The 1124697-nt window shown below is 47.1% G+C and overlaps 2 protein-coding genes and 1 long non-coding RNA gene across 5 annotated transcripts; 1 reads left to right on the top strand and 2 right to left on the bottom strand.

The window, feature by feature from the left end:
• Positions 1–23865: 23865 nt before the first annotated feature.
• On the bottom strand, positions 23866–578243 carry ATP2A2 (ATPase sarcoplasmic/endoplasmic reticulum Ca2+ transporting 2). 3 transcript variants are annotated; one of them, XM_069619558.1, is made up of 21 exons: positions 577788–578039; positions 575724–575786; positions 575543–575625; positions 523898–524002; positions 447858–447996; positions 383191–383271; positions 313927–314012; positions 308193–308657; positions 246794–246882; positions 207382–207484; positions 168935–169066; positions 168733–168855; positions 168206–168424; positions 151462–151797; positions 107425–107645; positions 106533–106735; positions 84331–84416; positions 84003–84136; positions 71394–71511; positions 70744–70864; positions 23866–24009 (listed from the first exon to the last, which is right to left on the bottom strand). In XM_069619558.1, the coding sequence occupies exons 1-21, from the start codon at positions 577903–577905 to the stop codon at positions 23996–23998; spliced, it is 3039 nt and encodes a 1012-aa protein (XP_069475659.1). In that variant the 5' UTR covers positions 577906–578039; the 3' UTR covers positions 23866–23995. The 3 variants fall into 3 exon arrangements, with proteins under 3 accessions (XP_069475659.1, XP_069475658.1, XP_069475657.1); XM_069619557.1 differs by lacking the exon at positions 23866–24009 and having other exon boundaries at positions 69326–70864; positions 575724–575741; positions 577788–578243; XM_069619556.1 differs by lacking the exon at positions 23866–24009 and having other exon boundaries at positions 69326–70864.
• Positions 578244–823667: 245424 nt separating this feature from the next.
• Positions 823668–824612, bottom strand: LOC138493039 (putative proline-rich protein 21). The gene has a single exon (XM_069620276.1). The coding sequence runs from the start codon at positions 824610–824612 to the stop codon at positions 823668–823670; it is 945 nt and encodes a 314-aa protein (XP_069476377.1).
• Positions 824613–957505: 132893 nt separating this feature from the next.
• LOC138493339 (uncharacterized) lies at positions 957506–958336 on the top strand. Its single transcript, XR_011276386.1, has 4 exons — positions 957506–957593; positions 957685–957798; positions 957899–957990; positions 958086–958336. It is a non-coding gene; the product is annotated as an uncharacterized lncRNA (long non-coding RNA).
• The last annotated feature ends 166361 nt before the right edge of the window (positions 958337–1124697 follow it).

The following is a 1124697-nucleotide window of genomic DNA, read 5'->3' on the forward strand; positions in this document are numbered from 1 at the left end:
AACTGGGAAACAAGTAGTTATTTTCCCAGCATGAGACACATAAGCAGCTGGCCCCGATTGTATCACACAAAGACCATTTTCAGACCCACCCGAGGGAAAAGCCTGTTATGTTCCCATCAGTTCTAAGTGTTGTATAGGGTTTAGCAGCTTCTTTTCTGTTAGTGCTCCTAAAAAAATTCCTGAGTGCGCACCGGCATATAGAACGCTGTATAACAGACACAGATAAAATTATGCAACAGAGGTGTAAATGATCCGTGGACACACACATAACCAAGTAATTGTTACAACGTTCCATTGAGCCGACAATGTACTAAAATGGCCACCAGGATTGAAACTTAGCTGATTTCACAGGAGCCGGGAGCCGCTGCCAGACAGCACTTGTGCACTTGCTCCGTGTGTACGTGCCTGTGTGTACAGCAGTGAGTATATATCCACTTCTCAACTTCTTATGGGTACTCTATTGCTCCAACCGTTAAAGCACCAATCCACACATCCAATAGCAATATGCACCCTGGAGCTGCAAAAAATACTTGGTTCCGTTTCATGCAGGAAAGTACTAAATCAGAAACTTTGTTACCTTTTCAAAACCATAAAACTCCATAGTTGAATAATACATGCTTTAATGTATAAATTATCTAGAAACAATGGAGCAAACTAACTGTACTGCATGATCATTTGATACTCTGGCTTACACTGAGGATCTGCTCTGTCCTCTGCTGGCTGGCTGCAAGCGCCAGTCCCCGCTCTCCTTCTCTCCTCCACGGCTGACATCCACCATCTCTCCTCCACTTGCTGACCTGTGCCTTACTCTGCGCTCCTTTCCACCACTTCTACCCACTGGCTCGCCTGTGCCAGGAGGCTCTTTCCTCTCCTCCACCTCTCATCCATAGGCTAGACTGTGCCCAGCTCTACTCTGGCCCCAGGGTTTCTTTTTGGTGTGCGTGAGCTTTCCTACGGACTTGTGGCTCTGAAAGAACGTTAGTTGAAGTGACATTAAGGTGATCATTTAAGACTATCAAACCCTTGAAAATCAGCAAGCGTTGGAACCAATACCATCTTAACTCTAAGCCCTTCAAATTGCGAATACCACAAGCACACTGATCAACGTCTCGGATGACCTCACAGGAAAATGCATTTTTTATTGTGACAAGTAGTTTACAATATCCTATAGTATGTCATAATTAGCCTCTTTGGGACCTGGCCCATGTCCCATCAAGGCACCCATATTAGCCGCTATGGGGGTTAAAGTGGTCAGGGCACACTGGCTAATTCGGGTGCTGACATAGGCGGCCCCCTGCATGACACTTATAGTCATGAGACACATAACAAATGACTAAAGAATTATTGACAAGTGATACCAAGATACAAAGAGGGATCGTTAGCAGAACAAAGGTATGCACCATCGGACAACATCTAATGGAACTTAGCATATGAGAAAGGGGAGGAACTATTAAAAAGTACTCCAGTGGTAGCAGTCTCAACGTCGACAACAGATCCTTAATGAGAAAACTGGTGTGGAGATACGATAACCTACGCCTTGGCGGGACATGCGGCATCCTCGAAATGACAGCCCAGGGAAGAGTCTGGAGTCACTTGACAAATACAATGTTCTGCACATGGGATGAAAAGTCGCTGCAGGTGTGTGGTTAAAGAAGATAGAACCAGCAGGAAATTGAGGAACCAGATTCAAGGTGGATAGGATAGGCAGTAATACACATACAACCAAACAATACTTATGGACAAAACTAATGGATGCATGAGTCAACAGGAAGTTTGATGGCCTCATCGAAGATATCTGGATTCAACCCAGCCTGTTAAGTTCAGGCTTCACTGTACATATTGCAACCAAAGAAATTCAAAATCATTCTTCATGGGGCGTGGCCTGGAGTGCCAGCGTTGTGGCTGTTCCTCTGATGGCCTCCATGGGAAGCTCGCAGCCTTCTCTGGTTAAAGCAATGTTTCAGTAAGCCCATTAAAGAAAAGAATGCCTGCCACGGCATACGGAGTACTCGGGCAGCAGATGGGAGTGAAATGAGCCACTAACACCTGCATGAAGTCCAGAACGGGACTGAGAAACTTTACCAGGCGCCGCCGCTGGGACACAAAATGGCAGACGGACCTGAGTGGCCTAACTGCAGTGTCCAGTGAGGACTGGTGGTGGAGGGCCTCAGCTGTGAGCTACGTAGAAGGGAGTCCTGACCCTCTGGCCGCCCTTCAGCCCGCCTGAATTGCCTCCCGAAGAGCGCTTCAAGACCGCTACCCGGCCACTCCCTCAGGACAAGGAGAGCTGCTGCGCCAGCCCATGGGGAATCGGGCACGCCCGGCCCTTGTGTGGTGCTGGGGGACACGGTGGACTCTGCCGGTCTCTGCCAGTGAGCTGGAGCGGGACCCGTCGGTCCAGCTTGATGGGCGGCACCGCTGTGGGAGGAGGGGGACCAACTCCTGGCGGTCGCTCCTCCTTGGCGGCGATCCCTGCTCCAGTGTACATTAATCTTCCGGAGCCCTCCGGTGCCTCACAGGGGGAGCAGCCATTATCAGGCCACCAAGCAAATCCACCGAAGAAATACTAGCATGCCCTCACTCCCGGAGCCTGCTTGAAACGGTGGGGGGGGTCGCCTGGTGAGTGTGGACCCAGATTGCTCCACCCCCCCCGCTCCGGGCCATGCTCAAGCCTTCATCCACTACCTGGGGTGCCCCAGCCCATGACAAAATCATTCCCCTCCCCCCCTGATAAGAACAACTGCCTGCCTGTTCAGAACTCAAGCTGGCCTGTTCCCTCGGGCAAGCGCACCCACAACTAGGAGCTTGGTTCCGCAGGACCCACTGGGCAAGTCAAAAAGTAAGCCCTATGCTGCCGTCAACAGCAACGGCCTCCATCTGAACCACACTGGTTGCAGCCTGCAAGCCCTCGCCTCCCTTCATTGAAATTCATACCTTACACTTACAAGGGGTCCAGCTCGCCCGCAGCTCCCTTGGGGAACCCTAGATGTGGTGGACTCATGGCGAGTGTTCCATCCCACAAGACGGATTTCTCCTTTTATTCCCATGTACACAGGACATTCTCTAGGATTTACCTCCTACAGGCATCTCCACAGATCGTGGCCTATGTTGATGAGGTATCCATCAGATCTAGGATACTATCTGACCACGCTCCTATAACTCTGGCCCTCCGGACACATGACCCAGACCCAAATCTGCTACGCCGGTGGAATCTGTATGACCCCATGCTCAATGAGATGCCACTGAGAGACGCAAATGCCAAAACGATCCTAAATGAAGAAACCTCCCCAGCGAACACCTGGGACGCCATGAAGGCGGTGGTGCGGGGGGGGGGGCTGGTTGCACAAGGGGCAGCGTACCATAGGCGCAAACGTCAAGCCCGTCTAATCCTCGAAGAGGAAGTTCGACAAGCTTAAGCAAATCATAAGCGTAAAGGCTGGTCCCTAAAAACCCAGCGAGCCATACAACCTGCCCGGACAAAACTGGAAGCCCACTATGCGGAAAACACACCACATCTACTAGCCAGGTCCAAGCAATGGTATTACGCCAGAAACAACAAGGCAAACAAACTACTGGTGGCGAAGCTGGCCAAGACGAAGAGAAAAAACATGATCATTGGGCTCTGCGACCAACATGTCGTGGTCCAATATGCGGAGCAGGAGAAACTGCAACTGGTAGCGGCCCACCTGTCCGAGGTAATGACCGCGTCATCTCGGGATCAAGATGAACAACTGGAATATTTGCGGAGGACGGCACTTCCCCAGCTGAGACTCGATCCGGTAGAGCTTTGATGCCCCGATCTCAGGTGAGGTCGGCGCTGCCATTAAATCCCTCAAACCTCGAGCCCCTGGGCCTGACGGATACTCAAACAAGTTTTATAAGATTTTCTGCCCCCAACTGACTCCCTCCCTGGTCACTCTCTTCAACTCCTTCCGTGAATCAGACTCTGTTACCCCGTCCATGCAGGAATCCATCACCATACTCCTACTCAAGCCAGGCAAAGACTGCAGGGACGATACCTCGTATAGACTCATTTTCCTCTTCAACATAGATGAAAACATCTATTCCAAAAACCTCGCAAACCACCTGACAAACGTATTGCCCGGCATAATCAACCCGGACAAAACAGGCTTCATTAAAAACAGGTCCACAGGGGTTAATACCTGAAGGACCCTGAACTTAATCGATATCCCCTCCCAAGACTCGCGGACATGAGCGCTTCTTACCCTGGACGCTACTAAAGCGTTTGACAAAGTCGATTGGGCCTTTATGCATTCCGCTTCGGGCCGGCCTTCCAAAAAATGGTCTTGGCCAGCTATAAATCCCTGAAAACTCTTCTCAGGGTTAATGGCTCCCTCTCCAGCCCAATCCCCCTAACCTGTGGAACCAGAAAGGGATATCCTCTATCCCCGCTCCTATTTGGCATGGTTATGGAGCCCTTTGCCCAGAGAATCAGACTAAATACCAAAATGAAGGGCCTACGAATTGGCTCTTCCCAGCATAAAATAGCTCTCTATTCAGACTACGTCCTGCTATCCATCACAGAGATTGGCAACTCGTTGGGGCCTGCTCTCTCTAACAGTGATCGTTTTGGGAGGGTAAAAGGCTTCACAATTAACTTTGATAAATCCGCAGCTCTGGGGATAGGCTTAGAGCCGGGTGAGCAGGAATTCCTCGAAACTCTCTGCCCAATCCAATGGAATGAAAAAATGGTTCCCTGCCTGCGGGTTCTTTTACATGTACGTGTACATTCCCCCCCCCCACTCTTTAAAGAACTCGGGAGGGACCTGAATCTCTGGCTAACACAAGAGATCTCACTTGTCGGACGCATTACAGCCTGTAAAATGAACCTCCTCCCAAGGTTCCTGTACGCCTGTTCCACCCTGCCCGTTGTGATCCCGCTCCCCCATCTCCACCGCTTGCAAAGGAAAATGTTTTGCTTCATTTGGAGGGGTAAAAAGGCAAGAATCGCCCAGAAGACAATGATGGGCAACGCCAAATTAGGCGGGTTGGGGGTCCCTGAAAACTACAGCTGTGGCCTTGGCTCTGATGGCGGGGGCATGCATGTTTGCTAGCAAAGGCCTGCGCTTCACCTCATATGCCTCCTCGGAGGCCATAACCATCATCCTTGCTATGGAAGCCTTGGAGGCTTGACAGCCTGGTTTTGACCGCCAAATGTGATGAACAAGGCACCCAATTTACAGAAGCTCTTCGTCCTGTCCAGATAAAATCTTAGAGCACGCCTGACTTCCAGACAGTGCAATACCTTCTGAACCTCATCCTATGGATCTGCAAAGAATGTTGCGAGTACGATCTCCTTGTTAAGGTGAAAGGAAGAAACAACCTTCGGGAGAAAGGCAGGATGTGCCCTAAGTGTTCATATACACCCGTGTGTTGTATATGGATACTTTCATGTACACCAAACCTAGCAGCTTCAATGTTGCATACTGCAACTTTGAAGCTGCTCGCTTTGGTGTAAATGAAAGTGTTCATATACACTGCACGGTTGTATATGAACACTCATTTACACCAAAGCAAGCAGCTTCAACATTGCATCCTACAACGTTGAAGCTGCACGCTTTAAATGAAAAAGTGTTCATATACACTGCACGGGTGTATATGAACACTTTCATTTACACTAAAGCGAGCAGCTGTTTGCTTTAAATGAAAGTGTTCATATACACCATACAGGTGTATATGAACACTTTCCTATACACCAAAGTAAGCAGCTTCAACATCCTGCAATGTTGAAGCTGCTCACTTTGGTGTATAGGAACGTGTTCCTCTGTATTCTCTGCAACATTTTTGTAAAATAACAAATATGTCGTTATTTTACAAAAACGCTGCCGAGATTGGATTGCGCCCGTTAGAACTAAAAACAGGCGCAATCCTCGCAGATTACTGTCGTGCTCTACGAAGACGCCCAGGCCCACTTGAGAATAGTAGTGGAGCCTGGGCGTCCTCTTTTGGCACAGTGAAGCATGTTTTTTAGCACCTTCGTTTTGCCAAGTTGAGAATAGGGCCCTCAGAGTCGAACTGAGGCCAAACGGGAGGACCTTGCATTGAAAATGAAAGCCCATGATCCTGAACCTCACTGAGGAACGATGGGGCTCCCAAATGGGGACGTACAGGTAAGCATCCTTCAGATCCAGGGAGCACATCCAGTCTCCCCCACAAAGTGTCTCCACGATGAGTGCTGGAGTAACCATCATGAACTTTTGAAGGGGTAGGGAAAGGTTCAAGGAATAGAGACCTAGACCAACTCTCAGGGCAGCCTGGCTCTTTTTACGAATGGTGAATATCCAGGAATAGAAGCCAATGCCTCGCTGTGAAGCTGGAACCTCCTCCACTGCCTGACTCCCAATGAGCGAGTGGATTTCCGCAAAAAGAGTTGCCGTCCCAATCTGTGGGAGGGTAGGAAACAAGAACTGGAGGAATTAACAGACAGAAGCCGATGTAAACTACGGAGAGGATCCAAGGGTTTGCAAACTTTGCCCTCCAGGAATGGAAGTGTTGGGCAAGCCAACCCACGCAGAGACCTGTGGGGATCTGGATGGCATTGTCACTGTTTTTACCCTCTGAGGCTGGTGCCTGGGAGCAGGACTGGAAAAACCCCTTGGCAGAGGATTTGTACTGCTTGCGCCTGTGCTGGCTAGGACAGCGGTCTGGCTGTCTAGCGAGTTGCTCCTGAATACCCCTGAAGCCACCGAAGGTACGAGCTGTCAGAGCATTGATGACTTTGGCTATAGGCCTTGGGTGTGGAGTCTGTCAGGATTGACAATGACTTAGCCATTTGCAAGCTATTTCTTTTTGTCAAGTTCCTTGTACGTGGTGGAGTGAAACAAGTCCTCCCTCTCAAATGGCAGGTCTAGAATGTGCTCCTGCACATCAGGGTTAAACTTGGTCGCTTTAAGCCAAGTTGTCCTCTTCATGCTGGTTGTGACACAGATAGCTCTGCCCACAGTGTCAATGTGAGCCACTGTGGACTCCATATCATCCTAGGTCACTATTTTCACCCTCTGCCAACCTTGCCCTGAATAGCACCTGACTATGCGTGGGAAGCCCTGGGATGAAGTCTACAATCTAGCGCCAAAGCTTTTGTTTCACTGCGGCCAACATGGCATCCGTGTTGGCCTGGCGCAGGTGGACCATGGCATTAGAGTATATCTTTTTGCCATATGACTCCAACGCTTTTCCTCCTTCTCTAGGAGGGCTGATGTGGGGGCAGAAGAAGCCTGCGGCTTAAGGAAAATGGAGGTGGCACCTATAACAGAGGAATGAGGTTGGGGGTGCACTGATGGTATGATTGAGTCTCCTTCCGCCTGCCTATACTTGCCATCCAGGTGTTTATTCGTTGGTTGCATGGAATGCAGCTTCACCAAGCTCATTTTAGCCAAGGATTCTACATCCTTTTGTAGAGGGATGACTGTTCTTGTGGAAGGGCAGATGGTTAACATCTCAGCTAAGACCCCTGCCTCAGGCTGTTAAATTCGGGGCTACGGAATCCCCAGGTACTCAGCCACACCCGCCAGCCTCTCGCGAAAAGCCTTAGGTGAGGGAGTTTCCTGATCCTCCTCGTCTGTGCCCCCCGCTGTGTCCTGCAGGTAGGGAGCTGCTGGTGGTGTGCTGACAGGCAGTGCCAGGGCTGCCGAGGAGGCTGCGCCGGTGGCAGAGCCACCGTGACTGGTGTGGGCTCTGGGACCAGGGTGTACCACAATCTGAGCTTGAGGTGGTACAGGAGGGAGCATGTCCTTGATGACCCCCCCTGCCTCCCCAGAATGGTTTCATGAGGGTAAGGAACTTTTCGAAGAGCCTATCCTCGCATTCTGGTGAAGGAAAAAGTTACTTACCTGTAACTGTTGTTCTCCAGCATGGGTCTGGCATGGATTCACATGCTCATGAATATTCCCAGTCAGGCTCCTCAGTAAAAGAAGAAACAGTTTCAGCTTTGTTTCTAAACTGTCTTTCTCCTATAAACCAATCACTGAGGTCTGGGTCATACTGCCCCCAGCCAATGACGGCCCTCTACCTAAGCCCCTCCTCTGGCAGCCATCTTCAGATTTGGTAACATGTAAAGTGGCAGTAGGACCAAATGAATAGCCGCATAGGGGCAGGCGGGAGGGTTTGCATGTGAATCCATGCCAGACCCATGCTGGAGAACAGTTACAGGTAAGTAACTTGTCCTTCTCCACCATGGGGTCTGGCATGGATTCACATGCTCCTGAATAAAGAATACATAGAAGTACATACATGCACAACCACAGGAGGTGGCAATGCTCAACAGAAGCAACCTCCTCACCAGGCTCATCTTCAAGCGAACAGGTTGCGCAACACTGCTTGGCCGACTCTGGACTTCTCCCTGGAATCCCTGTTGAGGAGTCGAATTTTGTGAAGGTGTGCGTCGACCTCCACGTAACAGCCGTGCAAATGTCCAGCAGGGGCACACCAGACAGGAATGCTGTTGTTGCAGCAATCACTCTGGTAGAATGGGCTCTCGGACGGCCAGGCAGCAGTCGTTTTGCCAACTGGTTACAGTGAGTGATACAGCCAAATAGGCACCTGGAAATGGAAGCCTTGGGAAGGGCCTTCCCATGGTACACGGGACCAAAGTTCACAAAAAGCTGAGAAGTTTTCCGGAAACTCTTAGTGCGGGCCACATAAAACTTCAGCGCTCTAGCCACATCCAGCAAGTGAAAAGTCCTTTCAGCTGGTGACAAAGGCATCAGAAAAAACACTGGTAACATCAAGGGCTTGTTGAGATGAAATTCTGACAGAACCTTGGGCATGAAGGAGGGGTGCGTCTGCAGCACCACCCTCGTCTCGTGGAAAGTCAAGTAAGGCAGCTTGCATGACAGGGCCTGGATCTCACCTAGATGAATGCACATCCATCTATTCCAATCATATACATACTACCGAAAGTGCACAAGAAATTGACCAATCTGCCAGGGAGACCTATCATTGCAGCTAACAGGGTGTTGGAACCATTAGCGCAATACATAGACCGAGCAATTCAACCTCTAACTCGCAAATTCAAAACCTACATAAAAGACACTATTGATTTTGTGAACAAATTAAATTCAATTGAAATAAATGAAGAGCAGGATATCCTGTTTACTATGGATGTCGTAAGCCTATACATGAACATCACCCATGAAGGAGGGCTAGAAGCCATGGAATGGCTACCTCTGAAACCTGATTCTGATTGTAAAGCTGATAAACTGTTCATCCTTAAATTGTTGAAGATTGTATTACAGAATAACTTCTTCATGTTTGAAGAAAAATACTTTATACAAACATCCGGAACATCGATGGGAGCCGTGATGGCCCCCAGTTACGCAACAACATTCATGGCCTACCTGGAAGAAACCAACATCTTTAATGATTTAAGATGGACTCAACAACTGAAATGCATCTACAGATTTATAGATGACATATTTGGGATTTGGAGAGGCACACACGAAGAACTCAATCTTCTTTCAACATCTGAACCAGATGGCACCAATGATCAAACTAACATCAAAAACAAGCAAAGAAACGACAGAATTCTAGATGTACAAATATATAATAAAAGAGGGAAATTGGAGACCACCATATACACGAAAGAAACAGCATACTGCATGCCAGCAGCTTTCACTAAAAAAAAAAAACAGTAGAAAGCATACCATTCAGCCAATTTTTAAGATACAGAAGAATCATCTCTGAAGAAGGTGAATACAACAAAAAATCACAAGTTTCGAAACAAAAATTTGAGAAAAGAGGCTACCAAGCAGAAAACATAACCACAAGTGCAGACAAAGTCAGTAAAATAAGCAGAAAAGAAGCTCTAGATCACAAACCCAAGGACAAAGGAGACAATTTGGTTTATGTCACCACCTTTTCACAACAAAGTCCGAAGATCAAAAAAATCATTAAAAAAAAACTGGACAACTCTTACATTGGATCCCGTAATGAAGACTATTCCCTGAACCTCCACTCTTTGCCTACAAACAAAGGGAGATCGATTAAAGATCAGTTAATAAAAGCAGACTTTTCAGCAGCAAGGGAAATACAGAAAGACCACAAAGGGACGATTCCTTGTTGCAACAACTGTAACATTTTAATCAAAGGCAACATAATCACTCATCCCCACAAGGGATATAAGATAAATCTTCAACATTCAGCCACATGCGACTCGAAAAATGTAATATACGGCATAAGATGCCCGTGTGGGATATATTATGTCGGGATGACAACGAGAAAAGCTAAAACAAGACGGGTTGAACATAAGTCAAACTTAAGAACAGGGGCCATCAAATCGCCAGTTACGCAACATTTTAAAGAAGAGAGACAACATCGCTCAGATGAGGTTCATCATCCTGGAACAGGTGAAAACCCCAAGAAGGGGAGGCAACCTTCATAAAATGTTGCTGCAAAGGGAAACTTACTGGATTGAAAAATTGAATTCTATGCAATCCAACGGCATGAATGCTGATTGGGATTTAAGCTGTTTTTTATAACAACTGAACAAATGAAGAAAGATTGAAGATCTCAATAGGATCACACAACCAGCAAGGAAATGTTAAAATGGCGCCCATGGAATACGAGTAATAAGTCACCTCATCTAGTCCCCCAACAAAACTGTTACCATAACAACCAAAGGGAACGGGAACGCAGAGTCATAGTGGAACGCTCCACACATACGGAAAAATCAAGCGGCGGATGCCGGAGTAGGAGAGAAGTAAAACGAGACGAGCGAAAGATCGGCGAGCGGTCTGATTCAACACAGACGGCGACCCCGGTACAGCAACGGGAATGCGCACGACACTGGAACTCTAGAACGAAGGTGAGCACATGATTTAAATGCGCATTAACATCTACTCTTCCAGAAAATGTTATCAATCAGGGTTATGACACTGGGACCCAGCGCTTTTTCTCAAGCGACTGATCCCGGTGCATAACCCAATTCAAAACGCCCCAGAAAAAAAGACTGTATGGAGTGAAAACAATCTCCTATTGTTTTCTCAACAGATCTAACAAAGAGACTGTTCGTTGCACGCCAAAGAAAAACAAATCATTAAAAATCTACCGGCCAAGTGTGGAAGGTGTTTGGAAGAACACTGCATTTTTGTATCAGTGAAACTGAAGGTCAGAGGTACTTTTGATCCACATTTTTGAGAAACACATAATGAGTATTCTGAAACACTGAGTGAACAATGATACTTACTAGAACCTTTTTCTACTTAAATTACAGAAATTGATTTATTGGAACTTGTGAATAAGTCGCACCTGATGAAGGGCTTGAAGAGCCCGAAACGCGTTGTGCATTAAAAATCAACACAAAAGCAATCAAATTGAAAGAAACGAAGCCACACATTTGGACTACCCCATCTGTAAAAGACAGGGAATAGGAAATTGTGGACTAATTATGTTAATTTGAGTGGCTAACCTTACCGTCACATTTTGTATGCATGTGTAAAGAATCACACTGGGTAAATTTGATCCCTTGAAAGTATATTTTGTGTTTATGTAAGCAATGATTTATGTACACAACAATCTGCATTGCTAAATTAATTGCGAGTAAGATATAAATTCCGTTTTTGGTAATTCACTTTATTTTGAAATATTAAAAAAACATAAAAAGTCTTGACTATAGAAGAGTACATCACAATTGAAAAGTAAGTTTTGATTTGCATGGTTACATGCACAAGAGTGTGCACGGAGAATAGGTCACTCTGGTGTAGAGTGACCATGTTTATTTTGCCTGGATCTCACCTACTCATCTTGCTGAGGTGATGGCCACGAGGAACACTGTCTTCCACGACAGAAACTTGAGCGGGGTTGAATGCATAGGTTCGAATGGGGCCTCCATGAGCCTAGTCAGCACCACATTGAGTTCCCATGCCGGGGCCAGAGCCTTCACCGGTGGGAACGAGCAGAACAGTCCCTTGAATAACTCCTTAACTAGACGGTAAAACCACAGTGAAGACCGTCCCGGAGATCTGGTGTAGCGCGAGATAGCCGATCGATGTACCTTGATGGAGGCATGAGCCAGTCCTGATTTAACTAAAGACAGTAAATACAGAAGTACTTTAAGGGCCCTTCGAGAGTTGATCTTCTGTGACCGGCGCCAAGTCGAAAAGCACTTCCATTTGTGTCCATAGCACTTCTAAGTAGACACCCTGGCCTTGGTGAGTACCTCCCTGCAGTCTGCCGGAAGATGGTAGCCACCAAACTCTAATGCTGCAGGAGCCAGGCCTTCAGGTTCAGAGACCCCGGGTTGTGGTGCAGAATTGCACCTCCTTCCCTGGTGAGAAGATTTGCGAACACTGACAGTTTGACTGGAGGGGACGCTGACATGCTGAGATGGTCTGGGTAACCAGATATGCCTCGGTACCGTCTGAGTTGACTGATGACTCGAAGTAGCAGCAACGGAGGGAATGCATACAGAAACAGGCCTTCCCAGGGGAATGAGAATGCGTCCCCCATGCTCCCCGGCTAGGGGAACCTGCTGGCGAACCTGCAGCACTTAGTGTTTGTCGCTGTCGCAAACAGATCGATCTGGGGACTGCCCCATTTGAGGAAAAGGTTGTCCACTTGATCCTGCTTAAGCTCCCACTCATGCCAAGAGCGCAGCTCCCTGCTGAGAGAGTTGGCAACAGTGTTCTTTACTCCTGCCAGGTGAAACGGAATGAGGAACATCCCCTGGGCGACAGGCCAGTGCCACTTTGGAGAGTCCTGGGCCTCTTTGGAGAGCGCTGGAGATCTGGCGCCCCCCTGTTTCCAGATGTACAACATTGTGTTGGTATTGTCCATGAAGACCCTCACCACTTTGCCCTTGAGGGCCGGCAGAAACGACTTGATGTCCCAAAACACTGCCCGTATTTCCAGGACGTTGATGTGTAGCGTCTTCTCCTCTGGCAGCCACAAGCCTCTGGCGTGAAGAAGTCTGGTGTGGGCTCCCCATTCTTCCAGGGAAGCGTCCGTGGTGACCGTCTCCTGGTACAGGGGCTCTGGAAATCCACGCCTCTGGCGATATTGGAGCGCACGCCCCACCACCTTATCGCTCGACTGAGCTCCTCTTCGAGCGCGATCCTGTCCTGGAAGCCTCTGGATACCTGGACCCAACAGGCGTCAAGGAACTCCTGTAGAGGGCGCATCCACAACCTGCAGAGCCGAATCATGCATATGCATGACATCATGCTGATTAGAGACTGGATGGTCCTCACCGTGGCGACCCTCAGTGCAAACAGCTGTTGCACTTTGCCCAAGATGGCCGATATCCTCTTTTCTGACAGTGACACCAGGCAGGTCACTGTCGAGCCTGGATCCCAGGAACAGCACGTCCTGCGATGGAGTCATGCAGGACTTTGCAAAATTCACTGAGAACCCCAGTTCCGTCAGCAGTCGGACGGTCCCCACCGTGTGGTCAGCAGTGATGTCCTTTGACCTGGCCCGGATGAGCCAGTCATCCAGGTAAGGGTACAAGCAGATCCCTTGCATTCGTAGATAGGCCACCACTGGAGCCAGGCACTAGATGAAGAATCTGGGTGCCGACTTCAGTTTGAAGGGAAGAGCCTTGAACTGGTAATGCTTCCCTTGAACAAGGAAGCACAGAAACTTGCGGTGTCCTTTGTGTATGGGGACGTGGAAACACACGCCCTCTAGATCCGATAACAGAAAGTCCCCCTCCTCCAGCTGGCCGAGCACATACCATCCTGAACTTCTGGGTCTTCTTTCTTATGTTAATGTTAAAGGATATTTGTACCGTGCACCATCACCACCGGAGTGGTCCCTTGGTGCTCTAGCGGCTCTGAAAAGGGAAGGGAGGGTGAGTTAGTGGGAGAAAGTGGGAAAAGTGCAGGAGAGCAGTGGTGTGCTGTTGGCAGTCTCAACCCAGTTAGCACCATTTGCTGGGCTTGGCTTTTTTTCCAGTTGGTAGCCGTCGTGTGCTGTTGTGTGAGTCTATGTGTGGTTTGTTTTGTTGTTGCAGTGTAGTGAAGTTTGTGCGGATTGTTGCGTTATAGGCTTGTGCTTGGGTTAGAGTTTGAGAGGTGTATTCAGAGGGGTGAAATTGTTAGTGGATTGGTTAGTTGACATCGCTGCCTGGAAGCCAGGCGCTAAACTTCCATATTCCCTACAAATGGGGCGCGCAAGCATCTCTGCACCTTCATCCAGATTCGGCATCCAGCCAGATCCGGCATTGGCCGACACCCGCAGTCCCTTCCACACATGACGCCCACCCATATTCATAACCGTGGAGAAAGTACCTCGAGTAAACTCCAGAGTAGCTTTGGAACCAGCTGTATCGCCCCTGTTTTTACCATGGCCCAAATTTCCAGCAACAGCTGATGTATGTGTTGTTCCTGTCGGCCCACCAATGGTATTCGTGGAGACTTCAGTTGAAACTCTAAAGTGTGCCCATGGGCGAGAGCGTCCAGCACCCATTGATTGGTGCAGATGGTCTTCCACACGCTGATGAAGTGTGCCAGCTGGCCTCCCACCGGGGTGTAGGCCCGACGTCCTGCCCGGTTCAGTCCTGCTGGACGGTCGGTGCACTGCCCTGGGAGCCTTCACGACAGCCACCTCCGAAGGCCTTGGAGCGACCTCTGTTGGCTTCCTGGGTCGAGAAACAGGAGGGTTGGCGGTAAGAGGATGAGCACCTGCCAAAACCCTTCGAAGACCTGCTAAACTTCCCTCCTGAGGAAGGAAAGGACGGCCGGTGTTGCTGTAGAGTGCCCAAGGCACGGCCGTCTCCGTGTCGGTCTTGATGGCCTGGTGGGATTCATCGACAGCCTTCCCGAACAGGTTCTCTCCGTCAAACGGCATGTCCAGGACTCTTGTCTGAAGTTGGTGGCCTGGAGGCAGCCCCGACGGTGAAGGCAAACCCTGTTTCCCATCTGGCGGAAACCTGTGTCCGCAATGTCCAGTGCCACTGTGATGGCGTGGTCAGACGCCACCTCGCCTTCATGGAGGCATCTCCAAAGCCTCGACCCATTTTTCATCAGGGAGGAAATACAGGAGCAGAGCCATCTTGCACCAAAGCTCCGGGTCGTATCTGGCCACGATCACTAAGGCTTTGGCCGCTTTTACTGTTGTCACCAGCAAGTAGATTACCTTTCTACCCATGGAATCCAATATCGTCCCCTCGTTGTCCGGGGGTACAGATGAAGACTATGAACTCGACTACTTCTCTGGTGTCTCCCGCAGCTTCCTCAGGGTAGCTGACTTCCTCTTGGATGAAGAGCTGGAGCAGTGGCTAGATATCGAGGCCAACTGAGACAATGAACGTGCCCTAAATGTCGCAGGAACCGCTTGCGCGGGGACACCGGCGGAAGCAGACTCGCGGTGCTTGGCCTTGTGTTGGGCCCCCACAGATGGACGCCCTCAAAGGACTTAGAAGCTTGCTCAGGTTGGCTGGATCCAGAAGAGGCATGCCCCGATTATCACCCGGGGTAGAGGCCCTGGTCTTGAGCCATGCCGCCAATCGGATGAAGAATCGGAAGAATAAGCGAGGGAGCACATGGGCTCAATTGAACCGAAAACAGTGTTCCTAGCAAAAAACGCAAAAAAACGCAGAAAGCTCAAAGAGCGAAACGTGAGGACTTCCAAAACTTGAACATGCTGTAAAAATCTGAAGATGGCTGCAAGAGGAGGGGCTTAGGTAGAGAGCAGTCATTGACTGGGAGCAGTATGACCCAGAGCTCAGTGATTGGTTTATAGGAGAAAGACAGTTTAGAAACAAAACTGAAATGGTTTTTTCTTTTACGGAGGATTCCCAGCTTGACGGGTAATATTCATAAGCATGTTAATCCAGGCCAGACCCCATGCTGGAGAAGGGCACAGTTACGTAGGCACCAGGCCCTGCGGCTGCTGTGCTCTTGCCAGTCCTCGTGGCACTGGGCCGGGGTCTGCGTACCGCCCCTGGGCCGATGTGGCAGAGCATGACATGCACCAGGTAACTGAGGATGTCCAGTCCCACCTTGATGTGCCTGCTCTCTCGATTTGGGATGCTCCGGGTTCACGGCATCTTGGCTGGTCTGGTGGCCCTTTTGTAATGCCCCACGCCTGCTGCCGGATGAGCTGGGCCCAGTCTCTGCCTGCACTCTTGGAAGTGAAGGCTCAGACCTGCCTTGCACCACAGGTAGAGACCTGGGAGGCGGAGTGCCCTTGGCTATTACGCCGATAGTGCTACTGTTGCGTATATGCGCCCCTCGGGAGTTGGGGTGGTGTTAGAGCACAGCCCCTCGGGGAGAACCCATGTACTAGAGACGTGCGGCCCCTCAGCGGTGGGACCGGGAGAATCCTGGGACCCCACCCTGCCTCGTCCTGTTCGTTGGTAGCTCTCGGAGCCACAGTATCCTTGCTGGTCTTAAGACCTGGAAAGCCCTTCCCGCTTGGACGCTTCCCAGGGAAGGAGTCACCCTTGCGGGGTGCAGAGGAGAAGAGGGCACCTACCTTGGATCTTGTCTTCCTCTTCACGTATGTCTTGATGTCTAACTGATTCTTCAATGAGCGCGAGGTCAATGCGTTGCACGCAGAACAGCCGTCCGAGCTGTGGTCGGGACCAAGGCACCAGAGGCAGAGTGCGTGAGGCTCAGATGTGGGGAAAGAACCCTCGCAGGCCGGACACCTTCTGAAACCCGCGGTCGACATGTGCCGGGGAGGAGAATGGCACCAGAGGACAGAGTATTCTCTCTGAGAATTGCTATGAGAAAGAAGGGAAAAGAAAATATCCCGGATAAGAGCGCATGAAATTACAAGGCCAAGGCCTAACACAGGAGCACTGGTGAAAGTCGTCCATTCCGGTCGATGCAGAAAAGACTGGGGAGTAGCGCTGGTGGGTGGAGTCAGGGAACGAATGATCCCAGGGCCTCACCCCCACATGCATCTAAATTTAAAAGGAAGACAATTTTTTCTGGTGAAAAAGGTTCCATTTCCCGTGCCTAGCGAAGGACGCCCATACAGTATGGAGGAAAGGGGGCGTGACGTAGGAGTACTCCTGATACACCGAGGTCTTTACAACACTCTGAGTTGAAAAAAGAAACTGAAAACTCCAGGAGAAACCATCCATCTGACACTCAAACAAGACTGTCTAAACCTCTCGAAGCAATATAAGAACACAATCAAATCCAACACATTCAGCGCTACTATTGCCAACCCCACTGCCAGCACTAGAGAATTATTTTCCATCCTTAGGGAACTAGAGGCCTCAGTCTCCCCTACCTCCACATTAGCCAAAGACTGCGCCTGGTATGACAGCATTCAGAATGCCATGCTGCACAAAAATCTGCATGCTCAAAGAAAGGTCTTGCCAAACAAGTCACCTTGAATCACACGGACACCGACTCCACGGCCATTCCCACACCCCTTACGAACACCCCAGTGGTCATTAATTCATCCTTTACAACAAGTGTGGTACCCGCCAGACAAAGCAGCTTAAATTTTACCGCTTTTACAAAAACCTACCCTGGACCCTGCCTCAAACTAGCCTCTCATCATGACTGTCCCTTTTCTGCTAAAAATACTTGACAGAGCAGCTTATGTCCAAATTCAGCAGCATCTAGAAGTAAACCATATACTTGGAGTTCGCCAATCTGGATTCCGTCCAGAGCCTTGGACCAAATCAGCCCTCCTCGATTTAAGAAATCAGATGGATGACATCAGGGATGAAGGTAAACTTGCCCTGTTGATGCTATTAGATCTACCCGCGGCATTCAATCTGGTTGACCACAACATACTTTGTCGCCACCTCACCCATGCAGCCTCCTCCTCACTGGAAGCAGATTCATGGATCGCCTCTTTCCTAGAAGGCAGAACATTGAAAGTTTTCTCAGAGAATGTCAGTGCAACATCCTCACCTATCAACTGCAGTGTTCCCCAAAGGTCCTGCGTCTCCCCGACTCTATAACATATTCACACCGCCCCTTTTTGACCACTTAGACTCCCTCGGACAAGCATACACAAACTTTGCCGATGACACAAATTCTCCTCCCGCTCTCTGGCATATACTCCGATGATGTTGCGACGCTAAGCTGCACCTATGCCATCATTCTAGCATGGATGGCGACCCACGGCTTCTGTCTGAATGACAAAATGAAACATTGCATCATCAGTCACGCAGCTGCACTAAAACAAAAAAAAACAAAAAAAAAATGGAACCCTGAATACTCTGCTTTCATCACAATGGTGTAACAATCCCAGTCTCACCTGCTGTCAAAACCCTTGGAGTATACCTGAACACCACACTATCCCTATCTAGACAAGTCCACGCCACCGCCTCCTGAGCAGCTTACTCTACCAAACTCTTAAACACCTCCAGACCCTTCTTATCGACAGACGGCTGCCTGACGATCGCCCGCGCTTTGGTGGGCACCAGGCTAGATTACTCACCGCACAATCTAAAAAAACTCCAAACCATCCACAATAACTCCCTACAAGTTGCCCTGAACCTCCCAAGATCAGAACATATATCTGCTGCCCGGAAAGCAGTACATTGGCTCCCCATCGGGCAACGAATCCTATTCAAGACCCTAATTCATCAATCACAAATGCATTTCCGAAGTGGCATCACCCTACCTACTTCAAAAAATGTCCAAATCTCAAATCGACTAGACATCAGAACATATACACAAACACTAGTTCAACCGAAGTTCAAACGCACCAAAGCAGGCGGAATAAGCTTCCCAGTTATAGCAGCGTAGTAATGGAACACCCTCCCACTCAAAGTAACATCAGAGGACTCCTATTGGGCCTTTTGTAAAGCCCTCAAAACATGGCTTTGTAATTAATCTACACAACTGAGCTGCCTGATGCTTACATTGATGACTCACTCATTTATTTTGCATTAATTCCTTACCGTAACTATGTATGATTTCTTCCTGTGCCTAAGGGCGTCATGTAACGGGTTCTGCCTAGTGCTCTGATGCCCGAGCGTTTGTATGCGCTTTACAAATAAAAAAATAAATGTAATAAATAAAGTCATGACCAGCTATACCTGGCGCATTCCTGATGTCCCCCATAATGCCATTGTGTACATCATTGTGACTCCCTTCTCTTATAATATGTATGTGCTTGTGGGCTTTGCAACGGGAATGCGCCGAGTTAAGCTGGTCATGACTTCCCACATCTGCTGAATTTCATGAGTTTTGTTGCATTTAAATGGCTTAATTTAACCACACTAACTAAAGTTCTTCAGCGAATATATGATGCACAACCTGTGCCATCTGAGCCAAGTCACACTTGCTACAGTGCCACTCAGTAGGTACCACTGAAAATTCACTTTTAGTGCCACAGTAGCAAAGCACTGTGGGTATGCAAATTAGCTGAAATGTAAGTCTAACTCCAGAAAAGTGTCCATCTTAAGGGGCAGGGCTATTTCAACACATAGCAACTTTAACCCAAGGCAGATAGTTCTGAAGGCCCACATAATTTGCTTGCCAGTTTCATCCTTATTTGGGATCATAAGAGCAGTATAGCCCGAAAGCCTTGTGGTTTGAAATTAAATGATAGGGTATTTATAACACGCTTAATACCCAGAGGTTTCGAAACGCGGACCCGGGGATCGGACCTGTGGGGCTTTGTTTCGTCTTGCTTCCAAGGTGGGCACGTTACTGCTGAGCTATGCTCCGAGACTTTTGAGCATTGGGATAAGCAGCAACAAACAGTGAAGCTATGGTGGGTTTAAAAAGGCTTGAGAACAACCCTTCCACTTGAAGTGCGATAGAATAAGCCATTTGAGCGAAGTCACACATGGCACAGTGCCACCCAGTAGCCATCATATACACTGACAGCGCACACACACACACAAGGACTCGTTTCTTATATTAGCTTGTTCTTAATTCCAGACTTGCCTTTCCTTGTGTCCCTCAAGCCTCTCCCTTTAAGACCGCTGTGCATCCACACTGTCCCTAAGAATCTCTCAATGAGTGATGACACGAGTAGGATGCTGGAGCTGCTAGAAGGTATTGTGACTAGTGCAATACAAGTCACAGCTTGCTTGCAAGAACAAAATAAACTCCTCTATTCAACTCCACACAAGCTTTCTGGTAATCTCTGCACTGATTCCTTGACTACCATTGGGGATCCTCTCCCTCCGTCCTTCCCCTCCTTCTCTTCTCGATTCACTTGCATGGAATTCTCTTTCCACGGACATCTGAGAAACAGTCCACACAGATTTGTTCAAAATCAAACTAAAAGCCTACCTCCTTGTCTGAGTTACCCTCTTAACCTACCTCTCTCATCTGCCTATTAGCTAAAAATGTTCCCTCGCCTCCAACCTGCCTCTGTCCCTCCCTTCCTCTGACCCCACTCTAGCAATTCAAACATCATGGTCACATCCCGAGCACAGCTGGCCATACCACCACTTAAAAATGTCCAATGTTCATTGTCCTTAATCTATGTAGGTCTACGTATGTATTGTCCCTGGTGACTGTTCCATTTACTTCCCTCCACAACCTGGTCAGAATGTCCCACAAACTCACCCCACTGTAAGAAGCTTACTGCTTCCCGTCAAATCTGATTTCTCATCTATTGTACATTCTTTTGTGTTCAAAAGAGCATTGTTCCTCATTTATATAAACACATTCAAAATAAATAAACCTTTTGTAAGGAGATTCCAGTCTTAGCAATACTGTACAAAAAAGGGATATTTTACATTTACATGCTGTACCTACTAGACTACGACCTAGTATTGAACTCCATCAATGTGCATCTGGTGGCCCTGTCAGCTTACACCTCTTCACAAAGTGTCCTGGTGGAAAGTTCCCGTCATTAAAGCATTGATGGAAGGGGTAAAGAGCCTATACCCTTCCATTTCCAACCCTACTCCGGGTTGGGATCTTAATTGTGTGCTCTCCCAGCTCATCGGTCCACCCTTTGAGTCTATGCACAAGGCCAGCCTAAAACATCTGACTTACAAGACTGAATTCCTAGTGACTATCACCTCTGAGATGAGTCAGTGAGCTACAGACTTTGTCCGTACAAGACCCTTTCTTCATAATATACAAGGACAAGGTTGTTCTCAGAACGCATCCCAGGTTCTCACCTAAGTTCATTTCAAAGTTCCATGTTAATCAATCCATAGAACGTCCTACCTTCTTTCAAAATCCATCTAACTCAGCAGAAAGAAGCCTACATACACTTGATGTATGGAGGGCAGTCTTGTACTATGAACAAAACGAAACCTCTATGGAAAACACGGTTTCCATATCACCTGGTAGGGAAGGCGATCACGCATCAAAGTACACCATCTCCAAATGGATAGTCAAGTGCATACAGCTCCGCTATTCCCTATCCAAGAAAGTCTTACCTTAAACACCCAGGGCACACTTTACTAGAGGTACAGGAGCGACCTTAGCTTTCATTGCAAGTTCCATGGAGTTCCATCCATACGTTCACACAGAATTATTGCATTGATACACACTCTAAAGCAGATTCACAGGTAGGACAAGCAGTCCTAAAACATCTTTGCCGCTGTACCTTCTCACTTCCCAACTCCTTCTCCAGATACTGCTCACTAATCTATGCAGAGCATGTGATCTGAGCAGTTCCACAAGCTCCAGAAGGGATACATTACTCACTGTAATCGTATATCTGGTGCTTATATCTGCTTAGATTCACAGGCACCCACCCTTCCTCCCCTTCTGGAGTGGAAGGCGCATGGATGTTTTAGTGGTTCATCACTGTTTCGGTTTTATCACAACTGTACTCACGCTACACTTCCTGCATATTCATGTTGGAAACAATCTGATGGACCTCGACGCTTGAAGGACCAGGGAGACAGTAAACATCACACTATGGATAGTATTAATAACACAACTTGTCGACGTCAGTTTGAGTTTCGAAAACAAATCTTGTAATACTCTTCAACTACGACTAGATGTCGAACTATGCAGAGCATGTGATCTAAGCAGATCTACAAGTTTCAAAAAAGGCATTTTATTCCATATAATGCATATGGGCGTCATCCCCAAAGCCACGATTCCATTTTCTTTTCTCCACCCCTCCCCCTTTACTCCTAATCCCCTTTTCGATTGTTGCATCCTTTTGAAATATCCAAGTTCACCTCTATCCACATTTTCCTTTTCCCTCTTCTGTTTAGATCTGCAGTCTCACTCCATTAAATCTCTCCTTTTCTCTAGTTTTTTTCTTTCCATCTCTACCAATTTTATGCAAATTGTCACTAACTCTTGTCCTTTTATTGCAAACTTGACACGGTCTTGTCTTACATTTATTCGCTTTGTTCTCCTTTTAGTATTTCCCATCTGCATTCATTTATTTCAGCATACTTGTTCCTCTGCACCTTTTATTTGTTGTATATGACACTTACCCTGTCCCAAACGGAGCCTCTTATTGCACAAACCTACAATACTTTGTGCTCACTTCACATTTGTGAGAGATGGGCTTTTCACCAAGGCACCCGCTCTCCGCTCACAGCGTGGGAGCATTCCGACAGAAGGGCTGCAATACTTTATGACAGTCAATGCATATTACAGGATTTCATTGCAATTGAGCTCGGACGTCAAACCTGGTTGTTATTAGGCAATCACAGACAGTACAGCGTCCTTTCATCTCGGGACGTTTTTTCGCCGCGAACCTGGGATCGAAAAATCCCATCAAATTGTTTAGGGGGATGGGGTTGTAGAAAATTATATATATATATATATGTATATATATGGTGCGGTATAAGGCAATACCTAAACATTTAAAAGGGAATGGGTCGCTTGGGGGAATCCCCCCCCCCCAAAAAAGAAGATTGTTTTTTTCGTAAAGAAATCGGCGGTAAAAAACCCTGCGAAAAAACATCCCACAATGAAATGACATGGAACCCTACAGAGAGGCATTTATTAAAGTTTGCCATGAGTTAGAGGGTAAGACATGTACCCAGATGCTCGCTCCCACCCCCTTGCTCGCTTTTACATTACATTGTTTCATTTTCTGGTATACAACTCTGTTTTCATCGTGCTTCGCTGAACCTCGACAAAACACTTGAAATTTGGTTGTGCAATAAAGAAAAAGCAGATCACTAAGCATAATATTCTAACTGGATTAGGTAGTAAAGTAGATCAAATGAACAAGAGTGTACACAATTTAGATGTTGAAAGGTCCTTTAAAACACCTGGCCCTTAAACTCTAGTATCCAATCGTATTCTCTGAAAATGACTTACATGAGGTGTGGAAACCGATAAAGGAAATCAGCAAAGCTTATTCTTGAATAATCTTTTATTTTCCTGAAACCATGAAATTCATGTGATGCTCGTTATATGGTCAGCTTTGAAATGAACAACTGATCATATTTACAATTGTCTTAGGTGAAAAGTACATGTGCGGCAACTGACTTTCGATGAGCACGTCACAAAGTTTATATTGCACCATCATCTGGTTTGCGGCTTTACATTTCATTAAATAACATACATTATTGATCACAGTGCAAAACCCTTAGTGTTTGCACAACGGAAAAACAAAAAAAAGTTCTTTAGCATTTTGTTGTACATCTGAAACTTAACATCGGTTATGATTTGAATGAACTTATAAATACAATTGCATATTGTACAGAGCAGTCTAAGAAGTCGCGCATTGGATGATGGGATACAGAGGTCTGACTACTGCGAGTTGAAGGCATGCATTACAATGATATTGTACATTTTAGAAGCGATGACATTTTACACGCATAGAAATGTGGACACTTGGCTGGATTCGCCTTCGATCTGCCTTAAGCTTTTAAGAGTAAACTGTAGGACTTCCCAACCCCCCACACTTTGTAGTAAGAGCCCAAACTTCTGACATCTCGGCTTCCTTAGGCAGTGTAAGCAGATTGTGTACATGTTCCCATGTGTAGCCCCTGACTGAACCACTCAGGCTCTCCGCCATCATCGCACACATTTCCCCCCCCCCCCCACATTTTTGTTATACGCATACATGCAGAGATTTTTTTATTTTTGGTAGATGCGACACTAAAACACACATACACGCAACAAAAACAACCTTACATTCCTGCAAAAATAGTTTAGGGGCGGGATTACTCCAGTGGGGCTGTAAAGGAAACAAAAAGTACATTAGCAATGTCACTGAAGAAAAACATCCACAATCACATCCCCATGACGAGGGAAAAATCCTAAATTTATTTTATTTTTTGTAATTTTAAATGGGCATTCGATTTCATTAAATAAAACTAAATTCCATTTTATTCAGCTGCAAGAAAAATCATACACAATACAGAGACTGTCTTGACAATTGAAAACTAGATGTTCATGGCTGCGTGTGCTCTTCTGCAGTGAAAATCAGGCAATTGTGCGTATTAATCACACCACACTGCTGTGAAATTCCACTCGGTCTACTCTGCAGTTAGTAATTTACTTTGTATTAATAACTAAGTGTTCATTAGAAACACACGAGTGAAACAGACTGGTAAAAACAAAAGTGCAGTTAATGTGATGAAAAAGGGATTTCTAGGCTTGGCTGTTTGTTTACAAAAGAAATAGAATCCATAGACTTAAGAAATGCAATTTAAAGGTCCAAGTCACATCTTCAAAATACATACAGCTCAAAAGTCACAATGAAGGTAAAAGGCTAGCCACTGAAGGCTTTACAATGTTGTGAACCGCATTCTGTGGAGGGACCTCTCACCATCTAGGATATCAAGGGTCTGCAAAACCTAGGCTCTCCCGAGGTCTTTTCAACTAATACCTGGCACTTCTTGCCCAACGCATCGCTGCTTTCTGCTCCAACCTACAGTGTTATGCGGATGACATCCAACTCTCCTTCAGGCTCCCCTCGGCCGCCTCTTTTCCCATTCCAGTTTGTCTAACCGCAACTCAGGAATGGTGTGCCACCAATGATCTCTGCCGCAATGCCAGTAAGACTGAGATCATCCACATTGGTAAACCAGCTCCCTCCTTTCTTCTCTCTGGCCGGCCACTGTGGGCCCTCTTCCTGCTCCTACCTGTGAGGCTAAGAACCTTGGTGTCATCTTCGACTCCACACACTCCTTCTCTCATCACACCTCCGACATCTCTAAGAAGTCAAACTATCAGCTGCACCTCCTCAGAGGTATTCTTCCTTTCCTTACATTCCCCCAGAAGCTCAGTGTCTCTAGAGCTCTGGTCCTCTCTAGGCTGGACTACTGCAACAGCCTCTTTCTAAATCTTCCTGCCTCTACTCTCTGAAATCTAGCTTATCCAGAACAGGACTGCAAGACTTGTCTTTGGCCTCAAGCCCAGGGATCGTATCTCTCCAGCTATGAAATATCATCAAGAGCTCCCAGTGGCAGCAAAGATCAAGTTCAAGACTCTCTGTATCGTTCACAAGGATTTCTGGGGCCTGGACCACACTATTTCCAACTCTCCCTTCCTAAACATCTCCCCTCTCGAACTCTCTGCTCATCCACCTCCAACTCTGAGGGCCAGTCCCTTTCCCAAGCCGAGAGTTGGGGGCAGATCTCCATCTTCAGCTGAGCCTCCCTGCCTCTCTCAAACTTGAGCAGAACCACCTCTGGTTCCGGGAGCAACTCAAGTCCTTCCTCTTTGCTTCCGCTTTCTCTCTTCCTCTCCCTGCTCATGTCCCGACTGCTCCACGCACTGGTCACCTGGCTACCATCTGAACTTGGGGCCCAGGCTCCTGCATGTCCAGTTGCACTCCGCACTGCCTTCCAGCTCCCGCAGCACTAGGGGGTCTGTATCTGCAACCCTACATTCCCTTCTCTCTGCACTTATAAGCCACCGGCTGGCTGCACTTTTGAGTTACACGTGCTTCTGCCCCCCCCCGGCACTTCTCCCCTAACACTTCCCCATACTTGTGCGATCTGAATGGCATGAGGCCTAGTAAGATCGTCGTTTTGTCCTCCCTACGTTCCCCCCTCCTTGTCTTGTCGCGGCTAGAAACACTTGTGTATAGGCGCGTTATAAATGCCTTATCATATCAGCTCTAGTTCGGATGGTATGTAGGGGTTTATGGAAGCTGTAGTCAAAATCAAGTGGGGGAGCCAAAGGTTGCACACCTGTGCATTAGATGACCACACCAATACTACATTAACTATATGTCTGTTCCCAGGTCTCCCTTCTCACTCTTTATCCCACTCACCCTTGTACATGGAGGTTGAAGCGAGCAAGAAATACCAGGGACTGAGTTCCAAGTCTTATTTTTTTGGTTCGGGCTTGAAGGCTATGAAAAAAAGCTGTGCCTTGCAGATTACAGGCTGAAAAGGCTGCATCTGCATAGATCAGCCTTCTATTCCAGGACTTCTGCTGGCGCTTTTCGGGGGTGGCTCCCAGACCACACTCTGCAGTGTGGCCCCCCATGCCACCACCTCCTCACTTACCTACTGCACTCCAGCACACTCCCGGCTTCCCACTAGGCCGCACCCCCTACAAAGCCACATGTGGGAGGCAGCCTTCTGTATGCAGCCTTCCAGGCATAGGTCTTAAGGGGGCTCGGCCTGGTGACCGCAAATGTATTGTTTACTGTTTAGAAGAAGTCTATTTCATATATTTTGAAGCTAACCACTTCACTTGTGCTCTTGGTGAACTAGTAAGTAATGCAATGATCTATATGCTCTGCTAAAGAGTCACATTTTGGGAGGTACGCTGCACCAGTGGAGAAGCATTTATTCCTCGTGTTATGCCGCCATTTTGCTTTCCTTGAAAGCGCTGGTCGAACGTTGATGGCCAAAGAAAAGGCTTACTTCTTAAATCTATGTAGCCCGTTGGCATTAGTGTTCCACCCACTTAACATACCCATTACATTGATTGTTCACATAAATACAACTACTCGTGGTCCACTTTGGGGTCATTATTAGCCTCTTCAAGAGCCAGCCAGGAAAAAGTACAGATTTGATTAAATCATTGTGCAATATTAACTAGTTAAGACTCTGTCACTGTACCACACATTTTTTAATATACTTGGACTACTAAAAATTGAAAGCGTTCAACGGTTGTACAACAATATAAAACTTGATATGAGGGTCGACAACAATAGACATATCTAAAAGGCCACCACCAGTTTATTTTTTCTAGATATTTTAAAATTTGGAAGAGGAAAACCTCCCAAAAAACCCAAGAAGAAAAATGTAAACTGAAATCCGTTTTGACTGAACAGAACAAAATGAAAAACATCCAAATGGATCCTTGTGGCCGTCTGCTCAACCAACCCCCTTACCATGCGTTGCACATTTCACCCCTTCTATATACAAGCAAAGCTTTCTTGTATATCTGTACTAAGAAACGAGCTTCATTTCTCTGTAACCGGGTATATCCCTCCCCCCCTTCGCTATTACAACGCCTTTCTGGTCTAATGCCACTGAGAAACAAGCGTTCTCTGTACCAGGCACATTTCACCCCCACTCTTTACTAACAGAGCTTTCTTTTCAATCCCACTGAGAAACCAGCTTTATCTCGCTGTAACCTAGCACATTTCACCCCCTTCTCTTTACAAACGGAGCTTTGCCTATTGCCACTAAGAATCAAGCGTGCTCTGTAACCAAGCACATTTCACCCCTTCTCTATGCTAACGGAGCTTTCTTTTCTATCGCCACTGAGAAACAATCCTTATCTCGCTGTAATCCTAGCACATTTAACGCCCATCAGTTTTCCCACAAACCCGACCCAAAAAAAGTGTTATTTTACCCTTCCTTTGTGACAATCATGTTAATCTAGGGGTCCTAAAAAAAAACTCCTGAAGGTGGACATACAGTTTTTACAGCATTAAAATGAGCTGCTTTCAGTTAAGGTCTGAATTTCCAGCAAGTTCCCAGGCAAAGACTCCTCCCACCTCGTTAGTTAACGTGTTGGTTGGCATTCGTGCATCTTTTTGGTTGCTCTCCATTTTGTGAGCTGCAACCAGGCCCTTAAGCAGGAAGTGATATTAGAGGTGGCGGGAGAGTGCCCTCGATATATCTATTTTAGATGCAGATGGGTTACAGTGAAAGGTTTCTCACAAGTTAATATACCTGCTAACCCTCAGGGTCAGCCGCTTCTCTAAGCAACCAGTTGGTGGGAGATCTCTCTCCGCTGCAGGGGCCTCCCTCTGGAACAGCCTTCCGGCCTCCCTAAAACTTGAGGAGAACCATCTCCGGTTCCGGAAGCGCCTCAAAACCCTCTTTGCTTCCGCTTTCTCTCCCCTCTCCCCTGCTAAATCACTGAAATTGTACTAAATCAGCAACTGGGCCACTCACCAATCTCGGTCCTTGGCCCAGCCACTCTCCCCTGCACTGCGGGACTGTCTCTGTATCCCTACAGCCACTCTTCCCAGCACTTGTCTGCACTTATCTTGCACTTGCCACCAGCTGGCCCTTATTATTTATCTTGTTCGTTACTAACCGTGTACTGCACTTTCCCCTTTCCCTTTCCCCCTTGCACTTTTCCCTTCCCCTTAACCTTGCACTTGCGCGATCTGAATGACACCTGGCCTAGTAGGATTGTTGTCTGTCTCCCTTTGTTCCCCCCTCCCTGCCTCGTCGGGCCTTGAAACACTTGTGTATAGGCGCATTACAAATGCCATATCATATCATAACCCTATCCCACAGGCTTCAACAGCCGAGTAGTACTAGCAGTAGAAGTAGTATTTCTGGGGGTAGTGGCATAAGTACTATTCTTAGTAGTAACTGACACTACTACTTGCAACAGGAGCAATACCATTAGCAGATGTGGTAGCACACCCAACAATAAATATAGTGGTACTGCTGCCAGTAGTAGTGATACTGTCAGTAGTAGCACTATAAGTCCCGCCAGAGGAAGTAGCAACAGTATTAGTACTTTGGATTAGAATCTGTCTGCAGCTCTACTATTAACCGTAGCACTACTAGTACCACTGGTAGTATTATTACTGCTGTCCGTAATGGCAGTAACACTATTGTAGTAGCAGTTTGGCTTTTGCCACTTGTAGTAGTATGATTAATAGTAGTGCTTTACTGGTTCTAAAAGTAGTGTTCATACTGGTGGCACAATTACTCATACTGTTATTGATAGTGCTGCCACTACTATTAGTGCTTCTGATACCGCTATGGGTAGTGGATGTAGTTATACTCACAACCTGGAGTACCAGTAGTAATGCTGACCTCTAAAAGTACCAGCAGTATTATTGCTACTTGCAGTGGTGGTACTACTGTTGATACTATTTCTACTAATAGTCACATTACATCTTCTGGAGCCTGCACTACTAGAACAGATGGGAAATGTAGATAAAGCTGTTGGTGTAAAGTGCGAGGAAACTAAACCATTAACTGTGCCTCTTCACATATCAGCAGACTGCACTTCCGTCCTACTCTGATGTCACTTCCTCTACGGTATTGAAAGTAACTCTCAGAATAGAGGACAGCCCTAGACAAAGAAAAAACTACTTGCAAAAATTGCAACTTTCTTCTGAAGAATAGGCATAACATAAAACATTAACAGTTAGGAACAGGTTTATTTTCGCAAAACTAGACTCCTTAGCATTGATTCATGAATTGTATTAAAGATTAATTGGGCACCGCATTATCCCTTTACAATGTACTTGAACAAGAGCTGTTCGTTTCCCAATGCACAAGAGGCTTGAGAATAACTGTTATATATATTAACTTTAGTGCTCTTTCCTCGGGCTTGCACTGCACCCCATGACGTTTGACAGCTCAGGAGGACTCGGAGGTTTTCAGCAAACCTCTGGAAATTGACTGGTTCACAGTCACACAAATGGTGCCACAGGCATTATCTGCAAAACTAATCTTCCTTGGATAAAGGTAATATAGTGTTCCAAATAAACAGCCTCATTTGTGTGTGTGTTGGTCATAAAGCAGATTTGAAACATGTCAGAATTGCAGTTCTGTCGAAATCAGAACCCGATGTGTTTTTAGGTTCTGGCTCAGAGGATAACCGATTGTTATGTACAGGGCAAACATGTGCCTTAGTGATGCGTCATTCTCTTGCCTATTGCTGGTATTGTGATTTGCTGAAAGGTGAAACATCTGTGTGTACCTTAATTGCAGTTATTTGTAGCTTTCACTATAATGGAAATTGGCAAAACAGTTTTGGTTTAGCCAGGCTTTTTACACATTTTTGTTTTACCCATTTGTCTTCTGGAATTGAATTACAAAAACCTTGCATCATGACCCTGGCAGGGAAGACCTGACTTTGTTGCCTGTCAGCTATTGGGAGATAATCTACACCAAAGTTTGCAGTCAAGAAAAATAGGCTTTTTTCCTGGTCTATACAAATGTATTGCTATGGTTTCCAAACGCTACTCGAATAACAGGACACTGGCTTTGCTTTTCAGAGAAAAATGATGGTTTACCTTCTGGTATACAAAACAAATATAGCAGTAACACTCGATCCAGCAGGGCGGAACAGGTGTAATGGGCCGGGCCCAAGTTATAGCCCCGAGTGCTGCGAGGGCCTCAACAAGCAGCCCAGTGCCTTTACCACCTGATCCAGCCCGTGGGATCGGGTGTTATTGCTATTAGAACCCCATGTTTTTAATCTGAAAACCCATGTGCTGATGACAATTTACATTGAATGAATGGCATGTGCTTGTGGCGTCCCATTCATTCAAACAAAATACTCATCCAAGATGGCCACCGTGGACATGGAAGGCAAAGCTCCATGCAGAGCCTCTCTTCCATTTCCATCTCAGTCCAAAAGAGTGGAGCAGCGGAGGTTCTACCACCAGAGGAAGCAGGTATGTGCGCTGGGGAGGGGGAAGGAGCGTAGAATGAAGGCGAATATTTACGCTTTAGATTTAACCTCTGGCACACAGGGGAAATCTTAGCAAGAAGGAGGCTTATTCCAGAGAATCAGGGTTTTTGTAGGTGGTGTAATCTACAAACCCAGAAAGAAACATTGAAACACTGTCTAATAGACTGTCCCAATCTAGCTGTCTTGCGGGAAAACATATTTTGTCAAAGTGACCTCTTCTCTACTTCCTATGGATCAAATGCAAGCATGGCAATGGCTATTCTCTAATACTAATCTATCGGTACGAATTGCAATTGTTCAATTGCTTAATGTATTATTCAAAACTGAAGACAAATATGTAATCAATTTTGCTAAGAGTCTCCTATCTTTCCTTTCAGGATTTTGTAAAATTATTTTATATGTTATGCATTCTATTGTATGTATTTGTTGTGCTTTGTTATAAAAATGACGTATCAATTCCGTTTTATTTAAGAATGTAATATCCAGATATGTAATTAACAATTTATCTGTTTGAAAGGTTCAATAACTGAACCAACAAAAAAAAAAAAGAAAAACATGAAGGGGAGGTTGGAAGAGGAGGATATTGCAGCCGGGTGCTCGCAGCTCCGAGCATGGTCAGAACACAGGATTAGATACTGTTATTCAGCCGGCGATCGAAGCAAGCCGATTGGCTGCAGCACCAGCCCAGGGAGTTGATAGGTATTGCAACCCTTGGAATTTTGAGAACGAATTTCCATTGATCCAACTGCCAGCTACATGAACCATTCCCTGGTCAACCAAGGAAAGCCTGCACTGCAAGCATGTTCATTGGTTTAGGTTGCTGCCCTTCTCCGCTACCCCTTCACCACTTAGCACCCATGTAGTTTCCTACACGGGTGCTAATGAAAACCTTTTTTTGTGCAGCCCAGTGTCGCACAGTGCTGTCAGGGAAGTCCGTTTTCCAGTTGGTGACATCAGTCATCAACATGGAAAACAGACTTCCCCCGACAGCAGCACTGCACGTCGCTGGGCCGTGGAAGAAAGGTACGTTTCTTTTCTTTTTAAACAAAATTTAAATAAAGACACCATTAGCACTCGCGTGGGGAACTACACGGGTGCTAATGGCGATAAACCCCTCGGTGGCATGCCAACCCTTTCGGTAACAGCACTGTCACCCTCATTAAAGGGTACCCTCGCTGCTCTCGAGCCCTTAATTTAGGCAGCAGGCCGTTGCCCACAAGGTCAGCCTGCCACCGCGGGGCATATCGCCTCAGTCAAGTCTGCAGATTGGTTCTTATAACCTGCATGTTGTTCAGAATACTACATTCCAAGGCTACCTGTAGCATGGAGCATACCCCCCCAAGCAAATCTCATCGGAAAGCCCTGGCAGATGTATGTACCAACAACTTGTACACTATGTACTATTAAGAGTGATGTGGGTTAAACGCGCTTTATAGATGCCACCCTCGGGCCATACCAGGAGTTATGGGCTGGTAAACTTTACAGCCTCATTGAGCTTGGCTCTATAACTTAATCTTCAGGACCCATAACTGATGGTGTCCATACAGCTTAATATTAATGGATCATTCCACCCTGAAACTTGGGAGCCTATAGGGGAGTGATCACCTCTAACTTCACATGTCTAGTTTCATGGTTTCCCCCATTATGTTGCTTTGAGCTCATTCAGAGGCCCAAACCCATATGAAACGTGTATCCCCATCCCCTCCCGTACAGCACTCGGTCGCTTGCTTTGCGCTTTGGAAAGCCTTATACATAAAAGGATGGCAAGAAAAAAAAATAAAAGATTGCCGGGAACAAAAACCCACCATTGAACAAGCAGAACCCACTGCACACAGCATAGTATAGTGAAAGGAACAGGCCTCAGGACTGTTGCTCAATGATCACCATGTCCAGTATAACCAAAGGTGAGAGCCCAACAGTCGGATATCTGCTGAAAGTAATAGAGGTACTTATCGGACAGAGCAGAGTGTGGGAGCAGCCTACCCTCTGCACACCCACCATTTCTGCCACCTGCTGCCCTTGCGGGAGAAGTTGGGAGGGCTCTGCAGGTGGTAGAAAGTGTCAGGCCTCTATTCCAGCAGGATTCCTAGGTGGAAACCACTTTCTAGAAATGCAGCTCTATAGCAGGCATCAGTTTAACAGCTGCAGCAGATGTGGAAAGCAATATAGGAGCAGTCATTGACTCAAAAGTTTCAGAAAGCAGATTGATGTGCAAATGTGTAGACTGTGCATGTCAAGACGACTCCTAACTGTCAAGCAGCGGAAACAAACCGTCTGGTTCATCACAAAGGCTCTTCTGGGGCCATCTAGGCCTGGGGAAAATGCAATGACACCTTTGCACCGTTCAACCTTCTGAAGACATGAGAAATAACATGATTCTCAACCAGGGGGTTAGAATATTCATCCCTATAAGTAAAGATCCAGTTATGGGCATCATTTTCTATTTGGGTACTAGCACCATGAAAATGTGTTTTAGAGTGGCATGCAGGCATGTAACGTTGAGACTAGCCTCACTACCTTCTTTGGACACAACCAGCATGAAAGCAGAACAGGCCTTGTGATTGGATTTTGGCAGTACCTGCTTGAAAGCGGATCAATGCTGGCATATGTTGATACGCCTCCTGGTTTTTCCTTGGGGACAGCCAGCACCAGCAAGAGTTGCAAAATGCTCCCGTGTACTGCTGATATTCTGGCATCTATTGCAATGTTCCCTGTGTTATCCTTCAGAATGGAGTACATTCTAAGGATTGTTACACAATTTCTGGATCATGATGTTTTTAATCCCTTATTTTAAAAAGCTTCCAAGGGGAAAAGCCTCCCCAAACCATCCTGGATTAGTTCTAGCGTGCTCTCCGGTGCCAATCCAGTGAAAACATGTATCCCCCGCCACTTCCAAATTCACCAGCTGGCAGTGCTGTAGTCTGCAGTGGTATTGTCAGAGTAGGGAACGGAAGCTCACGAAGATAGCTGGCTATCCTCAGAATACCGCAGTGAAAAAAACAGGACCCCCTACAATCCCCCCCCCCCCCCGAGCTGGCCTCCTACCCACCACGCTGGATCCTCCACAGACTAATAAATATTTACCTAGATCCATGAGGTAGGTTGCAGCCTCAACAATGCTGCTGTGCAAGAACAATGGTCTTTAGGTGAACGACTCAGATTCTCAGTGTATCAAACTACAGCCTCCACTGGAGACCTATGCACCAAGGGTTAAGTGCTCACAAAGGACTATCAGGGAACTGCTTACACCGAGGTTGGCCTATGTATGAATAGAGGTATGGAATTTATAGAGTACAACCTATATGGGAAGCAATGGAGCCGTACAGGTGGGAAGTGGGGGTAGCAGAGCTAGCTGGAATGGGTGTGGGGGGGGGGAGCAAGGAAGGGTGCTCACTATAGGTGGAGAAGTAGGGTTGCATGGAGCAATCAGCAACTTGTGAGGCGTTCTTCCGAGAGCAGGGTCTCTAACACATGACTGAAGTGTAGGATGGAGGGGTCCAGTCTTCGTTCCCACAAACACCTGCCACTTGGTCAGCCATGAAACACCAGGATTAGCATGGTCACATTTGCAGCATCAGGCAATACAGACACTCAATGTTCGATCGTCTACATCTGGAAAAAGAAAGTGCATGACACCAATGACAGGAGTGAAGGAGTACTCATGAACAGGCTGAATTTGCATATGGGAAGACTTCAGAGTAGCATCAGTGAGCTTTTCTCGCAGGTACTTCTTGAACAAGGACTGAGCCGCTCAACCTCCGGGTGCTATGCCAGAGACTGGCACCACAGTGAACTGTGCATCTGTATAGGTAGAAGAGTAATTTAGTGTTGCCTAAAGGAATCTACTTGAATAGGGTATGTAGTTGAGGATCCATATTTGCGGTCATTACTATTCAGCATCCAGGGCTCTTGTGTAACGAAGATACTTAAATTCTAACCAAAGCACTGAATCCAGCATGTTCTGTGATTTATATTCCAACACATTCCCTGCTTGAGAATCATGTGGCTATTTCTCATGGCTTCAGAAGATTGACAGTTGCAAAGGTGTCATTGCATTTTTACAGCTCGATAAAGCATGCTGAAGACTATTTCTGGAACAAAGTCAACTCTCGAGGTTTAAAATAAAAGCAAGACAGAACGTCCAGTACTCTGTACACGGGGTATCCAGCACAAACAGGCTATGGGATTGACTTCCAGTGCCAACAGAAATGAAAGATGCTCAAGGATACAGATGTACAAAATAAAAGGACTTTCCTATAAATGGGTGCTTACACAAGCGTCACAAGCAGGGAGACCGGGAGAAAATCATGCAAGCCAACAACTTCAGGATGAGCCTTTGCGAGGTAACTAGTGTAAGCCAATAAGCAACACTCACTGGTGGGAGCTTAAGGGTATGTGGCAACATGGTAATGCAGATCAATTCTGCAACATCACACGCCTATTCGGTCTTTCACCATCAATGTGGCAAGACCAAAATGGGAGAAGTCCTTTTGGATACCCTATAAATAGGAGGTTGCTGAGTAGATGGGTCCTTAATGCGATCTAGCAAAGCTATGCCCAAAGCAGGCAACTCTGGAGTAACAGTGATATAGTATGTGGGATCGGAACACGCACCTATGGAATACTATGCCAGGCATGGTTGGGATCAGCCAAGGGGTGACGAGGTACCCTCCCTTTCCCTCAGCAGGGGTCCAGTATATGCAATAAACTAAGTGTAACCCTACAAATATGCAGCTCATCCTCAAACCCCATACCCACACCACTTCCAGGGTTCAAGCTAAGCGTCCGGACGCCAGAATGACTTGCAGGATGCACCCCTGTAGCTTGAAAGGTGGAATTTCACAATCTAGGTTATTCCATTAGGAGTCCGATGGCACAGGTTGGTTTTCGATTTAAAGAATGCAAGACCTGGAGTTGCAGATTTCTGGGGCCAGTCCATCCGCACACCTCGTTGGAAGTAGCTGCCGGAGAATTGATACAGTGCCAATGGCTTTCTCTGCAAGCCTATGAGTGGTCTCCATATAGAGCCAGCCCGCACCTCTAACTGCATCCACAGTGGGCACTCACATTGCATGATTCCTAGGTGTATTAAACCCTATTCATGGACTCAAGAGCAGCAAAAGTCAATGTCTCCACTGAAACATATGACAAAGCAACCACTATGGATGCCACTTCATGAGCAGTGTAGGACATATAATTGGGTATCCTAGACTCAACTGAATCCTCTAAATTATATTTATTACAGGCAATTAGTCTATCTTTTCTAGGAATAGTATTCTAGATCTCGCATTTGTTAGGTTAGAATATTGATCCTGAAAGTTATGTTACAAATATTTTCTTTCAGTCAACAGGTACTGCTGTGAGCTATGTAAATGGCTTTGGTCATTCCTGCAGAGTACATCACAGCAAGCTAGCCTGGGTGCTTGGGTATTGCTGGTAGAGCCAGTGTTTAGCAGGGTTCAATCCACAACCAGTTGAATGTTTACATCCGGCTGCTGGGTGACCTCATCCAGAATCATTGCCTGCATTAACATTGGTATGCGGAGGACACATATCCACGTCTCCACACGCATCCCCGAGAAGCTCTTACCAAAGTGGGCCCATTGATTAAGTCTAACCAGCTGATGTTGAATTCGGACAATACAGAAATGGTGACTGGGTTCAAAGAGGCAACTGAAATTAGATCAGCGCAAGTTGCCTTTACCCAATTTGGCCTGCTCAATGCCTCAAAACCATGGCCAAAATCTTAGATTCCAGTTTGATCAATGTCACAGTAGTTGGGGCTGGTTATTTCCATCTCAGGACCCAATGATTTGCAGCCTTTTCTGCTGTCCCATTATCTGTGTCTGATCTCAGGAAAAGAGCATCTGTCACAGACAAGAGTAGAAAGGACTGCCGAACAAGATTCCATCCAAGTGAGGACATTGCATAGAATCCAAGAGAGCTGCATCTAAGAGAGGGAGAAGGCATCCTGCATCCATGGGTCCTGGGGATCCGCAATAAGATCAGAGTTAAGAATATTAGTGAACATTCCTTCCATTAGAACAGGCACTGCAGTACGTAGGTAGTGGTGCCTAATGGCTTCCGCAACACCTATGAGCACATATTAGAAGGTAGCAATCCCAAAGCTAGAAAAAAAACAGGGATTCACGGCCTGACCATACTGCTACAGGGCCAGAAGGGGTTCCTACAGGGCACAATGCTCCGTCGCTCTTGATTATTCAATTCAACATGTACATTCTTACCCCATTTCTACAGGGAAACAAATGCCCACGTTTACAATGGCTTCTGGATCAGAGAAAGGGTACTGTTCAAAATCATGCCTCACCAACAGATATGTGCATGCTGTCGCTTCAGTGAGCTTTAAAGCTGAAATGAAGAGGTGCTTCTGATAAGAGCTCAATTCCAAACTCAAGACCCTATACATTCTGGAAGTCCATTTATATCCCCAAGAGCAGAAATCATTTTGTTTAGAAACAAGTAAACTTTACTAGTTCTCTGTAGTTAAGGTGCATCCCAGTTAAGAATGGCCTGAACAGCACTTAGAGAGGATGTGCCAATTTCCACATAAGCCTTGGCACACCACTATGGCCATGGCTTGGCACAGTAGAAAAGATTTCTAAAATGACAATGTGCACTGCGCAAGAGGGCACCACTGAACACCTAATAACTGTTCTCCCACACCCCATGGGTACCAAGGAAATAAAGGCTCTGCGCTAGCTACACTGATGCAGACATGTACAGTAACAGACAGAGGTCTGCTAAGAGAATGTACAACATAGCCAAGAACAAAAACATCCTTAGGTGGTGGGTACAACGGGCGAACAGAGGGGTTCAGAGGACTGGACGAAGGCATGGGGGGGTAGCAGTGGGTGGGCGAATAGCATCATGACCTAATCATGACCTTGTTCAAGGGAAGGATTACAAAAGGGGTACTGCCACCACATCCAAGGCAAGAAATCAAAATGATTAGGCCCAGATCAGGGAACAAATCGAGGATGTATATGGTTAAGATAGGGTCGTAACCTATTTTTTCCCCAGCAGCCATTAATAAAATCTATGCTTTTCGAAGAGGGTTGAAAACAAGGAGTATTAACTTACAAGATTGCCATCCCTTGAATAGCTCCACAACGATGCCTGGGTAGACAACATACAACGCCTCGATGTATACCCGGCAACAGAGCTGTGTATTCAATTGATGCAGTGTCGTCTTGCCAGTCATAGGACAGAATAATATTTCCTCATTAAAGGAAAGCTTCACCATCCAAGGAAACCCTGAGTCTTCACTTCAGCAGATTGGTCAATATTTTGCCTCCAAAAGACAGGTGGTCAGTGGTCCGCTTGCCATAACCCAACATGAACCCATACTCGCCCTGCAGAAAGGGCTGTATATTGCGATAAATTCCATAACTGCATCGGCATACGGGCAACCTACCACTATTCCGATAGGCTACTTAACAACACAGTCTTCAAAATACCGATCCAGTGAGTGGAAAGATACTAGACCCTTGCCCCCCCCCCCCCAGTCTCCTCTCCAAGGCTGCTCAGCTTCTACAGATGGTACAGTGGGCCCTCTGCCATTCTTCTCTTGGGTTCCTGCATTTGCTATTAAACGAGTTTCACTCTTGCATAGGAAGGCGTACATTAAGCCACATGCACACAGATTTAAGAGCAGCCCACTTTGAGAAGCAGTTTGCAGTCAGTGACAGCAAGCTCATAAGTACTGGTGCAAAATACAAAATGGACTGTCCCATCCAGTAGAACATTACTGCTCTACACACATTAACTTGGTCAAGTGCTTTTTCTCCCCCTTATTTTCTTCAGGTATGGAATGGAAACCACTAAGGTTCTACCGACTGGTTGGCATGAAGTTTGGACATTAATTTTGGCAAGAAACCGGATGAGCTCCACATAGGATCTTATGTTTGTGAATGTTGACAAAGGGTTCGTCCACTGAGCTTCAAGCTCACTTATCCTCCTTATTCATACGACAATAAGAAAATCTACCTTAGAGAAGCTCACTTGGTAGGCTCAAAGGGGAAAGTCTTTGTAGGACTTCGATCCCACCTCAGTGGTAGGTGTGCCTCCAGTGGATATGCAAGTTTTACCACTACCATGAAGAATTTGACAACTGGTACTTTATGCAAAACCAAACGTTGATGGCTGGAAGGTGTGGAAAAAATCAGAACAATGGGCACAGCTCTGGACAACCTTCCAGATCATCGTTTCAGCCTGCCAAGCAAATACAGAAGGGGCAAGGCCATATGCAAATCAGGCTTGGTCCCACCCCAATAGGCGCAGTCCCACTTTACCCTTTTGAAATGGGCTTGGCAGGCGAAGAACGAAAGTCGAGGGTTGTCCAGAGCAATGCCAGAGGTAACGATTTATTCTAAACCTTTCAGTCATCACCCTTTTTTGTTTTGCTACTGGTACTTTACACCAAGGCTATGTTTCAAGGCGATGTGTGCTGCTAGAGCTGCTAACTAAGCATCCCTTTAGTGAGTTGTAGACTTACTCCAGACTCCAAAAGGTACAGGAGGTAGATAAAGTATGTTGGTGAACAATTATTTTTATAGACGTCTTTTTTTGTACCATTTAACATGTTTCCACTTATTGAAGTAACAGTGCACTGCGTTTGATTTTCTAATTACTGTGGTATATGTCCATGCATCAGCGAGGCAGGTTTAATTGACCAAACTATAACGGCAGGAGCCATGCTGTCAGGCTCATAGTTTGTGGATTGAGGTGCATTATTAGTTTATTTTGTTGCGTTATCAGATGGTGCACTGTATGTAGTTTGATTGGTAGTTATGTTCAGTAAGAGAGGGTGTCACACTTGATGTGCCCATGTTGGAGCAATCAGCAAACTAAGTAATTTGTTAATTACTTTGCAGAGGAGTGAAAACAGGGGAAACGCTGTAGTGACTAATGTACTCTTAGTCCTTCGTCCCCTTTCCTCCATACTGCATGGGCGTCCCTTCCAAGGGATGGGAGACAGAACCTTTTTCACCAAAAAACCTTCTTCCCCTTTAAATGTAGGTATGCAGGGGTCCGGCCCTGGGAGCATGCACTGCGGCCCTGGGAGCATGCACTGCCCTGACTCCGCCCTCCAGCGCTACACCCGAGTCCCCATAGACGCGTCAACAATAGATTAACATTACCTAATGACACCAGTTTTATTGGGGGGGGGGGGATGGTGGGATGTACGGAGGAAAGGGGACCAAGTACGTTAGTCACTAAAATGGGTAACTTATAATTACTCTTACGTCCCATCCCCATTTCCTCCATACTGCTAGGGCGATTACAACTGAATGTAGCCCCAGGGTGGAGAGGAGACCCTCCTTAAGCAAACAGGTTTCCAAGAACCGCCTGTCCCAAAGCCGCTTCTGGTCTAGAGCCGGCATCCAAACACTAGTGCTTGCAGAAAGCCGAAGGGGTGGCCCATGTGGCAGCCCTGCTTATGACTTGCCAGGGGACATGCCGCTGGAATGTGACGGCCGTTGCCTTGGTTCTGACCACATGGGCGTGCATGTAGATCAGAAGTGGCTTATGCTGTCCCTCCTAAGCTTCTTTGGTGGCTGAGACCATCCAACTGGCTATGGAGGCCTGATACCCCGGTCTTGATCCACTGAAGGGGACAAAAAGTGCATCCAACTTGCAGAAGTCCTTGGTCCTGTCTAGGTAGAATTTTAGGGCACACCTGACATCTAGGCAGTGCAGAACTATGTGCCTCGTCTTTCGGCACAGCAAAAAACATAGGCAGCACTATTTCTTCGTTCAGATGGAATGCGGAAGGCACCTTAGGTAGGAATGTTGGGTGTGTCCACAGGACTATTCAACGTAGTATAGGGTTCAGAGGCGACCAGCGTCTTTATTTCGCTGACTCTGCGAGCCGAGGTGAGGCCAACTAGCAAGGCCGTCTTAATGGTGACCTGGTGACCAGCCTGATGTCCGCAGACACCATTGGTTCAAATGGTTTGTGCGCCAGGGCACCCAAAGCTAATGTTGAGGTCCCACATGGGGTGTGGCCTCTTGATGGGCAGGTAGAGTCTGGCGAGTCTCGTCAAATATTTCTCGACAATCTGGTTGGAAGAGGAAAAGACCTCCTCCTCTGAGGTTCTGTAGGCCCCAATGGCTGCCAAGTAAGTGCGGCAAGTGTCCACCTGCACGCCTGAACGGGCTAGGTGCGCCGAGAAGGAGAGCACGTCGTCCAAGGTACATGCAAGGGGTTTGAGATCCTTCGAATCCGTCCAGTGGCAGAACCTGGTCCACTTGCTCATATACTGGGCCCTGGTAGCTTTGCTTCTGGCACCCTGGATGATCTTTAGATTAGTCTGGGAAATGCTGAGGTGACCTAGCGTGACCTGCTCAGGAGCCACGCTGTGAGGGATAGTTCCTGTGGAGCGGGGTGTATGACCCTGCCCCCATGCTGCGCCAGAAGATGTGCTGGGCCCAGCGGAAGGCAAATGGGTGGTCTCCCCGCGAAGCTGAACAGCTCAGAGAACCATGGCCTGGCTGGCCACCATGCGGCTATTAGAATGATGCTGAGGTGACGAGACTCCTTGATCATGCACATCACCCTGTGCATCAGCGGTGTGGGGGAGGCGTATGCCGTCATTCCGTCCCACCGAATCTGGAATGTATCGGCCAGGGAGCCCAGGCCCTGACCCTGCCAGGAGGCGAACAGTTGGCACATCCTGTTGTCCCATGAGGCAAAGAGGTCCTCCTGGGGATGTCCCCATTTGCTGAAGATCTCCTACAGTACCAGGTCATTCAACTGCCACTCGTAGTTGTCCGCTCAGTCTGCTGAGCCTGTCTGTCTCTAGGTTGGATTCCCCTGGCAGGTGGACGGCCATGAGGTAGATGTTTTCCAGGGCCCATTCCCACATGCTGACTGCCCGTCTGCACAGTGGATGGGATCTGGTACCTCCTTGCTTGTTGACATAGAACATGCTGGTCGAGTTGTCCGTCTGAATGAGGACGACCTTCCCCTCGATAACCGGAAGGAAGGCTCTGGGCGCAAGCCAGATGGCCTTCAGTTCCATCCAATTGATGTGGTATTCCTGCCGGATCCAGGTGCCATGGACTCAATGGTTGTCAGGGTGCCCCCCCCCCCCAATCCTTCGAGAGAGGAGTCTGTAGAGATGGTGACCTGTGGGGTAGGTTGCTGGAAAGGCTTGCCCGTCCGCAGGTTGCAGTCCCTTGATTACGATGCGAGGTCCGGGTGAAGAGACGGATGAACGTTGATCATCTCAGACTGAGAGCCCCGCTCCTTGTTCCAAGATGATGCAAAGTGCAGCTGTATCCTCCTCATCCTGAGTCTCGTGTGGGGGATGGCCAATGGGACCGCTGCATTGAGACCCAGTAGGTGTTAGTACCACCAGGCCGATGTCACTTCTCTGCTGAGGAAGTGCGCTGTGGCCCTCTTGATGGCTGTGATCTTGTCCTCTGAAGGAAAAACGTTCTCGGAGCACATGCCCCAGATGAGCCCCAAGGTGGTCAGTCTCTGCGTAGGCTGCAGCTGCGACTCCATGAGGTTGAGCAAAAAGCCCAGCCCGTGCAGTGTGTTCATAAGAGTGTGGGAAGTGTGGTGCACAGCTTCCGCAGGGGTCACCCTGACGAGCCAGTCGAGGTATGGGTAGATGTGATGGCCCCGAGACCGGAGGAGGGCCGCCACTGTATTCATCAGCCTAGTAAAGACCATGGGGGCCAAGTTGAGGCCGAAAGGAAGCAACTTGTATTGGAAATGGTAGCCAATGATCCTGAATCGTAGGAAAGAACGATGAGGCTGTCAGATCGGGACGTGCAAGTATGCGTCCTTCAGATCCAGGGAGTACATCCAGTCTCCCTTGCACAATGTCTCCGCTACCAAAGCTGGTGTAACCATCATGAATTTTTGTAGAGGTAGGGAGAGGTTGAGGGTGGAAAGGTCCAACACAACTCTCAGGCCCACCTGGTTCTTTTTTGAATGGCGAAAATCCTGGAGTAGAAGCCCAAGCCTTGCTGGGAGGCTGGGACTTCCTCCACTGCCTGGCTCTCGATGAGCGACCGGACCTCTGCCAAAAGTGTTGCTATCCCAACCTTCGGGAGTGGAGGGGAATAGGGAGGAGAGGCTGGGATAGGTAGGCGATACACCTTGGATACTACGGAGAGGATCCAGGGGTCCGCAAAATTCTGGTGCCAGAAATTTGCATGGCGAGCAAGCCTGCCCCCACTGGAGACACGTGGACCTGGAGGGGCATGTCATGCCTTCTTTCCCTCTGAGGCTGTTGCAGAGGAGGGGGTCTAGAAAAAGCCCTTCCTTCGCCCCGATTCCCCACTTTTTGTTGCTTGCACCGATGCTGGGTCGGTGAACGGTCCGGCTGCCTGGAAGCCGCGGAACCCTCCGTATGTACGCCCCTTGTCCGAGCGCTGCTGTGAATTAATGTACATTTTGGGTGTGGTCTTTGTACGGATGGATAAAGACTTGGCTGTTTGTGAGCGGTTTTTCTTTTTATCCAGCTCCTCGTCCGTGGTGGAGTGGAAGAGGTTACCACCTTTGAACGGCAACCCTTAGATGAGTTCCTGGACATCCGGGTTGAATTTCGTAGCACATAGCCAGGCCGTTCTCATGTCCGGGAGAATGCAGATGGCCCGGCCAGAGGTGTCAATGTAGGCCACGGTGGACTCCATGATGTCTTGTGCCACCATATTGGCCTCCCACCTTGTATCGTGATTGGCTCTGCGCCGGAAGCTCTGGGAAATCCAAAATTTCCCGCCACGGCCTCTGGTTAACAGCTGCCAGCATGGCATCCGTGTTGGCTTGACAAAGATGCAGGGATGTGTTGGAATACAGCTTCTTCCTGTACGCCTCCAAGATCTTCTCCTTGCCTAGCAGTGCCCCAGACGAGGACGATGACTGAGGCTCGGAGTATAGTGATGCTGCAGCAATCACCGAAAAGTGTGGCTGAGGATGGCCGACAGCAAGAGTGTATCCCCTCCATTTGCTTGTACTTGGCATCCAGGCGTCGATTGGCCGGCTGGACCGAGTGGGGCTTGAGCCAGCCCTTTTTGGCCAAGGTGACCACGTCCTTCTGCATTGGGATCCCCGTTCTTGCTGCGGGATGTAGCATGAGGACTTTGGCGAGGACCCCCTCTGCTGGTTGCTCGACCTCAGGTTGAGGAAGGCCCAAGTACTCTGCCAGCCCTGCAAGACATCCATGGAAGGCCTTGGCTGACGACAGTTTTGGGGTCCTCTTCCTCCTCTGTGTCAACCAGAGGGCCCGGCACTGGTGGAGGAGTGCTGGGAGCCAGAGGCTAGTACAGAACCGCCTGCACAATCGGTTGGGGGGGCCGGAGCAGGCTGATCCCCCCCCCCCTCTCCCCCATCCGAGGAGATTACATGAGCCTGACGAACCTTTAAAAAAATAAAAAAAATAAAAAAAACTGTCCTTGCAGGCAGGGGGTGGGGGCGGAGGTTGACAGGAGTAGCAGGCAGCTGCTGGAGCTGTTGCATGCCGTGCCCATACGGATGCAGCAGAAACCTGCCCTGTGAAAATGAAAGATAGGCTGTAGGCCACGTACCTGGTTCACACCAGTCCAACCTTGACGGTTGCTCCTCCACCTGCTCCCTTCAATGGTGCAGTATCAGGCGGGTGTCCCTCAGGTCTGGCACGGTGGCCATCTTATCAAGCTGCCTTCCACATGCTGGCATGGTGTTGCTTGGCTCACTGGGCCAGCCTCATCCAGGACTCTTAAGTGTGGATCATGAGGCCGGCCCTGTTCCTCAGGCCCCGGCCTGTAAAGCGTTTCGCGCTCCGTGGATCTGCAGGTAGAACTGCGTATAGGCGCCCCCTCAGACATGTTGCCTGTGGCCCCTCGGGTGAAGACCCGGTAAAAGAACCTTCCGGTCCCTCAGCACTATCACCGGGAGGATCCACTGACCCCTCAGCCTGCCGGCCGGCAGCTGAAGTAGCCTTGGTACTCGTGCTGGTATGAGGACCTGAGTGGTCCCTCCCGTGCGGGCGAGTCCTTAGAAAGGACTCTCCCTTGCAGGGTGCGCTGGAAAAGAGCAGCCCTACCTTGGCTTTTTGGTTCGATGATAGACAAAGTCCTTCAGGTCCTCTGGAGGCGATCTCTGGAAGAACTCCCTCTACCTGGCTAATCTGTTCTTCAGAAACCTCGAGGAGAGCATGTTGCACGTGGTTCAAGCTTGCCAGTCGTGTTCTGGGCCAAGGCAACATAGGCAGAGGGCGTGGGGGTCTGAAGTTGGAAAGAGCCCGTCACAGGATGGACACCTGCTGAACCCTGTAGACGTCGACATGCGCTGGGGAGGAGCGTGATGCATGAGGACAGAGTACCTGAATGATAAAAAGACAGAAGAGATTAAGTATCCACGCGTGGTATTGCATGGCCCAAGTCAAACCAAGAGACCGCTGGTGAATTTGACCCGTTCCCGTCGATGTGGAATAGCGGACTGGGGTGTGGTGCTGGAGGGCTAGAGTCAGGGCAGCGAATGCTACCAGGGCCGGACTCCTGCGCACCTCTAAATTTAAAGGGGAAGGTTTTTTCTGGTAAAGAAAGGTTCCGTCCCCTGTCCCTTGGAAGGGACGCCCATGCAGTATGGAGGAAAGGGGACGGGACGTAAGAGTAGCATAAGCAAGTATACTCGACCAATTCATCCATAGTACATTGCAGAGGTACCTTGTTTGTAGTTATTCGGACAATAAGACTGGTATTGTGTTTGTACTGGATACAAGAGTCAAATGCCCCATGTTGTGAACATTCATTTGAATGCAAGTGTGTGGAGTTCTCACGTCTGCTTAAGCTGTCATCAAGGCAATTGTGCACTCCTGGCACACGTTGAGCTTAGATGAACACCTGCTTGTGCATGCATAATATCTGTTTGAGTAGCAATAGTGTTGGTGAGTGGGTTACGACCTTTTTAGGTTTAACACAGCTGTTTTATTGTCCGTGATTATTGGTGAAGGGGTATGTTTCTTACCTGCAACTCTCCAGCATTGGATCTTTCATAGATTCACACACTATGAACAATTTCCCCATCAGGCTAAACCCGAGAGTGGCTTTTTACTGTAGGGGATGGGCAGAGGGCGCATGCAAATCTATGAAAGATAGCAATGCTGGGGAAATGGAGTTGCAGGTAAGAAACATACCCCTTCACCAGCTTTGGATCTTTCAGATTCATATGCTATGAATCTGATTTCAAAGCATTATGAATTTAGATGGCTGTAGGATAACTGAAAAGCCTACCTTATTTGAAGAGATGCAGCAGGACTGTTCTTGCATCGGCAGTGTGTTCTTGGAGGCAGTAATGCCTAGTGAAGGTGCGCGGCACGGCCCATGTGGCTGCTTGACAAATGTCTTTGACCACATTGCCGCCATGGCTCTTGTTGAATGGGCTTGAGTGGGCCCAGTCAGTGGTTTGTTAGCTTTGGAGTAAAAGAATATGGTAGAAAATATCCACCTTGCAATTCACTGCTTGGAGATGGCCTTTCCTTTGCTTGGATGCCTGTAGGCGAGAAACAGCCGAGTGGAATGCCTTACAGCTGAAAGGAATTCCTTAAGGATTGCGTTGTGTAGATCGTATTTTAGCACTCTTAACATCTAAGGAATGCAGAGCAATCTCCGCCGGGGTCTTTGGTTCCTGGAAGAAAACAGGCAGCGTAATCGATAAAGGTTTATGGAATGCCGATCGCACTTTGGGTATAAACTGCGTGTTGATTGTAAGGACCACTGCCTTTGTAAAAAAAGTAGGGCTCTGTGACCGTCCACACTTGTAGTTCCGTCACTCTTCTCACTGAAGTAATGGCTATGAGGAACACCACCTTCCAGGAAAGACATTTTAAGTGCGTTGTCGCCAACGGTTCAAACCGCGCGCTCATGGGTCCCGCCAGGACAATATTGAAACACCATTGTGGTGGAAACCTTTTCACTGGGGGAAAGGTTCTGAACAACCCCCTGAGGAAATGCTTGAGTAGACTATCACTGAAGAGTGGCATTCTCCCCCTTTTCCTAGTGTACCTGTAGATGGCCGACAAGTGCACTTTTATCAAGGTGTGCGAGAGTCTTCCTTGAGCTAACAATAGGAGCGAAGGTAGGATAGTTTCCGGGCTCATTGAAAGCGATCAAATGTTTTCCTGCCCTGCGCACCAGGCACAGAATCTCTTCCACTTGCTTTGATGGGAACGATTTGTAGCCAGGGCCAGTGCCGAGGTAGGATGTCTGCACATTCCCGTTACAAATTTAGGTGCCCAAATGCTGCAAAGTCAGGAGCCATGCAGTCAACTTTAGTGACCGCAGGTCGTGATGCAGCACTTCCATGGCTTTGCAATATTATGTCGACTTGATTGTGGAGAGGAATCCGCTGGCCCACGGACATGTGAATAAGGTTGGAGTACCATATTTGCCTCCGTCAGTTCGGGGCTAGAAGCACCACCGTGCACAGATGTGTTTGAATCATTTGGATACCTTTTTGAGGATAATTGGAAAAGGTGGGAAGGCATACGCAAAGAGATCATTCCATGGGAATGAAAATGCGTTCCCCATCGACCTGCATTGTGTTCTGCTGGCAAAGCATGCACATTTGGCATCCTGCTTTGCCACAGATTGGTGGCATCTGGAAGTCGACCTATGAGCGAATATGCATTGGAGCTGGTTGTCGCATAGCTCCCACTCGTGGCACTGGCTGGTGGACCTGCTGAGGCTGTCTGCCAACTCGTAGTCTATTCCCGGCAGATGAACTGCTTGGAGCGTTATTCTGTTAGCGATGGCCCAGTGGCAAATTTTATTTTGTGCTTCCTGGAAGAGGGGTGGGGACCTTGCCCCCCCTCCACCCCTGCTTCCTGAGGTAGTACATGGTTGTGGTGTTGTCGGTTAATACTCAACCGCACTGTAGTACTGATTGAAACGATTTCAGGGCCCATTCCACTGCCCCGAGTTCCAGTACATTTATGTGTAGTCTGGATTCTTCTGCTGTCCATTTAACTTTTATGTGGCGAGCCCACATGCACACCCCCAGTCATATAGCGAGGCATCCATCACCAATGTGTTGTTCGGAATGGCATATTGAAACCGGCATCCAATGCGAATGTGGTCCGATTTTGTCCACCACTGTAGTTGGAGGTTTAGTTGTGGTGTAATCCGCATCTTGTCCCACCACCCTGTGACCTGGGACCATCTTCTGCTGGCAAGGAATTCTTGCAGTGGACCCATGTTCAGTCTGCAGTGCGGTATGAGGAGAATGCAGACGGCCATAGTCCCTAGGAGACCCATATATTTCCTGAGTGATAACATTTTCCTGGTTTGAACAGAGGGATCATTGCCTTCAGTGTTTTTATTCAGTCTCGTGAGGAGCGAACTAGGGCTTAGCATGTGGTGAAGTGAGCCCACAGAAACACCAGGCTCTTGGATGGCAATATAGCGTATTTTTCGAAGTTTATCTCAAATCCCAATTGCTGAAGTAAGAGCTTTGTCGGTGCTCGCACTAGCCAGTCTAGATATGGATACAGTCTAGATATGGATAGACGTGATGCCCGCTTTGGTAGGCTTGGGATGGTTTCTTGTATCCCTGTGAACAGTGTGAGGCTTTCCAGTACTGCCTGGAGCCTCTGGCATTTACCGATGAGGTTGATCTCCCACTACTCCCTGATATGTATTAAAAAAAATAGGTTTTGTTTGTAGGGTGGCGAGTGGACCGTGTAGGTGCCCGTTTTAATCACCTTCAGCGCCAAATCGATTTTGGGCCCAAACAGACTGTCGCCGTCGAAAGGCATGTCCAGCACCTTCTGCTGTACATCAGGTCTGAGATCTGTGCAGTGGAGCCATCCTTGCCTTCTGAAAACTACCCCCTTGTTCATTTGCTTAAACCCAGTATCAGCTAGATCAACTGCGATGTTGATACTATGGTTTTCAGCCTCTCCTTCCTTCAAGATGGCGATTGCTTCGGCGTGCTTCTGTTCTGGCAAGTGCTCTAGAATGGGAGCCAATCTATGCCACATTTCACGGTCATACCTGGACAAGATGGCTAGAGCATTGGCCACTTTTACTGTAGTGTCCCCCACCGTAGGTACTTTCCTTCCCAGAGCGTCCACCTTCCGGCTTGGTTTCTGGTGGCACAGTACATTTACGTGATGAGTGTGCAACTTCCTGCTGGCTGCCGCTGAGACAAGAGACTCTGGGGAAGGCTGCAACGCGACACTTGGGAGTGGTTCCCAGTGCCTTTCTCTAGCCTGCCTTTAAGCGCCCGCACCGTAAAAGGGTGTCTCATGGGACTGTCCCTCCTCCCACACGTGGTCTAGGATTTCCACCCCTGATGTCAAAACATTGTTTTATCTCCTCGGAGGGGATGAGGCCAAACTCCTGGCAAGCTTTCGTAATCAGTGAGGGGAATGCCCTAATCTCGTCTGGCGGTGATGGTTTTGGGGCTTCCTCCGGCTGGTCATCCAACTGATCGTCACCTGTGCCCCACTAGTCATAATCCTGTGGTGCTGGCTGCTGTCTCTTGCTGCCTTTATCTGTGCCTGTATCGGCAAGCCCCCCTTGCTCTTGGTTGGTGCAGCATATTTCTGCTTTATTAGTGCCTGTACCCCTAGATGTTGCTGGCCTTTTAGGGCTGCGTTGATATGGGCAGAGCATTCTGTTTTTGTTTCTGGTCTGCTTTCCATGGGGGGGGGGGGGAAAGAGTCGTTTGAGGCCGGTGTCAGAGTTTTTAAGTGCAAATGGATCTATGGGCGGACCCCCCTGGCGTTTCTGGGTTCCTGTGTGATGCTACAGGTGGTTGTGTAGCGACTGTGGCCTGTGGTATATCCGGATGCTTAGTGTCCAGTTGAGTCAGCATATTCTGAAGTGTGGACAGAAGCTGCAGTGAGGAGATTGCGGATTAAGCAGGGGATCTTGTGGTTGTGCCACAGGAATATATATCCCTTAGTTCGCTGGGGCTAGGTAATGGCCGCTGCGGGAGACCCGGCAATCTTAATGGTGGAGGCAGTTGCAAGAGCCTTCCCATGGTTGTGGATTCTAAGTACACTGGGGATGCCACATGTTGCGCTTCAAACTCAGAATCCACTTTGTACTGCAGGAAGTCTCCGGGCATGACTTGTGAGTATGTGATTGGAGAGACTGGCGCAGGGTGGTGCTGGATTGTTTCTCGCACCCCTGATTGGTCCAATTCGGCATGTGGAAGCTGTGTGGATTCAGTACTTTCAGGCTCTTTCCTGCACTTTTCTTTTTCCATGGTTGACTGGTCTTTTGCAGTCTCCGGTATGGTTTTTCCCATAGACAGTTTTTGTCCACCGATGGCGGAAGGGGTTTGTCCATCGAGGAGCGGTCTCGGTCCATCAACGAGTCGTACCAGGCGGTAGCCGTTAGTCGACGAGTGGGGTTTGATCGTCCACAGGTGGGTATGGTCTGTAGACATTGCTTGTTCATTGTGGAGTGGTTCGTCAACTAATGCTTTTTCGGCATAGAGCGCTCGCTTGTGGGAGGTTTTTCCGTGCTTAGTCAGTCGTTTGGTTGTTGACTGTTCTTCTGTGGACTCCCTTTCAGAGTCTTCGATGAGGACTTTGGCTGTCCCTCTGCCTCCTCTATTGATGACGAGGCCTGCCCCTTAGCAGCGATTTGTTTTATCACTAATCTAGGCTTCTTTTTCACTGGCCTTTCTTCAGATTTTGCTCTTTTGGCCCATATTCCCATTTCTCTGGGCGTCTTGGGGCTGCTAGGCTTCATCAGAAAGGCGTGATGGTCTTCATTCAGCCAGCATATAAGGTGTCTTTTTCACACTCTTCAGCAGAGTGGTGTGGGTGAAGGCAATAAATACATTCTTGCCCGTCCCCCTCAAAAACGTTTTATAGGCCAGTTAAAGCAGGCTCTAAAGAGGGACTTTCTCCCTTCCATATTCACTGCCTCCCTCTCCTCCTTTTCACTTATCTGAAAGAAAGGGTGCAGCTCCTGAAGACAGATTTTTATGAGATGTTTTTGAAAGGATGTGGCGATTACTCTGGAGAAACACACAAGGACTCCTTTCAGCATGACATGCGATTGGAATCTGATGGGAGGCTGCACCTTTCAAGCCCAGTGATGACATCTAATCTAATTTTAGAACGGAAATTAACGTGTAGTGCTGGCATTCTGAATTTGTGTGGTTTGTCAAACAGTGGTTCCGTTGGTGCAAGGAAATTCATGGAATAAATATATTTACTATTAATACCTTTGTTTTCCTGGGCCGCTGGCGCAGTGGTTCGTTTGAGAAGTGACTTCACTTTATCTTGTAGCAATTTTAGGTGTTGTCTTGTCATCTTTCTATAGCATGGTTGAAGGTTGTGTGGCTTGGAGACTAGCTCTATGCAGAATCCTTTCCTCACAGTGCATGGCACCCATTCTCCTGTGGTTACCCCCTCCAATGTGTGGGTGAAATATGTGCTTCGAACTCCTACCGGAGTGTCATGGGGTGCCTGGATGTGTGCATCACTGCATAGGAGGAGCAATCTGACCCTCTTGATTTAGTGCCATTTCCTCCGCCTGGTCCACTTCCTTCATCCTCCACTGTGGGGAGGATGAAGAGATCGGTTGTTTCAGCGCTGGCTGCATACTCCAAAGGGCGGTTCCATGTATAGCAAGAGAGTATGAGAAGCCTTTGCTTAAAAAAAACTAGATCTTCCAGATGGTGAGCCACTGTGTTGATACGTTTTCAGAGATCAGTCCCAGGGTCTTGCGTTTTTTTGTTACCCCTTCGACAATCATCTTCTGCTTTTCTGAAGAGCTGAGTCATTCAATGGATTATCTATCATGGTCACCTGCATTTCCGGCTTGATACCAGTGCCATGCACGTTGCTTAACCATGGCTTAGAAACGTGCAATCTCTGCTGAGACGAATAATGTTGGCATTCGCAGATCGTAGCTCTGCTTGCATAGTTTAGCAAAAATGTATTCAGCAATGCATCGGAAAAACCATTAAGTAGGCCACTGAGCTTGTCCCACTGTGCTCCATTATATCTCGCCATAAGGGCAGTTGCGTTTGCAACCCAAACACTGTAGGGATACCAAGTAGCCATCTTCCAACCAAAACAGTAATCTTTTTACTCTCCTCTGGGGGATGCCAGGAACATAAGGTTCACGGTGTGCATCACGGTCAGAGAAATACGTTTTTAACCGTACCTTGCATAGAAATTGAACCTCCGAGGTAAGAATCATTGCTTTTGAGAGCACACATGAGGTGTTCGGATCAGTGGCATGCCATGGTGATGCACATGCCTCAACTGGACTTCTTATATTGGGTCTATGAAGGCAATGGGCAAGTTGGTGCTGGGAGTAGAGGTACATCTCGTCTCTCCATCTTTTCTTTTAGGGCTATAGGTGTTCCCATGGAAAGTGCATGTTCAGTTAATGAACCCATTTTCAATGCTGGTGTTCAATTTTGGTTGGTTCCCTGCCGATGTACAGGCCAAAATGAACTAAATGGCCTCGATTGCATTCCAAGTACAAATTGAATTAGCTCTGCAACATATGACAATTGGTTGTAAAATGTTTATCCAAGTATTATTAATATGTTTTGTAGGTTTCCTTTTTTTGTTCCCTGATGAAGAAATTTAAAATAATGTATTAACGTCAAAACCGGTCAGTGATTTGTGGAAGTAACCGGAAGACAATTCCACCATTTTAATTCATTTAGTCTCCAATTGGCTACACATGTTTAAATTATGACAATTGTTTGATTTAGGATTTTTGTGTTTGTGTAATTTACACTATTCCTTTGAGTTAGTTGAGATGAACAGTATGTTGTGGATGAGATGTTTGTATATATGGTGTGACTTTGATGTATGTGATTAGGTTGTAGATTTTAGTAATCCAATAGTTGTATGTGCGGATGACTTCTGTTCATGAAGTGTAAATTAAATTTTAAAGTTGTTTATTATATACTTGAATTTTCCATTAACTCATTGTTCCAGATTTGACGTTTCAGTTTCCATATTCAAACATCAGCCATTGGAGCTAGTGGATAGGCCAATTTCTGATTAGGAAAAGACTGATGCCACCTGCAGGAAATTCAAGCAGCCACACTAAGGGCCTGATTCATGGAACGTTATCCTATGGGATTGCGCCATTATAAAACACTTCCAAGAATCAGGCTGTAAAGGAAGAGGTGGTAAGAAGGGTTAACGGCCATTCACAAAGTATGAAGCTAAATGGGGAAAGACCTACAATCCGATACTTCATTCTAATCACCATGAGCACCTGTGTAACAAAAGAATAGCACAAGCATCTTCCTTCCTGGATGTTAAAAGCAATACAGAGCATGTGGTGTAATAGGGAGTAGAGCAGGAGATTCACGGGTCAGAACCTGTGTTGGCAATCATAGGAGGCAATGCTGTAACAGGGGAAACCGAAGGCATGGCTGGGCCAGTAAGTCCAGTTGAAAGACAACCTAGATCAGGAGGGGAAATGGCCGATTACTGTGCAGTACAACTGGTCGAATTAGATTTGGTCACAGTCTTTTACAAAATTCACCCCAAATATATGTTGGGGTGGGCGATCTTGAATATAAATATAGGAGGTGCTCAGAGGCTGCAGTGCGTCTCCCCCACACTTATTTGCAGCCAAATCAAGTTAGAGGGGGAAAAAAAAGAAAAAAAAGACAACGAAATCAGATTCGACAAAATAGATTCCATGGAAACACCCTGAACCAATAAGGAGGCATGCTGAGAACATGGGACCAAACACTGGCAGGGGAAAAATTGTTTGACGAGAAGCTTGAGAGGTTCAAGCCAGATCCTGGTGGCACTCGAGACAACCATCCCAAATAAAGTCAATGACAGGCCTTGCCCTGATGGCAGTGAGGCAATTTGCTCAAACACCAGGCAAAGATAAAGAGACAAAGGCAAACAGTTTGAGAAGTGCGCTGGGAACTTTAAAATCCCAGCGACGTGGATTGCTTGTAGAACTCTGTCCAGGGAGGACACCCAGGAGCCTGAAAACTACAATAGAGAACAGACTCTGGACTTTTATCCTTTCGATTATGTGCCTTCATTATTCCGGCTTCCTCGGCTAACATCTTGTAATCTCCTCCATCAAGAACAGTTGTACATGTGACAGTTTCTTTGCTATGTAAATAAAGTAAGCTGTAGTTGTGGCCATTTTGCAGCCTCCAGTATGAATGCGCTTGATCTTTGTAAGGTCCTCTGATGTGGAGGACGAAGTCCCACCCCTCCTTGTCCTTGACTCTTGGGTGTTCCGGAATACAACAGGCTTGATAAACATTGAAGAATTCTGTTTTTTAGGAGGATAGATGTATTTGAAAACTGCACAACGCCATGTAAATTACTTTGCGTTCTAGTTTGATTCACTTATAATGCGCACCAAATCCGAAGGTAGCTGGGTGCAGCGGTACAGAATATGCAAGGCTTAGGTACATTAACAGGATACATAGATAGCAAAATACATACAATCGAGATACACACAGTCAAGTATACATTACATAAGGGCAGAATATATCGATAGTATAAGCAGGCACTGGTAGGACAAAGCGTCGCTGAACAGTGGGGAAGGAAATAATGAGCACGTAGGTAGCAGAATGGGTCCATCATATCTACACTGGGGGTCTCGTAGTGGTAGGCTAGTCATTCGGATCTGTGCATGCCACACGTTTGTGAATTGAGGACCTGTGTGACTCACTAGATCCTCCCAGTTGACCTACTGCTTGTGACCAATTATTGTACGCTGGGGCCATTTTTTTTTTTAATGTCTCATGTGCAGTCTTGTCATATGGGTGTAAGTAAAGGAAGCCATCACTCATCGCTTCACCACCTTTCGTACTGCGATTGAAGCGAAGAGCTGGTGGGACTGTCATCAGAAAAGCTTCAACATTTTGATGGGAAAGCTAAAGCTCATTTTGGGGCCAAGTTACATCCTAGAAGTGTTTGCTTTGAAGGGATTTGGTGGATTTATGCACATTGGGGAAGAAGCAGAGTTTGGGCAACAGTGGTATTGTTGGGTGTGCGTGGCACACTGCTCGGATGTGTTCCCATTATGAGCCAGTCTAGAGAAGGATAAGCGTACACCTTGCACTGAGACTAGAGACCACTTCATGAATAAACGTGGTGCTGATGTTACGCCAAAAGAAAGTAATTTGAACGGTTAGTAAGAGACCTGTACCTTGAACAGGGGTATCTTCTGTGTTTCTAATAAAAGGAAATCTAAAAGCCTCCATCTTTCGTGTTCAACATCGTCAAAGTGTGCATGGTTCAGTAACTGGATTACATGCTGCAGTGCAGTTATTTGGAAGGTCTGAAATGGGCCTTGGAGGCTTGCCCTTTTTGGTAACCAAGAGGCATGCAGAATAGATCAAGGCACTCCCCTTATGTATCAGAACTTTTACTTCTGCTTGGAGTACCTCGAAGTTCTCTGGTGTCATGCTGTATTAGCGACGGTATCTGCCCTTTACTGTGTAGAGAACACATTCATTTGTGGTGATTGCATGAGCCAAGTGTCAATTCTTTACCCAGTGTTTGTGACATGAGAGGGTAGCTCATTGCAAGTCACTGGTTTAAGGCCGCTCACCCTTTGACCGAGGCTCCTCTCACAAGTCCCCTTGGATGACAATATTGGCTTTGGTGAAACGGAGGTAGGTGGAAACCCCATTTTCTTGGGAACACACTGGTAAGGTTGATGGTAGGAATGAGCATGGTGGGGCAGCCTCTTTGGGCACTGTGGAGCCATTGCTAAAAAAAAAGTGGCTTTAGAAAGGGAGCTAGCAACATTAATGTTCTTTATTGGCTCTCTAAAAGGATCATCCTTTGGCTTTTTAAACATGATCTCCTGATCTAGGAGTTGGATTATATAGGTTGCTTGGTTCTCAAAGTGAACAACTTTTCTGTGGATTCACCCGATACCCCCTGAAGTCAAATTCTTCCATGACATCCTATTGATGGATGAAAACTACCTTAAATCTGCAAAGGTGGTCTTCCCAATACGTCATGAGACTCAGCTTCCCCCCCCCCCCTGGAAATATATTCACATTTGCAATGGCCCATGCGAACTTTCAACACCTTGACATTTACAGGGGCAATGCAAAGGTGTTCTGGCAAATATCCCCGCTTCTACCTCAAAGTCAGTGCCCTCTTTAGTGCCATCTTAATGCATTTTGGTGCCTAGGACAGACATTTGTGAACTCTCCTGAAACAATCGCTGGTCACTGCCCCACCACCCTCACTGCAATCACAACCCATGCTTGATATGTTGCCCTAGCAGTGATCAAAGCAAGTATGGGTAACCTCAAGTCCCCTTACTATTAATGGTTGCTGGAATCACAACAAGTGGTACTTCAAGGGCACCATAACGTCCCAATGAGGATTGTGCTGTAGAATAAGTACAGGACACTAAAAATAGCAGTCACGAGGAAGGTATACAGATTTAGCATAAATCTGACACAGATCAGTAGATTTATGAAAAAGGGGCACATGCCCAAGCATAGATGGTATATACACATTCCGTGAGGCTGGTGATCTAAATGCTCAAGCACGAATACAGGAGACTCATTGCAAGTTACCAGTAAGGTGCACATATCCAGAAACAGAGGGATTAGAAGAGGGCTGTGGTTTAAGTAGTGATGCTATTAGTTAGCAAAGAATCAAACCTCTTGATGTGCAAAGCATCAATGGCTACTAGTATTCTAGACTAAGCAACACTATTTCCCAGTATATAGCAAGTTTTTTTTTTTTTAAGAAAGCACCCCGAGAATAAGCATCACTCTTGTCTTGCAATTTTAAAATTATTAACAGACTGGCAATTTGTATATGTTAGGCACAGAGTGTAACTACGCTGCCTAGGAACAGACTTTGGTTATGAGGTGAAGCTGGGATTTGAGCCAAGCCTTGCATTTATGCTCTTGACCACATTCTTTCCCAGTTCTGATCGTTGTAACTATTTGCGAATGTTTGATTTGCAGCTAAAATATTGACTTGTTTGGTAACCCAGGCTTGACGTGTACAAATCGTACATTCCATCATGACTATTTTTTTTTTTTTAAAAAGTAATAGAAAAGGGATAAGCAAGAGAATGATTCTAGCTTGGTTTTCTCCATCAAGGGAAGTCTGCAAGCAATAGAATACTAATTGATACAAGTTCAAAAAGAAATCCAGGGTTTTATGACTATTAGTTTTGAATTCACCAGATATGCACACAGACTTGAAGCTTCATATTCAGCACCACGATGCCCTCGGGCTGTTGTGCGCTTTAAAAATACAAAGTGCAGAACATTTGAAATTGCACCCAAAAATCATATTTGCCAAATAAGCAGATCTGAAAAAAGGCATGCCTGCAATCTGACATTTTGTCACTTTCCGCTATAGGATCCTATCCCTTCAAATGGCCTACATGAATCTTCCACCACAGTATTATACAGCTTAATAAGCTGAATTATAAAGGACCACCGTTTTGTCTGGAGGCAAAGCTGTGGTCCAAGCCTCACACTTTGGTTCCATGGTCTCGAATTTGAATACCTAATCACCTCTGGATTAACAGTGTATACTCTACATTAGGGTTGGAGGCCCAGTTTAATTTGTGTAGAGCGCTACACTCCCATGGGCCTCAGAGCGCACAACCTTTATTTGGCAGAAGCAAGCTCTCGACCTGCACTAAACTGATGCTGTGTTGGTTTCGGTAGGTAGCGCAAATTGATGTGTGAACATTTGTGACACACAGTAGGTGCTATTGGCATCAAAGTATGTAGATGCAAGAATATCAACCTCAGAGGACAGGCAGAACATCTAGCTGGAATTCGATATTGCAAAGATCTGTTTTCATAAACCAGATCGCAGTGAGTGCATAACACCCCGAGACTTCTTCTGGACTATCATGGTACTGAAATTCATCAAAATGCTTTAACTTTGGTTATTGCAAATGATCCATATATTACGAACAGAAAGGTACATGTATTGATCACAGCACGCATTAGAGGATCGATCATATCGGAATGGACTGTTCAATAGCCAAGCAGCATGCTTATAGCGTCAAAAGCACACTATACAATTATAACCTGTTCTATGTTTTATACAAAATAGGCACCGACTTCTTTGCATTAGACAGCCATGTTGGGGGGACCTGATAAATGTGATCCTTTTGCCCACCCATAAAAGCTGTTTTAGGTCCCCTTTTCTCCAAGTGACTAGATAAAGCGGGGTATCCCGGGCTGGAATGTATAGTCAGGGTATTATTGTTCTAGCATACTTTTAAAGTGCATTTGAAGAGATCCATGAAGCGTGTGATTTGATGCTTCAAGTTGAAATTGAGCATTCATTGGCGTAGTGTGCACCTTTTTCATTCGACTGAAATCCAGAGACATGGCGAGATTCAACCCATGGGGCTGTTGGGCGAAATGGTAGTCCTGTCAACACTTGGAGCAAGCATTCTCAGCGCTGGCTTTCTAGGTAACTGGCTTTTCAGCAGTTACCTTTTCAGAGCTGTAGGACTAGGCGAAGATATGCTCAGCACCATGTTCGGATGAGTTTTGTATTTTTAGAATGTTGATGCCATGTGTGCCCTTTAGATGGGGTAAAGTCATTTCTTATAGGCCACACTCAGGAATGTTGGCATCGACTTTGGGTATTTAATTACCCCCGGCATTCTGACTGATGTGGTTGCTTCTAAGCAGCCCTTTCAGAGATAAGGGTTGCCTGGTTAGAGGCTCCATTAGTTGCCTTGCCTCCTTGGGACCAGATGTGTTCATCTAACCTGGTGACTACCACTAACCTCGCCCCTTTCTTCTGAGATGGCTTTAATGGCCTATATGGGATATACTTCCAAGCTTTGCTCCATATGACTCGTCTTGGGCTTAAACTTTACAGGCAGCACAAACGTTCTGAGTGGTCTGTGGGTAGGTGGCGATTTCAGATCGTATGTCCAGGACATTTTGAGCTAAATTCAATAACTAGCAGGTCAGTGCTGAGGGACCAAGTGCAAATTGTTGATATGCAATTGTGATTCACTTTACCCAACCTGCCCCTAGTGAGCACTTGAAATCTGCAATGAGTCTCCATAGGGGCAGGCCCAATGCAGTCATAGGGACAAGATGGACTGCATCGACAAACGTCACTGATGACTGGTGATCACTTTCTCAGCAACACAGCAGAGCAATGGAGGAATAAGAAAATCAGGGAGGTGGGGTCAGGAGGAATCAACTGGGGGAACATTATGGGTACCTGTGTACATAGTATAGGGGGTAAAGGACAGCCCAAACTATTTTAATTTAAACAAAAAACTCTAGATCAACCGCTAGATGGTGGAATATGCATGGGATGTGAATCACAAGCCCCAAGAATAGTTAACTTGAAGCACCCTGGTATGCGATACTTGTCTGTGTGATTGTTTTTTTTAATCACGCTGCATGACAAACTAAATCGAATCAAGGTGCAGATGATTGATATTTTGGCACAATTGGATACCAGTGGTAAGGACAGTTTCCAGCACAGAGTGTGGTCCCAACCCTCTGCATATCTAAACAGATAAGTTTCAACCGCATTCCGAAAGTGAGGCAAGGACTCCATCTTCCTGATCTCCCATGGAAGACTGTTCCATAATTTAGGTCTGAACCCAGAATCTGTGTGCCCGTGTGGGCTGATAAGTCTATTTTCCGTCAGATATGCAGGTGCCAGTTTGTTAATGCTCTTGTACCTCAAACAAAAGGATCTTACATTTGATCCTTTCCTCCACTGCCAGCCAATGCAGAGTGGCGTAACCCGGAAATGTGTGGACTGCCTTACTCCAAACACTAACATTAGTAATCAAAGTGATGGGACAATAAATCCGCTCATGTCCACAAGTAAAAGACCTCAGCCGGACATGGCTGTGTGGTCACTAGTGTGTGAAACCCAAAGGTGTTCTCTCAAGTAGACCCTAAGAATCGCTTATTCAGGTGGCCAGGGAAGGGCTGGCGCTCTCAGATCCCAACCCTGGGGGTGGACGAGGGAGGATCCCCTGGGTAGGTGAACCCAGGGTTATGCTCAGGGGAATACCCCAGGTAAGACAGTATCTGCTTCTTAGCGACACCTTTTCCCCATCCTGCAAGATAGGATATTTAGGAACACAACCACCCCCCAACCACTTCCCGACACTTTCTCAAGGACAACTCACTGAGAGCGACTACAGGACTACCCCTTTCGACAGTAAATTTCAGGATTATCCTAAATTTAGTGAAAATTACAATCCCCATAATTCCTCCTCTGTTCTTTGCTAAAGTCACTGGGGCGAGGAGGAGATTGTGAGGATGAAGATGACCGACAGGGATCCAGACACAGAAAACAGACTCCTCTTTCTACAGCAGACTGTCCCATTAATGAGGCCAGGCTAAGTCACCTTTAACTACTCGCACCCGACTACACTCATCTCTCCCAGGCAGCATAAAAGGCAGAGCTGGAAAGCACACTGAGCGATTCGGGGATGCTGGAAGGTGCCAGAGTGAGCTACAGAAGCCCTGGAAGAGGAGAAAACTGCCCAAACACCTGCCGTGCTATTTGAGAAGAGACTGTAGTGTGGAGGAGGGAGCTGTACTTCCAGAAGACAGACCAGGGGCAGCTGGGGTTGCCTGGCAGTATCTACAGCATGACTCCTTCCCTGGGGCCAGGCAGGCGACCCCAGGTCCATGAGGGGCAGGCGGTAAGACCCGGATCTCATTGAAACATCCTCCTTGTGGCTCCTACAGCTTCCAAGACATGGAATGCTGTTTGGGGCAGCTGTGAAGTGGTAGTGAAATTCTCACAAGTGAGTTCTGGGACTGGTAGACCTCTGTCTGAGCCTGGCAGCGGGAGACCCCTGTGAACGTTTGAGAGAAACTGGCAGAGAATGGTCCGGCACCACGTGGGCCCTCATTCGAAGGTCTCTGGCTGTTGTCTCTCTCCCGAACCAGGAAAAACAACACCTACCAAGAGGCCTTAGGGGAGGCCGGCATGAGGTGTCATACAAGGGTCAAACCAAACCCTTTGTTCAGTCGAAAGTCTTCGACACATTGGGGGGCAAACGTGAACCCGACTGAGGGATGCCTATGAATTGGGGTGAACCCAAATACCCGAGAACATTGTGGTAAATTAACTGTGCAAAGCCTGATGGGGGCTGAGACCCAGACTTCGGTAAAAGGAAGAACCCAAGAATGACTTGAACAATGGAAAGTGTGAACCCGACAGAGGGATGCCGAGAGAAAGCTAGGGGAAGGGAACCCTGCTCTCTGAGACTATGACAGTGTTACTGTGGCAAATGTGAACCCGACAGAGGGATGCTGAGAGAAAGCTAGGGGAAGGGAACCCTGCTTTGAGATTATGACAGTTACAGTGGCAAACGTGAACACAACTGAGGGATGCCTGCGAAGTAAGCTGAACAGTAATACTCCAATGAACATTGTAACAACAAGAGTGAACCAGACTGAGGGAGGTCCACAGTGAGTGGTTGGTCTGAACCCGACTGAGGCCATCGTTGAGAAAAGGATCGAGGCCAGCTGAGGGGGATCCTGGGGTGAACAGTAATCACCCGACGTGAAGACTAGCAGAAGGAACTTTGGTTTTGTTCTTTTTTGGCATACCAGGCCCTCCGTGGCAAGAGACTTTGCATGAAAATCGTGGGTATAGAAGGCACTGAGAGGAAAAGGAACTAAACTCGTACTGGAGAAGCCCAGGAGCGTGCTGTGCTCAAGGGTCCCACCTTGTCCAGTGCGAAAAACGTGGGAAGGGAGACCCCAGCCTTAACCAGACTTTTGTGAACCCTACTTTATTTTCTTATGAACATTATCCCACACTGTTTTATAACATAGCGGTAAGGATTGGCAATGGGTTTCTTAGTATAGGCCCTTTTAATTGACTAGACGCCACTTGGACGCTATTATTTGATGGTCATAGCTTGCTCCCATCTTGCCATGCCTTCCTTACACTAGCCAGTCTGAGGTATTACAATACATGCCCTTTGCTCACTGAATGAAAAAACTACTGAGAAATTAATCGAGTGTCTTCTCACACCACAGAAGTCAAAGCTTGGAGAAACATAACTAATAAGCGAATTGTCATTTTAGTAGAATAGTTCCCTAAATTAAACCCTTAACATACTAACTATAAAACTTCAGCTGCAGTCCAACATCCATCCTCTTTATTCCAACTCGGCTCCGCTTTATTCCAGCTCAGCTTGCTAACTGGTCGCCTGGTGCACCACCAGAGCCCTACAGATCCCAGGCTCCCCCACCAGTCCTGCACTTGCCTCTGGGCCGTTGCACTTTGCTCAGCACTAATGAATTATTCTCCATGAGGGGCAACCACTCTGCACTTTACCCTGGCCCTCACCCGAACTGTATGCACCCCACCCATTCCCTAGTCATTCTTTGCCATGCACTTACACTAGTAGATATGCCCCTGGCCTAGTATGCTAGTTATTGTTTGATCATTCGGAATTTTCAAGGCCCAAGAATGACAACTGTAATCCCTTGTTCCCTTTCCTACTTCCCTACCTCAACGACACTTCCGTCCATAGCAAAACAAGACTGACCAGTCATTTCTTAGAAACTGACACATGGACACTGGATAACTCGACCAGACTGAGAAATAACAGCCAATAGACTGCACACAGCTTTTTTACTCAAAACGGTTTGGTCTGGATACATTGCTTTGAGTTAGTTTAACATTGCCAGTCCATATTTGAAGACACTGATATTCATTGAATTCAAAATGGGGCCTAAAAAGGCAAAGATTTGTTAGGATGGCACCTCTTTTGGCTACTCAATGGCTATTTCAATGGGCCTGAAGCATTGAGTTTTTAAAATAAGAATGTTGAGGTTTAGTTCCAAATGTTTATAGATTGGCAGGATTTGAGACACTGGCCTCTGGCTGCAGATCCAAAGATTCCTTCTGGAATGTTGGAGTCCTAACCGTGTCTAGGTACGTTTTGCTCGTTTTGGGAGCTAGTTTGGCATGTGTCCACATTTGATCTTTTGAAAGCACCGATTTAGACTTTGCTTCCAAACTGTATAGTTTCCCTGAGGATCAAGAAAACAGAGCATGCATACAGCTGCTTTGAGGGACTACATGTTAACAGGAACCATTTCATAAGCACCAGCATTACGAAATTAGGGCTTAGTTTAGAATCATGCCCCTCTCTTGGGGTAGAGCAGCCAGCAAAATTTCCCCCAATAACTAGCTGGGGTTGGTTGCAATAACTCTAGAACAGGATCAAATTTACCCACTGGTAGTATCGACCCTTGGGGTGATAGAGCTGGTTTATTTCTGTAGCCAGTAGCTCCCCAAAGGTCTTCAATTGTATGCAATTTTGGAAGGCGATCAAGTATTTGCAAACAGTGGTACTAGGTTACTAACAGTGAATTGGTTTAATTAGTAAGTGCCCCGTTTTTTTTTTTTTTTTTTTTTAACAGGCTGCACCAGGATTTTGGGACAGCAGTGCACTGCAGCAGCTGAATAAGCTGTAATACTCCCAGGATCCCACAAAGTGGACGAAAAGGGGAAGGCGATAACCCATGATGGCCATAACAAATAGTACAGAACAAGGACATTTCAGACCAATTCGAAAAATACAGGCCTTCAGGTTCCAATCCTATTAAACTGCAAGATGTGTATATATACATTAGTCAGCGTAATCCTAGTTCTGATGCTTGTATCGGTTTAGATTCACATGCTGTGCATAGGCCGACATTTAGTGGAAGCTGCAGAGTATTACAGTTGTTTTCGAAACTCGAAAAGGGACGTCGACGGGGCGTGCCAGTAATACTATCCCGAGTGTGGCGTCCACTGTACCCATGATCCCTCAGGCGTGTAGGTCCCTCAGATTGCATTTTTCTGACATGAGGTGTAGCGCGAGTACAGTTGTATCCAAGCAGATCTGTATTAGACAGTCTAATAAGCATCCATGCACCTTCTCTCCGAGGGGAGGAAGGTTGGGTCGCATATGAATCTAAGCAGATACAAGCATCAGAAATACGATTACGGTGAGTAATGTATTCCTTCTGAGGCTTGTGTAATCTGTTTCGATCACATGTGCATCGATTAGAGAGCAATGAAGGAGGTGGATGTGAGAAGGTTCATGAGCGAATAAGTCTTAGAACCGCTTGTCCAACTTGTGCATCTGTCTTGGAATGGTTGTCAATGCAGTAGTGCTGAGTGAAAGTATGTACAGAACTCCATGTAGCTGTCTTGCAAATACTGTCTAAGGGGATATTTGCATTGAAAGCCAGAGTGGCTCCAGTAAATCTTGTGGAGTGAGCCCTGTGCGTAAAAGGCAGTGTTTTATCTCATAGGGAATAGCACAGTTGGATACATCTGACTATCCACCTAGAGATGGCATTCTTAGAGATGCAGTCACCTTCTCTGCTTGGCACTATGGAGACAAACAGTTGATCTGTTTTAGCTGTCTGGTCTACGTAGAGGACCGCTCTCCTCACATCTAGTGTGTGGAGTTTTACCTCAGCTGAGCTATTGGGTTCCTGGAAGAAAGCCGGTAGCTCGATTGACTGTTTTACATGAAACTTTGGAGATGAATTTAGTTGAGAACCTAGGGTGAGTACGTAAAACCAGACTGTCTTTGTGTACAACAAGAAAGGATCCTGCATTGACAATGCTTCTATTTCACCAACTTTTCTTATGGAAGTGATAGTCACTAAGAAGGCAGTCTTGTAAATCAGGTTATTGAGACTAGACTTGTGCATCGGCTCGGAAGGGGGGCCCATGAGCTTAGAGAGTACAACATTGAGATCCTATTCTGGTGGCGGGTTTGAGATTGGAGGGTGGAGTCTTTTTACTCTCCATGAATGCTTGGATAACCAGTACCTTCCACCATGAGATCTTATTGTGGGAAGTGGTGTAAGCTGACAAAGCTGCCAGATGGACCTTTGAGTTGAATAACAACCCTGCATCCAGGAAGTGGAGCATATATGTAAGAATGTGGGAAGGAGTACATTCAATGGGGTTAATTTGTTTAGACTGGCACCAAATTACGAATCTTCTCCACTTGTCAAAATAACAGTGTCTAGTGTTCGGTTTTCTTGATTCTTTTAAGATTTCCATACATATTTGAGGCAGGTCAAGATGACCAAACTCTGATCTCAGGAGCCATGCTGCCAAGTTTGAGTGAGGTAGAGGGTGCACTGTTGGTCCCCGTGCTGGGATAGCGGGTTGTAAGGGCACGGGAGTTTTATGGGATCGCACATCGCCAGTTTGCGCAGATGTGGATACCAGGGTAGTCTTGCCCACATAGGAGCAACTAGGATGAGCGTCATAGGTTCCTTGTGGATCTTGTTCACCACCTTCCTCATGAGGCGTTTGGGGGGAAAAGCGTAAGCAAAGTTCCCTGACCAGTTCATCCACAGGGCGTTCCCCTTGGAGCCTGGCTGGAGAAACCTGGACGCAAAGTCTGGGCATTGCTAGTTTTCGCTTGTAGCGAACAAGTCTATTGTGGGGAAACCCCATAGAGAGAAGGTGTTCTACGACCTCTGCGTGAAGTTGCCACTCGTGTTCTTCTGGTAGAGGATCTCTGCTAAATGAGTCTGCGAGAGAGTGGAGTTCCCCTGGAACGTGCTGTGAAGATAGGAATATCTTCCGTTTGAGTGGCAATTTCCAAATGTGCTTTGCAAGTTGAGAGATTTGGAAAAAGTGTGCCCATATGTTTATGTAAAACATTGCTGTAGTGCTGTCTGTTCGGACCTGCACAGATTCGTTCATTAAGTGGGATTCGAACACCTGAAGGGCATTGAATACTGCATGAGGTTCTATCTGAATACTGCATGAGGTTCTATCAGATTGATGTGGTTCTGAGCTGCCGCGCGAGACCACAGACCCTGAGCTGTGTGGTGAAGTGGGGGACCCCCCCCCGCAGCGACAGAGGCGTCCATTGTGATAATCGCCTGCATCTCTGGATCGTAGAAGGATTTCCCCTTCAGTAGATTTTCTCGTGTCCACCAGTGAAGATTTTGCACCAGTTTTGGTGAAACGACCACTAGATCGTCCAACTGAATGCTTGCCCGAGACCATTGTTTCCCCAACCACTCCTGCATGGGTCGCAGGCCTGTGTGTGGAACCAGGTAAATGCAAGATGCCATGTCTAGCGAGCGCATTGCTTTGTGCACCCTTATCTGGAGGCTGGCCTGATAATGTGATATTTGCAACAACATTTTTAGCACTCTTTCCTTTGACGGAAAGACCAACCCATCCTGTGTGTTTAGGACAGCTCCTAGGAACTGTTTGGTTGTGCTTGGCGTCTAGGCTTGACTTTCTAGTTTATTGAGAAGCCCAATTGAAAAAGAAGGTTGATAGTCCTTTGAATGTTTTGCGTGCAAATTAGGGGGACTCCCCAGTAATGAGCCAGTCATCCAGGTAAGGGTACACGGATTGCCTCCCTGCGCAGGTGTGCTAACCACCGCCAGTACCTTTGTAAATACCCTTGGAGCAGATGCTATTCCGAAGGGTAGCACTTTGAATTGGTAGTGCTGGTTCGCCATCTTGATATGCAAGAATCTTCTGTGCGCTGGGAACATTGAAATATGAAAATAGGCATCTTTCATATCCAATGCTGCCATGTAATCACCCCTTTATTAGCAGAGGGATTATCTCTTGTAGCGTAGTCATGCAAGCTTTTGGGGCTTTACATATTTGCTTGCCGGGCGCAAATCTAATACTGGGCGCATGGTCAGTTCTTTCTTTGGCACAAGGAAGTAAGTAGAATAAATACCCCTTGTTTACCTGGTTGGCTAGGACGGCTTCGGTGCGCCCTTTAGCAGAAGTGTGGCGACTTCCTTGAGGATACCCTGGTGTTCCTTTGAATGGATCTTCTGCCATGTGGGGTAGTTTGAGCTCTATACAGTATCCACCTGCTAATATGGACAGCACCCATCTGTCTAAGGTGATTCCCTCCCATGAGTGGGTGAAGCTGGAAATGCGCCCTCCTACAAGAGGCATGGGAGGGCACATGAATCAGATAGTCACTATTTTTGTGGAGGGGTAACCCATAAAGAGGAGTTGCCCCTGCCACGATATCTGGCTCTACGTGGTCCTCTAGGATAGTTCTGGGAGGACTAGCCTTGATTATTTCCCCAGGGAGTGCCTTGGCTCTGATTGCAATTGGACCACCGCTGTAAACCTTGGCTGCGAAACGGTGAAAATTGCTATTACTCTTCTGGCCGGATGGCTTGTTCGCAAGTTGACCCAAAGATTTAAGTGTGTCATACGCCTGTTTAGCTGTCTTAACAGCGTCCAACTGTTTTGCCAAAGAGCACTTTGGCTTCGATAGGCATGTTAATTAAGGTGGCCTGCGTTTCTGGTTTAAAACCCGATTGCCGCAGCCACGCGTGATGTTTAATAGTACCCTGTGCAATAATCCTTCTGGCGTGTTCTGTAGCGTTAAGGTTGATCTTAAGTAAGCAGCTCGACACTGCTCTCCCTTCTGCGGCCACCTGTGCTAGATGGAATTTCAGTGGTTCCGGGGCAAACGAGTGTAAGGCCGACACTTCCTCCCATTTGTGGCAGTTGTAACTGGCCAAAAGGGTTGTATTGTTTGCAATTCTGGTCCGATAAGCCGCCGAGGAGGCAAACTTTCTGCCCATCATATAAAGCTTCTTGCTTTCCTTGTCAGGCGGGGCCTCTGCCGCCCTGGCTAGCACCTCATTAAGGGGTTGGTCATCAATAGGAGAATCAGCGATGGGGGGGTCCTGATCAATAGGTGAGTCCATAGGATACATATTGGCCTCTGGGACAGCCTCTTGCTCTTCATCATCCCCATAATAAGGGTCTGCTGCATCATCCTCGTACTGAGGGCCAGCTGCCTCCACAATTGAGAGGTCTTCGTGTTCAGAGTCCTGGTCATAGAGCTATATGACTGCTTCGCACTGGAATTCCGGTACGAGACCTTTTAGTAGGGGTTCAAGAAGGTTGAGCAGAGACTTGTGACCCAGAGGGAGCTGTAGTGGGGGGGGAAGTGGAAACTTTCGAAGTTGGCAGGGTGCTTTTTGTAGAACTTGGCCATAAAGTACATTCTCCTCATGACCCTGTATGTCTTGTGATGACCATTCTGCTGAACTTGAAATGACCACGGGTTGGGAAGGAGGTCCTAAATCTTCATCTGTGGGAGGAATTACCCCAGATGGCCTAGCTTCTAGAGGTTTATCCATGAGGGATGGGCCTAGATTCTTGGTTTTTTTTTCCTTATGAGGGGGTTTTATCCCTATGAGGGGTCCGAGTACTTTTCTGTGCTCCCCCACCCCCCACCTTTGCACCCAGAGCCATGTTTATCAGACTGTTTGGGGCCTACTACCTGACCTGACGCAGAGCGTCGACTTTCAGGTGCAGGTAGGGCTGAGGCCTCATCTGTGGACGATCGGCCCTCGGTTTACGCGCAACATTGACGGTTGGGCCCTGTCATGCGGTTATCTCGAGCGAGAGTGCCGACAGGACGCAATGGACCGTTCCCCGGGTGTCGTCGACCGCTGGACCCATGTGTAGAGTCTCGATTTGGGGTTGTGTGTTTAGTGGTGGATGGAATTGTTACGCTTCCGCCGCTGGGTGTTGTCCCCACAACAGGGCTACCGGCATGTCCTCTGGGGTCGGGGGGGCCTGTGCTTGGGTAGCCAAAGTTACCCCTTCGCCCTCACCGTCTGAAATGGCAGTGTTGCTGCCATCATTGAAAGCACCTACCGCCATGGCCTAGAGTTGTCTGGCGTAGTGGGCCCAGCGTTTTGTCAACCGGTCCTTTCAAGTCTTGGGCCTGAAGAGCCTACACGCTCAACAAGAACCCTCGATGTGGTCTCTTAGGAGACATAAGTTAAAGACTAAATGCTCATCGACCCACAGAAATCTTCTATTGCACTTCGGGCAGAATTTAAAGGGGGTCTTGTCCATAACTACAAACTATGGCAGCTTGGCAAAAGTAGTGTAAGAAAAGGGGCATATACATTCTAAAAATGACCTCCCCCTCTCTCCCTACTGTCTGGGGCGAGGCCCGAGGCAGTCTTCCAAGGCCGAACGGTCCTTTGCAGTAGTCATTCGACGGGCAGTCTTCACCAGCGATATATTTCGATGGTCGGTGAAGTAAAGGATAGAAAGAATGAACTATCGGTAATTGAAATAAGTAAATGGCTTTACACCAAAAAAAGGAACTCCGCTACACGCGGGGATCAAGAATGGTGGAAAAAAAACAATCTGAGGGACCTCAACGCGTGAGGGATCATGGGTACAGTGGACGTTACAATAGGGATAGTATTACTGGCATGCCCCGTCGACATCCCTTTGAGATTCAAAAGCAACTTATATGCTTGCAGCTTCCACTAGATGTCGGCCTATGCACAGCATGTGATCTAAGCAGATCACACAAGCCTCAAATATATAATGCGCTGCAACTCCACTTTCAGATTTCTATTTTTAAAATGCATATAGGAGGTTCCAGCACATTTAGCTGAAATTCCAACTAGCTATAGAAGATCTATAATTCTAAGTTTGTTAAAGCATGTGTCTGACACATAGCAGGGACATTTGGTTTAAGGGCCTTTAACTTCCCTTTAGGTGGCAAACATTAAAATGTAAAATGCAATTACCCCAACACATTTTCAAAATCGTTTGGCTTCTTAGAATACGTACCTCATATGGCTTGGTTTCTCACACAACTGTGGAGCAGTATAGCCAACAATTAAAAATAAGACTATGGAAAGTTTAAATCAGTGCATGACAAACGCAAGGTGGGGTGAAGGAAATATTTATTCTTTAACATTTATACAGAGTGTCATTTTACATCAAAATATTACTGGGATGAAGGAATGTCTGAAATGTAAGTAATACTCACTTCAGTTGATGAATGACGGAAGGCATTGAAGGAAAACACCACAGTTAGGACTGTTAATGACTAAACATTGTTGGTATAGGACTGGACCTGAAACATGCACTAACATGGATCACAACCGAATAATGGTGGTTAGTGTCACATTAAAAAAAAAATAGTTCTATACAATATGTTCATTTGGTCATGTGCTATTTACAGCTTTTACAAAAAACACTTGTTATTTCTCTAGGTCTAGTTAAAACAGGCAGAAAAACACATGAATGTATAGCTGATGTTATTAGTGCCTGAAGTGTACGAAATACGGATTAAAGATGCAGTGCAAGATTTTCTGCACACATTCCATATGTCCTATTCAAGACTACTCGAAAAACAAATAAGGAACTTGGGTGATAAAGCAACCTGAAGTTAAAACAAGACATACATTTTTCCACTGTCCATTAAAGGTTTTATTATTTCTTAAACTAGTTTGTGAAGTACCCCATAAAGCGGGCAACACTGGCAAAACAATGTCTGTTACAATAAAATACATTAGACATTTAAATAAATAACCTTAAAATCTATCAGGGTGGAGACAGATGGCTGAGCATGGAATTTTTCTGCACAAGCGAGAATAGGCATACCTCTTAAGACTGGTGTAAACAGCACAGTCAAACATTTGAAATGAGGGCAGGGGAAACAAAAATACTGACTGAGGTAGCAGTACTCTGCTCATAGCAGAAAAACTGGCTTACGGATAAAAAAAATAAACCGTTAACAGACTGTATAATAATGACATCAAATCAAACCCAATCAGATGACCATGCAGAAACAGTTCATGCGCTAGTTAAAAAAAAAAATCCATTCATTCTCTATAACCTGATGCCAATTCTTTTGATAATGTCCATTGCTTTTTTTTTACAAGAGTGAATAGACAAACACTGTACATGCTTTTCATCTACAAAACAAATATTTGCATAAAATAGTGTTAGTTCTCTGTACATGTCAATGGACAATTCTGTATAAAAAAAAAGAAACGCTGCCTCCCAATTGCGCCAAATAAAGCGAAACAAAATCTACAAGCCTCCCTCACCAGCAATATGTTCATGTGAAAACTCAGCAGAAATAGACAGTTGCTTTAAACAATAAAAAAATGGTTAAGTTAAACATCTTCCTTTTGCAAAACTGTCAGGTCAAGACCAAAACAGCTCAGTAAGGTTAGTGTCTGTGCTATAAAGCCAAATAACCAGTGGCAACGTAATGAAAACAAACGGCCAGGAAATCCCTTCGGTGCATGCGGCAAAGGAACATGGTTTGGTGGGAGGCTTTTCACACTCTTTACCAGGCTCCAGGTAGTTGCGGGCAATGAATTTAAGAGTCTCGTCCAGCAGAATAACCGGTAATGAGATTTTCAAAACCATCAGCCACTGTATTAAGTTCAAGGGCGTGATCTGGAAGATGAGCTGTGTAACAAAAGGAACACATTACTTTTTTGGCACAATTATTTCCAGGTTATGCAGACAATGCGAATCACGACAATGACCTGATGCCTGTACCAAAAATCTCTCCTTGTATGCACTTATGCTCTTGCAGGGCTAAAATATTCAGGAAGATAAAGTTCCTGTTTGCAACATGGAAAATCCTAGTTAACGTGACACCAACAGCTGCAAGGGCCTACTTTTGATTCCCCAGAGCAAGCCATGCCATACAAACATTTTCAATCCTGAAAGGTAATCCCAATTTATTGGGCGATTGCCTGAACCACTACGCCGCTTTCAATTCCTGCAAATCAAATCTACATCTCGATTACTGTTCATTAAGACTATACCCATCCTGGAAGACAAACCATCACAATGCAGTTGGTTGACCAGAACTTTGGTGCACCTGTACATTCCCCTGAAATTCCCAGCCCCAATTCCATCAAACAGTACCCCCGCAGCAGCATGTAGTGCTTTACACCAACTGAAACCAATGAAAAGGGAATGTACTTACTGGCAATGGTTCTACATAAAGAATGAGGAAATGGAGTGACATCGACAAGCAAATTGAGCCCAGAAGCCAGATATTCTCCCATGGGGGCATCCGTATCAGAGACTGGTTTTCTGATAAACTAAATTAGACAATAAAAAATTACGAATTTGGAGGAATAAGTACTTATAATGCTTCAGAGATTACATGGTGGCATAAACACGCAGCAGACGATTAGCCGTTTCTACCAATTTGTCTTTCTTGCAACAGTGCATGCACAATAAAAGCCAACATCCTAAGTATAGACGATATCCAGGCTGAGCAGGTACAACATTGCAAAACCAGAAGGCTTATCAGCAGAGTACTTTAAATCAAAAGGAAATGAACTAGAAACGGGACACTTGGTTAAGAGCATATCACACATTGGACATCACGAGACACAGGTAATCATTTCTTTCATTGTAAGTTTACGTTAAGCATCACTCCAACATGCTCAAATCAGATGGACTCCAAAACTAAGTACTTATCACAAGACCAATGAAATAAGATCTTAGAACTGCATGGCATAACATGGAAAGGTGTAACCCAACAGTACCTCCCTCACCCCTCAAACAGCACATAAACGGCGCATCCCTGAACATACATCATGAGTTTGAAATAAGTCGGTCGGCAAGAGTTAGAAATTAGTAGGATGGATATAAGGTTAGCAGCAAGGTGATCCAACCTTTACCAGGATCTACTCAATGGGAGTGTCCAGAGCTGGGCTTTGCTTGCACAATATTAAAAGTGACAGAACTTCACATTGTGGAGGACCGTTGCTACCACAAAGGACTGACATGGAGATTGTACTACAAGATTTAAGGTGCCATTGAGTGTCTCATAGTTTCAGGTTTATCTGCAAGGGGAAGAGGCTGGCTTCATCCAGATCTCACCTGCAAGCACCAGTACATCTCTGAATCAATATGCCCATATTCTCAGCCTTGGATGATAAAGTAGGAGTCCTCATTCCCATCCCCGACATTAACATTGAGATTTTAAGCTCACCTACACCACAAGGTCATAAAGGACGAGTGAAATTCATCATCCCTACCCAGCACCTGCTTTGACTTTAAGACCACAATGTACTGTCCTAGCGAAGCAACCTGTTCACCAACTGTACTCAGCTGTTGTGTCAAGACCCCATGGGGGTGGTTTGACAAAACTAGATAGTAAGGATTGCAAGAGAAGGAGCAGAGGTTAATGTTACAGATGAGACTGAAGTTATGAGTACCAGAGGGTTCGTATTGCTTTTCCTGTTAGATTCCTAAAGCAGGACGTCAAGCCATGGCGTTCATGACTCTAGTCAAGGTCCCTTTAAGGACTACATTCAGGGAGGCAAACAGGCAACATATACAAGCTGAGAGAACATGAGCAGACACCAGTCATATGACTGGGGGGGGACAAAATGCCTGCAAAATTTGCCTAGACAAATACCTTGGTGTTCCCATACCACATGGGAAGAATCACTGGAAACCGCCATCTCACCAAGGTAGGGCCATCAAAGAGGTAGGTGTAGTCATAGGTATTGGATTAGTCCCCCGCTTAATCCAAGACTGTTCGGGTGCCCACCTTTGGGTATGGTCCAGTGACTGCAATGGAGGTTGGCCGAAAGCTTGAATACAACAGGACAAGTGCAAACAAGTCCGGGCTAGTCTCCTCCAAAAAATGGAGGCATCCACCAGTCTCAATCCAGCACCATCCCTCAGTAGGCTCAGGGATCCGGAGCAGCGCCATCCAGTATGGAGGACAGATTTCCCCCCCAGCCACATGCCTTCTTGGGGACGCATAGCTTCTCCAAGATGCCCCTTACAAGCTTCATGGCTAGAAGAAACTAAGCACCTGCAGCAGAGGTTGTGATATGGACCATGTGCACTGTGACCCTCAACTGTTTCTTAAACTTATGCCTCTTGACTGGGCATGGGGATAGGTGTAAGTGGGAGGAAGCCCAATCTCTAATAAACTCTATATAGCTTGATCACAGCCTCTGTATGTTTATCAGCAAGGACTTTCATTGTACATGTGGTCTCTAAAGCCACACGTGTCTGCAGGGGATGGAACCCCTTTTAGGCCTCAAGGAACGTCTGATCAAGAGCCACTTTGGCATCAGGATTAACAACAAAAAAAAGCCCTGGGGTGCATCAGCTTGTTTTTAGTAGCAAAAGTCCATTGGCGGCCGGAGGGGGCATGATTACCTCCAGCTTGGAATCGGAGGACACTAGTCATTAAAGTTACTCACAGTAGTGACTATAGTACTAGAGTCCATAGTCCCCTTTCATCCATGATTGTGGGCGTCCCTATAACGGGTACAGTACCGGAGCCTTTTGCAGCGAAAAAGTGAGCCCCTTAGTCAAGCTTGCAGGGTGTGGTCTCTGGTTTGGGACCACCCAGCCGCCTCACCTCAGTCCCCTTTGAACACATCGGACACTTAGATACCTGGCTAGTACTTAGTACATATTAACCCTTGAAATAACAGCAGGGGAAGGTGGGTGGGACATATGTAGGGAAAGGTCACTGCGGTCAGTAACTTTAAATGACTCATATGTCCTGTTCCCTTTCCTCTTGTGTGCGATTCCACCGAACAGGAAAATAGGGTGGAAATGTGACATCCTGCCTCACATCTAGGATGAAGCAAAAAAGGTTCTTCAGAACCACCTGACCAAACACTGCATTGTGCCTGGAGCTGGTGTCCAGCGAGTAGTGCCTACAGAAGGCCAGAGTGGCCCAAGTAGCCGCCTTGCTGATGACATAAGAAGCAGGTCTCTGAAATGATACGGCCGTGGCCTTCGCTCTGACCGCATGGGCACAAAACCACTCAGGAACAGGTTTGCCCATGGCTGTGTACACCTCCGAAATGGGCTGAACCATCCAACGGGCAATGGAAGCCTGGGAGGCATGGGAGGAGCACCCAAAAGTCAAACCATGCTTCTGACTTCCTGAAGGATTTCAGAAAACTTGAGCACTCTTGCGGTCCAAGGAATGTAGGGCCCTCTCTGCCTCGGACTATGTTTGGGAAGAACACTGGCAAGCAGATCGATTCAGATGGAGCAGAGAACACCTTGGGCGAGTGCAAAAGATCTTGTCGTTGTGAAACATTAAGGGCTTGCAGGAAGAAGACGCCTGCAGCTCCCTAACCCTATGCGCAGAGGTGAGAACTGCCAATATGAGTTTTTAGCATCACCAAGCAGATGTCCAGAGGCCATGAGCTCGAAAGGCTTGTGTTTCAAAGCTGCACGAACCACATTGAAGTCCCAGACCGGATGTGGCCTATGCACCAGGAGAAAAAGTCTAGACAACCCCTTAAGGTGGGCCGCCGAAAAAAACACATGCTCAGGGGCATTATTGTAATCCCCAAAGGCCGCCAAATACGTGTAGCAAGTATCCACCTGAACTCCAGAGCGAGCCAAGTCTACTGAAAAATACTGGCACGAGGAAAGGTGACAGGGTCTAGACCTTTGGCGCAAGCCCAATGGCAGAACCTAGTCCATTTGCTCTTATACTGGGACTGAGCAGAGTGCCTCCTGGCCTGCTGAATGATGTCCCAGTTGTAATCTAAAAATTGAGCATGCTGAAGCCGCAACTGATCAGGCCGTGAGGGCCAGTTTGGCAAGGTCTGCATGTTCCACTGCCCCACCCTGCTGTGTCAGGAAACTGCTGCTGAGGATCAGAAGATGGACGGGAACCTGGGAGCACAACTGCAGCAGATCTAAAAACCAGGGCCACGAAGGCCAGTGGGGCAACCAGGATGACGCTGCAGCCTATGTAGGCCTGTAACTTGGAGGGTCCGTTGGTGCAGAGGAGTGGGCTGAAATGCACAACACCTATGGCCGTGCCAACAGAACTGGAAGGAGTCTTCGAGTGACCCCCGACCTGCCCATGAGGCAAACTGGGGCACTTGGCATTCAGGGGAGATGCAAACAAACCTAGGTCGACGACCCCCACCCCCAACACTGGAACAGGGGCAACAAGGAGCTGTTGTGCAACTCTCACTTGTTGCTGCACTGCTGTCGCCCCAGGTGGACTGCCGAAACCCAAATCTCCAAGTTAAAGCCCGTTACCAAATCAAAACCGCCTCCATACAGAGGAGAGAGGGATGGAGAAACAAATGCTACCCTGCTTGTCAGGTAAAACACTGTAGAATTGTCCATCCTGATCAGAACCGACTTGTCCATGATGAGACAAATGCCTTGAAGGGCCAGGCCAGCTGTCCCGAGCTCGAGCAGATTGATATGGAAGGCTTCTGTCATGGACCATGCTCCATGAATCGCAAAGCCCTCCAGAGTAGCCCCCCAGCCTGAAAGAGGAGTCAGTCATCACCACCAGGGAAGGCTCTGGTTAGGTGAAGGGGGCACCAGCAAAGATCAGGCAGAAGGAGCCACGATATAGGGATCATGTCCGACAGACCCGGTCTCCGGATCACAATTGGCTGTAAGGTGGAGCTGCAGGCACCTCATCTTGAGGCAGGTGCGCTGTACAGTGCGCATGCACAAGGCCATGAGGCCCAGAATGTGCTGGAACCATCTTGCTGAGGTGGCCCTGTTAGCCAAAAAGTGCACCACTGCCTTGCGGAGGGACAAGCCTCTAGGGCACAGGAAACACCCGCTGGACGGTAGTGTTCCAACACACCCCTAGGAAGACACATTACTGAGATGGGCATAACAGACTTCCTCTGGTTGAGAGAAAACCAGCTGATGAAGGATATCCGCCAGTCTCTGGCAGGAGTGCAGCACCCCTTTGGGTGACCCTGCCCTCACCAGCCAGTTGGCCAAATAAGGGTATAAATGGCCCTGCAAGCGGAGAAGGCCTGCCACTGAGTTCAACTTTGTGAAGACACGAGGGGCAGAGTACAGGCCAAAGGGCAGCAACTTTTACTGGAAATAGTACACCATAATCGTGAACTGCCGGAACTATGAGGTTGATAGATTGGTACATGCAGGCACGCATCCTTGAGGTCCAGGGAACACATCCAGTTTGCTGCACACAGATTATGTGCGTGGGAGTAATCATCTTGAAGCATTCCAGTGGTAAAGACAGATTTAGAAATGACAGGGCCAGAACTACCCTCAGGCCAGCCTGGTTGTTCTTGGGTAATGCAAAAATCCTGGGCTACCAATCTAGGTCCCCGTCTACAAGAGGAACCGGTTCTGTCGCCTGCCTCACCAAGAGTTGCAGGGAGCTTGCTGGGGATGGAGTAACCAGGTGGGCGGAGAAGAGCAGAGGGGGGTGGGGTCGGAGAAATTACAAGTTACTCCGGCGAGGTTAAATAGGGCACGTTAGCACCCCATTGTCATTGAATGACCCCGCCGCCACAGGTTCATTCAATGACAATGAGGCGCCTGCCACCATGCCAGCTCGGGGGAGCCCTTGAAAGACTACCCCGAGCTGGCATGGTAGGGGGCTAATGGCGCCTTTTCTTATGAAAAGTGCCCGCGGCTGAGGGGCACATTTAAATGCACCCACCGCCGCAGGCACATTTTACAGTAAAAGGCCGCCTGCTGCGCCTTCTCCCACAACACCAGCTCGGCAGAGCCCGAAAGACTCCCCCGAGCTGGCGTGGCGGGGGCAAATGGCACCCCGGGCGGTCACCCAGCTCGCCCCCCGATAAGGCCAGCTCCGATGGTGAGTACTTGTAATTAATCTTACATCCTGCCCCCTTTCCTCCATACTGCATGGGCGATTACAACTGAATGTAGCCCCAGGGTGGAGAGGTGACCCTCCTTGAGAAAACAAGTTCCTCAATGCTGCCTGCCAGAATGCTGCATCTGACCTGGAGCCTGGCATCCCAACAGTAGTGCTTGCAAAAAGCAGAGGGGATGGCATTAGTGGCCGCCCTGCTAATGACCTGCCACGAACAGGTCTCTGGAAGACCAGCACCGTGGCCTCGGCTCTGAATGAGTGGGCATGCATGTTTGTCGGAGGTGGCCTGTGTTGCCCCTCCTAGGCCTCCTTCAGGAGGCCACCATCCATATTGCTATTGAGGCCTTGGAAGCCTGATATCCTGGCCCTGACGCTCCGAGAGTGATCGAGCCTCAGACCTGTAGCTATTGGTCCTGTCCAGATAGAACTTGGGCACTCGTCTAGCATGAAGACAGTGCAGAACCATCTGAGCATGGTCCTTAGGGTCAGCGAAGAAGGTAGAGAGTACTATCTCCTCATTTAGATGGAACGCAGATACTACCCCAGGTAAGTACGCGTTCCGAGGACCACTCCATCATGTGAAAAATAGTGTATGGCTAGGGTGCTTGCATTTTCACTGACAGCATGCAGACGTAAGGCCCCACCAAGAGGGCTGTCTTAATGGTGCCTATCTTGATATCCGCGGACGCCATTGGCCCAAAGGGTTTATGCGCCAAGGCGCCCAACATTATGCTGAGGTCCCACATTAGGTGTGGCTTCTTGATTGCAGGGTAGAGCCTGGAGAGGCCTGCCAAATGTCCTTTAACCACTGGATTGGAGGATGCGGAAAAAACATCGAGTCCCGGTAGGCTCCGGTTGCCGCCAGATAGGCTTTGAGCGCAAGCCAGATGGTCACCAACTCGAGCCAGTTGATGAGGGCTGCCTGCTCCTGACAGAACCCTCTCTGTGAACCCCGAGACTGTCCCAAGTAGCTTTCCATCCCAGTAGGGATGAGTCCGTGGGGATGGTAACATGCGGAGCTGGCTGACAAAGGGGCCCGCCTATCCGTAAGTTGCTGTCCGTGCGCCACCAGACTAGGTTGTGACGGAGATGCAGTGGAATGCTGACCAGCTCCGACTGGGAAACCTTCTCCTGACTCCAGGAGGCTGCACAGTGTAACTGCAATTTAGACGTTAGTAACACCATGCCGAGGTCACTGTTCTGCTGCGAAAATGCCCCAGGGGCCTCCGATGGCTGTGATCTGGTCCTCTGAGGGGCAAGTTCTCTTGGAGTTCGTATCCCAGATAAGGACCAGGAATGTTCGAGTGCCTGGGCTCCAGCTGTGACTTGAGATTGAGGCCAAAGGGTAGAAACTTGCATGGAAAATGGAACCCCATGATCCCAACCCCATGAAAGGCCTGCCGATCGGTACGTGAAGGTAAGCATCCTTCAGATCCAGGGAGCACATGGCGTCTCCGGTGCACAATCTCTGCAATACGCGCTGGGGGAACCATGGTATGGTGAAAATCTATGAACAGGCGACCTGACCCCGCTGGGAGGCCGGGCCTTCCTCCACAAGCAAGCGAATTTCTGCCCAGAGAGTTATTGTCTGAATCTGTGGGAGGGGAGGAGAGAGGCAGAGGAGGGATCGGTAGGCGGTAGACCGAGGACACTGCGTGGAGGATCCAAGGGCCCACAAACCTCATGCGCCAGCATGGGCGCATGTCTGGATATATGCCCTAGGGGTGGCTTTAGTTAGGATGGATAAGGATTCAGCAGTCTGGGACCATGCCTCCTCTTATCAAGTTCCTAATCTGTAGTGGAATGGAACAGGTCGTACACCCCTCCAAGCCCCCCCCTCTCAGGGAGGTCCAATATGCTTTCCTGGGCTTCCGGGTTGAATTTGGTCATCCGCAGCCCGGTAGTCCTCCTGCCAGTAGCCGTGCAAACAGCACCACCTGAGGTGTCAATGCGGACCACGTAGGGCTCCATTATGTTCTGCACGATTTTTTTGGACGCAGCCAGCCCTGTGGCGTCAAGGTGCCTGTTGGTAGGCTGCACTGAATGGGGGTCAAGCTGTGACATGCTGACCCAAGCCGACTGAGGCCGTGGGGCTGCAAAGACTGTTGGAGGCACAGGAGCAAGTGTTGCGGGTACTGGCATGGGCAGCTGGAGCTGCACAGGAGCCGGAGGCGCTGAACCAAGGGTGGAGTGGTTGGGGTGCTAGTGTCAGAGGGAGTATGTCCCTGAGGGTGATTGCTTTTCAAGAAAGCTATTCTTCACATGCCAATGCGGGCATGGGCACGGAGCCCTGAGAGTGCTGCAGCCTGAACCCACTCTGCCTTACTGTTTGCAGGGAGAATCGGCCCTGTGACGATTAAGGGTATGCCGTGGGCCACATACTTAGTTAAGACTAGTCCCACCTGGAAACTCATTCTCCTACCTGTTCCCCAAAGGGGGATATGTCGGCGGAGCCGCCATTTTATCTGGCCCAGTGGCCATTTTGTCAGGCTGCGTGCCCGTTGTGGTGCTTGCTGCGTTGGGCCCTGCCTCTTCCAAGACTACTGGCGGTCGAGGTTGAAGCCTACCCTGCACCTCAGGACAGGGCCTGGTAGGCGGATTGCTACAGGCAATGCCGCGAGACGTGCTGTGTACAGGCGCCCCCTCAGGCATCTGTCTGAAACTAGGGGGTAGCCCTTCAGGCCTTACTACAGTAAAAGAACCTTGTGGCCCCTCACTGGTAGGATCTCACTACCCCTTGGCCTAGTGGCCGGTAGCTGTAGTAGCAGTGCAGCCTCTGTACCTGCACTGATACAAGGACCTGGAAGGACTCTCCAATGCTTGTGTCTGGACGGAGACATCTTTGCGGGGTATGTGGTGCGTACAGGCGCCCCCTTGGATATCTGTCCGGTACTGGGGCATAGCCACTGGCGTGTAGACCCAGTAATTGAACCTTGCGGCTCCTCAGCGCAGTCACATGTAGGATCTCGCGACCCGTCAGCCTGATGGCTTGGAGCTGTAGCCAGCCTTGGTACCAGGAAGGTCCCTCCCGCTCCTACACTTCCTGGGGAAGGAGCTGCTTTTGCAGGGTACGTGGTGCATACATGCGCCCCCCTCAGACATCTGTCTGGTACTAGGGCGTAGCCCTGGTAATCGAACCTTGCAGCCCCTCAGCGCAGTGTCTGGTAGGATCTGGCGACTCCTCAGCCGGTAGCTGTATCAGCCTCGGAACCTGCATGGTACCATGACCTGGGGGAGGAGTCGCCTTTGTGGGGTACGTGGTGCGTACAGGCGCCCCCTCGGACCTCTGTCCGGTATTAGGCGGTAGCCCCTTGGGTGTAGACACAGTAATAGAGCCTTGTGGCCCTTTATCGCAGTCACCAGTAGGATCTAGCAACACCTCCCCGCTCTGAGGATGAAAACAGTGCCCCTGGGCAGAGAGGGGGGGGGGGGGGGGTTGGGAGAGAAGAGCCCGGGGGTTGGGAGAGAAGAGCCCGGGGGTTGGGAGAGAAGAGCCCGGTTGGGGGGGGGGGGGGGGCAGTGGAAGGAGGGAAGAGCCCAAGGTGGGAGGCAGGAGAAGAGCCCAGGGGGGGGGGCGATAGATGAGCCCGGGGGGAAAGATGTGGGAGAAGAGCCGTGGGAGAAGGAGAGCCAGGGTGGGGGGGGGGGGCAGATGTAGTAGCCTTGGCACCTGCCCTGTTACACGAACCTGAGAGGTCGTACCCGCTCTGAGGATGAAAACAGTGCCCCCTGGGCGGGGGGGGGGGGGGCAGAAGAGCAGAGAGGGGGGAGGGAGGCAGAAGAGCAGAGAGGGGGTGTGAGGGGGAGAGAAGAGCCCAGGTGGGGCAGGGGCTGGGGATTTTGGGAGAAGAGCCCAGGTGGGGCGGGGGCTGGGGATTTCAGGAGAAGAGCCCAGGCGGGGCGGGGGACGGGGATTTCAGGAGAAGAGCCCAGTGGGAGGGGGGGGGGGGGTGGAGGGAGAAGAGACCAGGGGAGAGGGAGAAGAGACCAGGGGGAGGGGGGGGACAGGAGGTGGGAGAAGAGCCGTGGGAGAAGGAGCGCTGGTGGGGAGAAGGAGAGCCTAGGGGGGGGTCAACTGGAGGTGGCTCTCGTGGAGGAAGAAGACGGAGACAATGGTTTATACAACGAGGCTGCAGCCACCAGACGAATGGGGCTGTGGGTGGGAGGCAAGAATGATCGCCTACCCGTCAGCCTAAACCTGCTGTCCAACTTCTTGTTCATCTAGGCATTCGCCCTGGGCTTCCGCCAGATGCTTTGCGCCACCTGCAGGACATCCTACTGGAGGGTGATGCCATACTGGATCGTGGTGCATTTCCCCAAGGCCTCTGCTAGCACACCAGACTCCAGGGGGGCTTCCTCGGGCAGAGGGGGCCCCCTCCCCACGAACTCTGCTAAGGACTGAAGGTGGCCATGAAAGGCCTTAACAGATGCTGAGGGCTCATCGTTCTGGGCGTCATCCCCCACACCACCTCTTCAAAGACCGAGGGGAATACGGACACAGGTGCCGGGGGTTCCCCACCTTCAGTGGCTTTTGAGGGGGGCAGCATTGGTGGTACAGGAGGTGGAGTGGTCAGAACGATCGGTAGCATCTGAACCGGTTGAGGGGCAGCACCTCCTGCCGGATGACCTTAACACTGTCCTTCAGGCGCCTCTTCATACGAGCGAGAACACAAAGGCAGATGAAGCGCTTCAACAAGTGGTCCTCCCAAACTGCCGGGTCTCTATGGGCCCCAGCCCTCCACTCGTGGTCTAAGTGCTGAGGCATCTGGCCATACAACTGATGGGTAGATGTACCCCTGAGGGGGACCAAACTGTGCACCGGAGGATCCACTGCCACTTCCAGAGGGAAAGTGGCTGGATCATCCTGCAAAGCCCATTCGATGGGCGAAAGCACTGGCGGCCCCTCAGCTGGATCCAAGTGGGCCGCCTGCCGGGCAGACTCAACCACATGCTGCTCTGCCCTTTTGAAGCCTTGCGCCATGCCCTGGGCAGGAGTGTGCGAAGTCCCCGAGCCAAGAGGCCTCAGAAACGAGAGGACACAGTGTGGGTCCTGCATCCGAAGCAGAGGCGTCAAGCACAGACACTCGGTAGGCGTTAAGCCCTCGGCTGGACAGCTAGTAGTTGTAACGCCCCGACTCATGGCCGTGGTGCGAGCTCTGGTAGACCGACACCCTCTGCACCTGTGCCGGTAGATGTGCTGGATCTAGCCAGGGACTCTTGGAGGTGGCACTCTACTATCCCATACCTTCTGGGATAGAAGACAAACTTGATTGCCCTTCAAGGATAGCCTGGTTGCCACCCCCCCACCCCCTCAGCTTGGGTGCTGGTTGCCAGAACAGCCTCAGTTCTTTTCCTGGAGAACCTGGCAGAGCCCCCGGGTCGCTCCGCTTGGGAGCCGGTAGCCTTCGTGGCCTCTGGCCTTCCAGAACCTGAATCCAAGGAACCCTGGGGAAGGCATTTCCGTGCTGCAGGTCATGTTGAACAGAGAGCCTAACTTGTCTTGACGAGGTCCTGGAGACAAAGGTGGGGATGAGGAAGATCTCCCTCATCGCGACAAACGATTCATCAATGCCTCGTGACTGAAAGCGCTGCAGGCCGAACAGGAGTCCCAGCGGTGTTCGGGCCCAAAACACTGAAGACAGTGCATGGGGGTCTGAGGCCAGGAAAGAGCAGTCGACTGAGGCACATCTCGTGAAGCCTCCTGTGGCTGACATGCGCCAGGGGAGGAGAGGCACTGAAGGGAAGTAAAATAAAAATTGAAAAAACAAACGGGGAGCAAGCGTAAAGCTAAAAAACAAAAAAAAGTCTCTCCGCTGGGTGGCACGACATCGCTGGGGTGTTCCCCCATCAGAGGCTACACCCTCCCAGCCCCCCCACACACGCTATACTAAATTTAAAGGGGGTGTTTCAATTTTTCCCTGCCAAAGGTTCCGGTACCGTCCCCAAGTTGGGGGACACCCACAATGATGGAGGACGGGACGTAAGAGTATAAGCCATTACTTGTATCCTGCAGGGTAGAGCCAGTTATCAAAATGCAACAAAAAATACCTACTTTCTTCCTTGCATCAAAGCCCTTTAATGCCAGAGAGCTGCAGTGTTGAAAACCTCCATGCAACAATAAAACCTGTTTGAAGGCCGAACCAAAGGGAAGTGAAACATGGCACACTAAGCACTGGTGAAACCGCTTAAGAGAATCTGCATAAGTCTATCGGAGCATAAAGGGCCAACAAAGTAGTAGCAAAGAAGGCACAATATCAATCCAAGAATGTGATTTAATGAAAAACACCCGGCAAGGAACATGCAACCTCGTCCAGCGAAAGGCCTGATGCATTGAAGCTTGTGCATCGAGGAGATTGGGATGTATGAGCATGCTCCTGGGTGAAATGGTGCTTGCCCACATGCTTCCATTACCATTTCTTTGCTTTAATTTCTGGACTGAAATCTGTTGCAGAAGGGGGAGGGGGATGTACCAGTAATATTAAGATAAAACTATACTGTTATTGATGTTCACCAGAAATATACTGATAGAAGACAAGATGTTTCAGCAGTTGCAAGACAAGAGGGCAGAGATTGATGAGCAAGAAGCCAAGTGGCGCAGGGAAAGATGCAATGGAGTGCAAGATACACAGAACAGATCTAAATATTGTAATTTTCTAAAATAAGGACATATTCCATGAAGGAAATTGGAGGTGATGAGTTGGAGGTTTGAAGAACACAGCAGCAGAACAGCACCTCAAAGAGCAGTTGAAGATGGTCAATGGCTGCTAAAAAAACTTTTGAAAGCAATTCTCAATAGAAAAAAAATAACGCCAAATACCATTAAGCAGGTTTATTAATTCTTATGGGTAGGCCTTCAGCGTTATGAAAATGGACTAAACTCAACGCTACACTTCTGCAAGTTTGTCGGGTTGCTTGCAGAAAGGCTGTTTGTATGAAACATGCAATTCTAAGTCAACTGACCTGTTCAGCGCATTGCACATCTCAATGGTAACAAGGACTGAAAGAGCCATGGTCATCGGGTACGGAGACTCAAAGACATGGCAGTCCACACCTTCGAAGTCTGGATTGTCTTCTTTGCACTGCAGGAAATGATTCTAGAAAGAATGTTTTATTTTAGCATTTCAAAAGTATATTTAGAAGTCAAGATTCAAGAGTAACAAACAGTTAAGTAAGCAATATTTGATGGATTGCAAAGCAACTATTTCTGGTTTATGAGTTCTTTCACCTGGAATATTTTACACAAAGTAAATATCCAAAATGTATTGTAAAATTAAAACACTAATATTACCAGATGGTAGAAGTTGATTCTTGGGCCATCTTCAGCAGCAATAAACCACCATGCAGCAGCTCCCACCGTGGCAGCACCAACATAACCTGAAAGACAGTAACACATTAAAGTAAAAGCCACAACAAATAACATTTTGGATTGGTGTGTGCGTGCCTCACGTTACAGACTTCCACTGGATTGTCAACTAGCCAATAAACCGTTAAATGCCCCAGCTTGCAACAATGTATGTAAAATGTTGAATCAATAGTCAAGAAAGTTTCCCAATTTACTCCAAAACCAAAGACGTCACCCAGCAGATCATAAGTCAGGTCCTGTTGCCCAACCCACAACCTAATTTTGAAAGGGGTTCAATGGTCTCCTTGTTTTTTTCCCCCTCTATAATTAGAACCACGATCTACCCAACAGCACCAACATGCTCCCATGCCAACACAAAACATGCTACACCCCATGCGTCCTTCCCTGCATTGGCAGCATCCATCTCATGCTTTGCCATCCACTTCCCCATGCACTTTCATCCATGTGACTAAGCTGTGAATACCACAGACAGAGCCATAGTATTTTCATTTCTGTTCCAATTCCCTTCAGCCTAGAGACCCCCCAGCTCTATTGCTGGACTTAAGACGTTTTCATTGTAACTCTTGAGTGAGTGGGACCTTTTTCTCACCCCATGTGTTTTTCCCAGATTAGGATTTTATGTTTTCACTGTTTTTGGAGTCTGAAACTTCATAGGCATCTGCTCTTTGTATAATGACACACAGCACCCTCAGTGCAGTGTCTTTGAGCAATTCTTTGGATGTCTCAAGTTTTAAATACCTTTTCTTGGGTGAACTACTGTACCCAAGAATAGTAAGGTGAAATTCATCTTACCTTTCTACTTTGTAGGTCCAGCAAACGCCATCTTAAGTGGAGCGCTCGTGGGGCCGGGGGCATGGTACCTAGTAGCCCCTTCTACTTTTTCATGTAACATTTTTGTTACCCTGTTAGGCAAGATTGTATGTAGTAACCCTGTGGGAGACTACACCAGCCTTGTCCTCTTGGCAATAGGTAACACAACCTTTGGTATAGGACTGTACTAACAAACTGGTAGAGTGACTCCGCAAAATACAAAGGTTGGGGTGGGAGGCATAACTGTACATATAATGCTCCGACAGTAAGGGTGATTTCAACAAACAGATATTTCTCAAATTTAGTGGGATTTGTGATTATTTCAGGTGCAGAAGGGGAGAGTCAAGGCCATCCGAGACTGAGAAAAATACAAAGGACAGAACTTGTTGCCAACCGGTAACCCTTGTGTGCACTCCCAAGGGACGTAATGTCCCAGGTAAACTTCAGAAAACCCTTGAGCGCTTCTGAGGTTTATCTGGGATGTTACGTCCCTTGGGAGTGCACACAAGGGTTACCGGTTGGCAACAAGTTTTGTTCTTGTAGAGTGACTGAGCAGCCAGGCACATCTCAAGAGGGGTCAATGTGAGCTGTAGGGTTGTAACAGATTCACAGTGACATGTATTCAAACAACATACTCAAGGTTTCGTCAAATAATTATTTATTAATTTAACTGTCAGTTTTAAAGTAAGCCTTCTTTAGAAGGGAGCAATATGCATTACTTAAATACACTTCAAAAGTACACACCTGCAGTTCAGTAGATACCCTTTTGGGATGTCCCTTCTTACACCCTGAGGGGCCTTCAATTGCTAGGACACTGCACATTAATATATCACTTTTTACACAAAGTGCACTACTGAAGTTATGGCAAAAGGGAAAAGGTTAGGGAAGGAAACCAAGGTTAACAGGTAGTACTTCACAATCATCCCCATGAAATAGGTTACCCTTTAAGCTATACAAGTAAAGCGGGTATGACTTTGAGGGACAGTTAAATGCAAAGTCAGAGGGTAAGAAGAGTCTTCAGGGAACCAGGACAGCCAATGTCACTTGAGCGAAGTCTAGGGGAGCTGAGGCACTCCTTGAAGATAGTACAAAAGTCTTGCACAATGTTAGTTTTTTTAGTAAAAATAATCGCTGTTGGGCCACAAGCTGGGAGGCATGTGAAAAGTAAAGATGCATGCAACTCTGCAAAGGGCAGCCAATGCAAGTCTCCAGTGAGAGCAAGCAAGCTACACGCAACAAGAGCCAAGTACCCCTAGTTACACAGTACCTTCAGTCTGAAAAGGTACCAGCTGGCTTCTGTTCCTGGGCCTCAGTCGTGGGGACAAGAGTGAGGACGTCTGGGGACTCCTGCACTACGATTTGAAGGTCGGCGGCAGCAATGGGCACAATTCAGATCAGAGGCACTTCGCAGTTTCAGCTACTCACAAATAGCACCACTGCGATTCTTGGACACCTTGTGGACTTTCCTTGCTTCTGGGGTCCAGCACTCTGAGGTGGCTCAGGATTGGTTAGTCCTGCTTCGAGGGAGTCTTTAAGATCTTCCTGGAGCTCTGGTCCGGCTTAAAGGCGATGCACTCGATTCTGGTGTTCTTATCTCCTGGCACTCGGTTCCAGCAGCAGCGAAGTACAGCCAGCAGGGAGAGAGGTTCCAGTCAAGTTAGACTTGGGGTCAGTTGGCCCCACCAACCCAAGGGGAGAAGTCGTCCTTTCCGGGATTCTCTAGTCGATTAGAAATTGAGCTTCAGCACTGCAGCAGGGCTTCACCGTGCAAACAAACGGTCCAGAAGGGTGCGGCGTGCTTCTCTTAGTTTCTTCTTTGCTTCATTTGTCCATTGGTCGACTGCCTTCCTCGCAAGAGACCTTGCCTTTTATGCAAGTCGTTCCCATTAATTCGCAGCCTAGCTGTCACTCACAGCAGGGTGGCTGTCCAAGGACAGCCAGCCAATCACCTTTGGGTCATATACTGTAACCAAGGAGACTAAGCACAGGGAGTTTTGGGAACCTCCCTCCCTGCCTTGCCAGACACGCTGGAACCAGAGGCGGGCTTCCCACCAAAGACCAAGGGACCAAACCTGGTTTGGAACGCAGAGTAAATCTCAAGTACCTTTCCAACAAGAAATGACGAGAAAAGAAGACTGGGGCCATTTTGACAAAATGGGCACTGATGGGTGCAATACTGCCGCCGAGGATTCAGCCTGCGGTACATATGCACAATGGTAGGAACATTTAAACCACTGCCACCAGCCATTAATTGTAGAAAGGGTAACAAAAATGTTAGATGAGAAGGTAGACAAGGGGGATACTAAGTAACCCCTCCAGCACCCAATGTAAGATAGTGTGCGCTGGTCTACAAAGAGAAAAAGGTGAGTAAATTAAATTTCACTTTACTACTCTTGAAAACATTTTATCCAAGAGAATGTATTTAAACCTTAGCAGAAATCCAAAGGATTTCTCCGACACTGCACGGAGGGTGCTGCGTGCCATAATCCAAAAAGATTATGCCTAAGGAGTTTGTCAAACTCCAAAACCAAATCAAGGGTTCAAATCAAAGAAAAATTCATGATGGAGTGGGGAAAAGGGTCGGACTCTCTCCAGGATGAAAATTAAAAGTCCTTAAGTACAGAAAAAAGAGCTGCGGGTCTCTAAGGTAGAAGGGAATTAACACAGAAATGAGAGTTCTCCCCAACATACCCTCACTACTTTAAATGGCTAGTGGCAGTGGTTTACGTTTTACTACCAATTTGTGTTTTTACCGCAGGCTGAACCCTCCGCTGCAGTCCAGCACCCATGGGTGACATTGTCAAAATGGACTTAGTCTTCATCATTTTCTGTTTGCAAGGTCTTTCTTGGCTTTTACTCTCTGCGTTGACAGGTTGTAACCGTTTGTGTTTTGCCTTTGGCGGGCTACAGCCCTGAAGCCCGCCCCTGGCTCCAGTTTGTCTGGAAGGGCAAGAAGTGAGGGAAGATCCCGAAAACTCCCGTCCCTGGTCTATACATATGCCTGAACGAAACCAGTCCTGATCGGTCGGCCGGCTGTTCGGGAAGGGCAGCCACCCTGCTGTGTGATTGACAGCCTAGGCTGTGAATGAATGGAAAACTCGCATAAAAGGTGAGGTTTTTGGGACTAGAGGCAGAGTCGACCACTTGAAGAAACAGGAAGAAAAATCGGGAAGAGAGGCCTGCTGCAACCTCCTGGACCTTGAATTGCCGAGTGAAGCCCTGCTGCACTCCTGACCTTTTCCGCATTCACAGAAGCTTCCCTTGGGTTAGTGGGACAAACTAACCTTGAGACGAACTCCACTTTGGCACAATCCCCCAACTTGCTGTGCCTCTCCAGTGCTGCAGAAGCCCAATGCCAGGTGTTGAGTGTCCTTAACCGAGTGCAACGTCTACCGCAGAACAAATCTGGCCAAAAGCTCCAGGAGCCTCCTTAGGACACTGCAGAAGCAGGAAATCCTGCTCCATAGTCCCCTCAGAGTGTAGGACCGAGGGAGCTAGGAAAGTCCAACCAGGGATTTTCAATCTGCATCAGTGCCGTTTGCAAAGCGCTGAAACCGCAGAAGAGCCGTTGAACCGAAAAAAACTTGTAGCTGCTGAAGCCTTTCCCAGAGTACTACCACAGCAGCCCTCCAGACGTCCTTCCTCTGTCCCAACAGAGGCTCAGGAACCAGGATCTGCTTGGCTGATGCACGACTGAATCCAGCTGGACGACTTTCTTCAAACCAAAAAGGTAAGTTTTGGGCTTGGGGCACTTACCTCATTGCCTTAAGACGCGCTTTCTCACTTGAGTTGCACTTGCTTTGTGAATTGATTTCGCCTTGCACAGGCCTAACAGCTAGTGTTCCTTCAGTGATTTTCTTCAAATAACTTTGTGAAAGACTATCCAAGAAGTGCGTCAGAACTATAGACTTTGTCCAATTGACTTTGGCTGTCCTGGCTCCATAAAGGCACCCTTCTGAATCCACCAACATTTCTTGTCCCTCATAGGTTGTAACTTGTTGAACACTTACTGCGGGAAAGGCTTACCTAGATTTCATTGGAGGATTACAACTGTCTTTCCTTTAAAAGAAAGTATGGTTTAACCTTTCTATTTTCCTGACCCTTCCTGAAACAGTTTCAAGAGTATATTGGCGTCTAATATAAATGCAATACTATCCTTGTTATTGAAGTTACTTCAGGGTGTACGAGAAATGTATTAGCATAACCAAAGAGTTTTCACCTACTTTATGGACTTTGAAAAGTGATTCCAAAGTTTGCTTAACTGTTACAAACAATTGCCTTTTTAAAGATGGCTCAACTAAAATGAATGTGTAAATATATATGTATAACTGAAACCTTGCGTGCGTTACTTGTATTCACTGATTTCATCTGTACAGCTCTGTAGCTCACATTTACCGTGTTTGGGTTGAACAAGTTACTTACCAACTGGTAACGTTCTTTCGTTCGATTGGATGTTCCTCCAATGTATTCCTCATCTTAGATGTATTCCATCCAGCTTTGCTGCTCTTCGGAAATTTTTTCGGCAGAGGGCCTCAGTTCCATTTTTCCCCTCTTTTGTATCTGTGATCTTGTACTGTGTAGATTGTGCCGGCAGACGGGCTTGCCATTCTTGCAGATGCTGCGACAGCCTTCCTCCTACAGGTGTTTTGTGGTGCAAGTCTTTAAAGTGGTTTTGTGGCGGATGTTGCAGCTGCTGAGGCAAAGAGGCTGCAGCTGGAGCTGGCTTAACACGTTTTCCTCGTCCACCAGAAGTGGGCTTTCTTTGGCCCCTTTGACTGGCCATTCCTCTCGTCTTCCCGTATGAGGTGTAATAACGATAGGATCGTCCCCTCCATGATTGCCCTTGTACACGAAAAGGCGGAGGTTGCCTAATAGCCCCTAAAGATTTGGCCGCTGCTTTTGAGGTCTGCAACCTCTCAAGGCTCTAGTCAGCCTTGTTGCCAAAAAGGGAAACCCGTCAAAAGGCATGTTCAGGAGGCAGTTCTGTACGTCCGGTGCAAAACCAGACTTCCGTAACCACACAAACCTGCTCATTACCGTGCTAGTGCCCATAGACCTGCTTACACTATCCGTAGTGTTCAATCCAGATTGAAGGGATTCCTGCATGGCCTCCTTCCCATCTCCAACGATGGCTAGGAAACCTTCCCTTTCTTCCCCTTCTGGTACGTGCTCCGCCACCATTGCGATGCACTCCCACAGAGTGTACGAAAATTTTGCCAAGGCACATGTGGAGTTGGCAGATTTTAATGCCGTGCTACCGGCTGAAAATACCTTCCGTGCCCAACCATCCACATGCTTATCATCCCTGTCTGGAGCGATAGACTGGTACGCAAGTTTGTTGGAAGCTGTGGCCGCCTGTATGACCAATCTCTCGGGAGTTGGATGTTTTGACAGATAGCCAGAGTCGCTACTGGCTGGGCGGTATTTTGATGCGAGGGATTTATTCACCGGAGGAATAGAATCCGGAGTTTCCCAATTCTTGGCCACCCTGTTTTGTAAGGCTACATGAAAAAGAAGTACTGGGTCTTCAGTGGGACCATGGTCCAATATGTCTGTTAAATCCTGGACAAATTGGGCTGGTGGTCTAGCCCATCCCAAGTCATCTACCACCTTGGTCATTAACTGACAGTAAAATGGACTGGCATGCTCTCCTGGATCTGGTTTACCAAAGTCATTCTCAGGAGAGGTCAATGCCACTTGCACTATTTAATGACTCCACCAAATCCCTCATTCTGCAGCATTCTGGGACATTTTGGGTGCCATATTCCAGTCCAAAGGTACATCTTCCTCCTCAGATCTCTCCTGTTACTCAAAAATTGAGGTCATGGATTTGAAAAACTCCTTCCTAGGGAGAGGCTTGAAAACCTTCTCTGGGAGGGGAGGAAGAGATGTAGTATCAGGTTTTGAAGAAGATACAGGTTTTGTAGTTCTTTTTCTGGCTGCCCTGGCTTGGTTGGAGCCTTTGGCGCCGAAGGTTTCCGCGTCGATAAAGGCGATGACAGTGGTCGTCGACGGGGTCTGCTTCGAGGGCGTCGAGGCAGCCTTCGACGGTTTCCCCTTCGAGGTGTGATATGTCTCGACGGCGTCGGTGACCTCGAGCGGTCGACTCCAGCGTTTATCACTCGGCGTCCTGGAAGGTTCCCTATCCTTCCTTTTACGATCACCCAGGCTCGAGGGCGCACGAGTGTCAGAGCGATGACGCTCCCGGCCGGCTTCTAAAGAAGGCGCGGACCAAGGCTTCGCCTTCTCAAACACCTCCATGAATGCTTCCCACTCTTTGGTAGACAAATGTTTTGTGGGGCATTTAATTTTCGGAGACTCGTCTGACGACGAGGTGGAGGGAGACCTATGGCGTTGTTTCTTCGACGAAGAGCGATGAGACTCGCTTCGGGATCTAGATCGATGCCTTTCGCATGTAGGAGATTTTTCCCCATGGGGTCTCGACGCTAAAGGCTTTTCGATCCTTCCGACCTATCTGTAGCTTTCCTCTCCTTTCTCGCAAGGCCTTCCCAGTCATCGCCTGCACGTCGAACAGGCCTCCATGTCGTGGCCTTCCGAGACACCACAAACACTCGCGTTGCGGGTCCGTGATCGACATTTTTGAGCCGCACGACTTGCATTTCTTAAAACTCGATCTCGGGGGTCGTGGTCGGCGTTGATGAGGACATAATTACATCTCGTTATATTATATTTGACAGAACTCGAGGCACGCCAAATGTCCGAAGCAATGTAACTGCGGAAAAAACTGAACTGAGGCCAACGGGCGCCACACGTGCTACTTATATACCCGATGAAGTCGCCCTCGACGGAGGCCTTCGAGGGACCATAGACGCTCGACGCATGGCGCCCTCTGCCGAAAAAATTTCCGAAGAGCAGCAAAGCTGGATGGAATACATCCAAGATGAGGAGTACGTTGGAGGACACAATCCACTCGAAAGGCGTGGCTGCTCAGTCCCACCATCAACTTGTGTAGTGCAGACCTATACCAAAAGGTGGGTCACCTAATACCAAGCAGATAAGTCTTGTTTAGTCTCACACAGTGACTGCATTAATTAGTACCCAACAGTACGCCATTCTACAATAAACCTTGGCTCTCGGATACTACAGTAGTGCTAAGATGGATTTCTAGAATCTGGCCCAGTGGACAAGGAGGCACCCTAGTTATAGTGAACAGGGCAACTCAGGTTAGCCAACCACAATCAAGGTAGCAGAGGAGAGCAGTTAAGGCTATTCTCCGTAGAGTACCAGTGGAGGTCAGGGGTCCACACCACATGAGTCCACACAATGAAGCACACAAAGTACAAAATTACTATATTTTAGGCCCAAAACACACAGAAATGAAAGAAATTGTGATATTACACAAAATTATAAACAGTCAGCTTAATGTTATTAGGAATGCATTCAATAATCCAATCTATGAGTGGGGCTTTGTGCCAAAAGTCAAAGCTTCTTAGAAAAGGATATAGATAGATGTAGATATAGGATACAGTGGCATTCAGCGCAATGATCAAAAAGCAATGGAATGAAATAACCAAAGTTTAGTCGAAAGGTTTATTCTAGAGGACAGGAGGGTAGGGAGGGACGACAAATGCTTTGCGATTACATGACTGCTGTATCCCCCCCCTCCGCCCCCCAAACTCCAATCTTCCCCAGAGGACTAGATGGGTCAACTGGGGTAGCTGGTAGATTTTCCTGCCGTTCATTCCAGTGAGGTGCTCAGGAGCTGCAAGTGCAAAGAAAAGAGTGCAACAACAGGGGTCTTTACAGTCATGGCTGAAGACTTACCAGAGCAGGATCCCATGAAGCTGGGAGGCTGAAATTCGACAGGACAGTGACTTACACCACAAGCTGGCGACCACCGAAGTTCTTGCGTGGAACGGCGACAGTTCTAGGGAGGTAGCACCAGGACACTTCTGAAGTCTCAGGACAGCTGGAATATGTAGAAACTGGTTGGTGCCACCATTCCAGGGGTTGAAGCACTGCACAGGGCCTTTGCACATTTGGTGGTCCAGCAGGGCTTCACTGGGCCAAACACAGGAAGGGATGCTGGGCCTCTTCGGTAGTCCACGGATCTTAAGTAGGCTGCTCTTCTAAACAGGATACTGGACTCCAACGCTGATCTGAAGAAATGGCTGCAGGAGTTCATTCATCCGAAATCCTGTCAGGAAGCAAGTCCAAGCCCACCAATGGCAAGGATCTGCACCATTTAAACAGACAGCAGTGGTGGTGGTTCAATCAGGGACCACTATGGGTTTCACTCATGCCACACCTAGACTTTCAGCCACCATGGATGTGGAATGGGACGAGACCATCCCCTACCCCTTCCTGGGCCACACACAAAGACATCACAGTAGCCTGCGAAAGCAGAGGCTTTCCCGGCCACAACGATCTTGACAGCGCAAGAAGGCCAAACAAGAGAAAATCTCATGGCATGGCCATTTTAGGGCACCAACCACGTTCAGTAGCCATATGAGGAAAACACGAACGTGCAAGAAATGATAATATATTTGCTGCAACTAGCTTGTCTTTACGCACATGTCAAAGAAAACAAAAATCCCAAGTGTAAAAGACGAGTGATACAAAAGTAAACCCACTGCAAGATGCTAGGTGTACAAAAAAAGGTAAAGATAAAGACAAAAATAGAAACAATGTCCCAGTACTTCTAGTCTGTATGACTAATCAGTGCCCCACAACAAAATGATCAACATGGTAGTGAATCTGAAGGCTTCACCTGCCTGTAAAAAGTCAGGGCATGATCAAACACAAAAGCAAAATGTTTGGGGGTCCATAGAACTATGGAGGGAAAGTTGCCAAGATAAATCTTTCCTAACAGGTGGTAATTTGGTGCAGTATAAAAACAAAAATGTGGCCGAAGCAAAGTTCAGTGGAGTGCTGCAGGGACACTGCATCCCTTTTTATACATCTTAAGTAACTCTAGCCATTCCTCATGGTGAGGAAGATGCAGGAGTTTACTTAGGTCCCAGCAAAGCTCTGCAGAACAGGTTTAAAGTCCATTAAATTCTACTTTCTGGAAAGGAACACAATACTGTAACAAAATAGGTGGTTCCTAGTTAACAGTCTGCAATAAGCAATATGTTGCAGCTATGGCCTGCATAAAGCTCCTGTGCATGGCACAGCAGTGTGGGAGTAAAATGCAGATGGATGAAATGCTGAGCCAAAAAAAAAACATTGCAATGTATAAGCGAGTAAATTAGGACAAAAAAAAAAAATTACTAATTTTAAGAAGGCTACGCCTTCTAAATTTTGAGGTTAGAAAGGCTCCATTTTGAAATAAAAGCTATATTCTTGCTGTCAAGAGTTCTGCTTTGGCACACAAAAGTGAGATTCATCCACAAGCTTGCTAACTGCAGCACTAGCTTTTATTTAAGAAGCTTTGTACATTAAGCCAATTGTCAGGTTGTGAGCTGACCCAAAATTCAAACACTTAGTTTGCATCCCATTTAAACTTGCAAAAAGTTTTCTTTGAGGCATAGGGAGCTTCTGCAGTGGACTGCTTTCTCATAAGGGTCGATTTTGCAAAGTGTAAGGTGTCAAAACCTACTTGCGTCAAATTCTTTTGCTGAATTCATTGGTTGCAATGTACTCAAGACAATATACTAGGGATTAAGGGGTAGCGCAGGACCAGGATTCAGTGAAGTATTGTGTTTGAGTGCTCTCGCAGCAGCCGATTAAGAATCACTCAAGTGATGTTAATTTGTTAGATATTTGCGAGCCTGTTAGGCAAGAATTGATGTAGTAACCCACACCTATTGGTATAGGTCTGTGCTACACAAGCCGGTAGTGTGACTGAGCAGCCAGCCATCTCAAGAGGGGTAGATGTGAGCTGTAGCAATGAACTCCACCAATACGAGTATCCAAATAACACTTACACAAGGTTTTTAGTTAAAATAAAAAAACTGTTATTTTTAAATAACAGTTATTTCAAAAGGGCAATGTGTAACAATAAAAGTACACTTCAAAATACTTTTACAGAATCAATTCAAAGCAAGTAGATACTCAGAGATGCTTCATACACACTTCCTACACCCGGAGGGGACTTCACTAACTAGGACAGTAATGGCATTTATATATCACTTGTATATGGTAGATTGAGGTTGGCAGAAAGGAAAGGTTAAAAAGAAGGAAAAGGGTTTAAACATGTTCTCAGAGCATGTGAGCACTTTAAATCTTCCAATGAAGTCTAGATAAAAACCCTTCCCAGCAAGATTAGTTTAAAATCAATATATGACCTATGACGGACTAAGAATCAAAGTCCATGGAATTGAAAAGCTGCAGGGAGCCAGGACAGCCAAAGTCAATTGGAGCAAAGTATCGATCTCGGGTACTTAGATAGTAAAGGTCTTGCACAAAGTGAGCGTTTGTTGAAGAAAAATCAATGTAGGGTCACAAACTGTTACACTTGTGAAAGTTAGCGCTGAGATAAACTCTAGAAAAGCAGCTACTGCAAGTCTCAACTGAGAAGAGCAAGCTACAGACAAGGAGGCAAGTACCCCAAAATCAGAACAGTACCTTTGGATAGAAGAGGGTCCAGCTGGCTTCTGGCTAGTTGCGCCAATGCAGATCCTGTGTTCTTGGGCTTCAGTCATGGGGACAAGAGGGAGGACGTCTGGACTACTGCGGCAGAAATTCGATGGTCGGTGGCAGCCATGGGCTCTTTTCAGATCAGCGGCACTTTGCGGTTTCAGCGCTTGATAAACAGCATCACCGCAGACCTTGGACACCGGTTGGGCTTCCTTTGCAGCAGCAAAGTACAGCCAGTCGGGGAAGGTCTTCCTGCAAGCCCACTCGTCACAAGGCCCACGGAGGCAGGGGTGACTCCTGTTTCGAGCCTGTTTGGAGCCGTGAGGACCGTGTGCCAGCCCCCCTGGCCCATCTTATACAAGGTAAACACTCTCCAAGGCCCAGCCGCTGCCCTAACACAGGGGCCAACTTTCCCCTACTGCACGTTTGCACAGAGACCTTGCCTATTGCCTGAGCTGCACAGCAACTGTATCTTGAATATCTGTATCCCTTTGAACACGCCCCCATCGACTGTTGCCTTGTAACGATCCTGCGATGCTCTTATACTCCTTGCGATCTATGCCTAGGGGTCCCGATTGTTAAATTTGATTTTAGGACCCACTGTCACCGCACCCGCTAGCGTCCTACGCCTGGGTGCCTGACTGCTACATATTGAACTCAAGTGACCCATCACCTATGCACCTCACTAGTGCAACCAATGCCTCTTTGTCCCGATTGTTAAAATTGAATCTAGTGGTTCCTCAGCCTCTATACCTTACTAAGTTACCCATGCTTCACACTTAGATGGCGAAACTGAATTTAGATGCCCTATTGCTTATGCACCCTGCTAGTGACCTATGCTCTATGGCAACTTGCTAACACTTGATTCCAGATGCCCTACTGCTTTTGCACCACGCCAGAGACCTATGCCCTTGTGCCTTGATTATCAAAATGCTTTGGCATCTGATTGTCTAAACCGTTTCTATATGTCCCTCTGCCTTCGCACCCTGTTAGTGATCTATGCTTTGTGCCTGACTGCTGAAAACTTGTATCTAGGTGTCTCATTGACTATGCACCCCAGACACTTAGGTTCTTGTGCCTTGACTGCCTAAATCAAATCTAAATGCTCTATACCTGTTTGCTAACTGACCTTTTGCGCCGTGACTGTCTAAATTGAATCTAGATGACCTTGCCTTCACACCCTGATAGTGAACTATGCTTTATACCTGTTTAACTGAATTGAAGTGCTTGATTGTTAAAAACGATTCTAAATGACCTCTCGCCTTCAATCTGCTGCAAGCGACCGCTGCACTCGTACCGCGACTGTAAAAACTGAATCCAAGTGACTCACTGTGCCTGTGACCTTACCTTTGTGCCTGGACTGTGTGAACTGACCCACGCTACCAGACATTATCACATCGCACCAGTCTACCCTGCCCAACACAACAATGTATATCCACACTCTCTACACAGTGTTACTAAGATTAACATTATACATCTTGAATAGCCAACACCTAACCATGCTATCCAACCTTTTCATACCTGAGCCTGCATACATCCCACACCTATCAACTGAAATGAATTCCACACCTTGCCCTGTTCTCGCAAGAAACCGTAGATTACGCGCCAGGCTCGCAAGACTATGACCCACTGTCCAAACTAGCCCACAATACGGTGACCAGGAATCCATCTCTACACCCCCTTCAACTGAATAGCAGACTCCACCGTGAGCCCATCCGTGACCAGAAAAGCACGCACGATGTTATGCCACCACCCCCTAACCTAACAGATCCAGGGACCAAGGGTGCATTAATAAATGCACGTTCCATGGTAGCCCACGCATCAGACATTGCTGACCTGCTACATAATGAAGACCTGGACTTCTTAGCAGTTACCGAATCCTGGCTTCACCCCAAGGCAGGCCCTGCAATTATGTTAGCAGTCCCAGACGACTACACGCTATTAAGACTTGATCGCACCACCTCTAGAGGTGGAGGTCTTGCCATTATAGCCAAAACTAAATTTACTATCACAATCGAATCTCCTATCAATGCTAGCTCTTGTGAATCTCTTACAGCTAAGTTAACCCTCTCTAGCACTCAATCCATTTCCATTCACCTTATCTACCGACCACCGGGCCCCTTAGGATCATTCGAAGAAGCCCTCACAAACATCGTATCAAACAACCTCAAAAACTCCTCACAACGCATCCTACTAGGAGACTTTAACCTTGGTTTTAGCGACCCTGCAGACGCCAATGCTAGCACTATTAACAATACCCTAGAGGAACTGGGCTTCACCCAGTTGATTACCGAACCTACCCACATCAAAGGGAGAACTCTGGATTGGCTAGCTGTGCACAACTGCCCAGTCCTGGTCTCTGCCATACTCCCACAGCCTTGGACAGACCACTATCTGATCTCGTTTACCCTAAAGACAACCCCAGCACAAGCCAGCACTATAGCTCCACCCATCCAATCCCGTAACAAAAAAAACATCACCTTGGAAAACCTGATCCCGCTTATCACACCTACCTTGAATGCCATCCCGGACCACACTGATCCACTCATGAAGGTGGATATCTAATAAAATCATGCTCTCATCCCTCGACACTATAGCCCCTTTGAAGCTAAAAAAGAGCAAACCCCGGAAACACATTAACTCCTGGTTCTCGCCTCATCTCAAAGCCCTCAGACAAGAAAAGCGACGATGTGAGAAAATCTGGCGAGCTTCCCCCTCAGAAAAAAACAAAAAAACTTGAGTAGCCTAGCCTCCCAATATAAAAAAGAAATGATACTGGCTAAACAATCGTCATTCAGCACGCGGATCTCACAAGCCAAATCTAACACCAGAGAGCTTTTCACAATACTTAAAGAGATCGAATCCCCGATTCAAATACCTGACTTGTGTATTAAAGATAAAAATTGGTGCACAGGCATTCAAAATGCCCTAGCGAACAAAATCTCATCCCTTAAGACTAAAATAAGCACTAAAAAAGAATCTCTACTCTCCTCCACCAAACAGAGTACCGCCTCCCACAAAAAGGTTTACCCGTCTCAATCCCCCCCCTAGCGATTAACCCATCCTTCTACTTCCACAAAGTATCCACCAAAGAAGTTGAGAATACTATTCTCACCCTCAAACCCTCAAACTGCCATGGAGACTTATGCCCCGCTCAACTAATTAAGGATGCTGCCCGTGATCTCGCACCATCACCAAGCTAATAAATGCCTCCTTCACGTCAGGCACCGTACCTAACAACTTAAAACAGACTTGGGTCCTCCCTCTGCTCAAAAAACCGAATCTGGACCCATCCACCCCCACCAACTACCGCCCCATTACCACAGTACCTTTCCTCCTCAAAATCATCGATAAAATAGCATACCAACAGATCCAACACCACCTTGAGCACTTCCAACTCCTAGGCGTCCGTCAATCAGGCTTCAGGCCACAACACGGAACAGAGACCGCACTCATAGATCTCAAGGCACAGATAGATGAGCTGAGAGACCAGGGGAAGACAGCACTATTGCTTCTCCTTGATCTCTCTGCGGCCTTCGATCTGGTCGACCATGAAATCTTGTGCAACCACCTACAAATAGCTGCCCATTTCTCTCAAGATGCCACTAACTGGATCCAATCCTTCCTCAACAACCGCACAATGAGAGTCTTCTTATTAACAGCATCAGCCGACCCTATCCCGATCACATGTGGTGTACCGCAAGGATCGTGCGTCTCCCCTAAACTTTATAACATTTTTACGAAGCCCCTTTTCGATGATCTAGACGATCTGGGTATCACCTACACTAACTATGCTGATGATACCCAGATCCTCATCCCGTTATCGGGGGATTATGACAAGGATTTGGCCTTCGTCAATAAAGTGTACCTCATCATCCAGGCATGGATGGCCGCACACGGACTATGCCTGAATGATGACAAGACGGAACTTCTCATTCTAGGCTCCTCACACCTCCTTAACAAATTGGGCCACAAATACTCCTCATTCATAATCGACAACAATAAAATCATGGTAGCTAAGGAGGTTAAAACCCTCGGATTCTGTCTAGATTCCACCCTTACCTTTGACAAACAAGTGAACGCATTGGCCTCCTCCACGTCTTACACTTGCAAAATTATCAGGACAGCCAAACCCTCTCTCCCCCACCAACTGCACCACCTTGGCCAGGGCACTGATCCTGTCCAAGTTGGACTATTGCAACGCCTTATATGTAGGCTGTAATAAATACATCTGCAACAAAATCCAAATTCTCCAGAACAATGCCCTAAGAGCGGCCCTTAGCATCCCGAAGAAAGCCCACATCTCAGATTCCAGAAGAACCGCTAATTGGCTATCCACTATGGACAAGATATTCCTTAAATCAGTGTCTGATTCACAAATGCCTCCACCAAGCAGCCCCCCAATACCTCAACGCTAGATTTACCAGAATCGCCCTCTCTCGCCCCATGAGAACGGCAAATTCCAACCTTCTACTGGTGCCCAGGTTTAAACGTATCACATCTGGGGGTAACAGCTTTCCAGTAAAGGCAGCACAATACTGGAACTCCCTCCCTCCGTTGTGCAGGGAGGACCTACCTTACCACCAGTTTAGAGCTAGGACCATCAACTGGCTCAAATCCCTCAACTCACAATGACTCCTAGAGACCCAGATGTGCCTCTACTATGTGGCGCATCACTGAATGTAAATTTGTTTATAGTACTGCCCTAATGCACATGTTATGTTCGTCACCTACGCATTAATTGCAAATATGTTTATAGTACTGCCTTAATTGTACATGCTCTACCCTCTGACTTGGCGTGACATTTCCGGCAATGTAACCCTAGCTGGCCCTCGCCACGCCTATGTAACTAAGCTTTGCAACCCTCTTAATGCCTCTGCGCCTGGCTACCTTCGGGTTAGGTGCGCATTACAAATAAATACAATACAAATACAAAGTTAGTCTCGGGGTTAGTTGGTCCCACTAACCCAAGGGAAGAAGTCCTTTCAGGACCTTCTCTTGTCGAACAGAAAAAAGGAGTTTCAGTACAGCTGCAGGGCTTCACCAGGCAGTTCACCGGTCCAGAGTATGCAGCAAGCTTTGTTCACAGTTTCTTCCCAGTGGTCGACTCAGTCTTCAGTCCAAGAATCCTTGTCTTTTAAGCAGTTTTCTCCCATCCATACACAGCCTAGCTGTCACTCAAACAGCAGGGTGGCTGTCCTACAATCAATCGTGAATGGGTGCATTCAGGTTTCCCTGGAGACTAAGGACCGGGGAGTTTCAGGCACCTTTCACTTCCTGCCCTTGCAGACACACTGGAGCCAGAGGCAGGTTTTAGTACTGAAACCCGCCAAAGGCAAAACAAAGGGTTCAAACCTGGTTTGGCGCACAGTAAAACCCAAGAATGATCTCACAAACAAGACAAGAAATGGCAAATAAAAAAGACTGGCCCTTTTGACACAATGGTCACCCACGGGTGCTATACTGCAGCTGAGGATTCAGTCTGAGGTAGAAAAGCACAATGGTAGGAACATTAAACAACTGCCACCAGTCATTTAAAGTAGTGAGGGTAACATTTTTGTTTACATGGGTAAGTAGGAAAAGCGGCAACTAACTAACTCCACTGCTCTATAAATAAGATGGGGTGTGCTGGAACTACAGAGAAAAAGGTAAGTAACGTCAGTGTCACTTTACTATTGTTGGGAACTGCATTTCACCCAATAAAAAGGTATTTAAACCTTATGCGAAATCTAAAGGATTTCTCTGTGACACTAAACTGAAGGTGCCGGGTGTGTGTGTGTGAGAAAAAAAGGATCAATCTCACCAGGGTTGAAATTAAAAAAGTCCCAAAGTCCAGCAAAAGAGCTGGTGGTCTCCAAGTTTGAAGGGAATTAGTACAGAAATGAGAATTCTCCCTAACACTAGCCATTGACAACAATCGTTAAATTTGGCGGGTTTGCCCTCAAAAAGCATGCTCAAAGTTATGGGCAGATCACTTCCATACCATGTATGCCAAGCATTTTGGTAAATTAACCAGCTACGATTATTCCTGTATAGGGTGACGACAGAAATGTCAAAACGAAAAGCATAACTGGCCCCAGACAATTTGGACCTGTTTGCCAGGCTGAATGGGCAGTTTACTTGGAGTTTTCTTCTGAACCCAAGTGGTCATCCAATAACTAAGCAAACATCAAATGTTCAGTGTACACAGATTTAGAATTACTGAAATAAAAAGCAGTCTTAAGCAACCTTCAGCTGAACTTTCCTTTAACAAGGAAAAGTTACTTGCAATGCTAATTTGCCATCCTCTGTATACATGACTCACCGTCCTCGTATTTCTGATGACTGTATTTGCTTAGATACACATGCTATAGTCTGACATCTAGTGGTAACCGCAGACTATTGCATCTTATTTCGAGATAGAAAAAAGGACCTCAACATGGGCGTGACTGTAACCGTATCCCTAACATTTGTAGTGTACCCAAAATCCCTCACGCGTCGAGCTCCCACCGGTTGTTTTTCTTCTGCCGTGAGGAAGCCTTGCAGAATGTGGGAGTACAGAAGAGAGAAGGTGTAAGATGCCCGTGTTCCTTCTAGCCCAAGACGGGGAGGCGCATGTAAACCTCATCAGAAATACGATTACACAGTATGATGCTTGTGAATATGCTTAGAATCGCATGCTGCGCGTAGACCAGTGAGAAGTACCGGGAGATGGTGGTGGAATGTGTGAAGGTACAGAAGTAAATATGTCTTAGCACTGCTTGTCCCACCCGAGAATCAGACTAGAGTGTTTATCCAAGCAGTACTGTTGGGTGAAAGTGTACAGAACTCCAGGTTGCTGCTTTGCAAATTGAATCTAGAGGAACATTTGCAATGAAGCTGTGGTAGCCCCTCTGCCCAGAATAGAGAGCTCTAGGCGTAAAAGGTAGATTTCTCTTGGCAAGAGTGCAACAGTGTGATGCAATTTACAATACATTTAAAAACAGCTGATTTAGACAGGGTTGCGTTCTCTACCAGCTGCCTCAGAGAAATAAATTGGTTTGTCTTTCTCAGTGTCTCAATTTTTTCAAGCTAGTAGATTGCTGCCCTCATATCCAGTGCATGTAGGCTTCCTTCTGCCACGGTAGTGGGGTTTTGGAAGAAAGGGAGTTTCTTTGTGGCTGGATGTGGCTGTGGTTTTGGTGCCCTTTTCAGGAGGCCGAAGACTGCACATTGCGGATTGGATTTGCGACGCTAATCTGGCACAGCACTCTGATGAGGGGACATCAAGGACTGGAATCCAGTCTCTGGAGGTCCAGCAGGATGCCACCGAAGTTTCAGCTTGATTTGAGATACCATGCAACGCACAATGGCTCAAGGTCCCAGGGTATTGGGTCATTGCAGCCAGCAAGGTCGCAGCAGGACGTGGAATGGCTCAAAATGCAGGTGGTCTTGTGTCTAGTGGATCTCATCAACCTCTGGGTCGGGGGACCATCATTTTCAGAGTCCACAGGTCGCTTGGAAGGAAGGGTAACAGCAGGGTCTCCGGTCGCTGGAAATCGTCTCAGCCGTGTTTTCTAGGACTTACATTTCATCATGTAGAGTCAGACCCCCCCCCCCCACTCTCTCAAGTATTTTTCTTTCATTTGAAGCCTGTTTCTCTTTTGGTTTTGGAGTGACAAACTCCATAGGCATCTTTTTGCATTGTGACACCCTCGGTGGAGTGTTAGGGAAAGCCTTTGGATTTCTGCTAAGGTTTAAATTCCTTCTCTTGGATAAACTACTTTTTCCAAGAGTAGTAAAGTGAAATTGACTTTACTTAGCTTTTTCTCTTTGTAGACCCAGCACACTATCTTACATAGAGTGCTGGAGGGCTTACTTAGTATCCCCTTGGTCTACTTTCATTTGTTACCCTTTCTACAATTAATGGCTGGTGGCAGTGGTTTGCGTTTCCTACCATTTTGCGTTTTAGCGTATGCTGAACCCTCAGTTGCAGTATTTCACCCATGGGTGCCCATTTTGTCAAAATGGCCCGTCTTTTTTCGCCATTTCTTGTTGGAAGGTCCTTGAGATTTACTCTGCCCGACAAGCCAGGTTTGGTCCCTTTGTCCGTTTTGTCTTTGGCAGGATTCACTGGTGAAGCCCGCCTCTGGTTCCAGCATGTCTGGCACGGCAGGAAGCCAGGGAGGTTCCTGAAACTCCCTGTGCTTAGTCTCCTTGGTTACAGGAATGAACCCAACAGTGATTGGCTGGCTGTCCTTGGAAGATGTGCAAGTGACAGCTAGGCTGCAAATGAATGGGAGGGACTTGCATAAGAGGCGAGGTCTTTTGCAAGGAAGGCAGAGTCGACCACTGGACAAAGAAGCTGAAGAAGAAACTGGAAGAGCAGCTTGCTGCACCCTCCTGGACCGGTTTGCCCAGTGAAGCCCTGCTGCAGTGCTAAACCTCTGAATTTCTAATCTACTAGAGAAGCCGGAAAGGACAACTGGTCCCACCAAACCAAGGGGAGAAATCGGCCCCAAGACGACCTCGACTGGAACCTCTCTGTACTTCTTTGCTGCTGCATGACTCTAGTGCCAGGGGACAGGATCACCAGAATCTAGTGCATCGCCTTTAAGCCGGACCCGAACTCCAGGAAGATCCTCTGGACTCCCTCGAAATGGGACTAACCAAGCCTGAGCCACCTTAACAGAGTGCTGGACCCAAGATGCAAAAGGAAAGCCCACAAGGTGTCCAAGAACTGTGGCGGTGCTATTTGCGAGTAAAGTGTAGCTGATCTGAATTGTGCTCATTGCTGCCGCTGACCTTCAAACCGTAGTGCAGGAGTCCCCAGAGGTCCTCCCTCTTGCCCCCACGACTGAGGCCCAGATACAACAGGATCAGCAGCACTACAACAGAAACAGAAGCCAGTTGGAACCTTTTCTTCAGACTCAAGGTGCTGTGTAACTAGGGGTACTTACCTCTTGTGAGCAGCTTGCTTGCTCTCACGCGAGACAAGCATTGGCTGCCCTTTGCAGAGTTGCTTGCAGCTTTGCCCTTAAGCCTCCCAGCTTGTGGCCCAACAGTGATTTTTTTTTACAACAAAAATTACTAACATTGTGCAAGACTTATGCCATCTTCAAGAAGTGCCTCCGCTCCCCTAGACTTTGGTCAATTGACATTGGCTGCCCTGGCTTCCCTGCAGACTCTTACCCTCTGACTTTGTGTTTAACTGTCCCTCCAAAAGACATACATACCTCACTTGTAAACTGGGAAAGTGTTAGCCTAGATTTCAATGGGGGAATTCTAAAGTGCTTATCTGTTTGAGAAACTGGTTAACCATCGTTTCCTTCCCCAACCTTTTCTTGCCACAACTTCATATTATTCAGTATTACCTTTTAAGTGTGAAAAGTGATTATATTAATGTCCAGTGTCCTAACTATTGAAGTCACCTCAGGGTGCAGGAAGTATCTGCGTGCCATCCCAAAAGGGTATCTACTTACTGAACTGAAGGAGTGTATTTTTGAAATGTATTTAAGTGTCGCATATTGCTCCCCTCTAAAGGCTTATTTGGAAAAACTGTTAAACCTTGAGTATAAGTGTTATTTGACTACCAATCACTGTGCACCTCTGTTACAACCCTACAGCTCACAGACTCCTCTTGAGATAAGCCTGGCTGCTCACTCTACCAAATTGTGTAGTACAAGCATATACCAAAGGTTGGGTTACCTATTGCCAAGAGGACAAGGCTGGTGTAGTCTCCCACAGGGTTACTACATACAATCGTCTAACATTGGACACTTCTGGAGGAACTCAGTCGATCAAACGGACGTGCAACATTCAAACTTGGGGGCGGGGGAGTTTAGGAGGGGGGGGACAGGGTGCAGCCTTCCAATTGCAACTGGATTCTCGCAGTCAGGAAGACAAAGGGCTGCAGAGTTTGACTCCTCCCTCGCTTACTGCCTTCACAAACACTTTGGAGCCTGGGTGGGCTGAACCAAGGTCTCCCGCTGCAGATACAAATCACACAAAGGAATGTCCCACCCTGGAGGGCAGGGGAAAGACCAAGAAGGGACAAGAAGGGCAGAAATGGCAAATAAACACGAGACTGGTGAAATGGGCACCCATCGGGCCTTTACCGCAGCTGTGGAAGCACTGAATTTGTAAAAAGGTTTATCTGAACCAAGGAAAACCTAAGCTTGTCCCTGTAACAGAAGTGTTACAGTGGTAGTGAGAAAGGGGATACATTTTATCTCCCCAGCATTCCATATAAGGTGGGGTGTGCTAAATATCCTTTCTACCCTTGGGAACTGTAGTTCTCACAATGTTAGCCAGAGAAAGTAAAAGGGGAGCCCAAAGGGCAACCCTGTAACAATAAAAAGGTATATACCAAAACTTGTCCGAGGATAAAATTAAAAGGACACTGGAGAATCTTAAAAATGACACCCATAAAAAAAAAAATTAAAAAAGTGTAAAAGGATCTGTGAGTGTGGAAAAAGGTTCCCAATGTCTGAGGTATAGGGAAAAATAATCTACCAGTCCAGCAAAAAAAGTTCAGGGGTTCTCACAGGAGGTAGAGTGAGCAACAAGGTTAAAACCAACTAGAACAGTGGCTTGACACCATTGAATTGTAAAGACATACGCCTTATTCACCACACAAGTCCCCGGACGCATGTAATTCGATTAAATCCATCATCATTTGGCCACCTACCTTGTCAATTAGGTTATGGCCAGACATACACATTTCCAATATTATAAAAATTGGACAGTAAACCTGCTACCCAACATTTACTTGTAATAATTAGTAAAATAACTGCATAATATACCCTTCTACTCACATCCAATGGCCATATAACGGAAGAAGAGCCATCCACTGATTAAAGGTTCTTTAGGGTTGCGTGGTGGTTTGTTCATGATGTCTAAATCTGGTGGATTAAAACCAAGAGCAGTGGCTGGGAGACCATCAGTCACCAGATTTACCCAAAGCAGCTGAACAGGAATTAGGGCTTCAGGAAATCCAAGAGCAGCTGTCAAGAATATACTACAGGGATAGACAAAGAGTAGAAAATGATTACTAAGTAAATGTACATATTCACAGCCAGTTGCATCTTTTTGGTGTTGAATCCAGCCAGTATGTCCAAGAGTAGGCAGCAAAGGTGGGCAGGGTAGTGGGGACGTGGTCCCAAAAACAAATAGAACATTTCCACATCTCAAACTGACCGCAAATGGTCATCCTACACCTAAAAAGGAACACCTGGTAAACATCCGAAATTGCATATGTAAGATGCCCATGTGGTCTTCAAAGTAAATTTAACAGTTCAGCTTGATACCAATTTTTTGGGACAAAAGAAATGTACCCGTTTACAAAATTCTTTCTAGACAACTGAAAAGCACCAGATAATGGAGATTTAACAGACAAGCCACATGTTATATACAAGTGAAGACTGACTTGTATGGTATGCTTTTAAAATAGAAGATAAAAGCACAAGCCCAAAACAAAAGGGTTGTTCCATCAGGCAGTGTTAAAAAGGTCAATATGCTCCCTTTTAATGCAAAACTTGCTGCAACTCATTTAGGTGATCTTGGGAGTAGGCAAATATTTCCTCGCAATTCACAGAGCAGCCATTAGGGTGGTAGGCATAGTATTGGAGCAACACAACCCATGGTCTTTTTAGGCACAGCGCATACATAAACATCTAGCTACAAATGTAGCTGAGTGTTTTAACATACCAAACTACTTCACCAATATTCGATGAAATGAGGTAACGAATAAATTGCTTCATGTTATTGTAGATTGCACGTCCCTCCTCTACAGCAGCAACAATGGTGGAGAAGTTGTCATCAGCCAACACCATTTCAGAAGCAGTTTTAGCAACAGCCGTTCCAGATCCCATGGCAATACCAATCTCAGCTTTCTTCAGTGCAGGGGCATCATTTACACCATCACCAGTCTAAAGTAAAGAATAGATTCAGATTAAAAAACACAAGATGTCTACATTTTTATAGATTAGTTAAAACCAATTAACCCTCATTTCAGCAGAGAATTCTAATGGCTTCCTCCCTCCCTGATGCCTCATCTTTGATATAACATTACTCCACCCAGCACCAGTATGTCCCACATTCCAAACAGGATGTGGAGGAAGTACAGTATTTGTTGCTGTTGTGTGCCACAACTTCATTTCTCACCCACATAGCACGCTTCCGGACAACACCACTAAATACTCAACTTGCTGTGTCATGCCTAAACCCCTAAAGTGCCTTGGTTTCACACCCTTCGCCAACTGTGGGAGTAAAATATCCAGTCAAATATCCATGTTGGACACCCCACAGGTAGTTTTAATGTTTCTGGGAGTATCACGTGGATTTTGACATTCGTCACTCCATGCATACCAATGCCCTCAGGGATAGTGCTGCAAAACTTTACATAGTCCCACAGGGCTGGAAAGTGTTCGACTTTGAAGTCCCTAAGTGCAAAGCTGAGGAATGAAAATTAACTGCTGCTTTCGCCAACCAAGAACGAGCAAGCGTCGGAAGAGGTCCAGATCACCAAGTGACTCTTCCAGGCACCACTCTGTCCTCTAGGAATACCTAGAAGGAATCGCCACCTACAACCAAAGGTACCATTCCCCACCAAGTACTCGACTCTTGAGGAGTGGGAGGCATTCTGGCAACAACCGCAGGGCCAACCAGGCTTTGAAGCAGGCAGAGGGACCTCTGGAGACCGCAACCTCATCTACCAGCTCGCATCTGGCTCCACCAATGGTCACAGTGCTGTTCCGGGGCAGTTGGTCTCAGAAACCTTGACATCAGCTCCTTCCTGTTCAGCACCAAATGTGTTGAGGCCTCAATGGAATGTATTCCACCCCCGACCCCCCCCCCCCAATCAAGAGACCTGGGGGATATGGGGGGGGGGGCAAGGTTGTCAAGACTTTGGGGTGGCCTGCTCCTAAAGAGCCTGAAATCCAGAATGACCAGACTGACCTCTTGGACGAGGGCCACCAACTGGACAGGCAGCTCTTTAACCCAGAGTGGCCACGGTTTTGGTGGCTGGGGAGAAGCAAGCATCTGTCCCTACCCTGGATCATGACCTGGATAAGATGCATTGTCCAGCCTCTTTGGATCCTTGTTTTCCCTCTACACAGCTCTTTGTGGAACTTGTGGTACAGGCCATGACTGGGGATGAAAATCCAGGTCCTTCACATCCCTGCCACCAAACAGATGCCATGGGCTGCAAGTTATTCTCATTCTCGGAGCCTTGCATTGAGAGCAGTCAACGTCACTTGCTGGTTTGCAATATATGCCCATAATCTGTAGGGCAGCTGAGAAATTGCCAAAATGGAGTTTAACTCTAGCATGTGGCCCGGGTAATCACTAATCAGCTCTTGCATACCAGGCCTGGGCAATGCAGACTCTGGTGCATGCAACAGGCACAGGATCTGTTCCAAGTAAGCATTCCTGGATGAGGGGCACAGGATTTGCTCCAGACACTCCATACCTCTGGACAAGCTGTTTGACAGGACAAACCAGTTTGGTATGAAGGCAGACTAATCACTGCCGACATTACACATCTCGAAGGTAACCGCTCAAACCATTGGTTTGGCCATTTGGGAGCCTCTTTTTCAACCCATTCCTTGCCATCACCCACTGTGGCAGGGGACAGGCAGCCACTGGCAAGCAGACAACGCAGACCAGAACCCAGTGGAAAAGTTACTATAAATTGGAATTACTCTATCTCATTTGGTAAGGAGGTGGTCCGTCAAATGGTGACGTGACGCCACCTCAGACTCTTGGGCCCGACGGGTCATTCCATCAGAGCTTCTGAAGCCTGACCTTTCATGCTTGTCTGTTGAGAAAGAGGTTGAATTATTTAGACTGGTCAGATGAGATCCTGGAAGCACGCTTTCTGCTCGGTTGGCCACCAAGCCCATTAATGCCTGCAGGTGGCACACATTCTTGGCTTGGTGTTGGGAAGACAGAACCCCCTTCAACTGTCCTGTATTGGATTTTCGGTTTTCCTTGGCTCAGATAACCCTGCAGATTAGAACTCTGAAAGGGTACCTTGCTGCCACTTTAGTATTTTAGTGGAGCACCAGAGTAAGGCTCTTAACAAATCCCACTGTTAGCAATTTTTGCAGCATGATCAGTTTTCCCCCACACCAATTTGTTGTTTCTGGGTGTGGCTTGAATTTAGTTCAGGCGTTCTATATGGTGCCACTGTTTGAGCTCCTGGATTCATGTCTATCAAGACTGCTCATCCTTAATGTGATTATCCAGGTAGCCATCACATTTGCAAGACTGGTGAGCTCCAGGCGCTCTAATTAAACCTTCCTATTGGGCGATTTCTGAAGCGGGGCAGCAATGCCGTTCTTCCTATCCAAGGTTGCGTCAGAATTCTGTCTCAGAAGCCTCATCTTAATCCCCCCCTAACCCCTATGGTCACCCTTTTAAGATGGAGTGATTCAAACATATGGACGCAGTTTAGACCCTCATTTACCATGTCTCGTGGATGGGGGCTCTCAGGAAAGTGGCCCAGCTTTTTGTGGGTGGTGCAGGAAGGGCTTGAACTACATTTTTGCCTGCACAGTGAATCATCCTCTGCGTCACAACACTTACGATGATGCTGGGAAACTAGTGCTGGATAGTCACAGGGATCTTACAACTATAGGTATGGGCTGTCAGCTCTGCCCTGTAGCAACAGGGTCCCGGTCTTGGACATATTTCAGGCAGCTGTGATGTTCCATGTACATGTTTTCCAATATTACTGTCTGGACTCCCTGTCGGAGAAAGATGCTCGCTACGATCAAGGAGCTCTCTCAAGCATTCTGGTGCAGGTGGTATTTATTGCTATGGGAGTCTATCAAAGATGAGGAATATGCTGAAGGAAGGAATCCAGTAGAAGTGTACCTCTTTGCACCATGTATTTCAGATGGGTGTTCCGCCCATAGATTCCTCATTGCCCTACCAGCCTGGCGCTCATGGCCTAATGTACAACTCATCTGTTCTGTGGTTCCTCAGCTGCCGAATGCAAAGAAAAAAGGTCATGGGGCATGGTGGCTCCATATTTAATGGCACACATGTAAGGCATGGGGTGTGCATTGGCCCTGGACAGAGCGAACACAGCAGTGCTTCACCTGCTGGTGACAGACATATTTCCGAAGACTGTAGCCGCGAGAGATAGAATAAAAAGATGAGAAATATGGGAGGAACATGCATTATAAATAACATTACCAAGGGTAAGAAATTTGTTCTTCCATTTGATCAGCTTTCACTGATTTAACGTTGGAGACAAAAAAAAAAAAAAAACATACCAAATTAACTGAAATACCCAGCAGAAAAGTTACTGCCATTGCCCGTTGTATGAAAATAGATTATGCTCAGGAAGCACACTTTGCATGCAAGAAGGTTTCCAAACATCCCATTCTAAATTAATGGGAAATTCAGTGCCTTCCTACAGCTCAGATGTAAATAAGAGTATATATGGGTGAGACTAGGAGTAGGGTCAGTGTTCCTTAAATATTTGTATACTGCAAAGCAAAACATATACATATATACATATTCAGTGAAAAAACTGTTAAAAAGGGACGTTATGGTTCAAAGTAAAACCGAAAACCCCCTGAAATTCAGCAGTTATGGTAAGATAAGCAACCATAACTCGTGCCACCGTGCACTGCTAACACTAACACCCAGGACATCAAAGACGACATCAAAAATGTCATTGATGACATCACATGGCTGGCTCTCCCTTTTTTTTCCTTTACTGACATATCTAAGCCACATAGTTTTCTTCAGTAACAGTCAGGAAGTAAAAATTGAAAAGGTACTATATTTGTAGACTTAGGGTCAAGTCAAATCATATGAAACATACATAGCGGAAGACAGGCTTGAAGGAGCAATCCTTTCTGTGCATGAAGATAATCATTAGGGTTATCATCACTTTCTCATAGTTTTATTTTTATTACTCTACCTTCCCTGTATATGCTCATATTTGTATACATTATACTCACTCTCCTTTCCTTTCCTTTTGGTGCAGTCACATCATGTGATACACATATATATGGTAAGTAGCAGCTTTGAAACCGAGCAATAGTTTCTCTGCATAAAGACAATCAGTTAGGTTATGAACTCTTTCTGCTACGTCTGCTTTTTTGTTTACTTCACTGTCCCTGTATATACTCATTTGTATGTGTTGTGTTTTGTCTGTAATAAAGATGTATTAAGTGGGTTTTATTATCTACTTATTACATGTTTCACAGTACGCAAAACTCTAATAAGAAAGCAGTTATCATTTCACTATTCAACATGGCAAGATCATGAATATGGTACCTTCATCATGTATGCTGCACACACTGCCTATGTTTCTGCATGAGTAGCTTAGTATACTGGATAGAACTTCATAATAGAATGCTATTTATATCAATGCATTGCTTAATGCACTATTTAGCTCATGATATTCATCTCAATGATCCTTGACAGTTTTTGGTCAGCATTATAAGAATCCCTTGAACAGAGTTTTTATGAAAAGTAAATGCACATGTGATGTCATCAGTGATGTCATCAATGACATGTGTGATGTCATCTTTGATGTCCTGGGTGTTAGTGTTAGCAGTGCACAGTAGCGCGAGTTATGGTTGCTTAGCTTACGATAACTGGCGAATTTCAGGGTTTTTTCGGCCTTACTTGGAACCAGAACGTCCCTTAAACAAACGTTTTATTCGCACGCAAACGATATACAAAGATGTAGTGTAAACAGCAAGTTCTCACAGACGGCTTTACACAGAATGTTGCAAAGTAAGCATTTATGCTCGTTCACAGTGAAGGTCAGCTGCTTCCATTTTTTTCTCGCGGCCCTGAGAGGCCCACGACTCCAGTATAAGGTTCTATTTTTTTTTACCTTGACAGACAGATTGTGCTGAAAGACTTCTTTTGAAGAAGTGTAGCAAAAACGTAAGACACGATAGATGAAATTTCAGAAACGAAACCACTTTTGTATATTATATCACTTTGAGAAAGATCGTTGGCACACACAGTTGTATTTTGGGACTGCACTACACTTGGACAATGGAAAATGCAATTATAATGTAAGTAACCCTTTAGATTATTTTATACCGGAATATAATAACAATAGCGTGGCATTAAAGCCCGGTCAAGTTGTACTTGTTCGTTCAATGTGACATATTGCTTTCTACCGCGCACTATCACCGCCGAATTGATCCCCTGTCGTTTAGAGGGCTCTGAAAAAGGCAGACGACAGGGTGGGTTAATAGAAATAATTTAACCAGTCTGTAGCCGGTCAAGCACTCTACTCGCTGTGCCACTTCACTGTAGCCAGTCAAGTGGCACAGCGAGTAGAGCGCTCGCTTTGACATCCGTGCACAGCTTGCCAACGCAGGTTCGAATCCCGGCACAGCCAAACTCAGCCTTTCATCCTTCCGTGGTCGATAAATGAGCACCACACACCGTGGGTAATAAGCAGCGCCGAGATACCCGACGGTTCTTAGCGCTATATAAATGCGAAAATATTTTATTATTAACATACTCCGTTGCACTATCTTCGCTAGCAAATAGTTTCACGCCCTAATAAATAAAATGAATATTTTTAATAAAGATCGGCTGGTGAGACCAATTTATGTTTTTTAAAACGGGTATGTTGCCCCATTTTGCCAATGTCACGATTTTCAGACTCCAGTGGATGGATTTTTCAACTGCCAGGTGCAGCTCCATGTAAGCAACTTCATGACCCTCACCATTTTATGGGACAATCGCCAAGGACCAATATGCCCTTACGCAGTACTAGCGGCTAGAAGCAACATACCAACCATTATGGTGGTTTAATGCCTCGTTGGACCAACCTTCCGATTATCAGTGCGACCATTTACTGCTTTTATCATAAACCAACAGCCTATCTACCGCAAAGGAACAGCGCGTGGCTCAAAATAAACTTTTGCTGATCGACAGCAGAGACAATTGCAAATCGCTGAATATTCACTTAACATTTCATGTGAAATAAATGTACTTTACCAAATGTACAATCCTGCTGTTTACTTTTAAACCACAGTTTCATATTCCGAATTGTGGCACGCTGTGTTGTGACATAATGTGTATTGTCTTCCGGGTTCTTTGTAAAGTCGCGTAGGACTGGAGACGTTTGATGACGCACCCTGTAACGTCACGGAGAGAGGCGGGGAATATGAAAGCTTTCATAATGTCAGGCTTAGGGGCGGGAGATATGATTTAGTGTCGCAAAAGCAAGTCAGCCAAGTCAATAGCGCCAGTCATAGGATTATCACATAATGTCGGCGCACACCAGCCTGATTTATCGTTTCTTTAGTGGACAAAAAGTCGGGTGAGGCCCATAGGAAATTGTACTATCAGCGGACAAAAGGAGGGTTCGTAGAACACTTTCAACCTGACAACGAACAATACAAACAACGTTCTCAGAACACCCCCATTTTGTGTAATTGCAACCATTTCGGGACACATTCAACTTGACAGATTACAATACGGACAGCAATACACCGCAAGTGTTTTTAGCTCAATTTTACCTTCCTTGCGAACAAAAAGGACACATACTCCGTCCTCTGAACATCCCACCATTTAGTTTATTTACAAAATGTCAGAACAGCCGTGTTCTCTGCGGACAAATCGAACACCACAAAAGCGTATAGCACATAAAAAACAAAACATTGAATCTATCTCATAATCCCCCACCCTCCCCAAACACTCTTACACACCAACACACTCCACTAAATACAATTTTTAATCCACGTTTCACCGTGCTGTACGCGGTCGACGGCGAATACAAGATGGCGGGTGCCACAGAAAATCTGGCGCGCCCCACGCCGTCCAATCAACGAACACGTCGCATGACATGACGCAAGCCCATGGGCCAATCGGGGTGCTGTCCGCGGAGCGAACAGGGAAGTCCGTCCGCGAAGCGAACACAGATATCGCTAATTTTTTTGCCTTAAATTTTGGTCATTTTTAAAAAAAAACTACTGGACGGATTTACACCAAATTTGCAAAAGCACGCTTTCGGGACCAAGCCGCCGCGTCTGCTGCAAATTTGGTGTAAATCCGTCCAGCGGTTCGGGCTGTAGCCGTGCGCAAAGTTTTTTCCCCCATTAGGTCTATAGGAAAACAAAAGTTCTGGGACCCCCCCCCCCTATAACTTTGCCCCCCTGGACCAAACGTCGCCAAACTTTGCAAAAAAATCAGAGTGGGCCATATACCTTTTTTGCAAAGTTTGGTGAGGATTCGTCCAGAGGGAGCGAAGTTATAAGCCACCCAAAAAGTGCTCTTCCTATGGAAACACCAATTTAACCATAACTACATGGACGCTAACGCGTCCATGTAATATATACATATATATGGGATACATTACTCACCGTAATCGTATTTCAGATGCTTGTATCCGCTTAGATTCACATGCTGTGCATAGGCCGACATCTAGTGGAAGCTGCAGAGTATTAGTTTTTTTTTTTCGAAACTCGAAAATGGGCGTCGACACAGGGCGTGCCAGTAATACTATCCCTAGTGTGACGTCCACTGTACCCAAGATCCCTCACGCGTCTAGGATCCTCAGATTGTATTTTTTCTGACATGAGGTAGCATGAGGAGTAGCGCGAGTACAGATAATCCAAGCAGATAGAAAGGTAAGACTACAAGCCATCATGCGCCTTCTCTCAAACGGGAGGAAGGGTGGGTCGCATGTGAATCTAAGCAGATACAAGCATCAGAAATACGATTACGGTGAGTAATGTATCCCTTCTGAGGCTTGTGGAATCTGCTTAGATCACATGCTGTGCATAGATTAGCGAGCAGTACCTGAAGGAGGTGGGATGTGAGAAGGGTCATGAGAAAATAAGTGTCTTAGAACCGCTTGTCCCACTTGTGTATCTGCCTTGGAATGGGTGTCAATGCAGTAATGCTGAGTAAAAGTGTGAATAGAGCTCCAAGTAGCTGCTTTGCAAATGGTGTCAAGGGGTACATTTGCAATGAAAGCCAGATTGGCCCCAATGCCTCTAGTAGAGTGGGCTCTTGGCGTGAAAGGCAGAGTTCTTTCAGAAAGTGAGTAACACAGCTGGATATAGTTAATAATCCACTTTGAGATGGCACCTTTAGACGCAATCCCCCTCTGTGCCTGTAGCTACCGAGACAAACAGTTGATCTGTTTTTCTTAGCGGTCTGGTCTTATTTACATAGTAGAGGACCGCCCTATGCACATCTAGGGTATGTAGTTTCACCTCAGCCGAGCTTTGCGGGTCCTGGAAGAAAGCCGGAAGCTCGATGGACTGGTTTACATGGAATTTAGATATAAATTTAGGTGAGAACCTAGGGTGTGTGCGTAAAACCAGTTTGTCTTTATGGACAGTAAAGAAGGGATCCCGCACTGACAGAGCCTGAATTTCACTGACCCTTCTTATAGAAGTAATAGCTACTAAGAAGGCCGTTTTATAAGTCAGGTGTTTGAGACTGCTTTTATGCATGGGTTCGAAAGGGGGGCCCCCCATGAGCTTGGCTAGCACCACATTAAGGTCGCACCCTGCTGGTGGGTTTGAAATAGGAGGGTGAAGTCTCTTTACTCCTTCTCTGAAGGCTTTAACTATTGGTACTTTCCACCACGAAACCTTACTATGGGAAGTGGTGTAAGCCGACAGGGCTTCCAGGTGTACTTTCAGTGAGTTAAAAACCAATCCTGCATCCAGCAGGTGGAGCATGTATGTAACAATAGTGGAAGGAGTGCAATCAACCGGGTTGATTGATCTACTCTGGCGCCAGATAACGAACCTCTTCCACTTGTGAAAGTAACAGTGCCTTGTGTTTGGTTTCCTAGATTCCTTTAGGATGTCCATACCCCTCTGTGGCAAATTGAGATGTCCAAACTCTGACCTCAGGAGCCATGCTGCCAGGTTCATTGAGTTGGGTTGCGGGTGCACTGTTTGACCTTGGTGCTGGGAAAATAGGTTGTACCATGCTGGAAGTTTGATGGGCTCGCACACCGCCATCCTGCGTAGGTGTGGGAACCACGGTTGTGTTGCCCACATGGGAGCAACTAGGACGAGCGTCATCGACTCTGTTCATCTTGTTCACCACTTTCCTGATGAGGAGTTGGTGGAAAAGCGTACGCAAACATCCCTTACTAGTTCATCCACAGGGCGTTCCACTGGGAGTCTGGTTGGGGGAACCTGGATGCAAATCCTGGGCATTGTCTGTTTTTGCTTGTGGCGAATAGGTCTATAGTGGGGAAACCCCACTGAGAGAAGATCTCTTCTACGGCCTCTCTGTGTAGAACCCATTTGTGTTCCTCTGGGAGGGAGTATCTGCTCAGAGCATCCGCTAGGGAATTGAGCTCCCCTGGAACATGTGATGACAGGAAGATGTTCCGTCTGAGTGCCCATATCCAGATTTTCTGGGGAAGCTTGGACAGATTTGGCGAGCGAGTCCCTCCTTGCTTGTTCAGGTAGAACATGGCTGTTGTGCTGTCCGTCCGGATTTGCACTGACAGGTTTAGTAGGTGGGGCTCGAACGCCTGAAGCGCTCTGAATACTGCCAGAAGCTCTAGCAGGTTGATGTGGTTCTTGGCCACTGAGTGAGACCAGAGACCCTGAGCTGTGTGGTGGAGATGGTGAGCTCCCCACCCGGTCAGGCATGCATCTGTAGTGACTATTGGCTGTACCTCGGAATCGTAAAAGGGTTTCCCCTGTGCGAGATTCTCTCTTGTCCACCAGTGAAGGCTTTGTACCAGTGTTGGTGAAACGACCACTAGATCGTCCCACTGACCACTTGCCTGAGACCACTGTTTCGCCAACCATTCCTGCATGGGACGCATGCGCAGGCGCGCGTGGGGGACCAGGTAAATACATGACACCATCATGCCCAGTAAACGCATTGCTTTGCCTACCGTTCTTTGTTGACCGGACTAATAATGCGGAATTTGCAGTAGTATATTCCGAATTCTTTCTTCTGAAGGAAAGGTCAACCCCTCTTGGGTATCTAGGATTGCTCCTAGGAATTGTTTTGAGGTGCTTGGCACTAGGCTTGACTTTCTCATTGATTGAGAAGCCTAACTCGTGAAGGAGGTCGATAGTCCTTTGAATGTTTGTCCTGCAAATTCCTGGGGTTTCCCCAGTTATGAGCCAGTCGTCCAGATAAGGGTACCCTGGGATTGCCTCCCTGCGTAGGTGTGCAGCCGCCAGCGCCAGTACCTTGGTGAATACCCTTGGTGCTGAAGCTATCCCGAAGGGCAGTACCTTGAATTGGTAGTGTCGACTGTCCACCTTGAAGCGCAAATATTCTGTGCGGTGGGAACATGGAAATATGAAAATAAGCATCTTTCATATCCAAGGTTGCCATGTAATCCCCCTTTAGGAGGGGGATTACCTCTTGTAGCGTGATCATACGAAATTTTTGGGGCTTGACATACTTGTTGGCAGGCCGTAAATTGAATAAATACCCTTGTTTACCTGGTGTCTCGGGACGAGTTCTATCGCGTCCTTTTCTAGCAGAATGGCGATCTCCTCGAGGAGAATCTTCTGATGTTCTAAAGAGTGCACTCTGTCGTGGAGGATGGTTCCGGGGACGCTGCAGTAGTTCTATACAATATCCTGTGGATACTGTTGACAGCACCCATCTGTCTGATGTGATCCCTTCCCAAGCCTGGGTGAAGTTGGAAATGCGTCCCCCTACTGGGGTTGCGTGAGAAGGGACCCTGAACTGAGCGTCACTGCTTTGGTGGAGGCGTGCCGCCTCCCTTGTTGGGGCTGCCTCTGCCTTTACCACGACCTCTATTACCCCTGCCGTAACCCTGGGTAGACTGTTGGTTGTTCCACTGTGTACCCTGTCCCTGGGAATAGGTAGATCCTCTCTGGGAATTTTGGCCGGGTGGGCGATGAAAATTACTATCCCCTCTCTGGTTAGGGGGTTTATTGGTTAACTGGCCAAGGGACTTGAGTGTTTCGTATTCGTCCTTGGCATTCTTCAGTGAGTCTTCGACCGCCTTACCAAACAGATCGGTTTCCACCGGTTTGTCCAACAATGATGCCTGGGTTTCTGCCTTAAAACCAGACTGCCGTAACCACGCATGTCTTTTGATAACAGTGCCTTCCGCTATCAATCTGCCTGCGTTGTCCGCGGCGGCGAACGTTGCTTTCAAAATGCAACCAGACACGGCTCAACCCTCTGCGGAAATCCGAGCTAACTGGCCCTTTAGGGGTTCAGGAGCAGAGGCTATGAGTGCCGCGACTTCTTCCCACTGATGGCAGTTGTAGCTGGCCAACAGGGTGGTGGAGTTTGCAATCCTTGCTTGATAGGCGGACGTTGAGGCTACTTTCCTGCCGAAACCGCATAGTTTTTTGCTCTCCTTGTCGGGAGGAGCTTCGGACGATGACAAGGGTGTTCCAGCCCTCTTACGAGTGTTGGTGACAACGAGGGAGTCTGGCTTCAGATGTCCTCTTATATAGAGAGGGTCAGACTGGGCCGCCCTGAAAAGTTTTTCAACCCTGGGATTGACTGCTCTAGTGAGGTTCGGTTTCACCAGGGACGGATCTATTCTCCGCTGAATGGACTTAAGGATAGGGATGGTCTGGGCAAAGGCCTCCTTTCTCCCACTAACTCTTCTGTGAAGTCCCTTTCCTCCTGGACACCATGGGCGTCAATGTGAAAATGTTCTGCTGCGCGTGCGAGAACCTCGTTTAGGAGGGGTTGGTTATCGACCGGGGAGTCGGTAACCGGGGCTTTGTTCTCTACCGGGGAATCTACTCTGTATGTTTCCGGGTCCTCCTCTTCCTGGTCCTCATCCCCATAGTAGCCCGTCCCGGTTTGCTCTTCTATCATACCAAATTCTTGGTCCTCACAAAAGGAAGCCTCTCCTTGATACAGTGAGTATGGTCTTGCGTATGGTTGTACCTCGAAGGGTTCTGACCTCATCGGAGTTTCAAACCGGGCCTTCTTACTTGGGGGGATAGGATCAGTAGAGCCTGAGGGTGTCGCCCCCTGTGGATCATACGAGAGGAAATGTTCTGGATTTTTATCATAAAAATCTGCCAAAGAAGACATTCTTGACATGACCCTATCTATGTCTTCACTGGACCATTTTTGGGGATGACCCTCTCAGCAAGTCAATGGGATTTATCTTGAGTAGCTTTGCTGGTTTTAGACATATCAGCAGACCTGGTTTTGTCTGTCTGTTTAGGGGGAGTGGTGTGTTTCACAGGTGTGGAAGAGTGCAAAGGTTGTTTCTTCTGCTGTTTTCCCCCCTCCCCGTGAGCTCCCCGTGAGTGGAAAAATGTTTTCCCTGTCCTTTAGTGGCTCCGGAGGTTTTCGACGCCTGGCGTCGAGAATCGGGGGTGATGTCCCTGTCCTTCGAGCGTGGGGCCTCGCTGGTTTTAACTGCGGGCTCTGACTCCTGGAGCGCGGCCTGGGGGTGGAAGTCGTCTTCGGACGATCGAACTTCTGTTAGCCTAGGGAGCGAGGCACTCTTGGCAAGAGTGGATGATTGCCTGGAGTCATGCGGCGATCTTGATCGAGAGCGCCCAGAGGACACCGAATCGGACCGTTCTGTTTGTGCCTCTTTCCGAGAACTCGACGTCGTCGAGTCTCGGTTGGACTAAGTGTGTTTAGTGTGTGTAGTATGTGTAGTATGTGAAGCGCTTGTGTCGCCGGGGGTCTTCCCCATAGCCGCCCTGGCGGACGACCTTCTGAGGTTGGGGACCTGCGCTTGGCTGTCTTTCGACGCCGTAATGCCCTCGCCGTCCGAAAGTACGGCGTCGCTGAAGGCGCCCTCCGCTGCCATGGCCGCCTGCCTGGCGTGGTGGGCCCAACGCTTCGTCGAACGGTCCTTAAGTGTCTAAGGTTTAAACCTACTACACGCTCTGCAGTTCGCTTCGGGGTGGTCCCTCGGCAAGCAGAGATTGCACGTGGCGTGCCTGTCGACCCAAGGGTATTTGCGATTGCACTTGGGGCAGAATTGAAAAGGGGTACCCTCCATACGCACCTTGAGGCAGCGGGCTGGTAAGTGTAGGAAATGTATAAGGTGTACCTCTATACCAAGGTATGTACCACCCCCCACTCTCCCTACTTGCAGGGCCGAGGCCAGAGGCCTTCCAAGGCCCGGGCCGAGGCCAGCGGCCTTCCGAGGCCCAAATCCGTCGTGCAGCAGCTGGCGTCTTCTCCAGCCGGCGTCGAGCGTCGAAGTTAGACGTTGGGGTGGGGAAGGATGTCAATAGATTATTATTTTAAATTTTTAGCAAAGGTATGGCTAAGGCCAGGGGACTCCGCAAAATGCTTGCGACCAGTATGGCGGAAAAAAACAATCTGAGGATCCTAGACGCGTGAGGGATCTTGGGTACAGTGGATGTCACACTAGGGATAGTATTAATGGCACGCCCTGTGTCGACGCCCATTTTCGAGTTTCGAAAAACAAACGAATACTCCGCAGCTTCCACTAGATGTCGGCCTGTGCACAGCATGTGATCTAAGCAAATTCCACAAGCCTCAGAAACATATATACATATATGATTCAGTGGGGCGGTGCTTTCAGAAGGCTTAGAAAGTGTGACTAAGCAGGTATCTGTCCATGTGACTGCTACTGTACTGCGTTTACTGATTCCCAGCCACCTAATTACTAGCACATTGGACTTCCTCACTACCCTTCACCTGGGTCTTTCATGAAGTACCCTTACTTTTCCTCCCACTGCTCGGAGTCATTATTTATTAAAAAAAAGACTCTTGGCCACAAACACCAAACCTGATCTACCCCTCACCTGGCCCCAAATAAAAACTCCCTCCCTCCCCTAGCACCTCTGCCTGCTGCCGAGTTGCCCTCAGCCTTCGGGGCCTGACCAATCACTCTTAACACATCCTTGCTTACGGATAATTATGTTTCTAACAACCAACATTGGGCTCGAATGGCCATTGCTGAAAAGTTTAAGTTACTTACCTGTAAACACTGTTCTTCAGCATGGGGTGTCTGGCATGGACTCACATGCTCATGAATATTCCCCATCGACAGAAAGAAAAACCAGTTTCAGTTTAAAACCATTTCTCCTCTAAACCAATGTCTGTCCACTGGGTCATACTGCCCCCATCCAATGACAGTGCTCTCACTAAACCCCTCCTCTGGCAGCCATCTTCAGATTTGGTAGCACGTCAAGTGGCAGTATGATCAAGAAGAGCAGCAAAGGGGGCGGACAACAATAATTACAGGTAAGTAACTTAAACCTTCTCCAGTATGGGGTCTGGCATGGATTCACATGCTCATGAATAAAGAATACACAGCAGTACAACATCACACAACCATGGGAGGTGGCAAGGCTCAACAGAAGCAATGAACTCTTAACTCTGGAACAGACCACTCATTAACAGGTTGCGTAGACTGCTTGGCCGACTCTGGAATCCCTGTCGACCTTTTTGAAGGTGTGTGTGTGGAACTCCACGTAGCAGCCCTGCAGATGTGCAGAAGAGGCACACCAGAAGCTAATGCCATCATCGCAGCAATCGCTCTGGTGGAGTGGGCTCTCAGACTGCCAGGCAGCAGTCTGTTCGTCAACCGATGAGTGCGTGATGCAGCCGGAGAGCCACCTTGAAATGGAAGCCTTGAACAATGCCTTCCCATGGTCCACAGGACCAAAATTCACAAACAATTGAAAAGTCTTCTGAACATTTTGTGCGTATCACTTAGAACTTCAGGGCATGAGCCATGACCAGCAAGTGCAAGGCCCTCTCCGCTGGCGGAGGTTTCAGGGAAGAAAACAGCTAACGCCAAAGACTTGTTGAGGTGGAATTCCAACGGAACCTTCGGCATCAACGAGGGGCATGTATGCAGTACAACCTTAGATTCGTGGTAAGTCTGGTACTGTTGCTTGCAGGATAGGGCCTGGATCTCACCTCCACATCTGGCAGAGGTGATGGCCACCAGCAAAGCAGTCTTCCACAAGAGAAGCTTGAGTGGGGCCTGGTGCATCGGCTCAAAGGGGCCCCCCCCCCCCCCATGAGCCTGGTCAGAACCACGTTGAATTCCCATGACAGGGAAGGGGCCTTCACAGGTGGGAAGGATCGGAAAAGTCATTTGAGAAACTCCTTGACGAGTCTGCAGGACCATGGTGAGGATCTCCCTGGGTACATGGTGTAGTTGAAGATAGCAGCCAGATGTACCTTGATGTATGTATGAGCCAGTCCAGCCTTTGCCAAAAACAGCAGGGAAGGATCTGTGGAGCCATGACCCTCAGAGGGGTAATGTTCTGCAACCGGCACCGCACTTATGGCCGTAGCACATCAAAGTCAACGACGCCCTAGTCTTGGCAAGAACCTCCCTGCAGTCTGCCAGCAACTAACCTCTAAAGTCTGAGGCTGCAGGAGACAAGCCTTCAGGTTCAGCGATCCTGGGTCGTGATGGATTGCGCTTCCCTCTCGAGAAGATCCGGAACCACCGCCAACTTGACTGAAGGAATGCGATAGGCTGAGAAGGTCGATACCAAATCTGCTTCAGCCATGCCGGGGCGATGAGTATCATCCTGCTTTGACACAGTCCGAGTGCTTTGACTCGTAGTAGGGGAGGGAATGCATATAGAAACAGCCCTTCCCACAGAAAGGAGAACATGCCGCCCCCCCCCCCCCCCCCCCCCCAGGTCCTCGGCTGGTAGAATCTGCTGGCAAAAATGTGGCATTTGGAGTTTGCTGCCATCGCAAACAGATCAATCGGGGTCTGCCCCATTCGACAAAAAGGCGGTCCACCTGATCCTAAACAATCTCCCACTTATGGCAGAAGTCTGATGGTGTTCCTGACTCCCGCCAGGTGAGGGACGAGTAACATCCCCTGTCCCAAGGCCCGGTGCAACTTGAAGGCCCAGAACATTGCCCATAGCTCCAGGATGTTGATATGCAGATCCTTCTCTGGCAGCCACAGGCCTCTGGCGTGCAGATGTCTGGTGTGTGTGCTCCCCAACCTTCCGGGGAGGAGTTTGTGGTGAATGTGGGGGGTTTTGAAATTCTGTGCACTGGGCGATGTGGGAGCATACCACCCACCACTCCATCGCCCGTCAGAACTCCTCGTTGAGGGATCTTGTCCGTGAAACCCAACACCTGTATCAACCAGGCATCCAGGAATTCCTGTAGAGGCCACATCTGCAACCTGCATAGACTGAGGTAGATGCAGACGACATGCCCAGTAACAACTTGATGGCCCGCACCGTGACTGTCTTTGCCAACAGCAATTGCCCCTTTCCTTGAATGGCTGCAAGCCACTCTTCCAAGGGCGACGCCAGGCAAGACACTGGAGTCTGGCGCCCAGGAACAGCGCATTCTGCGATGGGGTTAAGCCAGACTTCGGATAGTTGAAAGAATCCCAGATCTGTCAATAGACTGACGGTCGCCTTTGTGTGCTCACCAGCCAGCTCCCGCGAGCGGGTGCAAATCAGCCAGTCGTCCAGGTACGGGTATAGGTGTATGCCCTGTAGACAGATTGGTTGCCACTGGTGCCAGGCACTTTGTGAAGACTCTTGGGTCCAACTTCAAGCCGAAAGGTAGGGCCTTGAACTGGAAGTGCTAGCCCTGCACGAGGAAACAGACATTTCAGATGTTTGAGAATGGGAACGTGGAAATATGCATCCTCCAAGTCCTACGACATCAAGAGGTCTCCTTTTGCCAGTTGTCTGAGCACGTGCTGCAATGTGACTGTCCTGAATATTTGGGACTTTAAGCATTTGTTCAGACGTCGCAGGAAAGGATGGTTCTCCAGCCCCCAGTCTTTTAGAAAGAATCTGGAATAGACGCCGAAGCCCCAGAGCCATTGGGAACTAGCTCCACCGCCCCTTTTCATAGCAAAGCTTGTACCTCTTCCAGAAGCTGAGGGATGCGCTGCTCCTGGTGGGGAACCGGCAGATTAAGAGGACACCTGCATTGGAAGGAACAAGTTACTTGCCTGTAACTCATGTTCTCCAGCATTGGTATCTCATGCTTTGAATATTCCACATCAGACTGGGAATCCTTGGTAAAATAGAGCAGTTTAAATTAAACTGCAACTTCAATCAATGCAGTGCACCATCGTTTGCGGTCATACTGCCCACAGCCAATAGGAAATACTCCATTAGCTCCTCTCCTGTCGGGCATCTTCAGTTTTGGCAAGCGCACGCGAGTGGCTAAGAGCCAAATTTATGAGCCATGAGAGGGAGGGTTGCATTTGAATCTATGAAAGATACCCACGGTCTATGCCTTGACGAGAAGGCTGATGTTCTCATTATAGGCACAGAAGCCACCTTGAAAATCCTTGACTCCCAATACTCATCCTCAACATTGACGGATTTGTGATCACAGTTTCCTCCTAGGTAAAAACAGCTGGAGTCCATCTTGATGGCACTTTCTCACTAACAGGACAAGTAAATGCCATCTCCTCCGTATTTGCCTACACTACGAAGTTACTCAACACTGCCAGGTCTTTATCCAGAGACAATTGCTTACAGATAATCCGATCAGTAATTGGCGCCAGGCTCGGCTACTGCAATGTCCTCTTCGCCGGTATCTCCTCCAGCAACGTAAAAAACTCCAAACCATTCAGAATAATGTCTTACGCGTGGCTCTCAATACCCCACACTCTGAACACATCAGCCGCCAGAAGAGCAGTCCACTGGATACCGGTGAAGGAAAGAATTCTGTTGAAGACCTTATTAATCACCCACAAGTGCATCTCTAACTCCGGACCACTTTATTTAGCACAGAACATCACCAAAGTACAACCCAACAGGCCTGCATGTGTCATATACTCCCAGACTACACCAACCCAAGTTCAAACGCACCAAAGCAGGAGGCTCCAGTTTTCCAGCCTTAGCTGCCAAACATTGGAACCCCCTCCCACCTTCCCTCAGAGCAGAAGAATCCTACTGAGTCATGGCTATTCAATTTACATGATCCCACGCTTCATCCCCAAACTATCACTGCTGAGGTATGAAGGGCACCCCCATAGATGTTGTAACTCAAACTATCAGCAACTTTGCCAAGCTATTTCTTGTATATGTATATTCCCCCTGCATACAATATGCAAGCCCTTGCCCAACTGGCGCCCATGTAACTGGTAAACCCCCCTGATGCTTAAGGGTTTGCCAGTGCTCTACAAATGAAAAAAATAAAAACCAATGCTAGAGAACAGGAGTTACAGGTAAGTAACCTGTTCCTTCTCCAGCACTATCTTTCATAGATTCACATGCTGTGAATAGATTACAATGCAGTAAAAATAACCAATACACTAGGGTGGAGGAGCTTCCTGTATCACTTAACACGGGAGACTAACCAACCTTATGCAAACAGGTTTTGCAGAACTGCTTGGACGACTCTAGACGCCTCTGGAATCCCTGTTGACAAAGTAGAATCTGGCATGTGTGCACCGATCTTCAGGTGGCTGTGCGACAGAGGGATCCCAGAGAGAAATGCAGTCGCCACTGATCTAGTGGGATGCACCCAGGGTCTGCCTGGGAGCGGTCTGCCCGCCTGCTGGTGGCAGAATGAGATGCAGGCTGTAATTCATCCAGCAATTGAAGATTTGGAGACAGCCTTGCCAGGCCCCTTAAGTCCAAATGTGACAGTTGCTCCGTTAAATAGAATGACTTCATGCAGGCCACATAGTACTTGAGGGCACGCACCAAATCCAGTGTGTGCTCCGCCGGAGATGTGCGAGAGCCAAAAAACACTGGCAACACCACTTGCTGCTTAAGATGGGCAAGGTACCTTGGGTATGAACTAGATTAGTTTGCAATACAGCCTTGTCCCTGTGAAACTTTAAATGAGGCAGTTTTGAAGAAAATGCCAGCCTCTCCCACCAGTCTCGTTGAAGTAATAACCACCAAAAAAAGCAGCCTTTCACGACAGGTGCTTGATGGATGCCTGGTGCATGGGTTCCAAAGGGGGTCTCATAAGCCTTGCAAGCAGTATGTAGAGTTCCCAGGCTGTTGTGGGGCAACAGACTGGAGGGAACAAACAAAACCGACCTAGTAGGAATTTTACCTAGCCAATGAGACCAGAGGGAAAGCTTTCCAGAGGACCAGCAGTATCTGGAGATTGCGGCAAGGTATTGTGGCCAGATGCACTCGAATGGAGGTATGTGTCAAACTCGCCGCCGGCAGTGACAAGAGATACAGCAGTAGTTCCTCTGGCCAGATGGTCTGGGGACGCAGGCAATTTCTTCGGCACCACACCTGGAAATGCTTTCACTTGCTCTAGTAGCATTTGAGAGTGGCCGGGGCCCTTGCTTTAGACAGCACCTACTGGCAAGCCTGCAGGAGGTAAAGGGTCCCAAATTTTAGGAACGCAGGAGCCAGGCCGCCAGATTGAGAGGCCAGATTGTGGTGCAGGCCTGTTCCCAGATTCCTGGACAAGAGCGACTGGTATGGGGTGACAGCCTGATTTGAGCTGTTGCCGAAAGAGCCAGGAGCTCCGAGTATCAATACTGTCAGGGATCACTAAGATCAGTCTGCACCGAAACTGTTCAGAAGTGTATAGGACTCTCGGCACCAGAGGAATTGGAGGGTAAAGCATACAGAAAGGTCCACTCCCATGGGAATGCAAAGGTGTCCCCCAAACTGTGTGCAGAAACCGTCTGGCAAAGGTCTTGCGGCAGCTGTTGCATGTGTCGATCTCTGGGGTGCCCCACTCCTGAACAGGTGTAGCTGGTCTTTGTGCAACGCCCATTCGTGACAAGAGCACAACTCCCTGCAGAGGGAGTCTACCAGAGTGTTGTGTATCCCCGGTAGATGAGGGGAAATCAAGAACATGTCCTGTTGCAGGGCCCAATGCCAGAGCGCTTGGCCCTCCCTGGAAAGCTGTGGGGACCTGGTCCTCCCCCCACCTCCTTGCTTGCGGATGTAAAATATGGACATTGTGTTGTCTGTCAATCCGAACCAATTTCCCTCCGAACAGGGGGAGGAAAGACTTCAGTGCCCAGAATATCGCCTGTAGCTCCAGCAGGTTGATGTGCTGGGTCTACAGTCTACGACCACAAACCACAGTTGTGCTGGTCTTGGCAGCGGGCTCCCAGCACTCCAGGGAAGCGTCTGTAGTGACAGTGGTCCGATGGTCCGGGAGCCTGAAGGGGGCACCTTACAGGGTGTGTTCTCTCACTGACCACCAGAACAGGACCTTCCTGATCAGCGTAATGTGGTCCTCCCTGGGGAGTGCGGAGGGGTTACATAGTATCCTTTTTTTACTGCTCCTGTAACCTTTTACAGTGATAAGCATACCTGAATGTCTGGTTGCAGTGGACGTGTTTTATCGACTTGTGTATTTTTCACAGCTGCAGTAATGTACAGAAGCATCACCACTGACCGAGTGCGCTTGCACTTTCTTGGTTCTCCTGCAATCCTGGGTGGTGGTGGGGTCCTGGTTGGTCTTTGGAGTCTCAGCGGGCTTCACAAAGTATTCCCACCAGTGTGTCTGCGAGGACAGGAAGCAGGGGAGGGGCTGAATAAAAAAGGTGAGGATCCTGAGGCAAAAGACAAGTCGACCACTGGAACAGAAGAACCGAAGACAAGCAACTTCTGCCGCTTCCAGCAACCAGAGAAGCCTGCTGAAGATCGCTGCTGTCCTGACCCGGTTTCCAAATCCACAGGGAAGCTCTGAAAATGAAGACTTCCTGCTTTGGACTGGTGGGCATAATCAGCCCCAAGACCACCTTCAATTTAAGCAATTCCACGAGCTAGAACCTTGCAGGGCTGCAAACCGCCAATACCCTGAGACCTCGAGCCTGAGAGCAGCGCATCATCCTGCCATAAACTAACTCCTCAAACTTTGTTGGACTCCTTCCAGACCTCCAGAGGTAAGATCCCCCTCTTCAACGTCCCCTCACCAGAGTGCAATACAGAGCGAGCAATGTGAATAGGTAGGTTGAGAACCGTTCTTTATTGGAGTCTGAAAAGTTCTTTGTACTTGCCTACAAGTCACATCTCCTTCCTAATATGAGACTGGCTGCTCTTCCATTATACTAGAACCGCGAGTAGTACAGACATTAGAAGATGGGGCTCTGTATACCAAGGCAATAGTCCTACCATAGATGGACTTTAGAAAAAAACTCCCTTAACAGACAGCTGCCTTGATTGGTGCAATTGAAAAAAAAACTCAACATTGGGTTGGAAACTATAGGCTTAATCCTGAGCGCTTGTATAAGACGTAAAATCCAAATAAACGCTTATGCACACCTGAAGTAGCGCCCCCACACCAGGAGGTGAGTCTTTGCCATAGTCTGCTTCCTTGAACTACCATTATGTAATTGACACATCTGATCGTGCGCTTTATGATCTATACACTGCACTTCCTGTAACTAGCGCCTAGCTTCCTCAGGGTTTTGTGCACTGAAAAATCCAAAAATAAAAATGTACCCCAAGCAGATGGGGTCATTGTACACAAAGTAACGTCTTGGGATATTGCGTGTGGCGAGACTAAGAAAATTCTAACTTACTCATAGTAGTGACTAGTCCCCTTTCCTCCATACTGCACAGACCTCCCTTCCCAGGGACGGGCGCCGGAACCCGTTTCACCAGAAACAACCTTCACCTTTAAAATTTAGAGGTGCGCGGGGGTGCAGCCCTGGGAGCATGCGCTGCCCTTACTCTGCCCTCCGGCAGCACACCTCAGTCCACAGACACGTTGACAGATTAACATTGCCTGATGACACCAGTTTTATTAGGGGGAGGATGGTGGGACGCATGGAGGAAAGGACTAAGTAACTTAGTCACTAAAGTGAGTAACTTACAATGACCCTTACGTCCCGTTCCCTTTCCTCCATACTGCATGGGCTATTACAATTGAGTGTAGCCCCAGGGTGGAGGTGGAGAGGAGACCCGCCTTAAGCAAAACAGGTTTCTAAGAACCACCTGTCCGAAAGTCTGGTTTGATCTAGAGCCGGCATCCAAACAGTAATGCTTGCAGAAAGCCGAACGTGTGGCCCAGGTGGCCGCCCTGCTTATGACTTGCCACGGGACCTGCTGTTGGCATGAGATGGCTGTGGTTCTGACCGCATGGGTGTGCATGTTAGCCGGAAGTGGCTTATGCTGCCCCTCATATGCTTCCTTGATGGCCGAGACCATCCACCGTGCTATAGAGGCCTTGGATGTCCGATACCCAGGCCTTGACCCACCAAATGTGACAAACAGTGCATCCGACTTGCGGAAGCCCTTGGTCCTGTCCAAGTAGAATTTTAGAGCACGCCTGACAAGCAGTGCAGAACCCTCTTGAGCGTCATCCTTTGGTTCAGCAAAGAACATAGGGAACACTATTTCCTTGTTTAGACGGAAAGCGGAAGGTACCTTAGGTAAAAACGATGTGTCCGCAGGACTACCTTATCCTTGTGAAAAGTAGTACAGGGCTCTGAGGCGACTAGCGTCTGTAATTCGCCGACTCTGCAAGCCGAAGTGAGGACAACTAGCAAGGACGACTTAAAGGTGAACAGTCCGATGTCCGCAGATGCTATTGGCTCGAATGGTTTGTGCGCCAGGGCACCAAACACTACGTTGAGGTCCCACACCGGGTGTGGCCTCTTGATGGGCGGGTAGAGTCTGGCGAGACCTATCAAATGCTTCTAGTCTATTGGGTTGGAAGAGGAAAATACCTCTTCCTCCGAATTTCTGTAGGCTCCAATGGCTGCCAAATAAGTGCAGTAAGTGTCTACCTGCACGCCCAAGTAGGCAAGGTGTGCAGAGAAGGAGAGCACGTTGTCCAATGTACATGCAAGGGAGAGGGGTGGGGGTCGATCTCCTTAGAGGCTGCCCAGTGACAGAACCTGGTCCACTTACTCTTACACTGTGTCCTGGTAGACTATGATTTCAAGGTTAGCCTGTGATAGGCTGAGGTGTCCTAGCGTAACCTACTCAGGAACCACGCTGTGAGGGCTAGTTTGTGGCACAGGGTGGGTGACCCTGCCCCCCCTGTTGCACCAGAAATTGTGCTGGGCCAGTCGGAAGGTGAATGGGGGCCTGTCCGAGAGGCCGAGCAGCTCTGAGAACCATGGCCTGGCTGGCCACCGTGGAGCTATCAGAATGACTGAGGTGGCAAGACTCCTTTATCTTGCAGATCACCCTGTGGATCAGCAGTGTGGGCGGGAAGGCGTATGCCGTTCCACAGAATCTGAAATGCGTCGCCCAGGGAACCGAGGCCATGTCCATGCCAGGATGCAAATTGTTGGCACTTGTTGTCCCAGGAGGCAATGAGGTCCACCTGGGGGTGTGCCCCCAGCACCCCCTTCTGCTGAAGATCTCCTGCAGGACCTGGTCGTTCAACTGTCACTCATAATTGTCAGCTCCCAGTCTGCTGAGTTTGTCTGCCTCCAAGTTGGATTCCCCCGAAAGGTGGCCGGCCCTAGGTGATTTCTCCAGGGCCCATTCCCACATGCCAACTGCTAGTCTGCACAGCGCAGGAGATCTGGTACCTCCTTGCTTGTTGACATAGAACATGCTGGTGGAGTTGTCTTTCTGGATGAGGACGACCTTGCCCCCAATAACCGGAAGGAAGGCTCTGACCCCCCCCCCATTGGCCTTTAGTTCCAGCCAATTGATGTGGTACTCCTGCTGGGTCCAGAGTCCATGCCGCTGTGGTTGTCTAGAGTAGCCCCCCCGCATCCGAGAGGGGAGTCCGTAGTGATGGTGACCTGTGGGGTTCGATGCTGGAAGGGCTTGCCAGTCCACAGGTTGCAGTCCCTGGACCACCATATGAGGTGCGGTTAAAGAGAAGGAGGAACGATGTTCATCTCTGTCCGAGAGCCCCGCTCCTGGTTCCATGATGCTGCGAAGTGCAGCTGTATCCTCCTCATCCGCTAACAGTCTTGTATGGGACACTGCCAATAGGATCGCTGCCATGAGACCCAGTAGGTGTTGGTACCACCAGGCAGATGTCGCTTCTCTGCTGAGGAAGTGAGCGATGACCCTCACGATGGCTGTGAGCTTGTCCTCCGAGGGGAAACTCAAGAGTCCGTGGCCCAGATGAGCCCCAGGAAAGTCAGTCTTTGTGTAGGCTGCAGATGTGACTTCTTGAGATTGAGCGAAAAAGCCCAGATCGTGGAGTGTGCTCATAAGAGCGTGGGAAGTGTGGTGCACTGCTTTCGGAGATGTTGCCCTGACGAGCCAGTCGTCACGGTACGGGTAAATGTGGTGGCCCTGGGAAGGGCCCCCACTTTATTCATTGGTCTGGGGGAAAACCCTGGGGGCCGAGATGAGGCTGAAGGGAAGCACCTTGTATTGGAAATGTTAGCTCACGATTCTGAACTGTAGAAAAGAAGGATGAAGCTGCCAAATCGGGACTTTTAGGTACGCATACTTCGGATCCAGGGAGCACATCCAGTCTCCCTTGCACAATGTCTCCGCTATGAACGCTGGCATAAACCTCTTGAATTTTTGTAGAGGTAGGGAGAGGTTGAGGGTGGATAGGTCCAGCACAACTCAGGCCCGCCTGGTTGTTTTTCTTAATGGTGAAAATCCTGGAGTAGAAGCCCAAGCCTCGCTGGGAGGCTGGGACTTCCTCCACTGCCTAGCTCTCGACGAGCGACAGGATCTCTTTTGGCAGAGTTGCTGTCCCAACCTGTAGGAGTGGAGGAAGGAGGGGAGGAGAGACAGGGATAGGTATGCAGTACACTGTGGATACTACAGAGGATCCATGGGTCCACAGAATTCTGGTGCCAGAAGTGTGTGGAGAGCAAGCCTGCCCCTCACCGGAGACACCTGGACCAGAGGGGGAGTTTCATGCCTTCTTTCCCTCTGAGACTGTTGGAGGGGGACTGGAAAAAGCCCTTAGTCTCCCCTCCCGCCCCCCAACACCCTTAGTGTTGCTTGCGCCGATGTTGCATCGGCGAACAGTCCGGTTGCCTGGACTTCCTCTCTTGGATGCCACAGAACCCTCCATATGTACTCCCCTTGTCTGAGCGCTGCTGTGAATGGGTGTACTTTGCCTTTGTGAGGATGGATAAAGACTGCCGTTTGTAAGCTATTTTTCCTTCTTATCCAGCTCTTCATCCGTGGAGGAGTGAAAGGTCACCCACTTCGAACAGCAGGTCCAAAATGCGATACTGGACATCCGGGTTGAACTTCGTAGCATGGAGCCAGGCCGTTCTCAGGTCTGTGGCAATGCAGATGGCACGGCCAGAGGGGTCAATGTGGGCCACGGTGGACTGCATGATGTCTTGTGCCACCATCTTGGCCTCTGCCAGTCCCGCCTTGAATCGTGATTGGTTCTGCGCCAGCAGCTCTGGGAGGAAATAAGCAATTTCCCACCACAGCCTCTGGTTAACGGCTGCCAGCATGGCATCTACGTTGGCTTGCGAAAATGCAGTGAAGCACCGGAATAAAGCTTCCCGTATGTCTCCAAGATCTTCTCCTCGCCCAGCAGTGCTGCTGATGAGGAGGCCGAGGACGACTGAAACTTGGAGTAGAGTGATGCTGCAGCAATCACCAAAGAACGCGGCTGAGGATAGGCCAAAAGCAAGAGTGTATCCCCCTCCATCTGCCTGTACTTGGCGTCCAGGCGTCGAATGACTGGCTGGACAGAGTGAGGCTTGAGCCACCCCTTTTTTGGACAATGCGACAATGTTCTTCGGCATCAGGATCTCTGTTCTAGCTGCGGGTGTAGCGTGGTGACCTCGGCGAGCACCCCCTCCAGTGGTTGCTCAACTTCGGGTTGAGGAAGGCCCAAGTACTCTGCCAGCCCTGCTAGACGTTCGTGGAAGGCCTTGGCTGACGATGGTGCGTCGGGATCCTCCTCATCCGTGTCCACTTGAGGGTCCAGTTGGTCCAGCACCGGTGGAGGGGTGTTGGGAGCCGACAGCTGGGGTGTGGAGACCGGAGCCAGGGCCTGCTGTGGAGGCTGGTGCGGAACCACCTGCGCTATCGGCTGGGGAGCCAGAGTGGGCAGTAGGGCTGCACTGGGGCCTGCGGCACTGGAGCCATTGGTGGGATCACGTCCCTAATGGCATCCCAGAGGATGACCCCCATCCAGGCAGATTTCATGAGCCCGAGGAATCTTTCAAAGAACCTGTCCTCACATGCCAGAGGGGTGGTAGGTGATATTGACGGGTAGCGGGCGGCTGCTGGGGCCGTTGCATGCCCAGCCTATATGGATGCAGCAGAAACCTGCCCTGCGCAAATGAAGGCTAGGCTGTAGGGCATGTACCCGGTTGACACCAGTCCCACCATGACACTCGCTCCTCCACCTGCTCCCTTCCATGGTGCAGTATCGGACGGGTGCCCATATTGACTGGAGCGTTCGCCATCTTGTGGCGGTGCCTGCCATGTGCCAACGTCATGTTTGGCTGACTGGGCCAAGCCTGCTCCAGGACTGAGTGTTGCTCATGAGGCCTACCCTGCACCTCAGGTTGAGCCCTGGTAGGAGTTTCGCCCTCTGCAGAGTTGCTGCTAGAGCCACATATAGGTGCCCCCTCAGACATGTTACCGGTACAAAGGTGTGGTCCCTCGGGTGAAGACCCGGTACAAGAACCTTCCGGTTCCTCAGCACTGTCACCGGGAGGATCTACTGACCCCCCCTCGGCCTGTCGGCTGGTAGCTGAATTAGCCTTGGTACTCGTGCTGGTATGAGAATCTGAGAGGTTCCTCCCGCTCAGGCGAGTCCTTGGAAGGAGCCTCCCTTGCAGGGTGCGCTGGAAAAGAGTGGCCCTACCTTGGGCCTGGATCTATGTGACAAAGTCCTTCAGGTCCTCTGGAGGTGACCTCTGGAAGAGCTCCCTCCACCTGGCTAATCTGTTCCTCAAAGACCTTGAAGAAAGCAGGTTGCATGCAGTACAAGCTTGCCAGCCATGGTCGGGGCCAAGGCACCAGAGGCAGAGGGCGTGGGAGTCTGATGTAGGAAAGAGCCCTTCGCAAGATGGACACCTGCTGAAGCATGAAGTTGAGATGCGCCATGGAGGAGCGTGACGCCTGAGCACCAAGTACCTGAATAAAAAAATACAGAGATATCCGCACGTGGCATTACATGGCCAAAGTCAAATCCTGGAGCGCTAGTGAATTCAGCCCATTGCGGAAAAGGGGACCGAGGTGTGGTGCCGGAGGGCGGAGTCAGTGCAGTGCATGCTCCCAGGGCGGCATCCCTGTGTGCCTCTAAATTTAAAGGGGAAGAAGGTTTTTTCTGGTGAAAAAGGTTCTGTCTCCTGTCCCTAGGAAGGGACGCCCATGCAGTATGGAGGAAAGGGGACAGGACGTAAGAGTACAAATGGAATAGCAAGGCATTGCCATTTTGACCAAATGAAATTGAGAGCACTGTGCACAGTCTTAATTTACCTGGACATAAACGTTTGAAACTGTTCAGACTTCGCCATGTTCGATCTATAACCGATGCAATGCTGCTCTGGAGTGCAGCCAAGGGTTCCCTCGCAAACCATACAATGGGGACTGACCTCCTCCAGGCATGAAGGAGGATCAAGTGCATGCCCAAATAGCAGGGGAGGCAAGATGCGTCCTGGAGAACCTTGTGCATGACAACATTGATCTAGTATGCCTTGATTTTTAGTCAGTACCCATGTGCAAGCCTCACCCTATCATGTTTTATTGCAAAGAGATCAAAAACGTTTTTAAAGTGTAATTATTGTGGTGACCATGGATTAAGAATTTTAATCTGTGAATTGATTCATTTATAACAGCTTGGAATTGGATATAGGGTTTTGTATTGTGTAGCACTCAAGGGAACCGGGTTATCAGGAATGGTTTAATTTGGCTTTTAATCTTTGTCACTCATGTATGGTGCGTCTGATGTTAAATGTTGGTGTTCCATGGAGGTCGAGGAGGAAAGTAAGAAAAACAAAAATAATTCACCGCTATTAGGACCATTGAGGGAGTGCTGGTATATGACTCGAGGAGCATCGGTCAGGAATTAATTAAATACTAAGACTGTACGCCTCGTAAAGGGACAGGGGCCCGAGGGGGGAGAAGACGCCCGGATTTCTACCTTCTTGGACCGCTTGACCCCGCCCAGGCCTCTGGAGCTACAGCAGAGAGTTTAGACCTACCAATTAGAGTTGGTCACACTAGCTATTAAGGGTATGAAGTCGGGGTCAGTCCTTGGGAGAGGATGTTCACTATTAGCTTCTACAAGATGTAGAGTTCAATATTGGCACCCTACTTGGGGAGGTCTTTGAATGCAAGTTGAGAGGGAGAAGCCTTGCCGGCTACAATTATGGCAACGATAGTGACCATATACAAAGTGGGTAAGGAACCAATGCAATGTTCATTTTATGGGCTGTCCTCTCTTGAAAAATGCTGTGTAGATCCTAGCAAAGGTTCTGGGGTGCAGGTTGGAGAGATGGCTGCCAACCCTGCTTCATGGTAATAAAGTAGGATTGGTCTTGGGGAGACTCGGATCAGATTAGGTATGAAAAACAATAGATTTGAAGCAAGATGCTTTATTGTATGATACCAACGCTTATACCCATAAAAAGCGTACGATAGGGCTGAATGGCCATTTATGATGAAGTCCTTGGGAAAAAGGGGTTCGGAACAAGCTTCCTTGGGTGGGTCGCGGCTCTATACAGTGACCCCAGGGCAAGGGTGCAAGTTAATGGGATACAAACAGACTTACAATGACGAGAGGTACAAGATAGGGGTGCCCACTCTCACCTTCGTTATATGTGCTGGCCATGGTACCATTAGCATTCTCTATACAAGAGAAGTTAATTTCATGTATTCAGTGCATAGAACTTTAGTTTAAATGGTATGTTTGTGGATGACATTTTTGGATATTTAACTAAAATTCACACGTCCCTCTTGGCGCTGTTGGACCCTCTCATCTCAGGTCTTAAAATGATGTGGAGAAAATTATAAGTTACTCACCATAGTGACTTACGTACTCTTAGTCCCTAGTCCCCTTTCCTCCATACTGCAGAGGCATCCCTTTAATGGACGGGGGAACAACCTTTTTCAACCAGAAAAACATTCTTACCCTTTAAATTTAGAGGTGTGTGGGGTGCGGCCCGGGGAGAATGCCCTGCCCCGACTCCGCCCTCCGGAGCCACACCTCAGTCCCCATTGACGTAACAATAGATTTAACATTGCCTAATGACACCAGTATTTAGGAGTGGGTGGGAGGATGGTGTGACGTATGGAGGAAAGGGGACAAAGTACGTTCGTCACTACGGTGATGAACTAATTACTCTTACGTCCCGTCCCCTTTCCTCCATACTGCATGGGCGATTACAACTGCGTGTAGTCGCAGGGTGGAGAGGAGACCCTCCTTAAGCAAATAGGTTCCAGAGAACCACCTGTCCGATAGCCGCCTCAGATCTAGAGCCAGCATTCAAACAGTAATGCTTACAGAAAGCCGAGGGAGTGGGCCAAGTGGCGGCCCTGCTTATGACTTTCCAAGGGACATGGCGCTGGAATGCGATTGCCGTTGCATTTGGCCCGACTGCGTGGGCGTGCATGTTGGCCGGAAGCGCTCATATGCTTCTTCGATTGCCGAGACCATCCAGCAGGATACGGAGGCCCGATAGCCTGGCCTTGAGTCTCTGAAAGTGACAACAGGGAATCCGATTTGCAGAAGCCCTTGGTCCTGTCCAAGTAGAATTTCAGGGCACGCCTTACAACCAGAAAGTGTAGCACTCTGTGCTTCGTCCTTAGTATCGGCAAAGAACGTAGGAAGGACTATTTCCTCGTTCAAGTGGAAAGCAAATGGCACCTTGGGCAGAAATGCTGGGTGTTTCCGCAGGACTACTTTGTCCCTGTGAAAGTTAGTATATGGTTCCGAGACAACCAGTGCCTGGATTTCGCTGACTCTACGAGCCGAGGTGAGGCCGACGAGTGAGGCCGTCTTGATGGTGACCAGCCCGATGCCCACGGACGCTATTGGCTCAAACAGTTTGTGCGCCAGCGTGCCCAAGGCTGTTAAGGTCCCACACGGGGTGCGGCCCTTTGATGGGCGGGTAGAGCCTTGCAAGTCCCGTCAGATGTTTGACGATAGGATTGGAAGAGGAGAAGATCCCCCCTCAGAGTTCCTGTACGCCCCGATGGCTGCGAGGTAAATAGGGCAGGCTGAGGTGCTGCAGGGTTACCTGCTCAGAATGACCCTGCCCCCCCCCCCTGCTGCGCCAGAGATGTGCTGGGCCAGTCGGGAGGTGAATCGCAGGCATCTCCGAAAACCATGGTCTGGCCGGCTGCCACAGAGCTATTAGACTGATGTTGAGCTGGCGAGACTCCTTGATCTTGCAAATCACTGAATCAGCGGAGTGGGTGGGAAGCGTAAGCCATCATGCCGCTCCACTGAAGACTGAATGCGTCGCCCAGGGAGCAGGGGCCCGGTCCCTGCCAGGAGGCAAACTGAGGGCACTTCTTGTTGTGCCTGGTGGCAAAGAGATCCACCTGGGGATCACCCCATCTGCTGAAGATCTCCTGAAGAACAAGGTCGTTTAGCTGCCACTTTTAATTGTCCGCTCCTAACCTGATGAGCCTGTCCACCTCCAGGTTGGCTTCCCCCGGGAGGTGGACTGCCGCGAGTTAGATGTCGTTTCCAGGGCCGACTCCCACATGCTGATTGCCAGTATGCACAGAGGGGGATGTGGTGCCTCCATGCTTTCTGACATAGTACATGCTGGTCGAGTTGTCTGGATGAGGACAACCTTGCCCCTGAGAAGTGGTAGGAATGCTCTGGGCGCTAGCTAGATGGTGTTCTGCTCTAACCAACTGATGTGGTATTCCTGCTCCTGTAGAGTCCAGGTGCCGTGGACCGAGAGATCGCTCAGGGTGGCTCCCCAGCCCTCAAGCGAGGAGTCTGGTGATCGTGGCCTGCGGGGTTGGCGGCCGAAAGGGCTTGCCCGTCCGTAGGTTGCAGTCCCTGAACCACCATGTTAGGTCCGGGTGGAGAGATGGAGGAATGTTGATCATCTCAGATTGAGAGCCCCGCTCCTGGTTCCATGAGGCCGCGAAGAGCAGCTGAATCCTCAGTCTAGTTTGTGGACGGCTAATCGGACCGCCGCCAAGAGACCCATGAGATACTGGTACCACCATGCCTAGGTCACCTCTCTGCTGAGGAAGTGAGTGGTGGCCCCTCTTGATGGCCAAGATCTTGTCCTCTGACGGATATACCTTCTCGTCCCAGATGAGGCCCAAGAATGTCAGTCTGTGTGGGCTTCAGCTGCGACTTCGAGATTGAGCGAGAAGCCCAGATCGTGCAGTGTGTATATAAGGGCATGGGAAGAGTGGTGTACCGCTTCCGGAGATGTAGCCCTGACGAGCCAGTCGTCGAGGTATGGGTAGATGTGGAGGCCCTGCGCTCGGAGGAGGGCAGCCACTGTATTCATGAGCCTGGTAAAGACCTTGGGGACCGAGTTGAGGCCAAAAGGAAGGACCTTGTATTGGAAATTGTAGCCCACGATCCTGAACCGAGGGAAAGCATGATGGGGCTGCCAAATCGGGACGTGTAGGTACAAGTCCTTCATATCCAGAGAGCAAATCCAGTCTCCCTGGCACAATGTCTCCGCTATAAAAGCTGGCATAACCATCTTGAATTTTTGCAGGGGTAAGGCGAGGTTGAGGGTGGAAAGGTCCAGCACAAGTCAGGCCCAGCTGGTTCTTCTGAATGGCGAAAATCCTGGAGTAAAAGCCCAGCTGGGGACTTCCTCCACTGCCTGGCTCTCTATGAGTGACTGACCTCCGCCAGATGAGTTGCTGTCCTGACTTGAGGGAGTGGAGGGGAGGAGGAGAGGCTGGGATGGGTAGGCGGTACCCCGTGGATACTACGGAGCAGATCCAGGGGACCGCAAAAGTTTGGTGCCAGAAATGTGCATGGAGGGCAAGCCTGCCTCCCACTGGAGACACCTGGACTCGGAGGGGCGTGTCATGCCTTCTTTGCCTCGGATCTTCTCCTTGCCTAGTAGCGTTGCCAAGGAGGAGGTTGACGACGACTAAGACTTGGAGTCTAGTGATGCCACAGTGATCACCGAGGAGTGTGGCTGAGGATGGGCTGATCGCAAGAGAATACCCCTGGATCTGCCTGTACTTGGCGTACAGGAGTCGATTGACCGGCTAGACAGAGTGGGGCTTGAGCCAACCCTTTTTGGCCAGGGAGACACCGGTCTGCAGTGGAATTCCCATTTTGGCAGAGGGGTGTGTCGCGTGAGGACTTCAGCCAGGACCCCCTTTGCCGGCTGCTCAACCTTGGGTTGAGGTTGGCCCAGATACTCCGCCAGCCCTGCAAGACGTTTGTGGAGGGCCCTGACTGAGGATGGAGTGTCAGGATCCTCATCCTTATCCTGCGGGTCAGGAGGATCCTCCGTAGGAGTAGCAGGAGCCGGAGGCTGGGTTACAGGGACCTGAGGCTGGTATGGAACCGCACGAGGAATTGGCTGGGGAGGCAAAATCGAGACGCTGGAGGAGCCCGTGGTGCCGGTAGCATTGTAGGGAGCATGTCCCTGATGTTGCGCCCCCAAGGATAACCCCCCCCCATCCGAGGTGACTTCATGATCTAGAGGAACCTCTCGAAGAACCCTTCACAGGCCAGAGAGGTGGTAGGGAGTACCGACGGGGTAGCGGGAGGCCGCTGGAGTCGCTGCATACCCTGCCCGCAAGGACGCAGTGGGAACCTGCCCTGCGCAAATGGATAGGCTGTAGGCCAGGTACCTGGTTGAGGCCAGTCCCACCTTGACACTTGTTCTTTGCTGAACTCCTGGAATGGCGGACGGGTGCCCATGACTGGCACGGTTGCCATTTTGTCGAGCTGCCTGCCACTTGCCTGCATAGTGTTCAGTTCGCTGGGCCCAGCCTCCTCCAAGGATCGCGAGGCCTGCCCTGCTCCTCGGGCCTAGACCCAGTAGGCGCAACACCCTAGGACCGGGGGTCGGTAGACCAGCGTTTAGGTGCCCCCCCCCACCCCTTCGGACGTATTGCTGGTATAAGGGTGGAGCCCCTTGGATGAAAATCCGGCACAAGAACCTTCTGGTCCCTCTCTACGGTCACTGGAGGATCCCAGGATCCCTCAGCCTGTAGGCTGGTAGCTGAAGCAGCCTTGGTGCACATGCTGATACCAGGACCTGAGTGTTCCCTCCCAGGTGGGCGACTCCTTGGGAAGGAGTCTCCCTTGCAGGGTGTGATGGAAAATAGAGGCCCTACCTTGGGCCTGGCTCGATGTTTTATGAAGTTCTTGAGGTCATCTGGAGGAGACTTCTGAAAGAGCTCCCTCCACCTGGCTAGTCTGTTCTTCAGCGATTTCTATGACAGGGCTTTGCACGCTGTACAAGCTTGCCAGCCATGGTCAGGGCCAAGGGAACGTAGGCAGAGGGCGTGGGGTCTGAAGATGGGAAGAGCCCGTTGCAGGATGGACACCTGCTGAACCGTGTGGAAGTCGACATGCGCCGGGAGGAGCGTGACACCTGAGGACCGAGTACCTGAATGATAAGACAAAAAAAATAAGTATCCGCGTGTGGAATGACATGGCCAAAGCCAAACCCAGGAGCGCTGGTGAATTCGGGCCGTTCCCGTCGACGCAGAAAAGGGGACGGAGGTGTGGCACCGGAGGGTGGAGTCAGGGCAGCGCACGCTGCCAGGGCCGCACCCCTGCGTGCCTCTAAATTGGGGAAGAAGGTTTTTTCTGGTGAATAAGGTTCCGTCTACCGTCCCTCGGAAGGGACGCCCCTGCAGTATGGAGGAAAGGGGACGGAAGAGTATTGTGCATCATGCCGTGATGTTGAGGGACTGCAATCTGGACTCCCGGACCAGGATTCTGGGCATGAGTGGAAAAGCAGGGGATACGCCCAACTCAAGACCTTAGGGGGCTGAGGAATAGTAATTATGATCCTTGATGGCACGATAGAGAACCTACACAGTGGACCCCACCGATACTTGTGTGGTATGGTCGCATGAACTCCATCAAGATGAACGTTCTCTCTCGTACATCTTTTCGGCCCTGCCGGTGCAGCTCACAGAGGTTTCAGTGACCCCTACATGTGAGCTCTGCAAATGTATATGGCAGAGTAAGACGCCCAGGGTGAAGATGGCGACTCTTACGCTTCCAAGGGAGGGAGAGATGGGGCTGGGGGGGGGGGGGGGGGGTGCGGTTGACTTACCTGATTTTTACCTTTATAACAAAGCTGCCCAGTTAAGGGTTATGATTGAGCATATGAGAGAAGACCTGAGGATCTATTGGATTTGGTAGCCCACCCAGTGAAGGGGACGGACTACCTCTGGGCCTATGTCTTGTGTGGGGGCCACCACGTTTAGTCTCACGCCATGGGGTTGAAGTGTGCGCAACAGTGGTCAGACGGTCTTGAAATGGCTGGCCAATTTAAAGAGGGGCGCTTTATGGAATTCGAGGAGCTCTGGGGCACCTTGGGGGAGGACAGGGTCTCCATTTTTTATTTCCTCCGAGTAAAGGGTATGCTTTCTGACCCAAAGTGGGGGCTGGACCTGTCCACGGACCGACCCAGTTAGAAAAGGTGTTAGACTCCTTGGCCTCGAGGAAGGGCATTCTATGCAAAATGTACACAGTCCCGAATACGTCATGCATGACCTGGACACACATTTAAGAGGTAATGTGCGGAACTCGCGGGAAGGGAAGTCACAGGCAGGAATGGGCAGAGACTTAAAATAATCACTTTTCATGGGTATCAATTCACCTCCACAATGGAATTACAAAATGCTGCAGGGATGGCATAGGGACAACTAAGCTTTCAAGAATGTTTGCACGGGTCTCCCCACTGTGCCCACGAAGTGTGGGACAGGTAGGTTCACTCACAAATGTGATGGCACTGCCATAAGGTACATCTTTTTTGGGGCCCCAAGTGTTCAGTTGGATCAAGGATATCACGGGGGTTCAGAAGAGTAGATCCACTCCAGATGCTTTGGGGTATTCTGGCAAGTGTCAGGGAGGAATATAGGCTCCTCGGGTTGTGGGAGGCGATGATCGGAGCATGACGAGTGGCGGTAGCTTAGTGTTGGATGGCTGCCTTTGAAGAGGGAATGGGAGCAGAAGCTGCGGGATGTGATTGAAAAGTGGACTGCAGTGGTGAATGATAAATTGTGAATCTTTCGGGAGGAATGGGGACCCATGTTATCTAAATGGGAGGGGGCAATTGATAAATGGTGGTCATCCTAGAGGGGTAGCTATATTGAAACCTAAAACATCTGGAGATAGGAAAATGTTAAGCCCAAGCCACTGAAGTAATAGGAATGATTGGGACATTGAGCAGGTTTAGGGGGTTGGAAAGGAGAGGCACAGGGTGTTATTGGTGTTCTAATGTGGAGTTATTCGAGTTTCACGGTGATAGGGAAGGAAACGGAATGGCACGAGTTTCATCCACAAGCCTATTAATTACCAATGATTGTGGGGGTGGAATGGGAGGGTGGTCATGAGGCCAGGTTTTGGTTTTTATGTTGGATGTAAATGGGTTTCATTCAAATTGCCAATAAAAATAACTTTAAAAAAAAAATTGGCATTAGAATTATGTAGAACTTTTATGGCACCTAGTTGCCTAAATGAAGTAGAATGTAGCACAACCACCTCCAGAAATAAGATGCACATTCACCATTACGAGAATATAATTACATATGAATTAACTACAAGTGCAAAACAAGCGAGTAGTCTGATGCAAGGGAAATAGACAGAACCAACACAAGCACACTTCCCTAAAATCTTAAATCCATCCAACCCCAAAAGGGTATGGGACCTCATGCACAAAAGTCACAAGTTCCAAAAGGACAGCTTTTTCAGGTCAGTATTTCAAAATGATGCAATGGCCGGTGGTGCTTTTAGAACATTTTCAAAGTTAAATAAGTATTTAGTAAAGTTCAGGTAAGTACTCAATCCTATTCACTGAGAAGCCTAGGAAAGGGTCCTTAACCTTGTTGCCACCACCCCAGTTCAGAGTGAGTTAGGGTCAGGACTTGATACACAATGTTACCCTATGGAGCAAGGGGTAGAGGGGCAAAAACCATTATGTTAGCTTGCACACCCTGCCACCCACCCCTTATTCCGATTCTTCCAGATACCACTGCAGGCCTTCTGGAATCCATTGGGGACATCTTCTGTGCTTGGTTAGGGCTTGCACAGGAAAAAGTTAATCAGCTTCCAGAAGAACCAAAACGAATAACGATTAAGATTTCTGCAGTGCAGATCCACCCCCCCCTTACGCCTCACAGGAGTGAATGAGTGTTTCGAAGGTCACCACGGTCAGGTGCCGACAGCAGCAAACACAGAATCAGCCCCAGTACAGCTTCCTTTGAAGTGAGACAGCAGAAAATGCATAAGCTAAAGTGCTGCAAAGTTCCAAGGCACTGCTCAGAACGACTGCTGCATTGAGGTAGCCCAGAAGAAAGCTATTCAGTCCAATAGCTGGCCCCAGGGACCTTCTGAATCCAAAGACTCAGAAGGTGCAGATCCTCGAGCATGGCTACAGACTGGTTGTTCCCACTAGTCCACAACATTCAACAGACCAGCATTGTCCAAACATTGACAACCACTGGTCAAAACATCAGTCCAGCAAGAGACATTCGGGTGCCAGAAGATGTGGACTGGGACCTAGACAGTCCCAGCCGCCTGCTGTGGCTGACAGTCCCATTGCCCACGAAAGCCACAACTTTCTCAGAGAAAGGGACTTCCACAAAAGCATTTCTTGAACCAAATAGGCCAAAAAACAATATGTCCAAAAGCAAATGAAATCTTTTGGTGAAACCATTTTAAGACTCTAGCCACTAGCCACTTAGTAGCCATTTGCAGTTAAAATAAAAGCTGCCACCATTTTGTCTTGGGCACATGTTACTGGGTAATTGTATAGAGCCTTTTTACCTGTGGTATGATCTCAGTGTTGTGGGTTGAACACCCTCGGGACCATAGTCAGTAGAGAATTTAGGATGGTAAGTAGTGCGTGTGTGCACTTGGTATGTGTGCAGCGAGACCGAATTGCGGTGGATAGCTGCATTCTAATGTTCGGTGTGATGTGGCGGTTGTGTGAGACCAGTAGTATGTGTGCAGCTTTGCTGAATAGTCTTGGTCGCTGCATTCTAGCAGCGGTGGTGCTTTAATATGAGTATGTGTGCAGCTAGGTCGTTTTTTCATGGGCGATGGCTGCATTGTAATTGTTGAGTTGTGCATTGTGGTGAGTAATTGTGTGCAGCTAGGCTGATTTGATTGTGAGGTGTAGCCACATTCCATTGTTTATTGGTGCAAAGGAGTGTGTCAGCATGTTGGTATGTGGGAGCATCTGTGCAGTTGGAAGAGGTCCCACATTCATGATTACCGTCGTGTGCCTGCCGAATTTACTTTTCTCCCCATTAAGTAGTATGGTGCTTTAGTTCTCCAGGAGCCTCTCAGTCTAGTGTCGACGTCTTTCTATTCAGACAAGCGTGGCTGTATCTCTCTGGCTTAATATAATCAATATTCAGTTTGGCTATTTCGCAAACCTGCTGTACCAGTATATTATCTTCAATATGCTTGGGGCTGTTGAGTGTTTAGGTCTAAGCATGTTGACAGTTGCAATGGGTGGTGGCCATTCTATGTTATGTTATTTTGAACTTATATAGCTCCTTATATCCCATTGGTATGGTCTGAAGGTGCTGGTAGGTTGAACGCCCTTGGGAACCGAAGTTCAGATCAGTAGAGAGTATGGAGAGTCAAAAGGTGCGTGTGAGCACCGGGTATGTGTGCAGCTCGTGCAGTACTCGTGTAATAGCTGCTTCTTAGCGGTAGGTGTGGTGGTTGAGAGATCAGGAGAATGTGTTCGTTCTGGCAGGATTTAGCCGGAACGGATGTTGCTGCGTTAGGCCTGAGGAAACGCCTGGCTGGGGGTGTGAAACCAGCAGTGTTTACATAGAATGATGTGGAGTAAGCGGCGGATGTTGGTATGAGAACAGTTATACCGAATGGTGTCATAGTATCTGTGTTCTAGTTGAGTGGTGATGTAAAGGAGAGAGTAAGTGGTGTGATATGATGGGTTTATATGCTCTTTCAATTAGCACACTTCTAAATGCAACTTTCCCAGAGAGGGTACTGGGCGAACTTCTAGATACAATTTTCCAGAGAGGTTACTGGGCACACTTCTAAATTCAATTTACCAGAGAGGCTATTGGGCAGAGGGCTATTGGGTACACTACTAAATGCAAATTTTCACAGAGCGTCTACTGGGCACACTTCTAAATTCAATTTTCCGCAGAGAGGCTACTGGGCGCACTTGTAAAATCAATTTTCCAGAAAGGCTATTGGGAGCGCTTCTAAATTCAATTTTCTAGAAAGGCTATTGGGTACACCTCTAAATGCAACTTTTACAGAGCGTCTATTGGATACCCTTCTGTAATCAACTTTCACAGATGCTATTGGGCACACTTCTAGATGCAACTCTCATAGAGGCTATTGGGTACACTTCTAAATTTCACATAGTGTCTATTGGGAACACTACTAAATTCACAGCAGGGTTATTGGGCACACTTCTAAATGCAACTTTCCAGACTGTCTATTGGGCACACTTTTAAATGCGACTTTCGCAGAGGATCTTGGGCACACTTCTAAATTCAATTTACCAGAGACGCTATTGGGCACATTTCTAAATGCAACTTTCACATGCCAACATTCACAATTCCATCTAGATGCGACGCAGGCCAATATTCACAATTCCATCTAAGAGTGGACATGCTAGTATTATGGCACTCTGTTATTGGTAGGTAAGATAGAGTGGCAGGGGTTTTCTGGAGTAGAGAGATTGCTCTATTCCCCACCCATGCCACACTCACGGTTTTTGTTGGTGTCTGTTGGCTTCCTTGGCGTCCCCTGCGGACACCTGCAGACACATCTTGGAGCCACCAATGTAGGAGCCGCCCTTGGCCTTCGGGCCCTTTAGCCGCAGGGGGCTGCCGGGCAGAGGGCTGCCCTGGGGATTTCAGATTTGTCTGTCAAGTGGCCAATCACAGGGGGGGCGGGGGGCGGGAAAATAGCATGGAAAGCTGGTCGGGAGAGGGAACAGAGCTGCTCGCGGGCAGCTGGGGCCGGATAATTATGTAAAAGGACATTGGGGGGTGGGGGGGGGGGTTAACTTCGCACACGGCGGACTAACTCACCTGCTCCTAGGATGGCAAATAGGAGCAGGTGCAGGGAGCAGGTGCAGGGAGCGGGTCGCTAGACCAACGCTGCCTCGGCCATACAACCAATCAGGCACAGGCCTAAACACCAATCAGATGGGGGGTGGGCGGTCCGGAGGCGCGAGGGCGGCGAGACCAGGAAGTGGGTGCGGGGATGGAGCGGAAAGCGTGGAAGGGGGGTAGGGGCCTGGGGGCTCACAATATTTTCTTTACTGCAAATTTGGGCCTAAATCTTTGGATTACCTGCCGAGCTGCTCCAGTGGAAATGGGGCTCGAACGCAGGAGCGGGTTGTTACATCGCGCGAGGCACATGCTTGAATACCAATCCGATGGGGGGGGGGGGGGGGGGTTACCGGTCCGGGAGGCGGTAGGGTGGCGAGACCAGGAAGCAGGTGCGGGGAGGGAGTGGACAGCGTGGAACGAGGGGTAGGGGCCTGGGGGCTTAATACTTTCTTTACTGCAAATTTGGGTCCAAGTCTTCGGATTACCTGCCAAGCTGCTCCGATGGAAATTCTAGTGGCAACAATCCTGCTGCTTTACTGGGCCAGGCAGTTGCAGATCTACTGTCCGCCCTCCCTGTATCTATCCTGAGCGGGGAGTTGGTTGGTTGGTACCTTCTTGATAGGCAGTTCAATCAGAGTTACAAGAACGTCCTAGATATGTGGTTGGGTTTTCAATTAACCCAAAATGTCCAATGTGTCAGACCAAGCCGTGCTTTTAGTGCTGTTCCTGATGTTTTAGGTGCAATGGATGGCTGGTTTTTCCAGGTGTAGTGTATGGTGTGATTTGTAGGCAACAGCTCATGGTTGTCAATTATTTAAGTGTGTCTCTCACCAGAGTTGTCTGGTTTAAGGGAGCAGTGGACTGCCAGTGAAACAGGTCCAGCCCAGTCAGTGTTAGAACATAAGTGCCAACAGGTCCAGGGTTCAGAGTCCCATGTATTTGTTTACATCCTAGTTCATGGTTTGAGTTGCAAGTGACAACTGCATCATTGTCCCTTACAAGAACTGGACCTGCTGCAGACCGCTCTAGGATCATGTGATTAGTGCATATCTGGTTGGGGAGAAAAGGACCCCTCCAGTTATAGTGCTAGAACATAAGTGCTGCTAGGGTTCAGAGTCCTGGGCAATCATTTACAGTCAAAACAAAACAAATATAAAAAAGGGGTGGACAGTCCTGTTAAGGTATATGTGCTGCTGGGCATTAATTGCTAAAGATGCAAGTGGCCCACACGATCAAAGCATTAAATACAAATGTTATTGGTTACCAGGATCTGTGTCCCGGTCGTTCTTACCTGTCCATAATAGTGGATTATAGACCATTTCTTGGCCGCAGGGGTTGTCAGGATGCATGGTTCTGTGGAGGGGTGAGTGCCAAACCAGCACTTTGCATGATTTAGGGCAGGAGACAGATTTTGAGTGCTTTTTGGAATGCCATGAAGTGTTTGGTGTGTCGAATGAGGGTGTCCGAGAGGGGGGGGGGGCAGCGATTTCCAGATTGTTGGCAGAGTAGGTGAACCCTCTGATCCTGGCTGATTTGGAGGGGGGACCACTAGGAAGAGCAAAGTGCTTGACCTTAGACTGTGGGTTGGGAGGTATGGCATAATCTTATCTTGTAATATTTGATGCCCATTTTGCACACAGCTCGGTGAGTAATGCACAGGATTTTGAAAGCAGCGTGTCACCCAATTGGGAGCCAGTGTAAGGTGTGGAGAGCAGGTTCAATGTGATCCCTTGGGCCGAGGGCAAGGAGGAGGCTGGCTGCAGAATTCTGGACCCTTTGGTGTTTAGTTGGTAGGCCGGTGCACCTAGGTAGAGGGAGTTCGCATAGTCAAGTCTGGACATGGCAATGGACATAATTGCTGCCAGTCTATTTAAGTAGGTAAGGGAAGATGTGAGGTAAGGAAAGAGGCATTTCATAAGTCTTGGGTGGAAGTGGCAGTATTTGGATACTTTGATGTAGTGCGATAGAGTTAGGTCAGAGTCCATTGTGCAGTCAAGGTTTTTGACAGATGGGGGATGGGAGGGGCCAAGTGAGGGTGGCCAGAGAAACATGGGAATAGAGCAGTTTTACTGCACACCATGATCCGTTTCCCCGGGTTGAGAACGCGATGGCTAGTCGTCATCCAGAGATCAAGGTCTGTAAAGCACGCTGCTAGGTCAGTGTGAGGTCGATTTGGGAATCCGCAGGATGCATCGGCATAGTTATGGCAGGTGAGGTGAGAGCAGATGAGCCCGGGCAGAGGGGTCATGTAAAGACTGAAGAGGGGGGGTGAGAGGCAGGCAACTAGGGATACTCCTTTGCTCACTGGGCATGCAATGGAGAACAAAGTGGGGAGAAAGGCGATTTGCTGTCTGTTGGTGAGGAATCAAGCGATCCAGTAGAGCACAGTCTTGGATTCCTAGGGAATGTAAACTATCAAGGAGAATGGTGTGGTTAGCGTCAAAGGCTGCTCATAGGTCAAGAAAAAGTGGTGCACCCTTGTGAGTCTACAGTGACTGAGGTCATCCCAGATCGAGATCAGTGTGGTTTCTGTTCCGTGGCGAGGGTCGGAAGCCTGATTGCACAGGGTTTAGGAGGTTGTTGGTTTCTAGCAAATATTTCAGCTGGGAGTATGCAATGCTGTCCATGAGCTTAGCCAAGAATCGGGTACTGGAACTGGGCCTTTAGTTGATTGGTTGGAGTGGGTCGAGGGACGGTTTCTTTAGAAGGGGTTTGACATGTAGAGTTGAACATTTTGTTCAGGCAGGTTGAGGTGGGAGCCAGAAAGGTCGGCTGTCAGATAGCAGTTCGATTCACTCCTCGGTGAAGATTGGGTATAGTTACATTGTCAAAGTAACCAAAAATCCATTGTAAAAAAAAAAGTAAAGGATTCAAAGTATTCCAAAAGCACTTCACTGGAAGGTGATGTGTGCAATTGTAAAATATACAAAAATCCATATAGAGAGACACAGCCTCCCAGTACGGACTGTCTTAGGGACTAGTCCGTTTCCCCATAAGAATGAGCAAAAAAGGCAAGGGAAGTAAATGAGACTGCTTTACTGACCGCCAAAGTCAGGACAGGGTTCAGAACAAGCAAAAAGGACTCCCATAGGAATCTATTGTAGGGAAAGGTGCAAAAAAGGTTTTCCTACAGTACCAGTTTGGGACCCCACCCTGCTAAACTCAACTGAGCCACAATGGCTTCAGTACTGAATCTCTTCAGCAAGGGGGATATAGCCAGGACTTGATCAAGCTCAACATCAGGCAAGCCTGTTCGATGCATGTCCTGGGAACAGACATTGCCTTTTATGGAGTGAAAGGTAGTTTGATTTACCACAAAGGGAAACAGTCGGAGGAATGCCATCCTGACGAGCACAGTGAAGACCCCTAAAACCCAGGATGAAATCTTCACACCAGTATTGAAGATATGCTGCACAAAGGCCCTTGTAGAACATACAATTCAAAAATAAAATGTTCAATAAGGCAACTTGTGGGAGGATAGGCATATTGAAAACATTTTGTGCCCGATACATTGAACATTTTCCTATGGGATTGCACCATTATAAAAACACTTCCATGTATCAGGCCGATTGTTCCTATGCCATACCATTACAAAAAAAAGCTACCAGAATAAAGAATTTGGCTGAAAGAGAAGAAGCGGTTGATACAATCTGTGCTCCAGTTTATACCATCTTTACATCTAAGAACAGTCTTAATCGGGGAAGACACCTGCAGCTCTTGGGTCCATTTATGAAAGATGTTAACACTCCAATAGCCCTTCTAGCAAGCCTTAACCATTTCAAGAAATGTTCAATGGCAAATTGACTATTGGAAAGAAGCAGTACTGAAATAAGCGAAGTGGTGAATTGCTTTAAAAATGCACTAGTGTTCAACAGACAACCGACACTTCCAAAGTGACAACAGCAGATAATCACTTTCCAAATCCACGGAGCGTTTCATATTATACAATAAAACACATGGCCAGTACTGGTTACAGCAGCAAGCATTTCAAAGCCAGAAAATGTATACTTGCACCTCAACGTTTCAGCGCACGCTTGGGGGCACAATCATTCTATGGTGTATCTTCTGAAACGTGGTCTTCGGATTAGGCCGTATTAGTGCAAGTCAGTTTCCAATATAACTGCCCCCAACAATGGAATGTTAAACATCAGCCCGATTCTGTGAAACCTCCACAGATGCACTGTAACCAGCGCCTTTATAGCGTGCCTTGAAACACTGGTTTATAGGCACACTATAAATAAAATATATATCGGGAGCGTAATACTTCTTAATTCACAACAGGAGAAAGTGTTCTAATTTCTTTTAAAATCCCTTGTTGCCAGAAAAAGGAGATGGGCAAGGGAGATCAAACGTTTTTCCTTTCATCGTTTAAAACAAAAAGGTGGGGAGGGTCATTTTCAGCTTCTACAATTACTTTGGGCAACAATGTAAAAGTTGAATAGCTACAAAACAAGATCATTGTTGTATAGACTGAAAACGGCATGCTCCTGTTTGGAACAAAATGAAAGTGCACCCACCTTTTCAAGTGGTAGACACCCTTGTTATCCAATACATTTCTTTGACCGTAAACAATGTACATGAGTCAAGTAGTTCAGGTTTCAGCCAAGTTGAAAGGCTTTTGAATTTCATTTCCATATTTTATGCCGTGGTTAGACTATTTCCACAGCAAGAACTTTGCAGGAAAGACAGTCCAATATAGCTGCAACCCTATGATTATCAGTTAAAGATCACCAAGTATTAAGAGTCTTACCATAGCTGTAATTTCATCAAAGGACTGCAGGAACTCCACAATCTTCGACTTATGGGAGGGTTCCACCCGAGCAAAGCAGCGGGCGTTCATGCAGGCATCTCTTTGGGCAGCAAGAGGCAGCTCATCAAACTCTCGGCCAGTGAAAGCTTTGTCAGAGACATCTTCATCTTCCCGAAATATACCAATTCGCCGACAAATGGCAACTGCTGTTCCCTTATTGTCTCCAGTGATCATTATGACACGGATCCCAGCTTGTCTACACAGTTTCACAGATATAGCGACTTCTGTTCTAGGGGGATCCAACATGCCAACACAACCTACAAATGTTAAATTGGTCTGAAAAAAAAAAGGTACATTCTCAATCAAACATGACATTTTGAAGCACATCCATGCATTTGTCAGTTTTGCTGTTTAGGTTATTTGCAAAAGCACCCCAGCCTACAGTAACACATGCCAAACTAGGTTTAAAACTAGAATGATGCACCCAGCTATAGAGAGAACAAAAAAAAGGGAAGTTTGTTTCACTGGGAACAGCCACTAACCATCCCTTTAATCTCAGGGCCCTTTACTCCCTATTCCACACTTTAAAATGACACAGGTGATGCCAACATTCCCAAAGGAGTTGTAACCTCATTACCTCACAGCCTCCATTCTTGCCACAGTTCTTACCTCTTGAAGTGCTCCACTACTGTGAAAGAGAAGTACTATAATAACATTTTATTAGAGAAAAAAATAAATTGAAAAAAAGCGTTGCTCTGGTCCTCCTTTCTAAGCCCCTCTGTCCTTGGCAGTTGCCTTTTATTTACCCTCAGACCAGCTCTTTGAGATAGTACCATACAACAACTGGCTTCTAAGGGGTAGGAGGATTCAGTAATCCTGACCACCCTCCGGTCCCATCATGTGACACCATTGGTACCAAATGCAGACTGCCATTTAAACTACTGCAAGAGGTGGCTCTTAATTACTGTCAAGGAAGATGGCTTTCCACATTGCAAGTCAATCAGCCAGAAGCTTTGGGAAATGGTGTGCTCGGATTTCAGAACTTTGAATGCAATTCATTGCAAATACAGCAATCCTTTGTAATGTTCCGAATCCATTCGTAAAGTCTTTTCTTTATTCCATGTTCAGCATGTCAGTTTCCGACCTACATTTCAGAAGGCCCATCAAACTCCAGGAGATTCTATGCATTCAGGATGTAGTACGAGTCCTCACCCACAAAAAGGATTTCACCTTTCAGGTCTTTGTATAACTGGAGCGTCTGCTTTGGCAGGCCAGTAAAAAGGAACAATATGCCCACAACTACCAACAGCAGACACTAATCCCACCATTGTAAAGTACTACTCCATTTCCCGGCCCTAAATGGATCAGTGCAAATACGATCCACTACAGCACTAGAACATTAAAAACGAGTGCTGGGCAGATCCCCATCTGCAGACTGACACCCTGATTCTCGACTCCTTACGCACAATGCGTTTCAATAAATAATTTTGAACGTAATCTCCATGCAAGTTTACTGTAGAGCCAAACCCAGGGCACTTCTGGGCCATCTTCAAAAAGCTGGTGAGGATGGAGCACAGCTGTTCTTACGCTGCAGAGGAAGTATCAGGACTGCTGAGTTATGAAGATTAAGGAGTATTGTTGATTACCATACGTAAAGATGCATTCTTGCCTACTAGTTGAAGAATATCAGCAAAACGCTCCTGCGTTTCAGTAACGCTGAGTTTCAACTAAACGCTGCCTCCAAGTGTTCTCAGAAAAGGCTGATCTAGGGACAATTTAGGCTTAAAGCATTACCTTTTTGCTACGGTAGATGTACAATTCTTGTTTAACACTGGTTTGGAATCACAGAAATTGCTTCCTCCCCCATAACATTAAAAAAAAAAAAGATTCTTAGCAGATTATATGCAAAGCAGTGTTTCGAATCATTTTACAAAATGTAGTTTGCCCAGCGCTAAATTCCAAGAATGCAATATTGCTTTTGATGGGCATCATGTCAAGATTGTTCAAGTAGTGCCACAACTACAGTTCATATGACATGCATTACTCACTGTAATTGTATTTCTGGTTCTTGTATCTGCTTAGATTCACATGCTGTGTATATAGTGTGACATTTAGTGGTAAGCGGAGCATTGTATTTTTTCGACTATCGAAAAGGGACGTTAATATGACTGTGATTAACACCATCCCCAAAGTGACATGTATTGTTCCTTAGACCCTTCACGCGTCGAAGTGCCCTCCCCCCTAACCCCCCTGGTTGTTTTTGTTCTGCCATGAGGGTGCCCGATAGAATGCTCGAATACAGAAGAAAAGAAGGTGTAAGTTGTCAATGTTCCACCAACCCCAAGAGGGGAGGAAGGGTGGGCACATGTAAATCTAAGCAGATGCAAGCACCAGAAATACTATCAGTGAGTAATATAGGTTTCTGATGCTTGTCAATATGCTTAGAATCACATGCTGTGCATAGACTAGCGAGCAGTAACAGGAGGTGGTGGGATGCGTGAAGGAACAGCAGCAGAGCGATGTCCTGGCACCGCCTGCCACACCTGAGAATCAGTCTTGGAACATGTGTCTAAGCAGTCATTTTGAGTGAAAGTTTGAACAGAACTCAAGGTAGCTGCTTTGCAAATAGAATCCAGAGGAACATTTGCAATAAAATCTATAGTAGCTCCTGTGCCACGAGTAGAATGTGCTCTATGCATCAAGGTTAAAGCTCTTGCCAGAAACACATTTGGATGCATTTAACAATCCATCTAGAGCTTGCCGACTTAAAGGGTCCCCTTCTCTACCAGCATCAAAGGAGACAGAATAGGTCGGTCTTTTGTAGTGGTTTTGTTTCATCAAGGTAATACACCACTGCTCTCCTAACATCTAGATTATGGAGGCTTCTTTCATAGAAAGAAAGTGGGATTTTGAAAAAGTTGGAAGTTCGATGGATTTGTTTACGTGGCACTTAGCAATAAAAGTAGGCACAAAGCGTGGGTATGCATAGTACCACTGTCTTCATGAATGTTAAAAAATGGGTCTTGAACTGCAGGCTCTCAGTTCACCAACTCTATTAGGGAGAAACGTCCTTTCTGTGCCAATTCCGTTTAACCTCCGAGACCTCCAGTTCTTTTGCTGGACTCAGGCCTTTTAAGGTTTACTCCCGACTGAGTGGGACTTTTTCCTCCCACTCCCGCATTTGTTTTTCAGACTAGGATTTTGTGTTTCTCACTGTTTAATGGAGTCTGGTAAACTCCATAGGCATCTGCTTTTTGCATAGTGATCGCACCTTTTGTGCAGTGCCAATGAGAAGTCCCCTGGGTGAACGACTGTTCCCAAGAATAGTAGGATGACTTGTCTTATTAACCTTATTTTTTGTGGGTCCAGCACACCATACTGTGTGGAGTGCTGGGGGTACACATTTTATGTATTCATTTGTAGAGCACACGCACACCCTAGACATCAGGGCGCTTAGCTAGTTACATGGGCCCCAGGTGGGCAAAGGCGTACATATAGTACAGTTTACAGGGAGCTTATACAAGAAATAGCCTGGCAGAGTTGCAGATAGAGTTCCGAGTGCAGCGACATCTATGGAGTACACTTCATACCTCAGCAGTGATAGTTTGGGGATGAAGCGTGGGATTAACTAGGTTACACACCGTAGTGACCACCTTACTTCTAGTCCATAGTCCCCTTTCCTCCATACTTCTGGGACATTCCTCCGTCCTGTGGGACGGGACCAGAGCACTTTGTAAAAAGCATCACATTTTTCAAAGATTTGTCCTTCCTCTTTACGCGGGGTAGCGCACGTGGCCGTAACCCCGCCCTTCTTAGCTCCGCCAAACGCATCGCCCACCAGTCCTTTTCCATCGCCAGGCCAGAGACCTTTAAGCAATAGAGGAACCTTCTTAGAGGGGACAGCAGGCGGGTGTATGGAGGAATGGGGACTATGGACTAGGAGTAAGGTGGTCACTACGGTGAGTAACCTGGTTATTCTACGTCCCGTCCCCTTTCCTCCACACTTATGGGAGATTCCCAAGCACTCCTCACAGGAACTACGGGTGGATGGAAACCCCCTTACTGAAAGGTTTTTCAGCACAGCCTGGCCAAACTGAGCATCAGATCTGGAGCTCAAGTCCAAGCAGTAATGTTTACAAAAAGCCGATGGGGAGGCCCAAGTAGCTGCTTTCGCAATGGTCTCCCAGGGGACATACTTTTGAAAGGCAACAGCAGCTGCCTTGCCCCCTACCAGATGTGCATGAATCCCTTTAGGAGGCTGTAGACCCTGAACAGTGTAAGACTCCGTAATACAGGCCGCAATCCATCTGGAGATAGTTGCTTTGGAGGCCTGTTTGTCTTGCGGGTTACCAAAGGTCACCAGAAGTTAAGAACTCCTAAATTCAAAAGTTCTGTCCAGATGGAACTTAAGAGCTCTTCTAACATCCAGACAATGCAAGACCCTTTCAGCTTCTGAAGCTGGATTTGGAAAGACAGGCAGCGAGATGGACTGATTTGAATGGAAATCAGAAACCACCTTTGGTAGGAAAGAAGGATTTGTCCTAAGGACAACCTTATCCTTGTGGAAAACTAAGAAGGGATCCTCTACCGACAAAGGTTGGAGCTTACTCACTCGCCTTGCTGAGGTAACGGCGACCAAGAAAGCCACCTTTCACGAAAGGCGCTTAAGATCTACCGTTGCCATTGGTTCGAAAGGCTTATGGCACAAGGCCGTAAGAACCACATTCAAATCCCCCGTCGGACGCGGTTTGCGAACAGGAGGATAAAGACGCATTACACCCGCAAAGTGCTGTTTAATCGCTGGGTTTGATAGTGAGAAAGAGCACTGGTCTGTGGATAGGTAGGCGGACGCAGCCGAAAGATAAATACTGCATGACAGGACATGAATGCCCGACTCTGCAAGATGAGAGACGAAGGACAGCACCGTGTCAATCGTAGCCACCCTGGGTTCCAACTGTTGGGCTAAGCACCAGTGACAGAACCGAAGCCACTTGCTCTTATACTGTGACCTCGTGGAGGACTTCCAGGCTACCTGAATTATGCGCATGTTGTCAGCAGACAGGTTGAGATGTTCTAAAGATCTGAACTCCGGCACCATGCCGCCAAGCTGAACGATGTGGGGAGGGGTGCCACAGCTGTCGCTCTCTTTAGCAGATCGGGAACTAGCGGAAGCCTGAATGGTGCACACACCAACAGATGTTGAAGCTCTGAAAACCAGAACCTGGCCGGCTACCACAGAGCTATGAGCAGAAGAGAACAATTCACTGTGTTCTTCAGCTTGCAAATCAGATGAATCAGAGGCAGAGGTGGGAAAGCATAGGCCCTCATGTTGTGCCATGGAATCTCGAGAGCATCTCCCAGAGAGGAAGCTCCCAGCCCGTATCTGGAGGCATACAGAGGAAGTTGGTTTGCCGAAGTTGCGAAGAGGTCCACTTCCGGAGTGCCCCAACACAGGAATATCTGCAAGAGGACCTCCGCTTTCAATTCCCACTCGTAGCCGACCATTGTTGGTTGGCTGAGGGCATCTGCCATGACGTTCAGCTGGCCCGGGATGCGTACTGCCACCAGCCAGACACCATGCTGAACCGCCCATTCCCAAATGTGAATGGCCAGATCCACAAGAGGAGGAGACAGTGACCCCCTGCTTGTTGATGTAAAACATGGACACCGCAGTGTCTGTGCGGACACAAACCACCTTGTTGGCAATGACTGGCCTGAACGCCTTGAGCGCCAGGAAGATCGCCAGAAGCTCCAGATTTATATGAAGGAACTGGTCTTGTGGCAACCAGAGGTCTGAGACCTGAAGATCCAACGTCACCCCCACCCCAGATGGGAGGAGCCAGTCGTGATCATCACCATCGGTGTGGGGTCTTGGAAACCCGCACCCACTGGTTGCTGAGAGACTACCACCACACCAGGTCCACTCTCATGAAAGCCGGAATCGATATCTTGGAGTCCGGATCCACAGCCTGACGCCAAGAACTCTGAAGAGCCATTTGCGTCCGCCTCATCTTGAGTCGAGCAAGGGGAAGAGCCAATACATGAGGCCCAGAAGCCTCTGGAACCACCAGGCCGACATGCTCTCCGACTGCGCAAACATCTGACACGTGGCCAACAGATCCGCCATTCTGTCCCCGTTCGGGTAAACTCTGCAGTCGATCGTGTTCCAACGGAAACCCAGGAAAGTCAAGTCCTGAGAGACCATCATGGAAGATTTCCACCAGTTCATCGACAGCCCAAGGTGAAACAGGAGCTGGAGGAGAGACTGAAGATTGCTCGTGGCTTTCAGCGGACAGGAACTGCGCAGCAGCCAATCATCCAAATACGGATGCACATGGATACCCTGTAGCCAAAGATAAGCTGCGATAACCGACCTCTTTGTAAAGACACGTGGTGCCGAACTGGGGCCAAAAGGGAGCACTCTGAACTGGAAGTGCTCCTCCCCCAACTGTAGGTATCTGATGTGGATTCCAGATCAGGATATGCATATATGCATCCTAGAGGTCCACCACACTGAGACAATCGCCCTTCTGTAAAGAGGACTTTATCTGACAGGGAATGATCATCTTGAATTTCTCTTAGGGTAGAGAGTGATTGAACTGGCAAAGGTCTAGGATGGTGCGCAGGCCAGCCTGGTTGGGTTTGGGCACCATAAACAGCCGGGAATAGAAGCTCTCCCCTCGCTCCCCTAGAGGAACGGGTTCCACCGCCCTGAGATCAAGTAACTTCTGAATCTCGGCTCTGAGGGAGGGCGACTGACTGCTGGAAGGGATTGATGGGTGGGGTGGGGGGGGGGAGGAGTAAGCGGAAGCCCACCCAAGCGAATGACGAGACCCACCAGTCCTCGGTGATGGTCTGCCACGCCTCCCATTGAGACGCGATGCGTCCTCCCACTGTGGTCTTGTGCAAGCGCAAAAAACCCTCATTTTGTTGGTTTGTCGGTGGCAGCACCACCTGAACCTCAGGAGGAGGCCGAGGAGCGGGAGAAAAAGACACTACGTTGCTGCCTTTGGTGGGAATTTCCCAAAGGTGTGTCAACCCTGCAGGATTTCTGATCTAAAAAACCCCTGAAACCAGAGGAAGGCCGAGGGTTTGACAATCTCTGTGCCCGGAAAGGAGGTCAACCAGGACAGACAAGGACTTGGCGGTCTGAGTGCTGTCCTTAGTTTGGGTCAGCTCCATGTCTGTTGTAGAGTGAAAGAGCTCCTTGCCATCAAAAGGGAGGTCCAAAACCTTATCCTGCACCTCCTTGGAGAACTTGGTGGCTTGCAGCCAAGCTTGACGAGAGGTATCCACACCAAGCATAAGGCCCCAGGCCGAGGTGTTGATGTGGTGCACCACAGCCTCCAGGAGATCCTGTGCCAAGACCCTGGCGTCCGACAAACCCGCTTTGAAATCTTCCAACTTTTCAGTGGGAATGAACTCCTCAAACTCCGACAGACCTTTCCACATTTTCATATTCGCCCCCACTAACAGCAGTTCTGCATTGGCTTGACGCAGCTGCAGAGCTGAGTTAGCGAACATCTTCCTCCCAAGGGAGTCACGAAGCTTATCCCCTTTGGCCAGAACCTACATAGCTGTCGAAGAGGATGACGCAGGTCTGGATTGCAAAGTGGCTGCCGCCGCTAGCATGGAGTAGGGGGGCGGACACGACGCCAAGGCCACCTCTTCCAAAGAATGGCGCCTGTGACGCTGCCACCTCTTCTGAAGAATGGCGCCTGTGACGCGCGTCAATCTTCTTGTTGACAAACAGTCCAGAGTGTGGCTTCTCCCAAACTTTACTGACCTCGCCCAAAACGTCCTTCTGCAAGAACAAGCCGGTACGCTCCGAAGGAGATAAGGTGAACGCCCCCGAAAGCGCGCCCTCCTGCGGAGCGGGTGCCTCAGGTACTGGAACATCTAACAGACGCATGTCCAGCACCCGGTCATGAAAAGCTCTGACAGTGAGGCTGGTCTTTGCTGTCCTGATTGCCCTGTACATCATCCGATGGGTCCGGATCAGGTTGAGTCATATCCGGCAGCACAATAGCCTGGTCTACTGGGGACAATGGAGGCAGGGGCGGAGGCTCAGCCGGTAAAGGCGGCGCCGGAGGCACAGGCACCGTAGCCGGGATCGTTGGCGCAGGCAGGCAGATCTCCCTGAACAAGCCTTGAAAGTACTCCTTCATGGGGTCGGAACGCATCAGTTTTTGAAACTTGCCGTAAAAGGCATCCTCCGCCAAAGATTTAGGTGTGACAGGAGGAGGCTTCTCATGAGTGGAGTAATTCCAGGTGCATAAAGGAGAGGGTTGCCAAGAGGGCCCTTCCCCACTGTTGTCTACATAAATCAAGGGCACCGATAGCGCAGGAAGCAAGACATTGTGCGGTACAGGCATCCGAGCGTTCGTCATAAACTGGACGAAACGGATGTGCACAAGGAAACCGATGTTTACCTGAAAAAGCACCCCTACACCTAGGGCCGATGGCATAGTTGTAAGGGTTGTATCCAAAATGGCCACCGTGGTCTTGGCGGGAACGGCTGCCATTTTGTTGGCACCTGAGGAGAACTGCGACACGTGTGGAAGTGACGTACGTGTCCCCACAGGTGGATCAGGGGTCTTCATTTTAGCCTTAACACAAGGAACCTCGGCCGAGCCAGTACTGTGTGGCCTAGAATGTTTGTGACATCGTAACAGCCAAACTAGCCTTCGAAAGACAGACCTCGGCACTGCCGGTGACGGAGGGATTAAGGTCCAACCCCTCACTCTGTGCCCCCTCAACAGAAGTGGGGTCTCCGCAAGAGCGGGAACGATGAGGAACACACCTCAACGACAAGACCTAACAGGCCTCTAAGAACTGTTGGTCACCTTAGCCTCTAAATGACGGGCCTTAGAGCAGAGTCCGGTAAAAGCCCCCTCACGAGGGGCCTCAAACATTCGTTCGGTGTCAACAACCTCAACCGAGGTCTCAGGGCGTACCCCAGTGATTTTACGGGAAGCTCCAACCGAAGAGAACTCTAAGTATGCTCCGGTACCCGATGCCTCAGAACTGGACCCACAAACAGCACCCACAGTAGGGGCCTCGGAATGTAATCTGGTGTCAGTAGGCCCCTTATGGATGCCCTCGGAGAAAACTGGTGGAGTTTTTAGGCCTGGAAGGCACCTCAGGGCTAGCCCCGGTAAAAGAGCTTTTGACGCTCCTCCTGGACCGGAAAGACCCTGGAAAGGAGTCCCCCGGCCGGGGAGCCCTAAAAAGTAAAGAACTCAGGCGTTTTCTTCATCGTACGTTGAAACACCACCTCCTACATGCTCCAAACGACATTGAATCGCCCAGACCGAAAGGGAGTCGCAATAAAAGCACGAGTCCCACAGCTGGTCCGGACCCAAACACTAAGCACAGAGGTTGGGGATCCGCCCTAGCGAAGAGTCGCTGACAAGAATTTGGAAAGTCTAGCTTACTACCACCGACCAAGCAAGAGGAGGAGGACTGGAAGGAAAAAAAATCTTCCGAAGATACAAGTGCGTCCAGTCCCAAGCGAGCGGAGAAAAGCACTGATGGGCGATGCGCTGGGCAGAGCTAAGAAGGGCAGGGTTACGACCACGTGCGGTACCCCGCGTAAAAAGGGAAGGACACATTTTTGAAAAATGTGATGCTTTTTACAAAGTGCTCCGGTCCCGTCCCACAGGACGGAGGAATGTCCCATAAGTATGGAGGAAAGGGTACGGGACATAGGAGTAAATGTAAATTGAATAGCCACGTCTTTAGGGTTTTGCGGAAGACTCCGTAGGATTCTTCTGCTCCGAGCGCAGGTGGGAGGCAGTTCCAATGTTGAGCAGCTAAGTCTGGAAAACTGGAACCTCCTGCTTTGGTTTGTTTGAACTTGGGTTGGAGTAGTCTGTAGGAGTATATGGCACGTGTAGGCCTGTTGGTTTGTACTTTGTGCCACCTAACTTAACAAAGAACATCACCAGAGTTAGAGATGCACTTGTGGGTGATAGATTAGGTCTTGAACATAATGCTTTCCTTCACCGGTAACCAGTGGACAGCTCTTCTGGCGGCCGAGATGTGTTTAGAGCGTGGGATATGGAGAGCAGCGCGTAAGGCATTCTGAATGGTTTGTGGATTTTAACGTTGTTGAAGGTGGTACCAGCGAAGAGGACATTGCATGAGCCTGGTGCAGATTACTGCTCAGGCTATCGTTAGGCAGCTGTCTCTGGATAGGAAAGGCATGGTAGCGTTTGAGTAGCTTCGTAATGTAGGCAGCTGCAGAGGAGATGGCATTTGTCGCGGTAGTGAGTGTGGCATATGAAATTCTGTTAAACTAACTTGAATGGCTGGTGGCAGTGGTTTCTTTTTTACCAACTTTGTGCCATGTATATCTGCAGGCTGATTTCTCTCGGCTGTAGTACAGCACCCAAGGGTGACCATTTTCCCCAAATGGCCCTGGTCTTTTTTCGCCATTTGTCAGTTAGTTCCTTCTGGGCTTTTACTCCGTTTGAATCAGGTTTGAGTCCTTTGCATTTTGCCTTTGGTGGGCTTCAGGCCTGAAGCCTGTCCAGGCTCCATGTCTGGAAAGGCAGGAAGTAAGCGAGGGTCCCTAAACTTCCCTGTCCTTAGTCTCTAGGTATGCTTGAGTGAAACCAGTTCCGATTAGACAGCTGGCTATCCAGTAGGACAGCCACCCTGCTGGGTGATTGACTGCATAGGACTGAATGAATGGGACCTTGCTTAAAAAGGGGAAGTTTTTGGGACTAGAGGCAGAGTTGACCACTGTAGGACAACATCCAACGAAGAAGCCTTGAAGCCATGCCAGCACCACCCTCCTGGACTGCCAAGTGCCCGGTTCAGCCCTGCAGCTGTGCTGACCCTGTTTGTTTGCCAAGAACCGCAAGGGACGACTTCCTCCCTTGTGCTGGTGGGACCCACTAGCCTGAAGACATTTTGGCGCAGCCCCCAACTGGCTGCGACTTTCCAAGGCTGCAAAATCCAAAAGCATCCCGATGGTGACCCCCGACCATCATAGAGTGCATCGTCTTCAGAAGTGCAGATCCGGCTAAAACTTCATGGGCATCGAGTGGACCCTACAGAAGCAGGAAATATTCATCCAGAGCTCCCTCACTAGAGGGATCAATTAACTTCCAACCAGAGCGGTTCGTTCTTTGGCGCTGATAAAAAGGTGCCAAAACCACAAAAGGCCGGAGAATCCATTGCTGCCGAGCCCCTTCCTCGAGTGCTGCCGCAGAAGCCCACCAGACATCCTCCCCTTCGTCACCACGACCAAGGACCAGGAACAAGGGTCTGCTACACTGCAACAGGAAGGCATCCAGCTGGAACCAATTATTCAATTCTCAGGTACAGTGAAGGTTGGGGTAGATTACCTTTTGACAACTGTGGCGTTTCCTAGCTTCGAGAGTACTATTTTAAACCCTTTTGAGTTGACCTCAACTCAGCTGCACTGGCCTCCCAGCAGGTGCTTCTTCAGGGTGGCTCCTCTTGAGCTGTAATTTTTTTTATACTCAACTACTGACTAGTTTAAAACATTCTCCAAGAAGAGAATATCAGAACTTTGAACAGGCCCATTGACTTTGGCTTGGAAGCCCCCTTCTGAAACTATTGGTTTGGCAGTGCTTGCTGCCTTACAGGTGTTAATTGTTGAACACTTATTGCTAGGCTAAAAGACTGCATACATCCCTCGGGGACAATCTAACTGTTTTACTACTTACAAAGTAGGTTCTGATCTGACTAACTTTCCCCTCCTTAAAAGTCAATATTGTAATGGCAATCACAAATCAGTGCTAATTGTTGGGTAAGATTTCATAGTAATGGTAAATCTTCCTGACCCGTGTCAACCCTAGAACATTTAGCTTTACTGGTGGATTATTTTTCCTTATACCTCCGAGTGGGAACCTTTCCACACTCACAGAATCCTTTACTCTTTTTATGGGTGTCATTTGTTACTCTCCATAATGTTTTTTTTAAAGTTCTCCTCTTCAACAACGTTTTAGCAATAAGTGCCTATTGTTCCTGGGTTGCCTTAGGGGCCCCTTTTAACTTTCTCTGGCTGAACGAGAGAACTACAGTTCCCAAGGGTAGCAAGGATCTTTGATCCCCTTGACATTTTATTAGGTGAGACCAGCACCCCCACCATGTGGAGTACTGAGGAGATACAGAGTATCCCCTTTCACACTAAAACTAACTTTTGTTACAGGGACAAGCTTACCTTCAATGGCTGGTGGCAGTGATACCTTTTACTAATTCGGTGCACCATTACCACGGGCTGCGTTTACCAAAATGGCCCGAGTCTTGTTTTGCCATTTTTGTATTTGTACTTCCTTCTTCTCCCGCCCCCCCCTCCCACCTGACATCCAGGGCAGGAAATTCCTTTGTGGGATTTTTATCTTCAGCGGGCATCCCCTGGACTCCCCACCCAGGCTCCCGTCTGTGAAAGTAGGCAGCGAGGGAGGTATCCAAAACTCCACAGCCCTTTGTCTTCCTCCTTGCCTGAATGGGGATAAATCCCAGTGGGGGGCTGGCTGTCCTGATTGGACAACCAGACCGCCCCTTGTTGTAAAATGCAGGGAGAGAATGCAGAAGTTGTGATGTAGTCCCTGTTAAATACTCCAAACCTGGAAGTATTCATCTCGCTGAAACTTCATGGGCATCCTGCTGGATCTCCAGAGACAAATCAAGTCTGAAAAGTGCCCTCACCAGAGTGCTGGCCCTTTGTAACGACGAGAATCCGACCAGGGATATTCTGTCTTCTGTGCTGTAGAAAAAGGCGCCATATCCACAGAGCCGCATCCAGCGGCGAGGAACACCTTGCCTAGAGCCTTCCCAGTTGATCCCTACTGGGGTTTTGGATGCAGATCCTGAAGTTCTCCTGCTGCAAAATCCTCTGATGGGGTACTGTGCTGGCTTGGTTATTTACTTACCTTAAGCCTCTTGTGATTCCTGTGTAGTTGAGGGGTGTACTCTCGTCCAGTTTACCCAGTCCCACTGCTGGAATCCTCCTAGAGGACTCACCTGTTTAACCAGTCTTCCTAAGGAACTCTGACCTTTGCTACTTAAGAACCTAGCCTGACACCGCCTATTGGACACTAGACCCAAGTGACCCCCCACCCCCTGTTTCTGCCACTGAGAACACTCATGCTCCAAGAATAAGGGAAATACTTTTAAAGGATTGGGCCTTTTGCCTACAAAAGAGAATAAGTGTTTAAAAAGTTACTTGCAAAAGAAGTTGGTTGGTAACGAACTCTAAGAATGAACAATTACAAAGTTCTTACTTACCTTGAATGTGTGTTGCACTATTCTGAAAAGTATATGTAGCATTTCTTTCCTTAAAAACTAACACCATTTTAACAGAAAGTAGATGTAAGGTTATATAACTCACCTGCGCTTTGGTTGTGTCTCTTCCCAAAAGTAATGCTGTTGGTTTCACTTCACTATTCTGGTTAGGATATATGTATAAGTGTTCCACAACTGGGTCTTGCTTCCCCATACTTGCTGTTAGCATGTCCAGAATAGGTCTGCATTAGGTTTTACCTACCTAGAATAACCTTGAGTCATGTGTAACATGTTTTTTTTTTGCTTTCCATGATCTGTCGACCTATACTGAATGTGTATGAAAAGGATTGACTTCCCTAGAACTACTGTTAGGTGTTCCAAATAAGGTTACATGCCCTGTCACAATATAGGTTGGCCTTCTATACATCTGTCCCCCAGACCAGAGTATAGAATAATCAGTCCCAACACTGCCCCTGGAGGAGGTCGAGTAGGGCCTTGAGGCATAGGAAGGTCTTGTTTTGGAGTAGCTAGTGAAGGCATGCTGGGAAGAGAATGGCCAGCTTACTACTCGTCGGAGTCAATAGCCTCTGGAGCATGATTCGTCACCCTGCTGTAGCAGTTGCTCAGAAGGGGCCATGGATGGATTGACATGGGATTCCTAGGGAGCCAGTGAACAACATGGCTGAGCATGTGTTGGCCTGCAAAGAAATGCCAACTAGTTCGACAAGGTGGTTGAAGAATACTTTCTCAATAAAGATTCGGGCCGACAGTCGTTGACAGGGTCGCCGTGGATGAGGGTATGATGGTCCTAGACTAACGGCACTCGTCTGCAGAGTGCCTGATGATGGAACCATCAACTAAGGTGTCAGCGAGGTGACTGTAGGCATAGACTATTCAACTGAATGGTCAACAGAGGAGCAGGCCAAGCGTTTGGCATGTCCCTTCTTAGCGATCATCCCCCGGGAAGATTACTCATCGGCACGTGACCTCTTTGAAGAGGAAAGTGCTCCAAGTATCTGCTGTGCCTGGCAGAGGTATAACTATGGACATCCAACCAGGCCACTAACCAGCAGTGGCAATCTGAGTTTTGGATGAGAACGATTGGCAGCCAGAACAGCCATTCAAGTTGTGGCGTGGGTACAGACGATAGACACTTCCCATGAAGATCTTCAATGTAAACCTTCGTCAGGTTACATCTTGAGCAGGCCTTAAATAGGCTTTTCTTCGTGTCAGTCACAACAGACTACTGAAGACCTCAGACAGGATTGGAACTTAGTCGGCGGTGGAATGGGCCAAAACTTGACAGATCACTGTAGGCAAGAAGCGATGCAGCACCAAACCATGAGATGTCAATGGAAGAACTATCAAAAATAGATCAAACAAATGTTTACATTTTTGGTGGGGGGAGAAATGGGACAAGGTCTCCCAACACTTACCATATGGTAAAAAAAATCTGACAAGGGCCACCAGGGCTGTGGGCAGTATGACCCATTAGAACACCAAGAGTACTAAAGTGACAAGCAGTTTGAAAAAAATGTAAAGGTACATATTCAATAAGCAGGTCAACCTATGAAGGATCCAATGCTGGAGAATCACCAAGTTAGTACTCCTTTACTCCCCTTGGGTTGTTGGGACCAATCGACCCCAAGACTAACTCATCGGAAAATTCTCTCGAAGCTGGCTGTACTTCCATTGCTGCTGCAGGAAACGAGTGCCAGGGAGAGGAACACCAGAATAGAGTGAATTGTCTTTAAGTCAGACCCGCGCTACAGGACGATCCTACAGACTCCCATGAAGCCAGACTACCCAAGCCTTAGCCACCTAAGAGTGCAGGACCCCAGAAGCAAGGAAAGCCCATAAGGTATCCGAGAACTGCAGTGGTGCTATTAGCGAGAAGCTGAAACTGCAAACTGTCGTTGATCTGAAGTTTGCCCATTGCTGCGGCCAACCTTCAAACAGTAGTGCATGAGTCCCCAGACGTCCTCCCTCTTGTCCCCACGACTGTGGCCCAGGAACAGGATCTGCCATACTACAACAGTAACAGAAGCCAGCTGGAACCAATTTCTTCAGACCTAAGGCACTGTAAACTAAGGGGTACTTACCTCTTGCTGTGTAACTTGTTAACTATCAGTTGAGACTTACCTTTGTTAGCTTTTGCAGAGTTGCTTGCAGCTTTGCCCATCACAAGCCTCCCACCTTGTGGCCCAACAGGGATTTCTTTTTCAACAAAAACTGAGTATAGCATTGTGCAAGACGTTTTACATATCTTCAAGAAGCACTTCAGCTTCCCTAGACTTTGCTCAATTGACTTGGCTGTCCTGGCTCCCTGAAGACTATCCTCTGGCTTTGTGTTTTGATCTGTCCCTCCAAAGACTCACATTCTTTACTTGTGTAGCTGGGAAAGGGTTAATCTACATTCCATTGGGGGTTCAAAAGGGCTTAGTCGTTAGCCATTGTTTCTTTCTCTAACCCAGGGTTGTCCAACTCCAGGCCTTGAGGGCCAGAATCCTGACTGGTTTTCAGGATATCCCTCATTAATATTCATGAGGAAAAATGTTCATACATTCAGAAACCTTGTATGCAAATGTATCTCATGAATATTAATGAGGGGTATTCTGAAAACCCGGCATGGATCCAGCCCACGAGGCCTGGAGTTGGACAACCCTGCTCTAACCCTTTCCCTTTTTGACACCAAACTCAGTCTTGCACTAAATGTACCAGTGATATGTCAATGTCCTAGTTATTTAAGTCACCTAAGGGTGTAGGAAGTGTCTGTGCCATCCCAAATGGGTATCTGCTGTTTTAGTGAAGCTGAGTGTATTTATTGAAGTATATTTGTGTTACATATTTGATCCCGTCTAACGAAGGATTATTCAAATTGACTTTATTAATTTAACAATCAAACCTTGAGTAGAAGTTTCATTTGGATACTTGTCACTGTGAAACTGTTGCAACCCTACAGCTCACATTGACCCCTCTTGATATGTGCCTGGCTGCTCAGTCACTACCAACTTATGTAGTACATGCTTATACCAAAGGTTGGGTTTACTATTGCCAAGAGGACAAGGCTGGTGCAGTCTCCCACAGGGTACTGCATACAATCCTGCCTAACGCATGGCATATTTGACCATCACTGGTAAATGTCTTAAAATGGTCACTACTTGTTGACTAGCTTTGTGTACTTTAAAGCAAAGTCACCATACCACAGTACAGCATGTACAATGAAATGGTGTAAGCATTTTGAATAAAAAGTAAGTGACATATTCTGCTCCAAACTAGTTTATATATTTGGTGCAAAATACTGCATTTAGAAATAGGAAGAAACCATTTAGAAACAGTGTTCAGTAACACAAAAGAGTAAGGTGCAATTTCACAGCCCAAGGTCTTCATGCCCAACAACAAAAGTATATCTAGCTAAAAGTAAGGAAACTCAAGCGATTATATGGTAGAGTTAAAAAAAGCTTTCTTAAAAGAAACGTACCTCATAATTGACGAAATTGGCAGAGTCTATAAGATTCATGTCTTCTTTCCTTGCTGGATTGTCATGAGTGGCCAAAGCCAGGCATCGCAGAGTATCTCTGCCAGTACCCCACTCCCTGATGACGGACAGGATTTTCTGCTTAATTCCAGGAGTCAGAGGAACTTTGGTGCTTCCGACACGAATATGCGTACATCTGTCAATAACACCTTCTGGGGCACCCTAGAACAAAAATGGGAAGCTTAACCGAATCCATGAATGCTACAAATACAACCGTTAAAATTATATCTGCAGTCCCGTCCCAATGGAATTGTTGGCCATGCTTCATACTACAACCTTACCCTGGTCTAAACAAATACATACCACACCTTTATGAAATACACTAAGGCGATTAACTTCCACTGATTTTCATATTAACTTTAAAAACAGCCATCTCTAGAATATGCAAATACATTCTCTAGCCCACCACAATAGGTCAGTCATGCTACTACAGTTACATTACAAATATTTAGCATTTTTGTTTTACTTGCCTTAACAAACATCTTGCTCATATTGGTACGACTTGGTTTATTTGGCGTACAGTAAACAGACATAGATTTTCGGTCTCTTGAAAATTCCAAAGTGAACTCCTTTTTCATCAATTGTTTTATAACCTGTAAACAACATGTAGGTTAGTATTCACATTAGCTCAAAAGCAATATAAAAACGTTTTGGGAATAGGCAGGCACTTACCGAGTTACATGCATTAGCACGCTCAATTCTGGAAAGTCCTTTAAGATCAGTGTCGAACACGTTCATTTTCTCCACCAGACAGGTGAGTGCAGTCTCTGTAGCTTCTCCAACCTTCTCATAAACTCCTTTAGCCTTAAAGTAAAAAATGGGAGATAATGTTTTCCTGTTTAGCAAAAATGTTTTAAAGCAAAAATATCTGCCATAGGCGCAGGAAAATGAAACAGATGGCAGTTAAGTTATGCAATTACTATGCTTTGTCTGCATAATTCCACTTTGTCAGGTCAACCAGTGCCTGGTAATGGTTGCAGAAGAAAAACACTTCTGCATACCTTTCGGATAATCTCAAAAAAAGTTCAAAACCAACAAATTAAACTGTTCTGGCTATCATAAAGGAAAATGTTTGTATTGCCAAATATTGACATCTCGGAAATCTTACACCATTTACCAGCAATTGCTCTTATTTGTCCAGGTAGCAATGTTGTATGCCAAGTAGTACCACAATTTGCTTAGGTACTCATTTGCCAATTCTTGCCATTAACAGTTGAGGTAGTCAATTTGCCAGATTAGGACCAGCTACTCCATTTGCTTGGTATTGCAATAATGCCCAGGTACTCCAATAAACACTGGTATTGCTACCCTTAGCCAGTTGCGATCAGATCTACCTTGCTTAGTTTAACAGGTAGCACTCAAGTGGCAAGCTACTCATATTTGTCAAGAAGGAGCTTGGGAGAGGCGGTGTGCAGGGTCTTTCGGTCCAGTTTGCCAGTGGACAGCACTTCACCCTCTGCACAGCTCACTCAACCTTGTTAGAATCGCAGCTGTGCTGGTCAGGCATGGCATGGCGGCAGCTGTAGAGGAGAGCAGTATCCCTGCTCTACACCCACACCTTAGGCATCGGGATGGGGGGCCAATGGGGAAGTTGAAGGGCTGTGAAGCAGTGGGGGGTGTGCTAGCATAGGCATCCTAAACTAGACTGCCATTTTGATTTTGTACTCTAGCTTACCAACGTCTACCCCCATATCATGGGGGCACTATCCAGTGTAGGTCTCCAGGGAGTACCCTAAATACACAGGCCAGGGGTCCCCAAAGTCTTTCCTTAAGCAGGCTGCCCAGAGTTGCTCTGTCAATTCAATGGCCGGTGGCAGCAGTTTGCGGCTTTGGAGGAATACATGACATTGCAGAATTTAAAAAGTATATATTATAGGTTATTTTTAACCGTGCTTTGTCAAAGACTTCAAAATGCAAAAGAAAGGGGTGGACGGGTTCATACAGGAACAGTACAGATCTCAGATGAATGCTCAGTTATGTGGTCATGAGCATTCCATGGCATATGGGTTCAATCCTCAGTCTGGCAGTTAAAAGCTGGAGTCTGGCATTAAGTGAGGTAGAAACCACCCAAAAAAATGAAAAACAAATGCTATAAAGAACAAAAGATGGGAAAAGGGAAATGCATACACTAGATATAAATGGGGCTATTCAGGTTGTTGCAAGCATAACTGGGACACAAGTGAGTGGAGCTTTGGGGAAGGGGGATGGGGTGACCTGGTTCGGCATGAACAGTGGAAGAATTAGTTTGCATACAAGAGGGCAAGGTGGCTTTAAAAGGTCAATGAATTTGACTATTTGGGTGTTCGTTTTTCATCTGCAGTAACGGCAAAGCCCATCTAGGTAAGCAACAACTGAAGATGGCCCAATATTTGGGCAGGCTTTCCAGTTTTACGGCCCAGTGCCATTCTGGGTCAACCTTCAGATTTGATATTGCAAGTCTTTGGCACCCAGACAAAGGCAGCTGTCCTTTATGGATCCACTCATTGGTGTTGCACGACGATGTCAAACTTAGATACAGGAAAACAAATTCCTCAAGGGCCTTTTGAGGCTCCTGGGATCCGCTCCCAGTTATGCAGTACACCAGGAGTGGGAGTGGCCTTCCTAGACAACCAGTGGGTGCACAAACAGATTCTCTTCTGGTTACATCTGTTGTCAAATGAGAAAGTCCAACGTGTATTATCCAGTCCTTTTTGGCCAGGGATAATTGGCAGAACATACTTTGGCTTCTCTTAAATCACTTTTTAATTGAAAATAAAGTCACTGCAAACACAAACACATAGTCGTGCCTGCTGCAACGTGCACCCATAAGACATGTTTAGAGCTGTAGTTAATGAGAAAAGGGAATGTAAGGAGATCTGTTTCATCAAACAGCCATAGCAGCCATTAACCGGATGGGCCTTATTCTGACAGATCTCTTGAGCCCCCAAAAAAGTGGATCGTTGGCCAAATACCCATGCCCGGTTCAACAGTGTGGTTCAGGGGAAATACTGTTGGCTGGAAGGGCTTTTCAGATTTAGAAAGCTGTCTAGCATGCAGAGACCGTGTAGACTATGTATATCATTTTATTATGTTTTGTCCTGCTGATATGGTCATTAGAAAGGCAACTATTCTTGTTTAGACATTTGAAATTGAGACCATCAATGCGCACCAGCCTTCCTTATGTCTGCAGATTCCCCCTATGTTGCCTGGGCATTATCCTTTAGAAAGCTCTTTTCAGAAAGTGTATCGTGGTTGGTCTGAATTGCATTTTGAATACTCCGCTTAGTAACACTAGAATAATTTTTTGAATTTTTTTTTATGATGCATTTTATAATAGTATTTTTGCTATGGGCCAATGTGGAAAATTATAGTGGCTATGAATTCGTATTTTTGTGTTTAATGGATGTGTTCATGCGAGTTAACATATTGACTGAATGAGTGATTTATTTAAGAATTGCATTTTTGCCAAACCTATACCGGGGGATTTAAGTGATAGATCCAGATCAAACATGAAATCTGGAGTTTTAGCCATTATGCACCACCTACAACCTGAAACTGTTTAATCCAAGTTCAGATAGAGATGTGAGGCAGGACCCAGCTTGTGGGTGCTTGGTTATTTACCCCACCCACTGACGGTCTATGGCCATGCTAATCACCAAGGCAATTGCCACCCACTAGCTTCTTTTAGGGAGAACATTCAGTTTGTGCTCATTCCCTCTCGCTGTCTTGTCTGCCTACTCTAGTGTCGCTCTCTAGTGTCTCCCCCTTTCCCTTCCACCTATTCTATGGTGCTCTCTGTCTCCCCTATTTTATCTAACTGCTTCTCTATGGACCATCCTGCTCTCCTCACTAAATCTGGTAGGAAGAGGTTTAAAGATATCCTGGTCTCCAACCCAGGCCTCCCTATCGCTGATACCTACCACCAGTGCCTCCGCCAAGGAAACTCACCGACATCCTCTTTGTCGCCCCTTCGCCAGACCTATGGATCCCTCATATGGTCTCGGTGCTCTCCTTCTCTTCTCCCATTAATGGTGGCACCCGTTGGGACGCCCTCCTGGCCTCCTTCCACTCTTCCAAGGTCATCATTAATGTTTACTTGAATGGGACCATCTTGGTCCAAGGCCCTCAGGCCACCCTTCACCTCTTCGACGCTTCCCGCGCCTCATCAATTTCCTTTCTTCTCCTGCTGTCCCCTCCCCCCCCCCCCTCTTCTGCCTCCTCTGGGGCTACCTTACCTTCTCCCTCCCACTCTGCCCTCTCTTGGGCTCCCTCTACATCTCCGAAGGGCATACCTCTGATCTGTACCCCTCCCCGGAAGTCCTTCAAGGAGGTGTCAAGGGTTTTGACCCATGTTGAATTATTAGGCCAGAATAAAACTAAATCAATAGATTGGGTAGATGTGGGGATTGAGCTGTGGCCGCCCATCATTCTATCCCAGAACCAGGAGAACCGCGCAGTTTTGCGCACACCAAAATGGTCGCCTAACCTGCCACCCACCAGTGCAAGCGTGATGGACCGGAAGTGCCAGGGGTGAAAGGTGGTGCCAAAGGAAAAATAGTAGTGCCTGTTAGATCAAAAGCACCTTGAAATCACTGTTTCTCTGAAGTGCAAGCTCAAAATGTCCATTTCAATGTGTTCAAAATCCGTTTTTAATTGATGTCAACAAGTTGCTAAAATCAGGGGCACAAGACCACTCTAAAGATTCAACCTTTCTGAGGGGGGTTCCACATCACCACTCTACTGTAAGGATGTCCATCAAAACAACGGCAGCAAGGATTAGAGCTGTCAAGCAAAATCCTCCTGTCAAATTCAGGACAACTCCTAAAAAATAGGTGCAGTTCCAGCTTTGGACACAAGCCGGCGCTAGCGGTCTAAACTCTGACAGTAGAACTGTACTTCAGGAGTTGCCAGCCTCCTGAGACAGCTGGAAACTTCAAAGCCTTTTTGGTTAATTAAAAATGTAAACACCTGCTGTTCCCTGAAGACAGGCTGATTCAATTAACATTGCAAGAGGCTGGGAAAACTTCTCGCCTCAGAACTACACACAAGAAGCCAGGAGATCACATGGACATGCTAACCAAATGCAGAGTGGCCCCCTGGCCTGCTGACCTCAGCCGACACGATAGACTTTCAATTGAATGGAGTATGCGGATTTGAGTGTTGACTGTAAACAGAGCTCTGCCTGGAAGAAGAGACATGTGATCCCTGACTCCCAAGTTTCTGGGGGCGGACCCAAACACTGAAGTGAATTGAAGGCAAATATACGTTTTATAAAAACACTGATAACTAATTGTAACCAGATGACAGGAATGTACAATTTGGAGATCCTTAAAATGGATTTGTACCTAAAATTTGAGTCCAAACTCAATCCTGTTCGATGTTCTGAGGCAAAACCCCATGAATTATGGAGATTGCAGACACGGGGTTCATGCTAGAAAAATGAAAATTTACAGTAATATGGGTAGAAAGGTGGTGTACATGTGTGCCATTTTTGGTAAACGTCCGATATTGGTAAATCAACTAAAAACAAAAATAAGTTGTCATTTTTGAATGCAAGCCCTCAGGAAGATCAGAGTTGGGCCAGAATGTACCTAATCTGTAATATCTACATGTAATGTCAAACTATCTGGGAAATGTGTAGTTATGAAAAATGATTTCTAAGGTAAAAGCAAAGGGGCGTTTCTTCAATAGATCGTAAATGGCTGACATCACTCTGACACACTATCCTTTCTCAAATCAGGGACCAAAGAATCTTTTGGCCCATCAAATCTTGAGAGGGTTGGGCATGCAGAATTAGCCGACCCACCCATTTTCGTAACACATAAAGAGCCACTGGAAGCCAGACAGGGACATTCAATTCCCATTTCCTTGCGGAGCACGCTGACAGACGACTTCACATCCAGAGATCCAGACTTCAAATCCATCAATCTCCAGAGACCGGTGCCTGACAGACCCAGAAGGCAGAATTATCCAGAGACCAGAGATCGCTGTGAGCAGAACCAGGCAGAGACCGTCCGTGGCGAGGGAACCGCAGTCCAAACCTGACCAGATCCGTGACGGAGGCCCATTCCTTCCAAAATTAGGAGGGAGTATCCTTAGGACTGTAAAAAAAAACCACTCAGTTTAAAATAATCTAATTCAATCTATTTTAACCTATTAGAACTGCATCATCAGAAATCGTGTCCATCCTGTTAATTCAAAACCTTCCAAAGCGCATCTGTCATTCTGAAACTAATTTCAATTCTGAAAATCTACCTCCACTAAATCGTCCGTATCTCTTGAACCGTTGGTGCTAGGAGCGGGTTTTAACTGTCATTTTAAAGCTAGGATTCTGGGCTTTCCAACACACCCAACTTTCTATTTATTCATTATACTTTTTCCGTAATCGCGCTCGACGCACTCGGAAAAAGTGCCGCGATTTGGCTCAAATTTCTTCATGTGTCAAAATAGCAGCTACTTGCTTTCCCTTGCTGAAATTCATTTGCAACCTGACAATCATTCATAGAGCATTGCTAAAGTGATCCTGAACTAATTTAAAGTAGCTATCCCTCACCCTGAACCTCTAGAGGGAATTAAAATAATTTTTAGCATTTTTTTTCCCCTTCTTTGCATACCACCTTTAAAGTACTTTGCCTGTGTTTAAAATCATCCTGGTTTCTCCAAGCTTGCTAGGGGGGGGGGGGGGGGGGGGGACTGAATTTGTATCGTACTGCGATTGTATTCCTGAAGACTGTTACTTCCATCTCCTTACCTTACATTGCATAGGGGGGGGGGGGGGGGAGGGAGTGAATTGTCAATGAAAAAGTGATCACATTATCTCTTGCTGAAATCATACCAAGTTTATTTCTGTACTGCCTTTTATTCATCTTTGCATCTCCTTGAAACCATAAAGCATTCTCTGATACCTTATTCCCCTGTTCCTTGTCATATGTCACCAGAACTGTGCTATTGTAGGATTACCTATTGCTGATTACTGCTCATATTCACAAGTGTGATATCAATTATTAAATTATAAAAGTGCGATATATATATTGTTTAATTCTCAAATAAACCTTTTAAATTTGCAAAACAAACTTACTTCTTGGCTCAGTGGGATTCTAAGAGAGGGGTGTCATATAAGGGTTGTCATCCAGAGTACACGAACTGGACATACAAATATATAAATAAGGGCTTCCCTTGAGCAATCCCAGACAAGGCACTGACTTTGTGAAAGACTCCAATCAAGCAGTCCCACCGAGGGCAACCGTCTCCATATTGCCACTCTTAACTCTTGCTCTGCGGTCAAACACTCCTCCGACATCTGTTGCCTTCTGGAAGAACTTGACCTTGATGTCCTTGGCCTCACCAAGACACGGTTCACGGCCAGCTCTGTCACTAGCTTTGACACTCCTATCTGACGGCTACAAGATCCTCTCAGCGCCCAGGTCCAACCGCTCTGGAGGGGGTTTAGCTCTGATCTTCCCAGAGTGGATTCCAGCCTCTCATTCCCACGCAGGCCTACCATTCCAATGCCTCGTCTGCAGGCTCTCTCTCCTAGCCATTACCTTACTGAGGCTACTATCTATCGGCCACCTGGATGGGGGCGTGGCTACGAGAGCCATGTAGGAGGACGCGTTCTGGAGGAGCTCCCGAGATCCTACAACGATCCGGGCAAATATATGCGGTACGACGGCTCACTGACCACCGACGATACACACGCTGGTGTGTGAAGGTGTTGGCCACGCATTGTGAACCTCTGGAGAGTACAGGATTAACGGCGACGGAGATCGGTGACTACGAGTTAAAAGACGCCGCGAACAAAGGACGACTCAAAATGGCCGACCAGGGCCCGGGACAGGAATAGAAGCGAGCTGCACGGTGGCCCAGCTGTGAAGGTGCACTGTATACAAACTTGCTACTTGAGCAGCCGATTGATTCCCTGAGCCATGTCGAGCAGGCCGGTGCGACCGAAGGTGAAACAGCCTACCTTAGACGACTTCACTAGAACTTCCCCGAGCCAGGACACTACCAAAAGTAAGGATGCGCTGGCTGTGAGTGGCGTGACGTCTTCGTGCACCAACCAAGAAATCCTGGCGGCGATTGTGGAACTGAGGGCGGCCTGGGAATCAAAGCTGCAACTGGCAGTCACTGAACTAAAGACTGCGCTGGACCGCAAGGTTGGAGAGGTCCAAGAGGACGTTAATCTGCTACGACAGGATGTCAGGGCCCTGGCGGAGCGCACGGAGTCCCTCGAAAAAGAAGTTGGCCCGAATACAGCAGATTGCGCCACTCATAAGGCCGAATTGCATGCCCTGACACAAAGGGTGGGCAACCTGGAGAGCAGAGCGGAGGAGGCAGAGGGACGAGCCCGTCGCAACAACATCCGCATCGTGGGCCAACCGGAGGGGATGGAGGGCCGTGACCCTACGGATTTCATCGAATCCATGTTCTTACAAGAGATACCTGGAGGGGCCCTATCTCAAGGATTTGCAGTAGAAAGAGCACACAGAGCCCTAACGAGGAGGCCGCCTCCGGGGAACCCGCCTAGGCCTATGATCGCCAAAATCCTTAACTACCGCGACCGGGAGAGGATACTGGAATACTTCCGTAAAGGAGGGACGATCGCGAGAGGAGCGGCAAACATCACGGCTTATCCAGATTATACTTTGACTGTACAGCGTAGTCGCATGAATTTTGGGTCTGTAAAGCGGAGGCTGAGAGAAGCGGGCCACAAATATATGTTACTTTATCCTGCAAAATTGAAGGTCATTCATGCACATAAAACCTTGTTTTTTGAAACCCCGGAGGATGCTATGGGATGGCTCGATGCGCAAGGATGCCCCAGGAATCAGAAGTTCGGCCCAGAAAGGGCTCGGAAGAGATACGGGAATCGTAAAATGGCGTCGCAAGATGGCGTGGTTCGTGGGACTTGAATATAGTCGGTGTGACACCTTCGGTAAAGAAGGTCAGATGATTGCACTATTTGTCAAGACACTGTGAATGTTTATTTGATCGGGAGCCTTACATGGCGATACTCTTTACCCCACAATAGTTTTAGTTGGGTGGCCATTAGGGTGACCTCACCCTACTGGGCTCCGTTCACCGACCGGTGCTTGCGGAGCTAGATGTGGGGGTGCCTGAGCTCTGAGGCTGGAGCTGGGCAGCAGTTGGGGTGTGTGATGTTGGGGAAGGTACGGGTGGGGGAGGGAAGTTGGGGTTTTGTTGTGTATATAGTTAAAGGGAGTTTGAGCTTATATGAGGAGTTACTGGACTGAAACGCTATCTGTGTCATGTGGGCGGCTGGGAATCGCTACATGGGAGGCAGGGAGAAACGTACTTGCCATGGGAGACCTTAAGATTGTCACCTGGAATGTCAGGGGACTTAATAGTTATTTAAAAAGGAACAAAGTCATGTTGTACCTCAAAAGACAGAGGATTGACATTGCACTATTGCAAGAAACACACCTGACCCGGCACAAGTTGGAACTGGTTGGGAAAAAGTGGAGTGGCACGGTGGTGGGCTCCCCGTACTCTGCCTATGCCAGGGGAGTGCTAATCTGGGTAGCACCGCACGTTCCGCTCAGAGTCACGTGGCAGGAGGTGGACACGGAGGGCAGGCTGGTCATGCTCAGAGCCCTGGTAGAGGATAGAGAGGTTTGCATTATTAACACATACGCTCCCAACCAGAATGCTGCTGCATACTTCAGGACCCTATGCACCCGTCTGGGCACATGTGTGGGGGGAGCGATCATTTGGGGAGGGGACTTTAACTGTGTTCTCGACCCAAGGGCGGATAGGTCCGATGATAGGATTGATCGGCCCACCCCGGCGGCCAGAGTATTACAGACACTGCTGGGCGACTTTGGGTTGGCGGATGTTTGGAGACTGAAATACCCTGATACCTCGCAGTATTCTCACTACTCTGCCCCACAGCACCTACACACGAGATTGGATTATTTCTTTGCCACTTCAGAAGTGGTGATGGCGGCCACTCAAATTGAATATAAAGCGAGGGTCCTGTCGGACCACTCGCCCTTAGTGTTGACCTGGCAGTATGGCCGCCCTCGTGCGCGGATACCTACATGGCGCCTCTGTGCGGAGGCGCTTAGGGACACGGTCTTTAGGGAGGACATCAGGGAGGCGATCCAGCGGTACTTTGAGGTTAACACGGGCAGTGTAGATTCGGCTGGTACACTTTGGGAGGCATTCAAGGTTGTGTTGCGAGGGGACGCCATTTCCAAGTCAAGGGGCCTGCAGGGTGGGGTTCTGATAGAGCTAGAGAAGGCGGAGAGACAACTGGAGTGCGAATGCAGCAAGGCAGGAGGGGACGCAGATCTAGTACTTGAGCTGCAGCAGCGGTGTTCGGAGCTTTGGGAGAGGCTCTGTAACCTTAACTATAGAAAATATGGAGAGGCAGCATGCGGGTGGAGACAAAACTGGCCGCCTACTGGCATGGCTATATAAGAGAGAAACCCCTAGGCCCCCGATCAGGATGATAGAGAGGACGGAGAGGAGGTAGACACCCAAGAAGGAGTTAATGCAGCCTTGCTTGATTATTATAGAGCACTGTATGAGGACAAAGGGGGAGAAAATCAGGCAGAGATCAGAAACACATTGGAAGACAGAGCTGCCCAGGATTAGTGATGAAGAAAGGGAGGAGCTGGACGCACCTATTACACTGGAGGAACTGGAGGAGGTAGTGAAAAGATTGCCCACTTGTAACACCCCGGGCACAGACGGACTCCCGAGTGAGTTTTATAAAGTGTATGGGGCAGAGATACTCCGACCCCCCCCCCCGATGCTAGAGATGTTCAATGAATCTTTCGAGAAGGGTCGGTTACTGGAAACGCTCAGAGAAGCGCTGATAGTGCTGCTACCCAAGCCTAATAAACCCAGACAAAGCTGTGGATCGTATAGGCCGCTGTCGATGTTGAACCAGGACAGCAAGATCCTGACAGCGGTCCTGGCCAATAGGCTACGAAGGGTCATCAGTAAACTGATACACCCGGATCAGACAGGCTATGTCCCCAATAGAAACATAACTCATAATCACAGGCGACTCCACCGGGTGATTGGAGAGGGGAACAGAAGTGATGAAGAGATGGTGGTAGTGTCCCTAGATGCAGTTAAGGCATTTGATTCAGTGAGGTGGCCGTGGTTGCTGGCGGCCTTGGAGGGGTACGGGTTTGGGCCTGGCTACGTGAGGTGGGCGAAACTGCTGTACAGCGAGCCACTGGCCAGGGTGCGCACGGGATCTGTGATATCCAAAAGGTGGCGACTTAGTAGAGGCACCAGACACGGATGCCCCTGGTCTCCGATGTTGTACATATTTGCCCTGGAGCCCCTGGCGGTGTACCTCAGACAACAGTATGACTTGGTTGGCATCGAGGTGGGAGGAGAGAACCATTTGATATCCCTATATGCTGATGATCTGTTATTATACCTGAAGTATCCGGAGGAAAACCTCCAGTACATTTTAGAGGTCATGGAAAAGTATGCGGAGTTGTCCGGCATAGCGGTTAATCCCGGTAAATCGAGCATGTTCCCGCTGGGGAGCTTCACTGGAGTCGCTCTGGAACGGTTGCCGGTGTTGCCCGTGCCCTGGGCAACTGAGTCTTTCCGCTACCTCGGAATTGATGTATATCATACTGTGAAGGAAGAACACTTGCACAATACCGAGGCGGCGGTGAAGAAAATCCGCGAGAGTATGCGGTTTTGGGAGAAGCTGCAGCTGGCAATGGTGGGCCGGGGGGCGATGCTTAAAATGGTGGTCCTGCCCAGGCTTTTGCACTTTTTCAGCAACATACCATACTTGATACCCAGGAAGTTCTTTGTCAAACTTGATAGTGTATGCAGGGACTTCCTGTGGCACGGCATCCGCAACAGGGTGGCCCTGTGGAAACTGCAAAATTTCCACGATAGGGGAGGCATCAAGCTGCCAAACTTTGAGGCCTATTATGTGGCCAGCCAGCTGCAATACGTGACTAAATGGCTCTCTGATGAGGAAACTCCTGAGTCTAGGCTGGTTGGGAGGGACTGCACCCCGTTTTATCTAAAGGAGGTCGTCTGGGTCCCTAGGTCGGACTTGCATGGACGCCCAAGTATGTTGCTGCTGGGGTGGAGAATTTGGCGCGGAGCGTGCCAGTTGATTGAGAGCCCGTGCCCGTGTTCCCCACATGTGCCACTGGTCGCCCTAACTATGGGGGACAGCCAGCTCAGGAAAATTATCAGGACATACTGGGAATCGGTTGGGCTGGCCACATTGGGAGACATATGGCAGGATGGGGCCATTAGGCAATTCGTAGACCTGGGAGAAGAAACAGGGCTGCACGGGGGCCAATATGTTACGTATCTAAGGCTGGTGCAGATCATCCGTAAGACTTGGCCGGAGACGGTGCTAGCGGAAGATCCGGACGCACTGATCGGAACGATATATGATATATCAGAGGGCGGGCATGAGATCTCTAGATTATATGAGGTGGTGATGACCCGGGTGGGGAAGGATTTGATGGATTTGAGGCTGGTTTGGGAAGCGGAAGTGGGGGCACAGATGACTGATGGGATGTGGGAATGGGCCATGGGATACCATAAGAAAGTGTCCAGGAATGCTAGATTGCAGCAAATACAGCTATACATCACGCACAGAGCATATATGACCCCGAAGAAAATAGCCAAGTTTGCGACCGCAGGTAGACAAGCATGCCCGAAATGCGATGAAGAAGACGCAGACATGACATATATGTTCTGGTCCTGCCCAGTGATTGAAGGCTTTTGGGGGGAAGTGGCACAGAAATTAGCAGATAAGGGGGTCCTGCTATGCATTGACACGGCCTGGGCCTGCCTCCTGGGAGGGTTCCCCAGACCACGGAACACCAAACATCTCGGGAAACTGAGAGACCTGGCGTATGTACTTGCTAAGAGAAGGATAGCTATGAGTTGGAAGCAACGCCATGGGCCAAGAATAGAGATATGGTGGCGGACCTGCAGAAGTGGGCGGAGGCTGAAACAGTGGTATGGCAGGAAGCGTGTGGCAATTGTGGGGAAGAAGATGTGGGCAACCTAGCAGCTTGGAGGATGTTATTCACAGGACTGTTCGGCACGGAAATGGACCCTGCTGCTTCTGAGAGGGGCGACACCCGGCCACACCAAGTGTACACAGAACAGTAAGGTTGATAAGCTCTTGGGGTGGGGGGGGGGGGGTTTGAAGTGCAGTAACATGGCATTAATTGATGTTTACAGTTGTAATGTATAATGCTGCAAGTTTGGTTTGGTTTGTATTGTTTTATTTTGAAAATAAAAAATATTTAAAAAAAAGAAATCTATCGGCCACCTGGTCAGATCTCCTTCCTCTGAGTGGGCGGACCTCTCGTCACTCCTGGCCTCGACTACTCAACTCCTTGGAGATTTCAACATCCACCTGGATGCCTCTTGTGCTCCCTCTGGACTCTTTTGTGACCTCTGCGACTCTCACTATTCTCCCCTTAGGCCCGACTCACTGCAGGGTACACTCTCGATATTCTCAATTCCTTTAACGTTGAAGAAATTCCTCCAGTGCCTTCCGAAAAGTCCTTTCGGGGGACCGACTGATGTGTCCTTGGGCCTCTCTGTGGGTTCCCATGAGTCCCTCAGACTATCCCTGGATTTGGACTAATCCCTAGGTTTGTCCTTGGGTATCGACAGATCCCTTGGACTGTTGCTTCTGACTATCTGCAGAAATGATCCTAGCGAATGCTTTTGGCAACCTCTTCAGAGACAGAAAGGGGTCTAGCTCAGGCCTGTGGTTATCAGCGTAACCAGGGCTTTCTCGACCGTGGACACCTGATGAGTCTCTACGGTTTCCTGAATATTGGGGGCAGCGCCCTTCGATTTAAAATGCCCGGAGGGCTGCCAAACCTGATGACTGACAGGCATGGCCGAAATATTCTGTGTGCCTGTTGGCGCTATGGGCCGCTTAGACTGTTTCAACAAAGATGTCCCGGAAGGGGGGGGGGGGGGGGTTCTTTCGAGTTGTGTCCTTAGTGTGTATAGAGTGCGTCCTTGTCGCCGGGGTGTACAGTCCTCATAGCAGGATCCGAGTCTTGCCTGACGGGGCCGGGGACGGATGCGGAGCGTGAATGCTCAGCTGAGAGGTCAATGGGCTCTGTCGGTCACTTAGCCCTTCGTCACACTGTGGTCGTGGCAGCAGGAGAACTAGACGCGGCCTGTGACATTCCGTAGGCTGCCCACCACTTAAAACTGCGCTCCTTTAATGTCTTTGGACGCAAGAGCTTGCAAGCTGCACAAGCCGTCTCATTGTGATTCAAGGGCAGACACCTATTACACTTACGTGTTAATCCCTCCAAGGAAATTGGACCTTACACAAAGAACAAAACCTAAACAGAGTCATCTCCATAGCTGAGGAAAACTAGTGACGAAAAGACCCAGGGAACAGAGGAAGGGGAAAGGCATTCTCAGAAAAAGGAAATGTCCACCAGACCCCACTCTCCCTGTGTAGGCCGGCCAGAGGGCCCGGCCACGCTGAGCGGAACACTATTTGAAGTTCTGTTGAACCAGCTTTGGCGTAGATCAGGAAACAGCCGTCGAAGAACTGGATGGTAGGATAATATTCAATAAGTTTATAATATAAGACCAAGGGTCGAAAGGATAACAATAGCAATGTCTCTGTATGAGCTCCGCATAAGGCGACCAGTATGCTGGGTGGAAAAAACCAATCTGAGGGCCATCGCCGTGTGAGGGATTTTGGGTACACTACAGTTCACGTAGGGATAGTGTTAGTCACGCGCCAATGTCGACATCCCATTTGGGGGGGGGGGGGGTGGTTTACTTAGTAGCACCTTATCCTACCCACTCATGTAACATTTTCAATGTTACCCCCACTACTTTAAGTGGCTGGTGGCAGTGGTTTAATTTTCCTACCACTGTGCTTTACCGCAGGCTGAATTCTTAGCAGTAGTATAGCACCCAGGGGAGACCATTTTGTCAAAATGGCACCAGTCTTCTTTTTGCCATTTTCTGTTTGTGAGGTCTTTCTTGGGTTTTACTCTCCGCGCCAAGCCAGGTTTGAGCCCTTTTGTTAGTTTTTGTTTTGGCTGGCTTCAGTCCTGAAACCCGCCTCTGGCTCCAGTGTGTTTGGACGGGCAGGAAGTGAGGGAGGTTCCTGTAACTCCCTGTCCTTTGTCTCTAGGAATGCTTGAATGCAACCAGTCCCGATTGGCTGGATGTCCTTTCAGGACAGCCACCCTGCTGTGTGATTGATAGTGCATGAATGGGAGACACCTGCCTAAAAAACAAGGGGTTTGGGATGTGAGGCTTAGTTGACCACTGGGAAGAACACTCAATGACGAAACCATGACCAAAGCTTGCTGCATCCTTCCTGGACCTTTGAATTGCCCGGTGCAGCCCTGCTACTGTGCTGAAATTCCTTTTTCTTATCGACAAGAGAAGCTCCGGAAGGGACGACTTCTTCTCTTGGGTTAGTGGGACCAACTAACCCAGAGACTAACTCCAATGGACCATCTTCCCCGACTGGCTGTACTACTTTGCTTCTGCAGGAACAGAGTGCAACATCGGCCATCCGGCCTGAAGCTCCAGGAGTCCAACGACCCTCCAGAAGCAGGACGACCAGAGCTCGAGTCCTCACCAGAGTGCAGGACGCCCAACCGGTACCAGATAGTTGGTGGCGTTTACCACACGCTATAACCGTGAGGTGCTGCTGATCCGAAAAGAGCCCGTAGCTGCAGACTGTAGAAGAGGTATATAAAACCATCGATATCTGGATGCAGAATCATTGGATGTGCCTCAACAATAGCAAGACTGAGATCTTTGGAGCTCAGCATGCCAGAACCAAACTAGGCGATCAATACAAGGTTTTCAGTATAAAAGATGCCAAAATTTCAGTCCTACCCCAAGTTAAAACACTTGGGATGTTGGTAGAAGCCTCAGTAGGGGCCGAAGCACAAGTAAACCATTTACACAGAAACAACACTTATTACTTGCGCTTGCTGAGAGCCATAAGACCCTACATAAGTGAAGCAAACGCGGCTAACATTGCAAGAGCGATCATACTATCCCGTCTCGATTATGGCAATGCACTATTGGTGGGGGCCACCAAGAAAGAGCTGCATCGCTGCCAGGTCATGCAAAATGAGGCAGTCCGTATTGTTAAGGAAATTAAATTTGGAAACCACATATCGGCTGCAAGGAAAGATCTTCACTGGCTCAGAATCGAAGAAAGAGTCCATTTTTAAGGCCATGACGATCGTGCACAGATGCCTAGAGCAGCAGGGGGGGGCCGAGCCCTCCCATTCATAGCAGCCAAATTTTGGAACAACCTCCCAGGGATTCTTAGATTAGAAGGTAATTATGGTAACTTCAGGAAACTTCTGAAAACATACCTATTCCAATAACCTCCAGATATGTCAGGACCTCCCACTAGTATCTAGACGATCACCTGGTCTTTCCCCGAACTGTTTTTTCTTATGGCGATCTACAAGACTCTTCTCTCAGATGTTCTCCGCGCCCTGATGCCCGCGGGCTGTCGGCGCGTTACAGACATAGACATAGACTACCTCCAAATTGCTGCCACAGGAGTCCTCCAGACGTCCTCCCTCTTATGCCCACGACAGAGGCTCAGGAACCCAGGAACTGCATTGCTGCAACAGGACAGAATCCAGATGGACCGCTCTTCAAACCACAGGTACTGTTCTGACTTGAGGTACTTAACTCAGTATCTTTAGCTTTGCTCTTCTCAGATGAGACTTGCAGTGGCTACTTGTGAGTTGATTTCAGCTCTCCACGAGTAACAGCTTGTGATCCCAAAGTGATTTTCTACAAACCGATTTAACTTTGTGCAAGACTTATTAACAAAGTGCCTTAGCTCCATTGACTCAGCTACAATTGACTTTGGCTGTCCTGGCTCCCTACAGACTCTTCTAGTCCATTCACTGATATTTTCTGTCCCTCATAGGTGATAACTTGTGTATAGACATTAATGAGAAAGGTTTTATCTAGACTTCATTGGAAGATTTAAGTATACTTAAATCTATGTTCGGCGCTTTATAAATAAAATACAAATATACGCACTTGTCCTGAGAAACAGTTTCATCAGTTTCCTTCCTTTAACCTTTCCTTTTCTGCAACCTCAATCTACAAATTACTAGTACACACTCACTAGGAAACCCATCGCCAACACAATGTTTTAAAAACCCATCATACCATCAAGGCCTCTCTCCCACTATACAGGACTCAAATCTAGGTGCATTTCTCCCGTACCCAAATTGCATTGTGAAATCTACGGTACTGTGAAACCTAGGCCTCTCCCAATATATAGGACTCCCAAATCTAGGTGTTTCCCCGAATCCAAGTTTTATTGCGAATCCTAGACCCCTCTCCCACTATACAGGACGCTCAAATCTAGGTGTGTCCCCCACATAACTGCCTATTAGACCTGCCACTTTGTTAAACATGGGCCTCTCTCCTGCCGTCTATGAGTCTCAGGTGCTGGGGTGTTCGTATCAGCCAGTTTCTGAAACAAAGGCCTCTCCCACTGTCTAGGAATCTGTAGTCCAATATTATTTAGGACTCAAATGTGATTGAGCTTGTATCTGCCATTCTAATAATGAGACCCTGCCGTATGCACTGGACAAAGAATGCTGCAGCCTAACATCGAAGTCTTTGGCACATAGACCTTACACCACGTCTGTGGACACAGGCCGCAGGCACGGCCAAAAATCCATGCAGCATAGAATGCAGCTATGGCTGTACGCATCAAGTCTAACAGCACACAGCCGTCCACACTGAAACACCAGACGTACCTCAACACCTCTGCCATTAGCATACAGCAACTACCAACAAAATGAAATTCGGTATAGCTGGCCACACATCGACTCTTGCAACAATAGCACTCCATCGCAAACCACCAACAGCGCCCACCCACGTGCCTGACTTTTTTTGTGCTGCTTAGTTGAGCCTTGTCAGTCATTTAAGTACTAGACTGGTGAAAATGCACTCGTGCATCTCCGAATCTAAAACATAGAACCTCCAGCACATTTACGGTCACTGAGGACGATCCAACCACAAAGCACATTGAGGCCATACAAATGGGGAAAGAGTACTATATCTGTATTCGATTTATAAAGCACGACAGGCCCAAAGGCATCAGGGCGCATAATCTTCTAGAGCAAAGATACAATTACATACAATAACGATAGAACTATTACATAGGCATATAGATATGAACCAAGTTGACAATACGACAGCTTAAGTTAAATACAAGGCAGTGTATATACAAAGACAATGCAATAATATCTCCAACTCAGAGTTAGGGATAACTGGCCTAGTCATGCAGGCAAAATCAGATGTTTTGAGCGAAGAGCCATGATTTGGTTATATTCTTGAAAGATTGGAAGGAAGGCTCAGTTCTAATGGCATTCAGGAGAGAGTTCCAAAGCTTAGTGGACTGGACAGGGAAACACCCCCAGCTTTTTGTCGTTTAAATCTAGGTAGGGATAGGCGGTGTACTTGGGCCGCTCTCAGGGGGCGGGCGGAGGTGTGGAGTGTAAGGCGGTTGGATAAGTACAAAGGGGCCTTATTGGTCAAGCACCTGTGTGCCAGGGCAAGAGACTTCAGTGACATTCTGTATTTGACTGGAAGCCAATGTAAATTGGCTCTGCAGTCGGTTATATGTTGGTTACTAGGACTATTTAGAGCGGCTCCAATGGCATTATTTTGTGTGATTTGTTGATGTTGGACTGACTAGTGCCAAGATAGAGGCAGCTGCAATAATCCGTCTTGGACATGATGAAAGTTCTAGCCAAAGTGATACGGTTGAGAGTGGTCAGGAAAGGTCTACAAGCAGAGAAGTTTACAAGTGTAAGACGAGGCTGACCTTACTGCATTGGTTTGTCTAGTCAGGGATAAAGTGAAATCAAGATACCTAATGTTTGTGTCCTTGGAGACCTTTATTACGTTGCCGTCAATGACGAAAGACTTAGAGTGGTCTAGTTTATTAAGGGGTTGAGTGGTACCTAATATGAGGAGCTCCGTCTTGTCATTGTTGAGGCAAAGCTCATGTTGGGCCATCCAAGCCTGAATGACCAGGTATGTCATTCAGAGATTTCGTATCAGCTGTGTGGTCTCCTGTGATGGGGATGAGTATCTGGGTGTCATCAGCATAGTTAGATAGTGAAGAACAACAAAAAGTGGTTAAGTAAACACATTGGAAAGATTAGGAGACATTAACCTTGAGCGACCCTGCAATGAATAGGAGCAGGGTCAGCGGAGGCTGAAGGGGAAAAGACCTGCATAGATCTATTGCTTAGAAAGGAACTGATCCAGGCAGTGGCCGAGTCAGAGAAGTGGGCGGCAGATCAAAGGTGCTGGCACAAGATTTGGTGATTGACCAAATCGAAAGCCGCAGAGAGATCTAATAGTAACAAGGCAAGTTTCCCATTATCTTTCAAGACCTCGATTTGTGTTTTAAGATCAATCAGCCGTTTCAGTGCTGTGCCTAACGTGGAAGCCAGATTGTCTCAGCCCTAGTAGATTGTTGAGATAGGCCTGGATCTGGAGGTAGGATGCACGATCGAATATTTTGAGCATAAAAGGGACAGTAGCGATAGATCTGTAGTTTGTTGGGATGCTGGGGTGAAGTGATGGTTTTTTTAGCAGAGGGATGACCCAGGCGTCTTGAGATTGTCTGGAACACCTGTTTTGAAGGATGAATTTATAAAGGCTGTGATAAAAGGGGCTAGATCATGGGAAGCTTCCTTGATGATAGGAGCAGGGCATGAATCCTCTTGGCAGTTTGATGGTTTAATTCTGTTGATACCTTCCACTTCTGCTATAGTGAGTGGCAAGAAGGAAAAAGGTTTGATGTTAGGGGTGGAATGGGTGATGTCACTAGGGGAGGTGGTCTGGGGTTTATCCTTCTGTAGACAATTTTGTTCGACTTTAATTTTGGATTGGAGAGATGCAATTTTATCCAGTAGTGCCGACTGTATGTTTGCACACCATTTGCCATCTTTGGTACAAGAATCAGGGGGCGTAGCAGGTGATTGGAGTTCCTTTAGAATCTTAAATAGTTCTTTAGTATTGGAGTCTGCTTGCGTAATGAGATTATTATAAGTCTCTTTTTTAGCCTGGAAGATAGCTTCTTTATAATTGAGGGAGGCTAGGATGAGACTGCCCTTGTGGGCATCAGAAGGATGGCTTTTTCACCGGGATTCAGCGCTACGTTTAGCTTTGCGGAGCACTCTTAACGGAAGTGTAAACCACAAGTTCAGGTGCACGTGCGGTTTTGGTTTCCTAAGTTAAAGGGGGCGATAGAATTGAAGGCTGTTAGCATGGCGTGATTGCAAGTATCCACTAAGATCAATGGATCAGAGCAAGAATCAGTGACTCGAGTAGGAAGGATAAGAGGGAGTAATTTATCGGTTATGTCCCTCTTGTTTCTGGTGGGGAGGGCAGGCGCAATTGTAGGTGGTGGCCGGAGGGCAGCATCAATGTAGAAAGTAATATGGTGATCCGACCAAGAGTTAGATTGAAGACAAATATTACAGTTAGCGTCAGCTAACAAGTCAAGAGTCCTCCCTTTGATGTGGGTAGGTTCAGTAAGGGTATCAGAGATGTCTAATGCGGGGAGGCCCAAATTGAGATCCCCCCAAGAGAATGATTTGCGATTTAGTTTTAGATTTGTCCAGTAATAACATTGTAATCTCAACCACAAAGTATGTTGCAGGGCCTAGGGGTATGTAGATAAGGTGTAAGGTGGCCGTTTGGTTGGGAGAGAGTGGTAGTTTGCCAGAGTAACTCAGCAGAGTCAATATTTACATTGGGTATAGTTCTCAAACCAAGAGAATTTGTGTATTTAAGCAACTCCACCCCCTCTAGATTGTGAGGTGTTAAGGTCACATCTAGTGATGGAGTAATCGGGTGGTATCGCCAGGGAGAGGGCAGGTCCAGAGGCTGCATGTAACCAGGTCTCAGATATTGCCATGAAGTCAAGCTCTTGAGACTTAAGATCGGCGATGGCGATAGAAATAACCAAATACAATATATAAATGCCATTACTGTCCTTGTGAATGAAATCACCTCCGGGCTTAGGAAGTGTGTAAAAAGCATCTCTAAAGATCATGTACTAAGCTTATGCTGATTCTGGAATAGTATAATTGTTACATATCTTGCCCTTTGTAAAGAACGCTTTTTAAAAAATTGATAACTGAAACCTTAAGTAGAACAAGTTACTCTTGCCTGGTAACGTTCTTTCGATGGGATGGTCCGACGACATATTCCATATCTATGACCGTAATCACCACAGCTGTGCTGCTTTGGAAAATTTTCGGCGTCTGCGTCCTGTGTCGATGCGCCGTCCCCGAGGACCTCCTCCGACGGCTGACATCACCCGATGTGATAAGTAAGGCTGACAATGCCTGTAGCTTCAGTTGTAGTTTTTCCCCCCCAGAACGTGTGACCAGTTTTCTGCCAGTCAGACACAAGGCCTTGCGGAACGCAAGCTGCAATCCCATAAGAAATTCTGCAGCGGGGCGGGTAGGGAGGGAGCGATATGGAATACGTCGGACCATCCCATCGAAAGAACGTTACCAGGTAAGAGTAACTTGTTCTTCGAGGGGATTGGGTCCTCCGATGTATTCTATATCTATGACAGACTCCCAAAGCAGTACCAAGCAAGGAGGTGGGAAAAGAATTTAGAACACAAATTTAGCATGCCCAATCAAATTGCGGAATAAAGGACTGTCTTGCCAAAGGCCAGATCCTGCCCTCGGATGGAATCAAGGGAGTAGTGACGTACTAAAGTATGTACCGAAGCCCAGGTGGCTGCATCACAGATGTGACGAATAGGAACACCTCTCTGCAGGGCAGTAGACGCAGGCACTCCCCTGGTAGAATGGGCCTGCAAGCCAGCCGGAGGGTCCTTACCCACCAAGCAGTAACACTCGGAGATAGCTAAAATAATCCAACGAGACAGTGTTTCGTCACAGCTTGTCCCAAACGCTTTCCAGCGTAACCAATGAAAAGTTGATCTTCCACTCTGACTAGGGACATGCGCAAAATATAAAAGCTCCACGCTCTCCTAGGATCAAACCTATGGAGCATCTCCTCTTCCTTACCAGGATGTGGAGGAGGATAGAACGCCGGAAGAACCACCTTCTGGCTCAAATGAAATTCCGAAACCACCTTCGGAAGAAAGGAAGGATGAATTCAAAGGACAACCCTGTCCTTGTGAGAAACAGTGCAGGGTGGCTTAACTGAAAGTGCCTGTAACTCACTCTGCGAGCGGAAGTAACCGCAAGCAAAAACAGTTTTCAGAGTTAACAGTCTCAAAGGGCAAGAATGCAAAGGCTCAAATGGAGCACCCATAAGAAACTTAAGATTCAAATCCCAATCTGGCACCAGAAAAGGTGACTGAGGAAACACTAGTGAGCCCTTTCAAAAACTGAGAAATTAAAGGAATCTTAAAATAGGAACATTCTTCGGACGAGCGCTTAAATATGGACAGCGCCGCCAGATAACCTTTAATGGTCCCCACTTGCAAGCCCCTGTGGGCCAAAGAAAGCAAAAAAGACAGAACCATGGGAATGTCACATTCAAAAAGGATCCACATTCTTAACTCTGCACCAGTCGCAGAATTTACGCCAATGGCAACGGTAGAGACTTTGTTGCCGGCCGTCTGGCCGGGAGCAACATCTCCAACACGTCTTCAGGGAGGTCCCAATCCTTATATCGCAACCTTTCAGAAGTCAAGCATGAAGGTTGAGGGATCTGACCTCTGGATGGAGAACCTGACCCCCCCCCTCCCGTGAGAGCAGATCGTCTCGGTAGGGAAGACGACGTGGAGGGCAGATGGACAAGTCGAGAAGGTCCGGGTACCACATCCTCCGGGCCCACGCCGGAGCAATGAGGATCATCCGGGAACCAAACCTCTGCATTACTTGCGGGATGATGGGGACTGGAGGAAACGCGTACAGCAGTGGGAGGGACCACTCCACCACAAACGTTTCTCCTAAGGCTCCTTTTGGAGGAAATTCCCGCGAGCAGAACCTTTCGCACTTCCGGTTGACACTGGAGGTGAAGACATCCACTTGAGGGGTCCCCCAAAGGGTGAAGATCTCCAGGAGATTCACCTGAGCCAGCTCCCACTCGTGAGAGATCGTGCTCCGCCTGCTCAGAGCGTCCGCCGTCTCGTTGTAGTCTCCGGCCAGATGAACAGCCAAGATCGAAACTTCCTGCTGAATGGCCCAGAACTCGAGCTGCATCGCCTCCTTGCAAAGAGGAAGTGACCCTGCCCTCCCCCCTTTTTGTGGAGGTAGTGCATGGCCACTGTGTTGTCCGTTAGAATCAGGACACTCTTTCCTCGCACAGTCGGCAGAAAAGCCTTCAGGGCTAGCCTGGCGGCCCTCAGCTCCAACAGATTGATATGGAGTCTGGAATCTGACGGAGACCGACCGCTGACGTTCATCTCGTTGGCATGAGCTCCCCATCCCGTGAGGGATGCATCCGTCATGATAGTCACCTCCGGCCAGGGCAGCCAAAATGGCCCCCTCCCCCTCCATCAGATTGCATCTGACTGCCCACCACAGAAGGTCCTGGGCGACTGAGGGCAGCACCTGAACAGGGTCCGACATCCTGCCGGAGGACTGAGACTACTGGAGCTTGAGTGCCCATTGCAAAGATTTCATCCGCAACCTGGCCTCTGGCACCAGAAGAATGCAGGATGCCATGAGGCAGAGCAGTCTCAAGAACTCGGACGCTGGGAGAGTCTGGGCAAGTTGAAACTTGTGCACCATCTGCTGAATGTGAAGAGCCCTCACCTGGGGAGGAAAACAGCCCCAGGGATGTGTCGAGCACTGCTCCGATGTACTGAGCCGCTGTGTTGGCGTCAAATGGGACTTCTTTAAATTGGAGGGAGAAGCCCAGCTTGTGAAGGGAGTGGCAGGTGACGGACAGATGATCCAGGACTTGCTCGGCAGAGCTCCCCCTGATCAACCAATCGTCCACGTAGGGGTATATACGCGAATCCCCTTTCCTGAGATGCGCTGCCACCACCACCATGAGCTTGGTGAAAACTGGAAGTGCCAGTCGCCAACCGCGAACCTCAGGTACTTCTTGTGCTTGGGATGGATTGGCACATGGAAGTAAGCGTCCTTGAGGTCGAGAGACACCAACCAGTCCTGAAGTTGAAGGGCCTGGAGGACGAGAGGGAGTAACCATCTTGAACTTGTCCTTTACGAGGAGTTTGTTCAAGCCACGCAAGTCCATGATGGGTCTCGATCCCCCCAGTCTTTCTTCGAAATCAAAAAATAAGGGGAATACCATCCCTTGTTTCTCTCCGCTACAGGCACCAGTTCTATGGCGCCTTTCTCCAGCAGGGCTTAAATTTCCTGTGCAAGGAGCGGATCCGGACTCTGCAAAAGTGGTTCCCAGGTGGATTGTCGTGAGGCCTCTGCCGAAAGGGAAGACAGTAGCTGTGGGTTATGATCTCCAGAACCCACACATCTGAAGTAATGGCATGCCACTACCAGATGCTGCGCCAGCCTTCCCCCAACTGGTGAACCATGGGACCTGGCCTCACTCATGACAGTGGTAGCGGCTGCGGCGTTGAGGGCAAAGAGGCAACTGCCCGAGCGGCCTTGGCACCTCGAGTACCCCGTTTTCCACCTCTGGCACTCTTACGGTGGCCTCTTTGACAGCTCCTCTCGCTTTACTGAAGGACAAGTAATAGCGAAAGGAACCTCCCCTCCATTGCTGTCCCCTAGGACGAAAAGGAGTAGGTTGTCGAACTGCAGCGCCCAACGACTTCGCTGCAGCGTTGGAGGTCTGCAACCTCTCAAGGGTCTCGTCAGCCTTGCTGCTAAAAAGATGTTCACCGTCAAAGGGCATGTTGAGGAGCCTGGATTGCACATCAGGAGCGAACCCCGACTTCCGCAACCACGCAAACCTGCGTATTACAGTGCTCGCCGCCATGGACCGGCTGACACAATCTGCCATGTCCAAACCCAACTGAACGGCATCACACATGGCATCCTTGCCATCCTGCACCATAGCAAGGAAACCATCCCGTTCGTCCCCTTCGGGAATACGTTCAGCCGCTAATGCAACAGTTCCACAGAGTGTGTGAGAAACCAGACAAGGCACATACGGAGTTGGCTGCCTGAAACGCCATACCCCCTGAAGAAAACACTTTCTTCGCCCAGCCATCAAAACATTTGTCGTCCCTATCCGGAGGGATGGTAGGATACAACGCCTGCTTTGCTGGGGCCGTAGCCGCCTGCACCACCAAACTCTCCGGAGAGGGGTGCCTGGACAAGTAGGGGTCGCTACTGGCTGGACGATATTTTCGCGACAAAGACTTGCCCACTGCCGGGAGACTCTCCGGAGCAGTCCAAGCCGCTGCCACCCTTCTCTGCAGAGCCATATGAAACGGCAGTACCGGGTCAGTGGGGGGGACCAAGATCAAGGATGTCCGTGAGATCATCCTGAACAAACTCTCCTGGGGGAGCCGACCATCCCAAGTACTCGGTGACCCGAGACATAAGGCGCTGGTACGAAGAATCGGCATGAGTGCCAGGCTCCGGCCTACAAAACTCCACCTCCGGAGAGGTGTCCAGTCCACTGGCATCATGCAGTGACTGCCTCAAGTCATCCAATTGGCTATGGCCCGAGAGAAGCTCATCAGGCACCGTAACCAGAACCAAGCCGTCATCAGAGCCCGCATCACCCTCTGAAATGTACTCCAGGCGGTGAGAGGAAGACACCTGGGGACCAAAGCTATGCCCGACGTTAGCCAGAGCCTTTCTAGGGGCTACCCCCGTGCCACAGGGCCCCCTGCGACACCACCACCTCGAAAGGCGTCGGGGGCGCCGAACGAGTCGGCGCAGAGAACCGACGTCGAGCAAATCGGCGTCGATGTCAGCTGCAGCGTCGACACAGGCCTCGAAGCCAGAGCGTCGAGCGTGTCCTTCGACGACAGTGTCAACGACCCCCTCGGAGGCGTCAATGTCTTCCTCGAAGACTACACAGGGTCACGCAGTCTCGAGGACCGGGACCTGGAACAGGCATGGCGAGAACCGTTACCCTTGTCCGAGCGGGACCTCTCCCGCGATCCGTGCCGACCACTCGCGCCCAAAGGCGTGCGAGCGGCGTCTCTCGACCGACCCCACTCGGAGGCGCGGACGGAGCTGTGCCCAATCACCAACATCTTCTTCCCGAAGGAAGCCCATTCCTCCGGTGTCGCTTGCGTGGTGGGATAAGCGACCCGCCGACAGGCGGAGTCCTCGGAAGAGGATGGGGAAGGCGACCTATGCCGGCGCTTCCGGGAATGCCTCAAAGATGCAGAGGAGTGGCGAGACCGACTCCTGGAAGGAGACCCACCGGACCTCGACGATGACGGAGAGTCGCCTCTCGAATCATCCGTCAAAAGCCCCGCAGACCTCGACTTCCTGGGCTTAGACACCCTACCTACTGACAACTTCTTGCGCTCCCGCAAGGCCTTGGCCGTGAGCGACTGGCAGTCGACAGTCGTCCGTGTCGTGGGCCTTCCCGAGGAACCAGAGGCAGGCGTCGTGCGAGTCCGTTACCGACATCTTGGACCCACAGTCCCTGCATTTCTTGAAGTCCGGACGCGGGGTTGAAGACGAGGTAGACCATCACAAACAGGTTTTCACAAAAAACGAACACGTTCAAAGAACCGAGAAGAATACAACAAACTCCAAAGAGCCGCGGCGTACCGAGATTCACGAAGCGAACACGGTCGCGGAAAATAAAGGAAACTGAGGCTACGGGCGCCGTGCGTCCTACTTATCACATCGGGTGACGTCGGCCGTCAGAGGTCGTCCTCGGGGACGGCGCATCAACGGCATCGACGCAGGATGCAGACGCCGAAGATTTTCCGAAGCAGCACAACTGTGGTGATTACTATCAGATATGGAATACGTCAGAGGACCCCAACCCCCCCGAATAAGTTACTTGCCTGTAAGCTCGGATGGCTGCGAGGTATGTACAGCAAGTGTCAACGTGCATGCCAGAGTAGGCGAGGTGCGCTTAGAAGGAAAGCATCATTCAAAGTACATGCCAGGGGATAGATTTCTTTGGTGTCTGCCCAGTGGCAGAATCTAGTCCATTTGCTTTTATACTGGGTCCGGGTAGCCTTGCTCCTTGCGCCCTGTAGGATTTCCAGATTAGCCTGTGAGAGGCTGTGGTGCCGCAGCGTTAGCTGCTCAGGAACCACGCTGTGAGGGCTAGTTTCTGTGGCGCGGGGTGGATGACCTTGCCCCCTGCTGCAAGGGAAGATGTGCTGGGCCCGTTGGGAGGTGAATCTGAGGCATCTCCAAGAGGCTAAGCAGCTACGAAAACCATGGCCTGGCTGGCCACCATGGAGCTATTAGAATGATGTCGCGTTGGCGAGACTCCTTGATCTTGCAAATTACTCTGAATCAGCAGCGTGGGCAGGAAGGCGGAAGACCTTATGCTGTTCCACTGAAGCCGGAATGCCTCACCCAGGGACCCGGGGCCCTGCCCCTGGCAGGAGGTGAACTGAGGGCACTTCTTGTCGTGCCAGGTGGCAAAGAGATCCACCTGGGGATGATGCCCACTTGAAGATTCTGAACAACAAGATTGTTTAGCTGCCACTTGTAATTGTCCGCTCCCAGCAGGCTGAGCCTGTCCGCCTCCAGGTTGGATTCCCCCAGAGGTGGACTGCCGTGAGGTAGATGTTTTCCAGGGCTCACTCCCACATGCAGATTGTCAGTATGCACAGAGGAGGGGATCTGGTGCCTCCCTGCTTGTTGCCATAGTACATGCTGGTCGAGTTGTCTGTCTGGATGAGGACAACCTTGCCCATGAGAAGTTGTAGGAATGCCCTGAGCACTAGCCAGATGGCTTTCAGCTCTAGCCAATTGATGTGGTATTCCTGTCGAGTCCAGGTGCCGTGGACCGAGAGATCGTCCAAGGTGGCTCCCCAGCCCTCTAGAGCGGAATCCGTGGTGAAGGTGGCCTGCGGGGTGGGCGGCTGGAAGGGCTTGCTCGTCCATAGGTTGCAGTCCCTGGACCACGTTAGGTCCAGGTGGAGAGATGGATCATCTCGGATTGAGAGCCCCGCTCTTGGTTCCATGAGGCTGCGAAGTGCAGCTGAATCATCCTCAAGCTAGTGTGCAGGACGGCTAATAGGACTGCTGTCAATACTCACGAAATGTTGGTACCACCATACCGAGGTCACCACTCTGCTGAGGAAGTGGGTGGTGGCCCCCTTGATGGCCGAGATCTTATCCTCTGACGGAAATAGCTTCTGAGAGCACGTGACCCAGATGAGGCCCAAGAATGTCAGTCTGGTGGGCTGCAGCTGTGACTTAGAGATTGAGCGAGAAGCCCAGATCGTGCAGTGTGTTCATAAGGGCAGGGGCAGAGTGGTGAACCGCTTCTGGAGATTTAGTCCTGAAAAGCCAGTCGAGGTATGGGTAGATGTGGAGGCCCTGCGCTCAGAGTAGGGCCGCCACCGTATTCATGAGCATGGTAAAGGCCCTGGGGGCTGAGTTGAGGCCAAAAAGGAAGGACCTTGTATTGAAAATAGCCCATGATCCTGAACCTTAGGAAAGAATGATGGGGCTGCCAAATCGGGATGTGTAGGTAAGCGTCCTTCAGGTCCAGGGAGCACATCCAGTCTCCCTTGCACAATCTCTCTGCTATAAAAGCAGACGTAACCAACTTGAATTTTGTGCAGCGTTAAGGAGAGGTGGATAGGTCCATCACAACTCAGGCCCGCCTGGTTCTTCTGAATGGCGAAAATACTGGAGTAAAAGCCCAAGCCTCGCTGGGAGACTGGGACTTCCGCCACTGCCTGGCTCTCTACGAGCGACCGATCCCTGCCAAAAGAGTTGCTGTCCCAACCTGTGGGAGTGGAGGGAAGGCAATACCCCATGGATACTACAGAGGATCCAGGGGTCCGTGAAATTCTGGCGCCTGAAATGTGAGTGGAGAGCCAGCCTGTCCCCCACTGGCAACACGTGGACCCGAAGGGGCGTGTCGTGTCTGCTTTCCCTCAGAGGCTGTTGCGGAGGAGGGGGGACTAGAAAAAGACCTCAATCTCCCACTCACCCCCCCCTCTTTTTGTTGCTTGTGCCGGTTCTGAGACGAGCAGTCCGGCTTCCTGGATCTCTGTTCCTGGAAGCCGCAAAACCCTCTGTACGTACGACCCCTGTCGGAGTGCTGCTGAGATTGGGTGTACGATTTTGGCATGGTCTTTGTCAGGATGGATAAAGACTTGGCTGTTTGAGCTTTTTTGTGTCCAGCTCTATTCGTCCTTTCAGTGGAGCGGTTCCCCCCCACCCCCTTCAACGGTAGTTCTAATATGCGTTCCTGGACATCCGGTTTGAATTTTGTTGTCCGGATTCAGGCTGTCCTCATGTCCATGGCGATACAGATGGCACGGCCAGAGGTGTCAATATGGGCCATGGTGGATTCCATGAGGTCATGCGCCACCAGCTTGGCCTCGGCCAGCCCCGCCTTAAAGCGCGATTGGCTCGAGTAGGGAGTCCCGGGAGGAAGTCCGCAATTTCCTGCCATAACCTTTGGTTGGAGGCAGCCAGCATGGGATCAGTTTTGACCTAAGATGCAAGGACGCGTTGGAATAGAGCTGCTTCCCGTACGCCTCCAAGATCTTCTCCTTGCCTAGCAGCGCTGCAGAGGAGGCGGCTGAGGACTGAGGCTTGGAGTATAATGATGCTGCAGCGATCACCGAGGAGTGTGGCTGAGGATGGGCCGGGAGCAAGAGTGTACCACCCTCCATGTGTCTGTACTTGGCATTGACCGGTTGGGCAGAGTGGGGCTTGAGCCAACCCTTCTTGGCCAGGGAGACTACATCGGTTTGCAGTAGAGTCCGAGTTTTGGCAGAAGGGCGTTGCGTGAGGACTTCAGCCAGAACCCCCTCTGCTGGCTGCTCGACCTCAGGTTGGGGTAGGCCCAGATATTCTGCCAGCCCTGCAAGACGTTCGTGGAAGGCCCTGGCCGAGGATTCCGTATCCGGATCCTCCTCCGTATCTTGTGGATCAGGAGGATCCTGTGGAGGAGTAGGCGCTGGAGGCTGGGGTACAGGGACCGCGGCCAGAGGCTGGTACGGAACCGCCTGAGGCATCGGCTGGGGAGCCGGAGGCAACGTCTGCGCCAGGGTCTAGCGCGGAGGCACTTGTGGTGGTGCTAGTATTGTGGGGAGGACTTCCCTGATGGTGTCCTTGAGGATAACCCCCATCCGAGGTGACTTAATGAGGCAGAGGAATCTCTCGAAGAACCCCTCACTGACCGAAGAGGCGGCAGGGGGTGCGGACGGGGTAGGGAACAAGTTACTTACCTGTAACTGTTCTCCAGCATGGGTCTGGCATGGATTCACATGCTCATGAATATTCCCCGTCGTCAGGCTGGGAATCCTCGGTAAAGAAAAAACCAGTATCAGTTTCGTTTCTGATCTGTCTTTCGTAGTAATAACCAATCACTGGTCTCTGCGTCATACTGACCACAGCCAATGACTGCCCTCTACCTAAGCACCGCCTCTGGCAGCCATCTTCAGATTTGGAAGCACGTGAAGTGGCAGTATGACCAAGTGAAGAGCCGCAGAGGGGTAGGCGGGAGGGTTCGCATGTGAATCCATGCCAGACCCATGCTGGAGAACAACAGTTACAGGTAAGTAACTTGTTCCTTCTCCAGCATGGGGTCTGGCATGGATTCACATGCTCATGAATAAAGAATACATAGCAGTACACACATGCACAACCACGGGAGGTGGCAAAGGCTCAACATTAAGCATCACATCAACTCAACATTAAGCATCTTACCTCCTCACCAGGCTCACCTCAGGCGAACAGGTTGCGCAGCACTGCTTGGCCGACCCTGGACTCCTCCCTGGAATCCCGGTCGACGCAGTAGAATTTCGTGAAGGTGTGCGTCGACCTCCACGTAGCAGCCCTGCATATGTCCAGCAGGGGCACACCAGATAGGAACGCCGTGGTAGCTGCGATCGCTCTGGTGGAATGGGCTCTCGGATGGCCAGGCAGCGGTCGGTTTGCCAACCGGTGACAGTACATGATACAGCCGGAGAGCCATCTGGAAATGGAAGCCTTCGAGAGAGCCTTCCCCTGATTGACAGGTCCAAAGTTCACAAAGAGTTGTGACGTCTTCCGAAAACACTTTGTGCGGTCTACGTAGAACTTCAGCGCTCTAGCCACATCCAGCGAGTGCAAAGTCCTCTCAGCCGGCGACGAAGGCGACGGGAAGAACACAGGCAACACCAAGGGTTCGTTGAGATGGAAGTCCGACGGCACCTTGGGCATGAAGGAGGGGTGCGTCCTGAGCACTACCCTCGTGTCGTGGAAAGTCAAGTACGGGGCCTTGCAGGAAAGGGCCTGGATCTCTCCCACTCGTCGTGCGGAGGTGATGGCCACAAGAAAAGCTGTTTTCCACGATAGAAACTTCAACGGGGCCGAGTGCAGAGGCTCGAACGGAGGTCCCATGAGCTTGGTCAGCACCACGTTGAGCTCCCACGCCGGGGCCGGAGCCTTCACCGGCGGGAACGATCTGAACAGTCCCTTCATGAACTCCTTCACCAGACGATGAGACCACAAGGACGTCCGCCCCGTGGTTCTGGTGTATCGGGAGATCGCAGCAAGATGAATCTTGATGGACGCGTGTGCCAGACCAGCTTTGGCCAGCGTCAGCAGGTACGGCAGTACTTGGGGAGCCGTAATCCGTAGAGGGTTAATCTTCTGTGCGTGGCACCAGACAGAGAACCTCTTCCATTTGTGTCCGTAGCATTTAAGAGTCGAGGACGCCCTGGCCTTTGCAAGAACCTCTCTGCAATCGGCCGGTATGTCGTATCCTCCAAACTCTAGCGCTGCAGGAGCCAGGCCTGCAAGTTCAGCGACTTCGGGTCGTGGTGGAGGATGGCGCCTCCTTCCCTGGAGAGTAGATCCGCGTCCGCCGGCAGCTTGATCGGCGGGGACGCTGACAAGTCCAGAAGGTCCGGGAACCATATCTGCCTCGGCCACGCAGGTGCGACGAGGATCATCCTGCACCGTGACCTCTTGAGCTGGTTGACGAGCCGGATTAGCAGAGGCAAGGGAGAAAACGCGTAGAGGAACAGGCCCTCCCAGGGGAACGAGAAAGCATCGCCCATGCTCCTCGTCTGGGGAAACCTGCTGGCGAACCTCCGGCACTTGGTGTTCGTCGCCGTCGCGAACAGGTCGATCTGGGGTGTGCCCCACCGTCGGAAGAGGCGATCCACCAGATCCTGCCGTAGTTCCCACTCGTGGCACGAGCGCAGCTCCCTGCTGAGTGAGTCGGCGATGGTGTTTTTTATCCCTGCCAGATGAAACGGCACCATAAAAATCCCTTGGGCGACGGCCCAATGCCACAGGTCCTGCGCCTCCTTGGACAGCGCTGGGGACCTGGTTCCGCCCTGTTTCCTGATGTAAAACATGGTGGTGGTGTTGTCGGTGAAGATCCTCACCACCTTGCCCTTGAGGGACGGAAGGAAGGACCTGACGGCCCAAAACACTGCACGGAGCTCCAGGACGTTGATATGCAGGGACTTCTCCGTCGGGAGCCAGAGTCCTCTTGCGTGCAGATTTTCGGTGTGCGCTCCCCACCCTTCCAGGGAGGCATCCGTGGTCACAGTCTCCTGGTGGGCTGGGGTCTGGAAGTCCATGCCCGCTGTCAGATGCGCGCGGGTGCCCCACCACCGTATCGCTCGTCGGAAACTCTCGTCGAGCTTGATCCTTTCCTCGAAGCTGCCCGTCGTCTGGATCCAGCGCGCATCCAGGAATTCTTGCAACGGGCGCATCCGGAGCCTGCACATGGGAATGAGGTAGATGCAGGAAGACATCATCCCGAGGAGGGACTTGATGGACCTCACCTTGGCCGCGTCGGCCACCAACATCCGTTGCACCTTGCCCAAGATGGTCCTGGTCCTCTCCTCCGACGGGGAGGCCAGAAGGGACACTGTGTCGAGCCTCGCTCCCAGAAACAGTGCGACTTGCGCGGGCACCAGGTGGGATTTGGCGTAGTTCACGGAGAATCCCAGGTCCGTGAGGAGTTGGACGGTCCTTGCCGTGTGGACCACGGCGAGCTCCCTCGTCTTGGCGCGGATGAGCCAGTCGTCCAGGTAGGGGTAGACGTGAATCCCCTCGCGGCGCAGCTGCGCCGCCACCGGTGCGAGGCACTTGGTGAATACCCTGGGTGCCGACCGTAGTCCGAAGGGAAGGGCTTTGAACTGGTAATGACGCCCTTGGACCACGAATCTGAGGAATTTTCGGTGCCCCTTTAGGATGGGAATGTGGAAGTAGGCATCCTCCAAATCCAACGACGATAGGAAGTCTCCTTCCTCCAGCTGACCCAGGACGTGCTGGAGGGTGACCATCCGGAACTTCTGCGCCTTGATGAACTTGTTCAGACGTCGCAGGTCTAGGATGGGGCGCCATCCTCCCGTCTTCTTCACGAGGAAGTATCGCGAGTAGACTCCGGAGCCCCGAAGCCTCTTTGGGACGAGTTCGATGGCGCCCTTTCTGAGCATCGCCTTTACCTCCAGGAGAAGTTGAGGGACGTGAAGTTCTTTCCTGGCCACGGGGGGGGAAGCGCGGGCACCTTCTTTGAAACTCGAGCGCGTGGCCCCGGGCCAGGGCATCCAGCACCCAACGGTCAGTGGAGATGGACTCCCACACGCTGACGAAGCCCGCCAGCCGGCCTCCCACCGGGGTGCTTCGGTGGGGGCCCGACCCCACGGCCGGTTCAATCCTGCTTGGACGCGGCCTTGCCGCCTTGACCTCCTTGGCGACGACGGCGGGGTCCGCTAGACTTGCCTCGTCCTCTGTAGGCCTCTTGCGACGACGAGCGGGCCGCTTGACGGTAGGAAGCGAAACCGCCGCCGGAACCTTGGAAGGCGCCCTTGCCTCCGCCGCTCCGAAAGGGCGTTCGTCGTTGCTGCAGGACTCCAAGGGCCCTGGCCGTCTCAGTATCCGCCTTGATGGCCTGAAGGGAATCGTCCACTGTCTTCCCAAACAGGTTGTTCCCGTCGAAGGGCATGTCCAGGACTCTGGTCTGGACGTCCTGCCGAAAGTCCGTAGCTTTGAGCCATCCACGACGTCGAAGGCAAACGCCGTTGCCCAGCTGGCGGAACCCAGCGTCGGCGATGTCCGTCGCCACGGTGATGGCGTGGTCCGAGGCCACCTCACCTTCCTGCAGGATCTCCAGGGCCTCCGCCCTCTTGTCGTCCGGCAGAAAATCCAGCAGGGGAGCTATCTTGTACCAGAGCTCCCTGTCGTAGCGGGCCACGATAGCCAAGGCGTTGGCCGCTTTAATCGTCGTCGCTGCCGACGAGATGACTCTACGTCCCATAGCATCCAATTTCTTTCCCTCGCCGTCCGGCGGGGAAGTCGATGTGGAGGCCGCACCCCCCCCCCGCTTTCTTCCTGGCTGCCGCGGAGACGACGGAGTCCGGGGTAGGCTGCGCCCGGAGGCATAGGGGGGCCGTGTCCGGGACCCGGTACTTTTTCTCGTACCGGTCTCTTCTAGCTGGCGTCGTGGAAGGGTTCTTGAGGAGGGAAAGGCCCTCATCCCAAATGTCGTCCAACAGAGGCACTGCGAGGACCGTCTTCCTCTTGGCCTCGCGCCGCTGATAAAGGAAGCCTTCCTTTTTCTTCTCCTCAGGGCAGAGTTGGAAAAGCTCGGAAGCCCTGGAGATCATGGAGTGGAAAGATCCGATCTCGTCGGGCGGAGAAGCCCTGGTGGGAGGCGACGACGGAAAATCCTCGTCATATGCCTCGTCGTCCGTACCCGTCGCTGCCGTGTCAGTCCCCGTATCATCCCCTCGGGTGGACGGGGAGGAGGGCTGGACGGGGCGCGACGGTTGAAAAGGAGGTGGTGGATGGATCCTTCTTTTCTTGGTAGGGGGAACACCAGAAGGTCCCGGTTCTGGATCCCCCGACGGGAGAGGTTCCTCCGTCGGTAACGGTAGCCTCGTCCTTATCTCGGAGCATAAGGACTGTATGGCCAACAAAATGGCCGCCGAGTTGTCTTGCGGCGCTGGCAGAGGGGAATCCGACGGGCGAGCAGGGGCCCCGTCGGTATCCTCGACGATGTCGTCGTCGTCACCTGCGTCGGGGTCCATTCCGACGGGCTGGCCTTCTTCCACGCCTAGGCCGTGGCTTAAGACCTCGATCAGCTCCTCTTCTGAGGTTGAGGCCGAATCTACGACGACGCCCTGCCCCCCCTTCTTCCCCACGGAGGGTTTCACGGGGGTCCTATCGATGGGCACAAAGGAAGACTCCCTCCGCGGAGGCAGGGAGATTCTGGGCCCTGAGGTCGCCACCACTGGTGTAGCCACCACAGGCTGAGCCAGGGCCGCCGCGACCGTTTCGATAGAGGGCTTGGTCGGATGGATCAAGGCCTTCACCACCTTAGGTGCGCTCACCGCCTTATCCTTGAGGGAGGGGGCACTGCCACGCTCCTCCTCTGCCTTAGAGCTCGACCGGGGCCTCTCCAGGAGCTTCGCCGGGTGCTCGGCCTTCCTCTTACCCGACCCAGAGCGTTGGCTCGTGGTTGATGGTGCCGGGGAGGGTGCGCCCTGCCTGGCGCCCGTAGAGCCCGACCGTTCGGCGCTCCCGGTGCCAGCGGACTCGCGGTGCTTGGCCTTATGTTGGGCCCCCGTCGCCGGGGCGCCCTCAAAGGTCTTAGAAGACCGCTCAGATTTCTTCTTCTTCTCGCCAGACGGGCTCTTACCCTCCAGCCAGTTGGCGAGACGTTGATGGCGGTCCTTCATGGTCCGTTCCGACATGTTGCCGCAAAACGCACAGTCCTTCTCCACGTGAGTCTTGTCCTCATGAAGGCAGTAAAGGCAGAAAGAGTGTTCGTCCTCCTTGAAGACGTTCTGCAGCTGGCATCCAGGGCAGACCCTGAACAGCTTTCCGGGCGTCGAGCTTCCCTTCTCCTGGGCCATCTCCGAGACCGGGCCTGAGAAGCTTCTGGAGTCCTCCGAAGCGTAGCTCGACGAAATCTTCACCCTTGAGGGGCACAGATGAATCCGACACGGGTCCCCGTTGATCGGATGTAGGATCGGTGGAGCTTGAGGCTCTTTTGACCGAAAGAATCGAAGTTTTTTGTGAAAAAGCGCGAAAAATAGCACTAACGCTCGAGAGCAATAGCACGAGGATCCCAACACATGAACGTGCGGTAAAAATCTGAAGATGGCTGCCAGAGGCGGTGCTTAGGTAGAGGGCAGTCATTGGCTGTGGTCAGTATGACGCAGAGACCAGTGATTGGTTATTACTACGAAAGACAGATCAGAAACGAAACTGATACTGGTTTTTTCTTTACCGAGGATTCCCAGCCTGACGGGGAATATTCATGAGCATGTGAATCCATGCCAGACCCCATGCTGGAGAACTATACCCTGCCCATATGGACGCAGTGGGAAGCTGCCCTGTGTAAAAAAAAAAAAGAGGGCTAGGCTGTAGACCACGTACCTGGTTGAGGCCAGTCCCACCTTGACACTCGTTCTTTGCTGAATTCCTGGAATGGCATCGGACGGGTGCCTCCGTCTGGCGCAGTGGCCATCTTGTCAAGCCTCCTGCGACGTGTTGCTTGGCTAGCTAGGCCCGACCTCCTCAAAGACTTTTGCATGTGGATCACAAGGCCTACCCTGCTCCTCAGGCCTAGCCCCGGTAGGTGAGACTCCTCTGACCCGGGGCCATTAGAGCTGCATTTAGGCGCCCCCTCGGACGTATTGCCAGTACTAGGGCGTAGCCCCTCAGCCATATTGCCGGTACAAGGGTGGAGCCCCTCGGATGACAATCTGGTACAAGAACCTTCCGGCCCTCAACACTACCACCAAGAGGATCCAAGGATCCGAAGGCCGGTAGCTGCAGCAGCCTCAGTGCACGTGCTGATAAGGACCTGACCGGTCCCTCCCGCGTGGGAGAGTCCCTGTGAAGGAGTCTCCTTTGCAGGGTGAGATGAGACTATGGGCCCTACCTTGGGCTTGGCTCGATGTTACAAAGTTCTTAAGGCCCTCTGGAGGTGACTTCTGGAAGCGCTCCCTCCACCTGGCTAGTCTGTACTTTAGTGCTTTCGAGGACAGCGAGCCACAGGCTGTACAAGCTTGCCAACCATGGACTGGGCCAAGTCAATGTAGGCAGAGGGCGTGGGGGTCTGAAGTTGGGAAGAGCCCGTTGCAGGATGGACACCTGCTGAACCCTGTGGAAGTTGACATGTGCCGGGGAGGAGCGTGACGCCCGAGGACAGAGTACCCGAATGATAAAAGGAAAAAAAAAAGAAAGTATCCGCACGTGGAATTACATGGCCGAAGTCAAACCCAGGAGCGCTGGTGAATTTGTCCTGTTCCCGTCGATGCGGAAAAGGGGACTGAGGTGTGGCGCCAGAGGGCAGAGACATGGCAGCGCATGCTCCCTGAGCCACACCCCCACTTTTTTTCTGGTGAAAAAGGTTCTGTCTCCTGTCCCTTGGAAGGGATGCCCATAGAGGAAAGGGGACAGGACGCAAGAGTACAGCCCTATACCAAAAGGTGGTTACCTAATACCAAGTGGACAAGTGTTGTGTATTATCACACAGTTTTACTACATCACTTTTGCCTAACATGGGCTTTTGGGGCACGCCTACTTTGTCACTTTAGACCTCGCTAGAACAGTTTCAGAAAGGTATTGCATGTCATTCTGCATCACCTTTTTTCCTGCACACCTAAGGAGGTTCCAAGTTATAGGACTGTATGGACATTCCCTTATTGAATGTAACACTATTACACATTTTTCCACCATACTAAAATCCTGAAACTGCTGCCTTGGCCACTCTACCATATTCACAACTAGGAGTCTGGTGTACTTAACCTTGTTGCCCATTTGTGGGCAGAGTCTTTGCACGCTGAACTTTATATAGCCTTCATGGCACGACACCCCCAAACTAAAACCCAGCCTTTTTAGGAAGCAAAGCTTAAATTCATTTTGCCCATAACATTGTAGGAATACAGGTTTGTCTTTTCCATATTTTATGGGAGCCAGACGAGTGGTTTGTGAATTTAATGAAGCTACGTAACTGGAATTAAAAGTACATTTCCTCCTCAATCCTGGTAGTAGAACTTAATGGATATCAACATATGATAAATAGCAAGTCCATCCACACAAATGGAAAATCTAAGACAACCCCAATACACTGAACCTATTAGGAAGCGTAGCTCATTGAACCTGCCCTGGCAGACGGTGTTCAGCAAAGGGGTGGACTGACCCATGTAGCACAAGAGTAGCTAATCTGCGAACCTCCGGATGGGATGGCCTACAAGATCGATGAGTCACAGACGATACTGGCTGTGAGTTGTAGGGGAAAACATGTGGAGGGTGACCCATTGGCAGCCCTCACCTAGCAGGTGAGCATATTTTACATGGAAATGCTCAGATTTCAGAAATGCAAAAGCATAAGTAGCCATCTTAGGTCTTGGGAACTGAATTGAGCCAAACCTTTCGGCTGAAAGGCTGAAAATCGTATCCTGCTGATACAGCAGATGCACCAAGTACTTAATGATCGACCCCCCCCCCCCCAAAAAACCTGGTTCACGTGACTCCTGAAGAGAGACCACAAAATAAACTCACGCTCCAGCTGCACCCCCTTTATGTGCACGGCTTCCCGCACCAACCAGCAGTGTGAACTAGAATGGTTGCTAGTAGGATTTGTATAACTGGAGGAAGCATTGTGTTTTGTGATTTATTGCCAAGCTGGAAAACTGGCCTATTTGGAGCTTTGCCACCAACCACAAAGCAAATTCTAAATTTAGAACCATAAATAGGGAGGCTCAAGAGAATGGAACTATGAAAAAGTATGCAAAAAAAGTGTTGCTGATACAGATTTTTCAGTAACGGAAAAGAGTCAATCTACAATGAGATTTTTGAAACTTCATTAAAATCTGAAAATATGGTATAAAACTTCTTTTTGAGACCGGCAGGCAGAAATAAAAGGTTAAAATCAAAATTAAAGTATACAATGCACTAGATGCAAGGTGTCTGCTAATTTCCAACATAACAAAATTATTTCCATACATTAAGGGAGACCCTGGTTTATTATTAATCATATTCACAGGAATGAAAGGAAGTTGCAGTAAAACTTACCTCATTGAAATCCAAAGACGAGTCATTGCAGAGTGCACACACAGTAGCCAATTCCACAAGCCCGTCATATTGATGACATTTAACCAGCTTGTCATCCTTGTGCCTATCAAAATGAAGAGAAGACTAGTCACTTCATGATCACATCCTACATTAGGATTAAAAGTATCTTCATGTAGCCTACAATTAACCTAATTCTGACAGATGGCATTTTAGAATAAATGTAGTTTTAGCATGTAAAGAAAGGGGTAAAAATCGCATTCAACCAATATGCCACTAAAGCTTGCTAAGATTGCTAAAATTGCAAAATGTGTACAAAAAGTCAGAGCCCAAAGTTAAGACCAAAAGCAGGTTGTATTTATTTTATTGGCGACTTGTAAAAGGCACCTCACATACAATAACCTACTGCAAGGTGCAAGTGGGGAGTGAGAAACTTGTCAGAAAAGGTGCAGCAGGTTATTCAGTACATGTGTGTGTATGGGATTTATAAAGTGCCAATTTAGCTGGGAAAGAAGGACGTGCTGAACATTGGGGGTATGGGTGGACTCCTGCTGAATCACCAGAGACGATTCGCAACCCTGAAGTCCTCTCACTAGAGAGCAAGACCGAGAGTGAAGAGACTCGGACCAGCGATATTCATTCTTACTTTGGCTGCTGTAAAAAGACACCAGAGCCACGAGAATCTGAAGAAACCTTTGCTGGAAACCACCCGACTACTGCTGAAAGTACCCATCCAGTGTTCAGTTCTTTCATCTCCAGAAAGAATCCAGGGACTGGGTCCTGTGCCGATGCATCCTGAAGGCACCCACTCCGAAATTCTTTACCCTCCTAAGGTAGTGTGGGGGCTTGGGTATTCCTTGCCTTAAGCCTGGTGTGCGTTCTGTGTGGCTGAGGGAGAAGTGTGTTTGGGAGTTTGCCCGTACCACTTGCCCAGGCCTAATGCTGGAATGCATATAGGGAGACTTCTGTGAAGTCTTTGAACACTAACCAACTCTGAAGCTAATACTTGTTTAAGAAGATATCCTCGGGAACTTTGACTTTCCAGCAACTGAAACCTACCCCGACCTGCCTACAAATGGCACCTAGACCACTAGAGTTCATCTTCTGCCTCTGAGAAAACTCAGGCTATAGACTAGGGAAGGAATTCGGTCTTGAAAGTATAACAAGTGTAAAAGTACTTAATTGCTAAATAAAATCTCAGTGATAGAAGAAGTTACAAAGTGTCATTCAGTTCATGCTTACCTTTGAGCTGCATTGTGCCCATCTAAAAAGTATATCCGTTGCTTTACTAACTTTGAATGGTGCCCCCCCCTTCTGAAAGCTATTGGTAGTTTTAAAAAAAATATTTATAGTATTCTTTCTGGTCAAGTGCAGCAATGGGGCTGCAGGGAAATATTTTTATTGAATTTTTACATGTTCTAACAACCAACACAACATGACCCAACCATGTCTCCCCCCGGAGGAAGCATTGGGACCCATTCATATTTTTCTTGATGTCCTTATTTTGATAGTGTGGGCACCACGTCTCGAGGTAGTCCGATTGAAGGTATTCCATAACCACCACCCCCCATTCCTCCGTAAAAGAGTCCTTCTGGTCTTGCAGGTGGTGGGGGGTGATCTCCATGGTCATTTGTGACCACACCTTCTGCAGCCACGTGAAAATCATTGGAGGGTCCGGTTTTTTCCATTGCTGGGCAATCGTTGCCCATGCTGCAATGACCAGACCCATGAAGCTCCTCCAATGTGCTTTGTGGAGCCCCTTGGCCTGTTGGTCCTTCAGTCCGCATAACCAGACCCCCCACTTTCATCTCCCCCCCCCCCCCCCCATTAGGTCCGCATCCGGAAACATTTTTCATTTCCGCTCGCACTTCATTCCAGAATCCCCGGACACCCCGACAGTCCCCACCATATGTGCCTCCACGTGCCTGTTTCCAGACACCCTATCCAGCAGCGATCTGACGCTTACGGATACATTCTGTGAAGTTTCTCTGGTGTATAGTGCCATTGAGGAAGTATTTTGAGCCATATTTCTCTTGTTTGTACTGCCAGGGTCAGTTTTGAGATGCCCATCCACAGTTCAATCCAGTGCCGTTTTGGAATCTCCTCTCCCAACGTGCCTTCCCACCTCTTCATGTATGCCCATTTGATCTCTTCCTCTTGTGTGTTAATAAACCAGTAAAGATTTGACACTAGTTTCTTATCACCTGGATCGGTTATTAGGAATTTTTCGAATGGCGTCAGGTTCCTCGTGGCACCCCGTGTGATGTCTGGAGTCGCCAGCCAGTGTCTCAATTGTTCGTATCTAAACCGGTCCGTCTCCGTTATGTTCCACATCTTTCTACATTCGCTAAATGGTTTTATTTCCTCATCTTGGAACATTTCCCCAATCTTCCTACATACTGCTGTTTCCCACTTTTCAAAGGCCACAGGTTCCATTGCCGGTGGGAATTGAGGGTTCCTGCAAATAGAGGTGAATGGAGCCAGCGGAGTGGGCATGACCCCCCCTCTTAGTTTGTTCGTCCAATGCCTCTAGAGTGGTTCTCAGGACCTCACTAATGCGTAGGTTCGGAGTCTGTACTTCCACAGTAAGTCTTCGGGGGGTGGGCAAGGCGGGGGGGGGGGGGGGGATCTGGTGACCACCCTGTCTTGGGCCACCCAAATCGTTCCCTGTTCGTCACCCAGCCATTCCCTGAGAACCCACAATTGCGCTGCTTGGAAGTATCTCCTAAAACGCGGAAGTGACATGCCCCCCGACTCTACTGGTGCCATAATAACGGCTCTAGCGACCCTTGGTGACTTCCCATTCCACACAGATTGAAATGGCCTTGGACAATGCTTTTAAAAAAAAAAGGTGTGGGACTGTTATTGGGAGGGCATGAAAGTAGTACAACACCCAGGGAAGTATGGTTATTTTTCCGACTGTTTCTTCCCCACCATGAGATCCTTAAGGTGCAGTGTTCTAGGTCTTTCTTTACTCGCGTCAGAAGTCGTGGATAATTCCCACTGTATATCTGGTCCACCTTGCGTGTGAGTTACCCCCAGATATTTGATTCCATCCCCTGCCAATTTCAAGCCTAACGAGGATGCCTCTCCTTCTATTGTTCCCTTATCCCCTGCCAAAAGCAAAATCTCTTTTGTTCCTATTTATTCTCAGGCCTGAGATCGCCCCAAAACAGATCAGTTCTTTTATGGTCTGTGACAGGGAATTCACCGGGTCTTCCAAGGCCAGAAGCATATCATCTGCGTATGCAATGATCTTGTGTTGTCTGCCATGTCTATCCCCCTTATCCCTGCCGATACTCTGATTTTGATTATTAGCGGTTCAAGAAAGATAGAATAAAGGAGGGGGGGAAGAGGGCATCCCTGTTTAGTACCCCTTGTGATCTCCACCCTATCCGCGACCTCCCCATTTATGTCTATTTGAATAGATGGGGAATTATAGTTAGCTTTGACCATGTTCATGAATTGGTCCCCAAATTCCATATGCTTCAGTGTTTTAAATAGCATGGACCACTCTACCCGGTCAAAAGCTTTTTCTGCGTCCAGGGATAGGAGCAATGCTGGGGTACGGGTAATACCTATTTTTTTCTATCAAATTAATTATTCTTCAAGTTGTTGTGCGTTTGCCTGCTGGGAATGAACCCAGATTGATCAGTGCTTATTAGGGTAGGGTGAAGAGGCGACAATCTAGCTGCCAGTACCCTGGTGTAAATGTTTGCGTCTATATTAATCAAGGGGTTTGGGCAGTATGAGCCTGGGAGGGTGGGGTCTTTACCCGATTTCTGGAACACTAGGACCTATTCATGGAAGGAGTTACGTTTCCACTGTCCTTAAAGGAGTTCAATAGTCTGGTCAATATTGGAACCAATATGTCTGCCTATTTCTTGTGTAAGGGGCCACAAAGCCATCCAGACCCGGTGCTTTGGCGTTTGGGAGGCCTGCAATTGCTTTCTGTACCTCTTCCTCTGAGATTCCAGCGCCAGTCGGTCTTCCTCAGATATTGTTGGTACAGGGAGAGATTGGAAGAACCTGTCTTGGTTCTCATCCGGAAGCTCCGTTGCGTACAGTTTATAGAAATCCTTAAAAACCTCCCCTATGTCTTTGGTGCATGTTTGGGTCTCCCCGCGTACATTTTTGACATTCCTAATCATTGAACCCAGAGTTGCGGAGCCAAGCGTGCCACTTGAGTAGTGTGCCCTGGGCCAGGGACCTGCCTGACGTCTAAGCAGTGTCCAGAGTGTTTTTAAATTATATTCTGATTTACCTGCCCGCCCTCAACCACGATGGTGAGAAATCTGGACCTAGTGGGTTCAGGAACCTCCTGGAGACCTTGTACCAGGTTCTACTGTGCATCTGCATAACTGGCAACCAGTGTAGTGTTATTCTCTATGCGTGTTGTGTATGCAGCTGCCAGGGTAACACGTTTACCTAAGGCGTACAACCTTTTAGATTCCTTATCTGGAGGTGCCTCCCCCGTAGCAAGGGTGGTACTGCCCGTTTCCAGGTGGTAGTGACTACCAAGGAGTCGGGGTGGTGTGGCCTTTAATAAATTGAGGGTCAGTAGGAGATGGCCGAAATAGTTTCTCCACTCTTAACAGAGTTCAGGAGATGAATGGCTTAGCTTGAGGGGGTTTCTCTTTGAGAATGTCCTGCACAAAATCTTGTTTGGGTACCGCCTCCTGGGTGGTGATCTGAAAGTGCTCTGCTGCCTTCCTCAAGATGGCATTGAAAGCCATTTAATTGTCTACAGGCGAGGCCTGGCGGGCCGGAGTGGTGGGCCAGGAATCCAGGAATAAGACATCAGCGTCCCGATCTTGCGTAGTGAGCGTCCATGGCTCTGTCTCCATTTGTTGGGTTTCCTCCCAGTTGTCCATGGTATCCGCCTGGTCATCAGGGTAATCTTGCAGAAAGGGTCCTCTTCCCCATCATAGATGTCTTGGTAAGGATCCATCTGGACCACATCATGGTAGACAGAAGCCGAAGGTTAGAGATTCCTGAAACATGAAGCGGACACCAAAAGAAGGTCTTCACAAGATCTTCGGGGAAGGATGCTCTGAACGCAAGACAATCCTTTCTAGACGGTCCATGCATCCTTCAAACTTTTCCCTGGTCCACTTAGAGGAACCAGAAGGGACAAAATGTGGAAAAAAAGTTTTCCTCTTGTTGGCGTCAAAGTTTGGCCCCAAGAGTGTTGGCCAGAGGCTTCGCGAGTACTGGGGTGCCATGGCGAGTCTTTAGACACGTCCGCGGCACGCTTCATGCTTTGACGGTGTCTTAGGCGTCAGCCCAACCGCCAAAGTAATCCTCGCGATACTGTCCTCAATCTACGCCGAATCGGTGCAAGTTAATGGGTCAGTGGTAGATCTAATGCCTACCGTGGCGCCAGAGGGCCTAGCGGTAGATTTATCGCCTGCGGAAAGGCTAGGAGGCCTTGGAGTAGATTGTGCATACCAGGCCCTTAGGGGGCGCCGGATGATTGCGCTTCAGTGTTCAAACTTAGTTTTGGAGTGCCCAGTCGCAAAACGCTGCTGCGACCTACAAGATCAGAGGATTCTGTCGAAATTTTCGGCAGTCCTGTTGGCGCCTTCACCTTTTGACGGAACCGTCAAAATCGGTGGTGGGGTGTGTGCTTTGTTTTCTGTACGCACTTGTCGCCGGGTGTGTCCCCGAAGCAAGACTTGTGCCAGGCCTAGAGAGGTTGGGGACGGGCGTGGACCTAGAAGCGTCCGCCTCAAGGTCAATGACATCCGTGTCCGATGTCTAGTCATCACCAGTGCCCCCATCACTTTCGGAGTGTGGGGGGGCCGGGAGGGTTCAGCCCACGTCAACAATATGCAGCCCACTACTTTACACAGCACTCCTTAAGGGTCTTAGCCGAAGGAGTTTACAAGCCGCACACTGCTTCTCGTCGTGATCTAGGGGTAGACAAGAATTACACGTCCTGTGCTAGTCTTTCCATGGGTACCTAACCCTACACTTAGGGCAGAACCTCCATAGCGAAAGGTATAGACAAAGATGACCAGACAGGGCAAAAGGGAGTGGGTGGGGGGGGTGGGGGAGGAGAGAACGAAACATATGGCCCCCCCAACCCCACACACTCCCTACTGTGAAGGCCGGCCAGAGGGTCCGGCCACGTCAATGGCTCAGCCGCTGGATCTTAGACGCTGAAATCCACCGCCGTAGAAACTTCCCGCAGTAGTTGAATTTGCTTGAATCGCCGTTGAAGTGACTTAAGGGGAAATAACTGTCAAAGTTGGTATAAAGGTAAACAATGTCTCTTATGAAGAGCTCTGCTATAAGGCGACGTTATCTGGGCGGAAAAAACAATCCGAGGGACCTCGGCGCATGAGGGATTTTGGGTACACTACATGTCAAGATAAGGATAGTGTTACAGACAGGTCTATGCCGATGTCCCCTTTCGGTCCTCGAAAGACAAGATGCAATACTCTGCGGTTACCACTGGATGTCAGACCATATGCACAGCATGCGATTTTAAGCAGATTTACAAGCATCAGAAAATAAGTTATGTACTGCCTCAGATGCATGGTTTCATGAAGCCCTTTAGAAAAACTGCTAGCATTGATCAATTAGCACTCAAATGCCAGTTTGATTTGTCCCAGTCAGAACGAATGGTGCAGGGTTTTAAAGCAAAGCGACTTAGAAGGCACAGGCTTCAGACCGAGGGTATGCCTCAGCTCCTGGCTTGATCTGTATTTGATCTGGCAGATTGGCCTAGTGCTGCCAAATAGGTTAGGGTTTCAAATGAAAGCTACTCCCCCACACTATGTCACTCAAAGTTGGCAAGTTTCATCAACGTTGAGGTACATTGCATTTACATTTTTGCAAAAGTGAAGTCATACAGGAACAAAAGTTGCAAGTAGGGAATAATATACATTTCTTTATGGCTGAAGCAGGGAGCCAACAAGTGCCTGATATGAAGTAGAGTAAGGGAGCGCCCCCCCTTACCCCACCCAACTATGCTGAAGGAGGCAGTTGTCGTACAGCAAGAAATCTTTAGTACCGTCAAGACATCTGTATGCACATTGTGTTCATCAATAGGCAAATATTTAATATTTAAAGCTACACATTGCATTTAGACCGCAACGGTTCAATTCCAACTGCCTGCGTTTCCCTTCCTTCCTCTCGCATCTCAGTCCTTTCCTCTTCGATCTATAGTGTACTATTTTTTTATTATTATTTTAAATATTTCCAATAAACAAAATATACAACACCAAAACTTCAGAGTATTAAACATAAAACTTAGTGTTTTATAGGTACAGAAGCAAAAGAAGTCCAAAGCATGGATAAATATTGAAACATTTCTAATACAAGACACATTCTGTACCATTCTTAAAATAAAACACCTAATATCAAAATAACGTAATAAAAAATGCAACATAGAACATTACAAAAACATAAAGACGACACACAGACTACATAAAAACAGAAGGAAAAAACAGCGGGGGGGGGATCCTCAACTGATGCACATAAATAATATCAGATAGTCGGATCCAATAGAAACAACTAATCCTCAGATACACATTCACCATATAAATCTGTAAATGGTTTCCAAAGATCTTGATACTTACTTTCCTTGTCTCACAAACATCACCCGCTCAAAGTTTGACAATACCAACAAATCATGAATCCAATTCTCCACTTCTTCCTTGTCTTCCACATCATCAGTATTTGTTTCACTGCAACCACAAGTGCTTTATCAACCAACTGTCCATACCGACGAGCAACCGCACAACGTCCCTTACCCCACAATAGCAACACCTGCATAGGAATCCTGGGAAAACGTATGGTCAAGAACGCCTCCAACCTATCTAACATTTCCACCCAAAATTCTAACACCCGAGGACAATACCATAACACATGAATCAACGTTCCCCTCTCCTTCCCACAACCCCAACACAGGTCATCCAGCAGTCAATCCTAACATACATACGCAATGGAGTCCAATACAGATGCCCTAACACTTTCAAATGAATCAATCTCAACCCGAGATCCAACCTACTTCTATAACCTACATTCCACATAAATTCCCACTCCTTTTCCCTAATATTACAGCCCAACTCCTGTTCCCACTTCTCCAATGCTCTCCTGTCAGCATCAACATCCTTAGAACATATCGGCATCAAGCTAGTATAAGTGCATACCATTCGTGGTGATGAGACAAGAATCTGACCACCCGCCGATACCACCTCCAAGGGACCTGACAGCATTGCCAATCTTTCACTCAATAGATCTTTCAATTTTACAAACCTATTCAGTTCTCTCCCTGCCAAATGAAACGTCCTCTGCAACTCCTCGAATGAGAATATACAGCCATCACGCACCACATCTCTGATACATAAAACCCCTTTCGAGACCCAGCTTCAACAAAAGGTTTTATTGGCAAATTTTAAACTCAGATTAAGCCAAATAGACGCTCCATAGTGCAAGTACAAGTTCCCTTGAAAGACAACCACCACACCAAAACCTCTTTAGTCACCGCAATAGTCGGAAGCCTACTACCCCTCCCAGGCAGACATCTCATCGAGGTTATAGCATGCAACGGAAAACCATTCAATTTATACCTTTCCATAAGCACCCACAAGGGTTCTGGTCCCCTCCCCACTGAAATAATACGCAGCCTTATTCAAAATAAAACCTCTATAGTAGTGTTCCAAATCTGGGTACCCAAAACTTCAATTTTTAGTACTACGTGACAAATAAATTTAGGAATCTTAGGTCTCTTTATCCCCCCACAGAAAGTTCTGAAGAACACGATCTATACTAGCCAGCATCTTTTTTGAAAATTTCAGAGGCAAAGATTGCACAACATAAAGTATCTTTGGCAAAAGAGTCATCTGAATAGCGTTGACTTTAGCCCAAATCCCCATCGGTAATCGTTCCCCCATCTTCTAATATCCTTACTCAAGGAAGCCACCAATTTACCTACATTAAATTCCACCATTTTTTTTGACATCCTTAGTCAGATAAACACCCAAATATTTCACATGGGACATAGCCCATTTACAATGCCAATCGAAAAAATAGCCATGCACACAAGTACTAGCGATTGGAAACCCCTCCGTTTTGTCCCAATTCTTTTTATGTCCTGACAACTCACTCACCCTATCAAAGATATTTTTCAGTACTACACTACCTCGCTCAGAATCCGCAAGAACCACCACCATATCATCTGCATATGAAAGGACTTTAACTTCCACATGATCAAATTCCAGGCCCCTAATACTTCGCTCTCCACGTATATATGCCAACAATGGCTCCAAAGCAAGATTAAACAAGTAGGGTGCCAACGGGCATCCCTGCCTAGTTCCCCTAGTCAACCCAAAAGCTTCAGACAAAACACCATTCACCCAAATCCTAGCCTTGGCACCACCCTGAAGACCACTATTCTGACACGGTCAAGTGCTCCACTGTTTTCCTGGAATTACTTTGCATTGCCTGCATTATTCTTCTAGGTTGCTGTTGTGTTCTGTGCCTCGTTGACTATTGACTTGGTGTTCGCTCTACTGTTCTCGATATTGTGTTGCTATCCACCGTTTGTGGCATCACATTGACATTGCCTGCATTCTTCACTTCTAGGTTTCCTGCTGACCTCGTTTTGCTTTTGGTCCTGTACTGTATTGCATCTGCATTCTCTACTTCTAGGTTCCTGTTGAGCTCTTTGATGGATCTGTACTGCATCCGATTCGTAGGTCTGTTTGTTCTGCCCCCCCCTCCCTTACGTGTCCCCCCCCACTGTGCCTCCCTCCTGTCTGCCGCCTCTACCCCCCCGTGTGACATCCACTCCCCCTTGCTGCCCCCCACTTTCCTCCTTGTACCCCCTATGGTGCTCTCTCACCTCTTTTCTAACTGCTTTTCTTTCGACTATTCTATTCACCTCAATAAGTCAGGTAGGATGAAGCACAAAAGGGACATCCTGGTCTCCAACCCAGGCCTCCATATCACCGATACCTAGACCAGTGCTTCCTCCAGACAGACCCTTACCAACATATTTGGTTGTTCCCTCTCCAGGCGTATGGACCCACCATATGGTCTGTTCTCTCCCCTTTTTCATCTTCTCCCATTAATGGTGTTACCCGGTGGGAAGCCCACCTGGCCCCCTTCCACTCCCAGACCATCACTAATGTTACTTAAATGGCACAGCCTTGGTCCAGGGGCCTCAGGCCAATCTCTTTGATAGACGCTTTCTGCCCCGAATCAACTTCCTCTCCTGCTATCCCCTCTTACCCCTCTGGCTCCTCTGCCACCTCTTCAGCACCCCTGTGATGCTTCTCTGGCCACCCTGTTGCCTCCCTCTGGCACTCTTCTGCCGTCCCAACTACCCTGCCTTCTTTCTTCCTTCCTCTGCCCATCCTCTGACACCGCCAACACTTCCGCAGAGTGTACCTCTAGCCTGCACCTCTCCCTGAAAGTACTTCAAATGTGACAAACTGCTCAACATCGCTACTCTGAACTCTCGTTCAGCTCAAACACTCCTATGACAGCTGCCATCTCCTGGAAGAGATCGATTTGAATGTACTAATTACCGAGACTTGGTTCACGGCCAGCTCCATCGTTTCGACACTCTCCTTCCCGATGGCTACAAGATACTCTCCGAACCCAGAACCAACTGCTCTGGTGGGGGTGTAGCCTTGATTTCCCCCAGAGTGGATCCCTGCTTCTATCATTCAATGCAGCACTACTGCTTTGAATGCCTGGTCTGCAGGCTCTCTATCTCTCCTGGCATCTCACTGTGGGCACTATCTACAGGCTGCCTGGCCAGGACACTCTTCCTCTGAGTGGGCTGAGCTCTCCTCTTCGCTCATTGCCTCTACCTCCCAACTTCTCCTCTGCAGAGACTTGAACATCCACTTGGGATGCTACGAGCCCTTTTCAGGGCTCTTTTCCAACCTCTGCGATTCTCCCTCTCCATTCTTCTCTATGGCCCGACTCACTCTGCGGGTCACACCCTCCCTTTCTGTAACCCCACTCACCACTACTCTCTTGGAGAGATCACTTTCTACTCTCTTCCCCGCAGGTCAAGCCGACTCCAACACTACCACCTACCTTCTCGGTCATCCAAACCATGATGCATGTTTCAGTTGAGGCTTTCACCGCTACTTTCTCTCCGCCTCCTGCACTTTTGACTGACTCACACCCGACACAACCCTCTCCAACTTTCATCTCCATCTCTAACACTCTGGGTGTCCTCGCCCCCGTCATGAGGATCCGCTTGAAGCCCAAATCCAAGTGCAAGTCTTGGGACGATTCCGACCTTGCTGCCCTTAAACACAAGTGTAGGGTGGTGGAGAGGAAGTGGAGGGCCATTGGGCACACCCCCTGACAAACTGACCTGCCGCCTGCTCCAAAGTCAGTACAAGTACAGACTCTTGGTCCTCTCCAAGAAGAGAGCCTACATCCAAGCCCGCATCTCTGCAGCATCTAACAACTCAGCCTAAATTTTCAAAATCTGCAAGGAGCTGGCCAATCCTGCTGCAGTCTACCTCTCCTGTTCCCTCCAAGGCGCTCTGCACTGCCTTGGCCTCATTTCACTAAAACTCAGGACACCGTGTCCACCCTCTCGTCGTCCTCGTCGTCCTCCACCACCTCCTCCTCCTCCTCCTCCTCCTCCTCCACCACCACCACTCCTGGCCCGTCTGAGGCCGTATATCCTCTCCTTTCCCCCCAGTTAACACTCAACGAGATTTCTAGACAAGTCTGATCTATGAAAGTCTCAAATCAGGTTCCCCCTGCTCATCCAGATCAATCAAGGACCACATCGACACCCTTGCTCCAGCCTTGGCTGATTTCTGCAATCACTCCTTTGCCACTGGAACCTCCCCCTCCCCCCATCCCTTAAGCACTCTTGTGCACCCCCTCCTAGAGAAGCCCTCGGCCGATCTTTCCTCTCGGGCCATCGCCCGATCTTCATCACTCCTTTCCTGGGCAAACTCTTGAAAAAGCTGGCCATCTCCCAGCTTAATCTACATTCTGAATCTGTCGGTCGCCTCCATCTGGCTTCAGAGCTGCCAGAAGCATGGAAACTGCTCTCCTGAACACCTGTGAAGATTTGCTCTCCAATCTTGACTAATCTCCCTTGTGTCCTCATTCTCTTTGATGTCATCATATCCTCTGCTTTTGACACAGTCAATCATGCCATCCTGCTCAATCGTCTCAAGGACAACCTTGGTATTACTGATCAGGGCATGGCCTTGTTGACCTTTCTCATCGACGACCCTCCGGTCCAACTGGGGTCTTTCCACACTTCCATCGCCCTCTACTTGTGGTGTTCCCCAGGGGTCTAAGCGGTTCCACGTGTTAATCGTGGCAAAAAGGCTGTGGTTTTGACGCCGCAATCCATGTAAAGGATGCAGGGTACACCCCTGCAACGCCCAGACCCATTATACCATTTAAGGTAAGTGGGGGACACCCCTGCAACTCCCACTCCCCTTAAATGGTATAATGGGGTACACCTTCACCGGGTCAAAGTACAGCATTTTTGCCGCGTCTTTTTGTAAAGGAGACATTTTTGCCACAATTTTATTACTGCATACCGTCTAAGCTCTTCCTGGCTCTTCTACCACTAGCTAGCACCTCTTACCCACTGCATCGCTACTTTCTGCTCCAATTTTCAATGTTATGTGGATGACACTCAGCTCTCTTCTCTCGTACCAGACTGTATGGCTGCAATTCAGGAATGGTGTGCTGCCAATGATCTCTGCCTTAATGCCAGTAAGACCGAGATCCTCATTGGGACACCCGCTCCCTCCTTTCCTCTGGCCACCCACTCTGGGCCCTCTCCCTGCTCCTTCCTGTGGGGCCAAGAACCTTGGTGTCTTAGACTACCCTTTCCTCAGCGGTATTCTTCCTTTTCTCACTTTCCCTCAGACGCCCACTGTCTCCAGGCTGGACTACTGCAACAGCCTCTTTCTAAATCTTCCCGCTTCTACTCTCCGACCTCTACAACTTATCGAGAACAGGACTGCGAGACTTGCCCTCGGCCTCAAGCCCAGGAATTGTATCTCTCCAGCTCTGAAATGTCTGCGCTGGCTGCAAGGATCAACGTCAAGACCCTCTGCATTGTCCAGGCGGCTTTCTGGCGCAAGGGACCTCTACCTACAACTTTCTCTTCCAAAACCTCTACCTTCGAGCTCTCACTCCTCCAACTCTGAGGTCATGCTTCTCCAAGCAGAGAGATGGGGGCAGATCTATCTCATTGGCTGGGACCGCCCTTTGGAACAGTTTCCCTGCCTCAAACTTGAGCAGAATCAAGAATCGCCCCCAGAAGCAACTCTAGACCTTCCTTTTGCTTCGGCTTTCCCTGTTCCTCTCCCCTGCTGAAGCACCAGACTGCTCCGCGCACTGGTCACCTCGTCACCCTCTGAACTCAGGTCCAGGTTCCTGTATGTCCAGTTGTCCTCGTTATTTAGTCCTCCCTTGTGTCACTCTTCTTGTCGCGCCTAGAAACACTTGTGTACAGGTGCATTATGACTGCCACATCATATATCAACTAACACAGCTAATAGAAGTCCTGCATTTACACTCATGCAGCCTCAACATTATGCAGCCTCAACATTAATATTTAGCTGTACGAAGTAACTAAAGTACAGGAGAAAAAACTTTGTTCGAAAGGGTTGGAAAATATAGTTGAATAGTTCCAGGACTTTAAAGTGTGGTGTTCAAAGAATCCCTTGGTGAAGTACCATGGGCGGAAACATTTACCACCACCATAGACACATTATGCCTTCTACTACACGGTCCTCTACCCTTTACTGAGACCTGAATGCCATCAACATGGACCGGTTAAAATCAAAAAGTACATACATTAATACCGCTCAAATGTCCCAACCCTAGTCCAATTTGCACTCTATACTTTAGAAGCATATCATTGTCAATCAGCCAACTGAAGTGCAGGCTGCATTTAGTAGGTGTGCATGGTCAAATAAGATGTTAGAGTCACAGCTTGTGTACCAATTGATCACCAAGATCCTATGAAACACCAGAGGATCTTACCATTACTTTATACCAAGGGTAGCAATTTGAAGTTAAAGAGACCCCCCCACGCCCACTTGTGCTGTAGAAAAAAAAAGAACCAATTCACTTGTGACAAGAACAGTGCTTGCATTTATCTTGTTCAGTGAAGTTGGAGCTCCTTTCTATGAATATTTATTTCCATATTTAGGAGATCATTTAATGTAGTATTCACTAGCATTGTTGAACCTCACTGAATTAAATTACTAGAATACATGGTGGTCTAAAATGCTGGTGAAAAACTGCTTTAAGTCAGACCAGAGTCAATTAGCCTTCAGGTGGGGGTGACTAATCTTACCCCAAAGACCAAAACCTCGCAAATTAGCCCAGTTGCTTCACCTACACAGCAGTCAAAACCAAAGCCGCTGCCTTTCCAGGAGCAAATTCTCCACCAGAAGCCATTTACCCAAATAGGAAACAAAGCTTCACAAGGGGTCGAGGGACTATCAAACAGGATTTCCTGCTACACACCCCTCTTCCATTATAAACCATCAACACAGACTAGTCCCTTCTATACAACATTTCATGAGGATTCTGAAGACTGTTCTGAGAACATAGCCAAACAAACCTCTTACTGTTCCAACTCTGCAACTGACCTGAAACCACAAGGCTGCCTCCACTTTTGAAACTTGCTCAAATGCGGTCTGCTTGGTCAGTGCTTTATAAATCCCACACACGTGTGCATGTAAAGGTAGGTGGGGGGGGATTAACATTTCAAATTGTAAGCTGCTAGCCAGGCAGAAGTCACTTCCCTCTAATGTCCAAACGAATACAAGTTTCTTACTCGCCAAAAGTACATTTATGAAACACCAATTTTTAGCAGTGAGTGCACATTTTGATGTCGGTTAAAAAGATACATTGCTTTTTATGATTCCGTGAATAGGAAGTGTACTTCATTTCTACTTTAAGTTGGTCAAAAGGTAAAGTACTGCAGAACAGTAAAAGACAAGCATTTTAAGAGATGCAGAATGCCAATGGCAGTAAGGATTTCAAAACTGATTACTTGGGAGGTTTGTACATAATCTGCTCCATGTTCCCCAATATTAGCTGTCAACAGTGATTTACTTTCTTGAAGATCACAAGCTGTGGTACATTCTATTACAATGTATGCCAAGACACTAGACAGCCAGACACCAAACAAAAACACATAACCAGATAGGCTAGTTATCCCATTTTTATCAAACCTGATAAAAGGGTTCCTTCTTCTGGATTTGCTCACAACTGCAAGGTAAAAGAGCACCAAATAAAGTGCTCCTGAAAAATTAGAGCTCCAGAGCAATGCAACATATTTGGTCAGAGACATGACCACAATACACTGGGGCACGCATGCCTTCAATGGGTGGCCCAGATTTATGGAAACCTAGGTTTCTGGCTCAACAAAAAGTCTGAAGACTGCTTCAGTAAAACTCTAAACTAGATGAACAAGTTACTTACCAACTGGTAAGTTTCTTTCGATTGGATGTTCCTCCAACGTATTCCTCATCTTGGATGTATTCCATTCAGCTTTGCTGCTCTTCGGAAATATTTTCGGCAGAGGGCGCCGATGTCGAGTTGATGGTCCCTCGAAGGCCTCCGTCGAGGGTGACGTCATTGGGTGTATAAGTAGCACGCATGGCGCCCGTTGGCCTCAGTTCTGTTTTTCCCCCTTTTTTGCCTGTGATCTTGTACTGTGTAGATTGTGCCGGCAGACAGGCATCAGCCTTGCGAGAATTGAGATGGCAATAACCCGGAAAAATCTACAGAGGGGTAGGTTGGGAGGGCGATGAGGAATACGTTGAGGAACATCCAAATCGAAAGAATGTTACCAGTGGTAAGTAACATGTTCTTCAAGTGGATTGTGTCCTCCAACATATTCCTCATCTTAGATAGACTCCCAAAGCAGTATTTTGTTACTTTCTCTGGAGGAGGGGTCAGATCCCCACCCGCTCCCCCCACCCCCCCCCCCCCCCCCCATCAATGCCTTTAGATGGCGGAATAAGGAACAAGTTACTTACCTGTAACTGTTGTTCTCCAGCATGGGTCTGGCATGGATTCACATGCTCATGAATATTCCCAGTCAGGCCGGGAATCCTCGGTATAGAAAAAAATCTTAAGTTTCGTTTCTGATCGGTCTTTCTTAGTAGTAACCAATCACTGGTCTCTGGGTCATACTGCCCCCAGCCAATGACTGCCCTCTCCCTAAGCCCCACCTCTGGCAGCCATCCTCAGATTTGGTAGCACGTAAAGTGGCAGTATGACCAAGTGAAGAGCCGCAGAGGAGTAGGCGGGAGGGTTCGCATGTGAATCCATGCCAGACCCATGCTGGAGAACAGTTACAGGTAAGTAACTTGTTCCTTCTCCAGCATGGGGTCTGGCATGGATTCACATGCTCATGAATATGAGAATACATAGCAGTACACATGCACAACCACGGGAGGTGGCAACAGGCTCAACATTAAGCAATACAACAACTCAACATTAAGCATCTCTTACCTCGTCACCAGACTCACCTTAAGCGAACAGGTTGCGCAGAACTGCTTGGCCGACCCTGGACTCCTCCCTGGAGTCCCGATCAACGCAGTAGACTCTTGTGAAGGTGTGCGTCGACCTCCACGTCGCAGCCCTGCAGATGTCCAGCAGGGGCACACCAGACAGGAACGCCGTGGTAGCAGCGATCGCTCAAGTCGAATGGGCTCTCGGACGGCCGGGCAGCGGTCGGTTTGCCAACCGGTGAGTGCATGATGCAGCCGGAGAGCCATCTGGAAATGGAAGTCTTTGAGAGCGCCTTCCCTTGATTCACAGGTCCAAAGTTCACAAACAGCTGCGATGCGAAAACTCTTTGCGCGGTCCACATAGAACTTCAGCGCTCTAGCTACATCCAGCGAGTGCAGAGTCTTCTCAGCCCGCGACGAAGGCGACGGGAAGAAAACTGGCAACACCAAGGGCTCGTTGAGGTAGAAGTCCGACGGCACCTTGGGCATGAAGGAGGGGTGCGTCCTCAGCACCATCCTCGTGTCGTGAAACGCCAAGTATGGAGGCTTGCAAGACAGGGCCTGGATCTCTCCCACTCGTCGTGCAGAAGTGATGGCTACGAGGAATGCCGTCTTCCACGACAGAAACTTCAAAGGCACTGAATGCATAGGCTCGAATGGGCCCCCCCCCCCTATGAGCCTAGTCAGCACCATGTTGAGCTCCCACGCCGGGGCAGGGGCCTTCACCGGCGGGAATGATCGTAACAGTCCTTTCATAAATTCCTTCACCAGTCGATGAGACCACAAGGACGCCCGTCCTGTACTTCTGGTGTAACGGGAGACGGCAACCAGATATACCTTGATGGAAGCGTGAGATAGGCCAGCCTTGGCCAAAGACAATAGGTACGAGAACCTCTGCAGTCGGCTGGGATGTCGTATCCTCCAAACTCTAGTGCTGCAGGAGCCAGGCCTGCAAGTTCATCGACTCTGGTTCGTGATGAAGAATGGCGCCTCCTTCTCTGGAGAGAAGATCCGCGTCTGTCAGCAGCTTGACTGGTGTGGACGCTGACAAGTCCAGAAGGTCCGGGAACCAGATCTGCCTCGGCCACGCCGGTGCGACGAGGATCATCCTGCACCGGGACCTCTTGAGCTGGTTGACGAGCCGGAGTAGCAATGGCAACGGCGGGAATGCATAAAGGAACAGGCCGTCCCAGGGGAACGAGAAAGCATCGCCCATGCTCCTCGGTTGGGGAAACCTGCTGGCGAACCTCCGGCACTTGGAGTTCGCTGCCGTCGCGAAGAGATCGATCTGGGGTTTGCCCCATCGTCGGAAGAGTCGGTCCACTTGATCCTGGCGCAGTTCCCACTCGTGGCATGAGCGCAGCTCTCTGCTGAGTGAGTCGGCGATGGTGTTTATCCCTGCCAGATGAAAGGGTACCAGAAACATCCCTTGGGCGACGGCCCAATGCCACAGATCCTGGGCTTCCTTGGATAGGGCAGGGGATCTGGTTCTGCCCTGCTTCCGAATGTAAATCGTGGTGGTGTTGTCGGTGAAGATCCTCACCACCTTGCCCTTGAGGGACAGAAGGAAGGACCTGAGGGCCCAGAACACTGCACGGAGCTCCAAGATGTTGATGTGGAGAGTCTTCTCGCGTGGAGACCACCGGTGTGCGCTCCCCAACCTTCCAGGGAGGCATCCGTCACCGTCACCTGGTGGGCCGGGGCTAGGAAACCTGTTCCCGCTGTCATATGAGAGCGGACACCCCACCATCGTATCGCCTGACGGAACGCTTCATCGAGCGGGATCCTGTCCTCAAAGCTGCCCGTAGTCTGGATCCAGTGGGCGTCGAGGAATTCTTGCAAGGGCCGCATCCGAAGTCTGCAGTGGCGCACCAGATAAATGCAGGAGGACATCATTCCGAGGAGGGACTTGATAGACCTCACTCTGGCCACGTCCGTGGCCAGCAGACGTTGCACCGTTGCTAGGATGGTCCTTATCCTTTCCTCCGATTGTGAGGCCCGCAGCGCCACTGTGTCGAGCTGTGCTCCCAGAAACAGGGCGACTTGCGACGGGACCAGGTGGGATTTTGGAAAGTTGGAGAACCCTAGGTCCGTGAGCAGCTGGATGGTCTTCGCAGTGTGTTCCACGGCGAGCTCCCTTGTCCTTGCCCGTATGAGCCAGTCGTCCATGTAGGGGTAGACGTCGATCCCCTGCAGGCGCAGCCGCGCTGCCACCGGTGCTAGGCACTTGGTGAACACCCTGGGCACCGATTTTAATCTGAACGGGAGGGCCTTGAACTGGTAGTGCCGCCCTTTGACCACGAACCTGAGGAACTTTCGGTGCCTTTAGAATAGGGATGTGGAAGTAAGCATCCTCCAAGTCCAACGACGACAGGAAATCGCCCTCCTCCAGCTGTCCCAGCACGTGCTGAAGGGTGACCATCCGGAACTTCTGTGCCTTGATGTATTTGTTTAGTTGTCGCAGGTCCAGGATGGGACACCATCCTCCTGTCTTCTTCACGAGGAAGTATCTTGAGTAAACTCCGGAGCCCTGAAACCTCTTCGGGACGAGCTCGATGGCACCTTTCCTGAGCATCTCCCTTACTTCCAACAGCAGTTGAGGGACGTGATTTTCCTTCCTGGCCACGGGAGGAATGCGGGGGCACCTCTTCTGGAACTCTAGGGCGAGCCCCAGGGCCAGGGCGTCCAGCACCCAATGGTCGATGGAGATGGACTCCCACACGCCGACGAACTTCATCAGCCGGCCTCCCACTGGAGTGCTTCGGCGGGGGCCCGACCCGGCGGTCAGTTCAATCTTGCTTGGAGGCCGCCTTGCCTCCTTGACCACCTTGGCGACGGCGGGATCCACCTGACTTGCCGCGTCCCCTGTAGGCCTCCTGCGACGAAGACCTTGCCGCTTGACGGTACGTAGAGGAGCTGCTGCCGGCTCCCTTGGAGGCACTCTGTCTGCCTCTGGAGCTCCGAAAGGACGGCCGTCGCTGTTGGAGCACACCCAGTGCACGGGCCGTCTCCGTCTTGATCGCCTGAAGGGATTCATCAACCGCCTTGCCAAAAAGGTTGTTCCCATCGAAAGGCATGTCCAAAACCTTGGTCTGAACGTCCTGGCGGAAATCCGTCGCCTTGAGCCATCCTCATCGTCTCAGGCAAACGCTGTTGCCCAACTAACGGAAACCAGTGTTGGCGATGTCCGTAGCCACCGTAATGGCGTGGTCCGAGGCAATCTCACCTTCCTGTAAGATTTCCAGGGCCTCAGCCCTCTTGGCGTCCGGAAGGAAGTCCAACAGAGGGGCGATCTTGAAACAGAACTCCCTGTCGTAGGGGGCTACGATGGCCAGGGCGTTGGCTGCCTTGATGGTCGTTGCTGCAGATGAGATGACCCGTCGTGCCATCGCATCCAGCTTCCTACCCTCGCCGTCCGAAGGGGAGGTTGAAGTCGAGGCCAACGCCCCCCCCGCTTTCTTCTTAGCCGGCGCTGAAATGACAGAGTCCGGGGTAGGTTGCGCCCTAAGGCACAAGGGGGCAGCGTCGGGGACCCGGTACTACTTCTCGTACCGGTCCCTCTTCTCAGGAGCCGTGGCAGGGTTCTTGAGGAGGGCGAGCCCCTCATCCCAGATGTCATCAAGAAGCAGTACGGCGAGGACCGTCTTCCTTTTAGCCTCACGCCGTTGGTAAAGGAACCCCTCCTTTTCTTCGGGGCAGAGCTGGAAGAGCTCGGGTGCCCTAGAAATCATAGCATGGAAGGATCCAATCTCGTCGGGCGGGGACACGTCCCGTCGTCGCCTCAGTCGTCATCCGTACCCGTCGTAGTCGTGTCCATGCCTGTATCATCCCCGTGGGTTATCCACGACGGCCACCAACCCCTCCCCCACCCTTTCCAACGAGGACTTCGTGGGGGTCTTCTCGATGGGTCTGAAAGACGACTCCCTCCGCTGTGGCAGGGAGACTCTGGTACCTGAGGGCACCTCCACTGGTGTAGCCTCCACAGGCTGAGCCAGGGCCGCGGCGACATCCTCAATCGAGGTCTTAGCAGGGTGAATTAAGGCCAACGTCACCTTCTGTACGCCTGGGGCCTTCACCTTGGGGGAGGGTCCAAGCCTTGCTCCCCCTCTGCCAGAATCTTGGAGATCGACCGGGGCCTCTCCAGAAGCTTTCGCCGGGTTCTCGGACTTCCTCTTAGCCGAGCCAGAGCGTTGGCTCGTGGTCGATGGCGCCGGGGAGGAGGCGCCCTGCCTGGCAGCCAAGGAGCCCGACCGTTCGGCACTCCCGGTGCCCGCGGACTCACGGTGCTTAGCCTTTTGTTGGGCCCCCGTCGCCAGAGCACCCTCACAGGACTTAGAAGACCGCTGGGACTTTTTCTTCTTCTCGCCTGGCGGGCTCTTACCTTCCAGCCAGTTGGCGAGACGGAGGTAGCGATCCTTCATGGTCCGCTCCGACATGTTCCCACAAAACACGCAGTCCTTTTCCTTGTGCGTCTTGTCTTCATGGAGACAGAGGCATAACGAATGCTCGTCCTTGAAAACGTTCTGAAGCTGGCATCCAGGGCAGGTCCTGAACAGCTTCCCGGGCGTCGAGCTCCCTTTCTCCTGGGCCATGTCTGGGGTAGGCCTCGGACCTTCTGGAATCCTCCAAAAGCGTAACTCGACGAAATCTTCACCCTTGAGGGGCGTAGGAACTCCGAATCGGATCCCCGTTGATCGGAAGTAGAAACGGTGGAGCTTGAGGCTCTATTTAACCGAAAAAATGAGAAAATCTCCTGAAAAAAAACCAAACACGAAAACGCAGCAAAAGCTCGAGAGCTAAGCACGAGGACTCCCAACACTTGAACGTGCGGTAAAAATCTGAGGATGGCTGCCAGGGGCGGGGCATAGGGAGAGGGCAGTCATTCGCTGGGGCAGTATGACCCAGAGACCAGTGATTGGTTACTACTGAGAAAGACAGATCAGAAACGAAACTGATACTGATTTTTTCTATACAGAGGATTCCCGGCCTGACGGGGAATATTCATGAGCATGTGAATCCATGCCAGACCCCATGCTGGAGAATTGAGGATTTGTCCGCAGGGAGACTACATGTCCCTGTAGAGGACCAGCCACCTTGCCTTTGTTGCTTACGACGGGGCCTGCCAACTGGAGCATCAGATCGGCGCAAACAGCGATCCTGAAACCAACTGAACACAGAGGACTGAGTCTGGGACACTGACCCATGTATAAATTATAAGTTACTCACCGTAGTGACTAACATACTCTTAGTCCATAGTCCCCTGTACTCCATACTGTAGTGTGTTCCTTCCAGGGGACGGGATACAACCTTTTTCACCAGAAAACACCTTCCTCCCCTTTAAATTTAGAGGTGCGGCCGAGGCAGCATGCGCTCCCCTGACTCCGCCCTCCGGCACCACCTCAGTCCGCATTGACCCGTCAATAGATTTAACATTGCCTAATGACACCAGTATTAGGGAGTGCGGGGGTTGGTGGGACATATGGAGAAAAGGGGACTAGTCTAAGAGTATGTTAGTCACTACGGTGAGTAACTTATACTCGGCTCTCTCATCCCCTTTCTACCACACTGTATGGGCAATTGCAACTGAATGCAGCCCCAGGGTGGAGAGGAGACCCTCCTTAAGCAAATAGGCTCCTGAGAACCACCTGTCCGAAGGCCGCATCAGATCTAGAGCCGGCATCAACGGTAATGCTTGCAGAAAGCCAAGGGAGAGGCCCAAGTGGCCGCCCGGCTTATGACTTGCCAAGGGACCTGGTGCTGGAATGCGATGGCCGTTGCCTTGGCATGCATGTTGGCCCTCATATGCTTCTTTGATGGCAGAGAGCATCCAGAGGGATATGGAAGCCTTAGAGGCCTGACAACCTGGTCTTGAGCCCCGAAAGTGATAAACAGGGCGTCCAATTTGCGGAAGCCCTTGGTCCTGTCCAAGTAGAATTTCAGGGCACACCCGACATCCAGGCAGTGCAGCACTCTCTGCTTCGTGCTTGGGATCGGGGGAAAAACGTAGGAAGTACCATTTCCTCGTTCAAGTGGAAAGCAGATGGAACCTTGGTGGTATATGGCTCTGAGGCGATCAGCGTGTGAATTTCGCCGACTCTACGAGCCAAGGTAAGGCAGAGTAGTAAGGCCGTCTTGATGGTAACTAGCCTGATGTCCACGGAAGCCTTTGGCGCTAACGGTTTATGCGCCAGGGCGCCCAAGACTATGTTAAGGTCCCACACCAGGTGCAGTCTCTTGACGGGCAGGCAGAGCCTTGCGAGTCCCACCAGATGTTTGATGATCGGGTTGGATGAGGAGAAAATGCCCTCAGAGTTCCTGTAAGCGCCAATGGCTGCGAGGTATGTGCGGCAGGGGTCAACCTGCATGATTGAATGAGCGCGGTGCGCTGAAAAGGAGAGCACGCCATCCATGGTACACGCCAGGGGGGGGGGGGAGTCAGGGGGGGGTGGATGGGGGTAGATTCCCTTGGAGTCCCAGTGGCAGAATCTGGTCCATTTGCTTTTGTACTGGGTCCTGGTAGCTTTGCTCCTGAGCCCTGTATGATCTCTAGATTAGACTGAGGCGAAGGTGCGCAGCGTTACCGGATCAGGTACTATGCTGTGAGGGATAGTTTCCCCCTGGCACAGGGTGGATGACTGCCCCCATGCTGAGACAGAAGATGTGCTGGGCCTGTCGGGAGGTGAATCGGTGGCACTTCCGAGAGACTGAGCAGCTCCGAAAACCATGGTCTGGCGGGCCACCATGGAGCTATCAGAATGATGAGATGGCGAGACTCCTTGATTTTGCAAATTACCCTGTGAATCAGGCATGTGGGCGGAAAGGCGTAGGCCTTCATGCTGGTCCACTATAGGTGAAATGTGTCGGCCAGAGACCCGGGACCCTGGCCTTGCCAGGATGCAAACAGGGGACACTTCTTGTTGTGCCAGGGGGCAAAGATATCCACCTGTTGAAAATCTCCTGAATAACGTGGTTGTTTAGCTGCCACTTGCAATTGTAAAGGTTTGCTCCCAGACTGCTGAGCCTGTCCGCTTCCAAGTTGAATTTCCCCGGGAGGTGGACTGCCGCGAGGCAAATCTAGTTTTCCAGGGCCCATTCCCACATGCTGATCGCCAGTCTGCACAGAGGAGGGGGATCTGGTGACTTCCTGCTTGTTGACGTAGTACATGCTGGTTGAGTTGTCCGTCTGGATGAGGACAACCTTGCCCCAGAGAAGTGGTATGAATGCCCCGAGCACCAACCAGATGGCATTCAGCTCTAGCCAATTGATGTAGTATTCCTACTCCTGTCGAGTCCAGGTGCCGTGGACAGACTTCGTCTGGTGTGGCTGCCCAGCCCTCAAGCGAGGAATGCGTGGTAATGGTGGCCGGCGGAGAGGGCGGCTGAAAGGGACTGCCCATCCGCAGGTTGCAGTCTCTGGACCACCAAGTCAGGTCTGGGTGTAGAGGTGGAGGAACGTTGATCTCGGATTGAGAGCCCCGCTTCTGGTTACATGAGGCCGCAAAGTGCAGCTGAATCCTCCTCATCCATAGTCTTGTGTGTGGAATGGCTAATAAGACCGCTGCCAGAAGACCCAGGAGATTTTGGTACCACCATGCCGAGGTCACTCTGCTGAGTAAGTGGGCAGCGGCCCTCTTGATAGCCGAGATTTTGTCCTCTGGCGAAAATACTTTCTCAGAGCACATGTCTCAGATGAGGCCCAAGAATACTGTCTGCGAAGGCTGCAGCTGTGACTTCTTGAGATTGAGCGAGAAGCCCAGGTCATGCATTGGGTTCATAAGGGATAAGGAAAAGTGATGAACCGCTTCCGGAGATGTAGCCCTGACGAGCCAGTCGTCGAGGCATGGGTAGGTGGAGGCCCTGCCTTCTGAGGAGGGCCGCCACCCCATTCATGAGTCGGGTAAAGACCCTGAGGGCCGAGTTGAGGCCAACAGGAAGGACCTTGTATTGAAAATGGTAGCCCATGATCCTGAACTATAGGAAAGAACGATGGGGCTGCCAAATCGGGACGTGTAGGTATGCATCCTTCAGATCCAGGGAGCACATCCAGTCTCCGCTATAAAAGCTGGCGTAACCCAGTTGAATTTTTGCAGGAGTAAGGAGATTGAGGGTGGAAAGGTCCAGCACAACTCTCAGGCCCGCCTGGTGGTTCTTCTTGGAGTAGAAGCCAAAGCCTCGCTGGGAGGCTGGGACTGCCTCCACTGCCTGGCTCTCCGCCAAGAGTTGCTGTCCCAACCTGTGGGAGGGGAGGTAGGAGGAGAGGCTGGAAAAGGAAGGTGGTACCCTGTGGATACTATGAAGATCCAGGGGTCCATGAAATTCTGGTGCCAGAACTGCATGGAGAGCAAGCCTGCACCCCCATTGGAGACATGTGGACCCAAAGGGGCGTGTCATGTTTTCTTTCCCTCAGAGGCTGACGTGGAGGAGGGGGAATTGGAAAAAAGCCCTCAACCCCCCCCTTTTTTTTCCTTGAGGCAGCTCTGAGACAGTGAGCGGTCCGGCTGCCTGGATCTACGTTCCTGGAAGCCGCAGAACCCTACGTATGTACGACCCCTTACCGAGTGCTGGTGATATTGGGTGTACAACTTGGGCGGGGTCTTTGTAAGGATAAATACTTTGCCATCTGAGTCATTTTTCTTTTTGTCCAGCTCTTCGTCTGTAGAGGAGTGGAAGAGGGCCCCACACCCTCAAACGGTAATCTACAGTGCGCTCCTGGACATCCGGGTTGAATTTCGTTGCCCGGAGCCAGGCTGTTCTAATGTCCATGGCAATACAGAGGGCCCGGCTTGAGGTATCGATATGAGCCACTTTGGATTCCATAAGGTCATGCACCACCAACTTGGCTTCAGCTAGCCCCACCTTAAGGCGCGATTAGCTCTGGGTGGGGAGATCCGGGAAGACGTCTGCAATTTCCCACCATAATCTTTGATTGGCAGCAGCCAGCATGGCATCTGTGTTGGCCTGACAAAGATGCAAGGATGCGTTGGAATAGAGTTTCTTGCTGTACGCCTCCAAGATCTTCTCCTTGCCTAGCAGCGCCGAGGAGGAAGCGGAGGACGACTGAGGCCTGAGTATAGTGATGCCGCAGCATGGCTAAGGATGGGACAAGCAAGAGTATCCCCCCTCCATCTGCCTGTACTTGGCGTCCAGGCAATGATTTACCAGCTGGGCCAAGTGGGGTTTGAGCCAGCCCTTCTTGGCCAGAGAGACTACATCGGTCTGCATAGGAATCCCAAATTTGGCAGAGGGGCGTTGAGTGAGGACTTCAGCCAGAACCCCCCCCCCCCACCCCCTCTGCCGGCTGTTTGACCTCGGGTTGGGGAGGCCCAGGTATTCCGCCAGATCAGCAAGACTTTCGTGGAAGGTGTTGGCTGAGGACCGTGTCTGGATCCTCCTCATCTGTATCCTGTGGATCTGGAGGATCCTGTGGAGGAGTAGATGTTGCTGGAGGCTGGGGTACAGAGCCCGCTGCTGGAGGCGGCGGAGGCCCCTGTGGACTTGGAGGAGGTGGCTGTGCCGGGGCATCAGAGGCATCTGTGGTGCCTCTAGCATTGCGGGGTGGACTTCCCTGAGGGAGTCTTTGATGATAATCTCCCCCCCCACCCATCTGAGGTGATATTCATGAGGCCAATGAACCTCGACTAGCATATCCTCACTAGCCAAAGAGGTTGCAGGGGGTGCAAACGGGGTAGCGGGGAGCTGCTGCATACCCTGCCCGTAAGGACGCAAAGGAAAGCTTCCTTGCGCAAATTAGGGGTATACTGTAGGCCACCTACCTGGTTGAGGCCATTCCCACCTTGACACTCGTTCTTTGCTGAATTCATGGAATGGCAGATGTGGTGCTTGGCCTGACCTCGTCCAAGACTCTTGCGTGTGGATCACAAGGCCCACAAGGGGGGGGGGGGCAATTCGATAGAGCTGCGTTTAGGCACCCCCCTCAGACGTTGCTGGTATTTCATAGCCCTTTGTGCCGGTAAAAGGGCAGAGCCCCTGGGGTGTAGACCCAGTAAAAGAACCTTCTGGTCCCTCAACACTGCGCCCCGGTGGATCAGAGGATCCCTTGACCCGAGGGCCGGTAGCTGACGCAGCCTCGATGCACGTGCCGGTAGAAGGACCTGTCCGGTCCCTCCGGTGCGGGAGTGTCTCTGGGAAGGAGTCTCCCTTGTGGGGTGCGCTGGAAAATATTGGCCCTACCTTGGGCTTGGTTCGATGCTTCATGAAGTTCTTGAGATCCTCTGGAGGCGACCTCTGGAAGAGCTCCCTCCACCTGGCTAGTCTTCTTCAGCACCTTCGAGGACAGCAAGTCACACACCGAACAGGATTGCCAACCGTGGTCTGGGCCAAGGCAACATAGAGGGAGTGGGGGTCTGAAGTTGGGAAGAGCCCGTTGCAGGATAGACACCTGCTGAACCCTGTAGAAGTCGACATGCGCCAGGGAGGAGTGTGACGCCTGAGGATAGAGTACCTGAATGATAGCTACGACAAAAGAGACAATGAAGAAGTATCCGTGCGTGGAATTACACGACCGAAGCCAAACCCAGAAGCGCTGGGGAATTCGGCCCGTTCCCGTTGATGCAGAAAAGGGGACTGAGGTGTGGCACCGAAGGGCAGAGTCGGAGCAGCTTATGCTCCCTGGGCCGCACTCCTGCGCGCCTCTAAATTTAAAGGGGAAGGTTTTTTCTGGGGAAGAAGGTTCCGTGTCCTTTCCCTTGGAAGGGACGCTCAGAAAGTGGTGAAAAGGGGATGTGAGAGCATAAGGGTTTACGAATCAGCCTAGGTCACACAACAAATGCTTACATCATAACCACAGAACTTTGCTGGGTGGACTACAACAACGGGCTAAAATCCACCCTCCTTCCCCAGTGTCATGGAAGGCTTGACCTGGTCAATTTTCATCAGGTACAGTTCCTTCAACGTCTCGGATTTGGGATTTCAAGTGAAGTGCTACACTGTAGCCACTGCTGAAAAGCATTGGAGGATATTCTCTTTATATCCTAGGCTGCTCAAAAGCATCCACATTCAGAAATTGGTACAGGAGTCCCGAAAGTAGGTTAACGAACACTTGGGGTTTAAGAACAGATGCATACCATAAATGTACCATAAATGAATGAGCGGTGAAGATGGATTAGCTGTGGCTATTTTAGCCTTCCTTGTGCAAAAGAATTAAATTAGAAAGGAGGAGTTTTAAATCGTATTGTTGAACTTGAACCAAAATGTAAGACGTGATAGTTGGGAGATTATAACTATTGCCTTGCAATTGTGAAAAAAGGGCATTTATATGTCAAAGCAAATGGACTTTAAAATTAACAAAATTTAAAAAAAAATTAACGGCGGGCGTCAGAGGAAAACTGGAGCAACTAGCAGCGTGATGGGCTTTTGGAGAAGCCAGAGAAGATTTTAGAAAAATTGGGGCCTGCTTGGCCACCATAACCTGGGTGATTCCAGCTCACCCTTTGCCAAGTGCATCCCAGCTTGAGTTTCCTTTACAGCCTAATGGCTGCAGCGCTAGAGCTATGGAGACATGAATATGGAAAAGGAATACCACTGAACTGGAAAAACTAATCATGGGACAGCAAAGCCCCCATATTTAGGCATAAATATAGGAGATAGTACAACACACCTAACATCTGTACCGCCAGTATAGCACCAACAGTGTTTGAGGTGAAATTCTGCATCACAGGTAGGTATGAAATTCAGCCTCAAATTAACAACATTAGCAAATGTATTAAAAGGTTGATGAATACAAAAAAAGCACAGGATAAGGCCAGTGTGTTTCTCCAATGACGTGGTTCCTCCACAAGTAATCAATCCATTATAGTCGAGTGAACCAGAAATGTAAAATCCATTATATGCCCAGGTTTTGGTAAAACTGGGAGGATGAAATCAGCCTACTGCAGGGATCCTTTCATTCGCAGAGTCTTGCAAAAGATTTGAAGTCAGGTCACTTATAATTTAGGAGCTAGACTTTTCTAGAGACCACCTAGCCATGGTCACAGGGTAGCTGTGAGCAGGCATACATCCCCTCCTGTATCTGCTAAGAGGGGAATGGAGGTGGTCCCATGAATTCAGTATTGAGCATTTGTTCTGTTAATACAATAGTGCATGTGCGGAAGGATGGTTCGGGTAGACGCCTGACCCCAGTAGCCTTTATGTCCCAGGTTGTTTCCTTATGGAAGTTTGATGGGTGAGCACATCGTCCCAACTAGACCGCATAAAAATAAGTCTAAGGTTGGAAACAGTAGCACAGCAACAGACTCCCTCAAAGCCGCTTCTCTGCCTCCCTTTCTGGCAACCTATCCACAGACCACCCTGCTCCCAGCATCCAGGTTTGTCCTCCTTCGTTACACCACCCACCCTGCCCAGGTTTGTCCTTCCTTACCTGGTATCTCCAATTCCTAATGTCCTTGCCGCCATTCTCTTTTCCTTCTTTACTCCATCAGTTCTGCAGCCGCTCCGTCTTTCAACAGTTCAGACGGTCCTTCCCCCCCCATTTGCATGTTGCCTCACATGCCCACTTGCGCTCTTCCTCATCCCGTCAAGTTCCATCTTCTTACACAGTCACTTACTTGCCCACACACCCATTTGGTCTCTTGGCTCGATGCCCGAGCATTCTGTATTTTGGCGTTCCACACGGGATGGGTTTGTATTTCTCACCCAGTGTTGTGCATGCACTCTCCTCCCCACCTATTCTTTGTCTTTTCTCTTTCCATTCTCCCTCCACACCTGCTCTGCACTCGAGAAGGCATCTCTCCTACTCCACCTCTCATTTCTAGTCTGCCACCCACTCCTTTCTCAATAAAGAGTGCAGGGTGCAACATATGCATTCGTCACTAGCAGTCCTTCTCCTGCCCTCTTGAACCCTTTTCTCCTTTGGTTTGACTTTTCTCTGGCTTCCATTCATTCTCTTGCTCTGGTCCTGCATCCTTTTTTCTTCCTTCGGTTTCTCGACCCCTCAAAGCTTTTCCTTCCTGCTCACTGTATGTGGGGGCGTAGGCAGGGGGGGTGTGTGGGAGGCGTCGCTCGTTTTCATGCAACCTCTGGGACAGTAGTCGCAGATATCCATGTAAGAGTAGCAGGGGTTTGCATCCCGCACCTTGAAGATCACTGGACTATCACAACCCATCGCCTAGAATTTACAGAACAGAGTGAGATGGGTAATGCCCAGTTTGCATCAACCATTACACAATTAAGAGAAGCCATGACAGGGATTTGCAATTTGATAGTGGGCCCGATCTGGAGGGCTTAATCCTCCATGTCCAATCTAGGGCCTGCCACCAGCTGCTCTCTTACAAGTGAAGAACAGGTTAGTTTGGCTTTAAGAATAAATGGAGCATCGAACCATTTGCATCATCCATGAGACTATGAGAACTCCAACCTGGATCTAGGTTCCTATGCACAACAGGAAGCATGGTCCAAGTTTAACTGTGCAAGGTGGTCCCAACTAATTTCAATATGTATGGAAACATCCAACTGCTTTTGCATAGTTCAGCCCAGAGCTGTCCGATATATCACTTGAAAACATCCAAACATGTAAAATAAGCCCGCCAGCAAGTTCTACTGCTCATTGCAAGGACATTGGGGGAGAAGCAAGGACTTCTGGCCAAGGCCAGAATTTAAAGTGATCAACATGATCAAGATTTCAGCTTACAAATAAAGTCCTTGCTAAATCTACTATATCATTTAAATTCACACGTAGAGGTGAAGTAATGAATTTTAAGGTGCGCATCTTAATCCAAGAAAGTCTACTAGAAACAAATGCCAACATAAATAGGAAAAACAGTTGCGAGAAAAAAAGGCCCCACATTTGGTAACAGGCACAATAAAACTGAAAGCTGCCTACAGGAGGTTGATGTACAGTCCGTGCTCCAGATAAGATTTTGAAGTGGGAGTATTTTACTCCCTATTTTTTAAATTTGGGGAGTAAAATGATTTTAGGAAGTACACATTTAGGTACATTTAAGTACCCGGGAGGATAGCTCAGCGACAACATGCTCAGCCAGGTAACAGGGAGCAACACAGATTCGATCCCCGGGTCCGCGCTAAGAAACCTCTGGGTATTAAGCGCGTTATAAATATCACAATTCCCAAAAGAAGTATTTTGTAAACGAGTACAAAATAAAATTCAACTGAAAACAAAAGTTTTGTAATAAATATTCCTTTTTCACCTAGTTATTCATACACAAAGATAGAGGTTTACTTCCCTTCAATCGGGAAGTAATAGTAGTCTTTCTGTAGTACTATGTGCTCTATTGGTCCAAACACATCCATGGAGCTGTGTGGGTGAAAGCAGGAGCACAAGAAGGTCCTACGTGCCAGTTTTTTTAAATTATTTACTCCATTTTTATTTTTGGGGTGCATTTACCTATTGTTTGGGAGTAAAAGTGGCCAATACACCCTTTGTGGGGCTCGGTACAGTACTGCTTTTTCCAGTAAAAAAAAAGTCAGACGTCCCATAATACCTCCTAACCATATTTGATATATATTGTTTAAAGCACGGCCCTTGCTCAAGAGCAGCAGAGTGCTGTACAGTGTAGGTAGTTGGCATTTGGGCTAGTATCTTTTAATGTTATTCACTGTACTCTAGTCCCCTTGCCTCCATATTTGTGGGGGTCCCCTAACATGGGGACAGTACTGTAACCTCTGGAAGCGAAAAGTGAGCTTCCGTTTTAAATTTAGTTTTAGCATGTGAGGGTGGGTCAGAGGGGGTGGCGGCCTCAGTGGATGTGGGCCTTGTCAGGGTTGTTCCCATACCTGACACCTCACATCAGTCCCATTTGAACACATCTGACACTTAGACGCAGCTACTCCTAGTACATATTGGACCTTGGCATACTAGCAGGGGAAGGTGGAAAGGGGACTATAGACAGGAATACTCTAGTCACTACAGTGAGCAACTTCAATTACTCAGGTGGTATATATGGTAGGTCACTAATGTAGAGCACATGAAACACGAGGACTGCCCCTTTCTCCTGTATTGCACGTTTCTAGACCACACACTATGACCCATAGATGACTTATCATGTTAACACTCTAAACTTTCATGCTCGTGTGCAAAAAATATTTGCTTGATTTCACAATAGATTCCTTATTGCAGCATTCCATATAAAAACAATTGACATGGTAATTACAAAAAATTATTTCAAGGATTAATATACAGAAGGTATATACAGACTGGCTTTTTCCATTGTGCCCTCTGGTCACAACTTCTACACAAATATAAGAAGGGTTTTTCATATAAGTTTCTTAATTTCGGAATAGATTTTTTTCAGCATGTGTCAACATGTTGCGTTTCGGCCTATAGTCATGCGATAAACCCCATCTAGTAGGTTTTCCCGATGTTTTCTAGGTGGCCTTCGCCAGGACAGATCATTTTTTGGTAAATATTTTTAGTCTAACCCTCATGATGTACTCTACAAAAAATTAAAACAAATACATGGAGTCAGTTAGCTGGTGACCTTCATTAAAAGATACCATTGGTCATGGGCGGGTCACGTGATTCAAACTGGACCCGAGGAGTTAACAGACCTGGAACTTAAAGGTTGGAACAAAAATGGATACAGAAAGTGGATAGTGTGAAAAATGGCTTAAATTCAGCCATAGAATGGAGCCTGTTCTTTTGGAAACTCTTCCACTTAAATATAGAGTAACTGCAACCATCATATACTAAGACAAGTGTATAGAAAGGAAAGTACATCCAAGTGTTGCTGTTTTGTTATCACTCCCATTTGGTCATTGCAACATCAAACATTTTAAAATTAAGTGATTTAAAACACAGGAGTTGCTCCTGTTTGAGAATTATAAACTAAACTCAAGAACTGAAGATATCTGAAATGGCATGGTCAGTCTGCCTTTATGAACCTTTGATAGGTTTTTGTAAAAGTAAACAGGATATATACTTGTAATCATAGAGCTGTACTGGGCAATATTTGACAAAAAGAAATGTTCAAAATATAACGTGCTGTACTATGTAAGGTATTCACCAACTGTGAGAAACATAGCAAACAACTTCTCAAAGAGATCTGTACATTTTGGACTGACTATTGTTATTCCATCATGCAAGAATTAATTATTGTAAACATGCATACTATATGAAAGACAAGACCTGTATCAATTGCTCGAGATGTTAAATCAACAATAGAGGAAAAAGGAAAAATTGAAACATTGCGTTGTACCGTGTTATTGCATGTCACCAAAAACTATGATTCAAGTTAAATCGTAATTACTCTAAGAATCTGTATATTGTGCGAGACAACTGCTGCGTTCTTTTCTGGGTTTTATGTTAAATTAACAAATTCGCAAAAATGAGATTACAGTAGAAGTGTCTTATAAAAAGGATAACCTAGACAGTGTGCTCATTTGGACATCGAAATGCTAGAATGCGATATCAGAAAATCAGAAATAGGTGGAGCCTACGTGAGATATATTAATAAGAATGAAAACAAAAAGGTAGATATTTTTCTAATACAAGACACCTATGACACCAAATTCAAGTATGATTAAATAGAAATATTTATTCACAGTCGCGATGAACCGCGTTCTAAAGCGAGAATGAATCAGATTTGGTCACCCAGGTAGTCCTCCATCTCGATTAGTACACGCAAATTTGAAAATAGCAGCCCCTTTAAATAGACGTGCTTTCAGTTTGACGCAAGGGACTCGCTGATACAGGTTGCTCAGAGTTCCGAGTCTGCGCAACTACGGCAGACATCGGGAAGGAAATGGAAAACAAACCGCGGATGTAAAACAAGGTAAGGAGTTTTGTCGACACGCATAAATGCGAGGTAAGAGGAATCTATTCCTCAGTACCGGCATAGGCGTTGCCACAGGATTCCGAAAATGATACAAACCAGACAAACTGGGGAAAGTTGGTAGTTAAATGATGTTTTGAAAGTGCATTAAAAAAACTTGTGCATAATTATTAATCATTGCCATATATGTAGACAAGACGCACAAGGCCAAGGGCTTAATTAATGTCCATAGAGCTGAATATATAGTTAACACATGGGTAGCATTCAAGTGGCAGCCTAATTGCTTGATAGATAAAAATGAAAGAAATCTGGCATCTCCCATCTATAGGAATATAATCTGCAAAGAAGCAAGCCAACATGAGACACCACATGACAGTTTGGCATTCATCAATCCAAAAGGCAGGTTAATTTTGCCCATGAAATTAAATAAAACGCAGATGCACCGATCGAAATAATGTGTCTATATTGAAACTAAAAGAACCTGCATTTCTTCCAACAGTCTAACACACAGGCCCCATTATATGAGACCAAAAGAAACTGTTCGTCTCAGTCTACCAAATAAGGTTAGAAGACTAGAACCATCCATGACCAATGGAATCTTTTAATGAAGGTTACCAGCTAACCAACTCCATGTATTATGTTTTCATTTTTTGTAGAGTACATCATATTGAGTGTTAGTTTTTTGGTAAAGCTTTTTAGTCTTCTATCTGTCCTGACGAAGGCGACCTAGAAAACAACGGGAAAATCTACTAAAGGATGGGGTTTATCCCAGGACTATAGGCCGAAACGCAACGCGTCGACACATCCTGAAAAACAGATTCTGAATTAGGAAACTTATAGGAAAAACACTTGATATATATTTGTGTAGAAGTTGTGGCTAGATGGCACAATGTGAAAGTCTGTAGATACCTTCTGTATATTAACCTTGAAAGAAAAAATGTTGAGTATTTGTAATTACAATGTCAATTATGTTTTTATATGAAATTCTGCAATAAGGAAACTATTGTTGTGAACTAAATCAAATAGGTTTTGCACACTAGCATGAAAGTTGAGTCAGTTACATGACAAAAGTCATCTATGGGTCATAGTGCGGTCTAGAAACCGATGCAATACAGGAGAAAAGGATAGTCCGTGTTTCAGATGTACTGCACTTCAATTACTCATACATCCTGCCCACTTTCCTCCATCCTTGTGGGCAATTCCACTGGACAAGAACATAGGGTGGGGCTGTGACAACCTACCTCACATCTAGGACGAAGCGAAAAGGTTCTTCAGAAACGCCTACCCAAACTCTGCAGCACGCCTGGAGCTGGTGTCGAGCGAGTAGTGCCTACAGCAGGCAGAGCGAGTGGCCCAGGTAGCTGCCTTGCTGATGACATCCCAAGAAGCATGCCTCTGAAGCATGACGGCCATGGCCTTAGCTCTGACTGCATGGGCATGAATCCCCTCAGGAACAGGTTTGCCCATGTACGCCTCTGATTGGCCTGAACCATCCAATAGACGATGGAAGCCTTAAGAGCCTTCGAGCTGGGGGAGGAGCCACCAAAAGTCACGAACAATGCTCGACTTTCTGAAGGATTTCAAACCCTCTTGAGGTCCAAGGAATGTACGGCTCTACCTCAGACTGTGGGTTCAAGAAGAACACCAGCAGGCAGATCTCTTGATTCAGATGGAACGAAGAGACCTTGGGCAAGAGGCAAGAAGTTTGGGTGAGTACGCAAGATGACGTTGTGAAATGTGGGGAAGGACTCGCACAAAGAAAATGCATGCAGCTCACTAACCCTGCGTGCAGACAGGAGCCACCAATAAGAGTTTTTAGCATCACCAAACAGCTGTCCAGAGGCCATCGGCTCAAAAGGCTTGCATTACAAAGCTGCAAGAACCACACTGAGGTCCCAAACCGGATGCGGCCTATGCACCAGACGAACAAGCCTAGATAACCCCTTAAAGTGGGGCATCCCGAAACATAGCCAAACGGCCCCCCAGAGGCCAGTTGTGTTCCAAGGCGTAGAGATGACTTCTTCTTGGCGCAAAGTCTCTGCTGCTTCCTTCTATTGTCAGTGGGCGATCTGTCAGGCCTCTGTGTATCGTGGCCCTGAAACACCTTGATGCCGCAGAAAGCACAGGGTTTGAACTCAGGCCTGCCCCGGGACTGAGAACGGATTTCTGTCCAGGTTTTCTCAAAATGGCCAAGGACTTGGCAGTTTGAGCAGAGGTTCTCTTCTTTGTCAACTCGTCATCGGTTGACGAATGAAAAAGATCCACGCCCTCTGAGGGCAGATGCAGGATCCTCTCCTGCACGTCAGATGAACTTAGGAACATGCATCCACGCCGTCCTCAGACACCAATGCACAGCCCTCTGCTGGCTGTGTCAATATATTAGACCCAAGACTCAATGAGGTCCTGTGCTATGGCCCAGGCATCTGTCAGACCAGCCTTGAAGGAGGCTTGCTTGTCCGAAAGGAGGTCTGGCAGAAATTCCCTGAGCTCCCGCCACAGCTTCTGGTTAGCCGCATCCAAGAGGGAGTCTGCGTTGGCTTGCCGCAGATGCAGTACTGAGATGGAATAACAGCCCTTTCCCAAAAGACTTGAGGACTTTGTCCTTGGAAAGACAACTAAAGGTGGCTCCCGTGGTAGAAGACTATGAAGACAATGGTTTAGAAAATAATGAGGCTGCAGGTGGGAGGCCAGGTGGATTGGCTCCCCGGCCGTCAACCTGAACCTGCTGTCCAATTTCTTGTTCATCTGGGCGTTGGCCCTGGGCTTCTCCCAGACCCGAGCCACTAGCTGGAGAGGGATGCCAGACCTTATCGTGGTGCGCTCCCCCCGCCCCTGAATCCCTCAAGACCTTTGCTAGCACTCTCGACTCCTAGAGGGCTTCCCCATACATGCAACCCTCCCGATTTAGGTGGGAGACTTATTTTTCAGTGAAAAATAATGCTATTTTCACGTTCTCCGGCCTATAATAAATCTTTCCCAATACATTCCTATGGGAAAATCTTTGGCTCCTGATTTTACTGATGTAATCTCCCTCACAGGTCGGTCGAAATGTTCGCATGTATGCTTCCTTGGTCAGAGGGACCCCCAATAACTGCCAGGCACTGTGCCCCGCTCCCTTAAATGGTATAATGGGGCCAAGGGTGTCCCCCCGCATCATTTACACGATTGTGGCGGCAAAACCACAGCATTTCTGCCGCCATATTTTGTATTCACGGCCATTTGTGCTGTGATTTTAAGACATGGAACCCCTTTGGGGGATGAAGAGGACGAACTTGATAGCCCTTCCGAGGACAGCCTGGTAGAGCCCCTCAGCTTGGGAGCCGGTAGCCTGGACAGCCTCAGGTCTTCCCCCGGAAGAGCCCCTGTGCCCCTTGGCTTGGGAGCCAGGAAGCCTTAGAGTCCCCAGGCCTGACAACCTGAATCTGAGGAACCCCAGTCAGTGGGAGCCCCAGGGAAGGAGTCGCCACGCTGTGGAGCCGTGCTTTAAGGTGGGGCGAGGAGAAGTGTGGAAGATCTTGCTCCACCCCAACAACAGGTTCTTCAATGCACTGTGACCGAGCACTGCAAGCCGAACATGTGTCCCAGTGGTGGTCAGGCCCAAAACACAAGACAGTGGATGGGGGGCTGAGGCCAGGAACGAGCGGTCGCATGAGGCACATCTCCTGAATACGCCTGCAGCTGACATGCGTCGAGGGAGGCGAAGCACCGAAGGGAAGTTAAATGAGATTGAAAAATCTAAACTGGGAGCAAGCGGAAAGCAAAAAAAAAGTACCCATGCTGGCTGCCAGGTCTGACACCGTCGTGCGGAAAAAAAAAAAGACAGGTGAAGTGGCAGGGCTGTTCCAACGCCCGAGACCATATCCTATACTACATTTAAAGGGGCATCTCAAAGGTTCTGGTACCCTCCCCATGTTGGGGGACACCCACAAGGATGGAGGAAAGGGGACGGGACGTACTAGTCTGGGATGGTCAGACCAATCCAGTATGAAAGGGTATGCACAGCTGATGCAGGTGGATGAAGTCTAGGGTGTTGCCTTTGTTGTGCATGGGGGGGACAATTTGTTAAGGGTCCATGGAAGCGGTCAGTGCAAAAAGCGTGCTTGGAGTGTGGTTGTCAGCCTGTGGGGACATTTTAAAAAAAAGGAAAAAAAAAAGGCATTCATGTGCTCATTTGGCAGAGGAAAATAAGTTGGAGATGTCTGCAATGAAAGTCACTCCTGTGATGTGGTCTGTAGATTGGGTGGAAGGTGATGGATTGCTTGTTCGATAGAGGGAACCAGCAGACAATGGATTCAAATGACCTTGTTCTGGGACAGGCGATGATTGACCATGGGCAATCACTCCTGTGGTTGATTACTACTCTGCCTCCTGCCCATCCTGGCTGGTCAGCATGTTGGATGTAGTAGCCTTCGGTAGGATGTCATCGAAAATATGTAGGGAGAAAGCGGGCAACCATGTTCCAGTGATGAACAGGGCATCAAGGTTGTTGTACGAGTTAAGGTCAGCTATCTCTACACCATAGATTCAATGCCATCTCAGTTTCCCAGCAAGATAAAAACAAGGTTTTTGAAATGCTCATGAAGAAACACAAGGGATCAGAATAAAACCAGGTGGTTAGAAAGTACCACTGAACGGCCCAAAATAATTTCTAAAGAATCAAAGTGGTCAACTTCTGTGTAGATACATAGGTCCACATTTGCAATATAGACATTGCTTGCTGGTCTCTTAACTAAATGAAAGACAAAGACACCCTGAATATGACCAAGTGTCTGGAATTAGAGACTCAACGTCAGGCATATAAAGCAACCATCTCCTTTCAATAAAAAAAAAGGACAGCCAAGAATATACTCTAATTTTTCCCAAAACAACCTGACGTTTTAGCTACTAATTAAGCCCTACAGACATGGAATTCCATTTTGCCCTGGCACATTTGGCCCAGTCCTCCACCCACAGTCCAGAATCTCAATTAATGATACATCGCCAACACTAAAACAGGTAGCCAGTCTATACGTTGTTTTTCACCTTCAAACCTAAGAACCTGCTCCATTTGACAATCCCTCAGCAAGAAGTTAATTCCTTCTTTCATCCCCAGCAACGCCATCTCTCTAGGAGGGTGTAAAACACAGCAGCAAGAATTTGCATTGCACACATCTGACCACATTTTGCAGTTTGCAAGAAACACGTTACTTTCAAAGCCATGCTTTTGCTACACAAATCTTTAAAGTTATCAGAAATCAATCTTTGTCACAAAAGACGAGTCTATACTACGCTTTTCGGCCGCAAGCAGATCAGTTCCTTCATTCTGAAAATAATTTTCAAAGAGTATACATTTTAAACATTACAGCAACAATGCATATATAATCAGAAAAAACAACCTGAAACATAATGCATTATAATATGCAGCACATGGGAAATGTGATTCACAATGATTGGCTAAGCAAACAAAAGAGCGCTTTCAATATAGGAGTAAACACTGATGTAACCAAATCTGAAACTGATAAGACGGCTAAGCATGGTTGAATGGGTCTCACTCCCCACGCCATCAATATAGGGAGGAGGAATGTATTCCTCGGAACTGAAAAGATAGGTCAAAAGATAAGTGTAGCAAATCGTGCACGTTATACCAAGCGCATACAAAACTTCTGCCCAGTGATGCAATTATTCTGCGAAAAGGGTACAGTATCGTTTATAAATAGTAGATTTGCTGTAAAAACGAAGTGCCCTTCTCCTTAGGTTTGTGAACCACTGGGCGTAGCCTATCTTGGTAACTGCGGCGGGGAGGTTGTTATGGTAAAATTGCACGCTTTGTTTTTGCGATTCATTTCCCCTCCAATACGCAGTTATAAGTGTTTGGTTCCAGCCTACGCCCCTTATCCGACAAAAAACAAACAAAAAAAAAAGCATGGTGGCCGATCCTTTGCCAATGGCTCTCTAAAAGCTTTTTAAAATTGCTAAACATATTAATGTTACTGCGCTACAAATAAATAAAATACAAATCCTTTTGTTACCGGATATCCCTTCGAAATACCAGTCCCCCCCCCCCTCTGCTCTACAGCACAGATGCCATTGAGGCGAACAAATATCACTATAAACTCCCAATGCATGCAGACACTTATTCCATTTCACTTGATTGAGAAAGTGGAAAATGACATTTCCGTAATCTGCACTTACACTTCCCCCATAGGAGCATACGTAGAGCCGGTAATTGTGAACTCATTCAGGGAACAGCTGTCACCCTCCACTCTATCCAGAACGAACATCTATAGGTGGAAAAAAACAATGACACATTCAGTGATTACAGTTTGTTGACTGAACATATGGCGCTACGTTGCATTAAGCAGAAAATGTTCCTGGTAGCCCTTTGACCACCATCCCCAGACAACTGGAACTGACATTTTCTGTGGGTGAAACAGTGTTGTGTGTAGCCAAGGGAACATTCCACCATTGGTCACAGTTGTCATTAAGGCCCAGAAATTAAAATAAATTAACCACTCAATTAACGAATGAGGATTTCAACAATATAGCAAGTGGATGTGCAATCGAGATGGTGCCTTTAGCACAGAAACATCTGGTTTGGCACAATCCCATCCAACTGCAGTGCCCAATGCAACCCCCAGGACTCGGATAAAATCCATGTTACCAGCAATGTGCAAAATGTGCACTCGCCATTAGCTAGTTGACGACTCTTGGCTTGTGTTTGCAGACTATGTATGGAATGGAGGTGGCGCGTGAATATGGCAGGGTAGCGCAACTTGACATTTTTGCCACCAGCTATCAGTCTTCAACACATTGCAAGGTTACTTTATGGAGCGGTTGGGAGTCAATACAAAGCACATTTATGAAAAACAGTGCACTTTTAAAGGAGCAACAGCGAACAAAAATTGGATGAATTTAAAATACACAGGGGCTAGAGTTCTTCAACATGACTTTAGAAAAAGATTGTAAATGTGTGCTGGTTGGATCTCGTGGGTCAGTAACACTGGTTAAAGCATGATCTGATTTACATTTAACTTCACAGGTTTGAATTTACCCCCCCCCCCCCCCCGGCCACCTCCCCCCCCCATCTTCCAGCTCGTGGCTATTGGCCACATGTAAACACAGCAAGCACCAACACCAGCCTCTACGTGCCCAGCAACAGATTTGATAAGGAATCTTACTTTCTCAACTAGTCCCAGCCATAGGTAGAATCTCACTTTACATTGAAGTCTTTCCCTCTAGTTTATTTCAGCTAGGTCTCCTCTTCATCCTCCAGTTGCTATTTCTTTGATAATCCCCAACTCTTCACCAGCTTCAATTCACCCTTTAGCCCAACACTTCCATACTCCCCCAAAAAAACCTTCACCATTCAAGTAAAGCCAAAATGAAAAGCACTGCATAATGTGCTACTCAGGGAAAATACACCCAAGTATTTGTGATATGCATGATCAGACCTCACCCCCCCCCCCCCCGCCCCGCAAACGTGTACAACAAACATGCATGACTGCCTTCACCTGCCCAAAACAGCAACTCTACATATTCCAAGTAGGTATGGGCATCACCCTATGCTTGCGCTCCTTCACAACCTGGTTCGCTTATGTGCAATGGTGCACCTTTTCTGTACCTGCATCATTTCGTTTTTTAATTTGTATCCTCCTCGGTCCAAGTCAGATTACCACTTTCAATGCAAAGCGAAATGGCTCAGCATTTCATGCTGTAGTTAAACAATTCAGTACCATTTAGGAACATTAACATTCTTTTTTACAGAGACACCAAATGCAAACTGATAGCAAATGCTCCTTAGTTAACAGCTTCTTCCTTCCACTACTCCTAGTTTACCTCATTTCCTTTTCCTGTTGGTATTCTCCCTTCCGTTACACTTTATAACCTTTCCACGTCCATGTTTTCGCTGCAGCCCATTAGGTCTTTGCATTCACTATACAGACTTTACTCCAATTTTTAACCATCGCCCATCACACTTTCATGGCTTACCTTTCTCTTGCTACAGTCTTAGGCTTGTCTCAGTCAATCCACTTCTCTGCCCTTCAAGTATTCTTTCCCCATTTGCATCATTTCGCTTTTTGGCTTTTAGATGCACTCCGACTGTTGCAGGCTTATTAAGCTTGTGCACCCCGTGAGACATTGCATTAAGTCTGAGCAACCAGTTGTAGAGACCACTGTAGCAAAGCCAAATGATCAACGAGGCCAGAGGCAGGAGTGGCTGGGATAGAGAATTGTCTGCAAAGTCCAATGTCGTTCACAGACCAGATTATACGATCCTTTGCTATATAGACTCATGTAACGCATGCTTGCCCGACAGTGTAGTGAAGGGGTACAAGTTTCAAAGGTCAAGCTACTAGCCAGACCACAAAAAGTCACTCACACCTCCAAATGCAACTCTTGGTAGGACTCGGACCTTACCGTCTTGAAACGTTACTATAGAGTGGCTGAGAGGAAGTGGAGGGCATCAGCGCATCCTCTGACAAAGTGGCCTGTCGCCTGCTCCAAAGGCAATACTGTCTGTCCCGTCTAAAAAAGAGCCCACAGCCAAGCATGCATCTCTGCAGCCTCTACACAGTCAAACGCTTTAAAATCTTCAACGAGTTGGCCAATCCTTCTGCAGTCTCCACCTCTCCTGCTCCCTTCACAGGCCTTCTGTACGGCTCTGGCTTCTCACTTCACTAAAACTCAGCACATCCTGTCCTCTCTCTCCCCCCAACTCTCAGCCCATTTTGACCACCTCCCCCTCCACTTTGACTACATCGGACGATGTTTCTAGACAAGTCCGATCCATGACAGTGTTGTCCAAACAGGCGCTCACCTGCTCCTCCACAACCATCAAGGACCACATGGACCCCTCACTCCAGCCTTGGTCGATTTCTGCAATCACTTGCCACTGGAACTTTTCCCTCTCAAGCACTCCCTTGTGCACACCCTCGTTAAAAAGCCTTCAGCCGATCCTACCGGTCCGGCAAACCATCACCCATTCTTGAGCACTCCTTTCCTGGGCAAACTCCTGGAAAAGCTGGCCATATCCGCTTACTCTTCACACTGAATTGGTTGTCTCCATGACCATCAGCCTGGCTTCAGAGTCACTGATCTCGATACTAGCATTCCTTCTGGCCTCATCCTCGATCTTTCCTCTGCTGATGACATGGCCAATCACGCCATCCTCATCAATCAACTGAGAACCTGGGCATCATGCATCAGACTCTGGAGTGGTTGAGCTTCCTCCTGGACCATCCCTCCCAGGTCCAACTTGGGTGTTCTCTCCACCACCTCTCCCCACGTGTTCGCAGGGCTCCAACCTCTCACCCTGCTCTTCAATGTCTACCTGGCCCATTTGGCCCACCTGATCTGCACTAACTTTCAGTGTTATGTGGATAACTCACAGCTCTCTCAGGTTCCCCTGAGCCGCCTCTCATTCCAGACAGTCTATCCGCGATTGGTGCGACTCCAATACGCTCTGCCTTAATGCCAGTAAGACTGAGATCCTAAATGGGATCCCTGCTCCCACTTTCCCTCACTCTGGCAGCCCTCCATGGGCACTCTTCCCCAGCATTCCTGTTATGCAAAAAACCTTGGTGTCAGCTTTGACTCCATGCTTCAGACATTGCCAAGGCGGCCAACTACCAGTTGCACCTCCTCAGAGGTATTATTTCCTTTCTCACTTCCCCCGGGACTACTGCAACAGCCCCTCAATCTGCCTTCCTCTACTATCTGCCCTCTTCAACAAATCCAGAACAGGATTGTGAGACTTGTCCTCAGCCTCAAGCCCAAGGACTATCTCTATCCCTGAAATCGCTCCACTGGCTCCTGGTGGCTGCAATGATCAAGTGCAAGACCCTGTGCATCCTCCACAAGGTTTTCTGGAGCAGGGGCCCACTATACATCCAACTCTTCATAAATATCTTCCTTCAAGCCCTTCGCTCAGCTACCTCAAACTGAGGGTTAGACGCTTCTCCGGGCAGAGAGTGGGGGGTAGATCTCACTTCTCGGCAGGTGCCTCCCTCTGGAATGCCCCCCCCCCCCGTCAAACTTGAGCCAGACCACCTGAAGTTCCAGAAGCAGCTCAAGACCTTCCTTTTTCCCTCTGCTTTCCCTTTCCCCTGCTGACCTACCGATCTGCTGCGCAGACTGTTTCCTTGGCTACACTGTCTTACTGGGTACCAGGTTACTCCATGATCAGTCTTCCGTGCACTACCTCCGGGCCTACCGCACACTTGGGGGCTGTGACTGCATCCCCAGTCCCCTGCCTCCTTGCACTCACCCCGAGCTGTGCTGCCCTGGCTGCACTTCGAGCAGTGCTGCCCCGAGTGCACCTGCCCTCAGACTACAACAGTATAAATGCACCATCCAACAATAACTTTACTCGCATTGTAGGCATCAACCACAGTAGGAAAGGAAACTGTCCCGCCATCTCCTCGAGTTCCACAGGAGACACTCTTGTACCTCCCTTGCACTGCACAACACCAGTTACTTTAAGCAGTATAATACAGTGCATCTTGTTAAACATGGCCCTTACTTACCACTTAGTGTTGTGATGTTTCCAGGCCAGGACTGCCACCTACTTGCACCCTAGCTCTGAACACCTTGCAATGTAGTGGTAATCATTGCCACTTCACTGTAACAAGTGGTAAAACAATAAGCTATGAGAATTCAATATTTTCCAATGTACAATTAAGCAAATGTTACTATACTGAAGTTCAAACAGTAGCTGAAACGATAGCCTACGCTCTGAGCACACTTGCTTGCTGCATTAAGGGTCGCAACCTACATCCCCAAAGAGGTATTTTGTGGTGTTGGGCAGAAAGCAAGATACTAGAAATTCCCAATATACAGTCCCAATTGGGATGTGACCAACTACTAATTTGCATGTGCTATAGCCCCTTCTGAAACATGGCAACACGCTAAAGAGATTGAATTAGGCGAAAGGGCAGGAGTGTAAGGGAGAGAATACAGGCATACTTGGAGTAGAACACTGACAAAGTGAAAGACGTGCCTGCGCTGGCCAATAGTGTGGGAGCATGCAGGTCGAATGAGGTAAAGGGGTGGGGGCATAGACCAGCTTCGATAGGGCCATTAAACATTCCAGTCAGAGGCTACAAGCATCAAAACAGCTTAGCCACTGTTAAAGGATAGGTAAGATATGCTAGAAGGGTGGGGTTGCTAAAAGCACAGTCCATGCTAGTTTTGCCTAAAACTGCAAGTCTAAAATATTACAAAGGAAGGAATGTATGTGTCTTGGGATATTTGAGCATCCATTCAGTAGCAAGAGTAGGGTGCCTGGACAAGTGGCAATGCATTCAACAAAGGAAGAGCTTGCGATCTCACATGAGAGCCCATCACATTGGCGATTAGGGACACCAAAACAAAAAGGCCAGGGAACAAAGACATCCAACTTCTTCCGCAGGGAGGAACTGGATTGGTTCCAAGCATCGTGTGACTGAGCTATCCAAGGTCCCACCTGCTTATTTTGTACAAAAAGATTTAGTACCCAGATAGGTTGGGCCTTTAACTAGTGGGCTGGGAGTGGAGGACGCAAGTCGCCTTTTGTATGATAGCCCAAGACGAGCTGAAATGTTCCACTCGATAACTCATTCAGCCACACCACAAACACCAGGGTGATACCGAGCCAGCAATGGGGGTGGTGGGGCGGGGGGAATTGGGGGTAGAACACTCATTCTCGTGCATTTAATGGGTACCCAGCAAGCTCAGAGTGTCACCGCATTTAGTGAAAGGCCACTTAATGCATTTTTTGGAGGGGTGCTGGTTTAGGGATCCTGTAAAAGGGGATTTTGAGGCTTTGGTTTTAGGGGAAGGATATGGGGGTCTGGACCCCATATAAAATATTCAATAAGCAGTGACACGGCCATTGTGCCCAGATGCAAAAGATGTCATTTAAGGAGGAGATAGGGACTTCTATGCATCAATGGACAGGATTCGTGGCAGCACCTTTACTAGTAAATTACTGTAGAATTCAACTGATTTTGTCAAAGTCCTTCGTTGCTACCATTTCTTGGAACCCGTAAGGGGAGCCCATTTGTGTCCATCTTTCTGATTGGGAGGTACAAAGTTATAAGGCCCATAAAAAAAACCGTAAACTGATGAGACAAGCCCATAAGACCACAACAGCAAGTAACTGCGCGTAGTATTTGGGTCAGGGAACAAAATGTATGTCCGCTTCGGTGAAAGGCATCAAATGCGAGCCGCAACACTTGAAACCGGTTACCAAACAATGATGGCATTGACTGGAGTTCATGAGTCACAATACACAAACAGCAAGTGCAAACCATTTCTGGTGCGGTCTCGTATATAGGGGATGGGCAATGAAGTTAATGTTAGTCCCTCAGTCCCTCTCGAGCTCAGCTCCAATTCTGCTGTTTGCCCATTCGAAAGAATCCTTGGAGGGTAGTTCCTTCTGTGCTCATACAGTTTTAGACTAGAGGTCGATTAGGACCAGGGTAACCAGCATATTTTTGCCCCAGTGTTGACGAAAAGTTTTGGTGCACCAGTAAGATTCCACTTCTAGCTCAGCTAGGTTTTGAAACAAACTCCTCCAACCCCGCCCCCCCACCCCACCTGCCCCAACCCTTACTCATTTACAGACTCCCCCCTCAGTTAGGAGTCATTCAGATTGCTCCGGGCACCTGCTCAGATCAAACATCCATGCCCTTAAAGTTAAAAGGCATTTTAAAATACCAGACCAAAACAAAATTCATAAGCGTTTGCCCTGCTCCCTCAACACAAACTAGGACACTTCCTAAAAGCATGTTCAAAACTGTTCACCGCCACTTCGACTTAATACTTTTCCTGTCTACATTCCCTCCTCCACCCCCCCCCCCCACACACAGTTGGCGCTTTCTGCAGAAATAATCAGTACTCCCTAGAGTCTAACCTGTACTGTACATGCAACTGTTGTAATCATGCTGCAATGTCTTACTCATCACCATCGCTCCCAAGTACAGTTTGCCATCCACTCTATGATTAGATGTTACCTCTGCATCAGTGTTTCCGCTTTTACTGCAGAAACATAATTACTGAGCATTACGTGGGAATATCGGCACACAAATAACAGACTGTTTAAAGGAAGGTGGTCAGTGTAAGGTGTAGGGGAAGGGGGGGTAAGCCCAAGGATGTGTTGAACAATTCAAGCTAATCTGTGATATTGCAAATAGGTGGTAAAACCAAGAAGGCTGCGCAGGGTGCAACATTCATTTTGAAGGTATGTAAAGAGCAGGTGAAGACAGGGACCAGGAGGCAGACAACATTCCTTATTATAAAAGACTAATGCATTCAGTCTTGGCACCGAGGATGGGAGGGCACAGATACAGGAGTAGGGTAAGTGGGCAGATGAGTCCCTCGAAATATGGACAGCCTCGTTTCCGGTTTGAAATTATGCCAGAAGTCCCATGATGAGTGGCTAGGAAGGATTGTTGGCATGCAGGGAAATTTAGATCATACAGAGTGCCAAAGGGGGAATTTACTGAATGCCCTGCAGAGCATTTGATTCTCTGTGCTCAACCCCCCCCCCCATCAGATGACAGAGGCAGCTTGCATACGTATAAAAACTAGGCAGATGTGAGGCGATGAGAAAAGGGGTCGAGTTTTAGGAAAACTATCAGGAGCCGAAAAAGGAGATTGAAAGATCGTGGCCACAAAGGTGGGAGGTGGCGTGTTAGGCAGAAACCTGTGCAGTTCCCTCTGGGACCACTGCAAAAGATTTAGGACTACAAGTGTTTGGCAGTAAACCCACTTGGTAGCCGTCTGTACCACACAGATTCACTTGGTAGCTGTGGCTGAGCTGTCAGACCTCTCAAGTTAGGCAGCATACAGAGTATTCACAATAGGTCAAGAGAACACAGAACAAGTAACACCGACCAGGGCTTGGTGTAAAAGATATAATTATTTATTTAAAACCACATCTAGAAAAACACACAGGCACTAATAGTAAGCAATTCAAAAACACGGTCACTAAAAGATACACTCCCTTAAAAGAATATTAGACAAGTCTTAAGTAAAGCCCCAATTATTTTCAGACAGCGGTGAGCACTTAACGTAGATGGCACTCTAATTTGTTTTAAAAAGGGAGATAAGAGCAGAGAACAAGTTGAAACAGATCCCAACACTTTTACCAGAACATAAGAGGAAGGCAGAGTAAAACCGTGAAGTGAGAGTTCAAGAGGTCGGATCCACCTTCAGAGGATACAAACTAAACGTGTCCAAGATCACACGGTTGCAGTGCACAAGTCTTGTAAAGGTCCAAAAAGGAGTTGGACCAAAGAAAGGGACCAGTTAGAGGGTCAAGGCGGCCAGCCCAGTCCAGAAGGTTAAGGAGTTATTACCTTTTTGCAATCTTTAGAAAGGGAGGCCTGGCGGACACGGTACCTTAAAGTGGTGAGAACGCTCCAGCGGGGGCAGTTGTTCCTGGCAGCGGATGCAAGTTGGTGCTTCGTCCGGAGGAAGAGAGGATCTCGTCGTGGAGGAAGACAGGAGTCCGTTGCACTTCCAGGGAAGAAACCAGCCGCAGAGTTTCTCAGGCACAAGGAGTGGTCCGGTGATTCGCGGTTCAGTGGCGAGTGGCCATCAGGCTGCCGGGGTGCTTGGCACGGGCAGTTCGACCACAAACCGGGCTGGGGTGCGAAGAAAAAGGAAAACTGGTTGTGCCCACCAGTCAGGGGAAGAAGCCTCTCCAGCCGGGAGATCTTCTGTCATCGGGAAGTGGTGAGTCGGTTCTGCAGGGCTCCACCGGTGGCGTCGTCGTGGTAGGTCGGCTCAGCTTCTCCCTCGTCAGATTCTCAGGTCCTGTGGCGACTTCTGAAGTTCCAGTCTCCAAAACCCTGCTTTTATGCAGCATACCCCCATTCACTCAGCCTAGCTGTCAATCTAACATGCTAAATGGTGAGCCGGCCGGATCACCACTTGGGCCAATCACACAAGAGTGCGACTTGAGTTACCAAGGTAACTCAGTCCAGGGTGCCTAAACCCCCTCCGACACCCCCTGTGGTACCTAGACAGAGTGGCACCACTTATGAGGCTTCTGTGGAGAAGCCCGCCAAAAAGTGGAACAAAGGGCTCGACTAGAGTTGGAGTCACAGAAGAGAACAAACGCCATTTTTGAATAGAGTCTTGGCAAAAAATACCAACCGAAGAATTAATATTAATTAAATAAACCGGCGGTATGTTCGAGGCTATGAGAATTCAGTAATTAAAGTTGGTATCCTCGAACAATGGGAAAATCCCATAGGAAAATATTCGCGGTCGAATATAAAAAGTAGTTTCCACTGCCACCAGCCAAAACCCGATCGGGGGGACGGAGACGTGCCCCCTCGACTAACAGACCCCGGGGCAATTGAATTGCCCCGACCAGTACGTCTACAATATGATGTTTTGTACTGGTTTCTGTTAATTTGGGACTAGTAAAGCAAATGGTGACTTTACATGCCCTGGGAGACAGTAGTCAGTCCCAGGGTATGGAGTCTATGGTGGGGTGTCACTATGACACCCCTGTGTTACTGCATGGAGAGTGCTGTGTAACACATAGGAAAAACACATGAGACCCCATGGAGTAAAGGACCCCATAGCCCATAAAACACATTACCAATCACACGAATACCATGAATCATGTCCAAGAGTGGGAGAAAGTATCATTCTTGGCGGGAGGAAAAAAAAACAAAGTCCAGAAATCCAGCAAAGCTGCTGGGGGACTCACTAGGTTAGGAAATTCAGCCTAAAGAGAGAATTCTCCCTAACAGGGCGTAAGTGCAGAACTAGGTTTAATGCCTACTTCCTGATGTGAACTCAGGGCTTGAGAAACACCAACATTATTATTCAACTGCTCAGCAAACTAAGAGGGGGTGACACTAGTGATGGTCAAGTAGAAATTGCAATAGGAGAGATGGAAAAGGCAGCCGATGTAGAGCATGAACTGTGCAGAATTCATAACGTGATGAATGGAGTTTGATGGGCCAGTTAATAACACATGTCAAAGGCTTTAGTAAAGATCCAGTCGCAACTGCAGACCAACTCTTGTGTTGGGGTGGGGGGGTTTGGTCTTAAACAGTCCTCTGTATGGATAATGGTAGCATAATTAATCTATTCCTAAATCGTAACTACCACTAAAACATAACTACATTACACCCCACAGTGCACACAACGCTCAACACATTGGGTTTGATGTACCAGGCAATGGGCAGAAGTGCCCCCTTCATGAACAGGAACACCCTCTGAGATCACACAAAACACTAAAGCACAAATAGCTGAAAAAAGGACAGTTAGGGAGTTAGGGTGAATTTGCATTTTATGTGCCAATCCCCCTCAACCTGACACCCCCAGCAATTTTCATTGACTTCTGGGATGTGTTGCTTTATTACTTTATTGTCCGAGTGGAACTTTACCATCCACTCCTTGCTGAGATGGGAACCAGATTCTTTTCTGCTACTGTAATACTTCTTGATTTTAACAGAGTTATGCTTTCCTGCAAGTATTTCACTACAGGCATCTGTAATTCATTAATGCAGCACCCCATGTGCAGTGTTGCTGGAGAATCCCATGGGCTTCCCTTTATACTTGTGCATGAGTACTACTGTTCAAGGATAGTAGGATCCTTTTAGCTTACTTGCCTTTTTTTGTGGGATCAGCACACACCTTATGTGGGGTGCAACACCAACCCCATTTCCACTGCTCCTGTAACTTCTATAGTTACAGTAAAAGACAAACCTAAAAGGCAGTCGATACATGAGCACCATTTTTGTGTTACAAAGATTCATTTCACAGCTGCAGTACAGCACCCCATGGATAACCATTTCCCAAAAATGACCCCAGTCTATTATCGCCATTTTGTGTTCCTTCTGGGCCATTCTACCATTCCAGGTGGGGCCTTAGTTTTGCCTTTGGCAGGATCCCTTTGCGAAGCTCGCCAAGGCTCCAATGTGTCTGCTGAAGGAGGAAGTGCGAGAGGAGCCCAAAATTTAGCTGGCCATTGTCTGAGGGTATGCCTGGCTAGAACCAGTTTTAACTGGGCGGCTGGCTGTCGTGCAAGTACAGCCACCCCCAGGTGATGGACTGGCCCATAGGACTGAATGAATGGGTTCCTGCATATAAAACAAGGCTTCTGAGATAGAAGGGTAAGTTTACCAATTTAACTGAAGTGCTACAGACGACCAGAGCAACCTGCAGCACCTCGACCACCTTGAAGTATCTCGCTGGAACTTGGTGGCATCCGTGTGGACCTCCAGAAGCAAGAAACCTCTCCCGATTCCAACCAGCAGTGATAATTCGCTCCTGGTGCTGAGAAAAAAGCACCAAAACCAGAAACCGACGTGGGAGCAAGCAAACCACCTTTGCTCGAGAGTCTCCCTCTCGACTACTGCTGCTGCAGGAGCCCATCCAGGGCCCTCCCTATCACCACGACCAAGGACCAGGAGACCAGGTTTGCAGCTGTGCATTCAGCTGCATCATCTGCTTCACTCTCAGTTACTGTGGGGCTCTTGGTAAACTTACCTTAAGCAGTGTGTCAGGCATTTGCTTTTGGAGCACTGTTTCTACTGTTTGGGTGTTCACCCATTTCCAGTCACACAGGCCTAACAGCCCGCACCCCTTCAGGGAGGCTTCTCCTAAACTCATGTAAATGAGTTATTTTAAAAAGAACTTGTTACCTACTTATGCTAAGAAAATTTGCTTCCCTATTGACTATGGCAATGCTGGTTTTCTAACAGTAAATTTTCTAACCCTCTTGGGTTGGGCAATGCTGGTTTCCCTCAAAACCTGAACTGAAGTATTCCTTTCCAGTTGGGGAAAAGACTGCCTAATCTTCACAAGAGTCGCTATAGTATTACTTACCTGCGATTGTTGCCCTTTACATTCTTGATTTATAATCCAATAATAGTTAACTTAAAAAGAGCTTTTACTTACCTGCCTGAAGTCACTCCGTGTGTGGACATGAAAAGTACAAACGTTACTCGTCTGCTTTATTTTTCCTCATTATAAATGTACGTATAATGTTAGTTGATACAATATTCCTTTAGTTTATAACTGCCTTGTGTATATAAATATAAAATAAACTCCTATTTGATATAACTACAAGTGTCTAAGCGTTTTTTTGGGTCTATGCATGTTCTGATTTCTGTGTACTGATCTACAGCTCATTCCTCTTCCCAAGATGAGCCTGGCTGCGCTGCCACTACCAACCTTGGTTAGTACATGCCTATATTAGAAATTGGGGTTCTAAAACCAAGGGATAAGTCTTGTAGAGTCCAATCTAATTGGACTTTACAAAAACGTACCAAATAATTAACATTTGTGGCACATCTAGACACGGAATAGGCATTTGTCAGGATCTGCAATAATGGCTATGTGATGGCAACAGATACATAAAGGTGTGTTACGTGGGTATGGAAGAGCAGTTGCCTGGTTATGCAGCCCATTTAATACCTATAGACCAGCCTAAAAACCCTGGCTTGGTTTTTGACAAATTCAGTGCAAGGAATCATAAGAAACCTAGTTGCTTAAGCTACTGGTTGAAAGCTTAAGCTCAAAGACATCCCACAAGGATGTTTTGGGCAGGTAGTTGGAGGGAAAGGCCACAAGTATTACATGGTTATGGGCAGTTAATGGGTGAGTAAATAATCAAAGACCCATATGCAGAGTGTCCCTCACATGCCATCTCGCTCCAAGTGAATAGTTTTAGCTTCAAGGTGGTGCTTCCCATCCGAGACCAAAAAATAAAAGCACACCAAATGGCTATATCTTCACCAGCCACTTAAACAGCAGTCGTCATACAGAGTTCACCACAGACTGCTTAATCTGCCCAATGACCAGCATTATTGCTCCAGCACCTACAGTATGCCAGTGTGGCCTGTATCAAAACTCAGTGCAGCAATACAACCCAAATATCCGACAGAGCTACAAGGCCAACCAATGGCAGTCGAGCACTAAAATCCCAAACACCATTTTTATTTTGGTAAGATGTCCATAAAACTAAAAGCCAAATATCATATGCTTACTTCAGTCGGGGGCATCAAGTCCAAGAAAGTGACTCCTACATGCAGACTTAACGAAATATGGCAGCGATGCAACATAATTCAGGTTTATTTTGTTTATTTTACTTATATAGCGCACCTAACCAAAGGGTATCTGGGTGCATTACAGTTGCTAGGTTACTTAGGCATTCTACACAGATTACACAAAGATCAACATTTTACAGATAGATTATTTACAGTTTTACACATAGGTCAGAGTATACAGAATATAGGTCCCACCCTCGCCACTTGTAATTGGTTGGAAACGTCAGGTGTGTGCCTTGGCTCCAGCAGCCATTTTCCATTTGCTTTGTGGACGGATCTGGTAGAAGAACAAGTTAATTCTTACCTTATAACGTTCTTTCGATGGGATGTTCCTCCGACGTATTCTTTATCTTAGATATCTCTTTCCAGCTTTGCTGGCCTCGAAAAAATTCTCTAGAGGGTGCTGCGCGTCGACGTCCGCTGAGTCGATGTCCCTCAACAGCCGCCGTATTGACGTCGACGTCATCCTGCCTATAAAGGCCGCGCGCACCGTCCGTTGCTCAGTTCCGTTTTGTAGCCCACAATAATTCTTTCTGGACTAGACTAATCACCCTGAAGGAGCGTAAGCTGCAACAAGGGAAGTAGTACTGCAGGGATGGATGGGAGGGTTGATAAGGAATACATCGGAGGAACATCCCATCGAAAGAACGTACAAGGTAAGAAGTAACTTGTTCTTCGAAGGGATTGTGTCCTCCAACGTATTCCTTATCTTAGATAGGCTCCCATAGCAGTATTCGGTTATTGGAGGTGGGAGTACTGACTTCATGCTTCCTCTTATTGATGAATAGAGTGCAATACTGCCCTTCCAAACCTAGTCTCTTGACTGGAGGAGGAATCCAAGTTGTAAAACCGTGTAAAGGTATGGACGGGCGACCATGTGGCAGCCGCACATATGTCTCTAACCGGCACTCCTCTTTTGAGGGCCGATGAAGCTGCAATACCTCTGGTCGAATAAACCCTAAGATTTTGAGGGGGCTCTTTTCCTGCCAGTTTATAACATTCCAAAATGGCTAAAATGATCCATCTGGAAATGGTCTGCTTAGTTATCGGTAACCCCAGCTTGTGACCTGCGTAGCCTACAAACAGCTGGTCTGCTTGTCTTAACCTAGCCAGTCTACTAATGTAAAAACTTAAAGCCCTTCTTGGGTCCAGCCTGTGTAACCTCTCCCTCTTTCCCCGCATGAGGAAGAGGATAGAAAGATGGAAGGGTAATCTTCTGAGTGATATGAAATTCAGAAACCACCTTTGAGAGGAAATTAGGCTTCACTTGCAGAACAACTTTGTCTTTGTGAAAGATTGTATGAGGGGGTTTACAAGAAAGAGCTTGTAACTCGCTCACCCTTCTAGCAGATGTAAGTGCTATTAATAAAACAGTCTTAAGGGTAAGAAATCTTAACGAACAAGAGTGGAGTGGTTCGAAAGGTGTGCCCATCAGGAAAGTTAGGACTAAGTTTAAATCCCATAGGGGAACCTGGAATGGTCTTGGGGGATAAACGTTAGTTAACCCCTTTAGAAACTGTATTACCAAGGGTAACTTGAAATAGGATGGTTCTTCCGCAGTGCGCTTAAAGATGGATAGTGCTGCGAGATAGCCCTTGATGGTGCCAACTTGAAGGCCTGAATTCGCTAAATAAAGTAGGAAGGACAAAACCATTGTGTACCACATGAAAAGGGATCGATATTCTTCACCATCTGCAAAATCTGTTCCAACGGCAGCGGTATAAAGATTTTGTTGCTGGCCTTCTTGCCGAAAGCAACACCTCCATAACATCAGGGAGGTCCCAATCCTTGTACCTCAGCCTTTCAGAAGCCAAGCGTGAAGGTTGAGGGTTTTGATGTCTGGATGGAGAACCTGACCTCCCTTCTGTGAGAGCAGATTCTCTGAGTGGAAGTCGAATTGGAGGGCAGATGGACAAGTCTAGAAGGTCCGGGTACCACGTTCTCCTGGCCCAATCCGGGGCAATTAGGATCATTGTTTTCCGGAATCTTCTCAACCTCCTGATCATTTGAGGAATGACAGGGACCGGTGGAAACGCGTACAGAAGCAGAAACTCCCAGTCCACTATGAACGCGTCTCCAAGAGCTCCTCTCGGGGGGAAATTCCCTTGAACAGAACAGATCGCACTTCCTGTTGACACTGGTGGCGAACAGATCCACCTGAGGGGTTCCCCAAAGGGCGAAGATCTCTTGAAGGACTTCCTGAGCTAGTTCCCACTCGTGGGAGACTGCTCTGCCTGCTCAGAGCATCCGCTGTCAAGTTCTTCTCTCCGGCTAGGTGAACTGCTGATAGAGATTCCTTCTTGGATTGCCCAAAACCAGAGCTGCATCGCCTCTCTGCACAGAGGTAGTGATCCTACGCCTCCTCTTTTGATGAGGTAATGCATGGCCACTTGTTGTCCGTCATTATCAGGACATTCTTTCCTTGTACAGATGGCAGAAAAGCATTCAGCGCAAGTCTGATGGCCCTCAGCTCTAACAGGTTGATATGTAGTCTGGACTCCGATGGAGACCAACGACCGCTGATGGTCAAGTCGTTGGTGTGGGCTCCCCACCCCATGAGTGAGGCATCCGTGACTACGGTTATCTCCGGCCAGGGTTGCCAAAACTGCTCTCCTTTCAGATTGTTCTCCCGACAGGCCCACCACTGAAGGTCTCGAGCCACCCTGTCGGGAACCTGAAGAAGATCTGTCATTCTCCCTGAGAATTGTGACCACTGAGTTCAGTGCCCACTGGAGGGATCTCATTCTCAGGCGAGCCTCTGGCACTAGGAAAATGCAGGATGCCATGAGGCCTAGCAACCTCAAAAAGTCGAAGGCTGGGAGACGTTGGGCATTTTGAAACTTGGTAACCATCTGTAGAATATCTTGAGCCCTCACCTCTGGTGGCGAGGCTTTTCCTAGGGAAGTGTCCAGGATCGCTCCGATGAACTTGAGTCTCTGCGATGGTATCATTTGTGACTTCTTTAAATTGAGGGAGAAGCCCAGTCTGTGAAGGGAGTGGCAAACATGATCTAGCTGGATCTGAGCTTGTTCCGAAGATACAGCTCTGGTCAACCAATCGTCCAGGTAGGGGTAGACGTGAATCCCTTCCCTCCTTAGACTTGCAGCCACTACCGAAATTAACTTGGTGAAGACCCTCGGGGCGGAGGTCAGCCCAAATGGCAGCACTCGAAATTGATAATGAGAGTTGTCAATTGCGAACCTCAGGTATTTCCTGTGTTTGAGATGGATTGGCACATGGAAATAAGCGTCCTGAAGGTCCAGAGATACCAACCAGTCCTGGAACTTAAGGGCCTGAAGGATCTGAGAAAGAGTTACCATCTTGAATTTGTCTTTCGAGGAATTTGTTCAATTCTCGCAAATCCAAGATGGGTCTCAGTCCTCCGTCTTTCTTTGGAATGAGAAAGTAAGGGGAGTACCAGCCCCTGTTCCTCTCCGCTACAGGTACCGGTTCTATGGCACCTTTCTCTAGCAGGTCTAAAATTTCCTGCAAGAGGAGCGGATCTGGAGCTTTTTGAGAGCTGATCCCCAGTGTATGACTGAGGTATGCTTAGGAGAGGCAGGCAGTAACCTTGTGCAACTGTCTCCAATGCCCAAGCATCTGACGTGATAGCCTGCCATTCCGCCAGATGTGGCGTTAACCTGCCTCCTACAGGTGTCTTGTGAGGGAAGTCCTCAGAGTGGTTTTGGGGCGGCTGATGCAGATGCCGATGGTAAAGAGGCACCTGCTGTTGCTGCGGCTTTTGAATATCTACCCCGTCCACCTCGGGTAGTTCTTTGTCCTCTTTGAGCCGGTCGTCCTCTACCTCTTCCGAATGCGGAGTAGAAGTGAAAGGACTTGCCTCTCGCAGAGGTTCCTGTGGGACGAAAAGGTGCCTGACGGATTGCAGCGCCTAGGGATTTTGCTGCTGCCTTTGATGTTTGCAGTTTTTCTAAACTGTCATCCGCCTTTTTCCCAAACAAAGAAGAGCCATCAAATGGCATGTTCAAGAGCCTGGCTTGCACATCTGGGGCAAAACCAGACTTTCTGAACCAAGCAAATCTCCTGGTTGTTGTACTTGCCGCCATTGCTCTGCTGATACTGTCAGCTGAATCAATGCCCGTCTGGAGGGATTCGCACATAGCGTCTTTACCGTCCTGTATGATATTTAGGAACGCTTCCCTTTCTTCTCCCTCCAGGATGCAGTCAGCCGCTATAGAAGCACACTCCCAAAGTGTATGGCTAAATCTAGCAAGGGTGCAAGTAGCATTAATAGATTTTAACGCCATGCTACATGCCGAGAAGACTTTTAGCCCTAGCATCATATTTATCGTCCCTGTCCTGTGGGACGGTAGGGTAAGCAGTCTTGATGTCAGTAGAAGATGCTGCCTGTACCACCAGACTTTCTGGGGAAGGGTGTTTGGACAAAAACTCCGGGTCTGCAGAAGATACCCTGTATTTAGTAGACAGTTTTTTTTTAATTTACTGCCGGGACGACATCTGGGGTTTCCCAGTTCGTCATGATTTTCCTTTGAAGAGCTTTATGAAAAAGGTACTACAGGATCCTCCTGTGGACCTTTATCAAGAATATCTGTGAGGTCATCCTGTTGGAAAGCCTGTGAAGGTGTTGACCACCCCATAAATTCTGTGATCCTGGCCATTAAGGCTCTGTAAGGGGTTTCAGCATGCTCCCCCGGGTCTGGCTTAGCGAACTCCACCTCAGGGGAAGTGTCTAAACCACTTGCCTCATGTAAGGAATCATGGAGTTCCTTTAATCTGCGTTCCTCAGAGGATAACTCCTCTTGAGCTGGGGTTGCAGATCCCTGCAACTCAAATGTCTCTTCTTGGTCAGATAGTTCTCCCTCTTCCATAATTGAGGACATTGTTCTCAATTGGTCTGAACTCACAAAGGGTGTGAAACCCATCTCCAAGGCAGAGGGTGCCAAACTTGTTGTAATCGACCTCGAAAACGGCGATGTCGTCGACGCCGACGTCTAAGGCTTCGAACGTGGCGTCGAAAACAAAGGCGGAGGCCTCGAGGTCCTCGATAGAATTGGAATCCTGCTTGAGGATGTCGACAATCTCGACGACATCGTCATCGAAGACCTGGGAATAGCCACTGGGTGCGCCGCAAGCGTGACTTTCCTTGGCATAGACGCCGGTGTTGAGGATGGCGTCGAGTCGACAGACCCGTGTGTCGAAGGTCCCTTCGACAACGGCGTTGAAGACACTGACCTCGCCGGAACCTTCGAAGAAGGATTTGAGGTCTTAACTTTACTCGAGGGTTCGTCAAGCTTCCTTCGCCGGGTACTGCGACTCGCGGCGTTTTGGACCTTCGGGTCTTTCGACCAGAGCATCGCTCTCGGCAGTCTTCGAGGGGGTCGAGGCCGCTTTCTCGAAGACGCTCATCATATTTTTTCAGAATTCCTCCCATTCAGCCCGGGAACTATGTTTCGTGGGGCAAGGGATTATCTTAGGTGAAACAGAGGAAGAGGACGAAGAAGGGGATCTTCGACGTCTCTGCTTCGATCTCGAGGAGTGATGGGACCCGCTTCGAGAACTGGAGCGCGAATGGTGACGAGGAGACGAATGTCTCGACTTTGTCGAGGAAGAAGAAGCTTTAGAAGTCTTACCTTTTTCCAGCTTCCCCCTACACTCCTTCAGGGCCTTAGCTGTCATACAGTCCTCGCACTCCGAACAATGGTGTTCAGCTCCCAAACACCACAGAAACTCTGAGGGTCAGTCAGCGACCTCTTTTTTCCACAGTCTCGGCACTTTTTAAAGCCGGACCGAGGGGTCGTCGGTTCCGACGAGGAAGCCATCGAGTATGGATCGAATATCTCGAGGAAATCGGCTTAATTCTCTACGAGCAACGATATTCCGAGGCACTGAGTAAGCGCGGAAAAACGGAACAGAGCAACGGACGCTGCGCATGGCCTTTATAGGCAGGATGACGTCGATACGGCGGCTGTCGAGGGACATCGACTCGGCGGACGTCAACGCGCAGCGCCCTCTAGAGAAAAAATTTCCGAGGCCAGCAAAGCAGGAAAGAGATATCTAAGATAAGGAATACGTGGGAGGACACAATCCCTTCGAATAACCACTTTGGAAGCAGCTTTAGGGGCAGTTTAATGCGGACTGAGTAGTTGCACAATGATTGTAATCCATTTTTGGCCTGCTTTATGTACTCTACTGGAGTAGTGCGAGTGTTGCGCCCATCCCAGCTCCATTTAGCCCAATTGTGTTTTATTAAAAGTTTTGCTCCCCCAGGCCCCTGGATGTCCGTGTCTCTTCCAGCCTCCCTCCACCTCCCACCTCCTATCCCGCCCACCGCCCGCAATTGGGTCTCTGCCAGGTCATAAGTGACCTCTCCATGGCAGCCCTCTGCCCGTGCAACCCCTGCAGCGAAAGGCCCAAGGCAAAGGGTGGCTCCAACAGAGGCGGCTCCAGATGATGTCTTCAGGTGTCCGCAGGGGAAGCCAGCAACCATCAAAGTAAGTGTGGCATGGGTGGGGAGTACAGCAATTACTCTACTCCGGAAAACCCTGCATTACCTCTGAATTGTGATTGTTGCCAATGCCACACAGTTAGAATAGTGAACATTAGCCCGCATCACATCTAGACAGGATTGCGAATGTCAGCAAGTGCAACACTTGGATAGAAGAACACATTATCAGTAACTTCAACCTAGTAATTGCTCCTGCTGGATTGTTTCATAAATCCACGCAAACACTCCCATCCCATAGAATTATGCTTACTCTCTACTCTACACCATCACACAATTAGAATGCAGCTATACCCCTGATCAATGTGGCCTAGCTGTTCACATACAAACATTACCCCATGAAATACCTCTCTAATAAAACGCAGCTATCCCATGACAATCCGGCCTAGCTGCTCACAAGCATCCTACAGGCCCAACGCAGCCGCCAGAACCCAGACTGGGTGTCCACCAACCAGTCTGCACAGATTCAACTGATCTTCACCACACGTAAACGCTAGGATGCAGCTACCATCTGTCAATGACATCAGCTGCACACAACTGGTGCACCCACGCACCCTACGACACCTCTACTGACCTGGATGGCAGTCCCCAAGGGCGTTCAACCTACCAGCTCTGAGATTATACCAATGTTATATAGAGCGCTATATAAATGCCAAATAACATAACAGTAATGAAGGCTAGGTTGACAATATTATTGCCGGAGTGGTATCGGCATGCAGGCTGCAATTGGGTTAGTGGTAAAACGCAACTACAGGTTTGGATTAAACTATACAGAAAGGGGTATGGTTTCTCTAGCTAGGATTACAGGGAAGAGCTGTACCATGGACTTAAATATTTTTCCAGAAAGCTCTGGTGTTGGTGTGGGGTAAAGCGGTTAGTGGGCATAGAATGCATCCAGACACTGCCCACTGCACAAAACCCGACACTTCCATATCTTGAGGGCAAAAAGTCACTGCCTTTTAAAATAGTGCTGGTAACCACTAGTTCACGTTCCAGTAATTAAAAAGGATGGTTGTAAAATAACTGTGAAACGACTCGGGAGTAATTGGGAGGGGGTAAGGGTTGGCAAGAACCACTTCCACTCATGCGCTGGACCTCTGATAACGTGACCAGTTATGTTGTGTTTATGAAGTGAGTAAATGAACGGTTGTGTGTATAAAGCGAGTAAATGAACAGTCTGGTCACTTCCGTTTTGAATTTAGAGTGCTGATTTATTGGCATATGTGCCCTGGTTTGTTAAACTGCGGCATACAAACTGCTGACATGTTTCAATCACGAAAATTTCTTTATGAAGGCTTCGGTTTAACACAACAGGTAAAGTGTACATTGTTTCATTGAGTTGTCGCGAGTGGGGATGGACAGTGATCACCAATCAATGGAGATGAGGAGGTGGTCATTGCCAGGTGATGAATGCATTAGTGCATCATGTGACAATTGTGTGTGGGTGATGTGAAGTGGTTGGGGTAGTGAGTAAAGTCATATAACATTGTTTCATTAACATCGAGTCATTGCATGGTACATAATGGTTAGGGCTCACAGGTATGTAATACAGGTTGGGTACAACAGGTTGGTAATGCAAGGTGCTGAGCTTGGGCTCTTGGTGAAGAGATCCAAAGTGATGATTTTGCTGGATAGCAGCTGCGGGGAAGAGAAGTGGTTAAGGTCATGTCCAGGGGTCAAGATGCCCACCATAATGTGAGGGAGTGGACGGAATGGGGGTGTGTGTGTGTGTGACAGGGACAGCAGTAGGTTAGAGGAGGCACTGATGAAGGAATGCTTTGAGGGGTTGCCAGTATGCTGTGGAAGGTGTGGCGGCGCCAAGCTGTGCTAGTCCGTTTGATGTGTGACGCAACGGCGCTGATGGGAAATGGGTGGGGTTGAGCCCCATGAGACTTGTCTGGTGTAGTGAGCGGTTGGGATCAGGCCATGTAAATAAACTGGCAAGCAGAGGTCGGAGTCATGTTAGAGGGTGTAAGTGGCCAGGGCCCGGCCGTAGTGGCGAGGTGGGAGGGTGCGCTATGCACCAACGGGTAGGTCAGCAGGTAGGTCTATGATGGGTGGTGGCCTGCTGCACTGGGCACTTGATGTTGGCCTGGAAGGTCCGGGGGGGGGGGGGTAATCCATGGGGCAGAAGCACTGGTGTAGCGTGGTCCCAAGGGGAGCGTGTTCAAATGTGTGGTGGGGACGGAGCTGGAGATTGCATGAAACAAAAGTGGTGCTCTGGTGGGTGCGGAACAATGTGTGTGAGAGACAGTGGAAGAATGCCGACTGAGGCAGGGGAGATACGAGTGACTAGCTTGTTGTGATAACAGTAATAAGGTGGGGGGAGATCAGTGATCCATGGACAACGTGGCAGGGACGGGTGTCTCAGGACGGTTGGGCTGTCGCGTGTGTGAGAGAGGGATGTACGGTGGGGCTGGGGAATGCGATTGACCCGGTCATAGTGATATTACATATTGAAAATAGAGGATCTGTGATCCAAGGGCAGCGCAGCGGGGACAGGAGTCCCCATTGCCGAGAGCACTTAGCGAGAAGGCCAGCGAGGCCTCTGCAGACAAGATGTGCGGTCACTGAGACCTTTAGATGCTCTATGCTGCATGGAAAAAAGTTACAGGATGTGGAAACAGTGACGTACTGTAATAAGAGTTTGCCTCATCACTGTAAAACTATACAGTTGCGACAAGCGCCATCTTAGAATGGAAGATGCATTCAAGCGTCCCAGAAATGTAAAAAAAGACAGGCTAGTACAGACGTACGAAGACACTTAAGATGCAGCCCAGCACCCAAACCACATTGTGGTCCCTTCCTCCTGCAATTGGACATTCCCGATGCAGAAAATGTTCAGTATGTTCTCAGACAAGGGACAAAAGAAAGATCTGAATGGCCCGATTTGGATATTCCGTACGTTCACCAACTGTGTAACAAAATTGGCTCTGTCCTGCCCTGCACCAAGAAAGGATGGCCTTTTTCAGCTCCCTGACTGTTAACTCGTTTGCAAGCAAAGAAAGCATCTGGTGGAACCGCTTAATAACTGGGGACAAGACAAGATGGCATACGGCGTCAGCTAAACTGCTGAATCTAGCACTCCAAAAAATGACTGTCCACTGCCACTTGAGGCAGCATCTCTTAATGGGTGGAAGCTGATTCTCTGTTCTCCTGGTGCTCTTGTAAAAATCTAGTTTGATTATATACAAGTAATAAAAAAAAAATAAAAAAAAAAAAAAAAAAAATTGGCCATTTATGGAATGAAATGTCTGTGTGGCCTAATCTATGTGGGAAAGACTAAGATCCAGCAACGGATTTGCGAACATCGATCGCGTTTAAAAAAACCTGGTGCCTGAAAAACAAAAGGTGGCTCATTTTAAAGAAAAACCTCACAACACACTGACTCTGGTTTGTAATTCAAGTTGTAAGATGTCCAGCAAAAGGGGGGGGGGGGGGTGTGACTTACTGTTAAAACAATCCGAGCAGAAGTGGATAAACAAGCTCGATTCAGTCGAGAAAGGAGTGAACACTTCAATAGAGTGGACTCTGTTCATACATTGACTTCAGCGTTGAGCTGTGAGTAAGCATTTTGGCCATTGGGGGAGTTGGGAGGAGGGGAGGGCACCTTTTTTGGAGGACTTAAGGTCCCTCCAGAACAATGGTAATGCACACCATCTGAAGATTCGTTCCTCTGGATAGGTTATAGGAGACTTGCTAGACACTCTCACCCCCCCCCCCCACCTGTCCCAACTGTGGTTGGTAGTTAACAGGTAAACCCTCTTTATAACAACTTAGTTTTTCCACAACCTGTACACTTTCCATGCAGTATAGCGCTTGTGTTAAACACATTAATCATGCTATTTTCACAGTATTTTAATATTGCTTTTGGAAATAAAAATATATATATCCTTAATTTAAAACTTTCCATGCATATCTGGCATTCATCCGCACAAGGACTTCATTCTAAGGATAGAGTTTAGACACAGCTGCAATAGCAGCTTATATTTAACACGTCACATTCTAAGATCGTGCTTGTCGCAACTGCATAGTAGTTTTACCGTGAACAGGCACTCTTATTACAGTACTTCATAATAGTGTTTCCAAATCCTGTGCAACTTTGTTCCATGCAGCATAAAGCACGGGTTAAACATGAATTATGAAATCAGTGATTAAAAGCTGCTTTTGGAAATACAAATATATATCCAACACCTTAAAACTGGCCTTGTAAATCTGAAATGTGTCCGCCCAAGGACGTAGTTAAATCACAAGAAATATTGTCTATATAAAGCCACAATAACGTTTAAATAAGTCCCAATTCAAGACACTGCCGTTTTTCATACGACTAGCATCAGATGTTATTAGTAACGCGACTACCAGACGGGTTTAGATCTACAGTGAAAGCAGCGCGTTGAACTTTGTGACTGAGCTGCACTACAGGAACTTTGTAGTTAAGCCTGTATTGATGAACCGTAGTGGTTTCTCGCCACTCGACTCGCATGGATTAAACAATTCAGTGGGGACAAGCACTTTTGTCCTTAAGAGGGAAGCCACTAGCACAGTAAAGCCTCTGTAGTTTGAGGACAGCAAAGCAATGCGTGTATTGAGGCTCTATGCAACAAGCCCCAGGGCTCGCCTTTTCTATCAATATCGATACATTTACAAAGCCTGGTGGCCAGTATAGGCTTTACCATAGGCCTTTTCAGTCTTTTTGGATACTTGCTCGCATTTGGAGATGTGCCAGGGCCACCCTGCTCATCGGGAGTTGAATACTGGAAGGGTCAGACTTTTCAATCTGGAGTACATAAATGGTGTACCATCAAATTGGTGAATAAGAGCGCTTGGGAGGATTAGCATGAAGCCCCATTTAAAAATAATGCCAATTTTCCACACTGGTAGATGCTCGTCCAGAAGTGCATGTTAAATGATGTAACATTTACAGAAAACCAGGCAGTTTTTATATTTATCTGCAGGATGTCTGGCTATCAAAATGTTACCTGGTAGATTTGCAAGGTGTACCAGGTGGTCTTTACTGAAGACTCATGCCCTTTGCCCACTCAATTTACACATGCACCCATGCCTCCAGATAAGGTGCGTACCAGGCCTTTTTACGCATGAAAATCTTGCAAATACGACAGCTTTTTTATTTTCCTGCGTACATTTACACATAGGTTTAGAGCAGAGGGCAGTGCAAAGGTCAGGTTACTTGACAGAAACCAGAAGACCTTTTGATTTTTATCTACATGGATGTAATTGCAAGTCACCTCTGAAACAGAATGTATTTCTCTGAAGCCTGCTAGGTTTTTGTGATTTCAACATTTAAATATATACAGGAGAGATCAAATGGCCAGACCTTAGAGAAATAATAAAAGGTGTATTCTGTCACAATGCAGAAAGCTGCCGTACGGTAAGGATTTCCATACAGTTCGTGCATGCGCAGCTGGATGTCACATACATTTTACTCTTGCAAAGGAGAAAAGTCATTTTTACTCTCTTAAAATCACATTTACTCTCAAAGTTTAAAAACAGGGAGTAAAATACTCCCACCTCAAAATCTTATCTGGAGCACTGCATGCACCCAAAGTGAACAAAGAAATCGAGGTGGGGTTGGCAGCCAAAACACTAAAGTTGGCCCTCTGGGTTCAGTTGAGAGGCAACATAGCAACAGGGGCTTCAGATTAACATGGCAAACTATCCTGCACACCACCTGTGCCAACTATGCTGACCCTGCTGCATCCCACTTCAACCCCTTAACACTTTAATTCATGTGCTTGCTTCTCCCTACCTCAGACGTGTCCTTGTATAAATGAGTGAAGCATTCAATCTGCTCCTGCCATCTCGATATCCAGTCGGAGTAGAATAGACCCTCTTGCCTGCAGGGATGTGACGCAGACTGCAGCAAAAGCCAGTCTTCTCCCTGTCAGCTGCCAATTCCACAATACACAAACAGGCATGGGCGAAACCAACAGTATGGACTTATGTAGCCATGGGAAAAGGCATTTGCCAGGCACTGCTATAGTGGTATTAAGTGGCCATCTATGGAAGCAGCTGCAAAGGTTTGCGGGAACCTGGGCATAAGTAACAAGTTACTTACCTGTAACTGTTGTTCTCCAGCATGGGTCTGGCATGGATTCACATGCTCATGAATATTCCCCGTCGTTAGGCTGGGAATCCTCGGTAAAGAAAAAATCAGTATCAGTTTCGTTTCTGATCTGTCTTTCGTAGTAATAACCAATCACTGATCTCTGTGTCATACTGACCACAGCCAATGACTGCCCTCTACCCAAGCCCCGCCTCTGGCAGCCATCTTCGGATTTGGTAGCACGTGAAGTGGCAGTATGACCAAGTGAAGAGCCGCAGAGGGGTAGGCGGGAGGGTTCGCATGTGAATCCATGCCAGACCCATGCTGGAGAACAGTTACAGGTAAGTAACTTGTTCCTTCTCCAGCATGGGGTCTGGCATGGATTCACATGCTCATGAATAAAGAATACATAGCAGTACACACATGCACAACCACAGGAGGTGGCAAAGGCTCAACATTAAGCATTACATCAAACTCAACATTAAGCAATTCTTACCTCCTCACCAGGCTCACCTTAGGCGAACAGGTTGCGCAGCACTGCTCGGCCGACCCTGGACTCCTCCCTGGAATCCCGATCGACGCAGTAGAATTTCGTGAAGGTGTGCGTCGACCTCCACGTAGCAGCCCTGCAGATGTCCAGCAAGGGCACACCAGATAGGAACGCCGTGGTAGCTGCGATCGCTCTGGTGGAATGGGCTCTCGGACGGCCAGGCAGCGGTCGGTTTGCCAACCGATGACAGTACATGATACAGCCGGAGAGCCATCTGGAAATGGAGGCCTTTGAGAGAGCCTTCCCCCGATTGACAGGTCCAAAGTTCACAAAAAGTTGTGATGTCTTCTGAAAACACTTCGTGCGGTCCACGTAGAACTTCAGCGCTCTAGCCACATCCAGCGAGTGCAAAGTCCTTTCGGCCGGCGACGAAGGCGACGGGAAGAAAACAGGCAACACCAAGGGTTCGTTCAGGTGGAAGTCCGACGGCACCTTGGGCATGAAGGAGGGGTGCGTCCTGAGCACTACCCTCGTGTCGTGAAAAGTCAAGTACGGGGGCTTGCAGGAAAGGGCCTGGATCTCTCCCACTCTTCGTGCGGAGGCGATGGCCACAAGAAACACTGTTTTCCACGACAAGAACTTCAACGGAGCCGAGTGCAGAGGCTCGAACGGAGGTCCCATGAGCTTGTTCAACACCACGTTGAGCTCCCACGCCGGGGCCGGAGCCTTCACCGGCGGGAACGATCTGAACAGTCCCTTCATGAATTCTTTCACCAGACGAGACCACAAAGACGTCCGCCCCGTGGTTCTGGTGTATCAGGAGATCGCAGCAAGATGAATCTTGATGGACGCGTGCGCCAGTCCAGCCTTGGCCAGCGTCAGAAGGTACGGCAGTACCTGGGGAGCCGTAATCCATAGAGGGTTAATCTTCTCTGCGTGGCACCAGACAGAGAACCTCTTCCATTTGTGTCCATAGCATTTAAGAGTTGAGGACGCCCTGGCCTTTGCAAGAACCTCTCTGCAGTCGGCCGGTATGTCGTAGCCTCCAAACTCTAACCCTGCAGGAGCCAGGCCTGCAAGTTCAGCGACTTCGGGTCGTGATGGAGGATGGCGCCTCCGTCCCTGGAGAGAAGATCCGCGTCCACTGGCAGCTTGATTGACGGGGACGCTGACAAGTCCAGAAGGTCCGGGAACCATATCTGCCTCGGCCACACAGGTGCGACGAGGATCATCCTGCACCGTGACCTCTTGAGCTGGTTGATGAGCCGGATCAGCAATGGCAATGGAGGGAACGCGTATAGAAACTGGCCCTCCCAGGGGAACGAGAACGCATCGCCCATGCTCCTCGGCTGGGAAAACCTGCTGGCGAACCTCCGGCACTTGGAGTTCGTCGCCGTCACGAACAGATCGATCTGGGGAGTGCCCCACCGTCAGAAGAGGCGGTCCACTAGATCCTGTCGTAGTTCCCACTCGTGGTACGAGCGCAGCTCTCTGCTGAGCGAGTCGGCGATGGTTTTTATCCCTGCCAGATGAAACTGCACCAGAAACATCCCTTGGGCGACGGCCCAATGCCACAGATCCTGCGCCTCCTTGGACAGGGCTGGGGATCTGGTACCGCTTCTGGTACCGCCCTGCTTCCTGATGTAGAACATGGTGGTGGTGTTGTCGGTGAAGATCCTCACCACCTTGCCCTTGAGGGACGGAAGAAAGGACCTGAGGGCCCAAAACACTGCACAGAGCTCCAGGACGTTGATATGGAGGGACTTCTCCGTCGGAAGCCAAAGGCCTCTCGCGTGCAGATTTTCAGTGTGCGCTCCCCACCCTTCCAGGGAGGCATCCGTGGTCACTGTCTCCTGGTGGCCGGGGGTCTGGAAGTCCATGCCCGCCGTCAGGCGCGCGGGTGCCCCACCACCGGATCGCTCGTGGGAAACTCTCGTTGAGTGTGATCCTCTCCTCGAAGCTGCCCGTCGTCTGGATCCAACACGCGTCCAGGAACTCCTGCAACGGGCGCATTCAGAGCCTGCACAGGCAGATGAGATAAATGCAAGAAGACATCATTCCGAGGAGGGACTTGATGGACCTCACCCTGGCCGCGTCCGCAGCCAGCATCCGCTGCACCTTGCCCAAGATGGCCCTCGTCCTTTCCTCCGACGGAGGCCAGAAGCGACACTGTCGAGCTTCGCTCCCAGAAACAGTGCGTCTTGCGCGGGCACCAGGTGGGACTTGGCGTAGTTTATGGAGAATCTCAGGTCCGTGAGTAGTTGGACGGTCCTTGCCGGGTGCTCCACGGCGAGCTCCTTCGTCTTTGCTCGGATGAGCCAGTCGTCCAGGTAGGGGTAGACGTGGATCCCCCCCCTGTCGCAGCTGCGCCGCCACCGGGGCGAGGCACTTGAACACCCTGGGAGCCGACCTCAATCCGAAGGGAAGGGCTTTGAACTGGTAGTGACGCCCTTGCACCACGAACCTGAGAAACTTTCGGTGTCCCTTTAGGATGGGAATATGGAAGTAGGCATCCTCCAAATCCAACGACGACAGGAAATCGCCCTCCTCCAGTTGACCCAGGACGTGTTGGAGGGTGACCATCCGGAACTTCTGTGCCTTGATGAATTTGTTCAGTCGTCGTAGGTCCAGGATGGGGCGCCATCCTCCCGTCTTCTTCACGAGGAAGTATCTTGAGTAAACTCCGGAGCCCCAAAGCCTCTTTGGGACGAGTTCGAAGGCGCCCTTCTTGAGCATCGCCTTTACCGCCAAGAGAAGTTGAGGGACGTGATGTTCTTTCCTGGCCACAGGGGGGATGCGCGGGCACCTCTTTAGAAACTTGAGCGTGTGACCCTGAGCTAGGGCGTCCAGCACCCAACAGTCGGTGGAGATGGACTTCCACACGCTGCCGAAGCTCGCCAGCCGGCCTCCCATCGGGGTGCTTTGGTGGGGGCCCGACCCCACGGCTGGTTCAGTCCTGCTTCGACAAGGCTTTGCCGCCTTGTCCTCCTTGGCGACGACGGCAGGGTCCGCCTGACTTGCCTCGTCCCCTGTAAGCTTCCTGTGACGACGAACGGGCTGCTTGACGGTAGGTGGAAAACCCGCCGCTGGAACCTTTGGAGGCACCCTGTTTGCCTCCGCCGCTCCGAAAGGGCGGCCGCCGTTGCTGGAGAACCCCAAGAGCCCGGGCCGTCTACGTGTCCGCCTTGATGGCTTGAAGGGACGTTGCCCAACTGGTGAAATCCAGTGTCAGCGATATCCGTCGCAATCGTAATGGCGTGGTCCGACGCCACCTCTCCTTCCTGCAAGATCTCTAGGGCTTCCGCCCTCTTGTCTGGTAGGAAGTCCAGCAGGGGGGCCAGTTTGTACCACAACTCCCAGTCGTAGCGGGCTACGATAGCCAAGGCGTTGGCCGCCTTAATCGTTGTTGCTGCCGACGAGATGACACTGCGTCCCATCGTGTCTAATTTCTTTCCCTCGCCGTCCGGCGGGGAGGTCGACGTAGAGGCCGCGCCCCCCCCTCCCCCGCTTTCTTCCTGGCCGCCGCGGAGACGACCGAGTCCGGGGTCGGCTGTGCCCGAAGGCACAAGGGGGCCGTTTCCGGGACCCTGTACTTCTTCTCGTACCGATCCCTTCTAGCCGGCATCGTGGATGGGTTGAGGAGGGCGAGGCCCTCATCCCAAATATCATCCAGTAGAGGTACAGTGAGGACCGTCTTCCTCTTGGCCTCGCGCCGTTGATAAAGGAAACCTTCCTTCTCTTCCGGGCAGAGCTGGAAAAGCTCGGATGCCCTGGCGTTCATGGAGTGAGACGATCCAGTCTCGTCGGGCGGGGAAGCCCGGGTGGGAGGTGACGGGAGATCCTCGTCGTTTGTACCCGTCGCGGCCGTGTCAGTCCCCGTATCATCCCCACGTGTCGTGGACGGGGAGGAGGGCTGACCAAGGCGCGATGGCTGAAAAGGAGGTGGAGGATGAATCCTCCTTCTCTTAGGGGGAGGGCTCCCAGAAGGGCCTGGTTCCGGGTCCCCCGTCAGGAGCGGTTCCTCCGTTGGTGGTAATGGCAGTCTCGTCCTGATCTCCGAGCATAAGGACTGTATAGCCAACAAAATGGCCGCCGAGTTGTCTTGCGGCACTGGTTGAGGGGAGTCCGACGGGCGGTCAGGAGCCCCGTCGGCACCCTCGACGTTCTCGTCGTCTCCTATGTCGTGGTCCCTCCCGACGGGCTGGTCTTCTTCCACGCCAATGCCGTGGCTTAAGACTTCGATCAGCTCCTCCTCAGAGGTTGAGGCCGAATCCACGACGACCTCCTGCCCCCCCTTTTTCTTCTCCATCGGAGGTTTCACGGGGGTCCTGTCGAGAGGACTCCCTCTGCGGTGGCAGGGAGACTCTGGGCCCCGAGGTCGCCACCACTGGTGTAGCCTCCACAGGCTGAGCCAGGGCCGCCGCGACTGTCTCGATAAAGGCCTTGGCCGGGTGGATTAAGGCTTTCACCACCTTAGGTGCGCTCACCGCCTTCTCCTTGGGGGGAGGGTCACCGCCTCGCTCCCCCTCCGATGGGGCCTTCGAGCTCGACCGGGGCCTCTCAAGGAGCTTCGCCGGGTGCTCGGCCTTCCTCTTACCCGAGCCAGAGCGTTGGCTCGTGGTTGATGGCACCGGGAAGGATGCGCCCTGCCTGGCGCCCGTAGAGCCCGACCGTTCGGCGCTTCCGGTGCCAGCGGACTCGTGGTGCTTGGCCTTCTGTTGGACCCCCGTCGCCGGGGCACCCTCAAAGGTCTTAGAAGACCGCTCGGACTACTTCTTCTCGCCCGACGGGCTCTTTGCTTCCAGCCAGTTGGCGAGACGTTGATGGCGGTCCTTCTCCACGTGCGTCTTGTCCTCATGTAGGCAGTAAAGGCAAAGGGAGTGTTCGTCCTCCTTAAAGACATTCTGAAGCTGGCATCCAGGGCATACCCTGAACAGCTTTCCGGGCGTCGAGCTTCCCTTCTCCTAGGCCATGTCCGAGATGGGCCTGAGAAACTTCTGGAGTCCTCCAAAAGCATGGCTCGACGAAATCTTCACCCTTGAGGGGCGTAGACTAATCCGACACGGGTCCCCATCAATCGGATGAAGAAACGGTGGAGCTTGAGGCTCTTTTGACCGAAAAGAGAAATTTTTCTGAGAAAAACGTGAAAAAAGCACTAACGCTTGAGAGCAATAGCACGAGGATCCCAACACTTGAACGTGCGGTAAAAATCTGAAGATGGCTGCCAGAGGCGGGGCTTAGGTAGAGGGCAGTCATTGGCTGTGGTCAGTATGACGCAGAGATCAGTGATTGGTTACTACTACGAAAAACAGATCAGAAACGAAACTGATACTGATTTTTTCTTTACCGAGGATTCCCAGCCTAACGACGGGGAATATTCATGAGCATGTGAATCCATGCCAGACCCCATGCTGGAGAAATAGCAGTTCCTGTGAATGCCCAATAGTTTAAAAAAAAATAAAGTTACTCACCGTAGCGACTAGAGTACTTCTAGTCCATAGTCCCCTTTCCTCCATCCTTGTGAGCGCACCCCCCACCCCCCCCACAAGGAGACGGAACCGGAACCTTTAGCAGTGAAGAATCTTGCTTCCCATTTATATTTAGTACAGCACACAGTGGCATGGTCTCGGGCGTGGGAATGCCCCACCGAGACCCCGCCCTAAGGCACCTCAGTCCCCTTTGACTACATCAGACGCTTTGATACCTGGCTACACATAATATATTAGCCTGGGGCATACAAGCGGGGGGAGGTGGGTGGGACATATGGCGGAAAAGGAACTAGGCGTACTCTAGTCACTATGGTGACTAATTACTCATACGTCCCCTTGCCTCCATTATTGTGGGTGATTCCACCGAACAAGACATAGGGTGGAGCTGTGAGCCCGCACATCTAGGACTAAACAAAAAAGTTCAGAAACACCTGAACGACCTCTGCATCGTGCCTGGAGAAGGTATCCAGGGAGTTGTGCTTCCAGAAGGCAGACAGTGGCCCAAGTAGCTGCCTTGCTGATGACATCCCAAGAAGCAGGTTTCTGAAATGCGACAGCCGTGCCCTAGCTCTGGCCGCATGGGCATGAGTCCCCTTAGGACTCATGCCCATAGCAGTGTATGCCTCTGAAATGGGCTGAATCATCCAACAGGTGATGAAGCCTGAGCCGGGTGAGGCGCCCCCAAAAGTGACAATGCCTCGGACTGCCTGAAAGATTTCATCTGAGAGGTAAAACTCGAGGACCCTCTTGAGGTCCGAGGAACATAGGGCCCTCTATGCCTCTGACAGCGGGAAAACACCGACAGGCAGATCTCTCGATTCAGATGAAATGGAGAAACCACCTTGGGCAAGACGCTCCGGTGAGTGCGCATGACGACCTGTGAAATGTGGTGAAGGGCTCGTAGGATGGCCCTGCGCCCAGAGATGAGCTACCAGTAGAACAATCTTTAACGTTACCGGCCAGATGTCCAAGGCCATCCGCCCAAAATGTTTTTGCTGCAAAGCTGCAAGAACCACTGAGGTCCCAGAGCGGATGCAGCCTATGAACCGGAGGAAAAAGCCTAGACAGCCACTTGAGGCGAGCCTTAACCACCAAGTTGGCTGACAAAAACATGCTCAGGTGAATTCTTTTAAGCCCTGATGGCTGCCAAATAAGTGGCAAGTATCCACCTGAACTCCTGAATGAGCCAGCTGTGCTAAAAAAGCCAGTACAGAATCTAGAGAACAGGTGACCGGGTCTAGGGTGGATAGCCTTTTCACAAGCCCAATGGCAGAACCTAACCCATTTACTCTTATACTGGCGCAGACTAGAAGGCCTGCTGGCCTGTTGAATGATGTCCCAGTTGTCATGTTGTCATCAGAAACAAAATTGAGCATGCTGAAGCCTTAGCTGGTCAGCATCCTGGCCACCAGTGCCAGCCTGGCCATGTGAGTATGTTCTACTGCCCCACCCTGCTGTGTCAGAAAGCCCATGTTGGGTATCGGAAGGCAGACGGGACCCTGGGAGCAACTGGCTTGGTCAAGTAAAACATTGTAGAAGTCCGTCCCGACTAGAACAGAACAGACCTGTCCCCAATGAGGGGCAGAAACGCCTCGAGGGCCAGGCACACTGCCCTTTGCTCGAGCAGATTGATATGCAGGAGTATTTATGCCCTGGGCCATGCACAATGAATCGAGTAGCCTTCCAGCCTGAAAGAGGAGTCAGTCGTCACCACCAGGGTAGGCTCCGGTTGGGTGAAGAGGGCTCCCACTGAAGCATTGCCATCCATCAACCACCAGCGAAGAGAAGGGCTATTGGGATCCTGTCCAACAGACCCAGTCTCTTGATACAAACTAGCCGCCAGGTTGAGCTGAAGGCGCCTCATTTTGAAGCAAGCGTGTTGTACAGTGAGCACGCAGGAGGTCATCAGCCCCAGAAGGTGCTGGAACCACCATGCCGAGGAGGTCAAGTTGGCCAATAAGTGCCCTATCGCCTTGTGAAGGGAGAGGAGCCTCTCTGGCATGGGGAACACCCACTGAACAGCTGTGTTGCAGCACACCCCTAGTAAGACCAGATCCTGGAGGGGCAAAACTGACTTCCTCCGGTGGAGGGAGAAGTCCAGCTGATTAATATCCGCCAATCTCTGGCAGGGGTGTATCAACCCCTCGGGTGACCATGCCCTCACCAGCCAGTCAAGCAGAGGAGACCCACTACTGTGTTCATCAACTTTGTGAAGATGCAGGCTGAGTCCAGGCTGAAAGGGAGCACCTTGTACTGGAAGTGGTACAACATAATCGTGAACCACAGAAACGTCTAATGTGGCTGGTAGATTGCACATGCAGGTACGCATTCTGAGTTCTAGGGAACACATCCAGTCCCCTGCACACAGACTGCTCTGTGCAACAGAGTAATCATCTTGAAGAGTTCCAGCAGTAAAGACAGATTGAGAAATTACAGGTCCAGGACAACTCGGGCAAGCCTGGTTGTTCTTGGGTACTGCAGAAATCCTGGAGTAGGAACCGGTTCTACCTCTGCATCAAACGGGCCTTCTGTAAAAAAAAAAAAGCCAGGTACTGGAGCCCGTGCAGACTATAGATATGATCCAAGGGTTCTTGAAAAGATGCTTCCCGCTTTCCTAGTAAAGAGCCAGTCGCCCCCCCCCACTGGAGTGCCGTGTTCCCCCATGTTGGCGTCACCGTTTGGCAGGGGCAGCGGAGGGGGAGCAAATGTGCAAGGTTCTCTGCTGCTGCCGCTTCCTATTGTAGCTGGGCGACCAGTCGGGGCTCTGCATAAGGTGGTCCTGAACTGCTTGTAACTTGTGAAAGTGCTGGTTTTGAATTTGGTCCTGGCCTCAGACTGAGGGAAGGACTTCTGCCCTGGCTTTGTCAGGATGGCCAAGGACTTAGCAGTTTGAGTGGAGATTTTCTTCTGTCAACTCGTCCTCGGTTGACGAATGAAAGAGGTCCACGCCCTCAAAGGGCAGATCTAGGATCCACTCTTACACATCTGAAAAATGAGTGGCATGCATCCACGCCATCATCATACCAGGCACAGCCCTCGGCTGGCTGTGTCGATGTGGGAGACCGAAGACTCCATGAGGTCCTGTGCAACGGCCCTGGCATCCACCAGACCAGCATTGAAGGAGGCTTGCCTCTCCAAAGGGAGGTCAGGCAGAAACTCCTAGAGCTCCTGCCACAGCTTCTGGTTAGACACAGCTAAAAGGGTGAAGACTTGCAGCAGATGCAGACCTGAAATGGCTTAAAATCGTTTGCATAAAGACTTGATCCTCCTTGGAAAGAAAACCGAGGTGCTCCCGTGGAGGAATACTATGGGTTAGAATATAGTACGGCTGCAGTCACCACTGAAGAATGTGGCTGCGGGTGGGAGGCCAGGAGGATTGGATCCCTGTCCGTCAGCCTGAACCTGCTGTCCAACTTCTTGTTCATCTGGGTGTTGGCCCTTGGCTTCTAGACCTTTCGCCGCCTGCAGGACATGATTCTGGAGAGGAATGCCAGACTGGATCATGAGCTTGCCCAAAACCTCCGCTAGCACACACGACTCTTGGGGTGCTTCTTTGGGCAGAAGGACTCTCGACCCCTCCCCACACCCCAGAATTCTGCCAGGCTCTGAAGGCAGTCATGAAAGGCCTTAATGGATTCTGAGGGTTCATTGTCCTGGGCGTCATTGTACCCCTCCACCCCCTTTTTTTAGACCGAGGGGAGTCTGGGCCCTGGGACACTGGTCCCAGCTGGCTTCTTCATCTCCCCCCCCCCCCCCAAGCCCCACAGGTCCAGAGCTGAAGACAGGTCAAATGGATTTTGCAAGGGAGGCGGTGGTACAGGAGGTGGAGGGGTCCGAACCTGTAGGGCCTGGACTGGGGAAGGAACTGGTAGCCCTGGAGGAACGCACAGAGGACCAAGTGGAAGATGTCAGGAAGGCACCACCTGCAAGATCACCTTCACTATATCCTCCAGGAGCCCAGTCATCTGAGGGGAACGGATGAGGAGGAAGCACTCCAAGAAGCAGTCCTCGCTAGTCGCTGGATCCCAAGGGGCCGAGCCCTCTGAGGTGCTGGGTCTCCGCTCCTGGTCAAAGCACTGAGGCGTGGAGCTGTAAGGCTGCGATGGGTAGATGCAACTCCCCCACCCCCAAGGAGACCAGGTGCCTGTACCATACAGTCTGCTGCCACTGCCACAAGGAAAGGGACTGTAAGCTTCTTGCAAAGCCCATGTAATGGGCAGGCCCGGAGTCAAATCCAAAATGTTTGCTGGCATAGCAGGCTCCGCCACGTGCCTCTGCCATTTTGGGACCTTGCGCAATGCCCTGCCGAGAGGGCTCAGACATGGGAGGATACAGCTTGGGTCTGCAACCGAAGCAGAAGAGTCTACCTCCGATCACTATGGTAGGCCGTGAGCCCTCAGCCGGCTGGCAGTCCTACTGCTCTGACTCATGACCTCAGAGTGAGCATCGGTAAGCTGTGCACCCTTGGCACCTGTGACTGTAGTAGTGCTGGATCGTGCCAAGGACTGACTCTGAGGTGGCACCAGACGATCCTTTACCCCTTGGGATCGAAGAGGATGAACTTGACTGCCCTTCTGAGGACAGCCATGCAGGGCCCCTGTGCCTCCACAGCGTTGGGAGTCGTTATCCTTGATTGCCTCGAACCTGCCCCCTGAGCACCCTGAACCACCCCCGGGCCACTGCTTGGAAGCCAGTAGCCTTAGGCCTACCAGAACCTGAAACCGAAGAACCCTTGCCTGTGGGTACCCCCAGGAAGGAGTCGCCATGCTGAACAGAGTGCCCTCCTGGTCTTAACCAGAGGTCCTGGAAACAAAGACCTTGAGGTGCACCGGTGGAAAAGTGTGGAATATCTCCCCCCAACACAACAGATTCTTTAATTCCCTATGACCAAGAGCGCTGCAAGCACCACACACGTCTCAACAGTGGTCAGAACCCAGGCATTTAAGAGTGAATAAGGGTCTGAGGCTGGGAACGAGTGGTCGCACAAAGCACATCTCATGAATCTTCCTGCAGCGGACATGCGCCGGGGGAGGCAAGGCAGAAGGGAGGTTAAATAAGATTGAAAAACAAAGGGAAGCAAGCGGAAAGTTGCTGCGCTGGCTGCCCGGTCCAACACCGTCCGTACGGAAAAAGGGACAGAGGAAAGGTGCCAGAGGACGAGGCCTCTGCAGTGATTGCCCAGGCCCTGTGGCCACACCCCTGCACGCTGTACCAAATTTAAAGGGGAAGCAAAATGTTTTGTTGCCAAAGGATCCGGTACTGTCCCCATGTTGGGGGACGATGCCCACAAGGATGAGGCAAGGGGACGGGACGTACAAGTACAACAGCAAAGCAAACAGTTTTGGGTTTTGTATAGCAGGACTTCAAATATTGCTTATAAATACTGACGGCAGACCTGGTTAAGACATTTTTTAATTGCACCAGTAGCATGTTTACAGCTCCAAGTCTTTTACTCTGACTGCTGCTTTGAAAAAACACTGGCAGGTCCTTTGAGCACAAAGATTGTTGCTAAGCCATATACCGGTGGAAGCGAGTTTCATTGAATCGCTGCGATGAAGGGGAAGCTGGATCCTCCTGCACAGGTCCTCAAAGTTTTGGGAATGGTGACCATGGTAGTGTAAGCCGTTCTATTAGGCCTGACTGTGCTGGGTTTGCGGTGGGGGCAGTGTTAAGACATGTGTGTGATGGCGAGAGTTTTGAAGGCGAGGCGTTCCGCGATGGGGAGCCAGTGGACTAATATCCTAGTAGCAGTGATGTGTTCCCTTTTTGAGATGCCAGTAGCAGCCCGGAGGATATTGTTCTGGATAGTCTGAAGTTTTTGGCGGAGGTGCCCACTAGGAGAGTGTTGCAGTAGTCCAATTGGGACCCTATTGCCCTGGCAATGGTGAGGCAGTTCTGCCTAGATAAAGGTCTAGCTGCATTGAGCAGCTTAGAATTGTAAGCTGCAGCAGAAGCAATACCTGTGTGCTCATGGTAAGATTGGAATCCAAGAAGACTCCCAGGGTTTTGACCGCCTGGGTTATTGTCAAAGTAAACGAGTTGTACTTTTCATCAGGCTTCTTTAGGGTTGCCAGAGACCATTAAGTAGCAGTTCTGTTTTTTTCTCCATTGAGGCAAAGCGTTTTCAGCCATCCAGGTTTGAATTTGAGTAATGGAGTTTAGCTTTTCCTTGTCAGACTCAGTCGCCAGTGAGGACGAGGAGTACCTGCGTATCATCCGGATAGTTCGTATGCAAAATGCCCAACTAGTCCAGGAAGATGAATAGGGGCCTCAAATAGGTCGGAGAGAGTCAGTGAAATGCATGAGACCCGCGGAACACTGCATTTGATCAGGTCAGGGACGGCGCAGGCTTGGTCAGAGAACACTTTCATGACCATGCCCTGGAGGAAGGAGGAAACCCAAGCTGTAGCCTTCGGGGAGAAGTTAGCAGTGGAACTGAGGAGGTGGCAGAGGGTGTTGTGATTCACCAAATCAAACGATGCTGATAAAATAGAGTAGAATGAGGCGAGCCTGTTGGCCTGCATCTCTGAGATCATCAATCTGATTAAGGTCCAAGAGTGCAGTTTCGGTCCCATGTCCGGGGCGGAAGCCTGACTGGCATAGACCAAAAAGGTGACTGGCTTCAAGGAAGTTTTGGACCTGCAGATAAGCTGCTTTGCTGAGTTTTAAGAGGAAAGGTACTTAGGAAATGGGCCGGTAATTACCTGGGCAGGTTGAGTAGAGTGCCAGTTTCGCCAAGAGCAGTCATACCCATGCTTCTTTGAGGCATGTAGGGACAAGTCCAGATGTGAAGGAGGCATTTATAAAAGCTGTCAGGAAAGGGGCTAGGGTGGAGGTAAACTTGTGCCGGACAGGCGTCCCTGTACAATTGGAAGGATCGATTGGAGGAGGGCGATGACTTCCTGTTTGCTCATTTCCTTGAAGGAAAAGGCGGGGGAGTTGAGGTCAGCAATAGGTTGTGTTGGGGCTTGTTGGTGGAGATGATTTTGCTTTGCAGAGTGTTGAGCTTGTCAAGCATGGTAGCTGAAATATTCTTGCACCCGTCTTCATTTTTGGATGTGGATAGCGGAGTGGGGGCTGGTGAATCCAACTATAAAAATAGCAAAGATTTCCTTGGAGCTAGATTTGGCGTTAGCTATCCTAGTGTTGAAAGTATTGCTTTTGGTCTTGATAATGGCCGCTTCATATTCTTTGGCAATGGTCTTGAATACTAGTTTGGTGGAGTCACAGGGATTGGCTATCCAGGAGGAGTGCAGCGCTTTCTAGCATGCATCTCGAGAAGTTCGGAGGTGAACCATGTGTTTGTATGTTTATTAAGCTTAGTTTTCCTAAGGGTAAGTGATGCAATGGTGTCGACTGCCCGGGTGATAGTGCTAGGCCAGGGTATCTGGTTCATTGGCGAATGGAGCCTGGAGGGCTAGCACCCACAGGTAGGATAGAAGCTTTTCCTTGGTGAGCCGACAGGAACTACTGAAGGCTGGCGGAAGTGGGGTGACTGGCATGGGTGGCCCTTTGGCAAGGTTAAGCTTGAAACAGACGGAATGATCAGACCATAGAGGTGAAATGGTTGTGATAGTAGGGGTGCAGTTACGGTGAGCGACCCAGTCCAGTGTGCAACCTTTGATGTGGGTGGGTGCTTCGACTGCTTGTTGGAATCCTAAGGAGGAGAAGGACTTGAGGGAGGCTGCTTGGTAGTCTGAAGGGTCATAAAGACCCAGATTGAGATCTCCCAACAGGATGGCTCCAGGTTTTTCTTTTTTTAGATTGTTTGAAATGGCGTGTAAGAGGGCATCTTGGAAGTCAGAGATTGGCCTTGGTGGTCGGTACACTATGTGGCGGGTAATAGTGCAGCTAGGGGAGGGGTTAACTAGGATTAGCAGGTAATCACTGTTAAAGCCCAGTTCCACTTTTCTGATAGGCAAGGTCTTTCGTTATAAGGGCTACTCCTCCCCCACCCCCCTTTTGGAAGGGGCGATCTTGTCTGAAAATGGTATAGCCCTGAGGGAGGGCTAGTTAAAGTGCTGGCCCCGATGCTTTGTGAAGCCAGGTTTCACTAATCATTAATAAGTTAAGGTTATGGCTAGTAATGAAGTCATGAATGTCCAGTGCCTGGGCTGGGAGTGACCGGGCATTGATAAGGGTGCAGCTGAGCGAATTACCTTGTGATAAGACCGGCATATTAGTGGGGACCACTGTGATGGGAGCAACAGGACTAGTAATATCAAATACAATCAGGCTGCTGGTATCATTTTGGCTAAGCACAGGCACATTGGTGGGGAGCACTGCGAATGTGATTTTGCAAGTCCTGTTGCTCCCATTAATCAGGCTGGTGGTATTTTGGCGAAGCACCAGCACATTAGTGGGGACAACTTGCATGGGAGCGGATAAACTGGCAGTGACAACATGCAGTTTTACAGTGGGCTAGGTAGTTCGTGAAATGCCTGATGGGGTAATTATAGGTGGAAGCAGCGCATTCAAGTGCCGTGCTTTTTCTAAGGTCTTGGGAGGTACATACATGGGGAGGAGTGAGCTGGGTGTGGTTACACCTGGGCTGCAAAGTGTGGCTCCCTTCTGACCACAGTTGCATAGAGACTGCAAGGGCTGGGCAGATAGATACCACAACCTTCTTCATAGTGACCACACTGGAGGAAGGCCTCCCGTGTTAGGCATGGCCCCTCAAAGAGGTATTGTGACAAGTTTTGTTTTGGAAATGCTTGCAGAACAGGAGGGCTGGGGAAGTATCGGTGCAGGCAGTACCAGCCTAACCTTTCTGCAGACCCATGGGGAGGTTACGGTTTTGCTTCCTTCTAGAATTTCAGAGCTGCTCTGTATTTAAATGTATTACACATGAGTGCACAGACAGCACATCAGGGCAGAAAACAGGTTCTCTGAACGGGGAATACAGGTTCAGACTCCTGACAGACTTCACAGGAATATGTCTGCACATGTCTGTGGTAGCACAATCAAGAATGACTAGAGTGCTTCCGCTGCACGAAGTGATATTCGGGCCATAAAATCTGTCAGACATTGGTGGAAAGAGTGGAAATGTCCAAGCCATGTTTTTTCCCCAGAACCTTTGTTGCAACAGGAAGGTGTGCAACAGGCTGTGGAGGTGTTAGAAACTTACTTTGCAGGCGGCAGAGGGGTACTGGATCTCTAAGGATTTGCAGGGGGGCGGCTCCTTCAGCATACCACTACCCTTCCTGTGTAACCCATAGGTCACCCAATAGAATACTAAGCCCCAAAAGGTTACTTAACAGCACCACAGTGCTACACACTCATAGTGACCTGTCACTAGACACTCAGAAATCCATGAATAGACTAAATAACTAAAGTGCACTGTTTTGCATTTGCTTTCCTAATTGTACATGTAACCTGGTTACACTTATTTATCTAGTTATTACATGCCACAGGAATTAGGGCGCGCGCACACACACAGAAACACTTGAACAGTGTACAGAACATATCATGGGCAAAACCATCATTTGAACAGGATTTTCTTCAACCGTTTGCGACAATGACAGGTCCTGTGATGTTGGGCGACTCGCTTGCACTTTGTAGACCTAAATAACCTTGTTGTGCATTGGATATCCAGCAAATACAAAACAAAAACTCAATATGACCCCATTCAGAGAACGAACAGTTAAGAGCCTGATATGGTAATCCGTACGACAGGGAACCAGAAGGAGTGAAAACAGCAAACATTAAATATTTTTCAGAAATTGCCCTTGGGTAGCAATTGCGGCCATGAACAAAATAGCAATTATAGTATTTGGTGTTTATGTAGTTCTCAGATACATCTTTGATGCTTCAAATTTAACAAATAATGCAGGACACCATTACCCAAGCATACTTGATACCGACATCAAATGAAGTCTTGTGCAGGTTACCCTGCCAGGTTACCCTGCCAAGTTACACAATATGTGAACATCAAACACTGTGTGGCTGATTAAGTCATACTTTTGATGATCACTGGGACGGCTCATCGTGTGTGCAGAGGCCTCGCTTGCCTACCCACTTAATATTCAGCAGAGCCACTATGTTGGAGCTCAACACCCAGCGTATATGCCTTGAACTGCTAACAACCCACCTTGATAAAGACCCCTGTCAGAACTCTGTATGTTAATAAACCAGCACTCGAACCCATCTGAGTCAAGACCTAATTTTCTTGCTCTATACATAATCCAATCACAAACCATAAGCACTGAATACCTAGCGCCCAGGTGCATGTGGTTCTTACAAACCTTTCTCCGTTACACATGCTATGTGTATCCTTCCAGGGAAACTTGTGATTAAAAGACGGGCAGAATTTAAAGAGTAGTCCACGCCATTATTAACACTAAGTGACAGTGAGAAAATGTAGGCGACTGAAAACTGGAACTCTGCAAAATGCGACCAAAACAATGGCAAAAAATACGAGGACTTCAACACGTGAAGGATCATGGTTACAGTACACACAGTAGGGAGGGTATTGCAAACAAAACGGCCCTTTATAAAATTCGAATATAAGTAATATACTGTGCACCAACCACTAGATGTCAGCCTCTGCAAAGCATGAGATTCTAAACAGAGCCACAAGCCTCAGAAATTATATATCATTTTAAAAAGTATAAATTAACTTTCCTTCTGTTGTAATGCAATAATTGAATAGATTAAAACCATTTACTTAAATTCGTAATACTTGCATGAAGATTTAAAAAAAAAGAAAATAAATAAAAAAACACGATGCCAATACAGCCATTCAATATCTTGTATCCCGTTATGGTGCTAGACCACTTCATTTTCAAACATGAACTGCTAGGGCATGATGATATGGGTGTATGAATTAGTTCTTGCTCAGCGGCCACTCACAATTAACACTGCATATTCTGGAAAATTCTAGAACATTGGCAATATTAATAAAACTGGAAAAAGAAAAACATTTGCCCATCCCAGAACTTCATAAAGAATAGCACGGAGACAAACGTCTCAAAACTTAAAGAACCGAGTGAGAGCAGTCCGGCAGGCAAAAGTCTGTCCCCAGTGCCTGTTGTGGAGGAGTGTCTACACACTGCCTGGTATCCGCGGAGCGAGAGCAGTCCTGCTGTCATGCCTGGCAGGACTGACGGGATGCAAAGGACGTCACCTGAAAACCCCTCGTTGGAAGAAGAGGAGAGTCATTGCTCGAGGAGCTCGCGTCTCCGTTTGGGAGCGGAGGGCTCACTACCAGCAGCCCTCAAGCCACTCGTCTCAAAAAAAGGTGAGCGGAAAGCATCGAACACTAAAGAAGCCCTTTCTTCCCAAAGTGCAACTGACATTGTCCAGTTACTCTCAGCTAAATTGGAACTAACCCAATGTCGGCCGTAAGACTAAAACAACATCAAGAGCCCCCGAAATTACTACTCAGACATTGGACTCGGAAACCGTATACACAGTCATCGAACCCTCAAGACCCCCAACCCTCCCCCTCTGAACGACTATATCCCACTGATCTTGCGGGACTCCCCGATTGGGAATCAGCTGGAGTGTGCCAGCTCAGAGGGAGAGGAGGCGGGCAGCGCCGCCGCAGAACAGGGTGGCGGGCCCGGGGTTCCTGAGAGTCCAAGGAGGCGAGGTTAGCCGGAGCGTTAATGGTAAAAGCCCTTGTCCATTCGCCTTACCAGCCCAGCTGCGCAGTCATAGGTCAAGGGAGCCTTGGGAAACACGAGTCAGGACAAGGCTCAGTACCGTCCCCAATCAAAACAATGCTGAAAGGCTCAAAGAGAAAAAGAAACCAGAGCAACACAAACGCGGACCCTAAATCTAGGAGAATGTGTGGTGCTTGCAAAGCTATGGGCAAAAATAAACACAATCTGGGAAAATCAAAAAAAGCTTCTAACTTAGAGAAGACCAGTCATGAAGGCTTTGAAAAAAGCAGATCAAAAAAGTCCAGAAGACAGACACTGCTTAAAAAACTATTTTCCAACTGAGTGTAAAATCCTCTAGCAGACACAGAACTTTCAGACGCAGAAATTCTCCAGGCCTTACAGGAATGTTGGCCACGTGCAAAATGCCGAAGAATTGAAGACCCACACATGCTGTCTCGAAGTCCACTGCTAGAGTCACAGGACAGATCTCCAGTTAAAGACCAGACCGAGAAGTCTAGGGTAAAAGAGAAACCTAAGGACAGGTCAGAGGGCGCACTCACGAAAGGGGGGCTCCTGTACCTATGCCAACCTTAGCGGTTTCCAAGGAAAACGCAATGATCGCAGAAAACAGTATCCAACAGCGAAAAGATGAAGGGGAGCGTCACTTCACCCAACCAGAGGCCAGCACTACTGCTTCAACATCATGAGGTGAAGAAACAGCCTCTCAGGACGAAAACCTCCGTTCAAAACACATGAGCCCCCTTTCCAGACACTCATTGGGGAGAACGACTCGGGACAAACAGTGAGGGGAAGGGGGCACCCTGCCATAAGAGACGCCGAACAAACCAAGCAACGGAGGACAAACGAAAACCTCCAGCACATCGCTCCAAATTCATTGTATTGCCCACAATCCCACCTTATACAAGGGCTGCCAAGGCATCCCTTGCAGACGCCACAGAAAGTCAGATCCTGGACTCCCTCAAACCTAACTTCAAAGAAAGCAGACATTTTCCATAATGTTATCGGTCACAATAGCTTTAGCTCCTTTTATGCAGCTATATGAAGCCATTAGTGACAACCTCAAAGACCATACGACAATACAAGCAATTATGAACAGCAAATTGATCTTCTTGGAGGCATACATTATGGCGAGGGAGAAAACAAGCCTCAACTTAACGGCACCTGGGAGGGACACCGCCCCTCTAAAGCACCGATGACTGCTTTGACAAACTTCATAGTGAACATAAAGGCCATTAATACGCAAACTGAAGTCACTATCGATCTGACCATGGACAACTCGAGAGGGAGGTGGGGGGGGGGATGTGGTGCCCCGAGTGGTACCTCATGCCCCAAAATCAACAAATCCTTCTATCTTTAGACTTACCAACTATTGACGCAGACGGCCCAGGGGTGGGACGATTGATAAAAGGCTATAATAAGCAGAAGCTGGGAGACAAACCGCCAGGAGAAAAATTCAAAACAATCGGCCAACCACTTGCCTGAAAAAGAAAAACCCCTAGAACCAGCCAGTCTGTTAAAAAAAAAAAAAATACCCCTAAAGAAGGGACCAGCATCGACACCTAACAGACAAGATCTAAAACGGTTGCCAGGCGAGAAGGACATGAAACAAGAGCTACCGGCCAAGACCACCAGTGATAGGACAAAAACTTGAAGGGCCGTCGCTTCGCAAAAGTCGGTAGAAGACTTCCTGGAAGATGAGATGATGAACTTGAGCCAGCACATAAACGAGGACAAAAACTACCGTTTCAGAGCCCAGCTCGGGCGTACTGTAACGCAGGGGACAAGCCAGTGGTCCATGGTTTCCTGACATTAGAAGAACGTTGTAAGAAATTGTCAAAGAAGGCAAAGTGGGACGAGCGGACTTCAACTGAGACCCACCAAAAGGAAGAAACCCGGATACAAAAAACGAACACCAGAGAAAATGACAAGTCACTATCTGCCAAACAAAACCACAGAATCAATTCTAAGAAAGTTACAGCCTGGTTAACTTGAAACATCGCTCCCATAACAAATTGGGAACTCGACACCTAGCTCAGTCTACAAAACATAAGTTGTCTCAAGAACTGATCAATACCACAGGATGGCGAAGAAGCAAGGCAAAAAGAAATGGATACTTAAATTGAAACAGATCCCTCGAAATGACGACAACGTAGTTTTAAACCGAATATCGGTATTGAAATTATTGGGCTTTGTCCCAAATTTGAGGCGTATAAAAACTGAGTACCTGCTAATTGTAGATCCGAGTCAGAGCCATCACAAGTCTATTTCACATCGCCTCAAAAGCAGTCCATTCTCTTGAAAGACAAAAAGGCCTTTCTGAAACTGGGTTACAACATTACTGAATCCTCGAGAACAGGGCACAGTCCAAGGAATAAGAACAACTGGAAGCCCAAGGAGCCCCGCCGATAAGTGAGGATTACAGCTCTGACAGGATGGCACTACATTTCAAGATATCCAAAACTTAACACTGAAAGAAGATTGTCCAGTAGCAAGTCAACGGAACGTGGAGTCAGAAGCAGAGGTCTCGACTGGAGCCTCGGAAAAACAGAAGACAGCGATACAAGGTACCCAGCATTTGTGAGGTCGGCCTGCGGTGAACTCCGGCAACAAAATCACGGCAGCAGAGATTCCATAAGAACCATCATGAAGGAGGCACCTGAAGACAAGTCGAGCTCCGACTCAAGGACCAAGATGGCTCAGAGCATCTGGTCCTGGCTACCAAATGCCCTCATGAGAGAAACAAAAAAAATAGCAAACCAAGACCCATGAGTTCAGCTTCAAGGCCAGTACGGAGACCAAAACACCTAGGTACCACATTCAGCTAGGCTCATGGAACACCAGGGGCCATTCGCACCTGATACAAGGGGACATCGTGCTATCAGACTGACATCTTATGCTTCCAGGAGACCTGGCTTATACATGCCCCAACACTAGAGGGACATGAAATTGCCTCATCACTAGCAAAAAAGGGGTTAATGGGGAGACCCTCAGGAATTCTGACAGCATGCTGACAAAGCAGTGGCTTTACATTAGCAGCTACGTCACCAGCAATCCATCTATCCTGATGACTAAAGCCTTTTGGTCTCATCCGACGGGGATGAAGAAAAAGGAAAGCACTCATTCATCGTAAATCCCTACTGGAACCCAGCGGTGATCAGTGACTCAGCTTACCTGGAACTGCTGGAATTGGCAATTGAAGCACTCGCCGCGCACTTAGTCCCCTACCTCCTGATATGTGGCGACGTCAACGCAACATGCCAGACACAAAATAATCCTCAAAACCAACAGGACACAAGCCCAGCGGCGCAAAGAGGAGTGGAATGGTTAAAGCTAATGAAATCTCGCGGCCTGCATAACCTAGACAGTGTTTCCAGATCCTGAGCGCTTGCCAACATGGGAGAGAGACACAGCATGAGCCACAATAGACTATATCTTTGTGTCCATGCCGTTGCTCCCTTTGATGACATCGTTTGAAGTAATAGGCACGTCTGCCAGTGATCACAATCTTCTCTCAACATCCTGGCCAACGAAACCGATCATAAGGGCCTAATCAAGCCCTCAGTTGAGCGTGAAACGCACTAGACTGAAGTTGTCAGCGGCAGCAATACGAGATCTTATGTCAAAGTATCAAGTAGAGATACCTGTTGAACCAATTGATCAGACCGACTATTTGCCTCTATTGTCGACTTATAAATTTCAGGTCCACATAAAGAGCAACCAGCTTAGCAAGAACCACGTGTACAACAAAGTTCTGGTGACCAAACGAAAGGAGATGAGAAAACTAAAACGGCAAGCAAAATCAAGGGGAACCCAAATGGAAGACAGTCGGCAGTACAAAGCGTGGCTCAAAAGCTATTGCTTGACCTTGTATTAACAGGACGCAGAGAACATTAAAAGCGATAACCTCCACCAACAGCCGAGAGTTTTGATCAGTTAAAATCAGCAACCTCGAATGCAGAGCCTGCCTTAATCTCAAACATCGGCGAATCTACATGGGTACATTTATTTCAGACCTTATTCCAGAAGACGCAAGCCCAGACCGAAAGATGCCTGAGCAGGAACTCACATTGGGTAAGCCTGGATGACATTGAAGACATCACGACTCAAATCAAGAAACTAAAAAACTCCAGAGCGCCTGGCCTGGACGGCATCACTAATGTAGACCTGAAGGCTTTCCCGTCCAAGTAGGCATTGTTCCAGAGATACGCAACCCTAAAATCTATCCTGCCGTCTTGGAAAACTGCCACTGTTCCTATCTATAAGAAGGGAAACAAGGCCGACCCAAAAAACTACAGGCCGATTGCCTTACTCTACTGTATTGGGAAGGTGTTTGGGTCATTACTGCTCCAATAATTTAACGAATGGGTCAAAACGGCTCCCTGCAAAGATTACCTGCAAACTGGCTTCAAAAAAAGACTAGCTGCCAACATCCTGATGATCAGTGCTTTAAAGAGCAGAGCTCTGGTAGGAGGGCCAAGACTTTATCATCTTTATTGACTTAACCCAGGCCTTTGATAGAGTCGATCACCCGCTTTTGTGGGCGAAACTCCAGATCTGGAGGTGCCCCCTACGCCGCTTTCTGGAACCAATCAAAGCGCTATACACAGGAACTAGTATGAGAGTGAGGCTAAACCAGCAAGTGCTCCTCTCTCCAGAGATTCAGACAGAGGAGTGAAGCAGGGGTGCCCTCTGGCCCCGGCGCTTTGTCACATTTCTTGGAGACTTGCAAGAAACGAGTTTAACAGTCCGATGCTTCCCTCCAAAAATGGGCAACGTTCACGTAAACAAATTGCTTTACGCAGACGACTTGATTCTATTTGATCACACCTCCATAGGCCTGCAACGCCAACTAATCTTTTGGAGTACACAACTAATAACCTGGAGATAAATGAAAGAAAATTCATGATCATCTCCGCTCCTACCAAGACCTAAACCTGGATTACCACAGTTGAAAAAGTGAAAGTTCAGATATCTGGGAGCGATTCTTGATAGCTCCAGGAATGAAACGGCAATGCATCTGAAACTAACTACTAAAAAGTTGATTGCTCAAGGCAAGGTCATCAACAGAAAGTTTGGTCATTCTTTAATTCCAGTCCTGGATTTTTACCTAAAAAAAAAAATAAAAAAAAATAAAGTGGTTCCAACATTACCCTACGGAGCAGACGCATTGCCTGATTTACCTGCGATACTCTGGCCGAAACTAGAAGCGTTGTTTTGGAGATCTATATTGGGACTGCCAAACTCCACTTCTGTCACAGTAATAAGGCAAGAACCTAGCTTGCTGTCTCTCGGAGGAACCGTGAAAATCAACACCTAGATGCTATATCGCAAGTGTAGAATGTCCAAAGACATGTCGATATTCAACTTGATACTTGGAGAAAGTAACAGCGAACAAAACAAGATGCTGAACTCTTGGTCTAAAGCAAATCTAGACTTGCTAGCCTCTACTGAATGTGATGAAGACACTGTTCACAAACCCCACAAAAATCCAGAAAAAATTAAAAGCTTGACTGGATACAAACCAAAGAAGCAGCATTAAACAACAAACTGATACAGCATCTGCCATCTAACATCAGGAAACTTAACGAACTGCAGCCCTACATAAAAAAAAGTTTCCATCCAGGCTAGCTCGTGAATTGCTAATGAGAGCAAGATGGAACCTCCTACGGGGGCGGGGGGCGCTGTTGCGCGCGAGAGAAAATGGTCGCTCTCGTGTGAGCTCCGGCGTGGACCAAGGCTGTAATGCCGACATAACCGCTTGCGATGACCGGTTCCTGACAAACTGTACAGAAGGTGTGCCAACATCGACGGAACAAACTGGGAAAGTTTGGCGTCTGGCAATTGCAAAATTTCAGAGAAAAATCCGAATGAGTACCCCACGTGTGGAGGGAAGCGGCGCCTGGGGACAGCTGAGGAGCGAGAGGAGGAGCCTGGTGAGCGACAACGCGGATACTCGCTGGCAACGGACGGTGCAACAACCAGCTTGGAAAGGCAGTGGGCACTCCGCTCCTCGTTGAACGCCCGTGAGTGGCACCCCCCCCCCCCTTCAACCCCTCCCGCCGCCCCGGACACTCGGCGGCCCTCAGACTCCTGCGGCCGCGGCCCGGAAGGGTGTCACGCGTGAAGCGCGCGCGGGAACTGCGGAGCCCCCGGGAGGTGAACTGCAGAAGACCGGACAACTTGATCAGATAAGTGGGGCGGTCACAACAGGGGGGGGGATTCACAGTGAGCAGTAAGATTGTGTACCCCCAAAACACCAGCAATCCTCCCCTCTTACCCTCCTCCAACAATACCTCCGTGATACGCACGGATCGGATTCGAGCCAACACGGGCTCCCCGTGGACAACTGCGAATAACCGACACAACTCCCTATAAACACGTAACTCGACCGCGAGGCGAGGTTGGCCATGTTGGTGCGGACTCATGGGATCACTTTATAGGGGGATGGGCGGCACCCCTCCACTCGGCACGCTTTGCCAGAAGTAAATCAAGAGTATCACGCCACAGAACCGGAGTGCAGAGAAGGGCACATTGCAGCTCGTGTCGCAGACGAACTGACCCAGAGGGAACAATTCCAAAGGGCTTCGGCCCCAAGAAGAGTAAGGGTTCCATTGATAAGTTCACGACACTACTGCAGAAAGAACCAGGCGTGACGATGGCAGAGAGCACGATCCCACACGAACAACAGACCCCTCCGGCAACAATGATGGAACCCCAGGCCATCTTCCTCGCCATGCAACCGGGCTTTTCGGCCCTCAACGACAAGCTAGATGGGATAACGGCGAACGTGGCGGCCATCAAAACACAACTGAACAAAACCACTTCACGCATGACCGAGGCCGAGACGAGAATCTCGGCCACGGAAGACACTTGAAACCCTGAAGACCACGGTCTCGAAGATGGCGATCGACCTGGGAACTGTGAAGTCCAAATGAGAGGATTTAGAAGCGAGGTCAAGACGCAATAATATTCAAATAATTGGAGTTCCAGAAGAAGCGATAAAAGCACCCATGGAAAAGACAGGAGGAACTTTTGCGTGCCCTCTTGGGTGATCCAGGGTGGTCGCCGATGTTCATCATAGAACGGGCCCACAGATCCCTTGCCCCGAAGCCAGGAGACCTACCCTAGGCCTATAATTGCCCGAGTGATGAACTACAGGGATAGAGATTTAATTCTGAAAGCGGCCAGAGAAAAGAAATAATTACGGTGGGAAGCTAATATAATACGCATCTTTCCAGACTTTACCCTTGCGCTACAACAGGAGAGGAAGATGTTTACGGGGGTCAATAAACTGCTACGAGAAAGACAGATTCAGTACGCTATGTTGTACCCAGCGAGACTCAAAATCCACTTCCAAAACAAGATCCACTTCTTTACGTTCCCAGAGGAAGCTGCAAATTTTGTGGAAACCCATATTCCTGCTCCGAATGATCATCCCAGGATAGGGGAGACTTAACGAAACCTGTGATTGTGAATATGGGCATGTTTCTGCTATGTAATGTTCAATTCCAGAAGCTTTAGCTGCCCCCCCCTCCGGGGACGGCCTTTACAGGGGGTACATATGGCTGAAATCACAGGATTTGTTTAATTGTGTTGCCCCCACAGGTTACGATATGCGTGTGAGCAACTAAGTTGAACCGGTCTACCGTTTACCTGCCTCAAGATAGCATGGCCATTGGTACACACCGCAGCCCCCCCCCCCCACCACCCCCGTAGCAGGTGCACAATAGCAATGGGAAGGGAGGGTTGGGATCCTATGAACACAGTTGAAGTTGGGGAGGGAACAAGTTGGGAATGTTGGGTTACGGTTATGTTAAGGATGGTAGTAAAATAAAACGCACACAGGTAGTGAACATGATGACCAACAAGCTCCTAATAGAAACATGCTTTTTTTACACACATCGATAACTGCTTCATAGGTTATGGCTGGAAAGAACGATGAAAGTATCAAAGTACTAAGTTGGAATGTCCGAGGCCTGGGGTCCAGAGTCAAGAAGAGGAAAATCCTGGCATATATCAATAGACTGGGCACTAATATAATTTTCCTACAGGAAACTCATGTGGGACCTCAACAGGGAGGACAATTAATCCCGAATTGGGGAACGCACCAGTACTTAACAACATACTCTAAACGGGCAAGGGGGACTGCGATTCTAGTACATAAAACCCTCCAGTTTGAATGTATAGAAGCAGAATGTGATCCTGAAGGCCCAGAGTTTTTCTCCCAAATTTAAGAAGTTGGCCGCCTACCCCACGGCACAATTGATATGCGGAGGGGACTTTAACACTATCTTAGACGTCCAAACGGACCGCACATCGACACAGGCCAGGGTACTGACCAAAGCAGCGCAGACTATAACTACACATGAGAGACCTAGGTCTGAAAGACGCCTGGAAAACATTAAATCCTACTAAGAGGGAATATACATATTACGCGACGGTGCACGACATGCACTCCAGAATAGACTTGTGGCTGGTAGATAATGTAGTCCTTTCCTGGGTCCAAGGAAGCACAGCATTATCCCAGAAGATATTCAGATCACTCCCCAATCCAGTTAATATTACGAATTCCAGGCACCGTAGCAGCGCGACCAATGTGGAGATTTAAACCTGCAGCGTTGCGTGACTTGGTCTATAGGAACGCTATGGAACAACAAATACAGGAATATTTTGAACTCAATGAAAACTCGGTGCCCAGTCAAGTAATAGTATGGCAAGCATTTAAGGCCTATATAAAGGGAAGCTCAATATCGACGGAAAATGGAATTCTTAAAGACATCAGGGGTAGACTGAACAGATTGGAATCGCATTTAGCATTACTGCAATCACAATATGCACAGGCCCCCATCAGCTCACCTCAGTTCCGAAATGAAAGCAAAAGTAGATGAATACAATGAGGCAGCAGATCAAGAAATCCAATTTTTTGATAAGCCAGTTGCAGCACGCAGATACGGGGAGGGCGAGCGCCCCGGGAGGTTACTGGCCAGGACAGTGAAGGGAGAGAGGGGACCAACAATCATACCATGCGTGCAAAGGCCAGATGGTTCGGTTACCACTGACCGAGACAAGATTGAAGAAACGTTTCATACATTTTATAAAAACCTCTATTCCCCGCAATCTGATTCCACAGACGAAGAAATTGAGTGATACCTGTCACAAATACCGACAACATTGCTGGCTGATGACACTAGGGAGTCGCTAGAGATGGCAATTACCGAGGCGGAAATGTTAGAGGCGATAAAGGCATTACCTAACTGAAAGCACCAGGCGCTGACGGTCTGGGGGCTGAGTTTTATAAGGAGTTTGGTCCCCTACTGGTCCCCAGATTAATGGCAGTATGGAGTGAAGCCCTACATAAAGGAGAACTCCCCGAAACCACTAGGGAAGCAGTAATTACTCTTACTCAAGCCGAGGAGTGTGGGTCATATAGACCATTATCATTAATAAACACTGATGCAAAGATTCTGGCAACTAGACTAACACCTTTGATGCCGTATATGGTCCACGAAGACCAGGCAGGCTTTGTTAGAGGAAGATCCACTGCAACCAATGTTAGAAGGTGCCATAAAATCTTAGCCACTATATCCCCTGAGGTCCAGGCCGTGGCTGTTTCCTTAGATATGCATAAGGCCTTCGACACGGTTTCGTGGCCCTTTCTCTACGGGGTTCTGCGCAACTATGGGTTTGGCCCCAATTTCCTGGAATGGATAAAAATACTGTACACGCCCACATGCAAAAATAAGAATCAATGGGGTTTTAACAAACAAACTAGAACTGAAGGGGGGAACGCGAAAATGGATGCCCATTGTCGCCATTATTATTCGCATTAATAATTGAACCTTTGGTGGATATCCTCAGGGCACAGTACAGCTCAGCAGGACTCAGACTAGGCGGGGAATTACACATTATAACTCTATATGCAGATGACATTCTGCTATATCTAAAAAATCCGGATCGAACCTTGGGCAAGGTACTGGCTGTGGTCAAACAGTTTGGGGAACATTCGGGTCTACGTCTTAATCCTAGCAAATCAGGGATACTCCCAATCACAGAAAATACACTGCAACCACACGACTTATACGGCCTGGTCTGGAGCCCTACGCATATACTTTATTTGGGCACACATATTGCCTGAACAGCACAGCTCTCCCGCACATTGAACTATTGCGTTCTAACTGAGACCCAATGCGTGAAATTAACGCTCTCCCCATATCATTGATGGGCAGGATAGCACTGATTAAAATGATTATATTGCCTAAGCTTTTTAATTTGTTCAGCACTATACTCGTCTGGCCGGGCCGCTCTTTATTTACCGCACTGACTGGCGCGTGCACCTCGTTTGTGTGGGGAAGACATCCCAGAGTGAGCTGGAAAAAGCTATCTAATACATACTCTAGAGGAGGGTTGATGGCGCCTGACTTGGAGTTGTATTACCTGGCTGCACAGGCATACCACGCCTCCCATTGGGCGATGCAATTCCTCAACCCTGCGACCTCGATGCCCGGTTCTATAGAGCGCAAAGCAATAACAGCACTCCACAAAATGAGCAGGTCTACCCCCAAGCACTATAACACTACAGAACCAGCGAAGGTGACGACCACTGCATGGGCCAAAATAGCTGATATGTTCGAAACCAACAGACTATACCACCCGAGTATGCCACTCAGGGGAGACCCACAAACACCCTTCAGTGCAGACAGTCAAATCGCAATGCATTGGGCATCCAAAGGATCACCCACGGGGGACAACTCTTCCCTGACCAGAACTTCATCCAGTGGGCAGACATCAGAGAGGTTGTGGGAAACACAGATAGACAAACAGTACACCCAAGTGCGATCGGCCGTACAAGAAACATGCCCCACATTCCCCAGCGAACCAACGATAAATATAGGTCTCGGCTACATATTCACAGGGGGACACAAAAAATCTCGGCGGCGGTGTTGTATAAGCTACTACTTCAAACACGCCCAATAGAGGACACCGCAAGCAAGAGTCAATGGGAACAAGACCTGGGACAGCAGGTTGATGATCAGGAATGGGCACAGATTTGTTCACTCACCAAGCAAATAGTGTAATTCCAGATACAAGGTAATTCACTACAAAAAAGTGAAGAGAACACATTACACCCCAGCAAAACTTCAACTATATCCCAACATGCCGGGGACCTGCCCTAGATGTCAGACAGAGGATGCAAATATTTATCATATGCTATGGTCATGTACAAAGCTAAGGTGTTACTGGGAAGAGATCTGTGCCGCCTTGGATGAGATGGCTGATCAACCACTGGAATGGTCACCCAAGATATGCTTACTGGGAGCAGTGGGGAAAATGAACCCGACTTGGCGTAGACTGTTGAATTTGAGCCTGCTAATAGCCAAAAGGGCAATTTTGATGAAATGGAAGAGTGCGCACCCCCCAACAAAGGCAGATCGGGATAAGGACATGGTGTGGCCTAATGATACAGAAGAACTCTACATGGACTCGGTACTGCCCCAATCCAGACCAAGGAACATATGGGACAGATATAAACAATACCTGTTGGATAAGGCAGAGCGAGAGGACTCAAGATCGGAAACTGACTGATGTTGTAAACTGTATTGAAGCAATGTGCAATATATGTAAGCAGTAATGTTACCTGTGTGCAAGAAAAATAAAAAATAAAAAAAATGGAACCTCCTGCAAACAAATGAAATTCTGGCAATCAGAGGAGAGCCAACGACAAAGGAGTGTTTTTGCAATCTGCCGCCAGTAACAGAATCGATTCGTCATTTGCTTGCCTCGTGCCCCAGCACCCGAGGAATAACTACTTGAATGAAATCTTCTCAGACCACGTATTAAGTGATCAAGACGTTTGCTGGACGAAAATGATGGCGGGGACAGAACTTCGTGGCTACTAGCCACATTTAAAATTCTTCAACATGTGAACACTAAACTTCTCTTGACTAACCTGCCTGAAAAACCAACATTGTAATGAACTTAGATTTATTTTTTCTGTCTACTTTTCCTGACTGTTAAAATCTAAAAGATTAATACAAATAAAAAGGTTTGCTTTTTTGGTCCGATTTACCAGGTTATCAACCCATTCATTTAACAGTATTCTCTATACAAAAGAACTGTGATGCATTCAGAGGAAAGGGCTTTACTTCACTTCTGCGATCCAAATGAATCCTCAATGTAAATGGCAACCTGTTCAAATAATCCATATGTGGTCAGTCTAATTTTGTGATCCACTGTGGATTAAAAATCCAAATTGTACCCACTCCTCACTCCAGATTTTCTATGAAGTTACTGTAATTTGCGACTCATAATGTACACCTTTGAGTGCTACAATTGACATGTACGGCTCCCTGTTAATTTTGAAATTCTTGTCCTGATTTAACAGGTTACTGAGTGTCACTCACCATAGTGACTATAATACTCCTAGTCACAAATCCCCTTTCCTCCATACTTGGGCATCCCTGGAACAGGGACAGTACCAGACCTTCCAGCGAAGAACTGGTCTTTCTCTTTAAATTTGATGCCGGGCGTGGGCACGCCATATATCCTCATGGACGAAGTAGCAGCCTTGCTGATGACGTCCAAAGAGGCATGCCTCTGAAACGTCACCACTATGGCCTTTGCCCTCAGGGAGTGGGAATGAATTCCAGCTGGTGCAGCTTTTCCCTGTCTTGTAAGACTCGTATTGCAGAGACCATCCACCTGGTGATGGATGGCACCAACGCCTGTGTGCCCAGGGAGGTTCCTCCGAATGTAATCTGGAGCGCATTGGTCTGCCCGACGTCCTTTGTGAGAGAGAGAGAGAACTTCAGCACTCTAAGATCCAGCAGGTGCAATGCCTTTCCCCCGTAGGACTGGATTCGAAAAAAAAAAAATTAAAACAGGTAGGCATATCTCCTGATCAAGGTGTAAAGTTGAAACCTTTAAAACCTCTTTGTGAAAATATTAAACGGCTCACAGGGCGAAAGACCCTGGATCTTGCACACGCCTCGCCGACACGAGTTCCAGAAGAATGACCGTCTTGAACGTTACCCACTTCAGGTCCGTGGACATCATTAGCTCAAATGGCTTTTATGTCAACACCAACACAAGATTAAGGTCCCAAACTGGGTGCAGCCTATGCATGGGAGGAAAAAGCCTCTCCAGCCACTTCAAGCGACAACTAATGGGTTGGCTGCTGTGAAGGTATGATCAGAGGAGTTCTTGTAAATGTCGATAGCTGCCAAGTCGACTTGCAGCCACAAAAGACAGCACGTTGTTTAAGGGACAGGTGATCGGCTCCATTTGGTTCTCTTGCCCAGAAACAGAACTGGTCCACTTGCTGTTGTACAGTGTCCTGTGGACTCTTTACAAGAGGCATGAATAATGAACAAGTTGTCCTATGAAAACTGGGACTGCTGGAGCCTCAGTTGATCATGTTGTGCCAAGCTGCCAGAGCCAGCCCCTCTGGGACTTGGTGCACCACCGCACCCTCCCCCACCCGTGCCCCAACCCTCCCTCAGTCTAGGGAAACAGTGACTTGATCGGGTCAGTCACCGGTCCCATCACAGCTAGGTGGAGCAGGTCAGAGAACCACACCCTCGCTGGCCATCTCGGGGCAATAAGGATCACAGAGCAGTCAACCGACACCCTGAACATCATCACTACCATCTGCAGGAGTGGTGTTGGCGGGAAAGAGTATGCCCGAAGGTGGTCCCAGGCAATCTGAAATGCATCCCCCAGAGAGTTGGGACCCAGCCATAAGGTATAAAGGGGCACTTGTGGTTGTCCTCCGACGTGAACAAAATCTGCGGCAACCTCCCCCCTAACCCTACTGCCCGACTATTGGGGCTAGCATTGCGAGATCCAGTTCCCAGACGTAGGCGCTTCAGCCCAGCCTGCTGAGCGTGTGCGCTTCTGTATGGATGTCCCTGGGGATGTGGGCCGCACTGAGGCAAATGTCATGTAGGGCGCATTCCCAGATATCCACTGCGGCGAGACGGACAGGGGCTCTTGTGGCCCCAAATGTCAAGAACAATGCCTCAGACTTCTGGATTTCATCCGAGAGGGAAAACGTGGACCCTCTTGAGGTCCAAGAAATGCAGGGCCCTCTGCCTCCAACTGCGGGTTCAGGAAGAACACCGGCAGCCAGATCTCCCGATTCAGAAGAAATGGGGAGACCACCTTGGGCGAGTGTGCAAAACTAACTTCTTGTTGTGAAACATTGAGAAGGACAATGCCTGCAGCTTGCTAACCCTGCGTGCAGAGGGGAGATCCACCAGTAAAACTATTTTGTGTCACCAAGCAGAGGTCCACAGGGGCCATCATCTCGAAAGGCTTACGCTGCAAAGCTGCCAGAACCATATTGAGGTCCCAGCCTGGTGCGGCATATGCACCAACGGGGAAAAAGCATAGACAACCCCTTGAGGTGGTCTTAACCACTGGGTTGGATGCAGAAAACATGCTCAGGGGAATTCTTGTAATGCCCAATGGCCGTCAAATAAGTGCGGCAAGTATCCACCTGAACTCCAGACCAACCCTGATGTGCTGAAAAAGCTGGTACGTCATCCAGAGGACAGATGACTGGATCCAGACCCTTATGAGCCCGATGGCAGAACAGAGTCCACTTGCACTTTACTGGGACTGAGTCAAGGGCCTTCTGGTTTGCTGAATGTCCCAGTTGCCCTCTGAATATTGAGCATGTTGAAGCCTCGGCTGGTCAGGAACCAGTCAGCAAACGCCAGTTTGCGGATCGGAAGTTGGATAGGACCCTGTGAGTGAAACTGTGGCAGATCTGAAAACCAGGGTCTCCAAGGCCAGTGGAAGGAGGGAGGTGGGTTTGAATCAAGGCTTCAAGGAACACTACTCCAAATGTGTATTGCCAGGGCCGTTAAGGAATATCTGGCACCGCGTATACTTACAGAATTGCGAATACAGAAGGGGAAAAAGGGAGACTCAAAAAACGGCTACTAGACTAATGTATTGACGTTTTGCTCATGGAACGTTGTAAGGATTGAATAATACCAGGAAAAGGAAGTTTTAATGAGACTAAAGAGGGAAAAGACTGATGTTGCCCTTCTACAAGAGCCCCACTTGTTAGAAGAATCTAAAAATCTTATGAACACACTGTATAATAAGATGTTGTTAAACTGTTATGTTTCGAGAAGCAAGAGAGTGGGAATACTATTTCGTAGTGGGTTACATTTCAGTGAAGGTGGTTATGGATGAGGGGCCAGTGAGTTTTGCTGATGTAAAGTATGATAGCAGTGTAATCACAATAGGATCCATTTACGGTCCATGTGCCACAGGGAGTGGTTTTTCACAAAAATATTGTTGGAATATAAATGGAGAAAACATTCTGGGGGAAGATTTCAATCATCTCCTTGATCATAAGTTAGATCGCTCTGCTTAATGTCGATATACGGCGGACAGTACCAGCAGAGAGTTTGGTGAACTTTTACATAGTCTGGATTTGGTGAATATACAGAGATCTTTGCACCCTGGAGAGAGGGAGTACTACTCCTCACCGGTCCAGGATTTGTACTCCAGAATCAATTATTTTCTGACTTCTGAAACTCATATTGAAAAGGCAACTAGTGTAATATAATGGATAGACGTCTGTAAAGGAGTGTCATAGCTTAATGAGAACTGGTACAACATCAAAGATGGATTTGCGATATGTGCAAGCAAAGGATTCTACGTCGACTATCCTGAACCCCAGTGCGGATGGCTAGTCATGCTTAACAAAAGAAGAGAGGAATATTACTGAGATTTGGGATCTGTATGGTTAATGTTGGCATTATCAAGCAAATCGATGAATATGACACGATAGAAGGGTCTATTAGGAAATTATTTTACTTGTGGTTTGTTGGTGTCAAAGATGGGTCGCCTATACTACTACAACAATCCAACATAACAAGAACAGAGGATTATTATAGTGGCTAAAGTATTACAACTATTGTTAAGATCATAATTGGATTGTTGTATTTTGTATACATACTCAAAATGTTACTGTTCAACTTGTCTTTCAAAATGATAAAGTGCTTAAAAAAAAGAAAAAGTTGGTGTATATTCAGAATGATTCAAGAGATGGCACAGTATTCAAATAGCATCCTTCATCAACATTCAAGCAGTTTATGGCAAATACTTGTTTTTGGTCCTACCCTGATCAGCAGAATTTAGTTGTATTGTGTTCAATTGCCCAGCCCGGCAGATAAGTGGATTATCAGACATTCAACACAAGAAAGCCAATATTCTCCCTCCCCACCTCAAGAGTACAAATGCGGATATAAAACAAAGGCAAAAGTCAGCACAGGTTCCACAAACCTTTTCAGATCTGTGGTATCAGCAGAGTGGTGTGGCAGGTAAGGGGCGTGACGACTTCCGTATCAGAAGGGAAACTCCCAAGGTGAAAAATTGATCTTCATTTGCACACGACTTGTTGCAAATAGGTATGGATTAAAGAAAACATCTGTTCGAGATTCACTCCCTGGAAGCGAAAACGAGCATGTGTGCCCAAAAATGAAATGGGGTAAACTATTATCCCATTAGCTTTCCTGGCCTCTACACTAAACACGACCTGTACTTAACCACATTACATACATCGTACAGGATAGAGTAGAACAGTCATTTGTTTTAGTTCACATATTTAAGCAGGGTGGGGTAGTATAATTGCAAGCTAGCCAGGCATGAAGTCACTCGCCCCTTCAGTTCTCCACATGCGCACACACATTTCTTACAAGCACAGTATCAATTATTACTAACCAAATGCTAGCTGGACGAGTGCCAATTGAAGCCTGATGCAGGCCATACACCAGTACATTGTATTCCAGCAAATTAGTAAAGTTTGGCACAGGTTCCCTACTTGTTTACAAACACAAGAAGGGATCACCATCAGTGGCAAGCATGGGGAGGATGGAACAGGAACCATCGCCCAATTTCACTAAATAATTAGTTTGGAATGGCCAAAAAGACTGCTTAGGTTACAGCTGTGCCATAGAGAACCAAGATGCACCTCACTGAGGCCCAACATGGCCGAAACATGTCTGGGTTGCTTGCGTTTCTGTGCAGAGGGGACCTAGCCTAGCAGTCCGGGCAGGGCTGCTCCCATTGCCACAGTACCCGACTGATCTATGGCTGGACCACTTTTGGAATGGCACAGATGGGCTAAAAACTGATGTGGAAGGTTGCCCAGAGCAATGCCAGTGGTTCAGACTAATTAAAAACCTTCCACCCAACACTTTTTTGGTTTTAATTTACAGCAGTACAACAGCAGTTTACTGTGCTTGCAAAGGGCGCAAATCATATGAGGCCATTCAGATGTTCCGCACTAGAGACGGCAGACATATTGAGAGGTCAAAATATTCAACCACCATAATGATTTTTATGAGAAATACATTACGAACCAATGGTATGCTACATATGAGACCCTAGAAAATTAGACAATTCATAAACCATGCAAACATATCAAAATAGCCAGACATCCATTTCAGTTCAGTACTGGACAGAAACTTGGCCTCTAAAAAAAGCCACAGCCCTATTGTAGCGGTAAACCATAGAAGAGCCACTACGACTGCAAATTAGGAACAGTTTTGAAGGCCAGAGTCGGTAATTTGTATTTCAAGATGTGCAATGAGGCAACTTGTAAACAAAAAAGCGAAAGGTGCACGATGCTACTGGATAATAGTGAATCAGGTGAATGGGTATTTTGGTTCACAAAAGAAACAGGAGCATCGGAGCTGCTGAAAGCAGGGCCATGTACGCACTTTAAAAACAAAAGACAGAAAACAAAGTAAATGAGGTATGTGTATGAGGTAGCATACCGCTATGAAAGGAGGATCATAGGTTTTAAATCTAAAGATCAGAACCCCAATTCAAAATAAATGGGACATTTACAGGCAGAACCCACTGCACGTTCATGCAGAGACCGCTGAAGTATTGTTAGGGCTGATGGGCGTTCTGGTATACAAAAACTCTAGATTAAAGGCAGCAGACCTCCATCACAAAAAATGTGGTCAAGCACCTCAAGCGCAGTAGTCTCCAATCCATATATATTTCGCTTTTAGAACTAGAATGGAAATGGTAATGCAAAATAATTCAGTAGTGGAACACCAACAAACTGAAACCAGAATTTCGAAGGCAACCAATTGGTCTTGCATAGTAACGAGAGCATGTAATTAATGAGTGCAATAAATGCAACAAACCCTGGAACAAGTCAGCATTATCAAATGGCAAATGCTAGTCTTCAATTTTAAATTTTATCTAATGGAGATTGACATCTCATGAATACAAACCTGGCCATATTCATACGGTGGCCTCTCTTTTTTAGAAACCACATTTCTACTAACAAAAAAAAGCATCAGAAACGAATGCCATGTAAATAAGGTTTAGAATAGCATACCCGGCATACTGACATCTGATTTGTTGTAAGGGTTCCGGTCTTGTCTGAACAGATAACCGATGTACAACCCAAGGTTTCTACAGAGGGTAAACTCCTGACAATAGCATTCTTCTTTGCCATTCTACGGGTTCCAAGCGCCAGGCAGGTAGTGATCACTGCAGGTAATCCTTCTGGAATGGCAGCTACAGCAAGAGCAACAGCAATTTTAAAGTAGTAGATTGCACCTCTCATCCACGAGCCTCCATGGACGGGATCGTTAAAGTGTCCAATGTTGATTATCCAGACCGCAATGCAAATAAGTGAGATGACCTTTGACAACTGTTCCCCAAATTCATCCAGTTTCTGCTGAAGTGGAGTCCTCTCCTGCTCAGTAGCTGCCATTTCATCACGGATCTTGCCAATTTCAGTATTCACACCAGTAGCAACAACCACGCCAATAGCTTTTCCAGCAGCAATGTTCGTACCCTGAATAAAAATTAAGCAGAAATAAAAAGGTCTTTAATCTTTTGGGAAGCAAAACAAGATGAATGCATGGGGCTCCATTTTAACATACCACGTGCTTGGAACACAATATGTCACAAGCTTGTAGAGTTCAAAACATAGGTTACATTTCTTTCTAAAGTACTGTTTTGCATGGAATTGTAAATAATACTCCTACATAGAACACCAGTAGGGCTTTAAGGTTGTTGGTTACATCAACTGAGGTTCCAATGTCTAAACTTGCACAACATGGAACACTTCGTAAACTTCACTTTTATTGCAAATGCAGGGGTCGAATTTCAGATTGCAGGAGCTCAACCTAGCTTCTGTTTTATCGGGCATCACAGAATAGGCAGGCGTTACCACTAGAGAACCAGGAACCAGTACATAGTGCCTCAAATCTACCACTGTACATAACGGACACAAAAAAGAAGTTGGTCTGCATGTCACCATCTATGATGCTTTAAATGCTTCTTTATACACATTGCCAAATACAGAAAGTTAATATTCCATAGGTATGTTTGTTTGGCAGCAGTTGGCCTCTGAGCCAACCTTCGCTCCCAGTAGCTTTTGGTGCCAACCCAGGAGCTAACCAGCCACCAGCAATTTCGAACTGTGTAATGTCCATACTGGTTTGCTTTGATGTTCTTAGCCAGCATAGGGCACGAGATTAGATTATTTTTTTAACAGGAATATTTGGTATAAAAGTTGTAAATATTTCTAATATGCTTGAAATTCAGCGCAATTCTTATTGCAAAAGCAATTAGTGATATGGAATAGTTTACAGCTAAAAAAGGATGTCAAATGAAAATACATTAATGGTCCAGATTGGAGTAATTGTGATTAGCCTCAATAAAAAGACCAGCACAACAAGCAGTAGACTGGTGCCTTTGCATTCAATAGAGGGGAAGAGAGAAGAGTATCACCCAGCATGATTTGGAACAGAATTAAACCACTGTTTCCTTAATGCGCTCTTTGCCATTTAAAAAGTTAACATTTAAAAAAAAAAAGTTATTTTGAAGAGCCTGTACCCAAATACAAAGGAAGACAAGAGGACTAGTGTATGATTACAAACGAATAGCAAGCCATGTTTATGTTGAAATGGGGAAACCAGGTTACTCACTGTAGGGACAACAGTACTTAATATATAGTCCAATTTCCTCCATACTTCGGGGACGTCCCATAGAACGGGAACGATTTATTTTTCAAGAACATCCCTTTAACATATGCTTGGGCAAATCCAGCTCACGACCTCCCCCGTGAACACCGCCCAAACAGTCGCTTCGTTGGAAACAGGGCAGGCAGTAGGGCGCACTGAGGAAAGCGGACCATGGACTAAAGATGGGAGAAAAGGTTGCTTTAAATACCTATGAAGATAATCAGGAAGGGTTACTCCGAGCATAGTCTTTATAGCTCTCCAATCATAGCTGATGCAGTGGCTTCTAAAAGAGCCTTTAAGGTGACCCAGATCAGTCATGGGCTCAAAGGCCTTTGCATAAGCACAGAGCGGACCATGTTAAAGTCCCAATTGATGGGTGGTCTCTGAGGGAACTGTCTGTAAACCCTGAAGTGTCTTGAGGATTGGGTCTGCCAGTACTTGGCTGTCCAAGGCAACCAGAAATCTGATCTCTCGCCTATGTAGCAGTAACAAACGTGCCAATGTACTTGCATTTTGGGATAAAGTCCTTGTCGCTTTGACTTGTTTTAGTTTAAATGGGTCTTTCTGAAGTTAAGTCCTGGGAGACTAGGCCACTACAGTAAGATTGACAGTAGTCATTTATAACGCGCCTGTACACAAGTGTTTCTAGGCGTGACAAGACAACGGAGAGAAGACAAACTAACTTAGATGCGGGGGTGGGAGGGTGCAAGCAGGAGGGAAGGAGAAGTGCAATCAGTGCAGCATTGCTCTGGGCAAGTGCAAGGAGGCAGGGGACTAGGGTTCCAGATACAGCTCCTAAGTGCACAGTAGTGTCAGAGACAGTGCAGGGGCTACTGGTCGTGGAGGAGCCTGGTAACATAAAACCAGGTACATAAATAAAACCTATACACTTTTTAATGGAGCCACACCCGGTCATTGATGAGTGTCATGAGTGGCCTCGTTCGCTGGTGGATAGGCTGTCCCTTTAGCAGACCAGTGTTTTGCTAGCAACTCTTGCATTGGACACATGCGCAGCCTGGCCTGAGGCACTAGGTAAATGTTCAATAGGTAAGATGCAGGAAGTCATCGTTCCCAGCAGGCACATCCATCGCCTTCGTACTGTCACCAGACGACCGGCTACGTAGTGCGGTATTTGAAACCATGTTTTGGACAGTCTTCAGGAGGGATAGACTAGACCGACATCAGTTTTGATTAGTGCCCCCAAGAAGCTGCTTTACTTGGCTGGGCACCATACTGGACCTTTTAGTTTATGGAGAAGCCCAATTGAAACAGCAGATGGATTGTTTGCTGCGTGTTGTGAAGGCTCCTCTGGAGAGTCTCCCTGGTAATTAGCCAGTCGTCCAAGTGAAGGTACACTGGAATGGACTGCCTTTGCAAGTGGGCGGCCACAACTGCTAGGACCTTCGTGAATACCATGGCGCTGATGCAATGCCGAAGGCACAGTGAATTGTTAGTGCTAGATTCCTCATTTGAATGGAGGCATTTTTTTTTGTGCAATGGCAACATTGACATATGAAAGCATGCATTTTTCATGTCCAATGTTGCCATGTAACCCTTTTTTTAATAGTGGGATGGATGATTTCCTGCAGCGTTGCCATCCTGCATTTTTCGGGTTTGACATACATGTTTGCAGGGCGCAGGTCCAGCACTGGTCGTATTGTTAGATCTTTCTTTGGAACAAGAAAGTACATTGAATAAATACCTTGATTTTGTTCCATAAAGGGCACCAGCTGGATGGCTCCTTTCTGTAGAAAGATTCGTCTCTCCTCCTTGAGGATGTGGAGGTGTTCAGAGGACATGTGGCTGGTGGCGAGATGTTTTGTGGAACTCAGTATCTGTATCAAGGACCCAGTGGTCCGACGTTATTCCCTCCCATTGCTGCATGGGGTGTGGATTGGTCCGTCATTTGGAGGCAGGGGCTGCAGTTCTGCTTCGTCCTTTCCTGTGGCAAAACCCATGTTGCTGGTACCGTTAGGCCATCTGAACATGCGGGCTATAAAAAAGGAGGCAGCAGACGCGCTTGTTCCAGCATGTGCTGAACACTCCCCTCGGAACGAAGGGCTTGTTGGAAATCTGAGTAAGGGTCTTTATTGTTTCATACTCCTTTTTCACCATCTCCAGCTGGTCGACAACTTTGCCAAAGAGGAGGCCCTCCTTGATGGCCATGTTTATCAAGGGCGCCTGTCTCTCTGGCTTAAATCCAGAGTCTAAGCCAGCAATGACCCTTCCTGTAGGTTTCTGTGGAATCCGAGATATTTTACAATGTTTTGGAAGACCAGTTTACCCTCAGTGATTTTAAGAAGGTGGGAGCGAGCAGGTTCTGGTAGGGAGTCCAGATGCCGTGAGACCTCATCCCAGTGGATGCTGCTGTAGCTGGCAAGCAAAGTGGTGTTATTTGCCATCATGGTGAGATTCGCTTACCTAGTGTATAAAGTCTCTTGCACTCCTTGTGGGGAGGTGCCTCGAAGGTTGAGAGTGGAACACCAGCTCTTTCTGTAAGTGGTCACTACCTGTGAATCTGTTTCAACATGACCACTAATGTAGAGGGGCTCTGAAAGAGGTTTCCACCCGTGGGTTAACCGCCCTAGTAAGAGGGCGTAGACAGGGATGGAGAGACCCTTTTCTTGGACTCCAGGAGTGGAATAGCCTGGCTAACAGGCTTTTTTAGTTGAGAATATCTTCAATGAAGTCTCAGTGTTGATGCCAAAATGGTGAGCAGCCTTTTTCCAGCAGCTCATTGTAGAGAGGTTGGTCTGCAATAGGAGAAGAGTGACCAACTGCATGCAACCCTCTACCGACGGACCCGTCGAGGGATAGCTAAGGGGTATGTGTTCATGGTGGGAAGTGAGGGCAAGTACACTGGCATCACCAGAGGCCTTCCTCATAGCAGCGTACAGCGGCTGCCTTTCGGGCTGGGGACAGGCGTGCATTAACTAGATTGTCCTAGAGTTCAAAATCAGAGTTTCCACTGCCTCGGCCTGACTAATATCCCGGCGGCTGCTTCTGACTCCGCTGAAAGAGCTCCTTTAGGGTTTTGGGCCTAAAGAGCTTGCACGCCAGGCAACGGGATTCGTGGTGGTCACGTGGAAGGCAGTGGTTGCAAACCATTTGTCGACCCACTGGAATATTCTGTTGCACTTGGGACAGAACTTAAAGGGGGTGCGCTCCATAGCGGAAGGCAGACAGAGGCCGCAGGACAGGTAGTGGGGCAGGAAATGGTGCTATGCATTCTTTAAGAAGGATCTGTCCCCCACCACTCTCCCTACTGGTTTGGCCGAAGCCCGATGTAGGCTGAAGCCTGTCGTCGGACCAGAAAGTCTGTTTCGGAAGCCGAGATCAGCCATGGAGATGTTCTGGGGAAACAGCAGCCGAATTAGTGCGAACGCAAACAGAACAGGTTTGATGAGTTTAACTCTTCAAGTAGCTCAAGCTACAGACTCAAAACGACTTGTCACAATGGTGGAACAATCTGAGGGACCCCGACGCACGAGGGATCATGGGCACAGGTTAATCACACTAGGGATAGTATTAGTCGCACCCTGTCAATGTCCCTTGTCCAACTTCAAAAACCTCATGTGCAATAATCTGCAACTTCCACTAGATGTCAGCCTATGCAGAGCATGTGATTCTAAGAAGACCCACAAGCCTCAAATCACACAAAGGGATGAGAATGGATTGCTGGGGGCCAATGCAGCGATTACAGTTGAGTCTCTTTGTTACTCCTAGAACTATTCTTGCACAGCGTCATTACAACCCTTTTTCAAGGGCAAGGATATTGCTTTGATTTCCAAGTTGCTTAGAAATTGAAAGTAAGCATGTTTAGTAGAGCTTGTTCTTACAGTCGACCGTGTGGAATGGGAATAGCATCTCAACAGAAAATCCATTCCAATCTTTGAGATCATGCCCACCAGTTAAAACCTCATGACGGACTAGTACAAGTAAGAGTAGGATTAGGGCTAATGAAGATCGTCATCTATAAATCAGGGCATAAGACACAAAGGCAAAAAATTGAAAGAAAGCCACCACAGGAAGCAGTCCAAAACCTCAACATTTTTCCATGCAAACAAATGTGCTTAAATGTGATGTTGGCCTTACCGAAAATAGCATGTTCTTTTTGTCTTGATTCACAGCACGTGGGTCAGGCACAGGGTCAGTATGTTTGATCACTGAAACAGACTCCCCTAAATAGACATAAAAGCTGATTAGCCTTCTTTCCTTTACAGAATTTGACAAATCAGTTACTCAATTTGGCTGAGTGTTTGGAATGTTTTTAAGTACTGCCAACAGAAAACAGTTTAAAGCAATGCAACTGTTGTGCAATTCTCAGCGGGTAGTAGCTTGATCAGCAGTTAGAGCAGAAACCATGCGTTGCTACATACCTCCTCTGGAAGACGCCAACAGTGAATTTGTTGGTCCAAACAAACTTTGCCAGTCAGGTCTTCCCAATCACTTTACGCACAAGCACCAGACCATAAAACATTGAAAGTGTTTGTCGAAAAGCAGCTAATGACAGTATCTGTCAAGAAGGTAGTCAGTCGTTCATACAAAATGCAATCACAGCAACTCACATGCCAATAGGCAGATTACAATTTCAAACAAATGTCACCTCACTAAACCACAGTTCACTGCACACAGCCCCGACGTGAAATTTTCGGTAATGCCCCTGTCCCACAACCAAGGGTAGCAGGGCATTGTACAACATTCATGACTTAAATCTATTAAATTAAAATCCAGAATAAACGAAATTAGCAGCTGTGTCAGAACATGTTTTAATTACAGAGATGTGGAAACAAGCCGGACAGTGACTGGTGGGTGTGCATCACACTGTTTAAGGCCAGTAGTCCCTTCCCTGCAAAACATGCACTGCAAAAAACCAATTTGCGTTGTTCATGTAAACATATCCACGGCGTGTCAGATATCAATTACATTAACCTTAATGTATTTGTACCACGCACCGTCACCAAAGGAATCGGTCCCCCTCAGGTGGATCTGCAAACAAGAAGGTGGTTTGGGGGTGGTTAGTCTCGGGGGAGGTAGTAGGAAAGCGACAATGGTGTCCTGTTGGCAGCTTCAGTTCGTTTTTCACCATGCTCCGAAAATGGGTGCGAATATCGATCAATGCGAGCCCTTGTGTGCTGTTGGTGCGACTTGTGTTGATTGTTGTTGCAGTGTGGTGAAGTCCATGCGGTTTGCTGTGCAGGAGGGTGGTTGTGTGGATTCTTGGGTAAGCCAAGTATGCAGGAGATTGCGCTGTTGGGTTAGTGGGCCATTTACCATCCCCATTCCATTCCCGTCTATTCCTTGTTGGTGATCCATTTCTGCCTGCGTTTACTTTGCAGGCCACGATATTGACTTAGCACCCTTGCATCCCGATTTGTCCCTGATCGTTATTTGATAAAATCTTGCGTTCCATCTATCCATTGCTAGGATAGGTATGTTCTTTGGTAGATCGTTACAGGTTTTTGGTGCGAGGTGCGAAAAGGAGGATAAGATAAATGTTCAACTTCGTAAACTGCTTATGGGGCATCAATACAGCTTTCTGGAGCACCTTTCGGTAGTGTGGAAGTCACTGGGTTAGACCATGAAATGTAACAAAGGTCCAGGTAGTCTTAAAGGAATTATGGAGCCCAAAAAGGTGCACTCATGATTGATGTGTGCTCATATCATGGGGTATTTTACAGTAAGATCGGTCTTCCAGACTGTATGCCTACAAACAGTTGCTTAACCAAATAAATAACGTTTTCTAGAATCATAGTACAGTGGCAGAGAAGACCAGCATTCATGGGAAAAGGTCTTTGTTAGGCAGAGTTTGTATGCAGTACCCTCTGGGACCACTACACACAACGAGGACTACAGGTGTAAGCAAAACCAACCTTTGGTTTAAGTCTTACACTCAAGGTTTCTTGCATAAATAAATTAATAAGTATTTGTCAGTTATAAAACATTCATAAGGAGGCAATTATATAACATACTTCAATACCATTTCAGAATACTTTTCAAGAGAAGAAAAAGGCAGAGGTTAGTACATGAAAGGTTACAATTAGTCTTAGACAGTGCAAATACTTGGGAGTTCACCAGAAGAGTCAAGTCAATGGGCTAAAGTCTTGGATAGGATAAGCGATTCTGGTAAGTAAACGGTAAAGTCTCTGCACAAGTTGTCAGAAGTAGTTTGTAACAAGAAGACTAATATGTTGGGTCACAAGCTGATTAGGCCTGAGAGTTGCAAAAGTTTCAAGCACTTTCACTGCGAGAGGCAAGTACTCCGTCTCGTTTCACAGTACCTTTCAATGAAGAAAGATGCAGCTGATGACTTCTGTTCCTTGCAGTTCCTGCAGATCTTGCTGTTCCTGTGCCTCAGTCGTGGGGACAAGAGGGAGGACCTCGGGGAACGCCTGCACTGTGACTAGTCAAAAAAGCTCACAACTGGCAAACTTCGATTCCAGTGACTGGTGTCCCTCTCCCTGGTTATACGGTTTCCTGCAGCACTGAGAAAAATGCAACCAGCTCCAAGATAAGTGTCCAGGTGGCTTACTGTTGAGTTGATTGGTCCCACCAACTCAAAGGGAGAAGTCGTCCTTACCAGGGCTTGTCTCAAGGTGAACTTGGCGATTCATACCAGCAGCAGGGCTTGACCGGGCAAACAAACGGTCCAGGAGTTGCAGCAGCCGTCCTCTTCAAGCTAGTCTTCAGTTCTTTCGTTCCAGTGGTCCACTGCCTTCCAAGCCAAGAGACTCTCCTTTTATTCAGTTCTCTCCCATTCATTCCAGCCTAGCTGTCACTCACCTAGCAGGGTGGCTGTCCTTGCCGGACAGTCAGCCAGCCAATCACCACAGAGTGCATTTGGGTCTCCTAGGAGACCAAGCACGGAGTTTCAGGCACCTCCCTCACTTCCTGCCCACCCCAGACACTCAGGCGCCAGAGGTGGTCTTCACTCCTGAAGCCCGCCAAAGGCGAATGAACAGAGACCAAACTAGGTTTGGTGCGCAGAGACATACTCCAGAAGGACCTTTCCACAATGAAATCGTGAAAAAAAGAAGGCCCGGTTTTTACAGAGGGGGCTCAAATGTCATCATGAAAAACATGGCTCCCGCGATTTAACGTTACCGGAGCTACGAATTGTTCAGTCGGGAAAAATCATGGTAGTTTGTTGTAAAACCACTGCCACCAGCCAATCTGAGGGGAAAGGGTAGCATTTGACAGCTACATGAGTATCTAGACATAGGGGATACTACGTAACCCCTCCAGCACTCTACTGTAAGATAGGGTGTGCTGGGTCTAGGAATTTAAGAGACTAGTAAAGTCAATTTCACTTTACTTATTCTGGGAAACATTTTATCCCACATGTAATTAAACCTTGGGAAAGCCTGAAAGGCTTCCCTGTGCAACTGCACTGACACAAATGAAAAGATGATGCCTATGGAGTTTAGACTCCATAACCTAAGAAAACACAAGAGTAACATCAAAATACATGAGTGGGGGAAAAAAGGGTCACTCTCCCCAGGTAAAAAAACTAAAAAAAAAACTCATCAAGTCCTCAAAATCCCGCAAGTTGCTGGGGGTCTCCAAAGTGAAGGGTAATAGCACATTTTTGCGAATTCTCCTGAGCAGTCTTTAAAAAAAGTAAAGATGAAGGCTCCACATTAGGCAAGAGCAACTTCAGAGCTGAAAGGGGTAGCACTAAGGCCAGTAGTCTTTTAGAAGAGGCTGTTCGAAGACAAAATTTCACCTGGCAGAGGATCGTCTTGGTGGAAATTATCCTGCCAAGTCTGAGTGCTCACATTTTTCTAATATCACTAAATAGTAACTACATTATTGCAATCTGCGCCATCCATTTGCGTCCAGTGGCAGTATTACGAAGAGAAGCAGCATAGGGGCCAGAAGGGTTTGCATGTAAATCCATGCCAGAGCCAGGCTGGAGAACAAAAACCTTCTCCAGCATGGGGCTTGGCATGGATTCACATGCTAATGAATACACAGCAGTACAACATCACACAACCACGGGAGGTGGAAAGGCTCAACAGAAGCAATTAACTTAATTCTGGAACAGACTCCGTAGCACTGCTTGTCCAACTCTGGACTCCTCTCTGGAATCCCCGTCGACGTAGTAGACCTTTGTGAAGGTGTGCATGGACCTCCAGGTAGCAGCTCTGCAGATGTCCAGTATGGGCACACCAGAAAGGATGCCGTTGTCGGAGCAATCGCTCTGGTGGAGTGGGCTCTCCGACCGCTGGTTCGCCAAACGATGACTGATGCAGCCGGAGAGCCACCTTGAAATGAAAGCCTTGGACAAGACCTTCCCATGGTTCACAGGACCAAAGTTCACAGTTGAGAAGCCTTCCGAAAACTTTCATGTGTGTCACGTAGAACTTCAGGGAAGAGCAACGTCCAGCAAGTGCAAGGCCCGCTCGGTCAGGAAAGGTTTCGGGAAGAAATTTGGTAACACCAAAGGCTTGAGGTGGAATTCCGAAAGAACCTTCGGCATGAAAGGGGTGTGGACGTAGTAACACCCTCAATTAGTGGAATGTCAGGTACAGTTACTTGCAGGATAGGGCCTGGATCTCATCCAAAAGTCTGGCACAAAAAGATTGGAAAAGTCCTTTGAGAAACTCCTTGAGAAGTCAGTGGGACCGTAGCAATGACTTACCCGGGGACCAGGTGTAGCGGGAGATAGCCGCAAGATATACCTTGATGGATCCAATCCAGCCTTTGCCAAAGATGGCATGTATGAAAGGATCTGTGGATCTGTGACCCTCAGGGTCACTCTTCTGCGACCAGCACCACGAGGCAAAATGCTTCCACTTACGGCCGTAGCACTTAGAACACCCTAATCTCAGGGAGAACCTCCCTGCAGCCCGCCAGCAACTTATAACCTCCAAACTGCAGGAGCCAAGCCTTCAGGTTCTGCTATCCTGGGTTGTGAAGGATTACGCTTCCCTCTCTGGCGAGAAGATCCGGAACCACCAGCAACTTGACTGAGGCAATGCAGATAGGCTGATAAGGTTTGGATACCAAATCTGACATGGCCACATCGGGGCAAATGAGTATCATCCTGCATTGACACCGTACGAGTGTGTTGATGACTCTTGGGAGAGGAAACGTGTTTAGAAACCGCCCTTCCCACGGGAGGGAGAATGCGTCCCCCAGGCTCCTCGGCTGGAAGAATTTGCTGGCAAACCTCTGGCATTTGAGTTTGCCGCCTTTTTTAACAGATCGATCTGGGGGGTCTGCCCCAGTGACAAACGGAGTCCACCCGATCCTGACAAAGCTCCCATTCATGGGAGGAGCGAAGTTCCCTGCTGAGGGAGTCTGCAATGCGGTTCTTGACTACTGCCAATGGAAGAGGTTCGAGGAACATCACTGTACAACAGCCCAGTGCCACAAGTCCTGAGCTTCCTTGGAGAGCACCGGGTATAGAGTACTCCCCCTGCTTCCTGATGTAGACCATGGTGGTGGCGTCTGAAGATACTCACCACCCTGCCTTTCCTAGACAGCAGGAACGACTTGAGGGCCCAGAACACCGCCCGTAGCTACAGATGTTGATATGCAGATCCTTCTCCGGCAGCCACAGGCCTCTGGCGTGCAAATGTCTGGTGTGCGCGCCCCAACCACATCTGTGGTGACAGTCTCCTGGTATGGGGTTTTGAAATCATGTGCCCTGGGCCATGTGGGACCATATCTTGCCCCCGCCTACCCCCCCCCCACCCGCCACCATCACCCATCGGAACTCGAGGGATCATGTCCGCTAAACATACGGACACCTGTATCCACCGGGCATCTGCAGCCTGCATAGACTGACGAGGTAGACGCAGGACGACATGCTCAGTAATTACTTGATGGGACGCATTGTGGCTGAATTCACCGACAGCTGTTGCACCTTTCCTTGAATGGCTGCTAGCCTCCGAGGGCGACACCAGGCAAGACACGTGGAGTCTGGGGACCAGAAAATGCACATTCTGCGATGGCATTAAGCAGGACTTTGGAATGTTGCCAGAATCCCAGATCTGTCAATAGTCGGACGTTTGCCTTTTTTATGGTCGGTGAATCAGCCAGTCGTCCAGGTACGGGTATACATGTCTGCCCTGTAGATGTAGATGGGCCGCCACTGGGGCCATGCACTTCATGAAGACTCTTGGGGCCAACTTTCAAGCCGAATGGTAGGGCCTGGAAGTGGAAGTGCTGGCCCTGCACCACAAAACGTGGACGTTTCTGATGTTTGAGAATAGGGATGTAGAAATATGCATCCTCCAGGTCCAACGACGTCAATAAGGAACAAGTTACTTACCTGTAACTTTTTTTCTCCAGTATGGGTCTGGCATGGATACATGCTCATGAAGATTCCCCGTCAGGCCAGGAATCCTGATTAAAATAAAAAACCGTTTCACTTTAGTTTACAAACTGTCTTACTCTTACGTCCCGTCCCCTTTCCTCCATACTGCATGGGCGTCCCTCGCAAGGGACAGAACCCTTTTAACCAGAAAAAAACGCTCTTCCCTTTAAATTTAGTGGCGTGCAGGGGTGCAGCCCTGGAAGCATGCGCTGCCCTGACTCTGCCCTTAAGTGCCACACCTCAGTCCGTTTTTCTGCGTCGACGGGACAATTTCACCAGCGTACCTGGGTTTGGCTTCGGCCATGCAATTCCACGCAGGGATACCTCGTTAGTATTCAGGTACTCCGGCGTCAAGCTCCTCCATGGTGCAGGGTTCAGCAGGTGTCCATCCTGCGACAGGCTCTTCCCGACTAAAGACCCACCCCACACCCTCTGCCTACGGTGCCTTGGCCCCGATCACAGTTGGCAAGCTTGTACCGCGTGCAACAAACTTTCATCAAGATCTTTGAAGAACAGACTGGCCAGGTAGAGCGAGCTCTTCCTCAGATCGCCTCCAGAGGACAAAGGACTGAGTCCATCATCGATCCAAGCCCAAGGTAGGGCCGCTCTTCCAGTGCACCCCGCAAGGGAGACTCCTTCCAAAGGAGTCACCTGCGCGGGAAGTTCTGCACAGGTCCTCGTAGTACAGAGGCTGTATCAGCTACCAGCCAAGGGATCTGCAGATCCTCCCAGTGAGGATGCTGAGCGACCGGATGGTTCGTTTACCGGGTCTTCACCAGAGGGGCTACGCCCTAGTACCGGCAGCATGTCCGAGGGGGCATCTTAACGCAGTTCTACCGGCAGATCTGCCAAGGGCGTAATGCCTACCGGGCCTAGGCCTGAGGAACAGGGTAGGCCCCATGATCCACACTGAAGAGTCCTGACAGGGCAGGCCCAGTGAGCAGAGCAACATGACGCAGGCACGTGGAAGACCGCTTGACAAGATGGCCCCGCGCCAAAAAATCCAGACATCCGGCCGATGCACGCCCCTCCAGGGAAGACAGGCGGAGGACAGGGTGTCGAGGTGGGACTGGTGTCAACCAGTTAAGTGGCCTACAGCTTATCCTTCCTTTGCGCAAGGCAGGTTCTCGCTGCATCCGTACAGGCAGGGCACGGAACGGCTCCAGCAGCCGCCCGCTACCCTGTCAATATCGCCTATCAACCATCCAGCCTGCGAGGACAGGTTCTTTGAAAAGTTCCTCAGGCTCCTGAAATCTCCACATATGGGGGGGGGGTGGGGAGGGGGGGGGGTCTTGCTCCCTCCAATCGTCCCGCAGGCGCCTCAGGCCCCAGCACAGGCTCCTCCGGTCCCTGTTCAGCCTCAGCATCCTGCGCAGGCGATTCCTCTGCCGCAGCACCCGGCTCCTAGCACTCCCCCTCCGGTGCCAGACCCTCCGGATCCGCAGTTGGACACAGACGAGGAGGACCCCCAACACACCATCTTCAGGCAAGGCCTTCCACGAACGACTGGCAGGGCTGGCAGAGTACTTGGGCCTTCCTCAGTCCGAGGTCAACAACAAGCAGATGGGGTCCTAGTAGAAGTCCTCACACCATGTCCCGTTGTCAGAACAGGGTTCCCAATGCAGAAGGACGTAGTTGCCTTGGCCAAGAGGGGTTGGCTCAACCCCCACTCAGCCCAGCTGGTGAACAAACACCTGGACGCCAAGTACAGGCAGATTGAGGGTGATACACCCATCATCGTCCCATCCTCAGCCACACAGTGATTGCTGCGGCATCACTGTACACCAAGCCTCAGCGGCGCTGCTAGGCAAGGAGGAGAAGATCTTGGAGCCATACGGGAAGAAGCTGTATTCCAATGCGTCCTTTCACCTGCGTCAAGCCAACACAGATGCCATGCTGGCAGCCGTTAACCAGAGGCTCTGGCGGGAAATTGCGGATTTCCTCCCAGAGCTTCCGGCGCAGAGCCAATCAACGATTCAAGGTGGGCTTGGCAGAAGCCAAAATCATGGTGCAGGACATCATGCAGTCCTCTGTGGCCCACACTGACCTCTGGCTGTGGCATCTCTATTGCCACAGACATGAGAAGAACGGTCTGGCTCATTCTACGCATTTCAACCCAGATGTCCAGGAACACACTGGATCTTCTGTCCGAAGCGGGTGACCTCTTCCACTCCACAACAGACGAGGAGCTGGATAAAAAGAAAAAGCTCTCAAACTGGCAAGTCTTTATCGATTCTTGCAAAGACCACGCTCAAACTGTACACCCAGTCACAGCAAAACTGAGAAGGGGCACGTACATAAGGCGGTTTCGGCAGCTTCCAAGAGCAGAGGTCCAGGCAGCACGGCTGTTCGCCGTCTCAGCATAGGTGCAAACAAAATGGGGTGGGGGTGGCAAGGGCTTTTTCCAGTCCCTGTCTGCCACAGCAGCCTCAGAGGGAAAGAAGGCATGACATGCCCCTCCGGGTCCACGTGTCTCCAGTGGTGGGCAGGCTTGCTCTCCATGCACATTTTTGGTGCAAGAAATTTTGCAGACCCCCCTGGATCCTCCCTCTCCACGGGGTACCACCGACCTATCCAAGCCTCTCCTCCCCCCTCCCCTCCCCTCCCCTCCCCTCCCCTCCCCTCCCCTCCCCTCCCATAGGTTGGGACAGCAACTCTTTTAGCGGAGAGCCGCTTGCTCGTCGAGAGCCAGGCAGAGGAGGAAGTCCCAGCCTCCCAGACAGGCTTGGGCTTTTACTCCAGGATTTTCACCATTCAGAAAAAGAACCAGGCGGGCATGAGAGTTGTGCTGGACCCTTTCAACCTCTCCCTACCTCTACAAAAATTCAAGACGGTTATGCCAGCTTTGATAGCGGAGACATTGTGCAAGGGAGACTGGACGTGCTCCCTGGATCTGAATGACGCGTACCTACACGTCCCGATATGGCAGCCTCATAGTTCCCTTCTACTATTAAACATCACGGGCTACCATTTCCAATACAAGGTGCTCCCCCAGGGTCTTTACCAGGCTGATTAACAAGGTGGCAGCCCACCTCAGATCGCAAGGCCACCACATTTACCCGTACCTGGACAACTGGCTCATCAGGGCTACATCTCCGGAAGCAGTGCAGGGTCCAGGCTGGATTCCCACGGCAGGTGGCCTCCCATGCGCCTGTTGACAGGCTCAGCACATCTGGCACAGCAGGGGGGGCAGGGTCATCCACCCTGCACCAGAGAAATTAGCCCTCACAGCATGGTTCCTGAACAGGTCACGCTAGGTCATCTCAGCCTCTCTCAAGTTAATCTAGAGATCATACAGGGTGCCAGGTGCAAATCCACCAGGGCCCAGTATAAGATCAAGTGGACCAGGTTCTGCCACTGGGCAGACTAAGGGAATTAACCCTCTGGCATTTTCCCTCGACAATGTGCTCTCCTTTTCGGCGCATCTGGGCCATTCAGGCGTGCAGGTGGACACTTAGTGCACTTACCTGGCAGCCGTTGGGGCTTACAGAAACTGAAGAGTTTACATCCTCCGCCAACCAGATTGTCAGGAAACATCCGACTGGTCATGCCAGGCTCTACCCACCCATCAAGAAACCACACCCCCTGTGGGACATCAACATAGTCTTGGTTGCCCTGCCGCACAAACCATTTGAACTAATGGTGTCCGCAGACATCAGGCTGGTCACCATTAAGACTGCCTTGTTAGTCGGCCTCACCTCGCAGAATCAGCGAAATTCAGGTACTGGTCGCCTCGGAGCCATACACTTCGTTTCACAAGGACAAGGTAGTCCGGCGGACGCACCCAACGTTCCTTCCCAAGGTGCCTTCTGCATTTCAACGAGGCAATTGTGCTGCCCACCTTTTTGCTGAGCTGAAAGGCAAGGCGCAGAGTGCTGCACTGCCTTGATGTCAGGTGTGAACTGAAATTCTACCTGAAATGGACGAAGAGCTTCCACAAGTCGGACGCTCTATTCACCACCCTTGGAGGTTCAAGACCGGGATATCAGGCATCCAAGGCCTCCATAGCCCAGTGTATGTCTCGGCCATCAGATGGCTATGAAGGACAGCATAAGCCACACACATGCCACACACATGCCAACATGCATGCCCACGCAGTCAGAGACAAGGCAACTGCCATCACTTTCTGGCGGCATGTCCCCTGGCAAGTCCTAAGCAGGGCAGCCACATGGGCCACCCCTGCGGCTTTCTGCAAGCACTGTTTGGATGCCAGCTCTAGATCAGACGCAGCTTTCGGACAGGTGGTTCTTAAGCACCCGTTTGCTTAAGGATGGTCTCCTCTCCACCATAGGGCTCCATTCAGTTGTAATCACCCACGCAGTATGGAGGGATGGGACGCAAGAGTAATTTAAAGTTTCTCACTGTAGTGACCAAGTCCCCTTTCCTCCATACATCCCACCAACCTCCCCCCTGATAAAACTGGTGTCATTAGGCATCGTTAAATCTATTGTCGACGCATCTATGGGGACTGAGGTGTGGCACTGGAGGCCGGAGTCAGGGCAGCGTGCTTCTAAATTTAAAGAGAAAGAACGTTTTCTGGTGAAAAAGGTTCCGTCCCTCACAAAGGGACACCCATGCAGTATGGAGGAAAGGGGACTACGGGAGCAACTTTTCATTTCTCCTTTAAACCAATCGCCCTCTGGCAGCCATCTTCATACTTGGTAGCAAGTAAAGTGGCAGTATGACAAGAAGAGCCACAGAGGGGACAGAGGGAGGGCTTGCATGTGAATCCATGCCAGACCCATGCTGGAAAACAGTTACAGGTCAGTAACTTGTTCCTTCTCCAGCATGGGGTCTGCTATGGATTCACATGCTCATGAATAAAGAATACATAGCAGTACATACATAACCACGAGGTGGCAAGACTCAGCAGAAGCAATTACTCTTACCTCACCTTCAAGCGAACAGGTTGCTTAGCACTGCTTGGCCGACTCTGGACTCTCCTCTGGAAGCAGTCGAATCTCATGAAGGTGTGCGCATACCTCCATGTAGCAGCCCTGCAGATGTCCAGCAGGGGCACACCAGACATGAACGCCGTTGTCGCAGTGATCGCTCTAGAAGGGGCTCTCGGACGGCCAGGCAGCAGTCATTTTGCCAACTGGTGACAATGAGCGATACAGCCGGAGAGCAATCTTGAGATGGAAGCCTTGGACAAGGCCTTCCCATGGTTCACAGGACCAAAGTTCACAAAAAGCTGAGAAGTCTTCCGGAAACTTTGTGCAGGCCACATAAAACTGGAGCGCTCAAGCCACATCAGGTGAGTGCAAAGTCCTTTCAGCCGGCGACGAAGGCATCGGAAAAAACACCAAGGTTTCGTTGATATGCAATTCCAACAGAACCTTGGGCATGAAGGTGGGCTGCGTCTGCAGAACCCTGGTCTCGAGGAAAGTCAAATAGGGCCGCTTACAGGACAGCGCCTGGATCTCACCCACCCTCCTGGCAGAAGTGATGGCCACGAGGAAAGCCATCTTCCAAGGTGCTTGATGCATAGGCCCAAAGCGCCCCCCCCCCTCCCCCAATCCCCATGAGCCTAGTCAGCACCACGTTGAGTTCCAACACCGGGGCCAGAGCCTTCACCAGCGAGAACGAGCAGAACAGTCCTTTAATGAACACCAGACAGTGTGACCAAAGAGAAGACCGTCCCGGAAACCTGGTGTAACGTGAGCTGCCAGATGCACTTTGATGGAGGCGTGCGCAAGTGCAGATTTCGCCAACGACCAAAAGTACGGTAGGATTTGGGGAGCTGTGCCCCTCAGAGGGTTAATCTTCTGCGACCGGCATCAAGTCTCGAAACACTTCGGTTTGTGCCCGTAGCACTTAAGAGCCGATGGGGCTCTAACAAGCACCTCCTTGCAGGCCGCCAGCAGCTCGTACCCACCGAAACAATGCTGCAAGAGCCAGGCCTTCAGGTTCAGCGATCATGGGTCATGGTGCAGTATTGCACCTCCTCCCCTGGCGAAGAGGTCCGCAACAAATGGTAGATTGACTGGAGGTGCTGCTGAACATGCAGAGAAGGTCAGGGTACCAGATCTGCCACAGCCACGCTGGTGCAACAGCATCCTGCACTGACACGAGTTGACCGATGACTCGCAGTAGTGGCAACTGAGGACCAGTGTATAGGAACAGGCCTTCCCACGGGAAAGAAAATGCATCCACCCCCCCATGCTCCCCAGCTGGGAGAACCTGCTGGCAAACCTCCGGCACTTGGTGTTTGATGGCGCAAATATTTATCTGGGGACTGCCCCACCTGCGGAAGAGGCTGTGCACTTGATCCTGCTGATGCTCCCAATCGTACCAAGAGCACAGCTCCGTGCTGAGAGAGTCGACAGTGTTCTTTACTCCCACGAGGTGAAAAGGAACGGGAAACATCCCCCCTGGGTCGATGGCCCATTGCCAGAGTTCCTGCGCGCCTCTCTAGAGAGCGATGGGGACATGGTGCCCCCACCCCCCATGGTGACCCTCATCACCTTGCCCTTGAGGGACGGAAGAAATTACTTGAGGGCCCAAAACACTGCCTGCAGCTTCAGGACGTTGATGTGGAGCTCCTCCTCCGACAGGAGTCACAGGTCCCTGGCGTAGAGACATCTGGTGTGAGCTCTGCAGCCCTCCAAGGAAGCATCTGTTGTGACCGTCTCCTGGTAAAGGGGGGGCGCTCTGGAAGTCTGTCTCTGGCGATGTTGGAGCGCACACACCCCACCTCATCTCTCAACGGAACTCCGTTGAGCAGCATCCTGTCTTTGAAGCTCCCAGACACCTGGATCCAACAAGCATCCAGAAATTCTTGGAGTGGTTGCATTCACAACCTGCAGAGCCTGATCAGGTAGATTCACAACTGCATGCTGCTGAGCAGCAACTTGATTGTCTTCACGGTTGAGATCCAGTGCCAACAGCCGTTGCACCTTGCCCAAAAAAAGACAACTATCCTTTCTCTCGAGGGGACCACCAGGCAGGACACTGTCGAGTCTGGCCCAGAGGCGCACGTCCTGCGATTGAATGAAGCAGGGCTTTGCATAGTTCGAGAACCTCAAATGAGTCAGCAGCCAGACGGTCCTCAGTGTGATTGACAGCAATGTCCCTTGACTTGGCCCAGACAAATCAGTCAGAGGTATGGGTACACATGTATTCCCTGTAGGCGTAGATGGGCCGCTACCGGAGCCAGGCACTTCGTAAAGACTGGGTGCAGACTTCAGCCCGAAGGGGAGAGCCTTTAACTGGTAGTGTTGCCCTTATATGAAGCACAGGAACTTACTTTTTTCCTGAATGAAGACATGGAAGTAAGCGTCCTCTAGATCAGACGACAGGAAGTCTCCAGCCTCCGGTTGGCCGAGCACATGTTGCAAAGTGACCATCCTGAATTTTTGGGACTTGATGTACTTGAGTCACTATAGAGCGAGAATGGGCCTCCAGCCCCTGGTCTTCCTTCTTAAGTATCTGGAGTAAACTACAGAACCCTAGAGTCAGCTTTCGGAACCAACTCTATCACCCCCCCACCCCACCCCCCTTTTTTTTTTTAACATGGCCCGAACCTCCAGCAGCAGCTGAGGTATGCGTTTCCTGCCGGGCGACCGGTGGTATTCGCGGACACTTCTGCTGAAACTCCAAAGTGCGTCTGTGGGCAAGAGCGTCCAGCACCCATCGATCGGTGGAAATGTTTCAACACGCTGACTAAGTTCGCCAGCCGGCCTCCCAACGGGGTGAATGGGTGGGGGCCCGACGCCCCGGCTGGTTCAGTCCTGCTTTGAGGCTGGCACGCTGCCTTGGGAGCCTCGACGGCCACACCCGAAGGCATTGGAGCGGCCCCTGTAGGCTTCCTGGGACAAGGAACGGGTGGGCTGGCAGTAATAGGAAGATCCTCTCCAGAAACCAATGGAAGATCTGCCCGACTTCCCTCTTGAGGAATGAAAGGACGGACAGTGCTGTTGGTGTACGCAGGGCACGGGCCATCTGTCAATCTTGATGGCCAGAAGAGATTCATCAACGGCCATTCTGAAGAGTCTGAACCTCTTGCCTAAAGTTGGTGGCCTTCAGCCAGCAATGACAGAGGCAACCCCTTCCCCCACCACCACCCCCCCCCCCCCCCCATCTGGCGGCAACTGTGTCCGCAATGTCCAGGGCCACGATGGTGTGGTCTGACACCACCTTGCCCTCCTGGAGAAGCTCCAGCACCGCAACAAGTTAGTCCTCTGGGAGGAAATCCATATCGGTGCCATCTTGTACCATAACTCCCGGCCGTACCTGGCCAGGATGCCTAAAGCGTTCGCAGCCTTGACAGTCGTCGCAAAGTAGATCACCTTTCTACCCACAGCGTCCAGCTTCTTTCCCTCACCATCCAGGGGAAACTGAGGCGGAGGACGACGGCTTGGATGACTTCTTCCGTGCAGCCGCCGAGACCACCGAGTCTGGGGATGGCTGTGACGGCAGGCACTTGGGTGCAGACTCTGAACCCAGTATTTCCTCAAGCCGGTCTTTGGCTGGGGCTGAGGCAGGGTTCTTCAGCAGCGCCAGACCCACATCCCAGACATCATCCAGGAGGGCACTGCCAAAATGGTCTGCCTTCGCCTCCCGGAGCTGATAGAGGAAGCCCTCCTTAGTCTCCTCTGGTGTAAATTGGAAGAGTTTCCAATGCACAGGCCATCATAGAGAGGAAGGAAAAACTGTCTGGGGAGAAACCCTCAGGAGCGGAGAGATGCTGCTGGCTGTGTAAGTCCCTTTGTCCCTGGGGAGGAGGTGGGGCGGAGGCACTGGTGGCTGGAGAGGAGGTGTAGGATGCCTCTGTTTTCTTTGGCGGCGCCCCTGGTATCAAAGGGTCGTCGCCAGTGGTGGCATCCTCTTCTGTTTCGGACACCAGCCTGTGGAGGGTCGAAAGAATGTCAAGTGACAGATCCTGGGAGGTGCCTGGTGAGTAGGGTTGCTGGGCTCAGCACCCATGTCGTCCCTGCTGATGTCCTTGTCGCCGCCACCTCTGGCGGAAACCACCTCAAGCGTTCGTTTACAACCTCTTCTGGGATGGTGTGGACGGAAAATTAAAATATCCGTGCACTGGAATTCTTCTGCCTACTCGCCTTATTTGGGAGGTCAGGGGGTGTCTCGGGCTAAGGGACAGCATGGTCTTTTCAGGGGTCTCCTCCGCTGGTTTGGTTGAAGCCTCCCTCCTGGGAGGTCACCCTGGCTGCCATGGGGGTGCCCTGGCCTGGGTAAGCCCCTTTCGCCTTTGGAAGGGCGACCGCCACCAGCTCGTTGGAAGAGGACAATTTAGCCTGTATCACACCTGGGCCTTCACGGGCAGGTCAGACACCTTGTCCTGTTTGGCCTTCTCTGGTTTCTCAAACAGCTTCCCTGGGGCAGCTGACTTCCTCTTCGACAAAGAGCTAGAGCGATGGCTGGAGATGGAGGCCACTGGAAATGAGGAGTGTGCCCTCAGAGGACTTCGAAGCCTGCCCAGGCTGGATCCGGTGGAGGCATGCCCCCGTGAACCACAGGGCAGGAGCCTTGACTGAGCCACGCTGCCAGTCTGATGTGCCGATCCTTCATAGTGTGCTTGGTAAAGCCACGACAGATCTCGCAATCTCCCCCCCCCCCTTATGTGACGGATGAAGACAAAGACACAAATGCCTGTCTTCCATGAAAACCTGCCAAACTGCAGCTGGTGCAGTGCTTCAAGAGGGAGGCTCTGCCCTTCTCCAACATGGTGCGGTGTAGGCCTGATGGCCTTATGGAAACTTCCCAGAAAACCAACTTGATAATTCTGCCATTCAGGGGCGATTAAAGAGGCCGGAAAATGGATCCCCGTTTGTCTAATGTAGAAGCGATGGAGCACACTGGCTCGGTCGAACAAAATTAGGACTTTCCTAGCAAAAAAGCACAAAAACACATTAAGAGCGAAACACAAGGAATGGCAACACTTGAACGTGCATCAGAGGGCATGAAGTAGGCACCTTCAGAATATTCGATGAACCCTAGCCCTTGAGGGGTGCGGAACTAGAGACAACGGATCCCTGCTGTCGGCAGATGAGGAAACGATCACATCTGAAGAAATGAATTTCTCGTCGAAAAACAAGACAAAAATGTATACATCTCGGAGAGCAACTCGAGGACCATGTGCGGTAAGAATCGGAAGATGGCTGCCAGGAAGAGAGCAGGTTTAGGGAGAGAAGGGTCATTGAATGGGGCAGTATGACCCAGAGGACAGTGGTGATTGGTTTAGAGAAGAAACAGTTTTAAAGTGAAAGTGGGACGGTTTCTTTTACGGAGGATTCCCAGCCTGAGCGGAGTATTCATGTGCATGTGAATCCATGGCAGACCCCATGCTGGAGAACATCGCTCTCCCCAAGGACTCCGTCCTCCTTGGAGAAGCAACTGGAGTTGGCTCCCGTGGAGGAAGACTATGGTTTAGAATAGAACAAGGCTGCGGCCACCACAGAGTAATGGGGCTGCGGATAGGAGGCAAGGAGGATTGGCTCCCCGTCCGTCAGCCTGAACCTGCTGTCCAACTTCTTATTCATCTGGGCGTTGGTCCTGGGCTTCTCCCAGATCCTCTGTCACCTGCAGCACATCCTTCTGGAGGGGATCTCAGACCAGGGTTGTGGTAAGTTTCTCCGGGAGGGCTTCCTTGGGAAGAGTGGGATCACCCCTACCAAGAACTCCACCAGGCCCTGAAGGCAGTCATGAAAGTCCCAACAGATGCCGAGAGTTTATTGTCCTGGGAGTCATCGTCCTCCCCCACCACCTCTTTCAGACCCAGGGGAATCCAGGCCCTGGGACACTGAGGGGGAAGTGTTGGTGGTACAGGAGGGGGTTAGTAAGACAGGTAGCGCCTGAACTGATGGAGGGAACTGGGAGAGCCGGATGAACGGGAGTATCACCCAGGGAAGGGGACCGGGGCGGCGCCACCTGGGGAATTCCCTCCATCACAATGTCCTACAGGAGCCCCATCATCTGATGGGAACACATGAGGATGACCAAGCATCTGAAGAAGTGGTTCTCACTAGCTGCTGGGTCCCTACCCTCCCCCCACAGGGACCAAAACTTGCAAAGGATTAACTGCCCCTTGCAGAGGGTAGGGGGCTGGAAACCTCCTGCAAAGCCCACTTGATGGGCAAAAGCACCGCCAGCCCCTGAGCCGGATCCAAGATGGCCGCCTGCCTGGCCGGCTCCGCCACATGCCGCTCTGCCATTTTGAAAACTTGCGCCACGCCCTGGGAGGGCATGCGGAGGCCCTGAGCCAAGAGACCTCAGACAAGAGGATACAGCTTGGGTCTTGCACCCAAAGCAGAGACGTTGACCTCAGAGATCAATCTGGAAGGCGCTGCAACACTCACCTGATATCCACGGGGACGCCACTCAGCCTGATTGGAACACTCGCGATCGCGAACCACTCCCTTGGAATCTGTTTGACTGAGTATTGGGCCTGAAATACAGTAATTTCGGATTTAACTTTACTGTCTCTTGTTGCTCGACTCCCACCTCCCTTAAGGACCAAACCTTCCCCTTTGTCCTCTCCTCATCTTGTTTTCTTGTATTGTGCGCTCTCCGTCCCGCTTCTCGGTGCAGGGGTGCATCGTTGATGTGGGCGCGGCACAACCTAGTCGCTTCACTGGTGCGGGCCCTATGAGTCCGGACTTGCTGCAACTCCAGTCCGACAAGGTAGGTTTGTTGGTTTTGATCAACTGTCCTTTTCTTTTCTCTTGCCTCCAATACTCTTCTTCTCCCTTTAGGTGCTGGAAGGGGTCGTTGATGGTGTCGTGCCGCTTGGAGGTGCCGGACAAGAAGCGGTGAGTGAAAGCGCGATGCGCGGCGCCATTCACCTTTTTCTTGTGCCGACCTATGTCTCTTTTCCCTCGTAGGCAGCTGCGATGTCCCAGAATGGCTGAGAGAGTAATAAGCGGTGAGTAAAGCGTAATGCGCTGCGCCTTCTTGTTTTTTCATGTGCTAACGTGTCTTTTCTCCTTTGTAGGTGGATGGTATGCTCCGGAACGGATGGGACCATGAGCAGCGCGTGTCCAGGTAAGCGTGTGAATATTCTTGCTGTTTTCAGAATATGAGAACGCCTACTAATGTATTTTTCCTTTGTTTTCTTCCCAGGATGCAGCGTCCCGCAATTGGAGATGGCGCCGCAGAGATGCTGTTCGCTGGACCAGAGAGGCGATGGATGGAAGCAGGATTCTACTCAAGGTTAGTGTTGTGCTAAAATTGTTCTTGTTCTTTCAGGTACGCCGTTCTAGGAAGGCAGGCGAGGATCTCCGGAGACCGATCTGAGCGATGTGAGTGTCACGCTGCAGGTGCAGAGTAACGCGAAGCGTGTTCCTATGCCTGGGCGTGGTTTATATAGCCTCCAAGGATCCGTAGGCCTAACCACACCTAAAAAGCTAGACTGCATAGCACAGTTCATAGAACTGAGCTATGTGGGGGCATCCATATTGCACCAAAGTCCATTACCAAGTCCAGTTCTCAAGTCTTTCCTCTGAACACGTATGAGCCTGGCGCCAAAGGCGCCAGGCCTGATTCCAAGAGGGTCACAGATGAGATGGGGAGGCCTTTAAGGCCAATATGAGTCTCGTAGCCTGGCTCCAGTGTTTTGCTTAAGAGGGTTAGGGACAGGGAACATGACAGGCGCTGAGTCTGTGGCCAAATGGCTGATAATTGTACTGCCCCGACTCAGGGCCTCGAAGCCAGCTCCGGTAGGCTGGATGCCCTGGGCACCTGTGCTGTTCTAGCTGAGGAACGACTGAGGTGCCACTCGACGATCCCCTTACCCAGAGGATGAGCCTGACCGTCCCTCCGAGGACAGCTTGGTACGGCCCCCGAGCCCCTCAGCATGGGACCCAGTATACTGGAATGCCTCAGGTCTGTCCCCCGACAGCCCAGAAGAGCCCCTGGGCCCCTCGGCTTGGGAGATCGTAGCCTTAGAGACCTCTGGCTTGTTGGAACCCGAATGAGAGGAACCCTGATCCGTGGGAACCCTGGGGAAGGAGACTCCCAGCTGTGGAGCTGCGCTGAACACAGGGCCTCCCTTGGCTTGAGAGGTCCTGGAGACAAAGTCCTTAAGGTGGGGGGGGGGGGGGGAGAAGTGTAGAAGATCGCCCTCCACTGCGACAAATTATTCTTCAATGCCCTGTGACTGAGATTGCTGCAGGCCGCACATGAGTCTGCAGCGGCGGTCGGGCCCCAAACACTCAAGACGGAGTGCATGAGTGTCCGAGGCCAGGAACGAGCAGTTGCAAGAGGCACATCTTGTGAATACTCCGGCGGCTGACATGCGCCAGGGAGGTGAGGCACCAAAGGGCAGTGAATTAAGACTTGAAAAACAAACTAGGCACCAGCAGAAAGCTAAAAACATCTGCGCTGGATGCCAGAACCAAAACCATCTGTGCACAAAAAGGGACTGAGGTGAGGTGCCGGAGGGTAGGCCCTCGGCTGGGTGTTCCCACACCCGAGGTCGCACCCTATACTAAATTTAAAGGGGAAGCTCAATTTTTCACTGCCAAAGGTTCCTGTACCGCCCTGTGTTGGGGGACGCCCACAAGGATTGAAGAAAGGGGACGGGATGTACGAGTAAGGAACAAGTTACTTACCTGTAACTGTTGTTCTCCAGCATGGGTCTGGCATGGATTCACATGCTCATGAATATTCCCCGTCGTCAGGCTGGGAATCCTCGGTAAAGAAAAAACCAGTATCAGTTTAGTTTCTGATCTGTCTTTCGTAGTAGTAACCAATCACTGGTCTCTGCGTCATACCACAGCCAATGACTGCCCTCTACCTAAGCACCGCCTCTGGCAGCCATCTTCAGATTTGGAAGCACGTGAAGTGGCAGTATGACCAAGTGAAGAGCCGCAGAGGGGTAGGCGGGAGGGTTCGCATGTGAATCCATGCCAGACCCATGCTGGAGAACAACAGTTACAGATAAGTAACTTGTTCCTTCTCCAGCATGGGGTCTGGCATGGATTCACATGCTCATGAATAAATACATAGCAGTACACACATGCACAACCACGGGAGGTTGCAAAGGCTCAACATTAAGCATTGCATCAAACTCAACATTAAGCATCTTACCTCCCCACCAGGCTCACCTCAGGCGAACAGGTTGCGCAGCACTGCTTGGCCGACCCTGGACTCCTCCCTGGAATCCCGATCGACGCAGTAGAACTTCGTGAAGGTGTGCGTCGACCTCCACGTAGCAGCCCTGCATATGTCCAGCAGGGGCACACCAGAAAGGAACGCCGTCGTAGCTGCGATCGCTCTGGTGGAATGGGCTCTCGGACGGCCAGGCAGCGGTCGGTTTGCCAACCGATGACAGTACATGATACAGCCGGAGAGCCATCTGGAAATGGAAGCCTTCGAGAGAGCCTTCCCCTGATTGACAGGTCCAAAGTTCACAAAGAGTTGTGACGTCTTCCGAAAACACTTTGTGCGGTCCACGTAGAACTTCAGCGCTCTATCCACATCCAGCGAGTGCAAAGTTCTCTCAGCCGGCGACGAAGGCGACGGGAAGAATACAGGCAACACCAAGGGTTCGTTGAGGTGGAAGTCCGACGGTACCTTGGGCATGAAGGAGGGGTGCGTCCTGAGCACTACCCTTGTGTCGTGAAAAGTCAAGTACGGGGCCTTGCAGGAAAGGGCCTGGATCTCTCCCACCCGTCGTGCGGAGGTGATGGCCACAAGAAACGCTGTTTTCCACGACAGAAACTTCAACGGGGCCGAGTGCAGAGGCTCGAACGGAGGTCCCATGAGCTTGGTCAGCACCACGTTGAGCTCCCACGCCGGGGCTGGAGCCTTCACCGGCGGGAACGATCTGAACAGTCCCTTCATGAACTCTTTCACCAGACGATGAGACCACAAGGACGTTCGCCCCGTGGTTCTGGTGTATCGGGAGATCGCAGCAAGATGAATCTTGATGGACGCGTGTGCCAGTCCAGCTTTGGCCAGCGTCAGCAAGTACGGCAGTACTTGGGGAGCCGTAATCCGTAGAGGGTTAATCTTCTGTGCGTGGCACCAGACAGAGAACCTCTTCCATTTGTGTCCGTAGCATTTAAGAGTCGAGGACGCCCTGGCCTTTTTGCAAGAACCTCTCTGCAGTCGGCCGGTATGTCGTATCCTCCAAACTCTAGCGCTGCAGGAGCCAGGCCTGCAAGTTCAGCGATTTCGGGTCGTGGTGGAGGATGGCGCCTCCTTCCCTGGAGAGCAGATCCGCGTCCACCGGCAGCTTGATTGGCGGGGACGCTGACGAGTCCAGAAGGTCCGGGAACCATATCTGCCTCGGCCACGCAGGTGCGACGAGGATCATCCTGCACCGTGACCTCTTGAGCTGGTTGACGAGCTGGATTAGCAGTGGCAAAGGAGGGAACGCGTAGAGGAACAGGCCCTCCCAGGGGAACGAGAAAGCATCGCCCATGCTCCTCGCCTGGGGAAACGTGCTGGCGAACCTCCGGCACTTGGAGTTCGTCGCCGTCGCGAACAGGTCGATCTGGGGTGTGCCCCACGTCGGAAGAGGCGATCCACTAGATCCTGCCGTAGTTCCCACTCATGGCACGAGCGCAGCTCCCTACTGAGTGAGTCGGCGATGGTGTTTTTTTATCCCTGCCAGATGAAACGGCACCAGAAACATCCCTTGGGCGACTGCCCAATGCCACAGGTCCTGCGCCTCCTTGGACAGTGCTGGGGACCTGGTTCCGCCCTGCTTCCTGATGTAAAACATGGTGGTGGTGTTGTCAGTGAAGATCCTCACCACCTTGCCCTTGAGGGACGGAAGGAAGGACCTGACGGCCCAAAACACTGCACGGAGCTCCAGGACGTTGATATGTAAGGATTTCTCCGTCGGGAGCCAAAGGCCTCTTGCGTGCAGATTTTCGGTGTGCGCTCCCCACCCTTCCAGGGAGGCATCCGTGGTCACTGTCTCCTGGTGGGCTGGGGTCTGGAAGTCCATGCCCGCCGTCAGATGCGCGCGGGTGCCCCACCACCGGATCGCTCGTCGGAAACTCTCGTCGAGTGTGATCCTTTCCTCGAAGCTGCCCGTCGTTTGGATCCAGCGCGCGTCCAGGAACTCCTGCAACGGACGCATCCGGAGCCTGCACATGGGAATGAGGTAGATGCAGGAAGACATCATTCCGAGGAGGGACTTGATGGACCTCACCTTGGCCGCGTCGGTCACCAACATCCGCTGCACCTTGCCCAGGACGGTCCTGGTCCTCTCCTCCGACGGGGAGGCCAGAAGGGACACTGTTGAGCCTCGCTCCCAGAAACAGAGCGTCTTGCGCGGGTACCAGGTGGGATTTGGCGTAGTTCACGGAGAATCCCAGGTCCGTGAGAAGTTGGACGGTCCTTGCCGTGTGAACCATGGCGAGCTCCCTCGTCTTGGCTCGGATGAGCCAGTCGTCCAGGTAGGGGTAGACGTGGATCCCTTCGCATGCCGACCGTAGTCCGAAGGGGAGGGCTTTGAACTGGTAATGACGCCCTTGGACCACAAACCTGAGGAATTTTCGGTGCCCCTTCAGGATGGGAATATGGAAGTAGGCATCCTCCAAATCCAACGACGACAGGAAGTCTCCTTTACCTCCAGGAGAAGTTGAGGGACGTGAGGTTCTTTCCTGGCCACGGGGGGGACGCGCGGACACTTTCTTTGAAACTCGAGCGCGTGGCCCCGGGCCAAGGCGTCCAGCACCCAACGGTCGGTGGAGATGGACTCCCACACGCTGACGAAGCTCGCCAGCCGGCCTCCCACCGGGGTGCTTCGGTGGGGGCCCGACCCCACGGCCGGTTCAATCCTGCTTCGACGAGGCTTTGCCGCCTTGTCCTTGGCGACGACGGCGGGGTCCGCCAGACTTGCCTCGTCCTCTGTAGGCCTCCTGAGACGACGAGCGGGCCGCTTGACGGTAGGAGGAGAAACCGCCGCCGGAACCTTTGGAGGCGCCCTTGCCTCCGCTGCTCCGAAAGGGCGTCCGTCGTTGTTGCAGAACTCCAAGGGCCCGGGCCGTCTCGGTGTCCGCTTTAATGGCCTGAAGGGAATCGTCCACTGTTTTCCCAAACAGGTTGTTCCCATCAAAGGGCATGTCCAGGACTCTGGTCTGAACGTCTTGACGGAAGTCCGTAGCCTTGAGCCATCCACGCCGCCTAAGGCAAACGCCGTTGCCCAACTGGCGGAACCCAGTGTCGGCGATGTCCGTCGCAACGGTAATGGCGTGGTCCGAAGCCACCTCACCTTCCTGCAGGATCTCCAGGGCCTCTGCCCTCTTGTCGTCCGGCAAGAAGTCCAGCAGGGGAGCCAGTTTGTACCAGAGCTCCCTGTCGTATCGGGCCACGATAGCCAAGGCGTTGGCAGCTTTAATCGTCGTCGCTGCAGACGAGATGACTCTGCGTCCCATAGCGTCCAATTTCTTTCCCTCGCCGTCCGGTGGGGAAGTCGATGTGGAGGCCGCACCCCCCCCCCCCGCTTTTTTCCTGGCCGCCGCGGAGACGGAGTCCGGGGTAGGCTGCGCCCGGAGGCACAGGGGGGCCGTGTCCGGGACCCGGTACTTTTTCCTCATACCGGTCTCTTCTAGCTGGCGTCGTGGAAGGGTTCTTGAGGAGGGTGAGGCCCTCATCCCAAATGTCGTCCAATAGAGGCACTGCGAGGACCGTCTTCCTCTTGGCCTTGCGCCGCTGATAAAGGAAACCTTCCTTCTTCTCCTCAGGGCAGAGTTGGAAAAGCTCGGATGCCCTGGCGATCATGGAGTGGAACGATCCAATCTCGTCGGGCGGAGAAGCCCTGGTGGGAGGCGACGACGGTACATCCTCATCGTATACCTCGTCGTCCGTACCCGTCGCTGCCGTGTCAGTCCCCGTATCATCCCCTCGGGTGGACGGGGAGGAGGGCTGGAAGGGGCGCGACGGCTGAAAAGGAGGAGGAGGAGGGTGGATCCTTCTTTTCTTGGTAGGGGGAACCCCAGAAGGTCCCGGTTCTGGGTCCCCCGACGGGAGAGGTTCCGTCGGCAACGGTAGTCTCGACCTTATCTCTGAGCATAAGGACTGTATAGCCAACAAAATGGCCGCCGAGCTGTCTCGCGGCGCTGGCAGAGGGGAATCCGACGGGCGATCAGGGGCCCCGTCGGTACCCTCGACTATGTCGTCGTCACCTGCGTCAGGATCCATCCCGACGGGCCGGTCTTCTTCCACGCCGAGGCCGTGGCTTAAGACTTCGACCAGCTCCTCCTCCGAGGTTGAGGCCGAATCTACGACGACGCCCTGCCCCCCCCCTTTTTCTTCCCCACGGGGGATTTCACGGGGGTCCTATCGATGGGCACAAAAGAGGACTCCCTCCGAGGTGGCAGGGAGACTGAGCCCCGAGGTCGCCACCACTGGCGTAGCCTCCACAGGCTGAGCCAGGGCCGCCGCGACAGACTCGATAGAGGGCTTGGCCGGATGGATTAAGGCCTTCACCACCTTAGGTGCGCTCACCGCCTTATCCTTGAGGGGGGGGGGGGGGAACAGTGCCTCGCTCCCCCTCCGCCTTCGAGCTCGACCGGGGCCTCTCTAGGAGCCTCGCCGGGTGCTCGGCCTTCCTCTTACCCGACCCAGAGCGTTGGCTCGTGGTTGATGGTGCCGGGGCGGGTGCGCCCAGCCTGGCGCCCGTAGAGCCCGACCGTTCGGCGCTCCCGGTGCCAGCGGACTCGCGGTGCTTGGCCTTATGTTGGACCCCCGTCGCCGGGGCGTCCTCAAAGGTCTTAGAAGACCGCTCGGATTTCTTCCTCTTCTTCTCGCCGGACGGGCTCTTCCCTTCCAGCCAGTTGGCGAGACGTTGATGGCGGTCCTTCATGGTCCGCTCCGACATGTTGCCGCAAAACGCACAGTCCTTCTCCACGTGCGTCTTGTCCTCATGTAGGCAGTAAAGACAAAGTGTTCGTCCTCCTTGAAGACGTTCTGCAGCTGGCATCCAGGGCAGACCCTGAACAGCTTTCCGGGCGTCAAGCTTCCCTTCTCCTGGGCCATGACCGAGATGGGCCTGAGAAACTTCTGGAATCCTCCAAAAGCGTAGCTCGACGAAATCTTCACCCTTGAGGGGCGCAGACGAATCCGACACGGGTCCCCGTTGATCGGATGGAGAGTCAGTGGAGCTTGAGGCTCTTTTGACCGAAAAAACGAAGTTTTTGAGAAAAAACGTGAAAAAAATAGCACGAGGATCCCAACACATGAACGTGCAGTAAAAATCTGAAGATGGCTGCCAGAGGCGGTGCTTAGGTAGAGGGCAGTCATTGGCTGTGGTCAGTATGACGCAGAGACCAGTGATTGGTTACTACTACGAAAGACAGATCAGAAACGAAACTGATACTGGTTTTTTCTTTACCGAGGATTCCCAGCCTGACGACGGGGAATATTCATGAGCATGTGAAACCATGCCAGACCCCATGCTGGAGAAAAAGGATATTTTGCAGCAACAGATTCCATTTTTTGCTGCATTTTTACAGCACATCTTTTTATTCGCCTGCACAGTTGGTGGGAGCCAGGGTATGATCGCCACCATTTATGTTACTTCTGCTATTATGTAATAGAAAGATAACCAGATGTCCCCAAGCTTGACAGTGTTGGTTATGCGCCAATTTTACAGTTTGCAACCATTTTAGATTAAATTTGGTTAGCTCTTGCAATGATGCATATGTATCCCTTACATGGCGACTTCATTTTTTTAGTAGACAAACAAAAGATTTGTAAACCGCTTATAGTTAAAGCATGGGATTTTTTTTTTTTAAGTTTCTTCATACGTGGACATTATTTGACGCACAGTGTTACTAACTCATGGAGATGGACCTGCCAGAGTTGTAACAAAGTTGGGCAGAGCCGCTGGAAAGCTACACATTTTGCAGGTCCCATGCGATGAACCTATACGGTTAGGAGAGAGAATGTTTTCAGCTGCTGTTAGAGAATTCAGAAATTCTCTTCTACCTTAGAGACCCCCAGCTCTTTTTGCTGGACTATAGGACTTTTAATTTCTAACTTGGAGAGACCCTACCACCCCCCCCCACCGCCGCCGCCTCATGTATTTTACTGTGATTTGGACTCTGTTTCTTTTGACTTTGGAGTCTGACAAACTCCATAGACATCTTTACATTGTGACATACAGCACCATCAGTGCAGTGGCACAGAGAAGTCTTACATTTCCCAAAGGTTTAAATACCTTGTCTTGGTGAGACTACTGTTTCCAAAAGCAGTGAAGGGAAATGCAGCTTTACATTTTGTAACTTTCTAGACCCAGCACACACCATCTTACAATAGGGTGCGGGAGGGGTTACTTAGTATCGCCTTTTCTAGCCCTTTCTACAATTAATGGCTGGTGGCAGTGGTTTACTTTACTATTACGTTTTTCTACCGCGGGCTGCAATTGCAGCTCCAGTAAAGCACCCACAGGTGCCCATTTTGTCAAAATGACCCAAGTCTTTTTTCGCCATTTCTTGTTGGAAAGGTCCTTGACATTTACTCTGCGCACCAAACCAGGTTTGTCCCTTTGTTCATTTTGTCCATGGCAGGAATCATCAGTGAAGACCACCTCTGGCTCCAGCATATCTGGCAGGGTCAGGAAGTGAGGGAGGTGCCCGAAACTCCCTGTGCTTAATCCCCTTAGTTACAGGAATGCAAACAAAAAGGTGATTGGCTGGCTGTCTGGTTCCATGTAATTTCATCGCGGGATGTTTTTACGCAGGGTTTTTTACTGCGATTTCTTTACGTAAAAACCCATCAAATTATTTTCATTATTTTTGGGGGTTCACCTGCCCCCCACCCCTATAACTTGTATTTATTCCCAAACTCCCACACCATCTATCTAGATATATGATGGCTTTGAGAAAAAAAAATTTGCGCCACAAAAACCAGTGAAAAAACATCCCGTGATGAAAGGACATTTACCGGCTGTCCTTGGTCTACCACTGATCGAAGGAATCCAAAGACGACCTTGGAAGCGACAAGGGGTTTTTCTATGTAAGCGTATGTGCATTCAAATACAGTCCTCACAAGTTCCCTGTTCTGTAATGATTGAGGCACACACTTGTCAGTGATTAAAAATGGTTATGTTTTAATTCAATTATTCCACATTCATCATAAAAGAAATTCTTCACTTAGTATCACTCTTTATTGAACTTGTGCCCATATTGACATGTAAAGTGTACTTGTGTCATTCTTAAGTAAACTTGTGCCAACATTTCTCCACTAGGAGGCACGTGCTATTGTTTCCCCCTTTCTTGGGCTTTGTCAAGGCACTTAATACATAGTTTGGTGTGTCAAATTAGAGTTATGAGATACATTCTCTACAAAATAAGTTTCATCGGTTCAGAAAATGAGTTTAGTTTCTTGTAGTTCCTGAATGAACAGGCTTCCGTGGTTCTGAGGAGTTAAATGGTGGAGAGGTTTGGTTAGTTTTAGCTGCTGGTGCTCAGGAAGGGAGCACCAAACAGTAGAGGTTGCTGATCGCTCAGTTATAGAGATGAAGGCAGGGGGCTCACCTTTGAGTGGGAAACCACTGTTCTGGGTCCTGTTAAGAATTGAGATGGCTGCATCTGCATGCAATCCATCTTCTGGCTCATGCCACTCTTGGTTCACTTGTTCCCGTCTTTAGCCGATTATATCCATCCCTGTGGTTTAACAGAATGGATTGTATTGCAACCTTAAATAGGTTTGTTATTCATACAGGCCTGGTTAGGTATTTGGTTTGAAACCGTTGCCATTATTTAACTGCCGTTTGGCTACGACGTTGGATTCCCCATTACATGCTCCCCTGTGCCTTGTCAAGTGCAAGTGATCCACAGGGTCCAGTTGTGAACGTTTATCGGCGGATAGCCTGCGTTATAGTTTTTGGTGATAATTTAGGTCTTGATAATTGAAAGCTCGAAGCAATACCTTCCAGCATGTTGCCTGGCAGCGTCTTTGTGATTTGATTCTAAAGGAGTCATACAATTTCATATATCTAGAGCTGTGCGCGTAGAACGATTCGTGACATTACTCGTTAATGACTTTCATTGCAAGTGTCCCATGTCCATTTTATTTTCTGTAACTAGTGCCCTATGTATAAATAAGATATTTCCCGGACATTATCCATTATGAGAAATCGCATGTGTCCCGTGACAAATTGAATTGTACTCCCAGTTTTAGGGGCATTCTGTGGATAAAAATTATCCCGGGTTGGAGCATATGAGTTTGAAAAGCGCTCGGGTTACATTTTCGGCAGGGTTATCTTTTTCAGATAGGTCAAGCAGTGTGTTACGGCAATTATGTATTGACATTGTTCTGTTCCAAGATTCAATAGTATTCCATCAACATATCAATGCAAACAGCATTACAAGTTGCTGATTTAGTCTAGGGCATTAGTTTGAGAGCTGGTCTCATGCTGTAGCATATATACATACACATACGTAGCCCAGGTTGAGCTAGTAAATCTTGCCTTGTAGGAATCGTCAGGGACCCTGCGTTAGCCGTCTGCTTGGGGCTTAGTTCACTTCTGATTGTGCGCTGCCTGGTAATCTATTAGTCGCTTCCCATGACGTAACCAACTCATGTGACCTCGGTACTTGGTCACGTGTATGGGCTCAGGTTTACATTCCAGTTTGCCCAGTCATGAACAGTAATCTGTTCTGTCGCTCTACTAAGGGCTGTTTATACAAGTAGAGGAGTTCTATATGTTGAGACCAGAGAGTGAATGTCTTGTAGGGCCTCGATACTTCGGTATAAAAGCAATGTCTGTTTTTCTAAATTTAATTTGAGAACCATTGAGTTCTGATGAGATCAAGTGATTTTGGAGTATGGGTGGTTCTGTGAAACAGTCTTAACTCTGCAATGGTTGGGTTGATGCTAATTGCTAATTTAAATGAAATTATAAGGTTGGGAAAGTCCAATCTTTAGACTCAAATTAGTGGATCGGGGCAGTGTGTTGTGTTAATCTTGCTCATGGCGTTAATAAAATCACCATGGGAGAAACCAATCATTTCGGCTGTAAATTGGACCTTGATATGCGAGCCCCCTCTGGACTGTCTGCCCGATGAAGCCCTGCTGCAGCTCTGAATTCACCTAGACTAGAGAGTACGACTTCTCCCCTTGGGTTGGTGGGACCAATCGACCCCAAGACAAACTCCTCTGGAAATCCTCTCGGAACTCACTGTACTTCCATTGCTGCTGCAGGTACCGATTGCCAGGGAGAGGAGCACCAGAATGGAGTGTCATTTTTAAGTCGGAACCGAGCTCCAGGCAGATCCTCCAGACTACCATGAATCAGGACTGATCAAGCCTGAGCCACCTCAGTGCTGGACCCAGATGCTTAGGAAAGTACATGAAGTATCCGAGAACCGTGGTGGTGCTATTTGCGAGAACCACAAGAAGCTGAAACCATGAAGGGCCGCTGATCTGAAGTTTGCCCATTGCTGCCGCTGACCTTTAATTCATAGTACAGGAGGCCCCAGACGTCCTCCGTCTTGTCCCCATGACTGAGGCCCAGGAACAGGATCTGCAGACCTACACAGGAACAGAAGCCAGTTGGAACCAGTTTCTTCAAACCAAAAAAGTACTTGGTTGCTTTTGAGAGTAGTTACTTGCAGCTTTTCCCCCACAAGCCCTATAAAGGCCCTTCAGGGATTTCATTTTCTAAAACATTGTACAAGACTTTACTTACCTGTGAGAAGTGCTTCAGCTCACCTAGACTTTCGCTCAAATAACATTGGCTGTCCTGGCTCCCTGAAAGACTATCCTCTGACTTTGTGCTTTAACTATCGCTCAACAAAAGTCATTCTATAACTTGTGTAGCTGGGAAAGGGTTAATTTACTTTGCATTGGGGGTTCAAAAAGTACTTGCCTGCTTAAGAATATTTGTTAATCATTGTTTTATTCCCAAAACCTTTTCTTTGACACCAAACTCAGTATTGCTCTAAACGTACCGGTGATGTATCAATGTCCACAGTGTCCTAGTTATTTAAGTCACCTCGGGGTGTAGGAAGCATCTGTGCCATCCCAAATTATTGTTTAATCAAGAGTGTTTATTTGGATACTTGTCACTGAATCTGCTATAACCCTACAGCTCACATTGACCCCTCTTGAGATAAGCCTGACTGCTCAGTCACTCTACGAACTTGTGTAGTACATGCTTGTACCAAAGGTTGGTTAACTATTGCCAAGAGGACAAGGCTGGTACAGTCTCCCACAGGGTACTGCATACAATCTTGCCTAACAGCCGCACATTAGTAATCCACAAGTCTACATAGAAAGAATTAGTTCAATATAGGAATATTTAAAGCCCAAAGTTGTTAATGCAGGCAAAGCACTGCTCACTTTAGTCTTCTAAAATCACTACACATGCAAAATAGCTATAAAGCAATATTCAGAAATTCCCTGTCGATTTTCAAACCTGTACACCATTATTAAGTGTTGCACTACAAGTACCAGAAAGCAACATGAGAACCTAGATGATTAGCAATGGTTGATTTTGCACACGACATTGGACAACTGGATATCTCAATCCATTATCCTACAGGTTTCTCATTTCAATGCTTCTTTATTTTATTTTTGTATTTTTAAAGCGAACTACAGCCCAAGGGATTCGAGGCGCTGTTGCAGGACAGGGTCTTAGTTACAGGTACGAGGGTTTGCTAGTGGGTTACAGAGGGCAACAACCTAGGCATAATGACTAAAACGGGTACATGGCAAATTACTGTTGCAAAACATAGCAGCGATGTTACAGTGCAAGGGTGAAGTGATAAGAGTATGGGAGGAAACAATCCAAGATGCCCCTTTATACAAACATCAATGTTTTGATAGCTTTCCTGGAGGCTGTGCGATTCAATGCCCCTTATGTGTGGTGGTAGAGTTCCATTGAGTCTCAGCAATTAAAGGGAAGCTAGATCCTCCTGCACAGATCCTCAAACTTTTGGGAATGTGTCCATGTTAGTGTAGGCCGTTCTGGTGGGCCTGTCCGTGATGGGTTTAACAAATCTCTGGGAGAGGTATTTGGGGGCAGTGTTGAGATGTGGGTGTGAGAGATGGCAAGCGTTAATGGCGAGTTCCTTGATGGGGAGCCAGTGGACTAGTAGCAGCGATAGGTCCCCTTTTTGAGATGCCAGTAGCAGCCCGGAGGGCATTGTTCTGGCTTGTCTGAAGTTTTCTGATTTTTTTGGCAGACACTCCACCCAGAGGCATCTGTATAGTTAACACATCCGAGGCCTGCAATGATGTGCTAGTGGGTGCGTGTGATTTTATGGGCTCGTGTGTGCAAAGTAGTGGGTAGGATTTATCAGGTTACTCACCGTAGTGACCATCTTACTCCTAGTCCATAGTCCCCTTTGCTCCATACTTATGGAACATCTCTACTTCCTGTGGGACAGGACCGGAGCACTTTTGTAAAAAGCGTCCACATTTTTTTCAAAAATGTGTCCCTCTTTCAGGCACGCAGCCGTAACCCCGCCCACCATGGCTCCGCCCCACGCATCGCCCATCAGTCCTTTTCTATCGCAGAGTCCAAGACCCATTAGCAATAACAGAGGACCCCTATTAGAGGGGACGGCGGGCGGGCGTTTGGAGGAAAGGGGACTATGGACTAGGAGTAAGGTGGTCACTACGGTGAGTAACCTGGTAATACTCCTACGTCCCGTCCCCTTTGCTCCATACTTATGGGAGATTCCCAAGCACTCCTTACACGAACTATGAATGGATGGAAAGGGAATAGTTTCTTACCTGTAACTCCATTTCTCCAGCATTGGTATCTTTCATGGATACACATGCTTAGAATATTCCCAGTCGACAGACTGGGAACCCTCGGTAAGCTTATATAGCTTTTTCCTATAGGAAAACATTCGACACTTTAGTGTCCTATCTACGTCGTTTTAGGGCCGCGCACGCCCTACCAAGATGTAGCGGTATAAATGCCCCGCCCCCGCGGCTCCTTCCAGATTTCGACCCCTCCAAGTGGAACGGGGTGAAACCAGTAAAAATGCGAAGATTGCATTTCGGGGAGGCCGGAGGGCGCATGTGAATCCATGTGAAAGATACCAATGCTGGAGAAATTGAGTTACAGGTAAGAAACTATTCCCTTCTCCAGCATTGGATCTTTCATGGATTCACATGCTTAGAATAGAATGCACAGCAGTGAACGTGAAACAATGAAGAAGGAGGTGTAACTGCAATCGAGCAAAAAACGAACCATGATTGCATAAGATTCGAAATTAACCACCTGTCACCGTACTGTATACCGCAATATACATAAGTTAAAATAGGATACATAAAGCACGCATTTGAACCACATATGCATGTTCGTGCATATAATTAAAAGCATATATATGGGATACATTACTCACCGTAATCGTATTTCTGATGCTTGTATCTGCTTAGATTCACATGCTGTGCATAGGCCAACATCTAGTGGAAGCTGCGGAGTTTGTTTTTCGAAGCTCGAAAATGGGCGTCGACACAGGGCGTGCCAGTAATACTATCCTTAGTGTAACTTCCACTGTACCCAAGATCCCTCACGTGTCTAGGATCCTCAGATTGTTTTATATATACACACATATACATATGTATGACAATGCATTACTTACAGTAAAAGCATTTCTGATGGTTGGTTGTATCTGCTTAGATTCACATGCTGTGCATAGGTCCGACATCCAGTGGTCACTGCGGAGTATTGCATTTTGTTTTTCGTAGTCGAAAAGGGGACGTCGACAAGGCGTGTCTGTAACACTATCCCTATAGTGACGTGCGTTGTACCCACAATCCCTCACGCGTCAAGGTCCCTCTATTTTTTCTGCCCTGAGGGAGCCTTCTATACGTGAGTTAGTACAGAAAAGACAGATGTAGAAAGGTGTCTATGTTCCTTCCATCCGAGCGGGGAGGAAGGGTGGGCGCATGTGAATCTAAGCAGATACAACCATCAGAAATGCTTTTACGGTAAGTAATGCATTGTCTTCTGATGTTTGTTAATCTGCTTAGAATCACATGCTGTGCATAGACTAGTGAGCAGTACCCGGAGTTGGCGGTGGGTTATGAGAAGGAACAGTAGAGAAAAGATGTCTTAATACTGCCTGTCCCACCTGGGAGTCAGATCTATAGTGTGCATCTAGACATTGTTTTGTAAAGGTGTGCACAGAACTCCAGGTAGCCGCTTTGCAGATGGACTCAAGGGGAACATTTGCAATGAACGCTATGGAAGCCCCAGTGCCTCGAGTAGAATGTGCTCTTGGCTTGAAGGGTAGTTCTCTCTTAGCAAGAGTGTAACAGAGAGTGATGCATTGAACAATCCATCTAGATATAGTGGACTTTGAGACTGCATCTCCTTCTCTTCTTGCTGCCACTGAGCCAAAGAACTGATTAGTCTTTCTCCGTGGCCTGGTTCTTTCCATGTAGAACATGACAGCTCTGCGTACATCTAGTGTATGCAGACTTTTTTTCTCCCAAGCTGGAAGGGTTTTGAAAGAACGTTGGTGGTTCTATTGACTGGTTTACATGCAATTTCGAGGTGAATTTTGGTGCAAACCTTGGGTGTGTGCGTAGAACCACCTTATCCTTGTGAACTGTTACGAAGGGGTCTAGAACAGAAAGAGCCTGTAGTTCACTTACTCTCCTAATGGAGGTGATAGCTATTAGGACAGCAGTCTTAAGAGTGAGGTCTTTAAGATTTGCCTTGTGCATGGGTTCAAAAGGCGAGCCCATGAGTCTAGAAAGTACCACATTTAAGTCCCATCCGGGAGCTGGGTTAGCTATCGGAGGGTGTATTCTCTTTACCCCCTCCATGAAGGCCTTAATAACTGGGATCTTCCACCACAACACTAAGTTGGGAAGTGGTGTATGCAGAAAGTGTCGCCAGGTGGACTTTAATGGAATTGAACAGTAGACCTGAATCCAATAAAAGGGTCAAGTACAGAACAATGTGTGGGAGAGCAGTCAACCGGGTTAATGCTCTTTCCTCTACACCAGACGACAAATCTTATCCACTTGCTAGAATAGCAGTGGCGAGTATTAGGTTTTCTGGCTTCCCTGGGGATGTCCATACATCTCTGCGGGAGTTGTAGATGTCCAAATTCTATGACCTCAGGAGCCAGGCTGCTAAGTTCATGGTCTGAGGTCATGGATGCAGTGTCCTGCCCCTGTCTTGTGACAGCATGTTGTACGGGCAGGGAAGTTTCACTGGGGGAGATGGGGACATCTCCATCAAGTGTGCGAACCATGGCTCCCGGGCCCACATTGGGGCCACTATTATCATGGCCCACATTGGGGCCACTATTATCATGGTAACTTGCTCCTGGGCTTGCTCCTTGCTCCAGAGCTGAGGACTATGTGAGAATGATCCACAGCTCGCAGAGCTTAGTGTTTGGCCTCTGCCCGGCAGCCCCTCTGGCGAAGGGCGGCTCCTACAGAAGCGGCTCCAGGATGTGTCAGCAGGTGTCCGCAGGGGACGCCAAGGAAGCCAACAAACACCAACAAAAACCGTGAGTGTGGCATGGGTGGGGAGTAGAGCAATCACTCTACTCCAGAAAACCCCTGCCACTCTATCATACCTACCAATAACATAGAGTGCCATAATACTAGCATGTCCACTCTTAGATGGAATTGTGAATGTTAGCATGTCCACTCTTAGATGGAATTGTGAATGTTAGCATGTTCTTAGATGGAATTGTGAATGTTAGCATGTTCTTAGATGGAATTGAGAATGTTAGCATGTTCTTAGATGGAATTGTGAATGTTAGCATGTTCTTAGATGGAATTGTGAATGTTAGCATGTTCTTAGATGGAATTGTGAATGTTAGCATGTCCACTCTTAGATGGAATTGTGAATGTTAGCATGTCCACTCTTAGATGGAATTGTGAATATTAGCATGTCCACTCTTAGATGGAATTGTGAATGTTAGCATGTCCACTCTTAGATGGAATTGTGAATGTTAGCATTTAGAAGTACGCCGGATAGCCCTCTGAGAAAGATACACTAGAATTTGCATTTAGAAGCTGTCCCCAATTAGCCTCTCTGTGAAAGTTGAATTTAAAATTGTTCCCACCTGCATTTAGAAGTGTACTCAGTCGCATTTAGAGGCTGCGCCCGATAGCCTCTGTGAAAGTTGAATTTAGATCTGTTACCACCCACATTAGAACTGCTCCCACCTCCATTTAGAAGTGTACCCAATTGCAGTTGGAAGTTGCGCCGGATAGCCTCTCTGAGAAAGTTGAATTAGAATTGTTCCCTCTTGCATGTAGAAGTGTACCCAACGGCATTTAGAAGTGTACCCAATTGCATTCAGAAGCTGCACCCAATAGCCTCTCTGTGAAAGTTGAATTAAGAACTGTTCCCCCTCGCAACTAGAACTGTACCCCGCACCTCCTCAGAGAAAGTTGAATTAGAATTGTACCCTCTTGCAATTAGAAGTGTATCCAACAGCATTTTAGAAATACACCCAATTGCATTTAGAAGCTGCACCCAATAGCCTATCTGAAAGCTGATTGTAAAACCGTTCCCACCTGCATTTAGAAGTGTACCCAATAGCATTTTAGAAGCATACCCAGTTACACCTGAAAGTTGCACCCAATAGCCTCTCTGTGAAAGTTGAATTCAGAACTGTTCCCAGCAGCGTTTAGAAGTGTACGAGGGTGTGAACTAGACGATGATAATGACTGAACGAATGTGTGGAGCGGACGAATATGAGGAACGGACGAATATGTACAACTGACGATGCTTAATATGCTTTGGAATGAAGGAAACACTTGAAAACATACATCATTACCAACCCCACGCTTACTTTCCCTCTTACACCACCACTCATCTAGAACACAGAGATACTATGACACCATTCGGTATAACTGTTCTCATATCCACATCTCCCTCTTACTCCACATCACTCTAAGTAATCATTGCTGGATTCACACCCCCCAGCCAGGCGTTCTCCTCAGGCCTAACGCAGCCACACTCGTTCTGGGTAAAACCGACCAGAGCAAACACATACTCCTGACCTCTCAACCACCACACCTACAACTAAGAAGCAGCTACCACTCGATTTCCGCACCAGCTGCACACATACCTAGTGCGCACACGCACTTTTGGACTCCCTCTACTCTCTATACTGACCTGAACTTCGGTTCCCGAGGGCGTTCAACCTACCAGCGCCTTCAGACCATACCAATGGTATATAAGGCGCTATATAAATGCAAAATAACAATAACTTTGTTGAGAAGGGGAGTCGGGGGGGAAAGGCGTAAACAAATTTCCCTGACCATTGAATCGACAGACCGTTCCCCTTGGACTGGTTCTGGGGGTACCTGGAGGTGCAACTTTGGCATTGTGAGTTCTCCAGAGTTGCGAACAGGTCTATTTCCGGGAATCCCCATTGCGTGAAGACATCTAAGACGATGTCTTCGTGCAATCGCCATTCGTATTCTTCGGGCAGGGGGGAAGTCTCTGCCGAGTTCGTCTGCTAGCAGATTGAGTTCCCCTGGTACGTGTTGTGACAGTATGTATGTATGTATGTATTTAGTTTTTATATAGCGCCGATAGCCCACAGGCATCAGGGCGCTTGTACATAAAACACTGCTCCTGCAAGACCAAAGACAGACAACACGTATGGGACGAACAAACGGTACAGCTAGCTAATAAGCGACACGAACTCTAACTAGGACCTGCGCCCACGGATTCTTATCTAAAGAGGTATGTCTTCAGCCTCTTCCTGAAGACTGGGAGACTGGCTTCGGACCTAAGTGATTCAGGGACGCTGTTCCACAGTTTGGGAGCCAGCACGAGAAAGGATCTACCCAACCCTGTTTTTAGCTTAAACTTGGGCACAAGCAGAAGACATTTTCCACCCGAGCGAAGGTTTCTGGTGGGGTTGTAGGGCCTTAAGTGTGTTCTCAAATAGGAAGGCGCTGAGCCATACAGGCATTTATGAACCAAGCAGAGGGCTTTGAACTTAATGCGCTCCTCTACCCTGAGCCAATGCAGCGCTAGCCTCTCTTCAGTAACATGGTCTTTCCTTTTCAGATTTTTTACTATTCTGACCGCATTGTTCTGGATCACCTGACTAGATAGATCCTTGGAAGTGGCCCCCAGCAGCAGGGCGTTCCCGTAGTCTAGCCGTGAGAGAATGATGGCTCTGGCTATCGTTGCCCTGTTTGCTTCATTAAGCAATGGTTTGATTGCTTTCATGAGCCTAAGATAATAAGCTGAATTTTTTTGGAGGAAGTTAGTTTGAGCGTGAGAGTCGACAACTGAATCGACCATCATGCCTAGGGTCTTCACCTTAGGGACCACTTGGATAGTGGCATTTTTAATTTGAAAAGAGCTTTACTCTGCTCCCAGTTTCTCCAACTGACGACTGGAGCCAAACAACATCAATTCTGTTTTGGAGTCGTTCAGGCACATCCAGTTTGCCTGCATCCAGTCGTCAATTAGCTTATAAACCTTGGTAAGCGTTTCACTATCTGTGGCGTGGTTCCTACCCCCCAACTCCAATATGATTTGGGTATCATCTGCGTAGTTGGTAAATGACACTCCGGCATTCACCAGAAGGGTGCACAGAGTGCGCATGTAAATGTTAAAGAGCATTGGGGATAGGCTAGCACCCTGGGGCACTCCGAATAAGATGTCGCAAGAATCGGAGAAACTATTACCCCAGTGAACTCTCGCTTGGCGGTTGGAAAGAAAGGATAAGAGCCAGTCAATAGCTCCCTCCGAGCAACCAACGCTCTCCCTAAGCGCCTTGATAAGAAGACTGATCCACTAGATCGAATGCTGCGCTGAGGTCCAAAAGCATCAGCATCCCCAGTTTGTTATCGTCCAGCATCGTCAACATCTGATTCTGCAGATCTAGCATAGCTGTTTCGGTGCTGTGAGATGCTCTAAAGCCGGATTGTTGTTGGTGTAGAATCTCCTGTTCTTCAACATAGTGTTGGAGCTGTTGTGTAGCTACCCTGTCCAACAGTTTGAGAACAAAATTTGAATTGGTGATGGGGCGAAGATTAGCGGGATCCTTGGGATCTAGTCCCGCTTTTTTGACGAGAGGAGTGATGGTAACTCTCTTCAGATCTTTAGGTACCATACCCTCCTGAAAAGACGCGTTCACTATTCTCCGGAGGATGGGAGCAAATAAGACCTTGTGTTGTAGAATAATGCTGGGGGGCAGGACATTTTCTGCGCAGGTCGTAGGTTTCATGTTGTTCAATACCTCTAGCATATGTTCTTCTGAGATGGGGTCAAATTTAAAGAGTTGTTCCCTGACCGGTGCATTCCCTTCAGTGGGGCGGATCTCCTGATTGTGGGTGGATCTAGCTTTGATAATGTTTTGCCTCGCCTTTTCTATTTTGGCTTGAAAGGCACTAAGTACCATGTTGCAGTCCTCCTTAGATGGAGTGAAAGGTAATGTGTTCATGTGTTCGAGAGCCCACTTCCATATATTCTGGGAGAGCTTGGACAGTCCTGGAGAGTGGGTGCCCCCCTGCTTGTTGATGTAGTACATGGCTGTGGTGCTGTCTGTAAGGACCATCACTGTCTTCCCTTGTAGGTGTTCCTGGAAGGCTTAGTGCTTTGAACACCGCCAGTAGCTCCAGTAGGTTTATGTGCTTGGATGCTATGTTCCGAGTCCACACTTTGTGAGCAGTCTGATGGGATAGGTGAGCCCCCCATCCTGTGAGGGATGCGTCCGTGGTTAGAGTGGCCTCCACCGCGGGTATGGCAAAGGGTTTCCCTATTATCAGGTTTTCCTTTGTCCACCACCGTAGCGAGAGAACCAAGGCTTGCGAGACCACCACTAGATCGTCCCATTGTCCGCTGGCCTGACACCACTGGCTGTTGAGCCACTCTTGCATTGGGCGCATGCGCAGGCGCGCATGAGGTACCAAATACACAACACCATCATACCTAGCAATCGCATCGCTTTGCGCACCGTCACCTCTCGACCTGCCACATATTGGGGGATCTGAAACAGCATGTTTTGGACGCTCTCGGAGGGGAAGACGAGGCCGTCCTTTGTTCGAATTAGAGCCCCTAGGAATTGTTTGACTTGGCTGGGGTCTAAGCTGACTTCTTGTCGTTGATGGAGAAGCCCAGTTGGAACAAAAGGTCTAGTCTTTTGGGTGTTTGAGAAGCAGGTCTCGTAAGAATCCTCTGTTATGAGCCAGTCGTCGAGGTAAGGGTATACTGGGATGGATAATCTGCGCAGGTGGGCCGCTGCCACTGCCAGTACTTTCGTGAATACCCTAGGGTAGCACTCTGAACTGGTAGTGTTTGCCCTCTATCATGAACCTGAGGTATTGTGTGCGCTGGCAACATTAAAATATGAAAGTATGCATCTTTCATGTCCAGTGTTGTCATGTAATCTCCCTGTGATAGCAGTGGGATCACTTCCTGTAAGGTCACCATACAAAACTTTTGGGGTTTGACAAACAGATCTAATACAGGGCGCATGGTTAGATCCTTTTTGGGTACAAGGAAGTACACTGAATAAATACCTTCCATTACCTGAGATAGAGACACGACCTCTATGGCTCCTTTTTCCAGCAGTTGGTCCATTTCTTGGAGAAGGATGGCGAGGTGTTCTGGTGTCATGCGGCGTCCCCTCGGGGGTCTTTATGTTGGGGAACTGTTGAACTCTATACAGTAGCCGCGGGCTACAGTGGAAAGTACCCAGCGGTCTGATGTTATTCCCTCCCATGCTGGAAGGAAGGATGTTAACCGGCCCCCGACCGGCGTTGCATGGGAGGGGACGCAAATCTTCGCGTCACTTGGTGGTGTTGGCTTGGGAGCCTCTGGGGGTGGAACCCCAGGCTCTTCCCTTGCCACGGCGTTGACCCCTCTGATTGTACTGGCTGCTATTACCCTGGTAGTTGCTGGCAGAATACTGTTGGTTTTGTTGCTGGTGTTGTCCACGAAAAAAGCACTTATTACCAAATCCCCGCCTGTTAGGGGGTTTTGAAATTGGTCTAAGGTCTTTATTGTATCAAATTCTTTCTTCGCGTTCTCCAGCGCGTCATCCACTGCTCTCCCAAAGAGGTTGGACTCCTCTATGGGTTTATTAATAAGGGACGCTTGTGTTTCCGCCTTAAAACCGGAATTGCGAAGCCAGACGTGACGCTTCAGTAAAATTCCTTGTACCAAAGTGCGGCCAGCCGTCTCTGCTGCATAGAGGGTATTCTTGACGATGCTTTGATTGACCAGAGAGCTCTCGTTAACTGTAGCCAGTAAACGAGTCCTTAGGGGTTCGGGAACTTCTTCGATGTCCTGTTTGAGCATAGCCCATTGAGCATCGGCGTAACTTGCCAATAGTGTGTTATTATTGGCGATTCCGGTAGAGAATGCTGCAGAGGTGGTGATTCTCTTGGCTAGGGCATAAAGCTTCTGCCCCCTCTTTATCTGGGGGTGCCTCGCTGGTAGATAGTGGGACACCGGCCCTTTTCCTGGTGTTGGTCACAACCAGGGAGTCCAGGATTGAGTGACCCTTAATATATAATGGGTCTGATTGAGAGGGAGAGAACAGTTTCTCAATCCTCGGATTGACCCCTCTCACCAATGCAGGAGTGGAAAGAGAAGGTGTAATATGTCTCTTAACTGAGGCAAGGATGGGTATAATCTCGCTAGTGGGGGGGGGGGGGGGGGTTTCTTTGATAATCCTCTCCACAAAAATCAGTGTCTGGGGTGATCTCCCCAGTTTCGATTTCGAAATGTCCTGCTGCCTTCTTCAGCAGTGCATTGAAGGTGGGTTGATCATCGACAGGCAAAGGGTTCCTGACTAGTGTAGTTTCAGTAGACCCGATGACTATACTGCTACTGCCTGTGTCAGTCGACCTAGCCGGTGACTGCCAGGGATTTGGGTCGCCCTCGCCTGTGTCTTCCTGGAATCCCTCCTCACCTAGGTTAGTTTCCTCGTGAAAACCTTCCTCTTCTTGTTGGTCCTCAACATAGGTGAACTCATCTTCCTCCTGGAAGAAGGGGTCTTCCTCAGTGGGATTATAAGAGTATATGTCCTCCTGTGTGGGGTTATAAAACTTCTGGTATTTAGCCCTTGGACTCTCCAGGGGGGCCTCCCTTGGTCTCTTGGGCACCCTGTCTTCTGGGATGGACATGAACCTGTCTAGTTTGTTTATACAGGTCTGGAATCTTTCAAAGGTCCACTGAGGTCGGCCAGGACGGTCTGGGAAAGACAAAGGAGTTTCTTCCTCCTGTAATTGTCAGGTTCTGTCCCATAACGTCGAAGAAAGTGAGCCTTCTCCTTCTGAGTAGCCTTCTTGCTGGCTAGGGCCTTCTGTCGGCGTCGGGAACTGGCCTGATCTGTTTTCCGGCGCTTTCGGCGTATCTTTGGCATTGTGCGCGGTTTTCGGCGTTTCACCCGCCGTACGTCTCTGGCCATCCTTAGATGCTATGCGCGTGAGGCTCTCGGCGATCATTCTCTTCCGCGGGATCGGTCGCTGTCGCACTATGTAACGTCGAGTCCTTGGTGGCAATGTGAGCGCTCTCACGATGCGCGTCGCCGGAGGTTTTGGTGTTAGCGCCCTTATTTTTTAGAATGCCCAGTTGCCTGTCGCGGAAGCGGTGGCGGGGAGGGCTGACTACCCTTACGGTCGAAAGACGCCGGTGGGCCCGGCGTCCCCGTTGGCGCTATGGCTGTCTTCGACGAATGCGTGCCGGGGGGTATGTGCTTTGGTGTTTTCCCCGTGTGCATCCTTGTCGCCGGGGTGTACGTCCCCATAAACTGGGCATGAGCCGGGCATGTCGGGGCCGGACGACGAGGAGCGTGAGCGCTCCTTTGAGAGGTCTACAACCTCCGTTACGGGGGCCGTGTAGTCACTGTCCTCGTCACACTCGGCGGCAGCGGGCGAGGATTCAGGCCTAGACATGGCGTAGGCCGCCCACCTTTTGACCCTGCGGTCTTTTAGAGATTTGGGCTTTAGTAATTTACAGGCCGCACAGCCGTCCTCCTGGTGATCGAGGGGTAAGCACGGTTGCACAGTTTGTGCTCATCCTTCCAGGTATATTTACCCTTGCAAAGCGGGCAAAACCTAAATGGCGTCCTCTCCATAGCTAAGGGTAATAAGTGTGACTACGACCTCAAAAGAGAGGGAGGGGAAAGAGAAAGGCATTCTTGAAGAAAGACCACAAAACCCCACTCTCCCTACTGTGTATGACTGGCGAGGCCAGGCCAGGCCACGTGTTCGGCCCGAAGGATCCCCTCCGCTCGTCCTTCCGTCAAAGATCTTGCTCGGCGGAGGAACGGCTCTGTGTCGAGGGAGTGATCTACGTTATCAATCTTAATAACAAACGACCAAGGGTCGAAGAAACTATTTGGCAATGTCTCTCGAGGAGCTCCGCATAAAGGCGACCAGTAGGCTGGGCGGAAAAAAACAATCTGAGGGACCTCGACGCGTGAGGGATTGTGGGTACAACGCACGTCACTATAGGGATAGTGTTACAGACACGCCTTGTCGACGTCCCCTTTTCGACTATGAAAAACAAAATGCAATACTCCGCAGTGACCACTGGATGTCAGACCTATGCACAGCATGTGATTCTAAGCAGATTACCAACCATCAGAATATATATATGGGATACATTACTCACCGTAATCGTATTTCTGATGCTTGTATCTGCTTAGATTCACATGCTGTGCATAGGCCGACATCTAGTGGAAGCTGCGGAGTATTAGTTTGTTTTTCGAAACTCGAAAATGGGCGTCGACACAGGCGTGCCAGTAATACTATCCCTAGTGTGACGTCCACTGTACCCAAGATCCCTCACGCGTCTAGGATCCTCAGATTGTATTTTTTCTGACATGAGGAAGCATGAGGAGTAGCGTGAGTACAGATAATCCAAGCAGATAGACAGAAAGGTAAGACTACAAGCAATCATGCGCCTTCTCTCGGAGGGGAGGAAGGGTGGGTCGCATGTGAATCTAAGCAGATACAAGCATCAGAAATACGATTACGGTGAGTAATGTATCCCTTCTGAGGCTTGTGGAATCTGCTTAGATCACATGCTGTGCATAGATTAGCGAGCAGTACCAGAAGAAGGAGGTGGGATGTGAGAAGGGTCATGAGCAAACAGGTGTCTTAGAACCGCTTGTCCCACTTGTGTATCTGTCTTGGAATGAGTGTCAATGCAGTAATGCTGAGTAAAGGTGTGAATAGAGCTCCAAGTAGCTGCTTTGCAAATGGTGTCAAGGGGAACATTTGCAATGAAAGCCAGAGTGGCCCCAATGCCTCTAGTAGAATGGGCCCTTGGCGTAAAAGGCAGAGTTTTTCCAGAAAGAGTAACAGCTGTATACAGTTGATAATCCACTTCGAGATCGCGCCTTTAGAGACGCGATCCCCCTCTCTGCCTGTAGCTACGGAGACAAACAGTTGATCTGTTTTCCTTATCGGTCTGGTTTTATTTACATAGTAGAGGACCGCCCTACGCACATCAAGGGTGTGTAGTTTCACCTCAGCTGAGCTTTGCGGGTTCTGGAAGAAAGCCGGAAGCTCGATGGACTGGTTTACATGGAACTTAGATATAAATTTAGGTGAGAACCTAGGGTGTGTGCGTAAAACCAGTTTGTCTTTGTGGATAGTAAAGAAAGGATCCTGCACTGACAGAGCCTGAATTTCACTGACCCTTCTTATAGAGGTAATGGCTACTAAGAAGGCCGTTTTATAAGTCAGGTGTTTAAGACTACTTTTATGCATGGGTTCGAAAGGGGGGCCCATGAGCTTAGCTAGCACCACATTGAGGTCCCATCCTGGCGGTGGGTTCGAAATAGGAGGGTGAAGTCTCTTTACTCCTTCCATGAAGGCTTTAACTACTGGTACTTTCCACCACGATACTTTGTTATGGGATGTGGTGTAAGCCGAGAGGGCTGCCAGGTGTACCTTCAGAGAGTTAAATACCAAACCTGCGTCCAGCAGGTGGAGCATGTATGTTACAACGTTGGAAGGAGTGCAATCGACTGGGTTGATCTGTTTATTCTGGCACCAAATAACAAATCTCTTCCACTTGTCAAAGTAACAGTGCCTTGTGTTTGGTTTCCTGGATTCTTTTAGGATATCCATACACCTCTGTGGTAATTTGAGATGCCCAAACTCTATGACCTCAGGAGCCATGCTGCCAGGTTCATTGAGTTGGGTTCCTGGTGCACTGTTTGACCTTGCTGCTGGGACAGTAGGTTGTACCAGGCTGGGAGTTTGATGGGTTCGCACACCTCCATCCTGCGTAGGTGTGGAAACCATGGTTGTCTCGCCCACATGGGAGCAACTAGGATGAGCGTCATCGATTCCTTGTTCATCTTGTACACCACCTTCCTGATGAGAGGAGTTGGTGGAAAAGCGTACGCAAACATCCCTGAGCAGTTCATCCACAGGGCGTTCCCTTGGGAGTCTGGCTGGGGGGACCTGGATGCAAATCTTGGGCATTGTTTGTTTTCGCTTGTGGCGAATAGGTCTATAGTGGGGAAACCCCACTGAGAGAAGAGATCTTCTACGATATCTCTTAAGGACCCATTCGTGTTCTTCTGGGAGGGAGTCTCTGCTTAGGGCATCCGCTAGGGAATTGAGCTCCCCTGGAACATGTTGTGATGACAGGAAGATGTTCCGTCTGAGTGCCCATATCCAGATTTTCTGGGCAAGCTTGGACAGATTTGGCGAACGAGTCCCTCCTTGTTTGTTCAGATAGAACATGGCTGTCGTGCTGTCCGTCTGGATCTGCACCGACAAGTTTAGCAGATGGGGCTTGAACGCCCGAAGCGCTCGGAATACTGCCAGAAGCTCTAGCAGGTTGATGTGGTTCTTGGCTACTGAGTGAGACCAGAGACCCTGAGCTGTGTGGTGGAGATGGTGAGCTCCCCACCCAGTCAGGCATGCATCTGTAGTCACCACTGCCTGTACTTCGGGATCGTAAAAGGGTTTTCCCTTTGCGAGATTCTCTCTTGTCCACCAGTGTAAGCTCTGTACGAGTGTTGGCGAAACGACCACTAGATTGTCCCACTGACCACTTGCCTGAGACCACTGTTTCGCCAACCATTCCTGCATGGGACGCAGACGCGCCTGGGGGACCTGGTAAATGCATAACGCCATCATGCCCAGTAACTGCATTGCTTTGCGTACCGTTATTTGTTGACCTGACTGATAAGGTGGGATTTGCAGTAGTATATTCCGAATTCTCTCTTCCGAAGGGAAGGTCAACCCTTTCTGAGTATCTAGGATTGCTCCTAGGAACTGTTTTGAGGTGCTTGGCACCAGACTTGACTTCTTCTCGTTGATAGAGAAGCCTAATTCGAGGAGGTCGATAGTCCTCTGAATGTTTGACCTGCAAATTCCTGGGGTTTCCCCCGTTATGAGCCAGTCGTCCAGATAAGGGTACACTGGGATTGCCTCCCTGCGTAGGTGTGCAGCTGCCACCGCCAGTACCTTGGTGAATACCCTTGGTGCTGAAGCTATCCCGAAGGGCAGTACCTTGAATTGGTATTGGCGGCTGTCCACCTTGAAGCGCAAGTATTTTCTGTGCGCTGGGAACATGGAAATATGAAAATAAGCATCTTTCATATCCAAGGTTGCCATGTGATCCTTTTTTAGGAGGGGGATTACCTCTTGTAGCGTGGTCATACGGAATTTTTGGGGCTTGACATACTTGTTGGCAGGCCGTAAGTCCAATACTGGGCGCATTGTCAAATCTTTCTTTGGCACAAGGAAGTAAGTTGAATAGATACCCTTGTTTACCTGGTGTCCTGGGACGAGTTCTATCGCGTCCTTTTCTAGCAGAATGGCGATCTCCTCGAGAAGGATCTTCTGATGTTCTAAGGAGTGTATTCTTTGTCGTGGAGGGTGGTTCCGGGGACGCTGCAGTAATTCTATACAATATCCTGTGGACACTGTTGACAGCACCCATCTGTCTGAGGTGATCCCTTCCCAAGCCTGGGTGAAGTTGGAAATGCGTCCCCCTACTGGGGTTGCGTGAGAAGGGACCCTGAACTGAGCGTCACTGCTTTGGTGGAGGCGTGCCACCTCCCTTGTTGGGGCTGCCTCTGCCACGACCTTTCTTGTTACCCCTGCCGTAACTCTGGGTAGACTGCTGGTTGTTCCATTGTGTACCCTGTCCTTGGGCATAGTTGCCTCTTTGTGAATTTTGGCCGCGTGGGCGACGAAAATTACTGTTCCCCCTCTGGTTAGGGGGTTTGTTGGTAAGCTGGCCAAGGGATTTGAGAGTCTCGTATTCGTCCTTGGCATTTTTAAGTGCGTCTTCGACCGCTTTCCCAAACAATAGATCGGGTTCCACCGGCTTGTCTATTAATGAAGCCTGGGTTTCTGTTTTGAACCCCGACTGCCGTAACCACGCATGTCTCTTGATAACAGTACCTTCTGCTATCAATCTTCCTGCGTTGTCCGCAGCGTCGAAAGTTGCTTTTAATATGCAACCAGACACGGCTCTCCCTTCTGCCGAGATCCGAGCCAAGTGGCCCTTTAACGGTTCAGGAGCAGAGGCTATGAGCGCCGCGACCTCTTCCCATTGATGGCAGTTGTAACTTGCCAACAGGGTGGTGGAGTTTGCAATCCTTGCTTGGTAGGCGGACGTTGAGGCTACCTTCCTGCCAAACCCGTACAGTTTTTTGCTCTCCTTGTCGGGAGGAGCTTCTGACGACGATAAGGGTGTCCCAGCCCTCTTCCGAGTGTTGGTAACCACTAGGGAGTCTGGTTTAAGATGTCCTCTTATATAAAGAGGGTCAGACTGGGCTGCCCGAAAAAGTTTTTCAACTCTGGGGTTGAAGGCTCTGGTGAGGTTAGGATTCACCAGGGATGGATCTATTCTTCGTTGGATGGATTTAAGGATAGGGATGGTCTGAGCGACCGGCCTCCTCTCTCCCACCAACTCTTCTGCAAAGTCCCTTTCCTCCTGTACACCGTGGGTGTCGATGTGAAAATGTTCTGCTGCGCGAGCGAGAACTTCATTAAGGAGGGGCTGGTTATCAACTGGCGAGTCGGTAACTGGGGCTTCGCTCTCTACCGGGGAATCTACTCTGTAAATTTCCTGCTCATCTTCTATCTCCTCCAGGTCCTCATCATCCGCATAGTATTCAGTCCCGGTTTGTTCCTCCATAATTTCAGACTCCTGGTCCCTTTCAGGGAAAGGCTGTCCTTGGTATCTGGGGTGTGGAGTAGAGTATGGAGTAGAATAATGCTGCACCTCTAAGGGTTCAGGTCTTTCGAACCGGGCCTTTTTACTTAGGGGGATAGGATCAGAGGAGCCTGAGGGTATGGCCCCTTGAGGGTCATACAAAAGGAAATGTTCTGGGTTTTTGTCATAAAAATCAGCTAAGGAAGACATCCTTGACATGACCCTGTCTGTCTTCACTGGACCATTCTTTGGAACAGGGTATGACTTTAGTAGGCAACTTAGAGGACTTAACAAGGGTACCCTTGCTGGATGTTGATGTCCCAGTAGATTTGTGTTTGTCTGTCTGCCTAGGAGTGGAAGGCTGTGCTTTCCGCTGTTTCCCCCCCCCCTCCCCGTGCGTGGAAAAATGTTTTCCCTGCCCCTTGGAGGCCCCAGAGACTTTCGACGCCTGGCGTCGAGGGTCGGGAGAGGTGTCTGTGTTTCGAGCGTGGGGCCTCGCTGGTGTTGACTGCGGCCTCGGTCTCCTGGAGCGCAGCCTGGGGATGGAAGTCGTCTTCGTCTTCCGACGATCGAACTTCCGTTAATCTAGGGAGCGAGGCACTCTTGGCAAGAGTGGATGATTGCCTTGCGTCATGAGGCGATCTCAATCGAGAGCGCCCAGAGGACACCGAGTCGGACCGTTCTATCTGTGCCTCTTTCCGAGAAGTCGACGTCGTCGAGGTTCGGTTGGACTTAGTGTGCTTTGTGTGTGTAGGGTGTGTAGCGCTTGCGTCGCCGGGGGTCTTCCCCATAGCCGCCCTGCCGGACAACCTTCCGAGGTCGGGGACCTGCGCTCGGCAGTCTTTCAACGACGTAATGCCCTCGCTGTCCGAAAGTACGGCGTCGCTGCCATCGCTGAAGGTGCCCTCCGCTGCCATGGCCGCCTGCCTGGCGTGGTGGGCCCAACGCTTTGTCGAACGGTCCTTAAGTGTCTTAGGCTTAAACCTACTACACGCTCTGCAGTTCGCTTCGGGGTGGTCCCTCGGCAAGCAGAGATTGCACGTGGCGTGCCTGTCGACCCAAGGGTATTTGCGGTTGCACTTGGGGCAGAATTGGAAAGGGGTACCCTCCATACGCACCTTGAGGCAGCGGGCTGGTAAGTGTAGGAATATAAGCTGTACCTATATACCAAGAGTGAAGAGTATGTACCACCCCCCCACTCTCCCTACTTGCAGGGCCGAGGCCAGCGGCCTACTAGGCCCGGGCTGAGGCCAGCGGCCTTCCGAGGCCCAGATCCGTCGTGCAGCAGCCGACGGTCAATGTCTTCTCCAGCCGTCGTCGAGGGTCGACGTTGGGGTGGGGAAGGATGTCAATAAATGATTTTAACTTCAATCATTAGCAAAAGTATGGCTAAGGCCAGGGGACTCCGCAAGATGCTTCCGACCAGTATGGCGGAAAAAAACAATCTGAGGATCCTAGACGCGTGAGGGATCTTGGGTACAGTGGACGTCACACTAGGGATAGTATTACTGGCACGCCTGTGTCGACGCCCATTTTCAAGTTTCGAAAAACAAACTAATACTCCGCAGCTTCCACTAGATGTCGGCCTATGCACAGCATGTGATCTAAGCAGATTCCACAAGCCTCAGAAATATATATATCCAACCAGCATAGAACCCTCTCAAAGAGAAGGGGCTTACCTTATGAAAGATGCCGCAAGACTGCTCAGCCCATTTAAACTTCGTCCGCATGCTGTCGTTCTAAGCAGTAGTGGCGGGTGAATGTATGGGGCACTGACCATGCTGCTGCTCTGTAAATGGCTGCCAGCGGGATCCCCGCCCATAATGCAGCGGCTTTCCCGCTTTCGAGTGACAGAAAGCAATCGTCGACGAGACCCATCGAGCCAGACCTTGTTTCGAAATTGCTTTCCCCTTTGCTGAAGGGCCATACGCAATGAAGAGCTGCTGTGTCGATCGAAGTTGCTGGGTACGATGCAGGTAGAATTTTAGTGCCCTCTTGACAGAGGGTATGCAGAACCTTTTCCGCCGCCGATGGCGTTGCAAAGAAGGTGGGTAGGACCATGGAAGAGTGTTTATGAAAATTCGTAGGAACTTTCGGGATGAAACGAGGACTCGTCGACAAGATCACCTTGTCCTTGAAGAATCTGACATATGGAGGGTCCATGACCAATGTTTGTAACTCTGAGATTCGTCTAGCCGACGTTATGGCTATTAGAAAAGCCACTTTCCAAGATAGAAACTTCATGGACGCCGTGGCCATTGGCTCCAAAGGTGATTTCATCAAACCTGCAAGTACCAAGTAAAAGCTCCACTTTGGTGGAAAACGCTTAATCGGGGGAAACGTCCCAAACAAACCTCTCATGAAATGTTTAACTAATCTGTCACTAAACAAAGGTGCAGAGTTCCTCCTTCTTGTGAGCCTAGAGATGGCCGCCAGGTGAACCTTTAGAGATGAAAAGGACAAGCCACTCCTCACCAAATGCAACAGATACGGGAGGATCTGTTCCGGAGTAACTCAGAGGTTCCACTTCCGCCTGCCCTTGGCACCACACAGAATCTTTTCCACTTACACCTGTAAGACTTGTTGGTGGACGGGGCCCATGCAGCCTGTAATATTTTTCGACAGTCCGATGGAATGGTCAAGGCCCCAAACGCCGGAAAGTCAGGAGCCAAGCCGTGAGGTTGAGACTGTTTGGGTTGTGATGCCACACCGTTCCTTCGTTCCAGGACAAGAGGTTGGGCTCTTTTGGGAACGTTATCGGGTGGTCCGCCGACAGATTAAGGAGGCCGGAAAACCATGGTTGCCTCGGCCAACATGGCGCTAACAGGATGACTCGGCACCTGTACCTGCGTATCCACTGCAGAGTCCTCCGTATCAGGGGAAACGGAGGGAAGGCATAGAGGAACTTGTCCGTCCACGGGAAGGAAAAATCTTCTCCCACTGAATTTTCCTGTGGCCATCTGCTGGCGTACATTTTGCACTTCTTGTTTGCCTTCGTGGCAAAGAGGTCCAGTGTCGGTTGTCCCCATTTCTGGAAGACCTTCGCCAAATGATCGTTTATTTCCCACTCGTGAATCTGGTCCATCTTTCTGCTGAGCGAGTCCGCCTGCTCGTTTTTCACTCCTGGCAGATGGGCTATGATGGATACATCGTGCTTCAGCGCCCAGTGCCACACTGGAGCCTCGATGGAGGGTCCTGGACCGCGTACCGCCTTGCTTTCGTAAATAAAACATTGTCGTGTTATTGTCCGTCAGAACTCTCACTGTATCCCCTGATGGGAGGCAGGAACGCTCTCAGGGCCCAGTGGACTGCTCTCAATTCCAGAATGTTGGTGTAGGAGAGATTCTTTGAGACCAGCGGCCTTGTGTCTGCAGAGTGCCCATATGCGTTCCCCAGCCGGTTAGGGACGAGTCCGTCACCACTGTGACCTGGAATTCCGGTTCTTGTAGAGGCACTCCCTTGGAAATATTCCGACGATTGCTCCACCACCGTAGGGTTGACATGAGCTTGACGTCGTCGACGGTCAACTTGTCTGACCAAAGGCTCTGAGGCTGCGTCCAATGATCTGCCAAAAACTGTTGAACTGGCCTCATGAAAAGGAAACAGTTGGGCACTAGATGAATGCAGGACGCCATAGCTCCCAGGATTGACGTATATTTTCTCACCGACAACCTGGAATTGATCTTCAGCTGGCCTGCCAAACGACTGAGCCTGGTGATCCTGTCGAGGGATGGTTTTACTAATCCCAGCTGGGTGTCGAACTGGGCACCCAGAAACAGCAAGCTTCTGGACGGCGTTAATGAGGATTTGTCAAAGTTTATCGCAAACCCCAATCGTTCCAATAGGTTCAATGTGTCCTGTAGACTGTCGTGCGTCGACGGGGAAGATCCCCTCACCAACCAGTCGTCGAGATACGGGTATACATGGTGGCCCTGCCTCCTCAGCCAGGCTGCCACCGGAGCCAGGCATTTGGTGAACATTCTGGGGGAAGATTTTAGTCCAAAAGGGAGAACTTTGAACTGGTAGGGATTGTGTTCCAACACAAACCAGAGGTATTTCTTGTGTCGCGGACACACCGGTATGTGAAAGTACGCGTCCTGCAGGTCCAGAGACGCCAGAAAATCCCCTTTTTGAACTGACCCGATTACCTCTTGGAGCGTGAGCATCTTGAACTCGATAAACGACTTGTTCAGTTCTCGCAGATCTAGGATGGGACGCCATTTTCCATTCGGCTTTTTCACCACAAATACCGGGAGTAAACCCCTTGACCCCTTTGCGACAACTGGACCTATTCTATAGCCTCTTTTTGTAGCCTCTTTTTGTAGCACAAGTGCTACTTCCTGCAGCAACATGCTCAGATGGGAATGAGCTACACGCACCGGTGGAATATGCGGAGGGTTGCTTTTGAACTGCAGGGAATGTCCATATTCTACAGTGTCCAACACCCATTGATCTGTGGTTATCAGCTCCCATTCCTTGATATAACATGATACTCTGCCCCCCAGAACGTTCCGATGCCCGTCATTGCTGACTCTTAGTTTGCTTATCCCTCGTCGACGAGAAACCTGCCCTTTTCTTAGGGGCTTGGTAGTCCCGGCGCGGTCTTGCTGCTTGTGAAGCTCGTCTGTATCCTTGAGAGGAATATGTTGATCTACCGAAGGAACGGTCCCTGGAAGAGAACCTGGAGCTCCCCGAAGCTCCTCTGAAGGGACGAAAAGATCGGGAACCCTGACCACTCTGGAGAGCTCCCAAAGAACGCGCAGTGTCCGAGTCCTCCTTCATGCCCTTCAGGGCTTGGTCGACCTTCTCGCCAAAAAGGAGGTCCCCTTCGAAAGGCATATCCAGTATCTTGTACTGCACCTCGGGTCGGAAGTTGGTGCATTTCAGCCACGCCTGCCGTCGGAGGACCACACCGTTCACCTGCTTGAAACCCGACTCTGCAAGATCTACTGCGATGTTAATTGCATGATTTGAAGCTTCCTCACCTTCCCCGACTAGCAACATAGCCAGTTTTCGATGTTCATCCGAAGGTGTTCGAGTATGGGTGCCAGCCGGTGCCACATTTCCCTGTCGTATCTAGCGACTATGGCAAGAGAATTGGCCGCCTTAACCGTGGTAGCACCTACGGTCAGAACTTTCTTGCTGAACGCATCTTGGCGTCTAGCATCACTTTCCGGGGGGGGGGGGGGGGGGGGGGGGGGAGGGGGGGTCGTACACTTGTGTTGAGCCCTCGCCTTTCTCGCCGCCAATACCACAGAGTCAGGTGTCGGTTGTGAGGAAAGGCACTTGGGAGTAGAGTCCGGGGCCTTGAATTTCTTTTCCAGACGACCTTTAACCGCTGGCTCTGAGAAAGGGTGACGCATGGTCTGCAGACCTTCCTTCCACACGTGTTCTAGGATGGGTACTGAAAACACTGACTTTCTCCTTTGACCCATGTGGTCGAAAAGAAAGCAATCTCTTTTACTCTTCTTGTGCCAGCCCAAATTCCTTGCAGGCTTTAGCCATCATGTTATGGAATGACCCGATATAGTCTGGGGGAGACGGCTGAGCCAGGCTCCTCTGCGTTTCCAACTCCACATCGGACTCCCAGGTCAGATCCCTGGAGGGGGACAGTGAGACTATTGACGACGCCCTGCTGCCTGATTCCGAATCCAACAGCTCCCCTTCCTCGCGGCGTGGAACCGAGAGGCTTGCTTCCGGAGGCCCTGCAGCGTGGGTTGCAGGTGGAGGATGGCGAGACGGGCCCGGGTCGTCGACGACCAACCCGACCAGGGATGTTCGCGGCAGTCTATCGTCCAGTGTCCGTAGCAGAGATTGCAGCGTGGATAAGACTTCCAACGATAGAATCGATTGTGGATTCAGCAGAGGGGTAGAACACGGACAGCTTTCGGAGACAGGCTTGGTAAGTTGTAACCCCAGGTCTGCCAGGGCAGCTACCCTTCCGACCTCAACCCCCGAAGACACCGACAAGGCCTCTTGCTGTAGGTGTGTCCCCGGTAAAACTGGATCGTAGACCTCTGGGCACTAGGCCCTTTGAGGGATATCCGTCGACTAAGCCATAGTTGGTCCTGTCGGCGTCGTCTGCAATGCAGGTGCGGTAGATGTTAACTGCGTCAATGGCAGAGAAGTCGTCGACGACCGCCCAACCATCGACGACGGTGGTGGTGGTGGTGGTTGTGCAGGTTTATGCGTCGCTCCCGCCTTTTCTGAACTCGACCTGCGTTTTTCTTTCTCGACTCGAGGTCGATCCATGACGATCGCCTGAGGAGGATTTTGATTTGTCTATCTTTTCTCGTCGAGGATGAGGACGAAGACGAAGACGCACCTTTCGACGCCGAGTCCTTGGAGCGGCCTTCCGACGACTCCTTGCCCACCGGTCTAGGTTTCTTCACGGGGGGCTCCGATGACAATGAGCGGCACGGGGCCCCTGAAGATTTCGATGCTGCTGCGTGCTGAGCCCACCTCTGAAGGCGGGTATGCCCGCGCTCCATTGTTCAACCATGCGACAAGTCAGCCGAGTGGTGAGGGTGCAGACAGTAAATGCAGCCATATGTGCATCCCCCTCGTAGACCTTTAGGCCGCACGTAGCGCACGGGCGGAAAAGTGCTTTTCCTGACATCAGGAGAAGAGCGCACCCTAACCAAGTAGAAAAATACACAAGGTGTTCCCACTTTGGAGACGGTCGAAATCTGGAAGGAGCCGCAGGGGCGGGGCATTTATACCGCTACGTCTTGGTAGGGCATGCGTGCGCAGCCCAAAACGATGTAGATGGGACACTAAAGTGTCGAAAGTTTTCCGATAGGAAAAGGCTATATAAGCTTACCGAGGGTTCCCAGTCTGGCGACGGGGAATATTCTAAGCATGTGAATCCATGAAAGATCCAATGCTGGAGAATACCCCTTACTGAAACAGGTTCTTCAGCACAGCCTGGCCGAACTGAGCGTCAGCCCTAGAGCTCATATCGAGGCAGTAATGCTTACAGAAAGCAGATGGGGAGGCCCAAGTAGCCGCTCTAGCGATGGACTCCCAGGGAACATACTTCTGAAAAGCAACCGCAGCTGCCTTGCCTCGCACCCGATGTGCATGGATACCCTTAGGAGGTTTCAGCTTTTGGACGGTGAAAGATTCCGTGATACAGGCAGCAATCCATCTGGAAATGGATGCCTTAGACGCCGGCCTGGCCTGGGGTTTACCGAAGGTCACAAACAGTTGGGAAGCACTCCGAAGCTCGGCAGTCCTGTCCAGGTAGAACTTAAGAGCTCTTCGGACATCCAGGCAGTGTAGAACCCTTTCCGCCTCCAAGGCAGGGTTCGGAAAAAAGACCGGAAGGGAAATCGACTGATTCAGATGGAATTCGGTCACTACCTTTAGTAGGAAAGCAGGGCTCGTCCGAAGGACTACCTTGTCCTTGTGAAAGACCAAGAAAGGGTGGTCCACCGACAATGACTGGAGCTCACTCACCTCTTCGCTGACGTAACGGCTACCAGAAAGGACACTTTCCAGGACACGTACTTGAGGTCAACCGTAGCTATTGGCTCAAAGTGTTTATGGTACAGCGCCGACAGGACTACATTTAGGTCCCCAGGCGGGTGCGGACTACGAACCGGAGGGTAGAGGCGTGTCAAGCCTGCAAAAAGCCTCTTAACCACTGGGTTACTCCGAGAATAAGAGCACTGGTCTATAGCAAGATAAGCGGAAACCGCTGAAAGGTAAGTTCTGCATGACAGAACGTAAACATCCAACTCTGCTAGGGAGGACACGAAGGACAGCACTGTCAATCGTAGCCACCCTTGGATCCAACTGCTTTTCCAAACGACAGAACCTGATCCATTCACTCCTGTATTGGGATCTGGTCGAGTGTTCCCTGGCTGCCTGGATAATACGCATGTTATCCGTAGACAAGTTAACATGCTCTAAGACTTGAACACAGGCACCATGCCGCCAAGCTGAGCGATTGTGGGGAGGGGTGCCACATCTGCTGTTCCCCTTGATGAAGATCTGGGGTTACTGGTAACCTGATCAGCGGAAACACCGACAAGTGTTGAAGTTCTGAGAACCAAAACCTGGCCGGCCACCACGGGGCCATGAGCAGAAGGGAACAGTTCACAGTTCTTTCGCTTCCCAATTGCTCGATGATCTAGAGGCAGAGGCGGGAAGGCGCAGGCTCATGTTGTGCCATGGAATCTTGAGAGCATCCCCCAGAGAGGTGGCTCTCAGCCCCTCTCTGGAGGCATACAGAGGAAGCTTCTTGTTTACCACCGTAGCGAAGAGGTCCACCTCCGGTGTGCACCAAAGCAAGAAAGTCCATGAGAGGACTTCCGCCTTCAACTCCCACTCGTAGCCGACCACTGTCCGCCGGCTGAGCGCATCCGCTGTGACATTCAGCTGGCCCGGGATGTGCACTGCAAGCAGCTAGAGGCCATGAAGCTTGGCCCACTCCTATATCTGGATGGACAGATCAACCAAAGGTGCCCACCCCGCAGGCAACAAAAACATTGTGCGGAAGGGGTATCCGAGCATTCCGGTCTTAAAATGACCGATAAGGATGCGCACAAGGCTGAGAAACCAGCCCTACACCTGAGGCCGATGGCGCAGCTGTAGGGGGTAGTGTTCAAAATGGCTGCCACGGTCGTGGCGGGAACGGGAGCCATGTCATCATCTGAGGGGAACTGCGGCACGTGAGGAAGTGAGGCAGGTGTCCCAGTCAATGGATCAGGGGCCTTAACATAAGGAACCTCGGCAGAGCCGGCACTATGAGGCCTGGAATGTTACTGCGACATACCAACTGCCAAATTAGCCTTCTCAGGAAGGACCTCGGTGCTGCCAGTAAAAGAAGAATTTCCCTTTGTCCCCTCAAAAGATCTGGTGTCGCTGCAAGAGCAGGAACGGTGAGAAACAACCTTCACCGATAAGGCCTTGCCAGGCCCTCAGAAATGTTGGTAGCTTTAGCCTCTGTACGAGGGACCTCGGACCCAGGTCCGGTAACCGCCTTACTCGCGTGGGCCTCGAACATCCGTTCGGTAGCACCAAGCCCCACCAAGGCCTCGGGGCGCACCCCGGCATAAGAGTCAGTCGTCCAAATACGGATACTCATGATAGCCTGGAGATGAAGTTAGGCCGCAATCACCAACATCTTTGTGAAGACACGCGGCGAAGAGCTGAGGCCAAAGTAAGCACTCGAAACTGGAAGTGCTCCTCTCCCAAAGAGAAGCAGAGATATCTCCTTTGTGGGTTCCAATCAGGATATGCATGTACGCGTCCTGAAGATCCACAACGCTGAGCCAATCGCCCATCTGCAAGGAAGAGCGTATCTTGATCTTGAATTTATCTTGGGGTAGGAAAAGATTGAACTGGGAAAGGTCTAGCATTGTGCGCAGGCCAGCCTGGTTGGGTTTGGGCACCGTAAACAGCCAGGAGTAGAAGCCCTCCCCTCACTCCCCAAGGAGAACGGGTTCCACAGCTCTGAGGTGCAGAAGTTTCTGAACCTCGGCCTTGAGGGAGGGTGAGCCCGACAGCTGAAAAGGAGGGTTGATGGGTGGAGTAGGGGGTAAAGTTAAGCGGAAGCCTGCTCGAGCGACTGACAAGACCCATCTGTCTTTGGTGATGGCCTGCCACACCTCCCAATGACATGCAATGCGTCCTCCCACCGGGGTCTCGTGCGAGCGTGGAAAACCCTCATTTGGCAGGTTTATCGGTGGCCGTGCCACCTGAACCTGATGAGGAGGCTGAGGAGCGGGAGAAATACAGTGTACGCTGTTGTCTACGGCAGTTATTCCCCACAGGAGTATCCACTCTGCGATTTTTGCGGTCGAGGAAGCCCCTAAAACCAGAGGAAGGTCGACCTTGCAACAACGGCCTTGGAGTCTTGAAGGGAGGTTTAACCAGAACAGACAATGATTTGGCCGTCTGAGTGCTGTCTTTGGTTTTGGTGAGCTCTACATCAGTAGAAGAGTGAAAAAGCTCATTATCAAATGGAAGGTCCAGAACCTCGTCTTGCACCTCCTTCGAGAACTTAGTGGCATATAGCCATGCTTGCCGCGAGGTATCAACCCCTAGCATCAGACCCCGAGCCGAGGTGTCTACGTGATGAGCCGCAGCCTCCAGGAGATCCTGGGCCAAGACCCTGGCATTGGAAAGGCCTCCTCTGAAATCCTCCAGCTTCGACCGGAATGTGCTCCTCAAAAGACCTCTCCACATCCGCATGTTAACTCCTGCCAAAATCAATTCTGCATTGCCCTGCCTGAGCTGCAAGGCCGAATTGGCAAAGATTTTCCTCCCTAGGGAGTCCAGGAGCTTGTCCTCCTTTCCCCAAGACCTGAGTTGCTGTCGCCGAGGAGGAAGCTGCAGGTCTGGATTGCATGCAACGTGGCCGCAGCCACCACTGTGGAGGAGGGAGGCGGACAAGACAAAGCCACTTCTTCCGAGGAATGTAGGCTGTACCTCGCGTCAATCTTTTATTGACAAAAAGTCCTGAGTGTGGCTTTTCCCAAACTCTTCGGACCTCGGCCAGAACGTCCTTCTGCAAGAACAGGCCAGTACGAACCAAAGGAGACAAGGTGAACGCCCCAGAAAGCACGCCCTCCTGCGGAGCAGGTGCCTCGGGCACCGGAACATCTAAGAAGCTCATCATGTCCAGTACCCGGTCATGGAAAGCTCTGGTAGAGCGGGGCAGGTCCTCGTTGTCCTGATCGCCTTGAGGGCCATCTGACAGGTCCGGCTCCTGCTGAGCCGAGTCAGGCATTGCCTTGTCCACTGGGGACAATGGTGGCACAGGCGGAACCACCGACGGGACGGTGGAGCCGGAGGCGCGGGTGGACACATCTCCTTGAAAAGCCCCATGAAATATTCCCTCATGGGGTCGGTGCGCATAAGCGCTTGAAATTTACCAAAAAAGGCGTCCTCAGGAGATTGTTTCGGAACCTGAGGAGGCCCCATGAGGTGGACAAATCCAGGTACGCACCGGGGAAGGGTGCCACACCGGCCCCCCCACCGACGTATCCACATAAATCAAGAGAGCCGCCCCCGCGGGCAACGAAACATTGTGCGGAAGCAGCATCCGGGGGTTCCAATCATAAACCGGCCGGTAAGGATGCGCACAAGGGACCTTAGGTTCACCCGAAGGACCGAACCCTACACCAGGGGCCGATGGTGTAGTTGTAGGGGTAGTACCTAAAATGGCCGCCGTGGTCGTGGCAGGAACGGGCGCCATTTTGTCCTCATCTGAGGGGAACTGCGGCACGTGAGGAAGTGAGGCAGGGGTCCCAGTCGATGGATCAGGGGGTCTTAATTTTAGCCTTAACGTAAGGAACCACCGACAGGGCCTTGCCCGGCCCCTCAGAACTGTTGGTAGCCTTAGCCTCTGTACGAGGGACCTCGGACCTAGGCCCGGTAGAAGCCTTATCGGCACGGGCCTCGAACATCCGTTCGGTAACCTCAAGGCCAGCCAAGACCTCGGGGCATACCCCGGGTTTGTTTTTGAGGAAAGCCGAAAGAGCGACCTCAGAGCAAGCTCCGGTAACCCACGACTCAGAACTGGGTCTACACAGCCCCCACAGGAGGGGCCTCAGAGTGTACTCTGATCACAGGCCCCTTACGGAGACCCTCGGAGAAAACTCCAGTAGAATTATTAGGCCCGACAGGCACCTCAGGGCGAACCCCGGTAACAGAGCGATCAACGCCCCTCCCGGCTCGAGAGGAACCCGGGAAGGTATCCCCGGCCGGGGTGCTCTGAAAATTAAAGAATTTACCGGGCGCTTTTTCTTCTCGTCGAACGCCTGAAAATGAGGAGTCCGTCCGAACACCACCTCCCACCGCTCCAACCGACGTGAAGTGCCCGGACCGAAAGGGAGTCGCAGTAAAAACAGGAGTACCAACAGTGTTCCGGACCCAAACACTCTAAACAAAGAGGATGGGGGTCCGCCCTCACAAAGCGACGGTGACACGATGAACAGTCTGGAAAATCTAGTTTAAAGGACAGACACTAGTAAACAAACGCTAGCGAGAGCCAGAGAGGGAAAAAAAAGGGAAGAAAATCTTCTGAGGATGCAAGTGCGTCCGGCCCGATCGTGCAGAGAAAAGGACTGATGGGCGATGCGCGGGGTGGAGCCAAGGTGGGTGGCGTTACGACTGCATGCCGGGCCCCGCGCAGGAAAGAGGGACACATTTTTGAAAAATATTTGGATGCCTTTTTACAAAAGTGCTCCGGTCCCGTCCCACAGGACGGAGATATGTCCCATAAGTATGGAGGAAAGGTGATGGGACGTAGGAGTATGCACTTTTAGGCTTGAGAGGAAAACCGGTCAGGGTGGGACCACCTTGTTGTCCTTCAAGACAATTCTCATACTACATATCTTTGTTTGCCCACTCCCCTCATGTCATGCTATTTTGCCACTCTCCCTTTTGCCATTCTCGCTTGCTACCTGTGTCCCTTTACGGTCTCCATTTTTCTTTCCCTATGCAATCTATTGTCCTTTATCAAACTGCACCTGCTTTCTCTGCTTGCTTATGAATTTCTTTAACCTCACAGTCTTTCTAATATCAGCATCACCCATCCTCCCCAGTTTACCCACTCACCAGTTCTCTGTCCAGATTTATTCCCCCCCCCCTTTTACTCCCAATGTATTGTTTTATTCTGTTTCTCCTCAGACACTCACCGATCAATTTTTTCCTGTCTTATTTGGCTCTTTTTCCATCTCGTCCTGGTTTTACACTGATTACTTGCTCCCGCCACTCTGATTTGCTTTTCCCCCCACTCCTACTCTGTCGCTCATCACCATTTCCCATTCTATACAACGCAGATGGTGTCGCTGTGGAGCCCAAACCGTATGGCCGTAACTGTGGCTCCCGACCGGTAGCTTTGCAACATTAGAAATGTACTCCAAACATGGGATTTCTCATCACTACCCTGTCCTTTAAGGAGGTTACCCATGTAAGGCTTCACTCTGGGGTTGGATTGGTGCAGGGAGCCTCGAGAGCGGAGAACCAGAGAAGAGAGGACAGACTCTGCCGGTGAGCCCAGGTAGCTGCAGGTAAGCCTGAGAAAGCATGGACTGAGTGGTCGGCCCTTGGTGTGTGCAGTGCATCGGAAGGCTGATTTACGATGCAGGTGGAGATCTGCAGGCCTGTTGGCAAACGGCGCACAGAAGGTGATGGGCTCCCTGTGGCTGTATGGGAGCCTGCTTGCAGCTGCTGAGCAGGGCGGCGTGTAGTTGATGAGTCTCTTCCCTGTCGGAAGTTGTGGCATAGTGCAAGACCAAAATGGGGAATCACATACCCACACAATGACGTGCCTATGATGGATTCCTGGCTCAGTGGCAGGCGAGTGCAGGGAAATGTATAAACAAAAGTGCCTTGGGGCAATAAGCCTGCTCCAAGTAAACATTTCTGCGTATGCCAAGGAACAATACTTTATCCCAAGTGTCTTTCCATCGGCAAAACTAAAACCCTCTCAAGGGACGCAGCACAGTGATGAAAAAAGCACATTTCCAGAAAAAGACATCAAGGAACTTGCAGACGTTTAAAAGTAGTTTGGATTTCAACTAGGGTGGTTTGGCTTCTGCTACTGGTATAGTGGACCATCAGCGGTTTATACCAGTGAAACACTGACAACTTGCATTTTCACATAGACACTGAAAGAGTGGCAGTGTGGACTCTGATTTACAATAGATAGGCACAAATCACCATTGACAAAACACTTTGCCAGTGTGAATTCCTCCAAGAAAGCCCACCAACCATATAGTGCATCTGGTGAAACACCTTTTCTGAGATTCAAACTCACACCCAAGCTACTTCTTTCTGCGATCATATTACTTGTCATCTCCAAGAGCCAGTCCTCCCTCCAGTGGATCACCCAATGGGAGGCTGCCACTATTCCCAGACAGGACCATCATTCTTCAGTGTCCAGGCTCTGACAGCTTAGTACTGGGATGATCTGCTTGTTAGTCACAGCAGAATCTCTGCTATATTAATGGGCAAAAAGTTCACAAGGGCAGAAGCATCTTCTAAAAACATTAAACAAGAAGTACATATGCGTGCAAAGTTTTGACGTAATACAATGGTGACAGGGAAAATTAAGGAAAGGGTTGCAGATAGCAACTTTCTGCCACGTGGTACAACAGGTAAACCATCTACACAGGTCCAGCCCGCCTTCTCCATCAAGGGACCCTGTAATGGCTGCACTGGGGCGTATTTAAAACAAAACAAACAAAAACACTGCATCTCAAGGACAAATGCAACTAATTGGCACAACTGACTCAGCAACCTCTGTTCTGGAGCAGAAAACCACAGAGTTGGACCAGAGGTGCGCCCAGTGGCCCCCACTAGCTAAACGGATGGGAAAAGTAAGCGGAGGCTTCTCTTAAGGGGCAGAATGCTAAAGAACAAAGATTTGAATACCCAGAGAACGTTGTTCGAGCAAAACAAAATCAATGTCATTGTCTCCCACCTGGAGCAGAGGGGAATGACCCAACTTCCTTTGCATCCACTTGGCTTCCAGAGATGCTCAAATTGGAGGTAGAAGACTGCATATATGTTGAAAAATGCTACTGATCAAGGCATGCTCTTCAGACAGGGGGCTGGACTCAAATGTGGCAGTCGCTCATCATAAAGATCTGATGCCCGCGATAGAAAGTGTTAAAGGCAGCGAAAGATAAGGGGAACCTAGAACACCTAAGGAGTCTCATCTTCCTAACTTTGCTCCAACAACTGAGAAGAGGAAGAAAAAAAATAATTCAACGCACTTAAGAAAGCTTTCCTTGCACGAGGTGTTAAAGTGGGCATGCTCCGACCAGCTAAGCCAAGGGTTACTGAGGGGGCAGGACTCTTATGCTCTATTCCTGTTAAGGATAAAGTTAGCACCGACAAGGGCTAAATGAAGACAGAGTTAGAGTTCTTACTTTAAGAATCCCCTTATCCTTACAGAAGGCCGTATGAGAGGTTTACAAGACAGTACTTGCAATTCGCTCACCTTGCCGGCTAATGCGATTGTGACTAGCAAAATAGTTTAGTGTTAATATCCTTAATGGGCATGAATGCATGGGTTCAAAAGGGATGCATGTTAAGAATTTTAATGCAGGATTTAAATCCCCAAAAAGGGACCTGGGAAAGGTAGGGAGTAAACACATTTGTGAGACCTTTAAGAAACTGAATGATTAAAGGGATTTTAAAGTATGAGGTTTCCTCTGATGAGCGTTTGAAAATCTAAACCCTTTATTGTGGTGATCTGGAGCCCCAGATTTGCTAAGTGACATAGAAAAGATAACACTGTAGGTGTATCGCACTGAAATTGATCCACATTCTTAACCCTACACCAGTTGCTGAACATGTTCCAGCGACAGCGGTATAAGCATTTTGTTGCTGGCTTTCTGGCCCAAAATCTCCATTAAGTCGTCCGGGAGGTCCCAATCCTTGTACATCAGCCTCTCAGAAACCACGCATGAAGGCCGAGTGTTTTGAAATCTGGAAGGAGACCCCGACCCTACTCATGAGAAGGTCCTCTCCATTTGTGGAAGACGTATCGCAGATGGACATGTCCAGAAGGTCTGGGTACCACATGATTTGCCAAATTTTCTCAACCTCCTGATCACGTGAGGAATGACGGTGACTGGAGGAAATGCATACAAAGTGGAAACTCCCAGTCCACCACGAACGAGTCTCCTAGAGCTCCTGAGGAAATTCCCTGGAGCAGAATATCTCTTAAAGGTTCCCCAAAGGGAAAAGTTCTCTTGAAGGACTTCCTGAGCTAGTTCCCACCTGTGGGAGACTGCACTGCATGCTCAGAGCATCCGCCGCTGTGTTCTCCTCTCCAGTTAGGGAGATTCCTTCTTGAATTGCCCAGCAGAGTTGCATTGCCTCTCTGCACAGTGGTGGTGACTATACCTCTCTTGTTGGAGGTAGTACATGGCCACTGTGTTGTCCGTTGTATGGGAGGACAGGTCCTTGAGACCCCCTCCCCTCCATTCCAACCCACGTGCAGATTATGATTCGGCCACCGGCCACCCATATGCCTGTGGCCAGGGATGCGGGACGACCCGTATGTATGCACACTTTGGCCAGAAAGCTGATCCGACTCCATTTTGTAACCACAACCAGACTCCATTTTGTACATGGTACCATAGGCCTCATGGACAAAGGTTGCCTGCAGAGCTGTAGCTCTGCCCTCGAGATCGCGCACAGCGAGCCAGTCATCTCCCTCACCCTCCTCCCCTCTGAGTCCCTGCAGAAGGCCTGTTCCCACGGGAGACTAGGCGCGAACAAGCTACAAGATAAACGCCATCTTTCACCTTCCGCAGTCCTTCACTGACCTGCAAGTGACAGGAGGAAGCTTGGGCTAGAGAAAAACAATCTCCACAAACATGCCCTGTCCCCTTGAAGACCCCTCATTTATGACATACACTGTGGATAACCCCCAACCTTGCTCTCCTTTTGAAGAAACAGATATACCCCATGCCTCCACAAACATGCCCTGTCCCCTTGAAGACCCCTCATTTATAACACTGTGGATAACCCCCAACCTTGCTCTCCTTTTGAAGAAACAGATACATACCCCATGCCTCCACAAACATGCCCTGTCCCCTTGAAGACCCCTCATTTATGACATACACTGGATAACCCCCAACCTTGCTCTCCTTTTGAAGAAACAGATACATACCCCATGCCTGTGTACCACTCTGGTTCACCCGTAACGCTAATCCCTCTAATGTAAAGGTTATAAATCCTCCCTGTAGTTGTGCATGAAGGGGCCGATTCTATATAAACAATCCCTATACCTATTTTACTGTGCACAAAGCTATTAGTTATATGCCTAGGCCCCATACTGTTGGGCAAATCTTATTCTCTGCCAAACACTCACACTGATGTATGATATATTAATTTACATGTTCGATATGATGCAAGGTACACGAGCCAGATACTCACTGGTTTTCCAATATATGTATGTTTGCAAACATGTTCAACTAGCATACGCTTCTAACTGTGTGTAATGTAAAATGATAAAGCCACAAGGCTATTGTAGATAGAATTAATTTTGTAACATGATGCTCATGATGAATGCATACGCACGTCCCATGTTATACTCAGAGCTTGTATATTATTCAATGTGCCTGCAACCACACTGGCCTAGTTGTACCTCACATCCCAATGATTTGTATGCAACCCCGTAAAGCAGACCAGCAGCAAGCCACAGGGTCTTCCCTCCCCTCTCCTACAGCGGTGCGTGCTCAGCCCCCGCCATCCTCCCCTCTCGCTGGGCTGGCGACTGAAGGCCGCCTTTTACATAGAAAACCTCTGACCCTTCCGCTGAGCCCGCATCAAGCATCCACTCTCCCACCAGCCCCCTGACCTAAAATGGCACCATGTACTTGCCTTGCAACCTCAGATTATGGCTAAAGAAATATGGCCCACTAGCCGCTCACTTCAATGCCTTTTGAAGTAACATCACAGGCCCCGTGCAGTGCATCACCCCAGCCCCATGTCCCACTGTGTGGCAATAGATTTCTCTCATAACAAGCAATAAATAAGGGTCTTAAGAAATGCAAAGGAATGGTTGCGGAGTGTGACAACAATCTCATGAATATATTTGCCACCTGGACCTAGGTAGTTTCACTTTTATTGTTCAGGTCATATGGCTAGTAAGATATCTTATGTGTTAAGCTAGATAGATGACGGTTGAAGTATGTGTGGCCACAAGGGCAAATGTTAAGCAGGGTAAATTGTTGCAGTTCAAGACATCACTCGACCCTGCGCTCCACGAAGAGCCCAGCGGATCCGTGCACCCCGCACTGGCACAATGTGGTTTTCCACAAATCCTGGAGCAGAGCCCTTATACATTGTATATTGCTTAGTTTATGCCACCCAAGCCCAACGACATATGTGCCCCATAGAGGATCTCATTGATGAGGTTATTTTGTGATAAATATGAATGTCTTTCTATTGTCTGGCAGAGCACTCAGCGTTTGCAGAGTTCTCTGCTTGCCCTATTTGGTCTTGGATAAACTTTACATTTTATCTTCACTCGCACTTGGTCCTGGTCTCTTTCCCTCCTGGGGTGTGATCGTTATGGACTCATTGGGGGAGTTTATTGTATTTTTCGGGGACGCTTACTTCAGTCATCAGGACATTCCTTCCCCGTACATAGGAGAAAAAAAACCTACAGCGCAAGTTCAATCGTTCTCAGCTCCAAAAGACTGATGTGTAGTTTGGACTCCAATGGAGACCAACTGATTGTCAGATCGTTGGCATGTGCTCCCACACCATGAGTGAGGAGTCTGTCACTGCTGTTCTCTTCGGCCAGGGTCGAACGTTGTCCTTGCGAGCCCACCAAAGGAAACCCTGTGTAATCCGGTTTGGGACCTGAAGTAGGTCTGACATCTGAGAATTGGGACCATCGTGTCCCTACAGCCCATTGCAGGGATCTCATTCTCAGATGAGCCTCTGGCAACAGAAAAATGGCAACAGAAAAATGCAGGATGCCATGAGGCCAAGCAACCTAAAAAAATAAATAATATCGAAGGGCGAAAGACGCTGGGCATTCTGAAATTTGGTGACCATCTGCTGAATGTGATGAGCCCTCATCTCGGGTGGCAAGGCTTTTCCCCAAGAAGGCATCCATCAACAACTTGGTGTATACCGTCGGGCGGAAGTCAGCCCAAATAGCAGAACTTGAAATTGATAGAACCACCTACGGCAAACCTTAGGTACTTTGTGCTTAAAATGGATTGGTACATGAAAATAAGCATTCTGAAGGTCCAATGACACTATCCAGTCTTGCAGTTGGTGGGCCTGAAGGATCTGGGTAAGGGTAACCATCTTGAACTTGTCCTAATGAACTTGTCCAAGATGGGTCTCAATCTGTCATTTTAAGGGGATTAGAAAATATGGGGCGTACCAATTCTTGTTCCTCTCCACTGCAGGTACTTGTTCTGGTGCACCTTCTCTCTAACAGGGTAAAAATGTAAGGGGCGGATCCCCGGTGGATGATCCGGAGGCCTTTTTAGAAAAGGAAGGCAGTAGCGCTGACCTACCGTTTCCAGTGCCCAAGCAGCTAAAGTAATGTCTCGGCATTCTTTCAGATGCTGCGAGAGCCTGCCTCCCACTGGGGTCTTGTGGATTAAGGCCTCAGAAGTTTTGAGGCGCTGAAGCAGTGGCTGAGGGCAAACATGCCACTGCTTGGGCCCATTTAGTACCTCTCTCTCGTCCACCACGAGGGAATCTCCTTCGTCCTGTACAAGTGGCTTGTCCTTTTCCAACTGAGGATTAGGACCAAAGGGACTTACCCCTCCAAGATGATGCACCAGAGTAAGAATGTGGAGGCTGTCTAATGGTGGCACTAAGATTTAGCTGCCAATTGAGGTCTAGCCTTTCCAGACTTTCAGCCTTGCAACCAAACATTAGAGAGGTCAAAAGGCATATGAAGTCATCTAGATTGTATGTCGGTTCAAACCCAGATTTCCTCAACCACGCAAATCTAGTCGCCATGGATCTACTAATACCATCTGCAGTATCCAGACCTGACTGGAGGCACTCACATTGCCTCCCTACCATCCTTGATAGCAAGGAAGCCATCTCTGTTCCCCTTCGGGAATGTAGTCAGCCGCCATTGCTGCGCAATCCCACAGGATGAAAACATAGATAAGTCACAAGGGTCATTTGCAGATTTCAAAGCCATGCTACCGGCAGTAAATAGTTTCCGCGCCTAAGCATCCAGTTTATCAACCCTGTCTGGTGGAATGGCAGGGTAAGCAGATTTTGTGAACGTGGCTGCCTCGATCACCAAACATTCTGAAGTCTGGTGCTTGGTTAAATAATCTGGGTCACTGCTGGATGGCCTATATTTTTGGGGAAGTTCATATTAACCGCAGCAATAAAATCTAGGGTTTCCCAATTTGTTGTAAACCTTTTTTTGTAAAGGGCAAAATGGGATCCTCTGTGGACCTTTGTCCATATGTCCGTTAAGTCATTTTGTTGGAAAGGAGGAGTAGGTCTACTCCATCCCAAATATTCCACACATTTTGAGGCATCAGTGTGATACAGCTCAGGAGGAGATGCATCTAACCCATTAGCTGATTGTAGTTTCACACTGGTCTTTAAGCCTAGATTCCTCTGAAATAAATTCATCTGGCACATTTGGAGTGCCATACTGAAGGCCAAAAAAGGTGATGCACCCATGTTCTTCATAAATTGAAGAAAGACTCTTGTGTTGCCTTCCATGGCTCTGAAAAAGTTGAAGGTTTCGAGGGCAATGGCATCAAAGTCTTCGATTTAGGCATCGATATCAGTGGCAAAGGTTCTGACGTCAAAGGTGTTGATAGGGCCGATCTGGTTTTTGTCTAAGTGGTCTTCGACAAAACCCTTGATGGGCTGGACTCATCTTGTCGCGGTCCGACACTTCCCAGAGTTGAGAGTGGACAGGGTTTTGCCTTAGACTTCCCTTTGTCGTTTTCTGCAGAGCGGCCAGGCCATTGTCTTTCCTCAGTTCTAGGGGCTTCTCTTGAAGATCATTTCCCTCGGAAAGTCTTCCTATTTAGCTGGCGAGTCTGATTTTGTTTCACATGTGTTTCTCTCAGCTGAAGAGAGACTCAAGGAAGAAGGAGACCTATGACATCTTTTCTTCGACTTCCTGGAGGAAGATGAATGACGACTTTGATTGAAATTTCTATGATCTTTGATGAGGAGAATCTCTGGACTCATAAGTACTTTTAACGGAAGGGTACTTAGAAATTCTACCCACAGCCAATTTACCTCCATGTTCTCTCAGCGCCTTGTCAGTTATTGCCAGACAGGACTTGCACTCCTTCGTACGATACTCCGTGCCGAGGCACCACAGGCAAACGTGGTGGGAGTCAGTGATGGACATCTTCGACCCACAATCCTGACATTTCTTAAGCAGTTCTTTACAGAACCAAAACGTGCCGTAATTTCTCTCGAAGCGAAAGCTGCGTTTGAACTGAAGCCAACAGGCACTGCGCGTGCTACATATACTGTGGATGACCTCAGACGGAGGCCCTCGAGGGACAGTCATTGACGCTACCCCACAGTGCAATCTGTCGAGAACTGCTTTTTCTGAAGGTGGAAAATTAATTATCAAAGAAGAGGAATACATGGGAGGACACAATCCATTCGAAGTCATACTTTGGTTCACAAATAATCTTCCAATAAATACGAATAAGACTGAGCTCATACGCCTGGGACCTAAACATCTATTAAATTACCCTACAGGTCATCCTGTGCGGCTACTGGTTTGATCTCCAAACCTCCTTTTAAAACAAGGTAAAACATCTTGGGAGTGATCTGGGACCCCTGAAGGAGTCCAAGCTTACACAAACTGAGTAGTCATAAATCTTGAACACAAACACAAATTTCCCCCATCTTCTTTATTTGGATAATGCTAAGGTGGTTTGTGCATTGGTCAATAATAGTCTTGACTACACCAGTGCCCTTTACATGGGCCTTCCCAATTACCTCTTGTTTCGGTAACAAGTGGCTCAAAATGCAGCAGTTCACCGAGTTTTTCATCTTCCCAAGTTTCCATCTGTATCTAATCCGACATTCTCTGCATTGGCTACCTATTGCTCAGCGTATCACTTAATACTTTTTCTAGTATACAAATGCTTCCATGGCCTAGCACTGCAATACCTTATGCATAAAATCCAGCTGTATCAACCTTTACGGCCCGAGATCAGCTCAATCATACCTCCTAATCATTCCTCTTCCCATTTGCAGTCCAAAAGAGATCAGCGTTTTTGCCATAATAGGACCTTACCTTTGGACTAAGCTTCCCATCCACCTGCGCTCGACAAGTTGATGGCATTTCGCTGTAGTCTGAAAACATTCCATTTTGTAATTCCTAGCCAGTTTATTTTTTTACTCAATTATTGGTGGCTAATGTACTTACATTGAAAGCCTTTCCTATCATAAAACTACAAATATATTACTTTGAAAGATCAACTGGAATTTGCAAATGTCAAATACGCTACAAAGCTTAAGGGGTAGCAAAAAGACATACCTGTTAAAATTGACTGGTCTACTCGGAGGGTTGTAGACTTTATAGAAGTCAGTCTGATATCAGCTGGAACTTTGTCACCAACTACGGACAAATAAAAATTAAAAATAAATACACAACATAATCAGATTTACAACATGCAGTGGTTTACATCCGATGAATCATCGTCACCCCAATAAACACAACCCCGCCACCCCCTATACAATGTGGCACCATGGACATGTATTGAGCAAGAGGAGTAACTGGAACGCACATGATCATGTATGAAATCTCTACAAAAAGCAGGTCTGGTCAAGTTTGACCCTTATTTTGTCCAATATGCCAAATGTATTCATTGACGGGAAATGTACTTCGTAGTTTGGAAGGAATCCATAGCATTGCTATTCTTGCTCCGAGGTCCTACATTTCCACAGAATGTTAGAACAAGTAACTAGAATAGCAAAGAACCTCAGACCATTTGAGGATTTTCAAGTAATTATCAGTTCTGTACGTGTACAATACAAATGGAATGTAATGAAGACTCACAACATTAAATGTAAACGCAAACAAAAAGCCAGCCACAAACTAGCAGCAAGATAATTCCTGAAATAGACCGCCTAATTTCATATAAGGATTATGGACCTGCAATCAACAAACTGAAGAAACCACATAAGCGTGCAGAAGGGGAGCCTTTTAGGGAAAGGGGGAGAGGAGAATGGGGCAGGGTTTGTTGACATTTCAGGAACCCAAAACTAAAACCAAACCAGAAGCCAAATGATCGATGCAGGCTATAGTAGCAAGTGGGTTACAATTTAAGATAAGATAGCGGTTATTTTCAATCATTGCTCATTTATACTTCTGGTAGAGGTCTTACCGGACTTCAGATCACACTTGATCAGAGCCTGGAGTACACCAGAAATCAAAACGGTAAACGGCACATGCCACCCACTGGAAAAAGCCCAGCTGCACTAAAGGCACCAGGTCCAGCAGTCTGCAACATCACAGTTGTGTCAAAGGGCAATGCATTAACAAGGACAATTTGCCCTATAAATCTATCTTCCAGTAGGGCTGTGTCCTTTCTTTAGCCATCAAATTTGATTTAAGTGCAGCCTCAAAAAGTGGTTCCTTTTTCCAAAATGTTAGCTTAGAAGACCATGGATGCAGTAACAAAGCTCATATACCTCAGTTAAGCCCTGCTGACAACTGAGGCCAGAAATACATATGAGTGCTAAAATCCATAAGTGGCATGAACAGTTGATTAACATACAACCGAACTGAAATATTTCTAAACTTGTGGAAATCCTGCATTCATACTCTAGACCTTCAGACAGTGGTATAATTTGGGTGAAATGGGCAGTTTAACTCCAAATGTAAATTTAGAAGGAGCTAATCCTTTATAAGCCAACTAAAGCTTCCTCCACAAAGACCAACTTGATTTCTTTTCAAATCTGAAAAGAATGCCCAGTCACCCTCAAAAAGGGACCCGAAAACATGATCTGCCTGAAAATCGAATTAGTCTTGTTGTCCCTGCACAAGATTGACGTCAGAGGACTTGGGTGGACTAGTGTGGGTTAGGACAGCTTGAGGTTTAACTAAGGACTTAGTAAAACCATACAACTGAAACAGTACAAAACTCTACTTAGTGTAAGGCTGTACCACCAGAGTATTTGGTAGCGTAGACAGAGCAGCCAGGCTTATCTGAGGGAGAGGGCTGTAGGAAGGTGCAAAGAAGTAGAAGACCATACCATTGCTTCAACAAAACACTTACAACCAGAAGTATTATAAAACAAAAGGTTTATTATAAATACAATTAGGCCAAGTGAAGTCTTGGGGAAAGTACTTTGTCAGTCATGAACACATAAAACAATGCTTTAAGTACACATACCAAAGCATAGGCCCTGTTCAGAAAACTAACAGTATTTCTAAGGAGGTCAGACCTTATCAAACACATTTAGTATGGGACACAGCTATTCATGGGGAGTAAAACCATCAGTTACTTTTAGATTAAAGTAAGGGTAGTAGACACTGAGTTATGCAGTGATTCAGTTAAGGAATCACCTATTGAACCAACCCTGTTAACAGGATACTGGAACACAAATTCATGGGGCAGTATACACCTATAACTACCTTCAGAACAACAGTATACCAGGTAAAACTGTATAGTGGAATATACCAATACAGTTGCTTTTCAGATCAGTGGAATACATACTAAGGAAAGCAATAACCTGTAAACTCATTTTAGACTGGCACACGCTATTCAAGATAAGTAAAACCTAAGGCAGACTTCATCTTAACAGGCTAAACAGCAGGTCAGGGGAAACAAGACCCAGTTGGTATACTTTTAAATTTATATCCTAAAGGAAGTTAAGCCAATAGCATTACTTTTGGGAAAGCGGCAGAACCAATTCACAGGTGAGTAAAATAACCTTACATATACTTTTGAGAATGGCGAAACACATTCAAGTCAGGTAAGAACTTTTGTAACTGATCACTCAGAGTGAGTTACCAACCAACTCTTTCACAAGTAACTTAAACACAGGTTACACTTTAAAGCAGAATACTTCTCTTATCCAGTCCTTCCCTAGTGCTCTCGCAGAGGCAGAAGAGGAACCAGAGTGGTCTAGGTGCCAGCTGTAGGCAGGGTGCGCTAGGATTCAGTTGCAGGGACCGTCAGGGTTCTTGAGGAAGTCTTCCAGTAAGTATTTCACTTTAGAGTTAGTTGGGTCCAGGGACTTCTGAGAAGACACGAGCAGGATTCCAGCAGTGAGCATGGGTGAACTGGATGAGGGCAAACACAGGAAACGCCCGAAAAGCTTTACAGAAATCACACAGGCTTAAGCTTAAGGCAAGTAAATTTCCCAGGCAACACAGAAGAAGAGTTTGCAGAGGGTGAGACTTCAGGATCTGCAGCCAAATACCTGGTCGCTTAATTGCTTCTCATGAAGACAGGACACTGGAAGGGCTTTTGCAGCAGGGATCAATGGGAAGGCGCCAGGCAAGTGTTTTTCCGCGGCTGGATGAAGCTCCGTTTTGGTGCCCTTTTCAGGAGCCAGAAGAAGGCTGAAGATAGCTGGTTGGATTCTCGTCACTGAGTGGACTTCAAGGACTCAAATTGAGCCTGAGAGCCAGGAGGAAGCCACCAAAGTTTCAGCTCGATTTGGAATTCGAAAGACTGCACTGCTCGAGGTACCAGGGTATTGGTGCATCGCAGCCCGGCAAGGACGCAGCATGTCATGGTATGGCTCAAAATGCAGGTCCTTGAGTCTAGTGGATCTCACCAGGCTCTGGCTCGGGGGTGGTTTTTAGAGTCCAAGTCGCTGGGAAGGAAGGGTTACAGCAGGCTCTCTGGTCACTGGAAATAGTTTCAGCTGCATTGTCGATCATCCTCTTTGGATTCAGGTCCAGTGGTAAACTACCTCTTCAGCTTCCAGGATCTGACTTATGCGGGAAGCCAGCCAACAGGCGAGCAACATTCAAACCTGGGGGTTGGCAGTCCTTTCAGGACAGTTTGCTGCACAGTTGGCAATGGATTCTGCAAGGCAGGCTGGAAGACAAAGGGAGGCAGAGTTTTGGACTACTCCCTCGCTTCACACTCTGGAGCGTGGGCAGGCATGACCTAGGTCTTCCGCCGAAGATAAAAGTAACACAAAGGACGTTCCCGGCCTGGGGTAGGACCAAAAAAGGACAAGGAACACTAAAATGGCAAAATAAAAGGAAAGGCCATTTTGGTAAAATGGGTGCCTTTACCACTGCTGTGGGAACAGCCCATGGTAAATGTGCACCGAATTAGTAAAAAGGTTCACTGCCACCAGCTGTTTAGGTTAGGTTTATACCTGTCCAGTGTGAATGAGAAAGGGGATAACACTACTCCCCCGGCACTCCACAGAAGGTGAAAGTTGAAAATACCCCATTGTTTGGAGCTTTAGTTCTCACAAGGTTAGCTAAAGAAAATTAAAAGGGCAATCCAGCAACAATAGGCTGTATGTACATGCAAAAGAGGATACAATTAAAAAGGACACTATGGAGAATCTTAAAAATGACACCCATAAAAAAAAAACAAATTTATTTAAAAAGCGTAAGGATCTGCAAGTGTGGAAAACGGTTCACACTCACTGATGTATACGGAAAATAATACACCAGTCCAGCAAAATGTTCTGGGGAGTCTCACAAGTGAGGGAGATTTTGCACTTAAGTTAAAATAGTGAATGCATGCAACTGTGCCTTCCTTTTTGAGGTGCACCTAAAGGCTGTATTGTTATGGGGTATAGGGTCGAGCTAGCAGAAGGCCAAATTCTGGCCGCTAGCACTAGGCATACTCTGCAACAAGGCCTACTGAAATGTACGGCTTATAGCCAGATAGAGGCGTTTACAACTATCTGCAAGCAGGCCCACAGCCCCACCTTCAAACTGAAATGCAGAGAAACAGTAAATAAAACCAAACCGTTAACAGTCGAATGGGGAAGACCAGAGCAAAGTTGGCAACAGAAACTGGCAAGCAAAACACCAGGAGTAGGCTATTGTAGGAGCAACTATTCAGTCAAGGTTGGATTAGGGTAATACCCATATGTTGGGAGCCAACAAAGAACACATTGCCAAGTGCCAAGTAATCCAAAACAGCGCAGTCAGGATCATCAAGAAAAAAAACTAGAAAGTAACAGGACAAAAGGAACCTTCATTGGCTAGCTGTGGTGGACAGAATTATATTCAAATCCTTGACCCTAAAAGATGAATTTATGGGTAGGCTCCACCATAACTTCAAAGTAAATTGGTTACAAATGTGCCAAGACGTGCACTCGGGTCAAAGTCAAAAGGCCAAACTGCTTTCTTAACCCTAGTTATCTCAAATGTTTTGGGCAAAGCATCCCACATAAAGGCTGCCACGATGTGGAACAATCTTCCCTTCCCTATCAGGTTATAACAGAATTACACAAGATTGCAGGAAAAACTCAAAACCCCTCTTCAAATAAATCACTGCGTACTAGACATTAACCACGACCAGTTACTGGATCAAATTGTCCCGCAAGTACATGTTTTGTCCCAATTGTCTATATGCAAGTGCCCCAATGCTTGCAAGCTAATGGCGCTATATAAACAAAAATAGTAGCCAAGGCTTTCTAGGACTGAGTTTGTTTATTGCGCAATAGCTCCTCCGACAGCAAAATGCAATTGGACCTACTCGTCAAACTTTTTCCCATTGGGAGAATTAACATGCAAAGCCACCATCGGAGGCTCCCCTGTCAGCCAACTAAGTTTGGCCCGGTTTCCTTTTAACCCTGCGTCAAGCTCTACCTATCTGGTAATCAACCCACAAAGCTACTACTGCAGAGCCTCATAGCACTCCTCTTTCAAATAGTACAATTGGGCAATATCATGCCACCCATCGGGTACACAAGGCGGTATATGCTCAGGTGAGGCAACCCTGGCCTACCAGGGAATAAGGCCAAGAATGGCCTTACCAGAGGCACATTAGCAACTATGCTTAGTTGGACTCTCCCGAGAATTATGCACTACGGCCTCCATCCAATCAGTTCTCTAGCACCCCTGCTCTCGATGGGACAACGTTGCAATATAATTACACATCTGTAACCACAAACTTGTCAGGAATTTTCCATCCACCGGCCATAAACTATGACCAGGTAGCCGGAAAATGGGCCCCTCTGACATCTACAACAGAGCCTCAGAAACAAGGACCCTCCGACTGGGCAAACAGTATACTCTGCACCAGCCATAGAATCTGAGATCCACTACCGCAAACCGCCAGGGCAGACATGGCCAGCTCATCCCGTTCCAGAAAACCAGGCACAGGGGCCTCCTACCAGTAAGCACACTCCTGCCAATATACTCTCTCCACTTTACATCAACAAGCAATATAACGCAGCTATACTCCGATCAATTTCGGGCTACCGGCACGCATACCTAAACCACTCCTTGAACAAAATCAGTGTTGGATTACAGTTATACCCACAGAAGAAAAAAAAAGTTACATTATTTTTTTAAACCAGCCTAGCTGCACACAATCTTACACCGGCACCACGGCCGCCAGCAGACTCCGAGGCAAACTACCTTCCTGCACACATTCCACTGATCTCTCAACCACAGCACTGCACCCACCATTAGAATGCAGCCACCTCTGCACAAACCGCACTGGCTGCACACATACCGAGTGCTCCCAAGCACTCTCTCCACTGACCTGGACTATGGTCCCCAAGAGCGTTCAACCCACAGCACTTAAATTATACCAATGGTATACAAGGCGCTATTACAAATGCACAATAACATACAATTATACAAATCGTAGATTATGTTGGTTGCTAATAAGCTACACTTTTTTTTATTTTTAAATAGAAAAATCTATTATTGGTCCCAACCATGTTTTTTCATGATGCGATGACCTTGAACCCAAAGCCACCTCTGCCACATTCCAAATAAGGGTCCAAACAAAACTCTTCTCTGCCCCAGTGTTGAAGGTCTGAGCAGAGTCTACCCACTGGGTTAGCCGCATGTCAACCAGACGTCCAGTGGTTAATGTGGTAGCAGACAAGGCAGCATAGCCAGGAAGGCACTGGGTGGTTAACCCTTTCAACCAATACAGTAATTTCTACACAACAGATTAAAAGAAAATGCACATCTTGTGCAGGAAAAAAAAATTCAGAACAGTTCTCTTTTTAAAATTAACAGTTCAAGTCTTTGGGACACTGCCAAATTAAGTGCACAAGCAGAGTTCAGGGCCGGCCGTGGCATCACAGAACCAAGGCACAGGAGTCACCTTTGGCTTGCAGTTATTGGAAGGGAAACCAGGAGGTCCAAATCAATAGCATAGCAGCCCAGTCACTCGTTTGGCTACAAAACCTCTTGTTAGGAATAATCTGTAACACAAGGATAACTGTATATGTTAAGAGGATGATGGACTGGAAATGAAAAGGGTGACCTCATGCTGGGGTATGGTGCATGTGTAGGGTAGCAAACCGGCCAAGCAATTCAGGTCTGCTAAGACGAGGGTTCTTTGGAATCCTTGATGGTCGAGTCCTTTAACAATAGGCACTGGCTCTGTTACTTGCCCATCACCCAGTGATCTGTGTCAGGACATTTATTTATTGTTGGCTTGTAAGGCGCTTATACAGGAAATGCATGGTTTCAAAACACCCACAGGGCAGCAGGGAGGGGAACATGGGATAGCAGTAAATACAAAAATACAGAGGGGGAAGGGATAGCCGAACCCACTATGCCATGTGAGTATTCAGAATATGCAAGTGCAGGAAGCATGAGGGCAGTGGGGTAGGTGCTGTGGTGTCCGTGCTCAAGTGTGAGCCACAGATGGTGTGCAAGGTATGGTAAGTGCTATGCAACCAGGCGCTGCATAGGGAGGAAAATGTGAATCTCCAGTGCAGAGGGTGTGTCGAGGCAAGTGCTGAGGAAGACAAATGCTGGGGAGATTGGGTGTGAATGGTTAGAGGATGCATAAGGGTCCAAGACACCAATCAAAGCAACTGTGGGATTAGCAGAAGGAAGGGGAGGAATGAGTCAAGGTGCTTTCAGAACTTCAGAAGGTCCTGTTCAAGATGCTGAGGGAGGCTGTTCTAGAGGAGGGATCCAGCTGAGGAAAGAGCAGCCTCCCCTTTGTTTAGCTAAATGCTTTACACAGTTGGTGCCAGTAGTGTAGAGGTCTAGAGAGTATTTAGTAAGAGTTGCAGATAGTGTGGTCCCCAGACAGCCTTGTGGATGATGCAAAAGGATTTGAATCTGATCCGTGCAGCAACCGGGAGCCAAGAGAGGCTTTTTAGGGCAGCAAGAAATCTCCTGGGAGAAATATTATACACCTTCAATGCAGCTGGTCTGCTCGACCAGGGAGAACCGCTCAGTTCCATCTGGTCAATGAGAAAACAAGAAATGCCAGATGCCAGCAGTTCCTTCGCCATTCAAGTGACACCTTTGGCACACTTGAATGGCAGAACCATTCTAGCAAAACCTCTACAAGGTCCTCTCCAGAAGTTATTTGGTGTTTTAGAACTCAATACTAAGGCACAGGAATCTGCACCTAAACCTCTTAATTGCAAAGAGAAGTGCAAACGTTGCTTCCAAATGCAATCGTCAATCCCTGAAAATATTTGGTGGCCCAATCACTGGGTGTTTCGAAATCCAAACTTCTGGGCATACAGACAAGAATAACACAGGATGTGGGTTAGAGGTCAGGTTTGAATCCAAACATCCTTATTCAAATACTCAACAGAACGGTTCTTAGCTCCCCCTGCCCCAAGGTACCAAACTATGGCCACATATGTTTCCTTTCACACCAGCTTTATGGAGTTGGGGACACCAATGCTGCAGAGCAGCAATTATTCAATCAAGACAGTGCCCCAGTAAATTGTGTGGCATATTAGTCTGTTGGCAACCAAAGCATTAAATGGACGTTGCAAGCGGATTCACGTCCCTATGAGGATATAAAAAAGGAGCCTCACACGGACGATGGTCCCGGAACCAGAAGCATTGCAGTGCAACTGTCCAAGTAGTACACTCACCCAGAGTCACAGGAGCAGCGTATTCAGTGCCAATATATGTGGGATACAGGAGAAGACCGCTTCCCAAGAGCGCAGTGTCATGCTGGTGTGAGTGGAGCACAAGTTATGGGATCTGGAATACTAGCAAAAGACCAAACTAGCAAAAATTGAGGTGGGTAGTGTAAATGCATGCCACTGGATTCCGCAGACTACAGAGTTGAAAACTAAGATCCTATTAGTTTCTGTATATCCAACACTAAAGCCGTTTGATCCCAAACGCAACGGCTCCCCCGCCCCCTAATTGGCCATTAACAGAGCTCCCTGTGGCACCTTTACATGCTGAGTACCACACTAGGATCTGGGTATTCTTTATTTAATGCTTTGCAAAAAGGAGGGCATTTTTGTTGTGTGTCATGAAAGGGGGACTATCCTCTAGGTAAAACAATTTATGACTTTAAAATGGATCCTATACTGGATACAATTGGTCTTCCAGGTACACTTTTGGAAGTACATAAAATACTGGTTTCCTAGGTGTTTTAGGGTTGAGGTACTCCTTTGAGGCTAATGTGGCCTTCTATCATGGCTTCCTCTAAGATGGGTAGGATAAGTTTGCGTATATACTCTGTAGGGTCTCTTCCAAGTGGTCTATAGCTAGTGTGGTCATTCAGAAGTGTAAAGACAATCTTGTTATAGTCCACTGTGTTTTGGATCACTATTGCGCCTCCCTTATCGGCAGAACCTGCAAGACCAATTGTATCCGGTATAGGATCTATTTTAGAGCCCTTATCAGAATTTGTTGACTTCTTCTTAAGACCCATGATAGGTGAAATGTGATCACATCTAAAAGACACTACCGCCGTCTTAAAACTGCTGAAAGAGTGCCCATTTGATGCTGAACAAAACATACTAGTGTCAATGGATATTGAGGCCCTACATACAAAAATTCCTCAGATGGCAACATTACAAGTTGTAGAAAAAGCACTGACAAATGCTCATCCACCAATCGAAGCCCCTGTCACTTTAATCATGCAACTAGCGGAGATAACACTCCACAAAATACTTTTTTCTCTTTGAAAAAACATTCTATGAACAGATTTCTGGTACTGCAATGGAGCTACGTTCGCCCCGAGTTTGGCGAATCTGTATGTAGCAGACTGAGGAACAAAAGATGTATCCACCAACAAACCCAGGGCTAGGCAAAATAGACCTATGGAAAAGGCATATTGATGACGACATAATGATCTTTAAGGGTACAGATGAAGACCTTACAGCTTTCCTCACATGGCTGAAACAGAACCCATACTTGACCTTCCCTAAGACACAGGCATACGGCCACACAGCTCTGCATTTTTCGGACCTCAGACTGGAAATACGGAATGTCATCTTTACTGTTGTGTTTAAACCCATGGACAGAAACTCCTCGTTACAATTCTCAGGTTTCCATCCAGCTAGCCTGAGAAAAAATCTCCCCCTCTGACAATTTAAGTTTTCGCAGAAACTGTACACATGCAACAGACTACGACATGCAAACTGATCAACTAAGCCAGAAACTAAAGGAAAGAGGGTACCCTAGATGGGTCATCAAACAAGCAAGGAAAAGGGCGAGAAACATCCTACAGGATGTCATCTTGGAACACCACATGAAATCAAAGAACCCCTCCGACAACATCACAGCCGTCCTTACCTACTCCTCTCACAAACAAAATCAAAAAAGTACTAAAACTCTGGCCTATTTTGAATGTAGGTGAATCTCAACTAGAAACACCAAACTTTGCAATTAAGAGGAAAAGACTTCTAATTCACACGTACAAGGAACCTGTAAACCAGGTGCAGGATACACTATGGAACCAAGCAAAACCAAGAGGGCACAGCCCTTGTGGTACGTGTACCTCATGTGCAAGTACAACAAGAACTAAAGAAATCGACATCGGCCTGAAATATCCCTGGACACAAAGGAACTTAACCAACTGCAATACAAAGAATGTAATTTATACAATAATCTGCCCATGTGACCTCCGCTACATAGGAATGCCAACCCGCCCGATCAGAACCAGGTTGGCAGAACACTGTTCGTGCATTCGGGAAAAAAAAGAAAAGAAAAAAAAAGTTGAACATTTCATTAGCAAGAACCATGCCCCAGAGGACCTCACTTGGTCCATCATCGAAAAAGTAAACATTCCAAATAGAGGGAATCTCCATGATTTACTGTACCGGCGTGAACAATGGATTTTCAGACTGAAAACAGACACCAGTGGTCTGAATGAACCAACATCTTGGCAAACACTGGCGACCTTAGAAGATCAAAATTATTTCCGGTAACTCTACAAGGACTACATGTGCATATGTGCTAGCTGTATCCTAAATTGTCATCTAAAGGTATCTAAACTTCAATGTTTGTTTAGATACCTGTCTTAGACGATGTGCAATGTCTGCTCAATATGTGGCCTACATGGTGCTAATTATTCCCTTTTTATTTTTTGATAACTCCTTTAGCATATTGTATGTATAGGATGACATTTTGCAGTGCATATGATTAGTTTTGAACACCACCATCTGCGTTCTTTTATTGCAGTATACTACATCAGTATAACTGCCAGCTCGACCTACTGCATGGTGTTTGACTTTACTGTACACCTGGCAGTAATCCAAGACTGGTACTCACCATGATCATTTATATTTTATGCTGTACATAATTAGCCCACCACTAACCAACAGCAACATGAACAGGAACTTATGGGCTCCAGCACTCCAGGCATTTGGTGTTTGACTTGCATACCGGCACCGCGCCGCTCTTTGAACACACCTATGTGTGTACTTTTAACTTTCCTTGACAGTTAGGCAAGCTCACAGGAGCGACCCACTTAACCTAGGAATGTGGCACAACAGGTCAGTGTTACGCTCCCGTGATTCCGCTCATGTCTTTCTGATGTTAAATTTCGCATATGTCTTTCTTTCGCATATGTCTTTCTTATCTTAAACTTTGCTTTAGAATTAAGTTTTCACCCACCCAGCTGTGCTCTCCAGAGGCACACTGAGCCACATCAATGCCAGTTCCGTGTCTTCTTCTTCAGTGTTTACATTTTGGGTTTAGCATATGTACACCATGTATGAACTTAACTACACATGCATGTGTACATCCATGTTCTTTGTGAACATGGCATAAACATAAGAAATTAGTTTTTAAAGTTATTGTCAGAAATAGATATCTGGATTCATTAAATCCATACATGGTTTATATCCAGGCGCCTTTGCACATGGCTGAAAACTGCCAGCACCTGCAGTGGGACTGAAGTTGTACAGCCTCACACCAGGGCCAACCTGACAAGAGAAGTCATTGTCAAGGATAAGATTTCTCCCTATAGGAATACCCGACACCCCCTGTATCCCCACTGTCACTCATGTGTCTCTCTCAACCCCCTGCCCCCCCCCCCCCCGGTTTCTCCCCCTTCCAATCCCCTCCCCGCTCTGTATCCTATACAGGCAGGTCCGTCAAAGATACAAGCTAGATCCAGCTTCTCTTTCAACTACAACAGCACCACTACCCGTCAGCTGTTTTAGCCCTGATGAAAGTGGTCCTTAGCACTGAAACTGGTCGGCTCATCATAACACTGTACCTGTGCAGCCAAATCAAATGAAATATGCCAGACTACAGTTTGATCTCTCCAGAAAACGATTAGGACTGATCAAGGACTTTTCACTGTATACATGACACAGGGATTGAGATATTAAGTGAAAAATAAAAAGGACAAAAAAGAAACCAACACGACGACCCCTGGTCCTTTTGCACTAACTATACCCACCCCCAAGCACAACGACCACAGTGGTCAAATGTGGTACAACCAAAAACTAGGGAACTGTGGGTCTTTTTTAAAAAAATGTGTCCCCCTACGGAAACCAAATAAAGTCACAAATTGTTTCACCTAGAGGATAGTCCCCTTTTATGACAACAAAAATGTTTCTAAAAAAATGCTCTTTGTAAAGCATTAAATAAAGAATACACAGATCCTAGTGTGCTACCTTCATAGCCAAGGGAAGATTTGGGTACTAGACCCCCTTCAGGACCAGCACGTGGATAACCTTTACATGCTGGTCATATTGTGAAATCTCCCTGGAGATATCTCCAGCACACATTACCTGTTGCCCTGTGAGGCCTTACTCCATTAAGATTTTTCTAAAAAATGTCTCAATTTATCAGTTATTAAATCCCTGCCCACCTGCTTCACATGATTGCATCAGGAGCCATTGCACCTGCTTTCTCTCCACAGAAAGAGTGGACCTCGGCTATAGGTGTTCTGGAGAAGGAACAAAGCCAATTCTAATCCCCCCCTCCAAACCCCAGTTGGTTAAGATTTTCATAGCAATCAAGGGTTTACTTACCTCTGTGCAGAGAGAAAACGATGTTACTTCCTTGACATCGGCGCTGTCACTTAATTTTCTTCAAATTGACTGGGGAGGCGCAGAAAGTCTGCCACAGTCCAGTTGTCGCCAAGTCGACTGGGACAAAGACTTGGATAGGCCAGGCGGTGGACACCCAGCGCAAAAGAAGGTTGGCGAGATGATAAGTTAATCACCAAGAATGACTTTTCGGAACAGTCCAGGAGCCTCTGAAGCGCCAACCCACATCTATACTTACACCTCACACTACCAGCAACACGCTAGTTGAGGCGCTCAAGGTGGGTGCTTGTGGTGAACAAGAGGCATATGGGGTCAGACAGAAAAAAAATAAAGTAATCCGTCGGCCCCTCCGTCCCTGCCCCAAGCTCTGTTCTGTATGCCAGCTGAACACAGAAGCCGTCCAGAAGGAACCAGATGTCAGCTGGGTTGGAAGCCTCATTAGCAGCCATACTGGAGCAGACACTGAAAGCTTTATCTATGGCTGTAACAGCCCATCTGACTCTTCCTTCACTCATGCCAACTCATCCCAAGGATCTCGTGTCTCCCAGTCATGTGAGCGCGTGATTATGCCAAATGCCCACCAAGCACCCTTCATACACATGCAGGGACTTATAAAGGTACTCCCAATCAACTATAACATTCTTCCTCTCCAACAAGCTTGGAAGCTGTTGCCTTATCAAATGAAACTGGGGCTCTAGCAGCTGAACAAGAGGCAGCTTGATGGGAGATCGCCCTATCACTCAAGCAAACAGCGAACTACCTCGCCTAGAAGATACTGGAACAAAAATCCAACAGCCTGGATGTCCTGCGGTCACAGCCTGGATGTCCTGCGGTCACAGCCTGGATGTCCTGCGGTCACAGCCTGAGCTGCTGGCCAATTGAGACAGGCTGCTTCTGACCTGGAGAAAACAGACCCTCTTACTCTGCCTCTCGGGGAAAAAAATCTATTGGTTTGGCAGTGTCCTCCACGAAGAGACAAACCCAACCCAAATCAAAGTTGAAAGGTGAGCTCGAGTTGTCCAATACACCAAATAGACCGGCCGGCCCCCACCTGCTCGTCCACAGCCTGGTTCGAACATAACACCTACACACAACCCACCCGGCATAGATCTGATGGAACTGTTAGAGGGCGAGAGTCCTTGAATCTTGGACACTAACTTTCTTTAACATTGGTGTCAAAAATAAAATCTGAAGCTAGAACTCCTGCACAAAAAAGCTCACCTAACCTCAGGAAAGAAAGTGACGCTGAGGGCCCAGTGTATCCATTTAAACCGTTTGACAGTCTTACCTTGTGCCCACCAGGATAACGGTCGGCCCTCTGAGACAGAATGCTCTCAAACAACAAGTCACAACATGCGTTGACTTTTTGAATTGAAAAACTAACTTATGGCATCTGCAAAACCAACGAAGAGTTCTATCCTTAGTAGCGATTAATATCACAAGGAGACCGAATTAGCAAACAGGTAAAACCCTGCCTGAACGAGAGTCAATCAAGTTCTGAGGCATGTCAAGCTTATGTGAATTCTCAACTAAGACCAACTAGACCACCTGAAGAATTAGATTGCCCGAAAACTAATCTTTGCACTATGTGGATCAAAAGGGGGCACAGACTGAACCACCACATAAACGATAAGACTGTACAAAATAAAAACGTGCACGTGATGTCTTCAGCCAAATGTCGGTAACAATCGCAATGGCTCCATTTATGAAACGATGAGGCTTTGAACTACATCCTAAAGGACCAAACAACATTCCTGGAAATGTTCCATACAAAAATATCATAAAAGGCTTCCTGACAGCATCCAAACAGTCTGAGGAGCAGAGAGTCTTGTATGAAGCAGACCTCCAAAGATAATCAGCAGTCGAAACAAAGTGGAAAGGCCGCTAAGGAAGCAGCTCCCTTAAGTACAGTGGAATGCATTACAACTGCCATAATGGATCCAGAACCACTGAAGGAGAACCTAAACCAGTCTAAGGAACCAAATATCACAGCAAAGGAGGAAGCCCGGGATGAATCACAGAAGCACAACACTGCTCAAAGACAGAACAGAAAATTCTGCCATCCAAAAAGGTGGCACCAAAAGCCTTTTTGGTCTTTATTTTTTTTTCAAAGAAACCCTCCTCAGTGCCGACTAAAGTGTAAACAACTAAATCTTCCGACAGTCCATCCAAGGGACTCCAGGAACTTTGAGAAAAGTGAACTGCTATCCGAGTGAAAATAAAGACCACTAACCCACAGGCGAAACCTGGAAACTCCTCTCTGAAATAACTTGTGAGCAAGTGCAAAGCCTAGATGAAGATGACAGCTATTGCTAAATCTTACAACCCACTATAGATGAAGATATTGCACAGGGACAACAAACTGATACTTTGAGCAGGAGCTTAACATGTGAGCAGCCCTTGCCCACAATCCCGACAGATCACTCGACAGTGAAAATCTTCCTCTCGTGGAGAAAAGAGATTGCCATAAGGACATTTTATCCAAACAGCACAAACCCTGAACATCTTAGTTGCTCAAAAGACACAGCAACATGTTAACCACAAAGTCTCCACCCACCATCAGTCAACAGCACGATGAGAAGTTTCAGGCAGCAGGCACTAAACACCTGTGCTTAATCAACATCTATTGGAACCCGACACGGTTGATCATTCCATCTTGATCTCCCGTCTGTCAGACGCTGGTCTGTCCGGCTGGGTCCTCGACTGGTTGCTGGCCTTCTTGTCTGATCGGTCTCAGCCTGTGTGTCCTCTTCCTGGTCCCATTGTCCTATGGGGTCCCCCAGGGATCTGCACTGCCACCTATCCTGTTTAATGTCCATTAGATCTCTTTTACTCCTCATCCAGGCTCATGGGTTCCGTTATTACTCCTATGCGGATGATACAGATCCTTTGACCTCTCGAGCAGATAACGCTACTCGGCTGAGGAACTGTCTTGAGGACCTGGGGCATGGATGATGAGCAACTGGTTAAAGTTTAATGGTAGCAAGACCAATGTGCTGGTTGTGGGTACAACATCCCACCCATTTGTTCTGGACCGCTGAATTCTGGCCGACCAGCTTTGGCCCCCTCCCTGTTCCAGCTCAATCGGTTAGGAATCTGGGGGCCAAAATCTCTGCTTCTCTTGGCCTGGACAACCAGGTGGCCTCAGTGTGCAAGGCTGGACACTTTAAGCTTTGTATTTTGCGTAAATTGCGTAAAAGGTCCTGCCTTTTATTCCTGCCAAATGCCAGGCCCTGGTGGTAGCTGCTCTGGACTTGAGCACTCTTGATTATTACAAATCTGTATTTGGTTCAACTGTGTTATCTGATTAACAAACTCCAGCTACTGCAGAATGCAGCCACCAGATCCATACTCCGCCCCCCTTTTGGATCCCATATGTCTCCCCTGCTGAAGAAATTACATTGGCTTCCCGTTGCCACTCAGATCTTCTTTAAATCTATGTGCATTGTACACCGTGCTTTCTATGGCCTGGGCGCAGAGTATCTGCAGGCCAAATTCATACACTATGTGCCGACTCGCTCCCAGAGATCTCAATCTGCTCTAGTTCATCGGTATCGATTGACACGCAAGGTAGGGTGAGCCTTCTCGTGGTGGCGGCAAAGGCCTGGAACAATCTTCCTTTGGCCCTACGGGGTACTGTTGATAATTTTACCTTACGCAGGCTACTGAAAACTACTGTTCTAGAGTCCCCTGGAATCTGTCACATTAAAATCCACTTACTCATGCGATGGGGCCAAGATGCCCTCGGGCGTACGTGCACTTTACCAAGTTCATTAAACAGAACAACCCTGCGAATGCTGGAACAAAATACTGCAGACGTCATCGATTAAGCCTCCAGTCAGGAGAGCCCAATCATTGTGTGCAGCAACTATGCGGGAAAGGTCAAGCAGTGCAGACATCTACGACCAACAGCAATTGCCCAGCAAATCTGGAGGGCAAAAATGGATTTTATGAAGTCACTGGACCTACATCTCTTAAATGACAACTTTGAAGATCAAAATCGATGTACACCAACTTGGCAGCGGGGGGCTCAAGCCTCAGTAATAGACTTCATCTTTGTTTGACAAGACCTGATGACCCTAATATCCTTCAAAATAATACAGTATTACAAGTGACCACAACCTATAATACCCCTTTACCTGTGAGATGGCAAGGTGGTCTGGTGAGGGGTCCCCACACAAGTTTAACTCACAAATAAGGGACAGAGATTGAAAAGGACCAAGAAAGATGTAGAGAGTCTGGGAGCTACGCCCTCAGGAAACAATTTAACAAACCACCATTTAGTGGCAGAGTACATGCTGCTCCCTGGTGCCCCATCTGATCCAGACATCTCCCAGAGCACCACTTACAAATGCCGATTATGAGTACGATAGAGGTTACCAGGAGAAGGAGACTGTTATTTTGCATTTATATAGCACCTTATATACCATTGGTATGGTCTGAAGGCGCTGGTAGGTTGAACGCTCTTGGGAACTGAAGTTCAGATCAGTAGAGAGATTCAAAGGTGCGTGTGAGCACCGGGTTATGTGTGCAGCTGGTGTGGTATTCATGTAATAGCTGCTTCTTAGCGGTAGGTGTGGTGGTTTAGAGATCAGGAGTATGTTTGTTCTGGCAGGATTTATCCAGATCGAATGTGGCTGCGTTAGGCCTGAGGAGAACGCCTGGCTGGGTGTGTAACCAGCAGTGTTTACTTAGAATGATGGGGAGTGTGCGGCGGATGTTGGTATGAGAACAGTTATACCGAATGGTGTCATAGTATCTCTGCGTTCTAGTTGAGTGATGGTGTAAAGAAGAGAGCAAGCGTGGTGGTGTGATATGATTGTTTTAGGAGTCTGAACAAGCATATAACCAATCTGTTAAACTAAATAAGATTAACCCACCATCTCTTTGTGAGGATGTGTGGAAGTTTGGTTTAGGGGCCAGAAGAAGAAAATGATCCGATAGATGCTCAATGGACAGTGCGAGCATCAGAACAGAAAACAAGAGAAACTGAGGCTATTGTCAACTCAACAGGAACACCTAGACACCAACCATTAATAAACGGAGTTGCAGAAACCGCCTGCGCTAGCTTCTTCTCAGCCCGGTTTGTAGAAAGGCTCAAAGTGGTGGAGACCATCTATGACCAACTGTCCTGGAAGGAGGCCAACGATCCCAGAGCAGTGACAGGAGCAACCCGAACTATCGCCAAATCGCGTTACTGAACGTCATGGGGCAACTCTACGCCACACTGCTCTTAAGACTAACCAAATGGTCACAAGACGAGAGATGACAATAGCCGTTCCAGTCTGCTTTACGAAGGGTCTGGGGACCTCTGCTGATATTTCTACTGTCACTGCTATCAAAGTCCTAGAAACAGGCTGTGAGATCTATATTGGTTTGTTGATTGTTCCAAGATGGAATTTGCAGGAAAAGACTTGGGAACAAGTTGCTGTCATGCCCAATAGACCTAGTTGACCAGCTAAAAGCACCACATAGATTCCTCCTGCAGAATCAGACTGAATGCCTCAGGTCTTATGAGCAATAAGATCCTGATAGGCTGCAGTGTAAAACCAGGATGCCCTCTAGCACCGGCCCTTTTCAATTTTTATCTCCGACTTGGCAGACTCCATGGCCAGTGCTAGGTGCTCCCCAAATCGCCCATAAAATGTATTTTAACTGTCATTCGAGTCCTCTATGCACAGGACCTTAGTTCTGTTGGACACCACGCCCATGGGCCTAGAGAGACAATTGGAAGAATATATCGCTGCCATGACCTACAGATGAACACAGGTTAAACAAAGATTCTAGTATTACGAAAGGTAACTGACGCAACGATTTACCTGGCGACTATGGTCTATGAAAAAAAACATAAGTCTTACGTTTTCAAATATCTTTGTGCTCCAATCTACAAAACCCAACGCAATCAAAAACTGCTCTGAACAAACAAACGATCGCACTATCGAACCTGTCGATTATTCTGAAGCAAAGATTCTGTGGTTTTTTGTTGCAATCTAATAGACTTACAAAGCTAAAGGAACTAACGCAGTGACCTATGGTGCCGAGGCACTGAAATCCATCTTTAAATAAATGATGGCCCCTACTTTAAGGCTTGTTATGGAAGAGAGTCCTCAGCCTCCCCAAATCGACCCCAATTCAAATCATAAGAAGGGATCTAGTGCTAATCTCCTTGAAGGGAGCAGTGGAGTGCCAAGCCTTGTTATTCTTCGGCAAATACTTGGTCTCTCCTCCAACAATGTTTGCAATAATAAAAGCTGAGGTGACCTACAGGGACAGCAGTTCAGGGAGCCTGTAGGATCAGGCTTGTACACTTCTACTGGAGGATTTGGGACCAATGCTGGAAGAACTGCTGTCCAACACAAAAGACTGGATTCTGACTTGAGGCAGCAAATAAATTTAAGCTGTTTAGACATCTGTCAAAAGAAGGAAGACCACTCGGAGAGACGCCAAGTTACATCATGACATTTCCAGACAGCTACCTCGGGTAGCAATTTATGCACCTTAGATTCACAGCAAGAGGAGGAAAGTGCATGGAAACGACAACGTGCTGGTTTTGCAGAAAGGTAGTTTTGAAAAACAATCCACCTTAGCCTCAGATGCCCAGTCCTAACCGAACTCCGAAGTGTCCCTTCCCACTCGGCAACAGACTAGTGGGAAGTGCAGCTTGGGGGGTTACGCAGACTATTGCAGCAGTTACATTCCTAGAACATAGTTTAGGAAAAAGAGGACGTCACTTGCTACCAACTAAGACAAAGGGGAAACAATTGTCATTCTGTTCCAACATGGATGTCCCCATCTTGGACATTCGCTCATTTTCTTTTTGCTACTAATTAAGCAAATAAAGAAATTAGGAGAGTTATTTCTTCCCTTAGTCTGAACCGAAAAGCAACTGTAGTTGAATATTACACCCCAAGGTCTAACTCCCCTAGAATAACTTATCCTGAATCTAGGTGTTTTATTGTTCCAGAATAGGTGTTCCACTATTGTGAAAAGTACATTGTCCAGTTGACTTACTATGTGATTTCTTGATAGCCTCACTGTACAACTGGTAGATAGGGTGTACTACCCTGGTATGGTGGTATGGTATTACTGAAAGTAATCTAAAAGTAACTATTGGTTTTGACTTCCCTAAACGGTTAGGTGTTCCAAATTAGGTTATATGCTTTGGTTTGTGTACCTTCAAGCATAGTGTTTTTACAAGGTGTTTACATGATCTGTGATAGTACTCATTTCCCCCCAACCCCCTCAAGATTTACCTGGGCATAAATTTACATAAAACATCTTTTTACAATACATAAAGTTTTAATACAAATGGTCCAAAGAAACACCGTTTGTACTGATTCTACAGCACTCTCTCCCTCCTAAAATAAGCCTGGCTGCTCAGTCTACGCTACCCTGAACTCAGGTGGTACAGCCTTATACTAAGAGTGAAGTCTTGTACTGCCTCAGTTGAATGGTTTTACTAAGCCCTTAGTTGGACTTCAGAATAACTGTCCCAAAACCCCACACCCCATTTCCCCCCCCCCCCCCCCCGAGAGCATTGTACCAGATTACCGATTTCAGTGATCAGCTGCACCTAGTACTCTGATCAAGCAGAGATCTTCATTTGTTAAAGCAAATATATTTTGACAAATGACTATGCTGCCTACTTATAAATGATCCCAATGGGAAACTGTTCACAAGATTAGCGATTCATTTTGCATTCATTTTATTCAACACTTGACAGCAAAGATCCAGCAGATGCTTCACTGGTGCAAGTTTAGATACCCTAGACCTTTCATAAATCGCCATGAGAGGTACAGATAAATGTCATCTGAAGACGTGGAAACAGCAATTTACTCCTTTCCCAATAGATCACTACACCGTTGAAATCAATTTACAAACATTTAAAACAGTTACTTGGGCCCTTGACATAAGATTATAAAATATTAAAAGGGACCAGTTACCCAGTCTATGGCAGAATTGGATAAAGGCCCGCTCATGTATGCCTCCTAGTGGACTACTTTTAGAGACACCAAAGTTTAAAATGATCTTGGCGAATGCATTTGAATCCCATGCCGGCCAAGCTTTTTAGATCTGCTCAGGCAGGAAACGGACAATGCAGTATGCGTCTTGGGCATGGTGCCTCTGGCCCAGTTCATTTTGAAAGGCTTCTTGATGTCTCCCTAGGTACTGGATGCCAAGAAGGTGTATGAGCTTTTTAAACTTTGAGGCAACGTCAGCATTGCCAATATGTTTTGAATAAATGTACACCTTTCACCAGCAATATGCTTTGAGTGAGGTGCTGAACAGGTAAGCCATGTGACAAAATAGAAATATTCTGGGTTATAGCATTCACCATAAACTGACACTTTGATGACATCCTTTGCATCCTTTGATAACATTTTCCAGTTCGACAATTTTAGGGAAAAGATTTTGTATTTCTCTTGGTGCAAGGTAATTCATAATAAATCTAAGACCCTCAACTTGGCCAATCTTGGGATATGGTTACCTTACTTCACAATATTTACCTTTTTATGGGGACGCAAACACTCAATACAGGTGTGATCACCCATCTCTATGTTCCCTTATTTAAAACACAATTTTCCCAACTGGTACTCCTCTAACAGGATCTGAACACGTGGTCTCAATTGGCTGATGGGCAGAATCTAGAGCACAATTGCAAACCTACCACACCTTCCTGTTTTACAGGCCCTACCAATAGATCTCTCCAACTCTACTAATAAAACCCAATTCAATAAGGGGTAGACTACCTCTGCACGTAATCCATTCTACTTCACACCACCTAGAAAACAGAGGACTTTAAGCCTTAAAGATTCAAATGTATCCATTTTCCTTTCTGTAGTGGAAAGCAGCCTCTCTAGGCAAGTTATTACCCTCTTTAAAAAGAGGTCAGCGGGAGCGCTCGAGAGCCCGACATATTGTGGCTCGATAGAGCATCTCCGAACAATGAAGTGGGGCCGAGGTGGCTGAGAACAGTTTACCCGCAGTGTTCGATGGCTTGGAGTGCATGTCTGCTTGTCGGGCAGTTGTGGCTGACGAAGCAGAGTGTTTGATCACTCCAATGCTGAGATTGGCAGTGGAGCGATGAGAGCACATTTGGTGCATCCTGCGGGAGCCACACTGTGCTCCGGTACGGAAAAGTGCTCCGTCATTCAGCGCGCTGACGGCTGCTACCAACTGAGACGCACAGCCTGGCCAAGTGGGAGGTACAGTGGCCGCAGGAACGCAAGGCCAAACCTGGGGAACGCCGGCAGAAGCACCGAGTTACGACATCTTGGAGGGGATCGGCAGGATATGAGATGTGGCCGTTGACCAGTTGCGAGGGGTGAAGGGAGAGATATACAGTGCGGGCTGAGGGGACAAGAGAATATGAAGGTGAGGGGAGAGGCTGAGTTTGGACTTGCCTGGCACTGCATACTTTATTGGGTGCCCAGAGGCAAGAGTGTGGTGGCTTGACGAGATTGGGTTCAGACTCTAATTAGGACACAGCAAGCAGAATGGCATCAGGGCAATCCAAATAGAAAACTGTCCCAGTGGATACAGAATTCTTTGCGCCCCCGTGGTGGACAGCGTAGCCAGGAAAAAGACCAGGCAGGAGCCTGTCATGGCTGCATTGGCCCGTAATGAGCAGTCCATCTCCAGGCTGGAGGGGAAGTTTAACAAGATAGAGGACAGGGTGGCCCAGCTGGAGGCAAGATCGTCCACGCTGGAGCAAAGGATAAATGAGTTAGATGAGCAGTGTTCCCAGACCTTCCCCTGCAGAAGATCAGTTGGGATTTAGAGATGGTGGTACAGGGTAAATGCACCACAGGCCTCCCAGCGGGAGTGGAAGGGCCCGACCCGATAGGCTGTGTTACCACTTGGCTACCAGAGTTTCGACCTTGATGTGAAGACAACCCAGTAAACATTGACAAATGCTAAACATCTGCATTGAGTGTCAACTGGCAGGAGGGAGAAGGGGTCTACACCAGAACCGGCTTAGTGACTCCCGTTACAGGATCTTGTGGGCAACAGCAGTGAAGAAAACAGAGTTCCAGGGTCATAAGATTCATCTTTTCCCCAGATTACTCGCCTGCCAACGACAAAAGGAAATCTCTGCATGGAATGAAGGCCTTTCTAGAGCGTGGTGTTCAACAGAACTGCTCTGCAAAGAGTCTCCTGGAACAGCAAGGAGACTATTATTTGCGACATAGAAAGTGCAGACAAGTTGCTGAAACCCATACCTGCAGAGAAGCCCCCTGGCAGCAATTTCCTCCCCTTTTCCCCCTTTGTATAATGATCACTGTGGAGTACCCCAAATGTTTGCAACGGTCAGTGATGCCAGTCTGATTCTATTCCCTTAAGGGGGTTATTTCTCTAAAGCCAAATGGGATGCTCTGTGGGGGTTCTTAAATAGATGGAGGGTTGTCTTGTATCACCTCGGTGGCCCTACTCCAAGTGTTGCCTTGGAAGGGTATTGCTCCTGTTGCAATGCCCAGTGAGATTCCCCCAACCAATGTGAAGCAGACTCAGGGTTGTTAATGGTATGAAAAGGTTTATGTGTTAGCAGTTGCACAATGTGGGAACTTCTTTTCTTTGTATTGTTTGTACAAGATTTGAAACAAATTTATTAAAAAAATATGTCGTCATCACTGCTTCTTGGTCATGACCTATACAGGATAGCTGTAGGATCCAGGTTAGTCACTGAACCATACGACAGAGGCGCAATGACAAAAATCCCACGACTGGTATTTGGGAATCCTTTTTTCTCCCTGGTATTATCCGGTCACGCTTTAGTGGAAAGCGTGAGTTATCATGTTAAGGTCCGTTGTAGGAGGATGAATTAGATTTAAAGTCCAGTCAGTAATGTTTCTGCATTAAAGTGATCGATTTACTTGCATCCAACACAAATTGCTCAGTACAACAAAGGAAAGGAGGATGGGAAACTTGTGCATGGGGGAAATTACTACATGATGGTCATTGAGCTCATCTAGTCACACGGTTATGTAAAGCTTTGCTCAACATCGTAGTGAAAAATTACCTTATATGACTAGGTGGGAGGAGAAACTCGTGTTAGTAAAGTCATGGTCTGATACACGGGATAGAGTGGCAAGTGTTGCAACTGCATTCAACTAAGGGGAACCAAAGATGTTCCTCCAATGGTTTTTGTTCCCACTCGTTTACATAAAATCTTCCCATTAGTCTTCCTCAATGTTGTAATTGTCGGTCATTGCATTTCAGACTACACACGTGAAGACACTGGATACTTGCTTTCTGGAACGAAAATATTTGAATTGGAAAAAAAGAACTACGATTTATATGCCATTAGACCAGTTGATTGCTCGTAGGGGTAGTGGGCGAAGAGGGGATCTATCATAAGTCTAATTCTATTAGCAGCAAGAATGTCAATTGCCCACTGGTGGGGTGGGAGAAGCATACTCTCCTCCCATTTCAGTATTGTAGTGAAATCTCTGGCACCAACTGGTCATCGACAAACGAACCCATTAACTAAAAGAATTAGCATAATGTATGAATATCAGGAGTCCACGTATTGACTTCACTCAGAATAAGGATGATTTAGAGTATTGACCATAATCTTTTTAGGATTTCTCCTTATACTTCGTCCAACTCCCCCTCCCCCAAACAATCATTTATGATTAGTCTGGCAGAGGGATGCACTACCGACTAGTTATCGCTATTTCAATATTGCAGATGGTGGGCATAAAACATCACTGCTTCTTAGGCCAAAAATACTGTGCTGTGATGACCAGCCCTTAAGCAATTTAAGATGTACAGTTGGCAACCTCGCCCCGTTCTTTGCTTGTGTTATTTTATCGTTTTTGCAAAATATGAGATAACAGCTGCGTTTGAGCAGTTTGCTTTATCGAATATGGACAATTAATGTAATCTCCTCCAGCAGGGTAGGAGAAACACAATGTTCTGATCTGGCACGATTCATACTTTTACAATGCATACTGTTCTTTTCATGAGCTACATGCCTAATTTTTTTTTTATTAGGATACCATTATAGTGGTGCCAAGCCTGAATCACGGTTAATTCTTGTTACTGCAGAGCTGTCACTATTGTGCTCAAACCCCTGAAGGGCTCCAGTACGCCATCTAAAAAGCTAAGGGGGATTGCACATCTGGTCAGACTGCCACTTGTCCAAACGGCCAGATCAAAAACTAAGAGGGTGGCTTCATCCAAAGTCTCTAGACAAACCCATTACAAATCAAGTTGTGCCAAGGTCAATCCATTTAACAACCAGCAATCTTTTCAATGTAAAATGTCCTGCTCCAAGGTAGCAAGAGCTTGAGGTGGCGAATTTTCATTCCGAATTAAAACTTTACCATGTGGACGCAGGTACACCAACACAAATGCAGGTCATTTATTACACAAATTGAGATTACCCAAAATCTAAGGTAAATTTTGGTAAACTAATCTAAATTATGATGGGGGAATGTATGACGCAGAGTTCAATAAAGAGGGGAGCTGGGAGCAATTTAGCTCCTCCTTGTTGCCTAGAAAAGCCCGGTTGGTTGGACACCAACAACTACCAGGAGCTACTTTTGGCCCCTCAGGCCAACTGACGCTGAATAAACACCTACGAATTTAACTCTGGGATGATATATAAACAAATAGAACACATCTATATGACCTTTAAAGCACAAGGGGGTCATAAATAGACAAAATTATGGGTATTCATCTTCCGTGCAAGTTAGCATTGTCGATTGCTATGTACTAGGTCATTTTTATCCGGTAGTTCCTGCTCTTTGGTTAATGCCGAAAACCCAGGCACCGTTTTTAGCTCCCATTTATGCAACATGTATTACGATCCCTGACGACGCAGTATGAAAAAACCAATAGAAAGGGTTATGCAATATTGAATCTTGCTCAGTAGCCATTTCTATTTTACATCTGGTGTGAAACTGTTTTAAGGGTTGAACACAAACACTGCCGATAAAGAATAAGCCTGGGTTGTGCAATGCCCATTATTAAGCTGGCAAAATTGTTCAATGCAATTTTAATAAAAATAAAATGTTAACAGCCGGCCCAGCTCAGTCTCCCTTCTCCAACTCCTCTTTCAAATACCAGCATTCAATGTACCACCAACCTACGCTACAGGTTAGAATCCTTCCCAGTTCACTACATTCCTCTAGCTGCTCCATGCTTAGCCTTATGTACAGTTCATGTTTGTTGGCAAGATTTAACATCGATCACTTCAAATGCTCTTAGCTGATAAATTATCCCATGTTACAATTGCTTAGATTGTAACGAAAAAAAAAAGGTGCAGAGACAAAGGAGCATGTACCAGAACAAGTTGGCCCAACAGAGGTGTAGGCAACCAGGCAGACATTAACCTTGCGGTCTCCTGCCAAAATAACTGCAAATGGTTCAAAACAGTTCTACATTTGAAGCCACATACAGGTATGTGGCAGAAAACATACGGCCAGCACAAGTTAACTGGTGGTCAATTATCACAATGCAGAGTTAGAAATTGCTGGGAGCCATCTCCTCATTATAGCTTTTGAGAGCATGGTTGACATGAAGCAAACAGTTACCAGAAGCCACTTAACTCCAAGCCAACTAGAGGCACATACATGAACTCTGGGAGTGTGTAGAAATGAGCATTGGGACACATTTAGAAGGCATTTAAAGCATAATGAATGAGAAGGACAAAAAAGGTTATGGTGTGTGGCAAATTCCATGTACTAGCCCTTTGTCTTGCAAGCAAGACCCTCGGAAAGTGCACAGGGTCTGCCTAAAAACAGAGCTTGCAGTGCCTACAAAACCCAGGACTGTCGGCAAGTGTGGAAGCCATCTGAGCACAGATCGGCTCACAGAGGGAGATGCAACACAGCCTCCCATATTCAGTCTCGCCTAGGTGTCCAGCCCAGGCATCTGCAGCAAAGGACTAAAAAGGGGCAGCTACCAGTTTAGGCTGGAAAAATGCCAAAGGTCAGAACCAGGACTCTTCAGAGCTCACTTTACCTGACCACAGATTGGGATCCTTCCACCCATTGACTATCCATTCACTGCAGATCCTATGTTGCTTCACAGGAACAAGGATCACTGCTGTTTTGGGTCCATAAACAGTCTTCTGGTTACCCACAGAGCCATTCCAGCCCAACTCAGAACTTCCACCTGCTTCTCAGCTCACCCTCCACCCTGCTCACCCACCTACCCTCTTGGGCTGTGCCCTTTCTTCATGGCCTACACATTTGCCCATTTCACAATGCATATGGTCAATTTCTCCTACACTTATTCATGCATCTCGACCCCATTCATCCTCAGTCTTCTCCTTCCCTTCTCATAGCCTTTAACCACAATGTGGTCTAATTTCTGCATCACTCTGGGGCCTCCCCATCCCCATAACCACACATTTTAAGACACTCCCGTTCTCGCAGGATCTCCAACCTTACCTATCCCCCCCCCCCCCCATAACCCCCTAACCTATCACAGAACAGCTGCCTCACACACCCCTCCCCAATCACTCTTCACTGCCTCTGGAAGGCACAAAGACTCTGCAAAAAATATCTACCTACATCACTGACCACTTCAGAGGAAGTTAAAGTTGCAGTTGCCAAGAATCTAGCACAGAAATGTATTTCTCCCACGACTACCACACTAGATGTGGACCACACTGACTTGTTACCTTCTACCACACTTCACTGAACCTGTTGGGAATGGCAGTGGTATGGGCTTGCTCATCAATAAGGCCCACAACACTGCTCCTCTGACAGCAACTCCTTTGAATATGCCACTATTCAACTCCTACACCCCTCACTGGCTCTCCACCGACCCCAGATCCTCCTAAATACTTTCCTTAGCCAACCCTTCTCCTAAAGTCACTTTCTACCAACATCCCAATCATGCTTGGGACCAACCCAAGCAGTCTGCAGCCACCGGTCTTGAAATTAACCAAGCCCTCTACAACTAGCATACCCCACTCTGGTGGGAACTCCCAACATGGTCCTAATTCACTCTCCACTGGCATCTCCATTGCCCCCCTCCCCCTCCGATTACTCCATTGCTTGGTCCACCCACCTACTCCCACCTCATTCAATTACTAAATAAATGGAGGCAGGACTCTTGCCCCTTACTTTAAAGATGTGAGGACCTATGTCTCTTTCCCCTATTGATGCTTCTTCCATGGCCTATGCTTTGTTTCACTATGCACTTACTCCATCTGGCCAACGGTATCCAGTCATTTTTTCAAAACACAAACCTTCGAATACAAATCTTGAGAATACTCTGTCGAAAAGTAATTTTGTTTTATAGTAATTTTTTAAAAAAGAATTCGATCATCATATCTAAATGAAGGTCTATACATATGGTGATGGTTAGTATTAGTGCTGTGCTGGGGCCAGGGTTAGGGTTAGTTTAGGGGTTAAATTAGGGTTAGTGCTGGGATTAGGGCTAGGGTTAGTTTAGGGGTTGGGTTAGGGCTAGGGTTAAAATGTTAAAAAAGGGTAAGGGTTGAGGCTTAGTTAGGGTTGGGGTGGTGTGGGGAACCCCCTCCCCCAAAAACACAAACACTTTAAAACGTTACAAGGGGCTGGCCAGTGCTGAAATTTCAGCACTGGACAGCTCCATGTAACGTTTTAAAGTTACAAAAAAGAAAAAGCATTGAAATGCTATTTAACACGTGAAAGTGCATTTCAATTGAAACCAGTCCATGTCTATTGTTGGATTGGTTTAGAAAGAAATGCATTTTTGCATGTTAAATATAGATTGTCGAAGATTTTTTTTTTCGAAACTTGAGCGTTTTGTGATTAGAAACTTCTTTCGAAAGAACCACTATAAACCTGGCCAACACTATCCTGCTCACAAATTCAGACCTTCCAATCCTTGGATCACCTCTGAAATTCAGACAGACTCAGCCAGTGTAAATTACGGACACAAACCCTACAAAAATACTTTTGCTGCCCCAACGTCTTCACTGGACTGCCAAATCCTCCTACTTTAAAAATCAGGTTCTACCTTCGCAATGAACCGGCTAATCTTTGCTCACACCTCCAATGCCAAAAATCCAGCACCTCCTCCCTTTCAGCTAACTACTTTGCTCACGTTTCCTCTAAAACATCTACAATTTATAGCAACCAGCCCTCTTCTTGCTCCCAACCCTCCTTCAGTCCACCACCTCCTTCAGTCTCCCACAGTGCTGCAGATAAGATTTTCTCCCCGTTATTTAAAAAAAAAAGTGCCATTTCAAACGGGATTGTTTGAAAAGAGCACAAATATGTTTTACCTGTAAAACAGTAATGTTTTGGAATAAATATTTCTTTGCACAGATCAGGAGGTAATCTTCCTGTGGCACTATGTACACTACTTAACCATGGAGCCGTGTGGATAAAAGCAGAATGACAGGCTCCTGTATCCATTTCCTATTTTTGTTGGGAGTATATTTGCTCACTCTTTATTTTTGGGGCGTTTTTGCCTATTTTTAGGGAGCAAAAGTGGCCGATGCACTACTCCATTTACCCTGTTGCTCATCAAATGGTCAAAGACTTGAGTCTCAATCACTTGCCCTCAACTGAGCTTTTAGCAGCCCTCTGCGCTGGACTCTTCCCGCCTCCTTCCAATCTGCAACTGTCTTACCCCATAATGAAGAAACCCTAGGTTGACCCAACATCCTAGCAAACTATCACCAGTTTCTTTCCTTTCCCATTTTTCAAAAGTCCTCGAGTGGGTGGTGTCTAACCAGATCACAAAGTACCTGGAGGATAATCGCCTTAGAGATCCACTTCAATGTGGCTTCCGCAAGAAACACTCCTGGCTGCACTCATACAAGTCTACAACTTTCCCCAAAGCTCACAGCTCAAATTTCGGCAACCACTCCTTCGCCACTGGGACCTCCCCCCCACACTCCCCCCCCCCCTTAAGCGCTCGTATGCACCCTCTTAAACCCTCTGCCGACTTCTCCTGTCTGGCTAACTATCGCCCAATTTCTATTGCTCCTTGCAAACTCTTGAAAAGCTGGCCATCTCCCAGCTTAACCTTCACACTGAATATGTTGTCTAGATGACCATCAGTCTGGCTTCAGAGCGGCCAGAAGCACAGAAAATGTACTCCTGAAAATCCGTGAAACCTGCTCTCAAACCTGGATACCAACTACCCTTCTGTCCTCATCCTACTCAATCTATTTTACTTTTGATACGGTCAACCATGCCATCCTGCTCAACCAGCTCCGTGATGCCCTGGCTTGGCTGACCTTTCTCAGACTGCCCCTCCCAGGTCAAACTTGGGTCCTTCCTCTCCACCTGTGGTGTTCCCCAGGGGTCCAATCTTTCTCCCTGGCTGACCTCTCGCCCACTGCATAGCTGCTCTCTGCTCAAACTTCAGTGCTATGCGGACGACAACTAGCTTGCAGGCTCCCCTCAGCCGCCTCTTCTCCCTATCTGTACGCAATCCAGGAGTGGTGTGCCGCCAATGATCTCTGCCTTAATGCCAGTAAGATCCTCATCGGCTCACCAGCAACCTTCCATTCCCGTCACTCTGGGCCCTCTTCCTGCTCAACACCTGTGAGGCTAAGAACCTCAGGGTCATCTTCGACGCCACACTCCTCGCATTTCTAAATCAAACTACCAGCTGTACCTCTTCAGAGGTATTCTTCCTTTCCTCACTTTCCCCCAGAAGCTCAGTCTCCAGCGCTCCGGTTCTCTCTAGGCTGGACTACTGAAACAGCCTCTTTCTAAATCTGCCTGCCTCTACAACTGGACTGCGAGACTTGTTCTTGGCCTCAAGCCCCTGGATCGTATCTCTCCAGCTCTGAAATCTCTCCATTGGCTCCCAGTGGCCGCAAGGATCAAGTTCAGGACCCTCTGCATTGTCCACAGGGCTTTCTGGGGCCTGTGACCACAATACCTCCAATGCTCCCTACGGAACCATCTTCCTACTCTAGCTCTTCGCTTCAACTACCTGAAGTTCAGTCACTTCTCCCAGCAACGAGTTGGGGCAGATCTCTTCTTCAGCTCGGGCCTCCCTCTGGAACAGCCTCCCTGCCTCTGAAACTTGAGCAGAACAATCTCTAGTTCCGGAAGCACCTCAAGACCTTCCGCTTTGCTTCTGCCTTCTCCTACTGTCCCCTGCCCGACACATGCACTGGTCACCTGGCTACCCTCTGAATTCAGCCCAGGTCCCTTGTCTGTCCAGCTGTACACCCACACTGCCTCCTGGCAACCCCTGCACTTGTGGTCTATATCTGTAACCCCTCCAGTCCCCTTTCCTGCAATTAGACACCTTTTGTCTGCACTTCTAAAGCCCGCACTTGCCACCTGCTGGCTGCACTACTTTTGTTAATTACTTGTCCTGCACTTGTCCATCCTCCGACCCAACTCTCCTGGCACTTCTCCACTGCCCGCTGCATTTGCGTGATCTCAGTGTCACTAGGCCTAGTAAGATTGTCGTTTTGTCCTCCCTCCATTTACCCTCCCGTGCCTTATCACGACTTGAAACACTTGTGTATAGGTGCGTTATAAATGCCATATACTGACTACTGCTCACTCCAGGACCTTCGGTTTCACAAATCTGCTCTTACCTGGATTGCCTCCTAGATGGAAGGTTGATCCTGTAAAATCACTTGAACCTCATACTCGGTTTGCCTCTTCGGCACCTGCCAAGGATCAGTCCTTGGACCCCCTGCTCTTGAAAGACCTCATACATTTGCTTTCACCTGCTCTGGACTCAAATAGGTTTCTCCTCTCCCTCCTTCATCTCAGCCATCTCAAAACCGGATCATCAACTGCCTCACTGCAAATAGTCACTGGATGGCTCTCTGCTGCAGCATGCTTAACTTCAAAAACGGAAGCCCTCTTTTTCCTGGCTTCCAATATCATCACTACTCTCCCTTCCATCTCCTTCGTGCTTCCTTACCAAAGGCTCACAATCATGGGAACCCTCTATAGCGAACTATGACTGCAACAACTCATCACTACCACGGTTGCTTGTATTAACCTTCTCAAAACTTCCTTTTCTCACCAACTGCTCTACAAAAACACCAATATCCACGTTTGTACTCAAACTGGACTACTGCTCAAGCCTACTCCTTGGTTCCCCACTCTTTCCTCCGTCGACAGAAATCCTCAAATAAAAATCCTCCCAACTTCCAATCAAACAAGCTTGTTTGCTCTGCATGCGCAACCTTATTTTTATTTTGATACTTCTATAGCGCACAAAACCCAGAGGTATCTAGGCGCTTTTGCTTAAGAATACAGTTACAGTAAGTGCTTCAGGTTACAGAAAAAAAAAGTGTAAGGTGAATTACATCGTGGAACGTGCAAAAGGTAATACATCATACGCCAAGTGAAAAAGAAGGACAAGGTGATCACATCTATTGGGGCTGACCCCATGTTGCAGGGCAGAAGCAGCACACAGAAACAAGGTCAAGTTAGTGTGCCAATACATGGGGTACCCCATGTTTTCAAGTTCCCTTTCCTAGTTGACAAAGCCATCAATGGTCATGCTCCTCACTACCTGCCCGATTGCATCAGCGTTTACTCCCCATCCCTTTCCCTCCAACGTTACTCTCGCTTTCGCCCTCTACTTGCCCCTCACCACTGGGAAACACTGCCCATAACAATCAAAGCCAAGCCAACTGTGACTCTTCAATGTTTCACTTAAACTTTACTTACTAAAGAGGCGCTGCCCTTTCTCCCTTCCTGGCCCCACCACTGCCTCCAATAACACTTATCGTAATAGTACGCTTTAGTTTTAAGCACAGCCCCAATCCTTATGTTATAATTGTTTTTATAACATTCTTAACACCAGCGAGTGGTTTCCAAGCGCGGGATCAGGAGTCAAACCTGTGTTGCACTGCCTTGTTTTGCTTCCAAGACCAACGCATTGCCCCCAAGCTATCCTTGCTCCCCAATGTTAAGTTTAGAAGTCACCAGTTTTCTCAGATTATTTTTTTCGGTTTTGTATCTGGTGCATGTCCCCTCACCCACACAAACTGGCTCACGACTGGTTCGCATCTTTATGCTATTGTAAAGACGAAATTGGACATCCCTGTTCAAATACAAAAAAGTAGCCCCAGCTTGGGTGAAGCCAGACATAGGATTTGCTTTTAGCTCCTGCTCATCGAATCCTTATTTCGATCGCTGCAGTAACCGATGAGTTACACTTCCATTTAGCCTTGCCCCTTCCCGGAATAGCAGTCAGGGCATGGTCTGTGGGATGAAAAGCAAGGTAAGTCAATGAGTGTGGGGAATGGGAAGATTGGGAGAGTCCGGGAGCTATGTAGGGACGTGAAAAAAAGCATATGGACGATTAGTATTCGATGCAAAACAGGCGTCACTTAGTGTGTTGACCAGGAGACAATAATCAAAAGGGAGGACCTCCTTTTTGGGCAGCAACTTCATTAAGGCAGTTACTAGTGTGATGCTCGATGTTTCTCATGTTGTGGCTGTGTGATGAGCTTCAGATGCGAGCCATGAATCGACTGTGCTGAATGAGGAGTTTTAGAGGTACACAAAATGAGTGACAAATTAGATATGAAGTTAATACTTGACAGGCTCAAGTGACACGTTCACATTAAAAACACTCAAGGAGGGAAACGGTCCATTAAAAGACTTCTATATAGAGGCTGTCTAGCACCTTGTGCAGAGGCTTTGAGGCCTTTCTGCCCTCCCTAGTTATGTTAGAGACACCAGAGAACACACTAACACTTCTACGTATTCCCTAGGCGAGGAGCAGGCAGAAAGGCTGGGAGGAACTACAGGCACACCTAAAGAATTGTATTTTGACCTGCGGCCCTCTGGGAGTAAAACTGGGGAATGGGCTCACTGGAAATTCTATGCCTGTAGGGAGCTTCACAGGAATAGTTAAAATGGTTCAGGAGATTGGATCCCGCTTGGCCAGAGGCTGTCTCTTCTGGGAGTTAAATATGCATAATCCATCTTTGTCCAACTGTTTCAACCTATGCTGCTGTCACATTGCCCTTGTGACACGACAGCAGGGTAACCATCGGTTCAGAAGGGTTGTAATCCGATTTTACTGGTCTACATTGGGTGATGTAGCCCTTGCCTGAACCGAATGCTGTTAAATTGAAAGTATTAGGTGTGGAGTATGTTACACATCACAATCCTTGCAGAAAATTACATTGCAAATAAGACATTACGAGACAGGTCATGACAATGCAACACAACAATGCTTTTGTAACAAATACGAAGAGCTGCTTAGTGTTGACAGAAGTCATGAAACAGCAATGAAACTCACTCAATAGTAAAAATGGCCATGACTGCAAATCAACGGGATTACCCATTAAAAAAAATCACTCCCCCCCCCCCCCCCCCAAACAGACTCCCAGACCAGACTTCTCGTGCGGAAGGATACATTGCGAATTAGCCAGTACCTAGAAATGTAAATCCTTCACAAAGCCTTTAAAAAAAACAGGTGGGGTTAAGTTATAACGTGCAGAAGCACACGTTCATTTGCACAAAAGCGGGCCCTCTATTTTGCTAGCGCGAAAGCAGACCAAGAGCCCTTCCCTCGACACCACCAAATGTAATATTTGCTGCCAGGGTACAAGTCCAAAAAAGGGGTAAGGAACTCGTATGGGAGGGGAAAGGCACCAGAGGTGAACATATCCAGAGGTGAAACGTGTAAGGTCAATCAACTGTTTTCTAAAGAAAGAACGAAAGAAAGCACACAGAACAATTCAATAACTAATCAACATGGAAAAATAACCCAGGAGATTTTCCTGCAATTTCGCTGTCAAGTATAAGCACTGGCAACAGCAACAGTTTGGGCTTGCGTGGGCATGGGAAAGGCACTGCCTTAGTGGTAATAACTGTCCATTGATGGTAGCGGGCGAGGAAAAGGGTGATATTACCTGGACAATGAAGTAAGACTTTCCAAAACAAAAATTGCAAGATAAATGTACATTCCAACCGCTAGCAAAGGCTTAGTTTTGCATCATTGAACACCCATTTAAATGTATCACCACAGGCTCTGAAAGTTAAGCATATGCTTCCAAAAGGGCACAGCTCTTAAGTGGGCTTAGTATTTAAAATCCGATTTATCAAACTAAATGGTTTTCAGAAAGCCTGCATGTTTTACTACAAAAACGCAAGTTAAGCAATTGGGGCTGTGATTTCCTCGCTTTGCTACAGGGACAGCACTGCATACGCCCTACAGGAAATGCTTACGCAACTAGAAGCCATCCAAAGGCAGAACTGTTGTGCAAGACAGCAGAACTATTGCAGCCACTAGTGCGTCAGCGTCTCGTATTACACATACAGGCATTACACAGCAGAAAAGTGGCGAATCTGGCAGAGTAAAAAAACTATAACATCAAACAGTTTGAATAATTATCAGGAAGCTGAACCGCCAAAGGGACATGCAAGAGTAACTAAAGCTGCACCACAAAACAGAAGAATCTCTTCCTCCCGCCAACCCCCCCCCCGCTAGCGCCATTGCCGTATGCAAAAACGAAGCTAAGGCATCATGCCCTTGAGCAGCGAGAGAAAATAGCACTAGACAAACAATGGGCAAGGCCAAAAATGGGAAAAGTATTTGAATAGACTCCTTGATGTTGAGGGGAGGGCTTTGTTCAGACATAGGATAGCAGCTGTTTTTCGGGTATCACAATTCCACACAACAGCAGGCTCATTCCTTTGTCCAGTGCGAGAGAAATACGACACGTCAGAGCACACGCACAAAGCTGAACGCGGAAGCGGGGTCGGTTAGAAGCAAGCCCACGGGAGGGGTGGAGAACACGCAAACCACAGAAGCGGGCATCGCAAATAAACGAAAACCCTTGGGATGCCAACCCTATAAAAGCTACCCATTCCCAAATATCACTGCCTTCCCCCCGCGCAGCAAACCCGGCAGGAAGTTGATGCATAGGGTAGTAAACCACATGGGGCCAAATTGATGATCACGGTTTGATACTGCATCTTGTAATTAATTTCTCAACAACGTTACATATGGATGGCTTTCACATCAAAATGACAAACGAGTAAAGTTCAGTAGTTCATAAGGTTGGAGAAGCAAGAAGCTAAACATCAGCCAACTTGCTTAAATAGTGCAACATCAAACTGCCTCTAGGGAAGGTGAAGGCTGGAGAGAAGAAAGCAAATCGAGTAGGAAAGATACATTAGGTCATGCCAATTGCTTGTATAGTGCTCATAATGCCCCGAATGCTTTACGTCGCATTGGGTTACGGCTATTGCCATTTTTCAGTCATTTATTCTTTTAGAAGACTGCAAGCACATACAAAAAAAAGTGGAACTCATCACGACCACATTTCAAGAACACAAATTAACGCATCTGAAGTACATTCTTGGTGCTGCAAAAACCAACACTCCAGTTACTCCCGGAGGAAAAAAAATGGGTCATTTTCGTGTGTGGAAAAACGCTTCCTGCACTAAACTGGACATTCGGTGCAAAGCAAAAAAAGAATTCTGGAATTTGACAGGCATTCTGCTTAAGGCATGTATTACATTTCAATCCAGAGCGGTTTATGCACCCCTCAGGTTCTAGGTGTTGTCACAATTCTAACTCCGGGATCTCCAGTCTCCCCACTTGGCAACCAGCTACTTAGCATCAGAATTACCTCGATCAACCTCTAGGGACAGCAACTCTAGGCTTCCTGCTCCAGAAGACAAGATTCTGCATCAGCAATCCTGTTGAGCCCAAATAAATTGTGATCTTGCCTCCCCATTTTAAGCATCTGCTCGTTTCCTGCCAAACTACCAATAAGGACCAGATTTATACCCCCAATCACATAACGGGAAGGTTAAGTAACGAGATTGGCCATCTTGGCATCAGACTGGAAGCCCCGACATGGAGCTCCTTGATCTTGGAGAGCAAAAGTTAATGACCAGTTTTCAGGCCACAGGTCTCTTTTCTGGAGTTATGGGTGCTTCATCACCAAGGACAAACAAAGGGAAAGGGGAAATGGTTGGCAAGTTACCTGCAATATTCTTTCCCATGAACGTAGTGGGAAAACCCTGCCACCAAGCAACACCAGTTTAACCAAGGTTCTTGCTATTGATCCATTACCCAAGACGGATGTCTGCAAAGCATTCAGACAAAACCATTCTCGCTTCAATACAAATGCACTGGATAGAGCTTAGGTTCGTTTCCTCCCCACCACCCCTTCAGCACTATCTGAAATGTCCTCAGGCCGAATACGATCGTTAATTTCACACCCATACTGTTCATGGCTTGTAAGAATGTCATTGTATTTTCACTTGTCCCCTCCCTTTCCTTGAAGCGCTTTGAAACACATTGTGTTACATAGTTTAGCTACGACACACCAAGCCGAAACCCAGATTTCTTATGCAGACTAGATTGCGAGTGACAAGTGATACTCCCAATATAGCAATTCTCCAGTCAAGTCACTCGAAACATTGCATTAGACTAGACACTGCTATAGATCCCATCTATTGCAGAAGAGCTAGCAATATTTAGTTTGGAAAAGGGTTCAAAGACAGGTACACTGAGCAGTTTATGGCATGACTGCGTTTTAGAAAGTTCTGCCAATACGCTGTAATTTTGTTTGCCAAAACGATGGCTGCATTTAAAATAGTTTGCAAAGGAATGACAGCAAAACACAGGGATTGGATGAGTGGATTGGGGCACAAGTGCCCTTCATTAGGTCCTGGGTCTAACATCCAAGGCTCATCATGGGGTTTAGGAAGTTGGTCAGCAGGTAACTTCGGAATGGTCCACTCCAGTGCTTTGTGATCTGCCTTCAAGTAAACCCAGTGGGAGAGATTCAGAACCTATTCTCAAACCAAGAATGAATTACTTCACCTGGTTTGAAAGGGCTGTCGAAATCTTACACAGGTTCGCCAGAATACAGACCTCCATGGCAATAGCAGGTATCCGGAATAAAGAACAAGATTGTGCCGCCAGTTTTAATATATCTTGGAGTAGTAATCAATCAAGCATCAAATAGGGACACATGAGAGCCAACAGGAAGGCTTTCAGCATCACTACGTGGGCCACATTTGGACAGCTGATGACAGCTCCACCTAGAGAAACATGTGGTATTCGTCCACCAATAACGCCATGTTTTGTAATAGGTACTGCTAAATAAGGGAGTAGTTTGACCTGTAACTCCATTTCTCCACCGTTGGGTATCTTTCATAGCTTCAAATGCTGTGAATATTCGCAGTCAGGCTGGGAATCCCTGGTTACTTCCATTTTAATACCTTTCCTAAGGAGAGGTATTTGACAGAGTGGCCTACCCACATCGTTGTTGGAGCTTTTGGTCCCTACCAATTATGACCGTGCAAGAAATATACATGTATACAATACCCCCGGAAGCTGCAGGGCTTACCTTACTGGAACAGCCATTGAAGGACTGCTCGTCCCATTTGCGCATACTCTGCGTGCTGCAGGCAATAGTGCCTTGTTGAGGTGTGGGTCATTGCCCATGTTGCTGCCTGGCAAGTGTCTTTGATGGGCACGCCAGAACAGAGCTGCTGAGGCCGCCATTGCTCTTTCGCAATGTGCCCTGGCTGCAGTGGCCCATTGGCCGTTACATGGCAGAAGGAGATGGAGGATATCCACCTTGCGATACCCTGCTTTGTGATCGCCTTCAGACCTTTAAACAAAGAAAGCTATAAAGCGCTGTCTTGCTTCTCTGAAGGATATTGTCCAGTAAATATTTCAACACCCTTTTGACATCCAGGGAGTGCAATGCTCTCCGCTGGGGTTTTGAAGGGTAGGCAACATGATAGTTATATTTTTAGTGAACTCAGTCAGCACTTTTGGAATAAAGTGGGGATTGGTGGACAGGATCACCTTGTCCCTTGCAAAGCTGAGGTATGGAGGGTCCACCACCAATGCTTGTAGCTCCGAGACCTGTCTGAAAGACATAACAGCAACCAGGAAAGCCAACTTCCAAGCCAAACTATGTGCTCCAAGAGTGGCTCAAAGGGCAGGCTTCATGAGTCCAGCTAGGACCAGGTTCAGGCTCCATACCAGTGGTATCCTTTTCTTTGCAGGAAAGGAGCAGAAACATCCCTTTAGAAAAGGTTTGAGCAGTCCGTCGCTGAAGAGGGGTGGTCTCACTCTTCCGGGTGAACCTGAAGATTGCCGCCAGGTGTACATTTATGGAGGAGACAGCAAGACCTTCCTTTGCTAGCTTCAGCAGGTATAAAGAACCTGTTGCAACTACTGGATATAAAACCGCATGTTGGACTGTTGCGAATACCATGTGCAAAACCTTTTCCACTTGTGATTGAACAAGCTGTTTGGGGCCCTAGCTGCCACCAGTATGCATGGACATTCCTGCACAATGTCAAGGTGGCAGAATTCGGAGTGATCAGTAGCCACGCTGTCAGCTTGAGGGCGCATGGGTCATGATGCAGGATTGCACCATTGTTCCGCAACAGGAGCACGGCCTGTGCTCCCAGGTGCACTGTGTTGTCCACCGATAGCTGGAGGAGGTCTGAGAACAAATTTGTCTGGGCTAGTATGGTGCCACTAGGATTATCTTGCAAGGGCATCTCTGGATCATTTTCATTTGGATTATTCTCCCATCAACAGAAAAGGGGGGGGCGTGTTTGTAAAGATGTTGGTCCAAGGGAATGAGAATGCGCCCCCCAGCAAGCTTGAGTGCGGGAGCCTGCTTGCAAATTTCTGGCACTTTTGTTGAATATTGTGGTGAAGCGGTCCAGTGGAGGCTGGCCCCATTCAGTGAAGATTGTTGATTTGGCAGCTGTGAAGTTGCCATTTGTAGGATTGCATCGTGTCCCTGCTGAGGCGGTCTGCGCGCTGGTGGAGTATCTCCGGCAGATGGAATGCTTGTAGAGTGATGTGAATGTGCCAGATGGTTTGAGCTTCCCAAGACAGGGAGCCTAACCTGGTTCCTCCTTATTTGTGGAGGTAAAACATTGTGGTTGTATTGTCTGAGGAACCGCACTGAGTTTTGAAGTAGCAGAAGGAAGGATTTTAGGGCCCAATGGACCGCTTGCACCTCCAGGATATTTATGTGCTGGGACGATTAGTCGCAAGTCTAGGCCTTTAATTTGGTCTTGGGCCAGGTGCCCCCCCCCCCCCCCCCCCCCCCAAGCCCCACACCCTCCCCCACCCCAATTGGCCCAAAGAGGTATCGGTCACCAGCATGAACTGGTGGGTTGGCCAAGCAGTGGCATCCCTTGAGATGTGTATTGTCCACCATTGCAGTGAACGTGAGAGCAGGTGATGGCGATTGTCTCCCCATGAACCTTGGGTTTGGATCATCTGGCTGCCAGGAACTTTTGTGCCAGTCGTATGCGCAGCCTGCAATGGGGCATTAATGGTATGCAAGACGACATGTTTCTGAGCAGCGCCATGTTGCAAACTGGGAGCGGTCTGTTTGGGGTGAAAGAGCATGCTAGAGACAACCTGTGAACTATGTTGGCTGAGGGGTTGACCAGGCTTTGTGCCATGGAGACACCAAGCTCATGTATGGCGCAACAGGATTTCGTGTAGTCTAATATAAATCCTAAATGTTGGAGGAGTGTTTGTGCAAGTGAGGCCGATGTTTCTTGGTGCGTTGGGGCCCTGACCAACCAATAGTCTAGATATGGATAGATGTGGTGGCTTTGTTTTCTGAGGAAGGCTGCCACTAGAGCTAGGCATTTGGTGAAAGTTGTGGAGGCTGATTTGAGGCTGAAATGGAGGACTTATTGGTAATGCCTCTCCCAAACCTTGAACCTGAGGTATTGCCGGTGCCTGCGGTGTAGTGGAATGTGAAAGTAGGTGTCTTAAGGCCGTTAGATATTTGAGAGGCTAAACGCTTTCATGAAGTCTTGTAGCGTGACCATTTTTAATTCCAGGAGATGATACCATTTTCCGTCCAGCTTTTTTACCACGAAGTACCCAGAGTATTCTCCTTTTCCCACCAAGTGTGGGGGAACCCTTTCTATAGCTCTTGGCTAACATTTGCTGTACCTCTTGTTGAAGGATCCGTTGATGCGGATGCGACACGGTTACAGGCGGTATGGGTTGTTTGCCCTTGAACTCCAACAGATGACTGTTGGATGATCTAGCACTCATCTGTCCTTGGTTTTCTATTGCCACCTTTCGTAAATCGCCACATTTCCTCCCACCGGTGCACCCTTGGGGCAATCATTGCTGATATTTGTTCCACCTACCCCTCTGAGGTGGCAGAACTGTTTGCATTGCGGTTGGCGGTAGTCCCTGGAGTGTTGAAGACAGTTCTTTTATAGCCCTGCGAGTAGTAGACAAATCTAGCATACCCTAGTCTTTAGGTTGAAGACAACATAGTTTGACCTGAGGCTCCCCGAAAGGGACAAAAAGGCTGCCTTGTAAGCAAGTTAGTGACCGTGCAGTATCAGAATCCGCCTTAATGTCTTTAAGAGCCGTCGATTGTCACCAAAGAAGTTTTCACCCTCGAATGGCATGTCCACGACCTTATGTTCCACCTCCTGCCTGTAGTCTGTGCAGCGTAGCCAGCCTTGCCTTTGTAGGACAACCCCATTACCAATCTGTTTAAACCCTGTATCCGCAAGGTCCACAGTGATTTATGCTATGGTCAGCAGCTTCTTCACCCTCATGTAAAATTGACATGTCTTCCTTTCATTGTTTACATAAATGCTACTGGATGGGAGCTAGCTGGTGACACATTTCCTGTTCATAGTGGGCTACTATGGCTAGGATGTTGGCTGCTTTAACTGTTGCTGCCCCAATGGCAAGTACCTTTTGAAAGCATACATTTTTCTGCCCTCGTTTTCCAGGTGTGTGGCGCATTTTTGCTGCAAACATGCTTCGCGAGTAGCCACTGCTGACACCACAGACTGCAGAGACGGTTGAGAAGTGAGGCACTTTGGTCTGGTGCTTTAAACATTTTGTCTAGCCTACCCTCTTGCCAAACAAGGTGCAGAATGGGTATAGCGAACACAGCTTTTCTGAGTTTCCCCATATGATCGAAAAGGACCTTTTCCTCCACTGGTGTTAACCAATTCTTGGCATGCTTTTGAAACCATAGCATGCAAAGCCTCCGTCTGGCTGAGAGGGCTGCGCCGGACTAACTTGCATCTCCGCGGTCAGCTTCATCTGTATCCCAGGTATCATCCTGGCGTGGGGAGTCATTTTGGAAGATTGTGTATCCTTTGGATCGGTAACCTGCTCTCTGTACAACAGCTCCCCTTCTTGTTTGCCTAACAGCGGACTACCCCTACGTGGAGGAGGCTTTCTGGGTGGGGATTGAAACCGGTGTGCTGAGGGTGGGCGTTGCGTGGTCCCGGTACTTGTGCCCTTGATCCTTCCGTTGAGCAGGTTGGGCATGTTCAATTGGTGCCATTTAGCTGCCACACTGATGGACCACCAAGTTGAGGCAGTGGTTGCCTGGTGTTGAATTGTCCCAATAGACCTTGCAAAGTTGACAGTACTTGCAGGGATAGAAGAGACAGCGTATCAGTGGATACGCTGGTGTCATCCCCCCCACCCCCAAACTGAGGGTGCACTGACATGCAGTCTTACTGGTGTTCTTTCCTCCCTCTGATGGGAACAGAAGACCTGCCCTGTGAATGGGACAGGATTACTGTGCATTCTTCGGGGTCTGAACCTGTGACCCCCCCTGGGAAATCATCCCCATGAGGCTCGAAATCCGATTTCATGTTGCAGAATTTAGTGAAGTATGATTTCTGTTTATTTTATGGGTGATACTATAGAGGGTTCCCTTGGTTCCATATTGCCCCTGTTGAGGTCTTAAGGATTTCTTTAGCACAGGCGAGTAGGCCATCTCCTTGCAGCTTTGTGATTTGCTGACTAGGATGTTCCATGGTTGAAACCTCAGGAAGAGCCGTCGATGGGTAGGGGTCAACTGCTTTGGCACACCTCTGATGCTTTCTCACTGCTTGGTGAGGATTTTAGTTTTTTTCGTCGTTGAATGATGTCGTGATTTCACCGTTGAGAAGCAGGTCGACTATTCATGTCCGGAAGGGGACCTATGCGTCTGGGAGAACGGGACTCCATGACGAGCAGTGTATTTCCTTTGAAGATGGTGGAGGACTTGTCCTTCGGTTTTATCTATGCCCCAGATGAGCGAGAAGCAGAAGCAGTCCGTCGCAAGCCCTTGCTTGGGTGAGACTTGGACGATGAGGTGTGACCATGTTTTGGGTGTATGGGGGGGCAGATAGTTAGGACTGAAATATAAGGAGCAAATAACTATTTAGATGAATATATATGTAAAACTGTTAGAATTGTAGTTTGCTTTGCGCAAAGCACAGTGAACTGTGCTAAAAGTAGACTACAGGCATTGCATCACTGAGGCTAGCTCTCGCAGAGCACACAGTGGCTGAGCAGCTGTTCCTGTCCATCAAAAGCCCATGCAGACTAAGAATAGGAGAATGATGCAGCATTATGTAAAAATAAGGCTTTTTATGAGAATTACTGGACCAGATAAAATAATTTTGAAGTGTTGAGAGAATGGCAGGTAGATGCGTTTATGTATAAATGTTTAGAACATAGCAAATGATGCTAAGCAAGAGCTACAATGTATTCCTGCAGAGGCAGCAGTATGTTCAGCAAGATTGGTCTAAATGTAAACCTGGCCATGCAACACTGGAAACTACAGCATCCCTTGTATGGCAACGTTTTGGATGAGCTCAGCCGGTATGCAGTAAACAAGTCAAGAGTATTTAAGCTCCAGGACCATCACCAGTCTTCAGGACCTGGGAGGGGTCGAGGGACACAATATACCGCTCTGGGGCAGAGTTCTTTGCCAATCCTCACTTCTGTATAGATTACATTTGTTATCTTTTGCAAGATAGACTCATGGTCTTAATTCCCTAGAGGGGTGCATTTTCTCTGAGTGATTAGGGGTCCCCTGTATTTAAGGGGGTACCCCTGTAAAATGGGGCTCACTTTCACGGCTTACCGATTTCTTTTGAGATGAGACGGGGGGGGGGGGGGGGGGTCGCTGGGTCACATGTTTTTGGCTCATTGATGTCGCACTTTGAATTTTCAGCTTTTTCACATGTCGCTCTTCTGACCTGGATTCATAGCTGGACAGTGAACACTTTCCAGAGGGAGTGGTAGCTCTCCCTCTCCTTGAAAAGCCTGCTTCAGACACAGGGGGGGGGGGGGGGTAAGACCCCCTTGTTCAGCCAACAGATTATGTGATGCCTTCTGTAAGAGGGCTTTTTGAGAGAAACCGACAGCTCGCAGTCCAACACGTGATTAGGGTACAGGCAGTATATGCAGTCTAGAAGTCTGCCCCCTTCGTAGAAATAGTTTAGGCTGCACGTACCACAGACTTTAAACAAGGATTTCTTAGCCACTGGTTTCCATGTTCATTGCCGATACCATCAAAGGGTCGTCGCTGGCCTCCGCATTAGTAGTTTTTGTTCAAAAGTAAAATTACTTTCAAGGGTGAAGGTGATTTCTCTCAAGAGACGAGCATGAGGATTCCTCTCAGCCAATATGTTTGAAATCTGAGGGGGGAAGCTGCTGGGGCAGAGCTATACACTACACATCTTATTGGTAGGGACTAAAAGCACTCACGATGTGGGGACACTCAAGGTATCAAAGTTTTTCCTTAGAAATGTATTAAAATAAAAGTAACCAGGGATTCCCAGACGACTGGGAACATTCACAGCATGAGAATCTATAAAAGATTAAACGTTGGAGAATTTGTAACGGTACCAAGTAGCCTCAGAGCGATTTAAGCTTTTCTCCGAGAGCTAATGTATTGGAGCAGATGCATTATGCGCCTGCCCAGAGTATTGAGCCCTCAGTCAAATAAAAAGCAGAGTAAAGAGGGGAAGGTACCAAAGACAAGGAAGGGCCAGGAGTTAAGGTTTTGGGATGGCATGGGTGCATATCAATTCTGTTAGATGAACAAGTTACTTTCTTACCTGGTAACGTTCTTTCGATGGGATGGTCCGACAACGTATTCCATATCTATGACAGGTAATGTCCAAAGCTGTGCTGCTTCGGAAAATCTTTGGCGTCTGCGTCGACGTCAATGCGCCGTCCCCGAGGACCTCCTCCGACGTCACCCGATTTGTGATAAGTAGGACGCACGACGCCCATAGCCTCAGTTATAGTTTTTTCCCCAGAATGTGTACCAGCGGTTTTCTGCCAGTCAGTCACAAGGCCTTGCGGAACGCAAGCTGCAATCGCAAAAGAAATTGTGCAGCGGGGAAGGCAGGGAGGGAGCGATATGGAAGGAGTCGTCGGACCATCCCATTGAAAGAACGTTACCAGGTAAGAAAGTAACTTGTTCTTCGAGGGGATTGGGTCCTCCGACGTATTCCATATCTATGACAGACTCCCATAGCAGTACCAAGCAAGGAGGTGGGAAAGAATTTAGAATACAAATTTAGCATGCCCAATCAAATTGCGGAATAGAGAACTGCCTTGCCAAAGGCCAGATCTTGCCCTCTGCTGGAATCGAGGGAGTAGTGACGTACAAAAGTATGTACTGAAGCCCAGGTGGCTGCATCACAGATGTGATGCATAGGAACTCCCCTCTGCAGGGCAGTAGACGCAGCCACTCCCCTGGTAGAATGGGCCCGCAAGCCAGCCAGCGGGTCCTTACCCGCCAGCGGTAACACTCAGATAGCTAAAATAATCGAACGAGACAGTCTGTTTGGTCACAGCTTGTCCCAAACGCTTTCCAGCGTAACCAATGAAAAGTTGATCGTCCACTCTGACCCGGGACATGCGCGAAATATAAAAGCTCAACGGTCTCCGAGGATCAAGCCTATGGAGCCTCTCCTCTTTCTTACCAGGATGTGGAGGAGGATAGAACGCCAGAAGAACCACCACCTGGCTCAAATGAAATTCCGAAACCACCTTCGGAAGAAAAGGACGAACTCTAAGGACAACCCTGTCCTTATGAAACCCAGTGAAGGGTTGCTTAACTGAAAGTGCCTGTAACTCGCTCACTCTGCGAGCGGAAGTAAGCGCAACCAAAAACAATTCTCAGAGTTAACAGCCTCAAAGGGCAAGAATGTAAAGGCTCAAACGCAGCACCCATAAGAAACTTGAGAACAAGGTTCAAATCCCAACCTGGCACCAGAAAAGGTGACGGAGGGAACACATTAGTGAACCCTTTCAAAAACTGCGAAATTAAAAGGAATCTTAAAATAGGAACACTCTTCAGACGAGCACTTAAATATGGACAGCACCGCCAGGTAACCTTTAATGGTCCCCCACTTGCAAGCCCCTGTGGGCCAAAGAAAGCAAAAAAGACAACCATGGGGCCGTCTCATTCAAAAGGATCCACATTCTGAACTCTGCACCAGTCGCAGAACTTTCTACAACGGCACAGAGACTTTGTTGCCGGCCGCCTGGCCGAGAGCAACACCTCCATCACGTCCAATCCTTATACCTCAACCTTTCAGAAGCCAAGCGTGAAGATTGAGGGATCTGACCACTGGATGGAGAACCTGACCCCCCTCCCGTGAGAGCACACCGTCTCGGTAGGGAAGACGTGGAGGGCAGATGGACAAGTCTAGAAGGTCCGGGTACCACATCCTCCGGGCCCACGCCGGAGTAATGACGATCATCCGGGAACCGAACCTCCATAAACTCTGCAGCCATTGCGGGTCGACGGGGACTGGAGGAAACGCGTACAGCAGTGGGAATGACCACTCCACCACAAACGCGTCTCCTAAGGCTCCTTTTGGACAAAATTCCCGCGAGCAAAACCTTTCGCACTTCCAGTTGACACTGGAGGCAAAGAGATCCACTTGAGGAGTCCCCCAAAGGGCGAAGATCTCCAGGAGAATCTCCTGTGCCAGCTCCCACTCGTGAGAGATCGTGCTCTGCCTGCCTGCTCAGAGCGTCCTCTCGTTGTCATCTCTGGCCAGATGAACCGCCGAGATCGAAACTTACTGCTGGATGGCCCAGAACTCGAGCTGCATCGCCTCCCTGCACAGCGGAAGTGACCCTGCCCCCCCCCCCCCCTTTTTGTTGAGGTAGTGCATGGCCACCGTGTTGTCCGTTAGAATCAGGACACTCTTTCCGCACACAGTCGGCAGAAAAGCCTTCAGGGCTAGCCTGACGGCCCTCAGCTCCAACAGATTGATATGGAGTCTGGACTCCGACAGAGACCAACGACGCTGACTGGCAACTCGTTGGCATGAGCTCCCCATCCCGTGAGGGATGCGTCCGTCACGATCGTCCCCTCCAGCCAGGGCAGCCATAATGGGGCCCCCCCCCCCCCTTCATCCGATTGCCCTCCACGGCCCACCACAGAAGGTCCGGGCAACCGAGGACGGCACCTGAACAGGGTCCGACAGCCTGCCGGAGGACTGAGACCACTGGAGTTTGAGTGCCCACTGCAAAGACCTCATCCGCAGACGAGCCTCTGGCACCAGAAGAATGCAGGATGCCATGAGGCCGAGCAGTCTCAAGAACTCGGACGCTGGGAGATCCTGAGCAAATTGAAACTTGTTCACCATCTGCTGAATGTGAAGAGCCCTCACCTAAGGAGGGCAACACTGCCCCAGGGACGTGTCGAGCACTGCTCCGATGTACTGGAGCCGCTGGGTTGGTGTCAAATGGGACTTCTTTAAATTGAGGGAGAAGCCCAGCATGTGAAGGGAATGGCAGGTGACGAACACATTATCCAGGACTTGCTCGGGAGAGCTCCCCCTAATCAACCAATCGTCCAGGTAGGGGTAGACGTGAATCCCCCTTTCCTGAGATGCGCTGCCACCACCATGAGCTTGGTGAAAACCCTCGGGCGGAGGTCAATCCGAACGGCAGGACCCGAAACTGAAAGTGCGAGTCGCCAACCGCGAACCTCAGGTACTTGTTGTGCTTGGGATGGATCGGCACATGGAAGTAAGCATCCTTGAGGTCGAGAGACACCAACCAGTCCTGAAGTTGAAGGGCCTGGAGGACTTGAGAAAGTCTCACCATCTTGAACTTGTCCTTCCTGAGGAGTTTGTCCAAACCGCGCAAGTCCATGATGGGTCTCAATCCCCCCCTCTTTCTTCGAAATCAAAAAATAAGGGGAATACCATCCCTTGTTCCTCTCCGCTACAGGCACCAGTTCTATGGCGCCTTTCTCCAGCAGGGCTTGAATTTCCTGCGCAAGGAGCGGATCCGGACACTTCAAAGAGGTTCCCTGGGGAATTGTCGTGAGGCCTCTGTCGAAAAGGAAGACAGTAGCCGTGGGTTATGATCTCCAGAACCCACACATCCGAAGTAATGGCTTGCCACGCTACAAGATGCTGCGCCAGCCTTCCCCCAACCGGCGAACCATGGGACCTGGCCTCATGACTGAGTGGTAGCGGCTGCGGCGTTGCCTGAGGGCAAAGAGGCAACTGCCCGAGCGGCTTTGGCACCTCGAGTACCTTTGCTTCCACCTCTGGCACTCTTAGGATGGCCTCTGACTGCTAGCTCCCCTCGCTTTATTGAAGGACGAGTAATAGCGAAAGGAACCTCCCCTCCATTTTTGTCCCCTAGGACGAAAAGGCAGAGGTTGGCGAACTGCAGCGCCCAACGACTTTACTGCAGCTTTGTAGGTCTGCAACCTCTCAAGGCTCTCGTCAGCCTTGCTGCCAAAAAGGTGTTCACCGTCAAAAGGCATGTTGAGGAGCCGGGACTGCACATCAGGAGCGAACCCAGACTTCCGCAACCACACAAACCTGCGCATTATGGTGCTCGCCGCCATGGACCGGCTGACGCAATCCGCCAAGTTCAAACCCGACTGAATGGCCTCACGCATGGCATCCTTGCCATCCTGAACCATAGCAAGCAAACCATCCCGTTCGTCCCCTTCGGGAATATGATCAGCCGCTAATGCAACACAGTTCCACAGAGTGTGTGTGAAACGAGACACGGCACATATGGAGTTGGCCGCCTGAAGTGCCATACCCCCCCTCCCCCGAAGAAAACACTTCGCCCAGCTGTCAAAACGTTTGTCGTCCCTATCCGGAGGGATGGTAGGATACGACGCCCGCTTTGCCGGGCCCGTAGCCGCCTGCACCACCAAACTCTCCGGGGTGGGGTGCCTAGACAACTAGCAGGGGTCGCTACTGGCCGGATGGTATTTTCGCGACAAAGACGCCCACTGCCGGGAGACTCTTCGGAGCAGTCTAAGCCGCCGCCACCCTTCTCTGCAGAGCCATATGAAAAGGCAAAACCAGGTCAGTGGGTGGACCGAGATAAAGCATGTCCATGAGATCATCCTGAACGAACTCCCCTGGGGGAGCTGACCAACCCAAGTACTCGGTAACACGAGACATAAGGCGCAGATATGAAGAATCGGCATGAGTGCCAGGCTCCGGCCTACAAAACTCCACCTCCGGAGAGGTGTCCAGTCCACTGGCATCATGCAGCGACTGCTGCAGGTCATCAAACCGACTATTGCCCGAGATAAGTTCATCCGGAACCGTAACCAAGCCGCCATCAGAGCCTTCATCACCTTCTGAAATGTACTCCAGGCGGGGAGAGGAAGACCTCTGGGGACCAAAGCAGTGCCTGACCTTAGCCAGAGCCTTTCTAGGGGCAAACCCCGTGCCACGGGGCCCCTCCGACACCATCGCCTCGAAAGGCGTCGAGTGCGCCGAACGAGTCAGCACCGACAGAAAAGGAGTCAACATCGAGCGAATCAGCGTTGACGGCAGCTGCAGCGCTGCCAGCATCGGCGGCATCAACACAGGCCTCGAAGCCAGAGCTCTGAGCGTGTCGACGACCTAGGTGCCGACGCTGTCGATGACCCCCTCGGAGGCGGAGCCTCGAGAGAAATCGTCGACGACCTCAGCGCCATAGGCGTCGACGAAGACGGCACAGGATCACGCGGTCTCGAGCGCGTCGAGGACCGGGACCTGGAACGGGCATGGCGAGAACGGCTACCCTTGTCTGAGCGAGACCTCTCCCGCGAGCCGTGCCGACCACCTGAGCCCGAAGCCGTACGAGCGGTGTCCCTCAACCGGTGGGTACCGACCCCACTCGGAGGCGCGGACGGACCGGTGCCCTGCGATTCAAGAATCGCTAGCATCTGCTTCCCGAAGGAAGCCCATTCCTCCGGTGTCGCTTGCATGGAGAGATAAGCGACCCGCCGACGGGCGGAGTCCTCGGAAGAGGACGGGGAAGGCGACCTATGCCGGCGCTTCCGGGAATGCCTCGAAGAGGCGGAGGAGTGGCGAGACCGACTCCTGGAAGGAGACCCACTGGACTTACGACGATGACGTAGAGAGTCGCCCCTCGAGTCATCCGTCGAAAGCCCTGCAGACCTCGACTTCCGGGGCTTAGACACCCGGCCTACCGACAGCTTTTTCTTGCGTTCCCACAAGGCCTTTGCCGTGAGCGACTGGCAGTTGACAGTCCGTATCGTGGGCCTCCCCGAGGCACCAGAGGCAGGCGTTGTGCGAGTCCACCGACATCTTGGACCCACAGTCCCCGCATTTCTTGAAGCCCGGACGCAGGGTTGAAGACGACAGTCACGAACAGGTCTTCACAACAAACCAAACAGGTTCAAAGAACCGATAATTGAAAACAGCAAACTCCGAGTCGAGGCGTACCGAGATTCACGAAGCGAACATGTTTGCGGAAAAACAGAACTGAGGCTATGCGTGTCGTGCATCCTACTTATCACATCGGGTGACAGGGGCCGTCAGAGGAGGTCCTCGGGGACGGCACATCGGCGCAGGCGCCAAAGATTTTCCGAAGCAGCACAGCTGTGGACATTACCTGTCAAAGATATGGAATACTTCGGATGACCCAATCCCCTCAAAATACCTTTACAATTTAGGATATAAAAACGCTTTATTCAACAAAGTAAGTTTACAAAATATAAATTAGCAGAGAAAATAAAATCTAAAAAAAGGACATGGCTTGAAATCTAAATGAACATAAAATGTGTAGCAAAATTTTACATAATGCAAAAAAACAAACACTTAGTGAAGATGAAAATAAACTGCTGCTCAGCCACTATCATGTCAACTAAAAGGATCAGTCATGCTCAATAAATCAGCAACACAGGCCATTAGTATACAAGCTATCCAAGAGGTGTCAATTTTTTTTGACATGGGCAATGACCTTAAGTTCGAGTAAACGCCACTCGCTCAATGAGATCTAACTGTGCAACAGTTATTACATACAATATTAATGCTCAGCAATGGTTTACAGCCATTCTCAATATTGGCTCCGTGATCAACCCTTGATAATTGGAAATATATGTTGTCACTAACCAGGAGCAAAAAATGTACCATTTATGCCCAACATCAAACACTCTAACACCTTAATGGAAGGCACAAAATGCAACATTCATAGTGATTCGTTTTGTCGGGTCTCGGGAGGGGTTAGTGTGTTTAAATGAGTGTGGGTAGCGCTCATGCCGCCGGGTGTAGTCCCCATAACTGCCCCGCTGGACAGTCCTCCGAGGTCAGGGGCTCGCACTTGGGTGTTTAACTTCACAACTGTGCCCTCGCCGTCCGATAGGGCGGTGTTGCTGCCATCACTGAAGGAACCCGCAGCTCCCATGGCCTCGAGCTGCCTGGCGTAGTGGACCCAACGTTTGGTGGAGCGGTCCTTTAGTGTCTTAGCTTTAAAGAGCTTCCACGCTCTGCAATCCGCTTCGGGTTTGTCCCTCGGCAAACACAGATTGCAGGCGTTATGCTTATCTACCCAAGGGAACTTACGGTTGCACTTGGGGCAATATTTAAAAGGCGTACTCTGCATATGCTATTATATAGCAGTGGGCGAGTATGTAGGAAAATACAAGTGTGAGTATGTCCACCCCCACACTCTCCCTACTTGCAGGGCCGAGGCCAGAGGCCTTTGAGGCGTGGGCCGAGGCCAGAGGCCTTCCGAGGCTTAAAGTCCGTCGTGCAGTCTTGACGGCTGTTCATTCTTCAGTACCGGCGTCGATCTTCGGAGTCTCGACGTGGGATAAGAAACAGAATTTTTTAAAAATAATTGACAAATGGCAGGAAGCCACGGAACTCCGCAACTATGCTTCCGACAAGTATGGCAGAAAAAAACAATCCGAGGGTCCTACACGCCTGAGGGATCATGGGTACAGTGGATGTCACACTAGGGATAGTATTGCTAGCACATCCTAGGTGGACGCCCATTTTCGAGTTTCGAAAAACAAATACTCCGCAGCTTCCACTATATGTCGGCCTATGCACAGCATGTGATCTAAGCAGATTCCACAAGCCTCAGAAATATATAGGTTTATACATATTCAGGGTGCAAAATTTGCACTCACCACTGGTTAGTGAAATTGGGCTGGCAAGTAAGAAATGGGGTGCTGTGTATAGTTGCAGAATTGAGGTGGGACTTCTGGCTGGCAAGTAGCTTGCAACTTTGCCCCTTGCACACAGATATCATCCACACATGTAATATGCAAGCCGTTTTGGCCATTAGGTGGCACAGAGTACACTATAGTCATGGGAAATTAAACATGGTCATCGGAAATTAAACATGGTCATGGGTGGGCTTTCAACCAACCCTAGAGGCTGTAACCCTTCTCACATCTCTACTATGTGGCTAGTCACACCCACTACCAGCCCCATCCCACCCAAAACCTCTTCCTGGGATAAGAGTATAACTCGGAGTAGATTCCGTGAGGTAAGGGCCCAATTGCAGCAATACCATGACTGCTGATGTACTAAAACAGTCTTAACCAAGTGTGCCTTCAGCCACTTTATTAGAAAGCATTGTCTCTACGTCTGTTCCTTACACCAAATTCAATGCATTGGCAAAGCCAACGATTTTGGCTCTTGGTGGACATTAGCAGTGCCTGACAAATGCTGAAGTACTAACACTATTTGCCAACTGTTGCCATCCTATGGCCTGGTACCACCATTATGGCAGTGCATGGAAAAGGATGATCACATGCCTACAGTTTAGGTTTGTCAATTCAGGTTTGCAAAAAGGTTATTCATTTTAGGGAGTACTGTTAGTCCATAGTCTCAGTTTCCGCCCATTACTCTGGACCAAGACTTCTTTTTTGAGAAGAGCTTTAAAGGGAAATCACTTGTGTGAAGATGGTTTACACTTTACTCCTGGGAAAATTCACAAGAGCCATCAGGATTATTAGATGAGAGCGTTACAATGTTGGCCAAACATTTACAGTGCAGATTGCACAACGCCAGTATTTTCCATCCTACATATGTATGAAGAGCCGACAAAAAAGGGATAATAGCCCATGTGACTGCTGCAAATAGTAGCCAGTGAACATGCCCCAGGGTAATACGCTACTCTGGTCTTAAAGAGGCTAGGAGTTTTGGGATGGAAATTGCTACAGATTTCATGAAAATTCATTAATGCACAAGTGATGATGGTGCGCTTGACAAAAATCCCCATGAAAAACAGGTCCATAAGGGCCTGTACGTCACTTACAACCTTTTAAAGGAAGTCAACCAAAAGCAGTTTTCAAAGTTATGAAATTAAAAGTGAGCAGATGCTAAATGCTTTAGGAGCTAAAATAACTGTCAAGAGCCATTTGGGCTGAGAAATCTTGAAAAGAAAGTTAAATACGGTGCTTTGCCTCTACACTGGGGGACAGAAAAGCTCCTAGAGCGTACATCCAGACAGCATCAGTCCAAACACCTTTGTAGCCAGATAAATAAAATGAGCATGTATTGTAAAGAAGCATGAAGAGTACTAATTTCCCAAGACAAAATCATGTCCTTTTCTCTGGCTGCATTAAACTGCCTGCATCACCTCAAGTTGACAGTAATTAAAATGGTTGAAATGAGCTCTTCAGGAACCAGGCTGGTGAGTAAAGTAAGCAATGGAGGATCCAAACCATAGAGTTTGCAAAAAATAAATGAAAAAAGCCATTTGTAGAGTGGAAACATACGAAACCAAGACATCCCCATTCTGGTCTAAGAACAAAAGCAAGCCCCCCGTGCTAAGGGGCCATGAGACTGCATTCTTGAGAGTACATTAACTTGTACAGAAAGTTATGCACTTCAGATTGAATTAGCACAAAGGTGGCATCAATCATTGATCAAGGAGCCATCTACTTCTGCCAGATGACCCTGAACAAAACAAAAAGGTGCGATGGCTGGAAGGTTTAAAATAAATCAACCTCTGCATTGCTCTGGGCAACCCTCCAGACCATCGTTCGCCTGCCAAGCCATTACAAAAGGCGAAGAACTATGGTCTGGAGAGTTGCTAAGAGCAATGCCAGTAGTTCGGATTAATTCCAAACCTTCCAGCCATCACCTTGTTGTGCGTGATGGCCCTGAACTACACAAGACATCTAGTTTGTGGTTCATCAGGTTGCAAACCTCTGGAAAACCGAAAAAGATAGCAAATGGGTTACAGAGCTTTGAAGCGTCCTGCTTGTGAGGACTGCTTGAGCCTACTCCTAAAAGCTGCTTTTACATCCCAGTAAGTTTCCAGGCTATAGTTCCCAATATTGTCATTCACTGCTAAGAGAACAGGATTTTCTACAGCATCGTCTCTCCTCCCCTGCTTGTGAAAACATTGCAATGGTGCTTTCTGCAAAGAAACAGATGATCTACACATGACCAAGTAAGGCTTTCACTGGAAGAATAACACCTTTAGTTCGGGAACGTTTATAGGACAGTCTGAAATTTCATTATTTATGATTTAATGGACAGACAGGCCATCGATTCAGACTACAGTTTAGGAGTAAAAAGCGTTCAGGAGATTGGGCTAGATTGAGCAGGTCATTCACAGGTGGATTCAGACAATCACAATGAGCTTCCTCCGGTTTAAGAATTCTAGATTCCCAGTGCATCCAGAGATGCAGCAGAGGTTCTCAAATAAGCTTGCATGTGGAACAACCAGAAGACAAAGAGGTCCTGAGATATAGAAATCTGAAACTTCATGCCAAAGCACGAATTGGTATGCAAGATTCCCAAGTCGAGGAAAGGCTGCCCCCCCACACCCCCTCGTGTGCAGGGTGTTCACTATTAGTTAGTGAACAAGTAGGCTAAAGAGTAAAAACAAAGAAGATGAAGCCAGTTTTGTCTGCAAGTACTTCGCCTGGATGCTTTCAATAAAAAACAGGAGATGGCTCGCTCTAAGGTTTACAAGGAATCTTAACCTCTGGCATTGTGCTCTGGGCAACGCTCCAGACCATAGTTCTTTGCCTGGCAAGCTATTACAAAAGGGGAAGACCATATGCACATCAGGCTTGGTACGACCCCCGCTCAGAGCAATGCCAGGGGTTAAGATTTATTCTAAACCTTCCAGCCATCACCCCATTCTGTTTTACTATAGTCACCCCAAGTGGAATAGGTATACCCAGACGTAGGTCTCATGTCTGGTGAGCCTAAAGACACAAGCTACTCTCACTGAGCCCAAACAAGGCCCAAACATGTCTGGGGATGCTTGTGGTCTCGTGCAGAAGGGATATGAAATAGCAGTTCGGGCTGAACTACCCTTTTTGGGGCAGGAGCAAGCCTGATTTGAATATGGTCTTTCCCCTTTTGTAATGGCTTGGCAGGTAAAGAACGATGGTCTGGAGGGTGGCCCAGAGAAATGCCAGAGGGATCAATTCTAAAACGTACACCATCACCTCTTGTTTTGCTATGGATGCAATAGCCAACCATCTTAATATGGCTAAATATTTACTTCTTGAATCCACATGCAAGCATTCACAGCCAACACCCGCTCAGGGCTATGCATAATTCCTCAAAAAGTACCGGAAAAACAACTTTGGCACAGTGTACAATCAGGCCAATATCTTTATGAACCAAGGCAGGGGGCGGGGGGGGGGAAGAGGGGTGCATACCAGGACATGCACCTCCAAATGCCTACTAATTCTCATTCTGGTTTCCAGCCTTTTCTTTTAGAAGTAAAGTAGGTCCTAGTCCGGATCAGAAAAGTAGAGATGTCTGAACTGGCACGCCACATCTCAGCAGTAATAAGCAAAGGCTCCCAGTAGGGGGCTTTTGCTTGAGTTGTGCTAAGAGCACAGCATTAACTCATTCACATGAAACTGGCTCTGCTTACAAAAATGGCTGCACCCAAGTCCTTGGAAACTAAAAGGATACTGTCATATATCTTATTATGGCTAACGTTTTGGAGTGAACTACCCCTTTAAATAAAGATAAACTCTTCTAAAGGGTTGGTTTTAATTTACTGGGCATTAAGCTGGGGGCCTAAACCAGGACAAAAATCAACTTGTAGATAAAGGCCCAACTACTCTACAGGGTCATTTGAAATGTACTCCGATTACAAGTTTAGCTTGGACACATGCTACAGCAATGTATGCATAAGCTGCAGGTCAGTTTCCTTTATTTTTGTATGCTAAAAGCAACACAATCTATTGACTAGAAGAGGAATTCCTGAACACGTCACCCCATAGTGAAGGACTAACATTTTAAAAAGGATTTAAACTCGCAATATTGGAATCCAAGACAAAAACCAGTGTAATCCATTGTATGTAGTACATCAGAAGCCCAATGAGCTCGGTATCGTAAGGGGAACACAGATTGGCAGCAATACACTCATTGAGCTGTTCATTCAAATACCACCTATGGTTCAATGGCAGGTACAGAAATGTGGTCCCAGGTCATACAACAAGGGACAAATAGGGGCACTCTTGTCTACAATATAATTGCAAGTATTCAATGTTTGAAAATTCAATTCAAATTATTAACCTCATACTTTACTGTGATTTTAACTCTCAAATTTAATTTTACACAAACAGATATTGATTGAAACTACATAGGGAAATCTGTATATCGTGTACATGGATTCAATTCACATACAATACATTGTTCACAACGACAATTTTACATTATCTCCATGTGATGATCACAATCCTTTCTACGAAAGTTCTTAAAAATAAATTTGATCCATATAAATATCTTGATAAGTGTCTCAATTACATGATACTCAGTACTATCTTCTGAGTTGTCTCCTATCTTTAAACTACACGTTTCAGGCTTTTGCCGCCTTTCAGGTTTACATATTGGGGCCTTAGAAATACTTTTAAAAATGTTTCTAGAAAAAGCATCGAATACTTAATTAACCTTGTTTAAATCATGAACTCTATGTTGTGGTTTAATAGACACTTACCTTTTAGTTAGTATAGAGACAGAAGATATGGTGTTTGAGTAATCTGGCAAATATCACTGTTAGAAAAAGATATTACTGTGATGTTTGAAGTAAGACTGGTAAAACCAGTAAAAATAGTAACAAGACATTGGTCTGCAGGGGGACAAAGTGGTTTGTATAGTGCTGGGTCCCCGTACGAGACCCTACATATTTATCGTTTGCTTCCACACTCCTGATAACGTTAGATGCACACTCACCTATTTGTTTTCGTGTGTGATATTCATGGTACGTTAGCACAGTTTTAGATCGTGCTTTGCTCGCTCCCTGAAAGAATAACGATTTCCATGGAGCATATTAGCTTGTGTGGCTATAACAGCTCAACAACATTCATTATTCCATGATTTCAAAGGCCACAACATACCTCTAGTGCAGCAGTGTATTTCTCATATCTTTATTTCTACACGGTGGTTGCAGAGTAGACAGCTCCCGCTGCGATGTGTTTTGAACTAATGGAGTCCTCGTCGGATTAGCAATCCGTCTGGCTCACGTTTCCTGTATAAGAAAATGGCTGGGGGGGGGCGGGCTCAGTGATGATGCGATTAACAATATCCATCTTGATCAAATGGTGCTCTTCTTACTGAGTCGGAATGGCGTTTGCGCTCCGTCTCGTGTTATCCGTGTCTGCTTCTCTCCGTCTAGGCATCAGCAGGTTGCTTAGCAACTCCTTTTAAAATCTGCTCTTTGTTTCTCTGCATGTCTCGTTTGTGCGTGCCATCCTGGGTGTGGGTTGCAGAGTGCGATGCAAACACTATTGATATAATCTTGTATGTTTTAGGTTAATCACTGGTAACTAGCCTGGGTGCTATATCTAGAGTCATGTTAAGATAAATGAAAATCGCGAGCTGCTAAGGTTCCCGCCCCTAACCCCTGTGTCCGATATGGTTACGCGATACCTTTAAAGGGTCCTTACCCAAAAAAAAAAAAAGTGATTTCTTTTCATTAAATAGCTTTCTTATATATTGAGCAGAGTCTGATTTAAGATCATACCTGTGTTTTGTATTAGCTTTAACATCTGTGGCTACATAGGGCCTTCTTGGTATTGATCATTTTCTACAACTGATAGAATAAAAAGACATCTTCGGCAACATGAATCTAAACAGGTGATAAAAGGAGCATCATTCTGATTAAACATTTCATAGTAGCATGACTGCTAAGTTAGTACAAATAATAGAGTATCAGGTATGGTTTAGCTATTTCAGATGTATACAATGTTCCATGTCTCTACCATTGATACGCATCAGTTTTTCTAAACAGGATTAATCACAATTAAAAATTAACAATTCAAATCCAATCAAAGTTCATTCCATGAGGATACATTTGGCCTCATTACGAATGTGGCGTTAAGGAAACTGCGCCGTAGTGCTACTGGTGCCGTTATTACCATGCTGCCACATTACGAGTTCTGTTTGCGGGTGCCGCTCTGCAGAACTCGTGATTGCACTGTTATAAACGTTGCTGGTGCAACCACACTCCCACCCCCATTCTGCCCTATGGGGCAAAATGAGGATCGGGAGCCCGGCCATACCAGCACTCGAATGGGAAACTACCGGCCCATTCAACTCGTAATGGGCCGGTAATGGCCCATTCGAGAGTGCCGGTAGCAGGTTTGGCTGCTCAATATATAAGCAAGCATTTAAAGAAATTACATCTTTTTTCTAGTGTAAAGACCCTTAAAAAGGTATCATGTAACCATATCAAACAGAGGGACCTTAGCAGCGCGTTGCTATGTTCATTTATCTTAACATGACTCCTGCTATAACCAGATATAAATAAGCACCCAGGCTAGTTACCAGTGATTAATCTAAAACATACGAGATTATATCAATAGTGTTTGCATTGCACTGTGCAACACACACCCAGAACATACCATGAATATCACGCACGCCAGAAAACAGGAGAGTGTGCAGCTAACATCAGGAGTTTGGAAATAAACGATAAATATGTAGGGTCTTGCAGGGGGACCCAGCGCTATACAAAGCACTTTGTCCCCCTGGAGACCCAATGTCTTGTTACTATTTTTACTGGTTTTACCATTCTTACTTCAAACATCACAGTAATATAATGTTCTTTTTCTAACAGTGGTGATACTTGCCCGATTACTCTGAAATGCCATATCTTCCGGCGCTATACTAACTAAAAGGTTAGTGTCTAAAGCTACTTTTGAAAAAACCACAACATAGACGTTCATGATTTATTTAACTAACCAAGATTAAGTATCGATAGAAATCCCTTTCTTGATTTTTTCTAGAAAAATCATCTAAGGTCCCAATATCTAAACCTGAAGGGGGCAAAAACCCGAAACGCGTAGTTTTAAGATGGGAGACAACTCAGATGACAGTACAGAGTATCATAATTGAGACACCCATAAAGATATTTGGATGTATAATGTATTTTGAAGAACTTTTGTAGAAAGGATTGTGATCATCACATAGGGATAATGTAAAATTGGTGAACAATGTGAGCATTGTATATGAATTGAATCTATGTACACGATATTGATTGAAACCATAGAGAAATCTGTATATCTGTGAAAAATGAAGTTACAATCACAGTAAAGTATGAGGTTAATAATTTGAATTGTTGAATTTTCAAACATTGAATACTTGCAATTATATTGCAGACATGAGTGCCCCCATTTGTCCCTCGTCGTATGACCTGGGACCACATTTCTTTAACTATTTACAGTTACTGGTAGCACAGTGCCAGCAAATGAACACCTAGGAGAGATTTACCAAACGATTCAATCAACTAAATCCTTAAATCTTTAATAGAAAGTGAATGCACCTCCACCACCCAACGTTCATTGCATCAATGGTAGTTACAGAACAGGAGAAAAATGAACCACAAAGACACCCTACACACAGATAGACTTCATACAAGTTAGTAATCATAGTTAGTAATCATGTGAGGAATGAACCGTAAACTAAAAAGTAGCATGAAAAATTCACACACTTCCGACACAACGTTGAAGTCCTAAGGATTTCATGTGGGGCCAAATCACAGGGAAACAAATCCTTGGTGCAGGGTGGCAAAAGGGTCAGAGGGATTGGGGCAAAACATTTCAAGGATGGCCAAATAACATCAGCTATGGCACTAGCGGTATTGCACATGAAGTATCTACAGCCTTGCCAGTCCATGCTTGAAATAGCCAATAAAGGGGGGAGGGGAGCAAAGGAACCCCCCGCCCCCTGTCAGTCTGCAGCACACAAGACAGAAGATTGCAATGCATCAGAGGACACCGTTGAGCGAAGATGGAGTAGTGGGGGGGCAGGGCAGCATAGAAGCAAGGCAAGGCTGCAGGGGAGTGGAAACCGGGCACAACAGGACCCAACCCCAAAAGCAAAAGGCCCCAAAGTTCCACTGGTAGAATAAATGCTAGAAGCATGTTAAAAGCAGGGAGTGTGTGGAGGTGATCGAGTGGGGTGGCCCATTCTTGGCACGGTTAAGGAAAGCAGCCATGCGGGTGGAATTTGGACCCCAGTCCATAGGCTGCCAGTCTGTGGGATGGGACTCACTGATTTGATCTAGGACTGGGATCTATGATTCAGGATTAATAGGTGTAAGCAAACTGTCATTGCATTCCCTCCCCAGATACAAGCAGCTCTCAAAAATACCCCCAGGGGAAGCTGCAGGAAACAGTGGGCTATTGTATGTGATCCATAGAATAGTATTGTGATCCATTTTCCAAAGCACTGTCCCCTAACTTGAGGATAATCGTAGATAAGAGTAAAGCAGGGGAGATTGTAGGCTGAATATTTAGGCACTCCAGGATTTATCTTTGCACAACTTTAAAGCAAGATTCTATTAAGCTAGCATTTTTCAAATGGAACTATGGGAATAGGACAGCTTGTTCGTCCATGCACTGAGCTCACACAGAGGACTGTGCAGGTATGAATGACTCGTGGCCAGTTGGTGCTTTACTGAAAGCCTTAACCCAACCAATGGGATTTGAAAGCCATTTAGCTGGTTTAATGACATATTTGCCTTTTCCCTTACCAAAGGAAGGATTAAACTGTTTAGCTAGCCAAGTTACAAGGGGAAGCAATAGGATACAGAACCAACAAGGGGGGGGGGGGGTTTCACCATCATTCAAGACAAACCGCTTTACCAAGCAACACTGTACAAGTCCTGGATCGACAGAAAGCACAGGTGCCTCTTGTAGTCATCAGGCAGGTCAACAAGTTAAAGGTAGATTTGAGTGAGACACCAAATATCTTCTATGTAAGGGGATTTAACTGCCCCAAAGGACAATGACAGCAATCAACCCTACAGATAAGGGGTGTATCGGTCACTTACACCAGAAGAGGCAAATACACCCAAAAAATTAAAATAGGGATTAAAAATACTCGCGACCAAAAAATGGGAAACAGACACATGACCATATGCCCCCACTTTCACTGACACGCTCAATGGATATGTTTGGACCAGCAGTGTACGTAGTACTACAGGAAGAAACTATTATAACTTTCTGATCGGAAGTAGTAAAGATGTCTTTTTTTTAATGTGCATGAATAACTAGGTGCAATGAAATATTTATTACAAAATAAATGTTTCAGGTAAAACATTTTTTTGCTTATAAAATACTCTCATTGGGAACTGGACTTGCATTTTTACTCCCTAAAAAATCATTTTACTCCCAACTTTGAAAAATAGGGAGCAAAATACTCCTACTTCCAAATCTTATCTGTATCACAGAGAGCAACATTCCACTACTTAAACATTTTATTCATGCAGCAAAGTGAGTATACATGTGGTTAAACAGTGCTTGCAAAGGCTACTTTTGGAAACATTTGGCTAAGAATATAGAACCAGCAATGGAAGGATTACAACTGAGCTACATCAAAACTGCTCGGACTAATCTAGTCTCACTTAATATAGTGAGAAAGGAAACCAATGCATACATCAGTTTGAATCGCCAAATATTTATATCTACTGCTTTTATACATTCAGCTATATATTAAGTGCAGCAGTACATTTTCACAAATTTACAAGGGGTGGGTCCCGATATTATATGTAACCATGCTGGACTATTAAAAAGCGAATAGCCCCCCGAGCTACAGCTCATGCATAGGCTACTACAGGACTGTCTAATAGCATTTCATTAACTCAATGCATCTTGCCACTCCTTCCCATATGCCAACAAGACGAGCGACTGCAATAAGTATTGGCCTACTGCCAAGCCAAACAACCCTATAGACCTGTAACTGGCCCAAGAACACAGAGTCTGGCATTATTGACAAGGGATGTAGAAAATGATCTACTACCCAAATCTTAAAATGTGATAACTCGCCATTTTATAAACCTGGCTTGCCTGGTCGAATGTTGCCTATTCTTTAACTAAAAAGTCATTCTAAGGCCAATCGTTTTTTTAGCACTAAACAGACTGAAGCCTCTAGATCTAATAAAGGGTATTTATACCGCGCACTGACAGAGTAGGGCTCTGGCAGATCTGAAAGGGTAGGATGTGCTAGTAGGGCATAGCGGGAGAAGTTAGTGAGATTTGTGATGGCCTGTTGACAGTTCGCCGAGCATGGGTGCGATTTTACAGATCTGTAGTCTCCATTTTCTGTTGTGCGGGACTGTGTGGTTTGTTTTTTTCAACTGCATGCGGATTGCAGTACAGTGGTTTTAGCAGTGCTTTTTTTAACCTCATTGCTTCATAAGTCTATGCTAAGTGACTGCCTCTGCTATGTGCTGGTGCGTTCCATGGTTGGTAACTCGTCTATTCTGCACATAGTAATACATGTCCGTCTAGTGGTCAGCAGGCTGGAAAATGCTGAGGCCTACCCCCCACCCCTGGTTCAAAACGAGTTTGGTTGTGGGGTATGCATTAATCTTGCTTCCGCCAACGACATGGCACAGAATCGTCCCATCGATTTAGAAATGCAACTGACGCCTATAAAGATTAAGGCAAAACCAGCCATCGTCCTCCTAGACCCATCGGCTGCCTTTGACCTGGTAGACCATGATACCCTTTGCCACCATCTTACCGCCTCAGCCAACTTCTCACCAGAAGCCACCTTATGGGTTACTCACTATAGCTGCGGGGTTCCACGAGGGTCTTGTCTACCGCTCCTTATACAATCTTTACTAAGCCCCTGTTCGACCTAGATTCTCTGGGTGTCTCCTACACAAACTATGCGGATGACACCCAAATCCTGCTCCCCTCATCTGGTTCCTATTCTACTGCCTCCCTTACCATCAACAGAATCTGTTCCACGATCCAAGCTTGGATGGCAAACCACCACTTGCGCCTGAATGACGAGACAACAGATCCTCTTTGGGGGCTCCACCAACCTGCTGGAGAAATCGGAGGGGAAGTCACCTCCTTCCTAATCGACGGTCTACGGATACCAATCTCCTCTACAGTGAGGACAGTACACCTGGACTCTGCATTCACTTGCTTGGAGAAGGAGAGGTTAATCTCCTCTGCCGCATACACAACAAACCTTAAAGCAGCCAGACATTTCCTCTCCCCGGCAAACTGCCCAACCATTGCAAGAGCAATCAGAGCAAGACTTCACTATTGTAATCTTCGTCGGAACTTCACAACACAATGTGAACAAACTATAAGTCATCCAAAACAATGCCCTTCGAGCAGCCCTGATCACCAAAAGAGACCAGATTTCAAAAACCAGATAAAAAGTCCATTGGTTACCTAATAGAGAATTGATCATTTACAAAACTCTTGCCATCACCCACAAATGCCTGTCCAACACGGCTCCACAATACTTGTGCTAGAGGCAAGATTTACCTCCACCAGACCAGTAAGGACAATATATGCCAATCGCCTAAAAGCACCGGAGACAAAAAGGCCAAGAGAAGCTAGCTCCAGCTTCCCTTCAGTCGCAGCGAAATATTGGAACTCCCTACCATCGGAACTGAGAGCAGAGACTATGGGCCTTTCCATAAGGCGCTAAAAACATAGCTCTTTGCCTAAACAAAACCTCCAGATTGCCTACTACGAACTCAATTCAATGTAACCGGTTGCAACAGCGCCCCTATGCCCTTGGGCGCTTTACAAATGTAAAAATAAAAGCCTGCCATCGCCTCACTGAGCTCATGGGTGGGGGTCCAATCCCATCAACATGGACTTATTTGCTCGCAAGATGCACATCACGCTTATAAGGTTTTAGAATGCAACAGTTATAAAAGTGTCCACCTTACAAAACGATTAAACAGCAAGGCCATTTCAAAGTGCACTGGAAAGCATACTCAATTTTCATTGCTACTTGAGATTCCCTACAGTTAAGTGGCAATAGGAACCAGGTGAGTTATTCCACATTCAACCAGCAATTACACAGAATGTAGATAATAAAGTGAACTACTCAATTGAATTATTTTAACAGTTTGACTACACCATCCGTATCAGTTAACAACAACATTCACCTTTGTACACTCGTTCTGGACAATGCCACTCTTGGTAGTTGCATAATTAACATCCTGGAGTGTGACCTGGGGTACAGTGTACTAGAATGCCCTGGCTGATACAACATTAGATGTGTACTAACAATTCTCCAACTCTGCCTTGAAACACAATCCCATGATCACACTTTAACAATCCTCCCTTTTTCATTACCATGGAACAATTCAACAGGACAAACATGCACCCATGAGATCGCATGTTCTTTCCCAGCTGCAGCATCCATTGCCTACTATCCCCATCCTCTTCTCTGTTGCTCATTTTCTTCCTTGCAGAAGACCAAGGTCACCACAGTGCACCACTCCATGGATACGCCAAAGAACTCCAATTCTACCACAGTGTAGATTTGACCAAATAGTATACAAAGCATATTAACTATGCTAAGTCAAATGTTTAAATTACTTCTTCCACCTTACCTGCTACTTCCACAATATCCCCAGGCACAATGTCTCTAGCTTTGATCCTCTGTACATTCTTTCGGTCCTGTCGATACACCTTACCGATTTCTGGTTCATATTCTTTAAGTGCCTCAATGGCATTTTCAGCATTTCTTTCCTGAAACAAAAAAACAAATCTTGCATAAGATAGAAACATACGATATACATTTCAAGCTTGGATTTCAGTTTGTGCCTTTATATGCACAGAAGCGCCCAGTGTTCTACATCCACCTATATAGAACCACAAATAAAAATGGGAAAGCATGGAGAACAAATAGGTGCGCGCCCCCCACACCCACTTGCCTTTTTTATGAAACCCCATTTAGGCAGCACATTTCTAACAGTGTACTTTGGCATGCCACACAACTCACCAACATCAAGACCTTTACACAATAACTTCTCAAAATCAAATGGAGTAAGTTTTTGCCAAATACATATCACATGCATGCATCCCCCATACCTAGAGCTCAAACCTAGCATGGAGTCTTAGATGTACCTAAACAAAGGTTACATTTCCAGAACCACAATAAGACTAGCACTTCTGCACTCCAACAAATTTCCAAATCTGCACAGAAGGGGGTGGTGAAGTCAAACAGATTGCGCTGGTTCGGTTTTCGGAAACACGCTACGAAGCCTCACCCCGCTCCGATTCATACACAAACCCCAGTTCAGCAAGCAAAAATGTTTATATACACAAACCTATACCTAGAAGTCTGTAGTCCTGCAGATCCAGCAACCCCCACACAAGCGGCAAGTGAGGGGAAGCAGGAATAAGAAAGCAATGTGGATCTGAGGTAGAGAGTGATAGCATAGGTGGGGTGGCGTGTGTAGTGGTCTGTAATGGTCCAAATTGAATGAAAATGGAGAAAGAGGGCAAATACTTTGTTACTACAAGAGTTGGCCCTAGGATGCGCTCAGGCAACCTTTGAAGCGCCTTACCCACACAGCCAAAAGCAGAGATACTCTGGGATGCCCAAGACAAGTGTGTTCAAAATAAAATGTAACCATGAACAACCCGTGGATAGAATAGGAAGAGAGACTGCCCTGCAAGATCAATACTTGCGAGGATTTTCCATGGCAACCAATTACCTAATTGGTCATGTGGTAGCTGCATGATATTGCATTTTTTTGTTTGCACGTGAGCATCCCGGCAAAAAAACTACTGCTGGTCTAGTAATGGTTGTGCAAACCTAGGCCACTTAGGAATGCCACAAATCAAATCTATAATTTCCCTATTCTGTATTAGGCAGAAACCTATTGTTGCTTAGCTATTCACCTTCAAAACTATTGCATCTAAAACGAACTAAATACTTCAGTGGCGAAGCCTGGAAAAATCCCTTGAAGCTTTATATGCCACAATTACCATGGATTGTTACCCATGTGAGCACACCCTTATCAGAACATTTCCTCTGCTAACCAGTGCCACGAAAGGACCAGCTAGGAATCTCCAAACAAGAGAACAATGTCATCCCTTGGGCCGTCCATGCTTTCTTGGCTTCGCTAGGCTGGCCTACCTACAAGGTAAAAAAAACTAATTAAGACCGTAGATCAAGGGTGCATCTAGAAGTATCCCCAAAATGCCTAAAATACAGATTTGCAACACCCGCACCTCATCGGCCACTATTCGAGCACCAACAAAGGCAGCAAGTGCAAAGCAGAACAGGCAAGGTCATATAGCTCCCACCACAAATGCACCCAATAGCCCACTTTGAACATAACCAGGACCCCCAAACCTCCTTACTCCCACCGCCTCAGCAGAGCAGGATGAGCAAACATGCACACAATTGCGACTGAAATCGCCTGCTTTTATTGCAAATAAGTCACATGCAGATTACATATGATGGCTAATATCTTGACGTGTCAACGACCCCAAGGACGAGATTAAGCCATCTGCCCGCCTAAAAAGGTCTCCAAGAGGCTGCCGACCGGATGTTGAGCAGTTTCTATTGTCTGCAGTCTGAGCCACTGTAGAGACCAAAGCCTCCTTTGACCTGCACGTTTTAAATCCATCCCATTTGAGTTGGCAATGGTCCAGTGAGCAAACAGCAGCAGCATAAACCATTGCTAGCCCCAGATTTCCTTATGGACATCTTAGTATGTGGTCTGAGGGGCAATCTCACTAATGCGCTCTGGCCTCACTGGTGTGGAGTAATAAGACCCTCCCAGTTCAGAAAGTCTAAGTAACAGAAATAAAGCTCATCATTTGCACCATAGCCTCCTGTTGAGACCTGAACTTACAGGTAACTAAGTACTCCCATACATATGAAGTGATTGTTATGAGGGTTGATCAAGTACGTTTTACAGTTTGCACTAAATTGGCAGTATACAATTTAATCTATTGTGATTCTGTTCAAATTATGGTTACAGAGTTTGCAATTGAAATGTCTACAGTGGTTTTGAAATCACAAGAACCAGAGCAGTTCGCTCCAAGTCTTTAAACATGGAACGATGAGTCTCCTGCACATTTACATTATGACACCAGTAAATTAATTTTGTATAGGACGAACTAGGACTGTCCTTTAATGCAAGCAATGCTGCTAAAATGCACACTCCCAGTTTGAGTAACACTGCATACCCTTCATTTTTGTGAAAAATATATATCCTAGTAATTTCATATTTGACCCAAACTGATCACAAGTCCACAATATTATAAAAGATTTTTTGCTGCTTTCCTCCAATGGACTTCCATGGGACACCCTTTATTTATGCTTTGTTTGGACTGCAGACCCCTTCTGCTTTATTTTCCTCGTCTTTTTGCTCATGACTATCAGCACCGAGACTCAGTGAATATTTGTGTTTGTACAATTGCACACATCAGCCTAAAATAAAGTATAGTGAAGATGCTCAACTTTTTAGAATGCTTTTTGGTTATTTTTACAGTGTGCCGATGATGAGCTGGCGGCAGGTTTATTTTTTACACATGTGCACTTTTCCATTTACTGCAAAAGGATACTAAAAGGTGGCTAGAACCCCAAGCAGGCTATGCCACAAGATTTTTCTTTGCCCCTTGGTCATGTTGTGCTTTGGCCTTCCTGCCTTCTCAAGTCAGGAAATGCCATATGTGAATACCCCTTCCTGGTGAAAGCAGCTTTCATAACCAAAGGGGTGGTTTGTGTGAGCCCCGATGTGGGGCGCTGGGACCGCCTGGTCCCAGTGCACATCTAGGTGCCTGAATGAGTTGGCCAGTGGCTATCCAGGATTGGAAAGCACTCTGAATGATGCAGGTCCTTACCAATGGTGGACCTGAGCAGGGTTTCAGTCCAGATCTCGGATAAAACTGGGACTCCTGCAGTCAGATTGTTGGCGCCAAGTCCTCTAATAAGAGTAGCCTGTTGAAATCCCTGCAGCTGACCAGCCCAAACTCCACTGAAGTTCCGGTGAAGGCCTGCTCCCCTGCACGATTCAACCCCTGGACTGGTAGGAATAACCAGTCTTGATCAGTCTTTTTAAAGTGTTCCTGGAACAACCTGTGACAGACCAGTTCTCAGAGCTAACTGAATCCAGCAGTCATTCCGAGGATCTTCAAATTGTACAAGTTGCATGCTTCTTCATTTTCAGCCTTCTAGCATCAGGCGCTGTGCAAGCCCTGCACCCTTCTTACTCCATGGAAGACCACCTGACCATGGGCACTCCAGTTGCAATCATCTTCGAATCATAGGTGTCCCAAGGTCACCTGTATCGCAGAAGTGTTTGGCTGGAAGGTGTCAAAAAAAGATTTGCAATTACTGCGACCAGACAAAACAAAATCCGGTGTCCGAAAGTCGCCACCCGCGACCCATGGGCCTTCCTTGACTGAACCAAGCACAGAAAACTCTGCCCAACAGATTCATGAACCCCGGCAGTGGCGAGTCTCTGGAGAAATCAAGGAGGAAGTCAACATTGTTCTCCCATCCCCATTTTCCATCCCCATTTTCCAAAGTCCTGTACCTAAACTACTCTTTTCTGACTTTGGTTGGCAGGGGACTGGTCAAGGATTTCTTACTAGGCCTATCCTAGGGACTGGTATGGCGTGTTCACTACCATTTTTTACCATAACCACTGGCATTTTCCAAATCTCTTAATAAAACCCAATTGTGAAATAGAACCTTCGAACTGGTGACTTAGGACACAATGCCCCAAACCATCTTGGGGTTGGCCTCAAGTGTTCGGGGGAGTTCTTCTATAGTAATTCAAAGTGTCTATACTGAATATCGCTGGTTATAAAGTATATGCTCACTTCTAATGGTAAACATTTTATATAAAGGTGTGACAATATTGGACTAGAGGCTTTACTGGCTTAGTGTGCATTTTAAAGGCCTAATATACCATTGTATATGACAATGCATTACTTACCGTAAAAGCATTTCTGATGGTTGTATCTGCTTAGATTCACATGCTGTGTATAGGTCCGACATCCAGTGGTCACTGCGGAGTATTGCATTTTGTTTTTCGTAGTCGAAAAGGGACGTCGACAAGGCGTGTCTGAAACACTATCCCTATAGTGACGTGCGTTGTACCCACAATCCCTCACGCGTCGAGGTCCCTCTGTTTGTATTTTTCTGCCCTGAGGGAGCCTTCTAGACGTGAGTGAGTACAGAAAAGAGATATAAAGGAAGTCTATGTTCCTTCCATCCGAGCGGGGAGGAAGGGTGGGCGCATGTGAATCTAAGCAGATACAACCTTCAGAAATGCTTTTACGGTAAGTAATGCATTGTCTTCTGAGGTTTGTTAATCTGCTTAGAATCACATGCTGTGCATAGACTAGCGAGCAGTATCCGGAGTTGGCGGTGGGTTATGAGAAGGAACAGTAGAGAAAAGGTGTCGTAATACTGCCTGTCCCACCTGGGAGTCAGATCTAGAGTGTGCATCTAGACAGTGTTTTGTAAAGGTGTGCACAGAACTCCAGGTAGCCGCTTTGCAGATGGACTCAAGGGGAACATTTGCAATGAATGCTATGAAAGCCCCAGTGCCTCGAGTGGAATGTGCTCTTGGCTTGAAGGGTAGTTCTCTCTTAGCAAGAGTGAAACAGAGAGTGATGCATTGTACAATCCATCTAGATATAGTGGACTTAGAGACTGCATCTCCTTCTCTTCCTGCTGCCACCGAGACAAAACTGATTAGTCTTTCTCAGTGATCTGGTTCTTTCCATGTAGAACATGACAGCTCTGCGTACATCTAGTGTATGCAGACTTTTTTCTCCCAAGCTGGAAGGGTTTTGAAAGAATGTTGGTAGTTCTATAGATTGGTTTACATGAAATTGCGAGATGAATTTTGGTGCAAACTTTGGGTGTGTGCGAAGAACCACCTTATCCTTGTGAACTGATACGAAGGGGTCTAGTACAGAAAGAGCCTGTAGTTCACTTACTCTCCTAATGGAGGTGATAGCTATTAGGAAAGCAGTCTTAAGAGTGAGGTATTTAAGAGTTGCCTTGTGCATGGGTTCGAAAGGAGTGCCCATGAGTCTAGAAAGTACCACGTTCAAGTCCCATCCGGGAGCTGGGTTAGCTATCGGGGGGTGCATTCTCTTTACCCCTTCCATAAAGGCCTTGATAACTGGTATCTTCCACCACGACACTTTAAGTTGGGAAGTGGTGTATGCAGAAAGTGCCGCTAGGTGGACTTTAATGGAATTAAACACTGGACCTGAATCCAGTAAATGGGTCAAGTACAGAATAATGTTAGTGGCAGAGCAGTCAACCGGGTTGATGTTCTTACTTCTACACCAGATGACAAATCTTTTCCACTTGCTAGAATAGCAGTGGCGAGTATTAGGTTTTCTGGCTTCCCTGAGGATGTCCATACATCTCTGAGGGAGATGTAAATGTCCAAATTCTATGATCTCAGGAGCCAGGCTGCTAAGTTCATGGTCTGAGGGCATGGATGCAGTGTCCTGCCCTTGTCCTGTGACAGCATGTTGTACGGGCAGGGAAGTTTCATTGGGGGAGATAGGGACATCTCCATCAAGTGAGCGAACCATGGCTGCCGGGCCCACATTGGGGCTACTAGTATCATGGTAACCTGCTCTTGGTGCATCTTGTGCACCACTTTGTTGAGGGGAGTCGGTGGAAAGGCGTAAACAAATTTCCCTGACCATTGAATCAACAGACCGTTCCCCTTGGACTGGTTCTGGGGGTACCTGGAGGCGTAACTTTGGCATTGTGAGTTCTCCAGGGTTGCGAACAGGTCTATTTCCGGGAAACCCCATTGCGTGAAGACGTCTAAGACGATGTCTTCGTGTAATTGCCATTCGTACTCTTTGGGTAGGGCGAAATCTCTGCTGAGTTTGTCTGCTAGCAGATTGAGTTCCCCTGGTACATGTTGTGATAGTAGGAACATGTTGTGTTTGAGAGCCCACTTCCATATATTCTGGGACAGCTTGGACAGTCCTGGAGAGTGAGTGCCCCCTTGCTTGTTGAGATAGTGCATGGCTGTGGTGCTGTCTGTGAGGACCATCACTGTCTTTCCTTGTAAGTGTTCCTGAAAGGCTTTCAGTGCTTTGAACACTGCTAATAGTTCCAGCAGGTTTATATGCTTGGATGCTAAGCTCGGAGTCCACACTCCGTGAGCAGTCTGATGGGATAGGTGAGCCCCCCATCCTGTAAGGGATGCGTCTGTGGTTAGAGTGGCTTCCACTGCGGGTGTGGCAAAAGTTTTCCCTAATAACAGGTTTTCCTTTGTCCACCACCGTAGCGAGAGAACCAAGGCCTGCGAGACCACCACCAGATCGTCCCATTGTCCGCTGGCCTGACACCACTGGCTGTAGAGCCACTCTTGCATTGGGCGCATGCGCAGGCACGCGTGAGGTACCAAATAAATACATGACGCCATCATCCCTAGCAAGCGCATTGCTTTGCGTACCGTCACCTCTCGACCTGCCACATATTGGGGGATCTGAACCAGCATGTTTTGGACCCTCTCGTTGGAGGGAAAGACGAGGCCGTCCTTTGTTCGAATTAGAGCCCCTAGGAATTGTTTGATTTGGCTGGGGTCTAAGCTGGATTTCTTTTCGTTGATGGAGAAGCCCAGTTGGGACAAAAGGTCTACGGTCCTTTTGGTATTGGAGAAGCATGTTTTGTAAGAATCCCCTGTTATGAGCCAGTCGTCAAGGTACGGGTAAACCGGGATGGATAATCTGCGCAGGTGGGCCGCTGCCACTGCCAGTACTTTCGTAAATACCCTTGGTGCAGATGCTATCCCGAAGGGTAGTACTGTGAAATGATAGTGTTTGTTCTCTATCTTGAACCTGAGGTATTTTCTGTGCGCTGGCAACATTAAAATATGAAAGTATGCATCTTTCATGTCTAGTGTTGTCATGTAATCCCCCTGTGATAACAGTGGGATTACTTCCTGCAAAGTCACCATACGAAACTTTTGGGGTTTGACAAAGTTGTTCGCTGGGCGCAGATCTAATACAGGGCGCAATGGATTAAGTCCTTTTTGGGTACAAGGAAGTACACTGAATAAATACCTTCTGTTACCTGAGATAGGGGGACAGCCTCTATAGCTTCTTTTTTCAGTAGCTCTTCTACTTCTTGAAGAAGAATAGTGAGGTGTTCCGGTGTCATGCGTCGGTTCCGTGGGGGTCTGTATTTCGGGGAACCGTTGAATTCGATGCAGTATCCGTGGGCTATGGTGGATAATACCCAGCGGTCTGACGTTATTCCCTCCCATGCTGAAAGGAACGATGTTAGCCGGCCCCCGACCAGTGATGCATGGCAGGGGACCCGAATCTTTGGCTCATTTGTTGGTATTGGGCGTGGGGCCTTTTGGACTGGAGACGCGCCCTCTTCCCTTGCCACGACGTTGGCCTCTTTGACTGAACTGGGTGCTTTGGTTAGAGGGCCAGTTGGTAGCAGAGTAAAATTGTTGTTGGCTTTGCTGCTGGCGTTGGCCACGAAAGGAGCGTCTATTGCCATAGCTGCGCCTGTTAGGTGGCCTAGAAATTTGGTCAAGAGTCTTGATGGTATCAAACTCCTTCGCATGTTCTAGGGCCTCATCAACTGCTTTCCCAAACAGATGTGTTTGCTCTATGGGCTTATTTATTAGGGAAGCCTGAGTTTCTGGCTTAAATCCCGAATTGCGCAGCCAGACATGGCGTTTGAGAAGTATTCCCTGAACCACGGAGCGGCCAGCTGTCTCTGCGGCATCTAAGGAGTTCTTTACGATGCCCTGGTTTACAAGAGTTCCCTCTGATATAGTAGCCAACAGGCGTGAACGCAGGGGTTCTGGTGCGTCCTCTGCTTCGCTGCGCAGCTTGCTCCACTGTGCATCTGCGTAGCTAGCTAGTAGGGAATTGTTATTCGCGATCCTGGTTGAGAAGGCGGCGGAGGTCGTGATTCTCTTTCCAAGTGCATAGAGCTTCTTGCCCTCTTTGTCAGGTGGTGCCTCACTAGTAGATAGTGGTACCCCCGCTCTCTTTCTTGTGTTAGTCACTACCAGAGAGTCCGGAATAGAATGTCCCCTGATGTACAAAGGGTCAGAAGACGAAGGGCTGAAGAGCTTTTCTATCCGAGGGTTGACCCCTCTGACTAAGGCCGGATTGGAAAGGGAAGGAGTTATTCTTCTCTTTATAGAAGCTAGGAGCGGAATGGACTGGCTGACCGGGGCTTTTTCTTTAATAACTTTTTCTACAAAGTCTATGTCCGGAAGAGTCTCCCCTGTGTCTATTTCAAAATGCGCTGCTGCCTTGCGCAATAGTGCATTAAGTGAAGGCTGGTCATCTATGGGGGAGGTGTTCCCAATAGGTGAGTCCTTGGGAGGAGAAGGATGAAAGACATCAGGGTCTGAGTGCACTGATGGGGAGTGCCAAGGCTGTGAGGTAGCTGTATCTTCTTCAACAACTCCTGCGCTAGTGTAAGGGTCTTCCTCAAACCTCTCCTCAAGTTCTGCCTCTCCACCTAAACACTCCTCATCTTCCTGGAGGTATTGCTCCTCTTCAGTGAGGTCATATGCATCTGTAGAAGGGGGAAACAGCCTAGGAATCTTGACCCTAGGGTCATCCTGGGTCCATTCTCTTGGTCTTTTGGGTGTGGGTGGGTTTTGGCTACCCAAAAACCTCTCCATCTTTTCCATGCAAGAATGGAGTCTTTCCAGGGTCTCATGGGGAACCCCTGAATAGTCTAGAGGGGGAAAATCAGTGTTTTCACCTTCAAAACGCTTCGAACGCTCCCACAACGTCGACGAAAGGTTTCCGTCGCCCTCAGAAAAGCCCTCAGGTAGTTCAGAAGTGCCTTTAGATGGATGGGGCAGTTCCTGGCTACTCGTGCTTTTTCGGCGTTTCTATTTCCTTGGGTGCGGTATTCGACGCCTGTTTCGTCGTCCGCTTACGTTTGTCCTCGGAAACAATTCTCGCCATACTCTCGACGACGAGTTCGTCAGTCGAGGGTTCTGGAGTCGGCGTTGCCTGCGTTGCGCGTTGTTTTTCGACGACCGCTCTATGGAGCTTTACGTCGGATGTTTGAGGTAGCGCCCGTATTAGATGAAAGCCCAATCGCTGGTCGCGGCTGCGTTTGCGGGTGGGGCTTGAGACCCTTGCGGTCTGAGGTCGACGCCGGAGTGCCCTGCGTCCCCTTCGGCGCTGGTGGATCCTTCGTCCTGGACGAAGAAGAGCCGTGGGTTGTGTGCTTAGGCCTATGGGGTCTGTGTGCGTCCTTGTCGCCGGGGTCTTCATCCCCATAAGCAGGGCGTGAGCCGAGCCCGCCGGGGCCGGACGTCGAGGAGTGCGAGCGCTCCTTCTGGGGGTTAATGACTTCCGTAACGGACGTCGAGTTATCACCCTCCTCGTCACTTTCTGTAACAGCGGCGGCGGGTGAGGAAACTGACTTCGACATAGCGTAGTCCGCCCACCTCTTAACTTTCTGTTCTTTAAGAGTTCTTGGTTTCAAGAGCTTACAGGCCACGCAGCTGTCCTCTTTATGATGGAGGGGCAAGCAACGATTACAGAGCTTGTGTTTGTCCTTCGAAGTGTATTTGCCCCTACAGCGTGGGCAAAACTTAAAAGGTGTCCTCTCCATAGCTGAGGCAATAAAAACTGGTGATAACCCCAAGGGAAAGATAGGGAGAAAGAAAGACATTCTCGACGAGAAGGTAAAAGTTCGAAACCCCCAATCTCCCTACTGTATGTTGGCCGGCGAGGCCTGGCCACGTGTTCGGCAGCGCCGAAGGATCTCCTCCGTCTCTTCTCCTCTGTCGAAAACTTGCTCGGCGGAGAAACAGCTTCACAGCTAACGTCGAGGGGAGGGATCTTTAACAATAAGTATATATTAAGGACCGAGGTCCGTAGTAATTGTTTAGCAATGTCTCTCTAGGAGCTCCGCGTAAGGCGACCATAAGCTGGGCGGAAAAAAAAACAATCTGAGGGACCTCGACGCGTGAGGGATTGTGGGTACAACGCACGTCACTATACGGATAGTGTTACAGACACGCCTTGTCGACGTCCCCTTTTCGACTACGAAAAACAAAATGCAATACTCTGCAGTGACCACTGGATGTCGGACCTATGCACAGCATGTGATTCTAAGCAGATTAACAAACATCAGAAATGTGAATACCTGCTACAGTATGAAAGCTAGGCCCATTGTTATAGGACTCATTCTAGACTTGGACACATACTGCCCCAGACGAGCAATCCTGCAGCCTATTTTACGTATATCTTCACACCACTAGTGTGGACACAGGCCGCAGGCACAACCAAGCACCCAATGCACAATAGAACACAGCTATGGCCAAGCACATCCGGTCTAGTACACACAGCCGTCCAGACTGAAACACCTGTTGTACCTTAACACCTCTGCCACTAGCATACAGTGACAACAGTGACAACCGGCCGAAAGGAAACCAGTATAGCTGGCCTCACAGACTCAATCTCCAACCCTCAACAGTACCCACCCATGTGTCTGACCTCTTGGGCTGCTTTGTCCAGCCTTGCCAGCCACCCAAGTCCTAGAACGGCAACATGGATCTCCTAAGCTAAACTCCCTAGAACTTCCAACCACATCGACTACGATCACCAAGGGTGTTCAACTGAGGAATAAGCTCATTGAGGCCACACAAGTGGGGGAAAAAAGCGCTATATAAATAACCGAATACAATACAATGCGTACAGCCTCCTAAGCTGAAATAGAGCGTTATCCCGATTAGTAAAGCAATATTGTGCTCTACACCAGCATGTGAAATCTTGAAATTAGGGTATCGCTTCAATAGGCTGCCGGATGAATATATGTTTTTGCCAAGAAAGTACATGCATAAGAATGTCATGTGTGTGGTTCCTGGACAATCCTGTTACATTGTTAGGAGACCAGAATGCTAAAATCCTACATTGTTACAATTGTGACATGGAATCAGTCGATGCCATACAGCATATTCCTCGGGAAGTTCTAAAGCAAGTAGATGCCACTGGCAAAGGACGATGGTACACAATTTTGGTTCCGGTGTAGCATTTGTGCATCGAATGCTTGCACTAAATGGGATAATTACCAGCTCTTCTGAACCAAAGATTGGTTAGGGGTTCCTAATTTGCCCAGACTTAAAACGTTGCGATATTAACCTTGAATAGGGATCCGAAACTGAAATTCAACCATGCTGCCAAACAAATTAGATGGTCTGCTCATAACAAGGCATATGACCATGCTGATCAATATGCCTCGCAACTATAATAATTTGAGTTAAAATCATTGACTGATTTGACTAACTCAGGCCCTGATAAAACGAACGACATGGGCAACAATCTCGTCGGTCAGATTATTAACCATAAAACCATATCATCTAGAAATATTAAAAGCCAAAAGGTTACTGCAACAGAAAAAGTTTATGGCTGCCACGTCTAAAAGTTGGAAACAGATTACCAGCACCCTAGGAATAATATCCCATTCCTATTTTAAGACCGAGACAAATGCTAAGGGTGTCTAATATGGCAGTAATGAATAACGGACTAGATTAAAAAACCCCATATGAAAGAAATTTTTTTTAAATTAATACAAACAAGATAAACACCACAACTGCCCCTGGACCAGATTGTCTTTTTGCAACTCTGCTCAAAATAGGTTGCAATACTTAAGGCCCCATTCTTCATAAAAAGTAAATTGGGGAAAACAATCAGACAGGAAGTGCAACAGGTTTCCGGAGATGAAAAGTTAAATTCAAAACCTACGTCGGTTTCGAGTTTTTGGGCCTGGCTACCAAAAGCCCTTATAACAAAATCTTCATAGCAACACAGGTCTCCTATAGAGATCAGCGAGGAGCGGCGACCAAATTCTTCAACTAACTTAAGACTTGGCTCATGGAACACCAGAGGCTTTCATCATTTAACTGTTTCAGGAGATGTGAACTTGGGCGATTTTGATATCCTTTGCTTGCAAGAAACTTGGCTCACCAACTCACCGAGATTAGACGGCTATGAAATTACTTTAGCCCCAGCAAAAAAAAGAGCATCAGAGGCCGTCCCTCTTCTGGGCTATTGACGGCAATCCGTATAGTCACGGATTAAAGCTGAAAAAAATACTAACGGCAAACCAGTCCTTATTAACTGTGCTCCTAACATGGACCCACAAGCATGCAAACGCTGATAAAGAGCAGACATCGCTGGTGGCCATTTAAAATACCTACTGGAACCCGGCCAAAACAGAAGCTGGAACCTACATGAAGGAAATGGAAGGGGCCATCGACGAAATCTTGACTACCTACCAAATATATTTGTTAATCTGCGGAGACTTAAATTCAACTACTCCGTCGCAAACATTGAAAAGAAATCGTACGCCCGCGCACCAGAGAGGAAGACTATGGCAGAACCTAATGAACTCTAGAGAACTGCACAACCTTGACCTGGTTTTTCCAAACGTGGATCGCATAGCAACATGGTCAAACTGACAGACAAACAACTATCAACCATATATTTACTTCAAGAGCCTTTTTGGATCGGATTTCGACCTTTGAAGTAATCAAAACAAAATTCAGCGACCATAACTTGTTGGCAGTCACCTGGAAAACCTTGACGGATCCTGTAGACATCTTGGATTGTCAACTGGAAGTCAACAACCAAGGAAGCAGACTCCGTCTCTCCGCAGATAACATCAAGGAGCTGACAGACAATTATAAAACCCTCGAACTTAAAAACCAGTCCAATAAGACTGACTACAGTCCTTTACTTATACCATACAAGAGGCCCAGTACTAAGTCTTGCCCAGCGCCAAACCTAAAAAACCATACCTTCGATATGCAGGTTGTCGAAAAACGACAGATTTATCGGAAAGCCGTGAGAAACGCATCAAAACAAGCTTGCGCTAACGCAGCAACACTAAAGCGCAAAGCAAAAACTGCTTACTGCCAACCGTTGCGCACCCATCGACTGAACATGCACCAACAAGATGCCGAGGCGATCATTAAATCCATCTGCACAAAGAACTCAAAAGAATTCTGGTCACTGTTAAACGCATCAACAACGACGTCCCGCAGTAGTATTCAAAACACAATAGGAGAAAATACATGGAAAAATCATATAGAAAAAACTTTCAAATCCCCTCTTGACAACAAACCAACTAACTCCGAGGAACCTGTTAGCTTGTGGGACAGACTGGATGACAAAGATGAAATCTTCAAGTTAATATCGTCATTAAAAAACTCGAGCGCGCCGGGCCCAGAGGGCATTACCAACATTGATCTGAAAGCCCATCCAGTAGCCTGGACTACATTCCTCAGCGAAGTTTTTGCTAGATGTGCAGACTCGAGATCGCTCCCTGTTTCATGGACGTCGGCCATTATAGTGCCCATCTGTAAAAAAGGAGACCCGAACAACCCCGTAAACTATCGGCCCATAGCCCTGTTGGACCCAATCGGAAAGGTTTACGCTTACCTTCTTCTGAAGCGATTTCAACTGTGGGCCAACGGGGCCCCGTGCTACGACCATTTCCAATCTGGGTTTAAGAAGAACACCGGTGTCACAGTTAACATCTTGTCGCTGAGCTTGCTAAAAAGTAGAACGATGGAAGGAGGTCCGGGGCTATACTTGGCCTTCGTCGATTTCACCCAAGCTTTTGACAGAACAATTGGAAGTGTGGGCATGCCCAACCGAAATCTTGGACCCCATTAAAGCCCTCCACATGAACACCTCGGTCAGAATTCGTTTAAATGGTAAAGGAGCCCTGTCTACAGCCATCGCAACAAATAGAGGAGTCAAACAAGGGTGCCCTTTGGCGCCGTCGATTTTTCTGGCCTACATCGGAGACTATCAGCAAACAGAATCGTCGGTAAGATTCTTTTCCACCCAAACTGGGACCACAAAAAATAAGTAGACTCCTATACGCGGACGATCTAATCTTGATTGATCAGGCCCCAGTGGGCTTGCAACGGCAACTGGACAACCTGGACTCCTATGTAACAGCAAACAACCTAGAAGTTAACAAGAAGACAAAAATTCTTGTCCTGGAAAGAACTGCGAAGAAATCAGCTAACAAATGGTACCATCGTTCCTCCTGGATTGAAAAAATTACAGAGTTTCAAATATCTAGGAGTGACACTGGACAACTCGAAAAAAGATCTTGCCATGCAAGAAGCACTATTCGAAAATGAGGAAACTAGCTTCAAAAGGTAAGGCAATCAACAGAAAATTTGGCCGATTCTCAATGATACCAGTGGTGAATTTCTACAAATCCAAAGTAGTGCCTTCGATAACACACGGAGTAGAAGCTACGTTACAACTCCCCACTACCATCTGGCACAAACTCGAAGCCTACTATTGGAGAACTGTTCTGGGATTGCCTTCCTCCACGCCTGTTGCCTCAATACGTAGGGAGCTAAGTTTGCTGTCTCTGCTAGGATCAGTAAACTGTAGCTCTCTTAAATTGTTCAGAAAATGTCTGATAACAACGAGCTCTTCCTTGTTTAACTTAATAAAGACGGAACTGGACATGGGCACCATCAAATTGCTATTGACGTAGAAAGAAAGGATGCTGACACTCCTTAAATCAACCGAGAGCGACGAAGAGGAGCTGTTGTCAAACCCAACGAGGACCCTAAGAAAATTGAAAGATCTTGATTGGATCTTGACGTTGGAGAAAGCTTCGGAAAATAAACTAACGTTACACCTGCCTCCAAATACAAAAAACTGAATGAACTGCAGGCCTATCTAAACCAATTTCCGAACAGGCAAGCTAGAAACTGTCTCTTAAGAGCCAGGTTAAATTTACTTCCTACAAACGAGATAAAATTTATCAGGTTTATCAGAGACCAGCGACTGTCGACTTTGTAGGAAGCCAAACGAAAAGGAAACAGTAAGGCACCTTCTCCTCAATTGCACAGAAATTGGAAAGGTCAGGTTCAGCGATATGCAACATTTTACGTCTGACCTATCGCTTGAACCTGAACTATGCTGGTGGTCAAGGATGATAAGTGGAGATAGACAAACCTGGCAAACCGCTACCACCAAAATACTTCAGTACGCCTTAAGCAAATTGGAAACCAATCCAGCATAGGACGACAAATTTTAAAAGGGCCACTAGCTGGCTGAAGACTCTAGAGAAACTGAACAAACTAACTTTTAATTTTCTTAAACTAAGAAACCAACATGATACGACAGCAGAAAAAGTTTTGTAAAAATCAGTTTGATTTAAAAAAAAAAAAAAAAAAAAAATTAGGGAAATGTCCAAGCTGGATTGTATTGTGCCAATTTACAAGTGCAGAGACAAGACAACCATTTAGCTACAGGATATTGGCTCTTAGATGCACCTGCAAAGGTTTTTGTGAGCATCTTACTAACCGAAATAGATAGCTGGCTAGCCAACAGATAATGCCCATCTGCCAGACAAGATTCAGAAAATCTACTACCCAAATGTTTTGCTCTAGTGACTACAAACACTACATATTATGACAGTTTGTTGCATGTGGCATTTCTTGAGCTAAGTGTTGCGACAGTGGACCGATCAGCTACTATGGTATAAGTCAACACTGGAGTTTGCCTCAAGGGCTACCTAAAATGTGTGTTACTCCTGCTAATACAGCCTTTTTAACTCTACACCATGAAACTCTGGCCATCAATAAAAGGAAGACAAAAATTAGCATTTTATGGTCCAAAAATGTGGATGTCTCAGAAGAACCAACCAAAGTTGAAGTGGGTGATTACAATAATTCTCTAGGAGTCAAAAATCGACCAGACTACAATGGAAGACTAATCGGATATGGTGCAACATAACACAATTGGCTGCTGTTAGAACATTCAAAAAAGGAACCATTGTGGCTATACCTTAAAACCAGTTTGATTTCTATAAACTTAAAATGGTCCCGATTATGCTGCACAGCTTTCAAATACAAGTCATAAGTCTACATGTGCCAAAAGCTTTCCTGTCGAGTATCTTGGGGCATAGCTGGGAATAATAACAGAATATCAGCTAATCAAAAGACACCTACTTCTGGTTAGTAACAGCTAATCAAAATATATTAGTGCATCAGCTACATATTGCCTGCATAGAAACGGCTACTAGTCTATGTAACCATCGGTAAACTACTTCATGAATCTGAACACTGGTCGGCCTGCACCAAATAAAAGATAAATATGGATTCACTTTTTTTAAATAAACACATGCACTATGGTTGCGTGTGACCAATGTCCATGAATAACGATGAATATCCCAATGAAAAAATAAGGGACTATGCTACAAATTGAATGCTCTACCGACACTTGCCAGCGAATGGATCCTTGCACAAAGTAACTATGCCTAAAAGGTTATGCCGGCTCTGTAACGAGCATTGAAAAGGAAAAAAAATAATATTAAAATGTTCCTGGTACTATTGAGCTAAAAACAAACATCTTAGCTCATACTATAAACCACTGACGACAGCAGTCAAGGAGAATATCTGGTGCGGGATATTGAACGACTCATTTGATTTACTGCACAAGTTATTGGTATGAAATGGACCATTTGCTGTCTGACATAATACCTAGTATAATATACAATGCATGACCCAGACGCCAACAAAAAGTGTAACGTACACACACGTAAGAGGTTAACATGCCCATTAGACCTTTGGTAGATTACTCGCAACTAAATGCTAATTTGATCCTGAAAGATGTTATTTTGCACTTATATAGCGCCTTATATACCATTGGTATGGTCTGAAGGCGCTGGTAGGTTGAACGCCCTTGGGAACCGAAGTTCTGGTCAGTGGAGGGAGTAGAGCGAGTCCAACGGTGCGTGTGCGCATCAGGTATGTGTGCAGCTGGTGCGGAATTCCTGTGGTAGCTGCTTCCTAGCGGTAGGTGTGGTGGCTGAGAGATCAGGAGTATGTGTTCGATCTGGCCGGAATTATCCAGACCGAGAGTGGCCGCGTTCGGCCTGAAGAGACTGCCTGGCTGGGGGTGCGAGACCAGCAATGTTTACTTAGAGTGATGGGGAGTGAGCGGCAAATGATGATATGAGAACAGTTATACCGAATGGTGTCATAGTATCGCTGTGTTCTAGTTGAGTGGTGGTGTAAGGAGAGAGTAAGCGTGGGGTGTGATATGAGGTATGCTCTTTCAAAGGATCCATGTATTCCAAGGCATAATACGAGCGTCATGCAATTCTGCAATTTGTCCGCCCTCCACACTCATCCGCCCTCCACACTCCTGGGCCCTTCACTCAGCCGTAAACCGAATTAGTCCTCTACACTCGTCCATGCTCAGCCGCACTCCACGCTCAGCCACACTCCACGCTCAGCCGATCTGCACTCTCCTCCGCACTGCAGGCTTCTCCTTTCTCCCCTCTTCCGTTCTCCTCGCTCCTTTCCCCACACCCCTCTGCAGTCCATACTCATCCCCCCCTCCGCACTCATCCCCCCCTCCGCACTCATCCCCCCCTCATCTGCTTATTGCACTCATCCGCTTTCCAGATTCAACCGTTCTCCGCACTCATCCGCCCTCCGCACTCATCCGCCAACCGCATTAATCCTCTACGTTCGTCCGCGCTCATCCGCTCTACGCGCTCATCATTACATTGTTCATTTAGTACTATTTGTCTTTATAGTTTACATTCAAGTTTATTTAGCTGTAAGTTTCTTGCTTCAGGTCGATTGCTGGGAGGGTGTTATTGTGCAGGAGCTAGTTTGGGACCGATTAGTCTTAGGGGAAGAGCCAGGTTTTCAGTAGCTTGCGGAAAGCCGTTAGATCTTCAGTTAGGCGGATGTGGGATGGGAGCGAGTTCCATAGGGTTGGGGCCAGGGCTGAGAATGATGATCCGCCTAACATGACTGAGTTTGTCTTAGGAATTACTAGGAGGCCGGCTGAGCTTGATTTTAGGGTGCAAGTGGGGTGGTAAGGTATTAGCTCGTCTTGAAGATATCGAGGTCCAGTTTTATATAGTGCTCGATGGGAGAGGCATAAGATTTGAAAAGCTACCCTACGGGCTACTGGAAGCCAGTGTAGCGTCTTAAGGGCAGGGGATTATGTGGTCTCTTGGACCAAGCGCAAGTAGCATTTTGGCTGCTGCGTTTTGTGCTCTTTGGAGTTTGGTTGGTAGGCATGGATTCCGAGGTTTAGGGGGTTTCCGTAGTAGAGTCTTGATATTACGATTGATTGGACCGCGGAGATTCTGTTGGGAAATGAGAGGTATGGAAGGATGCGCCTAAGGTTTGAGTTGGTAGTGGCAGGATTTTGAGACATTGTTGACTTGGCACGAGAGTGTCAGGTCGGAGTCCAGGGTGCATCCAAGATTTTTCACTCTGTTGGAGGGGGGTCGGTGAGTTGCCCATGGCGGGTGGCCAGGGTAGTGTGTGCGGAAGAAGGTCGGAGTTGCCGCAGACCAGGATTTGTGTTTTGGAGGGGTTTAAAAGGAGGTGGCTTTGGGTTATCCAGAGTTCCATGTTAAGGAGGCAGGATGCCAGGTCAGGTCGGGAGTTGGGTTTTGAGTTCACGAGTTTTAGAATTAGTTGAGTGTCGTCGGCATAGTTGTAACACAGGATATTGTGCGAGCAAATTATCGGCGGGAGGGTGATCAGGTAGAGGTTGAACAGGAGGGCAGATAGACATGCTCCTTGAGGGACTCCCGTGTCGACTGGTCGGGCTTGTGAGGTAAAGCGAAAGTGTCGTTATTTGGTGCCCGTCTTTGAGGAATGAAGCTATCCATTTAAGGGCGGTTCCACGAATTCCTAGGGAGGGGAGGCGGTCTAGGAGGATTGCGCGATTTATCATGTCAAAGGCAGCCGATAGGTCGAGGAGGATTGGTGCGGAGCATCCCGGAGTCTGCTGTCATTTTAAGGTCATCCCAGATCGAGGTTAGGGTGGTTTCAGTTCCGTGACCTGAAACCTGATTGGGCAGGGTCTAGAAGGTTGTTGGTTCCGACAAAGGAATTTAGTTGAGAGTAGGCGGTTCGGTCAATGAGTTTGGCAAGGAACCTGGTGTTTGCGATTGGGCGGTAGTTTTTGGGTTCGAGCGAAGGTTTTTTTATTAGAGGTTTGACATGCACTATTTTGAATGCGGCGGGGAAAGTACCAGAGTAGAGGGAGAAATTTATGATAGATCTTGCATGTTCGTCTGCGAAGGTGGAGGCAAACATTTCTTTAAGGGTTGTGGCTGGGCAAGGGTCCAGTGGTGATCCGGAGGGTTTGCGAGCAGATAGAAGTTTGAATCCTTTTGTCCAATATCACCAGAACAATTTCTCAAACGTTGGTTGCGTAGAGGTCGTGGCCGAAGGGCTGGCCGGTATGGGCAGAGGGTTGCCCGGAGGCTGTAGTAGAGCTAGTTTGGTATTTAGAGTTTTTGTTCTTTCGATAGCCGTGTTGTAAAAGTGGAGGGAGAGTGAGTCGCAGAGTGATTGTGAAGGGGTCGGGACGGTTGTATTACAAGCCGGATTGGTGAATTCTGAGATGATTTTGTGGAGTTCTTTGCTTGGGTTTTTGCAATTTAGGATTCGGGAGTTGTAGTGGGCTTTGTTTTCCGAATTTCGGCTTTGTATTGATATAGGTGTCGGGCCAAGGTGGTCCTGCTCTCGTGGGTTTTCTCTTTCTGCCATTTGCGTTCTAGGTATTTCTAGATTAGTTTAGTGGTCTTCAGCTCAGGGGTGAACCATCTGGGGAAAGGGCCACGGCGGGTTGATGGTTTCCAGGAGGGGGGGGTGGGGGAAGAGTCGCAGAAGAGATGCGTTGAGCCATGAGTCAAAGGCCTCAGGGTTTAGTTGGTTATTGGGACGGTAGGTGGGTGGTGGAGAATGGAGGAGTGCCTCGGCTAGGTCTGGGGTGATTAGTTTTTTCCAGCATTTGCGTAAATTTGGAGGTTCGGATGAGAGTACGGGAAGGGGGTCGGGTGAGTGGCTGGTGAACGAAAGGATGAAGTGATCGGACCAGATGATTCGGGTGGGGGGCTTTAAATGAATCAGGGTGCTGGAGCTAAAGATGGCATCTAGAGTGTGTCCTTTGTAGTGGGTCGGGCAGTTTATGAGGGGTTGGAGATTAATTACATCTAAACCGTCGACCAGGGAGTGTGTTATAGGGTTGGTGGGGTTGTCAAGCCATATGTTGAAGTCACCAAGGAGGGTGAGGTTGGGATGGTTTAGTTGGAGGGTGGCGATGGAATCGAAAAGGTGGTTTGCGAATTGTCTATCGTAGCCAGGGGGCCTGTAGATTATTAGGAAGCTGTGAGCGATGGAGAGGGAAAGTTTAACGAGGAGAGATTTGCAGGATAGGATGGAGGGTTGGTTGTCTATGATTGATCCGCGGAAGAGAGATTTGAATACGAATGCTACTCCAACTCCTCTGGACGGACGGTTCAGCGGGATGAGGGAGTAGTCAGGGGGAACGGCTTCACTAGCGATTGGGCCAAAGTCATCGGAGAACCAGGTTTCAGTGATGAACACTAGGTCAGGTTTGACAGAGGCGAGGAGGTCATAGATGCAATGTCTGTTTTTTGCTACGTAACAGGCGTTAAATAGGATACAGTTCACATCGGCAGGTAAGGTAGGTCTCGTTGCTGGAGCAGGATGGGGCGGTGGCGGAGAGTGTGAAACGGGGGGTAAGGTGGGTGATGCTAGAAGGGAATAGTGGGCGGGCCGTACGATGGGCAGGTTTCGGGCGGGGCTGGGTGGTTGGGTGTGATAGGATGATCGGGTTTGGGATAGGGGATTTGAGGGAGAGGTGTGGGCGGTTGGGAGTTTCAGTTGCAGTTGATGAGAAATCGAGGGAGAGGGGTTTCAGGAAAGGGGAGGCCATGGGGAAGGCGGAGATTGCGGGAGAGAGGTGGTGGGTCGAGACAGGGGAGGCGAGGAGTGCTGAGAGATTGAGGACCAGGAGCGTTTCCTCTTTAGTTTCTTTGCTGCGACTGGTGTGTGTGAGAGGGTAGGGGGGGGGGGGGGGGTCGGCAGGGGAGGGAAGCAGCTTCGGTTCGTGCTAGGGCTAGGCGCGCAGTTTTAAGGGAGGGGAAAAAGTGCGGTCGGGGGGGGGCGGTGGTGGGGGTATGAGGGCAAGGCTGCTGGTGGGTGATTTCGGGGTGGGGTGTGCCAGGACTGATCGTGAGGGGAGGAGGTATGGGCAATGCTGGCGGGTCGGTGGTGGGGTTCAGGGGATGAATGGTCTTAGGGTGAGTGGCCCGTCATCATGCTCCTCTGGCTTGGTGTTTGGAGAGGGGAGTGTGGACGAGGGTGGGGTGATTTGGGACGGAGTGGGTGGGAGCGAAGGCAGGTCGGAGAGTGGGGGTGGTCCACGGGGCTCGTTTCTGAGAGACTCTGGTGGGGTGGGTGCGCTCATGATTGGTGCAGACTTTTAAGGTTGATTTAGGAGGGTTTCCTGTTTGTAGTTATACGATCGGGGGTGCCACGCCTCTAGGCGCACTTCTAGGTTCAACAGGTCGGAGACGATATTAGACTATTTTATCCTCTCTAGATGCAATTTGCCGGCAGAGATGATATTAGTTTAATAGGTACATTTCCGAGGTCACCTGTATACCGAGAAGATATTCGGTCAGTTTCTAGATTCAATTTACTTAGAGAGGGCACTTCTAAGTCTACTTTTCTCAGGGAGGCTATTGGTCAGAACTTCTAAATGCAATTGGTCACAGCTTCTAAATGCAATTGGGTACACTTCTAAGTTCAACTTTTCTCAGAGGCTGTTGGGCGCCATTTCTAGAATGCAATTGGGTACACTTTTAAATTCAACTTTCCCAGAGAGGCTATTGGTTACAGCTTCTAAGTGCAATTGGGTACACTTCTAGATGCAATTGGGAGCACTTCTAATTCAATTTTCCAGAGAGTCTATTGGTCGCAACTTCTAAATGCAATAGGGAACACTTCTAGATTCAACTTGTCTCATGGCTATTGAGCGTCAACTTCTAGATTACAATTAGGTACACTTCTAAATTAAACTTTTTCAGAGTGGCTATTGGTCACAACTTCTAGAATGCAATTGGGTAAACTTCTAGATGCAATTGGGAACATTCTAATTCAATTTACAGCGAGGCTATTGGGCACAACTTCCAAATGCAATTGGGGACTGTTCTAGATTTAACTTTCTCAGTGAGGCTGTTGGGCGCTACCTCTAGAGCAATTGGGTACCCTTCTAAATGCAAATGGTCACAGCTCCTAAATGCAGTTGTGACTCTTCTAGATTCAACTTTCTCAGTGAGGCTGTTGGGCGCAGCTTCTAGAATGCAATTGGGTACACTTCTAAATTCAGTTGGTCACAGGTTCTAAATGCTATTGGGTACACTTCTAATGCAAATGGTCGCAGCTTCTAAATGCTATTGGGTACACTTCTAAATTCAACTTTCTCAGATAGGCTATTGGGCACACTTCTAGTAACTGTCAAGGGAGGCTATTGGGCGCACATTTAAATCTACTCATACATGTATAGATTAGAGATTCCAAGTGCAAATATGCTACAGCTATGATTGGATTACAGTGGTAATGCTTTGTTAGATGCATGGTTGGGTAGTATGGAGTCAGGTGATTGCCTCAGGCTCTGCCCTTCCCACACTTGTTGGCTTCTTGCTTCTCCTGCGGATACCTGCAGACACGGTCAGGAGCTGTCTCTGTATGAGCTGTCCTTTGTCCCAGGGTCCTTAGTCGCAGGGGGCTGCAATGGCTGGTGACTCAGGGCCTGCAAGCCAATCAGGGCACGGCCTGCACAGGGCTGGCCACTCAACCAATCACGGGGGTGGTGGAACTACAATTTTACATTACAATGTTTATAAAAAATTACATAATTATGCATAAAAATAGATAAAAAACTTACTGTATTTCATGGGGGTTTTTCATAAATTACCCCGACTCATCCAGGGAAACCAACCTTAAGGTGAAACCAAGAATTTGACCAAACATATTGACCAAGCAGTTCAGCCTAGATTCAGTAGAACAAGTTACTTCTTAACTTGTAACGTTTTTGATGGGATGTTCCTCCGACATATTCCTCATCTTTGATATATCTCCCAGCTTGCTGGCCTCAGAAAACAATTCTCAGCAGAGGGCGCTGCGCGTCGACATCCCTCGAGCCGATGTTCTTAGACGGCCTCCGTATCAGCGCCACCAAGTGTATAAATAGACTCAAGCAGCGTCCGTTGCTCAGTTCCGTTTTGACCACAAGGGAAGTATTACTGTGGGGATGGATGGGAGGGGCGATAAGGAATACGTAGGAGGAACATCCCATCGAAAGAATGTTACAAGGTAAGAAGTAACTTGTTCTTTGAAGTGATTGGGTCCTCCGACGTATTCCTTATCTTTGATAGACTCCCATAGCAGTGGTGTGCTATTGGAGGTGGGAGTAAAACGCCATGTTTCCTTTTAGGAATGAACCGAATGTAATACGGCTTTGCCAAATCTAGTCTCTTGACAAGGAGGAATCTAGGTTGTAAAATCTTGTGACGGTATGTGCGGACGACCATGTGGCAGCCGCACATATGTCTTGAATCGGAACCCCTCTTTGGAGGGCCAAGGAGGCTGTGATACCCCTGGTTGAATGAGCCCTAAGATTTTGAGGAGGCCCTTTCCCTGCCAGTTTGTAACATTCCAGGATGGCCAAAATAATCTGTCTGGAAATGGTTTGTTTTGTTATCGGTAGTCCCAACTTGTGCCCTGAGTAACCCACGAACAGTTGGTCTGCTTGCCTAATCCTAGCAAGTCTGCTTATGTAAAAGCTTAAAGCCCGCCTTGGGTCCAGCCTATGTAGCCTTTCTTCCTCTTTCCCTGGATGGGGAGGCGGATAGACCGAAGGTAAACTAATTTTCTGAGTGATGTGGAATTCAGAAACCACCTTTGGGAGGAAATTAGGCTTCACCTGTAGGACAACCTTGTCTTTATGAAAAATTGAATGAGGGGGGTTTACAAGATAGAGCTTGTAATTCGCTCACCCTTCTAGCAGATGTTAAAGCCACTAATAAGACAGTTTTAAGGGTGAGAAATCTTAGCGAACAAGAGTGGAGTTGTTCGAAAGGAGTACCCATCAGGAACCTGGAAAGGTCTTGGAGGGTAGACATTAGTTAATCCCTTTAGAAATTGTATTACTAAGGGTAATTTGAAATACGAAGGCTCCTCCGCAGTGCGCTTGAAGATCTATACCACTGCGAGATAGCCCTTGATAGTGCCAACTTGAAGGCCTGAATTTGCCAAGTAGAGTAGAAAGGATAACACTGTTGGTGTACCGCATGAAAAGGGGTCGATATTCTCTTCTCTACACCAGCTGCAAAATGTGTTCCAACGGCAGCGGTATAAAGACTTTGTTGCTGGCCTTCTGGCCGAAAGCAACACTTCCATGACGTCATCAGGGAGGTCCCAATCCTTGTATCTCAACCTTTCAGAAGCCAGGCGTGAAGGTTGAGGATTCTGATGTCTGGAGAACCTGACCTCCCTTCTGCGAGAGCAGATTCTCCTTGAGTGGAAGACGAATTGGAGGGCAGATGGACATGTCCAGAAGGTCCGGGTACCACGTTCTCCAGGCCCAGTCTGGGGCAATTAGGATCATGGTTCTCCGGAATCTTCTCAACCTCCTGATCATTTGAGGAATGACAGGGACTGGTGGAAACGCGTACAGGAGTGGAAACTCCCAGTCCACTACGAACGCGTCCCCTAGAGCTCCTCTCGGGGGAAATTCCCTTGAAAAAAACAGATCGCACTTTCTGTTGGTACTGGTGGCAAACAGATCCACTTGAGGGGTTCCCCAAAGGGCGAAGATCTCCTGAAGGACTTCCTGAGCTAGTTCCCACTCGTGGGAGACTGTGCCCTGCCTGCTCAGAGCATCCGTCAAGTTCTTCTCTCTGGCTAGGTGAACTGCCGATAGAGAGATTCCTTCTTGAATTGCCCTTAACCAGAGCTGCATTGCCTCTCTGCACAGTGGCAGTGATCCCAAGCCTCCTCTTTTGTTGAGGTAGTGCATGGTCACTGTGTTGTCCGTCATTATCAGGACATTTTTCTCCCTGTACAGATGGCAGAAAAGCTTTCAGCGCTAGTCCGATTGCTCTCAGCTCTAACAGGTTGATATGTATCTGGACTCCGATGTGGACCAACGACCGCTGATGGTCAAGTCGTTGGTATGGGCTCCCCACCCAGTGAGTGAGGCACCTGTGACTACTGTTATCTCCAGCCATGGTTGCCATAACAGTTCCCCCTTCAAGATGTTTTTCTGGCAGCCCACCACTGAAGGTCTCGAGCCCCCTACCGATTTGTCTCCTAGCTGGTCGACCTTCCCTCTGTTTATTGCGAGAGAAGTCATGGCAGCCATATCCAAGATTAAATCCTCCTCCCCTGAGGATGCCATCCCTGCGATCATTATGAAAACGATCGCCCCTGACATTCTAGCTGAAATTACTGCGGCTATTAACTCCTGCCAGACTGGACTGGTCCCCCCAGAATTTAAATCTGCCAGGGTTATCCCCTCAAGAAGCCTTCTCTTGATCCCACTGTCCCTGCCAATTTCTGTCCGATCTCTCTTCTTCCATTCTTGGCTAAACTTTTGGAATCTCTGGTCTCGCCTCTTCTGTCCTCCTTCTTGGAATCCTCTAATATTTATGACCATGCTCAGGCAGGCTTTAGACCTGGTAGAGGGACGTAAAGTGTACTTGGCTCCGTACAAGATGCTATGTCCAGACTGGTCGATGCGGGCGGAGTAGGGGCTCTGATCCTGCTGTATTTATCTGCCGCATTCGACACAGTAGACCATTCTATCCTTCTATCCCGTCTCGCACAGATTGGAATCTCCGGCTCGGTTCTCGCTTGGTTCACTTTTCTTTCTGACCGCACCCAGACTCTCGCCATGCCTCCCTTTCTTTCTGCCCCTTGTGCCCTTACCTGTGGTGTCCCCCCCAGGGATCCTCTCTTTCTCTGATCCTGTTCAACATTTATATCTGGGCACTGGTCTGCCTTATCCGCTCCTACAGACTTAATTGTTATTCCTATGCGGATGACACCCAGATCCTGATCAGGCTTGATCAGGATCAATCTGAGGTCTCAGCCCGTCTTCATGATTGCCTTAAGTCAGTCGGTATTTTGGATGGATCAAAATTGGCTCAAACTTAATGGTGACAAAACAGAAGTAATGCTTGTTGGTTGCCCTCTCAACCCATCATTATGGACTACCGCTTTTTGGCCCACATCGTTAGGTCCACTGTCCTGTGAACAAGGTAAAGAATTTGGGGGTTATCCTCTCTGCCTCCCTTTCCATGTCAAACCAGGTCTCGGCTGTCAGTCCGCACATCACCAGATCAGGGTACTAAAGAAGGTGCTACCTATGATCCCAGAAACCATGCGTCCCCCGGTGGTGGCACTGGTTCTCTCACGGACTATTGTAACTCCTTGTACTTATCCCAGCCGACGGGTCTGCTACAACGCCTCCAACGTATGCAAAATCTGGCAGCCAGACTGGCTACTGGTTCCCCCTATGGCGCCCACATCTCACTGGTACTTCACCATCTCCAATGGCTCCCGGTGGTACAGCGAGTTAAGTTTAAGTCACTATGTATCATCCACCGTGCAATTCATGGCTTAGGAGCGGAATTCCTCCAAGCTAAATTTTCCCAGATATATCCCGGATCGTAACCTTCGCTCCTCTACAACCAACCTACTTAAGGTTCCCAGGGTCAATCGGGAAAGACACGGCGGTAGAGCCTTTTCTATTACCGCAGCCAAGCTTTGGAACACTCTTCCATTATCACTTAAATCCTCAGCTAACCATCTGGCTTTCAGGAAAGCTCTGAAGACCACCCTGTTCTAACGTACTGCCCATTGTGTTCCCTGAGCTTGCAGCTTCCTTACCAGCGCCATGCCGCCTCTGGGCGACCGTGCGCTTTACAAATATATTTAACATAACTTTGTCCGGAATCTAAAGGTCTCATTCTCCCTGAGAATTGCGACGAGGGAGTTCAGTGCCCACTGAAGAGATCTCATTCTCAGGCGAGCCTCTGGCACAAGGAAGATGCAGGATGCCATGAGGCCTAGAAACCTCAAAAAGTCAAAGACTGGGAGACGTTGGGCATTTTGAAACTTGGTGACCATCTGCAGAATAGCTTGATCCCTCACCTCTGGTGGCGAGGCTTTTCCCAGGGAAGTGTCCAGGACCGCTCCAATGAACTGGAGTCTGTGATGGTAACATCTGTGACTTCTTTAAATTGAGGGAGATGCCCAGTTTGTGAAGGAAATGGCAGACAATCTAGCTGGATCTGAGCTTGTTCCGAAGATACAGCTCTGATCAGCCAATCGTCCAGGTAGGGGTAGACGTGGATCCCTTCCCTCCTTAACTTGCAGCCACTACCGACATTAGCTTGGTGAAGACCCTCGGGCGGAGGTCAGCCCAAATGGCAGAACTCAAAATTGATGAGCCGCCAATTGCTAAACTCAGGTATTTCCTGTGTTTGAGATGGTTTGGCACATGGAAATAAGCATCCTGGAGGTCCAGAGATACCAGCCAGTCCTGGAGCTGGAGGCCCTGAAGGATCTGAGAGAGTTACCATCCATAACTTGTCCTTCCTGAGGAACTTGTTCAATTCTGGTCTCAGTCCTCCGTCTTTCTTCGGTATGAGAAAGTGGGGGAGGGGCACCTTTCTCTAGCAGGTCTACAATTTTCTGCAAGAGGAGCGGATCTGGAACTTTCAGAGAGCTGTTCCCCAGTGGATGACTGAGGGATGCGTAGGAAAGGCAGGCAGTAACCTTGGGCAACTGTCTCCAATGCCCAAGCATCTGACGTAATAGCCTGCCATTCCGTCAGATAACCTGCCCCCTACTGGTGTCGTGAGGAGAGTCATCAGAGCGGTTTGGAGGCGGCTGATGCAGATGCCGAGGGTAAAGAGGCACCTGCTGCGGCTTTTGTAGGTTTACCCCGTCCACCTCGGGTGAATTTTTTCGGACCCCTTTGAACCAGCTGTCCTCCGACCTTTCCGAATGCGGAATAGAAGCAAAAGGACTTACCTCTCCAAGAGGTTCCTGAGGGGCGATATGGTGTCTGATGGATTGCAGCTCCTAGGGATTTTGCTGCTGCCTTTGATGTTTGTAGTTTTTATAAACTGTCATCCGCCTTCTTACCAAACAAAGAAGAGCTGTCAAAGGGCAAATTCAAGAGTCTGCTTTGCACATCTGGAGCAAAGCCAGACTTCACAACCAAGCAAATCTACTGGTTGTTGTACTTGCTGCCATGGCCCTGCTGATGCGGTCAGCAGAATCGATCCCAGTCTGAAGGGATTCACACATTGCGTCCTTACCATCCTTAATGATGTTGAGAAACGCTTCCCTTTCTTCTCCCTCTGGGAGTGTGCTTCATCAGCGGCTGACTGCCTCCCGAAGTGTGTGGCTGAACCTTGCGAGCGTACAAGTAGCATTGATGGATTTCAACGCCATGCTACATGCGGAAAAGACTTTTGGCCATAGAGTCTTATCCCTGTTCTGTGGAACAGTAGGGTAAGCCGATTTACTACCTGCTGAAGTAGCTGCCTGAACAACCAGACTCTCCGGAGTTGGGTGTTTGGATAAATATTCAGGGTCAGCAGAAGACATCCGATATTTTGCTGATTGTTAACCGCTGGGATTACCTTAGGGGTTTCCAAGTTTGCCAATATTCTCCTTTGTAATGCTGCATGAAATGGCACCACAGGATCCTCCTTTGGACCTTTGACCAAGATGTCTGAGGTCTTGCTCAAAAGCAGGTGAGGGTGTGGACCATCCCATAAACTATTATCCTTGCCATCAAGGTTCTATAAGGGGTTTCAGCATGTTCCCCTGGTGTGGCAAATTCCACTTCTGGGGCAGTGTCCAACCCACTTGCTTCCTGTAGGGAATCATGGAGGTCTTTCAACCTACCTCACTCAGAGGTAAATTCCTCTGGTGCAGGAGTTGCAGATCCCTGCAACTCAAAAGGTCTTTCCTGATCCGAATCCCCCTTCTTCATAAATAGAAGGCAGACTCTGGAGTGATCAGGTCTTGAAAATTGTATAAATCCCATTTCCAGAGCAGAAGGAGCCAAATTCGTCATGATTGGCTGAGAAAATGTCGACGCGGACGTTAAGGGCTTCGAAGCCATCGAAAAAGGTGTCGAGAAAGGTGGTAGAGGCGTTGATGAACTCGAGAGTATCAGGATTCTACTCGAGGTTGTCGACGGCATTCTTGTGCTCGAGGCTCTGGGTATGGCCACTGGCTGTGGGTTTATCCTTTCTCGGCGTCGCTCGACTGACCTGTGCATCGAAGAACCCTTTGATAACGGCGTCGACGACGCTGATCTATGTGTCGAAGGGATCTTTGACGACGAAGACAACTTTGCCTTTAACTGAGGGTTTGTGACGCTCGAGTGGCTTCTTTCACCGGGTACTGAGACTTGCCCTGGGTGAAAGACCCGAAAAATCAAAAAGCCGCATCACCCTCAGCAGTCTTCGAGGGGGGTCGAAGACGCTTAGCATCTTTTTCCTGAATTCCTCCCACTCAGCCTGAGAGCTATGTTTTGTGGGGCAGGAGACCCTTTTTGGGGAAACGGAAGAAGACAAGGAAGGGGATCTTCGATGTCCTTTTTGATTGCTTAGATCTCGAAGAGTGATGGAACTGCTTCGAGACCTAGAACGAGAATGTCTTGTGATGGCGAGGAGACGAATGTCTCGACTCCGCCGAGGAAACTTTCGAAGAAGTTTTAACTGCCTTACCTCTCGAGCTTCCCCTTACGCTCCTTCAAGGATTTCGCCGTAAAGGACATTTTTTGAAGCCGGACCGTGGAGTTGTCGGTTTGGGTGAGGAAGCCATAGAGTACGAGTCGGTATTGACGAGGAATATATTGATATATTTGACTGAAGAACTGAGCAACGATATTCCGAGGCCCCACGAAGCGCGGAAAAACAGAACTGAGCAACGGACGCTGCGCGAGTATTTATACGCGTGGTGACGTTGGTGCCGATACGGAGGTCGTCGAGGGACATCGGCTCGAGGGACGTCGACGCGCAGCGCCCTCTACTGAAAAATTTCCGAGGCCAGCAAGCTGTGAGATCCATCAAAGATAAGGAATAAGGAATACGTCGGAGGCCACAATCCCTTCGAAGGTAGGCTTTGTTTGAAATGCATTGCACCTGTATATACGAGAACAATTGCATGCACATAAATTGTGAATCTGTGTGTATGCTTGATAAATGAGAAGTAACATCGAATTCTATGTCAACCAATTTGTATGCCAACCTTGTGAAAGTGTGCTTATGGAATAACAAATATTGTAAATAAAAAAAATCATGTGGTTTGAAAAAGCCTTGGTAAGGGTGAAACTACTGCACATGCCTCCAAATGGAGTATGTTGCCACCTTTAACTCTATACCACAACAATTGGTACACAAACAATAAATTAGTCAAATAACTTCGATAGGTCCCATTTGTGAACAATTTGATAAGCCTGGGTGCAAGCAACCTAACAAAAGCACCCTTTTTTTGGGGATACTAGGTATCCCCTTGGCACTGGTGTGTGCCAATCTCAGACGAACATTTCCAGAGAGACCAATTATCTATCCTCAAGAACTGTTAATCTAGGATAAAGAAAATAATCTCAAAGGAGGATCCTCAGGGTCCCCAGCAACACTGCCCATAAGGAACTGTGTACTGCAATAGTAAATTAAAGATGTCTTTAAAAAAGTTATGGAGGAAAATAGACTCCATAGGATAGGTAGAAGTGAAAAAGTCCAGATGTCCAGCAAAAAATACTGGGGGTGTCTCAGACGAGGAGATGAAGCATAAAAATGATAAATCTCCCCAACAGCAGGTCAAGTTATAAGTGAAGGGTTAAGCTTTATATTGTGTGCCCGCCTACACTAGTCTCCCAAAAAAGGTGCGTTGGACAATCAATCCTAAACAATGGAGGTAAAGGCAACATTTCAACAGGTTGAGGCTTTCTAATGTTGCACAGCCTGCCACCACACCATCTGCCCAGAAATGGGCTATAGCGCCCCAGAACACCCAGTTTGATTAAGTTGAAAAACAAAAAGCACTGTACAAAAGTCTTGTGAAAGTATACCCATATTGGTAATCTTCTGAACTGGATAGGCAGGAAGATGACAGATGGCACAAAACCGGCCTTAAACCACAATGAACGGTCATTCCGAGTATACGCCACTTGGAAAACCATTATCGTGGTGAAATCAGTGCACTGCAAAAAATAAGTTCACTGCCAGTGTTGGGAAGGAGGGACAATCGCCCCAGAACCCCCTCAAGCGCTTTCAGATGAGGCAGAGGCCTGGAATTGTGCAGTATGGACTCAGGGAGAGGGTGGTGTTGACCGGGGCTATAGTGCAGGGAAGGGCGTTGCATGCTTCAGAGCACATGGGGAATCAAAACGCCATCTAAGATAGTTGCCATAATTAACTCTAGGCCTAGCTTTGTGCTGCAGCCAGGGTCGCAGGAGCCACACGAATAGGTGTATGCATGCAGGAACAGGTCGTTACTTGGGCACCAGTGAGAAAGGCCAGAGCTGCAGAGATTTACAGACCCTTCATTGTCTCATGTTGCCAGCATTCCTATCCCAATCTGGAATAGAGCTGTACCCAGGTGCACATTAGGTTAGAGCGAGCATGTATTGTTTTTCTTCGCATAATGACCAATTAATTGTAGCTTCATGATAACGCGCAAGGAAGAACCCACGTGGAAGAAGATCACAAGGGCTGGGACCAATGGCCTGACATTCCGTATGGAGCAGGTAGTTGTCGTACCAACAAGCCATTTGGATTTGTACATTATGTAATTTGCATCACTGATGATGCTGTGTGCCTTCATAAAGTGTTGGCCATACTGATTTGGCCAGAACGCTCCGTGGCAGCAGAGTACTTTGCTGGCACGCCTTTATCTTTGTGGAAATAAAAATGTGTTCTCCTTTGCAAGAGGTTGCGCATGCCCTCCCCCCCCCTCCCTAGTGGGATGCATTTTCTCCTGGCGCTGAGGGGTTTCTCTACACCAGCAGCCGGTCCTATGAACATCACAAAAGTGCCTGGGATGTTAAAAAGAATCAAGGGTGCCAATATTGTGGCACAAGATACATGAACTTGGTTATGACGACTATACAGTTGTTGACAATAGTTATTTTTCTGATGTACGTAAAGTTAATTGATACCACTGATTGTACAATTGTTTAAACTTAAAATCAATTTAAAAGATTGAACAACTGCTTGGTTTGTCTGCCGTAAATGCTGGCTCATGACCTAGTCCTACAGCCAATCTATCACGGGTCCAGTATTTGGAGTAACCTAAAAACTGAATACAAAGAGTTATTCTGGCTATATTGGACAAAAAGGGGTATGGAAAGTTTTGCTTTTTGGCTAAAAAAAGTATATCTGGGAAAAATAAATGCAATGAGCTTTTTCAATGCGCCAACCATTATAGACTTCACTGTGGTAACCCAACTGCCAGCACAGATGACAGTTTACATTTATGAGAGACATGAAGCAACTAAAATAATCAAACCATCCAATAGGAAATACAGGATTATTGCATCTTCCTTCCATAGAAGGAAAGGTTTTAATCCCTGCGAGAGAAAGATTCAATTGCTTACCGCTGAGACCGATAATGGGGACCTGGTAATGCAAACCCTTAGAAAAACGTTATGCTTAGCCCAGGAAGTTACATTTTGTGTTTTTTTGGCCTGGCTTACTCCGATAGATGTACAGGAACTCTGAAACAGTTTCTCAGAAAAATTGGATTTTCCCAATGCTGACCTGTGTTGCTGTTATTATGAGCAGACTCCCAGGACTGGATGGTCTGTGGGGTCATGTGCGACAAGCATGGTATAGGAGGAAATGATATATGCATTTTAAATTTGTAAATTAAAATCTTACTCTTATCATTTTTTTGCATATATATATATATATATATATATATATATATATATATATATATATATATATATATATATATACACATATATACATATATATACACACACACACACATATTTACATATACATATACACACTTTTTCATTGGACTGCATAGCCCATAAAGCAGGCCTACCTCAAGCATATGTTTGGGGTCTGTTGCCATTAAGGGCAGATTCCCCTTCCAACCCCCACGCAACCGCCCCCCCCCCCCAGACCTTTCCCTTTTGGGCTTCCCAAGCTGGAATAAACTGGATGTTTTTATTCATGCAGGTGGTCTGAAAAAGGAGTACAATGAAAAGAATGCTTCAGATGAGGAAACAAACTAAAGTGTCCCTACAGCACTGTACTGAAGGTGGCTTGTGCCACATTATAAAGCAGAGGTAAAAAATAAAACTATGTCTCTGCACCGCAAACTAATTCAGTTAAGCAGAGGCTAAAAGACCTCAGCCCAAAAGTCGTCTAGGAACCAGACAAAAAGCAAATATTCGGTCAGAGGGCAAGGAGAGTGCTCCACTGAGGTCAACGAACAAATCTGAGATTTTACACAAAGAAAACTGGCAACATTATGGTGGAAAAAAAAAGTATTGAAAGACTGAATGCAAACTTGGGAACACATGGAAAACCGTGCAGCTCCCCCCAGTTCTTCATGGGTAATCGGGAGTCCAAGAACAAGCCTTGAGGCTTGTTATAACTTCTAGTTTATCGACATCTACTGAATGCTATAGGCATTTCTATCATTGAATTTTAAGTTGGCTATCAAAATGTGCAATACAAATCTGAAAAAGGGATGTACATGTATAATCGACACTATTTTAAGACATCTTCGCATTGGACACAAAATACTAACTACATCATTTAAAAATGTATGGTACACAATGTTTTATCGCTTCCATTATTTTCGGCTATGGTTCCAACGGGTATAGTGGTCTGCTTAATATTTGCATTTCATATTTACTGTATACTCCATTTAAAATATTTGACAATGTAATATTTATTGTTACGGATGGTCACCAATGCATAGAAAAATATGGGACAGACAGTAATAACAGGATTGTCAAGGTGGCCAGACTCGATTATATCAGAATAAGCGATGGATTCCAAAAGGGACAGTGGCCCCCTGTTTTAAGAGGGTCCTTTGAGCATGCGTTGACCGAAGGTTGCACAGGCTTTGAGCACAGGGATACACGTTGCCAACTAGCTCCTCACACGGTACAGCACTAAGTGGGACAAGACAGCAGCTAAGGAGAAGTAGCAGCGCCTCAGAACAGCTTTGCAGCAGTTTTACGACTAACCCAGCCTAAAATTTATGAAGAATGCAGTCATCTGCACCTGGACAAAAGTGGAGGTAACGCCAAAAATATAACCATTTTAAGGAGTAAGGCAAGGAACCCCAAATAAAGGCACTGACAAATCATGGGGATGGAGCCAGGACGGGAAAAATCATGACGACAGCACAACTCAAAGAATGTACACCCATAGATGGGTAATCCAGACTGCCATCTCCAGAGGGGCGGAGTGCAGAAATAAAAATGACTCCACGATAATTGTGCTTGCCTGAGGTTTTACAGAATCAAGCCTGCCTGCGCTGTAAAAGCCTGGGTAATCTACATTCTATGTTAAGAACAGAGGCAAGCATTATGCTTGTTCAAAGCCGTGAACTATTGCAGCCACTACTGACCACTGGTTTGAAGTAGAACGACTTACAAGCAGAATCGTGGGTCCAATCTGCTGATCGCAGGATCCCCACTGACCTCAAATCGGCAGTCTTCATATTCCTTAATGCAGGAGGCCACGAAAAGCTGAGGCTGTCTGGGTAAGCAAGGGTATGAGACTGTGGAAGAATTAGTTTGAGTTCTTTGGCAATGGTAAAGGTCACTCCCTTGGGACTGTACATCTTCCCCCCAAACTACTTTCAGAGCCTTGACGTACGAGACTCTTCTGCAAGACATAACAGCATCACTAGTGCCTGTCCGTCCCCCCCCCCCCCCACCCTGCCCCAACAGTTGAGTCGCTGACAAACATTTTTTATGTGGCCAAGTGTTGTGAAAACGAGCACTACATTTACATCCCAAAGATAAGCATATCCGTGAAGTTGAGGTGCCCGAAAACTCCCTTGGTGAGCCAGACTACAGCTGGGCAATATTCTCCAGTTGACGAGGACATGAACAGCTAAGATTGCGATCCATAAACTCAAAGCATCCTGAATGCTTTACCATCAGCTGCCAGAGACGCTAAGCGTTAGCCAAGATTGTATGCGGTAACCCTGTGGGAGACTAACCAGTCTTGTCCTCTTGGTATTGGGTAACCCACCTATTGGTATTGGTCTGTACTACACAAGTTGGAAGTTTGACCGAGCAGCCAGACTCATCTCAAGAGGGGTAAATGTGAGCTGTAGCATCAAAATCCACAACTACAAGTATCCAAATAACGCTAACACTCAAGGTTTTCTAGCAAAATAATGTTAATGGTCAGTTTTAAATAAGCATTCTTTAAAAAAGGGCAATGTGCAACAATAAAAACACTTCATAACATTCTCAGAATCAAGATAAGTAGATACTCTTTAGAGATGCTACACACTTCCTACACCCTGAGGCTACTTCAATTACTAGGACAGTAAATGCCGAGGTTGTGAAAAAGGAAAAAGGTTAACAGGTTCTCAGAGCATGTGAGCACTTTTCAAATATGTTTTTATTGGTGATTTTGCATTGCTATAGCATACTTAACATACTCAAATCTCCCAATAAAGTCTAGATAACCTTTCCCAGCAATCCTTTGTTAAACCAACGTACCACTTATGAGGGACAATAAGAATCAATCATTGGGTCAAAAGAGTCTGCAGGGTGCCTGGACGGCCAAAGCCAATTTGAACAATGTCTATGGGGAGCTGATGCACTTAGATAGCACAAGGTTTTACACATAGTTAGAGAGTTTGTAGAAAATCACTGTTGGGCCATAAGCTGTTGGCTTGTGAGGGGTAGAGCCAAGATCAGATCTGCAAAAAGCAGCTACTGCATGTCTCAAGTGAGAAAACGGAAGCTACAGACAAAAGAGGCAAGTACCCCTTAGTGAGCAGAGTACCTTCGGTTAGAAGAGGATCCAGTGGCTTCTGTTCTGGTTGCAGATCCTGGGTCCTGGGCCTCAGTCGTGGGGACAAGAAGGAGGATGTCTGGAGGACTCCTGCACTGCAGTTCGGCGGTGGCTATGAGCTCAGCAGCACTTCACGGATTCAGCTACTGGCAAATAGCTGAACTGCAGATCTTGGACACTTTATGGGCTTCCTTCACTAGCTGAGACCAGCATAGTGATGTTACAAGAGCTTGGGTCGTCCTGCTCCAGCAGGGTCCACGTGATCTTCTAGGAGCTTCGTTCCGGCTTAAAGACGCTGCACTACTACAGATTTCCCGACCCCTGGCACTCAGTTCCAGCAGCAGCAAAGTAGTATAGCCAGTTGGGGGGGAAGGTCCACCCGCAAAGTTATTCTTGGGGTTAGCTGGTCCAGCCAACCCCAGGGAAGAAGTGGTCCGTTCCGGGGCTCCTCTAGTCGATTCGTAAATGGAGCTTCAGAACAGAAGCAGGGTTTCACTGGGCTGTTCAATGGTCCAGGCGGCTGCAGCAAGCTTTTCACAATTCCTTCGTCAGATGTTTCGTCCAGTGGTTGACTCCATCTCCAGTTCAAGAAGCCTTGCCTTTTATGCAGGTTTCTCCCATTCATGCACAGCCTAGCTGTCACTCACAGCAGGACAGCCAGCCAATCAGTACTGCGTGCATTCAAGTAACCAAGGAGACTAGGGCCAGGGAGTTTCGGGCACCTCCCTAGCTTCCTGCCCTACCAGACACTAGTGCCAGCTTCAGTACTGAAGCCTGCCAAAAGCAAAGCAAACAAAAAGGTTAAACCTGGTTTGGCACAGCGCGCAAAAACTCACAAAACAAGAAGTGGCGAAAAAAGGAGCCCAGGGCCATTTTGACACAATGGTCACCCATGGGTGCTATACTGCAGCTGAGAAATTCAGCCTGCGGGAGAAAAGCACAATGGTAGGACAATTAATCCTCTGCCCACAGTAGTAGCCATTAAAAGTAGTTGGGGGTAACAAAATGTTACTCATAAGTAAGTAGGAAAAGGGGCTACCAAGTTTACGCCCTCCCCCCAGTGCTTCCACATAAGATGGGGTGTGCTGGACCTACATAGGAAAAAGTCAATTTCACTACTATTCTTGGGAACAGTAATTCACCCAAGAAAAGGTAGTAAAACCTTATGAGAAATCCAAAAGGCCCTCCGACACTACACTGAAGGTGATGTGTGTCACAATACAAAAGGGTAGGTGGCTATGGAGTTAGTCAGACTCCAACAACAAAGAAACAGTTCAAATAAGATCAAAAATACATGAGGGTGAGAAGGTAATTCACGCCAGGGTAGAAATTAAAAAGTCCTAAAGTCCAGCAGAAGAGCTGAGGGTCTCCAAGGTTGAAGGGAATTCGCACTGAAATGAGAATTCTCCCCAACACTAGGAAATTGAGTATTTGGACTATAGGGGTAATAACGGGATGAAGATAGACTAGCAAACCTCCCACTTGCCCCACACAGTTACAGCCCCCGATCGATTCTTTGATAAGCTGGGCTCGAAATAGCCAGCATGCTCCATCTCCTGACACATAGCAGATCAACATCAGGAGGGTCCCAGTCATTCTCAGAGGGCGATATTACCCCCCAGCCCTCCAATCAGGCAGTCAAGGTCCTGAGGGAGAATCCACAGGAAATCAGAGGGAAGTTCCATCAGAACTGGAACCCAAGCTTGTGACTTAGAGGTGGAAGCTACGATCCTTCCCTGCATCTCTTTGTCAATACCCTGCTCAACATTATGAATGGTGGGAAGGTGTACTGGAAAGCCCCCCCGCCAATGGTGCAGGAAAGCATCTGTACCTACAGCATCGGTCGGTATACAACCTCCAACTGAGGAACTTGGGCGCCTGCTTGTTCAGTCTGGCTGAAAATAGGCAGATGTTCATGGGACCCCAAAATACTGACCTACTTCTGGAAAGCCCCCCTGCCGAGCTTCCAGTCCCCGGCATCTGTCAGGCTTTATGATTTCCAACCTGCTACTATATTCAGAGTTCGTGGAAGGTACTCGGCTGTGACTGATTCGGTTGTCTAGGCAATGGTACCAGATGCCCTTCGCCAACTCTGCTAACAATCTGGACTTTGTGACCCCTAAAGTGTTACTGTACAGTTGACACATTGTCAATTTTCAGGAGAATTGAGCAGTTCAACAGTTCTAGACAATTTTATATTAATGTCTAGCTTTTTTAGAGCCCACTTCCCTCTTTCTAAAGTTCTGCGTCTGGCTTCCCAGCCTGCTCTGCTGGTGTTCAATTATAGGACTAGCTCTGGCACGTCTCTGAAAATGGCTAGTCTGTTCCATGCTTCAATGTTCTGGAGCCACCACTCTAGTCCTTTCCTCCCTGATCTAGGTGAATCTTCTGATATTTCAGACCCTGCTGCAAGTGTCAGATTTTCAGTCTCTAGAGGGCACTGCAAAGGCCTGGGAAATAGGACTTGAATGGAGGAGAGTAGGCTCACAATCCACGCTAGTATTCTTAGGGATATTACGGTTGGCTTGATCCACACACTGATTTTTGAGATCTCATTTTCTTTTCTGAAAGTTCCAGTTTCACCTTCCTTGCGTCTAATATGAAACCCAGGAAGTCCTTTCTCTTGCTGGGCTTCATGGCAGATTTTTCCTGATAAAAAAACAGAAAGCAGTAGCTCCCTCACCCAACAGGTCTGTGCCATAAGAATTTCTCTGTTCTCCGCTAGATCATCATCCAGATAGATCATCATTCTGCTACCTCGCCAATAGCTGCTCACACAGCCCTCATAAGCTTGATCAAGGCCTATGGTGCTGAAGAGAGTCCAAATGGCAGAGTCTTAAAATGCCAAATGAGTTCTCCCCACCTGAAGCTCAGGAACAACTGGTGCTACTACTATCCAAGATATGCGTCCAACATATCAGAGCTAGTCAGTCCTTGGAAGATATATGAGGAGAGGACAGTCTGCCTTCCATCTTTAAGTGTATGTAATCAGTTGAGCGCCCTAAGGTAATTACCAGTCTCGCATTGTCTTTTCTGTAGACTAAGAATTTGTTGCTGATAAGTTTTGGGGTAAGCATTGTGCTTCGCTCTATGGCCCCTTTCACACAGTTGTTGCAACTCGCTTTCTTGCTGGCGCGCCTCTTCCTGCAAACCCTGTAGGCAAGGAGGGGGGTATGCCTGAAAGGGTATCTCCATAAACTAATTGGAAGCCTGTCACCGTCTGCATTATCTAAGCATCGCTGGATAGCTCGCTCCACCAGTCTATACTAGAGGAGATCCACACAGGTGTCACACAAGGTTGCGCTCCCTAGTACTTGCCGTATCCTCTTCCTCTACAACGGCTGGCATTTCTTAATCGTGCTTGGAAAAGTATCTGCAATGGCCAGTCCCAGCAATAACTATTTGGGCAGTTTTTTTTTTTTTTTTTTTTTTTAAATGGAGGATTGGTCTCCCCAAGGCGGTGTATATTAGACGAAATTACTCGGATTTGCCAAATTAGAGACATTGAGGGTTGAAGACTTGGCACCATCAACTTTAGAAGGCAGCTGCCCAAAAGTGTCAGCAGCCACTGGGTTGTCTCAAGCCCCAGTTACAGTAGGATATGATTGTGTATAGGCGCTATATAAAAACTGTTTCAAAGCTCTACAAGAGAGGGGAGGGAACAAGGGAAAATACAATATTCTTACAGGCCATAAACAGTAAGGATGGGAAATTAACTATCGTACTCAGCCCGACGACATTTCAGATAGTGCAAGAGCTAAGAGATGGATAAGGGAGGGGGAGAGTGGGAAGGAAATGGAAACAGACAGGCGACTACCGTACTAGGCCTGACAACATTTCTGGTAGAGCCGGAGGAAAACAAGGTGAGGGGTGCAGAAAGGGAGGGGGGAGGAACAAAACAAGCGACTATCGTACTAGGCCTGACAACGTTTCAGATAGTGCTGGAGGGAGAGGAGGGACAGTAAGGGGATGGAGGAGCGACAGACGAGGTTGCTATCATACTCGGTCCAAGGACAATTCTGATAGAGTAAGTGCATAGAAGAAAGTAAGGGGAGGAGGGGGTGATAGGAAAAGGGAGAGGGCAGGATGGAACAGAGTAAGCAGTCAAGAGTGGAGAAGCAAGAGGGGAGAGCAAATACAATTACAGAAGTCTGTAACGCTCACCTGGTATCCACGGGGACATCACTCGCCTGTTCTGACCTCTTACAACCCCAAACCCTTCCCTAGAGTCTACGCGACTGGGCCTGAAACACAGGATTGGTAGAGTTTAACTCCCTATTGTCTGTGTGCTTGAACCCCTTCTTCCCCGGGGTCCAACCCTTCCCTTTGATCCACAGCTCACCTTGTTTTCTTGGAAAGTGTGCTCTCCGTCCTGCTTTCAGCGCAGGGGCGCGTTGATTGATGCAGGCTCGTTGCTGCCTAGTTACTTTACTGGCAAGAGTCCGACAGGCAAGTATAATGAGTCTTTTGAACAGTTCTCCCACTTCGTTCCTTTCCTTCCTTAGATGATGGCCGGCGTCCGGGGATGGTGACGTGCTGCTGAGATGAGTAGCGCTGAAGGCGAGTGAGCGCGATGCAACCCTCTCGTATTTGTATTGAACTGAGTTCTTAGGTGCTGCGACGTTTTTCAGGGTGGATGCCGGTTATGAAGAAATGCAGTGAGTAAGCGCGGTATGCGGCGCCTCTAGATGTTTCCACGCTAACCTGGAGTGTCTTTTCCCCACTTGCAGACGGATGCGAAGTTCCGGAGACAGAGTTCCCCCAGAGCGGCTGGGATTCAGGTAAGCGTCTGAAGCTCGTACAGTCTTTAAAAATAAGCGAAGATTTGCTGAATGCTTACTGCCTTTTTTTGTTCTTTTCCCTTAGGAAGCGGCGTGCCAGGATGGGAATGAGATGCCCGCAGAACAGAAGCGATGGATGGGCAGAAGTGCCGCAAGGTAAGGCTGTTCCTAACGGTGTTCTTGCAGGAGCCGAGCGCAGAAGATGCAGGCCTACTGGAAACGGATCCGAACACGGTGAGCGTCACGCTGCAGGTGCAGAAAACACAAAGCATGTTTCTCAGCCTAGGCGTGGCTTTAATAGTCTCTGGGTATCCCAGGTGTCTCTGGGCTGAACCACACCCAAAAGACTAGACTGCACATGCAGTTCTGGGAACTGAAATATGTGGGGGCATCCATCTTGTCCCCATCAAAGCACTACACGTCTAATCTCCAATGTTATCCTATGGGAGTGAGTCTGGTGCCATAAGCGCCAAGTCTGACTCCAAGTGGGTCTTTGGAGGGATGGAGAGGCCCTTGAGGGCCATGTAGGTGATCGTGGCCTGGCTCCAGCCTGACATCTTGAAGGGCTGGGGACATGAGGGGCAGGAATCATGACAAGTCAGTAGTAACACATGTTGCAACCAGGATAAGATGAAGATGGGAACAGCATGATTCAGGACCACCATGAGTGCAAAGATGCAAAGGAAGTCCAGCATGAGAGTTGAGAAAGGATGACGAACCGGGCATCAATGAAGTCCATAAAAGTAAAATCCAGCATTGGCCACAAGACTGATGGTGAAACCAGAATGCATCAGGACAGACTGTGTGTAGGAAGGGGTTGGGGGGCACAAGGGAACATCACGGGTGACCAGAGAGGGTGGGGATTGCCTGTGGGGACAAAGGGTGTAAACACATGTTGGTGCATGCTTACCTGCTGTCTTAGCAGGGGGTCAGACCCTGGATCCTCCTGGGCCGAAAAGGTCCAAACAGGAATTGCCCTTCTCTTTGGACGCCCTTGATCTAAGAGTTAAGAGCAGGAAGGAAGAATCAGGGCTAAGAAGGTGGGTGGTGCTTAGGCCATATGACCTAGATCCACTTACACCTGCACCCCAGCTGCAAAGGAAAAGAGGCTGCAGGGCTCCTTAAGTAGGAAAGAGAGCGGCAAGCAGGAAGGCACCAGGTGGGCGGGGCTTGCCAACTGGTGAAAAAGAGCGGCAACCAGGAAGGCACTAGGTGCGCGGGACATAGGCCAGGTGACCTAGATGCCACAGTGAATCTCATCTACAGGCCCCCTGGCCCTACCTCTTCATTCGTGGAGGACATCTCACTAGCACCAAGCCCAACTCTCAAATCATACTGGGCGACTTCAATTTAGGTTACCTGGATACACATGATGCCAAAGCCATTGACTTAGCAAGTGTCCTGGCCGACTTCGGCCTTATCGAACATATTAGTGAGCCCACCCACATCAAGGGTTACACTCTTGACTGGGTTGCAGACATGAACTGTGCGCTCAACTTAACATCTGTGACTCCATGCGCCTGGTCTGATCATCACAAAATAATATTCTCCATCTAGTCCACCGACAGATAAACCTAACCTTGCACCTCCCTCCTACACACGCGATAAGGATATTGCAGCTGAGAAACTACTCCCACTTATCCTCCCTCTACTGAACACAGCGTCTTCCACTTACTCGGACCCCACCGTTCTAGTAGATACCTACAACCGTGCCATGTTAAATGCTCTCAACACCATTGCCCCGCTCAAATTGCGCAAACAAAAACCTCGACTCCACCTTAACTCCTGGTTCACCCCTTACTTACGCAACCTGCGTAAAGAAAAAAGAAAAGCTGAGGCACATTGGAAAAGCTCAGTCTCTAGTTCAAAAACTATACCACAGCCTCCATTACCTACAAAAAAGCGATTCTAGCTGCAAAAAAAGAAGTGTACAACAAAAGAATAATACAAGCCCAAACAAATACCAAAGAACTCTTCAAGATCCTCAAGGAACTAGAGTCTCCAGTTGCCCCGCTTGTTACGTACACCCCTGACTGAGTGGTACTCCAACATTCAAAAGGCATTGCTAGACAAAATTGCCTTGCTCCAAGCTAAAATTAATACAGAAAAAAGCCACATTTCTGATTCAACAGGCAACCCCCCCCCTTCTTATAAAACCCCTTCACCTAAACACTCCTTCAAACCTTTTAGCTTCACACCGCTTACCATTAAGGAAGTCGAAAATAATATCTTGAAGCTCAAGCCTTCAAATTGCCAAGGTGGCGCCTGCCCTGCACCCGTGGAAGCTGCACATGATCTTGCCCCATTCATTACATCATTCATTAATGCCTCCTTCAAATCGGGCACTGTACCCGACAACCTTGAGGATGCGTGGGTCATCCCTTTAATCAAAAACCCTAATCTTGATCCCAGTAACCCCTCCAACTACAGGCCCATCACTATGGTGCCATAACTCCTTAAAATTCTAGATCGAGCGGCCCATCTCCAAATCCAGCACTACCTCGAAACCAACAATCTATTAGGGCTTCGACAATCCGGTTTCCGTCCTAGACACGGCACAGAGACAGCCTTAACATATTTGAATACCCAAATCGAGGACCTGAAAGACAAGGGCAAACAGGCGCTCCTGCTCCTCGATCTTTCAGCAGCCTTTGATTTGGTCGATCAGAAAATCCTCTGCCACCACCTCAAGATTGCAGTGCACCTCAGACTCAGCCACATCCTGGATCAGCTTGTTCCTGGCAAATAAAACCAGGAGGGTCTTCTCTCACTTAGCCGCAGCCAATCCAGCACACGTCCCGCGCGGAGTCCTACAAGGATTCTGTGCATCTCCCACACTTTCCAAAGTGTTTACTAAACCGCTCTTTGATATGCTCGACTATCTTGGTGTTTCCTACACTATGCGGACGACATCCAGATACTCATCCCTATCACTGGTGACTATGTAACCGATGCCAAAGCACTTAAAGTCTACACTGCCATCCAGGCCTGGATGGCTCATCATGGGCTCTGCCTTAATGATGAAAAAACGGAGTTACTCTTTCTAGGCACTCACTAAACTTGACCCCAAATACAAATCCTTTATTATTGACAGGAATGACATCAAAGTCTCCAACGTCACAAACACTTGGAATCTACAGACTCTACTTTGTCCCTCAATAGACAAACCAATGCAGTATCAGCGTCATTTTATACCTGTAAACTGATCACAGCATGCCGCCCCTTCTTGACAACGGGCAACTGCCTGATCCTCGCCAGAACTCTGTCTAAAATGGACTATTGCAACGCCCTCTACTTAGGGACCAGTCAAAGAAACCTTGATAAACTCCAGGTCACCCAGAACAACGCCCTCAGGGCAGCTCTCAACATACCCAGGTGTTCTCACATATCCAACACTAGACGTAACTTGCATTGGCTATCCATCAATCATCGCATATCTCTCAAAGCTCTCGTTCTAACACAAGGCCCAGCACAATGCAGCCCCTGCCTACTTATCCACGCGCTTTACTCAACATACAGCAACCAGACCCCCGAGATCTGCTCAGGCGCACACATGGACTATTCCCAGCTTAAAGCTACAGACAGGAGGCTCCAGTTTCCCAGTCCTTGCGGCTAAGCTCTGGAACACTCTACCCAATGCTCTCAGAAATGTCCCATACATCCACTCCTTCAAAACTAAAACCAAACGTTGGCTACATGGAAGGGTTGCCCTGGCCACCCCTATATAATCCACCTCTGTCCATCACTACCATACAGCTGTTAACCCTCTCACCTGCGAACTAGCTGTTGCTGCTTTTAGACTGCTTATATTGTATACCTAGGCCCTCTCCGCTCGTCTCTATGCAATGCTTAAATGTTTGTATATATGTGTAAACTGCATCTCTTTGCTGCAACACGTAACTGCCTTTCTAAACATGCGCCCAGATGCCCCGGGGCAAGGTGCGCAATACAAATAAAATAAATACACCAGGTGTAGGTAAGATCTTACTGCACCTTTCCTTCCATTTTAAATGGACCCCCAAACCTCTTGCTTTTTATTTTTTAATCAGACCCACTGTTTTACTACAGCCTTAAGGTTCACTACACTGTCTTTTGTTCATCTGTTATGGGGAAACAGACACGCCCTTGAGGCTGTCAGTACTGGGAAACATGCTTTCCCTGGATACGGATGTTACTCCTTTGGCAATTGATCATTGTACTGCATTGTAAGATGCGTAGTACAATGAGGTATACTTTTTGGGTGTGCTAAATGTACAAGCTAGTGGCAGCAGTGACTTACCATTTTTTGTTTTTCATTTTAGCTTTACTGCCTTTGGCTACTAACTGGCTGGTGGCCAAACATGGCCATGTCATGAGGTAGTCCTTTGGCCATCTTGTCCTTTAGCCTTCTTCCTGGCCTGTGAAGCCAGGAAAATCCTTATATGGACCTCCAGTGCCTGGGAAAGCAGAGGCTTTTGGCGTGCTACTGGGGGGCTATGTGTTTGCTGGCAGGATGTAGGCTGGGACCGTCTGGTCCCACTCAAACTGGTTTGTGTGCATGAGTGATATGCATGAGTGTTTCCGCCAGTGGTCCTGATTGGACCACTGCTGAGGTGTGAGGGGCTAGTTCTAGTAGAAGTTTCTGCTCTTACCTGGCTTTTGGGATAAGAGGACCCCTGCACCCACTCGAGTGATCCTGGAGACACCTAAAGGAACCAAGACTTCTGTCCAGCTTCGAGACCCATGAGGAGACCGGTGACCAATCTGAAGGAGGCCTGGCAACAACTTCAGCTCAGTCCTGGAAGAGCCCAGTCTTGCTGTCCCTCTCCAGGAGTCCTGCGAGGGAGCTGCGATCCTTGACGTGGAGGGAACATCCATTCCCGACATCTGCTCTGTAGAAGAGCCTTTGGAAGTACCCCACGACTGCCCTGTGGCTGACCAGCTCCGAGTTTGAGCTACCGGATCCCGAGCTTGTCCTGCAAGACTTACCTCAGCAAAATGTCCAAGTCCTAACGTCAAAGGGACCAGAGATCGGAAGGAAAGTCCTACCGTGACAAGCAACTCCCTTTGCGTCGCCGTCCTGTGGTAACTAAAACAGCACACCCAAGTGGAGTCCAGTCCTGAGAGGGGTCCTGCATAGTGTTTTGCTGCATTCTTCCACCGAAAATCCTTGCACCAGACAGACCAGAGATCTGCTTGAACCGGCAACCCATGCAAATCAAGGGCCGAGGCTGACATGGGAAAAGGGACCTTGGACCTTCTTCCATCGACCTGCCAAGTCCTCTGAAGAATCCGAGTACAGGGGTGAGTTAGTGGTTCTCACCCATCCACTAAACTCAGTTTAAAAGTTTTGCCAACTTTTATAACACTTTTGCCGTTGCTTGCGCAAGCCTTCTGAAAGTTGGGGACACTCAGTTAGAATAACTGGTCCCCTAACCCTTTGAATGCTTCACTGGACTCCGAGACCCTACCTTCATTTTTTCCAGTGTTCCAAATGGCGTCTGAACATTATTTGGGCACAGGGCCCCAGACAACTTAGTGAAGGACCTTTGAAGCTAGGGACAGTTCTCTGTGGACCTGTAGTGCATAATCTAATCTGTACTTTCCTTTACAGGGGTCTGATCTGTATTATGCCCTACTCAAGTGACTATATGCATTCTATTTTTAGTGTTGATATACTTCTACCCGTCATTTTTAATAGCGTTTGGCCATAAATAATTAGCTGAATTTGTATACATATTGTTTGTGTCATTTGTGACTCCCATTGTGTGTACTCATTGTGGACCCTTTACAAGCTCACCACCGCTTGAGGCCTAGCCCACTCATCACCACTACCTTGAACTCATTTGGCTACAGCTCCCAGAGTTGTCAGTCCCAATAGGTTGGCCATCTATACATCTGTCCACCAGGCCAGAGTATAGAAAATCAGTCCGAACAGTTACCATGACTAGGGAGTAGAGGAGAGCTCTCTTCTGGGTAAGAGTACTCCCCGGTCTGTTGACCTTTCTAGACGACTGTGGTGGACGTGTCCTGTATACTCTGTATACTTTTACTCTGAGTTTTCATGATGGTGCTGCTCTCCCCCACCCACATCCTCCCCAATACCCCTCCAAAGCAGGGTTCCTAGAGTATCCGATCAAGGGCCACAGACTCCAGTTTCCCAGTACTTAAGCTGTGCACAAAACATCTCAATCCCTGCATCACTTACTCATGGGGATGAGAGATTGGGCTGGTCAGTGCCAGTGTTCAAATTAGCAGGCTGGATCACACTTAATCAGGCCTTCCAAATTATTAAAAATCCCACTACACCTGCAGGGTGTGTTCCTTAGTTCACACTCGACCTAAGCAAAATGCACTCTCCCCCAAGGTGACGGGTGACAAAATATTTACAAGTGCCATTTGTAAAATGGTGCATGTCACCATAAGCACACTTCATATTTGGTGCAATGCTGCCAGGCATGCACAGTGAAACTTGCATTTGCCAGTTTCTGCAAACAGTGTTTTTGCAGGTTTCCAACATCCCCATGCTCGCCATCAAGGTAGAGTATCATGCAAATGTTGCTCGCCCTTCATAAGAACTACTCGCCAATACTAGTGGGCTAGTAGATTTTGCGAGCACTGCATAAGCCATGTGAGCCTTGGTGCTGGTAGGTGCACGTGTCTAAACTAGCAGGCGGAATACTTTAAGTGAGCTGTATCAGTGTTATGCTTATAACACTCCTAGTGAGCCGCCCAGCACTTTTTGCTGACTTCTGGAACTTTTTCCTTTCCATCCTGCATGAGGGGAGCCCCACCTCCCTCATTCATTCATACTTGCTGACCTTTGGGAAATCTGTTTGTTCCCATTCTCCTATGTAGTCCGCTTTCCTCCATATCTCTTAAAGGCATCTGTAATTTTGCAGCACACAGCAAGTGTTGCTGGGAGCACTTGGAGGTCTCCTTTTTATGTCTCCTTTTTATATGTGGTCATTTACTTAGAACTGTCCTTATTCCTTAGAACTGTCCTTAAGGAAAGAGGGATACTTTGTATCCTTCCTAAAACGTTTACTGACCAGAGATTAGCACGCACACACACCACCTTATGTGGAGTGCTAAGGAGATATTGTGACTTTCTAGACAGTGACAACCCTACAGTTATGGAAGGGGGCAGCAGGGATGATCTACCAACTATGGAGCTTTTTTTTTTTTTTTTTTTTTTTTAAACGACAGACTACACAGTCTCGGTTAGGCACAATAGGATCACCCATGTTAAACATGGTGGCTCTTTTTTTTCACCATTTTGCTTGTGGTTGTCCTTTGTTAGCCCTTCTACCTTTCAGGGAGAGTGAGATGTGTGTGTTCTGCTGTTGGTGGGAACCCTTGGGTGACCTTGCCTAAGATCCAGTGTCTGAAGGCAGGTGGAGGAGTGTTAGGACCGATTTTCTACACTCTGGCCTGGTGGACAGATTTATAGAAGCCAGCCTATATTGTGACAGGGACAACTCTGGGGAGCTGTAGCCAAACCAAGGAGAGTCATCAGTGCTAAGTCTCAAGAGGTGGTGAGCTTGTAAGGGTCCACAATGAACACAGTGAAACAGTAAAGTAACACTTAGAGAAACGGGTATAAAAATACAATTTATGGCCAAACAGTAAAAAATGACTAACAGGTACTATCACACAACACAAAAATTAGATACCAATTACTGGTGTAGGGCAAAATACACATCAAACCCCCTGAAAAGAAAAATACAGATAGTCTATTCCACAGACAACCCTAACTTCAGAAGTCCATCCCCAAGTTGTCCGGGGCATTTGTTTCCACAGTTTGAAGCTAAAAAAGGTCCAGTAAATAGTTCAACGTGTCAGTGGACAAGTGAAACTAGCCAACAAATGTATTCAACTTTCAGAGTGCTTGTGTGAACAAACAATGGCAAAGCCAAGTTGAGTTTTATAAAAGTTACCAAACTTAAGGGAGTTACTTGATTCTTCATGAGACTTGGCAGGTCGGTTGAAGAAGGTCCAAGGTTACTTTTCCCACCATCTGCCTCAGCCCTTCATCCCCAGCGTTTGCAGATTCAAGCAGCTCACGAATGCTGGTGCAAAGTCTCCCAGTTGAATACAGCAAAACTCCATGCAGGGTCCCTCTAAGCAGTTTTGGACGACAGCCACCGATACACGGCGACGCGAAGGGAGTCATTTGCCCCAGCCAGACCTTTCCCTCCCATGTTGGGTCCTCTTGATGCTAGCACCACGAAATTAGAGACAAGTCTTGTTGCACAAGCTGGGGATCCCCAAGTTGCAGGTCTCAACCCCGAACATCGACAGCACAGTAGCCGAAACTCAAAGCTGGTCAGCAACTTGGCGGTCCACTTCTGAAGGCTCTTTGTAGGACTCCAAGCTGACGGCAAGAATGGATGTCCCCCTCCACTCCAAGTGTTGCAGCTCCTTCGCAGGACTGCTGGAGATCTTCCACAGGACCGGGCTCTATAAGGGCAGCAGCAGAACTTGGTTGCCAAGCCTCCTTCCGACAGGTCCACAGTCTCTTTGCAAGTTGTGTAGCTGGACAGGAGTCTTGGCTCCTTCAGAGTCTTCCAGGATTTCTCAAGAGTGGGTGCAGGGGTCCTTTTATCCTAAAAAGCCAGGTAAAAGTAGCAGCTCCCACTAACCAATGACAGATCTCTCACACCCACACACCGGTCAAGCATACCACACCAGTTTGTGGATTGGGACCAGACTGTCCAAGCCCACTTCCTGGCAGAAAACAGCCCTCCAGTAGACCACCAAAAGCCTCTGCTTTCCTGGACACTGGAAGTCCATATAAAGGATTTCTAGTCGCTCTAGTATGACGAGTGAGTTACCAGGTGTTTGGGTGTTCACCTGTATCGCTGGACCAGGCTTTACAGCTTTTGCCCTTTAGGGGGTCCCTATAACTTGTGTTATCTTGCTAAACATTTTGATTCTAGTGACCTAAGTATGAGGAACATTGCCTTTCCAGCTGCTACATAAGACTTTTTATTCACCCCTATACGAAGTTAGAGATTGAACTTACAAATCATTTGCAGCCTTAAGTGTTACTAGAACGTCTAAAACTGCTCAAGTGTGAATGTATAGCCATCCTTTTCCCCTCCCACAGACTGCCAGCTGTGACTATGATCTGAATGCCATTACTGTTCATCTATAATCTATGCAAGTGCACGTCCTTACTAGTAATATGCTAGAACTGTATTCTCTGTAACAAACAGTGAGCAACTACAATTCAAGCAGCCAACATTGTTGATATTTCCTGTGTTTTGGTTACCTAAAAAAAAGAAAAAAAAATATGACCAGCCTGTGAATATAAAATGTGTACAAGTGTTTTTTGGACTATGCATTGACATGGTCCAGTTTACTCACCTACAAGCTCACTTACTCCAGATAAGCCTGGTGCTCTGCCATGCTACCAGATCCTTTGGGTAGTATTGTTGGGAACCTGTACACCGGACTTCGTAACAAATAGCAAGTCTGCAATGAGTGCTATGGGGCTTTTTTTTTTAACGTGCCCGAGATTGTTGTAATGAAGCTCTAATAGACGGTCCGGGGCTTGCTCCACACTTAATTCAGTCCACCGCTTTGTCAGAGTCCACACATGCTATTTAACCCCTTAAGCGCTCAATCTTTTTGCGTAGACTTGATTAAAGCTAAGCATTTAAGCTTCCCAGTCTGCAACGTGCACGTTCAAGTGCAAGGCTGCTTGGTGGTGCCCAGTTAAATGGCACCATACAGTCATAACGACAGTAAGCTCAGTCCGAAGCCCTTACCGCTACAATGGCAGTTACGCATTAGCAAGCGTCACCTACGCGTGTAGATGCAGTCACTCATGCCTGCGCTTCTCTGTACACCTTCAGAGTGCGGAGCCTCCTGTGTGAAATGTGAAAAGTGGCTCCTGCTCCTATTCAAGATGAGCAGGCCTCTTGAGCGCTCCCATATAAGCACAGCCTACTGGCGCTCTTGTAAAGTTGCTCTTTGCTGCGTTGTCAACCGGATGTGAAAAATAGCTGCATGGAAGGATTACACAGCACACACACAAATCTATCACTTCGTATCGCATTATTTGCAACTCCATGTTTATGACCTAGCTTTAAATGCGCTGCATGCTAGATTGAACTGATCAGGCTGAAGAGCAGAAAAAGTAGAGGAAGGGACCCAGACAAGATGCGAGACACTGGGTCCAAGAGGGAAGTCAGTGGGAAGAACTACAAGACTGACACTGGGATTTGTAGTGCACTATAAGTAAATTGAAACTGCTGAAGAAGGGTCAAGAAAAAAGAAGTTTAAGCATAATGCACACCTCCGGACTTCACAGAATACGTAGACTACTAAACCCTTAAGCATCAAACTAGGACTGCCGTGGGTTGGGCAATAGGGGGTGGAGGCAAGGTTCCTCCGGTGAGCACCCTAGGTCCCTACAGAGCTGTTGGGGTCCTAGTGAAATAGAACTAGGCTGCATGTGCATGCCGATAAAGGTTTGATGCCCATTCCAAGTTTATTGGAAGAGAAGACATACAGTAAACAAATGAATACCAGTTAGGGGAGAGGATGGAAATTGGGTGGACATGGAGAAAGGAAGGTTTTCCGAGTTCTCAGAATCCTTGTGCAAAGCAGATTACATTGGACACAACTACACAGGAACAGTATTTAGCTGAAAGTTAATAGTATCTTGAGAAGTAATTCTACACCTCACTCATGTCAGATGTCCATTGAGCAATTTTTTACTCCTCGAATTGGGAAAAAGCCCAGGCCATGGTTTCAATGCTTTGTTGTGCAAAAAGCTGCTCCAGTTCGGGTCCCAAATCTGACACCTGTGTAATTACTTAAATCAAGGCTGTTCAAATATATACTCTATGGAGGGATCACATTTCATTAAAAAACCTAAGCCACGCAAAGATCCTGGGCTCTGGTATCTAAATGTATCGAGGCGAGCGGTCTAAAAGTATCCAAGTATTTGCTACGATAATGGCCAATTTGATTGAAACACTTACCAATCGTTGTCTCAGACCAATCTCGTTCAATCCCCAATACAAATGCAACAGGTAGAATATTCTGGGTTCTCAGGTAAGGTCTAAACAGATCAGTGCTTCTCGCTCCAGATGGCCTTTGACCGGGTTGATTGGATTTTATGGAACAAGTTTTTATACAAAATGTGAATTTGGGAAATGCATACGATCAACACCCCAGAGCTAGGGTGGGAGTACATTGATCAGTCACCAACCCATTCTAAAAAACAGGGATGGACAGACATTTTTGTGGTGGTTATGGAAGCATTCTAGATGTGCATCAGACAGAGGACTTAAAATATGGGGCGAGAAGAGGACAAATCATGCATGTTTGTAGACTTTGTTGCTGACTTTAACAAAACCTATGCTTTCCTTTCAGGCTGTAGTGAAGAAAGTGGTGTTCTCAGCTTGCTCTGGTTTCAAAATCTTTTCAAGTCTGAGCTTTTGAATTTAACACTGTCCAAGCAGGACAATGTAGACCTGGGTGCAGGTATTAGTTTCAGATTGGCAGCAAAGTCTAATATACCTCAAGGATTACATAGCCAAAATATTTCTTCTGCATCAAACTAGTTGCCACAGACTGGGCAAATTAGAGCCTCTACAAAGATGCAATGGCATCTCCATCTCCCTACAAGGATAAGGGCTCCAGGAGGCGTTCTGTACTATATCATGGATCTCACATGTTAAGCACCTGGGACAACATGCATGCATACGACATGAGGGCTGCTTGCCCAGACATTTGCAAAAGCAACAAATGTTCTGGTGGGGTCACAGAAGGGGTAGGGGGGGGAGGGGGTAAATACGCTGCAACCAGACAAGACATGCCTAAAAGCCCTTCCCATGCTGCCGCCTTGTCTGCAGAGGGATGAGGGAAATCTGCAAACAAATGGCACCAGCCCAAGGTGGTGAGCAGATTAGTACTGCGCTTTGAATCTTGGCAGAATGTTGAGGGATGCATTGGAGCTGCACTCAAGGTTGCCGCCTGGATCCCCAAGCAGGTGCAACCTCCCCACGATGAGCTACAGCTCATGAAAGAGGAGCAATCGGGGAAGAAAGCAATAGCAACTGCCTTTCTCTGAAAGATCTTCCCAGTGAGAAGAAACAAAGTAAGGTCAGTGATAAACTTGAAGGATGTTCAACATTCACTTCATATACAGGCACTTCAAGATGTAGAGCATCCACCTCCTGAGAGACCTGCCAAGATGAAATAGCTAGCTTGGCTAAAGTCAGTAATGCTTCGTTACTAAACACCCCACCCCCAGATGCTTCCATGGTTCATCTTGGTAGGCCAGACAGGGAAATGTACAAGCCTCCCATTGGAGCAGTCATCCACTCCCTGAGGTTGGTAATAGCCGAGCACCACCAACAGGAGGGCCTTTTTAAGCTCAAGTCTAGCAACAGACTTGAGCCTTGCCAGGATGGGCTCACCGCCCAACAGTTGCCAGCCACCCTAGGGCCCCATCCCAGAGGCTCTTACATGCAGGGGGGAGGGGAGAATCCTAACAGAATTACCACTATTTTACTGCACTGCTAAACGTGTGGTCCTTTTTTTGTCCAGCACCCAGTTAAAATGGTACTTCTAAACAAGCACTAATCTCAAACAAACCCTATTTGGTGGGATTGCTTAAAGATTTTCTGCTGAAGTATTCCAGGCAGGACACTGCAGATCCCATGCTATGAGGAAGTTGCACCACTGGGAAATATGTTTCCCATGGACGAATGGTTCACAAGATTCTTTTGTTGGTCAAGTGTGTCATTGCTGCAAGGTAGGGCAGTGAAAAAGCTACAAAGCATGGCTATCAAGACTACAGCAAACAAAATTAAAGGGCCTCCCCACAAACAGTTGGGGAAAATCTACAACAGCTGGTCACTGGCCTTGCGTATCAGAAGTGCTGTGTCCAGCACAACTGATTGTTCTTTGGGTGAAGGGATGGAAAAGCACCACCAGAGTAGCATGTAGGGTGAGATGCAATCACTAATTAAATGGTTTCAAGGAGTTGCTTATATAGTGTGAACCCTACTAAATTCGCTACATAAATGCTTCTTTAATACTGGTGCCTGCCTATTATGGCCAACAAATGAAAACGCTCCTACATGGAAGGGGGTTGTGCAATGGTCAAAGTTTGTTTGGTTCCATAATCAATTAAATACTTAAAGAAAAAAGTATACTACCCATCTCAGCTTTACATTTTTAAGCACCAAAAATGTACATGGCTGCAAAAGCACCCTACGTAACTGGTCAGTCTAACAAAATAAATGGCTATACAAGGATTAAAGGGTTGTGCATTGGACAAATGCTTACCACAGACTGGGGGGTGGGGGGGGGGAATACAAAATAAATTTAAAAACAAAAAAATAAAAACACATCAGCACGGATTAACATGCAATCATTTGAACCTTTCATTTTTGCCGTAAGTGACAATGTTTAGAAGCATGTGGTGATCTGACATTATGCATGTAGTGTTGTACTGTACCGCTATATGCAAACTTTGGGACCGATTAATATCAGTCAGTGGCAGGATGGTTAAACAGTAGTCTGACCCCTGGGACGTGGCTGCTAGCAATATTTGAGCTCGAGGGCCAAAACACTTATGTTGCCAAGCATGGGCTCTGTTGCACGTACCTTGATAGTAAGGGCTTTGGGGAAGGGGGGGGGGGGGGGGGGGGGGAAGAGATTGCGCACCTGGGTTTCAAGAATGGCTGAACCGTATGAATGCAAGACGTGAGAGACAGTATGCTTTAACACTGCCAAGCAGAAGCAGGCCGATGGAAATCTGGGCCCCCGCTGATGGCATATGGCAGTGGAACGGGGAGAATTTGACAGTGAAGAAAGATGGACATTGGGCCCGGGAATGTAGGTGAGTAATATGGATTTCATATCATGCTTAGTTAGGGAAATGTGGACACTGTTTGGTAATATGAATTTCTGAACACGCTTGGAAAAACAGTTTAAAAAAATAAAGCGCCAGAGAACTAAATTTGGAGTCACCACTAGTCCTTGGCAAGCGATAATGGACTCAGTACATAATGATGTGTTGTGTATTTGTAGAATTGAGACGCCAAGAAACAATGGCTAGCTAGTAGCTTGCAACTTGGTTTACTCCCAATCCAACATTGCGACTGCAGCAGCATGAGGAAGGAGTCCCATTATCTCAGCAGTCAAGCAAATACATGTTGGCACATTTCTGAGAATTATCCCCAATTCCCCTCTACCTTAAAGACCCCCAGCTCTTTTGCTGGACTCTAGGACTTACATTTTTTGCCTGGATAAACTACTGTTTCCAAGATCAGTAAAGTTAAATTGACTTCACTTACATTGTAAACTAACTTTCTAGACAGAGCGCACACACACACCATCTTATAAGGGTGCTGGAGGGGTTTCTTAATATGCCCTTTGTCTAGTTTCTTATATAACCGTTTCCTCGATGAAAGCTGGTGGCAGTGGTTTACTTTTAACTACCGTGGTGTGCATTTACCGCAGGCTGCGTTTGCAGCTACAGTAAAGGGCCCAAGGGTGCCATTTTTGTCAAAATTGCCACAGTCGTCGCCATTTCTTTGTGGAAAGGTCATTCTTGAGATTCACTGTCAAACCAGGTTTGGTCCCTTTGTTAGTTTGGCCTTTGGCAGGATTCACAAGTGAAGCCCCACCTCTGGCTCCAGGGTGGTGTCTGGAGGGGGCAGAAGCAAGGGCGGTCCTTTGCTAGTCTAAGACAGGAATGCACTCTTAGGTGATTGGCCGGCTGGCTGTCCGGCAAGGACAACCACCCTGCTGGGTGACTGACAGCTAGGCTGGAATGAATGGGATCAACCTGCATAAAAGGCAAGGCTTTTTGGCTTGGAAGGCAGAGTCGACCATTGGACGAAGGAATCCAAAAAACTAGAAGAGGACGCCTGCTGCAACTCCTGGACCGTTTGGTTGCCCGGTGAAGCCCTGCTGCTGTGCTGCAACTATTTTGTTCCACTAGAGAAGCCCTGCAAGGACGACTTCTGCCCTTGAATTGGTGGGCCCAATCAACTCCAAAGTAAGCCACCTGGTAATCCTCTCGGTTGAAAAACCACTGCGGTTGCTGCTGAACCGAATAGCCAGGGAGAGGACCACCAGATCGTGTGCGTTGCTTTTAAGCTGGCCAAGAGCTTTAAGAAGATCCTCTGGACACCCAGGAAGCAGGACTTCCCGAGCCACCTCAGAGTGCTGGACCCCAGATGCAAGCAAAGCGCATCTCGACAGACAGGAACCGCAGTGTTGCTTTTTGCAGTAGATGCAAGGAGCTGAAACACTGAAGTCCCACTTGTTTGAAGATTGCCGGTTGCGGTCTGTGACCGTTCCATTGCAGTGCAGGAGTCCCCAAATATCCTCCCTCTTGTCCTACAACAGAGGCCCAGGAACACCAGGATCTGCAGAGCTGCACAGGAACCGAAACCATCTGCTGCACTTTTCTTCAACCTAAAGTTACTGTACAGCCTGAGAGAACTACCTCTTGTCGTGTAACTACTTTTTGGTGAGACTTGTGGCTGCCCTGTAGAGTTGCCGACAGCTTCTTTACTTCACAAGCCTAAACAGATTGGAGCCCTGCTTTGAATTCTTTTCTACAAAGACATCTAAAACATTGTGCAAGACTTACTCACCTGTAAGAAGTGCTTCAGCTCATCTAGACTTCTGCCCAATTGACTTTGGCCTAGCCTGGATCCCTGAATGACTTCCCACCGACATTGTCTTTTGTCTTCCTTCCAGGAACGGGTTAACTAACTTTGCATTGGGGTTACCAAAAGTACTTACCTGCTTCAGAATATTTGTGTGATCTCTTGTTCTTTGACAAACTAAGTCTGATTCTAAATGCAAACAGTGGTCGATTAATGTCTACAGTGTCCTAGTTACTAAAGTCACCTGAGGGTGTAGGAAGTGTGCATGCCATCCCAAAAGGGTACTTACTGATTTAGAATTTGTGTATTGAAGTGTATGACATGCATTACTTACCGTAATAGCATTTCTGATCGGCTTAGATTCACAAGCTGTGCATATGGTCTGACATCCAGTGGTAACCGCAGAGTATTGCATCTTGTCTTTCAGTTACCGAAAGGGGACGTTGGCATAGGCGTGTCTGTAACACTATCCCTATCGTGACGGGTGTAGTACCCAAAATCCCTCACGCGCCGAAGTCCCTCAAAATTGCATTTATTCTGCCATGAGGGAGCCCAAGGCTATAGTGAGTACATGAAGAGAGCAAGTAGTAAGACGTCCATGTTCCTTCCACCCCGAGCGGGGAGGTAGGGAGGGCGCATGTGAATCTAAGCAGATACAATCATCAGAAATGCTATTACGGTACGTAATGCATGTCTTCCGGTGCTCGTTAATCGGCTTAGAATCACATGCTGTGCATAGACTAGCGAGCAGTACCCGGAGTTGGATTGTGAGAAGGAACAGTTGAGAAAAGAGGTCTTAGTACCGCTTGTCCCCACCTGAGAATCAGACCTAGAATGAGTGTCTAGGCAATAGTGTGTACAGAACTCCAGATTGCTGCTTTGCAAATGGACTCAAGAGGAACATTTGCAATTAATGCTATGGATGCCCCAGTGCCTTGAGGAGTGTGCTCTAGGCTTGAAGGGCAGTTCTCTTAGCAAGAGTAACAGTGTGATGCGTTTAACAATCCACCTTGAGATGGCTGATTTAGAGACAGGGTCCCCTTCTCTACCAGCTGCCACTGAAACGAAAAATTGTTTAGTCTTCCTTAGTGGTTTAGTTCTTTCCAGGTAAAACATGACTGCCCTGCGCACGTCTAGTGTGAAGGCTTCTTTCGGCCATGTTAGTAGGGCTCTGGAAGAAAGTGGGTAGTTCAATTGATTGGTTCACATGGAACTTCGAGATGAATTTAGGCGCAAACCTGTGATGTGTGCGCAGAACAACCTTATCTTTGTGGACTGTAACAAAGGGGTCTAGAACAGAAAGAGCCTGTAGTTCGCTAACCCTTCTGATAGAAGTGATAGCCACTTGGAAGGCTGTTTTATAAGTGAGGTCTTTCAGACTTGCTTTATGCATAGGCTCAAAGGGGGCTCCCATGAGCCTGGTCAAAACCACATTCAGATCCCATCCAGGGGCTGGGTGAGAAATGGGAGGATAAATCCTAACACCTTCCATAAAGGCTTTAATCACCAGTATTTTACACCACATCACCTTTTGTTGTGATGTGGTGTAGGCTGACAAAGCAGCCAGATGACCCTTTAGGGAATTGAAGACTAACCCAGAGTCCAACAGGTGGGTTAGATACATCACAGTGTGTGAGGGTGAGCAATCGATGGGATTGACGCCCTTGGAATTGCACCAGATGACAAAATGTTTCCATTTGCTGGCATAGCAATAACATGCATTAGGTTTTCTTGCCTCCTTGAGTATGTCCATGCATCTCTGAGGGAGTTGCAGGTGTCCAAACTCCTATTATCTCAGGAGCCAGGCTGCTAAATTCAGAGTTTGCAGGCATGGGTGTAAGCGTAGACAAATTTCCCCGACCAAGTTATCCAGAGACCGTTCCCCTTGGATCAGTTCTGGGGGTACCTGGAGGCGTAGTCTTGGCATTGGCCGTTCTCCCGAGTAGCGAACAGGTTGATCTCTGGGAAAGCCCATTCTGCAAAGACATTGGACACAATGTCTTTGTGCAGGTGCCATTTGTATTCTTCTGGCAGAGGAAAATCTCTGCTGAGTACGTCTGCCAGAAGATTGAGTTCCCCTGGAACATGTTGAGACAACAAAAACATGTTTGAGAGCCCATATCCAAATGTTTTGGGACACCTTGGATAGCCCTGGAGTGTGAGTGCCTCCTGCCCCCCGCCCCAGTTTGTTCAGGTAATACATTGCCATAGTGCTGTCCGTTAGGATCAGCACTGTCTTCCCTTGCAGTTGCATCTGAAAGGCCTTCAATGCTTTGAACACCGCTAATCGCTCCAGTAGGTTTATACGGTTGAATGCTATTTGAGGGGACCACACTCTGTGTTGTCTGCTGAAGCAGGTGAGCACCCACCCCCCACCACGTAAAATGCGTCTGTCCTGAGAGTGGCTTCCACTGCAGGGGTGGTGAAGGTCTTCCCCTCCAAGAGGTCTTCTCTTGACCACCACTGCAGAGAGAGAACGAGGGCTGGCGAGACAACCAACAGATCTCACCATTGTCCGCTGGCCTGACACCATTGGCTGTTGAGCCACTCTTGCATGGGACGCATGCGCAGCCGCACGTGGGGAACCAAGTCTAAGCATGATGCCATCAATCCTAGCAAACCCATGGCTTTACATACCGTCAACTCCCGACTGGCTACATATTGAGGGATCTGAGAAAACCTGTTCTGAACCCTCTCGCTGGAGGGGAAGACGAGACAGTCTTCCGTCTGAATTAGAGCCCCCAGAAATTGTTTCACTTTACTGGGGATTAAACTGTATTTATTTTCATTGATTGAAAAACCCAGGCTGAAGGAGATCTACTGTTTTTTGGGTGTTCGAAAAACAAACTTCGAACTAGTCCCCCGTGATGAGCCAGTTGTCGAGGTAAGGGTAAACTGGAACTGATAGTCTGCGCAGGTGTGCAGCTGCCACTGCCAGGACTTTGGTAAACACCCTTGGCGCTGAGGCGAAGCCGAAGGGGAGTACCTTGAATTGGTAATGTCTGTCCTGGATTATGAACCTTCGATATTTCCTGTGCGCTGGCAACATTGAAATATGAAAGTATGTATCCTTCATATCCAACGTTGCCATGAAGTCTTTGTTTCAGCAATGAGATCACCTCCTGCAGTGCTACCATGCGAAACTTCTGGGGTTTTATAAACTTGTTCGCTGGGTGCAGATCTAGAACAGGGCGCATGGTGAGATCCGTTTTGGGTACAAGTACGTACACTGAATAAATCCCCTTGTTTACCTGAAGAATAGGGACGGCTTCTATGGCGTCCTTTCCCAGCAGTGCTTCCACCTCTTGGATCAGGATCTCCAGATGGTCTGGTGAAAGGCGATGTGAGCGCGGCGGTCTGAACTGTGGAGGTCGGGCGAATTCCACGCAGTAACCGTGGGCGACCGTCCTTAGGTCCCACTGGTCGGAAGTTAACCCCTCCCATGGTCTGGAAAGATGTTAATCGCCCCCCGACCAGGGTGAAATGGGAGGAGGCCTGGATTTGGTCATTTCTGACCAGAGGCTATGGCTCCTCTGGGATAGGGGCCTCTGCGTCTACCTTTGCTGCGTTTGACCCTTTGAGGGGTAGTAAGTTGGGCTTCCAGATGTTTGATTTGTGTTGAAATTACCCGTGCCGTAGTTTTGACCAGCACAGGCTTGACCTCGAAAGGACCGCCGAGAGTTATTACCCCTCTGGGAGGAGGGCCTGTGTAATTTGATACAGAGACCATAGTCTCATGCTCCTTCTTGGCCGTCGCCAAAGCCTCATCCACTGCTTTTCCGAAGAGGTTAGTCTCCGCAATGGGTTTATTAATGAGGGAGGCCTGAGTCTCGGGTCTAAATCCTGATGTACGCAGCCAAGCGCCTCTTTTCAGTAGGGTCCCTTGAGCAAGAGACCTGCCTGCATTTTACGCAGTGTCCAGGGTGTTCACCACATTCTGGTTAACTAGACTTCCCTCTGTTACAATGGCGAGAAGCTTTGATTTGGCGGGTTCGGGAACCTCTTGGAGGCCTTCCTGGAGCAAATTCCATTGGGCATCAGCATGATACGATATGGCATTTGTAACGCGCCTATACACAGGTGTGTCAAGGCGCGACGAGGCAGGGAGGGGGGGGGGGGGGGGAGGCAGACAACGATCCTACTAGGCCAGGTATCATTCAGACCGCGCAAGTGCAGGGGTAGGTGAAGGGAAAAGTGCAAGGGGAAAGGGGGGGGGGGGGGGAAGTGCAGTACAAGTAGAATAAAAAAAAATAAAAAAAAGATATATAAAATAAATAAATAGGGCCAGCTGGTGGCAAGTGCAAGGTAAGTGCAGACAAGTGCTGGGAAGGGGGGGCTGTAGGGATACAGAGAGTCCCGCAGTGCAGGGGTTGCCAGGGAGGCAGTGCAAGTGGAGAGTGGCTGGGCCCAGGACCGAGGTCAGAGAGTGGGCCAGTTGCAGATTCAGTGCAATTTCAATGAAGAAGTTAGCAGGGGAGAGGGACAGAGAAAGCAGAAGCAAAGAGGAAGGTTTTGAGGTGCTTCCGGAACCGGAGATGGTTCTCCTCAAATTTCAGGGAGGCAGGAAGGCTGTTCCAGAGGGAGGCCCCTGCCGCGGAGAGAGATCCACCCCCAGCTCATTGCTTTGAGAAGCGGCTGACCCTGAGGGAGTTGGAGACGGATGAGCGATGGGTTCGGGAAGGAAGATATTTAGGAAGAGAGAGTTGAAGGTATTTAGGCCCCAGAAGGTCTTGTGGACAATGCAGAGGGTTTTGAACTTAATCCTCGCAGCCACTGGGAGCCAATGTAGAGATTTCAGTCCTGGAGAGAGATGGTCCCTGGGCTGGAGTTCTGTTCTGGATGAGTTGCAGAGGGCGGAGAGTGGAGGCAGGCAGATTAAGATAGAGGCTGTTACAGTAGTCCAGCTTCGAGAGAACTAGGGCTCGGGAGACAGTGAGCTTCTGAGGGAAGGAGAGGAAGGGAAGAATACCTCTGAGGAGGTGCAGCTGGTAGTGTGACTTCTTAGAGACGTCAGATATGTGAGGAGAGAAGGAGAGTGTGGAGTCGAAGATGACCGAGGTTTTTTGCCTTGCAGGTAGGAGCAGGAAGAGGGCCAAGAGAGGCCGGCCAGAGAGCTGCAGGGAAGGAGGGAGTGGGTGTGCCGATGAGTAGAATCTCTGGCATTAAGGCAGAGGTCATTGGCGGCACACCATTCCTGGATAGCAGACAGTCAGAGATGAGGCCGAGGGTAGCCTGAAAATGAGCTGGGTATCGTCCGCATAGCACTGAAAGTTGGGGCAGAGGGCGGCCATGCAGTGGGCAAGGAGTGCCAGATACTGGTTGAAAAGCCAGGGAGGGAGATTAGATCCCTGGGGAACACCACAGGTGGAGAAGAAGATATCAGAGAGGAAGGACCCAAGTTGGACCTGGGAGGATCGATTGGAAAGAAGTCAGCCACGCCAGAGCCTGACCAGTGATACCCAGGTTCTCACAGAGACGGGATGGCATGGTTGACAGTGTCAAAGGCAGACGAGAGATCGAGCAGAATGAGAACACAAGGGGTGTTGGAGTCGAGGTTCAAGAGCAGGTCCTCACGGATGTTCAGGAGAGCAGTTTCCGTGCTTCTGGCCGCTCTGAAGCCAGATTGATGGTCATGAAGACTACCAACAGATTCAGCATGGAGGTTAAGCTGGGAGATAGCCAGTTTCTCCAGGAGCTTGCCCAGGAAGGGAGAGATGGAGATTGGGTGATAGTTAGCCGGGCAGGAGGGGGTCGGAAGAGGGTTTAAGAAGAGGGTGCACAAGGGAGTGCTTGAGGGGGGGATGGGAAGACTCCAGAGGCAAAGGAGTGGTTGCAAAAGTCAGCCAGGGCAGGAGCCAGGGAGTCGATGTGGTCCTTGATAGTTTTGAAGGAACATGGGTGAACCTGTTTAGACGAGACTTTCATAGATCGGACTTGTCTGGAAACCTTGTCAGCAGAAAAAAGGGGAAAGGCAGAGATGGAGGGGTGGCTGCAGAAGGGCCAGAGGAAGAGCCGGGAAAAGAGGGAGGTGATAGGAGAGTGAGGACAGGATGTCCTGAGTTTTAGAGATGAAGTGAGAGGCCAATGCCGTGCAGAGTGCCTGGGAGGGGACAGGAGAGGTACAGACTGCAGCAGGGTTGGCAAGCTACTTGCAGATTTTAAAGAGTTCAGCCGAGTTGTTAGATGCCGCAGAGATGCGGGCTTGAATAAGGGCTCTCTTCTTGGTGAGAACGGAGAGATGGTATTGCCTTTGGAGCAGGCGGCAGGCCAGTTTGTCAGAGGATGAACATGAAGCACGCCATTTCCTCTCTGCCACCCTGCACTTGTGTTTTAGGGTGACGAGATCCGAGTCATACCAGGAGTTACATTTGGCTTTGGGCTTCAGGCGGATTCTCATGACCGGGGCAAGGATATCAAGAGTATCAGATATAGCAGAGTGGAGCATGGAGAGGGCTGTGTCAGGGTGGGAGTCAGCCGAAGCGGGAGGGGGGCGAGAAGGTGGCAGCGAAAGCCTCAACTGACATGCGGTTCATGGGTTGGATGGCCGAGAAGGTGGGTGGCGATGATGAGGGTGGCTTTGCCTGAGCGGTAGGGAGGGTGAGGTGGGAGGATAGGAGAAAGATCACTCCAGGAGAGAGGAGTGGAGAGAGGGACGGAGAGGGGAAGGTCAGAAGAGATCAGAGCATCAAGAGTGTGCCCTGCAGAATGAGTAGGTCCAGATGGGAGAATAGAGAGTCGCAGAGGTCACAAAAGAGTCCAGTGGGGGGGACATCTTGCTAATAGGGTAGTATTAAGCAACCCGCATAGTGTATGCAGCTGCTGATGTGATGTTTGCCTAGGGCATACAGCCATTTAGACTTTGTCCGGTGGTGATTCTCCCGTGGAAAGGGGTACCCCGCCCTCTTTCGAGTGGTAGTCGCTACCAGTGAATCTGAGATGGTGTGCCCTTTGATGTATAGAGGGTCGGAAGGAGAAGGTCGAAATAATTTTTCGACTCTGGTTCACTACCTGTGTTTGAGCAGGTGACAGCAATGAGGGAGCTATCCGTCTCTTAACGGAGTTAAGGAGGGGGATGGATTGACTCGCCAGAGGTTTTTCTTTAATGATATCCTCCACGAAATCCTGCTCAGGTACCGCCTCTTGAGTGGCAATTTTGAAGTATTCAGCTGCTTTTTTCAACATGAGTTGAATGCCATTTGGTCATCTACGGGAGAGGCCTGGCGAGCCGGGGTGGACGGAGGAGAGTCTAGGCACAAGTCCTGATCTTGCTGTGTCCATGGGTCTTGACCTTCCTGCTGGGTTTCCTCCCAGTTGTCAGTATCCTGTTGATCTTACTCATAATTTTGCAGAAAAGAAGCTTCTTCATTATAGATGTCTAGGTGTCCATTTGGACCACGTCTTCCTATTGGAAAACATAAGACTGATCTTCCTGAATTTGGAGGGGAGGGTCTACCCGAGCCCTTTTCGGGGAAGAATGATAAGAACTGATAATCTGCTCCAGTCGATCCATACACCCTTCAAATTTTTCCGTAGTCCATTTAGAGGAACCAAATGGGCCTTCGTGAGGCCAAACTATGTTCTCTGCACTACGGCATCAAAAGGAACCTCACAGGGTGTCAGAAAGAGCTCTCGACCATCTTCGTAATCCTCATCGGGAACCCAATCCACAAAAAAATGTTCCCGCGGCTTGGCCCATAACCTTAAGCGGAACCAGAGTAAGGCCCACTGTTGCCGTAATTCTCCGATGCTACTTTCGATAGTCGCCGAATCTTCGTCAGACAAAGGCTCCGATGATTTATCAGCAGTTGTAATGCCGTCCGCGGCACTAGAGGGCCTAGCGGTCGTTTTTCCGGGTAGAGGCCTAGCCGTTTTCGGGCCTACTGAGGCCTTAGAAACCATTGAATCGTCGGGCTCCCGCACTTCGACGTGTGTAGGTTTCGGATTAGCACCCTTAGTTTGTTTAGATTGCCCAGTCCCAAAACACTGCTGCGGATGTAGGGAAGGCTTTGGATCTGAACGATCCGAGGGCACCGGCAAAGTTTTTAGCAGCCCCGTTGGCGCTTTCGCCTTTTTCGACAAAGGCGTCAAAATTGGCGTAGGGGTGGTGTGCTTAGTGCGATGTGCTTGTACGCCCCCGTCGCGGGGTGTAGTCCCAGTAGCAAGACCAGAGTCGAGCCTTAAAGGGTCGGGAACGCGCATGGCAGACCTAGAAGCGTCCACCCCACAGTCTTTCACATCCGAAACAGACATTTGGTCATCCGAAGTACCCCCATCACTTTCAGCTGGCGTGGCGGTGGGAGAAAGGGGCTCCACGCGTGACATACTGTACGCAGCCCACCGCTTTACACAGCACTCCTTAAGTGTCTCAGGCCAAAGGAGTTTGCACGCCGCACACCACTTCTCGTCGTGCTCTAGGGGGAGCCAGGCGTTACACGTCCTGGGTTCGTCCTTCCAAGGATATCTGACCCTAAATCTAAAAGGAGTCCTTTCTATAGCCAAAAGGAAGGATGGCCAGACCAACAGGGAAAAGAGGGGAAAGGAGGCAAGCCATACTAAACAATATGGCCACCCGACCCCACTCTCCCTCCTGTATAGGTCGGCCAGATGGCCCGACCACGTGGAAAATCCAGCCGCTGGATCTTAGGTGCTGAAATCCACAGCCATAGACGATTACCCCGTAGTCTTCGTCGAAGATGTTCTTGTTGGCCGGAAGTGACTTAACGGGGAATAAACCGACAATTCAGTAAAGATAAACAATGTCTCCAGTAAGAGCTCTGCTATAGGGCGACCAGTTATCTGGGTGGGAACAAAATCTGAGGGACCTCACCGCGTGAGGGATTTTGGGTACTACACACGTCACGATAGGGATAGTGTTAGACACCTATGCCGACGTCCCCTTTCGGTCCCCGAAAGACAAGATGCAATACTCTGCGGTTACCACTGGATGTCGGACCATATGCACAGCATGAGATTCTAAGCAGATTAACAAGCATCAGAATTGTGTGTTACTATTTTATTTCCCCCTTCTGAAGGCTTACTCTGACTGTTAAATTAATAATTGTTTAATCAAGAAACCTTGTGTGCAAGAGTTTTTGAACACTTGTCACTGTGACTCTAACTCCTATAGCTCACATTGACCCCTCTTGAGATAAGCCTGGCTGCTCAACACGCTACCAACCTGTGTAGTACAGACTTACAAAGGTGAGGTTCCTATTGCCAGGAGGTCACAGTTGTTTTAGTGCACCCAAAGGGTACTGCATACAATCTTGCCCAAAACTACATATCACAGAGGACTCACGTGGACAGTGCGAGTCACCAAGAAACAGCAAGCACATCACACATGGCCCCAACCCCAATGTATTTTCAAAACAGCAAGTAGCAGGTAACACGCCCACAATTTCCTTGTTACCCTCAATTGGAGGAGTAAAGCTCGAGGGATCACATTTTAGAGCACTTTATCAACCTACTCTAAATGTTATGGTTGTGCCAAACCAGAGACGTGGTTTACAATCAGCTTGTGGAACCTTCAGTAAAGTTAATCAAGTAGTCCTAGAAATGGTCTCGCAATGTGTATAAAACATTGCTGTGAGGGCATATTTCCATTAAGAACAGCAACAAGCACTCGTCACAGGTTCAGTAAATGTATGCTTCTGGGAAAAAGTTCAGTGTTGGCATATTGCAGCAGTCTCAGAATGGCCACCTAACACTTCATGACAGTCAAGCAAGCATAATTAGTACAGTGCTTGTATGTTCAAGGTTTTGGGTATTAAGAAATGTCTTGTTTCCAACAGGCTGCCTATGGAGACGTGAGGGTTTGGGCTCCCGTGTCCGCCAGCAACATCCTGCTAAATGATCCTGCGATTCATGATCAAACTGAAAGAAAAACACCAGACGATCGATAAACCTGATGGGCCCGCAGCACTCTACTTGTCACTGGTGCAGCCAGCCCCCACCGACCACCGAACAGCCCCCGTCAGTCCACAGCCAACAAGTATGACAAGGACCAACCCGAGACTGACAAGTATAATAGTGCTACAGTGACTGCCGGCCCCCCTCCTACCCATAAGCAGTGGGAAAGGAGTGGGGGCGTTGCGCTGCTGGGTCTGCACTACACGTGGACTGGCCTCTGTTGATAACCTGTGGTGGTTCTGTGGGTGCCCCAACCTCCTTTGGGGGCTGGGCCCCCTTGGGTGCTCCTGCAGCTGACTGAAAGGCTTGAGAAGAACACAGAACCTGGCATCGAGACAATACAGAGTGCGACGGGACCTGTGCCACACACCAGTCAGGAGCTAGATGGATAAGTACCCCATACACAACCCACATCTACGGTGGCTAGCGTGAATGCACTCTGTACCCCGGCACACTCGGGAAGGTGCAAAAAGGTATGTGTGACATACGGCACCGCTGCCCAGCACTGCGTGGGGGGTGCTCTTAAAACCCTGGGCTTTCCCACTCCCTTGCTGCCTTTATTCATCGGTGTGTGAGATATATAAAGAGCAATTGGTGATGGTCTGCTGATACACGTGAGCAGTGCATGCTTCCCTCTCCCATCGGCGAGCACTTCCACACCAGACTCAGCATTACGGCTAAAGCGCAATTGAAAAGGGATACGTCCCAGATTGCAACAAACGACAGCCGTAATAGGTTCCCCGACCATAGACATCTCACGACCCCCTCTGGGTGCTGACAACCAAATAGTGCAGCGAATTCCCCCCCCCCCCGGAGAGGAGTGGGTCAGTAGTACTACAACAGTAAAAGCATTCAACAAGAGAAGCAACAGCCAAAGACTTAACAGGACACTGGGTGATCTGTGAGTAATGTGCGCACACAGATAAGAGTGGCCTCCATCCAAATTGGGAGCATTTAACACATACACAACCCAGAGACTAGAGGAAACCAGAAGTCGTCCTGATTGCTTGCCCTGAAAGCTTCAGATCTACAATCAAAATGTAGATAGACACCAGCCTGCCTGGCACCACACAGACAAGGCCCTGACCCACGAGACCTGCACGCCCACCGATGGAATGCCTGCTGAGGTGTCCAAGGAGATAACCCCTCCCTGGCCAGCACACTTGTGTGATTTACCAAGGCTGAACAAGACCCTCCAGAGAACGAAGGATCGAGGTGTGGTGCAGGTACCAACTGACACCCTTGTGCGATTCACACCACTTCGCTCTGGCTGCACTGTCCTCCTTGGACTGCACCCAACACCAGCAGATGGCAGTCCACCGAAAATATCTTACCATGGTCAAGGATTAACCAAAGAAAATATCCACCCATAGCAGGATGGACCAATACGTGACCCCCTGCGATCTCCACACCCGTGCTGCAAACACAACCAGACAGCGGGGCGACATCTCCCTGAAGGACATAATTATCGCCATTGCCAATTCACAGGCGTCCATGGAAATGAAAATGGCCAGAATCAGCACGGACATGTCCCTCCTGCACCAGGACCTCCAGAAGCTATCACGCATGGGGGAAGCAGAACACTGCATATACGAGACGGAAGATGGGCTCCGGAACGTAAACCAACAAGTAGCCAGGGTAATGTCATACCATAAGACCTTGAAGTAAAGGGTGGCGCAGGGAGAGGGAAGATCACGATGCAACAATGTCCACATCCTGGGCCTACCCGAGAAGGCAGAAGGGCCGAACATGGAACTTTTCCTGGAACGATGGCCGATAGATAGGTTTACACCCAAGACCTTCTCCAATTTTTCCCTCGATTGAACGGGCCCACCGCATGCCAACTGGAAGACCTGTACCAGATCGCCACCATGCACAGTGATCACAAAACTAAATACTGAGACCTGGATGCCCTGCACTAGATGGCCCGTGCCATGGGATCCCAAATTGTATTCTTCCGAGACTACACAAGAGAGGTGCAGCGGGCCAGAAAGTCCTTCGACCCTCTCAAAAGAAGTCTGCAATCTCTGAACGTCAAGTATGGTCTCCTGTGCAACTTAAAATATGATTTTAAGACAACGGTGCACTTCACAGATCCCAAGGAGGCATGGACGTGGGCAGACCACCACCTCAAGCGAGACAGGAGGCCAGAAAGGAACAGGAATAATATTTCCAATGCTCTACCAGAAAGACTCCTGCCGGAACGACCACTGCAAATTCAGGACCTGGAACTGCCACCCCCAATGAAGACAAACACACCAGCCCGATATAACGAATGAAAGCGAAGGCTCCACCTCTTGGCCGCATAGCCTCACTCCCACACAGTTGCATGGATCATACGTTTCATGACTAAAGTCAATGCTGAGCGGCCCGTCATGCCCCCTCCCCGAAGGCGCGACCACTTGTTGCCGAGCACATCTTATTACAGTAGTGTGAATTTGTCTGCAGGTTGGGGGGCGGTTGGCGGACCAGAGTTGACTTCGAAACGGCACCCCATGTATGGTTTATACGTTTCTAACTCAATTTTGGGCTACAGGTACTTCAAGTTGGGGGGAGGTGCAGGGGAGAGGGAGGTGGAGGGGGTTGTGTGGTAAGGGCCAGGATTAGGTCAGTTTCTACCAATTGTTCAAGTGGGTTGGTGACATGACAGCAACACCAGAGATCACTGGCAGCGAAAGATAAGTAATACTGCAGAAACAAAGGGCAAACAACAGGGTGCAGAACACATGAGATCTGCCCAAGGCCCTGCAAAACATTGGAAGGCTACACATGACGCGCAACAGGGAAATATCTATACCGACATGGAATGTAAACGTGCTAGGTTCCAGCATAAAACCGAGACTGGTCCTCCAGTTTCTTAACCGGCACTCCTGACTTCGCCCTTTTCACATACTCATTGTCGGTACAAATTGTCACTTCTTTAAGAGATCCAAATATTCTCAGGAATACCATACTGGGTTCGCACAATGAAGTCATGGAGGTGAACAGGGCTAGATCACAGCAGGGCAACAGGACAGGGACACTCAAAACAAACTGCACTCTTTGCTGAGGCAATGGGATTGGTAGATATATGGAGGGCACTCCATGACACAAAACCCGGGTTCTCATTTTACTCCAATGCACAGATCTCCAGGATACACTATTCCACGGAACGCAGTACACAGATTGCGAGCCGTGAGGTTCCTCGCGGGAGGCATGTCAGACCACTCCCCGTTACTGATCACACTGAAAAATGGGCGAACCAAACCAGAGACCACCTGGCGCCTAAACGCATATTATCTGGGTATTCCTCAGATTATGGCCAGCCTCTCTCTCAAGCCCACAGATTACTTTGAAATTAACGAGGGATCAGTGGCCTCTCCTCCCCGCTAATGATATGGGAAGCATATAAAACAGTAATTCGGGGTCAAGCTATCTCCCTAGTATCGGCCCAAGGCTGACAACACACAGAGGGGATTATAGAAGCAGAGGAACGGGTAGCCAGGGAGGAAGAGCAACTATTGAGTCGGGTCTCGAGCCTCACCGGAGGCCCCAACAGCAAAGGAGGTTTTCAAAAACCTTGCGCTAGATAATGTACTAATGGGTCAGACCGAAGTCTGACAAGAGACTGGAGATTAGGCTGGTAATACTTTTGGCTTGGCTAGAGCAATGAAACTATAGCAAAGGACAGGTACGGGCTATATACAGAGGGCGGAGAGGAATTAACCACAGACTGACAATGTCGAGGCATTCGCTGCCTTCTGCGAAAAACCTCTCCCCTCCCCGTGGGAGTGACAGGGGTGGACCGAACTTTCTAGAGTCAATCGAACTCCCCACCTCTCGGAGCAATGCATCAGATCTTGATTCCGAGATCACGGAAGTAGTAACAATAGCTTTATCACAGCTCCAATATGGGAAAACCCCCAGGCCCAATGGCTTCCTGATGGAAACCTGGAAGAGACTCTGGAGCATTGCAACTAGACATATGCATTGCATGTTCATATGAAGCAAGGAACAGGGACGACTCCCCCTGGACCCAAGGAGGGCATGCATTGTGGCGAGTCCCAAACTCGGGAAGCCCCCGGAGCTCTGCGCATCATACAAGCCAATATTGGACCCACTAGCACTTTGGCAGTGGACTTCGAGAAGGCATTTGACTCTGTAGGATGGGACGCCCTGTGCGAAATTATGGATCAGATGGGTTTTGGGCAGGGATAGGTCTGGGGTGAAACAGAGGCGGTCGTCAGAGTGAACGGAAAATCCTCCGTTCACGCTAGGTCGTGGGACTAGGCAGGGATGTCCCTTCTCCCCACTGTTTCTCCTCGCCATTAGCAATAAGACTTGAAAAGGATAGAAATTGGACCAATTTCTCCTGGCCCTGGGGAAGAGGATCACGTTTCGTTGTATGCAGACAATCTTTTCACATCTTGGTAACCCCCATGGTATCCCGCATTCTCACAGAAAATCAAACATTTGGGGAGCTTCAAGTGAACAAACTAAAGACAGTTTTCCCACTTCAGGGAGATGCCGCAATCCCTGAGCAATGCCCGTATAGGGTCTCGATCCTAGGCTTCACCTATCTTGGCATACACACCCTTGCCTTGGAAGATTGTCTACAACTTAACCTACAGCCCGTGAGCAACAGATTCACTACTGATGTGTCCCTCTAGCAAACCCTCCCCTTAACACTTATGGGCAAAGCGGCTCTGTTCAAGCAGCTAGCACTTCCACGTTTCCTATAAGTCCTCTAGAACTCCCCACTCTCCACCCCCCAAACAACCTTTGCCACAATCGACAGTGTCCTCTGCGTGCTGCTGTGGGGCGAGAAACAACCCTGCATTGCCCTCAAGACCTTCCAACCCTCAGTGTGGGAGGGTGGTGTGGGACTCCCGTGCCTCTGTACCCATTACTGGGCAGCACAAATAGGGGTGGTAAGCGATTGGCTACATGGAGACCAGGCACTCCCTCACATTGGGGCTGAGATGGGTAAAGCTGACATGATCACCCCTATTCACATATATACAATGTAAATGAGAGAATGGTGGGGATGTCAAAGACGATACTACATGTCCATCAGGGAGAGGCTCGCCAACATATCGGGTGGAGAGGAAGACCGACACTTTAACAACCGCTGTGGCATAACAAACACCTCCCAGAAATCCAGAAAATGGGGCACGACCTGGGAGAGATGAGGCATACGCATACTTGCGGATGTAGTACAAGACGGACGTCTTCAGGATTTTGAGGCCTTGCAAGGGGAATTTGGATCCAACCAGGTGACTGTTACTTGCAGATATCACACGCCATGAATGCCCTATTCTAAGCGAGATTCCCAAGGGGTCCCCGTCTCAAGACCAATGTCTTTCCAGAGCGCATCCCGACCAAGGTTACCTCCACATTATATCAGGTACTCAACCCCTTTGGAATGCATAAATTGGTTGGGCTAAAAGAGACATGGGAAAGGTACCCGGGCCCACTGGAACCTGAGGAATGGGTAGAGGTGCTCATGGTCCCATGAGTTATCGATACCAAGTTGAGACTGATTACTGCACCAAGTTTACTAGTCCTGTACAGTAATGATATGGTGGGGGGAGCACAACGTAGAAGGTCTGCGATGCAAGAGAAATGAGGGTACTTTCTTTATGTTGTGGGGATGTGATGTACTTCAAAGCTTCTTGAGGAAATGGATCCAAAACTGATATTGCTGGGCATATGGGGCGAGAGACTTTAGTAAGCATGAGAAGACGTTTCTGGCAGTTGCATTGGGTGAGGGGAGAAGGCAAACTGCTGCAACCTGGAGGTTGCGGGGCGGCTGATAAGCCAAGCATAAACTGATGGTTTAATGATGTAGACAGATGTGCATCCTTTGAGGGACGCATTTATACAGCCAGAGGATGTCATGGGAAGTTCCGGAAGATCTGGGGGAAATGGGAGGACTTAACTGCCTATAATTGTGGACCCTGGTAACCCCTAGATGCATTAATGATCACAGACTCCATGCACTGCCCTTAAGCTGGTCGAAAAATGCTTTGTGTCGCTAAGCACAGTAACCAGTCATGTGACCCCGTTGTATGTGTTTAATGTTATGTATTGTTTGATTCAATAAACCGTTCTAAAAATATGTCTTGATTACCAAGAGAAGCAAAAGAATAACAATTTGGTCTTAAAACATTAGGAGAGCTAATTTGATGTAGGAGGATTAGAATCAGGAGTAGCGTTTCCACTCAATGGGCAAGAACAATACAAATTTAAAAACGTGTGGCTGCCATGCCAACACCACCCTTCGAGATGATCAACATGAAAGCTAGAAAAGTATTTAGATGCCACAGCAATCATCCCCAAATCACTAAGCAGGTGCCAAGTCCAATGGCATCAATGTAGGTCCATTAAAGTGTGCTTTCAAAAAGTACATCAATTGGCCTTCATCTGAGGATACCAAGAGCCCAGCCATTTAATTTTCCCCACTGTGGCCATTACAACAACAGTTGGGTCAATGGAGGACATTCTTGATGGCCAAGGAATTAAGCAAGCATCGAGGCAAATTGAAATCCCCCTCCCTCCTCCCCCACCCCACCAGTTATTACCCTCACAAAGGAAAATCCGTTTCTATAACCAACTAGCAAGAACAGATTCCATGCCAGTATACACTTAAAAAAGGCAGTAAACCAAAAGTGTAAAATATAGTGCACAGAGCAAATGGGTACACATCTCGAGCATTATCCTTGAAACAAGAAGCCCAGAAAAGCTAGCTGCTTGCGAAGCCTGCCAGTGCAATCAGTGTAATGAGCATGTCGCTGGGCAGCAATAAATCCCATTTAAATTGGCAAACTGAACCACCAGGTTTGAGCTTCCTGAAGGGCCAACCTGCATTTCATAAAATGTGTACTCGGTCAGGGGTCAAGTTTTAAGTAACATGACACTAGCCAGGTGTAAAAGTCCCTCTCGCTTCACCACATTTATACAACACCATTTCTTACTTGCCAAGAGTCCATCATCAATCGCCAATAGTCTGTTTCAATATGGAGAACTGCCTTTGGCACACAAAATAAGTGCCCCGAGCTACACACTACACCAGCAAACCTCATTTTAAAAAATTAATTGCCAAAAACAACCTCTGGCACTGGTTAGGAATCAGAAACATTGCATTTAGAAAGGTCAACACTAGCAGAAAAGGAACAGGTGGTGCAAGTTTCAGAATAGCACTTCAAAATAGACACCAACATTATTGCTGGGCCTCTTGCTAGGCTAGTAGAATATATGAAACCCATGCATTAAGATTCAATCAAGAAGTTACTGTGAGTTAACAAGTCGGGCACCATTACCTGTCAAAACAGCATTGTATCTATAGAATGTCTTCCTTCAACAACAAAAAAAAGTCCAATGTTCTAAAAAAGGTTACAGCATTAAATACTACCACGTATCATACTACATTCCAGGTGGTCTGCGAGGCTGCAGATGGGTCCATAAACAGTTCTGTTCACTATATATATATATATCCCACGCCTGGTGGTTGAGCTTGAAGAATGCGAAAATATTGTTCTCTGAAAAGGGAAGGCTTATTAACTTGCAAACGAATAAGGTGCCTTAATGCATCCAAGCTGAACTGAACTGAATACTTAGTCCTTCCATTTACATACTAACTTCAAATACACCCGCATGGACATTTCTACGTTTGAAGGGTACATGCAGAAAACCAACACTTTGAATGACCAGCAAGAGCTTTGGCACACGAAAGTAGGCCCAAAAGGATAGGCAACATACCAATTTGAACAAAATGAAAGTTGTAAAAACCTTTTTGGCACCAATAAACGAACATGAAAACAATGTACTAAATGTAACCGACTGCTCCTCTGCGGGTAGGAAAAGAGTATGTTGCATGAGGTCAGGGGTTAAGGTGTAGGTGAGGAAGAAGGGGTTAGTTTTGGTTAACGCCTGCAGGTCAGATCTAGCATGAAGTAGAATGCCTAAATAGAAGGAAACTACAGTCAGGGATTTGGACTATGGGGGTGGGAGTATAGAAGACTGGGAGAGGAGTCAGGCTTTTAGTACTTTGTGATCAGGAGGTTGTGCGATGGGCTCCAGATGTTCTAAAGCAGTCCAATGTAGAATAAACACCTGCATGATTTAGTGATGTTTAACTTCCCGGATCAACTCCCCGAAACAGGTTGCCGTTCTTTCCCAGACGTGGTGACCATCGCCTAAAGGAAAGGCAAATGTAGACCCAGGGAGTAGGGCCATTCATACTTGGCCAGTGTTAGGGATTAATGGATCAGTGTGCCCACATCCACATATGTCCCCTGCTAGAGGAATCAGGCCGGTTCACAGGGACCAAACAAGTGGATGTTTAGTGTTGCTGTGTAAATATTTTCCCCACCAAGACTGGGATGCCCAATAATCGGTTTCTCAGAGAAGGGATTAAGCTTTTGCACAGGATGTAGTCTTAACATCTGTGTCTCAGGGCAGCTAGAACCACCATTTCAATTGTGTAATATACATACGTAAAGGTTTAAGCAAGGCAACCTAAGAAAATATTTGTCAGATTCCTCAGGTGGTAATGATTTATACAGTTAATGGACAATGACAGTTGAAACCATCCCCTCCAGGAGTAAACAGCAATACAGTGCAACACATGTTGGACTTCCTTTGAACATAAGGTTTTAAAAACATTTTGAAACTTAGAATGAAGATAAATTCTCATATCAAGATACACGGTAGAAAAATTGGATTAAGCTTCAAGAAAAGCACTGAAAATTAGTCAAGCATTACTACCGAAAAGAAATGCCCAATTCATATTAGAAAAACATACACTCTGGCACAAAACAAGATATTCCTCATAATTTTCCCCCAAACGCATTGCCTTACTAACATCAACTTGCAAGCAAATATAGAATTTAGCTCTTGGTCAGCAGTATCTGCTATTCGGAAATGGCTGAAATCTTGCGAGTTAAGGGCCAATACGAGTTAACTATGACAAAAATACTACCAAAAACCTTCGTTAACTAGCACGTTTTTGCATACATTTTCTCCCTAGACACCAGAATCGCAGCGAACATTTAGTGAAAACCTACACCAACAAATCATATGAGCAACCTCACTTTCAGGGCTTGGGAGGAATATTCAAAGGAAAGCAATTCCCCAGTAACATTTAGGCAATCAGGTATGTGGCTACTGTAATTCCATCTTTGAATAAGACATCAGTTGTGGAGACGAGGTTTAGGGAGGTAGATTATGGTGCCACCTGATGTTCACAATAAAAAGCAGGCCCAAAGATTATTATTGTTTTTTTTAAATAACACAATGGACAATACAAACAGAACATTGACCAATAGTAAAAAAAAAAAAAAAAAAAAAAAAAAAAGAAAACACGAAGTCACAACTCGAATGAATGCCAAAATGCTTACCTGCCACACCCCTACAATAGCATTCGCTATTAATATAAGTAAAATTACAAAAGGCTCCACAAAAGCTGTAATTGTCTCTTCGCCCTCTTCAAACCAGGCCAAGACCTACAAAAGAAGTGACACTTGTTAGTCAAGAACTATGCATGCTGAATTAGAAATGAATTAACTACAAAAATATTTATCTGGACTACATGGAAGATGACATTTGAATTTAAGCCTGGGAGCACATGCAGGAAAATGTCTTAATGTAATTAAGTAAACTAATTATTCCAATCTCGGTTTACAAGAATAGTCCTTCAAACTGGTTTTACACCCAAGCACATGTCACAATAAAACTGGTCAAGGTGTTTATAATGAAAGGTTACTTGCTACCGACTCTATAGCAATACTTCAGGCATTCGTGGCCGAGCAATTAAACCTATCGAACACCTTTATTAACACTCCATTACGGATCCCGAAACCAAATGATGTAATTAATCCTCTAAAAAGGAACAAAAGGATCTAATTTTCAGCAACGTGTTATTTGCTCTAACTGGAGCAGTGCCGATTTTCTTTTTCTACAGTACACCGACACAAGTGAAAGCAACCCCCAGGTAAACCCTGAAAAAAATAATTCCATGTTAAATTTGCACTTATTGGATAGTATGCCTTTTCACTTGAGTTGGCTAAAGTATGTGAGCATCGCAGATTTTATGCCACGGTAGCACGTGTGGTTCAATTCTACATGAGCACTCTAGCACACAGCTAAGAGGGAGGATTTAAAAAACAAAAAAAAAACCTTATTGAAATATTGTACGAAGACAGGTTCCATATTCATTAACAGCCAGGGCGGGCAGCTAATAAAAAATGTGGCGCCCCTCTTCCCACACACCCCTAGTCATGCGGCAGGAAGTGAGGGGAGTGGTACATTTTTCAATAGGCATGGCAGGCGCCCTATTAAATGAGCAGAGGGCATTTAATTTCAATAGGGCGCCTGCCGCGCCTTCTCCCACCTCGGGGGTGTGGGGCCTTGTCCGGCACAGCCCGCAATGCCACAAGGAAGTCTGACAGCAGCACTAGTAAAGTGCAATATTATCACCAGGGCCAACACTGGCAAATACATTGTGCAATAAAAAAAATGAACCATGAGAACTCAGCTGAGTAAGGTAAAAGCACAGAAGAGTGGTGATAAACAGTTAAACGTCCAAATGAACGAGTTCTTGCATGGAAAGGGCAGTGGTACAGCAGAACACTATCGGATTCTCCTTAAAGATGTGCTGAGGATTTGGGGTAGGAACCAAGGTTTCACCTGCCTTTCGTGTTCTATTTTAACAAGGAATCCAGCCATAGCTGCTTGTCGAATTTAATCGACCAAATTGTGTAAATACCCAGATTTCTCTTTGGCAGTGTGGGAGTTGACCAGTACTGTTCCAGCGGCTTTAACATAAGCAAGGAGAGCAAAGCACAAACGTTTTTTACCCATTTTAAAGAAACGAAAAACTTTACAAATCCTTTAATCGTAAATAAATGTCGATGTTTCAGGCAAAACACAAAGTACCTCCAGGAACCTGATACCATAGGCATGGAATACTTGTAAAAGGTAGTACTGGCAATCTGGAAAATTTCATGAATGAGACTCATTTCCCCACCAATCTCTGCCCCAACCACCACCATTTGGTGCCATTGTCAGGTTTCTTGAATTTTTAATTTGGACCAGATCTATGTTCCAAAGTCTTTCACACACGTTGGCCTCATGGCTAGGTAGGCAAGTTCATTACTAGTGGACTATCTTAAACAGCTTATTTTATCTGTTGGAAACTCTTTCCATGGACTTCAAGGGAACCCCAGCTGATAGTACTGCTTGAAGCCTGCAGTGACTTGTGAAGGTAGCCTTGTTTACTTTCCTTGCTCGACACCCATTTTGAGGCCATTGGTCAGCCGTTCTCGTAACCAGTGCATGAAGACTATTTTTACTGCAGCACACATTACCTTACAGCCAAGTGCTGCAGGAGTACCATGCATCCCTTTCTTTAATTAGGGACATAGCGCATTAAAAAGGTAACCCAGGGGGGCGTGGCCAGCAGCCATCCGATGAGGACGTGAGCCTGTGCTGCTCCCGCGCCACTGGCCTTATCCTGCTTAAACATATATCCGTGCTGAACCCTGAAATACTCCAGCGGTGTGTGAGCCTTTCCTGCACCGAATCGCGGTGCTCCGACGCAAATCCGTAAAGGGAATCGCCGTCCCGTCGAGTGGAAGTTACAGGAACTGTAACAAGAGCGGAGCCCAAGATGGCCGCCATAATTGCGACCGCGCACTAGCTGACGGCCGAGAGGGAAACAACGATCTCCTCCGGCGTGGGCGCACACCAGGAACAGCTCCAGCGGGCTCTGCAGACAATATCCTGACCACGGCGGCAAGGCGGTGCAGCGATCGCAGGTGCAGCTCGCCTGCCCGCCGCAAGATCGTGGCAAGCGCCTCTGCCTGCGTGGGAACCCTTTTGATACAGGGGCCTGGAGCGGGCCCGGAGTGGGACGCTTGGCGTGTCAGTGTTGGCGCTGAACACACACGGCGCACCGGCGGGCGATCCAACTAGCGTGCACCCTGCAACCGGAGACGCGGACTCGCTACTCGAGACCCGGAACATCCGGCGATGTGGTAAGGAGTGGGGAAGGTGGGATAGAGAGTGCTGGCGACCCGCCCCCCCTTCCCCCCCCACAGGCGAAGGCCCTCCAGCCGGGGCCGCAATCCCTACTGGCGCCTGCTGACAACCTGGGCTGTGAACCTCACTTCTGGGACATAACAGGCGACCCCCACATTGTTACGAACAAGTGCCCCAGCTCTGACAACGAAGGAAAAGTCGTAAACCCCTACTGAAACTCTGAAAGAGACCCCTTTGAAAAAACCGTCCTTCCCTTTAGAGACATCACCCAGCGGAGTACGACGCAGACTGGTGTCAGGCCCGGTGGCGCCCAGCCTGCGACACCCTGCCACAGCGGCGTGCTGCCCAGTGCGTGTGGCTGCTACCAAGGGACAGAATCACAGGGCCCCGGTGGGTGCTATAAAGCTGTGACCGATTCGCATTTCACAAATACGCGCACCTACGCCGTCTTGACCTTCAGAGCTGCTGAATGTGTGGCTAATAGACATTGTTTGGACAAGAGAACTGTAAAGTTAGCACGAGCATAAATACCTGCTGGTTGCAACGTGCCCGGCGCCACCATCAATAACTTACCAATAGTGCCTACCCCCAGCGCCTGGCGGACCCCCCCCCTCCTCCGGGACCAGACATCAGCATACTACGCCAGTACCCCAACAAGCAGAAAATGGGTAAGGATAAGCCCAGGAAAGCATCCACACAGCAGGATCGAGCAATATGCAGCCATGCCAGTACCCCGCTCACCAGAGAGGCCACAGTCGGTCAACCCAGATCATGTGGACAATATTTCCCTAAGATACATCATGAGCGCCATTACCAACTCCAGGACCTCCATGGACAAAAAGATGGATAGTATTGGTGCAGACGTGTCCCTGTTGCGCCATGATCTGCAAAAGTTGACCTCCCGTACGGGAGAGGCAGAGACACGAATCTCTGAAACCGAGAATGGCCTGCAAGGTGTAAATCGGCAAGTGACGAGTATGCTAGCACGGATAAAGACCCTGGAAGCAAGAGTGGACGATAGCGAGGGTAGATCCCGGCGCAATAATATCCGCATAATCGGCCTGCCGGAAAAAGCCGAAGGGGAATGCATGGAACTCTTCCTTGAGGATTGGTTGGCGAATATCTATGACAGTCTCGTTCTCCAAATTCTTCTCCATCGAGCGGGCCCACCGTATCCCAGCTGGCAAAGTGACACCAGGAGCTTCACCACGCACAGTAACTGCCACATTTAACTATAGAGATAGGGCCACTGTACTCCATCTGGCAAGATCGAAGGGCACGGTCACATTCAACGGATCGAAAATAGCCCCCCCCCCCCCGATTTCACCAGGGAGGTACAGAAAGCACGACAGTCATTTGACCCGCTCAAGAAATGCCTGCAATCAATGGGTGTCTAATATGGACTGCTTTTCCCTGGCCAACTCAAGATATTCCATGGGGGCACGACCGTGCACTTCACCGACCCCAGAGAGGCGTGGAACTGGGCCGAACGGCACATAGAAGGGAACTGGAGGGAAGAGGGAGGGATAGACGCAATAGTCCTCGCCCAGAACGACCACCAGAACAGGGCCAACAGCAACGGCCACAACCAGGAAATCCGCTGCTGGAAGAAATATGAAATGGGTGCCGTTTTGGGCAGAATGCCAAGGCTACTAAACCTAGGAGCACCACAAATTTCTCGCTCCCCACGCCAATCTACTCACGGAATACAATCAGGCCAGTGGCCGAACAGCCACCCGCCCCACGAGCTAAGACTAAGACTAAAACTAAGAAGTCTGCGACGGCACCACGGACAGGTGCTGTGAAGTTTACGAAGTTCATGTGCCACTGAGGGTGGCTTAGTTAAGGTTTACTTGTTCTGTTTAAATTTCGGGCGACAGATACTCCAGGTTGGGTGTGAGTATAGGGAAGGGGGTCAGGTAACACTACATACTACCGAGGCAGTAGATGCCTCCAGGAGTACGAGGGACGGAGCTGGGGGGAGTTCTTGTTTTTGCTTTGGGTTTTGTTTTCATCTGTTCATGTATGGTCCGACAACACTAAACACTCCTACGAATCCGCACCACGTAGCGAAACAGACGGAGTTTCTTCCAGGAATCCTACATATACTGCCCAACAGTAACCCGCCCGCCACCCAGATGACGAGTGCTGGATCTGATACAAAATCAATACGTCTCCTGACATGGAATGTCAATGGGTTGAGTAGTGGGATAAAACGCAGATTGGTCACCCAAGCGTTAAACAGGAAAGTGCTGGATGTGGCGTTGCTCACAGAAACACACCTGGCGGGCACCACATGCAATCTATTTAAACGTGGTAACTATCGCACAGCACTGCACTCAGGTTTTACTTCAGGCTCAAGAGGGGTCCTCATACTGATCCACAAGAAGCTGCCGCTCACACTTTCCAGTGCGTCACAGGACACAGATTCGTGCACATGACAGGAACCTTATGGAATCAAACCATAACAATACTAGCCATTTACGCACCACCCACGTTGTTGCCAAATCTCATAGAAGAGAACTCCCCTGATAATGCAGGACTCCTCAGACAAACTAATTCTCAGTGGCTATTTTAACGATGTTATGAACCTGGGAATGGACCGCACACACCTAAGAGGCAGGAATCCTGACACTCACAAGGCTAGCCACCTTCACATCAGCACTGGGGCTGAAGGCTGTGTGGCGCGACCTTCCCCCCGAGAATACTCATTCCACTCGGGCGTCCATGCATCCCTCTCTAGACTGGACTACTTTTTCGTTCCAACCACAGAGGTGCATAGAGTACTTAACGCCACCCTACTCCCGCGTGGCATCTCTGACCACTCGCCCCTACTAATAGAACTATCAACGACAAGGCCAATCCCTCCACCTTCATGGTGCCTTTACTACTTAGGCTTCCCAGAGCTTGTAGAACGCATTCAAGAAACTACAACCAATTACTTTGAACTAAATGCCGGGTCAATCGATAACCCAGGATTGTTATGGGAAGCGTATAAGACGGTGTTGCGGGGAGAGATTATCTCCTGGACAACGGCGCACAAAAAAGCTCAAATACAAAAAGAGGCTGAAGAACAGGTGGAACGTGCAGAGCGTGCACATCTGGCGCGAGATCTGCCTGAAACGAACCGAGCACTGGTCCTTGAACAAAAAAAAAAATAAAAATAAAAAAAATGCACAATGTAGCCCTAGACAACACTAAATAGCACACACTACGATGCGTGCCAGATTATATGAGACTGGAGATAAGGCGGGTAAAATGTTAGCCTGGCTGGAGCACAGGGATGAAGGGCATAAACAGGTCAGGATGATCAAACCCGATAATTCGGAACCGCTGTGGACAGATCAGGATATTGCAGAAGGTTTTGCAGCTTACTATGCGACACTATGGGTCACCGGAAGCCCCCACCAACCTCTCCGTATTAAATGGGATTACCCTCCCTAGCCTAACGGGCGCACAGAGAGAACTACTGGAGGCAACCATTACTGAAGAGGAGCTAGGGTTGGCCATGTCACAACTACACCCTGGGAAAACGCCGGGGCCGAGCGGTTTCCCGGTGGAGACATGGAAAAGGATAGAACCAAGTGCGATACTTCCACATCTCCTGCAGATGTATACACACTCGAGGGAGCAGGGACAGCTCCCCCAGACCTACGGAGAGCAACCATAATAGTGATCCCCAAACCAGATAGGCCCCCAGAGAAATGTAGTTTGTACAGGCCGATTTCGCTAATCACTGAAACCAAGATCCTGGCGAAAGCATAAGCAAATCGACTGCAGGAAGTCATCCTGTCACTGATACATCCAGACCAGTGCAGCTTTATGCTCCAGAGGTCTACGCGTATGAATATACACAGACTGCACGCTGCACTTGAAAAATCCTCCCTCCTGCAGGGTCCCTTGGCGCTATTAACAATAGACTTGGAGAAAGCCTTAGACTCGGTGCACTGGCCAGCACTGTGGGAAATAATGCGTCGAATGGGTTTCGGTGACCAATTCCTGGGATGGGTGCAGCTGCTATACAAGTCCCCCAGAGGCCATGACCAGAGTAAATGGGTGGCTCTCGCAGCCATTTAGATTGGGCAAGGGGACACGACAGGGCTGCCCCTTGTCAGCAATGCTTTTTGCGCTTGCCATAGAGCCATTGGCGATTCCGTTAAGAGAATCACAAATGTGGAAGGGTTTCCGGTGGACAGATGATTGGGAGGATAAGGTCTCATATGCAGATGACCTGCTCCTGTATCCATCAGACCCCATAACCTCTTGTCCTACAGTAATACGCTTACTGAAGGAATACAAATCTTTTAGTGGTTTGAGGGTAAAGTGGTCGAAATCCATACTGTTTCCATTGAAAGATGGGTAGCATAGGGATACAGAATTGCCCCTTTCTTATAGAGGTTAACCAATTTCGATACCTGGGGGTTCAGATAACAAACAAACGATTACGTAGAGAAAAACCTCCACCCAATCATAAACCGCTTTGCAGAGGACGTCAAACATTGGAACGCCCTTCCACTGACCCTACTGGGGAGAGCAGCACCATTTAAAATGATAGCACTGCCTAGATTCCTGTACATACTCCAAAATGCCCCGTTACACATCCCCAGAATCGACAGAATCCTCTGGAAACTCCTTTGGAACAATGGACACGCGAGAATAGCGCTCCACACCCTGCAGCGTTCGATCTGGGAGGGAGGCCTAGGATTGCTGCGTATACAGACGTACTACTGGGCGAGTCAGATGGCAGTAATAAATGACCTATTACACGGCAATCCCTCGCTACTTCACATTAAATCCGACACCCTAGATGGAGCGAACATAACCCCACTAGAGTCCCTATACCGGAAAACTAATACCAACACCACCAAAATAATGGCTGCTCACCGGGCACTAATCTGGGCCGAGGCGCATAAACAAACTGGGAAGGGAAAACCACACCGGTACAGCCACTGTGGGCAAACAAACACATCCCTGAGCTGGACAGGCTCCCAAAATGGCGGAATTGGATAACTGCGGGAATAACAAAAGTGGGGGATGTGATTCGGGATGGGGGAATTGTGCCATTTGAGGGGTTGGTGGATGAGTTCAACCTCCCCGTCACTGACCGATACCGACATACGCAATTAAGTCATGCCCTAAAGCGGCACTTGCCGGACCTGCGTGACATGGTAGACTGCACCCCCATAGAGAGGAACCTGGTCCTAGATAGCAGAGACACCAAAATCACCTCGGTGATGTAGAATGTTCTCACCTCATTTGCCACACCGGAGCTATCGAGTCTAAAGTCTAAGTGGGAAAGGGATGTGGGAGAGCTACTGCCTGAAGACTGGATAACGATCCTAATGTACCCGAGAGAAACTGCCATTTCGGCCAGATTATGCCTTGTCCAGCTCAAAATCCTGAATAGAATTTACTATCCAAGGGTCGCATTGTACCGATGGGGCAAAACCACAGACCCGAATTGCCTGCGCTGCCACCAGGAAGAGGGCACCTTTTTCCACATCATGTGGGACTGTCTGCACATCACGCTATACTGGCAACGCTGCTGCGACACACTTACTAAGGTACTGGGTCGGATCGTGCCCAGAGATCCGAAATTGATGTTGCTGGGTGTCGAGGACAAGGGTGAGATGTCTCGCACTGATAAGCTACTGTTTGCAACCACCACGGCACTGATCAAACGCAACATTGCCAAGCTATGGGGTTCGGGTGTATCCCCCGAGCATGCACAATGGATAGATGTAGATGCATGCATTGCGATGGAGCGAAGAGTATATGCGGCCATAGGATGTCCTGGGAAATCGGGGAAAATCTGGGAAAAGTGGGAGAACGCACAATAAGACTTTTGTACAACACTGGCCTGTGGCCGGAATGTAAATGAAATCTAAGAGTGTACATGTAATCGCTAACATAACCTCATGTTGCTGAAATCTGGACCTTATGTTCTTTTGTGATGTTTTTGGTTGCTGGACCCCTTCAGGGTCATTGTTTTTTTGTGTATTATGCAAGAAAACCAATAAGTAACCCAGGAGGGCATGGTGGCAGTCTATCATTTTCTTTATGTTGTACTTTTAAAGCCAAGGTAAATTGCTTTGTAAGAGACAATTTTGGTGCCATACTCCACATGATCATTTCTGTATGGAAGTACAGCATTCCAAGCAGTCTAAACGAGCTGCCCAGTCACTGGCCAGAAAGTATTCCCGCCACCCACTTTGCTCCCCCAACTAACTCCACTGCACTACCCCCAACAAAATCTAGGAAGGCAACATGTGTACAGCTTTGATGCAGACAACGTGCAGTAGAGTGTGCACAGGTGGCTGTTCACCATTACGCCAACCAAAATCTGTAGGTTTGGAAAATATGTATGCCCCACTTCAATAAAGCTAATCTATGGTGGAACAATAAGGGTGTCTGGGATGAGAGCTACTGCCCCAATCTATATGTTATGAGCAGGTGCAAGTTATGCCTGTTCTTTGGAGATGAGATTTGATCGCCTGGATAGCCGGAGGTGCTAAAAAGCCACCCATGAAATATGTGCTGCTATTGGATCAAATCTAACGAACAACTGTCTTTGCCAGAGTGCTATCACAAGTGAGAAGGTTGAGGCTTTGATCCATGAAACAAGAGCAAGAATCGCCATTGGTCTTTTACAGTGCCCTGAAATAAACACTGCTTGTATAGATCAAGGGGCTGGCGTGATCAAATATCTTGCCAACATTGAATCCTTTCCATGAATAACCTGGAACGAGGCCAAGTAAAACGAATACTGAACGCCAAATTATTAGATCCACCCCTGCCAGAATGCAACAACCAATCTGGTCGATAAGGCCAGAAAAGATTCTAAATTGGAAAATGTTAGGTAAGAATTGATGCAGTCCAACTAGTGTGGGACTACACAAGACATTAGTTCATCCACCTTGTACTACACAAGTTGGTAGTGTGACTGAGCAGTCAGGCCCATCTTAAAGGGGTAATGTGAGCTGTACAATGAAATCAGTAAATACCAGGTATCCAAGTAAACAGTTTGATTTTAAATATTTGTGAACACACAGATTTAAAGCCTTTTTTTAAAAAAGCAGCAACTAATAGTAACATTAATCCCATAGGATCCAATTTGTAACAGAAGCAACAAGGCAGGTGAGTAACTTTTCAGGTTATATATTTTCCAGCACTTTGAGTGACGTCATTGGAGGTCAGTAATAACACTTGTGATCACCATTGCAATATTGAGTTATAAGGAGGGACCGATTATAGTTAGATCAGAACATACTTTGTACTTAAAAACAGTTGATCCATCCCCCAGAAGGATGTAGGCAGTCTTATCCCAGCACAGTGCTCAATTAAAACCTGTAAGGTACACACACTGCAAAGCAAATAGGTTCACAAGGTGGACTTTAGGGAGCCAGGACAGTCAAAGTCAATGGGCTAGTTCAAAGTTCGGATGCTCTTAGAAAATGTTTTAACAAAGTCAGTAGTTCAAAGAGAAATCACAGCAACTCAAGGAGCCACCTTGACGAAGCACAAGCAGAGAGGCCAGCGCAAGTGAGTTGAGGTCAACTCAGGGTAAAGCACCCCAAATGGCAAAAGGTTAATGTACCCCAAGCCCCATTTACCTGCGAATGGAAGAATGTGTTCCAGTTGGATGCCTTCCTGTTACAGTGTAGCAGACCATTGTTCCGGGTCCTTGGTCGTGGTGACGAAAGGGAGGACATCTAGCAGGCTCCTGTGGCAGCACGTGAGATAGGGACTCGGCATCAATGGATTTTCATAGATTCAGTGGCTTTGTGGTTTGAGCCTTTTTCTCAGTGCCAAAGACGAACAGCCAGCTTTGGTTAGAGGTTACTTGATCCCCCTCTCCTGGACTCTGGTGAGGGGACTCTGGATGAAGAGGTCCTGCTTCTGTAAGGTCCACTGGATGCCCACAAAATTGGCCAGATTTGCACTTCTAAAGACAATGCACTCAATGATGGTCAGGGGTCCCCAGGTATTGGGATTCTGCAGCCTTGGTAAGACAGAAAGTTAGGGGTTGTGCCAAAATGAAGTTGTCTTTAGGCTAGTTGGTCCCACCAGCCCAAGGGAGGAAGTCATCCCCATGCAGGTCTTCCCAGGTGAAAATAAACTGGGTCAGCACAACTGCAGGGCTTCAGCTGGCACTTTGCGGTCCAGGTGGGTGCTGCTGGCATCCCTCGTCTTCATCAGATGGTGTTCTCCAATGGTCAACTGCTTCTAGTCCCAAAAACCTTGCCTTTTAAGCACGTTCCCATTCATTCACTGCCCTAGGCTGTCAATCACCCAGCAGGGTGGCTGTCCTCCCTGCCTGCGACCCAGGTTCCGCGCCCACCTCTAGGGTGGGGGGTTTGGGATAGTTCTCAAATTCAAAGCCAGTGGGGGCCCATCACCCCCTGTCCCAGCCCCGGGCTCGATCGCCTCCGCAGTCCCTGGAGGGGAGCGTTCACTACTGAGGGGTCAGGCGGTGATCGTAGAGTGATAAGCCAGAGGCTGGCCCTCTATGTCTGATGTTTAGATCACTAGGGCAGCCTCACCTCGCGGGGCTCCAGTGCTCCCTTGGCACGTCTCCCGATCAACCTTTGGATCCAGGGAGGGCCTGATGTGGAGGGGGTGGGAGGACTGCTGTGGGCCCCTCTGGGGGTGGGGGGGGGGGTGGAGGTCCGCTCTTCCGAATCGCCGATGGGGGCCTCTGCTCTTGGTAGCCCCCGATGAGGGCTAGCCCCGTGGGGGGGGGGGGTGTGGGGGGGAGCTGGGGTCGAAAGTCCCACGGAGGCAGACCTGCCCTCTGAAGTGCTCTCTTGCGCCGGCTCCACTACGCGCTACGTTGTGCCACTCCGGGCTGCAGCCCCACCACAAGGAGACGGTCCGAGGCACCGTGTGACCCCGTCCAAGCTCTGTGGGGCTTGGGAGACCGCCTCGGTCAAGTTCAGGGGAGGGGGCCGCTCACTCCACGCTGCCCGATGGGGAAGGCGGGGCTCTCCCTCCTTCCTTTCAGAGGCTCCGTACACAGCGAAGGCTCCACGCCAGGAGACCGGAGTTGGGGTATTCGGGAGCCCCACGTCGTCAGGAGGCAGCGGTGGGGGTGGGCACTCACTCAGGGGAGTGTGGGGGGGCTCAAGTCCCGTAGATGGCACCCTTCGGAGGAGACGAGTGGAGATGAGTCAGTGCATCTCTGCGCCCCCCGGTGGATCCTCCCCCATAAAGTTTATACTCAATGACCGTATCGTATCCAATTTATCAATCCAGTCCTGGTCAGAGTTCTTTACATTTTCAGAGTTTTCCGTAAATGAATTTTCTGTCAGGCCTATACTTTCTAATGTACCTTTACATTGGTTACTCCATTCTGCCAGTGCGCATTCTCTTTTCGCCTGGAGAGTCAAACTCGAGAGTAAATCCTCCAGAAGGTCGATAAAGACAAGGTCTTCTAGACTGTTAATGTATACAAGGATGTTAACCCCAGTTCCTTCCCAGAGGATTGCTAGAGGCAACAAGTTTGGCATGGATAGACCATATCTCCAAAACATACCCTCTATGATTGGCTACACTTTCCAAGGCAACGAGAGTGAGGCTTCTGCCCCCTTATGTCAAAATGGGAGTTACTTTCATTCGAGAATTGGTGACAGCGAAAAATATTTTAGCCTGTACTGCCAGGCATTTAATTTTCTCTCTCAGGGCTGCCTCTATGGACGTCAGTTCAGCTATCATTTATTTATATTCCCCAAGTATGTCATCCGTGTTATCTGTGGGATCTTTGCTCCTTCAATAGACCAACCAGTAGATTTTACTATTCTTCCCGAAGTCCTGCCAAGTACTAAAATGCTAGATTTTAGTGTTTATCCGCAGATCGTTTGCTGTCAGGTACAAGGTGAGTGCATCCAGTTGTCACTTGAGGCCAACTGTGTTTCATCCATTATCACATCATCCCCATATGATAGCCTACTAAATTTCGATATGCAATATGGGAAGCACCCAATACTCTTAAATGCATCCTCCATGCCCGAGGAATACAGATTGAAAATCGCCAGTGCCTGCAGACAACCTTGTTTGAGGCCTACAGTCATCACAAAAGGCTCGGTCAAGTAGCCAAATTTGTTCAGCCTTACTCTGGAGGTGTCTGTGTGGAGTGCCTCAATATCTTCGTGTATGTCGCTTGGGCAACCCCAGGACTAACTTGGCCCACAGAATTTGGCGATTTACTGAGTCAAAGGCCTGTGATCCACTGAAGCCAAGGAGTTTCTTTACTATTCTTCAGTATCGTTCTCAACTTCAGGAGGTTAATTAAGAACAGATTCAAATGAAGTTCCAGTTCCTTTTTGAAGGCCAGGCTGCCAACGATTGTAAGTTTTTGTTTCCATGCTCCATGCAGACAAGTGCTTCAAAATGAGGGCTGCAAATATCTTTCCAATCACATCAAGAAGGGCGATAGGACTGTAATTTGCTGGTAACGACCCATCGTCCTTGAATATCAGAACCACTAATGGGGACCTCCAAGATGGCGGTATTTTTTTTCCCTAGTCCATTAGGTTAAAAACAGGTCACATGATGAAGGTTGCCCATTCTTCTGGATTCTTTTAAGAATCAAGTTCATCAGGCCATCTGATCCGGCCGCTATAGAATTACTAGAGTGCTTTATTAGATCTAAGATATCATCCCTTCCTGTCTCAAAAGTCCAAGCAGACCGGGATGATGGTCGTCTGCCCACATTGGCAAATGTTGGAGTGGAGAAAAGCATAGTAAAATGGTTTATCCACTCCTGTAGGAATTGGGTTTGCCAAGAGGGATTGCTGTGGAGCAACAGTTAATCCTCCAGATCGCCTGAATATTTTGTCGCTACTAGCTGTAGCATGTATTCTGCATCCTTTTGAGTCAGGATGTACTTCTGTTGGTTCAACCAGTTTTTATGGTTTTGCTTACCTTTCTTCAAGGCATTCAGAGTTTGTGGTGATGGTGATGTTTTATGGGCTCTTTTTAAACGATTTAACTTTCTTCCTCAAGAACACAGCTGGATCAAACTTGTGGTGATGCCAGTACTAGTCTTTTCAGTGTATAAACACAAGTGCCTCGAACAGTCCAAGTCAGCAATCGTGGCAGGAACCGTAAGGGTATCTGTTAAAGTAGTTACATTTTGGCGTGACAGTCGCAACCTATTTCTACCTGGTTGAACAACAAGAACTCCGTCGTTGGTAAAGGCCCATTAGGCCTGCCTAATATTCGCGTCTTTAGGATGTTATGGTTGCTGTAGTGTGGATTACTGCCATGTCCTTTAGGTTTACTCTGAGATTTTCCAAAAGGAATATATAATCCAAAATCTTTTTCCGAGCCACTCTTCCAGGTCAGGGTCGGAGGCAGGTCTCCTGCTGTTGAGCAGTTTAATATTTTGATGTTCCTTGGGCTGGATTCCTTTCTCCACTTCAGTCCTCGTAATATAACTCAGATTTGGGTGCTGGATTCACTATCAGGGCAAAGTTGTTGAAGCAATGAATATTGAGATTGCCAAAAATGATCATCTTCAAGTCTGGCCTGATCACATGGTGTGATCGATCTCTTCGATAACCTTTTAGACAAAGTTCTTAGCCATCTCTGATTTTATATTCCAGTAAAGGTTACATATGGCACATTAATATCCTGAAGGAAACATCCCAAGATACAGTGGGCAAATATGAAAACAGTTGCTCTCAAAGCATACAATATAAATTTAACAAATGCATGATACTTTGTGGACCATTTATACTAAATTGGTTTTGGAATATATTGATTTGATTATATAGCATGCTAAACCCTGGAGGTAGCTACGCACTTGTTTTAAGGAAGAGTTACATACAGGTTATACATAATGAGGTACGATGACATACAATAGATACAAGCAAATATACAGGCATGGTACAGGATGAAGTTACAATAACTAGGAATATGAGGTGTGCTAAAATGTAAACATGGAACGCAGTGGAAGATAATGAGGGCATTTTTACAATATTTACATAAATATACAAGCAGTGTGTAATAGAGAAGGTGTAGCTCAGGAGGGGGTGGTTGGAGTGAGGAGCCAGGATTTCACTTTGAAACTGAATGCTAGAATTGAATGTTAATCTCTAGGCACAGGTGGCAGCGAGTTCCAGGTTTTGGCAGCTAGAACCGGGAAGCTAGAACCACCTGCAGTCCGAATTTCAAAACGCTAAGGCAGTGGGCGTATTTAGATCTGGTTGGTCGAGGTTTTCCAAGCGAATTTGTCGGTCAGATATTTTGGGGCTGTATTGAGGCATTTGTGGGTGATCATGAGTGTTCTGAAGGTCATTTGTCTTTTATGGGGAGCCAGTTGCCCGTCCGTCTGGCTTGGGTAATGTGGTCATAACGTGGGATGTCGAGAGCTGCTCCAAGAGCATTATATTGGAGGATTTGGAGCTTGAGGAGGTTGTTTTTGGGTACATAGATAGGAGTTGCAGTAGTCTATTTTTGATAGAATTAGGGCTCTGGACAATGTGATGCAGCTTGGTGTGGACAGGAATGGTCTGCAGGCAGTTATTAGTTTAGTAGTATATGCCGAGGCTGTGGCGTTTACTTATTTGAGTGATAGGGTGAAATTGAGGTAGACACCTAAAGTTTTTGGAGACATTGATAACATTGCCATATATGTTTAGTTGTATTGTGGGTTTTTTTTTTTTTTTTTTTTTTTAGGCATTGCCTGGAGCAATAATTAGAAGCTCGGTTTTATTGTCGTCGACACAACCTGTGCTTGACCATCAAGTCTTGGATTTTGCTGTAGATTTCATTGAGACGCGAGGAGTCTGATTTGTAGGTGCCAGTGAGCGCGATGAGGATCTGAGTATCAGCCTAGATGGTGTACGGGTCATTCTTATCATCTAGGTCAAACAACATCTTGGTAAAGAGGTTATAAAGCGTGGGGGAAATGCAAGAACCTTGGGGTACGTGCAGGTAATTGGTGATCGGTCTGCTGCTGCAGTGTCGGAGAAAACCCTCATGGATCTTTCAGATAGGAAGGATTGGATCCATTTGGCTGCGTTGGGCGAGAAGGAGGATGATGTGATAAGGTGTGAAGTTAGGATGCTGTAGTCGATATTGGCCTACAGCCCATTTTCAAACAGGAGTCTCCGTCTCTTCGACAGAATCAACATAGAAAGGAAGCAGAATGCTGGAAAAAAGAAATGGGCATCAGATAAGGGTAGCATGTTGGAGCATTGTTTTAGCCTGTGCCCACTTCCTGCTTTGTAAGTAGCTGTGTGCCTGAAAATCATGCTTAGCCTGTGCCTCCTTCCTGCATTGAAGGTAGCTTTGCACGAAATTCGTTTAGCCTGCGCCTCTATCAGCATTGAAAGTACCAGTTTGTGAAAAAGCGTTAGCCCCCCAACACTCGTACCCCATCCTCCCCCCTAATGTGCCTCAATACATCAGTCTGGTAAGTGTCCTCACCGCCATTGCAGCTAGCAATGACACTCTTCTATAACTGCTTCTCCATTTCCTATTCCTCTCCCATCACTAAATATGGCCGGATGAAACTGAAGGACAGACTGGGCTCGAACCCAGTCCTTCCTATTGCGGACACCTAGGTCACGGCTTCCGCCAGACACACTCACAGACATCCTCTTTGTCATTACATCACCCGACCAATGGACCCAGTATATGGTCTCCTTTCTCTCTCCTATAGCCTATTCTCCCATTAATGGTGGCACCCGCTGGGAGGTCCTCCTTGACCTCTATGCCATTAATGTCCATCTGAACCGAACCATCATGGTCCAGGGTCCTCAACCCAACCTTCTCTTTGTCAGGCTCCTACCTCGCCTCCCAAACCTTAACTCTCCCCCTGGACACCCCCCCCCCCTTGCCTGCTGTGCCTTCCCCCTCTCCTCTGCAGAGGCCCATCCTTGCCTGCTGTGCCTTCCCCTCCTCTGCACAGCCCCCCCCCCCATGCCTCATTATCCCGGCTCTGTTGGCCTTGGCTCCCCCACCATCCCTCTGGCTCTTGCCACTGGGGGGGGGGACACCGTCCCCTGCACCCCACACAGAAGACCTTCAAAGATGGCAAGCAGCTCCATATTGCCACGCTAAACTCTTGTTCTGCAGTCAAACACGTGTCTGACATTTGCAACCTCCTTGAACACATGATCTAGATGTGCTTGCCATCACAGACCTGGTTCAAGGACAGCTCTGTCATGAGTTCTGACAGTAAAATACAAGAAAAATACAAGATCCTCTGTGCCCAGTCCCAAGGTGTCAAGAAGGGTGGGGGCAGTGTCTCTGATCTTCCCAGAATGGACACTAGAGTCCATCATCCGCACTCAGGCCTACTCCTCCTTTGAAATGCCTAGTCTGCAGGCCCTCACTCCCCTAAATCTCTCCTTAGGGCCACCTTCTTTCTATCCGCCACCATGACGGTCCACTCCCTCTCAGAATGGGCTGACTTGGCCTCCTCTCTACTCTCCTCCTCAGCTCCTCCTGCTGGGTGACCAACAACCACCTGGACTCTCCCGACTCCTCAGGACCCTTCTGCAACTTTTGCGATTCTCTCCCCTATCTTACCTTCAGGCCCCACATACACAGGTCACACTTGCTCTCTTCTCTACCTACATCCCTCTATCCGTCTCACTACTGTGCTCTTGGATGGACCTCTCGTCACACTTTAAGCTCTCTTGCATGAGCACACCCAGCATGGCCACTAAGTTTCAAAATCACCAGACCCATAAAGAAAACAACAAAAAGAAATACAAAAGAGTGCCTTTGCCTCCACCTACTCCTGTGGTGGACTCACACCCTGACACAGCCCTCACTAATTTCTATCTCAATCTGTATCTTTAACACCCTTGATACTCTTGCCCCGGTCATGAGGGTCAGATTGAAGCCTTCCAAAAAGTGCAACTCTTGGTATGACTCGGATCTGGCAGCTGAGCAAAAATGAAATTAGTCAGACTGGCCCTCTGACAAACTGGCCTGTCGCCTCCTTCAAAGGCAATATCGACTCTGCATCCACGCCAAGGAAAGAGTCTTCACTCAAGCCCAAACCTCTGCGTCAAACACGGCCGGACTTTTCAAAGTCTGTAAGGAACTGGCCTCTTCTGTCACCCACCCAGGACCTTTGCTCGGTCGTGGCTGCACACTGCACAAAAAAAAAAAATCAGAACTTCCTCTCCTCTCACTTAAACACCACATCTTACACCAAGACCTTCTTCACGCATGGTTTCTGAGAGGCTGAGATATAAGGATTGGGACCTCCTGGGTGAAGTAATGGAGATTTTGCTTTCTGCCAGAAGGATAGCAGCTAAGTCTCTGTACCGGTGTCGTTGGAATAAATTCAGTAACTGGTGCAAAGATAAGAATGTGGATCCATTCCAATGTGGCACACCTATAGTGCTTTCTTTCCTGTTATATTTAGCCAATCTGGGGCTCCAGATTGGAACAATAAAAGGTTTTTTGGCTGTGCTGTCCATTTTCAAGCGCTCCTCGGAAGAGGTTTTTTCCTTCAAAAATCCATTAATCCTCCAATTCCTGAAAGGGCTCACTAATGTGTACCCTCCAGTCCCTTTTCATGTCCCAACTTGGGATTTAAATCTTGTACTTAAGTTTCTAACTTGTGTACCTTTTGAGCCTCCCTCCCCATTCCTGTCCCTTGAGGCTTCTAACATTAAAAAAAATTGTCCTTCTTGTGGCCTTAACATCAACCCGCAGGGTTAGTGAGTTGCAGGCTCTCTCATGCAAACCTCAGTACACTATTTTTTTACAAGGACTAAAATTAAACCCTCCGTGAAGGCGGAGTGTCTTGACCTCTGGATGGAAAACCCGACCTTCCTCTTGCGAGAGAAGATCCCCTTTGTGCAAGACGTATTGGAGGGCAGATGGACGTGTCCAGAAGGTCTGGGTACCACGTTCTCTTGGCCCAAACCGGGGCAATTAGGATCATGGTATTCCTGAACTTTCTCAACCTCCGGATTACGTGAGGAATCACAGGGACTGGAGGAAACTTATACAGAAGTGGGAATTCCCAGTCCACTATGAATGTGTCTCCTAGAGCTCCTCTTGGGGGGGAAATTCCCTTGAGCAGTACTAATGGCACTTGACCGAGGTCGCGAACAGATCCACCTGAGGGGTTCCCCAAAGGGTGAAGACCTCTTGAAGGACTTCCTGAGCTAGTTCCCACTCATTGGATACTGTGCTGTGCCTGCTCAGAGCATCCGCCGCTGTGTTTTGCTCTCCGGCTAGGTGAACTGCCGACAGAGATTCCTTCTTGTATTGCCAAGAACCAGAGCTGCATTGCTTCTCTGCACAGTGGTAGTGACCCTACACCTCCTCTCTTGTTGCGGTAGTACATGGCCACTGTGTTGTCCATCATTATCAGGATATTCTTTCCCCGTAAAGAGGGCAGGAAGGCATTCAGCACTAGTCTGATCGCCCTCAGCTCCAAAAGGTTGATGTGTAGTTTGGACTCCGATGGAGACCAACGACCGCTGATTGTCGGATAGTTGGTCCGGCCTCCACACCCCGTGAGTGCGGCGTCCGTCACTACTGTTATCTCCGGCCACGGTTGCCAAAAAGATTCTCCTTTGAGGATATTGTCGCTGCAAGCCCACCATAGTAGATCCTGAGCAACTGTGCTCGGGATTTGCAGAAGATGCGACATACTCCCCGAGAATTGGGACCACTGAGTTCTGAGGGCTCATTGAAGTGATCTCATCCTCAGTCGAGCCTCTGGCACAAAAAAATGCAGGACGCCATGAGGCCGACCAACCTCAGAAAATGTAGGCTGGTAGACACTGGCCATTCTGGAATTTTGTTACCATCTGAAGAATGTGCAGAGCTCTCACCTCAGGAGGCGAGGCTTTGCCCGAGGAAGTATCCAGGACTGCTCCGATAAACTGGAGTCTTTGGAATGGTATCATATGGGACTTCTTGTACTTGAGGGAGAAGCACAGCTTGTGTAGGGAGTGGCAGGTGATTGCAAGATGTTCCTGAGCTTGTTCGGGGGAACGAGTTCTTATCAACCAATCGGCCAGGTAGGGATAGACGTGAATCCCCCCCCTCTCCTGAGATTCGCTGCCACAACCGCCATCAGCTTGGTGAAAACCCTTGGACGGAGTTCAGACCGAATGGCAGAACTCGAAACTAAAAGTGAGAGCCACCAACCGCGAACCTCAGGTACTCTGTGCTTGAGATGGATTGGCACATGAAAGTAAGTATCCTGAAGGTCCAATGATACCAACCAGTCTTGGAGTTGGAGAGCCTGAAGGATCTGAGAAAGGGTTACCATCTTGAACTTGTCCTTCCTGAGTAACTTGTTCAGGCTTCTTAAGTCCAAGATGGGTCTCAGCCCTTGTGATACTGGAAATGCATTGGAGGGACAGGGCCTCTTTGTCCTGTAGTCCTTTTTCATTTGTGTTCTGTATCGTTTTCTACACAGGAGTCCATGTGGGACTCCTGGCAGTGCAGCTCTTCCTGTTTTTGGGTTGGTGGGTTGGTGTACAGACCCCTGGGATGCCCTTATGGCACCCATGGGTGGGGGTACAACCATGTGCCCCTAGTGTCTGTTTTTGGGCACATGGTCCACAGAGCAGGTACGGGCTGGTTGCATCTCCATGCTGAATTTGACAGGTGTTCTTTGTATCCTCCGTTGTGGGATGCCCAGGCCATGCCCAGGCCCTGCCATTGGAATCATTTGATTCCTGATAAGAAACAAGATGGCCCCTGTGGCCTCTCGCTTCCTATTGCCCGTTACCTTGTTTTCCCAAAGTCCTGGGAAGCCCTGACTCTGTCCCTCCCCCTGACTGGCTGTTGGGTGCAAGTTCCATATATTGTGTTGTTGTGAAGTCCAGGCCTGACTGGCTGGAGCCTTCCCAGTGACTGTATGTTGAGGGTGCACCATGTGGGTGGAACCTGGGTGAACGGAGTGTGAGACCAATATGCACTTCTTGTTGTGGATGTCTGGTATCTGGCGTTTGACACAATGACTGAGACAGCCCTGCCCGAAAATGGTATGAATGCAGTGTGTAGTGTTGAATAGCTGGTTAGTTGTCCCAATACACATTCCTTCTTGCGAGTGTCTGAGAGGGAGGAAAATGGCCTGAATGCACTGTATGCCTGATTGGCTGACTGACTACTGAATGCCCTTCTGAGTGATTGGTTGCCTGAGTGTGACCCAGCAGAATGAATGGGAGATCAACTATTATATCTGGGGGCCTCTCACTGCTAGAAATCGTTCAGAAGCTGAAGTTGAAGTTGAAACTCGCGCTTGATCTCGACAACCGAGCCAGCAGAAGAAGGTTGACTGCTGTCTCCCTTCGTCGAAATTTGAAAGCCGCTGTGATGTCGAGACTGATCCAAGAGAGGACCTGGTTAGGCGCCCTCTTCCCGCGCTCCGAGGGACCATCGAGCACCGCTAACCTTTGGCAAAGCTTCCTGGAAGTCAGACCCTTGACAGGCTGCTGACCGGAGACGGGGACCGGCGAGGAGAACGAAGCACATGTCCATCGTGCGTTGTAAAACTACCTACAAAGCTCTGCATCTATGGACTACATAATGGCGATATGTTACAGGTCATTTATAACAGGACTTACGAGGCTCCAGAAGACAAGGGGGGCTGAGGAAGGACAAGACAAACTAGTTCACTATGCCTTATGTCATTCAGATAATGCAAGTGAGACAGCACAAAAGGGCAGGGAAAGGGGAAGTGCAATCAGGGAAGCAATGCTCTGAGTGAGTGCAGCCAGGGCAGTGTCACTGGCCTGTGAACAACCTGGCCAGGAATGTGTTGGGTGGCACAGACTGGGCTCCCCCACAGGCATTCCCCAACCTCACAGGCTTCCTCCACCCCCGCCACCCAATCCCCGCCCCCACATGGCCAGCGAGGCAGCCCAGTCATTGGAAAAATCCAATGCAGAGAGCACAGCGGAAGCCTGCTCCACCCCAGAGGGTGGAGCAGTGAAGTAGTAAGCCCTAGCGGCCCATCCGGGTGAAGTCCCGGATCGCTCTGTTAAACAGTCTGGGAGAAGCAAGCCCGAGAAAACACCATCTTGTGTAAAGGCACTATATATACACACACAATCGAAAGGCTGCCCAGCAGAGCGGCCCGGCCCCAATCAACAGAGCCCACCCTAAAATATTTGTACTGCAGGCCGCAGCAGTAACATCGCTCACCCTAATATATTTGTACTGCAGGTGAGCGGTAGCGAGTGTGGGTTGTCCCCAATGCATGTATGGGGCGGCCCAGGACAGAACCCAGGCTGCTGGCGGTGAATGTGGCGGTGCCACCCTGAAACCAGATGAAGCCAGGCATCAGACCAGACTTGGGGTGAAATCAGATGTCAACAGAACCAGCATGCAACCAGCATTCTACAGGCTTTCACAGATTCAGAGCCAGAGCCCAAAGACAGACCTCAAGGTACTGTGAAGGGGTGACTAACTGCAGCAAGTCAACCCATTGTAATCTAGAGTTTTATGTTGTATATATGTTGGGAGTCTACATATACATGTGTAGTTCAGTGTATACACAATACATTTTATGTGGGGTAAATGGTAATTAGGAATAGATAGGATATTACATTATCCAGATAACTATGGTTATTAATTGGGGTAGAGGGGCAGTACCCTGGTGTGGGGTAGAGGGATAGCTTGGGGGCCAGCCTGAGGCTGCTGTGCAAGACGGGACCATGAAAAGATGCCATCCTCTGACCCCTCTCCGTGTGGGTGGTACCAGAGTTGAGGAAGAGGATTGGTTGCAGCAAGCTCATCCAGGTTCCCCAAGAACCCTCCAAGGAAGGGTGAGCCGATGTACTTGGTCTTAGATTGAGCGCACACCAGGGGAAATCCTAGGGTCTAGAATTTAAGAATGGGTATGTTTAATTAAGAGGGTTCCTCATTGGGATCCCATAAAAGTTCACTCTTGTGTACGAGTTAATCAAAGAACTCAGAGTGTAGCCCATCTCCTGTTTACAGCAATTTTATTTTGCAGGTGCAGTGCCCCACCCTACCAAACGGACTGGGTGCGGGAGGTATTCATGGGAACTGTCTGATCTGGGGAAGGGAAAAGTGCACCCCTGCAAGGACCAGGGGCAGGAAACCAGGGGTTACACATGCATCACTTCAAAGTGGTTGTCCGCTGCCAAGCTGGAAGCCTGGCCTCATTTGACAGACAATCCACTATAAGTAGCCGTTGTTATTTGGAGCTTGAAGGAAATTGAAACTCCAAGGCCTAAGGAGGAGGAGGAGGAGGGCATGTACCCTTTCTCTGGGGTATTGGTGGAGCCCAGCAAAGCATTTCTTCTCCTGGCTGAGCAGGCATGTGACGGAGCAACACATTGTACGGTGTTGAGAGGTAAACAGCCCAAAGGCCATCTGTCCTATTGTGCAAGTGTTCAGAGCTTTGCAGGTAGGGCAACCTATGCCAAGCTTTCGCCACACAGACAAGGTCCAGCCACTAGCAATTAGCAAAAGGCTAAATTACCAAGATTCCGGAATATGCCAAAAACCACTAAATCTGAAGTGTTGCTGTTCAACACCATATACTTCCAACTCCTGCCTCGCCCAATCCTGGCTGTCCACCTGGAACAATGCATACCGTAGCTCCTCGGCGCACAGCATGTGCAAGACACCACCATGGTGCTGGCAGACTGGGCCAGCACAGCACACACGATTTGAATTATAGTGGATGCCCCAGAAAGACTGGCTGCATTGCCTACACTGGGTTGATCACTTGCGAACATACCAAACTTAGAAGCGGGCAATCTCCGGTCCCAGCCAAAGGCAAATACGAACCTGGAAACCACAAGTTGAGCTTGTGCCCATTTCGGTCCATGATCCCCAGAATTTCACGAACAGTTCCAACTGGCTATAATGCAACTTCTGCACTTCCCCTCCCCAGACTAAACATAGGCCAGGCAGTGCATGCTCAGTCTTTGTGAAGACTAGCAGTGCTGCAGCTTGAGAAGCAAGGGTGCCATCAACTAGTACTCACAGGACCAAGTCCCTGGCTCAGGTGGTGCATTGCTCAAATCCAACCAGAAAGTACAACCACACCCTCATGCACAGTACACACATGTGGCTCAATCAGCCAAGCCAGGCCCAGAAGTCCACATGCAGGGTCAGGAGGTTGCTCGCATTGGCTAGCGTAATGTTCACCTGCCAAACCCTGCCGCACAAGTATTCTGGTATCATGAAGTAGTTCAAGTACCTCAAGATCCTGCAAGAGTGGGGACTTCTGAAACCTACGGAATAACAAGTTGCCCAATCCTGGCATAAATGGGACTATATGAAATCCTCACTCGCAGTTAGATTAACCTTCATCATCAGTCTAGGAAAAGATAAGAAAAAGAAAGTCTGCCGAGACCCAAGCAGGTTGTTCCTTGGGGGTGGCCAGCTGCCATGGAGCAAACCAGCAAAGCACCCACTTGATCCTGGAAGATATTATTCACCGCCAGTTTTTGGCTGTTGTTGCAGGAACAGAGAGCCGAGGTGTCACAGACTAATACTTGAGAAGCCAGGGTGTAGACGGAGACTGCAGAGAACGAAGCGCTGGAAGAACGAGTATGTGGCATCCAAAATAGATCTCTTGATCGTGCTAGTTGAAGGCTCCACGACCCAGCAGCGAGTGAAAGAAAGGCCTTCTGGAGTGAGAAGGCGGTATTGTGCCGACCCAAGGAAGACAACCGGCTTGCAGCCAAGACTGACTGAGCTCCGAAGAAAGGGAAGGCACAGCAATGCAATGCTGAAGGGCATCGTAGACACCGGGCACAGAATACTGGGAAGTAGTACTGCAGTGAGTCCCAGCCCGGACGTTGCGCAGATCAAGGTGGTGCAGCGCAAACACTGCTCACGTGCTGGCTCCCAGCCGAGAAGAGCGGTGCAATTCCTCAGCACGATAACAGATGAGAACAGACACCAAACCATGGTTTGGTTGGACAGGCTCCAGTGGTGGGACTGAAAGCAGTGAGACCAACAGAAAGCAGTGACTCAAAGTGAGAGTACAAGGCGCCATGACCCATGAGACATATGCAGAGATGGCAGCTGTGACCATGCGCACATTCAACCCGATGTACTGGCTCAAGTCAGTCTTGGTAAAAGTGCACAGAAATGCTGACTTCAGGTGCGCCAAGAGGGATTTGGGGTTCCTAGATTCATAGCCATTTGCATCCCCAACTTAGCAAATGCAGACACTGGTTATAGAGGTGCACTGCCTAGCGGGAAATACAGCAGGGCCCACCAATGATACCGAAGCGAGGCAGCTGTATGCACAGGCCATGCATGAAGACAGTGTAATACAGTTAAGAACCAATGGTTTCCATACAGAGTAAGAAGCCCAATATGAAACAAGCTGCCATTAACGTCAAAGATACCGGAGAGAAGCATTGCATGTAAAGTGAGACAGGGCAAAGAGATGCTGAACCCACGTGGCTACCAGGTATTCCAAATACCTTCGGAGACCTACAAGCAGCATATTGGACACTGTGCCAACAAGTCAGACAAACTAAAGCACTCAACGAGCAGGCTATTGGACACAACCTATTGGGTTCTGAAGGGGTTCTGAAGGGATGTGTACATAACAGACAAGGTAAGAGCTTTAACGGGAGCTATGTATAATAAATTCCTCAGTAGACAGGACACCCAAAAACAGCAGGTGTCTGATATGTGTCGAAACTTAACCCAGTTAAACTATGAGCAACTGGGTAGAAAAGGAAGATGGGGCAGTCTACAGACCCCAGGTTGTGGGCGCACATAACTAGTTGTGCAAAGTGGCAATACAACACCGTGAAGAGAACGGCAGCATTGCACTACCACAACGAGAGAGGCAGTGAGGCCAGAGACTTTGCGGGGCAGCTGGTGAGCTTGTAGGCACTCCACTCGCAGAATACAATAATTGAAAGTGGGAACCAATCGTGTCACAGCACTTCTGCACTAGCCCAACATGGATATTACATTTAAATGCCAGACAAGAGCCGTAAGGGTATAGCCGGACAGACTGTAAATTGAGGCTTACATCTGTAAGGAGGGAAATGATCCGGTGACACAGGATTATCCGACTTCAGTGTCAGCATTATCGCAGGTAGGCCTACAAGAAGGCCCCATCCATACAGTGATCGCGGCATGGAAAGCCGCACTAAAACACAATTGATGCATCATGGCGAGTGTCAACTATTGAGTCAAGATGTATGTTCAATGGCCAATCAATTGGGCACAGCAGAACAGGTACGAGACATGATTAATATTGCTAGAGTCCAAAATTCTGTGGTAAACCTAGTTTAATGCGTAAAGACCCGAACACCAAGCAGAAGATGCAGAGGGAAGAGCCAGCAAGAATAATCAGAATACTGGGTCTCCTGAAAGGCGAACACGGCAGAGACCCCACGACTTACTTTGAAATATGCTACTGCAAGAGGTGGGTCGAGGTACGCCAACAGGGATTCACTGTTGAGAGCGTATAGATGCTTGAAGAAAACCACCTCCTGGAGTACCCCCAAGACCAGTGATAGCCAGGATCATGAGCTACAAAGGATCCTGGCTTTCTCAAGAGGGGTCAGGGGGCACATCACGAGAAGCTCCTCTAAATTGGCGATATATCCAGATTACACAGCTTTAGTGCAACTACGTAGAGCGATGTTCGGCCCGACCAAAACATGTTCAAGGAGAGCAAATCTGCGGTACATGTTGATCTACCCTGCAAAATTGAAGGTTCTCCATAACGAAAGCTCACATTTCTTCGGCAACACGACGGAAGCGCAGGGACAGCCACAACTGCAGGGCAGAAATAAACGTCAGTGTGTCAAGTTGGTCCTTGTACGGACAACCGTAACCCAGATGGAAAAGGCAGAAGATAGGGAGGAGACAGACATACTGAATAGAGACACCGAGACTGAGAACAGGTGACTCACTGGCTGCCACATATCCCTGTTTTAATTTAAAATATCAGTTGTAAAGCATCAAGCTATTGCACAATACCCAGGGGAGTAAAGCAGCTAAGCCAGAGTAAGCAACAAGCTGATGTTTGGGAATATTTTATATTTTTGGAGTTATGGCCTGTTGGGATAGAAGGGAAGGAGAAGCGGACAGATAGCTTGATTAAAGGGGGGTGTTTTGGGGGAGGGACAAGTTCAAGTGTGTTAGTCAATATTGGAGGAGTATGAGAGTTTCTTTTGGACACCCAGCCACCCCATCAAAAGGAGCTGAAGTGGGGCCTTATGAAGCATAAGCAACAATAAAACGTGGCCCGTAGTGGAGGTGAAGCGACCCGGGAACAAGGACACCAAGTTCAAACTGGCGAGGCAGTGGGGAGGCCCAGTCAACTCCTTTTATGGCAAAGATAGAGGATATGAACATAGTTACCTGGAACGTAAGGGGACCAACTATGTTAAAAGACTGCGTGTACATGCGTGTTTGAACAGAATGGGGCAAAGGTAGCGCTATTACAGAAAAACACACCCAACAAATGACAGACAAGCCACAATAGCTAGAAAATGGGGTGGTAAGGTGTATGATTCACTGTTCAAATCTGGATATTGCCAACTGTCCCCTTTCAATTATTAAAGTTCAAAAAGGACGAGGGGAGCCGACTTGTAGTACATGGCTGCTTTGTGAACACGCCCAAATCATGACGCTACAAGGTTCTTTAGATCCCTATACTCAATATAGAGGGGCTACATAGATCTGGGGACAGGGTGACTTCAATTGTACACTTAATTCCAGATTAGGTAAATCAGATGAGAAACAAAAGCCACTGCACCGCCCAAAGCCCTTAGTTCCCTTCCGAGTCACTTAAACTGGTGGGTGTGTGTGAGGCAAAGAGACACATTGCTATTCCCATTTCTCCCCCCCCCCCCACAGGGTACAAACAGAAATTACATTTTCATCGGGGGTGGAAACTGAGTGAGCTTGTTGAAAGATTACAGGGCTAGGAGTTCTGAACACACCCCGCTGGTGACAACCTAGCATGGCACTGCACAGAGACCCCAATCCCTACTCGGCGGCTCAGAGCAGAGGCTCTGCTTGACGATTTTAGTGGCCGTCTATGGGGAAGGAAAATAAAAATTATAAATTAAAAAAGTACACCAACAGAATCCCAAAAGTAGGCACCCTGTAGGACGGCTTAAAGGTGGTCATGCATGGAGCGGCGATTGGGAAAATGGGGGCCTCAGAAAAGATATATTACATAATCTAACAGGCACTGGAAAAGGCTATGCGCTGAAAGAATGCTGATGGGTTGAGCAGTAAGGAGTCAGCTGAATTGGTGGTACTGTGCCAACAATGCATTCTGATATGGATAAGGTTGGGTGAGTTAGACTTTGCCAAGTACACACATTACACGCAGAAGGCGATAAACCTGGGAGGTTATTGGCATGGTTATGCAAACGGGAGGATCAGTGCCATTATGGATGAATGGCGCCATAATTGGAACTCAACGGGTTTCTCTAGATACTATGAATCCCTGTACTCTGACAAAATGACAGGCAGAGATGCTCGATACCCCACTGACCCTAGAGGAAATTAGAGCGGTAATAGCAGAACTCCAGTCAGCTAAAACCTCAGGACCAGACGGGCTCCGAGGGGAATTCTTTCAATCTTATACAGAAGTATTGGCGCTAAAGCTTTTAGTAGTATACTGAGAAGCATATGAACAGGCAGAGTTGCCCAGTAGTATGCGAGAATCCCTCATACTAGCAGTCCTCAAACTAGGTAAGCCCCAAGAGAATTGCAGCTCATACAGGCCACTTTCCAGCACCTTCAGTCGCAATCCTGATTCACAATGGAAAGCCTGGTCCACTCAGACCAGACAATGTGTCCCAGTGCGCAGCACCACGTCGAACCTGAGAAGGCTCCCCATGTGAAAGATAATTATGAAGGCTCACACAATTTGTTACCGGCTGCGATCTCATTTCTCTGATCAGGATACACTTCTAACCCGAATGGAAACCGATGTCTCTAAACTATGGCTGAGGCGGATCACTCGCTAGACCTTCTGACTAATCCTGATAGATCCAAGCTTAAATTGTGGCGCTATGATTGGACACTGAGCAAGCTATTGAGTAGAACTCGAGTTTTAAGTCAAAGTCTTTTAATCAACCTGCACCTTATCTGATTAAGTTTCCCTCAGTCAAACACTGAGCCTGGTTTGATATCTTGCCTAATGCTTTGGCCATCTAGGGAGGTTTGGGGTGTGAAGTTGAGGACTGCCCAGAAAGAAGATCTGCCAGTTTTGTAAAGAGAACAATGTAGAGAGTTTGAAGCACTTGGTGGTGAGCTGCAAAAACCTGCTGGCTCAGTGAAGGTTGTACCTACAGCATTTGTCGAAAGATGATTCATTTATCCCGGACAGATTGCTTTTTCAGGGGATTGTGTCTCGGTCTCCCTGTCAATGAAGAAGTTTGTCACAGAAAATGTTTGATCTCCATATTTTTTAATCACAGACTATGAATTGTAATTTTCCGATTTGAGCAATGAATAATGTATTTATTGGTAGGTTGATTCATTCAGCTAAAAAACAAATATTTATTCGGTCCACTGAGACTGGTTACTGGAAACTTTGGGATACGTATGGGGTTCTTGAGATGGGTAAAGCAGATATGTACAGCACCCAGGGCAAAAACCCAAGACAGATCTCAAGGGTATGGGAGATATGGGTACTAAACAAGGCTGCACACTGTCACCAATGTTACTATACTCACATTGCCGCCACTGACGGTCTTCCTCAGAACGGAATATGCTGAAACAGACTATACTGCCACATCTGTTGGATGTCATTGATCAGTTTACAACCCTTTCAGGTATCCCTGTTAAGAGAGAAAGTCCCATGTGTTCACATTAGTAGGACTTGGGGAACTCACTGTGGAACAGTTGCCAGTGTTGGACCTAAGGCGGACAAGAGACACTTTGCGCTATTTGTCAATGTGTGGCATGACCCAGCCGTTTCACACAAGAATACACAAAAAACATGTTAAAGTGGTGGCCAGCGCCATGTGTTTTGGGAAGAAACTAACTTATGGGTGCCAGGAAGAGCAGCAGTACTAAATTTGGTGTACACCCGCATATCATCACTTTGTTAATGTACCTCATAACATACCTAGAGGGTCATTTCAACAATTTAAGACGAGGATTGAGAATTTATATGGAGGGTGGGAGAGGTACCGGATAACTTTGCATACGCTGCAGATGGACTATGCTGAAGGGGCAATCAAGAGTACTGCATTTTGAGGTACACTATCTAGTGTGGCAATTGCAATTCATGATGGTTGGGGATGAGGCCTCAAGACACACTGCTATTACAGCCACAGCTGTGCCAATATTTTTTTTTAATTAAAGGCTATGGGTGTAAGGAGTAGCGTCGCCGAGACCCTCCCAATTGCTGAAACTTTGTATAGACTTGCTGCACAGGGTTTGTAAACTTTTTGGGACCCCTACTCTCCATGTGTCCCTCTGGTAGGAGTGCTTGGTAAAGAGCCAGGTGCAGTGGATGGGTTTAGAGGGCATTGGTAGGACAAAGGAATAGTTGTAGAGGGTGACCTGCTGCTAGACAAGTGGGTAGACTTTCACCCTAGTTGGGGACTATGGTATACATAAACGCAAAGGTCTAATGTATATGGGAATGGGGGGAGACTGGACAGACGATGGCTGAGATTTCGCGGTGGGTCCGAGATGAACCAAGTACTGGAGACCATGTACAATGTGACGGAGGGAGGCCACATGGTCTCTAGCTAGGATTTACTTTTAAAAAGGTCTTAGCGGAACTGGCAGTGTGCACAAATTGGGACGGTGATCTAGGGAGGGCATTTTCAGACCCAGAGTGGAAGAGAGTGCTGTTGTGTACTACAGGTGTCTCCAAAAACGCAATATTCAGACTTACACAATTATACATTACACACAGAGCATATTTAACTCCACAAAGGATTGTGATTGGGGCACAGGGGAAGGGGGGTGGAACAGGCATGCCCAAGAGAAAGCAGATATGATTCATATGTTTTTGTCATGCCCAGTGATTGGATGATTTTGGGGAGAAGTGGCAAAAAAAATTAAAAAATAAAAATAAGGCAGCTAAAATGGGAATCCAGATGCATACATTGCCACCGGAATTCTGTCTGCTGAGATTGTTTGCAAGGGGTAGTAGACATGCTATGCATTTTGCTATGGTGAAGGACTGTACTGGCAAAACGCAGAATAGCAATAGCCTGAAAATCTGCCAAAGTCTCCAGGATTCAAGCCTGGTGGGCCAATTTGAAACGCTGGTCACTAGCTGAGATTGCATTATGGCAAATAGTGGTACAAAAAGGGATGCATGAAAGTAGTGTGGGGTGGATCCCTGGAATGTATTTCTCCGAAAAAGTAGATGCTGACTTGATCATGGAAACTGTAGAGCAGATGCATTGCTAGGCCCCCTGGAATTGCATGTGGTCTACACAACGAACTGCAAAAGGGAGGATCAGCTATGTGCTAAGAAGTCATAAGTGGGTGGGCATGGGGGCGTAGGACTGCGAAGCGACAAAAAGCTTATGCACAACAGATTACCACAATACGTTATTGGTTACAACACCTGTTTATTGTATGTTTGTTTAAAAACAAAAGTAGGCTCTTTCATTGCATGTAAATTCTGATGGATAATTAACTACTTTAAAAAAATACAAAGAAAGGATTTTTGGGGGTGAGAAGATGGGTGTTAAATAATGGGTGCAACAGAACACCTCCCTCTCCAGCGAATAGGCCCTATTATTGTGCAACTTAATTCCAGAGTTAAGGGGTAGCAGGAGTGTAGCCCTAAACCACTGCATCAGACAATAGTTGGTCACAGATTCTGGTACAAAACGGTAGAAAACGGGACTGCATGCAGAGACACTCAAAGCTTCTATAATCACCTCTTAACCACAGCAAGGAGTCTGCAAGGGCTCAGTCAAAGGTCCAGAAGGGAGCAGAGGCAAAGCATAATTCTAGGTAGCAAGCCAATGTCAGACTAGCATGGAGCAGATATAAAGGCAAGACTTTCTGCCTGGTTCCAAGATGGCTACCATGCCATTATTAGCACCAAAAGCCATCGACCTGCATTAGGCAGAAGAAATTAAGGCAATCAGCCAAAGAGCACCATTCAAAGTTTAGAGAGTACTCAAATCAGGCCGCAAAGGAAATGGCAAGGAGGGACTATAAAAGACCAGATAGGAGATCAGACCGATGTCTTGACTGAGGAAGCAGCAGACAGGGATCCAGTAGAAAACAGAACCTGAAGACGGTAGGCAGAGCTAGACCAACACCATCTGCAGATGGGGCGGGGGGGGGAAGCCTGGGGAATTTCCTACAGACCCAGAAGATCTGAAATCCCAGGAGGTGGTCTTGGGGTTCATGTAGAGGCTGACCGCCAGCCCCAAGGCTAGGGATTAATCAGGAACTGCTGCAATAAGCTACAAGAGAAAGGGTAGAACCAATAAGCTGATCGCGATCTGCCAAAAATAGGTTAGAGCACTCCAAATCTGCAGTTTACACAAACTTCTGTGAAATTGAACACAATGGCTGCAAAGTTAAGTTGGACACCTCTCACTCCCTCAAAGTTACCAGCTAGGTAAACATACTGCCAGTAAAGGATTCACTTACAAAGGTCAGGATTTGCAATGGTCAAAACACTTGTACAATGACAATATATCGACTGGAGAAAACTTCAGTACAAACCTACTCAATTTGACACACAACTCTCGTCTTCACATCGGCTGTGGGACCACACTGTCACTGCATTATATGCCTAGCACAGGTGCAGAGTTAGCACGGAAATTAACAGTTATTGCACCAGTCCAGTACTTGTGCAAATTCTTCTAATGATGCCACGATTAAGATCAGATTATATCTAGTCACTGCACTGGTTCGACAAGAAAGTAAGTCTGCCATTAATGTAGGGTGAAGCGCAAGCTACCAAACACAGCATGCTTGGAGGCAACTGCACACCCAGTCTCTGAAGAAATGATACTGACAAACACCCCGTCTGCCCCAGTCCAACTAACCCAATCCCCATATGCTCGTGTAAATTTAGCCACCCCCACCATCCAGCCCATAACTCTTCTTGCTCAGTCCCATAATATTCTTCTTAGAGGTGTACTTTCCAGCCACCCGGAATATTCCCAGTTTATACAACCATGACAACCCCATTAAGTACCTGCCAGTCATAGCAAGCTTCAAATTCAAGAACACCAGTGCTTATTTTGCACTCTGATAGACTAGGCACTCACATTCCCAGTATTATGTTACACAGGCAATAGGACAACCCTTGTATTCCACAAAATCCCACTTTGCCAACAGTTAAATTCCATTGTGAATTTAGTTTACACATAGAAACCTTACACAAATCGATATTAACAATGACAGTACAACACAATTCCATAATTGAGACAATACAGAACACTCCACAATGAAATATCCCAATTTAAAAGTTTTAAAATGGCTCATTGTTAATAATTAAAATCTTGGCTAATTTTCATATTCCAATCTCATCTATAGTAGAATGATCACAATAGATTTCATATTAACGAAAAAAAGGTTATACAACTTTCCTTATCTACCAAGAGGAAAAAGATTGAAGCTCTAACCATAAAATTTCATCCAAAGTGATTCCAAGTCTCACTTAGCTCCCAAAGCATTCCCCTAGATGGGCAAACTAGTTCAGACACAGAAGAACATGGGTTGCCATTTGCTCAAACACTTGCCACTGCTGACATAACTAATTCTCCACATTAGGTCTCTTCCATAATAAACAAATTTTTAACAGACAGATTTAATTGAAATCTTAGCATGCCGTAGCCAAAATTCCGAGATGGATAGTGTTCCAAATAAGGTGCACAATTATCAAATGCATGGAAGAGCTGGCAATCTTTTGCATTTGACCAGATGATTCTGTGTATTACACCAGGTGAGCCTCCACAGACAGTTTTACAAGCATGTGGATTCTCCAAAACCCAGAGACTACAGTTCTTGCATGCAATTTATTACATGGCAATTTGCTGCCTTTGAAGCACTGGCCCAAAATGTTCAAAACCTGATCCTCTCGTCGGACCCAGGAATTTTACGCTTCCACAAGATTTATATTGAGGGCCAAACCCAATGCCAAATCGTATTGCTGACATTGGAATTGCCATTTTGGGAAAAGTGTTCCATCGATGTAAAATTGTAATCTAATAAATGGTGGATTTCCAAATCATACACAACTGTGCCATTAGAAATAGCTCCCATATCAGTTATTAAAATGGCATAACTGAACCAAAAGTGCTTTAGCTTTCTCTTTTAAGATGCAAAGGCTAAACTTGGATGGGCATACATTATAAACCCCTCCACTACTTCAGTTTTAGTGTTGTCAATTCGTCCAGACATGGGTCTTTTTGTGGCCAACCGAAAAACTCAATACCTTCATTTTTTCCATATTGATTTTCAATTCATTAACATGTGCATAAACTTGGAAAACCTTTAACATTCTTTGAAATCCAATATATGAACAATCAGGATAATATCTGCATACGTTACCAAGGCCATTTGCATACTCTATTGTAGGCTCCAGATCTGATATGCAAGCGCTGCATTGAAAAAGGGCCAAAATGCACCCCAGGCGCAAACCTTGGCCTGCTGGAATTGCCTCTAATCTCCTAGATTTATGAATCAGTGCAGCTGTAGCAAAATACGAAGACCATTAGCAATGCCCCAGTGGTGCAGCTTGGCCCATAGTTTACTCCAGTTAACATGATCAAAAAGCCAACGATGGATTTATGGTTGCCACGCGAATGATACAGATGGATTATCCTAGGATTGCAAAGGCAATAATTCAACGGATTTGCACCATTGCCCTTTTTATAGACTGGTAATATGGATTGTCTCCAAGTAAACTAAAACTGCTTAAGAGTATCAATTGCCCTAAAAAGTTCATATAGTAATGAAGACCAGACACTACGGTTTTCCTTGATGGCTAAACTGTACAGCCCATTTGGGCCAGGGGCCCTCTATTTGCTGCTTTTACTATTCAAGGCCTCCACGTCTTCCTGGTTAAACCCAAGGGCCCAATCGATTTTTCAACTCAGCAAAAATCCAATCATCAGTAGGTGCTGCATTTAGCCGTGTAAAATGGCCATAACAGGTTACTTCAAGGATTGTGTTCGACTGTGCCGATACTTGATAGTTCTTAACTAACCTCCAATAATTAACATCATGTTTGGCAAAGATAGTGGACAACGTGTATTCCCCTCTAGTTGCTGTAAATAGCACTGCATAGATTTAATGAGAGAATATATAAACTTTCCTAATGGCTTCGATTTTCTGGGAATCAGGTAAGGTACTTGACCGAGTTAACCATTTGGACCTGCCTATTAAAAAGGCCAAGGCCTAGCCTTACCATAATTACTACCAGTGTATATACCAATTTAACCATAAAGAAGACATTTAAATCGGGAAGGCGTGTGGTGTACAAATAGCAGCGGTTGTATTGTAACCATGACCTGTTCAATGCAGTCGTAAACTGCCCCATTAAACTTAGTTGGGGGTGCATTTTAGACTGTTCTTGTCCTGAGAAACAATCTCTTTGGGTCAAAATAGATCCTGGTTGCCACAAAATTCTGATAAAACCCGATGATCACTCAGCGAACCATGACCAATCTAATTGTGCCAAATGGCGCCATAAATATTCAGTAGTTACAATAAAGTCGATCCTTGAAGAGGAATAATCAGAATGGCAAGTGATCAACTGTTCCTCTGGAAAGTTGTTGTGATCAGGTAAAAACAAATTGCAGTCTTGGAAAAACTTTGCCCACCGGCAGTCCCTTGCCGATCTCATTTGAGATCGGTTTCCAGGCGCTATTGATCCTGGGGGCCCCCCCCATCTGAGCAGAGCCTTCCTAAATTGCCAGCACAAAAAGCATTGAAATCCACCGCAATAACCACAGAGGCCCACCCTCAAACCATGATACAAGAATCTCTGCCAATTTATCATGCAGGATATCACAGGTTGTCTCCGAATAGTTGCAATAAAGAATACACTTTAAATTAATTGGAATTGCCAGGAGACAATGCTGTTCTTTATCTTCGATTATGATCCTGAGCAAAGGTGGTTTTTAATGCAATGATTAAACTTCCTTTGCATCTTCCGAGAACCTCCAATTGCCCCTTTTGTTGAAATGTGGTAACTGTCCAACATTACAGACCTCCACCCCGGCCCCAAAACACCAAAAAAAAAAAAAAAAAAAAAAAAACTCCTTCAAAAAGACTACTTAAATTGGTGGACAACTGAAACCCGTTAATGATAAAAACCCACAAATTCCATGTACATATGCTACAAACCAGGCCTCTTCACTCCAGTTTGCAAGGGCCAAAGTTACCCAGGACCAGTCTTTTCGGTCACTTCTCATTAGGTAAAATTGCAACACCAGAGGTCGAACCAATGTACTATGGTTTTATGAAGTGTGCGTTACTAGAGCTTTAGCACACTGCAGAAACTAATGCCCGAATTGCCTGCTTCGCACACAGTGCAATTCTGACACGCACCTCCCTCTGGTTAGAACTTCTGAATCGGTCTCTGTAGCACTAGCGGCTACTTGCCCATCTCCTGGCTGTTGGTGGCTGGCAATTTGCTCGAGGAGAACACTGCACATTCGCCATCTGCTGATCCAGTCGCCATCTCCTGACCCATTTCACCTTTTCCTTACCTTTCCTGTTCTTCCTAGATATAGGAGCAAACAGTAACAGTTCTCCGTATCGATTAGTGCCTTTCCACCATTACTCTGCAGGTCCTCTAGGCAGGATAGCCATTGCACACATGTTTTGCGAGAATCTGTGATACTTTGATTTGCAGATTGTTTTTTCTGTTGCAGAGTGTGGCCATGGGGGGCCTTTTGAGTGCCCCGATGGACAATAGTAATCTGACAATCTTACACCCAGGTGCCCCCCCCCCCCCGCTATACGGCTGTGCATAACCCCTCAATCAAGAAACTCAGGAGCTCCGCCCATCAGTCACAACACCCCCAGTATAGTCATAACACCCCCAACAACCATGAAGGAAGACGGACTCATGAGAACTCCATCCCGATTAACATGACAAATTCTCCACACCCACTTCAACAGCAGATGCAAGTCAAACAAAATAGTCTAGCATTTAACTCCAACAACAGGAGTTTCAAATCCCAAAAACTCTGCTCGAACTGAGTTACTGACCCCATTATCGGCCTTCAAGATGATGCACACGTCTGCTTTGTTCAAACGAATGCCACCTCACCCTACGCAGCACAATATCAGAGCCTGCATCTGGGTTCTCCCCTCAAAGATAATATGCATACCAAATTTTAACTGCGACAAGCCACATAAAAACACGTATAGCTATTGGCTAGTGCTAACCGACGCTTGATGGAAAACAGTGACCTGTCTGCAGGTGAAGACCTAAACAAGTATCTTAATACCAGGCTAATAGTACCAACTTGAAATGTCTCTCCCCCCCGCCACCCGCTCCCCCTTGTACCAGCTTTCAGGACTTCTTGTATACTCAGTATCCAGCTTCCATTTCTTTGCAAACAATCACCAAGCCCTTATAAAAGTTACTATGAAAACAAAAGCCTGCAGAATCGCCCTGGTATTCACACGAAGTGTGCTTGTCCCCAAGTACATTGCATATTTGACAAACTACTCCATCGTGACTAACAAATTGAACAAACCATATATTCCCAGTTTTACTTTCCAAGTAGGGTTCTAGTTTTCTGAAGCCTAGTACAGGGATTGTTGGGCGGCAAGGCCCATAATACCAGTATATTTACTGTTTTATTAACTGATGTCAAGTTTACCACTAGGTAAATGCCATTACACAAATGACTATTTCAAATAAATCCTAATAAATTTTGGTTTGTGGTGGTTGTTACACAATCTTAGATGTCCAGTCCGCACAAGGGCATGCTACAGAGGATTTACTAGTTCAGTGTACTCTTTCATTGCCCTAGCGTATTACCAGTTTCCATTAAGCCAGTACCGTCCTAATTTTACATCTCTAGCAGGTTTCCGGTTTCCCAAAGCACTACTACTTTTCAAATGCCCCTCCCACACCCCCCACAAGAGTGTTGTCAATGCCAGTATACGTCCAATTTGACAACATATGCATATCATAGGTGTGCAATTTCTACAAAACAGCATAATCCTAGTTTTCACGATCCAACTTGCTTCCAAGCATATGTGGGGACACTTCAGAACAGTGCCAATGTTATACTGGTTTGTACAATACCATTAAATCGTTGCAGATTCCAGTGCACCCAAGCTTACAAAATTCTGGTATATATATTGTAGACAATTTCAGGATAGGGTGTACAATGCTTTCTCCCAGTCTGTGCCTCATGCCCCTATCCAGGGTAAAATGTCAAGCAACTAGGATACAATATATGGCATTTATAACGCACCTATACACAAGTGTTTCAAGGCGCGATGAGGCATGGGAGGGGACACAAAGGGAGGACCGACAACGATTCTACTAGGCCAGGTGTCATTCATATTGCGCAAGTGCGTGGGAAGGAGGCAGGGACAGTGCAGTACATGGGAATAGATAAGTAAGAGTAACGGCCAGCATGTGGCAAGTGCATGGGTAAGTGCAGACATGAGGTGCCATGAAACAGCGCCCAAGTGCGGTGGTAGCCAGGCTGGCCGGGACCTGGGCCCGAGATCAGAGGGTGTCCAGGTAACCAGTGCCGTTCCGGTTACAGCCAAGAGGTCAGTAGGGGAGAGGAGGAGAAAGAGCAGAAGCAGAGAAAGATTTTGATGGTTCTCCTCAAGTTTAAGGGAGGCTGTTCCAGAGTGAGGCCCCAGCCGAAGAAATGTCTACCACCAACTCGTTGCTTGGAGAAGCGACTGACCATGAGGGAGTTGGCAGGGGAAGAGCAAAGAGCTTGAGAAGGAAGATATTTAGGAAGAGAGCTGAAGGTATTGAGGCCCCATGCCCCAGAAGGCATGGGACAATGCATAGGGGTTTTAATTTTATCCAGGCAGCCAATGGGAGCCAGTACAGAGATTTAAGTCCTGGGAGATACGATCCCTGGGCTTGAGGCCAAGGACAAGTCTCGCAACTACACAAAGCCATTCACTCCCATCAGTTCCCAAACACACATTAAACTGGTTCTCATTTCCAGATCACTGGCCAATGAATAAGTGAGTGTCATGTCTTGTAGAATACTCCAAATGTTACAAGCCTGGTATTCTCAATATACAAAGTTTCCATAATAAGATGGCCTCCCATTTCATGGTTACATAATTCAAAAAATGTCAGTTTGGAAATGTCCCATCAAATTTCTTGATAAAACCTCAAAAGAAGCTGAACTAGCCTACTACACAGACAATATGCTCGCACCAATTTGGTCCCATCACTCCTGCGGTTCAGGAAGAAACCCAACACTGCGCCAATCCCTATTTTTTTTAAATGGAACAATGCTCTGCCTTATGATCCCCATAACACCTCTTCTTCACCAACTCCACTGGCAAAATCTGTGCTTTTTTTTGTACAGCATCCGGTTTGCCAGGTTTCCCCATACACCAATCCCATATACATATATTCCCAGTTACAGAAGAACAGTACTACAGTGCCCGTTGAGCAGGTTAAAAGGATTTAGAACCTAACTTGGTGAGAGGTTCCGAGAAGGCAACTTAGCGGTCCAGACAGGTTCACTCTAAAGTCCAAACAAACTTCTCAAATGGTAGAGTGGCAGAGCAGTAAGGAGTCAACTCTTGAAGGCAGGCTTCGTGCAAAATACAATTGACACTCACAAAGGCTGTTGGAGGTACAAACCAGAAGTACAAATGTTCAAAAATATACATTAAGGCAAAAAAGGACCAGAAATCAGAGAAGCAAACACTACTGACAGGCCTCACTTTGCACTTGCTAGTGATAAGTAACTCTGGGAAGTAAGAAACAAAAAAAAAGCAGTGTGCAGTGTTTATGGGGAGGAATGAAGGGGAGCAACTTGTGCATGGCTAGTAGCTTACAACTAAAGTTTGCCCCAGCTATTATATATACACACACACACACACACATTTACATCTGATAGCCAAAGATTTATTGCATACCAGAGGCGTAGAGCCCGAGTGGGCAAGGCCCACCCAAAATCTATAAATGCCCACTCAAAAACACTGGGTATTACTGCGGTATTACTACATTAGCTACAGGCCCCACGTGGTACACAATTCTGGCTACGCCTCTGGTGCCTGCCATTCTAGCTACTTTTAGCATATAGTACTGACAGTTCAATAGGCATTAACAAGGGAAAGTTCCAAACCAGAGGGCATGCACACCATTTCTTACTCAGCAAGAGTCAAATATCACTAGCCCATGCCTAGTGAAAATTGCAGCTTGTTCAAAGCCTTACAATTAAAGTCCAGCCCTACCCTATACAATTCCCAGGTGTGTTACAAGCAATATGTTACAATACAGCAATTGAAACACCTATGGCTTAACTATAAAACAGGGCTCAAAGTCTAGACTTTCAGCATTAGGATAGTTTACATTATGCAAGGTAAGTATATCGCAATGGTTCCTGTAAAGAAAAGAGACCGTCAACCAGACCTTAATGTTTGAGAGGACCCCAGACACTATCCGCCGCGCCACCACTTAAGTCATAGCAAAGATGGCTGCAGTTGAACTGCACCTTCTAATGCCTCCAATGGGGAAAGGAAACTTCAGCACCCTGCACCCCAAATAGCAAAACCAACACAGCCACAGGAGATCGTTGGGACAACTCGGCTCACTGGTGGATTCCGAAACTGCCACCACAAGCCTGTTGCTGCAAAGCTTCAGACAATCAGAAAAGAGACCAGCAAGTGGAGGAGACAGCTCTATTTTAGATCCCATGAGGCAGGAGGTACCCTCAAAAGTAGCAGATGGAGCAACAGCATTCGACACGAGGCGGACTGCTGTGCTGCTCGGTGCCTCCCGAATTTGACAAGGTATTTCCAGAGAAGGTGCTTAAAGTTTCCTGCCCCACGCTAGATCAATGCAACAAGCTAGTCCAGCTAGAGGAGGCTTCAGCACTACTATCTAGATCTCGGAAGAGACAAGTAGGTGTTTAGACTGGTTGGTACCCAACATTCCAAAGGAGACACCCCTGTTGCTGTTCAGTCAACAGGGCAGCGCTGTGGTTGGCTACCTCAATGTACGCCTGCATTACCAGTCCTCCACTGTCCCTCTACTCATGATACTTTGCTCCAGATCCTGTACTACCTTCAGACTGCAAAGAGATCCAATTCCCCACACATCAACAAGACATTGGCTGTGGTATGACGTGGAACAATATAGTCCCAATCATATTAATCTCAACCAGTTAGGCATGCAAAACACTAACAAGCCTTCCTGACAAGAACCCGATGAAAATCAACAACTGTATATGGTAGTTTGACGCAAGAAGAAGCCAATTACGAAAATGGCACAACAGGGCTCAAACCACAAGCAGGCATTTTGATCATAGTATTCTCAAAAGGGCATTAGCTCCATAAAAATGGGCAAACAGCAGTGCACTGAAGAAAAAAAAAAAACAATGCACTGTCATCAGCTTGTTCAGTGCACATCACAAAAGTAACTAATGTTAGTGAGGCACGATGTACCTCTGCAGCACACTACTTGTGTTGCAATGTAAAAACAAAAAGGTGGACAGATTTAAAAACGCTCCCAGCACTCACAGCAAGGACTCATAAGCTTATCCAAAACTAAGTGCTTTGAGGGAGGCAAAGGGACATGATTCAGTCCCACACCCCCCCCGCAAAACACATCTATAAAATAAAAAACACACCTTCCATTTCCACCGTCCCGGCCCCCCTCCCACTCCCATTTATGTACAATCCCAGTGTACTGCACAATAAGTAATCCACGAAACATCAACCAGCACGCTGCAGTTGAAGTTATCCTACTTGTAAAGCTCAAACAAACGCCATCACATATCCTTGTGCCCGACAATACCGAAAAATAGGCACTGCTGGGGCAAGCGATCAGTCATATGGACACATGGCTTTGCACACATCTTAGAAAGGGGGACTTTGTTCCCAGAGCCAGTCACGCCATGCGTAGTTTCAATGCATAACCAGTTATTCATTCAGTATATGGGAAAGCAAATAAAGCAGTACATTAACGTAATTACATATGCTTGTATGAACTTGCAGGCAAACTGCTTGCCTACATTCCACAAGCAGAACAATGTAGTGACCGAAAAATGAAGGGGGAAAAAAAAGCAGCCAATGCTAGTGATAAATTATTAGACATTTCCTACACTCCTGAGGAAAAAAGAAAAACTGCCTTCTGCTTAGGGTGACCAGATTTAAAAAGTAAAAAAACCGGGACAGGGAATCCAACATAAAAGCAGGACTAACTCTTGAAAGTGGCCGTCAAGCCACTACACTTCAGTAGCGTGTGGAGGAGAAGGGAAGTGTTACTGTTCAAACAAACACATAACTAATTGATAACAAAAAATGAACACGATCTTGGAGCATTTCTGTGCCAGATTGTGCATTCATGCCAGTCACCTATAACGACCGACTGCCAAAAACTAGGAAAATTGCAGTTTCCAGTGGAAACATTGAGAAAGGGGGACAGCACACCAAAAACGGACATTACCAGCAAAACCGGGGCGCTTGGTTACCCTAACTCTGCTTCAATTGTTCTGCATAGGTCACAGGACAGATTTATGCAATGTCAAATCAGATTTCTGGAACACGTGTACCCTACTGCAAGCCTTACAGAAAAAGGGGAATGCATTCCCTGGAACTTCCATACGACTAGACACCAATGTTGCATGCTCAAGAAAGGTCGAACTTCCCCAAGGCTACACTGCCTCTGCCACCTCCAGGACGACACTCGCAAAAAGCAGCCAATTACAATCACAGCATGCAAGAAGATACTGCAGCACAGCAGGAGAGGAATAAAACTGATAATTGAAGTCTGGACCAAAGGCTTATCTCCCACTGGTTCTGTCAGTTTATGGGGTTGATAAACGAGCAAGAGGCCCGTTAATACCGAAACCTGAAAACGAACAAAATTAGATTCACTAACGGGTCAGCCCAGGATTTGAAGAGGCGGGGCATTTTCCATTTGGAGAGCACAGACCACAATTTAGCGTTTGTCCACGAAGTAACAAAACAGACCGTAACATAGCATGGTGCCACGCCCTGCATGCAAGTTCACAGTACATCAGTGGATACGAGAGACAGAAGCGCATGTCAAAAAAATTAAAGGCCAATTGATACTGGTGGAGTCAATGGAGCAGGCAAAAGCAAAACAGGCTCCAGTCTAGCAGCCTGCACCAAGTATTAGATTGGTTGCTGAACAAATGTACAGGCATGTCTAGAAGTGTGTTTCAGGAAATGCTGTTAAGAGCAAGAAGAAAAAAGAAAAGTTGAGCCAGTAGAAGAAAAATGAAAATTGTATTTACTCCAACCAGAAAAGTGGCCTGACCAAACAATCAAGTTTGAAACCCCTTCAGTCAGGCTTGATGTGAGGAAAAAGTCTACTCTACCATCTATTTAAAAAAGTATGTTGGAGGAGATCGCGTTAGCAAATGTCGCTGTTCATTCCACTGGCTCAAGACAATCCTGGTTGTGCTGCAAAAAAATAAATCGGTCAAAATGTGTAGACTCTTCTGTGTAGACATTGAAGGCGAAGGTTTAGCAGGAGAGCAAGTGTGGAATAAAACAGATTGGCTATTAAGTGGAATTCACACTATAAAAACTAAGCTTGAGAATGGGGCCAATGTCACGAATTACAGATATCAAGAGCAAATTCAGTGAATTACTGCCTCCCTATACTTCCAAGCTAAAGTTGTACTCTGTGGCAGACTGTCAAAAGCAGCCTCAGCAAGTAATACAAATAAATTTTAAAAAAATTGAAGGAAACCAGTCTTGGACCCAGCCAATAACGGACCAGTAGCAGTTTCTCTCCCTGGCAATTCCGGCCAAGCTTTGGAAAATTGTGTTCGCTGTTCACCATTCCCTGTGACAAAAGCATTCGGTAGATTGCAAAACACTAGAGCAGCATTTGACCTTTTATCAGGGAGGTTAATGGCATCAGGCGAGAACAAAAGGATCCTATAGGTTAGTCTTGATAAAGGCCACAGCACACAATCATGGTCGACAGTGGATCAATTAAAAAACCGCAGCATTGCACGAACTACTCAGCAAACAAATGGCCAGTTGGGCCTTCTAGCATGATGGAAAAACAAATGTAACCTCCTAAAGATCCTGGTGCACAAGGTGTTGCCCTCCTTGAAATCCTTAGTTAGCAATAATGCCAGTTATTCCTAACTATGCCTTCAGCTGTAAATCCTCACTCAAAAAATGTATATTTTGGGGATTGTTTGAAATTCGTATTTACCTCCCCGCCTTCTCCTAGTAGCTGTACATTTGCCTGGAATAGAACTAAAACCAAGAATTAAAAGTGGGCTTTTGATGGTGGGTAGAAACCGGATTGACAGTCCAAACAGCTAGTCGGCACAATCAGGAAGCATGCAAGGCAGATGGTCAATTGCAAGGATTAAGAAGCTGCCGTCTGTTAATACTATACTCTGCTGCAGTGACTCCATAAACCATCAAAGAAAATTATGAACAGCAACCACTAACCTGGATCCAATACTGCACAACAAACAATCTGATGTTGCATGGAGGGTGGGTTTATTTTTCTTGACAGGAATACTAGGACATTCGTTTTGGGAAACCCGGTGCTCAACCCAAACAGCCCCTAGAGCCTGCTTATATGACAAATATAGATTCTGCCGACAAATATAACTCACATGCAAATCCAAGTGGACAGATTTTTTTTTATTGCACAAAAATAGAGGGCAATGTGCGGTCTGCCAATGTATTTTGGAAACGAGTCAGTCTTCAGGGCGACCGCCTTACCTATCCAAATGCATGCACTCTACCACTAAAATCGATTGAAATAATGGAAAGAATGCAGCTTCAATGTAAAGATGTGGGTGCGCAGCCACACTGAGCAAAATGCCCTTGTGTTGTGGGTTCTACCATCGTGCACCCTTAAAGAATTATAAAACAGCTCTTCTGAAATAATTTGTTTCAGCTGATGTTGGCATAACATGTGGGATGGCATGGATTGGCTGTGCCTGGAATATTTGGCAGCCTGCGAAGAGTGATGGGGAGGACACCAGATGGGAATGGAACCATTCCATTTAACAAATGGAAACAATTTGCAACCGACGGGCAAATGAGCAAGTGGTGCCAACTACCCAGGAATAAAGCCTACGGTTCTCCCAACATGGCCTTTCTTGCAATATGTCCGTAACAAAAGAAACTTTTGCCATAATATAATTGTCCTTGACAATTATAAGTAAACTACAAAGGAATGTTCCAAACTCCAAAAATCCCCGTGGACACAGTAATGTCAACTAGCAACAAAGCAACGGAGCCTACAAACCCAAACCAGTAACAGACATTGAAGTACAGTTAACCAAAACGAGGCCCTGCATGCATGCAAAATCGAAAAATAAAAAACACGCCAAACGTCTGACTGCCCCAGAACACTTTTTTCCAATTAAAATGCAAGTCTATAGAACATCTGCTGCAGATAAGGCCACGTGGAACCACGTTTCTTGTTAGTTCCTAGACAAAAAAAAAATAAAAAAAAAAATAAAAAAAATCGGCCATTACTCCCATTATAAAGCAACAAAGACTGGGAATGCATGGTTCTTAAATGTCAGCCAAGACCTCTCCTTTCATATTGTTGCATTAGTAGGCAGAGGTCTCTGCAATACCTTCAAACTGTGCCAGAGATTTGGCCACCAAGGCGTTAGGCTAAAGGGCAACAGAGCCCGGGAAAAGTCTATTAAAAAACCAACACAGGCAGCCTGTTCGCTGGGGAAATCGACCTGTGGCTTATTTCAGACCCCATGATGAATAAGTACAGCAAGACAGGTTTGCCTTGCCGTTTTATTGTATTCAATGAACGGTCCACGGTGCTGGACCAGAGCTCAACCACAATTTTACAGATTGTTAGGTCAGTATGACCACGTTATTACCTCGGGTTAAGTTACGAGCGGACATGCACCCAGATCCGACAGTCTATTTGGGGTATTGATTGAAAGCGGTGCTGAGCACCAGCAAGCAAAGTGGCAGGGAACCTGGCAAAGGGCAATGATTCAGAGTAGGGATGTAACGGTATAACGTTAAAGATACCGTGAACCACTTAATTGAACAATAATAACCGTCACATTGTTTATACCGGTATACCGTTTATACCGTTAAGTGTGCTTTTCAATCTTATTTGTAAAGGCTGCAGTAAGCAAGCGCTGCACAGTCTTGGTCTTGCACTGTTGGATGTGCCGTCTGCCAAGTAGTTTGTTGGAACAGTTTTAAATGCCATCCCATAAACCACACGTTCCGACACAAAATCAATATGTTAGCAATAGGAAGAATACAGTGCCAAGAAGGAAAAGCATTTACTTTGGTTTGGCGGCTTTGGGGTTTATATATTTATTTGTATTTATTTTTATTTATATAGCACCTTACTCCAAGGCGCTTTACAGTTTAACAAGAATACACGAAACATAGAACAGTAGAAGCAAACAATATACATGAATTAGACCAAAAAACAGTATGTACAACAATTTGCATGTGAGAAGGGGAAGGACGGGTGAGGGAGAGAGATTAGGGAGTAAATTACATAGTAGGATGAGAGATCATAGGGAGGAAGGGGAGAGTGGCAAGAGTTGAGATGGGGTAATAGAGGGAAAGAAAGAGACAAAGACAAAGAGAAAGGTGTCAGGGGCAATGGAGTGATTTCAAGGAGGAACGGAATGAAGAATAGGTGGGGATGGAGCGGATGAAAAGCGTCAGGGAGTCCCAGTGTAAAGGGGCAAGGAGCAGAAACGAGAAGAGGCACAAGGGGGAGGGGGGGACAGAAAGTAAGAAGAGATCAGCGAAGGGAGCGAGAGGGAGTGTGGAATGAGGAGGAGAGATATGGAGGGGCAAGGTCATGGAGAGATTTAAAGACAAGACAAAGGAAGTGAAATTTAAGTTGGGAGTGGAAAGGAAGCCAGCCAGCCTAGGTTATAATGGATAATATTTGCTAAATATATGACAATGGGGGATTTCCCTGGTTCTATCATTGAATTTACAAATAATAAGTCACACTGCGGAATTCACTCATCTCTGTGGGTATTCCCTACTGCCGTATCAAAGGGTAACGTGTCCGTGATTACTCAACACCTTTTGGCACGCTAGTAAACTAAAGGCTATAACCTAAAGAGAGTGCATGTGTGTGTATGCGCACAAGCGTATACTACCATCAGCCTCCATTGATCTGTGGCATGCAGGTTAGCAAGATGGCAACATGTTCATCTTCACCAGTAGCGAGGGGGGGAGCAAAAATCCTAAATGACCACTTAGGGCTCCACCCCCCCCTCCTCTCCACATGTGTGTTTGTGTGTGGTGGAAGCAAGGGGTAGCATTTCAGTGGAAATTATGTTGAAAAGCCCAATTCTGGCCCTAGGTGCCTGGTTTTGTTTGTGTTGATAAATCTGACAATTTATGACCTTTTAGAAAATATTTGTTAAGATTAGTTAACTCCACCTGCTATACCACAATAACCATGATATACCGTCGTTTGGCAAGAAGGTTATCGTACCGTCATAAAATTTATACTGTGACACCCCTAATTCAGAGCAGCTGGTGCAACAACGATTACAGGCGACAGTGCTGCAGTGGACTACAAACCAGGGTCCCATTAGGAAGCAGATTTGATGCAAACACAAGTGCACCGCCCGGAGCAACCTGAAAAGGAGGCTCATACAGCAGATATGAAGAGATGACCCAGTTAGCAGCCCTTGCAAGGGATCACCACCATGGTGGAAACCTGGAGCAAAGCCAAGAAGCGTACGAGCATGTTGGCACCTCTGATCAGCAGCACCCTCACATATCACCACAGAACAATGACTGGGAAAAGGACGTTAAGGCCTGAAGATTTTAGTCAAATATTTAGTGATTGTTTCGGAAACCCACATAAATATACTGACAGTATAATTGTTTCATGGGACTTTTTCCGCTCTCTAAAATGCACCTACCCAGATAATATATTAGAGAATTGGAAACGAGGAGCGACATTGATAGTGCTGCAGCAACTGGTCCGGTCCGTCTTTGTCCTGAATGTTGCAACTTTAATGTAGGGCTCATTTAGTCGCCCCTCTTTGAGACAAGATTATCTACTTAATTAAACCAAGTAAACTTTGAAAATCGTTGCTGGAATCCAAAATATATATATTGGATCATTAAGTAGCATGAAAAAGACAACTGAGGTAATGGTAAATCCAGAAAGGAAACAGCACCACAATGAACACGCGAAGGGAGGATGAATACTCTTGGACACAAACAAAAAAAAACTGCTCAAAAAACAATAAGCAGTCAAAGTTAAAAAGCAATCTGGGTTCAGATGGTACATCGAACCGAATCCCCAAGCTCATAGTCAAGAGTAGCATGAACTACATTTTGAAAAGGTCGAGGCAAAGGGAATCCTAAAATCAAGCTTTACATGCGAGTGTGCATGCCAATTCTTTGGAGATACATTGCATTTGGGCTAATGATCAAGTGGCTCTGAACTGGAGGTGCACGTCCGGTGTTGGCTCTTGGCACAGTTGCAAATGTGCATTAGCACCAATCAAAAAGAAGCCAACACGATCGTTTTAAATAAAATAACTTCTTTTTCTACTTAATGTTACAGGAGACCCGGGCTCCAGAGGCAGCAGCACCGGGGCTATTATGCCCCCACTTTGGAGAGCCATATTCATGGCTTCCCCCCCTCCCCCAATTGTGGGTAAGATTTGTGTTTGGAGGGGAGTTGGTTCCTGATCTCCTGAATGAAACACGTGTGCCATCACTACAATAACCAGAATCCTTTGAGACTGAAATTGAAAAAAATAATTAGCAACACCTGAAAAGGAACACAGCCTCCCTGATGAGAGTTTGAGACTTGAAAGTACTTGGAGGAGTAGAACTAACTATTGTGCTTTGGAACTGTAGCAGTTGGGATTTAACCCTGGTAATTTTTGAACATTGTTGGGACCATTTGCATTTGGGATTCAGCCCTGTTATTTTTTGGACCCGTGTTGGGATTCAACCCTGTTATTACTTACATCAGGATTAAATGACTTGGAACCAGAGTGCACGCCTGACCTTTTTCTACTTAAGATCACGTGGCTCTGAACTGGAGGTGAACGTCCGGTGTTGGCTCTTGGCACAGTTGCAAATGTGCATTAGCACCAATCAAAAAGAAGCCAACACGATTGTTTTAAATAAAATAACTGCCACGAGAGATGGATATATATATATATATATATATATACACATATACATATACACACACATACACACACCCACACATATATAGCGCTCAAAGATTATAGTGGGGAAACAGGTTGGTCTCACTGTTGAATGGCAAAAAAGGGTAAATAAGAGCAATTTGCTAATGTAGCACTGATCTCTGAAGGTGACCAATACCTGCCAATTAAGTGCAGCTGTATTGTGCCAGAGCCCTCATTGAAGACAGAACAGATGGTTGTGTAGAGGTAAGCAGAATCTTAAGAAAACATGATTGCGTCACTTCACCAAACTGGGGATGACAGAGGTCAGACTGAAACTGCAAGAATCCAGTCACTGGTTTATTAATGGTGCAATGACGGAATTATTAGGTTGAGGGTTCTTGCTAGGGAAGAGAGCAGGGACAAACAAGCCTTGTAATGACTGCCGTGGTGGACTTGCTTTAATATTTTTTGCGAAAGCAGAAATATGTAGACTATGGTTTCTGTTTAAGATGATACTTGGCGATGGTGCCCTCTGATAGAGGTGCAAAAATAGAACGTGTTAGGAAAGAAGGCACCGTTTTGAACTACACCCAAACAGGCTAGACTACAGTTTAGCTCCTGGAAAAAAAGGGAGCCATGGAATAATGACAGATTCATTGCATCTTTAAGTTATAAAAAGGCATGGATAAGCTAGTGAGTAAAAAGCATAAACCAAGCATGTGCGAAGGTACATTTGTTTCCATTGTCTTAAGACTGCAGCACTCCAACTGATCGTATATTGAAGCAAATCAACTGCTGGATAAAAGGGTCAGGGCTCATTTAGAGTCTGGCTCAACAGGAACATTTAGACAATCTTATTGTGCACGTAATGCAATGTGGTCTTGTAAATCGCACTTCAATTCTGGCGGTCTAGGCGCAGGTTGTTTATGGGCTAGTGGGAGAGGCCCATGAGAATCCCGAGTTGTTGATGCGTGCGAGGCAGAAGTACAAATAAAAGTCCCCTGGAAAACCGAGTGCGAGTAGGATTCTTTGCAGTCATTAAGTTTCATTGAAGAGGGGGAAAAAAAAAAAGTCGATCTGTTGTCATTATCGCTGCGAGGACCCAGTTAACCATTGGTTGGAGTGGGGACTATGGTGGCAGGGTGTGAATTATAGAGAAGTTGAGCAATGGGCTCTTGGGGTTGTGTTTGCTGGCAACTGCTATTTGAGAGTTGGAGAAGTTTCTCGTGTACATTAATGAGCAGCGAAGGACTTGGCAAGAGAACGGCTCAATGAGAGGATGTTTTTGCTTCAGAACTGTTGGTGCAGTATAGTTTGGTTATCATCTCGGTGATGGTTCGTGCCATTTGTTTTAAAGTGCAGGAGTGGACAGCCACGTGGGTCCAATCTACTGTACTTCTTGGCAGGCATCTTGCATTTTAGTACATTTCACATTCGTGTGAGAATTCAAGATTCTTTTTAAAGGTTGAAAGGACGTTATCCCAACAGGATTTCCAATAGTCCTTGGCTGTGGAGTTGTGGCTTGTTGGTATAGGTTTGTGCAGGAGGAGCAGTGTGATAGATAACGAGTTAGGGCATCTGTCAGCTGAGAAGTGTGTTGGAGTAAAAATAGCCAGGTTATGGGTTTCACAGTCAGATAATTTTCCTCTGGGTAAATATTTGGGCAGGAGGGAGGCCCTTGGCTGGTGCTAGCCTTGAAAGGACTACTAGAGCAATCACTGCCATGGTTAAGTCCATAAATAACACTTGATGCAGGTGTTTAGAGTTGTCAGAGGTAGTCATTTACGACGACTAAACCGGTTTCGTGTAAGGTCACAGTCTAAGATGCCCATGTTTGAGAGGTTAGTGCAAGATCACATTTCTATAGACCAGGGGATTGTGTGGGCTTCTGTGATGTGGTGCCACAAATAAGATCAGTTTTCGTTGGGTTGTTTCAGCCCATTTGTCACCCAGGTGTCGCTGTGCGTTTGTGCATCATAGTTGAAGCATATTAAGTAGCAGCAGTCAATACAAATACAAAGAAGAGAAGGGCTCCTTGGGGGTGGGGGGGATATCAATATGAGCACTACACATGGCAAAGGGTCCATGTGTCTCATTTCAGTAAGGAATGGATGGGTCCAACACAAAGCAGTTTCATTTGATGAGGGGCAATGGCTGTGCAAACATCCTAGAAGCAAACCCAAGGCATCCTTACCATGCCTGTAAACAGTGCTACATAGACAAGTGATTGGCAGAGGCCCTTGGGCTTAAAAATCCTTGAAGGCCAGCAGCCCATTGTGCTCTCTAACAGATTGCCATAAATGTCAGTTACTAAATTTGATAGACAATGGTTACTATATCCACAGTCATCCCGACTCGCTGTCGGGAGCAACAGCTGTCACCTTCTTATCGCCCAACAGGGATTTCAACTTGAACATTCCCGTGCAAAAACTATTAACTGTTCAGAGCCAAGAACACGTGTCATGTATTTAATGAAATCAGAGCCGCCCCAAAGTACAAAAGACAGGCACGGCGGCTGACTGTTGCTTTGAAGGGACCAGCAAGTTATGCTTGAATGCTACAAATGATAGAGTTTCTCTTCAACAAAAGTTCCCGTCTGACTGAATTTCATGAGCTGGTATCCAAGTGATTCGTTCAAAGCAACACGGGCTGTCAAAGAGTCATAGTAACTTTACAACAAAATGCAACAAGCAGTCTAGAGCATTTAAAGTTTAACAATTACCAGCAATAAGAGTGACAGTATATAGGTTTCCAAAGCATACTTACAAAAGATATACAAGCTGCTAACAACAAAATCCGAACTAGTAAGTCTTCGAACTGTTCAAGAACAAGTTCCCATAGAGTTTTCCCTGAAAAAGAAGTTAAAAAAGGTTCGAGTTATACTACTCCAAGATCTGCCCCACCACAAATATTTATTTTATTTTTCTTAAATTGAACATGGCCTTACCTTCTTCTGCTGGTAATTCTGTTGCAGTTTTTGATTGGAGGGTGGGGGGGAAAACACAAACAACTTAGTTGCGTAATTTGCCAGTCATCATTTGCGCAAATCTACATAACAAGCCACACACTAACAATGTATTTTATAAATGCCTACTTGATATAGGTTCAAAGGCAACTAATATCGCAGACTTGCAATTGTCACATGCACAGTAATTATTTACAGTGTTGTCTCAAAAATGGTGTTGGGAAATTGCTGGACCTCTGCCAAGATTAAATCGGGGAAGAGAAGATTTGAATAAGTCCTGCGATTCCTGGATCTACAGTGGCATTAATCATGCCCCGAAGGTTTCAGCTCTGGGGTTAGACGTGATCTGGCTTTTCAGCCAAGTCATCACTTCTGCTGCCAGATGTGCAACTCCTGACTCTGCGTACAAGGGTTCACAGCCAGACACCGTGGGGAGCACCACCCATTTAACACAAGAATACCGCTTTCTGCACAACTTCAAAAGAAAAGTTCCTTTATTATACGCTTTTTCCGATCGAAGGCTACTGTTTTTTTTATTGGGGTATAAGTGCTTGCAATCAGAAAGTAATGTGCAGGATCACGTTGTCACCAAAACCAATAAGTTTCAACAGCAATGAGAAATTAGTTTCACCAAACGTCCGTCATTTAAGCTTCCAGCGGCTGAGTCATGAAATCACCGGTCAAAAGGTCGCCTTATTAACATGACAGAAACCGAGGCCGGACAAAACGCCCAAGAGCAGCCGGAGTATTATGTCTTTGTATTTACACCCTGTGCTTTCGCCATAAAGTGGTGACACGGTCACCCATTATCTATTGGCCCAACCCCTCGCTAATCTGGACCCACAACAAGGCAGCCAACTCCCCACGAGCAGAACCCCAAGCTCGTCACTCGCCCTTCTGGATCCCAAGCGTACACCAGCAAACCATCCGGACTCTAAGAGCTCACAGTTGCACTTTGGACTCGAAGCACACATCGCGCCCCAAGCACACCTCTGCCACAGCGCCTTAAGGCTACACGTCATGGGTGTGAAGGGCAGTGATATTCAGGTTTCTTAGCACTACACCGCAACACCATCATCTGCATCCCGAGTTGTCCACGCGCAGCTGCCAAAATACAAGGCGAGCAGCGGAGAAGGATCAAAGAGGAAGGGCCCGGACAGGCCTGGGTGTGAAGCCCGAGACAAGCCACGAGGCCGCTCGCCATCTTCACAGTTACGAGCTATCGACGTGGTGCCACCCCAAGGACTGGCAGCAACAGGGCTCATAGGGGTGGATTTAATACAAGGGGTTCATTCGGTGGGGCGGGGAATTGTGTGACGGAGGCTGGGCGCTCCACGAGCACACCTTGGGATACACGCAGGGAATGCGAGGGGGCACACAAAGGACGTTGGTGCTTCCAGTGGTCACACAATGGATGTCAATGGACTATGGGTTCTCATCATGGAGGCTAACATGTGCTCGCTAGGAGGGGTTTCAAGGCATGACTGTGTGGAGCCGAATACATCCCACTGACACCTTGCATAGACGGTGCCATTCTGAAGCACTCTTGAGCTAGGAGGGTCACCATTGGGCTCACACAAGAGATGTCATTTCTAAGCACACATGGTCTTACACAAGGGAGGCCAGTGAAACATATGGGCTGGGGTGTTACAATGGACGACACTGGGACACGAGAAGGACCAGGATTTCTCGCATGCATCGTTGTGCAGCACACGTGGGCTGGGGGGAGGCGTCAATGGAAGACACTGGCGCGGGGGGAGAGGGGTGGGGGGGTCGCGAAGGAGAGATGTCAGCGTCGTGCACACATGGGTTGGAGCCTGGGGTGTCACACAATGGATGCGAGCGATCAAGCATGATGGGAAGAGTCACTCTTGGGATGGGAATGACACCAACAGTAGGTCACCACTATTCCCACAAAATAGGTGAGGGAGATGGGGGGGGCTCTAGCACCGATGCTAAGGGGGCTGCGTTACATACAAGCAAAGATGTAACCCGTGTGGCACAACAGCCTCTCCTGAAGACACACAGGCGAGCGGAGGGACCTACCGTTGGGCCCCCATCGCTCCTTCAGCTTCTTGACCTGCTCCAGTCCCAGCCCGGTGCTCTCGTTGACGTTGAAGTGCGCAAGCACCTCCTCCACGGTCTTGGTGTGTGCGCTCTCCATGCCGTGGCCGGGCGAGGAGTCTCCTGCCGCTCTGCGGGCTCCGCGCGGGTCTCTCTGTCCCTGCCGGGTCGGCTCTTGCCGGAAGGGGTGGGGAGGGTTGGGCACAGTTCAGACCCTCTGCCCCATCGGCGCACGGAACAGTCGGCAGAGCGGTCAGTGCCGGCAGCCGCAGAGATCTATCTGGGGGGGTTCCCGCTTCCTGTTCGTGCCCTCCGCTTTCAGTACAACTCCCTCCTGACCCGCGCTCAATCCGTTCCCCCCCTAGTTCCGGTGTCTCCCCCTCCTTGTCCCGCTCTGCTGCTGCTGGCGCCGCTGCTCTGCTATAGCCTTTATCAGATGCGCCTCCTCTCCACTGCTGGCCGCCGCTGCATGTGGACGCAGCTCATTGGCCAGCCGGGAACCTGAGGAGAGAGATGCGCATCACCCCGGCACTCCTCCCCGCCCGCAGCCAGGATCCCGGATCAGCCTGACGTACTCGCATTGCGTAGGCCATAAACTAGTCACCCGAGTTCCCAACGGATGCGCTCCCTCCGCCGCACAGAAAGTATTCTAACCCCGCTGCCATCTTGAAACTGTATACTATATAGTCTGTTACGAACAGTTCAACGTCACTGAAAAAAATAAAATGATATATAATAATTAAAAAGAATTAAAAAAACACGTGGTTCCCCATCAATTAACCTACGCCTGCACGTATTGCCTAAATAATAGTTTACTATATGATATTCATTACTATATATTAATCGGTTCGGTAAATTATTGCTTTGTATTAGCATATTATATAAAGTACCGCAATTCGTACCTTTTGACATTTTAGAAGATACTAAATTGTACTCGCCCCGAGCCGGTGTCACCTGAAAATGGCCACCAAGTGTCAGTATGTCTAAATAGTTCATTACAATGGCGCAGGCTACTTTGTCCTTTGTCTTTGTTTATGGCTGTTCATCAGGCTGCCATTTGTCACAGTTTCTTTTTGCGTTAAATGTCGACTTTCATTTAGCTTGGCGATAATAACCTGTACATTATGAAGTCAATTAAAATTAGATTATTTACCATCTCAGCTGAGTCAAGCTGAGTGTCAGTTTCTATTAGCACGTGTACATTATATTTGTTTGTAAAATAATTATCAATAGTTGCTTGTGAAATTCTTGAGCACACTATTTTTGCCCTAGTATTGTTCTTAATATTTTAGATAGTTGTGGTAATCTACCCTGGAATGTACCCGAAGCATTGCAATTAAAATGGCTGATCAGCGAAGAAACTTTAGCCGCTAAATCTCTTCCGTGTTCGGTTGCTGTGAGTTTGCCAAACTAAGTAGTAGGGAGAGGATCCAGTGAAAGCCAAGTAGCTCACTGACTGAACTTCTATTGGAAGCGAACAGCCAACCGACAACAACAAGAACATTATTAATTAAAAAAAAGACCACGAGTAAGAAGGTATGGCTCATCCAGGACCTACGACTTATACACAACGTTGGCCCAGGAAGGACCTTTGCCATAGCTCTCAACTCACACGCTTTTGGCGGGTGTCACCCGCCTTGTAAACAGCTGACTCACCCGCCAAGCCTCCTGCACGCCCATTCATTTCAATGGGCCTCTCACCCGCCAAAAATAAAATCGGGTGTTTTCACCCGCCTTTACAACACAAATGGTTGAGAGCTATGCCTTTGCCACAACTGCGTACGGAATACTGATCTAGTTTCCTAGAGTCAGAGTACTGTGCTCGTGCTGTGATTCTAAACAGGAAACATCAGCAGGGTGATTTTTTTTGGCATCTGTGTTTGTGTTATTGCATTTTTACTGGTTTATCTGAAAGCATCCATTCACTGGTACACCGAAAAACCTGTGAATTTTTGTATCACAAGAACTAGGAAATCATTCTGTGTACTCTTTTTAAACCTTTGAATTCGTATCACAAGAAATAGGCGATCGCTGTACATTTTTTTTTACACCAGACAGAAATGACTACCCTACGCATTTGTGCATATACACATCTGCTCTGGAGCCAGATTGTCAAACTAGTGATTTGGGATGTGGAGGTGCAGCAAGAGGTAGGGCAGCATTTAGATCGAAGCATGTCAGCATGGCCATGTCAGGTTAACTCTGATGCCGCAGGGACACATCTTCCCGGGTGAATAAGTATCTGGTGCTGAGCTTTCAACTCCTTATGTTCACCTAACCCGCTCACACATCTACTGTTGTACCGCTACTCAGTCACATAATCCGATGCGTTTGCATCGGCGCACCGTGACAGACTATCGTCCCCCCCTGACCCACTCTCCCACTGCTCAGACTTGTTCCAGGGAGATCACGAATAGCGAAACCAAACAATCGCATTGGACCAAGAAAAATAACATTGTAGTCGAACTTCAACCCAGTGCACGATAGATATACCTTACACCACGTCTATGGACACAAGTACGGCCACCCATCCATGCACCCTAGAATGCTGCTATGGCTATGTTATTCTGGTCTAGCAGCTCACATAGCCGTCCACACAGAAACCCCTGGCATACCTCAACACCTCTACCATTAGTATTCAGCGACAACCTACGAAAATAAATTCGGTCTAGCTGGGCACACATCAAATCTTCAGCACTAGCACTCTATCCTAAACCACCAACAGCACCCACCCACGTGCCTGACCTCTAGGTTGCTTACTGGAGCCTAGCCATCCCACCAAAGTCCTAACATGGCAAAATGCACACCTGCATTTTTAATTTAAATTCTTAGAACCTCCTACACATGTGCTGCGGTCACCGAGGGAATTCCCACCACAAAGCGCATTGAGGCCATACAAATGGGGAAAGGGCACTATGTAAATGACACATTCAATACAATACATCTCTTCAATGAGTTGAACCAGTTTCTTGATGCATCTGACTGGGCGAGAGGAACCGACTGCCTTCTCGCTCACATCTGCCAACCATGGGTCGGAGGTTGCTTCTTCCCGTTACAATTTTGCCTCTCGCTTATTCTCACTATCTGACAGATATTTTGTGGTGACTTGTTCCTGGTGTTATGGGCCTGGCCTGATGCCATTGAATGGAATGTTGTGCGACTGGAGTGTTCTATTCCTGGGGGTTCTGAGCCTGCCAGTTGGTCCAGGCAGTGAGAGGGAGAGCTGGCTAAAGGGTGTGGTTGGAACCAGTGTTTGCTGTACTTACCATCTAACTGAGTGTGGTGTTCCTATCAAACTGTAAGGATTGAGCCTCGGATATCTCATTCTGGAGAGTACAATAAAATAAACTTGGTTTCCCAGATTTTCATGAAGAAGATTTAATTGGTGGTTTAGTTAGGTCATGTCACGGCTCGCTCCCTTCGCTCCCGTTCCCGCCACTTGGGGGCATGTTTTGGGGTTTATTCCCTACTGGACATTTCCTCCGAACCTTATGCTACAATGTCCTGATGAATTGGGAGCGCTAAAACCTTATTTCCCAAATTACTTCCCTTCCGGATCCATTCCAGGTTTTTGGCAGCCAGCATGCTACTTTAATCAAATGACTATGCTTCCCAGAATGCCTGGCTCACTGCTTCACCTCCTCCCTTGCAGGACAAGGCTGGGTGGAGGATAGGCAACACCTGTGGCTGCAGGTGCAGCAGGCGGCACGCCTGAGGGGTGTGCTCGTTAAGCAGCTTTAAAAGCCTCAGTTTGCTTCAGTCCAGCGCTGGTCATTGTTGCTGTGTTCCTGTTGTGACTGGTCCCTTGTTCCTAGCTTTTGTGCCTAGTGCCCAGTTCCTGTTTCTTGTTCCTCTGCCCTGGATTTCGGATTCTTGTGCTTAATTGATTTCTGCTCACTGGATTTCCCTTTCTGTCTTCCTCTGTCTGCAGGCAGCCTGTCTCTGTGCTTTACCCTTTGATGCTGCCCAATTCGCCTGTGTTTTCTGTTTCTTTGTTACTGTCCTTTGCTACTGAAAAACCTGATGCTTTAGTCTTTCCCTTTATAGATTTAGCTTCCTGCCTCAAGGTTTCCTTTTGTGATATCATTTTCCCTGTTCCTGATCCTTACTTTCTATTGGGATCCATTCCATGTTTTCCATCCCACTTCTGCATTCATTTCCCATGGATTATTAGGTGTGGGTGTTATTGTAACTAGTCCCAGTGTAAATGCCCTTTTGTTTCCTCACTATTTTATATCACTATTACTACTCGCCCCTTGACTAGGGTCTTATGTATTTAGTTTCCTCCACCCATTGCTGTTATAGCCTTCAGGGTTCCTGTTTGATCAACTGGGTTCGTGAGTTTACTGACATTCAAGTGGTCTTTCCGGTCCTCGTGAGTACAGTTTCTAAGTTCCTTATTCTGTATCATCCAGTGTGTCAGCTCACAGATCCTGTCCTTGCTTGCCCTCTACGTGGGTTTAGCGCTGTCAGTATCTGTAATAGCATAGTGGGTAAGGAGTTTGCCGACTTTCCTTTCAGTCATAAGGAGGTTCTAAGTGCTTACCCCACATTCCTTTTCATATATAGGTATTATTGTTTCTCCGGGGTTTTAGTATACACAAGTCTTGGGTTTTGTATGCACATATTTAGATTCAAAGTTGTACACTGTGAGATTCCGTGCACATTGCCTTCTTCCTTTCTTAACAGGTCAGCTGACACGTGTTTCGACACATGCAGGTCTTTCTCACGGCTAAATCAATACAAGTGCTGGTAAAACACATATCAAAAGAAATATTGTTTGCATTTTTAAAAAGAAAACATTTAGGATTGTTATGTTACAATCCAAACCATGATTTGTAAGGTGCCCAAAACATGAGAGTGAGGTATAATGAGAAAACAACAAGCAAGAAAGTGATTGAGTGTGCCCATGTCCATTTGAAATACATTTCAATCAGTGGCATATATAGGAAAAAATTGTTGATTTATCCATTAACCATATAAGATACAAATATGATATGTCAATTGGTAAGAAAACGAGAGAGGGAGGGATGAAAGGGGGCGAGAAAAACAGCCTGTTAGTATTGTTTATATATTATTGCATATTCTGCTTGTGTCATGCATTTAAGACCATGGTCACTATGGTCCTTTTGGAGATTGACACCGCGCTCATTGGGCACCATTTTGACTTCCAACATGGCGCTCTACAGTTCCATATGGAAGCAGAACATGCGCTCTAGTTGCCCTAGGAAGCACACACCGACTGCTGTCTGTAGGTCGCGTTTACAAATACAGCACACAGACATGGGGAACCTGCGTCTCAATAGCGGAAATACTGGCACTAATATAGGCTGTCACATGATATCTTATCTAGCCTTTCCTTGTATGAAATAATGATGGAAATGTCTCAATTGTTGAATTTTGTTCTCCTTTTAATTCTGGTGATATTTTGATATGCATTTTATTTATGTATTTTGATGATACATGTCTATTTTTGTATCTCATGTGTTAAAGTTTGTTTAATAAACTATATACACAAAAAAACAAATGTGTGCCACAAGGACAATTGGACTTGGGTAGCTGCATTCTGGCAGCGGTGAAGTTTGTGAATGGGAATATGTGTACAGCTAGGTCGAGGTGATCATGGAGGTCTATACGTATGTGTGCAGCTTGGTCGAATTAATCAACGGGTATAGCTGCATTCTAGTGTTTGTTGGTACAGAGGAAAGAGTTAGCATATTGTTGCGTTTGAGTGTCTGTGGGAATTCGAGGGGGACTGTGTTCCAGATGAGCTTCCAGTGCCTGTGGAGGGGATGGTTGTGATACTGGAAATGTATTGCAGGGACAGGGCGTCCTTGTCCTGTACTCCTTTTTATCGTGTGTGTTCTGTGTTATTTTCTGCACAGGAGTCCATGTGGGACCCCTGACAGTGCAGCTCTTCCTCTTTTTGGTTCGGTGAACAGACTCTTGGGATACCCTTACCCTTACCCCTGTACCCCTAGTGTATGTTTTTGGGCACCTGTGTGTGGCAAACAGAGCAGGGTAAGGGCTGGTGGCAGCTGCATGCTGAATTTGACAGGTGCTCTGAGTATCCTCCATTTTGGGATACCTAGATCCTGCCATTGGAATCAGTTGATTCCTGATAGAAGACATGAAGGCCCATGTGGCCTCTTGCTTTCTATTGCCTGTTACCTCGTTTTGCCAAAGTCCTGGGAAGCCCTGACTCTGTCCCTTCCCCTTACTGGACATTGGGTGGACGTTCCATATATGGTATTGTGGGGAAGTCCAGACCAGACTGGCTGGAGCCTTCCTAGTGACTATGTTGTGGGTACACCGTTGAGGTGGGACCTGGGTGAAAGAAGTGTCTGATAATATACATTTCATGTTATGGGTTTCTGGTGTGTGACACGACTGAGACAGCCCTGCACGAAACTGGTATGAATGCCTTATGGAGTGCTGAATGGCTGGGTGCTTGTCCCAATCCACCTTCCTTGTTGTGAGTCTCTGGATGGAGAAGAATGACCAGAATGCACTGTGAGCCTGATTGGCTGCCTTCCTGCTGAATGCCCTTCTGAATGATTGGCTGCCTGAGCCTGGCTCAGCAGTGTGAATGAGAGTCAGAAAAGTATATCTGGGAACCTCTCACATACTGTGATTGTTCATAAGCTGAAGTCGAAACTTGAGGCTTAACCTTGAAGCCCAGCTGGAAGAAGAAGGCTTTGCTGCTGCTTTCCTTCAACGCAAATCCGAAAGCTGTCGTGTCGCCAAGAACTGATCCAAGAGAGGACCTGGGTAGGAGACCTGTTCCCGATCTATGGGGGAACATCGTGCACCAGCTAACCTTCACCAAGGCTCCCTGGAAGTCAGTCCTCGAAAAGGCTGCCGACCGGGGACGGGGACCGCCGAGGAATCTGAGGGCCACTGTAACCTCATCGACCGGAGCCGCAACGCTCCATTTCCTAAGACATTTGTGGAGAAAGTCAAGGTCACTGACGAACCAAGGAGAATCCGCCGGTGGGTTTCCCGCCACCCCAAGTCCTCAAAGACGCTGACGAAGATTCGAAAATCAGCTGTGGTCGAGTCCTGATCGCCAACACCAACTGCCAACAATCCAACACCCCCTTGCTGGGCCTACATTCTTCATTGACTCTTTGCGGCAACTAATTTGTATTTTGTATTTTATTTATTTATAGAGCGCAGCCTTGCCCTGAGGCATCTGGGCGCCTGGTTGCAAGAAAGTGGTTACAAGCTGGCATAGTATGTTACAACAGTGACGTAGTCTTAGTCAGGATGATACGAAAGGCTTAAAACATAACTTAAAAACACGGTACAGGATACACATAAAAATGGAACTGAAGCTGGAGTAGGAGAGAAATGAGAGGGTGAGCAGTGCTGAAGTAGTTGAGGTTCGGTGCCTATGAAGAGAGTGTAGTAGGCTCATCAAGTTTGTGTAGCCAGAGTTTGTTTTTGTTTTTGAAGGAGAAGAACGTGGGTTCTGCTCTGAGTGTAGCGGGGGTAGTATTCCAGAGTTTAGCTGCAAGAACTGGGAAATTTGAACCCCCAGTGGACTGCAGCTTAAATCTGGGTTAGTGAGAGTGTTAACATAGGCAGATCTCTGTGGATTGCTTGTGACATGCTGCGAAAAGCGGCTAGTCAGGTATGCTGGCGCCAGGTTGTTCTGAGCCTTGTAAGTTAAGGCTAAGGTTTTGAGGGATATTCGCTGCCCGACGGGGAGCCAGTGAAGGCTATGTCTGATGTCTGAGATGTGAGGTCTTCTAAGGATGTTGAGGGCCGCCCTTATGGCGTTGTTTTGTGCAGCTTGTAACTTTTCAATGTTTTTTTGAGTGGTCCCTAGGTAGAAAGCGTTGCAGTAGTCTATTTTAGCCAATATTAATGTTCTAGCTAGTAGATGCAATTCTCAGTGTTCAGGAAGGGTCTACATGCTGTGATACGTTTCCAGGTATATGCAGAGGCAAACGCTACAGCGTTGGTTTGTCTAGTTAGAGATAGAGTTGCGTCAAGATATATGCCAATAGTTTTTGCTGTGTTCGACACATTAATGATGTTACCGTCCATGGTGAATGCTTTGTAAGCTGGATTAAGTTTGGCCAATTTGGAGTGCAAACCGAGGATGAGTAGCTCCGTTTTCTCATCATTAAGGCAGAGCCCATGATGAGCCATCCAAGCCTGGATGATAGAGTAGACATCATTAAGAGCCTTAGCGTCAAGAGCAAAGTCACCAGAAATTCGGATGAGTATCTGGGTCGTCACACCCAGATAGTCAAGTATGTCAAAGAGTGGCTTGGTAAACACATTGTATAATGTGGGAGAAACGCAAGATCCTTGAGGGACTCCACAAGGGACATGGGCAGGATCTGCAGAGGCTAGTGGAGAGAAGACCCTCATGGTTCTGTTTGCTAAAAACAAACTAATCCAAGATGAGGCTGAGTCAGAAAAGTGCGCAGCAGTTTTGAGATGGTGGCAGAGAATTTTATGATCCACCAAGTCGAATGCCGCTGAAAGATCGAGCAGAAGGAGGAGTGCCAGCTTGCCCTTATCTTTTAGGTCCTCAAATTGGTAGTGATGGGCCTATAATTGGCGGGGTTGCTTGGGTCAAGGGAGGGTTTTTTGATTAATGGGATGACTCAGGCATCCGTTAGGTTATCTGGGACGATGCCTGATCTGAAGGAGGCATTAATGAAAGTAGTGATAAAAGGCCCAAGGTCATGCGCAACTTCCTTAATGATTGGTGCAGGGCAAGTGTCGCCTTGGCAGTTTGAGGGTTTAAGCTTTGAGATAATATTTTCCACTTCCTCAATGGATAGCGGGAAGAAGCTGAATGGTTTTAGGGGGCGAGAAGGGGCTAGGAGGTTAAATGATGGAGTGTGCAAGGAGAAATCAGATAGGTTATTCTTTTTAGCATTTATTTCCGCTTGCAGTAAAGCAATTGTATCCTGTAGTGCCCTTTGAATATTCATACACCTGGCAGTGTCTGTTGAGCATGTCACCAGAGGGGCTACAGGGGACTCCAATTCCTTGAGGATCTTGAAAAGTTCCTTAGTGTTGGATTGTGCCTGTGTGATACGTTTGTTGTAGACATCTTTTTTGGCTGCAAAAATAGCAGCTTTGTAGGTGGAGGAGGACTGAGTTAGGTTGTTTTTGTTAACCAGGGAGGGTATATTTTTCCAAAGGGATTCAGCCTTTCTTTTTTCTTTGCGTAAGTCTCTGAGATGGGTGTTGAACCATGAGTTCAGATGAGAACAAGGTTTCTGTTTACGCAGTTTTAGTGTTGCAATCGTATTAAGGGCTTTGAGCATAGCCTGGTTGTAAATATCCACTAAGACTGTGGTGTCTGAACTGGTGGTCAGATGAGAATTAAGTAGAGGAAGGAGGATGGGAAGAAGTTTCTCGGTAGAGATGTCCTTCTTATTATGGGTTTGAGTGGCAGGGGCTTGATTGGGCTTGCCGATTTGTGGACTGGAGTTAATTGCGAAAGTTATTTTGTAATGGTCTGACCAAAGGCATGGGGTCACTGAGATCATGTTGAGCTTGCAGTTAAGGTCAGCAACCCAATCAAGAGTGCGGCCTTTAATATGAGTGGGCTCTTGGATATGTTGAGAGAGGCCAAAGTCAATTAGTGTTTAGGAGGTCGTGGCTTTGGGATCATTCACATCTTGGTGTCCTAAGTTAAAGTCACCAAGTTGGAGGATTTGCAAGTTGGGCTTGGTGCTAGAGGCAAGGATAGATGACATGTCATCAATAAATGAGGTAATAGGGCCAGGAAGCCTATATAGGAGGTGTGCTTTGATAGTTTGGTTGGGGGAGATGGGTAACTTGAAGGATAGGTGTTCAGCAGATGGAATCTGGGTGTTGGGCTTCATCCTGAGTTCGAGTGAGCTTTTGAAGATGACTGCTAATCCACCACCCTTGGATTGATTGGTGTCTCTGTCTTGTCTAATGATGGAATAGTTATCTGGCACTGCAATGGATAGTGAAGGTCCAGATGCACTATGCAACCAGGTTTCGGTGATGGCCCTGAAGTCTAGGTTACTAGAAGTAAACATGTCTGAGATATCAAGGGCGTGTGCTGAGAGGGAGCGAGCATTGATCAGGGCGCCAATGAGCTTCTTATTATTTGCCTTGATATGCCATGTAGTCAGGGGTGGAGGTAGGTTAGGGGTCACGGACGGAACTGTGGTTGGGATGGGTGAGGGAATGTGGTCGTAGGCAGGTCTTGGGAGTTTGGAGTTAGGGTAGTGGCCCTGGAGGCTCATCCTAGGATGGAATCTAGATGCCAGTCTCTGTTTTCTTACATGTAACTCGCAGGGTTGACTCCAGTGAGTGCAGGCGAGGGCAGTCTGGTTCGGAGTCATTTGTACCAGAGCATGACGAGGGCATGTGATGCTACTGGCGTGAGTAGGAGACGAGTGGAGTCTCGAGCCTAGTCTCAGATTGCGAGCGTAGATATTGATGGGAAGAGTTGGTGGTGTGGCTGTGCTGGCTGTGCTAGGTGACTGATTGATAGATGTGCAACAACATCTTGAGCCTATTCTCGAATTTCTAGTGTTAGTAGTGCATGGTCGATTCAGTGTAGGTTTGGATGCAAAGTGTCGGATCCAGAGGGCTGGATCATTCAGATAAGTGTTAGGTGTGGCCATGCTGAATAAGATTAGTGGATGTTGTGGGAAATAGTGGAGCGTAGAAGGTGTGGTCACTGGGTACAGAAAGGACTAGAAAGGAAAATAAGGCGCAATATCTAAGGAACCGTGATTGCCCAAAAGTGGGCTGCGGCTGGAGCGTCCAGTGTGATGGGTAGGATGAGTCTAAGGTTTGCAGCATTTTACACTCTACTACCGTAGGCTGAGCGCCGTGACAATATCACAAGGCTAGGTCAGAGGACACAGTAGGCTAAGTGAGGTATCCGTGGAAACGGCTCAATGCCAAGTCAAAGAGGCACAAAGGCTAAATGCAGTCTCAATGGTACAGTGACTAAATGCAGGTCAGAGGCACAATGTTTAAATGCAATAACATAGGCAGTGGCTAAATGCCAAGTCAAAGAGGCACAATGGCTAAGGTACAATAACAAGCACAATTGGCTAAGTGCAATTGCGGTGGCAAAGACAGGCTGAGTGTCGTGACCTAAGCTCAATGATTAGCTCAATGCAGTGGGTAGTTGCAGGCAAATAGTGGCACCAGTAATCCATTAACAGTCATTTCAAGTCTGATAATCTATCTAGCTAAGAGTTTGTGCCCAAAGTGTAACATGACTATGACACATGACCATGACTGGGCTGGTTTAGTGTTAATACGGCCGGGGGTATGCTGGTATGGTCAGAGTGTAAGGCATAATGATCCACAAGTACAGACAACTACGCAGTGGCAGAATGAATCACAAAGCGACATAGAAGCAATACATTGCCAGTTGAACATTATGTAGTGAGTTACTGCAGCAACAGGAGGCTTGGGGTCTGAAAGTATATGTGGCCGATAACACATTGCGGACAGTGGGAGGGGCGGGACGAAAGTTGTTTCCCAGTACTTTAAGGCAGTTCAGGGCTGCTTACCGCATGTCAAACGGGCTTAACAGGAAAGGCTGAAATCAAGTTGTGGGCGCACAGGCAGAGTTCCTGTCGGCTCTGGATAGGATCAGGACAGGAGTTGTTCCTTGTTGGGTTCCTTAGTGGGTGGGCTGGCGCTCGCCTGCCAGTAAGGGATTGGACCACTTAAAGGACGAGTGGCCAATCGGGGTGAACTACAGGGCCTGGAGGTAGTCGGAGCCAGGCTGCATCAGTGCAATAGGGTGGTGGCCATCTTAGATTGGTGTCACATCGTGGATGACAATGGAGGCACGGCAAATTTCAGGTGCACAGTGTTTTTCCGGCTGTATTAAAGCCAAAAAGGCTATTTCAGGCGAACGGATGCACATATGCAGAATTTACATGTGCTTTTTGATAAAATCAGCAGCAGCAAAAACTGCTCTCTGCAATGGGTGGCAGGACAGCTAGAGGGCCTACCTTTGATTCAGATGATGCTTCAGCTCAGCTGTGGAGCGAGGCACTGCTCCTGTAGTGACAGAGGCACCTGCACCTCTGAGAAGGGCACACGAAGAACTAAATATCGTCGTCAAGGTTCACTGCACGCCTCATCTTCGCAGGACATCCATGTCCGATCGTCGACATGCACCACAAGGACAGAAGCTACTGCCTCGACAACATTGTTTCGAGGAATCTCAACGATCCATGGCTCCTGCCTTAAAGGGAGTTCACTCAAGAAGGATCCGTCGATGACCCGTCGTCGAACTCTGCTAAACCAGTTACATTGGGGTAGTAGAACATTTATAGAAGGAAATAAGACTCTGCTAAACAATATATGGACTGGGCTTGTCAATATATCTTATTTGCAGGTTGCCCAGGTGGGGGGATCCTCACACAGAACTGTGCCTAGTGGTAGGGTCCCAGTATTCTGCCTATTGTTTAACCAACTTGTTTTCCTCCAAAGTCTATTGTTGATACCTTTTTGCCATTTGAAACTCAGCAGTGGGTGCATTTTAAGGGAATCAAGAGTAATTGTGGTACCACAAAGAGACTGTATATATTTATCATTATAGAATTGCCTGAGCACAAAGTGTGTTATTGTGTGTGTATATAACTTGAACCTTATTTATATAAAGAACTGTGGTATCACTAACATAGTGTGTGGACATTCCTTTTGTGGGGGCTTGTGGACTACACTGTACTTAAGTACCAGCCAGCATCACCTCCTGAGAGCTAAGCCTTGATTGCTCGTCTATTGCTACCAACAATAGATAATCTTGGCAGGGGTGCTCTGTGCTTCTACTATGCCATATAGAGGCCAAAAGTACAGATAACCCCCATCCAGTCTTTACACTGGTATCTCGCTTTGTGGTCAGAGCTATAAGGCTAAGGTCCTCCCTGTGTCTTGTTGGGTCTGCAATTGCTAATTTGCATTGTCCATTAGACGATGACAGCCAGATCTGGGCCAAATCATATTGCTTCAATAGAGGTGCTAGAGAGAGGCCCTCGGTTGGTGGTTCTGCTAAATACATTCCCATATAGGTAGGATTAGCAAAGATATAAGTGCTGGTAGGCCCTTGTTATGCAGTTCTTCTCAAAGATATCCAGATGAGTACGATTAGCAAGGATGGGCACTTCTGGACTGATAGCGCAGTGCATCTCTGGAGGGGGTGATTATCTTGCTCAGTAATGACCTTGCTACACAAGTGCTATTAGTGCTTGGGTTACGAGTCTAGCACTGTCGATCCATATAGTTGGAGATAGATATCTGTTGGCCCCATAGAGTAGTTTATACTTGGTGGAGGAAGACAATGATTCAACTCGGTCATGACGTAGGTACATAAGTGCTACTACGATTTCCAGATGAGTAAGATTAGCAAGGATGGGCATCCCCTGGACTGATGCCGTAGTGCATATCTTCAGGTGGAAATGATCAAGCTCAGTCATGGCGTTGGTACATAAGTGCTATTAATGCTTGGGTTCTGAGTCTAGCACAGTCCATCTAGATAATTGGAGATCGATATCTCTTGTAGTATATACCCGGTGGAGAAAAGCAATGATTCAACTCCGTCATAGCGTAGGTACATAGGTATTACTACTATTTGTGAAAGGTACAGGGACCAAAAAGTGTGTGCTGCAAACACTCATCTCAGAACAGGTTATCATGCCATGTACTTTCTGGAGAGGAGCGCCTGCTACCTTTTTTGAACTACTACGATTTGGGTTTCAAGTCTAGGGCAATGGCTCCAAATATTTGGAGGTGGATATCTCCTGGCCTGCGAGCCTATTGCAGGGCCCGTAATGAAGGTGTTTTCTAGATATGTCTTGGACATGGTGGTAAGTCGTGTGGTCAGGGTTGTCCCTTATGTGTTTTTAGGGTAAGAGACAGGTTTTGAGTGCCTTCCAGAAAGCCATGTATTGTTGGCTGTGTCTGATGCATGGAGACCGTGAGTTCCACAAAGTTGGTGCCAGGGTTGAGTAGGCGGACCCTCCCATCCCGGCCAAAATTGGAGGCAGGACCACTAGGAGAAGGGCTGTGCTTGACCTTAGAGTGCGAGTTGGGTGCTAATGCATAATCCTTTCATGTAGGTATTTCTGGCCCCCTCTGTGCACTGCTCAGTGAGTAATACACAGGATTTTGAAGGTGGGCCTACCTCCAATTTGGAGCCAGTGTAGGGTGCGGAGAGCAGGTGAGATGTGGTCCCTTTGTCCCAGTACGAGAAACAGTCTGGCAGCCGAGTTTCAGACTCTTTGTAGTTTGTTTAGTTGATAGGCCGGTGCACCCAGATAGAGGGAGTTTGCATAATAAGTCTGCACATGACAATGGACATAATTGCAGCCATTCTATTGAGGTAGGTGAGGTACGGGAAGATGTGCTTCAGAAGCCTAAGGTAGAAGTGACAGGATTTGAATGCATTGTTGATGTGGTGAGTCAGAGTTAGATTCGAGTCCATTGTGCAGCTGAGGATTTTGACAGTGGTGGTAGTGGTCGGGGGGAGGATCGAGTGAGGGCGGCCAGGGAGTCGGTTGGGAGAATAGAGCAGTTTTGCTGCATTCCATGATCTCTGTTTTCCCTGGGTTCAGAAGGAGATGGTTAGTCATCATCCAAAGGTCAATGTCAGAGAGACATGCTGCTAGGTCAGGGCGTGGGTCGGAGGTCGATTTAGGAATTCTCAAGATGATTTGTGTTTCATATCAATAGTTATAGCAGGTAAGGTTGTGTGAGTAGAGGATATTGGGCAGATGGGTCGTGTAAAGGTTCAAGAGAAGAGGTGAGAGGCAGGTGCCTTGGGAACTGCAGTGTTCACTGGGGATGCAGTGGAGTGGAAAGGGGGAGAAGGGTGATCTGCTGTTTATTAGAGAGGAATGAGGCGATCCAGGTCTGCACTGAATCTCTTATTCCTAAGGAGTGCAATCTGCTGAGGCAGATTATGTGGTTAATGGTGTCAAACGCTGCAGAGAGACCAAGAAGAACAAGTGCTGTGCATCCTTCTGAGCCTGCTGTGAATTTGAGGTCACCCCAGATAGAGATCAGTGTGGTTTCTGTTAAATGCATAGATGGAAAGCTTATTGTGCAGGGTCTAGGAGATTGTTCGATTCTACTAAACCATTGAGCTGTTTGTATCCAGTGCAGTCGATGAGCTTTTTCCAGAATCGGGTGTTGGAAATGGGTCTGTAGCTGATTGGTAGGAGGCGGTTGAGGGAAGCTTTTTTGAGAAGAGGTTTGACATGTGTGGTTCTCAAGGGTTCTGGGAAGTTACCAGAGGTGAGTGAGTCATTAAGAATGGACCTCACCAGTTCTCCTGCACAAGTGGAGGTTAACATTTCTTTGAGGAGAGGGGTGGGACAGGGGTCAAGAGAGGATTCGGAAGGTAGTAGTTTGACTTCTCGCTAGAGATAGGGTTGAAAGAGCAGAAGGAAGGGTTCTCGGGGGGAGGAGGGTTATTCTTGTAGAGCGGGTGTTGGGCAGGTGGGCAGTTTGGAGAGTTTGGCGTTGAGGGTGGCCATCCTGTCTAGGGCTGTTTTGTGGAAATGTTCAGAGAGGGAGTTGCAGAGCGTCTGTGAGGAGGCATTCGGGGCTGCAGTGCACGAAGGGTTCAGGAATTCTGTGATGATCTTGTGGGGCTCTCTGCTGCTGATAAGGCAGCTCCGGATCCTTTTATTATAATAGGCTTTTTTGGCCTTTCAGATCTCTGATTTGTAATTTCGGTGATGGCATGCAAATATTGATTTGCTTTATGGGGTTCTGGAGGCTTGCCATTTGCGCTCAAGGGAACGGCTATGGGTTTTGAGAGTCTTTAGGTGGGGGTGAACCATTTGAGGATACATCCTTTGCGGAAGCGAGCAGACTTGGAAGTGATTAGGTGAATGAGAATAAGTCCAAGCCTATATGACATGGAATCCACCACAAACTTTAGAATTCCCCAATTGTCTTGTTATACCACTACACTGACCCCCACTAGATGCCTGGTGGTAAGTGATGTGTAGTTTCCTCTTCATCCCTGGAATTTGACACATCTTACTCATCAACTCACAGGCAAAGTGACTACCCCGGTCAGACTCAATCCTTTGGGGCAGGCCGAAACAAGAGAAGATGTGGTTGCTAAATAAAGTAGCAGCAGTCTACGCCTTACACTTTGGCCAATAACGGTCAGCACATATCTGTTGCCAAAGGCAGACCAAATCACCAGTCCAATGAAATCAATATGTAGGTCGGACCGTGGTAATGTCAGATGTATACGAATTGTTCGAACTACAATTGTTCGAATCACAATTGACCTTTGCACAATTGACCACATTGTGAAGATCAATTGTTACACATCTGCATATATATATATATATATATATATATATATATATATATATATATATATATATGAACAAAGCAAAATATATATATATATGCGGTCAATTGTGCAAAGGTCAATTCGGACCCTTGACTTTCGATCAATTGGGTCATTCGAACAATTGTGTTCGAACAATTTGGGTAATACCGGTAATGTCATTACTTTTTTCTGTAGGGGAGCTGTGAGGAACCTGAGGGCGTCCTCACTTCTTTCACCTCTGGTATCCTCTTCTCAGATAGTCAGGGAAAGACCATCACTTTTGTATCCCGACCCTGGGGATGAATATGCGAGGGGGGGATCACCTGGGTGGAGGAGACTTGAGTGGGAAGAGGACGTCCTTTGGTGAGACATGGCCCCCTTTTCCCTTTCACAATGAACCCACTATCCCTGAAGCTTTTAAAGGCTTTGTCAGCCCTTTCCTTTTGCTTTCCCTAAAACATTCCCCAAAATCCACCAACATGCTACTAGGACAAAGAAGAGGACAACTAGAACGACCCATCCTCATTTTATTAAAACAGACACATATCAACCCCAGCCAAGTACTGGTACGAGGACAACACGAGTGAAGCAGGACTACTGCTTTAATGGTGAGCGGTCTAGTCCTTTTTGTCAATAAGTATGGAGGCAAGAACTTTAAAAGCTGGAATCCTGAAGGGAATGCAGTCAGCTGTGGGAGAACACCCACAAACTGCTGGGTGCCAGCAGACCTTTCCGGTGTAGTGGTGTGGCAGCAAGATCACGCGATGCCCAAGGGAAAGTGCAGAGCTTATGCAACGGGAAGCAAAAGTACAGAACGTTGGAGGGCGGTGGCAAGCCGTAACAAGGAGGCTGGCGGGACCATTGGAAACGGTTGTGTGAGTCATTCATCATCGGGGAAGCACTGCTGGGTGCGTGCAAGCCACAGAAGATGACTGGGAGAACTCTGCGAGGGACCACACAGGAAGAAAGAAACCTGGGGGCGGCGAAAGACCTCGCAAGGAGCCGTAAGTCTGACTGGTGAGTGAAACCAGAAAGGTGAACACCGGGCTGGCAGGTGGTCATAGAAACAAGGTATTGGACATTGATATAAACAGAAAACATGTATTTCTATATGAACTATTAAGTTTAAAGCAGATATACAGCATTTTGAATGCCGAGCAAATTGAAAGCAAGTTAAAGCAGATAAAAGGCATTTTGAATACCGCACAAAATGAAAGCAAGTTTGTGAACTGTACTGAAACCATGAACTACATTAACTGAAAACAATTGCCAGCAAAGCCAAGAGAGCACAAAGAGTTATATGCGTGATATGAGAAATACAGCATTGGCCAAAGCCAGTAAAGGTCAAGGAACTGTATGTTATAAAGAAACAAGCAAGTATAACAAGTGCACAGTGGGCACCTAAGCCACCGTACAGTGTGAAGAGAGTGTGACACATGTGAATGAAGCAAGCCTCACTGCTAAGGAGAAGAAGAGGACTGGTGTTAATGGAAAAGCAGTCAAGGAAGAGTACCGGTTGTGTGGCCTGTTATGAGTGGACCGTGATGTCCAACAACTGCATCTAGACCGGGTACCCTTAATTGGAAAAACCATTGAAAATGCCTATGAGGAAGTTTGTGTTGCGCAGCAACATTTTAGGTGATTTTGGCATCAAGTGTTATTTTGAAAGTGAAAGGTTTGAACTCTTGGGGAAGGAAACCCCCTTTGGTGTTTTGTTGAAAAGCTGGAAGATTTGAACTCTTGCAGAAGGGAACCCCTGTGCTTTATGAACTACTTTGAACTTGGGGAAGGGGAGCTGAGCACAAGCCAGAAGCTAGAAGAAGTTCTGAACTTTATTTTGAACACTATTCGTGTTGATGCTCACATCCCTACACATTGTATGCAGTTAGTTGTGAGGGCAATTGAGGCAGGGAAGAATACCTCTGAGGAGGTGTAGCTGGTAATTTGACTTCTTGGAGACGTCAGAGATGTGAGGAGAGAAGGAGAGTGTGGAGTCGAAGATGACCCAGAGGTTCATGGCCTCATAGGTAGGAGTGGGAAAAGTGCCCAGGGTGGGCAACCAGAGAGTGAGAGGAAAGGAGGGAGCTGGTGTTCTGATGAGGAGGATCTCAGTCCTACTAGCATTAAAGCAGAGATCGTTGGCGGCACACCACTCCTGGATTCCACAGAGACAGTCTGGAATGAGAGAAGGAGTAGAGGCAGCTAAGGGGAGCCTGAAGGAGAGCTGGGTGTCATCTGCATAGCACTAGAAGTTGGAACAGAGGGCGGCTATGCAGTGGGCAAGAGGTGCCAGGCATTGGTTGAACAGCCGCGAGATAGATTAGACCCCTGGGGAACACCACAGGTAGATAGAGGAGAGGAAGGACCCAAGTTGGACCTGGGAGGGTCGATCAGTGAGAAAGGAGGTCAGCCATGCCAGGGCCTGACCAGTGATGCCCAGGTTGTCACAGAGCCGGTTCAGCAGGATGGTATGATTGACCATATCAAAAGCAGAGGACAGATCGAGGAGAATTAGGACAGAAGAAAGGTTAGAATCGAGGTTTGAGAGCAGGTCTTCATGGATGTTCAGGAGAGCAGTTTCCGTGCTTCTAGTGGCTCTGAAGCAAGACTGATGGTCATGAAGACAACCAACAGCTTCAGTGGGAAGGTTCCTCTGGGAGATAGCTAGCTTTTCCAAGAGTTTGTCCAGGAAAGGAGTAATGGAGATCGGGCGGTAGGTGGCCGGACAGGAGGGATCAGCAGAAGGTTTCTTAAGAAGGATATGCACAAGGGAGTGCTTCAGAGGGGAGGGGTAGGTTCAGTGGGAAAGAGTGATTGCAGAAATCGGCCAAGGCTGGAGCGAGGGTGTCAATGCGGTCCTTGATGGTTTTGGAGGAACAGGGAAGAACTTGTTTTGACGAGACTTTCATAGATCAGACTTGTCTAGAAACATCATCCGGGTGGACAAAGGAAAGGAGGAGAAGGGAGAAGGAGAGGCGGCAGAGGGCCTGGAGAGGAGTAGAAGGATGAAGAGGAGGAAAGGGTGGACAGGATGTGCTGAGTTTTAGTGATGAAATGGGAAGCCAGGGCCATGCAGAGGGCCTGGCAGGGGGGACAGGAGAAGTAGAGACTGCAGCAGGATTGGTCAGCTCTATGCAGATTTTAAAGAGTTTAGACACATTATTTGATGCTGCAGTGACGCAGGCTTGGATGTGCGCTCTCTTTTTGGCAAGGACAGAGCGTCTGTATTGTCTTCGGAGACGGCGGCAGGCCAGTGTGTCAGAGGGTGTACCTGTTGCCACACTTGCGTTTAAGGGTGACGAGGTCTGAGTCATACCAAGAGTGGCACTTGGATTTGGGTTTCAGGCGGATCCTCATGACAGGGGCAATTACATCAAGAGTGTCAGAGATAGACTAGTGAATGTTAGAGAGGGCCGTGTCAGGGTGTGAGTCAGCTAAAGGTGCAGAGGGAGGAGAGAAAGTGGTGGCGAAAGCCTCAACTGACCCACACTTCATGGGTTGGATGATGAAGGAGGTGGATTGCAGAGCTGGAGTAGGCATGGCCTGAGGGGAAGAGAGAGAGAGATGAGAGGAAAGGAGAAAGTGATCACTCCAAGACAGAGGAGTGGTGAGAGGGTTAGAGGGAGGGAGGACTGAGGAGATCAGCACATCCAAGATGTGCCTTGCAGAGTGAGTTGGGCCAGAGGGGTGAATAGAGAGAGAGAGAGCGAGAGAGAGAGAGAGAGAGAGTCACAGAGGTTGCAAAAAGACCTGAAGAAGCACATGAAGAATTCAGGTGGATGCTGGGGTCTCTGAGTAGGGGAAGTTGAGAGGTAGAGGCAAGGAGAGAGGAGGCAAGGTCCGCCCACTCAGAGAGGAAGGAGGTTACCTGGCCTGGAGGCTGATAGATAGTGGCGACGGGGAGAGAGAGGCCAGGAGAGAGAGAGAGTCTGCAGACTAGGCATTCAAAGGAAGAGCAGTCCTGCATAGGAATGATAGAGGCAAGGATCCAGTCCAGGAAGATCAAGGCTACACCCCCACAAGGATGATTGGATCCGGGCACGGAGAGGATCTTGTACCCATCAGGGAGGAGAGTTTAAAAACATGTGACATAGCCCGCCATTGAACCATGTCTCGGTCAGACCGAGAACATCCAGGTCGAGTTCTTCAAGGAGACAGCAGATTTCAGAGGAGTGTTTGACAGCTGAGCGAGTGTTGAGAGTGGCAGTGTGGAGCAGGTTGCCAACTTTGAAAGACTTCCGTGGTGGGGTACAGGTCTGAGGTACGCCCTGAGGAAGTGTATAAAGAGCCCGTGGGTGGGCAGAGGAGGAAGGAGGAGAGGGCAAGGTATCCAAGGATGAGGAGAATGCAAGAGGGGTGATGGAAGAGGGAGGCAACAGGGCAGACAGAAAAGCAGTAGAGGGTGCTGAAGAGGTGGCATAGGATGGAGGAGGCAGAGGAGCCGGCTAAGGGAAAGAAGGGACAGAGGAAGAAGAAAGGAAGTTGATAAGTTGCAGGAAGCATCTATCAAAAAGGAAGAGGTTGGCCTGAGAGCCTTGGACCAAGACGGTACCATTTAGATTAACATTTATGATGGTCTTGGAGTGGAAGGGGGCTAGGAGGGTATCCCCCCAGGAGCCACCATAATTAGGTGAAGAGGAAAAAGGAGCAAGCACATAGGCCATATGAGGGTGCATAGGCCTGGAGAAGGAACGATAAAGAGGATGCCAGTGAGGGTCTCTCTGGAGAAGCACTGGTGTAGGTATCAGCGATGGGAGGCCTGGGTTCGAGACCAGGATATCCCTTTTGAGCTTCTTCCTCCCAGACTTAGTGAGAGGGACAGGATAGTCAATAGAAAAGCAGTTGGAGATGACAGGTGAGACAGAGCGCACCATAGAAGATTCAAGATAGAGGGTGGGTAGAAGGGTGGTGAGAATAGTGGGGGGAACACTAGGGTTGGGACACAGGAGGTGGGGATCAAGCAGACAGAGTGACAATTCAGAAGAAACAATAGACAACAGACAATTAAGTTCACGTAGGACTTAGATTAGGGAGGACACAGGAGGAGAAAAAGTGACTCACAAGGGGATAAAAGGCCTAGTTTTCAAACACAGCAGCAATACAAAGCACTCAGATTCAACTTTCCTAAAAAGGGAAAAAAGGCCTAGTTTTCAAACACAGCCGTAATGCAAAACACCCAGATTCAACTTTCCTGATTTGTCGCAGCAGGTTGACAGCAGCGGGCTTCTTGCTTCCCCGCCGGACACCGGCAGACACCATCAAGAGCTGCTTCAGGGGCCGCCCTTTGCCTTGAGGCTCTTAGCTGCTGGGGCTGCCACGGGCAGGGCCGCCCTAGGAAGTGTCATTTATAAGGTCCTCGAGGTCAGGGTGCGGTTTGCTGGGCAGCAATCAGCCGGTGGAGGGTGGGAGGAAGGTGGCCTGAAGTAAAGGAAGGTGAGGAGGGAGGGAAAGCAGGCGCGGAGCGCCCACAGGCTGGAGCTGGCCTAGGAAGGTGGTTTACCTAGATAGGATCCAAACGAATTTCGTTTGGAAATAATCGGAAAATGCAGCGCTCTACTGCTTAGATGCTGCTCGCCTCGGCTTGTGAATGGAAGGAGACTCCTGGGCCTCAGGTGCAGCAGCTGGTTAGGACGCTATTCCGGTGTTGGTGGGTCTGGAGGCCTACTTACATGTTTACTCTCCCTGTCACAATGACTGTGGGAAGCTTTCTTTTTTCTTCATTGTTCCTCTGTATTATGGGCCCTGAATCATTTCTCAGGGGTTGGATGGCATGATGTTTCTTCCTGCTGTTATTGAAAATCAGTGATTCCACATCCACTGCAGGGTTCCAGGTTACCCTGACAGTTCCTTGTGTTGATAGGGGTTTTTAAAATGCCCTTTCTGAATTGCATTCTTATTTCTAGAAGGCCTCCCGTCATTCTCGCTTGTGCCCCTGAGGTGTGTCCTATATGCAGCCGCATGCCTCATCAATGGTCTACGCAGATACATCCACATCACCCGGCCCTCATCGACCTTCACTGGTGTCCACTGCACGCACAAATCACCCTCAAATCTTGTTACATCATCTATTAGGGAATCGTTCTCAAGTCACCCAGCTACCTTGCAGAGAAACTCAGCATCTCCGGTGGACAGCACACCACCTGAAGCCAGTACGTGCAGACTTGAAATCTGCTGCTGCAAGAAGGAATGGACCGGAAAACAAGCCTTCTCTGCCTACTCCCAAAGACTATGGAACCTCCTCACCGTCAGCATAAGACTTGCCCCCACATCCCTACAATTCAGAAAAGAACTCAAGACCCACCTCTTCAAGGAATCTCTCAGCCTCAACACCTAGGCCATCAAATCACCACTCCCGACACCTGACTCGCTAGACACCACCTGCCCCTCTCCTCCCCGCCACTCAGTACAGCTGTACCCCTTCTCTGTGCCCTACTGTATCCCACCCCCTGCTGTATATTTGTTCTGTTGTATACCTTTGTAAAGCGCTATGTTATGTATCTGTATTGTTGTATACCTCTGTAAAGCACTCTCGAAGCTCAATAAATGCCCTAATACCAATAACAATAATAATAATAATAATAAAAATGATAATATTTACCAAGGATAGCCACATGGCCTAGACAGTCACTCTGTTGGGTCATAAGTTGAAACCTTTGTTCTCTGTAATCATTTTTATACAATTCTTCACCGATTTGCTGTTTGTGAGCACTCCCATCTCCTCACCTGTCCACTCCTGACACACTAAATGGGCTGCTGCCCCCTCTGTCACCCGAAGGTCTCAATAATCCTCCATGTCTGACAGAGAACTCGGCTCTTCTTGTCTCTCTGTGTGTGTTTTGGAAGTAGAGAAATAGTGTATCTGGCACCCCCTATGTCTTGACTAGGACCAGATGCACAGATCCTCTGGTATTTCACAGGGATGCTCTGAGCAGTATACAGGTAGTCATAGGGATAGGGGAGTATCTGACTGCTTCCATGAAACATATTTGTTTCTGAACTTTAGCTACTGATTCAGAACTCAACTTATGTTCAATTTATTGTCTTTGCATTTCAATTTTGATTTGTCGTTTAACTGGCATAGTTGTTCTGTCGAGTCAAGCAGAATGGCCTCACTAGGCTTGAATGATTTACTTCTGGGGGCCTGTAATTTGTGTGTGTTTTGTTACTCCTTTTGTAAGGAATCTTCTTCTTGCTGACAGACATGCATTTCATTCCTAGATTCTTGGTTTATAGACTGCCAGTTAGCTAACAATTTCTACTCTTGTTCTGTTTGCAAGACTGCATCAGTAAGAACATTCCTTACTTTTTCTGATTCCTCTCTCAATGTATTACTGTTGAGTCTGACAGATGGATATTTGCGAGTGACCTGTAAACATCAGTGGCTGAAGTCATCTGGACTCCAATTGTAGGTTTGATGTGACAGTGAACTAAGCCCAAAAAGCGGAAACTGGGAGTACGTGTGCTCTCCGGGCATAGCCCAAAGGAAAAACCCTCCAAGGGGAAAAAACCTTGACGTGGTTGGTGGATATAGATCGTCGGTAGCTGTAGCAATAAATCCCAATGTGGCGGCAAGAAGCTCCCATCTCACAGAAGACAGAATGATTACCAGATGGAAAGTGCCAGGGAAACAAAATACACACATCTTGTGGCTGTAGAAAAGGGGGCACCAGGGAGAAATCAGAGAGGCAATGCGAGGAAGGAGGCTATTAGGAATGAAGGAGGTGAAGCGGCAGAAGGAGGAAGACAACGGCTCCCAGGCCGGAGCTGCAGGAGGAATCAGATGCAGGAACAATACAAAAGCGAAGCAGGAAGAAGCACTCGTACCTGGAGCAGCGTCAGTGCTCCTTGTAATACAAAGCATCGCACTGATCTATTGCTGTGCTTCAAGATTTACTACATCTCGGGAGACTTCTTCCTGAGAGCAGCGAGTTCCAGTGAATATCTTCGATATCTGCACAGCTAATCTCGTTCCTGCATAGACTAGACATGCCGCCATCTTGAAGGGGCACATACTCCGTGAAGATGTAACACAATGCCACAATGACCAGGTGTGGGTCTGTTTATGATGAGTTTTTCAGCTGTTTCTTGGCTTTCTTTGAGTTGCATTTTCATGGTAATGATCTCCCCTAATAATGCATTACTGTACTTGCATGATAATTTAATTTATCTTTTAATTTATCTTGTGTCTGTAAACACTGATTGTGAGCATCATTAACATTTAAAATATCTTTATCCAAGTATTGTTTGGCTTCTGTGCATGCCTTCTATTCATATTGTGTTGCCTCAACGAGGAATTGCTCTTTTTGCAGTGCCACCTGGTTGTTATCCAGGTCCTTTTTCAATTGTTTTATATCTTGTTCTCGCTGATCACTAACTTGTTGAATGAATGTTAATTCTACTGATGGCTTTTGAGTTTTCTCTTTGATTATGTTGATACAAGTTTCCATTTCAGCTAGTCTGTCCTCCACAACTTGATATGGAAAAAGCGATCCATAGGGAGGTTCACAAGCATATGTGTCTGTTTTTTGTTTGTGAAATTCATGTAGAGATTCTGTAATGACTGATCTAATGGGTACCGATCTTCCAAAATATTTGTTCCTACTTTTACCACTCTTTCACTCATTCTGTATGCAAAAAATATCAAGACTGCACATGATCCTGGGACAAATCAACTACTTCATCCTTTGGCATTTCTAGGCTGGATATTTGATCACACATCACAATCCATAATTACTGATCAATAATTGATAATCAAATAGAAAATCTGTCTGAATTATATTTCTCAGTTCCAAAATATCAATATGTTGTCAAACCGCAACTCCACAAAAAAACAACACTAGTATCAATTCATCTATCTCTGTCTCATTCCAACAACCTGTATCATTTACGAGATTATTCATCAAAGACCATACAATTCAGCACAACAAGGCAACTTCACACATATCTGTGAGTTGGGGGACAGTCTGTGTTACACAGTGGATCTGTGTGTTGACATTAATGACATTACAATGTCTGCATCTTAGACGAGCCCCCATGCTTGTAATGACTTCCGTCTATGGAATACATTTACAATTCTAGTCTTTGATTCATTTTGTGGAAAAATATCCCAATTTAATATACCCCACAATGACGCTACCACTTCACAGTCTGTGACAAGAAACAGGCGGTGTTTAATCTGAATATTCTGTTTTATTTAAAATAATAAATCAAGAAATTAAAGGTCCCCCCCTAATGTTCAATGTTGGGGAAATCACCCACAATGTTCTAACTAAAAACAGGCAGCCAGTCTACAGAAAATGTGCCTGCTTCGATCTCACTTATGTTTGCAGTCACAATACACAGAAACATCCATACGTGTTAAAGACAATATGAATGAGTATTCTAGACAAAAGAATACATTTCTCTCCAATGGCATTTGTTGTTTGATTTAAAAAGACAACCCCATTCTTAGAACAGTTTGAAATAAAAACAATTCACTTCGTTTTCTCTGAAGTGCTAACATTAGAGAAAAATATTCACTTAACATATGACATTCTTATTCTAGGACTGATTGAACTCTAAAATGCTAGACACTATCTGTGGCACACTACTGGTTTTTAGCTTGGGCATACATACAAGAATGGTTTGTGGGGTTGACTTGGTTAAAATTATTCCAAATGCTTGGATTCAGGACTTATATTTCTTTTAAGAATGCCGGGACACTAATGTCTAGCTTCCTTGGTATTCCCTAGGAATCAGGTCCACCCACAGCCACAGATGACTCAAGAATCCCTCCCAGTCTCAGAAGCGGTTCAAGGGGTTTTATTAAAGGTTTTGTGGAGCGTATGACCACCCAATGCTCTCCCGTCTAGTGTCGAACCTCTGCCCCAACTTAAGCGTCTATAACCTGATTAGTGCTACTGAATGTTGACCCCTATTGTCTGAAACTGGCTTGTCCTGATGATGGTGATGAGCTAAAAGCCAGCTGTCTAGACTGCACCGGGGACTTCCTAACTGTCCCTTCTCTATCCAGTTGTTAGTGATCTAATGGGTTTTAGGATAGTGCCTTACAAATAATCTGTCAGACTCAGACTATGGAAACCATGACCACTCTCACTACTCCCTTTCTTACTTTCTCCTGTTATCCTTATTTCTCACTCCTCCCACCATTCTTCTGTACCTTCGATCTTTCAATCTTTCTAGGACCAGCCTCCATCTTTTGATGTTGCAACCCCCCAAACACATGCACCCGCTATTTGAGGGAATGTTCAGTGCAGTGCACTGAAAGTGCAAGTTTCAACTTCTTCCTACACTTTTATTTTAAAAGCAAACAATTCCAGAACGGTTTCTTTTTAAAATAAAAGTATAGGAACAGTAAAACATAATAGCCATGGCATCACAATCAGGGGCATCTGGACTTCCTGATCACTGAGGACTTAATGCATCAGTGTGTTTTGGGGTAGGGATCTTTGTCTCTGTGGACACAGAGGATCTGGGTCAGGTTTCCAGGATTCACATCTTCTAACAAGATCATGTTTACCCTAACAGCAGTCTTCTTGCTGCCTGAGTCCAGGAGAGCTCTGGCTGGGAGACCTTGTATTTCCACATACAGGTTGAATTTGTGGGCAGTTGCATGCATAGTAGATGGGTCAAATTGCTGGCACTGGCCCCTTCTTCCTCCATGAACAGTTCAGTGAGGTATTCGAGGTCTACATGGTCCTCTGCCCACTCAAAAGGGTCTACCTTGACCAAGTGTAGTAGTCTAATTTCCATGGGTTTTCCTTTGGTTTGTCCAGGCAAAACTAGGCTAAGTGTCATGGTTTTCCCCAGGCATGACATCTTATTACCTTAGGTTGAGACAGAGTTCAGGATTTTCGCTAGTCGCTGAAAGTATGTATCCTAGTGTAATCGAAGGACTGGGGCTGGTTCATTTGAAGTCTTGACATTCTTCTCTTCCTTGCCCGGATGGTCTTCTGCCAACTGGTTACTTCGGTCCCTCACTGCCAACTGGTTACTTCGGTCCCTCACTGGCCCCTTATTATACATGGCCCTCTGCAGGGCCATTTGTATGGACTCTCCCAAGTGGGTTCATGTAGCTGCCGGATGACTTTTTGTAAGTACAGGGGAAGAGAGTCTAGGTATTGTTTCAATATCAGCATTTCCTTCACCTTTTCATGTCTTGTCTATTAGCCACTTATTTAGTAGATACCTCATTCTGTAGGACCAGTGTCGAGAGGTTTCATATTGGCGTAGGTGTAGGCGCCTATGATGAAACAAATAATGGCCTTGGTCCAGACCCAAATGCTCAAGGATGCCCCTCTTCTAATCTTCATAGGCGGTACTCCCATCTGGGTTTAAGACCTGAGGCTTGTTGGACATCTCCGGTCAGCAATGGGACAATTTAACTTGCCCAACATTCTCAATGCCGTCCTGACGTTTCAGTGACCATCTCAAAATGTATGGAAAAGCTGGCTGTGTCTTCCCCTGTTCCTAGTTTCTGCAAGATAGTTGAAGCAATAGCCGGTTGTTCTTGCCACTCTCCCACTACTCCCTGTAGTGCTGACGTGTCTTGATGCTGGTCGGCTGATGGCGAGTTGGCCATATATCAAGGCCCAAAATAGGTCTCCATCTTTGTCCAGTGGGGTTTCGGGGTATACCCGGGAATAGGTGGTAACCTGTTTCCCCTACATTGGGCCCTTTTCCACTGGCTTGTCTTCTCTTGGGCCTCTCATATTGAGTCAAACAAACCTCTGTGTGTCACTCTGCCAGGACGATATTTTCTTTGGATATGATAACTTGAATTGTATGATTGTTTGACTCTGTCTCCTCTGAGGCGTCTTCTACTTCTTCAAGGTACCGGGGTCCAGGCTTAGCAACCTCAACTTCATTCCTGTTTCCCAGAGCTCTCTGTACCATGGTTAGCAGTCTCCTGTTTCCGATGTCTCATCTGTGTTCCCTTGGCGTAAGTGAACCTGTGTTTTGGAGCCTAGAGATCCCACTGCTTACACCACGTGTCACAAATGTGTCAATAATCACTCCCATTCTCGGTGGAATTTCAAGGGTTTTCATTAAAGGTTGTGTGGGGCCATCCTTCGCTCTCTCATCTAGTGTTGAACCTCTGCCCTAACCCAGGCATCTGTAACCCCAGCTGGTGTTACTGAATGTTGACCCGCGATTGTCTGAAACTGGCTTGTGCCAGAAGTGATGATCTAAAAGCTGCCTGGCAAGACTCTCCAACTGTCGTACTTTATTCAGTTGTTAGTGATCTAATGGGATTTTGTGGTAGTGCCTTACAAAAACTCTGTCGGACTCAGACTACGGAAACCACACTCTCTTACACCTCTTCCTTCCCTACTCTTGTCCTTTCTCCTCACTCCTCCCACTAATCTTCTGTCCTTTTCATGTTTCACCCCTCCATAATCTGGCCTCCACCCGTTCATGTTGCTACTTTTCCTTCCTTTACTTTACTACCACCACACTAGTGTTCCTTCTTCTACACTACTACTCCTCCCTCCAAATGACAACACCTCCCTCCACACTATTCTACCTTCATCCAAACAACATCTCCTTCCTCCAAATGACTACTCCCTTCTCCACAATATTACTATTCCTCCCAAACAACCACTCCCTCCTCCATACTACTTCTGCTCCATTCAAACTACCACTATTCAGTCACCCTTTTTTCACTAAGTGTTCATTTGCTTCTCAATCACTCCTTACACTATCCATTCTAAACACTTACCACACCAACATGCACACTTACTCTGCAGTACCACTTCCACACTCTAGCCAATACCTCACATCATAATTCACCACTGCAATCTGCCACTCCTTCATCCCTTCTTCTGCTCTTTTGGCTGTCCTCCTCCTCCACTGCTTACTTCACCCAATAGCTGACACTTTCTGCTTCATGTTTCTGATTTTTTTTGTTGCTTCCCCCTATCCAGGATTGAATCCTTTTCCCTAACCAATTTAATCCAGACTTTTGTGCTGTGGTGGCTGTGTATGTAAGGTGCAAAGTCTTAAAGAGGGAGCTAAGCCCCGCCCACTTTGGTCACATGAGCTCACAGCATAACATGGATGGCAGCCCGGGAAGGCAAGAGTTCCTTTTTGTGTTCCAGGCTTTGGCTTCACGCATTCTCCTGGTAAGGCATTTGGGGAGGGGTGGGTATGGTACTCCTTTAAGTTCAAGGTGGTCCAGGTTGTTAGACTCCTACCTGACGCTCAGCGACCAGCAACGCCTAATTCTACGACTCACAAGTACGTTTATTGCAGGATTAGGGCCAGCCAGGCAGACCTTATGTAAAAGGTCTCATAGAGAGTCTTTCTTGCATTTTCTCCTCGACTTCCTGAAATTCCTCCATGTTGATTCACTGCTAGGTCCGCCCACTTTATTTGAGTACCATACCTTGGGGACCCAAGCAGGAGGGGGGAGGAAAACTCGCTAAATCCCTACTTATACAGACCTTGTGTCTTGTTTAGATCCTGACACAGTGCTGCCAACCCAATCAAGTAACCACCAGCACAGGTTGTCCTGTAAGTGGTGGACCGGACGGGTGACAGCTATTTGGATTGTACTCATAACGAGTCTCTGAGTTCCTGTCACTGATTGGGTCTATTACAATTGCGCCCTGCCGTGGAAGATCAAGTCAGTCTCAGACTCAGGTACTGACACAGGAGGCCTCCATAATGTTGTGCATGTTTGCTCTGATTGCTCAGCAGCCTTGTGAGTTCCCTTGTTCTGCCATGAAAGGCAGCAACGTCCGTGAGCGGCTTTCTTGGTCTAGGCCAGGGCGCATCAGAGCCTCTGGTGGTGGCTTGTCTGGGTCACTCTCTCCGGTATCAGTCTGGTAATGTGGCTCGTTCTCTGGTTGGGGCAGGACTTTGTGGTAGATGTTCAGGTCACCCTTCTTTTGTTTTTGACGTTCTGAAGTCAAAAGAAAAAAACAGGTGTCTGTTGTTTGAGGCATGGCTGGAGATATTAGTGGACTGCACAGCAACATACTGGCACCAGGGAGTGGTGGGGGTCAGAATTAGGCTCTTCATTACAGGATCTCCCTGAGGGAGAAAGCTAGAACTGGATTTCCATCTGCTTCTCCCACCACCTGTGGAGAGATGTTCCCAACAATATCTGACAAGGTCACATACTTGGCCTTGTCATACCACCCAAAATCCCAGTTCAATATGTTCATTAAGGAATAGATTGCAATGAATTTATTGACTAGGGCAGACACAAACCACCCAGCCCTGTCATTCCGCAGCTCAATCTGAGATGTCTAATGCCTCCAGAGATCCAGAATTGCTGTAGAAAAGCCATATTAAGGTGAAACTATCTCGGGATTCAATTTGGGCTATCAACCACAAAGCACAAACACCTTGCATTATATTCCACCTATCAATGATGTAGTGTATAAGCAAGGGTCCCACAAAATGCTTTCAATTTCTATCTGGGATTCAATTAATTCTTGTATAATTTGATTTGTATAAATGCTCTAGGATTATTGACCTCACATCTGGTTTGACTTTCAAATGCCTAGGACAGGTATGGATATCAACCTGCTCCCAGCATCACCACCAGAAAGACCTTTCCTTTCAACCAGAAAGGCCCATTTATTTTAGTCTATACACCTGCTCACAAAATCCCTTTCAGGTTATCGGGTTTCATCTTGGGGGAGGCCTGCGCATTCATCCCCACCTGTAAAGGGACTTCTTAATGAGATTAGTCTTCAGCTACTTCAAGTCGAGCCTGTCCGACATGCTCTCTTCCTTTACAGCGTTCACAAAGGTTTCCTATCTTCCTATGAGTTTGTGTTTAAGGACCCGACATTTTCCACTCATGCAGCATCATTTGACACAGCATTTCTGGACTGGTTTTAAGAATCTGAGCTGTACATAAACATTCAATTTAGGTGAACCAGAGTTCACAGCTTTAGGTTCACAATACACAAGGTTACATGAGATATTCTGTCCCATGTAACAGACATGTGCTTTATTTACTGCAACACTTAAAGGTAAGGGAAGTTAAGGTCAATGGTCTTATTCAGCACCCATCTGCCAATAATGTTGGCCACACCGTGCATGGCTCTGTAATCAGCTAGGTGGGGAAGATTAGTCACATAGTGGGCAGGCAGAAACAGAAAATGTGTGGTGTTGATGGGTGCAGGTTGGAAGTACCCGTTACCTGTGTGCCAATATGTAACTCTGCGGTCTTTCTGGTAGGTCAAAACAGGTGTAGGTTTGCCTTAAGGGCAGGATCACAGTTATGAGTTATCAATTGAAAATTAAAACCCCAAAAATCTGAAAACAAGAATGTTTGTTGATAGAAGATGGATAGTGTAGGAGTGTGTTATATAGACTAGGCATGGTAGTCGTCTGAAGGTCTCCTGCCAGTCCATTCTCATTCTCCCAGAGTCCATATTGGGTTGATCAGGTGTTGGGTTTCCAATTTCTGTTAGGCAGGGAAAATCCCATTCCCTTGAATGTCAGGACTCAATTCCCTTTCTCTGGTTCCAATCCAGGTTTTTTTGGTTGCTGCCAGATGTATTCTGGGAGTTACGGTTCTGAAAAAGACAAATGAGAACCCTGGCCAGAAGAGAGGCTGGCATGCATTGTGGAAGGGACAGTCAGTCACATATAATGCACACCCAGGGGGTGCATGGTCTGCGGTGCCCCCAACTCACTCAGCCCCTGCCTATGACCTGTCAAGCTGCCTACCCCAGGTCGGGTGGAGGCTCTCGCCCCCCCCCAACAAGGTGAAGCCCCTGACCCTGTCACGCATGCTCACAGTCAGACTATACATCCCATTGCTACATGCGGATACACCTCCGCCAGCCACTTCCTTGCTGAGTCTGCACTGCTTTCAAGGAATTCCATCACAAACCATAAGCTTATTGTCCTAGACTCCAACTGTATGCTGTCACCCACTTGGCATTCCCTACTGTCCCATCACTTATTCTCAGTGCATTCTTGAATACCTCCTGCAACAAATCCTCGGATGTCATTTCTTCTTTCCTAGGGGGAGCCCCTTCCCATGTGGCCAGGGAGGTGAGGCTGCTACCATATAATCCCCCTGGAGTACTCAACAGGAGTATCACATGGGTGGGAGGCCCCCCTGTGGGATTAGGGATTACCATCAGGAGAGAACTGGTATCCCCGCCTCCCTCCTGATTCTAGACCCCCTACCCACAAACCTAAGAACAACCCCTTCCCTAATAGGCTCATGAGTTGTGGTCACCCTGCCATTACCCTAGAAAGTACTGGGACAAGGAAGAATGGGAGTTACCTAAGTGAAGATCCCTTTCCCAGTGCTGTGACGAAGAAGATCTCCAATGACTCACAAGGGAGTCCGAAGATCAGAACTATGATGAGGGAGATGCACGGAAGCATGAGGATCACACTTGAGAACCACAAGGAACGGTCTAGTGATTACTGGTTTCTGATTGGTCTATCTAGAGTAGAAATAGAGGAGGGAAACTAGGAAGTGTTGTGAAGCCTTCCATGAAGGAGCAGGGGGGCCGGAATCCTGCGCTGGAATAGAAGGGGCTGTGGACCACTGCACTACCCAGAGAGAGGGGGAACCCTTGATCCCTAGCAGCTGGTGGGGAACTAAGGAAAGCTGGAGTCTCCCTCACTCGGAGAACCAAGAAGCCCAGTGTGCCTCCCAAGAAGGGGAGGAATCCTTGAACCCCAGCATCCAGTGGGGAGCTGAGGGAAGCTGGAGCCTCCCTCAGTGGGAGAATCAAGAAGACAGGCGTGCCTCCCAAAAAGGGCAGGGGGCCTTGAGCACCAGCAGTGTGCAAGATACTAAGGGAAATGGGAGACTCCCTCACTGGAAGAGATCAGCTTGGGAGCTGCCAAAAGAAGACTGCGAGAGCCCAGGGGAAGCAGCAGAAGCTTACTTGTGTTTCCGAGGACCGGAAACCTTGCAGACCAAATGCTACAAACCTGAGAAAGAGGTCAGAGACCCATATGTGAGGAGCCAAAGTTAAGGGGTCTGGCACCGAGGCAGTCCCTGGCAGGAGAGTGCACCAGGGCTGCCAGCTGAACTGTGACAACAGTAAGTGCAGGGGTCTGGGACCCGTATTTGAAAAGCATCAGAAAAGGGGATTGGGACCCCTATGTGAAAAGCCAACATGCAGTCCCTGGCAGGAGTTTACATCAGGGCTGCCAGCTGAACTGTGCAGCAGTCTTTCCAGACACAGTACCTGGGTGAAAGGGGAACCAGGTTGGCTGCGCCAGGAAGTAAGTAATAATGTCTTCATTCAGATACAAAATCCATTGAAAAACATGAACATATACAGTTACAACAATAAAAAGAAATTACATCCTAAAATCCTATTTGTTAAAACCAGAGAGAAACATTATTACAACTTCGTCATGTTGTGACCTAAATCTATTGCCTGTAACCATGGCCACCTTTATAAAATGAGCTATGTCATATCATCGTCACAGTGCATAAAAAAAGCATTCTGGCACGACGTGTTTGTATATGGTTCTTAATTAGATGTGGCCTTATCCACTTCTTCCTCAAGTTGTTTACAAATCTACAGTCCAGCAGAAAATGCACTAGGTCATCACCATGCCCCAGGCCACACGGGCAGACCGCATCCAGGCCAGGCCATGGTGCCCTTGTACTAATGGCAACACATTTAGCTTGAACCCTGAGATGTTTGTTCGGCATTCAGCAGTCTTTATTTTGGCGATAGTCATTGCACAGCCTGCTTGAATTGGCCTGAGGGTTATAGTATTTTAAAGAGAATAAACTCACATTTCTCACGAAAAGGGCCTCTAACTCAAGCTCTGCTGATCTTCCGTTTAAAAGAGTACTGTGCTGTCTGCTAGTTCAGTCTCTCAGTGCTGTTGCTTCTTTCGAACCCACCCCCATCTTTTCAGAAGGCCAACTCACTATTATACCGAGCTTTGGGTCCTTACTGGTGTTTTGCGCGGTCTCACTCAAGGCAATACCCATATGTGGGTTCGTAGAGGTACCCAATTGAACATTCAGATACAATTCTAAAAACCTCAGTTGGGATTGCACTCTTATGCTGACAGTTCCCAATTCGTGTCTTAGTGCATCCTCTGGGGCTCTGTTGGGGAGGCCTGTAATTCTTCGTAGACCGGAATTCAACAATGTGTCCAAACATCTGCATTGGGCTGCCTGCCAAATCTCTGCACCATACAGGATGGCAGTGTTTATCCTAGACCCAAGGACCTGGATGCACTTATCCAGGCGTTTACCTCCAAGGTTGTAATAGAAATGTAAAAGGCCCCTGAGACCCACGGTCGCTTGTTTGACTACCATATTTAAATGGCTTCTCCATCTGCCCCTTCTTTGGAATGTCACACCCATTCACTTATATTCCTCCACCACCGCTATCATTTGATTGTCCAGCCAGGGCCCAGGTGTATGATGATTTCTTTTTACCAAAGACCAGAACCTTGGTTTTCAAAGTATTCAATTTAAGGCCCTGCTCCTTAAAATATTTATTAGAGTACTCTAAACCCCTCTGGAGACCCCTTTGCGTTAGAGGACTGTGTCATCCGCATATAATAAAGCGCTAACCTTTGCACCATTTAGAAGTGGAGGGATCAGACCTTGAGACTCCTTATGGGGGTCAAAGTCACTCACTAATAAAAGAAACAGTAATGGGGCCAGTGGGCACCCCTGCTTTACTCCCACATTTGTCGCAAAGCTTTCTGAATATTTGTCATTTGCTGAACACATCACCCTGGCTGATGTGTTCTCATAGAGGAGGGTTATTAGTTGCAGGAGTCCTGAATGAACCCCAATTCTCCTATGTTTTGCCCGCAACAACTTACAGTTCACAGAATCAAAGGCCTTTGTAAGGTCTAGGAAGGCCATGAAAGATTGATTTGTCCCCCTCCATTGTCACTCTCCCTGATGGTGTTAAATATAAAACATTGATCGATCATGGAGAAGCATCTATGAAAACCTGCTTGTGTGTCTGGAAGTGCAGAGTAATCTGACGCCCACGCCTCCAGGCGCTCAGCCAGGCAACCCGCATTTTTTTTTACTTGAGATGTATAGGAGTGCGATGGGCCAGTAACAATGTGGGTCCAGGACAGTGCCTTTTTTGAATAGGGGGACAATTAGGCTTTTGTTCCATGATTCTGGGAGGGAAGTGGTGTTTGTGTTGGAATTGAAGACCCGAAGCACGATTGGCAGCCATCAGACCGCCAATGCTTTAAATACCTTGGGTCTCAGTCCATCTGGGCCTGCCACCTTACCGTTCTTGAGCTTACTAATTTGTACTTCTACTTCTTCATAACTAAACATTGCCTCGCTATGAGTCTCCCTTCCAGTGACTGTGGTTACTTGCATCTGGGTGCCTGCTTTGCAAAGGATCTCACTAAAATGTGAGACCCATTGGTCACCAGGGATCCGCAAACAAACCCTCAAAACCCAATTTCACCAACCGCCAGCTTTTTTTAAAGTTATTTTCGCAGACAGTCTTGTCTAGGAGATCCCATTGCTTTACCATAAAATTGTTTCTCTTTTGTTTCAATAGCAATCTATAGGCTTTTTTGAGCTGATGGATCTTACCACCAGGAGGGCACATATTCAAGGAGGCCAGATGGAGCTCCTTTTTTGCTCACCTGCATTCTGCATCAAACCAGGGTGCAGTCGATCTACTGCTGCCTGGGCTAGTGGCCCCTTTACTCGAAACACAGGGAGCAGTACCATGGATACGCGACTGTAGGAGCATAAAGAGGATTATTCATTTGAGGGGCCTTTTGGACCCCATCACACTACCCTGAATCGATTGAGATTCAGTGTCTTGAAGCAAGGCTAACACCTATAATTCCCCAATTCTAAACATTGGATTCAACTGGGTCAGAACATCCAACCTTTTGGGTTCTAAAGGCGGTGTATTCTCCAGCGACCACTTCAATAACAATGGTTTATGGTCACTTTCTGTGCGTTGTTGACCTTCAAATCCCTTCACCCTAACATATGAGAAGCAATCGACCAAGCAGTAGTATGTAAGGGAACTCCTCTGCCCTTCTTTAAAAGTAAGTTTGGGAGGGATGTCCCCAGCACACCTTCTGTTCAGCCCTAGATAAACGGCCCATCGCCGAAACCCCACCAATAATACTTCTTTTGGGATTCTGCATATCTCTTCAACATGCAATTTATCCTGAAGGATACCCTTGCTCTGGCCCAGCTTCGTATTAAAATCCCCAATCAATATAAAATCACCATCTTCAGTTTTCGAGTAGTTCTTGGGGATGAGAAAATCCTCCCTAAGCATACTTGACTGCTTGATTTTAGGGGGAACATAAATATTTATGATTGTTACATTTGTAGCCTGGGAGGAACCTGTTCCAGCAATCTTTACCACTAAACAGACAGGGTTATCTGAGGGGCATCCTACTGCTTGAGCTGGATATTGCTTCTTAACCATAGTCACCAGGGCTCTGGCCATCTGCCTTTCGCAGATCGCACTGCTTTCACTATAAAAACATAGAAATTGGAAAAAATGGTTTCCGGGCACTGTGTGTGTCATGCAGCCATGTTTTCTGCAGACAGACCACATCATGGGTACTGAGCCACTGAATCCATTCAACGTCATCTAGCTTGTTTTGTAAGCCTGTGACATTCCAACTTACAATTTGTAAATTCTTCAATGGCCCTCGTACCTTGTAGTTGATTTGTACCTGCCAAATCATTGCTAAACATTTATTGGGGGAACACACACAGCCTTACGATAGACACCTTTTCTTTTACTTGCTTAGTAATAAAGCTAAAAGTATGTCTTGCTTGTTTTGGGCTACACCTGATCAGGCTATTCCGAGTTGCCCTTAAGACATCCGTTGTTGCAGACTCCTGGGGGCTTCCTTGTGCCAAGTTGGCCTCTAACCAAGCATCATGGATAGGTCAAATATCAGAGCTTGCATCTGGAAACACTACAATACCCCTCAAGGGTTCCATGTGTTAATATCCCCGCAAAAATACCGGCATACAAAAATATTGCCATATTATTGTGGCGATATTAAGGCATGGAACCTGCGGGGGACACCCTCGCAACCCTGTCCCTGTATTATTTTAAAAGGAGTGGGGGGCATCCCCGCAAACCCCGCTCCCAAAAAACCCTAATTCTAGCCCCACTAAAAATATGGCTGTTCTCGACGACCATACATACGGCAATATTTTTGGTGGGGATAATATTACCTGATACCCCCTCAGGGCCAGGGCATCATTGCAATTTAATATACATTGCCTTATATGTCCATTAGACAGAACAAAACGCACACTACAGCCCCCATAGAACATGCAATCCGAAAACAATTGGCATGTGGAGAAAATGTTGTACGATAGATTGTCAATGCCCAATATTTCAGCCATAGCCTTTATCAGATGCCTTTTGTATGAGTTCTTATTTCCATCGTCTGACCCTTAGAAGTGCATATGATGTTGGTTTGTTGCCAGCCATCAAAAGGGTCCTTTGACTCGACAGTCCCCGGGTCCATTGCTTCCAACTGGTTACTCCCTCTGTTTGCATCCCTCTGTGCTATCGAGCTTTCCTCAGTTGTGGCTGATGCCCCTTGGATTCTACCACTGCTATGGCTATGTCCTGCTGGCTTCCTCCATGCGCCAGAGCCTCCATTTATAACTTTTTGAGTATACTCAGTACTAACCATTAAAAGGGCCACCTGAATTTAAGACCGTTGATGTCGCAGGTCCTCCAGCAGGAGAAATGGTGGATTCTGACCTCAAATACTTTTTTTTGCCGGCGATCAGTGGCATTTGGGGATCTTGATGCTTCTTTTTCCCTAGTAAGATCAATGGCTGGCCCACTTTCACCTTCACCTTGTGCTGTGGTCTGGTTAGCATTGTCCAACATGTTACAGGAATTTTTTGGAGCTTATAGCTCATGGCTGCAAAAGTGGTTAGAGGATTTAATCAGCCATGCAATTGTCTCGATACATTTATCTAGTCGAGCTAGGTCTTTATTCCTTGAGGCTGATTGCTCCCTGTGCATCGCAATCCCCCCTTCTATATTCTTGCACGAGTCTGCATATACTGTGATAGGCGAAAGCAATAGCGACTCTTCCCCCTCAATTTGTTGTTGGGATTGTCATAGAAAACTCAATTCCTCTGATGCCAACCTTGTTGGGATATGTGGATGTGCTTCAGTGGGGGATCTTAAAGCCTGATTTTGCTGAATCTGTGGAGACACATGATCCAGTTCTAATTCTAATTATGCTCCTGGCTGAATTTCACTGATTTCCCCTAATATGAGAGGTGGTGGGCAAGCCTCCTGTTGCTGTAGAGGGGCAATCGCCCTGACATTCAGGAGAGTCTTTGGAACTGACAAAAGCTGTATTAAACTTTCGCAATGCAAGTTCATATTAATCCTTAGAGTAGCTCTGATACCAGCTCCTGTTACATTATCAGCTTTTTCACTAGGGCCTGCCATGCCCCCTGGCTGATCCTCGGCTCTACCCGTTCCTTGTAACTTTCAAGGCGGCAGATCATATAGGCAGTCTATCGAGAGCTCCAGGGCTTCCATTATGGATCTATCTAATGCAATACCCGTGCCACCTTTCCCACCTCCTCTGTTGCCTCCTCTATTATCTGTTCCTTCTACATTGCATTCCATACTAAAGTGTAGAGCAGCAGCTGCATGCCACTGCAAGAAACCCTTCCCCCTTCCTCCCATATGTTGGAGACCCGAGATCGTGCCGTGTTTGACACCAGCAGTTTTGCCAATACCACAGCGTGTGTTCAAAAAAAGATACCCATTGAGACAGCCCTACTGAATTTATTACCAAGTGATGACAACCTAAGGGAGGAACTCACCGAAGGAATATGAGAAAAAGCAGAGAAAAGAAGCTAGTGACGTCACAAAATGTATGCACAACACCCCAAGATACTGACTGAAGAGGATGTGTAGATCCTAAAGAAACTAATGATGAAGTAACACATCGATTGAACTCTCAAATGTAAAAGAAGAAGATTACATGTTCACAAAGTGCTGAAGAAAATCAACCATTCAATAAATGTACAGATGCTGAAACGCAAGGTAGACTAAGTCATCGTAGAAGCTGGCTATAGGTAGTGAGTAGGTCGCAGGCAAAGCCGCCATTGTATAGAAGCTGGACATCAGTATCATGAATTTAGTAAGCCAGGACCCATGAAGCAGGAAGGGAAATCTGTGTCGCAGCAGGAATAAGCAGAATCGTGGAGCTTCAAAATGAGGCTGTCTGGCCCAGAGTCAAGACTGAAGCAGCCAAAGTTAGCTATGTATTCTGGAAATGAGCAGCTAATGTGCGAAGGATGAATCATCCCTTGTTAAGGTATAAAGAAAGAACACCAAGAGTGGCAAGTTTAATTCATTTGAAGCATTTAAAACCTGCAAAATCGAGCAAATAGTGCTCCCTTGTCACGTGTGCCAAGGATGAAAATAGAGTTCGAACTTGGAGTCCCAGAACACAATAGTGAGTGCTCTCACTCCAATGTATTCTAAAGACAAGGATATTTGCAAGGCCAAGTTCAAAGACAATCTTCATGGCATACGGCATGGGCGACGAGAGATGCTGGGCTAATTGAGTGGGGAGGTAGTGTCATGTCCCATCTCCTTGCACCTGGGTCTGGGGTTACATGCTGCTAAGTGAACCGAATGTTACAGACCTGGCACAAGCCTGCCAACCAATTGTGGTAGTCCATATAATGAAGGACTTTACCAATGAGAAACTGTGTATGTAATGTTTCTGAAGATAATGTAGTGGAGATGTTAGACCCCACCCCCGCAAACTGAATGCAGATAACTTGTCAGGCTGATCAATAGTTCCATTATTGCAACCCTCTGCCCCCCATTGGTAGGGGCACAGAACATTCAGACTAGAGAAAGTCAACTAACATTCTAAAAATAGATGCTGGAAAACAAGATGATGGAAAAACCCATATTAATGCAAGATAATTAAATAATTCTCTAACAGCAGTTCATGGCTAGCTCACTGCAGCTGGTGTATAAATTTAGAATTTCTTGCCAACAATTCTGATAGTGACGGGTCGTGGGGGACCGTTACAGGTCTGGGAAAGAACCAATTAGAGCAGAGAGCTGCTTGGTTTGCAAAAAAGGAGATGAACAAACATGGTATAGCCTGCCAAAAAGACTATGGTGATCTGATAAGGACTTCTCCTTTCAAGACATCAAAGGATTTATAATGAAGGTCAGTAGGATCTCACACAAATTTAATTAGCCCATGTGCCAGTCAAGGGAGACTTGCCAAGAGAAGTAATGTGGCTTTGGTGATTGACTAAGATGCCAGCCTATTGGAGAATGGGAAGGCTTATATGTTAGCTAAGAGAACCAATGAGGAATGTATCCTGAATTTGCATGTTAAAATGAGGTCATTGAAAGAGGCCTATAAAAGCACAATGTGATTTCTGCTTAGAGCTGCCACTTCTGATGTCTTAATAAAGATGATGGTCAGTTTCCCTCTCTGGCTGGTCGCCAGTACCTCAGTCCACCGGCGTCAAAGGCTATGGAGGATGCAGGGCCCTCCTCTTCAATTACATGTTTTAGAGGTACATGTTTTAGAGGTAGGCATATGTTGTCCACCTGACAGTGGGCAGCCAATCACAATCCTAGTCCTTATAGGAAAGTATACTTAGATGTTCCCCTTAGACAATCCCGGCCCTTGATAGAGGTTTTTTATTATTGCCACGTAGTATGACGTCACCTCTGACATATTTTTGATATAAAAGCTATGATTTGTGTGAAGATCGCTGAGAGAAACTGAGCGTACGTCCATTAATGTTCGTTGTAAACTCCCTGTTTTAGATCATTGTTAATAAAACCGTAATTTGCCATCTTGCTGAGTTGGTTCATTTATTTGGGCTCAGAATTAATCTGTGTGATCCTATGCATTACATATGCACGTTCCTAAAGGGCCCTGCACTCAAAAGTCCTCTTCTTCTAGGGATAGGGATGAGTAGTGTCGAATGATACCACTTCACGGACCACTTCATGAACTGGCAGGCATATAGCATTGTCCTCCTGCTGCAATTCCTGATGGTCCTGAACGTATTGGTACTGTTGGTACTGGAACTGTTGGATGAGGCCAAGGTCGGGGAGTTCTGAGGGAGTTGGAAGATAGGCACGTGGCCTGCCTCTGCACCTGGCAGTATTTCTGTCTGGCCTTGCTGCGGGCCTGATTGAATTTTGTGTCGGCTTATGTGTTTATTTGCTTGTTCCTTACTCCGCATCTGGCTCCGCAGTGTCCATTTGATTGTAGATTGGGTACATTTGCTTGGATTGCTTGATACGTGGGTTGGCTTCTGGTCTTAAGTGCCTTGCCCTTTGCGAGCTTTACCATACCCAAATGTCTCAAGGTGGACTTTAGTTTTGGTTTTTGCCTTTGCCTAGAGTTAGAGTTGGAGTTAGGGTTGGAGTTCTATACCATGTTGATAGTTAATCAGGTACCAACAATACATCCCTATTTCACTGCTCCTCCAATAAAACCAATAGGTCCTCAGGATATCACTTTCTCATCCTTCTACCGTCTTCCGTCTTCAGCCACACACAGAAGTGATTGTCAGTCAGAGGTTGTCGTAGATAGTGCTTTCACTTGAGATTTAGGAATTTTAAAATTGTAAAAGTTTAGCAGTACCTTTTAGAAGCGCCTTAAGAAGTACCACTCAAACTACAGGGAGGATAACCATTATCACTATTAACGGGCTATTAGGCAAACATGCCCATAAACAGGCATTAAGAGGGCATAGGGAGGCACAGTGCACTACCTTGCGTAAGCATGTTCTTACTTATTATTGGCGCCTGCGATTTAAATAGACGAGATGGGCAGGATCTGACAGTGAAACCAATCCCTGACGCCCGCTCTCTCCATATTACCCACCTTGCCTGCCTTACCCATGGCTTTGGCACATCTTTTCCGAGGCCTCAACACTTCACAATTTGCAGCCAGAGGTTGTAGGGATGAGAGCTCCACCCTGCTCGACTAGCTCTGTTGCTCTGTTGCTGAGACTGCTATGCTGGCAGTCCACCAACGATCCACCCAGCGCGGTTCCTCAGTGCTCAGGGTTCCTCTCTCCACTCACTGGCCAGGATGCGTGTACACCAGTAGCTGGTGATTAGAGGAAAGAACCTTGTTTTGCATCAAGCCGCACCCATCGTGACCGTAATCAGTCGCTTCCGACACATTCAGCTCCTTTGTGCAAGTCTGCCAACAAGGCAGGCGTAATATCCACCAAACACGGAACACTGTTCAATGAAGAACAAATAAGGGGAAGAGAGAATATTACCCATGACCAAGTTGAAAGAAGAAAGACTGGCCTAGCGCCTGCCAGGAGAGGACACCAGGCAGGCTGGGAGTGATCAGAAGCTGGTGAACTGTATATTGTGAATACTGTGAACATTGTAACCAGGGGAAGAGAGTAATTCCACCTGGTACTGTTTGTAAGAATCTTGAAAATCCAAGCAAGGATAGGTGTCCTCTTGATGTTGTGATCTTTGTGGAGAGCCAGGCGAGGAGAAACCTCTTGGCACTGTGAGCAAGAAAAAGGGAGTCATCTCTCCTGGTGCTGCCTAGAGATCATTTTGTTAGAATGTTAGAACTTTAACTTTGATTGAACCTGGAACTTTATATCAGCCGTTTTGAGGAGAACTGCAATCTGGAGAAGGGAGGCATTCCCGCAGATGAGGTTCCTACGTACAATTGGACATTGTAAAGAGTAAGGGAGTCATTCCACTGGAACAGGAAGTTCCTTTACCCTTTATCATTAGTTTCAAGTGTGAGGGTTGGAAATAGACTTTTTTACACAGGATGGTGGACTATTTTGATTTCGACTGGACATCCTGACAGAGTCCTTAGTCTTTTTGTTGAGGTAGGACAACCCCTCTTAGTCATAGGGACAGGTAGGGTGTTTCCTTATTTCATTTTGAATAAAAGTGTATACCAGCAACTATGCCACTTCTGTGTCTGTGACATTCTTTGGTACCCTTACATCCGTAATGACTGCATTTTGACAAGCTCTTCTCCATGTAACCAGGCAGCTTACCTTAACAACATCAGCTACCTGAAACGTCAGTACCATAACACTTCACTTGTCATATTCCCCTTTCATATTGTGACAACCTCACTGAAATAGACAACGTGTCACCAAAACACAGGCTGACTAAGATTTCATTTTGGCAAAGTGGGTTACGGTTGTCAGGTTTGGCAATGGTGGGTTCACGGTTAATATGTCACTCATTTCATCTTGTAAAAATGGTTTTGGCTTTCCTCTTTCATGTTTCTTCTCTGAATTCTTTACTGGTTGGGAATGTTGGCCATTCCTTCCTGGCAATACTTCTTTCTTGGTTCAGTTTAGGACCTTAAACTGCAAGTCCCGGAATGCAATGCTTTCACTGTGGTTTTCTCAGTGAACATTAGGAACGAGCAGCATATTCTTTTCTGTGACTTTCTCAGGTATCTTTCTAATTTGCACTTTAATACGTGCAGGGTGGCTTTACAATGGCTATCCCTGTACATTTCCGAACTTGTGCTGTGAATTCAAGCTTTCAGTGCTTCTTACTGAGGACTTTCTCAGTCCCATCTGGGAACCTGTACTCTGAATCTCAGCTTGAAGTCTCTTTAGCTGAGATACCTTTCTCAGTTTGTTATGGCAACCCATACGTTGAGTTCCTTGAGTTCCAGCATGCATCATTTCTCACTGGAGTGACTTTCTCGCTTCTCTCCAGGAGCACGCAGTGTGAGCCCAGGCAGAGAGTGCTTTGCACCAGATTCACCTTCTACAACTTCTCTTCTTCCATGGTGCTTTGGGGCATCCTACTCCAGGCCCTGGGGTGCAGCTGTAACATTTAGATTGTGTTTTCTCCATGTTTGGAGTCTTTGTAGCTCTTTCCAACTCTCTCGGCTCTATTCCATCCTTGGATCTCCCTTTCATCTCTGTTTACATGATTGACGGCCTGTTCCCTTTTTCTCCACTGTCGTCACTGGCTCCACATATCCTCTCATAGCTTGCTGGGCCCCAGTGGTTTAAGTCTCTCACCCTTACTGTTGTTCAGATCGCTTCTCCTTTGATGGGGCTCTCTTGGGCTCTCTTGTCGTCCATCCCCACGCGCACTGGTTACTTGTTAGCCAGCCAGCGGACCCCCTGATCTCGAATACACTCCCCGGATTGCCCACAGATTTTCTGGGAGCAGGACCGCATTGTTTGGATTCTCGTTTTCTTTGCAGATGGTGCTTATGGCACAGCTAACAGGCTGTGCATAGGTTCTCCACCACCTGCCCTTTTTTTACTGTAGCCCTCTGTGGTGCTCTGGTCGGTGTGGCGCTGCCCCTTGAAGGGACACGCACGTGGCGGCATGACATTGCACGCCGCCGCATGCAGCATAAATAAAGGGGGCGTTCCTGGCCGCGTCAGTGCGACCGGGAAGCCCGAGACCGAAGGACGTGTGTGGTGGAGTCCTTTTGTACCGGGGTTTACGGCTATTGATGGGGGTCACGACAAACCCCCAACAGTGGCGATGAGTGGGGGATGATGCCTGGGCCCGGCAGTGACGAAATCTGCAATTTTTTCCCTGAAACGGAATCACAGCATTTTGTTTCGTGCCGTAGGCTGTCCATCACACACGCGGCTGGTGGCCATTTTGTATGTGGGGCGTGGAACTTCACTGAGTTCCGGTTTGGGCGGTGAACGGCATCCAGGCCTAATTTTTGAACACGCTGCTAGCAGGCAGTCATACCTGCATACCCATGCCCTTTTTTTGATTTTTCTTCAAATCTTGGGTCTCCTACGTCAAGTGCAAGCAAGGAGAAGGGCTACAATGGCTGGGCCTGCATAGCCCAGATCTCTTTCTTGACTCAATTTTTGGAACATCTGTGCCGACAGGGTGCTGCTGCAGCTGGGGTTCTGATCACTTCTTCATCCCCTTCATCATCAGACTGGAGAGCTTTCCTCTTCTTCATCATCTTCATCATCAGTGAAGACTGCTGCAGTGGTGGACCCTCCATCTTCTTATTCCTGGTTCTTCTTCATGTCCAGTTGCTGTGTTTGTGCATGAGGCAGTCTGGAGAGAGAGGCACTGCACCATCATCTTCTTCGCCCCCAGGTTGGACATTTCTTTTTGCCTTGGTGGGGCATCAGTACTTCGTCGTGGTGGTGGGTGTTTAGTTGCGGCCCCCAAGGTCTATGCTGGGGGTGCCTGTGCGTTCAAACCCATGAGTGGGGCTGATGATCAAGACGGTGGGCTGCCAACAGTTCAACAGCCTCCCCAGGACGACTGACAAGCAGCAGCTCAACAGCAAGCCCCTCCAGCTCCAGCAGTAGATCAGGCTCCATTGCCTCAGGCGCCACCACAGGCAGTAATTCCACAGCAACCCCTCAAGCTCTAGTTGGAGGCCAGGTTCCTTTGCCTCCGGCGCCACCCCAGGCAGCGGTTCAACAGCAACCCCCTCAACCTCCAGGTGGAGGCCAAGCTCCAGTGGCTCAGGCGCCGCCGGCGGTGCAGCCGATTGCCCAGCAAGGACTTCCCGTCATGGCTCAAGCACGAGCCCAGGCAGCCCTGCAATCCATCCCTGAGTTTGACGTGTTGGACCTGCCATCCAGCATTGGGCCCCGATGGAAGAGGTGGGTTTATCGCCTCGATATGTACTTTAGGGCCGCACAGGTGACAGATGATGACAGCAGGCTGGCGACTATGCTGTATTCAGCGGGGCCTTCGGTCCAGGAGATATTCGAGTCGCTTCCACCAGGGGATGGCTCCTATGATGCGGCAAAGACTGCCCTCCAGGCTCATTTTCTGCCCCTTGCCATCTCGGACTATGAAAGATTTGTAATGCTCTCTGCAAAACAAAAGGAAGATGAAACGCTGGACACCTTTTATGGACGCCTCAGGCGCCTCTCGTTGGCATGTGCGTGGGGCGACGCAGAGGACATGATACAAACTATGCTGATCCAGGTGTGCTCCTCGGGCAAACTCAGAAGACAGGTCCTGAGAGAGCCGGGCCTCGCAGTGCCCCGCATCCATGAACTGGGCCGGTGTCACGAGGTGGCTGAAGCTCGAGCTGCCAGGATTGAGGCGGGGTCCCGCTCAGTCAAGTCTGAGGAGGTGTGTGCCATGTGGCGAGGTGGAAGAGGCTTCAGAAGACCTGGGGTGGGACCCCGCGACAGAGCTGGAAGAGCGGGTGAATCTTGCCAGAAGTGTGGGTACGATCTTCCCCACCCGACTGAGTGTCCGGCAGTGGGAAGGACATGTGGTAGGTGCGGCCTGCCTGATCATTTTGTCCGGGTTCCTGCGCCAGAACCACCCGCTGAATGTTGCCCAGGTGGACCAGGGCGAGGAAGAGACCCAGGTGGAGGAGGCAGACGAAGAGGAGGAAGAGAACATTTTATTTGTCTCCAGTGTGGGAGTCCTGAGGGGGAAGAACAGGAGACAGCCGAGATGTGTGGTGGAAGTCAATCACTCGCCAGTCCCGGTCCTGGTAGACACGAGGGCGTCAGTCAATGTGATGGCCCGGGGACATTATGATGCCATGGACGCGCCCCCCAAGCTAGTCACACCGAAAGCTCGCATTTTTGCTTTTGGGGGGCTGGAACCGATCCCACTTGATGGGGCATTCGTGGCAAAGGTGGAGCATGATGGCTCACAGATCACTGCCCGGTTCTACGTAACGCCAGTAAGCATGAACACTCTGTTGAGCTGCCCTGCAGCTGAGGCCCTCAGCATTGTCAGTTTCGCATACTCTGTGTACCTGGAGGACATTAACGACCTGCTCGATAAGTATGCTGCTCTCTTTAATGGAATCGGACAGATGGCTGGTGACCCGGTGAGGTTGCATATTGACGAGTCCGTGCAGCCCATCGCCCTGAAACACCGCAGGGTTCCATTCCACCTTCGTGAGCAGGTGGACAAGGAACTGGACAACCTTGTCAACCTCGACATAATTGAGAAGGTGGAGGGCCCGACCCCTTGGGTGTCCCCGATTGTCATGGCAAGGAAGCCCAAGCAACCTGACTCTGTCCGTATCTGTGTTGATATGAGGCTGCCGAATAAGGCCATTAAGAGGGAGAGGCACCTTACCCCAACCATTGATGACATCATTGCGGAGGTGCAAGGGGCTCGTTTCTTTTCCAAGCTGGACCTCCGGGCGGGCTATCATCAGGTGGTCCTCCACCCGGAATCTAGGTACATCACCACGTTCACCACCTACTGGGGACTCTACCGTTACAAAAGACTTAGCTTCGGAGTGTCCTCGGCAGCAGAGGTTTTTCAGAATATCATCCGAGGCGCCCTCGCAGACCTGGAGGGCGTTCTGAACATTAGTGATGATATTTTGGTGTTCGCGAGGACAGAGGTGGACCATCTATGGAGGCTGTGAAAGACATTCGAGAGACTGCAGTCACTTGGCCTCACCCTTCACAGGGAAAAATGTGAGTTCCTGCGCCCCTCCATCGAATTCTTCGGCTTTGTTTTCAAAGAGGGTGTTGTGTCGCCGGATCCCAGGAAGGTCCAGGACATCAAGAAGGCACAGCCACCCGAGTCGGTGTCCGATATGAGGAGCTTTGTCGGCATGGTCACTTACTGTGGGAGATTCATTCAAAATCTCACCTCCAGGTCTGAGCCCCTCAGGGCCCTGACGAAGAAGGAATCCACCTGGCAGTGGAGCCCGCTTGAGCAGACGGCGTTTGAGGACATCAAGGGTGCACTGACGGCTGAGGACACCATGGCGTTTTTCGACCCGGCCTTACCATCGGAGGTCATCGTGGACGCCAGCCCATTTCACCTGGGCGCCGTGCTAACTCAGATAGATCGTGACGGGGGTGTCCGTCCAGTGGCCTATGCCAGCAAGGCGCTGTCTGAAACGGAGCAAAGATATTCACAGATCGAGCGCGAGGTGCTGGTGGTTCTCTGGGGCTGCAGGCACTTCAGGCTCTTTGTCCTGGGGCGCCCGGTGACGGTCGTGACGGACCATAAGCCCCTGCTTCCCATTCTGGCAGGGTCATCCTCGAAACCACCGGCGAGGATCGAGCGGTGGATGCTCGCTCTTCTGGAGTACGGGGTCACCTTGGTGTATCGACCGGGGGCGAACAACGCAGTGGACTATCTCTCCCGGCACCTGGGAGCGAATGGGGGAGTAGAATATGACACATGTGCTGAGGAGGCCGATGTTCATGTCCGAATGGTGGTGGAGGCGGCCACGCCGAACGCAATGCCCCTGACCGAGCTGAAGGCTGCTGCTGGCGAAGATGAGTGCTTCCAAATCCTAAAGTACTCCATGCAGCAAGGCTCCTGGAAGTTGGGGCTGGAATCCTTGGCGGGGCGGACTCAAGAGGCCAAGATGGGACTGGAGCAGCTATGGAAGGTCAGGGAGGAACTGTCATTCTCGGCGTCGGGCCTGCTGCTCAGAGGTGACCGGATATTAGTCCCTCAGTCCAAGGTAAAGGACGTGATCACCCTCACCCACCATGGACACCAGGGCGCGGAAAAGACCAAGGCCAGGCTACGACTGAAGGTTTGGTTCCCTAAACTGGAGAGGAGGGTGGACGATTTCGTGGCAGCCTGTGTCTGGTGTCAAGCTGCATCTCCCCTACAGCGAGAACCCGCCATTGAAGCAATGCCTCGGGGTACACAACCCTGGGAAGTGGTCCATGCGGACTTCGGATCAACAACCATGGGCACTCACTTCCTAGTGATCGTCGATGAATACTCTAGGTATCCGGAGGTGGAGTTCGTAGACTCTGTGGCCTTCGAACATGTGGTGGTTGCCGTGGAGAAGGTGTTTGCGGCCCATGGGTTCCCCCACACGCTGTGCTCTGACAACGGGGCGCTCTTCCAGAGTGAACGGTTCTCGGAGTTGTTGGAGAGCTGTGGAGTACAGCACCGGAAGATAACCCCTTTGTGGCCGAGGGCAAAGGGTGAAGCCGAAAGGTTAATGAGGACACTGAACAAGACATTGAGGATCGCCCAAGGCCAGGGACAGTCCCTCCAGAGAGCCCTCTATCAGTTTCTGCAGGTGTACCGCACCAACCCGCATGCGTCCACGGCGGTGGCTACGGCTGAGGCTTAGTTCAAGCGCTCCCCGAGGGGTCTGATACCCGAGATCAGGGTGAAGGAGCCGGGGGTGATCGACAACCAACAGGTCGAGGTGGACCGACGGTTGAGGATCGAGCAGGAGACCGTGCGAAGAGGGCTCCACCCACAGCGGCTGGAGCCAGGTGACGAGGTCCTCATCCGCAACAGTCACCCCCATGGAAAACTCTCCCTTCCTTACGAGCCGGAGCCGTTGGACGTTGTGGCCGTCAAGGGGTCTATGGTGACTGCCTCGGACGGAAGGTCCGCTGTTACCCGGAATGTCAGCTTCTTCAAGAAGCTGGGGGACCAGAGAACTGACCCACCCCCGGAACCGGACTTAATGGAGATGCCTGATGACGTAGGAGGCCCCTCAAGCACACCTGAGTCCCCTGTCAGGGGAACGCCGGCGGATAGACTACCCGTGCCGGAGGTAAGCGGGAGGTACCCCCAGAGGGCTGGGTGAGGGAAACCCGCTTACCTCAACGATTACGTGCTGGGACATTTGTCTGATCGACCTGAGTCCGGGGATTGTTGAGTAAGGGGACCCGTTTGGTTGATAATAAAGGGGTGTGTGGGGAAACTGTTTGAAGTGTTGAGTTAAATAGAGTTGTTTGATTTGCAATGTGTATTATTAAAGTGTTTCTTGTTGGTCCTCCCGAAAAAGGAGGAGTGTGGCGCTGCCCCCTGAAGGGACGCGCACGCGGCGGCGTGATGTTGCACGCCGCTGCATGCAGCATAAAGGGGGCGTTCCCGGCCGCGTCAGTGCGACCGGGAAGCCCGAGACCGAAGGACGGGTGTGGTGTGAGTGCTTGGTTACTGGGGGCTTATGGCTATAGATGGGGGTCAGGACAAACCCCCAACAGTCGGGACACCTAACCGCAGCAAGATGTGTGCCTTTTAGCCATTTCTAGTGTGCAAGTTGCCATAATACACACCCTTGTTTACTCCATATTCCTTTGAACTGCTTGCAAATAAATCTGCAACTTCTTATCTGCCTTCCCCTCATGCTCTCTCACCAAGCGCAATGGCTTGCATGAGGCATTTCCTTTCCTTTCCACATCACCTCAAATGGGGGTACTATGATTACTGAGTGCAGTACCCTTGCACGTCTCTGGAAAACCTTCTAAAGCAGCAGGGTTTTCTGTTTTGTATGTGTACACAGTGCTTTTGAAGTCTCTGTACTTGTCAGCTGGTTTGATGCCCACACAGGGCTACGGTGCACTATTAACACCCATTTCCTGTAGGACATTTTTCATCTAATTAGTGGTTAATTGTGCAATGTTATTGGTAATTGGTACATCAGGTATGAAAAATCAGTTTATATGTGATTTTACCGAAGTAGAATTTGGAGTGGTAAGTTTTACCGTGGTAAAAAATAACGAACACATACCGATTTTTAAAAAAATGTTTTATTTGGGGGTCCCGTTTCCCTACCCTTGTAACCCCATCCCCACCAATTTTAACCTATTACCCCACTACCATATATATATTTATTTAATATTTTCGGCATTTCTTTGCTATTTGTTACTTCGGTAAAACTTACCACACTGAATTTTTATTGGTAAAATGACTGCATACCGAAAAATCACTCTGATAAATTCTACCATGTTTGCCGAAGTGGCCAACCCACACGCTCTACCTCAGGCCAGCTCGGAAAGTAATCCACTTACACAACGGGATAGCTCTCATCAGCTCTCTCATCCCATACCATCCTCCCCTAAAATATGTTGAGTAAGTGGAGCCGTATCCCTGGCCTCTCCGTCTCCAAAGGATGACTGCCTGTTTGGTATCGGTAAGGTGTGTCCCTGCAGCAACGCAATCAATAGTTGTTTCCTGTGCCGTTAAGCCCAAATCCTATTCCTCTTGATAAAGCTAACCCACGGACATTCCATGTCGCAACAGTTATGCTGGACATTATGCTTCGACAGCAAATGGGCAGTATGGCCCATCCCAAGTATGTGAGTGACTTTGTGAATAAACAGCCATCGCCCTTACTGGGCCATCAGAAACCCAGCACCCATCTGGAGGGTAGTTATCCTCACTACCTGAATTTTACAAGGACTATACTGTGCACATCTCTGTATCCTGCCCACATTGTTTTTCCTGTTCACTCCAAGACCCATACCACACTCTCCAATTATATGTTCATACCAACTAGTAGAGAACAAACATGTTCATAGCAACTAGTAGAGAACAAACAAACAAAATAATAACCAAAAACATTGAGAACTACAACCTTTGCATTCAACAATACTAATCAGCTTGAGTAACATACCCCAGATGTCACTACTCACTGTCTGTCTAAACAAGAAGAACAGAGAATTGATTACCCCTCTCTACAGAAAGCCAGGAGGTAGGAGAGTGGGGTGGTTTTACAGCATGGTTAGCATTCAAACAACATAATGATCACTCAGATTGAGAAAATGGTTTAAAGAGCAGCAAAAACACAAATGTATTTAAAAAGAAATTGAATTAATTTAATTTTAGTTATACACAGTTTAAAAGAAAAGTCCTCAAACAGACTGAGCAAGTGAATGCACAAAAGAAAATCACAAACACTAGAAAACTAAAACATAGACTAAACGGGGGTGTAAATCACTAAATGGACATCACTTCGCAAAATGAATGCACCAGATTATTTCTCTGACGACTGGTGTTTCTGTTTCTATTTTGAGATAGTTTATTTTGGTCGTCATAAAATGACTCCACTAAGTATGGATAAGTGTTAGTTTCCTTGTAGTTCTCTGCATCTTTTTTGTATTTCCATATTTTTTTATCTAGGGTAAATTCTTTGAATTTGTATATCTCTTCCTCGATTTTCGTGAGTTTGTCTTTGATATCTTTAATCAGGTTATTGCCTTTCATTTTATTTTCTAAGGCCTCAATTTCTTCTTTTTGTTTAGTTGCCTCTTCTACTGAGGTATCGATGATTAAAATCAAGTAGTCCCTTGAACATTTGTTCCCCACTGCACTAAATTGACCCTTGAATTTAGGATTGTCAATAAAGACACGCGGGACCTTTCTTACCTGGAGGCCTTCTGGTATGATGCCTGCTATCAGGTAAGCCAGCATCATTTAGCCGTGAGATTCTGTGCGAATCAGTTTTTTCTTCTTTTGTGTTAGTTGGTGGTGTTATTCCAGTGGGATCAGAGGCCACGGTGGATGGCAGACCCATTAGTCTCTGGTAGTATTCGACAGAGAATGTTAATATATTGACATTATCAATTTTAATTTTATCACCTAACAATAGGTATTGCTTGCCACAAGAACTGTGTGCTATACTTTTACCTAGCAGCCACGGGCTGTCCAAACGGGTATCTCTAAATAAAGGTAAACGCCCTATTTTTGGTGTAGGGGGGATAAATTCTCAAACGGGAGTAGAGAAATTTCTCACAGAGCCTAGAGAAGCAAGTAAGAGATTGGTGTGGTTATTTTATTTTATTTGTGATTTGTTTTGCTGTCTATTTGTGAAACTAGAAACACATAGTCTGCAATGCAGAATTCCCTAAGCATGAATTTTGAAATGTACAGGTTGAATTACATGAATCTCTGACCAGTATTGAAGTTTGTTACCATCTAAACCTTTTTCATTCGTAATAAATGGACTAAATAAGATGTTAAACAACATGTGTACAGAGTACAAGATCACTTTAAGTTGATCATTAACTGTTTGTACATTTATAGATCAGTGATGTCACAATTACATCATAAAATGGGGTAAATCATTAAATTGAAGTTTTCCTGGAAGAAATCCTTTGTCCTGAAGATGGCCGCTACATCAATTTTCGAAAAGACACGAGAGATAGTGTCCAATTCAATTTATGGCCGAAATATGTCGACTATTATAAAAGATCACTAATGATAGTAATCTGGTGCATTAATTTTGTGGAGTAATGTCCATTTAGTGACTTACACCCCCGTTTAATCTATGTTTTAGTTTTCTAGTATTTGTGATTTTCTTTTGTTCATTCACTTGTTCAGTCCGTTTGAGTACTGTTCTTTTAAATTGTGTATAACTAAAATTAAATTAATTCGATTTCTTTTGAAATTCATTTGTGTTTTTGCTGCTCTTTAAACCATTTTCTCAATCTGAGTGATCATTATGTTGTTTGAATGCTAAGCATGTTGTAAAACCACCCCACTCTCCTACCTCCTGGCTTTTTGCAGAGAGGGGTAATCAATTCTCTGTTCTTCTTGTTAAGAAATTTCCCCACTGCCGTTTGAGAATTGATCCCCCTACACCAAATAATAGGGAGTTTACATTTATTTAGAGATACCACTCACTGTCTGGACACAGCAGAGTGCAGGATACTAACATAGAAAGTATTCCAAAGCTAACAAAAAATATAAACAGTCATCAGGGTCACTTGGCTTAGCTCGAGGGCAGGCTTGCAATCCATACAGGCACGTACCGCATTAACTCCCATGAGGGTCAGATGGCTGCAGTTAGTAACCAGCTTAACGGTAGCCTAAATACCTTCTCTGAGCAGGCACAGCTAGGGCCACAGTCTCAAGAGGCTGTCTGCACCTCATTCAAAACCAGTGCCATCATCTATTTCTGTCTTCAAGTCAGGTCCGGCATTTCTGATTGTTCCTTTCCTTGGTTAGCAGTTCAGGCAATTTGATACTGTCCATCCATTGAGGAACCTCTTCAGGTAAATCAAAGAAGAAGTACTTGCCCTCATATAACACCATCAGTTTCACTGGATGAATCATCATATATTTCAGGTGGGATTGGTGTAATCACTGCTTAACCAGGGCAAAAAGATTCTGTCTCCTCTGGACCTGTATGGTGTAGTCCCGTTATATCGCCAGAGTTGAAGAAGCCCGCCCTATGTGTCCCCCCCTCTCTTGGGGATTTCAAAATCTTTTCCCTATCTTTATAATTTAGGAGCCTTGCCGTCAGCGGTGTAGGGGGTGGCTTCTTAGAAAGATTCCTATGTACCCTCTCAACTGTGAATCGCTGTGACAATCTGCCTGGACCAATTTCCCTCAGGAGCGGGCTCTCCACGTAATTCATCTAGTAGGGCCTTCTTCACCTTCCCGGAGGCCAAGATTCCCAATATTACTTTGTTGTACCCTCACCTCTGAATCATCTCCCTTACTTTTGGATGCTCTATTCTCCACTGACATCCCTCTCTCTACCCACTGACTACCACTCTCTGTTGGACGGACCACTCCCTTCTCTCTTCACACTTGAAGCTCACCTCTGCTCTTGCACCGATACACCAAGCATGGCCACTTGGTTTCATAGTCACCAGACCCATGAAAAGAGTGAGAGTGGCTGCCTTTGCTGCCCCCTACTCTCCACCTCCTACTCCTGCGGCTGACTCTCACCCTGACACAGCCCTCGCTACCTTCAAGCTCTCTATCATTAACACCCTTGACAGGCTTGCCCCTTCCATGAGGGTCCGACTGAAGCCTTCCAAAAAGTGCAACTCTTGGAACGACTCTGATCTGGCTGCCCTTAAACGAAAGTATTGGACAGCTGAGTGGAAATGGAATTCATCAGGCATACCCTCTGACAAACTGGCCTGGCACCACTTCAAAGGAAATATCGACTCTGAATCCACACCAAGAAAAGAGTTGTTATGCAGGCCTGCATCTCCAATGCATCAAACAACACGGCCAAATCTTTCAAAATCTGTACAAAACTGCCCAATCCTGCAGCAGACTCCTCCTCTGTCACACCGACCCAGGACATCTGCTCTGCGCTGGCTGCACACTTTACTACAAAAACTCAAGACTTCCTTTCCTCTCTCACTCCACACCACGGTGTGCAGTCAAAATATCGAGAAAAAAAATGTCGAATGACAAAAATATCGAAAAGAAAAGTAAAAAAAAAAAGTTGAATTCTTTATTTTTTTATTTATATTTATTTTTTGGCTCTCGTAGATAAAAAAAAAGGTAAAAAAACAAAAAGAGGGTTTGGGGGGGAACCTCCCCCATTTCGAATAAAAAAACGTATTAAAAAAGAACATTACACACCTACACCTCTGGAGCATCCCTTGGCACCCCCAGCACTTATCCTTTCTTCTCTCACCCCATCACACCTGATGAGGTCGCCAGACAAGTCCGATCTATGAAGGCTTCATCAAACAGGTGGACCCCTGCACATCCAAAACCATTGAGGACAACCTTGATGCTCTCGCTCCAGCCTTGGCTGATCTCTGCAATCTCTCTTTTGCCACTGAAGTTTTTCCAACTTCTCTTAAGCACTCCCTTGTGCACCCTCTGCTTAAGAAACCCTCTGCCGACCGTGCCATTCTGGCAAACTACCGTCCTATCTCTATCACCCCATTCCTAGGAAAACTGGAAAAGCTGGCTATCTCTCAACTCACCCTCCACACTGAATCTGCTGGTTGCCTCCATGATCATCACCCTGGCTTTAGAGCATCCAGAGTCACAGAAACTGCTCTCATGAACACCCGTGAAGACCTGCTCCCAACTCTGGACATTAACACTCCCTCTGTCCTCATTCTTCTTAACCTCTCCTCTGCCTTTGACACGGTAAACCACAACATCCTGATCACACGTCTCAGTGACACCCTGGGAATCACAGGTCAGGCTCTGGCGTGGTTAACCTCCTTCCTCTCTGACCGCCCATCCCAGGTGGAACTTGGGTCCTTTCTCTCTTCTATCACTCTCTCAACCGGTGGCGTTCCCGGGGTCTATCCTTTCCCCCGGGTTCTTCAATGTCTACATGGCTGCCTTGTCACATGTGATTGACACTTTCATCTCTAACTTCCAGTGTTATGCGGATGACACGCAACCCTCCTTCAGGCTACCCTCAGCCACCTCCTCTACCTCGCTCATATCTGACTGTCTTTCTGCAATTCAGTCTTGGTGTGCTGTGAACGATCTCTGGCTCAACGCCAGTAAGACTGAGATTGTGCACATTGGGACTCCTGCTCCCACTTTCCCACTCTTGCTTTGGCTGGCCTCCCTTGGCGTTGCGCCCACACCCACCTGTGAGGCAAAGAACCTTGGGGTCATCTTCGACGCCACTCTTTCCTTCTCCACTCACATTTCGGACATCTTTAAGAAGTTCAACTACCAGCTGCACCTCCTCAGAGGTACTATTTCTTTTCTCACCTTCACCCAGCGGCTCACTATCTCCAGAGTCCTGGTCCTCTGAATGTCACAAGGCCAAGTAGGACTGCTGTCCGTTTCTATTTATTCTTTGTTCATTTCCATTGTTTATTTGTTCCCTTGTTCCTTTCCCTTCTGCCTTGTAGCACTTTGAAACACTGTCTTGTTGTATAAGCACCTTATAAATAGCCAATAAATACATTAACCGTGCTTTGGAAGTCCGATTGAGGGAGAAAAGGATTGATCTTCTGGAGGAGAGCTAGTTGATATCAGGCAGATAAGATTTTTTGTGATATTTTCGTGGAAGGATAGATCACTCTTGATGATGAATTAGATAACATCAGTGGCATGGAAATCGTCAAAGAACCCAAACAATCTATGTCAACATTTACACAGAGTTGTGCTACTCACATCAACATAAAGGTAAAACTAGGTTGTATATGCCTACTTAGGAATAAGCTTAATGCAGGTATTATGTTCTGTATAAAAATAAATATGTTAATGAAAACGTTGACAAGGGGATATTTTGTGTAAGAATGTTGGGCAGTTTCCTATAAATTGGGAACCACAATGGGTACGACTTTCTGGTGTATTTTAGCAGAGAATGGACATATAATTAAGAAAGGAACATTGAAATAGGCTGTGCTATGCAGGTGATTTCCAGAAACTGGCATCACCCTTCTTATGAGGTTCACACTTTCCAGAATGTTTCAGTCACTGAAACCTCCGGTGCAGCAATGAGCTTCATTATTGCTGGATCATGACCTTACTTAGAACATCGGGATGTTGGCAGTTTCATTGTAAGCAATATACTAGCAGAGGGCAATAAAGGCTTGAATAAGCCCTTTGTTACAACATTCAAAGGCTTTGTCTTTGTTTCTCCAAATTTAAAATAGAAAATTCTGCCCTCATTGGGTGGAATGTTCTAATAACAATAATGCCGGCTTCCTCCTCAAGTCATTACCAGGTGCTAAATGTCCTTGGCCCTCATTAAACACCCTCACTTCGCTCGCTCTGGCCTTAAACCTCGATCAAGGGCTGATACCACCTGTTAATGCCCTTGTAGTGCATCATTATTGCGCAATTAATGTCAAGATTGGGGTCAAGAAAATGCTTTTGTGCATTTATTGTTTTCTTGATTAAATTAGGAGCTCATAATATATACTACTTCCTCATCGTACGATTGTGTTTTGTAGTTTGGCAGTTTAAAAAAAATGATTACATTTTATAGTAATCTACGTTTTTGGCAATGAATACTAATACAAAGGTCCGCCTTATGTTTACATTAGTATACTGTTTTAGTTTAAATATTTTATTGAGGTTAAAAATCAATTCATACAAATAGAAATGTTATATATAACGTAAACATGCAGTCAAATGTTGACATGGACATCAGTACATGAAGAGTGATACCCGCCTGTGCCGTTCGTGCCATTAGAGAAACGTCCCGGGTGACAGCGGTCAGTACAGGGGATTTTCTCTCGCTGTGCTGCAACCTGAACTGTACAATGTTTAAAGTCTTGTATTTTTGTTTCATCAAAATAAGATACAAAATAAAACACCACATATATTTTAACAACGGTTGTTTCGATTTTTAAATGAATCAAGTGTGACTCCATTCAAGGATGGACGTCAGACATCTGTGCTCCGAATGGGTGAAGGTCTGGTCGCTGTGAAGCAGGGTGGTCACTATCTATCTAAGCTAACATAACATATTCTCGATAATGCATGCACTAAATAACACTTGTTCAAAGTCTTTCAGTTGGTTATGTCTCTATAAAAGTCACACATATGTCTATACTAACAATTACCATTGGATTATACAGTCCTTGGGTCTTGACCACTATAATACACCGGTTGAAGTGTGGGTCTGTGCTCACAAGAATCTCCGGTATGTGGCATTTGTTATTGATAAGCAACGATATACTACCATTGATTTAAAGACGATATACTATTTATTGATATAAAGGCGGTTCGCGCCGGTGGATGCGCGCTGGCATGGGGGGCTGTCAGGGGAGCGAAAGGCCAAGGTGCCAAACTACATGTACACTTCAAAAGGTATCCCACGCCAAGGGGCCATTCGTCACATGGCCTCCTCAGACCCCGTGTCTCCAGCCAGGCCTCCCCTTGAAGCAGGCCGCCCCCCTGCAATCCACATAAGTGTGTCTCCATTCAGCAGTCTTCCTGTGCCTTATCTGCACGCCCCAGGCCCATCCATCCCACCCCCCTGTATCAAAGGCGGTTCGCGCCAGTGGATGCACGCTGGCATGGGGAGCTGTCAGGGGCGCGAAAGGCCAAGGTGCCAAACTACATGTACACTTCAAAAGGTATCCCACGCCAAGGGGCCATCGGTCACATGGCCTCCTCAGACCCCGTGTCTCCAGCCAGGCCTCCCCTTGAAGCAGGCCGCCCCCCTGCAATCCACATAAGTGTGTCTCCATTCAGCAGTCTTCCTGTGCCTTATCTGCACGCCCCAGGCCCATCCATCCCACCCCCCTGTATCAAAGGCGGTTCGCGCCGGTGGATGCGCGCTGGCATGGGGGGCTGTCAGGGGCGCGAAAGGCCAAGGTGCCAAACTACATGTACACTTCAAAAGGTATCCCACACCAAGGGGCCATCGGTCACATGGCCTCCTCAGACCCCGTGTCTCCAGCCAGGCCTCCCCTTGAAGCAGGCCGCCCCCCTGCAATCCACATAAGTGTGTCTCCATTCAGCAGTCTTCCTGTGCCTTATCTGCATGCCCCAGGCCCATCCATCCCACCCCCCTGTATCAAAGGCGGTTCGCGCCGGTGGATGCGCGCTGGCATGTGGGGGGCTGTCAGGGGCGCGAAATGCCAAGGTGCCAAACTACATGTACACTTCAAAAGGTATCCCACGCCAAGGGGCCATCGGTCACATGGCCTCCTCAGACCCCGTGTCTCCAGCCAGACCTCCCCTTGAAGCAGGCCGCCCCCCTGCAATCCACATAAGCGTGTCTCCATTCAGCAGTCTTCCTGTGCCTTATATGCACGCCCCAGGCCCATCCATCCCACCCCCCTGTATCAAAGGCGGTTCGCGCCGGTGGATGCGCACTGGCATGGGGAGCTGTCAGGGGCGCGAAAGGCCAAGGTGCCAAACTACATGTACACTTCAAAAGGTATCCCACGGCAAGGGGCCATCGGTCACATGGCCTCCTCAGACCCCGTGTCTCCAGCCAGGCCTCCCCTTAAAGCAGGCCGCCCCCCTGCAATCCACATAAGTGTGTCTCCATTCAGCAGTCTTCCTGTGCCTTATCTGCACGCCCCAGGCCCATCCATCCCACCCCCCTGTATCAAAGGCAGTTCGCGCCGGTGGATGCGCGCTGGCATGGGGGGCTGTCAGGGGCGCGAAAGGCCAAGGTGCCAAACTACATGTACACTTCAAAAGGTATCCCACGCCAAGGGGCCATCGGTCACATGGCCTCCTCAGACCCCGTGTCTCCAGCCAGGCTTCCCCTTGAAGCAGGCCACCCCCCTGCAATCCACATAAGTGTGTCTCCATTCAGCAGTCTTCCTGTGCCTTATCTGCACGCCCCAGGCCCATCCATCCCACCCCCTGTATCAAAGGCGGTTCGCGCCAGTGAATGCGCGCTGGCATGGGGGGCTGTCAGGGGCGCGAAAGGCCAAGGTGCCAAACTACATGTACACTTCAAAAGGTATCCCACGCCAAGGGGCCATCGGTCACATGGCCTCCTTAGACCCCATGTCTCCAGCCAGGCCTCCCCTTGAAGCAGGCCGTCCCCCTGCAATCCACATAAGTGTGTCTCCATTCAGCAGTCTTCCTGTGCCTTATCTGCACGCCCCAGGCCCATCCATCCCACTCCCCTGTATCAAAGGTGGTTCGCGCCAGTGGATGCGCGCTGGCATGGGGAGCTGTCAGGGGCGCGAAAGGCCAAGGTGCCAAACTACATGTACACTTCAAAAGGTATCCCACGCCAAGGGGCCATCGGTCACATGGCCTCCTCAGACCCCGTGTCTCCAGCCAGGCCTCCCCTTGAAGCAGGCCGCCCCCCTGCAATCCACATAAGTGTGTCTCCATTCAGCAGTCTTCCTGTGCCTTATCTGCACGCCCCAGGCCCATCCATCCCACCCCCCTGTATCAAAGGCGGTTCGCGCCGGTGGATGCGCGCTGGCATGGGGGGCTGTCAGGGGCGCAAAAGGCCAAGGTGCCAAACTACATGTACACTTCAAAAGGTATCCCACGCCAAGGGGCCATCGGTCACATGGCCTCCTCAGACCCAGTGTCTCCAGCCAGGCCTCCCCTTGAAGCAGGCCACCCCCCTGCAATCCACATAAGTGTGTCTCCATTCAGCAGTCTTCCTGTGCCTCATCTGCACGACCCAGGCCCATCCATCCCACCCCCCTGTATCAAAGGCGGTTCGCGCCGGTGGATGCGCGCTGGCATGGGGGGCTGTCAGGGGCGCGAAAGGCCAAGGTGCCAAACTACATGTACACTTCAAAAGGTATCCCACGCCAAGGGGCCATCGGTCACATGGCCTCCTCAGACCCCGTGTCTCCAGCCAGGCCTCCCCTTGAAGCAGGCCGCCCCCCCTGCAATCCACATAAGTGTGTCTCCATTCAGCAGTCTTCCTGTGCCTTATCTGCACGCCCCAGGCCCATCCATCCCACCCCCCTGTATCAAAGGCGGTTCGCGCCGGTGGATGCGCGCTGGCATGGGGGGCTGTCAGGGGCGCGAAAGGCCAAGGTGCCAAACTAAATGTACACTTTAAAAGGTATCCCACACCAAGGGGCCATCAGTCACATGGCCTCCTCAGACCCCGTGTCTCCAGCCAGGCCTCCCCTTGAAGCAGGCCGCTCCCCTAAAACCACGACATACATACGTCATTCATTCACAAACACACCCCTGTTTCTAATACTTTATAAACCACTTGATATGTCTCATGAGAACATCTTTGTGCTTTGCAAATCAACTCCTGAACGTGTTACCTGGCAACCACTGAGATCTACGCTAATCTGCTCGCCGTCGTGCTATCCGTGAACTTCTGTGACCGCTTAGAGCAAACCCATCAGTGTGCTACCTGTGGCCACCCACCTATTCTCCTGCAACATACTGCTCTGCTTGCTGAATCCAACTGTTTGTTGGTCAAGGTAAGGCCATGTATCCTAGTCATGTTTCGCAGATTTTTAAATTTCTATCTATTTGCGAGTTGAGTACACAATAGTGCTAGGTTCATTGGTCTCATTGCTATTGACTTCAGTTTCCATTGCTATGCTATCAATAGATCTATTTATTTTCATCTGTGTCTATTGTCATCAAATTGCACCCTTCGGGGGTCCAGTCTATAATGTAAGCATGTTTCCTTCTCGTGCAATACAGAACATCCAAGGGATGAGTCACATGTTCAGTTTTTAGTCACATCATTTATACATTTCTGCAACTTATGCAAATACTAAGCCGCACATAATGAACTGGTATAGTTCCTGCGACCAAAACAAACCTTGCATTGATCATTGTATGATTCATTTACTTTTGTATCAAATCTTTATTCTTGAAGATTGTATAATAATGTCGATATTTACTTTTCAGATTTATCAACAATGCCTGCCTGTTCGATGTGCGGTTGTGTCAAAGGTTTCCCCCCGGCTCACCTGAGTTCTCTTCTTGTGGCGTTCCGCGGAGGACTCCTTCTCCCGGCCGGACCGGGACTTGTATAAGTGCGCGCGAGTCGAGTCTGACTCCAGCGCGAGCGTTCAAAGTTCCAGGAAGTCGCGTGTTCCAGGACGTCCAGGAAGAGGATCGAAGAAAGGTAAGAGATACTGGAAACAGGGGAAAAGGGAAGAAAGAATAAGGGAGTTGGCCAGGAACTTGGAAGGGTAACGCCGAGCAGCACACACATGTCGAGACACTACCCAGAGATAGCGTTGCGAAGCGCGGAGGCGCGGGGGCGTAGCCCATTTATAGAACGTGCCGTGTCCGACGTACAGGCTAGTACGGAACACGGCACTGGGCACGGCCATGTTGGAAGTATCAAGGAGCACACTTTCCGTCTGGACCAGGACCAGGAAGACCAGAAGGGGCTATGTCCATGGTTCATGACAGCATGCCTCCTCCGAAACCCCGTCCCACCAGGCTTGCCAGGGTGTATGAGATGGAATCTTCTCAGCAATCGAGGGGTGTTCAGGTTGGATAGTGGTTCCCATGTTCTCTCGCTAGGAGGATAGCCTTTCCACTCGACCAGGTATTGAAGCCGACCCCGTTTGTACCTGGAGTCACATATTCTGGATACTTCATATTCCAGCTGATTGTCCACAATCACAGGACTGGGTGTGCCGGTTTTCCGGGTGGAGTGGATGTAGGGTTTGAGTAGAGAAGTGTGAAAAACTGGATGTATTCTCTTCCAGGAGTCTGGTAGCTTGAGCCGATAAGAAACAGGATTGATGATTTCTTTTATGGAAAATGGACCATAATATCGGGGGGCTAACTTGTTAGGGCGTAGATGTCGTGGTAATAGTTTCAAAGACAACCAGACCTGGTCACCAATAGAATAGGAGGGTGCTGGTCTTCTTTTGGAATCAGCATTTCGCTTAGTGCGAATCTGGGCCTTTCCCAATTGTTCCTTGGCTTCCTTGTGGATGTTGAGGAGAGTTTCAATCCAGGAATCAAGTGAAGGTACTGGAGTTGGATGTGGTAGAACTGAAGGTAACACAGAGGGATGAAATTTTTGACTGCAATAGAAGGGGCTAACGTTGATCGCTGAGTGATCTGAATTGTTATAGGCAAATTCGGCCAAGGGTATAAGGAGGGACCAATCATCCTGTACCTTGGTTGCGAAACAACGAAGATATTGCTCCAGGGTTTGATTAACACGTTCTGTGGCCCCGTTGGTCTGTGGGTGATATCCAGATGAAAGAGCGCGTTGAATCCCTAGAACACGACAGAGATGTTTCCAGAATTGTGAAATATATTGCGGTCCTCGGTCCGATATGATCTTGGAAGGGAGTCCATGAAGACGGAAAATGTGTTCTAGGAAAATTCCTGCGAGCTCTGAAGAGGAAGGAAGTTTATAGAGAGGCGTGAAATGTGCCACATGAGTAAATAAGTCTATGGTTACCATGATGGTCGTGTAACCCCGGGAAGGTGGTAATTCCACGATGAAGTCTGTAGCTATACATTCCCATGGTCTTGTTGGCAGTGTAGGTTGCAATAGAAGGCCCGCCGGTCTCTTATTGTTGTGCTTATTCTGACTGCAGACAGTACAAGTCTTGATGTACTCTTGTACCTTGCATTTCATTTCCGGCCACCAAAACTGTCTTTATATAAGACGGAACGTGTTGGTTACACCACGATGTCCAGAATGAAAAGTATCATGGCAGAGAGTTATTATTTTATGTTGAAGTTTCGGTGTGGGAATGACCAAGGCATTGTCCTTGACTAAGTATCCTTCCTTGATTCTTAAGTTCCAGGGATTCTTCCTAGAGACGTCCTTCCAGAGGTCAGAGGACTGGGTTTTGGCTCGAATCTCTTCCAAGAGGTTGATTGCTTGAGCTATAAAGATTGTGTTGGGAAACATTGTAGGATAGGTCCTGTCTCCAGTGGTTAAATAGTCAGGACGTCGGGACAAGGCGTCCGCAATCACGTTTTGTGATCCAGGAACATGAGTGATTTGGAATTGGTACTGGGCGAAGAAGTAGGCCCAACGCGCCTGACGACTGTTCCTGCACTCCATAGATTGGAGAATTTGTAGATTTCGATGGTCCGTACGGATCTGGACTGGATATCTAGCACCCACGAGTAAATGTCGCCATTCTGTGAAGGCTTGGCGGATTGCCAACAGCTCCTTTTCCAGGACGGAGTAATGGATTTCGCTGGTTGTTAGGGTTCTAGAGAGGTAAGCCACTGGGTGGTCCATCTTGTCCTCAAGCACCTGTTTCAAGACTGCTCCTATGGCATAGTTGGAGACATCCGTTTCCACTATGAAAGGGCGATCTAAGTCAGGCTGAGCCAGGACAGGGGCTTCCGTGAATCTTGTCTTCAAGCGTTGAAAAGCCTTCCCTTGCGAGGAAGACCAGATGAAGGGAACATCCTTCTTCAGCAGAGCAACGATCGGTTGGACAAGCTCAGAAAAGGTAGGAATGAACTTTTGATAAAAGTTAGCAAGTCCCAAGAAAGACTGAACCTGTTTCACTGATGTAGGAGCAGGCCAGGCCAGTATGGCCTTTACCTTTGAAGGGTCCATTCCAACTGCTTCTGGGCTGAGGATGAATCCAAGGTAATGAACTGAAGTCAAGTGAAAAAGACATTTCTCAGGTTTGACCAAGAGCTTGTTTTCACAGAGCCGTTGTAGTACCGCCATGACATGTTCTTCATGTTTCAAGGGATCCTTGGAATAAATCAAAATGTCGTCTATAAAGACAATGACAAAGAGAAAAAGCATGTCAGAAAACACCCTATCCATGAAATGTTGAAAAACTGCAGGGGCATTAGCTAATCCAAAGGGCATGACTAGATATTCAAAGTGACCAAAGGGCGTTCTAAAGGCGGTCTTCCATTCGTCCCCTTCCCGGATACGGATTAAGTGATAGGCACCCCGGAGGTCCAACTTCGTGAATATTACAGCGCCTCGGACAACTTCCAGGATATCTGAAATCAGAGGCAGAGGGTACCGATCTTTGAGGGTGCATTGATTTAGACCACGGTAGTCGAGGCAGGGTCTGAGTTCCTTGGAATCCTTCTTAGGAACGAAGAACAATGAGGCACCCGCTGGAGATTTTGAGGGTCTTATGGTGCCATTTTCCAAATTGATGTCCAGGTATTCTCGGAGGGCCTTTTTCTCAGGTTCTGAAAGGATAAACATTCTGCCAAAGGGAATTACTGCCGAGGGATCTGTCTCAATGGCACAATCTTCGGGTCTGTGAGGGGGTAAAGCCTGAACTATGGCAGTCGAAAAGACATCAGTATATCCTTGGTAGACCTCTGGGACTTGTACAATGTTGGAAACCATGATTGAGGTTTTTTGCTCTCCTGAATGTTCAATAGCTGGTGTTAAGGAGAGATCCAGGGATAAACAGTGGGACATACAAAACTCAGAGCCCAGAAACAATGACCTTGCTGTCCAATTAATGTACGGATTATGTCTTTGAAGCCAGGGCATACCCTGAACCATTGGGTAATGGGCTGATTTGATGATGTCGAATGCAATCTGCTCTTGGTGGTGGTTTATGGAGAGACGGACCTCTTTTGTCTGTAGGGTTATGGGTCCTGAAGAGAGAGGTCTCCCATCAATTGCTTCTAGCGGCTGTTTAATGTTCCGTGACTCATATGGTATTTTATATCTGATAACCCAGTCTTGAGCAATGAAAATTCCCATAGCTCCACAGTCCACCAGGGCCAGTATGGGATAGGTCTTGTGCTTGGAGGGCGATAGAAGGCCTGTAGCACCACCAGGTTATTCTGTCCAGGAGAGTTCAAGGATGTGATTGATGTGGAGCAGACATCTTTTTCCCGAAACCTCGCTCCATCTAGGGCCGGGAGCTGGCGTTTCCCGAACGCCGTGGAGGGGCTAAAGGACATTCTCTAACGAGATGCTTGTCTGAGGCACAATACATACACAGGCCGGTGTGAATTCTTCTCATCCTTTCTTGTGGAGTAATTGGCCCATGAAAGGCGCCTATTTGCATTGGTTCAGAGTCGTTATCAGGGGTTGAGACAGGATCGGATTTCACAGTCGACTCCGGAGGGGTTCGTTGAAAGGCAGTCTTAGCCTTTTTCCTTTCAGACCTTCTTTCCTGGATACGAAAGTCTATTTGTAAGGCTAGATCTACCAAAGCCTGAAACGAACTGGGGCGAGCCACTCTGGCTAATTCATCCTTGATATCATCATATAGATCCCTGCGAAATAAGGTGAAACTTGCTTCAGGGCCCCAATCAGCCTCCTTTACCAGCTGTTTGAATCTGGTAACGAACGTTAGCATATCCTGGGATCCTTGCCGAAAATCAAGTAGGCGTTCCTCGGCGCTGAACACTTGTTCGGGGCGGTCAAACATAGACTTGAGCACCTGGATAAATGCATCATAATCGTCCAGGAGGACATCTCCAGAGTTCACTAGGGGAGTGTCCCAAGATAACGCATTCCCTGTAAGAGGGGAGATTATGAAGCCCACCTTGGCCCTGGAAGTTGAAAAATAATAGGGCTTGAATGTAAAATGCACCAAGCAGGAATCCTTAAATCCACGTAAGGATTTTGGCGAGCCATCGTATTTGTCTACCACTCCACCCAGTATCACGCTTTCCTTATTGGCAGAGTCACGTGACAGCACTAATTGTTTCAAGGCTGCGTTCTCTGCCTTTAAGTTCTGTACCTCGTTTGTTAGCTCTTGCATGCCGCGCATGAGGTCCTGGACCGCTTTCTCCATAGCGGTATCAGTGTTGATCGTTTGGCGTCTCAATCTGTCAAAGGTATCCCCCCGGCTCACCTGAGTTCTCTTCTTGTGGCGTTCTTGGAGGACTCCTTCTCCCGGCCGGACCGGGACTTGTATAAGTGCGCGCGAGTCGAGTCTGACTCCAGCGCGAGCGTTCAAAGTTCCAGGAAGTCGCGTGTTCCAGGACGTCCAGGAAGAGGATCGAAGAAAGGTAAGAGATACTGGAAACAGGGGAAAAGGAAAGAAAGAATAAGGGAGTTGGCTAGGAACTTGGAAGGGTAACGCCGAGCAGCACACACACGTCAAGACACTACCTAGAGATAGCGTTGAGAAGCGCGGAGGCGCGGGGGCGTGGCCCATTTATAGAACGTGCCGTGTCCGACGTACAGGCTAGTACGGAACACGGCACTGGGCACGGCCATGTTGGAAGTATCAAGGAGCACACTCTCCGTCTGGACCAGGACCAGGAAGACCAGAAGGGGCTATGTCCATGGTTCATGACAGCATGCCTCCTCCGAAACCCCGTCCCACCAGGCTTGCCAGGGTGTATGAGATGGAATCTTCTCAGCAATCGAGGAGTGTTTAGGTTGGATAGTGGTTCCCATGTTCTCTTGCTAGGAGGATAGCCTTTCCACTCGACCAGGTTTTGAAGCCGACCCCGTTTGTACCTGGAGTCACATATTCTGGATACTTCATATTCCAGCTGATTGTCCACAATCACAGGACTGGGTGTGCCGGTTTTCTGGGTGGAGTGGATGTAGGGTTTGAGTAGAGAAGTGTGAAAAACTGGATGTATTCTCTTCCAGGAGTCTGGTAGCTTGAGCCGATAAGAAACAGGATTGATGATTTCTTTTATGGAAAATGGACCATAATATCGGGGGGCTAACTTGTTAGGGCGTAGATGTCGTGGTAATAGTTTCGAAGACAACCAGACCTGGTCACCAATAGAATAGGAGGGTGCTGGTCTTCTTTTGGAATCAGCATATCGCTTAGTGCGAATCTGGGCCTTTTCCAATTGTGCCTTGGCTTCCTTGTGGATGTTGAGGAGAGTTTCAATCCAGGAATCAAGTGAAGGTACTGGAGTTGGATGTGGTAGAACTGAAGGTAACACGGAGGGATGAAAACATTGACTGCAATAGAAGGGGCTAACGTTGATCGCTGAGTGATCTGAATTGTTATAGGCAAATTCGGCCAAGGGTATAAGGAGGGACCAATCATCCTGTACCTTGGTTGCGAAACAACGAAGATATTGCTCCAGGGTTTGATTAACACGTTCTGTGGCCCCGTTGGTCTGTGGGTGATATCCAGATGAAAGAGCGCGTTGAATCCCTAGAACACGACAGAGATGTTTCCAGAATTGTGAAATATATTGCGGTCCTCGGTCCGATATGATCTTGGAAGGGAGTCCATGAAGACGGAAAATGTGTTCTAGGAAAATTCCTGCGAGCTCTGAAGAGGAAGGAAGTTTATAGAGAGGCGTGAAATGTGCCATATGAGTAAACAAGTCTATGGTTACCATGATGGTCGTGTAACTCCGGGAAGGTGGTAATTCCACGATGAAGTCTGTAGCTATACATTCCGATGGTCTTGTTGGCAGTGTAGGTTGCAATAGAAGGCCCGCCGGTCTCTTATTGTCATGCTTATTCTGACTGCAGACAGTACAGGTCTTGATGTACTCTTGTACCTTGCATTTCATTTCCGGCCACCAAAACTGTCTTTGTATAAGACGGAACGTGTTGGTTACACCACGATGTCCAGAATGAAAAGTATCATGGCAGAGAGTTATTATTTTATGTTGAAGTTTCGGTGTCGGAATGACCAAGGCATTGTCTTTGAATAAGTATCCTTCCTTGATTCTTAAGTTCCAGGGATTCTTCCTAGAGACGTCCTTCCAGAGGTCAGAGGACTGGGTTTTGGCTCGAATCTCTTCCAAGAGGTTGATCGCTTGAGCTATAAAGATTGTGTTGGGAAACATTGTAGGATAGGTCCTATCTTCAGTGGTTAAATAGTCAGGACGTCGGGACAAGGCGTCCGCAATCACGTTTTGTGATCCAGGAACATGAGTGATTTGGAATTGGTACTGGGCGAAGAAGTAGGTCCAACGCGCCTGACGACTGTTGCTGCACTCCATAGATTGGAGAATTTGTAGATTTCGATGGTCCGTACGGACCTGGACTGGATATCTAGCACCCACAAGTAAATGTCGCCATTCTGTGAAGGCTTGGCGGATTGCCAACAGCTCCTTTTCCAGGACAGAGTAATGGGTTTCGCTGGTTGTTAGGGTTCTAGAGAGGTAAGCCACTGGGTGGTCCATCTTGTCCTCAAGCACCTGTTTCAAGACTGCGCCTATGGCATGGTTGGAGGCATCAGTTTCCACTATGAAAGGGCGATCTAAGTCAGGCTGAGCCAGGACGGGGGCTTGCGTGAATCTTGTCTTCAAGCATTGAAAAGCCTTCTCTTGCGAGGAAGACCAGATGAAGGGAACATCCTTCTTCAGCAGAGCAACGATCGGTTGGACGAGCTCAGAAAAGGTAGGAATGAACTTTCGATAAAAGTTAGCAAGTCCCAAGAAAGACTGAACCTGTTTCACCGATGTAGGAGCAGGCCAGGCCAGTATGGCCTTTACCTTTGAAGGGTCCATTCCAACTCCTTCTGGGCTGAGGATGAATCCAAGGTAATGAACTGAAGTCACATGAAAAAGACATTTCTCAGGTTTGACCAAGAGCTTGTTTTCACAGAGCCGTTGTAGTACCGCCATGACATGTTCTTCATGTTTCAAGGGATCCTTGGAATAAATCAAAATGTCGTCTGGAAAGACAATGACAAAGAGAAAAAGCATGTCAGAAAACACCCTATTCATGAAACGTTGAAAAACTGCAGGGGCATTAGCTAATCCAAAGGGCATGACTAGATATTCAAAGTGACCAAAGGGCGTTCTAAAGGCGGTCTTCCATTCGCCCCCTTCCCGGATACAGATTAAGTGATAGGCACCCCGGAGGTCCAACTTCGTGAATATTACGGCGCCTCTGACAACTTCCAGGATATCTGAAATCAGAGGCAGAGGGTACCGATCTTTGAGGGTGCATTGATTTAGACCACGGTAGTCGAGGCAGGGTCTGAGTTCCTTGGAATCCTTCTTAGGAACGAAGAACAATGAGGCACCCGCTGGAGATTTTGAGGGTCTTATGGTGCCATTTTCCAAATTGATGTCCAGGTATTCTCCGAGGGCCTTTTTCTCAGGTTCTGAAAGGATAAACATTCTGCCAAAGGGAATTACTGCCGAGGGATCTGTCTCAATGGCACAATCTTCGGGTCTGTGAGGGGGTAAAGCCTGAACTATGGCAGTCGAAAAGACATCAGTATATCCTTGGTAGACCTCTGGGACTTGTACAATGTTGGAAACCATGAGTGAGGTTTTTTGCTCTCCTGAATGTTCAATAGCTGGTGTTAAGGAGAGATCCAGGGATAAACAGTGGGACATACAAAACTCAGAGCCCAGAAACAATGACCTTGCTGTCCAATTAATGTACGGATTATGTCTTTGAAGCCAGGGCATACCCAGAACCATTGGGTAATGGGCTGATTTGATGATGTCGAATGTAATCTGCTCTTGGTGGTGGTTAATGTGGAGACGGACCTCTTTTGTCCGTAGGGTTATGGGTCCTGAAGAGAGAGGTCTCCCATCAATTGCTTCTAGCGGCTGTTTAATGTTCCGTGACTCATATGGTATTTTATGTCTGATAACCCAGTCCTGATCAATGAAAATTCCCATAGCTCCACAGTCCACCAGAGCCAGTAAGGGATAGGTGTTGTGCTTGGAGGGCGATAAAAAGGCCTGTAGCACCACCAGGTTATTCTGTCCAGGAGAGTTCAAGGATGTGATTTATGTGGCGCAGACATCTTTCTCCCGAAACCTCGCTCCATCTAGGGCCGGGAGCTGGCGTTTCCCGAACGCCGTGGAGGGGCTAAAGGACATTCTCTAACGAAATGCTTGTCTGAGGCACAATGCATACACAGGCCGGTGTTAATTCTTCTCATCCTTTCTTGTGGAGTAATTGGCCCACGAAAGGCGCCTATTTGCATTGGTTTGGAGTCGTTATCAGGGGTTGAGACAGGATTGGATTTCACAGTCGACTCCGGAGGGGTTCGTTGAAAGGCAGTCTTAGCCTTTTTCCTTTCAGCCCTTCTTTCCTGGATACGAAAGTCTATTTGGAAGGCTAGATCTACCAAAGCCTGCAACGAACTGGGGCGAGCCACTCTGGCTAATTCATCCTTGATATCGTCATTTAGACCCCTGCGAAATAAGGTGAAACTTGCTTTAGGGCCTCAATCAGCCTCCTTTACCAGCTGTTTGAATCTGGTAACGAACGTTAGCATATCCTGGGATCCTTGCCGAAAATCAAGTAGGCGTTCCTGGGCGCTGAACACTTGTTCTGGGCGGTCAAACATAGACTTGAGCGCCTGGATAAATGCATCATAATCGTCCAGGAGGACGTCTCCAGAGTTCACTAGGGGAGTGGCCCAAGATAACGCATTCCCTGTAAAATGGGAGATTATGAAGCCCACCTTGGCCCTGGAAGTTGAAAAATAATAGGGCTTGAATGTAAAATGCACCAAGCAGGAATCCAGAAATCCACGTAAGGATTTTGGCGAGCCATCGTATTTGTCTACCACTCCACCCAGTATCACGCTTTCCTTATTGGCAGAGTCACGTGACAGCAATAATTGTTTCAAGGCTGCGTTCTCTGCCTTTAAGTTCTGTACCTCGGTTGTTAGCTCCTGCATGCCGCGCATGAGGTCCTGGACCGCTTTCTCCATAGCGGTATCAGTGTTGATCGTTTGGCGTCTCAATCTGTCAAAGGTTTCCCCCCGGCTCACCTGAGTTCTCTCCTTGTGGCGTTCAGCGGAGGACTCCTTCTCCCGGCCGGACCGGGACTTGTATAAGTGCGCGCGAGTCGAGTCTGACTCCAGCGCGAGCGTTCAAAGTTCCAGGCAGTCGCATGTTCCAGGACGTCCAGGAAGAGGATCGAAGAAAGGTAAGAGATACTGGAAACAGGGGAAAAGGGAAGAAAGAATAAGGGAGTTGGCCAGGAACTTGGAAGGGTAACGCCGAGCAGCACACACACGTCGAGACACTACCTAGAGATAGCGTTGAGACGCGCGGAGGCGCGGGGGCGTGGCCCATTTATAGAACGTGCCGTGTCCGACGTACAGGCTAGTACGGAACAAGGCGCTGGGCACGGCCATGTTGGAAGTATCAAGGAGCACACTCTCCGTCTGGACCAGGACTAGGAAGACCAGAAGGGGCTATGTCCAAGGTTCATGACAGCTTGCCCTTCGAAGACCCATGCTAAATCTGAAGGCACTACAATGCATGTATTCCCGAAAACTGTTGATCGCATAAGAGAACGGGTCAGACATTGCGGATATCCACTGGATGAGCTGGAAAGTAGAGTCCAACAAGTCTTACAGGACAAGAGGGGTGATCGATACCGCATCTGCAGCCGGTACTTTTCCTTCGACATGTACACAACATCTTGGGTAACAAAGAAGAATAAACGGCGAACGACACGGAAATTGCTCGAAAACACTATTCCCACTCTATTCGTCCACATTCCGCCACCGGTGAGTCAAGTGTCCGGATTTAGCTTTAGGCCTTGCGGTAGTGTGTAGGTATCCGAATGGATTAATTGATATTGTAGGTGTTCTATCCCTTGCAATAATTTCGATATTGATATGAGTGTATAGTTTTTTGAATAATGACATTTACCAATATATTCTTTTTCGATTTCATAACCCACAAACGCAATGTATATATATGGGAACAGGGAACTGTGCTGTATTGAGCATTTTACAAGTATTCTGTCGTTTTACATGGCTTTTTTTAATATTGGCATTTCATTATCTATCATTAATTTACCTTTACAACTTCTTGACTATCGCTTGAATCTGAAGCAAGAACATTCTACATCCTTGACGTGGTCGCAGTTATCAACCACTTCTAGCGCGTATCAGGTAATCTTACTAGGCTAATCCACTACAGACTTGTTTTATGCATGTCAAGTAATATTTTTATTTTATCGTGTAATCATTTTACCGAATGTTTGGTTAGTGCTTTCCAGTTGATATACACCTTAGTTATCGTCCACTGGTGTTTGTTTTCAGTTATAATTAGGGTTATCCATACTAATGCAAGTACTGTCTTTCAGGGAGATGCTGAAGCATCCGCCACATCTACAACATTTCTAGATGTTCTTCAACAGCAGGAGGTATGGATACTGACAGCTCCATCGAGCGTCATCATCAGAGCTGGAATTCTTGTCGTTTGATTGTTCTACACAATGTTTCATTCGTGGTTAGCCGTTGATATGTACCTGTGCTGTCGACCCCAGGTGTGTGTTATGTTTTCACTATCGTAATCCTCACTAATGCAAGTACTATGTTTCAGGCAGTTGATGGAGCGTCAACCCCTGCACTTGATGCAGAGCCTGACATTCAAGTAAATCCAGGGGAAGTGGAAGCGGGACCATGCGTATACGAATCGGCGCAACAGCTTTCGGAAGTGCGCACTACATTTGCAACATCCATAGATATTCTTCAGCAGCACGAGGTATGGATAATGACAGCTCCATCATGCGTGATCATATAACGTGATTCCATTTGCTATACTTTCTTCCCTATTAACGCAAGTGCTGTGTTTCAGGGAGACGACGAAGCTTCCACTACAATCACAACATCCAATTTAGATGATGCAGATGTAAATAAATCGGAGAAATAAGTCGATGAAATGTGATCATATTTAGATTTTCCTTGATTCTTTTGGACAATGCATCATTTGCGGTTATCTCTTTATATGTACCTGTGCGTTCGACCCCAAGTGTGTGTTATGTTTCCAATATTGAAAACCATACTAATCCAAGTACTGTGTTTCAGAGAGACGACGGAGCTTCCACCACAATCACAACATCTCATTTAGATGATGCAGATGTAAAGGAATTGTTGAAATAAGTCGATGAAATGTGATCATATTTGGATTTTCCTTGATTCTTTTGGACAATGCATCATTTGTGGTTATCTCTTTATATGTACCTGTGCCGTCGACCCCAAGTGTGTGTTGTGTTTCCAATATTGAAAAGCATACTAATGCAAGTACTGTGTTTCAGGGAGATGCGGATGCCTCCTCTCCAATACAACCATTCATGGCAGTCCATGCAGAGCCAGAGGTATGGATACTGACAGTTCCATCGAAATAGATCATCACTGGTCGAATACTTGTCGTTTGATTGTTGCACACAATGTTTAAATCGTGTTTGGCTATTGAGATGTACCTGTGTGTTCGTCCTCACGTGTGTTTTATGCTAACAATATTTTGATACATAGTAATGAAAGTACTATGTTTCAGGGAGACGATGGAGCCTCATTCCGTGCTGTCTATGCGGATACAGAAAATATAGTCGTTGCAGCGCAAGAGGAAGGGAGGACATGCGGAAACGAATCGGAGCTACAGCGTGCAGATGTCGAAGGTCGAGTCAAAAAAGATGCAAAGAAAAAAAAACAAAAAAAGGTTAGTTACAAACAGTTCATAACTTTAAAAAAATGTTTGTGCTGGGGACTATTTTATGTTTTTTTCCAGTCAATTCTACTACACTCCATCTTGTGTTTAAACTGAACATCCCTTTTCCAATCTCTCCTCCAGTTACCCGTGGGTGTCAGAACTATACACACACAGACAGTGAAGCGAATGAGAGATGTGGCTTGCCAGATCGTGTACACTATGAAGGAACTATTAATTGAGGCGAGGCGTGTTCAGGCTCGAGATGCTCATGTCCAATGGCCAGAAACTGAATTAACTGTGTTTGGAGACTACAGCAAAGTTGCATTGGACCATAGCTACAGTGCGAACGCACCACCACAAGAAGATGTTATTGAATGTATTGAAGATAGCTCTGAAGTAGTTGCAGATCAATTTACAAAATCTACACCCGCCAAAAATTTGCCACCAAAAAACCTGTCGACATTGTTGTGTTCTCCCATCAATGTTGAAGTAATAGATGTCGAAATGACAGAGAATGAACCAGCCGCAGCATCCATAGACGCATCAGAACTTGATATCAGCAATATTACTTTCCAATGTGTTGAAATCTCCACAACGTCACAGGCCGAAACAACGTTGACGCAGGATGACAGTCTAATGAAAGAGAGCAAATACATTGTATTCGACAGTTGTTTGATGGAAATTATAAGTATGCTGAAATGTGTGCATTCCATTAGAGGGAAAGTATGTGGGAAGCCATTGATTAATGTGACTCTTCAAATAAAAGGCAGTAACGTCAAAATAAATGCCGCCTGTAGATTAAATCATAGGTTCTCATGGTCTGCACAACCGATGCTGGGGAAACTGCCAGCAGGCAATCTGGTGTGCAGCTGCATCACTTTTTAGTGGCTCCAGTTTTAGAAAGTTAGAGGCTTTCTTTCAGTTTGTGGGACTCCATTTCATTTCTAAAGCGCTGTACTACATATACCAACGTGATTATCTGTTTCCGGCCATTAGTGATGCTTGGAAAATTGAACAATTGTCTCTAGCAAGTACATTCGAAGGCAAACGATTCAGGCTAGCCGGCGATGGACAGTGCGACAGCCCTGGATTTTCTGCCAAGTACTGCACCTACCACTTTCAGGACATGGATAGTAAGAAAATTGTGAGTTCGGTGGTCGTGCAGGTAACACAATGTACATCGTCAGTGGCCATGGAGAAACTAGGATTTATAAAATCAGTGGAATATCTACAATCAAGGGGAATGCACATCGACCTCATAGCCACGGATAGACACGTTTCAATTGCCAAGACAATGAGAGAGCAGTTCCCACATATTAAACATCAATTTGACGTATGGCATCTTGCTAAATCAATCAATAAGAAAATCTCGGCTGCAGGGAAAAAAATAGGTTTTAAAAGTATTTTGCAGTGGTCACATTCTATCACCAACCATCTTTGGTGGAGCTCAAAAACTTGTGAGGGGTCAGTGGAAATACTACGTGAAAAATGGCGGTCACTGATGCACCACTGTACCAACGTTCACCGCTGGACAGCAAATGAACATTTCCACCAATGTGAACATGGCCCTTTGTCCCCAGAGGAGGCACGGAAGAAGAAGTGGTTGATTCCATCTTCACCGACACACAAAGCCATTGAGAAGATTGTTTTCGACAAAACTCTATCAAAAGATTTGAGAGGACTGACAGAATTCTGTCACACAGGAGATTTGGAGGTGTTCCACAATATGTGCCTAAAGTACAGGCCAAAGCGCTTGCATTTTAGCTTTCGGGGCATGAAACATCGCACTCTACTAGCGGTCTTGGCCCATAACAGCAATGTCGGACGTGAACAATCTAGGACTAGGGGTAAAGTAAGGATGCCTCGCTACACTAAGGTGTTTTCAAAACGAAGTAAGCAATGGGTGATCAAACCAGTCTATGATGAAATGCAGTTCGACTTTGTGAAAGGCCTTATTGTTGCTGTGTTAGAGAAGCACAGATATGGAATTTTGGACGTTTCTGTGCAGAGCAGTGATCCATTGCCACCGAACATTGCGACTGTGCCATGCCCACCCGAAGCACAGCTGATTGTGAAGTACAAATCCCGGTTTAAATAATTGCAATACGATTGTCTTTTTGTAAATAAATGTTATTGTACAGTGTACCTGTAAACCTAACCCCTACCTTCACCGTCATGGGTGGCGAACAAGCTGGGTGTCATCTTTGAATTCTCTCTATTCACCTCACATGTGTGTATGTATATATTTTTCTCATGTCTCATCTCATGTAAATGTAAATGCTGCGCACTGTTAACGGAGGGGAGGCTTGCGTATTGCAAATAATAAAACAAACAAACAAACAATAAATCTCACTTTTACCTCAACTCCTGTGGTACTTTATACTTTCCCTGACCTTCCGCCAAAAATTAAATGTCTCAATTTGGGCTGCAAAGCTCGCAGACAACGGGGACAAAATTGGGGCACTTAGAACGCGCCAGCCAAGCAGGCCGTGGCATTTGGGAGAGAAGCCAGTTCGCATTTGCACATTGAGGCGCACTACATAGACGGATTCTAAACTTCAAGTTCTCATAGATGCCTATACTACGTGATGTTGCAAATAAAGAATGCAAAGGACAGCGCCCAGATGAGGCCCACAAGTCGCACGGGAAGTATAAGGGTCTATTGTTTTTTGACCTTGAGACAGGGACCATGCCGAAAGAACTACATTTGAAGGGAGTGCGCAATAACGTAAGAGACGATAAGGCAGAAAATTCAGAAACTAGACCGAGTTTCATTTTAGTTCACTATACGAAAAATCGTTGTCAAGAGCACGGTCCGTTTTACAGACTGCATTACGAAGAGACACAATGGAAATTTCAAATATAATGTAAGTAAATCTTTACACGCTTTTATACCGGAATGAAGATTTAATGAATGGATGCATGAATAAATGAATGAATGAAGAGCTAGGAAAAGCAAGTAAAAGGTGTTCGTAGTGGGCACATGGGCATGCAGGTCCACTGGTCTCACCGATCTCGGTCCTTGGCCCAGCCACTTTTCCCTGCACTGCCTACCTGCACTACGGGACTGTCTCTGTATCCTTCAGCCCCTTCTCCCGGCATTTACCTTGCACTTGCCACCAGCTGGCCCTATTATTTAATTTGTATTCAACTAACCATGTACAGCCCTTCCCCATGCGCGATCAGAAAGACACCTGGCCTAGTAGGATCGTTGTCTGTCTGCCCTTGTTCCCCACCTGCCTCGTCACGCCTAGAAACACTTGAGTATAGGCTCGTTACAAATGCCATATCATATATCATATCATTCCTCACGCATGTAGACTAACTGTCGTTTATCATTGTGTGTTGGCCTCGATTTATTTTGTTACTTTTCGCATTGATTTTAGAGCCGAACATACTCCATTGAACTATCCTTGCAAGCAAATAGTTTCTGATCGGCTGTAATAAATAAAATAAGTAATATTAATGAAGATCGACTGGCGAGACTAATTATAATTTTTTTGTTTTCATAACAGGTATTTGCTCCCCTTCTGCTACTGCCATCGGTTTGAGACACCAGCAGATGGCTTTTACAGTAGACACCTGCAGCTTCGTGTGAACAACTGGAGCACACTGACAATTTTATGGGACGATCGCCAAGGGCCCACATGCCCTTACGCTGTACTAGTGGCTAGAAGCAACATATCAACCTTTACGATGGACTAGTGCCTAGTTGATGGAACAGGCTTGCGGTTCACCCTGCTTCCAAAGTGCTTCTTTTAACGAAAAGCAACACCCTGTGTACCATGGCGGATACAGATAAAATAAAAATAAATGGCTTTCGGAGTTCATATGGCAATTGCTGAATATTCTCTAAACATTTAATGTAAAATAAATGTACTTTACCAAATGTACCGTGTTGCTGTTTGATTTTAAAGTAAAGTTTCATATTCCGAATTGTGGCGCGCTGTGCTGTGAGATGGTCTGTGTTGGTTTCCGGGTTCTGTGTGGAGTCGCGTAGAAGACGACTGGGCGCGTTTGCCTGCGCAGCACAGTAACTTCACGGAGAGAGGCGGGGAATATGAATGTCTTGATAATGTCAGGCTCAGGGGCGGGGGAATTGATTTAGTGCCGCAAAAGCAGGTCAGCCAGGGCGATGGGGGAAAAGATAGGATTATCAGAAAATGGCGGCTCCCTGGTGCTTGTTTTCGTGTGCGTTTAATGGACGAAAACTCAGGTAAGGTCCATAGGAAAGTTTTCTAAAATCGAGCCACTTAGGCTTTAAAAAACATGGCCGACCCGTAGGGACAATACAAATGTTTACTAGACCATGCCTTTAACTAACCAATCCTGCAAAAATACTGGTCGACATCTATACATATCAGTTTATTGTGCCATAGTATGAACTCACGAGGGGAAGAAATGACAAAGGAAAAGCAATCCAAAGAGTTCTATGAGGCTTAGGTGCAAGGGATGTTTCTTGAGCAAAGGCCACACAATGATTAATATGTTGTACGAGATAACTTACCACTGTAACTGTATTCATCTTTATGGTGAGATGTTGTTTTGCACCTTATTCTGCATTCAAAGAACATTTTTTACAACCATTGCATGTGTTGTTACATTGTTGCTTTGTTTTGTCTGGTGCCTAATTGGTTTTGATCCTACTATATTTCAATTTGCTTCTCTTCTTTGAAAAGACTGATATATAAAATAATTGGTTGTTGGGGGACAATAGTACTGGAAAAGTAATGGTGTAATGTCGCTAACAGAAATTGCTCCAATCATGGCTGACTTGTCCTATGTCAAGACAGTGAGAGGGTAGAGAACCAAATGGCAGTTGAAAATGGAGTAAGAAAATGGCATATCACTTGTGGGATATTGCCTTTTTACTGTTTTCTCCGGCTTTAAATCTTAAGCAGAAACCAAGATGGGGACTGTTTTACAGTCTATGCTCCTGTGAGTCACCTTATCCTTACTTCCACACTCATATCAGGCTAGCTCCACAGTCATAGACAGCGCACTGGTCAGCCACACATCCAGATGAGCCACAACACTTAAAAAAAGGGCACCACAATGAGCGGTGCAAATAGCTTTTTCTCTTAACGTGTTTTTTTAATAACCACAAAAAAATGACCCCACACTAGAACATGGATCTATGAATAAATGCAACCCCGTTTGTTTTTTAAATAAATACAGTGCAACACTTGCAAATCTATTTCCTAGAATACATTTTCATGGGGCGAGGGGAGGCGAGTTCCAAGATCATATTAAAGAAAACATGTTTTTGCTTTACGTTTACCGGCATTCGAACAAATGAGACCCATACTACATAAAGCATCATAGGTTCAGAATGAAATAATAAATGGCCAAAGACACGTGCTTTGTGACCGTGCACCCTATTCTAACCTTGAGGCCATTAGGTGTCAAATCAAAGCCTTGCATGAATGGGTTAGCACGGAGGCCGTACCCACAGGAGCTGGTTGGCCCTTAGCCTCCAGCAGCGGGCGGCTGGGGGAAGGGAAATTCCAGGCAGTTTCTTCACAGCCTCCCTCTACGCTACGGGGAGTCGGGTGTTGGCACTGCAGCTTCTTGGCTTGTGCTCTCCGGGTGATTTACTTCTCGTAGGAGGTGCTAATCCGACAGCTCCTCTGGAAGATGCTGACACTTCCCCCCTCATGCAAATAACCGCATCGCCAAGTGACACCGTTCAGGGTAAGGCTGGGTCTCCGGCCCAGGGCCAACATTTCATTTGTGTCTCAGACTTCTCAAGCCCTTTCACAACCTCAAGACAAGACCAGGCAGCCGAAGCACAATATCCGAGCAACTGTTTCCAGGTCAGAAGGAAATATTAAGCTGAATGCCCCTTCAAAACAAACCCAAAACAAGCTGACTCCCAGCCAAATAAGCTGAAAAAACAAGCGCACCTCTAAAACACTGTGGAATGGTCTCTAAAGTAAGAAAAATAACAATAACACAAAAACACAGAGAGGGAACACAGATCCAAAAGCATTCATTAAAATTGCATTTTAGTTTTCGAACAGTATCTATTTTAATGTCTTGTATGTGTGTGACTTATAAAAGCACATCATTGTCTTTTTGGATCCATTCTGGTCCATCGTCCAACTGGCCCTTAATTCGTTTCTCTCCTCTGGTCCTTGCCTCCCTTGCATACCTGCCAGGTATCACCATGTCCTTCGTGACACTGAGCCGGACAAGGCATTTCCTGTTAAATGCTAGGACTGGTATTTGTGTTCTTCCCATAAGTGTGGGCCTAGAAGGACCAACATACAAAGTGAAAATCCAGGACTGGTCCATTGCGTCACGCATGGCATGCCCCCCCACCCCCACTTGGCAGCAAGGCCCTTGTGAGTTGCTCCTCTTTTCTGTCACCCCTATGATCCCTGACTCCCTTGTGAGTCACTCTCCTCTGCTCAGTCGCCCTTCTGGTCTTGGGCAACCTGGTTGATCGCTCTCCTCTGGCCTTTGGTTCATATGGTCCATCACCCCTCTGGTCATTGGTTCCCTCATGAGTTGCTTTTCTGGACCATTACTCCTCTGGCCCTTGGTTCATATGGACCATCAACCCTCTGGTCATTGGTTCCCTCATGAGTTGCTTTTCTGGACCATTACTCCCCTGGTCCTTGGTTCATATGGACCATCACCCCTCTGGTCATTGGCTCCGTCATCAGTTGCTCCTCTAGTCCATCACTCCTCACATTTTGATGTAATCATAAAATACCTGGTAACCACCAAGGATAATTTGTGGCGAAATAAGGAAAGAATAAAGTGTTTACAAAGCGTCCACTTGTACTCCCACAAGTAAACAAGCCAGGTGCTGTGGCAGTACTGGCAAAAGGACTCATTCATCTGGTTCACGCTAGAGTTGGCCTGTCAATGTACTGAGCAAGAAGGAAACTCTTTGAGCTCTCTTTATTCAAGCCTTAACATCAAACTTTGCATTCGAAGTGCATGCTAGTGTTTTTTTAAAGCAGTCTTCTGAGAGTTAATGAGTACATTTGAGCTGTAAACGCTATTGGTGTAGTAAAAATGTCTTAACCAGGTCTGCCTTCAGCCATCCAATTTATAAGCACCGTGCGTGTCCATCAGTGCAGTCCTGTTAAAAAAAAATATCGGCAATGCTAGCACTTTTTGGCTTGTGTATATGTTTTAGGCATTTATTAGGTACTGCTAATAGATGCCCAGATCATAAATAGTACTAATGGACATGCTTTTCTGCAATTTCCTCAGTTCCCTTTCCTTTTCTTCCTTTAAACTTAATGCAAGACTGTTCCACCTATTGATTCATTGTGCGTATGCCATAACCATTCCATAGTTGACCAATACTTTTGTGCGAGACACACCAAGTATAATCATCTTTATTCCGGTTTCTTTATTTCATAGAAATGTGTAATTACATGTTCTGTTGGAAAAAGGTATTTAATTTCTTCAAACGTAAAACATTAGCATTTCCTGTTGTTATTTGTATGGCATTTGTTTATTGTAGTGTGAGTTTCCTTAGCAAAGCATACAAAATCTAAAAATTAAGACAAGCATGGAATATATACCTAATCATCCTAGACAGTACCGGCAGTACCAACGGGAGTGGTGTCCGCTGTGGTATCAGCCTGAATCATTTGCCAAAGGAAGGGGGCTCTGGACTTGCTGCGGCGCCGATCCCTGCCGCTACGTTTCATTAGAAATTAAACTTAGTAGCGGAGCTCTGCGCCTCCCATAAGCCACGGGGAAGTTAACTCCTAACATGACTGAAATAGGAGTTAACTTCCCATGACTTATTGTTGGTTGTTTCTTCACTTCACCCTCTGTGGTGCTGAGTCTGATAGTGACCCCTGCTGCTAATGAAATTTAGCAGCAGGAGCCCTACGTGCCGCAGCGGGGATTGAAAGGAAGAAGGCTAACGGGCCGGGGAAGTTCATTGGAGGTCGTTCATGTTAGGGTGAAGGGCCGCGGCAGGTGAAGTGATTCTGTTTGCGTTTTTGTATGCTTGTACTGAATAAGTGCAACAATAAGCTCAAGAGGGGTGATAAGCGGCCAAAAACCACAACAAGCAATGCATAAATTCTAAGCGACTTTGGGCAAAAAAAGTCCAAAGTCGCTCATAATAAGCGGACCTGGAAACACTGATGGCACCTGCCTGAAGCAGCGTGTTTGCGTGTGTGCACGTGAATACGTGTACACATTTGTGTTACGATTGCCGACGTTCAAAAATGTGGCCTGTGATGTCCAATGGGACTGCTTTGAGGCAGATCGAATGACACGTTTCAACGTAGGGTCTATATCTAAAACATACATAATGCAGTATTTGTAACGGGGTAACTGAAATCTCTAACACAGGCTACAGAGAGTGCATGAAATATCTAAAGATCAATAGACACAAAAGTACTTTTTATTTGTGGCGTTGCTGTGTTAAGCCAAAAAAGCACTTACCAGGGGAGGCGTGCGCTGCTGTTTACCCTGGAGCAAAATGCTGGATGAGCAAGGCCTGAAAATGTAATCATTGACCAGGATTTAGTAGCAATAACATTCCCTAGTTATAAAGGTATCTATGAGCCAGCTACCACTATGATAGAAGAAACCTACTAGACGGGTCTGTGTGCACACAGGGAAGTGCAACTGATAATGTTATCTTTCCTGGAGTATAATACCTGGAAAAGGTTTTTCAATATATCCAAGATCCCCCATAGTTTTTATTATCTAAGCGTAATACTGGGTACTAGAGGACTTTAAAAGCCCCCATCATTTAATGTAATATCATTGCTTCACACATAAATCTGTGGCACCACACAGTTATTTTAAATTGAAAACACCCACGGGTTGCTTCTCACCTGGGGACTCACTGGCTGACTTCAAGCCGCTCACTTCACACTACCCCTTTGTCAGACAATGGCTTAGCACAACATTTGGGGGTCCCCCTGCGAGCCATGTTGTGGGGGCCCCCCGTAGCTCCTTCTACTGCAAGTGAAAGAAGTAAATATGTTTTTGAATCAAAGCTTAAATGTATCACATAGCGTAGAAAGAAGGGGGCTGTACCTGGTCCACAAATATAGCAGCTACCAGTGTTGACGGGTGAGTTGTTTTTTTTGGAAGGTGTAAATATTTGCCACAAGTATGCGATGAGACCGAGCGTAGCGCGGGACTCCGAACTAAAGAAAATGGGTTTGAGTGGGTCAGGAGGGATTCTCCCCACTCCCCAGGGAACACGTTTTGAATAATGGGTTAACATGGTGCATTATACAGCACTCTTTCTGTGACAATTTGAGTAAAAGGCCAGCAATTTGGGTAAAAGGCCAGCAATCGGTTTTGTAGAGTGTAGGGTTAATCATGAAAAAAGTACAATAGATGCAAGTCACCAAAAGTGCACAGGGCATTTCCCAGTGCGTTATCATGCCGGTCCCTGCAATATATGCCAGTATAAAAAACATTTTCATGCTGGTTGTGCCCATATATTTCCATGCTGGCTCCACCAACATATGCTAGTATTTCTGTATAAGACCAAACTCATGTTCACTTTTAGATTTTATTTCTAGAATTATTATTGGCGCTGGCCACAAATCTTGCTCTGCCAATATATGCCAGTCCACCTATGTAAGAACATAGGTTGGTTTGGCCATTAAAAGGGACATGTCACAATATGAAAACCTATCCAAACTGGTTCCAATTTAAGCCAATATAGACCCATAAGAACACTTATCAACCTTGATTCATCATAGATGCTCAGTTAATAAAGAGTCATGCTACAGTAAGAAAAAAATATACAGGCATCAACACCAAAACATTAGTCTAGCGAGGTAACACTACTTATCATGCTTATTTATTTATTTAATTTTGCATTTGTATCGCGCACCTAACCCTCAGGAATCTGGGCGCTTGGCTTAAGAATGTGGTTACAGATCATACTTCATAATAGGTACATTGAATATATACAAGGGAAAGATCACCTCATGTTGCAGAGAGCTACATCAGGTACAAATATAGGCATAATGGATACAGAAAATATATACTATGGAAAGTTCACCTCTTGTTGCCGGTAAACGACATCAGGTACATATGAGGACATAATAGGTACATTCAATACTAAGGAAAGCTCACCTCAAGTTGCGGGGAACTACATCAGGTGCATATGAGGACATAATAGGTAAATTCAATATATACTAGGGAAAGCTCACCTCAAGTTGCGGGGAACTACATCAGGTACATATGAGGGCATAATAGGTACATTCAATATATACTAGGGAAAGCTCACCTCTTGTTCTATGGAACTACATCAGGTACATATGAGGGCATAATAGGTACATTCAATATATACTAGGGAAAGTTCACTTCTTGTTGCGGCAAACTACATCAGGTACATATGAGGTCATAATAGGCATATTCAATATATACTAGGGAAAGCTCACCTCTTGTTGCGGGGAACTACATCAGGTACATATGAGGCCATAATAAGTTCAAGTAAGATACATTTTAGGAAACTTGCTTCTAGCAGTTGGGTGCGTGGGAGAGACAAGTACCTTAAGTGCATATTTGGGAAAGTACATCATTGGTTGCCGTGAATTGTGGCTGATATGTAATTAGGAAGTAATGTAGGTGGTGGTAAAGTTCATATATATGTGGAGGCAGAAGAAGCATAGAACAGCGTTAAGCAACAAGCATATGGTTTATAAGGTGAAATACGATTGTTGCATCAGACAGGCTATTGCCGTCGGGACAGATGTATAGCTATAGAGGCTACGATGGGTAGTCAGCGAGGTTCAGTTGTTTAGGTATCACATACTATAGTATGCTTGTTTTTTTAAAGATGCAGAGAAATCCACAGGAAGCAATGGCTTGACTGACTGCACCAAAATGTGTCAAGTTGGGAAGCCCGAGAGGGCCGCGTACCTGATGTCTTGGAGGTCGATCTCGCAGAGGTTGCCAGTCTGGAGCTCGTGAAAAGATGAACAAGTGGCACGAAGAACCAGCCTCTCCACCACCCACGATTAGAAATGGGTGGAGGATGGACCGACTCCCAATGTCACGAAGGCACTCTTCTGATAACTGTGACAGCGGGACTGTGCAAGCACAGACTGGTGAGGCCAAAGTTTAGGTGAAGATTGCTGGCAAGATGAAGTCCGATGACAATACTCCGGAGGCTCAAGAACTGCAGTAGTAGTCAAAATGTCCGACGCGGCAAGACAGGTCAATACCGCAGAAAGAAAAGATCTTGGCAGATGCTGGTGGTCCGACAGGAGCAGGCAGACAGGAATGAGGGAGACCAGATATAACTAGCAGTCTGGCCCTAAAAGGAGCCGAGTAGGCGGACCCAGAGTAGACCTGGAAGAGTTGCTTGGCAGGGCCCAGGTAAGTGATTGGCAGGTTCTGGACGGGATTATGGCAGGAGTGGGCAGGCAGGCCCAAGACAGGACCCAGGTAAGAGTAGCAGGCAGGCCCAGGGCAGGCCCTAGGTAAGTAGTTGGCTGGCCCAGGACAGGGCCCAGGTAGGGGTAAACAGGCAGGCTCAGGGCAGGACCCTGGTAGGGGTAAACAGGCAGGCTCAGGGCAGGACCCTGGTAGGGTAAGCAGACAGACCCAGGGCAGGACCCAAGTAAGGGTAAACAGACAGGCCCAGGGCAGGACCCAGATAAGGGTAAACAGGCAGGCTCAGGGCAAGTCTCAGGAAGGTAGAGGGCTGGCCCAGGACTGGACCCAGGTAAGTACAGGAGCACAGGAACAAACAAAGCGAAGCGAAGCAAACCGCTTTGAGACGTGGCTTGCATCGATTCGTGGCCTCTTTTATGGGTCGCCGGCGCCCGAGAGGCTTGGAACGCAAGCCGCTTCGTCTCCGGGCACCGGCGAACCCACAACGAGGCCTGGAAGCCCTTCCAAGGAGGCGAGCCCAGTCCACGGCGCATGCGCGGAACCGCGACAGAGATCTCCCGCGCATGCGCCGTAGGCCGCCGGGCCCAACACCCAACGCTCCTCCCCTGGCGAGTCCCCAGACGTGACCGCGCGGGTAGACTCGCCAGGAGGAAAAGGGAGCGGCAGACTCCGGTCTCCCACGTGACATGACACTATGCCCCCTCCCAGGAAGACCCGGGCCCCAGTTTTTCCAAGGAAACTGTCTATAGAATTCACGTACCAGACGGGGGGCATGCACGTGCCGGTGCGGTTCCCAGGTACGATCACAGGCCGGGTACCCTTTCCAATCAACTAAATAGTGGAGTACACCCCTGCGATAACGGGCATCACAAATCTCGTGAACCTCGAACTCTGGAACGCCTTGCACCAGGACAGAGGCCGGGCGAGGACAGGTGCGGCCGTAGGTATCGACCACGTAGGGTTTCAATGGGGTGTATATGCCAAGAAGGGGGTAATCGGAGACGGAAGGCTACAGAGGACAGCCGCTTGGTAATAACGAAGGGCCCAAAAAAATCGGGGAGCCAGTTTGACGGGCAGGTTGTGAAGCGGCAGGTTCTTTGAGGATAGCCACACCCTGTCTCCCTCCTGAAAATCTGGTTCTACACTCCTCTTCCTGTCTGCCTGTATCTTCATCTGATCTTTGGTTTCTCTCAGGATCTTGCGTGCTAGTTCCTGTTGTTTCTGAATGTGAGTGACATAGCCATCAGCAGATGGGACTGTACTGGAAGGAACCGGATGAAAAGGCATCAATCGAGGATGTAGACCAGTAGAGCAGAAGAACGGACTGACTCCAATGGAAGCGTGAATTGTATTGTTGTAAGACACTTCAGCAAGATCTAAACCAGCTCTCCAGTTGGACTGAGTAGCATTAGCAAAACAGCGGAGGTACTCTTCCAAAGTTTGATTGGTCCTTTCGGTGAGCCCATTGGTCTGTGGGTGATAGCCCGAGCTTAGAGCCCTATGAATTCCCAGATGACCACACACCTTGCTCCAGAATAAAGAGAGGAACTGGGTCCCTCGATCTGAAATGATCTTCTCAGGTAGACCATGTAACCGGTAGATTTCATGCAGGAACGCTGAAGCCATCTGGGTTGCTGTAGGGATCTTCTGAAATGGGATGAAATGGGCTAGCTTAGTGAAACTGTCCACAACCACCATTATGCAAGTAAACCCTTCTGAAGGAGGTAGATCCACAATCAAGTCGGTGGCGATGGTATGCCATGGGTAAGGTGCTATTTCAGTAGGTACGAGCAATCCCAACGGACGTTTTCTAGGTATTTTGCACTGGGCACAAATTGGACAAGCTTCGATATACTTGTGGACTTCGGTAGCCCAACCAGGCCACCAAAACTGTCGGGATATCAACTCCCGTGTGGCTCTTATCCCACGATGACCTCCTATAGGCGAATCGTGGAATCCATGCAAAATGCCCTTCCGAATAGCTCCCTTAGGAATATACAGCTTTTTTCGAAAAAACAAAAGCCCATCTTGTTCAGACACAAATCGACGACTGAGAAGAGTCGCTCTTTCGGGATAAGTTCGAGTGGCGTCCACGATGGATTCAAGGTGAGGAGACAAAGTCAGCAAGAAATGTTGAGGGGAAATCAGTGGCTGAGCTGGGCAGGACGCCTCTTCCACATTCCCTAGGGATCTAGAAAGTGCATATGCTTTCAAATTGGAGGTTCCCAGGATGTAAGTAACATGAAATTCAAATGGAGAAAAGAAGAAGGCCCACCTGGCCTGACGAGGAGTTCGACATTGCAAGGAGCGAAGGTATTGCAGATTGCGATGATCTGTCTGTACTTCCACGGAAAAGCGAGCTCCGAGAAGGAAATGTCTCCATTCCTCAAATGCGGTCTTAATAGCCAACAGTTCCTTTTCGATCACCGCATAATTTCTTTCGCTGGGATTCAGTTTGCGAGAAAAATAGGCCACTGGATGTTCAACCAACGTAGTCGGGTCTTTCTGTAGGAGGACAGCACCGACTGCGAAGCTGGAAGCGTCGGCCTCCACAATGTAGGGTAGCTCCTCCTGTGGATGGCGCAGAATCGGGGCTGCCATAAAGGTTGACTTCAAGATGTCGAAAGCCCAAGAAGCCTCGGAATCCCACGCGAAAGCGATTTTGCAGCTGGTTAGCCTGGTGAGGGGCGCAGAGATCTGAGAAAATTGAGGGATGAAGCGCCTGTAGAAATTAGCGAATCCCAGAAAGCGTTGAAGGGACTTGATATCATAAGGAGGTTTCCATTCTTGTATGGCTTGCACTTTCTTGGGATCCATCCCAATTCCTTCCTGATTAATCACAAACCCCAAAAACTCGATGCTGGATTGGTGAAAGCTGCATTTCTCCACCTTGGCAAATAGATTATTAATGGACAACCGACGGAGGACCTCACGAACATGTTCTACGTGTTCGTCAAAGGATTTGGAAAAAACCAGGATGTCATCCAAATACACCCAGACGGATAAGCCAAGTAGATCGCCGAAGATGTTGTCCATAAATCGTTGAAAAACAGCAGGGGCATTGCATAGGCCAAAAGTCATGACTCGATAATCAAAATGCCCGAATGGTGTCTTGAAGGCTGTCTTCCACTCGTCCCCGCTCTTGATACGTACCAGGTGGTAAGCTCCGCGTAAGTCCAGTTTGGAAAAGACCCGAGCAGTATGCAAGGATTCAAGGATACTGCGGATCAGAGGTAATGGATAACGATCTTTTGCTGTCATATCGTTCAGTTGCCGATAATCAATACAGGGTCTCAAAGTGCCTTCCTTCTTCTTTACAAAAAACATGGGGAATCCTGCGGGCGATTTAGACGGCACTATGTATCCTTTTTGTAGACTCTCCGACTAGTACTCCAGAAGCACCTGCTTTTCGTCTCGTGTTAGGGCATACAATTTCCCATGGGGGATGACACAGTCCGGCAGCAATTCGATGGAACAGTCAAAGGAACGATGTGGAGGAAGCGGTATATCGCCAGGCTCAGAGAATACCTGTTTGTAGTCGATGTATTCCTGTGGAATCAGAGACGTGGAACATAGACTGACCCCTCTGCCGTATGTTTCCAGGGAGGTTGAAACGGCCAGGGTAGGAGCTGGTAGTTTGCATTTCTGAGCGCAAAGAGTGGATGCAAAGGTTAAAGTCTGAGTTCTCCAGTCTATCACCGGGTTATGATATTGCAGCCAAGGTAACCCAAAGACCACTTTGTAGGATGGGGACTTTATTACGTCCAAGGCGAGTTCTTCACTATGGTCCGCAATCTGGAGGACTAGACCTACTGTGAACTGACAAACGGGCCCGGAAGACAAGGGAGTTCCATCAATGAGCTCCACGGTTAAAGGAATGTGTCTGGAAATTAATGGTATCTTGTGTCTGGAGGCGAATGTCTCGTCGATGTAGTTGCCGGAAGCCCCACTGTCCAACAGGCCTAATACTTCCAAATTCTTGTCAGGCAACTTAATCTGGATCTTCAAGGTCTGTAACACTGCTGGTTGCATGGGAAGACGAATCGAACAAACAACTGAAGGGTCTGAAGATGGATTGAGACCTGTCGTTGCCCTTCCAGTACACGACAGGTCTCCTAGTTTCCCGACTTCTTCTTCTGCGGGCGCAATGGGCACGTACCGAGATAATGCCCGGCTGCTCCACAGTAAAGACATAAACGTAAAGACCTCCTCCGTTTCTTCTCTTCCTCAGACAATGGACCTCTTATGGCTCCCAGTTGCATTGGCTCCGATCCAGATTCAGTAAGACCGAACGAACCTGCGGGTAAACTGGACGTCCTGGGACTGTTTCTTTCAAGCCGACATCTCTCAGCCTTTCGTTCGGCTAATCTCTGGTCAATACGGAGCACCTGATCAATCAACTGTTGGAGGCTCTCTGATTCGGGGATATGGAGTAACTCGTCCTTGTACTCCTCTCTGAGGCCTCGGCGGAACAGAGTCTTCTGTGTAATTTCTGGCCATTGGGAGTCGGTAGCCAAAAGTCGGAAGCGGCTGATGTAAGCTATAATGTCAGCGCTTCCCTGCTTGTAATCCATCAGTTGATTCTGTGCAGCGGAGGCCAAATTAGGCGTCTGGAACACCTCAAGGAATGCCTTTTCAAAAGCAGCAAAATCGTTCAAAATGGGACTGTTTGTAACTACAAACGGAGTTGCCCAGGCTAACGCATTTCCAGTTAGATTTCCCAGGATATACCCGATCTTGGCCCTATCATTGTTGAAGTAAGTAGATCTGAAAAGGAAATGTATCCGACAGTGATTACAAAATTCAGCCACCCGTCTCGGGTCTCCATCAAACTTGATAGGTGTAGTGTGAGCCAAAGATCCCTCCACCTGAGAGGTACTAGGCGCTCCTTGGGTTATCATCTGGCGTAACGTCTGATTCTCCTGGCGCAGGGCGGTCATCTCGGCCCTGAGAGCTAGTAACTCATTCCGCATGTCTTGCGTATCATCCATCTCCAGGTCAGAAGGCAGGCGTCTCAATCTGTCAAGTTGGGAAGCCCGAGAGGGCCGCGTACCTAATGTCTTGGAGGTCGATCTCGCAGAGGTCGCCAGTCTGGAGCTCGTGAAAAGATGAACAAGTGGCACGAAGAACCAGCCTCTCCACCACCCACGATTAGAAATGGGTGGAGGATGGACCGACTCCCAATGTCACGAAGGCACTCTTCTGATAACTGTGACAGCGGGACTGTGCAAGCACAGACTGGTGAGGCCAAAGTTTAGGTGAAGATTGCTGGCAAGATGAAGTCCGATGACAATACTCCGGAGGCTCAAGAACTGCAGTAGTAGTCAAAATGTCCGACGCGGCAAGACAGGTCAATACCGCAGAAAGAAAAGATCTTGGCAGATGCTGGTGGTCCGACAGGAGCAGGCAGACAGGAATGAGGGAGACCAGATATAACTAGCAGTCTGGCCCTAAAAGGAGCCGAGTAGGCGGACCCAGAGTAGACCTGGAAGAGTTGCTTGGCAGGGCCCAGGTAAGTGATTGGCAGGTTCTGGACGGGATTATGGCAGGAGTGGGCAGGCAGGCCCAAGACAGGACCCAGGTAAGAGTAGCAGGCAGGCCCAGGGCAGGCCCTAGGTAAGTAGTTGGCTGGCCGAGGACAGGGCCCAGGTAGGGGTAAACAGGCAGGCTCAGGGCAGGACCCTGGTAGGGGTAAACAGGCAGGCTCAGGGCAGGACCCTGGTAGGGTAAGCAGACAGACCCAGGGCAGGACCCAAGTAAGGGTAAACAGACAGGCCCAGGGCAGGACCCAGATAAGGGTAAACAGGCAGGCTCAGGGCAAGTCTCAGGAAGGTAGAGGGCTGGCCCAGGACTGGACCCAGGTAAGTACAGGAGCACAGGAACAAACAAAGCGAAGCGAAGCAAACCACGTTGAGACGCGGCTTGCATCGATTCGTGGCCTCTTTTATGGGTCGCCGGCGCCCGAGAGGCTTGGAACGCAAGCCGCTTCGTCTCCGGGCACCGGCGAACCCACAACGAGGCCTGGAAGCCCTTCCAAGGAGGCGAGCCCAGTCCACGGCCAATGCTCGGAACCGCGACAGAGGTCTCCCGCGCATGCGCCGTAGGCCGCCGGGCCCAACACCCAACGCTCCTCCCCTGGCGAGTCCCCAGACGTGACCGCGCGGGTAGACTCGCCAGGAGGAAAAGGGAGCGGCAGACTCCGGTCTCCCACGTGACATAACACTATGCCCCCTCCCAGGAAGACCCGGGCCCCAGTTTTTCCAAGGAAACCGTCTATAGAATTCACGTACCAGACGGGGGGCATGCACGTGCCGGTGCGGTTCCCAGGTACGATCACAGGCCGGGTACCCTTTCCAATCAACTAAATAGTGGAGAACCCCCCTGCGATAACGGGCATCACAAATCTCGTGAACCTCGAACTCTGGAACGCCTTGCACCAGGACAGAGGCCGGGCGAGGACAGGTGCGGCCGTAGGTATCGACCACGTAGGGTTTCAATGGGGTGTATATGCCAAGAAGGGGGTAATCGGAGACGGAAGGCTACAGAGGACAGCCGCTTGGTAATAACGAAGGGCCCAAAAAATCGGGGAGCCAGTTTGACGGGCAGGTTGTGAAGCGGCAGGTTCTTTGAGGATAGCCACACCCTGTCTCCCTCCTGAAAATCTGGTTCTACACTCCTCTTCCTGTCTGCCTGTATCTTCATCTGATCTTTGGTTTCTCTCAGGATCTTGCGTGCTAGTTCCTGTTGTTTCTGAATGTGAGTGACATAGCCATCAGCAGATGGGACTGTACTGGAAGGAACCGGATGAAAAGGCATCAATCGAGGATGTAGACCAGTAGAGCAGAAGAACGGACTGACTCCAATGGAAGCGTGAATTGTATTGTTGTAAGACACTTCAGCAAGATCTAAACCAGCTCTCCAGTTGGACTGAGTAGCATTAGCAAAACAGCGGAGGTACTCTTCCAAAGTTTGATTGGTCCTTTCGGTGAGCCCATTGGTCTGTGGGTGATAGCCCGAGCTTAGAGCCCTATGAATTCCCAGATGACCACACACCTTGCTCCAGAATAAAGAGAGGAACTGGGTCCCTCGATCTGAAATGATCTTCTCAGGTAGACCATGTAACCGGTAGATTTCATGCAGGAACGCTGAAGCCATCTGGGTTGCTGTAGGGATCTTCTGAAATGGGATGAAATGGGCTAGCTTAGTGAAACTGTCCACAACCACCATTATGCAAGTAAACCCTTCTGAAGGAGGTAGATCCACAATCAAGTCGGTGGCGATGGTATGCCATGGGTAAGGTGCTATTTCAGTAGGTACGAGCAATCCCAACGGACGTTTTCTAGGTATTTTGCACTGGGCACAAATTGGACAAGCTTCGATATACTTGTGGACTTCGGTAGCCCAACCAGGCCACCAAAACTGTCGGGATATCAACTCCCGTGTGGCTCTTATCCCACGATGACCTCCTATAGGCGAATCGTGGAATCCATGCAAAATGCCCTTCCGAATAGCTCCCTTAGGAATATACAGCTTTTTTCGAAAAAACAAAAGCCCATCTTGTTCAGACACAAATCGACGACTGAGAAGAGTCGCTCTTTCGGGATCAGTTCGAGTGGCGTCCACGATGGATTCAAGGTGAGGAGACAAAGTCAGCAAGAAATGTCCAGGACTGGACCCAGGTAAGTACAGGCGCACAGGAACAAACAAAGCGAAGCGAAGCAAACCGCGTTGAGACACGGCTTGCATCGATTTGTGGCCTCTTTTATGGGTCGCCAGCGCCCGAGAGGCTTGGAACGCAAGCCGCTTCGTCTCCGGGCACCGGCGAACCCACAACGAGGCCTGGAAGGCAAGCCCTTCCAAGGAGGCGAGCCCAGTCCATGGCGCATGCGCGGAACCGCGACAGAGGTCTCCCGCGCATGCGCCGTAGGCCGCCGGGCCCAACACCCAACGCTCCTCCCCTGGCGAGTCCCCAGACGCGAACGCGCGAGTAGACTCGCCAGGAGGAAAAGGGAGCGGCAGACTCCGGTCTCCCACGTGACATGACAAAATGCCTTTCTAGCCAGGTAATGACACAAATGGACTTGGCTTTACCCGAAAATACCAGTAAAACATGCAAAGTCAATAAAGGATGTGTCAAAAATGCTCTAGTGATCTCCAGTCTCCCAGGGCCTTACACACTCATGCACACATGCATCCCCTTTAACCCACTGGTCACTAACTCATACATCCCCTCTTACATTAATTCACACTGCATTCGCCACACAGACACACACCCACCCACAACATTCAAACACACACTACCACATTATTACTCATTCCCCCTCAAGTCACTCATTCACACCTTCTCTTCCATCCACTCATTGCATTCTCTACACAGGCACACACCCACCCAGAACATTCAAAAACACACCATCACATTCATACTCATTCACCCACCAGTCACTCACTCACACCTTCTCTTACATCCACTCATTGCATTCTCTACACAGGCACATACCCACCCACCAGAACATTCAAAAACACACTATCACATTCATACTCATTCACCCACCAGTCACTCACTCACACCTTCTCTTACATCCACTCATTGCATTCTCTACACAGGCACATACCCACCCACCAGAACATTCAAAAACACACTATCACATTCATACTCATTCACCCACCAGTCACTCACTCACACCTTCTCTTACATCCACTCATTGCATTCTCTACACAGGCACATACCCACCCACCCAGAACATTCAAAAACACACCATCACATTCATACTCATTCACCCACCAGTCAGGCACACCTTCCTTTACATCCACTCATTTCATTTTCTACACAGGCACACACACACACAACATTCCAAAACACACCATCACACTCATACTCATTCACCCGAGTCACTCACTCACACCTTCTCTTAAATCCACTCATTGTATTATCTACACAGGCACATACCCACTCACCAGAACATTCAAAAACACACATCACATGACATTACTTCTCATTCCCCCACCATTCACATACATACATCTGACATGCATTTCACACATGCAAAATACACATCATATTTATTTTAAAAAAGCCTACCTTTTTCTTGCAGCTTCGGTCCATTCTTCCAGGCCACCCTCGGCTCCTGCGTGCTGCTCACAACCAGGAACCAGGAAGCTTCCTGGTTCCTGTATACAAGCTTGGAGGAAGCCGATGGAGAAGGGGTTGGAGCTGAACGTGGCATGTGACATGTGCCACATGTCACGGTCAACTCCAACGCCAACCCCTACTGAGAACTTTCCGGGCAAGCTTTCACCCTGATGGGTCAGGACTGAGCCTGGGATCCCGCGCTACACAAGGACCTTCTTTTTTTTAAAAATGTTTTAAATAATTGGGGTCGGAAGGGAGTCCCCAGGGAACTGCAACCCATGGTGACCTCCAATTCTATGTCAAGACCGGAGGCTCGGATTATGCTTAACTCTTCATCTTTACTGTCAGCAGCAAAGAAAAACAACCTGAACAATAGCATACAAAACCAAGAAAAAACTACAATAACCATGAGGCTTTTCGGATTTTGTAGTCCATCCCTATAGGTCCTTCAACTGACCACGTGTTCCCAACAACCAATAAACATATAACAGTCCTCTCAAAACTCTTGTCCTTCCTTTATTCTCCCTCTTTCTTTGATCCTGCGAGGTTGTGTTCAGTACATCTTCAACTTTATCCATGTCTTGCATCAAACTTAAAGTTAAGTACCCTTTTTTCTTATTACATATGAAAACGTGTGTGTGTACTGAGAGTGTGTTTAAACAATACGTTGGTAATTATCGTGCCTGCGGGCGGAGCATATCCGCTACATTCACGGTTTACTGAAGTTGCGGGCGCGACAGGGCTGGGGCACCGGCGACCGCAACTTCGCAAACCCGTCAGAGAGGGCACTGCGGTACGGAAGAAGGAGCGCAACGGGACCGCGTAGTTCCGGCGCTCACTTCTTCCGTGCCGAGTTATATTGAGCGGAGTTAGTGTCAGTGATCGATCATTCAATTCTTTTCGAATCACAATTGGATTCAATATCATTACGCACCGTTCATGAGAATGTAGCGTAGCGGCCTGTGTGTCAGGAACATTATAGCGCCCCTGCAGGCAATCAGTGATACCGCAGTCATACGGGCACAGTCCCAGGTAAAACCTGTTATTGATATAACATACCTGTATATATATTATATACTCAGAACCAGGGAATTAAATTTATATTTTCTTTTGGACATATTTTTACTCTCTGTACTGAGAGAGTGATAATCCCCGGTATACAATTATAACATTATTATTACTATTTGCTTTCCCCGGGGCCTGAGAATAATGAGTTCCTCCAGTGATGAGGGGAAGGCTAGTGTTAGCCAAAAGAGGAGCCACATGGCCATGACAGACCTCCTACACAAAGCCCTGGGGGCTTCATTGGGACATGATCCTCAGCAGAGAGCGCTGATGGAGGATTGGCTCCATTTTTCTCAGGGCCGGGAGGAGGTCAAGAGCTTGAAAGCTTGAATGAAATCCAAAGGGGGCAGTAAAACAGCCCGTAGGGCAGAGGAAGCCCACACCCCCCCGGGCACTCCACCAGAGAAAGGTGGAAAGAGGAAAAGAAAAGGTAAAGCGGTGCCTAGCAGGGGACGAGAATCATCTCATACCTCAGACGAGAGTGAGAAAGAGTGGGAGGAGGAGTACCCTGAAGAGGAGGAAGTGCTATCGATATCCTCTTCAGGTGAAGAAACCCATGAGGCGATAAAGAAAAGGAAAAATGAGGAGACTGAGGGGGACGGTGCGGATGACGAAGATTTCGATCCGGAGGCACTGATTCATCCCAGATCGTCAGAATGGGAACCCCCCAAAAGAATTGCGTCATGTTTATAGAAACGCCTGAGGGCGCCGCTAGCCGAAGAGGCTAGAAGCAAAATGAGGGCAGAATGCCCAAGACCACTCCTCTCTGAAGGGGCAGCTGATACGCCAGTGATTGACGAAAAAATTATTACCTTTATGGGTAAATTCACAAAAGATGTGAGGAAAGGACTTGATAGATCCTGGCGATCCTGTCAGGACAAGATGCTTGATGTGATGGGACCCCTCACTAAGATCCTCCAGATGGGTGAGGACGCGAAAATAAAAGGGGAACCGATAGACCCGGCAATCCTCATAGGTTGGGCCCAAAGAGCGATATGCATGTTGGGTAATGCTAATCATGCCATAACCACCGAAAGGAGGAGATCGTTGTTGGTCAAGATCGACCCTAAATTGAGTGAGTTAGCATCTTCTGACTCAGCTTCGTCAGCTAAAGGAAAGCTATTTGGAGACTCCTTCATCAAGGAGCTCACCAGATTTGTGAGCTCCTATGCAGCCTTGGATAAGGCACAAGCATCGTTGAAGAGAGTTTTTGGGAGACAGGTTTTTGAACGGGCCAGCAGAGGTAGGGGTCGCTCGGCTGGCCGGTACCATTTCAACCGATCCTTTCAAGATAGAACAAATTGGCGCGATCAAGAAGAGCGCAGACAAACGCCTTTTTTCCCATCGAGGAGTAGAGGAAGAGGCAGAATCTGGCGAGGGGAGCGTCAGCAAAATAACACAGGTGAGATTGCCTTATACAAGTACAGTGACCCCAGAGGTAGGGGGGAGGACCGCTCAATTTTTGAAAAATTGGTTAGACATTTCAGGGGATCCCTGGGTGATTCAGACTGTTCAAGGTTTTTATATAGATTTTATAGAAACTCCTTATCAGAGAGAACCGCCAAGAAGTTTAGAAATGAACAGCGAAGACAAGGCCTTACTGGAGAAAGAGTTACAGGCTTTACGAATCAAACAGGCTATTCGACCCGCGACGGTTCAGGTAGGAGGTTACATAAGGAATATGTTCATAGTAAAAGGAAGACACAAGACAAGACCAATCATAAATCTGAGAGGCCTAAATGGTTATGTGGTATACAGACATTTCAAGATGGAAGGGATACATCTGTTGAGAGATACTCTTATTCAGGGAGATTGGTTGGCCAGAATAGATTTGAAAGATGCTTACCTGACCATTCCCATCGCAGAAGAACACTGCAAATTTCTAAGGTTCTTCTGGGAAGGAACGATTTGGGAATTTCGATGTCTACCCTTCGGCCTGGCATCAGCACCGTGGTGTTTCACAAAGATGCTGAAACCCGTGGTGTTTCATCTCAGAGAGAGATAAGACTGATAATCTATCTAGACGACATTTGCCTGATGTGTCAGGAGAAGGGATTGTTGATAGAACAGATTCAGATAACTATAGAGGTGTTAGAGAATCTGGGTTTCCTAATAAATTGGGAAAAGTCCAATATAATCCCTGTACAGTCAATAGAATTTCTGGGTTTCATTGTGGACTCGTTACAGGGAACTCTCAGTTTACTTATTGTCAAGGTGAACGACATCAAGAAACAACTGAGACATACTCTAGCGAGAGGCGAGATGTCGTTGAGGGACATAGCGAGATTGGTGGGCCGACTAGCGGCATCAATTCAAGCGATTTTCCCAGGGCCTCTGCATTACAGGGCACTCCAGAGGTTGAAGATATCTCACCTCAGGAGGGGCGTTTCTTACGAATCAAGAGTGAATATTTCACAGGATGTGAGAGAGGAGCTAGAATGGTGGCTCCTTCATATGGATCCATGGAACGGGAGAGCCATATTTGGTTCATCCCCGGACCTCATTATCGAGTCCGACGCCAGCAGATGGGGCTGGGGAGCCAGATGTGGGAACGTGTCCACAGGTGGCAGGTGGTCGGACCAGGAGACGAGACTCCACATAAACTGCCTGGAGTTGTTGGCAGGGTCCTTTGCAGTGAGATGCTGGACTCAGGAGAAAGCACATTGTTGCGTCCTACTGAAAATGGACAATGTCTCCGCAGTCAGGTACATCAACAGACTGGGGGGGACGAGGTCCAAGTTATTGGCGGAATTGGCAAAAGAATTTTGGGAACTCTGTCTAGAGAGGAGAGTTTTGGTGACGGCGGAGTATCTGCCGGCACAGATGAACGAGGTGGCCGATTGGAACTCGAGATACCTCAGACACGCCAGCGATTGGAAGCTGGACGAGGTAGTGTTCCAAGAAATTATGACACGGTGGGGTCCTTGTCAGATCGATCTGTTTGCTTCGAGGTTGAACAGACAGCTTCCTCGGTTCTTCAGCTGGAGGCCGGATCCGGAAGCGGAAGCGACAGACGCCTTCCTACAACCCTGGGAACATCAGAGAAATTATGCGTTCCCTCCCTTTTCAATGATAGCGAGGACGCTAGCACAGGTGAGACGTCAAGCATCCATAATTCTAATCACGCCAGACTGGAAGGAACAGGCGTGGTTTCCCAGTTTGTTAGAACTGACATACCACAACACAGTACTTCTACCAGACACAGAATTTATCATTCGAGATCCCAGAGGGGGCAGTCATCCACTGGTGAGGTCAGGAGGACTCAAGTTAGTGGCTTGGGTGATTTCAGGAGATCTTGGGCTAGGCCAGGTTTATCGCATGAAGCTGAAAACATCATTAATGAATCTTGGGCCCCAGGGACTCACAAAGCTTATAGATCAGCATGGGATAAATGGTATAGCTGGTGTATGGAAAGGGATATTCATCCCGATAGAGCAGATGTGGTACATGTAACCAATTTTTTGGCTCAGATGGCTGCGCAGGGCAAGGCTTACAGAACGATCAATACAGCCAGGTCAGCGATATCTGCGGGACATCCTAGAGTAGAGGGTAGAGCGATTGGAGAACACCCGTTGATTTGTAGATTGTTAAGGGGAATAAAGATGTTGAGACCACTTAGTGTTAAATATAACCAGTTGTGGGATGTAGATAAAGTTTTGAAACTGTTTTTATCTTGGCCAGATAATCAAGACTTATCCCGGAAAGCGATTTCTGGCAAATTATCTATGCTTTTATGTCTGTTGGCATTTAAGAGATCTTCTGATGTGAGAGTGTTAGAGATTGACAGGAAGAGTATATCTCCGAATGGAGTGACTTTTCTTATAACGAAAAGGACCAAAACAGGTTTGAGATCTATTTCCTATGAATCTTTTCCGGATAAACCAAAATTGTGTCCAGTCAGGTGTATAGAAGTTTACGAGGATATGACGAGGGATGTTAGACCTCCAGGTGTGTCACAATTGTTGATAGCGATTTGCAAACCCTATAAAGCAGTGGTACCGGCCACTATCGCTAGATGGCTTAGATGGGTGATGGTTCAAGCGGGCATAGATGTTGAGAGATATGGCGCCCATTCAGCTAGAGGAGCGATGGCGACTAAAGCTTATAACATAGGAGCTAGGATAGAAGATATTATGAGAGCTGCAGATTGGTCGAATGAGTCGACATTTAAAACTTTCTATTTTAAACCCATGGAAAGTGCATCATCGTTGGTGGTAAGTAAGCTTTGAACAAGCATAATCCGAGCCTCCGGTCTTGACATAGAATTCTGATTTTCCACACATTCGTTACAGAAAGTCATAATTCTATTAAAGACACGGAGGCGAAGGATTATCCCACCCTACCAATCGTATGAGATGTAATTGATATGTATCATGTTGTGTTTACATATGTACTGTTTATGACCAAATATTTCATGATTGATAATATTGCTTGATGAGACGGTAGTAATGTTCTGATGCATACGATTGCCTACCCTTAATTTTGGTCTATAGTCACCTGTTACCTGATTTATTTTGTAGGAGGAGCGACGGATAACAAACAAACCGGAGTTTGATGCAAGACATGGATAAAGTTGAAGATGTACTGAACACAACCTCGCAGGATCAAAGAAAGAGGGAGAATAATGGAAGGACAAGAGTTTTGAGAGGACTGTTATATGTTTATTGGTTGTTGGGAACACGTGGTCAGTTTAAGGACCTATAGGGATGGACTACAAAATCCGAAAACCCTCATGGTTATTGTAGTTTTTTCTTGGTTTTGTATGCTATTGTTCAGGTTGTTTTTCTTTGCTGCTGACAGTAAAGATGAAGAGTTAAGCATAATCCTTTGCCTCCGTGTCTTTAATAGAATTATGACTTTCTGTAACGAATGTGTGGAAAATCTGAATTGACGTTCCTGAAGGGCAACCAACATAAAAGTAGGACTAATGTTTGACAGTGGCTGTCAAGGCACTACTCTTCAATAGCAGTTGGGGAGAACAGGGTTTTGTGTCATGCATTCGCCATACTAATACAACAATACAATTGGGCTTGTTCTCCGATTGGTATTGCAGGCATGTCTGACTCGGTTTCACAAGCAGGCTCTGTGGTGCAATTGCCTAGTGATACAGATTCTAACTAAAGGTTGGTGGTTTGAGGGCACCCAGGGATGGCTTACCTTTAAGTGTTATGGTTAAATTAATTATATGTGTTTATTCTATCATATCTTAATGTGTAAAATGCAGCATTTCTTCTGTGCGAGATTGTGCATTCCTGCCTGCCCCTGGCAGCTATTGAAGACCTATTAACAAAAACCGGGACGACCGGATTATCAAATGAAAAATACATTTGAGAAAGGGGGACAGAGCACCCAATTCTGGGATGGTCCCGACAAAACAGGGATGTCTGGTCACCCTAGCTAATGGTTTATATCATCGATTTATTGAGGAAAATGAACTGAAAAATGAGGAGTTTATGTAATTTATTAAATGTTAATCTTTTCATATCTAATATTATAATGAATATGCTATTTGTATGTTGTTTGGATTCTGTGTGAGGTTTTACTTTGTGTAAACCAATTCTCAAAAATAAAAAAGTACTGTTTTTTCCTTTGCATGTAGTACTGGGTTTGTAATGGTTGAGGGCTCTGGCAATGGTGGCAGGTCCCTCACTTTGCCTTCAGAGATATTTTTAAAGCTTTCATTCTTCAGCTGAAAGTGGTGTTTTTGAAGACGAAACTGCATTTTGCATTTAAGTTATTTACATGAACTCCCTGTTGGTAATGCAGTGGTATTGACTAAAATCAGGCAATCCATATCGTATGTTGAATTATTTAAAGACCGAAAAATGAATTCTGTTTCACAATACTGGAAAGGTAGCTCAGCAAGTTGCTCTCCTGTTGCTGAAATCTGGGTGTAACCCCATGCCACAGAGCCTGTTTCAAAACACATGGGTCCGACTCAGCAACCTTCCTTTTTCGCAAGAAGTGGATCAGTGATTTTTGCAAGCCTTTTTCTCTCAAAAATTCCTTTGTCTACAGTTGGCTGTATCATGTGAGTTGGTGCTTGCAAATTAGCTTTTTTGAACAGAGTACTACTCTAGCCTTAAAAGACAACTATGCCGAAAGAAGTGTATGCTGGTTCTAAAACTGCAGGTAAAACAGAACGCGCAGTCTGCTGTCTGAACGATAATAAACAGTGGAATTGGGAAACCAGGTCTGAAATCACGGCTTCCCCGCTGGACACGTTGTGCGATCGTCAGATAATCATTTTACCTCACGATGCCTTATTTCCCTTAACTGCGATTCATTTAGGGTGTGTGCTGCATAGAGTCTCTCCTAATACTTGGTTTAGGAATCTATTGTGTAATAATTTGCCTAATCAACACTGTAAGCGGAACTGTGTATGCTTACTCATGGCAGCATGTTTTGTGAGTCATGGAAAAGTGAAAAAATGATATATTGCAATGGTTAATGAATGGCACGTGCATTGTAAATGTTTGTATCCTTAAAAATAGACACACGCCAACTATTTAGCACCAGTTCCTGTAATAGTGTTTCTTGCAGAGGTCTGCAACCTACGGCTCTCCCAATGTTTTGGACTACAATACCGATGATTCCCCACCATTGACTATGCTGAATAAGGCTGAAGGAAGTTGTAGTTCAAAACATCTGGAGAGCCAAAGGTTGCAGACCTCTGGAGACATCCTTGATGGTAGCTCTCAACAGAAATGCTTTCCTTTTCTTTTACTCCTCTCAGCAACTTCAATGCCACACTGGTCTCTGAAATATCAGAATATCTTGTGTTCAGAACTACCTGTAAACCCATTTCCAATTGCTCCTGAAAAATACACGGCAATATGTGCAATGTTGACCCAGTAAAAAACAACTTAGGGGGGGAGGGCTTCACTTCATTCACTTGTTTATTCTTGAGGGGGAGCTAATTGGGTAAGAGAAGACAACTGAAGGTTGCCACCCAGGCCTCTGTAAGGTCAGTCACAAAACCGAAGGTGGACGGCTGGAAGGTTTTGAATCAATCCTAAAGTCTGGCATTCCCCTAGGCAGTCCTCCAGACCCTTGTCTTTTAGCTTGTCATGTCATTACAGAAGGGAAAATTCCATATGCAAATCAGGTTTGGCCCCACCCTATGTATGGTACTACAATATTTCTATAGGGCACAATGCGCCTATGCCTTCCCAGAAAGGGCAGGAGAATGACTCAAGACTTCCTTATTGAAAGCTGTGGTTGTAGAACATTCTACGATTTGCCATTCCTGTACAAGCTCACAAATCTCAGATCAGGTTGGATTTTCATTTCCGATAGATAAAGATAAGGGTGGATGCTGGGTTCAGAGCGCCTGGGTGCTAATAGTGAGAAATGCAGGCAAAACTCAGACTTGTATTCTATTCTTGGTTTTGCATAAATACCATTTCACGGAGAGTGCACTCTGAGTGCACTGTTTGGCCGGCTGTTTGAACCGCTGCTGGCACTGTTTGGCCGGCTGTTTGAACCGCTGCTGGCATTGTTTGGCCGGCTGTTTGAACCGCTGCTGGAGGCTGCCAGAACAGTTATTCCCTCCTTGTGCGGAACGGTGTGACAGCTCTTGTGGTATTGCTGTTCAATTTAACTCAGTCTACTAAAGATTTTACTATTTTATCCACATTGCCCAGGAACTATTTTAAAACGGTTATTGTTAAAGAATGTTTAGCAATAAGCCCCGCCCAGAATCCAAGACCTACATAAGGTCCGGGCTGCACGCTCTCGGACAGTGCACTGCGAGTGCACTCTTTGACTGTTTGATTGGCCCGGGGGCATAGGGCACAGGAGTCTACTGCAGAAGTGACAGAACAACTGTACAGGGGTAAGTCTGACGACTGGCTTTATGACTTTTAAAGTCATAATTTCTTATGCATACATGTTGAAAACGGCCATGCCAGGGCTTAAAGAACAAGGGGAATTAACCCTTAGACCACTAAGAACCGCACAAAATGGAATTGCGGGACAGCTATTGCAGCTCATATGACCAGTGGGGGCAATGGCACCATCATGTTACATACAGGATATTAGGGGTTATCTTAAACAAAAGAGGTGGCGGGAAAAGAGATCACAAATCTAAAACCTCACTCGGCAAAGATTGTAGACTCTTTCCCAGATCACATCGACTCTCCAATCGACCACTTAATATCCTTTGCAGAGATTTCAGAAACCACCTTGGCAGTGGGGGCAAAGTAAATAGAAGCATTGGAATGGGAAGACACGAGACAGATCTTATCGACCCCCGATTCACTTTTGAAATCATCAGAATTCATCACCGCGATTAAAGGAAAATTACCATTGAAGGACTTTGTATCAGAATCAATTTGCCCAAATAACAGCAATGGCACATGTCCATTTTGACAAGAACAATGATATGCTCCATTCGCAACTACCTACAGAATGCACAAATAATTCAGTGGAGGCCAGCCCAAATGATGGTTAGCTGAATCTATGGGGAGGGGGGGCTCACCCTCTTACATATCCGAAACGGCCTAGTGAAATATATCGGATGCCCAACAATTTCCTACGGGATTGGGACGGGATCTGTTGAAGGACCGTGGTGGAGATAGTTGTGAGAGGAGGAACCTCCACCATCGAGAGAGGAAATTATCAGCATCTCCAATTCTCTATGCAGACTCATCCACAAACTCCACTGTGTCTTTTATTCACCCAACCTCAAGAAGGGATGAGAAACTCGGACCATAGAAGTAACATTGTCAGCAATGAACACAACATTTATAACTTTGTTAAAGTTATATGAATCATTAGTTCTTAAGAGCCCTATCACTTCCTTGGCCAGTTGATGTCGGCTGCAAAAAAGGAAGAAATAGCAAAGGGGGAAAAAAACAAAACTGGCAGTAAAACAGACGATGAGTACCATTATGGAACAGGCCCATCTTATGGAAGAAGACTCAATTCAACAGCTAGAAACCACAAATACTGTGCTGACCAGAGACTTTCTAAATCTAACTACTCACTCTGTAAAGGAAATTTCAAACTCATGGATATCAACTATGGCCCGGAATCCTGCGACCCGCATGGGGGGACCTGCTACAATCCATGTTAGTGTTTTACATGTTGCTCAGATGGGAACAACATCACGGCCTGAGCTTTTAAACCCAGTATTTGGGGCCCAACCCACATTATTCTTGACCTTAGAACAGAGGATGTCAAGAGTGATTAATTGCCTCCCCATTTCTACTTCTATTATAAACCAGAAGAGTCGGTGGAAAAGAGAACGAAAGAAGATGTGATACCAATTAGAGCTGACCCACTCACAACCGATTTCAGGGGAGGTTACAGAAATGTTACATGAACATTCTTGTGATTGCCTCGAAAAACGCTTAAAATAAGGGCAGGGCCCAACTTTAGAACAACTAGATGAAGACTATAATGTAAACAAGGTTTGTTGCCTTCTTTTAGAATCTTTGGCAGAATGTAATGCTCCCTGGGTAATGAATAGATTAAATGTTCCTGCATTATTTGGTATGATACCATGATTAAGATCTGTCCAATCAAGAGATATACACCAGGTCGAATTTGTAAATGAGAAAGATCTGTATTGAGTATTTTTACATATTCCATCAAAGTTGAAAAGGGATATAATCATGGAGGTGGGTTTATATTTCCGCCTCTTCGAAGTGAATGATTGGGAAATGCAACAAGTGAGGCTGCATCTCTAGCCTCAATCAAAATCACTCCACAGCCGCAATTATTCCAGCTGAGGATTGACTGTATACTCCGGGAAAGACAAATCGAATATGTCCATAACAAAGACATCACCCATAGGGAAAATGATTGGTCCTGGCTCCGAGGGGTCGTAGCAGGAACGCTCGATATTAACTAGCCACAAAAGGGATTCAATTGATTTCATACAGCAAGGGAGCTGGAACACGAGAGGATATAAACATCTTCTACTCAAATAGGCTATCCCTCTGGGTCCCCTAGATGTCTCTTGTCTACAAGAGACATGGTTGATGGATGATTTAGTCCTGGATGGGTATTCAGTCTACCAAGTAAGAGCAAGTAAAGGTAGAGGCGGCAGACCTACATTAGGTCTGTTAATGGCTTGTAGAAATGGCCTGGGCTTAGGCCTGCAGCCATGGTTGTCCCCAAATGGGTTCTCCCAGTTAGCAAAACTTTTGTGGTCGACAGAGACGAGAGGGGATGCCGGATCAATCGGCTTGATTAATTTATACTGGAACCATTTGGGCATAACCATGGAGGCTTTTATGAAGGGAGTGGTGCTTTTATTGGATTTATGCGCTCTGGACCCCCTTTTACAGAGGGTGGTGGTAGGGGGGGATTTTAACCTCTCTTGTCTGTCCAGTTCAACTGGGGCAAACAGTTAAGAACAAATGCCTGGATGGACTTAACGGAAATTAGATGTTTCCTTATAGTAAATGGCACTTGGAAAGGTGACATGCCCCCGCGTCCCTCATGGTCTAGTGGCCAGCACATGGCAACACTTGATTATTTCTTTGTTACAAGAAACTTATATGGGTGGAAAGAGGACTTAGCAGTGATTTTGCACACAAAAAATGATCATGATTTTGTCACTACTGCCTGGTCGTTTCCAATATCTCCTCATATAGGTGATTCAGATAGAGAAAAGCTGATGGTGGGAATCGAAAAACATTGTTTTATTTGGTCTAGTAAATCACTGGAAGCTCTTAAAAATCAGTTTAGGAAAAATACAAATCAGATACAAGAGTATCCAACTTTATTAAATCACTTCCTAATTAAACGAACAGGTCTGAGGCGTTCGGAACCACTACATAAACACATCTTTGATTTAGACTTCCAATTAAAAAAGAGGGAAACCAGAAGGAATATTAGACAAGTTAAATTACACTACAAGGAGGGAGGATTAAATAAAATCAAGTCCCTCAAACAGAAACAAAAGAACTATCTGAGAGGGCATAAAGTTTTAATGATGCAAAGAGATGCAGAAAAAATGCTGGTTGTCCTAGCATCCAAAAATAATGTGGCAATCTGGTCTTTGTTAAATTATAGCAATATTGCTAATCAATCCGTTTTGTAGCCAAATCTGGTGTCAGAGGAGCTATGGACTGCTCATTTTGAAGCTCTTTTATCTGCCAATGATCGAGGATTATATGATCAGGAAGATATAAAAATTATCATAGTAAAGTTAAGTAATTCATGAGAGCCCGGCCCGGATGGGATTTCTAACATGATGTTGAAAGCTCACCTGGACGAATGGGCACACATATTGGCAATAATGTTCAAGACCATGTTGCATGATAAAAGGGTCCCTTATTCCTGGACAAAGACAGTGATAGTCCTGATTTTTAAGAAGGGCGCTCAGATGGCCCTGCATACTACCGGCCAAAGGCTCAGCTCGATGTCACGGCTAAGATTTTTGCTACACTGCTTTTGAAGCAACTATTGGCCTGGGTAAAAGAAATATAAATATCTGACATGTTTCAGTCAGGATTCACTGCGGGGCTGCGAACCTCAGTAAACTTGGTAGCTTTAGTGTTAATCAAGGAACAAGTATATCGTATAGGCCAACCAGTTTTTTGGGCATTTATCGGCTTTAAACTAGCATTTGACTTGGTTGAACGTTCTAAATTATGGACCAAACTGGAAAAATGGGGTTGCCCTACCCATTTGCTAGCGATCATAAAGCAGTTATACTCAGAGACATCAATGCAGGTAACATCACATTGCCAAGGACAACTATCTAAATCGATCTTGAGGGCCAAAGGATTAAAGCAGGGGTGTATTTTACTCCATGCTTTATCTAATATTTATAGAGCGGACATTAGCATTTATTTGAGGAAAGCAAGAACTTTTCCACCAAAACTGGGGGTCCACCTAGTCGCATGGCTTCTCTATGTGGATGATCTTCTCCTTATGGATCAAACAGATGCGGGCCTGCAGAGGCAGCTAACAATTACAGTCAACACGAGAAAATCAAACGTGATGACTTTAAAGCCAAAATCGGTGAAGAAAATAAAAATGCCAACCATGAGAATTTAGAAATCCTCTCTTGTGACAATCCATGAGTATAGATATCTAGGGATTCAGGAAATTGATAATTGGGCACAAAGCCTGTTTTGAAATGCACTAACATTAAATGTAACTACACCGACTACCCAGGGGTTGATTCTACATAAAAAATGTGGACGGTTCACCTACAAGCCTTTATTGCTGTTTTATAAATAGAAGGTGGCCCCAACCATAACGTATGGAGCAGAAGGACAATTATTCATGAGAAATCTAGATTGGAATAAGTTAGAGGGTACATTTTGGAAGAGGGCCGTGGGATTACCAGGGCGGGGAGTTCCCGATTTAGGTCATATGTTATGAGTTGGCCCTGCTTACTCTGACTGTGACATTTTTTTTTAATGTATTCAGAAAAAAGTTTGTTGGTGAAACCAGATAAGACCATTAATAAAGAACCACCGACTAGGACTCATGTCAGGATAGAAGGGGGACTGTCTTCATTGGTTAAACTCCGATAATATCTCGCTTGAAACCCTAATTGACAGGCCCGAATGGGCAAAAATTATGTTTTGGCGATTTGATTGGTGCTTTACCTGTATCTGTAATTGAACAGGTACTTGTACCTGTACTTGTACTTGTACCCGTACCTGTGATAGAACTATATAGGAAAAACAAACCGAAAAATTAAAATTAGAGTTTTCGAACACAGAAGCTGCCGGAAGAACAACATAGAAAAAGCGCCTATGGTGAAACGTTTTATAACTAAGAACGTGGCTTTGATGACAAGAACTTATATTTCTCACTAAGAGTGATAAGATAAGTTTAAATGACTCTACTGAATGGCACAAAATGAAATAAGAAGGGCCTTATATTTGACCATACTGGTGATTCACGCCCTTCTTGCTAACCGTGAGACTGTTTTCCTTCTAACCAATGTCAGACTAATTAATTTGATTAAGATACGAGTTTATTTACTGCATCTGGTACACTCTCCTACTAACAATACCGCATGTAGTTGGGAAGTCCTAAGTATGGGCTTGAGAGAACACTAGGCGATGGAAATAAGCATCTTTACTGTAGCCTTCTTAAGATGGCCTCCGAGTTTTCTATTAGCAGTCTGAACGCTGCCGACATAAAAGGGTTGGTAGGCAAACTACTGTGTTTCGAATCAACACAGAACACGCCATAACTAGCCCCGACGCGGAATGATAAAAGGTATTTCGGATGCGCGAACATAAGAGGTTATTTCAGACTCACAATGTAGAGTTACGTACTGATTGGAAATTCCTTTCCCTCTAGATTATTCAGTACGTACACGTGCCAGCATGTAGCCTCGTATGCACTAAGGTTGAGCATCTGCCCTCCGCCAAAGCCGCGCCACAAATCTACTGGCAGGTAATAGTGTCGCCAGACATATATTGTTGTCAAACTTAGCTTCTACTAAGTGGGTGAAGAAGTATGACTAGCTCTAGAGAAATAAGCAAGATCTTGTTCTCCTTTCTTTCCAGCAATGCACTATTAAATAGTGCCCTGCAGAACAGATCGACCTTTTGCGGTTCTTAGCATACAGCTGACCTGTCCAGCGGAAGAGAGAGCACGCTCTCTTAACTAATAAGCGCAATGGATATTTAACATTGACTATGACCACAGACCTATTTAAGGTATTTTACAGACATGACCTGCCGGTGACTTGGCAGTCTCTGCTGTTTTTAATTGGGGGAAACAAATAAAGTTCTTATACATGATTTTTTTAACATGTTGCGAAGTAAACATCCACCAGACGGTTTGGGATTATTACCTTCCTGTAAAAAAAGGAAGAACTTCACCAGAGTCAGCACGATGTAATTTATATTTTTTATAGACCCGTTGCGTTGTCACAAGGGGATTAATTGCCTCCCTTTGAATTTTTAAGACCACTAACACTAATAGCTGCTACCTTTTGTCTTTTGTTTTCGATACCCTACAGTGGACTAACCAGAAGCCTCATCTCCTTATGGGCTTTCTCTTCAAGATTTAGCCATGGGTTCTAATAAGAAGACTCTTGTAAAAAAAACATGACCCTATTCGTACAAGCACCTAAAGAAGGTTCACTAGTTTTTGGGGGTTGAAGAACTGAAACGTGTAGATCATATGTCATGGGAACATCAACATGATTGTTGTAGGAAATAGCTGACACTGCAATAGAGATATATCTCATAAGGATTTGATATCAATGTTCAGACCCTACTTTTGGAAATATTGAGTCTAAGTTGATTGGACCTGCGTCACCACTAAACAAATTAGTTTTCTATATATTGCAAATTTAGATGTGCTTTTGAGAGTAAGAAGTGAACTGGTGTATTGTCACTTTTATGAATTGTTTTGTATGTTATGTATATTCATGATGTGAAATAGTTTTGTAATATTTATAGATTAAAACAGTTTTTTATTCAAACTCAAGTGCGACTAATCAGCTAATTAGCAGCTATTATTTATACGCACCTGGTCTATGACTGCTCTAGGTTACCTGAACATTCCTGATCTCAGCTTTTTTCGTTGATATATTTTGAAGCCGGGGAGAGGTCGGGCAGCACATATATTACTATGCAAGTGCTACCCGGTTGTCCCACATTTGTAGAGATTTTCACAGTGGCCGATAGTCACAGGATTATTAATAAGTAGTGATTGGGTGTTCCCTCATTTTTCTATAGCAGAGATTGTCTACTGTTGTCAGGTATGGCTGAAGAAAGACTTCTTTCCTTTAGTGATGATTATGCCGCAGCCCTTATAGCGGCAGTGTCCTTACTTGGTGAAAGCTCGGTAGGAGAGAATAGCCAATCACCAAGCGACTGGGATGAAGTCATGCAATTACAGAAAAGACTATTCCGTACATAATTACATGGAGCAATTATGCTAGTGTAGAGGAGGAACCAAGTACCCCTACTCCACCTACCCCGCCTACATTACCTGAGAAGTATGAACCAAAGTATGTGACATATACTACACCAATCAGAAGTCAAGAACGACTCTGTACAGTACCCATAAGAATACCTATATCTAAGAGAATATGGGAAGTGAAGTATCCATTAAGGAAACCATACCTACATCCAAGACAATATGATGGCCATTTGAATGCGATTCCTGATGAAACAAAGAAACTGAATGACCAGAATGAATGGTGACGTCATACAAAACTGAATCAACTCCATATATAGAAGATAACAAGAGCAGAGAGGCAGACGATTTATGAAGAATGAAGAAGTACTAAGGATAAGTGACATCTTGAGATCAAGATAAAGAGATTTATGCCATAAGCATGATGAAGATAGTTAGTTTAAACGTGTACAGATGCAATGAAATGCAAGCAGCAAAGCAATCATGAAGCTAGCTAAATGCTTATAGTAAATAGATCGCAGCAAGCGCCAACATATACATATATACCTCATAGATATATATGGATTGAATAAAGAATGAAGGTTCCACTACGTATATAGCAGTCTTGAACAACGAGGAAGGCCTCAATTCAGTGTCGCAGTTACAAAAGCAATTGAATTAAACAGAATATATTTCAGCTAAGGAGTTGGATGAACCAAAGAGCCAAGGTCTTATCAGAACTAAATTTGGCTGATATTAGATACAATTAACGTGAAAGAACAGAAGCTCCTGTCAGAGGACTATTGAGGAATAAAATCAAATACAAGGAAAAGGCTCAAATCGTGGTGTCCAGTCACGTGATGAAAGAAAGTTGGATGCATGAGGAGATCACACCTACGCACGGAAGCCAGACAGTACCAATACTCCTTAAAATATCTCAGAGAACAGTACAGACTCAAGGCCAACTTCAAACAATAATTGACACTGAAACATTGAGGTGGTGAAGGAGTGTACTTTTAATTGGTGGGAAGCTGGTATCAAGACAAGCTCACCCACACCTGGTTGTTCAGTCTGCATGCTGCTCACGTAGGTGGAAAGTTATTGACAGGGTTTAGAAGCCAACCAATTGTAAAGGACCATGTAGTTGGGGTCCTATAGTTTGTGCAGCCAATGGGACGTCGTACATTTAGTGACGTTCATAGTGGCCATTTTGAAGGGAGGGCTTAGCTGTTCCACCTGATGTTAAATATCCAATTATTTCTCGCTGTTACTCTATACAGATATAACACCTATGTTTAGTTATTCACTTAGACCCAACCCCCCTTCCCGATAGGTTTTAGAAGTTTGCCACGTAGGATGCCGTTGGTAATGACGCAGGTCAGCACGTCAGCTATGACCAATTTAGGGTTTGAGAACGCAGCTTTTTTATAAAATGATTGAGAGTTGAGTATCAAGCGATTGCTGATGTTCGTTGTACTCCCTGTTTTAGTTACTTACATTAAAACAGACAAACATTTGCCAAGCTATTTGTGTCATCTGAATTATTGAAGTTTGATTAAAATCTGCATCCCCATCCATCTCCAGGGTATTGCTACTCATCTTAAAGGGCTGGAAGTCTCCAGTTCACTTGGTAGCACAGACTGATGGTTACATAAGATACCATCGGCCGTCGACATAAGTAACTTTAGGGTCTCGGCAATATCACACGACCTTTGCCATTCGGCTGAGAGGACGTGAAGCTCCCTGTAGATCGTGGTTAGAATAGAACAAAATCTTACAAGACGGGTGTGACGGGACCTCTATTTCTATAAAGCAACCCCTCCCACATCTACTCGAAGCGGATCAGAAAGCAGCTGGAAGAAGCAGTAACGAAGGTGGTGATCCCGAGGGTCCGAAGACGAAAACATGCGAACGGTGAGTGAATAAGACCAAAGGGAGTGGCAAAAGGGATGCATGCATAGTGAATAATGGAGAGTAACGGAGGGAGGCGGGATAAAATATAATGCAAGAGTAAGAGCGTAAAATATATGTATATTGGGAAAGATATTGACTTGAGTGTTGCCAAATAATATATGAGGAAAATAGTCGTGAGGTGTAGCCATGCTATAAGGATACGTCCTGTTCCTAGATTTTAAAGAATGCTAGCAGAAAACTTAATTCAGAGCCCCCTTTATGAGGGACATATAGGAGACAAGCTAACTTTAAAGACTTTCTTCAGGGAATCGGCTTAAGTTCCAGTCAGAACAAGAATTATAGAGGGTAGGACGAGTCCTAAGGAAAGGATTGTGAGGTGTACGTATATGTGGCCGGTCAAGTCTGTCTGTTTTGTTTTATGTGGTTGGAAAGTGTAATGATGTTAGAGCTGGAATAAGAAATATTTGAAGTGATAAAGAAACGTGAAAGTTAAGACGCGAAAAGTGATTATTTTAAGATTAAACTTTGATGGTTGTTTTTTAGCAAGATTAAAGTAAAAAATTACATTCTGACGCGATTGGAGCTTGCGACGATTGGTGCTCGCTCATAAGTGTATGTTGATTGAAACGCAAAATTGAAAACTGTAACTAAAGCATAAGCAAAGTGGTAATAAAAAGAGAAGTAAAAGTTAGAAATGGAAAAAGTTACGCCATTAGTGCATCTTTGCAAACAGTTACCAAAGCACGCGCTTAAACTTAAACAGTACAGTGCAGAATGGGTTAAAGGGACCGCAGACAAAATGTTTATGCCATGGCCCCAGGGCGGGTCATTATCGAGAACAGTTCTACAACATATGACAACATATTTGCATGCCGCATGCACAAGAAAAAAGTTAGAAAAGCGCCTAGCAAGTCTAGAACTTTGGAAAATGTATGAACACGAAAAGGAGGAGGAGTCTCCTTTAGATTGGATACTTAATATATGCAAAGAGGGGGGTGAAGAGCCTTCTACTCTGCCCACCCCGTCTGAAATAAAAGACGAGACTAAGAAAGACGAAGGGTTATACCCATTAAGAGCTCTTAAAGCAGCGACGGGATATAGCAATCCATCATATGAGTCAACTACGCAAAGTAGTCATGAGGGCCCAGAGAAAGACACGGAGAAAGATATCGTCTCCAAAGTCGCGAGGGACAAGGAGAGACACGATAAGGGGAGAAGTGATCAAACAAGCACATCTCTAGACATAGGGAGAGGGATAGCGCTCGTACAGAACGAGTGGTTGGGAGGTCAGATTTTACTTAAACTCGATGGTAAAGGCATTGAATATGTAAGACAAAGGGGAGACCAAGATAAACAGGACAGAAAAGACAAAGAAAGGGAGGAACGATTGAGAGACGTAGGAGCGAGAAGAAAAGATAGACAAAGACGAGAACAGTTATACCAAGATGAGCAAGCTAAAAAACAAGAGAGAGCAAAAGAACAAAGAAAGCGTGATAATAAAAGAAGAACAGCCGAGGAAAAAGAAAGACTAAAAGAGAAAAGAATAGAAGCCGATGATCAGGAAAGGATAAGAGAGAAAATAATACAAAGGCGAAGGGCTGAGGAAAAGCAAAGGGCAAATGAACAAAAGGATATGAAAAAGAAAGAGGAAGATAAAACAAGAGAACAGGCGAGAAAGCGCAGAGAAGTCAATGATGACATGGAACGCAAAAGGAGACAGAGAGCACGCAATCTTGAGTATTTGAAAAGGGAAGTAAGAGATCCCAATCCACGAGTGGATGGAAGGCGGAATTTGACTCGCAAAGCATTGGGGAAACGATTGATAAAGTATATCACGAAATGCAAGCCCAGAAACAAGCACAAAGGAAGGGAAAAAATGAGCGTCTTGAGAGTACTCAGTTGTATGACACGGAGGAAGCCTCCTGTAGTACGAGACAGAAGGAGCTGTTTTTAGACAGCTTAACATTAAATAGAGATGATGATGCGAGGAGTTGCATGAGTTGGGCACAAGAAGTATCAGACGAAGAAAGGGAAACCTACTCAAGGGAGGTTAGGAGTGTTATATGTGAGCTAGAAGAACATCCGCCTTTGGATAAAGAAGTAAGATGATCAGATTTAAAATCACCTATGTCTAAGGCATCAAAGCCACTGACACAGCCAGACCGACATAAGGAGCAACCCCATGGTCAGAGGGGGGAGTCCCCACCCTATGTAAGGAGGCTAAGGTCATTGCCAGGTAGATGGCGATGTGGGAATATTAATCCAGCAGTACATAGACAAATGATGAGAGATGAGAATGAATTTGGAGCATCGCAGTTCCCCTTGTTAGAAAAAGGAGGAGCCAGGCCACAGTATATACCATGGCCCAGATGGACAGGTAAAACTTAAACTGTAAACTCCCAAATTTAGTTTATGGCGCTGGAAAATGGATACATGATTTGGAAAAAATGACGGGAGAAAATACATTAGCTATAGGGGATATTAACGATCTTGTAATCGGCATACTTGGTGAAAGAGCTGATGACTTATCGGCGCGACCAGGTTTTCCTGGTGTGACTACAGTCAACACCGCGCATGATGGAGCGCCGTTTAATAACTGTAGAGCAGCGATTTGGAAAGTGCTTCCAGTGCTATATCCGGACACGTCCGATATGGGAGCTATAATGACAAAAAATGAAAGAAGGAGACGATCCAACATTTTCAAGACGCATGGGCGCTTGAAACATGTGAGGCTTGGAGGAAGTCTATACCTGTATTTATCATATATTATGCCACGGGCTGCCAGAACAGGTGCAGAAGCAGCTCAAGAAATGAGTGGGGATAGAAGCAAAACCATGGTCGGAAATTCAGTTGACCATCCCACATTATTGCAGACTCCTGCAGGATAAGTATCGCAAAAAGGAGAATGCACGAAAAGGTGAAGAAGCAAAGTTAGTGCAGAAAAAGTTATCCAAGTATGCCATTGAAGGGGCAATGTTAACTAACGTGGGCGATCAAACCCGCAGCAAGCAGTACCTATGCCGTAAGTAAATAACCAAAGACAGTTTGATCAGACAAATAACGGATATGCTCCAAGAGGAAAGGGATATCGATGGAGAGTTTGGCAAGGTAATCAAGGATGTTGGCCGAATAATCAGGGAACTTTTCAGAATAACCAACAAGGGTTTCAGAATATGCAAAATGGTAATCGAAACATGCAAAATGGGCAGATGGGAAGACAACCGCTTGTGTGTTGGACGTGTCGAATGACAGGGCGCATAGCTTATATGTGTAGAAGCCAAGGGATGGTACAGAATGCTCAGTTTTTAAGACAGGGAATGCCAAATCCACCTGCATATTCGCAGCAGAGCAGAAATGGAGTTGCGCAAGATCAAACAGTGCAGCAGCAAGCGCTGAGAGTGCAGCAAGGCTTGCAACCACAGCAAGTAACAGGTGACCAACCGCAAGGACAGTTTCAGCAATCTCCTATGCAACCTCAGCAAAACACAACACAGAGCAGCCTACGACGCATAGAATAGGAGGTGTCACTGTTGATGGAGGAAATTCATTCACGAGTGATTGAGTGAGGCTGTACCTGCAATAGGACAGCTCACTGGGAGACCTTATGTGTTCAGTCCTATCTGTTACGCGGAATTCTCGTGAGGAGCCAAGGATAGACGTAATTATAGGCGGCAAAGCTTACTCCTTTCTAGTGCACACGGGTGTGAAACACTCGTGTATACGTGAGGGAACATTTTTAATGCCTGGTGATGTAATGAATACTCAGGGCTTTACAGGAGATACGAGTCGAGTTCCTTTTACAGAGGAATTACCAGTCTCTATAGGAGAATGTGCTATGAAGGTACCACTGCTTCATTCAAGGCAAACACCTGTCAACATATTAGGACGAGATTTAATGACAAAAATTAACATGACCATTTTGTAAACAGACGATGGTATAGTATGCTCAACACCGGGAATGCATTATTTAAACGTGTGCGAAATGATCAGGGCATACGCAGGACAAATAGCGCCTAGAGCAATACCATTGTAACCTGGAGTGTTCCATTATGGGATACGCATTTTGTTAACATGGCTGCCAGGTCTAGTAGGCATAACCATGAGAATATCGGATGAGTCTCTGTTTAGACCACAGATACCGATGGATGAAGAAGAGGGGTGAATTTTCCCCTTAGTCTTAGAAGCAACTATAGTCCGAGGAAATATGGCCCTGCTTGATGCAACTGATGACAAAGGTAGACGATGGTGCACAGTAATTGCCATTGAGAAAGGCCGCAGGGTAACTGACGTCACTGATGAAGATTTGTTTGGAGATGAGAAATCTGACGATTTTGTGATATTTGAAATGTGCATTACTTATTGGGTCAAAGCGATTAAGAGAGCGGTCCCGCAGAGAATGATGCTAGCAAAGAAGCGTCCTGAATATTTTGATGAAGATAAGTGCCAATTTCATTATGGACCACTGTCACCTATGACGTAGGCTTACTGAAAGGAGTTGGGGAACTGAAGATTAAATTGAAACCAGGAGCAATTTTACCCCGAGCACGCAATATCCCATGTCTCGATAGGCAGGTGAAGGAATTTTCAAGACGATTTCCCCCATGATGGACCAAGGTATCTTAGTGACATCAGAGTCACCATGTAATACGTCAGTTTACCCATATTAAAAATCAAATGTGGGGTCTTGGAAACTAATTCAAGATTTACGCCCAATAAACCAGACTGCAGAGGCCGAGTTCCCTCTAGTCCCTATACCGTCCACGATTCTTTGTAATATACCTGTTGATGCACAATATTTCACAGTGATTGACTTGAAAAATGTGTTTTTCTCCATCTCATTGCACAAAGACTCACAAGATTTGACATCATTCACTTTTAGACAAGTACGATTAAAAAGCACAAGGCTGCCCCAGAGGTACTGTGAGTCCCTATCGATTTTTAACAGAGTCCTCCAGATGGAGTTGAGCAATATTGATTTAAAAAACATTGTGCTGCAATACATAGATGGCATTTTAGTTTGCAGCACCACAGAGGAAGACTGCAGACGCGATTCTGTTCAGCTAATGAGTATACCCGCTGACAAAGGATATAAGGTTGACAAGGAAAAGTTACAATATTGTAAGTAGTGTTTTATATAGGCCAATTAAGAAAGTTACTCCTGAAAGAGCTGAGGCCATTCTAAAAACAGCCAAGCCAGACACGATAGAAAAAATGCAGAGTTTTCTAGGATTATGCAATTATGTCAGAGCATGGATCTTTGACTACAGTTCGTAAACTAGGCTGCTTTTGCAGGCCTTAAAGAAAGCACAGGCGACACAAGAGAAAATCATGTGGACTGAGGCAATGGAAGAAGGGTTTAACGAACTGAAAAAAGCCATTTGCATAGGTCCCGTTTTAGGGATTCCCAATTATGCAGAGGAATTCTTTTTATTCTCGCATACAGATGGTACTTTTATGACAGCAGTACTTACACAGAGAACTACATTGGGGTACACACCCCTTGCATATTACAATGAAATTTTTGACCCAGTAATGAGAGGTCACTTTCCATGCAAACAGAGTTTAACAGCTGCCGCGTTCGCCATAGAGAAAGCTACAAACATAGTGATGGGATGTTCCATGACGTTATTTGTTGAACATGCATTATTTGCACTTTTAGAAAAACCAAAAGGCACGTTGACTACTCAAAGGGCTTCTGCCTATGAGGTAATCATATCGACTCCAGCGATTAAAACAGACCGATGTAAAATAGTGAATTCAGCTATGTTTATTGCTGAGCCAATCACAGAAGGAGAACCTATACACGATTGTGCAAACTATGAAGAATTCTGTGATGAGCTCCCTAGAGTAAAGGACAATGCACTCGCAGGGGGAGAGATTGTCTTTATTGATGGTTCTTCAAGAATCAATCAAAATGACGTGCAAAGATATACAAGCACTGCGGTAGTGAAACATTTGACAAATGGAGAATTTCGAGTGCTTGTGAGTACTCGATTGCTGTCACATTATTCAGCACAAGCTGCATAATTATTGGCATTGATACTCGCAGTTGAGAATCACGCAGACCAGGAAGTAACAGTGTACAGCGACTCGCCTATATGATGTCGATGGTGCATGCAGGAATAGCGTGCAGGAAAAGGAGGGGCTACTTCTGAGTGGACGGCACGCCAGTGCAACACGCAGTGTTATTAGAACGGCTCATTAAGGCACTACAACTCCCAGTGGGCATAGCAGTCGTTAAATGCGCAGCTCACACAAAAGGGACAGATTTTATCTCGCGCAGAAATCAAGCAGCAGATGCTGAAGACAAGCGCATAGCAAATACAGATATAGAAATGATGAATGTTCAAACCATTGATGTGAATGAAAGAATGACTGTAATATTAAATGGGGACGAGAGATACAATTATATGCCTCAAACACAGATAGTAGAGCTCCAAGGGGAGGCACCGCAAGAAGAAAAGAACTTGTGGAAGCAAAGAGGGTGTTCCTTAAACCCCTCTGAAGCATTGTGGCGACAAGACAGCGCTGGTAAACCAGTACTGCCTATAGCCTTATTAAAGATAGTGCTAGAACAGCTACACTACCCAACACATACAACTAGGGAGAATCTTGCTGTAACTATTGCTGAGGATTGGTTTGTACCAAACCTAATGGAACATGTTGAATTTTTTATGGTAAATTGTATTATTTGCCAGCAGTTCACGGCTGGGCATACACCACGCATATGAGGGGGGGTCATACCAAGACCCAATGGCCCTTTTCAGCACCTGCATATCGACTATGTCGACATGATACAAGTTTGTAATGGATACAGATACCTTTCTCCAGATGGATAGAGGCAGGTCCATGTATGCACCTAGACTCTACCTGCAGCAAAGTTTTTGGTGCGTGAAGTGAAGTGTTTACCAGATGGGGGTGGGGGGTGAAGTAATGAGATCGGATAATGGACTTCACTTTGTTAACAAAGTTTTCGAGCAGATCACCTCGTTGCTTGGAATAAAACACAAGTTTTCTTTGGCTTATCATCCGCAAGGAAATGGTATCTGCGAAGAGCTGTATAGAAACTTTCCTCCGAGGGACAGATCAAGGAAGTGATACAACCTAAAACTGTGTTCATGCTAAAGGAAAGAATAGCTAAGTTAAAGCTTACTTTGAAGAAAGGGTGGTTGCACTGCCTACCACTGGCATTGTATGCATTAAGGAACCAACCAGGTTCTGACTACCATCTTACGCCGCACGAGATTGTGACTGGCAGAACAATGAGAATGCCTTTAATGCCTCCCTCCTGAGTTAGAAGTGATGCTCAGCCAACATCAGAAGTGTTAGGACTTGAATTGCAAAAATACTTGAACTGTTTAACATCTAGTTTTTCTGTGATTTCAGGACAGTTGCAGAGACGAGGGTGTACAGCAGTACAGAACACAGAAGGAGATGCTTCAACAATCCAAACTCTCGAATTTCTACGTCCAAGAATTTACCCAGGTGACAAGATCCTGATTCGTAATCACACGAGCCCCGCTTTTACGGTCCTTTCATCGTCGCGGACGTCATTCCATATGCTGTCAAAGTGCAGGGTAGGTGGGCTTGGATCTTCCTGGGCGACACAAAGATCTACGCCGGAGAGACACCTCTGCTTACACCACACGGCGAAGAAGCTACAAACGTCGGGGAATACCACAGCACGTGCAGACGAGATCCATGATGAGGAAGAAGGACGCATAACCAGACAAGTGGAAAGATTGTAGAACCTTTCGTGGACTGTGACTTAACTTGGACATTCCCTTTTCAGCTATGAATAAAAGGGTAAAAGGACATATTCGAAAACTCTGTGCATCCTAGTTGCAGAGTAAAAGAAGATTTGCATTTGTGAAAGCCACAGTAGGTTATTAAATTTGGACTGAGGCATTCTTAAAGCCTTGATAAGAATAAGGATATGCCAAACTTTGATTGTGGACACAGCAATTGGAAAAGAATACAGTATCCTGATTTATTCCATATAGAGCTCTTGTTCAGAGTTACTCATGGTGTTACGCACTGAGGACATTTCTAGGCACATACTTATGTATTTTGAGTTGGTATTACGTACATATCTGTCACTGGTGGGGAGAACTTGCTACATTCCAGATTTTCTTGGCAATACTGACAACTAAATGATTGTTAGAAGACTGCTCATAATCATCACTGAAGAGTTTTTTGAAGTTGCCTGAGTTCGGTGAGGAAAACACAAATGCCCCTATCACCTGACGCAGTACATAGACTAGTCAGTGTGGTGTTCTATCGTTTAATTAAAGAATACCCGCATCTCGGTGGTAGACACACAGATGTGGTGTCTTTTCCTAGAGACCCAAGAAATACTACAAATTTGAATGTGATCCTGGAAGGTATCATAATCCAGGTAGTGATCTATTCTGAAAGAAACCACAGAGCTGTATAGAAACTTTCCTCCGAGGGACAGATCGAGGAAGTGATAAAACCTAAAACTTTGTTCATGCTTACAGGGAAGCTACAATATCATCTGGTCTGAAGCAGATTCGAGGTATCGATTGGGAACTGGTTAATGAAGCAGAATTCATAGCAGCTCGTAGAAATCATCTTTTCTCAAGATAAAGGAGCATTTGCAGCGTGACTGGTGGAGAAATTGGTTCCAGAAAAAAGATATTTGAACGAGGAAGAATGCTGCAGGAAGATAAGTTCCAGAAGCAATCTAAAAATTCAGTGTGATTAAAGAAGTGTTTTTCCTTCCTTAGCATCAAATGATCGAGATGGGCAATCAGAACATCAAATTTGTGTTGCCTCAAGAGGACAGATGAGCAAATTGCCCCAGAAGCAGGTGCTGCAAGATCACCTACCACTGCATTGTTTATACATGTATTGTATTCATACTGATATTGCTTTCACTGACAGTTAGAACTGCTTTCTCTATAGGAGCACTTGATACAAAGGTTCCTATATATGTGTCTGAGCAGAAGGAAAAGGTAAATGTGGCAACTACAAAGCAACCCAGGCCATTCATAATCATTCCCGTCCCTAGAAAAAATGACAGATACCTGAGATTGAAATGGATATTATTAGTAATACATCACACACAACACTTGTTTCAAACACCACTTTGGAGCGCCGGAGACAGGGTCGGCGAAACAAGCAAAATAAGGAATTGAAAAAGGTTGGGCCCACATAGATAATGCATGCAGACACACCTGGTCCAGTGACAAGAAGCCCAAGCACAAGTCCCACAAGACAATCACGTGCAGAGATGATAGCAGAATCTATATGGCGTTCTTAGCCATTGCCAGAAAAAGACAGAGAGACAAAGAAAGACTTGCTGAACTTTCTTCTACGCAGATAGCCCGGATGGATGATCCTGCAAATCAGCCAGCCATAAGAAGTTATACCGATGTATTCAGAGATGTGGTTATAGAAAACTACAGGAAGACTTTGAGAATTAAAAGAAGCACCCAAGAAGACAATCATGAACTGAATGATTATGTAGACAGCACAGCACACTTGGGAAACAACATATGGTACCAACACATGAAAGAAGTTGGAAGAAGGTCGTCAGATGAAGACTGCTTCGTATGTGCACTCCTGCCATACAGAATGGGGAAGTCAAAGATCTTCATAGCAATGGAAATTGATGTGCAGACAGCTCATCGCCTTTCGCACATAGCACTTTGCAAAACAAGAGGTCAATTTATGGGAAGCGATGCTTCTCTTAAATGGGCACCTGAAAAGACAGATCCAGATGAAGATGACTACATACAAGATATAAAGACAAGAAACAATGCCCATATGAGAAATCATGTGATCAGATATGAGAAGCTTGGAGTGAAAGGAGCTGGCATTAGATGGAAAGTGAACAAAAAACTTGATGTCAAAGGAAAATCTGCAGAAGAAGCTCGCTGATGGAAGAACAGAGGACAAATGCAAATTTGGGGAACAGTACTATCACCAGACGGATGGGAAAAAGGAGTGGTGGTCTGCAGAGCATGGGTAGTTATTGGCTGTTACCAACCTACTATTGATATAGTACAGAATGGATGCAAGCCATTGTGGCCAAGACTTGCTAAACTACTGTCATGAGTCAAAGACAGGGGAGGACCATTGCAGATAGTACCATTAGAAAGTTCTAGGTTTTGCTTCAGGAACAATGGTACAAGAAAAATGGGGGAAAATCAGAACTGTAGACAAATATTCAATGCACCAGGAATGGTGCATGGAACAGCAGTAATCATGGATCATTATTGGGCTTATAGATCAAAAGCCTACATCAGACTGCCTAAAGACTGGGGAGGAATTTGCACATTGGTGAATGTCCATGTTCCTGAACTGGTGATTCCTAAATGTGACCTGCACATTGACAGTTTCCCAAAAGCAGATGCTCATCTAAGAAAAAGGGGATCTGTGGAACTGATAAGTCGAACAAAGACAGAGAACTACTTCTCTACTAAATCAATAGAAGCCTTTGATGCCATCCCATATGAACACAGGTTGTTCAGCCAGACCTCATCAGTGTTCACAATGATCGTTATGCCAAGAATTCAGGTTGGAGCAAATACCAAGTGGTTACAAATCACCAGATGGGAATTGCTGCAGACAATTAACACAACTATTAAAGGATTCAATGCAATCAGAGAAGAACTGAGAGCTGTAAGATTAATGGCTCTCCAGAACAGATACGTTATGGATATGATTACAGCCATGGATGAAGGTGTTTGTGACAAAATTGGTGAATCATGTTGCACATTCATACCTTCTCACGATGACGAAAATGGAACTTTAACAGAGGCCATAAACATGCTGACGAAACTCCATGGTCAAATGATAGAAGAAGATGAAGATATTGCTGATGACAGCTGGTTTGGAAATCTTTTCTCATGGATTCCACAATGGATGGTAGATATGTTCAAATTTCATGGAGCCTTGTTATTATTAGTGATGCTTGGATTCTGTGTGATTACGATAATAATCTTGCAGTGCAAGAAGACAGCAAAGAAAGCCATAGGGATGAAGATCATGATCGATGTTGAACCAGGATGGAAGCCTAAAAACTTGACTAATGAAGAGTCAGGGACTTTGTGAAGTCTAGCATCCATGCACCCGAGGGAATGAAGTACCTATATCCAAAGGACCACAGGAAATATGTGGGAACATGGATCTACTGCAGTCCAAGTTGACAATGCACACTTATGACATGGAACAAAGATGAGCATGTAAAATCAGCTGGATGCTTGAAGGGAGTCATAAAAATATGGATACCTAAGAGGCACTTCTTTAGACCAGAATGTCTAGGAATACTAAGGATAAGTGACATCTTGCGATCAAGATAAAGAGATGTATGCCATAAGCATGATGAAGATACTTAGTTTAAACGTGTACAGATGTAATGAAACGCAAGCAGCAAAGCAATCATGAAGCTAGCCTAATGCTTGTGATAAATAGATCGCGGCAAGCATCAACATATACATATATACCTCATAGATACATATGGATTGAATAAAGAATGAAGGTTCCACTACGTATATAGCAGTCTTGAGCAATGAGGAAGGCCTCAATTCAGTGTCGCAGTTACAAAAGCAATTGAATTAAACAGAATACATTTCCGCTAAGGAGTTGGGTGAACTATAGAGCCAAGGTCTTATCAGAACTAAAATTGGTTGACATTAGATACAATTAACATGAAAGAACAGAAGCTCCTGTTCAAGAAGGTCAAGTGAAAAGAAAAGACGTCAGAGGACTATTCAGGAATAAAATCAAATACAAGAAAAAGGCTCAAATCGTGGTGTCCAGTCACGTGATGAAAGAAAGTTGGACGCATGAGGAGATCACACCTATGCACGGAAGCCAGACAGTACCCATACTCCTTAAAATATCTGAAAGAACAGTACAGACTCAAGGCCAACTTCAAACACTAATTGACACTGAAACATTGAGGTGGCGAAGGAGTGTACTTTTAACTGGTGAGAAGCTAGTATCAAGACAAGCTCACCCACACCTGGTTGTTCAGTCTGCATGCTGCTCGCGTAGGTGGAAAGTTATTGACGGGGGTTCGAAGCCAACCAATTGTAGAGGACCACATACTTGGGATCCTATAGTTTGTGCAGCCAATGGGACGTCGTACATTTAGTGACGTTCATAGTGGCCATTTTGAAGGGAGTGCTTAGCTGTCCCACCTGATGTTAAATATCCAATTATTTCTCTCTGTTACTCTATACAGATATAGTTATTCACTAGAGCCAATCCCGCTTCCCGATAGATTTTAGAAGTTTGCCATGTATGATGACGTTGGTAATGACAAAGGTCAGCACGTCAGCTATGACCAATTTAGAGTTTAAGAAGCCAGCTTTTTAATGAAATGATTGAGAGTTGAGTATTGAGCTGTTGCTGATGTTCATTGTACTCCCTGTTTTAGTTACTTACATTAAAACAGACACACTTTTGCCAAGCTATTTGTGTCGTCTGAATTATTGATGTTTGATTAAAATCTGCATCCCCATCCATCTCCAGGTTATTGCTACTCATCTTAAAGGGCTGGAAGTCTCCAGTTCACTTGAATACCTGAAAAATAAATCCCTACCACAGGGACTAGTGGTCAGAAACGAACCAAGACCTTTTCTTGATAATGAGAAATTTAGAGTACAATGGAGCTACATAGCGAACCGCTGTGGCAGGGATTGGCTAATACTGATCATTGACACTGCAAACGAAACTGCTCAAACAATAGAAATAGATCTCTAAAAAATCGAAGAAGATATCAAGAAAATTGCTTCCATAGAAACTTATAAAAAAAAATAGATGAAATAGAGAAACAGATGAAAGGCTTTAAAGATAATAACATCTTTTAGAGAATCAAGAGACGTCATGAAGATCTCAATAACTTTACACATGAAAAATCGTTTCCATATATTAAAGACGGGTATCGCAATGATTCCATGCACCCGACAGGCAGTCCCAAAATTAGGAATTGCTGGGTTTGCTTTAGAAACACTGCAAACAGTAATAGCAATGACAGTAGTGGTAATGATGATCCCAAGTGCAGAACATATGTCATGGAAACATTATCATGATTGTTTTAGGAAATAGCTGACACTGCAACAGAGATATATCTCATAGGGATTTGATATCAATTTTCGGACCCTACTTTTGGAAATATTTAGTCTAGTTTGATTGGAGCTGCGTCACCACTAAACAACGTAGTTTTCTATAGATTGCAAATTTAGATGTGCTTTTGAGCATAAGAAGTGAACTGGTGTATTGTCACGTTTATGAATTGTTTTGTATGTTGTGTATATTCATGATGTAAAATAGTTTTTTTATATTCATAGATTAAAACAGTTTTTAATTCGAACTCAAGTGCGACTAATCAGCAGCTATTATATATAATGGTCTATGACTGCTCTATGTTACCTGTACCCTCCTGACCTCAACTTTTTTCGTTGGTACCATAGAGCAGTGCCATAAATATAAGATTTTTAAGAGTTGTGTATACAAATGTAGAGCATTGAATTCATTGCTGAAGTATTTAAGGCGCTTCGCATGTTATAAAATCTGGAGAAGCTTCTTAATATAGCGCTTACATTTATGGCTAACAAGAGATATAATGGGGACTAGAGCAAAATGTTTGATGACATCAAAGAATTGTCGATTTTGTGAAAAATCACATTGAAACATTAAAACACTTGATTACAATGTGCCCAAAATTGAACTCACCAAGGCAATTATATATGAAAAAAAATCCTGAATTTTTAGAGTTACATCTGAGGATAAATCCTGGCAATGATTTTTAGAGGGAAATATGTCCCATAAGTTTTAGCAACAATTAGTTTTTTAGAAGCACTCCAGATAGGGAATACTGAAACAAACTTAAATGTAGGAATATTGTAACTAGGTACAGCTGTTATCTAAAGGGATTTTGGTGTGAATTATTGAATTACAGCAAACGTAAGGATACATTTGAGATTATATACTATGTAATTTTATCTGAGAGAAATGTGTATGATGATTATGGAACATGCTAAAAGAAATGTTGAATAATTGTATTTTATGTATGTTGAAAGGTTGATGATTCAGCCAAAGCAATAAATAAAAAAAATAAAAAATACCATTAGGAATTTTGAAGAGAATAGTGGACAGAAAAGGACTGGAGCACAGAGGACTTGAGAAGAGAATCTTGGGCTTAAAACTAGAATTAGATTTTTAAAGAAAACATTGAACTGTAGCCTTATACATTTGCGAGTTAAGAACTTCCACTCTGAAGTTGACATAACTTATTGTTCTTTTAAAATACTTCAATTTACATTGTATCCAGATGCACAATGCAAAACTATTTAGCAGCTATTTAGCACTCAAGCAATTTTGCAACAAACACATGCTGTCTCACTGGCACTATTTACTTTTTTTATAAATGTCACTCAACATTTTAAGTTGTCAGATAACAAGCAAACAGTATCGTATTCATTCTTTGAGCACCATCAAAATGTAACGGACACGTTTCTGATTACCTATATTGAAATTTCTCTGTTAAACAAGCATGTAATGTGCTAGGAAAAGAACAGAAAATGAAGTTAAATAATTCACTTGGAACCAACATAAAACAAAATATAAACTAATTATTTTAAAAGATTAGAACAGAAACAGAAGTGAATATTTAACCACTTAAGTCGACGGGGGTGGCGAGGGTTTAGACCGTACAGTGATTCCTTATGGGAATTCAGGACAAACATACCCACACTTAGCGCTTTAGGGGATTAAAAATGTGAGACAAGAACAGAAAATGAGACTGGTATATGATGACTGTGTTACTTTATTCCACTCACCCAGTCTTAGTTTTTCATTTAGCAAACTAAGGCATGCTATGAATTGAATCCTTGGTTTGCTTCAAAAGGTGGGTGGTCTTAGGCTTTTGACTGACATCCATTTGTGAAAAATATGATCCGGGCTTTTCCAAGCTTTTCCCAGTCTCAAATGAATTAAATACAGAGGCTTCCTGGCTTTTTTCTGGCTATTCAATGTAATGACAATTATGTCATATGGGGCAGAATTCCAGGCTGTTAATTTGCTCTGGGGCTGTGACCTGGAAGTGAACTTCCAGGGATGTCTAGGAGGTGGTGCTCTGATGCATGTATTTTTAACTGAAATGGCCTATCCTACTCCAGTATTATTGATTGAAGGGTTCTTAGATCATAATATTGCCCTAATGTTCTATTAAGAAGGTTGTTACATGAGATGCGTCTTGGGGTGGTTAAGCTGGGTATAAAGTCAGCTTCCGTGATGTATTGGCGTAGGCCGGTTTTGCAGCAGCCTGTCTTCCCACGCCCAACTTTGACACTGCAGCAATATATCCTAGAGCCATTCTCCTGACTGGAGGTGGGGGACACCCCTGCAACCTCTTGGCCACCATCGGCACACCCCATTTCTGCAAGAGGCCCCCTAAAATGTCCAGCCTGCCTGAGCACCAGCTCAAGTAAGCGGTTCGTCTTTGTTGGGCACCCACCTTCACACAGGTGTGAGGAGTGAGAAGCTTCAGAGCATGATATGATAATGTTGTGCTTGTATGCATGTGGAGAACAGGATATGGAAAGCCTGCCTAATATTACAGAGGTTGGTGTTTGGGATATGCCTAGCTGTCTCGAGCAATGCGTTTGTCTTGACACACTAGGATATAGCGCTTGCCACATTAAACTTTATGGGTCCTCTCAATCCCTATCTGTCTTGAGTCATGCATTTGTCTTGACACACTGGGGTATAACGTTGGTGCATTGAATTATATTTGTCCTCTAAATCCACTATAATAAGTAACTAGGTTTGAAAAAGCTCTGCGACTGGCTTGGGCATTGTGTGCAGACGATCTGATGCCCCAGAGAGGTGTGATTTGGTTGTTATTAATCAGCTTCTACCACGGAAAGTTGAATAGGCTGGTTTTTAATTGTTTCCGAAAAATCTGATGGTCCTCTGTCGTCCCGATCTATTTAGGAATCGAGCTCCATAGTTTGGCTATGAGAATAGAAAAAGCTCTTCCTTTGAATTTAGTTTTCTCATAGTGCGTTGTTTCTGGTAGCAAGTCAGTGCTTGATCTCAGAGTTCTTCTTGGCTGGTGTAGAGGAGGTCCCAAGCACAGCCCGCACGCCAACCATCCATTTTGAAGTACCAGGAACGTTAACGCCAAAGTATGGGACGTACGAGGAGCAAATAAACCAGCAGAGAGCTGCAGCAGGGCTCTGTCCAGTAACAATTAGAAGAACCGCACCCATTGAGGTACCTATACCTAAGAAAACATGGACAGTACGGTATCCATTGAGAAAACCATATCAACAAATGAAACAGAATGAAGATCGTTTGAGTACAGTCTTTGAAGAAGCCAAAAAGGTCTTAATGGAAGACGAATGGTGATGCCACAAGAACCCGGACTGACTCACATATAGAAGATATGACAACCTGAGCATGATAAAAAGAGATGAAACGCTATGAATAAGGGACATCGCAAACCTAAAGTAAAAGGATGATGTCAAGTGTAAGAAGCTTATGCCATGAGCATGACGAAGATATTCGACCAGTTTAAGCATGTACATATGCTTGGAACCGCAAGAAAGGTAAGAAAATCGTGCAGCTTACTATGCTTAGTAGTAAGATAGATTGCGGCAAGCGCCACCTATACATGTCTACCTCAAAATAAGCACATTATATAAGTATACTTCCATTATGCAAAAGAGAAGAATCAACCAAAGGTTACTAGAAGCCGCATGAGGAGAGCTTCATATTTAACAAATCAAGAATAAAAGGCAGAAGCGAAACTCGGCAGAGACAAATCGGGCCAAAAAGTCAAGGTCGTATCAGCTAAAATAGATGAACAGTAGCTACAATTAATGAAGCAAGGAACAGAATATCCTGCTCAGAAAGGTCAAGATAAGAAGCAGAAGGCAGGTGGTGGGCAAAACGAAAATCAAATACACAAATTACCTGGAGAAGAAGGCAAATTTACGGTGTCTGAATCGCGTGACTAGCCGAGCGAGAAGAAGTGAGACTTTCACACCTACGCATGGCGAAGTGCCATAAAAAGATATCAGAACTTTTTCCAGACAGAGATGCAGTCTCAAGGCCAACCACAGTGAAATAATTGACACATGATCCCTGAATTGATGATTGATTGTAGCAATAATTGGAGGAAGGCGGGGGAAGCTGAAAGGCACCCTGCACCTGGCCTACTATTCTGCATGCTGCTAGGCAAAATGGAAAAATATGAGTGGGGTTGGTGCCAACCCAATCATAGTGGACCAAGTAATCTAGGGTCCTACAGTTAGTAGAACCAATGGGATGGCATACTTTTAGTGACGTCTACAGTAGCCATTTTGAAGGAAGGGCTTAGATGCCCCACCTGATAGTGTTTACCCAATCCCCTTACTCTGTTACCATATACAGATATAGTACCTATATTAAAGTTACCTTCCTAGAACCAATAGAATTGTATGCCAACTGTTAAGCATTACACATCAGTGATGACAAGTTTTTAGTATAAATGATGTGTTTTTTATGAAGTTCGTTGGAGTTGTGAAGCGAGAAGGAAAATCACGCAACCAGGGATATTCATGAAACTCCATGTTTTTTGTACTTGTCATTAAACGGATTCCCTTTGCCAAACCATTGAGTTGTCATTATCGATTTGATGCTTGAGTATTAATCTGCATCCCCATCCATCTCACGAGTGCTGCTATTCCATCTTAAAGTGCTATTGGGCAACCCCCATCTTTATGGGCCGGTTGGGGTACTGTTGCACACTTGTTAGCAGAGATAGGATGGTTTATCGATTATCGATTAGATAAGACACCCTTCGACTGTCGACATAAAGTAACTCTAGGTCCTCGGCAATATCAAGAGTCCTTTGCCATCCGGCTAAGTAGACTGTGAAGCTCCCCGTAGATAGTGGCTAGAATAAAGCGCAAACCTGCAGGTCAAGGTCTGAAGGGACCTGTGCTTTCTCCCACAAACCCCTTCCCACTTCTATGAGCAGCTGATCGGGTGAACGGTAGGACAAGGCGGTGACGGAGGCGGTGATCCCGAGCATCCAGAGAGGAAATATGCGAACGGTGAGTGAAAAAGACTAAATGCTTTGGCAAAAAGTGCATGCCTTAGGGAAGGTAACGGAGGGAGGCGGGAAAACAAAAATACAGTTAGAAGTAGAGTAAAATGTATATATATATATGGGGAAGGAAATAGTGACTCAAAGGGTGACTGAGTAGTGGATAAGGATACCAGGGAGGACACCCGAGAAGAGGAGGATACCAGGAGGATACCTGAGAAGAGAGAGATACCGGGGGGACACCCGAGAAGAGAGGATACGCCCAAATTCCTACGCTTAATATAGCTGCTAGAAGAAGCCTGCATCCAAAGTCCTGAGTAAAATAAGAATAACTAGGAGACCATAACAGGTAAAGACACTTGTTGAAAGGGATGGGCTTACACCCCATGTCAGGGTCAAATTTAGGGGCAGAGATCTGTGAAGCCAGTTGGAGTTCGTCTAGTCTGTTAACGTCTTTTTTATGTGTTGTTTGTTGTGATGTAATAGGATGACATTTTTCCTTCGAGGAACTAGCATAAAAATTACGTGATTGAGTAACTGAGATATTGTGGAATATGAATTGATGTTTGTTGGTTGAAAAAGGAAGTATCATTTTTTTTAAACGGTATTGGAGCGTGCGACGATGGGTGCTCGGTCATATTGTTTAAGTTATTTAAGGAACAGAAAAGCACAACAGGTATTATATAAAGAGAAGGTGAACAGATTTTAGCATGGAAGACATGACTCCATTAATACACTTGTGCAAACAGTTGCCAAAACATGCACCTAAGCTGAAAAAGTACAGTGCAGAATGGGTTAAAGGGACCACAATTAAAATGTTTATGCCATGGCCCCAGGGTGGATCGCTGTCTAAAACAGTCTTACAGCACATGACGACATAGTTGCACGCCACATACACAGGCATAAATCTGGACAAACGCCTAGCTAGTTTAGAGCTTTGGAAGATGTACCAAGAGGATAAGGAGGAGGGGCCACCATTAGATTGGATACTTAATGTATGCACAAAGGGGGGGTGAGATGCCTTCTGCAACACCCGCCCCATCTGAAACGAAAAATGAAGTTAGTAAGGACGAAGGATTGTACCTGCTAAGGGAACTTAAAGCAGCTACGGGGTATAGCAACCCGCCATATGAGTCACCTACGCAAAGTAGTGACGAAAACCCAGACAAAGACAGAGATAGAGATATCACCTCCAAAGTCCCGAGGGACAAGGAGAGACGCAAGAATGAGAGAAAAGAGCAGGCACAAGCAAGTACATCTCTCGATACAGAGAGAGTGGGCAAAAGATGGAAAGGACATGAGGATAGAACTGATGAGATAGCATTCACACAGAACGAATGGATGGGAGGTCAGATTTTATTGAAACTCGATGGTAAAGGCATTGATGACGCAAAACAAAAAAGGAAGCTAGACTATGTACAGAGAAAGGAGGAGGAAAAGGAAAAAGGATTGAGAGAGCAGTTATATAGCGAAGAGCAAGAAAGAGAACGTGATCATAAGTAGAGAGCAGCTAATGATCAGAACAGGCAGGAGCAGCGGAGAATAGAAGAAGAAGAGCAAAAGGTACGGGAGAAAAGAATAAAGAGACGAAGGGATGAGGAAATGTGAAGGGCAAATGAACTTAGAGATGCAAATAAAGAGGAAGAAGATAGGGTCAGAGAGGAAACTAGGAAGCGCAGAGAATTCAATGACGATATAGAACGTAGGCGAAGACAGAGAGCACGCGATCTTGAATATCTGGAAAGAGAGGTCAAAAAACGCAATCCAGTAGTAGATTGGGAGGACATCGAAGAATTCTTTCCTGAGTACGATTCAGTACCAGGCACGTCAGGGGCAAATATCGAGGATGACTTTGACACCAGAAGCATCAGAGAGACGATCGATAGAATATATGATGAAATGGGGCTAGAACAAGTACCCCAAGGGAGAGGAGAGGACGAGCATCTTGAGAGCACTCAGTTGTTTGACACTGAAGACGCCTCCCGAAGTAGAAACAGGGAACTGTCCTTAGACAGGTTGGCAATCAATAGGGACGAAGAGGAGGACAGAAGTTGCACGAATTGGGCACAGACGGTATCAGATGCCGAAAGAGAGGAACATGATGAAAAGGAGGGAGAGAGGAGACACGAAAAACACTTCTCAGGAGGGAAAGGGATAAGATGGTCAGATTCTTGTGGGTCTCTACCTAGGGCATCAGAGTCAGCCACACAGTCAGACCGACACGAAGAAGTATTTTACGGTCAGAGGGGGGGTGTCTCCACCACCCTATGTGAGCCAACTAAGGACATTGGCAGGTAGGCGGCGATGCAGAAATATTATTCCTGCATTAGACAGAAAAATGATGAGAGAAGAGAGGGAGGGCTAGGCATCACAATTTCCCTTTCTCGAGAAAGGAGGAATGAGACCACAGTATATTCCATGGCCACACATGGATCGGCAAAACCTGAAAAATAAGCTTCCAATGTTGACATCGGGAAAATGGATACACAAGCTAGAAAAAATTACAGGAGGGAACATGTTAGCTATAGGGGATATCAAGGGTCTTTTAATCGCCATACTTGGTGATAGAGCTGACGATGTATGGACACGTGCAGGTTACCCTGGTGTGACTACAGTTAATACTGCATATGATGGAGCGCCGTTTAATCGCGGTATGGAAAGCATTACAATTGCTATATCCGGATACTTCCGACATGGGAGCTATAATGACACGTAAGATGAGGGAGTCAGAGAACCTTTTGCTTTACATCCAGAATTTCCAAGACGCGTGGGTACTGGAAACGCAGGAATCTTGGGGGAAATCTATACCCATGTTTTACCATAGATTATGCAAAGGGCTGCCAGATCAGGTGCAGAAGCAGCTCAAGAAATTGTTAGGAATCGAGGCCAAACCGTGGTCTGAAATACAGTTGACCATAGCGCACTACTGCAAGCTGCTGCAAGAGAAGAATTGCAAAAAAGAGGCTGCACGAAAAGCAGAAGAGGCAAAATTAGTGCAGAAATAATTGTCAAAATATGCCATTGAAGGGGCGATGATAACTAGCACAGACGGACCGAGCATGCATCAGGTCAATAATCCACAACAGGGAAATCGGGGCAATAATGGGTTCTACCCCGGAGGGAGATAGTTCAGGGGAAGAGGATGGCAGAGTAATCAGGGAGGTTTTCAGAACAATCACAGAGGTTTTCAAAAGATGCAAAATGGCAATCCGGATATGTCAAATGGGCAAATAATCAGACCGCCTCCAATCAGTTGGGCGTGTGGGATGACAGGGCATCTAGCACGCACATGCAAATACACGAATTACATGGAGAAGAAGGCAAATTTATGGTGTCTGAATCATGTGACCAGCCGAGCGAGAAAAAGTGAGACTTTCACACCTACACATGGCAGAGTGCCATCTAAAGATATCAGAACTTTTTCCAGACAGAGATGCATTCTCAAGGCCAACCACAGTGAAATAATTGACACATGACCCCTGAAGTGATGATTGATTGTAGCAATAATTGGAGGAAGGCCGGGGGAGCTGAAGGGCACCCTGCACCTGGCCGACTATTCTGAATGCTGCTAGGCAAAATGGAAACATTTGAGTGCGGTCGGTGCCAACCCATTCATAGTGGACCAAGTAATCTAGGGTCCTATAGTTAGAACCAATGGGACGTCGTACTTTTAGTGATGTCTACAGTAGCCATTTTGAAGGAAGGGCTTAGTTGCCCCACCTGACATTGTTTACCCAATCCCCTTGCTCCGTTACCATATACAGATATAGTACCTATATTAAAGTTACCTTCCTAGAACCAATAGCATTGCATGCCAACTTTTAAGCGTTACACGTCAGTGATGATGAGTTTTTAGTATAAATGATGTGTTTTTTATTAAATTCGTTAGAGTTGTGAAGTGAGAAGGAAGATCACGCAACAACGGATATTCATGAAACTCCCTGTTTTTTGTACTTCTCATTAAACGGACTCCCTTTGCCAAACCATTGAGTTGTCATTATTGATTTGATGCTTGATAATTAATCTGCATCCCCATCCATCTCACGGGTGCTGCTATTCCATCTTAAAGTGCTATTGAGCAACCCCCAGCTTTATGGGCCGGTTGGGTTCCTGGTGCACACTGGTGTGGGGTGATTTTTGATTGGAGAGATTTGGCTCCCTTTCCGTGTAATGATGTATGGGCGATGCAGAGAGCTTTGAAATTGATTCTTATTTTAACTGGCAACCAGTGCAGACTTCTCAGGGCTGGGGTGATGTGTTCTCTCCTGTTTAGTCTGAGAAGGAGTATTGTTGCTGTGTTTTGGATGCGTTATAATTTTCCCGGTGAGGTAGTCGGGCATTCTTAAGTATAGGCTATTTGCATAGTCTATTCTTAAGTATAGGCTATTTGCATAGTCTATTTTCAATAATACCTTGGAGATAACGAAAAGGGCTCGGTGTGGGACATTTAGGTATGGAAATGTCAATATCCGTCTCTTATTAAGCACAGGTGGTAGAAGCAATTTCTTACTGTTGTGTTTACCTGTGGTTCTAATGTGAGACCATTGTCCATGATAATTCCCAGGTGTTTTATTGCAGTACTGCAATTCAAGTGGGACAGCATAACAAGGACAAAAAGAGTGCTCTATGGTCTGTAACACATTCAGGGGGACCTCCATCCCATTTACCTCTCTGCATAATATCCATTTGCATATCACTCTGATCCCGAACATGAAGGCGGTCCAGCCCTAAATGCCAGGTGTGCCTCCTCTTGAGCAGAAGAAAGAACACAAACCTCAGGCACAAATGTTTACCACTTTGGGCTTCACCAGCCGGGCACTGAAGCCTGTCTATGCACAAATGTATATAGGATGAACTTATGCTTGGGTGACCTGCTGATGCCTTTCCACCAAGACACCAATTTTCAAGTCCCGAGTTTTCCTTTTACAAAAAACATTGGTATCAGGTGCTTAAGTACAACTTGTTCAATTGAATATAACCAGAGCTAATACCTCCAGAATGCATTTGTATGGTAAATGAAAACACATAACACATAGGCTAGTGCTAGTGAAATTAACGCCTTCACCATAACTAAACAAACAAATGGCCTCTGGCCATCATCACTAGGCAGTTCTGTTTTCGTTTAGGCAGCAACACTCTGCATGCTGGGATTTGAAGGCCCAAGCTAATAACGGGAAACATAAGAGGTCCCAGACATTGAATAAGGTTGACCCTCATAACATAGAGCCAGTTGGCAGATATGCCCTCATGTCATTGCTAGTGAGATGCTACCTTCCAGGCATGGGCTTTACTTTTACAAAACACTGCCTTCTGGTATTTGTAGTCCAAACTACGCTACCACAGCGATACAGTGTGGCATGGTTTCAATAAATAAAAGAATCATTCGCAAAATATATATTTTAATAAATACACACACATCCAATTAAGAAATGTAATATAAAGTGTTTTTTTTATATTGCATTACTGCCATTTTGGAAGCATCATGCTGCACAGTCCTTCAAAAAATTGGGGGTCATAGGGTAAAGAGAGAGGCAAGTGTGAAACGTTGCAGTTGTATGTTATCCATATCTGGCACTAGGTAAATTGTTGTAGTTAGCCACTACGGCGTTCCCCCTCTTTCTATAAAAGTCATATCTGCGTGTTTTTGCATTGCTGTTCTATTAAAGAACTTTAGGCTTTTTTGTTCCCTCTCTCTCCAGTAAAGTAAAATCTGCTTGTTTTGCATTGCTGCTCTATTAAAAATTAGGCTTTTTTGTTCCCTCTCTCTCTAGGAAAGTCGAATCTGTTTGTTTTGCATTGCTGTTCTATTTGAAAACGAATGCTTTTTTCCCTCTTTCCAGAAAAGTCAAATCTGCTGGTTTTGCATTGCTGTTCTATTTGAAAACGTAGGCCTTTCCCCCTCTTTTGAGTAAAGTCGAATCTGCTTGTTTTGCATTGTTGTTCTATCTGAAAATTAGGCCTTCTTCCTGAAAAGTGGATTCTGCTTGTTTTGACTTTTGCTTGTATTTGAAAATAAAGGCTTTTCCCTCTATCTAGGATTAATTTCCTCTGACAAGAAAGCTTGCTTCTAGGTGTCTTGCTTCTACTGCTTGCAGATACCTAGGCCTTTTCCCTTTTCCTGGACACTTGGTTTCTAGATTGTCGCTTTGCTGTGTGTTGTAGTTCTACGTCGTGCACTGCATTTCTCCCCCTCTCACCTCCGTCCTTCTCTCTGCGCTCTCCCTCCATGGTGCTTTCACTCTCGCCTGTCTTCTCCAACTGCTATTCTATCACTTACCCTCATCTCTCTTTCGAAGTCTTGAAGGAAAAGGCTCAAGAAGGATCTCCTGGTCCCCAATCCAGGCCTGGCCATCGCTGACACCTATGTCAATGCTTCTTCCAGGCAAACTGTCACTGACATCCTCTTTGTCGTTCCCCCTCCTTACCTTTGGATTCCCCATATGGTCTCAGTCTCCCCTTTCTCTTCCTCTCCCATTTATGGCGGCACCCGTTGGGAAGCACTCTTGGCACACTTCCTTTCCCCCAGGCCCATCATTAATGTCTACTGGAATGTCACTGTCATGGCCCAGGGCTACTAGCCTAACCTCCTCCTTCTTTTTTAGGCATCTTCTGTCTCTCATCAACTTCCTCCCTTCTCCTGCCACTCCTCCTTCTACCGCACCTCTGCGGGTGTACCATATTCCTGTACCCCCCCTCGGAAGACCTTCAAAAGTGGCAACTAGCTTCACTAAGCTACCCTCAACACTCACTCTGCTGTGAAACACTCCTCTGACATCTGTCACCTCCTGGAAGACCTCGACCTCAACGTCCTCACTCTCACCGAGACGTGGTTCATGGCCAGCTCTGTCACAGGTTTTGACACTCTTCTCCCATAGGGCTACAAAATCGTCTCCATGCCCAGGCCCAACCGGTCTGGAGGTGGAGTGGCCCTGATCTTCCCTGAATGGTTGCCTGCTACCATCATACCCACTCAGTCCTACTCCTCCATTGAATGCCTCGTCTGTAGGCTTGGTGTCTCTCCTATCTTCTCTCTGATTCTGGCCACCATCTACAGACCCCCTGGCCCGGTCTTCCTCTTCTTCTCAGAGTGGTCTGACCTTACCTCTTCTCTCCTGGCCTACACCTTCAAGCTTCTCCTCCTCAGAGACTTCAATATTCACCTTGACTCCTCTGATGCAGCCTCTGAACTCTTACCAACTTCTGTGACTCTCTTTCCCTCTCCATTCTTCCCTCTGGTCCGACGCACTCAGCCGGTCACACCTTGGATGTTCTCATTCTACATATATCCCCATCTCTAACCCTCTCACTACTCCTCTCTCCTGGTCTGATCATGCTCTCCTTTGTTCTCACCTGGACCTCCTGGGTCCCCCCGGCTAAGCCCCCGCCCACACTGCCAGTCTCCTTCTCTGTCATGCGAACCTATGATGTGAGTGTCAACTGCTGCTTTTGCCGCCATTCCCCCTTCAACTCCTGCTACTGACTCTCGCTCTGACATAGCCCTTACTAACCTTCAACTCTCCATCTCCAACACTCTGGACATCCTTGCCCCTGTCATGAGGATCTGCATGAAGCCTGCCTTCAAGCGCAACACCTCGTATGACTCTGACCTGGCCTCTCTGAAATGCAAGTGCAGAGCTGCTGAGCAGAAGTTGCAGGCTTCGATCACATCCTCTGACAAACGGGCCTGCCGCCTGCTCCAAAGGCAATACAGACTTTCCATCTGCTCGAAGAAGAGGGCCTATACCCAAGTCCGCATCTCTGCAGCCATTAACAACACAGCAGAACTTTTCAAAATCTGCAAGGAACTCGCCAATCCTACCGCAGTCTCCATCTCTCCTGTCTTCCCTGGCCCTCTGCACTGCACTGGCCTTTCACTTCATTACAAAAACTCAGGACATCCTGTCCTCACTCTCCTGAACCCCACTCCCTTCTCCCTCTCCTGCTCCCAGACCTCCCTTGGCCTCCCTCTCTGCTCTCCTCATATTCTCTTTTTCTCCCATTTCACCTGATGAGGTTTCTAGACAAGTCTGCTCTATGAAATTCTCATCCAAACACGTGCTCCCCTTCTCCTCTAGGAATATCAAGGACAACATTGCCTCCCGTGCTCCAGCCGTGGCTGATTTCTGCAATCACTCCTTTGCCATTGGATCCTTCCGTTACTCCTCAAGCACTCCCTTGTGCACCCTCTCCTCAAAAAGCCTTCTGCCGACCCTTTATGTCTGGCTAATTACTACCCTAACTCCATTAACCCCTTCCCAGCCAAACTGTTGGAGAAGATTGCCATCTCCCAGTTTATCCACCACACTGAATCTGTTAGTTGTCTTCATGTCCACCAGTCTGGATTCAAAGCTGCCAGAAACTGCTCTCCTGACCACCCATGAAGGCTTGCTCTCTAATCTCGATTCCAACTTCCCTTCCATTCTCATGCTTCTTGACCTCTCCTCTGCCTTTGACCTGGGCCCTTTTCTCTCCTACATCTCACTCTCCACCTGTGGTGTCCCTTAGTTCTCTATCCTCTCACCATGGCTTTTCAACATCTACTTTGCCCCTCTAGCCCATTCGATCACTTCCTTCTCTCCTAACTTCCAGTGTTATGCGGATGAAACTCAGATCTCCTTCAAGCTTCCCTCCTCTGCCGCTTCCTCTACCTCTTTCATTCCTGACTGTCTGTCTGCTATTCTGGCATGATACACTGCTAACGAGCTCTGCCTTAAGGCCAGTGAGACTGAGATCCTTCTCATTGAGACCCCAGCTCCCTCCTAAACTCTGGCTGCCCTCCATGAGCCCCCACCCTCACCCTACTGAGAGGCAAAAAACCTTTGTGTCATCTAAACTCCTCTTTCTCCTTCTTGCCTCACATCATAGACCTTGCCAAGAGGGCCTACTTTCAGCTGCACCTCCTCAGAGACATTCCCCCTTTCCTCACCTTCCCCCTGAAACTCAATGTCTCTAGCGCTCAAGTCCTCTCCCAGCTGGACTATTGCAACAGCCTCTTCCTCATTCTGCCTAACTCCTTCCTTTGCCCCGTCAACTAATCCAGAATAGGACTGACTGCAAGACTCATCCTTGTCCTCAAGCCCTAGACCTTCTGCATTATACACATGGCTTCCTGGGGACTGGGACCCCGCTACATCCAACACTCTCTGCGTAAATACCTCCCTGCTAGTGCCCTTTGGTCTTCTACTTTCGATTCTCTGCAGATGCTTTTCCAAGCAGAGAGTGGGTGGTAGATCTCTCTCCTCCGCAGGTGTCTCCCTCTGGAATGACCTCCTAGCCCCTCACAGACTTGACCGGGATCTCCTCAAGTTCCGGGAGCTTCTCAAGACCCTCCTGTTTTCTTCCTCCTTTCCTCTACCCCTCCCCTACTAATGTCCCACTGCCTCTTGACTGGCTGCTTGGTTCCTTCAGACTCTTCCAGGGCACCAGGCCTGCCTCGCCCTGTCTACATCTGCACTTGATCAACTCTGCCCCCCCCCCACCCCCTGTTGTGCACTTAGCCTACTGGGACCCCACCCCCTAGCCTGGCTGGTCCTCCACTTCTTGAGCCATTCCTGCCCTGCTCCTCACTCTTGATTCTGGACCCCTTCCCCTGCACACCCTGCCTTCCCTGGCTCTGTCCACCTGTCCTCCCTGGAACTAACCCCACGGGTCCCTCACACCATTTCAGCACTCCCCGCGTCTCACCCGCGCTTCTCGTTACTGCACTTGCCCGATCCGAATGTCACAAGGCCTAGTAGGACCGTTTTCCTCTTGTCATTCTTGTTCCCCTCTCCCCCCTTGCCTTGTTGCGCCTTGAAACACAGTGTGTATAGGTGCATTAAAAAAATAACCAATAAATACATGAAATAAACCTGGGGTGTTGTGATCGGGGCAAGTACAAGGCCAGCTAAATAAAAGTTGAGTATAGTGCACTAGAACTCAACCACTCTGCAGAATTTAAGGGCAGAATGTTCAGACGTGTAGCTAGTTTCTGGTTTCAAATACGAAGCTGGAAGGCTGAAAGAAACCTAACACATATGCATGCTAATATGCCTCATGTCCTCAGGAGATGCACATTCAGTCTTGTTTTTTTGTCTATTGAAACATGTCGTTTTGTTTTTTCTATTTTAAAAAATAAACAGGACTTGACCCTGGCACTTCAATATTATTATTATTATTTTATTTATTCATTGCTTTATTCAGAAAAAAACGTTGCACAAAAGCCAACAATACATAGCAACAATTTGTCATTTAATAAAACACAGCGGTAAACACTATATCCATTTTACCGCCAATTGTATATTAAGACTAAGCGATGCTAAAATTACAGTTGTATATTCTAGAGTATAAAACAAGAGATTGAATCATAAAACATAAGGAACAACACATAAATGCATGTCATCCAATGCATTACACTATAGAAAAGGTCCGAAGGTAGGCCAAGAGGCCCCAAGTGAGAATGTGTGCAGCAAGCCTCTGCAGAGACCACTCGGTCAGGTAACTGTGCAGAGAGACGAGGCTTCTTTCAGTGACCTTGCTCTGCTGTTCCTTAATAGAGGGGCACGCTAGTATTTCCTTCATTTTGTATAGGCAGGGAATAAAGCAAGGAAATGACGCTCATCTATTTCAGCATGTTAAAAAGCATAAACATTTCCCAGACTATACATAGCCACATCTTGAAGTGGAACAAGCTAAAAGTGGAACCCCCCCAATCAAAACCTCAGGTAGAGGTTTTTGGCTAAAAAGGTTTGATTGAGTCTCATAAACTAGACCAACACTAGCTAGTTTGAAGCTGGAGGCAATCATTAGAGTAGGGCTGTCTAACCCCGGGTCTCGAGGGCTGGAATCCTGATGGATTTCAGGATATCCTATAGCTAACCAAATATTGGTATTTGTCTACATTTCTAGATAAAAAAACTGATCAGACTATTCCTGAGGTTTAGATTAGACCAAATTTTGACAAATGAAGTAAGAGCAAGAAGGAACCAAGCATTCACAAATAACTGTCGGTTTTGTGCAGGAAATGCCATAAAAGAAACCTCCCGCCATCTGCTATTAGCCTGCCCAGGGACCAACCTGCAAAGAGAACAACATCTGACAAAAATGTTGGCAAGTAAGATCTCTTACAATGCAGAGACATGGTGGAATACTCTGGCAAGCGGGACGAATACACAATGGGCAACGGGGGTATCTCTTTTCTTCAGATCTCCGAAGATTGATAAACATGATGAATAATGGGAATGAAAACGATTAAGCCCAAAGACTGAAAGAACATATGGAACATACGGACGTGTTCGAAGTTTTTTGTAAAAATTGTAATTCAATTAAACAAAAATAAAAAATAAAAATAAATCTTTATATATATTGTTATCTTGCACACACAAAATGTGAAATACATTCAGGAGTGATATTCTGTAAGATTAAGAAATGTTAGGGTGCAGAGGAGGAATTCCTGCCCTGACACGAAGCAGTCAGTAAAAATAAAGAGACTAGAGCCCAGTCTATGGGCCCCCCGTCTCCTGTACACCAAAATGCCAGAAAACTGGCTACACATGATTATTTACACTGCAACATGTTCATGTAGTATTTTTGTGGTACCCTTCAATGTAGACACTTATATTTTCATAAATTCTCTTTATCCTTCAAACAATAAAAGAAGTTTTCACACAATCTTGTGGATGCCATTCAACACGTTTCGGGGGCCACTACCCCTTCTTCAGGAGCTAAATCAATTTAAGAAATGATAAACCTTACTCATGTGTGTTACACTTTCTACACATTTTCAAAATCTACCACCACAGTGTGAGAGAATCGAGTCTAGTTATATGCCACGGGTTCACAGTCTGGTCTAAATTAAACTGAGTATTGAAGTTCAGAGATCTTCAGTTATGTTAATCGGTTTACAATTTGTTTGGTAACTGTTAGGGTCACTCTCCAGATAACACCACCACTGCGGTTCTGTATACCAAATACAAGCCGTTCTATAGATTTAAACAAAAGGGCCACGAGACGCCTCACCATGAATTAAACCCGTCTCCTTGCCATTTCAAAGATCACCCTTTGCGGAAGTACATGTGCAGTCTACTAGTACCTCCCAGTCCACATACCTATTGACTCAATTGTGAGGAAAAGGAATCACTCACTGCATTAATTTGCAATTCAATTCATTATGTCCACTTACTCAATGCAGGACACTGTAAAGTGAGAAAACAACGTGTAATGGTCTACTCCTTGGAGCCCAATTCCTCTACCGATTTCTATCATTAAAAGCCTACCTTTGTAAGTGTACCCACGAACAGCGATGGCTGAAAGGTAGTGGAAGCAAGGATACCTGTCTTCAATTAGGTGCATGTGGTCCTACTTCTGTTTTCGAATTCTATAAACAATAGAAACATCGAGTTTTTAATGCTACAGCGGCTACTTTCTATTATTCACATCACTGCATGTTATGTAGCAGTGTGCTGTGCTTTCTTACTTTTGGATATTTCACAAAATCTCATCAATCTCTAGCTTCTCTGTACTCTGCATCCCACCATCGAACAGATGGGTGTGGCAGCACTATCCTTTAATAGGGCCGCAGATGGTTCATGTGAGGATTCCTAACTCTAGGGCTATTCTGTTATCCTGGTCTGGGAACTCGGTGCCCATCTTGGACTCGCTCACTCTATGTACGCCTCGGGGTTATGGATGCCCAGTAGTAAATTAGTTTTTAAAGGTACAAGTAGGATCCTCTCAAAATTACACATTACAATAGAGTAATGCTATATGGCAATCTGTACCGTTTTATTAAGATAATCCAAAGTATTAACGCCACCCGGGTCCTTTTCACAGAACTACCTTCCCTTCAATTAAAACTCAAGCTGTTGCCTAGAGCGCTGAACTACATAGATTCCGAAGTGTGCACTAAATCAGGAGTTGTATATTATGTAATCCCATTCCAATCCTATGCAATCAGTGTGTGGCTCTAATGGTAAATCCGGGTAGTGACTCTTTTACATGGATAATAGGTTTGCTACATGTATCCCAAACATATTTAAAATCCCCTGAGCTTCTATGCTCATTCCAAATTACAACAATGCTGAATTCATATTCCAATCAATCTGTCCCTGAGGCATATTCATGGAGCATCCATGTTGATACATTTCATTAGCGTACATTACATTGATCTTATATTAGACATTCTCCATTCAGCATATTACTGTATACCCTTTTGAAAAATACCAATTGAATATACCCATATCTTCCTATTGCGCAGATCATCACAAGTGCTACACGGAATATATATTTCTCAACAACACATTGTTAGCATAGAAAATGTGAGGTGTATGGGTATAGCCACTAGTGAGTGCGCTTTGGCCACTTTGGTGTGTGCGGTGGCAAGCTGCGTCACCGGTACCAAGGGGCCTGCCCTTATAAACCTGTAGCGTTAAGTCACAGTATTGGTCGGTGTTGGCGTATCGTGCTATGCCTCAATGGTATATGATATACAAAATAGTTTGATCAGTCACAATAAATTGTTGGCAAGTTTCTTCTATTAGAAGTTTATTTTCTAGTATCAGCTGACACGTGTTTCGACCTAAGTCGTCTTCGAGGCTGATATATTACCCATGACAACATGATCCAGTGTCACAAATATTTTTTTTAAATACATTTGTGAATTTCCACATAAATGAAAAGCACATGTGTAAAGAACAAATTAGGACAAATATATGTTTACATACCCAAAATCATAGCAAATGGGATTGGGGGTACAGCAAATGGAAACATACAAGAACAAAAAGCCACTGTGAATTTCATATAATAATATATATTCACTTTCAATTTCAAATCGGTAGGATGATTGTGTGATGCACCACAGCATTACATGCCCACTAATGGATGTGCCCTTATGTTGGGTATTCAGGTTGATATCTATTTAGTGCATGGATATGCTCATAGCACCAATAGTGCCAGTATGATGATAAGGTGAACCTCATTACCAATCTAAATGTTAAAACGTAAATTAGTGCACAATATACTGGTAAGCAGGTTAATTTTGAGAAACCGGAATGCATTGGTAACTAAATCATGGATAGTACAGATTAAGTGAGCCTTAAAGTTTTCACTTTCTACTTGTTAGACTAAGAAAATAGCAATCTTGATACAGGGTGAGCTTTCTAATTTTAATTCACACAAAACACTTTAGAGGTGGCACGTTTTAACATTTGTCATGGGTAATATATCAGCCTTGAAGACCACTTAGGTTGAAACACGTGTCGGCTGATACTAGAAAATAAACTTCTGATAGAGGAAACGTATCAAGAATTTATTGTGACTGATCAAACTATTTTGTATATCATATACCATTGAGGCATAGGGTGATTCGCCAGATCTCTAGGGCCAAAGTATGCGGGCTTTGAGAGTCTCTAGATTTCGGGGTTTTGTTCATAATGTGAGGTGGTTGAATTTGGATATATTTTGGGAGCGATTATCTTCCGGTGATGAGGTTTTTTTGACATTTTAGGTACTTGCAGTTCTTAAAGAATTAGGTTTACGGGGAGAGATTTGTAAGTCAAACAAGATTGTAGTATTGTTGAATATATGACTGTTGTTTTGAGGATATGTTGGTTTAGATTGATGTATTGTGTTTTAACTGGTTCTCCCTATTTTTAATTTTTTGTAGGTTTGTACCGAATTTTATCTTTCTTGTATCTCTTTTTGTCTTATTAGCTTTTCTTTATTGTCTTGGTTTAACTGAGTTTTTTTGTTTGTAAAAAATGTTCTTTGCTGTTAATAGCGTTAAAAGCCATTATATTGTTGTATTTATTATGTATGTTAAATGTATGTCTAATTCACTATACATTTAAAAAAAAAGAAATATGATGTGCATTTTGCATGTGTGAAGTGTGTGTCAGATGTATGTATGTGAATGGTCTGTGAATGAGAAGTAATGTGATGTGTGTCTTTTAATGTTGTGGGTGTGTGTGTGTCTGTGCAGAGAATGCAGTGAGTGGATGTAAGAGAAGGTGTGAGTGACTAGTGGGTGAATGAGTATGAATGTGGTGGTGTGTTTTTCAATGTTCTGGGCAGGTGGGTGTGTGCCTGTGTAGGGAATACAATGGCTGGGGGTAAGGAAAGGTGTATGTGTGAGCGACTGGTGAGTGAATCAGTATTAATGTGATGGTGTGTTTTTTAATGTTCTGAGTGGGTGGGTGTGTGCCTGTGTAGAGAATACAATCAGCGGATCTAAGAGAAGGTGTGTGTGAGTGACTGGTGCGTGAATGAGTATGAATGTGGTAGCTTGTGTTTTAATGTTGTGTGTGGGTGGGTGTGTGCCTGTGTGGTCAATGCAGTATGAATATGAGAGGGGATGTATGGGGGAGTGACCGGTGGGTGAAAGGTGATGCATGTGTGCATGTTTGTGTAAGGCCCTGGGAAAAAGAACTCAACAGCCAACACTGGTGGCTGGTATATTTGTGGACCAGGCACTGCTCCTTCTTTCTACACTACGTGAAACAGTTAACCTTTGTTTAAAAAACGTATTGCAGTAGTGCATGTGGCTTAATAATCATGGACATTGCGCACACATGGTGTTCTGGCCCAGCCCGGGGTGTGGCATTCCCATGCTTTGTTAAGGAGCTTGGGTGGGGGGTCCCACAGCATGGCTCGCAGGGGAGCTCCAAATGTTGTGCTCTGCCATTGTCTGACAAGGGTTGTGTGCAGTGTGCACCTTGAAGTCTGCCAGTGAGTCCCCGAGTGAGAAGCAACTTGTGGGTGTTTTCTATTTAAAATAACTGTGTGGTGCTACAGATTTATGTGTGCAGCAATGATATTACATTAAATGGAGGGGGCTGTTTAAGTCCAAGTATTATACTCCAGCAAAGATAACATTATCCGGTGCACTCCCCTGTTTGTAGCAGATCAGTCTAATAGGGTTCTTCTATCGTAGTGGTAGCTGACTAATAGATACATTTATAACCAGGGAATTTTGTTGATTCTAAATCCTGGTCAATGATTTAATTTTCAGGCCTTGCTCGTGCAGCATTTTGCTCCTGGATGAACAGCAGCACACGTCTCCTCAGGTCAGTGCTTTTCTGGCTTGTTTAACACAGCAATGCCACAGATAACGAGTACTTCCGTATCCATTGATCTATAGATGTTTCATACACTAGCTGTAGTCTGCGTTAGAGATTTCGGTTACCCTGTTACAAATACTGCATTATGTATGTTTTACATTTAGACCCCACGTCGAATATGGAAAATGACATTCCCAAATGTGTAATCATGGACAAATCACGTCTCCCTCTGTGCCTCAGTTCTTATATCTGGCTAAAATGAGAGCGCCTGGAAACACAGGTGCTAGACGCATCTGGAAAATCTGAAGGTCGTTTGCCATTACTTCCTGTGTTCTCACTTGGTGGTCTGGTCAAAGGACATAAATTCTTGTGATGTCATTGGGGTGCCAATGGTCATGTGATGTCACTTCCGTTACACCAGGCATTTTGGTGAAATGTCGTTCCTGGGTGCCCCATTGTAATGCCTGTCGAACAGCACTGCTGAGAACAAAATGAAAGTAATTACGCAGACCCTGACTCATCTATTTTTCGTCCTGCTCATAATGGCTCTGAAGGTCAGCAACAGGTCCCAAACAAATGGCCCAGAATTTCACAGGGGGGCAGAGGCATAGACAGGGTAGGGTCTGAGCGATCAAGGCCCACCCAAAATCTGTAAATGCCCACTCAAAAGCGCTGTGTGGGCATTTGGAGATGTTAATGTCACTGTGGTGGGTAAAACTACAGTATCTTCAAGCCCCACTTGTTAGGCAATCCTGGCTATGCCTCTGCACTGCAGGAGGGCGGGGAGCTGGAGCCCAATTAGCGAAATGGTGTTACGCCAAGGCTATGCCTCAACTGTAGGGGAAATAGCCCTTCCTCCATATCGCATTAAAAATGTCAGGGTCCTGGGACGTGTTGGCATGGATGCTCTAGGGCGACAAAGCGATAAGGCCAGTAGTAGAAAGCAGCCATGTGGGACCGTGCCATATTATGCAGGTCTTTATGTGGTGAGTTGCATTCTGGCTTAGCCGTTGTCCAGTGTGCGCCCTCGCCCACCCGACTCCCACCACGTTCCTTCATGCTTTCCTGCTGGCCTGGACTCAAACCGCCCTGTTTGTCTCCCTTTTTCAGATCCATCTGCTCCTGTCTTGTCCTCTGCAATCCTCACTCTACCCCAACGTATCCTTTGTCTGGTCATCGAGTGCCTAATCCACCCCATCTTTTCAGTGTAGCCACACAAAAAAAATGTCAATAGAGTGAATGTGATTGAGTTTATTATATTGTTACTAGTTATACTGAACAGCAGGTGTGACGTTGCTCTTTGGAGTTGGAGATGACTGCTTTACCCTTTTTACGAGTTCATCACCCTCTCGTATATAATGTTATTTGCTCGAGTTTATGCAAGTGGAATGATTTGTTTGGTGAAGTTGTCAGTCTAGAAATACGGATACCTCTACTTTGAAACCGCAAATGCATTTTGGTGGCCGTGGGCCAACCGTCTCATGCACGATATGACAAAATATAGGTTTTCGAGTTTGCCAATGAACGGCCATTTTGATGTAACAAGAATCGCAATTTTGTTTTCTAACCATTGCTCATTGCTTTCTGTTCCTATTGCTTTGCAGTATTTTTTCCGCTTACACTGCTCGACTGTGAAACATTGTTGTCTGTATGTGAAAAGGACAAGGCCGCAGGGCCGTGAGGATAACAAGAGTTCGCTGAAACACAAACGTAGGCAGCGCCAGGAAGAATGCCCGGCTCCCTCCCGAATGTAGCCTTGAAGCAGAGCTGCAGGGCATTTAACCATTTCACAGCTGCCAGCCAGTCTCGTTATATGGTAGAATATGTTAGAGTAATACCGCTAAAGGCTTGAATTATGCTTTTCTTATGGCCCCCCTTTGCTGAGCCCACTAGAGCATGTCGGCTCCCAGGACGCAAATAGCACCTGATAGATAGCAAGGTCCGGAATGCAACTCCCCCCGTATGTAATTTGCTTCCAAGAACAGAAGCGCTGTGTTCTATTCAATAACCGACAGATGCCTTCGCACTCACAAATTGCAAATTGTTATTAGAATAGATGTTTGAAGGTGTCAAAGTGGTCGGAGATGTCCATCATCACACCAAGTTCAAAGAAACCCAATAAAGGGGGGGTGTTAAACATGTCATAGCTGATTGTTTGATATGCATTTTGTATATATGTAACTGATGTATGTAATTTGCTCTCTTGCGTCCCTCGAGGTCTAGAGATACACATCGCGGGGCGTGAGACCGAGTTGGCCAACTGAGACTTTTGCTTTGCAATAAAACCCTAGCTTTGGGAATACAACCTCGTGTCTGGCGTCTCTATCGTGTGTGGTGACTCGCCTTGTTTCCATAGACGTCAGGGTCCCCTAGGGACCCCTTTCAAGATGGCGCCCGAATAGGGACCCTCCCCCACTTGTTCCATCGCATAACGTTGTAATTGAGAAAGGCAGAGAACGGCGTGGACCGGACGATCGAGCCGGGATCAAGAGGTGTTCGGGGCACCCTGTAAAAGTGATGAGAGACTCCTTTGCAGATCTGCACACATCTGATCCCTGATCGACGTGCCTGGCTAGAGAACAAGGAGGCGAGGGTCCCGAAACGAGGCAGAAGCCAAGAAACGCAGACACAACGTCCTTTGGTGCGTCAGTATACAGACGACTTGATTTAATAGGTGAGTCATTCCCCGATTCAAAGCATCCTGATATTGGTTGAGAGTTGACTTTGCAAAATCAAACGCCCTATGTAAGGTTGATTAACCAGGGGGAAGGTTGAAACATGCCTGGGGTATTGTCCACCCTAGCGGGGTTTTTCCGCTGTGGTAGACAATCTTTGGAAGATGGCCAAATTGTACCACCTGGGGGAACGCCGGTGTATGAGATGTATGCGAAGTATGGAGTGGGTGCGATAATATTCTGTGAGACTTGGCATAGGCAAACCTGAAAGCAACAAGACCATCAGTGGCCGATTAATGGTAGTTTTGAGATAGCGAGGATAGATAACCTGGAAAGGGTGTTGATAAGAAAGAAAGCGCGTCCTGCAGCATTTGAGACTATTAAAGACTGGAGAAAGGAAGCAATGCTCCTACTTAAAAGCAGAGCAAAGCATGCGCGCAGGCATAAATCGAAAGGTAAAGTAGCGGAAGGAAAAGAAGAGGAGGAGTGGACTGAGAGTCTAAGAAGGGCAGGTAGGCGTGACCAGTTGAATATGGAAAAGATATACCCACAACGAGAATGACACATAGCAGATGAATTGATAGAAAATATATTGACCCATACAAATCAAGGCCCAAGATCAGAAGTAAGACCAGACACGTCAGAAGCTATTAGCCCAGACCCCGCCCGTAGCTCAAGCTCCCCCTCCGGTAGCTCAAGCCCTCCCACAACCACAGACCGCGCACGTAACACTTCCTATTAGCCAACCAGGCCTACAACAGACACTCCGTGTTCCCATTGTCCCATCCGCACCTCCCGCCTCAGGCACAGACTCGGTACCATCCATTCCTCCCGGGGTTCAAGTTGAAACCGCGGCAGCAAGAGGCGGGACTGACCAACGGGGGTGCACGAGGGTAACCCGCAGCGCAATCAGCAAAGAAAGAAAGTGGAATTGCAGCAACAGGCAGAGATGTATATAGACGGGAATGATGGGACAGCAACATTGGCTTCGATATATGACTTCCGTAGAAGCAACGAAAGACAGGTAGTGTTGGAATGCATGGGTGAATATTTGGTGGAGAAATGGAAACAGCTAATTGGGAAATTACCACCGCAGCGATTGTTAGATTTGAATGCATTAGCACGCTGTAGGGAGAGGGATGAAGAAGTGAGAGAACATGTATATAGACTTTTTGAGCTTAGAGATGAATTAGATAATGATTATGTCGAAACGTTTACTGCACTTGTCAAAGTGTTTACTACACCTGCATACAGGAGTAGGGAAGTCGGGAGACCTGGGAAGGGGAAAAGGGGGTCGCATAATGAACGGCAGCAATTACCATCGCCGGGGCAGAAGGAGATGGTGAACGAATTATCGTTGCTAAAACAGGTGGGGGCAGACTTGAAAGAATGTCTAATTAGAACACAGGTACTATTGCAGCAAGTAACAGGACATAATATAGGACGAGAGAACGCACAAGGAAGGAGTAATTCGAATATGCATGGGGGAACAGTGGGACCGAATCAGTGTGCATATTGTAAAGAGGAAGGACATTGGCAGGCGCACATCTACAGAATAGAAATGGGTCTGGTCAGAGGAGACAACATAGTGGACACCCAGGGGCGAATGGACCAAATAGGAATAGTATGCAGCAGCATCATAATAACGGAGGTAATCAAAACCAAGGCCAAAACCAAAATGCCCCAAACCAGAGTCAGGGACAGCAAAATCAACAATATGGAAATCAGAGTGGGGGAAATAGAGGGAAGAGTGGAACTGTTTTCGATACACAGCCAAACACGTATTACAGTAATAGTAATGATTACACATCAGACGATGTGTTATTTCCCCAATAGGACAGCCCAGGACAGGGGTCGGAACCAGTGTCTATTCCTGTGAATTAGAGAGGACCCTACGTAGAAATGAGAGTCGGGAATGAGGAGCACCGCTTTCTTGTAGATACAGGAGCACAGAAGTGTTCAATAGACCATCACTTGGTTCCGGATATACCACTGTCAGGGCAAAAGAATATTTCCGTAGGGTTCGCAGGTACACCAGTCATAAACCCAGTGTCCAAACCAGTCCCAGTTACCCTAGGACCATTTACTGAACATTGTCCTTTCCTTCTAACAGAAAATTGTGGAGAAAATTTGTTGGGATTAAATTTGTTGAAAAAACTAGGTTCTGTTATACATTGCACGGCAGACAGAGTGTTTCTAACGATATGGCCACATGATGCCCCTGTGTCAGAATTCATGTCTGAAGCGTTACCAGGGGAACTAAGTAAAGTACCAACCTGTACATGGGCAATGCATGACAACGATGTGGGATGTTTAAAGATAGAGCCAGTAAAGATTCTTTTGAAAGAAGGTGTTACCCTACCGCGAATACCCCAATACAAAATTTCGGTTGAAGGTGAGAAAGGATTGAAGAGTATTGTTACAGATTTGGTGAAATTAGGGGTAATCGAGGAAATCACAGGCAGTACATGCAACAGCCCGATTCTTCCGGTTTATAAAAAAGGAGGTAATGAGGTACCATACCGTTTCATAATTGATCTACGCGCATTGAATAAGGTAGTAGATCCGCAATTTCCTCTAGTGCCAGACGTCACTACAATATGACAATGATACCTGTTTCAGCAGAATATTTTAATGTAGTAGATTTGAAAAACGCATTCTTTAGTATTCCAGTGGACAAGGACAGTAGATATTTGTTCGCGTTCACATTAGGAGGACGATCATTTACATTTATGCAGATTCCGCAAGGTTACACGGAAAGTCCAAGTATTTACAGTAGAGCATTAAAAGAACTGCTAGACATGCTGGAATTACCCATGGGTTGTGTACTTTTGCAATACATAGACAATCTATTGCTAGCTGCAGACACAGAGGAGATTTGTAAACAAAGCACTGTATTACTACTGTCACACCTATCGGCACATGGCCATAAAGCTAGTTTGAAGAAATTTCAGTATAATCGAAAGGAGGTGGCTTATTTGGGCAACCTACTTTCGAAAGGAGGGAGAAGACTAACGCCAGAAAGCATAGAAAGTATTTCTTGTATGCCTATTCCAAAGACACAAAAGGAGTCACAGCCATAATAGACATGGCTTCATATTGCCGACAATGGATTGGTAATTTTGCGTTAATTGCGAAACCATTAGTGAATTTAACTAGAAAGGATCTGGTTATGCCTTTGCAGTGGGATGAGGAATGTCAGAAAGCATTTGATGGATTGAAAACTGCATTATGCTCGGCTCCAGTTTTGGGTACGCCGAACTATGAGAACATTTTTAGACTATTAGAGTGTGAAAGTGAAGGATGTGCATTGGCGGTTTTGACACAGGAACAAGGTGGAAGAAATAGGTCGTGCGGCTATTTTTCTTCTGCGCTGGACCCTGTAGCGCGCGCACTACCACGATGTTTGCGACCTGTCGCGGCAGCTGCTGCGTCAGTGAAACAAACGGAAGGAATGGTATTGGGGCACACTTCTGATGGTGCCACATGCCATAGACGTTCTATTAAATAGGACACAGACGCAACACCTCACCTCTGCTAGATTGACAAGATATGAGATTATATTGTTCACGCCCCATATCCAAATTATGAGGTGTAGCGCTTTGAATCCTGCAGAATTAATGCCACTAACCATAAAAGAAATTGGGAAGAATGAATCACCCCCCGCCCCCACGATTGCTTAATGGTCACTGAGGAAGAAACCAAGGGAAGAGTTGATTTAAGTGATATTCCACAGAAAGAGCCGGATGGAGAGTTATTTTGTGACGGCTCATGTTTTAAATTACCAGGTGGCACGACAACTGCCGCATACGCTATCACTACCCTAGAGAGTGTTGTAGAAAGTAAAAGAATCCCCTATAATTCAGCACAAGCCGTGGAAATAATAGCATTGACCAGAGCCTGCGAGATTTCTGAAAATGTGAATGTGAATAAATATACTGATAGTCAGTATGCTTTTGGAGTGGTTCATAATTTTGGTCGACTCTGGGCTGAGAGAGGGTTTCTGACATCACATGGTGCCAGAATTCAACATGGCCCTTTGATTGTACGATTGCTGTCTGCACTCACATTTCCAAAGCGCCTAGCAATAGTGAAATGCGAGGCACATAAAAAAGTAACATGCAAAATAGGAGAGGGAAACGCGTTTGCAGACAGAATTGCAAAACAAACTGCCACTGATTTGAATACCAAGATGATGACGGTTCAGACAGAGGAAGTACCCTGTATGATAGAAGATGGAGTTGCGACTGTCAAAGAAATGCAGGCCGAGGCTACGGCCGATGAAATACAGGGATGGGCAGAGGGATCTGCTGAGTTGGATCTGGAGGGTTGTTGGGTGGACAAGGGAACTAGAAGCTGGATGTTGGCAAATTTGTATGTGACTGCAATGGTCACAATGGCCCACAGCCCTACGCACATCTGTGCCAAGAAAATAATACAGCACCTATCTACAGTTTGGCAGAATGTAAACATAAAAAAGAATACAGAGAGGTTGGTGCAGAACTGTATCACGTGTTTGCAACACAATGTAGGAAATGGAACAGTGACTCCAACAGGCAGTTTTGGCCCGCCCTCCATGCCATTTGAGGTAATTCATTTTGATTTCATAGAGATGGAGAGGTGCCAAAACTTGAAATACGTCTTGGTGGTGATCTGTGCATTCAGTAAGTGGGTGGAGGCATATCCTTTGAAAGATTGCACAGCAATGAGTATGGCAAAAGTAATGTTGAAGGAGTACTTTTCCAGATTTGGCTTGCCCCGAGTCCTATCGTCTGATAATGGACCGCATTTTGTGGGTGCAGTGGTATTACAGATATGTGCTGGTCTCCAGATTGATAAGAGATTCCATAGTTCAAGGCATCCGAGTTCTGCCGGTCTTGTGGAGAGGCACAACGGGATACTTAAATCAAGGATTAGTAAGATTTGTGTGGGAAGCAAGTTGAGTTGGGTTGATGCTTTACCAATAGCACTATTATGCAAGCGTACGTCTGTACAGGCTAAAACTGGGCTCTCCCCATACGAAATCGTAATGGGGAGGCCGGCAAATGTTTGGTGCGCACCTCAGCCAAAACAACTTAGTGAGATAGAACATCCTGTGCTGAGTACTTATTGTGGCCTTTTAATGCAGAAATTGTGTTTGATTCATCTGCAGGTGCAGGAGGCATTACCAGTGAGATACACCAGTCCGGGGCACGCGATGGAGCCAGGAGACTGGGTGCTGCTAAAGAACTTTGAAAGAAAGTCATCATTAGCACCCAGGTGGCGCGGGCCCCATCAAGTACTTTTGGCGATGCAGACGGCAATACGGGTGGATGGAAGGAAGTTGTGGATCCATGCCACCCATGCCAAGAAGATTCCAACTGCACTGAAAGACTTGCCTGACACTGATGACCGGAAAGAGACGGCGGTCCCAGAAACGAAAGCAACTGTTGCCAGTAAGCAGCCACCTAATCTGCCAAAACGAGAAGTGAAACTGGAAACAAAGCCTGAGATGATTGCCAAAGAGGGGGAAGGGCAAAGAGTGCCCCAACGTTGCCCAGCAAAATTGACATCACTGCTGACCGACGCGAAATCTGCCTTGCAGATACCAGCAAAACCAAATCGTGTACCCCTTTGGCGCCCACCAGCACTTGCCAGCATACCAAAGAACGGATCTGCATCATTGGCGTGGCGCACACCAGCACCTGCAGTAGCGCCACAGGCTGACTTCAAGCCTGAATCTGGAAGTGCACCGGCACTGTTCACGGATCATACGATACCAGGAGCAAGGCGATACAACCTGCGGCCTCGGGAGACAAAGTGATCCGCAGTTCTTTTTGGTGTTTATGTCAACCTCTGGTTCAGCTCATGGACGGAGAAGGAACCAGAGGTGTAGAGGAAAGAAGCGTGAGAATTGTGCAAGTCGGACAATTCAAGACTTGCGGCTCCTCGGTGCGATCATAAAAAGTACATGTGTCCTGAACCAGAACGGACAAACTGGGCGCACATGGTACTATGGCAAGTGAGACAACCGATTAACAGTACATGTGTCCTGAACCAGAGCGGACAAGCTGGGCGCACATGATACTAAGGCGATAAGATAACTGATCAAAGGTCCTCTAAGCAGTAAAAGAGGGGACAAGGGATCTCGCCTAAAAACGAATAATCGAGTCCAGGCTAAAAAGGACAGGCAGAACTGAACTGTGACAATTCCATTGAACTTATTAACATCAGAGCAAGCGCGACGAAGAGAGATATCCACAACAAACTGTGATAAAAAAGAAGAAGGACGACGAGAAACATGCCGGGACCGGTTCCAGCCACCTCCTGCACCACCACCGCTGAGAATGAGTCAGTTAAAAAGACTATAAGCTTAAGAAAAATGCATGGTAAAACAAATTGTATGCTGGTACTAACGATAATAATGTGCTTTATGAGCGTGGTAGCACCAATATCGACAGCCCTAATATTATGGTGGGTAGAAACAATACACCCATTAGAAATGTTTTTACCAATAAGTAATATATCCCCTACTGAAAACCCTGTTCAGGTGATCACTTATACCCTACCCCCAATGGAAGAAAAACACAGGGAAGGTTTTGGAAATAACACCTTACTGCTGATAATGAACATGACACATGCAATCCTGAAGAAAACAAACTTCTGGGTATGTGCCCATTTACCACAGCATGCCGGGAAAGAAATAGGGTGGTATGTGCAGCCATTACCATTAAGTTCTGCATGTAGTACATCTTTAGGTGCAATGTTCTATGGGAAATGGAATGAGAGTAATACGGGTCAATTAGACAGAACCAACATGAATGAGTTTGAGGAGATAATAATGAAGCCTGTGTGTTGTTCCATTTTCCATAAAGCACAAGTAATAGCCCCAGAGCCCACGAGGAAAAGTACACAAAAGATAACACGACAAAATAGATGAGATAGATTGTCCCCACCAGAAAAAACATCTGCAATGACGTTTCGTGTAAGAACAGAAGGTGACAAAGATGCAATTCCCCCATCTTACACAGTGAATTATAGCCCAAGAACTGTCCCTTTTTGGCTAAAAATCAAAGGCTCTTTTTCAGTCGGAACATATACTGGTTGTATGAATACAGTGGCACTCAAATGGGAAATAGAACCAGTATATGTAGGTGATCCAGTTTATTTTATATGTGGAGAAAAAGCATACCCTTGGTTGCCCAGAAACTGGGGATGTACATGTTACCTAGGGTTACTGTTCCCAGGAGTATTCCTCTTGGAAACAGCAGCCATGGCCAGATTATCCAGAACTAGAGTCAAAAGGACTTACAAAGGTGTTTTAATAGCAACTGATGTAGCAAAATCATTCATTCCATTCTTAGGACAGATAGTGAACTCCTATAATATAAGGCAACTGTCCAGAATCCTAAAGAATACAATAAACACAACAACAGATATATTATTTAACATGACGTTGGAAGAAAGAGGAATCAGGTTAATGACGCTGCAAAATAGAATGGCTTTCGATGTGATCCTGGTTGATCGTGGGGGAATTTGCAAAATAGTGGGATCAGCATGTTGCGTTTATGTCGATGACTATTCCCCCATGATCTTTGAAGCAATAAAGAAAATGCACGTTCTAAGCTCTGAACTCCCTACTGGAGAAGGGAGCTGGGGAATAGGATCCTGGTTTTGGGGAATACTACGATCTTGGGATGGAAGTTGATCTCAATATTAGTAGTGGTGTTCGGAATATTCCTAACGTGCTGTTGTTGTATACATTGTTTACCCATAGTTTGCGCTGAGGTAACTGAGGGATGTACGGAAGGATGCATGCATATGATAACAAAGAAAAAACAACCTCATGATCGAATTAGCCCAGACCCAAATGAGATGAGAGCAGTAAAAGAGTTGATGGCAATAGATATTGATGAAGACAATGATGTCCACGATAGCATGCAAGACTCAGACATAAGTACTTCAGATTCATCATCACTAGAGGAGGTTTCAATAAATAGATGAGACGTTTGGCATACGGCCAAAGGAGGGTTTGTCAGTCTAGAAATACGGATACCTCTACTTTGAAACCGCAAACGCATTTTGGTGGCCGTGGGCCAACCGTCTCATGCACGATATGACAAAATATAGGTTTTCGAGTTTGCCAATGAATGGCCATTTTGATGTAACAAGAATCGCCATTTTGTTTTCTAACCATTGCTCATTGCTTTCTGTTCCTATTGCTTCGCAGTATATTTTCCGCTTACACTGCTCGACTGTGAAACATTGTTGTCTGTATGTGAAAAGGACAAGGCCGCAGGGCCGTGAGGATAACAAGAGTTCGTTGAAACACAAACGTAGGCAGCGCCAGGAAGAATGCCCGTCTCCCTCCCGAATGTAGCCTTAAAGCAGAGCTGCAGGGCATTTAATCATTTCACAGCTGCCACCCAGTCTTGTTATATGGTAGAATATGTTAGAATAATACCGCTAAAGGCTTGAATTATGCTTTTCTTACGGCCCCCCTTTGCTGAGCCTGCTAGAGCATGTCGGCTCCCAGGACGCGAATAGCACCTGATAGATAGCAAGGTCCGGAATGCAACTCCCCCCGTATGTAGTTCGCTTCCAAGAACAGAAGCGCCATGTTCTATTCAATAACCGAAAGATGCCTTCGCACTCACAAATTGCAAATTGTTACTAGAATAGATGTTTGAAGGTGTCATAGTGGTCAGAGATGTCCATCATCACACCAAGTTCAAAGAAACCCAATAAAGGGGGGTGTTAAACATGTCATAGCTGATTGTTTCATATGCATTTTGTGTATATGTAACTGATGTACGTAATTCGCTCTCTTGCGTCCCTCGAGGTCTAGAGATACACGTTGCGGGGCGTGAGACCGAGTTGGCCAACTGAGACCTTTGCTTTGCAATAAAACCCTAGCTTTGGGAATACAACCTCGTGTCTGGCGTCTCTATCATGTGTGGTGACTCGCCTTGTTTCCATAGACGTCAGGGTCCCCTAGGGGCCCCTTTCAAAGTGCTTCTGAAGTGTTGACACAGAGCCATAATGACAGTTCTGGGAACAGTGCTGTGTAAAGATAGAAAATTGGAAACAACAGTGTGGATATCAAAAAATAACAGACAGTCGATGTAAACAGAGTTAGCATCCTCTAGCATCGAGGGTGACAGCAGTTCTTTAAGATGAAAAATAAAGGAGGGTAGGGCTTTACATGCGTTGGGGCTCTCTCTGCTCCCCACTTGCAGAGCACATGAGCAATGGAGTGTGCAGGGAGTGACCTGGGATGGCACGTGCTACTCCTGGAATGTGATTGGCCACCCCAGGTGTCACCCCATTATCCTAAACTATGATAATTATGTGTGTGTGTGCGTTCGTACTTCATGCGACCCCCACATAAGTCAGTGCCGCACTTGGGCCACCCCAGTCAAAAGAGACTGGACATGCCACTGCACATGAGGCTGTTTTCCTTATGCGGGAGTTGTGTTTCAGGAGATGAGCACAGGCCAGCATTCAACAACTTGTTGAGAAGTTAGGAACGTGTCTAGGGAAACGAGATGCTGGTCTTGTCAGAGCAGACCAAGCCCCACATCCAAATGTAAGGCTCTCAAAAGTTGTATATATGGCTCCTAGTTAGCAGACATTTTACGCTCGGGGTGAGTGCTTTGAGTGACAAATTACATTAACACCAATCCCATTGTACTTTGCATGCTCAAAAGGCTTTAATTCTAAAATCAATATCATAGAAATATTTGTAATATATAAAAATATGTGGTCCTTCTTATGTTCCCAAAATACTCTATGGTTTAAGGCAAAGCGGCCAGGGTCTACCGCCTCTGTCGTGTTGGTGATTTGAAGATTAGTATACATCACATCTAAATACAATTGTGAAGATACTCATGTGTCACATCTAGACAGTATGGTGAAGATTAACATGCGTCACATATAGACAGAATTGTGGAGATTAACATACGTCACATCTAGATAGAATTGTGGAGATTAGCATGCGTCACATCTAGATAGTATTGTGAAGATTAACATGCGTCACATGTAGTTAGAATGGTGGAGATTAGCATGCATCACATCTAGATAGCATGGTGAAGATTAACATACGTCACATCTAGTTAGAATTGTGCAGATTAGCATGCGTCACATCTAGATAGCATGGTGAAGATTAACATACGTCACATCTAGATAGAATTGTGAAGATAATCATGAGTCAAATTTAGATAGTATCGTGAAGATTAATATGCATCACATCTAGATAGAATTGTGGAGATTAGCATGCGTCACATCTCGATAGTATTGTGAAGATTAACATGCGTCACATCTAGTTAGAATTGTGGAGATTAGCATGTGTCACATATCATGGTGAAGATTAACATACGTCACATCTAGACAGAATTCTGGAGATTAACATACGTCACATCTAGATAGAATTGTGAAGATAATCACGCGTCACATCTAGATAGTATTGTAAAGATTAACATGCGTCACATCTAGATAGAATTGTGGAGATTAGCATGCGTCACATCTAGATAGTATGGTGAAGATTAACATGTGTCACATCTAGATAGAATTGTGGAGATTAGCATGCGTCACATCTAGATAGTATGGTGAAGATTAGCATTTGTCCCATCTGGACAGAATTGTGAAGATTAACATACATCACATCTAGACAGAATTGTGAAGATTAACATACTTCACATCTAGATAGAATTGTGAAGATAATCATGCGTCACATCTAGATAGAATTGTGGAGATTAGCATGCGTCACATCTCGATAGTCTTGTGAAGATTAACATGCGTCACATCTAGTTAGAATTGTGGAGATTAGCATGTGTCACATCTAGGTAGCATGGTGAAGATTAACATACGTCACATCTAGATATAATTGTGAAGATAATTATGCGTCACATCTAGATAGTATGGTGAAGATTAACATGCGTCACATCTAGATAGAATTGTGGAGATTAGCATGTGTCACATCTAGGTAGCATGGTGAAGATTAACATACGTCACATCTAGATATAATTGTGAAGATAATTATGCGTCACATCTAGATAGTATGGTGAAGATTAACATGTCTCACATCTAGATAGAATTGTGGAGATTAGCATGCGTCACATCTAGATAATATGGTGAAGATTAACATGCATCCCATCTAGACAGAATTGTGAAGATTAACATACGTCACATCTAGACAGAATTGTGAAGATTAACATACTTCACATCTAGATAGAATTGTGAAGATAATGATGCGTCCCATTTAGATAAAATTGTGGAGATCAGCATGCGTCACATCTAGATAGTGATGCCACTAACCAACCCTACTAAAAAAAACACACTTCTGCACACACCTCTCAAAATCTAACTAAACACAACCTTACCTCTAAAGCACAACAAACCGCAAGCACTTCACTACAACGCAACAACAAAACAAACGACATATAGCCCCAAACAACAGCACATGACGGCTACCAACCCCAAAAGCATACCTAAGCACAGCGAATGGTGTAAGCTGAACTGAAGCTGCCAACAGCACATCGCAGCTCTCTTGCGCTTTTCCCACTCAGTCCTACTAACTCGCCCTACCCTCTTGCTTTTCAGATCCACCCGAGCGCCAAGGGACTACTCCGCTGGTGATAGTGCGCAGTATAAATATCCTTCAACATTAACATTTGTTGATAGCATGAAGGTGATTTACTCACGAACTGAATTGTTGTTCATATACTGAGAGAGGGATTCTGATTTATAAACAACCATTGATTTGCAAACTGAAACAAAGATGTCTATTTACACTAGGCAGTCTGGATGCAAACAAGGTCCAAAAAATACATGCTTGGGACAGGTGCCTAACCCTCAAACCCCCATTTAGGCCATGCCCTGAAAACCATAGGACACGCCCCCTTGTTAGATCCAAACTCATTGGCCCTCATTACGACCCTGGCGGAAATCGAAAAACGATGGCGGAAATGCAATACCGCCATCGAATAGCGCTCGGTGCGACTATGACCCGTCACCGCAAAGTACGAAGCCATTAGCGACACCGTAGTGAACGCCAACGCTAACTGCACCAAGCACGCGCGCGCGCGCCATGCCAAACCGCAAACACCACCATGGTGCAACGGTACGCCAATTCCGACCCTAGCGGACATGTACCTAACGCCATCAGGCATGGCGGAATGTACCATTCCGCCATGGCGAGAAGTACGGCATCGCGAATCAACCGTAAACGGCCCCACTGAGTGCCTGTACACCGCTCCCTGCCCACAAAGTACAACTCCCCGTAGGTGCAATGAAGCCACAATGCAACCATTGAAATGTACAAGTCACCCATGCATGCCAACGAACAAAAGAAACACAACAGGGGCCAATGGGAGCTGCAGGGCACAGATGGCACGAATACAGAAGCCATCCCAATGGACATGACCACAGTCCCCCACCAAGAAACGCACGCAAACACAGGCACCTGTGACCAGCAATATTCCGAAGACCACATCATTCAACCAGTCCACCTGGCTGACCGGCATCTGTTACACAAAACCCAATCCCCCGCCCCTGAGCATGACAACATTCAAACTGGCATATTGGCAGCCCCCATCCCTGACCTCACTGGGCTTCGTAGGCAAACGCGCACAGCACAGTACCACGCAACTAAACCCCGAAGCTGGAACCCAATGCAGATCTCCTCACAATACATCGCCCCCCAAATAGGCATATGCCACATCACTTGCAAAGAAAAACGCTACACGGGCCAAATCAGAATAGAAATTTTATGCACATCAAAATCACAAAGCACATACAGCCATCAGGCCATGAACTCCAAAACACCAATCACCATTGTGGGCTGCTTCCGCAAGAAATGACCAGCCACTACCTGTGTGTCGCCCTGTTCCCCCATGGTACACAGAGCCACATTCACGTACGAAAAGGCAACATGGAAGCGCACAGAACCGCAGGGCCGTCCCAATGGGGAGGCACTAGTCCAGCTGAAAGGCCGAAATGTTGCTCCGAGCCACCAGTACTGCGTAAGGGCATGTGGCCCATTGGCGATCGTCCCATAAGATCGTAATGCTGCTCCACTGATTAACACGAAGCAGCAGGTGTCGGGAGTAAAATCCATCTGCAGGAGTGGCATACAGATGGCAGTGGCAAAAGGGGAGGAGATACCTGTCAACCAAAAGAAAAGAAAAAGAACAGAATGGCCATCAGAACTACATACCAACAACTCACTTCAATGATCACACGAAATCCACAGCCATATGCATGCTAGCCCACTCCAAAGGAACATCACCACCCCAAAACCACTTGCGACTCATAACCATCTATATCGAGGTGCAAACACCATCACAAACGAGTGTCTGAGGGCGCCTCGAGACAGGGAGGGCTCAACAAGGCCAGATGGACGATGGTCCCACTATGGCAGCCCTGCATCACATAGCGTAGGGGAGGCGGATAGATCCCAAGAAGCCCTGTACATGGCAAACTCTGTATCAAATCACCTGCCCATGCATCCATCCATCATTCCCTCATCCCGGGATCAAAATGCCAGAATAATTACTCACATAACATTAGAAACATCCATTGAGTCTGTGCGTTATGCAGCCTGCTAAATCCACAGTGCCCCAGCCCGTAATTCCAGTGTTGTGAAGTAACATGTATTTGGTAACGGACGGCCTCATCGCCCACGTAGCTATTGCGCATCCCAAACTATTCATATCAATCATTGCTCCCTCGACATGGGCCCTGTCTCAAGGACATAGAACAATAGAACGTTACATTTGCAGTCAGACCTGTGGGCATCTCCTCGCCGCTAGCTGGAAACCGAAAGCGCCGCCCTTCGAATTCCTCATTTGCAACATCACGTCGAAAAGGCATCTGTGGCCGTTTGAAATCACTAATTATTCCATCGAGTGCGGCTGTGTGTGAAAATGGCAACTGCCTTCACCCACGAATGGGACGCCCCGCCCGTCGTTGCAACTCGGTACAGTGATGCATGAGGGCCCACCGTTACTCGAGTACTACGTCCCACTGACCCCTCACAAGTCTGTTCGCGACTGCACAGATAGTATGTGAAACAATGGGACCACAGCAGAATGAACATATCAACCAATCTTACACGGCCATCGGGTACAAATACATGATTGCAATAGCAAGATACAATTCCCCGAATTGCAGCGTTGTGCGCGGGACGTGCTCGGCCAAAGGGGAGAGCAGTTTGCACAGGTGGAATCAATCACCACAGGTGGAGGCCATACAGCCTGAAAACACATAAATTGCACAGCCAGTCTCCTCCCACAACCACACCGAAATGCTACCGGCAGGACTCGCGATGTTGGCCCTGGGGGACCTGATAGCACTGCAAGTGCTCCGACTCCAAGAAGTAGACGAACACCAACTACAACCAGCCGCACGGAGGAGACGCAGGAGGAGGAGGAGGCCAAGGCAGGGCCAGCAAGGCCCACCAGCACAGCCACTACCACCACGCAGGCAGCCCGCAATTCAACGCCTCCGAGCACATCCGTTCAACCTCACTGATGAGCAGATCCACACCCTCTACCGTCTGGACCGGGACACCATAGCCGCCATTGTGGACATGACACAGGCTGACCTTGTCAGCATGATAGATAGCCCAACCGCCATCCCACCCCTACTGAAGGTGGTGTCTGTACTCCACTTCCTGGCCACAGGCACCTACCAGCACACAGTCGGACAGTTGCATGGCATTTCTCAGCCACTGTTCTCACGGACACTATTGCAAGTGCTCGATGCCCTCCTGAAGCACGCAGACGACTACATCTCTCTACCACGCTCGGACCAGGAAATAACCAACACAAAAGTGGGATTCCATGCACTTGCCGGCATACCGGGTTGCATTGGTGCCATCGACTGCACCCATGTTGAATTGGTCGTCCCACATGCCATGGAGGCCCAGTACCGCAACCGAAAACAATTTAATTCCCTGAATGTACAGATGGTGTGTGACTCCAACAGGATCATTACACATTGTTGTGCCCGATTCCCTGGATCAACCCATGATTCTATGGTCTTGAGGAACTCTACAATACCACGCTACATGGAGCGACACGCAGGGAACAGATCCTGGCTACTCGGTGAGTCTCATTACATGCATGATGATGTGGGGTATGTGAATTGTCAATGACCTGCCAGGAAGGGGGGGGGGTGCGTACGTATCAATGGCATTCCACATCATACGTTTCTCGTCCACATACAGGTGATGCTGGATATCCACTGAAGAGATGGCTCCTCACACCAGTCCGGAACCCACGGGACCAGCATGAGGAGGACTACAACCATGCCCACTCACGTACCCGTGTAGTCATTGAACAGGCATTCGGCCTACTGAAGACCCGTTTCCGCTGCCTCAGCAGGTCTGGCGGGGCACTCCTGTACCGCCATGAGAAGGTTGCAAAGATGGTGATGGCATGTGTCATGCTCCACAACATGTGCGTACGTAGAAATGTGCCCATGCCCCCTGACGCAGAACTGCAAGCACCTGATGATGGTCATGATGAGGGTGGGGATGTGGCAGCACCTCATGGAGTCTGCGAGGCACCGGAGGCCCGTGACATTCGTCAGCATCTCATTGATGTATGCTTCTAGCACTCACGCCTGGTGGCTGATACATGGACACGGGACTCGTGGCACTGCGTGTGTCTGGGACATGCACAATATGGACTGTACGCCTATGATGGCCTAGTACACAAAGATCAATGTCCACACTTCTCATTGGTTGATCGTGCACTTTTTATGGCATATGTGATATCATGTTGAACACCCTATCGACCCGCCACCCAAGTGAGCCCAACACACCCCCTCCACCCTCCTACCTCCCCCCCGAACACCAGTGTCCAAAGATGCTCATTGTCAGTGGGCTGTCGCTATTGCATGCCCCCTCTGCGGGTATCAGGGGCACCCCTGCCTGTGGAGCGCAGGTTCCTTCCAGATCTACGTTGGGGGCTGCCCTGGACGGAACTTGCAACGGATGATGTGTCTGCCTGCTCACGTCCATGCATGTCCCTAAGGGTTTGCGAGAGCTCAGTGAGCACACGGCGCACTGCGGCAAGTTCGGCACATACGTCTTTGGACGTCGCATGCAGTTCCCCCCTCAGGCTCTCGGTGCTACTCTCCATTTGGACTCTCAGGCTCTCGGTGCTACTCTCCATTTGGACTCTCAGGCTCTCGGTGCTACTCTCAATTTGTGCCCTTAGCGTCTCTGTACCTCTCTCCATTTCTGCCCTAAGTGTCTCTGTTGATGTTTCTATGTCTGCCTTGGTGCCCCCACATTCATCGGCATGGCCCTTGAGGAGTGTGGCCATTTGCTGCTGTTGGACGATTAACTTGTCGAGGGACTGTTGCCTCTGCTGGGCCATGGCCATTTGCGGTGGTGTCACAGAGGGGCTGTTGTCCTCATGTTGCCTTGCCACAGAGCTTGTGGGGGATGGCCAGTCGTCGTCTTGTGGCTGCACCTGCGTGGTATCCTCATGTTGTACGGGAGGGGACAGACAGGGGGATTGGGACAGGTCATGGATGGATCTGACCTCGACATCCCCGTCTTCTGTGTCTGAGCATGCTGCCATCAATGGGGTGTCACCTATGGTGCTGCTGCCACCAGAGGCAGTGCCTTCTGTGGCATCCATTGGGGGGACCTGTGGTGGTGGTGTTGTGGCCATGCTGGCTGCTGGGGTGCCTGTTGATGTTCCCTCCTCTGTGCTGCCACCTGATTTGTGCTGCTGCCGTGTCTTGATGCGTGCAGCTGAGGTGGAGGGTCTCTGGCCGTTGGTCTTGGCCCTCTTTGCAGGTGTGCTGGTAGGGGTGTCCTGTAGCTCGTCGTTTGGATCGGACCCTGTGGTGGAGTAAAGGAGGGCGAGGGTTATTGATGGGTCAGTGGGAATTGGAATGGCATTGTATCACATGCATTGGGGTGGTACCTGAGGGTGATTTGGGTCGGGGTCTTGGAGGTGCTTTGATTTGTGTGTGGAGTGAGGGTGCAGTTGTTTGGCAGCCTGCAGTTAGGGTGTGCCTGCTGCACGTGTAGTGCGTGTATTAGGGGTTTTTAATTATTTATGTATTTATTGTGGGTTTTAACGTGCGCTATCAGGCCGATGTGTGTGGGCGTTCTCCTGGACATGTGTTTCTGTTGCACTATGTGGACGCATGGTACTTCACATGGATGGACTGTGTGGATTTGGCATTGTTTTATCTGGCCCACCTACCTGAATCTTCGGATGTCTGCACTCCTTTCTCCATCCCTCCGACTCCCTCTATGCTCTCCATTCCGATGGTGGAGGCACAGATTTCTTCCCAGGGGGTCAACTTGATGGGTGATTCAGGACCTCCCCCGGTGGCTGTGGCAATGTTGCGGTTGGCAGAGAGTATGCTGCGGACGCGTATCCGCAGGTCGTCCCATCGCTTGCGGCATTGCTGTGGGGTGCGGGGTGCGGTCCCCACCGCACTTACCCGCTGTGCCACCAGAGCCCATATGGCCTTCTTGTTTGCAAGTGCCGTCCTGGTCATTTGCGTGGAGAAGACGACGGCTGCATTCTCCTGGAGGGTCTCTGTTAGCACGGTGAGTTCCTCACGGGAGAAGTGGACCTGCCGCTTGCGGTCGCACGCTTTCTTCGCTACTTTTCCCATTTTTCTTGGTTTCGCTAGGGTGGTTGACGGGTTGGGGTGTGTTTCAGGGTAGTGATTTTAGTGGTTGTGTTGTTTTGGTGTTTTTATAGGTGTACGCCGGGATGTTTCCCGTTCCGGGCCCATGTTTTAACTTCCGTTTCCGTATATTTCCGGGCACCGTACTTTCCGGTAGGCGCACACTGCGGTGACCGCTAAGAGGGGTGGCGGTATTGCACCTAGGGCGCCGTACGGCGGCGGTGTGGGCCGTTTTGGGGTCATTTCCGCCATCGCGGACTTTGCACTTCCGCCGTGGCGTGGTGCTCGTGCCCGATGGGTCGGAATGGGCCGCACTTTGCTCCTTCGTACAATGGCGGAAACGCTATTTACGCTGTGGCGCTCCGGTCAGTCGCTTTCCGCCAGGGTCGTAATGAGGGCCATTGTGGCTTCTGACTTAAAGCACTGATGGAGGGTACCACTAAAACATCACGAAAAATCTTTTATTGGGGGCATGATATAAATAACAGACATAACTAAGGAACCTTCTGAAGAACTGCGACCTACAGAAGCAAAGGCGCGGCCTAACAGATTAATTTGATCTGCACATGCACCACACGCAAAGCAACATTCACCTCAGGTCGTGCAGAGAGGGAAGAGCAAGAAGGGAAGGGGATACAATTGAGGGCTACAATTATAATTATGTATAGGCTTTCTTGGGAAATAGTCCTACGAGTTTGTTGCTAGCTTTTTACTTATTACAAAATAATTTTGGTATGGAAGGGATAACATTCTATTAAACAATGTGATATGGTGCAATTAATCAGTAGTAAACAGATCTAATTTTCAAATATTCAAATCAAATAAACGAAATCAAATCAAAATAGTTCAAAACAGAGACCAATCTATGTAACGTTGCTCAGGATGTTTGAAATCTAGTTGCAGAGCTGTGCATGTACAGCTGCCGGTCAGTGATAACCATCCCAGTAGGATAGATCCAGGGGTTAATGTGCATGCTGCCTCAATCTGTGTGTAATATGCAGGCCACAACTCGCCCACCAAAACAGAGAACTAGTAACTCACTCACTGTTGCAGCCCATCCCAGCTTCAAATCTGGAAAATCTTCAGTGAAAATTGTTGCTAATAAAATAAAGCAAATTGAAAGGTCTTCTCCTCCTGGGACTAAAAGGTGAATGGCATGTTTAAACAAAACAAAGGGGTTTCTTCCTGCAGTACCTCTTTGCAGGGATCAGTGGGAGTGGGGGTAAGTGGATCTAGGTCACGTAACCTAAGCCCTACTCAGCTGTCAATCCCTGCACATCTTTTTGTGCCTTCTTCTTTTGCCCTTCCTTTTTTCCCTCTTGAAGCAACATTCCAACCGCTTTTCTTTTACAGTTGACGAGCTGGTGCAAGTTGATCTAGGTCTGCCTGCTTATCCCTGCTCCTTCCTTCCTTTCCTTTTCTTAACTGTTAGATCACCAGGCACCTCTCATTCAAAGCAAAGGGCAGATGAAGAAAAGGGCAATTTCTGTTTTGACCAGAAACCCTGCTTCTCAAATATCCGGTACGCTCCCTCTATTTTCCACCCTTTTCTTGCAACAGTCCATACCCATCATCATCACTCATCAGCAACCATGCCACTCACCAGCAACATCATGGACACCGCATCACAGCAACCTCACCCACATCCCCATAGATCCCTCAGCACTCCATCATCCACCACTACATGGAAACTGATGCTCGCAAACATCAACCACATAGCAGTCATCGCCAACTTCATAACCACACACGACTTGGACACCATCTGCATTGCCGAGACCTGGATAACATCCACTTGTGCCCACATCCCACTTGTCCTCATCCCCAATGGCTACAACATTCTACAAAGGGACCATCCAAACAAGATGGCCGGAACACTTATCATCATTCACAAGGCATCATGGCCATGCACCCAACTGAACATGGCCACTACTATTTATTTCAAAAACTTCGCCTGCCTCTTCCCATACTCCCTAATGAACAAGGTCACCTTCCAACTAATCTACAGACCATCCCAGCACAACATCTCCTTCATTTGAGACTTCACAGACCTGGACACCACCAAATCTTTCATACATGCCAACAACATCTTCCTCTGAAACTTCAACATCCCTGGCAACCCAGGAACCAAGTCCATGAAGAACATCTCCACTGCCTCCTCGACACTCTGAACCTCACACAGCACAAGTAAGACCCAATGTACAGGAATGGTAATATCCTCGACCTCATCATCACCACCCTGAGTGCCCACCATCACAGCTTTCCAGTTTTGCTCATCTGGTTGGACCATCAACCAATCCCCTATGACATTAGTCACACCTCCCCAGTCAGGGACACCCATCGGAAACCCAGCAAACAAGCCTTCTGATCATACAAAATCTTCCCAGTGGAAACATTCAAAGGAGATATTGTCAACCTCCACCTCTCATAGACTGATTTACCTCAGGTGAACCTGTAATGTGACTCTCCTCTTCAAGTACTGAATACCAAACTTTCAACCAACAACTGCCATAGCCCGGTGAAACAACGCACCCTCAGGCCTAAATCTTCTACACCGTGGTACACTCAAGAACTCAACACTCAAATGAATGATCACCACTTCCAAAGCCAACTACTATTATAACACCATGGCAAGGCCAACAACAAAAGCGGAGCCCACTTCAAAGCCATCAAGCATTGCATCAACCACCAGCCTGACTCACTGGTACAGCACCATGGCCAATGCCAACTACTACCAGGACACCATAGTCAAGGCCAACAATGAAAGCAGAGCCCACTTCAAATATATCAAGCATTGTACCAACCCTCTGCCTGACTACTGGTGCTGAACTCCATAAAACAATCCATTGCTATCAACTCTTTCTTCATCAACAAGATCAGTATGATACACCAGCACAAACACCACAACTGGCAGATCACAGCACATCCCCTCTAACAAAACCACCACTACCTGCACAACTTTCAAGCCACTCACCATGGAAGACCTCAATGTCACCCTAACATCCCTCAAGACCACATTGTACACAAATGATATCCTTCCTGCCTCCATACTCCAGAACCTTCTGACCGGAGCAGTCTGCCCTTATCTGCCAATAACCAACAGCTCCCTCACTCAAGGCACCTTCTCCTGGATCCTCACGATTAGAAAAATCTTCTCACTTATCAATAAACCAACATTGGAACTTAGCAACTTGCTAGTTAAGATCCTTGAGAAAGCAGTAGTCATGCACCTCCTCCGAAACATAGATGTAAACAACCTGAGTCAGTTCTAACAATCTGGCTTCAGACCAAGATGTAGCATAGAAACGGCTACCATCAAGGTGATCGTCAATGCCCTTAGGATCCTAGCCTCCTGATTCTCCTCAAACTCTCAGCAGCATTCCACACAGTAGACCACCAGACGCTCACTAACATTCTACATCGCTGCATGGGCATGGGGATCAGCAAGACTGTCCTCAGTTGGCTCAAATAATTCTGCCACCAATTCATCTGAATGGATTCCTCCAGATCATCTGCTCTGCCTTTCACCTGTTCAGTCCCGCAAGGATCCATCCTCTCTCCCTTGATCATTAAACTTTATATGGAACCATTTGGAACCCTCCTGGCATCACACACAACATCCACATCCACAAATACGCAGATGACACGCAGCGCTACCTCAAGATATCCTCCATCGAAGACGTGTAACAAGGCCTGCCTTACGTCAATCAAGTCTTTGATGTCCACTGCTTACCTGAAGCTCAACACCTCCAAGAACGATTTCCTACTGTTGACCAACAACACTGAACACCCTAACATCAAGACCTAGCTCTCCGCTGTGAACCTTGAGGGCTTTACACCCCAGCTGACTACCTGTGCTAGCCTATTGGGTTCTACATCGACAGATACCTCTGCTTCATGGAGCTCATAGCAAGGAAGACATCAACGGCTTGGTATCAACTTTCGCGCCTGTGGAAAATCAAGCCCTTTGTTGCAGCAAACAACTTCAGATCTGCTGTCCAGGCCCTAGTTCTGTCCCACTGGAATGATGGTAATAACCTTCTGGAAGACCTTCCAGGTGACCACCCTGGCACCCCGAGATTTGCTCTTAATGCTGCAGCGCGACTCATCAAAGGACTGTGCAAATTCGAAAAATATCACCCAACCCCCATCTAACCACACTGGCACCCACTGCAAGCACGTACCACCTTCCGATCCTTCTCCATCATCTACAAGCCAGTCACCCAAGCTACTTCGCTGAAAAGCTCAGCATCTCCAGAGGCCTACGATCCACCACAAGAAAAGACATGTGCAGACTTGAACTTCACAGTTGCAGGAAGGAAAGTACTAGAAGAAAGGCCTTCGCTGCTTATGCCACCAGATTTTGGAAACTCCTCCCCTTCAACACACAATTTTCTCCTTTGCTTCTACATTTCAGGAACGAGCTCCAGACCCTCCTCTTGAAGCTCTGAGCCTCCTCCAAAACACCTAGGTCCACAAAACCTACACTCCCCACCTAAGCTGATAGTACGTAATCTTTTCCCCCTGGTTCCTCCCCTGTTTGCAAATTGCATGCCCTCCCCCACTGCTAGCTCCCGCTCTCTTTATATTTGATTCCCTCACTGTGTTCTTTCCTCTATGACTTGTATTCTGCTCTGTTGCTTCCTGAAGCTAGGTTTGTGCTCAATAAATACTCTAATAATAGTAATACTAAAAATAGAGTGTTAATGTGGCAATTTGGCATCTTTTGTGGTTAGGTGCCTCCAGGCACCAAAGGCTAAGCCGTGCCTAGGTGCCTCAGATGTTGCATGTCTGAAGAGGAGTGGGGATTCTGCTGGTGGAAGGGCACTATGTCAAGGCTCTGTTTCGATGCCAAATTTCACACCCTGCGGTGTCTCTGCCACAAGGGCCTCAGGCCACTTAAGGTTCTGGCTGCGAACATAGTGGTGGCGATCTAACGACATGCATCTTCCTGGGGTACACCGGAGGTCGAGGCAGAATGGAATGAATAGGTCCACACTCCCACCATTGCCCTACCCGTTACAGTTCCTAGGTGCCAAATCTAGTCTCCAGCTTTAACCTGACATTCCAAATTTGACTGCTGTTTGTAAGTAGAAATTTTTGTAAATGATGATAATTTGCAGCCCCCCCAACATCATCCTGCAACTGACAGGTAGAGTGGCTCATCACCCGTGTCAACTGAATTACATTTACTGCCCCCTGCTCACACTTCCAGGGGGCATAGGGCCAGGGTTGGACTGGCCTAGAGGGGACTCAGGAGATTTCCCAGTAGGCCTCTGCACCCTGGCCCACATTTTCTGATAGGAAAAGGGTTGGGCTTTCTGGAAATGTGTAACATGGCATCACTTTGAACATTATTTCCAGGGCCTCTTTTGGTTCCCAGTCCACCCCTGTTTAGGGCTTGGCATAGAGCTCGGATTGGGCAGTAGGGCAATGTTGAAGGGACAGCCTGGCATGGCAGTGTGAGACAGTCATCCAGGCCACTGTAGGCGCCTTTGATGTCTGTGCTGCCGGTGTTGTTTTAAACCAAGTTACCAGCCCAATGTGCCTCAAAATGCACCCTTCCCAAGAATTATTAAACAAACTGTGGCCCAGGTACTGCACAAACAGTTGCTCATAAAAAGTTTCAAATTGCGAATGAGAACGTTGGGGACACTTGTTTAATGCACAGATGTTCTATTGTCTCTGTCCTGCCCAGATGATGGCCACTTCAAGGAACCGGGTGATGTATACCGGCTGTCGTCCAATGCCAGCCTTGGGGCTTTCATGCAAGCGCTAGCCTACTCTTACAATCTGCAATGTAACCCGCACTGTAATGCTATATACTCGCCATTGGTATCAAAACCTGCCAACTCTTGTAACTAAGTCGCTCAAGTATGTTAACAGCGCCACGATGCCTTCGGGCTGTTTGCGCGCTTTATAAATGTAAGAAATTAAATAAATAAATATAGGGAGAGAGTGGTGGCAACTTGGCTATTGACCTGGGCAAATGACTGACTATGCCTGGGTGGCACCTAGTGACGGACCCTGCTATGTAACGTAGAGTAATGTCAAATGGTCCCATGGACAGTAGTGCAACTCCTGCCATTTTGCTAATCTCTTTCCAGCATGGGTCTGGAAGGGGAGTCCACAGCAACACCAGATTCTTTCACCTGCAAGTATTACTTTGGGTGAGGTATATCTTACACGGGTACATGCAACAATACATACATCTACAGATTATTATGGTAACAAAAAGATCCACTGTCCAACAACTTCAATGCTGGCATTCTTTGAGCTCCGGTCCCTTGTTAGAGCAGGTGAAAATATAGGCAGCACTCGGCCTGCCATTCCTTCATACTGCAACGACTGCCCTCTATCTACCTTCAGGGAACAATCTGTGGGTCAAGACGGAGCTTGCTTGCGGAAAACCCTTGCTGCCAACCTACAACAAGAAGAGGGCTTCGTTCAATTCAGAGAAAACGGAAATCTTCCTCTTTAAGAAAGCTTGCCCACCCAAACGACTCTCTCTCTGGAGCTCTTTCCTAGTTTGGAATATCTGCTTACTTTGGACGTCGGTTTGCATTTACCCACTTGCCGCCTTCCCTCTTGGCTCTTACTTGGAAGCACCAAGACCTGTGAATGATCAGTTTATTGGGCCCTCCTTCCGTTGTTGTTTTCCTGTCCCCCACTCCTTTATTGGGGCGCCATGAAATAATTTGTGTATTGCAGATGGTGCTTTATAAATCAACAATGAATGAATACATAAATATGCTGGTTCCTTTCATAACCCCTTGTGAAACAAGTTAGTATTCCTAGTTCAGTTTCAGTCAGAGATAATGGCCCTCATTATAGGTTTGCCGGCGGGTGTGGGGTGCATTTAAAGGCCCCAAACAGAAGTTCCTTTCACATGAATGGCAGGCATTTAAACACTGTTACAAAAATGGCCTGGCTTTTGCTTTTGTTTTTCACGTGAAGTTCAAGAGCGAAGTGGAAGGGGGCCTACCTGTCATTATCAATGGACAAGCAGCAGTTTAATTTACACAAGAGGGATGAATCCAAGATACCTGTGACATGGAAAAAAAGGATGTTTAAACATTGAAGGCAAAAACGGCTTGCACATGTGTGTGCAAATAAAAATGACTTTTAAAAGCCAAAATGGGAAAAAATATCACTGCTCACAGAAAAATGTCAGGAAAATAAAACATAATGTGTGGGTTTACAAAAGCCATGTATATTATGATTCACCCACAAAGCTCCAGTGACATTTGAAGAGACTCTTAATCTTCGGGAAAAACCTGTTTCTGGCTGAGGGAAAAGCATCACAAAGGAAAACCCCACTTTCAGCCTGGATGTCACATCTCACATCTAATGACCCCGCAATAAAATGTGGTGCTGCTAAAGGTGTCAAAATTCAGTATTCTCCAGACCTGCTGGCTGGGAAAGTGGGGATTTCAAAGAAAGCCATCCTTGGCTGGAGCATGACTAAAAGGTGTGAAGACTGGGGGCACCCACTTCAAAAAGCACACTACTAACTTCAAAGAGACTCATAAAAACCTCTGGTCAGAGGCTGGCCCAGGGAGACAGATGGCTTTGCTGGATGAGGAAGAACTCCCATTTGCTGAACAGGAACACTCACAATTAATTTAAAAGACTACTATCATTTAGGCATTTTTCGCAGCAACCATACTGTGGATTGATTTTATTTTTTACAATTTTTAATGTAATTTCCATGCGGTTTTGGGGTTTAGAATGCATCTACCTGTGACTCTGGGAACTGTAATGGCCAGTTAGACTAGGTTTCCGGTTGATCTGAACATGTTCCAAATGTGAGAGTTGGTGAAAAGGTGCAACATGAAATTAGGGATATGCTTAGTAACTTCCATCTTCATAACTATTGTACTTTTTATGGAAATGGCAGAAATGTGCCACAGGGCCATGCTACATCACACGGATCTTGCGGTCGGTTTATCTAATTCTCCATGATCAGCTAAAACAGAAAATATGTTTAGTATGGCAGTTGCTAGTACGATTATGAAGTTGTGATACATAACTAGTTTTTGCCAAAAAGTTGAAAGGAGAACAAAGGATGATGACAAATGGAAATAGACAGATGCTGCTCCAAACCCCTAAACCAATCCTGACTGGGGGAGGAAAGAGAGAGGGTAACTGTCCAATCCTAGTGGCAAGGAATATTGCAGGGTACTTCCCCAAGATTGCAAAATTAGTGATGTCATTTCTGCTTTATAAGGGGTACTGCACTAGAACAGAGGACATACACAGACACACTCAAAATGGTGAGACAGAAAAAGGAGAAAGACAGGAGGACAGAGAGAAGGCTGATGAAACTTACCATCTGACAGCTGAAAGGAGACACCAGAGGAGATTGCTGAGAGTGCATCTGGGTGGAGCTGTGTATTTCTAGGAATGCCTCAAAGCTGAGTGGGTCCTGTGGTGGAGAGCAGGAGGCCATCTTTGAGACTGGAGTGACCAGACCCCTGCCCTATCTTTCCGGAGTGTCCTGAGATGCAACTGTCTTTTCTGAAACCTTAAGCAGAGGCTTGCTATGTAAGTAGAACTAAGCCATGGAAAACCAAAAGTTGGAGGGAGTCTGCTTGCCTTGAATCCTTTCCCCTTATAGTGGATTGGGTGGGGGGCACAAAACTGTGTAGATCCTTCTCCTATGTAACCAAAATTATTCATTTAATGAATTCCCCATTTGGCAGAACACTACAGAGTGAATTTTGTTAAAATTCGAAATTAACAAAGCTCGCTTCCCAGTGTGCACTGAAAACTATAGCCTATAATGTAATTGGGTAATCCTTGTTGTCCTGACCCCGACTTCTTTAAGGAAGAGGGGTGTCTTTGTTCTTAAATCAGTCCATCCCTTTTTATCCAGCTTCCCCAACACAAGCCTTTCAGTAAGGGGGGTCTGAAATCCAAAATTCCCCAAAGCATTCAAATCTTTCTGTCTGCCTTCCCAACCGAAACCAAAGTAAGGGGGGGTCTGAAAAACAAAGCGAGAAATTACCCTGTGTTTATTTTAACCCAAAAGTGTGGGTGAAATTATAATTGCCATATATATTTTTACCAATCTTGAAATCCTACTGCTAGCCTTTCAGCCTGCAGGAAAATCAAAATATCACATTACATAAGAGCCTTTGGATAAAGTGGTGTTTTTGACATTTTCATGCAAATTCCTATTATTTTAATTTAAATAAATACCAATATATTTCGCGTTCACCGGCCTGTTTCTTGGCTCATTGTTAGCTCAGAGGCATGGGATCCAAGGGGCATGATATGCGTCTGAGATAGGGCTAAAAGAGAATTTGTTGAACAACCACTTGAGTGGGGAGGGAGCGGACTCCCCATGTTGAGGGTGGCTTCTCAATAAACCGTCACACGGGATACCAGCAAACCTGCCTTACCGTCTCTGCCACCTGTTACCCGGGTATTACCAGGATATTACGGACAGCGGAGAGCCGGCAAGTTCCCAATCCCATGGAGTTCTATAGGATGTGATTGCCTGAATAGCTGGCACTGTTAGGAATGGTGCCGATGATTCAGGCATTAATTTGCCATTAGGAGCTTGAACTCACAGCAGATCAGGCCTGCCGGGAGATCTGTGGCCCCTAGCAGTAAACTTGAAGTGTGCCGGTCCGGAGTAAATGCTAGAGCCGGAGTTTCCGTCTTTTTCTCCACACCAGCACACTTATAATGAGGCCCATGTCTCCCGGATGAAATTCCTGCTGTGAAATCTGTGAAGCTAAATTTTAACCTGGTTTAACTGTGTGATCTTGAGCAAAACTTTATCTTGCGGCATCTAAATTCTCTTTTCTACAATATTGTATTTTATGTATTTATTGAGTGCAAACCTAGCTTTCAAGCAACAGAGCACTCTACCACTGTAGGTGCTACAGTCATACCTTAGATGGCTACAGAGGAGAGGAGTCCCCACACACAGCATTTATTACTGACATACATGTAGGGTCGCAGGGTCTGGATACAATTCACAGTCAGTGGGGAACTTTTTACAGGGCTGACATGGAGTGTGGGGTGGAACACAGGGGCGGGCTGTGAAGGGTAGCCATCAGGGGAAGCGCTGAATTAGGTGGGTTCGAGGGAGGTGTAGTTCAAGGGGTGTTGAGAAGGTGTTCCTTGAACAGGAGGGTGATGATTTCTTTTCTGAATTGCATGTGGGTGGGCATCAGTCTGATGTTGATGGGCACGAGGTTACACAGACTTGGGGGCAAAGATCAAGCAGGCTTGTTTCATTCATTTATGCCTCGTGGCTGCTTGTGTCTGGCCACATCCTCACTTCTGCGGATACACTGCCCACATTCACTGCTTAAGCCATAGCTTTAAAAGGCATATAGAAACAGAATTCTATTCACGGCGCACACCTCTCAAAACACACATCTAATCCAGTGCTCTTCGTGGCTGTTTCAGCAAAGAGGCCAAGGGCTGAATGGGCGCAATGTCTGTAGCTAGCACCGTCTGAGCATTGCTGATGCTCTCGGTGGTGGGCAATGTCAGGAAAAGCATGCTGCTGTGGGTAACTTCAGTCTCCAGTGCTTAGATCCAGCATCTTTGGCGAGCAACGCATGTATGCCCTAGATTCTTACAAGCGCTCAGTGGCAAATTAATCCCCAGTGGCCGCTATCACGGAACCGGGAAAGACAGCTGTAGTGGTACCCGCATTTCCCTGGCTGCGAACGATTATGAATGATTAATCCATTGCACCGTGTACTCCTTAATCTGCCCACCCATTGACTCTTTAATCCACCTCTGCTGAGCTCCGGATGCAGGGGGGTCCAGTGAGCCCCTGCCTCAGAGCTCTCCAAAGCGATGTGTGCAAGCAAAGGCTTCCGCCTCTGCGCCCAGTGCAGTCTCTTGCACGACCTTCTACTAAGGACATTCTCATCCCCTCACCGAATAGGCAGATCCACCCAGGTTTTCTGGATACATCCCATGAATATCAGATGAGTCCATGTCACTGGGGACACTCTACTCTGGTCCTGGGCTTTGCTTTTACTTTAGCTTTACTTTAGTCTATTTCATTCAGCTCAATTAAGCTATAACATGCACCCTGTGATCTTCAATTATATATGAAAGCACTACTTGGAATATTAAACGACTCATATACATTGATAATTAATAATGTACCAAACTTCATTGTTTTGCCTTGAAATTAGCCATGTTGCAGATAATGTTCATCCCGTCCCCTTTCTCTGGTTTGGGGGCTCAAGAATAACTTTGCAATTCTGTCTCCTGTGTCAGTGACTCGACAGTGTTACCTTGTTTGCAAACAGCTGTGCACCCCTGCAGACCACTGAAAGCCTGTAACACCAGAAGACTTACACAACTCGTTCACAAATGTGCATTTCGTATAGCCAATGCAAATTCTCAACCTAGGGCAAAGTGCCATTCTGACCCTCCCTCTTCTAGGTGCAACATTTGTTATTTGTGGGGCCATTCCCCAGCCCTCCTGCTCACACCTTGCTGATGGGGTCCTAGATTGCTGCCTAGATTTGCTGTAGTGTAGAACCAGCCTTGCCTGCGTCTTATTGATGTGGGTGACATTCACTCTCATAGCCTGGGGCTATTTTCTTGGGTCCAGGGCTAGTGAGGGTGCTACCAGGTTGGAACCCTAAAGTCAACCCTAAAACCCACCGCCCTAGCTAGCCCCACTCGGAGGTGTTGAACAGTTACCCACCTGAACCTACGCGAAAATCAACAAACTAAAGTTAGCCGGAACTGCACCAGGTGATTCACCAACTCTAAAGCCTCGGAAACAAGACATAGGTGACCCTACAACAATAACCAAAGAACCCCCTTGCCCCCCCCAAAGAAACACCAAAAACCACATCAGAGCCACAAAGAAAAAACTGTAAATTACAAAACCACAAGGGTAAATAACCCCTGGTTCAAAAATCACAAATTCATCAACTACAAGCAACAACTAACCACAAACAGTGAACATACCGATCCAAAGAGGACTCCCGCACCAAGGAATCCAACCCACAACTCAAGCACCATGCCTCGCCACAAGAAAGACAGAGAAGCTAGAATGGACAACAGAAATAAAATGGGGACCTCAGCCGCACGTGAAGATGCTGATCAGCAAGATCTCGTAATTTCCCAAAATCTGGTGATGAAGACGCCAAACGGCTCGAGGGCACATACAAAGAACAGAGCAAAGACAGACTACATTGCTTGCTACCACTCTACATATGACGGCTCTGTAAGTAAAGACGGACTACCAGCAAAAATCCCACAGGCAAGAAGCGAAACAAATACAGATGCCACCGGCACAGCAAATGCAACAGAACAATTGATGAAGAACCCCAACATGGACAACACCAGGGGCAGTACCCCAACAAGAATTAGGGACACACTTGTCTGCTAGGAGAGAACATATCTCTGACACCAGAAGATCTAATAACTGGCTTTGAACACAGGACAAAATCAAATTGAAAGTTGTGACACTTACATACAAATGTTTGTATAATGCGGCACCTTGTTACTTGTCAGAAAGACTCACTAAGAAATCCTCGACAAGGACCACCATACTATCCAATATCAACTACCCTTATGTCCCCAGATTCAAGCTATCTAGAATCGGGGTATGTAGCTACACAGTCAAGGCAGCCCAACTGTGGAATTCCCTACCTTCCACACTAAGAGCAGATCAATCCTTCCAAAACATCCGCCAGAACATCTTAAAATGGCTCAAAGATTCTGACAACTAGACATGCATCTGACACCCACAATGTATTTACTCTGTTCCATGTAAATATTATAGTTTTCAGACCTTCTAGTGATTGCTTTTGTTTTTGCCTTTCATGCTACTTGCCTCTCTTTTTACTTGACTCTTCCTTGTACTGTATTGATTAACCTTGATGTGCAACTAAGCTGTGAATTATCTTATGCTATGTGCCTTGATACCCACGGGTCTGGTACACAATACAAATAATAAAACAAACACAAACAAACAAAACTTGAATCCATTACACTCTGCACACCCTACATCACCAAAGACTGGCACAAAGGATGGGTACCAATACAACTCACCATCCAGAATGAACCAAAACCAAACAACCCTGCCATCAATCTAATCAGTCTAATTGACGAAGAGACTGACCACCAAAGAACTTCCCCTCCCAATAGGCACAACCAGGAGAGAGCCACCAGCAATGGAAACCCAACCGACAACACACCGAACCAAACTGACAATACAAACGACAATCCAAAAGGAAATCAAAAAAACTACACTGGAGCCAACTCAACGTTATATCCATGGCAAAACACTCACAGAAATTCATGACCTTCTAAGCGAAGGAGGCACAGACATGCTCTTCCTTACAGGAACCTGGTTAGTTGATAATTACAAAGCTATCACGAACAAAGCCATACCAGAAGATTTCTAATTAATACACACCAACAGATAAAACCAAATAGGAGGCGGAATCGCAATCATTCACAATGAACATATCCGAGCCGCTCCACTTAACCCAACTAACGTAGAAAACTGTGAATCCCTCCTCATCAAGATTGAACTCAAAGACCAAACCAACATAGTATTCCTCCTGATCTACAGACCACCATCTTACAACCCCAACTTTGCAACTAAACTAGCAGACTCTGCTGCCATTCTATCAACCGACCACAACAACCTAGTCATACTGGGAGACTTCAACATTTGGTTTGGAAAAGAAAACAAAATTGCAGAGAACTCACTCTGTGCACTCCTGGAAATATTGCATTTTTCATGCAAATAGTAAATGGAGCCACCCACAATGCCGGACACAACCGGACGCAATCTTCTGCAGAGAAGGACTATGCGCAGCTGAATGCTCCACCTATACCGATAGTATGCAGCAACCATTACTCAATACCATTCTACATCACACTGTAAACCTGCCTACTGGCCGGAAACTAAATGCTCCATGCCAGCAAGAAAAGAAACTGGAAGAACCTATACCTGGAGGCCTTAACAAACGTATTAGACTCGACCCTACCGAGCAGCACAGAACCCCCCAAGTAACCCTAGACGCAGCAGAAAACTCACTCAACACCTAGATAACTGATGCCCTAGACCACCTCACACCAGTGAAACCTTTCAAAGCCACACCAAAAAAACTGGCTGCAAAATGGTTCACAGAAGAACTGAAAGAACTAAAAAACAATAAACGCAAAATGGAAAACAAATGAGAGAACAATACAACCAACAAGACAAACCAAAATACCAAAGAAAGCTTGGACTATATAAATCAACAGTCATCACAGCAAGAAAAAGTATTACCCCTCAAGAATTGAATCGGCAAACAATCCACAGAAAGAACTCTTCAGAATCAGTAAAGAGATTCAAAAACCCTCATCATGCAAGAAACCCATCATCCCGACACAAGCACTTTGTGACAGCATCACCAACCACCGGAGATCAAAAATAGAAACAATCCAGCAGATCATCAACACAACCCGGGCCAATACAACCAAAACAGCTGTACCACAGACAAGGGGCGAAACACAGACTACAGCTAAACTTACCTGCCTAGCACCAATCACAGAAGAAACCTTTGCCGCACTGATCAAGGACACCAACCTTGCAGGATCTCCAAGGGACCCCTGCCCCACTGACATCTTCAAAGAGATCCTCAACCACAGAACCCCAGCGACACGCTTCTGGAACCTAATGAACCTTTGACTTGAAAAAGGAATCGTACCAACCTCCTTCAAATCAGAATACATCAAACCACTTCTAAAAAAGGAATCAGAAAGCACAGAAAACCTGAGCAACTACAGACCGATATCCAACCTGCCCTACCCAGCGAAGATTCCAGAGAACCATGTCTTCAAGATCCTATTTAAATACGTTGAAACCAGGATGTCATTTCACCAAAATGTCAGGGGACACGGAAGTGACATCACAATGCTACGCCCCCAAGAGTGACATCACAGGAAGTGATGTCATGTGACCACACCCCAGTGTGCCATCACAGGATGTGATGTCAGTTGACCACACCCTTACGTGACATCACAGGAAGTGGCATCATAAAGCATTATCCATCAGTAAACTAAGAAAAATATATGATTACGATATCACTATTGTGACATTTCATACAAGAATGGATCATCATATCTAGCTGTTTGTCAAGGCCCATGGTGCCATGGGGAAGTGTATGAACCCAAATCCCCTCTTTTTGTGGATCCGCCCTGTTATTTCACCAGAGAACATATATTCTTCTAGTCGATGGCATCCACAGTCGCCAATGATTTTGGCACTTACCCCATTTTCTTCTGATTCGACAAGTTACCTTCATTGTTGTGTTCTACTGTTTGCAGTTGTTTCATGGACTTCATTACTCCTGCACAAAACAGTCAGACATCTCCGATTTGTATCTCCTTCAGAACCTAGAGCTAAGCTTAAACTGGGTTTGATGAGTGCATTGGCAAATACTGCTACCTGATCATCTTCCTATATCTCTTCTTCAAAGTGCTTGCATAACTCAAGAGGAAAAAACATTTCAAGTTCTTGTTTCTATACATTACTAGTATTGTGCTGTCACACTTTCAAAACAAGTATAATTTGTTACCTCGGGTGTGATGTCATGATGTCTGAGCCAGCATAGAGCAGTTGCCAGTACAACATATTAAAAATGGGTTTGGCTTTTCAGATTCTTTTCTCCTGAACTCTCTGTGACAGTTCACAGTCATTCGATGATAGCTAGATCTGTATGCTAGTAGTATGTGTATCTAGTGCACTGCTGGAGGTGAATACAGGGCAGCTGTCAACTAATGGCATATTTCTACTTGCCGCAAACCACAAAACAAATGTGTAATGCACTTTATTAAGTCTGAACAAATATTGCTTTGCAGCACATGGCAAGTTGTGCTTTGTTTTTACCATACGTATTATACATGTACTCTGCTTGAGAACAAATGGGGTATCTCTATCATCGGCGTGAGCACGAGATCAAGAATTAAATGGCATGATGTGATATGATAGTTTATTTATATAGTGCCTATACAAAATGTGTTTCAAAGCGCTTCAAGGCAAGGGAGGGAACAAGGGAAAATGCAATGACATTCTTACAAGCCATGAACAGTAAGGATGTGAAATTAACTATCGTACTCGGCCTGGTGACATTTCAGATAGTGCAAGAGCTAAGACATAGATAAGGAAGGGAGGGGGAGAGTGGGAAGGAAATGGAAACAGACAGGTGACTAATGTACTAGGCCTGACGACATTTCTGGTAGAGCCGGGGGAAAACAAAAGGTGAGGGAGAGGGGTGCAGAAAGGGAGGGGAGAAACCAAACAAGCGACTATCGTACTAGGCCTAATGACATTTCAGATAGTGCTGGAGGGGGAGGAAGGGCAACTAAGGGGAGGGAGGAGGAGACAGACAATGTTGCTATCATACTAGGTCCAAGGACAATTCTGATCGAGTAAGTGCATAGAAGAAAGTAAGGGGAGTAGATAGGAAAAGGGAGAAAGGGAGAGGAGGAGAGAACAGAGAGTAAGCAGTTAAAAAGAGTGGAGAAGCAAGAGGGGAGAGTGAATACAATTGCATTAGTCAGTAGTAAAACATATAACACATAATGTTGCAAGCCTGGATACAAGATGAAGATGGGAATAGCATGATTCAGGGCCACCAGGAGTACAAGATGTAAAGGTAGCTCCATCATAGGCTTGAGGAGGTTATGCTTGAAGGGAAGAACGGTGGGGCCAATTTGGGGAGGCTGGATTGAGTGCGGTCGACATGGAGGTGGAGCCAGAGCCCTTAATATTCTCCATAACAGGGAGAGCTGTATGTTTCTAAGTCCTATCTATTGAAATATCCCCTTCCTTGTCTTGCAGGGCTGCCTCTTGGCACCTTGGCAAAGGAGACAGGTGAGCCACGTGTTCTAGCCACACACACTTATGCATTCTGGTTTTGAATTCTTAGTCCTTAATTTCCTCTATCTTTATCCTAAAGGTTTCCTGGTGCTTTGGTATTCATATATTTGGCGCACCAGGAAGCATGTTCTCTGACATGGTATATATGCTTTACAGTATAGCATTGTGGCTGTGCCCAGGAAAGTCTCTACTTCAGAATCCTATTTCGTTAATAATTCAGTTTCCTAAAAAGTGCAAGTGTGGATTGTTTAAAAAAATGACAACAGGTGCGCTTTACAAATCCCATGTAACATAATATAAAATATGTACCACTTTAAGAGCCCTTTCAATTGTTGCCAGTGACAGTGTCGGGTGCGTGTTTCACAAACTCTGCCTGAAGCACACAAGTCAGGCTGAGCCTGGGCCTGTGACGGCGCCGCGAACCAGGCTGACTTGTGTGCTTCTCTTCACCAACTGACCTTGCCTGCCGCAGGCAGGTTCAGTTGGTGAAGTGAAGCACACAAGTTGAAGTCAGCGGTGCCGCAGCCGCAGGCGGAGTAGGTGAACTACGCACACACCTGACCTCAGCCTGGGCCTGTGGCAGCACCGGCTGTGGCCTCAATCGAGTTAGGCAATGGCACCACCAGGACGCATGCATACTTTCCGGGCGGCAACTCCAGCAGAACACACCACCCGACCTCATCAATCAGAATAACTTACCGGTATTACCATGGAAGTTGGCCCTGGAGTCAACTCGAGACTAGGAGACAGGAGGAACCAAGCACATGGCTTGGTAGCTGTGGCCACGCCCCCTCCAGAGGTCGCAGGATATTGACAGAGGTCGCTGGCCAATCAGCAGAGATCACTCCTGCAACCTCTGGTGACCCCTGAATGACGTCCATGGTTGCAACCAACAGAATACTTGACCGGTCACAAGTTGGTTTCAGACCGATGAGAGGAATAAAATCCGCCCTCCTATCGATATGGAACTATCTGAAAATAAACACAGACAACAACACCCAATCGGCCCTCATACTACTGGACATATCTGCAGCTTTTGACACAATCAGCCGGGCAACACTAATAAAAGGACTGTTGGAATATGGCATAAAGGAATCTGCACTAAAATGGCTTGCCTCTATCCTCACAAACCGAACCGAAAGAACCTACCTACCACTGTTCATCTCAAACAACAAAAATATCTCCTGTGGAGTTCCACAGTGATCCAGCCTCTCGCTAATGCTTTTCAACATCTACATGTGCCCACTGATGAAAATCATTTGAACCCATGGAATAACTGCCTACAACTACGTAGACGACACACAACTGATTGTGGAGACGAATACAACCGAGGAACAGAATAATTGCCTTAACAACTGCCTCACAGACATCTACAACTAGATGACAACGAACAACCTTAAACCGATCCCGGAAAAAATGGAAATAATGCTCTCAGCCACCGAAATAAACCCACAACTGAACTGGGCGGCCGGCATGGCAACACAACCAGAGACTTCCAATCTAGTAAATAACATAGGAACACTCATGACCAACAGACTATCCCTGGAACCGCAAGTCAACGCAATCGCCAAAAAATGCTTCTTCCTCCTAAGATTACTGAGAGGACTACTCCCATACCTCTCCTTCCCTCACAGAACCCTCGCAATCATATCCCTGATACAAGAATTGACTATGCAAACAGCCTCTGCCTAGGAATGCCAGAAAGACTCACCAAGAAACGCCAAAGGGTGAAAAACATGGCAGCCAGGATTCTATTAAGATTAAACAGAAGAGACCACATCATTCCAGCTCTGAAAGGTCTACACTGGTTACCAGTAAAAAAACACATTCAATTCAAAGCACTCTGCATCACCCTCAAAGTCTTGCACAGACAAAGAGCCAAATTCCACCAAGACAAAATCAGCCACTACTGACCAGGAAGCGACCTAAGATCAAGCGATGACCTACAAATAGAGACAAAACAATACAAAAAAGGAAATTTGGTGGAACAGCATTCTCACGTTTAATTGCAAACCCCTGGAACACCACGCCAAAAGAAATTAGAACGACAGAAGACCACATCACCTCAAGGAAATTACTCAAAACCTGGCTATTTAACAGACAATGACAACTACAAATGGACGTCGGCAGCAATAACATTGTAGACCAAAACAGAATACACTACGAGACACAGTCACAGAAAACAGCTGCAATATCTTAAAGGCGCAGAACACTGCACCACCCCCCAACTCCTGCCCACACCCTACCATGCCCAACATCTAGAGTGAGCTATGGAAAGTAGGCCACCCAACCAATGGACAGATTTTAGGGATAGCACCTCCCCCAATTATGCACCAAGGAAACTCAGACAGGTAAACCCTTAAAAACCCAGCACCACCACGACCGGCCCAATAACAACTAGGTTCAACCACACACCTGCCACCATAACCACAAGGGAAGTTAGACCTGACCTAGAGACTGGGCAAGATGGACTGATGAACCGCGGCAAAGAACACTGGTAGCTACCATTAAGCTGCAACCAAAGAGTTACGCCAGAGGCCACACCAAATTGAGCAACTTACTGACCCATCTCTTCTTCCTGCTTCTCCAACATAACCAATGCCACTACACTAGAATATGAGCTAGCCAGACTACACATAAACACGCTAAGAATCAATCTAATGTTCACATGCTACTATTGCTCTGATATTCTGGAAGCACACCTAGACGGAACCCCCACCACATAGTCCATAAATCCATCCACCAACCACACAATTACACACCAACACAATAGATAGTCATACTCCAACAGACATCCGTGACTCCGGACTTTTGTGAATACAACTAACAAGTGCACACAAACACAATCCACCCCAACATCACACGACACACACACACCAACACAAACACTAGCACATATCTGAGGCACCTAGTCTTACCCATACGGTTACAACACACAGAGCCTCCCAAACCAACTTCGACATGCAAAACAAAGCTCAGAGATGCCTGTTCCCCCTGGTTCTGAACCTATCTTTTCACCCTATCCTCACTAACACTCCCAATACCCCTCTGTTGCAGAGCCATGTGAGCGCCTGGAGACTGCCCTTGGATGGTAGCAGTGCGTGTTATAAATCAACATAACATAACATTTGTAGGGCCATTCCCCAGCCCTCCTGCTCACACTTTGCTGATGGGGTCCTAGATTGGGGCCTAGAATTGCTTTAGTGTAGAACCGGCCATGTCTGGATCTTAGTGATGTGGGTGACATTCACTCTTATAGCCTGGGGCTAATTTCTTGGGTCCAGGGATAGTGTGAGCGCTTCCAGGTTGGATGCCATGATTGAAGGAGGCACTGGTACCACTCCGGGATCTATTAGATTCTAGAGATCATGCAGTAGTGAGAAAACATCGGGACATTGACAACTCTAGCAACTTTGCAGATTCGTTTTGAGTGCTATTTGCACATGGTTCACATCCCATCAGATCCTTGTGAAGGGTTCATTCCCTTTGTCTCAAAAATCTGTCAGGGAAAAGAGATTTCAAGCTTTGGGGAATGGTAATAGAATCAAGTATGAGAGCATTGTCTTAATGGAGTACAGTCTTCCCTATCAGTTTAGCGTGATCAGAGACTATATATTAGCTTACTTTTTTTAACTCTAGTCTCATTAAGATGTATTGGTGATATCTACATTATTAGAAATGTATTATCTAGATATCTTACATGGTCACATTTCCATGCCAATTTTTTCTCTGGTCTGTCAATACTGATACAAAGTGAACTTAAGTGTCAGAAATGCACTTACTTCCATATTTAATTTGTAGCCTTTTAGCCTCAGAAAGAGGTAATAAAATGTCATTGGTATAGGCAAATAATTAGAATTTTTTAATTAGAAATTGTTATGCCCCTAATGCCTGTATCTGATATATTTGTGATGGGTATGATAAGAGATAGTGGGCAAAGGTTTCAACCTTGGCACTGATGCACATTTAGCAATGGTAAATGTGCATCCTTTAGGATACAGGCAAAGGATGACAATCAGAGACATGAAGTTCTTTCCTTGAATTTCAGAGCTAACATTGTGAACATTTTAAAGACTTTTTCTCCATAGGGTGTTGTTGCTTTCTGTCATTCATATGGTACGTTTCACACTATAATCTGTATTGAAAGATACAGGTTCAGCCCAGGATTTGATGTTTGAAGGGTATGATAAGAAATAGTGTGCAAAGGAGGCAACCTTTGCACTGATGCACATTTAGCGATGGTTAATGTGCATGCTTTAGGATTCAGGCGAAGGATAACAATCATGGACACATAATTCTTCCCTTGAATTTCAGAGATCTCCTCATGAAGGGGCCATAGTAACATATTGAAGGATTTTTCTACATAGAGTGATGTGGCTATCCTAAAGCTAAAGGGCTGTGATTAAGTCTGATATTGAAAGAAAAGGTGTCAGCCCAGGAACCAGTAGGATTGGATGAATAAGCAAGAGCAAATATTGATGCAGTCCCATGGAAAATGTTTTATTGTATATTTTCCAATCTGCCTTAGTGAGTGAGATCAGTCCATAATTCAGTATTGGGTCTTCATCAGGTTTAGGTATGGGTCTAATTATGGCTTTGGTGAAGGAGACTTCCCCCTTCCTCCTTTGATGAATTGGATAATTTGGTAAAAACAAGTCAGGTGATGAAATGTTGGGGAAATTCTATTGGTAGGCCACCAGATTGCTTGGCTTTACCATTTTGGTTTGACTTCGGACTCTTTTATTTAACCGTGAGGAATCTTGGTGTCACTGCACAGAGATCTATCTTTCTTTTTCATAGATACTTTCAAACAATTGTTCCACTTTCAAGTCTAAAAGGATAGTTTTAGTTGAGTATAATATTTTGTAGAAATTCTTCAAAATTGTAATAATGGTAGACTACTTGGTTTTAATGTTTCCACATTTGTCTTTTATTACTAAGATTGTATGTCTCTCATTTTACAATGCTAAGTACTTTCCAGCTTTGTTGCTTCCTCAATGTTATTTTGGTTTCTATGTTATTACATTAACAATCTTTTTCCAATGGGCTTTAAAAATAAATGTTTTAATGAAAACATTGATTGGGTAAAACATATTTTGGATGGTGTTCCCCCAAAGCTCCCCCTCCCCTATTGTGTTGTACCTATTCCCGACCCCCCTCTATCCTCTCTGCGCTCTTTCCCACACCCCTATATTTTTCAAAGAGTTTTTTTGTAAAAATTATTTTGGGAAAAACATTAAAAAATTACTGTTGATTAAAAACTTTGTACCGTTTTTTTCTTAATGTGAAATACATTGATGGTGGCTGTTATTGAGGACATTTTGCTGAAATCACCTTTCAATTGCATACTTAATTGAGGCCATTGTATAGGGGTAGGGATGTTGTAATGTTATTAAGAATTAGTTTTGTTCTTTTTGTTTCAAAGATTAACTTTATTGAAATAAAGTCCACACAATTACAAAGCATCATAATCATTCAAAGATGGGAGTACACAGTGTAGAAAAGAAAAACTGAGAAATTCCCTGAAAAGAATTGCTCCTACTTTTTCATTTGATCTTTCTTGTTTCTTTTTTAGTAGCCAAGAAGTATCAGCCCCAGAGGAGAAAACCCACCCTGGTGATTGGGAAATACTTGGACACCATTGGGATAAATGAGGGATGGACTCCTGAACCCTTATACAAAACTGGGTATGCCTTGGATCCTGAAAGTAATTTCAGTTCACTGAGCCATTAAGCAGAAGTGAATGGTAACATGGCTGCTTTCCAGGTGTCCTGCTTAATCACCCAAACAACTCTTGGGTATAAGAAGCAGCCCGTCATAAATACTCTGCCATTTTATTCAACTCATATGCAATCAGGACATCTCCTAAGCACTATTCTGCCTGCAGCTGGAACACCTTTGGCATGTCTCGCTGATGATTCTCTGGAGGTTTCAAAATCTTATTCATGCATCTCAGGTGTCACTCATTGGGTGGAGTCCACGTTAACTTTAACCAAATTTCAACCCTGGGGACAAGCATGTTACTGTAAAGAGATTGACTTTGTTCTGAAAACCCTTAATTCCTACGCTTGCAGCTCCCTAGGCCTGAGATCTCATGCTGCTCTGTGCAGGGGCATTTGGTATCCCTTCTGCAAAGCATTCATTGACATCCAATGAATGTCCGGGTAGAGTCAGTTCCTTCTTAGAGGTACATCCTGCAATGAACTTTTCAAGGAAGACAGATAGGGCATGACACATCCCATTGTGCACCTAATGCATTCCAAACATCCCATCATTGCGGACACATGGTGTTGGCCATTGCTGATGCCTTCTTCCTCTCCACTTTCTGCTTTATAATGTGTCCACATAATGCAAATGGGGGAAAGGAATCCTGAGAGGATCACACACGCATGCTTGGCCTTACAGCCTGAAGATCTTCAACACATGTTTCTGGTGCCTACCACTCGATGGTGATCAGCCACTCAATTGATGTCATTTTGATCTGTAAGTACATATGTTACCAAAACTAACATTAATAGGCGAATGATGGTGGGTCTTTCTGCAATCACTCACCCCCTCCTGCCTGAGGTGTGTTGTATATCATGATTTGGTATTTAATATCCTTGCCTGTGTAATATCTTTGTTTGCTTCAAATACCTTTTGCAGCGAAGTCGAGGGCAGTCTGCACAATGCCAGTTGAATGCACAAATTATTATAAACAATAACGTTGTACTTGTACTGTCACTGTAATCCATATCATGAATTGTATGCATCTGTCTGGTGATGGAAGACTTGTAGAGGTGTTTGTTGCATACAATGGCATGTATATTATATCCCTAACCTCTGAAAATCGTATACCGGATAATTATAAGAAACAAACTATTTTGCCTCTGGCTTAGGGGGGATTTCATATAAATACAACTGGATTTTGGTGTGGGTCAGTAATTTGGATTGATATAATGTCTCGTACACGTACTTGAACATTCTGCAGATTTTAATGAGTCCAGGCAAAGGCATGGACCATCAATGGGACCCCACCAAACCTCTGCTCCAGCCATGAAAAAGCTGGGTCCTTGTTTTTTAGGAAACCCTTTAGGACCCAGCCATGTAATTGAGGCTGATCAACACCTGTCCTTAGGATTTCCTATATTGGACTTCAAAAAGATGGCCAGAAAAATAAGCAATGAAACTTCTAAGATTGCCCGAGCACACTCTCAAGCCCCTTGTGCACCTAACATCACATTTTCTACTAACTTACAAGTCTCCAAATCTTCCTTGGAAACATAACACCAGTTGCACTTAAACCTGGCCCCTGCTGCACTTTATCCCCCCTCCCCTCCCTCACACTTCTGCGCACTTGCACGACCTTAAATGTACTAGGCTTAGCATGTCTGTCTGTCCTGTATTCCTCTATTTCCCCTCCCTTGCTTGCTGGGCCTGCATGCATAGGTGTCCTGATGACCAACCTTTTGTCTTGTATACCACCCCACTTATCCTCCCACTCTTTGTCATGCACTTATACTGGCCTAGTATGCTAGTTATTGCTGTTAGGTCATTCGGAATCTTCAAGGCTTAGGAATGACAGCGATATTCCCTTGTTCCCTTCTCGCTTTGAAGCACTTCACTTGTGTATAAGCGCTTTAAAAATAAACAATTACAATTAAGGCCCATCTACCAGGATGAACATGCACTCATGCTATCACAAAACATGCTTCCCCAGTTGCATCCCTGCTCTCCTTTTATTTCTAACAACTATTTCCCACTTTCCCATCCTCTTAACTTCCCCCTCACTCATTTTATTTCTGCCTGCAGACTCAGGTCTGGATACCTCTGGCGGGGGAACACTACAACACTCCGCACAGGCCTCAACTCGAGGGACCGCAGCCCCCCACTTTCTTGAGGTGGTGGACGCCCTGTGTTTTTAAGGAATTCAAAATAAAACATTTTCTACACACACTTGAAGTGCGCAGCTACGTGGCAGGGATTTGAACCAGGGTCGTGCAGTTGAAAGGTTTAGCCACAAGACCAGATTATTTGCGGCGAAAAAAACGGGATTTGTGCGCCATTCTGCCCGCAAATCCCCATTTGTTAAACAGGGAGTTGCGGGCAGAATGGCGCACAAATCCCGTTTTTTTCACCGCAAATAATCCATGAATTACCCCCAAAGTCTCTAGCAAAACATCATTACATGTCCAGTGGCGTAACACAAAATGTGGGGGCCCCCCTGCGAGCCATGCTGAAGGGCCCCCCCCAAACTCTGCAACAAATCACGGGTCGTGCCACACTCTGGGCCGGCCTAGATTATCACGCTTGCACAATACGCATGAATGTGCTGCTGAAGGGGTATGCTGCACACTGTACTAGGAGAAAGATATAAATATGTGTTTTAATGCAATATTCAGCACACTTTCTGAGAAAAATTGGCTAAAAAGCCAGAGTGTTAGCAATTGTTATGTAGGGTAACACCAATCCAATACATGCAAGTCCCTAACAGTGCACAGAAACATGAATGCGTTGCTATTAAAAATGCCATACCATATTGAAAACATGTCCCACTGGCTGCACAATGTAGACCAGTGTAGACACGTTATAACATTACAGTAAAACATGCCAGGCCACATTTAGACATACCTAGACTGGTTGCACCAAAATGCCAGTCGAAGCAATAACACTCATCAAGAAGAGAGCACACATTGAAGCCCGGGTCTCTGCTGCCTCTAACAACATGGCCAAACTCTTTAAAATCTGCACGGAACTGGTCAATCCTGTTGCGGTCTCCGCCTCTCCTGTTCCCTCCCGGGCCCTCTGTATGGCTCTGGCCTCTCACTTCTCTGCTAAAACTCAGGACATCCTGTCCACTATCTCCTCTTCCTCTCCCTCTTCCTCTCTCGGCCCCCCTTTGGCCATCTCTACCTCTCCTCCTCCTTTCTCCTCTTTCTCTCTGACCATACCTGCCAAGGTTTCTAGACAAGTCTGATTCATGAACATGTCGTCCAAACAGGTGCTCCCCTGCTACTCCAGAACCATCAAGGACAGTATTGACACCCTCGCTGCACCTTGGCCAATTTCTGTAATCACTCTTTCACCACTGGAACGTTCCCCTCGCCCCTTAAGTGCTCCCTTGTGCACCCACTCCTCATGAAGCCGACTGCCGATCCTCTCTGTCCGGCAAACTATTGCCCAATCTCCATCACCCCATTCCTGGGCAAACTCTTGGAAAAGAGCTGGCCATCTCCCAGCTTACTCTCCACATTGAATCTGTTGGTTGTCTCCATGACCATCAGTCTGGCTTCAGAGCTGCCAGTGGCACTGAATCTTCTTTCCTGAACACCCGCGAAGATCTGCTCTCTAACCTTGATTCCAGCATTCGTTCTGTCCTAATCCTCCTTGATCTTTCCTCTACTTTCGACACAGTAAACCACGCCATCCTGATCAATCGACTACATGAGAACCTGGGCATCACGGATCAGGCCCTGGAGTGGCTGACCTCCTTCCTCTTGGACTGCCCCTCTCAGGTCCAACTTGGTCCCTTTCTCTCTGGCACCTTTCTCTCTATCTGTGTCATTCCCCAGGGCTCTGCTCTCACCCTGGTTTTTCAACCTCTACTTGGCCCCTTTGGCACACCTGATCTCTACCTTCTCCTCTAACTTTCAGTATTATGGGGATGGCACTCGGCTTTCCTTCAGGCTCCTCTCATCTTTTGCTCATTCCTGACTGTCTATCTGTGATTCAGGATTGATGCGCCTCCAACAATATATACCTTAGTGCCATTAAGATGGTGATCCTTCTCATTGGGGCCCCTACCCCTGCTTTCCCCCTCTCACTCACTCTGGCCGCCCACCTTGGGCCCTCTTCCTTCACCTTCCTGTGAGGCAAAAAACCTTTTATGTCATCTTCGACTCCACTCTCTCTTTCTCTCTACACATCGCGGCCGTTGCCAAGAAGTCCCACTACCTACCAGCTGCTCCTCCTCAAAGGGACTCTTCCCTTTTTCACTTTCCCCCAGAAGCTCACTGTCTCCAGAGCCCTGTTTCTCTCTAGGATGGACTACTGCAACAGCCTCTTTCTCAAGCTGCCTTCCTCTACTCTCCGCCCTCTGCAACTAATCCAGAACAGGACAGCGAGACTTATCCTTGGCCACAAGCCCAGGGATCATATAGACTGGGTGCACCAAAATGCCTCTCTAGCCACTAATACCACATATCATGCCTGCTTAGCCTGGACATGGACAACCATTATGATTTATCGCACAATCCCACCGTCCACACATCCCCTCTCCCTCCCATGTTCTACCCCAACCTCCAAAATCAGCTCCTTGGCCCAGAATTACCTTCACGTCCCTCTTCCTTGTCCCAGAGCTTACGTTTGAGGCTCCTTGCTTCATAGGTAAGTACTGGGATGAAGAAGAGTGGGACTAGGAGTAATGAAGATTACAGGTAGCTAAGTCAGGCATTACCTTCATGTACCTCTACCTCATCCTAGTACTTGTGTATGAGGCATAGTGCCTCATACACAAGTACAGGGACAAGGAAGAATAGGGCTAGGAGTAATGACAATTACCAATAAGTAATTAAGGCATTAAACGCAAGTAGGGGCTTAACAATATTCAGTTGACTGGGCTGCAGCACTCACCCCCAGAAATGTTGGGCTATGTTGACTCAACCTGGCTGACCTTCAGAGCAGTTATGGGACAGAAAAGGACACAGCTGCTAAATGTCACCTGGGTTTCGCTCTTAACAAGGGCCCAGCAGTTACTAACGTAAAGTATTTCACTGTTAGTACCTGCATTCAAATGCCACATTTTTTAGGAAATTGAAATTGTGATGTGGGTTTAGTACTTTCATGCCAGGGAAGTGATTGGAAGGGTAGAAAGGGAACAGGGGACCGTTCATTCTCACAACAGTTCATAAGTGGGCGCTTTCACACTTAAAGGAGAGAGTTAACTGCTTGTAACATTGAAGCTGCACTAGAATAGTCTCATTAAAATGCTTAAAGAAGTTGGATGCCCCCACTCAAATACGTTTGCCTTCCCCACCACCCATGAAGTTAGTGCCTCTCCCAACATTTGAAGGATCAGCCCCCCGAAATGTAGGTTTTGTTGTGCCCCTGAACACAAGCACAAACACTATTCACCATATACACGCATGCATGCCCAGCCATCCTTACATTTAAGTGTGCACCTTTCACCATACAGGCACACCCAGGCAGCCACCCATTCATTTAAGTGTGCACCCTTTCACAATACACTCACCCACGCACACGTCATTGGGTTGAGGGGAGCTCTATCACTTCAAAAAGAAATTGGGCCTCAGTATAAGTTTGCTGGTCCGGTAACAACGGTACCGGTAAGCTTGCCGGTACCGTTGTGACCAGACCGCCAAACTACGAGTTCTGCTCACAGGTGCCTTCCCACCCGCCAGGTCTGACCTGGCGGGCATAACCGGCACCCGCGAGCAGAGCATGTTGGATACACCGGCACCATTCTGAATGGCGCCGATGCATCCGAGCTCCCCATTCTCATTGGACCCTATGGGGATCAAATGAGAATGGGGAGCATTTTTTTCCGGTACCCGGGAATGGGCAATTACCGGGTCCAGCAGGGCCTTAATGACCCGGTAATTGCCCATTCGCGGGTGCCGGAAAGGCTACTGCCAAACTTGTAATGAGGCTGTAATTTCTTTTTGAAATCACTCTGACTGCATAAATAAATTATTTCTGTTAAGGACCGATCCATAACGGAAATCATTTCTTTATGAAGGCAGAGTGACTTTAAAAATAAACAATTTCTTTTTGAAGTCATAGGGCTCCCCGACCCCATGACATGGAGGCCTCCAGCCTGGGGTCTTCCAGTACATGGGGTAGGGGGTGCCCTCGGACTTCAAAAAGAAAGTTTCTTTTTGTAGTCACTATGTCTTCATAGAGACTTTATTCCTGTTACAGTAATTATTTCTTTATGAAGGCAAAGTGATTTCAAAAAGAAACTAAAAAAAGTTTTGAAATAAAATTAGAACAAATATTTTTTTCTTTTTTTTTCCAAGTGGGGCCCCTGTTACGCCAGTGTACATGTCTCCTGTGTTCCCTTCTTGTGAGTCACTTTCCAATGAGTGCGGCACCGTCCCTCCACTTTTTAAATTTAAGACTCGAGCCCTGACTCGACGGACAAGCCTAAATGCTCCGAAACTACCACGGTGGTGAATTTGCACAGTATAAAAGCCAATTAACATAACATATATTCATTGTTATATTTTCATAAAGTGAGAGAATAAAAAATAGCATTGGAACCTATGCTATAATACTCAGCGAACTGGTGGCATTAGTGTTATTTCAGAACTATGAATGGCACATGCATTTGTTTTGGCAACTAGTGTGATGGGCAAACGTCTGTTGTAGACAATAATAGCAGGGCAGATTATGGCGCCATTATCAAGTGGGCACCACATTGCCCCTAAATGTAATTGAACCATTCCTAAGGGGCAATAGTTTTGTGGCAAACTATTCCTTCGTCAAGAGTGGCACATTTTGCTCCACTGGTCCTGGTGAATGCTTTAGTAGGACTGGGGTTACAGAGTAGACATGAATGAAGAGCGTGTTTCTTCTTATGAAGGAATGCACTCACCCCCGAAATGCGTAGTGACTACAGGAATGCCACAGAACAACACACCATGGTTAAAACAAAGTGCACAATTCCTGCAAAACTTGATCTTGTCCTTCATGAAAGTGTTGTGTTTGTATATCAAATAAACTTGTTAAATTGAATAACAAGTGTACATTACTGTAAATTAGAATAGGAGGAGTTAAAGGATAGTTCCGGGACTTTTTTTTTATTGTCCCTACGGGTCGGCCATGTGTTTGTAAGCATAAATCGGTAGATCGTAGGAAACTTTCCTATGGACCTTACCCGACTTTTCGCCCATTATCGCACTCGAAATCAGCCTCCATTTTGTGATAATCCTATCATTCCGCCGCATCGCCCTGGCTCACCTGCCTTTGCGGCACTAAATCAAATCCCCCGCCCCTGAGCCTGACATCAGCAGACGCGTACTGCCCATTTCAAGCACGTCTCGTGTCAACAATCGCTGCGCCTCAGCTATTGACGTGTTGCCATGGAAATGGCAGGACGCCTCTTTCCCCAATAAGTATAAACAGACCGTTTCACAACATACAGCAGCAGATTTTCGATTCCATTCCTCTCTCTGTGTTACTTTGAGTATTCTGTGACTCGTTTCAGTGCTCTGGTCAGCTACCTTCGCCGCTTGTAGCCCGTGTGAACACCTGTACCATCTCTGTAAATTATTTTACTATCTTTACCGCACAATGGCCACAATAATGCCGTATATGTACGAGCCCGAGTACACCGAGGAGGAACTACTGGAAAGGCAAGCACGCGAAAACGATGGGGATTCGGACGGCAGTTGGGAGGACCAGTCAACGGATGAAGAGCCTGGACCATGTCGCATGGACGGCGTCTCCACCTGGTGCACGTGCAATCGGTGCGAGCTAATGCCAACTGAGGAGGAGAACTGCTGCTGCCGTGAAAATTCCGGGTGCTTGGCCTACATTTCGGAAAGAGAGCAAAGTCTGCAGGAAGGCGAGCAAAGTCCGCAATGCATCACCGAGCTGCCAGAGTTCAGGGAAGCCTGCCTCTCACGGACAGTGTTGAGGATGATGATGGTGCTTATGCACGAACTTCGTGGCACTGTTCGTCCGCGTAATCCGAGTAACGAGTAAGTATACTCTGTTTGTGATGTCAGTGATGCCACCACTATTTCATGGTCGTCTCCCACATATAAAATTACATTTACATATCATTCGAACGCATGTAAATTGGTTCCATATAGTGCATTTTCTAGATATAATTTTTTTCTAATAAAAATGACACTGTGTTACCTGAATCGACATTGATAAGAAAGTTTGGTCAGTTTAATACAGTTTGCATCTTTTTTTTTCACAGGTGGTACAGGCTGGTGGCCTATCGTTGCTTCACTTGGTGGCTTCACGGGAGGCTCGGACACCGCGTTCGGAGAGTAATACCTGCCTGTGCGGTACTTGCCATTAGACAACATTTCCCCAGTGACAGTGGACAATACCGCAGATTTTCCCTCGATGTGCTGCAACCTCAACTTTACAATGTGTAATGTTTATTATTTATGTTTAACTAAAATCTAAAATAAAGCCCAACATATATTTTAACAATGGTTGTTTTGATTTTTTAAATGAATCTAGTGTATATTCTCCTGGGAGGGTGAGGTATTTATAAACTCACCCCCCTGCCTTCCATGTAGTAGATCCTGCAGCCATCCTCTTACATTCAGTTAGATGGCCTCTCCTTGGTGAGGCCCTGCGGCAAACGGGTCTTGTCTGCACGACCACCGCCCCGATCCCCCCCCCCCGCCCTATCAAAGGCAGTTCGCACCAGGGTACTTGCGCTGCTGGCAAGTGGAGCTGTCAGGGAGCGATAAAGGCCAAGAGGTGCCAAAGACCATGTACACTTCAAAGTGGTCTATAGAGCATGGGTTGTTGTTCCCATGTCTACCTCCAGACCCCGTGTCTCCTGCCAAGCATCCCCCCTCACGCTGGACGCCCCCCTGCAATCCACATAAGTGTGTCTCCATTCACGAGTCTTCCTGTGTCTTGTCTGCACGACCACCGCCCCGATCCACCCCCCCCCACGCTATCAAAGGCAGTTCGCACCAGGGTACTTGCGCTGCTGGCAAGTGGAGCTGTCAGGGAGCGATAAAGGCCAAGAGGTGCCAAAGACCATGTACACTTCAAAGTGGTCTATAGAGCATGGGTTGTTGTTCCCATGTCTACCTCCAGAACCCGTGTCTCCTGCCAAGCATCCCCCCTCACGCTGGACGCCCCCCTGCAATCCACATAAGTGTGTCTCCATTCACGAGTCTTCCTGTGTCTTGTCTGCACGACCACCGCCCAGATCCACCCCCCCCCCCACCCTATCAAAGGCAGTTCGCACCAGGGTACTTGCGCTGCTGGCAAGTGGAGCTGTCAGGAAGCGATAAAGGCCAAGAGGTGCCAAAGACCATGTACACTTCAAAGTGGTCTATAGAGCATGGGTTGTTGTTCCCATGTCTACCTCCAGACCCCGTGTCTCCTGCCAAGCATCCCCCCTCACGCAGGACTCCCCCCTGCAATCCGCATAATGCCACGACATATACACGTCATTCATTCACAAACACACCCCTGTTTCGAATTCTTTATAACCCACTTCATATTTCTAATGAGAACTTCTTTGCGCTTTGCTAGTCAACCCGTGAAGGTGCTGGTTATCTGCTCTTCGTCTCTGTGAACTTCCGTGACCACTTTGAGCAAACTCGTCAGTTTGCAACCTGTGAACTGCTCCCTGTTCTACGACAAGAAACTACTCTGATCCCTGCATCTAACTGTTTGTTCGTCAGGGTAAGTCCATGTACCATAATCATTTTGCGTCCAATTTTTTAATTTATATCTATTTGCTAGTAGTCATCAAATTGCATCCATGTTTTCTTTTCGTTCACGACAGTACATGCAAGGAACTAGTCACATGTTCTGAGTTTAGTCAAATTACTTTTTCTATTTTTTGAAAGTTATTGAAATACTTATCCGCATGTGAATAACGTGTATAGTTCCAAGAACCAAAACGTACCTTGCATTGAACCTTTTAGAGAATTGTTGATCTTTACTTTTCAGAACTTTCCATAATGCCTGCCTGTTCCATTGGCGGTTGCCCTTCGAAGACTCATAACAAATCTGAAGGTACTATAATGCATGTTTTCCCTAAGACAATAGATCAGATAAGAGAATGGGTCCGATATTGCGGATATCCAGCCTCTGAGATAGAAAGTAGAGTCCTAGAAGTCTTTGCGGACAAGAGGGGTGATCGATACCGCATCTGCAGCAGGCACTTTAGCCCAGACATGTACTCCACATCATTGCTAATAAAGAAGAAAACACCGCGAGCGAGGCGAAAATTACTCTCAACCGCTATTCCCACTCTATTCGTCCACATCCCTCCACTGGTGAGTCAAGTTTACGTATTTGTCTCTCGGCCTTGCGGTAGTGTGTAGCATTAGCTAACAATAATTTCCCCATTTATGTATCCACTCAATATGAAGGCGGAAGATTCTCCATCCGTGTCGTTATTGCAGTCATCAGCCACTTCAAGCGCCTATCGGGTAATCTTACTTAGCTATTCTGACACTGACTTGTTTTAGGCATGTAAATCAATAGTTTTAATTGATCGTGTAATTATTTTACCTAATGGTACACCACAGTACTCGTCCTCTAGTCTTTGTTTTCAGTTATAATTATTGTTATCCAAAATAATGCAAGTACTGTCTTTCAGGGAGATGCTGAGGAGTCCAACGCATTGACGACAACCGTAGATGTCACTCAGATGCTCGAGGTACGTTTCCGGACAGTTCCATCGATGGAGATCATCAGATCTTGCATTCTTGTAGCGTGATTGTTACACACAATGTTTCTTTCGTTTTTAGCCATTGGTATGTCCTTCTGTCGTCGCCCTCCTATGTGTCTTCTTTTTTCAATATTGTGTTCATTACTAATGAAAGTCCTATGTTTCAGGGAGTCGATGGAGCATTAGTCCAAGAAGAAGGGGGAGCATGCAGTTACGGGTCGGCGCAACAGCTTGCAGAAGTGTGCACCGCAGTTACAGCGTCCCTTGATGTTCTTATGCATTTCGAGGTATGGATACTGACAGATCAATCATGCGAGATCAAATGACGTGATTACATCCGCTATACTTCCTTCTTTATTAACGCAAGTACTATGTTTCAGGGAGCTGACGGAGCTTCTTCAACAAGAACATCACCCCTAGTAGTTGATGCAGATCTCTGGGTGGTGACACTTCCAACGATGGAGCAAATCGAATCATATTTAGATATCCATTATTTATTTTAGACAACTGATCATTTGTGCAGGTCTATTTAGATGAGCCGTTGACGCCTGCAGAAAGTTTATGTTCTTTTAAACAAAATAGAAAACCATACTAATGCAATTACTGTGTTTCAGGGAGTTGCTGAAGCGTCATCTTCAATAATATCATCAATGGAAGTCTATGCGGAGCCCGAGGTATGGATCTTGACAGTTCAATCTAACTAGATCAACAATGCGTGAACTATTGTCGTTTGAATGTTCTACACAATGCATTCATTCGTGTTTTGCTATTGAGATGTACGTATGGGTATTGGTCCCCAAGTACATTTTGTCTTTTCAATATTATTACACATACTAATGAAAGTTCTATGTTTCAGGGAGTCGATGGAGCCTCAGTGAGTGATGGATGTGCTTATCATGAAAATATAGTCGTTGCAGCGCGAGAGGAAGTGGAGACATGCACACACGAGTCGGAGCAACAGCGTCCAGATGTTGAAGTTCGAGGCAAGAAAGTTTCAAAGAAAAGAAAGCAAAAGAAGGTTAGTGTCCTGTTCACTATATTATGTTGTCTTTCACTGTCAATAGTTCAATACTGTAAGTTGTGTTTAAACTGAACATCCCTTTTCTAATCTGTCCTCTAGTTGCGAGTGGGTGTAAGAACTAGATCTACACAGACAATGAAGCGAACGAGAGATGTTGCTTGTCAAACCTTTTGGCAGGGACTTGAGACTGGAGATGCATCGTGCCAATGGGAAGAATATGAAGTGATTGACAACGGAGCTATACCACCACCAGCCATTGATAGTGAATGTCCTCCTGGTAGTTTGGATGCAGTCGGAGATCAATTCACAGAATCCACACCCGCAAAAAATAAGAGCGCGCGAAAGTTGAAGACATTGTTTTTTTCTCCCATCTCCGGACAAGGAACAGATGTTGCAATGGAAGAGAATGAAGTGGACAACAATGAAACACCATCAATATCACTCAGCATAGCGGAAGACGATATCAGAGATTGTACCTTTCATGCGAGTGACATGTCCTCAACGTTACAGGCCGAACCAGCTGGGATGCAGAGTGACAGTATAAGGAAAGAGGCCAAATTCATTGTATTCGATAGCTGTTTGATGGATATTATTATGATGATGAAATGTGGGCATTGGGTTGGTGGGGAAGTATGTGGGGAGCCATTGATTAATGTGACTCGTGCAATTCGAGGCACTAACCTTAAAATACATGCCACCTGTACACAATATCATCCGTTCGCATGGTCTGCACAACCCATGCTGGGGCAACTGCCAGCAGGCAATCTACTTTGTGCAGCGGCCGCACTTTTTAGTGGTTCAAGTTTTAAAAAGTTACAGTATTTCTTTCAGTTTGTGGGAATCCATTTCATTGCGAAAAGTCAGTTCTACAAATACCAAACCGATTATCTATTTCCAGCCATCAGCGAAGCTTGGAGAATGGAAAAAATGTCAATGGAAAGTACATTCGCGGGCAAACGCTTCAGGCTAGCCGGTGATGGACAGTGCGACAGCCCAGGATTTTCAGCCAAGTACTGCACCTACCACTTTCAGGACATGGAAAGTAAGAAAATTGTGAGTTCGGTGGTCGTGCAGGTGTCACAAAGTACATCCTCAGTGGCCATGGAAAAAGTTGGCTTTGTAGCATCATTGCAAGAACTACAATCGCGGGGAATGGTGATCGACCTGATAGCCACGGACAGACACGTTTCAATTGCCAAGACAATGAGAGAAGAGTACAAAAATATAAATCACCAATTTGACGTATGGCATCTTGCAAAAACAATCAATAAAAAATTGTCAGCTGCAGGAAAAAAAAAAGATATGCAAGGTATTTCACAGTGGTCCAAGTCAATCAGCAACCATCTTTGGTGGAGCTCAAAAACATGTGAAGGGTCGTTGGAAATTCTACTGGAAAAATGGCGGTCAGTAATGTTGCACTGTAGCAACGTACATCGATGGTCGACAAATGAGCATTTCCACAAATGTGAACATGGCCATTTGTCCACAGAGGAGGCACGGAAGAAGAAGTGGTTGATTCCTTCATCACCCACTCACAAGGCCATTGAAAAGATTGTATTTGATAAAACTATAACAAGAGATTTGAGGGGACTCACGGAATTCTGCCACACAGGAGATTTGGAGGTGTTCCACAATATGTGCCTAAAGTACAGGCCCAAAAGATTGCATTTTGGCATGGAAGGCATGATAAATCGGACTCTTCTAGCGGTCTTGGCACATAACCATAATGTTGGCCGTCAACAAAGTAGGACGACCGGAACTTTAGGGACGCTTCGCTACAATAAGGCCTTCACTAAAAGAAGTAAACAATGGGTGATCAAACCAGTGTTTGAGGATATGCAATATGAGTTTATTGAGAGACTTATCGTAGATGTCCTCGATAGGCACATACATGGAGTGGTGAACGAACCTATGCAGGGGACAACTGCATTGCCACCCAACATTGCCTCTGTTCCATGTCCACCTAAAGCAGAGCTTATTGAGAAATACACATCACGGTTTAAATGATTGTAATTTGATTGTCTGTTCTCTCGAGTCTCCTCATGTTGCAGGCCCATTGCAATTAAACCAAACAGTAATATAAATCATTTTTACAAAAATTATAGAATGTTTCCGTATTACAAACACATGGCCGACCCATAGGGACAATAAAAAAAAGGCACGCAGACAAGATGCCCCTAAAACTAACTGCAGCTAACTAGAAATGTGTGCTCGCTCAAAGTGAAGGTCAGCTGCTTTGATGTTTTGCTCGGGTGGCGGAACGGCCCACGACACAGTATAAGGTTCTATTGTGATTTGACCTTGACAGGCCGGGACCATCCTGAAAAAAAAAGATAATGAATAAAATTTCAGAAACGAAACGATGAGCCACGTTCATTAGAAGAAGTAACGTCGGCAAAGAAGGAGTGGTGTTTCGGGTCTGCCCTACACAGAGACACAATGGAAAATGCAAATATAATGTAAGTAACTTTTGATGAGTTTATACCGCAATTTCATTACTATACAGTGGCTTTAAAGACGGGTTCAGTTGTACTTGTTCGTTCTATGTGGCATATTGTTTTCTACCGCACACTAACTTGAGGAGAAACATCTGCTTTTACTGAAGCACCTCAAAACCTTCCTCTTTGCTTCTGCTTTCTCTCTCCCTCTCCCCTGCTACAACTGGTCCACTGTCTGCGACCTCGGTCCTGGGCCCTTCCACTCTCCACCTGCACTGCCTCCCTGTCAACCCCTGCACTGGGGGACTGTCTCAGTATCCTACAGCCCCCCTTCCCAGCACTTGTTCTGCACTTACCTTGCACTTGCCACCAGCTGGCCCTATTTATTTATTATTTTATGCTACTTACCTTGTACTCCACTCCCCCCCCCCTCCCTGCCTCGCCACGCCTTTAAACACTTGTGTACACCCAGTAGCGCTGTCCTCGCTATGATTTTAATAAGGATCTGATGGTGAGACTAATTTCATTTTTTATGTTTTTAGGTACATCATTCACTACTGTCTGTGTCACGAGTACCGGACACCGGCGGACGGCTTCTACAGCCGCCAGTTGCTTCTCCGCGTGAACAACGTTACCACCCTGACCATTTTATGGGACGATCGCCAAGTACAAGTATGCCCTTACGCGGTACTAACGGTTAGATGCAACATACCTACCGTTGTGGTGGCCTAGTGCCTCGTTGTTGGAACAGCCATGCGATTATCAGTGCTACCGAAGAGCTTATTTTTATCGTAAAACAACACCCTGTGTACTGCACACGAACATCGCTTCCCTCAAGACGAACTAATTTGGATCGAGAGCAAAGAAAAATGCAAATCGCTGAATATTCTCTAAACATTTGATGTCCAATAAACGTACTTTGCCAAATGTACAATCTTGCCGTTTGCTTTTAAACCACGGTTTCACATTCCGAATTGTGGCGCTGTATTGTGAGATGCTCTAAGACCCTGTGTACAGCAAAGGACCATCGCGTTCCTCAATACGAACTTTTTGGAACATGAGCAAATAAAAATGCAAATCGCTGAATATTCTCTAAACATTTGATGTCAAATAAATGTACTTTACCACATTTACAATCTTGCGGTTTGATTTCAAAGTACAGTTTCATATTCCGAATTGTGGTGCGCTGTATTGTGAGCTGATCTGTGTTGATTTCCGGGGTCTGTGTGGAGTCGCGTAGAAGACGCCTGGGCGCGTTTGCCTACGCAGCACAGTCACGTCACGGAGAGAAGCGGGGAATATGAATGTTTTGATAATGTCTGTTTCAGGGGCGGGGGATTTGATTTAGTGCCGCAAAGGCAGGTGAGCCAGGTCGATGCGGCGGAATGATAGGATTATCACAAAATGGCAGCTGATTTCGAGTGCGATAATGGGCGAAAAGTCGGGTAAGGTCCATAGGAAAGTTTCCTACGATCTACCGATTTATGCTTACAAACACATGGCCGACCCGTAGGGACAATAAAAAAAAAATCCCGGAACTATCCTTTAAGTCAACCCTCTTTATGCACTAGATTAGTGTTTGAAATTATTTAACTTGAAAAATAGCTGTGAATCAACATACATTTGTTTTTCATACCTTTTTAGAACTGGTGTTTTTCTTTATTACATTTGAGGCTGCGAAACTTCATAATACAGTATTGGGTTTTTCCCTATAAGAGTGTCCAGGTATTTCCTTGATTCATTCAAGGATCACCCAGTCCTTTATAGTTCACCATATCCCTTTAGCCAGGGATACTGACCTGGGCACCTGAATTCACACATATAGAAATTGACATATTTATCTAAACAACAGCTCGTAGTGCGCCCCCTCCCCCGAGTGATAAATGAAGAGCAACACACAGTTCGATTACTTGACAAACCACAAATTAACTTTCAGTATTCGGATCCGGCATTGGGCTGGGGACCCCTGACAGGTGAGCAATGAAGAAAAGGGAGACATACGTATAACTTGGACCCGACTGCTGAAAGCAACTAGCAATGTGCTTTCCTTTGTGCCTGTTTTAGGCCGTGCTGTCAGCTCCCAACCCCCTGGTGTCGCGCTTCTAAAAACAAATATCTCCTACCCACCTGCCCAGCAGCCCATCAGAGCCACGGGGCCTCGCGCTCTTCGTTTAAAGCAATGGTTCATTTAAGAACCCTTTTTTTGGACAAGGGGGTGAAAAGGGGCCTTTCATTCTGAAAGCACTTACAGAAAAACGAGTTGCCACCCAGATCTGTCTTCTTTGAAGACAATTAAAATATGTTGGCAAAAAATAGTTGTGCTTGCTAGTATTTAAATCTCCCCCATTGTGGTGTTAAATACATTTTTTGGGGGGAGAATGTCACATTTCACTCGCATCATATAAAGCATGCCTTTGTCAAACGATGCAGCAGGTTACCATTTCACATCTTTTGTTATAATTAAGTCTTGAAAGACAGCCTACAAGCCATATTTTATAATTGTGTGCAATTGCATTCTGGTATTTGTAGTCTACAAAATGGGGTGAAAATAACGCAACATTTGTACTCTATGTTTAACATATTTCTATCCGGATTCCTATATTGCTGGAGTACTTAAATTATGATGTGTGTTATCTTCAAGTCCAATTTATAGAACAGAGTATTGTTGAAAGCCAAATGTCGTGGTGAGGAAGGGAAAGGATCAGAGGGCAAATTTGTTGTGATGATTTACCAGGTCCATGGATGTGGGAAGAGAGGTTGCTGTGCTGGACTGAAGATGTTCTACCTGGCCCTTGATAGCGTCGGCCCACTTTTTTCACAGTGCCGACCCCATCCCCTTTGGGTGTTTTTGAGGCCAACATGCAAAAAAGTTTGTTTACTAAAGTTTTCGCCCACCAGGATTTGAACCCACTAAACCACAAAACCACACGAACGTGTCTTCAAAGCACATGTCTTGTATTGGTATTTTGCTTTCGATACAATATTTCAATATAGATTTTTGTGTTAAAAGGTGCACACCTTTTATACTTTTCTTCTATGCGGAAAGGACAGTTGAATGAAATGTGCGTGTTTCACTTTTTTGTAATTGTATTGGGTTATTTATAATGCGCTTAACACCCAGAGGTTTCTAAGCACGACCCTGGGATTGAACTTGTGTTGCTGTGCATCGTCTTGCTTCCAAGACGAGCGCATTGCCCCTGAGCTATCCTCCAGCGACTAACATTTGGATCGTTCAGTCCCTGTGCGTATGTTAATGATCACCCCACTTTTTTCTGGACTTGAGCCCTGTTGATGACATTTGAAGACCTGCGGAATTGCTTACTCTGACTGCCTCAGTACCTTTCCAGTAAATAGGCTTAGTTACAATTGCATTATCCTACAGCAGAAACACTTTGCCCTGTCTGGCCCAGGGCAAATCCCTACCCTTACATCCTTGGAACAGGCAGTCACATTAGGTATGTTTGGATTACTTACCAGTGATCTTCATCACTCCTGATATTGCTAAAACTGTAATATTAACTGTTAAAATTCAGATATTAAATGACAGTCTATTTGATCCCCATGGATATTAATGACTAATTTTGTGACATCGTTTTCTCAAAAGTTACAGGAGCCACGTAATGTTTCCATTTCTTTCTCGCATGGTGCGGGGCGCCGTGTGTGTGAATCCCCTGTCGTGTGTTTGAGTATTATAGCCTGGATGGTGCGATACCATAGCCATTCCCCTCCCCCAATCCTAGGATGATTCGTTGTCTCAAAAGCCCATCATCTCGTTATTGTCCTCCATGATTTTCATGACTCATATGTTTGCCCACCTACTCCCCTGGTTCTGGTGGACGACGTGTGGTGACCCATATGCTAGTATGGACCTTATACTAGCCCACATTGGAGTTGCTTTGGTGGGAACCCCCTGTTTTTTCAATGGGATTTTATGTGGTGGTGTGGCCATTATCTCTATGGGTTTAAGCAGGGCCATCGCACACAAATCCATTGCCTGCCAGCTGGATTCATTGATTTCTTTAGCCAGCGTTTCATCCATGTAATTTGAGCTGCTTGGTAATAGGCCATCAGCGAGGGGGCAGCCAGTCCCCCTTAGGCTTTGGTCGCTTGTAGGATCGGGAGACGGAGTCAGGCTTTCTTCCCTCGGCAAATGAGTTTCGTGACGGCTGCGTCTAGTTATTTACTTACGCTTGGAGTTGGGCAATTTGGGAGCATTATGGATATATATATTAGCTTGGGGTAGGAGTTCATCTTTAGGGCGTTTATTCTCCCGGTTAGGGAAAGCGCCAGTGTGCTCCATCTCTCTAGGTCCGCTTTGATACTGCAGAGATCCGGCGGGTAATTCAGAACGTGGAGATCAGCAATCGAAGCGCTGATTTGTATTCCTAGGTATTTAATGGACTGCAGTTGGAGGGCAAATGGAGCAACTCCTTCTGGATCCCACGGTTCATCTACCCCTAGTGGCATCACCTCCGATTTTTCCAGTTCACTTTGTATCCCACCATCTGGCCTTTATCTTGGAGCAGTGATTTGTTGTAGTGCAGGGTGGCTTGGGTTTGCTGATATATAACGGGAGGACATCCGCGTATAGCGAAACCCTGTGCTCCTCCGATCCTTGTTTTATACCCTCCCACTGTGGATCAGTGCGCAATCTTATAGCTAGGGGCTTAATTGACAGGGCATATAGTAGGGGTGAAAGCAGGCAGCCTTGTCTGGTTCCCGATTGCAGGGTGAATTCGGGTGATGCCACCCCATTTGTGACTACTGAGGCCGTTGGACCAGTGTAGAGAAGCTTGATTAGCTGGACTACACATGGGGGGAAGTCATACCTGGGTAAAACTTGGAACATGAACTCCCACTGCACTTTGTCGAACGCTTTTTCCGCGTCGACTGCCAGGATGGCGTTTTGCTGGTCCCTGTTGCCACCTATCATGTGTAATAATCTAGGAATATTGTCGTTGGACTGTCTGCCCTTTATAAATCCTGTTTGGACTTTGTGGATTATTTGTGGTAGGGTACTCTCTATTCTTTGTGCGGGCATTTCGCCAAAATGTTGGCCTCTGAGTTTATTAGGGAAATCGGTCTGTATGACCCACATAGCTCAGGATCCCTCCCGCCCTTATGGAAGACTATGATGTTGGCTGCTAGCATGGATTTTGGGAGTCGATTTTGGGCGAGCTCTTCTCAGAATACTGCTTCCAGTTTCGGGGCTATCTCCTCTATTGCCTGTTTGTATAGATCGACTGGTATCCCGTTGGGTCCGGCGGCCTTACGTGGGATAGCGATAGTATCGCTTGCGTTATTTCTGCTGCTGTAATGTGGGCATTGATTTAGTTGCATTTGTCTACAGGTATTTTAGGGATGGGCACTGAGTCGAGGAAGGCATCAATGGCCTGGGGGGAGTGACTATTGGGCAGAGTGTACAGTTCCCAGTAAAATTCAGCAAACCTTGCGTTTATCTGTTCATCCCCTACTATTAACCTGTTTGCATTATCCCTAATGGCTGTGATCATTTGAGCGGCCTGTCTCTGTTTGAGTGCTAAGGCCATACTGTGGAGAAGCCTGTCGCTCTCATAGAAGTGCTGCTGTCACCAGCTTGTGTATGATTTTTGAGCTCTGTCTGTGGGGAGTCGTTTGATTTTGTTCCTGTGTTTCCGGAGCCAGAATTGAAGTTTTCTATCGCGGGACTCTTTGTGTTGTGCCTCCACCACCTTGAGCTCAACTGTCAGCCAGGCCGTCTCCGCCCCCCACTTCTTTTGTTTGAATGACCACCTTGAGATGCATTGTCCCCTGAGATGAGCCTTGAATGTGTCCCAGCACCTCTGTGGTATAAATTCCTGGGTCTAGTTGTTCTCCCAGAACTCCTCTATATTGTCCCATATTTTCTCTAAGAAGTCGGGGTGTTGTAGGGAGCGTAGATTTAGGCGCCATGCCGGGGGTTTGCAGGGCGTGTTGTGGCTTGATATGTATAATTTCACCGGGGAATGATCTGAGATGGTGATCGGGAGGATACCGCATTCCAAAACCATGTGCACCGTGTTGGCTGGCATCAGCCAATAGTCCAATCTTGAGTAGCATTCATGTCGGTGGGAAAAGTGTGTGTTAACCGATCGATTAGGGTGTGTGTTTCGCCATATATGTCCACCAATTGCAGATCGGTCATCAGTGTACGGAGGGCAGTTTTCTTTTTCGGGTTGGGTGTATTGTCAAGTGTTTTCCTGAGACGGTCGAGGTTTGGGTCGAGAGTTAAATTCATGTCCCCCCGATCAATGTGATGTTCCGTGTGTATTGGGCACATTGGGCAAAGTGCGTGAGAAGAAGGCGGGTGTGTCTGAGGTGGGGGCATAGGTGTTCAGCAGGGTGATCGGTTGCTGTTGTATCTGGCTGTGTATCAGTACAAACCGGCCCTCGTTGTCGTTGTAAGCATGTTGGACTTGGAGAGGTACTGGTTTGTGTACTAAGATTGAGACCCCCACTTCCCATGCCTTGACGAGTGTGCCGCGATGCCCACCCAGCCCCGCGATCATTTCTCGGATTCAGTTCTATTGAGATGAGTCTCTTGGAGGGAGACAATATCCCCTTGTATATCTCTTATGTAGTTAAGCATATGCCTGTGCTTAATGGGGTGACCTAGCCCTTGGATATTTAGGGTTACACAAGTGAGTTTCATCATTGCTCTTGTGTGTCTGCAGATCTGCACTATCTCGATCTTTCTGTGTTTCTTGTCGTCTTGAGCACGCTGCTTTCCCATTTTCATAAACAAACAACTTGTGGATCACCGACCCCATAACTCTCAACCATGTGCCAAAACATAGGCCGTTTAGGAACCAAACAGTGTAACATTGGGTGAGCCTGTCCTCTGGCTCTCACCCAATACCAGGCTTACCAGCCCATACACGGGGTCGGTGGGAGCAAACCAGTGGTTTGTTGGCTCTTCCCATGTATTCTCCTTGAGTCCTGCGGGGAGGGGAGGGCAGTTGTGAGGGAGGTCGCCCCTCATTGTGATTCTTTCCTGGTGTGGTTTCTTTTGGGGTCACGATTGCAGGGTCCTCATTCCATTTTCATAGTTCTGTATTGTCTCTTATGGAGTGCCATCTTTCCACTGCTAGTCTCTGGTTTGGCGTGGGTAGGTCAGTTATCGACCTGGCTCTGGGTTAGGCCGATTTCAGGGTCTGCCGGTGTGTTTCCTTTGTTCCGTGTCCCAACCACAGGGCCCTCTGCCCGCTTTATGCCATTTCCCCCTAGCTGGTGCTCGCCCCTGTCGGTGTTGGGGGGGTGTCATGACCACTGTGAGGGGGCTCAAGTTGTGCCACAAGCAGGCTCCATCCAGAACCCTGAGGGCCTTAAAACCATTGCAAAAGGGCTCCTGGAGCCAGTACTGGCGCCTTTGGCACCAGGCTCATTTGTAGGAAGGAAGGGCTGTTCAAACTAGGTCCCATCTATGTACATGGGCCTTCAAATCCAACATGGAAGCACCCACACAGTCTAGTCCTAAGAACCAAGCCGTGCGGTCTAGTATTTTGGGTGTGGCAGGCCTGGAACTACTTTCCCTGGTACTAGTTATTCTGCAACCCGCATCATGACGCTCACCGTGTCCAGCTCCTGGTCTTCAATATCTTCCTGTAATCCTCCAAGAACAAGATTATTCTGCCTTACCTGAGAAAACACCATACATCACTCAGCATCTCAACTGGGCTGCAATCTGTGGAAACCGAGAGAAGAAGAAACATCACTCACCTGTGAGTACTAGCTTAAGGACTTCCGGCAAACCTCTACCACAACTGCTGTTCGAACATTGCGACCTGCAAAAACGAGAAAGGGAAAAACAATATTAGAACACGTGCTTCCAAAACATAGAATTCCATCAGTCTTACCTGAATTCCATCGCGCTACACCATGCTTCCATCCGGAGCACCACAGCAACATCTGCAAAGGAAAAGAGACATATTCAGGTTCGCTTTCAATATTAAACATCTGCACAGCGCTGTACTTACCTTAACAGATTCCGGGGGCCTGTTTTTCATCGCGCTCTCATCCACTCGCAGCACCACAGCGGCCTGTGAGGAGAAGAAGAAGAAAACACAGGTTAGCTTTAAAAGACAATAAAGGCGCTGCGCTTCACACTTTTTCTTACCTAGAAAACGTGCCTCTCCATCCGGCACACCAGCATCAAGACCTTCGCACCAGAAAAGAAGGAGATAAAGACATTAACGAATTCTCAAAATAAACAGAACAAAGACTTACAATTAACAAACCTACCTGCCTACCAGCAGATTCGGGGTCACAGCAGGCCTGGGCCCAAGGAAGGCGTATTGCACCAGTGAAGCAACTCGGGCAGCTCGCAAACAAACGTCAAGCACCCCTGCACAAGAAACACAGAACGGATAGCTCACCCTACAAATAACTAAGATTCATTATTCAGCACTGGGCAACTACGCATCCAGGGTTCCAGATCTCAGAGCCTTCCAGATGCCCCCGGGGATATAAGGTGAGCATAACAGGGGGAGGGGTGTTCTGTGTTTGCTTTTTCCGTTGAGCAGCTGTCAAAGTCCGTCGTCACTAGGTTCTTTTGTTGAAGGAATCTCCATGCGGTTTCCAGGTCTTCAAATGACTGCCACTGTCTATCGAACTGGATGCACCAAATTGCAGGGAACTTAAGATAGTGCATGTGGTCAGTGTTTTTGAGTGCCTCAAATACAGGGTTGAAGCCTCTTCACCTTCTCGATACCTCCATAGAGTAGTCGTTGAATATTCTTATTTCAGTACCATTCAGGCATATCGGGGAGGCGGTTCTGTATGCTTTCAATATGGCCACTTTGTGCTGCAAATTTAATAATTGCATTGTTATGACTCTTGGGAGATCAGTAGGTGCTGGCTTTGGGATCGTGTGCGGTGCGCCCGTTCAATAATAAGGTCCCTAGCGTTGGACATATGGAGTGAATTCTGCAAAAGATGAATGATTCCTGCCCTCAGTGTTTTCTGGGACTCCAACCACCCGCAGGTTGTTTCTGCGTGATTTTTTTTCCTGATCCTCCATCTTCTCGCCCAGTCTTTGGACCTTGTGTATTACTCTATCTAGTTCTGATTCCGTGGAAGTCTGATTGTCTTCTAGGGCACTAATACGCTGTTCGTTTTCTGTGGTTCTCTCAGCTTGTATTGATAGTTGGTTTTCCACTTCTTGAAGGTCCTGCTTGATTTCAAGCACTGTAGTGTTTGTTTCCTGTGTGCATTGGCCAATTAGCTTGATCTTCATCAGTATGGCCTGTAGTTGGGCTTGGAATTCCATATCGGGCTTGTTTCTCTGTGAACACCTTGGTAATCCCCCTGATGGAGCAGTATCTGGGGTGTCCTTGGTTTCTAAGGCACGTATTCCTAGTTGCGTGCCCCCTACTTGCGCTTGCATTTTGCGGGATGGCCCGTGGGGTTTCTCTCGGTGCGCTGACGTGGTGAGTGCCCCGGGTGGTGGGTGCAGCATTTGAATTCTGTGGATCAGTTGCCTGGGCTGGTTTCCCCAGTCGTGGGTCCTTGCGGGCACTCCGAGTATGGGATGGCCTGTGGTGGTGCCTGTCGTCGTCTTCCTATGCGGGTGAGGTCTGTGGGCGGTTGGAGGTGCTTTTCCCCCGCTGGATAACGGGGTGCCATTGGCTAGATTGTGTGTCCCGTGCTTGTTGGTTCTATCGATGTCTCTCCTATCCCTCTGCGCCCCCTGTCTTTATTCCTTCTCCTCCCTGTCTCACGGTTTTGGTACCCCCGTTGTTGAGGGTAATCCCGCGTTTTCCCCCTGCTATCTGCTTACTGGCCTTGGATCGGTCTCCCGACGTGCCTGCTGCCACGCCTGCCGGGTATCGATTCAGTGTTGCTGCAGTAACCTGTGTTGTTCAGCGGGGTAAGTGGCCAGGGATCTTGCTCATTAGGATTCTGCTCTGGGGAGCCTTTCACCCTTTGTATGCATTAATGTATGCATTAATGGTCCTATTGTGTCAGCTTCTCTTTTGCCAGCCCTCTTACTGCCCAGCGGGGTCTCTCCCCATCTGTTGATTGCTTTTGTGGGAGATGTAATGGCCGCCAGCTAATGCCCATTAATGGCGCTGAGTTTCCTACATGTTCGTTGGCAGGGTGTGCTGTTGCAGGCTTTCTGTTCCCCAGATTAGTTGGTTATCGTTTTGAGAGGGAGGTTAAGATGCCGCCAGCTAGATGTTACAAGCAAGGGATTTCCGGCGTAGTGCCTGTTATGAGCGCTTAAATGCTGGTGTATTCGCTGTATGGGTGCGCTGGTGCATGCTTCCTGTTCCCCCCATCCGCTGACTGTTTTTTAATGGGCCAAAGCGGGTGCCCGGCTGCCGCACTGTTTATGGCCCCAGCAGAGCGCTGACTTACTTGTACGCCTTGGGGATCTGGTTTAGTCCCAGAGATACTTCCGTGACTTGGTGCGGTTCTGGTGGAGCATCAGCTTCCTTCGTTCACTGTCTTCTTTTTCTTTATAGGCTCTCTTCTTGCAGCATCCAGTGGCCGAAGGTCGGTCTCCCTCGGGCCGCTTATGGTGTCTTCCCACTGGCGATACCTACTCCGATGGGTCTCGGAGCGTGGGTCTCCACGTGTCTCAAGCTATGGCAGCACGTGTAATGCTTGGTGGTGTTGCGGCTCGGTCATCCCTCACTGCACTGGTTGTCTCCTTCGGCTGGGCTCTGTGCTGCTATTTGGGCAGTGTTATTCACCCTCATGTTGCCACCAACCGCGGGCAGGTCCAGGCAGTTGTGTTCGGGTTTTTCGCTGCATCAACGGCTGCGGCCTGGAGGCTCGAAGTCTGTGTCTCCAGTTTTGTGCCTTTTAGTGCGCTGCCTTCGCTTGCATGGGACCCGCCGGCTGGCTTCCACGGCTCATATCTTCATTGCGGATGAGCAGTTTTCTGTAGAATTTCACCTGCCACTGCCACTGCTACGATAGTTCTGATTCATTTTGTCCCTTTTGAAACGTATTTTGGTTCCATGCAGCTCAGCTTATCGTCGGGCGGTGGAGCTCCCTCAGCCCATGGGCATCTTGCTCGGGCTCTCGAGCGCCCCCTCTTGGTGATATATTTTTAATTGGAATTGAGATACTAATATTCATTCGTCTTCTGATTCTCCTTCTCCAAAGAGGTGAAATCCTTGGATTCAGCAACAGCCTACACCTGTAAACTCATCAGATCTAGCAAACACTTTCTCTTGGACGACAATTGCATTATCTTAGCTAGAGCCCTCATTATATCTAGGCTTGATTATTGTAATGCTTTATACATCAGTGCTAACAAATCTACCATCCATAGGATTCAAATCCTACAAAACAATGCCTTGTGCAGGCTCTCGGCGTGTCTAAATGTTCTCACATATCCATGATAAGGCACCAAAATAACTGGCTTTCCACCCAAAATGAAATTCACTTAAACGTTGCATCCCTTACTCACGCCTTGAACAATGCAGCACCTAGTTATCTCACGGACTGATCCCTAAAGTGAAGCTCCACCAGACCATCAAGAACAATCAATACCAACAGCCTCATCATAACGAGATTTAAGCTGGCTAAGGCCGGGGGAGGTAGCTTCCCAGTCCGAGCGGCACAATTATGGAACTCCCTGCCACATCTTTTAAGAGAAGAGCAGCCTTATCTCAAATTTAGATCCAATTATATCAATCTACTGAAGTCTTCGGATACTTAGTTCCACACTAGTGTACACAAGAATCCTGCTCACACCTTGTTTGTATATACTCTTGTATCTATTTGGCGTTATGTACGTTTTCCTATATGTATCTATCTATGTGACCTATGACTGCCTTGCATATACTCCGTTTTGTTCATACTCTGTAACCATGTAACTTAAGCCTTGCATATTCTGTACTGCTGCGCCCGGATACCTTCGGGTCTGGTGCAACAAACAAACAAATTCTGTACTCCCCGATCAGTTTCTATCAACTATATACTGTTAATACAGGACAGACAACAGTGTTGTAAGAATGATCTAGATGAGACTTCTATGCACTTGCGCTTTCTGATCTATTATTAACGTGAAACTGGGTACTGCTATTCTTCATCGAGCATCGGGTGGGCAGAAGCCCAGCACCGACCCGTCAACGAATCTACATCAGCTGAGCCGCGGAATAGATGAAACGCTGCTCCAGCACTCCCAGGATGCAGAGATAAGCAACCCACTGCTGCTCTCTGCACCGATCCCAGGAGGGTCCAGGTAGCCACTGCCACGCCGCCTAATATCTTGAAATTGCCTGGATCTGCTTTTTAATCCGGCCGAAATCACCATTGCAGCCCACGAGGAGCCACTCAAAATGGCCGCTGCCATACTTGTTTGTCGGGTTGCCTAGCAGCCACACAAAAGCCCATTGGTCCGATGCTGATACTTTTTTGGAGAGCCCCAGCTGGAAGGCGTGAGCCGGCCCTCCCCTAAAGGCACTCCCTTAAGGCACAGGCCTGTCTGTGCCAGTGCCACTTCATCGAGCATCGGGTGGGCAGGAGCCCAGCACCGACACAACAACGAATCTACATCAGCTGAGCCGTGGAATAGATGAAACGCTGCTCCAGCACTCCCAGGATGCAGAGATAAGCAACCCACTGCTGCTCTCTGCACCGATCCCAGGAGGGTCCAGGTAGCCACTGCCACGCCGCCTAATATCTTGAAATTGCCTGGATCTGCTTTTTAATGTGGCCAAAATCACCATTGCAGCCCACGAGGAGCCACTCAAAATGGCCGCTGCCATACTTGTTTGTCGGGTTGCCTAGCAACCACACACAAGCCCATTGGTCCGACGCCAATACTTTCTTGGAGAGCCCCAGCCAGAAGGCGTGAGCCGGCCTTCAACTAAAGGCACTCCTTTAAGGCACAGGCCTGTCTGTGCCTGTCTACGCCGGTCGGACCATGCCCCACTCCACCCTACAACCACCAGTAAGTACTATACCGTGCTGCAAATCCTGTACCCTCCTTACCTCCACTACCGGCCATACGCATACACTATCACCCCACAAGCTGCTAAAACCTTAGCATCACCCCAAAGCAACTACTGTCCACTCTCTGCCGCCTGAAATCCACCTCTGACTCCTCCCTGCAGCAACGCTGCACTGCCCATCTACATCCGCGGATGTACGGACACGGACCCCCCACCCCACTGCATATTGTTAATTCTGCAACATCCGTCCTACCGTAGATCGACATAACTAAGGCATTGCCCTACCGGGCCCTGAAATTCCCCACCTGACACTCAGCGATTGCCTGCCTACCAGCTACTGCATCTCTGTCCCAACAATGCAATTCTTGCATCTAGCCTACCATGCCTTGCTCACTAGCTACTACAGTTTAGCCTAAAACTGTGTTTGTTGCATTTAGCCTACCCTGCCTTGCTCACTAGCTACTGCATTTTAGCCTAAAACTGTGATTGTTGCACTTAGCCTACCATGCATTGCTCGCTAGCTAATGCATTTTAGCCTAAAACTGTGATTGTTGCTTTTAGCCTACCGTGCCTTGCTCACTAGCTACTGCATTTTAGCCTAAAACTGTGATTTTTGCACTTAGCCTACCATGCCTTTCTCACTAGCTACTGCATTTTAGCCTAAAACTGTGATTGTTGCATTCAACAATGCACATATTGCTGTACCATCTGAAATGGCTACATAAATATGCCTGAATTTACCAATAACTAACGCCAGCATCAGCTCTCATGGCCCAGCTATTCTCACCCATTACTGGACTCCCCATTTTGTAATAGCGTTGTGAGCCTATTGAGACCTATTTACCGCTCATCTCGTGTCACCTACTGGCACATCTATCCAGCTAACTGCTCACTCTGAGCCCATTTGATATTGCCTACTGCTCACTCAGAGCTCATTTGATATTGCCTACTGCTGTTTAAATTGTACCTTGAATTAGCCCACTACTCACCCAGAGCCCATTTGATATTGCCTACTGCTCACCCTGAGCCCATTTGATATTGCCACTGCTGTTTCTGTGCTGTTTAAATTGTACTCTGGACTAGCCCACTGTGCCATCTACACACACCATGCAGCACACCAGAAACCTCCTCTACAAACTTCTCACTGCCACCATAGCTGTGGCCCTCACACTCTCTCAAAACCTTCTGTACCCTATTGCTAGTCACCCCATCCACACATGCCCAACTTCACAGCAATACACCACCCCTACTTCCCACATACAGATTACACCACCTATGCACACCACCACCCAAGAGCCCCATTGAGCACTTGTAATATCTCCCATGCAGAACTCCACCTCCAGCAGATGCACCAGACTTAGAACACGTACCCAGACATCTGAACCCGATTGCCATCCTCCATCCCCCACTTTTCGCAATCTCCACCTAGGAAACCGATTCACAAACAAATACACTCCGCACCTCAAACACCATCTCACTCCCGCATTTAGGCCCATCCAAACACCCCACCACATCAACACACTAAATACCTCCCACACTACCACCAAAATCACATTCAATTCGCCTCCCCACCTCAAATGTGCCCTTCTCAATGTCAGATCACTCTCCGTGCACGCCCTAGAAATAAACGATCTCTTAACCAATAATAACATTGACTTACTAGCCACCACTGAAACTTGGCTGCATGAGGCATCTGGCCCTGCCATCGCCCTTGCCCTCCCAGAAGGCTACACCATTCTCAGACAAGACAGACCAACTCGTCTAGGAGGAGGAGTACCTCTCATATTCAAAGAAACCCTCTCCCTCAGATCCATCAGCCACCCATGGCAGAGCAACTCCGATATGCTCTCGGTTAAGCTCTCACTATCCCCAAACAGCACCATCAACATACACACGCTATATCGCCCCCAGGCCTCCCATCAGACTTCCAGGGACATCTCACCCACCTACTTAGCAATAACATCAAAGGATATACTAAGACTCTCCTTCTTGGAGATCTGAATCTAGGTCTCAACGACCCCAAGGAAAAAGCTGCGGCTACCCTTGCCAAAGAACACAACGACCTAGGATTCGCTCAAAGAATCACCACCCCAACACACAACAAAGGCTGCACCCTCGACTGGGTCGCTGACCACAACTGCCTCACCTCTGTCACTTCTAACACAGCACTACCATGGACCGACCACAACTATATTGAATTCACCTTGCCCATCACATTGAGCACCAAAAAACTCTCACCCGCTCTGCCCACAAAAGCTAGAAGCTCCAAAAAGATCACTGCAGATAATTTACAGTTGTACCTTAACATACCAGCTCTTGCCCACCCCTTCTCTGATGACCCTAACACCCTAGCGGATATCTACAAACATACTCTCTCCAATGCAATCAATGCCATCGCGCCGCTAAAAAATAAAAAAGGAAAAAGGACTCTTCACTCAAACCTCTGGTTCACAGCTGAACTACAATCCATGCGCTCTTGCAAAAGAGAGGCACTAAAAAACTGGCAAACCAACCCATGCAACATCACCAAGAATTGCTTCAACCTTATCTCCCACCAATATAAAGATGCCATCACTAAAGCTAAAGCTAACGCCTTTAACACCCGAATCACTAATGCAAACTCACAATCCAAGGAAATCTTTACAATATTTAAGGAATTTACTTCTTCCCCTAACACCCCCGACGAGATCATCAAAGATGAAGCATGGTGCGCTAGTATTCAAGCGGCCATACTTAATAAAATTAATCTTCTACAAAAATAAATTCAGGACCACTATAATGCCTTACACAGTAATATAGAGATCAACCAGTCGCAACCCACTCCTCTCCCTAACAAGCCTCTCTTCTCATTCAGAGACATCTCGGAACCTGGACTTAATGACATTCTTAAAAACGTAAAACCCTCATCATGTAAAGGAGACATATGTCCCCCTAAACTAATTAAGGACTGCGAGATAGCCTTGCTCCCCTACGGACAGCCTTCGTCAATGCTTCCTTCAGAACCGGCATCATTCCAGCCAGCCTCAAAGAGGCATGGGTCCGCCACCTTCTCAAAAAGCCCACACTGGACCCCACCCAACCTATCAACTACCGCCCAAAAACCACCGTGCCTTTCCTCCTTAAGACCCTGAATAAAGCTGCCCATTGCCAAATCCAACAAATCCTTGAAGACCACTCCATCCTAGGCACTAGACAATCCGGCTTCCGCAAAGGACACTGTACAGAAACTTCCCTAGTTGATTTAAAAAAACAGATTACACAAATCATGGACAAAGGAAAACCAGACCTCCTGCTACTCCTAAACCTCTCAGCTGTGTTCGATCTGGTGGACCACAAGACCCTCAAATCTCACTTCACCCAATCAGCAAACTTCTCCAAAGAAGCAGCGCTCTGGGTCACCTCCTTCCTGGAGGGTAGGGCCATGAAGGTCTTCTCCGACACGGCCAACGCAGCCCCCACCACCATCCACTGTGGAGTCCCACAGGGCTCCTGCACAGCGCCCACTCTTTACAACCTGTTTACGAAGCCCCTCTTCGACAAACTTGATGCCCTGGTTATCGCATACACCAACTATGCTGACGATACCCAGGTACTCCTTCCACTCTCTGGAGTATACCACATAGACGCTGAAGCACTAGACACAATCTACTCCACCATTCAGGCCTGGGTGGCAGCCAACGACCTCTGCCTCAATGGGGACAAGACCGAAATCTTCATACTAGGTCAAAAAGCCACTCTAGCCAAACTCAACAAATTATACTCCAACTTCACCATTGATAAAACCATCATCCCTGTGTCCACCTCTGTAAAGACCTTAGGAGTTTAGACTCTACCTTATCCATGACAAAACAGGTCAGCACAATCTCCTCCACCTCAGCCAACACCACCAAACTCATAAATGCAATGAAGCCATACCTCTCCAAACCCAACTGTCTGTCTATAGCTAGAGCAACCATCGGTGCTAAACTTGACTACTGTAACGCCCTCCTAGCAGGCAGGTCAGCGAAGAACATCAACCGACCCCAAATCACACAGAACAACGCACTAAGATCACTCAGCATCGCAAAAAGAGACCACATCACCCCTTACCGCCTTACTACAAGGTCCCTTTGCGGGACCCGACCTTAACGGCTGGTGTAGACCAGCCGTTAAAGTTGGGACCTGCAAAGGGACCATGGTGATAATTAGGGTACCGCAATTTGCGGTACCGTAATTAGCCCCTTCCCCATTCCCATTGAGCCCTATGGGGCAAAAATGGGAATGGGGAAGGGCCGTGGAGAAAGGGGGAATTACCGCCCTGCCAACCTTGGAATGGGGTGGTAATTCTCCTTTTCTCCATGGTGGTACCGGTATGGTACTGGCGGCAACCATGGTGCTAATAGCACCATGGTTTACTGCCTACCGTGTAATGAGGCCCTATGTGTTACAGTTTCAGGTGGGGTACTCTACATTTATATACTTATATATCTAGCTGCAGGTTGGGTTCTTGATTGTAACAGTACTACACTTGGAATATTTATATTGTTCCATAGGTAATAGCATTGCGATTTTAGCTATTCATAACTCTGATATCAATACTAGGAGATCACCCCAACTGTTAGCACGGAAGCAATCACAGTCAATTCGTCAATTTAGTGATGAGGTTTTCTTCCATACTTATGTCTCTCCACGTTGCAGTTTTTATTTCACTTTTGGCACTTTAGAGGCAAATGAGATATGTTATTTGTACATGTTTAATGTTTATTTATTTATTTATGGTGTAATTGGTTAATTAAAACCTTAAACACTTACACAACATTAAAGCTTCATATCACATCAAATTTAAATTCAAAATAACTTATACAATATTAAAACTTCATCTCAAGTCCAGTTACATTTACATTTCTTGTGGCAATTTCTTATCTCAATGTATGCGGTCAAACAAAATAAATAAACATTTTTGCAACATTTCTACAGCATTTCATCCAATAACCATTACTTCTCATTTCATTATTTCATCATTACATCAATTATTTACATCATTGCTCTGTCTAATTACATTTCATAAAACCTTCTTTAATTCCTAAATAAAATAATGTCCAATTTCAATTAAAACCAATCCATTTTCCTATTTACATCGAGTACTTAGTTCATTATTCTATATAATAACCTTTCATAAAACTAATTTGATTTCAGAATACTACTGTCAGTCAGAGCTTCCAATGTTTTCTTTAATGTCTCTCTCCATATATAGTAGGCTGTGCTAATATACATCAGTGGTTCGGCTGCATATATACTTGACCAAAATTGGTCAGATGCAACCATCTCGAAATCATAAATAAGGTCTTTATATCCTCTATAATATAATTCCAACAATTGCTGACAGTCCGTTAGGAGGTGTCTTATTGTTTCTACCTCCTTTTGGCACAGCCTGTTTTCTCTTGGAATACCCGTCCAACCACCAACATATTCATAACAGGGAAGTACATTGTATCTCATGTTTAATAACTGCCCCGCAACTTGAATTTGCACTTTATTGTCCTCAATGATCATTGCCACATTGCCATGCATTTTGTCCTTCGATCAACCCATAGCAGCCCATAGCAGCCTTGTGTGGCATGGAGTGATGGCACAGCGATGCTGTCATCCGTCAGCTCTGTACAAGCAATGGGCCTCATTACGACCCTGGCGGTAAGTAACGTACATTACCGCCATGGCCTAATTAACGTTTCCGTGCTGAATCGAAGCCGTAAAATGCGGCACATTACGACCCATCGGGCACGAGCATTGCGCCATGGCGGTAATGTAAACAGCACCATGGCATAAATGCCCCCCAAACGGCACCTACGGACATCGCATGCCGCGTAAGGTGCCCTACCGCCATCCCGGCCACCGATCTTAGCACTGACCGTAATTAGCGGTCACCGTAATTAGCGGTGACCGCCAGTAAGAGGAACCGGAAGTAGCGTCATCTCGGCGGAACGGGAAAGAGCACGGCGGCCATCTTTAAAAACACAATCCATTGCAATCCTCCACTACCACATCTGACCCGAGACCTTGCAGAAAGCTACAGCCACATCCACGCATCCCCACAATGCCAAAAGTTGTCAAGAAAGCCTGCGATCAGCAGCGGCAGGACCGCTTCAGCAGGGAGGAACTAACAATGTTGGCTGAAATGCTACAGGAAAAGGCGGACATCGTCTTCTCTGCAGAAATGACAAGACGAGCCATAGCCCGCAAAAAGGCCATATGGGAACTCGTAGCACAACGGGTCAGCGCTGTAGGAACCGCCGCACGCACCTCAAAACAGTGCCGCAAAAGGTGGGATGACCTCCGGCTCCGAGTAAGGAGCATACTGTCGGCCAACCGCAACATGGCCATGGCAACTGGCGGAGGAGCAGACTCCCCAATTAAGATGCAGCCATGGGAGGAGATATGTGCCTCGACGATCGGCATGGAGAGCATCGAGGGGTCGGTGGAATGGAGAGAGGAGCCCCGACATCAGGAGACACAGGTAGGTGCCTCTAATTTAGCCATGCGAAACCCCCTGAATTCCACTTACATGTGCATCACAATGTTGCCCTATAGGGTTAACGCAACACATCAGCAGAGGACCTACACCCTGCACACATGCAGCATGCACACTCCACAGCAGGCACCCACATTCCTGCATGTTCACCCCACCCAAAAGGGAGACAACCTGTATGTCACAGCCTACAAAGTGCACCATCTATCCATCAAATTCATGGCAGTCATCACAATGCCTGCTCAATGTCCGCTGACCCATCAATAACACTTTCCCTCCTCTGCTCCACCACAGGCTCCCAATCGGACACCGGCAGGGACGAGAGTGGCACCACACCTGCCAAGAAGGCCAGGCCAGAGGCAAGAGCCCACCAACCCTCCACCTCTGCTGGACCCAAAGACCAACCACAGCAACCAAAATTGCCTGTCGCAAAACAGCCCAGGGCAGCAATGATCCCCGAGGCAAGCAGCATGGCACCACCCACAGGAGACACACAACTGCTGCCCACTGAGGGGAATGTGTCTGCCGGGAGTAGTACAATTGGGGAGACTGCTGCCATTGCAGCCTGCTCTGACAGCGATGTGGGGAATGAGGAGGATGACACAGAAGGTCTCCCCACTGCCCACCTTCATTCCCCCCACCTGTCCCTAAGTAGCCCGCACGGAGACGGCACACAGGGGCTATCCCCTGAAGAGTCATGGCCAGCCACTCCCAGCCCAGTGGGAGGAGGGGAGTAGCCCAATTATCCCGGCAATTCCAACATCAAATGCCCCAGAGTTCCAACAGTCGCTGGACCAAATAATTACGAGGCAACAACAACTGTCCTCACTACTCACGCAGCATGTGGCTGATTGTGGAGGTGCCAGTGCACACATGGAAAGATGTGCTGAGACTGTCAAGGCAGCCATCCAATCCGCAAGCAAAGACATATGTGCGGAACTAGCCGCGGTGCGGAATGTGCTCGGTGAGCTTGTACAGACAATAAGGGACATGCAGCATACCGAGCAGCCCAGTACTTCCTCCGCTGCAAGTTCTGCCGCAACCAGACCCATCCGCAGGTCAGCCAGGAACCTGCGGAATACAGGCCGGGGGGCCCCAGGGGCCGGGAGAGGGGGCTGCAAATAGTGGCCGCCCAGTGGACAAATGGAACATTACTCACTTCATCACGGGCACCGTCACACCTTTGCATGGAGTTCAGGGGGAGGGGGAGGGGGGATTGGGTGTGTTGGGGAGTTCAGGGGGGAGGGGGATTGGGTGTGTCAAACCTATTCACAATAACATAATATACTTTTTTCTTTTGCACAAATCAAATGTGTGGACATTGCTCATTTCGTATGTGTGCTTTATTGGTGTACAGTCCACAGTGTGCATGTCCCAGACACACACAGTGCCCCAAGTGCTGTCTCCATGTTACACACACCAGCCGTGTGTGCTAGAAGCATTGGTCAATGATATTTTGACGCATTTCACGCCCCTCCTGTGCATCGCGGCCTCCATGAGGTGCTGCCCCATCCACACCCTCCTCATCCTCATCGTCAGGTGGTTGCAGTTCAGCGTCAGGGGGCAGGGCCACATTGCGTCTGACGCACATATTGGAGGTCATTACAACCCCGGCGTTAAGGGATAACGACAGTGTTAACCCTTAACACCGGATTCCCACTTTAACGCCTGCTTTTGGCAGGTGTTAAAGTCCATGGCGCTAACCCGCCATGGTGCTAATTACGCTGACGTAATTTACAGCGGCGTAATTAGCGCCTTCCCCACTCCCATTATGCCCTATGGGGCAAAAATGGGAATGGGGAAGGGAAAATGGGAAATGGGGATTTACCGCCCCACTCACCTTGGAATGGGGCGGTAAATCCGCCATCCACCATGGTGTAAACGTAGTTTACACCATGGTGGCAAAGTTGGTGCACTTAGCACCAAGGTTGTAATGACCTCCATTGTGTAGCATGACACATGCCATGACGATCTTTGCCACCTTCTCATGGCGGTACAGGAGTGCCCCACCAGACCTGCTGAGGCAGCGAAACCGTGCCTTTAATAGGCCAAATGCCTGCTCAATCACCACACGGGTACGTGTATGTGCACGGTTGTAGTCCTCCTCGTGCTGGTTCTGTGGGTTCCGGACTGGTGTAAGGAGCCACCTCTTCAGGGGATTGCCTGCATTACCTGTATGTGGGCGAGAACTTATGTGTCAGTCATGACGTCTATTTCAGAACATGACGTGCCACCATGGCTTGCATCCAACTGTTACTTCGGACCTCTTGTAAATGCACTAATTGATTCACACTATGCGACCAGTGTATGCTCATGGCTGTTATGGAATGTTGTACATGCCATCAACCAATGTATGCAGAGGGGTTAAGTGCCTTGTGAGTGCCCATCCACTGTGTTCGATCATGCCGTTTGTTTTGGTGGCCTGGCACGTGTCCTGTGATGTCAACGCTCACATCATTGCAACATTGCTGTCAGCCTCATCATGACCCTAGTGAGCAATGCTGATGTTGATAGGGACATTTTGTGGGCCTTGCTGTCTGTGTGATGGTGTTTTGATGTTTCTGTCCGTCATGTGCCTCATTCGTGCGCAGTTATGGGGGACAGGCCTTTCAGTGGATGGTGTCTGGTGACGTGCATGTAGGTGCATTTCGTTGAGGTCAATGTGGTGTGAATTGGTACAATGCACTTGCAGATGGTTGTGTCATGGTTGGGGCACACCTTCATTCACGTGGTGGGGCAGCATACATCGGCCATTAGGTTTTGTGGTGCCAGCTGAAGTTTGTGCTGCTTTAGGGTATGATCTGGCTCCGTTGTCTCTACTACTCACAGCCAGGTGGAGTATGCATCATTCCCCCCCTTTCAGCCAGGTGGAGTATGCATCATTCCCCCCCCTTTCAGCCTGGTGGAGTATGCATCATTCCCCCCCCCCTTTCAGCCAGGTGGAGTATGCATCATTCCCTCCCCCCCTTTCAGCCAGGTGGAGTATGCATCATTCCCTCCCCCCCTTTCAGCCAGGTGGAGTATGCATCATTCCCCCCCCCCTTTCAGCCAGGTGGAGTATGCATCATCCCCCCCCCTTTCAGCCAGGTGGAGTATGCATCATTCCCCCCCCCCTTTCAGCCAGGTGGAGTATGCATCATCCCCCCCCCTTTCAGCCAGGTGGAGTATGCATCATTCCCCCCCTTTCAGCCAGGTGGAGTATGCATCATCCCCCCCTTTCAGCCAGGTGGAGTATGCATCATTCCCCCCCCTTTCAGCCTGGTGGAGTATGCATCATTCCCCCCCCCTTTCAGCCAGGTGGAGTATGCATCATTCCCTCCCCCCCTTTCAGCCAGGTGGAGTATGCATCATTCCCTCCCCCCCTTTCAGCCAGGTGGAGTATGCATCATTCCCCCCCCCCTTTCAGCCAGGTGGAGTATGCATCATTCCCCCCCCTTTCAGCCAGGTGGAGTATGCATCATTCCCCCCCCCCTTTCAGCCAGGTGGAGTATGCATCATCCCCCCCCCTTTCAGCCAGGTGGAGTATGCATCATTCCCCCCCTTTCAGCCAGGTGGAGTATGCATCATCCCCCCCCGCCTTTCAGCCAGGTGGAGTCTGCATCATTCCCCCCCCCCTTTCAGCCAGGTGGAGTATGCATCATTCCCCCCCCCTTTCAGCCAGGTGGAGTATGCATCATCCCCCCCCCCTTTCAGCCAGGTGGACTATGCATCACCCCCCCCCCTGGAGTATGCATTGGTCCGTCGTTCACCTACCCACTTCACTTTTCCATGGTCATGACATGTGACTCACCGAGTAGCCAGGATCTTGGCCCTGCATGTCGCTCCATGTAGCGTGGTATTGTGGAGTTCCGAAGGACCATTGAATCATGGGTTGCTCGGTAGAATCGGGCACATTTGCACGTTGATTGAGTGAAATAGTTTACGGTTGCGGTACGGTACCTCCATGGCATGTGGCACCACCAATTCTACATTCTACATGGGTGCAGTCGATGGCACCAATGCAACCAGGTATGCCGGCTAGTGCATGGAAACCCACCTTGGTGTTTGCAATCTCCTGGGCAGACCATGGTAATGAGATGTAGTCGTCTGTGTGCTTGAGGAGGGCATCAAGCACTTGGATCAGTGTACGTGAGAATAATGGTAGTGAAATGCCATGCAAGTGTCCCACTGTGTGCTGGTGGTAGGTGCCTGTGGCCAGGAAGTGGAGTACAGACACTACCTTCAGTAGGGGTGGGATGGCGGTTGGTGTTTCTATCATGCTGACGATGTCGTTGTGTATCATGTCTACGATGGCGGTGATGGTGTCCCGGTCCAAACGGTACAGGGTGTGGATCTGCTCAGCGGTGAGGTTGAATGGACTGGCTCTGATGCGTGGGATTGTGGGCTGCCTGCGTGGTGCCACTGGCTGTGCTGGTGGGGCTTGCTGGCCCTGCCTTGCCCTCCTTCTCCTCCTGCGTCTCCTCTGTGCAGCCTGTTGTTGTTGCTGTTGTTGTTGTTGTTGTAGTTGAAGTTGTAGCACTTGCATTGCTATCAGGTCCTCCAGCCCCAACATTGCTAGTCATATTGGAATCATTGTTGAGTGTGACTGGGTGTGGGAAGGGGTTGGGTGTGCTCTTTTTGTACTTCCTGAGTCTGTATTGCCTCCACCTGTGCTGATTCTGTGCACCTGTGGCAGCTGGATTCACTGCACAAGGCCCTTTACGGTGGTTCGCGATGGCGTAATTAGCACCATGGCGGTAAGGTACTTAACGGGCTGGGTGATGGCGTTAGGTGCATGTCCGCTTGGGTCGTCATTCGCGTAGCTTTGCGCCGTGCCAGTATTTACGTCCTTGGTGCAGTTAGCGGCAGCGTTAACTATGATGCCGCTAATGGCATCGTAGTTAACGGTCACGGGTCATGATCGGACCTAGCGGAAAACGATGCCGGTAATCATTTACCTCCATCGTTTTTCGCTTACCGTCAGGGTCGTAATGAGGCCCAATGTATTTTTCTAACTGAGGCACTTGCCCGTTCTTTGCTGAAAAGATATCAATTGATGTAGGACATTGACTTCGTGCACATTACAGGTTGTTCAGGATTTCCTGAACTCGATTTTCAACACTTGTTGAGTATTAGATATTGCATTTTTTTTATTTTGACTATGCATTTGCCATAAGCTTTGGGTATCTACTTTAGCTTAATGACACTAGTCCAAGATGGCCTCTTTTCCTTGTAGTGAACATGAAGTCAATTTGTTCTTAACTTTAAATAATACAAGCAAAGGAATACTTACATTGTTTAAAAGCTTGAAGAAGCCCGAGTCACAGGTGGAACGTGTGACAACCTTTCTTGTCAACTGTGGGTAGCATTATGCATTGGCCATGACACTAAATCACAATTCTCTCATTGTGGACTATCGATTTTTAATGTTTAATCAAACGTGTAGCTTTGCGCTGTATTTTTTGCTACCATACCCCATGTGTGCACAAGTCATCTTTTGGAGCGTATGCGATTCTAGTCATATATTTGAAATATCAGCGAGGCTTTGTTTGCATATACAAATATATATATATATATATATATATATATATATATATATATATATATAATATGTTTAGAGAGGTGTGAGAGCCCCTATACCCAGACAAACATGAATCAAATATCCTGTTCTATGGGCTGTACGACATTCAGGAGGGTCTACAACCACGTTTTAGCCTCACAGAAGAGAGATATGAATTTGCATATCAGTCTGGTCCCACCCAAAAGGGCAGCCTAGCACCGAAATGCTAGGCAACTGTGCTCTGAACCAGTGGCGGCTGGTGAATTCTTTAACTCGAGGGGCGTAAATATTTTTCCCTGATATGGGTGAGCAATCGAGCGTAGAGGGGGATCCCACACCATGCATGGGTTTTTTTTTTCTTGCCCCGAGAAGTTTTTTAAAATAATGGGTGAAATTGGTGCATTTTAGAGCACACCTTTTTAGAAAAATTAGGCAAAAAGCCAAACAGTTTGCAATTGGGTTTTGTAGGGTAACATCCAATAAATTAAATGCTTGCTTTATCAAAGATGCCTAATACAAAATGTCATACAGCAATAAGAAATGGCTAGACTAAGTGCATAATAGCGACGGTCTTGCTTCATAAAAACAGTTATCATGCTTGCGTTACCAATGATGCCCAATACAAAATGCCATACCACAATATGACATGACTGAATTGGCTGCATTGAAATGCCCTTCTAGCTCCATAATAACACTTATGCTTGTGTTACCAAAGGTGCCTAATACAAAATCTCATGCCTCAGTGAGGAATGGCTAGACTGGTTGCATAATAAATGCCAGTCTTGCTTCATAATAACACTTATCATGCTTGCTTTACCAAAGATGCCCAATACAAAATGTCATACCACAATAAGAAATGGCTAGACTGGCTGCATTAAAATGCAAGTCTAGCTACATAATACACTTATCATGCTTGCTTTATCAACCATGCACAGTGAAACATGCCACGTGTGTTCCATGGTGTGCCAGCGTCTTGCAGCCAGACATAATCATGGTAATGATGAGTGTGATATGTGTGATTCCAAGGCTCTGGGGGGTACTGGGGTAAGGCATGTTTATTTTTTACTGCCTATCTATCATAGATGCCCAGTAAAAAATGACATGTCTGTGTCCTGGGTCCCAAACTCCTCACACATGCACACAATCAATGTGGTTATGTGTTTATGGCAGGCAATGGGGGACCAGGGGCGAGGATGGTATTTTTTATTGGACATCTATCACAAATGTCCAGTAAAAAAATACCATACCTGTCCCCTGGACCTCGCAGCGCCACACACACACACACAAACAAACACACACACACACACTCACACATACACAAGCAATCAAAGTGATTATGTGTGTATGGAAGGCGCTTGGGATCAAGGGGGCAGGTATGATATTTTTACTAGACATCTATCATAGATGTCCAGTAAAAAAAAAGATCATGCCTGTCCCTTGGACATTACAGCACCAAACACACACAGTCAAAGTAATGATGTGTGTATGCAAGACGCTGGAGGACCAGGGGGAAGGTATGGTATTTTGTACTAGACATCTATTATAGATGCCCATCTGTCATAGATGTCCAGTGATTTTGGCCTGTTGGGACGGGGTTTGTGCAACAAAGGTATTTTTAAAATGCATTTGTTGTATAAAACTACCCCCACTGGCCAGAATCATCTTGTACAACACAAACACACACACACACTTACACAACATACACACAGCAAGCACTCGCTGTCTCATTCAGTCACGAGCACCCATCATGCACTCACTCATAACACAAGCATACATGCATCATACACATATTTAAATAATAAATAAACATACAAACTCACACATTTACACAACATACACACACAACATACACACAGCAAGCACTCTTTCATTCACACGAGCACCCATCATGCACTCACTCATAACACACGCATACATGCATCCATACACATATTTAAATAATAAACATACAAACACACACATTTGCACAGCATACACACCAAGCACTCTCTGTTTTTATTCACACAAACATCCATCGTGCACTCACTCAAAACACAAGCATACACATATTTAAATAAATAAATTAACATACAAACGCACATTTAGACAACATACGCGCTGCAAGCACTCTTTAATTCACACAAGCATCCATCATGCACTCACTCATCATAACACAAGCATATACGCATCCATACACATATTTAATTCTAAATAAATTAACATACAAACACATTTACACAACATCAAACATTCTCCTAACAACACAAGCATGCACGCATCCATGCACATAATTTAAATGTTAAAAATTTAACATAAACCAATGTACCTTCTGCCGCTGGTTTGGAGGTTTCAGTGCTTCAGCCCACTGCAAGCATGAACAGGAATCAGGAAGTTTCCTGGTTCCTGCACATGTGTGCAAGGGTCCTGAGCGTGGGTTTGTAGACGCCCCACTCCAGCCTGCTCTGTCTGTAAGTGTTAGGAGGTGCAGGTGCACCTCCTTGCACATACAGAAGTGCAGTTCCCCAGCCAGAATTTCCTATGAGCCATGCGAGGCTGGGGAAGCAAACGCCCCAGCCTTGCATGGCTCATTGAGCTTGCGCAGCTGGTGAAATGTAACGGTGAAAAGGAAAAAAAGTTTCCCTTTCACAGTTAAGAGCACTCCCTCAGCTTAAAAAACAGCTGAGGGAGTGCTCGTATTTTACTGGGCTGGTTCCTCCATAATGGGTGAGAGGGCACCAAGACCCGGTGAATCGACGCCCCCTTTCCCATTATGGATGAGCTGCCCCTGCTCTGAACAAGAGTACCATCAGCAGACACATGTCTCTGCCTTCAAAAAAAGGTAGCAGGCGCTCCTCTCCAGAAAGAACATGGCATGATAACCTGTTCTGAGATGAGAGTTTTCAGCACAGGCTGTTTGCTCACTGTACCTTTCACAGATGGGAAATATCCATTTGCATATCAGTTTTTGTCCCGCCCACATGGGCAGTCCAGCACCGAAATGCTATGGCAATTCCTCTCTGAACAAGAGTACCTACAGCAACCCCATACACGTGTTTCAGGCTTGTTGGGCCTCATCAGTGAGGTGAAGCTGTGCCTCTCTGAGCACAGTGAGCAGGGAGTCCACGTCTGGTTGCCCCCAGGTAACTCAGGGTGACCAACCCCAAGTTCCTTGCAAATATTTCAAAAAAAGGTAGCAGGCGCTCCTCTCCAGAAAGAACATGGCATGATAACCTGTTCTGAGATGAGAGTTTGCAGCACACGCTTTTTGCTCACTGCAAATATTTCCTTCTTTGAAGGAACTCTGGGTTGGTCACCCTAGGTTACCTGGGGGCAACCAGACGTGGACTCCCTGCTCATTGTGCTTAGAGAGGCTCAGCTTCACCTCACTGATGAGGCCCAACAAGGCTGAAACACGTGTATGGGGTTGCTGTAGGTACTCTTGTTCAGAGAAGAATTGCCATAGCATTTCGGTGCTGGACTGCCCATGTGGGCGGAACAAAGACTGATATGCAATTGGTTATTTCCCATCTGTGAAAGGTACAGTGAGCAAAAAGTAGATGGCTGCGAACTCTCAATGTGGTTAACAACCACTGAATTGGTTATCATGCCTTGTTCTTCCGAGAGAGGGGTGCCTGCTACCTTTGTTGAATACATGTCTCTGCTTTGTTGGGCCTCATCAGTGAGGTGAAACTGAGCCTCTCTATGGGACAGTAGGAAAGGGGTCCATGGCTGGATTACCCCGGGTTACTTAGGGTGAAACCCCAAGTTTCATACATTTACCATGGGTGTGGGAGCCCCTCTACTGAAAATGAACATGGTTCAAGTAGCCTGTTCTATGGAATTTCTTCCACTCAGGGAGGGTCCACAGCCACCTTTTAGCCCACTGACCCTTCACAGAGGAGAACTAACTAATTGCATATCAGTCTCACCCAGACACGCGTTTCGGCTTTGTTGCGCCTCATCAGTGAGATGAAGCTGAGTCTCTCTAAAGCACAGTGAGCAAGTAGTCCAGGGCCAGCCTCACTGATGAGGCCCAGCAAGGCCGAGGCACATGTCTGGGGTTGCCAATGGTACTCTTGTTCAGAGGAGAATTGCTTAGCATTTCAATGCTGGACTGCTCAGGTGGGTGGGGCCAGACTGATATGCAAATGGTTATTTCTCCTCTGTGAAAGTTAAAATGTGGTTGTAGATGCTTTGAGAGGGCACCTGTCTATAGAACAGATAGAACGGGTTATTTGGCTGAGTTTGTTTTCTGTAGAGGTGCTCCCACATCCTTGTGTATATATACATATATATATATATACACAAAACAGATCTATATTACAGGGTGGCGGTCACCACCCTATAGTTGTGATGAAGCCTGTGTACATATATCAGTGTGTTGACAAAGAAACTTGCCTTTCAAGTGAAATGCAAACCGGCGGGACTAGTAACTCTCGGTGACTTAACGCCTCCGTGAACGATGCTTCAGTTTCAAAGCGCGTCTTCGGGGTTTGGCAAGTACATTTGGCACCTCCTTGGCTGTTTCCCTTTCAGAAAGAATGCCAGCGTCCTGGGAAAGTACACGGTGAACGCGCCCTATGTTTAAAGCTCCCCAGGTTTATACCCCGTGAATAGGCGTCCAGTGCGAATCACCTTCACGCATAATTGACCGTCTTAAATAGTTGCCGAATAATCGCACATTTCGCAATGGCTGCTGCTACCCGGCAGGACACGCATTGTCTTTAGTTCGGCGAAATGCCAGTCAAGGGGGCTCGCCAGCCCTGACGAACATGTTTGGCCACGAATTCATAAATTTCATTTGATTTCAAAAATGCACTTTGTTTAACTGAAGGCTTCTTGGTGCAAAAAGAATGAGCTTCATTAAGAAATTGTTAAAAAAAAATTACTTAGAAACAAGCTAGAAAATGTCTAAACAAAATAGTAAAAACAACGACGGGCAGCATTAGAATACTAGATCGACAACCACACCATACCAAGCAGAAGAACGAAGTTCCACATGACAACTCTTCCGAATTTTCAAACACAAACTAGGTGTGGAATGAGGGGGTTATTACAGCATTCTGCGTCATTCGCCGAAACATCCAGTCAACTGCTTCTCCAACGCACCCCTAGAGTGATGGCTACCCTAGTTCCTTTGGTGGAGAATTCCACCAGCGACGGCATCAACGAGCGGCTGAAACGGGCCAGCAGGTGGTAGAAGTAGTGAGCACATAAGGTGGCAGTCCAGTTAGCCACGGTGTCGGTACAGCTACATCGGCAGTATGAGAGTGTGTTAAGGGCAAGATGTTAGCTCCGTGCTCCCATGGAAGCCTCAAAAAACCTCTATTCTTATCCAGCGAGGGTCATGGAAGGTCGATTGGCAAGGGTCACATCTATGATGTAGGCTTGCGGTTGGTCTTTCTGCTGTTTTTTCTTTGTATTCTGGGACTTGTATTCTGGCATTTACAATGATATGATATGATGTGGCATTTATAATGCGCCTGTACACAAGTGTTTCAAGGCGCGACAAGACAAGGAGGGGGAAACAAAGGGAGGACAAAATAACGATCTTACTAGGCCTTGTGTCAATCAGATCGTGCAAGTGTGGGGAAGGGGAGAAGTTAGGGTGACTAGACGTTCCCGTTTTCCCGGGACAGTCCGGGGAAATCGCCCTCTGTCCAGAGTTCCCAGGATTTTTTTAATTTTAAAAACCCTGTTTGCAAGGTGTGTGGCTACAGTGCCTGTTTTTGCCGGAACCCGATTTCGAAATCCTGAAATCGGATCCCGGCGCAACTCCCCCTGTTCAAATGGGAGCGTGAAAAGCATTTCACTCCCACATTTCCTCCCCTTCCCCTCCCCAGCGCTCTCCTCCAATAAGAGGAGAGTGCCTGTGAGCACACCCCCCACTCCCCTCTCTGCAAAAGGCCAGCGACATAGAAGTAGGAGTGCCGTTTTATTTGCATTTACGGTAGTCCTACTTCTATATAAGTGCAGAGAGAAGGGATTGTAGGGTTGCAGATACATACCCTAAAGTGCTGGGGGGGGGCAGAGGCAGTACAAGGGCAACTGGACATGCAGGAGCCTGGGCCATAGTTCAGAGTGTAACCAGGTGACCAGTGCGCGGGGCAATCAGGTGCATCAGCAGGGGAGAGGAAGAGAGAAAGCGGAAGTGAAAAGGAAGGTCTTGAGTTGCTTCCGGAACCGGAGGTGGTTCTGCTCCAGTTTGAGAGAGACAGGGAGGCTGTTCCAGAGGGAGGCCCCAGCTTGGAGAAGCGTCTGACCCTCAGAGAGTTGGAGGTGGAAGAGCGGAGAGCTCGAGAAGGAAGATGTTCATCTTCAGATATGACAATCCTGTCCATGTGCGACATGTCCGAAAACACTTCTCAACAGAGGTGTGGAGTGGGGTGAGCGCTGGTGTGGCTGGACACAGGAGAGGTGGGAACAGGTGCAGGCGGGCAAGCTAACAGAAAATATGCACAGGTAAATACAACTGGAATTCCCCTTGTACCGCCTCCGGCCACGCCCATTACCTATCTCTTCTGGATAGCAGTGGTTCTTAGTTCTGAGATCACCAGAGACCCCGAGGTAGGCTAAACACAGGGCAGAGGCAGGAATGCAGAGGCGCAGGAGCAGTAAGGCACATGAGGGGGTACCTCAAAGGCCCCAAATCGGATAGAAAATGATGACCTCATATGCAGTATTACTGCTGCAAGGAAGACCCAATAATGCCCATGGCCAAAGAAAACACTAACAACAGAAAGTACTGGTGCACTAGTCTTTGCATGGTGGCAGCTTTATATGGTCACCTTTGCCCGGGCATTGAAAGGGCAAATACACCAGCTTTTTTCCTCCTTTCTGTCCTGTCTGTCCCACTTAGAAAGTGTTGGTAGTTTGGTCTGAGTTGCACGAGGCTCCTTTTGGCTGTAAAGGGAACTCTTGCTGGTGGATAGGCAGCCAGCCAGGCCCCATAGGTGGACCAGGTACAGACAATCAAAAGAATTACTGGGTTGTGCATGCTAGGAGAGGCCCCGCTGACAAGTGCAGTGGGGGGAGTGGGGGTGCGGTGGAGAGGGCAGCATACCTCTGGCTGCGTATGTCAGGAGCAGCCTGGGTAAGGAGAGGAAGGGAGGCGGCGTTAGCACTTGGAACCCCGGCCCACATACGCCAGTGCAGCCCAAGTGAGGAAAAGAATGGCGCGACATCGGTGCTTACAGCCATGGGCTGCAGCGGTGAAAGCGCAACACTCCCGCTTACCCATGGTGCATGTTGCATGTCACCCCTGTAGGGAGACATGGTATCTCCCAGTGTGCCTGTGTGTCTTGGTCACATGGTTCCCCATGTGACCAAGTTAATAAAAAGTACGAGCTGCTTCCGGCTCGGGAGTCAGACCAACTGCGACTCCGGCGTGTGAGCCCGTCAGGGGATCTCGACATGTGTATGGAGCCTGCCCGGTGACCCGGAGCAGGCCCCCAACAGTGCACAAGTAGTTGAAGTGGGTGGGAGCGCTTGGGAGCGGTGCTCCTCTCCTTTAAAAAAAAAAGTGTTACTGTTTCTATACTTTTATTTTACAAAGAAACCATTCTGAATTGGTTTAGTTTTAAGATAAAAGTGCAGGAAGAAGTTGAAACTTGCACTTCAGTGCACTGCACTGAACATTCCCTTAAACAGCTTTGGGGCTTTGGATTGGGCGTGCGTGATGGGGTGTGGTGATGGGGTTTGTGGGGAGCGGGGGCAGGCCAGCAGGGTACATAGTTCCACTAATTCGTTTCGTACACTTCGACCACTGGGCTCAGCGCAGGAGTACAATGCTACTGGCAGGACCAGTTCCAGAGCTCTGAACCCTTTTTGCTTCCAGGGTGGGTGAAAACACCCGGTTATGTTTTTGGCGGGTGATAGCCCGTTGACATATATGGGCGTGTAAGGAACTTGGCGGCCAATGGCGGGTGAGAGGGCTAACTAAAAGCGTGTGAGTTGAGAGGTATCCAGCTCCTCAATGTGAGGGGCGCACATAGTGGAGCGCCGGGCAGGAGAGACAGGCTCCAGCTGACCTAAGCGCCCTAAGCGCGCGGCTCCTGTTCCTTTCTTTTGCTCTTGCAACACTTCTTTTGTTTCAAACAAGGCCGCGAGCAACCCTTGCACTAAAGGGAATCCACCAGGTACAGGCCAGGAAAGTCTGCTCTGTACCAACGAGGGGCACATAAACATTTAAAAATAAATATACCACTATACTCCAGATATAATGACTCCTGCTTAATTGTAGACCCCATATTTATGGAGCGTGTTACTGGTGGGTACTGGCGGAGAAGAAGTTCTGAATTCAGGATAAAATAAGCATTGGCAAAGACAACAGTTTGGGCTTTTGGTGTTGGCATGGGATAGACATTTGCTGATCACTGATATAATGGTACTGCCTGGCCATAAGATCACAACAGCAGGAAAATGGAGCGATTACCTGGGCACACAATGTCAGTACTTGGCAAATACTTTTTAACAGGATTTCAGTGAATCAGAAGAGGTATAAATCAAGTGGCAAAAGGCGCACTTGGTTAAGACATTTCCATTAAACCAGCCATTTACAGCTGCAATGAAGCCATTAACTCTCAGCAAGCTGCTTAGAAAAAACACTGTCAGGCGACAGTTTTCATGGTGGGGAGGGGCAGCTAGTGGATGGGAATGGTCATAGGGAGTAGCACGTGCAGCTATGGGCCATCAATGGGTTGGTTAATAACCAAATAACTCCCACTAGCCAGTGTGACCCTGGTCACATGTCATTTCCCTCCCCCCTGTATTCCAATGCAATAGTTTTGGGATACAGGGGGCGCTAATGGCCCGAACCAAAAATGAAGCAGACTGCAGGTCCCTTCCTGAAGGACCATGAAGCAGCTGTCCAAAAGGCAGCACCAGTGAAAAGAGCACAGGAAATGCGCTTGTTTCATTTGCACTACTTTTAGAAATGCGCAGATGTGCTGTCGTGATTTGTGGCTCCCCTGCCCTTGTACCAAACAGGCGCAGGGGGATGACCCTCCTTTCTGTGCATTTGAAGTGACAGCCCGTTTGTGAATATGTGATGTGCTTTTAAAGGTTCGAAGTGATTTTTTCTAAAAACAATTTCAGAGGGATTTTTTTAAAGAAACAAAAACAGCGAAAGAAATACCGATTTTTATTTTTCTATTTGGGGCATCGCCCCAATCTCCCTGTTTCCCTATGAGTTTTAGCCCATACCAACCCCCCCCCCTCCCCCCCGTGTTATCCCCTTGCCCCACTCAGTGTTTTTTTCGCTGTTTTTGTTTCGTCAAAAAATCCCTCACTGAAATTGTTGTCGCTGAAATCACTGGATACCCTGTTAAATGTGCGGAATTGGCCCCTGATTTGTGCACATGTGCACAGGGGCTCAAAGAAGCTCTCATTCAGGGGCCCTTTGTGGATTGGGCAGCTCCTTTTTTGGGCGCCCCAAGATTTCTTGAAAATCTGCCCGTGGTCAGGGTAATAGACCACAATGCAAATAAATCCTGTGTAGATTCCTTGTGCTCAGGTGTACTATATGTGGCTAGGATGAAAACCTGCAGTGGGTTGGTTTTTGAGGGCCATGTGCCTGGATTATAATAACCCTACCTAGTTCTGTAGGATGAGCAACCCTCACCCCCTATGGTTCTAACCTTACCTCCGTCATTACTGCCTTCTCTATTTTTCCTGTACCCCCGGCCCCTTCGGAAGCTATTGCGTATATTATCTTTAAAATGCTCTGCTGTGATATGGCTTCCCAAACGCTATATAACTACTCTTAATACATCGCCAAGGGAAAGACCTTTGTGTGTATCCTTCCGCCATAGAACAAGGCTAGAGTTCCAAGAAAGACCATTCCGCATAAAAGGCTCTCGCCTGTACAAATATACAGGGTCCATCCCCCATGCGAGAGCGAGACTGGGCACGAAAAGCAAGAGAATCTCTTTTTAATCCGCATTCATCTCTCTGGAAGGACCGGGAGGAAGCGCTCCGAGCTGGAGGCGTTATGTAGCACCATATAAGTGCAGGCCCGAGGTGCACGCATACCCCGCGCATTCCGGGCTCTTATGGACTCTAGACAATGCGATGCATATTTTTGCAGTTCTTTTGGAAGAAACTTCAAAGGCAAATGGTTTGATGGCGGCAGCCAATGTCCTGCCAATCCCCTATTTACTCAAGCAGGGCCGAGGGAACCTCGCCTGGAGCCACGGAGCCTTGACTTCATTTGCTTAGAGATGTCCTGCGTTCCGGGGGTGGGGGTGGGGGGGTGGGGGGGGTCTGAGCAAAGGCCTGGAGTTGCACAGGCATTCTTTCTCGTGCAGAAGTCGGCCACAGTTAGCACTGTGTGGAATACTCTGTGGAAATACTGGGGGGTACTTTTCTAATTTCACAAACTGTCAGGAACTGTGTTGAACGTCGCAACCAATGAGACGCATAGGGGCAACGATCGACCAATCAGAAAACGGATTGCCGGATGTATCAAGAGCGGAAGACATGCCAAGGAACCGCACAGAACCCCAGGCAGTAGGGAGGCAACGCACACGACGACGGGAGCAGGCAAGAACCAGGACAGTAACATAAACACAGTGGGACAAGAACAGAGCACAACGACAGATACTAAAAATAGGATCAAACACAAAAACGGACCCCCGGTGGTGACTCTCTCTGCCTAAAGTTGTACCCATGATCGTCTCCATTTTTTCAAAACACCTCCTTGTTGTCAACATTCATTTGAAAGAACCCTTATTCCTGAAATCAAGGGGTGCGTAAAACAATTACAACACATTTCTAACCCACACAAGACATTGAACCAGACATCTGTGTATTTCCCTTCTTGTCTTCGCGTCACAGAATTTTCGCACAAGCATCTTCTAAAAAAATGTGCCAGTGTGTATGCGTTGTTATCTCACTGTTTTCATGTCAACTTAAACACATCTCAAACTAGCTTGAAAAAAATCAGCCGTATGTGGGGCAGGCATTTACTGTGGCATAAACACAGAATGAGGGCTTTGGGGGTGGTAATGGCTGTGAATTATCAGAGAAAGGGGCCACCAGCACTCTCCATTCCACGCTTGGTTCTGCCCCAGTCCAATAATAAAAGACAAGGCTTAAATGAAATATAAACAAAAAAACAACCCCTTTTCAGAATTTCACAGAGGCAAACCTCTGTGTTTTACACTTCAAAAAGCACCGTTTTCCCTGCTTAAGTTTAAGTGTCACCACTGGCAACAGACTCTTCTCTCAGTGCGTACAAATACAGCGCCGTGTCCAGGAAAAGAACTAAAGGCACAAATATATCAAAAAAGGTAGCAGGCACTCCTCTCCAGAAAGAACATGGCATGATAACCTGTTCTGAGATGAGAGTTTGCTGCACACGCTTTTTGCTCACTGTACCTTTCACAGATGGGAAATATCCATTTGCATATCAGACTTTGTCCCGCCCACATGGGCAGTCCAGCACCGAAATGCTATGGCAATTCCTCTCTGAACAAGAGTACCAACATTTTCCGTTTTCCTTGTTTAAGTTTAAGTGTCACCACTGGCAACAGACTCTTCTCTCAGTGCGTACAAATACAGCGCTGTGTACAGGAAAAGGACTAAAGGCACAATGACGCGGAGAGAGTATAGGTTCAAGGGGACACACCCAGGGAAGTCCAGGTGGACAGGATACAAACAATCCAAGGACAGGCGAATACAGCAGCTCAAAAAGCAGGAGAGCACAGCAGCCAAAGGAACAGGAGGAACAAAGAAGTCCAAGATGCAGGAGGAACACAGCAGCCCAAGGAGCAGGAGAAAACAGCAATCTAAGGGACAGGAGGAACACAAAATCCCAAGGAACCGAAGGAATGCAGCAATCCACAGAACAGGAGGTATTTAGCAGCTCAGGATGCAGGAGAACACAGCAGTCCAAGGAGTAGGAGAACACTAATACCCAAGGAGCAGGACGAATACTGCAGCCCAAAGAGCAAGATAATACAGTAGCCCAGGGAGTAGGAGAGCAGAGCAATTCAAGGAGCAGGGGGACCATGGCAGCCCAAAGAGCAGGAGGAACACGACATCCCAACAACGCAACAGCCCAAGGAACAGGAGAAACACAACAGCCCAAGGAGCAGGAGAACACAGCAGATGAAGCAGCAGGAGGAACAAAGCAGCACAAAGAACAGGAGAACACAGCCGCCCAAGTAGCAGGGGAAAAAAGTAGTCCAAAAAGCAGGAGAACACAGCAGTTCAAGGAGCAGGGGGAACACAGCAGCCCAAGAAGCAGGAGAACACATTAGTCCAAGGATCAGGAACACACAGCAGCCCAAGGAGTGGGAGAACACAGAAGTCCCAGAGAAGAAGAAACACAGCAGTCCAAAGAGCAGGAGGAATACGACAGCCCAAGTAGCAGGAGAACGCATCAGCCCGAGGAGCAGGAGGAATGCAGCAGTTCAAGGAACATGGCAGTCCAACATGGCAGTCCAACGCGCAGGAGTAATACGACAGCCCAATGAGCAGACAAACACAACAGTCCAAGGAGCAAAAGGAACACAGACACCCAAGGAGTAGAAAGAACACAGCAGACCAAGGAGCAGAGGAACACAGTAGTGCAAGGAGCTGTAAAACACAGCAGCCCCTGGAACAGGGGGAACACAGCAGCCCAAGGAATTGTACAGCACAACTGTCCAAAGATCAGGAGGAACACAGAAGCACAAGAAGCAGTAAAACACAGCAGTCCACCAAGCATGAAAATTCATTCATTCAAGGAGCAGGAGGAACAAAGAAGTCTAAGGTGCATGGGGAACACTGCAGCCGATGGAGAAAAAGAACACATCAGCCCAAGTAGCAGGAGAACACAGCAGTCCAAGGATCAGGAGGACACAGCAGTCAAAGGGACAGGAGGAACACAGCTGTCGTAAGAGCAGGAGGGACATATAAGTCCAAGGTGCAGGAGGAACACAGCAGCCCAAGGAGCTAGAAGAACACAGAAGTCTAATGAGTAGGAGGACCATAGCAGTACAAGGAGCAGGAAAACACAGCAGCCCAAGGAGCAGAAGGAACACAGCAGCCCAAAAGCAGGGAAACACAGCAGTCCAAAGAGCAGGAGAAAACAACAATCCAAGGGACAGGAGGAGCAAAAAGGCCCAAGGAACAGAAGGAATGCAGAGGTTCAAAGAACAGGAGGTATTTAGCAGCTCATAGAGCAGGAGAACACTGATACCCAAGCAGCAGGAGGAACAAAGCAGCACAAAGAGCAGGAGAAACCAGCAGCCCAAGGAGCAGGGGAACAAAGTAGTCCAAAAAGCAGGAGAACACAGCAGTTCAAGGAGCAGGGGAACACAGCAGCCCAAGAAGCAGTAGAACACATCAGTCCAAGGATCAGGAACACACAGCAGCCCAAGGAGCAGGAGAACACAGAAGTCCCGGAGAAGGATAAACACAGAAGTCCAAGGAGCAGGAGGAATATGGTAGCCCAAGTAGAAGGAGAACGCAGCAGCTCAAGGAACAAGAGGAAGGCAGCAGTGCAAGGAACAGGGCAGCCCAAAGAGCAGGAGTAATACGACAGCCCAATGAGCAGAGGAACACAACAGTCCAAGGAGCAGGAGGAACACAGACATACAAGGAGCAGAAGGAACACAGCAGACCAAGGAGCAGGGGAACACAACAGTACAAGGAGCTGGAAAACACAGCAGCCACCGGAGCACAGGGAACACAGCAGCCAGGGAATTGTAGAGCACATCTGTCCAAGGATCAGGAGGTACACAGCAGCACAAGAAGCAGTAAAACACGGCAGTCCAACGAGTAGGAAAACTCTGGTTTAAGGTGCAGGGGGAACGCTGCAGCCAATGGAGCAAAAGAACACAGCATCACAAGTAGCAGGAGAACACATCAGTTAAAAGGACAGGAGGAACACAGCAGTCCAAAAAACAGGAGGAACACAGCAGGCAAAAGAGCAGGAGGAACACAGCAGCATAAAGAGCGGGAGAACACAGCAGCCCAAGGAGCAGGAGAGCACAGCAGTCCAAGGAGCAGGAGAACACAGAAGCCCAAGGAGCAGGAGGAATACTTCGGCCCAAAAAGCATGAGAAAATAGTAGCGCAGGGAGTAGAACATAGCAGTCCAACGAGCCAGAGGAACATAGAAGTCTAAGGTGCAGCAGGAACACAGCAGTCCAAGGAGCTAGAAGAACATAGAAGTCTAAGGAGTAGGAGGAACATTGAAGTCCAAGGAGCAGGAAACTTCAGCAGCCCAAGGAGCAGAAGGAGCACAGAAGCCCAAGGAGCTTGGTAACACAGCAGTCCAAAGAGCAGGCGAAAACAACAATCTAAGGGACCGGAGGAACACAAAAGCCCAAGGAACAGAAGGGATGCAGCAGTTCAGAGAACAGGAGGTATTTAGCGCTCATGGAGCAGGGGAGCACAGCAGTTCAAGGAGCAGGAGAACACTGATGCCCAAGGAGTAGGAGGAATACTGCAACCCAAAGAGCAAGAGAATGCAGTAGCTCAGGGAGTAGGAGAACACAGCAGTTTAAGGAGCAGGGAGAACACGGCAGCTCAAAGAGCAGGAGAACACAGCATCCCAACAACGCAACAGTCCAAGGAACAGGAGAAACACAGCAACCCAAGGAACAGGAGAGCACAGCAGGTCAAGCAGCTGTAGGAGCAAAGCATTAAAAAGAGCAGGAGAACACAGTAGCCCTAGCAGCAGGGGAACAAAATAGTCAAAAAAGAAATCGAACACAGCAGTACAAGAAGCGGCAGGAAGACAGACATCCAAGGAGTAGAAGGAACACAGCAGACCAAGGAGGAGGGGAACATAGCAGTACAAGGAGCTGGAGAACACAGCAGCCCAGGGAATTGTAGAGCAGAGCTGTCCAAGGATCAGGAGGAACAAGGCATCACAAGAATCAGTAAAACACAGCAGTCCAATGAGTAGGAAAACCTATTCATCCAAGGAGCAGGAGGAACAATGCAGCCAATGGAGCAAAAGGACAAAGCAGCCAAAGCAGCAGGAGAACACATCAGTCCAAGGATCAGGAGAACACAGCAGTCAAAGGGACAAGAGGAACACAGCAGTCAAAAGAGCAGGAGGAACAAATAAGTCCAGTGTGCAGGAGGAACATAGCAGCCCAGGGAGAAAGAGGACATAGCAGTCCAAGGAGCAGGAGAACACAGAAGCCCAAGGAGCAGGAGGAATACTGCAGCCCAAGAGCATGAGAAAATAGTAGCCCAGGGAGTAGGAGAACACAGCATTCCAAAGAGCCGGTGGAACATAGAAGTCGAAGGTGCAGGAGGAAGACAGCAGCCCAAGGATCTAGAAGAACACATAAGGCTAAGGAGTAGGAGGAACATGGCAGTCCAAGGAGCAGGAAACCTCAGCAGCCCAAGGAGCAGGGTAGTTCAGCAGTCCAAAGAGAAGGAGAAAACAATAATCCAAGGAACAGAAGGGATGCAGCAGTTCAGAGAACAGGAGGTATTTAGCAGCTCATGGAGCAGGGCAGCACAGTAATCCAAGGAGCAGGAGAGCACTGATGCCCAAGGAGCAGGAGGAATACTGCAGCCCAAAGTGCAAAAGAGAATACAGTAGCACAGGGAGTAGGAGAACACAGCAGTTTTAGGAGCAGGGGGAACACAGCAGCCCAAAGAGCAGGAGAACACAGCATCCCAACAATGCAATAGTCCAAGGAACAGGAAAAAACACAACAACCCAAGCAACAGGAGAACACAGCAGTTCAAGCAGCAGGAGGAGCAAAGCAGCACAAAGAGCAGGAGAACACGGTAGCCATAGGTACAGGGGAACAAAGTAGTCCAAAAAGCAGGAGAACACAGCAGTATAAGGAGCAGTGGGAACACGGCAGCTCAAGAAGCAGGAGAACATATCAGTCCTAGGATCAGGAACACATAGCATCCCAAGGAGCAGGAGAACACAGAAATCCCAGAGATGGAGGAAAACAGCGGCCCAAGGAGCAGGAGGAGTACGGCAGCCCGAGTAGCAGGAGAACGCAGCAGCACAAGGAGCAGGAGGAACATGGCAGCCCAATGAGCAAAGTAACACAAGACTCCAAGGAGCAGGAGGAACACAGACATCCAAGGAGTAGAAGGAACACAGCAGTGCAAGGAGCAGGAACACAAAGTAGTGAGTCTTCTGTATTGATTCATCCTTTTATTCATACATGTCACACTTGATAAGAGCAACAGACCTGGAATAATGGAATCACTACGTTGGAATATATGAGATAGTCATATGAAATTACGCAGATGAATCTAGCTCTTAGTGAAGCTGGAGACGGCAAGGGTCAGAAACACCTGTATAAATACACATTTCTTTCCATTCCGGCAGCTTATTAGACCGTTAAAAGCAATACACAATGTTGTTCTTTATCAAAGCACATTTACGCAGGCTAGCTTATAACTATACCTAGCTCATATGAGGCTAAGGGATATCACTTCTTCCCACTGAGAATGATTATTCCCAATGTTGTACAGCTATGACCAAACTTAGTGCATAAGAGCAAAGGGGTCCCAAATACTGATGGATGGAAAGGAGAAAGCATGTACTTAGGATCGAAGAAGAGGCAGCAGATTCTGATTGGTGAAGAGGATGCAAATGATACTGATGGGTGAAGAGGAGGACGCTGATACGGATGAATGAAGAAGATGCAGCCGATACTGATGGGTGACGAGGAGGAGGCTGATACTGATGGGTGAAGAGGATGCAAACGATACTGATGAGTGAAAAGGAGGAAGCTGATACTGATGGTTGAAGAAGATGCAGTCGTTACTGATAGGTGAAGAGGAGGAAGCTGATACTGATGGATAAAGAAGATGCAGCCGATACTGATGGGTGAAGAGGAGGAAGCCGATATTGATGGTTGACGAGAAGGCAGCAGCTTCTGATTGGTGAAGAGGAAGCAGCAGATACTGATGGTTTAGGTGAAGGCATCGGTTTCTGATGGGTTAGAAGGAGGCAGCAGATACTGATGATTGACGAGTAGAGTGCAGATTCTCATTGATGAAGAGGAGATAACAGGTGGCTGATAGGTGAGGAGTAGTCAGCAGTTACTTATGGTTGAATAGAAGGGTGCAGGTTCTCATGGGTGAAGAGGTGGTGGCAGATACTGATGGGTGAAGAGGAGGAAGCTGATTCTGATGGGTGAAGAAGATGCAAACGATACTGATCGGTGAAGACGAGGAAGCGGATACTGATGGATGAAGAAGGTACAACCGATACTGATGGGTGAAAAGGAGGACGTTGATACTGATGGATGAAGAAGATGCAGCTGATACTGATGGGTGAAGAGGATGCAAACGATACTGATGGGTGAAGAGGCAGACTCTGAAACTGATGGATGAAGAAGGTGCAGCCGATACTGATGGGTCTAGAGGCGGACGCTGATACTGATGGGTAAAGAGGATGCAAACGATACTGATGGGTGAAGAGGAGGAAGCCGATACTGATGGGTAAAGAAGATGCAGCTGATACTGATGGGTGAAGAGGAGAAAGCTGATTCTGATGGGTGAAAAGGATGCAAACAATACTGATGGGTGAAGAGGAGGATGCTGATACTGATGGATGAAGAGGAGGAAGTTGATACTGATGGGCGAAGAGCATGCAGACGATAGTGATGGGTGAAAAAGCGGATGCTGATACTGATGGGTAAAGAGGATGCAAACGATACTGATGGGTGAAGAAGAGGAAGCTGATACTGATGGGTAAAGAAGATGCAGCCGATACTGATGGGTGAAGAGGCGGACGCTGATACTGATGGGTGAAGAGGATGCAAACGATACTGATGGGCGAAGAGGAGGAAGCTGATACTAATGGATGAAGAAGATGCAGTCGATACTGATGGGTGAAGAGGAGGAAGCTGATACTGATGGATGAAGAAGATGCAGCCGATACTGATCGGTGAAGAGGAGCAAGCTGATACTGATGGTTGAAGAGAAGGCAGCATCTTCTGATTGGTGAAGAGGAAGCTGCAGCTACTGAGGTTTTAGGCGAAGGCATCAGTTTCTGATGGGTAAGAAGGAGGCAGCAGATACTGATGATTGACGAGTAGAGCGCAGATTCTTGTGGGTGAAGAGGAGATAACAGGTAGCTGATAGGTGAGGAGTAGTCAGCAGTTACTTATGGTTGAATAGAAGGGTGCAGGTTCTCATGGGTGAAGAGGAGGCGGCAGATACTGATGGTTGAATAGAAGGGTGCAGGTTCTCATGGGTGAAGTGGATGCAAACGATACTGATCGGTGAAGAGGAGGAAGCTGATACTGATGGATGAGGAAGGTGCAGCCGATACTGATGGGTGAAGAGTAGGACGTTGATACTGATGGATGAAGAAGATGCAGTCGATACTGATGGGTGAAGAGGAGGAAGCTGATACTGATGGATGAAGAAGATGCAGCCGATACTGATCGGTGAAAAGGAGCAAGCCGATACTGATGGTTGAAGAGAAGGCAGCAGCTTCTGATTGGTGAAGAGGTAGCAGCAGATACTGATGGTTTAGGCGAAGGCATCAGTTTCTGATGGGTAAGAAGGAGGCAGCAGATACTGATGATTGACGAGTAGAGCGCAGATTCTCGTGGGTAAAGAGGAGATAACAGGTGGCTGATAGGTGAGGAGTAGTCATCAGTTACTTATGGTTGAATAGAAGGGTGCAGGTTCTCATGGGTGAAGAGGAGGCGGCAGATACTGATGGGTGAAGAGGAGGAAGCTGATTCTGATGGGTGACGAGGATGCAAACGATACTGATCGGTGAAGAGGAGGAAGCCGATATTGACGGATTAAGAAGTTGCAGCCGATACTGATGGGTGAAGAGGAGGACGTTGATACTGATGGATGAAGAAGATTCAGCTGATACTGATGGGTGAAGAGGATGCAAATGATACTCATGGGTGAAGAGGAGGACGCTGAAACTGATGGATGAAGAAGATGCAGCCAATATTGATGGGTCTAGAGGCTACGCTGATACTGATGGATGAAAAGGATGCAAACGATACTGATTGGTGAAGAGGAGGAAGCCAATACTGATGGGTAAAGAAGATGCAGCCGATACTCATGGGTGAAGAGGCGGACGCTGATACTGATGGGTGAAGAGGATGCAAACGATACTGATGGTTGAAGAGGAGGAATCCAATACTGATGGGTAAAGAAGATGCAGCCGATACTGATGGGTGAAGAGGAGGAAGCTGATACTTATGGATGAAGAAGATGCAGTCGATACTGATGGGTGAAGAGGAGGAAGCTGATACTGATGGATGAAGAAGATGCAGCTGATACTGATCGGTGAAGAGGAGCAAGCCAATACTGATGGTTGAAGAGAAGGCAGCAGCTTCTGATTGGTGAACAGGAAGCAGCAGATACTGATGTTTTAGGCGAAGGCATCAGTTTCTGATGGGTAAGAAGGAGGCAGCAGATACTGAAGATTGACAAGTAGAGCGCAGATTCTCGTGGGTGAAGAGGAGATAATAGGTGGCTGATAGTTGAGGAGTAGTCAGCAGTTACCTATGGTTGAATAGAAGGGTGCAGGTTCTCATGGGTGAAGAGGAGGCGGCAGATACTGATGGGTGGAGAGGCGGACGCTGATAATGATGGGTGAAGAGGATGCAAACGATACTGATGGGTGAAGAGGAGGACGTTGATACTGATGGATGAAGAAGATGCAGCTGATAATGATGGGTGAAGAGGATGCAAACGATACTGATGGGTGAAGAGAAGAACGCTGAAACTGATGGATGAAGAAGGTGCAGCCAATACTGATGGGTGAAGAGGAGGAAGCTGATACTGATGGATGAAGAAGATGCAGTCGATACTGATGGGTGAAGAGGAGGAAGCTGATACTGATGGATGAAAAAGATGCAGCCGATACTGATCGGTGAACAGGGGCAAGCCGATACTGATGGTTGAAGAGAAGGCAGCAGTTTCTGATTGGTGAAGAGGAAGCAGCAGATACTGATGTTTTAGGCAAAGGCATCAGTTTCTGATGGGTAAAAAGGAGGCAGCAGATACTGATGATTGACGAGTAGAGCGCAGATTCTCGTGGGTGAAGAGGAGATAACAGGTGGCTGATAGTTGAGGAGTAGTCAGCAGTTAGTTATGGTTGAATAGAAGGGTGCAGGTTCTCATGGGTGAAGAGGAGGCAGCAGATACTGATGGGTGAAGAGGAGGAAGCTGATTCTGATGGGTGAAGAGGATGCAAACGATACTGATCGGTGAAGAGGATGAAGCCGATACTGATGGATGAAGAGGAGGACGTTGATACTGATGGATGAAGAAGATGCTGCTGATACTGATGGGTGAAGAGGATGCAAACGATACTGATGGGTGAAGAGGAGGACGCTGAAACTAATGGATGAAGAAGGTGCAGCCAATACTGATGGGTGAAGAGGAGGAAGCTGATACTGATGGATGAAGAAGATGCAGTCGATACTGATGGGTGAAGAGGAGGAAGCTGATACTGATAGATGAAGAAGATGCAGCTGATACTGATCGGTGAAGATGAGCAAGATGATACGGATGGTTGAAGAGAAGGCAGCAGCTTCTGATTGGTGAAGAGGAAGCAGCAGATACTGATGGTTTAGACGAAAGCATCAGTTTCTGATGGGTAAGAAGGAGGCAGCAGATACTGATGATTGACGAGTAGAGCGCAGATTCTCGTGGGTGAAGAGGAGATAACAGTTAGCTGATAGGTGAGGAGTAGTCAGCAGTTACTTATGGTTGAATAGACGGGTGCAGGTTCTCATGGGTGAAGGTGAGGCGGCAGATACTGATGGATGAAGAAGATTCAGCTGATACTGATGGGTGAAGAGGATGCAAATGATACTCATGGGTGAAGAGGAGGACGCTGAAACTGATGGATGAAGAAGATGCAGCCAATATTGATGGGTCTAGAGGCTACGCTGATACTGATGGATGAAAAGGATGCAAACGATACTGATTGGTGAAGAGGAGGAAGCCAATACTGATGGGTAAAGAAGATGCAGCCGATACTCATGGGTGAAGAGGCGGACGCTGATACTGATGGGTGAAGAGGATGCAAACGATACTGATGGTTGAAGAGGAGGAATCCAATACTGATGGGTAAAGAAGATGCAGCCGATACTGATGGGTGAAGAGGAGGAAGCTGATACTTATGGATGAAGAAGATGCAGTCGATACTGATGGGTGAAGAGGAGGAAGCTGATACTGATGGATGAAGAAGATGCAGCTGATACTGATCGGTGAAGAGGAGCAAGCCAATACTGATGGTTGAAGAGAAGGCAGCAGCTTCTGATTGGTGAACAGGAAGCAGCAGATACTGATGTTTTAGGCGAAGGCATCAGTTTCTGATGGGTAAGAAGGAGGCAGCAGATACTGAAGATTGACGAGTAGAGCGCAGATTCTCGTGGGTGAAGAGGAGATAATAGGTGGCTGATAGTTGAGGAGTAGTCAGCAGTTACCTATGGTTGAATAGAAGGGTGCAGGTTCTCATGGGTGAAGAGGAGGCGCTAGATACTGATGGGTGGAGAGGCGGACGCTGATAATGATGGGTGAAGAGGATGCAAACGATACTGATGGGTGAAGAGGAGGACGTTGATACTGATGGATGAAGAAGATGCAGCTGATAATGATGGGTGAAGAGGATGCAAACGATACTGATGGGTGAAGAGAAGAACGCTGAAACTGATGGATGAAGAAGGTGCAGCCAATACTGATGGGTGAAGAGGAGGAAGCTGATACTGATGGATGAAGAAGATGCAGTCGATACTGATGGGTGAAGAGGAGGAAGCTGATACTGATGGATGAAAAAGATGCAGCCGATACTGATCGGTGAACAGGGGCAAGCCGATACTGATGGTTGAAGAGAAGGCAGCAGTTTCTGATTGGTGAAGAGGAAGCAGCAGATACTGATGTTTTAGGCAAAGGCATCAGTTTCTGATGGGTAAAAAGGAGGCAGCAGATACTGATGATTGACGAGTAGAGCGCAGATTCTCGTGGGTGAAGAGGAGATAACAGGTGGCTGATAGTTGAGGAGTAGTCAGCAGTTAGTTATGGTTGAATAGAAGGGTGCAGGTTCTCATGGGTGAAGAGGAGGCAGCAGATACTGATGGGTGAAGAGGAGGAAGCTGATTCTGATGGGTGAAGAGGATGCAAACGATACTGATCGGTGAAGAGGATGAAGCCGATACTGATGGATGAAGAGGAGGACGTTGATACTGATGGATGAAGAAGATGCTGCTGATACTGATGGGTGAAGAGGAGGACGCTGAAATTAATGGATGAAGAAGGTGCAGCCAATACTGATGGGTGAAGAGGAGGAAGCTGATACTGATGGATGAAGAAGATGCAGTCGATACTGATGGGTGAAGAGGAGGAAGCTGATACTGATAGATGAAGAAGATGCAGCTGATACTGATCGGTGAAGATGAGCAAGATGATACGGATGGTTGAAGAGAAGGCAGCAGCTTCTGATTGGTGAAGAGGAAGCAGCAGATACTGATGGTTTAGACGAAAGCATCAGTTTCTGATGGGTAAGAAGGAGGCAGCAGATACTGATGATTGACGAGTAGAGCGCAGATTCTCGTGGGTGAAGAGGAGATAACAGTTAGCTGATAGGTGAGGAGTAGTCAGCAGTTACTTATGGTTGAATAGACGGGTGCAGGTTCTCATGGGTGAAGGGGAGGCGGCAGATACTGATGGGTGAAGAGGATGAAGCTGATTCTGATGGGTGAAGAGGATGCAAACGATACTGATCGGTGAAGAGGAGGAAGCCGATACTGATGGGTGAAGAGGAGGACGTTGATACTGATGGATGAAGAAGATGTAGCTGATACTGATGGGTGAAGAGGATGCAAACGATACTGATGGGTGAAGAGGACGCTGAAATTGATGGATGAAGAAGGTGCAGCCAATACTGATGGGTCTAGAGGTGGACACTGATACTGATGGGTGAAGAGGATGCAAACGATACTAATGGGCAAAGAGGAGGAAGCCAATACTGATGGGTAAAGAAGATGCAGCCGATACTGATGGGTGAAGAGGCGGACGCTGATACTGATGGGTGAAGAGGATGCAAACGATACTGATGGGTGAAGAGGAGGAAGCCGATACTGATGGGTGAAGAGGAGGAAGCCGATACTGATGGGTGAAGAGAAGGAAGCTGATACTGATCGGTGAAGAGGAGCAAGCCAATACTGATGGTTGAAGAGAAGGCAGCAGCTTCTGATTGGTGAAGAGGAAGCAGCAGATACTGATGTTTTAGGCGAAGGCATCAGTTTCGGATGGGTAAGAAGGAGGCAGCAGATACTGATGATTGACGAGTAGAGCGCAGATTCTCGTGGGTGAAGAGGCGATAACAAGTGGCTGATAGTTGAGGAGTAGTCAGCCGTTACTTATGGTTGAATAGAAGGGTGCAGGTATGCATGGGTGAAGAGGAGGCGGCAGATACTGATGGGTGAAGAGGAGGAAGCTGATTCTGATGGGTGAAGAGGATTCAAACGATACTGATCGGTGAAGAGGAGCAAGCCGATACTGATGGTTGAACAGAAGACAGCAGCTTCTGTTTGGTGAAGAGGAAGCAGCAGATACTGATGGTTTATGCGAAGACATCTGTTTCTGATCGGTAAGAAGGAGGCAGCAGATACTGATGATTGACGAAATCGAGTGCAGATTCTCGTGGGTGAAGAGGAAATAACAGGCGGCTGATTGGTGAGGAGTAGTCAGCAGTTACTTATGGTTGAATAGAAGGGTGCAGGTTCTCATGGATGAAGAGGCAGCAGATACTGATGGGTGAAGAGGAGGAAGCTGTTTCTGATGGGTGACAAGAATGCAAACGATATTGATCGGTGAAGAGGAGGAAGCCGATACTGACGGATTAAGAAGGTGCAGCCGATACTGATGGGTGAAGAGGAGGACGTTGATACTGATGGATGAAGAAGATGCAGCTGACACTGATGGGTGAAGAGGATGCAAATGATACTGATGGGTGAAGAGGAGGACGTTGATACTGATGGATGAAGAAGATGCAGCTGACACTGATGGGTGAAGAGGATGCAAATGATACTGATGGGTGAAGAGGAGGACGCTGAAACTGATGGATGAAGAAGATGGAGCCGATACTGATGGTTCTAAAGGCAGACGCTGATACTGATGGGTGAAAAGGATGCAAACCATACTGATGGGTGAAGAGGAGGAAGCCAATACTGAAGGAAGCCAATACTGATGGGTAAAGAATATGCAGCCGATACTGATGGGTGGAGGGTGGACGCTGATACTGATGGGTGAAGAGGATGCAAACGATACTGATGGGTGAAGATGAGGAAGCTGAAACTGATGGATGAAGAAGATGCAGCCGATATTGATGGGTCTAGAGTCTACGCTGATACTGATGGATGAAAAGGATGCAAACGATACTGATGGGTGAAGAGGAGGAAGCCAATACTGATGGGTAAAGAAGATGCAGTCGATACTGATGGGTGAAGACGCGGACGCTGATACTGGTGGGTGAAGAGGATGCAAACGATACTTATGGTTGAAGAGGAGGAATCCAATACTGATGGGTAAAGAAGATGCAGCCGATACTGATGAGTGAAGAGGAGAAAGCTGATACTTATGGATGAAGAAGATGCAGTCGATACTGATGGGTGAAGAGGAGGAAGCTGATACTGATGGATGAAGAAGATGCAGCTGATACTGATTGGTGAAGAGGAGCAAGCCAATACTGATGGTTGAAGAGAAGGCAGCAGCTTCTGATTGGTGAAGAGGAAGCAGCAGATACTGATGTTTTAGGCGAAGGCATCAGTTTCTGATGGGTAAGAAGGAGGCAGCAGATACTGATTGACGAGTAGAGCGCAGATTCTCGTGGGCGAAGAGGCGATAACAAGTGGCTGATAGTTGAGGAGTAGTCAGCAGTTACTTGTGGTTGAATAGAAGGGTGCAGGTTTACATGGGTGAAGGGGAGGCGGCGATACTGATGGGTGAAGAGGAGGAAGCTGATTCTGATGGGTGAAGAGGATTCAAACGATACTGATCGGTGAAGAGGAGCAAGCCGATACTGATGGTTGAACAGAAGGCAGCAGCTTCTGATTGGTGAAGAGGAAGCAGCAGATACTTATGGTTTATGCGAAGGCATCTGTTTCTGATCAGTAAGAAGGAGGCAGCAGATACTGATGATTGACGAAATCGAGTGCAGATTCTCGTGGGTGACGAGGAGATAATAGGCGGCTGATAGGTGAGAAGTAGTCAGCAGTTACTTATGGTTGAATAGAAGGGTGCAGGTTCTCATGGGTGAAGAGGAGGCAGCAGATACTGATGGGTGAAGAGGAGGAAGCTGATTCTGATGGGTGATAAGAATGAAAACGATACTGATGGGTGAAGAGGAGGAAGCCGATACTGACGGATTAAGAAGGTGCAGCCGCTACTGATGGGTGAAGAGGAGGACGTTGATACTGATGGATGAAGAAGATGCAGCTGACACTGATGGGTGAAGAGGATGCAAATGATACTGATGGGTGAAGAGGAGGAAGCCAATACTGATGGGTAAAGAATATGCAGCCGATACTGATGGGTGGAGAGGCGGACGCTGATAATGATGGGTGAAGAGGATGCAAACGATACTGATGGGTGAAGAGGAGGACGTTGATACTGATGGATGAAGAAGATGCAGCTGATACTGATGGGTGAAGAGGATGCAAACGATACTGATGGGTGAAGAGGAGGACGCTGAAACTGATGGATGAAGATGGTGCAGCCGATACTGATGGTTCTAAAGGCAGACGCTGATACTGATGGGTGAAAAGGATGCAAACAATACTGATGGGTGAAGAGGAGGAAGCCAATACTGATGGGTAAAGAATATGCAGCCGATACTGATGGGTGGAGAGGAGGAAGCTGATACTTATGGATGAAGAAGATGCAGTCGATACTGATGGGTGAAGAGGAGGAAGCTGATACTGATGGATGAAGAAGATGCAGCTGATACTGATCGGTGAAGAGGAGCAAGCCAATACTGATGGTTGAAGAGAAGGCAGCAGCTTGTGATTGATGAACAGGAAGCAGCAGATACTGATGTTTTAGGCGAAGGCATCAGTTTCTGATGGGTAAGAAGGAGGCAGCAGATACCGATGATTGACTAGTAGAGCGCAGATTCTCGTGGGTGAAGAGGAGATAATAGGTGGCTGATAGTTGAGGAGTAGTCAGCAGTTACCTATGGTTGAATAGAAGGGTGCAGGTTCTCATGGGTGAAGAGGAGGCGGCAGATACTGATCGGTGAAGAGGCGGAAGCTGATTCTGATGGGTGAAGAGGCTGCAAACGATACTGATCGGTGAAGTGGAGGAAGCCGACACTGTTGGATGAAGAAGGTGCAAGTGATACTGATGGGTGAAGAGGAGGACGTTGATACTGATGGATGAAGAAGATGCAGCTGATAATGATGGGTGAAGAGGATGCAAACAATACTGATGGGTGAAGAGGAGAACGCTGAAACTGATGGATGAAGAAGGTGCAGCCAATACTGATGGGTGAAGAGGAGGAAGCTGATACTGATGGATGAAGAAGATGCAGTCGATACTGATGGGTGAAGAGGAGGAAGCTGATACTGATGGATGAAAAAGATGCAGCCGATACTGATCGTTGAACAGGGGCAAGCCGATACTGATGGTTGAAGAGAAGGCAGCAGTTTCTGATTGGTGAAGAGGAAGCAGCAGATACTGATGTTTTAGGCAAAGGCATCAGTTTCTGATGGGTAAAAAGGAGGCAGCAGATACTGATAATTGACGAGTAGAGCGCAGATTCTCGTGGGTGAAGAGGAGATAACAGGTGGCTGATAGTTGAGGATTAGTCAGCAGTTATTTATGGTTGAATAGAAGGGTGCAGGTTCTCATGGGTGAAGAGGAGGCAGTAGATACTGATGGGTGAAGAGGAGGAAGCTGATTCTGATCGGTGAAGAGGATGCAAACGATACTGATCGGTGAAGAGGATGAAGCCGATACTGATGGATGAAGAGGAGGACGTTGATACTGATGGATGAAGAAGATGCTGCTGATACTGATGGGTGAAGAGGATGCAAACGATACTGATGGGTGAAGAGGAGGACCCTGAAACTAATGGATGAAGAAGGTGCAGCCAATACTGATGGGTGAAGAGGAGGAAGCTGATACTGATGGATGAAGAAGATGCAGTCGATACTGATGGGTGAAGAGGGGGAAGCTGATACTGATAGATGAAGAAGATGCAGCTGATACTGATCGGTGAAGATGAGCAAGATGATACGGATGGTTGAAGAGAAGGCAGCAGCTTCTGATTGGTGAAGAGGAAGCAGCAGATACTGATGGTTTAGACGAAAGCATCAGTTTCTGATGGATAAGAAGGAGGCAGCAGATACTGATGATTGACCAGTAGAGCGCAGATTCTCGTGGGTGAAGAGGTGATAACAGGTAGCTGATAGGTGAGGAGTAGTCAGCAGTTACTTATGGTTGAATAGACGGGTGCAGGTTCTCATGGGTGAAGGGGAGGCGGCAGATACTGATGGGTGAAGAGGAGGAAGCTGATTCTGATGGGTGAAGAGGATGCAAACGATACTGATCGGTGAAGAGGAGGAAGTCGATACTGATGGGTGAAGAGGAGGACGTTGATACTGATGGATGAAGAAGATGTAGCTGATACTGATGGGTGAAGAGGATGCAAACGATACTGATGGATGAAGAGGACGCTGAAATTGATGGATGAAGAAGGTGTAGCCAATACTGATGGGTCTAGAGGCGGACACTGATACTGATGGGTGAAGAGGATGCAAACGATACTAATGGGTGAAGAGGAGGAAGCCAACACTGATGGGTGAAGAGGCAGACGCTGATAGTGATGGGTGAAGAGGATGCAAACGATACTGATGGGTGAAGAGGAGGAAGCCGATACTGATGGGTGAAGAGGAGGAAGCTGATACTGATGGCTGAAGAAGATGCAGCTGATACTGATCGGTGAAGAGGAGCAAGCCAATACTGATGGTTGGAGAGAAGGCAGCAGCTTCTGATTGGTGAAGAGGAAGCAGCAGATACTGATGTTTTAGGCGAAGGCATCAGTTTCTGATGGGTAAGAAGGAGGCAGCAGATACTGATGATTGACGAGTAGAGCGCAGATTCTCGTGGGTGAAGAGGTGATAACAAGTGGCTGATAGTTGAGGAGTAGTCAGCCGTTACTTATGGTTGAATAGAAGGGTGCAGGTTTGCATGGGTGAAGAGGAGGCGGCAGATACTGATGGGTGAAGAGGAGGAAGCTGATTCTGATGGGTGAAGAGGATTCAAACAATACTGATCGGTGAAGAGGAGCAAACCGATACTGATGGTTGAACAGAAGACAGCAGCTTCTGTTTGGTGAAGAGGAAGCGGCAGATACTGATGGTTTATGCGAAGGCATCTGTTTCTGATCAGTAAGAAGGAGGCAGCAGATACTGATGATTGACGAAATCGAGTGCATATTCTCGTGGGTGAAGAGGAAATAACAGGCGGCTGATTGGTGAGGTGTAGTCAGCAGTTACTTATGGTTGAATAGAAGGGTGCAGGTTCGAATGGGTGAAGAGGAGGCAGCAGATACTGATGGGTGAAGAGGAGGAAGCTGATTCTGATGGGTGACAAGAATGCAAACGATACTGATCGGTGAAGAGGAGGAAGCCGGTACTGACGGATTAAGAAGGTGCAGCCGATACTGATGGGTGAAGGGAGGACGTTGATACTGATGGATGAAGAAGATGCAGCTGACACTGATGGGTGAAGAGGATGCAAATGATACTGATGGGTGAAGAGGAGGACGCTGAAACTGAAGGATGAAGAAGATGCAGCCGATACTGATGGTTCTAAAGGCAGACGCTGATACTGATGGGTGAAAAGGATGCAAACAATACTGATGGGTGAAGAGGAGGAAGCCAATACTGAAGGAAGCCAATACTGATGGGTAAAGAATATGCAGCCGATACTGATGGGTGGAGGGTGGACGCTGATACTGATGGGTGAAGTGGATGCAAACGATACTGATGGGTGAAGATGAGGAAGCTGATACTTATGGATGAAGAAGATGCAGTCGATACTGATGGGTGAAGAGGAGGACGTTGATACTGATGGATGAAGAAGATGCAGCTGACACTGATGGGTGAAGAGGATGCAAATGATACTGATGGGTGAAGAGGAGGACGCTGAAACTGATGGATGAAGAAGATGCAGCCGATACTGATGGTTCTAAAGGCAGACGCTGATACTGATGGGTGAAAAGGATGCAAACCATACTGATGGGTGAAGAGGAGGAAGCCAATACTGAAGGAAGCCAATACTGATGGGTAAAGAATATGCAGCCGATACTGATGGGTGGAGGGTGGACGCTGATACTGATGGGTGAAGAGGATGCAAACGATACTGATGGGTGAAGAGGAGAACGCTGAAACTGATGGATGAAGAAGGTGCAGCCAATACTGATGGGTGAAGAGGAGGAAGCTGATACTGATGGATGAAGAAGATGCAGTCGATACTGATGGGTGAAGAGGAGGAAGCTGATACTGATGGATGAAAAAGATGCAGCCGATACTGATCGTTGAACAGGGGCAAGCCGATACTGATGGTTGAAGAGAAGGCAGCAGTTTCTGATTGGTGAAGAGGAAGCAGCAGATACTGATGTTTTAGGCAAAGGCATCAGTTTCTGATGGGTAAAAAGGAGGCAGCAGATACTGATAATTGACGAGTAGAGCGCAGATTCTCGTGGGTGAAGAGGAGATAACAGGTGGCTGATAGTTGAGGAGTAGTCAGCAGTTATTTATGGTTGAATAGAAGGGTGCAGGTTCTCATGGGTGAAGAGGAGGCAGTAGATACTGATGGGTGAAGAGGAGGAAGCTGATTCTGATCGGTGAAGAGGATGCAAATGATACTGATCGGTGAAGAGGATGAAGCCGATACTGATGGATGAAGAGGAGGACGTTGATACTGATGGATGAAGAAGATGCTGCTGATACTGATGGGTGAAGAGGATGCAAACGATACTGATGGGTGAAGAGGAGGACCCTGAAACTAATGGATGAAGAAGGTGCAGCCAATACTGATGGGTGAAGAGGAGGAAGCTGATACTGATGGATGAAGAAGATGCAGTCGATACTGATGGGTGAAGAGGGGGAAGCTGATACTGATAGATGAAGAAGATGCAGCTGATACTGATCGGTGAAGATGAGCAAGATGATACGGATGGTTGAAGAGAAGGCAGCAGCTTCTGATTGGTGAAGAGGAAGCAGCAGATACTGATGGTTTAGACGAAAGCATCAGTTTCTGATGGATAAGAAGGAGGCAGCAGATACTGATGATTGACCAGTAGAGCGCAGATTCTCGTGGGTGAAGAGGTGATAACAGGTAGCTGATAGGTGAGGAGTAGTCAGCAGTTACTTATGGTTGAATAGACGGGTGCAGGTTCTCATGGGTGAAGGGGAGGCGGCAGATACTGATGGGTGAAGAGGAGGAAGCTGATTCTGATGGGTGAAGAGGATGCAAACGATACTGATCGGTGAAGAGGAGGAAGTCGATACTGATGGGTGAAGAGGAGGACGTTGATACTGATGGATGAAGAAGATGTAGCTGATACTGATGGGTGAAGAGGATGCAAACGATACTGATGGGTGAAGAGGACGCTGAAATTGATGGATGAAGAAGGTGCAGCCAATACTGATGGGTCTAGAGGCGGACACTGATACTGATGGGTGAAGAGGATGCAAACGATACTAATGGGTGAAGAGGAGGAAGCCAATACTGATGGGTGAAGAGGCAGACGCTGATAGTGATGGGTGAAGAGGATGCAAACGATACTGATGGGTGAAGAGGAGGAAGCCGATACTGATGGGTGAAGAGGAGGAAGCTGATACTGATGGCTGAAGAAGATGCAGCTGATACTGATCGGTGAAGAGGAGCAAGCCAATACTGATGGTTGGAGAGAAGGCAGCAGCTTCTGATTGGTGAAGAGGAAGCAGCAGATACTGATGTTTTAGGCGAAGGCATCAGTTTCTGATGGGTAAGAAGGAGGCAGCAGATACTGATGATTGACGAGTAGAGCGCAGATTCTCGTGGGTGAAGAGGTGATAACAAGTGGCTGATAGTTGAGGAGTAGTCAGCCGTTACTTATGGTTGAATAGAAGGGTGCAGGTTTGCATGGGTGAAGAGGAGGCGGCAGATACTGATGGGTGAAGAGGAGGAAGCTGATTCTGATGGGTGAAGAGGATTCAAACAATACTGATCGGTGAAGAGGAGCAAACCGATACTGATGGTTGAACAGAAGACAGCAGCTTCTGTTTGGTGAAGAGGAAGCGGCAGATACTGATGGTTTATGCGAAGGCATCTGTTTCTGATCAGTAAGAAGGAGGCAGCAGATACTGATGATTGACGAAATCGAGTGCATATTCTCGTGGGTGAAGAGGAAATAACAGGCGGCTGATTGGTGAGGTGTAGTCAGCAGTTACTTATGGTTGAATAGAAGGGTGCAGGTTCGAATGGGTGAAGAGGAGGCAGCAGATACTGATGGGTGAAGAGGAGGAAGCTGATTCTGATGGGTGACAAGAATGCAAACGATACTGATCGGTGAAGAGGAGGAAGCCGGTACTGACGGATTAAGAAGGTGCAGCCGATACTGATGGGTGAAGGGAGGACGTTGATACTGATGGATGAAGAAGATGCAGCTGACACTGATGGGTGAAGAGGATGCAAATGATACTGATGGGTGAAGAGGAGGACGCTGAAACTGAAGGATGAAGAAGATGCAGCCGATACTGATGGTTCTAAAGGCAGACGCTGATACTGATGGGTGAAAAGGATGCAAACAATACTGATGGGTGAAGAGGAGGAAGCCAATACTGAAGGAAGCCAATACTGATGGGTAAAGAATATGCAGCCGATACTGATGGGTGGAGGGTGGACGCTGATACTGATGGGTGAAGTGGATGCAAACGATACTGATGGGTGAAGATGAGGAAGCTGATACTTATGGATGAAGAAGATGCAGTCGATACTGATGGGTGAAGAGGAGGACGTTGATACTGATGGATGAAGAAGATGCAGCTGACCCTGATGGGTGAAGAGGATGCAAATGATACTGATGGGTGAAGAGGAGGACGCTGAAACTGATGGATGAAGAAGATGCAGCCGATACTGATGGTTCTAAAGGCAGACGCTGATACTGATGGGTGAAAAGGATGCAAACCATACTGATGGGTGAAGAGGAGGAAGCCAATACTGAAGGAAGCCAATACTGATGGGTAAAGAATATGCAGCCGATACTGATGGGTGGAGGGTGGACGCTGATACTGATGGGTGAAGAGGATGCAAACGATACTGATGGGTGAAGTGAGGAAGCTGATACTTATGGATGAAGAAGATGCAGTCGATACTGATGGGTGAAGAGGAGGAAGCTGATACTGATGGATGAAGAAGATGCAGCTGATACTGATCGGTGAAGAGGAGCAAGCCAATACTGATGGTTGAAGAGAAGGCATCAGCTTCTGATTGGTGAAGAGGAAGCAGCAGATACTGATGTTTTAGGCGAAGGCATCAGTTTCTGATGGGTAAGAAGGAGGCAGCAGATACTGATGATTGACGAGTAGAGCGCAGATTCTCGTGGGCGAAGAGGCGATAACAAGTGGCTGATAGTTGAGGAGTAGTCAGCAGTTACTTGTGGTTGAATAGAAGGGTGCAGGTTTGCATGGGTGAAGAGGAGGCGGCAGATACTGATGGGTGAAGAGGAGGAAGCTGATTCTAATGGGTGAAGAGGATTCAAACGATACTGATCGGTGAAGAGGAGCAAACCGATACTGATGGTTGAACAGAAGGCAGCAGCTTCTGATTGGTGAAGAGGAAGCAGCAGATACTGATGGTTTATGCGAAGGCATCTGTTTCTGATCGGTAAGAAGGAGGCAGCAGATACTGATGATTGACGAAATCGAGTGCAGATTCTCGTGGGTGAAGAGGAAATAACAGGCGGCTGATTGGTGAGGAGTAGTCAGCAGTTACTTATGGTTGAATAGAAGGGTGCAGGTTCGAATGGGTGAAGAGGAGGCAGCAGATACTGATGGGTGAAGAGGAGGAAGCTGATTCTGATGGGTGACAAGAATGAAAACGATACTGATCGGTGAAGAGGAGGAAGCCGATACTGACGGATTAAGAAGGTGCAGCCGCTACTGATGGGTGAAGAGGAGGACGTTGATACTGATGGATGAAGAAGATGCAGCTGACACTGATGGGTGAAGAGGATGCAAATGATACTGATGGGTGAAGAGGAGGAAGCCAATAATGATGGGTAAAGAATATGCAGCCGATACTGATGGGTGGAGAGGCGGACGCTGATAATGATGGGTGAAGAGGATGCAAACGATACTGATGGGTGAAGAGGAGGACGTTGATACTGATGGATGAAGAAGATGCAGCTGATACTGATGGGTGAAGAGGATGCAAACGATACTGATGGGTGAAGAGGAGGACGCTGAAACTGATGGATGAAGATGGTGCAGCCGATACTGATGGTTCTAAAGGCAGACGCTGATACCGATGCGTGAAAAGGATGCAAACAATACTGATGGGTGAAGAGGAGGAAGCCAATACTGATGGGTAAAGAATATGCAGCCGATACTGATGGGTGGAGAGGAGGAAGCTGATACTTATGGATGAAGAAGATGCAGTCGATACTGATGGGTGAAGAGGAGCAAGCCAATACTGATGGTTGAAGAGAAGGCAGCAGCTTCTGATTGATGAACAGGAAGCAGCAGATACTGATGTTTTAGGCGAAGGCATCAGTTTCTGATGGGTAAGAAGGAGGCAGCAGATACCGATGATTGACGAGTAGAGCGCAGATTGTCGTGGGTGAAGAGGAGATAATAGGTGGCTGATAGTTGAGGAGTAGTCAGCAGTTACCTATGGTTGAATAGAAGGGTGCAGGTTCTCATGGGTGAAGAGGAGGCGGCAGATACTGATCGGTGAAGAGGCGGAAGCTGATTCTGATGGGTGAAGAGGATGCAAACGATACTGATCGGTGAAGTGGAGGAAGCTGATACTGTTGGATGAAGAAGGTGCAAGTGATACTGATGGGTGAAGAGGAGGACGTTGATACTGATGGATGAAGAAGATGCAGCTGATAATGATAGGTGAAGAGGATGCAAACGATACTGATGGGTGAAGAGGAGAACGCTGAAACTGATGGATGAAGAAGGTGCAGCCAATACTGATGGGTGAAGAGGAGGAAGCTGATACTGATGGATGAAGAAGATGCAGTCGATACTGATGGGTGAAGAGGAGGAAGCTGATACTGATGGATGAAAAAGATGCAGCCGATACTGATCGTTGAACAGGGGCAAGCCGATACTGATGGTTGAAGAGAAGGCAGCAGTTTCTGATTGGTGAAGAGGAAGCAGCAGATACTGATGTTTTAGGCAAAGGCATCAGTTTCTGATGGGTAAAAAGGAGGCAGCAGATACTGATAATTGACGAGTAGAGCGCAGATTCTCGTGGGTGAAGAGGAGATAACAGGTGGCTGATAGTTGAGGAGTAGTCAGCAGTTAGTTATGGTTGAATAGAAGGGTGCAGGTTCTCATGGGTGAAGAGGAGGCAGTAGATACTGATGGGTGAAGAGGAGGAAGCTGATTCTGATGGGTGAAGAGGATGCAAACGATACTGATCGGTGAAGAGGATGAAGCCGATACTGATGGATGAAGAGGAGGACTTTGGTACTGATGGATGAAGAAGATGCTGCTGATACTGATGGGTGAAGAGGATGCAAACGATACTGATGGGTGAAGAGGAGGACGCTGAAACTAATGGATGAAGAAGGTGCAGCCAATACTGATGGGTGAAGAGGAGGAAGCTGATACTGATGGATGAAGAAGATGCAGTCGATACTGATGGGTGAAGAGGAGGAAGCTGATACTGATAGATGAAGAAGATGCAGCTGATACTGATCGGTGAAGATGAGCAAGACGATACGGATGGTTGAAGAGAAGGCAGCAGCTTCTGATTGGTGAAGAGGAAGCAGCAGATACTGATGGTTTAGACGAAAGCATCAGTTTCTGATGGGTAAGAAGGAGGCAGCAGATACTGATGATTGACCAGTAGAGCGCAGATTCTCGTGGGTGAAGAGGAGATAACAGGTAGCTGATAGGTGAGGAGTAGTCAGCAGTTACTTATGGTTGAATAGACGGGTGCAGGTTCTCATGGGTGAAGGGGAGGCGGCAGATACTGATGGGTGAAGAGGAGGGAGCTGATTCTGATGGGTGAAGAGGATGCAAACGATACTGATCGGTGAAGAGGAGGAAGTCGATACTGATGGGTGAAGAGGAGGACGTTGATACTGATGGATGAAGAAGATGTAGCTGATACTGATGGGTGAAGAGGATGCAAACGATACTGATGGGTGAAGAGGACGCTGAAATTGATGGATGAAGAAGGTGCAGCCAATACTGATGGGTCTAGAGGCGGACACTGATACTGATGGGTGAAGAGGATGCAAACGATACTAATGGGTAAAGAGGAGGAAGCCAATACTGATGGGTGAAGAGGCAGACGCTGATACTGATGGGTGAAGAGGATGCAAACGATACTGATGGGTGAAGAGGAGGAAGCCGATACTGATGGGTGAAGAGGAGGAAGCTGATACTGATGGCTGAAGAAGATGCAGCTGATACTGATCGGTGAAGAGGAGCAAGCCAATACTGATGGTTGAAGAGAAGGCAGCAGCTTCTGATTGGTGAAGAGGAAGCAGCAGATACTGATGTTTTAGGCGAAGGCATCCGTTTCTGATGGGTAAGAAGGAGGCAGCAGATACTGATGATTGACGAGTAGAGCGCAGATTCTCGTGGGTGAAGAGGTGATAACAAGTGGCTGATAGTTGAGGAGTAGTCAGCCGTTACTTATGGTTGAATAGAAGGGTGCAGGTTTGCATGGGTGAAGAGGAGGTGGCAGATACTGATGGGTGAAGAGGAGGGAGCTGATTCTGATGGGTGAAGAGGATGCAAACGATACTGATCGGTGAAGAGGAGGAAGTCGATACTGATGGGTGAAGAGGAGGACGTTGATACTGATGGATGAAGAAGATGTAGCTGATACTGATGGGTGAAGAGGATGCAAACGATACTGATGGGTGAAGAGGACGCTGAAATTGATGGATGAAGAAGGTGCAGCCAAAACTGATGGGTCTAGAGACGGACACTGATACTGATGGGTGAAGAGGATGCAAACGATACTAATGGGTGAAGAGGAGGAAGCCAATACTGATGGGTGAAGAGGCAGACGCTGATACTGATGGGTGAAGAGGATGCAAACGATACTGATGGGTGAAGAGGAGGAAGCCGATACTGATGGGTGAAGAGGAGGAAGCTGATACTGATGGCTGAAGAAGATGCAGCTGATACTGATCGGTGAAGAGGAGCAAGCCAATACTGATGGTTGAAGAGAAGGCAGCAGCTTCTGATTGGTGAAGAGGAAGCAGCAGATACTGATGTTTTAGACGAAGGCATCAGTTTCTGATGGGTAAGAAGGAGGCAGCAGATACTGATGATTGACGAGTAGAGCGCAGATTCTCGTGGGTGAAGAGGTGATAACAAGTGGCTGATAGTTGAGGAGTAGTCAGCCGTTACTTATGGTTGAATAGAAGGGTGCAGGTTTGCATGGGTGAAGAGGAGGTGGCAGATACTGATGGGTGAAGAGGAGGAAGCTGATTCTGATGGGTGAAGAGGATTCAAACAATACTGATCGGTGAAGAGGAGCAAACCGATACTGATGGTTGAACAGAAGACAGCAGCTTCTGTTTGGTGAAGAGGAAGCGGCAGATACTGATGGTTTATGCAAAGGCATCTGTTTCTGATCGGTAAGAAGGAGGCAGCAGATACTGATGATTGACGAAATCGAGTGCAGATTCTCGTGGGTGAAGAGGAAATAACAGGCGGCTGATTGGTGAGGAGTAGTCAGCAGTTACTTATGGTTGAATAGAAGGGTGCAGGTTCGAATGGGTGAAGAGGAGGCAGCAGATACTGATGGGTGAAGAGGAGGAAGCTGATTCTGATGGGTGACAAGAATGCAAACGATACTGATCGGTGAAGAGGAGGAAGCCGATACTGACGGATTAAGAAGGTGCAGCCGATACTGATGGGTGAAGAGAGGACGTTGATACTGATGGATGAAGAAGATGCAGCTGACACTGATGGGTGAAGAGGATGCAAATGATACTGATGGGTGAAGAGGAGGACGCTGAAACTGATGGATGAAGAAGATGCAGCCGATACTGATGGTTCTAAAGGCAGACGCTGATACTGATGGGTGAAAAGGATGCAAACAATACTGATGGGTGAAGAGGAGGAAGCCAATACTGAAGGAAGCCAATACTGATGGGTAAAGAATATGCAGCCGATACTGATGGGTGGAGGGTGGACGCTGATACTGATGGGTGAAGTGGATGCAAACGATACTGATGGGTGAAGATGAGGAAGCTGATACTTATGGATGAAGAAGATGCAGTCGATACTGATGGGTGAAGAGGAGGACGTTGATACTGATGGATGAAGAAGATGCAGCTGACACTGATGGGTGAAGAGGATGCAAATGATACTGATGGGTGAAGAGGAGGACGCTGAAACTGATGGATGAAGAAGATGCAGCCGATACTGATGGTTCTAAAGGCAGACGCTGATACTGATGGGTGAAAAGGATGCAAACCATACTGATGGGTGAAGAGGAGGAAGCCAATACTGAAGGAAGCCAATACTGATGGGTAAAGAATATGCAGCCGATACTGATGGGTGGAGGGTGGACGCTGATACTGATGGGTGAAGAGGATGCAAACGATACTGATGGGTGAAGATGAGGAAGCTGATACTTATGGATGAAGAAGATGCAGTCGATACTGATGGGTGAAGAGGAGGAAGCTGATACTGATGGATGAAGAAGATGCAGCTGATACTGATCGGTGAAGAGGAGCAAGCCAATACTGATGGTTGAAGAGAAGGCAGCAGCTTCTGATTGGCGAAGAGGAAGCAGCAGATACTGATGTTTTAGGCGAAGGCATCAGTTTCTGATGGGTAAGAAGGAGGCAGTAAATACTGATGATTGACGAGTAGAGCGCAGATTCTCGTGGGCGAAGAGGCGATAACAAGTGGCTGATAGTTGAGGAGTAGTCAGCAGTTACTTGTGGTTGAATAGAAGGGTGCAGGTTTGCATGGATGAAGAGGAGGCGGCAGATACTGATGGGTGAAGAGGAGGAAGCTGATTCTGATGGGTGAAGAGGATTCAAACGATACTGATCGGTGAAGAGGAGCAAACCGATACTGATGGTTGAACAGAAGGCAGCAGCTTCTGATTGGTGAAGAGGAAGCAGCAGATACCGATGGTTTATGCGAAGGCATCTGTTTCTGATCGGTAAGAAGGAGGCAGCAGATACTGATGATTGACGAAATCGAGTGCAGATTCTCGTGGGTGAAGAGGAAATAACAGGCGGCTGATTGGTGAGGAGTAGTCAGCAGTTACTTATGGTTGAATAGAAGGGTGCAGGTTTGAATGGGTGAAGAGGAGGCAGCAGATACTGATGGGTGAAGAGGAGGAAGCTGATTCTGATGGGTGACAAGAATGAAAACGATACTGATCGGTGAAGAGGAGGAAGCCGATACTGACGGATTAAGAAGGTGCAGCCGCTACTGATGGGTGAAGAGGAGGACGTTGATACTGATGGATGAAGAAGATGCAGCTGACACTGATGGGTGAAGAGGATGCAAATGATACTGATGGGTGAAGAGGAGGAAGCCAATACTGATGGGTAAAGAATATGCAGCCGATACTGATGGGTGGAGAGGCGGACGCTGATAATGATGGGTGAAGAGGATGCAAACGATACTGATGGGTGAAGAGGAGGACGTTGATACTGATGGATGAAGAAGATGCAGCTGATACTGATGGGTGAAGAGGATGCAAACGATACTGATGGGTGAAGAGGAGGACGCTGAAACTGATGGATGAAGATGGTGCAGCCGATACTGATGGTTCTAAAGGCAGACGCTGATACTGATGGGTGAAAAGGATGCAAACAATACTGATGGGTGAAGAGGAGGAAGCCAATACTGATGGGTAAAGAATATGCAGCCGATACTGATGGGTGGAGAGGAGGAAGCTGATACTTATGGATGAAGAAGATGCAGTCGATACTGATGGGTGAAGAGGAGGAAGCTGATACTGATGGATGAAGAAGATGCAGCTGATACTGATCGGTGAAGAGGAGCAAGCCAATACTGATGGTTGAAGAGAAGGCAGCAGCTTCTGATTGATGAACAGGAAGCAGCAGATACTGATGTTTTAGGCGAAGGCATCAGTTTCTGATGGGTAAGAAGGAGGCAGCAGATACCGATGATTGACGAGTAGAGCGCAGATTCTCGTGGGTGAAGAGGAGATAATTGGTGGCTGATAGTTGAGGAGTAGTCAGCAGTTACCTATGGTTGAATAGAAGGGTGCAGGTTCTCATGGGTGAAGAGGAGGCGGCAGATACTGATCAGTGAAGAGGCGGAAGCTGATTCTGATGGGTGAAGAGGATGCAAACGATACTGATCGGTGAAGTGGAGGAAGCCGACACTGTTGGATGAAGAAGGTGCAAGTGATACTGATGGGTGAAGAGGAGGACGTTGATACTGATGGATGAAGAAGATGCAGCTGATAATGATGGGTGAAGAGGATGCAAACGATACTGATGGGTGAAGAGGAGAACGCTGAAACTGATGGATGAAGAAGGTGCAGCCAATACTGATGGGTGAAGAGGAGGAAGCTGATACTGATGGATGAAGAAGATGCAGTCGATACTGATGGGTGAAGAGGAGGAAGCTGATACTGATGGATGAAAAAGATGCAGCCAATACTGATCGTTGAACAGGGGCAAGCCGATACTGATGGTTGAAGAGAAGGCAGCAGTTTCTGATTGGTGAAGAGGAAGCAGCAGATACTGATGTTTTAGGCAAAGGCATCAGTTTCTGATGGGTAAAAAGGAGGCAGCAGATACTGATAATTGACGAGTAGAGCGCAGATTCTCGTGGGTGAAGAGGAGATAACAGGTGGCTGATAGTTGAGGAGTAGTCAGCAGTTAGTTATGGTTGAATAGAAGGGTGCGGGTTCTCATGGGTGAAGAGGAGGCAGTAGATACTGAAGGGTGAAGAGGAGGAAGCTGATTCTGATGGGTGAAGAGGATGCAAACGATACTGATCGGTGAAGAGGTTGAAGCCGATACTGATGGATGAAGAGGAGGACGTTGGTACTGATGGATGAAGAAGATGCTGCTGATACTGATGGGTGAAGAGGATGCAAACGATACTGATGGGTGAAGAGGAGGACGCTGAAACTAATGGATGAAGAAGGTGCAGCCAATACTGATGGGTGAAGAGGAGGAAGCTGATACTGATGGATGAAGAAGATGCAGTCGATACTGATGGGTGAAGAGGAGGAAGCTGATACTGATAGATGAAGAAGATGCAGCTGATACTGATCGGTGAAGATGAGCAATACCATACGGATGGTTGAAGAGAAGGCAGCAGCTTCTGATTGGTGAAGAGGAAGCAGCAGATACTGATGGTTTAGACAAAAGCATCAGTTTCTGATGGGTAAGAAGGAGGCAGCAGATACTGATGATTGACCAGTAGAGCGCAGATTCTCGTGGGTGAAGAGGAGATAACAGGTAGCTGATAGGTGAGGAGTAGTCAGCAGTTACTTATGGTTGAAAAGACGGGTGCAGGTTCTCATGGGTGAAGGGGAGGCGGCAGATACTGATGGGTGAAGAGGAGGGAGCTGATTCTGATGGGTGAAGAGGATGCAAACGATACTGATCGGTGAAGAGGAGGAAGTCGATACTGATGGGTGAAGAAGAGGACGTTGATACTGATGGATGAAGAAGATGTAGCTGATACTGATGGGTGAAGAGGATGCAAACGATACTGATGGGTGAAGAGGACGCTGAAATTGATGGATGAAGAAGGTGCAGCCAATACTGATGGGTCTAGAGGTGGACACTGATACTGATGGGTGAAGAGGATGCAAACGATACTAATGGGTGAAAAAGAGGAAGCCAATACTGATGAGTGAAGAGGCATACGCTGATACTGATGGGTGAAGAGGATGCAAACGATACTGATGGGTGAAGAGGAGGAAGCCGATACTGATGGGTGAAGAGGAGGAAGCTGATACTGATGGCTGAAGAAGATGCAGCTGATACTGATTGGTGAAGAGGAGCAAGCCAATACTGATGGTTGAAGAGAAGGCAGCAGCTTCTGATTGGTGAAGAGGAAGCAGCAGATACTGATGTTTTAGGCGAAGGCATCAGTTTCTGATGGGTAAGAAGGAGGCAGCAGATACTGATGATTGACGAGTAGAGCGCAGATTCTCGTGGGTGAAGAGGCGATAACAAGTGGCTGATAGTTGAGGAGTAGTCAGCCGTTACTTATGGTTGAATAGAAGGGTGCAGGTTTGCATGGGTGAAGAGGAGGCGGCAGATACTGATGGGTGAAGAGGAGGAAGCTGATTCTGATGGGTGAAGAGGATTCAAACAATACTGATCGGTGAAGAGGAGCAAACCGATACTGATGGTTGAACAGAAGACAACAGCTTCTGTTTGGTGAAGAGGAAGCAGCAGATACTGATGGTTTATGCGAAGGCATCTGTTTCTGATCGGTAAGAAGGAGGCAGCAGATACTGATGATTGACGAAATCGAGTGCAGATTCTCGTGGGTGAAGAGGAAATAACAGGCGGCTGATTGGGGAGGAGTAGTCAGCAGTTACTTATGGTTGAATAGAAGGGTGCAGGTTCGAATGGGTGAAGAGGAGGCAGCAGATACTGATGGGTGAAGAGGAGGAAGCTGATTCTGATGGGTGACAAGAATGCAAACGATACTGATCGGTGAAGAGGAGGAAGCCGATACTGACGGATTAAGAAGGTGCAGCCGATACTGATGGGTGAAGAGAGGACGTTGATACTGATGGATGAAGAAGATGCAGCTGACACTGATGGGTGAAGAGGATGCAAATGATACTGATGGGTGAAGAGGAGGACGCTGAAACTGATGGATGAAGAAGATGCAGCCGATACTGATGGTTCTAAAGGCAGACGCTGATACTGATGGGTGAAAAGGATGCAAACAATACTGATGGGTGAAGAGGAGGAAGCCAATACTGAAGGAAGCCAATACTGATGGGTAAAGAATATGCAGCCGATACTGATGGGTGGAGGGTGGACGCTGATAATGATGGGTGAAGTGGATGCAAACGATACTGATGGGTGAAGATGAGGAAGCTGATACTTATGGATGAAGAAGATGCAGTCGATACTGATGGGTGAAGAGGAGGACGTTGATACTGATGGATGAAGAAGTTGCAGCTGACACTGATGGGTGAAGAGGATGCAAATGATACTGATGGGTGAAGAGGAGGACGCTGAAACTGATGGATGAAGAAGATGCAGCCGATACTGATGGTTCTAAAGGCAGACGCTGATACTGATGGGTGAAAAGGATGCAAACCATACTGATGGGTGAAGAGGAGGAAGCCAATACTGAAGGAAGCCAATACTGATGGGTAAAGAATATGCAGCCGATACTGATGGGTGGAGGGTGGACGCTGATAATGATGGGTGAAGTGGATGCAAACGATACTGATGGGTGAAGATGAGGAAGCTGATACTTATGGATGAAGAAGATGCAGTCGATACTGATGGGTGAAGAGGAGGAAGCTGATACTGATGGATGAAGAAGATGCAGCTGATACTGATCGGTGAAGAGGAGCAAGCCAATACTGATGGTTGAAGAGAAGGCAGCAGCTTCTGATTGATGAACAGGAAGCAGCAGATACTGATGTTTTAGGCGAAGGCATCAGTTTCTGATGGGTAAGAAGGAGGCAGCAGATACCGATGATTGACGAGTAGAGCGCAGATTCTCGTGGGTGAAGAGGAGATAATTGGTGGCTGATAGTTGAGGAGTAGTCAGCAGTTACCTATGGTTGAATAGAAGGGTGCAGGTTCTCATGGGTGAAGAGGAGGCGGCAGATACTGATCAGTGAAGAGGCGGAAGCTGATTCTGATGGGTGAAGAGGATGCAAACGATACTGATCGGTGAAGTGGAGGAAGCCGATACTGTTGGATGAAGAAGGTGCAAGTGATACTGATGGGTGAAGAGGAGGACGTTGATACTGATGGATGAAGAAGATGCAGCTGATAATGATGGGTGAAGAGGATGCAAACGATACTGATGGGTGAAGAGGAGAACGCTGAAACTGATGGATGAAGAAGGTGCAGCCAATACTGATGGGTGAAGAGGAGGAAGCTGATACTGATGGATGAAGAAGATGCAGTCGATACTGATGGGTGAAGAGGAGGAAGCTGATACTGATGGATGAAAAAGATGCAGCCAATACTGATCGTTGAACAGGGGCAAGCCGATACTGATGGTTGAAGAGAAGGCAGCAGTTTCTGATTGGTGAAGAGGAAGCAGCACATACTGATGTTTTAGGCAAAGGCATCAGTTTCTGATGGGTAAAAAGGAGGCAGAAGATACTGATAATTGACGAGTAGAGCGCAGATTCTCGTGGGTGAAGAGGAGATAACAGGTGGCTGATAGTTGAGGAGTAGTCAGCAGTTAGTTATGGTTGAATAGAAGGGTGCGGGTTCTCATGGGTGAAGAGGAGGCAGTAGATACTGAAGGGTGAAGAGGAGGAAGCTGATTCTGATGGGTGAAGAGGATGCAAACGATACTGATCGGTGAAGAGGTTGAAGCCGATACTGATGGATGAAGAGGAGGACGTTGGTACTGATGGATGAAGAAGATGCTGCTGATACTGATGGGTGAAGAGGATGCAAACGATACTGATGGGTGAAGAGGAGGACGCTGAAACTAATGGATGAAGAAGGTGCAGCCAATACTGATGGGTGAAGAGGAGGAAGCTGATACTGATGGATGAAGAAGATGCAGTCGATACTGATGGGTGAAGAGGAGGAAGCTGATACTGATAGATGAAGAAGATGCAGCTGATACTGATCGGTGAAGATGAGCAATACCATACGGATGGTTGAAGAGAAGGCAGCAGCTTCTGATTGGTGAAGAGGAAGCAGCAGATACTGATGGTTTAGACAAAAGCATCAGTTTCTGATGGGTAAGAAGGAGGCAGCAGATACTGATGATTGACCAGTAGAGCGCAGATTCTCGTGGGTGAAGAGGAGATAACAGGTAGCTGATAGGTGAGGAGTAGTCAGCAGTTACTTATGGTTGAAAAGACGGGTGCAGGTTCTCATGGGTGAAGGGGAGGCGGCAGATACTGATGGGTGAAGAGGAGGGAGCTGATTCTGATGGGTGAAGAGGATGCAAACGATACTGATCGGTGAAGAGGAGGAAGTCGATACTGATGGGTGAAGAAGAGGACGTTGATACTGATGGATGAAGAAGATGTAGCTGATACTGATGGGTGAAGAGGATGCAAACGATACTGATGGGTGAAGAGGACGCTGAAATTGATGGATGAAGAAGGTGCAGCCAATACTGATGGGTCTAGAGGTGGACACTGATACTGATGGGTGAAGAGGATGCAAACGATACTAATGGGTGAAGAGGAGGAAGCCAATACTGATGAGTGAAGAGGCATACGCTGATACTGATGGGTGAAGAGGATGCAAACGATACTGATGGGTGAAGAGGAGGAAGCCGATACTGATGGGTGAAGAGGAGGAAGCTGATACTGATGGCTGAAGAAGATGCAGCTGATACTGATTGGTGAAGAGGAGCAAGCCAATACTGATGGTTGAAGAGAAGGCAGCAGCTTCTGATTGGTGAAGAGGAAGCAGCAGATACTGATGTTTTAGGCGAAGGCATCAGTTTCTGATGGGTAAGAAGGAGGCAGCAGATACTGATGATTGACGAGTAGAGCGCAGATTCTCGTGGGTGAAGAGGCGATAACAAGTGGCTGATAGTTGAGGAGTAGTCAGCCGTTACTTATGGTTGAATAGAAGGGTGCAGGTTTGCATGGGTGAAGAGGAGGCGGCAGATACTGATGGGTGAAGAGGAGGAAGCTGATTCTGATGGGTGAAGAGGATTCAAACAATACTGATCGGTGAAGAGGAGCAAACCGATACTGATGGTTGAACAGAAGACAACAGCTTCTGTTTGGTGAAGAGGAAGCAGCAGATACTGATGGTTTATGCGAAGGCATCTGTTTCTGATCGGTAAGAAGGAGGCAGCAGATACTGATGATTGACGAAATCGAGTGCAGATTCTCGTGGGTGAAGAGGAAATAACAGGCGGCTGATTGGTGAGGAGTAGTCAGCAGTTACTTATGGTTGAATAGAAGGGTGCAGGTTCGAATGGGTGAAGAGGAGGCAGCAGATACTGATGGGTGAAGAGGAGGAAGCTGATTCTGATGGGTGACAAGAATGCAAACGATACTGATCAGTGAAGAGGAGGAAGCCGATACTGACGGATTAAGAAGGTGCAGCCGATACTGATGGGTGAAGAGAGGACGTTGATACTGATGGATGAAGAAGATGCAGCTGACACTGATGGGTGAAGAGGATGCAAATGATACTGATGGGTGAAGAGGAGGACGCTGAAACTGATGGATGAAGAAGATGCAGCCGATACTGATGGTTCTAAAGGCAGACGCTGATACTGATGGGTGAAAAGGATGCAAACAATACTGATGGGTGAAGAGGAGGAAGCCAATACTGAAGGAAGCCAATACTGATGGGTAAAGAATATGCAGCCGATACTGATGGGTGGAGGGTGGACGCTGATAATGATGGGTGAAGTGGATGCAAACGATACTGATGGGTGAAGATGAGGAAGCTGATACTTATGGATGAAGAAGATGCAGTCGATACTGATGGGTGAAGAGGAGGACGTTGATACTGATGGATGAAGAAGTTGCAGCTGACACTGATGGGTGAAGAGGATGCAAATGATACTGATGGGTGAAGAGGAGGACGCTGAAACTGATGGATGAAGAAGATGCAGCCGATACTGATGGTTCTAAAGGCAGACGCTGATACTGATGGGTGAAAAGGATGCAAACCATACTGATGGGTGAAGAGGAGGAAGCCAATACTGAAGGAAGCCAATACTGATGGGTAAAGAATATGCAGCCGATACTGATGGGTGGAGGGTGGACGCTGATACTGATGGGTGAAGAGGATGCAAACGATACTGATGGGTGAAGATGAGGAAGCTGATACTTATGGATGAAGAAGATGCAGTCGATACTGATGGGTGAAGAGGAGGAAGCTGATACTGATGGATGAAGAAGATGCAGCTGATACTGATCGGTGAAGAGGAGCAAGCCAATACTGATGGTTGAAGAGAAGGCAGCAGCTTCTGATTGGTGAAGAGGAAGCAGCAGATACTGATGTTTTAGGCGAAGGCATCAGTTTCTGATGGATAAGAAGGAGGCAGCAGATACTGATGATTGACGAGTAGAGCGCAGATTCTCGTGGGCGAAGAGGCGATAACAAGTGGCTGATAGTTGAGGAGTAGTCAGCAGTTACTTGTGGTTGAATAGAAGGGTGCAGGTTTGCATGGGTGAAGAGGAGGCGGCAGATACTGATGGGTGAAGAGGAGGAAGCTGATTCTGATGGGTGAAGAGGATTCAAACGATACTGATCGGTGAAGAGGAGCAAACCGATACTGATGGTTGAACAGAAGGCAGCAGCTTCTGATTGGTGAAGAGGAAGCAGCAGATACTGATGGTTTATGCGAAGGCATCTGTTTCTGATCGGTAAGAAGGAGGCAGCAGATACTGATGATTGACGAAATCGAGTGCAGATTCTCGTGGGTGAAGAGGAAATAACAGGCGGCTGATTGGTGAGGAGTAGTCAGCAGTTACTTATGGTTGAATAGAAGGGTGCAGGTTCGAATGGGTGAAGAGGAGGCAGCAGATACTGATGGGTGAAGAGGAGGAAGCTGATTCTGATGGGTGACAAGAATGAAAACGATACTGATCGGTGAAGAGGAGGAATCCGATACTGACGGATTAAGAAGGTGCAGCCGCTACTGATGGGTGAAGAGGAGGACGTTGATACTGATGGATGAAGAAGATGCAGCTGACACTGATGGGTGAAGAGGATGCAAATGATACTGATGGGTGAAGAGGAGGAAGCCAATACTGATGGGTAAAGAATATGCAGCCGATACTGATGGGTGGAGAGGCGGACGCTGATAATGATGGGTGAAGAGGATGCAAACGATACTGATGGGTGAAGAGGAGGACGTTGATACTGATGGATGAAGAAGATGCAGCTGATACTGATGGGTGAAGAGGATGCAAACGATACTGATGGGTGAAGAGGAGGACGCTGAAACTGATGGATGAAGATGGTGCAGCCGATACTAATGGTTCTAAAGGCAGACGCTGATACTGATGGGTGAAAAGGATGCAAACAATACTGATGGGTGAAGAGGAGGAAGTCAATACTGATGGGTAAAGAATATGCAGCCGATACTGATGGGTGGAGAGGAGGAAGCTGATACTTATGGATGAAGAAGATGCAGTCGATACTGATGGGTGAAGAGGAGGAAGCTGATACTGATGGATGAAGAAGATGCAGCTGATACTGATCGGTGAAGAGGAGCAAGCCAATACTGATGGTTGAAGAGAAGGCAGCAGCTTCTGATTGATGAACAGGAAGCAGCAGATACTGATGTTTTAGGCGAAGGCATCAGTTTCTGATGGGTAAGAAGGAGGCAGCAGATACCGATGATTGACGAGTAGAGCGCAGATTCTCGTGGGTGAAGAGGAGATAATAGGTGGCTGATAGTTGAGGAGTAGTCAGCAGTTACCTATGGTTGAATAGAAGGGTGCAGGTTCTCATGGGTGAAGAGGAGGCGGCAGATACTGATCAGTGAAGAGGCGGAAGCTGATTCTGATGGGTGAAGAGGATGCAAACGATACTGATCGGTGAAGTGGAGGAAGCCGATACTGTTGGATGAAGAAGGTGCAAGTGATACTGATGGGTGAAGAGGAGGACGTTGATACTGATGGATGAAGAAGATGCAGCTGATAATGATGGGTGAAGAGGATGCAAACGATACTGATGGGTGAAGAGGAGAACGCTGAAACTGATGGATGAAGAAGGTGCAGCCAATACTGATGGGTGAAGAGGAGGAAGCTGATACTGATGGATGAAGAAGATGCAGTCGATACTGATGGGTGAAGAGGAGGAAGCTGATACTGATGGATGAAAAAGATGCAGCCGATACTGATCGTTGAACAGGGGCAAGCCGATACTGATGGTTGAAGAGAAGGCAGCAGTTTCTGATTGGTGAAGAGGAAGCAGCAGATACTGATGTTTTAGGCAAAGGCATCAGTTTCTGATGGGTAAAAAGGAGGCAGCAGATACTGATAATTGACGAGTAGAGCGCAGATTCTCGTGGGTGAAGAGGAGATAACAGGTGGCTGATAGTTGAGGAGTAGTCAGCAGTTAGTTATGGTTGAATAGAAGGGTGCAGGTTCTCATGGGTGAAGAGGAGGCAGTAGATACTGATGGGTGAAGAGGAGGAAGCTGATACTGATGGGTGAAGAGGATGCAAACGATACTGATGTGTGAAGAGGAGGACGACGCTGAAACTAATGGATGAAGAAGGTGCAGCCAATACTGATGGGTGAAGAGGAGGAAGCTGATACTGATGGATGAAGAAGATGCAGTCGATACTGATGGGTGAAGAGGAGGAAGCTGATACTGATAGATGAAGAAGATGCAGCTGATACTGATCGGTGAAGATGAGCAATACCATACGGATGGTTGAAGAGAAGGCAGCAGCTTCTGATTGGTGAAGAGGAAGCAGCAGATACTGATGGTTTAGACGAAAGCATCAGTTTCTGATGGGTAAGAAGGAGGCAGCAGATACTGATGATTGACCAGTAGAGCGCAGATTCTCGTGGGTGAAGAGGAGATAACAGGTAGCTGATAGGTGAGGAGTAGTCAGCAGTTACTTATGGTTGAATAGACGGGTGCAGGTTCTCATGGGTGAAGGGGAGGCGGCAGATACTGATGGGTGAAGAGGAGGGAGCTGATTCTGATGGGTGAAGAGGATGCAAACGATACTGATCGGTGAAGAGGAGGAAGTCGATACTGATGGGTGAAGAAGAGGACGTTGATACTGATGGATGAAGAAGATGTAGCTGATACTGATGGGTGAAGAGGATGCAAACGATACTGATGGGTGAAGAGGACGCTGAAATTGATGGATGAAGAAGGTGCAGCCAATACTGATGGGTCTAGAGGTGGACACTGATACTGATGGGTGAAGAGGATGCAAACGATACTAATGGGTGAAGAGGAGGAAGCCAATACTGATGAGTGAAGAGGCAGACGCTGATACTGATGGGTGAAGAGGATGCAAACGATACTGATGGGTGAAGAGGAGGAAGCCGATACTGATGGGTGAAGAGGAGGAAGCTGATACTGATGGCTGAAGAAGATGCAGCTGATACTGATTGGTGAAGAGGAGCAAGCCAATACTGATGGTTGAAGAGAAGGCAGCAGCTTCTGATTGGTGAAGAGGAAGCAGCAGATACTGATGTTTTAGGCGAAGGCATCAGTTTCTGATGGGTAAGAAGGAGGCAGCAGATACTGATGATTGACGAGTAGAGCGCAGATTCTCGTGGGTGAAGAGGCGATAACAAGTGGCTGATAGTTGAGGAGTAGTCAGCCGTTACTTATGGTTGAATAGAAGGGTGCAGGTTTGCATGGGTGAAGAGGAGGCGGCAGATACTGATGGGTGAAGAGGAGGAAGCTGATTGTGATGGGTGAAGAGGATTCAAACAATACTGATCGTTGAAGAGGAGCAAACCGATACTGATGGTTGAACAGAAGACAACAGCTTCTGTTTGGTGAAGAGGAAGCAGCAGATACTGATGGTTTATGCGAAGGCATCTGTTTCTGATCGGTAAGAAGGAGGCAGCAGATACTGATGATTGACGAAATCGAGTGCAGATTCTCGTGGGTGAAGAGGAAATAACAGGCGGCTGATTGGTGAGGAGTAGTCAGCAGTTACTTATGGTTGAATAGAAGGGTGCAGGTTCGAATGGGTGAAGAGGAGGCAGCAGATACTGATGGGTGAAGAGGAGGAAGCTGATTCTGATGGGTGACAAGAATGCAAACGATACTGATCGGTGAAGAGGAGGAAGCCGATACTGACGGATTAAGAAGGTGCAGCCGATACTGATGGGTGAAGAGAGGACGTTGATACTGATGGATGAAGAAGATGCAGCTGACACTGATGGGTGAAGAGGATGCAAATGATACTGATGGGTGAAGAGGAGGACGCTGAAACTGATGGATGAAGAAGATGCAGCCGATACTGATGGTTCTAAAGGCAGACGCTGATACTGATGGGTGAAAAGGATGCAAACAATACTGATGGGTGAAGAGGAGGAAGCCAATACTGAAGGAAGCCAATACTGATGGGTAAAGAATATGCAGCCGATACTGATGGGTGGAGGGTGGACGCTGATACTGATGGGTGAAGTGGATGCAAACGATACTGATGGGTGAAGATGAGGAAGCTGATACTTATGGATGAAGAAGATGCAGTCGATACTGATGGGTGAAGAGGAGGACGTTGATACTGATGGATGAAGAAGATGCAGCTGACACTGATGGGTGAAGAGGATGCAAATGATACTGATGGGTGAAGAGGAGGACGCTGAAACTGATGGATGAAGAAGATGCAGCCGATACTGATGGTTCTAAAGGCAGACGCTGATACTGATGGGTGAAAAGGATGCAAACCATACTGATGGGTGAAGAGGAGGAAGCCAATATTGAAGGGAGCCAATACTGATGGGTAAAGAATATGCAGCCGATACTGATGGGTGGAGGGTGGACGCTGATACTGATGTGTGAAGAGGATGCAAACGATACTGATGGGTGAAGATGAGGAAGCTGATACTTATGGATGAAGAAGATGCAGTCGATACTGATGGGTGAAGAGGAGGAAGCTGATACTGATGGATGAAGAAGATGCAGCTGATACTGATCGGTGAAGAGGAGCAAGCCAATACTGATGGTTGAAGAGAAGGCAGCAGCTTCTGATTGGTGAAGAGGAAGCAGCAGATACTGATGTTTTAGGCGAAGGCATCAGTTTCTGATGGGTAAGAAGGAGGCAGCAGATACTGATGATTGACGAGTAGAGCGCAGATTCTCGTGGGCGAAGAGGCGATAACAAGTGGCTGATAGTTGAGGAGTAGTCAGCAGTTACTTGTGGTTGAATAGAAGGGTGCAGGTTTGCATGGGTGAAGAGGAGGCGGCAGATACTGATGGGTGAAGAGGAGGAAGCTGATTCTGATGGGTGAAGAGGATTCAAACGATACAGATCGGTGAAGAGGAGCAAACCGATACTGATGGTTGAACAGAAGGCAGCAGCTTCTGATTGGTGAAGAGGAAGCAGCAGATACTGATGGTTTATGCGAAGGCATCTGTTTCTGATCGGTAAGAAGGAGGCAGCAGATACTGATGATTGACGAAATCGAGTGCAGATTCTCGTGGGTGAAGAGGAAATAACAGGCGGCTGATTGGTGAGGAGTAGTCAGCAGTTACTTATGGTTGAATAGAAGGGTGCAGGTTCGAATGGGTGAAGAGGAGGCAGCAGATACTGATGGGTGAAGAGGAGGAAGCTGATTCTGATGGGTGACAAGAATGAAAACGATACTGATCGGTGAAGAGGAGGAAGCCGATACTGACGGATTAAGAAGGTGCAGCCGCTGCTGATGGGTGAAGAGGAGGACGTTGATACTGATGGATGAAGAAGATGCAGCTGACACTGATGGGTGAAGAGGATGCAAATGATACTGATGGGTGAAGAGGAGGAAGCCAATACTGATGGGTAAAGAATATGCAGCCGATACTGATGGGTGGAGAGGCGGACGCTGATAATGATGGGTGAAGAGGATGCAAACGATACTGATGGGTGAAGAGGAGGACGTTGATACTGATGGATGAAGAAGATGCAGCTGATTCTGATGGGTGAAGAGGATGCAAACGATACTGATGGGTGAAGAGGAGGACGCTGAAACTGATGGATGAAGATGGTGCAGCCGATACTGATGGTTCTAAAGGCAGACGCTGATACTGATGGGTGAAAAGGATGCAAACAATACTGATGGGTGAAGAGGAGGAAGCCAATACTGATGGGTAAAGAATATGCAGCCGATACTGATGGGTGGAGAGGAGGAAGCTGATACTTATGGATGAAGAAGATGCAGTCGATACTGATGGGTGAAGAGGAGGAAGCTGATACTGATGGATGAAGAAGATGCAGCTGATACTGATCGGTGAAGAGGAGCAAGCCAATACTGATGGTTGAAGAGAAGGCAGCAGCTTCTGATTGATGAACAGGAAGCAGCAGATACTGATGTTTTAGGCGAAGGCATCAGTTTCTGATGGGTAAGAAGGAGGCAGCAGATACCGATGATTGACGAGTAGAGCGCAGATTCTCGTGGGTGAAGAGGAGATAATAGGTGGCTGATAGTTGAGGAGTAGTCAGCAGTTACCTATGGTTGAATAGAAGGGTGCAGGTTCTCATGGGTGAAGAGGAGGCGGCAGATACTGATCAGTGAAGAGGCGGAAGCTGATTCTGATGGGTGAAGAGGATGCAAACGATACTGATCGGTGAAGTGGAGGAAGCCGATACTGTTGGATGAAGAAGGTGCAAGTGATACTGATGGGTGAAGAGGACGACGTTGATACTGATGGATGAAGAAGATGCAGCTGATAATGATGGGTGAAGAGGATGCAAACGATACTGATGGGTGAAGAGGAGAACGCTGAAACTGATGGATGAAGAAGGTGCAGCCAATACTGATGGGTGAAGAGGAGGAAGCTGATACTGATGGATGAAGAAGATGCAGTCGATACTGATGGGTGAAGAGGAGGAAGCTGATACTGATGGATGAAAAAGATGCAGCCGATACTGATCGTTGAACAGGGGCAAGCCGATACTGATGGTTGAAGAGAAGGCAGCAGTTTCTGATTGGTGAAGAGGAAGCAGCAGATACTGATGTTTTAGGCAAAGGCATCAGTTTCTGATGGGTAAAAAGGAGGCAGCAGATACTGATAATTGACGAGTAGAGCGCAGATCCTCGTGGGTGAAGAGGAGATAACAGGTGGCTGATAGTTGAGGAGTAGTCAGCAGTTAGTTATGGTTGAATAGAAGGGTGCAGGTTCTCATGGGTGAAGAGGAGGCAGTAGATACTGATGGGTGAAGAGGAGGAAGCTGATTCTGATGGGTGAAGAGGATGCAAACGATACTGATCGGTGAAGAGGATGAAGCCGATACTGATGGATGAAGAGGAGGACGTTGGTACTGATGGATGAAGAAGATGCTGCTGATACTGATGGGTGAAGAGGATGCAAACGATACTGATGGGTGAAGAGGAGGACACTGAAACTAATGGATGAAGAAGGTGCAGCCAATACTGATGGGTGAAGAGGAGGAAGCTGATACTGATGGATGAAGAAGATGCAGTCGATACTGATGGGTGAAGAGGAGGAAGCTGATACTGATAGATGAAGAAGATGCAGCTGATACTGATCGGTGAAGATGAGCAATACCATACGGATGGTTGAAGAGAAGGCAGCAGCTTCTGATTGGTGAAGAGGAAGCAGCAGATACTGATGGTTTAGACGAAAGCATCAGTTTCTGATGGGTAAGAAGGAGGCAGCAGATACTGATGAGTGACCAGTAGAGCGCAGATTCTCGTGGGTGAAGAGGAGATAACAGGTAGCTGATAGGTGAGGAGTAGTCAGCAGTTACTTATGTTTGAATAGACGGGTGCAGGTTCTCATGGGTGGAGGGGAGGCGGCAGATACTGATGGGTGAAGAGGAGGGAGCTGATTCTGATGGGTGAAGAGGATGCAAACGATACTGATCGGTGAAGAGGAGGAAGTCGATACTGATGGGTGAAGAAGAGGACGTTGATACTGATGGATGAAGAAGATGTAGCTGATACTGATGGGTGAAGAGGATGCAAACAATACTGATGGGTGAAGAGGACGCTGAAATTGATGGATGAAGAAGGTGCAGCCAATACTGATGGGTCTAGAGGTGGACACTGATACTGATGGGTGAAGAGGATGCAAACGATACTAATGGGTGAAGAGGAGGAAGCCAATACTGATGAGTGAAGAGGCAGACGCTGATACTGATGGGTGAAGAGGATGCAAACGATACTGATGGGTGAAGAGGAGGAAGCCGATACTGATGGGTGAAGAGGAGGAAGCTGATACTGATGGCTGAAGAAGATGCAGCTGATACTGATTCGTGAAGAGGAGCAAGCCAATACTGATGGTTGAAGAGAAGGCAGCAGCTTCTGATTGGTGAAGAGGAAGCAGCAGATACTGATGTTTTAGGCGAAGGCATCAGTTTCTGATGGGTAAGAAGGAGGCAGCAGAAACTGATGATTGACGAGTAGAGCGCAGATTCTCGTGGGTGAAGAGGCGATAACAAGTGGCTGATAGTTGAGGAGTAGTCAGCCGTTACTTATGGTTGAATAGAAGGGTGCAGGTTTGCATGGGTGAAGAGGAGGCGGCAGATACTGATGGGTGAAGAGGAGGAAGCTGATTCTGATGGGTGAAGAGGATTCAAACAATACTGATCGGTGAAGAGGAGCAAACCGATACTGATGGTTGAACAGAAGACAACAGCTTCTGTTTGGTGAAGAGGAAGCAGCAGATACTGATGGTTTATGCGAAGGCATCTGTTTCTGATCGGTAAGAAGGAGGCAGCAGATACTGATGATTGACGAAATCGAGTGCAGATTCTCGTGGGTGAAGAGGAAATAACAGGCGGCTGATTGGTGAGGAGTAGTCAGCAGTTACTTATGGTTGAATAGAAGGGTGCAGGTTCGAATGGGTGAAGAGGAGGCAGCAGATACTGATGGGTGAAGAGGAGGAAGCTGATTCTGATGGGTGACAAGAATGCAAACGATACTGATCGGTGAAGAGGAGGAAGCCGATACTGACGGATTAAGAAGGTGCAGCCGATACTGATGGGTGAAGAGAGGACGTTGATACTGATGGATGAAGAAGATGCAGCTGACACTGATGGGTGTAGAGGATGCAAATGATACTGATGGGTGAAGAGGAGGACGCTGAAACTGATGGATGAAGAAGATGCAGCCGATACTGATGGTTCTAAAGGCAGACGCTGATACTGATGGGTGAAAAGGATGCAAACAATACTGATGGGTGAAGAGGAGGAAGCCAATACTGAAGGAAGCCAATACTGATGGGTAAAGAATATGCAGCCGATACTGATGGGTGGAGGGTGGACGCTGATACTGATGGGTGAAGTGGATGCAAACGATACTGATGGGTGAAGATGAGGAAGCTGATACTTATGGATGAAGAAGATGCAGTCGATACTGATGGGTGAAGAGGAGGACGTTGATACTGATGGATGAAGAAGATGCAGCTGACACTGATGGGTGAAGAGGATGCAAATGATACTGATGGGTGAAGAGGAGGACGCTGAAACTGATGGATGAAGAAGATGCAGCCGATACTGATGGTTCTAAAGGCAGACGCTGATACTGATGGGTGAAAAGGATGCAAACCATACTGATGGGTGAAGAGGAGGAAGCCAATACTGAAGGAAGCCAATACTGATGGGTAAAGAATATGCAGCCGATACTGATGGGTGAAGAGGAGGAAGCTGATACTGATAGATGAAGAAGATGCAGCTGATACTGATCGGTGAAGATGAGCAATACCATACGGATGGTTGAAGAGAAGGCAGCAGCTTCTGATTGGTGAAGAGGAAGCAGCAGATACTGATGGTTTAGACGAAAGCATCAGTTTCTGATGGGTAAGAAGGAGGCAGCAGATACTGATGATTGACCAGTAGAGCGCAGATTCTCGTGGGTGAAGAGGAGATAACAGGTAGCTGATAGGTGAGGAGTAGTCAGCAGTTACTTATGGTTGAATAGACGGGTGCAGGTTCTCATGGGTGAAGGGGAGGCGGCAGATACTGATGGGTGAAGAGGAGGAAGCTGATTCTGATGGGTGAAGAGGATGCAAACGATACTGATCGGTGAAGAGGAGGAAGTCGATACTGATGGGTGAAGAAGAGGACGTTGATACTGATGGATGAAGAAGATGTAGCTGATACTGATGGGTGAAGAGGAGGCAAACAATACTGATGGGTGAAGAGGACTCTGAAATTGATGGATGAAGAAGGTGCAGCCAATACTGATGGGTCTAGAGGTGGACACTGATACTGATGGGTGAAGAGGATGCAAACGATACTAATGGGTGAAGAGGAGGAAGCCAATACTGATGAGTGAAGAGGCAGACGCTGATACTGATGGGTGAAGAGGATGCAAACGATACTGATGGGTGAAGAGGAGGAAGCCGATACTGATGGGTGAAGAGGAGGAAGCTGATACTGATGGCTGAAGAAGATGCAGCTGATACTGATTCGTGAAGAGGAGCAAGCCAATACTGATGGTTGAAGAGAAGGCAGCAGCTTCTGATTGGTGAAGAGGAAGCAGCAGATACTGATGTTTTAGGCGAAGGCATCAGTTTCTGATGGGTAAGAAGGAGGCAGCAGATACTGATGATTGACGAGTAGAGCGCAGATTCTCGTGGGTGAAGAGGCGATAACAAGTGGCTGATAGTTGAGGAGTAGTCAGCCGTTACTTATGGTTGAATAGAAGGGTGCAGGTTTGCATGGGTGAAGAGGAGGCGGCAGATACTGATGGGTGAAGAGGAGGAAGCTGATTCTGATGGGTGAAGAGGATTCAAACAATACTGATCGGTGAAGAGGAGCAAACCGATACTGATGGTTGAACAGAAGACAACAGCTTCTGTTTGGTGAAGAGGAAGCAGCAGATACTGATGGTTTATGCGAAGGCATCTGTTTCTGATCGGTAAGAAGGAGGCAGCAGATACTGATGATTGACGAAATCGAGTGCAGATTCTCGTGGGTGAAGAGGAAATAACAGGCGGCTGATTGGTGAGGAGTAGTCAGCAGTTACTTATGGTTGAATAGAAGGGTGCAGGTTCGAATGGGTGAAGAGGAGGCAGCAGATACTGATGGGTGAAGAGGAGGAAGCTGATTCTGATGGGTGACAAGAATGCAAACGATACTGATCGGTGAAGAGGAGGAAGCCGATACTGACGGATTAAGAAGGTGCAGCCGATACTGATGGGTGAAGAGAGGACGTTGATACTGATGGATGAAGAAGATGCAGCTGACACTGATGGGTGAAGAGGATGCAAATGATACTGATGGGTGAAGAGGAGGACGCTGAAACTGATGGATGAAGAAGATGCAGCCGATACTGATGGTTCTAAAGGCAGACGCTGATACTGATGGGTGAAAAGGATGCAAACAATACTGATGGGTGAAGAGGAGGAAGCCAATACTGAAGGAAGCCAATACTGATGGGTAAAGAATATGCAGCCGATACTGATGGGTGGAGGGTGGACGCTGATACTGATGGGTGAAGTGGATGCAAACGATACTGATGGGTGAAGATGAGGAAGCTGATACTTATGGATGAAGAAGATGCAGTCGATACTGATGGGTGAAGAGGAGGACGTTGATACTGATGGATGAAGAAGATGCAGCTGACACTGATGGGTGAAGAGGATGCAAATGATACTGATGGGTGAAGAGGAGGACGCTGAAACTGATGGATGAAGAAGATGCAGCCGATACTGATGGTTCTAAAGGCAGACGCTGATACTGATGGGTGAAAAGGATGCAAACCATACTGATGGGTGAAGAGGAGGAAGCCAATACTGAAGGAAGCCAATACTGATGGGTAAAGAATATGCAGCCGATACTGATGGGTGGAGGGTGGAAGCTGATACTGATGTGTGAAGAGGATGCAAACGATACTGATGGGTGAAGATGAGGAAGCTGATACTTATGGATGAAGAAGATGCAGTCGATACTGATGGGTGAAGAGGAGGAAGCTGATACTGATGGATGAAGAAGATGCAGCTGATACTGATCGGTGAAGAGGAGCAAGCCAATACTGATGGTTGAAGAGAAGGCAGCAGCTTCTGATTGGTGAAGAGGAAGCAGCAGATACTGATGTTTTAGGCGAAGGCATCAGTTTCTGATGGGTAAGAAGGAGGCAGCAGATACTGATGATTGACGAGTAGAGCGCAGATTCTCGTGGGCGAAGAGGCGATAACAAGTGGCTGATAGTTGAGGAGTAGTCAGCAGTTACTTGTGGTTGAATAGAAGGGTGCAGGTTTGCATGGGTGAAGAGGAGGCGGCAGATACTGATGGGTGAAGAGGAGGAAGCTGATTCTGATGGGTGAAGAGGATTCAAACGATACTGATCGGTGAAGAGGAGCAAACCGATACTGATGGTTGAACAGAAGGCAGCAGCTTCTGATTGGTGAAGAGGAAGCAGCAGATACTGATGGTTTATGCGAAGGCATCTGTTTCTGATCGGTAAGAAGGAGGCAGCAGATACTGATGATTGACGAAATCGAGTGCAGATTCTCGTGGGTGAAGAGGAAATAACAGGCGGCTGATTGGTGAGGAGTAGTCAGCAGTTACTTATGGTTGAATAGAAGGGTGCAGGTTCGAATGGGTGAAGAGGAGGCAGCAGATACTGATGGGTGAAGAGGAGGAAGCTGATTCTGATGGGTGACAAGAATGCAAACGATATTGATCGGTGAAGAGGAGGAAGCCGATACTGACGGATTAAGAAGGTGCAGCCGATATTGATGGGTGAAGAGGAGGACGTTGATACTGATGGATGAAGAAGATGCAGCTGACACTGATCGGTGAAGAGGATGCAAATGATACTGATGGGTGAAGAGGAGGACGCTGAAACTGATGGATGAAGAAGATGCAGCCAATACTGATGGTTCTAAAGGCAGACGCTGATACTGATGGGTGAAAAGGATGCAAACCATACTGATGGGTGAAGAGGAGGAAGCCAATACTGAAGGAAGCCAATACTGATGGGTAAAGAATATGCAGCCGATACTGATGGGTGGAGGGTGGACGCTGATACTGATGGGTGAAGAGGATGCAAACGATACTGATGGGTGAAGATGAGGAAGCTGAAACTGATGGATGAAGAAGATGCAGCCGATATTGATGGGTCTAGAGGCTACGCTGATACTGATGGATGAAAAGGATGCAAACGATACTGATGGGTGAAGAGAAGGAATCCAATACTGATGGGTAAAGAAGATGCAGCCGATACTGATGAGTGAAGAGGAGGAAGCTGATACTTATGGATGAAGAAGATGCAGTCGATACTGATGGGTGAAGAGGAGGAAGCTGATACTAATGGATGAAGAAGATGCAGCTGATACTGATTGGTGACGAGGAGCAAGCCAATACTGATGGTTGAAGAGAAGGCAGCAGCTTCTGATTGGTGAAGAGGAAGCAGCAGATACTGATGTTTTAGGCGAAGGCATCAGTTTCTGATGGGTAAGAAGGAGGCAGCAGATACTGATGATTGACGAGTAGAGCGCAGATTCTCGTGGGTGAAGAGGCGATAACAAGTGGCTGATAGTTGAGGAGTAGTCAGCCGTTACTTATGGTTGAATAGAAGGGTGCAGGTTTGCATGGGTGAAGAGGAGGCGGCAGATACTGATGGGTGAAGAGGAGGAAGCTGATTGTGATGGGTGAAGAGGATTCAAACAATACTGATCGTTGAAGAGGAGCAAACCGATACTGATGGTTGAACAGAAGACAACAGCTTCTGTTTGGTGAAGAGGAAGCAGCAGATACTGATGGTTTATGCGAAGGCATCTGTTTCTGATCGGTAAGAAGGAGGCAGCAGATACTGATGATTGACGAAATCGAGTGCAGATTCTCGTGGGTGAAGAGGAAATAACAGGCGGCTGATTGGTGAGGAGTAGTCAGCAGTTACTTATGGTTGAATAGAAGGGTGCAGGTTCGAATGGGTGAAGAGGAGGCAGCAGATACTGATGGGTGAAGAGGAGGAAGCTGATTCTGATGGGTGACAAGAATGCAAACGATACTGATCGGTGAAGAGGAGGAAGCCGATACTGACGGATTAAGAAGGTGCAGCCGATACTGATGGGTGAAGAGAGGACGTTGATACTGATGGATGAAGAAGATGCAGCTGACACTGATGGGTGAAGAGGATGCAAATGATACTGATGGGTGAAGAGGAGGACGCTGAAACTGATGGATGAAGAAGATGCAGCCGATACTGATGGTTCTAAAGGCAGACGCTGATACTGATGGGTGAAAAGGATGCAAACAATACTGATGGGTGAAGAGGAGGAAGCCAATACTGAAGGAAGCCAATACTGATGGGTAAAGAATATGCAGCCGATACTGATGGGTGGAGGGTGGACGCTGATACTGATGGGTGAAGTGGATGCAAACGATACTGATGGGTGAAGATGAGGAAGCTGATACTTATGGATGAAGAAGATGCAGTCGATACTGATGGGTGAAGAGGAGGACATTGATACTGATGGATGAAGAAGATGCAGCTGACACTGATGGGTGAAGAGGATGCAAATGATACTGATGGGTGAAGAGGAGGACGCTGAAACTGATGGATGAAGAAGATGCAGCCGATACTGATGGTTCTAAAGGCAGACGCTGATACTGATGGGTGAAAAGGATGCAAACCATACTGATGGGTGAAGAGGAGGAAGCCAATATTGAAGGGAGCCAATACTGATGGGTAAAGAATATGCAGCCGATACTGATGGGTGGAGGGTGGACGCTGATACTGATGTGTGAAGAGGATGCAAACGATACTGATGGGTGAAGATGAGGAAGCTGATACTTATGGATGAAGAAGATGCAGTCGATACTGATGGGTGAAGAGGAGGAAGCTGATACTGATGGATGAAGAAGATGCAGCTGATACTGATCGGTGAAGAGGAGCAAGCCAATACTGATGGTTGAAGAGAAGGCAGCAGCTTCTGATTGGTGAAGAGGAAGCAGCAGATACTGATGTTTTAGGCGAAGGCATCAGTTTCTGATGGGTAAGAAGGAGGCAGCAGATACTGATGATTGACGAGTAGAGCGCAGATTCTCGTGGGCGAAGAGGCGATAACAAGTGGCTGATAGTTGAGGAGTAGTCAGCAGTTACTTGTGGTTGAATAGAAGGGTGCAGGTTTGCATGGGTGAAGAGGAGGCGGCAGATACTGATGGGTGAAGAGGAGGAAGCTGATTCTGATGGGTGAAGAGGATTCAAACGATACAGATCGGTGAAGAGGAGCAAACCGATACTGATGGTTGAACAGAAGGCAGCAGCTTCTGATTGGTGAAGAGGAAGCAGCAGATACTGATGGTTTATGCGAAGGCATCTGTTTCTGATCGGTAAGAAGGAGGCAGCAGATACTGATGATTGACGAAATCGAGTGCAGATTCTCGTGGGTGAAGAGGAAATAACAGGCGGCTGATTGGTGAGGAGTAGTCAGCAGTTACTTATGGTTGAATAGAAGGGTGCAGGTTCGAATGGGTGAAGAGGAGGCAGCAGATACTGATGGGTGAAGAGGAGGAAGCTGATTCTGATGGGTGACAAGAATGAAAACGATACTGATCGGTGAAGAGGAGGAAGCCGATACTGACGGATTAAGAAGGTGCAGCCGCTACTGATGGGTGAAGAGGAGGACGTTGATACTGATGGATGAAGAAGATGCAGCTGACACTGATGGGTGAAGAGGATGCAAATGATACTGATGGGTGAAGAGGAGGAAGCCAATACTGATGGGTAAAGAATATGCAGCCGATACTGATGGGTGGAGAGGCGGACGCTGATAATGATGGGTGAAGAGGATGCAAACGATACTGATGGGTGAAGAGGAGGACGTTGATACTGATGGATGAAGAAGATGCAGCTGATACTGATGGGTGAAGAGGATGCAAACGATACTGATGGGTGAAGAGGAGGACGCTGAAACTGATGGATGAAGATGGTGCAGCCGATACTGATGGTTCTAAAGGCAGACGCTGATACTGATGGGTGAAAAGGATGCAAACAATACTGATGGGTGAAGAGGAGGAAGCCAATACTGATGGGTAAAGAATATGCAGCCGATACTGATGGGTGGAGAGGAGGAAGCTGATACTTATGGATGAAGAAGATGCAGTCGATACTGATGGGTGAAGAGGAGGAAGCTGATACTGATGGATGAAGAAGATGCAGCTGATACTGATCGGTGAAGAGGAGCAAGCCAATACTGATGGTTGAAGAGAAGGCAGCAGCTTCTGATTGATGAACAGGAAGCAGCAGATACTGATGTTTTAGGCGAAGGCATCAGTTTCTGATGGGTAAGAAGGAGGCAGCAGATACCGATGATTGACGAGTAGAGCGCAGATTCTCGTGGGTGAAGAGGAGATAATAGGTGGCTGATAGTTGAGGAGTAGTCAGCAGTTACCTATGGTTGAATAGAAGGGTGCAGGTTCTCATGGGTGAAGAGGAGGCGGCAGATACTGATCAGTGAAGAGGCGGAAGCTGATTCTGATGGGTGAAGAGGATGCAAACGATACTGATCGGTGAAGTGGAGGAAGCCGATACTGTTGGATGAAGAAGGTGCAAGTGATACTGATGGGTGAAGAGGACGACGTTGATACTGATGGATGAAGAAGATGCAGCTGATAATGATGGGTGAAGAGGATGCAAACGATACTGATGGGTGAAGAGGAGAACGCTGAAACTGATGGATGAAGAAGGTGCAGCCAATACTGATGGGTGAAGAGGAGGAAGCTGATACTGATGGATGAAGAAGATGCAGTCGATACTGATGGGTGAAGAGGAGGAAGCTGATACTGATGGATGAAAAAGATGCAGCCGATACTGATCGTTGAACAGGGGCAAGCCGATACTGATGGTTGAAGAGAAGGCAGCAGTTTCTGATTGGTGAAGAGGAAGCAGCAGATACTGATGTTTTAGGCAAAGGCATCAGTTTCTGATGGGTAAAAAGGAGGCAGCAGATACTGATAATTGACGAGTAGAGCGCAGATCCTCGTGGGTGAAGAGGAGATAACAGGTGGCTGATAGTTGAGGAGTAGTCAGCAGTTAGTTATGGTTGAATAGAAGGGTGCAGGTTCTCATGGGTGAAGAGGAGGCAGTAGATACTGATGGGTGAAGAGGAGGAAGCTGATTCTGATGGGTGAAGAGGATGCAAACGATACTGATCGGTGAAGAGGATGAAGCCGATACTGATGGATGAAGAGGAGGACGTTGGTACTGATGGATGAAGAAGATGCTGCTGATACTGATGGGTGAAGAGGATGCAAACGATACTGATGGGTGAAGAGGAGGACACTGAAACTAATGGATGAAGAAGGTGCAGCCAATACTGATGGGTGAAGAGGAGGAAGCTGATACTGATGGATGAAGAAGATGCAGTCGATACTGATGGGTGAAGAGGAGGAAGCTGATACTGATAGATGAAGAAGATGCAGCTGATACTGATCGGTGAAGATGAGCAATACCATACGGATGGTTGAAGAGAAGGCAGCAGCTTCTGATTGGTGAAGAGGAAGCAGCAGATACTGATGGTTTAGACGAAAGCATCAGTTTCTGATGGGTAAGAAGGAGGCAGCAGATACTGATGAGTGACCAGTAGAGCGCAGATTCTCGTGGGTGAAGAGGAGATAACAGGTAGCTGATAGGTGAGGAGTAGTCAGCAGTTACTTATGTTTGAATAGACGGGTGCAGGTTCTCATGGGTGGAGGGGAGGCGGCAGATACTGATGGGTGAAGAGGAGGGAGCTGATTCTGATGGGTGAAGAGGATGCAAACGATACTGATCGGTGAAGAGGAGGAAGTCGATACTGATGGGTGAAGAAGAGGACGTTGATACTGATGGATGAAGAAGATGTAGCTGATACTGATGGGTGAAGAGGATGCAAACAATACTGATGGGTGAAGAGGACGCTGAAATTGATGGATGAAGAAGGTGCAGCCAATACTGATGGGTCTAGAGGTGGACACTGATACTGATGGGTGAAGAGGATGCAAACGATACTAATGGGTGAAGAGGAGGAAGCCAATACTGATGAGTGAAGAGGCAGACGCTGATACTGATGGGTGAAGAGGATGCAAACGATACTGATGGGTGAAGAGGAGGAAGCCGATACTGATGGGTGAAGAGGAGGAAGCTGATACTGATGGCTGAAGAAGATGCAGCTGATACTGATTCGTGAAGAGGAGCAAGCCAATACTGATGGTTGAAGAGAAGGCAGCAGCTTCTGATTGGTGAAGAGGAAGCAGCAGATACTGATGTTTTAGGCGAAGGCATCAGTTTCTGATGGGTAAGAAGGAGGCAGCAGAAACTGATGATTGACGAGTAGAGCGCAGATTCTCGTGGGTGAAGAGGCGATAACAAGTGGCTGATAGTTGAGGAGTAGTCAGCCGTTACTTATGGTTGAATAGAAGGGTGCAGGTTTGCATGGGTGAAGAGGAGGCGGCAGATACTGATGGGTGAAGAGGAGGAAGCTGATTCTGATGGGTGAAGAGGATTCAAACAATACTGATCGGTGAAGAGGAGCAAACCGATACTGATGGTTGAACAGAAGACAACAGCTTCTGTTTGGTGAAGAGGAAGCAGCAGATACTGATGGTTTATGCGAAGGCATCTGTTTCTGATCGGTAAGAAGGAGGCAGCAGATACTGATGATTGACGAAATCGAGTGCAGATTCTCGTGGGTGAAGAGGAAATAACAGGCGGCTGATTGGTGAGGAGTAGTCAGCAGTTACTTATGGTTGAATAGAAGGGTGCAGGTTCGAATGGGTGAAGAGGAGGCAGCAGATACTGATGGGTGAAGAGGAGGAAGCTGATTCTGATGGGTGACAAGAATGCAAACGATACTGATCGGTGAAGAGGAGGAAGCCGATACTGACGGATTAAGAAGGTGCAGCCGATACTGATGGGTGAAGAGAGGACGTTGATACTGATGGATGAAGAAGATGCAGCTGACACTGATGGGTGAAGAGGATGCAAATGATACTGATGGGTGAAGAGGAGGACGCTGAAACTGATGGATGAAGAAGATGCAGCCGATACTGATGGTTCTAAAGGCAGACGCTGATACTGATGGGTGAAAAGGATGCAAACAATACTGATGGGTGAAGAGGAGGAAGCCAATACTGAAGGAAGCCAATACTGATGGGTAAAGAATATGCAGCCGATACTGATGGGTGGAGGGTGGACGCTGATACTGATGGGTGAAGTGGGTGCAAACGATACTGATGGGTGAAGATGAGGAAGCTGATACTTATGGATGAAGAAGATGCAGTCGATACTGATGGGTGAAGAGGAGGACGTTGATACTGATGGATGAAGAAGATGCAGCTGACACTGATGGGTGAAGAGGATGCAAATGATACTGATGGGTGAAGAGGAGGACGCTGAAACTGATGGATGAAGAAGATGCAGCCGATACTGATGGTTCTAAAGGCAGACGCTGATACTGATGGGTGAAAAGGATGCAAACCATACTGATGGGTGAAGAGGAGGAAGCCAATACTGAAGGAAGCCAATACTGATGGGTAAAGAATATGCAGCCGATACTGATGGGTGAAGAGGAGGAAGCTGATACTGATAGATGAAGAAGATGCAGCTGATACTGATCGGTGAAGATGAGCAATACCATACGGATGGTTGAAGAGAAGGCAGCAGCTTCTGATTGGTGAAGAGGAAGCAGCAGATACTGATGGTTTAGACGAAAGCATCAGTTTCTGATGGGTAAGAAGGAGGCAGCAGATACTGATGATTGACCAGTAGAGCGCAGATTCTCGTGGGTGAAGAGGAGATAACAGGTAGCTGATAGGTGAGGAGTAGTCAGCAGTTACTTATGGTTGAATAGACGGGTGCAGGTTCTCATGGGTGAAGGGGAGGCGGCAGATACTGATGGGTGAAGAGGAGGAAGCTGATTCTGATGGGTGAAGAGGATGCAAACGATACTGATCGGTGAAGAGGAGGAAGTCGATACTGATGGGTGAAGAAGAGGACGTTGATACTGATGGATGAAGAAGATGTAGCTGATACTGATGGGTGAAGAGGAGGCAAACAATACTGATGGGTGAAGAGGACTCTGAAATTGATGGATGAAGAAGGTGCAGCCAATACTGATGGGTCTAGAGGTGGACACTGATACTGATGGGTGAAGAGGATGCAAACGATACTAATGGGTGAAGAGGAGGAAGCCAATACTGATGAGTGAAGAGGCAGACGCTGATACTGATGGGTGAAGAGGATGCAAACGATACTGATGGGTGAAGAGGAGGAAGCCGATACTGATGGGTGAAGAGGAGGAAGCTGATACTGATGGCTGAAGAAGATGCAGCTGATACTGATTCGTGAAGAGGAGCAAGCCAATACTGATGGTTGAAGAGAAGGCAGCAGCTTCTGATTGGTGAAGAGGAAGCAGCAGATACTGATGTTTTAGGCGAAGGCATCAGTTTCTGATGGGTAAGAAGGAGGCAGCAGATACTGATGATTGACGAGTAGAGCGCAGATTCTCGTGGGTGAAGAGGCGATAACAAGTGGCTGATAGTTGAGGAGTAGTCAGCCGTTACTTATGGTTGAATAGAAGGGTGCAGGTTTGCATGGGTGAAGAGGAGGCGGCAGATACTGATGGGTGAAGAGGAGGAAGCTGATTCTAATGGGTGAAGAGGATTCAAACAATACTGATCGGTGAAGAGGAGCAAACCGATACTGATGGTTGAACAGAAGACAACAGCTTCTGTTTGGTGAAGAGGAAGCAGCAGATACTGATGGTTTATGCGAAGGCATCTGTTTCTGATCGGTAAGAAGGAGGCAGCAGATACTGATGATTGACGAAATCGAGTGCAGATTCTCGTGGGTGAAGAGGAAATAACAGGCGGCTGATTGGTGAGGAGTAGTCAGCAGTTACTTATGGTTGAATAGAAGGGTGCAGGTTCGAATGGGTGAAGAGGAGGCAGCAGATACTGATGGGTGAAGAGGAGGAAGCTGATTCTGATGGGTGACAAGAATGCAAACGATACTGATCGGTGAAGAGGAGGAAGCCGATACTGACGGATTAAGAAGGTGCAGCCGATACTGATGGGTGAAGAGAGGACGTTGATACTGATGGATGAAGAAGATGCAGCTGACACTGATGGGTGAAGAGGATGCAAATGATACTGATGGGTGAAGAGGAGGACGCTGAAACTGATGGATGAAGAAGATGCAGCCGATACTGATGGTTCTAAAGGCAGACGCTGATACTGATGGGTGAAAAGGATGCAAACAATACTGATGGGTGAAGAGGAGGAAGCCAATACTGAAGGAAGCCAATACTGATGGGTAAAGAATATGCAGCCGATACTGATGGGTGGAGGGTGGACGCTGATACTGATGGGTGAAGTGGATGCAAACGATACTGATGGGTGAAGATGAGGAAGCTGATACTTATGGATGAAGAAGATGCAGTCGATACTGATGGGTGAAGAGGAGGACGTTGATACTGATGGATGAAGAAGATGCAGCTGACACTGATGGGTGAAGAGGATGCAAATGATACTGATGGGTGAAGAGGAGGACGCTGAAACTGATGGATGAAGAAGATGCAGCCGATACTGATGGTTCTAAAGGCAGACGCTGATACTGATGGGTGAAAAGGATGCAAACCATACTGATGGGTGAATAGCAGGAAGCCAATACTGAAGGAAGCCAATACTGATGGGTAAAGAATATGCAGCCGATACTGATGGGTGGAGGGTGGACGCTGATACTGATGTGTGAAGAGGATGCAAACGATACTGATGGGTGAAGATGAGGAAGCTGATACTTATGGATGAAGAAGATGCAGTCGATACTGATGGGTGAAGAGGAGGAAGCTGATACTGATGGATGAAGAAGATGCAGCTGATACTGATCGGTGAAGAGGAGCAAGCCAATACTGATGGTTGAAGAGAAGGCAGCAGCTTCTGATTGGTGAAGAGGAAGCAGCAGATACTGATGTTTTAGGCGAAGGCATCAGTTTCTGATGGGTAAGAAGGAGGCAGCAGATACTGATGATTGACGAGTAGAGCGCAGATTCTCGTGGGCGAAGAGGCGATAACAAGTGGCTGATAGTTGAGGAGTAGTCAGCAGTTACTTGTGGTTGAATAGAAGGGTGCAGGTTTGCATGGGTGAAGAGGAGGCGGCAGATACTGATGGGTGAAGAGGAGGAAGCTGATTCTGATGGGTGAAGAGGATTCAAACGATACTGATCGGTGAAGAGGAGCAAACCGATACTGATGGTTGAACAGAAGGCAGCAGCTTCTGATTGGTGAAGAGGAAGCAGCAGATACTGATGGTTTATGCGAAGGCATCTGTTTCTGATCGGTAAGAAGGAGGCAGCAGATACTGATGATTGACGAAATCGAGTGCAGATTCTCGTGGGTGAAGAGGAAATAACAGGCGGCTGATTGGTGAGGAGTAGTCAGCAGTTACTTATGGTTGAATAGAAGGGTGCAGGTTCGAATGGGTGAAGAGGAGGCAGCAGATACTGATGGGTGAAGAGGAGGAAGCTGATTCTGATGGGTGACAAGAATGCAAACGATATTGATCGGTGAAGAGGAGGAAGCCGATACTGACGGATTAAGAAGGTGCAGCCGATATTGATGGGTGAAGAGGAGGACGTTGATACTGATGGATGAAGAAGATGCAGCTGACACTGATGGGTGAAGAGGATGCAAATGATACTGATGGGTGAAGAGGAGGACGCTGAAACTGATGGATGAAGAAGATGCAGCCAATACTGATGGTTCTAAAGGCAGACGCTGATACTGATGGGTGAAAAGGATGCAAACCATACTGATGGGTGAAGAGGAGGAAGCCAATACTGAAGGAAGCCAATACTGATGGGTAAAGAATATGCAGCCGATACTGATGGGTGGAGGGTGGACGCTGATACTGATGGGTGAAGAGGATGCAAACGATACTGATGGGTGAAGATGAGGAAGCTGAAACTGATGGATGAAGAAGATGCAGCCGATATTGATGGGTCTAGAGGCTACGCTGATACTGATGGATGAAAAGGATGCAAACGATACTGATGGGTGAAGAGAAGGAATCCAATACTGATGGGTAAAGAAGATGCAGCCGATACTGATGAGTGAAGAGGAGGAAGCTGATACTTATGGATGAAGAAGATGCAGTCGATACTGATGGGTGAAGAGGAGGAAGCTGATACTAATGGATGAAGAAGATGCAGCTGATACTGATTGGTGACGAGGAGCAAGCCAATACTGATGGTTGAAGAGAAGGCAGCAGCTTCTGATTGGTGAAGAGGAAGCAGCAGATACTGATGTTTTAGGCGAAGGCATCAGTTTCTGATGGGTAAGAAGGAGGCAGCAGATACTGATGATTGACGAGTAGAGCGCAGATTCTCGTGGGCGAAGAGGCGATAACAAGTGGCTGATAGTTGAGGAGTAGTCAGCAGTTACTTGTGGTTGAATAGAAGGGTGCAGGTTTGCATGGGTGAAGAGGAGGCGGCGATACTGATGGGTGAAGAGGAGGAAGCTGATTCTGATGGGTAAAGAGGATTCAAAAGATACTGATCGGTGAAGAGGAGCAAGCCGATACTGATGGTTGAACAGAAGGCAGCAGCTTCTGATTGGTGAAGAGGAAGCAGCAGAGACTGATGGTTTATGCAAAGGCATCTGTTTCTGATCGATAAGAAGGAGGCAGCAGATACTGATGATTGACGAAATCGAGTGCAGATTCTCGTGGGTGACGAGGAGATAATAGGCGGCTGATAGGTGAGGAGTAGTCAGCAGTTACTTATGGTTGAATAGAAGGGTGCAGGTTCTCATGGGGGAAGAGGAGGCAGCAGATACTGATGGGTGAAGAGGAGGAAGCTGATTCTGATGGGTGACAAGAATGCAAACGATACTGATCGGTGAAGAGGAAGAAGCCGATACTGACGGATTAAGAAGGTGCAGCCGCTACTGATGGGTGAAGAGGAGGACGTTGATACTGATGGATGAAGAAGATGCAGCTGACACTGATGGGTGAAGAGGATGCAAATGATACTGATGGGTGAAGAGGAGGAAGCCAATACTGATGGGTAAAGAATATGCAGCCGATACTGATGGGTGGAGAGGCGGACGCTGATAATGATGGGTGAAGAGGATGCAAACGATACTGATGGGTGAAGAGGAGGACGTTGATACTGATGGATGAAGAAGATGCAGCTGATACTGATGGGTGAAGAGGATGCAAACGATACTGATGGGTGAAGAGGAGGACGCTGAAACTGATGGATGAAGATGGTGCAGCCGATACTGATGGTTCTAAAGGCAGACGCTGATACTGATGGGTGAAAAGGATGCAAACAATACTGATGGGTGAAGAGGAGGAAGCCAATACTGATGGGTAAAGAATATGCAGCCGATACTGATGGGTGGAGAGGCGGACGCTGATAATGATGGGTGAAGAGGATGCAAACGATACTGATGGGTGAAGAGGAGGACGTTGATACTGAAGGATGAAGAAGATGCAGCTGATACTGATGGGTGAAGAGGATGCAAACGATACTGATGGGTGAAGAGGAGGACGCTGAAACTGATGGATGAAGAAGGATCAGCCAATACTGATGGTTGAAGAGGAGGAAGCTGATACTGATGGATGAAGAAGATGCAGTCGATACTGATGGGTGAAGAGGAGGAAGCTGATACTGATGGATGAAGAAGATGCAGCCGATATTGATCGGTGAAGAGGAGCAAGCCGATACTGATGGTTGAAGAGAAGGCAGCAGTTTCTGATTGGTGAAGAGGCAGCAGCAGATACTGATGTTTTAGGCAACGGCATCATTTTCTGATGGGTAAGAAGGAGGCAGCAGATACTGATGATTGACGAGTAGAGCGCAGATTCTCGTGGGTGAAGAGGAGATAACAGGTGGCTGATAGTTGAGGAGTAGTTAGCAGTTACTTATGGTTGAATAGAAGGGTGCAGGTTCTCATGGGTGAAGAGGAGGCAGCAGATACTGATGGGTGAAGAGGAGGAAGCTGATTCTGATGGGTGAAGAGGTTGCAAACGATACTGATCGGTGAAAAGGAGGAAGCCGATACTGATGGATGAAGAGGAGGACGTTGATACTGATGGATGAAGAAGATGCAGCTGATACTCATGGGTGAAGAGGAGGAAGCTGATACTGATGGATGAAGAAGATGCAGCTGATACTGATTGGTGAAGAGGAGCAAGCCGATACGGATGGTTGAAGAGAAGGCAGCAGCTTCTGATTGGCGAAGAAGAAGCAGCAGATACTGATGTTTTAGGCGAAGGCATCAGTTTCTGATGGGTAAGAAGGAGGCAGCAGATGCTGATGATTGACGAGTAGAGCGCAGATTCTCGTGGCTGAAGAGGAGATACAAGTGGCTGATAGTTGAGGAGTAGTCAGCAGTTACTTATGGTTGAATAGAAGGGTGTAGTTTCGCATGGGTGAAGAGGCGGCGGCATATACTGATGGGTGAAGAGGAGGCTGCTGATTCTGATCGGTGAAGAGGATGCAAAAGATACTGATTGGTTAAGAGGGGGAAGCTGATACTGATGGATGAAGAAGGTGCAGCTGATACTGATGGGTGAAGAGGAGGACGTTGATACTGATGGATGAAGAAGATGCAGTCGATACTGATGGGTGAAGAGGAGGAAGCTGATGCTGATTGATGAAGAATATGCAACCGATACTGATCAGTGAAGAGGAGCAAGCCGATACTGATGGTTGAAGCGAAGGCAGCAGCTTCTGATTGGTGAAGAGGAAGCAGCAGATACTGATGGTTTATTTAAAGGCATCTGTTTCTGATCGGTAAGAAGGAGGCAGCAGATACTGATGATTGACAAAATCGAGTGCAGATTCTCGTGGGTGAAGAGGTGATAACAGGTGGCTGATAGGTGAGTAGTCAGCAGTTACCTATGGTTGAAGAGAAGGGTGCAGGTTCTCATGGGTGAAGAGGAGGCGGCAGATACTGATGGGTGAAGAGGAGGAGGCAGCAGAAATATTGATGTGCGAAGGAGAGGTAGTAGACTCTGATGGTAAAGAGGAGGCAGTTGACACTGAAGGATGAAGCGAAGACTGTAGGTACTCATGGATGAAGTAGAGATAGCAGATACTGATGGACGTAGAGGAGGCAGCAGATTTTGATGGGTGAAGATTGGCCAGCAGATCCTAATGGTCGACAAGAAGGCAGCAGATCTGATGGGTGAGGAGAAGGCAGCGGATTCTGAGGATGAAGAGGCGGAGCAGATACTGAAGTGGGAAGAGGAGACAGCAGATACTGGTGGGTGAAGAGGAAACAGTAGATAATGATGCTGAAGGGGAGGCAGCAGGTACTGATGATTGACGAGGCAGCAGATGCTGATGGCTGAAGGGGAAATGGCAGATGTTGATGGCTGAAGAGGAGGCAGCAGATACTGATGACTGAATAGGAGGAGAAAACAGTTATTCATGGTTGAAGAGGAGGCATCAGATATTGTTGGGTGAGGAGGACCTGGCAGATACACACATGCACACATGTATTCCCATTGTACGTGTACCGGGGAAATTTATCACCATTATGCGCCAGGTTAATTTGAGCAAGTGCATGTCTCAGGGTTATCGTTTTATTTATCAGTGATTTATGTTACAGCCATTGCAATCAGAATAATTCATGGTGCCCAGTGCAGGTGGGGGGATGTGGGTAGTCAGGGTAGAGGTAGGATTGGGTGGGGGGGCACAATAAACATGAAATCATTTATCAATAAGCAGTAGACACCTTCTAGTGTACTAAGTGTATTCTGTACATGCTATAACTTATTCAGTCTGGCCAGCACACCACTGTACATTCCATATCAGGACAGAAGAAATATGACCACTTCCTCACAACCTTGGAGGGCTACACTGCTAGCCCTCCAATCCCCCATCACTTCCAAAATGGCCTGCATCATCTTGCAGACTTTTACCGGTGGCTCTGATCTAGGGACTAGGGTTTGATTGTGTTTTTGGTTTGAATTGTTAGCACTGCTTTATAGACTACAGTCCTGCAATGTTAATAGTGCTTTTGGTAGGACAACACCTTGATTGGCAACCTTGTTCTTTATAAATATGCTAATAAAATGAAGGAAAAAAAACAGTGGTTATCCTTTCTTGACAGAGGGATAGTTATGAATCTCGATCATCATGGAGCCTGTGGCGACGGAGCAGCATGGCGGCAGTTTGTGCATGGAGTCGGGTGGCTGCCTTCGTGTTTTGGGCTTGGTGTCGTCCTTGGAGCCTGGATCACGGGGCATGGTCATGATTCAGGTGGTCCATAAAGTAGGATGTTTCAGGATGCCCCATCGTGCTGCTATCTTGGGTTCCTTTCAGGAAGGGGCATGTTGAGTTTCTATAGGAGGGGTCTGCATATGTGTTGGACTCTAGCTCGCATGATCTATCACTATTGCTTATGCAGACTGGGGAAGATGGAGTTGTAGTCCCAAATGTCTGGAGAACCAAAGGTTGCAGACCCCTGTTCTAGAGCTTGTTTCTATACCGTCATCACCATTCCACGGCAGCTCCACGTGGAAAAAGATAGTGGGGCTTCACCAAGTATGTAAAGCTTCACGGGCAGGAGAGAAAGGGCCAGATTGGCCAGGTCCAGATAACCAACCAGCGCATAAGGAGGGGCTTAATAGAGACCCAAGGAAGTTGTGGCTTGTTTGGGTGAGGCAATAGGAGGAGGAGGTGGCAGACCTGGAGGCCTGCAGGAGGAAGGAAGGAGAAGCAGAGTGTGCAGGTGATTCTGGAGCAGGTGAGGTTGTGGTTAGTGAGTGCAAGTGGTACTGTGTTGTGAATGTGCGTGCATGTGTAACGAGTGTGCCTAGAGAGAACCTGTAGGAGTGGATGAGAAGTGCTTGTGTGAGTGAACGGAGGGTTTATGAGTAAGAGGTGGGGTGTAAAGGTGACATAGTGTAGAGGTGGGAGTAGTAGTGTGATGGATGGAGTAGTTATGTGAAGGACAGTGTAGTAGTGTGGAGGCATGAGTAGTAGTGTAGTAGTGGAGAGGAGAAAGTAGCAGTGTGGCGGAGAGAGTAGAAATGTCATAGAGAGAGAGTTGGAACATCAAAGGCTGATGGCCACACTTAGAAGGAGCAAGAGCTATCGAAGTGACCGAGGGAGAATAGGAAGAGAGTCAACAAAGTAGAGGTGGGCGGAGTTGGAAGACGAGAGTAATGGAAGAAGAACATCAGAGAGAGAGGGAGAGGTATATGTGGGTTTGGTAGGAAGGTGCCCAAGTTGGGCAGAGTGTCTGTAAGGCACAATCCCAATACCCCTTTAGATTACTAACCACTGTATGGAGTAGGGACAGTCTAGGAGGTCATTGATGGAGTTTAGACAGAAATGACATCCTGGCTTTAGGTCTACACCTTCATCATAAACTAGCACCTAGACAGTTGGGTCAACACTCAATATCTACTAACATGTGGTTAAGGACACCTGGACTAGGTTAGAAAAAAAGGCTCTCATGCCCCAGGATGCACTGCGCCTTCCTCAGTACAGACCTCACATATTAGAACACACTCTGCCTCATTAAGGCCAGATGCCCTAGCAGAACTAGGGACCATAGAATGCCCCCTGCCTCATTACTGAAGATCTCCCCTACAACAGGGTTCCATGTTCCAGCAGGTACATATAGTACAGAGGAACCCACGCAGCACAACACGCTCCAGAATAAACTCTGCCTTAACATGGAAGACCGTACACAACATTACTTCCACTATCTCACTAAAGGGATCTGCACATTTTGCAGATGTTTTCTACTACCTTTACCAAATCTTCGTAAAATACCTTTCCAATATCTCTGACATTATATTAAAATCTCCTGCATGGTCCCTAAAATGCACCTAATGTTTACACCAAGGTTGCTTTGAAGACATGAGGCCACAGTCCTTTCATTTCTGCAATGCCATATTATGGGGGTTGCCGACTTATTTCATTTTGATTGTATTGAGCATTTGTTAGGCGCTTATACAACTAAAGAATGTTTCAAACTTGTGTTAATTCAATAAAAAAAAATGAACTGCAGTAAAACTGAAGTAAAGAAAAATAAAAAGCAAACCTCAGGACTAGATTATGGTGTCTCCAGTAACATGGTGTGATGTACCATCCAAGTAATGTCATTTGGCTTTTCCTTGCAGATTTTGTCATTTTGTTGTGCCTTAATCAACAGGCTACCCAAATGAACAGTATGCGCACCTGTCACACTCAAGATGATAAAAGGACAAGCCTGCCCCTCAGGGATTCTCATAGGTTCTATGTAATTACATCGAAAACAATTCAACGAATACGATTTCGTCAATTTCCTTTTTTCTTTAATTCAATTTTGCCTGCAAATATATGCAGGGGGAGACCCCCACTCCCCCGCTTCCCCATCTTAATTATTACGATTCCAAAAATTCATCGAAATCGTATTCAACGAATTCTTCCACTATGTAATCTCCCCATCCCTATACATATATTTTTGGCCAAAATCGATAAACAAACTGCATCGATTTCGTATTCAACTAATTCTTCCACGATGTAACCTCCCTATCCCTTCTCGTCTGTTATTCTCTGTAATGTTCTTGCAAGTGTTCACACTCCAAGAGCGTCTCCAAATCTCCCCGTGCTCCTTGAAAGCTCCCCGATATTCCAGGCAAATAAGCTGGTTATGTTAGTGCCTATTCAGTCTTGTTGATCTTTGAATGATCTTGCTTGATTGCTGCAGGGATGGTAAGCGAGCATGGGCTGGGGAAGATAATGCCATTGTCTGCAGGCGCCTGATGAAGATGAGTGTGGACCTTTGAAGGAAAGCTACAAAGAGGGAAGTAGAAGAAGTCGCATTGAAAGAAAAGTTTGTAGAAGCCCACAGTAAACTAGCACATGTGCCAGAAGGCACGATGCCTGCCTAACTCAGTACCGAGCACCCAGCACAACAGCACATGTCAAATATCTCTTCAGTTCTGATTGGTTACTCCCAGGTGTTTTACAAATGTTACAAATATTCTTCTGGAATCTTCCTTATGTTGGAGGACCGTTCTCCCTGACGTTCCCTGCAAATCCCCCCTTGCATTCTCTGCAAATCTCACTGCAATGCTCTGAACATCTTCCTAATGCTTTCTTCAAATCTCCTTAATGTTAATTTTAGATAGCCCTCATATTTCTTGCAATCTCTGTTCTTTACACGTGCTCCCAATGTTCCCTGCAAAGCTCTCCAATGTTCCCTGCAAAGCTCTCCAATGTTCCCTGCAAAGCTCTCCAATGTTCCCCGCAAAGCTCTCCAATGTGTTCCCTGAAAAGCTCTCTGGTGTTCCTTGCAAACCTCTCCAATGTTCCCTGCAAACGTCTCTGTTGCGTGGTTGTTTGCATATCTGCTCCTGCTATTATATGCCTAACTCTCAAGTGAACATTCTTGCTGGAGAGCTACAGGGAGGGCATGCAATATAAGGTAAATTGGTCCTATATAGCGCAACCCCAGCCATTGCAGGAGCCTCCTGTAAGCAGGGACCGTTTTGTTTGCTGCTGGTGGTGATGATGAATATGGACAGGTACGAGAATGCTGAAAAGTTCAGATTCAGGCTTCAGGCCTCGCAGGGGACTGGAATGGTGCATTCTGGAATATGTATTTTTGCTGCATGGTATCCAGCAACACTGTCCCTGACATTCCTAAAAGAGCATGTTCCTGTGCCAGTGCTTCACATAGAGTAGCACTGTACACTGCAATGAATGCAGTGCTGAAAAGGCCCTATTCCTGTTCCGGGTCATTGCTGTATGCCCACACAGCGTGTTGGATGTAGCGCTGTAAAGGGCAGATTCTGGTCGCAGGTTTTCCTTCAGTCCAGGACAGTGAACTGTGAACAGTGTAGTAATGAAAGGTGAATATTCTTGTTCCAGGTGTTGCAGTATGTCAGGAACCAAGGGAGGAGAGAGTATCAACACTCTCGTCTGAACCACAGAAGCCGGATAGAAAGACCCTCCCACCGTGGTTGGCACAGGCGCCTGAATTATGAATGAACCAGGTAACCACATGGCAGCCAATGGGCGGAAGAGGGATTAGGGAGAGGTTGTGGATAGGTAAGGGGAGGTAAGGAAAACCAGAAAGAGGAAATAGGGTAACATAGTTGGATAGGTTTGGGGGGAATTTAGGGAAAGCAACATGCATATTTATTTTTAAAAAACATGTATTAAGTGTACATGGTTTGCTACAATCCTCTCACTATAAACAGTTTTAAAATAATCAATTTAAAACGACAAAAAACAGCAAACAAAGTAAATGAGAATAACAGATGAAGAGACTGTCTAGAGCGCCATGAAAATGTCGCGATGTGCCGATTGCAATTACTTTTGCTTATGGTAAAATGAGCTCCTAAGAGATTAGAGAGAACTTTTTAAACCGGTTTGCTATCTTTCTCTTAGATACCGGTAAAGTGTCTTATTCCTTCAATTACAGCTCTTCTTCATCCTTCTCTCATTTTCTTCAAGTAATTTGAATGTTTGCTCCAAAAATGTTGTTGTGTTATAGTTTATTCTTGGGTTTCTGCAAGCGTATGTCATATTCCACCATGTTTCTGCATCGAGACCACACAAGTCTACAATATTACTCGTGAGGTAGACATTTCTTGTTTCTCTCAATTCAGGGCAAAACAAAGTCAGATGGCTTAATGTTTCTTGTTTCTGCTTGCACACCCTACATGTTGTGCACATCCATACCTTACTATATCTTGCCATAGTTGTGCTATTATATAGGACATTCAGTGTAGAACGTAACAGTAAGTCTCTTTGTTTATAATGAGGAAACTTTCTTAGATATTCTGGTGTGATGGTCAGTACACCCCAAATAGTTTTTAACAATGTGTGTATTCTCGAGGACGCTCTTCTTATTTCAGTTTTTGACCAATCTTCAGCCCAAATCGTTCTTTTAACCAATTTCAGATTTTCTACTAAGATGTTCACGTCTAGGCCCAGGTCACTGAGCAACCACTCACAATCTTTTTTCCAGTCTTCTACGACCTTCTCTGTGAAATTTGCAGTATTCTCTCGCAACAATTCAAATTGAGGTGGTACATTGCCACTCACGATCTTTCTATATATCATAAGCTTCTTGTAAGTGACGTGGGCATATAAGGTTGACAAACCTAGTTCATGGCGGTTGATGGCCATTGGTATAGCACTTGTTACTGGTAAAATAGTTTTCCAGAACAGCCCTTTTAGGGCGTTCCAGGTCTCTTCTCCAATGTTCATACAAGTTTCTGCACCAAAAACTAGTGAAGGTATCACTTTTTGTCTGTAGAATATAATCACAGGCTGGAGTGAAAATTTGCCAAATCTTTTGTTGATAGTTTTAGCTCCGGCGGTGAATCGTTTTACTTTGATTTTCAGCATATGTTTCCATGGTTCTTCGTTCCTTCCCGAGCTCAACTGTACCCCGTAAGTACCTTATTTCGCTGCTCAGTTCAATTTGTTCGTCGTTCAGTTTCCATTTTCTGCCTTTATTCCCTTTCCATCTTCTGTCGCTGAATAGCATAATTTATGATTTTGCTGCATTTATTCCTAGATCTTTTCCCGCTACATATTTCTCTATAAGATTTAGAGGTCTTTTCAGGCCCAGTTTTGTATAATCAAGTCATCCGCATATAAAAGTCGTCCAACTGAAGAGTTTGTCTTTGGCGGGAAGGATCTTTTGGTGTCAGGAATATGCTGTAGATCTTCTACATAGAAGCAAAAGAGAGCAGCTGCCAGCGGGCAGCTCTATTTCAAACCTTTCGTTGTTATAATTTTAAATTGCCACATTGATCTAGTTTGATTCTTATTGAAGTGTTTGAATACACATCTTTAATGGCTTTTAAAAGGTTGTTTACAACTGTTTGTAGTGAAAGGTTTGTAACAAACCATGTACACTTAATAAAACAAAAAAAATACATATAACAACAATCCTGTCCTACTCTCACCCTATCCCTGCATACCATCAAATCCTAGAACCCTAACCTAAACGCTCCTACCTAAACCTGTATCATGCTACAATGCATATGAAGCACATACAACATGGACCTTATTGCAGCATGGAAGGACATAACATGGAAGCACCTAACATGGAACCTATTGCAACATGAGCACATAGAACATAGACCTTTTTGCAGCATGGAAAACAGACATGGATTTTGTAGCAAGCAGCATGGCACGTACAAGGGTCTTCCCCTTTCTTGAAAAAACAAACACATGGCCCGTTGGGCGAGCAAAAGCAAGCATGACGTGACCTTACATTCAGGGGTTCCCCATTATGCAACCTATGGAGCAAAGACCCCTTCCTCTTCATGTAATTGCTTTAAATCCTTCCCTCCTGAAGTGCCTTCCGCGTGCCACTGTTATGTGTAATCTCCCTCTCAATGGTCTTAGCGATACTTGCAACGTGTACGTTCAAAGAAACAGTTCCTTAATGAAGAAACATAGCGGGTGCCGGCCGTCACCCTTCTAGTTAATGAAAACGTGCGAGCAGCGCACATTCTGTACTCCCACACCCACAGCAAACAATGGCCCAACACTTATCCTCACGGCAACACGGAGCTGAAGAGTAGCAGCGAAGCACTCGCCGGGCCCTTCCTGATCACTGCTGCGGCCCGGGCTGGCTAGACTGCAGCATTCCTCAGGCATCCCTAAAGTCTTCAAACTTCCTCACTCATACCTCCGTGACCACCCGTGCTGGAAACATATTAATAATCCGCACCTGAGCATGGGCGGCCAGGGCGTTAAGTAATCCCTCAATCAATGTTAGATGGTGTAACGTGCGAAGTCTTCCAGAAATACGGGCCTTTCCCAAGGCTGCTGGGAAATGTAGTTCCTACACCAATTCAATCATTTTACGTGTACTGCACGCTTTTAACTGCCCCAGACCCAATTCCTGACACAGTACACTGGTACAGTACATAGTGGGAATATAATGTATTTCTTGTGAACATGCCAAAAAGCACAGATCTTTGATGAAGGGCACTTTGTCAGAAATGTTCTTGACTTTCTAGTTCTGAACTACCAACCTTTTCCACCCTTTGCTGGGCCCAGACACATATCCTAATACACATGCATACTCATCCCGGAATTCCTTCTTCCTCACTAATTAGACATATCCTCCATGACTACAAGCCCCATAATGCACCTAACTCCGAGGGGAGGATGGTGAACTGCAGATGAACGAGCCAGCTCTGCAGCTCTCCCACAAAACTCCCCACCCCCACACAAACTGAAGGGTTGAGCACTAGGGTTGGGTTTGGACAAAGGGAATGGAGGGCTGCAGAATTGCTGACTGGATCAAAGGAGATGTCCAGCCACTGGAGACAGGAATGGTTGGCTTCCTCTATGTGTCTTCTCAGCGTGGCGCATTGATTATTGCCTGGAAGGAGACCCACTGAACAACCATTGAAACCTGGAGCACCTTCCGCTGGCAAGATGTGACTGAAAAAGGTGCATGAGGCTGGCTTCCTAGGACTGCCTTTCGGCATATCGGGGCCCTTTTCCTAATGTTTTTATTCTAATACATTACTTCTGACGGACTGCAGCCTGACCATACAAATAATGCAAACATTCACAACTGAAGAGCAGAACACTTTACAAGGACAGACATATTCACTGAGTGGAGAAAAAAGCCCATGAATTTTGATTTGGAGTTAAGTGGGGAGTTAATTCCATCAGAGAACAGCACCCCGGGATATACGTTTGAGCGTAGACCTCCAAACTATGATCCAATGGTTCAATATGGAATGCATTATCATAGAAGACATAGAAGACATTCTCTAGAAGACCTATGGCGAGCTTGGAAGCTCTGGTGTGGGAGAGAGTTTGTACATGTAGCTTATGTTTCACTCCCTACTGAGGAGGGTGTATGCGTGTGTGTGAGGCAATTGTAAGGAAGGCCTGGTATCAAACAGTAAGACAGACACAAGTGATCACAGTTCAAGGGTGTTTATTGAACTTCAATTAGGTTTGAAAAAAGTCCTATCTAAACCTAAATCTAAAGATGGGAACAAGCTACTTTGCATTTGTATTTTGTATTTGGGAATTTATAATGCGCACAGAACGGACCAAACCATATAGCGGCGCAGGTGGAAACATGATTTATACAGAACACAGCGAGACCAATATAAAGGACCACCGGTGAATGTAAGAGAACCCTATCTAAACAAATATGTTTTAGTGCTCTACGGAACTGGTAGAGTGATCTAAGGGTCCTCAATTCTAGTGGTAAGGAGTGCCACAATTTTGGACCAAAGACAGAAAATCTTCTGTCTCTCCGTGATTTGTACACTGAGTGAAGTATAGATAGAAGATGACAGTCACTAGAGCGCAACTGTCTTGCAGGCTGGTATGAATGAATCAGGCCCCTCAAATATAGAGGGGCAGTACCATTTACACATCTAAAAATAAATAAGGCAGGCTGCCTTAATCCTTATATGATCTTCTATCGACAGCCAATGCAAGTCACAGTGAAATGATGACAAATTAGCAGTTCTGCACAGCTTAAAAATCATCCTGACTGCCACGTTTTGTGCTTTTTGGAGCCTTTGGATTTGTTTAGATGGCATACCAAGCAGCTGACTATTACAGTAATCCAAATGAGCGCTGGTCAAAGCGCCAACCAAAGACGCATGATCTTCTTTAGGGATGTAGGGAAGTGCCTGGTGTAGGAGTATCAGAACATAATGTACCGCCTGAACCTTTGCTCCCACCTGGCCTTTGCCGCCAAGGTCATTTTGCCAAACACAGCCCAAGTTCTTTACCCTGGATACAAATTTTAGACTTTTTCCTAGGAGGGTTGGAATGGGCAGTTTCTGCCCATCAGCTACGACCATCAAATAATAATAATACAGTCCTAGTGGTGTCTGTCAAAATAAAAGGGCCTATACTAATAAACCTATTTTCAATCCTTACTTCTAAATACAAACAGTGTGGGAAACAATGTGCAAAGGAAAAGTGTTCAAGAAATGATATGTCAGGATATTCAAGCCATTGGCTTCCCTTCCCCACGTTTTCCGCATGGGACAAGGTGGCACACTCAAGCTTAGCACAGTCTCTGGCTGCTGTGGCTGCTCTAGCACAAGGGTACAGTTCAAAACTTCAACATCATGGCCTTCTGTGTCAAAGTCTCTTTGCCATTCAAAGCCTCTTTTTCAGACGGCCTGATGCAATACGACAAACAAAGTTCCTTTCTCTTTAGGGTTTCACATGTGCAAATTGTTGGGTGACTTTCTGTTCACCCCGGGGTCCCCTCTGTCGGGCTCAGACCCGCTTTCTTAGGATTTCACACATACACATTCTCGGGTGATTTTCTGTTCACCCCAGGTTCCCCTCAGCCGGGCTTAGACCCACTTCAACACAAAACCTTCTCTGGTGATTTTTGCTTAACTCCGGATCCGCCTCTGTTGGGCTCAGACCTACTTTAACACAAAGCTTTCAATTGATCTCCCTCTGCTGGGCTCGGACCAACTTTATCAACTTTGTCACAAATGTTCTTTACTGTATCAACATCAAAGACATTTGATTGTGTACAGGGTTTTGCTTGACCCGTCGCAGGACCACTTCGATTCACAATTCTCTACACCTCTTTCACTTTTCCGCTGGATATCTTACAGAGACATTCGATTGAGTGCCCATGTGGTATCATATCTCTGTTTCAAAGTTCAATCACTCATCAGCAGTTCAGCTTTACTTGCGTCTTTTATCACACGTATTTCAAACAATGTTCGTTCCAGCACCTGCCATACAATGTTGACGCTAGCAACCTTGGCTTCAACACAGACCTGTCTTTTATCGGTCTCCCCAACTCACCGGCTGTCTTGATTTCACTAATGCTGCTTTGTTCTCGGAGCCAAGGAGAGTAGTACGGTGGCTGAGGATTCTCCCCGCCTTGATTCTTGATGCAGCAAGGCTGCTCGGTATCTTCGACACACAATGCAGGATTCTTCAGCCTGTTTTCCTGGTCTTACGCCTTCCAATCTCTAGGGCTCATAAAAGCAACAGGTCCTTGTCGAAAAGAACAAGGGAACTTTCCTCCTTGCAATCCCCTTCTGTTTTGCCGTCTTTCTCCTCTTCTTAAACTGCCATCTTGGAACTGCTGTTCCCTCGTGTGATTTGCCTTGCTCCGAGTGTGTTCTCGTGCTCCGCCTTTTATCTGTGCGGGGAAGCTTAATGGAAGTCAGGTGTGTGTGATGGTCATTAATTGTCTGACCTTTCCTGACCATGGTATTGGGACAGGTCAAGTATAAGGCTCAGGTGTTCTCTCATAGTGGGCTGTCTGTGACAAAGTGTTTGTGTTGTAAAGTGGGAGGGAGGGGATGGAGCTCCCAAATACCCTACTTGGTAGGATGGGGTAAAGGTTTTATATGGAAGGGGATACCGCGTCTCACCATCCGGTGTCCCACTCCCTAAAGACCCCTCACCGAGGTGATCCTCCCACACTGGCCCACTCCCAGGCAATTGCTGTGTCCTTCCACCAGGATGACAGATCCCCGGGTACTAGTGGGTGAGACACCTTCTGGTTTCTCACATGCTCTTCCACTATGCAAGGTGGATATACTTAGTCTTTGTCTAGGTTCTTCAATTTGAAGACCCTGGATGGAACAAGAATGAGATATGTCGAAGGACTCTCACATATTCCACAGGTTTCTTTTCCTCTGGGCTGACAGAGGAGAGGTGTTTCTATTTGTCTCTGTAATGTATCCCATAAACTGGCCTTGAGGGACTGACATTGAATTTAATGAGCTTGTTATGTCTTGTGGAAGTTTCTTGGTAAGTGGTAGGTTCATAGTGTTCTGTCACTGTCTAATCCCACATTGGAGGGGTTTCGGAGTAACAGTGAGAGTGCCAGTAGTCTTGAGGTATAAATTCCCTATGGAGAGTTGGGGATTCCTGCCAAAGAGTGTAGAATGCCAGGAAGTCCCTTCCCACCATGACTTCTTCGGGGAGCTGCGGAATGATGGCTGATGATATCAGATATGACTTGCGCCTAATGTTAATGTACATGGGTATCTTGGGGGTATATTTTGTTATTCCTGTGTAATCATGTAACTCAAACTATGGTGGCATTCTCGAGGTCTGTTGTTGTGACCAAATCAGCCCTTATGGCAATTTGTTTGCTACCTGTGTCAATTAATGCTTTTTCTTGTTTCCCATTTATCCAGGTCTTTTCATATGTGAAGTCAGAGGAGGACTGACACAAATATATTATACAAGTTTCCAGATCTTCTTCGGGTTCTTCCCACTCTTCCCCTTTCAGACAGCCTATTTCCATGGGTTCTTCCTTTAAATATTTTGTACAGTGTCTGCCTAAATGGCCAGTTTCTCTACATGAAAAAGCAGTTAGGAGGAGATGGTTTGCTTCCCTTAGGGTCTTCTCTTTTACTTTCATCTCCACTTCTAGGGTCAGGTCGTTTAGCTTCCATTCTTTCTTTCGTTATTCATTTCTTGGTTTTATAGGATCCTCCTCCCCTATCTAATACCTGGGGTGGGGGTCGGTGAGTAGGTTTGTGATCTTTCCGCTCCTCACTTCGGTGTATTGAGTGGAAGTATTTGGCTGCATCTGAGTGGTTTTGGGCAGTCTCAATAGCCATGGCTAGGGCAGGTTGATTTAGTTGTAATACTGCCTTTTGCAAAACAAGGGGTAAAAAACTGGTAAATTGCTCTAAAGTAATAATTTCTACCAATTTGTCCATTGTTTTGTTGTTAATCCAAAGAGCGATTGTGTTTTTAATTCAATCTCCCATTTCAGGGGGGTTTCCCCGGGTTTTAGTCTAATGGCCCTTATTTTTTGCTGATAGAAGCTACAAATTTGGCCTACCCTTTTTAAAAGTCCCTCTTTTATGGACATAAACATAGCTCCCTCGGCAAGAGTAAATAGCTGGTAGGCGGTCTGTAGTTCACCTTTCAGCAGTGGTCCTAGATAACATTTTTTTAGATGTTATCCTCAACCTAATTGTTTGGCTAATTGCTCAAAGTTCAGAAAGGAATTCTCTAGATCTTTGCCTGCTTGAGCCTGAATTTGATGGGTGGCCAGATGGGCCATGATAGCTTCCAGGTCGGAAATCTTTTCTAGCAGGGTAAGGGTTCCTTCTGTAGTTTTTTCTGAATCAGAAAAGAAACAGGTCTCGACTCCCTCTAATAGAGTTTTGAAATCGTCTGACTCCTCTGAGTCTGATTCTCCTAAAGGGAAAGATCTAGATGGATTGGTTTCTAAACCTGATGGACTAGGGGCCAAAGTAAATTTGATACCAAAAAAAAAGGTTTGAGACAAGGGGGATTTAAAGCACTAGGTCTACTGAAGGTGTGTGCTGGCTGTGTTTTTAAGATTATTCGATCCCACTGTTGGATGTTATAGTGGTACAGTGGAAGGGTATCTAATAACAACTGGGTTTTAAAAAAAAATCTTGTTGGCCAGTTGGGACGTGCAGCTGGGAGACCAAAACCTCTTTGAAGTAGCTACACGGTCAGAGTCAAGGAGCTCAATGATTCTATGTACTCCTTCTGGTGGTACAATGATTACCAGCACGGATTCTCAATTTTTATCAATTGAATCAAATCCTACGTCTGACACCATATGTAAGGACGGCATAGTATCAAACAGTAAGACAGAAACAAGTGATCACAATTCAATGGTGTTCATTGAACTTCAACTGGGTTTGGAAAAACACCTTTCTAAACCTAAATCTAAAGATGGGCGCAAGCTACGATCATCAAATAATAACGCAGTCCTACTGGTGTCTTTCAAAATGAAAGGGCCTATACTAATACACCTACTGCCATTCCTTACTTCTAAATACAAATAGTTGTGGGAAACAATATTATCCAAAAGAAAAGTGTTCAAGAAATGATATGTCAGGATATTCAATCGGTTGTCTTCCCTTGCCCATGTTTTCCGCACGGTACAAGGCGGCACACTCGAGCTTAGCACAGTTTCTGGCTACTCTAGCACGAGGGTACAGTTCGAAACCTCAACATCATGGCCTACTGTGCCAAAGTATCTGTGCCACTAAAAGTCACTTTTTCATAGGGTCTGATGCAATATGACAAACAACGCGTGAGTCCGAGGAGAGCCCAGCCTGCTCCAGTCCGCTTGTGATTTTCTTGCCGAGAGGAGCTGCAACTACGTGTTACGGTGCAATTTATTTGCACACTGTATCCTTAACCAGCAAGGACCTCCTTTATTAACTGATTAGAACTCTGCATCCCAAATGTGTTTAACATGCACAGTGAAAAAGGAAACAACCTGTCAGACAAAAAGACGCTTACCATTCAAGAAACTGAAAATCTTACGAGCGGCAAATCAGCAGTTTCCCTTTTCTCTCCCAAAATGCAACCTGTGGATCTTGAATCGATGTCGACTGCTCAACAGACTTGGGTGGAAACGCCATCATGCCATCACGACATATGCCTGGAACACTCCCACGTGTTGTATCGGCGCACAACACCTTGTTAAACCGTAACAAATGTAATATAGTAGTCAGTGATTTTCAATCATTGACCATACCTTTTTGTTCCATCAACTTGGTTTGACACGCTGTTAGGAAGCGACATTGAGAACGCCGACCTGTCCAGGCACTGGCTCCGACCCTCATTGTTTCCTCTCCTACTAGTACAAAGTCACCAGCTGTTCAAAACCATAAAAATGACTGCCTATTCAGTGACGATCCAGCAGCACGTGGAGCCCGCCTAATCGAACGGTTAACAACAGACTTTGTAATCTTGAGAGACCGGCTTAACGAAAGCAGCTTAGGCATGAATGAAAACACTCCAGCAAAACACGCTGGAAGTGACTTCGCTGGTACCTGCAATGAACCATAGGTGAAATTCGGTGGTTGATACTGCTTACAAAGACCTCACGAGCATGTCACTAGTATGGCCTCTCACCCAAAAGATTACAGCGTCTTAAGGCAGTTTGACCCAGAAAACTCCATTAGTTGCAAATAATAAAGAACAGCCATCCTTTCTCTTGGATACCGTACAAAAAGCTCATTCTACATCTGAGACGCAATCAAAATGTCAACCATCATCTCCTCGTTAAGTGGATGTCGATAGCGAAGCTGTAAAAAAGAGCAACCTATCTATAGCCGCAGGCATACAAATACACAATAATGTGTTAGCCGCTACTTCTATTGCGCTGATTCCATTTGTGAAATTAAATGAGTCACTTAATGACACGTTGAAAGATCAAGGGTCTATGTTGGCCACCTTACATTCCAAACTTTCTGTGTTGGAAAACTTCACAACCCAAATTCAACAACGACTTGATGGTGAGGCAGAATCGTCACTGAAATGACAAAATCGCTAAAGTGGCTTAGCGAGGAACAAGCTGGCTAAAAAATCTGATTTTATGGAAGCAGTTTTAGACTACTAAATGGATGAGGCACAACTTCAAGAATTCCAGTTGGGATACAAAAAAACATCAATGTGCATGTAATCTTAAATGCACCATGTTGCCATCAACAGCCCTTCCTGAGAAGATTGCCTCTCTGCCAGCAACCCGGCCAAAAAGCGGCAACTTTCCATCACTGACAGGATCAAACTGCCCATCTTTCCTGACAGTCAGACCACCACCTAAAGATAACAGACCTGCGAATGTACACTCAAATAGTCAGGAAAATGTCACAGTGTTTGAATCAAATACTATACCACCATCAACAACCGTGTTGGGCCCTGTGTAGGACTCAGATAGATCCACAGGTTTAAGTGCAGCCTTTTCATTAGCAGTGGCCATTCCCCGTTATGACTGTGAAACAGGCTAATCACAAAACTCTTCTTCTACTAATATTGCCAATAAACCGACCTTTGGAATTTTCTCTGGAATCCCGAAACAACCTTTCTCGACTAATGAAAAAAATATGACTTCTTGCCAAATTAACAGATCTTCAAAATCGAGAAAGGAAAAGGTGGGTTCTGACCCAAAGTCCAGATCAATAGTTCTAAAAAATGAATCAGGAATGTGTCGATTCCTCCTCAAATTGGTCTGTTTGAACGACCAATGAGATCAACGCACCCGGACAAAGTGAAAAGTCCTCACAGAGTCGCCAGTTCGTCGCAAAATCGCATCACAGACAAGCTGAACCCTAAAAAATGATCAAGGGTAGAATTTGAAGATACGTCCAAACCATCTTCTCCCACTTCAATTGATTTGTGTGATTAATCCACATATTCCATTGATGATGACAAAGCTACTTCTGGAATTAACACAGATGTAAATTAATCAATCAGTAATAGTATCCAATCATCTGCGAGTTCAAGGAAAAAGAAAACACTTGCAAGAAATGGCACCAGTTCCTCAAAAGAGGAAACTGACACTCAGAGAATTCAACAAAAAAAGATTTTCACTGTCCAGCCCTCACCTGAAAAAAGGTGAAAAATCTCAAGCAAACCAAGTGAAACGCAGGTTAAAAGTCCAATTTCTAACCTGAATCCAAAGCTCATCTTAGCACAGATTCAAAAACAAGGGGCATGATCGCTGAACACAGATCGTTCCCAGAAGACAACACACGCCTTTCGTTATCGAAAATTACAATTGGAGAATATTCTCAAAGAACAGAACGAAGTTAATTTGAATAGATGCAACACAATGAAACATCTACATTGCATTGCCTCATTGAGCACTATTACATCGGAAAACATTGCAGTTGTGGAATGTGCCTCGGAGAAACGTTCAGACTGGGTTTTTCTGCATGTAAAATCCCAGCTTATCGAAAAAAAAACGCTAAGGGATGCTAAAGATGAACTCCTTTTCTTTGGATTTGGGCTATCCTCTATTATGGGGTCCAATCATCCAAAGAGTTCTCGTAACTCATTACAGGTTCAGTCGTCCAATGAACAAAGGATAAGTGTCTTATGGGAACACATAGAAGCTAGGCACCCTGATAACAATGTATCTCGTCATCGGCCTACATTTCTCAAAAGATCGAATGTCCCTGCAAACTGGCAAGTAAATCGACATTAGCTGAATAATGAGAAGCAAGGTGAAATGTGCTCCTTGATCTCTTGGAACACCTGAGGGTTCATGCACCTATTTCACGATTCTTGCCAAATGATTGAACACAATTTTCTGATCTGTCTTCAAGAAACTTGGCTGCGAGAAACTCCGATTCGAGACAGTTATTCAGTTTTACTGAACGTAGCCGGAAAAAACCATACATGACGGCCTTTTTCAGGGCTGGTGATGATGATAAAGAACAATAAGAACTGCAAAGTGATAAAATCTGTCAACCCACATATATTTGTTCAAGAAACAATGTTACAAAGCAACTCAACGGATCCCAACACAATCAGACAGATGCTTATTGTAAACACCTATTGGAATCCGGCCATGATATCGTCTGCAAAGTATATTACATCTGTCACCACTGTAATACACAACGGCATGATTCAATTTAGTGACCTGATTATTATCATTCATGGTGACCTGAACTATTCTTGGTTTGATAATAATGGGCAGCTGAGAACTCTTGATGCAAATGAGTCTAACCACAAGTAAGAGTGAGGGCAATGGTGGAAATCTGAATTAGACATGCAAAATTGCATAATGCTAAATGGTCACACTAGAAGAGACAGTCCAGCTTCTTTTACTTGGCATTGGAAACAAAGTCAAAAGACGCTGGACTACATTTGATCATCCAGAAACCTTATATGTAGAATTGACCAGCTGACAATAATAAAACAACCTAATAGTGATCACGATTCTGTCAAGTTAACATGGCATATGAACATTAGCCATCCAACTGCTAGTGATGCCAAGAATCTTGCAATCAATCAAGGTGCAAACAGACTACATATAAATAAGCAAGCATTTGCAGTTTTAATGTCTCACATCTCCTCCAATCATAATTGTACCACCACCCAAGTAAACTACGCTCTGCTTCTTTCACAATTTAAATCCAGGAAAAGTGAATTCAAAATAAACTATCACACCAATAAATATCCATTTAGTGTGAAAGTTAGCGATCAAAAAAAGATCATGCATAAAGACGTAAAACTCCTTTAAAAGGCTGCACCTGTCATATTTACTAGAGGTGATCAAGAAAAGGCTCCAAAAATTCGGAAATTGGACGAAATCATTTGCCTTGATTCTCAACCAAGAAAGATTCGAGGAGATTCTCAGATTAATATCTAACCATCATAGCAGAGACATTAGGGCAATAATAAATGAAGGGACACTAAACCAGAACGCTATGATGACCAATGGCATAAACTCCAGCATATGGGTGACTAATTTTACCAACGTATTCAAATGCCTGGCTACATTGATTCTCACTCATGAGACAGAGACTGCAGCTCCTTGGAACGTCTGTGAGACAATGGACGATATACTAATGGCCATTGCCAAATTAAAAAATTCAAGGGCCGCTGGCCCCGATGGCCTTGCAAACATCATATTAAAACTGAATAAAAGTCACTGGGTGCCATTCATTGAAACATTATTTCGAAAGATCTCCACAACAAAAGAAATTCCTGCTTGATGGTTATCAGCAGTGGTAGTGCCAATATTTAAGAAAGGCAATCGAGACGATCCTTCCAACTATTGCCCGATTGCCTTACTCGATACCATTGGAAAGATCTTTGCTTTGTTTCTTCAAAAAAAATGTGCTGTCTGGGCCATTGGTGCTGCTGTCATAGATTGCCGTCAAACGAGTTTCACAAAAGGGGTGGGTACTGAGTTGAATCTAATCTTGCTAAATCTTTTGAAATTAGAGGCCTTAAAAGGGGGGAAAAGCTGTTCCTCGCCTTTGTGGGCCTACGGCAAGCTTTTGACAGCGTCAACAGAGAAATGCTGTGGAAAAAACTGCAAATGCGGTCATGTCCATCAGACCTCTTGCACCCACTGATGGCCCTGCATTCTAATACAACGATCAAGGTTCGACTCAATGCACAAGGTGATCTCACCAACGAAATTCCAAAAAGGCATAAAGCAAGGCTGCTGTTTAGCAGTCCTAATCTTTAAATTGTTCATTTCAGATCTCCCAGCAGCCCTGAACGACACTAATTCATATCCACTGCGAATAAATGGTCACCAAATTAGTTGGGCTATTTATGCCGACGACTTGGTGCTGATGGACACTACACAAACTGGGCTACAAAGGCTCTTATTCAATCTCCAAGAGTATTTACAGTCAAATGACCTCTTAATAAATGTAAAAACAATCAAAAAATGTAGCCTTTAGAACAAAGTTGGGGAAAAGAGGAAAGAACTTTAAATGGTTCATAGCTAATGAGGCTCTTGAGACCACTAACTGCATTCACCGTTTGGGAATGTAATTTAATAAATCTATATGCGAATGGGATTGATCACAGGATTTGAAAACCAGAATGCGAAATGTGTCTCTCCAAGGTGCAAAACTAAACGCAGCATACAGAAAATTCCTGTTAAAACCTGTGTTGATGTTTTATACGCAAAAAGTTGTAGCAACTGTTACCTTTGGGAGTGAAGCCATCTTTAATATAAGTCGAGAATTTTGGGATTATTTAGAGGGCCTTTTTTGGCGGAAAATTCTTAGACTCCCCTCTAATGTCCCAGTGTCAGCAATTCACTATGAATTATGCCTGGAATCCTTGCATGGAATCGTTCTTTGGAAATCTGTGGCAGCCTTAAGGAAAATGCGGCTAACTCCAACATCTCTTCCTTATCGCATTTTAGCATTGTCATCAGAGAAACCTTATACTAGGCTGTTAAAGATTGGACAGACAAAATTGACGAACTCTTGAATCAAGCTGCTGTCACAATGGAAATAGTTCTGACCAATCCACAGGTTGCAAAGAAAAAGTTAAGGTGGTCGAACTGGATTCAAACTATTGAAAAGCGTGATAACCTAGCTTCATCCCTTAACAACGGACCTACTGTACAGGGGATTCATTAGACACCGAAATATCTAATAACATTTCCTTCACACTGCCATAGAGATCCGTTTTTGAGGTTGTGGTTAAATCTATACAAAACAAAAGAGATATTGTTCCTGAAGCATGATAAGGACACTCGGAACAACCATTGCACGTTCTGTGAAACCTCAGTTGAATCCTCCAAACACTTGATTATGGAATGCTTAGGTCGGATTAGTTAAAGAAACGTTTTTCTAAAACAATGTGCCCCCCTAAACGAAAATATAGAGGATTGGTGGTTTATGTTACTAGCAGGCAATAACTAAGTTAATGTCTGCAGTTATTGATTATTTGGACAAAGTTCTGACAGTTGAGTAAGGAAATCTTATTAATGAAGTTGAAACCTACTACTCTTGATTTACTGTTTTAAAGGGGGGTTGGTAATTGTTTATGGATTTGGAAATGATTTGAAATAAAAGTAATGTAATAAAGGTTTGTAATAAACTAAAAGTTACAATAAACAAAAAAATATGACAAACAACAAAGTTCCCAAAGTTCCTTTCTCCTTAGGGTTTCACACGTACAAATTCTCAGTGGATTTTCTGTTCACCCGGGTCCCCCTCTGCCAGGCTCAGACCCACTTTCTTAGGATTTCAAACTTACAAATTCTCAGGTGATTTTCTGTTCACCCTGGGTACCCCTTCGCCGGGCTCAGACCCACTTCAACACAAAACCTTCTCAGGTGATTTTTCCTTCACCGCGGATCCCCCTCTGTCTGGCTCGGACCCACTTTAACACATAGCTTTCAATTGGTCTCCCTCTGCTGGGCTCGGACCAACTTTACCAACTTTGCCACAAATGTTCTTTACTGTATCCACATAAAAAAACTTTCGATTGTGCGCAGGATTTTGCTTGACCGATCACAGGAACACTTTGATTCACAATTCTCTACAACTCTTTCACTTTTCAGCTGGATATCTTTTAAAGACCTTCAATTGAGCACCCACGTGGTGTGGAACCACTCTGTCAAAGGTATTGTATCTCTGTTTCAAAGTGCAATCACTCATCAGCAGTTCAACTTTACTTGCGTATTTTATTACATGTATTCCAAACAATGTTCGTTCCAGTGCTCGCCATACAATGTTGCTGCTTGCAACCTTAGCTACAACACAGACCAGTCTTGTATCGTCTCCCCAACTCACCGGCTGTGTTGATTTCACTGATGCTGCTTTGTTCTTGAAGCCAAGGACAGTATTACAGTGACTGAGAATTCTACCCGCCTTGATTCTTGATAGGAGATGGCCCTGGGTATCTCCGACACACAATGCATGATTCTTCAGCCTGTTTTCCTGGTCTTACGCTCTCCAATCTCGGGGTCGAATGACTCAAGGGAACTTCCCTCCTTACAATTCCCTTCTGTTTCGCCATCTTTCACCTCTTGCCAACTGCCATCTTGGAATTGCTGTTTACTCATGTGCTTTGCCTCGCTCAGAGTGTGCTCTCGTGCTCTGCCTTTTATCCATGTGGGGAAGCTTAATGGAAGTCAGTTGTGTGTGATGGTCAGTAATTGCCTGACCTTGCATGACCATTGTATTGGGACACATCAGGTATACGGCCCAGGTGTTAGTCCATTTTCTTTCATAGCGGGCTGTCTGTGAGAAAGTGTTTGTGTTGTAAAGGGACAGGGGAGGTTGGAGTTCCTAAATATGCTACTTGGTAGGATGGGGTAAAGGTGTTATAAGGAAGGGGATACTGCGTCTCACCATCCGGAAAAGGCAGGGTGGATGAATGCCTAACTTGCCGCATGCTAAGGTGGGATTTCCTTACCTAAAGAAAACCAAGGATAGTCTACGTCAGGAAGTCCAAAATAAAATATCTGTCTGTGTCCAAAACCTATACTTGCCCTCACAACTAACTGCATACAATGTGTAGGGATGCCAACATCAAAGGAAAGGAATGGTGTTCAAATTAAAGTTCAGAGCGTCTTGCAGCTCTCTGGCTTGTATTCAGTTCCCCTTCCCCAAGTTCAAGGTAATTCACCAAACGCAGGGGTTTCCTTCCCAAGTTAAAGAAGGTTCATCAAATGCCGGGGTTCCCTTATCCAAGAGTTCAAATCTTTAAGATCTCAAACAAAAAATGTGTTCAATTCTTCCAGCTTTCAACATAACACTTGGTTCCAGTGTCACAACACAGTCTTTGTACAAAGCAAGTTTCTTTTTGGGTGCTTTCAATGACTTTTCTATTCAAGTCCACAACACAGTCTTTGCACATCACAATATTCTTAATGGCTGCTTTCAAAGACTTTTCCGATCAGGGCCTACCTGCTCTAGGTGCATTTGTCGAACCACACAGTCTACCCATTACAGGTCACGCAACCAGTACCCATTCTTGACTGCTTTTCCTTTACCACCATTACACTGCTTCTCCTCAGCAGTAAGGTTTGCCTCATACACCTGGCTCACACTCTCCTGACACAATATTGTGGCTTGGATAGCCACCTTGCAGGGGTTACACCTCCTTATATTTCTTTTGCTCTTGCCAATGCTGGATTGCCAAGTTCTTTGCACGAGTGTTGGATTTCTTATATCCTGCATTCATCTCCTTGTGCTCTCTTGGCTTTGCTAGCACTTGTTTTCAGTTAATGCAGTTCCTTATATTCACATGATTCAAAACTTCAGTAAATTTCTCAATTCAATTGTTCATCTCTTTCAATATGCCAAGGGTTTCAAACTTGTTTTCAATTCGAGTGGTATTCAAAATATGTGTTAACTTTCTTTCAATTTGTTCCATATTCAAAAATGCACTTTATCTTGCTTTTAATTCATTCAGTATTCAAAAGGTACTGTAACTTGCTCTCAGCTTGTTCAGCATTCAAAATGTGCTTGAACTTGCCTTCAATTCGTTGCATATTCAAAAAAATTAACTTTGTCTTGCTTTCAATTCGTTCAGTATTCAAAATGTGGTTTATCTTCCTTCAGCATCAACGGCTGCCAAACCTGGGTTCGTCCTCTCTTTGATTTCACTCACCGGTCGGTCTTAGGACTCCTCACGGGCCCTTCCGCCACCACGGGTATCTGGTTATCCGTGCAGTCGATCCCATCCTCTCCCAGCGGTTTCGCTGTAACTCGCACACACCCAGCAATGCTTCCACGGCAAAGCAGGATACTTCGGACTGCTTCCTTCAATCCAGCCGGCCTCCTTCTCACGGCTTGCCACCAGCCTCCAGTTTCTTCTTCTGCCGCTTCCCGCTCCATAAACTCTGGGCTGCTTCCTGGGCCTCTAGCGCTTCTTCTGCAATGCCGCCTCACCAGAGAGGTCTCCCTGCACGTGACTGTCCTCGCTCCCACAGCTGATCGTGCTACAGCCGACGACTCCATTTCTGCTGGGCTTCCCCTTTTTATAGTTACCGCCTCAATTGCTATTAAACGAAAGACTAGACCGCTCACCAGCAAAGCAGCAGTCCCTCGTTGCTCTTGTTGTCCTCCTCCTCCTCGTCCCAGAACTTGGTTGGAGCTGATGTTCATTAATTTTCTGAAAATGAGGATGTGTTGGTCTAGTTGTCCTCTTCTTCGTCTCAGTATCAGATTATTGCAATTTGGGGGATACTATAGGGGAGTCATAATAAGATAGCTGACAAAAACTCTGAAGGTTTGTGGGATGGAGGGTTTGTGGTGGATACCATGGGGGACATCCTCCACATGGGGGATACCATGTCTCACCTAAGGACACCCTCTCCTCGAATCTTCTCCACCCAGGTGATCCTCCCTCGCATACCACCCCCAGGGTCGGGCGCCATAAACAATCGCCTTTTTCAGGCCACTTCAGCAGAGGATACCAGAGGAGAAGAAGTGAGGACGCCCTCCGGTACCTTACTTACCCTTTGCATTATGAATAGGGCTTCCCGCACAAGGGTTAATTTTGCTGCTCTGACCAGTGGTCCCCCCTAGCGAGTTGGTGATTTTCCCTATTATGTTTTCTTTTAACCGATACAGAAAGGAATCACCAATCCATGGGTTAGAATGCCCTTTTGGCTTGGGAGATTCACTCCTGTTGGTTCAAAATTGAGGCAAGTTACTTCCTAGGACTAACTGGGTCGGCAAGTTGGAAATCACTGCCATAGTGAGATTTATTTTTCTTACCAAGATGTTGATGGGATTTGTGACTGTGGGTGTCTCTCAACATGGCCATAGACACAACCTACCTTTTCATTGCCAATTCACTTCGAACCGCGGGGAAGTAAATCTGTTCTTATTGCGCACCCCTTGCTCCCAGTGTCTAGTTGGGCCCAGATAGTTCTTCCTTCCAAGGTAACTGGAATCCTGTAGGTGCTTTTCTCTCCAGTGTATAAAAAATGTGGGATCCCTTCTCATGTAATTTCTCCCTTGATGTGAAAGGGATGTTTTCTTTTTGATTTAAAGGGCAGTCCCTTGTGAGATGACCAATTTTCCTACAGGAATATCATGGATTTCTTGGGCAAAGAGGTTCTTGGTCCTTCCTCAGTGTTATGTCCCCTATCTTTAGGGGGTTGTTTTCTCTGATTTGCTCCAGCCTCTATGAATATCTCCCTAGATTGTGTAAAAAGGATATTAGCCTTAGAGGGGTTTGGTTTCCTTTCCCTAATTCGCTCCAACTCATAGGGCTTCTCCTTAGATGGTAAAGGAAGGGAATCAATCCTATTGAAAGGACAATGTTTGGTGAGATGCCCAACCATAGCATGGATTCTGATCTAGGATTGAAGACTCCAAAATTCTCTTTGATTAAAGCCACATCTTCTAGTTAGGATGTAATTCCCTTTGATGGGGAGTTCACTGATTTCCAGTGGAGATGGGGATTCAAAATATGGTATCCCTGCATTTCCTTCTCTCCTTCTAGGATCACCCACATCTGAATTTTTACTGATGGATTCTGTGAAAGTTCCTAGGTCTTGGAGTTGAACTAGGGCTGGAAGTTCCTTGCTTTCCTTTTGTTTCAACTGAAACCCGGGGTGGTACATAGGTATCTAAGAGGAACGTATGGAGGATTTCAACAGAATAGGACAGAGGAGTCATCGGCTCATATGCTTCACAGTCAGGTGATGAGGAGTAGGCTGAACTTCCCTTATTGACTCATGAACTTTAAGGTCTGCAGGAAAGGAGGTGACATATTCATCTCCTACCTTAAGGAGATTGGACTTTTCCTCTGGGGTTAAGGAATTGGAAAGGTTGGTAGTCTCCTCCAGGTTGTTATTCCTATCTGGATTCTGCCTTCTCTCTACTTTTGGAATCTTGTCAAATATTTGTGGGTTTGCATGGTGAGGGTTGTCCCTGATAACTTCGCAGACCTGGCATCCCAACAAGACATCCCCTGCGAGGGCACTCTCAGTTTAAGGATGCACCCATGCACATCCCCATTTTTTATAAAACATCCCCTTTCCTTGTTTTCAACATTTATTTGAAGCACCCCTTATTCTCAAAATCAAGGGGTCCATAAACAATAACAAAACCCTGATGCTTGAAAATGTCATACCTGCACAAGACAACCACAGATCTCTGTGTATTGCTCTACTTGTCTTCACGTCACAGAATTGTTTCACATGAGCATATTCTGATTAAAATGTGCAAGTGTCCATTAGACTGTTTCAGGCTTATTTGATGCAGGCATTTACTGTGGCGAATACAAAGAATAAGTGGCTTTGGAATGGTAATGGCCCCTTCTCAGTGAGGTGTGTCCTGTCAGGGAAAGGGGCCATTAGCACCCTCCATTTCACACTTGTGTCTACCCCAGTCCAATATAAGACATCAAAGAAACAGACTTGGGAAATGACCTGGGGCCTCTGTCTTTACACTTCTAAAAAGCACCCTTTTCCATGTTTTTGGGGACAAGGATGTGTACCACACAACAGTTAAAGTGCCACCCCCAGAAAGATACCCCTTTTGATCTTAATTGGGTTGGATGACAAATGTTATAGTATAAACTACAGTTTACTTTCACACAATTAGGAGGGGCACTATTCTCAAGTCTTTCTTTCTGGCTTGTATAACATACATAAGAATGTTAGAGGAAAGCTCTACGCGGAGGTCTAAGGAAATGATGATCTTTTCTCCAGCTGGGACCATCCCTTCCTGGGGACAGAACAGACAGTAGCTGATCCCTTCTACTTTTTCCCATATAAGAAGAATGGCCCGCGCTACTGATGGATGAAAGGTTATTCCCATCCTTGGACTAAGAAGGGTTTCAGTCCCACATCTTCCTGACCTTCCCGAGTCTGATGGTCTTGGCTCAGCGGAAGTGGACCGCTTAACCTCTAACCTATGGGGAAAAGACTGGTTGGTGAAAAAATGTATATTGGCCGTCTCAACTCTCCTCAAGTTATTCTCAGGGTTAGAGACTCCACTATATAATTTCCCTGATTGTGTCAATTCCTCCCAGTTGTTACTTGGGTTCATTTTAATGAGTGGTGGATTGGAGGCTCTAGTAACTTTGTCACTTTCAAGGGTTCCCCAATTTGTATCGGTTGAGCCACATCCCACCTGACACCATTTGTGTAGGCATCATGAGTCAGACACAGAAAACAGGCTCAGGTTCTCTTAACAAAACCTTTATTCACCTGAAAAGGCAGGGTGGATGAATGCCTAACTTGCTGCATGCTAAGGTGGAATTTCCTTACCTAAAGAAAACTAAGGATAGTCTACATCAGGAAGTCCAAAGTAAAACATCTGTCCGTTTCCAAAACCTATACCTGCCCTCACAACTAACTGCATACAAGGTGTAGGTATGCCAATATCAATGAAATGGAATAGTGTTCAAAGTAAAGTTCAGAGCTTCTTGTAGCTCTCTGGCTTGCAATCAGCTTCCCTTGCCCAAGTTCAAGGTAATTCACCAAATGCAAGGGTTTCCTTCCTAAGTTCCAGAAAGTTCATCAAATGCCGGGGTTCCCTTATCGAAGAGTTCAAATCGTTTATTTCTCAAACAAAAAAAGAGTTCAATTCTTCCAGCTTTCATCATTACACCTGGTTCCAGTGCCACAACACAGTCTTTGCACATCACAAGCTTCTTCATGGGTGTTTTCAATGACTTTTTCCATTAGAGTCCACATCACAGTCTCTGCACATCCCAAACTTCTTTTTGGGGTTTTCACAGACTTTTCCATTCAAGGCCACCCGGTCTAGGTGCAGTTGTCTCTCCTGACACAAAATTGTGGCTTGGTCACCCACCTTACTGGGGTTACACCTCCTTATAGTTCTTTGGCTCTTGCCAATGCTGGTTTACCCAGTTCATTGCACCAGTGTTGGATTTCTTATATCCTGCACTCATCTCTTTGTGCTCTCTTGGCTTTGCTAGCACTTGTTTTTAGTTAATACAGTTCCTTATGTTTACACGATTCAAAACGTTCCTTTCAGTAAAGTTCACAATCCCTGTTTTCATCTCTTTCAATATGCCAAGGGTTTCTAACTTGTTTTCCATTTGAGTGATATCAAAATATGTGTTAACTTGCTTTCAATGCGTTCGCTATTCCAAAATGCACTTTATTTTGCTTTTAATTCATTCAGTATTCAAAATTTATTGTAACTTGGTCTCAATTTGTTTGGTATTCAAAGTGTGCTTTAACTTCATTCAGCATCACCGCCTGCCAGCCCGGTGTTCTCCCTCTCTGTGGTTTCACTCACTGGTCGGTCCTAATGCTCCTCGTGAGTCCTTCCGCTGCCACGGGTACCTGGTTTTCTGTGCGGTTGTCACATCTTCTCCCAGTGGTTTCCCTGTGGCTGCCATGAACCGGTGCGCACAGCGCTTCCGCTATTCCCTTTGGTATTGAGATGCTCTGTGGGGAAGATGCGTGTAGTGGTCCAGTTGTTGGAAGATCACCAACCAATCAGAGCGCTCAGTCTTATGAACCCGAAACACTCTTATCTTTTGCAAGAACCGCAGCCATCGCATCGCAACTCATCGGTAAGTTGCTACAGCGCTGTTCCCATTTCACTGCTCTTGCTAGCCTCTTTTCCCTTTTCTTGATTCTTCCTTCCTGCCTGCCTTGTACATCCCACTCCTGTTTCCTTGGTTGTTGTGCTACTCAGACTGATCCTCTACTCTACATATGTGCTTCACGTTCTTGTGCTCCTGATCCTGGTGCTCTGTTTGAGTGCTGCCACGGTTCTGTGCTTCTTGTCCTGACACTGTAATCCCGCTTGTGCGCTGCCACGTCCTCATCTTGAATCTTCGTGATACCATAAGAATCCTCTGGATGACATCTTTTGGTTTTCTACTTTCTACAGAAGTTCCCCTCTGATCATTGAATCCACCTTGGTAGTTGGCTGGCTGGTCACCTTGTGGATTACTTTGGGGTGTCAGCCTGACCACCCCCAGAGATAAACCCTACCTCTTAGACTCGAGAAGTCGCCGGATGCAAGAGGTAAGAAGACCATCTTTTCGTGAATCTGACAGTGGCTCGCGCACACCCAGCAATGCTTCCACGGTGAAGCAGGATACTTCGGACCTCTTCCTGCGGTCTGGCCGGCCTCCTTCTCACAGCTTGCCACCGGCCTCCAGCTTCTGCTTCTGCCGCTTCCCACTGCATAAACTCTGCACTGCTTCCCGAGCCTCCAGTGCTCCTTCTGCCATGCCATCCTCACCGTAGAGGTCTTCCTACACACAGCTGTCCACGCTTCCACAGCTGATCGTGCTACAGCCGACGACTCCATTTCTCCTGGGCTCCCCTTTTTAAAGTTCCCACCTCCATTGCTATTACATAAAAGACTAGACCGTTCACCAACAAAGCGGCAGCCCCTTGTTGCTCTTGTTGTCCTCCTCCTTGTACCAGTACTTAGTTGGAGCTGATGTTCGTTCTTTTTCAGAAAAGGAGGGTCTGTTGGACTAGTTGTCCTCTTCTTCGTCCCAGTATCAGATTGATGTAATTTGGGGGATATTATAGGGGAGTCATAATTAGATGGCTGAAGGTGTGTTGAATGGAGGGTTTGTGGTGAAACGGAAATGGGTGATACCATGTCTCGCCCGAGGAAGCCCTCTCCCCAAGTCTCCTCCACCCAGGTGATCCTCCCTCGCATATCCACCCCCATGGTCGGGATCCAAAAGTGATGGCCTTTCCCTGTCCTCCTGTGAAGAGGATACCGGGGAGAAGAAGTGAGGACGCTCTCAAGTTCCTCACAGGTGATATAAAATCATTTATTTTTAACTCCTAAAAGCAAGCGATGCATGATTTGTCTTCCAATAAGTTCTCAAAGTCTGGAAAAGATTGTGTTTTTTGCCTCACTTAAAGTGGTTTTGCCGCCACCAAGCTTAGAATAGGCAATAGCGCAATGCGGTGTGCTGGCTTGACATGCCAGAGTGGCCCAGCTTTATGGGTCATAGTGGGACACTTTGATGACTTTGTGCACAGGCAAAATGGGATTGTTAGTTCGGGCTATTAGGCCTTGCTTGCAACACCAATGAGCCAAAACTATTGCATTAGAGTACAGATTGGGACGAATGACAAATGAGGAGGGACACACAGCCTGTAGGCGTTGTTTGGTTATTTGCGCTCGCCCATTGACTGCCCATGGCCATGCTAATCTCTATGCCCATTCACACACAGTTCCTGCCCCTACCCCCCCAAAACATGGGAACACTTTGAGCTTGCTTAAAAGAAGCCTTGTCATCAATCTCTGCACTAGAAGTGCCTGCCAGGCTTTTTTTTTAAAGCAGTCGTCTGAGAGTTAATAACTTAATGGGAGTTGTAAACCCGGTACTGGTGCAATAAAAAGATGCCTTGACCAGGTCTACCTTCGGCCACTTGATTTATAAGCACTATGTCTGTCCTTCACTTGTTAAAAACAAACATTGGCAAAGCCAATAGTTTTGGCTTGAGTACATGTATTAGGCATTTGCTAAGTACTGCTATTAGATGCACAGGTAATTGCACCATTTTGCATCTGCTACCATCAGTGGCCCGTTAATGCCACTACGGCTGTGCCTGGCAAGTGCCTTTCCCAAACTGTTGGCATTGCCAATGCTTGTTAACCAATTCTACTGGCTCGATGTGCTCTATTTACCACAAATATGCTTAAAAAAAACCAACTTGGGTAATGCCTGGTTTGTTGTGAGGATCCACGAATTGCGATAAGTGAGGCCTCCTCCTTTGCCCTCCCCAAGCCCAGTTCAAAGATGCTGCACTACGATGAGGACCATTGGCCTGTAACCAAAGTTACAGAATATAAAGTGGCGCTGCTGAATGTCATTACCACTGTTCAGACCGGTTTTGTGAGTGGTTTTGCCAAATGGGATGACATCACCTCTAATAGCTCAGGCCACAGCAAACCATCTATTCCTTTTTAGTTTGGGCTATTAAGTGTCGGTTGCGACACCTATAAGCAGAAACTATTGGATTGAAGTACAGATAGGGAGGAATGACATGAGGGACACAGAGTCTGTAGGTGTTGTTTTGGTTATGTGCCCACACATTGCCTGCACATGGCCATGCTAATCCCTATGGCCATTCCCACACAGTTCCTACCCCTCCCCACCCAAAACATGGGAACTCTTTGCGTTTGCTTTAATCAAGCCTTACCATCAAACTTTTCACTGGACGTGCCTGCCAGAGTTTTTTAAAGCAGTCTTCTGAGAGTTAATAATAATCACTTAATTGGAATTGTAAACCCGCTACTGGTGTAATAAAAACATGTTTTAGCAAGGTCTACCTTCGGTCACTTGATTTATAAGCACTATGTCTGTCCTTATTTATTTATTTAGTTAAGTATTTTAAATCTTATTAACGTGCCCGATCGGTCAAAGGCCTCAAGGCCTTCACTGAAGTCCTGTTAAAAACAAGCATTGGCAAAGCCAACAGTTTTGGTTTGAGTATAAGTATTAGGCATTTGCCAGGTACCACCATTATATGCACAGGTAATCACACCATTTTGCACCTGCTACCATCAGTGGCCCGTTAATACCACTACGGCTGTGCCTGGCAAGTGCCTTTCCCCTGTCTACACAAAAGCTCAAACTGTTGGCATTGCCAATGCTTGTTAACCAGTGCTACTGGCCCAATGTGCTTCATGGTGCACCATGTCCCCTCTACCTTGTGTTTCTGCGTATGTACATTTACTCCATCTCTTCTCACTTATCTCTTTGGTGCACATGATTTCTTCGTATTCAATTACATGTTTCTCTTGTTACTTCAGTTACATATTTAGTCCTTAAGTATTTGCATATTGTTTCAGTGCGTCCTTGTGTCTTCTATTCATGATTTCATCCAGCCCTTGTCTGATTTCAATTACAGCTCCTCAATGTCCAATGGTGTATGTAGACATCCTTCCATGACGTCAGTACGAGGGTGCATTCGATATGGTTGTCTGAGTGCATAGCGTCTCTCGTATCGTCGATGTGGTATTGGGACGATACCTTGTGTCACGCATAGTGCCCTTTTGCTGCTGTTCCACTGCTATTCCAATATGACAGAGGTGAGGGGGCAGGCACTATAGATGACGTGTACATCTACTCCTCTACAGAGTAATCAGAACACAGATTTCCATGATGTTGTCAGGCAAATGTTTTCCCAGTGCAAATGTTCTTCTTCAAAGCAGTTACCTCCAAGAGGACATCAAGCAAGGAAACAAGCAGCCATGTTATTTCTCCTAAATGCCATGGATGCTTTCAGGATCCATACCTTGTACAATATGGGCCATATTTAGCTAGGACACACCCAGCCAGATTAATTCTCCTTGATACCATGGATGCTTTCAGGATCCATACCTTGTATGACATGGGTCAGATTCTGCTAGGAAGCAAGCAGCCAGAGGAATTCTCCTACATGCCATGGATGCTTTCAGGATCCATGCCTTGTAACACATTGGCCAGATCCGGCTAGGAAACAAGCAACCAGATTAATTATCCTATATGACACGGATGCTTTCAGGATGTATACTTTTTACAACATGGGCCAGATTCAGCAAAGAAGCAAGCACCAGATTCAGCAAAGAAGCAAGCATCTAGGTTAAGTCTCCTAGCTGCCATGGGTGCTTTGAGTAGCTATACCCTGTACGACATTGGTCAGATTCAGCTAGGAAGCAATCAGCCAGATTAATTCTCCTAGATGGCATGGATGCTTTCAGGATCCATACATTGCACAACGTGGGCAAGATGCAGCTAGGAAAGAAGAAGCCAGGTTAATTGTCCTATATGCCATGGATGCTTTCAAGATCCACACCTTATACAAAATGGGACAGATTCAACCAGAGAGCAAGAAACCAGGCCTATTCTCCTAGTGGTTATGGAGGCTTTCAGGATCCATACCTTGTACAACATGGGCAGATTCAGCCAGAAAGCAAGAAGCCAGACAAATTCTCTTAGCAGCTATGGATGCTTTCAGGATCCATACCTTGTACAACATGGGACAGATTCAGCTGGGAAGCAAGCAGTCTGATTAATTCTCCTATATGCCATGGATGCTTTCAAGATCCACATCTTGTAAAACATGAGCCAGTTTCAGCTAGGAAACAAGCAGCCAGATTCATTGTGCCATGGATGCTTTCAGGATCCACACCTTATACAAAATGGGACAGATTCAACCAGAGAGCAAGAAACCAGGCATATTCTCCTAGTGGTTATGGAGGCTTTCAGGATCCATACCTTGTACAACATGGGCAGATTCAGCCAGAAAGCAAGAAGCCAGACAAATTCTCTTAGCGGCTATGGATGCTTTCAGGATCCATACCTTGTACAACATGGGACAGATTCAGCTGGGAAGCAAGCAGTCTGATTAATTCTCCTACATGCCATGGATGCTTTCAAGATCCACACCTTGTAAAACATGGGCCAGTTTCAGCTAGGAAACAAGCAGCCAGATTCATTGTGCCATGGATGCTTTCAGGATCTATACTTTTTACAACATGGGCCAGATTCAGGAAAGAAGCAAGCGTCTATGTTAAGTCTCCTAGTTGTCATTGGTGCTTTCAGTATCTATACGTTGTACGACATGGGTCAGATTCAGCTAGGAAGCAAGCAGCAAGAGTAATTCTCCTAGCTGCCACGTATGCTTTCAGGATCCATACATTACACAACATGGGCTAGATTCAGCTAGGAAGCACACAACCAGATTAATTCTCCTAGATGCCATGGATGCTTTCAGGATCCATAGCATGTTCAAAATGGGACAGATTCAGCCAGAGAGCTAGAAGCCAGGCTTATTCTCCTAGTGGTTATGGAGGCTTTCAGGATCCATACCTTGTACAACATGGGCAGATTCAGCCAGAAAGCAAGAAGCCAGACAAATTCTCTTAGCGGCTATGGATGCTTTCAGGATCCATACCTTGTACAACATGGGACAGATTCAGCTGGGAAGCAAGCAGTCTGATTAATTCTCCTACATGCCATGGATGCTTTCAAGATCCACACCTTGTAAAACATGGGCCAGTTTTAGCTAGGAAACAAGCAGCCAGATTCATTGTGCCATGGATGCTTTCAGGATCCACACCTTATACAAAATGGGACAGATTCAACCAGAGAGCAAGAAACCAGGCCTATTCTCCTAGTGGTTATGGAGGCTTTCAGGATCCATACCTTGTACAACATGGGCAGATTCAGCCAGAAAGCAAGAAGCCAGACAAATTCTCTTAGCAGCTATGGATGCTTTCAGGATCCATACCTTGTACAACATGGGACAGATTCAGCTGGGAAGCAAGCAGTCTGATTAATTCTCCTATATGCCATGGATGCTTTCAAGATCCACACCTTGTAAAACATGGGCCAGTTTCAGCTAGGAAACAAGCAGCCAGATTCATTGTGCCATGGATGCTTTCAGGATCTATACTTTTTACAACATGGGCCAGATTCAGGAAAGAAGCAAGCGTCTATGTTAAGTCTCCTAGCTGTCATTGGTGCTTTCAGTATCTATATGTTGTACGACATGGATCAGATTCAGCTAGGAAGCAAGCAGCAAGAGTAATTCTCCTAGCTGCCATGTTTGCCTTCAGGATCCATACATTACACAACATGGGCTAGATTCAGCTAGGAAGCACACAACCAGATTAGTTCTCCTAGATGCCATGGATGCTTTCAGGATCCATAGCATGTTCAAAATGGGACAGATTCAGCCAGAGAGCTAGAATAGAAGCCAGGCTTATTCTCCTAGTGGTTATGGAGGCTTTCAGGATCCATACCTTGTACAACATGGGTCATATCCAGCAAGAAAACAGGCTAATTCTCCTAGCAGTTATCGATGCTTTCAGGATCCATACCTTCTACAACATGGGCCAGATTCAGCCAGAAAGCAAGAAGCTACGCTAATTCTTCTAGGGGTTATGGATGCTTTCAGGATCCATACCTCGTACAACATGGGCCAGATTCAGCTAGGAAGCAAGTAAAGCAACCAGATTAATTCTCCTAGATGCCATGGATGCTTTCCGGATGCATACCATGTACAAAATGGGCCACATTCTGCCAGAAAGAAAGAAGCCAGGCTAATTCTCCTATCGGTTATTGATGCTTTCAAGATCCACACCTTGTACAACATGGGCCAGATTCAGCCAGAAAGCAAGTAGCCAGGCTAATTTTCCTAGCGGTTATGGATGCTTTCAGGATTCATACCATGTAAAACCTGGGCCAGATTCAGCTAGGAGGCAAGCAACCAGTTTAATTATCCTAGATGCCATGGATGCTTTCAGGATCCATACCTTTTAAAATATGGGCCAGATTCAGCCAAGAAGCAAGCATCCAGGTTAAGTATCCTAGCTGCCAAGGGTACTTTCAAGATCCATATTGTGTACAACAAGGGCCAGATTCATCTAAGAAGCAAGCAGCCAGGTTCATTCTACGATATGCTGTGGATGCTTTCAGGATCCATACCTTGTACAACATGTGCCACATTCTGACAGTAAGCAAGCAGCCAGGTTAATTCTCCAAGCGGTTGTGGATGCTTTCAGGATTCATATTTAGTACCCTTTGGATCCAAAACAGCTAGGAAACAAGCTGCCAGGTTAATTCTCATAGCTGCAATGGATGCAGTTGACATGTACATTTTATACCATAAGGGCAAGATTCAGCCAGGAAGCAGGCAGCCAGGTGTATTCTCCTGGCTCTCATGGATGCTTTCAGTATTCCGATTCAGCTAGGAAGCAAGCAGCCAGAGTCATTCTCCTATAATTTATAGATGCTTTCAGGATCCATATTTTGTACCTAACTGGCTTGATTTAAACGGGAAGCCAACAGCCAGGCTAATTCTCCTAGCTGCCATGTATGCCTTCAGGATCCGTGCCTTGTACCCCATTGCTCCAATACAACCAGAAGGGAGCGGCCATGTTCATTCTCCTAATGGATTTGGATGCCTTCAGGATCAATACTGTGTACTCTATGGCTATTTCATCCAGAAACCAATCATCCAGGGTCATTTGAATAGCTGCCATGGATGCATTCAGGATCCAGAACACAGACACGCATGTCCATGACTGTGAAATGTCTTCAAACTGTAAAGGTTCTTCGTCAAAGCCGCCACAGTCAACATGGTATCGAACTAGGAAGCAAGTGCCCAGGTTAATTTCTCTAACTGAAATTGTTGCTTTCAGCATGCATATTTTGTACCCTAGCAATATGATTCAGCTTGGAAATAAGCAGCCAAGTGAATTCTCCTAGTTGCAGTGGCTACTTCCAGGATCCATATGTTGTCCCTTAGGGGCGAGATTCATAACAGAAGCATGCAGCCAGGTCTATACTCCCAGCTGCTAGAAATACTTACAGGATCAATATTTTGTAATATGTGGGTTAGTACAGCCAGAAAGCAAGCAGCCAGGGTAATTTGCCTAGCTGCCAGATGTGCATTCAGGATTCATATTGTGCACCTTAATGGGCGAGATTTAGCCGGGGAGCAAGCTAAGGGTAGTAGGTTAATTAGCTGCTGGTATTGGCAGCTGTTTTTGGCCGGTGGGGCGCCTGACTTACCTCCAGCTCTTAGCTGGAGGTAAATTAAGCCATCCCACCGGCAAACTTGTAGTTTTTCAGTCCAGAAAAGTGCCGGTAAACGGAATTACCAGCACTTTAATTCCGGACTGGCAAACATGTAATGACCCCCACATCGTATCTGAAAGTGATGTCAAACATTTGGGAAAGTGAAACACTTTCAGGGGAAGTATAAAAGCAAATAATGTCCTCATGTTTTCAAACATCATGCTCCACCTGCGCTTGTAGGTGCCCCTTCATTTCCATTGATTGATTGATTGATTGATTTATTTATAGAGCGCTTTACACCCCATTGCCTGCTTTAGTAGTGCGACCAGATTTGACATAGAAGTAGGACTACAGTAAACACAAACAGGACTCCAATCAAACTGTAGACCTACTTCTATGTTGCTGGCCTGTTGCTGGGGGCATTCACAGGCACACTACTCCCACTGGAGGAGAGCAGCCAGGAAGGGTAAGGTGGCAGAAATGTGGGGTGTGAAAAACATTCACACGAGCAGGAAGAGTGGAGCAGGCCCAATTTCGAAATTTCTCTGCAAAAAAACAGGACCGTAGCCACCCTTCCCTCCAATTCCAGGAAAGGGTTTTAAAACTACAAAAACTCTCTGGATGCCGGATCCAAGAGGTAAATACTGGGACGGTCCTGGCAAAACCTGGACGTCTGGTCACCCTATGCTTTAGGCCACTCAACCAGGCACTAAAATGCTGCACATGCAAATTGGGGATAAGTGGTGTGCTGCACATTCAGTCACACATATGGGTGGGTGTAAATTTCTCAGGCCCAGCGCAATCTGCCCACACAATACGTGAGCAAGTTGCCTTTTCTGAATTGCTCACTGTTTGCGGATACACACACTGGGCTTTTTCTTTTACGACAAATTATTTTGTGCATGTAAAAAAGTTTTCAAATCCTTTGGTATATGAAAAAGGGTTAGCTTTGCAAAAGATTGGCAGAGGCTTTAGTGTTCCTTCCCAGGACAATCCAATTATTTGGATGGCTTCTATCCAAAATGGTTTACTATTGTCAGAAGACAAGGCTTACATTTCTTTCACCAAACTGTTCATTCTTACACTTGAATCATATGTTGGAAGTAAGAACACTCAAATGTCAGGGGACTGAAGTTTAGAAATAGTATAAATGATTGATAGGTTCCTGGCTCACTATGTCATGTGTGGGGACAGTGTATCATTCAAGCCACCTCAATGATGGCACCAGCATTAGTAAGTGTTATATAGTATCCTGTTGTTTATCTTGTTGCATTTATTAAACACCATCCAGCACCTGGCTACCGTCCACCAGTCCCTGTTTGCTCCACCCCCAACCGCCTGCACAGGGACCAGGCAGATCCCACCACCTCTTGCCATTTCCAGGAGGCGGCCCTGAGAGCATGGCAGCAGAATCTGAAATATCCACCAATTTTCAAGAAATCCCTTCAAGAGTCACTGATCAGTGGCCTAGCAGCCTGACCAGCCCTTAATCGGAGACTAGAGCTTCCGCAACTGTGGACCCAAGTGTCGGTTACAGTTTAACACCTGCTGTGCCCCCACTCACATCCATTTTACTAACCAGGGTTGATGCGCTCTTACCCACTGCAAGTTGACCTCCTCCACACAGGAACTATGGGATGCAACATAACTTCCATTTTAACATTTCTAATAAGAAATGATGAAAATGCCTTTTCTCTATTCCCTGAAGTACAGGAGCAGGTTCACAATGACTTCCCTGAAGGAAAAGACCCTCTAGCCCATTACAATCACAAGCGACACATCCTAATCGTCAGTCACTGCAGAAATGTCAGTCTGCTTCCATTCCCCATGAGCACCCCCGCAGAGACTCAATTCTCCACGGGAACTCTGTCTATCGCTCAGTGGGGTTGTAAAGGAAGCTCACAGCTATGCTTGGCTTTGCCTATGCATGTATCTGAAGATGGGCCAGACCGCGTGCCAGATACGGAGAACAGGACTGTGGTGCAGGCTTTCAAGTTCTCAATGGAAGGTCCTATCGCTAGAGCCTGGAGGACAGTTAATTGTCACACCACGCACTCCCATTTCATAGCAGCATAACTGTGTACCTGTCCCATTTGCAATCTCTCAAGACTGTGGGCCTCATTCCGAGTATGGAGGTAATCATGGCACTATTTGCGCCATGACTACCTCCCATACCGGTACCGAGTCCGACCTGGTTCAATGGGGACTTACCGGTCTTTTCCGACCTTTGCGGGACCGGTAAGTCCCCATTGAAAAAGCCATTCCCCATTCCCATTTGAGCCCCCATAGGGCTCAATGGGAATGGGGAAGGCGCTAATAACGGTACCGCAAATTGCGGTACCGTTATTAGCTCTGAAGTCCCTTAACGGGTCCCGTCCACAACGCCTGGTAAAACCAGGCGTTAAAGGAAGGACCCGCTAAGGGACCTCAGAATAGGGTGCAAAGGGATTACCGGCACCGGTGTCCTTACCGGTGCCGGTAATCCCTTTGCGCCCAACTCGGAATGAGGCCCTGTTTCTTGCACTGGGCCCTGCCCAGAGACACCAGTCCACCTTTCACTGTTGTTCATCATGTCTGCTGTGTTTTTATTGGTCTTATCTGCAGGATAGACGGGCACGCTTAATACATGCCAATGTGTGAACAGTTGGATTAGTTCCTGTGCCTGGAAAGCCAATTTACTAACACCAGCCTTCCAGAACCTTCCAGTTCACTCTCAATGTTAATGTACTGCATCCCTTCTAGTCAAACATGTCACACACCTAATCCGGGGATTATAGATCTCAATGAAAATCCCTAATATCAACATAAAACATATGATTTAACCAAAGAATCAATATATAAAATAATCAAATCTTTGTGTCACTTTCCGCTTAGCACCATGCTTGATAAAATGAGCTAAATGGAGATCACAATACCATTGACAAATCAATATGTACTTACAATCACAATTTCTCATTAGGAAACCAGCATTTCTCTCCTCAGGTGTCCAACAACAGGGCCCTTGCAAGTATGGCTGGAGGTTACTCGTGGCTTGTGTGGTCGCCACTACTCGACCATGTGGAGACGCCGCATGCGCGGGGTGATGAATAATGATGTGTTCTGCGGGAGATAAGGTGGAAGTGCAGCAGTGTACAGACATGCAGCGGTGATCGGATCATGCAATAGAAGAAGAAAGTGGATGCATGAGACTGTAGCAGTGGGAAGGATGAGGTTGGAATTGGTGCAACCATTGCCGGAGATGCAAGGTAAGAACTGAACAGAGGGAAGTTTGTTTAACGAGTAAAATAACCTATGACAAGGAGCAGGGTTGCATATCCTGGCAATTAGAAATAATAGCACGTTTCTAGAAAAGTTTGAGTATGTTCCAAAGAACGATGATCCCTTGGAATTAAAATCGCCAAAACGGATAAAGGGAGCAAGACTTTGCGATTGGAACAAAAATGATGAGCACCTACGAACTTAAAAACGGTGCTGTGACTTCCTAAAATATCTAGTTTTCTAAGTCTACTTCGCTACATGCATTATTTTCCCTGATAAATAATAGAGAATATTATATGTGAAATGTAGATTTACCAGCTAGAAACATTGGAGATCGTTGGACCTAGAGGGCAACCATTCCAAAATAGAACGTTCCTGTTGCCTCTGCCAACAGAAAGTGACACAGGAAACATGAAAGCACAATTTCTTTAGCTGTTCACATACTGCACATGCACAAAATCAATGTTTGGGAAGATTTGTTAACAACTATATCCCGGAGACATTTAGAATCTTTTTGGAACAAATGGGAGAAAGATTAGCTTAATCATAGCCTTTGTGAATTTTTGGAAACATCTAGAAAATTCTTTTGAGAAAATTGAGTAATAGGATTGTTTTACCTAATGCTAGTATAATTACAGAGTATTTGCAGATGTAAGAAATTTGGCAGAATTGCGGTCTTATACAAAATATGATTGTGATCGGATTAGAGATTTTTTTTGTATGAGATTAACTTTGTATACTTTATGGAACATAAGTCATGAACTGTAAGTAATTGATGATTGTAACTGTTATTTTAGTACACTGTGTTTGTTTTTAGAATGTGTATAGGATTGAATTGGTTAACCATGTATACACTAATAAAACAATTAAATAAAATTGAAAATAAATAAATACACTATCTAGTAGTGATTAATTGATAACACCACTCCATAAATAGGTCCTACAGAAGAGATCACCTTTCAAGGAATAATTTTCTTGGAATGTGGACACAATGCTAGTGTCTGAAGCTTGCTGGTTGGAGGAAGGGCCAGTTTTGCATAGACTGTGCTATACGTGGAAGTTCCTTCTCTAGATGGAGTCAGCCCATGGGCTTTATTGACTGTGAGCTGTGAATCAACTGGATCCTTTTGTACTGGAAGCTTTACCTCGACATCCACTCTTCCTCGTCCCAGTACTTACCTCATGAGGCCCCTGCCTCCGACACAGGGCCTTCTTTTATTTATTTTATTCCATATAACCCCACCCCTTAACCCACGTCAGCCAGTTTAATTTTCTTGCTTCCAGCAGGTTGGACTATTACCAGTGCGGGGCTCTGGGGAATGACGATTGCTGGCCCCCTGCGGGGCTGTGTGGCGGCGCCTTCGGCACCTTCAGGTGCAGTGTTGCTCCAGGGCCGCCTGCGGGGCTTAGGGTCCTGGTTGAGCAGGAATGCCTCGCCTGATTTTTTGCTGGGCTCTTGGCCGCGTGACGGCATCACGGCCCAGGTCCTGCAGAGCCCAGGGTGCGGTAAGGAGGTGGTGGTTTATGTGTGACTGCAAAATGCCTGTTTTCTCCTGCCGGTGGGGCCGAGCATTTTCAACGCAGTGTGCAGTAGGACCCCAGCTGGCCCATAGGACTGGGGGTTTCCCAATAGCACTTTAAGATGAGCAGCAGCACCCTTGAGATGGATGGGGATGCAGATTAATCCTCTTGCATCAAATCAATAATGACAACTTGATGGTTTGACAAAGGGAGTACGTTTAATGACAAGTGCAAAAAACGGGGAGTTCATGAATATTAGCAATCGCTCTATCTTCCTTCTCGCTTCAACTCCAATGAATTTCAGAAAAAACATTGTATTTATAACAAAAACTCGTCATCACTGATGTGTAATCTTAAAACCTTAGCATGCAACTCTATTGGTTCTAGGAAGGTAACTTTAATATAGGCACTATATCTGTATATGGTAATGGGGAGTGTGGATTGGATAAACACTGTCAGGTGGGGCATCTAAGACCTTCCTTCAAATTGCTACTGTAGACGTCATTAAAGGTACAACGTCTCATTGGTTCTACTAACTATAGGATCCTAGATTATTTGGTCCACTATGATTGGATTGGCAACAACCCCACTCATATTTTTCCACTTGCTTAGCAGCGTGCAGAATAGCCGGCCAGGTGCAGGGAGTTTGTCCGCTACCCCCAGTTTCCTTCCAATTATTGCTACAATCAATCATCACTTCAGTGGTCATGTGTCAATTATCTCTTTGTGGTTGGCCTCGAGTATGCTTCTTGGTCTGGAAAAGTTTAAGACATCTGGGCATGGCAAGAGACCATGCGTAGGTGCGAAAGTCTCATCCCTTCTGCTTGCTCAGTCACGTGATTCAGACACCGTGAAATTGTCTTATTCTTCATGCAATTTCATGCATTTGATTTAATTCTGCTAGTCGTCTGGCATCTGTGGCTTATCTTGACCTTTCTGAACAGGATACTCTGTTCTTCTTTTCATTAATTGTATCCACTGTTGGTCTATTTCAGCCGATATGACCTTGGCTTCTTGGCACGATTGACCTTCGTCTGAGTTTCTCTCCGTCTTTAATTCTCGATTTGTTTGCTGCAAAGCTCTCCTCTTAAGACCTTTATTAACCTTTGGTTGATTCTGCTCTTGTGCATAGTGGAAGTATACTCATATAAAGTGCTCCTTTTGAGGTAGATATGTGTAGGTGGTGCTTGCCGCAATCTATTTTACTGCTAAGCATAAGCAAGCTTCACGATTTCTTGCTTCTTGCGGTTCCTTGCATATGTACACGTTTAAACTAACTGAATATCTTCATCGCGCATGTGGCATTATTTCTGACAACTTGACAGCAATTATTTCAGTTTAGGCTCAGGATGTCACTTATCCATGGTGTTTCTTCTCTTTTCATCATTCACAGGTCGTCATATCTTCTATATGTGAATCAGTCTGGGTTCTTGTGACGTTACCATTCGTCTTCCTCTGTATCTTTTTAGCTTCTTCAGGGGTTGCATTCTGACAATCGTCATTCTGTCTCATGTGTCAATATGGTTTCCTCAATGGGTACCTTACTGTCCAGATTTTCTTAGATGTTGGTACTTCAACAGGGGCTGTTCTTCTGATAGGGACTGGACAGAGCCCAACTACGGCTCTCTGCTGGTTTATTTTCTCATCATACTCCACATATTTCGGCGTGAACGTTCCTGGTACTTCAAAATGGGTGGTTGGAGTGTGAATCGAGCTTGGCACCTCCTCTACACTCCCCCCTCTGGGCGATTCATCGACCACTTTCACATCTTCCTTGGTATCCACCTTTACTTCATCCTCTGGATCCACTTTTACTTCATCCTCGGGATCCACACATAGAGGTTTGAAGAAATATATCTTTGGGGTCCATATCTTTATGACTCCCTTCAGTCTTCCTGCTGTTCTTATGTGCTCATCTTTGTTCCAAGTCATTAGTTGACATTGTCCACTTGGACTAGAATAGATCAATTTTCCCACATAATTTCTTTGTTTCCTTGGATATCGTAACTTTGTTACTTCTGGTGCATAACTGCTGGCTTTCACAAAGTCTCTTATTTCTTCATCAGTCAGGTCCATGGGCTTCGAGTCTGACTCGACATCAATCATGATCTTCATCCCTGTGGGCTTTTTTTCAGTTTTCTGGCACTGTGAGATTATTATCTTGATAACACAGAATCCGAGCAATATAATCACAAGCAGGGCTCCTAGGAATTTTAATGCGTCTGCCATCCACTGTGGAACCCATGAAAATAGTGATCGAAACCAACTGTCGTCGTCCACTTCATCAGTTTCATCAATCATCTGATTCTGTAGTTTCGTCAGCATACCTATGGCCTCTGTTAAAGTTCAATTTTCGTCATCTTGAGATGGTATAAATGTGCAACAGGATTCTCCGATTTTGCACAAACACCTCCATCCATAGCTGTGATCATGTCAAGGACATATCTGTTCTTGAGAGTCATTAGTCGAATCGTCCTTTACTCTTCCTTGATTGCATTGAATCCTTTTATTGTCATGTTGATGGTCTGCAGTAACTCCCATCTGGTTATCTGCAACCATTTAGTATTTGCTCCAACCTGAACTCTTGGCATCAGAATTGTCGTGAACACTGATGAGGTGAGGCTGAACAACCTGTGCTCATACAGGATCAGATGAAAGGCTTCTTTTGATTTAGCAGAAAAGTAATTGTCTCTCTCCATTCGGTTCATCAGTTCCACAGATCTCTTTTTCCTCAGGTGAGCATCTGCTTTCGGGAAACTGTCAATATTCAGATCACTTTTTGGAATCACTAATGCTGGAACATGGACATTCACCAGTGTGCATATACCTCCCCAATTTCTCGGCAATCTGATATATGCTTTGGATCCACATGCTTTGGATCCACGTGCCCAATAATGATCCATGATCAGTGCAGTACCATGTACCATTCCTGGAGCGTCAAAAACTCGTCCACAGTCTGAGTCTCTCCCATCTCTGCCATTATTCCTGAAACAGAATTATGGACTCTCCAATGGCACTATCTGCTAGGGTCCTCTTCTGTCCTCGACCCATGTCAATAATTTAGAAAGTCCTGGCCATAATGGCTTGCATCTATTCTTTACTATGTCAATGGTAGGCTGATAACAACCGATGACCATCCATGCTCTGCAGATCACTACTCCTTGTTCCCCAGATTTGCATTTGGCCTCTGTTCTTCCAACTCCGAGCTTCTTCTGGAGTTTTTCCTTGAACGTTCAGTCTTTGGTTTGTCTCTCTTCTGATCTCTCCTCCTTTAACTCCAGGCTTCTCATATCTGATCACAATGTTCTTTGTTTTTCCATTGTTTCATGTCTTTATGTCCTGGTCATAATCGTCTTCATTTGGATCTGTTGCTTCAGTTGCCCATTTCAGTGAAGCATAATTTCCCATGAACTGGCCTCTGGTCTTGCACATTGCTACGTGTGATAGACAGTGCGCCGTCTGCACATCTATTTCAACAGCTACAAAGATCTTTGACTTCCCCATGCTGTAAGGTAGGAGTGCACAAACAAAGCATTCTTCCTCGGAATTTCGTCTTCCAACTTGTTTCATATGTTGGTACCAGATGTTATTTTCCAAGTGTGCGGTGCTGTGCAGGTAGTCGTTTAGTTCGTTATTGTCTTCTTGTGTGCTTCTTCTGATCCTCAAGGTTTTCATGTAGTTTGCTATCATCACATCCTTAATAGCATCCACTTAGTTTCTTCTCACTGGAGGTACATCCATCCATCTGTACCATTTGAGTAGGAGAAAGTCTAATAATTCTTTGTTTGTCGTCTTGTCTTTTCCTGGCTCTGGCTATAAACGGCCATATTGATTCTGCTATCATCTCTGCATGTGATAGTTTTGCTGGGCTTGCACTTGCCCCTTTCAGTGATGGATCAGGGGTGCTTATCAATGCTGTCTCTGTTGGTTTATTCTCTAACTCCTTTCGTCTCTTTAAAAGTTCAGCTTTTTCCATTTGCCCTTTGACTTCACTTATAGTAGAACTTCTCATTGTTGGTTGTCCAACCTTCTCTCATTCCTTGGATTGTGGTTCTGCAGTTATTGACACTAGAACTGATATATGTGCACTCATTGTTTGTGTGTGTGTGTGTCTTTCATTAATTTTTTCTCATGCTTACTCTGCCGACCCTGTCTCCGGCTTTTCAACTTACTTGTTACCAAATGTGTGTGTGTGTCATTGCTAATCACATCCATTTCAAGTTCACTCACTCCTCTGTTAGACCTTCTAGGGACTGGAATGACTATGTAAGGTCTGGGTGCCTTCGTGGGTTTCATGCGCACATCATTAGGTGGGTGCACTGGAATTGGAACACTTTGTGCACCAATAAAAAATGCAGTTCGAATCGTCAGTGAAAGTAAAACAATGATGAATATAATGCATAGGTACATGATTCCTCTATAGGTTAACCTACAACACTTAGTTCCGGGACAATGCGTGCGTCTCTCCTCCTGAGGGATGACAACATTACTACGTTAGTTGCCCATCTCGATCATTTAAGGAAAGAAAACAAACTCTTTAATACATTCCAGGTAATATTATCTCTGCATTCTGCTGTCTCTGCTTGTAGGTTGCAGGTACTAGAACAATTGTCCTTCTTTGCCTGAATAATAGATTATCTCTTGTCTCTGGAAACAGTTCTCTTTTCTGTATACGAAAATGTCAAAATAAGGTAATGAGTTCAGCAAGTCTCTAGTTTGCGTGTTCAAAATAAACAAGCTCCCAGTCAATGCCTCTTATCTGTTTCACTCCAGAAGACATGTGGTGTCCTTGTCAGCATAAACAGGAATTAAGTTTCTGGCAACACTTTCTCGATATGTCCCTCAGCAGAAAGTTTACAATCTTGTGTGATTTTGATGAGCTTGAAGAGCAACCTGAATTATGATTCCCTTCAGGATTATACTCAAACGTTCTGTGTTTGCTGGATCTCGAGGAAATGTCAAGACATCGGTGTGTCTCCCGACAAGATCTGGACAGTCTTCAATTAAGAGAAAGATAGCACGCTGACAAGCCTATTCACTGCCTCTTCTGCTGGGGACATTTGTCTTGTCCTCATTGTACTCCGGAAGCAAAAGGAACTGCCCGGCAATCACAATGAGCAGCCTCCTTATTATCTTTTCGTTTTCAGGGTCTTGAAGAAATTCAGTGATGTTAGTGAGCCTTTCCACTAGCGGCGGGTACGATGGTAATACTTACTCGAAATATATTAAAACATCCTTAGTGATGTCACTGCTGTGGGACACCATAGGTGAGTCCAAAATAAGGCTCCTGTATGAAAACAGTCTGGATACTGTATTTTCTTCCAATGTATGTGTCCTCAATCAAAATTTGGCATATCCTTTTCTCATCAAGGCTTCAGTGTGCCTCCGTCCAAAGGTCAAAGTCAATAAAATATGTTGTGGCTTATACGTACAATTTTTCTTCTTCACCCTGCAACTAGGATGCACAGAGTGTCCGTCTTTATGTCCTTATTTTGCTCAGAGGAAATGTCCAAAATGAAGCCACAACTTTTCACAAAAGTTCTTTGCCTTTGCCTTGCTGGTCATGCGTCCTTCTTCCTTGTCATGCCTCTCGTCTGCACGTGCTGTGGTTCTTCCCCATCGTCTGTAGTCTCTACACATTGGGGTGCGGGCAGAGGGCCTTCTCGGTTGTATGGCTTGACGTCACCCAGGAATATCAAAGCTCTTCTTCCCTGTAGCTTGATGGCAGAGGGAATGACGTCCTCTACTCTGAATGGTCCATTGAACCTTGGCTTTTGTCCTGTGTGGTTTATCACCAGGACTGTGTCCCCCGGGAACAGTTGTGGAACACGTAAACTTGAATTTGGTCTGTTGAATTATCTCTGTCTGTGTTCTGTGCTGCCCTGCACCCTTTTTGTCGTCGCTGCAGCTGTCCTGAAATTACAGTAAGACAAGATGTCATGCAATTCAAGTAATTTTGCATTACTGATCCTAAAACTTCCCCTGTCGGCTGAGCATCACATCTAGCTCTCGGGGTGTCAATGGTGTGTGCATCCTTCTGCCTGTCGTGATTTCATGTGGCGTAAGATGGTGGTCAGAACCAGGCTGGTTTCTGAGCACATACAGTGCCAGTGGAAGGCAGTCCAGCCATCCCTTCTTTAGAGTAAGTTTCAACTTGGCTATCCTTTCCTTTAACAAGCCATTGAGCTTCACGGATATCCCATTCCCTTGGGGATGATATGCCGAAGAAAACTTGTGCTTTATATCAAGCAGCAAACTAATCTGTTCAAATACTGCATTAACAAAATGAGGACCATTATCTGACCTCATGATCTCACATACTCCCCATCTGGGAAATACCTCCCTCACCAGAAATTTGGCCGCACAGGTAGAGTCTGGGTGTGTACATGCACCTGCTTCTAGCCATCTAGAGAATGGACACACCACAACAATTAGATACCTGTACCCGTTACATACTTGAATCATATCGACATAATCGACATGCAAGTGCTGAGAAGGTCCATTGGGTTTTGGGATGACTCCTCTAATTACTCGTGCCCAGCCGTGAACTGTTGGCAGATTATACAGTTCACCATAAAGAATGCAACATGCTCTGCTAAGTTCGGTATAAACCAGTCTTCAGAAATCGTCGCTGATAGATTCTCTTTTGTCATGTGCGCTGGATAATGCGACTGTTCCAATGCTATTTTCAATAGGGCTATAGGCATCAATGGTTTACCAGTGCTGTCTTGTCTCGCAGGGGTTTACAGAACACCCTCACTGCTTTTTTTTTCTTCCTTTGGTGCCTCCCATTGGAGTACCATTAACTGATTTTGCCCCATGTTACGATAACCTTCAGGTTCACTTCGTGCAACAATCATTCCCTCATGCACATCAGTTATTTCCACATTCATTATTATTTCGTCCTTGTTCGCCACACGCTTGGCTTCCGTGTCTGCTGCTTGATTTCCACGTGAGATAAAATCTGTCCCTTTCGTGTGGACGGCGCATTTCATCACTGCTATGCCCACTGGGAGTTGTAGTGCCTTAATGAGCCTATCCAATAAGGCTGCGTTCTGCACTGGCGTGCCGTCCGCTCAGAGGTAGCCCCTCCTTTTCCAGCATGATAGGCCTGCGTGCACTGTTGATGTCACATAGGCAGAGCCACTGTACACCGTCACTTCATGGTCTGCGTAATTCTCGATAGCGAGGCATAACACCAATAATTCTGCAGCTTGCGCTGAATAATAAAATGGTAATCGTGCACTAATGAGTACTCGAAATTCTCCATTTGCCGTGTGCTTCATCACAGCGATGCCTGTATATCTGTGCCCATAATTTTGATCGATTCTCGAAGAACCGTCAACAAAGACAATTTCTCCTTCTGCCAATGCATTTTCTTTCACTCTGGGAATCTCATCATAGAATTCTTCATAGTTCACGCAGTCATGGATTGGCTCTCCATCAGTGACTGGCTCTGCTATAAACATAGCTGGGTTCACTATCTTACATCGAATTATCTTAATCGATGGATTTGATATGATCACTTCATAAGCAGAAGCTCTCTGAGATGTCAATGTGCCTTTCGGTTTCTCTAGAATGGCAAATAATGCGTGCTTGACGAACAACGTCATTGAGCATCCCATCACAATGGTTGTAGCCTTCTCTATGGCAAACACTGCGGCAGCTAAACTTCGTTCGCCCGGGAAGTGGCCCCTCATCACTGGGTCTAGATTCCCACTGTAGTATGCCAGGGGCTTGTACCCTAACGTGGTTCTCTGTGTGAGTACTGCCATCATAACACTGCCATTTGTGTGTGAAAACAGGTAGAATTCCTCTGCATAATTGGGAATTCCTTGAACTGGTACCGTGCAAATGGCCTTTTTGAGTTCAACAAACCCTTCTTCCATGGTTTCTGTCCATTCAATTTTTTCTTTCATCACCTGTGCTTTCTTTAGGGCTTGTAACAAGGGCTTGGTATAAGAGCTGTAGTCAAAGACCCATGCCCTGACATAATTTCATAATTTTAGAAAACTCTGCATCTGTTTTATCATGCGTGGCTTGGCTGTGTTTAATATGGGCTCAGCCCTTTCAGGGGTAACCCTTTTCCTCTCATGTGAGATCAGCTGGCCTATGTACAGCACTTCTTGATGACAATATTGTAACTTCTCTTTGTCAACTTTATATCCTTTCTCAGCCAATATAGTCAATAGCTGAATAGAATTGTGTCTGTACGTTTCCTCGATCGTGCTGAAAATTAATATGTCGTCCACATATTGCAAGACAACACTTTCTAATCCAATATTGCTTAAGTCCATCTGTAGGACTCTGTTGAAAATCGAAGGAGACTCACAGTACCCCTGAGGTAACCTTGTGCTTTTCAGATGCATTTGCCTGAACGTGAATGACGTCAAATCTTGTGAGTCTTTGTTCAATGGTATTGAGAAAAATGCATTTTTCTATTCAATCACCGGGAAATATTTTGCCTCAATGGGTATATTACATAGGATTGTGGACGGGCTAGGGACTAGAGGGAATGCGGCCTCTACAATATCATTTATCGGCCTTAGATCTTGGATTAAACGCCAAGACCCTCCCTTTGATTTTATGATGGGGTACACTGCGGTATTGCATGACGACTCTGACGTCACTAAAATGCCCTGCTCCATCATAGCAGAAATTGTCTTGAAAATCCCTTCATCTGCTTCCCTAGACATGGGATACTGTCGTGCTTTTGGTAAAATTGCTCCTGGCTTCAATTTAATCTTTACTTCTCCGACTCCTTTCAACAAGCCTATGTCATAAGGGCCTGTAGTCCACACTGAGACAGGCACCTCTGCCATGTCGTCATCAAAATATTCAGGACGTTTTGTGCCAGCATCATTCTCTGGGGCACCTCTCTTTTGATCATTTTCACCCAATAAACGAGATTAACCTCAACTGGTGTTTCATCTATACCTGTTTGCTCTTCATTGTCATTAGTGAGGACAGTCAATCTGTGTCCTTCCTCAATGGCGATCACTGCGCACCATTGTCTGCCTTTGTCATCACAACCATCGATCAAAGCCACTTTTCCTCGTACTATAGCTGTGTGTATTGCCAAGGTAAACACTCATCCCTTTTCCACATGCATAGGTATTCTTGGCCTGAATAGAAACTCATCGGTGGTTCTCATGGTTTTGTCTACAAGGCCTGGTAGCCCTGCCATTAGTATATGCAATCCATACGCAATCCATACGCAAATATTTCTGGTTCCAATGGACCAGCTCTCATAGCAGTTTGTCCTGTGTATGCTCTAATCATTTCCCATATGTTCAAATAATGCATTCCTGGAGTTGAACATACTATGCCCTTCTCCGTGAACGATACTTATGTTCCCAGGAAAGGGCGCGGATGTCAGACAATCATTATTTATAAAACAGACCCTAGGGTCGGCGAACACATGCTAACTTGCAAGGCTGCATACCGTGGGAGGGAAGTGCAAGAGTGCGCTGTTTATTTAGCTGTTACGGGAAAGGAGAGCAGGGGGGCATTCAAGGATTTATGGGGAATGTGTGCTTAAGGCGAAACCCTGGGCCTTGCGGGCGAACACGAAAGCCGCTCGTCTGAAATGGACATGATGCTAGAGCACGAGCAATGGGGTAGTCTTGCTGAGGCAAAATTTAACATGGCAGCTTTCAGGGAAGATGATTTCTAGATTAACAAACAACCCTTTTGCGTCAGCAAGACTACATCAGTAATACACCTGGTGTGATTTGTATTTATTTATTCTTTCATTTTCATTATCTGATACGTCAATCTTGTGTAACCTCTCGATCGCCTCTTCCAATTTTATCATCTCATTAGTGACCATGGCATTTGTGGGCTTGGGAGTGAGTGCTCCCATCATTTTCCTGCGGCAGTTTCCTATGACAGATATGCATAAGCAGCAAGCAGCTATTAATCCTCCCACGACGAGAAGAGGGGTGAGGAGCTTCCATCCCCAGCTTCGTAATAAATCCCAGAACCAGGATGTTCCATCCCCAGGCCCAAATTCAGAATGGTTTTGAGCTGCCATTTTATGCATTTCATCGATCCCTTTAAAGATATCGGTGATATAATCAGGTAAAAAGTGCACCAGGAAGTGCCAATTATTTTACAAGCCCCTCCTACCTCTGCCAGCATTGTGTCTAATACTAGTCGATTTTGCAATGCGACCATCCGGACTGCCTGTACTTCTTTAGTAAGGTTAGCCAGTATGTCGCCGGTCACATTTAATTCCTTCACCACTAATCTAGCCAGGTGCCTAATGCTCCTGGAATTCATAACTATTCCCATTGGCATCACTATGCCTTTTAGGAAATCAAAGAATTCATCCCAAGTGGTGTCTTCCTTAGTGACAACACCTCTTTTCCTTCGTCCGTAATTTCCCATCTTCAATTTTATTCTCTTTGCCTTGGGTTTTAAGTTCACTTCCTCCACAGATTTGTAATGCAAACCTAACATTACGTAACCAACGGTACATCTACCTTTCCAATAGCGGGGTAACCAGAGGTATGCTTCTTTCCCACAAATAAACATTGCCCCCTTAGGGGGACTGAAGGGTGCCGTTATACTATTCAGATCTACTGTATTCTGGCAGTTGTGTCTACCCACAAAAACAGCCTCTGCATGTGTTTGGTTCCGTTGGTAGCAAAAGGGGGCCCTACGAGCTATATTTTGTACTGGGATTGGACGGGGTAGTACTGCTTTCTCGTCCCTTTTGAAAGTGGTTAGAGGAATCATTTCTATTTCTTTGGATGGGCAGGAAGTGGATCCATTCAGATACCTGGTTGCATTTGATGTCAGGGGAATGTAAGTGTCTCTCGAAACCCAAGAATCAGTAAATGTCTTATTGTGTTTTCTATTGAAGAATGTGACTGATTGTTGTGTTGCATTAGTTACGGGAGGCACGCAAAAGGTAATCTTGCCAAGGCACGCATGTATCACTCGTAGCAGGAGTCGCGTACCATTCGGGTCCGCTTTCATGGCTATGGGGAACATATGTGCAGATGTAACAGTTGGTCTTATTTAGGATCTGATTTGTATCATTCATCCATGTCAAGATGCTATTCCTGGGGTGTTTCTTCCGATACTCTTGATCTACATGGGGAATAGTCACTGGTTCTGGTGTAGGGGGCTGCGATGTGGTGGGTAGCAGGTTACGGGCAGCATAAATATCATGATGCTCAAGGTACCAGAGGAATATGGTGAACCCTACTGTTATAAAAATACAGACAAGGGATAAGATGAGCTTTTCCTTTGGGGTGCGTGCATATCTATTTACTCGAGGACGCCTCTGTCCTGCATCCTCATTATCCATTTTAATAACCTACTTTTGTTCCCTTGCACAGGGCTGATCCCAGGTGGCTGAGTTCCGGAACTTGGCTGCCAAATGTCACACTATATATATATATATATATATACAGTATATATTTTACACAAAAAGTTCAAAGTCCCTAACAATTACCCTAACAGTGCTGTCTGTTTATGTGCTAGATCGCAAGGGTTGCACAGTATAACCCGTTCTGCTGTCACCACTTCTGGCTCCTACCTTGACTCGTCTCGTTGAGGCTACTTCCTACCCTTGGTGGGGTGCTGAGGCCCTTTCATCTGTGTCTCGTTGGGGCTACTTCATACCCAGGAGGGGTTGCTGAGGCCACTTCATCTGTATTTTCAATTGTCCTTGCTTGTTCCGACCCTTTACCAAGTCCTTTCTCAGCCAGATGTCAGAGTTCAAACATAGGCAATCAATGTTGCTTCCTGGGGTGCAAGTTATACCTTGGAGTTTCCTCCGTTAGTTCGGCTGCAAAATGATCTGTGTCCTTGGTCGGGGGGTGGACTATCTGAGGTGGTGCCTTCTTGAGATGATTGGCCTGTATCCACGTCTTCTGCCCAGCTACCTTGACAGCGGTTTGTGTTGCTAAGAGGAAGAATGGCCCCTTCCAGCGGGCTTGCAAGCAATTGGTGCGATCAAAACTCTTTACCAGGACATATGTAACGCTCACCTGGTTCCCACGGGGGCGCTGGTCTAGTCTGGATTGCTGTGGCCTCTTCTAGCGTGATGCGCAGGACCCGGAACACCGATTGGACAGGACCTCCAAATCGTGCTTGCCTGGCCCGTAGGAATATCCTTCTTATGGTTTGGAAGGATGAACTCTCCGTCCTGCTTCTGGTGCAGGGGCGCGTGTTCATCCAGTTACTTCACTGGTTTTCAGAATGGCGCTGGCAAAATCCACTTGACTTTCCTGAGCAATGCGCCGTAAGTATGAAAGTTCAAAGTTCAAGTGAGGCCCCCTTTATGTTGTCTTTCTAACCTGTGATCTGTCCTTCATTTCAGGTGCAGAATGAAGGCGATGCGTCGAGGGGTTAAACTGCCGAGGTGAGTAGTGATGAGGGCGATCCCTCTAAATGTCCTTATCATTCCCCAGAAATGTCTCTTGTCCTTTCCCCATAGGGGCCGGGGTACGGTACCTGCCAACGGGGCGGCGCCGACCCGAAATGTGGAAGAAAAGCCGGTAAGTATTATGGCTGTTAATCAGGCTTTCCTTCTGTGTTCCTTCTGCTCACCTTTTGTTTCTTCCTCTCTCCCCTAGGTGCAGAGATGTGGCGTCCGATGCTGACAGCCGCGATGGAGCCGGGAGATGTCTCGAGGACAGGTGAGTGAAGCGTGGCGCTGCAGCGAGCAACACAATGCTTTTAAATGGAAGTCTTTCTTCAGGGATGCTGGCGAGAAGATTCAGGATGCAGGTAAGAAGTTTGAAATAGTCCTTGGTTTTCACCTTTCTCTTCTCTTCCTTCCTTGCAGGTCTTCCAGGTTTGAGGCGGGCGTGGCTGGAGTCCAGGAGCAGGAGCAGACACGGTGAGCGTTAAGCTGCAGAAAGCAGAACAACGCGAAGCATGAGCTGCTGTCTGGGCGTGGCTTAAATAGCCTCCAAAGAAGTCCCAGGTATGTATCCTTCCCCAACTTGGTATGTATCCTTCCCTGGCCACGCCCAAGTGAAAAAATAGTCCCTATGAAAAAATAGTCCCTTTCAGGTCTCAGGGAGGCCTGAAGCGTGCAGCATGGTCTGCATCAGGTAAGTGCACAAAACACCTCCCTTTATGAGCCTGGCGCCTATGGCGCCAGGACTGATGTCCAACATGAGCCTGGTGCCAAAGGCACCAGGACTGAGTCCAAAGAGCCCCTATAAGGGGCCGCTGGGCTTTACCCGAGGGCATGATGCCTGCTTCCGGGGGTGCTGGGCCTGGCCTGGTGCTTCGGGGGTAGGCATCATGACAACATAGTCCCCTGGTTTGATGGCGTGGCCCTCTCCTTCTAGGGCCGGCGGAGCTGCTTCTTTCACCTGTTGATGGATAATAGACAGTTTATGTGTGAGTTCAGCACAGTAATCCCTCAACAATGGCTGTTCAATGTTATCAATAACCCTTGGTTTAGGGACAGACCAGGCACTTGGGGGGTGGCACATCACGATCTCAAAGGGGGACAATTTGTGCATCCCCTTTGGAGTGGTCCGCATACTCAACAATGCCAAAGGAAGGGCATCTGGCCACTTCAGGTTTGTGGAGGCACAGATTTTTGCCAGTTTGTTTTTGACTACGGCATTCGATCGTTCAATAATCCCGGCACTCTTGGGATGATAAATGGAATGGAATCGCTGATCGATACCTAAGGCAGTACATACATACTTCACAACTTGACCAGTAAAATGTACTCCGTTGTCGGAATACAGAAGGCTGGGCCACCCAGTATTTCAGGATACATTTAGCTGTGGAAATAGCAGTGTTGTCTCTTAGGGGGTAAGCATCCGTCCAACCAGAGAACCCACACCTCATTACAAGACAATTTTTTAGTTTAGCAACTGGTTCCATTTGTATAAAGTCCATGTATACTACTTCAAATGGCTGCGTAGGGAGTCTGCTATGACCTGCTGGTACCTTCACAGATTTGCCCACATTGTGCTGGAGGCAGATGGCACACTGTGCTGCCCACCTCCTGCAATACGATCCAATTTTCCGTTTTTTCCATACTTTGCTCAGAATGTCCTCCATTGCACCTGCATTAACATGGGCATTCGCGTGTGCCACATCAACTACCATGGGTAAATAACTGTCAGGGAGCAACCACCTCATTTTGAGTTTGTCCAGCCACACCCCTTTAGAAGTTTGTCCATTGTTACCGTCTTTAGTCCTTGCCTTAATTTTGCAATCTGCCGCTTCCTTTTGAATGTCCTTTAGTATCTCCTCAGGGTCCTTTCCCAGTTCACCCTCATCCCTCTTCCCATCCACATCCCTTTGCAGCATGTTACACGCTGGAAGGGGCAGTTTACAGGGTTCCGCGGCATATTTAGCCACCTGGTCTGCAAAATCGTTTCCCTGCCCCACAAAATCTACCACCTTTTTATGGGTGGAGCACTTCACTAAAGCCACCTGAGCGGGTTCAGCCAGTGCCGTCAATAATTTGTTTATTATTTTGGTTCCATGTGAGGTGAGAAACCCTCTTTCTTTCCATAGCAGGCCAAAATTAAAGGCCACACCATGTGCATAGGCTGAATCCGTATAAATGGTTACAGTTAAACCTTTGCTCAGTTCTAGAGCCTTTGTCAATGCCCTTAATTCTGCAGCTTGCGCTGATAACTCGGGTATGCGTTCCATATGGACAATTTCACTTTCAGTTTTAATCGCGTACCCAGCCACTGTCTCGACACTTTCCAGCTTGTAACATGAGCCATCACAAAATAGAACCCCATCACCTCCCTCCAGGGGAAGGTCACTCAGATCGACCCTACCTCGGGTCTGCTCATCAGTGCGTATAAGGCAATCATGCATGTCTTCATCTCCCTCACCACTCGGCAAGGGCAAAAGGGAAGCTGGGTTTAAAGTATTACATCTCATGATAGTTACATTTGGTGCAAACAATGTCAATTCATATCAAGTGGGCTGCTGTGAGATGCTGAGTCTGAGTTCTATTGAGCAACACATCTACGGCATGGGGAACTCTCACAATTATAGCAGTTCCCAACACTAGACCAGCACTCTGTTTAAGAGCTGCCGCTGCTGCGGCAACTGATCGCATGCAAGGGGGAAGTGCTGCAGGCACACTGTCCAATGTGCCAGAAAAATAAGCACAAGGCCTTTGCTTTCAATTTTGTTCCTGAGTCAATACAGATAGGGCACAACCTTTTTGTTCATGTACGAAAAGAGTAAATGGCTTGTCATAATTGGGTGTGCCAAGCCCGGGGGCACTACACAAGGCGCTTTTCAAAGCGTCGCAGGCCTCTCTCATTTCTTGCGTGCAGGTGAAGGGTATCTGATCCTTTTCTGTCTTCAAACATTGTAACAGAGGTTTTGCTAGCAGGGAGAACTCAGGGACCCAATGGTGGCAATATGAGGTGATACCCAACAGTCGTCTCAATTCTTTAAAGGTACTGGGATAGGCCATTTCTTGGATTAATCGTACCCTTTCAGGTGACAGGGATCGACCCTCTGCAGTGAGGACATATCCCAAATAATCAATCTTAGGCATTACATATTGCATTTTCTTAAGCAACACTTTGTGACTATGATATGCCAAATGTTGTAACACGATCAAGGTACCTTCTTTACAACTCAATTCAGTGTCTCCACAAATAAGAATATCATCCACATATTGGATGAGCATCACACCAGGGGGTAACAAAATTTCATCCAACTGTTGTTTTAGCGCTTGGCTAAAAATAGCTGGGCTCTCTGTGTAACCTTGGGGCGCTCAACAAAACCTATATTGCCGTTGTGCTAACACAGAGGAGAAAAGGTATCTGGATTCTTCAGCTATGGGTATGGAGAAAAAGGCATTTTTCAAATCCACGACGCTAAAATAAGTAGCCGTGGGGGGGACCATAGTAAGAATACTAGTCACACTGGGGACAACTGGATACCTGGGATCCACAACTTTATTAATTCTTCTGAGATCAATAATAAATCTGTATGGGGTCACTTCATCTCCTTTCTTATGGACTGGAAGAACCGGAGAGTTACAGGGACTGTCGTCACATTCTTCAACAACCCCAAGCCGCATCAGGTCCTGTACAATCCTAACCAATGCTGCTTCCCCTTCTGGAGATATTCTATACTGTGGGGTTCGGGGTAGAGGGATACCATGTTTTACCTTGATCACAACAGGGGGAATGTTCAAAACCCCCACATCATTACTACCAGTAGCCCAAAGCTCTGCGGGCAATGCCTGTAATTCTGGCGGCAAAGGTTCAGTCAGATAACAACAACCAACTTTGGATTTACATGTGGTCATTCGAACACCTGTCGGAGAACAATAAATGGTTGCATTTAGAGCTTTCAAAAGATCCAATCCAAGGAGATTCTCAGGACACCTGTTAGTAAGTAACCATTTGTTTGTCAATTTCACTCCACATATAGATGTTTCAACTTTCTGGGACACTGGAGTACATATGGGTTCCCCACCAAACCCTACAGAAACCTTATTTTCACCCGATAGTGGAACTGAGGGGACGGCCTTGGCGTCAACCGAGCGGTTACCTGCCCCGGTGTCAACCAAGCATTTAACAGTGGGGTGCTGTCCTATTTGCAATTTAACATACAGTCCTTTCTTGTCTATAGGAACAGACACCACCTCCCCAGGTTCACTAGGGGCGTTTCAACTCATTGCTGCTGTGTTATCAAAGAACATCATTCCACTTAATTCATCTTCCGCAAACCCATTGCCATTCACTCCAACCATTTGTCGCTGCGCCGCGCCAGTTGAGAATACATTATTTTCAGGGTTTACAAACCTTCCCTGTCCTTGGGGTGGTCCCGTATGAGGTCCACCTCGGCCTCTTCCGCTCCCACCCGCCGGTTGACCACCCCGTGCCATCAATATGGGACACTCGTTTTTCCAATGTCCCGTCTGTTTGCGAAATGAACACTGATCAATTTGTGGGGGTGTCCATTGTGGGGCATTACCTGCTGGGTTTCTTACCTGGGGTTTCTGCCCCTTTTTTTGCTATAAGATGGTTGTACCAGCTGTTGCATTAGTACCTTATTTTTTAAGTTCCTGTCTGCCTGTCTCTTACCTTCCATTTCTTCCTCCTCCTGCCGTTCGTAATATTTAGCCATCTCTAGAATCTGGGATGGAGTGCTTGCCTGCCAAGTGCTCTCGCCCAATTTGAGTGGTTTCTTAATTCCTTTACACAAACCCTTCACAAAGCCCATGGCGAAATACCTCTGACCCGTAGGGTTGCTAACAGACTGACCACTGTGTGCCTTAAATGCACTTTCAAATTTCAGGAAATAGTCCCCAACTGTTTCTACAGGGCTCTGTATAACAGCATCCATTTTCTCAACATTCACATCTACCTCTGGCAACACGTAACTTAATGCTTTTAATATTCTCGTCCCTAGTGTTTTCAGGCCCTCTGGAATGGGGTCAGTTGGTTTCCGGTCTGTATCCTCTTTTTCTAATGCTGTCCAATTGATGACATGCCCAGGAGGGTCCTGAGATCTAAAGGGTTCCCATATATCAGCCGGTGTTATGGCAGACATCACATGATCAATGTCCTGCAAAGTCAAGGTACACATTTTGAATAGCGCTCTTAGCTCCCTATAGAATCCCGCGGCATTAGTCCTAGGGTCCGGGGTGCTTTTTATTATACTAAACAATTCTGCTCTAGTGAGGGGTACATAGACATATGTCTTGGTTACAGTGGGGTCTTTGGCTGGGTCTATATTTGCTGTAACAATAGGTGCACGTTCCCTCAGGGGTGCCATCATTGGGGTTCCTGGGAGAAATACTTCTAATAATTCTTTGAACAATCGGCACATCCTAAGGTCCTCTACTTCCCAATTAGGTTTATACGTTTTTAACTCGGCCTCGCACTCTCTCACCTATTTACAAACTTCCTCCCGCCCACCTGTTGCACATTCCGATCCTATTTTGTTCAAAAGTCCTTTCAGACATACCAGTCGGGTTGCCTCGCTATGGGTGGCAAATATGTCAGTCCAATATTCTAAATTCCCTGGCTCCTCTACTTTAAGTATCCCTTTAATCAAAGCGTTAGCCGTTGGTTTGGCATCATGCAAGGACTGCGTTCTTCTAAAATTTTCCTCTTCTTCCCACATCAGTTGGTCGTGGTAATCTTTCATTTCCTTAGTTACACGGTCAATTATCTGGTTTTATTTATCCCATAGCGCTGCCCGATCTTTTTCAGTGTCAAGGTCCTTATAAATGTTATGCAAACCCGCGGGCCACGGGCGCTCGGCATCATCTCTCAACCACTTATTAACAAGGTCGCAATGTATTCTCATTACCTGGTGAAATTCCTTCTTTTGGCAGGTGTTCAATTTCTGTTTTACCCCTGCAGCCGGGTTATCAAACAATTCGTTTGCTATGTATTCTAACCTGGCATATTCAACCGGAGTGAAGAAGGGCGGCTTTCTAGGCAAATGCCCTGCTTCCTCTTCCTCGGTACTATTTGGATCCATGGTGCCGATCTGGGTACCATATCGGGGTGGGGGTGGAGGAGGAGGTGCAGAAGGCACTTGAGGCGCAATGTTAGATGGGGATATGACAGGTATTGTTAGTCGCAAAAGATTCTCTGTTAATCTGATTGCATCCTGATCAGCTTTGATGTTAAGACTGGCGATTTCCTTTTCTGTTTTAGGGAGAAGTGGGTTCATACCTTTACTATATTTTATTAGGGCAGCCCGATCCTCTACATCTAGCTGGTGCTCAAATTCTTTGTTATCCAACTCACAGGCCTTCTCCTGCAAGGTTTGTTTTTGTTTCTTTCTATCCTTTTTATCTTGGGACATTTTCTGCTTTATCGCTTCTGTTCGCCACTGGCGAGTAGCATCATGCTGGGCGGGGCGGACCTTCTTCCTTAATAATACTAATTCCAGATGCTCGATTGTCTTAACATCAAAAGTCCTGACTTTAGGAGGCCATCTAAATTGAACAGACTTCTTTGTGTAGTCCTCCCAGTTTTTGCAAAACTGTACCGCCCCCAGCCCATAGTTAGTTAGCATAGTATAACACGGAGTGCCTTCAGCAGGCGCATGCATAGGTTCCTCATTCTTATTTCGGTCACACAAGTTTCCCATTATTAATAAAATACCTTACCAAACCCAAATAATATGTACCATAAAACTGATACCAATTGGGGCTTACCGTCCACCAATACAATTTCTGCAGATACAATTCACTCACCGCACCAAGGAGACCTCCCCTCTGTCTGGTTCGTCTGGTCCTTGGCAGAGCAGTCTTCTCTCCTTCTTCCTGATCTCCGTCTCAAGATGAGGACTTGCGCTGTTTGCAGCAAAGGTGCGATAGCATTTGGGCCCAATAAGTCGTCCGCCGGAGACAGGAGCTCAATGGAAGGCACGCATCAAAGCGATGGACTGCATCTGCAAGGCCCACCCAGGGACGCCAATTAGTCAATGCTAAAATTCGCCAGGCGGAGGTCTCCATCAAAAATAAACGCACTCGTAAGTAATATTCCCGCATCGCCGTCTACCTGGCAATGTCCTTAGTCTGCTCACATAGGGTGGTGGAGACACCCCCCTCTGACCATAAGATACTCCTTCGTGTCGGTCTGATTGTGTGGCTGACTCTGATGCCTTACGTGCAGACCCACTATCATCTGACCATCTTATTCCTTTTCCTGCAGAGAAGTGCTTTTCGCGTCTTCTCTCATCTTCCTTTTCCTCATATTCCTCTCTTTCTGCGTCTGATATTGTCTGTGCCCAACTCGTGCAACTCCTCTCATCTTCCTCATTTCTGTATAGCATCAACCTATCTAGGGACAGCTCTCTATTTCTGCTACTTCGGGAGGCGTCCTCAGTGTCGTACAACTGAGTGCTCTCCAGACGCTTGTCATCTCTTTTCCCTTGGGTTACTTGTTCTAGCCCCATTTCATCATATATTCTATTGATCGTCTCCCCGAGGCTTCTGGTGTCGAAGTCATCTTCCATATTTGCCCTGGATGTGCCTGGTATTGAATCGTACTCAGGAAAGAATTCTATGTGTTCCCAGTCTACTACTGGATCGGGTTGTTTAACCTCTCTTTCCAGATATTCAAGAGCTCGTGCTCTCTGTCTTCGCTTGCGGTCTATGTCATCAACGAACTCTCTACGCTTCCTTGCTTCCTCTCTGACCCTATCTTCTTCCTGTTTCTTCGCATCTCTACATTCATTTGCCCTTTGTATTTCCTCATCCCTTCGTCTCTTTATTCTCTTTTCCTGTATTTTTTGTTCTTCTTCTTCTATTCTCCCTTGTTCTTGCCTGTCCTGATCATTAGCTGCTCTCTGCTTATGATCGTGTTTCCTTTCTTGCTCTTCGCGATACAACTGCTCTTGTCTCTGTCTATCTTTTTTCCTGATTCTTTCGTCTCTCAATCCTTTTTCTTTTTCCTTCTCTTTCCTTTTTGAATCATCTGGCTCTCCCTTTTGCCTCATGTCCTCAATGCCTTTACCATCGAGTTTCAATAAAATCTAATCTCCCATCCATTCATTTTGTGTGAATGCCATCTCATCAATTCTGTTCTCATCTCCTTTCCATCTCTTTCCCTCTCTATCTGTATCTAGAGATGTACTTGCTTGTGCCTGGTCTCCTTTTTCTTTCTTGCATCTCTCCTTGTCCCTCGGGACGTTGGAGATGATATCTCTGTCTTTATCTTTCTCTGGGTTTCCATCACTACTTTGCGTAGGTGACTCATATGTTGGGTTACTGTATCCTGTGGCTGCTTTAAGCTCCCTCAATGGGTATAATCCTTCATCTTTACTAGCTTTGATTTTTGTTTCAGGTGGGGAGGGTGGAGCAGAAGGCTTTTCACCCCTCTCTGTGGATTTGTTAAGTATTCAATCTAATGGTGGCTCCTCCTCCTTATCCTCTTGGTACCATCTTCCAAAGTTCTAAACTAGCTAGGCGTTTGTCTAACTTTTCGCCAGTGTACGTGGCGTGCAAATATGTCGTCATGTGTTGCAGGACCGTTTTAGATAGCGATCCGCCCTGGGGCCATGGCATAAACATTTTGTGTGCGGTTCCGTTAACCCATTCAGCACTGTACTTCGTCAGCTTAGGTGCATGTTTTGGCAACTGTTTTCACAAGTGTACTAACGGTGTAATGTCTTCCATGCTTAAATTTGTTTATCTTCTCCTCATATAACACTTTGTTATGTTTTACGTTTCTCAAACAAAATCAACAATATAAGCGAGCATCAATCGTCACAAGCTCCAATCCCATTTTTTTCACAAAGAAAATGTCTTTTTACCTTTTCAAACAACAACCATCAATTAATGTCATACAACATCCTGGCTATACAATCGCACAATTTTCATGCTATTTCCCCCAAAAATGTTCTTACCTCGTGACGTCAGAGAAAAAAGAAAAACACAAGACAGACGTGACAGACTAGAAAGACTCCGGCCGGCTACATAAATCTCCTGCCCCTATCATTATTCCGACATGGAATGTAAGCCCATTTCTTTCAAAAATGTCTTTTTAATCGTTTTGGTCTCCTATAGCGTCCTATTTTTCCAGGACTTTAAATGCAGGCTCCTTCTAGCGCTATATTAAAGTGTAGGTATCTGGGCGTATCCTCTAGCTTGGGTATCCTACCGGTTATACTCTCTCTGGCTTGGGTATCCTTCCGGTATCTTTCTCTAGCTCGGGTATCCTCCCGGTATCTTTCTCTATTGCTCGGCCACCCTTGAGTCAAATTTCTTTCCCCTTATATATACATTATACTCTTACTCTGATGTTATTTTTGTCCCACCTCCCTCCGTTACCTTCCCTTACTTGTTCTAAGGCATGCACATTTTTGCCAAAGTATTTAGTCTTTTTCACTCACCGTTCGCATTTTTTTCCTCTCTAGATGCTCCGGATCACCGCCTTCGTTATCGCCTCTCCTTGCTATTCGTCCGATCAACTGCTCATAGAAGTGGGAAGGGGTTTGTCGGGGAAAGCACAGGTTCCTTCAGACCTCAACCTGCAGGGTTTTCACTTAGACTATCCACTATCTATGGGGAGCCTCTCGGTCGACTTAGCCGGATGGCAAAAGACTTGCGATATTGCCGAGGATCTAGCGTTACTTATGTCGACGGCTAATAGGTGTCTTATCTAATTGATAATCAATAACCATCAATATCTGCTACCAAGTGTGCAGTAGGACCCCAGCCGGCCCGTAGGACTGGGGGTTTCCCAACAGCACTTTAAGATGAGCAGCAGCACCCTTGAGATGTATGGGGATGCAGATTACTACTCTTGCATCAAATCAATAATCACAACTCGATAGTTTGGCAAAGGGAGTTCGTTTAATGACAAGTACAAAAAACGGGGAGTTCACGAATATCAGCAATCGCTCGATCTTCCTTCTCACTTCAACTCCAATTAATTTCAGAAAAAACATATTATTTATAACAAAAACTCATCATCACTGACATGTAACTCTTAAAACCTTAGCATGCAACTCTATTGGTTCTAGGAAGGTAACTTTAATATAGGCACTATATCTGTATATGGTAACGGGGAGTGGGGATTGGATAAACACTGTCAGGTGGGGCATTTAAGCCCTTCCTTCAAAATGGCTACTGTAGACGTCATTAAAAGTACGACGTCTCATTGGTTCTACTAACTATAGGACCCTAGATTACTTGGTCCACTATGATTGGGTTGACATCGACCCCACTCATGCTTTTCCACTTGCTCAGCAGCATGCAGAATAGCCCGCGAGGTGCAGGGGGTTCATCTGCTACCCGCAGTTTCCCTCCAATTATTGCTACAATCAATCATCACTTCAGTGGTCATGTGTCAATTATCTCTTTGTGGTTGGCCTCAAGTCTGCTTCTTGGTCTGGAAAAGTTTAAGACATCTGGGCATGGTAAGAGTCCATGCTTAGGTGTGAAAGTCTCATCCCTTCTGCTTGCTCAGTCACGTGATTCAGACACCATGAAATTGTCTTATTCTTCATGCAATTTCATGTATTTGATTTAATTCTGCTAGTCGTCTGCCACTTGTGGCTTATCTTGACTTTTCTGAACAGGATACTATGTTCTTTTCATTAATTGTCTCCACTGTTGTTCTATTTCAGCCGATACAACCTTGGCTTCTTGGCATGATTTGCCCTCATCTGAGTTTCTTTCTGTCTTTAATTCTCAGTTTGGGTAGCTGCAGAGCTCTCCTCTTGAGGCCTTTAGTAACCTTTGGTTGATACTGCTCTTGTGCATAGTCGAAGTATACTTATATGTATAGGTGGCGCTTGCCGCAATCTATTTTACTACTAAGCATAAGCAAGCCTCATGATTTCGTGTTTCTTGCGGTTCCTTGCATATTTACTTTTTTAAACTAACTGAATATCTTCATCGCGCATGTGGCATTTTTTCTGACATCTTGACATCAATTATTTCACTTTAGGCTCAGGATGTCCGTTATCCATGGTGTTTCGTCTCTTTTTATCATTCACAGGTCGTCATATCTTGTATATGTGAGTCAGTCCGGGTTCTTGTGACGTATCCATTCATCTTCCTTCAGTATCTTTTTAGCTTCTTCAGGGAGTGCATTCTGACAATCGTTATTCTGTCTCATGTGTCAATATGGTTTTCTTCAATGGGTACCTTACTGTCCAGGTTTTCTTAAATGTCGGTACTTCAACAGGTGGTGTTGTTCTGATAGGGACTGGACAGAGCCCAACTGCGGCTCTCTGCTGGTTTATTTGCTCATCATACGTCACATATTTCGGCGTGAACGCTCCTGGTACTTCAAAATGGGTGGTTGGAGTGTGAATCGAGCTTGGCACCTCCCATAAACCGGCATACCAGTTCCTTTGATATATTGTCCCGATGTTGCTTTCCGGAGGTGAACTATGGAGAGACGGCCTGTTCCCTAGGGGACAGATTGTTTGGTCTTCCCAGTTGATGGGAGTTCTTCTGGCCTACCGTTTAAATGTGAATAGTTGGCAAGTTTGTGTTCTGTTTGCTGTTTGTGCACGCCATGAGTAAACATACTGCAAAACTAAGGCCCCTTGTCCTGTCTTCTTCCTCGTCTTCCTCTTCACCTGAACTGCGCAGGAGGAGAAAAAAGAAGTCAAAAAGCATTTTTCCTTTACCAATGAAAGAATTGAAGAACCTGTTAAAGCATCATGCTGGGTGGAGTCACAGCCATGTTCATGGGCACAAGCGCCGCATCTGTCTTCCTCTTCATCCTCATCTTCTGGCACTGAGTCCTATGCCTCTTCCTGTTCCTCATCGGCTAATGCTGAAGGGAACTATCTGGACTGGGAAGGAGTGGAGGAGGTGCTTGCTCAAATTTGGTACTGAATGGGGTTCTCAGAGCCCCTGGTACCTGTGGCGGGGACTGACCCTACTATTTGCCAGTATAGACATACCCCAAGGATGGGGTTGCCACTGGTATCTGATATCCGGGATAAAATCCTTCGGGAATGGCGTGACCCAGAGAAGATTGCAATGCCCCGCTTTATGGCCAAGCTCTACCCATTGAAAGTGGGTGAGACTTTGCTATTGGATCCAGTTGAGGTTGATGATTTCCTCGCCAGCCTGGTGGATCACTCCTCTATGTCGGCTGAGGAGGCAGCTGCCCGGGATCCAGTGGACTGTAGGGTTAATTCCAGCCTGAAGAAGGTTCGTGCTGGGGCCTATCTGGACCTCAGGGCGAATATCTATGGTTCCTACACAACAGAAACTGTGCTAAGTGCTTTCAGAAAATTGAAAAAGCCAGTGGATGGGGGTTTTGATTGTGCCCTTTTGCTATTGGAGATGCAGAGACAGGTTGAACTTTTGTCTGATCTGGCATTTGATGGGATGCGTGGCACGGCCATGGCCATGGAGGCTGGTGTATCAGCCCGGAGGCATGTGCATCTGCGGGATTGGAAAACAGAAGGTTCTCAGAAGGCGGCTCCCCTAAACCTTCCTTTTGATGGGTCCAAACTTTTTGGGGATTCACTTGAGGATAAACTGCATAAAATGTTTAGGGCTGACAAACATGTTGACAAATGGCGGCGCAAGCCTTCCTTGACAACCAAGAAGACTTCAGTGTGTCGGCGTATTTTTCCGGTATGGGACAGGTGGTGCTCGGATTCCTGCATTCTGGACACCATTCGGAGGGGTTATAAAGTGAACTTCTTACCTCCACCTGTCCAGGTTTGCATGGTTCGGACTGTGGTACCCAGATCGCGGACCAAAAGGTTTGCCATGGAAACGAGTTGTTGCTGAAAGCAGCCATCATGCCCGTTCCTTTCCCGTTCCAAGGTCAGGGTTTCTACTCGCGGGTGTTCCTGGTCCCCAAACTATAAGGGAAGCATCGCCTAATTTTGGACCTCAAGGCCCTGAACTGCTTCGTCCGCAAAGGAACACTTCAAAATTGAGATATTCTCCCGATGTTGTACAGGATGGGCTGGATGGCATCTCTGGCTCTCCAGGATGCATATGACCACGTGGCTCTCCGCTCCTGTCACATGAAGTTCTTCCAGTTCTGGTAGCTCCCCTGGAGACGCATTTGCACCTGAGGGGCATTCAGATTTTTTCCTACCTGGACTCATCTCCAGTTGGTCTGCCAGGCATTGCAGGACTGGGTTTTCTCCGGTGAACTGGCAGAAGTCTCAGCTGCAGCCCTCTCAGCATCTAGTTTTCATCAGGGCTCAGATTTGCACCAGGATGGGGAGTGTTTTTCTGTCCCAGGAGAGGGTCCGTTGCTTGCTGACTGTTCTGGGCAGGATTATCAGGACGCAGTATGTCTCGGCTCGCCTATTGCTCAAGTTGCAGGGGCACATGGCATCTTGCGTGTTTCTGGTTCCTTGGGAGTGTCTTCATTTACGTCCTCTTGTGTTCTTATCTTCTCTCCAACTGGCTCCCAACATCTCAGGCTTACGAGGCTTTGATTCCAGTGTCCCCAGCTCTGAAGGTCTCCCCGCTGTGGTGGTAGGGGGTTCTGAATCTCCGGGTAGGGGTGTGTATGGGCCTTCCTCCTGTGACCACTCTTACTACAGACGCCAGCGGAAGAGGTTGAGGGGCAACATTGGGAGTCCTCTCGGCCCAGGGGTTGTGGGCTCCAGAGGAGAGCCGTCAATCATCCAATTGGAGAGAGTTGTGTGCCATTCTCCAGGCTCTGGTGTACTTCAAGGTGTTTCTGGATGGACGTTTGGTTTTTGTCCAGACAGAAAATAAAACCGCCTTGGCATATGTCAACCACCAGGTGAGATCCGGACGCTTCTTGAATGCTCTGGCTGCTCAGATAGGTTCTTGGGGGGAGTCGCATCTGGTGTCCCTGCTGGCCTCACATGTCAGGGGGGTGGACAATGTTCGAGCAGATCTTCTCAGCTGCCGGTTTAACCTCCTCTGCGGAACTGGTTCTATCAGACCGGGTCTTTGCGGAGATCTGTGTCGGATTTGGGACCCCCGTTCTAGATCTGTTTGCCTCTCCAGCCTCTGCAAGGGTTCCCCTCTTCTGCTCATGGTTTCAGGCCAAGGGGACTTGGGGGGTGGTCACCCTCTCGGTGCAGTGGCCTCAGGGTCTCCTTTATGCATTCCCCCTGCTTCCCCTTCTTCCCGGGGTGGTTCAGCGCATCAGAGTGTCGGGGTCGACTGTGTTGTTGGTGGTTATTTTGGCCCTGACGGAATTGATTCCCTCCCTGTTGGAGCTTCAGTCCCAGGAGCCTTGGCTGGTTCCGAAGTGGCCATGTCTCCTGCAGGGGCGTTTGGGGTTTGGAGTCCGACGGATTCAATGGGCAGTATGGCTATTGCACGGTCTAGGTTGATGTCTCAGGGGTTTTCAGGTCCTGTGGTCGAGTCTGTCATGAATGCTGATAGACCTTCTACTCTGAAGGCGTATGACAGGCAATGGGGCCATTTCCGGGACTGGTGTGGGCGGTCTGGGATCCCTCCCCTGAGTTCTGGTCTGCCCGCCATTCTACAATTCCTCCAGGAAGGTTTTGACAAAGGCCTGGCGGGCTCCACGCTTCGCTCTCAATGGGCTTCCATCAAACTTTTTACGCTGAAGACTGTTTTTTTCGCTATCATTTCTGCCCGTAGGCTGGGGGAGATTGGGGCTCTATTGTGTCACCCCCCTTTCCTGAGGGTACTGCCAGACTCTGTAGTGTTGAGGTGTGATCCGGAGGTTCTCTGTAATGTTATGTCTCGGTTTCACACCTCTCAAGATCTGGTTCCCCCTGCCTTTTTTCAGGCTCCGCAAACGCCAAAGGGTGTGGCTTGGCATGCCATTGATGTGCGGTGGGCGGTGTTGGAGTATTTGGCTAGGACTGCCCCTTTCCAACAATCTGATAGTCTACTGATTACTTTTGGCCCTGCTAGTGCGGGTCGCAAGGCTGCAGTGGTTTCCATTAGACGATGGATCTGTGTTGTTGTCTCCATGGCCTATGTGGCTTCTGGACTGCATGTACCTGCGCACATTCGGGCGGTCCACCAGTGGTTTGGCGGCTTCCTGGGCCGATGCAAGGGGGTTTCTCTACAGGAGATTTGTAGGGCTGCGACCTGGGCTGATCAAAGCACTTTCATCAACCACTATGGTTCCTTCGGGGTTGGGGTTTTGTCAGTGGGGATGTGAATTCAGAGTTATTAAAGGTGTGTGTTTTGCTGCACTGATTTTGGCTCTGTGTCTCATTGGGACCTTTTTCCCGTTGCTGCTATGGTATGCCTTTTGAGGTAAGTACTGGTATGAGGAAGAGTGGACGTGGAGGTAATGCTCTGATTACTTACTGGTAATCTTCATTACTCCTAGTCCTACTCTTCCTCTTCAAAGTACTGACAGCCCTCCTCTCCCTCCCTGCAGGGAAGGTCCCAGGCTCCGGCTTGGTTATGTAAACTGGGTGATGTGGGTTAAGGGGAGGAGGTATAGGGAATAAAAGAAATAAAAGAAGGTCCTGTGTCGGAGGCAGGGGCATCATGAGGTAAGTACTGTGACGAGGAAAAGTAGGACTAGGAGTAACGAAGATTACCGGTAAGTAATCAGAGCATTATCTTGCCTATGGCAGGGTTCTGCAAACTGCGTCTCCCTGGATGTTTTGGACTATGACTCCCATGATCCCTCATCATTGACTGCTGGCAGGGTCTGATTGGATGTGTAGTACAAAACATCTGGAGAGCCACACGTTGCTGACTCTTGGTAAGGTGTTCTCTGGAGTCTGTACAAGCACCATTTCTCGCTTGATTATTTATTGTCGATTTGGGCACGTGGTATTGTGCTGCACGGTGAACAATAGGGAGTGTGGGCTGTTGCTGATAGCAGACCCCTGTCCTTGCATTACTGAGGCCGAATCCTGAAATCCAGAGGACTCCCCTGAAAGGGTCCACCTTCAGGGTTTCTCTGGACAATGCAACTTTGTATTTAACTCTCACTGCGGTGTGTGGGTTCTGGATAGTTAGTAAGAAGTTGGGTAATTGACAAGTGAGTGCACTCAAAATGATGAGAAAATCCGGGGGCGGGGGGTGGTCAGCATTGACGTCTGTGTTTTGCATGCGCTCACTTGCAACAGCCAGAGCTGGTGAATGTGAATGTGGAAGAGGGGGACGCGGGCTGGCAGGACAACGCTTTGGGAATGATCAATGGCCATGACCACATTGTGCCCCAATACGAGCCCTGCACATTTGTTGTTGCACGTCTCATTGTGGTTCGTATCAACAAATGATTTTAGTTAGTACTAAAATGTGGACCTTTTGGCAAATCAGAATTGTGCATGCTGTTTGTGAATCAGGCCTGTTAGCGGGGTTAGCATGTATCTGTATTGCTCAGCGCTTGACGTCATTCGACGCTATTTCTATAGGTCTTTCTAATTGCCCCTCCTGTGTGAGATTGAGTTGAGCAAGCTTGACAGATTTCCATGTTATATTTGGGACACCTCCTGTCGCCGGTCTCTTTGAGACATGTATGGATCCTTTCCTCCAGAGTGTACGGATCAATGAGGCGACTTGGGTAACATCCATTAGCTGAATTGATAATCAGATATCAGTGATTGTGGTTGTCTCTAATATATTTCGAATGCTTAGCAATCGGCACATATATTTGAATCCTGTATTACTGACCCGGGCCCTACCTAGGGATATACAACAGATCTGAGTATTTTCATGCCAGAGTGTTTTGAAATATGCTGTGGCACTAAATGTGATGCGATTCCACAGAGGCTGTGGCAGAAGGCCCCAAGGAGGGCTCTATGAGGCCACAGGTGATGAAAGTGGAAGAATTCCTAAAGACCTCTAAGCAACTCTATGACAATCACATCTCATCTCTCCAGAAACGATCCATTCCTACCTTAAAAATCACCTTTAATTCAGTTATGCTGTTTTATGCCAATGATTACCATGTGTTCCAAGGATTTACTGCACATGTGTGTCCCTTGCTCGGTTTCTTAAACCTCTATGAACGAAGCACGGAATCACCATCCGTAGTGAGGCTCTTAAGATCTCGATTCGTGAGAAAAGCTGTTGACATCTGGCCTGGTGTTGTGTCCTGTCTGAAAGCAGATGCTAGAATCAAATCTGGCAGTGATCTAAATGAACTGCTTTGCCTGGTGGAGTTTCACTTTGTTCCAATGATGAATATCTAATTCTTTTTCTTTTCTATATTGCTTAAATTAGCATTTTACTGAATATTTTGATCTCCACAATAAACTATACTGAACTCTGAACTCGTGTGGACGCAGGATGACGTCTTGTTGGTTGTGTATTGCCATTAGCGATAATTCACTTTGTGTTGCCGTTCGCATATTTTACAAACAGCTTGCAAAAGTGTCAGTTTTGATGTGTTGTGATCTTCTCTTCAAGTCTGGATCCAACCTTTGAACTTGTTGGGATACTGTGTAACTGTACTGCAAAGCTATGGATGGATAGAGTTAAGGAAAGCATAATCCAAGCCGAACCCCTTGATAATAAGAAATGAGGGGGCACAGATGTTGTGCAAGGTCTCGTCTACTAACAGGTGGTTAGGATTAAAATATGTAGCTGTTGCGGGAACTCTAGTACTTAATTGCCCCCTTTGATCAATTGTCAGTTTACCCAATTATGTTCCAGAAATCAATGTACTGTTCGCCAGGTTCTATTTTTGCAATGTTTGCACATTGTACCATCTATGTAAAATCCACTATTTTGGGATTTTTGGATAAACGGTTATGTTTGCAGCCCAAAGGAGGCGTGATACCAGGGTTGTGTTTTATCACTGTGAACCCCAAGTGTGAACATGTAAGTGCCTTGTGGGGTCACGTGTTTGATCAGCACCTCTTCAAATAGGGCAGTAAAGCTATTGGAGGTTGCAAAAGGGGGTGAGGGTCACACAGCACACAACACAGACCCCATCTACCATATTTTTCCATCTCCCCCTTATTTCCTGACCCTGTCAGTGCATGGGCAGTTCCTAAAGTGCCACCCAGATTAGACCATTGTTTGGGGGCATACACACCCCACCGACCAGCCCGTCCATTCAAAATGCATATTTACCTCCCTGTTGCACTCAAGGACCTAAACCAACTGCCCCTTCCTCATCATAATGCTTCTGCCCGCTTCCGATATCAGGGCATCAAAGCGTGGCGGACAGGCAGTCGCGCATCGCATTGACTGACAGTAACATTGCTGCCACCACAACTACCCACCAAGGCGGCCACTGGAGTCCACGCCGCTGCCTCCCTCAGTTCTCCTGAACCCGGGTGGGATGTGGCACAAGGGCAATGCCTCCTGCTCACATTATTCAGAGAGGTAGGTTGTGTCCCATCGCTGTGATGTCCCAGGCAAGGAAAAGGAGTCAACACCCCACCTCCTCGCTCCTAAGGACTAAATCCACAGCTCCTGCAGAACCGTACACCGGTTTCCCCGCAAACTGATTTTAACGCTCCCTTAGCTCAGAAGGTGCATTCTCTTCTTTGGTTAACAGATTACTCTGGATGGTGTCATATCCTCATATTTCTTTGAATATTTTATTTACATTCAAAAAGTAATATAAATAAAATACACACATGTTGTATTCCCTAAAATGCCAAAACATTGAAAACATATTCCATTTGAACGTATCTGTAGTCTTTTCATTTTGAAAACAACCGTGTCATTTCAAGACTGTGCGTAATATAAAAGGCCTGCTGCGTTCGCTTTCCACTGCTCCTGCAACGTTACCTGGGGTGACATGACTAATGCGCCCGAACACTTGACAGGGGCTCGTGCTTAGCACTTATTGCAGACTGAAGAGCCCTGTTTAGAATAACCGTTGATAGAAAGACGCAGCTTGAATGCTAACGGCGGCACTTAGAGAAGCATTAGTATTCTGGCCCGCTAGCGGAGACGGCGGCGCAACCACCCACCACCGTCAAGACTTCAGATTAGACCGCCCTCAACCTGTTCCACAGTCTCCTTTCCTCGGGATGTCAACCGCTGCTACGCTTTAACATCCACCAGGCAATCCTTCCGTTCACTGCCCCCCCCCACCCCCCACGCCTCCTGTGTGCCACAGCACCCCCAGACCAGGTGCGAGCTTGGGGTTCATGGCCCAGGCATATAAGACTGGCCGTTGCTGGGTTTTCTCGCCCCTGACCTGACCGCAAAACAAAGTAATGCCAAGACCTAGTTTGCATGCGTGGAAAACTGTTGTTATGTTGCTAGACTCTGTTTTGTCTGTTATTATGTTGGCGGATTGCTTCAACTACAAGCTCGATAAGCTTGCAACTAATGCATACATGTTTTTCTTTGTACCAGGGTATGCTTATAAATGCCAATAAACAAAATTTAAAATAAAATTGGGCCATGGCCGGGAGGTGTTTGAAACCCAGGCCACAGTCATCACCATTTCCTCCTGGCCGGGGGCTCAGTGGGCGATCGGGTCAAGTGGGAGACTACAAGGAGGACGGGCGGAGTGAGGGAGATGCTGCTGTCTCAAAGCTTAGAGCGGACTCTCTCCCTCTTTTGGGACTGGGCGATACTTGCGGGCAATAAGGCCTTCCCCGGTGGGCTGTACCGATTGGTAATGGCCTGCCGGCCAGTAAGTGTGGGCTTTTTTAATCATAAAGGTTAAAAAATATAGGAGTAGGCTGCAGAAGGTGGGAGTGGAGTGATTGCGAGCAGCAACAGCTTGGTAGGAACATTGCTTTATTTAGGTAGAGTAAGCCTCCAATCTGAGCAAACTGATTGGTTGCTTTCCGCTCTCCAGGTGCTAATCTCCGACATGGAACCCATGAAAGCATCACTGTCCTGGTGAGCTCGACACACCGTGTCAGAGTGATTGTAAATTCAGCATTCATGCCTGCCTTATTACATGCTGCTGCGTCCAATCACAGCATGAATTCCATCGAGCCAATGTGGTGGTAGAGCTTAGTCTTGCAGTGGTGGTGGCGGCCGTGCCATGCTACACAAGGGAAGGTTGGTCCACCGGAATCTGTGGAACTGAAGGCGCAAAGGGATTCTTTTACTTGTTATTCAGGGGCATAGCTGGTCCTCACGAGGCGCACTGGGGCAATCCACGGGGCCACCGATCGCCATCAATGCCCCAGCTGCCACGTGGCTGGCCAGTCCTCCCACACTCTGCCGGGGTCCTCACAAGGTGCACTGGGGCAATCCACGGGGCCACCGATGGCCATCAATGCCCCAGCTACCACGTGGCTGGCCAGTCCTCCCACACTCTGCCGGGGTCCTCACGAGGCGCAGTGGGGCAATCCACCGGGCCACCGATGGCCATCAATGCCCCAGCTGCCACGTGGCTGGCCAGCCCTCCTACACTCTACCGGGGTCCTCAAGAGGCGCACTGGGGCAATCCACGGGGCCACCGATGGCCATCAATGCCCCAGCTGCCACGTGTCTGGCCAGCCCTCCTGCACTCTGCCGGGGTCCTCCCGAGGCGCACTGGGGCAATCCACGGGGCCACCGATGGCCATCAATGCCCCAGCTGCCATGTGGCTGGCCAGTCATCCCACACTCTGCCGGGGTCCTCATGAGGCGCACTGGGGCAATCCACGGGGCCACCGATGGCCATCAATGCCCCAGCTGCCACGTGTCTGGCCAGCCATCCTACACTCTGCAGGGGTCATACGGCATACGCTGCGGTGTAAATAGGTAGAACATGGCAATAAAGTCACCATCCATCCAGGAAAGATTTGTCATGGATGCGCCCATGGCAGGATCTTGAGGTATGCGCAAAACATTCCCAGAGATTCAGCGGAATAGAGGAGATACGTTTAGATGTCGAATCTCAGCTCTGTTGAAGGTGTGCAGCAAAACCTCAACAAATGTATTATTTGGTCTACTGCAAATTATCAGTGACATTTAATTGTGGTTCAATTGTGTGTCATACCAGCCCCCCTTGATCCCCACACTTCCCGCTTGTAGAGATTTGGCAGCTGGGAGGTTTTAACAAAGCCCTCTGACTTAAATGAGGCCAAAAGGACCCACTAGGAGGACAAAGGATGTCCAGATGGGGGGCAGATTCTTTAAAAGGGGATTAAGCTGACTGTTTTTAATATAACAAATGATTAAGGTGATTGCTTTTAACAGAAAATATAAGCAGTAGAAAATCTACTTATGTTTTAAAGAGCCTGGGGCCCCCTTGATATTCTTGGGGTGGTGCTGGGGGACAATTGCTAGGTGAGGGGCCCAGAAACACTATTTTTAAACGAGGGGCGGAGGGGGTCGACATAAAGAAGTTTGAATACCACTGCACTCGAGAATGCGCATGGACTGGCCATGTGCCAATGCTTACCATCAGGAATAGAATAGGCCGTGCAAGTGACCAATCGGTTTTATGGGTGGGGATAAGACCCCCCCCCTACGACTCGTCTTTTACTTGCAAGTATGCAATGTCCGAGATGCATCTGCACTGGTACCACAAGGGCATGAACGTGTCCAGTTCACCACGAAGCGCCTTATGAAACAATGAATAAAGGGGTGAAAAGGGACACACCCCATGCTAATCAGCCGCATAGCGGCCCTAGGAATGTGCTGGAACAATAATATGAGGCATCCCGCCTCCATACGACGAGTAATAACTGGTCTCGGGAGGATAGCTCAGGGGCAACGTGCTCGCCTTAGAAGCAAGACGACACAGAGCAACACATGTTCGATCCCAGAGACCGCGCTTAGAAACCTCTGGGTATGAAGCGCGTTATCCATGACCAATCATATCATACCAGACCTCACGTTCACTATTGCTGTCTGCAGTCCATCATCATCAGTTCGGTCACTCAGCCTCAAATAAACTCTACTGTTTCACAGCGCTACCAAGAGGCAAAACCAAATAACAAACCAGGCCTGTTTTATGTCGCGCAGTGTCCCATTGCAGACATGGAAGCTGGGAAGCAAAGGACGGCCTCTAGAATTTCATTTTCTGTGATCCTGATCATTTTCCGTGACACTGCGGATTCACTGCTTATAGTAGAGCAGTGTGTACTAAGACAGAACCTAAGGCGTCCATATTGGCTCGAGTCATAGCCCTAACAACAGCACTATTTGTCAATATGTTGTAGAGCCCATCAGAGTATTAAGGCCCGAATCCCTCTCCAATGATGAACGCAATGTTTCTATTTAAAATACTAAAATTATACGGATGAGAAAAAGAAACGAGAAATCAAAACACCATAGCTCATGAAATGTTTCTTATCTTAATGTATTTGTATAGCACACACCGCAGAACCTATTTGCATCGGTTCCTAGTGATTCCATCGACAGCCAAACCATCGAAAACCATACAATTGACACAAATAGCATTGAAAAAAAGCCATTGAATGTATTTTTTTCCTTTTTTTATGGGGGGTTCGTCCCCAAACCTCCCCCCTTTTTAACCATAAAAAGCAATTTTTACTAAACTAAACTCTTTGAAAAAAATGCATTTGATGCATTTTTTTCAAAGGTATGGTCTGTCGATGCTTTGGATTCGATGGAATGACCAGATACCATTTGTATCCATGCGCTTCTGCAGCAGGCGATGACTGAGCGCGGCTGGAGATGAAATGAAGTGGAAGGGCTCCATGTGATTAGGTCGAGGTTTTTTTTGTCGAATTCGATTTCGTCACATTTTTATTTTTATACATTTGGCTGCAAATATATGTGGCCGAGACCCCTGCAACCCCCTCACCTTCCTCTTTCTTTATTACCATGATTACCCTCCCCCACATATATTTGCGGCCACATTAGGTTAAATAAATTGGACAAATTGGATGCATTCTGCCGCGATGTAATCTCCCTATACCGGTAGAAGGCTCTGGGCCTTGAATGTGTCTATGAAGGACGTAAGGCGGTCTACATTCTCTGTGTCCTTTGTGCAGAGATGTGGTGCGATTGCAGAGAAGAGCCTGTGTCCTTCTCTGGCACATGATCTGTTTGCATGTATGAGATTTATAAAGCGCACACCTAGCTGGGGTTCAATGAAGCATTGTACATGGGTGGTTTGATTTGTTTGCATGAGATACTGGGTATTGGTTTGTGTAGGAATTTGTATGTGAAACACCTGTGCCTTCCAGGAGATGCTGGCCTCCACTGGAAGCCAGCAGGTGCTTCTTTGGTTGGCTTTTTTCTTAGTCCAAAGATCAGCCTCCCAGAAACTTTCTGGACTCTCATCAGCCTTTTGATTCAGTAAGCAGAAAGGCTTGCAGAAAGGTCATTGCATTATTGCAGGTGCCGTTGACCAGTCCCCCTAGCACCACACAGTGGTTTTTGTCAGGGAACGTAGGACAAGATGATCCTGGGTCATTTTGTTTGTGGGGAAAGCAGTACCTACCTGTTTGATCAGGTTCAAGTCTGTGTCCCAAATGAAACCTAGATCCCGTACCTTACCCTTAATGGGGGCTATTTCTTCGAGGAACAGGTGGGGTAGCAATAGTGGGGTGGCCTTTTTGAGGAGGTGTGGTGGACCTAGGACTAGGATTTCCAATATTCTTTGGATAAGATTGAGGCTGTTCTGCACCATTCAGTACCTCATCCCCTAAAGTCCTTCCGACAAACCTGCAAACTGGTCCTTCTGCCTCGTGACACCCATGTGTTTTGTGTTATCAGCACATGAGTTGAAATGCAGTTTTTGTGTGCAACGCATGCACTTAAGACATTTGGCGTATATGTTAAATAGCAGGCGTGGGAGGGTGAGGCCTGTGCGTCTCTGCAGTCCATAGGTCTGGCGTGTGAGGCAATGTCTCCCAATTGTTATTATATGGCTAGATTGGCTTACATTGCTGCGGCCAGTCTGTTCGTTTTTACCTGGCATGGAATTTTTAACTGGGCATCAAGGGGAAAACAAACATGATAAAGGGAAATTGATTTTCCTTTGACAGTTCAAGCCAGCCCAGGAGCGCTTCCTTAGCTGCTTGTTGCTGCTAAGGGAGTGCTTTGTGTTTTCACTGGGCTTGCTTGCTTGCTCGTCCAAAAGAGGTGGGTCAATGCCCCATCGTCTGTTATGGATGAGCCGCCCCTGTGCAGCTATGAAGGATGGAGAGCCCCCACCCGCCTCCCCACATAGTCTCAGACTGCTTAGGCGAAAGAGTACATCTGATGTTTCTACTGCAGGGAAGGGAAACTGCTTGCTGAGCTGGATCTGTGTGAGGGAGGAGTGGTTTCCCATGGGTGTGGATGGGAGGCAGAGGCGTTGCTAGGTGGGGGTTAAGGGGGCCATGGTTGTATTCCTGCATAGAAGCTCAGGGGCTACAACTAAAGGATAGCTAGCCCCGAGTCCCGACATTAGCATAACCTCTGATCTTTTCCTGACCTGGCAACACCCCTGATGGGAGGAGTACATGCACCTGGGTTGGTCTGAGCAACTGAGGTTGTGAATCTCCTTTAGGTGAAGAAAGTTCCTTGGTATGTGGTGTGGTTAAGGCTGCGTATTGTGGAGCGATGAATCCCTGCACTGCCTTCCTTAGCTTCCATGAGCTTCCTGTGTTTTGTCCTGCAAGCGTTCTCCTTTGCACAAAAAGATGGCTTTAGATATCAAGTTCTGGCACGCCTCAATTCTGGATCAACCGGGGTGGCTTGGGATTTCTGCCAGGCACTTTCCAGCTCAGCACAACTCACTAGGTTTTCTAGGAACTATGTGTTTTGTGCAGAGGTGTCTGCTTACCCTTCTGGAGGGGTGCACAGGACGCAGCTGCCGTGCTATGCTAGTGGGCATGCGCAGAGGAGGAGCTCTGTGTGCGAAGAACCGCTCTTGATAATCAGACTGGAGACCAGCGCGAAGTCTCAGACTCTTCGCCCTGAGCAGGGCGGAGGGTGCTGGACAGACACCGTGTCTGCCAGAGCCTGTTGTTCCAGTTCCATTCCCAGTCTGCCTACAGGTGAAGGTCACGAGCGCAGCGAGCACGGCCCAGGGCTATTTCTCACGTAATACATCTACTGCCAGGGCAGGGTAGATCTCTCACTCCTACCGTGGTGTCCTTCTGCGCCTCCCACATTTCAACTGGGCTTCATTTTAAGGATTAAAAGCATTTACCATTATACTGGTAACTGGACCGTAAAATGTTTTCTTTTTTTTAAGTAAAAGTACAATTTTAAAAAGTAAAGAAATTCAACAATGTTTACTAATGTTTTGTAGCAGTTTACAATCACTTTTGACATTTCACACCTTGTATTTTGTAAAGCCATCGGCACTCCTGAATACAATATGTATGACAGGCTATGGAAATACCAATCCTTTTCAAATTGCCTGACTAAATGGGTGATCTATGGGATAAAATGCCCTTGTGGGTTAATCTATATAGGCAAAACGATCAGGTCAGTGAAATTACGAATTGGCGAACATCGCTCAGCCATACAGAATGGTACTCCGGATAAACCATTGGTGGCCCATTATTTACAAGCGAAACACACATGCGAAGATATATTTTGGTTTGTTATTGAGACATCTAAAGCTCACCCACTGGGAGGGAATAGGGATCTGTTCCTTAAAAAAATGGAGCAAAAATGGATTTATAATCTCAATACAGTCCAGTCCGATCTAAATATTGCCGTAGAGTGGAGTCTGTTTATCCACTAATAGCTCAGACAACCAGTGGAGGGGTTAATGAAATATGATCTCATTGCCATTTATGTCTATCATGACTGCTGGAGGGTGATGCCTTGTCTAAAATTGTCATATAATGCATAACCATTGTGTGCACAAATTTGCTCTATAAGAAAAAATGTATTTGACACACTATACACACCCCGTTACTGAGAACTAGCAAGCAGATCATTATTTACTGCAGTGTTAAGTATACCTTCATAGGATCCATATACACTCAAAAATGGCCGACCCCTTTCTAATACTGAGGAAAGTCTATTACACACACAAATGGACTGGACTTGGCAGTCCTCTTTCGATGTCAACGAATGACATTTGGCTTACACCAGTCTTCAACCAAGGAAAAAGCCACGGGGTAAAGCGATTCTGTGAAGGCGAATGCACACACGACAGGTAAGCCTGCTTTGAAATCCATGCCACACTTGATTGTTGCTCAAAAACGTACAGAGAGTCTAATTGTACTCTCTGGTGCCTTTGTCTCCCACACAGAGCCATTCACTGACATGTGAGCGGTTTAAAATATCTAACCCAATATATAACAATGCAAGACAGCCTTGAGGATCATTAAGGCCAAGTAAGTGTTACTCCCTGCCACTTAAATGCTTGAAAGAAACGCAAATCAGGTGAAACCTGTGAAATTGAAAGGCATTTCGCATTTCTTTTAGATTCCATGATGCATTATGGGACATGTAGTATCCGGAATACCATAGAAACTCGGTACACTACTGAAATTTCTCTGCAGGACTTGAAACAAAAATTCCTGCCTTACGCATAAAGTGGTAAATATGATTGATTCATATATCAAAATGTAACTATTGTTGGTTCAATATGTTACTTGTTTCAACAAAAATCTAAATAAATGTATGTATTGATTTACAGCTTGAATTCTTAAGACGGACTGGTCTGCCGCCTCAATTAAATTGATTCATGCAATCGCTTTGCCCATCACACCAAAAGAAATCACTTTTAAGGTTAGCAACCTGGCTACTTGTTTTGTATGCACACAAACACCACCATCACCGTTTTTATCATGTTTGAGTAAAACAATTTTTATTTATCTTTTTAGGTCACTACACTGACACATAGGCGCCATGTTGCCAGTGTAACGTGTTTCTTTAACCTATCGCGTCCTGAAGATGGGGCGTTGGACTTTACTGACGAGCTTTAAACTGCAACAGTGTTGTCTTTCTCCCTAGAAACATATTCAAATGTTGACGCTATTGTACCATGTTGTTGTATAATTGAAAATGCGATCAAAATACACCATTACTAACATCACGCAAATTGTACATTGCAAATGTTTTGGTGTCTGCTTCTTCCGCCCATTTGTGTTTCTACAAATAACGAACGTTGGAAATAGGTTTTTTATGTTGTTTTACCATGTTGTTTGATATAATAATTAAAATATGCTAAACACATTTCTTTGTCTATGGTGGGAGATATAATCCTATGAAATTCCTACTGTGAGGTAAATTTCTGACAAGTAGCCACCTTTCGGTGTGTCAGAGGTGGGTAGCTAGTGGTATATGTACGTTTTTTTCTGCTGTATCTCTCCTCACATACCACAGCCCCCTTAAAAAAATTGAGGAAACCCTTGTGCCACAACACTAGCTTATCCCCGCAACTTGCAGATGCCACATTCTTCTCGGGGGGCCTCCACCGCAGCCCCATTGCTGCGTCGCCAAGAGAGAATGGTTTGGCAGGGTGCGTCCCAGGTACTCGGTACCAGAGAAAGAATGGAAGTCCTCCACTCCCACAAACATATAGTCCAGGCGGGAATGAGAGCAATACACCCCGAAAAGTAAGAGTACCCTCTTCTTGCCCATGTGTCACTTGCCACAACTCCACCAGGTCCAATCCCCCACCACCTTTTTCAGTGCCGCTGTTGCTTGTCGTTTCTGCAACCCCGATGTCAGTGTGCTGTCTAAGTCTGAATCCAACAGGCAATTAAAGTCTCCTCCCATATAAACAAGCCCTCCCTGCATCCGCCCACTAGATCCATCACTACTGGGAAATAATCCTTATCACAAACATTCGGCTTGTACAAATTCACTACACACATCAGCCTCTCCTCCAACGTCCCCATGAGCACCACTGTCCTTCCAACATCATCCGTCAGGACCTGTTCCACCTTAAATAGGACACCCGAAGACACCCAAATCAACACCCCCCTGGCATATGAAGAGTAAGACATGCCCACTACCGTCCCCCACCACTGTCTCTGAGGCACATCCAAATCTTTCTGAACCATGTGAGTCTCCTGAAGTAGTGCTTTTTAAGGAACCCACTCGCTGACGCTTGATTCATTTTCCCAGCCCCCGGACATTTCACGTCCCGATCTTCAGGTCATCATTCCCCATTTAAAATCCCTTCCATATGACCCCTTGCCCGTCTTTATCGCTAAGGTCGCCTACACTGCCAAACTTTCGCCCACGATGTTTGTGGTCTCCTCTGCGGCAACCCCCCATCCCCACAACCCCAATACCCCATATAACTGCTCCAAGAACTTCCAAACTCAGTCCCCCTGTATGTCCCCCAGATCCCCTCTACCCCTGCCCACCCTGCCCTGCCCCAACCCACTACCTCAACTTCCGCAAACTCCCTCCAACTCCAACACGCCCCACCTATCCCTCCCCACCCCTTCACCAAACAGGTCCCCTTCTCCCACCTCACTCTCGAGCACCCCAGTCATTCTCTCCACACCTTCCCTCACTCCCATGAGTGAACGACCAGTAATGCAGGGGTGTCTCCAGATTTGCTCCAGTTCTACCCATCACAACATCACATCTCCTGCTATGACCTTTAACTTGGCTGGGAAAAACATCATACATTTAATGTTCAGTTCATGAAGGCGCCGTCTCACTGCATCATAGGCCCTCTGCTGTCATTGCACCTCCATTGTGAAGTCTGGGAAGATGCGTAGCTTTATGTTACCCACCTGATAGTAGCCAATCCTTCGGTACTCCTGCACCATAGCGTCCCTGTCCCGAAAGTTTCAAATCTTGGCCACTATCACTCTTGGTGGTGCCCCATGTGGCGGGGCCCTGTCTAGTACCCTATGTGCCCGCTCAACTGTAAAATGTTTTGAGAGCCCCTTCACATCAAGAGTGTTCAAAATAAGGTGTTCCACAAAGAGCTCCACACTCTGCCCTTCCTCCCTCTCCAGGACCCCCACCAACCCGATGTTACAGCGCTGAGATCAACCTTGTGAGTCCTCCGCTCTTGTTTCCAATGTCCTTGTTGCCCCCACTAGGCCAGATACCTGGTCATCCTCCACATTGCTTAGTCTCTGCTCCACTTCTGTGACTCTTTCGCACACTTTCCTTACGTCGGCCCTTACAAGGGATACATCTATCCCAACTTCTTTAATGACCCCTTCTAGGGAAGACTTTGTCGCTTGAATGGCTTCCATAAGGGTTTTCATTGCCGCTCCCCCAGATCCTCCAATGGCTGCTTCCTCGGAAGCTTGGCCCACCTCCTCATGTTTCTGCTGCCTACTTTTGCGGTCTGTACATCTGTCTATTTTCTGTTGGCCTTTCACCATTGTGGCCGGTCTCTGTCCTTTCGGTACCAAGGCCTATATACCTGCACTCCCAGGGATCTCCTCCTCCGTCCTCAGCGCCTGGTCAAATGGGCCCCTCCTCTCAGAGCTCCCACTATGCTGGGGGTGCTGCACTGCCCGGCAGCACTCCTCTGGGTCTATTGCACAATACGCTTCAGGATTCCCCCATGAAGGGGCCCCAGATCACTTTACGGCTTCGCCCCACCTGGCCCGGGTTGTCCACCTAGGCAACACTCCCACCGGGCATCCCAGCTGCTCCGTAGGAGCTACCATTCCAGATGTCTTCCTGCATTTATTGGAACCTCTAGATGAGGGATTACAAACAGGGTGCACTTTCTAGCCAGTCTCCAGTCCCCATTCTCTGCAGTGATATTTGGTGGGTCAACCCCAGGGCACTGCGCACCCTCACTCCAAAGTCACCCAGGGGGCCTCCTCACCACTTCTGGTGTGCTTCCTACCCTCTCCACATGTGCACCAGTCTCAATGGTCCCCTTTGAGAGGGCCTCTTCACAGCAGCCCACGGCCTGTCTCCTTCACCAGCCACAATCCCCACAGTTATCAGTGTCTGTAATGGGAGACTGGGACAACTGCAGCCCCCCTCCGTGCCCTGAACAATGCGACACCACTTTGGTGCTCAGGCCGCCACCTGGCCCGTCACCACCACCTCACCCCCTTATCCGGAGGCAGCGCCATACTCGCCTATCTCCTCGTGCTGGCTGCCCAGTCAACTGCCTTGAGGGTCAGTTCGCCCGTCCTGACACACCGGCCGTGGCCTCCGCTGCCACCATCACCGCCCAGCAGTCCGGGCCAGGCGACCAATGCTCCACAGCCACTGCGATCCCCTCCTTCTCTTAGCGGTTGGATCAGAGGTCCCCGACTCACTCACTGAAGCTTCTAATCAGGGGTACTGCTTCCCACAGTCTCCTCCGCTGTTGCTCTCTGGAGCTCAGCCGTACTCCCCATTTGCTCAGCCGGCTGGGTCTCATCTCGTTGCTGATGCGCCTGTAACAGTGTCTGCTTGCTCCCGGCTGTATATTGTCAGCGGCTCCCCTCAGATCCTCTCACCGCCGTCAGCCAGGTTGGATCTTGCGTCCCCTGTTACCAGTGAGACATGGTGCTCATCGCTGGGGCTCCCAATGGGTGCCCCTCGTGCCTCCAGCTGAACAAACCGTGCCCCCAGGGTCTCCTAGGTCGGGACTCAGTTCTGGACAATAATTATGTTACAAAAAGCAGGATTCAGACAGGATTTTGTACGGGCAGCCGGGGAGCTCCAGAGAGCTATGTGTTCATGCTCTGGCTGCTGGCCACGCCCTCTTGTGCTCATTCTGTTTGTTAAAATTACAGTTGTTGTTGAAGTGGAAGGGCACACAGAGGTGCCCTTTGCCATTTGGACAGCAGAGGGCAACCTAACACTGATAAATTTCATCAGCTGAGTATGCAAACTTACCTAAGCATTTTATATATTTAGATAGGTCAGCCTGACAAAGATAGGAGTGATTTAGTCAGGTCCGTTGAATGGCTTGTTTTGTTATCCTCATGGCACATTTATTCCTTATTGAGTTGTAGCTGAAACCTACACACTACAGTTGTTCTGCCAGCTCCATCTGCTATGTTGTGTTAATATAAGTGAGTAACTTGTCTTGTTGTGTGTTCTGTGGGCAATTTCATCCCACTGTCCAAACCCTAGATATCTGAACTGCATTTAAGAATACTCCCTGCTTGATAAACGTTTTCCTGGTCATTTGCTTTATTGTTCCCAAAGTCTTTCAATCCTGTTCCGCTCTGCCTGTGCCTCTTTTATTATTAGGGATTTTCTGCTCGACTCTCCATTTTTCACCCAGAATTTGTTATCCCCAAAGACCAGACCAACACAGGTCCCTCCCTGGCAATCCTGCACAGCACACAGAGCCTGCCCCAGGTGCAACCCAGGCCGTTGCTCCCCAGCACTTGGGAATATTCTGGGGTGCCATAAAATAATTATAAAGGTGCTGATTGATTCATGAATGCTACTGTGTCAGCATAGACTTCCTGGGAGGATGAACATGCATATGGCTTGAATGCCTGTGCATGTGATTTGTCTTTGCAACCCATGCTTAAATGCATTCATGCATTGCATGGATGCATTGGGATTTCCTCATTTGCATTAGATAGACCCCCATGAAAACAAGAGTAAACCTGTCCATTCTTCCCAGCTTATTTCCTTTTACAACCAATTTCTTTGATAGTGCAACCCTGTTTGGAAAAGCACATACCCTGATACAAAACACTGTGCAGTCCAGGTATCCAACCGTTACACCTCATTCATTTCATTAGAATCCATTTCAATGCAAGCCATCTCATGTCAAACCAAAGTCATTTCAAGAGCATCTCACCGAAAATGCACCTACTGCTTTCAATTTAAAAGGCACTGGCATTTGGAGAAAAAAAAGAGGAATCTTAAAATATTATCTACAAATCCAAATATTTGAATGATAAACCGTGGGAGGGAATTTGGCATAAAAAGAGGGAGAAATATGAATGGGGAAAAAGCTGAACAATAGAGAAAAGGAAAGGGAGAGAGTACTTGGAGCAAACTTGAGTAACAGGGATTTCCCGTCGTTTCGCAATAAAAATGGAAACAAATAAAAGAAAAAGACACCCCAAAATTCAATGAGATGGTTTAGGTTGAAATGGCCAAATACGTTTTTTTCAGTTGACACCCCAAAGTGTGAAGTTATGGCTGCCACTGATTTGCTGTAATTGTAACGGGGAATGCCAGACAATTCACAGCAGTAGCCGAGTGAGTAGCAGGGGTGATGCTAGGTCTGGAAAAGATCTGGGGCTACGCTAATGTCGGCACTGTCAGGACTCAGGGCTACATAGCCTTTTGGTTTTGGCCCCTGAGCTTCTATTTGGGGCTACAACCAAAGGACCCAAGGCTATAGCTCCCCCAAAACCTCCTAGCAATGCCTCTGGGACGAAGGCTATCCTGCAAGACAGCTTTTGGATATTGAATCTGAAGGATACATTTTCCTGAGCAGTGGGAGTCAGAGTAAGCTGGCATTACTTTCTTGCCAATATGGGAATGGAGGATCAATGTAGTGTCTAAGAGGAATCCTAGGGATTTTGTGGAAACCAGTAAAGATGGGATTATCCTGTCGTTTGCCAGAATTGAAATCTAGAATTTGACAGCCATGCCAATCCTTTGCCGTGAAAATAATGCAAACTGGCAGTGCGTTGTTGCACTCAACTGAAGGCTTGCCACTGCCATCTGGGCTTCAATTAATGAAGGCAACTCCGCAGATGGGGAATAGTGTCCTCCAATGACACCCGAAGATAAATCCGGGTGTCATTGTCACACTGATGAATGGAGAACTCGCATTCATCCACAAGATCTCGTAACAGTGAACAAAGGGTTCTATGTAAAATGTTCGTATATTGGAGGCCGTGCACAAAAATAATGGATTCCTTTCTGCCAATATTGATGAGGCCTTCAATATTCTGAAATGTCAATTTTTCAGAGAGGTGTCACACCCCGACCTCCCTACCAACCTATCCCACGCCTTCACTCTATAAATCAGAGGTTTTTCACCCCCGAACTCTGCTTTGCGTACCCACCCCACCATTAACTTCACTAGCCACCGCCCCCTCACACACACGCAAGCACCAACAGACAAACACACACACACTTACCGGCTGCTTATAATATATTCACAGGGTCACTTGCTTCCCCCAGTCCATTCGTGTTTGGCCCTTCTGTATGCATTAACATTTATTAGATTAACACATACCATTCAAATTTGTATAAAAAATACTAGTTTATTTATTTTTTATACCAAGTATTTCAATAAAAAAACATTCACATCTACGATTACATAGAGCGTTTGTCTATAATTCTAAAACACACTTTACATCATAAGAGCTTAATTCTACTGTACATCAACAATAATGTGTGGTACTCAAGTTCATCAACAATTCTTCAGATCACATAAGTAATGTTTCTATTGGGATAAGTTGTTCGCTGCCCTCTCTCTATCGAGGAGCACACCCCAGTCCAAGCAAAGTTTAACTATCCGTGCTAATGTCACTCATTCAGTTCTTTCATACCGCATTCACACCATACCCGACATGTTTCTTTCCTTTCCACTTTCAAGTTTATAGCTAGGAAATTCTTCAGGGGTTATACACCACATTCATTAAAAATGTACATTTGTGTTTATTTTCTTTGGATCCATTGGGGATTTAACTTCTAATTTCCTCTCTTTGATCCTTTCTTCGGGCCAAATCATCGAGCGGAAATCTGTGGGAAGCAAGTACAGGATACTCGACTTTAATATTCGAAAAATCCTAGTTGTAATTATTATTATATACAACCAACTGTACTAAGTGTCACAGCAGAAGGGGATCATTTACTTGGTGGACTCCTTCTTATTATCTGTTAGAACATCATTTCTCTTGGGGATTAAGCCAGGTTTCACACGACCTAGTCATTCAATATTTCTTTAACAACTCGCCATTACTGATTTGAACTGATCCAGCCGAGTTTTGTTAGAAAAAAGAAATTGGTGTAGTCCTATGAGGAACTACCAATTGTAAATAAATCTTGTCTCATTACCTTATATAAGTCATTTGGTCTCTTAGTTCTGTTTTTGGTCTGGTCTACATTACAGCTGCAGCTCCAGGTCAGTCTCATGAGCAATTACTCCTCACTACTATTGTCTCTCTTTATAAGAGACCCTTCAGCACAATGTAATACAATACGAAGGGTGGGTCTGAAATCAAATAGAAATAACCAAGGACAGAACTATCAAGATTAGCCTATTTCCGTGAAGACAAAATTAACCCACTTTGACGTAGAGCTGTGTTTATTAATTTATACAGTGCACAGTGCCAACTCGATTGTGTCTAGGTGCTGCAATCCCAAAAAGAGAACTGAATAGTGCAGCTGACACAGTTCTAATCCAAGAGAGAAGACTCATCCAGGGAAAGAATTAAGAGAAGGCAAAACAGGGAAAGAGGGAACAGAAGCGTAGTTGGAGAACTTGAAAAGGAGATAGTATAGAGCGCTGATAAGGGACATTATTTACTGGGAGATCCCATGAGTGACTGGGGGGGACAGAGGTGGTGGTTGAGGGTAGCAAAGGGGGGAGGTGCAGATTCTTTTTAAACCCACTTCCCCAACATACATTTAAATGGGCCTCTCCGGAGAAGTTCATCTTGACCCCTTGGAAAATAACACATGAGAGGAGCGTTTCATTTCTGATAATGCTGCAAGCAAAGTTTAAATCATGCACACTTTTAAACAAATACAAAAAACTGTAGCTGAATAATTTATTTTGTGCAGTTTACTACACCCTAACAAGCGATTTTACAGGCACTCTGACCTGACACTCAAGTGGTCTTGTGGTTAAGGGACTCGACTCTGGTCCTGAGTATTTTATTTATTTATCTAAGCCCTCAGGGCGCTACAAATCCACAGAGGACAGATGGAAACGGGACAACATAACTTTTTTAAAGGAGAGGGAGCATCTGGTCAGGGGAAAAACTGGTATCAATCAAAAAGATGTGTCTTTAGGTGTTTCCCAAAGACCTGCTCCCTGGTTTCTACCTCAGGTCTGTCGGCAAGGAATTCCAAGCTTGTGCTGAGAGTGCATAGAAGGCTCGGCCCAGGTCTCTGCATTTATTTTATCCTTGGTACAATCAGCATGTTACCTGAACTGGATCTAAGTTGTCTAGAGGGAATGTATGGTTTCATTTTACCCTTTAGGTATACCAGTGCATTTCCATAAATGCATCTGTGGGTCTGTGTCAGCACCTTGAAATGTATTCTATCCAACACTAACAGCCACTGCCGTTTTTTCCTGGCCCCCGTAATGTGTTCCCTTTTGGGGATGTCATATATGACCCGTACAGCTTCATTTTGTACTGTTTGTATTTTTCTGATGTCACTGATATTAGCCCCGAGAAAGAGGGCATTAAAGTAATCCAGACAGGGCATAATAATTGCCCTGGCCAATGCTGGTTGTTTTTTTGTGACAGGAGAGGTTTAGCCTGATTTAGGACCTTGAGATGATACTGTGTGCTACAAACAATGCCAACCACGTGTGCCTCGGACCTCACCGTGGCATTCATAAATACTCCAAGTGTTTTTACTTTGTCTTTAACTTTTATATAATTGTTTTCGATGCTCATATGGGCATATTCCGAGCTGAGCGTGTCTCTAGCTTGTGTTGAGTCTCGGTATCGTGCAGGTCAAGAACACAGAAAATTGTGGAAACGTTTAAGCAGGACAAAAAGCGAAAATACGCGTGGGTGCAATTATATTTCCTGATCCCAGACCTGGGGAGAAAATATTTACTGGATCCCAGATCCGGGAAAATGCAGCCCAATGACCAGCACTGTACCAGTAACCGCAGCCACCAAGAAGATGGCTTAGAGTGGCTACATTTTCAGCAGTGCTGTGAAACACGAACTAGGATGTGAGTTTGTTGAAGGACCCACATCCCGACAAGCACAAACCTTTGAAGTCCGTCTTTGATATTCACAGACACATGAGCAGATCCGCGACTCTGCAGGAAAGAGCTCTGCTGGAAGACCAGAGAGAGGAGATCCTGATGGAGCGGAAGAGGGACGCTGTAGGACAGTGCGTGCTAAGAGACAGAAGTGGTCCTTGTGAATTGGAGAACTGTGTAACAGAGATCGGGAAATCTTGCAGGAACCAGGAATGAATGTTAACAAGCACGCAATTGTCAAAACCGAAGAGAGAGGGAGAAAGAGAGAGAGAGAGAGAGAGAGACCGTGTGCTGCATCCTGTGGAGACCCATAACTGAAGGCCACGCCCCGTGTGTAGTGCCCATGTTGGCATGGGCTATGTGGTAATTTCATTAGGGCATTATCACAGGTCATGATGACCTGGCCCCTGTGTGCAGTACCCATAGGGCATGGCCACTGTCCATTCCATTCTCTTTGGCTACTGTGGGACTGTGTTCGGAGCAAGGCAGCATTATCTATTGTATAAAGTTACTTAGCACATCCTCACCCAAGGGGCAGGCAATGGGGGATGTACAACCAAGAGCATTTTAAATAATTCTCCTTGTCAAATGATTAAAAAATCCAAACAATTGAGAAAAAAACACAGAATTAGTACGAAATTTACGTTTACAAGAGCAATGAAGGCAAGAGAGCTGGGAATCAAGCCCACGAGCAACGAGCACGGTGTCAGACGATGTGGGGCGACGTGTACATCAATTGGAGGAGGATTCCATGGTCTAGGAGATGCAGAGGAAAAGACCAGAGGAGAAAGCCATGAAAGTATGAATCTAGGAATGGAAAGCCTCTGGATTTGGTCAGATGGTTGATGTCAGCAATAATGTCATTGTTAATGCCTTTTGTGATGTCATATTTCATGTCACGTGTTAAGTTATGAGTGTCTTGATCTTGACTCTCTGATTTCTTCTTTTCCCATTAACTGTGAAGGAAGGATCTTGCAGGGTCTACCCTGCCTGCCCTGGTCTTCATATCGAGTGAACAGAAGACGCACCTGAAAAAGTAATAACTGGTTAAAAAAACGTATGGCTGAAAAAGACACTCCCTCTTCCCACCCCGGCCGAATTAGCACGTGTTATTGATGGGAACGGGGCGATGGATATCACCACTATGTTGTGACAGGATATCGGAGCAGACCTGTGTCACCATCTTGGAATGGGAGAATTAAATGGCAGACATTTTGGGGCATGCAAGTTTGTCTTCATTTGCCTTGAGTTCCCAGAACCGGTTCACAGCAGACACTTTCAATCAATCCCTAAGAACTGGCTCTGCCATCCATGACCAGAATGATGACCCAATAACCCATGCTGTCCACAATGATTTGGTGCGCACAGACACACCACGACGACTGCCTGAGCAGAGCACTCCACATTCACCTTCAAGCGGGAGCAACAAAGCACCCTGTCCCTGAAACAAACTTTGCCCTGATGACCAATTGCCAACTCCTCAGTAAGGAAAGTAGCTAGTGGCTGTCCTAAAAGTAGCTAGAAGTAGCTAAATGACATCATCACCTCATTTGCATAATTGACCATGCGCATGATGGGTGATTGCTGAGGGCACAGTTGTTATAGCCTCTCATTCAATTTTTCAGCCAGCTAGCTGCCTAATTGTACGTGTGGTGTGGTCTGATGACCTACAGATAACAGTACATAACAAAATGGGCTAATTACTATGATCAAACATACCGACAGCTGGAAGGTGTTAAGCTCATTAAATCCAAACTTATTTATACAAGTAATTACTCTACAACAAAGTGACACGAATCTACAGAAACCAAAACAGCTAATGATCATAAATGTATATTGGAACCCAGCTATGATCTCCCAAAATTACTTTATTTCGGCAGCAACAACACAAATCAATAATGGTTTATTAATCTTTAATGACCCATTCATCATAGCATGTGGAGACCTGAACTTTTCATGGTTTAACGAGGCAAATGAGTTAATTAGTGCTTCAGAAAACAACCAGCCTGAGCATCGGATAAACCGTGGCCAATGTTGGACATACGAGATGGCTCTAAGACAATGTGAAATGTTAAACGGATGTACTAAAGGTGATATCCCAGCTGCAGAAACATGGCACAGAGGCACAAGTACAAAGACACTCGATTATATCTGGGCCTCGAGAAATTTGCTAAGCGAAATCCTTGAGTTAACAACATTAAAAACAACGAAAAGTGATCACGATCCATTACTGTTGTTTTGTCGGTGGTCCAAAGAAGACAGCCCTGCAAGACACACCACAAGTCTGGCCATAAATATCAGCAACAACAGATTTTGAATAAATGCAAACCAAATAATAAATGTAACATCTAAATTCAGTTGTAGCAAGGAGAATGGGATTGGGGTAAACTATGAGCCGTTATTGCTGCAATTTAAAACAAAAACAAATGGTAACAAAACTGAAATAATGGAACAAAAACACCCCTATAGTATTACAGTCAGAGATGCTAAAAAGACACTAGCAAAAGATCTTTAACTCCTAAAGAAATCGCAAAACAAAAACAGCAAGGAATTGATAAAAAAAACAGGGCCAAGGCTATCGAAACTGGCTTAAATCCTTCAACACGATTTGGGACCAAGATCAGGCCGAAAAAATGCTACGGCTAATCATGTGAAAACATAGCAGGCATATTTGGGAAATAATAAACACCGGCCAGATTAAACAAGCTTTCGTGATGTCAAATGGAGTAAACGCAGCTAACTGGGTTAAACATTTCTCCACAGTTTCTGCGGCTAAAACTCCTACAGAAACGCCATCTAACATACAGACAACATCAAGCTGGACTGTTATAGAAACATACGAAAACATTGAAAAGGTGATTCAAAAATTTAAAAATTCAAGGGCACCGGGACCCGATGGCATTTCAAATATGATACTCAAAAAATAAAAATTGCAATGGGCCTCTTTTATCAAGATCCCATTTGAGCAGATTGCGGTGACACAAACGCTCACGAAATCGTGGAGACAAGCGGTGATCGCGCTGGTGTTCAAGAAGAGTGATCGAGATGACCCGTCAAACTATCGTCCAAACACCCTTCTGGACACAATGGGAAAAGTGTTTGCAACTTTCCTGCAAGAAAAACTAACAAAATAGGGCGAAGGTGCATCTGTGATAGACGATCGGCAAACAGGTTTCACGAAAGGAGTAGGATTCGAGTTAAATCTGATGCTACTCAACATAGCTAAACTAGAAGCGTTGAAGAATGGTAAGCAATTGTTCCTTGCTTTTATTGACCTAAAACAGGCTTTCGACTGTAACAATAGAGAGTCACTATGGAATAAACTGAAAGCCTGGGGGTGCCCCGATAACCTCCTACAACCGATAATTACATCATACTCGAACACCTCGATTAAAGTAAGGTTAAATATACAAGGAGATCTAACTGAAGAAATACAGATGAAAAAGGGAGTGAAACAGGGCTGTCCATTGGCGGCACTGCTGTTCAAACTCTTCATTTCAGATTTACCAAAGGCATTAACTCAACCGAGAACCTTCCCTCCAAAAGTCAATGGTGAGCAAATAAGTTGGGTCATTTATGCAGATGACATTGTTCTTTTGGATCTAACACAAATAGGGCTACAAAGACTACTTATAGCCCTACAATGTTATCTGGTGAAAAACGAACTAGAAATAAACGTACAAAAATAAAAGATAATATCCTGTGGTCGGAAACCTCTACAGCGTGTCAAGAACTTCTCCTGCAAGGTAAACAACGAACCTTTGGAACAGACAGACAGAATACGCTATCTAGGGGTAATCTGCAATACATCTATATGAGAATGGAGCTGGAAACAAGACCTACTTTCAAGAATGCAGATGTTTGCCCTACAAGGAGAAAAACTGCATGCCAAGTTTGGCAAATTTACACTAACGCCAGTATTAACATTCTATTTGCAAAAGGTGGTCCCTGCAATAATTTTCGGCAGCGAAGCAGGTTGGAATATAGATACATTATTCTGGGGTCAACTTGAAGCAAAGATTTGGCGTAAAGTGCTGAAACTTCCCCAAAATGTATCAATGATCGCTATTCGCCACGAGTTAAGTATAGAATCATTACATGGTACAGTCTTGTGGAAATCAATAACAGCTTTGATCCAACTGTGAAACCATTTGAGATCTTAAAAGTGAAGACGAAGTACATCTGTACAGATTTACTTAGAATCTTGGAAGAGAAGTTATTAAAGATACAAAAGGAAGCAGAGATATCTTTAGATCAAGTACTAAATATGCCACAGATTGCAAAAAAATGGATTGGTCGGTGGAATTGGATTATCAACAACGAAAAACGCATGAAATTGACCACAGCTCTTGACTTTGGTTTATCTTCACATGAAATTGGTGTGCTGCCAAAATACTTGGCCAAATTTCCATCGCGATATCATCGCGACCAATTTGTTAGATTGCGATTGAATTCTATAAAACCAAAGAGATATTGATTCTGAAACATGATTGCATAGTAACAATTAATGCCGTTTTTGCAAGAACGCTGTTGAATCCGTAAAACATTTGGTGATTGGCTGCACGGCAATCTCTGCTGTACGCGCGATACACATGGGCAAATACGCACCCAAAAATGACAATATGGAGGAATGGTGGAGCTATTTGATCTCTGGCATAAATCAGCAACTGACTTGTGGTGTTGTAAACTTTATGGACAAAATTGTGTTGGATTTTACACTTTCATAATTTGTATTTGGACGTTGGATAGACGTTAAGGAAGTAATGTGTTTGACAAAAAGTTTGTTTTCTTTTTCAAAACTAATGGCACAATAAAGAAAATGGAAAAAAAAATGCATAAGTGCAGTACAGCTTGCATGTCTATATGACTTTGCCGGGAGGAAATACCTACCAGAAATTGTAATAACTATGTTTTGCTTCCTCTGCACGGCCCTTTTCCACTTTCAAACTAGGAACTATTTCAGCCCTAAATAGCTATACAAGTTTGAACGCTATGGGAACCTCGAACTGCACGAAATTTGAGTGTTTTGAATTTCCCTCAAAGTGGTTTGAGATTGAATAATTATAAGGAATGTGTCCCACAAACGTGGAGCGATATAATGGAAGGGGTGGCGGCACCGCCATCACAGTAGAATATTGCTATTATTCAATGTAACAGCATATGCACACGGACCAGCTCCTGACTCATCACGCTGTCCTTTTTTAGCTAAATCTGCACCATTGCTTTTTGGGAACTCTCACAATCACACCCTCCCCAATATTACAGAATAAGCAACACCCCTGAATGTGCATCAATAGTGACCTACAGCACACTGTGCCAGTTTAGCATTTTGGAACACAGACACCTCCACTATTGAACTTCATTGCTGGCCGGCAGCACCCAGTGATAGGTCAATCCTGTGGCCCACCGAAGCAGCCATGCCAGTGCACATTCATCTTGACCTGAAGCTTTCTCATCTGTTTCCGTACTGGGACTCACGTGCAGCTCGGCTAATGCACCTCACCCCCGACATGAAGCAGAGCAACAGTTCCAGTACTGACACATTGCACTGCTCTGCCAAAGCATCTCACTTTGCTACTTCTGATCGGCAGACCCCCCTGCTAGGTCAGTGCCACGGTTGGATCAATGAAAAAGTAGCCCACAGTTGCAAATGGTTCTTCATTCTTTTTGTGACAGACTTTTTGAATAGTACGCAAGCAGGAGTTTTTGATGAAATGTGATGCAAGTTGTGCAGTTTAGAGAATATTTATTTAGAAACAATGGTCAAAACTACTAGCCGCACAGCTAGCGAGAAATCTAGCTACTTTTTTCTATTGGTTTGGAAACCAATAGTAAAAAGTGTAAGTCTCCAAACCAATGGAACAAAGTAGCTAGATTTCTCGCTAGCCGCTTTTTTAGTAGCAAATCGCTAGGGGGGCGTGATTTCTCGCTAAATATAGTGAGAAAGTCGCTTAATTGGCATTGACCACAGAGGCCTTGCAGGAACTGAGGGCACGGGCATGAGAATGGGCAGTATCGTCCGGCGTGAGACGTGTCATGATTGCGTCGCTTACCATGACTGGATTCTTTCAGCGTCTTTCATCGCTGTTGAGTTCGATCCAACAAAATCCTTTCACCTCCTCCCAAATTGACTAGCAACAATATGTTGCTAAATTTGTAGCACTTGGATCCCCGCTTTTCACTCCTATAGTTTCTTAGATGCCCAGGCCGCTTTGGCATGGTGCCTGGGTGCCCTAGAAGGCGCAAGGAGGGCGAACTCTTCCACCAGCCTCACGGGAACACGAGACAAGCGTCTCAACGAGCCCTTCTGTTTACACTTCTGCCCTGGAAACTATGCTTAATGGGATCCGAATTGCCATCAATTAAATAACGGGCTCTGAAATCTAATCCCTTAAAACAAATAAACTGCAGACTAGTTGGGCAGATGGTCGGCTAAACATATCTGGCTTGTGGCATTCACTGAACCAGTGTGTTCAATTGCTTTGTGATTTTTTTTTATCTACCCTCTGCACTGCGTCATCCCTGGTTTACTGATTCAAATTTAGTACAAAGACACGCGAATTTTTTCAGCCAATTAGGCATTTTAATCGTGCAGGGTGGTCTCTCCTTTTTGAGAAAATAGAGTTGTGGTCGGCCCAGTGGCACGTTGAAAGCATAGAACTCAAGCGAGGTATGCACGCAGCCCATCAAGCAAAAGAAATAAGCAGTTGAGAAGCACACGGGAGAAAAAAAAAGCGTGTGTCATTATGTGGGCCGCAGATAAAGCACGTGACTTTAAAATAACACTTCAAATGAGAGTCCAAGATAAAAATGTCACATTTTATGTACCACTTCATGGCGTATTCTTCTCACTTCTCAGCGCTACTATGTGTGTGAACATTACCCAATTTAATAGTAGTCAGTTGCTGGAGTGTTCTCATTTGTGCTAGAATATAGTTGGTCCCTTTCTTTAATGATGTAGATGGACTGAATACAAATAAAGAACTGCAATGTTTGCACAGAGCAATGCAAGTGGTTATAATTAATTCTAAGATTATCCTCCATCATTTAAAAAAAAATTGTTTGATTTTCTGCCTAAGCGGGAGAGAGTATATCTAGGCAGTCATCAAAGTGAGTGGGAACTGTCGGGAGCGGTGTTCCACTACTTTTATTTTTTCTGTTAACCATTCCTCTACTTTTTACGAGCATATTCACCATTCTATTCAGAAGATTTGTCCATTCATGTCCCTGTGTAAATTTAAAATTGTAATAGGAGACTTAGTTACTAGCCACTTACACTATTGCAATGTCCCAACTGCCACACCTTGTTACATATTGCACTAGGCTTCCGCCTACCCTCTCACCTGCTGAGACCACAGTTCCACTACTTTTTTCGGTACACTTCTACCACTGGATATGGGTCGTTTTGCTCACTGTTCCACTAATGATACCCAATAAAACCAAAATGCCCCTGGGCTGCCCGTAGTCAGTTGCAGTGGGGACAAGCCTTATGACCTGCGGGATTAACAGCAAACCCTAAAATGTGTCACTTGGCCCAGTAAGCTGTCAAACACTTAGGGTATTTTGTAGGCAATAGCTTAGTACAACCGCATGTTGAGAAAGTCAAAGCCGGTATCGAAACACCAGCCCCAAAAATATTATAAGATCTAAGAGCCTTTTTAGGGCTTACGGGGCACCATAGACGCTTTATCCCTAGATACTCTTTTATAACATCGGGGATAAACTAAGAAACGCAGAGCCCCAAAAGTTAAAATGGGAGGCGGTAGATTGGACAGCTTTAAAACACCTGTTTGTGGCAGATCCAAGATTTAGTTGCAGTAGCACCGATGGCATTGACCACTTTTTTGGGCACACAGGGTGCCCCACTCAGTAAATTCAGAGATCCTTTTTGGGACCTCTGCAACCACCAATTGAGACTGAGCCGCCTTCGGGGCACCCCACTCCAATGTTCACTATTCTCCCTGTTGCACTGTGTATAAAATAAGGACGCGACACCCGTAGTAGATGGAACTCCTTCCCTTTATTCTTCCTTCCACCATTACAATTCACCAACTGCCGTTACAGCTCCGCCCCTTCCTCTTCCTCCCTCTTAGCGCCCTGTGTCCCTGGGCTTTGCTTAAAGGCACAGCAGCCTGCGACACCACCCCCGGTGTCATGCTCCGGCGTCCCTGGAAGCTCTGGAACCGGTGGAGGGTCAGCCATATGCAAGTTGGTTCGGCCAGGGGACCCTTAACACCCACAGAGAGGAAGAGCAAAAGGGACAACGGCCTGTGTCTATATTGTTCTTCTGAGGGACAACTTCTACAGGATTGCCCGGAGGTTCCCCCGCAAACCTGGAAATGGAAGACCCCGGTCCTTGGAGGGACCACCAACCGGGGTTTACCAAAAGGTCTCATCATTACTGACAAATATAAGGAGGAGAGATTGGACAACCGCTTAATGGTGATCAGAACCACACTTCATTGAAGTGACCAAGAAAGATGCAAGGTTTTGGCCTTAATAGACAGCAGAGTCACAGGTAACTTTTTGGATGTTCACTGTACCAAGAAGGAGGGCGTTCCTTTACTCTCCAAATCAGAATAACAATCCATTGAATGTGTGGATGGTCATTCTCTGAGTTTAGGCCCCATAGTACAAATCTCAGAACCTCTACAGGTTACCATTTTTGATCACTAGGAGAAGATATCATTTGGTGTTATTCGAGCTGCTCATTTTCCCATTATACTGGATATTCCTTTGCTACGCCTACATAGCCCCCTCATTGATTGGTCCCTTAATACTGTTTTGTTCCATTTGAAATTCTGTGCATCAGAATGCATACCACCGGGTAAAAAGAATCACCTTTCTGCTTGCTATACTTCTCAGACTATAGCCGGGGTCAACTTTATTCCTCCTCTTTATCAGGAGTTTCCCAATGCCTCTGAAGATATTGCGCTCAAGGAGCTGCCTCCCCACAGTCATGAGGATTGCACCATAGAACTGCTACGGGATGCTGTAGTTCTGCTTGGTTGTATGTATTCTTTGGTAACAAAAGAAACCCGAGGGTTAATAGGGAACAGCCTTGTAGAAAAAGGGTACTGGGCCGAGTGGAAGAGCATGTAAACAATTATATGTACCCTTAATGGAAAAAGTTTCAAACACTAAACATTTAGTGGGACAGATACATCATTTTATGTCTGTCCAAAAAGGTTTCTAAAGGGTTGGTCTCATAGGTAAGAGATCCACGGAATGAATCCGGAAGCGATACCCACTCACAGTATCTGTGTATTAAGATAATAAGGAACAATTATTTATTTACTAATCATATTTGGCATGTGATGAACAAGTAAGACATACTAAATGTTAAGACATATACAAAATGATAACGACTTGTGGTGACATCATAAAAATACAATAGGAAAACACAACATATCATGCAAAATTAAGTGTATGTATCAATTATCATTTCATTGACACAAAGTAGCGTAATGCACAAAGTTAAATATAAATATCAATTATTATTTAATTGACGTAGGTGATATGCATAAAATGCAAAATAATTTCAATTGAACAATGAATGTCCTCTAGGGTTGTAGTTTCAGTGGAACAGTAAATGTCTCAGGGCCATACGGTAAAAGATATCTTTGCCAGCATGGCAGAAACTGACTAAACAGGGTCTGCCGAACCGGGAACCGACTTGATCAGGTGTTCCTGGTTGGTTTCATGTTTCAGCGGTTTTAGAATGAAACACGTCCGCCTTCATCAGGGCTCCATGTGGGGGACCCTGTGGGAAGTACAAAGAACTCCTGTGACTGAGTTTATAGTGTGCCATTGGATCTTGGGCACAGTAGTTATTAATCTATTCTCACAGCATCAGGCTGGTATCTTACCTGCCGGTGCTATATATCCCAAGTACTCGGTTGTCGTGCATAGAAAGGCTTGATGCTGGTCAGCATGGGTCATCACTCGGGTCCCAAAAAGGATGGTGGGGACCCAGTCATTCAATCGGTTTACTGGAATTTCAGTCTAAGGAAGAAATGCAAAGGTGTTGCTCGAAAAACATAGACCGGAAAAGTCAGGTAAACAGTGGAATTTGTAGTCATACCTGTGTATATACATAGACCAAGGAAGGCAGAATAAAGGGTCACAACTAAGAGGTACCTGTTGGCTGGGTAGATGTGCCTGCCGTGCCTGGTGTAAGCTCACTCCAAAAACTGTGCCCCAAATGATGGTGGTGTGTACCGGATGTTGACTCCTAAGAGGATCAAGGAAGGAACAACAGAGGAGGAGAAAAAAAATGTATGTATTCTTTGACCATTCCTGAGAAGAACGCTATCAGAGAATACCTCAACGGCAACTTGAGGAACGGTCTCATTCGCCCTTTAAAATCATCGGCGGGAGCTTCTTTATTTTTCATACCAAAATGAGAAACCAAGGAACTCCGACCCTGTGATTGACTTAAGAGGACTAAATAAGGTTACCATCCGTGATTGCCACCCCGTGCCTTTAATTAATGACATACTTGAGGCTGTTTAGGGAGCAGTGGTGTTTAGTATGTTGGATCTCAGAGGATCTTACCATTTGTTGAGAATAAGAACCGGCGATGAATGGAATGAATGGAACACAGCCTTTCTTACTCCTTATGGGCTTTATGAGTACAGTGTTATGCCCTTTGGACTCATCAATGCCCCTGCCATATTCCAACGGTTCATGGACCGCCTTTTTGCCAACATTCTCTATCGGTGATAGTATATTTGGATGATATACTTGTCTTTTCCCCCAATCCTAAACAACACCAAGAACACCTCTCCGAAGTGGTAAGTAGACTACGGAGCAATCATTTGTTTGCCAAACCTGAGAAGTGCTTGTCCGGAGTTCCAACAGAACCATACCTAGTATTTATTCTTTCAGACAAGGGAGTGGAGATGGACTCTAAAAAGTATCTTCCATACTTAAATGGCTTTCCCATTCATTGGTAAAAGACATACAGAGGTTTCTAGGTCTAGCCAACTTCTACCATAAGTTTATACCCAATTTCTCAAGTTTGGTATTACCCCTTACTGCTTTACTTAAGAAGCATGTGCGGTTTGTATGGGGCTCTCCTCCCACTCTCAAGCAACCTAATCAACAAGCACCCTTTATTGTGCCTTCTTGAGGAACTGGACCTCGACGTCCTCGGTCTCACTGAGACTTGGTTCACTGCCAGCTCTGCCACCAGCTTTGACACACTCCTACCTGACGGCTACAAGATCCTCTCCGTGCCCAGGCCCAACCGTTCAGGGGGTGGTGTTGCCCTTATCTTCCCTGAGTGGATTCCTGCCACTGTCACTCCTACGCAGACCTACTCCTCTTTTGAATGTCTTGTCTGCCGACTTTCTCTCTCTCCTAGCCATTCCCTTACCGTGGCTACTATCTATCGGCCACCTGGTCAAATTTCCTCCTTCCTCTCTGAGTGGGCTGACCTCTCCTCCTCACTCCTGTCCTCAACCACCCAACTCCTCTTTCTCGGTGACTTCAACATCCACCTCGATGCCTCCTGTCCCCCCACTGGTCTCTTCCGCGAACTCTGCAACTCTCTCTCACTCTCTATTCTCCCGTCTGGGCCTACTCACTCTGCAGGGCACACTCTTGATGCTCTGATCTCTTCTGACCTTCCCCTCCCCCTCCCTCTCTCCACTCCTCTCTCTTGGAGCGATCACTTTCTCCTATCCTCCCACCTCTCCCTCCCTACCCCACAGGCAAAGCCACCCTCTTCACTGCCACCCACCTTCTCGGTCATCCGACCCATGAAGCGCGTGTCAGCTGAGGCTTTCGCTGCTACCTTCTCAGCCCCTTCTCCCCCCTCGGCTGACTCCCACCCTGACGCAGCCCTCTCCATGCTCTATTCCTCTATATCTGATACTCTCGATATCCTTGCCCCCGTCATGAGAATCCGCCTGAAGCCCAAAGCCAAATGTAACTCCTGGTATGACTCGGATCTCGTCACCCTAAAACGCAAGTGCAGGGTGGCAGAGAGGAAATGGCGTGCTTCATGTTCATCCTCTGACAAACTGGCCTGCCGCCTGCTCCAAAGGCAATACCGGCTCTCCGTTCTCACCAAGAAGAGAGCCCTTATCCAAGCCCGCATCTCTGAGGCATCTAACAACTCGGCCGAACTCTTTAAAATCTGCAAGGAGCTGGCCAACCCTGCTGCAGTCTCTACCTCTCCTGTCCCCTCCCAGGCCCTCTGCACTGCACTGGCCTCGCACTTCATCTCAAAAACTCAGGACATCCTGTCCTCGCTCTCCTCCTCTCACCTCCCTCCCTCTCTTCCCTGCTCTTCCTCTTGCTCTCTTGCAGCCGCCCCTCCGCCCTCCTTCTCTGCTTTTCCACCTTTTTCTGCTGATGAGGTTTCCAGACAAGTCCGATCTATGAAAACCTCGTCTAAACAGGTTCACCCCTGTTCCTCCAAAACCATCAAGGACCACATCGACTCCCTGGCTCCTGCCCTAGCTGACTTTTGCAACCACTCATTCGCCTCTGGAGTCTTCCCATCCCCCCTCAAGCACTCCCTTGTGCACCCCCTCCTCAAGAAACCCTCTTCCGACCCCTCCTGCCCGGCCAACTATCGCCCAATCTCCATTACTCCCTTCCTGGGCAAGCTCCTGGAGAAACTGGCCATCTCCCAGCTTAACCTCCATGCTGAATATGTTGGTAATCTTCATGACCATCAATCCGGCTTCAGAGCGGCCAGAAGCACGGAAACTGCTCTCCTGAACATCCGTGAGGACCTGCTCCTGAACCTCGATTCCAACACTCCCTGTGTTCTCATTCTGCTCGATCTCTCCTCTGCCTTTGACACTGTCAACCATGCCATCCTGCTCAACCGTCTCCGTGATAACCTGGGTATCACTGGTCAGGCTCTGGCATGGCTGACCTCTTTCCTTTCCGGTCGACCCTCCCAGGTCCAAATGGGCTCCTTCCTCTCTGACATCTTTTTCTCCACCTGTGGTGTCCCCCAGGGATCCAACCTCTCTCCCTGGCTTTTCAATCAGTATCTGGCACTCCTTGCCCACCGCATCGCCGCTCTCTGCCCCCACTTTCAGTGCTATGCGGACGATACCCAGCTCATTTTCAGGCTACCCTCGGCCTCCTCCTCTCCTTCCCTCATCTCCGACTGTCTGTCTGCTATCCAGGAATGGTGTGCCGCCAATGACCTCTGCCTTAACGCCAGTAAGACTGAGTCTCTACTCATCGGCACACCCACTCCCTCCTTTCCTGCAGCTCTCTGGCCGGCCTCCCTTGGCCCTCTTCCTGCCCCTACCTGCAAAGCTAAAAACCTCGGGGTCATCTTCGACTCCACACTCTCCTTCTCTCCTCATATTTCTGACGTCTCTAAGAAGTCACACTACCAGCTGCACCTCCTCAGAGGTATTCTTCCCTTCCTCTCCTTCCCCCAGAAGCTCACTGTCTCCCGAGCCCTGGTTCTCTCAAGGCTGGACTACTGTAACAGCCTCTATCTTAATCTGCCTGCCTCCACTCTCCGCCCTCTGCAACTTATCCAGAACAGAACTGCGAGACTTGTCCTTGGCCTCAAGCCTAGGGACCGTATCTCTCCAGGACTGAAATCTCTTCACTGGCTCCCAGTGGCTGCGAGGATTAAGTTCAAAACCCTCTGCATTGTCCACAAGGCCTTCTGGGGCCTGGGGCCACAATACCTTCAACTCTCTCTTCCTAAATATCTGCCTTCACGAGCCCTTCGCTCATCCGTCTCCAACTCCCTCATGGTCAGCCGCTTCTCGAAGCAACGAGCTGGGGGTAGATCTCTCTCCGCAGCAGGGGCCTCCCTCTGGAACAGCCTTCCTGCCTCCCTGAAACTTGAGGAGAACCATCTCCGGTTCCGGAAGCACCTCAAAACCTTCCTCTTCGCTTCTGCCTTCTCTCTCCCTCTCCCCTGCTAAACCTGCTAAACTCCCCACTGAAGTTTGCACTAAACCTGCATCTGGGCCACTCTGTGACCTCGGTCTAGGGCCCAGCCACTCTCCACTTGCACTGCCTCCCTGGCTCCCCCTGCACTGTGGGACTGTCACTGCATCCCTACAGCCCCCTTCCCAGCACTTGCTCTGCACTTACCTCGCACTTGCCACCAGCTGGCCCTTTTATTATTATTTATTATTTTATTACGCTACTTACCTTGTACTGCACTTTCCCCCCCACCTCCTCCCCCTGCACTTTCTCCTTTTCCCCTTACCTCTGCACTTGCGCGATCTGAATGACACCTGGCCTAGTAGGATCGTTTGTCTGTCTTCCCCTTGTTTCCCCCCCTCCCTGCCTCGTCGCGCCTTGAAACACTTGTGTATAGGCGCGTTACAAATACCATATCATATCATATCATATCATTGTGGAGACCGATGCTTCAGCTGGCACTGTGGGTGCAGTATTAAAGCAGTTAGAAGACGGAGTAGAACACCCCATTGCATATTATTCTAAGACCCTGAACCTCAGTGAGATTAATTACTTTTTCATAGAAAAGGAGTTGTTGGCAATAAAACAAGCCTGGAGACATCTACTTCAGGGCTCCCTACACCATTTTGAGGTAAGAATAGGATCATAGCAACCTCAAGGTACTAGGACAGATGGACTGCTATAACGTGCATGGGCTTTCTTTTTTGTCATCACATATATCCCAGGAAGCCAACACCTAGTTGCTGACAGTTTATCTCACAGCCCGGTGGTATGTCAAGACACACCCTTCAGGAGGGAAGGTATCTTCAATTAAGACAAGTTTGTGTTTTTGATCTCTTCCTTTCTTCCAGAGGTTAAGGAAGCCACCTTGAGCAAGACATTATTGCTCCCTTCATGATTTCACTCCAGGTTGAAGTAGAAGGAGGGACTCTTTTTTTTTTTTTTACAACAGCCTGTGGATACCCAACCCCACACTCAAGCTTTGGTTACTTAACTGGGGACATGATTTCCTACTAGCTGGCCATAAGGGCATTACCTCTACCACTGATCTTTTCACTTGATCCTTCTGGTGGCCAACGGTAAAACAAGATGTTAAGCACTATGTTCAATCCTGTTCCATTTGTTCTATAAGTAAGCACTCCACCGCCAAACCGATAGGTTTTTTGTAACAACCCACGTTACCTTCACAACAGTGGACCAATACATCCACTGACTTTGTAGTTGACCGCCTCCCTCTCAGGGATATTCTACCATCATGGTAACTGTGGATAGCTACAGTAAGGTTACCCACTTTTCACCTCTCAGAGGGATTCCCACTGCCCCTGAACTGAAATAGCACATGTCTTTCTCAGAGACATATTTAGGTTACATGGACTGTCAGTGTCCATCATTTCTGATCAAGGTTCACAGTACACTTCCCAGTTCTGTAAAACACTATGTAATCTCCTAGGTATAGAATGAGCGCTTTCCTCAGATTACAATCCCCAATCCAATGATCAGACAGAACGCCTCAACGGCACTATGGAACAATACCTCAGATGCTTTACCAACTTGGAATGGCACAATTGGTTGAATCTTTTACCCACAGCAGAATCTGCCTACAATAACATCATCCATTCTGCCATAAAGATGTCTCCTTATTTCTGCCTTTTTGGTAGACACCCCAAGACCTTTCCATCTCTTTCTGTTGCATCTTTCAAAATACCATCCATAGATGCTCGCTTAGTCTCTGTCTCATCAGCCCAAAAGGAAGCATGCAATAACCTAGAGGAAAGCGCCCGGAATAAACAACTGGCTGATGCTCATCAGAGAAGTGTACCTGATTGGAAGGAAGGTTCACGCATTCGGTTATCTACAAAATACTTACTGAAATGGGTTCACCCTTCGAAGTTGTCACGCAGGTTCATCAGACCTTTTTCCATCACTGGCCAGATTAACTTGGTGGCCTTCAGACTCAAACTCCCTAAAGCTTTTCAACGCATCCATCCTGTTTTTAATGCTTCCTTGCTTAAACCCTATATCCCTGATGCATTCCACAGAAGAAGACCCCAAAAGGATGACTTTTTTGATCAATTCTCTGAAGAGTATGAGGTGGAGAAGATCCTGGATTCCAGATACCGGAATGGAAGAGTACAATACCAGATCCGGTGGAGAGGTTATTCCTCTCTAGAGGACTCCTGGGAACCCCTGGGCAACCTCAAGTCTCCCCGACTCTTATGCTGTTTCCATAGACTTCACTCTGGAAAGCCTGCAGTATGTAGTCATAAGAAGGGGGTTACTGTCATTCTCTGGCATCCCTGGAAGCTCTGGAACCAGTGGAGGGTCAGCCATAGGCCATTCCATCATGTTTTTGCTGTGCGTGCCGTTCCGGTCTAGTGTTTTCTTCCTTGCACTTCCCAGACGCCCCCTCTTTGTGCTGCAACTTTCTCTGCTTTCATTCTGATGCTAGCGCTTATGTTTTCCTTTGTGTTTTCCTCTTTCTCCTTTGGCCTTTCTGCCTCCCTTTAGCCATCAGGCTTCCTGGCTTGCCTTTCTCCTGCCTTCTCTGTCCCCGCTGGGTGCCCCGCTTTGCTGGTTTCTTGCAGTGCTCTCTCCTTCTCCCGTTCTGTTCTCCCCTTTTGGATGGCATCTATTAGCCTGCTTACCTGCTGCTCTTCCCTCTCTCCGGGCCCCTCTTGTCTCCTAAGGATTTTCTACCTCCTGAGTCTCACCCCGAACCCTGTGGCTCCTAGGAAATTCTAGAAACTTTTTGGGTCACACGGATTCCACCCTATCCCAGAACAACATTGCTGGCAACATCATATGGTTGTTTTTTTTATGCCTGCAGCTTTTCCCCCAATTTCGGGCTGTTCCGGAGGTTTAGCCCTTCTTTCCACTGGATCCCATTCCAAGGAAACTGTGGCGACCTCCAGGAACAGACCCCGCCTCTTCAAGAAGAAGGGGACTCCTCAGCGAAACTCAAAGGACAAGAATCCTGAAGATTCCGGACAATCTGACATTCCATCATCTTCAGGTGAGAATGAAGGGACCCTTGGGCCAATTCTGACACAAGACATGTTTTCGGAGGTCAGGCTCAGAATTCTTCAACTAGTCTTGTGGGCCGGCTGATGACGCACTGAGGAAGGCCTCCTCCTCCCTCAGTTTCTCTTACCACTGGTTCTCTTGTTTGTTCCTTTTTTGTTTTCCGCCCCTCTATCTGGGTGCAACCATGGGTCGTTGTGTTGTTCCACCACCTCTGGTTCTCGGTCTGTTATTTCCTTCCTCTTGACGGAATGTTTGAATTGTGAGGCGTTCCTTGTGACTTCTTGTCTTGTGTTCTGCATGGTCACCATGGTCCCTTTGAGGGCCTCAATCATGAGGGGTCAAGGTCAGTAGCGCATGTCTGTTTTCTTGTTCATTGGCTGTCTTGCTGGGACCTCCTAGCTGACTGCAAATTCTTTGGATACTGCCTTCCGTTGGCTGTCTGTGTCTTGTTTGGCATGCTCTTTCTTCTCTGTGTCCCTATTTGCTATGTCTTCATTTTATCCCTCTGGGTCACTCTGGTTTCTCACCAATCTGGTCTGCACTTGGTAGCGCACCATGATTTTGGCTGGCGTTATGTTAGTTGCTTCATGGGAGGGGGGTGCTGGTAATCCCTGATCTTTCTGCACAATGCCTGGTGAGGGTTTATGGCTTCGATGGAGCTCTCTGGATGGCTTATTTGGTGGACGCCATGAACTGTTCAGCCATACCATTGGCCTGGGGCCATCTGGGTGTGACTTTTTGATGCCTGAAACCCATGTGTTTTGCGAAGACGGCAAAGTCATGGCTGCTGAACGGGTTCCATTTTCCTATTTGATGGTACGGTCAGTACTTCGTCAAAGATGGCAGCAACTTGTGGGTATGCCGTCGTAAACATCCTCTTGATGACGGGGAAATATGAATATTCGTCAATGGATACTAATAGGTAGTCACCCGTGCCCATTGGCCCTGTCTGGGATATGTGTTGGTTGCAGCGGTATGGGTGCTTCTGCTCTCACAGTGCACTGGCAGGGCAGGCAGTTCCCTATCCATTGTTCCATGAGGGTGTCCATGAAGCGGAACCAGGTGTGACACCTCAGTTGCTTTTTTGTGTTATCAACCCCTCTGTGCCCTTCGTGCGCTGTCTTTATGACTTCTGATCTGAGCGTAGAGGGGATGCCCAGCCTGCATCCCCGCAGTAGTATCAAGTGGTCCTTGACTGTAGCTCTGTGTGTATTTTGGCTAATCTCTCGATCTCTTGTTTGCTTGCCTATGGATGGTTTGCGAGCTGTCAGCGATAGTCCCTCCACTTGTTGTTGGTGGTTAGTTCTATGGCCAGGGCTGTGGATGCGTCCGCTGTGGATGCAGAGGCAACTGTCTCTAGCGAGAGTGCGGGCAGTAGTGTATTAGCTGTGACATAGTATAGATATTCCGCATCACCCTTCCTTGTCATTTGGCCTCACGCAGAGTGACGTGAGATGTAGTCCGCTGGGTTTTGGTCCCTCCGGGTCTGTGGATGATGGTGTAATCATATTTTTGGAGGCGTATGCTCCACCACTCGATCCTTGGTGGCATTTTGGTTTGAGAGTTCCCGAATATGGAGAGAAGGACCTGGTTGTCAGTGATCAGGGTAAATTCTTTTCCTATAATGAAATTGTGGAAATGTGCACATGCCCAGACTGCCGCCAGGCTTTCCTTTTTGGCTTGCAAGTATGCTTTTTCCATGGCCGAGAGTGCCCTGCTTGCATAAGCCATGACGTGACTGGGGCACATGTCAGTCCCACTGGTTTGGGCAAAAATGGCCCGAGCCCAACTGGACTGTCATCCATGATGATCTCTGTGTGCCATGTGGGGTCAATTTAGGCAAGGAGTTTGGCTTCCGCTAGTGGTCGCTTGACATTTTCAAATGCTTTTTGGCATTCCACGGCCCCTAGGAATATCATGTCCTTCTGCAAGTGTGCTGCAGGTGTTCAGTGCGGGTCGCATAGTGTGGGATGTATCTGGCACAGTAGCCTGCCATGCCGAGGAAGGGTCACACGTGTCAGGCCTGCATTTTGTCGTGCGTTGCATGTCTGCAGCAGTGCAGTGTCGTCTTCTTCCTGTGTTGCTCCGAAGACCATTATGTCGTCGTTGTAGTTCAATGAGTACTTGACTGATGGCCTTTTGAAATATCTCTGCTACCGAGAAGATGCTGAAGTTCAGGCATCGGTATCAAAAAAGGCCCTTGTGCGTCGAGAATGTGGTGATGACCCTCGACTCTGGGTGTAGTTCTAGTTGGTGGTATCCTTGTACCGGGTCGACTTTCGAGAATGTCGTTCCCTTTGAAAGGTGTTATTGGCGACCCTCATATCGACACACAGCCGTATGCGCCATCCTTCTTTTGGGGCGATTACTAGTGGGGAAACCCGCGGGCTTGGTCCGGTGGCCGGTTCAATGATGTTGTTTAGTTACAGTTGGTTCAGTTCTTGTGATACCACTTGTTGGAGATGGAATTCTACCATCCTGGGGTGCTGGGGGACAGGTCGAACTTTCTCATCGACATGTAGTGTGGTCAACACGCCCCTCAGTCCTTTGCACAGAACTGGAAATTTGGTCTGGATGATCTCTTTGAGATCGGGTGGTCTCTGGTGGTAGTATTGCCCATCGTGCACACTGTTTCTGGGTTGTCTGTCGGTGTCTCAGTCGATTGAATCACTTTGCAGTTTTGATGTTGGATGTCAATGAGTCCTAGGCATCTCGCAGTGTGGTAGCTCAGCAGACAGGGACCTTTGGTGGGGCTGTGGATCACATGGATGGTGGGGTTGACCGCCTGGCTGTTGTGTACTTGCGTGCACCGGAATTGTCTGACAGAATATAGGGGTTGTGTGGCACCCCACTGGAAGATTCTTGATGAGATCTTTGAGAGGGTTGATTTCTTGTGCATCACTAAGAATTCTTGTTCACCCATTATGTTCACTCTCAAGCCTGAGTCTATTGAGAAGCAATATTGTCTACTAGATTGTTTACTAGATTGAAAGTGATTCTGGGTACCTCCTTCGCTTCTTGGTTGTCCAGGATGAGGTTGGCATATTCGTCCCCTTTGGGGGCAGTCATAGGCGGTTGTGTAGTTATATGGATGGACTGGTTGCTGTTGTTGGTCCCCATAGTATTGGTATGTGAGTGGGGGTTCATCGTACTCATCTCCAAATAGTGTGCTTGCATCAAATTGGTCATAATCCTGTTCCGGGTCTTGACGCAGTATCTCATCGATTGTTCTCACGAACCGACGCTGCTCTTGGTATTGTGTCAGTTGGGGTTGTGGGGCATAATGAGTTTGCATTAAGAAGTGTACCCAATAGCCTATGTGTACCTAGAAGTTGTGCCAATAGCCTCTCTGAGGAAAGTTGCATTAAGAAGTGTACCCAATAGCCTATGTGTATTTAGAAGTTGTGCCCATTAGCCTTTCTGAGAAAAGCTGCATTTAGAAGTTGTGCCCAATAGCCTCTCTGAGAAAAGTTGCATTTAGAAATGTACCAAACAGCCTATGTGTATTTAGAAGTGTAGCTGGTTCCAGTATGGTCTGGAATGCAGGGAACGTTTGGAAGAACATGTAAACCCACCATATCACACCCTACGCTTACTCTCTCCTCTACATCACCACTCAAATAGGACACAGAGATACTATGACACCATTCGGTATAACTGTTCTCATACCAATACTTCTCGCTCACTCCCCATCACTCTAAGTAAACACCGCTGGTTACACACCCCCCAGCCAGGCGTTCTCCTCAGGCCTAACGCAGCCATAATCGGTCTGGATAAATCCTGCCAGAACGAACACATACCCCTGATATCAACCACCACACCTACCACTAAGAAGCAGCTATTTCACGAATAACACACCAGCTGCACACATACCCGGTGCACACACGCGCCGTTTGGCCCTCCCCACTCTCTCTACTGACTTGAACTTCGGTTCCCAAGGGCGTTCAACCTACCAGCGCCTTCAGACCATACCAATGGTATATAAGGCGCTATATAAGTGCAAAGTAACAATAACAATAACAATAACAATAATGTGTTTGTGGAAATGCCCTGTTGAATTGTCTTCCTTGCGGTGGAGGGTTCATCCTCAGGGTGGGGAACAGCCTCCCTTCATGGCATACAAATTGGAAATGCCCCTCCTTCCCACAGTTGGACCATTCCTGAGTGTGGAAAACTCATCACGCACCAATAGCACTGCCTTTGGGTCCCTTGGAATGGCTGGTTGCTTGGTCTTCCTGTAGGCGGTCCCCGGTACTCTGAGGGTGAACAGCCGCGATTGACTCACTCGGCTTCCCTTTGGCTCCTGGGGCGTTCTCAATAGATGCCACCTGTGCGTCAACTCTCTCAAATATCCTGGTGAGTTCACACACCTCATCAATGGTTAATGGTTTCTTGATAAGTTGGTTCCTAAAAATGGGTGGGATACATCCTTCATTGATGCATAGTCTTATGGCCCCCTCTACGGAGAATTGGTGAAATTGACAGTGGGTGCTCTTCAACCGTAGGTGTGTGATGAACTTGTCTATGGTTTCTTCTGGCCTTTGTAAGCACTGTTGAAAACATAGCGCTCATAGTCACAGTTGGGCTCAATAATGAGCTTTTTGTTGAGCGCTGTCATGAGTGATGCATAGCAGTCCTTCTCACTTGGGGGGATGGTCTTCACAATGGATTTGATTTCTCCATCGACCAGGTTGATAAACATGTCATACAGTGTCAGTGATAGTGCTTCCCCCACTGCCTTGATAAAATAGTTGAAGTCTTCTACCCACTCAATCCATCTGGGCACTTTGTCACTCTGATGGACCAGTGTGAATAGGAGTGGTTTCCTTAGTAATGCGGCCTTGGATGTTGAGGCCATGATTGGGGGATGTGCCCCTTGGCGTGTGGGTGAGCTTGGGCCCCTCCGGGTGTGTGGGCTGTTTCCTGTGTGCTCCCTCACCCTCCTCTAGCCGTATGATGTACCTCAGGTCTGGTCTGTTCTCCCTCGAGATCTGTGGCCCCACGGGTGTTAGGATGAAACGTTGTCCTGCCATGACACTTGCTGGAATTGTCCTTCACTCCCTTAGTTGATCAGCTGGTGGGCCTTAGGCCATCTACTTGTGTGGCACATGACTGTCTCTGTGAGGGTTGCGTGCTGTGGATTATGTGGCCTGACATGTGCAGGTCTTATCTCTACGCATAGATGTGCTCAGCGCCGTATTGAGGGACAGTGGGAAGGCGCTCCATGCGGCCGGTGGAGTTGCTGCTGTATTATCAGGATGGCAGATTGCCAAAGAGGGTGTTGTCAGCGGCATCGTCACTTTGCATGGACGGCGGAGAATGCAGGCAGGCGGGTTTGCCACTACTGCTGGATGGCGGATGCAGTGTGGGACAGGACATGGTGGGATAACTGCACATAGACGTGCTGGCGGGATCACCAGCTGGAGCCGGGTGCGTGGTGGATGAAGCTTTGTCACCAGTTGTTGTAGCCTAAGCATTAGCCTATGAGGTGCTGTGCCATGTCGGCAAATCCTAAGGCCGTTATGAATAGCTGACGGTCGCCCAAAAGATGACATGCCCCAGCACCAAAGGGTGTGAAAGCTTTTCGCACCAGTTAAGGGGCTGTGAAGTGCCCCACAGGAGAGGGGAGGTGATACATTTCAGCCGAGTTGTGCTAAAAGTGGCAGCATGTCCTAAAAGACGGGTGAAGCAATGTGCGATGTTGGCGGATGGCCGCTGTGTGACGCCGGTTGACGTACTTCTCAGAGGGAACGCGACAGAAGGGTGTGGAGGAAAGAGAGAGATGGAGGGTGAGTGGGGTACAAGACAATGTGAAATGAGGTGAGACACGGAAGGGAAGGGAAGCAAGGAGGAGAATGATTACTGAGGCCTGCAATACGGAGGTTGACATTCCAGGAAACTATCAACGATTTGAGCCTGAAATGGGCGAAGGGGCACTGACCCACTCATTATGAGGAGCCGTTCCAGCCCAGTACAAATACTGAGTGCTCCCTCAACTACTTGCTTCAGCTGAGGGAGCGCTCCTGGGCTGGCTTAAACTGGCAAAAGGAAACGCAGTTTCCCTTTTAGAGTTTCTGTTCCCAGTGCCCGTGTCCAATGTACCATGCAAGGCAGAGAGTTTTGCTTCCACAGTCTTGCATGTCCAATAGAGTCCTAGGCCAGGAAACAACACCTTCAAATGTGCTAGGGGTCGCTCCAGCGCCTCCCCGCACATTCATACGGCCTGTGGCACAGACTCTTCAATGCTCCAGCTCCTCCACACATATGCAGGAACCAGGAAGCACTATTTGCTTCCTAGTTCCTGTTTGTGCTGCTTGGGCACAGCAGGGATTTCGGGAGGAGTGGGGCTGAATGTAAAATGTTGATGCATGTATACATGGATGAGTGTATGATGTATGGGTGGCTAGGTGCATGTATGAATGAGCAAGTGAATGTTGGGTGAATGGTGTGTGTGGTGTGCTTGTGTTTGCAAAATTGTGCCGGGCTGGGATGCTGATGGTGCTGGGAGGAGGCTGGTTCGAGGAGTGCAGCATGGCATTAATGGGCATCTATGATAAAGTAATCATGTTAAGTATTATTATGTGGGTAGACTGGCATTTTGATGCAGGCAGTCTAGCTATTTCTTACTGTGTCATGGCATTTTGTTCGGAGCATCTATGATAAAGCAAGCATGGTATGTGTTATTACGTGGTTAGGCTGGCAATTTGTTACTGGGCATTAATGATAAAGCAAGCCTGATATGTGTTATTAGCTGGCTAATCTGGTGTATTTTGGTCACTGATATATTTTGGTGCAGATACTCTAGGTATACGTTCTTACTGTCAATCTGTTTGTTCTCCCTTCTTTGTGGCCTGAATAGCACATATTTCATGTGTATGTTTGTAATGTTCATTTGTATGTGCACATGTCAGGGGAGACAGGCCTTAACTTGGAGGACTTATGTGGCTTCAGGTCGAATAGGTAAGGCCTGTCTCCCCTGGTAGCCACACCACCGCCTGTTATTGTATGCAGAGCGGCCCGGGGGCTACCCAAGGGTGGCAGTCTCAAATAAGGAGGAAAAACCCCGAATAGGGAAAAAAAACTCCAAGAAGGTAGGATCCAGGCTGCTGTAGAGTGATTGGAACAAGTGTGAAGCAGAGCAATCGGGTATCCAATAAGGTAAGCAGAAAGGTCAGGAATCAGGAAGAATATCAGTAATACTTCCAGGTTGGGTTGTACTAAGTTGAAATCCGAGAAGCAAGATGTGAGATAAACAGGAGAGGAACAAGGCCAGGTCAGGATCGGCAAGCAAGGACCAAGAAAGGAAAAAATAGGCGAACAAGTGCCGTAGCAATCAGGGGTAGGGCAGCAAGATTGTGACGCCCTACTTACCGGGTGTTCACTGCCTTTGTAGAGAGTCCAGACTGCACAGCGACATGTTGACACTGTTACGTCATTGCGCTGCAACAGAGGGAATGTGGGCGCCATCTTGGGATGTGCTTACGTCCTGTGTACTGTCTCCACAGAGATACTGATGCTTGAAATGGCTAGGCATGGTGGTGACGTCTCGTAACAGCACACTTTGTTACTGTTGTTATACGAAACACTTGACACTTTAGTGTGTATGTTTCTTCTGTTTATTTAAAGATGAAGCATAGTTATTGATTTTTTGCTAAATAAATAACTTGCAATACGCAAGACATCAAATAATAGGTTGCCTTAACCAATATTTCAATGTTGTCATTTTCTCCTGCCCTTGATATACACCATCAGGAATGAAATCAAATCACCCTGCAAACTGCAAGTACAAACACCAATGATTTAATGTGAATTCATTTCTGTATATAAATTATTTCCTGGTTGAACCAATACTTGTTTTTGATACTTTCTTACTATGGCATGGAATTTTTCACAGGGCATCAAAGGTAAGGCAAACTTGATAGGTGTTATTATGTGTCTAGACTAGCCTACATTGGTGTAGAGAGTTGGACCATGTTTTCGTATTGTGGCATGGCATTCTTAATTTCAAAGTCAACAGGAGCATGTGCTTCCATGAGGATATTGCCATATATTGGCAGAACCAAAGTGGACATGCTTTCTTATGGTATAATTACTGGCATTATGTGCAAAGAAAACATGATTGTTTTCTTATACAGCAATACTGGTATATATTGGTGCAGCCAGCATGGAAAGGTATGGGCACAGCCAGAGTGAAAATGTTTTTATTCTGGCATATATTGTGGCAATGATATCATGAAAATCCATTGGAAACTTCTCTTGTGAACTGTTGGTGAATTGTGTCTATTGGACTTTGTCGTGAGTTACCGTACAAAACTAATGGCTGGCTTTCTACCCAATTTTTCCGGGAACGTGTGCAGTAAAAGTCACCATTTTAACCCAGTATTCAAATCATGTTTATGGGGAGTAACCACGACCCCCACAACCCCCCCACTCCCCACACTCTCCTTGGTTGGTTCAGGCTTCCTCGCTATGCTCAGTCACTCTGGCAAGTTCGTGGGGAATATTTACACCCCTCCAACGAAAAGATTCACCAGCCGCCAATGCTGAAATTCTTTCCTCCAGTTTGGCTAGGATGCTAAATAAGGATTCTAATCCTCTTAGCTTTGAGCAATGCAAGGACATGTAACAGCTGGGGGAAGGCAACCGGTTCACTTATGCGCAAGTGAGACACTACATCTCTAATTAAAAAAGGAAGGAGATGAGCACACAGGGTCTAGCAGACTGGAAACCAGAAAATCACTTGTATAAACCTTTCAGTAGGACAGACGCATAAAGAAGCGACATCATAACGGGTGGGCATACAGAGCATGTGTCCCAGCCTGCCATCGCACCTGGTGGTCTGATGCACAGAGGTCAGTGCACGTGTTTTACAACGCATTAATAACACATGCCAGGATATTGTTTGGTACACTGCTGAGGTTCTGAGCCTGCTTCCTGGACAACTCAGTTCTGATCTGATCAATGAAACCTGTAATGTGCTCATCAAGCAATGGGTTGTCACTGGGATGAAGGTGGCGTGGGGCTGGTGGGGCTCACACATTTTCGGACAAGTGTAATTATTCTGGAAAGAAATCCTGGCAAGGATCTGGAAGATTTGGTGCACCACCATCCCATTCAACCCAATGGCGATGCTCCTGCGCAGTAGCGACGAGGAGAGGTGTTGACCAATATTGGCCACTTTGTACAAGCTTTGACTCCACATGAAGAGTGCACCCTGAACTGGACACTCAATACCCCAATGTTGTGGCAAGCCGTGGGGGAAAGTAGTCATGGAAAGGATCACAGCCTCAATTTCTAGTCAAATTCTGAGATGCAGGGTTTCAGATGTCAGCTTTTGGCACGCTTCCGTGTGCTCCAAACAAGGCGGGTTACCACGCATAACATTATAATGGGCAAAGAAGAGACATCAGTCTCTCTGTTAGATCGTAAGCAAAGAGAGCAACCCATTCCAGTCAAAGATGGCCGAACTGTGTTGAAAAGCAAACTGTGATTTGTATCAAGGCCATGATCCAAGTCTTATAATCGGCAGGTGTCGGGGGTCTGCAACCTTTGGCTCCCCAGATGCTTTGGATAACAACTCCCATCAGCCCTAGCAAGGTGAGTGCATGGTGAGGGACCAGGGGAGCCCAAAACATTTGGCGAGTCACAGATTGCAGACCCTTGATATAATGTTTTGAGGAATGAATGTCAATGAATACTTTTATTTGATGTGATATGCAGTAATACACGTGAACATTTAAATGCAAGGTTTTTTTTTTTAGCCAAACAACGGTTTGCATGGCTGCTCAGAGAAATACCAATGGGTATGATTAATTCATAGCTTTGTATCAATCTTTCATTTTGTTTTAATATATAAGCAGGTCCCAGTACTGTAAAAGCAATTCATGAATGAGGCGCACTGGCTGATTTCTGCGGCTTCTAGAGGTTAATTGGCCAAGGTGCTCTTGGTTCCCAGTCCTGAGGCAGCTAGTTATACACGTATGCTTATGGTTTTCGCATGTTTCAAAGCGCTCTGGGGGAATCAAGGATAGTAAGGGAGCAGGTGGCAATAGGAGAGAGGAAGAGAAGAGGAAGAGGCAAGGTAGAGGATGGAAGACCAAATAGTGGCTAAGAGGGCAACGAAGCATGATCTAATAGGGGGGGTTATTTCGCTGAAGTAGGGTCCGGTGTGCCAGACATGACGTTCTTTCCCCATTCCCCCACCGCCCGAATCCTTGATCCAGGGGTGGACTGGGAACCAAAAGAGGCCCTGGAAATAATTTTCAAAGTGGCCCCATATTGCACATTTTGAGCAAGCCCAACCCTTTTCCTATGAGAACATTTGAAAATAAAATACAAAAGAAGCCCAGGGTGCAGAGGCCCACTGGGAAATCTCCAGAGTACCCTGTAGACCAGTCCAGCCCTGCCTTGATCCTGATGACACATGTGCCTGTGGAGAGGATTAATCTGTGAGAACAATCAGGGAGACCCGAGAACCAAGGACGAAACAGGAAGTGATGTCATTGCGGGAAATGGCGGAATATTATTCACGCCTTGCACTGTATTTTATAGACGGCACTATGAATATGGGTCAGCTTATTGAGAACGGGCAACTAACCGCGCAGAGCAAAGGATGTGCTGAACCATGTGGTATGGTGAAGCAAGAGTGGGACGAAGCTCCAGCTGTGGAAAACCTCTGCCACGGCAGCAAAACCAATATCCCTGAATTCCAGTATTTGTAATTGATATTGATAGCGAACACTGGCGCTGTTTCTGTCAGCAAGGCGCTATAGAGACGAGCAAGCCATAATCGTACAGTCTTCACTAAAAGGGTAAATACATGTAAACCCGTAATCAGTCTCCAGTGATGCAGGGTCTGGGTGCGATGCCGATGCAGGCAGAAGATGGCAATGGTCAATTTCGTTGTCGTCTGGGGAGCAGTGTGTGTCATTGTCATTATCAAGAAGGAGATGTTGGGAGTCAAGTGGGATGTGGAACAATTCTGCTCATTTCTATGGGATGTACAATTAGAGAGAACGACAGACAACCAGCTGCTGAATGTGACCTTACTGTCGAAAGGGCTGGACACATAGCCGTGAAGAATACGGAAAGGGCTCCCCAATCTACCGGTGTGTTCGTATGATGCCAGGAGTGTGCCTGGAGGAAAGCGCAAGTCATTAGATTGTCTCTCAAGGTTGACCACTAGAGAAAGGTTGGGAGAAGATGAGGCTGCAGAAAAGGTACTAAGCACCGTGCAAGAAGCAGTGACCCTCAACACTGGGAAACAGCCATGCAGAATGACTCCGTTCCACAGAAGGTCAAAGAGGTGGTGCACTCCAGCAGCCTATCCAAGGAAGCAATGCGAAAAATAGGGGGTGAGTCCTGGTGGCCCATCCAGGAGGAACGGCATTGAGAGGGTGAATTGATGAGACAGATCGATCGATGGTGCATCATGGAATTGGGGCATAAAGGTCACCAGGGAATAACAAAGAGAAAAGGGTGCATTAGGAGTGATTATTGGGGGCTGGGTGTGATCTTCAAATGTAAGAGTTGTTAAGGAATGTGTGAACTGTGACAGTGGGCACAAAGGACGTCTCACTTGCGCAACCCCTGTGAGGTGCTGTTAGTTTCTCTCTAGGTCTATCAATGTCGGCAATAAGAAATAAATCAACCAGAGGTCACTTGCCATGACAACAGATCTTGCATTCGGGTAACGGCGCATTGTGTGCCGGTCAACATCCAAATGGTTCTAGGAGGTCAGTATTATGTTCCAGAATGACTATGTGATTTCTAGAGCCTGTTCCCGCTGTTAATGAGCTTGGAAATAAAGCAGGCAAGTCCATTGAATTCAATGGTGCCCTAATGGGCAGCATTCCTGTCTTGCCAGCTGATATTCAATATCCCAGCGGTGTGAATCTAAAAATGCACCAATGTGGGAAACAGAGATATATCTGTATCTTGTGCACAGCCGATTCGGAATCGCCATGAAAAGGCCCAACTTTGTGTAAGTAGAAGGGGCTGCACAGTGTCATGAGGATTGTACCGGCTGATGTACCGTAGCTCATGGGCTGCACATTGGGGGAGAGAGGAAGAGTAAGACCCTGGTTGAGCGTTGGGGAGAAGGCCACTGGAAAGATTGCAGGATGTGGGGTCTATGCTAAGCGCCATTGGAGGATTGAAACCACAGGTGACCTCAAGGCACGGCATCAAAAAAGGATTGGGCATCATATTGAGCTCTCCAGCGAGGCCCTTCTGACCACTTCCCCTGCTTTGGGCTCCTTGGCCTGGTAATTGAAGGTACGAATCTGCAAGCACAGATTTAACTAATGTGGAAAAGAGTCAATGCTGATGGGGGTCACGCTGAATGTTGAAGTTCCTAGGCATGGAACTAGAGAGCAGGCGTTGTGGATATAGGCTTCATTGTTCTGGTAAATTAACAGATCATCAACCCTTTCATCTGTGAGAGTGTTGGCTACTTTCAAAGAATGTATCAACTTCTCAAAGCGTTATCCTTCCTATATCAGGGTAGCCCCCTAATTTTAACACCCTTGTTATCCTTTCTGTGCATTTGACATCATAGAATGAAGAAGAGCAAAGGCACATTTTTAAGCATTTTGCAGGTAAGTGTTGCCTCGTGTGCTGTTGGAACCCCTGGGAAGGGACAGGGGTGGTGTAGTCTACTGCCCATATAGTACTCTTTGGGATTAGGAAGGCAGGGCTCGAATTCCAGATCCCCATAACCCCAAATTGACCACATTATGTGTTCCAGGGTAAATCATTTCACTGTGCTTTTTCCTGAATTGAGATCACCTAACAGTGAAACATAGGCATTGTATCAACCACAGGGGCAGAAAAGCACTGACATGCTAGACAGATCTTCTCGCAATAAGTATACTACAGGCATCCCCAGACACATGTTTCTGACTTGTTGGGCTTCATCAGTGAGGTATGTCTCGGGTGCCGGCCTCCGTCTATGCACAGTGCACAGTGAGCAAGAGACCCACGTCAGGATTACCCTTAATACCTTAAGGTGAAACCCCAAGTTTCTCAACATTTTCAAAACTGTAAGAGACCCAGCACCAAAACTCACTGATGATGAACTGGAATCTCGCACTCAGGCTGGAAGACAAAGGGCTGCAGAGTTTTCGACTCCTCCCTCACTTCCTGCCTTCACAGACACTCTGGAGCATGGGCGGGGAGTCCATAGGACTCCAGCCGAAAGATAAAAATCACACAAAGGAATTTCTCACCCTGGATGTCAGGGGAAGGAGCAAGAAAGGATAAAGAATACTAAAATGGCAAGAAAAAAAGACAAGGGCCATTTTGGTAAAATGAGCACCCATGGGTGCCTTTACCATGACCGTGCAAACAGCCCACAGTAAAGTTGCACCGAATTACTGAAAAGGTTCACTGCCACCAGCTATTAAAGCTAAGTTTGTCCTTGTAACATAAATGTTACATTTAAAATGAGGAAGGGGAAACTCAGTATCTCCTAGGCGCTCCATAAGATGGGGCGGGGGGTCCTGGTTTCACTTAATAAAATGTAAAAGGGATCCAAAGATCCTTCTACCCTTGGGAACTGTAGTTCTCTCGAGGCTGGCCACAGAAAGTTAAAAGGGGAGCCGCTACGGCAACCCAGCAACAATAGGCACTTATTGCCAAAAAGTTGTAAAGAGGCTAACTTTTCAAATACACTATGGAGAATCTAAAAATGGACACCAATAAAAAGAGTAAAATATTCTGTGAGCGTGGAAAAAGGTTCCCACTCTAAGAGGTGTAGGGAAAAAGAATCCACCAGTAAAATCAAAACGTTCTGGGGTTTGACACTGGTCAGGAAGATTTATCATTACTATGAAAATCTTAGCCAGCAATCATAGATACACAAGATGGTATTCATCAAACAGTTATTCAATGGGAAAATCTAGTAAACAATTAAATTCAACAAATATGTAAGAAACAGATTGTGATACGTATCTTCTGGAATTGTCATGGAAGACAAGAGATGCAAAGGCATTCTGCAGGCTTTGGCTCTCCAGATGTTTTGGACTACCCCTCCCATCAGCCTTAGTCAGTAGTCAATGGTGAGGGGTCATGGGTGTCGTAGTCCAGTGCATCTGGAGAGCCGGGGGTTGCAGACCCAAGCATTGGTAAGTTTAAGGAAAATACTATATGCATATATAGAGGCAAAATTGCAATGTAAACTGCAAAAGAATGACAGTGTGTGAAATGGCAATCTAAAAGTGTCAATTAACTCTGTTCAAATGCTATCGAGATGACTTCAAGTGCAACTTCTCTTTGTTCCACAGAACACCTAAATCTTGAATGGATGAGTTGGACCTCCCCTTCCGTTTCCTTAAAATGTCTCACTTGGTGCACTCCGCGGCCCTCACGTGGCACCACACACGCATAGCCCTTCAAGCCATTATTCATGAATTCCCTACAAAAGGATAATGTCCAGAGAGTTCAGTTCAAAGTCACTGGGCCTCATTACGACCCAGGCGGTAAATTACCGCCTGGGTCGTACCTTTACCACCATGGCGTAAACTACGTTTACGCCATGGTGGTTGGCGGACTTACTGCCCCATTCCGAGGTTGGCGGGGCGGTAAGTCCCCAATCCCCATTTACCCTTCCCCATTCCCATTTTTGCCCCATAGGGCATAATGGGAGTGGGGAAGGCGTTAATTACGCCACCATAAATTACGGTGGCGTAATTAACATCAAGGTCCCTTAGCGCCATGGATTTTAACACCTGCTAAAAGCAGGTGTTAAAACCTCCATGGCGCTAAGGGACCTCGGAATCAGGCGGTAAGGGTCGGCGCTGTTTACGCCGCCGTAAACCCCTTACCGCCTGAGTCGTAATGAGGCCCACTGTATGGAATGATGTTAACTCTTTCAGGGATGTGTTTCCAGAACCGCTTTGAATTCTCGTATGAGTGACTCAGATCCCCAGGTTTTGTTCTTCGTTTTCTGTTTCCAGAAAGTTCCAGACTCTGAAAGGACCTTTCTGTCTTTATTCACCCATGGGAAAGTTCTTCTGCCACAATGGCCCCATTTGCTTACTCAACAAGCATTTGGTTTTATATTAGAAAGTGATATCTATTTTCATCACCAGCACTAATGCACCATTCCTTGTGTACAAGTCAGATGCTTCAAGACCACTGACTTCACTGAGCATGAGACCACAAGCCAAAGTGCAGAAACTGGAGGTCACTTTAGAAGTTTAAGTGCTTTTTAGTTTTGCTATTAGGTGGTGCTCAAAAACCACCTAAATGCCGCATGTATTGAATTGCAGTACAGCTAAGAGGGAGATGGCACGTCAGAAGAGCCACACCGCTTGTGAGTGTTTGGCTATTTACCAACCTATTAATTGTCCATAGCCATGCTAATCCCTGTTGCCATTTCCACCCACTGCCTTCCCGTCCACTCCCAAAACACATCCTCCTGAGATCTCTTTGAGCTAGCGCTAGCACGTAGTGGCTTCAAACATTGGCCTGACAGTGTTATTTCTAAACCGTCTGTTGAGAGTTAATGGCTTAATTGTAGCTGCAAATGTGCTACAGGTGTGATAAAATTGTCTTAACCAAGTGCACCTTCCGCCACTTAATTTATATTTGATTCTTGCACTGATCTCCTCTTAAAAACATGAATTGACAAAGCCAATCATTGTGGCTTGTGTATAGGTATTAGAAAGGTACTTGCCAGGCACTGCTATCACATGTCCCGCTACTCATGCCATGTTCTAGCTGGCGCTAGCTTACAGACAGGTAGTACCATCATAGTAGTGCCTGGCAAATGCCTATCTCATGCCTACAGAAACGCCCAAATGGTTATCTTTGCCAGTGCTTGTTGTACTGGGGTATGCAATGCAGGGTCATGCCAATAACTGAGTTTCAGTGACATTCTTAGCACAGCTAAAAATCAAGATATAGATTATACTCAATATATTTCCTAGAAAAGTATGCCTTCATTTAATTGTAGCTTCTTTTAGTACAAAGCTAGTTTCTGGAAGCACCAAAGCGCTGTACATCAGTACTCGTGAAAGCCATACATCAGTTGATGACTGGCGGGAGGGTCTTCCCTTACCAGGAAACCATGTAAAGTAGGAGAGAAGACATTGGGCAAACCAAACACAAAAACCCTTAGCAACAAAAGCATTAAGGAAATATGCTGCCTACACAGAAGCTTACTTTTGAGAAAGAAAGGGCAGAAAAAGACAATTTGGGTTCTCGGGAGGAAGAATACATGATGCAAACTAATACTATTAAAATGATAGCAACAGATAATTGAATGGGGCATGCATTCCCCCTACCACCCTGACACCCCCTCTTGAGTTAGTCATCCACCTCAGGTAGGCCGGGGCAGCAAAGAACTTCCATGAAATCACTGAATGACGGTAAGAATATTCTAACAATTAACAGCAGAACACAGGAGAGAGTCCTAACCACACATAACCAAGAAGCCAGACAGAGAACATGGGTACGTAGAACATTCTATGCTTATGGAAGCTAGCCAAAGGCAAGGCAACTCACCTGCAACCATACACCATTCCCAATGTCACATCGCACAACACCTATGCCATTAGAATGCAGCCGTCCCCCGACAAAAATGTGTTCTAGCTGGACACATAATGAGCTCTGCTACTCTCGCACTCTCTCCTGTCAACCTCAAAGCACCAATCCACTTGCTAGCTCGATATGGGTAGCTAGTAGGCACCTGGCCACCCCTACCCACATTCGCTTTGGCCAAAATGCATACACACTTTCTAAACTCCTCTGATCAATTATCACAAAACTTGAACCACGGCCCCCCGAGGACTTTCGCCTACAGCGCTTTGAGTCCATATCAATGAGATAAAGGCGCTATACAAATGACACACTGCATTACATTACATTCATAATAGCACATAGAGACCCCCTACTAGACCCAATTGTTTTACCAGGCTTTGGCCAGTTTGCAACTTGGCTTCGAGAAGAAACTTGCTGGCCTGTATGACCTGTGTGTCTGCTTTTTGGCTATTTTAAGAAATCTCTGTGGACATTAGCTCTGGGCTTTTGTGATGCAATAAAAATAGCCGTTTGAGCTAGCTGAATTCATGTGCGCTTATCTGCTTTGGGATGCCTTCGCATCTGGCAACAAAGGAGAAGTTAAAAATATCCCTGCCGTTTTCACATTATTAATATGATTCGACCACACAATTCCGCTCCCATGTCTCTCCCTGCCCCCCTAAACCCGCCACCCCCTCCTCTCAACCCTCTGACATGCGTTTTCGCTCCCCGTTTCCTGTTCCTGGCTCAGCGCTTAGTTCACAGAAGTGCAAAGAGCTTATGCGGAGATTAACCAAGAAAGAGGACATCTGAATGGGCGCTGTTCTCGCTTGCCTTCCTAAGAAGGAGGGCGAGTTTGATCTTGTCTCGAAACAGCAGGGCTACAGTATGCATACTCTTTACTGCTGACAGCATATGATACTCCAGAACTGTGAATAAACCATTAGGGAACGTCGCCCAGAACTGGGAGTATCGCTGCGGCAGACCTGCCCGCTCCGCTGCTTTTAACTAAAATGGCTTCCAATGACGTCTGGACTGAGGAAAGGGCCCACGCCAGATGTTTATTAGAACACGTCTCCTAGCGGAATAGCAAGAGGACGGTGGGGGGTGGTGGAGAGGGGGCTCTGGGTGGCGTGTGTGTGTTTCTCTCCCCAGCCCTATGCCATATGAGCAGTGGCACCCAGCTGTGACAACTTGAACTTCTCCCGCCCTTTTCCCCCGCTCAGCAGCACAGTGTTCAGCAGGAACGAGTAAGTAAAAACATGACGCATAACCAAGCCAAACCCATGGATGTACTTCTGAGACTCGCACAAAATGCCCCCTCCAGGAGAGAAGGGGCAGTCATTGTAAATTCCGTCAGCAAAGTTGGCAAAATATACCACATCACCCGAATTTTAGAAAAATTGCGGATGCAAGAAAGGCGGCTCCACGAATGAAAAGTAAAGACCTCCAAGGGCAACAGGAACCATCCAGAAATGAGGGGAGGAAGTTGGCCCAAGGCAGCATACATCACTGAACATCACAAATTGAACGCAGACGCAATGGAGAAGCCTAATTTGATTTCATTTCACTTTTTGTGAAGCGCTGAGTGATATATTTCGGCTGCATGAGTGCGCCATGCGAAAGGGAACACTCAGCGTGTCCAGAAAAAGACAATATTCGGCAGGGGCTTAAAGGACAATAAGGCCCACCTCGCACATTTCTGCTTACACGTTGGGAAGATGATATGAGAACACAGGAAGTCTTCATCACATGTGTAGCAAAGTGTTGTGAAGGGGACACGATCTTCCCGCATCCTCAAGCTCTTTAGAATAAGGCAAAGGCTGTCATCAGTAATATAAGATACCACGGGGTCAGTGGTGCCCTTACAGGCACCTATACGATCATATTATTGCATGTTTTGTGGGTATAGTGCACATGCGGGAATACCAGCCATCTTACATATTGGCAGCCATATTGCGGCACAAAGCTTAAACGTAGCGCGACAGACAGCACTCCAGGCCTAAGTCACGAACGTGAGTGAGGTTATAGATTGTATGCTACACATCGATAAGGAAGGGCAGAGCTGCTCCGCCACATAAACCCTTCATTGTTCTAAAATGTTGCCAGCACTTCGCTCCCTAGGAAGAATGTGCCATGCAGGGCCACGGGAGGTGGCTTGGGGGACTACGAATGGGGTGATCCCACAAGAAGGAGGGCACAAGCCTCCAACCACCACCCTAATCCTAAATTATAGCACCCAATGCCCTGGTTTTAGGATCCCTAAATTCCAATGTACTAGATAACCCCAGACCACTGCCCATAAACCTCTTGGACTCCCTGATCGATCAGAAAAATCAGAAAGCAAGGCATTCCTACCTTCACTCCTAAGTCACGTGATTTGTGCTGCGAGGTGCAGGGTGGGATGAAATTATAGTCCAGAATGAGGGTGGGAGACCTTGGAGAAATGCCGGCCTGTCTGGGAGAGAGTGATGTGTGTGAGTTAGTGTGTCCTGAGCTTTTCCTCTGGGCCCCCGTCTGTTCATACCAGGTGCCCTGTTACTTAGAAATGAATGTGTTCTTTCTTAGTTAGTAATACAACTGTTATTTTCTGCTGATTGGTGACGACTGCAACATCGCCCATGTGAGAAGAGGGACAGGCAGAGTTGGGACCAATGTCCTGGCATCCCCTATGGAGCAGGTGACCTATGTGTAGGGTCCCACCAAACAACAGCGGAGGTTTGCACATTATGTAATTTACGTCACCAGTGATGATGCCTTCATAATGTATTGTTCATACTAATTTTGCCAGAACATTCCACGTCAGCAGAGTTCTTTGTTGGTGCTTTTTTCCCTTTTGTATGGAAATAAAACTTGTTATCCTTGCAAGAGGTGTACTGGGCCTTTTTCCTTAGTGGGTTGTATTTTTTCTGGTATGAGCATCTGGGGGATTTCCTACAACAGTCCAATTCAGTCTCTGTGGGATACCATTCCCTTAAATGTATCAATGTGTTTGGTGGCACCAGCTTTCAGAGGGCACACAGGGCATTATGTCGGGCTAGTGTCTCAAACCCTAGTTCTTTTGTTCCTCTATGGATCAGAGCATGTACCCCGCTCCCGACTCTGGCCAGGACCTTCAGAAAAATAGAACAGTGTCAGCTGTAGCCCCGTCCAAGGCTGTTCACCTTCCTCTCCTCAGGCATTGGGACCAGAGGAGTATCCATTGTGGCAGGAGAGGGTGGAAGGGGCGTACTATGGAAAAGTCCTGTTTCTTTTATGGGGGGAATCATGTTCTACCAGTGCATGGTCAAAAAAAGTATCTAGAGCTAGCTAGCAAACTTCATGGACTGCAATACCCTACTCTGACAATACTGCAGTTGCAACTGGTGAATTTGTAAAATGGAGGAGTGTACATGTCATCGCGGAATTGAATCGAGTGAGTGCACCTGAACTATACAGTGAAGTTTGGGCTGGTACTTCACCTTACCCATTTTGTTGAAATAATGGGTTAAAACTATGCATTTCAATGCAACGAGTTCAGAAAAATTGGGTCAGAATGTGTAATTTACAGTACAGGGCACAAATGAAACACTCAAATGGACGCCAAGACAACAACAGTGCACATAAACATTTTGTAATAGGTATTGATGCTGGCTGTCCCCAATGAACATTTTTTTTCTCAGATCCACTTCCGTCGGCAGGCGGAAAACAGGCAGCCGATGAAGGCCGAAAAAGGCCCTGTTAGCCCCTGCCCCTCTCATTCTCACTCACCCCAGCGAGGTGGAGAGGGCAGGAGCCCCCACCAATCACCCAGCTCCTATCCGGAGACCTGCATCCAGAGATCGACACAAGGACCACATTGCCACATGTTCCACCGGTCCAGCTGAGGTGGACTACCCACTGGGAGGAAAGTGCCCCATTGGAAACCCTCGCAGCAATAATCATCTTTATTTTGCACCCACCTGTGCATTTGAGGCACAATACCCGAAGCCCGACTGCTCGCCGCATACATTTTTATTTTCAAAATGTCGGGCGCATCTCATCATGAGAACGAGGCTTGGGCTCTGCAACATTGCCAAGCAATGCCCAACGCGTTACTATTTCTCCGATCCACTTCCGCCAGCAGGCGGAAAGCTGGCAGCCCGCGAAGGTACGAAAAAGGCCCTGTTAGCCCCTGCCCCTCTCATTCTCACTCACCCCAGCGAGGTGGAGAGGGCAGGAGCCCCCAACAATCACCCAGCTCCTATCCGGAGACCTGCATCCAGAGACACAAGGACCACATTGCCACATGTTCTGCCGGTCCAGCTGAGGTGGACGACCCACTGGGAGGAAAGTGCCCCATTGGAAACCCTCGCCGCAATAATCATCTTTATTTTGCACCCACCTGTGCATTTGAGGCACAATACCCGAAGCCTGACACCTCGCCGCATACATTTTTATTTTCAAAATGTCGGGCGCATCTCATCAAGAGAAGGAGGCTTGGGCTCTGCAACGTTGCCAAGCAACGGCCAACGTGCTCGTAATTCTCCGATCCACTTCCGCCGTCAGGCGTAAAGCCGGCGGCTGACTAAGGCCGAAAAAGGCCCTGTTAGCCCCTGCCCCTCTGATTCTCACTCACCCCAGCGAGGTGGAGAGGGCAGGAGCCCCCACCAATCACCCAACTCCTATCCGGAGACCTGCAGCCAGAGATCGACACAAGGACCACATTGCCACATGTTCTGCCGGTCCAGCTGAGGTGGACGACCGACTGGAAAGAAAGTGCCCCATTGGAAACCCTCGCCGCCATAATCATCTTTATTTTGCACCCACCTGTGAATTTGAGGCACAATACCCAAAGCCCAACTCCTCGCCGCATACATGTTTATTTTCAAAATGTCTGGGGCATCTCGTCATGAGAACGAGGCTTGGGCTCTGCAATGTTGCTAAGCAATGCCCAACGCGCTCCTATTTCTCAGATCCACTTCCGCCGGGAGGCAGAAATCCGGCAGCCGACGAAGGCCAAAAAAAGGCCCTGTTAGCCCCTGTTTGTGCATGATTGCGCGTAGGGAGACCCTGCACCAGGGAACGCCATTACACAAACCCCAACAGCCTGCCAATGCTGGCCCGTACCTAAGACAGAAGATCCGTCGCCCATCTCGAGACCTCATAGGGCCTGCAGCCCAGTTTGCCGTGGTGAGCCGCTGCTCAAATACACCCCTGTGACCAAAAAACGATGAAACTGCCTCATCACACAATGAATCCATCTACGCCTTCACGCGAGCATGGACATTCTGTAAGTAATTAACATGACTGTTACAAATCCTCCCACCAATATATTGTAATCACCCCTCTCTCTGGATATGTTGGATGGTCACCTGCTTTACCCATTTGTGTATATGCATGAATTTCATCTACTGCTCTCTGCACATGCACAAACCCATCTCAGACCATCCTCCACTGTTTTAGCCCATTGTGTCCTCAATCAATTGGCCCACTGTGCTAGACTCTACCAGCCCACTGTGCCTATTTTGAACTAGCCTGCTGTAGCCCACTGTGCCTATTTTCAACTAGCCTGCTGTAGCCCACTGTGCCTATTTTGATCTAGCCTGCTGTATCCACACTGCATGCTGTGCCTAGAACTACACTAGCATATGCTCCCCAATCAAGATAGCCCACGGTGCCCAACCTATCCGTTCCTGATTGTACTAATCTACTGTAGCAGCGTAAACCACAGTGAACACTGGACCCAAACAGTCTGTTCATGGCAATCGTTACCTAACCACTTTTACCCTGACGGCAATTCTTTCTGTACCCCACCCCAACAACACATCCCTCTCCTCCACGAACCTATTACTCACTCACCTCAGCCTCAGCGCCTCACATACACCATAACTATGGGTTATGTTAACACTAAACAACTCGACCAGCCAAACTGCACCATCAGTCCATCAGAATGGATCCGCTGATTTGCTGCTCCCCCCCTCACCCTGGCACCCCTGCCCAGTGAAGGACAGAAACCTGACACTCGGCACCCGGTTCTTACCACCCGGGTCCTTCCTCAAAAAACACCCCCGTCATTCTCAACATAACCAAGTCCATGCCAGCTCCGTGCAAATCAGGGACAACTCCTAAAAAGCTCCCACCCGCATAATTGAACACCCTCTGATCATAGGTGCGCTCATTAATGCTAGATCTCTAGTCGCCCATGCTCTGGACATCACTGACCTCATATTCACTAACAACCTGCACTTCCTGGCCATTACTGAAACCTGGCTGCATCAGGCAGCAGGCCCAGCCCTATCCCTGGCTATCCCAGAGGGCTATTCAATACTAAGGAATGACAGAAACTCAGGTAAAGGAGGAGGAGTCGCCTTTATCGCCAAAACTTCCCTTGGCCTCAGAATGACCCCTCTATTCAGCCTCTGGTCCGCTGAACTGTTGTCCATTAAGTTCCAACTCTCTGCTTCACAAACCGTTCTGATACATCTCATATACAGACCTCCAGGCCCCATCTTCTCATTTGAGGAAGAGATTTCCGGCCTCCTGTCCACTAATATCAAAACAGGATCGCAAGTCATCCTCCTAGAGGACTTCAACCTGGGCCTCAGTGATCCTAATGACGCCAATGCACTCTCCCTGGAAAGCACCATTTCCCAACTAGGGTTCAAGCACAGGATCACAGCCCCAACCCATAACAAAGGCAGGCCCTTGGACTGGCTGGCAGAGCACAATTGCTCCACCTCCATCCTCAAAAATGAACCAATCGCATGGTCAGACCACCAAGCCATCTCCTCCATCCAAGGGAAGACGCAACCAAACACCCCTCCAGCCACCGTCCCGCAAACCTCCACCAGGAATAACCGTAACATCACCTTGCAGAACCTTCACCCTCTAATCCACAACATCCTTGCTCCCGCAAATTATTTCAACCTAGATGTGGATAAACTTGCTGATCTCTATAATAAAACACTTGAATGTGCAGTAGATATCATCGCCCCTATCAAACTCACTAAAGCTAAACCAGCAGCCCACTTGAACTAATGGTTCACCCCAGAGCTTAAAATACTGCGGAACGCCAAACGAGCGGCAGAAGCAACGTGGAGAAAAACACCCAACCAGGCCCACAAAACACTATTCACATCAGCGGCCACTACCTACAAAACCTCTATCCTCAGGGCCAAAAAAGAGATCTATGATAACAGAATTCAGAATGCCAAATCTAGAACAAAAGAGCTCTTCACCATTCTCAGGGAAGTTGAGTCCCCCTCCACACCTCCAGAAACCTGCGTGAAAGATGCAGACTGGTGTGAGAGAATACAGAAAGCTTTGGCAGATAAAATTGCAATGCTACAATCGAAAATTGAAATGAAAAAGCTCTGCCTAGCCAAAAAAGGAAATGCTCCCCTACCACCCACCTCTAAAACTCTATCTTTCCCCCCATTCTCCTTCACCCCGGTATCCACAAACGAAGTGGAAGGCATCATCAAAGGCCTCAAGCCATCCAGATGCCAAGGGGACTCCTGCCCAGCTCGCATCATTCAGGAAGGCGCCAACGACCTGGCCACCTTCAGAACAACCCTAATCAACGCATCCTTCAAAACGAGCTCAGTCCCTAGCAGCCTCAAGGAAGCCTGGGTCATGCCCCTGCTAAAAAAAACGAACCTAGACCCAAACATCCCAACCAACTACAGGCCAATTACCACTGCCCCTTACATCCTAAAGATTGTAGATCGAGTGGCCTACTGGGCCTTAGGCAATCTGGCTTCAGACCTAAGCATGGAACAGAAACAGCCCTTCTAGACTTAAAAATCCAGATGGACGAGGCAAAGGCTCCTGCTGCTTGACCTCTCGGCAGCCTTTGACCTCGTTGACCATCAGATCCTCACGGAACATCTGACGGCCTCAGCTGCCTTCTCGAGCCAGGCGACCGCCTGGGTCCAATCTTTCCTAGCCAACCGAACCACCCGGGTCTTCTCACCAGGGGGTACAGCCCACCCCATCCCCATCCTCTGTGACGTCCCACAAAGCTCGTGCATCTCGCCGACCTTATACAATATCTTCACAAAGCTATTATTCGACAGTCTTGATAACCTGGGTGTCACATACACCAACTATGCTGACGATACCCAGGTTCTCATCCCCCTATCAGGTTGCTATGAAGAGGATGCCACACGTATCAACAACCTCCACCTGGAGATCCAAGTCTGGATGGCAGAACATGGGTTATGCCTCAACAACGAAAAAACTGAGCTCCTTCTCGTCGGCTCCCAACCACGGCTGAACAAACTGGAGCCCCGTTGCACATCTATCAACATAGACGGTAACCAAATCACTGTAGCCAAAGAAATCAAAATCGTAGGGGTCTGTATAGATTCCACAAGCTCGCTCAAAAAACAGGTGAATGCTACAGCCTCCTCCACAGCTCATACAAATAAGCTCATCAATGCCTGCAAACCCTTCCTTTCGCCTTCCAGCTGCATTACTCTAGCCAGAGCACTAGTGCTCTCAAAAAATGACTACTGTAATACCCTCTTTCTTGGCACATCAGAACGTAACCTGAACAAACTGCAGGTCCTGCAGAATAATGCCCTCAGAGCAGCTCTGAGCATCCCACGGCACTCACAGATCTCCAACCTCAGACAAGATGCCCATTGGCTGCCGGTACGAGACAGAATCACCCTCAGATCCCTTGTCATTGTCCACAAATACCGATCTAACGAAGCCCCCAAATACTTGGCAGACAAGTTCAATAAACACACCTCAACCAGACCAACTAGAACGCTGTACTCTCCCTGTCTTTCTAACCCCAAATTCTCAATAATAAAAGCAGGCGGATCCAGCTTCCCGGTCCTAGCTGCCAAACAATGGAATGCCATAGCACTGAACCTTAGAGCAGAACCCTCCTTCTGGACCTTCAGAGCAAAAGCGATGGCTTGGCTCTCCAACAAGATCTCCACCTCGGTCTGACTCACCAACTAATGTACTTATCCTGTGTCTGCCTATCGACCACCATGTAACCCGGTCATCTGCACTTACTGCCATTATCTTGTATGTCTATTTTCTGCCTGTATGTATTTACTTTGTTGTAACCGCCTCCAAGTCTCAGGCGCCCAGTTACCTTGGGGTTCGGCGCGCGGTATAAAGAAAATAAACTAACTAAACAATCAGGAGATCTCTGTCAACAATATATGCCAGCATTGCACTACTTTCAAGCAGGTTCTGCCCAAACCAGAACATTAGGCTGGTCCCCCTCCCTTTCATGCTTTTTGTGTACAAAGAAATTAATGAGGCTGGTCTCAACAATATATGCCGGTATTGCTCCTGTAAAACACATTTTCATGCTCCTAGTGCCCAAAAGAAGGACTGTCAACAATATATGCCCAGACTGCCCTCCCTTTATGCTGCTACTGCCCAAATCAAATCCTTCAATCTGCCTCAATACATGCACACGCTGACCCCAGTTCTTTTTCATGTTGTGCTCAGTGCCATAAACTGTGCCTTTGCCCCAGAAACACACACATTTGTATACATAAACACATTCATGCAAATACACACACACATACATTTGTTTTAAATGTACAATTTTTCTTTGTTATGAGCCAATTTCACACCTGACATTGAAAAACTTGATATCTCCCTAAACGGTCCAATACGTCTTAATACGTTCAGGACTTATACATCCACAAAAGAGCCTTTCTGATATGTACATCTGCTTAAAATCATTGTTTGACAAAGGTATACATCATGTACACATTAAACAGTCATCTGTAACACTTAAGGAGGACTGAGATATTTGAAAAAGAAAGGGCTACGCCTGTATTTTTCACCATGTCTTCTGCCCAGGGTGCAACTACACTGAACATTTGTGGGTGAGGGTAGACAAATACTTCAAATGGTGTTCTGTCAATTGCTAGTTCATGGTCCATGTGCAGCTGCTTTTTACCAAAATCCCATGTAAGAATGAGTGACACCACAGTTTGAGTGTCTTTGAGGAGTCGTTGGGCAGTCTGAAGGGAGGTCCCAGGCACTGAATACAACTGTGGGCCCTGAATTTGTCCCATGGCATAGTGTCACCTGCCATTGCATCACGTAGTCTAACATTCTATTCTATAATATGGCATACCAAGGCACAACAGCTGGAGAAAGAATGCTTTTCATGAATATAATTATTGAATTTGACCTATTCTGATGTTTTGAAAGTGAAAAAGGTTGTCCCCAGTTATTGGATTGTTTCTTGGGCAAGACATGGTACCAATAATCACCTCAAAATCATTCTACCTTAACCCGAAACAGACAACAGATCTTGACAATCAACTCCAGCATTGCGTCCATTTGATTGAAGTAAATAAAAATAAATACAATGTTAGCATCAGCCGGTGTCCCACCACGCCTCTCTTAGAGTAACCAACTTTCAGACAACCTCCCTCCTCATTCAGGAGCAAGCACACTTCCCTCTCCACACCCAATTGGGTCCAGATTCCCTCACAGTATCTGCCAAAGATTCACATGAACATATCCCAGCATGTTGAGCGCTCGCTGCTGCGTTCTGAGCGTGATCTGCAGGTTGCAGGTTTGAATCCCGGCAAGGCCAACTCAGCTTTTCATTTTTCCGAGGTCGATAAATGAGTACCAATTTCAGTTGGGTGATATTGTATGTAAATATGTGCTCTGTAAAGCGCTTTGGATTAAGGCGCTATATAAATAACTTATCATTATCATTATCCTCCTGTAGATCTGCTTTCCTGTGATTCAAGCGCCAAAGCGGCAGCTGACAATTACATTCCCTCCGATTATTCCCCAGTGATTTGCATAAAGAAAGCACTGAAATGTAAGGGATTGTTAACAACATGATGAACTGTGATAGGATGCCCAGGGCTTCATTTCAAAATAAATAAGTGCCAGGGCCCAAATATGTTCTAGGCTGTGCATGTTCTCACTGAGTGCTTCCGACTGGGGAGATGTAGCAAAGCCAGCATCATCTTGACAATGGCCCTCATTACGACCCTGGCGGAAAGTAACTGACCTGACCGCCATAGCGTAAATAGCGTTTCCGCCATTGCACGACGGAGTAAAGTGCGGCTAATTCTGACCCATCGGGCACGAGCACAACGCCATGGCGGAAGTGCAAAGTCTGCGATGGCGGAAATGTCCCCAAAACGCCCCTCACCGCCGTCGTACGGCGCCCTAGGTGCAATTCCGCCACCCATCATAGCGGTCACCGTAATGAGCGGTAATCGCAAAATACGGTGACCGTAAATATACGGAAACGGAAGTAAAAACATGGGCCCGGAACGGGAAACAGCACGCCGTACACCTATAAAATCAGAATCCCAACACAACCATCAAAAATCCTACCCTGAGACACATCCCAACCCGTTAGCCACCCTAGTGAAAACAATAAAAATGGGAAAAGTTGCGAAAAAAGCGTGCGACCGCAAGCGGCAGGTCCACTTCTCCCATGAGGAACTCACCGTGCTCACAGAGACCCTCCAGGAGAATGCTGCCGTCGTCTTCTCGACGCAAATGACCAGGACGGCACTTGCGAACAAGAAGGCCATATGGGCCCTGGTGGCACAGCGGGTAAGTGCGGTGGGGACCGCACCCCGCAACCCACAGCAATGCAGAAAGCGATGGGACGACTTGCGGATACGCGTACGGAGCATACTATCAGCCAACCGTAACATTGCCACAGCTACCGGGGGAGGATCGGAATCACCCATCAAGTTGACCCCCTGGGAAGAAATCTGTGCCTCCACCATTGGAATGGAGAGTATAGAGGGAGTCGGAGGGATGGAGAAAGGAGTGCAGACATCTGAAGAATCAGGTAGGTGGGCCAAATAAAACAATGCTAAATCCACAATGTCCAATCATGTGAAGTACCATGTGTCCACATAGTGCAACAGAAACACATGTCCAGGAGAACGTCCACATACATTGGCCTGATAGCGCACTTTAAAAGTCACTTTAAATACATAAATAATTAAAAATCCTAAAAACACCCTCTACACGTGCAGCATGCACACCCTAACTGCAGGCTGCAAAACAACTGCATCCTCAATCCACACAAAAATGAAACCACCTCCAAGGCCCTGACCCAAATCACCCTCAGGTACCACCCCGATGCATGTGATACATTGCCATTCCAATTTCCACAGACCCATAAATAACGCTCGCCCTCCTTTACTCCAACACAGGGTCCGATTCAAACGACGAGCTTCAGGACACCCCTACCAGCACACCTGCAAAGAGGGCCAAGACCAACGGCCAAAGACCCTCCACCTCAGCTGCACGGATCAAGACACGGCAGCAGCACAAATCAAGTGGCAGCACACAGGAGGGGACTTCAACAGGCACCCCAGCAGCCAGCATGCCCACAACAGCAGCACCACAGGTCCCCCCAATGGATGCCACAGAAGGCACTGCTTCTGGTGGCAGCAGCACCATAGGTGACACTGCATTAATGGCAGCATGCTCTGACACAGAAAACGGTGCTGTCGATGTAGGATCCATCCATGACCTGTCTCAATCCCCCTGTTTGTTTCATCCCGTACACCATGAGGATACCACGCAGGGGCACCCACAAGACGACGACTGGCCATCCCCACAAGCCCTGTGGCAAGGCAACATGAGGTGATCAGCCCCTCTGTGACACCACCGCAAATGGGCATGGCCCAGCAGAGGCAACAGTCCCTCGACCAGGTGATCGTGCAACAGCAGCAACTGGCCACGCTCCTCAAGGAGCATGCTGATGAATGTGGGGGTACTAAGGCAGCCATAGAAACATCAACTGAGACACTTAGGTCAGAAATGGAGAGAAGTACAGAGACACTAAGGGCACAAATGGAGAGAAGCACCGAGAGCCTGAGGGGGGAACTGCATGCGACGTCCAAAGACGTATGTGCTGAACTTGCCGCTGTGCGCCGTGTGCTCACTGAGCTCTCACAAACCCATAGGGACATGCATGGACGTGAGCAGGCAGAGACATCATCCGTTGCAAGTTCCGTCCAGGGCAGCCCCCAACGTAGATCTGGGAGGAACCTGCGCTCCACAGGCAGGGGTGCCCCTGATACCCAGAGAGGGGGCTTGCAATAGCGTCTGCCCACTGACAATGAGCATCTTTGGACACTGGTGTTCGGGGGGGAGGTAGGAGGGTGGAGGGGGGGTGTTGGGCTTTCTTGGGTGGCGGGTCGATGGGGTGTGTAACATAATTTCACATATGCTATAAACATTTCACAATCATCCAATGAGATGTGTGGACATTGATCTTTGTGTACGAGGCCTTTATAGGCGTACAGTCCATATTGTGCATGTTCCAGACACACACAGTGCCACAAGTCCCGTGTCCATGTATCAGCCACCAGGCGTGAGTGCTAGAAGCATGAATCTATGATAATCTGACGAATTTCACGGCCCTCCTGTGCCTCGCGGACTCCTTGAGGTGCTGCCACATCCCCAACCTCATCATGACCATCTTCAGGTGCCTGCAGTTCTGCGTCAGGGGGCATGGGCACATTTCTACGTACGCACATGTTGTGTAGCATGACACATGCCATGACCATCTTTGCAACCTTCTCATGGCGGTACAGGAGTGCCCCGCCAGACCTGCTGAGGCAGCGGAAACGAGCCTTCAGTAGGCCGAATGCCTGTTCTATGACTACACGGGTACGTGAGTGGGCATGGTTGTAGTCCTCCTCATGCTGGTTCTGTGGGTTCCGGAGTGGTGTAAGGAGCCATCTCTTCAGTGGATACCCGGCATCACCTGTATGTGGACAATAAAGGATGTTTGTGGAATGACATTGCTACATACGCATCCCCCCCCCTTCCTGCCAGGTCATTGCCGCATCACATACCCCACATTATCATGCATGAAATGAGACTCACCGAGTAGCCAGGATCTGTTCCCTGCGTGTCGCTCCATGTAGCGTGGTATTGTAGAGTTCCTCAAGACCATAGAATCATGGGTTGATCCAGGAAATCGGGCACAACAATGTGTAATGATCCTGTTGGAGTCACACACCATTTGTACATTAAGAGAATGATATTGTTTTCGGTTGCGGTACTGGGCCTCCATGGCATGTGGGACAACCAATTCCACATGGGTGCAGTCGATGGCACCAATGCAACCCGGTATGCCGGCAAGTGCATGGAATCCCACTTTTGTGTTCGTAATTTCCTGCTCCGAGCGTGGTAGAGAGATGTAGTCGTCTGCGTGCTTCAGGAGGGCATCGAGCACTTGCGATAGTGTCCGTGACAACAGTGGCTGTGAAATGCCATGCAACTGTCCGACTGTGTGCTGGTAGGTGCCTGTGGCCAGGAAGTGTAGTACAGACACCACCTTCAGTAGGGGTGGGATGGCGGTTGGGCTATCTATCATGCTGGCAAGGTCAGCGTGTGTCATGTCCACAATGGCGGTTATGGTGTCCCGGTCCAAACGGTAGAGGGTGTGGATCTGCTCATCAGTGAGGTTGAACGGATGAGCTCGGAGGCGTGGGATTGCGGGCTGCCTGCGTGGTGGTAGTGGCTGTGCTGGTGGGCCTTGCTGGCCCTGCCTTGCCCTCCTCCTCCTCCTGCGTCTCCTCTGTGCGGCCGGTTGTTGTAGTAGTTGGTGTTCGTCTTCTTCTTGAAGTTGGAGTACTTGCAGTGCTATCAGGTCCCCCAGGGCCAACATCGCTAGTCCTGCCGGTAGCATTTTGGAGTGGGTGTGGTTGTGGGAGGGGGTTGGGTGTGCAATTTATGTGTTTTCAGGCAGTATAGCCTCCACCTGTGGTGATTCATTCCACCTGTGCAAGCTGCAATCCCCTTTGGGCGAGCACGTCCCGCACACAACGCTGCAATTCGACGCATGGCATCTTGCTATTACAATCATGTATTTAATCCCGATGGCAGTGGAATATTGGTTCATATGTTCATTCTGCTATGGTCCCATTGTTTCACATACTATCTTTACAGTAGCGAACAAACTTGTGAAGGGTCAGTGGAATGTAGTACTCGATTAACGGTGGACCCTCATGCAGCACTGTACCGAGGTTCACCGACGGGCGGGGCGTCCCATTTGTGAGTGAAGGCAGTTGCCATTTGCACACACTGCCGCACTACATGGATGAATTTGTGATTTCAAGCGGTCACAGATGCCTTTTCGACGTGATGTTGCAAATGAGGAATTCGAAGGACAGCGCTTTCGGTTTTCAGCTAGCGGCGAGGAGACGCCCACAGGTCTGACTGCAGATATAAAGTTCTATTGTTTAATGTCCTTCGGACAGGGGCCATGGCGAGAATGCAATGATTGATATGAATAGTATGGGATGCGCAATAGCGTAGTGGACGATAAGGCAGGACGTTCCCAAATACATGTTACTTCACAACACTAGAATTCCGGGCTGGAGCACAGTGGATTTTGCAGACTGCATTACGCACAGACTCAATGGAAATTTCACATGTTATGTGAGTAAATAATCAGGTGTTTTCATACCGGGATGAGGGAATGATGTATGGATGCATGGACAGATGATTTAATTGGGAGTTTACCATGTACATGGCTTTTTGGAATCCATCCCCTTCCCCTGCGCTATGTGATGCAGAGCTGCCATAGTGGGACCATCGTCTATCTGCCCTTGTTGAACCCTCCCTGTCTCGACGCGCCTTCAAACACTTGTGTCTATGCACGTTACTAATCCCATCTAATGGATTCTGTTTTAACAGACGCATGCACACAAAGACTCGTTTGTAATAGTGTTTTCACCTCGATTTATTTAGTTATGATTCGCAAGTGATTTTTGGGTGGGAATAATCCTTTTGAGTGGGCTAACATGCATATGGCTGTAGATTTAGTGTGATCATTGAAGTGAGTAATTCAAATTAAGTTCTGATGCCCATACCATTCTTTTTCATTTCATTTGGGTGACAGGTATCTCCTCCCCTTTTGCCGCTGCCATCTGTATGCCACTCCTGCAGATGGCTTTTACTCCCGACACCTGCTGCTTCGTGTTAATCAGTGGAGCACCATTACGATCTTATGGGACGATCGCCAATGGGCCACATGCCCTTACGCAGTGCTAGTGGCTAGGAGCAACATATCGACCTTTCAGCTGGACTAGTGCCTACCTAATGGGACGGCCCTGCGGTTCTAGGCGCTTCCATGTTGCCTTTTTGAACGTGAATGTAGCCCCTGTGTACCATGAAGGAACAGGGCGTCACACAAGAAGAAGCTGGTCATTTATTGCGGATGCAGCCCACAATAATGAAATATATTTTGGAGTTCATTACCTAATAGCTGTATGGGCTTGGTGATTTTGTTGTGCATTAAATTTCTATTATGATATTAACCGTGTAGCGTTATTCTTTGCAAGTAATGTAGCATATTCCTATTTGTGGAGCGATGTATTGTGAGAAGATCTGCATTGGGTTCCGGCTTCTGAGTATAGTTGCGTGGTACTGTACTTGGCGCGTTTGCCTACGAAGCCCAGTGAGGTCAGGGATAGGGGCTGCCATTATGACTGTTTTAATGATGTCATGCTCAGGGGCGGGGGATTAGCTTTTGTGTAACAGATGCCGGTCAGCCAGGTGGATTGGTGGAATGATGTGATTATCAGAATATGGCTGGTCACAGGTGCCTGTGTTTGCGTGCGTTTCTTGGAGGGAGACTGAGGTCATGTCCATTGGAATAGCTTCTGTATTCGTGCCATCTGTGCCCTGCAGCTCCCATTGGCCCCTCTTGAGATGGGCCTGGCTGCTCAGTCACTCTGCCAACTTGTGTGGTACATGCTTATGCTGATGGTTGGTTTGTTTACTGGCAAGAGTACAGGGCTGGTGCAGTCTCCCTCAGGTTACTGCTTTGAATGTTGCCTTACACTGGTGTCAAGCGATGGGGGCCTGTTGTTGTTTTGTCTCATATTTCAGTTCATATTGCTGTACTTGAACCTTCACATGCCTGTGCTGCATCAGTACGGCAATGGTGACATGGCAAATATGGATGGCCACTCACAAGGCACTTGGAGCCCCTACATTCATTTGTTCGTTGGCATGCATGGGTGACTTGTACATTTCACTGGTTGCATTGTGTGACTTCATTGCACCTACGAGGAGTTGTGCAATGTGGCCAGGGAGTGGTGTACAGGCACTCAGTAGGGCCATTTACGGTTGGTTCGCGTTGCCGTACTTCTCACCATGGCGGAATGGTACTTTCCGCCATGCTTGATGGCGTTAGGTAAATGTCCGCTAGGGTCAGAATTCGCGTACCGTTGCGCCATGGTGGTAATTACGGTTTCGCATGGCGCGCGTGCGCGTACTTGGTGCAGTTAGCGTTGGCGTTCACTACGGTGTCGCTAATGGCATCGTACTTTACGGTGACGGGTCATAATCGCACCGAGCGCTATTCGATGGCGGTATTGCATTTCCGCCATCGTTTTTCGATTTCCGCCAGGGTCGTAATGAGGGCCAATGGCAGATATGCATGCCCACATGTCCGCTAAGTGAGCTGCATATGGTACCGTTGCTGCCTTGCTGCTGCCCGCACTACAAGCCTGAACCACCCACCCTGCTGCAGATGTGCTGCCAGTCACATGGGCTGTCTAGAGATGTTTTCTGGCATGACAAGCATGAGCTCCAAGCACTGCCACCTTCCAGTTCATTCTTATTCATGAAACTGGAATAGTTAGTACGGCAGCACCAGCATGGCTTACACTGTTGTGTTAATAGGACTGCCTCATAGCTATAGAAAAAATGAAGTTGCCTAAACACAACATCATAGTTGAACTCTGTGTCTGAGACAATAAGTGCCAGTGCTCAGAAAAAATTCCTGGGGCTCAGCCTGGGCAAACACCATCACAAATTAGGCACTGAGGATGCCATCTGTGATGGAAGAATAGCCAGAGCTTTTCTGATTTGCAATAATAAAATTATGCAGGTTGAATTGTCTCTGACATTAGGGCCTGCTAATCAGACTCCCCTTCATCATGCTCTATGCTTGAAAAACAAAGTGTGATATGATATGGCATTTATAACGCGCCTATACACAAGTGTTTCAAGGCACGACGAGGCAAAGGAGGGGGAAACAGGGGAAGACAGACAACGATCCTACTAGGCCAGGTGTCATTCAGATCGCGCAAGTGCAAGGGAGGGGATGGAGGAGAAGTGCGGGGGGAAGTGGAAGAGGAAAGTGCAGTACATGGGATAAGAACAAAAAATAAATAACAATAAGTAAACAATAATGAAGTGCTGCCAGCAGGTGGCAAGTGAAAGAGGTAAGTGCAGACGTCAGTGTCAAGTGCAGGTAGTGGGACTGTAGGGATACAGAAACAGTCACCAAGTGCAGGGATTGTCAGGCACCGACTAGCAGGGGAGTGGATCTGGGCCCGAGAATCGGAGGTGCACATACATCCTTGCTGAGTTTGTCTACAGGCACCTCTCCACAGCTACCTTGTGGTTTGGCAACATGGCAGTCACACGGGGACATTTGCATTCCTACTAGCAACTGTTGCAAAAAAAGTCAACAGTCAGGAGTACCCTTTAACCATAGGCAATCATGAGCCTGAATTAAATTATAGAATTTTGGGCCAAGGATCTGGGGGTAGAGGACACATTTAAATATATGCCAGGTCTGTTGATTACATGGCAGTCTATAGGGCTCCACAATTGGACAGAACCCAAGTGATGTCATTGTATTATCAACTTGATTGCTCGCGACCTTCCTAATTAGAGTCTCCTCTGTATTCACTGTCTGGAACTGAGTTTCATCCAAAACAAGCCATATTGGTTCAGCCCCAGCCTAAGCCTGTGTATTCCCTGGAAAGGTGTGTCACATACAGGAAGGCAGGAACTTCCCCCTGGGGGCCAGGAGAGATCCAGTGCTTGAAAGGACAGACTTTGCCAGGCCAAAGGAAGTCCCACCTGGTAATTAATTAACAGAGACCCTTTGATCTAGGCAGACCGAGCAGAGCAAGGGCTAAAGTAGAGTCACCCAGGATAGGAGTTTACAGTTAGAGAGGCGTTACACACTATTGGATTTTCCAATGTCTAGCAAATGCCCTGCTCCCCTGTTCATTTCCTGCAGACAAATCACTCTGGGCATGTCATCACAAGGCAGAAGATTCTGAACATAGCAGCCTGACTGAAACCCCTTACAGAAGGGTAACAATCAACTGTGGTAACATGTGCGCATGTTATGGGGCCAAGGCTCTCCCATTAGTTGACTCATCTTTAATCTCTCTTGAAGAAGTATTCATTTGAAACCTGTCATAGAGGAGAAGACCAGGATCTACAAGGAAGAGCTGAGCGCTTCCCCCTTGGCATCCCTAGGGAATATGTGGGGTGATCTGGTGGCTGGATAAGGCCTATTTCTGCTGAGGCTGCTGATACCCAGGGCCTTGTTCACTGGAGGTGATAGAACCCTGAACAGACTAGGTAAAAACCTTCCAGGCTGAGAAGTGCAGAAGAAAGGACTTACCTTGCTCCAGGAGACCCTGGATGGGCCTGGACACATGCAGTACCGCACTGCTATGCAGCTAGGTCCATGCTTTAAACAATAAAAAAAAGAATGTAGCCCTATTAACACCCAGAAGTCAATGAACACCTCTGTACCCAGTTTTACAGCTTCAATCCATTTGGGTGCTGCTTGACTTGCCTCAAGATGCTTTTCAAGCAACTGCTAGCTCCTTGAACTGCCTTTGACACATTTTGATCCGCTGTCAAGACAACAACTGCCTATGTGCGCTCCCGCGTTTTCGAGCCAATCACCATTAAGAGCAGCATCACATCATTGGACCTTTTCAAGCCTTCTCCACCGATTCGCGATGCCGACTTGACCCATTGCTGCCTGATTTCTTTACCTGATCCGATTTCAAGCATATCACCGCTACAGGACTGCACTGCATCGTTGGACCGCCTCAAGGTGACTCGATACCCTCGAGCCAGTGACTCGAAACATTGCAAAGCTGACTTGACCCATTGAAAGTCCCTGGAGGTCTGTCTCAATGCTGTTGAGCCCATGAACAAGCATATCAAAGGTTTTTGAAGTGATTCTGTCCACGTGGCCAACTTAAAGGGCCCTAGGGATTTATAAGACCCGACTTTATTCCTTTTTAAAGCCATCTTCAGTAAAATTTGCATTGCTGCTGAAAATATTGCCTGGGATCCCTGTCTTCGACGTTCGAGTGCACCTTTTATTCTAAGTCTGCATTCTCTGTGCTTTCCTTTACTGGGGTGTGGTATAGTGTTTTGATTAATGTGTTCGTAGTGTTTGTATTGTTAGTTTAATTGAAATACCCTACATTAATAGTATCTTATTTTGGTACTGCAGTACTATTGTTGTTTGGATTGCTTCTGCGCAGAACAGTATAACCTGCCTTCGGGTGGCACTACCCTAAGAGGTGAAGGAAGTATACCTGTCGGGCTGTGCCTGTTTCACCCTTATGGATCTATTGCTGCTGGTTCGGCAATAGTGTGGGGCTGTGCAGGAGTTCTATCCATTACTCATCTCTTCACTCCTGAAGAGCAGTAGTAATTTTGTTACGCCAACATTAACGCAGTTGTGACGCGATTCGGCTCTTTGAGCAAAATGATGGTGCCTGTGCTGCTAATCAAATATTTAAAAACCAGTTTAATGCGTTGCATATACAAATCAGGCTGCGCGGTATTCCTGCTGTGACGTCTGCCCACATCACTGAATTAGGTCATTATATATGACTATTTTGGCTGAATATTGTCCTGTGCCCTTTATTGATTATTTTTCAAGTGAACACAGAAATTATAGCATTGCCATATAACAACAATGCCTATAGAGATACACATATGTATTAATAACAACAAAACAATGTGAAGGAAACATGTATAACATTTGAGACATGTTTTTTTAATGTGGCACAGTAATCGTAAACCTCGGTAACAATGAAGGGATCGGTGGGAGAGTCATGAGCGCCAACACATGGCCAATGGTTCAAGCGCTTAGCCCTTGGTCTAGGCTTCACAATTATTAATGTTTTTTTTGGAATATCTAACTTTGATCGTCATAAACTCTTCACCACTCTTAATGGTTTTGAACCTTGTTTTTTTTCTGGGTTCTTTTTTCCAATCCATTCTTAGGCTATCCCAATTATAGTTGCTTGTTTCCTTTTAGCACGGGATTTCTATGTATTGGGTTTACTTTTCCATATTTACTTAGTAGTGTGGACGTGCTTTTCCTTGACCATGGTTACACCTGAAAAGCTCAAAGCGAAGACTCCATCTTCTGGATTCGCGAGCACTGGCTGTACGCTGTTTCTCCCTCACGTCTCAGTCCTTCTATTATCTAAGGACTGGGATGAGGAAGAGTAGGACTAAGATTAATACAGATTACTATGTAATCAGGGCCCCATATCCCTCTTTGTCGTCCTTAAATGTGGTAAGGACTGAGATGCGGAAGAGTAGATAAATAAGTAACCGTACATTTTTATGACATTCCCCCCTCCTCCCCCCCGCAGTAGGAATCACTTCACTTTTATGGTGTGTAACTGACCAGGATTACTGCAGTCGCATTCCCACATTTGGGAAACCCTACCCAGTAACAGCCTGCTATCAAAACAATCAGAAGAAACCCATACTACCAGTTAGCATGAAAATCATACAGTGTAAATGTTAACGCTTTAGAGGCAACTACATGCGCCATGCAGAAGAAAACCCAAGAATGGCTGTGCTTTATAATCTATTGAAGTGGAAGACAGACACGTGGATTGATTCCAAACTATGGATATATTTAGTCCTGAGTTGCGGAGGCACTGTTAATCCCCATTTATTCGGAGTCCCTTAGAATCTATGAGGCTTGTCACGGTTTATAACACGGCACACACCAGCTAGGGCACTCCTTCCCTTACAGTGGATGTGGTGCACCATACAACGCTTTTTATTTTTAATATACTACAAATTCTTTTTGAGTAGGCCTCCAACTCGTCTCTCACCCAACCGCCACAAACACCCCGTGTCACAATGGACTAGGAATCAAGCCGGTGTGTATCAATAAGATTTTTATTTATTTATTATTTAATGAAAAAGGAAAATCAAACAATTTCACAGCCACCAATGTTGTGGCAACACTAATGCAATGATCTGTACAGAACAATTATGTTAAGATATCCTATTATAATTCACACAGTTCTTTAATGGCAAAACAGAAATAAAGAACAATTTTTACCAACTGAAGGCACAAGCGGTTTAGCATTCCCCCCTGAAACACTCACCCCAAACATCAGCTAAACTTGATTCCTTTGAATGGAAGGCAGTGGTAAGGAGTAGGAATAGAGAGAGGAATCAGATTTGGGGTAAAGCCCACCACCACAAGATGGGAAGCTAGCAAAGAAAGTGAAAACCCGTTTTTTGGAGCAAAATGGCAGAATGGGATTTTGATTATTACTCACAACTGCTAGGTGACAGAATGAAAGGACATTCAAATTGCTTACACTTTAGGAGATTTGAGAAAGTTGGTAGAATACTAATCAGCACACCAGGGCAAAAATAGAAATGAATGGGGAAAATCGGTTTTGGGAGAAAGCAAATGCAAAAGGGAAAAATACAGTGGCAAATGGAAATACGTTTACACTGGCTTTACAGGCAGCTCAGGGAAGGGGTTTAGCTTAAAATAGTAACATCGGTTTTCAATAACAAGGACAGAGGCATATAACAGGTAGACTTCTAGGCAAAAGGTATTGCTCACAATGGAACAATGGTTTGGGCTTTAATAGGACAGATACAAATAGGAATTTGTTTGGTAATGCACAAAATACACAGACACATTCGGGTTTCAGTTACAAGGAGACTAATTCTTTTGAGGCAACACCTTAATGATAGTAAATAAATACAACACCAGGGACAAGATGGTTGATTTCAAACTTCAACAATCTTGAACCCTGAATTTCAATGGGGCAATTAATTCATTTACTTAAGAAAAATACTAAGGATTTACACAGACAACTGAGAGTTGTTTTTAAAGGAGATCTGCTTACATACACAGGCAAATAATAGATGTTTCTAGGGAAAGTAACTGAATTACACTGGCAATTTCTAGGGATTTTTAATGGGGTTTTCAATGGGAGAAACATTGGATGCAATGCTACAAAAATGAAGGGCTTATGTAATTTAGGGCTGGGGTATATGCTACTTAGAAAACAAGCCTTGGTTTAGTATCCAGGAAAGCCAGCTGGATCTCAGAACGCTCTGGACAACTAGGGCAAGGGGTCTGCTCACTGGACTCTCAAAGATGGTAAGGTTCAGCCACCTTCTCTCTGTCCGCCTTCTCCTGTCTCCCCGGATTTTGGTGTGTGTGTCTCTAACCTAGTACAGTCCCACTTATATAGTATGAATATCATCACTAATTGTACAATCTAGGGGGAGTACCCTGTAATTATCCCTGCCACTGGGATAGGACAGTTTACCATTCCTCTCTCCACCCCCTGGCATTTTTCGTTCAAGGGAAGAGAGCACCATCTATCTGTTTGCATTTATCAAATTCTTTGTCCTCATTACCACTTTTTGGCAAAAACTAGTTATGTCTGATAACTTCATACTTATACTAGCCACCGCCATATGAAACAGATATGCAGTTTTAGCTGGTCATGGGTAATTATGTAAGCCGATCGCCAATTCCGTATGATGTAGCATGGGCCTTTGGCACAGTTTTGTCATTTTCATAAAATGTACAATAGCGATGACTATGCAAATAATCAAGCATGTTCCTAATTTCCTTTTCAATCTATTCACGAACTGTCACATTTGTCCCATTTTTAGATCAGCCAGAAACTAGTCTTAGCTGGCCATTTCAATCCCCAAAGTCTTAGGAAAATGCAATTAATAACTTTAAAACCACCTGGAAATTACATGAAAAAATAACATAAAACAAAATGAATTCTCATTCTGATTGCTGCGAAAAATGCCTGAAATAAAATCAGTCTTTTAATGTCAATTGTGAGTGTCGGTCCCCCCTGTGGGAGGGCCACTTCATCTCCTACAGCTATTTGTCTTCCTCTGGGCTCAGCTGGTGACCTGAGATTTTTATTAGTCCCTTTGAATTTGGCAGTTTGCTCTTTGAGGTGGGTGCAGGAAGGGCTCACATCTCCTGGTCAAGCTTTAGCCACACTTTACTTTCTTTGAACTCTCTGAGCTCCTGCCTTCAAGTCTGGTAGATCAGGGAATTATGATGCCCTCAGCAGATTGACATTTTATTGCGGCATTGGTTACTGGTATGTGTGATATTCAGCAGGAGGTGGGGCTTTGTCATCATGAGTTCCTGCCTTCATGCCAGAACTGGTTTTTCCTGCAGTAAGTGTCTTTTCAAAGGTGACTGGAGTTTCGTGGGTTGGAACATAATATATATTCGCTTTGGTTAACCCCCCAGATCACATTTCCTTGACATTTGCTGCGTGAGCAGTGCTATCTTTTCCCACTGTTGCTTTTTAAAGCCGTTTTTCTTTTCACACGTGGGCACGCTTTTTGCTTCTAGCATTTAAAATCCTGTCTTGCAGGTCACAGGATTCTTTGAATTCTCCTTTTTGGTCAAGTTTGCCTTTGCTGTTGGTCCATTGATAATGAGGGGTAGGCCCCTTTCCACATTGTTCTTTAATTTGACATGAACAAAAGAAAAAGCCAAGCTGTTTTTCGTTTGCAGTGTTTAAAGGGCTGCTGTTCATGTGCAAGGTAGAGCAAAAGCCGTTTTTGGTTGTAGTGTTGAAATTCTTACCATTCATGTGACATAAAAGTAAAGCAAGCCTTTTTTGGTTGCAGTGTATAACTTCTTGTCATTCAGGTGAAATGAAAATAAAGCTGGGCCGTTTTTAGTTAGCAGTGTAAAAATTGTTGCCACTCATGTGAAATAAGAGCAAAACAAGGCCATTTCTGGTGGCAGTGCTGTTCAGGTGAGAGCAGCTTCTGTCTAGGGCCTTTACATGCACGCCACAGATCCCCCCTGCTCTTCCGTGACTTTTTGTTGGGGAAGAGTAGGGCAGAGTGGGATTTCCTTTGGCATAATTTTCCTTCATCAGGGAGTGGGCACTGGGTTGGTGGGTATCGCATGGCACCCCCTTTTCTTCCTTCTTTTGGGAGTGGGCACTCCAGTCTCCCTTTCCATCTTTGGGTTGGAAGGTGTGGCACAGCACCCCCTTTCTTCCTTCCCTTCCAGGTCCCTGGGGTTCTCCTCGCCAGGCTGGAATTTAGGGATGTCACACAATAACCTACAGTTATAATACCATCCAGCTTTATACACAATTTTTACATTATTATTATTTTTCTTCATTTGTGCAATAACTTAAACTAAATTACTTCCTGTTATATATACATACACATGTATCTAAATATTTTCGTCTGATTTCTCCCTCTTCCTTTTCATTCTTCAGGTAGTTCCTCTGCTCGACTTTCATCTGGCTCATCAATCATCAATCAGTCACAAAGTGTGTCTGGGATGACAGCTTTTCAACTGATTGATGTGTACCCATTTTTCTTCTGTCAGTTCTCCTTTGGGGATGCAGATCCTATAGGTGACAGGTGAGATTTTGTCAAAAATTTCAAAGGGGCAGCGCCAGGAGGGAAGGAATTTCCGCTCCTCGGTCTGGTTCCTTTGAAAATTGTACGAGTAGACCCTGTCGCCTACTTGATATTCTTTTTTTAGTGGTCATTAAATCATAGTGGGTTTTCATCCCTTTAGCTGATTTTTGCAGATTCCGCTGAATGTACGCAAAAGCATGCTGAAGGTATTTTCTCAGATTCTCAATATATTCATGTGTCATGGACGCATTAATCAGTGTCGGTTCTTGTGGTCTGTAGAGCAGATGCTGGGGTAGCACCATTTTTCTTCCCGTCATTAGCTCAAATGGAGACATTTTGGTTGCAGAAGATATTGTAGACCTGATGGTTATCAGGACAAGCGGTAGTCGGATGTCCCATCTAGGCCCAGAGTCCGCCACAAACCTTTTCAGAATGCTCACAATTGTTTTATTGTACCTCTCAACTCCCCCACTAGAGGTTCAGCAGTAGGCAATATGGAGTTTTCTCTTTACCCCAAGTATCTCCCACATCTTTGTCATCACCTCACTGGTGAAGTGACTTCCTCGATCCGACTCAATCCTTTGGGGAAGACCAAAACACGAGAAGATGTGGTTGATCATCAGGGCAGCTGCTGTTTCTGCCTTGCAATTTGAGGCCGGGAGACATTCAGCCCATTTGGTAAACAAGCATGTTACTCTTAACATGTACTTGTTTCCTCTAGATGAGCGAATCACGGGCCCGATGAAATCTACTTGCAAATCTGACCAAGGCAGTGTCATCTCCCTTTTCTGGAGAGGAGCTTGGTGTGTGAGTGAACTTGGCTGAAATTACACACACACAAGACACCCCTTCAAATATTGGACGAGGTCCTGACCTATGTGTGGCCAGTATGCGACCTCTCACAAGATTTCCAAAGTAGTATGAAATCCCTGATGACCGGCTGTGGGCGCGTCATGGGCATGACTTAGCATCAGGCTTCGGAATGAGGTATGTACCCCCCACTGGTCACATCCAGAGATGGATCTCTGTACCAACAAACCATCTTGGATTGAGAACATTTTGGGAAACTTCATCTACACCCGGAGATCCTTTTTCCCGAGGTAATTGGTTTCGGTTAGAGGAAAATTCAGGGGGTCTTCAATGTGTTGATAAAATTTCCCAATAATCAGATCCCCTTGTTGTGCCGTAATCAGATCAGCATCTGGGCAGTTGAGAGTTCATTTTGGGCAAGTGTTTGGGACCTGGAGACAGCAGCAACACAGATTTCCCCCAACAGGGACTCAATCTCAAGGAGCTCCCCATGGATGGCTCTGGTTTTGGCCAACTGGTCAGCCAGGTCATTTCTGGTTTTATCTGGTCCCTCTATTCTGGAATGACCCTTGATCTTCTTCCAGTAGATGGTCATCTCATTAGAGGTGACCGGATCATCAATGGATTGTATTAGTTTGCCATGCTTGAGTGGTTTATTGTTTGCACACAGCATGCCTCTGGTTTTCCAATTCATCAGGTGCTCCACGAACCCGTTCTGGACATAATCTGAATCAGTGATTATGACCAGTTCATGGAGTCGATGTTGCACGGAAGTGAGGATGGCCTGATGAACCGCCATCAACTCCACCACCTGATTACTTCGGGAACCGATCTTGTACCCGGCAGAGGGCTCTGAGGCATCATTCACCCAGGCATTCCCAATGCCGGCCACCAGTTCCTTTTCCCTGTTGTTATCAGTGAGATTCTTTTGGTTCAGGGATTTGTGGTTCGGGGTCAATCCCCATACTTACCCAACCTAAGTTATGGTCTTTTGGGACCGATTCTTCTTTGGGAGGAATCCCCCCATCCCTGAAAGAGAAGACTTTATTCTCATAATCCTCCAGGTATTCTTCCCCTTTAAACTGGAGGACGCTGACTTCCTCCACAAATGGGTCTTCTTTGTCCCTTGGTTTCTCCTACTTACCCTCTGATCCTTAGGTTGCAGCTTTTCAGGGGTAGGAGATTTGGGTTCAGGTTCAGAGGTTTCTAGCGGATTTTCACGGGTGAGGAAGGAAGATTCCTCCAGGGCTTTGCATTCCCCTTCCTCCCAAGCCTCCTCCTCTGAAACCTGCTGGTTGTTGGGGTTCTCTACCCGTCATTGTTCTGGGGTGCCAGACCCTGGGTCTGAGCTGTTCTGGGCAGCCATGTTCATTTGATGCTTTAGGGAAAGTTTTCACCTCCAGCAAAAAGCTGGAGGTAAACCACCCACTTTCTGCCCAAACTCGGGATTGAGCGGAGTGGTAATGCAGCAGTAATAGCGTTACCGCCACATTTTTAGTGCTCCGCCCGACCCCTGATGATGTCAGGAACGGTGGCGGGTGGAGGATCTGGAACCGTTGGAGGCTTTGAATTACTCAGTGGAGCATTCTAGTCCTCACTCAATATGGCGGGGGTTCCTATATATTATGACTCCGCCTACAAGCCGGTGCGTTGTATCTGTTATTCCTACTAATGCTCCGTTGCTTGTTGCATACGTTCTGTTTTCCTTCTCGTGATTCCTCCCTGGATTTCCGTCTGTGTCTATACCTTCCCTTGCCTCTGCCTCCCTCCCAACGGTCTCCTCCTCTCGTTCCCTTGAAGCCAGTTTCCTCTACTCTTATGGCTAATTTCCCTTTCTGTTCTATTTTGTTCTGTCTTGTTCTGGCATCTGCCCTTCCTCTCTCTGCAGCCAGCGCCACCTGTGTCGCTAGCCGCATACTTTCTTCCGCCTATCGGAAACCTACTTCGCTCCTCCTACTATCTTCGGCTCCTTCTCTTGTGGCGCCTGCCATTTCTCGCTTTGCGGGTGTTCCGCCTTGGATACGAGCGGCTTCCTCGCTCCTCCAGCTGTTTTTGGCTTGCGGCGCCTGCCATTCACCGCTCGCACGCTTGCTTGTGTTTTACACACGTGTAACAAGTCTTTCTTTCCCAGTATTTTCCAACGTACTATTCATTGCTTCTAATTTTCCCTTTCATACGCACATTACTTACCTCTTATATTTATTTATATTACAGAAGATTACTATCCTCTTATTATACTATTTTTCTCTTTCTTTCTGGTTTATTTTGCATCCTCATATCCAATATTTCAGCTGACCTTGGATCTGTCCAAACTTATCTGGATTTTGGATTTGGATTTTTCCAGCAGGAAGCTAGTGTTTTCTCCCGCTGGACATTGAACTTTGGAAACCTGCACCATCTCATTGAACCTATCTTGGTACCAGGGTTTTTTCTGCCATCAAGCCTTTTCCCTGGTATGGAGGCTGGCCCCCTGGGATCCCCCCAGAGCAGGTTTCCACCTCTGCCAAAGTGGCCTCCGGAGGGGCCAGACCTTATTTACACTACCAGAAGGTTCGGGCTCCTACGGTCAAGACTCCTAAGAAGAAGAAGGACCATAGAAAGGCCGAAGCTGCTCTTAAGGAGCTTACTTCCGAGGAATCAGGTGAGGAGAAGGGGGAGGTAGACCTGAAGCCTGACAGATGATGTCCGTTATCTCGCACATCATCAAAACTTCCATGTTCATATTTAAAACTCTGACCTTTCATCAAAGTGACCAGCGATGCTTATTTATTAAACCAACATTTTACATCTTATGGAGAGATGTATTGTGACAACATGTCAGGAGTTGCTTAAATATGGAGACAAACCAATGTTTTTTCATCTACATTACCTTAATGTTTGTTATGCATCATATTCAGCAACGTTCTAGCGCCATGGCGCATTCTAGCGCTTTACAGGGCACATTTATTGCAGCAGAACCATCTGGTGTTGCAACTAGCCTAAAGAATCCATGATGTGATGAGGGAGGAGGTGGACCCATGTGGGTGGGACACAGGAATTGTGCACATTGCATTATACAAATTTTAACAGTGGGAGATAAAGTGGTTTCCCCACAATAGCATGATATTTTTTGTTCAGGTCCCGCACCCAGATTTACAGGTTGAGGGTTAGTCACTAGACCAGATGCTTTGGGCAGGGAAATGTTTCTAAATTCTGTGCTAATTGCATAATGAATAACTCCAAACCGGGGTGTGTGTACAGAGGACGATTGGATAATGGCGAATGGCAGTCCCTTCAGAAGCAGGCACGGCTCCTCCAACTTGCTTTAGGGTTTTACACGTTTGATGGGACAACTGTCGGAACACGCCCGATAGGATGCATTCTATGACAAGGCAAGACCAGTTGTGGGCAGGGACCGTGTCAGGGCCATTTGAACTTTTGTAATGAAATGGGCCTCAAGGGAGCTCCCGAGCAGCTGGCCCATGTTGGAAATCTTTTCATAAATAAATACCTTTGAATCAGGGACACACGTTACCGGTTGACTTTGCTGGTGCCTTCAGGCCGTCATCTCCGGTGCCACTTGAGTATCTGGCAATGTTCCTGCCACCCCGTTGCCTTTTTACTATGGCTCCGTCTACATTAGCACCTTGCTGACAAAGAGCGAATAATACATTTTCAGTGGTCATTTAACGTTTTAGCTCCCCGCTGACTGCCTATCCCATAATAATATGTAGCTATTATCCCCCTCTCTCGATTCTTATATGCCTCCATTATAAACTAAGCAACCCACGGGTGTCTCAGATTGATTTTCTCAGCTGTAGGCAAGGGGGCCCCCAAACATCATGTTAAAATGGGCTCACCCGAAACCTGGCACATCTTCAGCCGGTCCTGGGTGTGGGGTGCCTGAATAGGTGATCATAGGAAAATGGTCCCACTGCCATTGTAGCAGGGCAGCATGTCACCTCTCCTAGGCGATAAAGCACCATTGTGGTTTATGTAGTGCAATATGCTTAGCACTGATGGTTCAGCCTGTATGCCTGGGTGTGGGTTGCTGAACACTCGACCATAGGATAATGGACCCACTGCCATTGGAGCAAGGCAGCATGTCACCTCGGCCAGGTGTTAAAGCACCCATGTGGTTTATGTAGTGCAATATGCTTAGCACTGATGGTTCAGCCTGTATGCCTGGGTGTGGGTTGCTGAACACTCGACCATAGGATAATGGACCCACTGCCATTGGAGCAAGGAAGCATGTCACCTCACCTAGGCGATAAACACACTTGTGGTTTATGTGGGGCAGTTTGCTTAGCACTGATGGCTCAGCGCTTTGGGAGGACTGTACGCCTGAGTGTGGGGTGCTGAACTGGTGACCATAGGATATTATGCTTGTTCAAAGCTTGCTTACTGCCAACAAGGCTACCTTATCCACTGGCTTGAAATAAAAGGTTTTGAAGGTTGACTCATTCGGCCAATCCGCAGTTCTTATGATATCTTGGAGCCATGCTCTGCAAGCAAAAGCTTTTGAAGCCATGGCGCCACGTGCCGAATGTACTCCAAAGCATTCCACATCTATGCAAGGGGGGAGCATAATCTACTCAACCCAGTGAGCCATGGTGGCCACCTACACTGCCTGAAACGGTTTACGTAATACGATGAATACGCTTCTCTCCCCCACTGGCCTGAGGGGTGCCTTCCTCGCCTCGTATTCATTCAGACTTCTGACCGGGCACATCTTTGGCTGTTCTGGAAACACAGAAAAGGGATACCGAGCTGATGGCAGTCTTGGTTATCACGTGAAAGGTTACGCCCTCTGGTGAAAAAAATGTGGCATCCATCTCAAGAGCCCTTCTGAAACTCTCTTACATGCTACAAGACACAACAGCATGGCTAGCCTCACAGAAAGCTCTTTCATGTATAAGGCCAGGTTGTGAGGCCATCTTTGCAAGATCCTGAGGACTACGTCTATACCTCACAAACGTGAGTACCTCAGCTTCAGTGGTCGCATGACTTTCACTCCTTTGAGCAACTTGGATATAAGGGTGTGCTCACTCATTGGGGTGCCACTGAAATGGCTTACCTGTAGGTGTTCAATATCCTATATGCTTTACCCTGAGCTTTCAGGGATGCTAGAAAGTTGACAACGTGGATCACATCCGCAGAAGTGGGATGGATGTCCCTCGCAGACACCAACTACTCCATTTAGTCCAGGCTGTTCTGTAGGATCTAGTTGACTTGGGTGCCCAGGACTCTCCGATGAGTCTATTAGCATCGCCTGAAATACCTTGCTGTCTCCAGGTATTTCTGAAATCAACCAGGCAATCGACATGAGAGTTCCCTGCAAGACTAATGGGTGCGGGTGTCCCGTGGGATCTAGGAGGATCTCCATACTGTTGGCTAGTAGAACAGGAGTGTCACATGAGAGATCTAGCAGATCAGGGAACCAAGCCTGAATCTTACAGGCTGGCATGACTAGGACCAGCCTCGCTCTCTGTCGCCTCGTGTACACCAATGTCCTGGCGATCATCGGCAACTGGGGAGAGGTGTAATCTGTGCTGGGCCCTCTCTGCTGTAGGAAGGTGTCTGTGACAGCGGCCTCTGGGTCCGACCTCCATCTGAAGAAGCAGGGTAGCTGACGATTCAGTCTGGACTTAAAAAGATCTGTTATGCAAGGCCCTTTCAGACTCATCAGGTTGGAAAATGTTGCTGCGTCTAGACGCCCGTCACTGGGATCCCTGAGGTTGGTTGATATATCAGAAGGCCGACACTTTGTCCATCTTCAGTAGGATGCAACACTGCACCCTGTCCTGAGTCAGACATCTGATTGTGAAGGAGCCCACTAGAAGCGTCAGGCAGTTTATGTGCAGCCAGTTCTTCTTGGTAGACCAACAGCCCCCAGCCGAGACCGCTCTGCAGCATTCTCCCCAGTCCTTGTGGCTGGCGTCTGACTCTATCACCAGGTTCAGGGGATCACGAAAATTACTTTCCAATTCCAGGCCTCCATATGTTGGATCCACCAGTGCAACTCTATCTTCGCCTCCTGGGAAAGAAATACTCTCTGAGCGTAAGACAGGTGATGTATTTTCAAATGGTGCAGCGCCTGGTAGTGTAGGAACCCTGTGAATATTGCTTGAATGGAGGAGGCGAGCCTCCCCACTATCCTCACCAGTTCTATCAGGGACACTGTGTCTTCCTGATGTCGTGGACTTTCTTCAACCATAGGCTCAGGGTCCCATGCAGGGAGTTTATAAATAAGCCCAGAAACTCCATTTTCTGGGAGGGATTGACATCAGACTTCTCCCAGTTTACTAGGAAACCCAGGTCTTCCAATAGAGCCGTCGTCTCTGCCACCTGCTCCCGCAGAAACTGTGCAATTTGCCCCATGAGACAAATGTCATCCAAATAAATGATCAACCTCACACCCTGTTGCCGCAATTCCGTCACCACTGGTCTCAGCACTTTGGTGAAGCAACATGGGGCTGAGGAAAGGCCAAATGGCAGAGAGGTGAACTGCCACCTTAGGCCTTCCCAAACTAATTGTAGGAAGTGCAAGTGGGGTAGTAAATGGGGATTGCCAAATAGGCGTCCCCGAGGTCTATGCGTAGTAGCCAATCCCCCCCTTGAAGGAAGTCCCATAAAAGATTGATTCCTTCTATTTTGAAATGCCTGTAAATCAGGAACGCATTGAGGTCTCAGAGATTTATGACCGGCCTGGCTTTTCCCTTTCTTTTCACTAGGAAAAGGTTGCTCGTGAACCCTTCTGGCCCGTCTGTGACCTGGCTGATCGCGCCTTTTCTTAGAGGCTTGGCCCTCTCCTCTCCCATTAGGGAACACACTTGTTCAAAGATGAATAGGGGCTGTGGTCCGGTGAGTTGGCTTGGTTCCTCAAAGAGCTCTAGCTGAAACCCTTCCACTGCTGACAAAACCGAGGCGTCCCCAGTAATCTCTTGCCACTTACCTAAGAGCATGGTTAATCGGCCACTTAAAGTGGGTACTGCAGCACTTGCGTTCACTACGGGGGCATGCACTCTCCCTGGTGGGGTCCCTGGAGTAGCACCAGCAGCTCTCCATCTTTGACCTCTGCCTCTCCCCCAGGTGGGGAAGAAAGGATTAGGTTTTCTGGATGCCAGGAGCATCTGTAGGAAGGCCTTGGACCACTTCCTCGGCCGGCAGAGCGGCCTCAACCTCTGCCGGCTTGTCAAAAATCTCTGGCCATGAAGACTCTCTTTAGAGAAGCTTGTGCCTTGTCAAGGGCCGTGAATGTATGGATGAATTTTGACATATCTTTAATGAAAGCATCCCCTAAGAGGCAACCTTTCACCGCAGTGACAGGCTTTGAAGACGCCAGCTCTCCTAACTTCTGATACATTTTTACCAGCATTGACCTTTATCGTTCCACGGCAATGGCACAGTTAGCATTGCCAACGAGACAAGCCACTCGTTGGGCACAACCCAAGAGCACCTGCAGATCGATCTCTGTGGCTTTCTCCCTGGCCGACCATCTCCATTATTTTAGCTAAAGGTCCTGTGACGTCCAGGAGCTTATCCTGGCAGGTGGGTCCATGATCTATCGATCCCTTTGCGGATATCCTTGGCGTACTTTGCCATAAAGGTAAGCATTTTCGAGTCACTCATGGGGGTGTCAACCGCGTTGTCTGGCAAGTGAGGCCTGGGGCACACTGCCCTCAGCTTGTTGCGCGCTTCCTTACTGAGTGGTATCTTGAGGCATTTACCTAGGTAGGTCGCTCACTTGGCCGGAGGTTCCCACTCAGAGAATCTGGGATGCACCAATAGGTCTGGATTGAATTTGCCTTCTGATTGCTCTGTTTGGCTTGTGTCTCTTTTGTGTTTGATAGGTTTTTCCCGCTTCTGTGACATATCCTCCAAGCTGATTGACACCACGGATTCCTCATCACCCATGTAGATGGGCGTATTGCTGTTTCAGCGACCTGTTGGTCCTCCTCTGGGCTTCAGGGTACGTTTTTGCACCATGCACAATGTTTGGACTTCAGCAGTTTCTAGGAGGTGCGTGAGCTTTTTTGCTGGCACTTGGGAGGGGAACCCGGGGGTGTAACGGCTCGTATCGCCTTACAGGCTCTGCATTTGTCAACACGATCTTCCCCGTGATGCTCTTCTCAGGCTGAAATGCCCGGGGCCTTGTGAGAAGGAGATCCAGTCGTTGATGAAGTCTGCCTTGGCAGACAGAGGCCCAAGCCCTGCCCATAACGCTTTCTGCAGTAATTGCTGATTCTCAGGCAGTCAGCTTGACCTGGAATGGCCCTCTCCGGTTGACTCTGGATCTGAGGAGGATCCACCCATATAACCCATGATGGGGCTGTTGCTCATTGCCGCTCCAAACATGAGCACACAAAAGGACTCTCCCCTCTACCGTTCATTCTAGTGGCCCAGCTAATTTTTTAACAAACCAGCTTGCTTGGGCTTGGACCCGTCAGTAGTGGTGTTTAACTGCTATGTTTTTAAATCAATAGTCAGCAGGTGGTACACTTCGCAGTATTGCGCTGATCAAAGTGTCCTGACTTAGCAGACAGCAGGTGGTGCTTTGTGGCGGTATCCAGCAAAGTTCTCAGAGGCATGGTAAGGCGTGAGAGGGCTGCCGCATGAGCGGGATAACGCTGAGGAGTTTTTCTTTCTTCATGTGGGAGATGGGGGAAAAAACACACACCTGGGAGGTCGGGGCATGGAGGGACTGAGGTGCAGGCGCCCGGAACTTCGTGGGAAGGTGCCGGCGCACTGCGAACTCACTTCTGCCTCGGCTGATCACTCATGCGGCTTCGTGCTGCCACAAGTGCCGTTCTGGTGAGCGTGAGAAGCTTGGAAACACTGTGCCGTGAACGCGCATATACATAGTGAAAATTGCTCTAATTACATCTCTAAACTAATACAAAAAGATTGCATAAACATTTGAAGTAAAAGGTACTTATCTCTGCTCAAGCAGCAAAGAACGATGAAGAAGAGAAAGGACTGACAGAGTTTTTGTAGTGGATCAAGCCCTGATTGGTGGGCTGTGTCATGTGAGAGACATTGTCAGAGCAGTCAAGTTTCATTAGCATGAGACTGTCTTTTTCTTGGAAAGAGAAATTCTTTGTTGTCATTTACCAAAATGAAACTGTGTGCTTTGCTGCTCGAGTAAAGAATTAAAGAGTAAAGCATAATTTGGTATTTGGTATTTATTTATTTGTATAGCGCACCAGGCCCAGGGGGACCGGGCGCATCACTTAGTTACAACATAGGAAAAACAGACAGAACCATAATTACAAAGTTTACAAGTATAATACAGAATTTACAGGTATGATAATAGCAATGAGAGGACAAGCAGATTATATATACATGTACAAATTAAGCAGAGAACCCAGAGCTAAATGTCCTGGGGGGCCAGCCAGGTTTTCGTAAGGTGTTTGAATCTCAGGAATGAGGGTTCTGCTCTAAGCTCATTAGGAAGCGTGTTCCAGAGTTTAGCTGCCAAGATGGGGAAGCTAATTCCACCTGATCTTTGGAGATTGAAACGTGGAACCTCAAGGCAGTTTAAATGAGCCATTCTGCGGGGTCTAATGGAGTTGTGGAGGGCAAATCGGTTAGCCAGGTAGCAGGCAGCTTGGTTATGAAGGCATTTGTGGGTAAGAGCCAGGGTTTTCAAGGAGATACGGTGTGGGACTGAGAGCCAGCGAATATTGCGTCTGGTGTCGGATATGTGTTGGTGCCTGGGAATGTTGAGGGCTGCTCTAATAGCATTGTTTTGGACAATTTGCAACTTGTTTAGGTTGCAGCAATTGGTGCCTAGGTACAGTGCATTGCAGTAATCAATCTTGGATAATACAAGAGTTCTAGCCAGAGTGACACAATTGGTTGCGGAGAGGAAAGGGCGACAGGCTGTAATAAGCTTGCAGGTATATGCCGCTGCGGAAGAGACTGAGTTAGTTTGTCTGGTCAGGGATAGGGTCGAGTCAATGTAGATCCCTAGGGTTTTTGTGTCCTTGGCGGTTGGGATAATATTCCCATCGATGATGAAGGACTTGAACGCAGGGTCGAGTTTGGTAAGTTTTTGTGGCGAACCAAGAATAAGGAGCTCAGTCTTTTCATCATTAAGACAGAGTCCGTGTTGAGCCATCCACGCCTGGATGACCTGGTAGATGACATTGATAGCGAGGGAGTCAGCCGTGTAGTCACCTGAGATAGGGACTGGTATCTGGGTGTCGTCGGCGTAGTTGGTGTAAGTGACACCCAGATAGTCCAAGATATCGAAGAGAGGTTTGGTGAACACTTTATACAACGTGGGTGAAACACAAGATCCTTGTGGCACGCCACAGGAGAGGTGCAGGTGGGGCGGCTGCTAGAGGAGAGAACATGCGCATAGATCTATTGTCTAAAAAGGAGCTAATCCAGGTTGTAGCTTTATCAGAGAAGTGTGCAGCTGATTTAAGGTGGTGGCAGAGGATTTCATGATTGACGAGATCAAAGGCCGCCGAAAGGTCCAAGAGGAGTAAGAGAGCAAGTTTGCCTTTGTCTTTTAGATCTTCAATCTGTGTTTTTAAATCTATGAGGGCAGTTTCAGTGCCATGACGTGGCCAGAACCCAGATTGCCTAAGTCCCAAGAGTTTGTTAGATTCAAGGTAATCTTGAATTTGTAGATATGCTGCACGGTCGAGGATTTTTAGTAAAAACGGGACCGTGGTGATTAGCCTGTAGTTTGTGGGTATACTAGCGTCCAGGGTAGGTTTTTGTCAATAGGGGGATGAACCACGGGTCCTTTAGATTGTCAGGTACGACCCCAGAGCTAAAGGAAGAGTTGATGAGCGTAGTAATGAATGGCGCTAGGTCATGAGCTGTTTCCATGATTATAGGTGCCGGGCAGAGGTCGCCTTGGCAATTGGTCGGTTTAAGGCTGGTGATGATCTTTTCCACTTTGGAAATGGAGAGTGGAGAGAAGCTAAAAGGAGTCAGAGAGTCTGGGAGGGGGTGGTTTAGGGTGGGGATAGGGTTGGGTTGTGGGTTGGATTGTAGGCTTGATTGTTTGTTATTGATTTTAATTTGGAGGGTGGCAATCTTGCCAAGGAGAGCCTCTTGGATTTTGGTACACCAAGTGCTATCTTTGATGCAAGTGTCTGGTGCAGTGACAGGGGTTTCAAGTTCTTTTAGGATTCTAAACAATTCTTTGGTGTTGGATTTGGCTTGTTCGATATGTTTATTCTAAGTGTCTTTTTTAGCCTGGAATATGGCTTGCTTGTAGTTAAGGGTGGCCAGGAGGAGGCACGATTTGTTGGCTGCGGACTGGTTGCTTTTCCAATGTGATTCCGCAATTCGTTTTTCTTTGCGCAGGGTTCTGAGCTGGGGTGTGAACCAAGAGTTCAGGTGGGCTCGAGGTTTGGGTTTTCTCAATTTGGATGGGGCGATGATATCTAAGGCTTTTTGCATAGCAAGGTTAAAGGTGTCAACCATAGCCGTGGGGTCGGAGCATGAGCGAACCTGGTCGTTGAGAGCCGGGAGGAGGAGGGGGAGGAGTCTGTCGCAAGTGATGTCACGTTTATTGCGGGTGGCAGTAGCCGGTGCAATGGTAGGAGAGAGGCTGGCAGGTATGGACTGAATGTTGAATGTAATTAAGTTGTGATCGGTCCATGCATACTGTTGGTTAGAGATGATATGGATAGGACAATTGTGGGAGGCTAGCTAGTCGATACAAGCCTCTGGGTTTTGGCATAGAATTGGCATAAATCATAGGGGTCCCAGCCCTAGTGGAAGCACTAGTGGATTCCCTCAATCTGTCTGTGGGAGACTGATTACCCCTCTCTTACTTTTTTTAACACACTAGTGGGCTGACACCGTTTTACTTGTAACGCTGCTTACCAAGGTTTACACACACAGCTAGAGAGAAAATAACATATCAAGTTATCTTATATCACTTGTTTATTTTGAAAAAAATATTTTCCAACGCACAAAATTATTAATCCGCTCAAAGTCAGCCCAAACCAAATTCACCAAAATTGAATAAAAAAAGAAATTCTTTCAAAAAACACTTGGCAAATGAAATGTTACTGGGGATTAGTATACAGTGATTTTACACAATGCTGTGAAGTACACCGCAAAGCAGAGATATTGATTAATTAGTAATCTGTACTGCAATTTTATTCTGCATTGGTTCTTTTCAACTCCACAACAATTTTTAGTTTTGCGAGTCCAGAATACATTGCTGCCTTTCTGTGTCTTTTTTGTTTATGGGAAAACAAAAAAAAACATAATATTCTTTTTTTTCTCAGGTCGACAGGTGTTTTGGCTCTTTATTTGTCATGCACTTGTACCCATGTGCTCACATGGTTGGTTATTAGAGCCATTCTCTGAACATACATGTGGTTCTATTCCAGGGTAAGTATGGTTGAAAGCCCCATTTCTCACACTTCCTATAATACAAATACAGTGGGCCTCATTACAACCTTTGCAGAATGGGTTAACGGGTGCCGCTAATGGAGGCGGACCCGTTAAACCCATTCCGCAAGTTTACGAGGTTCCCTCGCGGGAACCGGTAAGGACGCCTGGTAAAACCAGGCGTCCTTACTGGGTCCCGCGAGGGGACCAGGGAGCTAACAACGGGCCGGTCGTAATCGCCCCATTGTTAGCTCCCTGCACCCATTCCCATTGAGCCCTATGGGGGCTCAAATGGGAATGGGGAAGGTCTGGGCCCGGGTTCCCTGAAGGAGGAATTACCGGGCCCTCCAAACTCGGAATGGCCCGGTAATTCCCCATTCAGGGAACCCGGACCCGGTTTTGGTGGCAGCCATGCCCTTATTAAGGGCATGACTACCGCCAAAGTCGTAATGAGGCACACTATATCAGTTTCATACCATGATCATGTATCTCTCTCTCTCACACAGTCTGAATGACCATAATGCAATCTCAACAAATAAAAATGGTGTACTACCTTTCAATTAAGGGAGATGACGTAGGGATCAGGGGTAGTTTTCTGAGCCAGTGAAGATGCCTGGTTCAGCCCCAATGTCTGCACTTGCTTCATCTATAAAACAACATAAATGTGTTACGCTCACCTGGTTCCCACGGGGGCGTCAACCGGAACTGGGCCACTGTTGTTTCCACCAGCGTGACGTGTAGCGCCGAGATGACTGACTGGACTGGCCCGCTCAGCCTAGTTTGTCTGGCTCACAGGAATATTCTTCTGCAAAGGAGAAGAGGAATTAACCACCCGTGGAATTGAGTGTCAACCCACCTTCCCCACTCCCGTTGTCTTCCCACAGATCACTCTTGATGTCCCCTCCTTAGTCTCACCTGATGGTTTGGAAGGATGAGCTCTCCATCCTGCGTCGACCGCAGGGGCGCATTGATGACCAGTTACTTCACTGGCGTAGAGGAATTGGTGAGTTCCAGTATTGACTCTAAAGTCCAATTGTTCATAAGAGTTCAAATGTCTGATCTTCACTCTGTCCGATTCCTTGCAGGTTGCCGATTAATCCACTCGAAGATTTCCAAATGGCAATTGGTAAGATTCAGGTAAGTCTATTGTGGTTTTCCTCTTAGGGGCCGGGGTACGGCGATGAAGCAGAGTTGACTACGCCAACCCGAGATGAGGTGAGTACCCCCCGTGATAAATCAGGTAAGTCCTTGGGGGTAGCTTGTATAGCCTTAGAGAGTCCCCTTGCTCACCTTGCTGTCTTTGTCTCCTTAGGTGTCGGAGGGCGGCCGCGAGATGGAGAGAGCGTGATGGAATGCTGAAGTACCGCCAAGCAGGTGAGTTCAGCGCGGCGCCGTAGGAATGCGAAGCGATGCTTCAAAGACTTCTGTCTTTCAGCTCTGTGGCGAAATGGATCAGGATTCAGGTAAGGATTAAAGTTAAAACGCCTGTTCTAACCTTTATCCTTCTTTTCTTCTTGTTTCAGGAGTCCCAGGATTGAAGCGGGCGTGGCTGAAGACTGGAGCTGCTGAAAACACGGTGAGAGTTACGCTGCAGCAAGCAGAATAACGCGAAGCACGTGTGGCTATCTGGGCGTGGTTTAAATAGCCTTGGAAGAAGATCCAGGTAAGTATTCTTCCACAGCCCCACCCAAGTAACAAAATAGTCCCTTCAGTAAAATAGTCCCTCCTAAGCCTCATTTGGCTTGAGTCTTCATGCAGCATGGTCTGCCTCAGGTGAGTATGCAGCATGGTCTGCTTCAGGTAAGTTATCAATAATGAGTCTGGCGCCCATGGTGCCAGGACTGACTTCATCTTTATGAGCCTGGCGCCATAGGCGCCAGGACTGCACCCAAACAGCCCCTAACTGGGGCTTTTGGGCATGCTCCAAGTGGCATGATGCCTGCTTCCGGGGCTGCTGGGCCTGGTCTGGTCTTCCGGGGGCAGGCATCATGACAGCACTCCCCCTCAAGGCCCCTCCTAAAGTCGTTCTCCCCCTTGGCCGTGGTTTGTCTGGAAATTCCCGATGGAACCTCTTCACTAAACGAGGTGCATGCACGTGGTCACTAGGTTCCCAAGACCTTTCCTGTGGACCATAACCTTTCCAGTCAATTAGGTAAAAGAGTTTTGATCTCACTCTTTTTGAGGCCAAAATATTCTTGACTTCGAACTCGGGCTCCCCGTCTATGAGGATAGGTTCAGGTGGAGTGGTTAGCCTAGTTCCTGGTTGCACTGGCTTCAAAAGAGACATGTGGAAGACGGGATGGATTCGCATATGAGCAGGTAGGTCCAACTTGACAGCCACTGGGTTAATAATTGCCTTGACAGAAAAAGGTCCCAAATACCTGGGGTTAAAGGTCCGAGTCCTCTTGAGTGGTAAGTGCTTAGTGGCTAACCATACTTGGTCCCCAATTTGGTATTGAGGAGCTTCACTTCTGTGCTGATCCGCATCCTTTTTGTATTTTTCCTTAGCCTTTTGCAAATGGATGGTTGCTTCTTTAAAGGCTTGTGTAATAACAGCGTGGAGATGGTCCACTGCGGGCATCTCTAAATGCTGGGGTGAGTCCAAATCCGAGTTTCGAGGATGGTGCCCATAAATGGTAAAAAAAAGGACTTTGTCCAGTTCCTGAGTGTACGGAATTATTGTACGCATACTCTGCGATCCACAGAATGTCTTTCCAATTCCCCTCAGGCTGATGTAGCATACAACGAAGGTACTGTTCAAGAGTCTGGTTGGTCCTCTCCGTTTGACCGTCGGTCTGAGGGTGGTGACTGGTCGAAAGCCTAACATCAATTTGTGCCAGTTGGCAGCATTTCCTCCAAAAATGTTAAATGAATTGACTGCCCCGATCTGAAATTAACACTGAAGGAAAGCCATGCAGGCGGACAACATTTTCAAGGAATTCCTTGGCCAGGATTGAAGCTGAAGGTATCCCTTTTAAAGGAATGAAGTGGGCCATTTTAGAAAAAAGATCTACAATAACTAGAATGGTATTGTAACCTTGGTACGGGGGTAAATCCGTGATGAAGTCTAATGACAAGGTATGCCAAGGGGTAGGGTGTATGTCTAATGGTTGCAATAATCCAGCAGGTTTTTTCTTTTGCCCTTTATTTTGTGCACAAATGCCACAAGACATGACAAATGACTTGACATCCTTGCGCCAGGTGGGCCTCCAAAATTGCTTCCTAATTTTAGCTTCGGTTTTTGCAATACCCGGATGCCCTTCTATTAAGGTGTCATGGTAATGGGAAATGACAAGTTCCTGTAGTTCTTTTTGCGGTAAAAATAGCCGGCCTTGGTAATAAGGTTAATCATCGATGACAGAGTACTCTGGACCTTTATTTGCCCAGTCCTGTAGGGCAACGGAATCAAAGAGTTGGTGGATCTTGTTTTGATGTCCTCCAGTGTCTGTATGGATGTCAGGCCAAGGATTCTCTGTTCCGGAATTATGGGTACGGGTTCTAAAGTTATTTCTGCTTCTCCCATTCCAATCCGGGACAAGGCGTCTGCTTTACCATTCTTACAACCTGGTCGATAGGTTATTACAAAATCAAACTCGGCGAAGAACAATGCCCAACGGAGTTAGCGCGAAGATTGGGCTTGGGTTGTCTTTAGGTATTGTACGTTGAGGTGATTGGTGATGACGGTGATGGTATGTCTGGCACCCAGTAGATAGTGCCGCCAAGCCTTGAAGGCGGACTTGATGGCCAGCAGCTCCTTGTCGGTTATGGCATGGTTTAATTCGGGGGCTGAAAATTTTCCTGACCAAAATGCCACTGGGTGAAGCTGGTTAGTTTCGGGATCCTTTTGGGAAAGGACTGCTCCCATGGCTGAACTGGATGCATCTGTTTCCACTATGTAGGGAAGCTCAGGGCGCGGGTGTCTTAATATGGGAGCAGATGTGAATTTAGCTTTTAACTCTTGGAAGGCATTCTTGGCTTCCTCTGTCCACACAAAGCGTTTGTTTTTTCGCAATAGCATCGTAATGGGATGTACAATGTGCGAGAAGTCTGGGATAAACCTGCGGTAGAAATTGGCAAAGCCAAGCATGCTTTGAACTCCTTTGATTGAACTTGGCGAAGGCCAATTAAGAATGGCATCCACTTTTCGTGTATCCATCCGGATTCCTCTCGGGGTCAGAATAAATCCAAGGAATTCCACTTCCGTAGTGTGGAAGATGCAATTTTCCAGTTTTGCATATAATTTATGCTGGCGTAACTTCTCTAGGACTGCTCGGATGTGTTTTACATGCTCAGATTCTGATAAAGAGTATACTAAGATGTCGTCGATGTAAACGACCACACAAATGTCGATAAGCTCTCGGAGGACATCGTTCATGAAGAACTGGAAGGCTGCTGGTGCATTGCATAGTCCAAAGGGCATCACCTGGTACTCAAATAGTCCGTACTTGGTGCGAAAAGCAGTCTTCCATTCGTCACCCTCTTTGACACATACCAGATGATATGCCCCCCGAAGGTCTAGTTTCGTGTATATACAAGCGTCCTTCACCTGGTCTAGTAGTTCTGGGATCAAAGGCAGTGGGTATCGATTCTTGATGGTTATCTGATTCAGTGCGCGGTACTCTATACATGTTCTAAGGTCGCCTTCCTTTTTCGGTACGAAGAACAAAACTGAAGATGCAGGGGACTTGGACGGGCGAATGAAGCCATTAGCAAGGTACTGGTCTAGGTACTGGCGCAAATGGAGATTTTCGGGTTCCGTAAGGGCATAGATTCTGCTGCAAGGTGGTTGTGCTTCAGGTACAAGATCTATTTGACAATCATATGATCTGTGAGGTGGTAAGGTGTTTGCCTGTTCCTTTTGGAAGACATCCTGAAAGTCTTGGTATTCAACAGGTAATTGTATGGCTACTGGAATTACTGGGGCCAGGACTGAGTTTTGAGTTTTCCTTGGGTAGCAGGTGTGAGCACATTCTGGGAAGGTTAGTCTCTTCTCTCGCCAATCAATACAGGGATTATGTTTTTCCAACCAAGGTATCCCCAGTATCAGCTGAAACTGTGGGGCCTTGATTAAGTCAAACACCATAGCCTCTCGATGCCCATCTTGACTCAGCAATGTCATCTCTGCAGTGGAATGAGTTACGGGTCCAGAGGCAATTTCCGTTCCATCTACAGTGGTGACAACATTGGCCGTGGTCTTGCGGGTGAGAGATAGATTCATCCTGGTAGCCAATTCCCAGTCCAAGTAATTTCCTATGGATCCACTGTCTACGTACGCCTTTACCGCGTGCATGCGTGATGGCTGCTCTGGATCTACAAGGACTATGGGTATGGTGAAATGCAAGGTCAGAGTGTCCTTCTTTAAGCTCGGCAAGCGGACCTCTACGCTTGCCGGGCGTGGTCGTTTCCCGAGTCAGATTTCACATGGTTTTCGTCTGCTGCTCCTATAACCTTCTTGGGTGGTTTTACAGGGCAGTTCCGAAGAAAATGACCAGTAGTTCCGCAATATAAACATAATTGCAGTTGCCGTCTTCTATCTCTTTCCTTCTGTGTTAAGGGTCCTTTAATCCCCCCGATTTGCATAGGTTCTGAGACATCTAATCCGTTGGAGCTTACGAGGGTTTTAACCAACAACCTGTTCTCAAAGTTGGTTCGGTCAGCCTTCCTGGTTTGAAGTCTGTGATCGAGCTGGACCACTAGATCTATATATTCAGCACAGTCTTGAGGCGGGTTCACGATTTGGGCCAAAACATCTTTGAGTTCTCCCCGAAGTCCTCGATGGAATAATGTGATTCGCTTGGCTTCAGGCCATTCGGTTTCCACTACTAATCTATTGAAAGTTGCAATGTAAGATAAAAGATTCTGGTTACCTTGACGTAGGGATAAAAGTTCGTTGTCCAAAGCCTGTCCTCGGGAGTGTCGGGCGAATAGTCTTTCCATGCTTGTTCGAAAACCCTGGAAATCTCGAAGAATCGGGTCATCCTGGTTAACTAGTGGAATGGACCAATCCGCCGCACTGCCGCTGAGATATGACAATACAAAGGCTACCTTGGCCTGATCGTTTGGGAAAGCTCCAGGTCTACATAAAAAAGTGCAAACGGCATTGATTCATGAATGTTGCAAACACTTTTGGGTCTCCGGCAAAGCGTTCAGGCGGAGCCAAAGGAACGGTTCCAGGTAAATTTTTCTGCACCGGGTTACTCGATGGTACAGGAGCTGGACTTGCCCCAAGTCTTGGTAGAGGTGTTTGTCCAGCCTGGCTCTGTAATAGTTGTCTGGCCAACTCATCAGTTTGCTCTTTTGACACTATCAGTTCCCTCCTGAGGGCATTGGTTTCTTGGCGGGCGGAATGCACTTAATTCCCCTAATAATTGGGCCAACTGATCAGTTTCCGAGGTCTCCATGACGCCCAGGTGGGTATTTGTGGGTAGGCTTCACGTTCTGTTACGCTCACCTGGTTCCCACGGGGGCGTCAACCGGAACTGGGCCGCTGTTGTTTCCACCAGCGTGACGTGTAGCGCCGAGATGACTGACTGGACTGGCCCACTCAGCCTAGTTTGTCTGGCTCGCAGGAATATTCTTCTGCAAAGGAGAAGAGGAATTAACCACCCGTGGAACTGAGTGTCAACCCACCTTCCCCACTCCTGTTGTCTTCCCACAGATCACTCTTGATGTCCCCTCCTTAGTCTCACCGGATGGTTTGGAAGGATGAGCTCTCCATCCTGCGTCGACCGCAGGGGCGCGTTGATGACCAGTTACTTCACTGGCGTAGAGGAATTGGTGAGTTCCAGTATTGACTCTAAAGTTCAATTGTTCATAAGAGTTCAAATGTCTGATCTTCACTCTGTCCGATTCCTTGCAGGATGCCGATTAATCCACTCGAAGATTTCCAAATGGCAATTGGTAAGATTCAGGTAAGTCTATTGTTGTTTTCCCCTTAGGGGCCGGGGTACAGCGATGAAGCAGAGTTGACTACGCCGACCCGAGATGAGGTGAGTACCCCCCGTGGTAAATCAGGTAAGTCCTTGGGGGTAGCTTGTATAGCCTTAGAGAGTCCCCTTGCTCCCCTTGCTGTCTTTGTCTCCTTAGGTGTCGGAGGGCGGCCGCGAGATGGAGAGAGCGTGATGGAATGCTGAAGTACCGCCAAGCAGGTGAGTTCAGCGCGGCGCCATAGGAATGCGAAGCGATGCTTCAAAGACTTCTGTCTTTCAGCTCCGTGGCGAAATGGATCAGGATTCAGGTAAGGATTACAGTTAAAACTCCTGTTCTAACCTTTATCCTTCTTTTCTTTTTGTTTCAGGAGTCCCAGGATTGAAGCGGGAATGGCTGAAGACTGGAGCTGCTGAAAACACGGTGAGCGTTACGCTGCAGCAAGCAGAATAACGCAAAGCACGTGTGGCTGTCCGGGCGTGGTTTAAATAGCCTTGGAAGAAGATCCAGGTAAGTATTCTTCCACAGCCCCACCCAAGTAACAAAATAGTCCCTTCAGTAAAATAGTCCCTCCTAAGCCTCATTTGGCTTGAGTCTTCATGCAGCATGGTCTGCTTCAGGTAAGTTATCAATAATGAGCCTGGCGCCCATGGCGCCAGGACTGACTTTATCTTTATGAGCCTGGCGCCATAGGCGCCCGGACTGCACCCAAACAGCCCCTAACTGGGGCTTTTGGGCATGCTCCAAGTGGCATGATGCCTGCTTCCGGGGCTGCTGGGCCTGGTCTGGTCTTCCGGGGGCAGCCATCATGACAGAATGGGAAAAACCTCATTGGTGTTGTCCCTTGTTAACCTCTAATATTATTACTGGGTTTTTTACAGTCACTTAAAACATGTGCAGTTATGGTTTTTACTAACCTATCTACTTCTTGTTCTTTTGTTTTGTTTTTGATTGTAGGTCAGTTGTGGAGCATAGAGGTCTCGTCCTTTGTGCGTCTCCATATAGGGCTCGGTATGCAGGAAACAAAAGACCAGAGCACATTAAGTTATATTATTCGTGTTATTCTTTCATCCTTCATAATGCCTTACGATTCCATCGTGATTGCCCTTCATGTCTAGCTTCTCATGCCATTTAGGAAAAACATGCGCAGTATTTTTTCATACAACTGTGTTAGAGTAAAATTGCCTATGCATTGTTGCCATCTTTCACCGCTGATGGAAGGGCCGGTGCATGGCCACGTTAACATGATGGGAACCTCCCAATCCTGTCTAATCTTTCTGCGAGGGGTCACATCGGTACCATTATTTTGTGTTTACAAATGCATGTCAGTTACCTCACCTTACTCGGAAAACTCCAGGCGCGGGTCGGTCAACCAAAGTCTATCACATCGTCTTCGCGGGACACGGGACGCTGCAGGAATACCATTTGTGAGTGTTCCACATTGCTCTGTTTACATATGGACCAAGCCACACGGTCATAACGAGGCTTGGAGTGTGTGTCCGGTTGCCTTTGTGGATGAGGATGTTCGCTAACCTTAACTAAAGCGACTGATTTTACGACAAATTGACAACCTTTGCTATGCAGAGGAGGTGTGAAATAAAAGTGTACATGGAGTGACCTTTGCTAATGGATCTGATTTGTCTGACCAGATATTTGCATATCTACAGGGATCTAAGTATAAAACAGGTAGTTATCTTGGATGTGTATCTTTAGAGACTTATGCTGTTCTATGTGCTTAATAATTGATCCTAGTCTTCAAATGGGTGAGACAATTGAGAAGAGCAGATCAAAAACAGTGGAGAGATTTCAGGGCTGGAGAGATACGATCCCTGGGCTTGAGGCCAAGGATAAGTCGTGCAGTTCTGTTTTGGATTAGTTGCCGAGGGCAGAGAATAGAGGAAGGGAGATTGAGAAAGAGGATGTTGCAGTAGTCCAGCCTAGAGAGAACCAGAGCTTTGAAGACAGTGAGATTCTGGGGGAAAGTGAGATATGGAAGAGTGCCTTTGAGGAGGTGAAGCTGGTAGTGGGACATCTTGGCGATGTCCGAGATGTGAGGAGAGAAAGAGAGTGTGGAGTCGAAGATGACACCAAGGTTTGTTGCCTCACAGGAAGGTGAAGGAAGAGGGCCCAAGGCGGGCGGCCAGAGTGAGAGAGCGGAAGCACGGGCAGGGTTCCCAATGTAAAGGATCTCCGTTTTACCAGCATTAAGGCAGAAATCACTGGAGGCACACCAATGCTAAATCGCAGCATAGACAGGAACGAGCGAGAGAGGCACTGGCGTAACAGGGGCCCCGCCCAGCCCCAGCGGTGCGGGGGGCCCCGCTAGCACCATGTCCTGGGAGGGGGCCCCACTTGGGGGGAAAAAAAAGAAAAATTATATTTTTTCAAAATGTTTATTTTTTTTATTTTTATTTTTTTAAATCACACTGCCTTCATAAAGAAAATAATGTCTTTATGAAGGCAGAGTGACTACAAAAAGAAACTTTCTTTTTGAAGTAATAGGGCTCCCCTCACCCCATGACATGGAAGAACCCATGCTGGAGGCCTCCACGTCATGGAGTGGGGGAGCCTTATGACTTCAAAAAGAAATAGTTTATTGTTGAAGTCACTCTGCCTTCATAAAGAAATTATTTCCGTTATGGTTTGGTCCTTAACGGAAATAATTTCTTTATGAAGTCATAGTGATTTCAAAAAGAAACAATGGGCCTCATTACAAGTCAGCCGGTCCGGAAACAAGGGTGGCGGTAAATCCACCACCACCGTTGTTTCCAAACCGGCTGATTCTGAGTTCTGCATGCGGGAGGTGTCACTCCTGCCAGGTCTGACCTGGCGGAAGTAACACCACTCGCCTGCAGGCGGACATGGAAACACCGGCTCTGTCATAGACGGAACTAGTGTTTCCATGGTCCCCATCCCCATGGAGTCCTATGTGACTCCATGGGAATGGGGCTTTACAGAATTCCGCCTCCAGAATTACCGGGTCACCGGGGTTGTAACGCCCCGGTGATTCCGGCAATCACAGAGGCGGAATGAAATTACCGGTCCAGCGGCAGCCTGCTGGTTTTTCCCGCACAGCTACCGCCAGACTCGTAATGGGGCCCAATTTCTTTTTGCAGTAATCAACCCCAGGACGTGTGCATGTGTGAGTGAATTGTGAAAGGGTGTACACTTAAATGTGCAGGTGGCTGCCTGTGTGAGTGAAAGGTGAAAGGGTGCACACAAATGTATGGGTGACTGGGTGTGTGTGTGCATGTACGGTGAAAGGGTGCACATTAAATTGTATGGGTGGCTGCCTGGGTGTGTCTGCATGGTGAAAGGGTGCACACTTAAATGTATAGGTGGCTGCCTGGGTGTGTGTGCCTGTATGGTGAAAGGGTACACACTTAAATGTATGGATGGCTGCCTGGGTGTGCCTGTATGGTGAAAGAGTGCACACTTAAATGTATGGATGGCTGGGTGTGCTTGTGTTCAGGTGAATGGTGTGTGTGCTTGTGTTCAGGGGCACAAACAAAACCTGCATTTTGGGGGGCGCTGATCCTTCAAATGTTGGGAGAGGCACTAACTTCACGGGCGGTGGGGGAGGGGCAAACATATTTGTGTGGGGGCATCCAACTTCTATACACATTTTAATGAGACTATGCTAGTGCAGCTTCAATGTTACAAGCAATTAACTCTCTCCTTTAAGTGTGAAAGCACCCACTTACGAACTGCTGTGAGAATGAACAGTCTCCTGTTCCCTTTCTACCCTTCCAATCACTTCCCTGGCATGAAAGTACTAAACCCACATCACAATTTAAATTGCCTTAAAAATGTGGCATTTGAATGCAGGTACTAACAGTGAAATGCTTTACGTTAGTAATTGCTGGGCCCGTGTTAACCCAGGTGCCGTTTTACATCTGTGTCCTGTTCTGTCCGGCAACTGCTCTGAAGGTCAGCCAGGTTGAGTCAACATAGCCCAACATTTCTGGGGGTGAGTGCTGCAGCCCAGTCAACTCAATATTGTTAAGCCCCTACTTGTATTTAATGCCTTAATTACTTATTGGCAATCATCATTACTCCTAGCCCTATTCTTCCTTGTCCCAGTACATGTGTATGAGGCAGTACTTGTGTATGAGGCCCTATGCCTCCTACACAAGTACTGGGATGAGGTAGAGGTACATGGAGGTAATGCCTGACTTATCTACCTGTATATTCATTACTCCCAATCCCACTCTTCCTCATCCCAGTACTTACCTATGAGGCAAGGAGCCTCAAACGTAAGCTCTGGGACAAGTAAGAGGGAAGTGAAGGTCATTCTGGGCCAAGGAGCTGATTTTGGGGAGGTTGGGGTAGTGCATGGAGGAAGAGGGGATGTGTGGGGGGCTAGATTGTGCGAAAAATCATAATAGTTGTCCATGTCCAGCCTAGGCAGGCATGATAAGTGGTATTAGTGGCTAGAGAGGCATTTTGGTGCTGCCAGTCTAGTTATTCCTCAGTTTGGTATGACTTTTTTTAACTGCGCATTTCTGATAAAGCAGTCCTGCTAAGTGTAATTACCTGGCTAGATTGGCATTTGGGTGCTGCCAGTCTAGCCATTTCTTACTGCGGCATTGTATATTTTTTTTGGGCATCTGTGATAAAAATGATATAATATAAGTCTATTATAACACGTCTGTACACAAGTGTTTCTAGGCGCGACAAGCAAGGGAGGGAAGATAGAGGGAGGACAAGACAAATGATCTTACTAGGCCTTGTGTAACTCAGATCATGCAAATGCGAGAATGAGAAATGCAAGGGCAAAGAGAGGGGGGAAGTGCAAGGAAGAAGGGAGGAGAAAACAGGGCAGTAATGCTCTGAGTAAGTGCAGCCAGAGCAGTGCAGCTCTGGTTATTGCAAGGAGAACAAGGGACTGTAGGGTTACAGTTACAGTCCCTAAGTGCGTGGTAGGCCGGAGGGTGTGGAGAGTGACTGATCAAGAAAGAGCCTGGCGCCCAGTGAGACTCTGAGGGTAGCCAAGCAACCAGTTGGTACAGCAGCCAGGTAGGCCAGGTAGGTCAGCAGGGGAGGGAGAGAGAGCAAAAGCAGAGGAGAAGAGGAAAGTTTTGAGCTGCTTCCGGAACATCAGGTGGTCTGCTAAAGTTTGAGAGGGGGAGGGAGGCCATTCCAGAGGGAGGCATCTGCAGAGGAGAGATCTACCCCCAATCTCTTCCTGGAGAAGGGTCTAGCCCTTAGAGCGTTGGAGGGACCTGGGGGAAAGGCTCAAGAAAGAAGGTATTTTGGAAGAGAGCGTTGGATGTAGTGTGGGCCCGACCCCAGAAAGCCTTGTGGACAATGCAAAGGGTCTTGAACTTGATTCTTGCAACCACCGGGAGCCAGTGGAGAGATTTCAGGGCTGGCGAGACATGATCCCTGGGCTTGTGGCCAAGGATAAGTCTTGCAGTCCTGTTCTGGATTAGTTGCAGAGGGTGGAGAGTAGAGGAAGGCAGCTTGAGAAAGAGGCTGTTGCAGTAGTCCAGCCTAGAGAGAAACAGGGCTTTGGAGACAGTGAGCCTCTGGGGGAAAGTGAGAAAGGGAAGAGTCCCTTTAAGGAAGAACATCTAGTAGGTAGTGGGACTTCTTGGCGATGTCCGAGATGTGAGGAGAGAAAGAGAGAGTGGAGTCGAAGATGACAGAAAAGGTTTTTTGCCTCTCAGGAAGGCGAAGGAAGAGGACCCAAGGTGGGCGGGCAGAGTGAGAGAGGGAAAGCAGGGGCAGGGGTACCAATCAGATGGATCTCCATCTTGATGGCATTAAGGCAGAGATCATTGGAGGCGCACCAATCCTGAATCACGGATAGACAGTCAGGAATGAGCGAGAGATGAGAGGAGTCTCAAGGAAAGTTGAGGGCCATCCGCATAACACTGAAAGTTAGAGGAGAAGGTAGAGATCAGCTGGGCCAAAGGGGCCAAGAAGAGGTTGAAAAACCAGGGTGAGAGGATAGAGCCCTGGGGAATGCCACAGGTAGAGAGAGAGGTGGCAGAACGAAAGGGACCAAGTTGGACCTGGGAGGGGCCGTCCAAGAGGAAGGACATCAGCCTTCCAGGGCCTGAGCCGTGATGCCCACGTTCTCACGTAGTCGATTGATCAGGATGGCGTGGTTGACTGTGTCGAAAGTAGAGGAAAGATCAAGGAGGGCTAGGACAGAAGGAATGCTGGAATCAAGGTAAGAGAGCAGATCTTCACAGGTGTTCAGAAAGCAGTTTCCGTGCCTCTGGCAGCTCTGAAGCCAGACTGATGGTCATGGAGACAACCAAGAGATTCAATGTGGAGCGTAATCTGGGAGATGGCCAGATTTCTTCCAAGAGTTTGCCCAGGAAAGGGTTGATGGAGATTGGGCAATAGCTTGCTGGACAGGTAGGATCGGCAGACTGCTTCTTGAGGAGTGGGTGCACAAGGGAGTGCTTAAGGGGAGAGGGGAACGTTACAGTGGTGAAAGAGTGATTACAGAAATTGGCCAAGGCTGCAGCGAGGGTGTCGATATGGTCCTTGATGGTTCTGGAGGAGCAGGGAGCACCTGTTTGGACGACACTTTCATGGATCGGACTTGTCTAGAAACCTTGTCAGGTGTTGTCAGAGAGAAAGAGGAGAAAGGAGAAGGAGAGGTAGAGATGGCCAAAGGGGGGGTGAGAGAGGACGAGGGGGAAGAAGAGGAGATAGTGGACAGGATGTCCTGAGTTTTAGCAGAGAAGTGAGAGGCCAGAGCCATACAGAGGGTCTGGGAGAGAACAGGAGAGGTGGAGACCGTAACAGGATTTACCAGTTCCGTGCAGATTTTAAAGAGTTTTGCCGTGTTGTTAGAGTATGGAGAGACCCGGGCTTCAATGTGTATTTTCTTCTTGATGAGTGATATTGCTTCAACTTGCATTTTCGTGCAACCAGTCTAGGTATGTCTAAATGTGGCCTGGCATGCTTTACTGTAATGTTATTACATGTCTACACTGGTCTACATTGTCCAGCCAGTGGGACAGGTTTTTCAATGTAGCATGGCATTTTAAATATCAGAGCTTTAATGTTCATGTGCACTGTTGGTGACTTGCATGTATTGGATTGGTGTTACCCTACAAAACAATTTCAAACACTCTGGCTTTTTAGCCAATTTTTCTCTGAAAGTGTGCTGTATATTGCATTAAAACACATGTTTAATTATTTCTCCTATTACAGTGTGCGGCATTGCCCTTCAGCAGCATGTTCATATGTATTGTGCAAGCGTGATAATCTAGGCCGGCCCAGAGTGTACTACAACCCTTGATTTATTGCCGAGTTGGGGGCGGGGGCCTCAGCATGGCTCGCAGAGGGGCCCCCACATTTTATGTTACGCCACTGGAGAGAGGAGAGGAGGCTGAGGGGAGCCTGAAGGAAAGCTGAGTATCATCCTCATAACACTGAAAGTTAGAGGAGAAGGTAGAGATCAGGTGGGCCAAAGGGGCCAAGTAGAGGTTGAAAAACCAGGGTGAAAAGATAGAGCCCCTGGGAACACCACAGGTAGAGAGAGAGGTGGCACAGAGAAAGGGACCAAGCTGGATCTGGGAGGGGTGGTCCAAGCGGAAGGAGGTCAGCAACTCCAGGGCCTGATCCATGAAACCCGGGTTCCCACAGCGTTGATTGATCAGGATGGCGTGGTTGACCGTGTTGAAAGCAGAGGAAAGATCATGGAGGAAGAGTACCGAGGCGCACCCTATCACTCACACACAGACTCAGTTTCTGAGACTCATCCTATCACTCACATGCAGACTAAGGTGAGGCGAGGTAGACTGCTGCTCACATGCAGACTCAGGTGATGAGACTCACCCTACCACGCACATGCAGACTTAGGTGAGGAGACTCACCCTATCACTCACATGCAGAATCAGGTGAGGAGACTCACCCTATCACTCACATGCAGACTCAGGTGATGCAACTCGCCTTATAGCTCACATGCAGGCTCAGGTGATGAAACTCATTTTACCACTCACATGCAGACTCAGGTGATGAGACTCCTCCTATCACACACATGCAGACTCAGGTGATGAGATTCCTCCTACCACACACATGCAGGCTCAAGTGATGAGACTCAACCTCTCCCTCACATGCAGACTCAGGCAATACGACTCATCCTGCTACTCAAATGCAGACTTAGGCAATGAGACTCACCCTATCCCTCACATGCAGACTCAGGTGATTAGACTCATCCTACCACTCACATGCAGACTCAGGTGATTAGACGCATCCTACCACTCACATGAAGACTCAGGTGATGAGACTCATCCTACCACTCACATGCAGACTCAGGTGATTAGACACATCTTACCACTCACATGTAGACTCAGGTGATTAGACTCACCCTACCACTCACATGCAGACTCAGGTGATGAGACTCATCCCACCACTCACATACAGACTCAGGTGATGAGACTCACCCCATTCTTCACATGCAGACTCAGGTGATTAGACTCAGCCTATTCCTCACATGCAGACTCAGGTGATGAGACTCATCCTGCCACTCACATGCAGACACAGGTGATGAGACTCATCCTGCCACTCACATGAAGACTCAGATGAGAAGACTCAGTGCACCACTCCCATGCAGACTCAGGTGAGGAGACTCACCCTATCCCTCACATGCAGACTCGGGTGATGAGACTCGTCCTATCCCTCACATGGAGACTCAGGTGATGAGACTCACCCTATCCCTTACATGCAGACTCAGGTGATTAGACTCATCCTACCACTCACATGCAGACTCAGGTGATTAGACTCATCCTACCACTCACATGCAGACTCAGGTGATGAGACTCACCCTATTCTTCACATGCAGACTCAGGTGATGAGACTCAGCCTATCCCTCACATGCAGACTCAGGTGATGAGACTCGCCCTATCCCTCACATGCAGACTCAGGTAATGAGACTTGTCCTATCCCTCACATGCAGCCTCAGGTGATGAGACTCATCCTGCCACTCACATGAAGACTCAGAGGAGAAGACTCAGTGCACCACTCACATGCAGACTCAGAGGAGAAGACTCAGTGTACCACTCACATGCAGACTCAGGTGAGGATACTCGCCCTGTCCCTCACATGCAGACTCAGGTGATGAGACTCATCCTATCCCTCACATGCAGACTCAGGTGATGAGACTCGCCCTATCCCTCACATGCAGGCTCAGGTGATGAGTCTCAGCCTATCCCTCACATGCAGACTCAGGTGATGAGACACATCCTACCGCTCACATGCAGACTCAGGTGATGAGACTCAGCCTATCCCTCACATGCAGACTCAGGTGATGAGACACATCCTACCGCTCACATGCAGACTCAGGTGATGAGACTCAGCCTATCCCTCATATGCAGGCTCAGGTGATGAGACTCGCCCTATTCCTCACATGCAGACTCAGGTGATGAGTCTCAGCCTACCGCTCACATGCAGACTCAGGTGATGAGACTCGGCCTCTTCCTCACATGCAGACTCAGGTGATGAGACTCATCCTGCCACTCACATGCAGACTCAGGTGATGAGACTCCTCGCCCTATCCCTCACATGCAGGCTCAGGTGATGAGACTCATCCTGCCACTCACATGCAGACTCAGGTGATGAGACTCATCCTACCGCTCACATGCAGACTCAGGTGACGAGTCTCAGCCTACCGCTCACATGCAGACTCAGGTGATGAGACTCAGCCTATCCCTCACATGCAGACTCAGGTGATGAGACTTGCACTATCCCTCACATACAGACTCAGGTGATGAGTCTCAGCCTACCGCTCACATACAGACTCAGTTGATGAGACTCACTGTACCACACACATGCAGGCTCAGGTGATGAGACTCATCCTGCCACTCACATGCAGACTCAGGTGATGAGACTCCTCGCCCTATCCCTCACATGCAGACACAGGTGAGGAGACTCATCCTGCCACTCACATACAGACTCAGGTGATGAGACTCATCCTGCCACTCACATGAAGATTCAGATGAGAAGACTCAGTGCACCACTCACATGCAAACTCAGGTGAGGAGACTTGCCCTATCCCTCACATGCAGACTCAGGTGATGAGACTGGTCCTATCCCTCACATGCAGACTCAGGTGATGAGACTTACCCTATCCCTTACATGCAGACTCAGGTGATTAGACTCATCCTACCAGTTACATGCAGACTCAGGTGATTAGACTCATCCGACCACTCACATGCAGACTCAGGTGATGAGACTCACCCTATTCTTCACATGCAGACTCAGGTGATGAGACTCAGCCTATTCCTCACATGCATACTCAGGTGATGAGGCTCACCCTATCCCTCACATGCAGACTCAGGTGATTAGACTCATCCTACCACTCACATGCACACTCAGGTGATTAGACTCATCCTACCACTCACATGCAGACTCAGGTGATGAGTCTCGCCCATTCTTCACATGCAGACTCAGGTGATGAGACCCATCCTGCCACTCACATGCAGACTCAGATGATTAGACTCATCCTACCACTCACATGCACACTCAGGTGATTAGACTCATCCTACCACTCACATGCAGACTCAGGTGATGAGTCTCGCCCATTCTTCACATGCAGACTCAGGTGATGAGACTCAGCCTATTCCTCACATGCAGACTCAGGTGATGAGACTCATCCTACCACTCACATGCAGACTCAGGTGATGAGTCTCGCCCTATTCTTCACATGCAGACTCAGGTGATGAGACTCATCCTGCCACTCACATGCAGACTCAGGTGATTAGACTCATCCTGCCACTCACATGCAGACTCAGGTGATGAGACTCATCCTGACACTCACACGAAGACTCAGATGAGAAGACTCGTCCTATCCCTCACATGCAGACTCAGGTGATGAGTCTCAGCCTACCGCTCACATGCAGACTCAGGTGATGAGACTCAGCCTATCCCTCACATGCAGACTCAGGTGATGAGACTTGCACTATCCCTCACATACAGACTCAGGTGATGAGTCTCAGCCTATCCCTCACATGCAGACTCAGGTGATGAGACTTGCACTATCCCTCACATACAGACTCAGGTGATGAGTCTCAGCCTACCGCTCACATACAGACTCAGTTGATGAGACTCACTGTACCACACACATGCAGGCTCAGGTGATGAGACTCATCCTGCCACTCACATGCAGACTCAGGTGATGAGACTCCTCGCCCTATCCCTCACATGCAGACACAGGTGAGGAGACTCATCCTGCCACTCACATACAGACTCAGGTGATGAGACTCATCCTGCCACTCACATGAAGATTCAGATGAGAAGACTCAGTGCACCACTCACATGCAAACTCAGGTGAGGAGACTTGCCCTATCCCTCACATGCAGACTCAGGTGATGAGACTGGTCCTATCCCTCACATGCAGACTCAGGTGATGAGACTTACCCTATCCCTTACATGCAGACTCAGGTGATTAGACTCATCCTACCAGTCACATGCAGACTCAGGTGATTAGACTCATCCGACCACTCACATGCAGACTCAGGTGATGAGACTCACCCTATTCTTCACATGCAGACTCAGGTGATGAGACTCAGCCTATTCCTCACATGCATACTCAGGTGATGAGGCTCACCCTATCCCTCACATGCAGACTCAGGTGATTAGACTCATCCTACCACTCACATGCACACTCAGGTGATTAGACTCATCCTACCACTCACATGCAGACTCAGGTGATGAGTCTCGCCCATTCTTCACATGCAGACTCAGGTGATGAGACCCATCCTGCCACTCACATGCAGACTCAGATGATTAGACTCATCCTACCACTCACATGCACACTCAGGTGATTAGACTCATCCTACCACTCACATGCAGACTCAGGTGATGAGTCTCGCCCATTCTTCACATGCAGACTCAGGTGATGAGACTCAGCCTATTCCTCACATGCAGACTCAGGTGATGAGACTCATCCTACCACTCACATGCAGACTCAGGTGATGAGTCTCGCCCTATTCTTCACATGCAGACTCAGGTGATGAGACTCATCCTGCCACTCACATGCAGACTCAGGTGATTAGACTCATCCTACCACTCACATGCAGACTCAGGTGATGAGACTCACCCTATTCTTAACATGCAGACTCAGGTGATGAGACTCAGCCTATTCCTCACATGCAGACTCAGGTGATGAGACTCATCCTGACACTCACATGAAGACTCAGATGAGAAGACTCGTCCTATCCCTCACATGCAGACTCAAGTGATGAGACTCACCCTGCCACTCACATGAAGACTCAGATGAGAAGACTCAGTGCACCACTCACATGCAGACTCAGGTAAGGATACTCGCCCTGGCCCTCACATGCAGACTCAGGTGATGAGTCTCATCCTACCACTCGCATGCAGACTCAGGTGATGAGTCTCGCCCATTCTTCACTTGCAGACTCAGGTGATGAGACCCATCCTGCCACTCACATGCACACTCAGGTGATTAGACTCATCCTACCACTCACATGCAGACTCAGGTGATGAGTCTCGCCCATTCTTCACATGCAGACTCAGGTGATTAGACTCATCCTACCACTCACATGCAGACTCAGGTGATGAGTCTCGCCTATTCTTAACATGCAGACTCAGGTGATGAGACTCAGCCTATTCCTCACATGCAGACTCAGGTGATGAGACTCATCCTACCACTCACATGCAGACTCAGGTGATGAGTCTCGCCCTATTCTTCACATGCAGACTCAGGTGATGAGACTCATCCTGCCACTCACATGCAGACTCAGGTGATTAGACTCATCCTACCACTCACATGCAGACTCAGGTGATGAGACTCACCCTATTCTTAACATGCAGACTCAGGTGATGAGACTCAGCCTATTCCTCACATGCAGACTCAGGTGATGAGACTCATCCTACCACTCACATGCAGACTCAGGTGATGAGTCTCGCCCTATTCTTCACATGCAGACTCAGGTGATGAGACTCATCCTGCCACTCACATGCAGACTCAGGTGATTAGACTCATCCTGCCACTCACATGCAGACTCAGGTGATGAGACTCATCCTGACACTCACACGAAGACTCAGATGAGAAGACTCGTCCTATCCCTCACATGCAGACTCAAGTGATGAGACTCACCCTGCCACTCACATGAAGACTCGGATGAGAAGACTCAGTGCACCACTCACATGCAGACTCAGGTGAGGATACTCGCCCTGGCCCTCACATGCAGACTCAGGTGATGAGTCTCATCCTACCACTCGCATGCAGACTCAGGCGATGAGACTAGTCCTATCCCTCACATGCAGACTCAGGTGATGAGACTTTCCCTATCCCTCACATGCAGACTCAGGTGATGAGTCTCAGCCTATCCCTCACATGCATACTCAGGTGATGAGACTCATCCTACCGCTCACATGCAGACTCAGGTGATGAGACTTTCCCTATCCCTCACATGCAGACTCAGGTGATGAGACTCAGCCTATCCCTCACATGCAGACTCAGGTGATGAGACTCATCCTACCGCTCACATGCAGACTCAGGTGATGAGACTTTCCCTATCCCTCACATGCAGACTCAGGTGATGAGACTCATCCTGCCACTCACATGCAGACTCAGGTGATGTGACTCATCCTACCGCTCACATGCAGACTCAGGTGATGAGACTCAGCCTATCCCTCACATGCATACTCAGGTGATGAGACTCAGCCTATCCCTCACATGCATACTCAGGTGATGAGACTCAGCCTACCGCTCACATGCAGACTCAGGTGATGAGACTCATCCTACCGCTCACATGCAGACTCAGGTGATGAGACTCGCCCTATTCTTCACATGCAGACTCAGGTGATGAGACTCATCCTGCCACTCACATGCGGACTCAGGTGATGTGACTCATCCTACCGCTCACATGCAGACTCAGGTGATGAGACTCGCCCTATCCCTCACATGCAGACTCAGGTGATGCGACTCATCCTGCCACTCACATGCAGACTCAGGTGAGGATACTCGCCCTGTCCCTCACATGCAGACTCAGGTGATGAGACTCAGCCTATCCCTCCCATGCAGACTCAGGTGATGAGACGCAGCCTATCCCTCACATGCAGACTCAGGTGATGTGACTCGCCCTATCCCTCACATGCAGACTCAGGGGATGTGACTCGCCCTATCCCTCACATGCAGACTCAGGTGATGAGACGCAGCCTATCCCTCACATGCAGACTCAGGTGATGAGTCTCAGTATACTGCACACATACAGACTCAGATGATGAGACTCACTGTACCACTCACATGCAGACTCAGGTGATGAGACTCATCCTGCCACTCGCATGCAGATTCAGGTGATGAGACTCATCCTGCCACTCACATGCAGACTCAGGTGAGGATACTCGCCCTGTCCCTCACATGCAGACTCAGGTGATGAGACTCAGCCTATCCCTCCCATGCAGACTCAGGTGATGAGACGCAGCCTATCCCTCACATGCAGACTCAGGTGATGAGACTCGCCCTATCCCTCACATGCAGACTCAGGTGATGTGACTCGCCCTATCCCTCACATGCAGACTCAGGTGATGAGACGCAGCCTATCCCTCACATGCAGACTCAGGTGATGAGACTCGCCCTATCCCTCACATGCAGACTCAGGGGATGTGACTCGCCCTATCCCTCACATGCAGACTCAGGTGATGTGACTCGCCCTATCCCTCACATGCAGACTCAGGTGAAGAGACGCAGCCTATCCCTCACATGCAGACTCGGGTGATGAGGCTCACGCTAGCATGTACATGCAGACTCAGGTGATGAGTCACAGCCTACTGCACACATACAGACTCAGATGATGAGACTCACTGTACCACTCACATGCAGACTCAGGTGATGAGACTGCTTTTATAAATAGAAGTCCAGACGCTTGGGGCAGGTACATCCAGAGAGACCCCCTGGCCAGGCATTGCATTACCTGGGGCACAGCCCATTCGTCGTCCCAATTGGCTGAAACGGATCCCGCACACAGTACAAGCAGATCCCTTCAGATTCCATTTCTCTTAGTAAGGATGTTCAAGAGGTGGTCCATAAAAACTGGAAGGGGAAGGATGGCCTTCCAAAGAATTTACCAACACGTGAAACAGCAGGTCTTCAGGTTCAGTGTCTTCAGTGTCCCCGCTGTGCCACTTGGGATGCATTGGCACTGTGTACTGTGCACGCCTGACAAGCCAGCAGCCTATACTATTATGCTGAACAGAAAGGGGCGCCACCTCAAACTCAAAGCTTGTTAGACTCTCAGATGACCTGCAATAGACTTAGACTGGACGCCATTATACAGATACAGTCAGTGATGGCCAACTCCACTGGCTGAGGCAACCGCAAGAAATCATCTGACGCTCTGTATAAGTTGTTTTACCAAACTCGTGAAAAGGCTGGTGCACAACAAGTGCCAGCCCACCACCCTGAGCAGATGAGGAGGGCACTCAATAGAGGTTAGAGAAGGAGAAACAGTACCCCCACACTGGGGGCCAGCATCAGAAAAGAAAACCTCCATGAGTGAGGAGAGGGTTCAGCAGGGGGGAAACGGTGGGAACCAGGTAAAACAAGGAGAGCACGTAAAAGAAGCCAAGAAACCATAGAGGTTAAAAGAATGACTCTTCTTCCACACTCAGTGATCGAAGTGGGCAGGAACGGTCGGGAGCGGCGTTCCTCTACTTTTATTTTTTTCTGTTTACCATTCCTCTGCTTTTTACGACTATATTCACCATTCTATACCGGGGATTTGTCCATTCATGTCCCGTGCAAGAGTAAACGTGTAATAGGAGCCTTAGTTACTAGTCACTTAGACTATTGCAATGCCCAGGCCGCAACACCTTGTCACATGCTTCACTATGCTTCCACCTGCCCTCTCCCATGCTGGCCCCGCACCGCAGGTTACACTACTTTTTTTGGTCCACTTCTACCACTGCCCACACTGTACTCATTTTTTCCACCTTCCTACCCGCTTCCCCCTGTAATAATGGCCTCATCTGCTCCCATTGTGGGTGGGGTTTAGGAGGCAATTGAGAGCGAGGGCGGTGCACGCAGGGATGATTTCCGGCAAGCAATTGACTTAGTACTTCCCTCTCTTTAGTTGGGCTTGATTCTGTCATGGCTGACTCTCCTTTTAGAGGGCTCGTTGATCTGTGGGCAGACTGATACGGGAAACAGCCACCATCAGCTCCTTGTAAGCACATCCAGAGTTGCCATGAACGTTGCAAGATCAAACAGTAATTTCTGGATGTGTAGATTTGAAGCCTGATATGTGCAGGAACCAAATGAGCTGGCATTAATAAAAGGTAATTGAGAACGTGTCTGCCACGAAACATGACCTCGGAAAATGTTGCCTTTTTTATTTTTAGCTTTTCTTTTTTAATTTGCTTTGCAAGATAGATGGATAGTGCTACTAATTCTAGGAAAACACCATACGCCTTTGGAAAGCTTGCTCGTGGAACGAAATAAGGGGCAAGGGCAATCGGAGGTTTAGGAAGCATTTAAGTTCATGTTTCTTCCAAAAGAGGAAAAGTTTTGGTGTATTGAAATTTTGTTAAAACCCACACGCGTTCGAGGTAGTGGAAACCAGCTCTTCAAGTTAGGCCACAGACAAGGTCAAGCATCGCTTACGTGTAACTTTTCATTAAAAGCACGCGTCACCATCACATTCCACCCGATGAAGGTCAGCTCCAAGGTGAACCGATCAGCTAAAATAAGAAATATTGATCAAAGTACTTACTCTCGGGCGCTATATCTTCTGCCTATGCTCTTATGTTCTGTTATCACCTACCATGATGTTACCAGTACTCCCTTATGGACAGTCTCCACTACCCTCTTGCGATCAATCTTCTCCCTGTCCTCTTATGGTCAGTTGCCTCCTACCATGCTGAGGTCTGCCCCCCTACCATGTTATGGCCAGTCTCCACTACCCTCTTGCGATCAATCTTCTCCCTGTCCTCTTGTGGTCAGTTGCCTACTACCATGCTGAGGTCTGCCCGCCTACCATGTTATGGCCAGTCTCCACTACCCTCTTGCGATCTATCTTCTCCCTGTCCTCTTGTAGTCAGTTGCCTCCTACCATGCTGAGGTCTGCCCACCTATCATGTTATGGCCAGTCTCCACTACCCTCTTGCGATCTATCTTCTCCCTGTCCTCTTGTAGTCAGTTGCCTCCTACCATGCTGAGGTCTGCCTGCTTACCATATTATAGCCAGTCTCCAATACCCTCTTGCGATTAATCTTCTCCCTGTCCTCGTGTGTTCAGTTGCCTCCTACAATGCTGAGGTCTTCCCCCCTACCATATTATGGCCAGTCTCCACTACCCTCTTGTGATCAATCTTCTCCCTGTCCTCTTGTGGTCAGTTGCCTCCTACCATGCTGAGGTCTGCCCCCGTACCATATTATGGCCAGTCTCCACAACCCTCTTGCGATCAATCTTCTCCCTGTCCTCTTGTGGTCAGTTGCCTCCTACCATACTGAGGTCTGCCCCTGTACCATATTATGGCCAGTCTCCACTACCCTCTTGCGATTAATCTTCTCCCTGTCGTCTTGTGGTCAGTTGCCTCCTATTATGCTAAGGTCTGCCCCCCTACCATATTATGGCGTCTCCACTAACCTCTTGCGATCAATTTTCTCCCTCTGCTCTTGTGGTCCGTTGCCTCCTACCATGCTGAGGTCTGCCCCCTACCATATTATACCAAGTCCCCTCTACGCTTGCCATCCACCTTCTTACCTCCCCTTTTGTGATATTTTGCCCTTCTGTGTCGTGGCCAGTCTCTAATTCGTTCTTCTGGTCAGTCTTGTCACTGCTCTCTCATGGCCAGTTACCTCCTACCAGGCTGTGGTTCGGTCCCTTGTCACCATGTTGCGGTCAGTTCTTTGCTTCCCAGTCTTATTAGCAGTGGCTGTCACAATTCGCTCCCTTCACTCCCGTTCCCACCACTTAGGGGCATGATTTGGGGTTTATTCCCTACTGGACTTTCCTTCCGAACCTTATGCTATAGTGCTGTGATGAATTGGGAGCGCAAAATCATTATTTTCCAAGCTACTTCCCTTCTGGATCCATTCCAGGTTTTTGGCAGCCAGCATGATGCTTTAATCAAATGACTATGCTTCCCAGAATGCCTGGCCCACTGCTTCATCTCCACCCTAGCAGGACAAGGTTGGTTGGAGGATAGGCAACACCTGTGGCTGCAGGTGCAGCAAGCAACACACCTGAGGCGTGTGCTCGTTAAGCAGCTTTAAAAGCCTCTGTTTGCTTCAGTCCAGCGCTGGTCATTGATGCAGTATTCCTATTTGTGACTGGTCCCTTGTTCCTGGTTCTTAGCTTTGTGCCTAGTTCCTAGTTTCTATTTCTTGTTCCTTATCTCTGGATTTCGAATTTAATGTGCTTAATTGGGATTTCTGCTTCCTAGATTTCCTTTCTGTCTTCCTCTGTTTGCAGGCAGCATTTGTCAGTGCTTTCCTTTTTGGTGCAGCCCAGTTTGCCTGTGTTCTATATTTCCTTGACTTTGCGCTTTGCTGCTGTAAACCTTGATACTTTAGTATTTCCTCTTTATAGATTTAGCTTCCTGCCTTTTTCCTTGGATGGGTGGGGGAGGTTTGCCTTTGTAATTTCGTTTTCTCTGCTCCTGTTCCTTTACTTTCTCTTCGAATCCATTCCAGGTTTTCCCTTGCACCTCTGCATTTATTTCCCATTGATTATTAGGTGTGGTGTGCTGTTGTAGCTAGCTCCTGTGTGAATGCCTATGTTTTCCTCACTATTCTGTAATCACTATTCCTACTTGCCCCTTGTCTTGAGTCTTATGTATTAAGTTATCCTCCCATTGCTGTTATAGCCTTTCTGGGTCCCTGTTTGATCAACAGGGTTTGTGGGCTTTGCTGACATTCAAGTGGTATTTCTCGTCCTCGTGAGTACTGTTTTTAAGTTACCTTATTCAATACCATCAAGAGTGTTAGCTCACAGATCCTGTTGTTGCTTGCCCTGTGCGTGGGCTTAGCGCTGTCAGTACCTGTAACAGCAATTGTGGGTAAGGAGCTTCCTGACTTTCCTTGTAATCATGAGGAGCTTCTAAGTGCTTACCCCACACCCCTTTTCATATATTTGTATTGTGGTCACACTTAATTTGCACTCCTGGGTTTTAGTATACATGTGTCTTGGTTCCTGTGTGCATGTTGTTTGACTCAAAGCCATTCACTGTGTGATCTTGTGCACATTTCCCTTGCCATATTCACTGCCTTTGTCCTCACCTGACAGTGGCCCCTTAGCCCCAGGTTTAGCAATGTTGGCCTTCTTCACCCTCGTGGTCACCGGAAGCACTGAACCATGTGAGTCAGTGAATTATTGGAATAAGTCCAGCACTTGATGTATACATGCACCTGCACATTTTATGACAAATACATTTTTACTAATGTTCCTGCAAGTTTTGGAATGAATACATGTTTACAATACCTCCATGGAAAACCGATACAAATCAGAAAGGAGGGACATGCGTCTGCAACCAGCATTGGGGAACAGACACACTGAATCATGAGGGTTCCTGCCAATGAACACACCCCTTTACCTGTCCTAGCGATTTCTCAGGATGCACACTAGCCCCGTACACACCCACAAAGAATGAAAAAAAAACTTTTAAAATGAAAAAAGGGAACAGCGTACCGCACCCACAGCACAGGTGTAAGGCACTGTGGGGATGGCCAGACGCCAAGCAAGTGACTCATGCACGGTCTGCGGTAATCAGCACAGAGCGATACTCCTCAGCTATGAACATAATGTGGGCGTGAGGTGTCATAAGTTATCTCCCATTAACAAAATGTACCCGTGTGTTACTTCTATTGCTACATAATTCCATATGAGTCGACAAACAGTATGTGGGATGGATCAGAACGTGTTAGAGGCCTAACTCTGTGGCTTCATGTGGCCTCACTCTATCATTGGCACTGGAAGCGAGGAAGGTGTCATTTTTAGGTAGTGCTAGAGAGAGCGTTAGCTCAGTTCCAGAACTCTTGAAGATGCATACTAGAGGGGCCCTGACGTCTTATCCGCCATTCCATGATGCAGAATAAGTGTATTATGGTGACAACTTGCTATGGTGGCAGCTGTTTTAGAAGCAGGTCAAACTCTTTAAATTGGTTAGAGAGATGTTGCTTTTAATAACTTGTTTTACTGCCATGTTGCTTGATACATAGATGCTTTTGTCACCACTGAGCTGCATTATATGTTGTTTGTTATTTTTGTTGTGATATTATGATTGCTAATCTCTATGGCTACAACTGTTTATGTTAATGTTAAGGGATACTTGTACCTGCACTATCACTACTGGAGCGGTCCCCTGGCATGGTTAAGGAATGGAGCAGGGATGGATTGAGAGCCTCATATGTAAACCTTGGCCAACATTATAACAAGAGTTGGAAAAGCCAATAGGTTTGGCTTAGCAAATTGAATGGGTCTGATTTATTTTGCAAAGCCACCACACGCCATACTAATCTTTCCCGCCACATTTGAAAAGCCAGATCTATTGGCTTTGCCAATGCTTTTTATTTGTGTCACTAGTGACTAATTGCTCTTGCACAGATTCAAATGATCAACTACGCCAAGGGAACACACAGACACACTATGAACACCCAACACATTGCTTATTTTACCAGCAGTGGTGATGTATCCTTGGTGGTACACAGAGTATTGGACCGCTCCATCAGCCGCGAATGCACAGTGCTAAATCATTAGGTTCAATGGGGTTCAACCTATGTAATCAGTCTTGAGTTAAGCCGAAACCAAAACAACTACAAATTCAGAAAGATAATGAAGACCGCCCTCTTCCATCAAGGCTTCCAGCCTTAAGCTGACAAGAAGCATACACGAAGCTCTGCGAGTTTCTGTTTCTACTTGGGAGCCACTACGTTCAAATCGCGGCATTTGTGGATTCGTTTTTCCTGCGAAAATCACAGACTTTGGACTGGGTGAATATTTACATATTGACTTTGGGAAAGTTTTTGGTAAAACTTTTGTGGACTTTTGTGGATCTATGGGACTTTGAGACTTTGGGACTTTGGGATAGTAATGTATTTTAATACCTGTTTCTATCTTTGTTTGGTAGGTCGTTGTTGGCTCTGCCGCTTTTCTGGGTCAGCAGTAGCAGCAGTAGCATAAAATATCGGGGCACGCGCCCCTGAGAAGTGCCTTGCTAAGTGCCTGACAAGAAGCCTGTTTGCCTGTTCGCCGCATTTGCCGGCGGGCAGGCGGGGGTTTCTTTCTCGCACTTATAGTACAATATCATTCCCTCTGTTTGGAATCTCAAAATGGCACTCGGCTGATTGAGGAACAAATTCCCTTTCCGCTGGTGTTCACTCCAGGTAGAAGAGTGATGAAAATGGTGCAGGAAGTATTGCTACCCTGTTTGCTCTGACTCCAACGGACACAGTGATATTGGCAGCAATTGAGAGTGCAAACTCAATACTGCTGATTGAGTCTGGTGTCACTGACTATAGTCCCAAAGCTCGTGAAGGGAGTATGGGGTATATCCTTGGCACAGAGTGAGGCACGAAGACCCAGAGAGGAGGCAGGGTGGGGGGCAGTTGAATCAGCACAAGGAAAAATCTTGGCTGAACTCAAAAGGCACACGGTTCTATTAGAAAAACTGATTTTGACCAGACAAATTCAGAGGGGTACGGATGGGCAGGCTCAAATCCTTGATTTAGGGGAAAGGCAGCCCATTAAGGGCACTAGGGGTAAGGTGGGGAATGTGTCAACAGAATTTAACAAAAAGTCACTCAGTGTCTTGACTCCGTCTTTAGGGGAAGGACGACGAGAGTCTAAGGACTCACTCACCGACATAAGCTGTCGGTGTAAAGTCTTGAGCTCTGTGTGTGCTCCACTTCTCAAAACTAAAGAATCAAATATAAATAAAAATAAAAACAACCAACGCCTAACAGGCAAAGGACGGTATAAGCCTACTAGGAATACATGGCGCAATTTGATTAAAGAGGACATGGTAAATTCTGAAAGTGCCTCGTTCCTCGACACATCAGGAGAGTGGAAGTCTTTTTGTAGTCGTGAAGGGCGTATCTTGGCTATGTGCACCACATCAGCATCTATGAAAAATAAAAATAAAAAACAAAAACAGAAGGGATCTAACAAAGGGCAGACTTTTGAAAGGCCCAAGAGGGGGATCTATACAACTTCTTTTTGAAAAAAACATTAAATGAGACATCAGAGAAATCGGTGGATATCTCTGCTTTGACAGGGCCTCCTTTGGAAAAAAAATGTTGAGGGGCAGCAGACTAATGGTTCAAGCAAGTAAACGGTTGACATTATACCTAAAAGAAATGCTCCAAAGAAGACTGATGTTATTACAATAGTCACTTCCTTGAAGTTTGTGAATTTGTCTGACAGAACAATGTATGGGGATGAACTGCAGTCTGGCCCTCAGTTTGAAGTTTATAGGACCACATGTAGTTCTCCCAAGCTCTCCGTGACCACCATGGGTCGGTGTTCTATAGCGACCACAGTGGTAACGGAGACGGGATCTTCTAACTCGAACACACATGGATTAACTAGTGGCACAAAAATATAGGAGAAAAGACTGGGAGACGATCCCGATATAGAGGGCCTGATAAAGAAAGTGGTGAGGCAATTAATGGTGGAACAAAGAGAAATAATAAAACCCCCAATAGCACAAACTATCATCACAGACACCTTAATGACTGGAAAAAAACACTAATGATAGTAAACACACTTTAGTGGAGAAGCAAATTAGGCCTGTCGACCAAACAATCTGTTTTTCTCCGGGCTATTCTGGAATTGAGAGCTCTAAGGTCGGCAGTCAAGATGCTTCACATTTAATAAATGTGGCAAACATTGGAGAAGGTTGTCCTGGAATGAACCAAATGAAGATTTTTGTGCCAAGCCTAATAGTCAACATATCTGCAATCAGCCAGCTAGTACGAGACATCTAAATTACTTCCACTCAAATAACAACCAGGTTGAACAAGAGGGGCGACACACATCACATAAAAAGGCACGGACTAGTGACTTGAAAAATGTACACTGGAGACAACCAGCTTTTTTAGAATTTCCGAGTATGTTGGTGTATGACTTGTTTGATCAAATAGGCCTCAAATTTTAGGTCTGATAAATGAGATTTCCACCTTGAGAACGCTGTCCTCAGCTGACATAAAGTTGATTGATTATATACACCCTGAAAGGTATAATCACGTGAGATTGGTACTTAATACCATTCCAGTGTATGAGGCGATTTTACAACAATCGGAGGCGTTTAACAAACTAGGCTATGATATTTTGTCATTCTCCCCAGGCCCTTTGGAAGAGCAAAAAGGTAACATCGCTCAAGGGAGGAGGAAAACTAGCCCAGTGAGCACTATGCCCATATCCTCGAATAGCTTTCAGGGGAAGGGGGAGGATGACGCTAGCTGGCGCTGCCTAGACCTCACACTTAGAGACTCTATCCACCAGCTAAAGAATCTAAAGGCGAAATTTTAGTAAATGTGAACTTTCGATTCTTTCTAGGAATGTGAAGAGTCCTGCTCATCTGGTAAATTCTGTTGATCTTTGTTCTCAGTTTTCAAAATACTCACTGTTATGTTTCCAGGAGACCTGGATGACAACCTCATATTCATTGGATGTATTTGATTGTTACTATGAGTTAGCTGAGCAAGGTCCTGTCTACTGACGGCTGTAAGGCTAGACAAGAATGTCATCATAACTAAATGCATTAACTCTGCTGAAGGTATTCTGGCTCTCAAAGTGTACGTCAAAACTGTGATCTGTATTGTCCATATATTGTGGATAAATGTATATTGGTCACCAAAGAATAACCTGGTGTTGGTTCTGGGTATTTTAAATAACTTTATTATGGACGAAATGTCAGACTGTATAGGTTTACAAGTTGTAGTGGTGGTTGGCCTAAATGTTCATTTGGAAACTCTGTCTGTGTGCCCTGTGCCCAGATTGAAAGACACAACTTTGAGTAAAGACAAGGCAGTAGGTCATAAGCCTCAAACTATGTTTTATGTTAACCAGGCAAAAACGAGGCTCAGCTAGCACCCTGGCAACATAAGGAAGCTTAATGTACTCTATGAAAAAGATATTGAAAAAACAACAATAGCTGAAAAATGCACACTGTTCACACATAGAGATTTTGGATCATATACTAATAGTCTAATTGAAGCTGTAGCCAGTGAAATCTCTGTTAGAGGTCAATGTGAAGTTAAGCACAGATATGGGCATGATAACCTTGAAAGAGAAAAGAAAAATGAATGTAATAGGCTGGTTAGACAGCTGAAGAATTCTGGCTTAAATATCCTGGTAAATAGAGAAGAGATTAGGAAAATTAAGTCAAAGCGTAAAAATTGGATGAAAAATCATAAGCTAACTCTATTACAGGAGGAGAATGACAAAATGTTGGCTGCCCTGAAAAATGGCTCTACTAGGAGTTTCTGGGTATTAATTAATAGTTTGGAATCCAGTAATAACATATCCCAGACTAATCTTATAGCAGAACAAACTTGGCTTGGTTATTCTGGAAGAATATATGTGCAAAATACTAAACCCAAAACGTGGGACCATGTCAAGAAAATAATCTGGGATATTAAATTCATGGTTGATGAAATAGAAGCACAGATAAAGAGTGCAGGTTCCTCTCGGGCTGCAGGACCTAGCAACCTATCTAACGCATTGTTGAAAGGGGCCAGTTCATTATGGGCTAGGGCTTTAGCATTTTAATTTGACAACATTGTAACAACTGAAATAAATCCTTTTTCTTGACATCTCTCTTATATTATCCCTATTCACAAAAAAGGCGACAAAAGGTTATCCCAAATATATCGCCGTATGGAGATTTTGGACGCTGAATCCAAGATCTTTGCGGGACTAATTTTAAAAGAAATTAATGAATGGTGTGTCATTAATAACATACTATCGCCACAGCAGTTTGGTTTTAGGAGGAAAACAGAACAGACGCCGGGGTTTGGCATTGCCTGTCCTACAGCGAAGGGCATGGGGAGCTTTACATGGCGGCGACTAACCTCTCCATGGCTTTTGATTTAGTTGATAGGGATACCCTTCGGCAAAAGCTGCTAACCTTGGGGATGCCGGGAAACCTACTATCTATATTAATACACATGCATGAAGAGTTGCAGGTGCAAGTCCGTCTGAACAGTGAGGGCATGCTGATGGCCCCAATAAAAATTGCTAATGGTCTGAGACAGGGGTGCATTTTTGCACCGACACTTTTTAATCTTTATGTGTCTGATGCTGATAACTGTTTAGGTGGGGCTTTGTTTGCTTCTCCAGAAATTGGTAGGAAGAAAATTGCATTGTGTGCCTATGCAGATGACTTCCGTCTGTTCGACCTAACCCCAATGGGATTCCTATATATGCTAACAGCTTTCAGTGCTTATGTCGGAGCGAATCATCTTCAGAAAAATAAAAGTAAAACAGTTATTATGAAACTGTCTAACCGTAAACCCATGAAGGGTGATACATGTTATATCAATAATGAGATTCTAGAAGTTAAGAACTCAATTAAATATTTGGGATACCCAATTTTTGATTAATTCAAGAAGTCTCTCTATGAAGAATATCTATTGAAGAAAATAACCTTAGAAATTATTCAAATGAAAAAAGTTGATCAAAAATATGGCACATTCTCTTTAATACCATTAATTCGGTTCGACAAACTGAAGGTTGTCCCAAAGATTTCATATGGCTTGGAATTATTTCCAGAGAGTCTCAGTTTTGATATCAAGAAATTTGAGTCCAAGATATGGAAGACTTTACTGTTATGGCTCCCGAAATCAATTCCGATATCCTTGGAGTATCATGTTCTTTGGCGCAAATTGTCGCTGTATAGAAGGTTGGTTGTATAGAATTCTGAGTGAGGGTTTGACGGTGGGTCCCACATAGGATGAAACTGTAATAAAACTGCAGGTATTATCTATTAAAATTCTAGAAGGTTTGGACCTTACCATCAGTACCTTAATTGAGAATCCGGTACGAGTTAAGAAGTTACTACAGTTTGCAGATTGGGCTGCAACGGTAGAGAAAGTTGCCTCCATGGCATTATTTAGGCATCTGGTGACACATCAAAAGAAACTGGGCAGCCTAGAGGCATGTCTGTTTAAATTTCCTAATAAAGGGTGGAGAAATACTCACATGGGATTTTGGTACAATATCTGTTTGACAGGAGAAATCGTTGAAATAAGAGTGTGGAATACAACCCCTGGGGCACAAACCAGAATGTATAGCTGCCAATTCTGTAAAGATAAGGAAGTTAAAGAAACTCTTGCTCATTTACTGCTGTATTGTAAAGCATTACTTTTGGAGTGTATCAAAGTGTTTAAAAGGTTTCTTTCAAACTTAGAAAGTGTAAACTCTGATGCCCTGTGGTGGCAGATGCTCCATGGCCCATCTGTATAGTTAATAATCGCTGTGGTTTACTTTTTAACTCAAATCTGTGGAGTTGTCTCTATTGGGGTGCCTAATGGTTTTACGGAATAAAGGCCATTGAGTCCATGGTCATCAGGTAAATTACCCCGGTAAAGACTGGAAGTAGAAAAAAGGGGGGAGGTAGTTGTGTTGGCTTTTGTATGAAACCAACATTTTATTAAGAAAACTGGATACATATTTTTTCAGTTGGGGATGGAGTTATTTTGGACTGTACTTAAATGTTCAGTTGGTAGCTTTTAAGTATTTATGAAGTGTTTTATTTATATTCTTGTTTGTCTTGTTTAATGTTTGCTTCTTTTCTTTTTTCTTGATAACCTGTAGCTGATTTATGAAGTGAATAATTTCAAGCCTGGAAAAACATGCTTTTATATTGTAATGACATGTTTTTTTTTAACCATTTTTATTTTTATTTTTCAATGGAGACATAATTGATTACAACATATGATTGTTGCACTTTGTTGTCATAATGCATAGACCAACTTTCATTCAGGGTTAACGTCACCCGTTGCTGCGTATATTTTCTCCAATTTCTTCATCTGTAAATCATCTTCCCTCCCTCCACCCCACTGTCCCTTTATAACTTTTGTAACCATTTTGAAAAGGTAAAAATATTTTGACTTTCAACAAATGTGCAAGAGTGTAACTTTTGGTATTATGAGTCCACACTATAATTTCGTTGTCTGTTACTATACAATAGGTATCTCCCAGTTTTATCGTTTCATTCTTAACTTCCTTCCTCCCTCCCTTCCCAGGTACACATTTTGGAAGGGGGGGCCAAGTGGACCGGCGTCTCTGCAGTGTCTAATTCTTCCATCCATAGGTTCTTGGGTGTAGATGTTACACGGTTAATTCCCTCTTCTCCTTTATTTTTCCCTCCTTGTACTCTTTGCTCGTCGTGCTGATTCTATCTCTTTCTCTGTTCTGGTGTTAAGTGATCAATATATTTCTGAGGGTCCGTGGTTTATAGAAGTGGGCTTCCCTGTCTCCAACAAAGTCTCTGAAGGTGGACCATATGGATAGGTATCTCTGATATGTTTCTGTTCTTATGGCAGTTACCTTCTCCATTGCCATTACTCCCCATAGTTTCATCCACCACCATGGTGTCGTCGGTCCTTCTAGTGTTTTCCACCTTTGCGCTAATGTTATTCGTGCTGTTGATAGTAAGTGTGTTATTAGCGTGGATATATGCCCTGATGCTGCGTATATTCCCTTTGCCTCTACTCCCAGCAGGACCACCTTAGGTGATAGTGGTAAGTCTCTGCCTGTAATGTCTTTGATGTGTCCCAGTATCTCCTTCCAATAGATAATTGCTTTGGGGCATGTCCACCACATGTGGAATAGATCTCCTCTCCCTCCACATTGTCTCCAACAGTTTGGGGAATATTCTGGGTTTATTTTGTGTAGTCTGTGGGGGGACAAGTACCATCTGTAGCATAATTTATATGCAGCTTCTTTAATTGCTGTACATTTGGAGGATCTGTGAGTTCTTGTCCATATTTGGTCCCACTCTCTTTCCATTATTGGTTCACCTACATCTTTTTCCCAATTCTCTTTATATTTTAGGTTGTCCGTTGGTTGTGCTCCATCGAGCAGTCTGTAGATTCTAGATATCCCCTTCTTTGGTTCACCTTCTTGCATTGTTAGTTCCAAGCCCGTTAGGGTTCTCGTTCCCGCTCTTTTCACTGAGGGATGGGAGATCCAGTGTCATACTTGCGTGTACCTGAACCTTTCATTTTCCCCTAGATCAAATTTCTTTTTGCATTCTAGGAATGGGATTGGGTCGCTGTTTTGGTACATGTCCTGCAGTGTCAGATTGTCCGCACCTTTCCAGCCTTTCCAAAAACTCTTCTTCAGGCCTGGGGTGAAGTCGATGTTATGTGCTATTGGGGATAGTGGACCCAGTCCTCGTTTGATCTTTTTCATTTGCATGGCTTTGTCCCAGCTACTCGGGGCTGTTTTAGTAGCTCCTAGTATTTTTCCTTCTGCTTCGCGGGCCTTGTGGTTCAGTGCTAAGAGCGCTGTTAAAGGGATCTGTGTGGGTGCTTGTTCTATGGCTCTCCATCCTTTGATGTCGTCTGGGTTAGCCCACTGGAGAATGGGGGCCAAGTGCGCTGCCATGATGTATCTGCCCAGGTCTGGGACCCCCAGGCCTCCCAGGAGCGGGGACGGGTCAGTATGCGTCTCTGTATTCTGGGTCTCTTTTTCCCCCATATGAATTTAAATACTGCGTTTTGAAGTTCTTTGATTATCTGTGATGGGATCTTCACGGGTATTGAACTCGTCACGTATAGAAGGCAGGGGAGAAGGGTCATCTTTATCGCTGCTATTCTGGCGAACCACGATAATTCCTGATTACATGTTTTAAAGTCATACACAAATAATAATAATTTAAAAAAGTATAAATTGGCAGCTATCTTATCTCACTTTACTCAATGTTAATACACAATTAAGACACCACCAAACCTATGACCCCAACCAAAGACAGATGCAACCTACACCACCATGAACAGCACCTCGAGAAAAATGAATAACACTCAATCCACTCGAATAGTACAATTACAATCTTGGATAATGATGCGAGCAACCAATCATTGAAACCAACCAAAAACCTGATGAGTACTGTTAAAACCTCCCATGAATGCAAGAGCCACAAACAAGAATGCGGCGGCTATGAACAACATGGTCACTGTAGCTGAGTGGTATCACAGAAACAGCCATCTCTGACCTAAATCTTTCTATCTCCAACACTGTGGATATCCTTTCCCCGGTCATGAGAATCCGTCGAAAGCCTACCTCCAAATGCATCTCTTGGTACGACTACTCCAAAGGTAATACAGACTCTCTGTCCTCTCCAAAAAGAGGGTCCATATCCAAGCCCACCTGCCTGCAGCCTCTAGCAACATGGCAGAACTCATTAAAACCTGCAAGGAGCCTGCCAATCCTACTACAGTCTCGAACTCTCCTGTTCCCTTCCAGGCCCCCTGTACGGCTCTGGCCTCTCATTTCATCACTGAAACTCAGGACATCATGTTCTCACTTTCCCTTTCCCCTCCCTCTACCTCTCTCAGGCCCCCTTTGGCAGCCTCTCTGTCTCCTCTTCCCTTTTCCTCCTTCACTCTGACAACACCTGATGATGTCTCTAGACGAGTCCGATCTATGAAAGTGTCGTCCAAACAGGTGCTCCCCTGCTCCTTCAGAATCATCAATGACCACATTGCCACCCTCGCTCGAGCCTTGGCCGATTTCTGCAATCACTCTTTCGCCACTGGATACTTCCCCTCTCCCCACAAGCACTTCCATGTGCAGCCCCTCCTAAAAAAAGCCTTCCACCGATCCTACTCGTCCGGCAAACTATCGCCCGATTTCTATCACTCCTTTTCTGGGCAAACTCCTGGAAAAGCTGCCCACCTCCCAGCTTACCCTCCATACTGAATCTGTTGGCTGCCTACATGACCATCAGTCTGGCTTCAGAGCAGCCAGAGGCATGGAAACTGCTCTCCTGAACACCTGTGAATATCTCCTCTCTAACCTCGAATCCAGCTCTCCCTCTGCCCTCATCCTCCATGACCTTTCCTCTGCTTTCGACACGGCCAATCATGCCACACTAATCAACATACTCTGTGTGAACCTGGGCATCATGGATCAGGCCCTGCCGTGGCTGACCTCCATTCTCCTGGACTGCCCCTCCCAGGTCCAACTTGGGACATTTCCACCACCTCTCTCTCCACATGTGGTGTCGCCCAGGGCTCTATCCTCTCACCCTGGCTCTTCAATGTCTATCTGGCCCCTTTGGCCCACCTGATCTCTACCTTCTCTTCTAACTTTCAGTGTTATGCGGATAACACTCAGCTCTCTTTCAGGCTTCCCTCAGCCTCCTCTCCTCTCCCGCTCATTCCTTACTGTCTATTTGTGATTCACGATTGGTGTGCCTCCAACGATCTTTGCCTTAATGTCAATAAGACGTAGATCCTTCTCATTGGGACCCCTGCTCCCACTTTCCCCTCTCTCCCTCTGGCTGCCCTCCTTGGGCCCTCTACCCTCGCCATCCTGCGAGGCAAAAAACCTTGGTGTCATCTTTGACTCCTCCCTCTCCTTCTCTCCTCACATCACGGACCTTGCAAAAAAGGCCCACTTCCAGCTGCATCTCCTCAGAGATAGTCTACATTTCCTCACTTTCCCCCCGAAGCTCACAGTCTCCAGAGCCCTGGTTCTCTCCAGGCTGGACTACTGCACCATCCTCTTTCTCAATCTACCTACCTATGCTCTTTGCCCCCTACAACTAATCCAGAACAGGACTGAAAGACATATCCTTGGCCTCAAGCCCAGAGACCAAATCTCTCCAGCCCTGAAATCTCTCCACTGGCTCCCAGTGGCTGCAAGGATCAAGTTCAACACCCTTTGCATCATCCACGAGTCTTTCTGGTGCTTGAGCCGGACCACTGGAAGTTCCGGAAGCAGCTCAAGACCCTCCCTTTCTTCTCTGCCTTTTCTTTCTCCCTCCCTTGTTAACTTACCTGTCTACTGTGCCGACTGGTTTCTTGGTTTTCTCAGAGTCTCACAAGATACTAGGCTCCTCCACGACCAGTCTTCCTTGCACTGCCTACTGGCCCAATGCACACTTAGACCCTGTAACTGTAACCCCTACAGCCCCCTGCCTCCTGCACTTACCTTGAACCGCGCTGTCCTGGCTGCACTTTCTCAGACCCATGCTGCACTGTTCTCACTTTCCCCTTTACTCCCCTTTGCACTTCTCCCTCTCCTTCCCCTTGCACTTCTTCTTGTCGCACTTGCACGATCAGGATCAGACTCTCACAAGGCACTGTAGGATCGTTTGTTTTGTTCTCGCTATGTCTTCCCTCCCTTGGCTTGTGGCGCCTAGAAACACTTGTGTACAGGTGCATTATAAATTCCTTATCATATCATATCATGGTTCACCAACAACTGCACCATACTAACAGATCTAGCACTCCCACCCAACTACGATATCTCCACAGCCAATAGAGAAAGTAAAGTAGGAGGAGGCATAGCGCTCATATTCTCCGGCACATTCAGATGGACCTCCCTCCCTATCCATGAGCAGATCTCCTTTGGAGCCATGGCAGTAACATGTTGACAAGACGCCAACACAAATATCATCTGGCTGGTGCACACACCCACAGGGTGCAGCGTAACTTTCCTCGAAAATTGTCCGGAACTAACAACTAGACTCCAAAGCAGCTCACTGAACATCATTATGATGGGTGGTTTCAACTCACGTTATGGTTCATATACAATAATCCTGCACAAGAACTGATATGCAGCATTAACAACATCGCTGCCAGGCTCATTTCTAACAATCCCTCCCACAAAGATGGCCGAGAACTCAAGGTTATCTTCACTTGCAACATTGCTACAGCACAGATATAGCATACATTGTTCTGGATTTGTTTGGCTCCCGTCCTATGCCGCCCACTATTGCAGCTGGCTGGAAAACACTGCTCCCACTCTACCACGTTCTGCATTTACTGGTTTTACTTCCGCTCATGCCACTTCCTTCTGTATTCTATCAAGGATTTCCCCTCCCCCTGCCGAATCTCCCATAGTGCAATTCATAACCATCCCACCAGATCCACATAGTGACCTCCTTCACAGCTCTCAGCCCCCTGCACCACACACCACTTACCAGCCACCTGCTTTGGTGTAGTGGGTTGCATGCTCCTTTGTAAGGCTCTGTCTGCAGTGTCCTGTATGGGTGGGTCTACCTCCTTTGCTGTCTCTGGCATCCATGCAATGTGGCGTTCTGTGTGTGGTGTGTGTTTTGTGTGGCCTTGAGGCAGGGATCTGCAACCTTTGGCCCTCCAGATGTTTTGGACTACAACTCCCATCAACCCAAACTAGCATATTCAACAGACAGAAATCATGGGATTTTGAGTCCAAAACATCTGGATAGCTGAAGGTTGCAGACCCTTGCGTTGAGGGTGCGGCCTCTTGAGCTGATAATGAATACATCCCTCAAATCTGGTCAGATCACTTCCAGATGTACAGCAGTGTGCCTTTAAATGCTCAATGCAATCCTACAATATCTAGCCCTGTGAAGTGGACCTCATGGTGCCCTTTTAAGAAACTCAGCAAAGAAGAACTCAGGGACACCTTAACCTTGAAACTGCCAAGCCTTTGAGGAGTCCAGGTTGCAGAATCCCTGCTCCTTCTAGAATACCCTAATAGAGGAACAAACAAGAACTTACAATATGTTAGAGCCCACTGTTTCAAGAAGATCGAAATCCCATGAGGAAATTACAAACTACCGGTTCTTCATTTTGGAGGTTCCTTGAAATTATTACAACAGGCAATAGAGTCAATCGAGCAGAGTTACCGAGATGTATTTCTGAACTTCATCAGGTGGTCTGGAATTTGAATTTCCTTTTCGTTGGTTGTCACAGTGTTTCCATCTCATGGTCTTCATTGGCACGCTTGCTGGAACGCTGAAATCCTGGGAGCCAATCAGGAACCAGGGCATCTGGGTAATGTGCACTATTGTAGTCCTGGTTTCTGATGGCTCTGAGGATTCCATGAGCACCAGTGTGCTGCACAGACCCTGCTCCCTTGCCGCTTTGACCACGTTCTCTTCCTGGTCGCCCTACCCCTTATGCTTCTTCGAGCTCAATTTACCTGCTACCTCTCTTCGCTCACTTATGCCTGTGCCCTCAACCCTGGCTTATCCCCGCAACACTCGCCACCTGTCCTGAGGCGCAATAGCAAACATCAGACTCCTGATGCCAGGCATCTGAGTATCCATCGCTCGCTGGCCATGTCATACCGGCCCCTCATCGTTTTTGCCAGCAGCATCATTACAAACAGCTGTGAGAAATAGCGTTTCCTCTCTTTAGAAAATGAGAAGGTGTGGAACCGAGGCTCCAACCATGCAAGAAGCTTGCATTCGTTGCTTCCAGATTCTTCTCCTTATAGTTTACAGCTCTCTAGCAGTCAGCACGTTTGGAATACAGGCTCTAGCCGCCTGTAAAGGCTGCATTCAAAGCTTTCCTGTCTGATGGGTCCACACTGTGTGTATAGCCTACTCTGGTAGTCCCTGTAATCCCATACAGGACAGGGATGCTAATACAAAACACACATTAAGAATGAATGGGTAATATTTAGTATTCTTCTGATTAGGTTCACCCTATTGGGTGCCCAAGGCTACCTATACCAAATGGCGTCCATGTGGGCATGCTAGCCTGTGCATGCATTTCCCCAAACATGAAAAGTGCAACAACAAAAAAATGTGTAACAATTTTATTACTAGCTAAAATAAATAAAACATGAATCTTTGCGCTGGCTAGTTTCGAAATATGTCGTCTTCATCAGGGATGGTCTTCCTATGGGCCTCATTATAAGTTTGGTGGTCCGGAAATAAGGGTGCTGGTAGTAACGTACCGGCACCCTTTCCGGACTGTCAAACTACGGGTCTGCTGGCAGAGGCACGATACTTGCGGCAGGCCTGACCTTCCAGGAGTTCAGGCCCCTACCGGCAGTGTTTTCACAGAAGCACCAGTACTGTTAACAATGGTGCCGGTGCTTCAGAGTCCCCATTACCATGGAGTCCTGTGGGACTCCACAGGAATGGGGATTTACTGTTCCACTGCTGCTCATGACATCCCGGTAGCATCGGGATATCAGGCAGTGGAAAAAGTGTTACAGGGCCGGCAGTAGCCTGCCGCCTACCAGTGGGTTTTACCACTGACCTCGTAATGATGCCCTATATGCGGTATTAAGAAACAATATGCCTCCTTATAAGTTTGGCGGTCCGGAAATACAGGTTCCGGTAGCAACGTACTGGCACCCTTTCCAGACCACCAAACTACGAGCCCGCCGGCAGTAGGACTGTACTCCCAGCAGGCCTGACTTGCCAGGACTTCAGGCCCCTACCAGCAGTGTTTTCACAGAACCACTGGCACCGTTCACAACAGTGTCGGTACATCAGTGTCCCCATTCCCATGAGTCCTATGAGACTCCACAGGAATAGGGATTTACCGTTCCACCACCCTTATGATATCCCGGTAGCACTGGGATATCAGGCAGCAGAACCGATGTTAAAGGGTCAGTGGTAGCCCCCTGCCTACCCGCGAGTTGTACCGCTGTCCTTGTGGCCTATGGCTTTCTAAATTGTCTTAATGCTATGCTTTTCTTGTCTCTACATGCTGCTAGGCTAGACTTCATGTGAACCAAAGGATTTACCTGATGTGTCCACAGTGGGCCCTGGTCAAGGAGACATGTGTCAGCCTTGTCGTAAGAAGACTCGGTGTGGCTGCCCTTTTTCCAGTGGAGTAACTTTGCTAAAATTGTTGGGGGGGGGACATGACATCTGAAGAAAAGTTGCCCCAGCAAAATGAATGGGGACGAAATACTGTGCCATGAAAGTTGGGGGGGACAAATACCCCTGCCCCCCCTAAAATTACGACCATGCCTTTTCCCCCCACAAAAGCTCGAATAGTGTTAGAACCCAGCCTAGCGGGCTCTATTGTGTGCTAGGTCACCTTTGCTGGAACTGGAGGCGCTCGCCTTTGGCTTGGGACCGCTAATTTGGACAGTAGTCACCTTACTACATGTTAGTACCTGGCTAGGGAAGTGTGACAGCCTCCCAGCAAATGAGGAGGCTTTGAACGGGGTCCTTACCACACAGGGAAAGTGTAGTCCCTTCTCGTCGATCCCTGGTGGCCATTTATTTCGCTTTTTTTTCTCGAGTTGAGAAACGGTTTCATTGCCATTTCTAAGCTTGAGAAAAAAATACTATTATAAGTTTGGTGGTCCGGAAATAAGGGTGCTGGTAGCAACGTACCGGCACCCTTTCCGGACTGTCAAACTACGGGTCTGCTGGCAGAGGCACGATACTTGCGGCAGGCCTGACCTGCCAGGAGTTCAGGCCCCTACCGGCAGTGTTTTCACAGAAGCACCAGTACTGTTAACAATGGTGCCAGTGCTTCAGAGTCCCCATTACCATGGAGTCCTGTGGGACTCCACAGGAATGGGGATTTACTGTTCCACCGCTGCTCATGACATCCCGGTAGCATCGGGATATCAGGCAGTGGAAAAAGTGTTACAGGGCCGGCAGTAGCCTGCCGCCTACCAGTGGGTTTTACCACTGACCTCGTAATGATGCCCTATATGCGGTATTAAGAAACAATATGCCTCCTTATAAGTTTGGCGGTCCGGAAATACAGGTTCCGGTAGCAACGTACTGGCACCCTTTCCAGACCACCAAAGTGCCCCGGTACGACATTCCAGGAACCTAATAGCAATAGTACCCCAAGAGGGGGACATTACCATTCTGGTAAAGACCCTGCGGCCAAAGTTACAAGCCCGAGCAAAGCAGGCTTGTACCTATGAGCCCAGACCAGTAATTTCCCCCTCCTCGGATTCTATTGCTTCAATAAACCATTCTGGTGAGGGCCCTAACCATTAATTAATTGCCCTAAGGAGTTTTAACCTAAAGTTCTGTTACGTGACATTGCGCTGATCATTCACTAACTCAATGGCTCCATAGCCCCATTAACATGGCCTTCAAGTCCCAGCATGCAATGTTTCTCTTTTCTGTCTCCTTTACAACGTCTATTGGAAATCTGCATTCAAGTTCTGTTCTGTTATTCATTACTTATGGCGTGCAGCATTACCTCTGCAGAAGCCTCAAGGCCTTTATTATAAGATTCTCATTGTGCTCTGACCTTATACTAAAATGTGTGTTTTCAATCTTTTATTATAGTTGGTCTTTTTTTAATAGCTACATTTATAATTGATGATATTTTATTTATTTCATGCATGTATTCTTCAAGATTGATTGTGTTTTTATGCTGTATGTTCTTTGATGGAAATGAACATTTTCCGAATAAAGATAAAGAAAGAAAGTGTGTTTTCAATGTCTTGATAAATGCAGTCATTGTTTGCAGTGCACTGGTAATGTAGGCCATAATCTCACTGCAGTGTGCGAGAACACACGTCCACCCCATCTTGCTCTGCAGATCCTTAGGACCACTGATAACTTGGCATTTCTGGAGCTGACATTATGTGAAGATTGATCATGTTTGAATTGCTCCACTGTGAAACACGTCCATTTTTGGAAACATACCCTGTGTACCACGTACAGTGCCTTAAACCCAGTCTGAGCAGCAACCTGGAGCTGGTGTAAAGAGAAAGGAAACGGAGTTATATGTTCATATTTTGCCAGCGAGAGATGTGTCCTGGTGGCCCCACTTTGGATACTCTGTGATCTTTGCAATAACGCAATGGTTACTGTGTGATTTTAAAAATGCATTGGCATTTGTGAAATCTCAAGGGCTAAATAGACATTAAACAGAATCGGAGAAGTGGGCGAACCCTGTGGGACACCACAATCTAGTTTATAAGCTGAGTATGAGAAAAGCGGTATCCCCACCTTTTCTTGCCTGTTTGGTTGAAAAGATGTCACCCATTCCAGGCCATACCTCACACCCTTAGTTTGTGTAGCTTTGTACGTAGTCCATAACCGTTATGGAGTTGAATGCTGCTGACGCAACTAGTAACACTGAAGTGCCAACACGAGTGGCATCCACGCGCCACCTCACGTGTTCCAGCGATGGTGGTTTAGCTGCTTCTGTGCTATGGAGTGGTGGAGTGGTTGGAAGCCTGCTTGATCTAAGGTCTAGATTCTCCTCATTGAATGGCTGCAGTTGGCGAGTGTCCACTCGCTTGAGATGGTTGGCAGGAAAAGATAGGCTAGACACTGGTCTAGATTTGGAACTGGCCCTAGGTCTGGTTGTTGTTTTTTCAATAGAAGTGTTACTATATCTTTCTTAAAATCTAGAGGAACCTTCACATTCGTCAAAGTGATTTTGCAAGCTACTTATAGACTATGGCGGGGTGGGGGGGGGCAGGGAGAAAGGATCCCAGGGAGAATCCTCTGGTTTACTTCTAGATAGACTTGCTCCCATTTCAGAGGTAGTCCTGATTGTAATGCGTGCGGATCCTCCTTGCTCATTTGACCAGACTTTACATCATCTATATCCTTCTAGCTGACCTTATCACTGTTTCCTTTATGAGTGTATGCATTTTCCCATGAAATAGCCTCCAATACCACAAGGATCTATGTGTTTTCCGCGAGATTATTTCATCGAATGTAGAATTCATCAATTCTTTTTTTTTAATAGGACATTTTACTGCATATATATGCGGGGGAGACACCCTTCTACATTTTCTATTACCCTAAACCACCCCTGCCCCCCACATATAGTTGCGTTAAAATTCGTTGAAAGAAATGCAATGATTTCTCCCTCGATGGAAAAACCTGCGATGGAATCTACCTCTCCCGCACCACGGCACGCAGCTTGCGAGGGGACGGTTGCGCTATTCATTCTTTTCAGTCCCTGGAGTTTCTCAATGATTTTATTCAGCTCTTTTTTGCACTGATGCTGCTGAGGCTAAACTCTCTTGATAATATCGATAGTTTGCCTTTTGGATGTGTAGTCTATAGGCATACCCAACTCTTAGAAACAGCTTTTTGTTTTCTGGACTATAGTGTAACCATCGTCCTCCCTCTGGTTGTCATTGCAGCATGCAGTGATGCAGCATTTGCACGTCCTCAAAGGCTCTAGATCAGCAACACTGCCTTCAGGTTCCAGCATGCACGAGTTCTCTTTTCAGTCATAGGGTCTCATCACAAGTTGGGCGGTATCCCGGCAGTAGTACCGCCGGGATACCACTGGGGCTAATGGTGTTACTGCCAAACCGCCGGTGCTATTAGCGCCAGATCAAGGGTTTGGCTGAATGGGAATTCCCCATTCCCCATTGGGCCCAATGGGGAATTTTCGGCATGACTACCGTTAGCGGTATTACCACGCAGTAATTGTACTGAAAATCGGCAAATTCACTGTGGATTTACCACCAGGTCAGAGCTGGAAGTAAATCCTGCCAAACCCATGATTTGGCAGACCCTTAAATGCAGAGATAATAGCATTACCACCACATTTAAGGATTACGCCAAACTCGTGATGACCCCAATAGTCTCAAGGGATGTTGGAACCTTGCCTTACGGTTCCAACATGTAGCACTTGGCTTGTGATTCTCAGTCTTTCAGTGCCGCCAGTAGTAACTCGTACAATTTCTAGCAGGCGCCTATCTCCTCTCAAGGCAAACTCTTTCCCTGTGTGCCACAGCCTTTCAGCATTCCAAGGTCGACAAAGGTGTTTGGAAATAATAGCCCCTGCTATCTAAATGCTAAAGGACACGTGTGTAGTGTGCAGTGCATACATGGTACTTTGTATTACTAGTGGTATGATTGACTACAGCTTTTTGTTAACACTGCTTTAAATGAGTCTGGCAGTAAATCAGTGGTAAATCTGTTGAATTACCACCAAACTCGTTTACCATTACCCCCAGTGTGTCTCATGGAGTTACCATGGGATTACAAATGGTGGAAGGGCTGTGTAATTCCCAATATTTGGAGTCCAAAGGAACTCCCTGGGAATTTTTGGCAGATTTACCACCGGCAACATTACTGTGCGGTAAATCCACTGATTCTTTTAAGGTTAAGTAGGGGATTTACCTCCAGCAACACGCTGGAGGTAAATCCTACACTCTTCCTCCAAAAATCGGCAGATTTACTGCATGGTAATTCCGCCGGCAGTCAATCTGCCAAAATCTATAATTTGGTTGGTGCAGAAAAACTGTGCTAACTCTGTTTCCGTCAATAAAATGGTTGTAATGGAATCGCCACGGCTTTTCCCCACACCGCCACACCTGTAATGAGCCACCTTGTTTCTATTTGTAATGGTGAACCTTTAGTGTGCACTAATCCTCTGCAGGTGTGAAATGCTGGCTTGGATATTGGATTCACTGGTTCGCATCCAGCTGTGCCGCATGCCAGCCGGATCTGAGCTGTTCCCCTTCATAGCTTGTTTGCCCTGGTACGGTTCCATGTTCTTGCACATGCCTCCCACTTTCCCGGGTCCCGTGCCTTTACAGACCCCTTCCTCTCTGCTTTGCTGGGAGTCTTTGGTGTGCACCCACGACCGTGCAAACAGTACTGATTGTCACTGTTTGTAGAGGCATGCATTTTGAATAGTTTGCTTTTGCCTTAAACAACAGAAAACATATATAAAAACATTACGTTTAAGAACATAGGTGATAAAAAAGCCTTCATTTGCCATACTTGTTTACACTTGCTAAAAAAACGAGCTCATGTAAACTTTGCACCTTAATATGGTAGTGCACCACCCCCTTGTGTGGCTGTGATGACCCCCCACATTTGCATTCCAGCTTGAAACGCTACACTTACTATATTGCATGCATTATACATCACTCCACACTTCGTTGGGCCGTGTATACATAAACACTTTCCTTTTAGAACTTTTTTCTCAAAGTTTTTCATGCTGTACACGTACATTTTAAATGTATTTCATTTTCTGTGTCTACAATAGAAATGAAGTGCCTCCAAAAGGTATGTGATTGGAAAATAACACTTTGTGTATAACAAGTGATGGATACATGACATTTGCATAATACTGAACATCCACTGGCATGGCTGTGAAGCACTGTTGGCTAGTTGCACATGGATTTCTATAACACTCTGCGTTTCCAATTGACCTCATTACAATTCATGATGTAACAATTATATCAACATAGTGACAACATACACACTTAGAGTACAATTTTGAAAAGGAGAGTGAGGTGAAGCTGGGCGCTCTAAGATACAGTGAGCGAGGACTCCACATCTGGATTACCCTTGGTTACTTAGGGTGAAACCCCAGGTTTTACAATATTGAAAAGGAGTGTGGGAGAACCTCTACTGAGAAAGAACATGGGTCAAATACCCTGTTCTATGGATTTTCTTCTTGTCAGGATTGTCTACAACCACGTTTTAGCTCACTGCACCCTTCATAGAGGAGAAATATCCATTTGCATATCAGTCTTTGTCCCACCCACAAGGGAAGTCCAACAGCAAAATGCTATGCAATTCTCCTCTGAAAAAGAGGACCATCAGTAACCCCAGACACGTGTTTCAGCCTTCTTGGGCCTCCTCAGTGAGATGAAGCTGAGCCTCTCTAAGCACAGTTAGCAAGGGCTCCACATCTGGATTACCCTTGGTTACTTAGGGCGAAACCCCAAGTTTTACAAAATTGAAAAGGAGTGTGGGAGCCCCTTTACTGAGAATGAACATGAGTCAAATACCCTGTTCTATGGAATTTCTTCCATTCAGAAGGTTCTACAACCACGTTGTAGCTCACTGCACCCTTCACAGAGGAGAAATATCCATGTGCATATCAGTCTTTGTCCCACCCACAAGGGAACTCCAGTAGCAAAATGCTATGCAATTCTCCTCTGAAAAAGAGTACCATCAGCAACCCCAGACACTTGTTTCAGCCTTGTTGGGCCTCCTCAGTGAGGTGAAGCTCAGCCTCTCAAAGGCACAATGAGCAAGGGCTCTACGTTTGGATTACCCTTGGTTACATAGGGTGAAGCCCTGAGTTTAAAAAAAATTGAAAAGGCGTGTGGGAGCCCTTCTACTGAGATCGAACATGTGCCAAATACCTTCTTCTATAGAATTTCTTCCACTCAGGAGGGTCTAAAACCATGTTTTAGCTCACTGCACCCTTCCTATAGGAGAAATATACATTTGCATATCAGTCTTTGTCCCACCCACCAGGGCAGTCCAGCACCAAAATGCTATGCGAGTTTCGGCCTTGTTGGGCTTCTTCAGTGAGGTGAAGCGGAGCCTCTCCAAGGCACAGAGTGCAAGGGCTCCACATCGGGATTACCCTTGATTACCCTTGGTAGACTTTGTGGTTTTGGCAGACATTTCTTCAAGATAAATGGCAGGGCTAATATTGCAATAACAAACAGTGGCGGCTTGCTCTGACGGACTTCTCTGAAGCATGGATGTTATGGATGCTTCACAAGAGAGGATTTCAGGGAGTTCCTTGCTGGAATGGGAGTCCTTATCCCCAAGAGGGGAGTCTCTCCCTGTGAGGTCTGGCTTACCACTTCCCTTAGGGGGAATGTTGCATAGCAGGCTTACCTCCCTAACCTCACAAGGAAAGGCTCCCCTCGTCTCAGTGGGTCTCATTATGGGGTTGGCAGTAAAATCCGTTGGTAGGGGCGGTGGGATACCGCCGACCCCGTAACACTGTTTCCACAGCCTGACATCCCGGTGCTACGGGGACATCATGACAGGTGGCGGAGCGGTAAACCCCATTCCCGTGGAGTCTGATAGGACTCCACGGGAATGAGGACACTCTAGCACTGGCGCCGCTGTTAACGTGCTGGTGCTTCAGTGAAAACACTGCCGGTAGGGGCCTGAACTCCCGGCAGGTCAGGCCTGCCGGGAGTACTGTGCCCCTGCCGGCAGACTCGTAATTTTGGAGGTCCAGAAAAGGGAGCAGTACATGGCTACCGGTACCCTTATTTCCGGACTGCCAAACTTATAATGAATCCCAGTGTGCACTTACAGACAATCCCACACATACATACATCCATACACAGCTATGCACTTAAATACCCCCTTGCATGCATGCCTGCACGCATTCATTCATACGTACATGGTTAGACACAAATAAAAACACCTATGTGTTTCCTCACCTGTTTTCCTCCAGGCTTGACTCAGTGCCTCCACCTCAGCTGCTCTGCAGGCTCATGTTCTAAGCAGACAGGAAGCAGAGAGAACTTTCCGGTTCTTCACATGCCCACAGCAGGGGCCGCTCTCCGGGGTGGATGAGCCGAAGAGCAAACCCTGCTGCTCAGCCTGCTGTGAGGAGTCAGAAATGAGTCAGACACAGGTTTGCCATGTTTTTGGTTAAAAACCTTTATTGAAAATAAAAAGGGGTTGAGAAAAGGCCTCTCTGACCCTGCTCTAAGAGGAATTTCCCTACCTAAGGATCTGTCTGTGTCAGGATGTCAAAAACAAAATTGTCCTGTGTCCAACGTTCTATTTTAACCCTCACACTATAAACTCAACTCTAAGGTGAAAGGGGAAGTGTCATTATCCTTGGTAGGTTTAGAAAAGTGTTAATAAAGGAATAATAAATGCTTCAAACAAAAGTTCTTCAAGAAAGAAAGTCTTGGCTCTAGAGGGTATTTCCCCTCCCCTGGATTCTACCTTGCTACTCAAGGTTTTCATCCACAACAGTTCTTTGGGCCTCACTTGGCCAACTACCACACTTACACACAAACATTTTCTGACTTTACAATTTTGGTTTCTTTTCAGGACACATGGTATTCCTCCATCTCAGGTGGTTTGGTTTCTTCTTTCTTGTTTAACACAATTCTTTTCAATTGCCTGTTATACTCTCCTGCCAGGGCTTCTGATTCACACACGTGAAATCGCCTGGTGTACTCTCTTGCCAGAGCTTCTGGTTTTCACACACTTGTGACTGTCTGCTATACTCTCCTGCCAGGGCTTCTTCTCACTCTGGGTCTTTGGCCACTCCAAATGCTGTTTATATATAATGTTGGATAATGTATCTCTGTGATATATTATCCTCTCTCTGCTTCTCAAGTATTTGCTCTGTGTACATTCACAGATTAAAATAGGGGTGGTTTGTGATCTCCCCGGAGGCTGACTCCCTCCACGTGAGTCTCCCTCATATAGCCGCCCCAGGGTCAGGATCAGGTAGTGGCTGCTGTCACCTGGCCACATGGGAGGAGGTTAGTGCGATGCCTCCACCGAATTCATCACGCTGCACAGTGACATATGTAAATGCCCACCCATCTATGCAGAGAGGACATTTAAAGATGTTGCGTGGGCCTTGCCCGCTCAGACCCTACCCTGTCTACGCCTCGGGAGCCGAATGCTCTCAAAGGAAGATAATAGTGCTATTTGGCGATCAGAAAAGTGGTGGGGGGTGCGTGCTGAAATTCACGAAAGGCTATATAAAGAGTGTTAAAATGTATGCATTTCTTTACCGGCAGCCAGTGGAGACTACGTAAGACAGGGGTGAGAAGGGCAAGATGAGAGGTAGAGGTCAAGAGTCAGGAAGCTGTGTTTTGCACTACCTGCGGGCAATTCACTAAAAAGCAGTGGTCATAGTAGGCGGGAGTGGTGCTCCTCTACTTCTTTTTTTAAAAAGGTTTTACTATTCCTATACTATTATTTTTAAAAGCAACTGTTCCAGAATGGTTTACTTTTAAAATAAAAGTGTAGGCAGTAATTTAAACTTGCACTTCAGTGCACTGCACTGAACATTCCCTTAAACAGCAGGTGTGTTTGTTTGGGGGTTTGGATTGTGCATGGGAGGGGGTGTGATGATGGGGTTTGTGGGGAGCGGGGTTGGCCAGGAGGGAACATACTTCCACTACTTCTTTTCGTACACTTCGACCAATGTAAAAAGCCTGGGAGAGTTACAGTAATGAAGTCTACGTAAGTTGCAGAAACAACAAAGCGATGAGAGCCGACAGGCTGAAAGGGGAGAATCATTTTTAAAACCTTTCGATGGTAGAAGCAAGCCCCTATGTCAGCGTTAACTTAGGGAATCAAAGAAAGTGTATTATCTGATTTGACCCCAAAGCTTTTTACCCAGAAGGCACTGGGCCCATGCTGGTTGCCAGAGGGAGTTATTTCTCTAACCAGGAGGACTTCCATCTTATCCGAGGTGAGCCAGTGCAGACACATCCATTCGGCCAAAGCAGAGAGACTTTTAGCTTTCCCCAGAGCCCTTCTGATCCTCTAATCTGAGAAAGATCTAGGTATTGCTAGCCACCATAGGAAACAAGCATTGTCAATGCCAACAGTTTGGGCTTTTCTGTAGGCATGGGAAAGGCACTTTCTAGGCACTGCTGTAGTGGCCTTAACTGGGCGAGTAGCCAGAGTGGCAGAGAGATTGAGTGCGCCTGTGCAGCATGTTTCCCAAGGGGGTGGTCACTGTCTACCAGCACGTGTTGGCTTTCTGTCTACTCCTCTTATCTTCATGCGCCGATCTGTGGGATACCCTCTAACTCTGCGTAGTGACTCCTATCCCCACCTGCTCCCCATAAGGATGGGCATACCCTCCCCTCAGTGACTCTTTCCTGATTGTATGAGATCCGGAAAAACCCAAACATGTGAGATTGGATGATTCCTATACCTAGACCCTGAGGTGAGAGGAAGCTTGCCGAGTGCCGTAAGGTGGGACAGGACGGAAGAGAAACGCTCCCTCGCTGCAACTACAAAAATAACAACTTAAAAAACATCCTAAACTGGCGCGGTAAGGCAACTATTTTATCCCTCCTTATACAACTGCCTAGAAGGAAAGTTAAGTAAAAGTCGATACAAAGCCAATGCGTATCCTACTTGGTGTACAGACTAAAACCATCTACCAGCATCTCTCTTTGTTTGTAGATTACAGTTTACCAACATGGTCGACCGGTTTCAGCTGTCTCTTAAGTTGCACTAAGATACAGGCTGCTTCCTGCCACTGTTTAAAGCACTAGCAGTAGAGTGAGCAGACTTTATAAAACTAAAAAAGGGGGCAATATTGCAATGTTCGATCTACAAACAATAATCACATATGTGACATATTGGATTGGCTGTGCCCACCGGATGATGGGCACAGCCGAGTTGACTTCATCCAGCATTTTGAGGTATATTTAGCTCCTTTTGATGTCATTGTGTGGTTATTGATAATATGACAGGATCACGTTGTAATAGTTGAAACCTTTTCAGGGAGATGTGTTCTCTTCCTTCGGAGCGCTACAATGCGAGAAGGACCATGAACCCTGGTAGAAGCATTGGGTGTAGCTTTTTCCTTTCTACTCCTTTTACAGGCGTATTATTCGCTTCTACTTCTGCCTGTTCCCCGTGCAAGGACTTAACCGCACTGTTTCCACAGCACACTTGCCTTATTTAGGTTGTGTGGTCTTTGAGCCTTCTCTCTTTCTGGCAGAAACAGAAGTGGAGGCTTTCTCTCCAGATGGGTCCTGGCACGAGAAGCGCTCTGATAAGGATCTAGCATGAAATTAGTTTTCTGAAACGGGGACATTGTGCTATTTTGCAAAAGCTTGCTGGGACAAGGGGACACGATCTGAAAAACCAGGACTGTGACAAAAGCACAGCTGGTAGGATGCCCTAAAGTTCCGGAATCTAAATAAGTGCATAAAAGCAATGTTGCATTCTGCATGAAACATGCACTAAGAACTGTATAATGCCTGCCTGTGTCATTGTGGCGGCTTTGCATAAGTAATAGCGCTGCATTGCTCTTTAATACTAACTAGGACTTTTTAAACACACGCAGTGGCTGATTCTGAGCTGTAAAATAAAGACTGTGGGGGTCATTATAGTTTTCCCAGTCCTGTAAATGTGCTTGTAAAAGTGCTGGTAAATCCGGTACCAGCACTTTTACTGCACTGGGAAAACACAAGTTGGACAGTGGAGGCACTGATTTACCTCCATCCAGGAACTGGAGGTAAATCATGCCCCACCAGCAATAAAATGCAGGCATTGCCGACACCAGTAATGCCGGTGCCAGTAATATCGGAATGGGGAATGACCGCCCTTTCCACCGCCTGTAATATCCCAGTAATACCAGGATATCAGGTAGCAGAAAGAGTAGGTCAGTTTCCCGTTATGCGGTACTGGGAAACTTATGATGATCACCAGTGTCATTGCGTGATGGAACGACACTTTTCTTGTTTGCTCCTTGTTCTGTATCTATATAACTATAGGCACATAACATGGAGCAAAGAAGAAATGTGCTGTACCTTCATAGAATGACACTTATCTTACCTGGAGCTCAGAGTCGGGCCCGCAGGGTTCTATCCCCGAACGAGCACGAGGGACTGGGAGCTGATGCAAGAGTTCCCGAAGTTTGAAGCCAGTTCTAGAAGACAGGGGTTAGATTCTTGATCTGCCATCTGGACAATGCTGGGATTCGTGAATCGTTCTGGGGACAAGCCCAACAGGTGCCTGGTGATAGAGCAGAGACTAAGGAGCAGCCAACCTATCCCTTCCTTTCTCATTTCTCCTGCTGGTGTAGATTTGCTATGAATGTGGATGAAATGTGCGCTTCGTCAATTAAAAATAACAAGAGAAACCGACTGGACCTGCTTAAAATAAAATGTAAGAAGGTATATCGTATATTATGAATATTTCAGATATAGTTGAGGCTCAAGAGCTGGGGCCTGAGAAATTACTTTTGGGTTGGGAAAATGCAACAGTTGTCAAGAATGAGCTCGAAATGGGAATGTCGCAATGATGTGTTAATAAAACAAAAACGGAAAAAAGGAAGAAGGTAAATGAACACCATCAACATGTTGAAGAAATAACTTCAGCCTGTAAAGGCGCAGGAGGCCATTCAAAGCCTAATAGGCTTCTCGAAGTGGCAGGCCTTTAACTTTGGAATTTTTGAGAAAGTAATAATTGTTGAATTATATTATTTTTCGCTTTTTGACATAAAGTAGCCAAATAAACGTCAAAGGAACAACCGTAATTTGTAGCAGTTCTACAACGTTTGCTAAATATCGGCCGAGGTCATCGCAAGTCACTTTTTACAGGGAGCATCGAGTACCGGTTTTGCTGTTACAAAGACAGGCTGTTTGGTCCAGGAGTGTAGAAACAAGGCTGGTGGCAGCAGGGGCAGTGTGGCAGGCAGTGACACTGTAAAGGATAAGAGTTCGAGCCTGCTCTTCAATGTGGGAGCATTCTGCTCTCTGGGCTCGGGGTGCAGCCCCGTCGTGCCTGGCATTCACACCCCGACAGTGGCTCGCAATGTACATGGAGGGCGGCCCCGGGGGGATTCAGGTCACTGGTTGTCACTGCTCGATGGGTTCATGCCCACTCCTGATATCAGCTACTGCCACCGTGCCTTCTATACGCACTCCAGAGGCGGTGACTACTCAGCTCTGCTTCTCCGGGTCGCACAGCAAGGATCCCTTCGCCATCTTGACAACTAAACGCCGCTACCCTGGCAACAGGAAACCCTGGCAACAGGGGGGCAGGCGGGGCAGGTTTGGTAGCTCATGTTATGCATGTGCACGCCGAGACCTGTGCAGAGGCTGTCTGTGTGAAAGTGTTGGAGATATTTATGCGGCAACAATTAATGCAGGGAATTCTTTCTCTGCCCAATCAAGAGCGCCACACTAATGACTCAATGTATCTGCTTTTTCACTAGTCCTCATTTCACACCACTATCAGCTCTCACCCCTGTGCAATAGATAAGCCAAGAATCAGGCCGGTGTGCAGAAAGAATATATATTTATTATTTAGTAGATGAAATCTAAATCGCACAAGAATGATCACTAGACCTGCCACCTCATTCCATGTCACACTATCTTTCCTACCAATCCACTTTTCACACACACATTGAAAACACAAGCTGGTTTAGGATAACAAAGATCACAGATACTTTAACCCAACAACATGCCCAGTTTTCCTTCTTGGTTTCTTTTCCACCCTGGTTACATAGAAACACAGGTCTAATACTTCAGATACTTGGGTCACTCACAAAATACTCTTTATGTACAGCTTGTGCAGCACTGTGGACATGACAGAACAATTTAACTTCACAATATACTTTGCATGGAGTTTACTTTAACTAACATGTAGCACATTTTCAATTGGCAAAACACTTTTCATGCACAGCACCATTCAGCTCTGACATCCCTGCACACATTCTATTTCTAACAATGTTCAAATCTCCAAATATTTAATAGCAAAACACTTTTCTCCATATATTTCACTCTTTTCCTTTACTACTAGGCAGGGAAAATCTCTCTTCAACTTGGAGTCTCTTTCACACTCTCAGTAGATGGTGTGCCTTTTCAATCAGTTATTTACCCTTGTTTAACCTGAAAGACACGTTTCTGCCCAGCACAAAGCCAGTGATTCAGTTTATCATTTAGAACCCCTCTGCTTTAAGGCATGGTCTGGGGAATGTTGCACAGTTGAGAATTTCGTTTTTTTTTTTTTTAAATTTTATGTTTATTGGTTTTACAAAGAACAGAAAAATGCAAACATTGTTTAAACACAGTTTTACATCCCTCAGGGGGGCAAGTCAGGCACGAAATGCAAATCAGAACAATATGCTAAGAGTCTCTTAGTCGTGCGACAGTCCCCGTTACCTGAGTATGCTTCGTTGGCTGTTTGCCGTACTCCCCCCCCCCCCCCCCCACTTGGTTTGTTGTACATCACAAATGCAATCGTCTAACAGTAACATCGGCATTGTGCGGTTGGCACAGGGCTAAGCGTTGCAAAGTATTAGCAGTCGGACTTAGGTGACTCGCTTTCTGTATTTTGTAATGTTCTTTGTATTGTCCTTTGGACGTGGCATCATCCGGTCGGGTTTTGAGGCTCCTCTGACTGGGAGGCAGAGGGGGGTGAGATATACGTGTTCTTGAAATCCGTCCATAGGGTTTCACATTTCGCGGATTTATTGTGCAAGGAGGCGGTGATCGTTTCCATCACATAGATATTTGTAGCAATTTTGATCCACTCGGCTTTCCCTGGGGTCCGGTGGGACTTCCATTTGGTCGCTATGAGGGCTCTTGCCGCCAACAGCAGCTGGGGGGCCAGGCCTTTCACCCGGAGCCATTCTTCCTCGTCTCTTTCAAGGCCAAACAAAACAAGGTGTGGGTCGAGTTCTCTGTGAGTATTATCTATCTCCTTAATCCATCCCAAAACCTCAGTCCAGAACACCTTGATGCGCGGGCAGCTCCACCACATATGCCAATAGTTGGCATTTTCTCCACACCTCCTCCAGCATTTCGGGCTCATGGATTGGGACATTTTAGAGAGTCGGAGTGGGTCATAGTGCCATCTATGTAGGAGCTTTATTGCATGGAGTTTGTACTGGCTGGAGATGGAGGATTTGGGTGCGGCTTTGCACATCTGGTCCCATTGGTCGGGGAGTATCTCCTCACCTAAGTCTTTTTCCCATCTGGCTTTGAGGGGTTCCGTATTGCCGCCTCCTGCTGCTAAGAGTGTTTGGTACATCACGGATATGAGGCCTTTCATTTCCGATCTGGAGTCCAGAAGTTTCTCAAAGGCGGTGAGGTCTCTTCTCAATTTTGCTCTCCATTCAGATTTTGTCAACACCCCTTTCAATTGGATAAAGTGAAATGTCGATAGGGTACCTATCCCCAGAGCCGTTGTCAGGTCCGGTAGTGTAATGAACGAGTCTTTTTTCTGGAGTTGCCCTATCCTTTCAAGGCCCGCTTCATACCATGATTGGAATCGCTCCAGGTTCGGAATATGGTCATTTACACCAGGAGACCATAGGTGACTAAGCGGGGATGGCCAGGTGGTGACTTCTCGCATCCCTTTCCCGGTGCGCCATATGTTTCATATAGTAGTCAATATGGGGTGTTGTTTGATTCTCCTCTGCACCCGTTGGTATGGGGACCAGAGCCATTCTGCTACCGTGGCAGGGGACAAATAGTGGTTATCCATCTGGACCCATTGCAGGTGTTTGTGGTCTCTAAGGTGTGGGATTAGGACGCGCAACTGGGCAGCTTTATAATAATTCCGTAAGTCAGGAAGACCCATCCCCCCTTTTTCTGTGGGGAGAATAAGCGTGTCATATGGGACCCTCGGTCTCTTCCCCTGCCAGATGAACCGCAGCATGGTCCTCCGGGCCTCAACAAAAAATTGGTCAGGTATCACGATCGGTAACATCTGGAAGGGGTATAGAAAGCGAGGGAGGCACACCATCTTAACGGCGTTGATACGCCCCAGCCATGAGATCGTCAGTTTGCTCCATCTCTCGAGATCTCTTGCAAAGCTTCGGAGAAGCTGGGGGAAGTTGGCCTCATAGAGGTCATCTAGGGTTCTAGTGATCTTTATACCTAGGTATTGTAATGTCACGTGTTCTATTTTAAGCCCGAGGGAGAGGAACTTTGCCTCATTTTCGACCGGGGCACCTTGGAGAGGAAAGAGGATGGACTTGGACATATTCACTTTGAATCCGGAGAACCGACCGTATTCTTCTATTAGGGCTATGGCATGAGGGATTGAGGTCATAGGTCTGGTTAGGTGTAGGAGGATGTCATCAGCGTACAACGCTGCTTTGTATTCGGTCCCTCCCAGCCGTATTCCCTCTATTCGGGAGTCGTCTCTGAGCTTTTGTGCCAGGGGCTCCAGGGAAAGTGCGAACAGGATCGCTGAGAGCGGGCATCCCTGTCTGGTCCCCCTTTGCAGTTCAAACCACCTGGAGTATTCTCCATTTACGAAAATTGACGCTTTGGGAGAGGCATAAAGAGCTCGTATCCCATCGCAGAATTTGGGGCCTATTCCCACTTTCCGGAGGACTGCACCTAGGAAGTCCCATTCCACCCTGTCAAAGGCCTTTTCCGCGTCAAGCGAAAGGAGGGCCGGGTCGTCTTGGAGGCTGTGTCCAGCGTGGACAAGGTGCAGAGTCTTGCGCATGGTGTCGGCACCCTGCCTGCCGAGGATGAATCCGACCTGGTCGGAGTGGACTAGTTTGGGCATTAAAGTTTCTAATCTGGCTGCCAATATTCTGGCATAAATCTTCGCGTCCAGATTGAGGAGGGAAATGGGGCGGTACGATCCACATAGTTTGGGGTCCCTACCCTCTTTAGGGATGACAGATATGAGGGCTTTCTTAAAAGAATCTGGGGCGGTCCCGGAGCTCACTATCTCGTTAAAAAGTTCCGTGAGGAAGGGTGACAACTGGTCGGCGAAGGTCTTATAGAAGCCGGCTGTGTAGCCATCTTCGCCCGGAGACTTCCCTAGTTTGAGTCGTTTGATCGCGTCTCTCGTTTCACTTTCAGTTATGGGGCTATCGAGGAGTTCGGCTTCCATTTGCGTTACCGTAGGAATGGTAATTGGGGACAGATAGGACGTTATGTCAGAGTGAGCCGGTAGCAGCTCGGAGGTATATAGATTTTCGTAAAAGGTGGCGAAACGCTCGGGTATTGAGCAGGGTGTGTGTGTCGTGGGGTTAGTGGGCTCTAATATCTCCTTCACCTTGCGTTCCTCTCTCCGTTCCCTGAGTCTGGCAGCTAAGAGTGCATCGGCCTTGTCCCCTTTTTCATAGTATGTTTGTTTCAGGAATTGCAGTTTCCGCACCACTTGGCCATGCTCCACCAATCGTAGTTCTTCTCTTTTGCGGTGGGCCATGTCTAGCTTGGCGGAGTCTACCTCTGTTCCATCTCTCAATTCACTCTCCAGTTGGTGTATTTCACTGCGTAACTTGTTTTCGACAATCTTCCGCTCCCTCTTTTTAGAGGAGCCCTCGCGCATTAGCAGGCCTCTCCACGTAGCTTTCCCAGCTTCCCAGATCCCTTGTTTGGAGACCTCTCCGTTGTCATTTGTCCTAAAATATTCTTCAATCTCGGTCTCCATTTCTCCCCTGAAAACCGTATCGGTCCAAAGGGACTCATTGCAGCGCCACGATCCTCCGGCAACAGGCAAATCAGCCCAGTCGACGTCCGCCAATACCATATCGTGGTCTGTCCATGTAGTCGGGACTATACTGGAGTAGCTTGCGGACTTCGCTAGATCAGACGAGAGGAATATATAGTCTATGCGCGTGAATGTGCCATGAGGGTTCGAGTAAAAGGTGAAGCCCTTTTCGTCATGGTGCTGTACTCTCCATACGTCACGTAGGTCGTATAACTCCATCAGAGCAGCGAATTCAGTGTGGGCCCCTCTATGTTGATTCCGTGTGTCGGGGTTGCCTGGTCTCCAGTCTACAGATGGATCCATCCACTGGTTGAAATCGCCTCCCACCACGAGATGGCCTGCAGTTTCCAGCACTATCTTGGGGATCGTTTTCCTGAGGAATGCGGTCTGTCCGGTGTTGGGCGAGTATACTGTGGCAATCGTGACCTGAACCCTTGCAATTTTCCCCACAATCAAGAGGGCCCGTCCGCTCACATCCGACCAGGACTTCTCTAATTTGAACCCGACTCCTTTCTTAATGAGGATTCCAACCCCTCCTTTTCTGAGCGGGCCAGAGCCCCAAAATTCCGTGCCTCCCCTAGTTCCCAGAACTGTCCGCTCCTCGCCTCTCGCGAATTTTGTCTCCTGTATGAGGAGAATGTCTAAGCCAGATCTTCGAAATTCTCTATGTACCAGTGACCTCTTGGTAGGAGAGTTCAGTCCTTTCACATTGATTGACCCAATCCTGAGAAGACCCTTGCCCTTGACCTTCTCATGTGATGCCATTGGTGGTCTGTAGTCTGGAATCCGTCGCCTCCAGAGTCCGAAAAGACCTGCAGGTACCCTGTGTCACCGCAAACACGATACCTTGAAACGAGTGCAATGATATTTGTACATTTCCCAAGTGTTCATTATCTCTCTCCCCTTCTCTCGTGTCCCACCATAATCGGTGGGGCTTGTTTGAGCGTAGGAATAGGGTGTGCTGCGTCGGCAGCCGTTGACGGCGTCCGGAACGGACTAGGTGGAAACGTATGGTCCGTTGGCGGACCATCGGTGGGAACCGTCGTCCCACGGTCCCGATCATATTTCCCATCGCTACTTAAGGGTGAGCCCCCATCTTCTTTCTCCCTCCCCCAAACATTATACAGTTTCTACAACAGTAACAACAAACAGGTGAAAAATTCCAACGTTACGTGCGGTTTACTGGACTCTCCGCGGGAGTCCTCATCACTTTTCGGTCCGGAGGGATGCCCCGCCAGCGGCGACATCCGTTCAGCGGGGTCCGCCATGTAACGATCTCCGCGGGAGACAGTGCAGCCCACTGTGGCCATGGCTGTGGTCAGCTCAGATTTCGCCTGGGTCCCTTGGCTCAGGTCTGCTCGGGGGTGTTGTTGGGGCGTCTATATTTTCTTGATCCCTTTACCCTCTTGCGTCTAGGGCCCTGGAGTTCCCATTGCCTTCCCGGGCGCTCGCCGTCGTCATCCTCTTTGCTTCCCTGGTTCGCTCCGAGGAGATCGGCGATACAATCCTTGATTTCTTCTTCGGAGCGTAGGATCAGTTTTCTGCTACCATGCTCGAAGGTAAGCGAGAAGGGGTATCCCCATCTGTACCTTATGTTTTGGTCTTTCAGCCATTTCGTCAGGGGGCTGCAAAGGCGTCTTAGGGCTAGCGTTAGCGAAGATAAGTCTTGGTAGATGGTGATTTGCGCGCCCCCCATCGTGAGCGGGCCACCAGATCTGGCTTTTTCAAGTATTCTGGTTTTGTCTTGGTATCGGTGGAATTTGGCCAGTACAGAGCGTGGGCCGCCAGGCGGTCCTCCAGCTCTGTGTATGCGTTCAGTCTTAGGTTCATCAGTGTCCTCGTCAGCTGTTAGTATCTTGATGATATCGTGAATGGTATCTCTGAGGTCTTTCTCCGTTTCGCCATCACGTTCCGGAATGCCGAAAAAGCGAAGGTTATTCCTCCTTTCCCGGTTTTCCAGGTCATCTATCTTGAGCCTTGCCTCAATCTCTCTTTTCTCGATGTTGCGGATTCGTACATCCATCTGAGTTTCGAGGGTATCAATCGAGGTCTGATTATTCTCCACGCTTTCCAATCGCTCCTCGAAGCTGTCCATTCTCTGGGTGATTTTGTCGATTTTGCCGCCAAGATTGGCACTCATGTTTTTTATTTCAGACAATAGAGTGGCAATGTCTCCTTTGGTGGCCGCAGCACCTGCCTCCGATGAGTCCGAGGCCATGGCGTCTATATTCCTAGAGGGTGCAGGGGATGGTCCGTAGGCAAATTTAGCCAGTTTGTGTCGTGGGTCCATGCGCAAAAATCCCGGGTTAGAGGAGGCACACGCCCCTGGACAGGGGGCCCTACCCTCTGGGAGGATGCACGGGTAGCAGGCTCAGTGTTGTCGCTTGTTCTCGGCTCTTTGTGTGGTGTGGGCCCGTTCCTCGGGCCAGGTCAGCGGAGGGTCACGGGGGAGGGTATTGCCCCGTATGTAGTGCTCAGCTGGCGGGTTACCCTTGTCCCTTCAATATGGCATTTGGCACGAGAAGCGTATGCCTAGGCAGCCAGCAGCTAGGAGCGATGGTCATGTGAGGATTGAGCTTTCACACGGATCATGCTGTGGGCCGCATCTTTGAGTACGGCGTCTCGCGGCCTTCTCGGCCTTCAGGTGGGTCGTCCCCGCCTCTACCGCAAGGAGGTTCAGGGCTCACTGCCGGGATCTGGCGCGGCCCGGTGTTTAATAGCACCTCGCTATCCCCGGTGGGGCCGGGGGCAGCAGCACAAGCGTGGGGGTCCAGATCCAGCAGGCAGCTACTGCGGGGGCCGGCGCACTGCCGGGGCACAGCTCATAACACGCGCCGTCGGCAGCGAGGAGATGCGCGTATCACGCGGCGCCGCCGGGGCACGGGCCTGGCGCCGCGGAGTCTCGCGGTGGGGGTCCTCACTCACCCCGTGTGCATATGCCGGTCCCGGGGGGTGTCGCCTCTCCGGGGCCCCGCGTCCAGTCTGCTCCGTAGGCTCGGGGCGCGGACCGTCACCGCAAGAGAGGCCCGTCACGGGGCCCGCCGTACTCGGGTCTCCCGCGGTGCAGCAGGCGAGCGCTCCTAAAAACTCCCAGTTCTCGGTGAAATCGGGCCCGATTTCCGTCGGGTTTCTTCTCCGTTGCGGGGGGGTCTCTTCAGACAGTAGAGTTTCGCACTTTCGTGGTGGGGGGGTCCGTTAGCGGGGGCTCATGCCGCTATCTCGGGACCATGGAGGCGGTGCTCACACGGAGAGGACGTTCATCCGTGCGCCCCCTGGTGGCCAGTCAGAATTTCGTTTTTTAAATGCAAAATATTGTAGGGAATCCCAATTACTTTAAAGGATTATGGGCCCCATTTTGAGTTGGCCGGTCTGGTAATAAAGTGCTGGTATTCATGGATACTAGCGCTTTACTGGACCGGCTGACTATGGGTTTGCCAGTGGGGCACCTGGGTTACCTCCAGCTAAAACCTGGAGGTAAGCCAGGCACCCTACTGGCAATTAAATCCCTCAGTACCGGCATTACCGATGCCTCTAATGATGGCAAATCCCCTCATGGAGTCCTATGGGTCTCCATGAATAGGGATTTATACTGTCACTGCAGGACCCGTAATCTGGTGGACTGGGTGCTGAAAATGGTAAATGCATTTGCCGGTTTCCTGGTGCCTCAACTGGCATAGTTAGAATGAGGCCCAATATCTTTATCAGCCTCGGGAGATTGATTGGAGATTTTGTACTTCCCCGAGCTCGCACCTGTGTTTTTTGCCTATGTGGGAATTAATTGAATTATTAGTTACTCAGAAAACACCAGGGATCTACTCCTGGATACTCGCCCCTGAATATCTATTAAGGGGAAGACATTCATTCAAATAGAATTCTCTGTTCTGTTGGATAGGTTTACTCACATACAATTTCTCTGGGTTTTCTGGTCAGGAAAATTCAGCAAGGCTCCTCGATCATCTCAGGGGAAACCTAGGGACTTGGTTAAACTGCCTCTCCAGGTTCAGTCCTAGAGCCCTCCAGAATTCATCCCTCTCTTTGCCGCCAGAGGTTTCTTCCAGATTGAAGTCTTACTCCTGGTCTAATTCACCTCCTTCTGTCGTTCTTCCAATTATATTATAGAACTCCAGTAAGCTTGGACAGCTCAGATCATTTCAGACAGTTATCCTCATTTCAGTCAGCCTTTCATTCTGGGCAGACAATCCTCATCTTGGCAAGAAACCCCCTTTTCCAATTGTGTGTCTCATTTTAAACCTCTAATCACACCCCAAAATAACTAAATTATCAAGTGCCAGCTTAATGGCTCATGATTGGACTTTGGATATCTATTTGTCATTCCCCTTAATCAAGGCCTCGTCTCCTCCCTCTGATTGGTCCTGATGTTCCTAGGTTCTATTTCTGGTAAGTATAAATCCACTCATTTGCAATTATCTTTCTGAGCAATTTTACAGTTGAATCTAAAATCTACAATGTGACACTTTTTTCATTTTACAGATAAACTTCACAAACTACATATTTCTGAATTAGTCGAATCACGCTGTTCACACAGCAATGTGTCCCATCGTGGCACATGGTTGCAGGTGCAAATGGAAGATTTGTTTGATTTCTTTAAAAAAAATAATTATCATCACAAGATTGTAAAGACAGATATCTAATTTAATAAGCTACCATCTTCCCGACTCTACACTATGTAACTTTTTCTGGGAAGCTATAATTACAGTTTAGCTTGTAACTCTTGTTCCCAAGGTTGAATTTTGAGATGGAGCTTTTTAAAAGCTTTTCAAGCATATTTGAACCATTTTTGTGAGAATTGTGGTCCTTGAGATAATCAACAATTATGATTTCCCCATTGCACATATGGTAATATCAAGTCATATGCATAGTTTTAATTTCAATTACGCATTATATTTCTTTTCTTTTAACGTATATGTTTGTCTGGGCCATCTGCTTCTTTGTTGACCCTGCCTGCTATAAAGTCATTTACATTCTTTCTCCCAGGGCAAATGCCCATCTGTGTCCTTATCTTTCCTGAGAAGTGGGTATAACACTGCCCACTCACTCATGTAGCAGTCTTCTGTTGCATGTCATCTGTCAGTCAGCCCAGGGAGGGACAACAAATGTGAATTTTAATTTTAATCCTGTGTATTTTTTAGAGTTCACATCCATTAGCTGGGACTTTGTTTTCACAGTGTGGGTGAGATCACCACTCTAAAACCATGGTCAGGCATAAACTCTGCCCATTTCCTGGCTTTGCTGAGACTTCAAAGAAATTCCCAGATGTCTGATAAGGTTAAGGGGAGGATGAGCAGTGCATGGCCTTTGAATCTCAAGGGAGAAGGTCTTTTTAGCTCAATTCATATGAACAGCAAAATACATGATGCCTTTACATTCTGCATTTTAAACATTAAATCTGCTTTACATGTCACAGTAAATACAAGACATCTCTTCATTTCTCCTTGTGCTGCTTGTGTCAGTAATTTTCCATAGGTTAAAAAGTCATTTTTACTTATTAAAGTAAGCCTTCAAATTACTTCGGTCAATTGAGTTTCTTATTTAAAACTTTCATTGCTTCCAGACTGCAGAATGCACACACAGTAGGCCTCTAGTTTTGGGCTTTATCATTCGAACACAGGGCCCATTTAATTTACATTTTCCTTCTTCTGAAACCAACATTCAGTTAGTTCATAGGTCAGAATTACATGCTGGCCTTGCCTCTTCCACCAGTTTGGTTTCCTATTTTACATCATTTAGGCATAACTCGGCCAGAGGTAGTTCATTAAGTCCTAAGGCTGAATTTACCCCACAAAAGGCAAAATGTCCGACTTGAAAAACCTTGTGAATGAAGGCTGTGAAACAGTGAACTGAACCTTACATCAGCATGCTGCACGTACAACATTAAAGCAAGCTCAAAGAGCTCCCATGCGGGAGACTTGTGGGAGGGGAAAGGCAGGAATGGGTTGGATTAGCCATAAGGATCAGCATGTCTATGGGTGGGTAATGGGCAGGCTCATAGCCAAACAACACTGAATACAATTTATGTCCCTCCTCAAATGTCATTCGCCAGTGCCCCTTGTCATATGCCATTCCTCTCTATGTATACACAAATCTGTATTTGAATGCAATAATTTGGGTTTTATATGTGTCACTTGCCCAGACGTAAAATCTGAAGAAAAAGCAGTGACTCTGTTTGTCTAAAGGTTGGACATACACATTAAGAAAACCAGAGACCAGGACACACCCTGGTGAACCCCACTCTCAAGATCATGAAGGGAAGAAGTAAAAGGTGAGATCATGGCAGATTTAGTCTATCCCAGAGCGGTTCCAAGAGTCCAGACTGCTCAATACTGGAGTAGCAGTTGGTTGGCAATGGTGTTGAAATGGAAAGTTACCACACCTCTCCCCGCCGGTCACCCATCGGAAGTCATTTAAGGCAGTTCCATAACGGACTCCTTGGACCTCTCGGGTCATAACCCATTTGTTGGGGGTTGGAAAAACCTGAGGCCTCAATAAAATCTCTGATCTGGTGGCTGATGAGCCTTCCCTGTAATTTTGGCCAGATATGGTAATAAGGTAATGTGCTGCAGATTGCCAATTCGTTCTTTGGGTCTATATCAGAAAAGGAATTACTCTTCCAACCTTGAAGGGAAGGACTTGTAATAAGAGAATAATTTTGTATGTCAAGAATTCAAGGGGCCAAAATGTCAGAACGAAATTTAAGCATCTTGGGAGGAAGCAAATCTTATGTTGCTTTGGATGGTGACCAGTGATTACATCGGTGGTAAAAGACATTGAAAGTGAAGCAATGTTGTTTCTCCCACTATCCAGCATTTTAACTACATATTCTAGGACTGGAGTTTTTGTTCTATAACTATCCCAGTCCTACAATATGTTGGATGGGCTACTTAGTTGATGAAAAAAAATATTTTGTATCCCAACAATGCTTTTCCACTGACATTATCACATACAACCAAATGACTGACTCTAAATGTTTGTATAGAAAGACTCTGATGAATATATGTAAAGATAATGAGGTACTCAAATAACAGACATAGATAAGAAATCAGTAGATATCAATCTGAGTTTGTTAGAAACTAAAATATATAACCGATGGGTACACCTTGTTTGTTTCTCCTGGAAATGGAATGACAGAGGCAGCGGCACGGGCATGGCTGGAAATTCCACAGAGAACAAGATATGTATTTCATGAAGATGATCTATGTTTCTTGTGAGGGTTATATCAATCATGTGTTTTCTATGACTAATAAGGCACTGCTTGCAGATATAGATGCTGGATGCCGGATGCCTTAAATAGCCTCATTGGATTTGGTCTTGCCGGTGAAAAAGGCACAGTCGCCAGTAGGAAGGCTACTAATTCCTATAGAGATTCACCGTACTCAAATGTAATTCGTGTGGATATCCTAAAAACATGAAATGGATTTGCCTATTCACGACTGGTCTTGGAGTACTATTAGGGACGCTTACCATATCTGCTTGCTTCTCAAAGTTATGCCTTATTGTATGACTTGCAGTGTACTCTACATGCTCAATAAGAAGCGTTTTAAAAATCATTTAAAATTGCACCCATTGGGCATCAGATATGCTTGCATGTCAAAGAGGGTTTCATTTCAATTGGGAACACTGCTTCCCATGCACACACGATAAGCAGTATTCTCAGTTGAAATGAAACCCTCCCGACATGCAAGAATGTTGGGAGTGTTTCATTTGAATTGGGAGTGCCGCCTGCCATGCGACCATGGCAAGCGGCGCTCACAAACAAAAGTAAACGCTGCCTGGCATGCCAGCATTCCAGGTAGCGTTTACTCACTTTGCACTGTGGAGTGTGAATGTGAAGGGCATACACGCTTGTACGCTGTCTTCTTCCCTTTCCTTTTGCACCCAGCAATGCAAATGCCAGACATTTGGCAACAAGATCTGCTTATGTTACAGTGTAAACGTAACGGCTCCCCGCTGTCAAATTATGATATTTTAGAACATGAGTTATTTTGTGTCTACATCACGTCAGTGATTTCATATGTAATGTCACCAAAGATATCATTGATGACGTCATCTGTGATGACGTGATCTGATATGCCAAGTGATAGTAATGTGTCCATCAGGGAATTATGGTTGCCTCTTGTTTAATAAGAAGGATTTTATTTTAGCCTTTCTACTTTGTGTCGTAACCTCAGGATCCCAACGATTCACGTATTTTTTACATTACATACAATTCTATATAATGTGCAGGTGGGGCGTAGAGACGTCATAAAATAGAAGACAGACTGCTTCTCAGTTCTAAGCTCATGCCATGTCCCTGATTTCAGCTGCTGAGAGGTTAAGGGTGTGTACAAAGTGAAAGTGCATGTGTTTTTAAGACATCGCTAAAACATACAGGGTGTGTCCCGTTGAAGGCGTTGTCGAGATAAGTAGAACTATGTGATAAGCATAAAGACATTAAACCAGAGCTTTCCTAAGACCTTTTGCTTGTATTAACTGCTGCTTATCTGCAGAGGAAGGTGTAGACTCTGTTGACAGAGGTAGTTAGCCTGGAGCTAATCGCTTTAAAGCTGGTGATAGGAAATTCAGGTTCCTTTGAGTGTAGACTGCTGGGAATTTAGAAAAAGTCTGAATCCTATTTTAAAAGCATGTACTGAAATCATTGTAAGATCAGAACTGATCAAGTCTTTTCAAGTTGGACGCGCTGTTCGGGTGCTTATTTAGCCTCTAGACCTGAGTTTGACACCTCAAGAACAGTGCATGCTTTGTCTCATCAACCAACATCCACCATACTAGAGGCCATCCAAATTAAACACCCAGACCAAAATCCCAGTGGGTATTTCAGCCTATTACATTCGAAAAGAGGTCAGGGAGACCCTCTGCAAGAAAGAACAAGTCCTGATAACCTGCTCTGGGAATGCACCCCCTCAGAGTCCGCAGCCACATGTTTTAGCTCACTGTACCTTTCACAAAGGAGGAATATCCATTTGCATATCAGTCTTTGTCCCGCCCACATGAGCAGTCCAGCACAGAAATGCTAGGCAATCCTTCTTTGAACAAGAATACCAACCAATAGAGAAGTGTAAGGAGGCTTCCACCATCTCTTTACACTTCTCATTTGCACTCCACAGTGCAAATGACAAAAATTGCCCAGGAGGCCCCTGTTTGCACATAAGTGCGAACGTATGCGATCCCCACTGGGCAATTTACGCTGAAAAGCAAAATGAGCCCCAATACATACGCTTTTGAACATGACTCATCCTCCTATTGACAGCCAGTGCAGGGTACGTAACGCTGGGATACATGGTCACATTTCTTAAGTTGCAGAAAGGTTACAAGGGCCATGTTCTGGATTATCTGTCCTCTGACCAGGATGCTATTTGCTAGTCCAAGGTAAGTACTATTTTTATAGTCCAGTCTAGAGGAGATGAATGAATTAATGACATTTACTTGATGTTTAAACATTAAGTATAGTAAGAGGTGTCTGATTCTTCCAATGAGGAAGAAACTTTTTGTGATGACAGCCATGTATGTGTTTAAAGATCAAAGGTTCATCAAAGGTTATGCCTACATTTTAAAGTTCATGTTTATATTCTGAAAATTGGCTGAAACTATTAGGCCAGAAAGAGGTATTCCAATGTAACAGATTCATGCTGACTAGTAAGATCTCTGTTTTATCTGGGTTCATCTTTAAAAGGTTACCATCAGTCCAGCGTTTGTTTGCAATGAGGCAGTCTCTCTTTCTGTCAGATGTCAGGGTGTGGACGTATGACTCTGACACGGGGGAGGTCATGGTATTGGCTATAAACTTTCATTAACAGTTGTAAAAGGATAGGAACCCTAACTGGCCCTAATTCAAATTCCCTGCATCAACAGAAATAACTAGTGTCAGAATGTCCAAAGTAATAGTCCCACTGTCCTGTGTCAAAATCCTAACGCTGTCCCTTACACACAAAGCTAACTAAACAAAAAGAAGGTGTCTTCTGTATCCAGAGGGGTGTCTCCCTTCCCTGGACAAAAGGCAATTTATGTTAGATTCTGTTTATCTACGTTACAGCAACTCTTTAGCTGGAGGAGAAATGTCTCGCTTTCCCCAGTCTGCTGTGTCTACATTCACTCTTTGGGGCCCCAGAACCTGGTTGCTAGCTTTGGCTTCCCCTCACCTGCTACTGTGCTGGAAAGCTTTGCCTGGATGCTCTTTCAAAGCTGGGTAGGTTCCTGACTTTTGGGGTGCAGACCTGGCTCCCTCTCACCAGGTGATGCACTGTCCACATGTAGCCTGGATTCTCTTTCCAAGCTGAATGGGTCCCTGGCCCTTGGGGTGCAGGCCTGGGTCCTCCTTACAAAGTCTTGCCTGGATGATCTCTCCAAGATGCAGACCTGGTTCACTCTCCTGCCAAGCCTTAGGATAGTTCCATGTACAATTTGGGTGCCAGTCTCAGGCTCACCTTTCCAGTGGTATCCTTACTTTCTGTAGACTTGGTTCACTCTACTGCCAAGCCTTAGTAAATCTTCATGTACTTTGACGGTGCGAGTCCCAGACTCGCCGTTCAGGTGTTTGCAAGAGTCTCTCTGTGGCTTGCCGCCGACCCTGCTGCATGGTATACATAAGTGCTGACTCCATCGAGGCAGCTGGGCTCACTGTCGCGACCCTCGCCCAAAACACCCTCTGGCAAACCCATTGGCCAGGTGGAGTCAGGACTCGGGCCTCTAGAGCCTGGCATCCTCTTCAAAAGCCCTCATGGGGCCAGTCCTGGCACCTATGGCACCAGGCTCATACACCATGAAAAACAATGTGCTTGGGAACTACTTTATTGTATTGTCAGCCAACATGGAGGCATCCACATAGCTTGGTTCCTACGAACCAAGCTATGCGGTCTAGTGTTTTGGGTGTGGTAGCCTAGGGACTACTTTACCTGGACTATTTTGTTGGGGCTATTTAAACCACACCCGAGCAAGACAACACACTTTGCGTTACTTTGCAGCTTGCAACTTGACGCTCACCGTGTCCAGCTATTCCCTCGAACCTCGGAGAAGCAGAACCTGCAAGGAGACAGCATCTTACCTGCAGTCTTCATCTTTAAACACTCGCAGCTACTGAGAACAGCTTCCTCAAATCTGCACGCCTCCCGGACAGAACGACCTGAAAGAGGAAGATAGAGGCAACATTAAAGAAAGCAGTAAAGACATTTACAAATTATGAACTGCTCAAAAGGCTTACCTGGCTGGTCGCCTCTCGGCTGGCACCACTCCGGACATTCCACTTGCCCTGAAGAACACCGTGACCTACAAGGAAGGAAAACACAGGTTAGCAAAGGCAAGACTTTGCAGCGCTGTGCATAGCGCTTACTTACCGCATCATAGCGCTCTTAATGCGCCATCATTTACCAGCGAGGCTCAACCAAGCCAGTTCGCCGCGCTGAAGCTCTGCATACCTAAGGGAGAAAAAAGAGACATTTTAAACAAAGAAAGGCACGCAGGATAGAAACAAAACTGAAGAACAGCAATAATACCTACCTGAACAATATCAAACGGCCGGCATCAGTGAAGTAACTGGACCGCACTCGCCCGTGAAAGACAACACGCCCCTGCAAAGAAGACAGGATGGAGAGCATGCCTAATTCTACCACAAGGTGAGGAGAGGACGCCAGAGGGACTGAAATCATACGGGGGTGGAGGGAGGATACTTACCCCAGTCGGTCAGTCTTGAACACAATCCTCCTGTATTTTCAGGCAGAACCTTCCCCGCAGACCACATCAGGGCAAAGCTGAGAAGCATACCAGCGAGTAACTCGGCTGGGTGGCGTCCCTGTGGATACCAGGTGAGCGTAACACGCACCTTTTGGGAGCTTCTATGCCCCTTCGGCGGCTCTGCAGGTTTCTTCCATTCAGGGCCGGCGTGCTCCTTTGCCTTTGCGGTTCCCCTATCTATGGAACACCTGGATTCTTGCTCCACTTCTGGGCTGCGCAGTCCTTCCATCCTGGACCAGCCCTGGATCCTCTTCTCCCTTGCACAGCATCTCGATCAGCGGCTGCCTGCCGGTCGGGTTTGCGTTCTCTCTCGCAGTTCCTCCTGGGAGAGCTTCCCTGCTCTGTCAAGTCCTCTGTTAGTTTTCAACTTGCTCTGGCCAATCCTGAACCATGAACCACTAGACTGCTGACAATGGTTCCAACGCAGGCTCTGTATTGCTCCGCATTCCTTCCTCATCTCAGTCCCGGGTGAGTCGTGAGATGGGAACTCCCCAGTCCTCTTCCTCATCAAAGTACTAAGAGAATATTGAGATGGTAACTCCCTAGTCTTCCTCCTTGTCTCAGTACTAAGTGAGTATTGGGATGATAACTCACTAGTCCTCTTTCTTATTTCAATGTTCTCTATTGGAGTTGCCTTAGCAAAGTAGATTGGATGTGACTGTAAATGTAAAGAGGAAGGGGGGAGAAAAAGGTGGGATAACTTTGGAAAGGGGCACTAGAGTCAGGTGCTGGGTAGGGATACCGTGGTCTTCTCAGATAGTCGTCACTGGTCCCAGAGGTGGTCTCCCCTGCCATGATATCCATCCACAGGCTGAGTACCATCCCCAGGGCGACAATCGGGAGGCATCCTCACCACCCTGGTCTCATGGGACAGGGCTTCCCCTTCAGAAGCAGTGACGAATCATGGGTTTCGTAACATAGACCAAAAACCATTAGCTGCTTCTAGATCTAAGGCGATCTGTCTATCATCTGCGTAGTTAGGAAAATCTACGCCATAGCTGTGAATTATATCATTAAGAGACATAAATAAAGAATAAAAAGAATTGGGGATAGTGCTAAACCTTGTGGTACGCCACAGCCCATAGCATATGGTTGTGATGAGAAGGGTCCAAGACACACTTGTTGTGATCGATCTTTTAAATAGGACTGTAGTCATTTGATTACTGTGTCTTGAAAGCCAAATTCTTTCAGTCTTGATAGTAGAATCTGGTGGTCCACCGTATTGAAGGCAGCAGAACAATGTAATAAAGTCAGTGCTCCAGAGCATTTCAGATCTACCCTTCGTCTGAGGTGACCTAGGATTGCAGTGGTAATCATTTCAGTTCTACAAGATGGTCGGAAACCATGTTGGACTCATTGTTGCCATTTTAGGTCTCCTACATACCCTTAGATCAGAGGAACGACCACTCTTTCTAATTGTTTAGATATGAGTTTGAGTAGTGAAATGGGTCTGAAACTCCCAGGGTCATTATGGCCCAGGGTGGGCTTTTTAAAAAAAGGTTTAACTGTTGAACATTTGCCCTTATTTGGAAAGATCCCACAGCTGAATTAAATTAGCAAAGGAATGCTTTGCGCACATGTGAAAAAAACACATTGGGCCTCATTACGACCCTGGCGGAGTGGGTTTACGCCAGCGGTATTCGCGGCGGACCCTTCCGCCCTACTACGAGTTCCCGTAGCGCCATGGAGCCGTTTTCCGCCTGGTTTTTCCAGGCGGAGAAATCCATGGCGCTACGGGACCTTGTTGTTAATTACGCCACCGTATTTTACGGTGGCGTAATTAACGCCTTCCCCACTCCCATTATACCCTATGGGGCAAAAATGGGAATGGGGAAGGGTAAAATGGGGAATGAGGATTTACCGCCCCGCCAAGGTCGGAATGGGGCGGTAAATCCGCCAACCCCCATGGCGGTATCGGCAGCTTTCCGCCGTGCTCCATGGTGCATATTGCACCACGATCTCCGCCAGGGTCGTAATGAGGGCCATTGACTTATTCAGGAAGTCGTGTCAAGAGGTGAGCCCATGCATTTCGCAGTGTTTAATACTTGCTTTAGTTCACCCTGATCCACCATCTTGAAATCACTACAGGTTTGCAAATGTTCATGCAATGTTCTGCCCAGTAATGACTTCAGCAGAGTTGAGATGCTATTTCCAGGTGTGAGCTCAACCCTAACGTTCTCAAACCTTTTAACACAATGTTGGGCTCGTTGGTCTGCAAGGGTTTGTGATGGTACAATATCAAAGGAGTCTTGTTCTTTACATAGGTCCTTTACTACTGAGAAGAGTTCTGTGTTGTATTGGGTGCTGCAGCAATGTTCTGACTGACCATAACATAGGTGTTTTCTTTAGTTCCTTCCTTTTCTTTTTATCATTATGCTGATGTTGCATTAAAGCCCTGTGTGCCTCTGTATTATATGTGCGCCGCCACTGTATTCCCGGATGCCTGATTTTGCAGAGTTTGGTGATTGCGTAAACCATTCTTGAGTCTGTTGTTTCATTACAAACTACTGCGTTCTAATAGTTACATTCAGGGTTTTTTGGGGGTTTGTCGATAGGTATTACAGGGTCCTGGTCCTCTTGTTCCCAGGGGTGGACCTTACATTGAAGCCCCAGGGAAGTTGCCCGCTATTGAAGCTGCGTTCTTTGCAAGGACCCTTCGTGTTTGTGTATAATTTATTTTCTTAAATGTGGGATCAGTTTTCACAAGTTCATTTGCTTACCTTCCTGTGTTTTGAATCCTGCCCTCCGTCCAGGCTCATTCTGGCACCTTAGCTATGTCCTGGTACGGCTGCTATGGTTACTGCGTTAGAATATAGTACTTTGTACAGTCTGTGCAAGCTGCTGCCGGGATCCTAGTTCCATGCTGAGGTTCCAAGCTACACTGCTAATGTTGTGGTTTTCTTTAGCCAAAATTAAGCCTACTACACAGCATCCTATGTGACCTTTTTTATGTTGTATTTTCTTTTGCAAAAAATAGGCTTTACACACAGCACCCGTTGTTGTTCACAGGATCTGTGTCATTGATTTTGTTTTATTTTACCCCTTAGACAAAGTAAGGGTCAGCCAGGGATAGTTTCATTTCTATCTCGACATCTTGTCTGCCAATACTAAATCATTTTTTGTGGCAACAGGCATATATGGGTTACATATGAACAATCTGATCTGGGGTTGTACCCCTATTTCTCCTAAAGTTTGCATGACTCTGTGTTCATTGACGTAATTGGTCAATCAGTGTGTTCTTTTTCTATAAACTGTGTTATTCATGTATGTTCTTTGATGTAATTTGTACTTATTAAATTGGTATGTTTTTTGTTACAAACAATAAAATACAAGAAAGTTCTTGTTTAATATGTATCTACTTTAGTCTCATAAGGTTACCTTCAGCGGTGAGATACCAGAAAATTAAATACTGACAATTTGATATAATCTGCTGTTTAGGCTACCAGTTGAACTATTGCTGATAGCTATTTAAATGATACCTTTAACTTAGTTTGTTCAGGAACACCCTTGTGTTTTCAGGGAGGTTCCAGGCAGATCCACGATCTAAGCTAAGTTTAATAGGTAGAACGGTGTACAGAGTTATATAGAGAAATCTACAAACATATGCTAAGATAAGTAGGCGGGAAGGTGCTAGAGTACTAGGAAACACTTGTGGATAGGCGTGCTATAAATAAAATATCACATCATATCATAGCAACAGGCACTAGACTGATGCGCAAGACATGCATTATACAAATATCAAAATATAGGCACTAAGCGGAGGAGCTGGATATGTCTTGCATAGTCTGCTTGTTGAGCCCTGGCAAACTTACTTCAGCACGAAAAGAGGAATTGGGAATAAAGTGCTAAATAAAAACGTGATGTTATTTTTAATAGTATTACTATTAACATCCATTTGTACAATTTCAAAGAGAGGGGCCGATCAGAAGAGCCTTCATCGGCTCCTGGCACCAACCTTTGGCACATCCACAAATTTCTCTAAATTGTAGCCGTGGATATTGGATTTGCAAGTACAGCCTTCAGCAGATACTCCTAGTCACCATCGGTGTGGCCAGTGTCATTCTTCTCGCTACTTCAAAAGTTACTGGATCATAGTGGGAGAATGGCGCTTCCTCATCAAGGGATGGCCTGCCGCTACCACTCGGATCTCAAGCATGAAGCTCAACCTTCTGAGGAACATTTTGCTCAGCTTTCATGCTACTATTAGTTCTACTTCCACCTTTGCCTCCTCTCCTCTCTGGTCACTCCCACGTCCCGGTGGTTCCCGCCCTGCGATAGAGTCTACTCTGATATGCGTGGTTTGGCGCGGTATTATCTCTATCAACCCGAGGCAAGTTACAGTATCTGCCTATGACTCACACAAAACACGGGCCTGGCAATCATCAGTCCACAATATGCACAACTCTTTCTAGTATTCAAAAATAATGGCACAAAAAGGAGGCCATTGACTGCCCCTTAACTGCCGGGCTATTATACATTCCTATGGAAATTGGATGAAGCACCAATCAGATACTCTCCAAATGGTCTGCCATTGAGACAGTCTGTTATTAAATACTTCTAAACGTGGCGGCTGCATCCTTCTGACACGCGAGGGCATAGTTGAATGGATTTTGATCTCATTGAATGGTGGTGGGCTGTCAAGGGCAGACTGCGACCATTTGCAGTGCCGAAGGGGTCCCTGGAAGACCACTTTCTCATTGCGGTTCACACAAGTGAATGAAAGAAGGACTTCTTAATGGAGCCCCAGTGGTAGCCAGGCTATGTCACCCACATGATGAACCCAGGATCTTTATGGTACAGAAATCCCAACATGCTGGTGCTGCAGGTCTGTGAGGGCCATCCATGCACATTTTCAGGCCCTGCGTTGTGCCACTGTTATGCCCTGACCAGCATTAGATTTATGAATCATTTCATCAATCTGTTGATTGTTGAAATGTGTGTTCATGCTGCAGGTCATGAGGTCTCATCCAAGCAGGCCAATCTTACCTGTCCATCTTTCCTATAATGATGAAACAAGAAATTAAGTAGCGTTCAGCGAGGTAATAATAACACCTGTTATTTTTATGAAGATTAATATCGCTACACATGCCATAAATACTTGAGTCAAATAGGAGAGTTTTGCACCCATGTGTACAGGCATCAAGGCTGCGGTCTGAGTCCCTTTGTAAGGTCACAAAGCTTAGAAGTGACAGCTGCCTCCAGTCCCAAATACCTGGTATTATGCTTTTTCACCACCCTCTGTGACCTTTTGCAATGTTCTGTCTCCTGTGATTACCGTTGCTCCCCTTTCCTTACACTGTGTCCTCTCCCTATGGGATCTTCATCCTTTCTGCAGTGTTTCCCGAAGAACACACAGGCGAGGCCTCTCTTGGCGTTGAGGTCTAGACAGCTGATGGGGCCTTGCCTATCAGTGGTCCACCACCCCATTCCAAAACCACAAATAGTTAAGGCGTTACAAACCACATTTCAGTGGAAGACTCTTAGATCAAACAAGCCTTTTTTTTAGCTTTACCGTCCTTTTGACTTGCCTTACGACGACTACTACACATTCAGTGCTCTATGAATGGACTCCTCTCATGTTTGTCTGTGGCTTGTAACTCTTTAATTGTCTTCTCTGTCCATGCCATTGAAATGTATTCTATGTATCTGTAGGGTGCCACGGAATCTGTTAGGAACCCTTTCGAACCGAAGAAATTCTGCCACATTTTTGGGGCTCATCATCAATGTGGTGGCAGGGTAAAAAATGGCAGCAATTAAATTACTGCCAATTTTACAATAACTGCCATACTACGAGTTTGCCAGTACTTCAGCACTTGGCTCGATGTTTTTCCGCCACATTAGTGCTAAAAGCTTTAATAATTGCGGCAGTGGAATTACCACCCACAGTGATATCTCCAAAATCCCATGAAAATTCTATGGACTCTGAAAATGGAGATCAAGACCCCCATCCTGCCATTTGCAATCCGGCGGATTTTACCCGATTACAAGCGTCTGTAACAGTAAACGTGTTTGGCAGTACTTCTAGAGGGAATACAGCCAAACTCTAAAGGAATGTTTCCAGCAGACATTATGCTGAAGATGGGGACATTTCAGATTTGTAAGGACTAAGCTTTATGAACCTTAAAAGCTTATTGACCTAACCAAGCAAAAACTGGACACACACAGCACCCCTTTTGCGTAATAACGTACCAGCCCTGCATTGCTCCACCTGGACCTAAGAGGACAGGCTACTTACTGTGTGTTGTCTAAAGTTTACAATGATTTAAACATGTGTTTAACGTTGTTTTTGAGACAAGGTTATGGTAAAAAAATGTCTAGCTCACAAGAAGTGAAGACTATGTTTTAGATGCTCTGTTGTTCTAATATTCGTTCAGAATGCTAGTACATGTTGTCTAGGATGTAGATGCCACAGGCATCCACTCTTTTGATTTTGTATTTTTTTTAATAACATATTTTATTTGTTTTTTTAAAACATCACTTAATCATTAGATCCTTAACATACATACTTACACTCTTTCTTTTTGCACTTATCGTCCATTATAGCATTGATGGAGTACTTCTGTTCGGTTGAGCCTGTGATTGTCCATTTAGTTTGGGACTTCTGCCTTCATACCTTGGGGTTCACGCATTACTGAACAGGGTCTCTAATTTTCTTCCCATTTGTTCCAAATCATGCGCGCCTTCCCTGGGCAGCCTCTATTGGTATACACCCTGGTTTCCATGGGTATGCATGCATCTACGTCTGTTATCCCTTGCTCATATTGTGGGGGGGGGAGCCTGAGCCTCATAGTTGTGCCAGATTCCTTTTTGCAAGGCCTATTGTCGTTGAGAAAAGTAGTTTTTCGAAGCGAGTTAGCTCAATGTCCTCATCTATTCCTAGTATTAGCAGTTTGGGGTCTTTCGGTATCTCTCGTCCAATGACCGTTGACAGCCTCTCACAGCATTTCTGCCAGAAGGCCTGGATTTGCGGGCATTCCCATAGGATGTGGAAGAATGTTCCTGTCGCTTGATGGCATCTCAGAGAGCTAGGGTTTGTTGCTCTTCCCCACTGATACAGTGCTTCTCTCGGATAGTTGATTTTGTATTTTTGACTTGTTTCTTTTATGTTATGTGCCTAAAATTGTTTTGTCACACATTTGTACATATGTTATATTGCAATTAATAAATGTGAAATCCACACAGTGCTAGGACTCAGCACACGGTGTTCCCTGCTCGAGGCAAATAGAGCATCTACATGAGGTCACCATATTATGTGTAAATAATAAACACAGTGTTTATATAGCCCTCTTGAGACACTTACAGTGACTTACCCCACTGTTAAACCATAGTTCTTTCCCGACGGGACAACCATCTTGCCTTTAGTTCTACATACCCCAGTCCCTTACAGAGTAGGGGTCACCCCTCTCGTCTTTGAATAAGCTTTATAAACAGCGGTTGTTCTCTTCCCTTACTTGGAGACCCTGGTGAAAGGGTTTGCATAAGTCTATATCTGCCCTGCCTGCAATAAAGCAGAGTGTGCAGAGTGTGCATTCTTTTCCCATTTATGTAGTCTGTGGCCGTTTCCAGTGGCCAAAGTGGGAGGGAGCACTTGGAGCTGTTGAGCTCCTCTACTCTTTTTTATTAAGTTTCACTGTTCCTTTACAGAAACCGATCCGGAATGGTCATGTTTTGAAATGAAAGTGTAAGAAGAATTTGAAACGTGCACTTCAGTGCACTGCACTGAACGCTCCCTTATACAGCAGGCACATTTCTTTAGGGGTTTGTATTGCACGTGGAAGGGGGTGGCGATGGGGTTTGTGGGGAGCGGGGACAGGCCAGCAGGGAACATAGTTCCACTACTTCTTTTCGTACACTTCGACCAATGGCCGTATCTCACCTGTGTGGACGATATCCCTGCTCACAGACATACCTACCGCCACCACCCTAACACCTAAAAGAACTATCCTCCATGCCACCTCCTCCCTCATCAAAGGTCTCTAGAAATGCAACCACATAACGCCCACACACATTGAAAATAACTCTCTGTGCCAGGTGCACGCGTCACCTTCCAAGCCAGCTGCATCATTTGCAAAGCAGTCGCCAGGGCATGGCCTGCACGGTCACCTTCTCTGATGGTCAGTGCTTTTCCAGTCATCAGGACTTGGCCAGACTAAAGCAGCAGAACGCTCGTCCATGCCAGACTTGCCCACCAGCCGTATGCCATTCGGAAAGGAAATCAGAGCATTCATCTTCAAGGAGCTTCTTCTCCACCATGTCCCCCTGGCAACCCTACAGCCCCCTACTAGCACTTGACAGCTGATGTCTGCACTTGCACTTGCCACCAGCCGGCTGCACTTTTATTTATTGTCTTTATTTATTTTACTGTTATCCTATGTACTGCACTGCCCTCTCCCCTTTCCCCCCGCACTTTTCCCTTCCCCCCTCCCCTGCACTTACGTGATCTCAATGTCACCTGGCCTAGTAAGATCGTTGTCTCTGTCTTCTCTATGTTCCCCTTCCCTTGCCTCGTCGCGCCTTGAAACACTTGTGTATAGGCGCGTTATAAATGCTATATCATATCATATCATCATAAGATACACCTTCCTGATACCACTCTCTGACAACCAACCCCCTGTTGCGTCCCACCCCTCTCTCATCAATGTATGTTCCCCACTTACTGTGAATGCTATTACCTGCTTCCCTGACTCGTATGACAAGAATATATCCTTTTCTGCAAGGAGTGCTCACCCTGTTGCCATCTAATGGGTTCTATGTCATTTCATCGTCAGGCATTTCAAAGCCTGCAATTTAAACGTGTTTGAAAGTTCATCGATTTTTTTTTCTTTTTTTGGGGGTGGGGGTTCCCCCCCAATCCCCCTCTCCTGCACCTATTTTTACCTATACCCAACCCCCCAACCACTTATCTGCCCTCCACCCCCCCCCAATTTGATGAACTGTCAAACACGTTTAAACTGCAGGCTTTGAAATGCCTGATGATGAAAGAATGTCGTACCCGTCTAATGTATCTAATGCAGGGTCTACAACCTTTGGCTCTCCAAATGTTTTGCGCTACAACCCCCATCAGCCCTTACCAGCATAGCCAATGGTGAGGGAACAGGGAAAGTTGTAGTCCAAAACATCTGGAGTGCCGCAGGTTTCGTTGCTTGATCTAATGTACGCCTTTAAGCCCTTCTCATGCACAGTGCTCCATTACGTCCCGAATCTGTCTCGGGAGGCTAGCTCAGGGGCAACACGCTCGCCTTGGAAGCAAGGCGACGAGGTATGTTAAGCGCGTTATAAATGACCAATCATAATCTCGGTTTGTGCTCAAAACAAATGAAATAAAGAAAATATTTACATTTCATCTCACAGTAAGGATTTTACCCTTTGTGCTAACTAGTTACCATCCACAAGCCAAGTACGTTATCTTAACATTAGAAGCAGCAACCAAGTAAAGCCTATTGTTTGAACATGTGTGTACCTGTTTGTAATACTATGAACGTGGGCCTGGCAAAATCTCTAAACCACCAGTTTAATCAGATCCAGCACAAGGTAGCAAGGCTTATCATTAGGCCGAATCGCAGTGACCACATCACCCAATGTAGAAAGGGTGTCCGGTCAAAGGTTTGAATCCAAAAGGGTCGAGTCGATAGGACCTCATACAAAAGGGTCGAATTTTTTTTTTAAAAAATATATATTTTTGGGGGATTCCGTATAGGAAAAAAAGTGTTTTTTTACCACAAAAAAGGTGTTTTGGGGGACCCCCCCCCCCAAAAAAAAAATCCCTTTTGTTTTCGGTCCTTTTGATTCGACCCTTTTGTCATTCGATCATTTTAATTCGAACCTTTGACCTATAACCTATAGAAAGTACTGCATAGGCTCCTACCGAGGAAACAAACTGACCTCAAAACAATTTGTGTCCAACCTAGCGAATGGGCTTACATATCTCAGAACATACATCAAATAGTATATTTTTGTATATTTGTTTATTGTGTTCTGGTTACATTAAAGAAACCTTTCACATAACAACACGTGCATTTGTGTATTTGTATCCAACAAGTTAAAGATTACAAAGGTTAGGCATTGATTTAAACTCACTTTTTGAAAAACATTAGTATGAGCAGTTAAAATCTGAAATACATTAAGTTAAAATCACCATCAATCCTTCAGACTTCATTCTTTAGCACGGGCAGGGATACCCCCTAGAAAATCAATCCTCTGTGTTAAAAAAGCTGCTAGTTCTGATAAATGAGACAAATAGGGAGAGCGTGTCAACCACAACCACAAGTCATCTACAAATACAGCAGCAGCAACAGAATGAACAAACTTGCTCAAATAAAACAGTCTTCCGCGTTTAATGGCATCATATTTCAAAATCAAGTGGTAAAGGGTTTCGATATCAGCAGTTTTGCACAGTCTGCAAGATCAAGCACTAGGGTCCAGCCCTAAACACGGGCCAATCATTTCTAAGGCCGGGAAACAATTGAATCGACATCTCATCACTTTCAGTCTGAATTCATGCGATGGAGCCTTCATTAGGTAACATTGAGGATAACAGCTTCTTGGTTGTTGTTTCCACGCAGTGAGCATAGACTTTGAATAATCCCAACTTTTTAAAATGCAATAACGATTCATTTCTATCCAAGGCAAAAGAATAGTTATTTTTATTTTGCACAGAGTGCTATCAGGAGAGGTTTGAATCTCCCTCAAATAGGGATCACATTCTTTCGTAAAAAGAGTTATAGAGCTGTACCTACTTTTAATCTAGTAGATTCCCACAATTTAGATAGCATCGAAGAAGAGCTTTCTGCTTGTAATTTAAAGCAGAGAGATTATTGCATGAATTGGGCCCATACTTTCTTCACTTGGTAGTAGACCACCACAGTGGTAATCCTAATTCTAACCTTATGGCGGCTACTGGGACCAAAGGAGGAAACTTCAAGACGTTCCCTTACTCTCCCCTCATGAATACATAGCCATTTCTCGACAGAGGAGGGGAATAATTCACATCCGTATTGGACTGCTGGAATCAGTTTCATTTTAAAACATTTCATCAATGGTAAAAGAGAATAAAGACAATATTTTCTTTGTATAATTGTCATTTGAACAATAACTACTTCTATTTTGCAATTAAGCCTTCTCTCTAAAAGGACTAAGTACTTTTTAGAGGCATAAAAAAAAATACAGAAGTCTCGTTCATTCAAAGACCAAATGAGAGTCTTTTCTTTTTCTTCATACTAAGACCCATGATATGTGATTGATCAGGATTTATTAAAAGCTTGTTTTCTTTAACAAAATCAAACATAGCTTTAAGTCTTCCTTGCAGGCCTACGGGAGTGACATCCATTAGTATGATGTCATCCGCGTAACCTAACCAACCCACTTCCAAAAGTCCTATTTTTGTTGGAAAACAGGAGATCTCTGAGAAGGCAAGTGGCAAGCCTTGCACATACACATTAAATAATAATGGTGTAAGAACACAGCCTTGCCTCAGACCAGTACCCACTGACACTGACACATCCCATGGGAATAACCCCACTGAATTTAATGTTACTCTTAATCGATTATTAGTGTGTGACAAAATGAGCATGTCTAACAGGCCAGAGAGTATATACCATGATCTCAATTTCCTCCATAATCATTCTCTTTCCACCTTGTCAAAGATTTAGGATATGTCCACATTTGCCCAATAAATAAAGAGATAGTATAAAGCCATTAGTAACTGTCCCTACCCCTTTCCTAAATCCATTCTGAAAAAGACTGAATCTACAGGATTATTCAGCTGATTGAACTATGTCCTTAAGGATAAAGGTAGCTATTACCTGTTTGCTTTTTTGTTCATTTATTTATATAGCGCTCCACACCCTGAGGTATCTGGGCGCGTTACAGGTTGTTTAAAGATTACAGGTTGCATGTAGTATCAAGTACATAGTAGAATAGTTGCAGAATTTTCTTTACATTATTTACACAATGAAATTAACAATATTATATATCAGATATATACAAGCAGATGGCATAGATATAAACAATATAGTATTGTAGCTAGTAATAAAAAGTGATGGCACAGGTTATGGATACTTGGCAAGGAACCAACTTTTGGTACTTTTACTAAAGCTGAAGAAGGACTGGAATGTTGTAGGCAGAGAGTTCCACAGCTGTGCTGCCATGACAGGAAAGCTACTACCCCCTACTTTCTTCACTTCATATCTAGGGACCTTCAGATAAAATGAGTGCAAGGTCCTAGTGGGGCGTGTCGATGTATTTTTGACAAATCTCTTCAATAGGTATTTTGGGGCTGTGTTAGTTAGGCATTTGTGTGTAAGGGTAACAGCTTTAAACTGTATCCTATCCTTGACTGAGAGACAGTTATTATTGCGTCTGGCCTCCGAAATGTGTTGTCTTCTTGGAATGCTTAGCGCTGTTCTAAGTGCATTGCTCTGTAATATTTGAAGTTTGTTGACAGTATGTTTACTTGAGCCAAGGTAGAGTGCGTTAAAATAGTCTAGTTTAGAGAGGATTAATGCTCTCGCTAGTATAATTTAGCTGGCTGTAGATACGAATGGTTTGCAGGTATGGATCAGCTTGCAGGTGTATGCTGTCACTGAGGTTGTGGCGTTGACTTGCTTGTGCATGTTCAAGGCTGAGTCTATGTAGAAACCCAGGGTTTTTACCTCCTTTGCCACTTTAATGTCAATGGGCCTCATTACGACCCTGGCGGTAAGGGGTTTACGGCAGCGTAAACATCGCCGACCCTTACCGCCTGATTCCGAGGTCCCTTAGCGCCATGGAGGATTTAACACCTGCTTTTAGCAGGTGTTAAAATCCATGGCGCTAAGGGACCTTGTTGTTAATTACGCCACCGTAATTTACGGTGGCGTAATTAACGCCTTCCCCACTCCCATTATGCCCTATGGGGCAAAAATGGGAATGGGGAAGGGTAAATGGGGATTGGGGACTTACCGCCCCGCCAACCTCGGAATGGGGCGGTAAGTCCGCCAACCACCATGGCGTAAACATAGTTTACGCCATGGTGGTAAAGGTACGACCCAGGCGGTAACTTACCGCCTGGGTCGTAATGAGGCCCAATGCCATCAATATTAAATGATTGAAATTGATTGCTAAGTTTGTTAAGACTGGCAGGTGCTTCTAAGAGCAAGAGCTCAGTCTTTTCATCATTCAGACAGAGGCCATCGAGGCCCGAATGATAAGATAGATTTCATTGACCAAGGCCAAGTCAGTGTCATAATCGCCAGTCAATGGTATGAGGATCTGGGTGTCATCAGCATAATTTGTGTAGGTGACACTCAGATTGTCTAGGTCATAGAACAAAGGCTTAGTAAAAATATTGTGCATGGTGGGAGATACGCATGAGCCTTGCGGTACTCCACATGTTATGGGTGTTGGTTCTGCTGAATCAGAGGGTGAGAAGACTCTCATAGACTTTTTATTCAGAAAGGATTGAATCCAGGCCATTGCTTCCAGGGAGAAATGGTCAGCTGTAGACAAGTGCTTGCAAAGCACATTGTGATCCACCAAACAAAGGCGGCCGAGAGGTCTAGTAAGAGTAAGAGGGCCAATTTCCCTTTGTTCATTCGTTCATCAATTTGATTCTTCAGATCAACCAAGGCTGTTTCTGTGCCGTGTTTAGATCTGAAACCAGACTTCCGGAGCCCTAGTAGATTGCTAAGCTCAAGGTACGACTGTATCTGGAGGTAGGCTGCCTTGTCAATTATTTATAAAGAAAATGGGACTGTTGTTATGGGTTTACAATTGGTCGGGATACTTAGGCCTAATGTAGGTTTCTTTAAAAGCGGTAGGACCCAGGCATCCTTAAGGGTTAGTGGGTACCGTGCACGTTTCAAATGAAGAATTAATTAGTGTAGTAATGTAGGGGGCTAAGTCTCTGGCAGCTTCTTTGATTATTGGAGCTGGGCAGATATCTCCCTGGCATCTAGAAGGTTTAAGCGAGGCTATGATATCTTCCACTTCTTGGGTGGAGACTTGGCAAATTTGAATTGCTGGGGAGTTTAGTAGAGTTTGAATTAGGTCCCATGATGATACAAGGCTTTGGAATGTTACGTTTTTTAGCTATTTTATTTTGAAGAAGAGAAATGTTGTTGGACAGTGCATTTTGGATGTTGTCCGTTGTAGGGTTGGGGGATTCCATTTCTCTTAGGATGACAAAGAGTTCTCTTGTGCTAGAGCTGGCTTTATTTATCCTATCATTGTATGTGTCCCGTTTAGTTTGCAGGATCTCCAGTTTATATTTAGCTGTGATTTTCAGAAGGTTGTCTTTGTTAGAGGCTGTTGGGTGATTTTTCCAAAGGGCTTCCATTGTCGTTTTTTCTGCTCGCAGGGCTTTAAGATTTGGAGTAAACCATGAATTGAGGTAGGCTCTAGGTTTGCCTTTGCACATTTTTAGGGGTGCAATGTTATCTATAGCTTGGGTGATAGTAGAGTTATATAGGTCTACTAGTACTGCCGGGTCTGAAATAACAGGCAGGGATTTCAGGATCGGGAGGAGATGTGGCCGTAGCTTGTCCACTGTAATATCGCTTTTATTTCTGGTGAGAAGTGGAGGGGCCAAAAGGTTAGGTAGTGGGCTATCTTTTATAGTGAAGGTCAGTGAGTGATGGTCTGTCCAAGTGTGGGGTTCAATTGACGTTATTACCGCCCCTCACAATTAAAGTCAGCTACCCAGTCTAAGGTTCTGCCTTTGGTGTGATTTGGCTTGTTGACCCTTAGGGTGAAGCCTAATTCCGCTATAGAGTTAGCAAGTGCCAAGGTATATTGATCATCGGGGTCATTGAGACCTAAAGTAAAGTCTCCTAGCACTAGATTATGTGAAGTAGGTTTAGTATTAGTCTAGAGTAGTGTTGTAATGTCTTCCTCGTATGAGCCAATGGGGCCAGGAGGTCTGTATAGCAAGTGCATAGTTCTGGTACGTAAGTTAGTAAGAGGTAGTTTAACTGTCAGATATTCACTTGATGTGAAAGGAGGATGTGTAGATGTCTAAATCCTGGGTTAGATTTGGCAAGGAAGGCAATGCCTCCACCTCTGGCGGTTAATCTGTCTAATCTCGGGATAGTGTAGTTGTCAGGAAGAATCAGTGAGAGCTATAGGTCTGTA

The sequence above is a fragment of the Ambystoma mexicanum genome, chromosome 10 (genome assembly GCF_040938575.1).
Source record: "Ambystoma mexicanum isolate Mex_15411 chromosome 10, UKY_AmexF1_1, whole genome shotgun sequence".
Taxonomy (NCBI): domain Eukaryota; kingdom Metazoa; phylum Chordata; class Amphibia; order Caudata; family Ambystomatidae; genus Ambystoma; species Ambystoma mexicanum.

What these genes read in the sequence shown, in the direction of transcription:
- ATP2A2 (XM_069619556.1), bottom strand. Translation starts at nt 577,905, where the DNA reads ATGGAGAGCGCACACACCAAGACCGTGGAGGAGGTGCTTGCGCACTTC. An exon ending in TGAGCAAGATGTTTGTTAAG is followed by an intron (nt 168,425 to 168,732) that starts GCAAGTAAAACA and finishes TTTTTGTTCTAG; the next exon opens with GGTGCCCCAGAAGGTGTTAT. An exon ending in CCGTTATATGGCCATTGGAT is followed by an intron (nt 84,417 to 106,532) that starts GTGAGTAGAAGG and finishes ACTGTCTTTCAG; the next exon opens with GTTATGTTGGTGCTGCCACG.
- LOC138493039 (XM_069620276.1), bottom strand. Translation starts at nt 824,612, where the DNA reads ATGCCTTCGCCTAAAACCTCAGTAGCTGCAGCTTCCTCTTCACCAATC.